At 47.6% G+C, this 1,153,433-nt stretch overlaps 2 protein-coding genes across 3 annotated transcripts in view; both read right to left on the reverse strand.

Moving 5' to 3' along the window:
* Positions 1-47,245: 47,245 nt before the first annotated feature.
* CELSR3 (cadherin EGF LAG seven-pass G-type receptor 3) lies at positions 47,246-833,830 on the reverse strand. The gene is made up of 35 exons (XM_078661784.1): positions 828,424-833,830; positions 543,054-543,692; positions 361,032-361,254; positions 327,754-327,869; positions 325,006-325,094; positions 322,283-322,440; positions 319,909-320,072; positions 263,052-263,177; positions 259,369-259,538; positions 256,898-257,083; positions 255,058-255,168; positions 253,523-253,691; positions 238,620-238,761; positions 225,972-226,092; positions 216,056-216,239; positions 214,097-214,198; positions 204,920-205,014; positions 187,483-187,692; positions 166,623-166,806; positions 165,623-165,772; positions 162,072-162,252; positions 159,904-160,071; positions 159,350-159,476; positions 152,229-152,435; positions 142,519-142,693; positions 122,959-123,071; positions 122,338-122,417; positions 95,167-95,293; positions 90,317-90,436; positions 87,753-87,889; positions 72,004-72,110; positions 65,594-65,767; positions 60,621-60,815; positions 55,427-56,573; positions 47,246-54,080 (listed from the first exon to the last, which is right to left on the reverse strand). The coding sequence occupies exons 1-35, from the start codon at positions 833,828-833,830 to the stop codon at positions 54,053-54,055; spliced, it is 11,832 nt and encodes a 3,943-aa protein (XP_078517910.1). The 3' UTR covers positions 47,246-54,052.
* A 186,895-nt stretch (positions 833,831-1,020,725) lies between these two features.
* Positions 1,020,726-1,153,433, reverse strand: part of NCKIPSD (NCK interacting protein with SH3 domain) — a 346,636-nt gene continuing 213,928 nt past the window's right edge. For both annotated transcript variants that reach the window (XM_078661786.1, XM_078661785.1), the window contains exons 8-13: positions 1,140,099-1,140,237; positions 1,046,257-1,046,337; positions 1,045,651-1,045,779; positions 1,025,665-1,025,757; positions 1,023,049-1,023,221; positions 1,020,726-1,021,970 (exon numbers count right to left, since the gene is read on the reverse strand). In XM_078661786.1, the coding sequence (XP_078517912.1) occupies positions 1,021,767-1,021,970; positions 1,023,049-1,023,221; positions 1,025,665-1,025,757; positions 1,045,651-1,045,779; positions 1,046,257-1,046,337; positions 1,140,099-1,140,237 (819 nt within the window). In that variant the 3' untranslated portion in view covers positions 1,020,726-1,021,766. The remainder of the gene's footprint in view (positions 1,021,971-1,023,048; positions 1,023,222-1,025,664; positions 1,025,758-1,045,650; positions 1,045,780-1,046,256; positions 1,046,338-1,140,098; positions 1,140,238-1,153,433) is intronic.

Consider the following 1,153,433-nt stretch of genomic DNA (forward strand, 5'->3'; position numbering starts at 1 on the left):
AGGAAGAGCGAGGGACGGAGATCACCGCGGAGAGACCAGGCGGAGCGGATAGCAGAGAACCCCGGAGACAGACCAGAGGAGGTGCGAGACTGCAGCGACACGCCAGGAGGCCGACGTGAAGGCGCATCGCCCAGCCACGCTTCCCGGGAAGTGTGGCTAGGACAGGTACGGTCTCGTTTCCTGGGCTGGGCGGGACGTAAGTGGGAAAAGCCCCCTTGACCCGACTTAGGAGAAACTGTGCACGATTCTAAACCCCCCTCTCACCTCCCTTCACCACACCAAGCCCCGGGGTAGTTTAAAGTGCACGGGTGCCTCCTCACCCCCTCTTCCCTACCTGCAGTTGACCAAACAGCGAAGTTACAATAGGTTTCCACTTTCTTTCTTTCTTTGGTTTTGCCGACCTACCGACCCTGCTGCCACAACGGCGGAAGCCCAGACCACATCACCCAGAAGACCCCGGGAGTTGAGACGGCGGGGAATCCTACGGGAGGCACGGAAGACGCCGACAATCCATTACCCTACTATAGAGTCCCTGTACAGAAAAGGAGGCTGTATATACAATAAAACCAGCACTTCCTACATCCCCGTTGTCTGTGAATCTGTTCGACGAACCTCCTGAATCCCCACAAACACCCACTCCACTTTCTTATGTACAACATTACTAAGTTCTAAACACGTTAAACATATCTAAACATGATGTGTTAAAACCCACCCAAAACACATAAAAATGCAAAGGTACTGGTTATACACAAAACCGCATTGGTGCTGTACGCATGTAAAGCAATGTTCCATTCGAAGCATATATGTTGACATTTGTAAATGCTGTCTGAATGAATCACGAAAATATACATTTATGAAATGGCTCGTAAATACAGAAGAAAAGGGCTGAAACCATTTCATGTTAGATTACATAAAAGCTGTTTGTGTATGGTGACAAGGTCAAATATTGTCTCAGGAAGTTTTTCAAAGAATTCTTGTTCTCTACGAATATTTCTACTTTAAGCAGATTACTTTGTGCCAAAAAGGAAAAATACAAATTCGGAAGAAAAAAATTAATCATAGAAAAAAAGAGTCCCAAAGTTAAAACTTTGTTCTGAAAAATGAAGGTCGAATTCAAAAGTCTCCCAGAACACTGTGTGCCAAATCAAAAGTCAGTGTTATTGTTTGGAGAAAACACCAAATCTTTTAAGTCTGTAAAAAAGTCGTCTACCAGTGTAGGTGTGGATAGAGAGACCAAGAGAATGGAGCAGTCAGCTAAAAATATTTTCTCTTCCTGAAACATGGCTTTTAAATGTACCAATTCTACCTGCCTACTGGGTAGATACATTCATGCCCTTCTGGATTAAGCACAGGCTGTTGCACCTAAATTGCCTGAGGAGGTGCAAAGTAATTTCTCAGAACTTCTGAATGATGGACAGGCTGCAGCCTGCCAGGATATGCCAGAGGGTCTGGATAAGGCAGAATCTGTGGCATGGGCAACGGGCACTTCAGTTTTTTTACGTAGGCATGCATGGCTGAGGGATTCTAGTTTTTCACAAGATGTACAGAACACCATTATGGATTTATTTTTTGATGGGTCTCACTTGTTTGGACCTAACGTAGATTCCGAATCGGAAAGTTTTAAGTACCGTCAAGCCACAGCTTGTTTCTTGGGTTTTCAGTCTCAGCCAAAGAATGTTAGGCAATTCAAGAAATGTCAAGGCTTTTCATTGTGTGGATGTCAACAACAGCAACAATGGCATCATCTAATCCCCTCCATAAGAGCTACAGATGGAGTTGTAGAGGTAGACAGCGGGCTCTTACCCTCCCAACATCGTCCTCCTCTGCTAACAACACAGGAAAGCAGCCCCGGTGCTCCCATTTTAAAGCATGCTTTACCATTGGGAGGTGTATACCAATTTCTACATCAGGAGAGGTCTAAAACATCAGACCTCGGGGTGCTACGTATTACGGAAAAAGGAGTATACCATACCCTTCAAAAACGTTGCCCCACCCTTACCTCCCCAAACATATTCTCTTTCCCCAGACCATATTCAGCTCCTCCAACAGGAGGTCCAATCCTGCTCCTGAAACGTCCGATCCTATACCTCAAAACTTTGAACAGGTTTCTTAAACAGGAAAAGTTCAAGATGCTGATCCTAGCTCAGGTTCCTCTGGTGCTGGAGATGAAGGATTGGATGGTGTCTATTGACTTGCAGGATGCCTACTTCCACATCCATATTCAGCAGTCACACAGGAAGTATTTATGCTTCACATTATAATCTACACATTTCCAGCTTGCAGTCGTTCTTTTTGACCTCACTTCTGCTACTTGAGTCTTCACAAAGGTGATGGCGGTGCTTGCGGCTCATCTCAGAATGAGAAGAACAAGTTAGTTACCTTCGGTAACAGTTTTTCTGATGGATACTTTATCTACCGGTGGATTCCTCACTTACCCACCATCCTCCTTTTGCATGACTGTATGTACAAAAGGAGCCTACTTATGTATATTTAGTAGATATTTCTATGTTTTGAAGCTTTTATTTTGATAAAAACTGCAGCAAAAATGTTGGTTTTTAGTTCCATCCGTTCGACTCAAAGGCACATAAAACAAGCATTTGCAATGCAATAGGTCTCGCATTAGGAAAGTTTGAGCTATTGGTATTGTAAATGACAAATTTTTTATTTATGTGTTGGTTTTGAAAATAGCGAAATTAATAGCTTTGTCATTTACAATGCCAATAGGTTTACCTTTCGCAAATGTGACACCTATAGCATTTGTAATGCAATATGTGTTGTATTTACGTGACTTAGATGTATCGATATTACAAATAACAATGGCTTTTAGGGGGGAGGAGCCAAGCTGGCGACCGAGATGGCCGCTTAGGCTCCTGGCTCCGTAAGCCTCCCCATCCTGCTACGAAATCCTGCTAGTTCTCTTGTGCCGGTGCAATGCCCCTGTGAAGGTGAATTGAAACGATGCAGTATCGTGTAACCCCGACGGTTCCATGACCTCTGAGTGCGGAGAAACGTTGTCTCGAAGTTTGTGGCCCACATCAACGCTTGAGCCGGGACCCCGAGTAGGAGTGCACCCGGCTATCAGTTGAATAACATCGGCCATAAAACTGGGGTGGACTCGGCCCGCCGGAGCGGAGGAGGAGTTTGGTCCCGTCGCGATGTAAAACATCCGTACTGTTGGTGCCGTAATGGAGTGACTTAATTACGCTGTGGATGCAACTGGAGTGATATACTGACTGAATTCGACACCTGAACGGCTGGAACCGTCCGACATGCGATCTGATGGTCGCGGATATATCCTGGTCAAGGCTCCGACCTGTCCTGGCACGCAGACGGATTGAATTACGGGCTCTCGCTCCTAACCTCTGGGGGAGTCTGTTTGGGGGGTCTGTCTTTAAGGGCCCGGGTGCCTGACCGGGAGCGGAGAGCTAGACATGCCGCCTGACATAGACCCTTATGAGATTCGGACCTGCTCCTCCGAGGCGTCCGAACAAGGTCGTGCTGATGACCTGGGAAGATATGTCCTCTGTACGGGGTCTCCAAAACCAGACCATAAACTTGCTTATGTGGGGACACAAATGGAGCGGTTCGGTGTTGAACCTATGCTCGGAGGAATAATGGTGGCGATCGGTGAACTCCACCTTTTCTTGAGCCGGAGCGTCCGAAACCTGGAAAGAACATTGGATGCCGCTGCCTTTGAATGGGGGCATGTGAAGGTGGTTGTTCCTCAATCCAGCTGCACTGAGAGAGTAGCGGAGTCCATTGAGCCCGGATTGATTGAGGTCGTCGACTCTGTGACAAGTGGGATGTATAAGACTCTAGACGGTATTGATGTTAATGAACAGAAATTGGATGTCTTGACTGTGTCAGTGAGTGCGAAGTTGAGGTTGATGGGAGGGAAACCGCGCCATGTATCGAGGCCGACGGCTTCTGTGAAGACTCGTGGGTGGCACGGCAGGGCAGTCCACTCATCCTTTTCGGACTTAGTGCAATTGGACTTGAAGCGACGTCGAGAGTTCTTATCAGCGTGGATGGGACCTAGAATCTATAAGCTTGAATCTTTCAAATCATCTTGGGCTCGCTCATGTTTGCATTCAAGCGTATACCACCGGTTCTTCGACTCTTTTGGGATGGCGGCCGTTCGGATGAAGTACAAACGTATGCCTGATCGTGCGGGTCAAGGCTGAGGACGACTTATTTTTCGGGACATTGGTCTGAGTGGTAACAGTGTGGGGTTCACTTTGAATGATGTTACCGGGAGGCAAGGCTGGCGCGTATTGAATCCCCCATTCTTTGCTAATAGTGTAGTCACTGTTGTGTCTGGAATTCTGGGGAGGACAAGTGTTAGCGGGTGGGGGAGCGGCCGGGAGCCTGTAAGAAGGCCCTCCTCCATACACTGTTTTAGTTTTTAGTTCTTCTTTTATATCTCTTCGTTCTCTCTATATTTCGGGTTCCAGTTATTTGGGGCGACAGGCACGCTGCTAGGGGGGGTTGGCCGTAGCCATCTGCAGGGGTGCATGGTGGGGGGTTGGGGGAGGGGATTTTTCATTTTGCTCTTGTTTCTATGGCCCTTTTCTCTCTTTTGTTTCTCTTCTTTTGTCTTTTCTTTCGTTTCTTCATTTTTCGTGTCAGCGTAGTGGGTCCACTTTTGTGTATATTATCGATATTTCATATCAGTGCCTGTACTTCCTACAGTATTATCAGTATCAATGGGCAGGCGCTTAACTGGTGCGAACTGTGACTATATGCTTGTTTATCCTGAATCATAAGCCTTAGCGCCATTGTTCTAACTGCGATCGTTTTAACTGTGGATGTTTTATTATTCTGCTCGCACTTCGAATGACTGTGTTTTTGTAGGGCACCTGATCCTTTTATTTTTATATTATAAAATGGAGCCTTTTGAATACTGAAAAAAAAAACAATGGCTTTTAATTTTTTTAAATAATTTATACTTAAATAAAAGTTATTGTAATTTATAATGGCAATAGCTTAAACTTTTGTAAATACCTTTTGCGAAGATTATGTTCAGTGTATTTTATTGTGACGAAAATCCAACAACAGAAGTGAAATAATAACATCTTTTTGTGACATTTGTAATAAAGCTTGAAACATTGAGAGAACATATTTGAACCAGTTGTTGAATGATTGCACAGATTGATGCTGTGGTGGCGCTGAGTGATGTGGTGGTGACGAGTGATGCTGTGGTGTTCAGTGATGCTGTGGTAGCGCATAGTGATGTTGTGGTAGCGCATAGTGATGTTGTGGTGCCCCTGAGTGATGCGGTGATGGTGCTGAGAGATGCTGTGGTGATGCGACAGATAGATAGAGTGAGGGCGATAGATAGAGGGAGGGCGATAGATAGATAGAGGTAGGCGATAGATTGATAGATAGAGTGAGGGTGATAGATAGATAGAGTGAGGGCGATAGATAGATAGAGTGAGGGCGATAGATAGATAGAGTGAGGGCGATAGATAGATAGAGTGAGGGCGATAGATAGATAGAGTGAGGGCGATAGATAGATAGAGTGAGGGCGATAGATAGATAGAGTGAGGGTGATAGATAGATAGAGTGAGGGCGATAGATAGATAGAGGGAGGGCGATAGATAGATAGAGGGAGGGAGATAGATAGATAGATAGAGGGAGGGCGATAGATAGAGGGAGGGCGATAGATAGAGGGAGGGCGATAGATAGATAGAATGAGGGCGATAGATGGATAGAGTGAGGGCGATAGATGGATAGAATGAGGGCGATAGATAGATAGAATGAGGGCGATAGATGGATAGAGTGAGGGCGATAGATGGATAGAATGAGGGCGATAGATAGATAGAATGAGGGCGATAGATAGATAGAATGAGGGCGATAGATAGAATGAGGGCGATAGATAGATAGAATGAGGGCGATAGATAGATAGATAGAGGGAGGGTGATAGAGAGAGGGTGATAGATAGATAGAGGGAAGGCGATAGATAGAGGGAGGGCGATAGATAGATAGAGGGAGGGAGATAGATAGATAGAGTGAGGGCGATAGATAGAGTGAGGGAGGGAGATAGATAGATAGATAGAGGGAGGGAGATAGATAGATAGATAGAGTGAGGGCGATAGATAGATAGAGTGAGGGCGATAGATAGAGTGAGGGCGATAGATAGATAGAGGGAGGGAGATAGATAGATAGATAGAGGGAGGGAGATAGATAGATAGATAGAGGGAGGGAGATAGATAGATAGATAGAGGGAGGGAGATAGATAGATAGATAGAGGGAGGGAGATAGATAGAGGGAGGGCGATAGATAGAGGGAGGGCGATAGATAGATAGAGGGAGGGCGATAGATAGATAGAGGGAGGGAGATAGATAGATAGATAGAGGGAGGGAGATAGATAGATAGATAGAGTGAGGGCGATAGATAGATAGAGTGAGGGCGATAGATAGAGTGAGGGCGATAGATAGATAGAGGGAGGGAGATAGATAGATAGAGTGAGGGCGATAGATAGAGTGAGGGCGATAGATAGATAGAGGGAGGGCGATAGATAGATAGAGGGAGGGAGATAGATAGATAGATAGAGGGAGGGAGATAGATAGATAGATAGAGTGAGGGCGATAGATAGATAGAGTGAGGGCGATAGATAGAGTGAGGGCGATAGATAGATAGAGGGAGGGAGATAGATAGATAGAGGGAGGGAGATAGATAGATAGATAGAGGGAGGGAGATAGATAGATAGAGTGAGGGCGATAGATAGAGTGAGGGCGATAGATAGATAGAGGGAGGGAGATAGATAGATAGAGGGAGGGAGATAGATAGATAGATAGAGGGAGCGAGATAGATAGATAGAGTGAGGGCGATAGATAGAGTGAGGGCGATAGATAGATAGAGGGAGGGAGATAGATAGATAGAGGGAGGGAGATAGATAGATAGATAGAGGGAGGGAGATAGATAGATAGATAGAGGGAGGGAGATAGATAGATAGAGTGAGGGCGATAGATAGAGTGAGGGCGATAGATAGATAGAGGGAGGGAGATAGATAGATAGAGGGAGGGAGATAGATAGATAGATAGAGGGAGGGAGATAGATAGATAGATAGAGGGAGGGAGATAGATAGATAGATAGAGTGAGGGCGATAGATAGATAGAGTGAGGGCGATAGATAGAGTGAGGGCGATAGATAGATAGAGGGAGGGAGATAGATAGATAGAGGGAGGGAGATAGATAGATAGATAGAGGGAGGGAGATAGATAGATAGATAGAGTGAGGGCGATAGATAGATAGAGTGAGGGCGATAGATAGAGTGAGGGCGATAGATAGATAGAGGGAGGGAGATAGATAGATAGATAGAGGGAGGGAGATAGATAGAGGGAGGGAGATAGATAGAGGGAGGGAGATAGATAGATAGATAGATAGAGGGAGGGAGATAGATAGATAGAGGGAGGGAGATAGATAGATAGATAGAGGGAGGGAGATAGATAGATAGAGGGAGGGAGATAGATAGATAGATAGAGGGAGGGAGATAGATAGAGGGAGGGAGATAGATAGATAGATAGATAGAGGGAGGGAGATAGATAGAGGGAGGGAGATAGATAGAGGGAGGGAGATAGATAGATAGAGGGAGGGAGATAGATAGAGGGAGGGAGATAGATAGATAGATAGAGGGAGGGAGGGAGATAGATAGAGGGAGGGCCATAGATAGATAGATAGATAGATAGATAGATACCGTACAATCTATTCCAGTTCCAAGGAAAAGAATCATGTCCGCATTAAGAGCGGGGCAAGAAGGGGAAGAAGGGGTACATAGATTAATATAAAACAGTAACATTAATATCCATCAATGGTAGGGGGAGAAAGAGGAACCCAGTTTTTGTCCCACATAAAAAGCCCTCTGCGGAGTACAAAGGGTCTAGGCAGCAGTTTACTTAACAGGTCAAACGCACATATTTTTCTTCCTGCACTTGCCTGGGGCCTGGCTCAGTGTTTACACTATAAATAGTTAAGGGAGCCAGGCGACGGAGCTACACGTCACAAGGATAAGGAAGGAAAGAATGGAGAGATACACCATACAAAGTGGAGATAGATGAAAGAATAAAGAGAAAATGCAGAGAATGGATAGCTAAAAGGGAGAGGACAGATGAGGAATGTGCGGAGAGACGCAGGGGATAAGGGAAGGAGAGAGAGTTAAGAGAACAGAGAAATGCATAGAGATTAAGAGTGAAGAGCAAATGAAAGAGTGGAGAAAAACAGGTAGTACAGAGAAAAGAAGGGGGTTCAGAGATGCAAGGGAGAATGGAAAGGTTTTGGAGCGAGATGTAGAGCCTAGAGAGCAGAGAAAGAGGAGTTGGTCCGGAGAGAAAGAACGAAAGACAAAGAAGAAAACCATAAGAGGAGAAATGTGTGAACTGTAAATAAAGATAAAAAGACTGAGGGGAGAATGGGAGCACGTAGAGAATAGTGAAATGAAGGGCTAGAAGAAAGGGGACAAAAAGGGCCTAACGTAATTTAGTAGAAAAAAAGAGAGAGAAGTGGTGAGCTAGACATAGTGCACAATGGAAATATCTGTGGAGACTGGATAGAAGGGAAAGTGGAGAGATACGTGTAGGAAAGGTGGGGCGGGGTGAATGAAGAAAAGCAGTGAGATACAGAGCCATCGTGAGGCAGGTAGAAGTAAGATATATATGGAAGTCTGGACAGATATGGCAGACAGAGGCAAGAGCAGGGGACAGTTAAGAGATAGAGGGGACAGAGCGAAAGGGACAACAATTCGGTACTGCTGCGCAGTCACTCACAGTAAAGGTGAGGATTTCAGCAGACACAGGCAAAGGATCACACGCTCGGGTGAGAGGCTGACGAGATTCACAGCTCCTCCCAAGGTATAACTTGCACAAAGGAAACCCTTATTTGCCAATAGTCCAATTTCATGCTGACAGGAAAGGGAAAACATCTCTCAACAAGCATTGGCAGCCGCAAAATTAACGTTAAAAAAAAATCAATTTGGCCTCTGCGAAAAGCTTCTCCTCTGCAACTTGTAGTAAAGGGTGACAGTAGCACGTTACACATATAATAGGTACACACTCGCCAATGACCACTCGATAGCAACCGCCTTCATCTGAAGAACATAAACTTAGTCAGACAAAGAGAATGTAACCTCACGCAAAAGAGAGAACGACGGTTATCGCCACCCAAACTGAGTCCGTACAAACAGCAGCACACAATTCACACCAACACTGAACACTGACACCAGATACGAGAAAACTCCACTAGAATAAAAAAAAATACATCACTGTACTTTTGATGGAGACTACCAAAAGCACATCAAAATATTCTAAATGCATGATACATACGTACTATATATATATATGTACACTCCACTTTTAAAGGACATTGGACCGAGCACACAGAACACAGTTTAGAGCAGGAAATAGCCACAATCCACCTTTGAGGGGAAACAAACGAACATTTAGCAATCACGCCACACTCTTGAAGAATCTCCTCCCCCCCACATCTAACCCCGGGGCTGGTGGCTCAGTGGACTAATGCGTTCACTCTAGGGGACTGTTTGACCTTGAGAGAGCGCAAACTGATTTAATTGTATGAGTACATCACACTTACCTGTAGTAAGCACAAAACATGAAGAGAAATGCCATGAGTGCTAATAGTATCTGAAATATTCTAAATGTATAGCTAATATAGAGATTTAAGTAGAAGTGGAACTAATACAGAAATGTGTGACATTATATGACTTTATTAGATGTGATTATTTTTGAATCCATGTCGTGAAGCTGATAAAACATAAGGTGGTATGTGGTTAAGAGCAGAACGTGGTAGGCCTCAGGGCCAGAGCTGGAGCTAAAAGGGAAGGTGTTTCTTTTCACGACACAGATTGTTTTAACGTTTTTGGTCATTGCATAAATGGGCCAGGATTTATAAAAATGTTTACTGAATAATAAAATAAGAGTATTAACATGCTTTAATTAAATGAAGAAGTTGAGTGCTATAATCATAATGAGAAATATTGTAGGCCTGAAATGTTTTAGCATTGATTTACACGTACATGTCTGGGCTGAGAAATGTTGCAAGCCTTTTTAGAAGTCTATGAGAGTTGGGTTCTTGGCGGCAGATATCTGTCTGCAACAGGAAAGGGGGGATCCAATTATAAATGAATGAATAGAGGTCTGTTCAGTGGACGGCCCAGACATGGAGGAGGGTTCTGGAATGTTTAAGGGGTATCAGCGGGCCGGAGAAGAGACTGAGAAGCAAGGTCAACTCTAACGTCTGAGGCCCAATACAAAGCATCATGGAAAAAGCCTGAAGTTGCACCACGTGAGAGGCGTTTCGCAAGGGGCGTCTCAAATGTTGTTGACTGTTTTGTATTAGGGACAGCACCCCTGGGTGGAGTTAGAGCAGAGACCTGAGGACCCTTTAGAGAGCGGATGGGTAGGCAGTGAGGGGTCATGACTGGAGAACTTTAGGTTTTCACCAAGAGACTTAGAGTGGGTGACTTCCCTTGGGGGTCATTCATTGCTGACACCTTTGTTAGGTTGGGATTTGGTTAAGTAGGGATACCATCTAGAACAGGGTAGGGACGCCTAACCTGTGTTTGTTTTCCTCCAATCTAAATGAAGGAGCGATATGCGTCTATGCTGATAGCTTTACTATTTTTAGAACTTGTGTTAGTGATTTCTGTTGCTCGTCTGAGGGCTTTTCGAGAGCACATGTATGTAATTGGACCTGTGTATCTCGTGAATCTCATTCTGAGATGTCTGTATTTGCAGCTCATTATATCTTTACAATAAACTTTTGAAACCTAGAAGTTGTCCGTGATCTTTGAGAGTAGAGTCCTTTATTGGGTGAACTAACTTGCAGATAGGTGTACTGTTTTCTTCCAAGACAGGCAACAAAGGTTCAGTCGACCAGATCGAGGTTTGGATCAATAGATATAAGGTATCGATCAAAATCTCGCCCTTTCAGTTGGTAGCTATAGAGGATGGTTGCCTTCTTGAGGACGGTGACCTAGGCCAGGTTAGCTTACCCCAAGGCCCCTAGAAATCGATGATCGGAAGAACAGCCCGCAGAAGAAGATCCGGATGACGTGAGACAGAAAAAGCAGCAGTATCGGTCGAGAGTGAGTATAAAGGGTTATGCGTGTTAGATTGCGGTGTTTTGTATTGTATCTATGTTGTAATGTTTGGCGGAGTTGAATGTCTGTAGAGTGACTGTGGAACAGGTTGTGAGCGCGCGCAACCGGTGAAAATCTTAAGTTCAAGGAGAGCTTAAGTGGTTCGGGTGTATCGGACACCTAGAGTAATTGTCAACTAGTGTGAAGGGGGTCATGAGGTACCATTGATCACCCGAGAGACCGAGATAGGGGGAACGTAAGAGTGAGTGCGTGAGTAACGGACGCTGGTCGGAAGTTACTGTGTGTGTAAGCAACCTATCAGAGAGACGATAGACATCTCGTCAGTTGTGTTGACAATTACAGATAGACTGTGGACGTACAGTCGAGAGAAGTGACCGCTTGGTTGGAAGTAGTCATTTTTCGGTGTATGAATGGGACGCATGCATAACCGGGAGACGAGTTGAGAAAGGAGGGGTGCTGCTGCGAAGCGGAGAAAAGTGACGTCAGGTGGTGTCGCGCAGTGATTGGCTGACCGGCGAAAGACCGCGCTGTGATAGGCCAGCTAGCGAACACGTCAGACAGGGTCGCGACGTGATTGGCCGACAGGAGAAAGACCGCGCTGTGATAGGCCAAGCTAGCAAAGCCGCGACAGGATTGGTGGATTGTCATCAGGAAGTAAACAGAGTAGCGAGGCTGGATTTTGTGCGCATAATTATGAAGTGTTTTAAATGGTTGAAAGCGCTGTTTAGGAAAGAGAAGGGAGGATCGTATGAAGGGGAAGAAGCCCCGCCGGAGGGTACGCCAGCTCGTTATATGGCAGTAAATGTTGGGTTGCATACGATCCTTTGGATATCAGAGTGGAGTAAGATTACTGAAGGAAATGAGGAACTGACGTTCCCGAAGTACGGGACGTTCAGATTAGAGGTGTTACATCGATTGAAATCAGTCATGACCTCAAAGAGACCCTTGCCTAGACCAACCCAGTTCGAAGCCCTTGATGCCTGGCTTAGGGCAGCGCATGAAAGGAATATGAACAGACGACAAGAAAGGGTGAAACGCTCGGTAAGGGCAGTGCAGGATGCCAGGTGGGATGCGGATGCTAAAAGATGGAGAGTGCATAATTTGGAAATAAATAAACTGTACCCAGTGTTAGAGGCGCCAGTAAATAAAAGTCCCCTGGAAGAAGATGATGAGAGCGAAACAGAGGACAGCCTGATAAACAGATTACTGACAGACAGGCCACCCCCGTATAATAGAGCAGGGGGAGAGGTCGAGAATACTGAAGGAGCAAAGGGGGGCAATGCAGGAGAGCATGGACCGCTTCCCAGTTCAGAGTGGGATCCTGAGCCAAAGAAAGAGTTGCTCCAGCCTAGTCAGGTGCAACAGGTAGTCGGTAGGTTTGTGGTACAAAGAGCGCCGGAAACGGAAAGCGCCACATCCTACCCATTACCAGATGCACTACAGGTACCTGTTACCATAGGTCCTATAATATCGATATATGACCAAGAGAGAGCAAAAGGGGAAGAACGGAAACGGAAAGACAGAGAAAGAGCAGAACAGGCAAGGAGGAACGATACCACTAATTCCCCAAGTCAGATGCCGATACCCAGAGAGTGGAGCACCCCGATGCACACAGTAGGGGACCCAGGAGGAGATCCTGGGGGCCCTAGATGGCCAATGGATCTGAGGGGATCTGGACGAAAATCCTTTCAAGAGCTAAATGAGTACATGAAGCAGTGGGACGAGGCAGTGAAGGCTCAAAAGTGCATCAATGCGGCAGAAGCAGAAAGGGAAAGTCAGGACAGCCGAGCACGGACTCACTGCGGGGCTGGGGAGAGTAGTCCGGAGTGGGACTGTAGAGGGAGTAGGGGAGTCACCCATTGGGCCCAGAATGGAGGTAGAACAGATCTGGAAAACGGGGGCCCCGGGAGTGGAGGGGTGGCGTGCCCAATACTCAGTGAAGGGGAGAGGAGAGCGCAAGAGTACAGGAACAGCTTTAAGTGTCCACACTGTGTGCCTGGCACCAGAGAACAGAATGGGAGTTGTGAGAGGTCGCACCATAGTCCCTGTGATGACAGAAATGAGCGCAGCACAGGGAATATGGGGAACCAGGAAGGATCGTATCGGATACTGAGCGATACGAGGCAAAGGGAGTGTAGCGACCAGAGGGAAAATAACAGAGAGATGTGCGGTGAGAGGAGAGAAGAAGACGAGAGTGGGCAGAGAGAGAGTAGGGATAACAGGCCCGTGTTCCATCACCTTCCAAGATCGGATGGCCGAGCATGGGACCTGGAGAGATGGGAGCAAGGGAGGCCACCCATTAACTCTCCTGAGCCCAAACGCAGAGCTCGAAGTTGGGATGGTAGGGAGACCAGCGAGCCCCCTTCGAAAGACATATTGCGAGCTGAGATAAAAGCCAAGAGACTTGATGTCTCCAGTTTAAGGTCAGACCTGGATGACATGGTAGATGGTACCCTGCCTTTAGAAAGAATGGAAATGTATGAGCAGGATGAAATACTGTATATGGCAAAGGACATCACTCGAAAGGCGAGAGCAGTCCATGAGAAGTTAGTCGAACTAGCAGGCAAATATATGGTGGACTTGTCAAGAACCAAAGCATTACAGGGTAACCACAGGCTACATTACTCAGATCGGGACCTAGATGAGAGGAGAACGATTGGGCTGAAAACACACATAAGGGAACTGATTACTGGAATTAGGACATGGAGGGCACTAGATAAGTGGGAAGAGAGGTGGTCCAAGAAAGGGACCGGCAGAAGAAGCATGATTGGTATGACACCAGGACAGCAGGGAATAGAAGCTTACCCTTTGCGTGAAGTTGCAAATGGGAACTATGTACATGTCCCTTGGAGTAGGGGAGATTTAGCTGCTTTTACCACTTCTTTCCCCAAGTTACGAGAGAACCCTGTGGAGTGGTACAAGCAAGTCGAGAGGTTTGTAAAAATTTCCAAGGTCCTATGGATAGATCTGAACACGTTGTTTGACATTGTAGTACCAGGCGATCTATGGACAGCATGCAAGGTTAGCGCTGAGTGGCCCACAACGGAGCCAGAGAGAGATGCCAAGACTAATGGGCCGTCCGACATTGTGATGGCAAAATTCGAGAGAGTGATGACTTGGCTGAAAGAGAAGGTGCCAATGCAAGACATAGATTGGGTCAGAATAGACCGAACAAGACAGGAACCCAAAGAGACAGTTCATGAATATTACGAGAGATTGCTGAAGGCGTTTAAACAGTATAGCGGCTTGGATGTAATGGATCCAAAAGACATAGGGCAATTCGTGTCCAAGTTCGTCCTGGGACTGAGACCGGATATTAGTTTAATGATTCAGCAACACTCGATCTGTTGGCAAAGTAAACCCCTAGACGAAATATTGAGATATGCCAGGTATTGCTGTGATGAGATAGATTCCAAGGCTAAGAAACTAAAAGAAAAGTTGATGGTGGTACAGATGCAAGCAGCCGGGAAGGGGGGACCACAGCAACAGCAGCAAGGGACAGGTACAGGAGGAAAGAAGCAGTACAGTCAGAACAAGGGTAATGAGGAGAGTTCCACCTTTAGACCCAGAATAGACATCGCTACCTTGAAGAAAACGACTAGGTGCCACCAGTGTAACGAGCTGGGGCATTGGAAATGCGAGTGCCCCTACAATGTAGAGATAGGAGAGCAAGAGATAGAGGAGGAAGAGGTCCAGAGCGCACCTACAAGAGGGGTAACGCCATACCAAGGAAAGGTGCTCAAAGGGGGGGGGGCTCCTCCCCGAGCCCAGTTCCCGCAACCTCCTCGAGTAGGGAGTATGGGTAAGACCTATAGACAAATGCCCCTGTTTGTGGAAGGTGAAGAGTGCTATTATGTGGACCCATTAACCGGACAGAGAGTGGAAAGAGAAGACTGCACCCTTGGGGCAGCCTTAGAGGTAGATCAGAGGGGACCCTATGTGGAAGCAGAAGTAGCAGGGTGCCCTACGACATTTCTGGTGGACACAGGAGCCACTAGATCTACGATCAGATCAGCTGCAGTTCCAGACCTGCCCATGTCTGGAGAGACCATACAGGTGGTAGGGGTCGCAAACAGGAGAATAACCAGCCAATTGACAGAACCGGTACAGGTGAAAATAGGGAAGTACAGCGATGAGCACCAATTTGTGGTTTGCGATTCAAGCCCTGTGTGTCTGCTAGGAAGAGACCTGTTGTGTAAATTGAATTGTACTATATATTGTACACCTCAGGGAGTGGAGGTATTGACTAATGATGATGATGCAGATTTCAAAGTTGCGAATTCAAGGATATGTGTGGAGCTGTACCCTACTTTGACAGTAGACGAGCTTCCCTGGGACTTGAGAGAGACAGTGGCATCAGAAGTATGGGATTTCACTGGGGAAGAAATTGGATTGGTCAAAGGGGTAGACCCAGTGAAAATTGTAGTGAAGCCGCATGCTGAGTTCCCAAGAACACCCCAATATAAATTGACTCCAGAAACGATTGCAGGCATAAAACCCGTGATCGAGTCTATGATTAAACAGGGAATACTGAAAGAAATCGTGGGTAGTCCATGCAACTCCCCGATTATGGGTCTGCAGAAACCAAATGGGAAATTTCGGATAGTGCAGGACCTTCGAAAGATTAATAACATAGTCGTTTCATGTTGTCCAGTGGTACCGAATCCATCAGTGATACTGTTTCAGATTCCATTCCAAGCAGAATGGTTCACTGTGATCGATCTTTGTCAGGCTTTCTTTTCGATCCCTTTGGACGAAGATAGCCATTTTCTTTTCGCATTTAAGCTGGAAAATCGCGTCCTAACATGGTGTCGTATCCCTCAGGGGTATACAGAGAGTCCATCGATCTTTAACCAGCTTCTGAAGAAAAATCTTGAAAGTCTAGTGCTGCCCCAGAAGTCAGTTCTGGTCCAGTACATAGACGACCTCCTTGTGGCGTCAGAAACAGAAGAAGCTTGCAGGGAAGACTCCATTGCTTTGTTAAATCACCTAGCTGCCAATGGGCATAAGGTGTCCCCGGGAAAATTGCAGTACTGCCTGACAGAGGTGCAGTACTTGGGACACAGAATTGAGAAAGGCAAACGAAAGGTGTCACCAGACAGGATAGAGGCGATCATGAAAATGAACGCGCCTAAGACACAGAGAGAGGTCAGGATGTTCCTAGGGATGGTGGGTTATTGCCGACAGTGGATCGTGAACTTTTCACTGAAAGCAAAGCCCTTGCAAAAACTGACGCACAAGGAGGTGAGTGATCCGGTACCATGGGACAAAGACTGTTTGATGGCGTTCCTACAGTTGAGAGAGGACCTGTGTCGTGCTCCGGCATTGGGAATGCCTGATTACAATAAACAATTTTTTCTTTACTGTTGTGAGAGAGAAGGTTGCGCGTTGTCTGTGTTGGTCCAAATCCATGGGAATGCCCGTAGACCAGTTGCTTATTTCTCGGCTACTTTAGACCCAGTAGCCGCAGCGTTGCCCGGATGTCTCAAATCCGTTGCTGCAACGGGTGTCAGCATTGAGAGATGTGAAAATATCGTCATGGGGCACCCGTTAGAGGTGTGCGTTCCACATTCTGTTGAACTATTGATGACCAGGACCAAAACACAGCATCTGACCAACAGTAGGCTCACGCGCTATGAGCAAGTTATTCTTGCTGCAGAGAATGTGACCCTCAAGAGATGCTCTGTTTTGAACCCTGCTACCTTAATGCCACTTCCAAATGATATTGATGATGATGATGAATATACAGACCATGACTGTCTCGATGTGACTGAACTATGCACCAAACCCAGACCCGACATCGTAGATGAGCCACTGACCGACCCAGACGAAGTTTTCTTTGTCGATGGCTCATGTGTAAGAGACGAAGTTGGGCAATTGAGAGCAGCTTATGCTGTTTGTACAATTGAAGGAGTTGTGGAAGCTGGGTGCCTGGAAGGAGTACACTCCGCTCAGGTAGCCGAGATTATTGCCCTGACACGTGCTTGCTTAGCAGGCAATCAAATTCGAGTCACCATATACACCGACAGCCAGTATGGGTATGGGGTAGTTCATGATTACGGGCAGTTATGGTCTCAAAGAGGGTTCATGACTTCTTCAGGCTCTCCCATTCGCAATGGAGAGTTTGTGCGCCTGTTGTTAGAAGCATTGCAATGTCCAGCAAGTATCGCAGTTGTAAAGTGCATCGCACATACCAGAAATGAGGACTTTGTTTCGAAAGGCAATAGATATGCTGATGAAGTTGCGCGGTATTGCGCGGAACAAGGTTACTCTTTCACAGAGGTGGATGTGGGTGGAATAAATGTAAGAACTGAATTAGCCATGATACTGGAAACTGTTGATACTTGGGATGAACTGTCAATCATGCAAGAAAATGCTCCTGATTCTGAAAAAGAAACATGGGAAAGGGCAGGATGTGTAATGGGTGAGACTCATTTTTGGGTCTCAGCAGACGGCAGAGCAGTGTTGCCCAATGAGATGGTGAGTCCAATGGCTAGACTCATACATGGTCCCGTACACTTAGGGAGAGATGCTATGCTGAGAGTGTTTAGACAGACTTGGTACAATCCTAAGTTTAGAATAGCAGCAGAAGCAGTGTGCCAGCGTTGTGTGACCTGCCAGCAGCTGAACGTAGGAAAAAGAACACCAGTTGCACTAAGTCATATAGGAAGGTCTGGAGGTCCATTCAACAGAATGCAGATAGATTTCATTGAAATGCCAAGATGCAACCGCCTCCGCTATGTCCTGGTGGTTGTTTGTGTGTTCTCCAGATGGGTTGAGGCATACCCTACACGTAGGTGCGACACCCTCACAGTGGCTAAGTTACTGCTTAGAGAACTTATCCCTCGTTTCGGGGTGCCGGCCTTTTTGGAATCAGATAGGGGAACACATTTTAACAGCGAGCTTGTGAAGATGATTTGTGTTGCACTAAATATTGATCAAAAGCTACATTGCAGTTACCGACCAGAAGCTTCAGGAATTGTGGAACAAATCAATGGCACGATCAAGTCCAGAATAGCTAAAGTTTGCTCCTCAACGACTCTGAGTTGGCCTGATGCCCTGCCATTAGTTCTCATGAGCCTTCGTAGTACCCCAGACAGAAGAACAGGGTTGTCACCACATGAGGTGTTAATGGGGAGAGCAATGAGGCTGCCATCTATTCCAGCTACTGCACTGTTAAATATCACAGATGATATGATCCTGGACTATTGTAAGGGGCTGTCTGACGCCATGCGTTCTGTGTCCCTTCAGGTGCAGGCTGCAGAGGTTCCAGCGTGCCAGGGCCCTTGCCATGACCTGTATCCTGGGGACTGGGTCCTGGTGAAGAAACATGTGAGAAGAAGCTGCTTGGATATTCGTTGGCGTGGGCCCTACCAGGTCATCCTGATCACAAACACGGCTGTAAAGGTGGGAGGCCTGCCCAATTGGATCCACGCGTCACATACGAAAAGGGTTCCAGCACCTCTGGAAACAGCTCCTCTCTCGGATGGACGTCCAGCTGAGGACCAAGAAGCCATAGAGGGGGCTAGTCAAGCTGTAGAGGTGCCCGCGGAAGCAGGGAACGAGTCTGACCAAGCTGAGGACGGTCAGTACAACAGCGAAACTGAAGACGCTACAGAAGGAGAAAGTAGCTGGGAGTACGAGTCTGACCCTGACAGGTCTGAAAGAGAGCGAGAACAGACCAGAAGGAGAAGGAGTAGAAGGGCACGTGGAGAAGCAAATTGGCCGCAAAGAAGGAGCTCTAGCCTGAGGTCAACTCCAGAAGCAACCCTTCCTCCGATATCAGAAGACTCAGACCCAGAAGAAGGTGCTCAGGGCGCTGAAGCACCGGACCGAAGAAGGTCAAGAAGAGTGCGTGTGCCTAACAGAAGATACTCCACACCTGAGTGGACATATCTGGCGACAAATGTCTGTGAAACCGGAGACAGGGAGGATCCGAGCGGTGGTGGTGTCCAGTTCTGAGCCCATTATCACCGTGGAAATACGACTGTTGGTACCCGGTGTCGAACAAGAAGGGTCACTAACATTCGTGCTCCCCAGACCTCCCCGCCTCAGCAAGTTAAAACATATGTTTCTTACAGAATTGCAATTCCCCGACTTTGGTACAACGATAACAGCACATGAAGAGCACACTCTTCGCTTGGAAATATTGAACTATGCTATTGAAGCTGCAACCACAAATCTGATAGTTGACTGTTAAAGGATTGTAAATAAAGCAAGCAGAAAAAGAAGATTACCTAGCGCCCAGGAAGCAGAGAATTTTAGGGAATCCCTTGAGTTGATGGAGAAGGGCTAGGGTTGTCTTTTTGAACTGTTAAAGGACTTTTTGCGAAAAAGGCTGTCAGCCTCCAGCTGTGTGGATTCTAAAGACAAAAAGGATTTAAAAAAAAAAGACTGTAAAGGAACGAGAGTAAAGGAACTTTTGCAAAGATAAAGAGAGAGCTATGGTATCTGACGAAATGGAGGCCGGCACCCCGAACCGCAGAGCTAAATGTATAATAGGTACACTAATAGTAGGAGTGATAATATTAATAGCTTTAGTGGTAACAATTTCTTATGTAAAGGGACATGAAGAAGAGGTAAAGGTAACTGATGTGAGTTCTGTAGTAACGCTTACACCTATTGTTGCTGGTGAGAAAAGGGAAAACACTCAAGAGAAAGCGTTGTTGGCTGCAGAAGCCCGCAGGTTACATGTAGACGAGTCCCAAGGAGACTTTAGGTCAAATGCTTATGCTAAACTTTTATATGAATACGTGGATGCCATGGAGGTTAAGGATTGCTACGTCTGCATGCAGTTGCCTGCATCTGTAGATGAAGGAATTCGCTATCATCACCTCCCTCTGACATATGGCATTACATGTAGCTTATTGCTTAGTATATTTTATGAGAGAGATAGTTTTGAATACTATTTCTCAAATTATGATTCAGTGTTGCCAGAAGTCCCAAATTATAAGCAGATGAACAAATGGGATTACTGGAAGAGTGAAGACAGATTGGCCAAGTTCTTCATTCCTTGGATTACCTTAGATACTTCACATGCCCGTAGAAATAATCTGACATGCAAGGTGTCAGAAGTCGAGAAAAAGTTCATAGGGCAGGTGGATGATCGTTACAGGAGACAAAAGATTTTGAAAAAATCAGGACAAGGGAAATTAGATTGGACCGAGGAAGAGAAGTCACATAAGAGAAAGGGTAGTAGTGGTCCAATAGCTTTAGATAAAGCGCAGAGAGGAAAGCTATGTCTTCACCGAGCCAAAACGTATTATGAAAATGTATACGTGGGTGAAGTTGACTGTGAACATGCTTTTAATTTAGAGTACTACACTAAGGATTTCCTGAAGGGAATGCAAGTGATTCCAAATGTGTATTTTGTATGTGGAAGAAATGCTTACGTGAGACTACCTGACAACTGGTATGGATCATGTTACTTGGCAATTGTCTTCCCCAAAATATATCATGCACAAGACTTAGTGATCATTGAGGGTCAGACATCATCGAGGGGAAGGAGAGATGTAGGTGATGCCGAAATGGTTGGAGATGTCTTTGGAGCTATGTTCCCTCTTTTGGGAATAATCCTTAATGATGTTAAAATTAGACGATTGGCAACAGTTGTCGACAGGTTGTCTGCCAGCACTGCTCAGTCCTTAATGCTGGTAGAAGGAGAGATGCAATCGATAAGGGCTATGGTTCTTCAAAATCGGCTTGCCTTAGATGTCTTATTAGCAAAAGAGGGCGGAGTCTGTAAGGCTTTGAAGGTCCAGGAATGTTGCACTTACATTCCAGACCTTTCGAAGCCCCTTGAGAAGGTTATTAAGAACATAACTAATATACACAAGGAGATCGAAGACTTGAGTAGAGAAAATGTCTGGGAAAAGGTGGGCCACGGAATGAGTACAGTTGGAGGGTGGTTTTCCGCCTTAGGCAAAAGCTTTGTATGGTACATCCTAAAGCCTATCATCATAATATTGATCTGTGGGATAATATTGTGGGGATTGGTGAGGGTATTCAAATGGTACAGAGCAAGAAGGTCAGAAAGGGCCCAAAGAGAGCAGCTGCAGAGATTGGCTGCCATACAAGATAATCAGTACAGGAGTCTGAGAGCTCTGGAAGCGCAGAGAATGCCAGCAATAACTGCAGTTTAAATGTTAGTGATGACCCCGAGAGGTCATCAAAGGGGGGAACTGAGAGAGCGCAAACTGATTTAATTGTATGAGTACATCACACTTACCTGTAGTAAGCACAAAACATGAAGAGAAATGCCATGAGTGCTAATAGTATCTGAAATATTCTAAATGTATAGCTAATATAGAGATTTAAGTAGAAGTGGAACTAATACAGAAATGTGTGACATTATATGACTTTATTAGATGTGATTATTTTTGAATCCATGTCGTGAAGCTGATAAAACATAAGGTGGTATGTGGTTAAGAGCAGAACGTGGTAGGCCTCAGGGCCAGAGCTGGAGCTAAAAGGGAAGGTGTTTCTTTTCACGACACAGATTGTTTTAACGTTTTTGGTCATTGCATAAATGGGCCAGGATTTATAAAAATGTTTACTGAATAATAAAATAAGAGTATTAACATGCTTTAATTAAATGAAGAAGTTGAGTGCTATAATCATAATGAGAAATATTGTAGGCCTGAAATGTTTTAGCATTGATTTACACGTACATGTCTGGGCTGAGAAATGTTGCAAGCCTTTTTAGAAGTCTATGAGAGTTGGGTTCTTGGCGGCAGATATCTGTCTGCAACAGGAAAGGGGGGATCCAATTATAAATGAATGAATAGAGGTCTGTTCAGTGGACGGCCCAGACATGGAGGAGGGTTCTGGAATGTTTAAGGGGTATCAGCGGGCCGGAGAAGAGACTGAGAAGCAAGGTCAACTCTAACGTCTGAGGCCCAATACAAAGCATCATGGAAAAAGCCTGAAGTTGCACCACGTGAGAGGCGTTTCGCAAGGGGCGTCTCAAATGTTGTTGACTGTTTTGTATTAGGGACAGCACCCCTGGGTGGAGTTAGAGCAGAGACCTGAGGACCCTTTAGAGAGCGGATGGGTAGGCAGTGAGGGGTCATGACTGGAGAACTTTAGGTTTTCACCAAGAGACTTAGAGTGGGTGACTTCCCTTGGGGGTCATTCATTGCTGACACCTTTGTTAGGTTGGGATTTGGTTAAGTAGGGATACCATCTAGAACAGGGTAGGGACGCCTAACCTGTGTTTGTTTTCCTCCAATCTAAATGAAGGAGCGATATGCGTCTATGCTGATAGCTTTACTATTTTTAGAACTTGTGTTAGTGATTTCTGTTGCTCGTCTGAGGGCTTTTCGAGAGCACATGTATGTAATTGGACCTGTGTATCTCGTGAATCTCATTCTGAGATGTCTGTATTTGCAGCTCATTATATCTTTACAATAAACTTTTGAAACCTAGAAGTTGTCCGTGATCTTTGAGAGTAGAGTCCTTTATTGGGTGAACTAACTTGCAGATAGGTGTACTGTTTTCTTCCAAGACAGGCAACAAAGGTTCAGTCGACCAGATCGAGGTTTGGATCAATAGATATAAGGTATCGATCAAAATCTCGCCCTTTCAACCTTATGGTCGCAGGTTCAAATTCCGGCGGGTCCACTCAGCCTTTCATCATTCGGAGATCGATAAAATTAATACCATTGAGTTGGGTAACAATAAGCATCTGTTATTCAGCACTAAGTTGCCCACGGGTGAACGTGCATTTTGTGATGTTATAAAGCAGTTTCCTCCACCTCTCAGTAAGACAGGAGCACTCCGACTACCAATATGGAGTGAGGAAATGATTTATGTGATATGGTATTCAGAACCTATAACTATTTAGCACCAGGTAGGTCAGCAAACAGTAGAATATGAAATTTTGGAACAGGGCCAATACAAACAAACAAAACCCGATGCATACTGGAACCTCGGTAAAGAGCAAATTGCTCTCATACAACACCCTCCATTCTTTCAAAGTGTCTGGAGTCAACACATTTGACGCCTTAGTGCTTATTCACTTAAGCAACACATTGAAGAGTGCACAGGTGTTTGCAACCTCCGTGAAGGTCGATGCACCAACCAAGAAGCTTGCTAGGCAATGGATAGCAGCACCTTCAAACACCACTTTATATGCACTGTTCTGCATTCCTTTTCCCTGGTGGGTGCCTTTCCTGTCCTGACTCCCCCGGCCAAGTTCCCTTTCCCGTACCTAGTGCACTCCTCCACCTCACCACCATGACACCACCGTTTCTACTCCCGCTATAGATTTCGGCAAGTCGGCCTGAGCTCTGACAGCAATGTTACCCGCCAACAAGCCTTTCAGGCAGGAGCGCCGCATGCCCCCGGCCTGAGGAGACCCGCGCCTCAGGCCTCCGGTCTGAAGTGCGCGCCCTGCCTGAGGAGCGCCTGTTGCCCCCGGCCTGAGGTGCGCCTCCTTCCCCCCGTACCCCGGCAGTTAGTTCATGCCCCGTCCGGCGCCCCCCACACTGGCCTGTGGCCCGAGTTACCTTAGACTCCGCTGAGGAGAGGCGCTCCATTCCCCGGCACCTGTCACTTTCCTCCACCGGTGGCCTCCTCCCTTTCCCGGATCCCTGCCGCCCCGTTCTCCGTGCGGCCGCGCGCAGGCCGGAAACAGTTCACAGACTTCAGCGTAATGGATCACGGCGCATGCGCAGGCACTGTGCTTTAAAGGGACACCACACGGATGAGCTGCGCTCGCTAAATTGTAGGTAAAGCACTATCCGTCCGTGCTTGCGCGGTCATTCTAGGCATGCTTCTGATCATCGGCTGACCTTGCTCCACACGTCAATGGTTGTGCTTTTGGTCAGGTTGGTGCAACTGCGGGAATGCTAATGTAACAGGCTGAGAGGATCGCCGGGCGCGTAGCAGCGCGGTGGGAACGCACGTCGCCGTGAGCGTGCACATCGGATCGCCGGAAAAGTTAGCCGATCTCAGAGTCTGCCTGCTGCAGACACTGACCCGCTGCAGAATGAGAGGGAAACGCGGAAAGAGCCGGTGAGTGGGGGGTGAGAGGGGTGTGTGTGTGTGTGTATGTGTGTGTGAACAGTGTGCTGCACGTGGCCATCTCTTGTCTGAATGCTGGTTTGCCTGCGGGACAGGAGATGTGCACGGCTCCGGGAGGCTGGGCATGCGCTCCACAATGTGCAATCGGCGCTCGTGCACCAGTCGATCTCCCTTGAGACCCAACTCGACAGCAATAGGTCGAGAGAGCTCGACCTAAAAACGGATGGAAACTTACATCGAGAGGCCAATGGGCTCGCTTTATGGATCCAGTGAAGTCACGTGGTGCCGCATGAGGCTCCGTGTTGGAGCATACGCCCCTTATCGGCATGGTAGAGCTATTGAAGAGTTTATGTTCCAAGCTGACGCATAAGATATTCAAAAAGTAAGGAATCTGCAGATAAATACTGTATCCATCAGAAAAAGTATTACCGATGGTAAGTAACTTAGTCATTTGAAATGCAGACCTTTCAGTACAGTTGTTCATTGTAAGCAGTCCAAACCCCATATCATTTTGCTAACGGCTTAACTATTTACTTAAAACATACCCTTATAGTTTCTGCTCAGTGACCTAAAGGGCCAAATGAAGGGGGCATCATGTAAAGGGTGAGAAGGAGGAGACATAAATAGAGAACTAAATCAAGAACAGAAGGGTGAGAAGAAAAGGATTAGGGCAATTCTGTAACTGTAATACTTTTCCCCGGTTGAAAAGTATTACACTGATATCTCTGCCTACCATTTGTTTTCTGGGTATGTACATCTTGTGCCCCACTTTCTTTCAACCTCAAAGCACAACCATGGCCTCTTATATTGCTTCAGCTAGCAGGACTGAATACTTTTTGATGCAATTCTGTATACTGGGGAGGAATTTACAATTTTCAGCACTTAGTAATCAGGGAGCTCCCTATTAGACATCCCGCAAACAGCATTGATTTATGTTGAGCGAGTCTCACCAAAGGCTTGTTATGGTATCTCCACGACATTCTTGAGGTATAGGTTATAGTCTCTAGTCTAGAGAACCCATATCCTTGAAACGTTTTTGAAAATACTCAACAATAATTGTGGAGTTTTGAGCTTTGAAAAAGTGTTGGTATTTCCCTTCTGAACCCACTTTGGTTCTCCTCCTAGTTTTCATTTTAGACATTTTAGGCTGACGTGTTTTGCAAGGTCTAATTTTCTAAATATTTTTCTTGCACAATATTGTTTGAGGAAAACGCAGTACATGTTGCTTGTTTTTACCAGCCTTTTCCTGCATACAAAACAGGATAGTACACGGTTATGTTGTTCACTTGAAGATAGCACTGCTTCTATCACTTGGGGCCAGATGTATCAAAGGATTTTACTCATTCTGTGTCTATGGGAAAACGTGTTCATACATATGGCCCTTGGACACAACATGGTGCCAGGGCTGTATTTCTAACACAGTGGTTTTGACTATATCAAAATGCCCTGTCCCATTTTGAGTAAGAGAGGAGCATTCCAGCTGTAATGGCTGTTCTGGTATGCCTGCAGTACTCAACATGCAGCCCTGCGCAAAATGAGCTTACCGCTCAAAACAAGAGATTACCAGGCTACCATAATATCCAGGTATGAGGGCTAAGGCTAAACTCAAAGCTCACACAGATCAGACTATCACTATGCTCTCAGAGTCAGGGTAGACATAGATAGGAAAATAGTTTAACCATGGTTGGACTATTTATTCTCTGTACCATGTTCATACTGCTGGTTACATTATTCTTCTTCATTTGCCTATTAATCACAGCTCATACATCGTATGCAAGATTACAATAGTTGCAATCAATGTATTGTAAACTCTATTTGTGTCTTTTCAGTGTTTACCTTGGGCATGCATGAGTAAACAATGAAAGGGTTAAGATCTATTTTCACAATTCCGTTGTTCGAGGTAGCTGAAATCACTTGTGACTCTGGGAAGGTTAGGAGTTCAGGTAGGCCCTGTGAGCTAGTCAGGAATTGGGCAGGCAGGTAAAAGGGGGTGGATGGACACTGTCACTACATCCTGATGGTATGTCTTCCAAATACACAGTCCTACTTTCCATAGTAGGATCCATATAACAACAAGCATTGGCATAGCCGAGAGGTCTCGCCTTTGGGACCGTATAAGTGTTTAGTTATCCAGCACAATATCCTTGGTGCAACAACATCAACTGTTGCATGGCTAAACACTTATAAGGTCCCAAAGGCGAGACCGATTGGCTATGCCAATGCTTGTTTCAAATTAGCTTTGAAGCCAAACCAGAATCATGGATCGAAAACAGTCTAGGGAAAAGAAAACAACGAAAATACAACGTAGATTAACAACCTGCACCAACCCCTGTCTCTGTCTTGGCCTCAATCAGGGACTGGTCCCTAAATACAAGCAGAGATGGGAGAGCCACGATTCTGTGAGGGCCTGTATCTTGGGTACAAACCGAACCATAGAGATAATTATCTTGATGAACAACCATGGGTACATTCAGAGGTAAGCGGACTTTGGGTCACAGAGATGGGAATGGACTTGAAGAAAAAATGAGTTCTTTGTGTTATAAATAGAAATACAGATGCTTCGGTGACTGCTGGGAAACATCCTTTACAACGCAACTTTTACTCCGCACTACCATTACGACGCAGCTATTACAACGCAAGTCGTTACAACGACTTGCGCTGGAGGGCGCTGTAGGATAGGGAATAGTTTAATTTTCTATCCAACACCTTCCCTACTTTCCACAGGGACTGGAGTTGGAATAGAAAATTAAACTAATCCACTATCCAGCGCCCCCCAGCGCAAGTCGTTGTAACGACTTGCGTTGTAAAAACTGCGTTGTAATGGCATGCGGAGTAAAAGCATACGTTGTGATGACATACATCCGTGACTGCTGGTAGGTCTGCCAATTAGAACAGAACTGGGTTTTAGTGAGTCTGAAGAATAAGGGGACAGTTGTGTGTAGGTGCAAAAACAAGGGATTTTTTTCCCCCTGGCCCTGTGCTTTTTCAGGGCGTTCCACTTATGCTGCAAAATATATTTATATATTTTGCAGCAAACTTGCCCTATTTAATAATGATGAGGCAGCTAACAGCCATACCACTAAATGGCGCCAGATCCTGGCGCTGCTGCGTTTTCTTTTTCCCTGGAGTGTTTTTTAAGTTTACAAACAGGTGGTCGTAGTGGTGGGGCCTCACATGAAGTTTTAGCTCTGGGCATGCACGAGTGAGCCTAGTAAATAGCACCTTTGTCTTCCAGGTACAAAAAAGCACTGGATATCAGGAAGTTATGGAATGTTAAGGAAATGTGAAAGTAGGCGATTAGTGAAAATGTGTAAGATGCACAGAATGAAATTCTAGGCCTCATTATCCTCATGTTATCTGAGTTCAACCCGCATTCAGAGCTTGTGTTGAACTTCATCAGAGAACCTCAGTTACCTTTTTCACAGCGCGCAATTTCAACCTCATTGCCATGCCTGAGTTCAACTTGCTCAAAGTTGCCTCAGTTCACCGCCTGCATGTTAGAAGAGTTGACCTTTCTTTCAGTGACCCATGTTACGCTCCTGAGGGCCTATGTAGTTTCTTGAAATGCCCCAGTTCACTTTCCATAGAAAACCTGAGTTCATCTTCCCCGAAAGGCCTGTCTGTGTTCACACTCCGCAAGCAACCTGAGGTCATCATTCTTGCAGTGCCTCGTTTCACCTTTTTCTGTAGGTAGGCACTTGACAGAGAACAGTCAGAGCTCTAGGGAGCAGCGACCCATCTTATAAAGAAAATGTATTGCCGTACAGGAGTGCCTTAACACCTTCCATGCTCATGACGAGCTGGGCTCGTCATGAGGCACGGTGCTCCGGTGCTCATGACGAGCTCAGCTCGTCATGAGCCGTGGAACGCTAACACGCGGGGATAATTCCCCTGCTGTGCTGAGCATTCCATGGGAACGGGTGCAGCTGTGACGGGCTCAGCTCGTCATGACTACCGGAGTGCCATGCCTCATGACGAGCTGGGCTCGTCATGAGCATGGGGGCGCTGTGCGCGCCCCCCAGCACAGCGGGGGAATTACCCCCGCATCGAAGGGGTTAAATGTAAAAATACTCTATCCCAGGGCGTGATGGGCAAGAATATGGAAAGATGTAATTGGGACAGTGCAAGACACCACAATGTACTGTATTTTGTTTTATTTACATCACACACATTTATGAATTGAGGCACAGAGAGATAAAGTAAGTTGTGATAACCACACAGTTTTTGGTGAAGTGCTAAAGCCTTGACTAAACTTACTAGAGCACCAGCCAACATTTCCTCCAGTCAGTGTCGGACTGTGACAAATAAAACGTGCACCAAAATATTAGTGGGCCCTATTAATGAAGCAGATAGCTAAAAAAGTGGAAATATCAGGACAATCAACTGTATAAACAGAACCACCTGTCCATAAAACCGGCCCACAACTGCTAAAAAAAACAAGCAAATGCGGAAGAATGTTTTAGCACAGGAGCACCTGGGCCTGTAAACCCTACAGTGTAGAGCAGGGGTCTCCAAACCGGTCCTGGAGGGCCGGATCCATGCCAGATTTTTAAAATAACTACATGTATCTCAATGGGGATATCCCAAAAATCTGGCATGGATCCGGCCCTCCAGGACCGGTTTGGAGACCCCTGGTGTAGAGATTTCAGTTGTAAACGAACAAAAAAGTCTTATTTAAAAGTCCATATGATAAACCCACCTTCTTAAAATTTCGAGGAGCATTGAAATAAGGCAGAGGTTAACATCAGCTCCACACTGGTATTTACTCCTCTGCACATCAATACAGAAAACTAATGATAAACATGATCGCCGACGTTTTGTTTCACATATTCATGAGGAAAGTCCTGAATCAGACAAAACTGCATTTTCTGACCGTGGAAACATAACTACCGTATTAGGAATATTGCCCCTGATTGAGGATAAAAATCTAAAGGAGTTTCTAAGGAGCAACTCTGGCTTGTCCTAACTTTGCCCCAAAACAAACAATTGTTACATGGGAGTGGTGTAATCTTCACCTAAGAAATAGAAGCAACATCTGAAGCAGGTACCCAGATTTCCATTCAATCAAACCCTCATATGCCCTTACATGGCACAGGATCAGTGCCTGCGCAAAGCCCACCAGAGATATTTTTGACAGCTCCGCAAAACATACTAGGACATCACTGGATACGAGCACTCGATCCGGGCAATATTGATCATTGCAGTATGGCAAGAAGTAAAACAACGTCAAGGATCTATTCATGTACGTGTACATTTAAAAAGCATATTTCTGGGGAGGCTATTAGTAGCCCTATTTTGAAAGAGAGTCACAGTAGCAGGTATCTTTAAAAGAATTTACATTTCCTTCAAAATTGCCCTTCATATGGGCAGGCACAACACGGGACCATAAGTAACAAGGAGGAGGAACAGGTGGTCAGTCCTTAAAGAACGCCTGGGTGTATGAAATTTCAGGTTATCCCACTTAACACATGCAAAGATCATTTAGTCCTAGATTTATATTTGCAGTTTCATCCTCTGCGTGGCTTTCGAAAGCTAAAGCAACACAACAAATACAACAAGAGAAAACTATACTACAACCTGTTGACGCCAGACACGTGGAGATGAAATCAAACATTCCCTCCAAGCACAGAAAACAACTACAAATAGTATATTCCTGAAAGAAACGTGTAGGCTGTATAAGCGTTGAACATGTTTCTCACTGGTCGTTCTGAAGAGGAGTTAAGCTGGCGACCGGTAGCACAGCAAGCTTATCTAAATATAGAGCATCCACTCACTGGAGCACACTCACCACACCTGTCCCTCCCCATGTCCTGCAAATGGTGAGCGCGAGAAGTTCGGCCGCGACTGGGAGTTGTGTGCGCGCATGCGCAAAAAGAAGCACAAGCCAGCGCGGCAGCAGAAGGGAGACGGGGGACCTGCGCGATTTACTTGTGGGAGCGTGTGACCATATGGCGGCGCTCGCTCCCGCAAGTGAATCGCCACACGTGCACGCGTTGCCACTGAAGGCAATGGAACGCGTGCACGTGTTTGGCTGTAAAGCCAAAGCGTTCGGAGAAGGTAGTTTTGCCTATGCAGCGCATGCGTGCTGCGTAGGCGAGACCTAACAACACATCCTCCCATATCCTAAGTGAATTTTGGCAACTCTAGCGTTGATAATTAGATGCCGGAATCCCTCTGAAGTCGAATGGATATGGTATATACCAACTCCAGACAAAACAGTGAGAGTGCACTGACCTCCATGCCCCCATACCTCAGATTATGAGCACAAGTGTGAATGGTAATTACAAAGAGATAACAGGTATGGTGAGTCCTGACTGGGGAGGCGTTAGAGTCACAAACAAATCTAGGAAAGATACTAATACTGATAGCTACAGTTACAGCCAAGCAACATTTTGCATCTTCAGCATTGGATCTTTAATAGATTTACAAAATAGTATCAGAGTAACAAGCAGTAGTATGAGGCAAACATCTGACATATAGGATAGCAGGAAATTAAAAGGGGTCACCTTACTAAAAAAAGATTTTGGAGCACTGCTTGTCCAGCTACAGAATCCCTATCCACCATTGGGTTGAGGTGTAGCTGAGGCTTAGTGCTTCGTGAAGGTCTGGCAGGACTTCCATGACGCAGGCTGGCAGAATTAAATACATCTTTAGACATCAAAAGAGTGTAAGGCTCTCTTGACTGCATCAGATGGGTTTTGAAAGAAAGTTTAAGAACCACAGGCTTCTTCAAGAGGAATTTGGAAGGCATTGTTGGACTAATGCAAAGAGTTGTTTGTAATATCACTTTGTAAATGTTAAACCAGGAAAGATTATTTGACTGAAACAAGTTGTATTCCATGAATTCTTCTTGCCAAAGGTATTTCCAGAGTGAAGACTAATTCAATTATTGATACTTCAAGTCTGTGTGGTGGTTTGGTTGAAAGGAGTTCTTTATGAGCGGTGATTGTACTGTGTTAAGTTTACATTCTAAGGGCACAAGTTCATTGTTTAACTTGTATAGACTGGATACTTCAACAGAGACGTATATCCTAGTATCTCACTAAAGCATAGATTTTACAGAGAACTATTATAGGAAGTGTACTGGAAACGGTAAACAACCTTTACAACACAACTTTTACCACACAGTGCCTTTACAATGCAACTTTTACAACGCAAACCATTACAACGCATTGCGCTGGGGGGCGCTCTAGGATAGGGAATGGGTTTAATGTACTGTCCAACACCTTCCCTACTATTCACGGGGATTGGAGTTGGAATAGTAAATTAAACAATTCACTATCCAGCGCCAAAAAAGCATTATGCGTTGTAATGGTATTCGTTGTAAATACCGCGTTGTAAAGGCACGCGATGTAAAAGTATGCATTGTAACGTCATACATCCACTGGAAACTGTTGCTATAATAAGTATTAGCATCTCCGTTTTTGACTTATTGATATAATATCTAGAAATTTGTACTAAAATGTCATATTGAATGCTTTAGTTTTTTGAGGGTTTTAATATTGTAAGAGAAGTATAAACTTATATTGGGATGTAACTGTAATTTGGTCATTGCACAACGTTCAGAGATGTACGTTTTTCAATATGATTCTGAATCATTTTGGAGCGACTCAATGAAAAGGGCAAAAAAGTGCAGAGACAACAGACGGCCCTGCCGGATACCATGATCAACTCTACTCACTCCAACCCATTCGGTGCATTAAATTATCAATTCAGCTGTGGCCCCCAAAAAGAGACTGGCTATTAGTGTGGTGAATGGTGAGGTCAATCCCATCTAAGTACCATCCATAAATACCTCCCTTTCACCAGGTCTAGGGCTTTTTCGGGCATCCAGCATCATTTCTGCAATAGGGATATTCATAGTGGTTACATAATCCAACATCTGTGCTAAATGTGTGTTGACTGCTAATATGTGCCCCAGAAGAGGCAGTTTGCTCCAGTGCCAAGAGCTCCGATATTATATTAAGGAGCATAATAGATATAATTTTAAGGAGTGTAGTGTAAATGCTGTTTAAAAGCGAATCAGGCGATAAAACATGCATAATTCCAGTTCTTTATCATGGCTTTGGAAACATTCTTATTGTTCCTTATGAGATCCTAGAATCATAGTGAATATAAGGATAAGTTACTTACCTTTAATCCTAGTTCTCTTCCAGGGGTATACTCATCAAAGTCATAAGCACTGAATAGTCCCGCCCACGTGCGGGACCCCGGAGCAATAGCCAATAATATGCATATATCTACATATATATATATATAAATACATATAAATACACATAAAATACCCATATATATATATATATAGAACATATGCATATACATATACATATGCAGCCTAAAATACACCATACTAGGCTAAAAAACTGCCATTATTGCATGTAAAGCTTTTACATTTGCTAAATAAAGACATATAAATTACATTATATGATAATGTAAAGAAGAATACACTGCCCTGGGTTTCTTTGAAACACACAACCTTTATTTTCAAAGGTAAAAACAGGCAGGATCATAGAGGCAGCTTTAGCCTAGATAGGCTGCATAGTAACAACAGAAAAATTTGGCGCCGTGCCTTTAAGACCTCTATGAGCCTCCAGGCTCCTATCATGCACCACAGGTGACAGTTAGGTCAGTTCTTTTGGACGGCGTATAACAGTGTGATAACCGCATGGGTAACATGTAAAATAGACAGTCCTGGTATTCGCCCGGGGAGGAGGGTGGGTTGCTTATGACTTTGATGAGTATACCCCTGGAAGAGAACTAGGATTACAGGTAAGTAACTTATCCTTCTCTTCCAGGGGATACTCATCAATAGTCATAAGCACTAAATAGAGTAGCAAGCCCATCCCATACCCTGCGGACGAATACCAGTCTCTCTAAACAGTATACTAATATATATTACCCAAACAAATTCCTCAGGGATGCTTGACCAACTTGAGAATCCGCCTGAGTATCAGAATCAAGGCAGTAATGGTGTGCAAAGGTATGAACCGAACGCCACGTAGCTGCCTTACAAATTTCCTGAACAGGAACATTTTTAAGCATTGCTATCGTAGCAGCCTTTCCTCTAGTGGAATGCGCTCTCGGCTTGCCCGGGAGCTGGTTCCGTGCCAACTGATAAGATAACATATTGCATGACACAATCCATCTAGAAATGGACCTCTTAGATGCAGGCAACCCCCTATTCAGAGGACCGTAGTTCACAAACAAATGATCAGACTTTCGAACACTCTTGGTTTTATCAAGATAACATTTCAAAACTCTTTTTAAGTCCAAAGAGTGTAGCGCTTTTTCAGCTGGAGTGTTCGGATTAGCAAAAAACGTAGGCAGTGTAACTGACTTGTTAATGTGAAAATCCGAGACTACCTTAGGAAGTAATCTCGGATGAGTCCGAAGCAGCACTCTATTCGCATGGAAAAGGAGATAAGGTTCTGTAGCACAAAAAGCCTGAATCTCGCTCACCCTGCGCGCAGAAGTGATAGCTACTAGAAAGGCCACCTTCCACGACAGATGTTGAAGGGAGGCCTTATGAATAGGTTCGACTGGAGGACCCATCAATTTGGACAAAATCACATTAAGCTCCCAAGGAGGAGAGGGAGCCGTCACAGGAGGATAATCTTTCTTGAGACCCTCCAGAAAATCCTTCACAACTGGCATTTGAAAGAAAGAAACCTGAGCAGGGGACTTTCGATATGCTGTTATTGCTGTCAGATGGACCTTTATAGAAGAATACTGTAAGCCTGCTTTGGCCAAAGAAAGTAAGTATGGTAACAGTACCTGTTCTTGACCTCGAATAGGGTCATGACCTTCAGCAGCACACCACATGAAAAACCGCTTCCACTTGAAAGCATATGACTTTCTTGTAGAAGCTCTCCTCGCCTCTCTTAAAATGTGCATACAGTCCTGCGAGAGGCCTAAATGTCCATATTGGACGAACTCAGGAGCCATACTGCTAGCTTCAGGGACGGCAGGTTGGGATGGAAAACCCTGCCGTTCTCTCTGGTCAGCAGATCCGGGCAGCAAGGCAGCCTCCTGTGCGGTACTTTGGACAGGCATAGGAGATCCGGGTACCACCATTGGCGAGGCCAATCCGGAGCCACCAGGATCATGTCTGTCTTGGACTTGTACAGCTTCTTGATCACCAAGGGAATGAGTGGAATCAGTGGAAAAGCGTAGAGTAATGTCTCTGACCATTCCATCCATGCAGCATTCCCCTTGGACCCTCGTTGTGGGTATCTGGATTTTGCGTTTTCGGCGTCCGCAAATAGATCGATTCCTGGTGTTCCCCAGGCCTGGAAGACATCTCTTATCACTTCTTCTTTTAAGACCCAGTCGTGTGCTTCTGCGAAGTGTCTGCTTAGGTCGTCTGCTTGGATATTGAGGACACCCGGCAGATGGACCGCCGATATTTTCATACCCTGAGCCAGAAGCCACTTCCAGATTCCTACCGCTTCGAGCGACAGAGGTCTGGATCTCGTTCCACCCTGCTTGTTCAGATAGTACATCATTGTTGTGTTGTCCGTTTGAACAAGCAGGGAGGATGTCTTGATCGCGGGAAAGAAAGCCTTGAGAGCTAGGTGGACAGCTTTGAGTTCCAACATGTTTATATGATACAGTCTTTCTTTCTCTGACCACGCTCCTTGAACTTGAAGCGATCCCAGATGAGCGCCCCATCCCTGAAGGGACGCATCTGTCACCAGCGATTGTCTGGGCATGTCCTCTTGGAAAGGCACTCACACTACCAGATGACTTCGCTGCATCCACCATCGAATGGAGATCTGTACTGACATGACAGTTTGTCCTCCCAACGATTTGAAAACTGGGACCACTGGTCCTCCAGAGACTGCTGCAGAGGTCTCATGTGCAGCGTGGCGTTTGGAACGAGGAAAATACAAGACGCCATCGACCCTAGAAGAGACGAGATCTGCCTGGCCGTGGGTCGAGGAGTCTTCAGTAAAGTTTGACACTTGAGGAGAATGGTGGATAGTCTCTCCTCCAAAGGATACGCTGTTGCGTCCTTTGAATCCAGAAGTGCGCCCAGATAGTGTATCCTCTGCGTGGGATTGAGGATAGACTTTTTGAAGTTTACGTGTAGGCTAAGTCTCCGCAGCTGATGTATGCAGAACGTGAGATGTTGCTGAAGCAGAATCGGAGGCGCACTCTTTAGCAGCCAATCATCTAGATAGGGATAGACGAAAATGTGCCTCTTCCTCAGGAAAGCCGCTACGACTGCCATGCACTTTGAAAAGGTGCGAGGAGCTGACTTTAGCCCGAAGGGCAAGACTGTGAATTGAAAATGGCTGGTTTGGATGCAAAACCTAAGAAACTTCCGATGCTTTGGGGCGATGGGGATGTGAAAATAAGCATCTTGAAGATCTATGGAGCACATCCAATCCCCTTGATGCAAAAGTGGAATTATTTGATGTAACGCCAGCATACTGAACTTTTCTCGCCGAATGAATTGGTTGAGACGCCTGAGATCTAGTAAGGGCCTGAACTCCTTGTTTGGACCTTTCTTTGGAACTAGAAAATATCGGGAGTAAATGCCTTGTCGACGCTGTGTCTTTGGGACCTCCTCGATGGCATTCTTTAGGATTAAGGCAGACACCTCTTGTCTCAAAAGATGAATTCGATGGGTCACAGTCTTTTGAGGAGGAATGGAAGGTGGAGGGGACTTGAATCTGATGGCATATCCATTTTTTACAATATTCAGAACCCATTTGTCTATTGTGATGTTTTTCCGCTCTTCCAGGCAAAAACGAACACTTCCCCCCACCGGAGTGGGTAACGGGCTCAGAGGAAGCAAAAACTCACTGCTTTTGCTGCTGTTGCTTGTTTCCAGGTGCAGACTGCCAGGAAATGCCACCTCTTCCTCTACCAGGAAGACGCTGGGAGAACTGAGATATTCCCTGATTCTGCTGCGACGACCATTGAGGGGTTTGAACCCTCTGCTGGTTCTGTCTCCTGGCGTACAGTCGGTATTTTTTCTTAAAATCCTTCCTTTTCCCAAGACCCACAGCTCTCACTGTATCAAGCTCTGTCTTCATTCGCGACATCTCATCATCAGCATGAGATGAGAAGAGCGATGTTCCGTTAAAAGGCAGATTAAGAATCCGGTGTTGTGCCTCAGGCTTAAGACCCGTGAGTCTCAACCACGCTGAGCGCCTTGCGCAGAGTCCATGCGCGTAACCATGTGTAGATAAATCCGAAGCATCAGCGGCTGCACTAATCACCTGGTTAGCCACTAGCCCACCTTTGTGTAAGATCTCAAGAAAGTCGTGTTTGTCTTCTTTAGGAAGCTTTTCTACGAAACGAGACATGGAGTCCCATAGTGCGCGGTCATAGCGACCCAGCAAAGCAGAAGCGCTGGCGACTTTCATGTAGGAAGCAGAGGTGGCACACATTCTCTTCCCTACAGAGTCCATAGCCTTACTGTCCTTATCCGGCAGCACAGAGGATGAAGTCGCTCCTGTTTGATTCTTGCGTGCCGCTGAGACAATCACAGAATCCGGTTTTGGCTCAGCCCTCAGAAGAAGGGATCATTGTCCGGTGCTTTATGTTTCTTAGCGATCCGATAAGGAACCACTCCCAAAGCTGCTGGGGTTAAGAACTTGTGTTGCGCAGGCTCCAACAGACCTGGTACCAGAGGAAGTAAGGGCCTTGACGTCAGCTTTTGATGCAACGTTTCGAAAATGACCGTTGTCTTGGTGGTAGAGACCGGCATTACAATATTAAGCCTAGCTGCTCCACGACAGAGAACTTCATTAAAGGTAATCACATCATCAATAGGTGATATCCTACTCGGAGGAGTTGAGGACAGTGTAGGTGAATATCCTCTCTTTGAATTTGTAGACCTTGTCGAGGATCTAGTATCGCGTCTCCTTGAAGAGTGGCGACGTGATGACCTAGAAGAGGGTGAAGTACGCCTCCTCACTGATGGAGATTTTCTCGGAGGAGTACGCTCACGTCTGTTTGGAGAACCCACCAACTGTCTTTGGGATGATCTGGATCTCGAAGCAGGTCTTGCAGACACAGGTGACCTGGAATAAGATCTAGGAAGATTAATCCTCCTTATATTCCACTCTCTAATCTCCCCCAGCCATCGTGGCGAGATGTTCGTCGCTGGCTGAATAGGTGAAGGTGCTCTCGAGGGCTCTGGAGAGATCTGCACAATCTGTAGTCCAGGGGAGGAAGAGGAACTCCCAGAAGACACAGTAGGAACCTTAGACCGGTCTTTAGACACCGTTCTAGGCCTCTTAGCTGCAGAAGACGCCAACCGCGACCTCCTCGACGGCGACCTCCTAGGTGTCGACCTCCTCGACGGCGATCTTCTTGGCGGCGACTTCAACGGTGGCGACTTCCTCAGCGGCGACCTCCTCGGCGACGATGGTCTCTTAGGCGTCAACGTCGTGCGCCTCGACGGCGATGATCTTCTTGGCGTCGTGTGCCTCGACGCCAAATGACTTGGGTTCTTTGACGTCGAAACCTCTGCTGGCCGGTTTGACGTCGACGTCATGGCACCTCTCGACGGCTACCTTGACTTATGTTTCGAGCCTCTCGGCGGCGACCGTCGACGTCGATGAGACGACGTCGAGTCCCGCCCTCTTGCAGTCGTAGGAGAGCCAGACCTGGACCGCCTACGCTCATGCCTCTTCTCACCTTGCTTCGACGGCGAGATCTTCTTCGACGCAAAGGATGTTTCGACGTCGACGGACACCGCGACGGTGATTTCGGTGCTGATTTTGAGCACAGAGGTACCTTAGAAGAAAATCTGTCCCTCGACGTAGTAGGAGACCGATGTTTTCTCTTCTCCCCTCTGTCCTTGCGCTCTTTGTGCTGAGAAGAAGTCCAAACAAGCAACGAATAGCAGTAGGAATCAACAGTTGCACTACCCTAATATACAGTCAAAGCAAAACATTATTTGCCAAAGTTGCCCACCTCTTAAGTCCACTGCTAGAGAACCTTAATTATACAGACAAAATAGAGAACAGAGAGGCAACAATATACGATACAGTGCATTAATCAAGTTGTTTTCCAAAAGGTGTTCATATATGTTCACAAAAAAGAGTAGCGGTCCTTCAAGTTATTCTTCAAATATTTTTATTGCAGTCTTCAAACAAAATCTTGACAGAGATGACAGCCAACGCGTTTCGCCCAGATTGGGCTTCCTCAGGGCAAAATGGTATTTTGAACGTCAACGGCACTTCAGTACGATGCCACACGGAAGGCGGACCCGATTCTTAGGTGCCGAATTAAAGCTGTCTATAAGTAGTGAGGTCCACACACTTTCTATTTAAAAATGGATGCCAGTATGCATTGAACAAGAACACGGTCCTGACGCAAAAATTTGCTTTCAAATGAATTTTCCTCTAATACGTATAGTGGTCAGGTCTCAGTGAGTAATGCATTATTTTCCGGGTTGACACTATGATAAGTGTGTCAATACAATATATACCTATAGTCTAAAAAATGTGTCAAAGGCACAATAGGTGTGTCACTCCAAATACCCACAAGTGAAGGATTGATAGAAAAAGAAAGGAAGACAAGACATCCCTTAAGGATAAGATCCCTCACTAATAAAGACTGTCACTCGGTTTTGACCACCGAGTGACAGTGGTTCTAAATCCATACCACTGTGCTGTTACCTTTCTTTTAATCCTGTCAAGTACAACACACTATTAAAGCATTGCTCTGTGATTGTACCTAGGCAGTTTTAATTTCACCACTTAGTGTATATATCTTTTCACAGCGCTGCACACCTCACTACACCCTCTAGCTCCCATTGGGATTACCATCCTAGTCTTTATTAGTGAAAACATCTCTGAGCTACTTCCCTAAATCCATCAGAAGTAGCAGCTCCCAATGCAGACTAGGTCTGAACATTGGTAAGGAGGACCCCAATGATGAAGCATGTCACCTTCGGGTGAGTGAGGGATCTTATCCTTAAGGGATGTCTTGTCTTCCTTTCTTTTTCTATCAATCCTTCACTTGTGGGTATTTGGAGTGACACAACTATTGTGCCTTTGACACATTTTTTAGACTATAGGTATATATTGTATTGACATTCGTATTAGGGAACATACCTAGTGGTCTATAAACTTCCCTTCTCGACCCCCAATCTACGGTAGTGTGACACTATGATAAGTGTCCCTGGATGTAACAAGTTATGATGCAGAGCGCAATGAAGGCATCCAGCACCCGGTTCCGTTTCTTCGTTAGGGTCGGTCTTGCTAAGAAACCGCATGAAATAGAATGCGTGTGGACCTCACTACTTATAGACAGCTTTAATTCGGCACCTAAGAATAACTTGAAGGACCGCTACTCTTTTTTGTGAACATATATGAACACCTTTTGGAAAACAACTTGATTCATGCACTGTATTGTATATTGTTGCCTCTCTGTTCTCAATTTTGTGCTGAGAAGAAGGCTTCTTGGAATGAAATTCTTCTCTTCCACTCACAGTATCTCCTCTGTCATACAGGGACTGAAGCCTGCTCTTCTCTCTCTCTATCAGAGTTCTGTTAGACAACTTGCTGCAGTGGTAGCAGAGTTCTGGCTTGTGAGAAGATGGTAGACAAGCTACACAGACCGAATGAGGGTCTGTCTTGGCCATTTTTTTACCACAGGCCGGACACTTAACAAATAAGGCCGGTATTATGACTGGAAAAATAGCCAAAAACCAGTACAAATTGTTGAATTAGTCAAACAATGACTAAAGACGTCGAGTAAAGACGACAAAATTAGAGAAATACCAGAAGAAAGTGATAAAATATCACAAACTGGCAAACAATGCTCCAGGATCCTCACAGAAGGAGCCGGAAAAAAGAACTGACCTAACTGTCACCTGTGGTGCATGATGGGAGCCTGGAGGCTCATAGAGGTCTTAAAGGCACGGCGCCAAATCTTTCTGTTGTTACTATGCAGCCTATCTAGGCTAAAGCTGCCTCTATGATCCTGCCTGTTTTTACCTTTGAAAATAAAGGTTGTGTGTTTCAAAGAAACCCAGGGCAGTGTTTTCTTCTTTACATTATCATATAATGTAATTTATATGTCTTTATTTAGCAAATGTAAAAGCTTTACACGCAATAATGGCAGTTTTTTAGCCTAGTATGGTGTATTTTAGGCTGCATATGTATATGCATATTATCTATATATATATATATGGGTATTTTATGTGTATTTATATGTATTTATATATATATATCAAAACACACAAAGGTTGCCCCAAAGAAAGGATCCTCAAGCAATATGCATTTATTCCTTTTATTACAGACTCCTTCTGCTTGGTAAAAAGGCAGCGTGCACACCGCTTCAATTGTTTTCTGCACTCCACCAGACGCGTTTCAAGAACTGTGTTCCCTTCTTCAATGGTTCCGTGCTGCAATGAAAAGTTCGTTCTGATTCTTTGCACTAAAATTATATAGTCATTAGGTCCCGCCCTGTGTGGGCGTAGCTCCAGGCATCCTGGGACCTGTAGTGCAAAGTTGTTAACCTCCAGTGAGTGATTCGAACTTTCACATTTAGTGCTGTTAAAAACCCCAGTGGGTTGAATGGAAGACACGATGCAACAAATTACCTTGCTTTTTGTTAGAGTCTCGGAAAATTGCATCCATTTCGCGCTATCTTTGCCTCAGAGTAGCGCTGGTCCGCTTTTCAAGCGGCGGGTTCCTTTCGCGGCTGAGCAGGCCGCTAAACATCAAAACACACAAAGGTTGCCCCAAAGAAAGGATCCTCAAGCAATATGCATTTATTCCTTTTATTACAGACTCCTTCTGCTTGGTAAAAAGGCAGCGTGCACACCGCTTCAATTGTTTTCTGCACTCCACCAGACGCGTTTCAAGAACTGTGTTCCCTTCTTCAATGGTTCCGTGCTGCAATGAAAAGTTCGTTCTGATTCTTTGCACTAAAATTATATAGTCATTAGGTCCCGCCCTGTGTGGGCGTAGCTCCAGGCATCCTGGGACCTGTAGTGCAAAGTTGTTAACCTCCAGTGAGTGATTCGAACTTTCACATTTAGTGCTGTTAAAAACCCCAGTGGGTTGAATGGAAGACACGATGCAACAAATTACCTTGCTTTTTGTTAGAGTCTCGGAAAATTGCATCCATTTCGCGCTATCTTTGCCTCAGAGTAGCGCTGGTCCGCTTTTCAAGCGGCGGGTTCCTTTCGCGGCTGAGCAGGCCGCTAAACATCAAAACACACAAAGGTTGCCCCAAAGAAAGGATCCTCAAGCAATATGCATTTATTCCTTTTATTACAGACTCCTTCTGCTTGGTAAAAAGGCAGCGTGCACACCGCTTCAATTGTTTTCTGCACTCCACCAGACGCGTTTCAAGAACTGTGTTCCCTTCTTCAATGGTTCCGTGCTGCAATGAAAAGTTCGTTCTGATTCTTTGCACTAAAATTATATAGTCATTAGGTCCCGCCCTGTGTGGGCGTAGCTCCAGGCATCCTGGGACCTGTAGTGCAAAGTTGTTAACCTCCAGTGAGTGATTCGAACTTTCACATTTAGTGCTGTTAAAAACCCCAGTGGGTTGAATGGAAGACACGATGCAACAAATTACCTTGCTTTTTGTTAGAGTCTCGGAAAATTGCATCCATTTCGCGCTATCTTTGCCTCAGAGTAGCGCTGGTCCGCTTTTCAAGCGGCGGGTTCCTTTCGCGGCTGAGCAGGCCGCTAAACATCAAAACACACAAAGGTTGCCCCAAAGAAAGGATCCTCAAGCAATATGCATTTATTCCTTTTATTACAGACTCCTTCTGCTTGGTAAAAAGGCAGCGTGCACACCGCTTCAATTGTTTTCTGCACTCCACCAGACGCGTTTCAAGAACTGTGTTCCCTTCTTCAATGGTTCCGTGCTGCAATGAAAAGTTCGTTCTGATTCTTTGCACTAAAATTATATAGTCATTAGGTCCCGCCCTGTGTGGGCGTAGCTCCAGGCATCCTGGGACCTGTAGTGCAAAGTTGTTAACCTCCAGTGAGTGATTCGAACTTTCACATTTAGTGCTGTTAAAAACCCCAGTGGGTTGAATGGAAGACACGATGCAACAAATTACCTTGCTTTTTGTTAGAGTCTCGGAAAATTGCATCCATTTCGCGCTATCTTTGCCTCAGAGTAGCGCTGGTCCGCTTTTCAAGCGGCGGGTTCCTTTCGCGGCTGAGCAGGCCGCTAAACATCAAAACACACAAAGGTTGCCCCAAAGAAAGGATCCTCAAGCAATATGCATTTATTCCTTTTATTACAGACTCCTTCTGCTTGGTAAAAAGGCAGCGTGCACACCGCTTCAATTGTTTTCTGCACTCCACCAGACGCGTTTCAAGAACTGTGTTCCCTTCTTCAATGGTTCCGTGCTGCAATGAAAAGTTCGTTCTGATTCTTTGCACTAAAATTATATAGTCATTAGGTCCCGCCCTGTGTGGGCGTAGCTCCAGGCATCCTGGGACCTGTAGTGCAAAGTTGTTAACCTCCAGTGAGTGATTCGAACTTTCACATTTAGTGCTGTTAAAAACCCCAGTGGGTTGAATGGAAGACACGATGCAACAAATTACCTTGCTTTTTGTTAGAGTCTCGGAAAATTGCATCCATTTCGCGCTATCTTTGCCTCAGAGTAGCGCTGGTCCGCTTTTCAAGCGGCGGGTTCCTTTCGCGGCTGAGCAGGCCGCTAAACATCAAAACACACAAAGGTTGCCCCAAAGAAAGGATCCTCAAGCAATATGCATTTATTCCTTTTATTACAGACTCCTTCTGCTTGGTAAAAAGGCCCTGTGTGGGCGTAGCTCCAGGCATCCTGGGACCTGTAGTGCAAAGTTGTTAACCTCCAGTGAGTGATTCGAACTTTCACATTTAGTGCTACTCTGAGGCAAAGATAGCGCGAAATGGATGCAATTTTCCGAGACTCTAACAAAAAGCAAGGTAATTTGTTGCATCGTGTCTTCCATTCAACCCACTGGGGTTTTTAACAGCACTAAATTTTAGTGCAAAGAATCAGAACGAACTTTTCATTGCAGCACGGAACCATTGAAGAAGGGAACACAGTTCTTGAAACGCGTCTGGTGGAGTGCAGAAAACAATTGAAGCGGTGTGCACGCTGCCTTTTTACCAAGCAGAAGGAGTCTGTAATAAAAGGAATAAATGCATATTGCTTGAGGATCCTTTCTTTGGGGCAACCTTTGTGTGTTTTGATGTTTAGCGGCCTGCTCAGCCGCGAAAGGAACCCGCCGCTTGAAAAGCGGACCAGCGCTACTCTGAGGCAAAGATAGCGCGAAATGGATGCAATTTTCCGAGACTCTAACAAAAAGCAAGGTAATTTGTTGCATCGTGTCTTCCATTCAACCCACTGGGGTTTTTAACAGCACTAAATGTGAAAGTTCGAATCACTCACTGGAGGTTAACAACTTTGCACTACAGGTCCCAGGATGCCTGGAGCTACGCCCACACAGGGCGGGACCTAATGACTATATAATTTTAGTGCAAAGAATCAGAACGAACTTTTCATTGCAGCACGGAACCATTGAAGAAGGGAACACAGTTCTTGAAACGCGTCTGGTGGAGTGCAGAAAACAATTGAAGCGGTGTGCACGCTGCCTTTTTACCAAGCAGAAGGAGTCTGTAATAAAAGGAATAAATGCATATTGCTTGAGGATCCTTTCTTTGGGGCAACCTTTGTGTGTTTTGATGTTTAGCGGCCTGCTCAGCCGCGAAAGGAACCCGCCGCTTGAAAAGCGGACCAGCGCTACTCTGAGGCAAAGATAGCGCGAAATGGATGCAATTTTCCGAGACTCTAACAAAAAGCAAGGTAATTTGTTGCATCGTGTCTTCCATTCAACCCACTGGGGTTTTTAACAGCACTAAATGTGAAAGTTCGAATCACTCACTGGAGGTTAACAACTTTGCACTACAGGTCCCAGGATGCCTGGAGCTACGCCCACACAGGGCGGGACCTAATGACTATATAATTTTAGTGCAAAGAATCAGAACGAACTTTTCATTGCAGCACGGAACCATTGAAGAAGGGAACACAGTTCTTGAAACGCGTCTGGTGGAGTGCAGAAAACAATTGAAGCGGTGTGCACGCTGCCTTTTTACCAAGCAGAAGGAGTCTGTAATAAAAGGAATAAATGCATATTGCTTGAGGATCCTTTCTTTGGGGCAACCTTTGTGTGTTTTGATGTTTAGCGGCCTGCTCAGCCGCGAAAGGAACCCGCCGCTTGAAAAGCGGACCAGCGCTACTCTGAGGCAAAGATAGCGCGAAATGGATGCAATTTTCCGAGACTCTAACAAAAAGCAAGGTAATTTGTTGCATCGTGTCTTCCATTCAACCCACTGGGGTTTTTAACAGCACTAAATGTGAAAGTTCGAATCACTCACTGGAGGTTAACAACTTTGCACTACAGGTCCCAGGATGCCTGGAGCTACGCCCACACAGGGCGGGACCTAATGACTATATAATTTTAGTGCAAAGAATCAGAACGAACTTTTCATTGCAGCACGGAACCATTGAAGAAGGGAACACAGTTCTTGAAACGCGTCTGGTGGAGTGCAGAAAACAATTGAAGCGGTGTGCACGCTGCCTTTTTACCAAGCAGAAGGAGTCTGTAATAAAAGGAATAAATGCATATTGCTTGAGGATCCTTTCTTTGGGGCAACCTTTGTGTGTTTTGATGTTTAGCGGCCTGCTCAGCCGCGAAAGGAACCCGCCGCTTGAAAAGCGGACCAGCGCTACTCTGAGGCAAAGATAGCGCGAAATGGATGCAATTTTCCGAGACTCTAACAAAAAGCAAGGTAATTTGTTGCATCGTGTCTTCCATTCAACCCACTGGGGTTTTTAACAGCACTAAATGTGAAAGTTCGAATCACTCACTGGAGGTTAACAACTTTGCACTACAGGTCCCAGGATGCCTGGAGCTACGCCCACACAGGGCGGGACCTAATGACTATATAATTTTAGTGCAAAGAATCAGAACGAACTTTTCATTGCAGCACGGAACCATTGAAGAAGGGAACACAGTTCTTGAAACGCGTCTGGTGGAGTGCAGAAAACAATTGAAGCGGTGTGCACGCTGCCTTTTTACCAAGCAGAAGGAGTCTGTAATAAAAGGAATAAATGCATATTGCTTGAGGATCCTTTCTTTGGGGCAACCTTTGTGTGTTTTGATGTTTAGCGGCCTGCTCAGCCGCGAAAGGAACCCGCCGCTTGAAAAGCGGACCAGCGCTACTCTGAGGCAAAGATAGCGCGAAATGGATGCAATTTTCCGAGACTCTAACAAAAAGCAAGGTAATTTGTTGCATCGTGTCTTCCATTCAACCCACTGGGGTTTTTAACAGCACTAAATGTGAAAGTTCGAATCACTCACTGGAGGTTAACAACTTTGCACTACAGGTCCCAGGATGCCTGGAGCTACGCCCACACAGGGCGGGACCTAATGACTATATAATTTTAGTGCAAAGAATCAGAACAAACTTTTCATTGCAGCACGGAACCATTGAAGAAGGGAACACAGTTCTTGAAACGCGTCTGGTGGAGTGCAGAAAACAATTGAAGCGGTGTGCACGCTGCCTTTTTACCAAGCAGAAGGAGTCTGTAATAAAAGGAATAAATGCATATTGCTTGAGGATCCTTTCTTTGGGGCAACCTTTGTGTGTTTTGATGTTTAGCGGCCTGCTCAGCCGCGAAAGGAACCCGCCGCTTGAAAAGCGGACCAGCGCTACTCTGAGGCAAAGATAGCGCGAAATGGATGCAATTTTCCGAGACTCTAACAAAAAGCAAGGTAATTTGTTGCATCGTGTCTTCCATTCAACCCACTGGGGTTTTTAACAGCACTAAATGTGAAAGTTCGAATCACTCACTGGAGGTTAACAACTTTGCACTACAGGTCCCAGGATGCCTGGAGCTACGCCCACACAGGGCGGGACCTAATGACTATATAATTTTAGTGCAAAGAATCAGAACGAACTTTTCATTGCAGCACGGAACCATTGAAGAAGGGAACACAGTTCTTGAAACGCGTCTGGTGGAGTGCAGAAAACAATTGAAGCGGTGTGCACGCTGCCTTTTTACCAAGCAGAAGGAGTCTGTAATAAAAGGAATAAATGCATATTGCTTGAGGATCCTTTCTTTGGGGCAACCTTTGTGTGTTTTGATGTTTAGCGGCCTGCTCAGCCGCGAAAGGAACCCGCCGCTTGAAAAGCGGACCAGCGCTACTCTGAGGCAAAGATAGCGCGAAATGGATGCAATTTTCCGAGACTCTAACAAAAAGCAAGGTAATTTGTTGCATCGTGTCTTCCATTCAACCCACTGGGGTTTTTAACAGCACTAAATGTGAAAGTTCGAATCACTCACTGGAGGTTAACAACTTTGCACTACAGGTCCCAGGATGCCTGGAGCTACGCCCACACAGGGCGGGACCTAATGACTATATAATTTTAGTGCAAAGAATCAGAACGAACTTTTCATTGCAGCACGGAACCATTGAAGAAGGGAACACAGTTCTTGAAACGCGTCTGGTGGAGTGCAGAAAACAATTGAAGCGGTGTGCACGCTGCCTTTTTACCAAGCAGAAGGAGTCTGTAATAAAAGGAATAAATGCATATTGCTTGAGGATCCTTTCTTTGGGGCAACCTTTGTGTGTTTTTATATATATATATATATGTAGATATATGCATATTATTGGATATTGCTCCGGGGTCCCGCACGTGGGCGGGACTATTCAGTGCTTATGACTATTGATGAGTATCCCCTGGAAGAGAAAAATGTGTTTCCAAATTTAATAACAATTATCGCTGCCCTCCATTTTTAAATGCTTCACTATAAAATGGTAAGTAAAGATTTGTGAACCTAGGTAGAAACAGCCTTTGAGGAGTTTTGGTACCAATTCTGTGGCATATTCTTAAACTTAGTCTATAACCGAACCTATCTTAACCATCCTTTATAACAATTCATATCATTTACTTATTGTATAGCTCATTGATCAATTTAATTTGAGGTCTGCATGCTATTTAAATCTGGTTTATTAAGTCAGTCTAATCAATCAAAACAGAATCAGTATTACATATACTTTTCAGAAAGTTAAATTAAAAAAACATGACAAATGAGAAAAAAAAACTGGAAGTTTTTCTAGAATTTTATTGTCAAATCTGGTGCGTTCATTGTACAATTTTACATGGAGAGGAAAATAACTCCTTTTACCAAATTAAAATGAAGAACATGAATGTTGTCTACATACTTTATCCCACAGTACTACAATCATCCCTCCGCAGAATGACAAACTAACTAAATCCTCAAGGCAAGGCAGAGGCCCGAGCCCTCTGCTTCCCACTTCTAGGTACATTCTGAACTTCGAGTCAGTGCTGTCAGTGTCAAGTGAACATTCATCGAAAATGTCAGTCCCCAGTAAAGTCATGCAAACAAACTAGCAGGGGCAGATGTACTAAATATCAATAATTTCCCCATCTTAGTTATCATATCAGCTGTACGAAACCGGAAACAATGGGGAAAGCAAAACATACTGGTGCATTTGTTATGGGTATGACTCACTCTTAGGTTTACATCATTTGGTCCATCATATTTCTTCTTCTATCCTTTTTGGCACATTTGTAAAAAAAAAAAAATATTTATTCAGTGGTCCAACGTTTGGCAGTTATGTGTATCAAATGAATATGGCTAGCACTGAATTGTAACGAGCAGGGCTTTAGAATTTGCAACAAAACACAAATTGTAATGGTGTGCAACATGGCCTGTGTTTTCGGACAAACTTTGTTATTGCTCAATTTTAGATTTGGGCAGGATTCAGCAAAAGTTGAAACGTGCTTACATTACTTTTGGAGCATAAGAGTGAGCATCCTACCTGACTGAGCTTATTGTTAAGGTTGGAAAATTGCTGTATTTTAATATGCACATTTAACAGGCCATACAGTTGAGGTTGGATAATACTTTTTGAAGTGACAAAATATTTATGTTTCCGACTAGTAGATAAAAAAAAACCCTCATATTGAATGGCTGTGTAATCTGTTAAAAAAGCCTTGATGTGAAAACAGAAAAAAAATACATTATCAACCTGTGACAGTATGGGCTACAGGTAGGATTAGGAGATTCTGAATTATGAAACAGAAACCACATTTACACTGATAGGGATAGGAAATTGAAAAGAAACTATTTGAAGCAAAAGATGAGTTTGTCCTAAAAAGTCAAGCGCTTACACTGTATGAATTCAACGCATCAGCGATAGAATGAATAATGTTATTTTTAAAAATGAAAGCAATGTATATAATACATTACATATATAACATATAATATAATAAATGTAAGACAATATAAACATAGTAAATGCATTTATGCATTCCACTCATTTCAGCAAAGACATTAATCACAAATTTGTTGGTGAGTTTGTTTTTTAAGTTGTACGTGGAATCGTGTTTATTGTACAGAAGAATACTTTAACACACAACCAAAATGGTAATACTGTTTTGGCCTCAAGTTTTTCAGATATCCCGCTCACTGCAATGTGATATTTTAAAAATAGTAGTAGTAGCAGTCTCAAAAGGCTTCATCCCATAAAAAATTATAAGGTTTCGTTTTGTTATTATCTGCATTGTCCATTTATACTGCCTTTTGGGGTTAAACATGAACACTTTTTAATTTAAGCCACACACTTTATGGCTGAGGCATCTCTCAAACTATATTAATGTTGTGTTTATACATTAGCCGTATTGCGCATTTTAAACAGCATTCACTCTTGTACAAAATGTCAATGGAAGGAATAACTCAGTAGGCATAATTTCAGTAATATCAATTTCAAATTAAAATATTAAATATGCATTAAAACCTAGATATAACATTACTACTTATTTTAAAGACAAGTTTAATGCTGGTTAGATTTTTCCAGATATTTGACCATACTCTTTTTGATAGCAACAAAACACGATTTTCTTGTGGACTTGAAAACTGTTTAATTGATTAAGTGTTACGCCATTTGATTGATTTTGAGGACAGTTATTTCTTTCTGTTAAACCATGTCTTATCTAAAGAGAGAGCGAGCCATTAACAACACTGTATAATGGACAAGTGTCTACAAAAAATCCATGTGTTGTTTCGAAAACATAATAGGGCATTAAAAAAATTCTAGAAACATCTAGAAAGATGTTTGTAAACTGTTTGATTCAGACACTTTTTAAGTTGACAACACATGTTTCCAGATAAGCCCTGCTGCCTTATGAAAATGAATGCTTTTAAATTAACTTTTGTAGCTGTAAAACCAGCTCCAATCAATAATACCCTTAGCATCCACATGCCATCTGCCAACACATCATCTGTACTATTGGTTCATCAAAATCGAAAGTAAAAAAGACTAAGCCCTCAATTCATTAATGCAGCATTTTGTCAGTTAAATAATAAAATAATTATAAATAAAATAAACTTTGAAAACAAATAATGTATAAAAAGTATATATAAAAAATAAATAAAAAATATTTTGATACATTGCAGTGGCATCTATCAAATCACATAACAAATCTGTGTGCAAATCAATCACATCATGAAAATAAATAAACAATTACATCAATATGAAAAACAGTAGATAGTAGTCAATTTATATATACAAAATGGAAAAAGTATGTTAACAATTGCATTTTCTTAAAGTATTGTGGAGCTTAAAACATAACTCTTGGAAAATCAAACATAAATGTCAGCTTTTTTAAATTGGCACCAATAATATTTTTCATGGTTTGCACTTTACAAGTAAACAGTGTTATCTTTACAGTCAAATATTTTGCTCTGCTGAAAGAAAAACGTCAATGTTGTAAACACGTTGCCCATTGTAGACTCCAAGTTTGACACTTCTCACCCAGTGTCATTCTGGATCCGCTGTACATTAAAATGTACCTGGTATTCAAAACATCTTTCTAGATAATCAAGGCCAAAAGGTTGAGGCATCATCTTAAGTAAGTATATTATCCCACCATCTTTTTTACCTCTGTCATTTAACAAACAAGTGGAAAAAATACATTCATTTCTAATGTGCCTTACATTGGAATTGGCAAAATGTGTAATTAACATTAAAATGCCTCATATTAAAACCTCTCTTAAATGTAGACGTTAATGTAGCAATTTACATTTCACTCACAGATGTTACTGATGCAGTCACATACATATTTGAAGCATTAATTAATTCACAATTGTGAGAGTTTTGTACACAAACAGTGAAGGTGTCTCTAGGAAAACTTTTTCTAGAAAGAATTGGAAAATAAATCCATTTGCAGGGCTTGATACATATGACAAGTGGCCAGTGGAGGAACCTTTATGAACCCATCCAGCATAAAGGATGTGATTTTACAAAAGCCTTGGACGCGGTGTTTGTCCAGCTTGTCCATAAAAAAACTATTAGAAAGTACTATATAATGATAGGTAAACGATGATTTAGATTCAATATAATTTTCATACAACCATTTATGGGGAGCATCTATTTTTACCAATGTGATCTAAATATATTTGCTGCTTTTGGGTAGTATCATGACTGTCACGCAACATGTTTACTGAAGATTAATACCTAGGGCTTTAGTGAGCATACTGCAACATTTTATAGAAACAGGTTATACATAGAGCAATCTGATAGCTGGATAGATTCTGCTAGTGTGTGCATGCACTGGGTCTGAAGGTATACTTTGACATATGGCCTATTTGTACCATATAAAATTCACATCTATCCAGAACTTTTCAAGGATTGTTTGGTGCTCATTGTTTTCCACTTTACTAATACATACTGTTTGTTCAACCATCAGTATCTTATACCATCAATTATACAATTGACACATCCAGAAGAATATCTATAAATTATGGTAAATTTACTATAGTCATTACTATACTATTACACATTGTGGAGTCTTTGCTTTAGGAGACACTGTCTATTATTTTTTGGTATCACTGTCCAGTAATAAATTATATGTCAGTGGTGAACAATAAGGAAGGGTTGACGTTCAAATGTACAGAAAATATAAATCAAGACAGAATCAATCCCATTTAAGCTCTGTGAAGAATGTAACTTATTTTTCAATTAATTGTGATTGTCAGCTGTACTGCACAGAATAAAGTACAGCATAAAGGACGTTTTTCGGGGTAAAGAGACATAATACAAAACAACAAATGTCAATTTTATTACATCCTCATTTGGTATATCATAGATGTAAAATGTTAGTGGCCTAAAGGTTGACTACATTTTTCCTACTCAATCTCACCTGTTTAAAAATCTTATTATCAAATTCTCTTTTTGTGGGTGCACGATATATGAATCTTTCATGGGTACCGGGCATGAATGAGCTGTTGTTTTTTTTGCAGTGGAATGTGCCAATAGTTTTATGTAGTATATACTAGAGAGGTGTTGATACTCGCATCTTCGTTGGTGGCATATTGGTAAAAAGTGGGCACTTCATCACTTCTGAGTTCAAATGAGGTCTCACAATATTTTAAAAGGCAATATTTTGTAAGAAGGGAGGTGTTTTAATTTGGAAACTGCCATCACTATGCCTGAATCAGTCAATGGACTCTTTCACGGAAATCGGCATCAACATTAAGGATGTTCAGGTGACCCTTTGGGAGAAGTAACAAGTAGGTTGTTTTTGCATTGCCAAGCGCACTCAAGATAGTTAAAACGCACTGCTGATGAATACTGTAAAAGGGATTAAGGCTAAACAACAGCATTTAAACTAACAGTTTAGTTTGAGAGGTATGTTTGTTGAAAAATGCATTTGATCAGAAGAAGTACTTGGCACATGGTGTATTCCATTTTAGTTTTCTTGTAGTGTTTTTTCTGCATTTCTGGGGACACATATGAATTCCCCTAACCTTATGTTAAGGTCTGAAACAGAATTGGTACAAGGAATGCCCTAGGCAAAATTACATTTTGCTGCTCCTTAGCAACAGAACCAGATGTAAAGCATTTTAGCAGCAATACAGCACTCCCTTTGAGATGGAAAGCCTAAGGCACACTGCCTCGTATTGCCTCACATTAATGCTGGACATATTGAGAAACATATAAACAATTAATGCGTGCACTTACTTTAAGGCATGATGCAATATGCTATGATGAATCTGACCCACTTAAATGTGTTATTTCCTCTCACCGTATATATGCAATTCCGGAGTTGCAGTAACTGTATATCTTGTGAGGCGATGTTACTATTTTTAAATGAAGGATTTTATTACTTTTTTTTGCATTCAAACACTTCTATTCCCTTTTTCAAAAACAATCTGTCTCTGTCATATCAATAGGAACCTGAATCTATAGTTATCTGATACCAAATTTCAACTTTTTAATTTCGAATTTTTTATATTTGCTAGCACAAGTGGCTGGGTGCAGCACCCTGTCATAGAAATATGGCTCGTACCCCTTTATTCATGCCAACTGAACAGGTTTTAAGTGCATGTTTGGGTTTATGTGACTGGCTGAGCATAAAATATTTAATGGCACCACCTCCACCCGTGGAACTGTTACCTTCTAATGGCAACATTCCTCAGGTGAAGAAGCCAACAGAGAGAAGAGGTAGAGGCTGAATGCCATGTGTGAAGGTACACTGTCCAACAAATGAACATGGGTTAATAATATTCATCATTACTAAGTGCAAATGAGTACATTACATATGTGCTTGTTATTGGATTTTTAATTAGAAGGGATGCCCACTAAAGCCCTTGTGATTAGAGAAAGTTGAACAACACAGTCATCACGGAATGTAGTTTTATGAAGCCATAACCAGATGCATAAGGGAAGTTAGGGACTCACAAGTCAATGCCTTTGCATGCCGTACAGTTCAGGGATGTCTGTGACCTGTAAATGCTACACACAATTACAACATAAATGTGGCCCCTGAACTTTAGGCTGCACAAGGCATGACTACATGCGATTCTGAACAGCATTGCTTGTAACATGAATATAGCTAGTTGCAGGGCAAGTGGTCCAGAAACCTCTGTGGTATGTTTATTAAATAAAGCACCAGTGTTCAGTCTATAAACAGCAGGGGTTGATAAGCCTATGTCTGATACCTGGTATGATAATAGGAGTACTGCAATGGATGGCTCCTTGAAAAAACTGTAACTATGATAAAGCCCTTGCTGGATGATCCAGAACAAGGCCATAGTACCTGTGCCCAATATTAATACCTTTAGAAAAATCATGACTGTATCTTAAGAAGACTCCCAACACTCGTCTCACAGGCACAATGTCTTGCCACGAATGTACCATTCCAAAACACACAATGAGACAAAACACAGGAAGAGAAAGCAGAATGTAACTCAGCACACGGCACACTGCGTCGTTGAAAGTGAACATTAACGCGACCTGTATGCTCATTGATCATTGAAAAAGCATAGAAAACTTTCCCATTTGCACCTCTCCCTTGTCGGCCCGTCTCCTGTTACTTCCGATCCCATGACCTTGCTTTTCCACTTAACAGTATCGGCGTCACCATGATATTGACACAAACTTGGTAAAAATAATGATAGAAATCTTTTATCTCTGATTACAAAGATACAAAATGTATAAAAAAGTTTGCTCGGATTGTGTTCCCTCCCAGCTCTGTTGTTCGTTTCACTAAGGAAGCTTCAGTTGTGGATATGTACTCTGTCGGCGAGACCAGCCTCAGCGGTTTGTTGCAGCAGTCTTCAGATCGCACCTCTGGGCATTTATTTCCAGGTCAGAGGTCGGAACTGTGGGGTTTGTTGCTAGCGGAAGTTGCCAAGACCTACTTCCTTCCATGGTCAGCTCAACAAGCGTTGCAATGAATGTAGGCAATGCCTAGTTTGTTTTGTGAGCCTGAATCCTTTGGATTTTAATTCAAGTCTTCGAGCCTGAGGACTCAAGACCACTGTTGGCAACTGTCCCAGCAGAAGATGGCAAACACTTGCTTTCCTTGCACAAATGTTTATGGTGCCTCAAGATTGCCCCTCACTTCTCACAACTCTGTATTAGAAAAAAGGAAATTAGTGCATTGTCTTTGTATTCTCTAACAAAATTCACTATAAGGAAAGTGGTACAATAGACTTATCCACTTGGGCATACACAGGAAATTATCTGTGACATTGTAAACAGTAATACAAACAGCCTGGCTACACTTCCCTCGATCACCCACTTAGAAGACAAGTATACAGCACACAACTTGAATATAAAATGCATACACACCCCACTTTTCTGTAGGAGACATCTCCACTAACCCAGTAAGGCTAGTAAACTGTGATTGATAGGAATTTTATGTCTACTGCAAACAACCATATGGCACAAATGGCCGGGTTAGGGAAGGTAAAACTTCCTTAACCCCTTCGACGCATGGCGTAGCCTCCCCGCACGCTCATGACGAGCCCAGCTCGTCACGTAAAGTGCGATTTTAAAAAACTCAGCGTACGGGCGGAATTCCGCCCGCACGCATGCGGTTAAGCTCACAAAAATAATGTTGTATGTATGAGCAAACGACCTAAGGGACAACCAAAGGTAAGCAATTTCGGTGCAGGAAAAGAGAGCTTAGTCATGGACATAGAACCATTATGTTATCTAGAATTAAGCTCCAGTAGCCTATTTCAGGTTACTGGAGGAGGGAGCGATAGATGTCAAAGGTAGAGGATAATTGTGGAATAACCAGATTGGAGGAACAACAGAAGGAGAAGCGGATGTATGGGTATGAAAGACAATTGCGTTGGAAATGTTGCAAAGCGATAAGGCACTTTGTTAAAAAACATAACATCTGGTTTGATATTTCAAAGTAGTTACAGTTAAGACAACATTCCCTCATCATTGCAGTATCATCAAGACACTTTTTTTGTAGTTATAAAAATGTGGGATATCTTAGAAGTACACACTGTCTTGCTTATACTGGTTGAGCCCTGTTTTAATGTTCATAGACCAACCAGAGTTACTACATTACCCATAGTTTATCTATGCTCAACAATAGATGGACAAGGCAGAACTCTGTGTTGAGAAGTAGCTGGAGAGATACCTTGAGTTATCAAGACAATCTGCCAAACAATGTGGACATACTACAGGCCTACCAAGTTTTTCAATAAACAGACATGGCCTTTCCGTTGGATAATGATAAAACATGTAACAATAACTATCTCATCACAGTAAATTAATTGATGCGGTTAAGGAGAATTAAACCTGCTTTCAAATGCATGTTATAATATGTAAACTAGCCATGATTGCAATGGAATTAGGGCATTCTAGCATTCATTGTGCAAACCGGCAAATAAATCTGCGTAAGTATTCAATACTTACTCAGAGTCTGGAGACAATTTGCAGATGCAATCAATACTTACTCTGAGTCTGGAGACAATTCGGAGATGCTGTGTGACGTGGCAGAATGGGGTGTTGAGGGACACAGCGCAGAGGGAGTGGAGTTCTGCACTGCAGAGGGGGTGGTCGTAGTCTGTGGGGCAGAAGGAGTAGTGGACGACTGCACAGAGGACAGCACTGAGGAATTAAATGAGGCAAGGATAGATGAAAGGATATCTAGTTGCTCAGTTGACGGATGTCGACTGGAAATAGCTTCTAGGTTTTCTCTAGAAGGGTGTCTTTTAGAAAGAGTTTCAAAATTGTCTCTAGAGGGAAGTCGTCTGGGGAGAAGTTCTAGATTTTCTCTAGATGGCTGCCGCTGCAACAGTTGGTCCAGATTTTCTCTTGATGGAAGAGTACTAGGCACTGTATCCAGATGTTCTCTGGAATTTGATCTTCTAGACAAAATATCCAGCTGCTCTCTTGAATTTTGCCTAACAGATGCTAGTTGATCTCTTGAAGGCTGTCTTCTTGAAAGCAGGTCTGTTGGTTCTCTAGAAGTCTGTTGATTTGGTGAAGTGTCCATTCGGTCTCTAGATATTTGCTGGTTTGGCAAATTATTTGACCATTCTCTGGGCACCTCTCTGGCTTGACCACAGTCTATGTGTTCTTTTGATCCATATCGGCTCTGCAGAGAATCAAAATGGTCTCTGGAACCCTGCCTCCTTGATAGTGAATTCATTTTATCATTTACAATACTAGACATTTCAAGCTTTTCTCTAGAGCCATGCCTGCTAGGTATACTTTCTAAATGTTCTCTAGAGCCATGCCTGCTTGGAATGCTGTTAAGCTGCTCCCTTGACCCATGTCTACTTGGTATGGAGTCCAGATGCTCTCTGGAGCCGTGCCTGCTCGGTACTGTTTCAAGTAGTTCTCTGGAGTTATTCCGACTGATCTGTTCCTTGGACATCTGTCTTCTCATCAGCATGTCCAGTTGCTCACGGGATGAGTAGCGGCTGTTTGGTTGAGACAGGCTCCCAGCCCCTGAATACATCCTGCCGTATGAGGCTGCAGGAACTGCTCTGTGACCAAGCGTGGAAGTCTTGTACCACGATAACTCATTGGTCATCCGGCCCATAGATGACAAGCCTTGCAGAGTGGGTGGATACTGGAGACGGTTTTTCAAAATCCCTGCATTAGAAAACAAAGGTTATTTCTATACAAATATTAACATTGAGGTTTATAAGAGACAAAAAGTGACATGACCCTGGATCACATAACCCATGTGTGTTGAGATTAATGGTGTCCAAGAGGCGATGAGAGGGTGAGAAAGAACACGTCTATAAGGTTTTATAGATAAAAGTTTCAAACAAACATATTATGCATATAGCCACACAGTCATTGTAATTCTGAATATAAAATGGAAAAGCTAAACAGATTTTGCAGTGAACTCCCTAAAATATTAATTCCAAATACATGAGTGCTTCTATAATATTTTTGCAGTTCACAAATCTACAACACGTTTATGAAGGTGGTAGCGATATTTGCAAAAAATATATTTACATAAAATACATTTACATGCAACTAATAGCCTTAAAATCTGACATGGATCCACTTCCACCTAAATTAGACAGCCCAGACTTAACATAAACCCAAATCAATTATGCCCAAGAGGAGCAGATACTGCAGGAAGGTGCAACCACCTGTGCAGCTTAAAGCATGCCCCGGACCGATCTATCCTACCATCCTCCTGGTTGCAAGGTGGGAAGCAAATTGAAGCTATATAACTCCAGTTTCATACCATGGACTCATACTTCTGAACTACTCCCTGCCATTGATGAGAAAATAGTTGCTACTTTCTCCTGCAGTCATTCATAACATTGTACAAAGCAAGCCGGTTTTAAGACACACCCAAGGTTTCTGCCCATGACGGTAGCAGATTTCAGTTCCCGCACTTTTCACCCTGGGACATTCACAGGTTCGTGTTTTCGCATAATATCATTAAAGAAAATTCTGCCAGTCCCCTAGTTCTTCACTCTCCACTTACTTGTACTTTTTGTCAGAGCTTTTTCCGCTAACTCTTTACTGTTTTCATGGAAGCATTGCAAGGTATCCTGGGATTGTGGAAAGGTGAAAGATGAAACTAGGATATAAAGCGTCTTTGGGGTTAGAACGCCAGATTGGAGTGAATGGCACCGGACTCTGTTCCATGATGAAAGGATGTTACTTTTGATCATGGAACTTCTTGCCTTAATACATGTTGTGAAAACCAATGCTCTGGTTTGGGGACCGATCTTTGAGTGTTTGCACTATATTTTTACTCTCCCTTCTTACCAAAAATAGGTTGGAAGAGGGGTGATTGATTCTACACTATATTTCTAACTAGAATCTTCTTACGGTTAACTGACTGATTTGGTAGGATACTCACGCATTATTCGATGGCAGAAAGATTCCAACTTGATAATTTACTACGTTGTATTTCAAACTTATAGCTGAACTTCGTCTTGATAGCCCTGAAGAAGTAATCAGGAAGAAACACGCGTTGGATGTATTGATAATGCCTACTATATCTATGGAACATTGTCCAGTTTTGCTGTGACTCCTTAGCTGTGTACTCTTGTAGAATTTCAAGACAGACAACTTGTGTCTTTCTTGTCTTGTGCACAACTATAGCAGTCAATAATCACAATCGTATATTTTTAATCTTGGCTCATTTTATGTATGTCAAGTCCTGATGTTATCTACTTGTGGTGGGGTATTATACGTGTCATTTTGCATTTAAAGTAAAACAATGTATGTACTTTTTTAAAATGCATGTACATCGTTCCTTATTCGTATTTGTTGTGTGCTCCAGACAATTTGTGATTTGCACAATGAAATGTGTTCGGCCTCTGCGGTCCTCCTTGTTGTGATGTGTTTTTTATTTTTATTTTATTTGTATCTTTCTTTATTAACCGAGGGGCCTGCCTCTGTGTCTAATCACAGAGTGCAGACCAAATGAGAACATTGTCCTGTGGTGGAATGCAGCAAAACACTGTGTATAGTCTTCAAAAAGCAACATTGCCCTTTTCATTGCTGCAAAATACTCATGAAGCTAAAGAGGTTTAGAGATATTTTACACACCAAATAATGTCTTTTGTAGCCTAGAGCCATTTTCAACAACAGGACAAACCATTTCAGAGTAAGGCATTGCCAGATGTATTGTCAAGGTATGTTTATGAAAGGTGAACAAGAAATTTGCCTGGAAGAGACACAGCGGCATTAACATATCTCTCCAAATCTTTAAAAAACGCAATCTGGAAGACACCCATATGTTGTGCTGCACTACTGCTCTGATCCTAGGGCAAGAGTGAAGTTGCAGGCTACACAGAAGACACCTTTGCTGAATCCATGTGGTCCCAGCTTGCCAGGTAATCACTGCGTTGCATTTGACAGGCAGCGCCTCATGATGGTCCAACACATCTGTCATTTGTTTGCACCATGGCCACCTCTGGCATTTCAGTCAGCATGTGTGAGTGTGTGAGGCATCTTTACCCATTTCCACTTGCTCTCTATGTCTTGTAAGGGAGGAAGAAGAGTACTAGGGCATTCCACAGGAGCTTTGAATTCTGAGGCTAGTACTTGTTGGTAGAATCCGGCACCGAGAAGCAAATGTCTGATATGGTGTGGTTCTTTCCACAGAGAAAGGCCGTATCAGTTCAGAAACTTTCAACGCTTTGACCTTTAGTAGATAGCACATCTATATTCTCCTTTTTCGATCCATGTGTAAGGGGAGCCGTTCTCTCTCCAATGGGAGAGCGGGAGTCAGAAGTGATCCAAAGAGTTGCAGCATGGACTTGTGGAACTCTTTGATTTGCCTCAGTGTTGCAGACATCCACGGGAAATCGGGGTGTGCAGGGACAAGTTCCAGAATGTGTTCCATCACTGACCGACTCGGGAACAGGAGTGAGAGGGATGGTGACACCCTCGCACCTTCTCAGAACATTAAGAGTGCAGGATGAGGCTAAGTCCTGCTTAATAATTTTGTTCTTTGTCTTCGGCTTACCCAAAGATTAGGAGGTGACTACATCCGGCCTCAGGATTGACTACTGTGTCTTCTGGACCGGGAACGAGATGACCCTTGACTTGGACTGGTCATGATGTAACCCCACCCTCCAATGGCCTTCTGGTTCATCGACGCACATTCACTGCAGGCCTTAGGGTTGTGGCTCAACCCTGGGCTCCACGGGAAAACATGATGAGGATCTGTCGCAGTCATTGTTATAGTACTTACAGGGTTTGAATCTTGTCATCTTGGAAGGAGACATTTCCCTTGCACAATGTAAACTTAGTGGTCAAAAAACAATCTCAAAGAGACAAGAGGTAGCTCCAGATCCACGGCTGGTGGTGTGGAAAGAAAGGAACAAACCTCAGTGCACAGAAGTATGCCTATATAGGCTTCCCATATCATTTCTGGAGAGGACGGGCATAGGTGCAGAGCAACAAGGTGTCACTGGCGCCCCAAGGTACTGCTGAAAAAGTTATCATCCAGTGAGGAATCTGCAGTTAGAAGTCTAAATCAGAACATTTGTGTTTAAATAGCACTGCGTTTAAAATGCTACCAAGAATATCACAGCCAGCCAACAAGGAATACTTCCAAGCATGTGATCTTTGAAAAATCAATACTGGAGAATATTTTTTAAACTCTTGAACTGAGTGGGAAATGCTTTGAGAAGTTATTGACTAATTGCATGGATGAAGGTGTGAGTGAATGGAGAAAGCCTTATAGTTTGCAAACTACTGCTAAACTAACAGGTTGGAGGTGGAAAGCCCTAGTCATGAGAAGTGATAATTGAAGAAGATTGAGAATGAAAACAGAAAGATCAGAACTCTCCCGTAGAGATGTCACTATATCTGCAGCCGAAGAAGCATCCCCAGAAAGCCATGGGAATATCCGATGTCTAGAGGGGTGGAGGCTTGCCTAGTGGTGATCAGCAAGAGAGGATGAAGCGTTTCAAATCAGAGAAGAGAGTATGAATGTAGGATTGGATTTGCAACCGATTGAAGATGGAAGAATTTCTAGCTCTACATATGGGCATAATAACTCTAAAAAACAGTACTCTCCTTCTAATGATAAGGGAAGGAATCCCGAAAACCACCAATATTATGGTATGAGGTTCAGACTTCTTAAAGATACTAGAAGGAAAATAAAATAATGGAACCAGAACACAATGACGTGGCCATTTCTTAACAGATTACCTTTCCTTTGTCTTTGGGAATGAGTGAGGGAATTCTCATCCCCACTGGTCAGCTCAGGCTGGTTGTTGTTGGCAGCATCCTTGTTCAGGTCAAGCCCCAGTTTTCTCTCGGAGCCCCACTTCTGCAGGGAGCACGGGTGAACCTCACATTCTCCAAGGGCCGGCCAGTATGACATCAAGTCGTTCCCATCCACATCTGGGGAGAAGCATTGCAAACATATTGAATGACTATGGAGAGAGCTATTCTATTCCTGAAGGTAGCTGCCCTGATTGTTTAACAATAATCAATAATATTTTCATTTCTGGACCTTGGATGTAGACATTTCAGGATGGCAGAATTGGAACAGGAAAGATAAATGTCGATTTACTCAAGCAAGCATTAACTGGACATCTCAAAGAATAATGTACACCAGTGTCGACATGTATATAGTCGGCTTATTCAGCAACCTATTCTAATAGTGGAGCTTGCTATATTTAGATATAATATAAAAAAAGTGTTTTCGAATAATGTCATACCTGTGAAATATTTTGCACATTTTACAGGTTTCTCTTTGTGTAGGCAAATCTAATGATAGGGTTGTGTGGGGCATCTGATGAGTGTGGGCTTCTGATGGTGGGTGTTTGCTATTTTCTTTACGTGGTGTGTGGGAGGAAGATTCTGATGATGGGTGTGTGGGTGTCTGAAAGTAAGTATTCGGATGTCTACTGGTATATTTGTTAGTATATGACAGTGGATGGCTTGTATGGGTGTATTTGGGTGGGATAGTGTGATGGTGTGTGTGTGTGTGTGTGTGTGAGAGAGAGTCACTGCTGGTGGGTGCTCGTATTTTTTATTTAAATTTTAAAAACATCTTTCCGGAGGCTGGTGAATATCAGGACAGATTTAAAAAGCAGAGGGATTCCCCCTTGCCTTGCACAACTGTAGGGGTGGAGAAAGGGTAGACTCTACTTGCATTAACCTTCCTGCCTTGCATAGGGGTGTGGATGAAATTGTTATTCCTCCACCCCTGTTTCTGCTATTAACGGAGGATGTTGTAGCTCCTCAAGATTGAGGGATGTTCAACATTTAGCTCCTCTGCCCTTCACAAGGGCAATTGGTCTACATTTTTTACGCACACTAACACTGGCCAGGGGAAGTGCATGCTCCCCTTCCCCACTGCACTGCCTAGTGATGGATAGAACATGGGGTCTATTTATTGACCCCGCCATGTTGTTGAAGGACAAAGAGCGTTTATTTAACCCTCTAACTTGCTAAAAACTGGGGCATTGATTTTGTGCTTTTGATTGTGTGGGATGTACTCTGGATCTCTTCGAATGTTCGCAAACATCAGCAGAGATTAAAAAACTCCTCTTTGGGGAGATGCTTTTACCACAGCTTGGGAACTCCATAATGGAATATGTTTCTCCTCTTTTTTGATTAAGATCAGCAAATAGTTCAGATTTTCACCTACTTTTTCAATAAGCATTTTCCTGTTTGTAAAAACCAAATTATTTTCATCCTGACTGCCCCACAATAAACGTGCTAGATCCAGGCATTTAGCAACTCTGGTAATAGTTCACTGCTCTTTCCGTTGAAAATGTTTGTTGGGGGGGGGGGGTCTAAAACATTATGCATTATTCAACGATTGTGAAAGACATTTTGCTCACCCCTAAGGACACTGACCAAGCTAACCATGCAACATTTTGTGCAGATCCATCTAAGAAAAAAAGGTTAAAGGGCGGATAGCGGGCAGTCAAAAAAGGATGCATTTGACATATTAGTTGCCATTGGTAATGTTGGTCTGTGCAACTGCAAAAAGCCGCATACCAGATTTACATGAAGCTTGAAATCAACTTATAACTTCACCCAGAAACTGTGCATGTCCGGCTTAGTGTAAATGCCTCCAGTAGTTTTTTGAGAAATTAGAGTTTGAAAAATGTGTCAGGTAGACATTGAAGAGTTGAAATGCAGGGATATCTTGGCAGTTAAACTCATGAGTAGGACACTTGCGAGTTATGTCAATCATATTAGAATTTTTCATGAAATGTGACTGGCTGGTATGGAGCTTGAATTATTTTTGTTGGCCACTTTAAAACATGAGAATTTGAAGAGACCCTTTTAAGCTTTGAGCCATGAAGAAAACAATTGACGCAGATGAGAGACCCTGAGGACCAGTTTTTGGCCACAAAGGAAGTTAGATAGGTACCCAGAGGCATAGAAAAATTACACACAAAAAATCAAAACATTTGAGAGCATGTGACTGTCATTTTATATTCTGAAACAGGTGCCATGTTCTCAAGCTTCCGAATTTCACTGTATTCACAAAGACAAAAAAAGTGAATACATACATAAAGCTGAAGGAAATTCCTCGGAGTCATCGGAGAATAACAGAAAAACATATGCATAGAACATATACTCTTGAATAGTTGAATAGACAGAAGCTTTCATGGTTAATATTGAGTTTCATGAGATCGTAAATTCAAAAAAATAAAGAAAAGGATTAGGTGATCAGGTCTGTGGATGGCTTCTAGGTCTCTTGGTATGCACTGGAACTTGTGTGCAGGGCAAGATCTAAAGCCATGCTCACTTAGAGTTGGTTGCATGACCAGTTGAGCACAGAGCCTGGGCTAAGGCCAGGCTCTGCAACTAACCACTAGCCACTCATAGCAAAAGCTTGATTGTTTTGCATTGCTCCCCTTCAAAGGCATATACCTAATCCATAATTGATTTTATCATATACCCTGCCAGCAAACATAATACATACAGATCTCAGCAATACGTGGAAACGTATTGAGATATCTTGCCTGTTAATTCACTCTTTTCAATTTCTGTGTCTGTTCTCTCTCCATGGCAATGTGAAACTTGTAGCAGAAGGCTCATGCATCCTCCACAATGGAAAGGTATTCATGAAGAAGTTAATAATTAACTCTTCCTATATGCGGAGCGTGTTGAGTAAGAGTTTCACACTCATTCTACAGGCTTTCTTTGGACCCTCCAGATGCTATCACAGGCACATGAAACAGTGGAGATGTGGTACCAAATACTGAGACTGTTCAGTTAAGTACATATATTTAAAAGTATTTAAAAATATAGTTACTTAAAATAATAACCTATTTTTATTAAAGTAATGGATTTTTTAAAAAACATACTACTTAAAAATGAAGTTAAATCAAGAAATAGATACATATCAAGTAATATACAAAATAAAATTATGTTTTACAAAGAATAAAACATTAACATCTAAAATTCGAAAAAGCAAACTATATCTAATATTCATTTATTAATATATATATAATATTATAATGTTACAACTTCTAAAAATGAACAAAAAAATAAAATATATGTTGAAATATGTTTCCAACCTGCTCCACTAGACCCCAACAGCCTGGCAATATTAAAAAAAACTTTAATAAAAACTCTAAAATGTAATTTAAAAAATATTATCAAAACAAAAATATAAAGTAGATTATTAAAATGAATATTTTCTTTCAAAATATATATATTAAATTGCAACAAAATGTACTATAAAATAAAGACAGAAAATATATATGAAAACCCCCCTCAAAAATAACAAAACAATAAAAATAAAAACATAATCAAAATTACAAAATAGCTTTATACAAAAACAACCATTGATACAAGTAAACATATTTCCAATAAAAAGGGAAATATTTTAAATTAAGCAATAAACATTACAAATGTGAAAAAATATCTAAAAATCTCCATTTAAATAGAATTTAAACATAAACAAAAATTTATATTTTCAAATTCACCACAAAAATGTCAAAAGTTATTTAAAATTTGAAAAGTACTGTACTTTAGAAGAATAAGATTTACTATTACCGCTTCAACATAAGTTACAAAACTGGACTTTGGAGGAATTAGATTTGTTATTCCCACTCCAACATAAGCAACAATAGAGAACATGTTGTGTAAATATATAATATTTATCATAAAAGATATTGTAAAAATCGCGTTGAAAATAAATATACACAAAATATCAGACAACATTAATAACAAGTCATACTTTATATCAATTCATTATATTTTATACCAGAAGACCTAAATTCTCTTAACAAAAAGCTACTAACAACAAAACAATTTAAACATTATATCTGAATTAAAAACACTAAAACAATTACATTAAAAGCCCTTTCTACATTAGAACCCTATCATTCCATTGACCCACAAAAATAAGAAATGATAATAAAAATCACAAAAGCATACCACATTTGAAAACTAAATAATGTAATCAATGAAGTAATTTATATAATTAATAACATAATTCCACAAGTAACATGAAAAATTGTTAATTTCAAAAACAATTCATTACAAAAATGTATAATATAATTAACCATTAACTTTTTATTAATATGCATTAAATAATGTAATACATAATTTACATAAATAATAATTCAATTAACCAATTAAATTATTACATTTTACAAACTTGTAAACAATGTAAAAAAATAAAATATATATTGTATTATCTTTCCAACCTGCTCCACTAGAAACCCAACAACCAGGCAATCATTTAAAAACATTAAATCAAACTCTAAATACTTAAAAAAAATATTACCAAAACAATAAAAATATCAAATAGATTACAAACTAAAATTAATGTATTAATACCTTCATGCACGCAAAATCTAAATAATACAAAAATGATATTTTATACAACTATATTTAAAAAAACTTTATTAAACATCTAAAAAATGATTTTCTAATCTGTGGTATTCAGTACCACAATAATCATGTAACTACAACATTTTTTTGACAATATTTGTGTCTGACTATATTTTTGAGACCATATTAACACCGGACACCATTGAAATAGAGTGATATTCTGTTATAAAGTTTAGATTAATTTAATTTTCATCTTGTATTTATTGACTTGAATGAATTATTTCAGATTTTAGAAATGCCTTATCAACATTGGATTTAATCTGCTATGCTTTCAGAATATTGACAATCCACATGTTCCTAATATGCACCTTTGGGTGAAGTGTTAGCGGGGTTGGACAGGAGCCTCTCGCTATGGGCTGCACGCTTGAACTGACGTTGAAACCTGCCCCGGAGGCGGACATTTTCCTCGCTCTCTGACGAAGGGATGGAAAGGCTGCGCTCCTCGTCAAGTGAGAGATCACTGTCAGTGTCAGAGTCTTGACCTGTTAATCAAACAAAATGATAGATAAGGAGTATATGGGTGATGATCTTCACACAGTGAAGATGGTTAAGTGTTATTCAACATGTAAGGATAAAGAGGAAATAAGGCTTCTTTAGAATTACTTCATACGTAAACATAATACAAGCAAAGCAATAAAGCGTACTAAAGCTGCTGAACAACATGCAGAACAAACCCTTAAATATTTTCATGTCCGTTAGTAAACAGTATAAGATCCAGAAATAGGAAGAAAAATTTGCCAACAAAAACATGAATCTAATTAATTGGGAGAAAACCAATACCATGTTTTGACCTATTTTCCCTGACAATGTTAAAGCTAACGTGCACAGTATTGATAAATATTTTTCTAAAATGTTATCCTAACATGGTGACTGACTAGGTTCCACAAGTAAAAAGTTAAATATTTCTTGGACATTACTAAGCATGAACATGAGTAGGTCCCAAAATTCCGGTATTCTTGGTTCCTGGAATCATACAAACTGCCTATTGGCACCAAATCAGAATCAATATTTGTCACCCATAGCTACTTAGATCGAGTTTTTCAGTTCAGAGATATCATAGGCTATTCATGCTTGAAGGGGCAACGATTAAGAACCACCATAGGTAGTGTAAGACACTTATTCATGAATGACCTCTTCAAGCATCGACAAAAAAAATATCTAAATTATTATCATAGGAATTGAATGTAGATGAGTAGTGTATAACGTTATCAACAACAATATTAATTTTTAAACAGTCATTGTAGTAGGATTGGGCTTCTTTATAGAATGTACACTCAGACTATCGTTTCTGTGAGCCTGATTATCAGGAACTATGGACTAACGATGTTGTTATTCACATAAGTGTGTGACTACAGAGGGTGCGTTCTTTCACCATGATGACATGATATCACTTAGAAAGGGTAAGTCGAATTACAGAGTGCTTATATCCATCTCTCCATGCGTGCCATGTTGTTTTGCACTGTCTTCACATTGTGTTACTACAGAGACACCAGCTTTTGCATTTATTTTCACATCAGGGGTGCATGCACAACTTATAATGTTTTTACTCATAATCTTTATGTTCTCCTAGGTATCATGCATTAAAACACTTTTGAACCATTGATGTATGCTAGTGTCCCCCAGTTAGAGCCCTGAATGCATCAATGAATGCAGTAGGTAGGTAAGGATCTAATTCAGCCCTGACCAAGGCCTCGGACCCACAAAGGCAGTATAATAGTCCGAATCATGTTAGCATGAGGATGCATGAGTCTTAGTACTCAAAGTACATACTTTACCCCTTTTTTAATCTTATGTGAGGCGTATTAAATAAAAAGAGATTCTATTCGGTCCACACATACCGTAATTTCAAGTTCTGCATCCCTTTGCCTATCCAGTATTACTTTATGAGGAGCTCCCTCCACAAGGAGATCGGGTCCATCCTGGCAGTATTATATTACAAGGACAAGATAAGATTACCTGTGACGAAGCATGACACAAAAGAGTGGGCGAGTTTTCCTTATCCAGAAAGTCTGGTTTCATTGAGACCCCATTAGTACATTGTTGATTGAGGTTGCAACACTGGCTGTGAAATGGTGCTCAAAGGTTTCCCATCACCACAACCCGAATGTTAATAATGGACTGCTGCATGGCCAGATTAGGTTAAGATAAACCGAAGCGGCAAACTTAGATAACCGTCCAAAATTAAGCTGGCTTTGAGAGCAGTGCCAATGCAGGAGCCTGTTTAGCTGTTAGCATAATATTATGAAACCTTTTTATAAGTTGGTGGTTTGTCCTGATCATCAGAAGATCCGGTATCATTATCTGTAGTCATTTTATTTTTCCTGAGGTACAATCCCTCGATAGTGCAGAGAGTTAATTGATTGACTGACGGTATTCATGTGAAGTATTAGCAGTGATGGGTGAGGTGTCTCTAGCCTTGATTTTATGTTCCCACAGCTAAGGAAAAAACAGCCATCAATATTTAGGGCCCGATTCTGATGCGGGTTGGAAAGCATTCCCACCCAGGGCCTGAGGAAGGCCTCCTAATGGCATTTGCTCCTTCCAAATAGGATCGGGAGTGACCCAGTGCCCAATTATGATGCGGTTAGGAACATGTGCTCCCATTGAAGTCAATGGGAGTCCAACCAAATCGTATCTGGAAGCATCCGAATGCATTGTACTTGGTCAGTGGGACTCTCCCGATCCGAGTGGGTCGGAAACCATTTCCAACCAGATTCGGTCAGGAAGCATTTCCAACCCGCATCAGAAACAGCCCATAAGTAGGACAATCAACAGATGTCCACTTAGGTCGTCATCGGAGATGTCACTGAGTCCAGTGTTGATCTTAATGACATAGAAATAAATGTTTCTCCAGTGTTCAGGCTCTGAGAAATCTACTCGCCCACTTGCCATGACGAGTCAGAATTTATCAGGGAGAGCTATTTTTAGGGCCTACTGGCCCGGTCTGCCAGAAAGCTCAAATTGGCAAAGAACAGGTGTTCTGCTCATTCAGAAAGTCAATGAGCAATAAAGATGTATTTAAATCCTGTCATCATGTCACATTTGCTGTTCATTCAAAGACAGAGGTCTAATGTCAGCTTATGTCTTCTTACAAATTGCTGCTTATTTTATCCTGGAGATTGATGTTTACAAAATCCTTTAACTTTGCAGTCAGAGAAAGAAAAGTAAAGTGAACTATCTGTCAGTCGTGCTATGGTACAGGCAGTGTGAACTGAAGGGTTGTAGGATGTCAGTGTTAATATTTTAACAGTTAAACAGCTTGTAAATTAACTTTACACATATTTCAAAATATATTTCAGTAGTTAGGAAAGCACCTTTTCGTTCTTCTGAAGTGTGATGGAAACATGGATTTTAATGGAATCAACAAAACAATAATTGGTGATGTGCAAATGATATATATTTGCTGAAACCTGGTTTCCACACATTGTTTATATGCTATTTTGTTTAACAGTAAAACTGCATGTCAGTGGGAAAGATTTTGGCCAGTGCAATGGAAATGCGCTGTCTGAAAATGACAGTGCACTATCATAACATGCTTTAGTAATATATTTATTAACTGAGAGAGTTTTTAAACATGAAGTGAGAAACATTCCTGCCCCTGCCCTGATGACAATGCTAATAATGAACTAAGAGGCATGTCTTAGACCATGTGTACCCTATATGTGGGCTAGATTTTTATTATACAAGAAGCACACATTTACTCTACTGAACAAACAGAGTAGTTTAAGTGCATCAGACATGCTAAACTCACATACTTGACTGTGCTCTCATATGTGATAATAAAGAAAAGATGTTTTCCTAGGATCACACAAATTAGACCAGTTTATGGGACAGTAGCACTAATGTTAGGTCAAGTAGATTATTCAGGTCACTAGACCCGCTGGCAGCCGCGGGCCGTGGAGGGAGTTACGGTGGGGCAGGGAGGTGGGGAGGGGGAGGGGCAGGGTGGAGAGGGCTAAAAAACGGCACCTGGATAATTACAGGTAAGTAAACAATGTGATTAATAAAACGAATTTCGTAGCACGCACTGCATCGCATTTTGCGATGCAGTGCGCGCTACGAAATTCGTTTTATTATTTAAATTGTTTACTTACCTGTAATTATCCAGGTGCCAGTTTTTAGCCCTCTCCACCCTGCCCCTCCCCCTCCCCACCTCCCTGCCCCACCGTAACTCCCTCCACGGCCCGCGGCTGCCCGCTGGTCTAGTAATAGTTTTATGATTTTTTGAGGCCTGGTTTTATTCCATACTTTAAACACTGCAGTCCTTGGGCCCTGTACATTGGCAAAACCATAGTGGCTGAGAGGTGGGGCAGGAGGGGGAGGAGTTAATGAAGACTCATGAGAACCTGCAACAGTAGGTGAAAAAGGCAGGTGAGGGAGTTCAAAGAAATCTTTTAAGGGTTAATAACAATTCCTCAGGTTTGGGACAGTTCAAACTCTTCTATCAAGGGTGCAATCACAGGCTCTTACGTTATGCTATGCTATAGGCAGTGGTGTAATAAAAATTGAGGGGGGCTACCTGCAAGGTACATGGAGGGCGGCCCCCATGCTTCGATTAGAGTCAGGAGCTTTCAGGCCAGGTGCTTGCTGCCCTGCACAGTGCCGGAGGGGACCCCTCGAAGCTCGGCCTCCCCCCGTACAGTGGGGGCTGCAGGGGAAGTTACGCCACTGCCCATATGTAGTTCAAAAGTGCACATTTGTTCAATTGGCCTCTTAGCCCTAGATACTAAAATGTAATGGACACTGGATAAGAGGATGAGGTAGGGAATGAGAAAGACTTTAAATTCCTCTATGTATGTATATGGTATTTCTATAGCGTGAATACAGCCAAAAGGCAGCAGAGCTCTATAAATGGTCAAATCACGCTTAAAGTTGGAGAATATTAGGAGAGGAAACCAAGTTGTGGATAGTTAGTGCATTGTGATGTTGTGTTCTTTAACCCCTCCGATGCTCATGACGAGCTGAGCTCGTCATGAGCCACGGTTCCTGTGTGCTCATGACGAGCTGAGCTCGTTATGACCTTTAGAATGCTCGCACGCTGGGCAAATTCCCCTGCTGTGCGAGCGTTCTAAAGAAACGGGTGTGGAGCACACAACCACCGTGGCTCATGACGAGCTGAGCTCGTGATGAGCACCTGGGCGCTGCGCGCTCCCCACCTCCCCCCAGCACAGAGGGTTAAATGTGGCTAGCAAACAAGGGGTTAAAGAGGTGAGACCTCAGAATTTTCCTGAATTGGAGCAGAGTTGGGGCAGTACCGATGTGTACATGGATGTTGTTTCAGATCCTGGGTGCACAGATGGAAAAGGCTTTTCTTCTTTTTAACACTTCTTAGTCTGCAATCTGATGATGATCTGGCTGCATGTGTGCCAAGAACCCCGAGAGATGATTAGCTTGTCTACACCAGGCAAGCTAATTATCAAGGCCAGTAAGTCCCAGATAGGGCAGAATTCTGTTGTGTACTTGGGCCACCCACCTTGTAGGTGGAGGCCAAGTCCATCTTCTCCAACCCAAGATCCAGACCATTCTAAAGTGGGAGGCTTCCAAAACCCAGGCTCAAGTCAGGGCCTTCCTTGGCATGACTGGATACTCCAGGATGTTTGTGAAGGGTAAATGGACCATTGTGGCCCCACTCACTGAACTTACTTCCCAAAAAGCAGCCTAGGAAGGTCACCTGGACCACAGGTTGTCAAAAGGCCTTTGACACCCTCAAAGAGGCTATGTGCTCAGCATCTGTCATGAAGGCACCTGACTATGGAAAGGAGTTCATTGTCCAAACAGACCCTACTGAACAAGGGACTGGAGCACTGTTGTCACAAACAAATGAAGAGGGCCAGGATCAACCAGTTGCCTATATCAGCAGTCTACTCCTCCCTAGAGAGCAGCGTTGGAGCGCCATTGAGAGGGAAGCCTTTGCTGTGGTTTGTCCCTGAAGAGAAGCTGAGATCATAAAAGAAGCTGAGACGATACTAGTTTCAGACTCACTTCAAGGTTCAGACCGACCACAGGGTTCCCAGATGGCTGATACAGATGAGTGGGGAAAACCCCAAGCTGTTAAAGTGGTCCATTTCCCTACAGGGGATGGACTTTACAGTGGAACACAGATCAATGACTGACCATGCCAATGCAGACGGCCTTTCTAGGTTTTTCCACTTAAACGAGAACTACCAGGGGATAGGTTAGTTGCTCATCACCTTTCGTCTGTGGGCAGTCATGTAGGAAAATCCCCTTTTTGTAAGGTCCTCCTCCTCACACTTTGTGTTCCAATGCTGATGTTTTTGACTCCAAAACTGTCTGCTCTACAGTCCCTTCCAATCAGTTGAGAGGTAGGCACAGCCAGACCAACAGAATACAGATGGAATTGAGAACAAATATTTGCTGTCTACTGAGGGTTCTCATTGGCAGGTTCTTGCCTGATATCTGTTATTAGTGTTGGTCCATCAGCAATCTATAAAATATGCAGACTATAAAAGCATGCTGAAAATAAATCTTATACATAAATAAATAACTGCTATATCCACTGATATAGAGTTCATATGCACCGCTTTAGCTTTTCTTATGGTTTCAAGTGTTTTGGTTCTCAAGATATAACAGCACTTTACTCATTTTTTACTTAATGTACAGGGACCTGTACACAAGAAGGCTTGTCCTGCAAATACTACTTTGTCCACATGAAGTAAGCATTTCCAAGGGGAATTACTGCCCCAAGTTCCAGCCTTACCACCACCAGCGTCTCGATGGAACATGGCAACATCCAGGTCTGTTGGTCCACTGTGCCCAAGGAGAGTGTGATCCAATGTCGCTCCCTGCCGGGCTCCCATGTTATCTCTGCGAGGAAGAAATGACAACCATTTATTGAGCACTTTGTGGAAACCGCTTCCATCCCACACAAAGGTTAGTTCCTCATATCTGATTCTCCCTTCCACTTGCAATCAATCTCAACAATACATGACATATAATGAGCCTAGCAAGTTGTACTTGAGACAATCATGTGCCTTGAAATTATTGCCAAATTATAGTTGTTTATTCTCACCACTTTGCAGTTCTTTGTATCTACAAATTGGAATAAATCTTCAGTGAGAAATATCATTTAATTTGCGTTTTCAGCAAAATACACAGTGGTATTGATATAAGCATGGTCCCCCAGGATATTTCCAGTCAATCAGCCTAAGGGAAAAGGCACTTCTCAAGGGTGCACCCCACCTTGCTCCAGTGGGCACTCTCCACCAAAAACAAAAAGAAGGGTCCAGTAAATATTCATATACAGGTATCGATATATGAGAGAAAGTACCCTAGTCCGTGAATTACAAGCAGATTGTAAATCACGGAGGAGGTCTGTGAGGGACAAGGCTGAAGATTGAGTTATTCATAAGGTCACAGAACTCAGTGGTGGCTTGCAATACCTTAATTAACCCCTAAATCACTGGTGTCTTGGTTTTCAGTCGGCATACAATGTACTCTGAATAACAAATTACTTACCTTCAGTAACCTTCTATCTGGCGGATACTCTATCTAACCGCAGATTCTTCAACTGTAGAATATTCCTCACTAACCAGATTGGATCTGGAAACTTTTCATAGCAGTGCTCCTGTGCGCCGGCTATATTGTGCTGTACAGCTTACTGTTGAATGTGTCCCCCCTCGGAGGTGATGGAGCTGAGCCACATACATATAAGTGCCACCCTTGTGTGACAACATCTTTCCATGTGTTTGGATACACAGCACAAAAGAATTGGAGGTACCAGTGTACAGATCTGTAATTTGGGGCCTTTTTAGATGGGAGAAGAGAGCACTCCATAGAATAGGGAGGTGGGAGGGCAGTGAGGAATCTGAGGTTAGAGTACCCACCAGTAAGAGCATTACCAAAGGTAAGTACCTTTTTTTTCTTGTGGATTCTTCTAACCGCAGATTTCTCACCTGTGGAATAGATACCAAAGCCATACCTCCTGAAACAGTGGATTGGGCTCAGACCAAGTATTCATGCAGGAATGAAATAGCAAAATGCCCTTTTAGCCAAACGTGGCTGTCAAGGCAGTAGTGCTTTGTGGATGCGTGCTTTGTGGCGTAATAGATATCAATTTCGTCATGCCAAAGCAGAACGAAAGCCTTGACCCTGGTAGAATGGGTCCTCAGTCATTCCTCAGGCTGCTTTTTGGCCAACGTGCAGCAGATGTTAATGCACAGGACTATCCATCTCGACAGAGTCCTCTTCTTTCTTTGCCCAAAATCTCACAAAATGCTGATTTCCCACCAAATAGTCATTTGTGCGATTGGGGGCCTCCTGGAGCTTGGGACCCCCCTTCTCCCCTCTACAGCGGGGACCTATGTTACGCCATTGTATTTATTGTAAGCTGATTGAACCTTTCCTTCAAGGGGTGAGGCAGGGGAAAATGCTGTGAGGGTGACTGATTGCCCAACGTGAAACAGATTTATGAATTTCAGCAAGCATGCCACTGGCTCTTCAGCACCAGAATGTCCAGAAAAAAAAGTGGTGTTAGGTGAATGCGCAGAGAGAACATGGAGCTAACTCACGCATCAAGCTGAAGTGATTGTGATGAGGAAACAGCCTTTAGGTTCAGAAGACACAGCAAGCAGATGTACACCAGCTCGTTGGGACATATGAGAAATGTGAGTACCGAATTAAGGTCCCACTGTGGCATCACAAGGGAGTTGGGAGGAAACATATGGTTCAAAGCTTTTAGAAAACACATTACAACAGGTGATTTAAACAAGGACTGTCGATCTGGCAAATGCAGAAAGGCCCCAGAAATTACCATTAACAATATCCAGGGCAAAACCTACTGGGCCAAAGACAATACAAATAACAAAATATCCAATAGTTTGGCACGTAAAGGGTCTGTATTGCGGGCTCCACACCAGGCTACAAATTTGTAACAGCACTTTGAGTAACTACACTTTGTGGAATGGCAGCTGGCAGCCAGGATGACTACAACAACAACTTTGGCTGGCAAAACAAATGCAGGCAACTGCAGCTGCTCAGTTTCAGTGCATGGAAGTGCAGATTGCACAGGTTTGGATGGAGACCCCTGCCCTGTTGCTGCAACAGAAGATCCTCTGAAAGTGGTAGACTGATCGAAATGCAGATACTCATACCTTGAAGCTCCAGGTATCACATTCTCCTGGCTCAATCCAGAGAAACTAGGATGACTTGGCCCAGATCTTCAGAACTCTGGGCAGGAGAGGCAGAGGCAGAAGAGTGTAAAGGAGTCCCGTGTTCAGCTCCAGGTTAACAGAATCACCTAGAGAAAGCCTTCGGGGTTACTCCAGTGTGCAAATGTTTAAACAAAGCACATTCTCAACAGTGACAAAGATCTAACCAAGGTTTTTCCCATTGTTGAAAGACACCTTGTGCTATTTGTAATCTGCCAGGTACTGCCAGCTGAGCTCATCAGCTCTGGCTTTCCAGAATCCTACCAGGTGGGTCGCAATCAGGGAGATGCCCTGATTTTTCAACCACGTACAAAGGCGCAGAGCATTCTGGATCTGAAGAGACACTTGACATATTCCCAATTGCCAAAGGGTTGGGCAGGACTAGCACAGCCGGATGAATTCAAATGTTAACAATAGTTATGGTCTGTGGCGTGCTCCCAGAGATAAACGCTATCTGTACCACCCAACGTGAATAACAGAAGACTACTACAAGGCTTCCCCAACTTGGAGGGAAGCTCCCCGGTGCACAGCACTGAAGTGACGAAAGTCTTAAATTTTATAGCCAGTTCATCATATAGTGAAGTCGACAATCTTCAAAGTTTCCACATTTTTATTCCAACTCATTGGTTTCATGAGTACTTCATAATGATTTCACAATGATGTGTAAACATGCGTCATCCAAAATAAACGATCCCAATGCATTTCGGGCTGGCAAACAGCCCTTCTTCAGGGGAATGCTCTACGAAATAAAGAAAGCAATCTGTCACTGGACTGTCCGTGAGAGAACCATAAAGCGCCGTTAGAAATGCGTGTATAGGTGCGAACATGTCTTCATGCTGATAAGGAACACCCTGTGCCTCAACCTTAAGGTGTGTAATTGTTCATAAACTGAAGACGTGTAAGTGGGTTAGTAACGCAAAGGTAAATTACCAAAACACAATAGAACGCAGCCACAATGCGGAAAACAAAAGTCGCCCAACCCATGTGCTCGAAAAGCAATAAATGAGTGTGCAACTAGACGAGACAAATAAACCAAAGTAAACCTCTCTCACGTGAATGATCACATCAGCATCACGGCCTAATGGCACGCACCTGCAACAACATAAACGCGCATAAGTAATGAGTAAAACTTGAACATGACTACACGCTAGAGTTTAGACTCGGTCCTCAGGAGAGGTACTTACGATAGTCCAACTGCTTGAAAACCCTCAATCCGCGACCGGCAGGGAGAAGACAGCCGCTAGTGTATTGGTGTGATTAGTAAACGTGCAACGTGCGAGGTGGACATGAACAAAGGACTACAAAAGTGGTATACAAACGGGCGCCATCTTGGAAAGGGGATATCTCTGTGTGCTGAGTAAATGACTAGATGTGAGAAACGTAAAACTAAACAATGCACAGCAGTAACATTCTGATTAAAACAATAATCATAATAATAACGAGCTATACAGTGGCATTACGTGAACAAAAGGTAAAACGGTAGTTCTGAGGCAGTGGTATCACAAACGAACAAGTTACTTACCTTCGGTAACGCTTTTTCTGGTAGATACAATATCTGCCTGTGGATTCCTCACCTTGTGAATACCCCTTGCGTCAGCAACATTCGGAAATTCTTTTTTCGTAGCCTCGCGCCGACGTGGACTCCTGACGTCATAGAGACACGACCTCGCTCGCGACTCCGCTGACGTCACCGACGCCTATAATAGGCCCACGCCGGCGTGATGACATCAGTTCCGCCCTTTTTTCCGTGCCATCGAGGCACACGGACGGACCAATGACAGTAGAAATATACAAGTATACATAGTACACAATACTTAAGGCAAAACACACAGTGTTAAGCAAAAACAGGAAAGTAATTTAAACATTTCCTTGACAACAAAATATAAATACATTACAGTAACCCTGGCATAGAAGAGTGGACAACGGGGAGGCGGGTGGGTCAGTGAGGAATCCACAGGCAGATATTGTATCTACCAGAAAAAGCGTTACCGAAGGTAAGTAACTTGTTCTTCTGATAGATACATCTGCCGTGTGGATTCCTCACCTTGTGAATAGAGTCCCACAGCAGTCCCCACTCCCGGAGGAGGGTGTCCACTCTTCTAGACCAGGAAATCCTGAAGGACAGAGCGTGCAAAGTGACCGTCCCTCCTCACTTCGGAATCCAAGCAGTAATGCTTCGCGAATGTGTGGAGGGAAGACCAAGTTGCCGCCCTACAAATATCCTCAACAGGTACACCTCTAGCTAATGCAGAGGATGAAGACTTAGCCCTTGTAGAATGAGCCCTTATACCCTCTGGTGGTTCCTTACCGGCCAAAGAGTAGCAGATCATTATGCAGAGGACAATCCATCTCGATAAAGTTCTCTTATGGACCGCCCTTCCTTTCTTGCAGCCAGCAAATCCAACAAAGAGCTGGTCTTCCAAGCGAAAGTCCCTGGATCTGTCCAAGTAAAAGGACACCGCCCTCTTAGGGTCCAGACGGTGCAGTCTCTCTTCCTCCTTGGAAGGATGAGGGGGAAGATAGAAGGTAGGAAGGGTAATGGACTGCCCTAGGTGAAAGGGAGTTACCACCTTAGGCAGAAAAGCAGCCCTGGTCCTAAGAACCATTCGATCAGCATGAATGGTCAGGAAAGGGGGCTTGGAACTAAGAGCTTGAAGCTCACTAATCCTCCTTGCCAAGGTTATTGCAACCAGGAAGACTGTCTTAAGGGTAAGAAGCCTCATGGGACATTTGTGGAGAGGCTCAAAGGGAGCACCCATCAAAAAGGTCAATACAAGATTCAAATCCCACTGAGGCACAATAAAAGGTGAAGGAGGGAACATATTAGTGAGACCCTTCAAAAACCTTAAGACCACAGGAGACTTAAAAAGAGAAGGCTGGTCAGGCAAGCAGAGAAAAGCCGACAGCGCCGACAGGTAACCCTTCACCGTGGCAACCGCAAGACCCTGTCTTCATGCTGATAAGGAACACCCTGTGCCTCAACCTTAAGGTGTGTAATTGTTCATAAACTGAAGACATGTAAGTGGGTTAGTAACGCAAAGGTACATTACCAAAACACAATAGAACGCAGCCACAATGCGGAAAACAAAAGTCGCCCAACCCATGTGCTCGAAAAGCAATAAATGAGTGTGCAACTAGACGAGACAAATAAACCAAAGTAAACCTCTCTCACGTGAATGATCACATCAGCATCACGGCCTAATGGCACGCACCTGCAACAACATAAACGCGCATAAGTAATGAGTAAAACTTGAACATGACTACACGCTAGAGTTTAGACTCGGTCCTCAGGAGAGGTACTTACGATAGTCCAACTGCTTGAAAACCCTCAATCCGCGACCGGCAGGGAGAAGACAGCCGCTAGTGTATTGGTGTGATTAGTAAACGTGCAGCGTGCGAGGTGGACATGAACAAAGGACTACAAAAGTGGTATACAAACGGGCGCCATCTTGGAAAGGGGATATCTCTGTGTGCTGAGTAAATGACTAGATGTGAGAAACGTAAAACTAAACAATGCACAGCAGTAACATTCTGATTAAAACAATAATCATAATAATAACGAGCTATACAGTGGCATTACGTGAACAAAAGGTAAAACGGTAGTTCTGAGGCAGTGGTATCACAAACGAACAAGTTACTTACCTTCGGTAACGCTTTTTCTGGTAGATACAATATCTGCCTGTGGATTCCTCACCTTGTGAATACCCCTTGCGTCAGCAACATTCGGAAATTCTTTTTTCGTAGCCTCGCGCCGACGTGGACTCCTGACGTCATAGAGACACGACCTCGCTCGCGACTCCGCTGACGTCACCGACGCCTATAATAGGCCCACGCCGGCGTGATGACATCAGTTCCGCCCTTTTTTCCGTGCCATCGAGGCACACGGACGGACCAATGACAGTAGAAATATACAAGTATACATAGTACACAATACTTAAGGCAAAACACACAGTGTTAAGCAAAAACAGGAAAGTAATTTAAACATTTCCTTGACAACAAAATATAAATACATTACAGTAACCCTGGCATAGAAGAGTGGACAACGGGGAGGCGGGTGGGTCAGTGAGGAATCCACAGGCAGATATTGTATCTACCAGAAAAAGCGTTACCGAAGGTAAGTAACTTGTTCTTCTGATAGATACATCTGCCGTGTGGATTCCTCACCTTGTGAATAGAGTCCCACAGCAGTCCCCACTCCCGGAGGAGGGTGTCCACTCTTCTAGACCAGGAAATCCTGAAGGACAGAGCGTGCAAAGTGACCGTCCCTCCTCACTTCGGAATCCAAGCAGTAATGCTTCGCGAATGTGTGGAGGGAAGACCAAGTTGCCGCCCTACAAATATCCTCAACAGGTACACCTCTAGCTAATGCAGAGGATGAAGACTTAGCCCTTGTAGAATGAGCCCTTATACCCTCTGGTGGTTCCTTACCGGCCAAAGAGTAGCAGATCATTATGCAGAGGACAATCCATCTCGATAAAGTTCTCTTATGGACCGCCCTTCCTTTCTTGCAGCCAGCAAATCCAACAAAGAGCTGGTCTTCCAAGCGAAAGTCCCTGGATCTGTCCAAGTAAAAGGACACCGCCCTCTTAGGGTCCAGACGGTGCAGTCTCTCTTCCTCCTTGGAAGGATGAGGGGGAAGATAGAAGGTAGGAAGGGTAATGGACTGCCCTAGGTGAAAGGGAGTTACCACCTTAGGCAGAAAAGCAGCCCTGGTCCTAAGAACCATTCGATCAGCATGAATGGTCAGGAAAGGGGGCTTGGAACTAAGAGCTTGAAGCTCACTAATCCTCCTTGCCAAGGTTATTGCAACCAGGAAGACTGTCTTAAGGGTAAGAAGCCTCATGGGACATTTGTGGAGAGGCTCAAAGGGAGCACCCATCAAAAAGGTCAATACAAGATTCAAATCCCACTGAGGCACAATAAAAGGTGAAGGAGGGAACATATTAGTGAGACCCTTCAAAAACCTTAAGACCACAGGAGACTTAAAAAGAGAAGGCTGGTCAGGCAAGCAGAGAAAAGCCGACAGCGCCGACAGGTAACCCTTCACCGTGGCAACCGCAAGACCCTGCCGCGCCAGAGAAAGGGCAAACTGGAGAACATTAGACAAATGGGCCTTCAAAGGATCAACAGACCTTTCCCCACACCACGTGACAAATTTCGACCATCTATAAGAATAGATGGACTTAGTGGAGTCACGCCTGGCTGACAAGATGACATCCACAACGTCAGGCGGAAGGGAAAAGGAATTCAGGTTGCCCCGTTCAATCTCCAGGCATGAAGGTGCAATGTCTGGAGGTGGGGGTGTAGAACCTGCCCCTCCATCTGAGAGACGAGGTCTGCCCTGAGAGGGAGACGGAGCGGCGGGTGAGAGGAGAGGTGGAGTAGATCTGTATACCACACCCTTCTTGGCCAATCCGGGGCGACCAATATGACTTGGGCCCGGTCTTGGCGAATCTTCCGAGGAATCAAGGGTATGGGGGGAAACGCGTAAATGAGTCGACCTCTCCAACTCAACTGAAACGCGTCCCCCAAGGCTCCTTGCATCGGATACTGGAGACTGCAGAAAGACAGGCAGTGCGCATTCTCGTGAGTGGCGAACAGGTCCACCCGAGGAGTCCCCCACATCCGAAAGATGTCGTGAACCACCTCCGGGTGAAGCCTCCACTCGTGGTCGGCAGAGAACTGCCGACTGAGACTGTCTGCACGAACGTTCAACACACCGGCCAGATGATTCGCCATCAGACAAACCTGATGGTCCTGAACCCAGGACCAGAGACGCAGAGCCTCTCTGCAGAGACACTGCGACCCTACCCCTCCCTGCTTGTTGACGTACCACATCGCGGTCGTGTTGTCCGTTAGGACCTGAACAGACTGACCACGAAGGGAAGGGAGGAAGGCCTTGAGCGCCAAACGTATCGCCCGCAATTCTAGAAGGTTGATGTGAAGCAACCTTTCCTCTGGAGACCAAAGGCCCTTGACCTCCAGATCCCCCAGATGAGCACCCCACCCGAGAGTGGATGCATCCGTTATCACCGTGGCCACCGATGGGGGAAGTTGAAAAGGCTTTCCTTGGGACAGATTGCCTTCCACGCCCCACCAAGACAGATCCGCTGCAGCTTCTCTGGAGATCCTCACTGACTCCCTGAGATCTCCGTTGTGCTGATACCACTGCTTGCGGAGGCACCACTGGAGCGCCCTCATGTGCCAGCGTGCATGGTTGACCAACAGAATGCATGAAGCCATCAGACCGAGCAGGCGAAGGACCTTCAGGACTGGAACGACCGCTCCATTGTAAAATAAAGGAATCATCTCCCGTATGTCGCGAATCCTTTGAGGGGGAGGGAATGCACGACATACGGTTGTGTCCAGTACCGCACCTATGAACAGGTTGCGCTGGGAGGGCACCAGGTGAGACTTGGGTACATTTATTGAAAAACCCAACCTGTACAACAACTGGGTTGTCTCTCGCAAATGATGGAGCACTCTCTCTGACGACTCTGCCTTGATCAGCCAGTCGTCCAAATAAGGGAACACTGGAATCCCTGATCTCCTGAGATGCGCCGCCACCACTGCCATCACCTTGGTGAAGACTCGAGGCGCAGTAGTAAGTCCAAACGGAAGGACCGCAAACTGGTAGTGCTGCGATCCCACCGTAAAACGGAGATATTTCCTGTGCGACTTCAGGATTGGGATATGAAAGTAAGCATCCTGCAAGTCGAGCGACACCATCCAGTCTTCTTCTTGCAGCGCCTGAAGAACCTGAGCAAGGGTGAGCATCTTGAATTTCTCCTGCCTCAGATAGAGATTCAAGATCCTGAGATCCAGGATTGGACGAAGTCTGCCATCCTTCTTCGGAATCAGGAAATACCGGGAGTAGCATCCCTGACCCCTTTCCTGCTCTGGGACCACCTCTATCGCACCCTTTCTTATCAGAGTCAACACTTCCTCCTGCAGAAGTGACAGATGTTCCTCGGAGCAATACCCTTGGCAAGGAGGGAAATTGGGAGGGAATTCCCGAAAGGGAAGGGCATACCCATTCTCTACAAGATTGAGAACCCAAAGATCTGACGTAACCGATTCCCAATCCTGTAGAAAATGGGTAAGCCGACCCCCAACCGGACCCACATGATCCTGAATGTCGGATCTAGGGCTGCTTCTCAGGGGCAGGGGGGTTGGAGGAAGTGGAGGAGGAAGAGGCCTGACGTCCACGAGGACGAGCTCTCTGCTTTCCCCTATATGTCCTGTACAAGGAGTTTTGCTGCTGCTGTTGTTGCTGCTGCTGCTGCTGGCCTTGCCGGAAATTCCGAAAGGAAGAGCGGCCAAAACCCCTGAATCTTCTGCCAGTTGAAGAGCCTCTCATTTGAAGACCCAAGGATTTAGCAGTCGCCCTGCTATCTTTAAACCTCTCAAGGGCCGCATCAGCCTTCTTCCCAAAGAGGCCTGAACCATCGAAAGGAAGATCTAATAATGTCGCCTGAACATCAGCCGAAAAGTCAGAAGATTTCAACCAGGCAGACCTCCTAGTAGCGACAGCAGTGCCCATAATGCGCGCCACAGAGTCTACAGTATCCAAACCGCTCTGAATGACCTGGCGAGCCGCCGCCTGAGCGTCAGAGATGACTTCCTCAAAATCCTTCCTGCTGTCATCAGGAATTTTTGGAACAAGAACACGCAAAGAGTCCATCAGCGCGTGTCAATATCTCCCCATCAAGCAAGTGGCATTTGATGACTTCAATGCCATACTGGCAGAGGAGAAGGACTTCTTTGCCACCTGATCCTGCTTCTTAGCCTCCTTCTCAAAAGGAACCTGAGGGAAAGCACTAACGTTTTTTTTGGAGCATGCAGCCTGAATGACCAAACTCTCCGGTGAAGGGTGAGAGGTTAAAAAGGCAGGATCTTCAGGGGCAACCCTGTATCTTCTGGCTACACTTTTAGAGACAGCTGGAGCCGACAAAGGTTTTTTCCACACCTCTAGAATGGGCTCTGTCAGAGCATCATTGAAAGGAAGAAGAGGTTCCACCACTGAACTCGGAGAATGCAATACTTCAGTCAGAATATTAGATTTGAATTCTGCTGTAGGCAAAGTCAACTTAAGGAGACTGGCAGCCTTCCTCATAATTAAATGATAGGGTTGAACGTCCTTAGAAGGAGTGCTAGAACCTGAGGGTAACTCCCACTCTGGAGGGAAATCCAGGCTTCCTGCGTCTGCCAAATCCTCAAAAGCATCTTCATCCAATTCACCCTCTTCAACGTCAGATTGTGAATCCAAAAACCTCCTTTCATCCAGAAGGCGTTGAGCCTCTCTTCTGGATCTCATCTTGACTCGTTTTGCTATCGGATCCACCACCGGCTCCGACGGATTCGGAATCGACGTCGGGATCGAACCCGAAGGCTCAGAGGGATGTGTTCGAGGACGACTCGGAGCAGGCGAAGCCGGAACCGGCGTCGACGGCTTCGGTGGAGCCGGAAAATGCCACGGCGGCGTCAGAGCCGGCATGTAAGGCATAAACGGAGCTGGAGGGTAGGAGTGAGGGACTCCTAAGCTAAAAGCTAAAGGACCCATGGGACCCGAAGGTGCACCAGAGGGGTACCACGCCCTCGAAAAGACTCCGTACATCGCGTTGAGAAACGCAGAAGGGTCCTGGCCTGGGGCAGGAAATGGTGGATGAAAACCTTCAGGCCTGTCCTGAGGAGCGTTCGGATTCGGCTCACCTAAGGGCGCGGAACTCCCATCCTCACAAAGCTCCTCCTCATCTCGGGCCGGGGACGGCGCCGGAGACGGACTCGGAGCCGGACTCGGAGTCGGAGACGGAGCCGGAGACGGCGCCCGTGACTCAGAAGGGGAGGCCTCACCTTCAGGTTCTGGATCCGAAACATCAAGGGTCACCACCTTCGAACGTACCTTCTTCGGTGACCTCGACCTCGATCCCGACTCCTTACCAGAACGACGTCGGGACTCATGTCTCCTCTTCTTATGTTTCCTCTTTTTCGAAACACGATCAGAAGCCGACTTCGAAGACGACCTTCCTCGAGATCCAGACCTCGACCTCGATCTCGACTTCGACCTCGCCCTTCGAGAACGAGACCTCGACGACTTCTCCTTTCCAGCTTTCATCTTAGCCACCAGCAGCTTCGCCTCTCTCTCTCTCAGGACCTTCGGGTTCATCCTCTTACACGAAGAGCAGTCATCCACATCATGGTCCGAGCTCAAGCACCAGATGCAGTCGCTGTGAGGGTCGGTGATGGACATCATTTTGCCACATTCTCTGCATGGCTTAAAGCCGGTCTTTTTAGAAGACATTGTCGAAGAAACAGGATACAGAGAAGCAGAAAAAGGTAACAATATAGGCAACAAAGTATCCGTTGGCTACAGAGATTCCCGATAACCGTTAGCGTCGACGACGCGGAAAAAAGGGAACTGATGTCATCACGCCGGCGTGGGCCTATTATAGGCGTCGGTGACGTCAGCGGAGTCGCGAGCGAGGTCGTGTCTCTATGACGTCAGGAGTCCACGTCGGCGCGAGGCTACGAAAAAAGAATTTCCGAATGTTGCTGACGCAAGGGGTATTCACAAGGTGAGGAATCCACACGGCAGATGTATCTATCAGAAAGATAAGTACAGTTAAGATTAGAGGTAACACAGGAATTCCATCCTGTCATTTAGTCCGTGCGGCTGCATCGTCGCCAGGAAGCGGATCCAGAAATTCTCTCTTTTCAACAGAGTATTTTTGTTGTTGTGAGTAGGTTTCACTTGCTCTAGTATCAAAAATTTCAATTGTGCTACTGTATGATTGTATTCAAGGAAATGAGCTGCTACTGTAGATTTGATGTTTTTCGTGCGGATGTTGCTTTTGTGTTCCAGTAGCCTCACACGTATTTTTCTCTCAGTATGACCAACATAACATTTACCACAAGGGCACTTCAGCATATAAATTACGTTGGTGGAATTGCAGGTGGCATTGACTCGTAGTTTGATGGGGTGGCCCTTCATCGGGTGGTTGGTGACGTTCCCTGGAATGCAGTTATTGCAATTGCTGCAGTTATGACATGGTTTCAGACCTTCGAACTCTTCTGGTTCGGATTGATCTCTGGGTTTAGTCAACATTTCTTTGAGGTTGCGTCCCCTTGTGTAAGCAAACATGGGTGGTTGTGTGAAGGCTCCCTGAAAATCCGGTTCCAAACTAAGTAAAGACCAATGTTTAGTAATGATGTTCTTAAATTGATTGCTGGTCATGGAATATTTGGAAACTAGTACCGTTCGTGAATTCTCAGTTTTGGATTTCACTCGCAACAGATCCTCTCTCTTGATATTGACACACCGGGCAGCGGCCTTAGCAAGTGTTTGCTGGGGATAACCCCTTGCTTTAAATTTCTCCAACATTTTCGACATTTCTTTTTTACATTCACTATCAGTTGATACAATACGTTTGACACGTAACATCTGTGAAAAAGGCAAGTTTTGTTTCAACCCAGGTCGATGAAAACCGCGATAATGCAAAATTGAATTTCTGTCAGTGGGTTTGCGAAAAATGGTCGTGGCCACATGGCCCAATTGTCTAGAAATCTCTACATCCAGAAAGTGTATGTGATTCTTTTCAAGTGTCCAAGTGAACTGAACACGGTCGTTGACCTCATTCCAGGATTGCAAGAAATTGGCGAGGGCATTCTCAGTACCTGACAGTCAGTGACAGATTGCTTTCTTTATTTCGTAGAGCATTCCCCTGAAGAAGGGCTGTTTGCTAGCCCGAAATGCAATGGGATCGTTTTTTTTGGATGACGCATGTTTACACATCATTGTGAAATCATTATGAAGTACTCATGAAACCAATGAGTTGGAATAAAAATGTGGAAACTTTGAAGATTGTCGACTTCACTATATGATGAACTGGCTATAAAATTTAAGACTTTTGTCACTTCAGTGCTGTGCACCGGGGAGCTTCCCTCCAAGTTGGGGAAGCCTTGTAGTAATATTCCCAATTGCTACAAATACAGAAAATTACTTACAATCCGGAAATGTATGTACAAGGCAAATTGATGATGTGTTGAAAATGTGAAAATAGCGTTTTTTTGGATAACATAATTCAAAATGCTGTGAAACGACTAGAAGCAAAAGAGAAGTTGGAGCCATAGAAAGAGAAACTCAATTCTCTGAGACAAAACAGAGTAGTATTTGCGTCTAAATATTCCACCAACAGCATGAAAATAAAAAAGGCAGTCCTTCGACATTTGCTCATGCTGCAAACTGGACCTTAAAGGAATTTAAAGGAATATTCAACACATCGTGAAAAGGCATTTCTTAAAGGACATCAGGAGTCACAGCCAGGTGCCAGCAAGAAAAAGAGTTCCATCACTGGCTTTCACCATAACAGTAAATCGTTTGAAAGCACTCCTTGAGGCTGAAAATGTAATGTAGGAAATTGTCAGAAGAAATTACCACAAATAAACCTTAGCTGTAGAAGAGAAACATCTTCAAAATGGAGACAGAACTGAAATGTTGAATGACAGTGTCCAATGTCTCTTTCCGGAGAGGTCCATTTTTTGAATTAGAGAGAGATCAATTTCACATTTTGATTTTAATAAAATGGCATCGAAAAAAGAAAAGAAAATGATGCTTCCTATACAAAACTAGTTCAAAAACGAATCTTGGTTGTGATGGGCTCCGGACTTATTTATTTATTTTACTCTATTTATAAAGTTTTATATAGCGCAAACGTGACCCAAGAGGGTATCAGAGCGCTTTACATTTAGGATTGTTGCGTTACAAGTTACATCAGATACAAGAGCATAGTAAGGTACAGTGCACATAAACAATGTTTCAATAATTCGTAGGAGGGAGGGGAGGAAGGAGTAATAGCAGGGAGACGAGGAGGAACAATGCCCGATGTCTGGCTGGGTAGGTGATGGTCAAGGAGGAAACCAGGGCCAATCTGTTCTTTAGCTGTCAAGCAGCTCCTCCGGTCATCAGCCATGTTATTCAGGTCTCAGCGTTCAGGAAAAAACAGTTTTTAGTTTATTTGATTTGCGACGGCTATATAGCGCTATCTTGACCCAGAGGTATCAGAGCACTTAACCAGGAGAACGTTGCATTAGAAGGTACATCAAAATGATTATAAAGCGCTAGACCCGTAGGTATCAGAGCGCTATAACAGATGAACATTGCGTTACAAATTGCATCAGTTGCAATAGCGTAATAATGTAAAGTAAACGAGGTTGAGGGAATTTATAGGAAGGGAGAGGAGGAAGGAGTAATAGCAGGGAGACGAGGAAGAACTGTGTCCAATGTCCGGCTGAGTAGGTGACGGTCGAGGGGGAAACCAGGGCCAATTTCCTCATTAGTTGTCTAGCAACTCCACCGGGTATCAGCCACGTTGCTCAGGTCTCAACAATTGGGAAAAACAATTTAGAATAGATGTATAGGCTACGAGGATAGAAGTAAAAGAAGAAGGTGGGGGGGCATAAAAACAAGCCAGAGAGGGAGTTGAGACACAGCGGGGAGACAAGGTGAACTATGCCCAATGTCCGGCTGGGTAGGTGATGGTCAAGGGGGTGAACCGGGGCCAATCTCCTCTACAGCTATCTAAGAGCTCCACCGGGCATCAGCCATGTTGCTCAGGTCTCAGCGGTCGGAAGACCGGAATAATCAATTTTGAGTAGGTATATTAGCTACAGTTACATAGTCAAACATGTACCAAGTCCCCAATAGAGGATAGAGGAGAGGCCACCCTGCTGGGACTCCAGGCTCAGGGAAACATCCCCACTGGATGATGTTGCTGCTGAAATCAACGTGTAGGTGGAGATGGTAACGCTTGGTGCAGTCCAGCTTGGTATCTGAGAAGGAACTGGGGTCTGTCATAGTGGCTACCGGGGAAACAAAGGCAGCGGAGGCCGCCATTCTAAAGTCAGGCACATCAGGACCGGGCCTATGTAAATCCTTGTGTAGGTGTAAATGAGGAAGATAGGTCTCCACCACGATGAAGCCCTGCTCTTGGGAGACCACAGACGGCCCGGATGCCAAGCAAGCAGCGTGGGGCAGAAGCAGTGGGACTCATTCATTCTCTGGAGGGCAAGGACAAAATCACGGAGAGCTGCAGGAAGGTGAACAGCAACAACCTTGTGCCCTCCACCGAGTAGACCCCGCCAAAATCCCACATATTATCATTTAAAATTAGAGAAGCACATAGGAAACATGCAATATTGTCTGCAATGCATTTCCCTTACATAAGCTAATGCTGAGATGTTGTTTCCATATTGGTTTACCACATACTAAAAGTTTTCACTAACTCTAGGTGCTTGACTATACCTGAGATAACCACGCTGGCTGGAGTGAGTGCGCGCTGAGCGAACACTGCTGACTGACGAGACGGTGGAAGCCCCCAGTGTAATCCGTATCAGGCCGCTCTCCTCAAACAGTGATGTGTTGTTATGGTTGCTTGGACCCTGGGAGAGGAAGAACATCCATTTAAAAAAACGGTTCACCTTAGCAAAACCGATATTCAAATGAAACTTATTTATAAATGCAAGCTAACTATTCAGTATCGGAACACTATATATATATATATATATATATATATATATATATATATATATATATATATATATATATATCACTTTGAATTCCAAAAGGAGGGGAGAATATTTTAGGTAATGCCACATAAACAATTTTATTATGTTAGAGATATAAGTGATAGTGATGCTATAATCACCCACTATCAATGTCATTAGCGTTGAGAACTATTATATTATATTTTTTTAGTGTTGTAAATGTTAAATCACACATAACAATAAAACATGTATTGCAATATTACACTATATTAATGCTAGCTGTTATATTACGTTAGAAGTGTTGTAAGTAACTCCATATAAGCAATTACTCAGACTTAGCTGATGACAACTTAATAGGAGGCACTTATTCATAATACAGTCTACAGTCACATACATTTGATTTGATAAGAAAAAAGGACACATTAGCATTGATCAGCCAACATTTGTCCCAACAGATCCATATTAGGGTTACTTGAATCTGTTTAATAGTGGGCTCCTGGAGAACTGAAAATTTCACAATGCAAATTTCACAATTATTTTCAATTCTTCAAGCAACAGAATGTGAAAGCTCCCTTATGGAAAAAAACAGCACATCAAAAGGCGTCCAGAATTGAGATGCAAGGAAAGTGGCAAACTGAGAAACCAAGTCTGAGTTTCTAAAAGCAAAGTAAAAAAGCAAGACAACACCCGGTTTTAACTGCATAAAACTCTAAATGATGAGAGTCACAAATGAGTGCTTAGAGGTCGTATCAGAGTCCGCTTTGCAATGCTTAGGGAGTAGATTGCTGTATCTTCTGTCTGGGCACCAGCCTATGAATCCCGAATACCTATTTGTACAGTGAGATCCATCAATCTAAAGAGCAAATGTCTGCAGCTTGGACAGAGTCAAACACCCTATGAGGATATGAATACATACTCCAATTCACAAATTTTAGGAAGCCTCACATTTGTGCCATAGTTTCAGTTTGCGTAAAACGTAAAAGTGGTAAAGCTGAGATGTTAAGCAAGCAGACTTCACTGGTCAGAAAGGATATGGGAACTGGTCCAGTCTAGTGAAGACTAGGCGTAGCTCATTCCAGGTGTAGGTGCTTATTCCCCACTGGTCACATAGCCGATCTGTGAAGGTAGGCCAATGTGGCTTATACTATTGTCTGGTGCCATTCCATGGCATCTTGCCCTTCTTTTATGTCACAAACATCATCTGTTAGTTCACAGCAAGAATGTTAACAACCGCCCCATTCAGACCTTTTAGATCTTGCCTACTAACAGCTTTTGGAAGTCTTTTGAGACCTATTGTTTCGAAAACCGTAATTTTTAGAGTAGGTTTTGGGTCAGCCCAAAGCCAACCATCAGTTGACTTCCTTGTAAATCTCATTTGCTTGGCTCTGATTGGCTTTGCTTCTTCTTGTGTTTGTCCATCCTCTGCAACCTAGCTTCTTACAGTCCTTGATTAGATGACCTATTTCCTTCACTAGCGCCACAATTACTGTTGCCTTTTTCTTTCAGCATGCCATGTAGGTGCATGTATTTTCTTACTTTATCAGGTTCTACTTCCCCTTCACATCCCCACCCCTTGCAATCTCCAGTTGCTACCCCGTCCTTCTTTGCTAAAACCACTTAGTACCATTTATGTACTTGCCCGCTTCGCCGTTGCACCCCACACCATTGCATTTAAAAAAAAAAACTAAATTGTAAGCTTTAGCAGATAAGATTTGCGGGCAAATGTCTCCTTTCGAAATAAGGTGCTTTTGCGCTCTTAAGTATTTTTATCTGACTTCCTCAAGACAGGCGCCCGCTATGGTTGAACGGTAAGTTAAAATGATAAAAATGCAAGCACAGCATCACGGTGCATACGACTGAATGCATGATGAAACATGCGAGTGTATACTTCATTATGCTGGAGCGATAACAGCATTGTGATGAATACGTACACAGGTGTGATGAGTCATGCATCGTCATACTTTTTATCAGACACAATATTTTTTAGTACCAAACCGCATCAGTGAAAAGCATAGGTAAAGTCAAAAAGCAAGGCGTATTTCCTTTGCCTGTTTTTGGCAGAAGGGACTTTCAAACCAGTAGCATTCGTAAAAAAGACATTAATGTGCACCATATAAACATTGCTACCTCAATTTAATGGTGTCACTAGTGGGATCCACTTGGAATATCTTTCTTAATGGTTGATTGAAGTTTTTAAACCACTGAAATCACACTTAGTCAACTAGGGACATCTAGGGATGTTTTGTGACAAGGACCTCCAATTAGCATTGTATGGTGATTTGCTGGAAAAAGACAACAGTTGAACTTCTTGTGCCACTGTACCATCTTCTGAGCTGGTCTTGCAGCTTCTTCCCCCGGGCTCTTCTTCCCAAGACAAGCCAGTTTCCAGGCCTCCTGCACCTCTTTGTTCAGCACACAGAACATGACAAGTACCGCTAAACCCTGTAAGACAAGGCAAAGGAGAGCGTGAAAACAACAGGATAAAAATTGAAGACGTCGTTCTCTTACCTTTAAACCACGTTTAATGTTTCTCTCTGTTATTTTTAACATTGTTAGAGGAAGTGGTCATATGAATCAATTATGTGTTGTGACTAAAGTTGAGGTAACAGCTGATACTGTTCAAAGATTGTACCCGATTTCTGTTGGTTTATTCAAACTTATTTTCTCTCCGGCTTCTCCTTGACCATTCTCAACCACAAACTAACTCCTGTAGCCCTTAACTATAATCTGCACCAGTAACCTCCACAATGACAAAATAACTAGTTACTTATATTTGGTAATGCAATTTCTGGTGTATTCTCTACCTAACCAAAGATGGTTCACCTTTGTATACTCCTCTGGCACTAATCTGCATCTGAAAACCTTTCTCCAGCAATGCCCCTAGACGCATGAACGCCACCACTGCGTGCTGACATCAGTTTCTCATTAAGTCCCTTTCTACATAATCACATATGAAGTGTAAACATTTGCTGGTACCAATGCGCTGACTTATAATTTGGGACCTCTTTAGATGTACAAAAGAGACCACTCCACAGACAGGAAATTTGGAGGTTGGTAAATGCGGTATTTGTAAAGCGTGAACTACTCACCCCTAAGGGTCTCAAGGCGAACTACTCACCCCTACGAGTCTAAAGGCGCTGGGGGCCCTCGTCACATGGTGCTGAGCTGCCACCGGAGACAGGGATCGTAACGTGAGCCCTCTTTGCTCTGGAGCCAGCTGCCCTGACCGCTGTGCCACACCTCTAGTTAGATAAGGTACCCACCAAAAAGAAAGTTAGGAAGGTAAGTAATGATGGATACTTCTAACCACAGAAATCCACATCTTGGAATAAATACCAAAGTAGTACCTCCCGAAGGTTGAGGGTCTGTGAGGTGGGCTCAGACCAACAGGTTCTGCAGGACGGAGCAGGTGAAATGCCCTCCCCACCAGACCGAGTTGTCAAGTAGTAGTGCTTCATCAACGTATGCAACGAAAGCCACATGCCAAGTATGAAGGACAGGTACTCCACATGCCAATGCATGGACTGCAGCCTTTGCCCTGGTGGAATGCACTCTCAAACCTTTTGGTGGCTGCTTCTTAGCGAGTGTCGCAGATCTTAATGCAGAGGACTGTTCACCTCAAAAGGGGTCCTCTTCTGCACACTCCTCCTTTTTTTACATTTTGGAGAATCCCACAAAACGCTGATTGCCACATGGTGGTTTTTAGTGCGATCAATATAAAAGCTTAAAGCCCTTTTTGGGTTCAACCGATGAAGCCTCTTCTCCCCTTTTGAGGACTGAAGAGGGTAATGAATGGTGGAAGGGTGATGGACTGGCTAATGTGGAAAGGAGTTGTTAGTTTAGTTAAAAAGGCTGCCTGAGCCCTCTGCTCCAATTTGTCCAGCAAAAAGGTGGTATGGTGCGGTTGCACCAGCAGTGTATTTTGTAATGGGTATTGCTAACTAAAGGTACACCACCAGATTGCTAGTGTAACAACAGCGATATGGCCACCACACATGATTGTCTCCACTAAGGCTGTAGAAGATAGATAATATTTTATAAGGGGATTTTTGGATTGGGAAATATCCCACCATGACAAACAGGTCCTAATAGAAGTTCTGTGAGTGAAGTGACTGGCAGTTCTAAAGATTCTCATACGAGGAGATTTGAGGGGCGCATTACCTTTTTGTGTCTGCTACAATATTCTCAAATGCATTTTTCTTGGCTTATTGATTTAATTTATGGGCCTATTTACAATGTGAGGGAATAAACATTCAGAATACTTTGCTGAAAAAGCTTGTGGAAGATACTGACTTTGACAGTATCCCAGTAGAATATCAGCAGTGATATTCTGTCTTCTCTGTTCCTAGGCCAAACACAAAACGAACAAAAGAACATGCAACCGCTTGCCTTGTTAAGGGTCGATCTAGTGGATACCACACATGGCAACAAATATGTCCCAGGCTGGGCAGGTTTTTTCCTTGTGGTCTGGTGATAGGCACTTGTTGCATACTGTGTGTCTGTCAGTATGCGGGAACTTGGAGTGGCATTGTGGGCACCTTTTGAATGGGCAACTTTCCATCTACAGCAGGCCCACTTGGCGTCGAAAAGGCCCAACGGCACGCGTCGACGACCGAGTCGAGATGGAAGGTTTGATCGAGTCAAGAAGTGCCGAGCGAGAACAATACCGTCGAAGTCGAAGGCCTTTTGGCCTCTAGAAAAGTTTAGTTTCGATTCCGAAGTTGGAGTATAGGAATAACATCCGAACCCAATGGCGGAAAAAAACAATCTGAAGATGGAGAAGATGCCCATGCGCACTGTAGTCCAGGGGAGGAGTCACCTATCTCGTGATACTTCAAAGACTCTTCCAGGACAACAAGGTGCAATCATCCGGACCCAACACTAGGCGGCGATCTATGCACAGATATGAATTCAGCAGCCCACATGCCTCGAACAGTTGTCATCTGTATACCGAGGTGAGACAAAAACATCCCCTCCCCATCATAATTTCTATCTTAGGGTGTACCTTGTTCAGAGTCAGAGCCAAAAAGATAATGGAGCCTATGCTGGCGCATCTGAATTGGTGGAGGCACTAGTTTATACAGTCAGCCTGTTTGCGCTTTGATAATTAGACGAGATGTGGTGTTGGACCTTGGATTCAGCACTGGATCCTCTTCCAGAGACAGTGGATTCGGCACCAGTGTCAGTGAGGAACGTTCCAGCACAGGACTTGGAGTCGGAGTGGATGTCTGCACCGGGGGCAGTATGGGGCCCAGAGCACATCCCCTGGTGGTAACCGGACTGGAGGCCCGTGCAGGTCTTTGGGATCCATAGACACGGACTGGAGGCCCCTGCAGGTCTTTGGGATCCATAGGCGCACCAGAGGGAGCCAAAATTGCACCCAAAAATATGCAACACGGCCTTACTGAAAGCATCAATTTGCTACAGTGTCGCCGATGGCCAAGAAAACAGGAGGCGCTGACTAACATTATGACGCCCTCTACCCCATATCTTTGGATACAGAGTGGTAGACCACTTGGGGGAAAATATTCAGGAACAAGATCGAGTCTGAGCCCTAAACGTGGTGGAGGAGCAATACCCTCAAAAGTGCCCGTGACGTCTTATGTTCTGTGTCATACAGCTTCACCTCTCAGTCTCAGATCATCTTAGGGGGCATTTGTCACATGACTTTGAACCGTGTTCCCAAGCCCAAACAACCACAGGCACACCTTGTTTGGGTCTATGACTGGCATCTGCTTCCTACAGTCATGGCATGATTTGAAATCCTTTTAGGAGAGTACATCGTGCCCTATCACACTGGATTAAACTTGGAAGTCATTGGAGGGCTGACAAAATTGTGAGTGGACCTCCGGATCTGTGTCAAAAGGAGTAAAAAGAAAAGAACTGATGTTAGCGGCACGAGGGAGAATTGCTAGAAAACTGTTTCCAGATCCAGTTTAGTGCCTGGGGAGTATTCTAGGATGAGGAACCTGTAGTTAGATGTATCCATCAGAAAAAGTGTATCCTGTAAGAAAGCTGCCAAGAAAAGGGGCAACACCAGCAGTAGCAACATTTTGCCCAATAACTGGGCTCTAGACTACTACTCATCCAATATTTATTGACAATTCAGAAGGAGAAACATATGGCACTAGATAATTAGTGGCAAAAGCTAAGTCAGGACTGGTAACTGCATCCTCCGTGTGTCTGTTTTGAGGTGGTTTGTTCAACAGTTTTCCTAGCCTGGTCAATTGCTTAAAACACTTGCTTCTTCTGACAAATTACTTTAAAGCCCAACTACCAGCCTTTGTTATCTTTCGAGGCAGTACCAGGATGCACTGTGGAAAATCATGTTGCAAAAAACTGACATTAACGTACAAGACATTTCAACACCAAGCACAACAAACTAGCGTCAAAGCCATAAATTGCGATTAAAACATAAAAGCATAGTGTTGGTTGCAGACCAGATGTACTGAAACCCATGACTGGTGCGATAATGGACTCACCGAACTAGGTGACTGCATGCCTGTAGAAGGAAAGAAAAAGTGGAACTAGAGCATATGGTGCAGTCCCAGACACCAGTATGTACACCTACCTCCAGGATGGGCTGACATAGCACAGAGCCTTAATGCATGGATGGATCTTCTGGTTTTCCAGCAACTGATTCTTTATCAAAGGGTGCACCTATCAGGCTGTACCCAACAGGGCAAGAGGAGACCCTAGAATGCGTGGCCATGCCAGGTTTTCAGGGCCAACACATATAAGGAATCTGAACAATCAGTATAGTAAAATGGCAATGATTTAGTGCCATGGCCAGGTTTAGAAGTAGTTTTACACAAAGGAATGCATACTCAGGGTGTGGTAATTGCATTTGAGACTAACAAGCTCTACTGGGTACAGAAGGCACATTTGATAAAAGGGCCTTAGTGGCGAATGGAATATGTAAGAGAAGCACTAAACAAGAGCAACACGTATCCTATACTACTTGGTTTTCTCAAACCCCAATAGTTTGTACTATTGTAAGGCCCTGGGAAGCATTACTGCAGGCTGCACTCAGAAAGACACAGTTGGAACAAAGACACGAGTTAGCCATTGTCCCAGAGTTTGGGAGGCAATGTGTGCAGAGAGCACAAGACTAACTTAAGCGGCTGAACAGGTAGAACATGGAGGCTTTGTTGGACCAGAAGGAAGATTACCTGCACACAGCAGAGGACAGAATAGAGGTAGTGGAACGCCAGGACACTGTTGTTGACAGCCAGAAGGCCAAAAAGCCAAGTAGTGCTAATAAAGAGAAGGAGAATGAAGGAACCTCGCAGTGTCATGCTGCAAAGAGAGACAGACACAAAAACAGGGAGACAAAGGGGTTAAAAGCTGCCTTTACACCATCATCGAATTGTGATACATAAGGGAGAACAACAAGAAAAGGGAGAGCCAGAGATAGAGAGGGGACAGCAGCAAAGAGAGGGAGAATTCAGATGAGACAGAAGCATGGAGACAAAACTCGGAAGAAGCTTGAGGTTCAAACTGGAGAGAAGGTGAAATGTAGGAGGCGGCAGAGGTGATACATGCATAAGACCAAGGCTGAGGGAAGAGCAACAGATAAAGACAAAGTTCCAGAGGAGAAAGGAGTGGGGTGCTAGCACAAGGAGTCAATGAGACTTAGAGGAGGGATGGTGAAAGACAAAGCATTGAAGGAAAAGCAATATGTCATGAAGCACAGAAGCCAGAAACTTGGAGTGCTGAAAGAAACCAGCAACGACAGTATATAGAGTCAGATAACAGCAGAGTGGAGAGGGAGAGCTCATGCGAGAAAAACAGACCTAAATGAAAAGAGCGTTTAGGGAGACAAATATGGAGAGAGGGTGGACAGGGGACAACAAGACTGTAAAAGAGAGAACAGCACTGAGAGGAAACAGGAAAGTGTGTGAAGTAGAAGTGAAGATTAAAGTTAAAAAAGAGGAAAAGGTATTGCGGGTTACAAGGGGAATTAGTTGTAGAATTTACTTACTGCTGCCATGCAAGCAACAGACTACAGATGCTAAGAATGACAGTCACTTTTCACACAAAACAATAACTTTAATTGTCAAGCAGGGTCAGCAAAATACAACATGGCATTGACACATCCATAAAGCACTGTTCCTCTTACCACACTACTGAAACAGTACACTCTGAGCGTTGTTCACCTGCCACTTGTTTGACACTTTTCAGATGCCGCAGAACTAAAACGCTGGAGACACTTTAGACCCTTTCAGCCTCGTCAGCTTAAATCAAAACCTTTGTTATCTTCTTGTTCATTCAATGGTCAATACGAAGCAGGTTGCTGCTGTTGCCTCGATTAATAACACAGAGTGCAATAGAACATTCAACTAAACAAAACTGCTCTTGCAATTCACACTAATGATCACTCTTTAACCTGTTCTCATATGATTAGAATACACACAGTTAGAACATTCTGAGAAGGTAATGAAGGAATGCAAGTTACTTACTCTAGGGTCCCAATTGATGCTTATCCCTCGTACTGGACACCTTGGGATCAACATGAGATGGCTAGCAACAAAGGGGGGAACCTGGGGTGGACGATATTTAACGGGGTCCAGTATACGTGTCCGAAGCACTGGTAACAAAGAGAAGTATAGAGTTCCCCGGTTGGACTAGGTAAACAGACGTGTGTGTAAGTAAAGAGTGGGAAGAAGAAATTCCAAGAGGGAAGGAAGGAAAGGGAAATTTCCCTCTGGGAACTAGAACCCTCACACACCCAGCAAGCTAGGTGTCATGCTTCATCATATGGGTCCTGCTCCTCGTCAGACTGGCGCTGCAATGTCTGACAGGCACCCTCAAGGGGGCTCTTTAGCGGAGATCTTTTGTTCCAGCCATATGGTGCATGTGTGTGAGAGGGCAGGAAATTGTGTAGTCGTGGTGAAGTGAATTAAAAAAGGTGAGTAAGTCCACAACGACCTTTATTAGTGTGGCTCAATCCCTTGATTAAAATGGTGGGAGGGGAGATGGAAGCCACAGTGTTTGTGGCGATATAACTACAACCCTCTAGTTAGGTCGACATGTTTCTTGCTTATATTGCAATTCCTCAGGACCTTGGTGGCAAGTACTACACAGTGAAAACAATTATAAAAATTACAACCTCAAGTCGCTCCGGATCCCTTACGGATTACGCGTGGGGGTAGGTTGCAGGCAGAGGCCGCACACCACTTGGGTGCCTGACCCTCTGTGCAGGTCCCACAGGAGCAGACTGCGGGGGCCCCCTAGGTTTTCACTTAGGGTTGCGCCATCCCGAGCAGGACCAGTTGGCCTGCTCCACTACAGACCTTAAGACTTGAGGTTGTAATTTTTATAATTGTTTTCACTGTGTAGTACTTGCCACCAAGGTCCTGAGGAATTGCAATATAAGCAAGAAACATGTCGACCTAACTAGAGGGTTGTAGTTATATCGCCACAAACACTGTGGCTTCCATCTCCCCTCCCACCATTTTAATCAAGGGATTGAGCCACACTAATAAAGGTTGTTGTGGACTTACTCACCTTTTTTAATTCACTTCACCACGACTGCACAATTTCCTGCCCTCTCACACACATGCACCATATGGCTGGAACAAAAGATCTCCGCTAAAGAGCCCCCTTGAGGGTGCCCGTCAGACATTGCAGCGCCAGTCTGACGAGGAGCAGGACCCATATGATGAAGCATGACACCTAGCTTGCTGGGTGTGTGAGGGTTCTAGTTCCCAAGAGGGAAATTTCCCTTTCCTTCCTTCCCTCTTGGAATTTCTTCTTCCCACTCTTTACTTACACACACGTCTGTTTACCTAGTCCAACCGGGGAACTCTATACTTCTCTTTGTTACCATCAACATGAGATGTCCATAAAGGACAAGTTACTTACCTACGGTAACACCTTATCTGGCAGAGGCTCTATCTAGCTGCATATTCATTATGTTTGAATTTCCTCAGGCATCAGACTGGATCCAGAAGATGTTTCATGAGCAATACCGCTGCGTGGAGGTATGTGGCGTTGGTCTGCTCTGTGCAGCGTGGTCTGCTTTGGAAGTTACATCTCCGTCACATTTATAGGCATCACCTCGGCACACTGACGTCAGTTACTTTTCACAACTTTCCACTCCAGAAATACGGAGCCATGAACTGCACTGACACTGGTCTGGTTTGTCCAAACTAGGGCCCTAAAAGGGTTCAGCCCTGACCCTAGAGATCTGTCAGCAGAGAGGGGAGGATTTTTGGACTGGTAAGGAAGGAGTAGTTTCTGTCCTGTAACTCCAGTTCTGTAGTAGGGGTATCTCTGTTATAGTCATAATCTAGTAAATAGTCCCGCCCATGTGCGTGGACCCCGGCAATCAAAAATAATCTCTTAAATTGTCAAAAAAATGCAGAACTGCAAAGACACTTAAGAGAGAATTTAAAGACAAATAATGCAGCCTATATATACAGGCTACACTGTCCAGTACTTCAACTAGAAATTCCACCAAAAACAACCACACAAACAGCACAGCTTGCCCAGTTTTTTCTACAGAAAGAAAAGATAAATAACACCACTATTGTGCGAACAGATTTCGCAGCGAAGCCTGCCCAACCTGAGCGTCTGCCCTGGCATCAGTGTCCAGGCAGTAATGCTTAGCAAAGGTATAGACCGACTTCCAAGTGGCCGCCTTGCAGATTTCTGCAATTGGAACATTACGGAGCAAAGCAGTAGTGGCAGCTTTGCCCCTGGTGGAATGAGCCTTAGGTTTACCCCCTAAGGTCTTATTAGCTTTTTGGTAACACAGTTGTATGCAGGACACAATCCACCTAGAGATGGACTGCTTTGAGGTCGCAAGAGCCGTCCTGACCGATCCATAATTGATAAACAATTGGTCTGACCTACGAATATCTTTGGTTTTATCCAGATACAATTTCAACACCCTCCTAACATCCAGGGAATGTAAAGACCTTTCCGCTGGAGATGAAGGATTCTGAAAAAACGTAGGCAAAGTTATCGTCTGGTTGACATGAAAATCAGAAATAACCTTGGGAAGAAATTTAGGGTGAGTAAGCATAACAATCTTAGCAGCATGAAATACAGTATAAGGTTCTTGGCAACACAACGCCTGAATTTCACTCACTCTGCGGGCCAATGTAATGGCCACGAGGAACGCCGCCTTCCAGGACAGGTGCTGCAACGAAGCCTTATGAATAGGTTCAAAAGGCTCCTTCATCAATCTGGACAGCACCACATTCAACTCCCATGAAGGCGAAGGAAGCCTGACAGGAGGGAATACTTTCTTCATGCCTTCCAGAAAATCTTTGATCACAGGTATCTGGACGAAGGAAGTCTGTGAAGGGCATTTCCTGTAGGCAGTCAATGCAGCTAGATGAACCTTAATGGAATGAACATTAAGGCCAGCCTGCGCCAAATGTAGAAGGTAAGGAAGAATTACATCCTCCTTGCACGTCGTCAGGTCATAGTTCTTGGACTTGCACCAGATACAGAATCTCTTCCACTTGTAAGCATAGGAAGTCCGAGTGGAAGGTCGTTTAGACTCCTTCAGTATGTCCATGCAATCTTCGGGCCGATTCAAATGGCCATATTGTACTATTTCAGGAGCCATGCAGCCAAACTCAAAGACGAGAGGTTGGGGTGCAGCATCTGTCCCCCGAACTTCGTGAGAAGGTCCGGCCTGCACGGCAGCGGCATGTGAGGAAGGAGAGACCGGTGAAGCAGGTCCGTGAAACACTACTGCCTGGGCCATTCCGGAGCAATAAGTATCATCCGCGCCCTGGACCGGGCCAGCTTGATGAGTACCGCCGGAATCAGGGGAATGGGTGGAAAAGCGTACAGAAAGCTGTTCGACCAGTCAATCCATAGCGCATTCCCCAGCGTCCCCCGCTGGTAGTACCTGGAGGCGAAGTCTCAGCATTTGCTGTTTTCGGCGGTGGCGAACAGATCTACGTCTGGAGTCCCCCACCTTGCGAAGACTTCTCCTAATACTTCGTCGTTTATGACCCATTCGTGGTTTTCCTGAATCAGTCTGCTCAGTTCGTCTGCCTGAACATTTTGCACACCTGGCAGATGGGTAGCCGTTATCGTCAGCCCTCTGGCCAGAAGCCAATGCCAGATCGCCTGCGCCTCCTGAGACAGGGTGCACGATCTCGAACCCCCCTGCTTGTTGAGGTAATACATCGTGATCGTATTGTCCGTCTGTACAAGCAGCGAGTTGGTCTGAAAGGACGGATGAAAGGCCTTCAGTGCCAAGTGAACAGCTCTGAGTTCCAGGAAATTGATGTGATACGTGGCCTCCATCGGGGACCACATTCCTTGAATCTGTAAGTCTCCGGAGTGCGCCCCCCATCCTTGGAGAGAAGCATCCGTCACGACAGTCTGAGTGGGAATGTCCTTGTGGAAAGGGACCCCTCTGAGGAGATTCTCCGCTGAACACCACCACTTCAGAGACTGAAAAGCATGCAGAGACAGTCTTATCTTGTCGTCCCAAGATCCTTTCCTCTGATCCCACTGGTCCTCCAAGCAATCCTGCAACAGTCTCATGTGCAGCCGTGCGTGTGGCGTTAGGAAGATACAAGAGGCCATCGATCCCAGTAGAGAAGACACCGTCCTCACTGTTGTAGATGGAGTGGTCATAAGAGCCTGAGCCTTCCAAAGGAGTGATAACCGTCTCTCCTCCGAAGGAGACACGCTTGCTGACAGCGTATTGATGGAGGCTCCCAAGTACTGTATGCGCTGAACCGGAGTCGGGACAGACTTGGACATGTTGATGTGCAACCCCAGCTTGTTCAAGAGAACGCACGTCTTCTGGAAGTGGGCTTGCGCTTCCGAGAATGAGGTGGCCTTGATCAACCAATCGTCCAGGTACGGGTAGACGAACACCTTGTTCTTTCTCAGGTGCGCCGCTACCACCGCCATGCACTTTGAGAATGTTCTCGGCGCAGACTTCAGTCCGAATGGCAGTACTGTGTATTGATAATGATTGGCGCCGACTTGGAATCGCAGGAACTTCCTGTGTTTGCGTGCAATGGGCACATGGAAGTACGCATCTTGCAGGTCTATAGCACATAGCCAGTCTCCCTGTTGCAACTGAGGATAAATCTGATGCAACGACAGCATGCAAAACTTTTCTCTGCGAATCCACTTGTTTGCCTGTCGCAAGTCCAGAATGGGCCAGAACTCGTTCTTGTCCTTCTTGCGAACCAGGAAGAACCGGGAGTACAGACCTCTTCCTCTTTGAGACCGAGGTAAGTCTTCTATCGCCCTTTTCCTTAACAGGATATCGGCCTCCGCCTGGAGCTCGCGCAGCTGAAACTGCGAGCTGACCGGGGGAATTGCTGGAGGCGGGCTGGTGAACCGAAGACTGTATGCATTGTAAACAATATTCAGCACCCACTTGTCCTGAGTAATTTTTCTCCACTCTGCCAGAAAAAATTGAACGCTTCCCCCCACCGGAGTGGGTAACGGATGTAGGGGAAGTAAGCGCTCAGGGCCTAGACCCGGCCGGGCCTTTAGTCGCTGTTGCCGACTGTTGGCCGCCTCTTCCTCTCTGGCGCTTCTGGAACGGCCTTCGGAACTGCTGCTGTTGTTGCTGCTGTTGCTCTCCCGAAGCCTGGCCACGCTCTCTGCCCTGTCCACCGAACTTTCTCTGGAACGGGCGGTACGATTTCTTGGTATCCTTGGGTTTTTCCAGGCCCACCGCCGTGAGCGTTTCGGCCTCTGCCTTCATGCGGGCCATTTCGTCATCGGCGTGTTTTCCAAACAGGGTTTCGCCGGAGAATGGTAGATTGGCAACCCTTTGTTGTGCGTCAGGTTTTAGTGACGTGAGGCGGAGCCAAGCGTGTCTTCGCTGGTTAATCCCATGGCAGAAGCCATGCGCCGCCAGTAAGGAAGAATCGCCTGCAGCACTGATGACCCGATTCGCCACCAGCATCCCCTCATTCAACACCTCCTGGAAATCTTCTCTCTTGTCACGAGGCAGGAGTTCCACAAACTGCTGGAGGGATTCCCAGAGGGCTCGGTCATACCGACCCAACAAGGCCGTGGCACTCGCAGCCTTCATGGAAGTCGCCGATGTCCCACAAACCTTCCTTCCAGCAGAATCCAGCCATCTAGATTCCTTATCTGGTGGGACTGTAGATGACGGAGTGGTGGCATGCTGTTTCCGAGCCGCCGTCACTATCACAGAGTCTGGAGGGGGTTCCACCCTTAGAAAAGCCGGATCCGAGTCGGGAGCCCGGTATTTTTTCTGCAGTCTCGAGGGGGCCGCCTTAGTCACCGCCAGGGTGAGAAAAAGGTCCAGGGCCGACTCCACCAGGCCCGGTACCAGTGGTAGTAAGGGCCGAGACAGATGTTTCTGGTGAAGCGTCTCGAATATCACCGATGTCTTGGGCGTGGGCACTGTCAACGAAATGCCCAACTTCGCTGCACCTCGTAAAAGGACATCATGAAAGGACACCAGATCGTCAACCGGTGACACCCTTGTCCCCGGTGACTCCGACAACGTCGGAGAATAGTCCCTGGTACCCGAGGACCTTGTCTGTGAACGAGACCTGCGCCTCTTGTGGCGTCGTCTCGACCGTGTGGGTGACCTGTTACGCGATTGTTCCCTTCTCCTGGAGCGAAATCGCGATCTCCCAGTACGTGGACGCTCCGCAGGCCTCTGTGGAGGCGTCTTCCTTGGCCTATCCTGGGGTAGAGGTTTTGGAGTCCCCTTAGGTGGCGTAGGTAGCGGAGGCAGAGACACCGACCTCGGAGGAGGAAAAGGCATCTCCGACCGAGGAGCAGGCCCACGTGGGGAAGTGGTGGTGGTGGTTGCCCTGCGGGAGGAAGTGGTGGAAGAGGAGGATTGATGGGAGGATCCTCTCGAGGTAAAGGAGGAGGAGGGGTCCTAGGCTGAGGTGACGTATAAACCACCGAGTACACCGAGCCCGGTGACTTCTTCGGGGGAGGGGACTGTGACTCAGCCCCTCCAGTAGGTGACCGCCGTCTCCGGCATCCTCCACCCGACCCAGCGTGACTTCTGGCGCCAGAAATCCTTCTGCGCCGCTTAGGAGAGCTGGAAAGCCTCAAAGACGCCGACCTCTTTCTTCTCGACGTCGAGCGTCGCTTCTTCGGCGTCGAACGTTGCCTGCGCGACTCCGGCGTCGAACGCCGCCTCTGCGACGTCGAGCGCTTCTTCCTCGACGCCGAACGTCGCGGAACTTGCAGTCCTCGACGATGAGCGTCGATGCCTCCTCGGCGCCGACCGCTTGCCCGAGGTCCTCGACGTCAAGGAGCCCCTCGACGCCGACCAATCACTCGACGGCGACCGGCGGTGTCGCTTCGACGGCGAGCGCCGGTGCCTGTCAGTCCTTCTTCGACGTCGATGTCTGGACACTGACGTCGACAACGAAGACGCCGTCGACGGTGACTTCAACGGCGGCCTACCCAGGCCTTTCAACGTCGACTTCTCACGCCGTCTCGACCCGGAGCCCCGGGGAGATGGGGAACACACCGTCGTCATCCCTCTCGATGTCGTCATCGAAGCAATCGACGTCGACGGAGACCGGGACCGTTTGCTGGGTTTCCTGCCTCTGGGGAGCCCCCCAGAGGCCTCAGCAGAGGCAGAGGGAGTCTTCCCACCCTGCCCAGACCCACCTGCAGCCATCTCTCCTCTAGGCCTTGAAGCCTAATCTTCAGCCTGTCCCTCAGGGTCCTTGATGAAAAGGTCTGACAGATGTCACATTCTTCAGGGACATGTGCTTCAGGGAGACAGAGGATACAGACATCGTGTGGATCAGTCTTGGCCTTCTTCCTTCCACATGCTGGGCACTTGTCGAATAGAGCAGGCATTTTAGAGGCCTAAAAAACCTGAACAAACACACAGGAGTGAAGGGAAACACCAAGTACACAAACTGAAAACACTTTTAAGCAAAAAGTGCACAAAATGTCAATAAACCCTTGAAAAAGGGAGAGCTCAATGCACCAGGGTCCTGTTAGCAGGAGCCGGAAAAAAGAACTGAAAGTAAATGGGACCTGCTGTGCATTCTGGGATACTGGGAGAAGTTCTGGAAAGTTCTCTTAAAGGCACAGTATCCTATTTAAGCCACATAATGGCAGCCTATGGGGCTTGTCTGTCCATGCCTTCCTCTCTATCATTCCAGAGACTTTTACTGGTAGAGGCAAGTTTTTTCTGTAGAAAAAACTGGGCAGGCTGTGCTGTTTGTGTGGTTGTTTTTGGTGGAATTTCTAGTTGAAGTACTGGACAGTGTAGCCTGTATATATAGGCTGCATTATTTGTCTTTAAATTCTCTCTTAAGTATCTTTGCAGTTCTGCATTTTTTGACAATTTAAGAGATTATTTTTGATTGCCGGGGTCCACGCACAGAGATCCCCTACTACAGAATCTGCAGCTAGATATAGTCTCTACCTGATAAGGTGTTAACGAAGGTAAGTAACTTGTTCATATTTTTGCCACAGATTTCTTACCTTTGAATAGATACCCGAGCAGTACCGTCCCTGGTAGTGGGTCTGAGGTCACATTTAAACTAGGAAGTCCTGCAGGACCGAATGGGCGAAATGCCTGTCCCTGTAGACCGAGCTAAGGAAGTTATGCTCGGTAAACATGTGCAAGGAAGCCCACGTTGCTGCCTGTCAGATGTCCAGGGCTGGGACACCACATACTAACACAGTGGTCGCAGTTTTAGCTCTGGTGGAATGAGGCCGTGAGCCTTCAGGAGGCTGCTTCTTTGCCAGTGTGTAGCAGATCTTGATGGAGAGGATGACCCAAGAGTTGGTCCGTTTCTGCACCGCCCGACCTTTCTTTCCACCAACATACCCCATGAAGAGTTGGTCATTCACCCGGAACTCTTGTGTGCGGTCAAGGTAGAATGACAACGTTCTTTTTGGGTCCAGATGGTGGAGTCGCTCCTCTTCCTTAGAGGGATGAGGAGGGGCGTAAAAGGTGGGCAAGTTGATAAATTGGCCCACATGAAATGCTGTTATCACTTTCGGTAGGAAAGAGGCCCTAGTGTAAAGCACCAGTTTGTCTGGATAAACTCAGAAGAACGGAGGCTTGGAAGATAAAGCCTGCAGTTCACTCACCCTCCAGGCCAATGTAATTGTCACAGGAAAGGATGTTTTGATGGTGAGCAGCCTAAGAGGACAATTATGTAGAGGCTCGAAATGAGCAAACATCAAGAATGTGAGAACAACGTTTAGGTCCCACTGATGCATAAAGAAAGGGGAAGGGAGAGTTAAATGTAAAAGACCCTTCAATAACCTATTTATAATAGGGGACTTGAAAGGGGAGGGTTGGTCTGGCAGCCACAAGAAGGCAGAAAGAGCAGAACGATAGCCCTTAAGAGTGCCCAGAGGAGAGCCCTCCTGAACAAGGGAAAGAATGCATAACAGCACCTCAGAAAGAGGGGCAGAAAGGGGATTCATTTGCTTGGATGAACATCATGCCACAATTCTTTTTCAACAGCAGGCATTTACCGTCTTGGTGGAGGGACACCTGGCTGGAAGAATAACGTTACAGACTTCGGGAGGATGGTCGAAAGCTGTCAACTGCCGCCGTTCAATCCCCACTCAAGAAAGCTAAGAGGGGACACGTTTGGAGGGAGGACCCTCCCCTGCTGCTGCGATAGGAGATCCTCTCGACGGGGCAGCCTGATCAGATGATCGATGGCCATGTTCAGTAGCTTGGGATACCAGACTCTATGCCCAGTCCAGAGCCACAAGATTGATTTGGACCCGGTCATTCCTGATCTTATTGTGTACTCTGGGCAGGAGTAGTATGGTGGACAGGTATACAGGAAGCCTGAGCTCCACTTGAGACAAAAAGCGTCTCCAAACGGGAGCCGCCCTGGGAACTCTATTGAGCAAAACTGCTGACATTGAGCGTTCTCAGCGGAAGCAAACAGATCTAACCAAGGCTCTCCCCACTGCTGAAAGAGACCTTGAGCTACCTCCGGTTGGGGATGCCATTCGGGATCCACTTGGCATCGATGGCTGAGTTAGTTTACCCTGTCATTCAGGGAACCTGACAGGTGTTGAAGCATCAAGGATATGCCCTGCTGTTCCAGTCATGTACAGAGACGCAAGGCCACTTGACAAAGGATCCACGACCCCACAATGCCCTGTTTGTTGCAGTACCTACATGGCAGTAGTCTTGTCCATAAACATCAGCACTGCTAATGATTCCTGCACCTACTCTCTGGTCCCAGTAAGGGACAAAACTCACTCACCTGCTAACTCGCCGCGAGGGAAACGGTATTCGAGGACCACAAGCACAGTGAGGGGAACGGCAGGCGAAGCACTTTACTGGGGAAAACTACATCTCCCATCAGCCCCAGCCCCAGCCCAGGCGCCTGCCATTGCTGTCATCAGGCTGCGCCAGGGCTGCTGATAAGCGCAACCGGTGCCCCGCAGCCCGGGACGCACTGCTACTGATTCCTGCACCTACTCGCTGGTCCCAGTAAGGGACAAGACTCACTGACCTGCTAACTCGCCGCGAGGGAAACGGCATTCGAGGACCCCAAGCACCGTGAGGGGAACGGCCGGCGAAGCACTTTACTGGGGCAAACTACATCTCCCATCAGCCCCAGCTCCAGCCCAGGCGCCCGCCATTTCTGTCATCAGGCTGCGCCAGGGCTGCTGATAAGCGCAGCCGGTGCCCCGCAGCACGGGACGCACTGCTACTGATTCCTGCACCTACTCGCTGGTCCCAGTAAGGGACAAGACTCACTCACCTGCTAACTCGCTGCGAGGGAAACGGCATTCGAGGACCCCAAGCACCGTGAGGGGAACGGCCGGCGGAGCACTTTACTGGGGCAAACTACATCTCCCATCAGCCCCAGCCCCAGCCCAAGCGCCTGCCATTGCTGTCATCAGGCTGCGCCAGGGCTGCTGATAAGCACAGCCGGTGCCACGCAGCGCGGGACGTGCGCCGGTGAAGCGCGGGCCAAGGGCGGGCCCGTCCTTGCCCGTCATTGCCAGGAAGAGGCAGGGCAGGGCCACGCTCTTTACATCAACCGCCATTTACCTCACATAACGAACTGCAACAAACCTATACCACCAATTAAGGTACTTAATTTGCCCTAGGCTAAAGAGCCAACAAGTGGACTGTTGATTGTGTAACACTGTCTAATGGGCAAAAGGAAAGTTATGGAAGGGGCGGGGGGATGACAGGATCGAATACAGCTCAGGGTGCTAGGAAAGTGAAGAAGGCCCGGAGAAAAAACAAGAAACTGACTAATATTCCTGTAATGAATCGGATTGAGTTACTTGCCGATGAATTATTAATATTATTAAGGACATTTCTAAAGCGCACCGGCGTGTCCCCGCGCTATTGTGAGAGACAGTGAGGAGGCCTAACTAAAGCCACTACGCTAGTGTTGAGCGGAACAAATGGGTTTTAAGAGCTCTTCGGAACTTAGCCTCTGAAGGTTCCAGACGCAGCTCCACCGGGAGCATGTTCCTACTCTTGGCTGCAAGGTGTCTAAATGATCTGCCCCCCATTCGCGCCTTCTTAATTTTGGGGACAGCTACCAAGCCAACACCAGTGGATCTAAGTGTCCGCTTTGGTCTGTAAGGTGTGATAAGGCTCAGAAAATGCGAAATATATTAGCGGCAGATTCCCCCCTGAATATAGGCTCCAATAATCTTCCGATTGCCGAAACTGGTAAACGCTCCCAGTTGTTACGCATACCACAGATGTTCCAAAAATCGTCTTGTTCGAATCTACCCATTAACAACGAAGAGGCACCAATAGGGCAGCTTAATCCAGAAGCTGCCATTTTTCAGCACCCCTCTTCACCATAACACTCTGGGCCGAGGCACTTGGAGCCAACGTTATAGTTTGCTCCAATAGCTTCTCCGCCCTGGCTGGCGATTTAGACTGTCCCGACGATCTAAGCACCCAGGCGTCGTTAGACGATCTAATAGAACCACAGCCGGAGGGCGAAGTAGCCCATAGTACCGGCAGTTTGAAGCAAGTGTCTATTGTAAATCCCTTTAGAGCCAAAATAAGCGATTTAAAATCTTTGGTCCACGAGCTAGTAGCTTCTGTTAAAAGGTTAATTCCGCACCATATGTCATATAACCCAGCAGATACTTACCAACTCTCCAAACCTTTGCCAAAAACCACCAAGAACGCAGGGAGAATAGGCTCTATAATAAATCAACCTATACCCACTCTCCCACTATTTCCACCGTCTGTGCCCGCCAAGACATCCTCGCAGGCCCATTGCTCGAGACAAATCCCAAGCCACTTATCAACTAGCGCCCCTGACAAGATTAATCGCAGTGACTTTAACACCTCTGCAGTTAAGTTGTTCCCGCGCACTGTTATAGCCCCCCGTTCACATGCTTTTGAGCGTCCTTCCTCTGCCGGAAAGCATACAGTTTTATGGCAAATGTTCCCAAGCATGTGGGCCATGAACAAGGGGACTCACTAATAAATAAGGCCATACACTGGATTCGGCATGTTAGAGGGTGCCGCTCACTAATAAGGGAAGACATCGTCAAGGCTAGGAGGTGCTCTTCTTATGACCAACCACTAGACACAATCGAGCTCACATTAACCACTCCCCATTTGGCCGAAGGTCTACTAACATTAGATTACAGGACCTGTCCACCTGGCTCTTCGGGTGAACAGATCAGGCATTTTACAACAGCCGATGCCGCAAGAGCCAGGGATGACACCTTTGAGCGAAGACCATCTAGGGGGTCTCAATTAGATGACACCGATTGACTGGAAAAAAATGTACCAGATTCGTTCGAATACCCCCAAAACCCTGGACATGCTCTTGCGAGCATTGTTCTTGCTGTTCCACCTAGTGTACATGATCATGAAACGACACCCTTACCAGGTTCATCCAGCACATTTGGAAGTGCATATGTTATTAGGACTGTAGACATAAGCCCAAGCCCACTAATAGCCACAAGACATATAGTTGCATCTCATCACTTCCAGGATGAGTCAACATGCGAACCGGAGCACACTAGGGACCATGTTTCAAATCTTAAGATCCTCTCCTGGAATATAGCGGGCCTTTCCAAAAAAGCTCTTATTGCCTGATTGGAATAATTTTGTCGAGGGTCATAACATTTGCATTTTCCAAGACACATGGAGCACGGTGCCTCTTCATAAAGTGGGCTATATCTCCTTCTGTACCCCAGCAACATCCTCAGGAAAGGGGCGCCCTTCTGGAGGACTGCTAATTTGGGTTAGCATTTCTTTGGATTGTACGATCATACAGCATCGATGTACTTCTCCTGATCTCCTAAGGCTCACTCTTAGGGGAAATAAAGGGGGAAGAACCTTAGAGATTTTCAATATTTATGTTAGAGGAACCAAAGGAGGAGTTCCATCGCCTATAGTTTCATGCCTGGAAGCCGAACTTTCTAGCTGTCCTTCGGACTCTTATTTCCTAGTAGCAGGAGATTTTAATTGTACTTTTGAGCCTCTTGCCGCCGAAGATATGTTGGGTATTGCAGATGACGATGCGAAGTGGGGAATCCCCCCACTTAGCATACCACCGGTTAAAAGGTGGAGGCAATTAGCTATTCGGTTGAACTCCCTATCTCTATAGTATGGGTTGAGAGCGACTAATGGCAGGTCTCCTTCAGATTTAGCAGGGGCGCACACTTACAATCGGGTTGGTTGTTCCTCACGTATCGATTATATCTTGTTAGGTTGTGACCTCTGGAGATATTTAATTGACATGGTGATAACACCTACTGTTGATAGTGATCATAACTCACTCTGCTTAACCCTAAAGATTCCGTGGCTTCCTAATATTGGAAACACGGACGCAGGTGATCCCATGTCTACCAGGGAAGTAATCCCCTCGAATTGTGAAGATTTCTCAAATGGCACAGAGTCGACTTAGATGAAATAAGATTGCATGGCATAAGACAGTCTCTGGTAGAGGCATCAACTGAGATGCAAGTGGCGCTTGACGAATCGGATGGCATTCTGAAAGTACCCCTAATTTATGAAAAGACTATTAGCGCGCGGGGATCTTTCTTCTCTACGACTTCTGTCTATGGGCATTCCACTCTGAGTAGGAAGTGTAATGACACATGGAATAAGAAAACCTGCAGACAAAAAAAGTCTGCCTTCATTATGGCTGTTAAAAGCAAGTCATCTTTTAGGAACCAAATAGCAAGAAGGGAATACAAGTTGGTAGTGTCCAAAGCCAAGAAAGAGTGGGAGGAACAACACTGGCAAGCCCTAAAGATAGCTAGCATGGAAAGGGACACTAACCACTTTTGGAACGTGGTTAGGAGGAAAACTCGACCTGATTCTGACTTAATTACTAATAACATCCTATGTAAAACCTGGTACGACCATTTCACGAAACTGTATTCCAACATGGAGGAAAATTCTTGTGAAGGCTTATCCATTGATCTTAATACGGGCTCTGGTCCCTCTAGTAGGGATCCCTTTTTGGAATCGGAGGTGGAAACTGCTATCCAACGAATAGTTTCGTCCCCGACGGTCTCCCTGTACATGGACAAAATTTATTACATCCTTAATTAATGCCATTAATAATGGCTGTCCCATCCCCGATTCTTGGAAGGGGGCCGAAGTCGTACCCATTTTTAAAAAGGGAGCCAGGGAAGACCCAGCCAACTACAGACCAATTAGTCTGATAGATTCTATCCAAAAGGTATTTGGTCGGGTGGTGGTAGAGAGGATCCTGACATGGGCTGATGAGCATAAAGCCCTTTCCAATTATCAGGCCGGATTTAGGGCAGGTACTGGGATGATCGACCAGGCGTTCAGGTTACTCCTTCTCTACTGGAAGGTGGTCCAGCTAGGCAAAGGCAGTCTTTATTTCGCATTTATTGATCTAATGACTGCCTTTGACCTGGTCCCTCGTGAGCCCCTGTGGAGGGTTCTGGCAGAGCAGGGGGTCCCTAAGAATATTCCTGACATACTAATTTGCCTCCACGAGGGACAGAAACCCCCCCCGAATTCCAGTGAACAGGGGCGTCCGCCAGGGTTGTGTATTGGCTCCCACCCTGTTCTCCTTGTATGTGAACGGGGTGGTTGAGTTCCTGCAAAGAATACCATCTGATGCTCCTGCCCTGGCGGGTGACAGGATTCCTACACTCCTGTTCGCTGACGATACCCTCCTTATCTCAAAGACCCGAAGGGCCTACAGACCCTACTAGACAGATTCCAACTATTTTGTACTTCAAGAGGGCTGGTTATTAATACCTTGAAAACTAAATTTTTAACACTGAATCCCCCAAGGTCATTCAGGGATTTTCCCTCATTGAACGGGGTCTTACTAGAGAGGGTTACTACATTCGACTATTTAGGCATCCGTATTGCTGACTCAATGCTTTGGAGGTCCCACATTCAAAAAATGCTGCTGAACCACAAGAGGGTCATGGAGCAATATTGAAAGAACATCGCTCTTCATCGAGCAGACCAATTGCCCCCGCCCTCACGATATATGCAGCCAGAGCAGTCAGCTCGGCCCTTTATGATGCTGAGCTGTGGGGCTTCACTAATGTAAAGGAAATCACCAGATCAGAAAATAAATTCCTGAAAGACATGATGATGCTCCCTCAAAGCACTCCTACTAAGCCCCTATTGCATTACCTAGGCCGCCACCCATTTAGGGATATTGCCAGACTTCGTCCCCTTTTGCTATGGGCCCGCCTATAGCGGACGCCAGAACTATCAAAATACGCAGCAGGTCTAAGCGAAATAATGGATCGGCAAGGGTGGCATAGGATTGGTTGGTTAAAAGATGTCCAAAAACTTTTATTCGACCTTGATTATAGAGAGGCATGGGAAAATAGAACCTCCCCGCCCAAGGCCGAACTCAAGAAGGCGTACCGGTTGTGGGTTAGCAGGAATGATTTACATAATTCTAAAATAGGTAGAATGACAGAGGAGTTCATGCAGCACAAGCATTCCATCCATCTAGAACCCTATCTAGATATCATACAAAAGCCATATGATAGGGCGCTTTATTTTCAGTTCAGGGTAGGTTCATTGCCCACACGAGAACAAATGGCGAAATGGAGGCCCCCTCACCAGACACCTCCTTCTTTCCCAAGCTGTGAGGTTGTCCTTGAGACAGTTCCACATATTATGTTCGCATGCCCAGCTTACAAAGCACTGAGAGAACGAGGGTTAAAACCAATCTGCAACCAACTGGGCACTCGCAGCCATCGTGCTGCTTTGCGCATTTTGATAACCGATGCCCAGGAACATTACGTTTGCGGATTGGCTAAATTCTTTAGATGGGCGTGGATCATTAGATCAAGAAATTTGAATAACAATTCTTAAACCAACTGTTGTGTTGTGTTTGCTGATTTTAAAATTTGTATTGTTTTTATAACTAAATAGCTATTATACTTGTTTTGCTTTCTTTTCTTGTTTTATAAAAAATCTTTTTACCCATTTATCAGTAACGAATTTTTAAGACTATTGATCATGGCATTTTGCCTTAAGATAAATTGCATTTTTATTCATATAATTTTACATGAAATTGGCAGCTTTTAAGATATGTATTATCGAAATAAAGCTATTTTGATTGATTGACATCAGCACTAGCCTTCCCATGAAGGAGGGTAGAAAGGTTTTCAATGCGAGGCAGAAAACACATGGAGCTCCAGTATGCTGATGTGAAGTCCAGATTCCGCCGGAGACCAGAGTCCTCTGATCTCCACCTCCCACCTCTCCCAGGTGGCCACCCCATCCCAGGATGACGTATCCGTCACTACTATGAGATCTGGTTTGGAAAGGGAGAGGGCCCTCTTACCCAATCGCAGTTTGTCAGCCACCATTACAGGTCCTTTGCAGTTCCCTCTGAGATTTGGACCATGTCGGAGAGATTGCGCCGATGTTGAGCCCACTGGAACTTCAGGTTCCACTGCAGAGCCCACATATGCCATCTGGCATGTGTCACCAGCAGGATGCAGGAGGCCATGAGGGTCGGCATCCTCGGAGTCAGTCACACCGAAACCCAGGATAGAGGCTGACATCGGTATCATAGCCTGAATATCCTGGACTCGCAGCTTGGGAGGATAATCCTGAAACTGTTCTGTGAACATAACTAATCAGATGAAAGGGAGCGTCTGAGGGGGAGTCAGGTGTGACTTCGGCATGTTGATAGTGAACCCCAGCAAATGCAAGACGTTCGCCATAGTTCGTAGGTGTGAGACAACAGCCTTGGGTGAGCCTGCCTTCAGTTGTCAAGATACGGGAAGAATGGCACCCTGACCTGCACAGATGTGCTGCGACCGCGCTATCACTTTGGTGAACACCAACGGGGCGCTGATAAGGTCAAAAGGCAGCACAGTGAACTGAAAATTCCTGTGGGCTACCGTAAACCGCAGGTAGCGCCAATGGGCCGACAGGACAGGGATGTACAAGTCCAACGCTACCATCCAGTCCCCTGCATTCAGAGCAGACAAGACCTGCGCCAATGTGAGCATGTTTAACTTTTACTTTTGAGGAAGTAGTTGAGATTTTGGGGATTTAGGATAGGACGAAGACTCTTGTCCTTTTTGGGGACCAGAAAGTAGCGGAAATAGCAACCACAGCCTATTTCTGGCACCAGAACCCTATCAATGGCTCCCTTGACCATATGAGCCATGACTTCATTGTGAAGTGATCCTCTGTCATCCGGCAGTAAGAGGTGAATTGTCGCCAGTAACCTGTTGTTGAGGTATGGAAGACTGGTATTCCCAACCCCCACAGATGAGCTGCGAATACCACCATCACCTTTGTGAGCACCCGAGGTGCACTGGTATGGTCAAGAGGGACCAGAGAGAACTGGACCTGCTCCCGGTCTATTTGTAACCTCAGGCAATGCCTGTGAGACTGAAAAATAGGAATGTTAAAATACGCATCCTGCAAGTCCAGCTCTACCATCCAGTCTACTGGATCCAGGGCAGACAGGAATTGGGACAGGGTGAGCCTTCTGAAGCTGTCCTTCAAGAGAAAGAAGTTCAGAGGGTAAAGGCCTAGGATAGGGCAAAGACTGTTATCCTTTTTTGGCACCAGAAATCAACAGGAGAAGCAACCAGTCTCTGATGCCAGAACCCTCGCTATTGATCCAGGGCCAAGAGAGCCTGAGCCTATCTGCGGAGTATGGAAGTGGTCCTCCCGGAGGTGCTACGGTGTACATGGCATGTCAGGTGAGTAAGATAGAAAGGTTAGGGAGTATTTATGTTTCACAATATGGAGACCCATTAGTCTGATGTGATACTCTACCATCGGGGAAGGTGAAAGGGGACACGATTTTCTACCGGGTGACGTGTGCCACCAAGGATAAATTAAAGCAGTTTTGAGGTGGATGCAGGTGATTGGGGTGTGGTTTGAGTTATAGGTTGTCCCTGGGGCCTGATCGTTTGAGGCTGGCTCCCTGGCATCACCCCCAAAAAAGTTAGGATTGCATTTTGCTACTGAGGCACGTACTGACCCTGCCTCTGCTGATCTCCCCTTCCGAAGCCTCAAAAGTGCTGCTGGTAGACTGCCAAGCTGGCTGAGCTAGGCTTGGAGTACAAGCTGTGGTCTTTCTCTCTTTAAACCACTTGAGGACCAAGTCAGCCTTTGCTCTGAAAAGTTTTGAACCATCAATGGGAATGTCCTTAAAGGACTGCTACATATTCGATGAAAAGTCAGTGGAGCGAATCCAGGCGTGGTGCATAAACACTATGTAGGTTCTGGCTGTCCTACCAAGACAATTAGTCGTGTCCAGGCCGGAACAGAAAGAGTATTTCACCGCATCTTGACCGTCAAGGATGAGACATTGTAGGCATTGCCTAATTTCCTCCAGGTCAGCTGGCAAGATGTCCACCACCCTGTCCCACAACGTGTGCGACTACCGTGCCAGGAATCACAAAGTATTTATTGAACGTAGGCAAGGCCAGCACTGGAAAAAACTTGTTTTGCAAAGTTGTCCATCCTCTTAGATTCCTGAAATTCATGAGAGGTGGTGGGGAAAGAATTGGGATTTAGGCGGCTGGAGGATGCCTATACCACCAAGATCTCCGAGGTGGTATGTTCCAATAGATATTCGGGAGCAGGCCTATGTCGTCTAGTTACTTGCCTGTTTACCTGGGGGTAAGATCCTGGTTTTGCTCAAGTGCCCATCAGGACGTCACCCAACGCCTCATTAAAAGTTACTATGGGTTCTTGAGTAGTAATTGTAGAGTTAAGGACCTCTGTTAGCGCATTGGATTTGACCTCCTGCTTCAGTATGGTAAGGTCTAAGACTTCCGCAGCCCTCCAGATCACTATGACAAAGGATGAAGTCTTTGAAAACCATGGTGTTTGGTGAGGATAATCTAATGTCAGGGGATGTGTCCAACCCACTGGCATACTGCAGGTCCTCAATATCGTGGCCTTCCAAAAAATCCTTATCTTTATCCTGCTTGCAGTAACGATGGGTATCTGGGTCAAAATGGGCATAATGGTGTACAGCAGGTGTAAGGGGTTGCGCTTTTGAATCCAATAAGGCTACTGGATCTAGGTCTGGCATCGGAGATGAGGCTTGGGTGGGTGGCATCAGTTTCGGTGCAGCGGATGGCGTTGGATATTGCACCAGGGTTGGAACTGGTTTTCCCATTCTCAAAGGTGGAAGGTCAAGTGAAGCAGTCGGCATCAGAGAAGGATCCGGCTACAGGCTTCTGACGCTTAGCCGCACACCTCTTGACGTGCTGGAAAGTTTCCATATCCAGTCTGCAAAAGGTGAGGAATCTGCAGTTAGAAGACTCTATCAGAAAAGATCTTTATCACTGGATTAAAGACTACAGGGCAATTCCTGTGACGTGTTGCAGCTTTGTAATTACCTCACCCCTGGCTGCATGGATTGTGGTTAGTAACAGAGCATAATACTTGATATGGATGGTCCATAATACGAAGGCTTGTGCATTTCATTTTGGAAGCCCAGGACCTGGAAATCATGAGGACTGCAACACCTCAAAGAGGAGATGTGGATTGCTGACATTCCTGAGAGCTGGATGGGAACACACATACTGGAGGAAGGAGTGCAGAGCATCCTCTGTGCACAACAAATATCCCTTCGATTCGAGGAAGATTTACGTGTTACTGGGGCCTGGCTCATTGTCAGGAAGATGATGAGACTGATAAGGTTGGCACCGTGCACCAGTGAATCTTGATAGAGAGAAAGGATTAGGCCTTTGAACCTTTTTCAGTGGAAGCTGATAGTCACCTTTGATTCCCATGTGTTGTGGATCAGTCAGATTGGGCCCACTCCTGCTGTGGCAAACTGTCCCTATGACAGAGAAAAGGGCAGAGGAGAGAGCACTTCAAAGGAGCTGACAGCCACAATCCGAATTCCAGAGTCAGACACTAAATCACACATGTGTCTGGATCTGGACTGTAAAGGTGGGAGACTGAGTCCAACATCTTGCTCCCCAGCACTGTTCATCAAGAGGAACAAGGCCACCAAGACTTCGAGCTGCTGCACCCAGGACAGAGATGGAGAGAGCCGAGGGGGATCCGTGGGAGTGGATTCCAGTGAGCAGAGTGGAGCCTAGGCTACTGTAAAGTTGCAGACTGTCTCTCACTGCAGCAAACACCGTTGATATCATTGTGATATGAGGGCCAGTACGACACTTGGGGCTGTTGTCTGTTGCTGCTGAACCTGCTTGACCCATCACCCACTACAGCAGACTATCGGTGCTGTCTCCCCTGTATGCGAGTTGCCCAGAGCATCTGACCTTGTTTGGGCTGTCGCCTGTGATCCTCATATGCCAGGCGGGGGCCACTAGGACCATTGGGGCTGTCGACCATGTCAGAGGAGTCCCTGTAACTAGAGGAGGGACTCGGAAGCAAGGTGAGAAGCCAACCTACAGCATTGCCACTGCTCCACCAACTTACCGGCAGAAACCGCGAAGAAGCCACTGCACCGTGAAGTTATTACCGCCTGCCCAGCTCGAGAGAACGTGGTTTAAGCTGCTCAGTGCCGGAGTGGGGTAAGACGTGCCCCAGCTCCCGAACTCTTCTGAAGGCTATGGGTGAGTTAGACCGGAAGAAGGGACTCATGCCTTTTGGGAGACTTGCATGACCTCGGCGGGTTAGCATCAAAAGAGCAGAAACTTTCAAGGCCAAAGCCAAACTATGATGCGAACCGCAAGTGCAGGCAGCACCTGTGAGGTCACCTCCAAATATTCTCCAGAGACATGTTGGTTTGCGTTGAGGCGGAGATGACTGTAGGAGGGGTGGGGGGGGGGGCTTTAAACATGGTCCTTGGCGCTAGTCTGTGCCATTCTGTGTGACCTATTTATTGTGCTGTGCAGAATAAATACTGCTTTTCTTACCAAAAGAAAGCATTGGAGTGGACAATGATATTACTGGGGTGACTGTGGGTATTTTCAGTTATAAGCCCACGCATGCCTTGCCCCTAAAAAACCTTGGACTGCTCAATCTGCACAACCAATGAGAGTCTAGTGCTAAAGGGGTAGCGTTTGGCTCAGTTACTCTGGGTCCACAGTAAGTTAAAAGGCATAAAAGTCTGCAGTCCACACAGTTGGGCCTAATAACCCTTGCCTGCTCCATGGCCCTCTGGAAATGGTACTGGCAGTGTGGTGCCGTGGCAAGACCGGTCACAGTACCCTGACTAGACCTCATAGCAGAGGTCCTCTCATGGACAATTGAACTGAACCCTAAAACAAAGGAGATCTTCATATTTATTGATCTAATCCCGGAGGTGGAAGTGGACTCTAGGGGCCATATGTATCAAGCTAATTAGCATTCGCAAAGGCCGAAATTCTTCGAATTTCGGCCTTTGCTAATGCTAATTAGACAAATGGTATGTATCAAACATGTTTGATGCAAAATAAGGAATAGCAAAATTTGCTATTCCTTATTTTGCGATTGCAGTTAAGGAATCGCAAATTTTGCGACTCCTTAAATGCAATGTATCAAACAAAAAATATTCAAAAAATGCCATTAAGGATTCGCAAATTACCACCAACTTCTAGTTGGTGGTAATTTGCGAATTCTTTTCAAAAAGCTTTTTTCCCAAAAACAAAAGGTGCCATATGACGCCCATACATGCCCTTAGGGCATGTATGTGCGCCATATGCCCCCAAATGTCTTTTTCAGGGGTGCAGCAGGGTGTTCTTGAGACACCCCTGCACCCTTGGAAAAATTCCTAATTTGCGATTAGCAAATTGCTAATCGCAAATTGCCCCTTCATTCCTATGGGCCTCCTGGCCCATAGAAATGAATGGGTAAATTGCGATTAGCAATTAGCTAATCGCAAATTAGGAATGGGAAGGAATCGCTATTATATAGCGATTTTGCACATACATACCGTTTTGCGAATTCCAAATAGCGATTCCTTAAAATTCACTATTTGGAATTCGCAAAACGGAAGTATGATACATATGGCCCTAAATCATCTGGAGGATGTGCATTAGAGATCAACCCCCATCTAATGAACCCCTGACGACCATGTTATTAACATTCTCTGTTGGCCGATATGCTACAAAGGTCCACAGAGACTTAGGCTGAACCAAATGCACTAACATATCCTCTCCCAAAGCGCCATGCAGTGAATCATCTCCAGTACTCAACCCAAGTGCCAACTTGGCAAACCCTGCATCTGGTGAGGGAAGAATCTTATCTTTGTGTTGCCTATATCAGAAGCTTCAGAAAAGGAATAAACTTGGGAAATTAGGGTAATAATTGATGAAGACCAAGAGGCAACTGGGGCATGGGCGGAGGAATAGAGGAAGAAAGTGGTTGGGGTCTGGTGATTGAGCATATATTTTTGGCTGATCCTGCTAATTTCTTCCTGTTGACTCGCCCAGTATGGGTGGTGTCCTCAAACTTTAGTTTTTGTGTTTTAACTCTGGAACTGCATTAGCCATTCAACCACTTGAAGGCCTCCATTGTGATCAATTCCGTATGTACTTTAGAGCAGCCTCAGACCCCTTAAAGCCATGGGGCACCTCTGTGTGTGGCATATCACAGTTATTGCTTATCTGGATACCTTTACCTTACTGCCTTTGCAATGACTCAGGTAAAGAGGGTCATCCACAGTGAGGGAAGGCCTAGTACTCAAATTGAGACCAGGCCCAGAGACAGTGGGTCAAAACAGCGATGGTTTAGTGTTAGGCTGCATGGGTGAGTGTAAGCCCAACTATAGGGGACCTATTGCACATTCCACCAGCCAAGAACTTATGTCCTTTCAGCAACATTCTTCCTACTGGACAGTAGCAAAGTCCAGGAACTCTTCAAGAAGCCGAAATTTAAAGGCATCTGTCAAGTGATGAAATTGTATTTCAAAATCATGCTTCGAAAGAGACTCGGACGACACCGGAATAGAGCAAATACTGTGGGAATAGATAGTTCATACCTCCCCCAAGACTCAGATGAGTGCTTGAGGTACCGACGGATAGTGCGGGGCCTCGTAATACCTGAGCAAGGTCCAGGTGAGGTGAGGTCTATTCCCCTACCATGAAGGAAATCACATTTCCCATGGAGGTGTAATGTTTCCAGGTTGCTACAGGTCGTACCGTATTCAACCTTTTTCTAAGCCTATTCACTGGGTGAAGGTGGTGTTTGCTTTGTTTTTCACTACTATTTAAGTGCAACTAATAAAAGAACAAAGGCCCTGACGAATGCCATGGGATTTTTTACCCGGTAGGCAGAAACATGTTGGCCCGTTACAAGACAGATATTTGTTGACTGTCTCTCTTGCACTGTTCTTGGTTTTTAATTAGGAGGTGGGGTTCGTCCGCCGAATAAAGTTTCCTATAGGAGAACACTCCATCCTATTTTAATGTCACTTTATAATTTGTGTTGCACTATCTTTCACTTTACCATCATAGATCAGCCATTACTGACGTTTCATTTGTAGTGGTGGTCCAAATCCTTTACCAGCAACAAATGGTGTGGTGCTTGATGTCCCAATGATCAGGGGACCAGCCGGATTTACACCTGGGTTTGGCCAGATGATAGGACTGATCATTGAGTCAATTTGATGGTAACCCATTGCTACAGTGTTTGGATTTGTTAACCATCTGTGATCCTGTCGAATGGTGTTGGGTCTTTCTATACACAGTGTTCACTCTTCATTATAACACGCTGTCTCCGTGCGATTTATACGCTCCGTGATTTTGATAACTCGGTTTGACAGTGAAGCAATCTGTCAAGTGATGAAATTGTATTTCAAAATCATGCTTCGAAAGAGACTCGGACGACACCGGACGACACCGGAATAGAGCAAATACTGTGGGAATAGATATTTCATACAGACCTTTGTAGAAGTAGAATTCTTTAAGCTGATTAGTCATAGAATGCTGCAGAGTCCTGGGAAGAACAAGGAAGGAAGGAAAATGTACTTATTTGTAATCTTGTATCCTCATTATGGGAATTTCACTGAAATCAAACACACAATGGAGTGCTAAGATTACAGGTAAGGGAGATTTCCATCTCGTTTGTGGCAGACTAGCCTGTCTGCCAAACTCTAAACAACCACCTTTGTCTTTTGAACACTCTGACATTCTGTTTAAGCAGAATTCAGTGTCTCCTCTGGTGGGAACTCTTTGTGCCTTTCAAGCGTCTACGGTTGCCCCTAGATAATGATTTGTACCCATGTAGCTATCGGTTTGGAGAGACTGGTGTGCAATCTAGGTTTTGAAGGAAAGAGGCTGTTTTGTGGAAGATTGACAATGCTTTCTGAAAGGAGGAGAATTTATCAGCCAGCCGTCTAAGTAAGGATAACATGAGGGCATTTTTTCAAAGGTGCAATGCTAGAATTGCCTTGCATTTGGACAAACGTATGAGATAGCCATCCAGCAGAGAAGAACATTATGCTGGAAGTGGCCTTCTTCTACCAGACAACAGAAGAGTATTTTGCGGCTTTGCACAGTGTGAATGTGATAAATATGCCTCTCAAAGGGCACACATTTCTTCTACTTTAGTAAAGTAGGGCATATATTTGGTGCAGGACCAACACTCTGTAGTTGTCACATCTAATCCATTTGTTTGTGCTCTTCAGATGGGTCTCAATTTTTGCACGGTCCTTTCTCTTGAGCTGTACCATAACAGGAATATATTTCCATTCCTTTTTGATGAATTGGGACAAGTTCAGTGGCTTGTTTTGAAGGTTAAAATTCCTTTCCTTAGTCATAACTTACGGAGATAAGACCACTAATATGGTGGACTAGCCTTCTTTTTTTGCTGTTATTTTCCGCTCCCGATTATAATTTGAAATACTTTCCCCACTGAAAAGGCAATCAGGAGAGGGGGATGATGAGAGGCATTTTTTTTCTCCCACCAGAGTCTTCCTCCTGCAAAGCTATGCTGACCACCTAGTCTTCTAGTGGGCATTTGCTGAGGGGAGGATTGCTTTTTCTGGCTAGTTGCTACCATCCAATAGGCATGGACTAAGTGGCACTTGGGCGTACCAGTATCACAATGTTATCTCCATTACCTATCTGCGAGGTAGTTATCTCCTGGGCACTTCTTTCTAGTGGTCTCACTGTGACTTTTGTATGAGAACTCGGTGTTCTCTCTTCACACACAGCACTGCTAAGCAGTTTACATCACATGAGAAGCATTAATCAATCTTACAAGAAGTAAGCTGACCCCCAAACAAACAAGCTTCAAATAAGATTATGTCAGAAATGAGGCGGAGAAGGAATAACAATGAAGGGACGTGTGTAATTCTGTGCAAAGACATAGCAAGAAATGAAAGTACTGAGAATGGAAAAATGAAGAAAGCGGAAGAACTAGGATTCAAATACGGTCTGTTTCACATTTGTAAACCACACTAAAGGTGCCATCGGAGGAGCGGCTTCTGGGAACACTGGGGTGCTCTTGCAGACATAGAGGGGTTCTAGTTGGACTTTATCTGTCTTATAAATAGATGCTTCAGAAGAACAATCTACAGCCCAACTCTGAAAGCAGGAATTCCTCAATCAATTCCTTCAGCGTCCATTGAGGTGCCACTGGAAGACCAGCAGAAACAGCTCCTCTCAGAGAAGAACAGAAGTGGGACAAGATGCTGCTGCTGATCTGCTGTTAGCACAAGAGCAAGAGGAGTCAGGTCTCACAAAGTGTGGCGAGACGTGGCTGTCATTAGACCTCTACATCATCATTGGTTAACACTCAGAGAGGAACACTTGGGTGTTAATATGATGCATCATTATCTTCCCAAAATACATGACGTGGCCCATAATGTGCAGGTTTCCCAGATCTCTGTTGCTTTTTCACAGCAACATTTGAAATGACCAGTCCCGGTATTGTTTTAGTAGGTCGAACAATAGTAAGTGAAAATGATGAAATATGATTGTGGGTGCTTCCAGGAAAGCAGTAACAAAAACCTGTAAAACGCAGAAGATTTCAAGTAAAGACCTACACTTACAGAACAGATTTTTTCTTTGTTTCTTTTTGGCCTGGGGAGCACAGCAGTTTTGCCACCATGAGGAACATCACTCCGTTTATCTAATGGAGTAGGGAGAAAGCAAACAATTCACTATTAGTTCCATATTCTGACATAGGTATATATAGGTAACCTGACATTTCCTGTCATTTGTTAAAAGTGGGGAGTAGACGAAGATTACTTAACCAAACATTTAAACAACTAAATTATATAATTTAAACAGTAATTAGCAGGCAGAGCCCACATGGTTGTTGTATGAAATGTGGCTTTAACACCAATCTCTTTAATGCATAACTGCAATACAATGCTAAGGATGTTCTTAATGTTCAAACATCCTTTACTAGGTCATGTATCTATCTTGCAGTGTATCAAAGCTCCATTAAATCAGTCAAATGTTACCTTGTCAGAAATGTCAGTATTTCTTATAGGTCTATTTTCACAGTACATAGTTAACTGATTGTAATACAAAACTCAAAATCGAAGTTAGAAAGAGAAAACTTAAAAGAGGACAAAAACTGAAAACAACAAAAGCAGAAAAGGGAGTGAGCTCTCCAAGGGTGAGAGCAAAGGAACATTGTTGCTCAATGAAAATACTGCATTTACCACAATAACCAGAGCAATGGGACCAGCAAAGCTCCAAAGCAGCTTATCATGGACAGAAATCCAGCAGAAATCTGGGTTGCCATAGCCTTCTGGATCCAATCCCACCGCCAAACCTTTGAAAAAAGGAAGAAAAACATCATTACTTGTGACAAAGCTATGACTGTGTTTAAAACAAACTTCTGGATGCACAGGAGACTCTATCGAATTCCTACAATTCCAACAAGGTTGCTGTAAAGTTGTTCCCCATCAAGTTTACGTAATACATATTTCTACAATAATAATTCAAGCATATTCAAGGTAATATGTCAACAAGACGTGTAAGGATTCTGCTCCTTACCCAGTAAGCATCTGTTCTTGACATGTAGAGCTGTAGATTCACATTCTTTGCATACTCCTGTCATCTAGTGTTGGCCTGGATGTTTGCAAGTTGTTTTTCTTCGAAGAAGTCTTTCCTAGTCATCTCCTTTCAGTGATAGTGTGCATGGGCATCAACTTCATTGTTAGATTTTTGCCCCGCAAGAGGGTGAGAATGGAGTATGTAAATGTATTACAGAGATGTCCATGCGTATGTAATGAAAATAATGAAAACTACAACAGCTACAGGTACCCGGGGAGGTGGGAGGGTGCTTGTGAATCTACAGCTCCACTTGCCAAGAACAGATGCTTACTGGGTAAGTAGCATAATCCATTCGAGGCATGTGTGGTGCAGATGCACATGCTTTGCATAGACTATATAGCAGTATTCTCCGAAGGCGGTGGATCGGTTAGAAAAAGTGGGCCCGATTCACAGAACTAACTTAAGACAAAATCCTAAACTTACTACTTTTGGTATTCACAGAAGTTAGGATTTTGTCTTAAGTTTGTCTTAAGACAAACTTAAGACAGACTTAAGACAGACTTAAGTTAGGATGTTGTCTTAAGTCTGTCTTAAGACAAACTTATGACAAAATCCTAACTTCTGTGAATACCAAAAGTAGTAAGTTTAGGATTTTGTCTTAAGTTAGTTCTGTGAATCGGCCCCAGTGTCTTTAGCACTGCTTGTCCTACATTGGTTTGTTGACGTGCTAACACATCCACACAGGAGTGTTTGGTAAAAGTGTGCGGTGTGGACCATGTTGCTGACTTACTAATGTCAACTATAGGGATATTACTTTAAAAGGCCATAGACACTCCTATTTTACGAGTGGAATGCGCTCTAGGAGGTACAGATAAAGGTTGTTTAGCTTTAGTGTAGCAGGTTTGAATGCATTTAACAATCCATCTTGCAATACCAGATTTAAAAATCGGATTGCCTTTGCGAGGTGTAGCAAATGCAACAAACAATTGTTTTGTTTTGTGAAAATCCTTTGTTCTTTCAATGTAGTACAATTGTGCCCTTCGGACAACAAGAGTTTGGAGCTCTTTCTGCCACTGATTCAGGTTGAGGAAAGAACACTTTAACTGATTCGTTGATATGAAAAGCAGAAACCCCTTTGGGAAGGAATTTTGGGTTGGTGCGAAGAACTACTCTGTCTTTATGAAGTTGAAAGAAGGGGTCTTCTAGGGTTAAAGCCTGTAGCTCACCAACTCTCCTCAAAGAAGTGATTGCAGTGAGGAAAGCCACTTTCCATGAAAGAAACTGTAGTGGACAGTTGTGTAATGGCTCAAAAGGTGAACCCATGAGTCGTGTAAGCACAATGTTCAGATTCCAGACTGGTGCTTGAGGTATCCTGGGTGGTATTATTTTCGTTAGGCCCTCCATAAAGGCTTTAATTACTGGAACCGTCAACAAAGATAGATGTTGTCTGTTTTGCAAATATGCGGCTACTGCTGCAAGATGCAAATGAATGGAAGCGTAGGCTAGACCAGCGGGCTGTAAATGCAGAAGGTAACAAATGAGTAGATGCATCTAGTGGATCAATATTGTAATTAGTACAATATATAACACATCTTTTCCATTTTGCTGCATAGCATGCTCTGGTAGTCGGCTTTCTTGCCACCAGAATGTATGACCATTCTTAAAAAAGCAAGTTGAGATAGCCAAACTCAATGACTTCAAGCCAAATCACTAGATTGAGCTCCTTGGGATTTGGGTGTCTGACTTCTCCATAGTTCTGCGTGAGAAGACTGGAATTGAGATGCAGCTTTTGATGTGGAACTACTGACAGTTCTAAAAGTGTCCTGAACCACGGTTGACGGGCCCAAGTGGGACCTACTAGAATCAGTGTGAGAGATGACTGCCTGAGCTTCAGAACTAGAAATGGAAGGAGAGGGAGAGGCGGAAAAGCATAGGCAAATATCCCTGACCAATTCACCAACAGGGCACTGCCTTTGGCTAGAGGGTGTGAGAACCTGGAGACGAAGTTTGGGCGTTTTGAGTTGTCCACTATGGTGAACAGATCTATTTGTGGGAATCCCCATTGCTGAAAGTATGAAAGGAGAACCTAGGGATGAAGTTCCGATGTGTATTTGTTGCCGCCTTCTGCTTAGGACGTCGGCAATCTGGTTGTCCACTCCTGGGAAGTGCTCTGCCAGAAGATGAACGCTGATGAATTGCCCAATGCCAAATGGTCTGAGAGAGGCGTGACAGTTGTAGAGAATATGCCCCCTCCAGTTTTTTGTACATAGTACACCGCTGTCATATTGTCTGTGCGGGCTAGGACAACTTTCCCTAAGAGGTGAAACTGAAAAGTTTTCAGTGCCAGCTATACAGCTAGAAGCTCTGGAGAGTAGATGTGGAGAGCTTTGTACTTGTTGTCCCATAGACCTTGAATTATAAAGTTCAGAAGATGGGCATCCCAACCTGTGAGGGATGCATCTGCTGTTAGCGCAATCTGTGGAACTGGGTAGATGAAGGGCCGTATTTTGATAAGTTTGGTGTGTTCAACCACTGAAGAAAGTGATGGGTGTGGCTGTCTACCAACACTAGATCTGTTAATTGACCATTAGACTGATCAAACTGACGTGGAGCAGGTCTAATGTGGTCTGAGTGTGGTGTAGACACTTGTGGCGGGTGCTGGCTTTGATGAGCCAGTCGTCCAGATATGAGAAGATGTGAATCTGTTGTCTTTAGAGATGTGCCACTACTACTGCTAGATATTTTGTCCACGCTCTAGGAGCAGTAGTTACTCTGAACAGGAGTGCCTTGAATTGATAGTGTTTACCTGTTATCACAAATCTGAGGTGTTTGCGATGAAGTGGGTGAATCGGAATATGAAAGTATGCGTCTTTTAAGTCCAGTGTGGACATAAAATCGCATTGCTGTAGCAGTGGAAGGACCTGTTGAAGCGTGACCATGTGGACATTTTCTGAAAGTATGTACAGATTTAACGTCCTTAGATCAAAAATGGGTCTTAAGGAGCCGTCCTTGGGGATTAGAAAGTACAGAAAGTACACATCTGAACCTTGGTACTGTAACAGAACTGGTTCTATGGCTCCTTTTGTTAAAAAAGCTGGTACCTCTTGTTTGAGGAGCTGTATCTGCTCTGACGAGAGTTTGTGAGTGAGAGATGGAATATTTGGAGGATTGCTAGTGAGTTCCAGGCAATAACCATGTCAGATAATGTCTAACACCCATTTGTCTGATGTTATGGATTGCCAAATGGGGAGAAATTGTTGAAGTCTTCCTCTGACAGGTGTTAAATTATCGGGGGGGGGGGAGTGTAGGCAAGTCACTGTTTATTGGGGGAAGGGGAGTTACGCGTTGGCGTGCTCCTAACCCTACCTTTAAAATTGTTTCCTCTGTACCATCCTCTATAGAAGCCTCTACCCGAAGAGGGTTGCGTGTTGGACTTAAATGAGGAAATTTTATGGGTCTGAGGATGTACTTTTAGACCCTGTTCTATAGAATGAGCGACACAAGGAGCCTCTGCTTGAAAAAGTCTGAAGTGCTCCCATGTATTTCGCCATGTCAGTGTCTTTTTACATCTTTTTTAAAGCCTCATCAACCTGAGATCCGAAAAGATGTTGCTTGTCAAATGGAGTATTTAAAATAGACTGCAGGACTACTGGTTTAAAACCTGAAATTCTAAGTCAGGCATGCCGACATAAGAGAATGCTGGTATTAACTTCTCTTGCTACAGTGTCAGCTGCATCAAGAGCACATCAAATAGAAGAGTTAGAAATTAGTTTCCCTGCTTGAACTAGCTCTTGTGCCTTTTTCTTGTGCTCTTCTTAGAGGTACTGAAGTAGGCCTCCCATGCCCTGTCATATCTAGCTAGTAGGCCCTGCTTTTTCGCAATGCGCCAAAGATTAGGGGCTTGAGCAGCTACACTTTTACTAGATGCGTCATTAAGCTTAGATTATTTATCTGGGGGAGGTGCATCCCCAGAGGTATGTGAGCTTCCTCTTTTAGGAGCATTGGAAAGTACTAGGGAATCTAGAGGGAGATGTTTTTTTAATAAAAACTGTATCAGAGGATGATGGTTTACATTTTTTATAAACCCTGGGTGTTAAAATTTGTGCAAGAATAGGGTCCTTAAAAATCTCATCTGCTTGTCTCATCACGCCTTTTAACATAGGGAGGCTAACTCTGTGAGAAGACCCTAGTGTTTCAAATAAATCGCCAACCTAATGCCTCTTTATGCAGTGTGACCCCGTGATATGCTGCTGCTCTGAAAATTAGCTCTAGATAGGATACATTATCTTCTGGAGGTGAAGATTTTACAGGGTATAGGTCTGGATCATTATCCATGAGTTGATCAATATTATAGTCATCCCGTGGATCTGTTGGCAAAAGACACATTGTCATGATCATCATCATCTCCATCTCCTAAATCAGGCTGTGTATGAGGAGACCCCTGTGGTGTTATGTGTAATGGATCTGAGCCTGGCAGTATTGGTAAAGGTGAAGCTGGTGGAGGTGGTGGAGAGGATGGCAAAGTAGGATGGATAGGACTTGTAGCAATGTCCTTCTTCTTCTTAAGAGGGATTTTGTGTCCAATGTCCTCTGAACTGACTTTTCTCTTGGAAGGAGATTTGGCTAAAATATGTCCAGTGTCTGGATTGACGCAAAGCTTCTATTCTGTCCTTCATAATATCTAATTTTCGTTTCGGGGGATCTGAAAGATCCTCTTTTGATTTCGGCGCAAACATTTTCGGTACTGAACTGGACCTTTGTTTAGAAGTGGAAGATTCAGTCTCTGAACCAGACTTTTGTTTTGAAGAGGAGGATTTCGGTTCTGGACCAGATTTCTTTCGGAGCAGAATGTTTTGTGTCTGAAGACGATTTGTCTCGGCTCGATCCCGAGCCAGAAGGCTTGCCCACTTGTTTCAATGCTGGCATCGAGGACGGTGCATCAGAAACATCGTCTCGGTACTGACTAAGGCCCAAAGGCAGAGGTGGTGCCGAAGCCTTATGTTTGGTGGAAGCTAGTTTATGGGTTACGGGGGTTTTGGTACTCACGACACACTTTCCCGCTGGAATGTCTTCGGACTCTAACTCAATCTCGAGGTCAGAATCCAATTCTGGGACCGAGAGGGCTTCTCCTTCTTATGCAGCTGCCGCTTCTTCCTGTTTGGATTCTTCTCCGAAGATATCCAGAGTCTGTTGAGTGCCTTGGTGCTGCATTTCTCATCGTTGAGGCCGATGATCCCAAAGAGTCTGTTTCAACCTGAACGATCGACAGGCCTCACAGTCTTCTTTCTTGTGCTCCGGTGATAGGCACAAGTTGTAGACCTGGTGTCGATCGGTGCAAGGGTACTTGGAGTGGCACCGAGGACAGAATTGAAATGGAGTCAGTTCCATCGGCAGAGGGGTGAATCGATGCAGGGAGGCCCGAATGACGTCCACAATGTTTTGGACCGGAGATGAGAGACTTTCTGATTGAATGGATACGCGGAGAGAGGGAAACACATACACAAACAATACCGTCAAGAGTAGAGTGGATTGCGCACCGAGGGGAACCCAAAAGGACGGTTTCGAACTGGAGCGCAGCAATACACGTCCGAACCAGATGGCGGAAAGTAAATCTAACAATGGAGTCGATGCCCATGGTCACTATCATCAAAAGTAGGTCTCACCTTACCTCGTGACTAGGAAAGACTCCTTCGAAGAAAAACAACTTGCAGATATCAGAACCCAACACTAGATGGCAGGAGTATGCAAAGCATGTGTAGCTCCAGAACACATGCCTTGAACATATATTTTCATATACTACAAACTCTCTCCAAATTTTCTCATGATTGTCTTCGTTGTGGGGTAAGGAATGTTTTATTACTGTGCCTTTTCTTATAGTACTCAAATGTTAGCGTACTCGTCTGACTCATAGTTCTTGGAATATTTTTCACCTGATCAAGACAAAAGCAGGACAATATTTTAAGTTACCTCTGTCAGACAAATAAATGTTAATTATCCAAAACAATATTCTCCAGCTATGAGACCCCACCCAAATTCACATTGCTTATCATTTTTCACTCCGTGGAGGCAAAGTATTCTAAGCAAGGTACTATTCTGCAGATGTAGCATTTGAGCTTGTTCAAATGGTTGATGTAAAAGTATAACTAGAAGATGGGAAAGGAAAAGTTACTTGCCTGTACTCTTAGAGCATGATTTCGAGTACGACCGCCAGAATTGCGGTAGGGATGGTCTGCCCACTGCATTACAATTTCAAAAGCTGAGCTGCGGCACAATGTAACATGCTTAGCACGACTGGCAGAGTCCCGCTCAGCATATTACAAGTTCTGCCACCGCCAGCCATTTCATAGCGGGAGCCCCACCACGAGCAGGCTGGTGGTGGAGGAACAAAGGGTAGGGCCCCTTGCCCCCCGCTATTGGGATACATTCAGGGTGGCACACCACATGACCCCCTGTCTGTATTCCACCAAAGTTCCAGCATGGCATGGACTTCACCATCCATGCTGTGCTGGAAGGAGTAGTTTCTGTCCTGTAACTCCAGTTCTGTAGTAGGGGTATCTCTGTTATAGTCCTAATCTAGTGAATAGTCCTGCCCATGTGCGTGGACCCCGGAGCAATCAAAAATAATCTCTTAAGGTGTCGAAAAATGCAGAACTGCACAGACACTTAAGAGAGAATTTAAAGACAGATAATGCAGCCTATATCCACAGGCTACACTGTCCAGAACTTCAACTAGAAATTCCACCAAAAATCCACAAACAGCAAAGCCTGTCCAGATTTCCCTTGCTTTAACAGCAAAACCCCTCTGGAATGATAGAGAGGAAGACATGGACAGACAAGCCCCATAGGCTGCCATTATGTGGCTCAAAACAGGATACTGTGCCTTTAAGAGAACTTTCCAAAACTTCACAGTATCCCAGAATGCACTGCAGGTCCCTTTTACTTTCAGTTCTTTTTGAAGGCGTAACACGCCAGACCTGTAGCATTCCTTACATGAATATCTCTCTCCACCGGGGAGGAGGGCAGGCGCTTATGACTATAACAGAGATACCCCTACTACAGAACTGGAGTTACAGGACAGAAACTACTCCTTCTGTAGTAGGGGATCTCTGTGTATAGTCATAATCTAGTGAATAGAATGGCAAGCCCAACCCCACACCAAAGCGGCGGTGGAGAACAGAGAAATAATACCACTATTGTGCGAACAGATTTCGAAGCGAAGCCTGCCCAACCTGAGCGTCTGCTCTGGCATCAGTGTCCAGGCAGTAATGATTAGCAAAGGTATGAACTGACTTCCAAGTGGCCGCCTTGCTGATTTCTGCAATTGGAACATTACGGAGCAAAGCAGTCATTGCAGCTTTGCCCCTCGTGGAATGAGCCTTAGGCTTACCTCCTAAGGTCTTATTAGCTTTTTGGTAACACAATTGTATACAGGACACAATCCACCTCGAGATGGACTGTTTAGAGGTATCAAGACCCGTCCTGACTGATCCATAATTGATAAACAATTGGTCTGACCTACGAATATCCTTGGTTTTATCCAGATAACATTTCAACACCCTCCTGACATCCAGGGAATGCAGGGACCTTTCCGCTGGAGAGGAAGGATTCTGAAAAAACGTAGGCAAAGTTATCGTCTGGTTAACATGAAAGTCAGATATAACTTTAGGAAGAAATTTAGGGTGAGTACGCATAACAACCTTAGCAGCATGAAATACAGTATAAGGTTCTTGGCAACACAACGCCTGAATTTCACTCACCCTGCGGGCCGATGTATTGGCCACGAGGAACGCCACCTTCCAGGACAGGTGCTGCAACTAAGCCTTATGAATAGGTTCAAAAGGCTCCTTCATCAATCTGGACAGCACCACATTCAATTCCCATGAAGGCGAAGGAAGCCGGACAGGAGGGAACACTTTCTTCAAGCCTTCCAAAAAATCTTTGATCACAGGGATCTGAAAGAAGGAAGTCTGTGAAGGACATTTCCTGTAGGCAGTCAATGCAGCCAGATGAACCTTAATGGAATGGACATTAAGGCCAGACTGCGCCAGATGTGGAAGATATGGAAGGATGACATTTTCCTTACATGTCGTCGAGTCATAGTTCTTGGACTTGCACCAGATGCAAAACCTCTTCCACTTGTAAGCATAAGAAGTCCTAGAGGAAGGCCGCTTAGCCTCCTTCAGTATGTCCATGCAATCTTCAGGTAGATTCAGATGGCCATATTGCACTATCTCAGGAGCCATGCCGCCAAACTCAAAGACAAGAGGTTGGGGTGCAACATCTGCCCCCCGAACTTCGTGAGAAGGTCCGGCCTGCACGGCAACCGTATGTGCGGAAGGAGAGACCGGTGAAGCAGGTCTGTGAACCACCACTGTCTGAGCCATTCCGGGGCAATCAGGATCATCCGCGCCCTGGACTGGGACAGTTTGATGAGCACCGCAGGAATCAGGGGAATGGGTGGAAAGCGTACAGAAAGCTGTTCGACCAGTTGATCCATAACGCACTCCCCAGCGTCCCTGGCTGGTAGTACCAGAAGGCGAAGTCTCGGCATTTGCTGTTTTCGGCGGTGGCGAACAGATCTACGTCTGGAGTCCCCACCTTGCGAAGACTTCTCCTAGTACTTTGTTGTTTATGACCCACTCGTGGTTTTCCTGAATCAGTCTGCTCAGTGCGTCTGCCTGAACATTCTGCACACCTGGTAGATGAGTGGCCGTTATCGTCAGTCCTCTGGCCAGAAGCCAGTGCCAGATCGCCTGCGCCTCCTGCGACAGAGTGTGCGATCTCGACCCCCCCTGCTTGTTGAGGTAATACATCGTGGTCGTATTGTCCGTCTGAACAAGCAAAGAGTTGGTCCGGAAGGACGGATGAAAGGCCTTCAGTGCCAAGTGAACAGCTCTGAGTTCCAGGAAATTGATGTGGTACGTGGACTCCGTCGGAGACCACGTCCCTTGAATCTGTAAGTCTCCGGAGTGCGCCCCCCAGCTGTGGAGCGACGCATCCGTCACGATAGTCTGCGTGGGAATGTCCTTGTGGAAGGGAACCCCTCTGAGGAGATTCTCCGCTGAACACCACCACTTCAGAGACTGAAGAGCATGCAGAGACAGTTGTATCTTGTCGTCCCAAGATCCTTTCCTCTGATCCCACTGATCCTCCAAGCACTCCTGCAATGGTCTCATGTGCAGCCGTCCGTGTGGCGTGAGGAAGATACAAGAGGCCATCGACCCCAGTAGAGAAGACACCGTCCTCACTGTTGTAGATGGAGCGGTCATAAGAGCCTGAGCCTTCCGAAGGAGTGATAATCGTCTCTCCTCCGAAGGAGACAAGCTTGCCGACAGCGTATTGATGGAGGCTCCCATGTACTGTATGCACCGGACCGGAGTCGGGACAGACTTGGACATGTTGATGTGCAACACCAGCTTGTTCAAGAGAACGCACGTCTTCCGGAAGTGCGCTTGAGCTTCCGAGAAGGAGGAGGCCTTGATCAACAATCGTCCAGGTACGGGTAGACTAACACCTTGTTCTTCTTTAGGTGTGCAGCTACCACTGCCATGCACTTCGAGAACGTTCTGGGCGTTGACTTCAGCCCGAATGGCAGTACTGTGTACTGATAATGATTGGCGCCGACTTGGAATCGCAGGAACTTCCTGTGTTTGTGTGCAATGGGCACATGGAAGTACGCATCCTGTAGGTCTATAGCACACAGCCAGTCTCCCTGTTGCAGCTGAGGATAAATCTGATGCAACGACAGCATGCGAAACTTGTCTCTGCGAATCCACTTGTTTGCTTGCCGCAAATCCAGAATGGGCCTGAACTCGTTCTTGTCCTTCTTGCGAACCAGGAAGAACTGGGAGTACAGACCTCTTCCTCATTGAGACAGAGGTACATCTTCTATCGCCCTTTTCCTTAACAGGATATCTGCCTCCGCCTGGAGCTCACCAGTTGAAACTGCGAGCTGACCGGTGGAATCGATGGAGGCGGGCTGGTGAACTGAAGACTGTATCCATTGCAAACAATATTCAGCACCCACTTGTCCTGAGTAATTTTTCTCCACTGTGCCAGAAAAAATTTAACGCTTCCTCCCACCGGAGCGGGTAACGGATGTAGGGGAAGTAACTGCTCAGGGTCGAGATCCGGCCGCGCCCTTGTTCGCTGTAGAGGACTGCTGACCTCCTCTACCCTTCTGGCGCTTCTGGAAAGGCCTCCGGAACTGCTGCTGTTGTTGCTGCTGCTGTCCCGAAGCCTGTCCTCGACCTCTGCCCTGTGCCCCGAACCGTCTCTGGAACGGGCGGTAGGCTTTCTTTTCTTTGGGCTTCTCCAAGCCCACAGCCGTCAGAGTCTCTGCCTCCGCTTTCATGCGTGCCATCTCATTGTCCGCATGCTTGCCGAACAGGGTTTCCCCGAGAAGGGCAGATTGGCCACTCGCTGCTGGGCCTCCGGCTTGAGTGACGTGAGCCTGAGCCAAGCGTGGCTTCGCTGGTTGATCCCTTGAGAGTATCCGTGGGCCGACAAAAGAGAGACATCAGCGGCCGCGCTGATGACCTGGTTCGAAACCAGCATCTCCTCCTTCTGGATCTCCAGGAAATCCTCCCTCTTATCTCTTGGCAGGAGTTCCGTGAACTGCTGGAGGGATTCCCACAGGGCACGATCATACCGCCCCAGCAAAGCCGCATCGCTAGAGGCCTTCATGGCCGTAGATGCCGTCCCACAAGCCTTCCTGCCAGCTGAGTCGATCCATCGGCTCCCCTTATCCGGAGGCACTGTAGACGACGGGGAGGTAGAGTGTTGTTTTCTGGCTGCCGTTACTATAACGGAGTCCGGAACAGGGTCAATCCTCAGAAAGGCCGGGTCGGAATCCGGGGCCCTGTATTTCTTAAGGAGACGGGATGGAGCGGCTTTTGTCACTGCAGGCGTGAGGAACAGCTCCTCCGCTGGCTCTACCAATCCTGGCACGAGCGGGAGTAGAGGGCGAGACAAATGCTTCTTGTGAACTGTCTCAAAAATCACGGACGTCGTAGGTGTTGGAGCCGTCACCGTGATTCCCAATTTTGCTGCACCCCTCAGGAGAACATCTTGGAACGTGCTGATGTCATCCACGGGAGACACCCTTGTCCCCGGGGAGTCTGACAAGGTCGGGGTGTAGGACCTGGTTCTGGAAGAGTCCATGCGGGACCGTGATCCGCTCCTCCTGTGGCGCGGTCTTGACCTAGTAGAGGATCTGTGGCGACTGCGCGACCTCCCTCTCCGTCCGGAGCGGGATCGCGACTTCCTTGGCTTCGGTCGCCCTGCCGGTTCCACCGGGACGGGTGACCTTGGCTTGGATGGGGCCTTCGGCCGAGGGGTCCCCTTAGGAGGAGTCGGAAATCGTGGCAACGAACCCGTCCTCGGAGGAATCGGAGGAGGCTTGTCAGCCGGCAACTGAATTTGAGGTTGAGGCCGAGGTTGAGGAGGAGGCGGAAGTTGCGGAAGTGCAGGCGGGGTGGGAGCCCGCGGAGGAAGTCCTCTTGGTAACGGAGGAGGAGGCGTAACTGTCTTCGGCCTAGCAGGGGTATACAAAACAGAGTACACCGAGCCCGGTGACCCGCCCTCCTTACTAGGCAGGGACTTTGGAGAGCCTCCCAAAGACACTTGACGCCTGTCAGATTTACTCCTGGCGCCAGAACTCCTTCTACGCCTTCTCGGCGTCGAAGAACGTCCACCGGACGGCGAGCGTCGGCCCCTCGGCGTCGAGCTTCGTCTCCTCGACGGCGAGCGCCTATCCCTCGATGGCGAATGCCTTCGCCTCGACGGCGACCTTCTTCGCCTCGACGGCGACCTCCTCCCCCTATCGACGGCAACCTCCTACGCCTCGACGGCGTTTTACGCCTCGACGGCGACCTTCGCCTCGACGGCGATCGTCTCTTTGACGTCAAGGAACCCCTCGACGACGACCTTCTCCTCTTCACCGACGGCGAACGGCGGTGTCGCCTCGACGGCGAGCGCCGACGCCGGGCCTCTCGACGTCGAGTACTCGACGACGACGCCGAGGAAGAAGATGATGAAATCGTCACCGGAGACTTCGACGGCGGTCTGTTCAGTTCCCTCGATGCCGAGCGTCAACGTCGCTACGACCCAGAGCCCTGGGGAGACGGGGAACAGACTGCAGTCATCTTTCTCGATGTCGTGGTCTGTGCCATCGACGCAGACGGAGAATGGGGACATTTGTTGGTCTTCCTTCCCCTGGGGAGCCCCCCAGAGGCCTCAGCATGGGCAGAGGAAGCCCCTCCAGACCCACCTTGCGTCTTCATTCTTCTGGCCTCCAGGCCCTGAAGCCTGATCTTCATTCTATCCCTCAGGGTCCTGCTAGAGAAACCCTGGCAGATGTCACACTCCTCTGGGACATGAGATGAAGGAAGGCAGATGATACACACCTCGTGTGGGTCGGACTTGGCCTTCTTCCTGGAGCACTCAGGGCATTTGTCGAATAATGCAGGCATATTGACCATCAAAGAGTGCACCAAAAGACAAACAGGAAGAAAAACCACCAAAGTACTTCAGAGAAGCACTCAAATAACTTTGAAAAAGTGAACAAATCACCAATAAACCCTTGAAAAGGGAGAGCTCAATGCTCCAGGGTCCTGCTTGCAGGAGCCGGAAAAAAGAACTGAAAGTAAAAGGGACCCGCAGTGCATTCTGGGATACTGTGAAGTTCTGGAAAATTCTCTTAAAGGCACAGTATCCTGTTTTGAGCCACATAATGGCAGCCTATGGGGCTTGTCTGTCCATGTTTTCCTCTCTATCATTACAGAGGGGTTTTGCTGTTAAAGCAAGGGAAATCTGGACAGGCTTTGCTATTTGTGGATTTTTGGTGGAATTTCTAGTTGAAGTACTGGACAGTGTAGCCTGTGGATATAGGCTGCATTATCTGTCTTTAAATTCTCTCTTAGCCACAGCGCTAAGGGGGCGGGGGGGCCGCGCGGCGGGCCTATGCTGGTGACGGAACCGCTCCGTCACCAGCCGCGGTTGAGCTGTGCTCATGACGGAGCGGGCAGGCGCGAAATCAGCGCCGCGCAGGCGCGTCGGGTGGGCCATGATGCAACAACTCCGTCATCAGCACAGCGCCACCGCGGCTGATGACGGAGCGGTTCCGTCATCAGCATGGAAAGAGTTAAGCGTCTGTGCAGTTCTGCATTTTTCGACACCGTAAGAGATTATTTTTGATTGCTCCCGGGTCCACGCACATGGGCGGGACTATTCACTAGATTATGACTATAACAGAGATTCCCCTACTACAGAACTTTTTTTGCTGTTACCACTATGGTGCCTGTTTTCCATTGCACCACCATTGGAAAGGCGAAGGACTGTCCGCCTTACATGAGTTCAACTCGTAGCACAAGTTACAATATATCTGTAAGAGACATTAGTTAGTGATAGATTCCTTACCTTAGAATAGATACCCCAGGCATCAGACTGGATCCGGAAAGTTTTTCGTTAGCAGTACCCCTGCACGTCAGTAGGTGGCGTTGTGCCACTGACCCAAAGCTGGCCAGTGAACCACCACTGCAAGTCTTATACAGTGCCTTCAGGTCTCACTACAGAGCCCATATATGCCATCTGGCATGATTGATCAGCAGGATGCAGGAGGCCATGAGGCCTCCTTTTCATAGCCTGAATGTCTCGGACTCGCTGTTCGGACGGACAAACCCGAAATTGCGCTGTGTCCAGAACCGCTCCGATGTAGAGGAGCTTCTGAGAGGGAGTCAGATGCGACTTCGGCACTTTGATGGAGAACCCCAGCACCCCAGCACACGCAGGAGGTCGGCCATAGTCTGGAGGTGGGAGACGACTTGGATGAGCCTGCCTTCATCAACCCATCGTTGAGATAGGGGAAGACTGAAACCCCTGATCTGCGCAGATGAGCCGTGACCACCACCATCACTTTACCCGAGGGGTGCTGGTAAGGCCCAAAGGGGAGCCCGGTGAACTGAAAGTGCTCGTGGCCAACTGTGAATCCCAGGTAACGCAGGTGGGCTGGCAGGACGTGAAAGTAGGCGTCCTGCAAGTGCAACGCTACCATTCAGTCTTGCGGGTCTAGGAAATAATTGACATTCCGAAGGTGTAAAACACGCTCGATGGCCCCCTAGACCAAGGGTGCCGCAACTTTCTGTTTGCAAGGTGTCAAGTGATCCCCCGACATGCGGTGGTACTGACGTGGCAAAGCAGGAGGAGTAGTCTCAAAGGGGAGGAGTAGCCCCTTCGAACTATTCGCAGAACCCACCTGTCCAAAGTGATGGCGCACCAGTGGGGGAAGTGATGGCGAATCCTGCTGCCCACTGGCATGCGGTGGGCCTGAAACCGTGAAACAGCAGACTAGGAAGGTCATGAGGCAGCGGTGGTAGGGGTGACGGTGCACTGATCTATGGAGGATGTGGGGTCAAGACCACAATGGATGGTGAATCCCGCTGCATCTTTGCATGCGTGGGAGAGCACCTTCCAAGCCCCCGCTAGACACTGTGGCAGCACATCTGCCACCGTGTCCCACTCAGAGTTGGAATAGAGGGCCAAAAGACCCTTGGAGAAGCAGAGCCCTGGACCACTAGACACTGGCGGTAGGTGGTCTGCGATGAAACTGGGATTGCCTTGTATGCACAGGCGCCCCTGTGTTAAATTTAATGTGCGTTATTGAAGGGTAGTAGCGGCTCTGTAGAGGAGGCCGCTACTGAAGCACTGCAGTGAGGAGATTTGCCCTGAGAGGCACTGTAGGGAATTTGTGATTAGGAGCCTCCCCTACACCATATTACAAAATGAACTCACCACCTCCGTGGATACGGAGGAGGGGGACAGTATATAAGGATGTGGAGATAATTCCAGCTTCTTGGGATTCTCCATATTGTCAATCTAGTTTAGGCCATCCTCACAGCGAGCTACGAGAAGGTCCTCAGACCCCTCCTAGTACCTCCCCGTCGGACAGGAATAGGAATTGGAGACAGGACAAGGCAGGTTCGATATAATCCGGCCCTGGAGGCAACAACGCCGTGGCCGGTGCCGAGGCTGTGATACAACGGCGTCACCGATGCCCAATCCGTAAGTGGCGCCGAGGCCGGAGCCGATGCTGGATCCTAAGGTGGCGCTGAGACCGGAGCCAACTGCCGCGCCAAGGCCATCAGCAGTGTCGCGGCCGGAGCCAGTGGCTGCGCCGAGGCCGGAGCCAACGGCTGCACTGAGACCGGAGCCAACGGCAGCGACGAGGCTGGAGCCAACAGCAGCACCGAGGCCAGAGCCAACGGCAGTGCAGAGGCCGGAACAATGGCGACGCAGAGGCCAGAGCCAACAGCGACGCCGAGGCCAAAGCCAACAGCGTGGCGACGAGGTCGGAGCCAACGGCGCCACAGGGTATCTTGCCGGCGTAACCGGGGTCAAAGACGGCGGCACGGGGGCAGAACCACCCAAGGGGTCCGCGGGGCCCAAAGGCGCTCCGGAGGGACCCAATGGGACAAGAATCGACCCATGGCCGACAGAAGTACCTGTACTTCTTCTGGAGGCATGTACAGTCCCCAAAAATGCGGGTAGCTGCAGGCAACTACGAAGGCCCCAAAGGAGCTGAAGGGGAGCCACGCGCCCCCACCACCGAGTCCTGCGATCGGTGAGGGGTAGAAGAAGAGTGACGCCGCTCCTTCGACCTTTAATGACGCTTGGACTTACCTGTCCCCGATTCCGATGAACGATGGTGTCAGCTGCGCCAGCGATCCCTCGACCTCCCATGGGAGCGGGACTTTGAGCGGCGCGGTACCGAGTACCAGGCCTCCAACAACTTCCGGGAATGCTCCCACAAGCCTTCTGTGCCATGGCCCGACGATTGGGGCACGTCTCGGGGAGATGGCGTGCCCAAGCAGAAGAGACACATGGTGAGCGGGTCCGTCACCGACATGGTCCGACAGCAGTCCCAACAGGACGTAAACCCGGGCGTCCCTACTGCACCAAAAGTCGAACTCTCGACAAAAACAAGAGACAAGTCTCATAAACAAGCCGAATTTATTATCTAGGAGTATCGCTCTTTCTCGGATCTGCGCTTGCTGGCGCGGAACAAGAAAGAACTGATGTCAGCGGGCATGGATGGCGCCTAAGTAGTCTCCGTGACGTCATCTCGGAGCTTACGATGCCAGCAACATACGCGGAGCCGCACGACGCCACCTACCGACGCGCAGGGGTACTGCTTACGAAAAACTTTACGGATCCAGTCTGACACCTGGGGTATCTATTCTAAGGTAAGGAATCTATCACTAATGTGTCTCTTTCAGATATAAGGCGGTCGGCACTTGTGCGGCTTTGGTGCAGCTCTGTCAGCGTAGAGCTGGGGCAACTGCGCCAAAGTTGTAATTAGGCCCTTAGTTCTTGTCCAGCCATAAGCACTGAATAGTTCTGCCCACACGTGACATCCCGGAGTGCTTATGACGATGAGAATTCCCCTGTAACAGTAATAGGATTACAACTAAGCAACTTGTACTTGTCTACTGGGATCCTTATCAATAGTCTTAAGTACTAAATAGAATAGCACACCCATCCCACAAAAGAGGCAGACAAAATAGAAAACAGCTTTAACCACCGCCTGATAAGGAAGATTTTCTGTTGGAAATTTGCCCTTTCTGCAAGATAGGATGGCCTGAGGGCTGTGCTACAGGACTGGTTATATCTCACAGGAGGCCTCTCCTTTCACAGACAGATGCAGCTAACACCTAGGCCCGCCTCCTCTCTTGTAGAGCTAGCCTGTCTGTCTCCAATCACAGTGCCACCCTTTTGACATTACAGAGACCGATCTGCTGCAATGTGGGTGCACCTCAAAGGGTTGAGGGCAGGATACCAAAACGATCTCTTGTAAATTCACTGTCTGGCTGTTGAAAAGGCAGCTTTTGTTCCACTACACTGCTGCTTCTGAGGGATATAAGGACTGTCTCAAACTGGATTTTGTAGTTAGATGTGGGAGGATACTAGGATCCCCCCTACACACCCAGCCATCAAAACCGAAGTTCAGTGTTGCCAAAGACTTCTGCCACCTTAAAATGCACAAAGAGTGTCGGGCTAGCCCCAGGAACCTTTGCCCCATTGGTTAGGGTGTCCCCAGGTGTCATTAACCACTAGGCCAAGCCTGGTAAAAATGTAGCACCTCCAGGCACACACCCACTTCAGATTACTTCTGGACATGTGGAAGGGCAGAAGAGGACTGGCCCTGAAGTCTGAGGACTGCAAAGAGCCTTAAAAACTGGACCTACTCTCCCAGGACAAAGAAGTTGGCCTCAAGGTCATATGGCTGACCTCAAGCTAAAGGTTCAAGGACACAACAAGCTACAAGAGGCCTTTTCTTCAGCGTCCAACTAGTAACTGGCCATAGACTGGACCCTGCTATGGCTTCTGTCTGCCACCATGTGAGTTTCTAAATGCCACCCCTGAGGTTCCTGTGGTCGATTGGGACCTAAACGACTAAAGTCAGAAGGTAAAATCTTTGACCAGGACAAACCTGAGTAGTTTATTTGACTTGCGCTCCTTTGTGGTCAGAATCGATTTTCGTCTAGGTTCTGTTTTACCATGACTATTGACTATTATTGGCACTTTGTACTTCTTAGAACCATTTGTTGCTTAAGCCTTTAAAAATTCAGAATTCTGGTTCCTTCTATTATATTATTTTCATTGTGGTGTCATTTTGCATACTAAATTAGACTTTGTTTTTCTAATTCATTTTGGGATTTTTATTGTTTGACATTTTGATACTAATATTGTTTTAATACAGCATAAATATTTTACAGATTGCATCTAAAGTCAAGCCTGACTGTTTTGTGACAAGCTACCTGAAGGTTAGGCACAGTTTGGTTTACAGACTTTTGTGGTTTACCCTGACAAGTATTGTGATTGTTTGACGTGGGTTCTTATGCCCCCTCCCCTCAAGTAATATCCCAGTTTCTTACATTGCCCTACTTGGGCATCCACCCTAGAGTCCACATCCAGACAATAGTGTCTTGTGAATGTTTGTATAGCTCTGCAGGTGGCAGCTTAACAAATCTATGAAATTGGAACATTCCTCAAAAGGGACACTGTTGCATCTTTTTCTTTTGTGGAGTGAGCTTTGGGTCTAACAGGAAGAGGCTTGTTAGCCAATTAGTAAGCTAGTAATATTCAAGACACTATCCATCTAGAGATTGATTATTTTGTTGTTGGTAAACCTGTTTTCACAGGGCCATATTTTGCAAATAGTTGATCAGAGTTTCTTGTTGCCTTTGTTTTGTCTAAATAGAATTCTAAAGCTCTTTTTATATCCAGTGTATGAAGAGCTCTCTCTGCCAGAAGGATTTGAAGAAAATCAAAGTAGGTAAATAAATTGTCTGACTGAGTTTGAATTTACTTACAGATGCATTCGAAGCTGCCTTGCATACAGAGGCAATACAAAACATATAAATAATAGAAATATATATATTACATAAAAAAGAACAAATAAAAACAAAAGATAGTCAGCAACTTGGCCATGTGAGTTCTTTCACAGCCCACCTAAGGCACACAGATGTTTATGTGGGTGCCATGAGAATATTTTCATTCCAGATCTTTAATTTCCCCACAGGGGCAAGCATCACATGTCACTTGCTTCCTTTTCTTTAGAGTCAACATGCCATGTGCTAGTGCAAAAGGTCTCTGGGCAGCCAGAGAGATCAAAGAGGCCGACTTGGCCTACTGGCCAAAACGTCTGAAGCGATTTCAGTTTTCTTTCAAATTCCAATGAGTTCAGCTTTTTGTTGTCTGTTTTCCTCATCTGTTTCGCTGACATTTTATTTTAGGATTTACCAATGATGTCTCAGGGTTCTAGCCCCTTGATCTAGCAATTCATGAAGTTAGATTTGTTGCTAATTTTGAAGTGTACTCTTCAGGCTTTATCAACCAGATTTTCTCCTGCTACTTTTAGCCTCTTCATTCCATATTATTTACAGCAATTTTGCATCGTCTGCAAATTGAGCTGATAACTTTTTCCAGGGCCACCATAAGGAAACTGGTCGGAGGCATTGACAGACTTCCACAAGTTATTCATGAGTCCCTATTTTTGATGTTAGGTTGTTCTGCCCCTAAGGTTTAGCACCATAGGCTATTTGGCTTCCTATGTTTGCCTACATGACATTGCGATTGCTGTCAGATACTCAGAAGATGCTGAATACGATCTAGGACATTGTCACGAACAATATAGTGAGTCGTACATTTTCACATAAACATACCGGTAATGATAGCAGAAGCTCCCCAGCCAATTGCATAGTAGAACCTCATTGGGCCGTAGTTAACGTTTCGGACTTCTGTCTGCATGCGATATATGTGGAGGCCCTCCACAAAAAGCCAGGCGAAGGTGGACAGGAAGAAGTAGTGCAGCAGGATGGCTGTCACCGTGCAGAGCAGCTGTGCAAAATAGAGAAGACAAAAAGCAAACACACTTTAAGTAACAAACATCACATTGATGCTAAAAACACAGCGCTATTTGAGAAAAAGCGTATCAGTTGTGCAGGGTGTGATGGCATACTAGGCAACAGGGGAATCTGAAGGTGTTTAATTCGGCCATCCCAATAAGACATCCACTCTGCTGGGAAACAGCCAGTCACATGTGAGGCTAACTCTGTCCTAGCCCTATCTGAATTTACATATGCCGTTGATTTCCTTAAGGGCAAGTATGCATCAGCAGAATCCCAGTTCAAAGGGAAAGGGCTACAGCTGTTACATCAAAGAAGTTGTGGGAGTAAGCTAAATAATAACTAATGGAAGCGAGTTTAGAAAAATAGGACAGTAAAACATGTTGTAATACAAATTCTCATCCTCAGCTGCTTAATGCAAGCAAACCCACACAGTAAAATATGCAAAGTAAATGGGCGGTTCTAATGTTCCCAATAGTTCCAGCGAGCAAGAACATGAAAAATATAACTCAAACTGAAGACTAGTCACTAACCTAACTGAGATGTAAGCAAATGGTAAAGTCCTCTTGACACATACTACCTACACTGTAGTCACGCATGCAAGCTAATGAACAAGTCATGACTGCTGAAACTTCCAAGATGACCAGTACTGGTGTACCTGCAACCTGAACTAGTGATCAGCCTTCACATCACACAACGTGGGCCATAGACTCAATGATGGACCCGAACGCATTATCAGATGATGGCGCTGACACAGTCCACGTTGTCCTTAGCCTCACTAGGTCACACTAATGGCAAATGTGCACTTTATAAGTGTCATAAAAGTGCTCAGAGGGCGGGCTTGGTAATGAATTTAATGTTTTCCCCAGGGCAGTTGTAACCACAAGTATCTGTGCAACCGAGGAAGACCCGCAGGGCTCAATACAAGAAAGACAATAAGGTCTCTCAAAACAGCAATAGTACTGCTTGAATGGAAATGATTTAGAATTTTAATTCATATTTAACTGATCATCAGGTTAAATAATCATGGCTGTTGCGTACATTGAGCGGTAAAGGAGATTAATACTTTTTCAAATGGAAGGTTAGAATTTGAGGATAAGGATTAGAATTTGAACATGTATAGTCAGTGTAAGAAATGGGGGTTACCCAAATCTCAAAGGGGGTAGCATGGCACCAAGCGGGCAGGCCAAACTTCGAGGACATGTAAAGCACTCACGCAGTATCCACAGACGACACACCAATCACACTACAAAAGAGTCACGACACCACCTTTGGTTGGAAAAAGAATAAATTTAGTGATATCTCCAACCTGCAAGGTAAAAAAGGAACCAAATAGTGGTAATCACAACAAGGCGCCAACTGGCGCCAGAGCCAAGTACATCAGGGGGATTTATTTACAAGGGACAAAAGGGTTGAGTCCATAGTCCATAGCTGAAATGAAGAAAATTGTGATTAAGTTAACAGTAGACCTGGGGCCAATCTGACGGGGCCAGCTCAGGCTCTCTTCCTTATGGGGTGGCTGTAATTTCAAAATCCCACATTAGCATAACTATACATCATGCACAATAACGCCAGCCCAACCCCTGTAAAAGAAAACATCAGAGCATCACAGCACATACTAGACAGGAGCACCTGTAAGAAATCAGTACGGCAGGCTCATTTACAAGGGGCATAAACAGGGGCCTGGAATAACTCATCAGGCCAGCATAGGGGCACACCTGCAATAAAAGCACAATCACCTGCACAGTGGCACAAAAGCATACCATTAACCATTAGATAGGAAATTGGGCTCACCATAAGCGTGTAAACAGTAACCTAGGAGCCAGGCCTAACCTCAGGGACCATCTGGCAACAGGTAAAAATGGCATTTCATTAGGCATATCACCTGGCTAGGTGTATCAAACATCAGGCGGAACATACATCGCCCAGCATTAACATCAGGTAGGGGCCCTCCTCGGGGCATACATATATAGGTGGGATGTCAGGCCTAAAACACTTCAGGGAAAATTAGGCAACAGGCAAAAAGATGCATTCCAATGGGCCTCTCACTTGGCTATGCATGACAACCCTTTCCCTGGGGACCATGACAACATTCTACCTCCCCTGTGTCTCTTAGGGTGAGCAGGGGCTTCTGTAAGCAGTTCAGTAGGCCTCCCTGGTATCCTGGAACTTTGAGGCAGCAGTCATCAGCAGCCTTTACTTGGTTTCTGGGCACTTGGGCCCCACTTAGTCAATAGAGGCAGGGGGGGGAGGCGGACACCGACCCTGTGTCCTGTTGCCCTCTCTACCCCCCACACCGTATACGGCTGCCCACACTCACCGGGCTGTCCTGGGCCTCCTTCGCGGTAGGGGCAGGCACCGGCAATGTGCCTCGAGGCCCCGCCGCGCAGCACTTGCAAATGGAGCTCTCCTCCTCACGGGAGCTTGGGCGGCTCAATCGGGGCTCCCTCGACCTCACGGGAGCCCCGCAGTACCGTCAGGTCGCTTCTCCTTTGGCGGCGGGCCAGGCACTGAAAGTGTGCCCCGGCCCCGCCTACCTCACCGGCCCCTCTCTCAGAGCACAGACCGGCGGGGTGGCCTCCCGCTCCGGTCGCTTCTCCCGGGGCTCCCTCTCGACCACGGGGGCCCCGCACCGGCGTTGCTTCACCCGGGTCCCTCTCCTACCTCACAGGGACCCGGGGCTTAGGCTCGGCTCTTCTGCTCTGGCTGTCGGCCGGCAGCCAATCCCTGCGCGACCTTCACGGGGCACGGCCGCGCAGGCCAATCCGCTCGCGGCGTTGGCGGGGGCGGGCCGATGACGCGGTCAGGCCCCCGTCACGTGATGCGGGAGGCAGCGACCTCAGGGCCTAGCGCGGCCTTCTCCTCACATCGGCGGCCCTCTCCTGGCACCGGGGGCCGCCGCAACGATGCACACTTCAGCGGGGGGTTCCCAAGACAGCGCCGGGCCGTGGCGGTGATTTCGCCTATTCACAACGAGCGCACTGCAGCGCCAACACTCCTCGGGCTGCGGTGGTGATTTCGGCGGCAATAAGGGGTAGGCTCCCTTGTACTTAATTAATTATCATTCACCAAAAGCGCGCCAAAACGCAGGGTAGGCTCCTGCGGCGCTATTCAGTCATTTGCTCCTTGCGCCCACACAGCAGTTCTGAGGCAGAATAGCGCTTCCAAATTATAGCGCTTCCTAGGGGGAACACAGCAGGCCCTCAGAACACAGCGCTTTCCTTCCCACAGCGCTGGGTAAGCAGTCCAGGGCTTCTAGGGACACGCAGCTCCTCCCAGTCCAGCGCTTAAGGCAATGCAGCAGCAGCACTTCCAAAGTGGCCACAGCTTCCTGGGGGCACCAACCTCCCCAAACAGCGTCTGACAGGCGCCCCTCATGGAGGGGGGGGGCAAACAGTTCCACAGCTAGCCCCAGGAGCACACTCCTCACCTCCTGGGGAGTTCAAGCCCACAGCATTCCTCCTCTTCTGGGCACCTCTTTCCCTCAGCGCTGACGTGGTACCCGGTCCAAACAGCTTCAGTGACCTGGGTAGGGGCCCTCCCTTGTCAGGGGCCCAGGGGACAGTAGAGTAGGGGGTTTTAGGGGTGCAGGGCCCAGCTCACAGGCCCATGTGGCGGTAGCTCCTCGCAGCAGGTCCCCTCTCTTTCTTGTCCCAGCGCTGACTGACTCTCTGGTGGCACATCCCTCTTATTTATACCCTCCTCCCAGGCAGTGCCAGAGCCTTCTAGAATGTTGGCAAAACTAGCCTAAACTGGCTCAAGGGGAGGGGGTGAGCACCCTGGGTGCCAGGCTTTCCCTCCAAATGCTAGGGGTAGCTGGGTAATAATAGCTAGACTGCTGACCTATGGCAGTACAGTGGCAAAACCCATGGCCATGGCATCCATTTTAAAAACAGTACATTTTAGTCAGGTGCATTTTTAAAATGGGGAAATTTACAAGTGCTCACACCATTACTTGACATTACATTTTTAACAAGGTGTCTCACACCACTCATGGCCTATACAGGTTTAATCCCATGGGGGAGACATTTCAGACAAGGGGGTCAAAAGCGAAAAATTTGGGGGGAAAAGGCCAAGTCCAACACAGCTCCCCCCCAGCCAAAAGCCAGGGTAGATCGATCAATACCTTGATGGGCTTCCCTGCTTGGGGCGGAAAAAGGTGGACGCAGGCCTGCAACTACAGGAGCACCTGCAGTCTCTTTTCCACTCTGGAACCCAATGGTTCTCTCTCGCAACCCTCCCTTCTCCAACCAAACCACCCCACTGGTGTTCCCTAGTGGGATGTGGCCAGGACTGGCCTCTAGGCCATCCAGAGATCTCTGGCCCTTGTTCCTTCCTAGAGTGGGAGGCTCTAGCCTCAGGCTTGTAATGCTCTTGGACCACTCTCTTCCTTCCAAATTGCCACTGGTCCACCCACCTGGGGTCTACACCCTCAAGCTGACCAGCTCTCAGGGGCGAGGCTTTCCTCCCCCTACTTCTCCTCCTAGGGTTCCTCCACCTCCTTCTCCTGGGGACACCCTCACACAACCACTCTCTCCCCAACCTGGAGTCGAAACCCTCAGGTTGCACCGGTGACAGGGGCGAGTCCTCCCTCTCCCTGCACCCCCTCCCAGAGTTCCGCACCCTCCTAACTGGAGTAGTACCCCTGAGAGTCAACTTTGGGGGGACTCTGAACACAGATGTCCCACCCGCCAGGTCCGGAAAACCCTCAACCTGGCCACCCAACCCGGGATCTGTGCCCTTTGGCTGAGCCGGTGACAGAGGAGAGACCTTGCTCCCTCTGCACCCCCTCCCAGAGTTCCGCACCCTCCCACCGGGAGAAGTACCCCTGGGAGTCAAACTGGTAGGGACCTGGGTTACAGGTACCCCACCATCCAGGACAGGCAACCCCTGAACCTGGAACCCCAGTCCAGGATCTAAACCCTGTGACTGGTCAGACCCCTGAACCACTGGAGTTCTGGTTACTAATACTCCGGGTTCTCCGGACACTAGGGGATTTCCTTCATGAGAAGGCACACCGGAACAGCCTAGGCTCCCAACCTGGGGTTCTCTTAAAGAACTCTCCAGGCCCTGTGACTGCAGTTGGGGCACCTCGGGACACCTCCCCGTCTCACTCCCTCCTATAGATGGGATGTGAGGCCCTACAACCCGCCCACTATCCTGGGACCTAGCTGGGCTTCTCACCTCTCCCGCCACGCTGGGTCGGAAGATCCCTGCACCTCTCCTTTCTGGATCACTCCCCAATGTCTTTCCAGACGCTCTGGCACTTACCCAGAGGTCTGCCTCCCGTGCAAGTTCCCTGGGGTCTGAGAACCTACACTGCAACAGATGGTGACGCAGACTTGGGACACAACTCCTCAGCATGTGCTCCCGAATAACGGCATGGCACAGCCCTTCCCAATCCTCTACTGCTCTCCTCACCACCCAATCCTCCAATGCAGTCCAACACTCCTCCTCAAACTCTCCCCAGGACTGGTGGGACAGTTTTCCCCTGCCCCTGAACACTAACCCGTCCCCCTCTTCCTGGGAATCAGGCACGGTCTCCTGGGCATCTGGAATGGGACTCCTTGCACTGGACCTACACTCGCTGCCACCACTGGATCCCACCCTCACTGGTGAATCCAGACTACACAACCCACTCTCAGGGGACAACCTACCCACCTGAGCTGATCTCTCTCTGGCGAAAGCCCTCTCCGCCTCCGCCATCCTGTCCTGGGCTAGGACCATTTCTGTCTCTAGCCTCTGCTCCTGAATCCTCAGCTGTGCTAATTCTGTGGCCTGCTCAAACCTGAGCTTCGCCAGCGCCAGCTGATGCTCCCTTTCTTCCCTCCTATCTACCCACTCTTCTGGGGACAGGGAAAGGGATGGGGCAGTGCCCCCGGGACAGGACCCAGTGCGAGACTCCCTATCTACGTTGTCCTCATCAGCTACTGGTGTCTTTGCCCTGTTAAACTCTTCCTCCTCTTCATCCAGGTAATTACCCTCCAGGGTTGGCGATTGGGAGCCCTCCCACTGGGTTCTACCGAATCCACCCTTCAAATACTCGGGGGGGTAATCAGACAGGTCCCCACTGATCTTTAAGGGCTCCCCCCTTTTGAGGGCCTCATAAAGAAACAGCTTTCTCCTAATATTCCCTACTGGGGGTATCCCTCTCTCTAGGAGGAAGTCTATCACCTCCTGTTCGGTGTACTCCCTCAGTTCCGCCTCCTCATAAACCAACCCCATCGTGGTGAGGTTTCTCGGGACACACCCTCCCAGTGGAACAAGGGGACACAATTCCACAACAACACTTTTCAGGAGGAAACAATACAAAGTCACCATGTTCAGCCAAACAATAATCCCCACAACAAGGCTATGATCACTCTCAAAGCTCTACTTGTGGTGTAACCCGTGGCCGCTGTGGTACTGCGCAAACACAAGTCCTGTCCCACCGCTCGCCACCAATGTAAGAAATGGGGGTTACCCAAATCTCAAAGGGGGTAGCATGGCACCAAGCGGGCAGGCCAAACTTCGAGGACATGTAAAGCACTCACGCAGTATCCACAGACGACACACCAATCACACTACAAAAGAGTCACGACACCACCTTTGGTTGGAAAAAGAATACATTTAGTGATATCTCCAACCTGCAAGGTAAAAAAGGAACCAAATAGTGGTAATCACAACAAGGCGCCAACTGGCGCCAGAGCCAAGTACATCAGGGGGATTTATTTACAAGGGACAAAAGGGTTGAGTCCATAGTCCATAGCTGAAATGAAGAAAATTGTGATTAAGTTAACAGTAGACCTGGGGCCAATCTGACGGGGCCAGCTCAGGCTCTCTTCCTTATGGGGTGGCTGTAATTTCAAAATCCCACATTAGCATAACTATACATCATGCACAATAACGCCAGCCCAACCCCTGTAAAAGAAAACATCAGAGCATCACAGCACATACTAGACAGGAGCACCTGTAAGAAATCAGTACGGCAGGCTCATTTACAAGGGGCATAAACAGGGGCCTGGAATAACTCATCAGGCCAGCATAGGGGCACACCTACAATAAAAGCACAATCACCTGCACAGTGGCACAAAAGCATACCATTAACCATTAGATAGGAAATTGGGCTCACCATAAGCGTGTAAACAGTAACCTAGGAGCCAGGCCTAACCTCAGGGACCATCTGGCAACAGGTAAAAATGCCATTTCATTAGGCATATCACCTGGCTAGGTGTATCAAACATCAGGCGGAACATACATCGCCCAGCATTAACATCAGGTAGGGGCCCTCCTCGGGGCATACATATATAGGTGGGATGTCAGGCCTAAAACACTTCAGGGAAAATTAGGCAACAGGCAAAAAGATGCATTCCAATGGGCCTCTCACTTGGCTATGCATGACAACCCTTTCCCTGGGGACCATGACAACATTCTACCTCCCCTGTGTCTCTTAGGGTGAGCAGGGGCTTCTGTAAGCAGTTCAGTAGGCCTCCCTGGTATCCTGGAACTTTGAGGCAGCAGTCACCAGCAGCCTTTACTTGGTTTCTGGGCACTTGGGCCCCACTTAGTCAATAGAGGCAGGGGGGGGAGGCGGACACCGACCCTGTGTCCTGTTGCCCTCTCTACCCCCCACACCGTATACGGCTGCCCACACTCACCGGGCTGTCCAGGGCCTCCTTCGCGGTAGGGGCAGGCACCGGCAATGTGCCTCGAGGCCCCGCCGCGCAGCACTTACAAATGGAGCTCTCCTCCTCACGGGAGCTTGGGCGGCTCAATCGGGGCTCCCTCGACCTCACGGGAGCCCCGCAGTACCGTCAGGTCGCTTCTCCTTTGGCGGCGGGCCAGGCACTGAAAGTGTGCCCCGGCCCCGCCTACCTCACCGGCCCCTCTCTCAGAGCACAGACCGGCGGGGTGGCCTCCCGCTCCGGTCGCTTCTCCCGGGGCTCCCTCTCGACCACGGGGGCCCCGCACCGGCGTTGCTTCACCCGGGTCCCTCTCCTACCTCACAGGGACCCGGGGCTTAGGCTCGGCTCTTCTGCTCTGGCTGTCGGCCGGCAGCCAATCCCTGCGTGGCCTTCACGGGGCACGGCCGCGCAGGCCAATCCGCTCGCGGCGTTGACGGGGGCGGGCCGATGACGCGGTCAGGCCCCCGTCACGTGATGCGGGAGGCAGCGGCCTCAGGGCCTAGCGCGGCCTTCTCCTCACATCGGCGGCCCTCTCCTGGCACCGGGGGCCGCCGCAACGATGCACACTTCAGCGGGGGGTTCCCAAGACAGCGCCGGGCCGCGGCGGTGATTTCGCCTATTCACAACGAGCGCACTGCAGCGCCAACACTCCTCGGGCTGCGGTGGTGATTTCGGCGGCACTAAGGGGTAGGCTCCTTTGTACTTAATTAATTATCATTCACCAAAAGCGCGCCAAAACGCAGGGTAGGCTCCTGCGGCGCTATTCAGTCATTTGCTCCTTGCGCCCACACAGCAGTTTTGAGGCAGAATAGCGCTTCCAAATTATAGCGCTTCCTAGGGGGAACACAGCAGGCCCTCAGAACACAGCGCTTTCCTTCCCACAGCGCTGGGTAAGCAGTCCAGGGCTTCTAGGGACACGCAGCTCCTCCCAGTCCAGCGCTTAAGGCAATGCAGCAGCAGCACTTCCAAAGGGGCCACAGCTTCCTGGGGGCACCAACCTCCCCAAACAGCGTCTGACAGGCGCCCCTCATGGAGGGGGGGGCGAACAGTTCCACAGCTAGCCCCAGGGGCACACTCCTCACCTCCTGGGGGGTTCAAGCCCACAGCATTCCTCCTCTTCTGGGCACCTCTTTCCCTCAGCGCTGACGTGGACCCGGTCCAAACAGCTTCAGTGACCTGGGTAGGGGCCCTCCCTTGTCAGGGGCCCAGGGGACAGTAGAGTAGGGGGTTTTAGGGGTGCAGGGCCCAGCTCACAGGCCCATGTGGCGGTAGCTCCTCGCAGCAGGTCCCCTCTCTTTCTTGTCCCAGCGCTGACTGACTCTCTGGTGGCACATCCCTCTTATTTATACCCTCCTCCCAGGCAGTGCCAGAGCCTTCTAGAATGTTGGCAAAACTAGCCTAAACTGGCTCAAGGGGAGGGGGGAGCACCCTGGGTGCCAGGCTTTCCCTCCAAAAGCTAGGGGTAGCTGGGTAATAATAGCTAGACTGCTGACCTATGGCAGTACAGTGGCAAAACCCATGGCCATGGCATCCATTTTAAAAACAGTACATTTTAGTCAGGTGCATTTTTAAAATGGGGAAATTTACAAGTGCTCACACCATTACTTGACATTACATTTTTAACAAGGTGTCTCACACCACTCATGGCCTATACAGGTTTAATCCCATGGGGGAGACATTTCAGACAAGGGGGTCAAAAGCGATAAATTTGGGGGGAAAAGGCCAAGTCCAACAGTCAGGAATTACAAAGTAGCAAATACAACTACAGTTGCTTCATCTTCTCCACACTTCAGTTTCTGTACTAACTGCACTGTACGGTTCGGGAGCCAGAGGGCGGCTCGGACTCTCTCGGCTTTGCCTCACCTGGTTCTCCGTGCGGTTGATGCCCAGCAGAAAAACCATCTCACAAAAGAAGAGGGCCACGGCAATGTTGGAGTGGATGCCGCGGGTGTTGGTCTTCAGCCCCTTCAGACAGGCCAGGATTATGAAGGTGAGAAGCAGGGCCACCAGCGAGATGGACAGTGTGGAATAAGTGACGATGGCGAGCGTCTCCAAGTCCCCTTCCAACTGCTGCAGAGAACAAGGAAACAAGGAACACGTCAGACCACATGGTGTTCATTGTACGAAGGGCTCCATAGCACAGCTCCCTTTTGTTCCACTAAGAGAGCAGCACCAATAAGCAATGCACTTCAAGATATGTTAGTCACTGAATACATTAGACGTATGTGTGGTCAATGCCCCAAGAAGTACAGGACGTAAATAATACACACAAAAAATGGCATCAACATAGAAAAAAAAATCCAGGCAGGAATGACTGGTGAATATACAGTTAAATTAACTCACTCAACAACTATCCTCACTCTGTGGACCTGCCTGATGGACACTTCCTTTAAAACACCGATCTTTTCCAAAAAGAAGCAGCAATAATCATCTGGCAAGTGCAATTTGGTGTGATAGATACCAGGATAATGAATGGGGATATTTCTTTCTGCAGTACATTGATTGGGATGTGGCGCAATAACATTAGGCATAGACATGAATTTGATCATTTTCCACCAACAGAAGTTATAAATTATTAAAAATATCTTATTACAGCAGTATTTTCATATACAAACCTTGTTTATAAAGTGTCCATTAAACTATATTTTATAGATAGTTTTTCATTCCTGTTTTAGACAAGTCTGTGTAAACCCCCTCTAAGGACTAAATAGGATAAAGTATTGCTTGCAACGTGAAATGTCCTGATGAGGACTACTTAATCACACTATCTGAAGCTAAACGTCACCGCAATCCTTCTATCATCAGTGGGAATCCTGCTCTTGCGAGTGATATGTTGTCAACAGTGCTTGCTGCTCATAGTTTAACAGTGACACTTACACAACTTGTGTGGTCTTGGGTGCTCCATTACTAAGGCCCTAACTATTCCGCTTTCACGAGTCATCAAATGGTGATTCGTTGAGCTTAATATTGAGTATGTCTCCGTTCACTACTATGCTCACTTTCGAATACCATTTTGTGTTCAAGTGCTAACCTTCTCTGGAGCAATCCAGATGTTATCTGATGAACATGTAATAGACACTTATAGACCACAATTATATTCTGCAATGTTCCCTACTTCAATACAAACAGACAATAATGAATAGCAATATCACTGTCTATAGAAGCAAAATGTGTCGGCTGTCTTTTGTGGGAAACATCCTTTACAACTTAGTATTAACCCCGCAGTGGCTGTAATACGCATGCATTTACCACAGATGCTTTTTTTGGTGCCTTTACAATGCCTTTAACATGCATGGTAAGTCTAGTTAAGATAAGTATATATATGTGTGTGTGTATGTATGTGTATGTGTGTGTGTGTGTGTATATATATGTATATATATATATGGGTTCATGGGTGGATAGGAGCATAGGGTGGTAAGGGCATTTTTAGGGTTTGTGGTAAGGGTATTTTAGGGTTTAGGGGTGGATAAGGGTATTGGGTTAGTGCTTCAGTCAACTAACTTCTCTACTTTGTCCGGGCAGTGAATCCCACTCTGTGGACTCAAGGAGTAGGAGCTGTTACATAGGAAAACCAAGGTTAAATTTAACTGGACTTTTTACTTTTGGCTTGAACTAGAGAAACAGGGAGATTTCCTATTAACCTGAACCTGGGTCTTTTGGTGCACCAGGAAAAACAGTTACAAACTTTTTTTTAAAGTTGGGTCTAAGAAATGTTTCATCTCTGGAGAAAGAAACAGAGCAAGGTACTGAGCCTACCCGTAAAAAGATGTAACCTTTGATGGCTACATTCACTGACATTTTGATATTAGGTTCAGGGCAGCTGTGGGACTGCAAAATGGTCTCCAACCTTGAGAAGCCCTAGTCAACCACAGTTTCCAACCTTGCACCAATTGTATTGAATTGAATTGTGCACTTATAAAGCGTGTACTGTCACTCCGAAAGGAGCATCCTGCCGCTATCCAGCTAAGGTCATTCAGGAGAGAGAAAGGTGGAACCTATATAAGAGCGTAACAGGCTTCATCTGATGAACATTTTTGACCTTCAGACATTCTTTTTACCAGGACAAATCACCATTCCCCTGACCTCACTCCATCACTGGTTGGCCACAAAGCCTGCAAAAGGCACAGTTGCCCCTACCATTTGACTGGGGTGAACCAAACAATTAATATCCAACCACACACTATCACCAGCTAGCCAGTTACCTGTGTCCTATTATAATACACCCTAGTGACTGAAAGTGATCTTGTGTTTTCACTGTTTCTTTGGAAAAGGTATTTATTTTTTTAAACATCTTTTTATTTTGAACAGAGCCGTAAAAATACAGTGCAGTGAATATAATTCAGGGTGCAGCACATTGGAATGGTATATATTGACATAGAATAGTGACACATTGGCAGTCAAGAGTACAGAAACGACTGTGCAACCCAAGGCCACCGACCTTCTGATATCTGTATAGGATTTTCCCCATATTAATTTATTATTTGTTTTCTCCTTTAGTGTAAAATGGTTTGGATATTTTAGGTTAAGTACTTCTTGACTCTACATGTGTTTTTGGTGTTATTGCACATGCAAAACATGCATTGTTCTATATCAAGCTTTCAAGGGTGAGCCAAGGAGCCCTCACAGAAGTCTGTTTACGTAAAAGGAATCCCAATGTGTTGGCTTTGTAGGAACTGAGCCAAAGTTCTCATCAGGACTGCAGCCTCTGTCTCCCTAGCAGCTTCTTTATCTGGTTTCCTTCTATCTTTTACTATATTACAGCTTATTTTTCTTTTACTTACGGTTTCAATTTCTAGATAGAAGATTTAGTTTCATTCATCTGTCCACCATTAATGCAAATAATTACTTGAGATTGCGACCCGGTGCGCATCAGTAGTGGGGCCTCATTCTCTCCAGACTCCTGCTACATGGTTCCCAGCACTGCTCATGTGTTTCCTTTCTCTGATGCAGCCCTTGATTTTCACTTCTTAGTGGATTGGCTCTATGTGTTATGTACAAACACAGAGTTTTTCGTGCCCCCCCCCCCAACAAACGTATGTATCCTCACAAATCACCCACAGCACTATAAATATATTACAAACTAGTTGTACCCGGCCACGCGCTGCTGTGGCTCAGCCTGGTTAAATGGAAGAGAAAGAAAAGAGTAAGCGCACGTTTTTAATATGTTTAATTTCACAGTGCTTGTGGGTATACAATATGTTTTTGTGACTATTGTCTGTATGCGTCCCTTGTAGTTGTTGCGCAGGAAGCAAATCAATAGGGTCTGTTCGGCCTTTCGATTAAAAACATGCGCGTATTCGAATCCAACAATGTGTATATATAAACACGCGCTAATGTTGCAAAGTGCACCAACTCCTCCACCCTCACGCTACCCCCTTTCCGGTCTGCCATCTTGACACCAACGGTCCATCCTAATATATGTAGACTATTGTCTCTATGCGTCCTTTCTTAATGTTGCAAAGTGAACCAACTCCTCCCTCCTCCCTCCACCCACTTCCCGGTCTGCCATCCTAACACCAACTGTCCATCCTAATATATGTAGACTATTGTCTCTATGCGTCCCTAGTTGGCAACAAAATTGATAGAGTATGTTCGGCCTTTCGATCAAAAACACGCGCATATTGGATACACGCGTATTCGAATCCAACGTTGTGTATATATAAACACGCGTAATCGAATCCAACGTTGTGACAAAATTTCAAAGCAACCGGTGAAGAACTTTCGGGGATTTAAGATTTTGAACAAAGGGACATTGACATTTTTATGTGTCTGTTCGGGCTTTCGATTAAAAACACGCGCGTATTCGACACACGCATATTCAAATCCAACGTTGTGTATATAAAAACACGCGCGTATTCGAATGTGCCAAAATTTCAAAGCAACCGGTGAAGAACTTTCGGGGATTTAAGATTTCGAACAAACGTACATTGACATTTTTATGTTTCTGTTCGGGCTTTCGATTAAAAACAAGTGCGTATTTTACACGCGCGTATTCGAATCCAACGTTGTGTATATATAAACACTCGCGTATTCGAAGCCAACGTTGTGTCAAAATTTCAAAGCAATCGGTGAAGAACTGTCGGAGATTTACAATTTTGAACAAACGAACATTTACATTTTTATTTATATAGATTACATCTTTTATTTGCCAACCATTTTCAATCTATAATGGAAAAGCACTGTCATTCCTCAAGCAGAGGACAGACAAATAACATGAACATTGTAACAACCTCTCCGGACTTTGTTTAAGGTAGGTAGTCAGCTCTATTCTATCAATATAAATACATTCTACAGATATCTGTCACACCTGAAAACTGGTTAACAATTCAATGATGCAATAAAGCCTAATTTGGACATATTTGTTAGATTAAATCACTTGTTAATCAGAGGAATGTTCAAGACAAGGAATATGTAAAAAGCAGAATATATGACACTTTTTACTTACTTAAAGTAAAAGGCATTTTTAATTACACCCTCGATTACCAATTAGTGTAAATACAATAAAATCCACCGCTATTAGCCTATTGAACAGAGCAAGAATTTCAAATCTAGATTATCATATATTCATAACTAAATATGAGCTAAACGTACAACATATTTGATTATATACTAAGAAGTATAAGAACAGAGTTCAGAAATCAAGACTGTCATTCACAAGAATGCATGCATACCTTTCTCTGTATTTCAGTCTACTAGACTCTTTGAGGCCATTAGGATAGCGGGCGGACTTCTGTCCGCCCGCCACCCTAGCGGTGCTGGGACCGGTCGCCAGTGGTGCGGCGGTCCTGCACCTGCGATTAGGATGCCACCGCCACCGTGGCATCCTCCATTCCCAGAATTGTGGCGGGCGGTACTCACAGCACTACCTGCCACAATGCTGGGAATGCACTGCGTGCATTGTCATGCACAAGGTAAACGGCACTGCGAGGTGCCTGCCACCATGTCCATGACAATGCAGGGGGCCCGCATAGGGCCCCAGTAAGCGAGTTCCGCATGCCTTTGCGTGGCGGCAAGGCATGTTTCCGCCCCCATGCTAATATGGATGGCGGTGTCTAGCAGACACCGCCACCATATTAAACCTTTTTCTGCCCGGTCGACTTGTCAACCGGGCTGAAAAGCGGCAGACGGTCTTCCCTTCCGCCGTGGTACCCCGCCATACTAATATGGCGGGGGGTAAATGGGTGGCAGGCGGAGAAGGATGTAGGGCGGATCGCCACCGCCATGCGGGCGGTTGCGATCCGACCTACATCCTAAAGGGCCCCTTTGTTCTCATTTGTATGGTATTTTCTAGCCACCTCAGTCACTGCTCATAATTGCCTCGTTAGTCATTCTAATGTCATCTAACCTACTCTAAAATATTTGATAATCCCTCTGAATTGCACCTATGTTGTAAACGTTGCAACATAACTGCATAGCCTGGTTCAGAATCTTTAACGGGCCTATTATGCTGAAACACTTATCCCCAGGGTGGTGTATAGACTGTTAATACAAATAAGCTCTTGTCAAAAGTTTTTCAGGTGTGCATGTTAATCAATTATTTGCATTTATTCAGGCCTAACAAACAGAGGGCCCGATTCACAGAATAAACTTAAGACTCAATCCTAAACTTACTACTATTTTGGTATTCACAGAATGCACTTACTACTTTTGGCATTCACAGAATGAACTTACTACTTTTGGTATTCACAGAAGATAGGATTTTGTCTTAAGTTTATCTTAAGTCAAACTTAAGACAGACTTAATACAGACTTAAGTTAGGATTTTGTCTTAGTTGGCTGCTTCTATCTTTGTGGTATGTTATGTTAAGTCCATTTCTCAAGGGCATATTTACTAAAAAGACTTAAGAGCGCTAATAAAGGATGGGCATCAACATAAAGTGACACACGATGGAGCTAACACATTCTTTCTTGTTTAGGTGGACTTCCTGCAAAAAGGGGAAGTCTCTTTAAGAGGTTAAGATTAATTTAAATATTTCCAACCATCACTTTTTTTTCTCTGGTGGAGCACACTTCTGAGAACCCCTTCTCTAAAAGAGGGAGGAAACATTACCTGTTTTCCTTCCAGGTGGGTATTTTCTACTAAACTTATCACTTGGAGGCATTTGTATTCTTTGCATGGAGGTACTGCACTCTGGGGAACCTAAATCTTTTATAGTGACCACAGATGTGGCTGGGTTATTGTGACCACAGCAAACCCATATCCACACAACTGGGCTGCACATGCATGGGACACTCTGGTATGACCGTTCTTGGTGATAAGGGAGTAAGAATATGATTGCTCATATGATATATTTGAAGTCCACGAACGCTCTTACTTGCCATGATCCAATTTGAAAATATCTAAAGGACGAAAACTAAACAGAAATGAGAAGCAAATGAAAAATAATAAAGAAAATGAATCCATTGGCATTCGATTTTTAGTGCGCACCCTTGGCTTTATATATTAATCATTTCATAGCATCCATACACACACCACATTGAGATTCTGATTTTCTGATTTAGAGTTGAGTGGTAATATACAGTGTGATATTCAAGTGTGTAATCCACTGGTAGAAATTCTGCCTCTATACCATGCATGCATACGAAATTCTGCCCATGGTTTAGCCGTGGATTTAGCACTGCCTTTACTATTCAACTCTAATTCGGATTGAGTCTGCAATTTGTCAATTAAATAATTTTAGTTTCTCAAAAATATCACATTGTCAGGTTACAAAGTCTATCCTAGACACTCTCGGCTCTGTAAGTGGGCCATGGATGGAAAGGCAAACACTGTCACAGGAACTTAAAAAGGGATGTAGAACAAACATAATAAACTGCAGGTAAAGGCTAAAGACATGTCAAACATATATCATAAGACATAGGAAGAGGAGTTTCCCCAATATCTACTTATGATTAAGTAAATAGATTTATTTAATCAGGTTCTGGTATTTATTTAAAAAACGCCACAATGCTAATGAGTATTGATGTTGGTAGAGCTATACTTACTTCTCGCTGAGAGCTATCCATGAGTACCCCAAATGTGCCTAGCTGAGAGCACTGGCAGCGCACGTGAGTAGTGTTCCTGTACACCAGATCGCAGTCCCTCGCAGTCCAACTGCCGAGAACACCCACGCTGTAACGGAAGACACAAATCAGACATATCGGTATCAAAGGAATGTTCCTGCTGTCTTGAGATCTATTACTAATACCGTTCTTAAGAGTGACATACAGGCCACCTTAGGATAATCCTTGGAGATAAATTGAGATCACTGAAACAAAAACTAATTTCTACTTAATGTTCTAAATCCGTGGAATGGATTTCTTGAAATTCCTTAAACTGTATGACAGATACTGAATGCACATACCACAATAAGTAATGATTCAATGAATTAATTAAAAGCACAAAGCCAGTATTTCAAATATCTTCTGGGACAATTTGAGTCATATTTCTGACTTACTCCAGAATTCCAGTAGCCATGGAACAAAACTTCAAGAACTGGTCTAATAGAGATATGAAGTGAATTAACCATATATCAGTGATGGGGACCATAATGACTTACTGGCTAGTATGGTTCCACTGAACGCAGAGCGGCTTGCTACGATTGACCGTTTCTAACAAGCGGAATTCCAGCATCAGAGGAGAGTCCAGGACACCCCGGAGGAAGGTGTGATTCTTGAACACAGAGACACTGATGATGGGAGAATTCATCACAGGGTTTTTTGGAAATCTGAAATAAAGTATTGCAAGCACCATGGTAAAAGCAAGAGTTTTATGACAGAATGATAGACTTAATATATTTTTTCATGTTTCTTACAAAGAAATGCAGCTGCACACTGATGGCAAGATGACTGCAATCATACATATGATAGTCACAAACACCACACATTGTCTAAATGGCCTCATTAGAATTTTGTTTTGAGAACAGTTGCTCTAAAGTAGCTGTAATTTACTCCTGAATTTCCAGAAGTAGACAAACTTGGTCATACACAATAGCTTTTTGAAATTGACTATTAAATCTAAGATGAACTGTAGCAGGCAGAAGAGGATAACTATGTGTCTAAATTACTAAAAGCCAGGAAATGCCTCCTTTTCAATGGAAGGTTAGCCTTCAGCCTTTGGCTACATGCACGTTTGGGAGAGTGGTGGCACATGAAAAATGTGTGACAGAATCTCCAATCAACTCCCACAATGGGTAAATACACATGTATTTACTATTCTTAACTCTACATCTACGTAACTTGACAATGTATTATGACTTTTTCAGCACCCTCAGATTTTTGCGTTAACACCCCTCAGACATCCTTTAACCTATAATAACTCTCACTCCCTCCAACCTAGACATACTGATGTGCAGGTTCTGCTTAGTAGGTGGACTTTTCTGAATGAGGGACGTTTTAATTTCTAAAAAGCCCTAATTAGATTTTGTGATTCTAAAATCTAGGGTATGAAGTGATCTCTCATCAAGGTAGGACGGAATGTAGAAGAAATTGAGAAGGGAAATTCTGAAACCACCTTTTGGGAGGAAAGATGAGTGCATGACCACAACGAAAGCTATCCTCCATGAAATATTCTAAAGTGAGAATTTATGCTTGAATTTGAAAGATGGTCCCCTATGACAACAAAATAATGCCACCAAGCTCCCGTTAAGGGATGGATCTCCGGATTGGAGGGAATCATTTTACAAGTACTTTAGAAAAACCCTTCATGGCAAAGCTGGTGACGAATAAAGTGAGAGATCTTGTCCACAAAGTGTGCCACTGTTAAAAGACAGCCATACAGAGGACTGTGACTCTCGGCACCAACTGTCACCAATTTCCTCCTAGCCATCCTTGATTTCGCATATGATGCCCTGTCCAGCATTACCTTGTGTTCTGCTGGTGTGCAACCCAAAATTAAAATGGAGCAGCTACAATTAACATTCCAGTTAACTTGTGAAAACATAAGATAAGCGTTGGTGGCTTGCTTGGAACGGGGGTGGGAGATATTCAATTAAAAAAGGACTTACGGTGTCTGCCGTGCCGCTGCACGCCTCTCCCACTGCCGCACGCCTCTCCTCTGTCTGCTAGAAACACCAGAAGCACCCAGGCTTCCGGACTCTCCCAGCCAATTGGTCTGAGCATCCTGTTTGGACGCTCAAGCAGTGCCTGAGGAGGCTGGGCATGTTCTCCATGGGCTGTGTAACACAGCCCAATGGAGCACATGCCAAGGGTGCATGACAGTTTGGCCAGCCTACTAATACTAAAACTTACGCAGCTCCAAACAACTGAGACTCTAGCGGTTTGTGCTCTAGCATTCTTTAGGGGACACTTCTATCGGTGCTGTAGGCATCTGTAACTGAAAATTCTGTGATGAATGCTGTGCCTGTGTGCACTTCACACACACTTACAGAAGGCTATGCTGCGGTCTCTACCAGACATTCCCACAATCTGTGCAGCTACTTCCTATAAATGACACGACACTATGAGTGCTGTACCTGTCTGTACCAGCAATAGGGGCTGCTGCAGTAAGTTACCTCTGGTTATGAACAATGATGTAGTTGCAAGTAACTGATGCCTCCATGCTAGCTGTCTGTGACTGACTCTCAAAGGTGCTGTAGCCCTCACTGTTCTGCTGTAAGTTTCTAACTAGCTTGCTGTTATGGTGAGTGCTCTAGATACTCAATACTCCTGTGATCCCGCTTCCAGATTAATCTGAAACTCCAGCAAATGTCCTTGTAGATGCCAGTACCTGACACTCCTACGATCAGTGCTGTAGCGGGCAGGGAGAAGTCCTCCAAGAGTCCGGTAGATGATAAGGATGATGATGGTAACAGCAGGCTCTGGTTCAGGGATGGTCTTCTTTGGTGGTGGGATCTCCAGCGTGGCATTAGCTTCAGTGCTTGTTAGAGTAGGTCTTGCAGTAGGAGGGGCTGTGTTAATAATACACAGAAAATATTAACAGAAGCTTAAACAGAGTTCACAACTTCTTAGAACAAGAGTTAGGTGTAGTATGCAACTAAAGAAACAAGGAAGAGCAAGATAAAGTACATTTTTGTATGAGAAATATCAAACAGGCAAGTGGAGATGACACAGGGATAGTGTGAGTGATTGCAAGCCTTTCACAAAGGGTCTGGTATACGGCGTCCCTTTTAGATAGTGGTAGCGAGGGAACAAGGCACATAATTGTCGAGGAAGATAACTCAGTCGGTCATGGGGGTTGAGGGCTTTTCTGCTTTCTCAGTACTCAACGGCAAACCCTTCAATTGCCGCATCTGGAAAATCACTTGGCTTCTACTTAGATGAAAACCTCAATCTTGAAGCGCATCAATAACTTGACAAAAGCCAACAATTTCAATTATGGAACCTCTCTGAAATCAAACTTCCCCTCAGAGATAAAGATTTTAAAGTAATTATTGATTTTCTTGTGCATTTGAGGATAGGCTATGGAGACACCCTTCTAAGTTGAACAGCAATCACACATATAGCTCCTCTTAAACGAGTCCTCTTATGCAAACGCCAGTTTACTTCTGGGCATCGGAAATTTTGGCAAAGTTTCACCAATTCCGATTATCACTGAAGCGGATTCCCAATGAAAATTGCATGCAACACACACAAAGTTTTATTTTTTTGCCTTCAGAATGACCTTAAAAAAATATTCTATGTATTAGTTTTATAATTTTCCTTAACAAATGAAGAACTTATAGAATGTGTACATCAGCACTCATCAATTCTCCATCAACATCACATTTTTCTTCAGAATATCCAGGTTTACAATATAAGAATAAAAAACAACTTTTTGCAGTGGATGCTCAGCTTCCTTGTGCAATATGTTTTGTCAGGCATGCGGACATATCCCACATTTCTCATCTGCATGTCTCTACTCATTGCATTGTTAAAAGGTAGTCTCGCACATGTGCCCGTACCCATACAGTTATCGATTCCCTGGATGCTCTCTACCTTCCCTTTTTCAAGACCGAACTGTGAGTTGCTCAAATTAATTTGATTTCTCATCTCACAGTCCTGCTAGCGGATGCCTCCATGTCCCTCACTTCTCTTCACCGTGAAGAATTATAGTCTTTGCTTGGGCTCATTTCCCAACCGTCTCTTTCCGTTTATTATACAGGGGGTGTCAGTCAGAAGCATTGCAATGGCCCTTTTGGTCAATGTTAGAGATGTCTATTGCCATCTTTCGTATCCTTGGGCCGGGGGATTAGACATAATAAATACTTCTCCTGTGTGTTACGTTCGGACTGTACTCGCCGCCCAGAAGCAGGCTATGATAGGACACCCCCAGACCATATGGAGAAAATCAGATTCTGTGTGATTCCTTCTAGGGCAACCTTGTTTTCATTTCCTGCTTTTCTATTCAGTCTTCTAGGGTTCATATATGTAGTGTGTAGGTCATTAAACCGAATATATTTCAATTGTGTGTTTCTGGCGAGTTTACGGAAATCCCAACTACCTTGCTCAACAATCGATCTTATCGGGAAGCAACTTCAGAAGCAGGGATAAACTGCTCTTGGAAACACCAAGATTTAAAAACAAAAAAACTCTAAGGTAATATTTCTTTGGACGTGCTCATCGGGTTTGAAACTCCATACCACCTACCATTAGACAATACCGCCCTATTTCTCTTTTAAAAGACAACCGAAGGCCCTTCTCTTTTAATGACATTGCCTAATGTGATTGACCCTGCCTATCTTCAACAGTAACAATATGTGATATTATTATTTGGGATTCTGCATAACTATATATTTGTAGACTTCACCTGAAGAAAATTATATTATGCTACTATGGGAAGCATTCTGCCATCCACTGGGTCTTGGTCGCACTATATAAAAAACCAATAAAACAGAATAATAACTGAAAGAATTTACTCATATTGGTTATGCTTTTAGGTCGGCAGAGCTTTTCCTTGCAATGTCCAGTAGACAATCTGAAGTCACAATGGCATTTTGCCCCACGCAAAAGTAAGATCATTTTGCCCAAAATCTGATGGTTCTAAAACACCATGGTCCCACACCCCTCAATGTTCAGCCTATCAGACAATCCTCAAGCACGTTGGAAGGTTGGATAATAGGAACTGGCTTAGAGCTACAACAAAACTGTGGATTTGAAGAGATTCATCCTGCCCCAGCTAACCTGTCTCACTAAGACATATGGAGGCTTTGCTTGCAATCCAAGCGTGTTGAGACCAAGCTAAGGAAGTGAGCTAAAGAATTCAGGCTGGGTGCAGAGCAAAGATGGTACCACCCATTGACCCCTTAAAATCAATACAATCCAACAGTTTCCACATCTTCAGGAGGCAGACAGGAACAACCCGAAGTTAAGTTCCTCCATGAAAAGAGGACAAACACCTTTGATCAAAATCAAATCTGCTAGGTTTGATTTTTTTTTTAACATAAATGGACAGTTTTTTATGGGGCACCTAAGAAGGTGGTTAGCCTATTTATAAGTCTGTGCACCATTTGTGTTTCAAGCAGTTTTTCCCCCACATGTGTATTTTTTTGTGAGAATGTCCTCGTCTTTTTAGAGTTGTCAAATTGTTGGAAGATAATGAAGATTGGGACAGTTAAAAAAAGTCCACAAAGTTGTGTAGGATTACCACACTCCTAGTTGTAATCGCTGATTCATCAGCAGTGCTACTCATGTTAATTTGCACGGTACATGATGTTCATCGCTCACAAACCCGCCACACCAATGTGGTGCATCTAGAAAGAACTGGGATGGCCTGCTCTGAGCAGTTAAGGAATAACTGGGGAATATATGAGGATACCACGCGATCATGTTGATCGGGGTATCTTACAATGCGGGTTTTACAACGCAAGTCATTTCAACGACTTGCGCTGAAGGGCGCTGGACTTAGGGATAAGATTTACTATTCCAACACCAGTCTACGTACAGTTGGGAAGGTGTTGGATAGTAAATTGTACTTTTCCTTAGCTTACAGCGCCCTCTAGCGCAAGTTGTTGAAACGACTAGCGTTGTAAAACCCGCTTTGTAAACCTACCGCGTTGAAACTCCCGCGTGGTAAAGGTCGTCTCCCACATAGGCCACCTATGATGTGGAAATATGTGTGTAAAGCCTTTGTGAAGGTCTTGGTTTGCATCCGTTTCTTTCCAGATTTTCATTACTAAACACAAGCCAGCCATAAGTTGATGTGATGTCTAAAATACACAGTAAAGAAAATATCCCTTCCAACATATTTCTACAGTTTTATAGCATGCTCTCACTGTATACCACAGCAGTACTGCTGGTTCTAGTGCAGCGAGTTCTTCAGTGTGTAAATGGACAACTCACCTTCAACTCTGGGAGGCATGAGGACAGACACCGGCAGCACAATGTGCGTGTGAGGATCCCAGGCCGACTGCCCGCGGAAAAGGTAGCTGTGGTAGCGAGGAAAGCGCCTTCTGGTGTGGGTGTGGTTCTCCATCCGGTCAATGGTGAGCACTTTAAGTAGGGAATAAAAGGGAGGAGACAAGGTTTAATGCTGAGCACTGCAGGTAGAGAGTGAAAGAGTGGACAGGAAGGGTTGGTGCTAAGCCCTGCATATAGTGAGAGACAGGAAAGAGGAATAAATGGACACCTTTTCAGTGCACTCATTTTCAAAATAGAAAACATCTAAAACAGTCTGAGACTAGAATTTAGACATTTTTTTCAGAGTATGCCAAAGAAGGAAAAGTGTCACCAAAATTCACCGCTTTAATAACATTTCCTATTAGCCGCATTGGTTTCTATTATCAACATACTTGAGGGCATTTAACAGACACAATAAGGTAGATTTGTTCACTTAGCTGAGTCACTGAAGTGCAGTTAAGACCAAAAGTCCAAACAAAAAGTTGATTCTGGCCATGACAAAGTCCAACGCACTCTGCTGCAGGTCGAAAAGCTTTTCTCCTGCATTTGAATGCCTGGAAATTGCCATAACCTTTAAAGTGTCCTCAAAAAACACCAGAACAAAGGCCTGATCTCATCTATGGTAACACAACACACATCATAAAAGAACAGATCATGGAAAGGCATATAATATACAGAAAAAGACGAGGTACGCACTGACAATGCAAACTGGGCCCATGCTATGAAGTGTGCTAAGTGGGAGGATCTCTGGTACCTTTTGGGAGAGACGCGAGACTAGAAGACCTCATTCGACAAAACATATACCCTTCTGCACCGCTTCCATCAGCCCGTCTCAATCCTCATCTTAGCTTGGAATGCCCTTTCCCTTAAGAGGGCTGAACATCACATGCACAAGAGAGATTGAGAATGTGGATTAAACAGAATATCCATTTCTTTCACTTACTGATGTTCGGGGTCACCAGGCCAACGGGGTTCAGGTAGGTGAGCTTCATGTTCCTGGCAAGGGTGCTGGTGTACTCGCGCAGTTGGTCCATGAGTCGTGCGCTGCCGTGCTCGCTCTGCAGAAGCGTGTTCCAGTGTTCCTTGTTCTCCAATGCCAGCAATGAGCTTCCCACTCGCAGCAAGTTCTGAGACACAAAAGAGACAGAGTTAGGACTCAGATGAAGGAATGGTGAAATATGGGTATACTCAGGCGCTGCTCTCCTCAGGGCACTTCCTTGTAGGAGGCTTGTAAGAACCTGGGTTTTTAGTTGAGGGGATTGGAAGCCCCACTCAGGCAAAAACTACAGTCTAGGTCAGAGTGAAGCACAAAAAGTAACAACAATAACCAGTTCTTAACTCTCTGTAGCTTGAGAGAAAAGACCGAAAGATGAACGACTGTTAGGGAGCTAGGATCGCCTTATGGCACAAACCACTGAAAAAGACCCCCCCCCCCAGCCCGCATAAAGTCACCGCCCATTGGGATCCAAAGGAGATGTTCCGGTGATGCTGCGTGGCCGCTCCAATGCAACGCTGACTGAGGTGAAGCCTGTGCAGCAATGAGTGGGGAAAAAAGATGGCCGCCGGCAAATATCCAGCAAGATGGCCAAATGCACAGATAAGCCGCCAAGTGCAGCTGAGAGAATACGGGCCTGGGATCACCTTTCTGTTTAGTTTAAAGGGGTTTATAGAGCGCCTGGTGACGCCTCCCGGCGTGTCCCCGCGCTGTGGAGAGAGCATATTCTGAGGAGAGAAAGGAGTAACATTATGCAGTAAATAGATGGGTCTTTAGCCGCTTTCTAAAAGAGGCCTCATTTGTCTCTAGCCTGATGTCCGTGGGAAGGAGGTTCCAGTGCCTGGCTGCCATCGAACGGAAGGATCTGCCTCCCATTCTGGCTTTTTTGGGGCGAGGTGTTCTGAGCAGGCCCATTCCCTTCGATCTGAGAGATCTGTTCGGTTCATACAGGGATGCCAGATCTGACATATAAGCCGGCGCTTTTTGGTGGATTATCCTATGGCACCATAGTAGAGCTTTGAAGACAATCCTCTTACTAATAGGTAGCCAATGGAGGGATACTAAAGAGGGTCTCGAAGGGGCTCTCCGAGGCAGCCTTAGTACCAGGCGTGCTGCAGAGTTTTGCAGAACCTGTAATCTCTTAATGTTTTTGGCAGATGTGCCCAGGAGCAGCACATTCCCGTAATCAATGCGGGATGTAATCAGTGCCTGCGTCATGGTGCGTCTGGAGTTCAGAGGCAGCAAGTCAAGGGTGCGGTTGAGTGTTTTCATTACTCCAAAACATTTGCCAACTGTTTTCTTGATGTGGCTATCGAAAGACAACTTATTGTCTATCCAGACACCTAGATTTTTTGCTTCCCGGTTAGGCGTAGGCAGAGGACCCAAACAGTTGGGCCACCATTCTTTTGTCCATTTTGCCTCATTGCCCCCAATTATAATAACCTCCGTTTTCGTGCCATTTAGTTTTAGACAGTGCTCTGTCATCCAAGTGGCAAGCTTGCACATACAAGCCTTGAAGTTATCTGCTTCTAGAGAGGGGGCTTGTGATAGTGATATAAGAAGTTGCGTGTCGTCGGCGTAGGAGACAAGCTCCACGCCGAACGATTGCACCACTTCTGCCAGGGGAGCCATGTACAAATTGAACAGGGTGGGACTCAGGGCAGAGCCCTGAGGTACCCCCTGTTCAAGCATCACACTGTCAGAGAAAAAAATCCCTCTTTGGACTTGAAAGCTCCTGTTGATTAGAAAGGACTTCAGCCATCCCAGTGCCTTATTAGTGACTCCCGCTCTGTTTAAACACTGTAGCAGGATGGAATGCGCTACAGTGTCAAACGCGGCACTGAGATCCAGCATGATGAGAGCCATGGTCTTGCCCTCATCAGCTCCTTCCCGAAGGGTTTCAGTAGCCCTCAGGAGAGCTGTCTCTGTGGAAAAATTAGATCTAAAACCCGATTGAGACTTATGAAAAATATGGTGGGTTTCTAGATGATCCATGAGTTGGGCATTAGCAATTTTCTCAGCTAGCTTTGCAAGATAAGGTAGCAAAGATATTGGGCGAAGATTTTCCAATATGTCATGGCCCATGTTCGGCTTTTTTTTAATTGGTAGCACTACAGCCTGTTTCCATTCCATAGGCAAGCGAGCCGTGGAGAAGGAGACTTGAAGCAAGTGTCTAAAGTGGGGTTCTAGTACAGGGAAGGCTTCAGCTAGAATTTTAGGGGGCGCAGGGTCTCGAGGAGATCCTGATTTGATGTTATTGCACATTTTAGCCAGTGCTTCAAGGGGAGGAACGTGGAAAGATCCTAGGCACTCTGAAGTGCTAATGAGATTGTCATTTTCAGTGAATTCAATAGCTGGTTTTATATTAGTGGAAAAGCAGGCATATATGTTCGCGATCTTCCCTGAGAAATACTGGGCAATTTTGTTACAAGTTTCCACAGAATCGTTTTGGGAGGGGGGATTCGCGTCCACTATGGAAGTTTCTTTGTAGATTAGGTAGAGTTCCTTAGAGGAGTTTCCTGCTTCCATAATGCGGGTGTGGTAGTGAGCTGCCTTAGCCAGGCGTATACCTTTGTTATATAGTCTTTGCGCTGTTTTATACTGGGCCTTAATTACTGGACAAAAATCTTGGCGCCATGCTCTTTCATGCTTTTTACAGGCCGTCTTCATGGTTTGAAGTTCTTGACTGAACCAGGGAGCAGCTTTTTTTGTTCTCCTGGCGTTGGTCGTGGTGCGAGTTGGGGCAGTGATGTCAAGGGCCTTGGTGACAAAGCTATGTATATGCTTATTAGCTGACTCGCAATCATCCCCTTTAGGAGGACCTTCGTCCTGGATAATTTTTGTGAAAGATTCAATTGTGAAGTTCTTCCATTTCCTGCGTTTATAGCGTAGAGATTGTAGGCGATAGTGTTCGGTTCTATCTAGTTGAATTGTTATGGGGATGATGTAGTGATCCGACCAAGGTATAGGTTGAGGAACTGAGGTATGAACTCCCTTCCAGTTGCCGAACACCGGGTCTAATAGGTGTCCTAATTGATGTGACGGTTCCTTATTTTTTAATTCCAGCTGTACCGAGGTTAGCTCAGCTTGGATGTCGGTCGCGTCAGTATTTAAGGGGTCTTCGAAATGAGCATTGAGATCTCCTAGCACTAATAAGCGTGATTTCCTTAGTGCTAGGTGGGTAATGGCTTCCATAAGGGTGGCAGTAAAGTCAAATAGCCTACCAGGGGGTCGGTATATCAGGATGCCCGATATAGAGTGATTGGGGCTGGTGTTAATCGTGAAGGAACCTACTTCACTATGGTCCACTAGGATGGGAGATATGGTGCATATTAGAGGGGCTTTCGTTGCGATGGCAATGCCACCGCCTCTGCCGTCTTTCCTATCCAGTCTGGATAGGGTGTATCCGGGGGGAAGGGCCTGAATAATATCCGGATCAGAGTGGTCATCCAACCAAGTTTCCGTCAAGAATAAGATGTTAAGGTTCTGGTCCTCAAGTAAATGGAAAATTTCTATGCGGTGCTTACGTAAGGATCTGCAGTTAAGCAAGGCTGCTTTGATGGTGTGACCCGTGTTGGTGGCTGGGACATGACTGATAGGAAAATAAGTACATAAGGTACATTTATTTAACGACAGGGCATGCATAGAGTGTTTGCAGCCTGCTGACGTGTCAGGTTGGAGGGCTAGCAATTCCTGTCTGTCATACCTAATGGTGGTTGTAGGTGGGGTGTCAGGGGTGGTGGCCCCGCGCCCCGTCCGGCCGCGGACGGGTGCAGACGGGCTTGACTTTGGCTCGACTTCGGCGCGCTTCCGGCGCGCCCGCTGCGCCGTCTGGGTGGATGACACATGATATAGGGAGGAGGAGGGTGGGAGGCCGGCCCGACTTGAGCGCTGACCTCGCCTTCCTCACTCAAGATGGCGCCCACCGCCGAGTGAAGTACAATACAAAGCGGGTTGAGGCTCAAATAAAGGAAGTTAAGGTGTGTAGAGTGTCAGAGTGCCTGTCTACTCAATTCCCCTTGCTAAAACAGCCCCCAGAATGCAAATGCGGCGAAATTCTAAAAACGATTAAAAGCGCTCCAAATTAGATTTTAAGAAGGCTAAAAGCAGTGTGCATAGGCTCGTAATTCCTCCTGTCTCCTCAGCAGCTCGCAGCCCCAGTTCCCCTCGCTAGGGAGAGCTTCTGTAGGGCGGGGAGCGCTGGGCAGGGCACGTCTAAATACAGTGGGAGGGCGGGAGGCCGGCCCGACTTGAGCGCTGACCTCGCCTTCCTCACTCAAGATGGCGCCCACCGCCGAGTGAAGTACAATACAAAGCGGGTTGAGGCTCAAATAAAGGAAGTTAAGGTGTGTAGAGTGTCAGAGTGCCTGTCTACTCAATTCCCCTTGCTAAAACAGCCCCCAGAATGCAAATGCGGCGAAATTCTAAAAACGATTAAAAGCGCTCCAAATTAGATTTTAAGAAGGCTAAAAGCAGTGTGCATAGGCTGTAACCTAACATCCCGCATGCTGTCACTGCTACTCGTCGCTACGACAGTTTTTCACTGGCTTTAGGAGACTGGAAGTACTACCTGTGCACCGGTGAACCTGGCACTCTCACTATGACAGCTGTCGCTGTGCCCGAGGCAGCCCACAGACAAAATGGGAAGAGAGCCTTGGGGTTCCCGTCTGCCGCCCTCTCATCTCCTGAGGCCGCCCGCTTACAAATCCAGGTGCAGGATTTCATTTTTCTTGTTCTTCAGCTGGCACAGAGAGACTGCTCCCCAGATAAGTGGTTGGGGTCCCTGGATCTCCGCTCCCCCGATAAAGGGTCGTGTTCTCTGAGACCGTGGCTAAATAACATGCATTACCATGATCCAAGCGTGACTGAATCAAGGTAGTTCTCACTTGCCAGTGGCAGTCTTTTTTTATTATTAAGTATCTTCAGGTGCACAATGAATCAATACTTCAACACATACATGGCAATCTATATCATCAACAAGAAAACATGTACTTACCATCTAAGCATCTGTTCATAGCGTGTAGTGCTGTACATATAAAGGTGAGAAAGATTGTGCCATCATTGCTGGTTTCCGGGTAGGAGGGTGGATGCATGTGAATCTACAGCTCTACACACCTACACACTACAAACAGATGCCTACAGGCTAAGTAAATACTTTGGTAATGTTCTCAACAGAGTCTAGCCAACCACAGCCAGTTGACGAGCAAATATATCCACACAGCAATGCTTCGCAAAAGTGTGCACTATTGACCAGGTATCAGCCTTACAGATGTCTGCAAAGGAAATGTTACCTAAGAAAGCCATGGTGACTTCCTTCTTATGTGTAGAGTGTTCCCTTGGAAGCAGAGTGAGTATGCATTTAGCTTTGGAATACCAAGTCTTAATGCACTTGACAATTCACCTTGCATTGCCTACCTCGGAAATGGAGTGCCCTTTGTGGGGTTTTGCAAAACCTACAAAGAGCTGGTAAATTTTACAGAAGGACATAGTGCTTTCATTATAATACATCAATGCCCTCTTCACATCTAAGGTATGGATGGCTTTCCATTACCAAATCAGGTTGTGGAAAGATTAGAGGCAGCTCAATAGTTTGATTATGTGAAAAGGTGAGACTACCTTGGGCAGGAACTTTGGATTGGTTCTGTGAACTAACCTTCCCTGATGCACCTGAATGAAGGGTTCCTGAATGGTAAGTAATAGTAACTTACTGATGTGCTTGAGCGAGGTTATGGGTATTAGAAAGGCCACCTTCCATCAGAGAAACTATAGGTTGCATGAATGAAGGGGTTCGAAAGGCAGACCCATAAGCCTTGTGAGAACTATGCTAAGGTTTCACACAGGGGCTGGATGTGTTATAGGGGATAATACTCTTGAGTCCCTCCATAAATGCGTTAACCACGGGAATACTGAAAAAGCATCAGTGTTCCCTCTTCTGCATGCATGTTGCTAGAGTGGGTAAGTGAAAACGTGTAGCAGTATATGGAAGACCTGCCTCAAGACCTGAAAAACGTAGCAGATCATATTTTTAACCTGGACACGTCTAGATGCTCAAAGATGCAGTAGTAGACAAATCTCTTGCACTTGGCTGCATAGCATGCATGTGTATTGAGCCTATATGTCTAACGCAATATGGTCATACATTCCTCAGGGAGGTGTGGGTAGCCAGATCTCAGGTGCCAGATCGCTAGGCTGAGCTGGGTGGCTGATTTGACTCCATTGTTCTGTGAGAAGGTCCAGACTGACTTGGGGCCAGTGGGGACTGATGGGCATCTCCAGGAGCATCACATACCAGGTCTGTATCGCGCAGGTTGGGGCCACCAGGATGAGGTCACGGACACCTGTCTCACCTTAGTTATCTTGTACAAAATGGGTAAGAGAGGCAGAAACATTTTATGGAACACATCCCTGATCAGTTCATCCATATTGCATTGTCCATGAGGTGAAGTCTAGACATTTTTGCTTTTTGGGTGTGGTCGAGGGAGAAGTAGATGTTACAAACAATATGTTGGCATGCCCACGGATACTTTGCATTGCAGTAGGACAAAGTTTGGCAGGGTGTGCATTCTATCACCCTCTTCCTGTGTGTGTATTCTCCAAGCTGAGTTATGGGGGATCGGGAAAGACTCCAGCAAGTCAGCAACAGGGACGTTGGCCATCGGGGCATCGAAGTGACGCAGTCGAGCGAGGTAGAAAAAAATGGTGAGCGCCACAGAAAACTGTTGAGTCGGGGTCGATCGCGTAGCAATTATAATTCGCACTGTAAATCTCAAAATGTGGATCAGTCAGGCTGAAAACCTGAGAAGAAATAGTTGATCTCAGAGCTGTTGTTGAACATGTTCAAACACAATGGCAGATAAAAACAATCTTATGTGGAGTCGATGTGTATGCACATTGTGGACTATGGGAGGAGTCACAGCACATCCTATGACCAGAATGGTATTTGAAGAAAAACTAGTAGTAATGTTTGAGCCCAGCACTAGGTGGCAGGAGTATGCAACACAAGAATCCACAGCCACACATCCTTTGAACATATATTTACTAATGAAATACCAAGTTGCCCAAAAGATGATTGCATCCTGAATGATAAATGAATAATGTTTCTTAATCATCTGGTGAGTAGAAGGTTTTTAAGACATAGATGAGAAAAACTATTCATACCAGAACCGGATTTTTATCAAACGATGAACACCACCAATCAGTTGCACATAGTTTCTCTGTTAGCAGTTGGTCTTTCAGATTTTTTCCATGATTAAAATTCAGGAGGCTGCTTAAATTTGTACTAGCCAGAAATCACATATCTGGAAATTAAGATTTGTAAGAACCCCATCTGTGTGTCCCCTTGGGCAGAATCCCAAGATTTCTAGAGCTGCCTAATAAAACAGAGAAGGTGTCTGGTATTAACTCTGGTTCTAGGCATTTGGATAGATATGAATAGATTTTTTTGAATAATTGTTTAGAGAGGGGCGAGTCCAAATCACATGGATCCAATCACCCTACTCTTGACATCTGGGTCATTGATTCAAGATGTCTTCATTTATTTGATTTTATTAGGGAGTTTTATATAGCCCCAGCCTGACCCAAGGGTATTGGAGCGCTTCACAACAGTATTTTGAGCAAGATTCATACAATAAAGCAATATTCTACATATAGGTTTGGAAAGTCCAAGTGTGCTGAACAGCATTGAGGTAGTACGTGAGTCCTGAGATAACCTCATAGAGTGTACGTTGTCTTAGAGTTGAACCACTTAGGTGGGGGGGGGGAGCAGTTAGGGGTCAAATGGCAGGGAGGAGGTAAGTCTTAGAGCTACAATGTCTGGGAAGGATGAGCAGGGATTTGCGTTTATATGGTGGCTTTATTTCTGCAAGTAAACAGGGGTATAATAAATCATCCAGATTAGAAAGAGTCGTATTTACAGCTTGTACACTGTTTAGGTTATATTCGCACTCTTCCTTCCTCCTTCCACATTGTAGGGTCTAGTGCTAGTCCAGTGTCCTTTGCCCATTTCTTTGAGATGTTCTCAATACAAAGAGTTGGTGTTTTGTTAGCTGTTTGCAGGAATCTGGGCCATAGTCTAATTCCTAAGTAGCTGGGATAATCTTTAAAAATTTTAGCTACTAATGAATGAAAATACAACCAACCGAACATATTGAGGCAAACCCCCTGCTACATAATTCTCAATGTGGCTTCAGACAATAGGGGCAGCAAGGCAGCTATCACTCAAGACCTGGTTGACAGCTTATTCATAATAGACAAGGACGACCCCTTGTTCCTCATCCAACTTGACCTCTGAGGAGTGTTTGACCAGTGTGGACCATGTTGTTCTGGTGCATGAAAGAGGCCATAGACTCAATGGCCCACTTTGTAGTAGATAAAATAACTTTTACAAGTCAGAAATGTGCAGGCTGCCATAGACATTAATACATTATTTAATCTCAACACAAATATATCTGATCTCAAGAGAAAAACAAAATATAGAAAAAATCAGCATGAAGACAAAACCCTTTTTAGAATGTACTAGATAAAGAAATGAATAGACAAAGGTGAAAGATTTTAAGTTAAAAATGATAAGTACTGCAAAAATGTGCCACGAAAACAAGAATAAGAAATAAACCATACTAGTGTCTAAACATGGTGGCTATATGCTTGTAATATGTTTTACATTTAAAAAAAGTAACCTTTACATATACTTCTATTAGAAAATAGAAAAGCATGGGTGCTTCCTAGCAATCAGATGTACTTTGATTATGTGTAGAAACCAGTGATTAATTTGTAAAAAATAAGTGCCACAGCTCTCGTCAGGAGGCAGCTTGCACCTGTTGGCACCACCTAAAACAGAACCTACTACTTACCATGAAAGTTGGGAAAGGATGTGGCGTAATGACCAGAGCTGCTAACTTCGGATCTGGGGAACCAGGTTCGAGTCTTGGCGTCAGCTCAACACCTGTGATTCTGGGCAAATCACTTAATCTCCCCGTAAATGAATGTGTCCTTAATTGGTGCTCATGAAAAGCGCTGGTGTTGATTATTAAATGCCTATGCTGAGCACCGGAAACCACCGGCTCACATTAAGCACTGGTAGAAAACATTTTTAGTTTTAATGCTTATCGCAGGAGGCTATGATTCCTGTTGGATCAAGGAAGAGCATTCAGGGTTGATTTGAAAAAGGATAAAGAATGGAAAGAAAAAAAAACAATGGCAATGTAGTGTATTGGCCCACCAGCACTGACACCAAAGAAGATTTATTTTTTAGGACGATAGATGGATGTGCGTATGTGAGCAGATAAAATGATGTTACATTGCAAAAAGCCAATGACTGAGATGGCTGGCCTGTTTCCCCATGATAGTAAAGCAGGCCCAATGGGCTGGCAAAACAGCTAAAGCGGACTCTTGGCCAGCTCTAAAAAAGGGGGAGAGGGGAAAGACAATGGGATGCCAACCCAGAAGAATATCAAAAGAATAGAAAGTGAATAGTACAAATATAGCATTGGAGAGAAAGAAAACGATTAGTGAGAGATCACAGTATTTTGTTTTTTCTCTGAGATGTTATTGCATCCAGATGTATAACACAACAACTGACATACACCTAAAACCTGCAAGTACCCTTGACTTTGTCAATGGTTGTTAGCTGTTTAAGATAAATGAGTGATAACAATTATTTGTCCTAAATAATTAACATTGGAAATGTTTAAATTCTGAAATTGGAAAGCAGTGAATTAATATTGTTGAGGCCTCTGGAAGAAATATTGGCTGACAGTTATTCACATTTTATGTTAGATATACATATGCCATTATTCTCTGCACATCTCGTCCATCTGCACATCTTCAATCTCATCTCTTTCCTGTTTAGCACCCTCTTTCTACTGTCCTCCAAAAGAACTTCCTCGCATCTCCCTCACTTAAGTTCACCACCCCTAAACATTCACAACACTCACTTTTATTTAAGCACTTTATTTTGTTTTACTTTTGCCTTGTAACTATTTTGACATCTATGTGCCCCTTTCACACACATTTACACAGAAATTCAATAGCAACTAGAATACTTGACCATTGTTCTGTGTGCTCTGCTGAGAAGCCAGCCCCCAGAAAGGCACTTTGCTTTGCCTTCACCCTCAATGCCAGAGCTCTCAATCAAAGCCCCTTATTGAACACCTGGCATGGCTCAAAGTATGCACTATACAAGAGAAATAAGGTGCACAAAATAAATACTTCTATACAACATGACAAAATAATTAATATTCTTGGAGAATGCAAGAGTAAGTGAAACATGAAATAAAAGAGGAACTAAATCGCTTACATGCATATTTGTAAATCAATCCATGTTTTTGGCATTAATGTTAAGGGCATGAAGATAGGGCCAGTTTTAACACCATCCAGCATGTAACTGTCTTTACTATAAGTACACATTTCTCCCTTTGGGTTTGACACGGATAGTTGGATCAACTTCGCAAGGACACAAACACCTTACTTGTCTTTTGGATCAACTTAGCTGGGGAACAAATACAGCAGTTCCAATTCTAAAGAGGTAAGGAACCTGCAGCCATGGCCTGGGGTATCCCGGTGGGGTAGATTTGCATGACCAGGGATATTAGCACACTATGCATAACACAAGATTTGTAGTATAACACTTACCATTATCAAAGACAAGGTGCCCAATCACACTGCTTGCATCCAGTCCTACCGTGTGACGATTGGGAAAGGGTGGGATTTATGCCTGTGAATGACAGACGCCTGGCCTCATGCAGGGACGCAGACTCCAATTCCCAAAACCGTGGCGCTGACAGCGTCACTGGCCTACAGTGGATACCACCATAGAGTACAATGGCAATGAAGGGCTTTAGAAAGATAAGCCCTGCATCCTATGTCATATTGAAGAAGGAAAACGTTACTTACCCTGGAAGCATCTGTTCATCGCATGCAGTGCTGTAGATTCACACGCTGTGCAAATTCCTGCCATCTAGCATTGGGCCCAGGTGTGTGCACATTATTTTTTTTGCGAAGAAATCTTTCAAGTAATTAGGCTTTGTGACATCTCCTCTTGGGGATAATGTGCATGTTTATTGACTCCATTTTTAAGATTGTTTATCCCACAAGACAAGTGAGGATGGAATTTGAAGCGAAGCGATCTATAGAGAGACATCCATGCATAAGAATCAAAAGAGATAGTGAGCCATACTACAATGGTCACAGGCGTCCGGGGAGGAGGGCAGGCACATGTGAATCTACAGCACTACCTGCCATGAACAGATGCTTACAGGGCAAGTAACATTTTCCGTTCGAGGCATGTGTGGCAGTAGATACACATGCTGTGCATAGACTGTAAAACAGTCCACCCAAAAAGCAGTGACTAGCCTGCGGATGTTGCAGAAGATTGAAAGAGTGTATGGAGAACGGCCTCACCCACTGCAACTTATTGGCGGGCCAGAACATCCACACAATGGTGTTTTGTTAAAGTGTGTGGTGTGGACCAGGTAGCTGTTTTGCATATATCAGTAATAGGTATGTTGTCCAGGAAGGCCATAGAAGTTCCTTTCTTAGGAGTATAGTATGCTATAGGAGTGGGTAGAGTCCTTTTAGCTTTAGCATAGCATGTCTGGATGCATTTAACTATCCATCTCATAGCATGTATGGATGCATTTAACTATCCATCTGGCAATGCCTCACTTGGATAGAGCCTTCACTTTGTGGAGTTTGGAGGAAGCAAAAAAAGGTTGTTGTCTTTTTCTAAATGGCCTGGTTGTGTCAACATAGTTCACGAGGGCCCTTCTTGTATACAAAGTATTGGGAGCCTTTTCGCAACTGAATGAAGGTGCTGGGAAAAAACAGGTAGCTCAATGGACTGATTAAGGTGGAAATGAGAGACTACCTTAAGGAGGAATTTGGGGTTTGTGCAGAGGACAGCCTTATCCCTATGTTCCTGGAAAAAAAGCTCTTCCAGAGTTAATGCTTAAGCTCACTGACACGCCTGAATGAGGTGATATCAACTATAAATGCCATTTTCCAAGAGAGGAACTGAAGGGGACAGGAATGGAGGAGCTCAAATGGAGGACAGATGAGTTCTGTTAATACAAGGTTAAGATTCCATGAGGGTTACGATGTTATCCTAGGAGGAATAATCCTTTTTAGGTGCAATCGTACGGAGGTGAAGGCTAGACCAGAAACCAGAAAGTGGTGTAAGTAGCAGAAAATGCCCTGCAATGTGGCTTTAAAAGGGTTAATATCCTGTGAGTGACAATAGCATTTTCCACTTGACCGCATAGCAGGCATGGGTGGTAGGTCAGCACGCTCCCCTGAGAATGCTCATGTACTTAGGTGGAAGATTAAGGTACCCAAATTCTGTGGGTACCCATATAGCAAGATTGGGGATCAGTATCTGGGTGCCTGATTTCCCCAATAGTTCTGTGTGAGATAGTCCGGCTGAGTCTCTCATGCAGGACCATACAGTGTTCAAGCAGATTCATGAACCAGGGCTGGGTGCCACCAGGATGAGAGTGAGGGATGTCTCCCGAAGCCTCTGAACCACAAACCGAAGAAGGGGGAGGTGGAAAAGCATAAGCAAATATCCTTGGCCAGTTTATCCATAGTGCATTGCCGCTGGACTGTGGACCTGGGCACCTGGAGGAGACGCTTGGGCACCTGGTGTTTTCTGTTGTTGCGAACAGGTCTATGCGAGGGAAACCCCATCTGCGAAAGTAGTGGAGAAGGACTTCTGGGTGGAGTTCCCACCCATGGACTCGTTGCTGCATCCTGCTGAGGAGGTCGGCAAAATAATTGTCCATTCCAGGAAGGTACTCTGCTAGCAAATGAATATTGTGACAGAGTGCCCAATGCCAAATGGTCTGTGAGCAGGGAGACATTTGTGAAGAGCGTGCGCCTTCAGCAGAGAAGCTAGGCTGAAGGCACTGAAGCGTTGTTATTTGCGTAACATGATCAAAGCACCTGCACATAGAAGTTTGTCATTATAAAATTGAATGGGTTTAGTACGCTGAGAGTTTTCTCCCACAGCAGGAGGATAATGTTTTTCCTGCTTGGGTCCACTAGGCCTTCCCTGGCAGGCTCGAATAAGAAAAATTACATCTGAACCTGCGCTCTATATAGGGCGGGTGGTCTGAGGTTAAGGGAGACCAAATGTCTATTATCAGTTGGTCTTTTGCCAAAAATGTCCACCCATTGAGCAGAGGGTAGGCTCTGCCTTCGGAAACATGCTGGTTCCCCTGACTCTAACATAGTGCGAGGGAACTGCCACCTTTCCGCCACATTTTTGCCAAAGTACTGGTCTGGCAAACAGTACACAAGACCCATAGTTTGATATCAGTATGCTGATAATGCTGAAATCTGGGTTTTTCACAAGCAGCAAGAGCAGCACCTGCGTTTCTTTTGATCAGCTTCACATGCCAGTTCAACCATCAAAAGAGTTTCCTTTGCAAAGTGGACACAAGCAGGTTGGATACAGCTGGAAGAGGCAGTCACAGAGCCCCTGGAGTGTGCTTGACCCCTCAGTCACAAATCTATCATCTCAGTTGGGTAGCTTGGATTAAAATCCTCTTGTTGCTGTTTTGGCCTCACATTAATGGCCCATGTTTTCATGATGATGTGGTGAGACTGCAGAGATCCTGCACTCAGAATCATACTTAGGCTGGCAATGAGGTCTCCACGAATACAAAACACAGCGGTTCGAATGTATCTCTTGCTTTAAGCACACTATTGGCGCTTTCAACCGTCTTCACCGGCTACCAGTTTATGTTTTATGGTTATTTTGATTTGGCAGCTTTTTATGGCCTAAAAATCTTTGTTTGATCAAGTGCCTTGTTGTAAGGCCCTGCTTCGATTTTTAGATTGTAGCTATAAATATGGAACAACTGGTAGGGGAGACAAGGGTATTTATAAAGCACAAACTGAGCTACAAACCAAGTGAGCAATGCACGAGGCGGCTGAAAGTTTTGAAACATCTATAAACTCTTTTTTTGGCCCGTGTTAGCGCTGCAAATGGGCAGTGAATACAGATTAATTAGTGTGGTGCAAAAATGCAAGGATTTTCCTGATGTGCAGTCCTTTGATTGATTTAAATATTTGTAAAGCGCAGCTGTCACTCCGGAGGGAGCATCCTGGCGCTATGCGGAAGAGGCAAAGGTGAATGAGTAGGTATGAGAAAAGATCCCGTTATACAAGTGAGGAGCAGAATGCATTCGTGATCCTCAATATCCAGGTTTTTAGTCATTTTCTGAATAGTGTCTCTGAATCTATCGCTCTTAGATGTGCGGTCATGAGATTCCATGCCTTTGTTCCTAAGACCCCAAGGGACTTCCCTCCTTTGGTTTGTATCTAAAGGTGAAGGCTTAAGAAGGTTTGCTGTGGAGGTTCTGAGAGTCCTCGCCGTGGTGTAATGAGTGAACGTAGCTGCCGGGTACTTGGGTCCAGAGTCTCTAAAGGCTCTGAAGGTGAGAGTTGGTGAAAGGTGAAAGTTGTAAGTTGTAGACTATTTACAATTAAATGTGCAGAAAACTCTGTGAAAATGCGTTATCAGTAATTCTCTCAAATGTAATTGCCCAGGAGTATTTTTTGAAAGCTTTGTAAATTTCTGACATTTGTAAGTATGAACCCATGTGAAGGCATAACCCTGCAGGTGTAATGTATGGTTTTTTTGCGAAAATGTTCATCGTTTGCATCCATTGTCTAACATTTCAGGCAGGTCCACTATCAGACCAGTGTCACCAGGCCACAGGGTTTGTGCAGTGCCGTCTGTACACTCATTTATTTGATATCCTGTCCTTAGTTTGTGACTGTTTATGAAACCCCTGATGGGGGCTGAAGAATTTGAAGAACTTTAAAGGTCCCCCCAAACAAAATAAACTTACAAAACAATATACCATCAGCCCAAATGCACACAATACATTTGTAAATGTACACTCACAGGGCTGCAAACTTGCATCTGCAGATGGATTGTATTGTATTGTATTGTAAAAGCGCTTTTTCGGCTACGCTACTGCGGGACGTGAGTTTAGGGAAGGCAGAAATGTGTCAAAGACTATGCCAGGAAATGTGCAGTAGTCACAGGTTTCTAATCAACATCTTAAGAACATTTGGTGATTGCCCTTGAGGCCTTGTAGGGGGGTTTTCTCCATGCACAAATGGATATAAAGTACATTTGCACAGCCTGGAAACGGATGTGCTCCCGTCCTTGAGAAGAGTAACTTTCTGTCCATTCCCAAGATGGGTGTGAGACAGATACAAGTTTGTGGACACTAGATCACGGGTTGAAGATACGATCTTGATGGTAGTAAATTCAATAGATCCAAAGACCACACGGTGAAGTCAACTGCATAGAAGAAATCTGCACTGCTGTGTTTGACCAACATGGGTCCAACCACGTTATCTAGGAAAAGGCACCGACATCACACAGGAGCTGAGAGGGGGCTGTGTGTGGTTAGTGGGATTCCAAATGAATTGGATTGAATTGAGTTTGTAAAGCGCGCAATACCCAAGGGTGTCTTAGCGCTGGGAGGAACAAGACGAATACAGGGAGCAACAACCCGGGGGATGAGTCGCAAATGAGACTGTGCATTGGATGTACAGGAAGAAGTATCAGTCCTTCCAAGTGGACTCAGCTGGGCCTTCTAGTACAGCTGGAGCCAGATTTGGGGTGACTGTGGGCGGTGCCCGGCACATATGCTGCTCCGGGGCATGGGGGTGTTTGTCCGTATCCTTGATGCATCAAGCCGAGTGGATGGTACTCTAGCAGAGTCGGAAGATGTCCTAGATCGTTTTAAGGAAGGTTTTTGTTCTTGACGCCCTGCTACCTTCTTTCTCTAATTGCCCCTTCAACAGTTTATGAGATAAATAAGGTCTTATAACATCCTGTGGCACCACGTGGAATTCTATGTGCGTTTCCTTCCTTAACAGGTCTTCTGGAGCTGTTACTGACTTCGGTGGATCTGTACATGTGCCTGAAATGAGCCTTTGTTTGGAATTTTAAAACTTCCTCAATAAACATGTTTAAACATAACCGTGTATGCATTGTGAAGGCAGTTTTGGGGCTTGGATAGCTGCCTCTGGCTTCAGATAGCCACAGATGGTAGTTGAATGGGAAAATGACTTCCTGAAAGCCTGCTTCGGTCCCTGATGACCTGATGAGTGAGATGATCATTCACGGTTCAGCTCTGCATGTCCACCTCACTGATGCGCTTCTCACTGTAAGGACTGCAGTGTCACCAGGCTGTGAGTGACGCGCACTGGAGTCCGTGCCATTCAAACAGATGAAATGGGGACGGTCTCCAAAGAACTTGGCTCCTCTACTCATAGCCTCAAACAATCAACCTCACAGCACAGCAGATGCTCGGACAAGATATCCTCACCCAAGCCCGGGTAAAGGACTGTTGTTTATTGGTACTTGCTTCAAACACCAGCTCGTCAACATCCATGGGCAATGAATTGCGCTGGTGCCATGACGGTAGATTAGACTTCATCAGATAGCGAAGAAAAAGAGCATGGAGCTTGTTTGCTGACTCCAATGAAATACTGAGCACTCTTTGCACAGATTGTCTGGAAAGGTCTCCAGCTCTGCCAAGGCTTGAAAGCCCCCATGGTTCCATGCTGGCAGAGAGGGCACCCAGGCCTACAGTACTCACAACTCACTGTGAGAGAGATGGTGTAAAAAATGGAGGTAAAAAGCAAGGGAAGGAAAAAAAGATACAAGTGAGAAGGACGGACTAGAGACAGACAGTCAGAGGGATGGGCTGATGCATGAATGGACCAGATGCCATTTAAAATGCACCTACTTCTATAGAGCAGTATTTCTGCGCAGAGAAGGCCACAAGTAGGTGGTTTCAAGAGTTGTCAACCTCAACCTCAAGGAGAATTTGTGCCTGTTCCTAAATCATTTTACATAGGTCTATCTGATCACAGACCCCACCCAGGCACACTTGCTATCGTTTCATACTGTCTTCACCTCCATTGTTCAGAGATCCTCATCTGTCACTGTTTATGAAACACCTCAACTATGAGTCTCATGGGCTCTTCAGTGGCAGCCCGAGATAATCAGAGAGTGTTATCATTAGCTCTGAACTAAAGGCGCGTAACAATCAAGTGGAGACGAAGGACAATATACACATAAGAGCCGCACTGGACAATCTGGACGACATCAGCAGAGCGAGGGGAGTGGGACAATGTTGAGGAGACCAGTAGAGTAAGAAGTATATTGGGTAAGACACCGGCAGACTAAGAAGAGTGGTATAATGTCTAAGACAGCAGCATAGCAAGAGTAGTATAATGTATGAGACACCAGCAGAGCAAGAAGAGTAGCATACGTTATGAGACACCAGCAGAACAAGAACAGTAGAATAATGAATAAGACACCACCAGAGCAAAAGGAGTAATATAGGGCCCGATTCACAGAATGAACTTAAGACTCAATCCTAAACTTACTACTATTTTGGTATTCACAGAATGCACTTACTACTTTTGGTATTCACAGAAGTTAGGATTTTGTCTTAAGTTTGTCTTAAGACAAACTTAAGACAGACTTAAGACAAACTTAAGACAAACTTAGGACAAACTTAAGACAGACTTAAGACAGACTTACGACAGACTTAAGACAAATTCCTAACTTAAGTCTGTAGGGTTAGAGCGATGCTTCGTTTTGAATAATGAACACACATGAAAATCAATATGATGACAAGTTTCCATGTGTTTTAGGGAAGGATGATAGTCAATTCATCTTCAAATGGAACAAAATGTTTTATGCAGGGGCGGTTTCTCCATTGGGGCTCTGGGGCTGCGTACCCCTTAAATTCCAACACCTTCCTGTACAAATATGAAATAGATCGATTTATTTAGAGATATGATCATATCTCTAAAATCAATGCATTTAAGACTGGGCTGTCCGTCCCAGGCTGCCTGCCCCACCTCGCACTGAAGCAGGCAAAAAATCAACTTTCTGAACTGTGACGCACAAAATAGGGCTTACTGTTCTAAAGCCCTTCATTGCCATTGTAGTCTATGGCATTATCTGCTATCGGCCAGTGACGCTTTCTGCATCATGGTTTCGGGCGCTGGAGTCTCCGTCCCTGTGTGAGAGCAGCTGTCCGTCATTCACAGGCATAGATTCGACCCTTTCCCATTCATCACATGTAGGAGTGGATGCAAGCACGTGTGTTTTGTTGCCTTGTTCTCTGTAATGGTAAGTGTTCGAAAATCTAATCTTCTGTTATGTATATTGTGCTGAGATCCCTCGCCATGCTAACCTCCCCCACTGTGACACCCCAAGACCCTGGCTGCATGTCACTGGCCCCCTGAGAAGTGGAGCTGCTGTATTTGTTCACCCCCAAAATCGATCCACAATTGACCCAAAAGACGAGCAGGCCACAGGGTTTTTGTTCCCTTGTGAAGTTGATCTAATTATCAAGTCAAGTGCGAAGCGACAGATATGTGCTTACAGTATGCAGTTATCTGCTGTATCATATTAAAACTGGCCCTATCTTCATGTCCTTAACAACATTAATGCCAAAAAAAAGGATTGATTTACAAACAATGAGTGTTAAAAACGTTGTCAATGCATATCAGCGATTTAGTTCCTCTCTTTTTTCATGTTTTACTTAATAGGCCCGATGTAGGTAATCCCAGATTACCGATTCTTAAATACCGAATCATACCGATTCGCTATTTAAGAACAGGCAAATGGGATGTAGGTAATTTTTCCTAAAAAATTACCGAATCGGTAAGTTTCGGTAATTACCGAATCAGTATTTACCGATTCGGTAATTGCCATTCATTCCTATGGGCCTGAAGGACCATAGGAATGAATGTCAATTACCGAATCCGTAATTGGGGGAAACATTGAAGGGTGGCAGGGTGTCACTTTGACACCCTGTTGCCCTAAGGGCATGTATGTCTGAAACATGGCACTGTTGGAAAAGCAAAAAAAATGTTTTTTCAAATGTTTTCATTATTTACCACCAACTTCTAGTAGGTGGTAAATAACGAATCCTTAACTGAGGAATGCACTAACTTCAGTGCTTCCTACATCCTGGATTCGGTAATTTATCGAATCGGTATGTTAAGAATTCGGTATTTTACTGAATCCTTAAATTACCGATTCGGTAAAATACCGAATCCTTAAAAAATGGCAACTACATCTCATAAACCCAATATCGGTCGGTAACGGCCGAAATTCGGTAATTTCGGTCATTACCGACTGGTATTGGGCCACCTACATCTGGCCCATTGTGTTTCTGTATTTTCTGTGTGCATACTTTGAGCTGTGCAAGGTGTTTATGACAGGCTTTGATTGAGAGCTCTGATGCTGACACTGAAACCAAAGTAAAGTGTCTGTCAGTGGGTTGGCCTCTCTGAAGAGCACTCAGAACAATGGAAAGGTAGTCTAGTTGCAATTGCAATTCTGTGGGAATGTGTGTGAAGGGGTGAACAGATGGCAAAATATTTACAGGGCAAAAGCAAAAGGAAATACATTGCTTAAATGAGAGTGAGTTCAGTGTATGTGTGGAAGTGGTGAAGTGAGGAGGGATGCGAGGAAGTGCATTCGGGCAAGAGTGAAAAGAGGGTTTTGAAGAGCAAAGAGAGGTGGCTGAATATGGGCAAGATGCGCAGAGAAAAAGGGCATTGATAACTGACATAAAGTGCACATAACTGAAGACCAAACCTCCTTCCACAGGCCTTGATACTATTGAAATTTCAGAACTGAAACAATTTCAAGGTTGATCTTTTAGAACAAATCGTTGTTGTTACTCATTTATCTTAAACAGCCAATAACCCTTGACAAAGCCAATTGTACTAACAGGTTCTAGGTGTATGTCAATTGTTGTGTTACATATCTTGATGCAATTACATCTCAGAGAGAAACCAAAATACTGGTAGGTTGGCACGCTACGGGAATCACAGAAATTTATTTTAAATGTTCCCTTTTAGAGATCCCCTCATTATTCATCCCACTCAAAGACCTGTCTTCAGATATTTCTATGTGACTGATTGTAATCAGCAGCTGTGTGTCCTTCCTGAAGCCTGGATAGAGCATTTCCTTCCAAAGTTGATGCGGGATGCAGTGAAAGACACTGGGCAAGCACGCACTTTAAAAGGCCAAAGTGGTCACATTGTACAATTTGCACATTACAGTAACTGTTGAACATATTAATGCAGTAAAATATAGGGCAGTTTTTAATGTGTTTAGAATTGTAAGCCTATACGTTCCCACTGCTTTATAAGACTTGCTTCGTCACTAAGTTAATTTGCTTTAAAATGCACCATTTGCCAATCTTTTTTCAATTTTTTCTCTGGAGGACCCAGCCTGGACCCCACGTTTGTCCATTAAGCTTGCTCGCGTCGCTCACTTCATAAAAGTCATACCAAACGTTTACGTCTCACCACTTTTAAATGCCACCAGCCGCCACTGGTATTATGCATTACTGATCCTGAAGTGCATGCCTATTTTAAATTGCACAGTGGTCATAAAATGTTCAAATATGGCTCTGCTTGCACTATGGATGCAGGTCAGTACAACGTGGTTGTTTTCAACGCGGTACTTTACATCGCAGAATTTACAACGCAAGTCGTTACAACATTTTATATTCCAACACCAGTCCCCGTAACTGTAGGGAAGGTGTTGGAATATAAAATTACAAGATTCCTTATCCCACAGCGCCATCCAGCGCAAGTCGTAGTAACGACTTGCGTTTTAAAAGACGCGTCGTAACTGCACTGCGGGGTAACATCCGCGTTGTAATGGATGTTCCCCAGTCTTGAAGGAACCCCTCCCGTATGTGCCCTTACTGGCTTGATAGGATGCCTGATGAGTACCGCTCACCTCGTTGAAGTGCGCGTCCTGCGTGGCCGTCAGCCCGAAGCCGCGCTGCCGGCTCTCGAAGTCCATCAGGCGCGAGAGCAGGCGGTACGTGATCTGCACGTCGTTGCCAAAGAAGAGCTCCATCTGGTCGGTGACGGCGCGCAGCCGGTGCGCCAGCTTCTTGGCTTCAATGGTGCTCAGCTCGGTCTCGTTCTTCTCCAGGCTCTCCAGCTGCCGACATAAGAACAGGCTTTTAGTGATTGAATTCAAGGACCAGCTGAGACTATAGCTGAGTGCGCCACGCCCCGCCTGCCTCTCAAGCCACCAACCTACAGAAGGAGCATCGCATCGAGCAGAGAACACACAGGCTACAGGATACACTGGTTTACTCATGAGGCTATCATGTGCATGCTCTCTGGACAGACGTGCATGCTCTCTGGACAGACGTGCATGCTCTCTGGACAGACGTGCATGCTCTCTGGACAGACGTGCATGCTCTCTGGACAGACGTGCATGCTCTCTGGACAGACGTGCATGCTCTCCGGACAGACGTGCATGCTCTCTGGACAGACGTGCATGCTCTCTGGACAGACGTGCATGCTCTCTGGACAGATGTGCAAGCTCTCCGGACAGACGTGCATACTATTTAACACTATCTGTGCCATTACTGGAGGTAAACATCCAGATGCAGATCAGTGGAACCCCACTTATATGGAGTGAGGCAGGACCGAGCTTCACAAAACAAAGAAATGTGGCTCTAATGGGGAAACAAGAGTCTTATGTGTCAGGAAGTGTTTCCCCAGGACATCTCCACTTTGGTTTAAATCGCAGCAATGGCTTGTTAGCATCAGCACATGAAAACGCGTGTAGTTCATAGGAATCATGATGTGCTCCCAATGAAAGAAGATGAAAAGCAGGATGACAGCCTGTTTACTGGAACCTTCCTGAGCATGGTCGCTAAAGACCACCATGACATGGAACAGGGCAACTGTGCGCCTTCATGAGATCACAGCTTCACAGGGGCACTCATGGAACAGGGCAACTGTGCGCCTTCATGAGATCACAGCTTCACAGGGGCACTCATGGACCAGGGCAACTGTGCGCCTTCATGAGATCACAGCTTCACAGGGGCACTCATGGACCAGGGCAACTGTGCACCTTCATGAGATCACAGCTTCACTGGGGCACTCATGGACCAGGGCAACTGTGCGCCTTCATGAGATCACAGCTTCACAGGGGCACTCATGGACCAGGGCAACTGTGCGCCTTCATGAGATCACAGCTTCACAGGGGCACTCATGGACCAGGGCAACTGTGCGCCTTCATGAGATCACAGCTTCACAGGGGCACTCATGGACCAGGGCAACTGTGCGCCTTCATGAGATCACAGCTTCACAGGGGCACTCATGGACCAGGGCAACTGTGCGCCTTCATGAGATCACAGCTTCACAGGGGCACTCATGGACCAGGGCAACTGTGCGCCTTCATGAGATCACAGCTTCACAGGGGCACTCATGGACCAGGGAAACTGTGCGCCTTCATGAGATCACAGCTTCACAGGGGCACTCATGGACCAGGGCAACTGTGCACCTTCATGAGATCACAGCTTCACTGGGGCACTCATGGACCAGGGAAACTGTGCGCCTTCATGAGATCACAGCTTCACAGGGGCACTCATGGACCAGGGCAACTGTGCACCTTCATGAGATCACAGCTTCACAGGGGCACTCATGGAACAGGGCAACTGTGCGCCTTCATGAGATCACAGCTTCACAGGGGCACTCATGGACCAGGGCAACTGTGCACCTTCATGAGATCACAGCTTCACTGGGGCACTCATGCAACAGGGCAACTGTGCGCCTTCATGAGATCACAGCTTCACAGGGGCACTCATGGACCAGGGCAACTGTGCGCCATCATGAGATCACAGCTTCACAGGGGCACTCATGGACCAGGGCAACTGTGCGCCTTCATGAGATCACAGCTTCACAGGGGCACTCATGGACCAGGGCAACTGTGCGCCTTCATGAGATCACAGCTTCACAGGGGCACTCATGGAACAGGGCAACTGTGCGCCTTCATGAGATCACAGCTTCACAGGGGCACTCATGGACCAGGGAAACTGTGCGCCTTCATGAGATCACAGCTTCACAGGGGCACTCATGGACCAGGGCAACTGTGCGCCTTCATGAGATCACAGCTTCACAGGGGCACTCATGGACCAGGGCAGCTGTGCGCCTTCATGAGATCACAGCTTCACAGGGGCACTCATGGACCAGGGCAACTGTGCGCCTTCATGAGATCACAGCTTCAAAGGGGCACTCATGGACCAGGGCAGCTGTGCGCCTTCATGAGATCACAGCTTCACTGGGGCACTCATGGAACAGGGCAGCTGTGCGCCTTCATGAGATCACAGCTTCACAGGGGCACTCATGGACCAAGGCAACTGTGCGCCTTCATGAGATCACAGCTTCACAGGGGCACTCATGGACCAGGGCAACTGTGCGCCTTCATGAGATCACAGCTTCACAGGGGCACTCATGGACCAGGGCAACTGTGCGCCTTCATGAGATCACAGCTTCACAGGGGCACTCATGGACCAGGGCAACTGTGCGCCTTCATGAGATCACAGCTTCACAGGGGCACTCATGGACCAGGGCAACTGTGCGCCTTCATGAGATCACAGCTTCACAGGGGCACTCATGGACCAGGGAAACTGTGCGCCTTCATGAGATCACAGCTTCACAGGGGCACTCATGGACCAGGGCAACTGTGCGCCTTCATGAGATCACAGCTTCACTGGGGCACTCATGCAACAGGGCAACTGTGCGCCTTCATGAGATCACAGCTTCACAGGGGCACTCATGGACCAGGGCAACTGTGCACCTTCATGAGATCACAGCTTCACAGAGGCACTCATGGAACAGGGCAACTGTGCGCCTTCATGAGATCACAGCTTCACAGAGGCACTCATGGACCAGGGCAACTGTGCGCCTTCATGAGATCACAGCTTCACAGGGGCACTCATGGACCAAGGGAACTGTGCGCCTTCATGAGATCACAGCTTCACAGGGGCACTCATGGACCAGGGCAACTGTGCGCCTTCATGAGATCACAGCTTCACAGGGGCACTCATGGACCAGGGCAACTGTGCGCCTTCATGAGATCACAGCTTCACAGGGGCACTCATGGACCAGGGCAACTGTGCACCTTCATGAGATCACAGCTTCACAGGGGCACTCATGGACCAGGGAAACTGTGCGCCTTCATGAGATCACAGCTTCACAGGGGCACTCATGGACCAGGGAAACTGTGCGCCTTCATGAGATCACAGCTTCACAGGGGCACTCATGGACCAGGGCAACTGTGCGCCTTCATGAGATCACAGCTTCACTGGGGCACTCATGCAACAGGGCAACTGTGCACCTTCATGAGATCACAGCTTCACAGGGGCACTCATGGACCAGGGCAACTGTGCACCTTCATGAGATCACAGCTTCACAGAGGCACTCATGGAACAGGGCAACTGTGCGCCTTCATGAGATCACAGCTTCACAGAGGCACTCATGGACCAGGGCAACTGTGCGCCTTCATGAGATCACAGCTTCACAGGGGCACTCATGGACCAAGGGAACTGTGCGCCTTCATGAGATCACAGCTTCACAGGGGCACTCATGGACCAGGGCAACTGTGCGCCTTCATGAGATCACAGCTTCACAGGGGCACTCATGCAACAGGGCAACTGTGCACCTTCATGAGATCACAGCTTCACAGGGGCACTCATGGACCAGGGCAACTGTGCGCCTTCATGAGATCACAGCTTCACAGGGGCACTCATGGACCAAGGGAACTGTGCGCCTTCATGAGATCACAGCTTCACAGGGGCACTCATTGACCAGGGCAACTGTGCGCCTTCATGAGATCACAGCTTCACAGGGGCACTCATGCAACAGGGCAACTGTGCACCTTCATGAGATCACAGCTTCACTGGGGCACTCATGCAACAGGGCAACTGTGCACCTTCATGAGATCACAGCTTCACAGGGGCACTCATGGACCAGGGCAACTGTGCGCCTTCATGAGATCACAGCTTCACAGGGGCACTCATTGACCAGGGCAACTGTGCGCCTTCATGAGATCACAGCTTCACAGGGGCACTCATGCAACAGGGCAACTGTGCACCTTCATGAGATCACAGCTTCACAGGGGCTCTCATCGAACAAGACAGATAGACAGTATGACAAAACAGCTCCACAGGCACAGTGATCACAGCTCCACAGGCGCAGTGATCACAGCTTCACAGGGACACTCATGAATTGAAACAGGAATACTATACCCCTGTGGGGTATCACAGCTCCAGAGGAACGCTCAGGAAACAAGACGGATGCACAGTACGACATCAAGGCTGCACAGGGGCACTGATCACAGCTCATTATGAAACAAGAAGGATGCACAGTATGACATCAAGGCTCCACAGGTGCACTGATCACAGCTCATTATGAAACAAGACGGATGCACAGTACGACATCAAGGCTGCACAGGTGCACTGATCACAGCTCATTATGAAACAAGAAGGATGCACAGTATGACATCAAGGCTGCACAGGTGCACTGATCACAGCTCATTATGAAACAAGACGGATGCACAGTACGACATCAAGGCTGCACAGGTGCACTGATCACAGCTCATTATGAAACAAGACGGATGCACAGTACGACATCAAGGCTGCACAGGTGCACTGATCACAGCTCAATATGAAACAAGACGGATGCACAGTACGACATCAAGGCTGCACAGGTGCACTGATCACAGCTCAATATGAAACAAGAAGGATGCACAGTATGACATCAAGGCTCCACACAGGTGCACTGATCACAGCTCATTATGAAACAAGAAGGATGCACAGTATGACATTAAGGCTCCACAGGTGCACTTATCACAGCTCCTTATGAAACAAGACGGATGCACAGTACGACATCAAGGCTGCACAGGTGCACTGATCACAGCTCAATATGAAACAAGAAGGATGCACAGTATGACATCAAGGCTCCACAGGTGCACTGATCACAGCTCATTATGAAACAAGAAGGATGCACAGTATGACATCAAGGCTCCACAGGTGCACTGATCACAGCTCATTATGAAACAAGACGGATGCACAGTACGACATCAAGGCTGCACAGGTGCACTGATCACAGCTCATTATGAAACAAGAAGGATGCACAGTACGACATCAAGGCTGCACAGGTGCACTGATCACAGCTCATTATGAAACAAGACGGATGCACAGTACGACATCAAGGCTGCACAGGTGCACTGATCACAGCTCATTATGAAACAAGACGGATGCACAGTACGACATCAAGGCTGCACAGGTGCACTGATCACAGCTCAATATGAAACAAGACGGATGCACAGTACGACATCAAGGCTGCACAGGTGCACTGATCACAGCTCATTATGAAACAAGAAGGATGCACAGTACGACATCAAGGCTGCACAGGTGCACTGATCACAGCTCATTATGAAACAAGACGGATGCACAGTACGACATCAAGGCTCCACAGGTGCACTGATCACAGCTCATTATGAAACAAGAAGGATGCACAGTACGACATCAAGGCTGCACAGGTGCACTGATCACAGCTCATTATGAAACAAGAAGGATGCACAGTACGACATCAAGGCTCCACAGGTGCACTGATCACAGCTCATTATGAAACAAGACGGATGCACAGTACGACATCAAGGCTGCACAGGTGCACTGATCACAGCTCATTATGAAACAAGACGGATGCACAGTACGACATCAAGGCTGCACAGGTGCACTGATCACAGCTCATTATGAAACAAGACGGATGCACAGTACGACATCAAGGCTGCACAGGTGCACTGATCACAGCTCATTATGAAACAAGACGGATGCACAGCACGACATCAAGGCTGCACAGGTGCACTGATCACAGCTCATTATGAAACAAGAAGGATGCACAGCACGACATCAAGGCTGCACAGGTGCACTGATCACAGCTCATTATGAAACAAGAAGGATGCACAGTACGACATCAAGGCTGCACAGGTGCACTGATCACAGCTCATCATGAAACAAGAAGGATGCACAGTATGACATCTACGCCCCACAGGGGCACTGATCACAGCTCCACAGGGACACTCATGGAAAAGAAAAGCTAAACTCAATTCTTACATAAGACATCACAGCTCCTCAGAGACTCCTGTAAGATGGCAGCTGTACACCAACATGGTTTCACAGTTCCATATTCACACTCATGGAACACGGCAGGTATGTACTAGTATGACATCACAGCTCCACATAGGCATGCATGGAACAAGGCAACCATACAGCAGTAGGACATCACAGCTCCTCAGAGACACTCATACATTTATTTATTTATTTATTTATTTGAATTTATAATGCGCAACAGCTACCCGCAGTGGGTTTCCCGGCGCAAGGGATAGACTGAAGTAGAAAGAAAAACACAACAACAGTACCATAGACCAATTAGAGCGGCAGATAGAACTATTAGAAGAGTAACGTTTTCTATTTTTGCCGAAAACAGAATAAATCGGTCTCTGATTTCAAGGCAATAGGTAGCGCGTTCCAGTATTTGGGGCCTAGATGGGAGAAGGCCCGGCCCCCCATCCTTGCAAGTTTGAATTTTGGAACAAAAAAGTCGCAATTGGTAGAAGATCTTAGAGTGCGACTAGGCTTGTAAGGTTGGACAAGATTTTGCAAGTAATTTGGGGCCGAACCCTGCTTAATTTTAAAAAGATAGCATAGGGCTTTAAATTTAATGCGGCTCGAGACCCTGAGCCAATGTAGATCGCGAAGAGCCTGTGAGGCCGATGATCTCCTCGGGATGTTACAGAGAAGTCGGGCCGATGAATTTTGTACCACCTGGAGTTTGTTAATGCTAGCAGCGTCGGCACCGAGATACAGGACATTTCCATAGTCCAGACGAGAAGTTACTAACGCCTGGACAACGGTTCTCCTGGTGGCATGGGGCAGCATCCATAGAATTTTCTGGAGCCATCTCAAGGTGGCAAAACAGGTGGCGACCACCCTAGCGGCCTGCTGCCTCATAGAGAGTTTGTCGTCTATGAGAAATCCGAGGTTGCGAACCACAGAAGTCGGCTGGGGGAGGGGTCCCATGTCACTGGGCCAATGTTGCGGGCCCCAAAGATCTTTATGCTTCCCCAAAATAACAATCTCGGTCTTGTCACCGTTTAGCTTGAGGAGATGCCTCTGCATCCACTCTGCCACGCGTGACAACCCGGTCTTTAAGATCGATACACTGTTGCACTCACTGCTGGAAAGGGAGAAAACAATTTGGGTGTCATCGGCTTATGAGAATATAGTCAGCCCAGCGTCCTCCACGATGGTAGCTAGGGGTGTGACGTAGATATTAAACAATAAGAGGATGAGTATAGACCCCTGCGGGACACCATACACCGATGGATATGTGGCAGAAGCGGCTTTCGTAGAGAAAACCTGGAAAGTGCGCTCACTTAAAAAGGAGGCAATCCAGGCTAATGCAGGACCATCTACTCCCAGGGACCGGAGAGAGTTCAAAAGGATGGAGTGGGACACGGTATCGAACGCCGCGCTCAAATCCAAAAGGATGAGGGCTGATGTTTCCCCGCGGTCGATACCGTGCCGTAAACTCCCCGTCACCCCGAGTAGCGCGGTCTCGGTGGAATGATGTGCACGAAAACCGGACTGGGAAGAGTGTAAAAATCCCGAGCTTTCCACAAGATGGTTTAACTGAATGTTAACATGCCTTTCCAGCACTTTTGAGAGAATAGGCAACAAGGATATGGGTCTAAAGTTGGCGAGGTTAGATACATCGGCTCCTGCTTTTTTTAACAGAGGAACAACCATTGCGTGCTTCCAATCCTGTAACACATGAGACTCAATTAGAGATGCATTTAAGAGTCTCATGAGGACCCGCCGGGATTCAAGGTCCAATAACTTTAGAATTTTCGCAGGTACAGGATCACAAGGTGAACCAGATCTTACACTGCTCAGGCAGGAGAAGAACGAGGTATCATCAAACAGTTGCCAGTTTGTAACCTTCGCCATTGGAAGCGGTTGTTCGATCGCTACAGCCTGTCCCGATTGGTGTTCATTTACTGTCAAGGGAGCGCACATAGAATTGTAGATGCGCTCAACCTTGGCAATAAAGAATTCCGCAATGGAGTTACACTGGACTTCCTCCAAAGCTGGGGGAATCGGGATAGTATCTGCTCCTGTCAATTTTTTGACAACGGAAAAAAGAGTGCGTGGGCAGTTCTGTGCTTGCGTCACTGTGCTCACAGTATAAGCAGCTCTCACAATTTTACATTGTGAGTGGTACCCCTTCAGAGCCTCTTTGTAGGCAGTCTTCCGTGAAACCGAATAAGAGTGCCTCCATTTCCTTTCAAGGGCCTTGCATTTGGTTCGTAAGACCTTCAAATCGGCAGAGAACTAAGGTGCCGGAGGGCGATGAGACCTAAAATGTTTCGGGGTTGAAGGAAGGAGGGTAGTTACAGCATTGGTGAGCCAATGTGATACAACTGTATTCAGTTCCACAACTGAAGTATCACTGTCCTTAGGGCGGGTATTTAAGAGGTGCTGGTTCAACTTTGTAATATCAAGTTTACCCCACCGGTGGATTAATTCGCCCTTACCGCAGCCCCTCTTTACCAAGTTCTTAGTATGAGGTAGAGAAAAGTGGACTGCGAAGTGATCCGACCACTCTAGCGGGCGGGCACTCTGTGAACAATCAAAAGGAAGGTTAGAAAGAATGGGGTCCAGTTGATGCCCAGCAGAGTGAGTAGGTCCAGAGTTACGCAACAGAAGGTTGAGAATCTCCAGATCAGATAGAAAGCGCTTGCTGGTGGTACATAAAGGATCTTCGAGATGCAAATTGAGATCACCTAGAATGGTGAAATTTGCTGCCCTAAGAAGTAGGGGAGCTATGGTCTCGACAAATGAAGATATCCAGGTGTGGGCATTGCCAGGGGGGCGATAGACCAAAAGGCCCGACAAGGTAAGCTGGGGGTTAATTGCTAGTTTGAATAAAGCAACTTCACTTCCGGATAAGGGAAAGGCTTCAAGCTTGCAGGTATAAGTAGACTTGAAAATTATGGTAATGCCCCCCCCCCCCTTTTCCGGAGTCTCTGTCCAGTCTCACTATAACATAATTGTTAGGGACTGCAATGGCGATGTCAGGACCAGAGCTTTCCTGGAGCCAAGTTTCAGTAAGAAACAAAGCGTTGGGCTGCTCATCAACAAGAAATTCATAGATATTTTGTTTGTGTTTCGGGAGGGACCTGCAATTGATGCTCCAAAACTGGAGTATAGGGCAGTTAGGAGGATTTTTTGTTCTTCTCCGTCTACCTCGTGTTCGAACCTGACGAATTATATTACAATAGGACATATTACCAGTATGGAAGTTACAGCCGGCGCATTGAAAATTATGAATCGGTAGAGAGCAGGAGGTACAGTCAGAGTGTATAGTGGGGCGTAAGGATACCAAATCCTCACCGGTATAAGAAAGAGCTTCGGATAACATGGAGCAAACAGTAGAATTAGATATAGGAGTCATGGCCCCAGGGCCCGGTCTGGCGCGGACGGGCGCAGACGGGCTGAACTCTGGCGTAACTCCGGCGAAAATCTGGCGATCCCGCAGCGCGTACCCGCTGCGCGTCTGCGTGACCTCCTTATGTAGAGGTCTAGCGTCCTTATGACGTCTAGAACGTCAAACCAAGTGGCGCCGTCAGGCGTCCTACTCACCCAAGATGGCCGCCAAATAAGAACAACCAGGACAAGGGCCCGCAAAACGCGGTGCTTTACGATTATTGTGCAGGCAAGTGGGCATCAATTTTAAAAACAGGGGATAAAATAACACAAATTAAATGAAATGCAAAAACTGAATTGTTTAAAATACGCGAAAGCGTGTCAAAGGCGTCAGGACAACAATAATAAGCGCAGCGCGCTCTGAGCGGTCTTCTAAAGTGTTGGTCATTAAGTGGTCAGGCCCCCTATTTACCCTCCTTATGTAGAGGTCTAGCGTCCTTATGACGTCTAGACCGTCAAACCAAGTGGCGCCGTCAGGCGTCCTACTCACCCATCATCAGGGAGCTATAGACCTCTATGACATCACAGCTCCTCAGATGCACTCATACATCAGGGAGCTATAGACCTCTATGACATCACCGCTCCTCAGAGACTCCTGTAAGATGGCAGCTGTACACCAACATGGTTTCACAGTTCCATATTCACACTCATGGAACACAGCAGGTATGTACTAGTATGACATCACAGCTCCACATAGGCATGCATGGAACAAGGCAACTATACAGCAGTAGGACATCACAGCTCCTCAGAGACACTCACACATCAGGGAGCTATAGACCTGAATGACATCACAGCTCCTCAGAGGCACTCATACATCAGAGGGCTATAGACCTCTATGACATTCTAACTCCACAGGAAAAGGCAGAAAGACAAGGACACTGTCTGCACCCTTATTTTCGATCGAAGTCCCTTCTTTTCGACAACTAGTATTGGTAAGTATGGAAGAGCAGTGTCCAGGAAACACATAAAGGCTGAAATTGAGTTTTGCCAAAATTCCTTCTAGTGATTGCTATTGGAAAAAATGCGACCCTCACCCCACAGTCTCTCATTTTTAAATTTCTCGCATTATCTGAAACATTCAACTTACCTGAGTAAGTAATTTGTTTATTGATTGGATTATTTAAAATCTTTACAAAGAGTGAATGCACAGTATAAACATTTCAATTAAGATAATACGGTAAAAGAATTGATTTAACCCTTTAAGTGCTGCCGTCGGCCAACGGTCGTCACGGGCACTACCTCCCCAGTGCTGCGTGCGACCGTTGGACGTCCAGTTCAGCACTGGATAATGGACAGCGCAGCACTGGGGAGGTATGTTTACGAAGCTCCTAAGGTGTTAAAAAAGAAACGATAAACTTTTAAGATAGTACACGTGGATTATAAAACTGTTTTAAATATGTAAATTCATATATTTAAAAGTTAGGAGAGAAAGATACACTAAGTATGGCAATTAATATTATAAAAATTCAAGTTTTTTCCACACATATTAAACATTTTGAGAATGCAGAATTGATGAGTATATCATCTGGGCAAAGACACTGGATCAGTGCTTCTCTGCAAGTCCTTATTGCTCTTTCGTTGAATAACCTTTTGGCGGCCTTCTCTTCCACCCCTAACTATTTTCTCTACTGATGAGGGAAGTTATCCCGAAACCCGAGCCATGTCTCGGGCGATATCCAAAAACCCGGGACATGTATCGGGTCTAGAGATCATCAGTTCTACAAGTACTTACTTGCACCCACTGGGGTGAACCACTCAAGAACTCCATGTACCAGAGTCCCTAGGGGTGAACCGGAGGAGGGGCTAGCGGTGTGCGGTCCATTGCGATTGTTTCTACAAATTGGCTTCCTTGAGCTTTGAGTCGACGGGCTCCTGGACGACGCACCTGCGTGCCGGTTCGGGCATCGAGGCCTTTGACGGTTGCTTGGTGGCCTTCTCTTCCACCCCTAACTATTTTCTCTACTGATGAGGGAAGTTATCCCGAAACCCGAGCCATGTCTCGGGCGATATCCAAAAACCCGGGACATGTATCGGGTCTAGAGATCATCAGTTCTACAAGTACTTACTTGCACCCACTGGGGTGAACCACTCAAGAACTCCATGTACCAGAGTCCCTAGGGACGAACCGGAGGAGGGGCTAGCGGTGTGCGGTCCATTGCGATTGTTTCTACAACCTTTTTAACAATGTTAGTCTTTCATTTTTTAGTTCTGGACAGAGGCACAGTAGGTGTATAATGTTTTCTTCTCCTGTGTTACACAACCGACAAGATATGTTATTTTCGAGTTTTTTCCATGGTAGTGCGTGAGAGTCTCCGGGTAATATTCCAAATCGTGCTTTCATGAATATATTTTTATTTTTCCAAGACCAAGCTGTATTCAAATAGTGTTGAGGGCGCTTTTTTTTAACATTCAACTTAACTGGAAAACACATTTTGTTTATGAGTATTCGTTTTCATGAGCCCCAAAAACACCCTAATAACAATTTAAATACAGAAAGGCAGAAGCTGTGTTGCCACAGACCTGTGGGTAAAGCAGCATCAAATGAAATTGCTTTCTGCCTGTATGTTTTTCTGCTTCTGTATTGTCAACATACTGGAAGAGGCAAAATGTGTGCCAGGGAAAGCAAATGTATTTGTCTCAGCCAGGTCAGAAACTTCTGCTCAATCCCTAAGCTCCATTGGCCGCTATGCTGCAATGCACATTTGTTAGACCTGGCAGCCTTGGGGTGGTCTCCCCCCCAACTTGTTGCCTTCCTCCTCCACTTTTGTGACCTAGTTTTTGCTGGTATTAGGACTCTGCACACTTTACCACTGCTAACCAGTGCTTCAAACTTTAAAGGCACCACTGGGTATACGCACTGGACACCAGTCACCACCACTGAAGTACTCTTTTGGGCCTGTGGATACTCTGCCAGGAAGAAGGACTGCCGCTCCGATGGACTGCACTATGCTGGACTCCTGCTTTTCTGTGCTGATCTGCTGCCCTCTTGCCTGGGTGGGAAGGACTGGACCTGTATCACTTGACCTCAAAACACAGAGTGACTCCAAGGGCTAATTGGCTGGCCTCCTGAAGCCTCAGGGACATAACAGGATTCCGGCCCCTGAACCTGGACTCTGCCATTGGTGAGTCTACCCTGACAAGTGGGGCCACCCTAGTCCTGGACCCCTGGAAGTAGGCCTAAGGTGCTTGCCAGCGGAACCAATGCATTTTCTTTGCTGAGCGGTGCATCCCCGAGCAGAACCAACACATTGCCGCTGCTGCGTGGATAGGACCCATCGCAAAAAACTTTCATCGCCACCACCTCCTGCATCTTGGGACCAGCGCATGGCATTCGGACATGCCGCTGTGCAACACTTTTTCCGGTGCAAGCTCCTCACATTCCTCATCAACCGAAGCCTTGATGCCTACAATGAAACTCTGCATCGAAGCTTCATCGCTCATTGGAATAAGCACATAGCCTCTGCTGCGTCTCGCATCCTTGACACTGGACTTTCCATTGCAAACCCCGGCAACAGGATCCTTGACGTCGGTGCAACAGGACCTCGCACTGCAGCCTCGCCACATCTCGGAACTGACGCATTGCCTGTGCTGCGTGATGCATCTTTGTGGCAAATTCACACAATGCTCGACAAGCAGGATTCAAAGTACTCTTTTCAGCGGGCCTAACTTGTTCCCTGTAGCCGGCCCACACTCCATCGCAGTCAGCCTGAACTTATGCCTTTGTCCCGGTCTAGTGCGACGAGATCACCCAGATTGCGCTTTTTGCTACTGCTTTCCACTATAAACCTAAAAAACCAATATCTCTGGTTTTACTAATTGGATTTTTGTTATTTATTAAAGATCTTTTTTTCTAACTTATTATGGGATCTTTCTGTGTGGTGTTTTTAAAGTTTTACTGTTTGACATGTTTCACAAATACTGTCAGTGCCAAGCTACCAGAGGGTAAGCACAAGGTAATTTAAGGTCTGTCTGCCTTTTACCCGGACTAAGATTGTGGTTGCTGCTTGATCAGGGCACATGCCTCAGTCAACCAGTAATTCAATTTCTAACAATGATACTAATGCATAATGTTAGCTATACACTGAGACAGTGTGTGACTGGGCTGGGTTGGGCTGGAGCGGCATCACCCTCACATGTGTGCAAAAAATACACTGCTGGCATCAGGTTCCACTCTTACACGGAAATATTTGTTTATTTTCATGTAAAAGCTCAAGCATCATGTTGAGCATGAGCAGCTATCTGGAGAGGAAGGAGCATCTATTGATGGGCCAGTGCCTTGGTAACCCAAGGCTAGTCACCATCGAATGAAGCCATGATAAAAGGGTAATACATCTAAGAAATTCTGGCTATAATTATTCTGAGTAGCAGCATAATACCACTTTTCTTTAGAGGGCAACAGTATTATTAAATGCTCATGGTTTCAAAAATGTCTTCATAATCAGAGAACTGATCCCAAATGTGCAAAAAAAACAAACAAGTAACACTAAATAGTCACCTGTAAATCTCCCAGTTTTACAGGTAATAAAATGCATTTCGGTGACAAGATACAAGACATCTAACAATAAAGGAAAGAGAATGGTAACTGAGTACTGACTCGGTCACCATCCATTGCTTCAGAGTCAGTGGCGCGTCTTCAAGGTTCTGGCATGGTTTATGAAGTAACCCTCCAACATGGACTCTCCGCTCAAAGAAAGCCTGATAAGCTTTCATTTACTAATGAAATCATGTATGCTTGAGGATGCATGTAAGCATGGTGATATCGCCACAAATAGATACATAATGGTGCTCACTCCCCAGAAAAAGCATGAAGACATGGTGGTGGAGTGCTAACTTGTTTAGTGTGGAGCCAGGAGACTTGAGTTCTAATACAAACTTCCCCTTGAGCATTTCATGGGATCCTGGACAAATTATCTTATCAACATGGTCCTCAGTTGCCTTATTTGCTAAAATGGGTGTGCCTAGAGCAAAGGTAAGCTGAGTTGTAAGAACCAGGTTAAAACAAAACATGATGGAAAGGATCCAAACGGCTTTGAATTGTTTACCTACACTATCCTGTGATTGCATTGTACTTCATAACCCTGATGAAGCACCGGCGTACACTGGCAGATGGGTAACTTGCTGCACCATTGGTGAGTACTTGGTGGGAAGAGTTTTAAAATTGAAGAGTGGAAAATGTGGGAAGCATTTTCGTTGTGCAAGATTGGGCAGAGTAGTGCTCTTAGCCTGGCTTCGGTCACAGAATCTAAGAGTGTAGAGGATAGAAGAAGAGGTAGGGACATTCGAGTTCTGAGTAACGAGTAGCGGAATGCGCTCCTCGGGTCGCTGCGATTAATCAGTTGTGCTAGTTTCAGATAATGTCAGATATCGCTGCACGTGTGGACTTTCCTACCATCCTAGACATATAGAGAACAGTGGCTACACAGATCTCATTTGAAAACCAGTGATGTATACAAAGTAGAAAACTACTGTAAACGATATGAGTAAATAAAAAACACAGGTTCCAGGTTTAAGAAGTGCTTTATTAGCAGAATAAACTACATCACTCAGTAGATATCACACAACAAGTGTTCATATGTGTGAAGTGCCATCGTGCAAGAAACCACAACCAAACCTTAGTAAAACAATAGTGTAGAAGTACAAAGTGGTGCTTTGGTAAACAAACAACTGCACAATTCCTACTCCATTACAACAGGCCCATAGTCAACTGTATACATTCCACTCAGAGGATGGCACATTACACATTGTTGTGTTGGTTTGCGAAGGAGATCTGTGTGATACACTGTTGCCTATACATTAAATACCCAGGTTCACATGGACATTTGGGCTGCTTTTGTTTCTCAAGATTAACCATCCTGAGAGTCCTGGGGCCTAGCGACAAGAGAAAGAACCCACGCCCAGAGATATCCTGGCTGCGTTAACGACCCTGCATATGACCCTGATCTGGGACGCCCTGGATCTGGGAAGAAGAATGGCCGCCATTGTTTTCCCACCGTTCCACAGAGGCATGACTCGATCTCAAGGAGGCGCCGATATGCCCGCCTCTGCGTCAGTGATGAGTGCTCCTGCTATGCCTATGTTCGTAGAGAAGCTGGATGACCCGGTGATCGCCTTGGACAGATCTGTTCTACACGTGAGTGACTTGTCGATGCACTTCTCTATTCGGCAGCTGGGGAAACAGCGTCGATCTATGGTTTGGACTGCCCCGGTGGCGTTTTGGCGCTCACCGGAAGGTGTGACTCTCTCTCCCCGGATGGTGAAACTGTGTTCGCACTGGAGGATGTTTTCGGAGTCAATACTGGCGCAGACGGATTTCCGCCATGCATATTCGGCTGCGTTTTGGTGGCTGAAGTCCCATGAAGTAACAACATTGCCCGGTCCGCCCGGATCACTCGGACCCTCCACGCTGCTCTGTATGCGGATTGATAAGTGGACGTATGTTGGTACTACTGATAGAAAAGGCAAGGGGTGACACTGTCTATGATGAGGTGGACCTTATTGTTGGCTGACGTGGATTTGGGGGACACTCAGCCGAGATGATATTGATTGTGATATCGGTGATTATTGTTTTTCCGTGGCTATTCTGATCTTGCTTTTAGGATGTTTCCTGCGCGCGGTGGTGGAGAGGGGGTCGGGTGGCTTGATCGTTGGCCCTTCCTCACATTTTTTCTCTTTTTCTTCTTTTTCCCTTTTTCTATATTTAGGGTCTCTTATTTAGGGCGACAGGCATGCTGCTGGGGGGGGATAGGCAGTAGCCTTCTGCAGGGGTGCAGGGTGGGGGGGAGGGGGATGGGGTTTGTTAATCTGTCCTTTCTTTGTTTCTATGGCTCTTTGTCTTTCTTCCTTTTTGGTGTCGTCGTCTTTCATGTTTCCTACAGTATGTTTTGTTCTGAGGGGTGGGGTGCAGCTCGCTATGACACGTGTTTGTTTTTACATTTATCCTGTCTCGTGTGCCTTACCCCCAATATTTCAAATCTATTTGCACTATTTGCGGATTTCCTGATTCATGTTTGCTATTGTGGGACCATGTATGACTGTATGGCATTGATTTTGAGTTTTTCTTATTATAAAATGAACCTTCTTGACTCCTGAATCTTGCACAATGCGCTCGAATACACGTTGTATCCTGGACACTTATCAGACCCCGATTTTCGGGCTGCTGTATTTCTCTATATTGATTTGATGTACTTATGTCTTGATTAGCGGCCGGCCGGGGTGGTTGTAGGCCCATGCTTGTATTTACTTGACGTAACAATAAAGGTTCTTAAAAAAAAAAAAAAGATTAACCATCCTAGACAGGCAAGGGTTAGGATTCTTGCTTTGCTGGAGCTGCGTGGAAGCAATCCACAGCAAAACCCTGAATTACGGACAGCTGTGTACTGTTTGGAGACCTCCAAGGAGTGAGTGAACAGCCCCAGGCATTCACTCAATACAGGCAGCCATGGTAAATGTTCACTCAGAAGGGAAAGAGGAGCAGCTCATAGGTCTGCACTGCTTACAGGATGCCTCGACAGATGATGTATATGGACTACCCATGAGCGACATGTGAGCAACCCCAAGCACGCACAGGTACAAGCAGCCGTGGTGAATGATCCAAAGCGTCCAACCAGGAGTGACTAACAGATATGCACAGGAGAGGAGGAGACATGGTAGATGATCTTGAAGGACTACCCAGGGCAAACCCACAGCCATGATTTGGTTACAGGCAGCTAAGCCAGGTCCACTAAATAAAGCACTTGCACTGTGACATGTGTCACAACAATAGGGTCAAGTCACTTGCACAGAAATGCAATCTATGCAGAGATCATTAGAAAGACTTACCTGTGCTAAGAGCTCCATGAAGTGGGGAGATGTGCAGTTGAACAGTTCAGGTTCACGCCAGCCCTTGTCTACGTCACAGTGCCGGATCGCTGAGCCTGTAAGATGAATTCAAATAAATCAGATTTTAAACTGCGTGCACAATTTTTAAACAGCATCCTTGCTGCAGCTCACACTGTGTAGACCAAGTTAAATACCCTGCTGCCCTTTGTGGCACTTTTCATTAACATGCATGTCATCAATCTAAGCACCTCCGCAGGCATCGTTCCCATTTACAGACCTTGATGTTAATGGGTATGGTATCTGATGCCGAAAGCATCCCTAAAATCTTTAGGTTTGAGTACATTTTATTAACGCTCAAACCTATATAAATCCAACTTCGACAACAGAAGACTAGGGAATTGGAAGTCAATTTTTCTCAATAAGTAAGCTTTGCCTAAATGTATTAGATGTGATAATGAGCATAATTCATCTGGTAGGAAGTTTCAGATTTTAGGGATAACTGTTGAAAAATAACTACTTCCAAGTGAATTGATTTTAAGGTTTAATGGGGGCTGAGAAGGCCGGAGTCAGTTGAGAATCAATGAGAATTGAAACATACCTAATGAGCAATTAAAAAATTGGCAGATCACAGCAGCCCCTGTGGCCCACCAACTCTGGAGTTCAGTGCCAAAGTTGGAGCATGCTCTCTCAAAGCAGCTCACGCCTTCACTGCCGGAGTAGCTTCAGGGAAACAATAGTGGCAGCGGGCCATGCCAGCTGTCAGTGCTTTTGTTTATGTCAAAGACAGAAGCCCAAAGAAGGTGTCGTTCTTTGGGGAAAAACAATATACATTGTATGCTGGGATGTCATTGGACCATTTGCCCTAATTATGTTCAACGCCATTCCAACCAGAGTTGTTTTTCCCCAATGCCAGAGTAGACAGGAGCACCGCAATCAGGAAAACTAGTTCCATTGAATGTTGAACGAGTCACAGAACCGAAAGGAGAGCAGACAGATCAACAGCCAATTGTTGGCAAACGTGTTTCTACCCTCCTCTAAGACTTGGCATAATTAAATTAATTGTTTGCCGAATGTAAAATAACTTGGTTCAAACCTACTGCCCTAAACAAAGTTCTGACACTGTTTAGCTTGTTCATAGTTGGCGTGATATGTGCGACTTTAAGGATAAATTACAATTCGCTCGAATGACACCTCTCTCGCAGTCAATATGTTAGGGGGTCATGGCAAAGGTGTCCTAGCTAACATGAGATAGTTGAAACAATCAAGACCATCTTGCTTAAACAACAATACAGATTGGAATTTATTAGATGAGACGTGATCATGGCTAGTATTAACTTGTTGTTTACAGTGAGTGGATGATAGAAGAGCAATTCCGCTGTCGACGCAAGATAGAAGATATGCTACTAGGGAATCACCAACAGCAAGGATGGATAAGGTTCTTGAATTTTGGGGGCTACAATTATTGGAGTTTAATCTTAAGAGTCTAGACCAGGTGTGTGTGTGACATAGGTCCAGGGGCAGTATACATTTCACATTTTCTGGATGTCCACCTAAGATAAATGTACATGCAAAATACTTATTAAAGACGCATTTGTAATATCATCAATTAACCTAACAATCTGTCATGGGCCTGGCCATCCAGAACCATTGGACATCCCTGAATTAACCAGATACTCTCCATTTGAAGTAATGCAATGACCTAATCTTGCTCAGACACTTTTGAGAATGCCAGAGGTCTTCAGAAATTGTATATCATCAATGATAAGACAGAAGGAAGTTTTATGTTAGCTCAACAAGAGAACATTATATAAAAAAAAGAGCATGTACTACTTCATGCAGCACAGTGAACTTTCAATTTGAGTCGCAACATATGTCAAGGAGGCTTCCTTTGCACATAAGGCCCATGTGAGGGCTATATTTATAACATGCCATTTGGAGAGTATGAATTTCATTAGGAGACAGACAGCTCAGTTTGGCATTGTATTGTTTTGCATCAATTCAGTATCAGTGCCAATAAGAAGTAGCTGGTACATAACATAGGCAGCCAAAAGCTCAGCAGACAACAAATAGCAACGCACAGAGCACAAAACCAGAGGATTCTGTGAGTGGAGAAGCTTCCAATCACAGCAATGCCATTGATTATCCTCCAATAGGACACTGAGGCGTGAAACAGTGCTGGTAGAGACAAGCAGGAAGCAAGGCAGCAGCAGCTTCAATGTTCACCCACAGCAGGTGTGCATCAAAATACCATCAACAACATGCAATAACACAAACAACAACCATATTCATCAGCAGCCTCATTCTCAGTAAAAACAGTTAGGTGTAGGAATACTTCCTTTCACTGGTTCTCTGCTGAGCAGGCTCCTTCAGGTCTTAAACCTCCCTGAGACCTTTTGTTAAAATCCTTAAAATGGGTGCAAGGAATCTTCAGACACAAACATGGTGGCCGTGCTTGGAATGACAGAGGTTGTGGGCCTGTTCCAGTCTTGATTTATGGCTGGTTTATTTGGTTTCAAATACTGAGGCTCAGACCTCTCAAGTGAAAAAAACAGATAATAACTACTTCCTACCTTCATTGTGCGAGCTACCACCACAATGGTGTTATTTTGTAGTGCTGAACTCAATATGCATAATCACCTTCAATGTATTGATCAATGGATGATGACAGGACAGTTGGGTCTGTCGGGTTCAACACTATGTGTACTGGCAAACAGATGTGAGTAACAAGCACTTAAGTCATGTGGTTGCTTACTGTACCCACCAAACCTGGCGTCACGCATGGCATGAGGCGGGTGCACCTCATTCTGCAACCTAATAACAGAAATTGACCTGGAGTCTGGGAGTAGGAATACACACCGTTCGCAGCGCACGGACTCTAGCAACCACGTGGGAACAGTGGTGGAAATGCAATGGAGTCAGATCAGAAAACATCTGATAAACAAGTTTTGTGGATAGAAATGTTTGCCACTCACATAATAATGATGAGAAAAATAATAATAGTTTTTCTTATTATCATCAGTAATATCGTCATTATGAGGTTCGCTTAATGGCACAGTTCTGCAGTTTCTTGGAGCTGTACTTAACAAGAGTTCTCATTGGAGTTACTCAACTTCTCTACATTGGAATGAGTGGACAGACTGAAGAATTTGTAAGAGAACTTACAGCAATGCTGAGAAGCTTACCGACCCCAAAGTAGAAAACAATATGGAAGACTGGTTTGACCACACGCTGAAAATGCGGGATGGTCATAGGTCCTGTTAGACTGCAGCATGGAGCTTCCAGATTCTATTGTAGGGGATTAATTAAACATAGTCTATTTCGAAGAGACAACACAAATTCATTTTGTGCTAAGGAGGCAGTAAACAACAAGAGTCCCATTGTGCAAACACTGCACGTGTTTAGAAGCGAGACACATGCAACAGAACCTTTGTGCAAGCTTATGAAGTTGCTTTTGTTTAGAGTCAGGAGAGAACCTTAACTCTCCCTGTTGGCACTTGCCCTGTGGCCATAGGGCCGAAACTCACCACACAGACTATGGTGGCAATCCTTTAGAGCTGTGTCTCAGCGAGTCACTACCGCTGGATATCAGGTATGTAAGGGGCAGCGACATTTTCTAAATCATTTATCTTGTTTTCAATGAATCTCTTGATTTCAATGAAGAAGACCGCACCTATGCAAAAGGTAATGTAGGGCTCATAAGAGAATGTGGGGAAAGACTTCACAGACTCCCTTGAACCTCCATTCTCCACTCAGGGGCAAATATAGGGCTACAGATCAATGAAAGAGACACTCAGGCTTCTCTTGTAGTGTGTGATCTGTTGGTTGCTGGGGCCATCAATAGGGAATGGTGATGTTAGACTAGACTTGATGAAAGCAGGTAGGAAAGAGACTGTGATAATGAGCAATGCCACCTCGATTCTGAATAAAAGTCAACTGAACAATATGGTCTGTAAATATTCAAGGGATATAAATAATAAAAATGGCTGGATGTCTTTTGGACCAATGACATACAGACTCTTATGCTTTCTCTTCCTTGAAAATAATTTGTGCTCTAATAACGGACACACCATATGGTTAAAATGTTACACAGGATCTGGAAAAACAGAGGAAGGAGTCAAAACCGAAGCATATTTAGTTTTTCGGAAGAGGTAGAGAACTATCCTCAGCGCAGAACATTTCTATAAGCCAACCTATTTGAGGTTCGAAGGAACCAGTGTGATCAGTCCTAGCTCTGGTGAAACAAGGAAATTGTCGTTCTGAATTGATCCAGGTTCTGGCATTTGGCCCAAGAAAGAGAGCGAGGAGGGTGGTGGCTCTGGGTGGTGGTTAAATGGTGGCGGGTCTGAACTCACGTCTGCACTCCTAGGCAGGTGTACGGCACACTCTGGTGGGCAGACAGAACATAAAGTAGTTCTCAGTGGTACAGGCTTAATGCTATAGTGAAATGTGGCAGTCCCAGCACTTCTCACAAGGAATGCTATCATTCATGCGAAGGAGTCTGACGCTGGTACGTGAATGCGAGCTCCAGCCCGATTTTCAGAATATTCACCTAAGATAAATGTACATAATTTGATATAAATATATATAGACTTACTTTTACAAATGTAGTGCTTATCCCTAAAAAAATAGGAATGGATACAGCACTCTGGGACCTATGAGAACACCCCTCTCCCCTTTAATGGGATGGTCACTGCACCTCTCACCAAAACTACTATACTTTTTATGGCTCAGTACTGATTTATCTCAGTAGAGGCAGACAAACGTTTAGTTGGAGAGAGAGCACTTCTGAACATGACTGATATACTTTTAAAATGAAAATACAAGCGCTACTCAGTGGGCAGCTGTACTGTGCATGGGAAAGAACCAATTCTTCTCCTTAGATGTGAGATACATTTAGTGGGACAGGACAAGCATTTTTCAGAAGGACCATCAGACATCTAATAGACACATGCATATGTTGCCCGATTGGATAATTTAGACCACTCCCAAATAGATGTAGAACTGCGTTCGTCCCTGCCATTAACGCATCTCTTGTATATACATTTGCAGTGTATAGCTTGGTTTGTCGCTATGCTCAACACACGTCAGCGTTGGCCTTCGAATGCAAATTTCGAGTGTCTTTGATATAGCTAGCATTGATGTTTTTATGGCAACAAAGAGGGGAAGTGGTAAGCTATGGGCTCTAGTTCACAGTGGGAAAAGTGACGCAACCATCTTGTCATGACACTACAGTATGTTTATCGCCACAAGTTCAATACTAATATCTTCAATAACTTTGATAGGGTTAGCGATAGTAACAACAATACTATTACTCTGTCTGTCCGTCTACAAAGGAGAGCATGTAGTAAAGATAAGAAGAAAAGAAAGGTCAACCCATAAAGAAAAGAAGAAAATGAGAGGAAAAGATGAGAGAGTTCTTCATTGGTGGAACTATGGTAGTTGAGTGTTTTAATGATAATTGTCATGAGGATCCAAGTCTCCACTTTTGTAGATGTGCATTTGTTGGTTTAATGCACATTTTAAGCATGTGTCTATTACAAGAGGTTTATGGTGGTGATGGGGAAGGTGGGAAGTTGCAAGGTATGATAGTTCAATGCTCTAACTGGGTTAACAAAGAGGGCCCTGGCCGAAACTCCAAAGGTATATGCCCATCCCCAGGCTTGTCTCCGAATTGGGATTCCGTGGGACGCTGTTGTCCTGAGAAGCTTGGTATTGGTGGAGGTGCCTCCTTGCATTTGCCAAGGCCACTTGAGTGAGGTGGGGGCACCCTGAATTTTGACAATGCTTCAAGATACTTTCTGTATCTGTCGTGCGGTGCGGTGGACATGCTAAAAGTGCACGTATTTGTGACCACATGGGTCGGATCTTCTGGGTTGACCATCCACAAAAATTGAAATCCTGGCTCACCTCTCAGGGTGTTACTCACAAAACAACAGAAGCAAGCTCAAAGGAAAAGGCAGGGTTAGGTGATGTTAGTCAAAAAGCCAAAGATCACAACTCAGAAGGACATCACTTCGTTCTGCATTGCATAAGGCCAAAAGGTGTATTTCCCATCTTGATTCTGGGCGGTCGCACAGAATGAATTTGACAAAGAATGCAAATAAAGAAACATCCTTTACCCTGGTATTAATAATGCAGTTAATATTAATATTCTTCAAAGCACATGGGGTTAAGATGGAAGGAAACATTGGGTTGGAAGTGTATCAGGCAGGGAAGCAGGGGATGAAAAGCCACAAAAAGCAGCCTTTATAAACACAGCATAAGGTGCAAAGAGACAACCTGGATTCCTTACCTGTGCCGCGCACACCTGCATAGTAAGAGAAGAGAGGCAAACAGACAAAATAGGAAAGAGGAAAAGAATGAACACTATTAAGAGTGATGCCAAATGAGTTGCTCCTTAAAATCCTGGGGTCCCTTTTCAACAGTATAATGCTTCTCTGCGCCTTTATCAGCCCAATTGCATCTCTGCTTACTATCAGATGCTCAGCATCCACATGATACAACAACCTCAAGATCTACCAAGACAATTATTGTTGCCCTGGTATTCGACAAACTAGGCTCTCAAACAGCCTCTTGGTAAGTTCCATTAACTTCTTATAAACCTCACACTATTCATCATACCTCAATCTGCCTCCATCCCCGCATTTAGACATCAGGCATGTTGGCTCTTGGAGAACAACATACCATCTACAAATTCCTAATGCTAGATTACACATCCGCGTTTGTTCTCTCTTTCCCTGGACAACACAATTCCCTTAAACCCCATTCCATATCTTGCAATCACAAACCTAGCACCTCGCCACAACCAAATTTCAATGACCACTCTGCATTTATGCACATTTCCCCTTGCGGCAAACATATGTAAGCACACCGGTCTCTGTAGACCACCCAAGCAACCCTGAAACTCTGAATCTTCCAGTTCAACAGTCTCAGCTCCCCCTTCCAACGCCATACAGAGCGATCATGGACATTGACCTTGTCACCCATTGTCCATAAGGTCTTGTCTGTTCCAACTGAGGGTAGGGGGTGTCCGTGCCACCTAGGGGCAAGACCGGAAAATGTGTATCATAGTGTTTTGCAGGTGGTACCATTCATGTGTGAGCAGGGAGATGTGTCTATGCCGCCTTCACATGCATGGGTCAGTAATCTAACCACTTCTGTGTCTTGAAGGAGGCTAATGGTATGAAGGGTTCCTGTCACAAATGCAGGAGGCAGGAAGGTATTGGATACAGGAAAGAGGCTACTAGCTGGGAGTAAGTAGCTATAAATGTAAATTCAACATATATCCAACAGCCTCCTATTCACAAATATGTATAGAATCCATTGCAAGAGAATAGAAGAAAGGGAGGCGGAGAAAGGGTGCAGTGGACCGTTAACTACTTAAGTAAGCAAGTTTCTTACAATTCCTTGGGTGAATTATGCATCACGATGGGGTGATGAACATAGAGCATAGAGCTTGCAGAATGGTTGTTGTGTGGCCCACGTACACCCTGCATATCTAAAAGGGGCCTTAGTTCTAGTGAAATAAGTACAAACATTCAAATAAGGGGTGACCCTTGTCAGATTCAGAAAAGAGATGATTTAGCAAAGGCAGCATTTGAAAGAGCTTGTTTGGGTTCTGTTCTGATAGAAACCAAGAGTGTGCCTGCTACATATAATGTTCAAGAACTCTCCGATGCAGAAAGGGGTTGGTGTGGACAATGACTGGGCAATAGATCAACTCCTTTAGATTCAGTCAATCCCCCCTGAACAAAGGGGGGCAGTTCTGAGTACTGTATGAGTGCAACCGTGAGTTGTCTAGAGTTGCAAAGGGCTTACAGTTCACTTATGGCCCGTGCAGATGTAATGAAAATAAGAAACAGTTTTAATGAAAGCAGGCTACTTCATAACCACCCATTAGTTTGACAGGATTGTGCATTAACCATGCTAAAATATGGTTGATATCCCACTTAGTAACACCACTTATCAGTGATGCAATAGGTAGGTTTATCACTGATGGAATGGGTAAGTCAGATGCTGCTTGAAGGCATTGTTGGAATGGTCCTTTAATTCAGTGGGCGTATTCCTGCATGACCCTAAGCCAGCCCAGCAGTCATTTGACTGCTACCAAGAAGATCTCTGTAGTAGGCTCTAAGCTTGCTCAGGGATGTTTTCAGCTACATGGTACCGTCACTCAGATGTCCCAGAAGAAACCAGCACTGGTTTGTAGCAGCAAGGGTGACTGATTACCCCCAAATGAAGCAAAGATTGCCCCTCTGCTATCTGAGGAAACACAGTAGAATGTACCTTCACCTCAGAGAGTACTTGCTCCTGGCCAGGGAGAAGGGTCCTGGTTTGTATTTGTGTTTACAAGACTAATGGCACCGATGATGTACCCGATACATCCGTTTGAGGGGAACAACCTTCAGTGAAACACGTCATAGTCGATATTTAGTCACCATGACTTTACTGAAGATGTGTTTCTTTGTCCTTAGGTGGTTTGTTTTATTCCTCCGGTTTCTTGTTCTCTGCTGCTGTTCTTAAGAGTGTCCATGACACAACTTCCCAGACTCACCAGATGTATGTTTCCATTCCAAAGAGAAATTGAATCAATGATACACATCTCTTGCACCATTAAAGGAAATTAACAGAATGGACACTGCACTTATAGAGAGGCATTGCTTGCGGCCCCCAATCATCTGTGGTTCGACAAGGCACAGCAGCCTCACAAATACCCCACATGCTCCAGAGACATAACATTTTCCCCTTTATTCACTAAGAAGGCAGCCAGTAGGCCCATTTATCCACCATGCTGTCTGAAATGTAAGCAGAAGCCCTCGTCCACTCCCAAACATGTAAGCACCAATGCAGCATGACATTATGATGCAATAAAATTCTGAATTATTATTCACATACTCAAAAATACCAACACCAAAATGATCTATGACAGAATCATAGAATACTTTGACGTTCAAACAGGGTGCCCCACAAATATCTTAGAGCCTGCCAAAACGACTTTATTGGAAAAGTAAACTAGTGCTATTGGCTGTCTCACTGGGGTAATGATTCAGGGAGCTGTTCCACTCCTGAAGGGCAGAGTGGGATGAAACAGATCAACCACCTTGCAGATATTACTAGGCTCCAGACATCCAGAATGTGTCATTGACTATGCTATTCCGCGTCTTCAAAGGAACTTACCTAAGGAGCCTTTAGGGCAAGGCACAGCTGCAGGAAGACCAAACTTGACTCGCGGCCACCACACGCCAGCTCTCAAAATTTTAGGGCATCCATCGTAGATCACTATGGGGAGAGAAAGCAGATGGGATTAAACCATCAGAAGTTGATAGATTTTTATTAATGTATGGGTCAATGTAAACTGGGTATTGTTCAAGTGGGGTAGCATGGAGTCCTATGTCCGACCGCAAGTGGCATTGGGAAGTGGGTGAGCAGAAATGTGGGCGTCTGGATTGTGTCTGGGCCACTCTTTTGCTTGACAACAACGCGGTGTTTGTGTGATGCTAGATTGAGAATACTGGAAACTAAAACACTCTTGGGCTGAGGACAGGCAAAGTACCCACTCTGTCTTCTTAGCGCAATTCAGTCGAGGACAGAGAAATATTTTGAAGCATGTGAGATAAAACCTGATCTTAAATCTTTTCTGTTGCTGCACTCTCTGCTGTGACAATGTAAGGAACTGTAAGGAGGTGTGTCCATCATGTGCGATGATGGACTCCACACAAATGGACAATCTGTAATATTCTTTTGGTGGCATAAGTGTATAAGGTGAATGAAACAGTAAGTGTTAAATTCACTGCACTTACCATGAGTACAAGCTTTCACAAACTCTACAATAATAAACAAAATCAAAAATGGCAATTCTTTTTACATGTTATGTAAAAGCAATATTATTCCAATAAAGAATTTCTAACTGTACAATGTGAAAGCAGAGGGCAGTCCTATTCTTTGCAACGACACTAAGTTCTTGAAGTGAAACTCATCTCCAATTTGAAGCAAACAGGATGCACAGTGAATGGAAAAAGACCTGGGATGAGCCAAGGGGAGTGGCCACAGTGTGAGAGCACTGCATGAGCTGGAGCTCTTGGTGCTCTCAAGGCTGTGGGATGAGGCCCTCAGTGGGCCTGCTGGCCCTAATGTGCTCTCAATAGTTATAGGGAGAGACACAGCAGACCCTGAGTGCCCGAAAGCCCTATGTTCTGTGAATATACTGCAGGCTTCCTGTATGGGAAGATGGGTCACATAGGATGCAAAGTGGGGAAGTGGAAGAGATATTACAGAGGAGGAAGGAAAGAGGGCAATGTGGAAGATGGGCCTCAGAGGAGGAATGGAAACACAGAGCGGAAGCAGGAGAGGGGCACCGAGGGGGAATGGAAGTATAGAGGAATGGAAGCATGGAGGGGAAGCAGGAGAGGGGCACGGAGAGGAATGGAGGTACAGAGGGGAAGCAGGAGGAGGAATGGAAGTACAGAGGGGAAGCAGGAGGAGGAATGGAAGTACAACTTGGAACAGATGGAGGTGAACACAAAGGAGGCATGGAAGCAAACTCTGGTTCTTGCACCAGAGGGGCACAAAGGAGGAAGAGAAGTAATGTTTTTAAGTATCAGAGGAAGGAACAGGGAAAAGGGAAAGTAAAAGTTCACAAAGATGAAGAAGGAAAAGAAGGAACAGATGTCAAGATCCGGAGATGGAAGGGTAGTAAAGGATACAAAACTATTGCACAGTTGCTTGCACAGAGGAGAATGGAAGTAAAGGCTGTGAGAGAGGGCACCGGACAATGTATAGCAGTAAAGATGATGAAAGCAGAAGAGGAACATAGGAGGAACTGACATACAAGTGGGGAATGTGACAAGAGGGAGCAATGAAGACAAGGGAAATGATGGGGAAAGACAGAGAGACGCAACAAGGATGAATCATGGAAGTAAAGTTTAGGAGCATGGTAGGAAAAGGATGTAGAAAAAGAGTTTAGGTTTTGGTGTAATTCTAATAAATGCTCTTGCCATATTTATACTGAACTCTTCACTCTGAATCAGGGGAGACAGCACCTGTATTAAACATAAAATATATATTTCCTACCATGTGATTGATACCAGAACCAACCCGGCTTTGCCCCTTTTTTCTTTTCCCATCCTCTGAACTCACCTTCACACCCGCTAGGGGTCACCTCTGCAAAAGGACTGTCACAGCTGTTGCATTGTCGACCAATGACACCTGGCCTGCACTGACACTGGCCGGTCTCTTGATCACATGACCGGGATGATGAGCCAATCGGATAGCAGTCACATGGTAGACACATATCGCTCCCCTTGGGGTGGTAATGAAACTCCTGGGTCAAGAAAGGGATAAGAAAATGGTGTTTGAAATAGGAACAACATGCATCTCTTTATCTATTAGGGGCCTAGACTGGCTCAACAATCAAAATACAAATAAAAATATATATCAAGTATTAGGACAGTTATTACTGTAAGTAAGGACAAGGGCTCATTTAGATGTTGGCAGGACAGGTGCCACAAACCTGGGCAGGGCTAGTTTGGCCAGGTCACCATACATAACATTTGACAAAGGGTTTGCATTTTTTCTCCCCTCAAGTCAACTGGTTCCTGCCTCTGTAGTGGAAGCTGTTTTAGTGAGAAAAGAACAGTGGGGGAGTTCTGTCATGTCATGTAGTCAAGATGATTATATCAAGAAAGAAGAATGAGGAACAGGAGCTGACTATGGTCCAGTGCCCCTGCGCCACTATCAAGTCATCAAACCAAAAAAGAGAATCACTGTTCCGACGGTGTGGGTGCTGAAAAGTCACCCTTTCACCGAGGAGAGAGGAAAGAGGAGAGAGGAAAGCGTGTGAGGATAGACCTAGGTCCAGGACCCACTTTGCAGGGGGGAGAACAAGTCTTGTCTCATGTTGCCCTCACACACCCCGAAGGATGTCATGCTTCATCATTGGGTGTTTGCTCCTCGTCGGGCCAGCGCTGCAATGCCCTACGGGTCCCATGAAGGGTCACTTTAGCGGAGATCTTCTTAGAGAACAGCCGGTAGATGAGTGCGGGTGTGTGGAGTGGGTCCTATGTGCACAGTGAGGTGTGTGTGTGAACGATAAAAATGGCTAAAGGATACCAAAGGGAAAATATCTTTTATTGTGGCGGTCCCTTTGCCATACTAAATAACCAAAAGGTTGTGTGTTACGCCTATAGGCAAAAATGTACCCCATGTAACTAAAAGGGTCAGGTCGACATGTTTCGCGCCTATTTTCCTCTATTAACCCTCCTCCCCACCCCCAAAGAGTGTTCAAACCAAGGACAATGGAGTCGTTCTACTGTTGTAGAGCTGCTTGACTGACCAGGGAGGGTGGGAGCAGCCCTGAGCATTAGGACAAAGAGCGGGATGAGATGGCTGAAGGCTTGTGCGATCACCTGAAAAGGTGAGATTCCCAAAAGTGATAGGACTTTGAAAGATCATCTCACCGTGACCTGACAGAGGGACATCTGAATATCCAAAAGGTCAAGGACATGTAGGAGGCATTTATGGACAGCATCACTCAGCTTCACTGTCCTATTACCCACTCTCTGCCAGCACACACTGGAGTAAAATCACTTAAATTGTGCACAAATGGTGATGATGAAGCCTACAGGTCCTAGACTTGTTACCACAAGGAATCATACCTAGGACAAAGATGTTCCTCAGACTGTGGTGGTCGACCTCATGATATCTCATGCAACTGGCCAAACTTCAGTGCCTCTGGAAGACGTTACACTTCCTGAACTGGTAGACAGAACGAGATCCGGGCTGAATGTGGCATTACACACTGAACTTTAAAAAAGACTCCTCTCAATCACTGGTCTAGAAAATCCAGGCCTTGTCTGTGGCACTCTAGGAGGGGGAGATCTTCACTTCTCCCTTCAACAAGATGCAGCTCCATACTAATTTCTTCTCCGATACTTACATAGAGAGACTTCAAGCACCAGCCATTGCGGAATGCCAAACCAGGGAGATATGGTGATTTTACTATTGATGTCAAGTGGGTTTTCAACCTTCACATGCAGTGCAAGAGGTGAAAACTAAGGGTAAAATGTATAAGATTAAAAAAAAGCAGCAGAGTAAATTTGGTGGCCACATCCAAAGGAGTTAACAGCTCTTTTGAATGGTGGCAGAGGTGGTTACAGAGGGAGGTAAGAATGCCCGGGGAGGATACGTTTGTTGAGACATTTTATAACAGAACTGGATGCCTCACATGTAGTAAGCATTAAAAATGCATAAAAGAAGTTAAGACAGTTATGCTTACATTTTGGAAGGTAGCAGTGGGGCATATGAATGAATATGAATGAAAATCTAAAGAGACAATGAAAAAAGAGACTCAATTAAGATGTGTGTTCACTTATGGGATGTTAAAAAGTCACTCCCTAACATTAGGGAAACAATCTCCCTCCTTTTTACAGAGAGTGCACATCCTGGGCACTTTAGACATTTGTTTGATATGTTAGCAGGTATTTTTATAACCAATTTTTCAACTATATAAGCCATTTATTACACATGAGGAGGCTTTATGGTCTAACAGAATGCCATTTTGGTTTGCTCCTGAAGCTTCATTATGTAAAATGATTGTGCAGGTTGCCTCCAAGGAAGTAAAAGGAATGGCTCACTTATGTGTATGGTATGTCACATTACTGGGCTTCTGTGTCAGGCAGCTTTTGGAGTTAACTTGACTTCTTGCTACTTAGTACAGACTTGGGGTGTGATTCTTCCAGTAGAGGATGTTCACTGGGCAATTTCATTCCCGAACAATATTTGGAGTGTGTGTGTGTGTGTGGGGGGGGGCTGTGTGTGTGTGGTTTGCGGTTTACCTTTGTAGCAGTGTTCCGTAGCAGGGGGCCTTGTGACCTGCCTTTCGAGTGTGTAGTGTGTAATCTCTGCATGGTGTTCTGTACTGTATGTTGAGTCTTATATAATGAAAAACAGGTAGAACATGAGAGAATATTCAGGAAAATTACTTCAATATTACTTCAATTGATGTATATTAAGGGGATACCACACTAACATGTTTATGTATTGAAATATCACTCTGGAAAAGAATAAAAGAGCACATGCTTGAGGCAATAACGTGAGCACCCCTCATTATGATTAGAAAAACAAATATCTCCTTGTATCAACAAAATGAGGAAGCCAGGAAAAAGAGCTCTAAGTTGTAACCACCTAAGTGGAAGGAAACTTTTTTTTAAAAGCCACTGGACAGGCACCTAAGTGACAGACAACCTATCATTATCACAACCGAGCTGTAAAGATTTGAAGCGTGCTTAAACAATGATGTGGTGATACAAATGTTGGATAATTGCTCGTCAGTCGGTATGCCCAAGAGATGGTGGGTAGGATGGTGCGCACGTGTTTTTGCGCTGAGAGAGAAAGAGCGAGGGATACAGAATCATGGTGGGATCCACAATTTCAACAGATAAAGGAATGAGTACTACGAGTTCACAGGTGGAGAGATGTGTTCAAGGGACTTTGAAGGCCCGTGAACTCCTCGCCGCAAGACACCCCTCTGGAAGAGATTCAGATTAGAGACCTTCAGTGCCAGTGAAAAAATGTTGGAGATCTGGCAATCCTCAAGCTAGAGGCTTGATGCAGAACAAAGAGTAAGTACAGTCAGTGGCATGGACACCTCAGCATCCTGAAAACAGACATGCAATTAATGGAATACGTATTTTTGTGACAAGGCAGGGCGAAGACTAGTATTAGTGTAATAGCATCTTATAATTGACGTGATCATATAAAAGTATGTTTAATGATTTTTATGAAGACAATTTTAGTGTATAATAATGCACGCACAACAGTTGCTTATATATAATAACATTAATCTATGAATGAACGAAAGAATATATGTAGAGAATTACAAAAGTCTATGACGGCAGCGATTTAAGTACTTGTAATACCGTACCTGACGCATCAGGAATGATGCTGGTGCTCAAGTGGTGAGCCAGTGTAAGTTATTCTGGGCAGCCTTTAAAGCAGCATTGGGTTGCTTGCAAGCCAGAAGTTGCTTGTCTCAGGGGTTTGTTCTCAAGTGTATGCTGCTGTAGGACAGAGGTCGGTGTGAGTGTCAATGTGCCACAGATTGTAGAGTAAGCCAGAGAAAGCTGAAGTTACTCTCATGTCTTAAAACATAATGTTGGTGTAAGGTGAAGCGTATGTAGGGCAGTTTGAATTAAGGGGCTGAAGAGACAGGAGTGAAGCAGAGAAAGGGTAGCGGCCAGGAACCAGTGCTTGATTCGGGAACTCTGACAGAAGTCTTGGTACAATTACTTCTCCTGAGAGAGATCCCAGGCTTTGACATCTCAGGTATGTTTCAGTGAACCAATCTCCCTTGCTCAGCAGGATGAGAGGGAGACTCTGCGATGAATTGGCAGGACACGCCCCTTTAAATGCCATCGAGGTGTTGGAGTAATTCCCATGTGTGCCTGTGGTGATAGGAGAGGGCCATGCGTGTAAAGGAAACAAGATCAGGGATTCCCCACCCCCCCTAGAGAAATGTGTTTGTAGATTCTCCTAGAAATTCACCACAGTCACAGGGAAACAAGGTACATACAGATTCAATGAATATAAAGCCTCTAACCGATAAGATCTGCCGAAGATTGTGGTTTAACCTGGTCTTCTTGTGGTCAAGTGATGTCTGAGAACTGTTGCATGTTATACCCAACGAGGCGCTCATGGAAAGGAAGACAAAGAGAGCTGTAGATACAGTGGGGGCCCGTGGAGTCTGCCATCTGCAAGTTTAGTTGCCTCTTAAAAGGTAAATCATTTAAATATTTTAGCCCCATGCTTACACCACCAGGGAGTTTCCACAGAGTTTTTGATGAGCTCATTGTCTGCCTCTCTGCTGAGATAGTGAGAATCAGCTCCTGTGATTTGCAGAGTGCATAGGGTTTGCGATTCTAAGGTAAAATACTGGCTGTCCCAGCATAGCGCATAGTTCACTATAAAGCGCAGAGGTGAGGGGCGAACCCTAATATTAAAGTGGATCAGGATTGATGGAACTCAATGCGCATGCTAGAGGCTGCTGCTCTGTTTTCAAACTGTAAACTACTCCACAAACAAGTGTATGTGAATTACTGTGGCTATACCACTATATCCAACATAACAAAGAAAAAGCTGCACACCTATTTGATATAAATCTATATTTGGGAGAATAAGCATCAGCCTTCTCCTTTAAACCAACAACGCTGTCTTTGCCAAAATGAACTGTGCTTTGCACAGTGTTGTGCTTCCTGTAGACCATCTGGCAGGCCCTCTTATGAAATAATGAATCGCCCAAGGCAGGTCTGACGGACAATCAGAAGGCACCAACCCCTGCCAGCAAGTTCCTATCCAGCAATGGCCTGGTAATAAAGACAGGGCCTGTGTGAAGGCACACGAGTGCTTACTATTCAGCACACAAACATTTCTGAATGAATTAAGCAGCTCGGTGTCTGGTGCTGTTTAGTCAACAATGCTTTTAGTGAACAGTCCAGCTCGGAGTCTGGTGCTGTTAGTTAATGATGCATCTTAGTAAATGGAACTGCTGTGCTCAGCGAACAGTGAAACTTAGTGAACAAAGATAATCCGTGGGTAATGCAGCTTATTTTTCCATCAACAGAATGAACAATGCTGCTCATCGCCTGTTGCTGGTCAGCGACTGGTGCTGCTCATTGCCTGTTGCTGGTCAGCGACTGGTGCTGCTCATCACCTGTTGCTGATCAACGTCTGGTGCTGCTCATTGCCTGTTGCTGGTCAGCGTCTGGTGCTGCTCATCGCCTGTTGCTGGTCAACGTCTGGTGCTGCTCATTGCCTGTTGCTGGTCGACGTCTGGTGCTGCTCAATGCCTGTTGCTGGTCAGCGTCTGGTGCAGCTCATTGCCTGTTGCTGGTCAGCTTCTGGTGCTGCTCTTTGCCTGGTGCTGGTCAGCATCTGGTGCTGATCATCACCTGTTGCTGCCCAGTGTCTGGTGCTGTTCATTGCCTGTTGCTGGTCAGCGTCTGGAGCTGTTCATTGCCTGTTGCTGGTCAGCGTCTGGTGCTGCTCATCGCCTGTTGCTGGTCAGCGTCTGGTGCTGATCATCGCCTGTTGCTGGTCAGCGTCTGGTGCTGATCATCGGCTGTTGCTGGCCAGCGTCTGGTGCTGATCATAGCCTGTTGCTGGTCAGTGTCTGGTGCTGATCATCGCCTGTTGCTGATCAGTGTCTGGTGCAGCTCATCGCCCTTTGCTGGTCAGCGTCTGGTGCTGCTCATCGCCTGTTCTTGGTCAGCGTCAGGTGCTACTCATCGCTGTTTATGGTCAGTGCCTGGTGCTGATTTTTGCCTGTTGCTGGTCAGCATCTGGTGCTGCTCATGGCATGTTGCTGGTCAGAGTCTGGTGCTGATCATCGCCTGTTGCTGGTCAGCGTCTGGTGCTGATCATCGCCTGTTGCTGGTCAGCGTATGGTGCTGATCATCGCCTGTTGCCGGTCAGCGTCTGGTGCTGATCATCGCCTGTTGCTGGTCAGCGTCTGGTGCTGATCATCGCCCGTTGCTGGCCAGCTTCGGGTGCTGATCATCGCCTGTTGCTGGTCAGCATCTGGTGCTGCTCATTGCCTGTTGTTGGCCAGCGTCTGGTGCTGATCATTGCCTGTTGCTGGTCAGCGTCTGGTGCTGATCATCGCCTGTTGCTGGCCAGCGTCTGGTGCGGCTCTGCTTCAAATTCTTCTCAGCTTTGGATGCTGCTCATTGTCTGTAAGTCTGCTCAACAACATAGGCTGTCTAGCTTCTGTGGCAGTTGGGAACCCAAAATCAGGGCAATGCTCAGGATTATCCACTGCTCTGCAGACATGCCCAAGGATTTGAGGGTTTCTGCCAGGTACTGTTTCCACCATGCAGATCTTCAGGGCCACCAGATGGAACTGGGACATCAATATGGTAGTGCTTCACCTACCATTCTAATGTCTGCCACTATCTCACCATTATCCCAGCTCAACCCCACATGTAATGAAGTGTAATTACCAGCCTCGGCTATTAAGTGATGGCAAGTTTTAGGCCTGTGCGGGTTGGCGGCTGTTACCAGATCCGGTGCCTTCTGTAGGTTCCAGTTCCAATAAAGACAGCGCACAAGGTTTAGGACCTGCGACAGTGAGCTGTTTGTGACCTGTAGTCCACAGGTTCCAATAACAGCAAGATAACTTAATGCGTCAATGTAACTGTTGTTCAATTGTGTGTATTCCACTTCAAGATGTTTTAAATTTGAAGTTAGTTCCTTGAAATAACATAAACCCAAGTCTAAGTAGCAGCAAAGCCTTTGCAAAGAACATTTCTTTGTCAAGAGGGACACATCATGTTTATGGTGGGCCCAGGTACATAACTATATTGTGTGCTCGGGGTAAAAGGTGGAGGGTCTGTGGAGTCGAGTCAGACCTAGAAATCTTGCAGGACCAAAGGGGCTAAATGCTGGGCTTGACTGTCAAGGCCGTAGTGCTTTGTGAATGTGTGAACTGATGCTCACCTTATGGACTAACAGATGTCAAGGATAGACACGCCACATGCCAATGCATGGTCTCAGCCTCAGCCCTGGGGTAGCCTTCCGGAAGCTGCTTTTTGGCCAATGCATGGCAGATCCTAATGAAGAGGTCTAGCCACCTCAACAGAGTGCAAGTCCTGCACTTCCTTTCCATGTTTGCCCCAGAGAACCCCACAAAAAGCTGGTGAACCTCTTGTTGGTCTTTGGTGCGCTCGATGTAAACGCTTAGTGCTCTTATGGGGTCCAGTTGATGGAGTACAGAGAGTAGTGAGGTCAAAACAGCTTCAAATATTATGTGAGCCAAGCTTCAGTGTCTCTGGTGCTTCGGATACCAAACATAGAGGTGGGCTCCCACCCAACTACTCCTGCTGTCCAAACTCCCTCGTCTTTGGGCCTATCAGTAACCAAAAGTGAAAGTCTGTTCCATTCCTCTTCTCTTGCTGAGACTTCAGTGGGAGAGGAAAACCAACTCTGGATGAAAAATGAAACCCAAAGACTACAGGGAATATTTTTATTGTGTTATGACCTTTCACATTATAACATATTTTTTTATCACAAACCATCCTGGCAGACTCAGATCTATATTCTGTATATAATCAGTGGCGGCCGCCACAAACAAAGGGTGGTGAGGAGGGTGGAGGGAACGCGCAAGGGGTAGCGTCGTGGGGGAGGGGTGATTACTAATAAAATATTCGTTAAAAAAGAACTTACCTGAAGCGGATGGCCGCTTCGCCTCCTGTGTCGCGCTTCTTCTTCTTTTCTCGGCAGCCTCTGTGACAGACTTCCATCCAATCCCCGCTCTGCTCTCCTAGGGATTTGCCTGAGCGGGCTGAAAAGACGCTCCGCTCAGGGAGTCTGTGGAGTTTCTCCAGCCTGGCTGTTCAATGCTGCCGGGCTGGAGAAACATAAGTGCGCATGTTCGTTTTGGTGGGCCTGCCTGTGGTGCGCACATAGCACTCCTCTTCCCCCTCACATGCCTCAGCTCCGCCCCTCCCGACAGTGCTGGCTCACAGCCGGCAGTTAAAAATAAAATGCTGCTACAATATTGTTTTATTTATTTTTTGTTGGCTCTCAGCCAAGCAGTGGGGCGACGCTCCTCCACCATTGCGGAGGAGCAGCGGCTGTATATAATTAAATGGTGCAAAATCGAGCATAAACATCATGAGGCAAAACACCATGGGATTCAAAATGTAAACTGTAAATTGCATGGGAAAAAGTTACTTATTAAGGGTTCAAGTTTCATCATTCATATTCCATATTCATACTTGGTTACATAGAGAAATCTGTTGGTGCGTAAAGATAAGGATCTAGTCCTAGTTCTTAAATGTACAAGTTGTATAATGAATATTCCACATTTTTGATTAGTTACATAAATAAATCTGTTTGTACGTAGAAACAAGAACTCAGCCTCAGATATATTCTGTCCCACTACAAGGATTTGAGATGCACTGCACCGCGAGAAAGCTTAACTTGCTCAAATACTCCAGCTCACCCCCGTCTTCTTGCAGCACAATTTAAGAATGGGGGAAAGTGTTGTGTGTCTGTATGGGTCACCCCAACTCTCTCAAAAAAGGAATATTATTAAGATTAAAAGAAGCAATCTCACTCAGTCATGTTTGAAGACAGGGGTTAAGTCAACTCATAGAATTTTAACTAAAGCACAACATTTTTCATTCAGTCAGTTTTGTAGCGTAACATTTACTCTGAGTTACTAACTAGTTCTCAAACATTCTGATAAAAAGAGGACCAGATAACGTATGAAGGGGTCACTGGGGGTGATCTTCTATTGAAAGGAAGTTGTAGGTGTACTTGTCACCGTAGTAGAAGCTTTACTGGAACCCGTTATAATGCCACAATTTGTAAATTCAGAAGTTATTGAGACATTAGATGTAGTACCCTTAATAGGTTTAAAATTAGAAGTGGGACAAGCAGGAGGTGCGGCACCAAAAGTAACTAAGGCACTCAAAGGGGGGCACTTAGCAGCTGAACGTCTTGCAGTATTAGTAGTAGGATCTGTTTAAGGGTACTAACAGTAGTTGTAACAGTTGCAGTAGTCATCTTAGCAGTTCCAATAGTAGTGATAATGCCGGCAGTGATACTCGTTTCACTAAATCTACAAGTGGTGCTTGGAGTAGTGGTGACTGTCCCCCTAATAGCAACCGCTACTATTGTAGCACCAGCTGTGGTTCCTGTATTAACAGGTATATTTGGTCTTACTACTAGTCCTAATAGTAGCCATGTTAATATCATTATAAGTATTGGCAATTGCTCATCAGAGCAGTGGTATAAGTTCGCAGTAGAAGTGGTAGTGGTAGTGCGATGGGAAAACTAAAGGCACGCTGCCACAGACTCACTGAAACTGTTTGTAGAACTTTCATTTAGAAAGTAGCCGCGACGGGACACCATGAACCTGACAGTGGTTTAATGTGACGGATAACAATAATAGTCTCTTTAGATGAGAATGAAGTCGAAGACATTGACTTGAAGTTTGTAGTTGATGGATTTTAGGCGGTGAAAAAGGTCCTGATTACCCGCATGCCATCCTTACCTTGCAGTGGCACTGCCCGTTGGTCTTATTGCAGTCTGGATCAAACCCTTTGTTCACATCGCAGTTACAGGGTCCACAGGAGGGGTTCCCCCACCAGCCCTTGGGGCACTGCAGGTCCATCCTGAGAAGAAAACAAATCGTTTACGTATACCAACGCTTCACTGTATCTTTCAGGTACAGAAATCAGTAGATATTTTGACACATCAAGAGATTATCTGTACGCCATATTGAAAGAGTGGAAGGTGCATTTACACTGAGAGGGATTATCTGTACGCCATATTGAAAGAGTGGAAGGTGCATTGACACAGAGAGGCATTATCTGTACGCCATATTGAAGGAGTGGAAGGTGCATTGACCCAGGAAGGGATTGTCTGTACGCCATAATGTAAGAGTGGAATGTGCATTGACCCAGAAAGGGATTATCTGTACGCCATATTGAAAGAGTGGAAGGTGCATTTACACTGAGAGGGATTATCTGTACGCCATATTGAAAGAGTGGAAGGTGCATTGACCCAGAAAGGCATTATCTGTACGCCATATTGAAGGAGTGGAAGGTGCATTGACCCAGGAAGGGATTGTCTGTACGCCATAATGTAAGAGTGGAATGTGCATTGACCCAGAAAGGGATTATCTGTACGCCATATTGTAAGAGTGGAAGGTGCATGGACACAGATAGGGATTATCTGTACGCCATATTGTAAGAGTGGAATGTGCATTGACACAGATAGGGATTATCTGTACGCCATATTGAAAGAGTGGAAGATGCATGGACACAGATAGGGATTATCTGTACGCCATATTGTAAGAGTGGAATGTGCATTGACACAGATAGGGATTATCTGTACGCCATATTGAAAGAGTGGAAGGTGCATTGACACAGGAAGGGATTATCTGTACGCCATATTGAAAGAGTGGAAGGTGCATTGACCCAGAAAGGGATTATCTGTACGCCATATTGAAGGAGTGGAAGGTGCATTGACCCAGGAAGGGATGGTCTGTACGCCATAATGTAAGAGTGGAATGTGCATTGACACAGATAGGGATTATCTGTACGCCATATTGAAAGAGTGGAAGGTGCATGGACACAGATAGGGATTATCTGTACGCCATATTGTAAGAGTGGAATGTGCATTGACACAGATAGGGATTATCTGTACGCCATATTGTAAGAGTGGAAGGTGCATGGACACAGATAGGGATTATCTGTACGCCATATTGTAAGAGTGGAATGTGCATTGACACAGATAGGGATTATCTGTACGCCATATTGAAAGAGTGGAAGGTGCATTGACACAGAGAGGGATGATCTGTACGCCATATTGTAAGAGTGGAATGTGCATTGACACAGATAGGGATTATCTGTACGCCATATTGAAAGAGTGGAAGGTGCATGGACACAGATAGGGATTATCTGTACGCCATATTGAAAGAGTGGAAGGTGCATTGACCCAGAAAGGGATTATCTGTACGCCATATTGAAGGAGTGGAAGGTGCATTGACCCAGGAAGGGATTGTCTGTACGCCATAATGTAAGAGTGGAATGTGCATTGACACAGATAGGGATTATCTGTACGCCATATTGAAAGAGTGGAAGGTGCATGGACACAGATAGGGATTATCTGTACGCCATATTGTAAGAGTGGAATGTGCATTGACACAGATAGGGATTATCTGTACGCCATATTGAAAGAGTGGAAGGTGCATTGACACAGGAAGGGATTATCTGTACGCCATATTGAAAGAGTGGAAGGTGCACTGGCACAGAAAGGGATTATCTCTACGCCATATTGTAAGAGTGGAATGTGCATTGGGACAGATAGGGATTATCTGTACGCCATATTGTAAGAGTGGAATGTGCATTGACACAGATAGGGATTATCTGTACGCCATATTGAAAGAGTTGAAGGTGCATTGACACAGAAAGGGATTATCTGTACGCCATATTGTAAGAGTGGAAGGTGCATTGACCCAGAAAGGGATTATCTGTACGCCATATTGAAAGAGTGGAAGGTGCATTGACACAGATAGGGATTATCTGTACGTCATATTGAAAGAGTGGAATGTGCAAACACTCTTGTACCATGGTATACACTTACACATGTATTTGTTCAAGCACAACCCCGCATTCACCACAATCAGCTCACTCGTCCTCTACCCTGAAAAACGTGCCTCGCCATAAACAGTGGATAAATTTAAAAACAAACAGAGGAGTAAACTGTTACCCTTAGCTCATTTAACACGCACTGGCGTTGCCAATAGGTTTCGCATTTGGAAAATTGGAGCTATTGGTTTTGTAAATGACATTTTATATTTATATATCGTTATTGGCATTGTCAATAACAATTTATAAATATAAAATGTCATTTACAAAACCAATAGCTCCAACTTTCCAAATGCGAAACCTATTGGCAACGCCAGTGCTTGTTTTAGTTGCCGATGATGTGCATTATCAGCAAATAAAAATCAAGCATTTTCCATAGGGGATAGGTTGGAGTTTAATTAGGTAACAAAAGGAAACAGTCTGTGTGCTTACATGTGTCTACATGCTAGCACATTGAAGTTATATCTTTGACCAATAGGCACACACACCGTTTAAAAACAGACCTAAAGGCAATATTCTGCACTCGCAGATAAATCACAGGAGCAAAGGCAGACAGAAGGCACACATAAACACGCTATATACTACACTATCATAATTGCTGCCACTGGAGTTATTCAACAGTGGAAGGTCAAATTATGTGGCAGGGTTGATTCAATTATACATCAATAAGACGGAAATTAAGTGGCGTAAAACGGCACATTTTGTAATAGTATTACTTTATTTTGTCATTTTTATACATCGTAACTCTCCACAAAGATATTTCATGTGGTTTTTACCAGTTTAAATCTACAATGCAGCATTAAATGACTGAAAGATGACTAGTCAACCTTTGAAAATGCTTTCAACTGCGCAGGAGCACATGTCGCCATCCTTTTATTATCTGTTGATCTGTTTGTGGTAAAAAAACATTTTTTGTGCTAAAATCTGCAGATTATTCAACAGATGATGGGTTGTGCGGCAAATCCATCTTTATGCGGAAACGGCTAGGACCGGAGAATTGCATAAATTGCATACATTCCACTGGCCTTGGTTATGAGGGGATCAAGACAGCATTTAGAGAGAGAAAGGTGGGAAAGAGAAAGTGGCAGAGAAAGGGCGCAAAAAAGATAGAAACACAGAGAAAAAGATGGACCAATTGTGAGGAATAGAATAAAAAAGGGGAACATTAAATTATAGTTGTGTGGAAATAAGTATGTGTATCCAAAGTATAAACAGAGCATTAATAGAGTTAGCATACCTGGTCCAAAACTTATCAGCGACACCATCTTCGCCCTTCCTGATTGGAAGGACATGAGTTACAAAATGAATAGCAGGGCCAGTCTATGAAGTGTTAACAGCTGCGTGAAGATTAGTTGCACGAAATAAAATAAGTCGGAAGACTGGGTGAAAGAGGCAGAGTTCCAAAGTAAACACAAACGTACCAAAGGCTGTCTGCTTTTCTCATTGCAATTCGTGCCACTGTGGATTACAGGTTTTGTGTGGTCTGCAAGGAATGGCAATTGTCGAACATATTGCATTACAAGTCCCATGTTCAACAGCCGCGCTGGTGTGCCATTAGGTTCTGTGTAAGTATTTAAAGTGTATCAGGTGCAGCCTGTAGCTCGTTGATAAGGCCTTGGACTGGGAGCAGCAATACATCCATTGTTCATCGCTGATCATTACATTGAGGTCGTCCGACCAGGTCTGTAGGGCAGAGGGAGAGCGGATAGGTGCAGTCAGCTGCATACCAGCATAGATGTGCGTGATGAGCTTGTAGGGGAAGGGGTCAGTAAGCATTTCCTCCAGCACTACAAACGTGGGGGGGGGCTGCAGGGAACTTGACATGGAGGCCTCGGGGCGACGCTCTGAGCGGATTGTAAAGAACTAACGGAGAAGAGGTTGCAGTATTCACTTGTTTATTAAGTGGAAAGCCAACACAGCATGAGGTCAGGGGAGAAGGCAGGAGGAGCGTCTGAAACGGCAGGTCAGATGCTCGGAGGGAAGCCGGATGGGGGCCGGAGAATAGGGAGAGGAGATGCGCGTGGATGGGGGCGGGAGAGCCTGGTGGGGGGCGGGAATGCTCGTGATAGATTTGGAATCGTCGTTTGCAAAATGGAGGTCTTACTTCTTGGGGCAGCGGCCACACACGCACTAAAACAAGCTATCCTTAGAAGTGGCTAAGGCACCTTTAATCATTAAAAATGATCAAAGTTACTTTTTCACGCTGCATTGCTTTTATCAAATGAATGTTAAGGCATGATTTGATAAGTGTGAAGGGGGAAGACTAAGAGACTAACTAAACGTGAAAGTGCCACCAGCGTTGTCGAGTAACAGAGGGCTTCAAGAGGCTGCAGGGGCTGGGGTGGCGCTCTCTGTCTCGGTGATTAAAGCTCGAGTAGTGGCTTCAGCTTTGCGTCTGTAATCAACCCTCACGTTCCTGCTGCTCTCTAAAGCCGAAAAAACGCAAGCTTTCACCAGGACAATGCGAAAATGCGAGACCTACCGCATTACTAATGGTTGTTTGCAAAAGCGCCCCGTGCAGCGTTTTCACTTCAATGTGCGCCTTTCCTTAGTCACAGCTCGTCTGAACAAAGGGGCGGGCCACCATTCACGTGAAAGCGCCTTTTACAACCAAAAGTTAAACATGGGAAGCCGGATGGGGGTGGGAGAGCCTGGTGGGGGGGCGGGAATGCAAGCGAGGGGAGGAGAAGTGTGGCAGGCAGATGCGCGGAGGGAAGCCGGATGGGGGCGGGGGTTTCTGTGTTTTTGAATGAATGCTGTTTGCGGATTAGGGTGATGCGCGTGCTTGTGTGGTCACGTGACCCGCTTTTGTGGTCACGTGACCTCACATGCACTGTGAAGAAACCGCAGTGGTTTCACTAGTCGATCGAGCCCTTGAATTTTCGCCTATTACATTCGCAAGCGAATGATAATAGGCGAAACCTAAAAAGCAGACAGGGATTACTTAATAATATTTGGTTTAAATACAAAATGGTTTGAATTACAAATATAAATAAAATTGGTGAGGAAAGTAAAACTGTACAAAGTAGTTAGAAAACAAGGGCAGAATAGGAATAATGGAATGAATGAATGAAGAGAATTTGTAAAGAGCACACAAATACACTACTAGGGCAAGCATGGCTGTTACAAAGGAAACCACCAGCAGCGAAGGCTCTAGGCGAAGGGCAAGTATTTTGTGAAATGAAATAAGAAGTTGAGTTCAGATCTGATAGCTAAATGAAGACTGTTCTAGATCTTAGATGCGAAAAGAAAAGGAACAGCTACCCACACAAACCTTGCTTAATCTAGGGGTGGAAATAAAACACCCACAATCAGAGCGGAGGGTCCTGCTTAGATGATATGGGACAATGCGCGTCCAGACAGTAAGCACCTTTGCCACCCAAAGAGCTATGACAGATGCATAGGACTTTGGAGATGTAGAGTCTCTGGACCGGGACCCTATGATAATCCTGTAAGTGACCGGAAATTGGATTGCGAGAAGGACTTCTAAGAAGATTTGTATCAACTGAAGAATAAAGTGAGATGCAGTGGTCTAGGCGAGAGGACGACTGGGTGACCCATTTGCAATGTGCTAAAGTTAGCAATGGAAGGACTTTATGCAGTAAGCACAGATAAAATAACCATTCAATAGGTCAATTTGTTGATCAGTGCAATGCAAGAGAGTTGGAATCAAATATGAAGCCAAGATTCTTAGGAGAGTTGGAAGGTGAAGGAATCTGGCCAATAAAATAATAGGAAAGAGAAAAAAGGAATGCAAATGAGGAAGAGAAGTAAGTTTGTGTTTACTAATGGAAGGGAGTAGGGGAGGTAGAACATGTAGTACGAGGTAATGGATGGAATGGAGACAAAGAATGATTAACACTCAGGGGTAAATGTGTAGAAGTGAGAAAGCAGGAATTGGAATTTCTCCTTTCAAAATGAAATAAATACATTTAGAATACAAAGGTCGGATCAGTTGTATTAAAATAATTTGATTTAAAAAGGTTTATTTCTACCCAAATGACTTGAACTATTCACATAACGTCAGCGATGCTGTGGGAGGCAACAGTGGGGGAAGGGTGTATGATCCCCGTCTAATCTCCATTAGAATTAAGCAGCCTTGAGGTGTCAGCCCAGATGAGTAGAGAATAGGAGTAACTCACTTCCTCTCAAGCAGCTTCATTATTTTTGATGGTACTCATTGGCCATGTGCAACTAGTTTTACTTCTTTGGCTTTCCTTTTTTGAAAGCAACAAAGAAGTCTTTAGAAGGCGTCTAGCCTTCTAACTCCAATTAAAGGAAGACTTGTAACTGCTTTTTGTCACGTGGCATTAGTTTTTATTTTGAGGTGAGTGAAGCGCAAGAATACAGGGCCCGGCAGATACCTGTTTCAATTTCGTTTTTTTTAGTACTTGCATTAACAAAGGCCTTTAGATATTACTAAACCTATATGTACAATATACTAACTTTTAGGGGCCTTCAATAAAGCCCTCTTCATCCATTGGTCTGCTATTGTGTCATTCATAATCTTTTCTGCTCCCTACAAAATGGGGCAGTGGGTCAGGTCACTTCACCCATTAGCTAACTCCACTATGAGTGACAGCATTCGGTCCTTTAACCAGGCGCACATCTACACAGAAAGTAGTTTCCTTCAATGCAGGGACAACTATGGCAATGTGTGATTTTTGAGACAAAAAATATTTTTAACTTTTAGGAAGTTTTGCAAAAATCATACCAAAGCAAGCATTGACAAAGTTAAAAGGCTGGCAACCACCACCAGACCGATTAGCTTTACCAAAGCTTGTTTTCATACCGGTGCTGAGTACTGGCACGACCCAGTTCACTTACAGCTCTTGGTATAAATTGAGTGCCATCCAAATAAAATTCTAAGGTGGGCCCTTAAAGCTGTTGGCTTTGCCAATGCTTGCACCACAATTGTACAAGCACAAGTATTTTCCATATTGGAAGTGATCTATAGAATTTAAGGTCCTCATTTGTCCCCTTAATCATTAGTATTAATGGGACCAAAAAGGGAGCAATTTTTAAAAAAAAATATAAAATAGTTTATAGAAAATATCTTCACAAACGTAAATTATATCACATCCAAAATCACAGAAATGCAGTATAAACACAGAAGAACAATATATTCACATTTGGACATACAAAAAGTGCACATCGGATGAAAAACATTACAGAAACGTGAACCAAAAGTAGAGAATAAAGCCTTTGTGGGTCTTACTTGGTAAGACAGCATCGAAGGGGGTTCCAGCACAGCTGCATCTAAGCCGAATCACTGAGCTCACGGAAACACTTGTGAAACGAGCCATTAGTGTATTAAGTTACCAGTCCTGCAGGGAGGGAGGCTACAGAGGGATCCGTCAGGATGACAGGGCAGGTCCGCAAGGAAACATACACGTGTCTGTCGACCAGTCACATGCAAGGGCCTGCTTCAGGCTTCGAACTCTGCCCTGGAGGGCACAGCCGCTGGAAGCAGGGGTGCTGGGGTGCTGCAGCACCCCCTGACATAGTCGTGCTGGAGTTCAGAAGGTGAATGAGCAATAAAGATGCCTTTACATTTTGTGTTTACCTCGTCACCTGCGTGTTCGAAGCCAAAGGACAAATGTCGGGCTGTGCACTTTTATTTCTCTGACTGCAAAGTGAGAGTGTTTTGTAAAAGTGATCTGGGTGACAATCCTGCTGGGGGACAGGAAACGAATGGAAAGACTGTAGGACGCCAGTGTTTTTTTCTAACACGCATTTAAATATCAGTAAATGAACTACACACATATTTCCAATTATAGCAGTAACTAGGACAGCACAAATGAAGCACTTTTTTGTAAGTCTGGAGAGTGATGGAAACAAAGATTTTAGTAAGTTTCGAACAATTCTGGGCACTTTACTTGGTGATGCGCAAACGATAAATATTTGCTAAAACCCGATCTCCATACATTGTCGTTTTTGCGCTGTATAGTTTAGTAAAAATGCATGTCTATGCAAATGTATTGGCCATTTCAACGGAAAATGTACTGTCTGTAAATGACAGTGTGCTACCACAGCAGTGCTCCAAAATGCACGACGGACTACATACCACGCCCTTACGACTCGCCTGCTGAATGGGTGTGGCACATTTGACTTCAGTGATATAACATTAATGGCAGTACCCCCACTCCAAAAATTGTTCCAGCACCACTGCTGGTGTGTGCTTCTGCACATTCATTGTGTTACTTCTACTTTCAGGGCCGGCCCTTAAACAGATTGACCCAGGGTTGGATTGGGATTAGGCGTCGGCCCGGGCATGCTAAAAAAAAGCAGCCCACATTTGCATATTGCCTTTTCTCAAAACACTGCCTTGCCACCCCAACCCCCGCTCAGTATTTCTCTTAAGTGTTCTACTCAAGAATTGGCGGATATTAAAGGGGCAGAGGCGTTAGCCTTCTCTTTGGGCATCCATGACTCTTTTACCTTTTCTGGCGCCCTCATCTACCGCCCTCCGGGACCCCCAACAAAGTTCCTGGAAACTGTGGGCGATGTACTGAGCGAACTAGCGCTCAGATTCTCCCATTTCACAGTACTGGGTGACTTAAACCTGCATTTAGACTCCCTTAAAGAACCTGGAGTAGGCTGCTTTATGGACATCCTTGATGTGCTTGGACTTACTCTCCTGAATCATGAACCCACTCATCTAGCGGGACATCTACTGGACTGTATCTGCTCTAATTCCATTAGCCTGAGAGTTAAATCCCCCAGCCCCCAGACTTGGACCGATCACTTTCTCATCCCTTTCCATATTGTATTAAATCCTACATCTATAATCACTTCTATAATAAGTACTAAAAGTCCTGAAGATAAACACACTCCTAACTGCAAAGAACTACCCAGTAGACCTGATGTTGTAGAACAACTAAAAGCCAGTATACCGGCTCTATCTGGCCACACCTCTGCAGATAATCAGACCTTTTGCGACTGGATTGCCAGAGCGGGGTTCCTTGTTAAGATCAACCAGCAATAATAATTCAAGAACCATTAAGACCAAAAAGAGTGCCCCTTGGTTCTCATTGGCCTTGAAATTAGAACTGGGAGAGGTAAGAGCTTTGGAACGGAGGTGGCGCAGAAATTATGATGCCACCGCCCGTAATACCTATAGGTCAGCGAGACGGAAGTATCATGCTGGAATAAAGTCAGCCAAGAAAACCCATTATCTACAGGCCCTTTCCACGGCGGGCCAGGGACAAAAAGAAATCTTCAAGATTGTAAAGGACTTTATGAATCCATCAGCTCTATCGCAGGAGATTCCTCCTTCCCAAGATCTTTGCAACGCGATATCTGATTATTTTGATAATAAGATCCTTACCATCGTGAGGACTTTCCCCTCAGTACCAACTATGTCGGTGGTTCCTGAACTGACAGAGGAGATGAGGACCTCTGCTCGCCTGGAGGAATTTGCCCCGGTCTCTCTTGAAGAGACCTCCAAGGCTATTCTGACCAGCAAATCTGGATCCCCTTTTGACCCTTGTCCCCCTCTAGTTTTACAGACCCTAGTAGAGATGGTTAATCCTATAATTAATAGGATTATTAACTCATCATTAGCCACGGCAATCATTCCTAACGATTGGAAGCTTGCAGCTGTCAAGCTGCTCCAGAAAAAGGCACTAGCCGACCCTACCATTCTTTCCAACCTGCGTCCCATCTCCCTGCTTCCTGTGCTATTCAAACTCGCGGAAAAGTTCGTCAATAGTCAACTGACGAGCTTTCTGGAGAAGAATAACATTCTCCACCCTAACCAGTCAGGGTTTCGGTCAAAACACTCTACCGAGACGGCCCTGCTATTTACAGCAGAGACCCTACGAGCGGCCATGGACCAGGGAAAGAAGGCTGTCCTAATCCTACTTGACCTGTCGGCAGCCTTCGACACGGTCTCACATAACATCTTAGTGGACCGGTTGGGTGCCGCAGGTGTAGGGGGGCAGGTCCTGGCATGGCTCAGGAATTTCCTCAGCAATAGACACCAAGTCACAGTGTTGGGTCAATACCAGTCTGAAGCAAAGGTCGCCAGCGCAGGGGTCCCCCAGGGCTCGAGTCTAAGTCCTGTACTCTTTAATCTGTACATGGTACCCCTAGTGAAACTGATCGCATCATTTCAGATCAGTTCAATATCATACGCTGACGACACCCAACTCATCCTGGTGTTGGACAGGGAACGTTGCAAAAAACACAGTTGATGGACAGAATGTAGAACAATGTCATACATTCACCCCAGTACAAGGATCTGGGCCTAAATCCATCGTTTTTTTGCACTCCACACCACCCTGGGTTAGACACTGGCTATATGCAAATCAGCTCTGACCCTGTGCCTCATGGGAACAGTCCAGTCCGAACTACCAAGCCATGTCTTTCCCAGACCGAATCAAGCATCCAAGGACCGGTTTCTGGCTATCAGCCTTCATCAGCCTGGATAGCTTGACTCCAGTGGTGTGGAGAGCCCGGGACGCACGTCTGAGCATACCCAGCACACTTGGGGTGAAAATTGCAAAAAACACAGTTGATGGACAGAATGTAGAACAATGTCATACATTCACCCCAGTACAAGGATCTGGGCCTAAATCCATCGTTTTTTTGCACTCCACACCACCCTGGGTTAGACACTGGCTATATGCAAATCAGCTCTGACCCTGTGCCTCATGGGAACAGTCCAGTCTGAACTACCAAGCCATGTCTTTCCCAGACCGGAATCAAGCATCCAAGGACCGGTTTCTGGCTATCAGCGTTCATCAGCCTGGATAGCTTGACTCCAGTGGTGTGGAGAGCCCGGGACTCACGTCTGAGCATACCCAGCACACTCGGGGTGAAAATTGCAAAAAACACAGTTGATGGTCAGAATGTAGAACAATGTCATACATTCACCCCAGTACAAGGATCTGGGCCTAAATCCATCGTTTTTTTGCACTCCACACCACCCTGGGTTAGACACTGGCTATATGCAAATCAGCTCTGACCCTGTGCCTCATGGGAACAGTCCAGTCCGAACTACCAAGCCATGTCTTTCCCAGACCGGAATCAAGCATCCAAGGACCGGTTTCTGGCTATCAGCCTTCATCAGCCTGGATAGCTTGACTCCAGTGGTGTGGAGAGCCCGGGACTCACGTCTGAGCATACCCAGCACACTCGGGGTGAAAATTGCAAAAAACACAGAATGGTCCCGAAGAAGATCTTAAGGAATGTCTAGCAGCAACATTTAAATGGATGACTGACAATCATTTAAAATGTAATGCTGGAAAGACAGAAATCCTGCCATTTGGGAATCACAATCTGTTCTCACCAAAAATGTGTTGGCCTGCGGATGCAGAAGCCCCTCCCAACACAATTACATCTGTGCGCAACTTGGGCATCAAGTTCGATGACCAACTATCTTTTAAACATCAAGCGGTGGCTGTAGCTGGGACGTGCTTCCAGATTATAAAAGCTTTGAGGAAGTTTTTTGATCTTCTCCCGTTGTCGGCCAGAAAAACGGTTGCAGTGGCCCTAATAAATTCCAGGTTGGACTATTGTAACGGCTTATATGCTGGAGCTAACAAAACCGTTCTCCATAGGTTACAAATGGTCCAACATGCAGCGGCCCGCCTTGTACTACGTTGGCCCCGTAGGTCTTCAGCCTCAGCAGCACTTAATACACTCCACTGGCTACCAATAGGTAAAAGAATCCTGTTTAAGATCCTTATAATTACCTTCAGGGCATTCCATCAGCAAGGTCCAAAATACCTGTGTAATGGTTTCAATAGATATTACCCAACACGCTTCCGTCCTTTTTACGATCACTGTCCCAAGAAACCCACTTCAGGAAAGCACTAAAAACTTGGGTCTTCTCTTTATCCGATGCGGCATGTAGGGCGTTGGTGTAATGCGTGGTGCAGTGTGCAGGTCATCTTTTTCCCTCCAACCCTTTCATCTGAGTTGGGTGAGCGCCAAGATACTCCTTGGAGTGATAGGAGCGCTATAGAAGTGTCCTTTACATTACATTACATGCATGCATCAATGGGCTGGTCCAGAGAGAGAAAGGGAGTGCCACCTCTGCCTGTTGCTAAACGGGAGGTAATGAGCGCCCATCTGCCTCCACAAAGGCCACTCAGGCACCCACTGGGCCGCTGGCTGTATCCGAACAACACAGACACCACCCAAATCGGCTCCCAGACTACTCAAAAAAGCATCCCACACCTGGCACTGGACATGACCCCTCGGGCTTTTGCCGATTGCCCGTGTCACCAATCCGACGCTGGATTGACCGGGATAACGCCCAGGCAGAAAAAAAATGGTGTGTGTGTTGTGGGGGTGAGGGGTCACTGCGGTGTGATAGCAGGAGGTGTGAGGAAGATGGGAGGAGGGAAGAGGGTTGATGGGGTGTTAACAATTACGCTGAGGTACATTAAGGGCTGATTACATAGTCTTTAACGAGACCCACTTGAGACCAAGTGGGATGGACAAGTTGCTGTTTGCTCGCAGCTCGCCCATACCCAAGGACGGTCCAATCTACTGTCAGCATCATGGCCTTTCTCTAAAACACCTCTTGTTCTTACCTGTGCTCGCAGTACTGCCCAAAATGGTTGCCTCCACACTCACAGACGTAGCCCTTGGGAGAGTCTGGTTTCCTCCGACAGAGAGCCTTGTTCTCACACGGGTTCAGTTGACATATGTCAACGCAGTTCGCACCGTAGAACCCTGGAGGAAAACAGCAAGAAAATAATAAACCCAAGGCAATCAAAACAACAAGACGACTGACAGAAATCTGTGCTATTAGAGCTGCGATGGGTGCCAACCTTTCAAGAGAAAAATACCAGCCCTCTGTTCACGTTTTAAGAGTCTGCAGAAATCCGGACCGGATACTTAAAGAGAACATCAGATAATATCAACTGTATTCAACACTTCCAACAAAACTTTTTTGTTTACTTTGCATTACAATATATGTAATCAATATTAATAAATAGATACGTCCCACACGAAAATTAAATCTGGCATGCTAGAATATATTCCCACCACGTGCCAGTGGTAACACCGAGTTCAAAATGAGGACCAGCATTTTTACTCGCAAAAATCAAAATATTTATTAAACAGTGTTCATAAAATGAATTTGCAAAGAATTTGCAAAATATATCAAATTAACAGGCTGCACTGAAAAATCTTTAAAAGCATATATTACAAAAACACTTTTGCATTTCCTGTACGTCTGTCTTTTAAAATGGAGCAGAGAGCGGATTTGGCCCAGCATGGTGCATTTCCATATGGGTGAAAGGCTGCAAAGTGACGTCTGAAGAGGTGAAGGAAGTGGGTGTGGCCACAGTAGGGCTTCCAGCTTGAGCTCTGACTGAGCTATTTCAAGTTTTAAACTTAACCGAAAACGGGTATTTTTTTAAGCAAAGAGATAGCGAAATCCTGGCATCTGTTGAGTCTTCCCCAGCCCAAGCGCATGCAGATAAATGACAACCACACGGGAGCTGCAGTAGATCAGTACTTTATTCTTCGACATACACTCACACTGAGGAAAATTATATTTTGCCTGACCAAAAAAATGTCCTCTACATATACCCTATGTTACATGTCATGTGCATGTCACCCATGCATATTTCCCGTAGTGGCCTGAATCACTAGGCCCCTGCAATCATGTCCTGCATTAGAAATGCCAGTCATCAAAGTCTCCCAAACGTTAAGGTAGCATAAGGCCCATGTATTTGCATTTCATGGCTCTTGACACACTGAAGCTGCAGTTACGTCCCTCCGACCTCGCAAGAGGCTTGCCAAGACAGTATTATGAATAACAGTTATCTGAGGAAAAGTACACAGAACCCGTCCGAGGGAGATAGGCCTAGCCATTCTGTCTCCATTTAAGTAAATCACAGTGCTTGCACCCATAGAAAGCTCATGCAACGAATAAATATGCCCTCTCTGTCTTTTAGTGACGAACAACCTTTGCTTCTTTTGCTTGCTGACTCTAGATATCAGTTGTACTAGATGTGCTGGTCGCCCTGACATAAGAGATCTCTCTGCTAGGTTGAAAGTCAGCCTCCTCCCAGTTACACGTCAATTGCACGTCATGCTCAAAGTTGCACAATTAGGGCACAGTTCGAGCTGGTCATGCCAACTCCTCCTCTAAGTACCCACCCACCTATGACACCTACCTATCACACACCTATGACTCATCAAAGTACACACCCTCATGCACGCCCACATGCTCTTATCTCATTTTCTGTCTTGCGCCTGCTCCTATGTACAAGGAGTGAAAAGTATATAATATAATGTTTTGTTATTAAATGTTAGAAGACTCTTCCTGAACCTCAGAGGTGATGGAACATATTCTCCCTTTGACTCGAGTTATTGGAATAAAGCCCATTTTAACTCAGATACCACGGACTCTGCTTCTCACTTGATGCATGCTAATTGTTAATGCCTAGAAATTCAGCCAGGGTAATATTTTATTTACCACATAATTTGGCGCCCTTACAGTGACATATCCCTTTCCCCACTCGCCGGAGTTGTGGGTCTAGTCTTTGCCCCCTTCTACAGCCGTGACGGACTTCAAAGCGCACCAGCAGGTCTTCCTGCCACTCCCTCAGGCCCACGGAGGAGGACGGACTGCGACCAGGCCTCCATGTGAGGCGGTGAGGAACGCGGGTCGTCTCGACCAGAGGCCCAGCCCGTGAGAGAGCAAGGTCCGAGGTCTCCAGAGGTCCACCTGTTCCAAGGCGCAAGCGTAGTCAAGTCAAGTTTCCGAGGCCTTCAAGTTTCAAGTTCTGCTTTCCCGGTGAGTACCACTATGGGAAATGTATCAAGTTTCAAGACGGGCTCATTATAGATGAGAACGGTCAAGACGTGTGAACCAGCGTGAAAGAAAGGAGGACCGTATTCAACATTACCAGAACAACCAGCATATCTTCTGCAAGACGCACTGTCCTTTCCCTGATGAAGGGGTGTATGTTAACCCCGAAATGCATTGGATACATAAGGATGGTACTACGTCATGTTGAATTGAAATGAATAACCAATAATATGAATGTTGCTTGACAAAGAAAGAAACCTACGAATAATAAAAAAAACCAAATGGAACTTTGCCTGTAAGTCCTTTTTTGAAACCTCTATCACCCATAGAGGAATTAAAGTGTGCCCATAAGGATGGGACCAGTGACCTACTGACCCCACATCATGGCCTGTTAAATGTTGATGTCGAGGGACGCCTGACATCACTTGTGGAGCACCTCAAACAATTGAATAACTTTATTTGAAAATTAGCTGTGCGCCAGCCCTACCCACCTCGAAGTTGTGGAAAAAGCATGTTTTGTGTGGAGGTGCGATTTGCCATGTTATCCAATGGGCGTATTCAGTTTGCAGATTGAATGGTAAATGCCTTGGAACGCTTGATTTAATGTGTTTGGCTCAGAGGTCGGTATAGTTGTAAATAGACCAGTCGAATTGAGATAAAGGTTTGCACAAAGAGTGCTTCAATGTTTTCACGGTTGGAAAGAAAATATGAAACAGACCCATTAGAGAATGTGCTTTAAATTAGTGTAATGCAACAGTGTTTTTTGTTTAAATAGGAATGTTTCTACAGAATATTTTTCCCAATGCAAGCTGCCCTTTAGAATAGCGTGTGAATGTTAGCACACTCACTTAGGAAAATGGCTCTTTGTACATTAATGAACGTGGCCCTTTTTGATAGCTACAATACACTACCATCTTAGTGCATTGCTAAGAGTCCCCTACATTAGTTTGATTTGCATTCATTTAGTTTCAAGGCTCACCTATGTACTTTGACAGGCTGCTTCAATTGATATGTGCAGAGAACAGTCCCCACTAAAATTAGAAAACATGGCCTTTTGAAAAAGTATGAATCTGGCCCTTTTAATGGGTAGAATAGAAAAGCTTACACACTTACTTATGAAAATATTGGTTATGCAATGCAGAAATTAAGGAGTTCGACATGTTATTTTCAAAAAAGTAAAATATGGTGTGTTTCCATGCCATGATTGTTTTGTTCTGTTTATTGTTTCCCTTGCAGCTAGTAGCAGTACAGAATTATTTTAAAATGCTAGCATGTCACTTAGTTACAAAAAAAATATATGTCTTTATTAATTTACTTTTTAACACGTTTTAAAGTTCGCTTCAGTTAGTTAGAGAATAATGGTTCTGGCCTGGGAAGAGATATGTTATGACGTACAAGGAATGTGTTTTTTAACCTTGAGACAGTCCGTCCGAGACCGAGATGGCCTGGCTCCCAGTAAATGTTTATGTAAAGGGAGGGCTACTCCCTCTTGGAGCGAGCAGTGCCTGTCTTGTTGGCCATCCTCCAATTCTTTTCCGCAGACAATTATTGGCTGTCCTCCAGCTGAGTCAGGCTCTTCCTTGCAGCCAGCTTCATTGACTTCAGATAATGTAACGCTTGCAAATGGATAGTTATTCCCCCAGTAGTGTAAACAGAATAATTGGCAGGAGTCTTGCTCTTGCGATGGGTTCAGCATCTGGCAGTCATTCAATTTTAGATCACAGTGTAGCCCGGCTTGGAATTGATTCAAAACTCCGAGCGCGGACATTTTTCTAAAGGGAGGGGCTGTTTCTCACAGAGGCTCCAGCCTTCTGTCTATGACAAGAATACTTTGGTTTTATTCAGATACATTTATAGAACATATTGTAGGTAGTATGGTCATACTGTTCTCAAGATCTAGAGTAGGATCTAGAGTAGGATTTTTCTTTTTTTTTTGTAAACTGCAGAGCTTTTGAATTGAAAATTCATTTTTCTTTATTTATTTATTTCTATGTCATTTATTTTTGCTAGATTGATGACAGTGAGCCCTAGCATTTACAGTCAGACACTAAAGGAACGGCTGGACAGTGTTTACATGCCTACCAACACAGCACTGACATTCTAATTACAGCAAGATCAGAACCAGACTGTGACATTGCATCTCTGACAGTCTTGCACTTTCTGTGTAAAGCAAGTGGTGTACAACACTTGCTTTCCAAGGAGGGTGCACCAGGTATACAGCTAACATAACCATTTATTGGCCTCACTTCTTACAGTATGCATATCTAGCAAACCACTCATACAGTTAACTACACAGGAGGCAGCCATTTTGACTGTTCTCCCTTGGACACAAGAACACACCTTGGCATTTGAGGAATTAAAAAGAGCATTATGTCAAGCGCCAGTTTTAAGCGACTCCATGTCACAGTAAACATTTTATGCTTTTTTATTTTTATTTATTTTTACATTTGACTGTAGCGAGTCTGACAGGATATGAACTGACATTATTTCAACCACACATAGAGATCAGACGTTGTAACATTCTGAATCCTGCAACGCTTTTGCCCTCAAGTACAGTAAATGCACCGCCACATGACTGTGTGGAGGTTGTGAATATAGTGACAAAACCAAGACAAGACCTGTTAAGTCATAGAGACACAGAAAATAGACACCCTGTCAGCACAACCAGCAGAGCTCATCGCTCTGACACAAGCCTGCATAAGAGCCAAGCACTTGAAAGTAAACATTTATACTGACTCACAATACGCTTTTGACGTTGTTCATGATTTCGGGGTTCTGAGGAGAAAGAGAGAGGTTTCTTGAGACCTCCCATGGGACCAAGATTCAGCACAGCCAGCTTATTCAGGCCCTGTTAGAGGCCATACATTTACCTACAGCCGTTTCTATCCTGAAATATAAAGCTCGTACCAAAGTTACAGACACCATTACCCAGGGTAATGACCTGGCAGACCGAACAGCTCAGACAGCACAGACACCACCAGACACGACAAGGACAGAGGTACCATTACTGACAACATGTATGACAGTCAGGGATCCCACTCAAGATGTACTCGACATACAGACACATGCCACCACAGATGAGATAAAGAAATGGACTGAACAAGAAGGGGTCCAGATTAACCATGGTTAAGCACATGGTTTCTTTCAGATTCTATGGTACAAGTAATCATAAGCCCAACACATAGTCCCGCACACTTGGGAGAGAAGGCAATGCTAGACAGCTTACAGAACATTTGGTTTAACAAGCAGCGAACATGTATGATCTATTACCAGTTCAATCCAGGTAAAGGCATTCCGGTGGAACAAGGCGGATTTCATCCTCCTGACCACCCTTTTGAGGTTCTCCAGATGGATTATATCCAAATGGACAGATGTAGAGGTTACAAGTACGTCTTAGCAGTTGTGTGTGCACTGTCTAGATGGACAGAAGCATATCCAGTTCCAGATTATACTGCTGTTACAACAGCCAGACAATTAGTGCGCAGTACTTCCCCAGATATGAACTACCTCATGTGATCTATTCAGATAATGATCAGCCATCACCTCTGAACTAATGAAACAAGTGTCCCTTCTGTTAGGTTATACATGGGAAATTCCATTGTGTCAGACACCCAGAAGCAGTAGGCCTTGTAGAAAGACATAATATGACCCTCAAGACAAAAATTGCTAAGATCTGTACAGAAATAGGCGTGGATTGGATGGCTGCCTTGCCGGTTGCCCTCTTTTACATGCGTATGGTAGCTCATTCCAGAACAGGCCTATCTCCTTATGGAGTATATATGTGGGGTACGCCTATGCCAAAGAAAACTAACTGATGTTGACAGTAACATTCTGACAGATTACCTGGCTTCCTTGATTTCTGCACTACTCTCTTGTTGTTCACAGGTTGCTGCCGCCTTCCCTGACAACACCCAGGTCAAGGAACATGCCATAGCACCAGAGGATTCTATACTTGTGTCCGGATCTTTGATCGTTCAAGTCCCCTTGAGCCACGTTGGAAGACGCCAAAGTTGGTGGAAGGACGTAAAGGCCGAACTCACCTTCATCACTATTTGGAACTTTGGAACTTTGGAACTTTGGAACTTTGGAACTTTGAAACTTTTAATAAAGAAGACCTTTGCTAGAAAATACCCCTCAGCAATAGGTCTAGATTAAGAACTAGCAAGTCAGACGTAGTTTAATTGTTTAAGCCCACCCGGTGGTGAATCGGTTAGACTCGATTCTGACATGCATAAGATCACAAACAAGAATAGTAAAAACGAGAATAGCAAGAAGAGAGATAAGAAGGAAAAGCACTGCAAGATAATACGCAGTAGATGTATAGTTACTTTGATCATCCTTTTAATTCTGTGCATTGTTATAATTGGTGTTAGTTTATTGCTACATGTTTTCTTTCCCATTTCCTCACATATACACTCTTCCAGTAACAGTACCATAGAGCATACATTTAGTGACCTGCCTCCCCATGAACTGTCATATCGACTTGCACTACGTAACAATACATTTATTCGAATGTTACACCATTCTCATCAGACCAGCAATGCGACCGATTGCTGGGTATGTGGCCAAATGCCACCTTATCAAGAGACGAAGGGAGTCTTGCCCTTCTACCCTTTACCGTTCTCACACAATGGTTCGTGTGGAGCATGGTTTGCTCTAATGACCTCAATAGATAGAAGGTACATAGCTTATCCAGGTGGCTGGATATACGGAAACCTGAATAAAGTAATGAATGAAGTATGCTTTCCAGACAAAGACGGATTCCCCCAAAGAAAGGGATCCGATTTAGAGAATGAAGAGTACGAACAGGGAAATGCATCTGTTAATTTTATAATGTTAAACGTTCAGCCCAAGCAAAACACAGGTCCACCGTTTATATCAGTCCTGCCAGCAAAAGGTGATTTATGTGTTAGTAAGAAAGGCTCAGTACATATGGGACACAGCAAGTGTAACACTGTAGTAGAGTTTAATGATGAAGGACTTTCTTCTTTCAAAACATCACGCCATACCTATTTCATTTGTGGTCAGACAGCCTATGTACATCTGCCCTTAGACTGGGGTGGGACTTGTTATATAGCATTCTTATTGCCACCCGTTTTTCTAGCCCCATCAAATTATCATAGAGATTCACGACTAGAACATGTTAGACAAAAGAGAGAGACAGATTCTGCAGGTATCGATCAGACTGAAACAGCTTTGGAGCAATATACAGATTTCAACAAAGGATTCTTTTTCTTCATAGGTCCCGTCCAAAACAGTAAACTGATACGCAGGTTAACAAGCACTCTTGAAACAGTTGTAAATATAACTGCATCTGCCCTGGCGAACTTGACCCAGGAACAGTCTGCTATTAGACTTGTCGTTCTTCAAAACCGCCTCGTTCTAGACGTCATCTTGGTGGATAGGGGCGGAGCTTGTAGAGTGATCCGATCTAGTTGTTGCATTTTCATCCCAGATAATGCACCATCTGTGTACGAAGCAATAACAAGGCTCCACAAGATTGCTCATGCCATACATCAAGACCCAGGCACATGGACTTGGTCCAGTTGGTTCTGGGGTGTAATATCTGCATGGGGATGGAAAGTTATGTCCTTCCTAGGAATGGCCCTACTTATGGTATTTGGTTGCTGTCTCTGTCTGCAGTGTGGTCCGGCGATTTGCGGCCTGTGTGCCACTGCCTGTATTCCCCATCCACGTAAACAAAGAGTTAAAGATGAACAAATGATTCTGTATGATGAACTATACGGTCTCATGAATATAGATGTATCCTAAAGGGTTATGTAGGGGACAAGGAGGGAATGAGGAAAATGATATTTTGCCTGACCAAAAAAATGTCCTCTACATATACCCTATGTTACATGTCATGTGCATGTCACCCATGCATATTTCCCGTAGTGGCCTGAATCACTAGGCCCCTGCAATCATGTCCTGCATTAGAAATGCCAGTCATCAAAGTCTCCCAAACGTTAAGGTAGCATAAGGCCCATGTATTTGCATTTCATGGCTCTTGACACACTGAAGCTGCAGTTACGTCCCTCCGACCTCGCAAGAGGCCTGCCAAGACAGTATTATGAATAACAGTTATCTGAGGAAAAGTACACAGAACCCGTCCGAGGGAGATAGGCCTAGCCATTCTGTCTCCATTTAAGTAAATCACAGTGCTTGCACCCATAGAAAGCTCATGCAACGAATAAATATGCCCTCTCTGTCTTTTAGTGACGAACAACCTTTGCTTCTTTTGCTTGCTGACTCTAGATATCAGTTGTACTAGATGTGCTGGTCGCCCTGACATAAGAGATCTCTCTGCTAGGTTGAAAGTCAGCCTCCTCCCAGTTACACGTCAATTGCACGTCATGCTCAAAGTTGCACAATTAGGGCACAGTTCGAGCTGGTCATGCCAACTCCTCCTCTAAGTACCCACCCACCTATGACACCTACCTATCACACACCTATGACTCATCAAAGTACACACCCTCATGCACGCCCACATGCTCTTATCTCATTTTCTGTCTTGCGCCTGCTCCTATGTACAAGGAGTGAAAAGTATATAATATAATGTTTTGTTATTAAATGTTAGAAGACTCTTCCTGAACCTCAGAGGTGATGGAACATATTCTCCCTTTGACTCGAGTTATTGGAATAAAGCCCATTTTAACTCAGATACCACGGACTCTGCTTCTCACTTGATGCATGCTAATTGTTAATGCCTAGAAATTCAGCCAGGGTAATATTTTATTTACCACAACACTCACTGCTCAATACATCATACTTCCCATTAACTACGCCCTAACACCTTTCCATATATTACGTACTTCCTGTTTAGAGCCCGCCCACAAGGGCCAAAGTGCGCATAACATCAATATGCTACATATCCCCCTTTGTTAAATAAAAGTGGGTGACATCGCTAAAATCACATTTCCTCGATTAGTCGGCGCTGTGCTTGCACTTGCCTGCCGGCTCGGGTGTGAGGTGATCAAGGTCCACCTGGATCGGGCGGCATAGGCTCAGGAGCTTGAGCCAGGCCTGCTGGCGGTGTTGCCCCACCTGTGGTTTCACAAGAGTAGTGGTAGGTGTTTAAAATGTGATGTGTCACCCTATGTCCCTTACAATCCATGACAAGGAGTGTCCATTTTCCATCTTCGTCTCTGCTTAACCAGTACCTAGTCTCCTTTGTCAAACACTGTGTCCTGGACATGGCGACGCTGATTTGCATGCGCTTTCATTTTCCTTTTCCAAGTCAGGTCGGTGTCCCGAACCATGTCAGTATTCACTGATCGATTCAGGGTCCATTGGGGTAGTTTTGTTCTGATGGCTCTCTCAAATAACAAGGTGGCTGGACTCTCATCAGTTGTGGAGTGAGGAGCTGATCGTTTGGCCCAGAGAACCTGGCACATGGCTTGGTTCAGATCAGTTACCTCCATGGACGCTCACTGAATGACCCTCTTGAGGGAGCCCATGAATCGGTCAACTACACCATTGGCTTGGGGCCACAGGGGTGTACTCTTTTGGGGTTTGATGTTGAGCCTGAAAAGAAATTATTTGAACTCTTCGCTGTTAAAGGGCAGGCTATTAACAGATTTAAGGATTTTGAGGATACCCCAAATTGCAAAGATGTCAACAAGCCCTTCTATGACTTTGTCATGGCTTGTCCAAGATAGGTCTTCCACCAAAGGAAAACGTAAATATTTGTCTATGAATACCATGATATGGTGTCTATTTCTTATAGGTCCAAAATAAAAAATTGTAAACCTCTCCCAGGCATGGTCGGGAAGGTTGGACAATGTCACTGGGTGCTGCGTCACCTTGGGGGACATACAATTGCAAATGTGTTGCACCTTTAGCTCCCTCTTGACTAGCTCATCTTCCCGAGGGAACCACATTCGATCTCTTAAGGCTCTTTTGGTGGCTACGATAAGATGGTGTCCTACACGGGCCACCTCAATGACCTGCTGTTTTAGGCTTCCAGGTATGACGATTCTCAAGCCTCGCAGTATAACACCTTCTTGGGTGACTAATCATCCTGTTTATTTTTGAACTTTTGGAATTCAACATCATCTGCAAGCGGATGGGTACTTCTCCTCCATGATTTGTGGTAATAAGTTATTTGATTATGGTCATGTCTTTATCTGCATTGGTGGTAGCAATGATTTGTTCCATTGACAGAGCCGCTGGTGTGCTGGATCTCACAATAAAGTTGAGATATGCTTCAGCTGTCTTGGATGTCGAACTGTGATGATATAGCATCACTGATGAAAAGTAATCTGCTAGGTTTTGATCCTTCCCAGGTTTATGCACAATCTCATAATCATACTCTTGCAGTCTTAACCCCCACCTCTCGATGACAGGACGCATCTTAGCCTTCGGGTTTCCAAAAATTGGAAGCAACGACTGGTGATCTGCTATGACAGTGAATAGTTTTCCACGGAGGAATACATTAAAATGTTTGCAGGCCCACACCAGAACCAGACTCTCCTTCTTCGGCTGAGAGTAGACATGTTCTGCTTCAGATACGCTTCGATTGAGATAGGCCACAATGTGTCCCTGAGCATTCAGATGGCCATTGTGTTTAGCAAGGATGGCCCTTAGCCCTACCAGGCTTGCATCAACCGTTATTTCAATATGTAACTTGAGGTCAAAGTAGGCCATTTCAGTTGCATTCTCAATCATGTTTAATGTCTTTGAAACTCTGGTCGCAAACCGGAGACCATTGAAACTGTACATTTCGCTTTGCCAAGTCTCTCAATGGGACACTCACTGTGACATTGTGAATGTATCTTGAGCAATAACTGGCCATGCCTAGAAAGGATTGTGCCATGGTGACATCCTGGGGGGGCAAGTCAATGACAGTGCTCGCACCTTGTGTGGGTCTGGAGTCATCCCCTCATCAGAGAATATGTGCCCAAAAAACTTGAGTTTGCTGTTGTGAAACTCACACTTTGCGGTGTTCAGAGTGCGATCTGCATCAGTAAGCAACTGGCTTACTTGGGTAAGGGCTTTGCCGTATTCTTTCTGTGTTCTCCCAAAATACAGCATATCATCAATGTAATTGAAATCATGTGTAAAAGGTTAGATTAATCAACCAATAACATCCTGAACTATCTCAGCAGCTGAAGATACTCCTAAACCCAGTCTCTAATATCTCAACAAACTAACTTGAGTCAAAAAGGTAGTAAAGTACCTGCAGTTCACCTCCAACTTGATGGTATACTTTATTCAAGTCAAGACGGGAAAACATTTTGGCTCTATTCAATTGCATGACCATGCCGCTATATGTGAAGTAGACCAGGGTGTCTCCACATCTCAATGGTTTTGTTTGCCTGTGCATATCAACGCAAATGCGCTCTGCTCTGCTACTGTATCTTTTTGGTACTACTACTATGGGCAAAACCCATGGCATGGGACCTGCGGAGTGTTCAGTGAAGTGATATTTTAAGAATGCTTCCAACTCTTTCTCTACAGCTTCTTGTAAATGAAAAGCAACTTTACGGTGCTGCTGGTCAACAGGGTGAATGTCTTAATTGATATGAAGCAGTACTTTAATTTTCTTGAGTTTTCCCAGTCCATGTAACAATGACAGAAATCAGCTTGTGATCTCAGACTGAGCACAGAGGTTGTAGTTGAGGGATATCAACCCCATGTCAGCAGAAGTGGCAAAACTGAGGAAACAGGCACTCAATGAAGTCCCTTGTAGAACATGAATGGTGCCTTGCACCAATGTCTTTTTGTGTCGCATTGTCGCTGTGAATGACCCTTCGCTTTGAAATGGGTCAGAAGTGAACCAGTTATATACCATCGTGCCTGAGGAAGTAAGGCTAGAAATAGAGGAATAGGCTGTAAAATTGACTGTGATTAAAGTTATTGGGTGATTGTTCACTTTCAATCTGATTTCGGAACAGAGTCCAAATGAAGTTTTTGCTTTGTTTGGTGAGCTTTCTTTGAACTGTGATCTTCTTTACATGCAGCTCACTCCAAATGCGCCTGCTGTCCTTTGGAAGATGGGGTGGGAATCACACAACAGGAGGTCACCCGTATACCCAATTGAGACCTGGGTTATGAATGTCTGTAACAAAAACGACGTCTTAACAGGTAATATTTGGAAGACCATTAATAAAACATGTACATTAGTTGCAAAAAGGAAGGGCAGGGAGACTCGAAGGGTGTATGAGTGATGCAAGGAGCATTCTGTATTTAGAACAGGCATGAAAGAGACTTTTCGGCTAACGAGTGGTTTGTTACAGAAATTAAATTACATGGAATTAACAATTTTGCGAACCGTAGAGTTGCGCCAAGAGTTGCGCTAAAAGGTCCTTCTACGATCTCTTCTAAATACTGTTATTATTGTCTGCCCCGTGCTGTTCTCTGTTGTGTCACTTGCGCCGTTCACCTTGTTTTTCGCGACCACATATGTGCACAGGTGTTTTGGGGTTACTCTCACATCCAATGTAAATAGTGCTGATACTGTTCCCTTGTTGATACATGTTCTAAATACAGAATGCTCCATGTATCACTCATAAATCCTTTGAGTCTCCATGTCCTTCCTTTTTGCTACTAATGTGCATGTTTTATTAACGGTCTTCCAAATAATACCTGTTGAGATGTTTTTGTTACATAAGTCCTTTAAATGTAAATGTAAATGTAAATGTACAGGAATTTATATAGCGCAAATCACCGAGCGGTTTCTAAGCGCTTGCTTAGGGAACCCGTCCTGGTATTCCCCTGTGAGATAACCCCGGTAGGGTATCCGCAAGGTGAAAGCCAGGCATCCCGCCGCGAGGGGCCGTTGTGGAGATTAAGCAAGCTATTGCCCAGAGTCGCAGAGTGTCAACCTGTGAATCGAGTAGGCCCCGGAGCGAGAATTGTCGAGTCCATGGACATTTTTTAGGACTCAAGACCCCGCCGAGCCGGGAATTGAACCCTGGTCCCTGGCTGACGTCTGCTTCCAGGTCTGCCTCCTCTAACCAGTGAGCCACACTTCTCCACTTTGGTAGATCTCATCAGTGCACACCTATCTTCTTCGCTGGTACTCAATAGTGACATTGAAGAAACTTTTTACAATGAGCTTGATGAAGACTGATCTTGCCTGGTTTCGACTTGTCGTAGCTGATGTTGCTTTTTGGTTTTAGGGGCATGGTGAGAATGTTCTTGGAGTGTTCCTGCGTCCATCTTTTCTTGCTGTAGTGATGCACTTGATTTTTCTTTCGCTCGGCACACAGCTTTAAAATGGTTCTCTTTCCCACAACCTTAGCAGACGTATCCTATGGCTGAACATTTACCTTCATGGGGAAACGTAAATCCATATCAGAAGCATATCTTTGTTTTCTTTGACAATGTTGACTTATGTGTATCTTGTTTATGCATGCGACTCATTGTGTGTGGTTCCTGTTTCCATGTCAGCAGCTTGTCGGCCTGCTCGTTCTTCTGCTCTTGCAGCCATCTGCATTTTCTCTAGACTGTGTGTTTTTCTCAGCATGTGTCTTCTGAATGAATATGAAAGGCAGCCATCAATGACTCTGAGGCACATGGTTTAGTGAGTGCATCAAGTCTTTCAACAAATTCATCCGTTGTTTCACCAACCTTTTGTCATGCTTGGTTGAAAATATACCCTTCATAGTCTACATTCGGCATTGGATTGAACTTGGCCTCCAATGCTTCTATTACCTTTTGGTATGATTTTACATCAGCCTGTGGGATATTCAGTAGCACTTCTTTCACTCCATCACCTGCAAGGTTTTTCAAATATTTTATGATCTTCTTGCCATTTTCTTCCTCTAGTGCATCTAGTGCATCATTAAATGTTTCGATCCACGCAGCCCACCTGGCACTAATGTTCTGCTTCTTAGAAGTGTTGAAAGGCAGTGGCGGGTTCAGGAACATGGCTGCATTGAATTTAGTGCTCTCTTTTGCCACCATTGTGTTGGCACATGCCATTAAGGTGATCGCGAAACAGGCTGGATCCGACAACAACTGCAAGCAGAAGCTGCCTTAGAAGCATGTGTCGCATTATGCTTCAATCGTCTGTAAGTTCTCTGTTTCTTGTACCTTGCTGATGTGATAGTTATTTCTTGCTTTGTCTGATTAGTTGCTCTCCATTTGGTGTGTGGCGCAGCGTCTCTGTCGACCACCTCGTCGGTGGGCGTTTTGAATATGCTCCTCTGTAGGGCCTTTGAGTTCTTCTGCGGCTATGTATGGGCTTGAGCAGGGCTTTGACTCCACATAATCCGGTCGCAGACTGTTCTGCATTGATTCTGGGCACACATAGGACACACAAGTAGTTTGCTGTCTCATTGCAAACTCTCAACAAGAGGGGTCTCCCCTAATCATCGCAAGTAGTCGCATCTTCGCCAGCCCAGGACATAAATTATGCCACACAGGAGCTGCGGTGGATCATTACTTTATTCTTCTGCACACACTCACACACAGTGCCTATTACATCATATATTCCCATTACCTGCACCCTAAAACCTCCCCACATATTAAGTTTTTCCTGTTCAGAGGGTCCTAGTGAACATAACAGCAATATGCTGTGCAGCTTTAAATCATATAATAGTTGAACAGAAGGAACACAGAAAGTTATTTGCGATCACTAAAACAATCTTCTGGTTTGAGGTTACCTGAACACATATACAAATAAAACAATTCCAACAAAGTCTATGGGGTCTGTGCTCTTACCTGGCTCACAAACACAGATGTAGGACCCCCACTCATCTCTGCACACACTGTTAGGGTGGCACGGGCTGGAGTCGCAAGGGTTGGGCACAACGCATCCCGCCTCAACATTTAGGGAGCTGCTGGCCTTGGGTAATGTAATCCCTGCTGGAGTGTCACCCAGTCGCACCCCCTGAAACACAAATAGAAACGATGACACATAGTGAAAAGACTCAATTCTACCTTTGGAGTCTTCGTGACACAGTGAGAGAGGCTGGGTTTAATGGCCTCAGTACAATGGCGAGCACTCCGGACAAGACAGTAAGGAGAGGCCAAGCCCTATTCATTTTAAAATCAAATGTAATAGGTCTTATGGGGAGGATTTGATATGTGCATTAATTCAAGCTTATGTTGGTCCTAATTCTTTGATATGGCGCACATGGACTATGAAGGCCACTTTGTGAAAACAGAGTGGGCCTTATGCACTACTAGTCTCAAGCATTGTTTCTTGTCCCATAATTTGTAACATGACCCTACGGGTGCGGAAAGGAAAACAAGTTTGAATCTCCATTTACCCAACTGTTTTTCTTCCCTGCACCATCCTGAAAACATAGATCTTACCTGGAGATGATCTGGTGGTACTGGGTATCTTCTGGAGATATCTCCTGAACTTTTGTTGCCATAAGGGAAAGCCGGTTTTCCCAAGTAGCAACAATGTGGGCCCATATTTGGCAAGGATCATAAACGAGCCTCCATTGGTGCTCCGTGTTATAGAAAGCCCCACTTAACTCACTCTAGAGTAGACATAGCCTGGGAAGCTTTGCAAACTGTGGCTCTTTGTAAACTATGGGCTCCAAGTCCTGCTCTGTTTCATAACCAAGCCATTTCTGTGGCTGGTTCAGAAAATGGCCCCATTTGCCACATTTAACATTGCACAAAAGCCACCTTTGAATAAATCCTGTGATGTATACTTTACAGTCTTGTTATTCTGATTTTGTGAAAGATGCAGAAAGAGGGGAAGTTTGATGTATTTCAGATTTCTTCTAATGCACTCTGCCCGCACTGGGACAAGATTCCTTGTCTGAGGCACACCACAATTAGCAAGATCACACCACTCCCTCTGGATGAGATCTTTCAACCAGTGATGCAAGATGTGCTTCAGAAAAGGAGTCTTGTCCCAGTGTGGGCAGAGAGCATTAGAAGAAATCTGAAACACAGCAGAAGTTAGCCTCTCACCTGTATGCAGCCTTCCATGTCATTCCACACACCCCATGGCTTCAGCTGTCCTCTCTCAGACCATCAGGGTTAGCCTCTCACCTGTATTCAGCCTTCTATGCCGTTCTGCACACCCCATGGCTTCAGCTGCCCTCTCCCAGACCATTGGGGTTAGCCTCTCACCTGTATGCAGCCTTTCATGTCCTTCCGCACACCTCATGGCCTCAGCTGCCCTCTCCCAGACCATCAAGGTTAGCCTCTCACCTGTATGCAGCCTTCCATCCCATTACGCACCTCCCCGGCCTCAGCTGCCCTCTCCCAGACCATCAAGGTTAGCCTCTCACCTGTATGCAGCCTTCCATCCCATTCCGCACCTCCCCGGATTCCAGCAGTCCTCCAACATGCAGATGTTTCACCTTCAGACCATGGAGCTCATTCCCAACAACAACAGTGTCCTGCAGGAGGCAAAGAGAGAATGGCATTTTTTCAAGAGTTCACGTCATCACACTCAGGCAAACATCTCCAAATAAGCCTTTTCTATTTGGATCCAAAAACAACACACAACTCAGTTCACATAAACTGTTTCTGTTGTAATGGGCCCCTACATTCTCAACAGTTTTGATACAACAGTTTCAATGGGCATTGTGGTTTTCTTGAATTCCCAACACAAAGTCATGCCAAGCCGTGCTGGAACAAAACCTGTCTTAGTCAAGAAGACTTTTCCCATCCTGCAATCTATTTACACAATCTGAAAAAGAATCTTTATATGCTGAGCTGTTCTCTGCTGCTCAGGCTTTGGGCCTTAGGCACAGCACGCTTCCATGAAATCATACTGTCTTCTTGTACTGCTGAGACTGATCACTGGTACACTCCACCCCCACATGCAGATGCAATCACAGTTTCCAGCTTAACTGCCCTGGACCTATCCTGACTCCAAAGTACTAGTTCATAAAACGCTCCTCCTCGCAGTCTCTCATCATCTCACACATAACCCTAGCACTTTTCCCTTGAGCCCTCTCAGAGGGCTTAAACATGCTTAGAGGGTGAGCTTGCTTTCACTCTTTCTAACATGGTAGCCAGACTTATTCTGAGGGCTGTTCACTCGCTTAACCAATTGCAGAAGATTTACCCATGGCAATAATATGAGCTGAATACCTTAGACCACTTCAGTGTGTCAAAGTGAAGCTTAGTGGGTGAGCGGCCTACTGCCTATCATCAATCACATGTCCTAATTACATGAAGCCCAACAAGATCAATCCAAAGGTTCTTGAGCCACGCCTGCATGAACTGGTCATCAGCTCTTGCATGCAATGCTTCAGGGCTGGACAGGCCTTTTATTCCACTGGGAATATCCGAGATGGGATACAGCTCTTGGAAGCCGGTTGTGGACACCCAGGGCCGCTCTTGGTGCCTCTGTCACTTTGCTCAGCTCCTGAGGTTAACTGCAGCCAGCACGAGGAGCCTTCAAGAGACAGAGAGAAAAAGAGAGCGCGGGAGGGGGACGGTAGAGAAAATGTGATCAGAGGAAGAGAGATAGGACAGAAAGAGAGAAGGAGAAAGGATGGATGGAGAGAGAGAGATTGCTCAAGGAGACGAAGGGAGCGGGACTGGTTTCAGCATTTTTGCCAGAGTGGCTCTTGGTTCCCCGGTCTTGCCTGAATACCTACACATGCTACTGTGGTGCTGATAAAATGGATCTGAATTAACAATGGACACCCAAGAACCAACAGGCAAAGTTGCATAAAAACAAACCTGCTTTTTAAGATTTAAAATCAAAGATTAGGAGCACTTGAAGTTTTCAATAACCGTCAAAAAGTTATACGTAGGATCACACTTCAGACACAAACCAAGAGACCTCTGTAAGTCAAAGTTACATGAGGATGTTGTTGGCCTATGGCACATGCTTGCACCCTTCCTTGGCCTATACTCCGTTATGCTACTTCCCTTTTTACGCTCCTCCCTGTAAAGCCCTATCCTGGATACTGCATGCCGTTTTCTTGCATCTAGGCTTGCACTATCAAATACATACATAAAGACAGACCATAAACGTTCTTTTGCTTTGTTTGTTATATGGAATTGACTCTGACATTTCTTGCATCATGTGAAGACTTTGTGACGGATGCTCAGGTCGTGGCTTGTGATCATACCCTTCCCTGCTCTGAAAGTCCCTGGTGCAGCACTCACCTGGTAGAACCCAAAGTCAAGGTTGACGGTGATGATGTAGCGGGTCTCACGCCCGCTACGCACATCCCGCAGCTCCAGCTGTAAGTCGTGCCACCTCCCATCACTCAACATCATCTGGTCCAGGAGGAGGGTGTTGGTGCGACTGCTGCCCCTGTTCACCGAGAAGGAAAGGAGACCGGACACCAGCTGTGGAAGGACAAACGAAAAAGGAAAATAGTTTCTTCCTGAAATCCAGTTCAAGGACTCGCGGGGTACACCGGACTGTACAAGGGGACAGATTGGTCTACTGCGGAGCAGGACATTTCTGCAAGGCTGCATTCTGTTACGCATCCAATTACAAATCTATACTCATCCATAAACATAAGACATCAATAAACATGATGCAGGATTAACATTCTCAGTCTACTCAGGATGCCTTTAGATATAACTTGTTTTATTTGAGGAGCATGCTGCGAAGCACATCAGTCAACACAAGATACAACATACCTTGTCCAGCAAAGTGACATGCCTGTGTGAACCAGAGGCTACAGGAGCTCATCTCGCAACAGGTTGCTCTTCTGGGTTGCAGCGGGTGGTACTGCAACCCAGGTACCCAAACACAGAAACCAAGAAGTGTGTAGAAGACACGCTTCTGATGTTCTGTACATTTACCGAACACTAGAACTCCATTGGATCAAGCTTTGTGAATAGAAGCTTCTGGAGGTCTGTCTAAAAGTGAGCAGAGGGTTCCAGAGGCCTGTCTGAAAATAAGTGTAGGATTCTGGAAGTCTATCTGAAAGTGAGGACAGGGTTCTGAAGGTGTCTTAAAGTGAACAGAGGATTCTGGAGGTCTGTCGGGAAAATGAGTAGAGGATTCTGGAGGTCTGTCGGGAAAATGAGTAGAGGATTCTGGAGGTCTGTCTAAAAGTGAGTAGAGGGTTCCGAAGGTCTGTCTGGAAGAGAGTAGAGGGTTCTGGAGGTTGGTCGGAAAGTGAGTAGATGGTTCTGGAGGTCTATCTGAAAGTAAAGGTTCTGGAGGCCAGTCTGAAAGTGAGTAGATGGGCGTAGGACTGGGGGGGGTCAAGGTACACTGATAGAATAGAGAACAAGTGAGTGTAATGGACACCCTCTCTGGAGGGCATAGGACTGGAGGGGGTCAAGGAACACAAGGGGACACTGAAAGAACAGAGAACAAGCAGGCGTAGTGGACACCCTATCAAGGAACACATGGGGACACTGAAAGAACATAGAAAAAGTGAGATTAGTGGACACCCTCTTGGAAGGGCACGGGACTAGAGGGGATCAAGGAACACATGGGGACACTGAAAGAACATAGAAAAAGTGGGATTAATGGACACCTTCTTCGAAGGGCACGGGACTAGAGGGGATCAAGGAACACATGGGGACTCTGAAAGAACAGAGAACAAGCAGGCTTAGTGGACACCCTCTCTAGAGGGCATGGGACTAGAGGGGATCAAGGAACACATGGGGACACTGAAAGAACATAGAAAAAGTGAGATTAGTGGACACCCTCTTGGAAGGGCACGGGACTAGAGGGGATCAAGGAACACATGGGGACTCTGAAAGAACAGAGAACAAGCAGGCTTAGTGGACACCCTCTCTAGAGGGCATGGGACTGGAGGGGGGTCAAGGAACACAAGGGGACACTGAAAGAACAGAGAACAAGCAGACGTAGTGGACACCCTCTTGGAATGGCACGGGACTAGAGGGGATCAAGGAACACATGGGGACACTGAAAGAGCATAGAAAAAGTGGGATTAGTGGACACCCTCTCTGAAGGGGGTAGGACTGGAGGGGGGTCAGGGAACACACGGGGACACAGAAAGAACAGAGAACAAGTGGGCTTAATGGACACCCTCTCTAGAGCTCATAGGACTGGAGGGGGGGTCAAGGAACACAAGGGGACACTGAAAGAACAGAGAACAAGTGGGATTAGTGGACACGCTCTCTAGAGAGCATAGGACTGGAGGGGGTTATGGAACACATGGGGACACTGAAAGAACAGAGAACAAGTGGGCTTAATGGACACCCTCTCAGAAGGGTGTAGGACTGGAGGGGGGCCAAGGAACACAAGGGGACACTGAAAGAACAGAGAACAAGTGGGCTTAATGGACACCCTCTCAGAAGGGTGTAGGACTGGAGGGGGGCCAAGGAACACAAGGGGACACTGAAAGAACAGAGAACAAGTGGACATAATATATACCCTCTCGTGAGGGCATAGGACTGGAGGAGGAGGTCCAGAAACACAAGGAGACGCTGAAAAGTACAGAAAAAGAGCAAATGCTACATAAATAAAACAATTCTTTTAGACTGACTAGATGTTTTATTCTCATGCTATTTCGCCAAGGTATTGGAGTTTGCAGCTGTAATAAAATAGCGTTTTCAAGTGCCTTTCAATTACCAGAGGGTGACTTTTCACCCCCTGCCCATGGTGGTTAGCCTGGCTAGTTCTATGCTTGAAAGCACCCTACCTGGCACAGTATGGTTGTGTATTGACCCGCGTGGGCTTGCAGCAGCACCCCTCCTGGCTGTCGGGTTCTGAATGTCATTCCCAGGAACCAAGGCACGGAGATTTTCACCTCATTCTTGAAATCCCAGGAAAGGCTGCTGTTGCCATGGAAACGGTGTGGATGGAGCATCGCTGGGAAGGAAAACAAAGTGGCAGAGTGGAGATGAGGTGCATAGAACAGGGGGAGAGATTCTGGTACAGAGGTGCTGGGAACCCCGAATCACCTCCCCGCAGAGGAAGCATCACATATATTTCCCTGATGGCATGTGTACACTGTACCCGCCCCCCTGCAGGCATCTTCATGGACTCTTCTGCTTTGGAATATCTCCCAGTGAATCATGGATCAGCCCAGAACAGAGGGGTCAAAGCCCGAGTCTGCCGGAGTGATCAACCAGGGGTCTTCAAAAGCGTATGGATCGATGAAAGAGCCACTGAAAACAAAGCATGCTTACTTGTAAAGCACAAGTTCACCCAGAGGGTATGTAGGCGCTGAATAACAGATGTTTATTGTTATGCAACTCAGTGGTACTCATGTTATCGACCTCAGAAGGATGAAAGGCTAAAAAGGCCCCACCGGGATTTGAACCTGTGAATATGAGGTCGAAACACAGACCCCGGCTGGGGACGCATTAGTCCACTAAGCCACCAGACCCAGTCTCAAAAAGCACATTTATAGTTGAGGTGGCCAGCTGTAAGTTCTGCCCCTGCAGACACCGACTCTCTAGTATTGCACGCTAGAAGTAACTGTCTTGTATTTGTGGTCACCACTACTCAAAGGCTGGCCATCTTGACTATTATTTACTTATTGCCAGTGTTTCCTCCAATTAAAAGCTGTAACTTAGCGCTTGCAGTACACCCTGTGCTTCTTCGCAGCGCTATCTGTGGAGCCAGCAGCTGTCATCCTAAATGAAATGTTGGTGGGGCCTTGATAAACTCATGTGTTTCATTTTCTATATTTCATTGCGCCATGGAATAATGGAAAATCTGTAGAACATGTTTAAAAGAAGTAGGTTGTGTTAGAGATGCATCGGTTTAGTAGTCATTTCACAACCGGGCATTGTAATTTTGTCTTGAGATATTAAAAATTGTGCTGTTAATGAGAGAGAAAACACTGAAATACATTTTAAAAAGACGTGCACCATTCGTTTAACAAAAATATATATTCCAGGTTTAATATTTGTTCGCATGGTAATGTAGAAACTGAGCAAAGGATGGCAGTAAGGCTTCTAGACACGTCCAGCGAGCTCATTCCCTCGCCACTGGGCGCCACAATCTTGTGTGATATTCAGTTTGTCAGGCAGTCGGTTGTTATTGCCTCCATGTGTCTATCCCCTGTCTTTCTCAATGTGTGTTTTGCTTGTACGTTCCGCTTGCTGAAATGTCAAGGCACCCCATAGATGACTGCTGACCTTTCGAGGCTTTTAAATGTGTCGGTGGTAACTCCTGACCAGCATGTCTCCTCCGGCGCCTTTCTTTTCCCGGGGAAGAGGTGTGGCCGGAGCAGCCATGACCTTCCTCTAAAGTCTTCTTATGTACTGTCCATGTCCTGCTTCGAATCCGTCAACGCTATCCTTTGCCCGAATCACCACATTCGGGGGACTTGAGAGGGATGATTACGCCATCCTTTTGAACTCCTATATGCTGTTTTTTGACTCAACATTGCAATCTTCTACTTTGCATCATAGGGTGCCGTATCTACGTCCTAGTTTTTACTGAACAGGTTACGGGCCCTGCCGGGCCGGAATTATCACCGGCGGAGCGACCTTTTTTCCTAGATACAGCCGTTTTGAGCCCTGAGGATTCGCAGAAGCGATGAAACACGTGTCGGCTGGCTGCTTTTTTGTGAAAGAAAATTAAAGAACATCATTGGACTAATACTGTACAGGAGATCCCTATATTTCTGCTGCTTTGTTGCTTTACTTCTGTATATTTATCTATATACAGAGTAAAGACTAGCCCTGGGCGGTAAATTCCGTTCCGCTCGCGGAGTTTGCAGAATTTGGGTAATTGCGCGTTCTGCCGAGAACGCAGAATTGCCAAAAATTCCGCGATCCGGGTCTTTGCAGAATTTTTTGCTTGTTCGTGCTATCAAAATGCGTGTTCGCAAGATATTCCCCCCAAGCACGCATACAGCTTTCGCGAACAGGAAAAATGTATCGCTGAATTTCTGCGTGCTCGCAGAGATTTTTTACCGTTTCGTGGAGCTTTGCGTAGTGTGACTATACAAATTACACCCACCCCTAGTAAAGATGCCCTGGGCAGGGCTAGCAATTGGGCACTAAACACTAGGCTGCCAAAGAGGTGCCCACAGCAGATGGACCTTAGACCAAGGCTACCTGCAGCCATTGTGGCCTCCTTGCGAGTGAGCGGCCTATTCAGTGTCCCTTTACGAAGGGCTACCAACGTCACTGCGCTGGCCCTGCGATCGATATCCCTTGATCCATGCAATGTATGCATAGACACAAGTTGGGGTATAGGAGGCTACAGCTGTTTGCTCTTTGGTGCCCCTGGCACAACCGTTGCTACCCATGAGCTCAAAGGTCATGAAGGCAGGGACAGGATCAGAAGGTGCACAGAGCTTCGAGAACCTTGTTTTGTTTCTGGAATGTCCACTCTTTGCCTTTTTGTTAGCCTCTCAGCAGAAACCCCAAACAAGACCATGGCGAGGGGCTAAGGATGAGGGGAAGGTGATAGCACTGAGATGTCATCCTGGGGTGTAAGGATGCATGACGTCACGTCCACTATCCCTGACATGATGGTCCATGGACCTCCAGTGGCTCCTGGTCCGCTATTGGCTTTGTTACCAGATCCTATGCCTTACAAATGCAGAAGACCTGGCTACAGCTATGCAAGCTCAGAAAGTAGGTTTTGCGCTAAGCTTTAATTTACACTGGAGCGAGCCAACTGCGCAGTCTAGTGGTAGATGTTTTACTGAAATAAAGTTCCGGTCCTCCCACCAACCACTTCTGAGAAGGGACGCAAAGCACCACCTTACCGGAAATATGTAAAGAAGTTGCCCTTCTAAATCAGGAACAAGCAGGGTTGTAGCAAAGAGTAGCGCCATGAGGCAGCTCAATTTTAGTATCCATACTACCTCTGCAGACTTGTGCTGCCAAGCACTGCATAGCACATCACATAAGGCTACGCCAATGGTGTGGTGACCAGTGGCACAACTTCCTTCTAGCGTCAAGGCCCCCTTCTTGTGGACCCCCTCAGTTCTCTCGAGTGTAACTTCATGGTTCCACCACTTCGAGGCGCCTGCGCGTGTAGTTCTGGTGCCGTCCTATGCTGCTCTCCTGGGTCTGTACAGCTCAAGTGCAGTTTCCAGTATGGACGCCTACTGCCCGTGCTATATTTCATAGATTCTAAGGTGTCTTCACTAACTCTGATCTAGTTGGACAGTTTAATGGAGCTATAAGGGATTGTTTAACTGTTCATTAAAATACATCTCAAGAGATTACTTATTTTGAGAAAATCACACAGAAAATGACCACTTTATGCCTACCCTGGGCCAGACAGAAGACCACTGCCTACCAATGACCACCAGAAGAAACTCCAGTTGAAGTGTACAAACAGAGCCCCAAACTACCCACATGGCTTCAGCACATCCCTTAAAGCAGGGGGTGGGGTCCTTCGTCTACTTACCATGCCTACAGTCCTTGCCTCCAAAGCCAAGCGGACACTGACAGGTGAACGTCCCCCAGGCCACGGAACAGGAGCCGCCATTCTTGCAAGGGTTGGATTCGCAAAAGGAATGCTTAGCGTGACACCCTGAAAGAGAAGAGAACAAGTGCTTAGCATGACACCCTGAAAGAGAAGAGAACCAGTGCTTAGCGTGACACCCTGAAAGAGAAGAGAACAAGTGCTTAGCGTGACACCCTGAAAGAGAAAAGAACAAGTGCTTAGCATGACACCCTGAAAGAGAAGAGAACCAGTGCTTAGCGTGACACCCTGAAAGAGAAGAGAACAAGTGCTTAGCATGACACCCTGAAAGAGAAGAGAACCAGTGCTTAGCGTGACACCCTGAAAGAGAAGAGAACAAGTGCTTAGCGTGACACCCTGAAAGAGAAGACAAGTGCTTAGCGTGACACCCTGAAAGCGAAGACAAGTGCTTAGCGTGACACCCTGAAAGAGAAGAGAACCAGTGCTTAGCGTGACACCCTGAAAGAGAAGAGAACCAGTGCTTAGCGTAACACCATGCAAGAGAAGAGAATGAGTGCTTAGCTTGACACCCTGAAAGAGAAGAGAATGAGTGCTTAGCTTGACACCCTGAAAGAGAAGAGAACGAGTGCTTAGCATGACACCCTGAAAGAGAAGAGAATCAGTGCCTATCATGACACACTAAAGAGAAGAGATTGAGAATGAGTGCTTGGCATGAGAGAAGAGAAGAGAACGAGTGCTTAGCATGACACCCTAGAAGAGAAGAGGAAGAGAAGAGTAGAGAGGGAAGGCTTTTAGCGTGGCACCCTGAAAGAGAAGAGAAAAAGTGCTTAGCGTGACACCCTGAAACAGAAGAGAACCAGTGCTTAGTGTGACACCATGCAAGAGAAGAGAATGAGTGCTTAGCTTGACACCCTGAAAGAGAAGAAAACCAGTGCCTAGCATGACACCCTGAAAGAGAAGAGAATGAGTGCTTAGCATGACACCCTAAAGAGAAGAAAACGAGTGCTTGGCTTGATAGAAGAGAGTAGAAGCAAACAGAAGAGAAGAGAATATAAGAGAAGAGAACGAGTGCTTGGCATGAGAGAAGAGAATAGAAGCAAAGAGAAGAGATGAGAACGAGTGCCTAGCATGACACCCTGGAAGTGAAGAGGAAGAGAAGAGAATGAGTGCTTAGTGTGACACCCTGACAGAGAAGAGAACGAGTGCTTAGCGTGAGACCCTGAAAAAGAAGAGAACAAGTGCTTAGTGTGACACCCTGAAAGAGAGGAGAACGAGTGCTTAGCTTGACACCCTGAAAGAGAAGAGCAAGAGTGCTTAGTGTGAAAACCCAAAAAGAGAAGAGAACGAGTGCTTAGCGTGACACCCTGAAAGAGAAGAGAAAGAGTGCTTAGCATGACACCCTGAAAGAGAAGAGAAAGAGTGCTTAGCGTGACACCCGGAAAGAGAAGAGAAAGAGTGCTTAGTGTGAAAACCCAGAAAGAGACGGCAACGAGTGCTTAGTGTGACACCCTGACAGAGAAGAGAACGAGTGCTTAGCGTGAGACCCTGAAAAAGAAGAGAACAAGTGCTTAGTGTGACACCCTGAAAGAGAGGAGAACGAGTGCTTAGTTTGACACCCTGAAAAAGAAGAGAAAGAGTGCTTAGTGTGAAAACCCAGAAAGAGAAGGGAACGAGTGGTTAGTGTGACACCCTGAAAGAGAAGAGAAAGCGTGCTTAGCGTGACACCCTGAAAGAGAAGAGAAAGAGTGCTTAGTGTGAAAACCCAAAAAGAGAAGAGAACGAGTGCTTAGTGTGACACCCTGAAAGAGAAGAGAACGAGTGCTTAGCGTGACACCCGGAAAGAGAAGAGAAAGAGTGCTTAGTGTGAAAACCCAGAAAGAGACGGCAACGAGTGCTTAGTGTGACACCCTGAAAGAGAAGTGAACGAGTGCTTAGTGTGAAAACCCAGAAAGAGACGGCAACGAGTGCTTAGTGTGACACCCTGAAAGAGAAGTGAACGAGTGCTTAGTGTGACACCCTGAAAGAGAAGAGAACGAGTGCTTAGCGTGACACTCTGAAAGAGAAGAGAACGAGTGCTTAGCGTGACACCCTGAAAGAGAAGAGAAGGAGTGCTTAGTGTGAAAACCCAGAAAGAGAAGAGAACGAGTGCTTAGCGTGACACCCTGAAAGAGAAGAGAACGAGTGGTTAGTGTGACACCTGAAAGAGAAGAGAACGACTTAGGGAGCAGAATCAAGAACCTTTTAGCAGAGGCCTGGACATGCAGTGCCACACAAGTAGACATGTAGTGTCAGACGTCTCCATTAGCACCGCCATATAAACACGTACTGCTGCAAGTCTAGACATGTTCTGCTGCACGCCTAGGTATTGTCAGGTGTCTACATGTGTATTGCCATTTAATTATGCAGTCACATGTTTAGATATAGTGCCATTCATACAAAACGTGTTTTCACAGCTCTAAGCATGCACTGCCAGAGTACCACATGCCTAGTGATTTACTGACACATATCTAGACTTTCACTGCCAAACGTCTATACCTGCACAGTCACAAGCCTAGACCTACGCTGTCACAAGCCTAGACTTGAACCGTCACAAGCCTGGATCTGCACTGTCACAAGCCTGGACCTGCACTGTCACAAGCCTAGACCTACACTGTCACAAGCCTGGATCTGCACTGTCACAAGCCTAGACCTACACTGTCACAAGCCTGGATCTGCACTGTCACAAGCCTGGACCTGCACTGTCACAAGCCTAGACCTCACCGTCACAAGCCTAGACCTGCACCGTCACAAGCCTAGACCTACACTGTCACAAGCCTAGACCTACACAGTCACGAGTCTGGATCTGCACTGTCACAAGCCTAGACCTCACCATCACAGGCCTAGACCTGCACCATCACAAGCCTAGACTTGAACTGTCACAAGCCTGGACCTGCACTGTCACAAGCCTTGACGTGCCCTGTCACAAGCCTAGATCTGGACTGTCACAAGCCTAGACCTGCACCGTCACAAGCCTAGTCTTGAACTGTCACAAGCCTGGATCTGCCCAGTCACAAGCCTTGACCTGCACTGTCACAAGCCTAGATCTGGACTGTCACAAGCCTAGACCTGCACCGTCACAAGCCTAGACCTACCTGTCACAAGCCTCGACCTGCACTGTCACAAGCCTGGACCTGCACTGTCACAAGCCTAGACCTCACTGTCACAAGCCTAGACCTGCACCGTCACAAGCCTAGACCTACACCGTCACAAGCCTAGACCTACACTGTCACAAGCCTGGATCTGCACTGTCACAAGCCTGGACCTGCACTGTCACAAGCCTAGACCTCACCATCACAGGCCTAGACCTGCACCATCACAAGCCTAGACTTGAACTGTCACAAGCCTGGACCTGCACTGTCACAAGCCTTGACGTGCCCTGTCACAAGCCTAGATCTGGACTGTCACAAGCCTAGACCTGCACCGTCACAAGCCTAGTCTTGAACTGTCACAAGCCTGGATCTGCCCAGTCACAAGCCTTGACCTGCACTGTCACAAGCCTAGATCTGGACTGTCACAAGCCTAGACCTGCACCGTCACAAGCCTAGACCTACCTGTCACAAGCCTCGACCTGCACTGTCACAAGCCTGGACCTGCACTGTCACAAGCCTAGACCTCACTGTCACAAGCCTAGACCTGCACCGTCACAAGCCTAGACCTACACTGTCACAAGCCTGTATCTGCACAGTCACAAGCCTGACCCTGCACTGTCACAAGCCTGGACCTCACTGTCACAAGCCTAGACCTCACTGTCACAAGCCTGGATCTGCACAGTCACAAGCCTGGACCTGCACTTACACAAGCCTGGACCTGCACTGTCACAAGCCCAGACCTCACCGTCACAAGCCTAGACCCGCACTGTAGGAAGGGGGAGTCTCTGGTTGGCGCAGTGCAGCACTAGCGACAAGCAGGGCCTCTCTCTTCCCCGTCAGGGCTGAGGGTTAACTTCAAGACAACCTCTGCTTACCCTCTAGGTAGTGTGGCTTAAGCAGTCTTAGGCTAATCTCTGGGGCATGTAAGGTTAAACATTTGCAATATTACACCGTCACAACCAACCCACCACACAATGACACCAAACTGTATTTGTAAAAATATATTCTCTTTATATAAATTTCAAGCAGGCTTGTAAATACAGTCTTGGTTATTTCAAATGCAGGTTCCAGTTACTCTTTAGGTTAAGTTGCCACAGTTCTTTCTCAGTAATAAGCAATCTTTGTTTAGTGTTATTCCCAAACAGTTCTTTCAGTGTTCTTTCCTTTCAAAGAGAAAGCCTCTCTCTGTTCTGGGGCTTTGGGACCCTCCCCGGCCTTCGGAGCGCCTTGCAGCGCCTCTCCTGCCTTCAAGGGTGAAACTGACACAGCCCCTACCAACTCTCACGCATCTCGCGGTATGCTTGGAATGGACACCAGAGAGGGCCTCGAAGAAACCCTGGGCCTTTTCCAGAGGTGGGGGCTGAGCTCGGAGCAGAGCAGCAAGCAGGCGATCAGAGGAGCCCCGGACCTTTTCCAGAGGTGGGGGCTCCCGGCTGCAGTGAGGAGCAGGGAGGGGTGAGAGGAGCCTCTGGGGCCAAGGCACCTTCAGGAATGCTTTCTTTCAGGAATTGTCAGTGCAGAGGGGTCCCTTCTGACAGCGGAGATCTCCGGGAGGCAAGGCACCCTTCACAGTGGGGGTGCGGCCTCTCCTGGGGGGGCAGAGCAAGGCAGGGCAGCCGGGTGCAATCAGATGCACGGGGTCCAGGCTGTTCGAGTCCCCGGGATTCCGGCGGGAGGGGCTGAAGTCTCCTCAAGGGCTCCGTGAAGCAGGCAGGGGTAGAGGAGCAGCGGCCTTAGCCCTGGGGCAGAGAGCGACTCCGGGTGGAGCGAGGCTCTCAAGGGCGAGAGGGCAGGCTGGCTCCCGAGTACCACGGCCCTAGGAGGGGGCGAGAGGGGGCAGACTTCACCTCCGGCGGGAGGAAATACTCGGCCTCAGGCAGGGGACGAGCCAAAGCACAGGAGAACCCACTGGTCCTGGGGTTCAGTTCAGGGGGCAAGCTCAATCAAGCCCTTGGAGAATGTTTAGAGCACAAAGCAGCAAAGTCTTTAAAGCAAGTCTTCTTCCTCTCCTTTCTCAGCAAGGCAAGCAGCAGGCCAGTCCTTCCAGCGTCTCTTCTCCTTCTAGTCGGGCAGAGGTCCTTTGTGGTAAAACAGGATTCTGATTTACAAGGAGCAGGGCTCCTACTTTTATACACAGTTTCTTTTGTTCTCACTGGCCAGGGGGGCCTTTGCATAACTGCTCCAGTCCCTGAGCACTTGCGGTGGGTACTTCTGCTTCTGCATTCAGTGTGAGGGCAGGCACATCAGCCGCTCCCCAGGGGGGCGGAGCCGGCATTGTGAAGAAAGGGGCAGCCTGAGTACTTTGTTGACAAGCTTCGGTCCTTCCTGGGCCAGGTGCAGGCTGAGTCATCAGTCGCTCCCCAGGAGGGCGGAGCCAGCATTGTGGGGGCAGAGCACAGCCTGATGCATCATTCAGGGGAAACTCCCACCACCCACTAAGGTGTCATCCTGCTATTCACAACCTGTCAACTCCCAGCCCTGTCACTCACACACTCAGACAGTCAGATACACACAAGAGCAGAGGCGGGCTGAAATGGTTAGACAAGCAAATGCTAGCTTTCTAAAAGTAGCATTTGCAAACACAGGATATTAAAATAAACTTTACTAAAAGAAGTATTTTATTATTCTGAGTTCAGGCATACTAAACATTAATTTCTACCATGTCCCCTGAGCCTGCTGGGATTATAGAGTGTAATAATTCCAGCAGCCCATCTGGCCTAGAAGGGAACTGGTAGCCTTACAATAGTGAAAAACGAATTTGGCAGTAATTCACTATTAGAACATGCCACACACATCAGGGCATGTTCTACCTTACACTTACAATGCACCCTGCCCTCAGGCCTACCATAGGGGTGACTAATATGAAGTTAAGGGAAGGTTTAGGGGCTGGCAAGTGTGTGCACTTGCCCAGCCAGGGTGACAGTACCAGACTGCACGCAGGTTCTGCAATGGCAGACCCTAGACACATTTTAAGGCTGCTTCTGTGGGTGGCGCAACCAGCGCTGCAGGCCCACTAGCAGTATTGGCATTCACAAGCCCTGGCACTCCTAGTGCACTTTACTAGGGACTAACAGTAAATCCAATGAACCAATCATGGACATCAATCACATGTACACTTTTCAGTAGGGAGAGCATATGCACTTTGGCACTGGTCAGCAGTGGCAAAGTGCCCAGAGTCATTAAACCAACAAAAACAGGTCAGAGAGAGTATTGGAGGAAGGCAAAAAGTTTAGGGATGACCCTGCCAAGAGGCCCAGGTCCAACACAACCCCCTTCCAGCCAAAACGCAGGGTAGACCAATCACCACTGTGATGGGCTTCCCTGCTTAGGGCGATAGAACATGGACCTGGCCCGCAACAGCAGGGGCACACTCCAGTTCTACGCCAATCTGAACCTATTTCAAATCCTCTGTCCACACTCTCAGGGTCCACCCCGCTGATCAATGGGGCACCCTTCTCTTCCTCTGTGGACACCACCTGTGCAGCCTCTAACCTTAACTTGCTCACAGGTGTGTCCCAACAGACAGACATCAAGTCATAGCGGCCACTGACAGTAGTCAGAGATGAGACCCAGGCCTCATGCCTCTCAGGGCTCTCAAACCTCTGTGGCATTAGAGAGTGGGGGGCAGTAGCCCCAGGTGCTTGGCACCCTTTGTCCACTCTCCCTCCTGTCAGGTCAGGTATGTCATCCTGGCACTGACCCACCAGCCCCAGGTCTGTACCAGGCGGCTGTACCAAAGACTGGGGTGGCCTTTCCCACACCCGGTCCTCCTCCTTGGGGCTCTGTACCCTCCCACCTGGAGTGGTACCCCCTTCCAGAATTGTCAGGGCACCTGTGGCAGGTGACCTGCACAATTCGCCCACCAGTTCAGGGGTGCTATCCTGCAACTGGGGCACCAGGTCAGGGGGGACACCCTGCACCTGGCCCTTAAACCTAGGGTCTAAACCCTCAAGTTGACCCGGGGTCAGAGGCGAGGACTCCCTCCCTCTGCACCCCTTTCCAGAGTACTGCCCACTCCCAACCGGAGTGGTACCCCTAGAAGCGACATGGGCCAGGACACTGATTACAGTGGTCCTGCCCTCCAGGTCAGACAACACCTGACCCTGGCTTCTCAACTCAGGGACCCAACCCTGCAGTTGAACACTTGCCTGGCGCACCAGGACTTTCCGGGGAGCACGCCTGCCCCCCCTGAGGGTGGCACATAGCTCATGTGTCGTGCGACAGTCTGCCCGGCGCAGATCTCCCAACCCCTGTCCCTCTGACAGTGCGGGAAGATCCCCCAGGACAGAAGTGGTGTCCCCCTGGTCATTCACTGGGGACGCAGCCCTGCTGGCTGGCCCCTGACCCACTGGTTCTTCCACTGGGGACTCTTTCCCCCTCTCGCCCCTCTTTCTGGACTTCTGCACCCTCCCAACTGGAGTGGTACTGCCAGTCACCAGAACTACTGGAGCCCTGTTTACAGAGCCTCCACGTTCTCTAGCCACTGGGGGATCCCCCTCAGCGGGTGACTCATCCGGACAGCCTAGGCTCCCCACCTGGTGTTCCCTTAAAGAACCATCCAGGCTCTGAGACTGAGGTTGGGCACTACCGGGACAAAACCCATTCTCACTCCTTCCCCTTAAGGACAGGACGTGAGGCCCTACACCCATCTCACTACTACAGGACCTAGCTGGGCTACTCTGCGCCACTTCCACCACTCTGGGCTGGAAGATACCTGAGACACTCTCCACAGGATCACACCCCAATGCCTCTCCAGACCCTCTGGAATCCACCACAAGGTCTGCCTCCAATGTGAGCTCCCTGGGGTCAGAGAACTCACTCTCAAACAGGTGTTGGCATAGCTCTGGAAAACTGGGACTTACAATATGCTCTCCCACAATTGGATTACACAGCCCCCTAGCAGGGTTAACCAAATTATCCTTCACCTCACCATCCAGCGCCTCACACACATACTCCACACCATTCTTCTGAGACTGGCCAGACAGTAGCGAACTGTCTCTGTCACACAACCCACACTCTTCTGGGCGGTCCTTACACTCACCCACCAGGACCTCAACCATGGGGGAAACCCTCCCGCCACTAGGACCATGAACTCCTACGCCAGCTACCCTATTCCCTTCAGGGACGCTGCGCACTACTGGAGCTACCTCATGCCCTTGAACCTCCTGGTGTAAGTTAACCCCCTCCAAGTCAGGTGCCATATCTCTAGGTGCGCGCGCTATGCTGTCTGCACTAGATACCTGAATGTTGCTGCCACCATCTGAGCTGGACTCCACCTCCAACTCAGCAAAGCTCAATCTCTGAGCTACACACATTTCTTGTTGCTGGGCTGAAGCCCTCCTGGCCTCAAGCGCCTCGAGCTCCAAGTCAAGTTTCTTCATTCTTAAGTCATGCGCAAGCTCCATTTTCATTACTTCCAGGGCTAACCTCCTAGATTCTAGCTCCAGTTGCCCATTTATTTCCAGCTCTGCCAACTTCAATTCATGATCTCGGGTTGCCTGTCTGTCCGCCAGCTCCTCTGGCGACAGACCTCGGCCAGAAACACTGCTACCCAATGGGGAGGTTGCACCCCTACACTCTGGAGTCAGGGGTCCCTCCAGCTGCTGTTCTGCATCCTCATATTCAAAATCCTTTCCAGGGGCATTCCTTGCCTTGACCCAGGCCCTCAGCGCCTTTTGGAACTGCTCCCTTCTGGAGAGTCCGGTCATGGAAATGTTCAAATTTTTGCAGAACCTCTTGAGCTGTTTCCTGGTGTAGTTTTCTAGTTTCTCCCAATCACAGTCAATAGAAGAAATGGATGTTGCCCTTTCCATTTTCACTGACACAGGCATGACTTCAGAAACACATGGAGATCTCTTCTCGCAAATCATAAATCAACAAAAAATGTCTGTGGCTTTAGTTACTGGACTGTCATCACTGTGCAATGGTCAGTAGCTAGGGTAAAAACACTGCAAATGTAAATCCGCTATCCTCACCGCTGCGTCCAATGTAGGAAGGGGGAGTCTCTGGTTGGCGCAGTGCAGCACTAGCGACAAGCAGGGCCTCTCTCTTCCCCGTCAGGGCTGAGGGTTAACTTCAAGACAACCTCTGCTTACCCTCTAGGTAGTGTGGCTTAAGCAGTCTTAGGCTAATCTCTGGGGCATGTAAGGTTAAACATTTGCAATATTACACCGTCACAACCAACCCACCACACAATGACACCAAACTGTATTTGTAAAAATATATTCTCTTTATATAAATTTCAAGCAGGCTTGTAAATACAGTCTTGGTTATTTCAAATGCAGGTTCCAGTTACTCTTTAGGTTAAGTTGCCACAGTTCTTTCTCAGTAATAAGCAATCTTTGTTTAGTGTTATTCCCAAACAGTTCTTTCAGTGTTCTTTCCTTTCAAAGAGAAAGCCTCTCTCTGTTCTGGGGCTTTGGGACCCTCCCCGGCCTTCGGAGCGCCTTGCAGCGCCTCTCCTGCCTTCAAGGGTGAAACTGACACAGCCCCTACCAACTCTCACGCATCTCGCGGTATGCTTGGAATGGACACCAGAGAGGGCCTCGAAGAAACCCTGGGCCTTTTCCAGAGGTGGGGGCTGAGCTCGGAGCAGAGCAGCAAGCAGGCGATCAGAGGAGCCCCGGACCTTTTCCAGAGGTGGGGGCTCCCGGCTGCAGTGAGGAGCAGGGAGGGGTGAGAGGAGCCTCTGGGGCCAAGGCACCTTCAGGAATGCTTTCTTTCAGGAATTGTCAGTGCAGAGGGGTCCCTTCTGACAGCGGAGATCTCCGGGAGGCAAGGCACCCTTCACAGTGCGGTGCGGCCTCTCCTGGGGGGCAGAGCAAGGCAGGGCAGCCGGGTGCAATCAGATGCACGGGGTCCAGGCTGTTCGAGTCCCCGGGATTCCGGCGGGAGGGGCTGAAGACTCCTCAAGGGCTCCGTGAAGCAGGCAGGGGTAGAGGAGCAGCGGCCTTAGCCCTGGGGCAGAGAGCGACTCCGGGTGGAGCGAGGCTCTCAAGGGCAAGAGGGCAGGCTGGCTCCCGAGTACCACGGCCCTAGGAGGGGGCGAGAGGGGGCAGACTTCACCTCCGGCGGGAGGAAATACTCGGCCTCAGGCAGGGGACGAGCCAAAGCACAGGAGAACCCACTGGTCCTGGGGTTCAGTTCAGGGGGCAAGCTCAATCAAGCCCTTGGAGAATGTTTAGAGCACAAAGCAGCAAAGTCTTTAAAGCAAGTCTTCTTCCTCTCCTTTCTCAGCAAGGCAAGCAGCAGGCCAGTCCTTCCAGCGTCTCTTCTCCTTCTAGTCGGGCAGAGGTCCTTTGTGATAAAACAGGATTCTGATTTACAAGGAGCAGGGCTCCTACTTTTATACACAGTTTCTTTTGTTCTCACTGGCCAGGGGGGCCTTTGCATAACTGCTCCAGTCCCTGAGCACTTGCGGTGGGTACTTCTGCTTCTGCATTCAGTGTGAGGGCAGGCACATCAGCCGCTCCCCAGGGGGGCGGAGCCGGCATTGTGAAGAAAGGGGCAGCCTGAGTACTTTGTTGACAAGCTTCGGTCCTTCCTGGGCCAGGTGCAGGCTGAGTCATCAGTCGCTCCCCAGGAGGGCGGAGCCAGCATTGTGGGGGCAGAGCACAGCCTGATGCATCATTCAGGGGAAACTCCCACCACCCACTAAGGTGTCATCCTGCTATTCACAACCTGTCAACTCCCAGCCCTGTCACTCACACACTCAGACAGTCAGATACACACAAGAGCAGAGGCGGGCTGAAATGGTTAGACAAGCAAATGCTAGCTTTCTAAAAGTAGCATTTGCAAACACAGGATATTAAAATAAACTTTACTAAAAGAAGTATTTTATTATTCTGAGTTCAGGCATACTAAACATTAATTTCTACCATGTCCCCTGAGCCTGCTGGGATTATAGAGTGTAATAATTCCAGCAGCCCATCTGGCCTAGAAGGGAACTGGTAGCCTTACAATAGTGAAAAACGAATTTGGCAGTAATTCACTATTAGAACATGCCACACACATCAGGGCATGTTCTACCTTACACTTACAATGCACCCTGCCCTCAGGCCTACCATAGGGGTGACTAATATGAAGTTAAGGGAAGGTTTAGGGGCTGGCAAGTGTGTGCACTTGCCCAGCCAGGGTGACAGTACCAGACTGCACGCAGGTTCTGCAATGGCAGACCCTAGACACATTTTAAGGCTGCTTCTGTGGGTGGCGCAACCAGCGCTGCAGGCCCACTAGCAGTATTGGCATTCACAAGCCCTGGCACTCCTAGTGCACTTTACTAGGGACTAACAGTAAATCCAATGAACCAATCATGGACATCAATCACATGTACACTTTTCAGTAGGGAGAGCATATGCACTTTGGCACTGGTCAGCAGTGGCAAAGTGCCCAGAGTCATTAAACCAACAAAAACAGGTCAGAGAGAGTATTGGAGGAAGGCAAAAAGTTTAGGGATGACCCTGCCAAGAGGCCCAGGTCCAACACGCACCATCACAAGCCTAGACCCGCACCATCACAAGCCTAGACCTGCACCATCACAAGCCTAGACTTGAACTGTTACAAGCCTGGAACTGCACGGTCACAAGCCTAGACCTCACCGTCACAAACCTCGACCTGCACTGTCACAAGCCTAGACCTGCACCGTCACAAGCCTAGACTTGAACTGTCACAAGCCTGGATCTGCACAGTCACAAGCATGGACCTGCACCGTCACAAGCCTAGACCTCACTGTCACAAGCCTAGACCTGCACTGTCACAAGCCTAGACCTACGCTGTCATAAACCTGGATCTGCACTGTCACAAGGCTGGACCTGCACTGTCACAAGCCTAGACCTCACCGTCACAAGCCTAGACCTCACCGTCACAAGCCTAGACCTGCACCATCACAAGCCTAGACATGAACTGTCACAAGCCTGGATCTGCACAGTCACAAGCCTGGACCTGCACCGTCACAAGCCTGGACCTCACTGTCACAAGCCTAGACCTGCACTGTCACAAGCCTAGACCTGCACCGTCACAACCCTAGACCTGCACTGTCACAAGCCTAGACTTGAACTGTCACAAGCCTGGATCTGCACAGTCACAAGCCCGGACCTGCACTGTCATAAGCCTAGACCTCACCGTCACAAGCCTAGACCTGCACCGTCACAAGCCTAGACCTACGCTGTCATAAACCTGGATCTGCACTGTGACAAGCCTGGACCTGCACTGTCATAAGCCTAGACCTCACCGTCACAAGCCTAGACCTGCACCGTCACAAGCCTAGACCTGCACCGTCACAAGCCTAGACTTGAACTGTCACAAGCCTGGATCTGCACAGTCACAAGCCTGGACCTGCACTGTCACAAGCCTAGACCTCACTGTCACAAGCCTAGACCTCACTGTCACAAGCCTAGACCTGCACCATCACAAGCCTAGACTTGAACTGTCACAAGCCTGGATCTGCACAGTCACAAGCCTAGACCTTACCGTAACAAGCCTAGACCTCACCGTCACAAGCCTAGACTTGAACTGTCACAAGCCTGGATCTGCGCTGTCACAAGCCTGGACCTGCACCATCACAAGCCTAGACCTCACAGTCACAAGCCTAGACCTCACCGTCACAAGCCTAGACCTCACCATCACAAGCCTAGACTTGAACTGTCACAAGCCTAGACTTGAACTGTCACAAGCCTGGATCTGCACTGTCACAAGCCTGGACCTGCACTGTCACAAGCCTAGACCTCACCGTCACAAGCCTAGACCTGCACCGTCACAAGCCTAGACCTACGCTGTCACAAGCCTAGACCTGCACTGTCACAAGCCTAGACTTGAACTGTCACAAGCCTAGACCTCACCGTCACAAGCCTGGACCTGCACTGTCACAAGCCTGGACCTGCACTGTCACAAGCCTAGACCTCACCGTCACAAGCCTAGACCTGCACCATCACAAGCCTAGACCTCAACGTCACAAGCCTAGACCTCACTGTCACAAGCCTAGACCTGCACCGTCACAAGCCTAGACCTACGCTGTCATAAACCTGGATCTGCACTGTCACAAGCCTGGACCTGCACTGTCACAAGCCTAGACCTCACTGTCACAAGCCTGGACCTGCACTGTCACAAGCCTAGACCTCACCGTCACAAGACTAGACCTGCACCGTCACAAGCCTAGACCTCACCGTCACAAGCCTCGACCTGCACTGTCACAAGCCTAGACCTGCACCGTCACAAGCCTAGACTTGAACTGTCACAAGCCTGGATCTGCACAGTCACAAGCCTGGACCTGCACTGTCACAAGCCTAGACCTCACTGTCACAAGCCTAGACCTGCACCATCACAAGCCTAGACCTCACTGTCACAAGCCTAGACCTGCACCGTCACAAGCCTGTATCTGCACTGTCACAAGCCTGGATCTGCACTGTCACAAGCCTAGACCTGCACCATCACAAGCCTAGACCTCACCGTCACAAGTCTAGACCTGTACCATCACAAGCCTAGACTTGAACTGTCACAAGCCTGGATCTGCACAGTCACAAGCCTGGACCTGCACTGTCACAAGCATAGACCTTACCGTCACAAGCCTAGACCTGCACCGTCACAAGCCTAGACCTACGCTGTCATAAACCTGGATCTGCACTGTCACAAGCCTGGACCTGCACTGTCACAAGCCTGGACCTGCACTATCACAAGCCTAGACCTACACTGTCACAAGCCTGGATCTGCACTGTCACAAGCCTGGACCTGCACCATCACAAGCCTAGACTTGAACTGTCACAAGTCTGGATCTGCACAGTCACAAGCCTGGAACTGCACGGTCACAAGCCTAGACCTCACCGTCACAAACCTCGACCTGCACTGTCACAAGCCTAGACCTGCACCGTCACAAGCCTGGATCTGCACAGTCACAATCATGGACCTGCACCGTCACAAGCCTAGACCTCACTGTCACAAGCCTAGACCTGCACTGTCACAAGCCTAGACCTACGCTGTCATAAACCTGGATCTGCACTGTCACAAGCCTGGATCTGCACTGTCACAAGGCTGGACCTGCACTGTCACAAGCCTAGACCTCACCGTCACAAGCCTAGACCTGCACCATCACAAGCCTAGACTTGAACTGTCACAAGCCTGGATCTGCACAGTCACAAGCCTGGACCTGCACCGTCACAAGCCTAGACCTCACTGTCACAAGCCTAGACCTGCACTGTCACAAGCCTAGACCTGCACCGTCACAAGCCTAGACCTGCACTGTCACAAGCCTAGACTTGAACTGTCACAAGCCTGGATCTGCACAGTCACAAGCCTGGACCTGCACTGTCATAAGCCTAGACCTCACCGTCACAAGCCTAGACCTACGATGTCATAAACCTGGATCTGCACTGTCACAAGCCTGGACCTGCACTGTCATAAGCCTAGACCTCACCGTCACAAGCCTAGACCTGCACCGTCACAAGCCTAGACCTGCACAGTCACAAGCCTGGACCTGCACTGTCATAAGCCTAGACCTCACCGTCACAAGCCTAGACCTACGATGTCATAAACCTGGATCTGCACTGTCACAAGCCTGGACCTGCACTGTCATAAGCCTAGACCTGCACCGTCACAAGCCTAGACCTGCACCGTCACAAGCCTAGACTTGAACTGTCACAAGCCTGGATCTGCACAGTCACAAGCCTGGACCTGCACTGTCACAAGCCTAGACCTCACTGTCACAAGCCTAGACCTCACTGTCACAAGCCTAGACCTCACTGTCACAAGCCTAGACCTCACTGTCACAAACCTCGACCTGCACTGTCACAAGCCTAGACCTGCACCATCACAAGCCTAGACTTGAACTGTCACAAGCCTGGATCTGCACAGTCACAAGCCTAGACCTTACCGTCACAAGCCTAGACCTCACCGTCACAAGCCTAGACTTGAACTGTCACAAGCCTGGATCTGCGCTGTCACAAGCCTGGACCTGCTCCGTCACAAGCCTAGACCTCACAGTCACAAGCCTAGACCTCACCGTCACAAGCCTAGACCTCACCATCACAAGCCTAGACTTGAACTGTCACAAGCCTGGATCTGCACTGTCTCAAGCCTGGACCTGCACTGTCACAAGCCTAGACCGCACCGTCACAAGCCTAGACCTGCACCGTCACAAGCCTAGACCTACGCTGTCACAAGCCTAGACCTGCACTGTCACAAGCCTAGACTTGAACTGTCACAAGCCTAGACCTCACCGTCACAAGCCTAGACCTCACCGTCACAAGCCTAGACCTCACCATCACAAGCCTAGACTTGAACTGTCACAAGCCTGGATCTGCACTGTCACAAGCCTGGACCTGCACTGTCACAAGCCTAGACCTCACCGTCACAAGCCTAGACCTGCACCATCACAAGCCTAGACTTGAACTGTCACAAGCCTGGATCTGCACTGTCACAAGCCTGGACCTGCACTGTCACAAGCCTAGACCTCACCGTCACAACCCTAGACCTGCACTGTCACAAGCCTAGACTTGAACTGTCACAAGCCTGGATCTGCACAGTCACAAGCCTGGACCTGCACTGTCATAAGCCTAGACCTCACCGTCACAAGCCTAGACCTGCACCGTCACAAGCCTAGACCTACGCTGTCATAAACCTGGATCTGCACTGTGACAAGCCTGGACCTGCACTGTCATAAGCCTAGACCTCACCGTCACAAGCCTAGACCTGCACCGTCACAAGCCTAGACCTGCACCGTCACAAGCCTGGATCTGCACAGTCACAAGCCTGGACCTGCACTGTCACAAGCCTAGACCTCACTGTCACAAGCCTAGACCTGCACCATCACAAGCCTAGACTTGAACTGTCACAAGCCTGGATCTGCACAGTCACAAGCCTAGACCTTACCGTAACAAGCCTAGACCTCACCGTCACAAGCCTAGACTTGAACTGTCACAAGCCTGGATCTGCGCTGTCACAAGCCTGGACCTGCACCATCACAAGCCTAGACCTCACAGTCACAAGCCTAGACCTCACCGTCACAAGCCTAGACCTCACCATCACAAGCCTAGACTTGAACTGTCACAAGCCTAGACTTGAACTGTCACAAGCCTGGATCTGCACTGTCACAAGCCTGGACCTGCACTGTCACAAGCCTAGACCTCACCGTCACAAGCCTAGACCTGCACCGTCACAAGCCTAGACCTACGCTGTCACAAGCCTAGACCTGCACTGTCACAAGCCTAGACTTGAACTGTCACAAGCCTAGACCTCACCGTCACAAGCATAGACCTCACCGTCACAAGCCTAGACCTCACCATCACAAGCCTAGACTTGAACTGTCACAAGCCTGGATCTGCACTGTCACAAGCCTGGACCTGCACTGTCACAAGCCTGGACCTGCACTGTCACAAGCCTAGACCTCACCGTCACAAGCCTAGACCTGCACCATCACAAGCCTAGACCTCAACGTCACAAGCCTAGACCTCACTGTCACAAGCCTAGACCTGCACCGTCACAAGCCTAGACCTACGCTGTCATAAACCTGGATCTGCACTGTCACAAGCCTGGACCTGCACTGTCACAAGCCTAGACCTCACTGTCACAAGCCTGGACCTGCACTGTCACAAGCCTAGACCTCACCGTCACAAGACTAGACCTGCACCGTCACAAGCCTAGACCTCACCGTCACAAGCCTCGACCTGCACTGTCACAAGCCTAGACCTGCACCGTCACAAGCCTAGACTTGAACTGTCACAAGCCTGGATCTGCACAGTCACAAGCCTGGACCTGCACTGTCACAAGCCTAGACCTCACTGTCACAAGCCTAGACCTGCACCATCACAAGCCTAGACCTCACTGTCACAAGCCTAGACCTGCACCGTCACAAGCCTGGATCTGCACTGTCACAAGCCTGGATCTGCACTGTCACAAGCCTAGACCTGCACCATCACAAGCCTAGACCTCACCGTCACAAGTCTAGACCTGCACCATCACAAGCCTAGACTTGAACTGTCACAAGCCTGGATCTGCACAGTCACAAGCCTGGACCTGCACTGTCACAAGCATAGACCTTACCGTCACAAGCCTAGACCTGCACCGTCACAAGCCTAGACCTACGCTGTCATAAACCTGGATCTGCACTGTCACAAGCCTGGACCTGCACTGTCACAAGCCTGGACCTGCACTATCACAAGCCTAGACCTACACTGTCACAAGCCTGGATCTGCACTGTCACAAGCCTGGACCTGCACCATCACAAGCCTAGACTTGAACTGTCACAAGTCTGGATCTGCACAGTCACAAGCCTGGAACTGCACGGTCACAAGCCTAGACCTCACCGTCACAAACCTCGACCTGCACTGTCACAAGCCTAGACCTGCACCGTCACAAGCCTGGATCTGCACAGTCACAATCATGGACCTGCACCGTCACAAGCCTAGACCTCACTGTCACAAGCCTAGACCTGCACTGTCACAAGCCTAGACCTACGCTGTCATAAACCTGGATCTGCACTGTCACAAGCCTGGATCTGCACTGTCACAAGGCTGGACCTGCACTGTCACAAGCCTAGACCTCACCGTCACAAGCCTAGACCTGCACCATCACAAGCCTAGACTTGAACTGTCACAAGCCTGGATCTGCACAGTCACAAGCCTGGACCTGCACCGTCACAAGCCTAGACCTCACTGTCACAAGCCTAGACCTGCACTGTCACAAGCCTAGACCTGCACCGTCACAAGCCTAGACCTGCACTGTCACAAGCCTAGACTTGAACTGTCACAAGCCTGGATCTGCACAGTCACAAGCCTGGACCTGCACTGTCATAAGCCTAGACCTCACCGTCACAAGCCTAGACCTACGATGTCATAAACCTGGATCTGCACTGTCACAAGCCTGGACCTGCACTGTCATAAGCCTAGACCTCACCGTCACAAGCCTAGACCTGCACCGTCACAAGCCTAGACCTGCACCGTCACAAGCCTAGACTTGAACTGTCACAAGCCTGGATCTGCACAGTCACAAGCCTGGACCTGCACTGTCACAAGCCTAGACCTCACTGTCACAAGCCTAGACCTCACTGTCACAAGCCTAGACCTCACTGTCACAAGCCTAGACCTCACTGTCACAAACCTCGACCTGCACTGTCACAAGCCTAGACCTGCACCATCACAAGCCTAGACTTGAACTGTCACAAGCCTGGATCTGCACAGTCACAAGCCTAGACCTTACCGTCACAAGCCTAGACCTCACCGTCACAAGCCTAGACTTGAACTGTCACAATCCTGGATCTGCGCTCTCACAAGCCTGGACCTGCTCCGTCACAAGCCTAGACCTCACAGTCACAAGCCTAGACCTCACCGTCACAAGCCTAGACCTCACCATCACAAGCCTAGACTTGAACTGTCACAAGCCTGGATCTGCACTGTCACAAGCCTGGACCTGCACTGTCACAAGCCTAGACCGCACCGTCACAAGCCTAGACCTGCACCGTCACAAGCCTAGACCTACGCTGTCACAAGCCTAGACCTGCACTGTCACAAGCCTAGACTTGAACTGTCACAAGCCTAGACCTCACCGTCACAAGCCTAGACCTCACCGTCACAAGCCTAGACCTCACCATCACAAGCCTAGACTTGAACTGTCACAAGCCTGGATCTGCACTGTCACAAGCCTGGACCTGCACTGTCACAAGCCTAGACCTCACCGTCACAAGCCTAGACCTGCACCGTCACAAGCCTAGACCTCAACGTCACAAGCCTAGACCTCACTGTCACAAGCCTAGACCTGCACTGTCACAAGCCTAGACCTACGCTGTCATAAACCTGGATCTGCACTGTCACAAGCCTGGACCTGCACTGTCACACGCCTAGACCTCACTGTCACAAGCCTAGACCTGCACCGTCACAAGCCTAGACCTACAATGTCACAAGCCTGGATCTGCACAGTCACAAGCCTGAACCTGCACTGTCACAAGCCTGGACCTGCACTGTCACAAGCCTAGACCTCACTGTCCAAAGCCTGGATCTGCCCAGTCACAAGCCTGGACCTGCACTGTCACAAGCCTAGACCTCACTGTCACAAGCCTAGACCTGCACCGTCACAAGCCTAGACCTCACTGTCCAAAGCCTGGATCTGCCCAGTCATAAGCCTGAACCTGCACTGTCACAAGCCTGGACCTGCACTGTCACAAGCCTAGACCTCATTGTCACAAGCCTGGATCTGCACAGTCACAAGCCTGGACCTGCACTGTCACAAGCCTAGACCTCACCGTCACAAGCCTAGACTTGAACTGTCACAAGCCTGGATCTGCACAGTCACAAGCCTGGACGTGCACCGTCACAAGCCTAGACCTCACTGTCACAAGCCTGGATCTGCACAGTCACAAGCCTGGACCTGCACTGTCACAAGCCTGGACCTGCACTGTCACAAGCCCAGACCTCACCGTCACAAGCCTGGATCTGCACAGTCACAAGCCTGGACCTGCACTTACACAAGCCTGGACCTGCACTGTCACAAGCCCAGACCTCACCGTCACAAGCCTAGACCCGCACCATCACAAGCCTAGACCCGCACCATCACAAGCCTAGACCTGCACCATCACAAGCCTAGACTTGAACTGTTACAAGCCTGGAACTGCACGGTCACAAGCCTAGACCTCACTGTCACAAGCCTAGACCTCACCGTCACAAACCTCGACCTGCACTGTCACAAGCCTAGACCTGCACCGTCACAAGCCTAGACTTGAACTGTCACAAGCCTGGATCTGCACAGTCACAAGCATGGACCTGCACCATCACAAGCCTAGACTTGAACTGTCACAAGTCTGGATCTGCACAGTCACAAGCCTGGAACTGCACGGTCACAAGCCTAGACCTCACCGTCACAAACCTCGACCTGCACTGTCACAAGCCTAGACCTGCACCGTCACAAGCCTGGATCTGCACAGTCACAAGCATGGACCTGCACCGTCACAAGCCTAGACCTCACTGTCACAAGCCTAGACCTACGCTGTCATAAACCTGGATCTGCACTGTCACAAGGCTGGACCTGCACTGTCACAAGCCTAGACCTCACCGTCACAAGCCTAGACCTCACCGTCACAAGCCTAGACCTGCACCATCACAAGCCTAGACTTGAACTGTCACAAGCCTGGATCTGCACAGTCACAAGCCTGGACCTGCACCGTCACAAGCCTAGACCTCACTGTCACAAGCCTAGACCTGCACTGTCACAAGCCTAGACCTGCACCGTCACAACCCTAGACCTGCACTGTCACAAGCCTAGACTTGAACTGTCACAAGCCTGGATCTGCACAGTCACAAGCCTGGACCTGCACTGTCATAAGCCTAGACCTCACCGTCACAAGCCTAGACCTGCACCGTCACAAGCCTAGACCTACGCTGTCATAAACCTGGATCTGCACTGTGACAAGCCTCGACCTGCACTGTCATAAGCATAGACCTCACCGTCACAAGCCTAGACCTGCACCGTCACAAGCCTAGACCTGCACCGTCACAAGCCTAGACTTGAACTGTCACAAGCCTGGATCTGCACAGTCACAAGCCTGGACCTGCACTGTCACAAGCCTAGACCTCACTGTCACAAGCCTAGACCTCACTGTCACAAGCCTAGACCTGCACCATCACAAGCCTAGACTTGAACTGTCACAAGCCTGGATCTGCACAGTCACAAGCCTAGACCTTACCGTAACAAGCCTAGACCTCACCGTCACAAGCCTAGACTTGAACTGTCACAATCCTGGATCTGCGCTGTCACAAGCCTGGACCTGCACCATCACAAGCCTAGACCTCACAGTCACAAGCCTAGACCTCACCGTCACAAGCCTAGACCTCACCATCACAAGCCTAGACTTGAACTGTCACAAGCCTGGATCTGCACTGTCACAAGCCTGGACCTGCACTGTCACAAGCCTAGACCTGCACCGTCACAAGCCTAGACCTACGCTGTCACAAGCCTAGACCTGCACTGTCACAAGCCTAGACCTGCACTGTCACAAGCCTAGACTTGAACTGTCACAAGCCTAGACCTCACCGTCACAAGCATAGACATCACCGTCACAAGCCTAGACCTCACCATCACAAGCCTAGACTTGAACTGTCACAAGCCTGGATCTGCACTGTCACAAGCCTGGACCTGCACTGTCACAAGCCTAGACCTCACCGTCACAAGCCTAGACCTGCACCATCACAAGCCTAGACCTCAACGTCACAAGCCTAGACCTCACTGTCACAAGCCTAGACCTGCACCGCCACAAGCCTAGACCTACGCTGTCATAAACCTGGATCTGCACTGTCACAAGCCTGGACCTGCACTGTCACAAGCCTAGACCTCACTGTCACAAGCCTGGACCTGCACTGTCACAAGCCTAGACCTCACCGTCACAAGACTAGACCTGCACCGTCACAAGCCTAGACCTCACCGTCACAAGCCTCGACCTGCACTGTCACAAGCCTAGACCTGCACCGTCACAAGCCTAGACTTGAACTGTCACAAGCCTGGATCTGCACAGTCACAAGCCTGGACCTGCACTGTCACAAGCCTAGACCTCACTGTCACAAGCCTAGACCTGCACCATCACAAGCCTAGACCTCACTGTCACAAGCCTAGACCTGCACCGTCACAAGCCTGGATCTGCACTGTCACAAGCCTGGATCTGCACTGTCACAAGCCTAGACCTGCACCATCACAAGCCTAGACCTCACCGTCACAAGTCTAGACCTGCACCATCACAAGCCTAGACTTGAACTGTCACAAGCCTGGATCTGCACAGTCACAAGCCTGGACCTGCACTGTCACAAGCATAGACCTTACCGTCACAAGCCTAGACCTGCACCGTCACAAGCCTAGACCTACGCTGTCATAAACCTGGATCTGCACTGTCACAAGCCTGGACCTGCACTGTCACAAGCCTGGACCTGCACTATCACAAGCCTAGACCTGCACTGTCACAAGCCTGGATCTGCACTGTCACAAGCCTGGACCTGCACCATCACAAGCCTAGACTTGAACTGTCACAAGCCTGGATCTGCACAGTCACAAGCCTGGACCTGCACTGTCACAAGCATAGACCTTACCGTCACAAGCCTAGACCTGCACCGTCACAAGCCTAGACCTACGCTGTCATAAACCTGGATCTGCACTGTCACAAGCCTGGACCTGCACTGTCACAAGCCTGGACCTGCACTGTCACAAGCCTAGACCTCACTGTCACAAGCCTGGACCTGCACTGTCACAAGCCTAGACCTCACCGTCACAAGACTAGACCTGCACCGTCACAAGCCTAGACCTCACCGTCACAAGCCTCGACCTGCACTGTCACAAGCCTAGACCTGCACCGTCACAAGCCTAGACTTGAACTGTCACAAGCCTGGATCTGCACAGTCACAAGCCTGGACCTGCACTGTCACAAGCCTAGACCTCACTGTCACAAGCCTAGACCTGCACCATCACAAGCCTAGACCTCACTGTCACAAGCCTAGACCTGCACCGTCACAAGCCTGGATCTGCACTGTCACAAGCCTGGATCTGCACTGTCACAAGCCTAGACCTGCACCATCACAAGCCTAGACCTCACCGTCACAAGTCTAGACCTGCACCATCACAAGCCTAGACTTGAACTGTCACAAGCCTGGATCTGCACAGTCACAAGCCTGGACCTGCACTGTCACAAGCATAGACCTTACCGTCACAAGCCTAGACCTGCACCGTCACAAGCCTAGACCTACGCTGTCATAAACCTGGATCTGCACTGTCACAAGCCTGGACCTGCACTGTCACAAGCCTGGACCTGCACTATCACAAGCCTAGACCTGCACTGTCACAAGCCTGGATCTGCACTGTCACAAGCCTGGACCTGCACCATCACAAGCCTAGACTTGAACTGTCACAAGTCTGGATCTGCACAGTCACAAGCCTGGAACTGCACGGTCACAAGCCTAGACCTCACCGTCACAAACCTCGACCTGCACTGTCACAAGCCTGGACCTGCACTATCACAAGCCTAGACCTGCACTGTCACAAGCCTGGATCTGCACTGTCACAAGCCTGGACCTGCACCATCACAAGCCTAGACTTGAACTGTCACAAGCCTGGATCTGCACAGTCACAAGCATGGACCTGCACCATCACAAGCCTAGACTTGAACTGTCACAAGTCTGGATCTGCACAGTCACAAGCCTGGAACTGCACGGTCACAAGCCTAGACCTCACCGTCACAAACCTCGACCTGCACTGTCACAAGCCTAGACCTGCACCGTCACAAGCCTGGATCTGCACAGTCACAAGCATGGACCTGCACCGTCACAAGCCTAGACCTCACTGTCACAAGCCTAGACCTACGCTGTCATAAACCTGGATCTGCACTGTCACAAGGCTGGACCTGCACTGTCACAAGCCTAGACCTCACCGTCACAAGCCTAGACCTCACCGTCACAAGCCTAGACCTGCACCATCACAAGCCTAGACTTGAACTGTCACAAGCCTGGATCTGCACAGTCACAAGCCTGGACCTGCACCGTCACAAGCCTAGACCTCACTGTCACAAGCCTAGACCTGCACTGTCACAAGCCTAGACCTGCACCGTCACAACCCTAGACCTGCACTGTCACAAGCCTAGACTTGAACTGTCACAAGCCTGGATCTGCACAGTCACAAGCCTGGACCTGCACTGTCATAAGCCTAGACCTCACCGTCACAAGCCTAGACCTGCACCGTCACAAGCCTAGACCTACGCTGTCATAAACCTGGATCTGCACTGTGACAAGCCTCGACCTGCACTGTCATAAGCATAGACCTCACCGTCACAAGCCTAGACCTGCACCGTCACAAGCCTAGACCTGCACCGTCACAAGCCTAGACTTGAACTGTCACAAGCCTGGATCTGCACAGTCACAAGCCTGGACCTGCACTGTCACAAGCCTAGACCTCACTGTCACAAGCCTAGACCTCACTGTCACAAGCCTAGACCTGCACCATCACAAGCCTAGACTTGAACTGTCACAAGCCTGGATCTGCACAGTCACAAGCCTAGACCTTACCGTAACAAGCCTAGACCTCACCGTCACAAGCCTAGACTTGAACTGTCACAATCCTGGATCTGCGCTGTCACAAGCCTGGACCTGCACCATCACAAGCCTAGACCTCACAGTCACAAGCCTAGACCTCACCGTCACAAGCCTAAACCTCACCATCACAAGCCTAGACTTGAACTGTCACAAGCCTGGATCTGCACTGTCACAAGCCTGGACCTGCACTGTCACAAGCCTAGACCTGCACCGTCACAAGCCTAGACCTACGCTGTCACAAGCCTAGACCTGCACTGTCACAAGCCTAGACCTGCACTGTCACAAGCCTAGACTTGAACTGTCACAAGCCTAGACCTCACCGTCACAAGCATAGACATCACCGTCACAAGCCTAGACCTCACCATCACAAGCCTAGACTTGAACTGTCACAAGCCTGGATCTGCACTGTCACAAGCCTGGACCTGCACTGTCACAAGCCTAGACCTCACCGTCACAAGCCTAGACCTGCACCATCACAAGCCTAGACCTCAACGTCACAAGCCTAGACCTCACTGTCACAAGCCTAGACCTGCACCGCCACAAGCCTAGACCTACGCTGTCATAAACCTGGATCTGCACTGTCACAAGCCTGGACCTGCACTGTCACAAGCCTAGACCTCACTGTCACAAGCCTGGACCTGCACTGTCACAAGCCTAGACCTCACCGTCACAAGACTAGACCTGCACCGTCACAAGCCTAGACCTCACCGTCACAAGCCTCGACCTGCACTGTCACAAGCCTAGACCTGCACCGTCACAAGCCTAGACTTGAACTGTCACAAGCCTGGATCTGCACAGTCACAAGCCTGGACCTGCACTGTCACAAGCCTAGACCTCACTGTCACAAGCCTAGACCTGCACCATCACAAGCCTAGACCTCACTGTCACAAGCCTAGACCTGCACCGTCACAAGCCTGGATCTGCACTGTCACAAGCCTGGATCTGCACTGTCACAAGCCTAGACCTGCACCATCACAAGCCTAGACCTCACCGTCACAAGTCTAGACCTGCACCATCACAAGCCTAGACTTGAACTGTCACAAGCCTGGATCTGCACAGTCACAAGCCTGGACCTGCACTGTCACAAGCATAGACCTTACCGTCACAAGCCTAGACCTGCACCGTCACAAGCCTAGACCTACGCTGTCATAAACCTGGATCTGCACTGTCACAAGCCTGGACCTGCACTGTCACAAGCCTGGACCTGCACTATCACAAGCCTAGACCTGCACTGTCACAAGCCTGGATCTGCACTGTCACAAGCCTGGACCTGCACCATCACAAGCCTAGACTTGAACTGTCACAAGTCTGGATCTGCACAGTCACAAGCCTGGAACTGCACGGTCACAAGCCTAGACCTCACCGTCACAAACCTCGACCTGCACTGTCACAAGCCTAGACCTGCACCGTCACAAGCCTGGATCTGCACAGTCACAATCATGGACCTGCACCGTCACAAGCCTAGACCTCACTGTCACAAGCCTAGACCTGCACTGTCACAAGCCTAGACCTACGCTGTCATAAACCTGGATCTGCACTGTCACAAGCCTGGATCTGCACTGTCACAAGGCTGGACCTGCACTGTCACAAGCCTAGACCTCACCGTCACAAGCCTAGACCTGCACCATCACAAGCCTAGACTTGAACTGTCACAAGCCTGGATCTGCACAGTCACAAGCCTGGACCTGCACCGTCACAAGCCTAGACCTCACTGTCACAAGCCTAGACCTGCACTGTCACAAGCCTAGACCTGCACCGTCACAAGCCTAGACCTGCACTGTCACAAGCCTAGACTTGAACTGTCACAAGCCTGGATCTGCACAGTCACAAGCCTGGACCTGCACTGTCATAAGCCTAGACCTGCACCGTCACAAGCCTAGACCTACGATGTCATAAACCTGGATCTGCACTGTCACAAGCCTGGACCTGCACTGTCATAAGCCTAGACCTCACCGTCACAAGCCTAGACCTGCACCGTCACAAGCCTAGACCTGCACCGTCACAAGCCTAGACTTGAACTGTCACAAGCCTGGATCTGCACAGTCAGAAGCCTGGACCTGCACTGTCACAAGCCTAGACCTCACTGTCACAAGCCTAGACCTCACTGTCACAAGCCTAGACCTCACTGTCACAAGCCTAGACCTCACTGTCACAAACCTCGACCTGCACTGTCACAAGCCTAGACCTGCACCATCACAAGCCTAGACTTGAACTGTCACAAGCCTGGATCTGCACAGTCACAAGCCTAGACCTTACCGTCACAAGCCTAGACCTCACCGTCACAAGCCTAGACTTGAACTGTCACAAGCCTGGATCTGCGCTGTCACAAGCCTGGACCTGCCCCGTCACAAGCCTAGACCTCACAGTCACAAGCCTAGACCTCACCGTCACAAGCCTAGACCTCACCATCACAAGCCTAGACTTGAACTGTCACAAGCCTGGATCTGCACTGTCACAAGCCTGGACCTGCACTGTCACAAGCCTAGACCGCACCGTCACAAGCCTAGACCTGCACCGTCACAAGCCTAGACCTACGCTGTCACAAGCCTAGACCTGCACTGTCACAAGCCTAGACTTGAACTGTCACAAGCCTAGACCTCACCGTCACAAGCCTAGACCTCACCGTCACAAGCCTAGACCTCACCATCACAAGCCTAGACTTGAACTGTCACAAGCCTGGATCTGCACTGTCACAAGCCTGGACCTGCACTGTCACAAGCCTAGACCTCACCGTCACAAGCCTAGACCTGCACCGTCACAAGCCTAGACCTCAACGTCACAAGCCTAGACCTCACTGTCACAAGCCTAGACCTGCACTGTCACAAGCCTAGACCTACGCTGTCATAAACCTGGATCTGCACTGTTACAAGCCTGGACCTGCACTGTCACAAGCCTAGACCTCACTGTCACAAGCCTAGACCTACAATGTCACAAGCCTGGATCTGCACAGTCACAAGCCTGAACCTGCACTGTCACAAGCCTGGACCTGCACTGTCACAAGCCTAGACCTCACTGTCCAAAGCCTGGATCTGCCCAGTCACAAGCCTGGACCTGCACTGTCACAAGCCTAGACCTCACTGTCACAAGCCTAGACCTGCACCGTCACAAGCCTAGACCTACACTGTCACAAGCCTGGATCTGCACAGTCACAAGCCTGAACCTGCACTGTCACAAGCCTGGACCACACTGTCACAAGCCTAGACCTCACTGTCACAAGCCTGGATCTGCACAGTCACAAGCCTGGACCTGCACTGACACAAGCCTGGACCTGCACTGTCACAAGCCTAGACCTCACCGTCACAAGCCTAGACTTGAACTGTCACAAGCCTGGATCTGCACAGTCACAAGCATGGACGTGCACCGTCACAAGCCTAGACCTCACTGTCACAAGCCTGGATCTGCACAGTCACAAGCCTGGACCTGCACTGTCACAAGCCTGGACCTGCACTGTCACAAGCCCAGACCTCACCGTCACAAGCCTAGACCCGCACCATCACAAGCCTAGACCCGCACCATCACAAGCCTAGACCTGCACCATCACAAGCCTAGACTTGAACTGTTACAAGCCTGGAACTGCACGGTCACAAGCCTAGACCTCACCGTCACAAACCTCGACCTGCACTGTCACAAGCCTAGACCTGCACCGTCACAAGCCTAGACTTGAACTGTCACAAGCCTGGATCTGCACAGTCACAAGCATGGACCTGCACCGTCACAAGCCTAGACCTCACTGTCACAAGCCTAGACCTGCACTGTCACAAGCCTAGACCTACGCTGTCATAAACCTGGATCTGCACTGTCACAAGGCTGGACCTGCACTGTCACAAGCCTAGACCTCACCGTCACAAGCCTAGACCTGCACCATCACAAGCCTAGACTTGAACTGTCACAAGCCTGGATCTGCACAGTCACAAGCCTGGACCTGCACCGTCACAAGCCTAGACCTCACTGTCACAAGCCTAGACCTGCACTGTCACAAGCCTAGACCTGCACCTTCACAAGCCTAGACCTGCACTGTCACAAGCCTAGACTTGAACTGTCACAAGCCTGTATCTGCACAGTCACAAGCCTGGACCTGCACTGTCATAAGCCTAGACCTCACCGTCACAAGCCTAGACCTGCACCGTCACAAGCCTAGACCTACGCTGTCATAAACCTGGATCTGCACTGTGACAAGCCTGGACCTGCACTGTCATAAGCCTAGACCTCACCGTCACAAGCCTAGACCTGCACCGTCACAAGCCCAGACCTGCACCGTCACAAGCCTAGACTTGAACTGTCACAAGCCTGGATCTGCACAGTCACAAGCCTGGACCTGCAGTGTCACAAGCCTAGACCTCACTGTCACAAGCCTAGACCTCACTGTCACAAGCCTAGACCTGCACCATCACAAGCCTAGACTTGAACTGTCACAAGCCTGGATCTGCACAGTCACAAGCCTAGACCTTACCGTAACAAGCCTAGACCTCACCGTCACAAGCCTAGACTTGAACTGTCACAAGCCTGGATCTGCGCTGTCACAAGCCTGGACCTGCACCATCACAAGCCTAGACCTCACAGTCACAAGCCTAGACCTCACCGTCACAAGCATAGACCTCACCATCACAAGCCTAGACTTGAACTGTCACAAGCCTGGACCTGCACCGTCACAAGCCTAGACCTCACTGTCACAAGCCTAGACCTCACTGTCACAAGCCTAGACCTGCACCATCACAAGCCTAGACTTGAACTGTCACAAGCCTGGATCTGCACAGTCACAAGCCTAGACCTTACCGTAACAAGCCTAGACCTCACCGTCACAAGCCTAGACTTGAACTGTCACAAGCCTGGATCTGCGCTGTCACAAGCCTGGACCTGCACCATCACAAGCCTAGACCTCACAGTCACAAGCCTAGACCTCACCGTCACAAGCATAGACCTCACCATCACAAGCCTGGATCTGCACAGTCACAAGCCTGGACCTGCACCGTCACAAGCCTAGACCTCACTGTCACAAGCCTAGACCTGCACTGTCACAAGCCTAGACCTGCACCGTCACAAGCCTAGACCTGCACTGTCACAAGCCTAGACTTGAACTGTCACAAGCCTGGATCTGCACAGTCACAAGCCTGGACCTGCACTGTCATAAGCCTAGACCTGCACCGTCACAAGCCTAGACCTACGATGTCATAAACCTGGATCTGCACTGTCACAAGCCTGGACCTGCACTGTCATAAGCCTAGACCTCACCGTCACAAGCCTAGACCTGCACCGTCACAAGCCTAGACCTGCACCGTCACAAGCCTAGACTTGAACTGTCACAAGCCTGGATCTGCACAGTCAGAAGCCTGGACCTGCACTGTCACAAGCCTAGACCTCACTGTCACAAGCCTAGACCTCACTGTCACAAGCCTAGACCTCACTGTCACAAGCCTAGACCTCACTGTCACAAACCTCGACCTGCACTGTCACAAGCCTAGACCTGCACCATCACAAGCCTAGACTTGAACTGTCACAAGCCTGGATCTGCACAGTCACAAGCCTAGACCTTACCGTCACAAGCCTAGACCTCACCGTCACAAGCCTAGACTTGAACTGTCACAAGCCTGGATCTGCGCTGTCACAAGCCTGGACCTGCCCCGTCACAAGCCTAGACCTCACAGTCACAAGCCTAGACCTCACCGTCACAAGCCTAGACCTCACCATCACAAGCCTAGACTTGAACTGTCACAAGCCTGGATCTGCACTGTCACAAGCCTGGACCTGCACTGTCACAAGCCTAGACCGCACCGTCACAAGCCTAGACCTGCACCGTCACAAGCCTAGACCTACGCTGTCACAAGCCTAGACCTGCACTGTCACAAGCCTAGACTTGAACTGTCACAAGCCTAGACCTCACCGTCACAAGCCTAGACCTCACCGTCACAAGCCTAGACCTCACCATCACAAGCCTAGACTTGAACTGTCACAAGCCTGGATCTGCACTGTCACAAGCCTGGACCTGCACTGTCACAAGCCTAGACCTCACCGTCACAAGCCTAGACCTGCACCGTCACAAGCCTAGACCTCAACGTCACAAGCCTAGACCTCACTGTCACAAGCCTAGACCTGCACTGTCACAAGCCTAGACCTACGCTGTCATAAACCTGGATCTGCACTGTTACAAGCCTGGACCTGCACTGTCACAAGCCTAGACCTCACTGTCACAAGCCTAGACCTACAATGTCACAAGCCTGGATCTGCACAGTCACAAGCCTGAACCTGCACTGTCACAAGCCTGGACCTGCACTGTCACAAGCCTAGACCTCACTGTCCAAAGCCTGGATCTGCCCAGTCACAAGCCTGGACCTGCACTGTCACAAGCCTAGACCTCACTGTCACAAGCCTAGACCTGCACCGTCACAAGCCTAGACCTACACTGTCACAAGCCTGGATCTGCACAGTCACAAGCCTGAACCTGCACTGTCACAAGCCTGGACCACACTGTCACAAGCCTAGACCTCACTGTCACAAGCCTGGATCTGCACAGTCACAAGCCTGGACCTGCACTGACACAAGCCTGGACCTGCACTGTCACAAGCCTAGACCTCACCGTCACAAGCCTAGACTTGAACTGTCACAAGCCTGGATCTGCACAGTCACAAGCATGGACGTGCACCGTCACAAGCCTAGACCTCACTGTCACAAGCCTGGATCTGCACAGTCACAAGCCTGGACCTGCACTGTCACAAGCCTGGACCTGCACTGTCACAAGCCCAGACCTCACCGTCACAAGCCTAGACCCGCACCATCACAAGCCTAGACCCGCACCATCACAAGCCTAGACCTGCACCATCACAAGCCTAGACTTGAACTGTTACAAGCCTGGAACTGCACGGTCACAAGCCTAGACCTCACCGTCACAAACCTCGACCTGCACTGTCACAAGCCTAGACCTGCACCGTCACAAGCCTAGACTTGAACTGTCACAAGCCTGGATCTGCACAGTCACAAGCATGGACCTGCACCGTCACAAGCCTAGACCTCACTGTCACAAGCCTAGACCTGCACTGTCACAAGCCTAGACCTACGCTGTCATAAACCTGGATCTGCACTGTCACAAGGCTGGACCTGCACTGTCACAAGCCTAGACCTCACCGTCACAAGCCTAGACCTGCACCATCACAAGCCTAGACTTGAACTGTCACAAGCCTGGATCTGCACAGTCACAAGCCTGGACCTGCACCGTCACAAGCCTAGACCTCACTGTCACAAGCCTAGACCTGCACTGTCACAAGCCTAGACCTGCACCTTCACAAGCCTAGACCTGCACTGTCACAAGCCTAGACTTGAACTGTCACAAGCCTGTATCTGCACAGTCACAAGCCTGGACCTGCACTGTCATAAGCCTAGACCTCACCGTCACAAGCCTAGACCTGCACCGTCACAAGCCTAGACCTACGCTGTCATAAACCTGGATCTGCACTGTGACAAGCCTGGACCTGCACTGTCATAAGCCTAGACCTCACCGTCACAAGCCTAGACCTGCACCGTCACAAGCCCAGACCTGCACCGTCACAAGCCTAGACTTGAACTGTCACAAGCCTGGATCTGCACAGTCACAAGCCTGGACCTGCAGTGTCACAAGCCTAGACCTCACTGTCACAAGCCTAGACCTCACTGTCACAAGCCTAGACCTGCACCATCACAAGCCTAGACTTGAACTGTCACAAGCCTGGATCTGCACAGTCACAAGCCTAGACCTTACCGTAACAAGCCTAGACCTCACCGTCACAAGCCTAGACTTGAACTGTCACAAGCCTGGATCTGCGCTGTCACAAGCCTGGACCTGCACCATCACAAGCCTAGACCTCACAGTCACAAGCCTAGACCTCACCGTCACAAGCATAGACCTCACCATCACAAGCCTAGACTTGAACTGTCACAAGCCTGGATCTGCACTGTCACAAGCCTAGACCTCACCGTCACAAGCCTAGACCTGCACCGTCACAAGCCTAGACCTACGCTGTCACAAGCCTAGACCTGCACTGTCACAAGCCTAGACTTGAACTGTCACAAGCCTAGACCTCACCGTCACAAGCATAGACCTCACCGTCACAAGCCTAGACCTCACCATCACAAGCCTAGACTTGAACTGTCACAAGCCTGGATCTGCACTGTCACAAGCCTGGATCTGCACTGTCACAAGCCTGGACCTGCACTGTCACAAGCCTAGACCTCACCGTCACAAGCCTAGACCTGCACCGTCACAAGCCTAGACCTCAACGTCACAAGCCTAGACCTCACTGTCACAAGCCTAGACCTGCACCGTCACAAGCCTAGACCTACGCTGTCATAAACCTGGATCTGCACTGTCACAAGCCTGGACCTGCACTGTCACAAGCCTAGACCTCACTGTCACAAGCCTGGACCTGCACTGTCACAAGCCTAGACCTCACCGTCACAAGACTAGACCTGCACCGTCACAAGCCTAGACCTCACCGTCACAAGCCTCGACCTGCACTGTCACAAGCCTAGACCTGCACCGTCACAAGCCTAGACTTGAACTGTCACAAGCCTGGATCTGCACAGTCACAAGCCTGGACCTGCACTGTCACAAGCCTAGACCTCACTGTCACAAGCCTAGACCTGCACCATCACAAGCCTAGACCTCACCGTCACAAGTCTAGACCTGCACCATCACAAGCCTAGACTTGAACTGTCACAAGCCTGGATCTGCACAGTCACAAGCCTGGACCTGCACTGTCACAAGCATAGACCTCACCGTCACAAGCCTAGACCTGCACCGTCACAAGCCTAGACCTACGCCGTCATAAACCTGGATCTGCACTGTCACAAGCCTGGACCTGCACTGTCACAAGCCTGGACCTGCACTATCACAAGCCTAGACCTACACTGTCACAAGCCTGGATCTGCACTGTCACAAGCCTGGACCTGCACCATCACAAGCCTAGACTTGAACTGTCACAAGTCTGGATCTGCACAGTCACAAGCCTGGAACTGCACGGTCACAAGCCTAGACCTCACCGTCCCAAACCTCGACCTGCACTGTCACAAGCCTAGACCTGCACCATCACAAGCCTGGATCTGCACAGTCACAATCATGGACCTGCACCGTCACAAGCCTAGACCTCACTGTCACAAGCCTAGACCTGCACTGTCACAAGCCTAGACCTACGCTGTCATAAACCTGGATCTGCACTGTCACAAGCCTGGATCTGCACTGTCACAAGGCTGGACCTGCACTGTCACAAGCCTAGACCTCACCGTCACAAGCCTAGACCTGCACCAGCACAAGCCTAGACTTGAACTGTCACAAGCCTGGATCTGCACAGTCACAAGCCTGGACCTGCACCGTCACAAGCCTAGACCTCACTGTCACAAGCCTAGACCTGCACTGTCACAAGCCTAGACCTGCACCGTCACAAGCCTAGACCTGCACTGTCACAAGCCTAGACTTGAACTGTCACAAGCCTGGATCTGCACAGTCACAAGCCTGGACCTGCACTGTCATAAGCCTAGACCTCACCGTCACAAGCCTAGACCTGCACCGTCACAAGCCTAGACCTGCACCGTCACAAGCCTAGACTTGAACTGTCACAAGCCTGGATCTGCACAGTCACAAGCCTGGACCTGCACTGTCACAAGCCTAGACCTCACTGTCACAAGCCTAGATCTCACTGTCACAAGCCTAGACCTGCACCATCACAAGCCTAGACTTGAACTGTCACAAGCCTGGATCTGCACAGTCACAAGCCTAGACCTTACCGTCACAAGCCTAGACCTCACCGTCACAAGCCTAGACTTGAACTGTCACAAGCCTGGATCTGCGCTGTCACAAGCCTGGACCTGCCCCGTCACAAGCCTAGACCTCACAGTCACAAGCCTAGACCTCACCATCACAAGCCTAGACTTGAACTGTCACAAGCCTGGATCTGCACTGTCACAAGCCTGGACCTGCACTGTCACAAGCCTAGACCTCACCGTCACAAGCCTAGACCTACGCTGTCACAAGCCTAGACCTGCACTGTCACAAGCCTAGACTTGAACTGTCACAAGCCTAGACCTCACCGTCACAAGCCTAGACCTCACCGTCACAAGCCTAGACTTGAACTGTCACAAGCCTGGATCTGCACAGTCACAAGCCTGGACGTGCACCGTCACAAGCCTAGACCTCACTGTCACAAGCCTGGATCTGCACAGTCACAAGCCTGGACCTGCACTGTCACAAGCCTGGACCTGCACTGTCACAAGCCCAGACCTCACCGTAACAAGCCTGGACCTGCACTGTCACAAGCCCAGACCTCACCGTCACAAGCCTAGACCCGCACCATCACAAGCCTAGACCCGCACCATCACAAGCCTAGACCTGCACCATCACAAGCCTAGACTTGAACTGTTACAAGCCTGGAACTGCACGGTCACAAGCCTAGACCTCACCGTCACAAACCTCGACCTGCACTGTCACAAGCCTAGACCTGCACCGTCACAAGCCTAGACTTGAACTGTCACAAGCCTGGATCTGCACAGTCACAAGCATGGACCTGCACCATCACAAGCCTAGACTTGAACTGTCACAAGTCTGGATCTGCACAGTCACAAGCCTGGAACTGCACGGTCGCAAGCCTAGACCTCACCGTCACAAACCTCGACCTGCACTGTCACAAGCCTAGACCTGCACCGTCACAAGCCTGGATCTGCACAGTCACAAGCATGGACCTGCACCGTCACAAGCCTAGACCTCACTGTCACAAGCCTAGACCTACGCTGTCATAAACCTGGATCTGCACTGTCACAAGGCTGGACCTGCACTGTCACAAGCCTAGACCTCACCGTCACAAGCCTAGACCTCACCGTCACAAGCCTAGACCTGCACCATCACAAGCCTAGACTTGAACTGTCACAAGCCTGGATCTGCACAGTCACAAGCCTGGACCTGCACCGTCACAAGCCTAGACCTCACTGTCACAAGCCTAGACCTGCACTGTCACAAGCCTAGACCTGCACCGTCACAACCCTAGACCTGCACTGTCACAAGCCTAGACTTGAACTGTCACAAGCCTGGATCTGCACAGTCACAAGCCTGGACCTGCACTGTCATAAGCCTAGACCTCACCGTCACAAGCCTAGACCTGCACCGTCACAAGCCTAGACCTACGCTGTCATAAACCTGGATCTGCACTGTGACAAGCCTCGACCTGCACTGTCATAAGCATAGACCTCACCGTCACAAGCCTAGACCTGCACCGTCACAAGCCTAGACCTGCACCGTCACAAGCCTAGACTTGAACTGTCACAAGCCTGGATCTGCACAGTCACAAGCCTGGACCTGCACTGTCACAAGCCTAGACCTCACTGTCACAAGCCTAGACCTCACTGTCACAAGCCTAGACCTGCACCATCACAAGCCTAGACTTGAACTGTCACAAGCCTGGATCTGCACAGTCACAAGCCTAGACCTTACCGTAACAAGCCTAGACCTCACCGTCACAAGCCTAGACTTGAACTGTCACAAGCCTGGATCTGCGCTGTCACAAGCCTGGACCTGCACCATCACAAGCCTAGACCTCACAGTCACAAGCCTAGACCTCACCGTCACAAGCCTAGACCTCACCATCACAAGCCTAGACTTGAACTGTCACAAGCCTGGATCTGCACTGTCACAAGCCTGGACCTGCACTGTCACAAGCCTAGACCTGCACCGTCACAAGCCTAGACCTACGCTGTCACAAGCCGAGACCTGCACTGTCACAAGCCTAGACCTGCACTGTCACAAGCCTAGACTTGAACTGTCACAAGCCTAGACCTCACCGTCACAAGCATAGACCTCACCGTCACAAGCCTAGACCTCACCATCACAAGCCTAGACTTGAACTGTCACAAGCCTGGATCTGCACTGTCACAAGCCTGGACCTGCACTGTCACAAGCCTAGACCTCACCGTCACAAGCCTAGACCTGCACCATCACAAGCCTAGACCTCAACGTCACAAGCCTAGACCTCACTGTCACAAGCCTAGACCTGCACCGTCACAAGCCTAGACCTACGCTGTCATAAACCTGGATCTGCACTGTCACAAGCCTAGACCTCACTGTCACAAGCCTGGACCTGCACTGTCACAAGCCTAGACCTCACCGTCACAAGACTAGACCTGCACCGTCACAAGCCTAGACCTCACCGTCACAAGCCTCGACCTGCACTGTCACAAGCCTAGACCTGCACCGTCACAAGCCTAGACTTGAACTGTCACAAGCCTGGATCTGCACAGTCACAAGCCTGGACCTGCACTGTCACAAGCCTAGACCTCACTGTCACAAGCCTAGACCTGCACCATCACAAGCCTAGACCTCACTGTCACAAGCCTAGACCTGCACCGTCACAAGCCTGGATCTGCACTGTCACAAGCCTGGATCTGCACTGTCACAAGCCTAGACCTGCACGATCACAAGCCTAGACCTCACCGTCACAAGTCTAGACCTGCACCATCACAAGCCTAGACTTGAACTGTCACAAGCCTGGATCTGCACAGTCACAAGCCTGGACCTGCACTGTCACAAGCATAGACCTTACCGTCACAAGCCTAGACCTGCACCGTCACAAGCCTAGACCTACGCTGTCATAAACCTGGATCTGCACTGTCACAAGCCTGGACCTGCACTGTCACAAGCCTGGACCTGCACTATCACAAGCCTAGACCTGCACTGTCACAAGCCTGGATCTGCACTGTCACAAGCCTGGACCTGCACCATCACAAGCCTAGACTTGAACTGTCACAAGTCTGGATCTGCACAGTCACAAGCCTGGAACTGCACGGTCACAAGCCTAGACCTCACCGTCACAAACCTCGACCTGCACTGTCACAAGCCTAGACCTGCACCGTCACAAGCCTGGATCTGCACAGTCACAATCATGGACCTGCACCGTCACAAGCCTAGACCTCACTGTCACAAGCCTAGACCTGCACTGTCACAAGCCTAGACCTACGCTGTCATAAACCTGGATCTGCACTGTCACAAGCCTGGATCTGCACTGTCACAAGGCTGGACCTGCACTGTCACAAGCCTAGACCTCACCGTCACAAGCCTAGACCTGCACCATCACAAGCCTAGACTTGAACTGTCACAAGCCTAGACTTGAACTGTCACAAGCCTGGATCTGCACAGTCACAAGCCTGGACCTGCACCGTCACAAGCCTAGACCTCACTGTCACAAGCCTAGACCTGCACTGTCACAAGCCTAGACCTGCACCGTCACAAGCCTAGACCTGCACTGTCACAAGCCTAGACTTGAACTGTCACAAGCCTGGATCTGCACAGTCACAAGCCTGGACCTGCACTGTCATAAGCCTAGACCTGCACCGTCACAAGCCTAGACCTACGATGTCATAAACCTGGATCTGCACTGTCACAAGCCTGGACCTGCACTGTCATAAGCCTAGACCTCACCGTCACAAGCCTAGACCTGCACCGTCACAAGCCTAGACCTGCACCGTCACAAGCCTAGACTTGAACTGTCACAAGCCTGGATCTGCACAGTCACAAGCCTGGACCTGCACTGTCACAAGCCTAGACCTCACTGTCACAAGCCTAGACCTCACTGTCACAAGCCTAGACCTCACTGTCACAAGCCTAGACCTCACTGTCACAAACCTCGACCTGCACTGTCACAAGCCTAGACCTGCACCATCACAAGCCTAGACTTGAACTGTCACAAGCCTGGATCTGCACAGTCACAAGCCTAGACCTTACCGTCACAAGCCTAGACCTCACCGTCACAAGCCTAGACTTGAACTGTCACAAGCCTGGATCTGCGCTGTCACAAGCCTGGACCTGCCCCGTCACAAGCCTAGACCTCACAGTCACAAGCCTAGACCTCACCGTCACAAGCCTAGACCTCACCATCACAAGCCTAGACTTGAACTGTCACAAGCCTGGATCTGCACTGTCACAAGCCTGGACCTGCACTGTCACAAGCCTAGACCGCACCGTCACAAGCCTAGACCTGCACCGTCACAAGCCTAGACCTACGCTGTCACAAGCCTAGACCTGCACTGTCACAAGCCTAGACTTGAACTGTCACAAGCCTAGACCTCACCGTCACAAGCCTAGACCTCACCGTCACAAGCCTAGACCTCACCATCACAAGCCTAGACTTGAACTATCACAAGCCTGGATCTGCACTGTCACAAGCCTGGACCTGCACTGTCACAAGCCTAGACCTCACCGTCACAAGCCTAGACCTGCACCGTCACAAGCCTAGACCTCAACGTCACAAGCCTAGACCTCACTGTCACAAGCCTAGACCTGCACTGTCACAAGCCTAGACCTACGCTGTCATAAACCTGGATCTGCACTGTTACAAGCCTGGACCTGCACTGTCACAAGCCTAGACCTCACTGTCACAAGCCTAGACCTGCACCGTCACAAGCCTAGACCTACAATGTCACAAGCCTGGATCTGCACAGTCACAAGCCTGAACCTGCACTGTCACAAGCCTGGACCTGCACTGTCACAAGCCTAGACCTCACTGTCCAAAGCCTGGATCTGCCCAGTCACAAGCCTGGACCTGCACTGTCACAAGCCTAGACCTCACTGTCACAAGCCTAGACCTGCACCGTCACAAGCCTAGACCTACACTGTCACAAGCCTGGATCTGCACAGTCACAAGCCTGAACCTGCACTGTCACAAGCCTGGACCACACTGTCACAAGCCTAGACCTCACTGTCACAAGCCTGGATCTGCACAGTCACAAGCCTGGACCTGCACTGACACAAGCCTGGACCTGCACTGTCACAAGCCTAGACCTCACCGTCACAAGCCTAGACTTGAACTGTCACAAGCCTGGATCTGCACAGTCACAAGCCTGGACGTGCACCGTCACAAGCCTAGACCTCACTGTCACAAGCCTGGATCTGCACAGTCACAAGCCTGGACCTGCACTGTCACAAGCCTGGACCTGCACTGTCACAAGCCCAGACCTCACCGTCACAAGCCTAGACCCGCACCATCACAAGCCTAGACCCGCACCATCACAAGCCTAGACCTGCACCATCACAAGCCTAGATTTGAACTGTTACAAGCCTGGAACTGCACGGTCACAAGCCTAGACCTCACCGTCACAAACCTCGACCTGCACTGTCACAAGCCTAGACCTGCACCGTCACAAGCCTAGACTTGAACTGTCACAAGCCTGGATCTGCACAGTCACAAGCATGGACCTGCACCGTCACAAGCCTAGACCTCACTGTCACAAGCCTAGACCTGCACTGTCACAAGCCTAGACCTACGCTGTCATAAACCTGGATCTGCACTGTCACAAGGCTGGACCTGCACTGTCACAAGCCTAGACCTCACCGTCACAAGCCTAGACCTGCACCATCACAAGCCTAGACTTGAACTGTCACAAGCCTGGATCTGCACAGTCACAAGCCTGGACCTGCACCGTCACAAGCCTAGACCTCACTGTCACAAGCCTAGACCTGCACTGTCACAAGCCTAGACCTGCACCTTCACAAGCCTAGACCTGCACTGTCACAAGCCTAGACTTGAACTGTCACAAGCCTGTATCTGCACAGTCACAAGCCTGGACCTGCACTGTCATAAGCCTAGACCTCACCGTCACAAGCCTAGACCTGCACCGTCACAAGCCTAGACCTGCACCGTCACAAGCCTAGACTTGAACTGTCACAAGCCTGGATCTGCACAGTCACAAGCCTGGACCTGCAGTGTCACAAGCCTAGACCTCACTGTCACAAGCCTAGACCTCACTGTCACAAGCCTAGACCTGCACCATCACAAGCCTAGACTTGAACTGTCACAAGCCTGGTCAGCGCTGTCACAAGCCTGGACCTGCACCATCACAAGCCTAGACCTCACAGTCACAAGCCTAGACCTCACCGTCACAAGCATAGACCTCACCATCACAAGCCTAGACTTGAACTGTCACAAGCCTGGATCTGCACTGTCACAAGCCTAGACCTCACCGTCACAAGCCTAGACCTGCACCGTCACAAGCCTAGACCTACGCTGTCACAAGCCTAGACCTGCACTGTCACAAGCCTAGACTTGAACTGTCACAAGCCTAGACCTCACCGTCACAAGCATAGACCTCACCGTCACAAGCCTAGACCTCACCATCACAAGCCTAGACTTGAACTGTCACAAGCCTGGATCTGCACTGTCACAAGCCTGGATCTGCACTGTCACAAGCCTGGACCTGCACTGTCACAAGCCTAGACCTCACCGTCACAAGCCTAGACCTGCACCGTCACAAGCCTAGACCTCAACGTCACAAGCCTAGACCTCACTGTCACAAGCCTAGACCTGCACCGTCACAAGCCTAGACCTACGCTGTCATAAACCTGGATCTGCACTGTCACAAGCCTGGACCTGCCCTGTCACAAGCCTAGACCTCACTGTCACAAGCCTGGACCTGCACTGTCACAAGCCTAGACCTCACCGTCACAAGACTAGACCTGCACCGTCACAAGCCTAGACCTCACCGTCACAAGCCTCGACCTGCACTGTCACAAGCCTAGACCTGCACCGTCACAAGCCTAGACTTGAACTGTCACAAGCCTGGATCTGCACAGTCACAAGCCTGGACCTGCACTGTCACAAGCCTAGACCTCACTGTCACAAGCCTAGACCTGCACCATCACAAGCCTAGACCTCACCGTCACAAGTCTAGACCTGCACCATCACAAGCCTAGACTTGAACTGTCACAAGCCTGGATCTGCACAGTCACAAGCCTGGACCTGCACTGTCACAAGCATAGACCTCACCGTCACAAGCCTAGACCTGCACCGTCACAAGCCTAGACCTACGCCGTCATAAACCTGGATCTGCACTGTCACAAGCCTGGACCTGCACTGTCACAAGCCTGGACCTGCACTATCACAAGCCTAGACCTACACTGTCACAAGCCTGGATCTGCACTGTCACAAGCCTGGACCTGCACCATCACAAGCCTAGACTTGAACTGTCACAAGTCTGGATCTGCACAGTCACAAGCCTGGAACTGCACGGTCACAAGCCTAGACCTCACCGTCCCAAACCTCGACCTGCACTGTCACAAGCCTAGACCTGCACCATCACAAGCCTGGATCTGCACAGTCACAATCATGGACCTGCACCGTCACAAGCCTAGACCTCACTGTCACAAGCCTAGACCTGCACTGTCACAAGCCTAGACCTACGCTGTCAAAAACCTGGATCTGCACTGTCACAAGCCTGGATCTGCACTGTCACAAGGCTGGACCTGCACTGTCACAAGCCTAGACCTCACCGTCACAAGCCTAGACCTGCACCATCAATAGCCTAGACTTGAACTGTCACAAGCCTGGATCTGCACAGTCACAAGCCTGGACCTGCACCGTCACAAGCCTAGACCTCACTGTCACAAGCCTAGACCTGCACTGTCACAAGCCTAGACCTGCACCGTCACAAGCCTAGACCTGCACTGTCACAAGCCTAGACTTGAACTGTCACAAGCCTGGATCTGCACAGTCACAAGCCTGGACCTGCACTGTCATAAGCCTAGACCTCACCGTCACAAGCCTAGACCTGCACCGTCACAAGCCTAGACCTGCACCGTCACAAGCCTAGACTTGAACTGTCACAAGCCTGGATCTGCACAGTCACAAGCCTGGACCTGCACTGTCACAAGCCTAGACCTCACTGTCACAAGCCTAGATCTCACTGTCACAAGCCTAGACCTGCACCATCACAAGCCTAGACTTGAACTGTCACAAGCCTGGATCTGCACAGTCACAAGCCTAGACCTTACCGTCACAAGCCTAGACCTCACCGTCACAAGCCTAGACTTGAACTGTCACAAGCCTGGATCTGCGCTGTCACAAGCCTGGACCTGCCCCGTCACAAGCCTAGACCTCACAGTCACAAGCCTAGACCTCACCATCACAAGCCTAGACTTGAACTGTCACAAGCCTGAATCTGCACTGTCACAAGCCTGGACCTGCACTGTCACAAGCCTAGACCTCACCGTCACAAGCCTAGACCTGCACCGTCACAAGCCTAGACCTACGCTGTCACAAGCCTAGACCTGCACTGTCACAAGCCTAGACTTGAACTGTCACAAGCCTAGACCTCACCGTCACAAGCCTAGACCTCACCGTCACAAGCCTAGACCTCACCATCACAAGCCTAGACTTGAACTGTCACAAGCCTGGATCTGCACTGTCACAAGCCTGGACCTGCACTGTCACAAGCCTAGACCTCACCGTCACAAGCCTAGACCTGCACCGTCACAAGCCTAGACCTCAACGTCACAAGCCTAGACCTCACTGTCACAAGCCTAGACCTGCACTGTCACAAGCCTAGACCTACGCTGTCATAAACCTGGATCTGCACTGTCACAAGCCTGGACCTGCACTGTCACAAGCCTAGACCTCACTGTCACAAGCCTGGACCTCACCGTCACAAGCCTAGACCTGCACCGTCACAAGCCTAGACCTGCACCGTCACAAGCCTAGACATGAACTGTCACAAGCCTGGATCTGCACAGTCACAAGCCTGGACCTACGCTGTCATAAACCTGGATCTGCACTGTCACAAGCCTGGACCTGCACTGTCACAAGCCTAGACCTCACTGTCATAAGCCTAGACCTCACTGTCATAAGCCTAGACCTCACCGTCACAAGCCTAGACCTGCACCGTCACAAGCCTAGACCTGCACCGTCACAAGCCTAGACTTGAACTGTCACAAGCCTGGATCTGCACAGTCACAAGCCTGGACCTGCAGTGTCACAAGCCTAGACCTCACTGTCACAAGCCTAGACCTCACTGTCACAAGCCTAGACCTGCACCATCACAAGCCTAGACTTGAACTGTCACAAGCCTGGATCTGCACAGTCACAAGCCTAGACCTTACCGTAACAAGCCTAGACCTCACCGTCACAAGCCTAGACTTGAACTGTCACAAGCCTGGTCTGCGCTGTCACAAGCCTGGACCTGCACCATCACAAGCCTAGACCTCACAGTCACAAGCCTAGCCCTCACCGTCACAAGCATAGACCTCACCATCACAAGCCTAGACTTGAACTGTCACAAGCCTGGATCTGCACTGTCACAAGCCTAGACCTCACCGTCACAAGCCTAGACCTGCACCGTCACAAGCCTAGACCTACGCTGTCACAAGCCTAGACCTGCACTGTCACAAGCCTAGACTTGAACTGTCACAAGCCTAGACCTCACCGTCACAAGCATAGACCTCACCGTCACAAGCCTAGACCTCACCATCACAAGCCTAGACTTGAACTGTCACAAGCCTGGATCTGCACTGTCACAAGCCTGGATCTGCACTGTCACAAGCCTGGACCTGCACTGTCACAAGCCTAGACCTCACCGTCACAAGCCTAGACCTGCACCGTCACAAGCCTAGACCTCAAAGTCACAAGCCTAGACCTCACTGTCACAAGCCTAGACCTGCACCGTCACAAGCCTAGACCTACGCTGTCATAAACCTGGATCTGCACTGTCACAAGCCTTGACCTGCACTGTCACAAGCCTAGACCTCACTGTCACAAGCCTGGACCTGCACTGTCACAAGCCTAGACCTCACCGTCACAAGACTAGACCTGCACCGTCACAAGCCTAGACCTCACCGTCACAAGCCTCGACCTGCACTGTCACAAGCCTAGACCTGCACCGTCACAAGCCTAGACTTGAACTGTCACAAGCCTGGATCTGCACAGTCACAAGCCTGGACCTGCACTGTCACAAGCCTAGACCTCACTGTCACAAGCCTAGACCTGCACCATCACAAGCCTAGACCTCACCGTCACAAGTCTACACCTGCACCATCACAAGCCTAGACTTGAACTGTCACAAGCCTGGATCTGCACAGTCACAAGCCTGGACCTGCACTGTCACAAGCATAGACCTCACCGTCACAAGCCTAGACCTGCACCGTCACAAGCCTAGACCTACGCCGTCATAAACCTGGATCTGCACTGTCACAAGCCTGGACCTGCACTGTCACAAGCCTGGACCTGCACTATCACAAGCCTAGACCTACACTGTCACAAGCCTGGATCTGCACTGTCACAAGCCTGGACCTGCACCATCACAAGCCTAGACTTGAACTGTCACAAGTCTGGATCTGCACAGTCACAAGCCTGGAACTGCACGGTCACAAGCCTAGACCTCACCGTCCCAAACCTCGACCTGCACTGTCACAAGCCTAGACCTGCACCATCACAAGCCTGGATCTGCACAGTCACAATCATGGACCTGCACCGTCACAAGCCTAGACCTCACTGTCACAAGCCTAGACCTGCACTGTCACAAGCCTAGACCTACGCTGTCATAAACCTGGATCTGCACTGTCACAAGCCTGGATCTGCACTGTCACAAGGCTGGACCTGCACTGTCACAAGCCTAGACCTCACTGTCACAAGCCTAGACCTGCACCATCACAAGCCTAGACTTGAACTGTCACAAGCCTGGATCTGCACAGTCACAAGCCTGGACCTGCACCGTCACAAGCCTAGACCTCACTGTCACAAGCCTAGACCTGCACTGTCACAAGCCTAGACCTGCACCGTCACAAGCCTAGACCTGCACTGTCACAAGCCTAGACTTGAACTGTCACAAGCCTGGATCTGCACAGTCACAAGCCTGGACCTGCACTGTCATAAGCCTAGACCTCACCGTCACAAGCCTAGACCTGCACCGTCACAAGCCTAGACCTACGATGTCATAAACCTGGATCTGCACTGTCACAAGCCTGGACCTGCACTGTCATAAGCCTAGACCTCACCGTCACAAGCCTAGACCTGCACCGTCACAAGCCTAGACCTGCACCGTCACAAGCCTAGACTTGAACTGTCACAAGCCTGGATCTGCACAGTCACAAGCCTGGGCCTGCACTGTCACAAGCCTAGACCTCACTGTCACAAGCCTAGACCTCACTGTCACAAGCCTAGACCTGCACCATCACAAGCCTAGACTTGAACTGTCACAAGCCTGGATCTGCACAGTCACAAGCCTAGACCTTACCGTCACAAGCCTAGACCTCACCGTCACAAGCCTACACTTGAACTGTCACAAGCCTGGATCTGCGCTGTCACAAGCCTGGACCTGCCCCGTCACAAGCCTAGACCTCACAGTCACAAGCCTAGACCTCACCATCACAAGCCTAGACTTGAACTGTCACAAGCCTGGATCTGCACTGTCACAAGCCTGGACCTGCACTGTCACAAGCCTAGACCTCACCGTCACAAGCCTAGACCTGCACCGTCACAAGCCTAGACCTACGCTGTCACAAGCCTAGACCTGCACTGTCACAAGCCTAGACTTGAACTGTCACAAGCCTAGACCTCACCGTCACAAGCCTAGACCTCACCGTCACAAGCCTAGACCTCACCGTCACAAGCCTAGACTTGAACTGTCACAAGCCTGGATCTGCACTGTCACAAGCCTGGACCTGCACTGTCACAAGCCTAGACCTCACCGTCACAAGCCTAGACCTGCACCGTCACAAGCCTAGACCTCAACGTCACAAGCCTAGACCTCACTGTCACAAGCCTAGACCTGCACTGTCACAAGCCTAGACCTACGCTGTCATAAACCTGGATCTGCACTGTCACAAGCCTGGACCTGCACTGTCACAAGCCTAGACCTCACTGTCACAAGCCTGGACCTGCACTGTCACAAGCCTAGACCTCACGGTCACAAGACTAGACCTGCACCGTCACAAGCCTAGACCTCACCGTCACAAGCCTCGACCTGCACTGTCACAAGCCTAGACCGGCATCGTCACAAGCCTAGACTTGAACTGTCACAAGCCTGGATCTGCACAGTCACAAGCCTGGACCTGCACTGTCACAAGCCTAGACCTCACTGTCACAAGCCTAGACCTGCACCATCACAAGCCTAGACTTGAACTGTCACAAGCCTGGATCTGCACAGTCACAAGCCTGGACCTGCACTGTCACAAGCCTAGACCTCACCGTCACAAGCCTAGACCTGCACCGTCACAAGCCTAGACCTACGCTGTCATAAACCTGGATCTGCACTGTCACAAGCCTGGACCTGCACTGTCACAAGCCTGGACCTGCACTATCACAAGCCTAGACCTACACTGTCACAAGCCTGGATCTGCACTGTCACAAGCCTGGAACTGCACGGTCACAAGCCTAGACCTGCACTGTCCCAAGTCTAGACCTGCACGGTCACAAGCCTAGACCTGCACTGTTTAGCGCACTACAACATACTTACAGCAGGCTTTGGATGTGGCTACTGCAACCTCTACCTTTCTTCAGCAGCCTCCGGCAGTCACTGGCCTAAGACTTTGTCAATCATGCCAGAAAGGTATTTCTCTCCCAGCTATTGTTATTGACTGTTCGGCTGTATCTTTCGCAACCATTGAAGAGCGTGCAAGGAATTGCGGACGGAGTATTTTAACCAGTGCCTAATTTGTAATTGAATGAGTGCCAGTGCTCGAGGCTCTGCTCTGAAGCCTGCGGCCGGTGCAATTAAGTGTAAGCCACTGAATACCAAGGCTGTGCAGTCTTCATTCCACCACAGGCCTCTTTAACCAGCTGAGCTCGTCATGTAACGCGGCTTTTTTAAACAAGCATTGGCATTGCCAATAGGTCTCGCTTGGGGACCTTATAAGTATTTAGTTTTGCAGCACAATATCCTTGTTGCATAATCGGATATTGTGCTGCAAAACTAAATACTTACTGTTGCTATCTCTTCTTTCCTTATTGTTGTTTGTGTAAGGGGTGTTTTCATTGCTGCCAACATATTTCCTTCCCTGTTCGTGTTTGTGTGAGGGGCGTTTTTCACTGCTGTTAACTCTTCCTTCCATATTCCCTTTGTGTGAAGGCGTTTTCACTGCTTCTAACTCTTCCTTTCCTATTCTGTTTGTGTAAGGAGGTTTTTCGCTGCTTGTAACTCTTCTTTCTCTATTCTGTTTGAGTTAGGGGCGTTTTCAGAGATGCTAACTCTTCCTATCCCGTTCTTGTTTGTGTGAGGGGTGTTTTCTCTGTGGCTAACTCTTCTTTCCTTATTCGTGTTTGTGTGAAGTATGTTTTCACTGCTGCCGACTCCTCTTTCCCTGTTTGTGTGAGGCGCGTTTTCCCTGCTGGCGCCCAACATGTCCCTCCCTATCCTTTGTGTGTGGTGGTTCACTGCTGCCCCCGTGAGAGCCCCTGCTCGGTGTGTGTGGGTAGTTTCCAGTTCTGCTTCCCACCGGTGCTTACTCTCTCTTGCTGCTGTTCTGTCCCGCCATTGAGTGCGAGGGGAGCTCGCGCCTCTGGTCCCTGGGATGAGCCTATTGCATCGATCTGCGTCGCGCGCCAGTGCAGATGGCGGTTACAGCAGCATGCATCTTCAACAAACAAGCTCCACTGCGGGCAGGTAGTATTTAAAACTAGGAGCCCGAGTGTAGTTCCAGGACGGCCAGAATCCGAGCTTGTTAATGGCCCTTTATTAACGACTAGTGCGTAGTTGGAGGGCTGTGTTAATTAGGAAACCCTGCATTTCACAGTCTGCTAATTGGAATGTCAGGGTCATCAATGCCGGGAGGGAGAGTGTGTCGGAGACGTGGGAGCGAGAGAGGCAGTGAGTGGATTCGTACAAACATCATGGCACGACAAATCAGTGTGCATGTGTGCACGAGAGTGAGTGGGTTTTCATGAGAGGGGGTGGGCGAGCTTGCCTCCGAGAGAGTACAAAGGTTATGGGACGGGAATTAACTAATGAAGTGCACATGTGTATATGTGCGAGATAAAGGAAAAGTTAGCGTGTTTGTGAGAGAAGTTGTTCTGTGCACGTGAGAGATATAAGATGAATGAACTTTAGAAAAAAAAGGATTTAGGTGTAGCGGTATGAAGAGGAAGTAGGACAGGCAAAGAGAGAGGATGTGAAAAGGTAGAGGAAGGAAGAACAAATGGAGAGGAATCGGAGAAAGGGAGCCGAGGGGGTGCGAGGGATGAGGGAACACGGCCTGGGGGAAGCTGGCTGGGGAGGGGGAGGAGAAATGCAAGGAAGGCTGTGTGCGGCGTAATTAGGGGAGGAGAAGCCGAGAAGCCGCAGAGCGCACGCTGGGCGAAGCCCTTTGATGTGCTCTGCGGCAAATGGAGGGAGGCTGATGCGCGTTCATGTTTGAACACGTGGTTCACATGAACTGCAGGAAAACGCCATGAAAACGCCAGCAAAAAGCTGGTGGTTTCATGATGTTTTCGCCGCTTGAATTCTCGCTCCGCTCGATGCGCATGCGCGCATCGATAGGTCGCGAAAAGCCGCGCAGCGCAAAAAAAGCCGCCGCACGCATGCGGTTAATCCACTACCAGACACTCCCTGCCCCTTTAGCTCTCTCTTGCAGGTTTCTTGTCTCTCACTTTGTGGCAGTTTTTAGGTCTCGCCTAGCGTTGTAGCGCGCATGCGCTGTTCGTGTAGCGAGATTTAAAAAACTCACCTATTCACTACATAGTGCCGAGCAGGAATCGGGGTCCGCTCCTTGACTTCCGTTAGGTCTCTTCTCTCCACAGCGCGGGGATACGCCAGGAAGGCGTTACCAGTCGCTTTATAAGCTCCTTTATTATTATTATTATTATTATTATTATTATTAAAAGTATTTTGTGTAGAGGGACTTCTGTTACCGCCCATGGTTTCAATTGGGCAATGTTGATATTTATGTTAAACTTTCTGTTCTGATTGGTGTTCAGCGGGTTTTTGTTACCGCCCTATATATTTTTTTACACGCCCTTGGGACAGTGAGTCTACGGCGTGTCTTGCTCATGCTGCCTGCACACGCCAGTCGGGTCTCTGATTTGTTGGCAACTAGCAAATAAGCACTGGGATTGGTGGACCTTGTCAACCAATCAGAGAGCCTACTGGCGCGTGCAGGCATCGTAGGCAAGACACGCTGTAGACTCGCTATTCCAAGGGCGTGTCGAAAAAACGCACCATTATTAGAGAGGAGCAGTGGATGGATCTTGCAGCACTGGGCTGCGTCGTCAGGAAGAAAGAACCCCTGGTGTAGGGGTCCCCCAGTGTTCAGCAGAGGAGCGGGTCCCCACCCTGCATTGGCGCTGTGTTCGGAGCGCAACTGGTGCTCTTTCAATCGGGAGCCCACCCGCAGTTTAAAGACCGCCGAGGGATGTATCTTGCAGCGCTGGGCTGCAACGTCAGGAAGAAGGAACTCCCGGCGTAGGGGTCCCCTAGTGTTCAGCAGAGGAGTGGGTGCCCACCCTGCATTGGCGCTATGTTCGGAGCGTAACTGGTGCTCTTTCAATCGGGAGCCCACCCCGCAGTTTAAAGACCGCCGAGAGATGATCCTGCGAAAAGAGGAAATCAGGCCAAGTTGCCTGACTCGAGCCGGGGCCTTTGTAGGAGGCTGGCGAGGCCTCCAACCACAGGGCGTCTGACCGGAAGTGCATGGAGTCCGGAGCGGGATCCCCCGTGAGTTTGGGAGAGCCCTGCGGTGCTGATTGAGAGGAGCCCCGGTGAGGAGGGTGCTCCCCAAAGTCTATCTAGTCCTAGAAGCGGCACGTGAAGCGCGGCGTGGTGAGCGGGGCTCCAGTGATTGGAGAGAGCCCCGCGGTGACCTGAGAGGAGAAGGAGGCAGCGGCGGCAACCCAACGTGAGAGTTGCGAGGCTGGTGAGGCAGCGGGACTCTGTGCTGGGGAGAGCCCCGAGTGAAGCTGACCTGCTGCGGAGGGGGCCCGAGGCACATTGTCGGTGCCTGCCCCGCTGCACTTGCTGAGGAGGAAAGCAGCGACACCAGGAGAGAGAGAGCCCGGTGAGTGGGGCTCAGTGCTGAATTGGTCGTTGGGGGGTGCGTCGGGGCACATTTTCGGTGTCCCCCTCCCCCCTCCTGTAGTCGCCCGGAGGGCACCATGAGTGCCTTGCTGTGTTCCCAGCTGCCCCACGTGACAGTGGGCAGCTGCAACGTTAGGGCCAAAGCACCTTTTAGAAGTCCCGGAGTGGGACTTGGGGGCACTCCTTAGCGAGGCACAGTGGTGCCATTCCCAATTCCAGCTGCACCGCAAGAGAGAGCAGGCAGCTGCATCACGGGGGCATTTTCTTTTGGAGCAGCATAGGAAACGACAGTGTAGTGGGGGAGTTGTATACGGGAGGCATGGCTCTAAGGGGGCCGGGTCTCACCGGTGCTGAGCACGAGCAGTAACTTTATCCTATTAGCATTACAAATACATTATTACATTAACACAAGCCATTAACATTTACAAAGCCAATAGCTCACAAATGCAATTAATAACTTTTCCATTTACAAAGTTAAAAAATAAATTTTAACAAAACATAAACAATATACAAAACAATGTCATTTACAAGGCCATTTACTCAAAACAATGTCACTGCGAGACCTATTGCATTGTAAATACTTGTTCCATCTTTCTCCGCTTTGTGTAGATTTCCATCTCTTGCTCTCGGGAAATATCTTTAAAGTGGAAAAATGAGTGCTGGTTTAAAAAAATTTACTCCGGTGGCCCCAACTAGCAACCACCGGCTCAAATGAAGCACTGATTTTACCACTACAAGCCTCCCAGCTGGCTCTTCGGTGCGCTCATCACTCTTGTGTCTTTGCTGCTAGCTCCCTCCAGACATCCTCTGTCTCTCACCGTTTCTTTTCCTCCTCTCTCTCTTCCGTGCCATGCTCCTCTTTGTCCTACCTCTGTATGCCAGTCTGCATTTCCCCCACCCTTCCCTCTCTTGTGTCAATCTCTGCTCCTTCCTCCTCACTCTTTCCTATGTCACTTCCCCACCCACCCACGTGTCCCACCAGTGCTTCCGCCTCTCCCCAAGTCCTCTTCCCCAACATGGGAGAAGTGTGGCTCAATGGTTAGAGCAGGCAGACCTTGATGCAGAGCTCTGGCCAGGGACAAGGGTTCGATTCCCGCCTCGGCGGGTCTCCGGCTCATTAATTCCCCTGACTGGATATTCTCGCCTCAGTGCCTGTTCTGATCATGGGTCCCACGCTGCAACTCTGGGCAATAGCTTGCTTAGTCTCCACAACGGCCCCAAAAGCGCTGGGATGCCTGGCTGCACCAGGGGGGTGCCCAGGAGTGGACATTTCCCAGGAAAGCCAGGAAGGGTTCCTAAGCGGTATACGGACAGCGCCGGGACACCTCCGGTGGAGGTAGCTGTGCGCTTTACAAATTCCTACATTTACATTTACATTTACCATAGCTTCCCCGATATCTTGTCTCCTGCCCTTTCCATCCCACGTTATCGCTTCCGCATAACTTCCTATTCTCTTCCCCAACCACCTGCCTGAATTATCGGCCCAACAGCAACACAAAGAGAGATGGGAGACTGCCTCCAATTCTGCCAATGCTGGTTCTCATTGAAGATAAAGGGGGCCTGTGTTGAAGGCTTACTTGCCTTCATTACAACCCTCTTTTGTTTATTTTTTAAATGAATCTTGGGTGGGAAGGGAGCTTTCATTATAGTCCTTCATTTCTTTCTATATCATTGAAAAAGGTAGAGCAGCTTTAATGAAGGAAAGAAGTCGGGCAAATGAGTGGGATAATCTGTCCAGCATATAGGTGCGCGCCAAAGTGAAAGTTATGTATTATTACCAAATAGATAAACTTGAGACAAACTAAGAAAGGAGGCTTCCTCAAGTAACAATTAGAATGCAGCTTCTTTGAATTACAATACTAAATTTATTATCACTATACAAAACTATTCAACATTCATTGCAAACAAAATGTTCTATTGTTCGTTTCATCAATACCAGATTCCTCATCCAATATACACAATAATTAGTGGCTTCATGGAAACATCCAATGCTTTTAAGATTGCTTGTGAATATAATATCAAAAGGTAAACTTCACAGACCCAAAACCAGAAAGAAAAAACAAACAAACGATAATACAATAAAATTAGTTCATAAAAAAGGAAAATCAAAATGGTAGTATCTTCAAACAGTTGAGCCACCCAAATCCTTTATAAAGACCACCAGCCCACACGTGTTTTGCAACTCCCACGATTTTTCAAGGCTGAAGCCAAATTAATAGTCTCATCCAAATGCTATTCCTTTCACATTCCCTGTGTACAACCTTTGACATAGAACTTAAGTGAGACTGCCACAATTCCCATGAATAAGACGTGTGCAGAAGGCTGTCTTATATACTGAAATAATGTCAGACCCCATGATAAGGGATTCGTCTTTCGTTACTCAATCACAGGGTTCCTGTAGACGCGGAGCCTCCTTTCTTAGCTTATCTCAACTTTAATGAAGGATTCTTTATCACCTGAGATTCAGGTCACGTAGAAAGAAAATAAGGAATGTAATGGAAACAAGGAGCCATTAATATAGACCTTTCTTTTCTTAGAGGTGTCTGGCTTTAATATTTTAAGAAAACGTGGTATGGGGTAACCCAGTATCCCTCAGAACCTGGGCAGTACTATTTGAATACAAACAGAGACCGGGCCAAGGGCCAGAACCCCTGATCAATCCCCGCGACTGGCTCCCCACATCTACCCCAAATCCACATTGATGGCATTACGCACGCCTAACACCGACTGCGCTCAATACAATCCACACCTATGGTCAGATACCACAAAATTTACATGTCCTCACTGCAACGTTAAGTTACAGATAACCAATGAAAAAATCAAAACGCATGCTGTCACTGCATCTATGTCTACCGACATCACCGCTGCACTAATTAATGCACGATCCCTTGTCAAGCACCGGCAAGAAATACACGATCTTATTATCAATAACAACCTTGATTGTCTCTTTCTCACGGTGACATGGACGGATGGAGCATCCGATCCTGACATGGCAGTTGCGACCCCCCCAGCCTATAACGCCTATCGCCTAGATAGAATGGGGCAGCGCGGAGGAGGACTAGCCATCATCGCCCGCGACCACATAACAGTCAGAATATCTCACATCCACTCCACCTCCTGCGAAGCCCTTCTTTTCGATCTTAAACTCACCCCATCGTTTCATTTTAAAGGCATCCTCCTATACCGACCACCAGGCTCTCGCACCAACTTTCTAGCAAATCTGGGTGCAATACTAGAAGCTCCATTGCTGGAAGACTCATTTACATTATTGGGCGACTTGAACTTCCATCTTGAGAATACATCTGACAAAGACACCTGCTCCTTGATATCAGACATGCACACCATGAGTCTTCGGCAACTGGTAACCACCCCCACCCATATAGCCGGTCACACGTTAGATGGCATCTTTACTATTTTTGCAAGGCGTGAATATAATAGATACCTTACCAATGCCATGGACCGACCACTTCGCCATTTTAATAAAAATATCAGTCACATTAAATAGACTCAGACCCCACTCTGTACTGAAACCACAAACCATCAAAGTTTGGAAGGACATTGATCACGCTGAGCTAACGACCTTACTTGAAAAAACCCGTCCTGATTCAACATTTGATCCAAACTTGGCCACCCGACAATTTCAGGAGTGGATAGGTACCGCCACCCACTCCTTAGCCCCAACTAAAAAACTCTCTAGAAATAGAGCAACGCCATCAGCCCCATGGTTTACAGAGGAGCTCCGTATTAAGAGGCAAATCTGTAGAAACAGGGAGAGACACTGGCGCAGATCCTACAGCGCTGAAAGCAAGACCAGTTATAAGGAAGCACTCGGACAATACAAAGCCTTTATTGTCGAGACAAAAAAATCCTATTTCACTGAACAAATCAATTCTGCTAAAAACTCAAGCAAAAAACTTTTTGAGATAACTAAGGTCTTAACGGGAAACGCACCGGACCTGAATCCTCCACAATCCCAAGTCTTTTGTGATTCTCTGGCTGATTTCTTTTTCACAAAGGTGAATGATATATATCAAGCATTCTCCACAAAAACAGTAATCAGCTCCCCCACATCTAACAACGGGATCAATAATATCGAACTATCTCAGTTCTCAGACCTTGGAGAAACACAAATCAAGGAAATAACGGCCACAATTAAATCAGGCTCAGCATTAGATCCCTGTCCTCTAAAAGTCATTCGTCCGATCATGGACTATCTCTCCCCTGACATTGTATCAATCTGCAACACAATGTTCAGAACTGGGATATACCCAGACTCCCTTAAAAACACCTTGGTTAAACCCTTACTTAAGAAAGCTAATCTGGACAAGGACCAACCAAAAAACTACCGCCCCATAGCCAGTCTTCCCTTTTTAGCCAAGGTAGTGGAAAAGGCTATGAACTTACAACTCTCGGAGTTCATAGAAAAACATCAACTACTGGACAACACTCAATTTGGTTTTCGCAAGTTCCATGGAACCGAAACTGCCTTAATAAAAGCTACAGAGGACATAAGAGTGATACGGGACCAAGGAGGTACAGCAATACTCGTATTGCTCGATCTGTCGGCAGCCTTCGACACGGTCGACCACAAGATCTTGATCGACCGTGCCGAAAACCTGGGCATCCGCCACATGGCTAGAAATCTGCTTTCCTCCTTCCTGGCCGGTAGATCACAGGTGGTCACACTGGGGACCTTCCAATCGCACAAGCTGTCACAACCGTGTGGGGTTCCTCAAGGCTCATCCCTCAGTCCGACACTATTCAATATCTACGTGTCGGACATGGCCTCTGTCATCAAGGCCTATGGGATGAGCCTTACCTCATACGAGGATGACACCCAGCTTGTGTTGGCCATCAACGGGAATGGAGACAAGGTAGCCGAAAACTTCCAAGAGGGCATGCGGGCGATCGGTGAGTGGATGGCCTCTAACTGCCTAAAGTTAAATGCTGAAAAAACGGAGGTCGTCATATTTTGACATCTCTCCCCTGGATGGTCAAACACCTGGTGGCACCCTACGCACGGAACACCACCTACACCAGCCATCACCGTCAGAAATCTGGGGGTGATTTTTGACGATAAATTAAATTTCATGGCCCACTCAAATAAAATAGCAGCAACAGCCCATCATAAACTCAGGCTGATCAAGAAAATCATGCCGTTTCTACCAACCTCAGCAGGTAAGACGCTGGTAAGCGCCCTCGTGTTGTCATCTCTTGACTACTGTAACGGCTTATTCATCAACGCCCAAGCAAGAGTGACCAACAAAATGCAGACCATCCAGAATGCTGCAGCCCGTCTCCTGTCTGGAATCCCAAAGTTCTCACCAATCTCTGAGACTATAAGGGACCTGCATTGGCTCAAGATTCGAAACAGGATCAAGTTTAAAGCGCTGTGCATACTCTATAAAGCATTGCACAACTGTGGCCCACATTTCCTGAAATCCCAACTCAGATACCAGTCCTCCATAAGATCGCTCCGATCTAACAACCTTAAAATCCTACAAATACCACGAAAAAAACAGTTAACTGGGGCGATAGACGCTTCCTTGTGGCAGCTCCCAGATTATGGAATTCCCTGCCAGCTTCCATCAAAGACAGCCCATCCCTGACGCATTTCCGCAGAAAGATAAAGACCTGGCTGTTTGATCAAGAATAGTTACCGGCCTAACCTCGGGAATACATTCAAAGTTTCTAGCGCCGAGACGCCTACGGGCAATTGTACGCGCTGTATAAATCTCAAAAATAAATAAATAAACAATGGTTCCGTCGGGTAATATCACTTAAAAGTAATAATCAAATCTTTCAAAAAACATATGCGTTATGAATGCCGCCGCTGACATTGCCAGTGATCTGGACTACTTGCCGGCCGTTTGATGATCATTGTATAACGGGCTGCACTATAACGATTGACCTCCCCACATTCGTTTGAACCACTATGCATTGATTCCCCAATTAGATGGGCAGACTGCATGTTCTGTTGTATTGGAGTAATACAAGCCACGCACTGAATTAACATACTATTGGAGATGACAGCCCCATGAGATTAAATCTCTTAACAAAGAATTAGGAGCCCTTTGGAGATTATTTCCAACAGTAAAAGAATTAGGTGCCATTTTCACTTCTCTTCCCCCGTCCTGAAGAAGACCCGTCAAAGACCCATAATTTAGGCGTCAGCAGGGTCGAAACGTCGACGAATCTTTTCCATAGGATCAGTATACTGGGGTCAAGTAACTTTAGTCTACGAGGGTGGCCTACTTGACCAAAGAGACACTAGTTGGAAACTGGCCTAGAGACAGAATATTCCTTGTCTTTTCCCTTTATTATTTTTTCACAACTGTGTATAGAGCACTATTTATGTCACTAAAGTCACGGAATGTCACTATTCACCTTTTATATTGTTGCGCCGTTGAATATGAAGTATTAATTGTTGTTTTTCAAAGCATTTTTACAGAGAGTCTAACACATGTAAAATATGAACGATAAATTTAACAAATACAGTGATTAAAACTGCTCATGACCCCTGCTCTTTTTGGTTGGTTTTGCATTTTGATGAATCTCTATTGATGAAAACACAGAATATGTTGATTCATAACGCATATATTTTTTTAAACATTTGATTCTTACTTTAAAGTGATATTACCCGACGGAACCATTGTTTAATATTTTAAGGCTGTTTCCAAGCATTAGCACATTCAACTGGACCTACTGGGTTTGTCAATACTATTTTACGGTATATGCGTTTTGGAAGTCTGTATATATTGGCTTTGATGTCTTAGTCACAGCTTTAGTAAAGGTTATTTCATTCTTACAGACGACACCAAGCACATGAACCACAGAACGTGGAGTAATGCTGCACCGACTCAATAGGTGGCCCAAGCGAGGCGCAACCTTCCCCCTTACCTGCAGAGGTCCCATTGTTGGCGATGTAGGAGGCCAGGTCAATCTTCTTGCTGTCGATGTACAGGTCTCTCATGCACCCCACAAACTCCTTGTGCACAACCGGGAAGTTCTCAGGTAGGTTGGGGACGCCGCCAAGGAGGAGGGGGCCTGTCAGGTCCAGAGACCTGGAACAAGAGAAGAACTCTTAGATGTAACACTTAAAACCAGCCTCTAAGAACACGTTAGCCTCAGGGACACACAGACCTCCATCAACCTACAGGGGAACAGTTCTACCTTCTAACTACAAGCTATGTCTTATTTCGCCACAGTAATGTCGGAGTGTTTTAGTAGTTGAGCAGAGAGGACCTCAGAAATAACCATGCACATGAAGGTTTTCCCATTTGTTCATGCTCTGTCCCCTGTACTGCCAACACATTCAGGGTTTTAGGTTTAAGAACTTCATAACGTGTGCAAAAACCTGCCTACAAAGTTTACCATCTAACTTAGGAGTTGGCCTAACGGCTGGGGCGGTCGACCTCGAATATGGGGAACTGGGTTCAAGTCTCGGTAATGACGCTGAACATCCTGTGATTCTAGGCAAAACCAAAATGAATGTGTCCTAATGTAATGCAACTGGTGCTATGTAAGGCGTTCTGATACCTGATTCAGATCAAGTTCGCACTTTATAAAACTCAGTAAAATAAAAAAATAAAAAATAAATATTTAAAAAATGCATCTCCCGAACTGGTACTGAGGATCCCAGTGTAACGTGCTGGCATTAAAGTCAAGGTATAGCACTACCAGGATTAGTGAACTGCGGTGCTGGGTCCAACCTACTGGGTAACTAGCATCATCCTCTAGATAAGCAAAACCCAGTGTGTTGGAGAGCTGCTTGCTACGTGTGTCTGCTGATGTGCAGTGATCGCAGATGTGTTACACAATGGGTTGTCATACTAGTCTCGACTACAGGCATGTTGATCGTAGTGTTCAGACATGCAAATACTATTGTAAAGATGTAGCGAGTTGAACGGGAAGCCCCATATCCCATATTTGCTGGACAAAAGGTGCACTGAGTTAAATGCCGCTGCTGACTTCTAGCATGACTTGCAGGTGGTAAGCTTGAGTTTTGGGAATGTCAATTTATTCTTTCATCGGTTTGAGTTCAATTCATTGAGTTCCATTAATCTGAGCCGTGGTAAGATTTGTTATTTACAGAGCTTAAAAATGGCTGAAACCATGATACACGCTCCATGAAAAGCAATTATTTTCCCTATCCGATCCTATCATTCCAAGTCATCATATGTGCTGATGCGCAGAAGGCGGAGCTTCTGTTTGCAAGATAGGGTTGGTCTCTAAACTTGTAAGCATAAGAGAGTTGGCAACTAGTCCAAGTCTTCAGGTTCAGAGCCTTGCTATGAAGTGGGCTAGTGTCTATGGAAGTACTTCTAGCCTACAAAGGTTTGGAGGTGTGCATGGAATGCGTACGTCTACGTAACATGGACACAGACTTAGGATCACAAATGTCTATCCGAGGCACTGATTCTTTCCAGGAAGTAGGTAGCATGTGCATTGATCCACTGATCAGTGATTTCTCCAGCACTGAATGGTGTTAGGCTGGCCCCTGCAGAGTGGAATCATACTGCCTCTAGGAGGGTGTCTTTAAGCCAGATCCTGTTGCATGTGTAGTAATGTGATTTACCCAACTCTTTCCAATGATTCTAGTGTCTTAGGTGTGAGCAATAACATGTGGCTGGTGCTACTGGCTCATCCTTATTTTCTATAATTCACTGGAGTGATAATGACACCAAAATGGCACAAAATGCGAAATTTAGAATTAAAAAGTACAGCTGGATGATCCAACCTATTCCGCTGCACCCTCTTGACACACAGGTCACCAACCTCACCCTGAGTGATCATGTTTAAATTCAAAATGTTTTCAAGTGTTCATTGCAGCCAAAGCAACAGCTCTTCTCTCGTCTTCAAACTAGAAGGTGACTTTAACTGTTTTGAAAGGTATATACAATGCGTCTGATTCAAATCGCTTGACTCCCTAGTTCAGACCTCTTCTGACGTCGACCCCATGTCGACTCTGTCTGGCCGAGGACTCCTATGATGGGTCTAGGGTCCGCAGTGTGCCTGGATCTCTGGGTAGGCATGTGTTTCTTCACTGGCCATTGATCACGCTAGAACTATGGCCAATGGCCTCACAGGCAGGAAATGGCCGAGCTTCTCTGGACTTCCGAGGGAACCTTACGCTGTGGTCCAAATACTTCCACCCAACATTGAACAAAAACCACCCCACAGGTGTGACTGCATCCCAGCATGCAGTGCGCTCCAATGTGGTGCCATACAGGACCCGCCATCATGTTGCATGGTATAGCTATTACCCACTCACTTCTTGGAACTGGACTGCACGCCCTCTGCTGCACACGAGTAGTTTGTGATCTCCCTAGCGAGCTGCAGCGCCACGGGCATGTCACAGTCGTCCACTGCCAGGATGGCCACCTTCTCCTTGGATGGGCCTTGGGCCGTGCCCATCGAGCCGAGCTTGGGCTAGAAGAGAAAAGACGGCATGAACGCAGGCTCTTACCAGGGCACACAAACGAGGAGCAGGAACAGGTGGAGGCATCAAAGTGCTTTCAGTACGTACCAACACTTTAGGCCTGATTCACAAATTCCACAGTGTGTCTTACTCCTGGAAGTTCATGAAAAAAACATGCCTTTGCAGGAGTAAGAACACAGAGAAAGATTTTTGATTAGGCCCTAATATAAAAGTAACTTACAATCTTTCAACTCATCACTAAGGAGAGCTTAGTTACAGTACTCCACCAACAAGTTACAAGGCACAGAACTTCAAAACTCTGCATTTCAATTGGACAGCTGCAGGCGCCATTGCCTCCTTCTTACCCCCAATATAAAATAGTGTCATCTTATGGCACTAGAGTGAATCTTAACTCAACCACCCTACAACCATTGACCTACTCGCTTGCATCATCTTAACATACACCGCTCCCCTCTCTAGCATGGCAGAGCTCTGCCTGCAGAAAGGCATGTTTGCGAAGGAGGAAGACGGTGTCTGATACCTCAACACCATCACCCGAACTCCGCTTCGTCAAAGGAGAGTGAGGAGTGCCTGTCATCACATTGATTACGTTCCAATTGGAGTTTGGGAGAAACCAAGCCCACCATCAGGGGCTGCAGGAGATGGCACAATGTCCCCTCGTGCTCTCATTGAGATGCCATTAAGATACATCGGTACAAAAGGGGGTGTGATAGACGGAGCATCTGAAGCAATCAAACACTCACACCCAGTCAAAGGATCTGGGTTTAATCCATCACCGTTCTTTAGCCCACTCTGCCACCCCAGTTCAGACATGGCTATATGCAAATACGTCTGACCCTGTGCCTCATGGGAACAGTCCAGCCCAAACTGCCAAGCCATGTCTTCCCTGGACCGGAAGATACATCGGCAGAGCTCTCAGCCCAGCTCGCATGTCCTGGTTCTACCACCGAGAGCAATGCCCTCCTGTACCTTGTGATGGCAGAGGTGCCCTAGAGGAGGAGTTCTGCCACAATCTTGCGTTTTTATATCGAGTCACAAAAATACTGACTCCAGGATGTCAACAACTATTGTTTCGCCAAGGTAAGTATATGTAATTATGGATTTACTATTATTAACTCCAGGTTTACATACCTTAACAAGTTAAGGATAGTAAATCTGCATTTACCCACATACATATTTACCTTGGTAATATGTTGGCAGACGGTACCCTGGAGTCAATATTGTTGCTGGTCGATATTTGTACCGCGATCTTCTAACATACAAACCTGGGTGAGTATGATGGGAATTCTACCTGCCACTGGCTCCTAAGATGGTGCAGGGAAACTGGTTGAGAAAGCAGAGTATTCAATGATCTACTTCAGATGGCAGAAAGGCAGTGGGTGGCAATGCATCTAATTCTGTGCTCCCCCTACTCAAGACATAACAAAGACAGGCACGCTCTGGGTGAGAAGGGAGATGACACACTAATGCTTCGGCTGTGGATCTTAACATGTTAGAGGTGCAACGGGTGAGCATGGAGACCATTGAGTATGTCTTCATCCTCCTGCTCTCTAGTGGTGAAGGGCTAGTGGATGACAATTCTGTCTGCATCTCGCTCTTACGATGGTAGGCAGGGACTGGATGAGAATGCAGGTTGGCACAAGCACCTTTTATGCTCGAATTTAATATATAACTAGGTTTGAAAGAGATAAAGGGGAGCAATTTAGATACTTGTGAAAAGGGCCACACAATAATCAGTTATGGCTCATTCAATTGAGATCATTTTCAGACATTAGAAGTAGATGGTTCTGTTACTGCGGACCTACCCACTCCACGCTGTCGAGCAGATTAGCACAGCGAGGAGTCTGTCACGGTCAATACAAGGTCTCTTGTTGACAGGCGGGCCGTCTGAGATGCAAAGTATAGATATTAGCCTGACCATGGTTGGGTGCAGGGGGCAGCTCATCTAAACTAAAGCATGATGGTGGATCCCACAGCACTGTGCTGCAATAGGTTAAACATTCTGTCATTCTACTGCTGTGAAAATACTTCTATAAGCACAAAACATTTTGTAATCCACCTTGGAAAGATCTAAGGGAAACCAACACTGGCATAAGGAGTTGACTGGCCATTGAGTCTTCAGTTTCCCACTGTGCATATGCAGAACACACAGCTTTAGACATAGACTTCCCAAACACTAAGCAAACACATTTTCAGAAAATGTCAAAGCAAAATACGACCTCGGGTGCAACACCCCCATCACTGGGAGTCAATTCATTGTCCTTTCTTGAGTTCTGAATCTTAAAAAATGTACCTCACATTGGTGCTATTTGTGGGTTTGTAAAAGTATTTGTAAATATGACTAAAAAAATGCTATGTCATATTCTGTTATGTTAAATATACTTTTAAATTGATTGAAATAAGTCGCACACGTGCCTGGATTTATTTATAATTAAACAATCTCCTGGCTTTTTCAGCAAAACAATGTAATTGGAAAATTGATGGTCAACATGGAGATTCTGACTATACAACTTCCATAGAGCGACAGGAGACGGACTCCCATTCAACATTCCTACCTTGTTGTAGTACCGAAGCTGCACCGTGTGCCACTGGCCATCGCTAACACCACCAGGAAGGTATGGAGACACCAAGGTAGTTGATTCGCCTGTAAATAACATTTCAAACAAGCAGTCATTACTTACATTGAACATATGATTCTGTTAACCAAAGCTGGAGGCGTGGATATAAATAATATTTTTAGTGCCTAAAGACTACCATGAACTCTTTCCAATGATACTGGAAGGTAGATGCAGCATAGAATGGCCTCTTCTAAACAATGGATGAATAACGGCACTTCTACAGCATAATCCACACATGTAACAGCCACCTCATCATGGCATGAGCTAAGACAAGTCCCTGATCACAAAGGTAAGACCACTCTTTTTGGTAAACAATGCAATTCAGCTTATCTCTCTTCCAACCACACACTTATTCGCAGCACCGATCACTACTACCACAGTAATGCACACAACACCTACATTGCTACACCCTATCTCTAAGAAGACATGAACAAAGACTGAAGTGTTCAGTGTTGGGTAAAAGCAGTGACAGAGGTTCTGCACAGTCAAGGACACAAATAGCTGAAAATACTGTGACCACAGCACCATGGAAGGGGATGAAGGAACAGTGCTCAACCACAAAGCGGTAAGTCTATTTCTGCACTACTACTGCACAATGGGACTCAAGAAGCACAGTGCAGTCAGAAACGATGTCATTGACTGCTGCGTAGCAGTACCAAGACGTTACTAACCGCATAGTTTGCCCAACACAAATAATCCTCATCACCATAGGCTCAGGCTGCCAAGCAGCCATAGACCACCAAAGAAAAAACAGAGTGGATGGGTGAAACGGACCACACCTATGTAGGCAAAGGAGGTGCGGAGTCATGGAACATCCCTGCACACACCTAAGGAGGGTACTGGTTGGGTACTGAGACATCAGGTTAGAAGGTGGAAAGGGAAAAGGAAACAGTCCTTGGTGTGCTTCCAATAAGTCCCTAGTCTTGGAAAACTCCTGCACAAGCCAAAGTGGGATGGGTACTGATGGCAAGTGGTCAGAAGGCAGAAGGGGAGAGAAGAAGCCATTGGGTGGATTCCAATCAGTGCCTGGTCGTGAACCACTCACACACAAGCCAAAGTGGGGTAGATATTAATGCATGCGGTTAGAAGATGGGAAGGGAGAAAGGCAGCCATTCATTGCCTTCCAATGGGTGGCTTGTCTTGGACCTCTCCTTCAGAAGCCAAAGTGGGGGTAGATACTGATGCATGCAGTTAGAAGGTGGGAAGGGAGAAAGGCAGCCATTGATTGCCTTCCAATGGGTGGCTTGTCTTGGATCACTCCTTCAGAAGCCAAAGTGGGGTAGATACTAATGCATGCGGTTAGAAGGTGGAAAGGGAGAAAGGCAGCCATTGATTGCCTTCCAATGGGTGGCTTGTCTTGGATCACTCCTTCAGAAGCCAAAGTGGGGGTAGATACTGATACATGCAGTTAGAAGGTGGGAGGGGAGAAAAGCAGTCATTGCCTGGCTTCTAATGGGTATGCAGTGATGGACCACTCCCACACAAGCCAAAGTGGGATAGAACTGATGCATTTGGTTAGAAGGCAGAGGGGGAGAATGTCGTGTTTTGGCAGCTCCTGAGTTAGCGTTTAGCACAGCTACACGGTCTTTTCGTTAACTTGACCAAAACGAACGGGGGCCATTTTGAATCCTTCTGGCTTCCATTTTCTATGAACATGCTGCCTCGTGGTCAGTGTGCCCTTTCGTCCTTTCTCGATACCCATGGTCACCTATTCTGCTCGGTAACAGGCTATTTTTAGTACTGGTCAAGCGCACATGCGCACTATGCATCAACTGGTCATTCTTTAGGAATGTTAGCACTAACTGACCAGTGTTATTGAACTCCTCCCACATGCTGGCTGTGTTCCAAAAATGACCTTATATGTACCTAAAATATGTAACTTGTAACCGCCTATCTTTTTATTGCTATTAAACTGTATAAAAGAGGTCGCGCACCGATGTTCGGTGTGCTACTTCTTACATTGCCGAAGGGTGCTGTAGGAATGTATCACCACCCCATGGGGTCTTAATAAACTTGTCTTTTGCCTTTTCCAGTGTCCGTGCCAACTTCTATACTAAGGTGTATGAAAGTTTAGCAGAGTATGTAGGCCTGATTTGAACCCAACACCACAAGAAAGGCAGCCATTGGTTGGCTTCCAAAGGGTATCCAGTCATGGATCACTCCTTCAAAAGCCAAAGTGGGATAGGTACTGATGCATTCAGTTAGAAGGTGAGAGGGGAGAAAGGCAGCCACTAGTTGGCTTCCAAAGGGTTCCCGTCTTAGACATGCATGTGGTTAGATGGTGGAAGAGGAGAAAAGAAAGGCATTGACTCCACTGTCCAACAGCTTTACATTTGCATGGAACCGATGATGGATAGCCATATTTAAAACACTGGGCACCAAAATCAAGAACAGCGAAATGTCCTCAGGTCGGCTGCAGTTGTGGATTAATATTACCTGCCTAGCTAATCTTCTTGGTTTTTGGGGTTTATGACCTTTTAGGATAATAGGACTTGTTCTACTTGTGCCTAGATTTATCATTAGAAGAATGAGGTGGAATGACTAACAAAATATCTTCCTTGATTCCCCTACTCAATACATGCAACATCCTAGAAATGACAGAGGTGTCCATATCATGCCGCTATAGTTTTGCTGCCTTACTTTCAAGCACATGCACATTTTAAGATTACCATCCTGGAGTCCTACCTGTGGAGTATTTCAAGTGCACCTGCCCGTCGATGATCTCCACAGCGATGAAGTCGTGCTTCTCATTCAGACGCCCATTGTAAAACAGGAGGCCGCTGCGTTCCAGGGTGGCAAACCTAGGGGCAATGAAAAGATCAGAACTGAGAAGCCCATGGCATTGAGTCTGCCTGCTCCAGGGTGGTAAAACCTAGGGGGGAACAGATCAAAACTGGGAAGCCCATGGGATTGAGTCTGTCTGCTCCACAGTGGCAAACCTAGGGGTAAGGAACAGATCAGAAATGAGAAGCCCATGGCATTGAGTCTGTCCACTCCGGGGTGGCAAACCTCTTGTCAAGAAACAGATAAGAACTGAGAAGCCCATGGGATTGAGTCATTTCGCACCAGGGTGGCAAAACCTAGAAGCGAGGAACCGATCAGAACTGAGAAGCCCATGGGATTGAGTCATTACGCTCTAGGGTGGCAAACCTAGGGGCGAGGAACAGACCAGAACTGAATAGCCCATGGGATTGAGTCTGTCTGCTCCAGTGTGGCAAACCTAGGGGTGAGGAACAGATCAGAACTGAGAAGCCCATGTGATTGAGTCTGTCTGCTCCAGGGTGGCAAACCTAGGGGTGACGAACAGATCAGAACTGAGAAGCCCATGGGATTCAGTCTGTCCGCTCCATGGTGGCAAACCTAGGGGCAAGGAGCATATCAGAACAGAGAAGCCCATGGGATTGAGTCTGTATGCTCCAGGGTGGCAAACCCAGGGGTGAGGAACAGTTCAGAACTGAGAACCCCATGGGATTGAGTCTGTTCGCTCCAGGGTGGTAAACCCAGGGGTGAGGAACATATCAAAACTGAGAAGCCCATGGGATTGAGTCTGTTTGCTCCAGGGTGGTAAACCCAGGGGTGAGGAACATATCAGAACTGAGAAGTCCATGGGCATGGGATTGAGTCTGTGAAGATCTGAGCGTGAGCATCTGTGCATGCTTGGATATGGACACCTGGATGAGTGATGCATGCCTTCACTGAAATATTTGAGATGTCATTAGTGATGTCACTGACCAAGTCATGAGTGATGTAATATGTGAGGTCATAAGCAGTACATTGCGGGGGCGCAAGTCATAGTTAACTCAGGTAACAATAACAGCTGAATTTCTCTGCTTTTGTATGAGTTAAATGTCAGCCTAACTATAATGTTCCTGAAACATTAGGTTTTTTTCAGTGAATTCTAAACTTAAAAAAAAAATGTTAATTCCTAACTATAATGTCCCTTAAACCTTTGGTTTTGCCAGTGAATTTCTAAGGTCTTTTAAATGCTAACTCCTAACTATAACGTCCCTATAACCTTTGTTTTTTGTGTGAATATCTAAGGTTTTTTAACTAGCAGTCGTGTGAGTGGTGGAGAAAGGGGGCGTGGCCTCTGACAACTTCTCAGAAATCCTGCTGTGTGAGACCTACTGTAGGTAACAGAAGGGGTAGTTGGCGCCCAAGGACATCCTTGGGGGCCAACTACCCCTCCTATTACCTCGAGTAAGCCCCATACAGCAGGAGTACTGGTTTCTGATAGCAGGCCATGCCCCCGTTCTCCACCACTCTGCAAACGCGCCTACTGGTGCGCTCTTGGTTGGAGTATGAAGTCCCCTTCGCTGGTGAGGGTCCTTAGGGGCCAATAAGCCCACCTGTTACCTCCAGTAAGCACCACACTGTGGGATTGCTGAGAGGTGGTCGCAGACCACGCACCTTTCTCCACCACTCTGCAAACGCGCCTCCTGGAACACTACTGGTTGGGTGATGAAGTCCACTTGCCTCTTGAGGGTCTCTGGGGAACTAGCCCTCCTGTTAACTCCAGTAAGCCACACACAGCTGGATTGCTAAGAGGTGGTCAGAGGCCACGCCCCTCTGTCCTTGGCTGAAACTCAACACTCGAAGTGCGAGATCCTTGTGGAATCCATAAGTACCCTCAGACTCCTCTGGATAGTTGGGACCTCTCCCCTGCAAAAGTGCAGGTAAAACAACGCTCTGCATCTGAAGAATCGCTGGCCATCTAGCCCTCCGGGGGATCGCCCAAAAGTAAATGGTGAAGTGCATTCTGGAAATTGTAGTCTGCTTTCACCGAAGTTACTTGTCACTATCACACTCCCCTAGACCGCAAGACGTCAAAGTTCATTTTGTTTCTTTTACCGCTACCAAGGCTTGTTGGTCACCATTAGGGTAACTGACCTTTTAACTTGAAGCTACATCAAGAGGGCACTTCATAACACCTGCAACTGATGTCAGTAACGACCCTGCTCTAATGTATTTGCATCCCTTTATTGGTGGCATAGCAGCTCGGGCGTGACTCCCATTTAAAGACGACTAACAGCCAGGACAGCCACTGCACCAAGACTCCACAACTTAGGTAAAATTGAGCTGACTTTTGGGCCCAGGTCTTGGGACCCCAAGAACCTCTACCCTGGGAGGGTACAATGTAACTCGTCCCCTAAGTGACTAAATCTGATTCGCAGATTTTCCCATTAACCCCAATGTTAAACATCTGCACTTTTAAATGTATTTATTTTCAAAGGATTTGAAAATCGATAACCTTGGTTATACGTATGCCATTTAGTTTGCTTTGGTGCCTAAATATACATAGAAATATACTCTATGTTTATAAATTTGTGTTGTTTTTCTGGAGTTGTATCAATTACTTATGAACCCTTATGGTTCGGAAAAATGCTTAGCACATTTACCTCTAGTAAAGTATGACCGCTCTTTGCGACAGTACCAGGACTGAGCCAAGAATTATTGTTGTGAATCCAAGGATCATCTTTGAGGCGTTGTGATAATATTGCATGGTAAAGTCTCACAATCATACCACATAATATTCCACTTTCCTACACAGGTGCAGTAATAAGGTGTATAGACCCCTGCTAGCTTCTCTCTCAGTCAACCCTGGTTTGTTTTTTAGATACAGACCAGCTGGCCCAGGAGCCTCATGGGTCTCCTCCTCTTGGGGGGAGGGGGGGGCAGTTGTAAATGTCTGGGAAAGTTCTTCATCACTCCCCTCCCCACAAATGAAGACCTTGAGAGCTCGGTTCTGGTGCCATGAGCATGTGGGCACCTAAACCATTTAAAAGAGGACCTCGAAAACATGCAGAGGACAAGAAAATGATATACCAGAAAAACAAACAAAGATAATTGGTTAAGGGAATGCTGCTGGGCTTTGAAGAGGCATTTCGATCCATTGCTGGATTTATCTAATTCTGACAGTTGCCTCCTTCATGGCACATGTTGGTAGTAAGATAAAGATTCTTGTAATGCATATCTGGCATTGACAGGGGCTAGTGGAAATATATAAACTCAGTTATTTTTAATGTAAAATAAGAATGTCATGAGAAATGCTGAAGATAATAAGCAGTTGTGGGCAGCAGTCAGAACTCTCTCTCAGTGTGGGATCACGGTGTAATTTTGAAAGCTCTAATCCGCACAGCTCTAAGGATTGTGGACACGATGGACATAGAGCTGGCTTCTTGGAAGACAAGTTTTGTTGGCTGTTATGTTGCCTCGTAGAGTAAGTGAAATGTATGCTTTGTCGGATGGTTAACTCAGTCCTCATAAGACTAAGGGTCAGATTTAGATCTCGGCGGACAGGTCACTCCGCCACAACGGTGACGGATATCCCGTCCGCCCAAATATAAACCTCATTATATTCTATGAGATTTATATTTCAGCGGACGGGATATGGGTAACCGTTGTTATGGAGTAACCTGTCTGCACAACATAAAGCAGGCGGTTAGTGTTTTAAGCGCTGATCCTGCATTGTTTTGGGGATTAGTGTCCGTGTTCCGTTTAAACCAGAAAATTAGTTTATCTCTTTTTTTCTAAACTCACCGGTGGCAGAAAGTGCCTCGCTTGACTAGGATATCAATCACATTTTGCACATTTCCTTTTTACCTATACATTACAACGGGTGGTGTGCTATTGTGTGAACTGCTCATGTTGAAAAGATGCTCGAAAGCTAAACGGTCGCTTGTGTTGTTGAGTTTGATCCCATTAGGAACAAGGCAGGCTCCTGCAGACTGGTCGAGAGAAGCCTTCCGATGCCTCCTGAAATCATCCTCCTCTTGAACCATTTGAGCGGGGACCACCTGGTCTACTTCTCGTGCTTCTGGTAGACCTCATTCTTTGGGTGCTGGCGGCAGAGCCCGCGCCCATGTGGGCAATCCATGGTGAAACCTACTCCTGGCTCGGCTTTCTGAGTGTTGAGTGTCCGCCTCACTTCTATAGTGGAGACCTATCCTTCCAAACGCTCAAGAGGCTAGGGCACGTGCTCTCAGTGTCCCTTTAAAGCACTTCACATCTGTGCTGCAGCAGAAAGGAATAAACCCACAGGAGCTCTGACTCACTTCTGCAATGCTTTACATCCTACAGGGCAGCAGGGAGAGAAAGGGGAATCGTGTAGACAAACTCTAATCACATAGGCAGAGGGGCTTGGTGAAAGGATAATGCGAGTGTAAAAAAATGGGAGAAAACACAACCAAATATTATATATGCAATGTAAACAAATCTCCCATGTTTGGAGAAGATCAAAGTACAGCGATCGTCACAAATACGAAGGATCTTGGAACTCTTTCTATCTGACGTTTGTCCTTCTCGGGATCCGTACGGTCATGTCACCTTCACTGAGGACCAGCTCAGTCAGTTCCCAGACGTGTGTGCTTGTCTCTCAGGAGGCCCCCCTTCCTGACCACGTCTAAGGTATGAGTCACGAGCAGCGGCTGTGACAGCTGGCTTACAGGAAAGCTGATGTCCCTGGACACCCGGGAGAGTCCCTGGTCCGTCCGCCCGCTGCCAGCCTCGGATCTCAGCACCTCGTGAAATCACACCCCTTCTGTGTCACTGTCTCTGTACAACACCCTGGTCGCCATGCCCTGACCACACTAGCAGTCCTTTAACCCCTTGGTTCCCTGGACCAGGAGAAATGCATCAAACATTCAACAGTAATCTGTAACAAATCTCACTTTTACTAACCTATTGCTTTGATTCTGAAACGTCACGCTTCTTGCTTTCCATATGGAACGTTGCTGCATCCATATAAATTGACATTTTATTTTATTTTTTAGGAATATTGTGTTTTTGTGCAGTGAAACCTGTACCCAGCCAGGCTTCAGAGGATTGTACAGAGCATCAGAGTAGATTCTTCGGGCTGGATGTCATTTATTTGCATTTGCGCAGCCACGTGGGAGTTTTGGGGCGTAAGATGACAGCTGTTAACCACCAACTTTTGTCATGGCATACCACAAAAGCTGCGTCATGGCTAGTGGTTCTGATTTATATTTTAAAATACCTGCCCGAGTGCCCTCAATCTGCAAATGAGAAGCAGCATACCTCCCACCTGCCGAGGATCAAACAGGTCCCAGTGGCGAGGGAGGAATTTCCGGGAGACCAAATGCACTATCGCTGGCTCTCCCCCCTGGTGGCCGAAGATGCCCAAATCTGAGAGGCCCAGTGAGGCATTACAAGCTCAAGGTTTAGGGCTTGTGGAAAGAGGCGATGAACAGATGCACAGGGGGCTCCTCTGGAAAGCAGGCCTCCACACGCCTCGTTAGCAGCCAGGGTAATTCCGGCTAAAGTCAAACTAAAGAGTGATCCCTATTAGGCCTGGGCGGTAAATTCCGTCCCGCTCGCGGAATTTGGGCAATTTCGCGTTCCGCGGAGAACGCAAAATTGCCCAAAATTCTGCGTTCCGCGACTTTGCAAAATTGTTTGCTTTTCCGTGTTCTCAAATGCGTGTTCGCAAGATATTCCCCCGAGCACGCAAACAGCGATTGCGAACAGTAAAAAAGCATTGCCAACAAGCAATTGCGCATGTTAGCGGAATTTCTGCATGTGCGCGGAGATTTTTTACCCTTTCGCAGAGATTTGTGTAACGCGATTACGCAAATTCCGCCCACCCCTAATCCCTATAGATGAATGTAGGTGAGGATTCATTCCTCGGAAAATAGGGTCTGCCAGGAAGAGTTTCAGACGAAGGAGGTGTGTTCTGGCACCTTCTCAAGGCACAACGCCTGTCCGCCATGGGAGAGTCATTCACAGCGACAAAGAGCCGAGGAGGGACAGTCAAAAAGCTGGAGCTATGAGCTCAGACAGCAGTTGTGGCTTCAGATCTCTTGGGATCATGGAAACACATTTCTGAACCATTGCTGCTGCTGTAATGGCAGTCAGATAGCTTCTCGGGCTAATGCACTTGTGTGTCTGACAGTCTGCGAGTGTGTGTGTGTGTGTGTATGCGTGTGTGTGCGACCTCAAAGTTGTAGCTATTTTTATTAGGTATTTAAAATAGCGTAAACCCAACTAAAACAGCTGCACAGCACTATAGAATGCATATACATTTCCTTTCTCCTATCTCTATCTCTGTCTACCTCTCTACAACGCAACTAGTGCTATGTAAAGCACTTGATACCGGGTCAAGTTTGCGCTATATAAAACTCCGTAAAATAAATAAAGAAATATGTTCATATCAGTACAACTGACACTTTAGGTGCAGTCCACAGGACCGAATTCTGCACACAGTGTGTGTTTGAAGCCAAGTTAGAGCAGGAAGGGAAGGTCTGTGATAGAACTATGTCACTGGGAAGATATTTCAAATACCTCCATCTCCCCTTTAAATCATGAATACAGGGAGGGGTGCACACTTTTGCCTTCCACTCCATATATTTATTTATTTATTTATTTGTTGGTTTATACCGCGCTAGAATAAACTCCCGAAGGAGTATCTCTGCGCCTGTGAGCTAGAGAACGCTTTCAGCAAGTCCAAGGAAGTGATTTATGTCTGAAACAAAAAGGTCTTAAGCTGTTTCCTAAAACTCAGATGTTCTGTGCATTTCCTAAGTGGCAGGGGTAATCTATTCCATAAGGTGGGACCGGCTACGGACAAAGCCCTACCACCCTGTCTTACTTTCTTGGCAGCTGGCACTGTTAGGAGCAGCTGGTTACTGGACCTGAGAGATCGCACCGGAGTGTAAAGTATAAATTTGTCAGTCCAATATGTTGGCCCTAATCCATTTAAGCTCTTATGGATGAGGCAGCAGGTCTTAAATATCACTCTTTTCCGAACAGGAAGCCAGTGTAATTTATCCAAGCGTGGTTTCGATGGTGTTCTTGACGGGGCATTTAAAACCAGCCTTGCTGCTGTGTTTTGCACAACCTGGAGTTTGGCTTTAACTCCCTCGTTGGCTGACAGCAGGAGCCCATTACAGTAGTCTAAACGACTAAGAATCAGAGCCTGCACCAAGGTTTTTCTGGTAGCATCTGGTAGCAAGGGGAAGACTTTTCTAAGAAGGCCGATCACATGAAAGCAAGTGTCCACCACTGTGTTGGCATGTTGCTTCAGGGAGAGATCTCGATCCAGGCGTACCCCCAAGTTTTTCACGACCAATTTGGGTTCCGGTACTGGACCAAGATCCTGCGGCCACCAATCTGGGGTTCACAGGATCTTAGCTTCTCCAAGGAGTAGGACCTCTGTCTTCCCTACGTTGCATTGAAGGCAGTTTGATGACATCCATTTGGCTACTGCCTTCATGCCATTAGAGAAGGAGACCTTCACTTCGTTCGTGAGATGCCTAAAAGGATACAATAGCTGGGTATCATCCGCATAAGATACGGGGATGAAACCGAACTCTCTCAGGATATTTGCCAGGGGTGCCACATAGATGTTAAAAAGAGTCGAGCCTGTGGCACCCCCTTGGCAATCTCCATTTCAACCGAGCGAAATGTGCCCATGCTAACCGTTTGAGTCTGGTTAGATAGAAAGCTTTTTAGCCAGGCTAAGGCCGTGTTCTTCAGCCCAATGTCAGCAGATCGTTTCGAGTAAGGTACTGTGAGAGACAGTATCGAACACTGCTGACAGATCTAGCAGCACCAGAACAACGGAGAAGCCTCTATCTTGATGTCTATGGAGGTCATCTGTTACTGATAGTAACGCGGTCTCCGTACCATGTTTGGGCCTAAAGCCAAACTGGGAGTGATCCAAGCAGTTGGTCTGTTCAAGAAAAGTAGATAAGTGCCTATTTACATACTTTTCAGCTAATTTTCCCATAAAAGGGAGTAGAGATATCGGTCTTAAATTAGACAGATCAGTCCATGGGATAGTAGAATTTTTCCTGATCGGTCTGACCGATGCTCTTTTCCATTCTCTAGGCACCTGACCATTTGCCAATGAAAGATTTACTATTCTCTGAATGCCTGGGCCCAGTATGTTCCCAACAGTTGGCATTATTCTTGCTGGAATAATGTCCAAAGGGCTTCCACTCTTGATTTGATTAATATAGCCATCTACCTCCTCCAAAGAGATTGGCGGAAATGTGCTAAGGGAGCATGACGGGGGATTAGTTGGAATCTGTGGCATTACCCCACCTCCTGAGGTGGATAATTTAGCATTGGTAATGTTATCATAGATCTTGTCAATCTTACTGGTGAAGAACTGTGCTACTTCGTCGCATAATTGCTGTGACGCCAGCTCTGGACTTTCACAAGCTGCTGGCTTGATAAAGGACTGCAAAACTTGGTACAGCACCCTAGGGGCATTTACAGCAGATGACAGGAGGGACGCAATGTGAGTCTTGCGTGCCAATCGAATAGCTTTATGGTAGATGGAGAGGGCCGACCAATAAAGATTCCTGTCATCCTCTCTATGGGATGTTCTCCATACTTTTTCCAATTTCCTGGCTGCCCGTTTTAAAGAGCGTAAATGCTCCGAAAACCATACTTCCTGCTTCTGAGCAGGGCGTGGTTTAAAAGTTTTCATAGGGGCAATTGTATCCACTGCTATCTGCATAGCTTGGTCAAATTTGGCTAGGGCACTGTCCACTCCGTCTGTAGAACAGACAGAGGGCTCAATAAACCGTTCCTGGAAAGTATCCGAGTTAACCTTATGCCATTGTCTCCGTCTGCTAGGTAATGTCATTATTTGATTTAGAGGTGTCTCAGACCTAGATGTGTGAAATTCCATAATATAGTGATCTGTCCAGCTCACTTGTATGGGAGGGGAGCAATTAATGGCATTTGGTATGGTCAAAAAGATAAGGTCCAGGGTATGTCCTGCTAGATGCGTTGGGCCACTGTTAATCTGTGTAAGACCCAGTGGTGCCAAATCAGTCAGCAAGGACTGCGCCTCGCTACATTCTGCTAGTTCGCTATCGACATTAAAATCTCCAAGGAGTAGAAAATCTCTTCCTGGATTGACATAGCTGGCCAGCGCTTCCAGCAATGTAGTGGAGAAGTTGGCACATGAGCCAGGAGGGCGATAAACTAAAGCCCCTTTACGACTCATTCTACATGATATTTCAATCTTAAAGATTATTATTTCCAACTCTGGAGTACTACGTTCCTCTAGAATGGATAGTCGCAACTCATTCTTATACACAATTGCTATGCCTCCACCCATTCTAACTGGGCGATCTAACCTAACTATATGGTAGCCCTGTGGGATCCCTAAGGTGATAGCTGGGACAGTATGGGGCTTTAACCATGTTTCGGTTAGAAAACATAAATCTGGTTGTATTGATGAGATAAGATCCCAGACTTCAGCATGATGTTTGGGCAGTGATCTTATATTACACAATATGTTCCTGTAACCCAGTCCCGGATCAGGCTCTGAATTTTCAATGTTAGAGTAACATTGTCCCTGATATTTCTCCTCCACAGTGGTCTGGAAGTGGCAAGTTCGACATGAGAACGGGCCTACAGGGGCATCTCCCACCTCCCCTGAACATCCCAACAAGGCGGGAGTCCATAAGCCTAGTAAATCTCGTGAAGAGTAACTTACCCGATGGGTGATAGTCGAGCCAGAGGTACCACATATAGGGGACATAGCCCCTAGCCCCGTCCTGTTGCTCCTCTTAGGCGACTTCTTAGGCACACCCCTGCGCGCGACCGCTGCGCGCTCAGTATGAGGGAAGGGCTTTATAGCTCTTGCTGTTGTGAAAGCTAGAGCGCTAACCGCTCGTGGGGCGGAAGTGTCTCTGGCTCTGCCTGTCCACCCTCCGCTCAACGGTGTTCATCACCGAGTCGTACCAAGGCGTGCAGGCGAGTGATCGAGCGCAGAAAATCGGTGTGAGTAAGTGGTTTAAAATCGTATTAAACAAACATACAATGTGCTGCTTTAAAATATTATCCGTTTTAAAAAATAAACATTAATATCAGTCCTGCTTCAGCAGTAAATTCGATTCCTCGAGCCTTTACTTAAAGATAACGCTAGCTAGCATCTGAGCGTGTCTGGGAAGACTCTGCCACCGTCCACCCCTTACCTCTGAAAAAATAACCACTGCCAGTTGGCCACTGATAATTATCCTACTCTGCTCCTTCCCAGGTTTATAAAACAATTAAGGTTAGGGTGAGTGATAGTAGGATGAGAATTAGGTTTAGAGTTTGAGTCAAAGGTAGGGTTTAGGGGGGTCTAAATTTTAGGGTTATCATAGAAAGTTATCATTACAACAAGGGGTAGAAGTATCGTTAGGCATAAGGTTTGGGTTAAGAGGGAGGGATAAAAGTAGGGTTAGGCATACAATCTGGGTAAATGGTGAAAATAAGGGTTACATTGAGAGATAAGAGTAGGGTTAGGCATAAGGTTTGGGTTAAGAGGGAGGGATAAAAGTAGAGTTAGGCATACGGTTTGGGTTAAGAGTGAGGAATAAAAGTAGGGTTAGGCATAAGGTTTGGGTTAAGAGGGAGGAATAAAAGTAGAGTTAGGCATAAGGTTTGGGTTAAGAGTGAGGAATAAAAGTAGGGTTAGGCATAAGGTTTGGGTTAAGAGGGAGGAATAAAAGTAGAGTTAGGCATAAGGTTTGGGTTAAGAGGGAGGAATAAAAGTAGAGTTAGGCATAAGGTTTGGGTTAAGAGGGAGGGATAAAAGTAGGGTTAGGCTTAAGGTTTGGGTTAGGAGTGAGGGATAAAAGTAGGGTTAGGCATAAGGTTTGGGTTAAGAGGGAGGGATAAAAGTAGAGTTAGGCATAAGGTTTGGGTTAAGAGGGAGGGATAAAAGTAGAGTTAGGCATAAGGTTTGGGTTAAGAGGGAGGGATAAAAGTAGAGTTAGGCATAAGGTTTGGGTTAAGAGTGAGGGATAAAAGTAGGGTTAGGCATACAATCTGGGTAAATGGTGAAAATAAGGGTTACATTGAGAGATAAGAGTAGGGTTAGGCCTACCCTACTGAAAGTTAGGGTTGGGGTGACGGAAAGGAGCAAGGTTATGTATATGGTTTTGGCTATGGGTTAAAGTTAGGGTGAGCGTTAGGTCTTGGTTAAGGATGAAAGCTAGGGTTAGGGTGAGAGATAGGAACCTGATTAGGTGTAAGGTCTGGGTTAATGATAAAAGTGAGGGTTATGATGAGCAACAGGTCTCGGTTAATGGTAAAAGTTAGGTTTTTTTAAAACAGTTTTATATAGTGCGAACTTGACCCGAATCGGGCATCAGAGCGCTTTACATAGCACCAGTTACATTACATGAGGACACACATTCATTTTTGTTAGGCACGGGGAGATTAAGTGATATGCCCAGAATCACAGGATATTCAGTATCATTGCCGAGACTCGAACCCAGTTTCCCAGATAGGAGGTCGACCACCCTAGCCGTTAGGCTAACTCCGCTCCCCTGAATAGAGTTATATACAGGCGTATGGTTTGGGTTAAGGGTGAAAGCTAGGGTTAGGTGAGGCATAGGAGCAGGACTTTCTAGAGGGTGAAAGTTAGGGTGAGTGATAGGTCTGGGTTAAGGGTGAAAGTGAGTGTAGGAATTAGAGACAAGGGTAGTGCTGGGTGTAAGATTTGGGTTAAGAGTAAAAGCTAGGGTAAGGTGAGGCATAGGAGCAGGTCTTTATTGAGGGTGAAAGTTAGGGTTAAGATGGGTGATAGGTTTAATTTAAGAGTGAAAGCTGGGATTTTTCTGAGGAATAGAAGCAAGGGTAGGCATAAGGTCTGGGTTAAGGGTGAAAGCTAGGTCTAGGGAGAGAGATAGGTTTGGGTTAAAGGTGAAAGTTAGGGTTAGGGTGAGAGATACATTTGGGTTGAGGGAGAAAATTAGGGTTTGAGATAGAGGCAGAAGTAGGTTTGGGTTAAAGGTGAAAACAAGGGTTAGGTGAGGCAGTGGAGCAGGTATTTACTGATGGTAATAAATTAGGATTAGGGTGAGAACTAGGTCTGGGATAAGGGTGAAAGCTGGGGATATTGTGAGGGATAGGAGCAAGGATAGGCATATGGTCTGGGTTAAGGGTGAAAGCTGGGGTTATTGTGAAGGATAGTAGCATATGGTCTGGGTTAAGGGTGAAAGCTGGGGTTATTGTGAGGGATAGTAGCATATGGTCTGGGTTAAGGGTGAAAGCTGGGGTTATTGTGAGGGATAGTAGCATATGGTCTGGGTTAAGGGTGAAAGCTGGGGTTATTGTGAGGGATAGTAGCATATGGTCTGGGTTAAGGGTGAAAGCTGGGGTTATTGTGAGGGATAGTAGCATATGGTCTGGGTTAAGGGTGAAAGCTGGGGTTATTGTGAGGGATAGTAGCATATGGTCTGGGTTAAGGGTGAAAGCTGGGGTTATTGTGAGGGATAGTAGCATATGGTCTGGGTTAAGGGTGAAAGCTGGGGTTATTGTGAGGGATAGTAGCATATGGTCTGGGTTAAGGGTGAAAGCTGGGGTTATTGTGAGGGATAGTAGCATATGGTCTGGGTTAAGGGTGAAAGCTGGGGTTATTGTGAGGGATAGTAGCATATGGTCTGGGTTAAGGGTGAAAGCTGGGGTTATTGTGAGGGATAGTAGCATATGGTCTGGGTTAAGGGTGAAAGCTGGGGTTATTGTGAAGGATAGTAGCATATGGTCTGGGTTAAGGGTGAACCTTATAGTTATGGAGAGAAATAGGAGCAGGATTAGGGTGAAAGTTAGAGCCAGGGGAGTGTTTGGTCTTGGTTAAGGGAGAAAGCTAGGGTTAGATGAGGGATAGAAGCAGGGTTAGGCATAAGGTCTGGGTTACCGATTGATTCAGGGCCAAGGAGAGAGTGTGAGTTAAACCGCAGGACACAGTTAAGATTAAGGTAGGGGTTAGTGCTAGAGTTAAGGTTCAGTGAGCGGGGGCAGGGAAATGAAAGAAAAAAATATTTGAAAGAAAAGTACATTCAAAACAAATGATTTGAACTAATGTACATCTCAACAGAGATTAGCAATTGTGATGCCTTCGCAAAAGAATCGGTTGATAAAAAGTAAATGTTATTCCAAGTAATTTACTCACACTCTTCGCCCAGTGCTGGCCCAGATCCCTGCGGCATGGGCCAGGTGTATGCCAGGTGAGGGAGCGGGTACTGTTCATGACTACAGATGAGCGCCACATGTGACTCTAAGTGCCGTCATGTATGACAGAGTATAGACTTCCAGACACAGCACAATGTGTGTGTAGCGCTATAGGGATTGCAGGATGACCGAAGAGGCTCACCCGTCCCGCAGGATGGGCGCCCACGACAGGTCTAATAAGAAGGGGCCTCTTAATCTCATTAATGCACGCGGGCATTAGTCACTGGAATGAGGTAATGCCCTGCGCAGTCAGGAGCGCCCGTCCTCTGCGCCAAGTGCTGAGCATGCTTCTCTCGGGTGACATCATCCGGGCCTCATTAATCCAAACCCAATTACGAAAAACTCAATTTGGAAAGATGGAGTGTCCGTCGGGGGCGATCGAGCCGTCCGGGAAAAGGCGGACAGGCAGAGATGAGGGGTGAGAAGGGGCCGGCACTAGGACCCAGGGAGGGGCGGGCACATGAGACAGACAGCTGCAGGAGTGCATGGCAGGAAATAGGGGCTATTTATTTATTGATGCATTTTTATATAGCGTGTACTTTACCCAGAGGTGTCAGGGCGCTTTACAATACAGCGAAGAAAGTTAAATAAGAAATTCAGAGTAGCATGGTAGGTGACAATACGTATATATCTACTACAGTTACTCATGGTGAGAGTTACATATTTACAGATTACATATTCACAAAATATAACATGTTAAGAAAAGTTAGAGCGCTTAGGGTTTGCAAAAATACAACTGACATATTTACAGAGTTGAAGCTGAAGGTCGTAATAGCTCTTGTAAGTAACAGCCAGGGTCCCGCCACAGGATGTGAGGGTGTATGCCTGGTGGGGAGCTTGGCGAGGAAAGCTATTAATAAAAATGTCTTTGGAAGAGAAGAGTTTTAAGGTCCATTTTGAAGATCCTGAAAGAGGTGGTGGTGTGAAGGTTTGGAGGTAGCGAGATCCAAATACTAGTCGCATTACCTGAGAAAGATTGTGCCATAAGTCTTTCCCTTTGGAAAGTTGGAGGTTCGAGCTGTAGATTTTAAGCATTTAAGGTTTGGAGCCACCTGATGTTTTGAGTTTGTAAGCTAGGTAGTGAGAGGCGGAAGTGTGAATGGCTTTATGGGTGATACAAGCAGTCATGTATATTGACCTTGCTTCAGTAGGTACCAGTGATAAGCTATCAGAACAGGTGTGATATGGTTGTTTCTTTGGGCCCTGTTCACATAACGTGCAGCCGAATGGAGGAGGGATTTTAAAGCAGAAAGGAGGGTCATGGGGAGGCCTGCTAGCAGAGAATTACACTAGTCAAGTCTGGAGAGTACCAAAGATTGAACAAGACTTTTCAGGTCTTGCTCAGGAATGAAATGTCGGATCTTCCAGAAAAGGCGCAGTTGTAAGTGTGAATTCTTGGCCATGGTGTTGATTTGTGATTGGAAGTTAAGTCTTTGGCCCAGGACAACACCTATGGATTTGGCACTGTCAACTATGATAGGTTTGCTGTTAAGAATGATCAGATTATCCATCCATGATTGAATAGAAGGTGGAGAGTTTGAAGACGGGATAAGAAGGAGTTTGGTTTTAGAGGATTCAATTTTAGATGATGAGACGCCATCCATGGGGGGCGTGGCTAGGCACGCAATGGTGAAAGTCGCACCCGGGTAGAGCTCCGAGCTGAGCTTCCCCTTCCCCGGGCCGATTCTCCGGAATTTCTCCTCGGAGCCGCCAGAAACTGCAGGCAGACCAACAGATATCTGTCCTCGGCATCCTGGGCGATTTTCACGTTGGAGACCCGTCGCAGCGACACCGGACTCTCTTGGGACCTCCTGGCGGAGCTGGCCGCCATCCGGTCGGCGAGAACAGCTGCGAGAGGCCGCGGCTCGGGCCTTTCGTCTAGGCCCCACCACGCGGCCTGCGGCCCGGCATCGGCCGCTCTCACACGCATCGGGGCGATGGCTTAAGAGCCGCCTGGACATACTGGCCCCTGCGTTCCCCCCCCACCCCCTCGCCGCAGCGGGATCGAGTACATTTACTCTGGGAGCTGCGGAGTCTTCGCCGGAGGGCCGAACACACTGTGCTGGCGGCGGCCCAGACCTGGGACGTGGCTGTCGGGCTGTCTGCTCGCGCACTTGAGGACGACGCGATCCAGGGGAGCCTGCGACCACCCGGTCAGCGGGGGCGGCTGCGGAGGTCTGCGGCTCGGGCCTACCACCTGGGCCCCGTCGCGAGGCCCGCGACCTGACCACCACACACCGGGACCGGGACCTGAGAGCCGTCTGGGCTAGCTGACCGCTGCTTCTCACCCCCGGTCACAGGAAAGTCGCCAAAACTGACCAGCATGACGATGCCGCACGGCTGACGGTGCCCTGCCTGGGTTGCGGCTGCCAGACCATCCACTCGTGCACCCGAGAAGACGCGGCTGGCGCTCACGGAGGGGACCGGGAGCCGAGGTGAGAGGGTCCTACCCACAAGTCATCGCGGGAGAGCTGCGACACCCCCCCCGCCGAGACACCGTCTTCTGGCGGATGCGGCAGAGTTGAGGGGGGCAGTCGTCCACGGAGGACCGCACACGACGCCTTAGCCTGCGCGCTGACAGCACTGCGACCCAGCCGACATCCCATGCTCATTGTGATGCGAATTAAGTGAGGGGAAACATCTTCTGGATCTGGACGCTGAGGCCTCACTCCCCCCCTGGGCCACCTCGAGACCGACTGACCCGTGGGACACAGTGAAGGCCCAACCCAGCGGAGGCCGAGGGCAGCACGGGGCAGACGTTGCGGACACGGGGTGGAGGCGGAGCTGCGCACTCCCGAGGAGACACTGAGGCACGATTGCATCCCTCCACGGAGACACTTGGCAATATACAACGGCCGCGAACTGGTGACCCTGAGCTCTCCGGTGAACGAGCGGCGAGGACTGGCCCACCCCACCTGTCCAGAGATAGACTAGGGCCCTTGCGCCTGTGTGACCATTCCCGACTGGGAGCTCGATTGGCTGCTGAGACCGCAGAACGCCTGAAACTGTGGTTGGCGACCTGTCACGCCGCACCACTACGCAAACCCGCCACCAGCGCAGGAGACATACGAGGGGCCAACTTCTCTGCCACGCGACGGCGGGCGCGGGTGACGACTCCCTGCACACCACGGACACTGCCGGACCTGAGTGGCATTGATCGCCTCGTCCCCTGGCCCCTCTGGACTGCACTGTTGGCTGCGTCACCTTGCACATGTCCGGAGGGGTGAGAACCCGCATTGGAACCGGAGGGGCCCCGCCGAAGGGAAAATCCGACAAGGCGCTGCACAAGATGGCAACTGATCAAGTAACCACGCGGTTGGATAACGTGCTTGCCGCCATGGAACGCATGGAACAGTCGCTCCAACTGACCAGAACATCTCTGGAATCCAAGATAGACAGTGTTGCCATAGACCTCACCCACCTAAGAGATGACCACAAGAAGCTGGCGGACCGGACCAAGACGCTGGAGGGAACAGTGAAGGACCTTGGCCCCGCGGTCACACAAACGGATAAACAGGTACAAGACCTCCTGAACAGGGTGGACTTCCTGGAGGACCGCGCTGAGGACGCGGAAGGGAGAGCGAGACGCAATAACATCAGACTCGTTGGGGTTCCGGAGAAATGGGAAGGCAACCAACCGACTCAGCGCGTGGAGAACTGGCTGAGAGATCTCCTGCCAGAGGATACGCTCTCGCCACATTTTGTGGTGGAGCGGGAACATCGTGTACCCACGAGACCTCACACCACCGGCTCCAACCCGAGGCCGCTACTCTTCAGAGTCCTGAACTACCGGGACAGGGATACTATACTGAGGGAGACCAGACGACTCGGGGAAATCCGCATTGACAATACCACCGTGATGTTCTTCCCAGACTACACCATTCAGGTGCAACGGCAGCGGCACGATTTCCTGGAGGTGAAACGACGCCTACGAGAGGCCGGCCTCAAGTACTCCCTACTCTTCCCTGCGAAACTGAGGGTTGTGGCGCGGGACAAGGCCTACTTCTTTAATACTCCTGTGGAAGTGAGCGACTAGCTGGACAGCGGAACGGACACAACACCCAGGCAAACACAGAACCCTGAGGCAAGACCCCGGAGCCGTGGGCCACGACGTCGGCGCCGAAACAGAGACCACAGGCCTGGCCGTCCGGAAGACGCAGCGCGCCACTCCCCACCACTGGACCAAGTAATCCAGGAGCAATGAGATGCACTCCGGAGGGTCTCCCAACTAAGCGCTTCACCAACCTCGGACAATGTTCAAGCCACGAGCCCACAGATGGTTCCTAGCGACGATGAGGCTATATACGGGATCCCAGACTCCCAACTGTCGGTGGAGCTACCAGACATTATGCCGCAAACGGCTGACATGCCCCATTGAAGTAACGCGGGCACAACCATTGGATGTTGCCAGGGCGGCAAAGACGGGACCAGAGGCCAGACAATAGCTGAGATGCTGCGGCTGGGGGCCGTTGCTGGAGATGTCCCTCGCCGCCCTGGGGGCAGAGAGAGAGGCCTTGACGCAGTGAGTACTCACCCAGATGTATAGACGCTGTGAAGGTGATAAAGGGGTGGGACCAGCTGCAGGGTTTCCCCCACTTCTCTCAGCCTTTGTCATCCGCCCAAATTGCCTGGACACATTCCTACTTCGGGAACTTGGGGAATGGGATTTGCCTCTCTCCCTGGTACATGCAAGGTTAACCTTGAGGCCACACTACCAGAGATGACACTACCTACTTGATCAGCGCTTTTGACTACATGGTGGGAGTGACTTATGGTCCGGGGAAGGGCCGCTGACCACCTTCTCTTGATTAGCAACTGGAGATCTGCCAAAACTGTGCCTAGCTCAAGTTACCCCCTAGACTTGAATACTGTTCTTTTGCCCTCTTGGCGAGTTTGGACGGCGACATGTTACGTTGCCGACCTTTTGGTATTTACTGCTGTTTAGCACTGTTCGCACACCCAGTTTCATTTCCAGCCCTCTACCTCAGAGAAATGCCTATACCCTTTATAGCTGTGTCGATGTCTGTGTCTGAAGTGGGTGGGGGAGGGGGACTGGGAGCTTTGTGGGGGCGATCACCTGGAGGGCGGATGGCGGGCGCGGTGAGTGTCTCCTACCATGATAGTAGATATGGCTGAGATTAGAATTTGCACGTGGAATGTGAAGGGAATGCACACACCGTCGAGACGTTACCAAATCTACTCATATATACGTCGCCACAAATTTCATGTAGTACTATTACAGGAAACACACCTAAACAAGACTGAGGTACACGCACTGCACCGGCGGTGGCGCGGACAGCTCTATGCCACGGAGTACTCCTCCTATGCTCGGGGGGCACTTATATGGATACGGCCGGGCACTCCTTGGGCGGTCATAGACACGCAGATAGACGCGGAGGGTCGGTATGTAATGGCACAAGGCAGACTCGATGGACACCCTGTGGTACTTACCTCCTTAAACTCCCCTAACACTGACCAGGGCGGCTTCCTTGAGTGCCTCTCCACGGCACTGGCGCCCTGGCATGGGCTTCCATGGGTCCTTGGAGGCGACTTCAATTGTGTCCTAGATGTACACTTAGACAGGTCTACCGCACCCCCAGCCAATGCGCAGACACACGTCACCACGAAAGCCCTCCTCAACTGGGCCCAGCAATGGAACCTACACGACGCATGGCGGACACGCAACCCCGCAACGCGCACATATTCCTACTGGTCAGGTGCGCACGCACTGCACGTACGCTTAGATAGGTACATGATCTCCCCCAAACTCCTTCCATTGGTCCAGGACACATAATATATGGGCCGCACCCACTCAGATCATAACCCTCACACACTGGTCATCGCCTGGGACGACCCACATCCTCCCATTCCCACCTGGCGCCTCCAACCAGACCTCTTACTTGATGCGACCTTCCGCGACTCCCTACTTACACAAACGGCTCAATACTTTGATCTCAACGCTGGCACAGCGTCCTCTCCCCAAACCGAATGGGATGCTTTCAAGGTGGTGACCCGGGGGCTCTGCTTGGGTACACAGGGACACATGAGACGCCAAATTGAACAGGACCTGACGCGACTAGAAACTGAATTACTAGACCTTGAGCGCACTACGGGGGGGGGGATGCGACCGCCCGACTGACAGAAGGTAAGGCGAAACACGACCGCCTACTAGACCGTTTGCGAAACGTCAACTTCGCAGCACACTCCGCCCGGGTCCACAGAGAGGGTGACAGACCAGGCAAACTGTTGACCTGGCTGATCGAGCGGGAGGATCGCTCTGCCCCAATATCGACCATACAGGCTGGAGACGGCGGATTACTCTATTCCCAACGCCAAATACACGAGGCGTTCACGGGTCATTACACGGGCCTATATCACTCCAGATTGCGCGTCCCACTGGCTGCTATCACGGAGTACCTCTCTGACGTACGGTTGCCTGCCCTAACGGCGACATAGCAGGATGACCTCGGAGCACCATTGGACTCCGAGGAACTCCGAGACACCATCTTTAACCTCTCGAATGGCAAGTCTCCGGGACCGGATGGCTTGCCGGCCGAGTTCTATAAAGCCGCCTCGGACATCCTGGTCCCACACCTGCCAAAGATGTACTCCGCGGCTATAGATGACTTCGCCTTGCCCCCTACGCTTAATGAGGCAACCCTCGTCTCCTTACTCAAACCTGGCAGGGATGGCACACAGATGGGTTCCTACCGCCCTCTCGCACTCCTCAACACTGACTACAAAATTCTTGCCTCGCCCTTGCTCGTAGACTGGCCCCTATGGTTACGGCGCTGGTGCATCACGACCAAAATGGGTTCGTACCAACAAGACATACGTCCCACAACATCCGCCGACTGTTCCGCTTGCAAGAATACGCCACGAGACGGTGGCCACGAGCTGGGTGCCTAGTGCTAGACTTGGAGAAGGCGTTCGACTCGGTGGAATGGCCCTACTTGCGAGCGGTCATGGACAAATTCGAGCAGGGGGACAACTATCAAACTATGGTTGGTCTCTTATACCGCAGACCCACAGTCCGAGTCCGTACTGGAGCGTTGCTCTCCGACCCCATTTCTGTGCGGAGAGGCACCAGGCAGGGTTGCCCACTGTCACCCCTACTGTTCTCCTTAGCAGTGGAACCCCTGGCTGCGAAATTTCGATCACAGGGAATAGATTGGGGCATACCGATGGCGGACGGACTGCATGTAGTGTCATTATATGCTGATGACCTTCTCTTGTACGTCAATGACCTGAGCAACGTCCCGGCGTCCCTAACTGCCATTTTCGGCGCCTTCGAGGAAATGTCGGGATTGCGGGTAAACTGGGCCAAATCGGGGGCCTACTCCTTCAACCCGAACGTTCCCGAGTGCGAAGTACGCATCGGGGGTGAGAGATTGCGGTGGTACCCAACCACGTTCAGATACCTTGGGATACACATCTATCGAGATTCCATAGATATCTTGGAAGGAAACTTGATGAGAGCGATTGCATCTACCCGAGCACAGGCTGGGTTCTGGAAGACACTGCCACTGAATGTTCCGAGTCGCATAGCCTTAGCAAAAATGATAGTCCTACCGAGGCTGTTGTACTACTTTGCAAACATACCGACTTATGTACCTGCCCGGGTGTTCCGAGACCTCGAGGTCCTGATGCGTGACCTGATTTGGAATAAAGGTCGGCAACGGGTTGCATTGACGAAACTCTACATGCCCACTGAAGAGGGCGGACTAGCTGTTCCTAACATGGAGCTATACTATCTGGCGGCACAAATGCAGTGGGTGTCAGGCTGGCTAGGTGGTAAGAATCTGGGAGACACGGCCACGGACGCCACCATCTGGTCCCTATTCCAGGTCCACGTATTGTTTCATCCGCTGACACGGACTCCCCGACCGCCACAACTGCTGCTCGCGGTGGCGCGACGGTGCTTCCTCCGCTGCTTGCGCCTGACTCGGGCGACGATACCATATGCACCGATACTGCCACTGTTGGGTACTCCGACAGCGGCAGGGACCCTAACGGCTGTAGGGTTGGGTAGCTGGACCACTGCGGAGGTGGAAACATTAGGCGACCTATACTCTGATGGCGTCCTCCTACCTTTCGCAGATCTCGTGAGAGACGCATCCCTCCCGGCTGGGCAGTTCCTGACACACGCATCCCTCATACACGCGCTGACTGCCGCTTGGGGAGACATGTCTGGTGAGCCACCAACACACCACTTCATGCAATACCTTCATGTCATGAGCAACGGCACTCAAATCATCCATTGGTTAACGCAAGCACTCCTCCTACACACACATCCGGCAACTGTGCAACTGAGGGAAAAGTGGGCGACTGACAGAGGGAGGGACTGGACGGACAAAGAGTGGGCTATGATCCTGGCTGGCCCGGTGAACATCCCCCGCAACCCTCGCTTCAAAATCATACAGCTTTACATATTACACCGCGCATATCTCACCCCGGACAAGATAAATAAGTATTTTTCAGTCACAGACACTGCTTGCGGACGCTGCTCCCTACTGGGTGCGGACCTCCTCCACATGCTCTGGCTCTGCCCTGCCCTCCAACAGTACTGGGAAGGGGTGACCATGATGCTCCGACATTGCACCAAGGAACAAGTGCCACACACGTGGGAAGCCTGTGTACTAGGATTGTACAAACGTACGCGACTGAACAAAGTCCAGACCAGGTACTGGGATCTCGGGCTCATCACGGCCAAGAGACTGCTTACCAAGCGATGGAAGGCGGTGACGCCCCCACACATCAGACACTGGAGCCTGTCACTGACGAACTGGGCACGGGCAGAGAGCTCTGTCCTGAAACGGGAGGAGACGGCGGGGCTCAGAAAATTCCCTATCGCACAGCACTGGGATGACATCCTACACTCCTTTCTGCAGAAATGTGTGGAACAAGGGATTACGTGAAGACCTATGTGCTGACCCCCCCTCCCAGTACCGGTTCCTGCAAGCCCCATACAGAACACCGTACGCCACCTATCCGACCACTGTACCATGCCCACCGTATGACACATACTTGGCTGTTTCACATTGACGATTGCCTGCCCCCCTCCCCGGGCATGCGTCACTGCACACAGCGCTGCAACATAGGCCCGGACACCGTAGGATTGCACCGGGATGCTACGCCCGACGGGCCCTTGGGGACCCCCCCCTGTAGCCTTGACACGCGGAGAGCCTGCACTTCTCCCCCCCACCTCCCGGTCTCCCGCCTACTTGCCCCATATGGCGCGACTGACACACAGACTCCAATCGCCCCTCTCAACGGTATGGCAAACTCTACCCCTATCTACCCCTACCTGCCTCTTATATAGTTCATGTTACTGTTTTATGGTTTATTATTAATCTGGTTTCATCCCCTTTTAGACCATGCCCATACGAATACAACTCTGCATTTCATACTACACGACGCCCTCGGGCGTCACAGCTAGGGCCTGGGCGCATCACATGAGCGCTGAGATACATGGGAGTCTTTTTCATCAGGGTGGGCGAGCAAGGCGGCCATGTGCTCCAAACATGCTTAGACACTGAGCAATCTCGTCACTCGTTCATATAACTCCGTATTCACTTGAATGTTGACCCACACTGATACCCTTCCCAATGACGCACGAAAGACATAGTGGGCTCGACCGACACGGATGCTGTTAATGAGTGCCGACCCAACGTAGCAACCCTGAATCCACAGACCCTATAAGGAAAATCCACAGACTACACACTTTCGCAACACCGAATGATTGTATGATTGCAGAGTTATGTGACATGTTGCTATGCGCTGCCGAATCCCAGGGTTGTCGGCCTTGAAGCTGTGTTCGCTTATCCCATCTAGTGTAATATTCATTGCTCGCAGCTGGCCCGACTGGGTTGTAAGCTAAATGCTGTGTACACTGTATGTTGGACAATAAAGGTCTTTTAAAAACAAAAACAAAAAAAATGAGACGCCATCCATTCTTGGATGGATTCGAGGGGGGTGGTGAGGAGTGAGATGTTGTGTGTAGAGGACACCTTGAGGTAGAGTTGGGTGCTTTCAGCCTAGAGGTGATAAAGGACCCCTGTCTTTTTTAGTAGGTCTCTTAGAGGTTCCATGTAAAGATTGAATAGGGTAGGATCAAGGATAGAACCTTGAGCGATGCCTAGATCCACAGTCTTTGGAGTTGAGAGACAGTTTTCAATTCTTGTCATCTGGGATCTGCCCATGAGGTAAGATTCAAACCATTTAGGCACTATGCCTTCAATTCCCATTCCTTGTTTTAGTGTGTTAAAAAAGTGTGTGATGGTTTATAGTGCCAAAGGCTGCTGGAAGGTCCAGACAGATCAGGAGGCAGGAGCTGCTCGAGTCAAGGACTCGAAGGGCATTGTCGATTACCTGAAGCAGGGCTGCTCAGTGCCGCAGTCTTGATTGAAGCCGGATTAAATTCATTTAGAAGGCTGTTGTCCTTGATGTGTTGGGGTGTTGCTTCACTACACATCTTTCAGTGATTTGGGCAAGGAAAGGGAGGCTGATGATAGGGCGGAGGTTGATAAGGTCATTCACATCAGCAGATCATTTTTTTAGTAGTGCGGGTACCTGACCAGTTGTGAGGTCACCAGGAAAGGAACCTTGACTGAGAAAAAGGTTGTCCAGATTTGTCCAGTAGGATAGCGTGTAGGTGTAGAGGTCTATTGCAATGTCGCTTGGGATAGGGTCTAGAGAATAGTTTGAAGGTTTTATTTTCAGTATTTTCTTAAACAGGGCATCCTCAGTGATGACGTCAAATCTGTGCCAGGAGCCTTTGGATCTGCATACCTTATGTGGGGTTGGATGTGTAACATGATCAAGAAGTGATTTACCTTTTGCATCGAAGAATTGTACAAATTCTGCTGCTTTCTTGGGTGGGTCTAAAATGTGATGGTGTAAAATGAGGGGACGTTGTAGGTAGTTTTGATTTGGTGAAAGAGTTTCTTTGGTCTGTTCTTGGCAGAGTCAAGCAGGGTTCTAACGTTATTTGATTTTTCACATATTATGTGTTTGTGATAACGCCATCTTGCACATCTGAGATGTGAGAGATTATTGATAGAGGGTGGCTGTCTCCATCTCTTAGATTTTTTCTTTCGTCATGGAGGGATTTATTGAAGCATGAGGCAGAGGGTGTGGGCCTTTTCTTCTTGCTTTGTAGTGGAGCTACCTTATCTATCAAGATAGAAAGATTGGTGAAACACTGGATAGTCAAGTCATTGATGCCACAGTTGGGGCTGTTGTCAGGTACTGCCTTCTTAGGTGTGTTGCTGAGAGTGTTGAGGTCAATGTTTTTTGTGTTGGGAAACCAGGTAGTTGCTCTTTTAGGTTGGCCCAGTGTTACCACATGTGAGATGTGAAGTGAGAAGGGGATGAGGTAGTGGTCGGACCAGTCTACTGGTATAGGATTATCTACTGTTAGCAGGTCATCTTCGGAAATGATACGGTCACGCTAGTGGATAAGGTACCACATGTACAAACATGAGACCTGCATTCAAAAGCCCATCTCCTTAACTTGAGCCCCCCTAGTGATTCTGGCCAAATCACTCTATTAATGTGCCTCGTGGCCTTATCTGGCTCAAATGGAAGCGCTTACAAACTGGTAAATGTTGATGATAAGCTCTATCAAAATATATGGAAAAGATGAAAATAAAGTAAGCAAGGAGAATTAGTGAGAGGAAAGGAAGACTAGATACCAGGAATCTGCGGGCCGTGCGGTACTGTGTTATTGGCTTTTGACCCTCAACTACACGGTTTGTCCCAGCTTCAGCCAAGAGGGGTCTGTCCAGCATGTGTGGGGCTGTTTCGTGCCACAAGTGACATGCTAGGCCTGTCTCAATGTTGTGCCTCACTAACAAAGCCACAACATTGCTGCAGCTTGTGCCTCCTTGGAGCAGCTACAGATGCTGAGGATGGGAGAGGTATGTAGTGACCTCTAACCCTCTTTAGAAAGCAGAGGGCATGGGGCGGTGGGGTGGGGGATCACTGCTGATGCACTCTGGTGGAGAGTGTGTAGAAATGGATGGTGCTGTGTGTTACAAATCCTACAAAGTCCGGCTCCTATTATTAAGCTCCTAAATCACTGAAGAAACAATTCAAACACGCACTGGCAAAGCCAACTGGTCTCTACCAAAAACATTTGAGAGTGTGCAGGAAAAAGCAGAGAGAGAGATCAGCAAAACACATGCACTCCCTTGTAGTGCTGAATACAAAAAGTAATAACAGAGTGCCCTGTTTTTGCAGTGGAAGGACACAACTCATCCTATCAGAACACTGTTAGACCTAAAGGCTCATGAGTGGGCAAACACAACAATAGGGAGGAACACCATTGAACCAGGAGCAGACAACTGAGACAGACAACATAACAATCCAATCAAGTGCAAGGGGCTGCCCCAAAGCCCAATCTGTATATACATATAAAACGGATTGGAAACAATGGGTCCATCTTTAGCCAGCCCTAAAAAAGACATTAGTAAATCAAGATTGACAGAACCCCTAATCTGTGTCAACAAAAGTCCTGAAAATAAGAAGGTAGCAGAGGTAGCGAGAGTGGATGCCAACAGCTGCCTTGACCCACCGCCATGCAATGTGGCATTTGTACAAGCATCCAAGATTCTGGGGTCACGCATACACTACATGCACTGTGGAAGAACAGGGTTCCTTGTGACTTCTGTGGTGAGGGCAATCACACTCACACACCGCAGGTATGTTACTGCTCCCTAGAGACAGCGGCTTGTTGGAAGCAGGCACAGACAGGCCATAAATGCAGAAGACTTCAAGTGGTGGCATCTCTAGCTACCAAAGTGGGATGATCTTCCATCTACCTAGGCACCTCCTACCTGAGCAGGTAAACACACCAGACTAGATTACTGCTTTAAGGCTCCAAAATGCCTTGAGCTGTTTCAGCTCTAAATGGGCCTCGTGCTCATCCAACATGAGTGGTAGCATCATACTTGTCACATACTGGAGGTAACATTGTACTCCTGAAATGCACAGATTTAACTTCATACTCAAGCACACAATGTAGGTAACATCACGCATGGGAGGTGACATTGCTCTCCTTAAATGCACTGGAAGGAACTTTACACTCACACACACACGCACACACACACACACACACACACACAGTGGAGTAGTGTGGCTCACTGGTTAGAGGCGGCAGACCCGGGAGCAGAAGTCGGCCCGGGACCAGGGTTCAATTCCCGACGCGGCAGGGTCGTGGACTTGGGTCAGCGGACTCGATAATTCTCGCTTCGGTGCTTACTCTAATCAGGGATCACACTCGGCAACTCTGGGCATTAGCTTGCCTAATCTCCACAACGGCCCCACCAATTCCGGGGATGCCTGGCTCCACCTTGGGGACTCCCAGCAGGGACCATCCCACAGGGAAAGCCAGGACGGGTTCCCCAGAGTTATACAGCGCCGGGACGCCCCGTTGCTGGGGCAGCTGTGCGCTTTACAAGTATACTACATTTACTACATTTACACACACGCGCACACACACACACGCACACACACACACAGAGGATGTGCCACTGCAGCCATCGCACACACAGGAGGTAATGCAGCACTCATCACGCACAGGAAGGGAAATTATGTTGACTTCATCACAAGTATGAAACATCTAATTTACTACACTGCAGAGGGAACATAGCCCTCATCCTTCATATGGGAGGTAACATCCCAAGCATCACACATGTAAGGCAACATCATATTCCTCATACATGGAAGGTAACATATACCTCATACATGGAAGGTAACATATACCTCATACATGGAAGGTAACATATACCTCATACATGGAAGGTAACATATACCTCATACATGGAAGGTAACATATACCTCATACATGGAAGGTAACATATACCTCATACATGGAAGGTAACATATACCTCATACATGGAAGGTAACATATACCTCATACATGGAAGGTAACATCATATACATCATACCTGGAAGGTAACATATACCTCATACATGGAAGGTAACATCATATACATCATACCTGGAAGGTAACATATACCTCATACATGGAAGGTAACATCATATACATCATACCTGGAAGGTAACATATACCTCATACATGGAAGGTAACATCATATACATCATACCTGGAAGGTAACATATACCTCATACATGGAAGGTAACATCATATACATCATACCTGGAAGGTAACATATACCTCATACATGGAAGGTAACATCATATACATCATACCTGGAAGGTAACACTGCACTCATCACACATTGGAAGCAACATTGTACTCTTCACATGCAAAGGATCTACTATCACACACACACACACACACAAGGGGTAACATCACCCTCATCGCACCTGGGATATAACATCACACTCATAAAATAAGTGACGTAACATCACTGAGGGAAGTAACACAGCCCTCATCAAGCACACGAGGCGACATCGCTGTCCCTCACATGCAATAGATGTAACTTCACACACACACACAGGATGCAGTCAACACACACACAGGAGGTAAAACCACAATCATCACTCACAAGAAGGTAATTAACTGCTTTCATCACAAATATAAAACCTGGAATTTATCAGGCACTGCAAGTAACTTCGCCCTTATTATTCACATCGAAGGCAACACTGCAGTCATCACACTCTGGAGGTAACATTACACTCATACTGGAAGTAACATCACAGAAGGTCATAGCACTCAACACACACACACTGGAATTAGCACAAACACACACAAAGGATGTAGCTTCAAATTCAAACACACAACATCTAACATTGCACACATCACACAAACAGGAGGTAACATTCCACTGATCACACACGGTAGGTAACATCGCACACACTCACACAGGGTCCGATTCACAGAATTAATCTGAGACGAAAGTCTAACTTTATGACTTTTGGTATTCACAAAGGGCATTTACGAGTACTAAAGTTAGACTTTTGGTCTAACTTTAGACCAAAACTCTAACTTAGACCAAAAGTTTAACTTTACTACTACTAAAGTTAGACATTTGGTCTGAAGGCTGTTTCAGGCAGCCTTCTGAGTGCAGGCCTTAATCTTTACAAACAGGACCAAGGGTAACTTGGGAGACAGCCGCACTAAAGAGTGCTTAGATGTTTCTCTGTTTCTTGGAGACTGTTTGGTTTAATGGATCTAGGACTCAAACTGTTAAACACACTCCAAGCACATTCAGACACTGCAGCTCACCTGCTCCTGGACTGCTGCTGGTGGAAAGAGATTCTTTAGCCTTCGTTTCCCTCTAGCTTTTTTCAATATTCAAGAAACAAGCACAAATTATTATGTGATGTAGATAGGACCCTACTACCAACAGGGCAGATGCAAGAAGTCAAAATCCTGTTACCTCCCCACAAACATTCCATTTCTTTTCTTTTGGTCTACTCAGGGTAGTTCCTTCGTAGCAGAGAAACCTCATGAAAGAAGATGCACTTTTGAGATCCTGGCTTTAAGAGTGCAGTTGTCTATCCATTCGTGTATCTGAAGATCACCTCAAATTTAGGAAATAAGCCATGAGTTTGCTCTTTACCCAGTAACATGTTATCAATTTGAAATCAATGGATCCTAGCGGTCTTCAATAAGGACCAGTTGAACCGGTCTCTGCAGGAACCGAGTCGGCGGCTCCCCAGCCTCCAAAGTAGTCACAGTTTTGGTGGCCCTCGGCAGATTACACTGAGGCACAGTAGGATGTAAGAAGATCACAAAAAGATATCTGGTCCCTGGTGACATCCAGCCTCAGCGACCAGATGATGGCACTTTGCAAGCCCCTTTTAGTACTATTGGTAATGTATACGTGTTCACTGGTGTTCTGGCCAGAGCAGGGATTGGGGGAGAACAGACGTGGACAGCTATGGATACTGTGACACCCTACTGGCGACAGCAATATTTTCATAGACCCACCTTAGCTCTTTCAAGCTCAAAGCGACAGAGATGGAGCCAGTGCCTCCTAATAATACTCTACATTGAGTTTCCGCATACTGCATTATACTGAAACCATAGTAAGGCAACACTCATCTTCAAAAGCTATTTGATTGAATAACAGTAGACAAAAGGCCACACAACTGGCTACAGCCTCTCATCCAATACTTCAATTCAGTAGCTCATCACATCAGTCAATAGTAAAACGCCTCAGATCCATGCAACGGTGTCAATGCACCGGGCATGCGGCGGGGAAAGGACTCGGGGGCCAGTACAGTGGAGAATGAAGGTGCCGGGGCTGATTTGTCCACTGAGGTATTGTTCTATTGCCTTCCGCTCCAGCCTTTGGGACCCTCAAACTATGCAGCAGAGAAACACAACCCACGAACCGCGGAACAATGCTTACAAAGAAAGTTCAAGCTCGCTGTTGTCTACTCCGCCCGGCAAAATGGCTGCCGATAGCTTAGCCATTAACCAAGTCGAGGCCCGCAGAGGAGGTCCACGTCTTCCCATGATATTTAAAGGAAACTCAATCCAGCCACTGCCCATGGCACTGGCCCAAGTGGAACCTTATAAGTGTATGGGATTGAAAATAAATAATGAGATAAGTAATGTACGCATAGGATCTACTGTAGCTTTCATAACAATGAACACAGTGATCGAAATACACTGAAGTTCTGGAGGCAGCAAGAGAAAGAGAGGCACAAAGTTAAAGTCAGGTAGCGACACATTTTCTACGACAGACACAGTGAAGCTTGTGTAGGAGAAATCACCACCAATTGGATTCTTAATAATAGCCTCCATCCCTTGAAAGCAATTAGGAATGGACTACAGTCAGAGGGAGGAGCAAAAGAAGCTATAAAAAAAGTTGACAAATTTTGCGCTTTGACCATGCGTCATCAACATTTCCAACCCATCGCCTAAATTTGTCTCAAATGCAAAGTAAACACGGGGGTGGACGGATAGTGTTGTATAGGAAGGTGAGCAAGAAGTTAAGAATCACCCTCAAGGGACATTTTCATTACAGTTTCATCCTGCTCTCCTCCTCCCCAACCAGGAGTCAGAAGGATCCATAGCGTGGACCTCACTGGCGGAAAATGGCACCCTCTGTGGAGGATGCATCTGAGCAGTAATTCTTACAGCTGCCAGAGATGCAGCCAGTGGTTCATTTGTAAAATATAGTGCCGGTGCTCAACGCTTTGTTCAGAAGCCCGCAGCTAGCCTCGAACATGCCTCGTTCATCCAACACCCTACACTCCCTGTCCCTTTATCTCACTCTTGCAGGTTCTTCTTCATCTCTCCTTTCTCCCTTTCTCACTATTTTTCAGTCCCTCTCTTCCCCCTCCTTCCCCCTATCTCCAGTATTCTGGATCAAAGGCTGATAAATGAAAAATAAGTCTTGGTCCCAAAAACAAGTGGCCGTGGGCCCCACATGCAATCACCAGCTTACATGAAGCGCTGGGTGTGGACTAGGTCGCCGCCTTAGAGATAGGCACTGTGTTATATCCTCAGTATTACATCTACATGTAATCAGCCTAGGTCCTCCTAGCTGCTCAGCCAGAGTGTGAGTTGGATACGGAATGTTGGTGTGACTGAAGCGTGGAATGCCTGGGTGCCTGAGTGGATGAGTGGGGACAGTTGGAGATGGGCTGAGCAGCAGGGAGGCTGCTCCTGGTGGGGCTGGTACATGATTAGTACTTTACCAGAGCTGGCTGGACTAAGATTGATGCTACCTTGACATAGAACCAATAAAGAAGACTTGGCTACCAGTGTCTCTATGTACAGGGCAAAACACATTGGATTTTAAAAGGCAACAGTGCTGTATTGTCCTGGTTGGATGAGGCTGAAATCTTTAAGGTGTTGAAATCTCACAAATATCCTAACATTTTAAAACACAGGATACTTTCAAGCTGGCATCCATGACTTCCATTGTATGATCTACAGCTCGAAAGCAGCCTGCTCTTTCCAAGTGAAACTGAAGCACTCTGGCATCAACCTGGTGCCAAGATCCCCCAGTCTAGAAAGTTTGAAGACCACATTTCAGGTGCATGATGAATGAAGAGGCTGTAAATTCCTGACTCTGTGTACTGCAGTAGGGACAGTTCACCGGGAGGGGGACCACCCAGAAGCCTCCTTGCCGACTATGAGCTCAGCTTTGTCTGTAGTGTTTTTAAGAGAATTACAGTGCATCCATTCAACAACCTACAGCAAGTGGGACCAAAAGTAAACAGGAGTGGCAACTGCCGATGAGTCTAGCTGGAGCGGGGTCTGAGTGTAGTTAGCGTATGTCATGAACGCAAGATCACAGGAGTGACAATTTTATTGTATGATTAATACAAATCTTTACAATGTTAGTACAGATTCTCCAAAAAAAGCATTACTAAAAAAGCTATATCTGAGTGAGACAAGCGATTTAAAGAAGTTAAGATGCGTTAAGAACAACTTTTAAAAACAATAGTATCAGATTGCATTTGATACATGAAGAATTATTGGAGATTAGACTGCAGGAGTGAATAAGGCTGACCGAAGGACTAAGGTCTAAATTACACAGAGTCGGAGCCAGAGAAGACCTCGTAGGAACACCGTGAAGGACAGGGTTATAAGAGGATCTAAAGGGAGGAAGATGGATGGATGGAACACCATCAGGCAAACATGAACCAATCCAGGACAAAGCGCTGCCCAAAGGCCAAAGACTGCCAGAATTTAATATATAAAGCTGATACTGTAAATCTATATTATTAGTTATCAACTTGTTTCTTTTATTGATTCATTTTCTCTTTTAATGGTTTTAAAAAATGAATTGTTTATCGTAAGATTCTGTGTGATCTTACATATTAAATAAATAAAAACAATAAGGACATAGCTGTCGATAGTTCCAAGAAACCTTCCAAAGAGATAAAGTGCAATTTACAAATATGCCAGTTTTGTTACATATAAGTTTAAAGCCCGAGCTGGGGAAGTCGAATTGGGATCATCAAAAAACTAATTTCAGAGTTCCCGGGCTTCCGAACGTTCTGTAGTGTCCGGTGGATCGAGGCGAGGGAGCGGGGGCAGGGGGGAGGGTGGGGGGGAGGGAGGGGGTGGCAGAAGGAAGGGATCCTAGAACCTGCAAATAGAAGTTTACATTAAGGACACAAAGACAATCAGATATCGGTGCTGGCTGCTACGTATACCATGCCTTATCAATGCCTACTGTGAGGGTACCATGCAATATGTACCAAGAAAGACCTCTGTGGTGCAGTACTTTAACTTATATGAAAATCCACAAACCAGCTGGCTATCACCCGCTATGACATCTCCATCAACCTTGAGTCAGAAATACATGGTCAGGCAGGTCCTGTGACCTAGGCATGAGACAACTGATTTACGGATCAAAGGTGGGGTGGCAGGTAACCAGCAGAACCAACGTGCGAACAGGAAGAACCATGATTCATTCCACTGATACGTAGCTGCACCACAATGGTCTGGGGGGGATTGGCCTCAATAATGCGCACATGGCCAGAGAGGCGCGCATTTACAAAACACCATAAAGTTAGATGCCACATGAAGTTAGGAACAGTAAGACAATCAGGACACAGAACACGCAGTGATCATGCGATGCCCGTGCCAGACATCTGGACACGTTACTCACTAGCCCTCACTGTGTCCACACATGGTTGGGATCCACCTGCAATGGTTATCAGGTGGGAGTAATTTAAGACTCCATGAATAGGCCCACATTCCTCTTCCTAAAAAGGATCTAGGAATTGTTTTATGATGCTTCAAGTAATGTATCTAATGGCGCTCAAATCGATTGTACTTTGAGACAGTTCTCAGACCCACTTCTGTAACTGTGCTCCCTGCCATAGTGTTTAATTAAAGCAACTGTTCCTGTTTTGCCAAATGCCTCTTGTCTTTGCTTTTTCAATGTAAATTCACATTTGAGCAACAAGGGTACCAGTGTTTATCAGGTGCCACCCCCTATAGTACACCTGGCATTGCATACATATCTCTACACCCCATGTGACTCCCACTGTAGGCCCACACTGAAGTAACAAGAACACGTGAGAGGTTGACTTACGAGAGGGACAGGCTCATGTGGAACCTCTGGCGCAGTCCTCTGAACATGACGAAGGAGTTGGGTGGGAAAGAGCGGGTGGAGAGTTCGCAGTAGGGTTTCTCAAAGCCCCCCGAAGGGCACTGGCACTGGAAACCCCCTTCTGCCAGGTTGGTGCAGGTTCCGCCATTCCGACACACCCCAGGGAAGCAGAGGCCCACCTTGCTGTCCACCTCACAGTTGTCACCTATGGAGAAGGAAGAGAGATGAAGACTTTAGTCATGGCTGCGATGAAGGCCGTGCATGCAATGAAGCTAGGGCAACTTGCGTTTCCACCACTCAGACATAATTCACTAGACCCCTTTTTGATTTTTATGATATACAATGTTGAAAGGAAAGTGAGTGGCTTAACAAGATCAGCAATGACAAAGCCAATGGTTCTAACAATTACTTTTAAAAACCAATGGCCTCCACATTTTCATGAACTTCTGAAGCAACAAGCTGTACTTACTAGTGCAGGTTGCAGTACCTTACACTGTTATTAGAGGTCCTTCAAGTTAGATACTTGTGGTTTCGGATTTAGGCAGCAGTACCTTAAGTCCTAGCAAGAGATCCCATAAGCTTAACTTGCCCTATTTCTCGAAGCCTCTACCTGACGCAAGTGGAAGATATACTCACTACAGACGTAGATGTAGGTTAGGATGCTAGTTTACGCATGATAAATATGGAAGCTTATGTATGCTTGGTAGGTTAAGTACTGAAGGTAGGTCTGGTTTACTAGGTGTGGGATGTTTGGTACTGTAGGTAAGTAAGTTACCTTAGGAAAATAGGTATGGTATGTAAGCTAGTTATGAAAGGTTAGGCATGGTTGGTAGGTTAGGTGTGGGAGGCTAGTGATGGGAGGTACTTTAGGTTAGGTAAACTTGATAAAGTATGTTAGGCAGATAGGGTAGATTAGTTATGACAGGTAGGTAGGTTTTGTGGGTTTGGTAGGTATGATATCTTAAATATGCTAGGTTAGGTATTGTATGTAAGTTAGTATGACAGGTAAATACAGTAGGTACAAAAGTTATTGTAGGGCAGTTATGCTAGGTAATGTGAAGTAGGTTGACTAGTGCATGTTTGGTAGGTAGGCTAGGTATACTAGGTAGCTATAGGAATGACCAAATTAGTTTCTGTACAAACAAGTTTAAAGCCTGGAATTCTTGAATATTCTGTTTCTGCACTTAGGTAAGGGTTCCAGCATCTTTGTCAAGGTGCAGCATCGCACAAAAAGCCCGCTGCCTAGCTATCAGCGTTTTCTTTATCAAGGTGCAGCATCGCATAAAAAGCCCACTGCCTAGCAATCAGCGTCTTGTTTGTCAAGGTGCAGCATCGCATAAAAAGCCCGCTGCCGAGCAATCAGCGATTTCTTTGCCAAGGTGCAGCATCTGATAAAAAGCCAACTGCTTAGTAATCAGCGTTTTCTTTGTCATGGTGCAGCATCTGATAAAAAGCCCACTGCCTAGCAATCAGCGTCTTGTTTGTCAAGGTGCAGCATCGCATAAAAAGCCCAGTGCTTAGCTATCAGCGTCTTCTTTGTCAAGGTGCAGCATTGTATAGAAAGCCTGCTGCCTAGCAATCATCGATTTCTTTGCCAAGGTGCAGCATCGGATAAAAAGCCCGCTGCCTAGCAATCAGCATGTTCTTTGTCAAGGTGAAGCATTAGATAAAAAGCCCACTGCCTAGCAATCAGCGGCTTGTTTGTCAAGGTGCAGCATCGCATAAAAAGCCAGCTGCCTAGCAATCAGCATCTTCTTTGCCAAGATGCAGCATCGGATAAAAAGCCCGCTGCCTAGCAATCAGCATCTTTTTTGTCAAGGTACAGCTTCGCATAAAAGCCCACTGCTTAGCAATTAGCGTCTTCTTTGTCAAAGTGCAACATTGTATAAAAAGCCAGCTGCCTAGCAATCAGCATCATCTTTGTCAAGGTGTAGCATTGCATACAAATCCCACTGCTTAGGAATCAGCGTCTTCTTTGTCAAGGTGCAGCATGTCATAAAAAGCCCGCTGCCTAGCAATCAGCGTCATCTTTGTCAAGGTGCAGCCATCGCATCAAAATCCCACTGCTTAGGAATCAGCGTCTTCTTTGTCAAGGTGCAGCATCTCATAAAAAGCCAGCTGACTAGCAATCAGCGTCATCTTTGTCAAGGTGTAGCATCGCATAAAAAGCCCGCTGTCTAGCAATCAGCATCTTCTTTCTCAATGTGCAACATCGCATAAAAAGCCCCCTGCCTAGCAATCAGCGTCTTCTTTGTCAAGGTGCAGCATCGCATAAAAAGCCCACTGCCTAGCAATCAGCATCTTCTTTGTCAAGTTTTTTCAAACAGGACTGAAAAAAGGGCGTGGTAGGACCCATTTAATGTGCAACTTTCATCATGTAGTACAACAAAGGAGCAGATGTTAATAGCTCACAACAACCTGTGACAACAGACTAGAAATAGCACCTACCAAACCAGAGGAAAACTACACAAATAAAGTACATGATGCACATCTATTTTTAAACAAGCATTGGCAACTTTGTGTAGGTGATCGATTGAGGAGTTTGTGTTCGTGGTAGTAAGGATGACTGAACGTGAGAATAAGTCAACGTTTTTTGGGTGACTGCACAGAAGGAGGAATAAGAGAATGACTAGATAGATAATTAATTGATACATGGATGAATGGAGAATGAATGCATGGATAGATAGATGGATGGATGGAAGGCGAATGAGTGCATGGATGGATGGAGAATAAGTGCATGGATGGAGAATAAGTGCATGGATGGATGGACAATGAGTTCATAGATGGAGAATGAGTGCATGGATGGATGGAGAATGAGTGCATGGATGGATGGAGAATGAGTTCATAGATGGAGAATGAGTGCATGGATGGATGGAGAATGAGTGCATGGATCGATGGAGAATACGTGCATGAATGGATGGATGGAGAATTAGTTCATGGATGGATGGAGAATAAGTGCATGGATGGATGGAGAATAAGTGCATGGATGGATGGAGAATGAGTGCATGAATGGATGGAGAATAAGTGCATGAATGGATGGGTGGAGAATTAGTTCATGGATGGATGGAGAATAAGTGCATGGATGGATGGATGGAGAATGAATTCATGGATGGATGGTTGGATGGAGAATGAGTGCATGGATGGAGGGATGGATAGAGAATGAGTGCATGGATGGATGGATGGAGAATGAGTGCATGGATGGATAAAAACAGGTTACACCAGATCTTGCAGGCAGAAGTAGAATTATCTCAGTAAAATAGCAGCGATGACCTATATCCTGTCAGTGAAATTGTTATACTAGGATAGGTACGGTCGTGCTAAGAGTGCATATAACAGATTACGAACTACTAACATCATACCGCCATAAGCGTTACTCCAGAGGAGAACGCTGCTGTGGCGAGACGGCCTACAATCTGCTAAGAGTTACTACCATTACGTCAGTATATACACTTAGCACATGTTCACATTGGAACCATCAATAAATTAATACAATACTTATTTTTTGATTTGCCCCATTATGCGGTATCTTTAGTGCATTTTTAGATTTGCCCCATTATGCTGTATCTTTAGTGCATTTTTAGATTTGCCCCAATGCGCTGTAATCTTTAGTACATTTTTAGATTTGCCCCATGATGCTGTAATCTTTAGTGCCTTTTTAGATTTGCCCCTTTGCGCTGTGATCTGGTGCATTTGTAGATCTGCCCCATTACGCTGCAATCTTTAGGGCATTTTAAGATTTGTTCCATTCCACTGTAATCTTTAGTGCATTTTTTAGATTTGCCCCATTAGGCTGTGATCTTTAGTGCCTATTTTAGATTTGCCCCATTATGTAGTAATCTTTAGTGCATTTTTAGATTTGCCCCATTGTGCTGTGATTTTTAGTGCATTTTTAGATTTGCCCCAAAACACTGTAATAATTACTGCATTTTAAGATTTGCACCAAAACACTGTAATCTTTAGTGCATTTTTAGATCTGCCCCATTGCGCTGTGATCTTTAGTGCATTTTTAGATTTGCCCCAAATCGCTGTAATCATTAGTGTCATGCCCTTTAGGCTAGTCCTGTCATGTATACTGCTATTTTCATACATTGTCCTATCCACACGACAATAACGTTTCCAAACAGGTGACCTTTTACCTAGTAGCTTGCTCCTGTCTCTTCGACACCAGCCTTTTAATATTCTATAATAATTCGTGTACCTGACGTTCATAAACATGTCCCAAGGCACAGCAGAACTATTCTGTATAAGGGTCACCACTTTTTTCATCCTTGGCCAACAGCCAGCTGTGCATGTTCGCATTTATTTGGAAAAACATTTATGAGATTTTCAAAACATTTATGATTGTTTTCAAAACATATTGATTCTAGAAGAAACCCTGGAGTGACCAATCTACTATATAAGACCCCTACAAATAAAAGGAGAATTCCTTCCACGCTGACACGGGGTCCTGCATGCTGAATCTGCGACATGCAGCGGTATGACAATCCTTGCGGGGTGTCGTCCTCGGAGCATCGACATGGTTCTTCATTCTCTACCATCAGATGATGAGGTTGGAGCTTCCCTAGGGGATTCTTGGCTACATACACATATGCACATATACATGCTACACCTACATATCTAGGCTAGGTACACTTATGCAAAATTATGTTGGGCACGTATTTTAGGAGTACGCAAATGCTACTGTTTTATCTGAACTGTTTATGTTCATTTTTTTAGCACTATGGTAGAAATGTATCTACTGCTTACCATATTAGCACTTGCGATTTCTTTTGTATGCTTCAGTCTCCTGATTGTCGCAGCAAATATGTTTTACACAAGATTGTCGCTGGACTAATAAATACTTATTGAAAACGTCCCACTCACCATCTTGTGTATTTCCTGAGAATAAGCAAGCACGAGTGACTGAACGAAACGTACTGTACTGTTTTCCACTATCCCTGAGGAATCAGGGTTTGTTATGTTCAGTGGTTACCAGAAACTACCTACATCACTGTAGAATACAGGGGGGTGGTAGTGGCACTGTAGAGCTAGCTGGTCCAACGGCTGACATATCCTGTGGGAGTGTCCGGAGTCTGTTTGTACACCAATTTCTCAGTTTAGGTAATCTAAAGCGCGCAGGTCCTGGGGATTCCTAGGAACTACACGACATTAGTGCATTTTTAGATTTGCCCCATTACGCTGCAATCTGTAGTGCATTTTAAGATTTGTTCCATTACGCTGCAATCTTTAGTGCATTTTACCTTGGAGTATGTACAGACAGAATCCGAGGAAGCAAAGAATAACAATCAACATTGCAGTGTTTTCGGAATAATGGCACGAAAGAAAATGTGCAATGTACAGCAGTGCAAAGCAGATGCATCTTAATTTCTACAGTACTGAACATGAGGGATAACCATAGTGGGTGCACCAAGGGACCTCACGACAATGAGGTGGGTTGAAAAGGGATGGAAGAGTGTAACCCTGCAGGCTGATTTGGAGGACTCATCGGTCTGATGCAATCTGTCGCCACCCCAGGAGAAAGTGTTGGATCTACGAGCTGGTCGTGAGCTGCTAAGGGCTAGCTGAAGCAGCTTGAGGGATGGTTGCTGCAAGGCTGGTGGACTGAGCGACTGAGAGGATTAGTGTCCACTCTAACCCGCACACTGTCTGCCTGATCTCCATCCCCTACCCTGAAAGGACTGGGGCGCTTTCTGTGGAAGAAGATAAGTTGACTCTCTATAGAATCCCCTAAAGGGACGGGTTTGCTTAGGGAATTGCCTGGTAGGAGCCGAAAGGCCCAAGGAACACAATGTGGCTTAACTTTCCTTACAGAGTTCCAGGGAGGAAACCACCTTTTGCCCAACAGACAAGACCTGTCAAATAGCATTTACATAGGGCAGCCTGGAAATTCCCAGAAAAAATTATATTTAATCCACTTATAGTGACAGAGGAGCACACTGGTGCTGATTGCTGAGCCTAACCAATCAATGGAGTCATAGCCAGACCGACTTAGCTGCATCATGGCCATGCTGAAATATCTGTGTAATGGAGGCCTAAAGCTTTATAGGGCCTGCCCGCAAAATCTTGAAGACCATGTCCCAAAGGGCGTCCGTATCGCAGCCACACAAACAAGTGGCGTTGACTGACCTCAAGGCTAGGCTGGCTGGTGAGAGCATTTGTTTCCCGAATACTTCAATCCTTCTCGACTCTCTGTTGGGGGAAGGAGTTGGGATTTACCTTGCTGGTAAAAGCTTAAACCACCAGACTCTCAGGAGTGGGATACTCAGTCAGGAAATCAGGGCACCAGACTATGGCGTCTCTCAACCTGCCTGTTCACTGGTGGCATAAACAAGCCTTTGCCCCCATGACATTTAATGTATCAGCCAGGGATTCATTAAAGGACAAGTAGGGCTCAGAAGAAGTCTCCCAGGTAGCTGCACCTCTGTAAAGACACTAGTTCTGACCTCCACAGATGGTAGTTGTAGATCCAAAACCTCAAATGCATGTCTAAATACCACAGGGAAGGAAGCACTGTTATCTGTCAAGGGTCAGGGGGAATAATCAAGCCAGGGATATATCAATCCCACTGGCCTCTTGCAAGTCCATATACAAATTGTCGTCATCGTAGTATGGAGGTAGCACATCCCAACCATTAGCATTGCCATCTCCAACTGTCCGCAGGCTCTGATCAGAGCCTGAACCATAAATCTGGTGGAGAAGCCGACGGGGGCGCCACAGCAGGGGGATGTTTTGTCAGAATCAAATTCCATTGGGACCGGGCACGTCAATGTGCATTCCAGGAGCAACCTTCTCGTGACACGTTTGGCTGAGAGTCAGACACCGGATCTGGCACAGGGTCTTTCTTTAAGAAGTGGTGGCATTGCCATCGGCATTGATGTCAAAGGGACTGATGTGGCACACATATTTACAGTGGAAAGGGAGTCACCACTGATGCCAGTGCGGAACCTGAAGCGGGTTCATGGGGCACAGACGGTACGGAGGATGGATTCTCCGGTGGTAAACCCACTCGAGAGCCCTGCGGAACCTAGAGGCTCAAATGTGCACCATAGGCAACCGGAAGAGTGTCAAAGATACGCATTATGGCTACTGTGAAGGCTTGAATCTGTTGCGCCATCACCGATGACCTGGAGAGCTTGGGATGCATCGGACCCAATCTCAGAAGTAGCTTCTGGGTAGATTAGAAACGAGAAGGGGTCGCACGTTGATGCCCTTGTGACTTCTCTTGAGGCAAAGAGTGGAGGGATAGGGACAACTCCCACTTGCATTTCTTGTGTTTCTGCTTCGTCTTGGACCTGGATTACCGAAGACTTTGAATGCGACGATGACCTGTTGTACGAATGGTATCAGGACCAGGAGCAAGTCCGCAATCTAGACTTCGAGAGGGATCGAGGTTTAAGAGGTTTCTTCCAGTGTTCAGAGGATACACCTTTGCTTCTCGGATCGCGTTTGGGTTCATGTATATTTTGATATCTGCTTTGAACAGCTCTATCAGGCTTGGAATGCTTTGATGTTCAGTGGTTCCTATTGTGTGTTACACATTCAGCCAGTCCTGGTGTTTTAGCCAACAGCACTTTACAGCCAAACTGACCAATACTGAAAGCAAAACATGTCCCACAAAGGCAAAAATGCCAGGACTAGCAGGACTAGCAGAACTTGCCTCATATTATCGGTCCACCTGGCAGCTACAGACACCACACGCCACACCAAACCTGTAAAATGTTAGCAAAAGACACCGGAGAAACCCTGGTTCAAACAACCATGCTATACAAAGATGCTTGAGGGACTCTCACAACATTGGCACACTTGGAAGTAAGTTTAATACAGATGGGACAGACCAGATTTGAGGAAAAATGTGTAGGGCTGTGACTCAAAGCAGGAACAACAGAGTCCACAGGGCAGCACACTGCTCCCAGTGAGATGTGAAATCACCACGTGTTGTCCTACCAACCTGACTGTCTCTACCTCTCCCTGGTGTCACTGCAGGGGTGGTTTTTAAAGTAACCGGTCCAGTTCATAAGAAGCTGATTGTGTTTGCAACAGGTTTTTGAAGAGTCAGGTCAGCATCTAAAGAGAAACCTACAGGTTTGGCCTAGGAGGAAAATACAGCTTTCTTCTGGTGCGAGAGGCTGTCAGTTTTGAATGTTTGTTAGAGTGGAAATGATAATGGGCCTAATGTACAGAAGGGTTTCGCTGATTCTGTGTCTATGGAAAAATGCATTCACACCCGAGGATCAACATTCAGTTGTATTAGGATTCAACTTTAGGTAAGCTGCAACTCTCTTTTCCAAGAGCAGATCTATTCAAAGTGATGTTCTTTTCCACTGTTTTTTGCTACTGAACAAGTGGGATGAACAATTGACTGGAATGGCTGAGATTAGCATACTATTTGATTTTAGTGAATAAGGTACTCAGCTGCCTAGGGAAGCACTGATTTAGACTCTGAGAAAGCAGGTTGTGTGTTTAAATAGATGTGTTTAGGATATTTTCTGAGTGTTGTCGAGCCAGCCTGAGATTGTAGTAAGTACCACTTTTCCTCTGCTGTGTGAACAGATGCTTTACTTTTGATTGCTTACAAATACCACGGGCTGATTGATGGAATTTCATTATTTTCCACTCCAATGGTGCCACTATGGCTACGTCGGAATTTGTTCTTTCTCTGAACAGCTTTCTGGGTTCTCCATGTAGCTTAAAGAAAAAAAAAGTTCACGACCAGCTTCCAGGGCTTCAATAAGTGCAGAATTTATAAGTCTTTCCCATTCCTGGAATGGATTTTTCTAGGTTTTATGAATTTCGGTGTGAAGGCACAAGCTTGCTCACGAATTTTCAACTCAAGATTTTGCGATATCTGGCAATATGCATATTATGTAATGTTATATTTGCTTCATGGCAGTTCTGCTGAAGAAGAGAGCAAATCTAGGGAATGGGGAGTGCAAAGGGCCAAGAAAGTAAGTAAGAACTGAAAAACAAAGGCTAGATTAGTAGGTTGATACAATAAGATAAAGGTACAATTTGAAAATGCCTGCATGCACAGGAAGGAGCATTTTGTCCTTAGGCTCTGTCTTGAATGTCTCCTAATCTAAGGTACATAAATAAGAGGGAGAGGAGGAAATAAGTCTAGGTCGCCCACCTTAACAAGTAATCAAACCATAAACCCAAAGTATCGGGTTCCAAGACCTAGCTTTTAAGAATGGCTACTGGCCAGTACGGCCAGTAAAAAGCCAAAAGAAAGGAAAATTCCTTTCTTGAGTCCCCTCACTCACCAGGGTTTCCCCACAGTGACATGCTTCATCATTGGGGCCATCCCAGCTCTCTACGAACTGGGGCGTGCTGCGACTTGCGGAGTTACGTAGGAGCACTATTCTTGTGGAAGACTATGTGTGGTGCAATGTGTGGTGGAGTGGGTGTAAGTGGTTAAAAATACTGTGCTAGTGGGCCTCAAACAATTCTATTCTCACTCCTAGTCAGGTATGATTAAAAATGGGGTTCACACTGTGTACCTATCTGTAATGAGAAGGAAGTCAGTGTATGGTCGACATGTTTCAAGCTTCCCCTAGCTTTTCCTCAGGCCCGCAGAGGGACCAGCCCTGTGTTTGCCACTCCTGTATACCTTAATAGGAAAATAGAAATAAAGAAAAATAGAGAAACTGGCCAGTAGCCATTCTTAAAAGCTAGGTCTTGGAACCCGACACGTTGGGTTTATGGTTTGATTCCTAATCTAAGTTGTGAGTCCTTCGAGAGCACCGCCCTTCCAAAGTATGACACCTTTGTCATACAACACTCTCGGCTGGACCTTACCTTCAAATAAGAATGGCCTCAGGGGTGGCTCCTGCATTTGAGCGGAGGAGCATCGCCCCACAAGCACCAGAACTGAAAAATAGAATGGAAATAACGTTTATTTATAACCATTTTATTTTTCAGCAGCCTGTCCAGAATTGTCAGGGCGGGGCCATTGGTGCCGAGAGGCAGCAGTAGGGAGCGGTGCGCTAAAGTTTAAAATGTGCATGTCTTGCGATGGTCAGCCAGACATGCACATGTTAAACTTCTCTAACCCAGATGTAAGCGCAGGCCTCCAGTGCTCCCGAGAGCGCTGAGTGAGGCCACTCCCCCCATCCTGGCACTTCTCTCATGCTGTGAGAGCAGCTCCAGGTTTGGGTAGTGCAGTTTCCTGGGTCTCGCACTTCGAGAAGACACCCAAGAGAGGAGGACGTTGCTCTGGAAGGTATGTCTATTTTATTAGTATTTTTCTGTGCCTCCCTCCCGCCTCACCACACTCAAGACATGCCAGCCACCACTGGGCCAGATATTTGTGCGCAGAAGCTGGGACTCCGAAGTTGTGGTTGAGCATAGTGTGTTTTAATATAGGGAGAGGAGTTGGCCTAATGTCTACGGCAGTCAACCTCGAATCTGGGGAACTGGGTTTGAGTCTCGGCAATGAAGCTGAACATCCTGTGATTCTGGGCAAATCACTTAATCTCCCAGTGCCTAATAAAAATGAATGTGTCCTCATGTAACGCAACTGGTGCTATGTAAAGTGCTCTGATACCTGATACCTTCAGACATGAGCAGGATTTGTGTGGCTGGCTTTAAAATCGCCATGTTGAACCATTTTTTAGAGTCCCTTATCTCAGTTTTTCAACCAAGTGTGCACAGTTATAATGTAGCAATGTTCAGGTTCTCAATTATATTTTTATTGCATTCTGCTATATATTTATCTACTCTATAAGTAGAAATCAGTTCCACAGTCCAGTCTGTTGTTTTCCCTTCAGCTCTGCTGAAACCGTTACATTAAATATCCCATAAGGCACGCAATCGACAAAGAACAGTTTAATGTAGTTCCGTCTATTGAAGCCCTCAGTTTACACCTGGATTAGTATATTTTACTAGGATTTCAAGTATAAACAGAACACATTCTCTATGTAACTGTTAAAAAGATAAAGTCCAGAACTTTACCTATAGGATTAGTTTGCAGTTTGAAGAGTTCTCTATATCAACATGCTGTGCATTCTTCGGCCACTAGTGGTTAGGTCTAGAATTATCTGAATATGTGACGTTGCAACGCATGCCATTACATTGCATGCCATTGCATCGCCAACTTTTACATCGACTTTCAGTCGGGGGAGCGCTGGAAGTTGGAATAGATTCATTTTCTATTCCACCTCCAGTGTGTGCAATAGCAGGGAAGGTGTTGGAGTTAAATCCAACACCTTCTGCCCACTGCTGCACACCTTTTTCGTTGCAACGCCATGCGATGTAATGGCATGCACTGTAACAGCTGCGTAGTAAAGCCTGTTTCCCGGATTATCTTTCCTCTAGTCTCTTTTTTATTTTTATTTTGTGTGCTGTCAATCTACCTTAAGTGATATGGCCGTGCTCATGTGACCTTAGGTGTTAGTATGTCCAAGAAGCCCCAGTGAATGGCCGCCATCTTCAGATTCGCTTTTGTGCCGTCAGGAAGCAAAGGTCAGAGTTTCAGACTGCCAAAGCGGATTGGACAGAAGGCGCTGACAGAACATTGACGGAGCACAAGGCAAACAACCAGAAAACTGGTAGTCACAGACAGGATCGCAAAGGAACGTCAAGGAAATGGTGAAAACACAGAAGAAACCTGAAAAATCCAAAGAGTGTACCTTGTGGAAACCCGGTCTCGTGGGTCGGAGAATGCACAGCTAGGGAGTCGGAGTCACTGAGGCGAATGGAGAACACCCCCTTTCATTTCGGTCCAATCGCTACCATAAGTGAGAACATCAAGATGGTAACAACTACCGAAGGATCACAGCTCTGAAAGGCTGTGAAGAGTACGCTGAGATCCGGCTCAAGACACTCAAGGTGAGAGGTAACCAAAGGTGGGCGTATTACGCGATGATGCAGACAGAAGACAATTCCAGACCCAACCAATAGATGATGGAATGATGCACAGCACGTAAATCCAGAAAATAATCATGTTACAACATAAAGTGGGACAATCCCGGACACCAATTCACACCACCACGACACAAAGGCAACAATCCAAAAACTTCAACTGTACTATAATTCACCTATCAAAACTACCACAATCAATTCCGTTCACCTTGCTATAGACAGCAATGTCTGCAGGCACAGTCTCCCATCCATTTTACCACCCTCTGTAGCCTCTTCCAACTACCAATCACCTAGCCGGTAAATCAATTTTTATAATATTCAGACACAAAATGGATAGGAAATTCTCCTGGTACAATGATAACCTTAACTCTGAACGCCGCTGTCTTAGGTCAGCCAAAAGGAGTTGGAGAGCCATACCCTCCACTGAACACCTAAAATATCTTAGATCAGTCAGGAACGCATATAACAGAAAAATCAGAGTTAAAAAAGCTGATTTATTCAGAAACCAACTCAACCAAGCCAAAAACAGTCCCAAAAAATTGTTTGAAATCGTTAAGCAACAATCGCTCAGCGCACCTAACCGGCATAACCATGGTAACATCATTCCCCCAACTGGCGAGGAATTGGCCACTTTCTTCTTGGAGAAAACAAAAATCATTAAAATTGATCATGAATCAAAGAGGGTTCTTCTTACAAAATCAGGGACAGCTTCTCCACTCTCCTCCAGGGGCCTAGACCTGTGTGTCCCCCGGAAGATGTGCCTAAGAACAATGCCTTCTGGCATTCCTTCACTCCTCTCAGTGAAAGTGACATTTATAACATTCTTCTAACGCTCAACCCTTCTAACCACTTCAACGACCCACTACCACATCCAATCTTCAATGAAATAAAATCGGCCATTCTCCCACTATGGTCTAAGACTTTTAACGCCTCTCGACTGTAAGGCACTATCCCTGACTGCCTAAAAGTAGGACATTCTAAAAAAACCTAATGCAGATAGTTTATACCTTAACAACTTCTGTCCTATTTTTAACATCCCCACTCTGGCGAAACGTCTAGAAAAATGAGTGCAAATTCAACTCTGCACACACATTGAGACCTTCCAACTCTTGGATCAACATCAGTCTGGTTTCCTTCGAGGTCAAAGCACTGAATCTGCACTCATTCACATCATGGATGGCATTCTAAAAATGCTAGACCATAATGAATCATGTCTTCTGATTCTCCTTGACCTATCCTCTGCCTTTAATACTGTTAACACAACAGCTTTCTATCCACTCTAGAACAAAGGATGGGACTATCAGGGCCTGTACTGCAATGGTTTACATCATTCCTACACAATAGAACCCAAAGAGTCAAGGTAAATCAATCACTCTCTCAGCCCTCCGCTGTCAATATGGGGGCACCTCAGGGGTCCGCTCTTTCACCCATTCTCTTCAATTTATTCTTGGAGCCACTTGCAAATGCTCTGAACACTGCAAACATTCTTTATCACATGTATGCAGATGACACCCAGCTCTATCTGAAAATATCCTCCCCAGAAGACTTCATTTCCCAATTTTCCTCAACTCTACCTTGTTAAACACATAAAACCGGGTCAGTGATAACGATCTTAAGCTCAACACTGCCGAAATGGAATTGCTCCTCATCACTCCCCCTAAACACACCCCGAAAGATCGAACTCTGGATGAAGCAAACAGCCTTCAACTGTACACTTCACAAATATTAAGTCCGCTAAATCCCTCTGAGCCACTCTCTGGACAAGCACCTGAATATGCAGAATCATATCATCAATACAGCCAAGGGAGCTAATCACCAAATGAGTATTCTAAGAAATCTCAAACCATTCCTACCACACGATTACTTTAAACTGGCAGTCCAAGCTCTTGTATTGCCTAGACTAGACTACGGAAGCTCCACCCTTTGCGGTCTTCCTAATTGCAACACTGCACCTCTAAGGAATTCCCTTAATGCTGCGGCCAGACTGATAACCGGTACTAAAAGAAAGGACCACATATCTCCAGCCCTAAAATCTCTAAAATGGCTTCCGTACGAAGCAAGACTTCTGCTAAAGATCGCGTACATTACTCATAAAGCCCTACACTTCAAAACTCCCATATATCTGGCGCAAAAGCTTGAGGTATCAGAGGAGTGCAGAACCTCATGAAGTGCAAACTCATTACTACTGAAACCACAGATTTTCCAATAAAAGAGAAAGAGTTACAGAGCCTTCTCGGGCATCGCCCCGAAGATAAGGAACTTTTTGCCTCCTGAAGTCTGTCACATCTCATCTACCTCTTCATTCAAAAATGAAGTGACACACACTCCACACAATACCACTCAGTACCACATAATTATATGCTACATAATTACACTGCACTCAATGCAACATACACTCCAAACAATACCAATCAGTGCCACATAATTACACGCCACATAATTACACTCTACTGAATGCAACACACACTCCTCATAATACCTCTCAGTGCCACATAATTACACGCAACATATTTACACTCTACTCAATGCAACATACACTCCAAATACCACTCAGTGCCACATAGTTACACGCCACATATCTACACTGCACTCAATGCAACATACATTCCAAATACCACTCAGTGCCACATAATTACATGCCACATAATTAAACTACTCAATGCAACACACACTCCACACAATACCACTCAGTGCCACAAAATGATATGCTACTTAATTACACTGCACTCAATGCAACATACACTCCAAATACCACTCAGTGCCACATAATTGTACGCTACATAATTACACTGCGCTCAACGCAACATACACTCCAAATACCACTCAGTGCCACATAATTACACACCACACAATTACACTATCTACCGATCGCCCTCACTCTATCTATTGCCCTCACTCTATCTATCGCCCTCACTCTATCGATCTACCGCCCTCACTCTATCTGTCTATCGCCCTCACTCTATCACCCTCACTCTATCTATCGACCCTCACTCTATCGCCCTCACTCTATCTATCACCCTCACTCTATCGCCCTCACTCTATCTATCACCCTCTATCTATCTATCGCACTCACTCTATCTATCTATCGCACTCTATCTATCTATCGCTCTCACTCTATCTATCTATCGCCCTCAGTCTATCTGTCTATCTATCGCCCTCACTCTGTCTATCGCACTCACTCTATCGCTATCACTCTATCAATCTATCGCCCTCGATCTATCTGTCTTTCTATCGCCCTCTATCTATCTATCGCCATCCCTCTATCTATCTATTGCCCTCCCTCTATCTATCTATCGCCCTCTCTCTATCTATCTATCGCCCTCCTTCTATCTATCGGACTCACTCTATCTATCTATTGCACTCATTCTATCTATTGCATCACCACAGCTTCACTCAGCACCACCACAGCATCACTCAGGGGCACCACAACATCACTATACGCTACAACAGCATCACTGAACGCCACAGCATCACTCGTCGCCACCACAACATCACTCCGCGCCACCACAGCATCAATCTGTGCAACCATTCAACAATAACTGATTCAAATATGTTCTCTCAATGTTTCAAGCTTTATTACAAATGTCACAAAAAGATGTTAATATTTCACTTCCGTTCTTGGATTTTCTTCACAATAAAATACACTGAACATAATCTTCACAAAAGTTATTTACAAAAGTTTAAGCTATTGCCATTCTAAATTACAATAACTTTTATTTAAGTATTAATTATTTAAAAAAATTAAAAGCCATTGTTATTTGTAATATCAATACATCTAAGTCACGTAAATACAACACATATTGCATTACAAATGCTATAGGTGTCACATTTGCGAAAGTTATAATAACTATTGGCATTGTAAATGACAAAGCTATTCATTTAGCTATTTTCAAAACCAACACATAAATAAAAAAATTGTCATTTACAATACCAGTAGCTCAAACTTTCCTAATGCGAGACCTATTGCATTGCAAATGCTTGTTTCTCTCCTGTTTCTGTTGCTTTTCCTTTTAGACCTTGCATAGACAGTGCATGCGCTGTCTCTTAGAGACATTTTTGTTTACTATTAGTGGGCTTGGTGCCCTCCCGTTACTTGCCATTGGTAGGCTTCAAAGCCACTCTCAATTGCTTACTTCCTGCTGGTCATTTCTGAGGTCGACACTTCCCTCTTCTTGCATGTGACCCTCCCCTAGAGCATGGCCCAAGTACCTATGTCCTTACATTGCTTGAATTTTTGGGACCTACTTTTTTTTGCGGAGCCTCTCTACAGACTATATCTTTCCTAGCTGCCTCTGTTGTTCCCTTGTTGTCTTAGGCTGTTCAGCCTGACTTCATGCCCCCAGGAGTACTCGCGATCTGCAAACAGGCTTTTAAATCTTGATTTTATCTTGTATCATTTGCTGTGCATTCAAACACAGAGGTCAAATGTCAGGCTTTGTATTCCCATGGAACCTGGTGTTTACTTTTCATTCACTTACTTCAAAGTGATAGAATTTATGTGACAATTCATACAGGTGAATACCCTTATTTTTCCCATATTTAAGAGTTTTTTATAGTGCTGGCTAAACCCGATGCTATCCGTAGATTTTCAACAAATAACGCTTATAGACCAAACAGGTGAATCGAACAGGAAAAGGCAAGGGTTGAGTACCATGGTGGAAAAAAGCAAGGAGGGGTACAAGGAGATCTAAAGGTTGAGTCTATGTCTTTGTGGGTGTTTGGTGTCCTGCTAGTTGAGATGTTAGATGAGGACGAGATACTTTAGCTGTCTTTTGAAGCTCAAGAAGGAGGGGTTAGTCCTGATATTTACTGAAATGGAGTTATAGATTTTTGGGGCATTGCTCGGGAAGGAGCGTGCCTAGGTTTTTTTAATGTTGAGGTGAGATAAGCTGGTTTCCCAGTGTGAAGGGCTTTGTGAGTTAGACAGGCCATTATAAAACTGTGGCAATTGAGTTGAGTTGTAGTGGGTGGTGAGTTCGGTTGCTCAGAGGTTATCTGAAGTGGTGGCGGGAGTAGTGATCTCTTTTTATCTTCTAGGTCTGCAAGGGGAAGTTGCCTTATGTTTCTCGACTAACGGAAGAGTTTTATGTGTGCATGTTTGTTGTTGGCAAGTATTGTTGTAGTGAAACAGAATGATGTGGTGATCTGACCAGTTAACAGGGAGGATGTTGTCAATAGGTAATGTTTCTTTCTGAACTATGATAGCATCCAGGGTAGATCCTTTGCTGTGGCTTTGCCCTTTACAAAGCTCGGAGAGATTTTACTGCATAAGATGTCCTTCAAGGATTGGATTAGAGAATTGCTTTCCTCATTCCAGTGAAGGCTGAGGTCCCTAGGATGGTGATGCGAGAGGACAGGCTGAAGGATGTTATCTTTTCTAGCACACAACATAAATGTACTGTGCTGATATTTCAGAAGGCATCAGAATGAGAACAGTAGAAATAAAGCACATATTTATTTGTAATTCTGAAGTGTGGTGGGAACACTTATTTTAATAGATCAAAACAAATCAATACACAATACAGTTCATGATGACATTTCCACACATTAATTGTGTGCAGTGAAACTGTATGTCTGTGCAAATGTAATGGCCATTTTCAATTGGAAATGTGTTGTCTGGAATGGCAGTACGCTACCACACCAGGCATACTCCACACTACTCCACTCCACTTTACACTACTCCTCGCTACAACACTCTACACCACATCACTCCAAAACACCCCGCTTCACTCTATGCCATGCGACTCAACGCAACTGCACTACATACCACTCAACTGTGAGACACTCAACTACACGACTTGCCACTCCACTCCAAACCCTTCTACTCCACACCACCTCACCTAAATCCACCCCAATCTCCCCCAACCCAATATACCCCACTCCAATATACCCCACTGCACTTCACTACAATATACCGCATTCCACTCTAATCTGCCAGTACAATCTACCATACTCTAATCCACCCAATCTACTCCACTCCAATGTACCCTACTGAACTCTAATCTCCCCCCACTCTACTCCACTCCAGTCTACCCCACTATTCTCCACTCCAATCTACCCCAATCTCGCCCACTCCACTCAACCCTACTCCAATCCACCCAATCTACCCAATCCAATCCACTCCAATCTAGCCTATTCCACTCTTCCCCAATCTACCACGACCTACTCTACCCCAATCTACCCCATTCCACTTCAATCCAATCTATCTCACTCCAATCTACCCTACTCCACTTCAAATTAACCCACTCCACCCCAATCTACACCACTCCACTCCTTCCCAATCAATACGATTCCAACCTACCCCAATATATACTTCACTACACCGTACCCCATCTGCCCTGATTAACGACACTACTAGCTACCGCAATCCTCCCAAATCCACTCCTATATACCCCAATCCACCCAAATCTACCCCACTCCACTCTAATCTACCCTGCTTTCTACTCCAATCTACCCCACCCAACTACAATCTACCCCACGCCACTACAATCTACCCCACTCTTCTCCATTCAATCTACCCCACTCCAGTCAACCTCACTGTATCCCAATCTACTCCACTCCACTGTAAACCAATCTACCCCACTCCATGCTACCCCACTACACCCCACTTCACGCTAGTCCAAGCCAACCTACCCAGTGGTCGAAGTGGGAGGAAAAAAGTAGGGGAACTGTGGGTGGAGAATCAGAGGGTGGAATTAACCTGAGGATTGGGGCAGTGGGCCGAGTCAGAGGTGTGGCCAGAAGGAGTAAAACATACCAATTGTTTGTATTTGTTTTCCATTTCACTGACCAGTTATAGCTCATTACGTTATTTAATTCAAATTGACATTAAAATACATTCACAAACTGGGATACGTATCCAATCACAGAATAACCCAAATACCCTTCAAAGTGCTACCACAAGCCATTTGTCTCTCAGCCGTGCAGTTTCTGTCATCAGCGCTTTTCCTCCCCTTTTCCGCAAAAGCAGTACAAACATGAATGGCAAAATATCATACTTTGCAAATGTTTTCCACATAATTATGGCTCTGCCATATTTGCTACATAATACATCATCTGCTGCATTATCTGACGCTTTTAACTAATAAATTGTTTGTAGCTCAAACGGATGAAAAGTTACTAAAAATGTGACTTGTGTTGCTGCGAAGTGAAGGCCCCTTTCAAAGGTTAAGTGGTTACCTTTATCACTGCTACATTTGTATGTTGAACTGTTACTAACGAGTCAAAATATTTGCAGAGACTGGTAGTATGTGTAAAAATAATAAAGTATCAGGAAATATACCGCATTACACTAAAGGCTTTTTCCTGCTGCATAATTTAGTTAACACTGCAGCATAATTTTGTCCGCAATTGCTGCATAATTCCAGCAACTTCAAAGCAGACAGCACATGTTAAAAGTGCTTGTGCATGAAGCAAAGAGACTGTTAAGTTTGTGAACTTATTTTGGTGTGCGTTCAAATCCTGCATTGCCGAGCCCTGAGGAGTTGCAGCTACTACTGCTGAAACTATGGAGGTACCAATGGGTGAGGCGGACCGGCATCAAGGGTCCTGGGACCTCAGGGACAGAGTCACTGTTGCTCTAGGGTATGCCTGCCGACAAGACTGGAGGTGAACTTCAATATGGATTGCCTTGGAGATTAACCCACAAACAACCTAACAAACCTATGGGTCTATCAACTGAAAATCTAATCAGAAAATTATATCTCAGCAACTCATTGGTATACTGAGATGAAATCAGAGAACAGGATTCTGACCCAAGGAGTCATACAGAAGATGGTTAACCTCGTGTTGGCAGAGTGAATAACTATATTTGGATTCCCATCAATATCATGTGTGATCAATATTATCATATGGTCCTCCGTCCTGGGTCTTGTGTCTCTAGATCACCGAGACAATTGCAGTACCCTTCACGGACTCATAGTTCACATGTACCAACATCTAGACAACCATAAGAATCTGATCTGACGGGTAAGTGCAGTGCAAAAAAGAAAAGTGCGTGAAATATAAAGGGATAGAGAATCTCATTATAGTATTTTAATCAGCCAGAACCTCTTCCTAATTAAAACCAAGAACAGCGCAAAACATTATTCATGCAGTTTAACAAATATCTGCATAGGGGCCAACATGTTTCAGCCTTCACGGGAAATGATCCCAAGGCTTTCGTCAGGGCCTCTGTTCTTCTATCGATGCGACTGCAAAAAACTAGTGTTGGTGAAAAAAACTCAATCAGTAGAGAAATATTACAATGATATATTTCTAACAGTAAAGGATATAAGGCTCCATAAACTGTGACTTCTCTCCTCTGGCACCTGGTATCTCTGTTGGATCTGTGGAGGAAGAAGTAAAATAAAAACACTGTACACGAGGAAATAACCACCTAAAAGTAAAAGGACCGTTCCTTTACTTTATTGCCCTGAATATATGTCTAACTATAGTACATATAACCACTCACCCAGTTTGCCCGGGGAAGAGACCTCACCTCGTCCTGGACCTGGCTCAGGCGTAGTGAGACCCCGCTCTGAAAAGCAAAAGTAAACTGGAACTGAACATGGGTTGAAGGACTCACTAGTCCTATCTAATCCCACTCCTAACATATACCAGTGAGATAGCCTCGCTTTTCAGTCTGACTCTGTGAAATTTAGATCCTACTCTCTAGGACATCAACCCTCCCTCCACATATCTACTGCTCCTCTCATTTTCAAATGCTTCATAAATAAAGGAGACCCTCATTAGACCTCCATTATACACACAAGATGGTCTGTGTGTATCTGTCTTGTCCATAGCCTCGTAGTTCTCAAAAAGGCTTCTAAAGTAAAGAGATAGAGGGCCAAAGTGACCCCTTACCTGTCCGGCGTTGCCTCTGGCCGTGGCTGAGACAGGGGGAGGTGAAGAGCCAAACAGTAACGCTCTATTTGACTGGTCCCTGGATAGCCCCTCTACCAATCCGATGTAGTTCTTTTGTAATTGAACAGATGTTTATGTAAAAGTTCTGTTCAAAACCCAGAGCGATATCTCTTGTTCACATCTTATAGCCCAAGTTTGCTGAAACCCTCGTTTAATGCATTTTTTACAGAGACACTTACTGTTTTGTGAAGAGGCCACCGACTGCACAGCGCACTTCCTGCTACGACCTGTGAGGCTCCCTGCCTACGACTCGCCACACCCGCTTCGCGGGCGCCGCTTCGCAGGGGAGCCCCAGTCTTGGCTGCTGTCTGCGTGCACAAGTGAGGACCTCGGCGGAAAGGCGGTAAGGGGCGTGAGGCACCAGCGGGGCTGCGAGTGTGCAGGGACTTCATCTCCCAGAAGTCCCTGCGAGACCACGGAAGAGCTTCCGGTCCGCTCTCCCTGCTGGCCCGCCCCCCGCCCATCTAAATCCATCAAAAGTGCGCCGGCAATCCCTGCCCAGTGGGACACTTACTGTTTTGTGAAGAGGCCACCGACTGCACAGCGCACTTCCTGCTACGACCTGTGAGGCTCCCTGCCTACGACTCGCCGCACCCGCTTCGCGGGCGCCGCTTCGCAGGGGAGCCCCAGTCTCGGCTGCTGTCTGCGTGCACAAGTGAGGACCTCGGCGGAAAGGCGGTAAGGGGCGTGAGGCACCAGCGGGGCTGCGAGTGTGCAGGGACTTCATCTCCCAGAAGTCCCTGCGAGACCACGGAAGAGCTTCCGGTCCGCTCTCCCTGCTGGCCCGCCCCCCGCCCATCTAAATCCATCAAAAGTGCGCCGGCAATCCCTGCCCAGTGGGACACTTACTGTTTTGTGAAGAGGCCACCGACTGCACAGCGCACTTCCTGCTACGACCTGTGAGGCTCCCTGCCTACGACTCGCCGCACCCGCTTCGCGGGCGCCGCTTCGCAGGGGAGCCCCAGTCTCGGCTGCTGTCTGCGTGCACAAGTGAGGACCTCGGCGGAAAGGCGGTAAGGGGCGTGAGGCACCAGCGGGGCTGCGAGTGTGCAGGGACTTCATCTCCCAGAAGTCCCTGCGAGACCACGGAAGAGCTTCCGGTCCGCTCTCCCTGCTGGCCCGCCCCTCACCCAAACCGCCACCTACTTAATAGCGTTTCACTCCCGCAGTGCGGGACGCAGCCCGGGCTAAGACTGGGCAAAGACAGGGCCGTTTGAGGCCGTTAGAGTACGGAAGAGTCCGGTCCGGCCCCTTCCTCTAATAGCTATACTCCCGCCTCCCCAACACAGGTATCTATAATCAGTCCGTTTCCCCTGTTAATCCGTCAACGTATTAATCATTTATTTAGCCAGTCATTCACTGTAAAATGAATACTAGAGCTACAAGGCAGAAAAAAACAAAAAAGACCGGTATAGCCGAACAACTTCTAGGTCCTATGGACGATTTTCTCTCCAAAGCTAATACTTTTATAGACCAGAGTATTAGTTTAATCGAAGGTAGAGTCTCCACCGATTTGGCGATTGCACGTCGTTCATCATTGGGACTAATTGCTAAAGCAAAAACTCCTGAAACACAGCCAACCTCAACGCTAACGGCGGCGACTACGAATAGACTTAGTCTACCCAATAACGTTGATTTGTCAGCATCCCAAATTTCTGTAACCCTCTCAGAATCTGACCTGGAGAATACCCCCGATATATTTCCCGACATAACACCTGAAGAAACCAGACAAATGAGAGGAAAACGGGAGGGGGCGGTAAAAAAAAGGATTGCAAAGAGTAATTTAAATCATACTATAACCTCTTTAACGTCTAACCCTCCGACAAAGGTCCCTAGCCCAAATGAGTTGGTGACTTCTAACCACCCCGCTCCCCCAATTAATAACGTGGTAACAATCCATCACGTACCGCGTGACCTCTGTGATACCTTAATGCCTGATCCAATAGCCACATTAAATCCTGGCAGTCAAAGAGAATCAGCAAGACTAATCACAGAGGTAGCTTTTCTCCTAAATTCTCATATTCGCCCTCTAGAATCAAGACTCAGTAATATAGAGAGGCAGTTAACTAAAATCATTGGTTTCTTACAAACCACACCTCCACAATCCCACACTAAGCCTCCGTCAAACCCAGAGCCTATTCTTCCTACATCTAAAAAAACCGTCACTGTACCTCCCCCAAAGCCCACAAAGCAAATCACACTAAACCTTCCGACAAATAATCCCATTCCACAAAATGTAGCTTCCACGCCCACGGTTATTCCCTCACAAGCTGGCTCCCAATCAACATCAACTGCAAACTCTATTCCCCCGAAAACCCCTGCTTTAAAAACACCTACAACAATAAGCACCAAGCCACCCCAAACAAAAAATACCCCGAGGGGGACAATTGACCAACCACCCACTTTTAATTTACCACCTGAGGCTACTCCTTACGTGGTGGTTATGACGGGGGTTCCCGAACTCACTGGTGAGGGAACCGAACCAAACTGGTCGTTAAAGAACAAGGTCCAGTTTTGGCTGAGTACAAACCGTCCCGTTCCGCCACTTTGGAAAAGTAAAATAGCCTCAGTGTCCCGGACCCCGTGGGTGGGATATAGAAAAAAAACAATACGAGGAGACTGTATAGTTATCACATTTGAGGACCCCACCATAGCTGAATATATATGCTCCTGGGAATGTAACAACTTTCCCGGAGGTATTGTAACAAGACCCCTGTCTTACTTCTACCCGAAAAGGTTTAACAATAATAGCCACCAACGTAAGTTTGACAACTTCTGGAAGAAGCCAATTCCCCAACCATGGGAGCTAGAATCAGCGGCCAATAATAATATAATGCGATCCACCGAACCTACCAACTTTCGGTATCCACCTAATCGGAGCTTCCATCAAAGAGAAGTCCCCTGGCAGATTGTGGGCCCCCATAATAGATTTCGAAGTTGGGAGCACTGGGAGAGACCATCCTACCAAACGCTTGACCCTAACTACGAAGTCACTAATAATGGGCAACACTGGTTAGGTTTCCCGACCACGAACAGGTTCAGCGGCTTGGAAATGGTCGATTGACAAACAGCTTTACCCCCAGAACCCTTGCTAACTACGGCGGCATCCTCACATCTAAATTCAACGTCCACCCCATCTATACCACATAAGCATAAGGATGTACATGATTGCGGACCCACTCAGCTTCCCATGGTTTTCTGGAACGTTGCCGGTCTTCGTAATAAGATCGAAGACGGATCGGCAGCGGTTTTTCTGAAGGGCTTTCAATTCATTTTTCTCCAGGAAACATGGTCAACGGCAGCGCTCCACCTACTGGGATACAGGACTTTCACATCTCCTGCCCTTCCTAGCACTTCAGGCAGACCGAAGGGAGGTCTGGTAACTTACATGGCAAACACCATTGCAGACTTAATGATCAAGACAGACCTTCATTCGAATTTTCAAATTCTTACCTTCTCTGTAGGGAAAAAAATCCATGTTACTGCAGTAAACATATACAATAACCTGGATCTAGAAAATTTTGTGAACGTTCTTGACCAAATTCAAAACAAAATAACGGAACACATTCACCATAAACAGAAAGGGGATACTGCTCACATAATTTGGGGCGGTGACTTCAATTTGCACCCCTGCCCCATTATCGAAACCTGTGGAATAGTAGACGACTCCGACAGCCCTTTAACGCACTTTATTCATTCAGAAGCAGGATCCGCGATGAACAAAGTAATTGCAGACCTGGACCTGCAAATTCTGAATCCCACACTACAATCAACTGACATGCTAGAGCCTACCTATAGAGGAAGGGGCTACGAAACAACAGTGGATTATATATTAGTTACAGAAGTTTTAAAATCGCAACTCGGACCACTTAAAATTTTAGAAAATTGCCTCAGTGATCACTCAGCGCTAAGTCTAAACTTTCAAATACATATCTCGATTTCCCCGATGGTAACTATAGCCAACACTCTATCTCAGAATAGGCTTGTGCTGAACAAAACCAATGGCTTTACAATCAAATGGGAGAAAGTGGATCCCAATATTCTAACGAAGAAACTAGTTACTCTTGCTTACAAAAACATTGAGATCTGTCTTGATCCTCAAGCAGAGGCTAAGCAAATACTGGAAAACTTCAACGCCATTATAGAACTTGTCAAAAGCCTATTAACCAGAACTTTCAAACAAAACAATAGGAAGACCATAGGCTGGTTCAGTCGAGACTGCACGAAAGCACAGTCAAATCTGAGGAAAGCTCTTAGGGAACCCAACAGAGATGCAATAAAGATCCAAAATCTCAGAAGAGAATACTCTACCATTAGAAAGATGAGGAAAAAGGACCTAAAATCATCCTTGTGGAAGGCCCTACATGAGAGTGCTCTCTCGAAGAACTCCCAGGCTTTCTGGAAAATAGTTAAATCACCTTTTCTTTCCAACTCAATTGGACCAAAAATAGATGTGGCCATAGACGAGGCTACTTGGACAAGCCATTTTTCGAAAATCTTCCAAACTACATCTAATAGAGGTTTGCATCAGTCTAGCTGCAATCCAGTCACCTTCCCTATTCATCTAGAAATTGACCTTCAAGATTTCGAAGAGGCGTTATCCTTAAGTAGACCCGGAAAAGCCCCTGGCCCTGACGGGGTCCCCGTCGACCTATTCAAATTCCTTCCCGACTTGTGGATTCCAATAATCACGAGGGTCTGTTTTGCAACCATGGAACTTGGACTGCTGGACTCATGGTCTTCGTCAATAATGGTTCCCATCTTCAAGAAGGGGGACAGGCAAGATGTCAAGTGCTACCGCCCAATCTCCCTTCTTGACTCTCTGGGCAAAGTAGTTGGTAGAGTCCTCCTTGGCAAGCTGCAACAGTGGGTGGCTGACGAAAAAATCCTCTCAGACCTACAGTTCGGCTTCAGGGAGGGTTTTGGAACCATTGAGCAAGCCTTAAACCTTTCTTTGCTCATTTCTAAGTACACATTGGCAAAATCAGGTTCTATCTTTATGACATACGTGGATCTCTCCTCTGCATTTGACTGTGTCTCACATACCAAGCTCTGGTCATTACTAAGTAAGATGGGAGTAGATCCTCCTCTCCTTGACTTTTTAAGAGAACTCTACAGCGGGGCCACAGCGAGAGTGCGGTTCGGGACAGGAGGAGAACTGACAGCACCATTTAGGGTAGAGCGGGGAGTGAGGCAAGGCTGCGTCCTCGCCCCCTTTCTTTTTTCTTTATACACCAACGGTCTGGAAGAGTGTATGTTGAAGGGGGGAAGAGACCTCCCAAAAGTAAAAGATCGCCTAATCCCCGCCCTGCTCTACGCGGACGACGCTGTCATTTTAGCCCGAACTCCAATTGAATTACAGAAATCTTTGACTAAATACGCAGATTTCATGGCAGCTCTGGATCTGCATATTAATGTTAAAAAAACCTTTTCTATGGTAGTTGGTGGCTCAAAAAAACCCGCAAAATCCATCTTTTTAAAAGACCAAAAAATTGAGAGAACCTCGCAATATCCCTACCTGGGTATCATGATTGATGATGCCCAAAATTGGAAACCGGCGGTAGAAGCCAGGAGGCATCTTTTTAAAAGAGCGAATATGGCCCTAATGAAATTTTCCAACAAACTAGGGAAAAAACCACCAGTGGAACTGTTGCAAATATATGCGGCGAAGTGCCAATCCACAGCATTATATGGTGCCGGGATCTGGGGCTATACAAACACTGTCCCAATCCAAAAAGAGGAAAATATCTTCACGAGATTCCTTCTGTCAACACCACGAGGCACTTCCATCTATGCCTCGCATATAGAATTGGGAATCCCATTTATCGAAGACCTGATAAAAATCCAACCTCTAATGCTTTGGAGAAGAGTTTGGTTATCTGATGAAAATAACCTGACAAAAAACATTATACAAGATGTCATGGAGTTGGACCATGCTAAAAAAATTCCTTGGATTTCTTATATTAGAAATTTTTTACAAGATCTGGGATTTGAAAAATACTATTATAATCCAGAACTAATGAAAGAAATCTCCAAAAAAGATCTAAAACAGGTAGCATTGAGTCACTTGGATTCCCTGAGACTAACAATGCTGACTACAAAAAAATCTGTCATGCATGCAATTACTATTCAGCAGACTACGAAAATTCAGCTATATCTCACCTTAGGGATTTCCACCTACGAGAAGATGCTCCTAACAAGGTTCAGGTTGAACTCATTTTTCAGACTGGTGACCTTCCCCGAAAAGAACAATTGGAGTACTGATATGGTACTGTGTCCTTGTGACGAACATTCTCAACAGTCCACTATCCATACCGTACTTTTTTGTAAGTTTTACCAACCGCACCGAAAAATTTGGCTTATTCCCCTATTGAAAAAATGGGGCCACAGACAATGCCGCCCAGCGTTGTTATCACTTCAATTTTTGGACTCAGAATGTACGGTATATCATGTATTAAATTTTTTAAAATGCATCATGAGACACAGAAACAATCTGTAATTCTGTAACCTTCCATCTTCTGATAACTTTTCTAAACTGCCTCAAAAATAATTTGGCCGAGCTAAGAAATCAAATGTATAATTCACCTTTTTTTAAATTCAATGTCTTTTAAATGTATTTGTTGTCTTTTATGGCTTTTCGAATTGTAAAAACCGAATAAAGATTATTATTATTATTATTATTATTATTACAGAGATCGAAATTTTTTCGAAAATAACACTCGATCGCGTGATCTCGCGATATTGTCTTGGACTACAAAGTGACGTCATAGCGTCAGAAATTGTAGTTCTAATCGCCGTTTTAGTTGATTATTGTTATGGTTTATATAGTTTTTTGTTACACTTATTCAGGGATAATGTGAGTCTAATCCGCTAGCCTTATATCAACGCGACTACCAATACCGAGTTTTAAACCGTCTCGGTACATGACGGTAAAAGTTTCGTGGTATCGCGGGGCTTGTCAGAACTACTCGGTGACGTCACTGTGTCCCCTTCTGTAGTTCATCTTCCATATAACTCATCGCCGCCTAAACCTTAACAGGACTACCAGGTGAAGTCATGGCGTCCTACCTGGTAGTTCTATTTCCTAGCTATGCCCAAACTCAAGAAGGGCTTGTATGTCCCAGTTAACAAATTGGTTAGGCATTAGTAATTGGAGTTCAAAGCATACTATCCAGGTCCCGTGTTGGCGCTACTATTATTCCATACTGATCGTCTACACTATAAAAGAGAGGTGAAGACCCTCGAGGGGCACGCAATGCCTCACTGAATATTTATTTACAAGTCCATCCCAAATTGTATCATGACTATCGAAGTGCATTCCCCATTCAGAAAACCAGGTATCCCACACTGAAGGCAGATTCAGAGTTCATGCACCATTCTCAAACAGTTCTGATGGTGTCAGTAGGTAGAGTCATGTATGGTCCTTTGTATCTGTGTGTGAGTGTGGTCCCTAGCATCACTTAATGCTTAGCCAGGGTATGTCATCATTCAGCCCCCGTTTGTCCGTACACAGTTTAAAAACCCATTTGTGTTCCTTCTTAAAAAGAAAACTAGCCACATATGTGACATATGAAGGTATAAAGGGTTTTTCCAGAACGGTCCATGTGAAGTCTGTTTCTCCATGGTTTTCTATCAAAAAATGTCGTGTCAGTTTCGAAACATTTTTCTTACATCGGAATGTACTTTTGTGCTCAAGCATGCATGTCCTCACTTTCCTGGTCGTCATCCCAATATACTTTTCGTTACACGGACAGGTGATTTGGTAGATTAAATTCTCACAATTGCAATTAGTGAATTGCCGTAACTCCCATGGTCTCGTGGTTCCAATGTCAATACTCATAGTATTACAAGTGAGGGCACACATCAAGCAAGTGCCGCACGGGTGATGCCCTTTGATTGCAGGTAAATCCCAAAGGGTACCTAGTTGTCTCTTAGATTGTTCTCGTGGACGGGTGTGCACTAAACAGTCTCTCAAACTACTTGCTCTCTTAAAAGCAAAGAGAGGATAATCAATCTTATCTTTTCCACTGTTGAGTATTCACCAATGTCGTCTAATGATCTTCTGGACACTGTTGGACTTGGTGTTGAAGGTGCTGACCAGGGTTAACCGGTCCTGAGAGGGTTCTTTAGTGGATGCTTCGAGTAGTGCCTCACGATTATTGTTAGCCGCCCGTTTCCATGACCGCTTTATCAATTTCTTTGGGTAATGTCTCTGCATCAGTTGCCGAGATAGAGCATTCGCATGAATATTGAAAGTTTCTTTAGTGGAACAGTTACGCCTCAGGCGCAAAAATTGGCCCACAGGCAGATTTTCCCGCAACGACTTGGGGTGTTGGCTCTCATATAGAAGAAGAGAATTCCTCGCCATGGGCTTTCGATAGAGTTCACTTTCTAGTCCTGTTAGTGTGGAATAGATGGAGAGATCCAGAAATGCAATTCTCTCTTTGCTGGTTTCAATAGTGAATCGCAAGAACTCATTTTGTGCATTGAGCCACTCATGAAATTGAAGTACTGTATCAGTGCTGCCTCTCCAGATTAGTAAAACGTCATCAATATAGTGTCTCCACCATAATATTGATGTACGATAAGGATTTGTTGCTGCCAGCACTGTTTGTTCTTCAAATTTGTGGACATACAGATTCGCCAGCGATGGAGCAAAAATACTCCCCATGCTGGTCCCTGAAATCTGTAGATATAAGGTCTCCTCAAATTTGAAATAGTTTTCTTTCATTGCCATGGTGGCTAGAGCCATTATGAAGGAGACCGGGGTAATGGAGTCGATCTCTGTTTCCCTCAGGATGGATCTGATGGTATCTAGAGTCTCATTCTGGGGGATGGAGGTATATAAAGATTCGACATCCAGTGAAACCAAAAGATCTGTCTCCTGGTTGAAGTCTATATCAGGAATTACCCTCAGGACATCAGCTGTGTCCTTTAGGTAAGTTGGCATAGTGTGCACTATTGGTCGTAGAAAGTGATCCACGAAGGCAGAGAGTGGCTCAAGGAGTGACCCCTGGCCTGAGATGATTGGCCTCCCTGGTGGTGGACGCTGTGGCTTGTGCACCTTGGGTAAGGTGTAAAAGTAGGGTGTGACTGGTGCTTGTGCCTGAAGGAATTGCGCTTCTAAGGGGGTTACCCAGCCCCCAGCCCTCTGACAATGCCTCCTCTACCAGTGCTTTAATCTCACTGGTCAATCTAGACGTCGGATCTGTGGTTAGAACCTGGTAGGCGATCCTGTGAGACCCCTTTCTGCTGCAAACAGAGCTAGCTCAGTTCTTTCGCAAACTGAAACTACACTACTTCTTTAGGGACAAGGACTCAGACGATCCTAGTCAGGCAAAAGAAGTGAATACAGGCCTAAGGACAAAATCCACTTTCTGTCCTCCCATCCACTCTATTCCCTCTAAAGTATTAACGTTTGAACAGGCTGTCAAGGACGATATAGAACAAATTTGGTCGAACAACACCAAAGGTTTTAAAAATCTATCAGGACAAGAGAGACAAGCTCTTCGTACCTTGACGCAAGACCAAACCATTATTATCAAGCCTGCTGATAAAGGAGGTTCCATCGTAATACAAGATGTGGAAAATTATAGGACTGAATGTTTGAAACAATTAAACAACAGGATCGCCTACCAGGTTCTAACCACAGATCCGACGTCTAGATTGACCAGTGAGATTAAAGCACTGGTAGAGGAGGCATTGTCAGAGGGCTGGGTAACCCCCTTAGAAGCGCAATTCCTTCAGGCACAAGCACCAGTCACACCCTACTTTTACACCTTACCCAAGGTGCACAAGCCACAGCGTCCACCACCAGGGAGGCCAATCATCTCAGGCCAGGGGTCACTCCTTGAGCCACTCTCTGCCTTCGTGGATCACTTTCTACGACCAATAGTGCACACTATGCCAACTTACCTAAAGGACACGGCTGATGTCCTGAGGGTAATTCCTGATATAGACTTCAACCAGGAGACAGATCTTTTGGTTTCACTGGATGTCGAATCTTTATATACCTCCATCCCCCAGGATGAGACTCTAGATACCATCAGATCCATCCTGGGGGAGACAGAGATCGACTCCATTACCCCGGTCTCCTTCATAATGGCTCTAGCCACCATGGCAATGAAAGAAAACTATTTCAAATTTGAGGAGACCTTATATCTACAGATTTCAGGGACCAGCAAGGGGAGTATTTTTGCTCCATCGCTGGCGAATCTGTATGTCCACAAATTTGAAGAAGAAACAGTGCTGGCAGCAACAAATCCTTATCGTACATCAATATTATGGTGGAGACGCTATATTGATGACGTTTTACTAATCTGGAGAGGCAGCACTGATACAGTACTTCAATTTCATGAGTGGCTCAATGCACAAAATGAGTTCTTGCGATTCACTATTGAAACCAGCAAAGAGAGAATTGCATTTCTGGATCTCTCCATCTATTCCACACTAACAGGACTAGAAAGTGAACTCTATCGAAAGCCCATGGCGAGGAATTCTCTTCTTCTATATGAGAGCCAACACCCCAAGTCGTTGCGGGTAAATCTGCCTGTGGGCCAATTTTTGCGCCTGAGGTGTAACTGTTCCACTAAAGAAACTTTCAATATTCATGCGAATGCTCTATCTCCGCAACTGATGCAGAGACATTACCCAAAGAAATTGATAAAGCGGTCATGGAAACGGGCGGCTAACAATAATCGTGAGGCACTACTCGAAGCATCTACTAAAGAACCCTCTCAGGACCGGTTAACCCTGGTCAGCACCTTTAACACCAAGTCCAACAGTGTCCAGAAGATCATTAGACGACATTGGCGAATACTCAACAGTGGAAAAGATAAGATTGATTATCCTCTCTTTGCCTTTAAGAGAGCAAGTAGTTTGAGAGACTGTTTAGTGCATACCCGTCCACGAGAACAATCTAAGAGACAACTAGGTACCCTTTGGGATTTACCTGCAATCAAAGGGCATCACCCGTGCGGCACTTGCTCGATGTGTGCCCTCACTTGTAATACTATGAGTATTGACATTGGAACCACGAGACCATGGGAGTTACGGCAATTCACTAATTGCAATTGTGAGAATTTAATCTACCAAATCACCTGTCCGTGTAACGAAAAGTATATTGGGATGACGACCAGGAAAGTGAGGACACGCATGCTTGAGCACAAAAGTACATTCCGATGTAAGAAAAATGTTTCGAAACTGACACGACATTTTTTGATAGAAAACCATGGAGAAACAGACTTCACATGGACCGTTCTGGAAAAACCCTTTATACCTTCATATGTCACAGATGTGGCTAGTTTTCTTTTTAAGAAGGAACACAAATGGGTTTTTAAACTGTGTACGGACAAACCGGGGCTGAATGATGACATACCCTGGCTAAGCATTAAGTGATGCTAGGGACCACACTCACAGACAGATACAAAGGACCATACATGACTCTACCTACTGACACCATCAGAACTGTTTGAGAATGGTGCATGAACTCTGAATCTGCCTTCAGTGTGGGATACCTGGTTTTCTGAATGGGGAATGCACTTCGATAGTCATGATACAATTTGGGATGGACTTGTAAATAAATATTCAGTGAGGCATTGCGTGCCCCTCGAGGGTCTCACCTCTCTTTTATAGTGTAGACGACCAGTATGGAATAATAGTAGCGCCAACACGGGACCTGCATAGTATGCTTTGAACTCTAAATACTAATGCCTAACCAATTTGTTAACTGGGACATACAAGCCCTTCTTGAGTTTGGGCATAGCTAGGAAATAGAACTACCAGGTAGGACGCCATGACATCACCTGGTAGTCCTGTTAAGGTTTAGGCGGCGATGAGTTATATGGAAGATGAACTACAGAAGGGGACACCGTGACGTCACCGAGTAGTTCTGACAAGCCCCGCGATACCACAAAACTTTTACCGTCATGTACCGAGACGGTTTAAAACTCGGTATTGGTAGTCGCGTTGATATAAGGCTAGCGGATTAGACTCACATTATCCCTGAATAAGTGTAACAAAAAACTATATAAACCATAACAATAATCAACTAAAACGGCGATTAGAACTACAATATCTGACGCTATGACGTCACTTTGTAGTCCAAGACAATATCGCGAGATCACGCGATCGAGTGTTATTTTCGAAAAATTTTCGATCTCTGTAAAAAATGCATTAAACGAGGGTTTCAGCAAACTTGGGCTATAAGATGTGAACAAGAGATATCGCTCTGGGTTTTGAACAGAACTTTTACATAAACATCTGTTCAATTACAAAAGAACTACATCGGATTGGTAGAGGGGCTATCCAGGGACCAGTCAAATAGAGCGTTACTGTTTGGCTCTTCACCTCCCCCTGTCTCAGCCACGGCCAGAGGCAACGCCGGACAGGTAAGGGGTCACTTTGGCCCTCTATCTCTTTACTTTAGAAGCCTTTTTGAGAACTACGAGGCTATGGACAAGACAGATACACACAGACCATCTTGTGTGTATAATGGAGGTCTAATGAGGGTCTCCTTTATTTATGAAGCATTTGAAAATGAGAGGAGCAGTAGATATGTGGAGGGAGGGTTGATGTCCTAGAGAGTAGGATCTAAATTTCACAGAGTCAGACTGAAAAGCGAGGCTATCTCACTGGTATATGTTAGGAGTGGGATTAGATAGGACTAGTGAGTCCTTCAACCCATGTTCAGTTCCAGTTTACTTTTGCTTTTCAGAGCGGGGTCTCACTACGCCTGAGCCAGGTCCAGGACGAGGTGAGGTCTCTTCCCCGGGCAAACTGGGTGAGTGGTTATATGTACTATAGTTACACATATTTAGGGCAATAAAGTAAAGGAACGGTCCTTTTACTTTTAGGTGGTTATTTCCTCGTGTACAGTGTTTTTATTTTACTTCTTCCTCCACAGATCCAACATAGATACCAGGTGCCAGAGGAGAGAAGTCACAGTTTATGGAGCCTTATATCCTTTACTGTTAGAAATATATCATTGTAATATTTCTCTACTGATTGAGTTTTTTTCACCAACACTAGTTTTTTGCAGTCGCATCGATAGAAGAACAGAGGCCCTGACGAAAGCCTAGGGATCATTTCCCGTGAAGGCTGAAACATGTTGGCCCCTATGCAGATATTTGTTAAACTGCATGAATAATGTTTTGCGCTGTTCTTGGTTTTAATTAGGAAGAGGTTCTGGCTGATTAAAATACTATAATGAGATTCTCTATCCTATTTTATATTTCACACACTTTTCTTTTTTGCACTGCACTTACCCGTCAGATCAGATTCTTATGGTTGTCCAGATGTTGGTACATGTGAACTATGAGTCCGTGAAGGGTACTGCAATTGTCTCGGTGATCTAGAGACACAAGACCGAGGACGGAGGACCATATGATAATATTGATCACACATGATATTGATGGGAATCCAAATATAGTTATTCACTCTGCCAACACGAGGTTAACCATCTTCTGTATGACGCCTTGAGTCAGAATCCTGTTCTCTGATTTCATCTCAGTATACCAATGAGTTGCTGAGATATAATTTTCTGATTAGATTTTCAGTTGATAGACCCATAGGTTTGTTAGGTTGTTTATATACTGGTACAGGGAGATACAACCTATGCAGGTCTCTAAATGTCTCTCAGGCCCTCCCAAATTTTGTGTGTTAGATATATTAACCCACATGTGCCATCCCTAGGGTCCACCTGCTGATGCTATGACACCAGGGCTTTGAAGGTCTAGCAGGCCTTCTAAGGTCTAGCAGGGGAATGTGCTCTCTCAGGAGAGTAGTCTGGTGGACTGGTCATAAAGGCTGAACCTGGTTCCCCAGTTCCAAATTCGGCATCTCTGGCCAAATAAGTGCCACAACCTCTCCCCCACTGGACACCATACTGCCCCACTTAGAGAAAATCGCACTGCCTTCAACTACAACCAAATTGTGCCCCTCTATAAACACCTAGAGGAAATTCTATTCAAATTATTCACTAGACAAAAGTAATACGCTGGCTGAAAAAAGTAACAACATTCTGGAAAAAGCAAACACTCATAGGGAATACAACTTAACACTTTTACACTCGTTATTCAGAAATCAATGAGCGTTTTTGCCTGAAAAGACATGACTACAGGGCTCGGAAGGGACCCTTTTCAGTGTCCATTGCTTATATCCTTACAAAACATAGGCAGCATGGTTTAACCCCTTCCCTGCGGGGCTAATTCCCCTGCTGTGCTGGGGGGCGGGGGCGCGCACAGCGCCCCGGTGCTCGTGACACGGTGGCGCTGTGCTCATGACGAGCTGAGCTCGTCACGGCCACACCCGTTTCTGTGGAACGCTCAGCACAGCGGGGGAATTAGCACCGCGTGCAAGCGTTGCGGCCGTTATGACGAGCTCAGCTCGTCATGAACACACGTCCACTGTGGCTCATGAAAAAAGACCACATCCCTGAACACAGAGCTGTGGTACACATTTTATGAACTAAAATAGGGAAAACAACGGATAAGGATCACATTCAACCTTTTCCAATCCGCTCATCAAGCAGGTATTGCAGTACCTCCATGAATGGCGCACTTCCCACGTGGTGAAAATGCTGTTCAAAAGTAAGCTTCATTGGCAAACGCTGTAAAGTGCCGCTAATGTGTTTGGGGGTGAATAAAATCAATCAGGCCAATTTGAGACCACTCTCTCTTGCTTTATTTAGTTATGTATTTATTGTTCAAATTGTAAACCTTTTTCTTTCTCCTCCCGAGGCTGCATAGAAAAATGTCAGAAAAAGACATTTGCAGCAAAAGTGTTTCCTCTTTTTTTGGATCCATTTCGCAGGGGAAGGAATGAAGGAAAGCAGAGGAAAGAAAAGTCATGGTTTTCAACAAGTGACATGGAGATGGAGGACGACAAAAAGGTAGAGAATAAGAGAAAGAGAGGGGGGCGGTTGCTAGCGGTGGAGCAGGAGAAGTGGACGCTGTCCTTGACTTCTCTGGGCAAGGAGGAAACGACAGCCCTTTCCCTTCTGTTACAAATGGGGGTGGGGTCGCACACTACTCACACACCGGCGGTGTCGCCCCTAAGGACTCTGGTCAATGTAGTAAAGTGTTCGCGATGCATCATCTTTCGATCTTCTGCTATCTTCGCTGTCTTCGCCATCCCTGGACACGTGTTTCGGGGTATTACCCCTCATCAGCAGGGATAGGCCGTGTACTGGGGTTGCCGATGGCTGCCAATATCTGCCAGGTATAGTACCACTCAGGCGCGTAGGTGCGGGATCCCAGGCTCGTCAGCCCGCTGCTCAAGGGAGCTTTAAAGTTACAAATGGGGGTGGGGTCGCACACTACTCGCACACCGGCGGTGTCGCCCCTAAGGACCCTGGTCAATGTAGTAAAGTGTTCGCGATGCATCATCTTTCGATCTTCTGCTATCTTCGCCATCCCTGGACACGTGTTTCGGGGTATTACCCCTCATCAGCAGGGATAGGCCGTGTAGTGGGGTTGCCGATGGCTGCCAATATCTGCCAGGTATAGTACCACTCAGGTGCGTAGGTGCGGGATCCCAGGCTCGTCAGCCCGCTGCTCAAGGGAGCTTTAAAGTTACAAATGGGGGTGGGGTCGCACACTACTCACACACCGGCGGTGTCGCCCCTAAGGACTCTGGTCAATGTAGTAAAGTGTTCGCGATGCATCATCTTTCGATCTTCTGCTATCTTCGCCATCCCTGGACACGTGTTTCGGGGTATTACCCCTCATCATCAGGGATAGGCCGTGTACTGGGGTTGCCGATGGCTGCCAATATCTGCCAGGTATAGTACCACTCAGGCGCGTAGGTGCGGGATCCGAGGCTCGTCAGCCCGCTGCTCAAGGGAGCTTTAAAGTTACAAATGGGGGTGGGGTCGCACACTACTCACACACCGGCGGTGTCGCCCCTAAGGACTCTGGTCAATGTAGTAAAGTGTTCGCGAAGCAGAAGATCGAAAGATGATGCATCGCGAACACTTTACTACATTGACCAGAGTCCTTAGGGGCGACACCGCCGGTGTGTGAGTAGTGTGCGACCCCACCTCCATTTGTAACTTTAAAGCTCCCTTGAGCAGCGGGCTGACGAGCCTGGGATCCCGCACCTACGCGCCTGAGTGGTACTATACCTGGCAGATATTGCCAGCCATCGGCAACCCCACTACACGGCCTATCCCTGCTGATGAGGGGTAATACCCCGAAACACGTGTCCAGGGATGGCGAAGATAGCAGAAGATCGAAAGATGATGCATCGCGAACACTTTACTACATTGACCAGAGTCCTTAGGGGCGACACCGCCGGTGTGTGAGTAGTGTGCGACCCCACCTCCATTTGTAACTTTAACGCTCCCTTGAGCAGCGGGCTGACGCGCCTGGGATCCCGCACCTACGCGCCTGAGTGGTACTATACCTGGCAGATATTGGCAGCCATCGGCAACCCCAGTACACGGCCTATCCCTGCTGATGAGGGGTAATACCCCGAAACACGTGTCCAGGGATGTCGAAGACAGCGAAGATAGCAGAAGATCGAAAGATGATGCATCGCGAACACTTTACTACATTGACCAGAGTCCTTAGGGGCGACACCGCCGGTGTGTGAGTAGTGTGCAACCCACCTCCATTTGTAACTTTAAAGCTCCCTTGAGCAGCGGGCTGACGAGCCTGGGATCCCGCACCTACGCGCCTGAGTGGTACTATACCTGGCAGATATTGGCAGCCATCGGCAACCCCAGTACACAGCCTATCCCTGCTGATGAGGGGTAATACCCCGAAACACGTGTCCAGGGATGGCGAAGACAGCGAAGATAGCAGAAGATCGAAAGATGATGCATCGCGAACACTTTACTACATTGACCAGAGTCTTTAGGGGCGACACCGCCGGTGTGTGAGTAGTGTGCGACCCCACCTCCATTTGTAACTTTAAAGCTCCCTTGAGTAGCGGGCTGACGAGCCTGGGATCCCGCACCTACGCGCCTGAGTGGTACTATACCTGGCAGATATTGGCAGCCATCGGCAACCCCAGTACACTGCCTATCCCTGCTGATGAGGGGTAATACCCCGAAACACGTGTCCAGGGATGGCGAAGACAGCGAAGATAGCAGAAGATCGAAAGATGATGCATCGCGAACACTTTACTACATTGACCAGAGTCCTTAGGGGCGACACCGCCGGTGTGTGAGTAGTGTGCGACCCCACCTCCATTTGTAACTTTAAAGCTCCCTTGAGCAGCGGGCTGACGAGCCTGGGATCCCGCACCTACGCGCCTGAGTGGTACTATACCTGGCAGATATTGGCAGCCATCGGCAACCCCAGTACACGGCCTATCCCTGCTGATGAGGGGTAATACCCCGAAACACGTGTCCAGGGATGGCGAAGACAGCGAAGATAGCAGAAGATCGAAAGATGATGCATCGCGAACACTTTACTACATTGACCAGAGTCCTTAGGGGCGACACCGCCGGTGTGTGAGTAGTGTGCGACCCCACCTCCATTTGTAACTTTAAAGCTCCCTTGAGCAGCGGGCTGACGCGCCTGGGATCCCGCACCTACGCGCCTGAGTGGTACTATACCTGGCAGATATTGGCAGCCATCGGCAACCCCAGTACACGGCCTATCCCTGCTGATGAGGGGTAATACCCCGAAACACGTGTCCAGGGATGGCGAAGACAGCGAAGATAGCAGAAGATCGAAAGATGATGCATCGCGAACACTTTACTACATTGACCAGAGTCCTTAGGGGCGACACCGCCGGTGTGTGAGTAGTGTGCGACCCCACCTCCATTTGTAACTTTAAAGCACCCTTGAGCAGCGGGCTGACGAGCCTGGGATCCCGCACCTACGCGCCTGAGTGGTACTATACCTGGCAGATATTGGCAGCCATCGGCAACCCCAGTACACAGCCTATCCCAGCTGATGAGGGGTAATACCCCGAAACACGTGTCCAGGGATGGCGAAGACAGCGAAGATAGCAGAAGATCGAAAGATGATGCATCGCGAACACTTTACTACATTGACCAGAGTCCTTAGGGGCGACACCGCCGGTGTGTGAGTAGTGTGCGACCCCACCTCCATTTGTAACTTTAAAGCTCCCTTGAGCAGCGGGCTGACGAGCCTGGGATCCCGCACCAACGCGCCTGAGTGGTACTATACATGGCAGATATTGGCAGCCATCGGCAACCCCAGTACACGGCCTATCCCTGCTGATGAGGGGTAATACCCCGAAACATGTGTCCAGGGATGTCGAAGACAGCGAAGATAGCAGAAGATCGAAAGATGATGCATCGCGAACACTTTACTACATTGACCAGAGTCCTTAGGGGCGACACCGCCGGTGTGTGAGTAGTGTGCGACCCCACCTCCATTTGTACCTTTCCCTTCTGTGCCCGCCCATCCTTGAACAGCCACGAACGGCCGGCCTATTTCGGCCGTCCTGGGACGCTTATCTAAAATAATAAAGATGGGGAACGGACTGCATTAAATAAAGAAGTTGGGGCACGCCCTGCCCTGTCGATCCCGCCCACTTTGACCACTGAACGTATCCCACTACACGCAACTCCAATCTACATGAATTCCACTGTACCCCAATCTCGCGCACTCCAATGTATCCCCCCCCGCCCCCCCCATTTATGTTTAGCAATGCTGAGCAGCAGCAACACAGGTGTACAAAATGGCTAAAACACATTGCCAAAGCCAATAGTTCTCGCATAGGCGATACCTACTGGCTCTGCCAATGCTTGTTCATCTCTATTGTCCTCCTGATGCACTTGCCCTCAAACCTTCCTGGGGCACTTCCAAGGAACTCCATCAGTACCGAGTGGGTAAGGGCAAAGCCGGAGCCCCCGAGGCTTGTGTGTGTTAGAGCAGGCAGGAAGGGCAGACAGGATCACACTGGCCGCCCTCAGATGACATCAGCGCCCTTGTTTCTATGACAACTGCCTCCCTAGGCCGCGCTTCAGGCATCCTGCTGCCTGGTACCAAGGGGCTCGCAGGGGGCAGCTCTGGGCACGGGCGAGCAAGGAGCAGCTCTAAACACTGAAGGGGCAGCCTGACACGAACGGCGGCTGGGCAAGCCGCTCGGAGGGGCGGGGGGTCCGCGCGGAGGGGGGTCTGACATGTCTCCATGGAGGGAGGTGTCATTTGCTATTGATTGCGGCACTCTTCCGGTGATGATCTCCTTACCCATCCCCCCACCACCCCCTCCCCCCGTCCCAGCAGCACTCACCCAACCGCTCTGTGTATACGTCCCTGTGCCCATGCCAGCCAGGTGCGGCTGGCACCGGTGGGAAGGGGTCCGCTAGCCGCGGACAGACATGCAGAAACCCTGGCGGGCCGGGTCGGGCCACAAGGCTGCACCGGGTCCGTTTTCTACCGACAGGACCATTATATTAATGCCCCGACTGGTGCATCAAATCGAAAAATTACCTAATGCTGCCATTTTTCTCTCCCTTATCACTAAATACTTCAAACAGCAGATACAGGACGAAAGCGATTTAAACCGTGCGCTAGAGCTGCCCCGGGGATCCGTGACGTCACCAGAAGTCATCTCACGAATGAGTACATGTTATGTATAAATTCGTGAGAAGACTCTTCTGTATATACAGAAATATATACATATATATATATATATATATACACACACACACATATATATATATATATATATATACATATATACACATATATATATATTACCTACTGGCGGTCGCCAGTAGGTATATATAGTTAGGATTTTTTCCCTATGGGATTTTTGAAAATTCTATGTCTAATAACTGTGGCGTTTGTGGACGGAATTGGCTGAAATTTTCAGGAAAATGGCACATTTTGTTTCTGAGCAGCCCCTGAAAATTTTGGGGGGGTTCGTCAAGGGGGGGCCGAGAAAAAAGGGGGGTCCCAAAACACGTTTTTCCCATGTTAATTTCCATAGGGCGGTTGGCCTCACTTTTAGCCCGAACGGCTGAATGGATTTGCACGAAACTTGGCAAAATTGTAGGGACTGGTAGCCCGATGTGCCTTTTGTAGGTCTCAATATATGTGCTCCAGTGGATTTTGAGAAATTAACGTTTAAAAAAAGATATATATCTGTAACAGCGGACTGGGCAGCGGCCCAGGACGCGTACTTTTCGCGCAACGGAGCTTTGTGAAGCGAAGCTGATTGGTTCTCCGGCGTCTGTCAACATTCCAAACAGTCCGTAGCGGCCGCCATCTTGTCTCTCGGTAGGATCGAGAGACAAGAGGAGGTCAAAACAAAGGGGGAAATAACTATAAGGGGGCATAGTAGATCCTCGCTGACCCCCTAGGTTTGATGTGGAGGTTTTAAAAGGGCCCCGCGGGGCAAAAAAAAAAATAATAATAATAATCGAACGGCTGAATGGATTTGCACGAAACTTGGCAAAATATTAGGGACTGGTAGCCCGATGTGCCTTTGCTAGGTCTCAATATATGTGCTCCAGTGGATTTTGAGAAATTAACGTTCAAAAAAAGATATATATCTGTAACAGCGCTCCGCTTCGCGTAACGGAGGTTTGCGAAGCTGATTGGTCATTCTGTCACTGGGCTATAGTTGGGCTACATCTGGCTGATATTTGGGCTACATTTGTTTTTTTGTGTGTCTGGCGGCCATCTTTGGGCTACATTGGGCTACATGTGGGCTCCAACATATATATAGGCCAATGTAGCCCAATATATATTTTTCAAAGTTAATTTTCGTAAAAACCACTGGAGCATATATCTTGAGACATAGCAAAGGCACATCGGGCTACCAGTCCCTACAATTTTGCCAAGTTTCGTGGAAATCCATTCAGCCGTTCGAGCTAAAAGTGAGTCCAACCGCCCTATGGAAATGAAGGAAATGAATGGGTAATTTGTAATTAGCAAATAGCTCATCGCAAACTAGGAATGGTAAAGAATCGCTATTTATTCCTTAAAGTTCGCTATTTAGGAAATGCAAAAAACTTTGATGATACATATGGCGGTTCATCTCTAACAAGATAAGAAGCATAGGGATACATTTATGATGACTGGCGCATCACCAGGGATGTGTTAGTCATTCTGTGCCGCTGTTCCGTCACCTATGGTGTGCTGCATTTACAATGCGGCGCATCATGGGGCAAAAACAGCACAGATGCGTGATGTATCTGTGCCGTAAAGGTGGCGCATTGCTGGAGTTGTATCGCAAGTGTGATGAAGCTCCAGCAAGGGTCGGGGGTGCCCCTGTCGCAGGGTTTCTGTTCTCACACAGAACTGTGGACAGAGGATTGGAACCTCGGCGAATTAGGGTGTCCCAAAACTCACGTTAGTAATCAAAAACTCCTTAGCAAGCTAGGTACAGTGTCACATTGGATATAAGAAACTCTCAATGTTTAGACAATCCAGAATATGAATTTATAGTACCTCAGGATACGTGGAACTCATGAACAGTCGGTCGTTATATATTTCTTAGAAACCAGAACATGGAGTTAAGAAGAACACATGTGTATTTGAAATGTTTATTTACTAATGCCGTCTTCACAGGCGTAGTATCTTAGATAATACAGGTACACATATTATCAGTAGCAAAATTACCAGCATAGTTACTAGTACATAAAAAGCAAATGGTGATAGTATGTTAACATGCTGTAAATGAATAAGAGTTAGCAACACTTATAAGCAGCCGCGGGCCGTGGAGGGAGTTACGGTGGGGCAGGGAGGCGGGGAGGGGGAGGGGCAAGGTAGAGAGGGCTCCACCCTGCTTCTCCCCCTCCCCGCCTCCCTGCCTCACCGTAACTCCCTCCACGGCCCGCGGCTGCTTATATCTCACCCTCCCTAATACACATATTATATTATTTGCTAAGAAGGTCTCTTTGTGTTGGTTTAGGGCGTGCCCATACTTTAGTGTCTTAGATTTGAAGGAATCACATCAGCATACACCAGCTCTCTCTTCATGTGAGCCGCATCAACTGTTGTGTATGTGTGTTCGGCAAAGCAATATAAAACCCGCCTCATGCCCAGAATTGGCAGAAGTTGCACTTATGTTATGAGTATGAAGTCGTGGAGATCAGACCTCATAACAATTCTGTATCGTGTTGTTCTTGAAACTTTAGCACTCGCTGTACAGATATAGTTTAACAAGCAAAGCAGATAGTAGAGCAATAACATATTATTCTCATGTAAACCACGATGAACTACTAGGTGGAAAGCTAAAGCAACAACTAAGTGTCGTGTGCAGAAGTTGCAAAAAAGGAAAAATGGCGTTTAAACCGGTAATGAGCCCATGCTAACTTAACACGGTGTAAAGATATCCAGGACCTAGATGACACCTCCCCATGATCCGGAAACGAACTGAATAAGATAATAGAAGTGCCATCTCATGAGAGCAGATTGCAAGTTTATATGTGGACGGTCCGCAAGGTAAAGCATTAAAAACTAGGAAAATTTAATGCTAAAGAAAAATAAAACAGCCAAGTACTTTATCGAGTCTTAAGCCAATAGGCAAGGTAAATAATAAAAACTTGACAAATAAGTCAATGAATTGTCAATGAAATGCTAGTACTCAGCATATCAAACATGAAAAAGGTCTATGACATAACTGTGTATGCAAAATAAGCTGCAACAGCCTCCAATAGGAAGTCACCGTCTTCATCCGAAAACAGTTCAGCCATCCAATTTAAAAGCGGAAAAGAACATACGTGCTCTCCCAGCACCGGATCCTCTATCACCATCAGAGGACAGCTCGGTGGGTTTTCAAGAAAGCTCTGTTCCAAGAAAGACTGTGCTGCCGCCAGTAAATTCCAGGGACCAAGTAGTCCATGCATCAATGCCACAGCCATAATCCTTTCGCCAGGACAAACCAACTCGTGAGTAATGACAGGAGTCATCAGCTGATTAAAGTCGACGTCAGGAGAAACCGGTCCGCAGAGACACAAATCAATGGCCCAATCGAAATCACAGGTCAGGCAGTGAAATACAGGCTGGACACAGGTGAAGTAGGAGAATCGAAAAGATAATCCATATGCCGTGCTTAATATCGCCAACGGCATTGTGCCATAATATTCTAGCATGCGATTGCGGAACAGTGTCAGCAGCTGCAGGGTGGGAGGTTGCATAGGAGGGACATCCATATTTAAAAATGTAAAAAAGCACAAGAGCGTCCGCTGGTAATGCAAGTAAAAATGCCAATCCACGAACCAGAGTGGAGAAAATAGAATGAAAGGAAGCAGGGATGAGTCCAAAGATTTTCTCAAATGAAGTCACGAGACCACTGGTAACAACTTTAAAAAAGTGCGCCAGGGACTTTGCGGAGGATGCGTTAAAGATAGTCGGAACCATCTTGCTGAATTTGAAAGGCAAATCTGAATTGAAAAGTGTGTGCACCTCTGTACGGGTGTTCGCTATGTGAAGCAAGAAAGTTTCACGGGCCGAACTCAAGGCCACCTCTCTCTGAGACAAAAGAGCTCTTATTCTTGCCATGCCGTTGAAATCTGTCCCAAGGTTGGTATTTGTGGCCAGATTGAAAACTCCCTATGTTCATGTGTGGGAGGAAATAGAACATTTCTGCAGCAAATAACCCGTTCACTTACTGTTACGATAAAAGGAATACTTTTAATTAACTGAGAACAATCTTCATTATTGAGCATCAAATAACTACCATTTTCCAACAACTTGAACGTGGGGATGATAGCAGGAACTGGCGTGCCTTGCAACACGCAAGCCATATTTGGTCGGTGTTTGTTGCATGAACCGTGTAACTGTATGTGCCTACACATTAGTGAATGATCTGGCGTCTCAGTGCATTCCTCTCCATTCAGATAAACTTCTTGATCATCTTTGAAACATCTGTATGTGTATGGAAGCGACCAGACCTCATGAAGAAAAGCACTACCTAAAGGTTCATAACGACCTATTGGTATATATTTCATACAATTTGAAAACTTATATAAAGCAAAAGGCAGCGTTATTAAACCGTGGATAAGGCACGTTGCCAAAAAACCCGCAATCCTCTGCTGATGATGTCACTGAGCATGTCATGAATGATGTAATATGTGACATCATCAGCAGTGGATTACGGGTAATAGTATCTCTAGTTTACTCCCCTATAGCTGTCTTTCTTTTAACATAAGTGTCTGTTTCCTTCCCTTATACTTACTGTTGTTGGTTCGCTTCCGGTTCGCGTACCGGGGAGCGAACTGGGAAGCGAACTAAGAGAAATAGAGGTTGGCACAGTTCCAAATATTGTACCAATTTTTTAATAACGGGGAGGTAGTTCTGAAAAGAACTTTTTTTTTTATTTTTCAGAACTTTTTTTACTTTTTTTGAATTTTTCTGAACAGTTTTATATTTTTTGGGGTTTTTCTTGGAGGGGGCAATGAAAACGATTCATTGTAAAGGGCTCAACAGGAGCAACAAAACAAAAAAAAGAAGTATTTATTATTTTGGGCGTTTCGTACAAACTTGCATATGATAGTCAATAGCTCTGTTGATCAGAGTGATGCTTTTTTCTCCGTAGGAAATGAATCCATCGCAAAATACGCAGATGTGTTTTACATCACCAAATCTCATTTGTATATTTGGCACCATCTCCCTGCCCTCTGGTCCCGTTACTTCCGGTACAACAGATCTTCTGGCCATAATAGGGAGATTATCTAGGTCGTTCCGAAACTGTGCAGCACTGTAGTTGTTAGGATGCCACCTAGTCATATGGCGATGCATTGTGTAGTTTCCGAAAATGTATTTTTTGTCGGTCCCTCTGGACAGTCTATCTTGACATATAAGGCAAGTTACGTATCTTGCATTTACTTTTTTCTGACCTTTGGGAATTTTAAAAAATTGCCAAATGAAGTTTTCTTTCCGGTGAGACGTCCTGGGCTGCTCAGGCAAAAACTGCCTCTCTTCGTGCTCGTCCTCCTGTTCCTCTTCTTCCTCTTCTTGTTGAATTATAACTTGAGCAGGTGGTCCACTCTTCCTTGGATGTGGTGGAGGTGGTGGGGAAGCACCAGCTGAAGCTACTAAAGAAGCCATTGCTCAGTGATCACAAAGGGTCTTTCTCTCACAATGATGAAAGTCAGAGTGAGGAAAGAAGGAGGGATTTTCATCATTTGGGAAAAACAAGAGTTCTCAACCAATCAAAAGTGTTCATTTTAGATTATATGACCTAGTCTTACATCATTAGGAAACCAAAAGTGAAATGAACCAATGAAAAGTGTTATTACCAAGTCACATGACTTGCTGTGTTTACGTTAAGCGCTTTGCAGGGCCTCCCGGTTTGCTTCCAGAAACCTGCGCTTTGCGACTCGCTTCGCGTACCAGTTCGCTAACGTTGTACGTCATATGACGTATCACGCGACAACGTGAAACGTCATGCGGACGGGAGGCGTCACGATGTTGTTTTCTAACGCGGCACTTGCGGTAAAGAAACGTTTACCGGCTCGCGGTCTATTTCGCGGCATCAAGGTCAGCTAACGGGAAGCTTCCCGATTCGCGAAGCGGGAACGAAGAAAAAAAAATATTTTAAAAAAAAATTATTCATAAACATATAAAATATATTTTTGGATTTAAAGAAGAATACATTTTACAGCTACAGATATTAGCTGTTAAAAAACCAATGAAATTCACAGAAAAAACCATAGGTTATAGACCATATATAGTTAGGAATTAGCATTTACAAAACCTTGAAAATTCACTGAAAAAACCATAGGTTATAGACCATATATAGTTAGGAATTAGCATTTAGAAAACCTTATTTTACTCACACAAAACCATTGAAATTCCATATATAGTTAGTTGCACTAACTATATATCGCGCACCCGCAATCCACTGCTGATGATGTCACATATTACATCATTCATGACATGGTCAGTGACATCACTGATGACATCACTGATGACATCTCAAATGACATCACTGATGACATCACTGATGACATCTCAAATGACATCACTGATGACATCATGACACACCAATACCAGTTACTACATAAGCACTCACTGATTCCTACGTCTACACACACATTCACTCATTCACCCATACAATCACTCATACATACAGTCACTTATTATTACAACACTATCATATGCACTCATACACCTATGCAGACAGTCACACACTGCCACTCATCCATGGAGTTACTCACACACCAAGCCAGTCCTGTAAAGAATCAATCACACTTCCATTTCTTCATCTATACAGTTAAACACAGAACACCATACTTCAGTGACATCACTGATGACATCACTAATGACATCTGAAATGACATCACTAATGACATCTCAAATGACATCACTGATGACATCATGAAACACCAATACCAGTTACTACATACACACTCACTGATTCGTACGTCTACACACACATTCACTCATTCACCCATACAATTACTCATACATACAGTCACTTATTATTAGAACACTATCATATGCACTCATACACCTAGTCAGTCCTGTGAAGAATCAATCACACTTCGATTTCCTCATCTATAGTTAAACACAGAACACCATACTTTTCACACATATACTAACACATACTTACTCTCTTATACAATCACTGATACAAGTACACATTGATATGCACAGAGTCACACACCTCCCAGCCAGCCACACACACACTCAGTCTTCCATACATCCAGTCATTCTTCAATATGTAAAACGTATTTAAACTTTACAAAAACACACAGACACTAGATGATGTCATCAGTGATGTCATTTGAGATGTCATCAGTGATGTCATCAGTGATGTCACTGACCATGTCATGAATGATGTAATATGTGACATCATCAGCAGTGGATTGCGGGTGCGCGATATATAGTTAGTGCAACTAACTATATATGGAATTTCAATGGTTTTGTGTGAGTAAAATAAGGTTTTCTAAATGCTAATTCCTAACTATATATGGTCTATAACCTATGGTTTTTTCAGTGAATTTTCAAGGTTTTGTAAATGCTAATTCCTAACTATATATGGTCTATAACCTATGGTTTTTTCTGTGAATATATATATATATATATATATATATATATATATATATCAACACGAAAGTTTGCCCACTTGAATGAAGCCACACAGCCACAGGTTGGTTCTAGCCATTTATTCGGGATGAAAAGCTGCAGCCTGCAAGCCAAACCAGAGTCCTCCAAATTTGAACGCCCAACGCGTTTCGTGCTACCTGAGCACTTGATCACGGGCAAATGTTTGTAGGCAGTCCACAGAGTCGATTACTCCCACCTGTTTTTCAAGTGAAACTCGCCGCAGTGGGCGTGGCAGCAGGCACTGCCTGCTGGTCCTTGTAGTGGTAGGCTTTGTTCCTCTAGTGAGTCGCTCATGGGGTGCACTGTAAAAACAAAATAAAACCCCAGTGGGTTGAGAACAAGTGTCCTGGACTTGCAAAGTTGCAAAATAACACCAGCATCCCAGCTCCTGTGGCTCTCCAATTGCTAGCGTGTTAAACACCAGCGAAGATCCGCAGCGCGGCGGGGCTTCATTCGCGACCGGGCTGGCCGCCTTAATTTCAACACGAAAGTTTGCCCACTTGAATGAAGCCACACAGCCACAGGTTGGTTCTAGCCATTTATTCGGGATGAAAAGCTGCAGCCTGCAAGCCAAACCAGAGTCCTCCAAATTTGAACGCCCAACGCGTTTCGTGCTACCTGAGCACTTGATCACGGGCAAATGTTTGTAGGCAGTCCACAGAGTCGATTACTCCCACCTGTTTTTCAAGTGAAACTCGCCGCAGTGGGCGTGGCAGCAGGCACTGCCTGCTGGTCCTTGTAGTGGTAGGCTTTGTTCCTCTAGTGAGTCGCTCATGGGGTGCACTGTAAAAACAAAATAAAACCCAGTGCACCCCATGAGCGACTCACTAGAGGAACAAAGCCTACCACTACAAGGACCAGCAGGCAGTGCCTGCTGCCACGCCCACTGCGGCGAGTTTCACTTGAAAAACAGGTGGGAGTAATCGACTCTGTGGACTGCCTACAAACATTTGCCCGTGATCAAGTGCTCAGGTAGCACGAAACGCGTTGGGCGTTCAAATTTGGAGGACTCTGGTTTGGCTTGCAGGCTGCAGCTTTTCATCCCGAATAAATGGCTAGAACCAACCTGTGGCTGTGTGGCTTCATTCAAGTGGGCAAACTTTCGTGTTGATATATATATATATATATATATATATATATATATATATATATATATATATGGAACCTGTTTTTAAAAGGGAGTGGGGTTTGGGGGCAGGACAATCACTGTGGCTGAATTATGTGGCAGAAAAGGGCCAAATTATGCGGCAGGTTGGAGTAAATTATGCAGCAAGAAAAGGCAAATTATGCGGCATAATGCATCACACTTTGCAATAGAACCAGTTTAATACCGAAACAATAATAAGCAACAGAAATGGGACCGGACCAATTTTGCAAAGGGCATTCCAGCGTGCAGCAACACGTGTCACTGCACTTTTAATAACTTTTGAACTGCCTGAGCAAGAAACTTTTTTTGTTAAAATCTGCAGTTTATGCGGCAGATGATGGATTATGTGGCAAATGCGGCAAATCTATAATTATGCGACAATTCCATAATTCCAGTGGCCCTACCAGTAAGTAACGGACCCGTCTCTAGTGACACTCGCCTTCTCCTTTGCCTTCCAAGCAAGTGAAGGGTATCAAGCAGGAGGCTGGAACGGCCTGTCGCTATTGAGAACTGAGAACTGCCCTTCCCTCTTCCTTCCAGGGACCCTTTCCTAATCAAGATAAAGAGAGAAAGGGGATCTCTGCTCATTGTTGGCCTAACTCTGAGGGAAGAAAAAGCAACTATATTGCTAGATAAACACGGGAGCTTGGGCAACCCCAATCTCCAACAGGAGCTTCTTCATTCTAAATTATCTGCGGTTTCTATTATTTTTATACTGGGAGACTGACAAAAATATTATGCTGTCAAGGCTTTAAGTAACCCTGGGCGTAGGACTACGCTAAGCTCGCGGAGCGTGCATAGTTTGCGCAACTATGCAATACGCGAATTGCACGTAGCACAGTGCAAAAACGCCTAGCGGGCATTTTTTCCTTGCTCGCGGTCCTCAACGTCAAGTTGGCAACCGCGAGCGAGCAAAATAACATCCCGGCGAGACTTTTTCCTCGTTTGCGATCAGCAACATCAAGTTGGCGATCGTGTGCGTGGAAAATAAACCTCCCGGCGAGATTCTCAATGCGGGGGGGTCAGGTTTCTCATTGCGAGTGGTCGCGTATGTTCATGACCGCTCGCGATGAGAAACTACCAGTCCGCGTTGAGAAAGCTGCCGCTCGAGTACATATCTACTCGAGCTGCAGAAAACAACCGCTTGCACTGTGCAAGATGCGGTTTGCAATGATTGCACAGTGCGGACAGGCATCCGGCACTGTGCAATCCGTGCGAACAGCATTTTCGCTATTGCACTACGCAGTTCGCGTAGCTAAGGGTGTGCTACTACGCAAACTACACCCGGGGTTAGCTTTAAATGGGATGAAAAAACGGGGGGGGGGGTCTATCAAAGGGGCGTGGCTTAAAAACATGTACACTAAAAATCTGTTCAGCCCGACTTGTATTTTGCTGTTTTTGTCATTGCATCTAAATATATAATGCAACCAGTCAAATCATCCCTGCAACAAGTCAGGACTATTGGCTTTGTCAATGGTTGCTAGTTGCATAAGATAAATAAGCAGCAGCTTTGGCTTGTATATAATATTGAAAACACTTCCATTTAAAGCCATGGTGATGACACCACAACAATGTTGCTACTCCTGAGTTTCAAAAAGAGAAGGGAAATCCAGAGAGAAAAGGACTCCTTTTAAAGGATTTCCTTTCCCCTACAACAGTCACCTGGCATGACGTCATGCACTAACTTCTCTAGTGAGAAGTGAGCAGTGTGTGCACCAGCACACTAGTGACAAGTGAGCAGTGTGTGCACGCACACATCCATGTGCTTGCTGTCACTGCAGTCCGGGAGAAAAAACAGACTGCTTGTGCCAGGGAACAAAACAGAGCCTGATAGAGACCCGTTTCGAGGCCTCCTTTAAAGAACTGCCGGTGCTCAGCACCGGTGAGACCCGGCCCACTTAAAGCCCTGTATGCTGTGTTATTGTTGCGTTTTTCAAAAGTTCCCCCTTTCCACATTTCTGGCCTGGGGGCGCTCCCGGTATGTTGCTATGCTGCAAATACTGGAGCGAGGCTTTTAACCATTTTCTAAAGACCCACCGACCTCAGTTTCCCAGCGAGAACTTGGGCAGCCGGCCACTTTTAAGGCGATATTTTAAACAAGCATTGAAGGCTGTAGGCCATGCTGCTCACAGCAGTTTCTGGCCCTCGTGTGAATTCCTCATTGCCAGTCTCCCGAGTCCTTGAAGGCACTGGGAGAGGAGGTTTAAACGGGCTGAATCGCTCTCTGAAATGTACAAGAGAGAAATCTTTGGAAGTTCTGCTGGGCATCCCTTGGACTGGCAGAGCCTGAGGTGACAGGGAAGGGATCAGACCCCGGCTGAGCTGCTTGTGACATCTGGGATGAAAGGGGCATCCGATGCCCGCGTGAAGGGTCCGACCCATGCCAGGTGTCAAAAGATCCACAGGACGTCTTCATAGCAGGAAGGCGAAGCACTTCACATAGATCACGTTTACACTGTCAGTGGTGAGATTGAAAATATATATGGACTGGACTGCCCCCCCTGGACTGGACTGCCCCCCCTGGTCATACGATCGACAAGCATGAACCAGGGTGAGCCCAGTGGAGGGCGCTGTCTGAGGGGACTGAAACAGGAAACCAAAGGCCCAAAATTAATGTCATCTGGCGAGTTCAGATAATCTCACTGTGTACTTTGTATGAGTCAAACTTCAAAATAGAACAACCTCATGTCTAGGTGTCTTTTTGGAATGCTATGTTCGTCTTAAGTGGAGTGGTGTGGCTCACTGGTTAGAGGCGGCAGACCCGGAAGCAGAGAACGGCCTGGGACCAGGGTTCAATTCCTGATGTGGCAGGGTTGTGGACCAGGGTCAGCGGACTCGATAATTCTCGCCTCGGTGCCTACTCTAACCAGGGATCACACTCGGCAACTCTGGGCATTAGCTTGCCTCATCTCTACAACGGCCCCCCACATTCGCCGGGGATGCCTGGTTTCACCTTGGAGATACCCAGTAGGGACCATCTCACAGGGATAGACAGGACGGGTTCCCCAGCAGTCTACAGCGCCAGGACGCCTCAGGGCAGCAGTGCGCTTTACAAGACACATACATTTACATTTAAGTGGCCACGGGTATGCCAGCCGTGGGTCCCGGGCTCACTTTGCCACTGGATTCAAGCTAGCCGGGCTGATGAGGGGTGATGCCCCGAAACCGGTCCCAGGAGTGTTGTTTCCGATCGAGGGAGGACCTGGCTTGGCAATTGGGCTGGACTGTTCCCATGAGGCACGGGGTCAAGACTGATTTGCATATGAGTTGGTCTAAACTGGGGTGGCATGGTGAGCAAAAGAACAATGGATTTAACCCAGATCTATTGACTGGGGGTGAATGTTTGATTTGCTCTGTATTCCGCCCAACCTCTGTGTGGCTTTTGCTTTCTCGCCCTAAGTGGGTCGGGTATGCCTAGATGTGGGTCCCAGGCTCACCGTGTCACTGGATTCAAGCTAGCCTGGCTGATGAGGGGTGATACCCCGAAACTGGTCCCAGGATGCTTGGTTCCAGTCCAGGGAGGACCTGGCCTGGCAGTTCGGGCTGGACTGTTCCCATGAGGCACACTGATTTGCATATGGCTGGGTCCAAACTAGGGGGGCATGGTGAGCAAATGAAAGATGGATTTAACTCAGATCCGAGAGTGGGGGTGAATGTCTAACAGTGTTCAGCATTCTGTCCATCATCTTTTTGTGTTGCTGCCTTCTGAGATCAGCAGTGAACAGTTCAGTGCTCCCAGGGAAGACTCTTGGAGCAGAAATAGGGTGAAGGTATATGTGTGAGGCCCACGAGGGGGCAGGGAGGGGCCCAGAGGTGCTCCACACTACACCAGCCCAGTGAAAAGGATCAGCTGTCACTTGCTGCCAGTTTGTCTTCACATTTATCAAACGCATACAACTTAAATCAACCCAGAAAAAGCCAGTCACATTTTAGATCTCAATAGACCTGTCTCATGAAAAATAATGCATTATAAAGTGTCGCAGTGAGGCGAGAGACATTTAGCCTGCCTTATCAAATAAAACATTTAATGCAGAGTAAAAGCCAGTAACATTCTGTTTACTGTGCTGCGTGGTTTCCTTTCCACTGCGTTGTCCTTCATCAGGTCGGCCGGTTCGCTTTTTGTGGGATCATAAACCAGGCTCTGCGAGAGGGCTGTGGGCGCTGCCGAGCTACAATGTGATAGTCCGCTCACAGGAGAGAGGCTGACAGGACGTTGTAGGCCCTGAACACACTATGGGCCCGATTCACAAAGGTAAACTGAGACGAAAGTCTAACTTTACGACATTTGGTATTCACAAAGGGCATTTACGAGTAGTAACGTTAGACTTTTGTCCCAGTTAAACTTGAATTTTGGTCTTAAGTTTAACTGAGACCACAAGTTTTTGTCTCAGTTAAACTTAAGACCAAAACTTAAGATTAACTGAGATAAAAGTCTAACTTTATTACTCACAGAGGTCCTTTGTTAATCGGGCCCATGACGGCAAAGCTTGTTGTGCAATGCCCTAGTAGATGTGTGACCAGAGCGTCAGCAGTGTCAGTGTGCAACAGTAGTGATGCTGACAGTGGCCCGACACCTTGACGTGTCTGGTAGGGTAATGACGTTGACAGCGCGCCTACACATAGGGGACTGTAATGACATTGACAGTGTGAGTACAGCTTCATGTGTATGGTAGGGAACTGATGCTGACAGCGTGCATACATCTTCATGTGTGAGGCAGTGTGGTGATGCTGTCAGTGTGCGCACACCTCCACGTGTAAAACAGTGTAATGATGTGTGCTCCCACCTTAATGTGCAGGGAAGAGTAGTGATGTTGGTAGTGAGTGCGTACCTTCAACAGTAGGACATTGTAACGAGCTGATTGTGTGCACACAGCTTCATGTGTATGGTAGGGAACTGATGCTGACAGCGTGCATACATCTTCATGTGTGAGGCAGTGTGGTGATGCTGTCAGTGTGCGCACACCTCCACGTGTAAAACAGTGTAATGATGTGTGCTCCCACCTTAATGTGCAGGGAAGAGTAGTGATGTTGGTAGTGAGTGCGTACCTTCAACAGTAGGACATTGTAACGAACTGATTGTGTGCACACAGCTTCATGTGTATGGTAGGGAACTGATGCTGACAGCGTGCATACATCTTCATGTGTGAGGCAGTGTGGTGATGCTGTCAGTGTGCGCACACCTCCACGTGTAAAACAGTGCAATGATGTGTGCTCCCACCTTAATGTGCAGGGAAGAGTAGTGATGTTGGTAGTGAGTGCGTACCTTCAACAGTAGGACATTGTAACAAACTGATTGTGTGCACACAGCTTCATGTGTATGGTAGGGAACTGATGCTGACAGCGTGCATACATCTTCATGTGTGAGGCAGTGTGGTGATGCTGTCAGTGTGCGCACACCTCCACGTGTAAAACAGTGCAATGATGTGTGCTCCCACCTTAATGTGCAGGGAAGAGTAGTGATGTTGGTAGTGAGTGCGTACCTTCAACAGTAGGACATTGTAACGAACTGATTGTGTGCACACACCTTCATGTGTATGGTACGGAACTGATGCTGACAGCGTGCATACATCTTCATGTGTGAGGCAGTGTGGTGATGCTGTCAGTGTGCGCACACCTCCACGTGTAAAACAGTGTAATGATGTGTACTCCCACCTTAATGTGCAGGGAAGAGTAGTGATGTTGGTAGTGAGTGCGTACCTTCAACAGTAGGACATTGTAACAAACTGATTGTGTGCACACAGCTTCATGTGTATGGTAGGGAACTGATGCTGACAGCGTGCATACATCTTCATGTGTGAGGCAGTGTGGTGATGCTGTCAGTGTGCGCACACCTCCAAGTGTAAAACAGTGCAATGATGTGTGCTCCCACCTTAATGTGCAGGGAAGAGTAGTGATGTTGGTAGTGAGTGCGTACCTTCAACAGTAGGACATTGTAACGAACTGATTGTGTGCACACAGCTTCATGTGTATGGTAGGGAACTGATGCTGACAGCGTGCATACATCTTCATGTGTGAGGCAGTGTGGTGATGCTGTCAGTGTGCGCACACCCCCACGTGTAAAACAGTGCAATGATGTGTGCTCCCACCTTAATGTGCAGGAAAGAGTAGTGATGTTGGTAGTGAGTGCGTACCTTCAACAGTAGGACATTGTAACGAACTGATTGTGTGCACACAGCTTCATGTGTATGGTAGGGAACTGATGCTGACAGCGTGCATACATCTTCATGTGTGAGGCAGTGTGGTGATGCTGTCAGTGTGCGCACACCTCCACGTGTAAAACAGTGCAATGATGTGTGCTCCCACCTTAATGTGCAGGGAAGAGTAGTGATGTTGGTAGTGAGTGCGTACCTTCAACAGTAGGACATTGTAACGAACTGATTGTGTGCACACAGCTTCATGTGTATGGTAGGGAACTGATGCTGACAGCGTGCATACATCTTCATGTGTGAGGCAGTGTGGTGATGCTGTCAGTGTGCGCACACCTCCACGTGTAAAACAGTGTAATGATGTGTGCTCCCACCTTAATGTGCAGGGAAGAGTAGTGATGTTGGTAGTGAGTGCGTACCTTCAACAGTAGGACATTGTAACGAACTGATTGTGTGCACACAGCTTCATGTGTATGGTAGGGAACTGATGCTGACAGCGTGCATACATCTTCATGTGTGAGGCAGTGTGGTGATGCTGTCAGTGTGCGCACACCTCCACGTGTAAAACAGTGTAATGATGTGTGCTCCCACCTTAATGTGCAGGGAAGAGTAGTGATGTTGGTAGTGAGTGCGTACCTTCAACAGTAGGACATTGTAACAAACTGATTGTGTGCACACACCTTCATGTAAAGTTAGTGTACTAATGCTGACAGCGTGCATACACCTTCACATCTAGCGCAGTGTAGTGATGTTGAAGGCATGTGCACAACGTCACGTGTAGGATAGTGTTGTGGTGTTGACTGTGTGTGCACGCCTTAAAGCGTGGATAGTGCAATGATCTTCAGAATGCGAGTACAGCTTGATGTGCATGGTAGTGTAGTGGTGTTCACAGTGTGCGTACACCTTTACATGTAATACAGAGTATAGATGTTCGCAGTGTGTGTACACATCCACATAAGCTACAGTGTAATGACACTCATCATGTGCGTACACGTCATGTGTAGGGCGGAATAATGATGTTCACAGTATGAGTACACCTGAACGTGCGTAATAGTGTAAGGACACTTACCATGTATGTACACTTTCATGTGTAGAATGGTGTAATGATGTTCACAGTGTGCGTACACCTATACATGTAGTGAATTTGACAGTGTGCACACATTCACATGTAAGGTGGTGAAATGACTTGAGAGTGTGCGTACACCTTCACGTGTAAGATAGTGCTAAGATGTGCAGAGTGTGCGTACACCTTCACGTGTAAGATAGTGCTAAGATGTGCAGAGTGTGAGTACACCTTCACGTGTTTTGATGTGCGTATACCTTCACTTGTAAGATGATCACAGTGTGTGTACAGCTTCACGTGTTTTGATGTTGACAGTGTGTATACACATTCATATGTAAGGTGGTGTAATGACTTCAGAGTGTGTGTACCCCACACCTTACATGTAGGGCGGTGTAATAATGCAGGGAGGGAAGCAGCCTTAACAACACGGGCTGAGCCACATTTGCCGTTTCCCCGCAAGCGGAACCACGCTTGCCTTAACTACGCATATGCATGGTTAAGGTAGTGTGCAGTCTAGATGCTGAGCTGGCGGGCACAGGGAGAGGAAGGATCAGGAGAGGACGCGGACTGGTAAGTGGGGCTGGGTATTGAGGGGTTGTTTTTATGTGTTAGAGTAGTTTTTAGGGCTCAGGTTTGGGAATCTGGGTTGTTTTCAGGGCTGGGGGTAGTTTTTAGGGCTCAGGTTTGGGAATCTGGGTTGTTTTCAGGGCTGGGGGTAGTTTTTAGGGCTCAAGTGGGTCCCAGTAGTTTTAACGGCTCAGAGAGTTGGGGTAGTTTTTAGGGCTCAGGGTGGGGTCGAGTAGTTTTTAGGGCTTGGGGAGGTGGGTTGGGGACGTTTTTAGGGCTTGGAGGGTTGTTTCTAGGGTTGGGTGGGGTACGGGTAGTTTTTAGGGCCTAAGGGTGGGTGGTCTTGGGTGTAATCTTTACCACACATCCCTTTACTAGTCATGCCTTTACAACGAAATTACGTGGTAAAGGCATGCGTTATTAAGACGCATTCGTTGTTTAGGCAGCGTAGTAGAGGCATGGGCGGTTGAGCAATGCAGGCATGCCTCTGTCATACAACCAGGCAGGGAATGTCTGTGTTGCTAATTAAGAGAAAGATGGAGTTTGCGACCCAGCAGGAGACTCATTGACTGCTTTTCGGTTCTTAATTGCTGGAGTACTAGAGAATTAAACATTAGGGAATTGTAGCTTCAAAGCTACCTGAGTGGGAACTGTTCTTTGTAGGACACAACCAGCTCCCAGCTGGGAGATCCAGCTTTATTTAACACTCGACAGGCCTTTGGAGCACCAGAAACATACCTAAAGCAGGGTAATACTATCAGTGCTCATGGACTCACAGAAAAACGTTCATTATGAATGGCAACAAGGGCTCCAAGGGAACCAGAGAAGACTACTCTTAGGCTGGGGGCGAGAAGGATCCACAAAGAGGAAGAAAGAACGTTTAAGAACTAAAATGACAGACTGGGTGATTGCTGGGCTTTCAGTAACCTAAAACCAAGGAATTTGGGAGGTTACTGTGGACTCGCAGTTGGTTGGGAACCAAAGATGAGCTAGAAGGGGCGAGGAGATGGAGGGGTTAACCTAATGCTTTGAAAATAAAGCAGACAAAGATGTGGTCAGAATAAGACTTTCACGAGGGTGGGTAAGGCAAACAAAGGTTATAATAACATATTTTTAGTTTGCACAATCACTAATAATAAACACAACATCTTCCTTTCCAAGTCTCCCCTGAAGTGCTCTACGAGATGTGGGTGCCTGAATTAATGATTGTGGTCAGTATCTCTGGGGGTTAATGGGGTCATGACTTAAACTGGTCAGAATAGGGCTAGCTAACCGGCCCTTGAATGTCCTGGTCCCTTTACGGAGGTTTTCCCGGATTCCATGTAGTTTAACACTGATATTTACCGCTTGCTTTCAGCAGGTAGTAGCTACCTCCAGGGAAGAGGGTGGGGGTAGGGTGGGGGTGTTGAAAGGCATCTTGGTGGTGGGTGGATGGGGGGGAGTGGCCTCTCTGGGGGAGCACTGTCTGTGCCTCGCTAGTGCTGAAGCTTCTCCCAGCAGCCCCTCACCCTCCCCACCAGTGGTGTTAGGGGTACTGTTGCACTTTAGGTGTCATGGAGGAGGCAAGACTTGGCTTTGTAGGACATGGACACCTGAACAACCTCCCACTAAAATTCTGCAGCTCACTGAACAAGAAGAGGTACTTCCTGCGGTATCTTTGGGTTTTGCAATCCCATAACAAAGTTCTTCATGCCAGCTTGCTCTTTATTTTACACAACTGTGATTAGGCTATTCTCTTTTATCACTATTCATGGTGATTTTTTGTCCAATAGGTGGGGCACCCAGGCACCCATATACAAAACTATAATGAAAGATAGGGGGAACCCAGGCAGCCACATTCAAAACTATACTCAAAGATAGGCGGGGCTCCCAGGCAGCCATTTTTAAAACTATACTCAAAGATAGGTGGGGCTCCCAGGCAGCCATTTTTAAAACTATACTCAAAGATAGGTGGGGCTCCCAGGCAGCCATTTTCAAAACTATATTCAAAGATAGGCGGGGCTCCCAGGCAGCCGTATTCAAAACTATACTCAAAGATAGGCAGGGCAAAAAGGCAGCCGCATTCAAAACGATACTTAAAGATAAGTGGGGCTCCGAGGCAGCCACATTGAAAACTATACTCAAAGATAGGTGGGGCTCCCAGATAGCCGTATTCCAAACTATACTCATAGATAGGTGGGGCACCCAGGCAGCCACATTGAAAACTATACTCAAAGATAGGTGGGGCTCCCAGGCAGCCGCATTCAAAACTATACTCATAGATAGGTGGGGCTCCCAGGCAGCCGCATTCAAAACTATACTCATAGATAGGTGGGGCTCCCAGGCAGCCGTATTCAAAACTATACTCATAGATAGGTGGGGCACCCAGGCAGCCGCATTCAAAACTATACTCAAAGATAGGTGGGGCTCCCATGCAGCCGTATTCAAAACTATACTCAAAGATAGGTGGGGCTCCCATGCAGCCGTATTCAAAACTATACTCAAAGATAGGTGGGGCTCCCATGCAGCCGTATTCAAAACTATACTCAAAGATAGGTGGGGCTCCCATGCAGCCGTATTCAAAACTATACTCAAAGATAGGTGGGGCTCCCATGCAGCCGTATTAAAAACTATACTCAAAGATAGGTGGGGCTCCCAGAGAGCCGTATTCAAAACTATACTCAAAGATAGGTGGGGCTCCCATGCAGTCGTATTCAAAACTATACTCATAGATAGGTGGGGCACCCAGGCAGCCGCATTCAAAACTATACCCAAAAATAGGTGGAGCTCCCAGATAGCCACATTCAAAACTATACTCAAAGATAGGTGGGGCTCCCATGCAGCCGTATTCAAAACTATACTCAAAGATAGGTGGGGCTCCCAGAGAGCCGTATTCAAAACTATACTCAAAGATAGGTGGGGCTCCCAGGCAGCCGCATTCAAAACGATACCCAAAAATAGGTGGAGCTCCCAGATAGCCACATTCAAAACTATACTCAAAGATAGGTGGGGCTCCCATGCAGCCGTATTAAAAACTATACTCAAAGATAGGTGGGGCTCCCAGGCAGCCGCATTCAAAACCATACCCAAAGATAGGTGGGGCTCCCAGATAGCTGTATTCAAAACTATACTCAAAGATAGGTGGGGCTCCCAGGCAGCCGCATTCAAAACCATACCCAAAGATAGGTGGGGCTCCCAGAGAGCCGTATTCAAAACTATACTCAAAGATAGGTGGGGCTCCCATGCAGCCGCATTCAAAACTATACCCAAAGATAGGTGGGGCTCCCAGATAGCTGTATTCAAAACTATACTCAAAGATAGGTGGGGCTCCCAGATAGCTGTATTCAAAACTATACTCAAAGATAGGTGGGGCTCCCAGATAGCTGTATTCAAAACTATACTCAAAGATAGGTGGGGCTCCCAGATAGCTGTATTCAAAACTATACCCAAAGATAGGTGGGGCTCCCAGGCGCCGCATTCAAAACCATACCCAAAGATAGGTGGGGCTCCCAGAGAGCCATATTCAAAACTATACTCAAAGATAGGTGGGGCTCCCAGATAGCCGCATTAAAAACTATACCCAAAGATAGGTGGGGCTCCCATGCAGCCGCATTCAAAACTATACCCAAAGATAGGTGGGGCTCCCAGGCAGCCGCATTCAAAACTATACTCAAAGATAGGTGGGGCTCCCAGATAGCTGTATTCAAAACTATACTCAAAGATAGGTGGGGCACCCAGGCAGCCGCATTCAAAACTATACCCAAAGATAGGTGGGGCTCCCAGAGAGCCGTATTCAAAACTATACTCAAAGATACGTGGGGCTCCCATGCATCCGTATTCAAAACTATACTCATAGATAGGTGGGGCACCCAGGCAGCCGCATTCAAAACTATACCCAAAGATAGGTGGGGCTCCCAGAGAGCCGTATTCAAAACTATACCCAATGATAGGTGGGGCTCCCAGAGAGCCCTATTCAAAACTATACTCAAAGATAGGTGGGGCTCCCATGCAGCCATATTCAAAACTATACTCATAGATAGGTGGGGCACCCAGGCAGCCGCATTCAAAACTTTACCCAAAGATAGGTGGGGCTCCCAGAGAGCCGTATTCAAAACTATACTCAAAGATAGGTGGAGCTCCCATGCAGCCGCATTCAAAATGATACCCAAAAATAGGTGGAGCTCCCAGATAGCCACATTCAAAACTATACTCAAAGATAGGTGGGGCTCCCATGCAGCCGTATTAAAAACTATACTCAAAGATAGGTGGGGCTCCCAGGCAGCCGCATTCAAAACCATACCCAAAGATAGGTGGGGCTCCCAGATAGCTGTATTCAAAACTATACTCAAAGATAGGTGGGGCTCCCAGGCAGCCGCATTCAAAACCATACCCAAAGATAGGTGGGGCTCCCAGAGAGCCGTATTCAAAACTATACTCAAAGATAGGTGGGGCTCCCAGAGAGCCGTACTCGAAACTATACTCAGAGATAGGTGGGGCTCCCAGATAGCTATATTCAAAACTATATTCAAAGATAGGTGGGGCTCCTAGATAGACGTATTCAAAACTATATTCAAAGATAGGTGGGGCTCCCAGATAGCCGTATTCAAAACTATATTCAAAGATAGGTGGGGCTCCTAGATAGCCGTATTCAAAACTATACTCAAAGATAGGTGGGGCTCCCAGATAGTCGTACTCAAAACTATACTCAAAGATAGGTGGGGCTCCCAGAGAGCCGTATACAAAACTATATTCAAAGATAGGTGGGGCTCCTAGATAGCCGTATTCAAAACTATACTCAAAGATAGGTGGGGCTCCCAGAGAGCCGTATACAAAACTATACTCAAAGATAGGTGGGGCTCCCAGAGAGCCGTATACAAAACTATACTCAAAGATAGGTGGGGCTCCCAGAGAGCCGTATACAAAACTATACTCAAAGATAGGTGGGGCTCCCAGAGAGCCGTATACAAAACTATACTCAAAGATAGGTGGGGCTCCCAGAGAGCCATATACAAAACTATACTCAAAGATAGGTGGGGCTCCCAGAGAGCCGTATACAAAACTATACTCAAAGATAGGTGGGGCTCCCAGGCAGCCGCATTCAAAACCATACCCAAAGATAGGTGGGGCTCCCAGATAGCTGTATTCAAAACTATACTCAAAGATAGGTGGGGCTCCCAGGCAGCCGCATTCAAAACCATACCCAAAGATAGGTGGGGCTCCCAGAGAGCCGTATTCAAAACTATACTCAAAGATAGGTGGGGCTCCCAGAGAGCCGTACTCGAAACTATACTCAGAGATAGGTGGGGCTCCCAGATAGCTATATTCAAAACTATATTCAAAGATAGGTGGGGCTCCTAGATAGACGTATTCAAAACTATATTCAAAGATAGGTGGGGCTCCCAGATAGCCGTATTCAAAACTATATTCAAAGATAGGTGGGGCTCCTAGATAGCCGTATTCAAAACTATACTCAAAGATAGGTGGGGCTCCCAGATAGTCGTACTCAAAACTATACTCAAAGATAGGTGGGGCTCCCAGAGAGCCGTATACAAAACTATATTCAAAGATAGGTGGGGCTCCTAGATAGCCGTATTCAAAACTATACTCAAAGATAGGTGGGGCTCCCAGAGAGCCGTATACAAAACTATACTCAAAGATAGGTGGGGCTCCCAGAGAGCCGTATACAAAACTATACTCAAAGATAGGTGGGGCTCCCAGAGAGCCGTATACAAAACTATACTCAAAGATAGGTGGGGCTCCCAGAGAGCCGTATACAAAACTATACTCAAAGATAGGTGGGGCTCCCAGAGAGCCGTATACAAAACTATACTCAAAGATAGGTGGGGCTCCCAGGCAGCCGCATTCAAAACCATACCCAAAGATAGGTGGGGCTCCCAGATAGCTGTATTCAAAACTATACTCAAAGATAGGTGGGGCTCCCAGGCAGCCGCATTCAAAACCATACCCAAAGATAGGTGGGGCTCCCAGAGAGCCGTATTCAAAACTATACTCAAAGATAGGTGGGGCTCCCAGAGAGCCGTACTCAAAACTATACTCAAAGATAGGTGGGGCTCCCAGATAGCTATATTCAAAACTATATTCAAAGATAGGTGGGGCTCCTAGATAGACGTATTCAAAACTATATTCAAAGATAGGTGGGGCTCCCAGATAGCCGTATTCAAAACTATATTCAAAGATAGGTGGGGCTCCTAGATAGCCGTATTCAAAACTATACTCAAAGATAGGTGGGGCTCCCAGATAGTCGTACTCAAAACTATACTCAAAGATAGGTGGGGCTCCCAGAGAGCCGTATACAAAACTATATTCAAAGATAGGTGGGGCTCCTAGATAGCCGTATTCAAAACTATACTCAAAGATAGGTGGGGCTCCCAGAGAGCCGTATACAAAACTATACTCAAAGATAGGTGGGGCTCCCAGAGAGCCGTATACAAAACTATACTCAAAGATAGGTGGGGCTCCCAGAGAGCCGTATACAAAACTATACTCAAAGATAGGTGGGGCTCCCAGAGAGCCGTATTCAAAACTATACTCATAGATAGGTGGGGAACCCAGGCGGCAGCCAGAGGTTGAACAACAGTGGAGGAGCCACCACAGAACTGGAAGCTAGTAAGCCTTAACTACCACAGTATGGGCTTGATTTAGAGTTTGGTGGACAGGTGTCTACTCCGCCGTCCTAAGGAAGCACCCGTCTGCCAGATTTGGAGATGTTCACCAACCCAACAGATAGCTCTTGTATTTACAGGATCTGCCATCATGGTGGTTCCTGTAAATCTTTGAAAATTTGATGAGTCACTCAATCAACATGACTGAGCTATGCAGCAAACTTTCAAAGTGTTTTTTATTTCCAAAAAGAAAATCTGGAAGTGGGATTTTCTTCTTGAAAATAATTTAAAACAAACAATAATCCCATCAGCATGGGAGTTTCCCCATGTCGTGGGGGTAACTTAACAGTTTTTACTGTCCCTTACCACTAGATTTCACCTGGAGTTGACAGGTAGTGAAGACTGGCCAATTGTCCGGCCACTTTATATAGGGTGGGTGGACAATTGGACAAACCTCTTATTACCCGTACACTGTTGGGCTGTCAGAGGTGATTGTCGGTGGCAGAGATGGAGTAGTCTCTGTTGTCGACATACTGAAGGTAAACACCTGTCTCCAAATGAGGCGTGCATTCGGTCTTTCAATTTAGCGGCGAGGTTAATCCATTGCCATTGCGACAAAGTACCCTCTATGCCAAACTATACATCGGGCTAAAGGAGCAGTCATACCTTAACTTCTGACTACTTTGTGAGTAACACTAACAGACACTCTGCTGTCTGTAACACAACACTGCCTGCTTTGTAAGACACTTAAAAGTTGCTAAGGTATCAACTGGTTTGAACTAATTGATAAAGGTTTGATATAGGATGGAGTGAACTCTTCAGGAAAAGTATACATAGGTGAAATAATACAAGCAGGCTTTCAGAATTGTTTACGTTCAAATATGCTAGTTTGTGAGGAACGAGCAATTGTAAGACTGCTGAAGCCGGATACGAATAGTGCTTTGGTCACTTCACATCAGCCATTACCTTTAATAATCGATAACTAAATTCTAGCCAAGGTTATCACCACCCTGATGGTCCCCGTGGCAGGATTGGTGCTGCCAGACCAATTCGATTTTATACAGGAATGTTTCATCTTCTGCAATGTACATACACTGTTTGCCACCCTCCATCAACTGAACCCAGACCTGGAGGCGGTCTCTGTCCCTTCAAATGACATTTTCTTCTGATGGTCTTGAGGCAAACTGGAGTGAATGACAACTTTATTGGGCTAATGAAACTAGTATGCGTTAGCCCTGCAGCTACAGTCAAAGTCAAAGTCAAGGGTCGAATTCTGGAGCCACTGGCAATGCCTATAGAGATGAGACAGGGTTGTCCTCTATCCCCGCTACTATTTGTGTTGGAGACGGCACATCTAGCATGATGGGCCAGGGAGAATCATGCAAAGGTAGTACTGAGATTTCACAGAGGTAGGCTGCTGGTTTCGATGTACGCTGATGGGGAAACAACCTTTACAACGCAGCCATTACATTGCACTACCTTTACATAGCAGTCATTACATCGCAACATCCTTTACATAGCATGTCATTACAACGCAGCAATTAGATTGCATGTCACTACAACGCATGTCATTACAACGCATGTCACTACAACATAAGCATTAAATTGCAAGTCATTGCAATGCATACCATTACAACGCATAGTACCCTTACACTATCAACACTTACCCTACTGTTGCACTATACAACACTTACCTTAAATGTGATGTAATGGTATGCGTTGTAAAGGTGTAATGCGATGTAATGGAATGCGTTGTAAAGGTAGTTTCTGCAAATGCGATGTAATGGCATGCAATGTAAAAGAATGTGTTGTAAAGGATGTTGCGATGTAAAAACTGCGTTGTAAAGGTATGCATTGTAAATGTATGGGTTGTAACATCATACATTCCGCTGATGTCATATTGTTATTTATTAGGATCCCTGAACTGAATTTTTCTCCTGTGATTAAGGAGATCATTCAGTTCAGTGCGCATTCCAGCATAATAAACTGGAAATAATCAGAAATATTCCCACTCACTCGCAGGTTGAGCTGGATTTTCATAAAAGTCCAGAGGGACAGAAAGATTGTGGCTTCCGAGTATTACGGCCCAGCACTTGATAAACTCACTAGCCCCATGGCCCATTACTTTACCATTATCCGTGGCGGGCACAGATGCAATAATTAAGATGGCCATGCTGCCAAAATGTATATTTTTTCATATTATCCCATTTGCGCTTCCTAAAAACTTTATTCAAAAACTAAATTCTACACACACTAGACTAGTGTGGGTGAACAGGCAGCCTCGTGTTAGTTGCTCCATCACGATGCTTCCATTTGTGAAAGGAGGCTTCGATGTCCTGAATCCCGACTTATGCTACGCTGCCCAAGCACATCCTGCCAGAAGCTGGTCCCATGTGCCATACAGATCACACTCAATATGGAAGAGGAGTAACTGGATGAAGGTACCCTTCAGAGTCCAGGGCTCTTTAAAATTGGTGCCAGATTTTTAGCATATCCCCATTTAAATAAATGTAGTTATCTTAAAAATCTGGCATGGATCCAGGCCTCCAGGACCGACTCTGGAGAACTCTGCTTCAGACCATAGTGGCTATAAAACAGGGAAAGCCTAGTGAAGTGACAGATGCAGGAACACCTGCATGTTGGATTTGGCACACGCTGGGCAGCATGAAGGGTTTCTCCCTAATATACTGTCCGGCTAGGCCACCAGCACATGACCCGTTCTTGACGCCGAAGAAAGCCAACTATTCCTGTATTGGAAAGAGATGCGAGCCATGAGGTCATCTATAGAAAGGGAGCCCACACATATATGTAAATTTCTGGCTGAAAGATGCACCTAGAGACGGATGCCCGGTAATATGGGAATTGTGGGTTAGACGTGGGATCAAAAGTGTCACCATAGGCTATGTGATAAGAATATTGTTGGTTGGAAAAAAAGTTTGGGACTGAAACACAAGAGTCTAGTCATATGTATTTAAACCTGTGATCGACTTATAAAATGGCAATCCCTTCTAGAGCATGTGTTGTGCACTTCATTCACTGCTTCTTCCTGGGGTAGTGATTTGAAACTCAAGGACCGATTACAAGCTTCATTGATTGACAGAAATAGTAGAGTAGCCTCCTGGACAACTGGGCAAACAACTTCTAAATTAACAAAATGTCCCAAAGGTGATGGATCACCCATCCTGGGCACCAGATGGCAGCCTGAGAGGACAGGCTTTCTGTGAGAAGACGAAGCACATACAGCCCTGGGAAGCCTCATCTTGGCTTTATTGTATTTTATCAAACTTCTGGGCAGGAAGAGGCGGAAGCAGGGGTTCTACTGGGAATTTCTGACATTTCTTACAACATGAAAGCGTTCGGCGGCAGAACGTATCCCCACAAGCCTGTTTCATGGGACTAATAATTAACAGATTAGTATATTAAATACCAATTAAACCCAACAACGCTGGTAATTCTCATGAGCGGGCTTAAGTGATCTCAAAAAATGAATTATGTCATAGAAAATTAAGTTGGAGAAAAGACATAGAGGATTAGCCATCATGTCCGCAGGGCACAATTTCCTGGGCATGGCGTGGACTTAGCCTAATTTTCAAGTGCAGCATCTTTGCTATTTAAAGACTGGTCGTCCAGTGATTGTACCCCTCGTTAGCGACATCCTGTACCAGGAGGGGAACCAAGATCCTGGCTTCCTGTCCATGACAGTCCGCAGGCCTTTGGTTGGACGCCAGATGAGAAAGCCCAAAAGTTAGTGGCCGCAGAAGGGCATCGGTGCGTACTCCCTTCCCACTAGCCAGAAAGGCGTTCAAATATAAGGCTGCCCTAGCCCTTACCGCTCGAAGTGAACACAAAAAATAAAAATGCCATAAAGCTAAGCTTCGAAGCAAGTTTACTATGTCTTTGGTGCTCCGTACCATCCAGGACCTAAGTGCATTCAAGAAAAAACTGAAGACTCATCTGTTCTTGTGAAGCCCTCTGCCATTCCCTATGATTCCGTGCCGGTACACTCACGAGTAGCCGAGCGCGTAATAAATTCATATAACATAACATATTCACAAAGTCACGCAATGGTAGCATACGAGTCCATTCGGAGCCCAGGCTTGCCTTCTGCTATTCCAAAATGTCCACAGAAATGGGCTTTGCTGAAGAGAGGACGAAAATATGGTGCTCAAACTTACCTGTCGCATTGCAGCATGTGGAAGAGATCGAAGGACGTCTCCTATAGCTGCCAAGTACCGTAAAGAGAGCGGACCTTTTGGCTGTGGAGGAATGCCCCTGGTCACAGCGATGCTGGAAGGGGAAACGGCATTAACAAAACGGTCTAAACTACGCGTGCTGTTACAACACAAGCGGAACAACACTTGCCTTAACCACGCATATGCCTTAACCACGCATATGCCTAAAACACGGATATGCGTGGTTAAGGCGGTCAGCGCTCTTGTTGCAGAGTGGACGGGCGGAGAGAGGAATAGGAAGGATCGGGACACGAAGAACCAGAACGCGGCTTGGTAAGTATGGCCTGTACGGAATTTGGGGCGCACAGCAGAGGAGGGATTAAGGGGGGTGTTTGGGGTAGTTTTTAGGGTTGGTAGCTGGAATAGGGCGGGAGGCTGGGGTCGTTTTTAAGGTTAGGAGCCGGGTTTTAGGCTATGGCTCAGGGTAGGAGGGGCAGTTTTGTAGGGCTGGGTAGGGTGGATTGCACGGCTCGGGCAGGGTTTTAGGGCTCAGAGCGGGGTGGGAGGGCTGGGGTGTGATCGTTACCACGCTTATGCCTTTACCAATCATGCCTTCACAACAAAATTTGTTGTAAATGCAGGCGTGGTAAAGACACTGCCGTGGTTGAGACCGCGTTGCTTAGGCATGCGTTGTTATGGCATGCGTTGTTCTGTCATCCAACCTGCTGGAAGGCATTATAGGAAACAGCAAGAACTTCTGTGGAACAGACACTACCAATAGCGTGAAGAGCCCAACTACATCTGGGCTAATGTTTGTTACTGATCCAGGGTCAGAGGTCAAACAACTGTGCCCTCTTCTAGGGCTACACACAGACCTTACAAAGAAGCAGACTTCAGCATCTGCTCCGCCTCAGCAGAGGCCATCAGGAGATCGGCCTCTCCGCTGGAGTTTGGGCACGCAGAGGATACCTGGTGGCCATGGCGAAACCAGGTGAAGCTGGAGCACAGTGGGCCTGAAGAACAATTACAAAGAACATGCCGGGGTTTTTCTAGCCACACATTTCTTTTAATGAGGACTTGTACAGTAAAGATAACCACGAGTTAGTAACTCAAGTGCTCTTGCACCTTCTATGAAAGAATGCTGCATAAATTGTCACTAAATACCTGACAGTATATTACAAGTATCAATAACAGGATGTCTTTCCTTCATATTGTGGGTCCAACAGGGCTCCTCTTTGAGCCCTACACTTTTTAACATTTACCTAAGCCCCCTGGCAGATATTGTCAAGGAATTTGGGGTGTTCATTGTCTCCTATGCGGACGACACCCAACTCATCGTCTCTCTTTCCCCGGAGACAGGCCTACAACAGCAACAACTGGCCCGTGGCTAGAGAAAGTTGCATGGTGTTTGACAAACCACTCACTTACGTTGAATGGAGATAAAACAGGGGTGATGATTTTAGGAAACAAACAAAATCCCCTCGGATGGCCTGAGTGTCTGAGATCACCACCAACTCCCTCAGACCCCATTAACAGATTAGGAGTGTGGCTGGATAGCTCCTTATCTAAGGATGCTCGAGGAAAAAAACTCACAGCATCCTGTTTTGGTATAATCAGAACCCTACGAAAAATCCTTGATCTCCAGCCCATTCACTCTAGGAGAATAGTGGCCCAGGCATTGAGTCTTTCTCGCCGAGACTTAGGAATGGCTTGTATATGGGCTCACCTAAATACATTATTAAGAGACTTCAGCTGATCCAAAACTCAACAGCCAGGTTGATCTTTAAACTGACAAACATTCCTCTGCAAAAAGTGCACTGGCCCTCCTCGCACTGGCGCTCCTCGCACTGGCCCTCCTCGCACTGGCCCTCCTCGCCCTGGCCCTCCTCGCCCTGGCCTCCTTGCCCTGGCCCTCCTCGCACTGGCCCTCCTCGCACTGGCCCTCCTCGCACTGGCCCTCCTCGCCCTGGCCCTCCTCGCACTGGCCCTCCTCGCACTGGCCCTCCTCGCACTGGCCCTCCGCGCCCTGGCCCTCCTCGCACTGGCCCTCCTCGCCCTGGCCTCCTCGCACTGGCCTCCTCGCACTGGCCCTCCTCGTACTGGCCCTCCTCGCACTGGCCTCCTTGCAGTGGCCCTCCTCACACTGGCCTCCTCGCCCTGGCCCTCCTCGCCCTGGCCCTCCTCGCCCTGGCCCTCCTCGCCCTGGCCTCCTCGCACTGGCCTCCTCGCCCTGGCCTCCTCGCCCTGGCCTCCTCGCACTGGCCTCCTCACACTGGCCTCCTCGCACTGGCCCTCCTCGCACTGGCCTCCTCACACTGGCCTCCTCACACTGGCCTCCTCGCACTGGCCCTCCTCACACTGGCCCTCCTCGCACTGGCCTCCTCGCACTGGCCTCCTCGCACTGGCCCTCCTCGCCCTGGCCTCCTCGCCCTGGCCTCCTCCCACTGGCCCTCCTCGCACTGGCCCTCCTCCCACTGGCCCTCCTCGCCCTGGCCTCCTCGCACTGGCCTCCTCGCCCTGGCCTCCTCGCCCTGGCCTCCTCGCACTGGCCTCCTCACACTGGCCTCCTCGCCCTGGCCCTCCTCGCCCTGGCCTCCTCGCACTGGCCTCCTCGCACTGGCCCTCCTCGCCCTGGCCTCCTCGCCCTGGCCTCCTCCCACTGGCCCTCCTCGCACTGGCCCTCCTCGCACTGGCCTCCTCGCACTGGCCCTCCTCACACTGGCCCTCCTCACACTGGCCTCCTCGCCCTGGCCCTCCTCGCCCTGGCCTCCTCGCACTGGCCTCCTCGCACTGGCCCTCCTCACCCTGGCCTCCTCGCCCTGGCCTCCTCCCACTGGCCCTCCTCGCACTGGCCCTCCTCCCACTGGCCCTCCTCGCACTGACCTCCTCGCACTGGCCCTCCTCGCACTGGCCTCCTCGCACTGGCCTCCTCGCCCTGGCCCTCCTCGCACTGGCCCTCCTCGCCCTGGCCCTCCTCGCACTGGCCTCCTCGCACTGGCCCTCCTCCCACTGGCCCTCCTCGCACTGACCTCCTCGCACTGGCCCTCCTCGCACTGGCCTCCTTGCACTGGCCCTCCTCGCACTGGCCTCCTCGCACTGGCCCTCCTCACACTGGCCTCCTCGCACTGACCCTCCTCCCACTGGCCCTCCTCGCACTGGCCTCCTCGCACTGGCCCTCCTGGCACTGGCCCTCCTCACACTGGCCCTCCTCGCACTGGCCCTCCTCGCACTGGCCCTCCTCGCCCTGGCCCTCCTCGCACTGGCCCTCCTCGCACTGGCCCTCCTCGCACTGGCCCTCCTCGCACTGGCCCTCCTCGCACTGGCCCTCCTCGCACTGGCCCTCCTCGCACTGGGCCTCCTCGCACTGGCTCTCCTCGCCCTGGCTCTCCTCGCCCTGGCCCTCCTCGCCCTGGCCCTCCTCGCCCTGGCCCTCCTCGCACTGGCCTCCTCGCACTGGCCCTCCTCGCACTGGCCCTCCTCGCACTGGCCCTCCTCGCACTGGCCCTCCTCGCACTGGCCTCCTCGCACTGGCCTCCTCGCACTGGCCCTCCTCGCACTGGCCTCCTCGCACTGGCCCTCCTCACACTGGCCCTCCTCACACTGGCCTCCTCGCCCTGGCCCTCCTCGCACTGGCCTCCTCGCACTGGCCTCCTCGCACTGGCCCTCCTCACCCTGGCCTCCTCGCCCTGGCCTCCTCCCACTGGCCCTCCTCACACTGGCCCTCCTCACACTGGCCTCCTCGCCCTGGCCCTCCTCGCCCTGGCCTCCTCGCACTGGCCTCCTCGCACTGGCCCTCCTCGCCCTGGCCTCCTCGCACTGGCCCTCCTCGCACTGGCCCTCCTCCCACTGGCCCTCCTCCCACTGGCCCTCCTCGCACTGACCTCCTCGCACTGGCCCTCCTCGTACTGGCCTCCTCGCACTGGCCCTCCTCGCCCTGGCCTCCTCGCACTGGCCCTGCTCGCACTGGCCCTCCTCACACTGGCCCTCCTCGCACTGGCCTCCTCGCACTGGCCTTCCTCGCACTGGCCCTCCTCGCCCAGGCCTCCTCGCACTGGCCCTCCTCGCACTGGCCCTCCTCGCACTGGCCCTCCTCGCACTGGCTTTCCTCGCACTGGCCCTCCTCGCACTGGCCCTCCTCGCCCTGGCCTCCTCGCACTGGCCCTCCTCGCACTGGCCCTCCTCGCCCAGGCCTCCTCGCACTGGCCTCCTCGCCCTGGCCCTCCTCGCCCTGGACTCCTCGCACTGGCCCTCCTCGCCCTGGCCTCCTCGCCCTGGCCCTCCTCCCACTGGCCCTCCTCCCACTGGCCCTCCTCGCCCTGGCCTCCTCGCACTGGCCTCCTCGCACTGGCCCTCCTCACCCTGGCCTCCTCGCCCTGGCCTCCTCCCACTGGCCCTCCTCACACTGGCCCTCCTCACACTGGCCTCCTCGCCCTGGCCCTCCTCGCCCTGGCCTCCTCGCACTGGCCTCCTCGCACTGGCCCTCCTCGCCCTGGCCTCCTCGCCCTGGCCCTCCTCCCACTGGCCCTCCTCGCACTGGCCCTCCTCGCACTGACCTCCTCGCACTGGCCCTCCTCGTACTGGCCTCCTCGCACTGGCCCTCCTCGCCCTGGCCTCCTCGCACTGGCCTCCTCGCACTGGCCCTCCTCGCCCTGGCCTCCTCGCACTGGCCTCCTCGCACTGGCCCTCCTCGCCCTGGCCTCCTCGCACTGGCCTCCTCCCACTGGCCCTCCTCACACTGGCCCTCCTCACACTGGCCTCCTCGCCCTGGCCCTCCTCGCCCTGGCCTCCTCGCACTGGCCTCCTCGCACTGGCCTCCTCGCACTGGCCCTCCTCACCCTGGCCTCCTCGCCCTGGCCTCCTCCCACTGGCCCTCCTCACACTGGCCCTCCTCACACTGGCCTCCTCGCCCTGGCCCTCCTCGCCCTGGCCTCCTCGCACTGGCCTCCTCGCACTGGCCCTCCTCGCCCTGGCCTCCTCGCCCTGGCCCTCCTCCCACTGGCCCTCCTCCCACTGGCCCTCCTCGCACTGGCCCTCCTCGTACTGGCCTCCTCGCACTGGCCCTCCTCGCCCTGGCCTCCTCGCACTGGCCTCCTCGCACTGGCCCTCCTCGCCCTGGCCTCCTCGCACTGGCCTCCTCGCACTGGCCCTCCTCGCCCTGGCCTCCTCGCACTGGCCTCCTCGCACTGGCCCTCCTCGCACTGGCCTCCTCGCCCTGGCCCTCCTCGCACTGGCCCTCCTCGCACTGGCCCTCCTCGCACTGGCCCTCCTCGCACTGGCCTCCTCGCACTGGCCCTCCTCGCCCTGGCCTCCTCGCACTGGCCTCCTCGCACTGGCCCTCCTTGCACTGGCCTCCTCGCACTGGCCTCCTCGCACTGGCCCTCCTCGCCCTGGCCTCCTCGCACTGGCCTCCTCGCACTGGCCTCCTCGCACTGGCCTCCTCGCACTGGCCCTCCTCGCACTGGCCCTCCTCACACTGGCCTCCTCGCCCTGGCCCTCCTCACTCTGGCCCTCCTCGCACTGGCCTCCTCGCACTGGCCTCCTCGCCCTGGCCCTCCTCGCACTGGCCCTCCTCGCACTGGCCTCCTCGCACTGGCCCTCCTCGCACTGGCCTCCTCGCCCTGGCCTCCTCGCACTGGCCCTCCTCGCACTGGCCTCCTTGCACTGGCCTCCTCGCCCTGGCCTCCTCGCCCTGGCCTCCTCGCACTGGCCTCCTCGCACTGGCCCTCCTCGCACTGGCCTCCTCGCCCTGGCCTCCTCGCCCTGGCCTCCTCGCACTGGCCTCCTCGCCCTGGCCCTCCTCGCCCTGGCCTCCTCGCACTGGCCTCCTCGCCCTGGCCTCCTCGCACTGGCCCTCCTCGCACTGGCCCTCCTCGCACTGGCCCTCCTCGCACTGGCCTCCTCGCACTGGCCTCCTCGCCCTGGCCTCCTCGCCCTGGCCTCCTCGCACTGGCCTCCTCGCACTGGCCCTCCTCGCACTGGCCTCCTCGCCCTGGCCCTCCTCGCACTGGCCCTCCTCGCACTGGCCTCCTCGCCCTGGCCCTCCTCGCACTGGCCTCCTCGCCCTGGCCCTCCTCGCACTGGCCCTCCTCGCACTGGCCTCCTCGCCCTGGCCCTGCTCGCACTGGCCTCCTCGCACTGGCCTCCTCGCACTGGCCCTCCTCGCACTGGCCTCCTCGCCCTGGCCCTCCTCGCACTGGCCCTCCTCGCACTGGCCTCCTCGCCCTGGCCCTGCTCGCACTGGCCTCCTCGCACTGGCCTCCTCGCACTGGCCCTCCTCGCACTGGCCCTCCTCGCACTGGCCTCCTCGCACTGGCCCTCCTCGCACTGGCCCTCCTCGCACTGGCCTCCTCGCACTGGCTTCCTCGCCCTGGCCTCCTCGCCCTGGCCTCCTCGCACTGGCCTCCTCGCACTGGCCCTCCTCGCACTGGCCTCCTCGCCCTGGCCTCCTCGCCCTGGCCTCCTCGCACTGGCCCTCCTCGCACTGGCCTCCTTGCACTGGCCTCCTCGCCCTGGCCTCCTCGCCCTGGCCTCCTCGCACTGGCCTCCTCGCACTGGCCCTCCTCGCACTGGCCTCCTCGCCCTGGCCTCCTCGCCCTGGCCTCCTCGCACTGGCCTCCTCGCCCTGGCCCTCCTCGCCCTGGCCTCCTCGCACTGGCCTCCTCGCCCTGGCCTCCTCGCACTGGCCCTCCTCGCACTGGCCCTCCTCGCACTGGCCCTCCTCGCACTGGCCTCCTCGCACTGGCCTCCTCGCCCTGGCCTCCTCGCCCTGGCCTCCTCGCACTGGCCTCCTCGCACTGGCCCTCCTCGCACTGGCCTCCTCGCCCTGGCCCTCCTCGCACTGGCCCTCCTCGCACTGGCCTCCTCGCCCTGGCCCTCCTCGCACTGGCCTCCTCGCCCTGGCCCTCCTCGCACTGGCCCTCCTCGCACTGGCCTCCTCGCCCTGGCCCTGCTCGCACTGGCCTCCTCGCACTGGCCTCCTCGCACTGGCCCTCCTCGCACTGGCCTCCTCGCCCTGGCCCTCCTCGCACTGGCCCTCCTCGCACTGGCCTCCTCGCCCTGGCCCTGCTCGCACTGGCCTCCTCGCACTGGCCTCCTCGCACTGGCCCTCCTCGCACTGGCCCTCCTCGCACTGGCCTCCTCGCACTGGCCCTCCTCGCACTGGCCCTCCTCGCACTGGCCTCCTCGCACTGGCTTCCAGTAAAGGAGAGGATTACGTTGAGGCACTTTATTTGGCTCATAGAGGACTACATCGGAAAGGGCCCTCACTGATCATGGACATTTTGGCACCCTACTCTCCCTCAATGACTTTAAGATCCTCCAATACGCAACTTATAAAGGTTCCACGAATTAAGAAAACCAGATGGAGAGGAAAATATTTCTTGTACCTGACCCCGAAAATCTGGAACTCAATGCCTGGTGATCTGAAAAATGAAATGAACGAGATACCTGGTTATACCCTTACTCGCCTCTATTTCGGCATCAGTTGACCAATGCAAGCTACAACTCACTTGGTGCTGGGAAGACTACGGCTACGCGTTTTACAAATCAGTATAGCATAGCATAGCATTATAAACATTTACAATTTAAAACTAGGAAAAACAGGGAAGCAGGAGATTAGCAAACTATAAACAAACATTAACAAAGACAACAGGTCTCGACTGTGACACTGGTCATGGACCTATTGGATTTGCTAATGGCTTCTTGGACTCTTTTTTGTTTTAATATAAAGCATGATGGCCGCCATACTTGATCTTCAATCCAGCGTAGGCTCGTAAGGGGGTGAGCATTGAGTGCAGGCTATGCCCCTTTGCCAAAGAATCCTGGCAACACCTTTTGTGTTGCTGCCCCAAACTGAACAAAGAGCGCCGGCGCCTTCTTCGCCTGTTACTCATTGCAAATGGAGCAAGGACCTTTAGGGAGGCCTCGGCTTTGTGTTTCCCAGACTCAACGGCAAGAAACTTAGCAAGACTGGGGAAATTTACACACGTAATCAGGGCTGCCATAAAGGAGGCGTAAGAAGGAGATGCTGCCCCTATGCCAGTCTGATGTCCCTTTTCCTACTCCGGCAATCTGGGTTTTACAAAATGGTGGACCCTGTGAGGCACCAGAAGAGCCAAAACTTTTACCCAAAGTCCATCTCGTAATTTAAGAGTATTATCGCCCTAGTTTTAAATTACTTTTAAAGTAAACCCAGAGAATGTGCTCAAACGAACTAAGAAAAGTAAACCGTTCATAAGGTCAATGGCATCGAAGGGCTGGGGAGAGGGGAGGGGCCAGGGGGGAGATTGCTTCAACAATTGAATCATTTTTAACAGAAGTTGCTTATTTTTTACTGTAATGGTTTTAATCAATCGAAAAGTTAATACATTCATTCATACATTCAATTAATACTTGTGCACATGTGCAGAATGGCATCCTATAAGGAGGCCTTCTTAGAATCCCTTTTATTTTCATTTTAAGAAAAAACAGTCTAAAATAGTCACCGTGGGTGCACATAAGGCGGCCATCGTGGAATGGGGTTTGCCAACAGTAAAACCTAAAGCAGTCTAAGATTCACAAATGTTCGCCTGCTGATGCCAAGGGCCGGGTGAGAGGGGCAAGTGGGGGAAGAGATGTGCAAATAGGTGCTGGACATGGAGGAGAATTTGTATAAGAATGGGAAGGCAAGTGATGCAGGAAATTGAGGTGGACAAAAAGCCACTGAATCATGAGCAAAGGATGCACCTACAGCCTACTTTAAGTCTATAATAAATACAACAGATATGCTTAAAAACAGGGAAGAAAGGGAAGAAATGGGGCCACGCTGTTCCCCCAGGAATATAAGAAAAGTCACATAAACAAAAAAATGAAAGCATTTCTTGGGGGAGGGTGGTGAAAAAACCTAAAATAAGTAAAAAGGAAATAAAATGTAATAAAGAAGAATAAAAAGGGTCAAAGAAAGTGGGAGTACAAGAACAGAAGCTCGCATTAAGTGATACAATAAGAAAGAAAGATAAAAAGAAGAAAACAATAGAAGTTAAATAAGAAGCACAAGCAATAGCAGTAAAAGGCAAATGTAATGATACACATTTACTGACCATAGAGTAAGGTAGTCAAATGAGGTAGAAGGGTGCATTGCTTTAATAGAGAGAGGTCGTTCATCCTGAGGGCATTTTCGAGGTCAGATTCTGAGTGTTACATGCTGTGATGAAAGTTCCTGCTAATTTCTATACTGTTTTATATTCATTAGCATGTTGTAAAACTTTTAGTGGAGTTATGGTTTCCTAGAGAATACCACCACCTCATTCACTAGGTAACAACCCCCTACCTGCCTCTTGCACCTTGACTCACAGCCTCGCCCAGTGGTGAGAGATCGTTTGGTCCTCAGTTTGGTGTGCACTATATAAATACTGCTGGATATATACTCAAACATGCCTCATAGACTGCCAAATAATTACAGACATATGTACCTGATTCATAGACTTATGTCGCCTTCACTAGTGTTTCACGAATATGTGACGTTACAACTCATGCCTTACATCGCATGCCGTTGCAACACCAACCTTTACCCCGACTTTCTGTCGGGGAAGTGCTGGAAGTTGGAATAGATTCATTTTCTATTCCACCTCCAGTGTGTGCAATAGCAGGGAAGGTGTTGGAGTTAAATCCAACACCTTCCACCCACTGCTGTACACCTTTTTCGTTGCAACGGCATGCGATGTAATGGCATGCACTGTAACAGTTGCGTAGTAAAGGCTGTTTCCCTTGTTTCACTTATGACTCTGTAAAGGTCCAGTGGTGATGTCCACAGACGGAGGATTGCTGGGGTTTTACTGAAGACATCAGTCACATCACCGACTACTCTTCCACTCAGCCGCTATTGTCAAAGGAACGTGGTGACAATTGGTGTCCAGCACATGGAAGTTTACCAGAGTCCTCCAGGGCCACCAGTCGGATGCATTAGCTTTGCTTTTTGTCTAACATTACAAATAATTTCCAGTGCCTACCACGTCCTCCGTCATGCGAACCAGTACTACCAGTAGCAGAATGCGGTGTGTTGTTAAATGAGGGTCCAGCCGCGACCACTGCAGATAAGAGCGGTGGGACCGGCTGGGGAGATTTCGAGAGACGACCACAAGGGGAAATTAAATAATTAATTTTCCTTCATGGTCGTCTCTCCAAATCCTCCCCCCCAAGCCAGTCCCACCGCTCTTACCTGCAGCGGCCGCGGCTGTGAAGGTCCTAGACTTGGACATAGTGTCTGGTGAGAAGGGGCTGCCCTTGTTCTATCAAAGGTCACCTGCAGCATGGACCAGTGTAATGAAATATTTAGAGATCTCCCAAAGATGATGTGGTCTGTCCGAAAGAGCCTAAAATCTTTGGCTTCAAGTGTGCTGACCACATCTGACCTGGTCAAAAGTCACTCCGTTGTCTCCCCATCAAACAAGGGGTGATACTGGAACCTCTTGGAATTGTTCACAAGGGTCTCTACGATTGTGCATCGTCACAGCTCTCCATCTTGACTGTACTTTACAAGGAGACCAGTCATTCGTGGTCGTGCACTCGAGGGAAACTCTCTCTACCCAGCGAAAAACAAACATTACGAGTATTGCAGACCCACCATAACGCCGCCACTGCCGCTTGAAGTATATAAAATAACTAATCAGCGCTCTACTTTTGAGGTGAGCGGGGCAGAGATATTCAGGCATACATCACAACTCTGCTAATGAGGGAGGTAAATTACGACACATATAAACACCGGTGTGTCTGCAAACCAGCCCTTGACAATGTGTGAAAGTCCTCCGGCTGGGAGCGAGACAAAAACCTTTAAATGAACGTTGATGAGGGCAGAATGCGAAATCTACTCCTGTGGATACAGCACCTCATTGTAAGTGTAAATTATGTCGGTGCAACACCAGCGTTAAACTGTCAAGTGAGGCATTAATTATTTACACTGGAAGGCAGGTGTGAACCATGGAAAGGCATATAAAAGGTATTTATAGTGTCGAGTGAGTTAGCAATGACAGAACCCTTATGGCTTCTGAAGAACTCTGTAGAACTATGACATAAGCGTTAGAGGGTAGCAAAGTGAATGCAGGTCTAGAATGTTGAGTCCATGTTTACACTCAGAAGAATAAAGCCGTGTTTTACTAAACTCCGAGAGTGGCATAGTCATTAGTGGGCACCCTGGCTGGGGAGGATGCTACAACTGGCAACAAGATAGGGGATAAGTAACCTGAAGATTGACAGTGCTCTCCGGGAGAGTTTATCGTGGTCCAGCAAACTGCTCATACGTGCCACGTGTGCCTCATTCGAAGTGCTGAATCGAAACATGGTGTATGTGGAGTCAAAGCGCAACTCCAGCCTGTGTAAAGCATTCGAAGATAACAAACCCTTCACTGAGAAGTCTACACATCGTTGGACCAGAACCTGATGGAAAGGGCGTAAAAAGAGGTACCGCTCTACTATGCAACCTGACATCACACGGAGTGATAACGCTGTGAGTAAAGAGTGTCATCGTACCACAGAGCTGGGCGGAGTAGCCCCAGAAGAAGTGCTCGTGTTGTGTCCATGGAGCTGTCTATACCCGAAGTGGCAGACCATCAAAGCTGCTGGGTGGAAGCTCAGAACAACTCCATAGGTCTCAAGAAAAGTGAAGGGCTCCTATGGACACCAAGAGGAAGTCACAATTCCATTGACTGATCAAGATGACCCTGAGACCAGAACAGCATAGAGTCTTAAAGAAGGTATGAATAAAGCAGGCCCTAATAGACAACAGACAATGTCGGAGAGACCTCCCTTCAATGTCAGCCAATCACACAAATGGTTATAATGCCACTGCATTACTGAAACCACCATTCGATACCACCAAAAAGCTGAATATTGGAGAGAGATGGACTGCTTGGATAGAGACATTTGACGATTTATTGATGCACTAGAAGAAAGAGATAGCAAGAAAGTTATGAAATACCTTAAGATGTCATAAAGAAGATGCAGCGAGTTGCCAAATCTACAAATCAACCAATCAAAGAAGCAGCGAATTCCAGGTTCAATCAAATGCCAAATTGTAGATTATGAAAGATACATTTTCAGTAAAGAACAGAAAGATGGTAAAACCATCGAGGAGTTTGTTGAGAGACATGATACGCTTATCCAACAATGTAAGTTCAATAAATTTAATGATGAGGAAGCTATATGCCTCAGAATTATTGACGGATGCCTGTCAGATTCATTCAGACGACGAATGCTGGGAGAAACTCTTAGTCCGAAGCGAGTTCTCATGGCTGCCACAGCTGAAGAGCTTGCCCATCGACAAGCTTCTAGCATGGAGGCCAGAGGTATCCAGAGTGAGTCAATCATTAACATAAAAATTAAGCCAAAACACAAGGCAAAGAGGCACATAGTGATGTCTCCAAGGAAGAAGAATATGTGCTTCAGGTGTGGATTTTTGATTCCACATAAAGGTAAATGTCCCGCCATTTGACAGGTTTATAAAGGCTGTGGGAAGGCAAGCCATTTTGTGAGGGTTTGCAAGGCTAATGAAATATAAGTGTGTCACGGCATGAAGACAAAGTGACGCTCGACACACACCCACAAGGCCAAGTGATCACACCAATTGAGGCAAATTGACACCAAACTAATTAGATCATCATCTAAATCATTGTCAAACAGTTCTTCAGTATAAATGTCAAGTGTAAGTGAAAAAGATGGATGCGTAATGTCGATGTTTACCTCAGAAAAATGCATGCATGTTGGACTGGCCACTTGTAAAGAAAAATACAGGTCAAAGAAAAGTCACCATGAAAAGTCACCAAAGTCATTCAAACACTGTCCGTAGGATTACACTAAAGGTAAACAGTTGCTCATTAACGACAGTGATGCGTTGATAAACATAATGCCTGAGGAGAAATAAAATGAGCTATCTCCATTGCCACACCTTAAGCCATCGAAAACTAAAGTGTATACATGGGCTGATTCAACGCCATTAAAAACTCAAGCTTAACTTGAAGCAACAAAGAAACACCAGAAAACAAAAACACAAGCACCCATTCATGCACTTTAAGGTACGGTGTCAAGTGCTTGTTTGCTCAGCTTCAGCACAGCTGCTGATATGGGTCTGAAATCAGTGAACTATAACATGAATGCTCATTACATAATAGTGGGTCAGTTCCCTTTGTTTGGCTCATGAAGTAGGAAACTCAAGACTGAAAGTACAACTATACATTAATGAGGAGGCCCTATGCTTAATGACACAGGAGAACTGCATTTTATTTACAGGAAGCTGATGAAAAAGAACTTGAATCAATGCTCAAACATGATATAATTGAACGTTCCATTGGCCCAACGCCTAGGGGTTCTCCCATAGTGGTAGTGCCCAAAAAGGTCAATGAAGGAGCTGTACGGATCTGCGTTTACATGTGTCAAGCGAACAAGGCAATTGAACTAGAACAACATCAAGGTTCGTACATTGCTGACACGATAACCCAATGGAATGGAGTGAAGGTCTGCTCTCACCTTAATTTGAATAAAGGCTATCATCAGTTGGAACTCAAGGAGAGTTGCAGGTACATTACAACCTTTTCTACATATATTGGTCTGTTCTGATACAAAAGACTACATTTCGGTCTCTCATCAGCTGCAGAGCTGTTTCAAGATGTCATTCAACGTATCATACAGCCTGTTATAAATGCGTTTAATTATAGTGATGACATATTGATTTTCGGAGCTACACAGAAGGAGCATGATAAAGCTCTCATGCAAGGGTGTTGTTGACTTGCGGATGCAGGTTTGACTTTGAATGCTGACAAATGTTAGTTCCATAAGACGAAGCTAAAATTGTTTAGCCATATCTTTTCTGATGGGGTAAGATACCTGATCCAGCTACAGTGAAAGCGTGGTCTACTGTCATTCCCCCCACAAGATGTTTTCACATTATGTTCATTTCTTGGCATGGCCAGCTACTGTTCTAGATATACAAGAGACTTTGCCACCCTAAATGCTTTGTTGAGAGACTTGACGAAATAGAATGTTTCATTTTATTGGTCACATGAATGTGAGCAAAGCTTCAAGAATATCAAACAAGCTATCGAGAATGCTACTAAAATGGCATACTTTAATCCAAAGCTTTATACAGAGGTTTTGTTGGTGCAAGCCCATTCAGGTTAGGCACAATCCTTGCACAGCTGAGAGGACACTCAAATGCGTGAAGGCAGATTGTGGTGTATGCAAGCAGAAGTCTGTTCCAAACATAGGGGGTCATTAGGATCGCGGACGGACTTGCGTCCGTCCGCGACCCCAGAGCAGGAGGGAACCTCCGCATGGCATGCGGAGTTCCCTCCTGTGCAATTAGGATGTGACCGCAAGGGTTGCGGTCACATCCTCTATTTTTAACATTGCGGCGGGTGGAGCTTCAAGCTGCACCCGCCGCAATGTTAAAAATGCACGCATTGCATTTGCATGCAGTAAGAGGCAGGCACCGCGCGGTGCCTGCCGCTTTCTGCATGCAAATGCAGGGGGGTACCATAGGTACCCCCCATGTGCACCTCCCACCCCCCCTTCACCTAGGGGGCCCGCAACGGGCCCCCGCAGTGAAGTTCCGTATGCTATTCCACGGCGGAAAACCCGCCGCGGAAAAGCATACTTTACAGGCCATCCTAATATGGTGGACGGTGTCTGACAGACACCATCACCATATTAGAGCTTTTCCGCCGCGGTTGTAAGCCAGCCGCGGCGGAAAAGCTGCGGACGGAAACCAGGACCCACCAGCCATCCTAATGTGGCGGTGGGTCTTTGGTCAGTCCGCTGCGGTTTTTCCGCATCCTCTGGGCCGGCGGTGCCTTCCGCCGGCCCCGAGGATGCGGAAAAACCGCGATCCTAATGACCCCCTAAATGTGCCTATTCACAACCTGAGAAAGAAAGTTTAACAGTGGTGTGGGCTTGTGAACATTTCCACGTATTCTTATATGGAAAGTCTTTCATGCTTGTGATGGATCATTAAGTGTTGTTGACCAGCTTTGTCAAGCCAAAGGGCAAGATGCCTCCTCGCATTGAGCTTTGGGGTCAACAATTACAAGAATACAACTACACAATTAGGCACTGTCCAGGGAAAGATCAAAACCCTGACCACTACTTCTCAAAAGTGGCTCTACAGGGCCTTGGTATGCTTTTCTAAGACACATCTAATATACAAAATATAAATAAATATATATTTAAGTTAAAAATATAAACAAGTTAAATCAGGAGAAGAAGAAAAATTAAACACATAGTTATAGCAGGCCTGACTCACGGCCTTTAGATCCAACTGCTAAGGCAATAAAGCATTTATTTGGGTGGTGTCACAACCAGACAGAGCACAGAATAGTCCAGCAAAGATAAACAAGGGGCAGAGAGAAGACGAGAAGCCTCTGTGGTCATGATCGTGCTCAGACCTAGCCACGATCCTCAGCCCTGTTACACCTGCATATCATTTACTTTTCTATGACAGGACAGACAAGACACAGCAGGCAGCAGGAACCGTAGATCACAGGTAACCGAAGGAGGGGGAAGCAGGGGTCATGTAGTGCAGACATGCTGGCAGAGGGGTGGGGAACATGGGGCCAAAAGGAGGGATTGGTATAGGAAGGGCAGGGTACAGAATGGAGTTAGAAAGGTGGCTAAGGAGAGGGCAGGCAGGGTTTGTTCAGGACATGTGAGGACCAGGGAGAAATAAGCGTGGGTAGAGAAAGGTGGGACAGGAGAGGTGACAAAGAGTATACTGATGGGGCCTGGGACTGGGAGGGACGTTATTCTGAGTACCACCAAGAACAATGTAAGTGAGGTGAGAGAGGACCTATGTTCTGCCATTATGGGCAATCCTAAAAGTGGGACAGTAGTTCACTGTGCAAATGAGATTGTTGAGGATACAGTGAATGCTACAGGGATTGCCACAGGCAATTGTATAGGTGCACCAGGGTCAGACCTAAGTAATAGAGGTAATTGTTCTAATAACACTGTTGATATCGCCAATGATTGTCATTCTGTGGGGATTTCTATGGCAAGTTGGAACATTGCCGGATGGGCATCTAAGGCATTTAAAGTAGAATGGGAGGATATCGTAAGATCCTACGATATTTTATGCCTGCAAGAGACGTGGTGTGTTAATAAACCTAGCCTCGAAGGGTATACATGCTACAGTTTAGATGCCTCTGAATCTAGCCATGGTAGGGCAAAGGGAGGTCTCCTTATCCTTATCTCAGTAGATGTAAAGTTGACTATCATTAAACACTTGTTAGTCGAACCACACTCACAAATCTTGTGGGTACGTTTACCGATAGCACTAATGTGCTTTTAATTAATTTTTATAACAATATTTTTACTAATTCTCGGCACCAAGTGATAGATGAGGTATCCTGTGCCCTAATGAAGCTGGTAAGCGAAGCAACATGCACTTTTATTTTTGTTTGGGTGGGGGATTTTAATTTACAAGTATGTAGTTTATCCTCCTCTAGGGTCTGTGGGATCGTAACTAACAATGGGGAGAATATGGCCCACTTTCCACATAATGCCTATGGAGAGGCAATCAATAACACTATGGTCTCATATGATCTAGAGCTATTGAGTACTGTACAGGAGGGAAGTGAGTGCTCAATTCCTACCTTTACCGGAAGGAATGTGAGCTCCATCATCGATCATATTATGGTCTCATCCAACTTGGTACCCCATTGCATAATTAAAGTAAAGGATACATCCTCCCTGAGCGACCATAACTGTGTTAGCTTGCAAATAACTACATGGATGATTAGAATTAAACCACCCACTAGAGTATTGGTAAATATAGAGCCACATAGGCCTAATGGGGTTAGGCTGAGATGGAAAGGTGAAAATTCGGTCACAGTGGAACCTTTAATCATAAATAAATGCATGATGGACATTGACATTATCTTATCTCTAGGATGCCCGTCTGCTCAGGTTATGACTCGTTTTCTTAATATCAATACTGTCATTAATAACATCTTTACGGGGAAAAAAGTAGGCAGAGGAGGGAAAGGGATTGGATGGTTTGACCATGCCTGTACGTCCCTGCTCTCACAACTCAAACAAGCTTTGGCCAATACCCCAAGGGACAAGGATAGAGTCAAACTCTTAAGATTTGATTATAAACAGGCGCTATCCAAAAGAAAGAGGGAATTACAGCAGGAAGCCTGGAAGCATCTTACCCAGGCAGCAGAAACTGCCGATAGTCGCCTGTTTTGGTCCACCGTTAACGCCCCTTTCCTCCAAGATGACAAAATCCCGCATCTTTCATCTAATGTAGGCAGCGAGGACTGGGTGAACCATTTTTCCGCGATTTTTCAAGATAATACCATGGCGCCCAACGAAAATAGGACTTGGCCTATAGTGCCTTTAGATATTACGTTGGGAGAGGTGGAAAATGGTATTAAAAATAGTAAGGGGGGTAAGGCCCAGGGGTCAGATGGAGTCCCGATAGATGTTTACAGGGCTCAACCGCAGCTTTGGGGACCAATACTTACATTGGTACTTAACGCTGCCGTAACCACCATGATCCCACCAACATGGGGCGACTCCATTATAGTCCTAATCTATAAAAAGGGGGATAAAGCTCTGGCAAGTAACTGCCGGCCCGTCAGCCTGCTCGACTCGTCTGTAAAAATTATGAGCAGAGTCCTGCTTTTCAGATTAGAGGAGTGGGCTGATGAGAATGGAATACTTGCAAACTCACAATATGGATTCAGGAAGGGTAGAGGGACCCTAGATCAGTGCCTGAATTTGGAGTTGCTGATAGGCAAGTATACCAGAGCCAAACCCGGTAACATCTATCTTTGCTTTGCTGACCTTGGCAGTGCTTTTGATTTAGTTAATCATTCACTTCTTTGGACAGTTTTGCTTGACATGGGTGCCCCGAAAGAAATTATCTTTTTTCTCACCAGACTACACAGTAAGCTGAAAACATGCGTTCGGTATGGTGTCAGTGGGGAATGTACTAGTAATTTTAATGTTAAACGGGGAATTAGGCAGGGTTGTGTCCTTGCGCCCCTTTTATTTACCCTTTTTGTTAATGGGGTTGAAGCCGCCTTGAAAACCATCAAGGCTGATGCGCCACAGGTTGCCGGGGACAGTGTCCCAGTTCTGCTATATGCAGACGACGCGGTGCTCCTGTCCCGGACACCCATTGGTCTGCAGCATCTGATGGACAAGTTCACTGAATTTATTGGTAGCAGGAGACTGTTGATCAACAAGAATAAAACTCATACTATGACTTGTGGGACTAAAGTGGGCAGAAATCACCCCTTTTTTATAGAAGGGGTTAAAGTGCAGAATGTGAATAGTTTTTGCTACCTGGGGGTTACTTTTACTAGTGATGGTAGGTGGGGGCACGAATTAACGAATGTTCGAACCAAAATGAGCAAAAGCTCTTATGGCATTTTTAAATTTGCGTCTAAGCTGGGGGATAGGCGAATCAAGGATATGCTGGAAATCTACAAGGCACGTAGTGTATCTATTGCCCTTTACGGGGCGGGGCTTTGGGGCTACTGCAAAACTGATTGTCTACAGATAGAAGAAAACAACTTTCTTAAGAAATTACTGAGCCTCCCTAAATCTGCTCCAACAGAGTTGATCCATAAAGAGGCAGGGGTTTTTCACCTGACCGAGCTCGCCTCACTTAGGCCTCTATTGCTTTACCGAGCAATTTGGCTTAAGGAAGAGACCGAGTTCAATCAATTTATAATTAGGGACTGCCTTGGATTAGACAACTGTATGCAGATACCGTGGCTTAAATATGTTGTAGATTGTTATAAAAGTATCTTTGATATCAATTTGCTGTTAGAAAACTGTCCCCCTAGAGGTCTTGCGAAACAGGATCTTAAAAAAACTTTTATGTCACATAAAGCTCTTAAACGTTCAGTAATAACCAATTCCCTCGCTACTGTTAAAACTTACAATAAATATATTGCTGTCGAGGGATTCCAACGTTATCTGAACGTAGTAACCAGGCCAACGCATAGGTTTGTATTGACCAGATTAAGAGTTGGCATTGCTCATGTACTAGTGGCCTTCCCACATCCTAAAAAGCCCCCTGTGGGTCCGTGTCCCTGTGACGGACATTCCAAGCAAAGCACAATGCACTTTATGCTCATTTGCCCCCTATTTCAGAACGTTAGGATTTCCTTTTTAAAACCATTATTTCCTAAGTATGGAGTCTTAAATGTGGAGGATGCTATGTGTTTGTTGTATAATTTGGACCACCCCGATACATGTTTTTATACTGCCAGTTTTATATGTAAATCTATGGCTTTTAGAAAAAGTATGAGTTTTTAATTATGTTTGTACTTTTTTAACTCTGTTGCCTGTTTGCTGTGCTTTTATGGTCATTTTTACCATGAACCGAATAAAGCTTCATGAACTGAACTGAGTATACTGAACAGGAGAGATGAGCAATGGACTAAGACAGAGGCAAGGGTAGACAAATTCCAGGTTCTGAACAGGAGAGATGAGGAATGATGAAACGAAGAGGGAAGGGTAGACAAACTGTGGAGTGAGAACATGAGAGATGAGGAACAGCATAGGGAAGGGTAGACAAACTGCAGAGCGAGAATAGGAGAGGTGATGAATAGGGTAAGAAGGGGGATATGGAGGGGTAAGGTGTGAACCAGAAAGGTGAGGTATAAGGAAATAAAGATGGAAGTGTATACAAACTGCAGAGTGAAAAGAGAAGAGATAAGGAACGGCATTGGAAAGAGGGATGGGTAGACAAAGTATAAGCTGTGAAGAATAGAGGTGATGAATTGGGTAAGAAAACAGGGATGGTGAGAGGAGAGGTGGGAATGAGTACCAAAAGATGGCAGGGTAGACAAACTGCAGAGCATGAACAGGAGAGGTGAGAAATGAGGTAAGAACAAGGGATATGGAGGGGTAGGGTGTGAACAAGAGAGGTGAGGAATAAGGAAAGAAAGAAAGATGGAAGAGATGAGGAACAGCATAGAAAGAGGGATGGGTAGACAAAGGGTAAGGTGTGAAGAGAAGAGGTGAAGAATGGGGTAAGAAAACAGGGATGGGGAGGGAGTAAGGTGAGAGGAGGAGAGGAATATGTTAAGAAAGAGGTATAGGAAACAAGGACAGTATGTAAACAAGAAGAGCCGAGGAATGACGAAATTAAGAGGCATAGGGAAGGACAAAGAGTGAACAGGAAGGTGAGGAACGAAGGAATAAAGAGCAGGATTTGGAGAAGAAGTGCAGAGTGTGAACAGTAGAGTGAAAAGCATTAAATGTAAAGGGGGTGGGTAAAGGAAGAAAGGACGCTTAGAACAGGAGCAGTAAAGAATGGGGTGGGAAATATATTCTGTATCTTCCTTGACATTTGGGCACTGTTGCGGTCCTGTACGTAAAATCTAAAAAGCACAAGAGCACAAATTAATAAAAAACAGACTTGATAAAGTTTTATCCAGAGCACACAGCGAAAGTCGTCCAAGAAAGCAATTCTCCAACACAGGATGTTTGTTACTGTGGGACAGGTGTAGTACAAGGATATGTAAATGTAAATGTAGTTGAGCTTATATAGCGCACAGCTACCCACAGTGGGTTTCCCGGCGCTTGCTTAGGGAACCCTTCCTGGTATTCCCCTGTGAGATAGCAGGGTATCCACAAGGTGAAAGTCAGGCATCCCGCCGCGAGGGGCCGTTGTGGAGATTAAGCAAGCTATTGCCCAGAGTCGCAGAGTGTGAACCCGTGAGTCGAGGAGGCACCGGGGCGAGAATTATCGAGTCCGTGGAATTTTTAGCCCAAGACCCGCCGAGGCGGGGAATTGAACCCTGGTCCAGGACTGATCTCAGCTTCCGGGTCTGCTGCCTCTAACCCCTGAGCCACACTTCTCCACATATCAGATGGTTTGCATCTATCTAGGACAGGTATCCAGAGAGAAATCAGCAGAGGGACCACAGTTTCTTGGGTATCTGTGGACGAGCTCTCATGTGGATATCCTCCTTTCTCATGGACAAAACTCAATGAGTTAGACTCCCCCCCACACCTCAGGATCCAAGAAACAAATCTGCGTAGTCCCTCAAGGATCATCCCTCAGCCCAACCCTCTTCAATGTCTACATAGCGCCCCTCGAGGACATCTACAGACCCATGGCATCAAAATAGTTTCTTACGCCAACAGCACACAGCTCATTCTCTCCCTTAATGACTCAGTCAGCACCACAATAGCAAACTTTCCCAACAGCATGAGCAACATCGCTACTTGTTTGAAAAACAACTGCTTCCAACTCAAAACAGACAAAACCGAAGTACTAATTTTTGGCAACAACCACTCCCCCTTGGATGCCTCTTGGTGGCCCTTCGAAGCTTAGGCCCCACCCACCCCTGCAGACTATGCTAAGAACCTTGGGTTCAACCTGGACAACAACCTCTCCATGAACAGACAGATGAACTCTGTCTCCTCATCATGCTTCCACATCCTGCAAATTCTACACAAGATTTTCAAGTGGGTCCCTCTAAACACCAGACAAACGGTCGCCCAGCTCTTATCACAAGTAAGCTTGATTATGGAAATGACCTCTATGTCAGAATCCCAGCCCATGTCCTATGCGGCCTCCAAACCACCCAAAATGTTGCCGTCAAACTCATCTTGAATATCCAGCAAAATAACGACATCTTTCCACACCTCAACAATCTCCACTGGCTCCCAGTCCAGGAAAGCTGTAAGTTCAAGCTACTCACCCACGCCAGGATCTTAAGCCCTGCTGTGCCATCACAGCGAAGAAATGGTTGTGAGCCCATCAAGGCAAACACGTAGTGGCAGGTAAGTAAGATTGATTCCAACCCTAAATCATAGTGAGGGATACCCGGCTGAAGATACAGACATAGCCTATAATGAACCAGATGATATTGAGCACACGCTCAACAGAGTCATTGAGAAGTTAGAGAAAAGTCAAGGATGATCCTCTGCATGCATGTGTGTCCTCGGCAGCGAGCAACAGACATGCGTGTCCACGTCCCTGCAACACACAGAGCTACAGTGTCATTCTGCCTATATTTGGGCAACGCAAATAAATTGAATAGGCGAAATCCAAACCATTTGCCACCATGAAAACACATTAATATATACATACTCAACAGTACAAATAAGGCAGAACAGCAATTCAGCGAGCGGTCATGTTTCTCCCAGTAGCACCTGCCACCAAGACACCACGCACAAAGATCCAGCAGACACATCAGCTAGAACATATCTGGTACCCTAACATTTCTCATAGATGCCTGGCAGCTGCCAACACCACCCTAGCACCAAGTCTAAACTGTGACTAATCCGCAGGAAAACCACCTCCTACCAAACTAAGAGATTCACTAGCAACTCATAGAAGCCCTCTGCCAGACCTCTCAGGCACTAACATTCACACAATAACAGCTGACTGAAAACACCATAGACCTCTCAGATGCTGACTTTAACCTGATAGGTCACTAAACACACCACAGACCTCTCAGATGCGGACTTTCACACGACAACAGCTCACTGGACACACCACGGACCTCTAGGCACTGACTTTCACACAACACTAGCTCACTTAACACACCACAGACCTCTGAGACGCCGACTTTCACGTGACACCAGCTCACTGAACACACCACAGACCTCTGAGACGCCGACTTTCATGCGACACCAGCTCACTGAACACACCACGGACCTCTGAGACGCCGACTTTCACGCGACAGCAGCTCACTGAACACACCACGGACCTCTGAGACGCCGACTTTCACGCGACACCAGCTCACTGAACACACCACGGACCTCTGAGACGCCGACTTTCACGCGACACCAGCTCACTGAACACACCACAGACCTCTGAGACGCCGACTTTCACGTGACACCAGCTCACTGAACACACCACAGACCTCTGAGACGCCGACTTTCACGCGACACCAGCTCACTGAACACACCACAGACCTCTGAGACGCCGACTTTCACGCGACACCAGCTCACTGAACACACCACAGACCTCTGAGACGCCGACTTTCACGCGACACCAGCTTACTGAACACACCACGGACCTCTGAGACGCCGACTTTCACACGACACCAGCTCACTGAACACACCACGGACCTCTGAGACGCCGACTTTCACGCGACACCAGCTCACTGAACACACCACAGACCTCTGAGACGCCGACTTTCACGCGACACCAGCTCACTGAACACACCACGGACCTCTGAGACGCCGACTTTCACGCGACACCAGCTCACTGAACACACCACAGACCTCTGAGACGCCGACTTTCACGTGACACCAGCTCACTGAACACACCACGGACCTCTGAGACGCCGACTTTCACGCGACACCAGCTCACTGAACACACCACGGACCTCTGAGACGCCGACTTTCACGCGACACCAGCTCACTGAACACACCACGGACCTCTGAGACGCCGACTTTCATGCGACACCAGCTCACTGAACACACCACGGACCTCTGAGACGCCGACTTTCACGCGACAGCAGCTCACTGAACACACCACAGACCTCTGAGACGCCGACTTTCACGTGACACCAGCTCACTGAACACACCACGGACCTCTGAGACGCCGACTTTCACGCGACACCAGCTCACTGAACACACCACGGACCTCTGAGACGCCGACTTTCACGCGACACCAGCTCACTGAACACACCACAGACCTCTGAGACGCCGACTTTCACGTGACACCAGCTCACTGAACACACCACAGACCTCTGAGACGCCGACTTTCACGCGACACCAGCTCACTGAACACACCACAGACCTCTGAGACGCCGACTTTCACGCGACACCAGCTCACTGAACACACCACAGACCTCTGAGACGCCGACTTTCACGCGACACCAGCTTACTGAACACACCACGGACCTCTGAGACGCCGACTTTCACACGACACCAGCTCACTGAACACACCACGGACCTCTGAGACGCCGACTTTCACGCGACACCAGCTCACTGAACACACCACAGACCTCTGAGACGCCGACTTTCACGCGACACCAGCTCACTGAACACACCACGGACCTCTGAGACGCCGACTTTCACGCGACACCAGCTCACTGAACACACCACAGACCTCTGAGACGCCGACTTTCACGTGACACCAGCTCACTGAACACACCACGGACCTCTGAGACGCCGACTTTCACGCGACACCAGCTCACTGAACACACCACGGACCTCTGAGACGCCGACTTTCACGCGACACCAGCTCACTGAACACACCACAGACCTCTGAGACGCCGACTTTCACGTGACACCAGCTCACTGAACACACCACAGACCTCTGAGACGCCGACTTTCACGCGACACCAGCTCACTGAACACACCACGGACCTCTGAGACGCCGACTTTCACGCGACACCAGCTCACTGAACACACCACAGACCTCTGAGACGCCGACTTTCACGCGACACCAGCTCACTGAACACACCACGGACCTCTGAGACGCCGACTTTCACGCGACACCAGCTCACTGAACACACCACGGACCTCTGAGACGCCGACTTTCACGCGACACCAGCTCACTGAACACACCACAGACCTCTGAGATGCCGACCTACATGCAACCCCAGCTCACTGAATACACCACAGACCTGAGACATCGACCTTCACACAACACAAGCTCACTGAACACACCACGGACCTCTGAGACGCCGACCTTCACACGATACTAGCTCACTGAACACACCTCTGCCAGCCATCTTGAGAAATAGCTGACACACAATACTCAAAACACATCACGAGACAACTCTGAATCTAGTCTGAATCGTAAACCCTGCATAGCACAACTCAGCTTTCTCATATGGTGTTAGGCATGTGTGCCTGAATACCATGGACCCCTGTGCAGGGACCACCAGCAGAACCCATTGCTCCTGTCTAGATGCACTCTTAGCAATACATGTTGCTGTGAGCAAAGTGCATAGTGCCTAGTGCCTAGAAGTCCAGACGCGTAATAGGATGGGCTCAGGTATAGGAAACATTCCACATGTGTGGAGTTAAAATTATCGCTAAAACTATACTTTCAAATAAGAAGGAATCAACACTCCCCTTTCAGTAGCCATTGAAGGGCAAGAATTATAGTATCTTTCAGCTCGTAAGAGCTGCAGTGTACTAGAGAAACACCCGATGGTGTGCATGTAGACTGCAAGCAAGGTCTATTGCATGGGTACTCGCAAACATTTCCTAGGGGCCGCAAAGTACTGTCTGTGGCATGACCGAGGGCGGCACCGATGCCAGCAATGGGAGGGTCGGGGTGAGGAAAGGTGGGCATAGGGGGACGAGAAGTAGATGCATGGTGTGGACTACAAACCAAGCGTTCACGTGGCTTCTGTCTGCCACCAACGCTCTAGTCTCATGCACCAAGAATTAAAGTCAAACCATTAACTTTTAATGTAAAGCTTGGGAGGCAAAGGGATATTCATCTAGTAGTTGAATTGTAAAACGTGAAACAGAAAACCTGGTATCAGTACTGGCCTCCCCACTTGACAAAATTGTGTGTTCCTAGGCAATTCGTTAATTTCACATTGCCTTCTATTTCTTCATTATCACATAAGCTGAGCAGCAGAGAACAAGACACTAAAGAAGGACAGAGAGGGAGGAAAGCAGGATGTAACACATCTCCCCCTTAACAGAAATAAGAGCCAAAGGAGAAAACGAAGGAAAGAAGAAAGGTAGATGACAGAACATACAACACACCAACAGAAACCCTCTTTACATAGTAAGTGGAAGAGGATAAAACATCAGCCGGGTTAAAGTACAAAAGGCAGTACCGTCACCTGAAAATGAAAGAAAATGGAGAACAAATAAATGTGGTTAAGGCCCACCACATAACAAACTCCACAAGAATGGAAGTGGATGAATTCATCACAAGCAAACAAAAGAAACTGAACACTCCAAAAGATATAGGGCAATAAAGGATCAGGTAGAAGAAACCTTCTTTTGTGTTCCAATTATATAACAACCAAGATCTACACTTAAGGTGCATCTGACAAATTACTTGCCTCTTGGTTCACTATTGGCATTGTTTTCAGAATGGGGTCAGCATGAATGTCTCCAAGATCATGTTTGGAAACAATCACGGCTAATAAATCCCTCTCAATACAGTGATACAATCTGATATACTAAGATAAAACACTCATGCATGATATTAAAATGCACTGTTATGAAGTTTGCAGAGAGTTTATCACGTTTTTAAATTTTTAGTGCACTATGTCATTAAAACTAAAGGAGTTCCTCAAGATAAGTTGTCTAGGACACCTTCCATTCTTCTTTACAGTTCCTTTAGTTAGCGTGTAAATAAAGTATGCCAATTTGCTTCACAGCTTTCTTTATGTTCCTGCCCAGTGCTGCTGTCCATCAGGGGGGCACAATTAAAGGCCAGGAGGGCCGCCCAGGGCCCTACTTTGAGTATCACTGGTCTATTGGGACAATAAACTCGGTCTGGACATATCAGTGTTTTAAGTCAGTGTAGCCAGCAGGTGGCGCTGCTGTTACAGAAGGATGTTTACTAGGAGCAGCCAGTGAATTCCCTACAGCCTTGCTCAAAAGCTCATTAATTTCCATTCTGTAGAGGAGCTATCCTACATCTAATAAGGATGCCAGGCAGCTGGTGATCTTTAAAAGTGGTAATACATGCCAGCATGTTGTTATGGGTAGCCCCTACAGCAATAATTACACAATATTCCTGTCCCAGAATTTTGCCTCAGGTATTGCCCAAATACCATGTGTCGAAAATGACCGCCAGTATTTCAGAAGCAGCATTTTATCATGATTTGCTTCCCCCAAACCGCCCACTCATCCCCATTATGCCATGGCTACCATCTCTGAGCCAAAGAATTGTCTCCACTATACCAGCACCAACATTTAGGCATATGTGCCGCTTTATGCCAAGTATTTCTTCCAGTACTTTAAGGTCTGCATTTTGCCTTGGGTGCCCTCCCTTATGTCAAGAAGAGACTCTGCAGTCACAGCGAAAGCATTTCTCCGTAGGTGCCCAATGCCAAGGATCGCTTTAGTGTATCACGGCCTGCATTCTGCCAAGGGTGCCCTCTCTTATGGCGTGAATTCTATCCAATATGCCAGCAGCAGCAGAACCTAGGTTGCCGCTGTAAGCTCAGAATTATTTTCTAATTCTAAATTTAATTATATTCAAACACACACTTAGTCTCTCACTCATGCTCACTCCCTCTTGCAATCACTCACTTCCCCCTCCCTCACCGTAACTCACACTCATACTCACTCCCACTTACAGTTACTCACACACAAAGTACTCATCCTGGGTGTCACTCTCACTTACAAAAACACTCACTCACTCTATCCCATTCAATGACTCTAGCTCCGGTGCAACTGCACCTGCTGCACCATTGATAGCTACACACCTAATGCATAACATCCTATCAACCTCTCCCACACCGTGCCTCCACATCTCCAGCAACCTTCTCTACAGAACATCCTATCAGGCAGAGTGTGAGAAGTTGTGTTACAAGGGAGTTATTGTTAGTATGCTCTCGCAGGTGCATCGCTGGAGAAGTGGTGGCACACGCAGCAGATGTGTAGCATGTCAGTTATTGTCAGCACGTTCTGCAGGGGGCATCGTTGGGGAGGTGGAGCCACAGTGCAGCAGCTGGATTGTGCGGCAGTCATTGTTCAATGTAATGGCATGTGATGGAATGATGTTTCCCGTGTATTCCTGGACATCTGGAGGACTGCACGGGTTCTAAGGGGCTGCTGAGGTGTGTTTGCAGTGATGGCTTGTGAGCTGTGTACAAGTGAAGTGTACAGGGTCAATGATGAACCCCAAATGCGTGGCAGGGAGAAGTGGCCTCCTGAGTCTACTGATGTGGATATTCAAGCCAAGTGAAACCGTCCTCTCTCTTTTCAACAATTTCTGAAAGGCTTGTGGTCGTGGACATTTCAGGGAGCCTGATCCAGGATTCTTTGCATAGAAGGTTGAGTTTTGCAACACCTACATTATGCAAATTCACTTGAGACTATTAGTTTATGATGAGGGCCAGCAAGGAGACAGCACTTAGGGCCATATGTATGAAGGTACCCATTTGCGATTCTGAAATAGCGATTTTTAAGAAATCGCTATTTGAGATTCGCAAATTGGTATGGACGTACAAATTCTCATTTTTTTAGCGAATTCCTAGTATTCCTTAATTGCAATTAGCAAATTGCGAATCGCCATTAAGGAATACTTTCCCATTCATTTCTATGGGCCAGGAGGCCCATAGGAATGAATGGGAAGGTATTCTCAATTTTGCGATTCGCCATTTGAAAATCGCAAATTGAGAATAATTTCAAGGGTGCAGGGGTGTCCAAAGGACACCCTGTTGCACACCTGAAATAAGCATGGGTGCACATGTGGTGCACATACATGCCGTAAGGGCATGTATGTGCGTCACATGGCACTTTGAAAAATGCGGAAATGGGCATTTTTCAAGGAATTCGCAAATTACCACCAAGTTGGTGGTAATTTGCGATTCCTTAGGGACAATTAGCAATTTATTTTGGCAAATTTTGCGATTCTTTGAATGCAATTGCAAAATAAGGAATCGCAAATTTTGCGATTCCTTATTTTGCACCAGATTTCACTTTATACATACCATTTTGCAAATTCGCATTCGCAAACGCCGAAATGGCCCTCAGTATTTATAATAATAATGCGATTTATAAAGCACATAGCTAATTCATGCAAGGTGTACCAGCGCTAGGTACAGGTATCCGCAGGCCTAGAAGCAGCTAATAAACCCCCACAGATCCTGGGCTAAAATGACCCGTTTTAAGTTGTTCCCTAAAAAGATGTTCCGACTGGACCTGACAAACTGTCAGGGGCAATGCATTTCACAATTTTGGCACCAAACAGCTGAAAGAGCTCCCACCTGTTTACCAGTCGTCAAAAATAAGTGCCAGGGCTCTCGTCAGGAGGTAGCTTGCACCAGCCCATTGGCCTATTCGCGCCGCCTCTAACAGAACCAGATACTCACCATAAAACCCTACAAGTAGGGAGAGGATGTGGCGTAACGGCCAAAACTGCCGACTTTGGCGCTGGGGAACAAGGTTTGAGTCTCGGCGTAGGCTCAACATCCTGTGATTCTGGGCAAATCATTTAATCTCACATGCCTACCAAAAAATGAATGTGTTCCTAACTGATGCTCACAAAAAGTGCTCCAATACCTTTGGGTCGAGTTTGTGCTATAAGCACCAGTGTTGACGATTAATTGTAGGTGCTGAGCATCGGAAAACACAGGCTCAAATTAAGCACTACTGTGCGCGCTTTCTTTATCCTGGGAACAATGGCCAGCATCTCCCCTGCTGATCTTCAAGTCCACTTGTCTGAATGGGAAGCTGTTACCTGCAGCTAGTGTCCCACTTCTGGAGCATGTATGGTGTTTTTGTGTCCCTCGTTTGGAAGAATGCAGTGTCAGACTCTTACCATGTCATCATGCCAAGACCCCAGTGCCCCACATGTGAGGGGTCACTGGTCTTTACCTCTTTCATCTTTCCTGTCTCCATCTGACCAACAGGGCCAAGAAGGTATTTCAAGTGTCTGGAAGTGGGCAACACAGTAGTTTACACAAACCCACAGTACTCTGGAAAAAGATAAGTAGCGTGTTCATGATTCAGTGCACTGCATTCTCAATATTTCATTTCTTGTCCATTGAAATGCCTGCCAGGGGTGTGGATTGCTGAGCGGGCCACATAACAAATTTGAAGTTTTGAGAATCCTGTAGCCAATACCCACTGCAAAGGCGTGCAGGGGTGCCCAGGTGGCGACCTGCATGTGGCTAGCACAGCAATGTTCCTAATAAAAGCACGGACGGCTGCCAAGATGATCATATGTGTAGATCCCTGATCGCACGTGGGAAACCTCATTCTGCTCATCACCAAGGGCTTAGACTATTTAAAAATGGATTCCTCTGTCACATTACAACCACTGCTTACATCTTCAGGGAGCCTCTGTTCTTAAAATAGAACTGTAACCCATTCCTGAAATCCAATGTGTGTAGCACTGGCTCCCTGGGGAGGCGTTAGGCCTCAGAAATAAAACTGGGAGATTGATTCACTGAAGTGGAACAAGAAACCACTTCAGCAGCTGTATGAGGTCTCTCACCCAGGCTCAGGGGTTGGGCTATGGCTAAGTAATATACTGTAAGGCTGCCCCGAGGGACAAGGGGAGGCTCCCAGCACAATTAAAACGTTTTAACTTCAGGGGCCACTGACAGGGGTTAACACTCTGTGAATCCTACAAGAGGCCAGCCTGGGTCAGGAAACCACAAGCCACACTGGGAAGGAAATGGGTTATTATTTCATATACAATAACCTCAACTTAATGTTTAGTGTCAGCCAGATAAACAGAAGCAACAGATGCTACTGGACCGCAGGTATGCCTGCCAGAGCAGGGGTCTCCAACCTTTCTGTAATAAGAGCTACTTATGTTGAATAAAATTCCTTCAAAGCTACTAATACTGTTAGCACTGTGATTGTGACCACATTAGAAAAAATTACCCTAGTGAAATGAAATGAATGAAATGAAATGAATGAAAGGAAATGAAAAGAAGTTTTATTGAGCGCTACAGCTGCCCTGAGGCGTTCAGGCGCTAGAAGGAGTAGTTTCTGTCCTGTAACTCCAGTTCTGTAGTAGGGGTATCTCTGTTATAGTCATAATCTAGTGAATAGTCCCGCCCATGTGCGTGGACCCCGGCAATCAAAAATAATCTCTTAAGTTGTCAGAAAATTGCAGAACTGCAAAGACACTTAAGAGAAAATTTAAAGACAAATAATGCAGCCTATATCCACAGGCTACACTGTCCAGTACTTCAACTAGAAATTCCACCAAAAATCCACAAACAGCAAAGCCTGTCCAGATTTCCCTTGCTTTAACAGCAAACACCCTCAGAAATGATAGAGAGGAAGGCATGGACAGACAAGCCCCATAGGCTGCCATTATGTGGCTTAAATAGGATACTGTGCCTTTAAGAGAACCTTCCAGAACCTTCTCTCAGTATCCCAGAATGCATAGCAGGTCCAACTTACTTTCAGTTCTTTTTGAAGGCGTAAAACGCCAGACCTGTCGCATTCCTTAAAGGAACATTTCTCTCCACCGGGGAGGCGGTAGGGCGCTTATGACTATAACAGAGATACCCCTACTACAGAACTGGAGTTACAGGACAGAAACTACTCCTTCTGTAGTAGGGGATCCCTGTGTATAGTCATAATCTAGTGAATAGAATGGCAAGCCCATCCCCACACCAAAGCGGCGGTGGAGAAAAGAGAATTAACGCCACTATTGTGCGAACAGATTTCGCAGCGAAGCCTGCCCAACCTGAGCGTCTGCCCTGGCATCAGTGTCCAGGCAGTAATGCTTAGCAAAGGTATGAACCGACTTCCAAGTGGCCGCCTTGCAGATTTCTGCAATCGGAACATTACGGAGCAAAGCGGTCGTGGCAGCTTTGCCCCTGGTGGAATGAGCCTTAGGCTTACCTCCTATGGTCTTATTAGCTGTTTGGTAACATAGCTGTATGCAGGACACAATCCACCTAGAGATAGACTGCTTAGAGGTCGCAAGACCCGTCCTGACAGATCCATAATTGATAAACAATTGGTCAGACCTACGAATATCTTTGGTCTTATCCAGATAAAACTTCAATACCCTCCTAACATCCAGGGAATGTAACGACCTTTCCGCTGGAGATGAAGGATTCTGAAAAAAACGTAGGCAAAGTTATGGTCTGGTTGACATGAAAATCAGAAATAACCTTGGGAAGAAATTTAGGGTGAGTACGCATAACAACCTTAGCAGCATGAAATACAGTATAAGGTTCTTGGCAACACAACGCCTGAATTTCACTCACCCTGCGGGCCGATGTAATGGCCACGAGGAACGCCGCCTTCCAGGACAGGTGCTGCAACGAAGCCTTATGAATAGGTTCAAAAGGCTCCTTCATCAACCTGGACAGCACCACATTCAATTCCCATGAAGGCGAAGGAAGCCTGACAGGAGGGAACACTTTCTTCAAGCCTTCCAAAAAATCTTTGATCACAGGGATCTGGAAGAAGGAAGTCTGCGAAGGGCATTTCCTGTAGGCAGTCAAAGCAGCAAGATGAACCTTAATAGAATGGACATTAAGGCCAGACTGCGCCAACTGTAGAAGATAAGGAAGGATGACATCTTCCTTACAAGTCGTCGGATCATAGTTCTTAGACTTGCACCAGATACAAAATCTCTTCCACTTGTAAGCATAGGAAGTCCTAGTGGAAGGTTTCTTAGACTCCTTCAGTATGTCCATGCAATCTGCAGGGAGATTCAGATGACCATATTGCACTAACTCAGGAGCCATGCTGCCAAACTCAAAGACGAGAGGTTGGGGTGCAACATCAGCCCCCCGAACTTCGTGAGAAGGTCCGGCCTGCACGGCAGCCGAATGTGAGGAAGGAGAGACCGGTGAAGCAGGTCCGTGAACCACCACTGCCTGGGCCATTCCGGGGCAATCAGTATCATCCGCGCCCTGGACTGGGACAGCTTGATGAGAACCGTCGGAATCAGGGGAATGGGTGGAAAAGCGTACAGAAAGCTGTTCGACCAGTTGATCCATAACGCATTCCCCAGCGTCCCCGGCTGGTAGTACCTGGAGGCGAAGTCTCGGCATTTGCTGTTTTCTGCGGTGGCAAACAGATCTACATCTGGAGTCCCCCACCTTGCGAAGACTTCTCCTAGTACTTCGTCGTTTATGACCCATTCGTGGTTTTCCTGAATCAGCCTGCTCAGCGCGTCTGCCTGAACATTCGGCACACCTGGCAGATGGGTAGCCGTTATCGTCAGTCCTCGAGCCAGAAGCCAGCGCCAGATCGCCTGCGCCTCCTGCGACAGGGTGCGTGACCTCGATCCTCCCTGCTTGTTGAGGTAATACATTGTGGTTGTATTGTCCGTCTGCACAAGGAGAGAGTCGGTCTGGAAGGACGGGTGAAAGGCCTTCAGTGCCAAGTGAACAGCTCTGAGTTCCAGGAAATTGATGTGGTACGTGGACTCCGCCGGAGACCACGTCCCTTGAATCTGTAGGTCTCCCGAATGCGCTCCCCAGCCCTGGAGAGAAGCATCCGTCACGATCACCTGAGCGGGAATGTCCTTGTGGAAGGGAACCCCTCTGAGGAGATTCTCCGCTGAACACCACCACTTCAGAGACTGAAGAGCATGCAGAGATAGGCGTATCTTGTCGTCCCAAGATCCTCTCCTCTGATCCCACTGATCCTCCAAGCACTCTTGCAACGGTCTCATGTGCAGCCGTGCATGTGGCGTCAGGAAGATACAGGAGGCCATAGATCCCAGCAGAGAAGACACCGTCCTCACTGTCGTGGATGGAGCGGACATGAGAGCCCGAGCCTTCCGAAGTAGTGATAATCGTCGCTCCTCCGAAGGAGACACGCTTGCTGACAGCGTATCGATGGAGGCTCCCAAGTACTGAATGCACCGGACTGGAGTCGGAACCGACTTGGACATGTTGATGTGCAACCCCAGCTTGTTCAAGAGAACGCACGTCTTCTGGAAGTGTGTTTGCGCTTCCGTGAAGGAGGAGGCCTTGATCAACCAGTCGTCCAGGTAAGGGTAGACAAACACCTTGTTCTTCCTTAGGTGTGCTGCTACCACCGCCATGCACTTTGAGAATGTTCTCGGCGCAGACTTCAGTCCGAATGGCAGTACTGTGTATTGATAGTGATTGGCGCCGACTTGGAACCGCAGGAACTTCCTGTGTTTGCGTGCAATGGGCACATGGAAGTAAGCATCCTGGAGGTCGATGGCACACAGCCAGTCTCCCCGTTGCAGCTGAGGATAAATCTGATGCAACGACAGCATGCAAAACTTTTCTCTGCGAATCCATTTGTTTGCTTGTCGCAAATCCAGAATGGGCCTGAACTCGTTCTTGTCCTTTTTGCGAACCAGAAAGAAGCGGGAGTACAGACCTCTTCCCCTTTGAGACAGAGGTACGACTTCGATCGCCCTTTTCCTTAACAGGATATCGGCCTCCGCCTGGAGCTCGCGCAGCTGATACTGCGAGCTGACCGGAGGGATCGATGGAGGAGGGCTGGTGAACCGAAGACTGTATCCATTGCAAACAATATTCAGCACCCACTTGTCCTGAGTAATTTTTCTCCACTCTGCCAGAAAAGATTGAATGCTTCCCCCCACCGGAGCGGGTAACAGTTGACGGGGAAGTAAGTGCTCAGGGCCTAGACCCGGCCTGGCCCTTAGTCGCTGGTGCCGACTGATGGCCGCCTCTGCCCCTCTGGCGTTTCTGGAACGGTCTTCTGAACTGCTGCTGTTGTTGTTGCTGCTGTTGTCCAGAAGACTGGCCACGCCCTCTACCTTGACCACCGAACCGGCGTTGGAACGGACGGTACGTCTTCTTGGTCTCCTTGGGCTTCTCCAAACCCACCGCTGTGAGCGTCTCAGCCTCCACCTTCATGCGGGCCATTTCGTCGTCAGCGTGCTTCCCGAACAGGGTTTCGCCAGAGAATGGTAGATTGGCAACCCTCTGCTGAGCGTCCGGTTTCAGAGACGTAAGGCGTAGCCAGGCATGTCGTCGCTGGTTTATTCCGTGGCAGAAACCATGCGCCGCCAGAAGAGAGGAGTCGGCTGCAGCGCTGATGACCTGATTCGCCACCAACATCCCCTCGTTAAGCACCTCCTGGAAGTCTTCCCGCTTGTCCCGCGGAAGAAGTTCCACAAATTGTTGAAGAGATTCCCAGAGGGCTCTGTCATACCGACCCAGCAAGGCCGTGGCACTAGCCGCCTTCATAGAGGTCGCCGAAGTCCCACAAACTCGTCTCCCAGAGGAATCCAACCACCTAAATTCCTTGTCTGGCGGAACAGTAGAGGAAGGCGTGGTGGCATGTTGTTTGCGCGCCGCCGTCACAATCACCGAGTCTGGAGGGGGCTCCAGCCGCAGAAAGGCGGGGTCCGAGTCGGGAGCCCGGTACTTCTTCTGCAGTCTAGAAGGCGCCGCCTTAGTCACCGCAGGAGTAAGGAAAAGATCCAGGGCCGGTTCTTCCAGGCCCGGCACCAGTGGCAGTAACGGCCGAGACAAGTGCTTCTGATGGAGCGTCTCAAAGATGACCGAGGTCTTCGGAGTGGGCACTGTCAAAGTAATGCCCAGTTTCGCTGCACCCCGTAACAGCACGTCCTGGAAGGACACCAGATCGTCGACCGGTGAAACCCGCGTGTCCGGCGAATCTGACAAGGTCGGGGAGTAGTCCCTGGTCCCAGACGACCTGGTCCGTGAACGAGACCTGTGTCTCCGGTGGCGCCGTCTAGATCGCGTTGAAGATCTATGACGCGAACGTTCTCCTCGCCCGGAGCGGGAGCGTGACCTCCCAGCACGTGGGCGCTCCACCGGTTTCCGTGGAGGCGTCATCCGTGGTTTGTCCCGGGGCTTCGGGGTAGGCGTACCCTTAGGAGGTGTCGGAAGCAGAGGCAGGGACACTGACCTCGGAGGCCTATGAGGAGGAACTGGCGGCAGAGGCCGCCCCTCAGTAGACGGCGGAGGCAGGGAGGGGAGAGGCGGCTTAGCCGGAGGAGCCTCCTTCGGTAGAGGAGGAGGAGGGGTCACAGGCCTTGGTGGCGTATATACCACCGAGTACCTCGTGCCCGATGACTTCTTCGAGGAGGGGGCCTGTGAGCCAGACCCCCCCGAGCGTGAGCGACGCCTCCGACGTCCGCCATCAGATCCGGCGTGACTTCTGGCGCCAGAATCCTTCTTGCGCCTCTGTGAGAAGTTGGCCTGATGTGCAGTGTTCACTATTCTAGTGATCACTATATATCAGTCCAAACAACCCTTATTGATGATTGGTTGTAAGTCAACCTTATAGACCAGCTATCCTAGTAGCATGGATACGAGCAGTCTAAGGCTAAGACTCTAGAGGGCGTGTTAAGCCAGCTGTTTTACCATCACATTACCCCTTGAACACCCAGTGAAAGGACACCACACAAGTTGTTATGAAAATAAACAGTGTATTTATTTATAACAAGACTACCCTGGCTCTTTATGAGACAGGGAGCTAAGCACACAACAAAACTCTTATAAAAATACTTTAAGTCGCACAATTTACACAAATGCCCGAGGGGCACGAAAAACCATATACTCTAAAAGTGGAATGCGAATTACTAGCAGGTAAGTAACGATTCTCAGAGGCTTTAGAAACGCTAGGCCTACAATACTGAACACTCAGGTTAGGAGCAGGAGGCCTAGGGACACCACGTGCAGAGTGGGAACTCTCACGCGTAAGGCGGGAAAAAGCCTATGGAAGCTAGTATTCACAAAGTTAGTGTTCTCGGGCGAACCCGACTAGGTAGGTCAAAAACGAAAGTGGAGGTGGACCCTTGGATAGTGAGGCTATGCTGGGGCACCGAAATGCCGAAGTTACCTAGCCCAGGGGCTGCAGCTGCATAGGTCTGAAAAGACGTCGGGATTCTTCGTTGACGAACCAGGAGCCTGAAGGAAAGGAGTTGCTGGCAGGCGACCAGTGAAGATTGTTCGAGTGATCCAAGCCTGGATCGAAGATGGATGACACCTGAAAGCAGAGGGGACCAAGTTCGTGACTACTAGCCAGTAGTCAGGGGGCACCAGGAGGGCACCGGATGGTAGTCACCTCGACTAGGTGAGTGGGCGACGCTGTGCTCTGCAGTCTCACGGACCAGGAGGCGTTGTCGGCGACCAGGATGGAGGTACAAGCTGTCCCACGATGGATGATGCTGTCGACGTCGCTGGACCCAGGATTGGGGCAAGAAGTCTTGGCAAATTCAAGCCCACGCGGTGGACCTAAAATGGCGTCTGGAGTGGACCAGGAGGGTCCGGGGTGCTCCTCTTTTGGAAGGGAGCAAGGGCCAGTCTGGAGCAACCAGACCAGCAGCAGTGATGTCGTCGGGCGTCGTTAAGAAGGCCACAAGCCAGCGGGCTAGTAGCCAAACAACGCGGTGAGCAGTCGCAAGCAGAAGGGCCCCACGCAGATCGTGGAGATGCTGGGAGGCTGAACTTCGGTGCTGGGGCTGCTCAGGGTCGGGGCTTCTCGGACCCCAAAGCACTCACCAGAGGATCCCTCGGCGGTCGTGCTGGAAAGAAGTCGTGCAGTCTTGAAGATGGCCGGTCCCTCGAGGTCTCGTCGCACCCACGGTTCTCAGCTTGGCTGTAGAGGTGGGTAGAGGTCAGAGGTGCCAGGGAAGCCGGTTCTCGTCGAGCTGGGCAGTCGGATTCCGGAGGAAGGACTTGCAGCAGACCGCAGTGTTCTTAAGATGGTGCCTGCGGATGCAGGGTGACTACTCCTTAGTCACAAGGGAGAATCTTGAAGAAGAAATCTTGATGTCCTTTCGTAGAAAGTCGTGTCTTGATTCCAAAGATGATCTAATTTGGAAGGGGGCCTGCTCCTACCTTTATCTGGGAAAAGGGGGCTGGCACGCGACTAAGTCCTGCCCTATGGGTGGGACCAGGAGGGGGGTGGTAACACCCCTCTCCTTTGGCGGGCTTTCCCCAGGCCAGGGGCTGGGGTGCCCCTGGAACTGGTTTCAGCCGGCCTATGCACAGTGAGCACCGGGGTGCCACTGGAAGTCACCTTCCTCTGAAGCCCTGCCTACCTAGGATACACAAAATCCTGTCTGGGACGGTGCTAGCACCGCCCCTGGCAGGAAACCCTTTGTCCTTGCCTCCTGCTCTGGGAGGACTCCCAGCAGCAGGAGGGCAGACTTGTGTCTCGGTGGCAGCATCCATTTTGTGGAGCTAAGGCTCTGTTGGACTTTAACCGGGGTTACAGGTTACATACATGTCGTGTCCCTCTAGAAGGGTGGAATGCTAACCCCGTCGCCAGAATTGGCGAGGGGTTATTATTCCAATTCGTATGACAACGTACTCGACATGTTTTGATAAAGCGATACCAGAGTTGGCATATAACCACGAGGATTATAATGCACTTAAGAGTATATGGTATGCGATATCATGGAAACGGCTAAGGGATAGATCCCGAAAGCCGCAGACAGGTTCAGCTCATGCCAGAGCACCATCTCACACGATTCCAAGCACTCTGCCTTCAGGATTGTTAAGGCCTGCCATAGGAGTGACTGATAGGAGATCTGTGTGTCCATTTTAGGGTTAGATATAGGTATACTATATCTAAAGCAAAGGGTGAGTACACCACCTTGCCCCAGCTGTCGTGCAGCCAGTTGTGTCAGTTTAGTTAGTCAGCCCAGGGGTGGCACAATACATGCTTCAGCCCCTGGGAGACTTCTGGGTGCACCTCAGCCCTGGGTACAGGGAATTGGAGAGGGCCCAGTGCCAATTCAGTACCTGAGTACAATTTGGATAGAGAGAACAGCTAGGCTGTGGGTCTGATTAGCAGGCCCACAGCCAGGGAAAGTCGTAAACCAGTGCAGCAAAAAGCAAAAATCTGGGTGATCATAGGATTGCAGACCCTACTCTCCTACAGCCTCTTAGAGGAGGTTGAGACCCCAGGAGACGCTGATCTCTTCCTGCTCGACGTCAAGCGTTTCCCATGCGTGGAACGGCTATCTCTAGGCTCTGGCGTCGAACGCCGCCTCCTCGACGTCGAGCGTTTCTTCCTCGACGCCGATCGTCGCCCCCTCGACGACGAGCGGCCAGACCTCGACGGCGAGCGTCGACTCTTCTTTCTCGAAGACCGCTTTCTCACTGTCCTCGACGCCGAGGGTCCCCTCGACGTCGAACTTGTCGACGGCGACCGGCGGTGTCGCTTCGACGGCGAGCGCCGGTGTCTTCGTCGACGGCGATGCCTCGACGTCGACGATGACGTCGACGACTCCGATGGCGGTGACTTCGACGGCGGCCTGGCCAGGCCTCTCGACGTCGATTTCCCACGCTGTCTCGACCCGGAGCCCCGGGGAGAAGGGGAACACACCGTCGTCATCCCTCTCGACGTCGTCGTCGATGCTATCGACGTCGACGGAGACCGGGATCTTTTGCTGGTCTTCCTGCCTCTGGGGAGCCCCCCAGAGGCCTCAGCAGGGGCAGAGGGAGCCTTCCCAGCCTGCCCAGACCCACCTGCAGCCTGTAGACGCCTCTCCTCTAGGCCTTGGAGCCTAATCTTCAGTCTTTCCCTCAGGGTCCTTGTAGAAAAGGCCTGGCAGATGTCACAACCTTCAGGGACATGCTCATCAGGGAGGCAAATAATGCAGACGTCGTGTGGATCAGTCTTGGCCTTCTTCCTTCCACATGCTGGGCACTTGTCGAATAAGGCAGGCATTTTAGAGCCCTAAAAGCCTGAACAAACACACAGAAGTGAACAGGAAACACCAAGAATCAAAACAGAACACTTTTAAAACCAAAAAGTGTCAAAAAACTCCAATAAACCCCTGAAAAGGGGAGAGCTCAATGCACAGGGTCCTGTAAGCAGGAGCCAGAAAAAAGAACTGAAAGTAAGTTGGACCTGCTATGCATTCTGGGATACTGAGAGAAGGTTCTGGAAGGTTCTCTTAAAGGCACAGTATCCTATTTAAGCCACATAATGGCAGCCTATGGGGCTTGTCTGTCCATGCCTTCCTCTCTATCATTTCTGAGGGTGTTTGCTGTTAAAGCAAGGGAAATCTGGACAGGCTTTGCTGTTTGTGGATTTTTGGTGGAATTTCTAGTTGAAGTACTGGACAGTGTAGCCTGTGGATATAGGCTGCATTATTTGTCTTTAAATTTTTTCTTAAGTGTCTTTGCAGTTCTGCAATTTTCTGACAACTTAAGAGATTATTTTTGATTGCCGGGGTCCACGCACATGGGCGGGACTATTCACTAGATTATGACTATACACAGAGATCCCCTACTACAGAACTAGAACAGTGTCTTCCAGGGAGACGGGCCAGGGAAGGTCAGAACTTAGTTAAACAGAAAGGTCTTAAGCTGTTTACGAAAACCTGACAGATTGGCATTGGTTCTTAGATGACAGGGGAGAGTGTTCCATAGTTTGGAAGTGTTATAGGCAAAGGATCGACCTCCTGCTCTAGCTCTCTGAATCCTAGGGACTTTGGCCAAAAAGGCATTTGAAGAGCGGAGTAATTTATTAGGTTGATAGGGTATAATAAGGGAATGATTCATCTCTGGACCGGTTTTCCAAAAGGCTTGATGGGCGATACACAGTGTCTTGAACTTAATTCTATCCCTAATGGGGAGCCAGTGCAGAGCTCTTAGGCCGGGCTTTATCGAGACACTACGTGGGACTCCCAGCAAAGTGCGGGCTGCACAATTTTGTGTCCGCTGAAGTTTTTGCAAACTATACTCCGGAACCCCGAGGTACAGAGAGTTGCCGAAGTCAAGGCGAGATTGAATTAAGCCTTGTATCACTATCTGCTTGGCCTCAAAGGGAAGAAGTGGAAGGATTTTTTAATCATCCTAAGGAGGCCGATGCAGACTGCTGATACCTTGGTCGCCTGTGTGTTGAAGGTCAATGCTTTATCCAACGACACCCCCAGACTTTTTATGTTGTCTCTGGGAGTGGTGGGGGGGGGGGCACAAATGCTCAGAGGCCATAACAGCTCCAAGGTGGAGGGGGCTGAAGGGCCTAGGAGCATGAGCTCAGTTTTATCGTCATTGAGCTTCAAGCAGGACTTTGTCATCCATCTCTTGACCTCCTCCAAGCAAGTTGTTAGGTTGGTCTGTGGTTGAAGGCCGTTCTTTTGTACAAGGGAGACCACTAGTTGGGTGTCATCCGCATAGGTAATGATGTTAATTCCATGCGGACGAACAATCCCAGCCAGCGGTCTCATATATGCATTGAAAAGCGTAGGGCTCAAAGAAGAGCCCTGCGGCATCCCACAGCCCAAAGGCTTGCTTGAAGAGACAGCTGAACCTGGAAGGTGCGATCACTCAGGAAGGACTTAAACCGAGCCAAAGCTTCTCCTGATATTCCCAGGTCGGAGAGACGGTTTAGGAGGATTTTATAATTCACAGTATCAAAGGCGGCGCTCAGATCAAGGAGGATCACTGCCACTGATCCTCCCCGGTCCAAGATCCGCCTTGCCTCCTCTGTCACTGCCAACAAGGCAGTCTCCGTCCCATGTTTGGGGCGGAAGCCCGTCTGGGAAATATCAAGCAGATGGTTATGCTCGAGAAACTGAGTTAGAAGGATGTTAATATGTTTCTCGAGGATCTTGGTTGTCCAGGGAAGCAATGAAATCGGGCGGTAGTTGTTCGAATTGCCTGGGTCTAAAGTGGGTTTCTTCAGTGATGCCCGAACCATGGCATGCTTCCAGGCCGATGGTACCGTCCCCGTCCTTATGGAGGAATTCAACAACTCCAAAAGTGTGGGGAGGATGGCTGTGTCAGCTAGGACCAGCGCACTGGGAGGAGCAGGGTCTAATGGGGAACCGGATTTTATTTGATGCATTAGGAGCTTGAGTGTTTCAAGATTCAGCAGAGGGAGATGGACTAAACTGTTTTGAGAAGAGTCTCCTAGTAAGCACCAAATCCAAGATTACCAGCCCTGATCTCCTCTGAAGTGGCGGCCAGCATGACTCGCATATGGCGGGGCAGGCACGTGGCGGGTGGAACCCGGGCACTAGGTAGCGCAATGAAAAGCAAAATAAATACACGCTTACCTTGCTGCATCTCTGCTCCTTGCTGCTGCTCTCCTTGTGGGACAGGAAGCCAGTAGAACAGTCAGGCTCCCCTGATCAATCCCAACACTGCAATGCAGCGTTGTGATTGGTAAGCACCCAGGCTCCCCTGACTGATCACAGCGTTGTGATTGGTTTTGAGCACTCTGGTTTGACGCTCAACTAGGGAATGGGGGCCTGGGCTTGTTCTCCACCCAGGCTGTAATGCAGCCTGCATGGAGAAGTGCGCATGACTGGTTTGGGCCAAAGTGTTCTACAACTCTTCAGGGCTGGGAAATAGAGAAAGATAATCTCACAACAGGGCACAAAAAATTCATGTCCATAACAAAACCAGCAGATTAGGGGGGTCGCAATGGGGTCGAAATGTTCCCCCTCTTTTGTTTGTCTTTTTATGGGTGGCTTGGAAAAGGATTGGATTTGGGGCGACAGAGGTAACAAGTGGACAGTCAAGATCATATTTTGGGGCAGATATATAGACAATTGTCTACTATTGTGGGCAGGTTCCCAGGCTGAACTGCAACAATTCTATGATTATATGAAGAATAATAACTATGGTATGCAGTTCACTATGGAATTCAGCAGCACACACATCAATTTTTTTGACATTGAACTATACATTGAAGAGGACAAACTTAAGAGCCGTCTTTTCCGCAAGAGCACCGCATGCAACTCTATTTTGCATGCGGAGTCTTCACACCCTGTACATCATATTAGTTCCATACCTTATGAGGAGTACATCAGAGCAAGACGTAACTGCAGCAAAGATTCTGAGTTTTACAAATGTATTAAGGATATGAGGCTTAGATTTCAAAACAGAGGGTACTCCACCACACACCTTAACAAGGCTGAGAATAGGATCGAGAAAGTCAAGAGTGAAGACACCTTGAGGCTTAAGAATAGACATGATGTGAACAACCAGAAGACACCTATGGTAACTGATTTCAATGGACTCAGTCACATTTTACGCAGAAGCCTAAAAAAACGTTGGAACATTCTATTGGCAGACAACACACTAGCTACCTATATAACTAAACAGCCACAGATTACGTTCAGAAAGGGCAGAACTCTACGTAATACACTGAGCCCCATGGTACCGAGATCAGTGAGGACAGACACTTGGCTCACCACACCCAATACTGGCTTCTACAGATGTGGTTTTTGAGGGATTTGCAGATGGGCCAAACACAGAACCAAGAGATTCAGTGTGTGTGACAATAAGACATATGATATCAAAACTAACATTAACAGTTTGACTAAGTTTGTCATCTATGTAATTGAGTGCAAATGTGGCAAGCAATACGTAGGCAGCACAATAAGAACCCTGAAGGAGAGAATTGGGGAACATATCAGAGCACTTCTACAGCAAGATGTGAGGTATCCAGTCCCTACCCATGCTGCATCGTGCACGGCACAAGGCCCACATAAAGAATTCTGCTTTTTTGGAATCGAACAGATTACTCTTAACCACCGGGGAGGTAATAGGGAACTACACCTCAGAAGAACTGAAGCTATGTGGATCATGAAGCTCCATACAGTTGAGCGGGGACTTAATTGTGATTCCGAAATGCAATATTTCCTGGGTGATTAGTTTCTATGATTTGACAGACTAACACCATTTCACTCTTCGGGGTATTGTTTACAGATGTGCCATATTGATACCATGGACTGTGTACACGGTGCAGAGTATTTGTTGTAAACTCTGACACTGGCCTTTTGTTCTTTGGAAAATGTTAATTCGGATAATGCTAATGAACGTTCTTCCCTTCCTTTTTATTTCCTTACTATCTTTCTGGCAATTTGCTTTGTATGAACCGTAGATAGGGGTTCAGACTTTTATTGTCAGTGTTCTTCCTCCCTTAAGATTGATTATGCCTTCTGTAACGACTGGTTTACTCCATACTAACCTTGACCTCTGTTGGCTTTAAGCCCCTTGCTATTTAGTGTGAATCCGTAGGTTGCAGCACTCGAGAATTATCCTCACGGATTGGTGTTGACTCATAATTCTGTTGAGACTTATTTGGAATAGTATAACGATACGCAGACAATGTCTGGGAGGTGCATTGGCACTTTGAACCCTTATGGACTGCGAAGAATGTCAATCGGTTTTTGCCGCGGCTCCGGGGGTTTGTTAGTTGTCAACTGTTTCTTTCATTAATTATCTTTAGCTCAAGAGCGCTTCCTTTAAATTACTTATTATGGCTTTTCCATTTTTACAATATACAAGAGAGTTACTTCGTTGGCATGGTCCTATTTAAAATGTGGGCTTAATTTAGGGTCCTTCTCCCTTTGAGGCACCGTTAATCTTTTTTCTATTTCTACTGGTCTAGTGGTCATTGGCTTTAAATACACTTTGCGCTCTAGTCTTTTAGCGCGCTTGGCAATAGGAACACTTCCGGGTCTGGGGAAGGCTCGGAGCAGCATGTGAACCAGCCGCCATTATGGCGGTCTCCCTGGTCCCCGGAGATCACAGCCAGGGGGAGGGTCGGCATCAGCAATGACGCGGACCCTACCCTAGAATAGCAGCCAATAGGCGCCCGCTTTTCCGGAGGTGACCCGGAAGCACTTTAAGTGCTTCCGGGTCACACGTCACTTCCGCATGTCCCTGGGAACCCCGAGGCTTAACCCTTAAAAGGGGGAGCCAGCGGACTGAGCAACCTCTTGCTTCAGGATCGCCTCAGGAGTCCGTCGACGGGCGCGTTGGGCCCGTTAATCAAACTTTTTCCCACCCTCCATCCCCTAAAGCAGGAATTCTAAGGGAATTTATGGAATGTCTTCTAAAATGAAGTAGCATGTAATGTTTTGTTGACAGGTTGATATTGAATGTGATGTAATACATAGATTGTAATTTTAATATTGATTGTAAGTAAGTTTGCTCCAAATGTTTTCATAATGATAGTCTTGAACAATAATTATGTAATTTAAGAGATAAGGAGTATGTTTCTAATTAGTTACTGTCGTATTTAGGTGTCTCTGGTCAGGCGGTAAGGTCAACAGTGGTAAGCCTAGTCTGCGGTCTTAGCGGTCAGCATCAGCTAACTCCGGGGGTAGTGACAGCTGGTAAGTAGGCTGTCAGGGTGCGGGGGCTTGGGGAGTATCCTTCCCAGTAGGCCTGGGGCCACCCCCGCACGCGCATGCGCAGCAAGTCTGCAGCCCCCTAAGGGGTCAAAGCCAGGGCGTAGGGGGGGCCCGGGGGATACATCTCCATCCGATAAGCTGTACCCCCTGTGCAGCCTTACTCCGGGAGTAGTAGCTGTAGACCCTGGGACAAAAAGAGGGGGAGAAGCTGTCAGACGTTGACTTTGCCGTAGGCTCTACAAGGGACACGCAGAAAGTAATATCATGCATTGTTAGATTTATGGTAGGAGTGCCTCATGTATTAAATTGTGTTAAGGATAGCTCTTACAACATGTGTATATCAATGTACCTGTACTTTCTGCGTAATTTTTTGTATCAAATGAAAGTTTTGAATATTGTTTTATTTGTTAATAAATACAGCCGGGGGGGGTCACTCCCCCCTATTCAAAATCTTTACAACAACTGGTGTGGTCTCCCCAATCCTGTGTGCCTGGGGGGTGGAAGGCTGTCATACTACAACCAGGGGAAGAGGGTAGGGGTGAGAGGGGACCTAGGTAAGTACCAGACCATATAGACGTATGTGCACTACGATTGATACCAGATGCCAGTAAGCGGTCTCCACCTTGAGACATGTAAGTTTACTTGTGCCTTCCTAGTTTACCTTTATGGCAATTAGGTTATTTGTGTGCCTTTACATGGAGACTACGGCTCGCACCCTTATGTTTTTTTTTCAATTTTTACTTACAGAGACTGAAAGAGCACGCACTCGTGCTCTACCGGGATTGAGCCGGTCCTTTCCTTACTCTTTCCGTTATTACACGTGAGTTTGGTACTTTCTATGTAGCATGTTTGGGAACTTGGATTATTTTTATTTTTCTTTGGTGAATCCATTGCGGTTATTTTGTCGTTATTCAGGATTTAGGTTGACGATTTGCCTTATTCGGGAACTATTAGGATTCATGTGGTTCTGGCGTCATTACATTTACCGATCTACCGACTGGGTGAGAACTTATCCTGCTATTTTACTGTTAGTCAGGGACCTTTGACACCTTTTGTATATATCCACTAGGAATCTCCAATTTTGAGCCATTAATCGACTATTGGTCCTTTTTTTAAATTGAGTTGGTTTCTAATGGTATTCTTGCCCATGATGATGACGACTACACGTTTCATGTGGTTTTCCGTAACTTATGTCCACTTATGATTTTCTTTAATAATTTATACTCTAATCTTCAACCACACATCCCGTGGGTTGTTAATACGATATAGGGCAGAATTATTTCACTCGTTTCAGTGTGGACACATACCTACTTGACTACCAAGGGGAGATGATATTTCGCTTGGCTCTATGCTGTCCATGGATTTTAGGGTCACTAATACTCAGTAGTTTCCCATACTGTACCTTAACATAGTGAAAAGATGGAACCCCGATGGCCACGGGGCTCACTATTGTTTTTTGTCTCTTTTTCTTTTACCTCGAATTCCATAGCCTGTATTCTTCTGTTCCCAACACTGATTGTCAAGGATTTAGTTACCCTGCCGGGTTGGAATTATTACCGGATGTGGGGTGGGTAAGATTGCGTTCAGTCAACCACACTAGACTTAGTTTCAGCTACAAGCTGTCCCATTAAGGAGGATGTACTAATACCCTCCTCTCTGTTTCATTCCTTCCTCTCTCCGCTCTTTTAGCTCTCCAATTTTGGATTCAGCCACGGAGGTATCGTTTAGATTTAACCATAATAGAAATTGAAGTCTTTTAATTAGTAAATTGATATTGTCACTGACTTCCACTATATTTATCTATCCATTTGTAATAACCCTTTCTGTCCACCTTCTCTGACACTGGGGTTTATTTCACCTAGAAAGTTTTTATGCGGATGCTATATCAGAAGTAAAAATATAGGACCTCTGATAAAATTTCTTGAATGTAATTTCCTTATGTAATGCGACAGTGTTATAATTTCTCTCTTGTGGTTTCCACGTGTGCTGGGCGATGGTAGTTTGTTCTTGCCACTAAATGTGGGTATTTTTTAAATAAGGTTTTGTTATGGACATGGATTTTCCGTGCCCTGTTCTGAGATTATCTTTCTCTATTTCCCAGCCCTGAAGAGTTGTAGAACACTTTGGTCTACAACGAAACACGTGTCAGCTGGCTGTATGTAATTTATGCCTGATGATCGATTTAAAAAAAAAGATAAAAAGCAAAGACTCCACAGTTGGATTGGTCCCATTACTTCGACATACTCATCTATATGATTTGCTATTGTATATGAGTGCGCAGGACTGTTGTTAATTTGTGATTGTGCGGGTTTTTCTGCACAGATTGAGGGGTTTTTAGGGTCTCCCCTTCCTGACAGCACCATTCCTATTTTTGGTACTAAATACTGATAAAACATCAACAGTGCTAGAGCGCCATTTCTTCCTGTTTACTAAAACCCATTTCTACCTACACATGACTGGTTTGGGCGGCCCGAGAGGGTCGACCAATCAGTCATTTCGTACTTAGGAGTGGGCAAACCACTCTTCCCCTACCCTGCTCCGTGAGCACAGCAGCCTCGCCCACCCGCCCGCCTGCAAAGGAAGGAAACATAAAATGATACACTTTACACTGCTCATAGCAGTGGGGTGACGGCCCTCCGCCATGGTGGAGGAGCCGCCACTGCGCCTCAGTTCATCAGGCACGGTTGCCAGCAGTTATGTAGAATAAAAAAGGTTTGTTAATGTGGAATGCCTCTACGTGGGTAATACAAAACAGCCACAGCTGCAAGGCACGTGGCACCAAGATAATTAGGAATAAGTCTCCCCAACGCCACATCATTTATCACTGAAATGTCAGTTTGAAATATATTTTTGAAATTCAACAATTTTTCTAAAAAATCAGCTATTGAGCTCTGAAAACAGACGCATTTTCATCTCAATTGCACGCCTTTTAATTTATTTTGGTGGAAATAGAATGCTTGAACCACGCAAAAGCTTCTAATGTAGCAGGCTGGGCTACCCACAGGAGCACTACTAACAGGTAGAAGGAGGGCTACCAGCAGCTCACGAGCTACTGGGTGTAGAAGCCTGTGCTAGAGAAAAGGGGAGACATTCAGACTAGCTACTAATGTTCTCTTCCCTCCATGAATGTCTCCATAAGGACCTCATGGGCACTGCGGGTCTAACTGGAAACAAACAAACGCAAAGAAGCAATCCAATAAATTCATATTTTTAGCACTGATACAGATACAGAACATTGGCTAAACTAGGCCCGCCGGGACCTCATGGACAGTAGAGTCTGGAAGTGTTACGCTAGCCATGAAAACACAAGAGGAACACACTGCATGCCTTCTACATCACAATGAAATCAACCCAATACCTCTGTGGTCAAACACTGTCTGGTAATGTATTTCTTCCAGTCTTATCGTAGGGATGAAGACCGAAAAACAATAATGATAATTAACTACCCTGATGAGGACCAAGGACATCCAGCCTACATCGTAAGCGATGCTTTCAGTAGAGCGGAGTCAAGGTTTATCGTCTTACTACACATCTCGAAAGGATCTAGAGCTCACAGCTTGTCAACAAAACAAGAGGAGAGATGGGTTTACACACCTGTGTGAAGTTCTAGATCACTAGACTGCCAGGACTAGGAACACCAGACCTTACTAGAGCAACCACAGAACTCTATACACAACCACATGCCATGACAGCTGGAGAAAAACACAAAACTGGACTGTTAAGGCTTCTGAAAAGCACAAGAGCCCTGAGGATTACACCATCTCTGCCCACAAAACAGACAAGTTCACAGGGAATAAAGGCAGCGACCTCAAACTGGTGCCCAAATCACATCAACCCCAGCAGAAATACACAGATAGTCGGAGCTCTGCACCCAGTCAGAGAAGGGCGCTACATACAAGGACATATCCCCTCCTTCCAACGATGTCCATGGTAAACGCCAGAAGTGAACAATTAAGATTTTCTGAGAATAAAGAAAAGGAGGCTCTCAAAGAATATCATCATAGGAATGACCTGAGAGATGATATGTAGAGCAGTGGCGGCCAGATACATCACCAGGCCATTTAAAGCTAATTTGTATTTACTTTTTTGCATAATAGAAAAAAAGCCCACATCAAGCACTTTCCAGCATATGGTAGTTGTTTGGAACAGAACACAGACGTGTGGCTGCAAGCATTACTAATGAGATAATCTGTAGCCCTCGCTCATGAAACTCACTTCCCCAGGACAGCAATAATCCATTTTCCACATCTGTCTGCACTCAACGAGAGTTTGCAGGCTAGGTTCCCGCCAATGTCGTCAAGCCCACAGAATGCCTCCAAGGTCCCCATATTTTCAACGATTTTCAGAGACATCCCCTCCTTCCTCTGTCTGCTTCCATAAAGTGGTTCATTCCCACAGAGCCTGACTTTCTAGTTGGTCACAGGATTCCCCCACTCTGAGTAAGTAAACTCAAGGATTAAAGGGTGAGGAAATTTGTTGTCAAGTCAACATCATTCGACATCCTCAGAGTCACAAACTGAGGTGTCCTTGGGACATCCACTCCTTTTCTTTCTGAGCGTACACCTACAATGTGTTTCCGGAAAGCCAGGACGACGCCTTAATCCCCACATTAGACATTTTCTGTCCATCACCAAGTCATCTCATAGAGCCTGCTCCCATGATAACAGGCTTTAATTAAGATCTTCAGTTACATTCATTTCAGGCCGTCCCTTATCAGCGCCTCCCACGGATGCATCAATGCCGCCTCCCAATCAACGTCTTCAAGGGTCTCAAGTCCTTTCACCATGAGCAGCCGAGGGGATGCACACATTTAGCCGTATTGTTAATTAAGGTCCTATAAACAGGGGAGATCGCTTCCTTACACAACTTCTCCATTACGACCCTGTGCTTCATGGAAGCCGCATCGGGACCAGTCGCGTGCTAATTCTGCTATGTCATAGCACAGCTGTAAGTATTTAAATTCCTGGAAAAGGGGTGACGTCACATTCCTGTTGCATTTGAGTGGATGTCTTCCATTTCGTAGAGCGCCTCTATTTGTAGGACGCACACAATCATTTAGAAAAAGTAGTTGGAAGGCTCAACAGTATGTGTACAATGGGAAGCACAATGCCTGCCACATACACTGATCAATATAGTGAGGTCAAGGCACCCTACTTGGATCCACCATCAACCTACATTAGAGAGAACACATTTCCTTCCAACCTTTCAAAAAGTGTACAGGTCTATAAAGGGAGAATTCTGTAGCATATAGACACATTTGGGAAAGTTAACGTTTTAAAAATGATCCAGATGGGGATATTTTGGCCACAGGAGTCAATGTCCCTTGAAGTCCTTTTTGGTCCAGCAAAAGTCGAGTTGCTACTGGACTACTGGTCTCCGGTCACAGCAGAGCGGAAGTGACCCTTGGTCAAGGCTAGTATCCATTATGGGCGACCAAGATGCACTTCGATGACTCTCCCTGGTCCGGCAGACTCAGGTTGGGACTTGGTCGTCTTGGCTGCACGTCGGTGGTCAGTGGCAATCACGTGAGTGTGGCTATTGACTAGCCAGAACAGACTCCGTCAGATTTTGTAGACTTGGTGTTGTAACATGAAGTCAGCAACCGACTCTTGGAATCCACGTCTTCTGTTTCAGGCTCAGAAGCGTCTTGTCCATGAGCCAGCCACCACCGGTACCATCCTCTCTTTGCTAGCTCATAGATCAGCAGGTGCAGTCCAGCAGCTGGTGCAGCCTCTCTTGCCAGGTCCAAGGAACAACAGGGCAGTCCTTCTTTAATCCTTTTCCCAGTCCTGATATGTTCGAGGTGTCTGGGGCCAGGGATGGCATATTTATGCCCAGAAAATGTCCCCAGGGGATGGAGCGGTTACTAGCCAGTGGGCTAATAAGCCACTCTGCACCTGATAAAGACTTCCTGTAATGTGGCAGATCTCCCAAGAAGGCAGAACCACGCTCTCGGTGTGTGGAGCTTGGTAGCCCACCCTAGAGGTGTGCCTGCCTGAGGGCTACACTGAAAAACTGTTTTGGAAACTAGTCTCCCCTCTCTGTCCCCAACACCAACCCATCTACCTCAACAAAATAGCAACTCCTCTCATGTGTGTCCACCATTTTCCCTTCCAGGGCAGCTTCCCCTTTAACACTACCCTTTTTGACTCACAACCTTTGTGGCGTCCTGCTACGGAGAGGTGACATCGCAGACCTCTATTGTTCTTATTCCTGGGAGTGGGTTGCAATTCTCCCCAGGCGGGCAGAAGGCTGTTTTGTGCCCAGCATCTGCGAGCGGCCACAGGAAGACTTGGGCAACCGAGTGGCAACTTTCTAAAAGTTGCAGTTGTTAAACACTTACATTTGATGTTCGACTTAGGCATCAAGTCACATTTAATGTAATGATATTTTGATTCCTTGAAGTATAAACTCTACTGGTTCCATTCAGACCATCACAAGTTAGCACAGCTGAGTTGTCAGTATGTAACCTTGTACTTGCCAATGGGGCTACTAACGTTTCCGCAGTATAAACTACAATATGGGTTTTTTACTATTAGGTCATATAAAAATATGTTCGCGCATCTGTAGATGCTAAAGGAAATCGATGGGCCACTGTTATTAGATCAGCATGAAGACTGCATGTAGGGCACAGGATGTTCCCAACTTCCGCAGTTTGAAAACAATCTCATGAAATCAAAGCTATGTTGACGATTTTAACCTTGTATATATCTAAGTCCACTGTGATGACCATCTATTCACCTTTGATTTCTATACTGCTTTTACTTTACTGATGACTTGAACTATCCAGGGGTGGTAGACCCTCAAGAAGTGCGAACTCTTTCCACTTGAAACCACAAATCTACAGAAAAAAGAGAACCTGCCAACGAGCCTTCTCCGGCGCTGCCCCGAAGATCTGGAACTCTCTTCCACCGGAAGTAAGCGGACTACTCCACGGCTGCTTTGAAACTGGAATCTAAAAGGTTCCTACTGAACAGGTTCTTACCTTAAATGGGTTATGATCCTCCGCTCGAAGTCTCTGATCCTACAACCGTTAGACCTTCATTCGATGCTACTCTTCTGTACCTTACTGTTTGCCCCCTTTTTAGCCCGCTATATATTAGCTGTTGTATTATTCTCCTTTGACCACTTTGTACGGTAATTATTCATGTTTGTTATGCTTTTGTTGATGTCGATATTGCACTTATTATCTTCCTTCCATCTTTTTGTAAAGCGCTCTGATATCCTTCGGGATCTTGTTCGCGTTAAATAAAACTTTATAAATAAATAAATGAAACTTTCCTATGCCAGATACACATTGAGGCATTATCCTTGATAGTAAACTCTCCATGAAACGTCAGGTCAACGCTGTCTTCTCAGCCTGCTGCCACACAATCTGTATGCTCCTCAGACTCTTTAAGTGTCTCTCCATCTTCCCCAGGAAGACGGTAACGCAGGCCCTCATCACCAGCAAACTGGACTACGGCAACGCACTCTAAGCAGGCACCACCACCACCTCGAGCAGAGGCTCCAGATGATCCAGAACGCAGCTGCAAGACTCATCCTCAACCTGTCCAAAAGGACCCATATCACCAAGCACCTGAAAGACCTCCACTGGCTCCCGATCCAGAAGAGAGGCCACTTCAAGGTCCTGACCCACGTCAACAAAGCTTTACCACGACCAAGGACTCACCTACATTTCCACAGACCTCCCAGGGACCTCCACTCTGCACGCCTCGCCCTCGCACAGATGCCTCGCATACACCGCTGCCGCTCTGGAGAATGCTCCTTCTCCCATCTCGCAGCTAAAGCCTGGAACTCCTTCCCCCTCCACCTCCGCACCGTATCCTCCCACTTCAGAAAGGGCTTAAGACCGGACTCTTTGACCGAAACCGGCAGCAAGCGCCTGGATACCCTCTCGGGTGACAAGCTGCGCTCTACAAGTAAGACTTGAAATGAATTGAGCAGCATCATTCTTGTGTAGTGTAGTGTATACCACCTTGAGGATTATATGTTTTGTTTATCTTTTCAGGGCTGATGTTTTAAACTCATTAAGAATCATTTATAACAAAGATACAACAGAATCTAAGGATGATGTGAAACTCCTCCAATCACTTTCAATGGCACACTTAAATGATACAATATTCTTTAGCTTGGAGAGGCTTCACGGTGATGGCGGCAGCGGAGGATGCGGGGCATTCCTTCAGACCACGAACATACCTTATGGAGTCTGGAGGTTGGTGGTACTTGTTTAATGAGACCAATGAGGAGTGAATAGTGCGTTCCTTCGATTGAGCTATAAGAAGTGGAGCTCGAAGAACCCATACTTACCCCTTGGAGTGTGGCGCTGGCAGGTGAACTATGCATAGATTACGAATATGGTACACAACATCTAGACACCATCCTCCTCATCCCATAACATTTTGAAAAAAGAATTTAAACTCAGATTTATTGGTAATTGTGATCTCCGCAAGGAAGTGTCAGAGGAGCACAACAGACTTCCTGAGGGAGGACATCTGGGGTCAGGGGGGCAAAGGCATGACAGGTGAAACAAGGGACCTGCAGGTGCCACTCTTACCCATCACTGGCAGGGGACTGGACTGGCCAGCAGTAAACATTCATGGTACAGCACCAGCGTCCATTTCCTTACCCTGTGCTGCCCCCCCACCCCCAATGGGAAAATATTATTAATGCCACCAACAGCGCGGTGCAGGATAGCTTCAGCAACAGTTTAAAAACGCTGCACCATCAGTAGATGCACAAATTCAATTAATTTTGTTTTTATTATTACAGAATGACATTTTAAGGCACAATTTTCAGCCACAAAGCTGTGCTGGCCTGTTTCTCATAGGTACTATTAATTTGGCACACCACTAAGGTATTTATCTTTGGAGGAGTTTAGACACAGTTGGGTGAAAATACCGGCTAAAAGCAAATGATGCAACAAATAAATGTATAAATAAGTTGCTGACGGCCACGTCTTTCATCGCTTTCCATGAAGAAACTGATCACAATAATTGAAGGGAAATCTGATGCTTTCAGAGCAGGATCCATGCTGGCTGCCTAGCACCATGGACAGCAGCCACATCTGACATCAGCCCTACCATACATTACAGCCCGCTCCTTGCAGAAGCGCTGAGATGTAATCACACCTGTGAGGGGACAGATCTGTCAAAAGATGAGGCCGAGGGTCATTTCAGAGAGAGACTGGATGCAGTGCACGGGGAGGCCCTTCCCTTGAGCCATCAATTCAGAATGTGTGAGGATTGAGGAGGAGAAAACCGGCACATTTAAAGAACTTTCGAGAAGTAATGACGAAGGAAGAAATATTACCAATGGTTTACAATAATAGTGTCTTCCAGAGCCTCCTCTGCTGCACCGATTTAGGCCTGGAGCGATGGTGGCAGCAAAAAAAAAACCAAAGGTTCAGGAAAAAAGACAATGGTGAAATTAAAAAAAAAAAGAAAAAAACGCCTTTCATTCTCCAAAGCGCCCTTAGGTGAAGTAAGCAGGGCTCTGGGATCTTTTGAAAGCGGAAACTAAGCAGGCAACTTACTTGGCTGCATCTGACGCATCACATGACGCTGTGCTGGCAGTATTTTTTAAAAATAATTTTTTTGAACTTTCTGAGACATACATCGAAGGAGTTAATAGATAACTAGACAGAGGACATAACAAAAAATTCATAGAGAAATAGAAGTTCAGACCAACCCTTTGGCAAGACGGCATTAATATAAGAGGTCTAAAGTGCAAGAAATACTGAAGTTGCAGTCTTGTCTAGGTTGCTTCCAATATTGTAACAACATTTGTATATTTTTGGTAGCCATAAATAACAAAACAGGCATAATTCCAATGTGCCCAAAGGGATTTTATTGATAAAGTGATAAAACACACGGCATTCCACCTCTCCCAGTCAGAGAACATCCTTGCCTTTGTGAGACGCAACAATGCGTAAAGTGCAGAATGAGCCAGACAGTTTATTTCAAAGGCGATCTAGCTTTCCAATTGTTTTCATCATAAAAAGTGCCCCACATCTTAACACATTTTGAACTACCACCAACACGTCTGGCATATAATTCTTCATGTTGTCCGACTAAAGACACTCCACAGGCCATTCCATAAATGCTGGAATTAATGGGGTTTTCCACTTCTATGATATCAATGAGTGCGCCACTAACATTGCTACGTAAATCAGCTTCTGAAATTTCCTAGCTGCACCAGGTGGAGGATAGTATCCAAGGAGGAGCAGAATGTCATTCCAAGGAATATCAATGGAAAATAATTCATCAAGATGCTTAAATACGGAACACCAGAAATCATTCAATCTGGATACTGCCAAATGGTGAGTGTCAAATTAACGGTGTCTAAAGAGTCATATCGACAACAATTGATGGTATGGGATGGATACATTCCACCTAAAAGTTTGACAGTACAATATATAAGCCATTTTGAATAAAGCTGCATTTTGCAGAAGTTGTCCCCCCTAAGGACCTAAGGATGGAAAAATGTAATTCATGAATCTTCTGCCAGATCTCAACAGATGAAACAGAATCTTCTTCTTCACGCCACCTAGTGGCAACATTTGGTGAAAAATGTATTGTTTTTGCTCTATCAGATATTGTCTCGATCTCCCAAATGTTTTAGTAGCATTTTCTACCAGATTATGGGGTATATTATCAACAACTAGCGATAATTTTTGTCTCTAACTTGTTTAGAGACAAACATTATCGCCGCACATCGGCGATTTTTATCGCAGATAAACCTTGCTATTAGCAAGGTTTATCGCAAATGCGATAAAAAACGCCCGCAATGCATGAATATCGCTGAAAAGTCAGCGATATTCATGCATTACCGAGCTAATGCTCTTAGCCATGTTATCCACCTCCCATTGGATAACATGGCTAAGAACTGCTCAGGGCAGGTGTTAGCTTTTGGAGATATTCGCCCTTAGCGCAAATATCTCCAAAAGTTGGTAATAGGAGATAGCGATGTTAGCGACTGTTTCCAGTCGCTAACATCTTGGCACGCCCACTTTGCATATCATTAGTGATAAATATCACTGACATGCAAAGTGGCGCCCATGATGGTCGCTATCTCCTATTAGCTGTCGCTAACTGGTGTTAGCGACAGCTTGGTAATAGGGAGATAATTTTATCTCCGCTTTCTTGGCTTTTAAAGCCAATAAAGCGGAGATAAAACCCCTTGATAATATACCCCTAAGTCCTCCTGATCATAAATAGGTAATGGAGAGATTGCTCTAAAAGAGAGACTGAGAATGTTAAAAAACAAAACAAAGGAATACATTCTTATCTATTCCGATTCCTCCCTGAATTCCATCTATCTTCTACAATAAAGTCAGTTACTGTGCCCATTAAAATTACACTGGACTATCTTTTTTTAGTCATTAACCTCTCGATTTTTAAAAGCCCGCTCTTCAAGGCGAGTTGACACATTCACATATGGAATCTGAAAATGACTGAAGCACTGAGTTTTCCTGGCAAGGAACCAGCGAAGTGTTCTATATCACACTTTTTTGGGAGAATTTCTTAGTCATAATATATCTGTAGTATTGTTGTCTCGAAGCATTATTTGTATCAGCGCATGATCATGAAAGGGTAGAACTGCTCTGACGCTTTAAACCTAAAAGAGTACTGTGTAAAAGAATCATGCCAATAAGTTCCAAAACTGGGTACATCTAGTCCGCCCTCTTTAATCGACCCTTGTAAAGTGCTGAGTGCTAACCTAGGATAGGAGTCTTGCCATAAAAAGTAAGAAATTAACTAATCCAATGTCATTCAAAAAGTTGTGCACAATACACAGGGCCAGCAGGAATAAATAAAATGCACATTAGAAGAACAGACATTTAATCAAAGCTGCTCAATCAAAAATTGTAAGAGATAATATCTTCCATTTCAAAGTAAGGGTCTGGTTAGCGCTAATAATGGCTGATAAATTAAAACCTGCTCTTCTGCTCCAGAACAGATAAATGTGTTTTTTGCCCATTACTTTAAACCAATATACTGTCACGATCAGATGGTAGAGTCAAGTAAATTGAATGAGTTCGGAATTATCCAATCTCAGATTAGCACGAGAAGAGGAGGCTTTGCTGATAAAACCTTTCACGTAGCAAGAATTATATCAAGTGATTGCCAATCTGTCTGCTGGAAAGGCTTTCGGACCCAATCGTTGCTCAGCTGACTATTTTAAAGTATTTTATAATGAATTAACCCCTCCTGTGCTCGTCATGAGCCATGACGCTACGGTGCTCATGACGAGCTGAGCTCGTCATGACCGCGCCCGTTTAACGGAACGCTCGCACGCTGGGCTGATTCCCCTGCTGTGCTGAGCGTTCCATTAAACGGGCAGGTTCATGACAAGCTCAGCTCGTCATGAGCACCGAAGCGCCGTGGCTCATGACGCGCTGAGCTCGTCATGAGCACCGAGGCGCTGTGCGCGCACCCCCCCATCCCCTCCCCGCCCCCCAGCACAGCGGTGGAATCCTGCCAGCAGCGAAGGGGTTAAAATCACATCTTCTAAGCTTTGCTAATACTATGCAATCCAGAGGTGCCATAGCACCATTTTTTAATACTGGCCTTATTGAATTTTATTTAAAGAAAGGTGAAAAACAAACTCATATCGCCTGATGTCTCTTTTTAACACCTTGACCGCGGCGCCGATTCCGCCCCTGTGCTGGACATTCCAGAACAGGGCGCGGTCGTGATGGAACCGTTCCGTCATCAGCACAGCTCAGCCGTGACTGATGACGGAACGGTTCCGTCACCAGCATCGAAGGTGTTAAACACGGACTACAAGATTTTCATCAAATGAATCGTGAAACGATTTAATGCTGTAGTCAGTAAATTAGTACACAGAGACCAGAATGGATTTATACCTGGCCGACAGTTTAATAGAGATTGGAAATGTTTTCAGTAAAACAGGTACCTGCAATGATTTTTGTACTCTCAGTGCCAAAAAGGCCTTTGATCTAGTGCTTTGGAAAACACTTTTTTATATTTCAGGATTATTTCGGTTTCCCACACAAATGATATACACCATTTCTAAATTATACAAGGGTGCTTCGATTATCAATCCAGGGGAAGCGGGCAGCTTTGAAGTACAGAGAGGGGCCAGGCAGGGCTGCCCCTCCCCCCTATTGTATTGGCTCTTTTTATAGCGCCTCTTGCAATTGCGATTAGAAACAGCACTATCATCAGTCCCCATCAGCCACACTTGGCCCGGATTAAATTATATGCATATAATATAATGTTGCTTTTAAAGTCCGAAAAATTACGCCAAGAGAGAATGTTTGAAATGTTCACATTATATCTGGGGGTTAAAAGATAAATAAGCTTAAATACTATTAAGTCATTTAATTCCAGAAAGTTTATTGCCTGAACTTTGTAACTGCTATAACCAACACCCAAAACGCTATTTTGCAATTAAATATACTAATCAAACAGAAGATCTTCAAGATTAAAATAATCACCAGTTATTATCAGACTGCAGGGTTAAAAAACCATTGGCAAAGCCAATAGGCTTCGCCTTTGAGACCTTTGTACTATGTTTTCACAGTACAGGATTTGCTTGCTGTACACTGTACATAAAAGGCAAAACAAAAAAGGTAAGATAACATGGCTGCTGGCAACTGCAGCATTTTGTACGCGCGTGCATTTGGGATGACATATTGTTTGTTTGAATGCTTAGCAAAAAAAGTGTGAGGGGGTAGTTCTCTAAAAGCAAGCGGTACACAAGTAAAGAGGGTACTCTCCAGGGCAGAGACAAACATATGATTTCTATCATCCGAGCTGTTAATTTTGCTATGAACACACCAACACCCCTGTAGGGCTGATGCACGTTGTATGGGACAGTATAGGCACTTCTTTAGAACAGTGGTAGCACTTCACAGCAGTGATACGGTTCTAGCAGCTAGCTTACACCACTTGGGGCGAACGCAGCACTTGTTTCCTTGACTGTAGGGTTACGCTATCTTCCTAAGTTATCTTGTTTTCATTTTGAAACCGGGAGTCCACGTTTCAAGCTGGTTACCTAACTGGTGCAGAGGTGGCCCGTCACAATGTTTGGACGAGCATTCTGAGGAAGTCTGCGGCATGTTGGCTCCTTCAGCCATGCTTTGTGATTCAATTTTATAAGTATTGTTGACTGACTTTGCACTATGTACCTTTGACGACTAGTTTATCTATCAGGGGGCTAATCAGTCTGCACGTCCTGTTGGCTCCTTCAGCCATGCTTTGTGATTCATGTTTATAAGTATTGTTGACTGACTTTGCACTATGTACCTTTGACGACTAGTTTATCTATCATGGGGCTAATCGGTCTGCACGTCCCGTCCCTGGGACAGGCAAGATTGGTGGATTTGATCCGGCTGCGCTATTAACGATATTAGCAAGCGGGGGTAAGTTAGCAGTTACGGTCCACCTGATGATTGAGGGGACCACTGCATTCTTCGGGTCCCAAGCAGGCGGACCACGGTACATAGGAGGGGCATGCACCTGGAGTGAGGGTGGCCCAGCGCCACGTGATGGTGGCCATCTTGGGCCAGTCCTTGTGCAAGGCCACCGGCCCGCTGCAGGATGGGCTGTTGTAGTGGTGTACGGGTTGGTTGGCTCAGCGAGTTTTTAGATGGCGGAAGAGGAACGCGGGGATATTTGACCTGGTTTTAGTATTAACGCATTTCTTGCCCTTTCCTTTCTCCGAGCCCCGAATTCGGTCGTGGTGCCGTCTTATGCAGCGAGCGGAGCATTGTAGGTACATGCAGACCTTTAGGTACTAGGGATGTTATATGCTGTTTGCTCGTTGCCCTCTGCCTCGGTCTTTCCACAACAGAGTTTTACTATTAGCGTTAGGGGTTCCCGGTTTGCAGCCAATGGGTCATTGTTCTAGGGGAAATTAAGGAACATCGCGTTGGCCAGCTATGCTCGGTGCTGCCCAGACTGGTTTTGCGTGTTCAGTGGTAACGGGCCTCGTTGTGGCGCGTAGCGATGGCTGCTGACATGGCTCAGTTACGGTTGGCGGGGCTGGTGTGCGAACCTGGCTTCTATCCCCCTGTTTCGCGTACACAACAGGTCTTGCCTTTGGAGGCAGGTGTGTGGGCCTCTCGGTCACGCACTTTAGGGCACTTCGTCCCGGGCTCTCTGCCCCCCTGGCCCCACCGCTATGTACCTCTTAGTGTCTGTGTTCGCTCAGGGTCACCGTGTTGTCGGCAGGTCAATAGGGTTCTAGACTTGCCCGCCCCCCGTAGCTTGTAGCAGGGCCATGGGAATACAAAAGGACTGTCGGGGTCCGTGCAGCCTTTATATGTTCGAAAGACCTTGCTGTAACTAGTGCAGGCGTTCCCGCCTTTGGTTGGTGTTTCTGTAGAGGGTTGGATTATGCCCTCGAGGGGGGCAGTTCTCGACGAGCGTTATGTTGTGGTCAACAAATAGGAATTAGATATTACGCCCTTTGAGCAGAAGAAAGATGTAGAGTAACATGTGCAGATCAGAACTGCTTTGGGTTCACGAACTCGTCAAGTGTAACCTCGGATGTGGCTGGTTGCATGGCCGATAAATTTTGAAGTGACTTTCACGATATCGATGCAATTCTTTAAAGCGGGTTTCTTTGGCAATGTATAATGTGATCACCCCACTGCCTGCCACGTGTGTGACTTATTGTACGGATTGAAATATCGCGCAAACTCGTTCGTAACTAGGGATCCATATCACGCGGGGCCGCCCTGCACTGCGGGCATGGTCATAGAGCCGTTCGTTCTATTGAGAGAGCAATAACCCGGTCGTGATCGAGGCACCGGCATGTTAATTGGGGCATCGTCTGGTGGCTGCATGAGTTCTTCCCGCATCCTTTTGGGCTGGCCATCGTGGCAGTGTCTCTAGAGTCGACATCGCTGTCACACCTAAATCATGTAAAGGTCACTTCTGGCAACATGCCTCATTGGCAGCTAGCATCTTTACGGCAATCCACTCTATATCTTGCCTTTATATTGCGCAGACTTTACCCATGGGGCTGGGTCAAAGGGGAGTTTAATACAATAGCATAGTGCGATTTAGAAGCGTAAATGACGCTATCCCTGCTCCTTTCACATCACAAGATCCCAACCCTTATGTAGATCCAAATGTGATACCTTGTAGTAGTTTCGCTGTCATCCACTGTTCTTGCATGTGGGGTCTAGTCTTGGGTCCTACTAGGTGTCTGGGGATCTGGCGTCGAGATTCGAGTATACGAATGCGCTGCATTAAGTAGACTGTGTTACCTGATACCGGAGGGAAAAGTTCCTTCAGCGTGCCTATGCGAGGTGTCACCTTCACGAAGAAGGCTTGGTTGCCACCCACCCTTCCATGATCGCTTATCACTGTCATCAAAGACTACGTCTGCTCCATAGGATGGGCTTGTATGCTTAGCGGGCTGAGTACTGCAGGCAGGCGGCCTATGTATCTGTAGTGTCAACATATGATATACTTATATCCCTATAGGCCCCATACAGTTCTACTTTTGCCTTCGGCGCAACGAGCATCTAAGTTGGACCTTAGTAGTACTGCAAAACTGGCGTAAGGTGTTGGCATTATATTCTGTGTAAACCTAAAGTCCCTAGCTGGTGTACGTTGCACGAGGTGGTGATTAGTAGAAGTAGCACAACGGTAGAGCTTTCTTTTGCTTTGCTCTTTTTCATAACCGTTCCAAATCGTGCGATAGGGACCTCGACAGGGCCTAGGTAATGGCATGCAAAGTCTTGTGGTTAGGTCCCCCCCCCAACCCCCCCTAGAAGCTAGAGGTGTTCGGTCCAGCTGAGATTAAGCCAATTTCTGTATGGAATGTTTTCCAGGTTTTAGTCGGTGCCATTCCGGTGGATCGCTTTTATAGGGTTCTAAGAGCCAATATTGGGTATGAAGGAGTAGTCTAAGGACAATTCATAGGAATATGCAGAAGTAAAGTTGAGCGAATGTCATCTGAATCACCAAGGGGCAAATATACCTCCCATTTGTGCCATGCGTGATAACTACTATCATACCTGACACCACTATTTATAGTAAGTAAGTAGTTAGCAGCAATGTGATATTGGTAGCATTGCCAAAAACAGGTTAGTTAGACCGTTTGAACAGATGTAAATAGAACACAACCGCGTAATCAGTGTGCCAAAGGTGGTAGTGGAGGTGTGGAACTTTTCGTGGCCCCCGCGGTATTAGCAGTACGTCCGGTATACAGCCGGCAGTGTTTCTCTTTCCACATTTTGTGGAGTTAGTATTCATCCTATGCTGGAGCCTGAACCGCCTTTAATAACTATAGCCGTGGGCCCCTAGTAGACTCTCAATAAAGAGTGCGCCAGAAGTAAAGTTTCAGCCGCTGTGAAACCCGGAATGTCCCCGGTAAGCGTTACTATCTAACATTGCGCACTGTATTACCCGTCTGTACTGGTCAAGTCTAGTTGCACAAGCGTACATATATCGCAATTCAACAGTAAGTCGTTATGTGTGCCTCAGCAGAAGTTTGACGAGACTGGGTGTAGTCTGCTGAGGCTTTGTGTGATGTGTGTGGCGGATTTCAGTGGCTGCGCTGGTTCTCCCATCCCATAATTAGGAGCGTTGGAGGAGTTTGAATAGTTACCTTTGCTACCTGGGCCAGGCTGCACCTGCACCTGCTTCCGCACTGGTGCTTTGCATACAAGTTGCTAACTTGCTTAGCACTTGCCCTGGTGGGCCCCACTAGAGCATCCACGGCGTTCGGCCACTTGTCTCCCACACTTCTCCAGCCGATAAGCAGCACTCTGGCCTTCCCAGAGTCGGCACCTATGAGCTTTTGCATCGGTAAGGCACCGAACATTTGCTATTGTTGTGCCCAGGGTGATCAGCCTTTTGATGTTTAAATTTTGTTGGTGGTTGTGTATGTGGGCCACTTCAGATGTTTAATTTTTATTGGTGGCTGGGTTAGTGGGCCGCTTCTGGGTGGCCCCGGGGCCTTTTGGTGGTCTCTACCCTCCCTGCTGGTAGACAGGCCCACCCAGGAGTGTATGGTTACGCAGGCGCTTGTGCATCTGGTGCGTCAGGTAACCAATCTTTTCTTGAGTAGCACATAGTGGTGCAAGAGGTTAGATAAGTGCATGTGATTGCTAGTTATTCCTGGTAGTAGATCACCTGACAGTTGTCCTGTTGCTGGGAAGTTACCTCCACACTCGGGGCAAGTAGAATTACTAGAAGTGTAGGTCCGCCTCCTATGGGGGGAAAGGTCAGGTAGTGTCAGTGGAAGTGTCGCTTGTTGGGAAATCTTGTTTGTCAGCTGGAAGACACACGCCTTCACCTCTCTCATGCATTAGGCGGCGTAGTCACTCTAAGCTCTCGTCCACTGTGACATAGAGTATGTGACGCATGCTTATATTTGACGCATGCTTACGGTGAGAGAGTGTATTCTCGGTACCTGGCTGACTCTTTCCTTGGGTTAACAATGTGAGGCCTCCCCCCCCCTTAGTATAGGAGACCTCTTCCATTTTGAGTTCCTCTTCAGATGAGAGAGGGCCTGGAGTTCTGGGAGGTGTCTTTAAGAGGAGAGCCTTTTGGGCCCCACCCTATGCCTTCTTGTGGTGGGGGCGCCTTATTGCTCGGGCCGTACACCTAATCTGACCTCTGTCGTGTGGGGGCGGTATCGGCGGCCTGCGCCCCCCGTGTGTTAGTAGACAGGGGGGCCTGTCACCGTGGCACCCTTCCCGGCCTTTGTGATCTCTCCCCCCTGGCAGCATTGCTACGGGTCGGTGCGGGCTCGTACAGTGATTGGGCACTTGCATCCTTGGCATCCTGTTGGGCAGCTAGGACACAAAGTTTATTTTAGTATAGCGTCATCCCATTACTCCGGGAATCATGCTCAGTGTGGTCTACACACCTTGGCTGCCTGAGGGCTATAAATTCCTTTATGCCCCTCCAGATGTGAGAAGCTGGCCTGACTTGCCATGTCACCAACCTGGTGCCCCCCCCCCTCCCCTCCTGGGTTCAGTTTATCATTTCCCTCATGAGGGTCGTATGTCATCTTTCTCGACAGGCTATCCTCGGGGTAGCATGGACTTGCAGCCGTCTGGCTAAACCAGGGGGCTTGTGATCCCGGCTGTTACCTTGGTAATACTATAGATCACATGTCAGGCTACCTCGCAAGTTGTATCCCAATAGATGCTACGCGCACTGCAGGAGACTTTGTTTCCTTCGTGAGTTTAGTGCACAGCGTATACTTGGCAGTTTCAGTTGAAGTTTGAGAACTGCGCTGTGGCAGTAGTCGTACATCATTCGGTTTAGTTTACTGATGCTTTGTACGAATGTTATTAGCAGGGGTGGTCCCCTTTTCGCTTGGGCTCTTTCAGGGGTATTCCTTCTGACCCGGGTCAGCTGCTTTATCCCGGCTTTGCCCCTGTGCTCTCTCGAGTATAGCTGCACAAGCGTCATTCTAAGTACTCTTTCTCCATGTCTGCGGAGAACGGCGTACAGCAGGAGTTACTTACTGGGTATAGCCTGCTGACGCTCGTGGTGAAAGGATGGGGTTGAGTTGCTGGGCATGTGCTGGAACACCTATTGTCGATTCAAAGCACATTCAGCAGTATTGGACCCTCCTCAGCCTTTGTCATTCACCTGGTAGAAGGACTTCAGGTAACCAGGTTAGTGGTATGACTTCAGGTAACCGGGTTAGGTTCTCCCTTGTTGCATAGCTTTAAACACCCGGGGTATCGGCAGAGTAGGGGCAGAGGGGCCTGGGTGTCCTTAGACATGTAATGTTCATGTCAGGATCAGGTCTCTTCGAGGTGGACAGGGTCCACCGCTCCCCTGTTGCTGTGGTCTTGTCTTAGACCGTTTAAATGCTCTGCAGAGCAAGGTTCAGGTTTCCCTAAAATCTAAATGGTGGGGGCCGTGAAAGGTTTCCCCCAACGGAGGGGCCTGGGATCTAGCAAACACATGTTGTTTCAGGACGAGGTCAAAGGTTACCTCGAGGAGGATGGTGTTCCCCACGCCCGCAGGCTTTGACCTGTTCTTCCTAGATTTTAAGAAGCTTTCTGAGCAGAGGTTGCAGGTAATGAGGAGTAGCAGTGGTGGGGGGGCCTGTGCGGCAGCGGGTACCACCGCACAGGCTGTGGCGGAGTTACTGGGCGATCCGGAAGAAGAGAGGTGCAAACGATGTACTTCAGCGGGCACATAGGGGTGCCAGAGCCTAACCTGTATCCTCCGGGGAGGTGCAGGAATTCGTGTCGGCGCCCCAGTAGTCCTTCGGGCGGTTGTGGGCCTGTGCAACCGGGGGTTTGCCTAGTCACGCCCCACAAGGGGCGTGTCAGTATTTATAATTTTATTATACAGCAGTTGGGTGCTTTGCCACTGTGCTGTTTGGCTCAACAGGCGGGCAGGTGGCGAGAATGCAGCCTGCCCGGGATCGCCCGTAATGTCTACCCACCGTTATTACATATGTTGTATGTAAATAAACCTGCAGCAATTTTTCTCCCAAACTTATGTTGTCTGTGTATTATTTTGCACGTTTGGGGAACTAGGGGGTGGGAGTCTTCTGTGGCCCTGATGTGACTATATGATTTGCAAAGCAACCCATTGAAAAAGAAGCAAGCAAATGGGAGTAACAGTAAAGCCATCCAATAATAAGCAACGGGTGGGCTTTAATCCCACTGTAAATTCTGGGTAAAATGAAAAATAGGTCTTTTTCAATTCAATCAATTCACTTCTTTATTAAGATATGGAACTGAAAAAGAGGTCCACTTAAAAAATGACAAGAGGATTACAAGATAAGATAACATTGGACATTGTGCAAATAATGAGCTTCACCGTGAAATATTGTTTGTATAAAAAGACGAGTCACTCACTTTTAGAGGGATAAAAATGAAACAGCCTTTCATAAAAGTACAATTTTGTACAAATAAGGCCAGAACCATAAAATCGAAAGAAGATATAGCTTAAAAGAGAAAGTAAAAAAAAGCTTATATAGTTGTAACGGAAACAATACTGTAGTATTCCTTTACCGCAACAAATAAATAGAATTAATTATAGACACAATTTCATGCAATACAAGAACAAAAGAGAATGACAGAGAATCTAATTGCTCTGGTCCACAAATGGCCAAGTTCGTTCAGTCTAGCAGCAACAGTTAATGCAGAGTTCCAGAAATGATTTAGGAACACTTTAAAAACAATAATGGGAAATTAGGAACAATAATATAATGCAGTGGAGTATTACAATCCCTTTACCGCAACAGATAAATTGAATTATTTGAGTACATCATTTTAATAAGAACCTAAATAAAACATTGGGTCTTTTTCAATTTGAACCAGACAGGCTCGACCTAAAAAAGGAGTAGGGAGAAAAGGGAGCCGAGTTTTGGGAGTGAAACGAAGCAGAAAATAATATCTGGGAGTGCAAAGGAGATATGCTTGCTTTTTTATTCCTAAAACACAGCTCCTCCCACTACTAATTTTCGGGCCTCTTATTAACTTTTGTACCTATTAAACACAGCATTCAGGGATGTTCATTTGATTCAGAGTTGTTGTAACAAGCTTGTGACTCTATGGAGAAGACGAGGGGCGCAGAACCTGTAAAGTTATAGTTTATTGCGTATAACCATCTCTGATCTTATAATTCGCCCGTGTAAACCTGTTTCATTTCAAAGGTGGACTCAAGCTGTAGGCAATGGGGTTCTGCACACCCCACATGAGATAGTTCTTATCAGTTACAGGACTCCTGTTCTCGTTAAGACATTTATAAATAATCATTTATTTTAAATCATGTGTTTAGAATGCAGAAACACAACAATGAGGTGCTTCCTAAAGAAAATCCAGATGTAAGACAGAGTATCACTTCTATGCCCCCCCCCCATGCCTCAAAATCCCAAAGGTCGCCTCTAAATAATGTGGGGTGCAGTCAATCCTCTAAAAAGTGGATGCATCAAAATTCTACAAGAAGGTGGGTTCACCTCCAGCCTCTCCAAGAACATGGACAAAAGGCACTCAAAGTGGGGGTTAGCGGGGTGAAGACGAGAACTCCGGCGCTAAGTGGGATTGTTAACCACTTTACCCATGCCTCTCCCTCTTCAGAAGGAACAGGTTAATTACCGCTGACTTGGCTTATCGTATTGGTAATTACACCGCGCTCTGAAGAGCCCTCCACAGTGTCGTTATCGCCTCCGCCGAGCCCCCCACCGCTGCCACCATGCCTCCCCTTCATCTACTAATAGGAAGAGAGCTTCAGTGGGCTAGATCAATGCAGGCCTGCCAAGGAGGGGGCTGCTTCCAAAGCTGCAAGATGGCCAGACCCACTAATGAGGTGCAGGCCTGCACCTCAAGTACCTCAGCAAACACCCAAGCTTGCAACGCAATGTGACAGTCTAAGAACAGCACGGGTACCTTGGATTCAGACCAGCGGCCTTATGGCACGTGGCGTTTGTGTAGCTCCTACCTGCCACTAGGAGGCGCTATAGCGCTCAAAACATCTCACAATGGTGACAGGCAGATGCGTGTAGGGTGGGACCATGTGCAACTGTGACATGTCCAAGGTGGGACGAATTGGGTGTGATGTCTGAGGTCCTGACACGTAGTGTGGCCCCATCGCATCAAGCTTGTTGTTGCCAACGGAACTTAAACAGAACAATCACAGCATCAATGGATTAAATCAAAAGCAACCGTGTTTATATGCCCCTTATAAAGACACCCTCTTAGCATGTCCGATGCAGCTACACCTCTTGACTGAGGCATGGGAGATGCTGTGAAGGCCCTGAGATAAGAGCAGTTGCGATCTGCTCTAGCAGGCCTTCTTATTACAATAAAAGGTCAGGGTCAAGGCTGATTTGCATATGGCTGGGTACAAACTGGGGTGGCGTAGTGGGCAAAAGAACAATGGATTCAACCCAGATCTCTTGAATGGGGGAGAATGTTTCAGCATTCCATCCATCATTTGCCCTAAGTGGGATGGGTATGCCCAGACGTGGGTCCCTTGCTCACTGTGCAGCTGGATTCAAGCTATCCTGGCTGATGACGGGTGACATACCCCGAAACCGGTCCCAGGATACTTGTTTCCGGTCCAGGGGGGACCTGGCCTGGCAGTTCGGTCTGAACTGTTCCCATGAGGCACAGGGTCAAGACTGATTTGCATATGGCTGGGTCCAAACTGGGGTGGCGAAGTGAGCTAAAGAACAATGGATTTAACTCAGATCTCTTGACTGGGGGAGAATGTTTGAATCATTCAGCATTGCGTCCATCATTTGTTGCTGTTACAACATCCCTCTTACTACTTAAAGCGCCTTCAAATAGCAGAAGAGTGCTAAGAAGTATGTTATACAAAACAAGTATTCAAATGGGTGCAGAACAAGTGGTATAAGACTATACAATATGTGTAAGTCACTGGCGCGAGGTAGGAAACCTAGGGAGATACAATTCTTGTTTCTCTCATTTGTTCGCTCACGTCCTTCCGAGACCTGCACTAGCCAAGCCGACCAGAACTGACACTCGCCAACATCAGCATCCTTCAATGTACCAACAACCAAAAACAGCAGACCAGACGATAGTTACAGATTGGGCTCAATCCAATGATAGTTACAATATGTAAATGTAAATGTAAATGTAGTATACTTGTAAAGCGCACAGCTGCCCCAGCAACGGGGCGTCCCGGCGCTGTATAACTCTGGGGAACCCGTCCTGGCTTTCCCTGTGGGATGGTCCCTTGCTGGGAGTCCCCAAGGTGGAGCCAGGCATCCCCGGAATTGGTGGAGCCGTTGTGGAGATTAGGCAAGCTAATGCCCAGAGTTGGCGAGTGTAACCCCTGATTAGAGTAAGCACCGAAGCGAGAATTATCAAGTCTGCTGACCAAGGTCCACGACCCTGCCGCGTCGGGAATTGAACCCTGGTCCCGGGCTGACTTCTGCTCTCAGGCCTGCTGCCTCTAACCAGTGAGCCACACTATATGAGGAATAAGATTATCAGTGCTATTGTAAACAATGCAGTGCTCAATGCAGGGTGGCGCAATTCAATAGTCGTGTGAAGAAGTCTTTTAAAAAATATTCAACTACCTCCAGTGGAATGACCGACTGGCTGGATGGATTTTTAGGGAAAAAGCCAACATCTCCAATGATTTTATGGTCCAAGAAACAATGCACATGGGCCACTTACATATGTACCTTGTAACCTTTGATGCAACCCCTCCTTCCCTAAGGTCAAAAGAAACCTGAAACAGCTCCTCATCAACACATACTTTAACTCCTCGATTATTGACCTTGATTATCTTGTGTACAGATCTAGTCCCAACGACCATAGGCTGTTACTCTGTTTCATGCTGGGTCCTCTCGAATTGCTTCTCTTGTCTTTGGTACTGCTTTTATTTTCTGTGACGTTTAATATTTTCTTTTTTGAATTCTCGCCTCGTTTGTGTTCCCCTGTCTGTTTTACTGTATTTTCTGGTCACGATTTTGTAAAGAGCTCTGATACCTTCGGGTTTAGCAGGCGCTATATAAAACGTATAAATAAATAAATAGTGGATGTTTCGCCCCATTAGATGAGCCAAGGGGGCATCACCAGGACAAGGTGCCACTTGCACTGCATCTGAGAAAGTAATATGTTAGTAGGAACAATCCTGTGGGACTTTAAGCATAAACTGACTAAAGTTCTTTTCAGCTAGGTGGAGTATTGCAATTTAAAAAGGGTCTAGTAAAGCTGGACTATCACTAACCTAGCCAAACGAGCCGAGTCAACAGTGTACAGGGTGGGAGCCATCACGGTCCATGCTCCTTGCCTGCCGCACTGCCCACTGTTGACTCCAACCACACCGATGTTTGACAATGATGCACACACATTAAGTGTTAGTAGGAAGAACAATAAGCCAATAACAATCCAGTAATTCAGGAGGGGCCTCTGTTCTGATGGATCCTTTATCTCCCCAGGGTTCTCTTGGTCCCGGGTCACCCTGCTGCAATGACTCCTCTGTCAGATGGCACCGCTGGCCTCGCTCGCCCATTAGTCGTCAACCCAGTGCCACGTCATATGATGGCAGACTAGGCTCGAGATGAGTTTGGCTCTTCTTCGGAGTGTATCTCCCTCCTCCGAGCTCAGTCCTATCAACCATACCCACCTCAATTTGACGCTGAACCCCTGTCAGTTCCTTTCTCAAATGCCCTTTTTAATTGAACCCAACATACACGATTCAAGTAGGAGACTCCAGATTTTTTTAAGCAAAAAATTGCTTTCTTTTGGCTGTCACCCATCTGAAATTGCCTTTGCTTCAATAAAATCATCTTACAGCAACAGGTGTTGGGGGCTATATCAGTACCCGAATTAAAACAAGCATTGGCAGAGTCAATAAGTCGTGCCTTTTTGCTGCCAATGCGGACCTCTAGGCTTTGCTAATGCTTTTTGACAATGCTGTTCAGCATTGCCAAAAAGAAAAACATAAATTGGTAAAGCCAACAGGTCTTGCCAGTTGGATCTGTTGACTTTGCCAATGTGGTTTGCTCATTCTTTATAGTACCCAGGGCTTTAAGTGGGATGAGAAAATTAGACAGGGAGGGGTGGGTCTGGGCATGGTCTATGTAATTATGGGTGTGGCTTAAACACATAAGCCAAAAATCTGTATCTGGTGTGCCGCACTACTGATATTTTGCTGCCTTCCTCTGTTCCAGATACAATGCACCCACTAACATATGCCCAACTTTTATGGGAGAATGCAGACATAAAGCATTTTTGAGTGAGATACACCTAAAACAATCCAGGACTAATGGTTTTGTCATTAGTTGTTAGTTGCATAAGTTAAACAACAATGGCTTTGTTGTATATAATATTACAAAAATCTTTTGTACTAAATGATGAGACTGTGAAATAACTGTAACTCTTCGAGTCTCTTCGAAGTAGCATCAAAGGCAGTGAAGGGTGGTAATCTACCGAGTTAAGACTCTTTTTTTCACTCTGAGGGTGAGGGGAAAAATGGAGAGCACGATAGGGGCCCGTCTCAGCACCTGCGGGCATATTATCAAGGGGGTTTATCTCCGCTTTTTTTGCTTTAAAAGCCAAGAAAGCAGAGATAAAATTATCTCCCTATTACCTAGCTGTCGCTAACACCAGTTAGCGACAGCTAGTAGGAGATAGCGACCATCTTGGGCCCCACTTTGCATGTCAGTGATATTTATCACTAATGACATGCAAAGTGGGCGTGCCAAGATGTTAGCGACTGGAAACAGTCGCTAACATCGCTATCTCCTATCACCAACTTTTGGAGATATTCGCGCTAGGCGCGAATATCTCCAAAAGCTAACACCTGCCCTGAGCAGTTCTTAGCCATGTTATCCAATGGGAGGTGGATAACATGGCTAAGAGCATTAGCTCGGTAATGCATGAATATCGCTGACTTTTCAGTGATATTCATGCATTGCGGCCGTTTTTTAGCGCATTTGCGATAAACCTTGGTAATACCAAGGTTTATCTGCGGTAAAAATCGCCGCAGCTCAGCGGTAAAATTTTGTCTCTAACCAAGCAATAGCGATAATTATCGCTATTGCTTGGTAATATGCCCCCTGGTTTTTAGAAATGCCGCCTACAGAAGGATGCAGGTGCAATTTTCTACTTTGTTTTTTTAATTTACCGATCAAAAATGGTGTTTGCTACTTGAATCGGTAAATTAAAAAAGAAAATTTAGCACAAAAGTGCAGAAGATAAAGAAAAATGGACCGCAGCGGTGGGGGCAACAGACAAGTGGATGGCGGTGGAGGGGAAAAGCAGCACATATGGGTGAGTGAAACAAAGGGGTGAGGCAGCAGGCAATGCAAATGATGGAGAAAACAATACGGAGCACATGGATCAGGGTCGGATTGGTAAGGCGGGCACTCTGGCAATGGCCGAGGGGCCGGTATCAAATTTCCCGCTGTAGGCTTCTTTTTTGGCAGCCTGGGGGCCGATTCGGGCTGTGTCTGGTGTGTTTAGATGTCGCCAGCAACCCAGTAGGGCCATCTTGAGTAGCCTTTCTGGAGGCAGATGGTCATCAATTACCTCCCTTTTATCAACGGGCAGAGGTGTCACTCCCTTTCTCTCCCTGGGCCGGCCAATGAATGTGTGCATACTGAGCGGGGGCAGGGGGCTTTAGCAGAAGTGGCCTCACTTGTTTTCAGGTGTATATATAACTTCGCCAAAGCAGTGTTTTGCGGAAAGGCAATATGCAAATGTGGCCAACTTTTTGCTAGCGTGCCCGGGCCGATTTTTTAACCCAATCCAACCCTGGCAAGGATGGTGGAAACAACATGAAAGAAAGGGCGGGCAACACACTCATGAGAAAGCAGCACAAGAAGTAGAGCAGGAGTAAGAGGGCAACACAGAGCCTGGAGGGGGAGTTTAGCGAGGGAGAAGATCATGAGCATGAAGCACAAGAGGCGGAGAGCAACACAGGGCCGGTGATCTGGTATTTGGCAAGTGGAGAAGCACACAAGGGAGACAGCTGGAAAATACATGGACTCTCATGGAGTGCTTCAAGAAAAAAGTAGCTCCTTAAAAGTGAGCAGTGAATATATACATGGCAGCCAATCAAAAGGATGGTATAGAGGCTATGCTCCAGGGGAGGGACAAACAAAAGAAGAGGTAAGCAAACCATCATAGAAGAAGAAAGCAATTAGACAATAAAGCCAACCAATGGCAAGCGATCAGCGGGCTGTAAACCCACTGCAATAGGTCTTTCCCAAGCTGACAGCCTGCGTTGTATGGTAAGCGAGACCTCAAAATTAAATGCACGTACCAGTGCATGCATCATCACGCATGTTGGCGTACGCATCATGACGATGCAGAGGCCCAGTGTGATGACGTATACACAAGTTCGCATCACCATGCACGCACACCTACGACCCAATGCTGCCGACATTTCTTTTTTATATTTAGCATTTGAAGATGGTGCAAACCAATCTTGCACCTGTTTATAAAAAAATAAGTTAAATGTATGCATAAATGTATTGTCAAAAGGGGGCAGCCAGGCAGCACATTGTAACTGCTCTCTCCAGGGAAAGAAAGCCTTTGCCATCTTGGATTTCCTTCAGAACAATGCACTCTGGGATAGTTTGCAGTAAGGCAAACAGGAAGTGCTATAAACGTAGGAAGGGGTAGGGGGTAGGGTTACCCCCAGGAAACATTTCCCCATTTGTTAAGGCATGCGCAGGAGTCCCCCCTTCCCACTGGCTACTGAACTGGGAAATGGATCTCAACACCAGCTCTGGAGAACCCTATCTGGATCTGCGCACGGCCAGAAGAGGAGTGAACAAGCGGTGGAGACCAGAGGGCTGGATCTGCTCTGTACCCAAGACACAGAGCTGTGCTCCACGAGTCAGTTGGCTGCCCTTCTGTGCGGCGACAAGGACACAAGCTGCAGGAAGCCTTTTCCCTGAAGTGTCCAGCTGACCAGTAGCAACTGAAATTGGACTGGACCCGGCTGGAGCTGTCGCCAAGGTCCAGGGGGCCTTAGAAGTGACCAAGAGGAGCTGTTCCAGAAACTTTGAAATTATTTGGACTTCCAAGACCTCCAGAGCACCATTGGGACATCCAGAGCATTATTCAAGCGCCATCTCTGCTGACATTAGGATTGGCGTACTCTGTGTGCCAGAGTCACTTGCACTTCCATGCTAAAACAGGCGGCTAAATCCCAGGACCCCCACGCCAACCTAAGAACCCAAGGAAGTGAACATATATAACAAGGCCTTGAAACATGTCTTAGCATGGAAAGAAGCAGGGGCACATACATGGGACCAACCTCTGCTTACCAGTGGACAGCAGGCTCTCAGTGACAAATCTAATGGGCGGAGTCCCTTTCACCCTCAGCTAAAGTAGACACCTTCCCATGAGCTCAAAAACAACCCAGCAAGCCCGGAATATGAAACTATCCAAGAACTAAAAACATGGATTAACACAGGAAACAGGCACATACATAGGACAAACACTAACCGATTACCAGTGGGCAGTGTCCTCTCTGTAACAAATCAAAAGGGCAGAACATGATTCACTCTAATACTTAATCAGGCAACCGCCCTGGTACTCATCGTCCACCCACCAACCCCAGAATATGTACATATGTATAGCAAGACCTATAAACATGGCTTAACACAGGAAACAGGCACAAACATGGGACAAGCCATACTCTGCTTACCAGTGGACAGTGGCCTCTCTAACAAATCAAAAGGGTAGAATCACTTTCACTCCCATACTAAATCAGGCGACTGCCCTGGTACTCAACGTCCACCCAACAATCGCAGAATATGAACATATGCAACACGACCTCGAAGCAAGGCTTAGCATGGAGACATACATGGGCTAAACTATACCTGCTTACCAGTGGACAGAGGAGCTTCAGTGACAAATCAATTGGGCAGAGACACTTCCACTCCAATCCTAAACCAGACAAACTCCAGCAAACTCAACAACAGCAAAATACGACCAGGCAAAACCAGACCTTGAAACAGGGCTGAGAAAAACCAGCAGGGCTCAAACATTGGACGACGAGCCATGACTCACACGGAGCTAAGCGCAGCGAGGTAACACCCCAACCCTTTCTCTACATTCGGTGTCTGTTGGAAATCTATGTACCAAATTCAATTCCCTATCAGTATATGGGCTCAGGGTCCATATATCAGTATATGGGCTCAGGGTTCATATATCATCAGTTTATGGGCTCAGGGTTCATATATCATCAGTTTATGGGCTCAGGGTTCATATATCATCAGTTTATGGGCTCAGGGTTCATATATCATCACTTTATGGGCTCAGGGCGCATATATCATCAGTTTATGGGCTCAGGGTGCATATATAATCAGTTTATGGGCTCAGGGTTCATATATCATCTCTTTATGGGCTCAGGGCGCATATATCATCAGTTTATGGGCTCAGGGTGCATATATCATCTGTTTATGGGTTCAGGGTCCATATATCATCAGTTTATGGGCTCAGGGTGCATATGTCATCAGTTTATGGGTTCAGGGTCCATATATCATCAGTTTATGGGCTCAGGGTGCATATATCATCAGTTTATGGGTTCAGGGTCCATATATCATCAGTTTATGGGCTCAGGGTTCATATATCATCAGTTTATGGGCTCAGGGTGCATATGTCATCAGTTTATGGGTTCAGGGTCCATATATCATCAGTTTATGGGCTCAGGGCGCATATATCATCAGTTTATGGGCTCAGGGCGCATATATCATCAGTTTATGGGCTCAGGGTGCATATGTCATCACTTTACGGGTTCAGGATTCATATATCATCAGTTTATGGGCTCAGCGTTCATATATCATCAGTTTATGGGCGCAGGGTGCATATATCATCTGTTTATGGGTTCAGGGTCCATATATCGTCAGTTTATGGGCTCAGGGTCCATATATCATCAGTTTATGGGCTCAGGGTGCATACATCATCAGTTTATGGGCTCAGGGTTCATATATCATCAGTTTATGGGCTCAGGGTCCATATATCGTCAGTTTATGAGCTCAGGGTGCATACATCATCAGTTTATGGGATCAGGGTTCATATATCGTCAGTGTATGGGCTCAGGGTCCATATATCATCAGTTCATGGGCTCAGGGTCCATATATCATCAGTTTATGGGCTCAGGGTCCATATATCATCAGTTTATGGGCTCATGGTGATGGCTCAGGGATCATATATCATCAGTTTATGGGCTCAGGGTGCATATATCATCAGTTTATGGGCCCAGGGACCATATATTATCAGTTTATGGGCTCAGGGTTCATATATCATTGGTTTATGGGCTCAGGGTCCATATATCATCAGTTTATGGGCTCAGGGTGATGGCTCAGGGTTCATATATCTTCAGTGTATGGGCTCAGAGTTCATATAGCATCAGTGTATGGGCTCAGGGTCCATATATCATCAGTTTTTGGGCTCAGGGTTCATATATCATTAGTTTATGGGCTCAGGGTCCATATATCATCAGTTTATGGGCTCAGGGTGATGGCTCAGGGTTCATATATCATCGGTTTATGGGCTCAGGGTCCATATATCATCAGTTTATGGGCTCAGGGTTCATATACCATTAGTTTATGGGCTCAGAGTCCATATATCATCAGTTTATGGGCTCAGGGTGCATTTATCATCAATTTATGGGCTCAGGGTGCATATATCATCGGTTTATGGGCTCAAGGTGCAGATATCATCAGTTTATGGGCTAAGGGTCCATATGTCAGTATATGGGCTCAGGGTCTATATATCATCAGTTTATGGGCTCAGGGTCCATATATCATCCGTTTATGGGCTCAGGGTCCATATATCAGTATATGGGCTCAGGGTCCATATATCATAAGTGTATGGGTGCAGGGTCCATATATCAGTATATGGGCTCAGGGTCCATATATCATCTGTTTATGGCCTTAAGGGTCATATATCATCAGTTTATGGGCTCAGGGTGATGGCTCAGGGTTCATATATCATCAGTTTATGGGTTCAGGGTCCATATATCATCGGTTTATGGGCTCAGGGTTCATATACCATTAGTTTATGGGCTCAGGGTCCATATATCATCAGTTTATGTGCTCAGGGTCCATATATCATCTGTTTATGGCCTTAAGGTTCATATATCATCAGTTTATGGGCTCAGGGTGCAGATATCATCAGTTTATGGGCTAAGGGTCCATATGTCAGTATATGGGCTCAGGGTCTATATATCATCAGTTTATGGGCTCAGGGTCCATATATCATCCGTTTATGGGCTCAGGGTCCATATATCAGTATATGGGCTCAGGGTCCATATATCATAAGTGTATGGGTGCAGGGTCCATATATCAGTATATGGGCTCAGGGTCCATATATCATCTGTTTATGGCCTTAAGGTTCATATATCATCAGTTTATGGGCTCAGGGTGATGGCTCAGGGTTCATATATCATCAGTTTATGGGTTCAGGGTCCATATATCATCGGTTTATGGGCTCAGGGTTCATATACCATTAGTTTATGGGCTCAGGGTCCATATATCATCAGTTTATGTGCTCAGGGTCCATATATCATCTGTTTATGGCCTTAAGGTTCATATATCATCAGTTTATGGGCTCAGGGTGATGGCTCAGGGTGCATTTATCATCAATTTATGGGCTCAGGGTGCATATAATATAGGTTTATGGGCTCATGGTGCATATATCATCGGTTTATGGGCTCAGGGTGCATATATCATCAGTTTATGGGCTCGGGGTCCATATATCAGTATATGGGCTCAGGGTCCATATGTCAGTATATGGGCTCAGGGTCTATATATCATCCGTTTATGGGCTCAGGGTCCATATATCATTAGTTTATGGGCGCAGGGTCCATATATCAGTATATGGGCTCAGGGTCCATATATCATCAGTTTATGGGCTCAGGGTTCATATACCATTAGTTTATGGGCTCAGGGTCCATATATCATCAATTTATGGGCTCAGGGTGCATTTATCATCAATTTATGGGCTCAGGGTGCATTTATCATCAATTTATGGGCTCAGGGTGCATATATCATCGGTTTATGGACTCAGGGTGCATTTATCATCAGTTTATGGGCTAAGGGTGCAGATATCATCAGTTTATGGGCTCAGGGTGCAGATATCATCAGTTTATGGGCTAAGGGTCCATATGTCAGTATATGGGCTCAGGGTCTATATATCATCAGTTTATGGGCTCAGGGTCCATATATCATCGGTTTATGGACTCAAGGTGCAGATATCATCAGTTTATGGGCTCAGGGTCCATATATCAGTATATGGGCTCAGGGTCCATATATCATAAGTGTATGGGTGCAGGGTCCATATATCAGTATATGGGCTCAGGGTCCATATATCATCTGTTTATGGCCTTAAGGTTCATATATCATCAGTTTATGTGCACAGGGTCCATATATCATCTGTTTATGGCCTTAAGGTTCATATATCATCAGTTTATGGGCTCAGGGTGATGGCTCAGGGTGCATTTATCATCAATTTATGGGCTCAGGGTGCATATAATATAGGTTTATGGGCTCATGGTGCATATATCATCGGTTTATGGGCTCAGGGTGCATATATCATCAGTTTATGGGCTCAGGGTCCATATGTCAGTATATGGGCTCAGGGTCCATATGTCAGTATATGGGCTCAGGGTCTATATATCATCCGTTTATGGGCTCAGGGTCCATATATCATTAGTTTATGGGCGCAGGGTCCATATATCAGTATATGGGCTCAGGGTCCATATATCATCAGTTTATGGGCTCAGGGTTCATATACCATTAGTTTATGGGCTCAGGGTCCATATATCATCAATTTATGGGCTCAGGGTGCATTTATCATCAATTTATGGGCTCAGGGTGCATTTATCATCAATTTATGGGCTCAGGGTGCATATATCATCGGTTTATGGACTCAGGGTGCATTTATCATCAGTTTATGGGCTAAGGGTGCAGATATCATCAGTTTATGGGCTCAGGGTGCAGATATCATCAGTTTATGGGCTAAGGGTCCATATGTCAGTATATGGGCTCAGGGTCTATATATCATCAGTTTATGGGCTCAGGGTCCATATATCATCGGTTTATGGACTCAAGGTGCAGATATCATCAGTTTATGGGCTCAGGGTCCATATATCAGTATATGGGCTCAGGGTCCATATATCATAAGTGTATGGGTGCAGGGTCCATATATCAGTATATGGGCTCAGGGTCCATATATCATCTGTTTATGGCCTTAAGGTTCATATATCATCAGTTTATGTGCACAGGGTCCATATATCATCTGTTTATGGCCTTAAGGTTCATATATCATCAGTTTATGGGCTCAGGGTGATGGCTCAGGGTGCATTTATCATCAATTTATGGGCTCAGGGTGCATATAATATAGGTTTATGGGCTCATGGTGCATATATCATCGGTTTATGGGCTCAGGGTGCATATATCATCAGTTTATGGGCTCAGGGTCCATATGTCAGTATATGGGCTCAGGGTCTATATATCAGTATATGGGCTCAGGGTCTATATATCAGTATATGGGCTCAGGGTGCATACATCATCAGTTTATGGGCTCAGGGTTCATATATCATCAGTTTATGGGCTCAGGGTCCATATATCGTCAGTTTATGAGCTCAGGGTGCATACATCATCAGTTTATGGGATCAGGGTTCATATATCGTCAGTTTATGGGCTCAGGGTTCATATATCATCAGTTTATGGGCTCAGGGTTCATATATCATCAGTTTATGGGATCAGGGTTCATATATCGTCAGTTTATGGGCTCAGGGTGCATACATCATCAGTTTATGGGCTCAGGGTTCATATATCATCAGTTTATGGGCTCAGGGTGCATATATCATCAGTTTATGGGCTCAGGGTTCATATATCATCAGTTTATGGGCTCAGGGTTCATATATCATCAGTTTATGGGATCAGGGTTCATATATCGTCAGTTTATGGGCTCAGGGTGCATACATCATCAGTTTATGGGCTCAGGGTTCATACATCATCAGTTTATGGGCTCAGGGTGCATACATCATCAGTTTATGGGCTCAGGGTTCATATATCATCAGTTTATGGGCTCAGGGTGCATACATCATCAGTTTATTGGATCAGGGTTCATATATCGTCAGTTTATGGGCTCAGGGTGCATATATCATCAGTTTATGGGCTCAGGGTTCATATATCATCAGTTTATGGGATCAGGGTTCATATATCGTCAGTTTATGGGCTCAGGGTGCATACATCATCAGTTTATGGGCTCAGGGTTCATATATCATCAGTGTATGGGCTCAGGGTGCATACATCATGAGTTTATGGGCCCAGAGTCCATATATCAGTATAAGGTGGACTCCAACCCGTCACGCCTGCTCCAGCCCAGCGCTTGCTAAGTCGCAAGGGTTGGCGAATGATGTCAAGGTCATCCAGGGGTTAACCACATATTTATATATACATTTAAATTGGATGCTTTGACCTGAAGAAAGCGTAAATTGGAGGCAGATAAGAGGCGGCGAAGCATCTTTTGCAGAAAAGGCTCTGAAGCCGCGTGCGTTTGAATGAACATTGCTTTATCTTTCACAGGAGCAGACGGAGGCCTCACAGGCTCGGAATTAAAGGCAGAACAGACATCTTAGGGGGGCGGCCTCCCCCCACCCACGGGGACGGTGCTTGTGTCTGAAGCAGAGAGCGGGGGCTGACACGCTTCCAAAAGCAGCCTTTGCATCAGGGCGCTGCCGCCGTGGCCTCTGCAAAAATAGATGCATTTTCATGCCATTTAGCGGCGACGGCCCTTCTAATGTCGCGTGGTAAATTCACAGCGTGAGGCGGTGCACGCCCGCTGCCAGGCACGTGAGGCGCGGCCCACACTCCATTTATGCAATTGTAACCTTGCGTGCTGCGGGGAATGTACACAGCATCACTTTACTATACATTGGCCTCGTTGCTAGGATACGGGATGGAGGACCGCGGGCCTGCGGCTGATTCACAAATCTGCGTGCACTGAGGGAGGCTTGGGCGGGCCGGCAGCGCCGTCTGTGCACACAACATTCCAGCCACACACCCTGAATTTAAAGTTCCGTTAATGGCTTCACTCAAATGTAAACTTATGGAGCTGTTCAAAGAGGGAACACCTGGAAAATGTGGTGAACACCCACCAACCCACAAATCCAAATTATAATATTGCATCTGTGAGCTTACCAGGCCCTTTTAAGTGGATGGAAAAGTATGTTATCCTGTGTATGAAGATGAAACCTTGTTTTGTGTAAAGAAATCTTCCATCAAAAACATACTTATCCCTCAGATCTTGTTTCTAAATCAATCCAACAATGGATGACAATTTCCGCATAGAAAAAAAGGATTAACCCCTTGCATTACGTCACCAGCACAGCACGGTGGTGCTGTGCTGGTGACGGAATGGTTCCGTCACAGCCCGGCCGCCTGAGCTGAGCGTTCTATTAGGCGGGCGGGGCCGTGACGGAACCATTCTATCAAGCACAGGGCCACCGCGGCTCGTGAGGGAGTGGTTCCGTCACGAGCATGGCGCGCTGCGCGGCCCCCCCTGCCCCCTAGCGCCGCGGCGGAATTACCACCGCGGCCAAGGGGTTAAACACATTTGATGATATTTTTAAAGTTTCCTACATTGACATTCATTTCTGCCTCCAACTCAACTCCGACAAAATCGAAGTTCTGATGTTCGTGAAGATCACTTTTGCTCGGGACCACAGCTGGTGGCCTGCAGAACTCGGACGTACACCCACACCGACCGGCCAAGCACGCAACCTCTGCATCATCCTCGACACACAACTGACCATGAAATGACAAGTCAATGCAGTCGCCTCCTCCTGCCTCCACACACTCCACATGCTCCGCAGAGTCTTCCGATGGATCCCAACCAACACCAGAAAGACCGTCACGCAGGCTTTGTCACCAGCTTCCTCGACTATGGCAAGGCCCTCCATGTCGGCATCTCCACCGGCTCCTCAGAAGACTCCAGACCATACAGAACGCAGTAGCCAGACTCATTCTGGACCTCCCCAAACATACCCACTTCGCCCCCCACCAGATATGCGCTCCTCTTCACTCGCCCTCACCTCCCGCATATGTCGCAGCCGCAGCAGTGGCCGCTCCTTCTCCTACATCGCTGCCAAGACTTGGAACAGCCTTCCCCTCCAGCTATGTACAGCCCCCTCGCTGGCAGTCTTCAAAGAGACTCAAGACCTGGCTCTCCGACTGAGACGCAGCACCCAGAGATACCCCTAAGGGTGACAGTGTTGCACTTTATAAATGCTGTTGATTTGATTTGATTCTGATGAGTAGTATTACACGATTCCATTAAAACCACAGTGTCGAGGAACACTGAAATATTTCCAGCACGTGTCATTAAATTCTGTTTAGAAAGCACTTCTATCTAATAAGACTGATGAAAACTGAATCGATTATAAATGCTCTTATATGTGGGGCTGTGCATTCTCTATCAAGGAATCTTTGGGTAATTGTATGGGAAATGCTGCATTTCTAGGCACATTAGTCACAACGATTGATAATAACAGTGGGTTTTAAAGGTGGTTCTAAGCACAGTACCACCCTTTTAGGTACACAGATACAGTGCATACAAATATTTGCTCTCGCTGTCAGTCGGCAGTGTGCTGACTTCACCTCTCTCTTGCGGGAGAGACCTCATTGGAACAATCAAAGGAGAGGAGGACATGGCAGGCATAGATTGTTGATGGAGCATGGGCAAGTTCGGGCATTAAGTTTAATAATATGCCCTCTCCCCTAGTTGAAAGGAATTAGAACTCTCCAGACAGCTACCCATCCACCGTTCCCGAGCCTTGGGCCTAGAGCTTAGTCTGGGGGTGGGTGGCTGGAGGTGGCAGGCACCAGCACTCAGTTTTGGGGACTCGCACTTAATGTTGATTATAAGACTTTGACCCAGACTAGACGAGATGAAGATATAACGAAGGTCGAAGAGAAAGCAACGAAAGCAGTAACAAAGGGCAATCGCAGGCATAAAACTGGACGCAGAAGAGTAAAGTGAACATACAGGCAGTGTAGGGTGATAGAATTAAAAAGCACAAGGTGTAATATTGCATCGCACATACTACACTAGACACACCCTGCATAAGATTGGCAGAGTACTGCACCCATTTCGTTTAAGAGGTTGCGGAGAGGAAGGTACATTTTTCCATACCATATGGGATTGCCGTAGGATAATGGAGTATTGGAGACAGTTGATGAGGACGATCTCACAGGTAGAAGGGGTTACCCTAGTACCGGAACCAAGACGATGCTTATTAAACGTATGGGAACCAAATGATTTGAATCAATTGGCTCAGGGCTGGGCTGCGCTGTGTATTACGACTGCTAAGCGGAACATTGCCCAGAAATGGGGCGAGCTGGAGGCGCCTACCCTGACTACATGGGGGAGAGATATGGATACTATCACGATTGCCGAGAAATCAGTATTCATTAATCAGGGATGCCCCAAAAAGTGGAGTAAAATCTGGGGAAAGTGGAATCAATTTCGAGGTGACATTTGTGACCCCCCATCAGATCAAGAAGATGAAGATTCTCATGTGGAGTAAAAGGGTGGGGGAGCGGGGTTCACGACGGGATAATGAACCTAGTGATGTAATAATGCAATGTACTGTGCTTGTGATTTTGACCGCGCTTGTGTGTGCTGCAGAACGAAATGTTTTCAAAATTGATCTGTACCACGCCTGTTGACCTGAGGTGTATATCACTCAAAATAAAAAAAATTCCCCCCCAAAAAAGCACAAGGTGTAATCAACACTTAGCAGCCTTGGTATTTGAAAGGCCTGGCTCTTGCAGTAATATGTTTACAAAACGAGAACTGCTTGGACCCCAACCCACTTACGGGGAGTTGCAGTGATGTATTCTGGGTCCAGATCCCCACCCTGTACTGGGTTGTCTCGCTTCAGGTGACTGCCTTCAGAGGGCTTCCAAACTGACTGAGCTGGTGGTGGGCAATGGAATTTAAATGATGAAGACCACTCTAACAACAAGGGAATGAAGAGAGCCTCTTCTCCTTAAACTGCAGCACGTCTATCCGGATTGAGGCCCCATTTCAACACTGTGACAGTAAAAAGCATACAGCCAGATTCATCATTGTCCCGTTTTGCGAGTCCTTAATAGCGAATATTAAGGAATCCCTATTAAAGACTCGCAAAACAGGATTCATGTAGAAATCGCAATATTAATTGCGATTCCTACAGCATCCTTATTTGCGATTAGCAATTTGCTAATCGCAAATAAGGATGCGATTTCAAGGGTGCCAGGGGTGTCCAAAGGACACCCTGTAGCACCCCTGAAATGAAAATGTAGACTGATGTTGCGCACACACATGACCATGTGTGTATGTAACATACAACTTACAAAAATGCACTAAAGAGCATTTTTCTAAGTTTTCGCTATTTCCCACGAAGTCTGACTTCGCGGTAAATAGCGGCCAAAAATTGCGATTTTGCAATTCAAAAATGGTTTATGAATTGCATTTAAGGAATCTCAAATAGAGATTCCTTAAATGCAATTCCTCGCAATTTAGCGATTTCGCAATTTGCGATTTTTGCATTTGGGATGATGAATCCCAAATGCAAAAAAAGCGCTTGCAAAGGGCCAGATTCGCAGAATCTGGCCCTTTGTGAGCCGATATTACCTTCCTGAATCTGGCTGATAGGACCCTCTCACAGAGCTGGAAAACGAAAAGATGCATTCTGGGAGAGTGCATTGGATGAGACAGTGTTCTGGTTATTTTAGACAGGGTTGAAATTGGTATTGATTGTGAGTTGTCTCCAGAATAAAGACTGAAATGTAATGCTGGTGAACAGCATGAGCCAATGGCCTACCCTCTTAGTGCTAAGGGCTGTTAGAGCCCAATATTGTTGAGTTGGGACATTAGACTGGTTTGCCTGTATGCACGTTGTCCAAGTGTCCAAGGTCTCCTGGTCCATCTCACAGGCCTGGTCTTTGTGTCCACACATTAGGTTTTTATGGGCCTTATGTATGAACACATTTTCCCATAGACACAGAATGGGCAAAGCACTTTGATACATCTGGCCCTGTGTCCTCATGACCTAGTGTTACTATTAGTGGCCTCCTCGATGACGTAGTTTGCCTCTATCCCCATTTCCGAATGTCAGGGCCGCAGTGTGATCTCACAATGTCAGTATCAGTCACAATGTGGATGTATCGTGTCCCCGTGGATGTATTGTGTCCCCGTGGATGTATCGTGTCCCCGTGGATGTATTGTGTCCCCGTGGATGTATCGTGTCCCCGTGGATGTATTGTGTCCCCGTGGATGTATCGTGTCCCCGTGGATGTATTGTGTCCCCGTGGATGTATCGTGTCCCCGTGGATGTATCGTGTCCCCATGGATGTATCGTGTCCCCGTGGATGTATCGTGTGCCCGTGGATGTATCGTGTCCCCGTAGATGTATCGTGTGCCCGTGAATGTATCGTGTCCCCGTGGATGTATCGTGTCCCCGTGGATGTATCGTGTCCCCGTGGATGTATCGTGTCCCCGTGGATGTATCGTGTGCCCGTGGATGTATCGTGTCCCCGTAGATGTATCGTGTGCCCGTGAATGTATCGTGTCCCCGTGGATGTATCGTGTCCCCGTGGATGTATCGTGTCCCCGTGGATGTATCGTGTGCCCGTGGATGTATCGTGTCCCCGGCTTAAATCTCAGTATCCCTGTAGCAGTGCCAGTGTCTCCATGTCAGTGTGTCCCTTTACCAGTTTGTGTCCCATGTCAGCGAGCCAGTGCCAGTATGTTCCTCTCGATGTCTGTCACTGTCCCAGTGTCCCTATTGAAGTGGCAGGGCCCCGTGTTACTTTAACTGTGCCACTGGTCGTGTCTCGCGGTATCTATGTGCCCATGGCAGTACTGGACTTCTCTGTGCACTAGTGGTCTACTATCCACATTCATAAGCCTGTTCTCTTACAGTGAATCCATCTCAGTGCTCCTGTGTCAGTACTCTAGGGTCACAGCCCTTCTTCTATCCTTCTTTCACAGGAGGGGGGGTGGAAGGAAGTGAGTGTGTGGGGGGGAGGGGGATCTCCTTTACTTAACAGGAATTCTTATTGACGAAATCCTGGAAGCCAGTCACTGCTGTTAGCTGTTCCAGCGAGATGGCAGTGCGGTTAGAAGCCCAGCCTCACATGCTCTTTACATGATGAAGCTTGCACTGCCCGCCTCAGCGGCACCCTCGGTGAGGCTAGGGGGCCTATGACGATGAGGAACTACATTTCATCTTCCGCGGAGGATGGAGCCGCCTGGGAGCCGGTGAAAGTCTCGGGACTTCCGTTTCTATCATTCCCTTTAAACTGCGGGCCCTGTGGTGATCAATCTCTGCCAACACCGAGCAGTGCATGATGGGAAGGAAGCATTCCTGCAAGGCACCGGCGCCTGGAGGCGCAGCGAGCAGCGCTGTCCCACCTTCCCGCGCTGCCTGGAGAGGAGCTACAGCCTTCTCCCTCCTCCGCCGGTCCCTGAGGAGGGCGACGGTGCCAGGATCGGGAAACTGGCATGAAAGAGCCCTGCAGCCTTACATCTTCCATAACCCTCAGACCAGGGCTACTGTGCCCACCATGGGAGACTAAAGCGATACAAAAGGGGATGATGGACGGAGCGTTTGAGCAAATCAAACACTCACCCCCAGTCAACTGATCTGGGTTTAATCCATCACCGTTCTTTAGCCCACTCAGCCACCCCAGTTCAGACATGGCCATTATGCAAATCAGTCTGACCCTGTGCCTCATGGGAACAGTCCAGCCCGAACTGCCAAGCCATGTCTTCCCTGGACCGGAAACAAGCTTCCTAGGACCGGTTTCGGATTCATAATCCTCATCAGCCAGGCTATCTTGAATCCAGTGGCCAAGTGAGCAAGGGACTCACCTCTGAGCATACCCTGCCACACTTAGGGCGAACTAAGCGATACAAAAGGGGATGATGGACGGAGCGTTTGAGCAAATCAAACACTCACCCCCAGTCAACTGATCTGGGTTTAATCCATCACCGTTCTTTAGCCCACTCAGCCACCCCAGTTCAGACATGGCCATTATGCAAATCAGTCTGACCATGTGCCTCATGGGAACAGTCCAGCCCGAACTGCCAAGCCATGTCTTCCCTGGACCGGAAACAAGCTTCCTAGGACCGGTTTCGGATTAACAATCCTCATCAGCCAGGCTATCTTGAATCCAGTGGCCAAGTAAGCAAGGGACTCACGTCTGAGCATACCCTGCCACACTTAGGGCGAACAAAGCGATACAAAAGGGGATGATGGACGGAGCGTTTGAGCAAATCAAACACACACCCCCAGTCAACTGATCTGGGTTTAATCCATCACCATTCTTTAGCTCACTCAGCCACCCCAGTTCAGACATGGCCATTATGCAAATCAGTCTGACCCTGTGCCTCATGGGAACAGTCCAGCCCGAACTGCCAAGCCATGTCTTCCCTGGACCGGAAACAAGCTTCCTAGGACCGGTTTCGGATTCATAATCCTCATCAGCCAGGCTATCTTGAATCCAGTGGCCAAGTGAGCAAGGGACTCACCTCTGAGCATACCCTGCCACACTTAGGGCGAACTAAGCGATACAAAAGGGGATGATGGACGGAGCGTTTGAGCAAATCAAACACTCACCCCCAGTCAACTGATCTGGGTTTAATCCATCACCGTTCTTTAGCCCACTCAGCCACCCCAGTTCAGACATGGCCATTATGCAAATCAGTCTGACCATGTGCCTCATGGGAACAGTCCAGCCCGAACTGCCAAGCCATGTCTTCCCTGGACCGGAAACAAGCTTCCTAGGACCGGTTTCGGATTAACAATCCTCATCAGCCAGGCTATCTTGAATCCAGTGGCCAAGTAAGCAAGGGACTCACGTCTGAGCATACCCTGCCACACTTAGGGCGAACAAAGCGATACAAAAGGGGATGATGGACGGAGCGTTTGAGCAAATCAAACACACACCCCCAGTCAACTGATCTGGGTTTAATCCATCACCATTCTTTAGCTCACTCAGCCACCCCAGTTCAGACATGGCCATTATGCAAATCAGTCTGACCCTGTGCCTCATGGGAACAGTCCAGCCAGAACTGCCAAGCCATGTCTTCCCTGGACCGGAAACAAGCATCCTGGGACCGGTTTCGGATTACCAATCCTCATCAGCCAGGCTATCTTGAATCCAGTGGCCAAGTAAGCAAGGGACTCACGTCTGAGCATACCCAGCCACACTTAGGGCGAACAAAGCGATACAAAAGGGGATGATGGACGGAGCGTTTGAGCAAATCAAACACTCACCCCCAGTCAACTGATCTGGGTTTAATCCATCACCATTCTTTAGCCCACTCAGCCACCCCAGTTCAGACATGGCCATTATGCAAATCAGTCTGACCCTGTGCCTCATGGGAACAGTCCAGCCCGAACTGCCAAGCCATGTCTTCCCTGGACCGGAAACAAGCTTCCTAGGACCGGTTTCGGATTCATAATCCTCATCAGCCAGGCTATCTTGAATCCAGTGGCCAAGTGAGCAAGGGACTCACCTCTGAGCATACCCTGCCACACTTAGGGCGAACTAAGCGATACAAAAGGGGATGATGGACGGAGCGTTTGAGCAAATCAAACACTCACCCCCAGTCAACTGATCTGGGTTTAATCCATCACCGTTCTTTAGCCCACTCAGCCACCCCAGTTCAGACATGGCCATTATGCAAATCAGTCTGACCATGTGCCTCATGGGAACAGTCCAGCCCGAACTGCCAAGCCATGTCTTCCCTGGACCGGAAACAAGCTTCCTAGGACCGGTTTCGGATTAACAATCCTCATCAGCCAGGCTATCTTGAATCCAGTGGCCAAGTAAGCAAGGGACTCACGTCTGAGCATACCCTGCCACACTTAGGGCGAACAAAGCGATACAAAAGGGGATGATGGACGGAGCGTTTGAGCAAATCAAACACACACCCCCAGTCAACTGATCTGGGTTTAATCCATCACCATTCTTTAGCTCACTCAGCCACCCCAGTTCAGACATGGCCATTATGCAAATCAGTCTGACCCTGTGCCTCATGGGAACAGTCCAGCCCGAACTGCCAAGCCATGTCTTCCCTGGACCGGAAACAAGCTTCCTAGGACCGGTTTCGGATTCATAATCCTCATCAGCCAGGCTATCTTGAATCCAGTGGCCAAGTGAGCAAGGGACTCACCTCTGAGCATACCCTGCCACACTTAGGGCGAACTAAGCGATACAAAAGGGGATGATGGACGGAGCGTTTGAGCAAATCAAACACTCACCCCCAGTCAACTGATCTGGGTTTAATCCATCACCGTTCTTTAGCCCACTCAGCCACCCCAGTTCAGACATGGCCATTATGCAAATCAGTCTGACCATGTGCCTCATGGGAACAGTCCAGCCCGAACTGCCAAGCCATGTCTTCCCTGGACCGGAAACAAGCTTCCTAGGACCGGTTTCGGATTAACAATCCTCATCAGCCAGGCTATCTTGAATCCAGTGGCCAAGTAAGCAAGGGACTCACGTCTGAGCATACCCTGCCACACTTAGGGCGAACAAAGCGATACAAAAGGGGATGATGGACGGAGCGTTTGAGCAAATCAAACACACACCCCCAGTCAACTGATCTGGGTTTAATCCATCACCATTCTTTAGCTCACTCAGCCACCCCAGTTCAGACATGGCCATTATGCAAATCAGTCTGACCCTGTGCCTCATGGGAACAGTCCAGCCAGAACTGCCAAGCCATGTCTTCCCTGGACCGGAAACAAGCATCCTGGGACCGGTTTCGGATTACCAATCCTCATCAGCCAGGCTATCTTGAATCCAGTGGCCAAGTAAGCAAGGGACTCACGTCTGAGCATACCCAGCCACACTTAGGGCGAACAAAGCGATACAAAAGGGGATGATGGACGGAGCGTTTGAGCAAATCAAACACTCACCCCCAGTCAACTGATCTGGGTTTAATCCATCACCATTCTTTAGCCCACTCAGCCACCCCAGTTCAGACATGGCCATTATGCAAATCAGTCTGACCCTGTGCCTCATGGGAACAGTCCAGCCCGAACTGCCAAGCCATGTCTTCCCTGGACCGGAAACAAGCATCCTGGGACCGGTTTCGGATTAACAATCCTCATCAGCCAGGCTATCTTGAATCCAGTGGCCAAGTGAGCAAGGGACTCACGTCTGAGCATACCCTGCCACACTTAGGGCGAACAAAGCGATACAAAAGGGGATGATGGACGGAGCGTTTGAGCAAATCAAACACTCACCCCCAGTCAACTGATCTGGGTTTAATCCATCACCATTCTTTAGCCCACTCAGCCACTCCAGTTCAGACATGGCCATTATGCAAATCAGTCTGACCCTGTGCCTCATGGGAACAGTCCAGCCCGAACTGCCAAGCCATGTCTTCCCTGGACCGGAAACAAGCATCCTGGGACCGGTTTCGGATTAACAATCCTCATCAGCCAGGCTATCTTGAATCCAGTGGCCAAGTGAGCAAGGGACTCACGTCTGATCATACCCTGCCACACTTAGGGCGAACAAAGCGATACAAAAGGGGATGATGGACGGAGCTTTTGAGCAAATCAAACACTCCCCCCCAGTCAACTGATCTGGGTTTAATCCATCACCATTCTTTAGCCCACTCAGCCACCCCAGTTCAGACATGGCCATTCTGCAAATCAGTCTGACCCTGTGCCTCATGGGAACAGTCCAGCCCGAACTGCCAAGCCATGTCTTCCCTGGACCGGAAACAAGCATCCTGGGACCGGTTTCGGATTAACAATCCTCATCAGCCAGGCTATCTTGAATCCAGTGGCCAAGTAAGCAAGGGACTCACGTCTGAGCATACCCTGCCACACTTAGGGCGAACAAAGCGATACAAAAGGGGATGATGGACGGAGCGTTTGAGCAAATCAAACACTCACCCCCAGTCAACTGATCTGGGTTTAATCCATCACCATTCTTTAGCTCACTCAGCCACCCCAGTTCAGACATGGCCATTATGCAAATCAGTCTGACCCTGTGCCTCATGGGAACAGTCCAGCCAGAACTGCCAAGCCATGTCTTCCCTGGACCGGAAACAAGCATCCTGGGACCGGTTTCGGATTAACAATCCTCATCAGCCAGGCTATCTTGAATCCAGTGGCCAAGTAAGCAAGGGACTCACGTCTGAGCATACCCAGCCACACTTAGGGCGAACAAAGCGATACAAAAGGGGATGATGGACGGAGCGTTTGAGCAAATCAAACACTCACCCCCAGTCAACTGATCTGGGTTTAATCCATCACCATTCTTTAGCCCACTCAGCCACCCCAGTTCAGACATGGCCATTATGCAAATCAGTCTGACCCTGTGCCTCATGGGAACAGCCCAGCCCGAACTGCCAAGCCATGTCTTCCCTGAACCGGAAACAAGCATCCTGGGACTGGTTTCGGATTAACAATCCTCATCAGCCAGGCTATCTTGAATCCAGTGGCCAAGTGAGCAAGGGACTCACGTCTGAGCATACCCTGCCACACTTAGGGCGAACAAAGCGATACAAAAGGGGATGATGGACGGAGCGTTTGAGCAAATCAAACACTCAGCCCCAGTCAACTGATCTGGGTTTAATCCATCACCATTCTTTAGCCCACTCAGCCACCCCAGTTCAGACATGGCCATTATGCAAATCAGTCTGACCCTGTGCCTCATGGGAACAGTCCAGCCCGAACTGACAAGGTGGACAGGGCCAGGTCAACAGACACCCTGCGAGGGGATGTAGAGGACACTTTGGATCCAAGAGGCATTACATCCAGAACGGGGATGTAAAAGACTGTGAACTACAGCTATGGAGAGTGGAAGGGGCCACACTAAGGGGCAATCAGCAAAGGAGCCTGGAAGACTCCAGACTAGGGGGCACCCCAGCTATGGAGTGTGGAAGGTGCCACACTAAGGGGCAATCAACAAAAGGAGCACGGAAGACTCCAGACTAAGGGGCATCCATACTAGGGAGTGCGGAAGGCGCCACACTAAGGGACAATCAACAAAGGAGCACGGAAGGCTCCATGCTAAGTGGCATCCCAGCTACGGAGGGTGGAAGGTGCCACACTAAGGGACAATCAACAAAGGAGCACGGAAGGCTCCATGCTAAGTGGCATCCCAGCTACGGAGGGTGGAAGGTGCCACGCCTAAGGGACAATCAACAAAGGAGCACGGAAGGCTCCATGCTAAGAGACATCCAAGTTAAGGAGTGTGGACGGCACCACACTAAGGGGCAATCAACAAAGGAGCACGGAAGGCTCCATGCTAAGTGGCATCCCAGCTACGGAGGGTGGAAGGTGCCACGCCTAAGGGGCAATCAACAAAGGAGCATGGAAGACTCCAGAATAAGGGGCATCCATGTTAGGGAGTGTGGAAGGTGCCACACTGAGGGGCAATCAGCAAAGGAGCATGGGAGACTCCATGCTATGAGGCATCCCAGCTAGGGAGTGTGGAAGGCGCCGCACTAAGCGGCAATCAACAAAGGAGCACGGAAGGCTCCATGCTAAGAGGCACCCCAGCTAGGGAGTGTGGAAGGCGGCACACTACAGGGTAATCAACAAAGGAGCACGGAAGGTTCCATGCTAAGAGGCATCCCAGCTACGGAGGGTGGAAGGTGCCACACTAAGGGACAATCAACAAAGGAGCATGGGAGACTCCATGCTAAGAGGCATCCCAGCTACGGAGGGTGGAAGGTGCCACACTAAGGGACAATCAACAAAGGAGCATGGGAGACTCCATGCTAAGAGGCATCCATACTAGGGAGTGTGGAAGGTGCCACACTAAGGGGCAATCAACAAAGGAGCACGGAAGGCTCCATACTAAGAGGCACCCCAGCTAGGGAGTGTGGAAGGCGCCACACTGCAGGGCAATCAACAAAGGAGCACGGAAGGCTCCATACTAAGAGGCACCCCAGCTAGGGAGTGTGGAAGGCGCCACACTAAGGGACAATCAACAAAGGAGCATGGGAGACTCCATGCTAAGAGGCATCCCAGCTACGGAGGGTGGAAGGTGCCACACTAAGGGGCAATCAACAAAGGAGCATGGGAGACTCCATGCTAAGAGGCATCCCAGCTACGGAGGGTGGAAGGTGCCACACTAAGGGACAATCAACAAAGGAGCATGGGAGACTCCATGCTAAGAGGCATCCGGGCTACAGAGGGTGGAAGGCGCCACACTAAGGGACAATCAACAAAGGAGCATGGGAGACTCCATGCTAAGAGGCATCCATACTAGGGAGTGTGGAAGGCACCACACTAAGAGGCAATCAACAAAGGAGCACGGAAGGCTCCATACTAAGAGGCATCCCAGCAATGGAGTGTGGGAGGTGCCACACTAAGGGGCAATCAACAAAGGAGCACGGAAGGCTCCATGCTAAGAGGCATCCCAGCAATGGAGTGTGGGAGGTGCCACACTAAGGGGCAATCAACAAAGGAGCATGGGAGACTCCATGCTAAGAGGCATCCTAACGAGGAGTGTGGAAGGTGCCACACTAAGAGGCAATCAACAAAGGAGCACGGAAGGCTCCATGATATGAGGCATCCCAGCAATGGAGTGTGGAAGGCGCCACACTAAGGGGCAATCAACAAAGGAGCACGGAAGGCTCCATGCTAAGAGGCATCCCAGCAATGGAGTGTGGAAGGCGCCACACTAAGGGACAATCAACAAAGGAGCATGGGAGACTCCATGCTAAGAGGCATCCCAGCTACGGAGGGTGGAAGGTGCCACACTAAGGGACAATCAACAAAGGAGCATGGGAGACTCCATGCTAAGAGGCATCCCAGCTACGGAGGGTGGAAGGTGCCACACTAAGGGGCAATCAACAAAGGAGCATGGGAGACTCCATGCTAAGAGGCATCCCAGTTACGGAGGGTGGAAGGTGCCACACTAAGGGACAATCAACAAAGGAGCATGGGAGACTCCAGAATAAGGGGCATCCATGTTAGGGAGTGTGGAAGGTGCCACACTAAGGGGCAATCAGCAAAGGAGCATGGGAGACTCCATGCTATGAGGCATCCCAGCTAGGGAGTGTGGAAGGCGCCGCACTAAGCGGCAATCAACAAAGGAGCACGGAAGGCTCCATGCTAAGAGGCACCCTAGCTAGGGAGTGTGGAAGGCGGCACACTACAGGGCAATCAACAAAGGAGCACGGAAGGTTCCATGCTAAGAGGCATCCCAGCTACGGAGGGTGGAAGGTGCCACACTAAGGGACAATCAACAAAGGAGCATGGGAGACTCCATGCTAGGAGGCATCCCAGCTACGGAGGGTGGAAGGTGCCACACTAAGGGACAATCAACAAAGGAGCATGGGAGACTCCATGCTAAGAGGCATCCATACTAGGGAGTGTGGAAGGTGCCACACTAAGGGGCAATCAACAAAGGAGCACGGAAGGCTCCATACTAAGAGGCACCCCAGCTAGGGAGTGTGGAAGGCGCCACACTGCAGGGCAATCAACAAAGGAGCACGGAAGGCTCCATACTAAGAGGCACCCCAGCTAGGGAGTGTGGAAGGCACCACACTACAGGGCAATCAACAAAGGAGCACGGAAGGCTCCATACTAAGAGGCATCCTAACGAGGAGTGTGAAAGGTGCCACACTAAGAGGCAATCAACAAAGGAGCACGGAAGGCTCCATACTAAGAGGCATCCCAGCAATGGAGTGTGGTAGGTGCCACACTAAGGGACAATCAACAAAGGAGCATGGGAGACTCCATGCTAAGAGGCATCCCAGCTACGGAGGGTGGAAGGTGCCACACTAAGGGACAATCAACAAAGGAGCATGGGAGACTCCATGCTATGAGGCATCCCAGCTAGGGAGTGTGGAAGGCGCCGCACTAAGCGGCAATCAACAAAGGAGCACGGAAGGCTCCATGCTAAGAGGCACCCCAGCTAGGGAGTGTGGAAGGCGGCACACTACAGGGTAATCAACAAAGGAGCACGGAAGGTTCCATGCTAAGAGGCATCCCAGCTACGGAGGGTGGAAGGTGCCACACTAAGGGACAATCAACAAAGGAGCATGGGAGACTCCATGCTAAGAGGCATCCCAGCTACGGAGGGTGGAAGGTGCCACACTAAGGGACAATTAACAAAGGAGCAAGGGAGACTCCATGCTAAGAGGCATCCATACTAGGGAGTGTGGAAGGCGCCACACTAAGGGACAATCAACAAAGGAGCATGGGAGACTCCATGCTAAGAGGCATCCCAGCTACGGAGGGTGGAAGGTGCCACACTAAGGGACAATCAACAAAGGAGCATGGGAGACTCCATGCTAAGAGGCATCCCAGCTACGGAGGGTGGAAGGTGCCACACTAAGGGACAATCAACAAAGGAGCATGGGAGACTCCATGCTAAGAGGCATCCCAGCTACGGAGGGTGGAAGGTGCCACACTAAGGGGCAATCAACAAAGGAGCATGGGAGACTCCATGCTAAGAGGCATCCCAGCTACAGAGGGTGGAAGGCGCCACACTAAGGGACAATCAACAAAGGAGCATGGGAGACTCCATGCTAAGAGGCATCCATACTAGGGAGTGTGGAAGGCACCACACTAAGAGGCAATCAACAAAGGAGCACGGAAGGCTCCATACTAAGAGGCATCCCAGCAATGGAGTGTGGGAGGTGCCACACTAAGGGGCAATCAACAAAGGAGCACGGAAGGCTCCATGCTAAGAGGCATCCCAGCAATGGAGTGTGGGAGGTGCCACACTAAGGGGCAATCAACAAAGGAGCACGGAAGGCTCCATACTAAGAGGCATCTCAGCAATGGAGTGTGGGAGGTGCCACACTAAGGGGCAATCAACAAAGGAGCACGGAAGACTCCATGCTAAGAGGCATCCTAACGAGGAGTGTGGAAGGTGCCACACTAAGAGGCAATCAACAAAGGAGCACGGAAGGCTCCATGATATGAGGCATCCCAGCAATGGAGTGTGGAAGGCGCCACACTAAGGGACAATCAACAAAGGAGCATGGGAGACTCCATGCTAAGAGGCATCCCAGCTACGGAGGGTGGAAGGTGCCACACTAAGGGGCAATCAACAAAGGAGCATGGGAGACTCCATGCTAAGAGGCATCCCAGCTACGGAGGGTGGAAGGTGCCACACTAAGGGACAATCAACAAAGGAGCATGGGAGACTCCAGAATAAGGGGCATCCATGTTAGGGAGTGTGGAAGGTGCCACACTAAGAGGCAATCAACAAAGGAGCACGGAAGGCTCCATGATATGAGGCATCCCAGCAATGGAGTGTGGAAGGCGCCACACTAAGGGGCAATCAACAAAGGAGCACGGAAGGCTCCATGCTAAGAGGCATCCCAGCAATGGAGTGTGGAAGGCGCCACACTAAGGGACAATCAACAAAGGAGCATGGGAGACTCCATGCTAAGAGGCATCCCAGCTACGGAGGGTGGAAGGTGCCACACTAAGGGACAATCAACAAAGGAGCATGGGAGACTCCATGCTAAGAGGCATCCCAGCTACGGAGGGTGGAAGGTGCCACACTAAGGGGCAATCAACAAAGGAGCATGGGAGACTCCATGCTAAGAGGCATCCCAGTTACGGAGGGTGGAAGGTGCCACACTAAGGGACAATCAACAAAGGAGCATGGGAGACTCCAGAATAAGGGGCATCCATGTTAGGGAGTGTGGAAGGTGCCACACTAAGGGGCAATCAGCAAAGGAGCATGGGAGACTCCATGCTATGAGGCATCCCAGCTAGGGAGTGTGGAAGGCGCCGCACTAAGCGGCAATCAACAAAGGAGCACGGAAGGCTCCATGCTAAGAGGCACCCTAGCTAGGGAGTGTGGAAGGCGGCACACTACAGGGCAATCAACAAAGGAGCACGGAAGGTTCCATGCTAAGAGGCATCCCAGCTACGGAGGGTGGAAGGTGCCACACTAAGGGACAATCAACAAAGGAGCATGGGAGACTCCATGCTAGGAGGCATCCCAGCTACGGAGGGTGGAAGGTGCCACACTAAGGGACAATTAACAAAGGAGCAAGGGAGACTCCATGCTAAGAGGCATCCATACTAGGGAGTGTGGAAGGCGCCACACTAAGGGACAATCAACAAAGGAGCATGGGAGACTCCATGCTAAGAGGCATCCCAGCTACGGAGGGTGGAAGGTGCCACACTAAGGGACAATCAACAAAGGAGCATGGGAGACTCCATGCTAAGAGGCATCCCAGCTACGGAGGGTGGAAGGTGCCACACTAAGGGACAATCAACAAAGGAGCATGGGAGACTCCATGCTAAGAGGCATCCCAGCTACGGAGGGTGGAAGGTGCCACACTAAGGGGCAATCAACAAAGGAGCATGGGAGACTCCATGCTAAGAGGCATCCCAGCTACAGAGGGTGGAAGGCGCCACACTAAGGGACAATCAACAAAGGAGCATGGGAGACTCCATGCTAAGAGGCATCCATACTAGGGAGTGTGGAAGGCACCACACTAAGAGGCAATCAACAAAGGAGCACGGAAGGCTCCATACTAAGAGGCATCCCAGCAATGGAGTGTGGGAGGTGCCACACTAAGGGGCAATCAACAAAGGAGCACGGAAGGCTCCATGCTAAGAGGCATCCCAGCAATGGAGTGTGGGAGGTGCCACACTAAGGGGCAATCAACAAAGGAGCACGGAAGGCTCCATACTAAGAGGCATCTCAGCAATGGAGTGTGGGAGGTGCCACACTAAGGGGCAATCAACAAAGGAGCACGGAAGACTCCATGCTAAGAGGCATCCTAACGAGGAGTGTGGAAGGTGCCACACTAAGAGGCAATCAACAAAGGAGCACGGAAGGCTCCATGATATGAGGCATCCCAGCAATGGAGTGTGGAAGGCGCCACACTAAGGGACAATCAACAAAGGAGCATGGGAGACTCCATGCTAAGAGGCATCCCAGCTACGGAGGGTGGAAGGTGCCACACTAAGGGGCAATCAACAAAGGAGCATGGGAGACTCCATGCTAAGAGGCATCCCAGCTACGGAGGGTGGAAGGTGCCACACTAAGGGACAATCAACAAAGGAGCATGGGAGACTCCAGAATAAGGGGCATCCATGTTAGGGAGTGTGGAAGGTGCCACACTAAGGGGCAATCAGCAAAGGAGCATGGGAGACTCCATGCTATGAGGCATCCCAGCTAGGGAGTGTGGAAGGCGCCGCACTAAGCGGCAATCAACAAAGGAGCACGGAAGGCTCCATGCTAAGAGGCATCCCAGCTACGGAGGGTGGAAGGTGCCACACTAAGGGACAATCAACAAAGGAGCATGGGAGACTCCATGCTAGGAGGCATCCCAGCTACGGAGGGTGGAAGGTGCCACACTAAGGGACAATCAACAAAGGAGCATGGGAGACTCCATGCTAAGAGGCATCCATACTAGGGAGTGTGGAAGGTGCCACACTAAGGGGCAATCAACAAAGGAGCACGGAAGGCTCCATACTAAGAGGCACCCCAGCTAGGGAGTGTGGAAGGCGCCACACTGCAGGGCAATCAACAAAGGAGCACGGAAGGCTCCATACTAAGAGGCACCCCAGCTAGGGAGTGTGGAAGGCACCACACTACAGGGCAATCAACAAAGGAGCACGGAAGGCTCCATACTAAGAGGCATCCCAGCAATGGAGTGTGGTAGGTGCCACACTAAGGGACAATCAACAAAGGAGCATGGGAGACTCCATGCTAAGAGGCATCCCAGCTACGGAGGGTGGAAGGTGCCACACTAAGGGACAATCAACAAAGGAGCATGGGAGACTCCATGCTAAGAGGCATCCCAGCTACGGAGGGTGGAAGGTGCCACACTAAGGGGCAATCAACAAAGGAGCATGGGAGACTCCATGCTAAGAGGCATCCCATCTACGGAGGGTGGAAGGTGCCACACTAAGGGACAATCAACAAAGGAGCATGGGAGACTCCATGCTAAGAGGCATCCCAGCTACAGAGGGTGGAAGGCGCCACACTAAGGGACAATCAACAAAGGAGCATGGGAGACTCCATGCTAAGAGGCATCCATACTAGGGAGTGTGGAAGGCACCACACTAAGAGGCAATCAACAAAGGAGCACGGAAGGCTCCATGCTAAGAAGCATCCCAGCAATGGAGTGTGGGAGGTGCCACACTAAGGGGCAATCAACAAAGGAGCACGGAAGGCTCCATGCTAAGAGGCATCCCAGCAATGGAGTGTGGAAGGCGCCACACTAAGGGACAATCAACAAAGGAGCATGGGAGACTCCATGCTAAGAGGCATCCCAGCAATGGAGTGTGGAAGGCGCCACACTAAGGGGCAATCAACAAAGGAGCACGGAAGGCACCATGCTAAGAGGCATCCCAGCAATGGAGTGTGGGAGGTGCCACACTAAGGGGCAATCAACAAAGGAGCCTGGGAGACTCCATGCTAAGAGTCACCCCAGCAATGGAGTGTGGAAGGCGCCACACTAAGGGGCAATCAACAAAGGAGCACGGAAGGCACCGTGCTAAGAGGCATCCCAGCAATGGAGTGTGGGAGGTGCCACACTAAGGGGCAATCAACAAAGGAGCACGGAAGGCTCCATGCTAAGAGGCATCCCAGCAATGGAGTGTGGAAGGCGCCACACTAAGGGACAATCAACAAAGGAGCATGGGAGACTCCATGCTAAGAGGCATCCCAGCAATGGAGTGTGGAAGGCGCCACACTAAGGGGCAATCAACAAAGGAGCATGGGAGACTCCATGCTAAGAGGCATCCCAGCTACGGAGGGTGGAAGGTGCCACACTAAGGGACAGTCAACAAAGGAGCATGGAAGACTCCATACTAAGAGGCATCCCAGCAATGGAGTGTGGGAGGTGCCAAACTAAGGGGCAATCAACAAAGGAGCACGGAAGGCTCCATGCTAAGAGGCATCCCAGCAATGGTGTGGGAGGTGCCACACTAAGGGGCAATCAACAAAGGAGCATGGGAGACTCCATGCTAAGAGGCATCCCAGCTACGGAGGGTGGAAGGTGCCACACTAAGGGGCAATCAACAAAAGGAGCACGGAAGGCTCCATGCTAAGAGGCAATCCAGCAATGGAGTGTGGAAGGCGCCACACTAAGGGGCAATCAACAAAGGAGCACGGAAGGCTCCATGTTTAGAGGCATCCCAGCAAAGGAGTGTGGAAGGTGCCACACTAAGGGACAATCAACAAAGGAGCATGGGAGACTCCATGCTAAGAGGCATCCATACTAGGGAGTGTGGAAGGTGCCACACTAAGGGGCAATCAACAAAGGAGCACGGAAGGCTCCATACTAAGAGGCACCCCAGCTAGGGAGTGTGGAAGGCGCCACACTACAGGGCAATCAACAAAGGAGCACGGAAGGCTCCATGCTAAGAGGCATCCTAACGAGGAGTGTGAAAGGTGCCACACTAAGAGGCAATCAACAAAGGAGCACGGATGGCTCCATACTAAGAGGCATCCCAGCAATAGAGTGTGGGAGGTGCCACAATAAGGGGCAATCAACAAAGGAGCACAGAAGGCTCCATACTAAGAGGCATCCCAGCAATGGAGTGTGGGAGGTGCCACACTAAGGGGCAATCAACAAAGGGGCACGGAAGACTCCATGCTAAGAGGCATCCTAACGAGGAGTGTGGAAGGTGCCACACTAAGAGGCAATCAACAAAGGAGCACGGAAGGCTCCATGATATGAGGCATCCCAGCAATGGAGTGTGGAAGGCGCCACACTAAGGGGCAATCAACAAAGGAGCACGGAAGGCTCAATGCTAAGAGGCATCCCAGCAATGGAGTGTGGAAGGCGCCACACTAAGGGGCAATCAACAATGGAGCACGGAAGGCTCCATGCTAAGAGGCATCCTAATGAGGAGTGTGGAAGGTGCCACACTAAGAGGCAATCAACAAAGGAGCACGGAAGGCTCCATGATATGAGGCATCCCAGCAATGGAGTGTGGAAGGCGCCACACTAAGGGGCAATCAACAAAGGAGCACGGAAGGCTCCATGCTTAGAGGCATCCCAGCAATGGAGTGTGGGAGGTGCCACACTAAGGGGCAATCAACAAAGGAGCATGGGAGACTCCATGCTAAGAGGCATCCCAGCTACGGAGGGTGGAAGGTGCCACACTAAGGGACAAACAACAAAGGAGCATGGGAGACTCCATGCTAAGAGGCATCCATACTAGGGAGTGTGGAAGGTGCCACACTAAGGGGCAATCAACAAAGGAGCACGGAAGGCTCCATACTAAGAGGCACCCCAGCTAGGGAGTGTGGAAGGCGCCACACTACAGGGCAATCAACAAAGGAGCACGGAAGGCTCCATGCTAAGAGGCATCCTAACGAGGAGTGTGAAAGGTGCCACACTAAGAGGCAATCAACAAAGGAGCATGGATGGCTCCATACTAAGAGGCATCCCAGCAATAGAGTGTGGGAGGTGCCACACTAAGGGGCAATCAACAAAGGGGCACGGAAGACTCCATGCTAAGAGGCATCCTAACGAGGAGTGTGAAAGGTGCCACACTAAGAGGCAATCAACAAAGGAGCACGGATGGCTCCATACTAAGAGGCATCCCAGCAATGGTGTGGGAGGTGCCACACTTAGGGGCAATCAACAAAGGAGCACGGAAGACTCCATGCTAAGAGGCATCCCAGCAATGGAGTGTGGAAGGCGCCACACTAAGGGGCAATCAACAAAGGAGCACGGAAGGCTCCATGCTAAGAGGCATCCCAGCAATGGAGTGTGGAAGGCGCCACACTAAGGGGCAATCAACAAAGGAGCACGGAAGGCTCCATGCTAAGAGGCATCCCAGCAATGGAGTGTGGGAGGTGCCACACTAAGGGGCAATCAACAAAGGAGCACGGAAGGCTCCATGCTAAGAGGCATCCTAATGAGGAGTGTGGAAGGTGCCACACTAAGGGGCAATCAAAAAAAGGAGCACGGAAGGCTCCATGCTAAGAGGCATCCCAGCAATGGAGTGTGGAAGGCGCCACACTAAGGGGCAATCAATAAAGGAGCATGGGAGACTCCATGCTAAAAGGCATCCCAGCAATGGAGTGTGGGAGGTGCCACACTAAGGGGCAATCAACAAAGGAGCACGGAAGACTCCATGCTAAGAGGCATCTTAATGAGGAGTGTGGAAGGTGCCACACTAAGGGGCAATCAACAAAGGAGCACAGAAGGCTCCATGCTATGAGGCATCCTAACGAGGAGTGTGGAAGGTGCCACACTACAGGGCAATCAACAAAAGAGCACGGAAGGCTCCATGCTAAGAGGCATCCTAACGAGGAGTGTGGAAGGTGCCACACTACAGGGCAATCAACAAAAGAGCACGGAAGGCTCCATGCTATGAGGCATCCTAACGAGGAGTGTGGAAGGTGCCACACTAAGGGGCAATCAACAAAGGAGTACAGAAGGCTCCATGCTATGAGGCATCATAACGAGGAGTGTGGAAGGCGCCACACTAAGGGGCAATCAACAAAGGAGCACGGAAGGCTCCATGCTAAGAGGCATCCTAATGAGGAGTGTGGAAGGTGCCACACTAAGGGGCAATCAACAAAGGAGCACGGAAGGCTCCATGCTAAGAGGCATCCCAGCAATGGAGTGTGGGAGGTGCCACACTAAGGGGCAATCAACAAAGGAGCACGGAAGACTCCATGCTAAGAGGCATCCATACTAGGGAGTGTGGAAGTTGCCACACTAATGGGCAATCAACAAAGGAGCACGGAAGGCTCCATGCTAAGAGGCATCCTAATGAGGAGTGTGGAAGGCGCCACTCTACAGGGAAATCAACAAAGGAGCACGGAAGGCTCCATGCTAAGAGGCATCCTAATGAGGAGTGTGGAAGGCGCCACTCTACAGGGAAATCAACAAAGGAGCATGGAAGGCTCAATGCTAAGAGGCATCCTAATGAGGAGTGTGGGAGGTGCCACACTAAGGGGCAATCAACAAAGGAGCACGGAGAACTCCATGCTAAGAGGCATCCATACTAGGGAGTGTGGAAGTTGCCACACTAATGGGCAATCAACAAAGGAGCACGGAAGGCTCCATGCTAAGAGGCATCCTAATGAGGAGTGTGGAAGGCGCCACTCTACAGGGAAATCAACAAAGGAGCATGGAAGGCTCAATGCTAAGAGGCATCCTAATGAGGAGTGTGGAAGGTGCCACACTAAGGGGCAATCAACAAAGGAGCATGGGAGACTCCATGCTAAGAGACATCCATACTAGGGAGTGTAGAAGATGCCACACTAAGGAGGAATCAACAAAGGAGCATGGGAGACTCCATGCTAAGAGGCATCCATACTAGGGAGTGTGGAAGGCACCACACTAAGCGGCAATCAACAAAGGAGCACGGAAGGCTCCATGCTAAGAGGCATCTCAACTAGGCGTTTTGAAGTGGCCACACTAAGGAGCAATCAACAAGGGAGCATGGAAGGCTCCATGCTAAGAGGCATCCCAGCAATGGAGTGTGGAAGGCGCCACACTAAGGGGCAATCAACAAAAGAGAACGGAATGCTAAGAGGCATCTCAACTAGGCGTGTTGAAGGTGCCACACTAAGGGGCAATCAGCAAAAGGAGCACGGAAGGCTCCATGAGAAGAGGCATCTCAACTAGGCGTGTGGAAGGTGCCACACTGCAGGGCAATCAACAAAGGAGCACGGAAGGCTCCATGCTAATAGGCCTCTCAACTAGGCGTGTTGAAGGCGCCACACTAAGGGGCAATCAACAAAGGAGCCTGGGAGACTCCATGCTAAGAGGCATCCCCGCAATGGAGTGTGGAAGGCGCCACACTAAGGAACAATCAACAAAGGAGCCTGGGAGACTCCATGCTAAGAGGCATCTTAATGAGGAGTGTGGAAGGTGCCACACTAAGGGGCAATCAGCAAAGGAGGAATGAAGACTCCATGCTAGGAGGCATCCCGGCCAGGAAGTTTGAAAGTTCATACTGATCCCAGAGAGGAGATGTTGAGGACTCCGTGGACCTCTAGCTCAGGAGTGTGGAAGGCATCATACGAAGCGATACGAATTTTTGGAGTGTGGAGGCTCATACTACAACTAGCAAGGGGACTCCATGGACTTCTGTGTAGGGATTCCGAAGGCTACAAGAGGCATCTAGAGAGTGTAGAGTGCACCGAGCTAGGGAGTGTGGAATGCATAATGATAAACGATACTCGGCTAGGCAGTATGCATGACCCAAACTGAGGGATACTCGCTGGGATTGCAGAAGGTCTGAGTCATTCATCTGGGCATTTTGTATAGCTTTATGCTAAGGGACACCCAGACTTGCAGTGAAGACACTCTAATCATGCTAAGGGACACCAAGCGCGGGAGTGTCGAAAGCTCCATACTAAGGAACACCACGATACAGAGTCTAGAAGGCAGCATAGTTAGGGACACCAACCTCTCCACACTATGAGATGCCAAGCTCTGGAGTCAGGAAGGCTGCAAGGTAAGGGACCCCGGGTTCAAAATGCATCATGGTATGGGACAACCAACTAGAGAGCCCTTCATGCCAAGGGTAGTTCAGGTACAACAGGTGGAAATGACTGAAGGCAGGTGTACAGTCAAGAAGGTGCAGAAGACAATGAGTTCAGGGCTTACGTGTGTTATCAAGCAAAGAGATCCCATGGGACAGTAAGAGGCATGGACATGTTGAATAGTATTTTGTACTTGTTTATCCCTTGCAAATGACAAGTCTTCTGCTGACAGCCTTATGTAACTCATTCTAGTGGTTGCACCTGCCTACAACAGGGCGGGCTGTCCTAGATCGTGAAGTAGCTGAATATTAACCGTGCGGATATAATGCTCCATGCAGCATCTGGGATGTCTAAGCACATTGCAGTGTTTGCTATAGGACTACCACGGCACAGACGGGTAACTTTAGGGCTATCAGAATTTGAAGTTTTGCTTTACATAATCCCTAGTGTACCTCAAATCACCAGTGTTTAAAAGGGGGCGGCAAGGCGTGGTTATTCTTCTAGTTATCTTCTCCGCCCTAACTGTTTGTTTGTTCATTTTATTTGTTCAATCCATTTCCTGACATACCATTTTCTAAACTCCCCAGAGAGGAGTTTCTCTTCAGGGCCTTTATCTACACCCTTTGTTTGGTCCGAGCCAGGCCCCGTCCAGGAGGCCACACTCTTTTTACGGTTGTCGTGTTGTGTGTCCATGGTTCTTCCCATGAGCCGGAAGGCACCCTGGTGGATTGGGAGTCAAGCCTCTGTCTTGAACTTATGTTGAGAGTCACATGGATGATCATGGCTGGATTTGTGGGGGCATGCTGCCCATGCGGCATTCGAGCAGGCTGACAGGCAGTGGCGTAAAGCAAAATGACCCCCCTCCCCAGCAGAATGTAATGAGGGGCCTCAGAGTCTCCATATGTCATCAATGAGCGACCTAGACTCGTAACTGAAGGCTCCAAAGTGTGGAGAGAGTCAGACCTCCTAGGGTAGAAGCACCTAGTTTATGCTGAGTCCACACTTGGTTACGATTGTGTATGAAGCTGATGCTTGTTTCTACTCAACGTCTTTCTGAACACTCTGTACGGTGTTTCTTCTTAATAGTGACTCCAGGGTTCTCTTACTATTCCACATTGAGGAGCACCAATCCTCTTTTGTGACATTGAGCTGTCTGGTTGTAGATGAGCCCTGGGTGTGTATTTATGAGCCCTACCGTCTGTTGAGTGTTGTGCACCTATGCATCGAGGTACAGGACTTGGCGGAATGGGGATGTTGGCTCTCTTGAACCTGGCCCTCCTTATCGACGTACGGGTGTAGCATCGCTAGACTCAATGGTACTAAAGTCCTCTGTTTATCCAGGGGTGTCTCCTGTCCCCATACATAGTGTGAAGCTCACCACTGCGGATCAAGGCGACTCTGGCAAGAAACCTGACACAGCACTTTCTTTCTACACATTCTGGTATGCTAGTGTTGTAGTGTGGTTAATGTAAATAAGCCATGTGGTGGGATAAACCCAGATTGAGGTATTCCAATATTGAAACTTTATTTTTCTTCATTTTTCAGGACTTGCATTGATGAGACTCCCACCTTTGCTTTTCTCAGCAGTTTTTAAGAAGATCCAGATATTCAGGTGTGAAGGTGGCAGTACTGAGGGAAGTGTAACCCCCCCCCCCCCCGCACCCGCTTTGCGGACTCACTACCTCTTCATGTTGTTTCAGGTAGCCTTCCTGCTGTTCCTTTCCCTAGTCCCTCCCCCTACGCTAGCCACTCTGGTAATCAGTGCTTTCATAGCAAGTAAGTCAGAATTAGTGGTACTAGAAGGAGGGACATTTTGAGCATCGTACCAACCCAAAGGACGTTGGAAGAGCTGGCACCAGCGAAGTGATAGTGGAAAGTTGGCCACCCTACACACACCAGATGGCAGGCAGCCCCGCGTTCCCCTCACCCCCACTGTACCACAAAAGAAAGCACCAATGCTAGATGGCTATGTTAATTCACATGTTTTATACATTAAAGGGCTGTGTAAACCTAATGGAGCTCCGACATAGGTGCAAGGTAGCTTCAGGTCAGGCTACCAGGGTTGGAGCAGGTAAGATGTAGGAAGAGAAGCAGAGGAAGGTGACAGAGAGGAGATGAGATATATCAACAAAGAAGGGGGAACCAAGGTGGGCTATTTTTAACGGGGTCCAGTGTACAGGCCCTGACAATATCTTAGACAAAGAGAGTTACACAGTTCCCCAAAAGGAAGCTAGGTGTCACACTTCATCATCTGGGCATGTGGCCTGCCTAGTAACTTGCAGTGGAAGGTAGTATTGCTCCTTACTTGTGAAGCACAGTTCTTTCTTTTATTTAGGTCCTGACGAATTGCAAGTATAGCATGAAACATGTCGACCACCAGGTAGTAGATACGCTACTGGACCATAGTACCAGTGTGTATTTCTCCTTCACCGTTTTTTACTAAGATAGTTAACCACATCATTAAAATAATTTGTGGATTACCTAACCTTTTTTAACCTTCACTCACTTTGCACGTCTACACCACTCCTAGTACCCTCACACCCACATGCAACAACTGGCAGGAATAAAAGATCTCTGTTAAAGAGCCCCTTCATGGGTGCCGGTCAGACATTGCAGCGCCAGTCTGACGAGGAGCAAAACCCAGATGATAAAGCATGTCACCTAGCTTGCTGGGTGTGTGAGAGTTTTAGTTCCGAAAGGGGAATTTCCCCTCTTCCTTCCTCGCTTGGTTTTCTTAAACCTCCCTTCCTTTTGGGGAACTGTGTACCTCTCTTTGTCTAAGAGAGGAGATAGGACCCATGAATACTATGAGGATAGGCGAGTTGTTAGCTGCAAGCAGGAGCTGGCGATGAACCTGAACTAGTCCACCCTAGGGTCGCTTAGATCTCAAGGGATCCTTTCTACAGCACTTCCTGAACAGGGAGGGGAAGATATCCTATGGTCCTACCCAGGAAGCAATAGTGCATTAATATTAAACATGGACCTTGTATGGCACAGCACTCTTCTGGAAACCAGAGGGAAGAACACGTGATTGGATCTGCAGGGCAGCCTAATCTTCAATCTTTCTGAAACCATAACGTGCATTTGTGAAGCGCACATTCACCCAAGGATATCTTGGCGCTGAATATCAGATGCTTATTTTTACCCATCTCAAATATACTCATTTTATCGACCTCAGAAGGATGGAAGGCTGAGTGGACCCTCTGGGATTTGAACTCCTTACCCTGGATACATTAGTCCACTGAGCAACCAGACCCAGCCAGAGAAAAGGATCGACTAAATGAGGGAGAAGGTTTCTACTACCACTGAAATGGGGGGGGGGCAACCGGATTCACAAGACTCCCTGAGTTAGCTATTATGACATAAAACTAGGTGATAACATTGCTTGAATAGTTCGAATAAAGCACAACAGGTGTGCCCCTGAATATCGACTCAACAATATCGATGGGACAGAATATCAAAAATCAAATATCAACAGATAAGTAAGTCTAGATTTTCTATACCTAACTCCACATATGTGTACTTAGGTGTACGTAAGGGCAAGGTAAGTAGATGTGGAATAAGGAGTTGTAAATCTACACTTTCCTATACGCTCTCACCTTTTGATATGGTGCCCTACGATATTCAGTTCTCGATATAAGTAGGCCACGATATTGTTGGTGTCAATATTCAGAAGTACAATCAGCACAACAGGACTATATCGGCCACTGGCGTAGTCGGCAAGGAGGACATGGGCAGCCTACCAACTTTAAAAGAAACTTCAGACGCCAAATCTGAGGCTGAACAATACTAGTCGAAGATAACATTCGAACATTAATCGGTAGACTTAGTTTCTTTTAAATATTTCTACAGAGCAAATGTGCTTTCCACAAAAAGCGTGAAGCTAAGAACAGCATCACCTCAGCACAAGCCTAAAGAGGAATCCATCTGTTGCCCCGGAAAATGGACTTGAATACTGGACGAGAAGTAAACGTCTCCCCGATGAATCAAGATAACTAATTATTGGCTCCAAGTTGCTTTTGGTGAGTGGTGCAACGACCCACTGACAGTGTAAGTCAACGTGTGGTACGTACATCGCAGCCAATGAACCATGCAACTGGCTGATACGGCTGCCTAGCCCTCAGGGCGTTCCTGCAGCTACCTCAGGCGGGGTGATTTGACTCTAACCCCGATGCATCCTCCGCGATATCCCCGGGAAACACTCCCAGGGATACAGGGTTACTTCAATCTACACAGGAGCAGCGCAATCCGAATCAGCGAAACCCACAAACATCAGACGCGAAGGGCATCGTCGCTGGAACCATCTCAGCCACCCCTGAATAGGAATTGGAGCTAATCCCACTGGAGGCTTGGGGCGCGGGATGTGAGCTGCAGGGGTAGCATGGGAGGTAGAGGTGGAGGTTTAGGGTCATGTGCCAGAAGAGATACCAGAGGTCCAGAACGGCCATAGAGACGCCCTGGGAGAGGTGAAATATTCTGTGTATCAATTGAAGTGTGGGTGAGACGTAGAAAGACACTCAGAAAGAGGGAAGAGGGCAGGAAAAGGCACCTCCTAATGAAATCAGGAATCCCATAAGAGCACAATAGGACTTACAATGCTTGTCTCAGTTTTAGAAAGGAGCAATCATACATGCCAATAGACCCGATTCAGGCGGGAGACAACATTTTTCAAGCGAAAAACTGGTTTCGTCTGGTGGTCTCCGGCCTGAAATTGCCTCTGCTTCAATGAAAAATAATGGGGGGAAAACATTCTCCCGGTTATTTCTTAAAAAACCTCCCACTTTCCCCTTCTAAAATGTTGGCATGTATGGAGCATGCACAGACTAAAGTCCTTATAGCATAGTTTCATAAATGAAAGAGACACAATGAAAGGCATCAAAAGTGAGAAAACAGCAGGTGATCTATTTCTGTAGACGACAAAAATGACCCACAGGAGAATTCTTCATAAAACAGAGCAAACAGCAGCTGACAACACAGGAAATACAGCCTTCTCACTTACCACAAGAGGACCTTACCCATGATTCAATGCGCCTTGCACGTTTCATGAGAAAGTTAGCAACATTGCAGAAGAAAGACTGAAGTAGAAGTATGAGCTATCTAAAAGTCCCCAAAGCAGGATTTGAATTCACAATAAAAAGAAATAGTCAAGGGGCATGGCACAAAACTATCCTTATTCAATCGAAGACTCCGATAGAATCTTGTGCCCTCCAAGCCACAGCAGCCTGGCACGCATTTTCTGTGTCAAGGGTAGCCATGCTGGCTTTACCCCCCTCTGGTCACATATGCCCCACATCATCTTCCAGCTGCAGACAGAGCACCAGTGGAAATCAGCATACAAGGGAAATCTCAATTTAAGAACTTCCGCTTGGCTCCATTTGATCCAACTAGCCTTTCCATGGAATCATCATGAAATGAATAATGTCCTGGCATTACAGGGCACAAGAAATGCATAGATCAAGCTATGGACAATCACACCACTGTCATTAGCAAAGTCCCAAAACTCACAAGGCACAAACCCCTGCATGGGATACAGATCTTTAACCAATATCAGACATGAGGCTCGAGCCAGTCCTGACCCAGGCAGATGTGCTGAAGATCACACATCTAAATAGGAAGACACTGTAGTGTAGACCATCAGCACTGAATGTAGGAAAAATGGTGGAATTTCTCTGCATAAGTGAAGAATAAAGAATCATTTCTTCCACAATTTTCTATACACACTTGTGTATACAAGTATATACAAACACCCACTCGCATACATGTATTCCCTTCTCCCAGACGCATAATGTGGCATTCCATCCATTTGATCTCCTTATTTCAAACCAAATATGTTTGTAGTTCTGTCAATCCTTAAAATTATTGTTCATTGTTATCATGTCTTTTAATTGCCCAATACTTTTTATTTATCCTTGTAGTCCTCTTCCAATGCACCAAAGGCCGCAATGGCCAAACTGTGTTATATCAGAAGTTTACACTTGAAACTTCAGTCAGGAAGGACACATGATGAACAGTAACTCAACACCTGGCTTCAAGGTATCTCTTGTCTGCTTCCAGAGGGAAGTGAGATATTTAGAAATAGCCTGCTTGAACCCTGCACATCAATGATTTCATTTTTCCAAGGTGGATGGCAGCAAAACATTAGAATACATGCAATGAAGAAAGAGGTCAGCAGTGCAGACAAGAGTTCATTGGCACTTCCTTGGAGCTTTAGCCTTGAACATCTTAAGGCGCAAAGGTGAACCCCGGGTAGGAGGGGGGAACAGAAGGTGTCTCTCAGTGCTGGGGGGCTGAAGGACCTTACACCCATCCAGCCCCGGGTGGGGTGCATCACACAGTGTTCCTACACATGACCTGCATGATTTGCTGCTATAGAGAAGCATTTCTCCTGGGCACTGTGCCATGCTCTGCACTACTGGAACCTTTCACAAGTCCCTCAGAGGAACTGCCTGTCAAACCAACGCTAGAACATGGTGCTATGAAAGTCAATGTGAGCCAGCATCAGAGTGTACAAGGACCTCGAGGGCAGGGCAGAACCCGGCCTAAAACACTTCCACGCGATGCATCTTCCTGCTAGTTCTGGGTAACAGTACAGACAGAGATGGGACAGACAGACTGGATTCCCTCTGCCTCCAGGTCATAGAGGAAGGCCGAGTCCATACCAGATTTTCAGGTCAGCCACTAAGTAACTCGGGTTTCATTTCCATTCATTGTACGTAAATGCTATGTGGCTACCGTGAAAATCTGTCATGGATCCGGCCTCCAGGAACTACAATGGATACAGGACTCTTGGTGTTTGGAAAACATTTGTTTGCTTCTTGTAAGAAGCGAGAGTGGGTCCATCTTCACTCTTTGTCTAGGGATCCATGTTCCAAACAACAAGAACTCTCAGACTTCAGCACATGGAGCCCATCTTCACCTCGCACAACCTGCCATGGGTGAACCCATCAACATCTGGATCAACCTACTACAGGTGAACCCATCAACATCTGGCAAAACCTACTACAGGTGAACCCATCAAAATCTGGCAAAACCTACTACAGGTGAACCCATCAACATCTGGATCAACCTACTACAGGTGAACCCATCAAAATCTGGCAAAACCTACTACAGGTGAACCCATCAAAATCTGGCAAAACCTACTACAGGTGAACCCATCAAAATCTGGCAAAACCTACTACAGGTGAACCCATCAACATCTGGATCAACCTACTACAGGTGAACCCATCAACATCTGGCAAAACCTACTACAGGTGAACCCATCAAAATCTGGCAAAACCTACTACAGGTGAACCCATCAACATCTGGATCAACCTACTACAGGTGAACCCATCAAAATCTGGATCAACCTACTACAGGTGAACCCATCAAAATCTGGCAAAACCTACTACAGGTGAACCCATCAAAATCTGGCAAAACCTACTACAGGTGAACCCATCAACATCTGGATCAACCTACTACAGGTGAACCCATCAAAATCTGGCAAAACCTACTACAGGTGAACCCATCAACATCTGGCAAAACCTACTACAGGTGAACCCATCAAAATCTGGCAAAACCTACTACAGGTGAACCCATCAACATCTGGCAAAACCTACTACAGGTGAACCCATCAAAATCTGGCAAAACCTACTACAGGTGAACCCATCAAAATCTGGCAAAACCTACTACAGGTGAACCCATCAAAATCTGGATCAACCTACTACAGGTGAACCCATCAAAATCTGGATCAACCTACTACAGGTGAACCCATCAAAATCTGGCAAAACCTACTACAGGTGAACCCATCAAAATCTGGCAAAACCTACTACAGGTGAACCCATCAACATCTGGATCAACCTACTACAGGTGAACCCATCAAAATCTGGCAAAACCTACTACAGGTGAACCCATCAACATCTGGCAAAACCTACTACAGGTGAACCCATCAAAATCTGGCAAAACCTACTACAGGTGAACCCATCAACATCTGGCAAAACCTACTACAGGTGAACCCATCAAAATCTGGCAAAACCTACTACAGGTTAACCCATCAACATCTGGATCAACCTACTACAGGTGAACCCATCAACATCTGGATCAACCTACTACAGGTGAACCCATCAAAATCTGGCAAAACCTACTACAGGTGAACCCATCAACATCTGGCAAAACCTACTACAGGTGAACCCATCAAAATCTGGCAAAACCTACTACAGGTGAACCCATCAACATCTGGCAAAACCTACTACAGGTGAACACATCAAAATCTGGCAAAACCTACTACAGGTGAACCCATCAACATCTGGATCAACCTACTACAGGTGAACCCATCAACATCTGGATCAACCTACTACAGGTGAACCCATCAAAATCTGGCAAAACCTACTACAGGTGAACCCATCAACATCTGGCAAAACCTACTACAGGTGAACCCATCAAAATCTGGCAAAACCTACTACAGGTGAACCCATCAACATCTGGCAAAACCTACTACAGGTGAACCCATCAAAATCTGGCAAAACCTACTACAGGTGAACCCATCAACATCTGGATCAACCTACTACAGGTGAACCCATCAACATCTGGCAAAACCTACTACAGGTGAACCCATCAAAATCTGGCAAAACCTACTACAGGTGAACCCATCAACATCTGGATCAACCTACTACAGGTGAACCCATCAAAATCTGGATCAACCTACTACAGGTGAACCCATCAAAATCTGGCAAAACCTACTACAGGTGAACCCATCAAAATCTGGCAAAACCTACTACAGGTGAACCCATCAACATCTGGATCAACCTACTACAGGTGAACCCATCAAAATCTGGCAAAACCTACTACAGGTGAACCCATCAACATCTGGCAAAACCTACTACAGGTGAACCCATCAAAATCTGGCAAAACCTACTACAGGTGAACCCATCAACATCTGGCAAAACCTACTACAGGTGAACCCATCAAAATCTGGCAAAACCTACTACAGGTGAACCCATCAACATCTGGATCAACCTACTACAGGTGAACCCATCAAAATCTGGCAAAACCTACTACAGGTGAACCCATCAACATCTGGCAAAACCTACTACAGGTGAACCCATCAAAATCTGGCAAAACCTACTACAGGTGAACCCATCAACATCTGGCAAAACCTACTACAGGTGAACCCATCAAAATCTGGATCAACCTACTACAGGTGAACCCATCAAAATCTGGATCAACCTACTACAGGTGAACCCATCAAAATCTGGCAAAACCTACTACAGGTGAACCCATCAAAATCTGGCAAAACCTACTACAGGTGAACCCATCAACATCTGGATCAACCTACTACAGGTGAACCCATCAAAATCTGGCAAAACCTACTACAGGTGAACCCATCAACATCTGGCAAAACCTACTACAGGTGAACCCATCAAAATCTGGCAAAACCTACTACAGGTGAACCCATCAACATCTGGCAAAACCTACTACAGGTGAACCCATCAAAATCTGGCAAAACCTACTACAGGTGAACCCATCAACATCTGGATCAACCTACTACAGGTGAACCCATCAACATCTGGATCAACCTACTACAGGTGAACCCATCAAAATCTGGCAAAACCTACTACAGGTGAACCCATCAACATCTGGCAAAACCTACTACAGGTGAACACATCAAAATCTGGCAAAACCTACTACAGGTGAACCCATCAACATCTGGCAAAACCTACTACAGGTGAACCCATCAAAATCTGGCAAAACCTACTACAGGTGAACCCATCAACATCTGGATCAACCTACTACAGGTGAACCCATCAACATCTGGATCAACCTACTACAGGTGAACCCATCAAAATCTGGCAAAACCTACTACAGGTGAACCCATCAACATCTGGCAAAACCTACTACAGGTGAACCCATCAAAATCTGGCAAAACCTACTACAGGTGAACCCATCAACATCTGGCAAAACCTACTACAGGTGAACCCATCAAAATCTGGCAAAACCTACTACAGGTGAACCCATCAACATCTGGATCAACCTACTACAGGTGAACCCATCAAAATCTGGCAAAACCTACTACAGGTGAACCCATCAACATCTGGATCAACCTACTACAGGTGAACCCATCAACATCTGGATCAACCTACTACAGGTGAACCCATCAACATCTGGCAAAACCTACTACAGGTGAACCCATCAAAATCTGGCAAAACCTACTACAGGTGAACCCATCAACATCTGGATCAACCTACTACAGGTGAACCCATCAACATCTGGATCAACCTACTACAGGTGAACCCACCAACGTCTAGTATAACCTACCACAAGTGAACTAATCAACTTATGGCCCAAGCTGCCATAGGTGAACCCATCAACATATGGAAAAACCTACTACAGGTGAACCCATCAACATCTGGCATAACCTACCACAGGTGAACCCATCAACACCTGGCACAGTTAAACACATAAACATCTGGCACAGATAAACCAATGAACACCTGTCAGAGGTTAACTTATCCACATATTCTATCAAGACCACAAAGAATAAAATAACCAACATCTCCTTTTTAGCAGTGCACAATCCCAAACATCCCCTGTCTCAGAGAATATCCCTCATGTAACCCTCAAGGACATGCAGTGTGTGGCGGTAGAACTATGCATAATGCTGTTGTGATGCACAATGAGGTGACATGAGGTTGCTGTGTTCTGAATATCTGGCCTCTAAATTAGATGGGTTCTCCACAATTAATGCATTATCTTGAATCAATCCACTGACATTTCGCATCATAATCCCCCAAATGTCATCTTTGCATCCAGGCCACAGCAGCTGGGAGCCAGTCTCATTTCCATCCACACCATCTGTTGCACTCCTAATTGCACTCATCTTACAAAAGCCATTAAGCAAGAATCTGCCAATCACAGGATGTCCCGCCTTTCCCCCCTTCTATGTGGCCGATACAGTCTGGTATACAACGTAGGAACACTTGAAGAAAACTGAATATCATGTTCTTACCTGAGAACTGCTGCTGGCAGATGCAGGTGTAGCCGCCTTCCCTCCGGGCACACACGCCCCCGTTGTGGCAGGGGTTGGAGTAGCAGAGGTTGATCTCCGTCTCGCAGTAGTCCCCGGTGAAGCCCTGAGGGCAGCGGCAGCGCAGGCCCGTTATAGGGTGTATTGGCCTGAACAGAATGGACTCCGAGCTGATAAACGGAGCCGAGCTGTCGAATTTGAGCACCGAGATGCACTTCATGTAGTTCTCGCAGGGCTCCCGCAGGCAGACGTTGTCGTCGAAGGGCAGGACCTCCAGCATGGACACGGAGGTCAGCGCCATCCTCTTCATGTACAGCTGCTCCTGGAGGTCCTCCGAGCTGAAGAACTGGCCCCGCACCCCCGTGGGCACCAGGGCCGAGAAGCTGACGTTGAGGATGGCCCCACCAACATCGGTGTCATTCTGGATGTTGAAGATGAAGACGTCCTCCTTGGGGGTGGCCAGCACGGTGGCCACCCCCTCCAGGAAGCTGGTGAGCAGCGGGGACAAGAAGCGCTCCTGGGACATGTTCTCCAGCCGCACGGTGATGCTGTTGGCCAACATGTCCTCCGTGATGATGATCACCCTCAACACACACTGCGCCGTCACACTGTGGATCCCATCTGCGGAAGGAAGAGAGAGGGTTAGCATCACCTGGACTTTAGGATTCTGGATTTGTTTCAGAGCCTTAGCTTCACTTTAAACAGCAGAGATCTAAGATTCAGCTCTACGTCAAGGCATGAAGAAGTACAAAGCACTTACAGAAGACACTGTGTGTAACTGGTTTTACCTACAGAAGACACTGTACTCTGTGTGTCACTGGGTTTATAGAAGACAATGTAATCTGTGTGTTACTGGTCTTATAATAAACATTAGATGTACTCAGCGTAGAGTGGAGTATATGCACATGCAGTTGGGCTCACTGAAGTACAGAGGGACCAAAGATAAGATATTAACGTAAACGTTCAAATTACAGGTGTATTGGCAAGAACATACAGGTACATGCATCATTGTTGCCGTTTGCGATTCCTTAATTGCGAAAATTAAGGAATCGCAATTAAGGAATCGCAAACGGCAATGCATCAATAATTCGCAATTTATTTAGCGATTCCTTCATTTTCCTTAATTGCGATTCACAATTTGCGAATCGCAATTAAGGAATCCCTTCCAATTGATTCCTATGGGCCAAAAGGCCCATAGGAATGAATGGGAAGACAATCTCAATTTGCGATTCACAATTAGCTAATCGCAAATTGAGATTGCGATTTCAAGGGTGCAGGGGTGTCCAAAGGACACCCTGTTGCACCCCTGAAATCAATCTATGCACATATGTTGTGCACACACATGCCCTAGGGGCATGTGTGTGCACAACATGACAGTTTGAAAAATGCACAAAAATGCATTTTTTTAATATTTTCGCAAATTACCATGAGGTTCAACCTCATGGTAATTTTTTCCTCCTAATTGCGAATTCGCAATTTTTCTAAGTGTCATGCATTGCATTTAAGGAATCGCAAATTGCAATTCCTTAAATGCAATCGCATTTTCAGAAATTGCAAAAAATAGCGATTTCTTGTAGTTTTTGAATGATGCATCCCAAATAGTGATTTAGGAATCGCAAACGGCCGAATTTTGCGATTCGCACCGTTTGCGATTCCTAAATCACTTGATGCATGTGGCTGATAGTCACAATTTAGGATTTGCAAGCAAGCTGTGGTTGTATATCAGTACATTGCATTTTTAATATAACACTATCCTCTTATTGTAGTAAAAAATATCCACGATCAAACTAGCAAGATTTACTATTCTTAATTCCACATCTAAGTGCCTTGACGATATGTGTGTATACATCATCCAGCTACATAGATGTGGAGTTAAGTGTCACAAAGCTGTACATACCTATATATTCTTACCATCTTGATATTTTGGTTGTCGATATTTTTGCTACGATGTTATGCTAGCGCAATGTTATATGTTTGAAATTTGGGTACCATCCCCCAGCAATACCCCTTTGGCCAATCTTCAAGGACCTGGTCCACCAGCTGCAGCCTCAAAGGCCAATCACAGCTCAGATATACAAGAGGCAGCTGCTGCAGGACCACACTGGATCCTGTGAATCATACTCCACTTCCTGAAGCCTTCAGTCGCTGGGCCCCCCCTTGGCGCCTTCGTGGCCATCTACAGGTATCACGCCTCCTCCCCCTACCCAATGAGTGGTCAACACACGCAGGCGGCCATGCAAAGCGGAACCTTGCAATACTTCCATGGGGGTAATAAGAGGGGGAGGCCATCCTGTCACCGCTGAGGTGTGCGGTGCATGGAAGCCTAAACCACAGGTGAGCGCCGCACGCCAGTGCCAGGTCTGGGGGGTGGCGGCTCATTCATCATTCTGGAGGGAGCTAGGAAGCTGCATCTCCACGAGGAATACTGGCGGGATCCAGAGAATTACTCACCTGAGCTCCCCCCTTGCAGTTAAAGTCGCCTCTGCTAATGTGTCTCCCAACGGAGGGCGTCCCTCGCACACTGCCAGCAAGGACAGGAAGAAGCCTCGGGAAGTCCATTTATCTCAAACACAAAATCATTTCGCGCTCTCACAGTCTCTAGAATGCTCTGAGTCACACATACATCTATCAGCACACGGCTGGGTATCTGTCAGTATGAAGCGTGCTGGGTATCTGTCAGTATGAGGCGTGCTGGATATCTGTCAGTATGAGGCGTGCTGGGTATCTGTCAGTATGAGGCATGCTGGTTATCTGTCAGTATGAGGCATGCTGGGTATCTGTCAGCATGATGAGTGCTGGGTATCTGTCAGCATGAGGCGTGCTGGGTATCTGTCAGCATGAGGCGTGCTGGGTATCTGTCAGTATGAGGCGTGCTGGGTATCTGTCAGTATGAGGCGTGCTGGATATCTGTCAGTATGAGGCGTGCTGGGTATCTGTCAGTATGAGGCGTGCTGGGTATCTGTCAGCATGAGGCGTGCTGGGTATCTGTCAGTATGAGGCGTGCTGGATATCTGTCAGTATGAGGCGTGCTGGGTATCTGTCAGTATGAGGCGTGCTGGGTATCTGTCAGCATGAGGCGTGCTGGGTATCTGTCAGCATGAGGCGTGCTGGGTATCTGTCAGCACGAGGTATGCTGGGTATCTGTCAGCGTGAGGCATGCTGGGTATCTGTCAGCATGATGAGTGCTGGGTATCTGTCAGCATGAGGCGTGCTGGGTATCTGTCAGCATGAGGCGTGCTGGGTATCTGTCAGTATGAGGCGTGCTGGGTATCTGTCAGTATGAGGCGTGCTGGATATCTGTCAGTATGAGGCGTGCTGGGTATCTGTCAGTATGAGGCGTGCTGGGTATCTGTCAGCATGAGGCGTGCTGGGTATCTGTCAGTATGAGGCGTGCTGGATATCTGTCAGTATGAGGCGTGCTGGGTATCTGTCAGTATGAGGCGTGCTGGGTATCTGTCAGCATGAGGCGTGCTGGGTATCTGTCAGCATGAGGCGTGCTGGGTATCTGTCAGCACGAGGTATGCTGGGTATCTGTCAGCGTGAGGCATGCTGGGTATCTGTCAGCGTGAGGCATGCTGGGTATCTGTCAGAATGAGGTATGCTGGGTATCTGTCAGCATGAGGCGTGCTGGGTATCTGTCAGCACGAGGCGTGCTGGGTATCTGTCAGCACGAGGCATGCCAGGTATCTGCCAGCACGAGGCATGCCAGGTATCTGTCAGCACGAGGCATGCCAGGTATCTCTCAGCGTGAGGCATGCTGGGTATCTGTCAGCACGAGGCATGCCGGGTATCTGTCCGCATGAGGCATGCTGGGTATCTGTCAGAATGAGGTGTGCTGGGTATCTGCCAGCACAAGGCATGCTGGGTATCTGTCAGCATGAGGTATGCTGGGTAGGGGGCGTGGCTGAGCGCGCAATGGTGGACGACGTGCCTGGGTAGAGCTCCGTGAGAGGCTCCCCTACCACAGGCCATTTCTCCGTAAATACTGTCCGCTTTGCCCGCTAACTAGCAGCGAGTCAATATTGAACATCCTACTATCACCTGACGAAGTTTGGGATTGTTGGCTCCCGAGGAACTGCTCCGGCGGCCTGCGAGCGACTCTGCTCGGTGTGGTGCAACACTCGAGGTCGGGGATCCGCCTGATTGCTTGGGCCTCGCGCAGGGAGACGGCGACGCGCAACGGCGCTCTACATAGGATTCGGAGGAGTGGGTGAGCGGAGGACCTCCGGCGGCAAGACGGATTAGCCCCTGCCCGTTGTACAGCAGTGGGGGGGTGCTGGAGTCGCAGGGCCCACTGCCGCCGGGATTGCTTTCATCTCTGGGCTGCTGCGGAGGACCTGGCGGAGGACCTCCCCTGTCTGCCGGAGACCGCGCATGATCTTCCCTGCACTCTGCTACCTGGTAACTCTACGCAGGGCCCTTGACTGCGAACATTTCTGCCCGGCGCCTGTGACCACTGGGACCTGGGAGACGCGCTCGGTCACTCTACCGCTTCCACGCTGAGGGGCATCGGCGGGGGTCTGTGGCGCCTTGACAGTGCTCCTGTTTGCCGCTGCATTCACCGGCCAGCTGCGCCTCTTTACCCCCCGGCGCTTGCCTGAGAGACGACCGGGACTGTGGTGAGTTGCGCCTGGCGGCTCCCCTTCCCCCCCTCCCCCCCGGCTGTGGCTCGAGAGCGGCTACCCCCTGAACGCTGGCGCGGTGGTGGACGCCATTAAGGGGCTGTTGCGGGGATCCTGATTGCTGCCTCGCTCCACACTGGCCCTGAGCGTTGCTGTGGCCCTGTTCAGCCTGCGGTGCCCTTCGCCCCCCTGCTCTGGATTGGAGTACTGTTGCTGCACCTTGGAACTGTCCTGCTATGCGCCCACTCACGCTGTGCTTCCCGCCGAGCCACTGATACACTGTGCGGGGGTGAGCAACTGAGACACACGAGGGGACTGACACCCACCCTTGACTCGGAGAGACTTGCGAGGGCACACAACCCTGTTCCTGACTGCTACCGCCCTCGTGGTCAAACGGATGGACACTTGAGAGGTGGAGCCCCCTCCACGCACAAAGATAGTGACGCATTCAGCTGGCTCTTGCGCCATTCCACTGTGCCATTCCACAGCGGCCACTGCTACTCCTGTGGCCCTGTTGGCAACGCGGTCGCTGGTGATTCCTTCTCCTTGAGACCATTCTCTCCTGCTGAGTGCTGAACCCAGACGTTTCTCCACACGCACTTATTCCAGTTGATTAGTTCCACGGAGCGACATCTTCCATGTCTACTGGACCCAAAACGAGAGCCGTGGCCAGTGGCGTACAGGTGCGAGGCAAGACGATGAAGCCATCTGAACAAGATCACACGGCCTCCAAGCTGGACACCATGCTGGCGGCAATGGAGCGCTTGGAGGAGTCGCTGCAACTGACCCGCACCTCGCTGGAAACCAAAATTGACAGTGTGGCCATAGATTTGACCCACCTCCGCGCTGACCATAAGAAGCTTACTGAGCGCACAACTACCCTGGAGTCCGCGATGACAGACCTGACGCCTAAGGTAACTCAGCAGGATGCGCATGTCCGCGACCTTCTCAATAGGGTGGAATTCTTGGAGGACCGCGCGGAGGACGCGGAAGGGCGGGCCCGAAGAAACAATATTCGCATCGTGGGTCTTCCGGAGCGCTGGGAACCTAGAGCGGCGCCCGAACACGTGGAACGGTGGCTGAGAACCATTCTCCCAGACGGTACCCTCTCACAGCACTTTGTCGTGGAGCGTGCTCATCGCGTACCGTCCCGGCCCCCCCCCTGAAGGATCCAACCCGAGGCCGCTACTGATCCGTGTACTGAACTATCGTGACCGCGACGCTATCCTCCGTGAAGTAAGGAAGCTCACCGATGTCAGAGTTGAGAATGCGAAAATCATGTTCTTCCCAGATTACACGATACAGGTACAGCGACAGCGACACTCATTCCTGGGATTGAAACAGCGCCTCCGCCGCCTGGCTCTCAAATATTCCCTTCTGTTTCCTGCTCGCCTACGAGTCGTGGCTCAGGACAAGACACACTTTTTCAATACCCCTGAGGAGGTTGAGACTTGGCTCGACTCGGGTGTTGACACTGAACCTGGCGGGATGCCCCCGAGGATACGTCGCGACAGAGGTCCCCGACGACGCCGACGCAGGAGACCATCGGTGACGGCCTCGACACACACGGATACTGAAGTGGGTCCTACCCCTGAGCATCAACAGACTGAGCAGCAGGAGGCTCTCCGCATGGTTGCGGAAATCAGCGGATCGCTTCCGGGAAACCCTGCCCTGGAAGCCAGCCCCGAACATCAGCCGAGTGATGATGAGTATTTATATGGACTGTCAGACTCCCAGGTGTCGGGAGATCTTCCTGACGTTACACCACAAACTGCTGATTTGCTGCACTGATACCCCACCCCCCCTTTTTTTTTTCCCCCCACTGGTCGACCCCCGCGGAATGGGGGATGCCATTTCTACAGAGGCTGACCCACGAGATACTGGTCGTACTGATGTCCCCCTGGTGATGGTGTCCGGACTGAGGCTGCTTCCCGGGCGCCTGAACGAGATCGCATGGACTGCTGACACTCCTTGTCGGCGCCGTGCAATGGCGCATTCTGGGACTACAAGGCGGGAGGGAGTGCCTCCCCTGAGGTGAGTGCCTGTGTGCGCCCCGCCGGCTCCCGCTGTCGCCTCCATGGTGCCAGGCCCACTAGACCTTCCTCCACCATGTGTTGCTGAACACTATTGTTTGTGGGCATTGAAACACTAACTGCCTGTGTTGGGGAGTCTGCATCCTCACCCTGTTTGTATGACTCCTTAAGTACTCTTCCTACTGCAACCTCATTGCCCTCCCACCTAAAGACACGAACTGTTAGTGCTCACTAGAGCGTTTGGACGGCGGCATGTTTGGCTGTTGTCCTTTTGGTATTCAGTTAATGTTTTTCAAGTTACTGAAATTGGTGCTTTTTCCCTTCCCTATTGCTGTGTGCGGGCGGGGCGACAGGGCGGTGCGGGTGCTGCGGGAGCTATGGTATGACATATTGATCTGTTGTGCTGGTGGGTGGGTGGTGGGGATGGGGGGGAGGGGAATGTCGCTGTCAAAGTAATGTCTCCTGTTAGATTTTGCACCTGGAACATGCGTGGCATGCATACCCCCTCGCGCCGTTACCAGGTATATTCATATCTCAAGCGACATCAGGTGCAGATAGCTCTGCTGCAGGAGACACACTTGATGGAATGTGAGACACGCACTTTGCACCGTAGGTGGAGGGGACAACTACACGCCACGAACTACTCGGCCTATGCGCGCGGGACTTTGGTGTGGGTTCGACCGGGAGTCCCCTTTGCTCTCACTCACAGCACACTGGACCCTGAGGGCAGATATGTAATACTGCAGGGTAGGCTAGATGGCCAGCAGATAATCATAGCCTCTGTGTACGCCCCCAACACTGAGCAAGGGCACTTTCTGACGCAGTTATCGGCAGTGCTGGCGACATGGCCGGGTGTTCCACTTCTACTTGGGGGCGACTATGATTGTGTACTGGACGTCCACCTTGACCGCTCATTCCCTCCACTGGCGAGCGCACCGGTGATTGGTACCTCACGCACATTCACTGACTGGGCGACTCAGTGGGATCTCCACGATGCTTGGCGCACTCGCAATCCTACAGTACGAATGTACTCATATTATTCGGGTGCGCACACACTACACGTCAGACTAGACAGATATATGCTGACTAGAGACCTCTTGCCGCATGTCACTGACACCTGTTATCTTGGCCGCACACACTCCGATCACAACCCACACACGTTTGATTTGGCCTGGGAACACCCACACCCTCCGGTCCCCACTTGGAGACTGCAACCAGATGTATTACTAGATGCCCCATTCCGAGAAACACTCTCGTCTCACATCCTGCAGTATTTTGATGACAACACGGGCACAGCGTCATCTCCGCAGGTCGAGTGGGACGCATTCAAAGTAGTCGCACGGGGTTGCTGTTTGGGCACACAGGCGGGGCAGAGGCGCCAGGTGGATGGGGACCTGACGAGGGTGGAGACTGCACTTTTGGAATGTGAACACGAGGCGGCGCAGGGTGACGACACGAGACTCATAGCCACACGTGTGCAACATACCCAACTCATGGATAGGCTCAAAAATCTAAACTTTGCCGCACACTCGGCACGCACTCACCATGCTGGCGACAAACCAGGCAAACTTTTATCCTGGCTGATTAGACAAGACGCTCAATCACTGCCGATAATGTCGATCCGTACTACGCAGGGGGCAGTGGTGTACACGCAGGGGGCCATACATGACGCTTTTAGCACTCACTATTCGGATCTGTACCGCTCCCGACTCCGGGCCACTAGGGACGACATCACGGAGTACCTGTCGGACCTCCCATTGCCGACGGCCACTGCAGCCCAACACGACGAACTAGGCGCGCCCCTCTCGGCGGAAGAACTCCGGACAGTTATATTCTCCTTGTCGAACGGTAAAACCCCAGGCCCCGACGGCTTGCCAGCGGAGTTTTACAAGGCCTACTCAACGATCCTTATTCCTGAGCTACTACGGATGTATCGCGCGGCAGTGACCGATGCTATTCTCCCTTCCACCCTTAATGAGGCGAATGTAATCTCCCTTCTGAAACCTGGTAGAGACGGGCTTAATCTGGGCTCCTATAGACCACTAGCCCTCCTCAATACGGACTATAAGATCTTGGCGTCCGCCCTGGCTCAGAGACTGGCGCCTCTGGTTCCCACACTGGTACACGCGGACCAAAACGGCTTTGTACCTACTCGTAGCACGTCCTATAACATCAGGCGGCTTTTCTGAGTGCAGAGCCTGGCTGTGTCCCGCTGGCCACGTTCGGGCTGTGTCATACTGGACCTTGAAAAGGCGTTCGATTCGGTGGAGTGGCCCTTCCTTCTACGAGTTCTGGAAAAGTATGACCTCGGTGCCGACTACATCCAGATAGTGGAACTCCTTTACTCTTGCCCGGTGGCACGAGTACGTACTGGTAGACTCTTTTCTGATCCGATCCGAGTGCGTAGAGGCACCAGACAGGGATGCCCCCTCTCCCCTCTGCTTTTTGCGCTCCTGATGGAACCCTTGGCTGCGCAGTTGCGTGCCTCTGGAGTGGATTGGGGTATCCCCCTAGCTGACGGGTTACACTCTGTGTCCTTGTACGCGGACGATCTGCTGATCTATGTCAGGGATCTGACCTGTTTCCCGCGCGCGCTCACTGCCATCTGCAACAACTTTGGCGATGTATCGGGGCTACGGGTCAACTGGGCGAAATCGGGGGTGTATTCTTTCGCTGCGGACACTCCGGAGTGTGACATCACGGTGGCAGGGGAGCGCCTCATTTGGCATCCGACCGTCTTCAGATACTTAGGCATTCGGGTCTATCGCGATCCCACTGATCTGTTGGACGGCAACGTCACAAGGGCAATCTCATCGCTCACAGCCCAGGTGTACTTTTGGACCTCCCTACCGTTGAGCGTCCCAAGTCGCATTACACTAGCGAAGATGATTGCCCTACCTAGGCTGCTGTATTTCTATGCGAACTTACCTGTATACGTCCCCACTCGTATTTTCCGCGAACTGGAAGTTCTGACCAGGCGTCTGATCTGGCATAAAGGGCGCCCCAGAGTGGCATTGAAAACTATGTACGCTGCGACGGAGAGCGGAGGGTTGTCGGTCCCTAATCACGAGCTCTATTACCTTGCGGCGCAGCTCCAATGGGTCACATATTGGCTGGCTGGCAGGAACTTGGGCGATACTGCTACCCTGGATGAGATCATGACGACCCCGCAGGTCCTCGCACTGTTTCACCCCCTGTCTAAGTCCCGCTGTCCTGACCAGCTACACCTCGCGGTGGCCAGAAAGTGCTATCTCAGGTCACTGAAACTCACGAGCACCACCAGGCCATATGCGCCCAACCTACCTCTACTGGGAACGCCTTGGACTGGTGGAACCCTCACGGGACCGGCGTTAAGTGCCTGGACGGCAGCTGATCTGGAGAGCCTAGGCGATCTATATGAGGATGGAGCCCTCCTTCCTTTCGCGGCTATAGTGAGAGATGCCGATCTACCGACTGGCCAGTTCTTGACACACGCGACACTCCTACACATTCTCACACAGGCTTGGGGACCACTGACGGAGGAGCCCCCACCTCATCTGCTGATCCAATACCTACATGTGATGGGGAACGGCTCCCACGTGGTACACTGGCTTGCTCAGGCGTTACACTTCCATACACAGTTCCCATCGCAACGGCTGCGTGACAAATGGGCGACCGATCGGGGCCGGGACTGGACCGATAAGGAATGGACAAGGATACTGGCTGGGATGTTGCACGTGCCTCGCAATGCCCGTTTTAGAATTATACAATACTATATTATCCATCGTGCCTATTTGTCACCTGATAAAATCAATAGATACTTTGGACTGACCACATCAGCGTGCCCCAGATGCAAACTAGTAGACGCTCCATTCCTCCATGCCCTCTGGACATGCCCCTCCCTGAGCGCTTACTGGCGGGCGGTGATAGACGCCCTGTCAAAAGCGACAGGAGGACGGTTGCCGCATACTTGGGAAGCGGGCTTACTGGGTCTGTTTAAACGGACGAAACGGACAAAGGTCCAAGAACGATTTTGGGATCTGGGACTGATAACGGCGAAACGCCTCATCACTAGGCGTTGGAAAAGCGACACTCCCCCTCAGGCATTGCACTGGCGTACGTCCTTTGACAACTGGGCATGAGCGGAAAGCACAGCGCTACACAGAGAGGAAACCGCGGGGCTCCGCAAGTATCCCATAGCGCAAGACTGGGATGGCCTTCTAGCGACCTTTCATCAAGAGTGCTTACGTAGTGGCATTGTTTAGACCCTGCTGACCGCCCCTGCGTGTCCCCGTTGCTGTCTTTTCCCCTTTCCCATTCTCCCACCCAGCACGATTTCCTCCTGCCCTCCCTGCCTCCCCCCGCCTCCCCCCCCTCCCTCTCCTGCCCCCCCCCCCCCCCCCGCCCCACTGAGCGCATGCTGGACAGAATACTCCAATCCCCGCTGCCACTGAAACAGTGCGCGTGCCTGCGCCCACCTGCCTGGCCTGCACACTTCATGTAGACACGCACACACGATAATAAGCACCTTCCCGATTTCTGGTACTGTTACCTACCTTTTCAGATTGTTCCTTATGTTCACCTGTTTAGTACTAAAGTTTTGAATGACTATTGCATACCGGACGAGCCCACCCTACCTTGGGCTATTATCACTATACGTCCTAAGTTCCGAGCTGAATAATAATCTGACTGTATGCCGAGACGCGGCGTTTGCTCTACTGCCACTCATATTACCTCCTAGTTACTGTTAATATGCCGTTTATTCGTCAGATTGCCATGCTACTTTGCTACCCTGATTGTATGCTGGCCCACACGGCCGTACTGTACACTGTACGTGATTGACTGTAGTAGCCATTGCTCTGTTGATTATACTCAAGCAATACTAATTGATTATCATTTCTCCGAATTGTTATACTGTACTGTGATGTAAGAACTGATAAAACAAAAATGCAATAAACATATTCAAACAAAAAATGAGGTATGCTGGGTATCTGTCAGCACGAGGTATGCTGGGTATCTGTCAGCACGAGGTATGCCAGGTATCTGTCAGTATGAGGCATGCCGGGTATCTGCCAGCAAGAGGCATGTTGGGTATCTGTCAGAATGAGGTATGCTGGGTATCTGTTGGCACAAGGCGTGCTGGGTATCTGTCAGCACGAGGCTTGCCGGGTATCTGTCAGCACGAGGCATGCCGGATATCTGTCAGTATGAGGCGTGCTGGGTATCTGTCAGTATGAGGCAAGCTAGGTACTGTCAGTATGAGGCATGCTGGGTACTGTCAGTATGAGGCATGCTGGGTACTGTCAGTATGAGGCGTGCTGGGTACTGTCAGTATGAGGCGTGCTGGGTACTGTCAGTATGAGGCGTGCTGGGTATCTGTCAGTATGAGGCGTGCTGTGTATCTGTCAGCGTGAGGTATGCTGGGTATCTGTAGCATGAGGCATGCTAGGTATCGGTCTGCATGAGGCATGATGGGTATCTGTCAGCATGAGGCGTGCTGAGCATCTGCCTGCATGAGGCATGCCGGATATCTGTCAGTATGAGGCGTGCTGGGTATCTGTCAGTATGAGGAAAGCTGGGTACTGTCAGTATGAGGCATGCTGTGTACTGTCAGTATGAGGCGTGCTGGGTATCTGTTAGTAGGAGGCGTGCTGTGTATCTGTCAGCGTGAGGTATCCTGGGTATCTGTCAGCACGAGGTATGCTGGGTATCTGTCAGCACGAGGTATGCTGGGTATCTGTCAGCATGAGGCAAGCCGGGTATCTGTCAGCGTGAGGCATGCTGGGTATCTGTCAGCGTGAGGCATGCTGGGTATCTGGTTTAGAGAAGGCTGGTTTATTGACAAAGGAGGCTAATATGATAATATAAGTTCATCTAAGTGATTCAATAAAGGCTCGGATCACGCCCATTCATACACCTGCCACAGCAGACTCATCTTTAATACTCAGACTTGCCAGGGTTCAAACCAGGGGGCCTCAGGTGGCACAGACTTAACACAGTGGGCTGGGCACCCACGGACCTGTCCTACCAGGGACTACTGCCATCCTCACAATTCCCAAAGGCCAGCGTGTGTCAGATTTCAAGGTTCTCAGCCAAGGTAGAACTTGCAGAGGCTGGCACTGCACAAGGTGCCAGGTATATGCCTACTCTTACAAGCTGCCAAGTATATGCCTACTCTTACAAGGTGCCAAGTTATGTGCATACTCTTACAAGGTGCCAAGTATATGCCTACTCTTACAAGGTGCCAAGTATATGCCTACTCTTACAAGGTGCCAAGTATATGCCTACTCTTACAAGGTGCCAAATATATGCCTACTCTTACAAGGTGCCAAGTATATGCCTACTCTTACAAGGTGCCAAGTATATGCCTACTCTTCAAGCTGCCAAGTATGTGCCTACTCTTCAAGCTGCCAAGTATATGCCTACTCTTCAAGCTGCCAAGTATATGCCTACTCTTCAAGCTGCCAAGTATATGCCTACTCTTCAAGCTGCCAAGTATATGCCTACTCTTCAAGCTGCCAAGTATATGCCTACTCTTCAAGCTGCCAAGTATATGCCTACTCTTCAAGCTGCCAAGTATATGCCTACTCTTACAAGCTGCCAAGTATATGCCTACTCTTCAAGCTGCCAAGTATATGCCTACTCTTACAAGCTGCCAAGTATATGCCTACTCTTCAAGCTGCCAAGTATATGCCTACTCTTACAAGCTGCCAAGTATATGCCTACTCTTACAACGTGCCAAGTATATGCCTACTCTTACAAGCTGCCAAGTATATGCCTACTCTTCAAGCTGCCAAGTATATGCCTACTCTTACAAGGTGCCAAGTATATGCCTACTCTTCAAGCTGCCAAGTATATGCCTACTCTTCAAGCTGCCAAGTATATGCCTACTCTTCAAGCTGCCAAGTATATGCCTACTCTTCAAGCTGCCAAGTATATGCCTACTTTTACAAGCTGCCAAGTATATGCCTACTCTTCAAGCTGCCAAGTATATGCCTACTCTTCAAGCTGCCAAGTATATGCCTACTCTTACAAGCTGCCAAGTATATGCCTACTCGTACAAGGTGCCAAGTATATGCCTACTCTTACAAGCTGCCAAGCATATGCCTACTCTTACAAGGTGCCAAGTATATGCCTACTCTTCAAGCTGCCAAGTATATGCCTACTCTTACAAGGTGCCAAGTATATGCCTATTCTTACAAGGTGCCAAGTATATGCCTACTCTTACAAGCTGCCAAGTATATGCCTACTTTTACAAGCCACCAAGTATAGGCCTACTCTTACAAGCTGCCAAGTATATGCCTACTCTTACAAGCTGCCAAGTATATGCCTACTCTTACAAGCTGCCAAGTATATGCCTACTCTTACAAGGTGCAAAGTATAGGCCTATTCTTACAAGCTGCCAAGTATATGCCTACTCTTACAAGCTGCCAAGTATATGCCTACTCTTACAAGGTGCCAAGTATAGGCCTACTCTTACAAGCTGCCAAGTATAGGCCTATTCTTACAAGCTGCCAAGTATATGCCTACTCTTACAAGGTGCCAAGTATAGGCCTATTCTTACAAGCTGCCAAGTATATGCCTACTCTTACAAGCTGCCAAGTATATGCCTACTCTTACAAGCTGCCAAGTATATGCCTATTCTTACAAGCTGCCAAGTATATGCCTACTCTTACAAGGTGCCAAGTATATGCCTACTCTTCAAGCTGCCAAGTATATGCCTACTCTTCAAGGTGCCAAGTATATGCCTACTCTTCAAGCTGCCAAGTATATGCCTACTCTTACAAGCTGCCAAGTATATGCCTACTCTTACAAGGTGCCAAGTATATGCCTACTCTTCAAGCTGCCAAGTATATGCCTACTCTTCAAGCTGCCAAGTATATGCCTACTCTTCAAGGTGCCAAGTATATGCCTACTCTTACAAGGTGCCAAGTATATGCCTACTCTTCAAGCTGCCAAGTATATGCCTACTCTTACAAGCTGCCAAGTATATGCCTACTCTTACAAGGTGCCAAGTATATGCCTACTCTTACAAGCTGCCAAGTATATGCCTACTCTTACAAGCTGCCAAGTATATGCCTACTCTTACAAGGTGCCAAGTATATGCCTACTCTTACAAGCTGCCAAGTATATGCCTACTCTTACAAGCTGCCAAGTATATGCCAACTTTTACAAGCTGCCAAGTATAGGCCTACTCTTACAAGCTGCCAAGTATATGCCTACTCTTACAAGCTGCCAAGTATATGCCTACTTTTACAAGCTGCCAAGTATAGGCCTACTCTTACAAGCTGCCAAGTATATGCCTACTCTTACAAGGTGCCAAGTATATGCCTACTCTTCAAGCTGCCAAGTATATGCCTACTTTTACAAGCTGCCAAGTATATGCCTACTCTTACAAGCTGCCAAGTATATGCCTACTCTTACAAGCTGCCAAGTATATGCCTACTCTTACAAGGTGCCAAGTATATGCCTACTCTTACAAGCTGCCAAGTATATGCCTACTCTTACAAGCTGCCAAGTATATGCCTACTTTTACAAGCTGCCAAGTATATGCCTACTCTTCAAGCTGCCAAGTATATGCCTACTCTTACAAGCTGCCAAGTATATGCCTACTCTTCAAGCTGCCAAGTATATGCCTACTCTCACAAGCTGCCAAGTATATGCCTACTCTTACAAGGTGCCAAGTATATGCCTACTCTTACAAGCTGCCAAGTATATGCCTACTCTTACAAGGTGCCAAGTATATGCCTACTTTTACAAGCTGCCAAGTATATGCCTACTCTTACAAGCTGCCAAGTATATGCCTACTCTTACAAGGAGCAAAGTATATGCCTACTCTTACAAGGTGCCAAGTATATGCTTACTCTTACAAGCTGCCAAGTATATGCCTACTCTTCAAGCTGCCAAGTATGTGCCTACTCTTCAAGCTGCCAAGTATATGCCTACTCTTCAAGCTGCCAAGTATATGCCTACTCTTCAAGCTGCCAAGTATATGCCTACTCTTCAAGCTGCCAAGTATATGCCTACTCTTCAAGCTGCCAAGTATATGCCTACTCTTCAAGCTGCCAAGTATATGCCTACTCTTCAAGCTGCCAAGTATATGCCTACTCTTACAAGCTGCCAAGTATATGCCTACTCTTCAAGCTGCCAAGTATATGCCTACTCTTACAAGCTGCCAAGTATATGCCTACTCTTACAACGTGCCAAGTATATGCCTACTCTTACAAGCTGCCAAGTATATGCCTACTCTTCAAGCTGCCAAGTATATGCCTACTCTTACAAGGTGCCAAGTATATGCCTACTCTTCAAGCTGCCAAGTATATGCCTACTCTTCAAGCTGCCAAGTATATGCCTACTCTTCAAGCTGCCAAGTATATGCCTACTCTTCAAGCTGCCAAGTATATGCCTACTTTTACAAGCTGCCAAGTATATGCCTACTCTTCAAGCTGCCAAGTATATGCCTACTCTTCAAGCTGCCAAGTATATGCCTACTCTTACAAGATGCCAAGTATATGCCTACTCGTACAAGGTGCCAAGTATATGCCTACTCTTACAAGCTGCCAAGCATATGCCTACTCTTACAAGGTGCCAAGTATATGCCTACTCTTCAAGCTGCCAAGTATATGCCTACTCTTACAAGGTGCCAAGTATATGCCTATTCTTACAAGGTGCCAAGTATATGCCTACTCTTACAAGCTGCCAAGTATATGCCTACTCTTACAAGCCACCAAGTATAGGCCTACTCTTACAAGCTGCCAAGTATATGCCTACTCTTACAAGCTGCCAAGTATATGCCTACTCTTACAAGCTGCCAAGTATATGCCTACTCTTACAAGGTGCAAAGTATAGGCCTATTCTTACAAGCTGCCAAGTATATGCCTACTCTTACAAGCTGCCAAGTATATGCCTACTCTTACAAGGTGCCAAGTATAGGCCTACTCTTACAAGCTGCCAAGTATAGGCCTATTCTTACAAGCTGCCAAGTATATGCCTACTCTTACAAGGTGCCAAGTATAGGCCTATTCTTACAAGCTGCCAAGTATATGCCTACTCTTACAAGCTGCCAAGTATATGCCTACTCTTACAAGCTGCCAAGTATATGCCTATTCTTACAAGCTGCCAAGTATATGCCTACTCTTACAAGGTGCCAAGTATATGCCTACTCTTCAAGCTGCCAAGTATATGCCTACTCTTCAAGGTGCCAAGTATATGCCTACTCTTCAAGCTGCCAAGTATATGCCTACTCTTACAAGCTGCCAAGTATATGCCTACTCTTACAAGGTGCCAAGTATATGCCTACTCTTCAAGCTGCCAAGTATATGCCTACTCTTCAAGCTGCCAAGTATATGCCTACTCTTCAAGGTGCCAAGTATATGCCTACTCTTACAAGGTGCCAAGTATATGCCTACTCTTCAAGCTGCCAAGTATATGCCTACTCTTACAAGCTGCCAAGTATATGCCTACTCTTACAAGGTGCCAAGTATATGCCTACTCTTACAAGCTGCCAAGTATATGCCTACTCTTACAAGCTGCCAAGTATATGCCTACTCTTACAAGGTGCCAAGTATATGCCTACTCTTACAAGCTGCCAAGTATATGCCTACTCTTACAAGCTGCCAAGTATATGCCTACTTTTACAAGCTGCCAAGTATAGGCCTACTCTTACAAGCTGCCAAGTATATGCCTACTCTTACAAGCTGCCAAGTATATGCCTACTTTTACAAGCTGCCAAGTATAGGCCTACTCTTACAAGCTGCCAAGTATATGCCTACTCTTACAAGGTGCCAAGTATATGCCTACTCTTCAAGCTGCCAAGTATATGCCTACTTTTACAAGCTGCCAAGTATATGCCTACTCTTACAAGCTGCCAAGTATATGCCTACTCTTACAAGCTGCCAAGTATATGCCTACTCTTACAAGGTGCCAAGTATATGCCTACTCTTACAAGCTGCCAAGTATATGCCTACTCTTACAAGCTGCCAAGTATATGCCTACTTTTACAAGCTGCCAAGTATATGCCTACTCTTCAAGCTGCCAAGTATATGCCTACTCTTACAAGCTGCCAAGTATATGCCTACTCTTCAAGCTGCCAAGTATATGCCTACTCTCACAAGCTGCCAAGTATATGCCTACTCTTACAAGGTGCCAAGTATATGCCTACTCTTACAAGCTGCCAAGTATATGCCTACTCTTACAAGGTGCCAAGTATATGCCTACTTTTACAAGCTGCCAAGTATATGCCTACTCTTACAAGCTGCCAAGTATATGCCTACTCTTACAAGGAGCAAAGTATATGCCTACTCTTACAAGGTGCCAAGTATATGCTTACTCTTACAAGCTGCCAAGTATATGCCTACTCTTACAAGGTGCCAAGTATGTGCCTACTCTTACAAGGTGCCAAGTATATGCCTACTCTTACAAGCTGCCAAGTATATGCCTACTCTTCAAGCTGCCAAGTATATGCCTACTCTTACAAGCTGCCAAGTATATGCCTACTCTTACAAGGTGCCAAGTATATGCCTACTCTTACAAGCTGCCAAGTATGTGCCTACTCTTACAAGGTGCCAAGTATATGCCTACTCTTACAAGGTGCCAAGTATATGCCTACTCTTACAAGCTGCCAAGTATATGCCTACTCTTACAAGGTGCCAAGTATATGCCTACTCTTACAAGGTGCCAAGTATATGCCTACTCTTACAAGCTGCCAAGTATATGCCTACTCTTACAAGCTGCCAAGTATATGCCTACTCTTACAAGCTGCCAAGTATATGCCTACTCTTACAAGCTGCCAAGTATATGCCTACTCTTACAAGCTGCCAAGTATATGCCTACGTTTACAAGCTGCCAAGTATATGCCTACTCTTACAAGCTGCCAAGTATGTGCCTACTCTTACAAGCTGCCAAGTATATGCCTACTCTTACAAGCTGCCAAGTATAGGCCTACTCTTACAAGCCGCCAAGTATATGCCTACTCTTACAAGCTGCCAAGTATATGCCTACTCTTACAAGGTGCCAAGTATAGGCCTACTCTTCCAAGCTGCCAAGTATATGCCTACTCTTACAAGGTGCCAAGTATGTGCCTACTCTTACAAGGTGCCAAGTATATGCCTACTCTTACAAGCTGCCAAGTATATGCCTACTCTTACAAGCTGCCAAGTATATGCCTACTCTTACAAGGTGCCAAGTATATGCCTACTCTTACAAGCTGCCACACATGTGCATACTCTTGAGACTAACTCAGGTCCTGGGGGGGCTTGGAAAGATCACACACCTCGCCAAACACAAGAGACATTACCAAGTTCTTACACAGTCATTTCTTATTGTTTATCCGAATTTTTGCTCCCAATGTCCTGCCGTTGCTCTGAAATGTTGGCCGTTAATCTGTAACAAAGCACTTAGAGACGGCCCTATAGGATTATTATCAACCCCATTAATAAACAAGTACAGAAAGCAACTCCTTGTACTTATGCTTTCAGCACACACGTTAGCGGTTCTTGTTGCGCTTGTGAAGCAGGGGCCATACCCATGTGTTCTGCTCTGTGTCCTGACGCGCACACACATGCCTCCAGTGGGAACAGTACAACCGAGGCTATCCTGGAACATCCCGCAACATGCTAATCTTAAAAGTATCTGCAGGCTCTCCTGGCTAGGGGGGCAGTTGTTGCCATGGTGACGATCTCACTAAAATGTCCATGTAAAGGAACTCCTGACAAATGCCTAATTCAGCACAAACAGATGCTTGTCCTGGCTGAGCACCGCAGGGGATGAATAGGGAAGTTGACTGAGTCTCCAAATCCCGCTCTTGACCCAAACCTGCTACATATGTTGGACTGTCACTGGTGCCTGTAACACTACAGAGTCTTAGGGGTTCACTCTGACACACAGCTCCCTCAGAACTCCATAAGCTTAGCTTAACCACAACCCTTTCACATGGCATTATGGGCACATGATCACACCCTTTAACTTCCTTCTCCCTCACGACTTGAGCGCGTGAGGTTTTTCATTGACCTCTTTGCTCGACCCAGTGAAGATGAGAGTGGGTCTGAACGGACCTCAGTCGAGTCCTTCCCAAAACACTGTCCGAGGGGAGTGGCCGTGGGTGGACATTTAGGTGTGGAACAGTTTCTGTGTAGTCTCACCCTATGGATATGTCCTCTCACAACTATGTTCTTCTCAGTACCACAGTAGGTGAGGACACCCACATCTTCCTAACATTGGGGGGGGGGGGGGGGGGGATTTAACCAAAACCTTGCAAAGTATCTCTCTAAATTCCATCAAATGAAATGATGTCACCCAGCTGATGGTACCTTGATGACTTCAAGGTAAGACACCTAATAACAGCGTCAGCTGTTCCGATCACTCTAGCCAAAACAATGTTACTATCCACTCGCACGCTCCCCTCCTACAATGTCTCGTACATGAGAAGGCAAGACGCATGCCTACGTGTCCATGTCACCCGTCTCTTTCCTGTAGACTCCATATCAGCACAACGGAAAGCATGTTTTCGTCTCCGAGGGCTCTTGTACAAGCGTAAACCCCTCAATGCGATGAAAACTCCACCTCACTCAAGCCCTTAAGCTCTTGTGAGTAGGCAACTGTGATCTCACCCTTCCACCGGTCAGTACAAACATGCAGCAGCAAAGAAGATCACAGGGGCAAGAAAATGCAAACACTTTTCCCACCCATACCGGGTTCTTCAGGACTCCCACGAGATCACGCTGTACCCCCAAAATGATCCATTTATCCCTCAGAGAAGCTCATTCACAGCAGCTCCATCATTAACTTCTCAATCTCCAAGAGAGTAGCTTGTTCTCCAACCCAGAACCATTTGAAAGAGGTGTGCAAAATTCAAAAAGGCGAAGACAAAGAAGGTACCAGGAGACAAGGCAGAGGGCACTGGAGCAGAGGAAATACTGGGATTGGGAATGAAAAGCAGGAGATAAGGCACATCAGGAGGCACTGGAGTAGAAGGAACACTGGAATCAGGAATGAAGGACTGACTAAACATGGAACATACCAGCAGAGTCAGGAGCCATGAAAACTAAGGCAAGAGAACTTGAAGCATTGCGAATTAAGAACAATGAGAACTTCCCTCCTTATATAGCCAAGAAAACAGGAAATGCCAAAGTCGCCATGTTGGATTGGGAATATTCCTATTAGATGGAATAGGTGGCATGGGTCTTTGAATGGGTTAAATATCAGACTCAGAGTTTCTTACACTATGGCGTCTCCCTAATTGGACCCCCCTCCATGGCGAGGAACAAATAGGCAGGCAGCAGCACCAACGGGCCAGCCACTGCTATGTAAGATTAAACGTGCAGAGCAGCAGCCCACCGATGTGTCTCCCGCACACGTGCAGGCATCGGGCCAGCAATGCGTTGCCCGAGATTAGCTCAGACACAGGAATTGAGCAGGACGCCGGTGGCAGAGCCACCAAACATGCAGAAAAGGGGCGTCTACCAGCCAGCCAACAACACATACAGAGAAGGGGCGTCTACCAGCCAGGGAACAACAGATGCAGAAAAGGGGCGTCTACAAACCAGGGAACAACACATGCAGAAAAGGAGCCTTCACAAGCCAGGGAACAACACATGTGGAAAAGGGGCCTCCAACAGCCGGGCAACACCACATATGGAAAAGAGGCCTGTACGAGCCAGGCAGCGACACATATGGAAAAGAGGCCTGTACGAGCCAGGCAGCGACATATATGGAAAAGAGGCCTGTACGAGCCAGGCAACTACACATATGGAAAAGAGGCCTGTACAAGCCAGGCAACGACACATATGGAAAAGAGGTCGGTAAGAGCCAGGCAGCAACACATATGGAAAAGAGGCCTGTACAAACCAGACAACGACACATGAGCCAGGCAACGACACATATGGAAAAGAGGCCTGCACGAGCCAGGCAACAACACATATGGAAAAGAGGCCTGTACGAGTCAGGCAATGACACATATGGAAAAGAGGCCTGTACGAGCCAGGCAGCGACACATATGGAAAAGAGGCCTGTACGAGCCAGGCAACGACACATATGGAAAAGAGGCCTGTACGAGTCAGGCAATGACACATATGGAAAAGAGGCCTGTACGAGCCAGGCAGCGACACATATGGAAAAGAGGCCTGCACGAGCCAGGCAACGACACATATGGAAAAGAGGCCTGTACGAGTCAGGCAATGACACATATGGAAAAGAGGCCTGTACGAGCCAGGCAGCGACACATATGGAAAAGAGGCCTGTACGAGCCAGGCAACGACACATATGGAAAAGAGGCCTGTACGAGCCATGCAGCGACACATATGGAAAAGTGGCCTGTACGAGCCATGCAGCGACACATATGGAAAAGAGGCCTGTTCGAGCCAGGCAGCGACACATATGGAAAAGAGGCCTGTACGAGCCAGGCAACGACACATATGGAAAAGAGGCCTGCACGAGCCAGGCAAAAACACATATGGAAAAGCCCTCACCCACTGTACTCTAAAAGTCAAATTGCACTCCAATTAAAAGAGCCAACTGATCGTGGTGTGTGCACTGGTGATCCAATGTATGCACTCTGTCATACTATTTCCTTCAAAAACATCATACGGGGCTCAAACTGGTTGTCTGTTTGCGGAGGTCCAGGGACGAACGTGCTCCAAGTCTGAGCTACCTTCCTTACCCCCTGTGGAGCTTTGATGCACGGCTGGAGGCCGCAGTGTGAGGGCTTCCCAGGGCTGTGGAAATCTTCAAGCGCTTAACCCGAATAGTTTCAAAAGTACACTACTCCCAGGGCCAAACCCTGAATTCTCTCAGACACCTCCAGAGGATTCAGTTCACAGTGTGCACAGTTCAAGAATAATGACCCCTAAGCTATCCAGAAGCACCAGGGTGCCCAGGTCCTGCTACACCACCCTCAGCCACAAAACAACCATCTCAAGCCCCTTTAATTCCAAAGCCTCTGCTGACAGCTTAGAATAAAAAAATACCGATGAACAAATCAAGGCCTCCTGTCTGGCAGGGCGCGCGCAGAGCTGTCTAATCCCTCTGCCTGGATAAATAACATGTAAAAGCTGGCAGCAGCGAGTCAATATTTACTGCTGGCCTCTTTGTGACAAGTGTTCATCGATTTGGCGAAAGCTTCCATGATTTAGAGTGGATACGTAGCCAGCGGGAGGATGATCAAGGCGCTGCGAAATCCCTCTACCCCCCCCCCCCTTAGGCCTCAGAAAGAGTGTGAACCCACCTCCCACTCATCCATTTCAGACAGGCCCACCCCTTCCTTCCTGAAGTGTCTCCAAGCTGCAGGGCTCAAGGTCAACTCCTGAGCAGTGCCCAGTGCTTGGAGGCCTCCTTTCACTTGTTGGTGGAGAGAGGCCATCTCAAAGTCTGAGTCTGGTGGAGGATACAGAGTGCTGTAAAGTGTCCATGAGGCATCTTAAACCAGTCAATGCATCTCATGGAGGGAATAACTTTGAGGCGCGCGAAGGGCGACCTGCATGATACGTTGGCAAACGAAAGGCAACGCTGACAAACTCCAAGCTCTCTCACTTCTCGTCCCATACTACAGAGCACCGACAAGCCAAGTTTCAAACTCCAAGCTCTCTCTCTTCTCGTCCCATACTACAGAGCACCGACAAGCCAAGTTTCAAACTCCAAGCTCTCTCTCTTCTCGTCCCATACTACAGAGCATCGACAAGCCAAGTTTCAAACTCTAAGCTCTCTTTCTTCCTCATCGCATACTAGAGCATCGACAAGCCAAGTTTCAAACTCCAAGCTCTCTCTCTTCTCGTCCCATACTACAGAGCATCGACAAGCCAAGTTTCAAACTCCAAGCTCTCTCTCTTCTCGTCCCATACTACAGAGCACCGACAAGCCAAGTTTCAAACTCCAAGCTCTCTCTCTTTCTCATCGCATACTGAAAAGCATCGACAAGCCAAGTTTCAAACTCCAAGCTCTCTCTCTTCTCGTCCCATACTACAGAGCACCGACAAGCCAAGTTTCAAACTCCAAGCTCTCTTTCTTTCTCATCGCATACTGAAGAGCATCAACAAGCCAAGTTTCAAACTCCAAGCTCTCTCGCTTCTCGTCCCATACTACAGAGCATCGACAAGCCAAGTTTCAAACTCCAAGCTCTCTCTCTTCTCGTCCCATACTACAGAGCACCGACAAGCCAAGTTTCAAACTCTAAGCTCTCTTTCTTCCTCATCGCATACTAGAGCATCGACAAGCCAAGTTTCAAACTCCAAGCTCTCTCTCTTCTCGTCCCATACTACAGAGCATCGACAAGCCAAGTTTCAAACTCCAAGCTCTCTCTCTTCTCGTCCCATACTACAGAGCACCGACAAGCCAAGTTTCAAACTCCAAGCTCTCTCTCTTTCTCATCGCATACTGAAGAGCATCGACAAGCCAAGTTTCAAACTCCAAGCTCTCTCTCTTCTCGTCCCATACTACAGAGCACCGACAAGCCAAGTTTCAAACTCCAAGCTCTCTTTCTTTCTCATCGCATACTGAAGAGCATCAACAAGCCAAGTTTCAAACTCCAAGCTCTCTCGCTTCTCGTCCCATACTACAGAGCATCGACAAGCCAAGTTTCAAACTCCAAGCTCTCTCTCTTCTCGTCCCATACTACAGAGCACCGACAAGCCAAGTTTCAAACTCCAAGCTCTCTCTCTTTCTCATCGCATACTGAAGAGCATCGACAAGCCAAGTTTCAAACTCCAAGCTCTCTCTCTTCTCGTCCCATACTACAGAGCACCGACAAGCCAAGTTTCAAACTCCAAGCTCTCTTTCTTTCTCATCGCATACTGAAGAGCATCAACAAGCCAAGTTTCAAACTCCAAGCTCTCTCGCTTCTCGTCCCATACTACAGAGCATCGACAAGCCAAGTTTCATTCAACCCATCGGTCCTAAATCCAGTGATTCGCCATCATTTTCGTACATTCGTAGGTTTCTTCTTAAGTTACTTTTATCAATGATAGTGTGTGCTCATATGGATATTGTTAAAGTGTTGGGAAAGTCCTGTCCATTTTTAATCCAATTTTTAAGATCATACTTATATATTGTGATATATATAACTTGCATGAAAACTATGCAGGAACCTATAAACATGTTAAGCATAGCATAATGCATAAATATGTGCATATATATATTTTTTCTCCATATGCAATATATACATTTGTTAAGCAGAATATCTATATATTTATTAAACCATAAGTAGTATACATTTTTGGACAAAGAAATGCACATATCTAAAAGCATACATATAATCAAATTATGCATATTTACATGCACAGGCATATGCTGTACATTTGCGTTTGAGTGTGGTGTCATGTAGAAAAGAGCCAGCTCTTGAGTAGTCTTCTGAATATAAGATAGTTTATCTGTGGCTCTTATGTTTGGGGGTAATCAATTCCAGAGTTTGGCTGCTTTATTAGAGAAAGATATACCACTAATGTGTTTTTTCTTGAATGCTGGCGGTTTGAGGCGAGGTGCCAATCTTGAGCAGAGGTTCCTATGTTGTATGTATTTGAGGATTTTATTTCTGAGAAAAAGTGTCCTGTTACATGTATTGGTTTGTGGGTGATACAAAGCAGCTTGAATCTGGATCTTCTGGCAACCAGTAACCAATGCAGGGCCCTCAAGGCATAATGTACAATGAAGAATCTTTGGAGGCTGAAGAGTAGATTAGGAAGCAAAATCTATTACAATCAATTGCATATTGGATTTGGAGGGCATATGCAGGACTGACCCTCAACTGGTAATGTTTATGACTGCAGTAGCCGTTCTGAATATCAGCTGAACTAGCCGGACCCAAGGCAGATAGTTATAAGAATGCAGGTAATTCATTCCACAATTAACCAGAGACAAAGACACAGAAATATTCACGATCGGCTATGATCTGAAAGTCAGGTGAAATAGCCCGACCCAAGGCTGATAGTTATAAGAATCCAAATAATGAAATCCACAATAAACCAGAGATAAAGACACAGAAATATTCACGATCCGCTATGATCTGAAAGTCAGCTGAAGTCAGCTGAATTAGCCGGCTGATAGTTATAAGAATTGTGAGAAGTTGGCCTGATGTGCAGTGCTCACTATTCTAGTGATCACTATATATCAGTCCAAACAACCCTTATTGATGATTGGTTGTAAGTCAACCTTATAGACCAGCTATCCTAGTAGCATGGATACGAGCAGTCTAAGGCTAAGACTCTAGAGGGCGTGTTAAGCCAGCTGTTTTACCATCACATTACCCCTTGAACACCCAGTGAAAGGACACCACACAAGTGTTATGAAAATAAACAATGTATTTATTAGAATCACAACAACCCTGTACTCTTTATGAGGACAGGGTGCTAAGCACACAACAAAACTCTTACGAAAATACTTTTAAGTTAGCACGTTACACAAATGCCCGAGGGGCACGAAAAACCATATACGCTAAAAGTGGAATGCGAATTACTAGCAGGTAAGTAACAGTTCTAATAGGCTTTGGAATCGCTAGGACTGGACTAGGGAATCGTTAGATTACTACTAGGAGGCCCAGGGGAATCGGGTGCAGAGTGTGCACTCTCACGCGGGATGCGGGACAAAGTCTATGGAAGCTAGAATTCACAAAGTTAGTGTTCACGGGCGAACCCGACCTGGTAGGGAGAAAACGACAGTGGATCCTGACCCTTGGATAGTGAGGCTATGCTGGGACACCGGAGTGCCGAAGTTACCTAGCCCAGGGGCTGCAGCTGCATAGGTCTGAAAAGACGTCGGGGATCTCGTTGCCGGACCAGGAGCCTGGAAGAAGGAAGTTGCTGGCAGGCGACCAGTGAAGGAAAGTTCGATGGATCCAAGCCTGGATCAAGGAAGAAGAAAACCTGAAAGCAGAGGGGACCAAGTTCTTGAATCACTAGCCAGTGATTAAGTGGGCACCAGGATGGCACCGGGCGAAGTCACCGCAGTCAGGTGAGTGGGCGCTGCTGGACTCTGCAGTCTCTCGGACCAGGAGGCGTTGTCGGCGACCAGGATGGAGGTGCGAGCTGTCCCACGAAGGATGAAGTCGTTGGCGTCGAAGTTACCCAGGATTGGGCAACAAGCCTTGGCTAATTCAAGCCCACGCGGTGGACTCAAAATGGCGTCTTGAGTGGACCAGGAGGGTCCAGGGTGCTCCTCTTCTGGGAGGGAGCAAGGGCCAGTCTGGAGCAACCAGACCAGCAGCAGAAATGTCGTCGGGCGTCGTCAGGAAGGCCACAAGCCAGCGGGCTAGTAGCCAAACAACGCGGTGAGCAGAAAAAAGCAGAAGGGCCCCACGCAGATCGTGGAGATGCTGGGGGGCTGCTCTTCGGTGCTGGAGCTGCTCAGGGTGGGGGCTTCTCGGACCCCAAAGCACTCACCAGGAGTTCACTCGGCGGGCTTGCTGTGCAGAAGTCGTGCAGTCTTGGCGATGGTCGGTCCCTTGAGGTCTCGTCGCACCCACGGTTCTCAGCTGGGCTGTAGAGGTGGGTAGAGGTCAGAGGTGCCAGGGAAGCCGGTTCTCGTCGAGCTGGGCAGTCGGATTCCGGAGGAAGGACTTGCAGCAGACCGCAGTGTTCTTAGATGGTGCCTGCGGATGCAGGGTGACTACTCCTTAGTCACAAGGGAGAAATCTTAGGAAGAAGTCTTGAGTTCCTTTCGCAGAAAGTAGTTTCAGGATTCAAAGATGATCTGATTTGGAAGGGGGCCAGTCTCTACCTTTATCCTGTAAAAAGGGGCTGGCACGCGACTAGGTCCTGCCCTATGGGTGGGACCAGGAGGGGGGTGGTTACACCCACTTCCTTGGCGGGCTTTTCCCCAGCACAGGGTCTGGAGTGACCCTGGAACTGGTTCCAGCCAGCCTATGCACAGTGAGCACCGGGGTGCCACGTGCAGTCACCTTCCTCTAAAGCCCTGCCTACCTACAATACACAAAACCCTGTCTGGGACGGTGCTGGCACCGCCCCTGGCAGGAAACCCTTTGTCCTTATCTCCTGCTCTGGGAGGACTCCCAGCAGCAGGAGGGCAGACTTGTGTCTCGGTGGCAGCATCCATTTTGTGGATGCTAAGGCTCTGTCTGACTTTTAACCGGGTTTAGGGGTTACATACATGTCGTGTCCCTCTAGAAGGGTGGAATGCTAACCCCGTCGCCAGAATTGGCGAGGGGTTAGTATTCCAATTCGTATGACACCTTACTCGACATGTTTTGATAAAGCGATACCAGAGTTGGCATATAACCGCGAGGATTATAATGCACTTAAGAGTATATGGTATGCGATATCATGGAAACGGCTAAGGGATGGATCCCGAAAGCCGCAGACAGGCTCAGCTCATGCCAGAGCACCATCTCACACGATTCCAAGCACTCTGCCTTCAGGATTGTTAAGGCCTGCCATAGGAGTGACTGATAGGAGATCTGGGTGTCCATTTTTAGGGTTAGATATAGGTATACTATATCTACAGCAAAGGGTGATTACACCACCTTGCCCCAGCTGTCAAGCAGCCAGTTGTGTCAGATTTGGATGGCCAGCCAGGGGTGGCATAATACATGCTGCAGCCCCTGGTAGGCCCTGGGTACACCTATGCCCTGGGTACCTAAGGCACACTGTACAGGGACTGATAAGGTGACTCAGTATCCAATTTAGATATGTACCTAAGGTACATGGAATCCATTTTACAGAGAGAGCAGTAGGCCTGGGGCCCTGAATAGCAGGGTCCCAGGTCAACTAAGTCAGAAAACCAGCAAAACACCAGGCAAAAAGTTGGGGGCAACCATAGTCAGGGATCAACCTTCCTACATAACCCCCCCCCAAACGAAAGGAGATAAGGCTATCCTTGTCCAGGTAAGCCTATATTGCCTAAGTGGCCATTTAAGGAAGTACCAGCACTGGCATGGTTACCCCCTATGTCATGGTCCACTAAGCAATCCCTCACCCTAAGGGTGTCTGAGGGTCTCCACCATAGGGAATCTCTACCTGTGGTGTGTTTTGTCAAAGAAAAAGGCTGGTGCTGAAATGGAGTACTGAAGTGAGGCTCCACTAATTTTGGGCTCAACTTCCTCCAATCATTTTCCACCATAGAGGCCTTTCTTTCCAAGACTGAGTTGTTTTGGGCTCTCAGGGTCAACCTCTGGCTACCTACAGCTGGAGATTGGGTCCCTCTGTTTGGCTTACTGGAGGGACAGGTCAGGTCTGGGGCCCTCAGGTCCCAAGTTTGGCTGTGCCCCACAGTGTCCATCTGTGGGAGGTCCCTAACTAATTTTAAGGGGGGTCCCTCAGGAGTATGTTTTATTTTCACTTGGCTAGGACTACTAGCTTCAGTGCCCTTAATCTGCTGATTGGGAAATTCTTTTGGACAGGGGGCCCTTGGGGGTCCACCACTGGCCTCCCTGACCTCTACAGCCCTGGGCTGACTGAGGCAGGGTAGAGAGGGGCAGGTTACCTGCTCCAGACTGGGTCCCACCTTGGAAGGGTCCACTGGCATCAGGGGTTCTGCCAGGCTAGGCCTGACTACCTCTGTGGCAGTTTCTTCACAAGGGGTCAGATCAGTTCCCTGAGGAGGCTGACCCTTTCCTAAAGTCTGGTGGGAGGGAGATTTCTCTTCCTCCTCAATACTCTCTGTCTGAGTGGAGTGATCCATAGTTTCAGGCTTCACAACACTATCATCTGTCTGAGTTTGAGCTGTGGCCATCCCAACTCTCCCAACCTTTTCAGGAGGGGGCTCAGTTTGGGTGTGGGCTGTTACCTTGACAGCCTTGACAACCTGTTCTGGGAAGGAAGTTGTCTGAGATTGGGTTGTGACTGGCACAACCCTCCTGACCTGTTCAGGGAGGACATCTTGGACTGGGGCTGTGGCTATCACTGCCCCACTAACCTTACCATGGGTGTTTACCATTTTAGAATGGGTTTCTTGCTCAACTTCAGCCCAGGCTGAGAGCTCTAAATCATTCCCCAGTAGGCAATCTACAGGCAAGTTTGGTGACACGGCCACTCTCTTGTGGCCAGTGACACCTCCCCAGCTGAGATTGACTACTGCCATGGGATGATCTCTCTGTACTCCATCAATATTGGTCACCTGGTATGTGGCACCAGGTAAAAGTTGCCTTGAGGGGACTAGACTCTCAGTCACCATAGTGATGCTAGCCCCTGTGTCTCTATAGGCCTCAACTTTTATACCATTGATGAGGGGCTCCTGTCTGTACTTGCCCAAAGTGTTGGGACAAGTTGTGAAGTTGGCAAACCCCATGCCAGTCTCACAGACAAGAGTATCTAAGTCAGGGGTCCTGGTTAGGCCAGGGTCCCCAGGAACTCCCAAAGTAAATGCACCCAAATTCTTGGGGGCACTCCCACCACCTGGGGGATTACTACTAGTAGTAACAGGAGTTTTGGGAATGTTACTTGGGGGTATGTTTTCCTTATTGTTATTCTTGGGGCAACTGCTGTCAGTTTTTAAATGACCCACCTGTTTACAGGGATAACAATAAGGTTTCTTCTGGTTGTTGGAAGGATTCTGGGACCCACCCCCCTCAGAGGATTTTTGGGGCCCTGATGTGGTTTGATCTGTAGATTTATTCCCACCCTTCTCTTGAGGCTTGGTTGATTCCTTTTTCTGGTCACCACCTTGGTTCTTGGGCCTAATCCTGGTTCTGACCCATTTGTCTGCCCTCTTACCCAATTCTTGTGGAGAGGTCAGATCAGAGTCTACCAGGTGCTGGTGTAATAACTGGTTCTGACAATTATTTAAGACTTGCTCTCTCATAATTAGATTATACAATCCTTTGAAATCAGTAACCTTACTACCCAGTAGCCAGCCTTCCAAAGCCTTAGTGGCACAATCAACAAAGTCAGACCAGTCCTGAGACTGAGTTTTCTGGGTGTCTCTGAACAGCAACCTGTACTGCTCAGTGGTTAAACCAAACCCATCAACCAGTGCATTTTTCAGGACCTGGTAATTGTTAGCATCCTCCACTCTTGTAGTGAGGAGCTTATCTCTACCTTTACCATCAAAGGAGAGCCACAGTATAGCTGCCCACTGACTCTGGGGAATGCCCTGCACAGTGCAGGCCCTCTCCAGAGCAGCCATCCATTTCTGGATATCATCCCCTTGCTTAAAGGGGGGCACTATTTTAGTCAGGTGTTTAGTGTCTAAACCCTTCTCTCTATCTCTTGGGAGATTGCTGCCACCAGTGGGAGCTAGCCCACTCATCTGCTGCTCTCTTGCCAGGGCAAGCTTCTCTTTGGCCAGGGCAATTTCTTCCCTTTCAATCCTCAGTTCAGCTTGTCTCATCCTAGCCTCATGCTCCCTTCTCTGAGGGGAAGTAAATCTCCTCTGTGGAGGATTCCTTCTCCCCTGAGAAGAGGCATTAGAGTGCAGAGATCTATTGGAGTCCCTAGAAAGAGATCTATCTCTCCTAACTCCAAGGTTAGGCCCACTTCGGGTTAGTACTGGGGGGCCCCCAGATCCTAGCCCAAGTAAGTCTAAGTTGGTCCTAGTTAGCCTTCTGACTACCTCAAGACCCTTGTCTACCTCATCCCCAGAGAGTACCTCCTCATCCTCCTCCTCAACTGCTGAATCAGTGTTGGGGAGGTCTGGATCCCCAGAGGTTCCCTCTAAGGCTGGCATGCTCTCATGTAACTGAGAGAGCTTTCTGGCATCATATGTCTCTAAGAGACCTATCAGAAAGGGAAGGGTGGGGTTAGACCCCTGCTTCAGTTTCCTGGAGACACAGAGTTGCCTCATCTCCTGAAAATTGAGAGCTGCATATCTTGAAGCGACCTGTGGAGGGTCAAAGCTGACCAGGGGAGTCTCAGTAGAGTCCCCCTGAGTCGACATGCTTTTCTAGTGAGGTGTAAGTGGTGCACTTACCTACACTATATGTTTGCCTACTGATCCCTTGCTAGAGTTGTAGTTTAGGGTGTGCTAGGCCCTAGGAGCTACAACAGCTGGTTCAGTAGAACTCAGAGTATTCTAAGCTAGGTTATATGTACCTTTAGTACTTATGTGATCTTTCACAAGATATTCTTAGGGCATGTGTGGTAAAACAACAGCAAGCTCAAATCCCAACCGCTGCTCACCAATGTGAGAAGTTGGCCTGATGTGCAGTGCTCACTATTCTAGTGATCACTATATATCAGTCCAAACAACCCTTATTGATGATTGGTTGTAAGTCAACCTTATAGACCAGCTATCCTAGTAGCATGGATACGAGCAGTCTAAGGCTAAGACTCTAGAGGGCGTGTTAAGCCAGCTGTTTTACCATCACATTACCCCTTGAACACCCAGTGAAAGGACACCACACAAGTGTTATGAAAATAAACAATGTATTTATTAGAATCACAACAACCCTGTACTCTTTATGAGGACAGGGTGCTAAGCACACAACAAAACTCTTACGAAAATACTTTTAAGTTAGCACGTTACACAAATGCCCGAGGGGCACGAAAAACCATATACGCTAAAAGTGGAATGCGAATTACTAGCAGGTAAGTAACAGTTCTAATAGGCTTTGGAATCGCTAGGACTGGACTAGGGAATCGTTAGATTACTACTAGGAGGCCCAGGGGAATCGGGTGCAGAGTGTGCACTCTCACGCGGGATGCGGGACAAAGTCTATGGAAGCTAGAATTCACAAAGTTAGTGTTCACGGGCGAACCCGACCTGGTAGGGAGAAAACGACAGTGGATCCTGACCCTTGGATAGTGAGGCTATGCTGGGACACCGGAGTGCCGAAGTTACCTAGCCCAGGGGCTGCAGCTGCATAGGTCTGAAAAGACGTCGGGGATCTCGTTGCCGGACCAGGAGCCTGGAAGAAGGAAGTTGCTGGCAGGCGACCAGTGAAGGAAAGTTCGATGGATCCAAGCCTGGATCAAGGAAGAAGAAAACCTGAAAGCAGAGGGGACCAAGTTCTTGAATCACTAGCCAGTGATTAAGTGGGCACCAGGATGGCACCGGGCGAAGTCACCGCAGTCAGGTGAGTGGGCGCTGCTGGACTCTGCAGTCTCTCGGACCAGGAGGCGTTGTCGGCGACCAGGATGGAGGTGCGAGCTGTCCCACGAAGGATGAAGTTGTTGGCGTCGAAGTTACCCAGGATTGGGCAACAAGCCTTGGCTAATTCAAGCCCACGCGGTGGACTCAAAATGGCGTCTTGAGTGGACCAGGAGGGTCCAGGGTGCTCCTCTTCTGGGAGGGAGCAAGGGCCAGTCTGGAGCAACCAGACCAGCAGCAGAAATGTCGTCGGGCGTCGTCAGGAAGGCCACAAGCCAGCGGGCTAGTAGCCAAACAACGCGGTGAGCAGAAAAAAGCAGAAGGGCCCCACGCAGATCGTGGAGATGCTGGGGGGCTGCTCTTCGGTGCTGGAGCTGCTCAGGGTGGGGGCTTCTCGGACCCCAAAGCACTCACCAGGAGTTCACTCGGCGGGCTTGCTGTGCAGAAGTCGTGCAGTCTTGGCGATGGTCGGTCCCTTGAGGTCTCGTCGCACCCACGGTTCTCAGCTGGGCTGTAGAGGTGGGTAGAGGTCAGAGGTGCCAGGGAAGCCGGTTCTCGTCGAGCTGGGCAGTCGGATTCCGGAGGAAGGACTTGCAGCAGACCGCAGTGTTCTTAGATGGTGCCTGCGGATGCAGGGTGACTACTCCTTAGTCACAAGGGAGAAATCTTAGGAAGAAGTCTTGAGTTCCTTTCGCAGAAAGTAGTTTCAGGATTCAAAGATGATCTGATTTGGAAGGGGGCCAGTCTCTACCTTTATCCTGTAAAAAGGGGCTGGCACGCGACTAGGTCCTGCCCTATGGGTGGGACCAGGAGGGGGGTGGTTACACCCACTTCCTTGGCGGGCTTTTCCCCAGCACAGGGTCTGGAGTGACCCTGGAACTGGTTCCAGCCAGCCTATGCACAGTGAGCACCGGGGTGCCACGTGCAGTCACCTTCCTCTAAAGCCCTGCCTACCTACAATACACAAAACCCTGTCTGGGACGGTGCTGGCACCGCCCCTGGCAGGAAACCCTTTGTCCTTATCTCCTGCTCTGGGAGGACTCCCAGCAGCAGGAGGGCAGACTTGTGTCTCGGTGGCAGCATCCATTTTGTGGATGCTAAGGCTCTGTCTGACTTTTAACCGGGTTTAGGGGTTACATACATGTCGTGTCCCTCTAGAAGGGTGGAATGCTAACCCCGTCGCCAGAATTGGCGAGGGGTTAGTATTCCAATTCGTATGACACCTTACTCGACATGTTTTGATAAAGCGATACCAGAGTTGGCATATAACCGCGAGGATTATAATGCACTTAAGAGTATATGGTATGCGATATCATGGAAACGGCTAAGGGATGGATCCCGAAAGCCGCAGACAGGCTCAGCTCATGCCAGAGCACCATCTCACACGATTCCAAGCACTCTGCCTTCAGGATTGTTAAGGCCTGCCATAGGAGTGACTGATAGGAGATCTGGGTGTCCATTTTTAGGGTTAGATATAGGTATACTATATCTACAGCAAAGGGTGATTACACCACCTTGCCCCAGCTGTCAAGCAGCCAGTTGTGTCAGATTTGGATGGCCAGCCAGGGGTGGCATAATACATGCTGCAGCCCCTGGTAGGCCCTGGGTACACCTATGCCCTGGGTACCTAAGGCACACTGTACAGGGACTGATAAGGTGACTCAGTATCCAATTTAGATATGTACCTAAGGTACATGGAATCCATTTTACAGAGAGAGCAGTAGGCCTGGGGCCCTGAATAGCAGGGTCCCAGGTCAACTAAGTCAGAAAACCAGCAAAACACCAGGCAAAAAGTTGGGGGCAACCATAGTCAGGGATCAACCTTCCTACAAGAATCCAAATAATTAAATCCACAATAAACCAGAGACAAAGACACGGAAATATTCACGATCGACTATGATCTGAAAGTCAGCTGAATTAGCCGGACCCAAGGCCGATAGTTAGAAGAATCCAAATAATTAAATCCACAATAAACCAGAGATAAAGGCACGGAAATATTCACGATCAGCTATGATCTGAAAGTCAGCTGAATTAGCCGGATCCAAGGGTGATGGTTATAAGAACCCAAATAATTAAATCCACAATAAACCAGAGACAAAGACACAGAAATATTCACGATCAGCTAAGATCTGAAAGTCAGCTGAATTAGCCGGACCCAAGGCTGATAGTTATAAGAATCCAAATAATTAAATCCACAATAAACCAGAGACAAAGACACGGAAATATTCACGATCGGCTATGATCTGAAAGTCAGCTGAATTAGCCGGACCCAAGGCCGATAGTTATAAGAATCCAAATAATTAAATCCACAATAAACCAGAGATAAAGGCACAGAAATATTCACGATCAGCTATGATCTGAAAGTCAGCTGAATTAGCCGGATCCAAGGCTGATGGTTATAAGAATCCAAATAATTAAATCCACAATAAACCAGAGACAAAGACACAGAAATATTCACGATCAGCTAAGATCTGAAAGTCAGCTGAATTAGCCGAACCCAAGGCTGATAGTTATAAGAATCCAAATAATTAAATCCACAATAAACCAGAGATAAAGGCACGGAAATATTCACGATCAGCTATGATCTGAAAGTCAGTTGATCTGGCATGAGACAAACCTAGTGGCTAGTTCATCCTGCAATGAACCAAAGGCAGAGAAAATAAAATAGTCACAGACGGCTATGGTCTGAAAGTCGGCTTATCTGGCACGAGACAAGGCTGCTGGCTTGTTCTTCCCACCATAAATCAGAGACAGAGAAACAGAAATAATCACAGTCGACTTTGGCCTGAAAGTGAGCCGATCTGACCTGAGAAACCGAACTAGCCATGGTCAGGGAGGCCTGGTGGCGGTATCAGGAGAAGGCCGCATGGCGCCTGCTGGGCAGTGGAGTAAGCCGCCTGCAGCTGACTGTCCACAACAGGAAGAATAAGTGAACCCATTAAGTGCCCCAACCCATATGGGGGAGGAATGGCTTTGACACCTAGTTCGGCAGACTTGACAGCACAATTGGTGGTGGATTCTGACATGCATCAGCAGGAAACAATGCCAATGGGGATTCCACAACCTCCCACATTATAGGCAATATGAGGAAAGAATGACTTTTACAAAATTCCAAGGCTGCATGCAAGTGGCTGCTAGGGACTGCTATTTTCTATGAATAACATTTCATTAAACCATATACAGAGACAGATCTTTAATGTCCTTAATAGCTACTTTTCAACACCTTATTCCATTCTTCCTTTGTTATTTCTCCATTTAGTTCCGAAATACATTTAGACTTGAGAAAGTCCTGATTGTAATTTTGTATTACCATATTTTCTTGAAGTACCAGTTCACACATATTGGATGCGAAGGATCTCTTTTTGAAATATCCAATCCAGTTAAGTTTTGTTTTTAAAGAGTTTTATATAGCGCAAACTAGACCCGAGACATCGGGTATCCGAGCACTTTACAGGAGCATCAATTACGTTACAGATGAACACATTCATAAAAAAAAAAATTGTTAGGCACGGGGAGATTAAATGATTTACCCAGAATCACATGATGTTGTGGTTGTTGTCATGACTTGAACCAGGTTCCCCAGGACCAAAGTCTACCGCTCTAGCCATAAGGCTACATATTCAATATAAAGTCCTTTAACGTGATATGCTTATCCATGTTAAGTGCCATTTAAACTAAACTTACATGGAAGATCTGTAAACTCTAATGTTGCACCTTCCATACATATCTGTTTGGTCTTAAATATTGTTCTAGAAATCTCAATTTAAAAAAAAAAGAGATTTTGCTTGTAGACACGTCTTAAATACTGCTAACAGTCCTCTAACCTTGTAGTTTACTTAACCTAAAAGTCAACAGTTCACAAGTTTTTTTCTCCACCCTCTAATTAGTCGTAGTCAGAGTAAATTCTGCTTCTTGGTTTAGAACAGAATTTATCAGTAGTTTAACAATGTTTTAAGTGTCCAAGAATTAAGAATTCAGGATACCAGCGGATCTAAATTCTTAAGCAAGTAAACATTCAAGAACCTGGTGTTTTTCCTTATCTTCGAAATGTAGATTTTGTGTCATTTCATTTCATTTATACCTACGCTCTACTTTTTAGAAGTGCTGCTTTTATCTAGGTATCTCCTAACATTGTTTCCTAGAACACCACCTGTCACTCCAGCTCGTATTAATGACCTATGCAGAAGTGCAATAATCAATATTAACCTTGATTGGGTGAATATATAGAGAACCTAAGAAGTTTTGTATACCTTCCAACTCTTATTAAAACTAATCTACACTTCTTATTGCCTACAAAACCTATCTTGTTATGTCTGAAAGTATTATTAAATAAAAGGGAAACTCCTCTCATCAGAAAAAACACTGGCCTTACAGTTAGCATTCCCACCCAGTTTTGTAGACCCCAGAACCTTTTCCAACATATCCATTAATTGAAGTAGTGCAATGCCACTTCTCTTTCTTAGAAGACCAACTTTCAATAGTAAACCTGAACCCTTAGCATTCCATGGACGTATTTTAGACACTGTTTTCAAGAGAACAAATAACTTCAATGTCTCTTAAAGCCATCAATGCATTTCTTCACAGACATGAGATCTAAAATATATGGATGTTTATGATGTCTGATTAAGAGTAAGTTGGACAGTGGGCCCATAACCATAATCTACAAAACAAATAATACTAAGTCAATCACAAACACAGAATGAAAAATCGAAATCTTATTTTAAAATGGGCATTCATAGTGAATGCCCTTACACCATACACAAAAAGCACTGGCAACGCCAATGGGTATAGGATTCGCTACCTGCATTTGGACTTTGGAAAGGCTTGTTTTGATTCAACATTGCTTTTGCAAAATGTTATTGTTGAGGGAGCTGCCGGACACCATAAATATATCAAACAGAACTGCCAAAAAGTTTTTTTAAAACTTTTTAGTCTCATAAAGCATTCATTATGCTAGTAGCCTCTCGAATGCAACAAACTACCTTGCGTGTGGATGTGCTTCTTGTGAAAGAGCAGGCTGATGTCACTCACAGAAGTTAGTCAGTGTCTGAAGTGGACAGACAAACCGCCCCATGCTGTACAACCTGTAAGAAAAATGTGAATGACGTAACATCCAGACAACAGATGAAGAGGGCTGACCGAAAGCCGCTGTAGGTGAGTATATTACATAAGTAATTTTAGTAAAATTAAAAGGTTTTGGCTAAAGCCAGACCTAATAAACTACTACAAGTCTTGCTCACCGACCAAAAGATTTTAGAGCTCGATCATGCAGGAGTTCCCCCCTTTACAACTATATAAATGCATACACCATGCATACGCACACCTGCAGTTCTCCTACTGCATACGCGGACTAGTATTAGTGTATGCAGCACAAATTTAACCCACATACCCTAACATTTGTAAATGCAGTATGCTGTTGCTCTAATACTGACCTGGTTAAAATTCACTGACGGTTCAGAAGATACAGGTTTACTATTCGCGATAGTTTTCAGGTAGCTGGGTTCATAGGGGCGCAAAGCAAGAAGGATGTGCTGTATAGATGGACCATACGTGCAGCCTCACTGTGCACAGCGGTGTACAGACAAAAAGGTTATATGCAGGACATCGCTTTGCTTAATAAATATATGTGTTATGATATAGTGTAGAGTGGGAAATATATCAACTTTGCTGGACTCCACGACTGCTTCGCTAGAACCCAAGTCTCACCCCATAGGCGCGCAGAAGAGCGCAAGCGTGTCGCGGACACAATAGACTTTTGGACATGGCCTGCTCAAAGACCCTGAAAATCAAAGTTCATCCCAAGTACCCTAATGCTCCTACGATTCACACACCTGTGGAGAGGAGTCTGGCTGTCAACGTATACATTCAGTCTTAAAAAACTATACCCTCCAAAGAAAATGAAAAGAAGGACAAATGGGGGCCTATCTGTTCTGGGTTGTTTAATTGGCTACAAACCGACTGAAAACAGCTTGCCGGGCGAATGCACCTGCGGCAGAGAGCGTTGGGCTGCCAGCTTCGCTGCCTGTATAATAACAGTAAGATAACTCTTGTGGTTAATGCACCTGCTTGAGAGATCTGCGTGTGTGCAGTCACAGGGTTGACATCATACAATAGTGGATAGGCTTAATCAGACCCTTGCAGCACCTGGTGTGCGTGAGGCGCCGTTCACGACCCCCCTCCACATACCCTCCCTCAGCCCGCCTAGGCCTGCATTTATCTGCAGGACACAGGTGCAGTGGCCCCATCCCCACATTCTGCAGGGGGACTGTCATTGTGCCTGTTAGCAGTGGTCATGTGCCTGTTGCAAAGCACAGAATGAGACCTGCCTGTCACAGGTTTGTAATTTATGCAGATGGTTCAATGGGTCAGTGCTTTCCTGGCAGTTAACTAGGTGTTACCTGCAGGTCATAAATTGAAATTCCTTGTAATATAGCTTAGTGAGCATAATGTGTTATGAACCAGCACCAAGCGCTTGCATGCATACCCCACGGCTTAAATTAACGCAGTGCGTACACTTTGCGGGCTCTCCCATACATTACTGTATGTGTGAAGGCATGCGTATGTATAAGGATATTTATGTGAGTGAAAGTGAAGGTCGAGGGGCATGTGAAGTCTCTCCCGCTACCCCTGGCATTTTGGTGAATTGACGTCCAAGGGTTTGCCCATTGTTCCTAAATGCCATCTTCAATCTGCCAGCAGTTACCAAATATGTATTAAGGAGTACTTTTGGTTAATTTTTCCATACCAGCAAATGCTGGTCCAATTAGTTGTCATAGGTTGACTTAACTCCTTGTGTTTTTGTATTGATTCAAGTCTCATTTTTTCATTGCACATGATTATATGATGTACAGTCTTGCCCAAACAAATTTGTATTGTATGTTGGTTGTATAGGATGTAGATACTTCATTCACTCAAAGTGAGGTTGTAAATGTCATTTATTTGTTTGTAAATATCACCGTCCATTTGTGTAAATTTGTGTAAATATGTGGATATATATGTATCTCCTTTTGCTTAAGTAAACATCTTTTTTGAAAAATTATAAAATAAATATAAATAAGAGGTATAAAGGTATAACTAAAAATACCGGGTTGATCTGGACAAACAGTGTTTTCGACCTTTTCAATTTTTGATATAAATGTAGGTGGTTGGGCAATTTTGTGTTTTTCTCAGCAGTTACCAAATAGGCGCGCATGTAAGTGGATTTGTGCCCTACAGGGCATTTCAGATTCCAACACAAAGTAATGCAGGGGTCTCCAACCTTTGCTACCGCTGTAGTGCGAGCTACTTCCGCTCAAGATAAGTCAAGCTACTTGCATATTTTATCCTGGTGAAAAATTGACAATATGTGTTAACATCATGCTATGACCACTCTAAGCAGGGTTATCAGTAGTAACCACACAAGCGTTCCAGGCAAGGTTACGGTCCAGCAGCAATGCCAGGACAATGATGGTCTATATTAAATTGCAACACAAAAAAGATGATGGAAGGAATGCTGACCGTTGTCAAACACTCACCCCCAGTCACCGATCTGGGCCTAAATCCATAGTTTTTTTGCTCACCATGCCATTCCAGTTTGGACCCAGACATATGCAAATCAGTCTGCTCCCTAAGTGGCATGGGTACGCACAGACGTGGGTCGTGTGTTCACTGTGTCAGTGGGACCAGGCTGTACTTGGCTGATGAGCCCATAACTAGGGCGAAACTGGTCCAGGGTTGATTGTGTTTCAGTTCAGGGAGGAGCTGGTTTGGCAGTTTGGGCTGACTGTTCCCGTGTTGAGCAAGGTCAATCAAGATTGATTTGCATATGGCTGGGTCCAAACTGAGGTGGCATGGTGAGCAAAAGAACGATGGCTTGGAGTGCTACCCCGAGTGATTGCCACTAGTTGGAATTACTTCAAGCAGCCTCCCATCACCTTTTGTGTGTTTCATATCTATATTAAATACCTCCACCTTAGTTATGAGGTAACTTCAAATCATCACATGCCTTCTGGCACAAGTGACATACCCACAACAGGAAACCTCCCCAACTCAAATTGAGCTTTCACTCAGCTATCAACTTTAAATGTGTTTTAGAATTGCAATATTTTGTCTTCGTCAGCACATTAGTTTTCGAAAAATACACATCTTTCTATCAAATATCACTTTCCACTTTAGGCAAACAAACTCAATTTTCCAGAAGAAAAACCTTTTCTGAAAAAACATAGGGCCTGGTTCACAAAGGTAAACTGAGACGAAAGTCTGACTTTACGACTTTTGGTATTCAACAAAGGGCATTTACGAGTAGTAAAGTTAGACTTTTGTCTCAGTTAACCTTAAGTTTTGGTCTTAAGTTCAACTGAAACCAAAGCTGAGACAAAAGTCAAACTTTACAACTTTCGGTATTCAAAAAGGGTATTTACAAGTAGTAAAGTTAGACTTTCATCTCAGTTTTGTTCTCAGTTGAACTTAAGATCAAAACTTAAGTTTCATTGAGACAAAAGTCTTTGCCTTTAGAAAATACACAGTTTCCATACATCAGTTTGTTATTATTATTGAGTACTACCATCTAAAAATGCCTCCAATGGACAGATTCTGCTTCGAATACCCTGGTATTACAGTTATAGGCCAAGGATGCTCACCATTACACCAGGGATGTCTGTGGTATGTAAATAGGGTCACCAATGTGCCTAGGCTGGGAGACAGAACATCCAGGATGCCCACAGTATATCACTATGGGCATTATTATGCAGGAAGAAGCCACCATACTGTCAGGGGTGGTTAAAAGTAGGCCAGTAATGTTTTTAACATGTTAATGATAGAAGCCAGTATGGCACACTACCAAAGATGTCCAAAATAGTCAAGGCTGACCAGTATTATGCCATTGGCACTATTATGCCACGAATGGACACAATTGCGCTAGAGATAAAACCATTATGATGGGGGCTCGCATACACATCTGGTAGTCCCTGACAACAGGCTTAGCCTCTAAGAAAAAACACTGTTTATTAGGGAGGGACACACTATCAGACAGACACACATACATGTTTTCAGATGAGGCTCCTAATGTTTTCTGCTCTGGACCCAACCCCTGCTCTCCTGAGCTCTTGCACTGTTCCTGCTCCCAAATAACACATTTTCACACTTGCTCCTGCAGTCACACACTTTGGTGGGCCAGAACTGGTTACTGCTGCCACTCACACTTGCGATGCAGCTGGCAGAGCAGGGAGCATAACATGGACAATCTCCTTGTGCCTTAGGTTTAGCGTGGACACAAATAGTCATGTGGCAGACTCATAAGCCAACACAGTGTGTGTTTGAGTGTTATCATGAGGTCCTGCCATTGGTTTGGCTGGCTGTCACTCTAAAGGTCTTGAAACTAGCGGTGCTGCCCTCTTTAATATGCACAGAGTCTCAGACTGGCTTGGCTTGACCTTTGGGAGTTATTCTGAGGGTGCTGGTGAGCTACCAGTAGCTCTTGAGCTACCTATAGAAGACCCTGCACTAAAGCATCTCAACATCGTAACAAGATGGCATAGTGAGTTAAGTGCTTGATGCTGAATCTGCTGTGATCTGCAGGTCACTCGCTTGAACCCTAAAAGTGTCAACAGAGTCTTATAGCTTCTCAGGGCCAATACAAAGAGCAATAATACATTGGATAATTGTAACACCAGTTATTTACCGTTCTTAGAGGTGCCAAAGCCTCCAGTATGAAGAGCTAAAAGACACGTGTTGAGATGTCATGGCTACGAGTGTTGGTGACCTTGCTGTGGAAGAGGGTGATTCCGTGGCTTCCAGAGTCACCGGTAATGGTTGCCTGGTTTTCCCTCCAGCAAGAACCATTCAATGAGCTTATGGGTATTTGATCCTTACAGTTGTTAAAAGGGAAGATGTGTTCCATATTTAAATGTATATTTAAATGTTCTTTGTTGTAGTGCTATATATGTTGCTATGTTTTAGGAATATACGCAGTTTCTACTATGCATAAGCTGTATGTGCTCTATTGTTTTTCCCCAAGTGCTGTGGGCGTTCTAGGGTCTGTTTGCACTCTGGAATTATGCAGATAGTCAGTTACCAAAGGACGTTATCTTACACAGTCCTGTTTTTACTGGGCTGTGCAAATAAACATCTTTTATAATACCTTGGTTTGGATTTAACAACCAGTGGTTACTGATGGGGTGGGAGCCCAGGTCAAGCGGCAACCACAATCCTAGTCCTAGACCCCGAGTCAGGGTAAGGCACAAGCAAACCCCAAATTAACCTGGGCTTACCCCTTGGTAGCTTGGCACACAGCAGTCAGGCTTAACTTGAAGGCAATGTGTAAAGTATTTGTGCAACAGTTCAAAAAGTAAGACAGTGAAAACACCAGCCAAAAAGATCTCATACAGGGCCGGACTGGCCATAGCGCGCACTGGGCAATCTCCCGGTGCGCCGCACGGGTGGGGGACGGTTTTGGGCCCCTATCGGCCCTGTAAAAAATCGGCCGAAAACCGGCCAGGCAAAGAGCTGGGCGGCATCTCCGACCCCCCGAGTGGGGAGGGGGGCCGTTCGAGCACTTTGCCAGGGCCAGTTGTGGTTCCCAGTCCGGCCCTGATCTCATATCATGTTTAGAAACACAGGGGGATTTTTTATAAATAAAACAAGCCACAATGACAAACATCCAATTAGTAGAACTGGAGATATTAAACTGTAAAGTTTTACAATTACACCCAATTGCAACCAGTCATGTGATCAGAGACAGGCTGCACGCACCAAATGGCTAAGGAAAGAAAATGGCAACTTTTTAAACGTGGCATTTTCAGAATTGCAATTTAAAATTCAAATTCGCCATAAGTTAGGATTTTAAATTAGGATTCTAGAGACACCAAACCTGAAGGGGTTATTTCTTTGGAAATTGCAGTTATAAAATGTAATAAGGCAACTTTAATGTTATCCTATGGGAGCTAAAGGCCCTGCAGTAGTCAAAAACGAATTTAAGAGCTTGTCATTACCAGGACATGCAAAACTTAAAAGTACATGTCTAACTTTTTAAGTATACTGCACCCTGCCCTTGGTGTTGCCCAGGGCCTATCTTAGAAGTAACTTGTATGTATTAAAAAAGGATGGTTTGGGCACAGGGTTTATTTTGCCAAGTTGACATGGCTGTTTAACTGTACACACAGGCTCTGCAGTTTCAGGCCTGAGCCATGGTTAGAGAGCTACTTAAGGGGGTGGCACAATCAATGCTGCTGGACCGTTAGTAGGCCCTGGGCACATGTAGGTCAATTTGCTAGGGATTTATAAGTGAATTAAATTTAAAAATACCAACTGGGAATAATCAAATTCTACCATGTTTTAAGGATAGAGTACAAGCACTTTATCACTGTATATCAGTGATAAAGTGCACAGAGTCCTAAAGCCAACAAAAACACATTCAGCAAAAAGGGGAGGAAAAAGTAAAAACGTATGGGGATGACCCCGCATGAAGGAGTGGAGAAGTGTGGCTCAATGGTTAGAGCGGCAGACCCTGCAGAGGTCTGGCCCGGGACCAGGGTTCAATTCCCGCCTCGGCGGGTCTCGGGCTCAATTTCCTCGGACCTGATAATTCTCGCCTCGGTGCCTAGTCTAATCATGGGCCCCACTCTGCACCTCTGGGCAATAGCTTGCTTAATCTCCACAACGGCCCCAACAGCGCTGGGATGCCTGGCTTCACCTTGGGGGTGCCCAGGAGTGGACATTTCACAGGGAAAAGCCAGGATGGGTTCCACAGCGGTATGAATACAGCGCCAGGAAACCCCGGGTGGGGTATAAGTACACTTTACAAATACAAATTTATTTAATTTCATTTCCAACAAGAAGTATAACTTTGCCTCATGCGTCTGGGTAACTTTGCCTCGTAAGAAGGAAGGAGGTAAAAGAGGCCGTGGGGAGGGGTGGGGAGGGGTGGAGAAGGCGGCGCAGACGCTGCTTTATCTGCATCCGTCGGCTCGGAGACGGCAGCACTTTCAAAGCCAGTACTTAAAGGGATTGGCGGCCACGGTAGCTCGGCGGAGGCGCGCACAGGGGTGATGGGCCGCATGAAAGGGAGCCTGGCAGCCTTTGAAAAGCACAACACAGAGCCGGAAACGAGCTGATGACTGCCTCTCCGCCCCCTCTTCCTGTGGGCAATGACATCTGTCAAAGTCAAGGGGACCCACTGTAATCAGGCTGAGGAATGGAGGCAGGCAGGGCAAACAGGAGCGGAGACAGAGACGGATTGTACCAGCAGCGTGAGCTGAGCACACACTGGCACCAGGGGGGGCATTGTCTCCGGAGCCCGGCCTCAGTGCTGCCCAGACAGATGATGGCCTCGCCAGCTGAGAAACCAGGCCTCCAAGTTTACAGAGCAGTCCTGGGGGCAGGGAGGACATATCACAAAGACGACGTTTGTGGATAGAAAGCTGCAAATACTCCCTTGTGAAGTGAAACAAAACCATGGAGGTGGAATGTGAGAAAACATTTAATCCACTGTAATTACACTCATATTGCGACCGGACTTTGGTCATAAAGAATCTCTTCTTTTACTGCGTTCAAAAAAGAAGCGGAAATGTTTCTCATGAACAAATTAACACCCTAAACCTTTAACCCCTTCGCTGCGGGGGGAGGGGGGGCCGCGCGCGGCGCCGCCGTGCTGGTGACGAGCTCAGCTCGTCATGAAGAGCAGCGGAGCTGCCCTCATGATGAGCTCAGCTCGTCACGGCCGTACCCGTTTTTAGAACGTTCAGCACAGCGGGGAAATTAGCCCCGCGTGCGAACGTTCCAACGGCCGTGACGAGCTGAGCTCGTCAGCAGCACCCATGAGGTTAACTTTCTGATGCCTACGTGCCACCAATGTTATCCAAACAGCAATGTCTACCTCATTTGTATTACATGCGATTCCCGATTGTATGTATATTATGCGATAATTATGTACTGTAAAACGCTCTGATACCCCCGTGGGTCATGTTCGTGTTATAAAAAACTTTATAAATAAATAAAATAAAATTACTACATGCCAATCCAATTGGAAGACACATCCTAAATACGCCCCTCCAAAATACTGAATCAGTATTTGGTCAAAACCCCAAATTCGATTCGGTAACATGTTACTATATATCAATTTGGGCTTCATACAAAATAAAAAGTCTTTTTGCAGTCGCAAATGACCCGTTTCGGTGAATCAGGCCATTTGCGAATGCAAAAATGTTTCATGCTGCACGTGTGTGCTTAATACTGATGCTACCAAACACCATGCCGAGCATCAGTATACATACACTGCTTTTCAAGAGTTTTCAACACGGAGAAAAGACAGAAAGTGCAACATAAAATAAAAGAAAATCTTCCTTTAGCATTTTTCACCACCACTCTCCTTTGCACACACCCCTTGGGTTATCATTTACAGATAAACTGCTATTAAATGCCCGTGGATTTTTTTAAGTTTCACACCAAATCCATCTACATGTAGTCAAACAATCAATCAATACAAGCTTTATTCAGTCCTTTTAAAAAAATCCATAAAAGCAAGATACCAAAAAGCAAGCAATACAAAAAACAAATCAGTATAAAATATATTAAGCCATCACAGATGAACAATGCATGCAAGGTTAAAAACATCATACACAGATTACATAAAAAGAAGCATTAAACCGGCTTATAAAAAGATTATGTATAAAATCGAGTCCGACTTGTAAAAGTCAATCGTAATCAGTCAGATTAAATAATTAATCACAAGTTTTCCTCTATCTCATGGCAGCTTTAAAACAACAGACCACATGTAAAACGACAAATTCTGAAAGCAATTGTAGGGACAAAAGGGCCGGTCGTACTTAGGAGAAATTCATTCTTTTTAGCAATGGGATAATATATGTCTTCCTGGGGACCTCATAAAATGTGCAGAACATTATAAAATGCAAGGTGTCCTGTGGAGATAAATTGTCGCAGCCGCAGGACTTAAGTGGTTGGCCCCACGTGACCCCCCCACCACCGCCGCCGAGGGAATGATGGTAAAAAGCACAACAGGTCCAGCCTGAATCTGGTTAGTAGAAATCGATCATACCTGCTTTTTACTTTTCAGAGCTATGGCTCAGTGGATGGGACGGATTTCCAAAAGAGGTGGGCTCGCACACAAGGTTCAGTAGGGCTGCTCTTCTCTTGAAACAGATCTAAGCCAAGAGTCAGTCAAACAACTCACTCCTACCTAGGCTATGATGGGTATCTTTAACATACTTGAGCCAGGGGATGTGATATGACCGATCAAGGGACATGTGGTGCAGCAGCCATGGCAGCTCACTTCGGAGCACAGGGCTCACGGTTGGATCCCCGGCTCTGGCAGCAGATCAGCTCAGCACCATGGGACTACTGGCAATATCTCACTTAATTTCCATGACGACCCCCAGCGACTTGAGACCCGTAAGGGTGAGTAGTTTGCACTTTACAAATACCGGATTTACGATCAAGGGACATGCAATTTTTTAATATATCCTGGTTCCGCTTGGCCTCAGGCCTAGTCCATACATCCAGCCATAGAGAAAGGGGGCGACACTGTGAAGAGGGACAGTTGGCTCACCAGGGAGATTGGCATACAGAGGGGAAGGAAGGGTGGTTTCTAGTTCTTAAGAAAGTGTCCCAGTTTTCTACTGATAATCTTAATTACTCTGAGTCTTAGCCTTCCTGCTCATGGACCCTAGTCATGGTGTTCTCTTGCGCTCCACCGCCGTGCACAGGGGTGTGACTGCGGTGGAGTTCCGCCATCTGCTCTGCTCAAGTGCCATAGCTGGGGTGGGAACAGAGCTGAAGTTCTTTTAAATCCATTGTGACCAGAAATTCTCCCAAAGGATTATGAACTGCATTGATAAAAACCTAAAAGGACCATGCCTAATAAACCGGTTCATCACCTTAAGGTCCATGATTGGGTGGGAATTTACCGATGGTTTCCACACCAGGGACTGAGGAGGCACAAACACTATTGCACCACTGGGCAGAAGAGACTGAATTACAACCTCCACAGGGCCTTGCGGTTCTCCAATGGCTTGGGCAGTGGAGGCAGGTGGAAGTGAGCCTTGGGTAGAAGCTGTGAGAACTTGATAGACCATGTGTACTCGCAAACATTTTCCCAGGGGCCAAAACGTTTGGTCTGTGACATAACAGAGGGCTGCTTTGTTTCCAGCAGGGTGGTGTCGTGGGTTGGGGGGGCAGGGTGGTACGGGATGTAGGGAAAGTGAAGCATATACATCTAGTGGCTGAACTGCACGATGAGAAACCAGAAAATCTGGGAGTGATTCCTGCCTTCCCTCTAAACCAAATTGTGTGATGCTGGTCAATTGTTTTATTTCACTTTCCTTCCTTTTTCTCCATGATCAAATATAAGGGACCTCAAAATACATGGCTTCAAGAAGTACACTGTATAAAAGCTTCTCCTGTGTTTGATTTAAAACACTATAATGTTGTTCAAGTATAATAGGAACCCAGGACACCCAAAGAGTGGACATAACAACTGGCTTGCTTTTATGTTACTTATTGGTATTGTTGTCAAAGTTGGGGGAAGAATGAATGTTTCTAAATTCATTTTTCAAAAATGTAAAACAAAAATCTTCTCAATGCACTGATAATCTGATGTACTCCGGTGAAACGGTTCTGCATGTTAAAGAAATACACATTTTGAATTCTGAAGACTTTATCATATTTTTACAATTGCTGCAAGATGTCTTTAAAAATGGTGGAGTTATGGTACCAGAACACAAAAGATGTTTACTGAACATATGGGAACCCACTGATCTTAACCATCCAGCACAGGATTGGGCAACCCTCGGGATGATGTTCGCCAAGCGTAATATAGCCAGACTGTGGGGTTATGGATGCTCACCAGCGCTCCATGATTGGTGCAAAAACATGGATGGGGCTGTGGTGGCAGAGAAGGCAACGTATGTCAACCGAGGATGTCCTAAAAAATGGGGGAGAGTTTGGGGAGCATGGAATAAGCACAGAGGATATATTTGTGATCCACCTGTGCTGGCGATGGATGAGAGTTTAGACTGAGGGGGCTGGTGGGGGAACAGGAGGTTTGGATTATCATGTGGTTTATTGCTTGTACTACCTGTAATGATACTGTGCATAAGACGATTGAACCTGTATCGAATTGACCGCAGCAAGCTCTTAATTTGTATAACTTTATTTTGCCGTGAACTTAATAAAAATATATATATTTTTTTAAATGGTGGAGTTCCTAAAGTTAAGTGTGCAGGATACCCTAGTTAATTATTTTCTTAAACTTCAATTAACCTTTAAACACATGCTTGCCTGTTCAACATATTTTTGATGTTAGCGCTGAGTCCAGTAAACAGCAGCCCAGTGTTGCTGTTGATGGAGGCCGCATATGAAGGTCAAGAGAGCCGCATGCGGCCCCCGGGCCATACTTTGAGTATCACTGTGATCGACTATCCATCACTCACAGAACTTTGAGGACCCAAGCGTCTTAGATGAACAATATCCAGGTCCAGAGGGAGTTCTGGTTCCGAACACCCTACCACCTGTGATACATCATAGGCCTGAATTGGGGGGTTTCTTTGAGTCTTTGGCTGGGATGGGATTTAATAGTAAACAGCGACCACCCCCTGTCATGAATCTGGACATGAAGGCACGTGTAGCCTCAGCTATAAACTTTGGAGCCTATTTGAGAAGAAAAGAACAAGAACGGGCCAGGACGTCCGTATATTACGCTGCAATAGGTTCTAGTTGCATCGCATGTCTTCTTCCAATGAACACCTATCCAGGATCATAAACTTTAAACAAAATATCTCAACAAGCATTGGCGATGCAAATAGGTCAGGCTTTAAAGAAATGTTGTACGGTGATGTAAAGTATTACAAATAAATAGCATGGGGATGGATATGTGTGTGTAGCAAAGAACTCTAGAATAACATTGGTGTAGGTTAAAAGGTCAGGTGACAGTTACACTTTCAAGCCAGACCTAAAACTCCATGTAGAATAATGACTGCCCTTCAACCATCTGTGCAGCTGCCAGAGAAAAACAGCATACATTATTTTGCGATCTAGGACACTTTAATAGCATTACAGAGTCTTGTGTGTGTTCCCTTAGAAGTTCAAGCTCAGGCAGTTGGATAAACAAAATGATCACAGTTGTGTGAAGGGCACGCACTTTTTGTGAAGCAGCAACTTCTGCCCAATCAAAACATGAGCCTCTGGCTGCCAACAAGTGGGCGGAGCCAAAGCCCATCTCCGAGTGATCCTCACATATTTGTCTGCCTACAGCTGCGCTGTCAAGCCAGACCGTAAGAAGGACATCACAGTGCAGTAACCCGCTAATTGGACAATGATAATAAGAAATATGATAAAGGGGTCTGCAGCGCAAAGCTGTCAGCGAAGTGAAAACCATAAACTGCACATCTCTCTCCCGGTCCCTTCTTCATAAATCACACTGCTAAGCGCTGCTTCCCATAACATGATAATCACACATTGGTGGTGATCATGCACGACATGGAAACTAGGGCCGCCCTTGGGCATGAGTGAGCTGGGCCCGAGCCCGGGGAGCCAATATTCCGAGGGGCGTAGCAGGAAGCTGCCTGCCATATTGTTATGCAAACAGCAGCTCGTCCATCCCACTTGGTCTCAATTGGGTCCCGTTAAATACTTCGTAATCAGCCCTTAACCCGTTGGCTGCTGCCGTCGGCCAACGGTCGTCACGAGTACTACTTCGGTAGTGCTGCTCACGTCAGTTGACCGACGTGGCCCCACCCGTTTCGTCGAACGTTCAGCACTGGCGCAGAACGTTCGAAGCATTCAACGGGTTAATGTAGCTCAGTGAAATTGTCAGCACCCCATTAACCCCCTGCCCTCCTCCCATCCTCCTCATACCTCCTACCATCACACTGTAATGACCTCCCACCCCCCCATACATACATGCTAACCCTCTCGATTCAGCCGAGAGACTACAGATTTCAAGGCTAGTCTCCCGATTCCTGCAGGCAGAAACCCAATTCTGCAGCGCGCTGCAGATGGCAGGGGCTGGCCTTGTGTGACTCGGATGATGCACTGACAGTAAACTGCTCCTGCAAGCAAGTGCACAACATTTTAGTCACGCTTTCTCCACCTGCCATAGCGATTTCTCTGTGCTCTTGACAGGTAAGGAAAAAACGTATATTTGAATTTCTGATTTCCGTTCCTGCCGCAGCACACTTGCAAGTCCCTATGCCGATAGACCCGATGCAGGCGGTAATAGAAGTCATTGGAAAAAACACATTCCCCCGATTCTTTTTTGAAAATCTCCCACTTTTCTCCTCCAAAATGGTGTCATGTATGCCCACAACTAACACCAAATTTCCTTTCTGCCCTGGGTACTGTTCCAGTCAATCCGATTTAGGGCCTGCCCTGGTGGAAACACTTCCCACATGGGATCAAAACAAATACAATACACTTCCAACCAGACACCCTACACAGTGTAGCATGCTGTCCATGTAAACAAAGCGAGCACTTTAATGTCCCACAAAGGGGTAGTAAACGCTATATAAATGTTGCATTCCCAGAAAGCTGTGCCGTCCTACCGCCCCTCTATGTGTATGTGCACTTTTCCCCGGTCTGCTGTCTTGTTTTCGTCTGTCAGATTCCTTCCGACAGTGGTGAGTTTTTGGATACCGAGGCAGTAGCCTCATTACTCCACATTCATTTAGAATTTTTTTAGTCGCTGGTTAGGTTGTCTTATTGATGCGTGACTCTTTGTCACAGTTGGGGTTGGTTCACATGGTCATCTCAGTGATGGGCCGCGGGTAGCGGTCAATTGAGTATGCAGAATTGTCAGCATGTTTCCTCAGAGAGTCTTGTCTTTGTCTATCAAGTACCTTCTGATAGTGTTGAGTGTTGGGTGCCTGCCGCGGCAATTATGCCATCTGGCAGCGGTGAGTTTTCCCCCCTTTCCAAGTGGCTTTAAATCCTCTCTGGGCCATCTGTCTCATTGGTCCTTTTAATTGGTGCAGCCGCCACCCATTGGTCAACGCTTCGCATGTTTTCTCCTTTGTTTTCCTCCACTTCCGGTGGGGTTTCTCCCCTACGGTGAGAGTTGTAGTCTGTGGGTGTCTTGGCCGGTTAACCCACCGCCCACCCTAAGCGGGCAGGTCGTATCCAGAGCTTGATAAGGCCCCGGAAAGGGAGCTGAAGTGAAATCATAAAGTCAAATCCTCTATATTTCTCATCTTTCCTCTTGAGTTGCTCTGCTGTGGCAGCCGGAAGCAGCTCTTCGGCTGTAATGGTGACCAGGAAACCCTGAGGATGGTGGTGGAAAGGTACTCGAGAAACATCTACGAATATTGGGAGGTGTGGAGTGGGGTTCCATTTAATGGGAGAGATATGTAAATATGCACCTCGCAAATGAGGTAAACGCAGGGCTTTAAGTGGGCCGGGTCCTGCCAGTGCTCAGCACCAGCAGTTCTAAAAAGCAGATGTTGAGAAGGGTTCCTATCGAGCTCTCCATTTTTGCCCCCACCATCAGGGTGAAAAAACCAAACATCTCAACTTTGCAGCAGCGCCACCCTTGACTGCCGTTAAGGTAACTTCAAATACACTGGTTGTAGTTCTTTCACAGTCTCATCATTTAAAACTGATGCATTTTCAATATTTTATACAATGATGCCATAGTTGTTGCTTATTGATCTTATACAACTAACAAACATTGACAAAGCAAATAGTTCTGGCTCGTTGTAGGTGTAATGTTCAGTAGCGGCTGGTGCTGTGTGGAAGAGTGGGACGGCAGGGGGGTAGGGAGAAGGGGTTGGGGACACCAAAAAAAAAATCTTACCTGCAGCCGGCAACGTCACGCTCTTCAGATCCGCTCCTCTGCAGGCACTGCGTCCCAGACTCCACTGCGGCCAACCTTGATGCAGCGTTAGGTTTGGCCTGAGCACTCTGAATTTGCTCTCCCAGTGAGATTAGGAGCCTGTCTTTCTGTCTCCAACCTGCAAAGCTGCTCGGGTTGGAGACAGCTTCAGTGCGCTGACGGTTTGGACGGCCTGAGACAGTGCGCATGATGGTTTGGACGGTCTGAGACAGTGCGCATGACGGTTTGGACGGTCTGAGACAGTGCGCATGACGGTTTGGAGGGCCTAAGACAGTGCGCATGACGGTTTGGAGGGCCTGAGACAGTGCGCATGACGGTTTGGACGGCCTGAGACAGTGCGCATGACGGTTTGGACGGCCTGAGACAGTGCGCATGACGGTTTGGACGGCCTGAGACAGTGCGCATGACGGTTTGGACGGCCTGAGACAGTGCGCATGACGGTTTGGAGGGCCTGAGACAGTGCGCATGACGGTTTGGACGGTCTGAGACAGTGCGCATGACGGTTTGGACGGTCTGAGACAGTGCGCATGACGGATTGGACGGTCTGAGACAGTGCGCATGACGGTTTGGAGGGCCTGAGACAGTGCGCATTACGGTTTGGACGGCCTGAGACAGTGCGCATGACGCTTTGGAGGGCCTGAGACAGTGCGCATGACGGTTTGGAGGGCCTGAGACAGTGCGCATGACGGTTTGGACGGCCTGAGACAGTGCGCATGACGGTTTGGACGGCCTGAGACAGTGCACATGACGGTTTGGACGGCCTGAGAAAGTGCGCATGACGGTTTGGGCGGCCTGAGACAGTGCGCATGACGGTTTGGAGGGCCTGAGACAGTGCGCATGACGGTTTGGACGGCCTGAGACAGTGCGCATGACGGTATGGGCGGCCTGAGACAGTGCGCATGACGGTTTGGATGGCCTGAGACAGTGCGCATGACGGTTTGGAGGGCCTGAGACAGTGCGCATGACGGTTTGGAGGGCCTGAGACAGTGCGCATGACGGTTTGGACGGCCTGAGACAGTGCACATGACGGTTTGGAGGGCCTGAGACAGTGCACATGACGGTTTGGACGGCCTGAGACAGTGCGCATGACGGTTTGGACGGCCTGAGACAGTGCGCATGACGGTTTGGACGGCCTGAGACAGTGCACATGACGGTTTGGATGGCCTGAGACAGTGCGCATGACGGTTTGGACGGCCTGAGACAGTGCACATGACGGTTTGGAGGGCCTGAGACAGTGCGCATGACGGTTTGGAGGGCCTGAGACAGTGCACATGACGGTTTGCACGGCCTGGGACAGTGCGCATGACGGTTTGGACGGCCTGAGACAGTGCGCATGACGGTTTGGATGGCCTGAGACAGTGCACATGACGGTTTGGAGGGCCTGAGACAGTGCGCATGACGGTTTGGACGGCCTGAGACAGTGCGCATGATGGTTTGGACGGCCTGAGACAGTGCGCATGACGGTTTGGACGGCCTGAGACAGTGCGCATGAGGGTTTGGACGGCCTGAGACAGTGCACATGACGGTTTGGAGGGCCTGAGACAGTGCGCATGACGGTATGGACGGTCTGAGACAGTGCGCATGACGGTTTGGACGGCCTGAGACAGTGCACATGACGGTTTGGAGGGCCTGAGACAGTGCACATGAGAGTTTGGACGGCCTGAGACAGTGCACATGACGGTTTGGAGGGCCTGAGACAGTGCACATGACGGTATGGACGGCCTGAGACAGTGCGCATGAGGGTTGTGACGACCTGAGACAGTGCGCATGACGGTTTGGACGGCCTGAGACAGTGCGCATGACGGTTTGGAGGGCCTGAGACAGTGCACATGACGGTTTGGACGGCCTGAGACAGTGCACATGACGGTTTGGACGGCCTGAGAAAGTGCGCATGACGGTTTGGATGGCCTGAGACAGTGCGCATGACGGTTTGGATGGCCTGAGACAGTGCGCATGACGGTTTGGATGGCCTGAGACAGTGCACATGACGGTTTGGACGGCCTGAGACAGTGCGCATGACGGTATGGACGGCCTGAGACAGTGCGCATGAGGGTTTGGACGGCCTGAGACAGTGCACATGACGGTTTGGACGGCCTGAGACAGTGCACATGACGGTTTGGAGGGCCTGAGACAGTGCGCATGACGGTATGGACGGCCTGAGACAGTGCGCATGACGGTGTGGAGGGCCTGAGACAGTGCGCATGACGGTTTGGACGGCCTGAGACAGTGCACATGACGGTATGGGCGGCCTGAGACAGTGCGCATGACGGTTTGGACGGCCGAGACAGTGCGCATGACGGTATGGACGGCCTGAGACAGTGCGCATGACGGTTTGGAGGGCCTGAGACAGTGCGCATGACGGTTTGGACGGCCTGAGACAGTGCACATAACGGTATGGGCGGCCTGAGACAGTGCGCATGACGGTTTGGACGGCCTGAGACAGTGCGCATGACGGTATGGACGGCCTGAGACAGTGCGCATGAGGGTTGGGACGACCTGAGACAGTGCACATGGCGGTTTGGATGGCCTGAGACAGTGCGCATGACAGTTTGGATGGCCTGAGACAGTGCGCATGACGGTTTGGACGGCCTGAGACAGTGCGCATGATGGTTTGGACGGCCTGAGACAGTGCGCATGACGGTTTGGATGGCCTGAGACAGTGCGCATGACGGTTTGGACGGCCTGAGACAGTGCGCATGATGGTTTGGATGGCCTGAGACAGTGCGCATGACGGTTTGGATGGCCTGAGACAGTGCGCATGACGGTTTGGACGGCCTGAGACAGTGCGCATGATGGTTTGGACGGCCTGAGACAGTGCGCATGATGGTTTGGATGGCCTGAGACAGTGCACATGACGGGTTAGACGGCCTGAGACAGTGCGCATGATGGTTTAGACGGCCTGAGACAGTGCGCATGACGGTTTGGACGGCCTGAGACAGTGCGCATGACGGTTTGGAGGGCCTGAGACAGTGCGCATGACGGTATGGACGGCCTGAGACAGTGCGCATGACGGTTTGGAGGGCCTGAGACAGTGCGCATGACGGTTTGGATGGCCTGAGACAGTGCACATGACGGTTTGGACGGCCTGAGACAGTGCGCATGATGGTTTGGACGGCCTGAGACAGTGCGCATGGCGGTTTAGGCGGCCTGAGACAGTGCGCATGATGGTTTGGACGGCCTGAGACAGTGCGCATGACGGTATGGACGGCCTGAGACAGTGCACATGACGGTTTGGACGGCCTGAGACAATGCGCATGACGGTTTGGACGGCCTGAGACAGTGCGCATGACGGTATGGGCGGCCTGAGACAGTGCGCATGACGGTTTGGACGGCCTGAGACAGTGCACATGACGGTATGGACGGCCTGAGACAGTGCGCATGAGGGTTTGGACGGCCTGAGACAGTGCACATGACGGTTTGGACGGCCTGAGACAGTGCACATGACGGTTTGGAGGGCCTGAGACAGTGCGCATGACGGTATGGACGGCCTGAGACAGTGCGCATGACGGTGTGGAGGGCCTGAGACAGTGCGCATGACGGTTTGGACGGCCTGAGACAGTGCACATGACGGTATGGGCGGCCTGAGACAGTGCGCATGACGGTTTGGACGGCCGAGACAGTGCGCATGACGGTATGGACGGCCTGAGACAGTGCGCATGACGGTTTGGAGGGCCTGAGACAGTGCGCATGACGGTTTGGACGGCCTGAGACAGTGCACATAACGGTATGGGCGGCCTGAGACAGTGCGCATGACGGTTTGGACGGCCTGAGACAGTGCGCATGACGGTATGGACGGCCTGAGACAGTGCGCATGAGGGTTGGGACGACCTGAGACAGTGCACATGGCGGTTTGGATGGCCTGAGACAGTGCGCATGACAGTTTGGATGGCCTGAGACAGTGCGCATGACGGTTTGGACGGCCTGAGACAGTGCGCATGATGGTTTGGACGGCCTGAGACAGTGCGCATGACGGTTTGGATGGCCTGAGACAGTGCGCATGACGGTTTGGACGGCCTGAGACAGTGCGCATGATGGTTTGGATGGCCTGAGACAGTGCGCATGACGGTTTGGATGGCCTGAGACAGTGCGCATGACGGTTTGGACGGCCTGAGACAGTGCGCATGATGGTTTGGACGGCCTGAGACAGTGCGCATGATGGTTTGGATGGCCTGAGACAGTGCACATGACGGGTTAGACGGCCTGAGACAGTGCGCATGATGGTTTAGACGGCCTGAGACAGTGCGCATGACGGTTTGGACGGCCTGAGACAGTGCGCATGACGGTTTGGAGGGCCTGAGACAGTGCGCATGACGGTATGGACGGCCTGAGACAGTGCGCATGACGGTTTGGAGGGCCTGAGACAGTGCGCATGACGGTTTGGATGGCCTGAGACAGTGCACATGACGGTTTGGACGGCCTGAGACAGTGCGCATGATGGTTTGGACGGCCTGAGACAGTGCGCATGGCGGTTTAGGCGGCCTGAGACAGTGCGCATGATGGTTTGGACGGCCTGAGACAGTGCGCATGACGGTATGGACGGCCTGAGACAGTGCACATGACGGTTTGGACGGCCTGAGACAATGCGCATGACGGTTTGGACGGCCTGAGACAGTGCGCATGACGGTATGGGCGGCCTGAGACAGTGCGCATGACGGTTTGGACGGCCTGAGACAGTGCACATGACGGTATGGACGGCCTGAGACAGTGCGCATGACAGTTTGGACGGCCTGAGACAGTGCGCATGACTGTTTGGATAGCCTGAGACAGTGCGCATGACGGTATGGACGGCCTGAGACAGTGCGCATGAGGGTTTGGACGGCCTGAGACAGTGCGCATGACGGTTTGGAGGGCCTGAGACAGTGCGCATGACGGTTTGGATGGCCTGAGACAGTGCACATGACGGTTTGGATGGCCTGAGACAGTGCGCATGACGGTTTGGATGGCCTGAGACAGTGCGCATGAGGGTTTGGACAGCCTGAGACAGTGCGCATGACGGTTTGGACGGCCTGAGACAGTGCACATGACGGTTTGGAGGGCCTGAGACAGTGCGCATGACGGTATGGACGGCCTGAGACAGTGCGCATGACGGTTTGGATGGCCTGAGACAGTTCACATGACGGTTTGGAGGGCCTGAGAGTGCGCATGACGGTATGGACGGCCTGAGACAGTGCACATGACGGTTTGGACGGCCTGAGACAGTGCACATGACGGTTTGGAGGGCCTGAGACAGTGCACATGATGGTTTGGAGGGCCTGAGACAGTGCGCATGACGGTTTGGAGGGCCTGAGACAGTGCGCATGACGGTTTGGACCGCCTGAGACAGATCGCATGACGGTTTGGATGGCCTGAGACAGTGCGCATGACGGTTTGGACGGCCTGAGACAGTGCGCATGACGGTTTGGAGGGCCTGAGACAGTGCGCATGACGGTTTGGAGGGCCTGAGACAGTGCGCATGACGGTATGGACGGCCTGAGACAGTGCGCATGACGGTTTGGACGGCCTGAGACAGTGCGCATGACGGTTTGGAGGGCCTTAGACAGTGCGCATGACGGTTTGGACGGCCTGAGACAGTGCACATGACGGTTTGGACGGCCTGAGACAGTGCACATGACGGTTTGGAGGGCCTGAGACAGTGCACATGACGGTATGGACGGCCTGAGACAGTGCGCATGACGGTTTGGAGGGCCTGAGACAGTGCGCATGACGGTATGGACGGCCTGAGACAGTGCGCATGACGGGTTGGACGGTCTGAGACAGTGCACATGACGGTTTGGAGGGCCTGAGTCAGTGCGCATGACGGTATGGACGGCCTGAGACAGTGCGCATGAGGGTTTGGATGGCCTGAGACAGTGCACATGACGGTTTGGAGGGCCTGAGACAGTGCGCATGACGGTTTGGACGGCCTGAGACAGTGCGCATGACGGTTTGGACGGCCTGAGACAGTGCGCATGACGGTTTGGACGGCCTGAGACAGTGCGCATGATGGTTTAGATGGCCTGAGACAGTGCGCATGACGGTTTGGATGGCCTGAGACACTGCGCATGACGGTTTGGACGGCCTGAGACAGTGCGCATGATGGTTTGGACGGCCTGAGACAGTGCGCATGATGGTTTGGATGGCCTGAGACAGTGCACATGACGGTTTAGACGGCCTGAGACAGTGCGCATGATGGTTTGGATGGCCTGAGACAGTGCACATGATGGTTTGGACGGTCTGAGACAGTGCGCATGACGGTATGGGCGGCCTGAGACAGTGCGCATGATGGTATGGATGACCTGAGACAGTGCGCATGACGGTTTGGATGGCCTGAGACAGTGCGCATGAAGGTTTGGATGGCCTGAGACAGTGCGCATGAGGGTTTGGACGGCCTGAGACAGTGCGCATGACGGTTTGGACGGCCTGAGACAGTGCACATGACGGTTTGGACTGCCTGAGACAGTGCACATGACGGTTTGGATGGCCTGAGACAGTGCGCATGACGGTTTGGAGGGCCTCAGACAGTGCGCATGACGGTTTGGGCGGCCTGAGACAGTGCGCATGACGGTTTGGATGGCCTGAGACAGTGCGCATGACGGTTTGGATGGCCTGAGACAGTGCGCATGACGGTTTGGACGGCCTGAGACAGTGCACATGACGGTTTGGATGGCCTGAGACAGTGCACATGACGGTTTGGATGGCCTGAGACAGTGCGCATGAGGGTTTGGACGGCCTGAGACAGTGCACATGACGGTTTGGAGGGCCTGAGACAGTGCGCATGGCGGTTTGGACGGCCTGAGACAGTGCACATGACGGTTTGGATGGCCTGAGACAGTGCGCATGACGGTTTGGATGGCCTGAGACAGTGCGCATGACGGTTTGGATGGCCTGAGACAGTGCACATGACGGTTTGAAGGGCCTGAGACAGTGCGCATGACGGTATGGACGGCCTGAGACAGTGCGCATGACAGTTTGGAGGGCCTGAGACAGTGCACATGACGGTTTGGATGGCCTGAGACAGTGCGCATGAGGGTTTGGACGGCCTGAGACAGTGCGCATGACGGTTTGGACGGCCTGAGACAGTGCACATGACGGTTTGGACTGCCTGAGACAGTGCACATGACGGTTTGGATGGCCTGAGACAGTGCGCATGACGGTTTGGAGGGCCTCAGACAGTGCGCATGACGGTTTGGGCGGCCTGAGACAGTGCGCATGACGGTTTGGATGGCCTGAGACAGTGCGCATGACGGTTTGGATGGCCTGAGACAGTGCGCATGACGGTTTGGACGGCCTGAGACAGTGCACATGTGTAGGAGAGTAGGGTCTGCAATCCTATGATCACCCAGATTTTTGCTTTTTGCTGCACTGGTTTACGACTTTCCCTGGCTGTGGGCCTGCTAATCAGACCCACAGCCTAGCTGTTCTCTCTATCCAAATTGTACCCAGGTACTGAATTGGCACTGGGCCCTCTCCAAGTCCCTGTACCCAGGGCTGAGGTGCACCCAGAAGTCTCCCAGGGGCTGAAGCACGTATTGTGCCACCCCTGGATTGACTAACTAAAACTGACACAACTGGCTGCACGACAGCTGGGGCAAGGTGGTGTACTCACCCTTTGCTTTAGATATAGTATACCTATATCTAACCCTAAAATGGACACACAGATCTCCTATCAGTCACTCCTATGGCAGGCCTTAACAATCCTGAAGGCAGAGTGCTGGGAATCGTGTGAGATGGTGCTCTAGCATGAGCTGAGCCTGTCTGCGGCTTTCGGGATCCATCCCTTAGCCGTTTCCATGATATCGCATACCATATACTCTTAAGTGCATTATAATCCTCGCGGTTATGTGCCAACTCTGGTATCGCTTTATCAAAACATGTCGAGTAAGGTGTCATACGAATTGGAATACTAACCCCTCGCCAATTCTGGCGACGGGGTTAGCATTCCACCCTTCTAGAGGGACACGACATGCCTATAACCTATAACCCGGTTAAAAGTCAGACAGAGCCTTAGCATCCACAAAATGGATGCTGCCACCGAGACACAAGTCTGCCCTCCTGCTGCTGGGAGTCCTCCCAGAGCAGGAGATAAGGACAAAGGGTTTCCTGCCAGGGGCGGTGCCAGCACCGTCCCAGACAGGGTTTTGTGTATTGTAGGTAGGCAGGGCTTTAGAGGAAGGTGACTGCACGTGGCACCCCGGTGCTCACTGTGCATAGGCTGGCTTGAACCAGTTCCAGGGTCACTCCAGACCCTGTGCTGGGGAAAAGCCCGCCAAGGAAGTGGGTGTAACCACCCCCCTCCTAGTCCCACCCATAGGGCAGGACTTAGTCGCGTGCCAGCCCCTTTTTACAGGATAAAGGTAGAGACTGGCCCCCTTCCAAATCAGATCATCTTTGAATCCTGAAACTACTTTCTGCGAAAGGAACTCAAGACTTCTTCCTAAGATTTCTCCCTTGTGACTAAGGAGTAGTCACCCTGCATCCGCAGGCACCATCTAAGAACACTGCGGTCTGCTGTAAGTCCTTCCTCCGGAATCCGACTGCCCAGCTCGACGAGAACCGGCTTCCCTGGCACCTCTGACCTCTACCCACCTCTACAGCCCAGCTGAGAACCGTGGGTGCGACGAGACCTCAAGGGACCGGCCATCTGCAAGACTGCACGACTTCTTTCCAGCAAGCCCGCCGAGTAATCTACTGGTGAGTGCTTTGGGGTCCGAGAAGCCCCGACTCTGAGCAGCTCCAGCTCCGAAGTGCAGCCCCCCAGCATCTCCACGATCTGCGTGGGGCCCTTCTGCTTTCCGCTGCTCACCGCGTTGTTTGGCTACTAGCCCGTTGGCTTGTGGCCTCCCTGACGACGCCCGACGACATTTCTGCTGCTGGTCTGGTTGCTCCAGACTGGCCCTTGCTCCCTTCCCGAAGAGGAGCACCCTGGACCCTCCTGGTCCACTCAAGACGCCATTTTAAGTCCACCGCGTGGGCTTGAATTAGCCAAGGCTTGTTGCCCAATCCTGGGTAACTTCGACGCCAACGACTTCATCCTTCGTGGGACAGCTCGCACCTCCATCCTGGTCGCCGACAACGCCTCCTGGTCCGAGAGACTGCAGAGCCCAGCAGCGCCCACTCACCTGACTGCGGTGACTTCGCCCGGTGCCATCCTGGTGCCCACTTAATCACTGGCTAGTGATTCAAGAACTTGGTCCCCTCTGCTTTCAGGTTTCTTCTTCCTCGATCCAGGCTTGGATCCAACGAACTTTCCTTCACTGGTCGCCTGCCAGCAACTTCCTTCTTCCAGGCTCCTGGTCCGGCAACGAGATCCCCGACGTCTTTTCAGACCTATGCAGCTGCAGCCCCTGGGCTAGGTAACTTCGGCACTTCGGTGTCCCAGCATAGCCTCACTATCCAAGGGTCAGGATCCACTGTCGTTTTCTCCCTACCAGGTCGGGTTCGCCCGTGAACACTAACTTTGTGAATTCTAGCTTCCATAGACTTTGTCCCGCATCCCGCGTGAGAGTGCACACTCTGCACCCGAGTCCCCTGGGCCTCCTAGTAGTAATCTAACGATTCCCTAGTCCAGTCCTAGCGATTCCAAAGCCTATTAGAACTGTTACTTACCTGCTAGTAATTCGCATTCCACTTTTAGCGTATATGGTTTTTCGTGCCCCTCGGGCGTTTGTGTAACGTGCTAACTTAAAAGTATTTTCGTAAGAGTTTTGTTGTGTGCTTAGCACCCTGTCCTCATAAAGAGTACAGGGTTGTTGTGATTCTAATAAATACATTGTTTATTTTCATAACACTTGTGTGGTGTCCTTTCACTGGGTGTTCAAGGGGTAATGTGATGGTAAAACAGCTGGCTTAACACGCCCTCTAGAGTCTTAGCCTTAGACTGCTCGTATCCATGCTACTAGGATAGCTGGTCTATAAGGTTGACTTACAACCAATCATCAATAAGGGTTGTTTGGACTGATATATAGTGATCACTAGAATAGTGAGCACTGCACATCAGGCCAACTTCTCACATTGGTGAGCAGCGGTTGGGATTTGAGCTTGCTGTTGTTTTACCACACATGCCCTAAGAATATCTTGTGAAAGATCACATAAGTACTAAAGGTACATATAACTTAGCTTAGAATACTCTGAGTTCTACTGAACCAGCTGTTGTAGCTCCTAGGGCCTAGCACACCCTAAACTACAACTCTAGCAAGGGATCAGTAGGCAAACATATAGTGTAGGTAAGTGCACCACTTACACCTCACTAGAAAAGCATGTCGACTCAGGGGGACTCTACTGAGACTCCCCTGGTCAGCTTTGACCCTCCACAGGTCGCTTCAAGATATGCAGCTCTCAATTTTCAGGAGATGAGGCAACTCTGTGTCTCCAGGAAACTGAAGCAGGGGTCTAACCCCACCCTTCCCTTTCTGATAGGTCTCTTAGAGACATATGATGCCAGAAAGCTCTCTCAGTTACATGAGAGCATGCCAGCCTTAGAGGGAACCTCTGGGGATCCAGACCTCCCCAACACTGATTCAGCAGTTGAGGAGGAGGATCAGGAGGTACTCTCTGGGGATGAGGTAGACAAAGGTCTTGAGGTAGTCAGAAGGCTAACTAGGACCAACTTAGACTTACTTGGGCTAGGATCTGGGGGCCCCCCAGTACTAACCCGAAGTGGGCCTAACCTTGGAGTTAGGAGAGATAGATCTCTTTCTAGGGACTCCAATAGATCTCTGCACTCTAATGCCTCTTCTCAGGGGAGAAGGAATCCTCCACAGAGGAGATTTACTTCCCCTCAGAGAAAGGAGCATGAAGCTAGGATGAGACAAGCTGAACTGAGGATTGAAAGGGAAGAAATTGCCCTGGCCAAAGAGAAGCTTGCCCTGGCAAGAGAGCAGCAGATGAGTGGGCTAGCTCCCACTGGTGGCAGCCATCTCCCAAGAGATAGAGAGAAGGGTTTAGATACTAAACACCTGACTAAAATAGTGCCCCCCTTCAAGCAAGGGGATGACATCCAGAAATGGATGGCTGCTCTGGAGAGGGCCTGCACTGTGCAGAACATTCCCCAGAGTCAGTGGGCAGCTATACTGTGGCTCTCCTTTGATGGTAAAGGTAGAGATAAGCTCCTCACTACAAGAGTGGAGGATGCTAACAATTACCAGGTCCTGAAGAATACACTGGTTGATGGGTTTGGTTTAACCACTGAGCAGTACAGGTTGCTGTTCAGAGACACCCAGAAAACTCAGTCTCAGGACTGGTCTGATTTTGTGGATTGTGCCACTAAGGCTTTGGAGGGCTGGTTGCTGGGTAGCAAGGTTACAGATTACACAGGATTGTATAATCTAATGATGAGAGAACAAATTTTGAACAATTGTCAGAACCAGTTGCTGCACCAGCACCTTGTTGATTCAGATCTGACCTCTCCCCAAGAATTGGGAAAGAAGGCAGACAAATGGGTCAGGACAAGGATCAAGCAGAACCAGAACCAGAACCAGGGTGGTCAGAAGAAAGCAGACCAGAAGGGTAATGTTAAGAATGAGCAAAATGACCAGAAGTCTTCACCAGGTCCCCAACAAACCAAAGAGGGTGGGGGTCAGGCTTCCCAGAAGAAGAAGACTCAAGAAGGCCAGTCAAAAAGGTGGTGCCAGTACTGCAAAAGTAAATCTCACTGGTTTAGTGAGTGCACCAAAAGAGGAGGAGGACAAACTCCTGCCACTACAGCTCCTAAAGCAACTGCACCCCCTAGTACAGTCAGTAGTGGTAGTGTCACTCCCAAGGCATTAGTTGGGTTAACCTTGGGTACTGAGGGGTCTGACAACTTAGTTGGCACACTCACTCAGGCTGTCCTTGTCTGTACAGGGGATATGGATATGTCCCCTGAAATAAGTCCCAATACTTTGGGCAAATACAGGCAGACACCTTTGATTAATGGCAAAATGGCTCAGGCCTATAGGGACACTTGTGCCAGTGTCACCATGGTGACACCTAACTTTGTGGACCCTGGACAGATCATGCCAGGTACTGATTTCCTGGTGACCAATGCCAGCAATGTCACTACTAGTCATAGTGTGGCAATTGTGGCTTTCTCCTGGGGTGGAGTGAAGGGACAAAAGAAAGTTGTAGTCAGTTCAGACCTCCCAGTTGATTGTTTGTTGGGCAATGATTTGGAGTCATCACAATGGTCAGAAGTGGAGCAGAGGACTCACATGGAGATGTTAGGCTTGCCAGCACATGTGCTTGCTGTGACTAGGTCACAGGCCAGAAGATGCCCCACTGAACAGGTGCTGGATCCTGAAATTATGGACCAGACACCTTCCAAGAAGAAGAGCAGTAAGGGTAAGGCTTTGCCTTCCCCCTTGCCCCAGGTTGAGGATCAAGTCTCTGAGGAGGCTGATCTAGAAGAGCTGAGGGAAACTGAGCCTAAAGAGCTTGAACTTGATCAAGTTGAGTTTCTGGGCTCAGGGGGACCCTCCAGAGCAGACCTGGGGAAGGAACAGTTGAGCTGCCCTTCCCTTGAACCCCTCAGACAGCAGGCTGCTGCTGAGGCTGCAGGGAATGCCACAGGTGCCCACAGGGTATACTGGGAAGATGGACTCCTGTACTCTGAGTCAAGAGACCCCAAGCCTGGTGCAACCAGGAGGCTGGTCATCCCCTTGTCTCTGAGAGGTTTCCTTCTCACCTTGGCCCATGAGATTCCCCTTGCAGGTCATTTAGGTCAGACAAAGACTTGGGACAGGCTTGTCTCACACTTTCACTGGCCCCATATGAATGAGAATACCAAGGAGTTTTGTCGCTCATGTGTCACTTGCCAAGCCAGTGGCAAGTCAGGTGGCACAACAAAGGCCCCCCTCATACCACTACCTGTGGTGGGGGTTCCCTTTGAAAGAGTGGGGATTGACATTGTTGGTCCAATGGAACCCCAGACAGCATCAGGACACAAGTTTATACTGGTGGTGGTGGACCATGCCACCAGGTATCCTGAGGCTATTCCCCTTAGGACCACTACAGCCCCTGTAGTGGCAAGAGCCCTAGTTGGAGTGTTCTCCAGAGTGGGTTTCCCTAAGGAGGTCGTTTCTGACAGAGGTACAAACTTCATGTCAGGATATCTGACTGCCATGTGGAAAGAGTGTGGTGTGAACTACAAGTTCACCACACCCTATCATCCACAATGCAATGGGCTTGTTGAGAGATTCAACAGGACCCTGAAAGGGATGATTCATGGACTACCTGAACCTCTTAGGAGAAGATGGGATGTCCTGATCCCCTGCCTCTTGTTTGCTTACAGAGAGGTCCCACAGAAGGGGGTTGGCTACAGCCCTTTTGAGCTTCTGTATGGGCATCCTGTAAGAGGACCCCTGTGTTTGGTGAAGGAAGGATGGGAGAGACCTCTCAAAAAGCCTGCAACCAACATAGTGGACTATGTACTTGGTCTCCGCTCCAGGATGGCTGAGTATATGGAGAAGGCATCTAAAAACCTTGAGGCCAGCCAGGAACTTCAAAAAGCTTGGCATGACCAAAAGGCGGTACTGACTGTGTACCAGCCAGGACAGAAGGTGTGGGTGCTGGAGCCAGTGGCCCCAGCAGCTCTGAAAGACAAATGGTCTGGGCCTGTGAGAAGTTGGCCTGATGTGCAGTGCTCACTATTCTAGTGATCACTATATATCAGTCCAAACAACCCTTATTGATGATTGGTTGTAAGTCAACCTTATAGACCAGCTATCCTAGTAGCATGGATACGAGCAGTCTAAGGCTAAGACTCTAGAGGGCGTGTTAAGCCAGCTGTTTTACCATCACATTACCCCTTGAACACCCAGTGAAAGGACACCACACAAGTGTTATGAAAATAAACAATGTATTTATTAGGATCACAACAACCCTGTACTCTTTATGAGGACAGGGTGCTAAGCACACAACAAAACTCTTACGAAAATACTTTTAAGTTAGCACGTTACACAAATGCCCGAGGGGCACGAAAAACCATATACGCTAAAAGTGGAATGCGAATTACTAGCAGGTAAGTAACAGTTCTAATAGGCTTTGGAATCGCTAGGACTGGACTAGGGAATCGTTAGATTACTACTAGGAGGCCCAGGGGACTCGGGTGCAGAGTGTGCACTCTCACGCGGGATGCGGGACAAAGTCTATGGAAGCTAGAATTCACAAAGTTAGTGTTCACGGGCGAACCCGACCTGGTAGGAAGAAAACGACAGTGGATCCTGACCCTTGGATAGTGAGGCTATGCTGGGACACCGGAGTGCCGAAGTTACCTAGCCCAGGGGCTGCAGCTGCATAGGTCTGAAAAGACGTCGGGGATCTCGTTGCCGGACCAGGAGCCTGGAAGGAAGAAGTTGCTGGCAGGCGACCAGTGAAGGAAAGTTCGATGGATCCAAGCCTGGATCAAGGGAGAAGAAAACCTGAAAGCAGAGGGGACCAAGTTCTTGAATCACTAGCCAGTGATTAAGTGGGCACCAGGATGGCACCGGGCGAAGTCACCGCAGTCAGGTGAGTGGGCACTGCTGGGCTCTGCAGTCTCTCGGACCAGGAGGCGTTGTCGGCGACCAGGATGGAGGTGCGAGCTGTCCCACGAAGGATGAAGTCGTTGGCGTCGAAGTTACCCAGGATTGGGCAACAAGCCTTGGCTAATTCAAGCCCACGCGGTGGACTCAAAATGGCGTCTTGAGTGGACCAGGAGGGTCCGGGGTGCTCCTCTTCTGGAAGGGAGCAAGGGCCAGTCTGGAGCAACCAGACCAGCAGCAGAAATGTCGTCGGGCGTCGTCAGGAAGGCCACAAGCCAGCGGGCTAGTAGCCAAACAACGCGGTGAGCAGCAGAAAGCAGAAGGGCCCCACGCCGATCGTGGAGATGCTGGGGGGCTGCTCTTCGGTGCTGGAGCTGCTCAGGGTGGGGGCTTCTCGGACCCCAAAGCACTCACCAGGAAATTACTCGGTGGGCTTGCTGTGCAGAAGTCGTGCAGTCTTGGCGATGGCCGGTCCCTCGAGGTCTCGTCGCACCCACGGTTCTCAGCTGTGCTGTAGAGGTGGGTAGAGGTCAGAGGTGCCAGGGAAGCCGGGTCTCGTCGAGCTGGGCAGTCGGATTCCGGAGGAAGGACGTGCAGCAGACCGCAGTGTTCTTGGATGGTGCCTGCGGATGCAGGGTGACTACTCCTTAGCCACAAGGGAGAATCTTGAGGAAGAAATCGTGAAGTCCTTTCGTGGAAAGTGGTATCTTGATTCCAAAGATGATCTGATTTGGAAGGGGGCCAGTCTCTACCTTTATCCTGTAAAAAGGGGCTGGCACGCGACTAAGTCCTGCCCTATGGGTGGGACTAGGAGGGGGGTGGTTACACCCACTTCCTTGGCGGGCTTTTCCCCAGCACAGGGTCTGGAATGACCCTGGAACTGGTTCAAGCCGGCCTATGCATAGTGAGCACCGGGGTGCTACTTGCAGTCACCTTCCTCTAAAGCCCTGCCTACCTACAATACACAAAACCCTGTCTGGGACGGTGCTGGCACCGCCCCTGGCAGGAAACCCTTTGTCCTTATCTCCTGCTCTGGGAGGACTCCCAGCAGCAGGAGGGCAGACTTGTGTCTCGGTGGCAGCATCCATTTTGTGGATGCTAAGGCTCTGTCTGACGTTTAACCGGGTTATAGGTTACAGGCATGTCGTGTCCCTCTAGAAGGGTGGAATGCTAACCCCGTCGCCAGAATTGGCGAGGGGTTAGTATTCCAAGTCGTATGACACCTTACTCGACATGTTTTGATAAAGCGATACCAGAGTTGGCACATAACCGCGAGGATTATAATGCACTTAAGAGTATATGGTATGCGATATCATGGAAACGGCTAAGGGATAGATCCCGAAAGCCGCAGACAGGCTCAGCTCATGCCAGAGCACCATCTCACACGATCCCAAGCACTCTGCCTTCAGGATTGTTAAGGCCTGCCATAGGAGTGACTGATAGGAGATCTGTGTGTCCATTTTAGGGTTAGATATAGGTATACTATATCTAAAGCAAAGGGTGAGTACACCACCTTGCCCCAGCTGTCGTGCAGCCAGTTGTGTCAGTTTTAGTTAGTCAATCCAGGGGTGGCACAATACATGCTTCAGCCCCTGGGAGACTTCTGGGTGCACCTCAGCCCTGGGTACAGGGACTTGGAGAGGGCCCAGTGCCAATTCAGTACCTGGGTACAATTTGGATAGAGAGAACAGCTAGGCTGTGGGTCTGATTAGCAGGCCCACAGCCAGGGAAAGTCGTAAACCAGTGCAGCAAAAAGCAAAAAATCTGGGTGATCATAGGATTGCAGACCCTACTCTCCTACATGACCCCCCCCCAAACTTTGGGACAATAAACTAACCTTGACCAGGTGAGTCTTCTTGCTCTAAGTGGAAATACCTGGAGAGCCCATCAGCATTGCTGTGATCAGTCCCAGGTCTATGCTCCACTGTAAAATCCATCCCCTGTAGGGAAATGGACCACCTAAGCAGTTTGGGGTTTTCACCCTTCATCTGATTTAGCCACAAGAGGGGCTTATGGTCTGTCTGAATGGTGAAGTGAGTGCCAAACAAGTAGGCCCTCAGCTTCTTCAGGGCCCAGACCACAGCAAAGGCCTCCCTCTCAATAGCTGACCAATTTTTCTCTCTGGGTGTCAACCTTCTACTAATGAAAGCAATAGGCTGATCATTACCATCAAAATTCAGTTGAGACAGAACAGCTCCCACACCCAACTCAGAAGCATCTGTTTGGACAATGAATGGCTTGGAGTAATCTGGACTCTTGAGGATAGGTGCTGTGCACATGGCCTGCTTTAGGTCATTGAATGCTTTCTGACAGCTTGCTGTCCACTGAACTTTCTTTGGCATCTTTTTGCTTGTCAGGTCATTAAGGGGGGTCACTATGGACCCATAATTTCTGACAAACTTCCTATAGTACCCAGTCAGGCCCAAGAAAGCTCGAACCTGAGTCTGGGTGATTGGAGGAGTCCAGTCCTTGATGGCCTGTATCTTACTCTCCAGTGGCTGAACCTGGCCTCCACCTACAAGGTGGCCCAGGTATACAACCTGTGTCTGCCCTATCTGGCACTTTGTGGCCTTGATAGTGAGGCCTGCCTTTTGCAGGGCCTCTAACACTTTCCTCAGGTGGACCAGGTGATCCTCCCAGGTGGAGCTAAAGACAGCAATATCGTCAAGATAAGCTGCACAGAAGTCATCCAGCCCAGTGAGGACTTGATTCACCAACCTTTGGAAGGTGGCAGGTGCATTTTTCAGTCCAAAGGGCATTACCACAAATTGATAATGCCCTCCAGGGGTAGAAAATGCTGTCTTAGGTTTGGCTTCCTCAGCTAACCTGATTTGCCAATACCCAGCTGTCAAATCAAATGTGCTTAAGAAGTTGGCTGAAGCCAATCTATCTATAAGCTCATCTGCTCTTGGGATTGGGTGGGCATCAGTCTTAGTGACTGCATTGAGGCCTCTGTAGTCTACGCAAAACCTCATCTCTCTCTTACCACCCTGGGTGTGAGGCTTTGGCACTAGAACTACTGGGCTAGCCCAAGGGCTATCTGAGGGCTCAATGACTCCCAGTTCCAACATTTTCTGCACTTCAGTTTTTATGCAGTCTCTAACATGATCAGGCTGTCTGTAGATTTTACTCTTGACAGGCAGACTGTCTCCAGTGTCAACATCATGGGTACACCACTCAGTTTGGCTGGGGGTCAGAGAGAACATATGTCGAAAGGATTGCAGAACCTGCCTGCAATCCTGTTGCTGATGTTCAGTGAGGCTGCCACAAAAGACAACACCATCAACTGACCCATCATCAGGATTCTGAGTGAGCAGGTCTGGGAGAGGGTCACTCTCTTCCTCCTGTCCCTCATCTGTGGCCATGAGCAAGCTCATGTCCTTCCTGTCAACATATGCTTTGAGCCTGTTAACATGGAGCACTCTGAGAGGGCTCCTGGGAGTTCCAAGGTCCACCAAGTAGGTAACCTCTCCCTTTTGCTCAATGATGGTGTGGGGCCCAGACCATTTGTCTTTCAGAGCTGCTGGGGCCACTGGCTCCAGCACCCACACCTTCTGTCCTGGCTGGTACACAGTCAGTACAGCCTTTTGGTCATGCCAAGCTTTTTGAAGTTCCTGGCTGGCCTCAAGGTTTTTAGATGCCTTCTCCATATACTCAGCCATCCTGGAGCGGAGACCAAGTACATAGTCCACTATGTTGGTTGCAGGCTTTTTGAGAGGTCTCTCCCATCCTTCCTTCACCAAACACAGGGGTCCTCTTACAGGATGCCCATACAGAAGCTCAAAAGGGCTGTAGCCAACCCCCTTCTGTGGGACCTCTCTGTAAGCAAACAGGAGGCAGGGGATCAGGACATCCCATCTTCTCCTAAGAGGTTCAGGTAGTCCATGAATCATCCCTTTCAGGGTCCTGTTGAATCTCTCAACAAGCCCATTGCATTGTGGATGATAGGGTGTGGTGAACTTGTAGTTCACACCACACTCTTTCCACATGGCAGTCAGATATCCTGACATGAAGTTTGTACCTCTGTCAGAAACGACCTCCTTAGGGAAACCCACTCTGGAGAACACTCCAACTAGGGCTCTTGCCACTACAGGGGCTGTAGTGGTCCTAAGGGGAATAGCCTCAGGATACCTGGTGGCATGGTCCACCACCACCAGTATAAACTTGTGTCCTGATGCTGTCTGGGGTTCCATTGGACCAACAATGTCAATCCCCACTCTTTCAAAGGGAACCCCCACCACAGGTAGTGGTATGAGGGGGGCCTTTGTTGTGCCACCTGACTTACCACTGGCTTGGCAAGTGACACATGAGCGACAAAACTCCTTGGTATTCTCATTCATATGGGGCCAGTGAAAGTGTGAGACAAGCCTGTCCCAAGTCTTTGTCTGACCTAAATGACCTGCAAGGGGAATCTCATGGGCCAAGGTGAGAAGGAAACCTCTCAGAGACAAGGGGATGACCAGCCTCCTGGTTGCACCAGGCTTGGGGTCTCTTGACTCAGAGTACAGGAGTCCATCTTCCCAGTATACCCTGTGGGCACCTGTGGCATTCCCTGCAGCCTCAGCAGCAGCCTGCTGTCTGAGGGGTTCAAGGGAAGGGCAGCTCAACTGTTCCTTCCCCAGGTCTGCTCTGGAGGGTCCCCCTGAGCCCAGAAACTCAACTTGATCAAGTTCAAGCTCTTTAGGCTCAGTTTCCCTCAGCTCTGCTAGATCAGCCTCCTCAGAGACTTGATCCTCAACCTGGGGCAAGGGGGAAGGCAAAGCCTTACCCTTACTGCTCTTCTTCTTGGGAGGTGTCTGGTCCATAATTTCAGGATCCAGCACCTGTTCAGTGGGGCATCTTCTGGCCTGTGACCTAGTCACAGCAAGCACATGTGCTGGCAAGCCTAACATCTCCATGTGAGTCCTCTGCTCCACTTCTGACCATTGTGATGACTCCAAGTCATTGCCCAACAAACAATCAACTGGGAGGTCTGAACTGACTACAACTTTCTTTTGTCCCTTCACTCCACCCCAGGAGAAAGCCACAATTGCCACACTATGACTAGTAGTGACATTGCTGGCATTGGTCACCAGGAAATCAGTACCTGGCATGATCTGTCCAGGGTCCACAAAGTTAGGTGTCACCATGGTGACACTGGCACAAGTGTCCCTATAGGCCTGAGCCATTTTGCCATTAATCAAAGGTGTCTGCCTGTATTTGCCCAAAGTATTGGGACTTATTTCAGGGGACATATCCATATCCCCTGTACAGACAAGGACAGCCTGAGTGAGTGTGCCAACTAAGTTGTCAGACCCCTCAGTACCCAAGGTTAACCCAACTAATGCCTTGGGAGTGACACTACCACTACTGACTGTACTAGGGGGTGCAGTTGCTTTAGGAGCTGTAGTGGCAGGAGTTTGTCCTCCTCCTCTTTTGGTGCACTCACTAAACCAGTGAGATTTACTTTTGCAGTACTGGCACCACCTTTTTGACTGGCCTTCTTGAGTCTTCTTCTTCTGGGAAGCCTGACCCCCACCCTCTTTGGTTTGTTGGGGACCTGGTGAAGACTTCTGGTCATTTTGCTCATTCTTAACATTACCCTTCTGGTCTGCTTTCTTCTGACCACCCTGGTTCTGGTTCTGGTTCTGCTTGATCCTTGTCCTGACCCATTTGTCTGCCTTCTTTCCCAATTCTTGGGGAGAGGTCAGATCTGAATCAACAAGGTGCTGGTGCAGCAACTGGTTCTGACAATTGTTCAAAATTTGTTCTCTCATCATTAGATTATACAATCCTGTGTAATCTGTAACCTTGCTACCCAGCAACCAGCCCTCCAAAGCCTTAGTGGCACAATCCACAAAATCAGACCAGTCCTGAGACTGAGTTTTCTGGGTGTCTCTGAACAGCAACCTGTACTGCTCAGTGGTTAAACCAAACCCATCAACCAGTGTATTCTTCAGGACCTGGTAATTGTTAGCATCCTCCACTCTTGTAGTGAGGAGCTTATCTCTACCTTTACCATCAAAGGAGAGCCACAGTATAGCTGCCCACTGACTCTGGGGAATGTTCTGCACAGTGCAGGCCCTCTCCAGAGCAGCCATCCATTTCTGGATGTCATCCCCTTGCTTAAAGGGGGGCACTATTTTAGTCAGGTGTTTAGTATCTAAACCCTTCTCTCTATCTCTTGGGAGATTGCTGCCACCAGTGGGAGCTAGCCCACTCATCTGCTGCTCTCTTGCCAGGGCAAGCTTCTCTTTGGCCAGGGCAATTTCTTCCCTTTCAATCCTCAGTTCAGCTTGTCTCATCCTAGCCTCATGCTCCCTTCTCTGAGGGGAAGTAAATCTCCTCTGTGGAGGATTCCTTCTCCCCTGAGAAGAGGCATTAGAGTGCAGAGATCTATTGGAGTCCCTAGAAAGAGATCTATCTCTCCTAACTCCAAGGTTAGGCCCACTTCGGGTTAGTACTGGGGGGCCCCCAGATCCTAGCCCAAGTAAGTCTAAGTTGGTCTTGGTTAGCCTTCTGACTACCTCAAGATTCTTGTCTGCCACATCCCCAGAGAGTACCTCCTGATCCTCCTCCTCAACTGCTGAATCAGTGTTGGGGAGGTCTGGATCCCCAGAGGTTCCCTCTAAGGCTGGCATGCTCCCATGTAACTGAGAGAGCTTTCTGGCATCATATGTCTCTAAGAGACCTATCAGAAAGGGAAGGGTGGGGTTAGACCCCTGCTTCAGTTTCCTGGAGACACAGATTTGTCTCATCTCCTGAAAATTGAGAGCTGCATATCTCGAAGTGACCTGTGGAGGGTCAACACTGACCAGGGGAGTCTCAGTAGAGTCCCCCTGAGTCGACATGCTTTTCTAGTGAGGTGTAAGTGGTGCACTTACCTACACTATATGTTTGCCTACTGATCCCTTGCTAGAGTTGTAGTTTAGGGTGTGCTAGGCCCTAGGAGCTACAACAGCTGGTTCAGTAGAACTCAGAGTATTCTAAGCTAAGTTATATGTACCTTTAGTACTTATGTGATCTTTCACAAGATATTCTTAGGGCATGTGTGGTAAAACAACAGCAAGCTCAAATCCCAACCGCTGCTCACCAATGTGAGAAGTTGGCCTGATGTGCAGTGCTCACTATTCTAGTGATCACTATATATCAGTCCAAACAACCCTTATTGATGATTGGTTGTAAGTCAACCTTATAGACCAGCTATCCTAGTAGCATGGATACGAGCAGTCTAAGGCTAAGACTCTAGAGGGCGTGTTAAGCCAGCTGTTTTACCATCACATTACCCCTTGAACACCCAGTGAAAGGACACCACACAAGTGTTATGAAAATAAACAATGTATTTATTAGGATCACAACAACCCTGTACTCTTTATGAGGACAGGGTGCTAAGCACACAACAAAACTCTTACGAAAATACTTTTAAGTTAGCACGTTACACAAATGCCCGAGGGGCACGAAAAACCATATACGCTAAAAGTGGAATGCGAATTACTAGCAGGTAAGTAACAGTTCTAATAGGCTTTGGAATCGCTAGGACTGGACTAGGGAATCGTTAGATTACTACTAGGAGGCCCAGGGGACTCGGGTGCAGAGTGTGCACTCTCACGCGGGATGCGGGACAAAGTCTATGGAAGCTAGAATTCACAAAGTTAGTGTTCACGGGCGAACCCGACCTGGTAGGAAGAAAACGACAGTGGATCCTGACCCTTGGATAGTGAGGCTATGCTGGGACACCGGAGTGCCGAAGTTACCTAGCCCAGGGGCTGCAGCTGCATAGGTCTGAAAAGACGTCGGGGATCTCGTTGCCGGACCAGGAGCCTGGAAGGAAGAAGTTGCTGGCAGGCGACCAGTGAAGGAAAGTTCGATGGATCCAAGCCTGGATCAAGGGAGAAGAAAACCTGAAAGCAGAGGGGACCAAGTTCTTGAATCACTAGCCAGTGATTAAGTGGGCACCAGGATGGCACCGGGCGAAGTCACCGCAGTCAGGTGAGTGGGCACTGCTGGGCTCTGCAGTCTCTCGGACCAGGAGGCGTTGTCGGCGACCAGGATGGAGGTGCGAGCTGTCCCACGAAGGATGAAGTCGTTGGCGTCGAAGTTACCCAGGATTGGGCAACAAGCCTTGGCTAATTCAAGCCCACGCGGTGGACTCAAAATGGCGTCTTGAGTGGACCAGGAGGGTCCGGGGTGCTCCTCTTCTGGAAGGGAGCAAGGGCCAGTCTGGAGCAACCAGACCAGCAGCAGAAATGTCGTCGGGCGTCGTCAGGAAGGCCACAAGCCAGCGGGCTAGTAGCCAAACAACGCGGTGAGCAGCAGAAAGCAGAAGGGCCCCACGCCGATCGTGGAGATGCTGGGGGGCTGCTCTTCGGTGCTGGAGCTGCTCAGGGTGGGGGCTTCTCGGACCCCAAAGCACTCACCAGGAAATTACTCGGTGGGCTTGCTGTGCAGAAGTCGTGCAGTCTTGGCGATGGCCGGTCCCTCGAGGTCTCGTCGCACCCACGGTTCTCAGCTGTGCTGTAGAGGTGGGTAGAGGTCAGAGGTGCCAGGGAAGCCGGGTCTCGTCGAGCTGGGCAGTCGGATTCCGGAGGAAGGACGTGCAGCAGACCGCAGTGTTCTTGGATGGTGCCTGCGGATGCAGGGTGACTACTCCTTAGCCACAAGGGAGAATCTTGAGGAAGAAATCGTGAAGTCCTTTCGTGGAAAGTGGTATCTTGATTCCAAAGATGATCTGATTTGGAAGGGGGCCAGTCTCTACCTTTATCCTGTAAAAAGGGGCTGGCACGCGACTAAGTCCTGCCCTATGGGTGGGACTAGGAGGGGGGTGGTTACACCCACTTCCTTGGCGGGCTTTTCCCCAGCACAGGGTCTGGAATGACCCTGGAACTGGTTCAAGCCGGCCTATGCATAGTGAGCACCGGGGTGCTACTTGCAGTCACCTTCCTCTAAAGCCCTGCCTACCTACAATACACAAAACCCTGTCTGGGACGGTGCTGGCACCGCCCCTGGCAGGAAACCCTTTGTCCTTATCTCCTGCTCTGGGAGGACTCCCAGCAGCAGGAGGGCAGACTTGTGTCTCGGTGGCAGCATCCATTTTGTGGATGCTAAGGCTCTGTCTGACGTTTAACCGGGTTATAGGTTACAGGCATGTCGTGTCCCTCTAGAAGGGTGGAATGCTAACCCCGTCGCCAGAATTGGCGAGGGGTTAGTATTCCAAGTCGTATGACACCTTACTCGACATGTTTTGATAAAGCGATACCAGAGTTGGCACATAACCGCGAGGATTATAATGCACTTAAGAGTATATGGTATGCGATATCATGGAAACGGCTAAGGGATAGATCCCGAAAGCCGCAGACAGGCTCAGCTCATGCCAGAGCACCATCTCACACGATCCCAAGCACTCTGCCTTCAGGATTGTTAAGGCCTGCCATAGGAGTGACTGATAGGAGATCTGTGTGTCCATTTTAGGGTTAGATATAGGTATACTATATCTAAAGCAAAGGGTGAGTACACCACCTTGCCCCAGCTGTCGTGCAGCCAGTTGTGTCAGTTTTAGTTAGTCAATCCAGGGGTGGCACAATACATGCTTCAGCCCCTGGGAGACTTCTGGGTGCACCTCAGCCCTGGGTACAGGGACTTGGAGAGGGCCCAGTGCCAATTCAGTACCTGGGTACAATTTGGATAGAGAGAACAGCTAGGCTGTGGGTCTGATTAGCAGGCCCACAGCCAGGGAAAGTCGTAAACCAGTGCAGCAAAAAGCAAAAAATCTGGGTGATCATAGGATTGCAGACCCTACTCTCCTACAGGGCCCCACACCATCATTGAGCAAAAGGGAGAGGTTACCTACTTGGTGGACCTTGGAACTCCCAGGAGCCCTCTCAGAGTGCTCCATGTTAACAGGCTCAAGGCATATGTTGACAGGAAGGACATGAGCTTGCTCATGGCCACAGATGAGGGACAGGAGGAAGAGAGTGACCCTCTCCCAGACCTGCTCACTCAGAATCCTGATGATGGGTCAGTTGATGGTGTTGTCTTTTGTGGCAGCCTCACTGAACATCAGCAACAGGATTGCAGGCAAGTTCTGCAATCCTTTCGACATATGTTCTCTCTGACACCCAGCCAAACTGATTGGTGTACCCATGATGTTGACACTGGAGACAGTCTGCCTGTCAAGAGTAAAATCTACAGGCAGCCTGATCATGTTAGAGACTGCATCAAAACAGAAGTGCAGAAAATGTTGGAGCTGGGAGTCATTGAGCCCTCAGATAGCCCTTGGGCTAGCCCAGTAGTTCTAGTGCCAAAGCCTCACACCCAGGGTGGTAAGAGAGAGATGAGGTTTTGCGTAGACTACAGAGGCCTCAATGCAGTCACTAAGACTGATGCCCACCCAATACCAAGAGCAGATGAGCTTATAGATAGATTGGCTTCTGCCAACTTCTTAAGCACATTTGATTTGACAGCTGGGTATTGGCAAATCAGGTTAGCTGAGGAAGCCAAACCTAAGACAGCATTTTCTACCCCTGGAGGGCATTATCAATTTGTGGTAATGCCCTTTGGACTGAAAAATGCACCTGCCACCTTCCAAAGGTTGGTGAATCAAGTCCTCACTGGGCTGGATGACTTCTGTGCAGCTTATCTTGACGATATTGCTGTCTTTAGCTCCACCTGGGAGGATCACCTGGTCCACCTGAGGAAAGTGTTAGAGGCCCTGCAAAAGGCAGGCCTCACTATCAAGGCCACAAAGTGCCAGATAGGGCAGTCACAGGTTGTATACCTGGGCCACCTTGTAGGTGGAGGCCAGGTTCAGCCACTGGAGAGTAAGATACAGGCCATCAAGGACTGGACTCCTCCAATCACCCAGACTCAGGTTCGAGCTTTCTTGGGCCTGACTGGGTACTATAGGAAGTTTGTCAGAAATTATGGGTCCATAGTGACCCCCCTTAATGACCTGACAAGCAAAAAGATGCCAAAGAAAGTTCAGTGGACAGCAAGCTGTCAGAAAGCATTCAATGACCTAAAGCAGGCCATGTGCACAGCACCTATCCTCAAGAGTCCAGATTACTCCAAGCCATTCATTGTCCAAACAGATGCTTCTGAGTTGGGTGTGGGAGCTGTTCTGTCTCAACTGAATTTTGATGGTAATGATCAGCCTATTGCTTTCATTAGTAGGAGGTTGACACCCAGAGAGAAAAATTGGTCAGCTATTGAGAGGGAGGCCTTTGCTGTGGTCTGGGCCCTGAAGAAGCTGAGGGCCTACTTGTTTGGCACTCACTTCACCATTCAGACAGACCATAAGCCCCTCTTGTGGCTAAATCAGATGAAGGGTGAAAACCCCAAACTGCTTAGGTGGTCCATTTCCCTACAGGGGATGGATTTTACAGTGGAGCATAGACCTGGGACTGATCACAGCAATGCTGATGGGCTCTCCAGGTATTTCCACTTAGAGCAAGAAGACTCACCTGGTCAAGGTTAGCTTATTGTCCCAAAGTTTGGGGGGGGGTCATGTAGGAGAGTAGGGTCTGCAATCCTATGATCACCCAGATTTTTGCTTTTTGCTGCACTGGTTTACGACTTTCCCTGGCTGTGGGCCTGCTAATCAGACCCACAGCCTAGCTGTTCTCTCTATCCAAATTGTACCCAGGTACTGAATTGGCACTGGGCCCTCTCCAAGTCCCTGTACCCAGGGCTGAGGTGCACCCAGAAGTCTCCCAGGGGCTGAAGCACGTATTGTGCCACCCCTGGATTGACTAACTAAAACTGACACAACTGGCTGCACGACAGCTGGGGCAAGGTGGTGTACTCACCCTTTGCTTTAGATATAGTATACCTATATCTAACCCTAAAATGGACACACAGATCTCCTATCAGTCACTCCTATGGCAGGCCTTAACAATCCTGAAGGCAGAGTGCTGGGAATCGTGTGAGATGGTGCTCTAGCATGAGCTGAGCCTGTCTGCGGCTTTCGGGATCCATCCCTTAGCCGTTTCCATGATATCGCATACCATATACTCTTAAGTGCATTATAATCCTCGCGGTTATGTGCCAACTCTGGTATCGCTTTATCAAAACATGTCGAGTAAGGTGTCATACGAATTGGAATACTAACCCCTCGCCAATTCTGGCGACGGGGTTAGCATTCCACCCTTCTAGAGGGACACGACATGCCTATAACCTATAACCCGGTTAAAAGTCAGACAGAGCCTTAGCATCCACAAAATGGATGCTGCCACCGAGACACAAGTCTGCCCTCCTGCTGCTGGGAGTCCTCCCAGAGCAGGAGATAAGGACAAAGGGTTTCCTGCCAGGGGCGGTGCCAGCACCGTCCCAGACAGGGTTTTGTGTATTGTAGGTAGGCAGGGCTTTAGAGGAAGGTGACTGCACGTGGCACCCCGGTGCTCACTGTGCATAGGCTGGCTTGAACCAGTTCCAGGGTCACTCCAGACCCTGTGCTGGGGAAAAGCCCGCCAAGGAAGTGGGTGTAACCACCCCCCTCCTAGTCCCACCCATAGGGCAGGACTTAGTCGCGTGCCAGCCCCTTTTTACAGGATAAAGGTAGAGACTGGCCCCCTTCCAAATCAGATCATCTTTGAATCCTGAAACTACTTTCTGCGAAAGGAACTCAAGACTTCTTCCTAAGATTTCTCCCTTGTGACTAAGGAGTAGTCACCCTGCATCCGCAGGCACCATCTAAGAACACTGCGGTCTGCTGTAAGTCCTTCCTCCGGAATCCGACTGCCCAGCTCGACGAGAACCGGCTTCCCTGGCACCTCTGACCTCTACCCACCTCTACAGCCCAGCTGAGAACCGTGGGTGCGACGAGACCTCAAGGGACCGGCCATCTGCAAGACTGCACGACTTCTTTCCAGCAAGCCCGCCGAGTAATCTACTGGTGAGTGCTTTGGGGTCCGAGAAGCCCCGACTCTGAGCAGCTCCAGCTCCGAAGTGCAGCCCCCCAGCATCTCCACGATCTGCGTGGGGCCCTTCTGCTTTCCGCTGCTCACCGCGTTGTTTGGCTACTAGCCCGTTGGCTTGTGGCCTCCCTGACGACGCCCGACGACATTTCTGCTGCTGGTCTGGTTGCTCCAGACTGGCCCTTGCTCCCTTCCCGAAGAGGAGCACCCTGGACCCTCCTGGTCCACTCAAGACGCCATTTTAAGTCCACCGCGTGGGCTTGAATTAGCCAAGGCTTGTTGCCCAATCCTGGGTAACTTCGACGCCAACGACTTCATCCTTCGTGGGACAGCTCGCACCTCCATCCTGGTCGCCGACAACGCCTCCTGGTCCGAGAGACTGCAGAGCCCAGCAGCGCCCACTCACCTGACTGCGGTGACTTCGCCCGGTGCCATCCTGGTGCCCACTTAATCACTGGCTAGTGATTCAAGAACTTGGTCCCCTCTGCTTTCAGGTTTCTTCTTCCTCGATCCAGGCTTGGATCCAACGAACTTTCCTTCACTGGTCGCCTGCCAGCAACTTCCTTCTTCCAGGCTCCTGGTCCGGCAACGAGATCCCCGACGTCTTTTCAGACCTATGCAGCTGCAGCCCCTGGGCTAGGTAACTTCGGCACTTCGGTGTCCCAGCATAGCCTCACTATCCAAGGGTCAGGATCCACTGTCGTTTTCTCCCTACCAGGTCGGGTTCGCCCGTGAACACTAACTTTGTGAATTCTAGCTTCCATAGACTTTGTCCCGCATCCCGCGTGAGAGTGCACACTCTGCACCCGAGTCCCCTGGGCCTCCTAGTAGTAATCTAACGATTCCCTAGTCCAGTCCTAGCGATTCCAAAGCCTATTAGAACTGTTACTTACCTGCTAGTAATTCGCATTCCACTTTCAGCGTATATGGTTTTTCGTGCCCCTCGGGCGTTTGTGTAACGTGCTAACTTAAAAGTATTTTCGTAAGAGTTTTGTTGTGTGCTTAGCACCCTGTCCTCATAAAGAGTACAGGGTTGTTGTGATTCTAATAAATACATTGTTTATTTTCATAACACTTGTGTGGTGTCCTTTCACTGGGTGTTCAAGGGGTAATGTGATGGTAAAACAGCTGGCTTAACACGCCCTCTAGAGTCTTAGCCTTAGACTGCTCGTATCCATGCTACTAGGATAGCTGGTCTATAAGGTTGACTTACAACCAATCATCAATAAGGGTTGTTTGGACTGATATATAGTGATCACTAGAATAGTGAGCACTGCACATCAGGCCAACTTCTCACAACATGACGGTTTGGATGGCCTGAGACAGTGCACATGACGGTTTGGATGGCCTGAGACAGTGCGCATGAGGGTTTGGACGGCCTGAGACAGTGCACATGACGGTTTGGAGGGCCTGAGACAGTGCGCATGGCGGTTTGGACGGCCTGAGACAGTGCACATGACGGTTTGGATGGCCTGAGACAGTGCGCATGACGGTTTGGATGGCCTGAGACAGTGCGCATGACGGTTTGGATGGCCTGAGACAGTGCACATGACGGTTTGAAGGGCCTGAGACAGTGCGCATGACGGTATGGACGGCCTGAGACAGTGCGCATGACAGTTTGGAGGGCCTGAGACAGTGCGCATGACGGTTTGGATGGCCTGAGACAGTGCGCATGACGGTTTGGATGGCCTGAGACAGTGCGCAAGACGGTTTGGATGGCCTGAGACAGTGCGCATGACGGTTTGGATGGCCTGAGACAGTGCACATGACGGTTTGGATGGCCTGAGACAGTGCGCATGACGGTTTGGAGGGCCTGAGACAGTGCACATGACGGTTTGGAGGGCCTGAGACAGTGCACATGACGGTTTGGACGGCCTGAGACAGTGCACATGACGGTTTGGACGGCCTGAGAAAGTGCGCATGACGGTTTGGATGGCCTGAGACAGTGCGCATGGCGGTTTGGATGGCCTGAGACAGTGCGCATGACGGTTTGGATGGCCTGAGACAGTGCACATGACAGTTTGGACGGCCTGAGACAGTGCACATGACGGTTTGGATGGCCTGAGACAGTGCACATGAGGGTTTGGAGGGCCTGAGACAGTGCACATGACGGTTTGGACGGCCTGAGACAGTGCGCATGACGGTTTGGATGGCCTGAGACAGTGCGCATGACGGTTTGGATGGCCTGGGACAGTGCACATGACAGTTTGGAGGGCCTGAGACAGTGCACATGAGGGTTGGACGGCCTGAGACAGTGCACATGACGGTTTGGACGGCCTGAGACAGTGCGCATGACGGTTTGGAGGGCCTGAGACAGTGCACATGACGGTATGGACGGCCTGAGACAGTGCGCATGAGGGTTTGGACGGCCTGAGACAATGCGCATGACGGTTTGGACGGCCTGAGACAGTGCGCATGACGGTATGGGCGGCCTGAGACAGTGCGCATGACGGTTTGGACGGCCTGAGACAGTGCACATGACGGTATGGACGGCCTGAGACAGTGCGCATGACAGTTTGGACGGCCTGAGACAGTGCGCATGACTGTTTGGATAGCCTGAGACAGTGCGCATGACGGTATGGACGGCCTGAGACAGTGCGCATGAGGGTTTGGACGGCCTGAGACAGTGCGCATGACGGTTTGGAGGGCCTGAGACAGTGTGCATGACGGTTTGGATGGCCTGAGACAGTGCACATGACGGTTTGGATGGCCTGAGACAGTGCGCATGACGGTTTGGATGGCCTGAGACAGTGCGCATGAGGGTTTGGACAGCCTGAGACAGTGCGCATGACGGTTTGGACGGCCTGAGACAGTGCACATGACGGTTTGGAGGGCCTGAGACAGTGCGCATGACGGTATGGACGGCCTGAGACAGTGCGCATGACGGTTTGGATGGCCTGAGACAGTTCACATGACGGTTTGGAGGGCCTGAGAGTGCGCATGACGGTATGGACGGCCTGAGACAGTGCACATGACGGTTTGGACGGCCTGAGACAGTGCACATGACGGTTTGGAGGGCCTGAGACAGTGCACATGATGGTTTGGAGGGCCTGAGACAGTGCGCATGACGGTTTGGAGGGCCTGAGACAGTGCGCATGACGGTTTGGACCGCCTGAGACAGATCGCATGACGGTTTGGATGGCCTGAGACAGTGCGCATGACGGTTTGGACGGCCTGAGACAGTGCGCATGACGGTTTGGAGGGCCTGAGACAGTGCGCATGACGGTTTGGAGGGCCTGAGACAGTGCGCATGACGGTATGGACGGCCTGAGACAGTGCGCATGACGGTTTGGACGGCCTGAGACAGTGCGCATGACGGTTTGGAGGGCCTGAGACAGTGCGCATGACGGTTTGGACGGCCTGAGACAGTGCACATGACGGTTTGGACGGCCTGAGACAGTGCACATGACGGTTTGGAGGGCCTGAGACAGTGCACATGACGGTATGGACGGCCTGAGACAGTGCGCATGACGGTTTGGAGGGCCTGAGACAGTGCGCATGACGGTATGGACGGCCTGAGACAGTGCGCATGACGGGTTGGACGGTCTGAGACAGTGCACATGACGGTTTGGAGGGCCTGAGTCAGTGCGCATGACGGTATGGACGGCCTGAGACAGTGCGCATGAGGGTTTGGATGGCCTGAGACAGTGCACATGACGGTTTGGAGGGCCTGAGACAGTGCGCATGACGGTTTGGACGGCCTGAGACAGTGCGCATGACGGTTTGGACGGCCTGAGACAGTGCGCATGACGGTTTGGACGGCCTGAGACAGTGCGCATGATGGTTTGGATGGCCTGAGACAGTGCGCATGACGGTTTGGATGGCCTGAGACACTGCGCATGACGGTTTGGACGGCCTGAGACAGTGCGCATGATGGTTTGGACGGCCTGAGACAGTGCGCATGATGGTTTGGATGGCCTGAGACAGTGCACATGACGGTTTAGACGGCCTGAGACAGTGCGCATGATGGTTTGGATGGCCTGAGACAGTGCACATGATGGTTTGGACGGTCTGAGACAGTGCGCATGACGGTATGGGCGGCCTGAGACAGTGCGCATGATGGTATGGATGACCTGAGACAGTGCGCATGACGGTTTGGATGGCCTGAGACAGTGCGCATGAAGGTTTGGATGGCCTGAGACAGTGCGCATGAGGGTTTGGACGGCCTGAGACAGTGCGCATGACGGTTTGGACGGCCTGAGACAGTGCACATGACGGTTTGGACTGCCTGAGACAGTGCACATGACGGTTTGGATGGCCTGAGACAGTGCGCATGACGGTTTGGAGGGCCTGAGACAGTGCGCATGACGGTTTGGGCGGCCTGAGACAGTGCGCATGACGGTTTGGATGGCCTGAGACAGTGCGCATGACGGTTTGGATGGCCTGAGACAGTGCGCATGACGGTTTGGACGGCCTGAGACAGTGCACATGACGGTTTGGATGGCCTGAGACAGTGCACATGACGGTTTGGATGGCCTGAGACAGTGCGCATGAGGGTTTGGACGGCCTGAGACAGTGCACATGACGGTTTGGAGGGCCTGAGACAGTGCGCATGGCGGTTTGGACGGCCTGAGACAGTGCACATGACGGTTTGGATGGCCTGAGACAGTGCGCATGACGGTTTGGATGGCCTGAGACAGTGCGCATGACGGTTTGGATGGCCTGAGACAGTGCACATGACGGTTTGAAGGGCCTGAGACAGTGCGCATGACGGTATGGACGGCCTGAGACAGTGCGCATGACAGTTTGGAGGGCCTGAGACAGTGCGCATGACGGTTTGGATGGCCTGAGACAGTGCGCATGACGGTTTGGATGGCCTGAGACAGTGCGCATGACGGTTTGGATGGCCTGAGACAGTGCGCATGACGGTTTGGATGGCCTGAGACAGTGCACATGACGGTTTGGATGGCCTGAGACAGTGCGCATGACGGTTTGGAGGGCCTGAGACAGTGCACATGACGGTTTGGAGGGCCTGAGACAGTGCACATGACGGTTTGGACGGCCTGAGACAGTGCACATGACGGTTTGGACGGCCTGAGAAAGTGCGCATGACGGTTTGGATGGCCTGAGACAGTGCGCATGGCGGTTTGGATGGCCTGAGACAGTGCGCATGACGGTTTGGATGGCCTGAGACAGTGCACATGACAGTTTGGACGGCCTGAGACAGTGCACATGACGGTTTGGATGGCCTGAGACAGTGCACATGAGGGTTTGGAGGGCCTGAGACAGTGCACATGACGGTTTGGACGGCCTGAGACAGTGCGCATGACGGTTTGGATGGCCTGAGACAGTGCGCATGATGGTTTGGATGGCCTGAGACAGTGCACATGACAGTTTGGAGGGCCTGAGACAGTGCACATGAGGGTTGGACGGCCTGAGACAGTGCACATGACGGTTTGGACGGCCTGAGACAGTGCGCATGACGGTTTGGAGGGCCTGAGACAGTGCACATGACGGTATGGACGGCCTGAGACAGTGCGCATGAGGGTTGTGACGACCTGAGACAGTGCGCATGACGGTTTGGACGGCCTGAGACAGTGCGCATGACGGTTTGGAGGGCCTGAGACAGTGCACATGACGGTTTGGAGGGCCTGAGACAGTGCACATGACAGTTTGGACGGCCTGAGACAGTGCACATGACGGTTTGGATGGCCTGAGACAGTGCACATGACGGTTTGGACGGCCTGAGACAGTGCACATGACGGTTTGGAGGGCCTGAGACCGTGCACATGACGGTTTGGACGGCCTGAGACAGTGCACATGACGGTTTGGAGGGCCTGAGACAGTGCACATGACGGTTTGGACGGCCTGAGACAGTGCGCATGACGGTTTGGAGGGCCTGAGACAGTGCACATGACGGTTTGGAGGGCCTGAGACAGTGCACATGACGGTTTGGAGGGCCTGAGACAGTGCACATGACAGTTTGGACGGCCTGAGACAGTGCACATGACGGTTTGGATGGCCTGAGACAGTGCGCATGACAGTTGGAGGGCCTGAGACAGTGCGCATGACGGTTTGGAGGGCCTGAGACAGTGCACATGACGGTTTGGACGGCCTGAGACAGTGCACATGACGGTTTGGACGGCCTGAGACAGTGCGCATGACGGTTTGGATGCCCTGAGACAGTGCGCATGACGGTTTGGATGGCCTGAGACAGTGCGCATGACGGTGTGGATGGCCTGAGACAGTGCACATGACAGTTTGGAGGGCCTGAGACAGTGCACATGACGGTTTGGACGGCCTGAGAAAGTGCGCATGACGGTATGGACGGCCTGAGACAGTGCGCATGACGGTTTGGATGGCCTGAGACAGTGCACATGACAGTTTGGAGGGCCTGAGACAGTGCGCATGACGGTTTGGACGGCCTGAGACAGTGCACATGAGGGTTGGACGGCCTGAGACAGTGCGCATGACGGTTTGGAGGGCCTGAGACAGTGCGCATGACGGTTGGACGGCCTGAGACAGTGCGCATGACGGTTTGGAGGGCCTGAGACAGTGCACATGACGGTTTGGAGGGCCTGAGACAGTGCGCATGACGGTTTGGAGGGCCTGAGACAGTGCGAATGACAGTTTGGAGGGCCTGAGACAGTGCGCATGACGGTTTGGACGGCCTGAGACAGTGCGCATGACGGTTAGGAGGGCCTGAGACAGTGCGCATGACGGTTTGGACGGCCTGAGACAGTGCGCATGAAGGTTTGGACGGCCTGAGACAGTGCGCATGACGGTTTGGAGGGCCTGAGACAGTGCGCATGACGGTTTGGACGGCCTGAGACAGTGCGCATGACGGTTTGGAGGGCCTGAGACAGTGCGCATGACGGTTTGGAGGGCCTGAGACAGTGCGCATGACGGTTTGGAGGGCCTGAGACAGTGCACATGACGGTTTGGACGGCCTGAGACAGTGCGCATGACGGTTTGGACGGCCTGAGACAGTGCGCATGACGGTTTGGAGGGCCTGAGACAGTGCGCATGACGGTTTGGACGGCCTGAGACAGTGCGCATGACGGTTTGGACGGCCTGAGACAGTGCACATGAGGGTTGGACGGCCTGAGACCGTGCGCATGACGGTTTGGACGGCCTGAGACAGTGCGCATGACGGTTTGGAGGGCCTGAGACAGTGCGCATGACGGTTTGGACGGCCTGAGACAGTGCGCATGACGGTTTGGAGGGCCTGAGACAGTGCGCATGAGGGTTGGACGGCCTGAGAAAGTGCGCATGACGGTTTGGAGGGCCTGAGACAGTGCACATGACGGTTTGGAGGGCCTGAGATAGTGCACATGACGGTTTGGACGGCCTGAGACAGTGCGCATGATGGTTTGGATGGCCTGAGACAGTGCGCATGAGGGTTGGACGGCCTGAGAAAGTGCGCATGACGGTTTGGAGGGCCTGAGACAGTGCACATGACGGTTTGGAGGGCCTGAGATAGTGCACATGACGGTTTGGACAGCCGACAACAGTGCCTACAACTCCTCTTGCAGCCTGTCATCCCCCTTGGCCCCGCCCCAAAAGACTCGATAGGAAGGTAAAACGATAATAAAACTTGTTTGTTATCGTTTATTTTTCGTTTCCTGCTGTTTTGAGGCCGCTGGCGGGGGTGGTTCAATCCTCCACCATCGCGGAGGAGCCGCTGCTGGTGTTACTTGTATTAAATATCTGGATGCAATAGAGTAGCAGCAACATACCAGTCAGGCAGTACACTATGCTAACTTGCTAAGCAGAGACTTTTTAGCTTACGTGTTTTAAGCCACGCCCCTAATTACATCGGTTAAGCCCCTTTAAGACCCCCAGGTTTTCATTCTACTTAGAGCCCTGGGTAAACATACTTTTCCACACTCTACTTTCTCCTACAGTGAGTTAGTTGTTTTGTTCACCTCCTAGCTGCTGTCTTGCTGGGTTCTCTTGCTTTCCTGTGTCTGAGCAGTATGTTTTGACAGGACCGGAGGTATAAAAGTATTCTCCATATGTGTACATTTTCTCTGTGTTAAAGCCATTGGTAACAGCACGTGTCTGGCTTATCTTCATAATTGCTGGTTGCCTGGCTTGCGGTCTTTTCAAGCAAAAGAAAGATTCGGCATGCTGTGAAATTAACACTTTTCTTTACCAAAATGATGGAGCAGCAATGGAAAATCCAGTGATCCCTGCAGTACAGCACCTGAGCCCCAGTTATGATTCACTTCCGGTGTTTATTCCAATCTGGAGTGCACGTGCAGGGCTATCCCCGCCTGGACAATTTCCTGGCAGTCTTGGCTTGGCCCTTCTTTGGCTTTTCCAGTGACCAGATGACTCCAGGTCCTACAGTCTCTGCTTGTTTCTACCTTTAAGTAGGGGTGGGCGGAATTTACGTAATCGCGTTATGCAAATCTCCACGAAACGGTAAAAAACCTCCGCGAACACGCAGAAATTCCGCAAACACACGGAATTGCTTGTTCGCGATGCTTTTTTACTGTTTGCAATAGCTGTTTGCGTGCTCAAGGGGAAATAGCTTGCAAACACGCATTTGAGAACGCAAACAAGCAAAAAATTTCGCGAACTTGCGGAACGTAGAATTTTGGGCAATTAGCGGTCTCCACGGAACGCGAAATTCCACAAATTCCGCGAAACGGAACGAAATTTACTGCCCAGGCCTACCTTTAAGCTCCTCTTTCGTTGCTGTGCGATACTTCAATTGAAGAAAACCATCTCTGCCAATCCTGGAGTATGCTAATCTAAGGAGTGGAAAAGTGATGTGCTGGTGCCAGGGACTCATTTAACCACCATATTCATCTATTTGGCAAGTTATTTTACCATAGTATCTGCATGTTTCACTCTAGCAGCCAACCCACGCCCTTTTCTAGAGACCGAGTAAAAACAGAAAGTAGAGGCGAATTCACACAAGTATTCAGAAGTACCCGAAGTAATACTTCAGGAGAAGTCGTTTCAATATTCTTACATGCCTATTTGAAAGGACCCAGAACGTACACTGCGTCAAAGGAAGGGTTTTTAGTAAGGGTCAAGAGAAAGGGCGCACAGCTAAGTATTAGTGCAGATTTATAAGGTGTGTCCAGCGAGTGTTGTGAGGTGCAAAACAGGTTGAGGGGATGAGCCCTGTAACCCCTCGAAATAGTGTCCACAAGTGCTGACACTATGTACAATTGAAAGACAAAAACCTATGCACACTCTAGTTGTAAAACAATGTTGTCATGGTAGACAAAATTCAAACGGTTGAGACAAAGCGTTGTATTCATCAACAAAACACAGATTCCTTGTAGTCAATTGATGGATAGTGTGTCTTTAATGTTCATCAGAACCAGCCGACACGTGTTTCGTCGCATGTGGGATAATCTTCCGCGACTCTTCAGGGCTAACGATACATGATGTGACGTTTATGGAGTCGCTCCGTCGGTGATAATTCCGACCCGACAGGGCCCAGGACTGAGTAAAGATGCTGTGATCGGAGAATTCTAAATAAAAATAAGGTTTCAAAAGAATCAAATGACAAAGTAATTGTAGAAGACGACCCTCCAGACGCGTGGTGTGAGAAGTTGGCCTGATGTGCAGTGCTCACTATTCTAGTGATCACTATATATCAGTCCAAACAACCCTTATTGATGATTGGTTGTAAGTCAACCTTATAGACCAGCTATCCTAGTAGCATGGATACGAGCAGTCTAAGGCTAAGACTCTAGAGGGCGTGTTAAGCCAGCTGTTTTACCATCACATTACCCCTTGAACACCCAGTGAAAGGACACCACACAAGTTGTTATGAAAATAAACAGTGTATTTATTTATAACAAGACTACCCTGGCTCTTTATGAGACAGGGAGCTAAGCACACAACAAAACTCTTACGAAAATACTTTTAAGTTAGCACGTTACACAAATGCCCGAGGGGCACGAAAAACCATATACGCTAAAAGTGGAATGCGAATTACTAGCAGGTAAGTAACAGTTCTAATAGGCTTTGGAATCGCTAGGACTGGACTAGGGAATCGTTAGATTACTACTAGGAGGCCCAGGGGACTCGGGTGCAGAGTGTGCACTCTCACGCGGGATGCGGGACAAAGTCTATGGAAGCTAGAATTCACAAAGTTAGTGTTCAAGGGCGACCCCGACCTGGTAGGGAGAAAACGACAGTGGATCCTGACCCTTGGATAGTGAGGCTATGCTGGGACACCGGAGTGCCGAAGTTACCTAGCCCAGGGGCTGCAGCTGCATAGGTCTGAAAAGACGTCGGGGATCTCGTTGCCGGACCAGGAGCCTGGAAGGAAGAAGTTGCTGGCAGGCGACCAGTGAAGGAAAGTTCGATGGATCCAAGCCTGGATCAAGGAAGAAGAAAACCTGAAAGCAGAGGGGACCAAGTTCTTGAATCACTAGCCAGTGATTAAGTGGGCACCAGGATGGCACCGGGCGAAGTCACCGCAGTCAGGTGAGTGGGCGCTGCTGGGCTCTGCAGTCTCTCGGACCAGGAGGCGTTGTCGGCGACCAGGATGGAGGTGCGAGCTGTCCCACGAAGGATGAAGTCGTCGGCGTCGAAGTTACCCAGGAGTGGGCAACAAGCCTTGGCTAATTCAAGCCCACGCGGTGGACTCAAAATGGCGTCTTGAGTGGACCAGGAGGGTCCGGGGTGCTCCTCTTCTGGAAGGGAGCAAGGGCCAGTCTGGAGCAACCAGACCAGCAGCAGAAATGTCGTCGGGCGTCGTCAGGAAGGCCACAAGCCAGCGGGCTAGTAGCCAAACAACGCGGTGAGCAGCAAAAAGCAGAAGGGCCCCACGCAGATCGTGGAGATGCTGGGGGGCTGCTCTTCGGTGCTGGAGCTGCTCAGGGTGGGGGCTTCTCTGGCCCCAAAGCACTCACCAGGAATTCACTCGGCGGGCTTGCTGTTCAGAAGTCGTGCAGTCTTGAAGATGGCCGGTCCCTCGAGGTCTCGTCACACCCACGAATCTCAGCGTGACTGATGATGCAGGTAGAGGTCAGAGGTGCCAGGGAAGCCGGTTCTCGTCGAGCTGGGCAGTCGGATTCCGGAGGAAGGACTTGCAGCAGACCGCAGTGTTCTGTAGATGGTGCCTGCGGATGCAGGGTGACTACTCCTTAGTCACAAGGGAGAAATCTTAGGAAGAAGTCTTGAGTTCCTTTCGTGGAAAGTAGTTTCAGGATTCAAAGATGATCTGATTTGGAAGGGGGCCAGTCTCTACCTTTATCCTGTAAAAGGGGGCTGGCACGCGACTAAGTCCTGCCCTATGGGTGGGACTAGGAGGGGGGTGGTTACACCCACTTCCTTGGCGGGCTTTTCCCCAGCACAGGGTCTGGAGTGACCCTGGAACTGGTTCCAGCCAGCCTATGCACAGTGAGCACCGGGGTGCCACGTGCAGTCACCTTCCTCTAAAGCCCTGCCTACCTACAATACACAAAACCCTGTCTGGGACGGTGCTGGCACCGCCCCTGGCAGGAAACCCTTTGTCCTTATCTCCTGCTCTGGGAGGACTCCCAGCAGCAGGAGGGCAGACTTGTGTCTCGGTGGCAGCATCCATTTTGTGGATGCTAAGGCTCTGTCTGACTTTTAACCGGGTTATAGGTTACAGGCATGTCGTGTCCCTCTAGAAGGGTGGAATGCTAACCCCGTCGCCAGAATTGGCGAGGGGTTAGTATTCCAATTCGTATGACACCTTACTCGACATGTTTTGATAAAGCGATACCAGAGTTGGCACATAACCGCGAGGATTATAATGCACTTAAGAGTATATGGTATGCGATATCATGGAAACGGCTAAGGGATGGATCCCGAAAGCCGCAGACAGGCTCAGCTCATGCCAGAGCACCATCTCACACGATTCCAAGCACTCTGCCTTCAGGATTGTTAAGGCCTGCCATAGGAGTGACTGATAGGAGATCTGTGTGTCCATTTTAGGGTTAGATATAGGTATACTATATCTAAAGCAAAGGGTGAGAACACCACCTTGCCCCAGCTGTCGTGCAGCCAGTTGTGTCAGTTTTAGTTAGTCAATCCAGGGGTGGCACAATACATGCTTCAGCCCCTGGGAGACTTCTGGGTGCACCTCAGCCCTGGGTACAGGGACTTGGAGAGGGCCCAGGGCCAATTCAGTACCTGAGTACAATTTGGATAGAGAGAACAGCTAGGCTGTGGGTCTGATTAGCAGGCCCATAGCCAGGGAAAGTCGTAAACCAGTGCAGCAAAAAGCAAAAATCTGGGTGATCATAGGATTGCAGACCCTACTCTCCTACACGTGGGTAAACAAGAAACTGGAGAATTCGAGGTAAGATAGTTGCCTTCGTGGAGATAAGGTAAGGACGGAGGATCAGCAGTGATCCTGAAGTAAACTCCTCGGAAAAGCAGACGGGTGCATCTGAGAAGCCGTTCTCCACGCTGTGTCCCAGGTATGGTTTACCATAGTAACTGCATGTTTCACTCTAGCAGCCAACCCATGCCCTATTCTAGAGACCGAGTAAAAACAGAAAGTAGAGGCGAATTCGCACAAGTATTCAGAAGTACCCGAAGTAGTACTTCAGGAGAAGTCGTTTAAATATTCTTACATGCCTATTTGAAAAGACCCAGAACGTACATTTCCCGATTAGTAATGGTGCAAATCATGGTGCCTCATAAGGATGCTGCGCAGCTTGGTTAAAAAACATTATCCTAAAGGGGAGACATGTTGGCTTTGCCAATGCTTATTTGAAAGGAATTCAGGAACCGGTGACCAAGTCCTGTAATGGCGTCCGCAAGCTATATATACAATTACAGTATTCTCTGGGTTGCGCTCTTCCTATGGAAACTCTCGCCTAATTATAACAACGCAATGGCGAACGCCACTGAGTAAAAGGTATCCCTAGCGTTGACCAGTGAAGTCCTTCAGAGCACCACTTGTGCAGTACTAGGAAAAAAGGAAAATGTGTGGTGGAGGTCTGGGGGGAGGGAGGGGTTGGCAAACAGTTAGGCGTTGGCCAGCAACAGGATGTTGGCTGCACGCAGAATGTTGGGTGCTGGCCTGGCCGCAGGACAGACCCTGCAGCCAACACCACACGGAGCGCGGCACTCGCCCGTGCGCAGAGGGGGGCTGGGTGTACGGCCTGGGCAGAGAATGGGCCTCCCATGGTGAGTTGGGCGCAGGCTCTAGCCACATTACAGGCCTTGAAGCCAACACCACACGGAGCACACTGAGGGGGATGGGCGTACGGCCTGGGCAGAGAGTCGGCCTTCCATGGTGAGTTGGGCGCAGGCTCTAGCCGCAGGACAGTCTCTGCAGCCAACACTACACACAGCATGCTGTAGGGGGATGGGTGTACGGCCTGGGCAGAGAGTCGGCCTCCCGTGGTGAGTTGGGCGCAGGGCCTAGCCACAGGACAGGCCCTGCAGCCAACAGCACACGGACCACACTGAGGGGGGATGGGCGTACGGCCTGGGCAGACAGTGGGCCTCCAATGGTGGGTTGGGTGCAGGGCCTAGCCGCAGGACAGGCCCTGCAGCCAACACCACACGCAACACGTTGAGGGGGGATGGGCGTATGGCCTGGGCAGAGAGTCGGCCTCCCATGGTGAGTTGGGCGCAGGGCCTAGCCACAGGACAGGTCCTACGTCCAGCCCAGTGCTGCGCACAGTCAATATCTATACTCAGTGAAGGAAGTGGGTGAAAATGATCATAAACTCCCAGAAATCCAATGACAAAACAAAGGTTAAAGTGGCATTATAGTAAGGTAAGAAGGTAAGATAAGAAGATTTAAACTTGTGTTAAAAAAACTAGATATTCACTAAAAAAATAAAAACTAAGGCTAAAGTGATATTATAGATAGGTGCTATAATAATATAAATAATAATATTTTAAAAGAAAAAAACACTGAATTCACAAGTTATTGTTTACTGAGCTAAGTATAACTTGCACCCCAGCCAATCCCTGCGTATTACTTCCCTTATTACATCAATCATGATATGTTAAACAACAGCACTAATGGGATTTTTCAATGTACACCCACACACACACACACACACACACACACACACACACACACACACACACACAGTCACACACACATTTACAAGCTAATAGTGGGGCAGCAAAATGAGTTCACACCAGACCCATAGTGCTCCTCCTACTGCTTGTGAAGAGTGAGTCTGACCGTTTGCAGGAAGATGTGAAAAGGCAAATTAGCAACATTAGCAAATTATATTAATGTGTGCAAGGGTATGTGCCAGGCTGGACATTCGCTCATAACACCAGTCCTAACTTAACTTACCGAGTACTCTTTTTGTGAGTAGATCTGCTTACTAGTGCAACTTTTCTGAATTAGATTTGTGTACTAAAGTATTTAGTGGTTGTAAAAATTGCAATTCGCAAAATTACAGGGTATGTGATTGGAAAAATGCCATTTGATATTTAGTAAACCAATTTCCAATTCAGAAAAGCCTTCCTGAATCACAAAAGAGGTTTAGTGACAAATCCGGAAACACATTTAGGAAAGGATGTGAAAAGGGTGTCCCCTTCTAATTGCGAATCACAATGGATCAATGGTTTGCGACCGCAACCGCAGTCACACTATACTGAAATGTTACCAACGCCTGAACTCCTCCTGGAAACACGTTTGCAAAGGCGAAGCTGTCACCATTGGGACAGCTTCCCCTTTGGGAATGGTGTCAGGCCGCCTTGGGGTAAGCAGGCAGTGGTCCAACAGACCTGGGGCCAGATGTACTAACGTTTTTTGAGGTCGCAAATGGGTTTTACACCTATTTGCGACCGCCAAACAACGTGTGGCCCATGCACTAATCCTATTTGGCAAGTCGCAAATCAATTTGTAACTCGCAAAATAGGATTCGTGAATCACTATTAGGAAGGGGCGTTCCAAGGGAGTCCCTTCCTAATAGTGACTCCTAAAGTCATGTATGACTGTTTGCGGTCGTATCACAGTAATAGTTTACCACCCTTCGCAGAAGGGTGGTAAACCACTTGCAAGCGGAAAGGGGTCCCCTTTGTGAGTGGCTCTAAAAATATTTTTTTAAGGGCAGGCAGTGGTCCCAGGGGCCTGTCCTTAAAAAAAATAATTTAAGTTTCATTTTTATTTTTTAAATGCATCCCGTTTTCCTTTAAGGACCCCAGCAGACCACCATCCCTGGGAGTGCCAGCCATTCCCAACGGGGTCGCATATTGAGACAGCCGCATCATTATGCATGAGACATGCAATTTGTGACCCCATTGGGAATCGCAAAGAGTGTCTCAAACACTGTTTTGCATCCCAATTTGCCAGTCGCAGGCATGGAGGGGCAGTTAGTATAGCCATAATTGGAGCATAACACAATATTGGAAAAGGGCAAATCAATGTACTACCGGGCAGTGCTACCACCAGGCTGTGTCTCACGTAGTCCATAGTCAATATGTTTTAGGATCCCTTTAATCCCTCGTCCAGGTGAATAATCCCACTCTTGATGTTCCCGCCCCTGTGCTGAGCTCCTTGGGGCGCAGTATAGCTCCTCGAGCTGTCTTCGATGCAGGGCCCATCGCAGCTCTACATGGGCACACCAGCTCAGGCTCCCGGGGAAACACCCACGTGATCTGCACTCCTCAGACTTTTTTCAAAGAGGCCGAGAATGTGAAAATCCAATTAGCAGGAGTTCTGGTTAATCCTGGTAATTTCGCTAATAACGTAAATATCACACGCACTTTGGCAGATTACCAACAATTTAGCATTTCATTACAATACTGCCTCAGGGAAGTTTGATTGCAGATAGCTGCAATAATCACCATTCCAGTCATGGGCATGAGACATGTCTTCTCGCTCCCTCGCCAGGTAAACAGCTTCAAGGAGGTAGAAACCCATTCAGTTCTCAGGTCTCTTACACTGTCACAGTGATCCGTGCTTTAATTCTATCCCGCCTGGACTACGCTAATGCCCTGTATGTGGTTATCCCTGGTTACCTCTTAAGTAAATTGCAGGTCATTCAAAATTCTGCTGCCAGACTCCTGCTAGGCTTGTCCAAAAGGTGTGGTATGCGTGCGCATTTGTGTCTCTGCACTGGCTTCCTTTGGAGGATCGAATTCAATTCAAAATGCTTTCCATTGCCCATAGGGCCCTTTATGGCAGGAGCCCTAGCTATCTTCAGAAGAGATTTGTCTTTTACACTCCAGCTAGACAGCTGCGCACCTCTTCTCAACTTTTGCTGCAGACCCCCAGATTCAATCGTCAAAGGTTGGGCGGTTGTTCACTTGTCAGGAAAGCTAGCCTGGCCTGGAGTGCTTTACCTTTGGCGTTAGGGAGCATTCAGGATCATTCGATTTTTAAGAAAAAGCTTAAAACGTTCCTCTTTTAGATGACCCTCTGGTCCCCTTGGCCTTTACCTGTTCACGCGTCGGGACACTCTGTCGAGTAGCTGAGCGCGATGCAAATTCATTTAACATAACATAACATAACACTGGGACCTCTCGAAGGTTCTGCTGGGCTGGGGAACAGCAGCCATCACTTCCGGAATCCGGGTCTTTTCAAAGCTAGGCAGAGGGGGTCAGACCCCCCCTGCAAGCATTGCATGGTGGCCCTGTTGAAGGAGTGAATGGAGGGGGGGAGGGGAATCTCACTCCTCCGATGGCTGGAGTCATGGGTACCAGATGGAATCTGTTGCTATGGCTTCCGAAAATATTTGTCTTCAACAATCCCAGACTTTTCACGGTGTAGGAACAACACTACATCCACAGAAAGGGACGCACAAAGCCTACAAAGAGCCCCTGCTGGCTGGTGCCATTTAATTACATTTCTGCCACTGCGATGAAGGCGCACACAGCTGTCGTGATCATCCCAAGAAGCCGTCACTTCAAAGAGACATCAGCAGGTCCCCTCCAATGCAAGCAATCAGTGGTGCAAAGAAGGCGTCTGTGGCATGAACCTTGACTTCCAACAGAAAAACGGATCTATACTGTAGTCTATGTGTGTTCATCGTCTGTTCCTGTGGGTTGTGTGTGTGTTACATCACCTCTTGCTGTGGTGTGTGTTACATTATCTCTTGCTGTGGGTGTGTGTGTTACATTATCTCTTGCTATGGTCTATGTGTGTTACATCACCTCTTGCTGTGGTGTGTGTAACATCACCTCTTGCTGTGGTGTGTGTTACATTATCTCTTGCTGTGGGTGTGTGTGTTACATTATCTCTTGCTATGGTCTATGTGTGTTACATCACCTCTTGCTGTGGTGTGTGTTACATCACCTCTTGCTGTGGTGTGTGTTACATTATCTCTTGCTGTGGGTGTGTGTGTGTTACATTATCTCTTGCTATGGTCTATGTGTGTTACATCACCTCTTGCTGTGGTGTGTGTTACATTATCTCTTGCTATGGTCTATGTGTGTTACATTATCTCTTGCTGTGGGTGTGTGTGTTACATTATCTCTTGCTATGGTCTATGTGTGTTACATCACCTCTTGCTGTGGTGTGTGTTACATTATCTCTTGCTGTGGGTGTGTGTGTTACATTATCTCTTGCTGTGGGTGTGTGTGTTACATTATCTCTTGCTATGGTCTATGTGTGTTACATCACCTCTTGCTGTGATGTGTGTTACATTATCTCTTGCTGTGGGTGTGTGTTACATTATCTCTTGCTGTGGTGTGTGTTACATTATCTCTTGCTGTGGGTGTGTGTGTTACATTATCTCTTGCTATGGTCTATGTGTGTTACATCACCTCTTGCTGTTGTGTGTGTTACAACACCTCTTGCTGTGGTGTGTGTTACATTATCGCTTGCTGTGGGTGTGTGTGTTACATTATCTCTTGCTATGGTCTATGTGTGTTACATCACCTCTTGCGGTGGTGTGTGTTACATCACCTCTTGCTGTGGTGTGTGTTACATTATCTCTTGCTGTGGGTGTGTGTGTTACATTATCTCTTGCTATGGTCTATGTGTGTTACATCACCTCTTGCTGTGGTGTGTGTTACATTATCTCTTGCTATGGTCTATGTGTGTTACATCACCTCTTGCTGTGGTGTGTGTTACATCACCTCTTGCTGTGGTGTGTGTTACATTATCTCTTGCTGTGGGTGTGTGTGTTACATTATCTCTTGCTATGGTCTATGTGTGTTACATCACCTCCTGCTGTGGTGTGTGTTACATTATCTCTTGCTATGGTCTATGTGTGTTACATTATCTCTTGCTGTGGGTGTGTGTGTTACATTATCTCTTGCTATGGTCTATGTGTGTTACATCACCCCTTGCTGTGGTGTGTGTTACATTATATCTTGCTGTGGGGCATTGCGTGTGGTGTGTGTGTGTGTGTTACACCACCTCTTGCTATGACATGTGTTACATCATCTCTCACTTTAAGGCTTGTTACTCCCAGCCTCTAGATGCATACTACTTCTCTGTAATACTCAGGAGCAGCGGCTACTTGACAAGCCAATAAACATGTGTTGAGATTCACAGGAGCTCTCCCTCCTTTGCATTGCCTTGTGCTGCTTGTGAAATAGTTTTGGGGTTTCAACGGACTGTGCTTTTTCAGGTTTAGTTCCAAATGAAAAGACAGAAGGGTGAAAGAGTTTTCTGAAACCGGTAGTCACTGGACGACACTTTTTACAAGCCAGCCCCAATCCAGGAGCTAATATGACCCTTTAAAGGGTCTCCAACTAGTAATTCTGGAGCTACTGGGAGGTCACAGGCAGCCTTTAAAACAGCTCTCAGAGAAGAAGCAAAGCCCAGTACCTCATTCAGAGAGTCTGTTCATATCACAGAAGGCAGCACTGCTCATCTCTAAAGACCTTAAGAGTGGCAGACAGCCAACCCAATGGCAGGACCTCATGATACTACTCAAACACACTGCCACTGTATGGGGTCCCTCACATGCCCACCTGTCTCCATTCTCATGGCCGTTTGTTGGTTCTAACTTAGGAACACTTTCTTTGCCACCAAATGAGTTTCTGGTTGCATTCACATGATGTGTCAGAGAAGAGTGTGGAATAGAAGGGATGAATGCGGATGTTTGAGAGGAAAAATCCTTTTTAGAAACGAGAATAATCAGCAATTTTTCTAAAATAGATGAAATTTGTGATTAATGGTGTATGCCAATATGTGTATTTTTGTCGTGTAGTTTCTATATACCCTATACAGGATCTGCGCGTTCGGATAACAAACTGTGGGATTGGTGGCAGACTGGTTCCGAGCACCCCCACCGGATATGTTAGCCTGTTTGTTTTAGCTAGTTCACTGTGCCACTAGAATCGCCTCTTATTGGGGAAAGAATAGTTCCTGGCAACCTCAGAACATGACAACCCTAATCCCTCAGAATCATGGAAACAATATACTACCTTTCCCAGAGATACACAGAATAAACAGGCTGGGCGTTTCAATAAGGTTTTATTGAACAGTTGTTATTCTAGTGTAAAGTAGACGTGCCGTAACAACCATTAGGCAGTAGCAGAGATATATGATTAGCAGTACTACGAAAGTTAAGGGATGGTACAGTTCTACCATTTTGCAGTAATCATGAATATATACAAGTACATAAAACACATGATAAAAAGGTGCGTACTCCTACAATGCCTCCCTAACTAGATGTACCTAAATGTACCTAGCATCTGTGTAGGTGTTATGCCAAGAAACCCTCTGGGATCTATCCAACCCCATCACCTGAGAATGAGAGACTATCGGACCCCGTCCTGGTCTCAAGTTGGACACCCCGTGAGGGATGTTAGACCACTGCATGCTGGAGTGTCTGCATGCAGGAACCTCAGCGTTTCTGGTAAGTTTGTCAGCCTGGAAGTCACAGTCTCCTCTGTCTGTCTAAGCAAGACATGATGTATATATACCCACAGGTCTCCTGCTGTGTTAGTGTGTCGGCCTAAAGGATATATGAACCTGCAGAACACAGTAGAGGGGAGTGAATTAGAACAGTTCCAATTGATGATAATAGAACATCCAGACATAAGGAAAGGAAACCCAACCTTAAAAACTTACATCAAGTCCAGCTAACCACCAACTTGAATGAGCGAGACACTAGTAGCTCAAGGAAACCTCTGAAATGCCTACTGCTTAACTGTCGGTCGCAGTAAAACATGCGTCAGACATCGCTGCCCTTATCATTAGCCAGGAAATAGACCTAGGAATCCTGACAGAAACATGGCTTTCGGAATCATCATCTCCATGCATGGATCTGTTAGTGCCCCCTCAATATAACATTGTGAGACTAGATAGACCAAAAAAGATAGGAGGCGGTATAGCCTGCATCCACCGATCGGATATAGAGATCAACCAAATACAATCCGACCCACTCCAATCCTGTGAATACCTAGGTCTTAATATACGATCAACAGACAATCAAAGGTGCAACCTGCATGCCCTGTACCATCTTCCAGGAAATAATGCTAATTTCATAGTACAGTAAATGGAGATCATCACGGATAACTCTAACACTCACTCTAACAATATATTCCTAGGCGATTTTAACTTACACTGGGACGACAAGAAGGACAAACAGATCAACGCTCTTAAAGACTTTTTGATTGAGCTAAATCTTACCCAAGCCTGCACACAGCCAACACACTCAAAAGGAGCAACGCTAGACTGGATAGTATCGAGAAACAAGAACATAGTAATCCACTCAGTTGTTCCGTGCGACTGGTCGGATCACCATGCCATAACCTTCCTAATACCCACCTTAAAAAGGAATAAGACCACGCAACCTATTAAACTCAAAAAGTGGACCCGGGGCAATAAAGTCTTAAATATTGAACGGCTAGTAGAAAGTTGTGAGAAAGATCTGAATCCGCCTAACAACTTGCGGAATGTGAATGATCTAACGGATGACTACACTAAAACAGTAACAAACATAGTCAACACTACTATGCCACTAAAACTGAAAAGAGTCACAGAAAAGGACAAAAATCCTTGGTTCAATGGGGCACTGAATGATGATAGGTGGAAACTAAGACTTGCTTAAAGAAAATGGAGACAACACCCTTCATCCCCTGAGCTGAAATCACTTAGAAAAATCAGAAACGAGTACAACAAAAAGATCCTCAATTCCAAAAAAGAATATATTGGATCAGAACTGCATAACGCCAAAAACAGGCCACGGAAACTATTTGAGATTTTAAAGCAGCAATCCAACAAATTGGCCAAATCGGCCCAAGAAATACTAAAACTCATCTGGTTTGTGAAGAATTCTCAACTTTCTTCACCAACAAGGCCAACACTTTGAAAATAGAGCTTAAGATGGCAGCGGACAACCTACCCAACCAACCACACACACTGAATAATACCACCCTGACAATCTACCACGTTAGAGCAAAAAACAAAGCGCATTGGGATACCTTCAAGCTATATGACCAGAATACTATCGCCAAAACACTATTGGATATCAAACCGAATAACCACTGTAATGACCCACTCCACGCTACATGTCTATAAAAAATCAACCACATCCTCATCCCAATTTGGACCAAAATAATAAATGCCTCGCTATTTCAAGGGATCCTTCCAGAATGCTTAAAAATAGGCCAAGTTATCTCCATCATCAAAAAACCAACAGCGGACCCAGCAGATCCTAATAACTTTCGCCCAGTTACCAATATTCCATTACTTGCCAAATTAATTGAAAAATGTGTACAAAATCAACTGAGCCATCACATCGCTAATTTCATGCTTCTTGATGACTGCCAATCGGGATTCAGAACAGGCCACAGCACGGAAAAAGAGATCCCGCATATCGTCGATGACGCGTTACAGGCCCTAGATCATAACAGAACATGTCTACTAGTCCTTCTTGACCTGTCATCTGCATTCGACACGGTAAATCATGAAAAAAGACTAGGCAGGCTTCATGACAGGATGGGAATGTCGGGAAATGTGCTGAAATGGTTTGAATCCTTCCTTTAGAATAGAACTCAAATATTTTTGGTTAGTCAGACGCTATCCCCATCATGTCCTAATTTGATCGGGATTCGGAGTCCCTCAAGGATCTACAATATCTCCTTCACTTTTCAGCCTGTATGCCCAACCTCTTATAGAAATTCTCCGAGACACAAACATATCCTTTCACATGTACCCAGACGACACGCAGATATGCATCAAGATAGCGTCTCTGGAAGACATCAAGTTAATGAATGATGCCTTAAAAGTGTCATTATGCTGGTTAACCAGCAATCACCTGAGCTAAATGCACAAAAAACTGAATTCCTATTAATCTCACCACCAAAAAACCACACAGAAGTGAAGGAATGAACCAAACTGATCACAGCACTAAACTGCACCCCTACTCTAGTGGACTCAGCGAAATCATTAGGAATCACGCTGGATAAGAACCTAGACATGAAAGCCCACATCAAATCAATGGCTAAAAATGCCCGTTTTCACTTGAACTACATTAGGAAAGTGAAACCATTCATTTCTATGGCGGATCTCAATTTGGCAGTACAATCCTTAGTCATCTCAAGGATTGAAGATGGATGTACAACCTTAGCAGGTCTACCAAAAATTTCCACAGCACCACTAAAAGCATGCCTCAATGCAGCTGCAAGGCTCATCACCGGATCGAGGAAATTCGATCATATCTCACCACACCTGAAATCGTTAAACCCGGCTACCATACGAAGCGAGAATCCAACTTAAAATGGCATGTATCACCCACAAAGCGCTCCACTACAAAACACCAAGATACCTGGCCCAGAAGTTCGAGTTATCTGGAGGAGGCAGACCAGCTAGGAGTGCCAAGGAGCTGCTGCTGAGACCACCCATCTTCCGGAAGAAGAAAACATATGACAGAGCTTTCTCCGGGGCAGCCCCCAGAATATGGAACTCACTCCCTTCAAATATTCGGAAAATTACAAACACGGCAACATTCAAGAGGGAAGCTAAGCTCTTCCTAATGAGTAAGTTCCTTACATAGGCAAGAAAGGACATCACCGCCACCGCAACATTGATGTTTCCAAAACTGAACAACAAATGGAAGAAAAGAGAAAGTCACCAGCCATACTGGGGATAACCTAGCGCGGTGCTATACCTACCCAGAATTTGGAGGAAGAATGCACAGATAAAGACAATTCGGAACTATTGTTACTGGAATACAATTTACAGTACAGTAGGCAAGTAGAAGAAGTTTTATGCTAACCTTGAAGATAGACATAGACAGGAACTATATAGATATATGTAAATTCCGATGTCATGTAGTAGCCTAAATATACCACGTCATTGTATTTATTTTATGCTAATATTTTATAGATATATACCTAACCTACCTCATATCATTGGGAAACGTTTACTATATAGCTCTATACCTACCTACCTCAGTCACTGAATGGTTATGCTATGCAAGTTGTACCTCTAACCTACTCATGTATATGTATCTGTGAAGTGCTCTGATACCCAAGGGTCACGTTCGTGCTATATAAAACTTTCTAAATAAAAACATCGGGCTTGAACTTTATACAGAGATATTATACAAGAGATGTTCGTCCTGCTGTCAGTCCTGCTGTGCTTCCAAGAAGCTTCATGCATAATGTATGAGTTTCAAATTAGGGTAAAACCGGCGTTCTAAATGCAGTGTCACGGTCTAGGTAAAAGGTCAGTCCCTATGAACAGTTATGTATGTAATATAGGGGAGGATATAGGTGAAAGGATGCAGTGTTACCTGCACCTATATAGGTTACCTAGATGGAATATAACACTTTGTTACAATAAATGTGATACATGTAAATGATGAAATTAAAATTGCAAAAAGAAAAGTTTAAAAGAAAGCATGATATGTATTATGAATAAAAAAAAAAAAAAATCACGAAATATGCCCAAAAAACATAGAGTATGACCGGGGATTGTTCCTGTGGGATTTATTCCTTTGTGGCATTGTAGACAAGCTAGGAGGACCTCGTTGTAATTTACTTTGTTCTCTTTCCCCTAGGTCCATAGCCTGGTTCACATTTGTGTTCTTCTTGGGGGCACCTTTCTGTGTTCTAAGCGCGCATTCACGTGTGCCACTCTTGCCTACGGCCGTCTGGGGTAACTTCTAAGCATGGAGTGGGTGTTAAGTTGGCAACATCAGTAAACCCAGATCGTATGTGCTACAACCCAGCAGGTCTCCAGGCACAGGCCACAACAATGGACATTATGTCCTAATCCCATGGCAGAGGGGACCAATGAATCTTAAATCTCTTTCCAAAGGAGGTGGGCGTGGGAAGGAAACTACAATTCTAGACGAGCACCCTGGTATAAGGACCTCGAGTAGCAAACGTGAGAGTTTCTTCCTGGAGACACCATGAGTTGCAAATATACACGTCAATAGTTTGCAATGCCTGTGATCGGATTCCCAAGAAAATACATGTGAAGGCAGCAATTATAGTGTTTCAAGGTAAATGTATAAAGCACAAAGCTCTCTGCCTTCCAGGCTCTTAAATCCAACCTCGCCACCTCCTATTACATGAATATCTACTTCACAACGGTGCCCTTTGCCAACCACATTTTGTCCAATGGTCTTTTATCACAACAAACGTTGTAGCTTTCCCTCTACCAGCTCTCCCGTGCCACCGACCACCCTTATTTCCTGCTCACCAGGCCCACAATTAACTAATTTATTCCACCAACCTCAGACCCTCCCAAGGGTTCTTCGTGTTGTTTTATGCAGAGGTATTGATGTCATGCAAGTGACGACATCCTGCATTATGTGCCTTTCGGCTTTGTTTGCGCTACAGAAATACCATCTACATGCGTGCATACATACATGTGCCGCCTGGGATCAGACGGCTGCCTCCGCCAAAACTCATCCATCAGATTATCAAGGAGCACCTGAGTGATCCTGAAGAAAGAGTCCATCAGCTGTTCAAATCTAACAAAAGTCTTCTGAGGCTTAAAAAAGGCTGGAAAAGGGATCAGACGCGAAGAAGGGCAAAGCACATTCTGGTTGTAAAATGGAGGTACTTAAGGAGGAAGTCAAAGCCCCAGAAATCACCATAAAAAATCATATTAGTTCAAATCACCCATGAAGAATGGTCTTTATGGCACAGGATTACACACGCGCGAATAATCCAGGCTGCGCCGGTATTATACAGGGATCATGTTAATCAGGATGAGGATAGAAAGAGGATTAAAACACGTTCAGCTTAAGCAAACTGAAGTCAAAATGTGATCTTCCTTTCTGTTTAAGACCTTGGACCAGCCCTGAAAGAAATGCCTTCTGTATGTCCTCTCACCTGGAACCCAGCCTGGAAATACAGAGAGGAAGGCCCTGTCCACGCCTGCCCCTCTCCTGAAACAGGAGGCAGCATCAGTTCTTAGCTTAGCTCGAGCTTGCTTTTACTGTCTCTGTGTGAAAGGGAGATGTGCTCATTGGTGTTATGGGGGGTGAGTTTTTGTGATCAAGCAGAAATGCCATCTACATCAGCAAAGCTTATTGGAGACGGGGGGGGGGGGCGCTAGTAAAGAAACACCTTCCACAATGGTGCCCCAACTCAACACCTCCACCTTCCCTGCTTAAACAAACTAGCAACAAAATGCACAGGAGTTTAGAATGCCTTTCCTGTAGAACCTTTGTATGGGGTCCCACCAGATCCAGTGTCAAATGTTCTTCTTCTTATTGTTTGTCTACTGTTGGTTACAATCAAATGTGATTAGCAAAAGCAATAATATAAATGCATGCACCTATTCTAGAGTGGGTGGACTGTTGCAATCGTCTTTATATGGGGCTGCTGGCTATATGCTGGTCTCTGGCCACAAAATCCTGAACTTTGCAGCTAAGACAGCCAAGAATTTGCAGAAATCTGACCACATTCCTACAGCCTGCAGAGTACATTTTGAATAGCTCCGGTTGACAAGAATTTCTATAGAAGTTCGAAATGTCCACTGTCCTGCCTCACAATAGACCTTGCCGCTTGCCCTGGTCCACTCTTTACCAGACTGGCTCTCCAAGAGTGAAAAGAGAGGTGGTGGCCTTTTCAGCCCTTGGATCTTAAGCTCTAGAACAAACTACTATGAGGAATAAGAAAAATTGAGAATTGTGGTGCATTCAGAAAGACTATTAAAACACTTTAAAATGTTGGTGTGCTCAATGTCTGCTTGGTTGGGGTCTGGGTTTTATGTTTTAACGCCATGAAGCATCCTGGTACCCAAATACTTAAACCCAAAATAAACAGCGGCTTTGGAGCAGAATGCCCCCCTCCCCACTTTCAGTAGACATAAAATCACTTTATGTGCAGAAAAAACTGCGCTGTTCCCAATACTAACTACCTTGTTAATGTCTATACAGGAGAGCCCTGGAATGGATTGTAGGTCAGACATACAACCGGCTGAATATGGACAGAGAAATATCATAGGACAAAAATATTGCGTCCTAAATGTCTTTGACAAACATATTGTCCCATTAGGTGCAGATTTTCTTTTATTGACTACAATGTGGCTGCATTTTTGTAGGCAATATTTAGGACACTATATTCATGTCAGGCAATGCCCTGTTTGGTGCCAGAAAACTACAAGGACACAAACAGGGACACCCGCCTCCTCTGGGCGTCCATCCCGTCAGCCCTCTTTCCAAGGGCCCCATATCCTCCACACAATTTAAATATCCTCTTCCCGGTTGAGACGTGACTAAGCCGTGAAAGTGACCTCCATATCTAATACGCAGTCCTCCACGAACAACAAAATGTATTGCCTTCATTCTTCGCCCACCCTTGCATTTCCTCATCTCTGGCTTTACTTGGACCAGAACACAGGCATGAGTACTCAAGTTGGTGCCATTACCAAGAGTGCTGTCCTCCAGCTCAGAAAAACCCTTCCTTACGTTGTCCCTCACGCTTCTCAGAGAATAAGTGCCACCAGGACAAGCACCAACATGTGCATATCTTATCGCTCTATATAAAAGCCGCTAAGGAAACCTCCTGGACAGACTAAAGAGTCCAGGTCTTGGCAGCTGGAGTTGCTAAACAACACAGCTGTATACGGAGCCTCACGCGAGCTCCACTGGCTGCGTCAGGAGATGCTACAAGATCCTGGCCTGAACATGCAACGGCTTGGGAGGTACAACCCGCGATACCTCTGCGGAAACACGACAACCCGCTTCAGACATCCCTACGACAGCTCATGGTCTCCGCCTTCAAGAAGCGGGCGATCAATGCTGTGGATGCCCAAGACGGTGGCACAAAATCAGACCTACATCTGCTCCCTTCTCATCGCGCTCCCTTCAGGAAGGCCCTCGAAGTCGCCCTGTTCCCCACTGATGCACGTCGACGACATACTCAGCCGGTGTCTCGACTGCGCATTCTGTGCATTGCTGTGATGCCGTCACGGTGCCCGGCGACGAGCTGAGTCTGTATGTGTCAATTATAAATGTTGTAAATAAACAAGTAGGTACATTTTGGGGATAGAAATAGATTGCTTGTGTCCTGTTCCAATTTCATGACCTCCCCCCCAACATAACCCCTTCCTCCGTTTTTCACTGCAGATTCAGTCTTGTCAGCTTCACCATTATCTGGAATCCATGCTCACGACAACTGGCCAAGCCAATGATAGCTTCTGCCTGTTAGTTTCTGAACTCTAGGACACCATGGAACCAGTCCAGGACTGGCTGATTCGGCTTCGATGAACCCTCACGCCTTCCCACTCGAAAACCAACACAGTCCATGCGATCCCTGCAGGCATGAAACAGGAGGAACAAGCCTCTACCTTATTATGAGAAAGAGAATTCCCTTTAGACAGAGGGGTCGTTACTTGTAAACCAGGAAATGCTATGGCGTAGGCCAGGCGCTTCCCGCGCCTTAATGCTCCTTCCTACTTGCCAAGCAGTTTGTTCGAAGCACTCGTCGTTTAAATGATTTCTGTTCTGTTCATCGCAGAATATCTTCCATAAATGAGACTGCAGGATCCACATTTAACTGCATGGATGTTTCTGCAGCAGAAAATGTCCTGATAAACTGGGGGAACTGAATGCCTAATGCTGGAGAAATTGGAAACAGAAGCATATTAGGATGTCCCCAGATGTCTGGCTTCAGTTAATTTAATTCGGGGAAAGCACAACGCCAGTCCTGGAGGCTTGTAGCATCAGTCTAGTTTCCATAATGTCCATGCTGAATATGCATGATACATATTTGCATATTATGTAGCTCTGCGTGGGGACTATTTGCATATTCACTGGCTGATCGGAGAGCTTGACTGGTTTAGGCCCCAGAGTGGAGGAGCCGTTCACCTCTGGTCTCGTTTGCATACCTCCTAAATGCACCCAATATCACAGCCGTCACTGGGCGGGAAGCAGGTGTAGTCCCCAAAGGCAGGGATGCGACATCTCGTCAATCGCAGTCCGAACCAACAAGCTTCAATTTTCACGCTTTGTCACCATATTGACATGCGTTGAGGGATCAGGCTGCTAGTTCCCGTAGTCAGCGGTACATCCACAAGATGGCGGATTCGTTTGCAGGAACCAGGTCTTTGTCACTGCTCTGAGGTGCCCCCAACCCTACAAATAATGGGGTTCCATTTGAAGTCCCCCTGGTGTCTTCGGTGACGCACTCGTCCACCCAACAAATGTATCTTAACTCTTAATCATCCTCAGATGACAAAATGCCAACGCTAACACATGGGTACAGACAACTCTGGAACAGAACGACAGGGCACCCAGGGCACCTTGGCATTACTGTAATGCTTTATTCATCAGCATTAAAAACACTAATACAGACTTTTATGCTTTTCAAACCTCTGGCGCCAGAACTGAATGGTCACGTAGGCGCAAACATGTTACTATTACCCTTCAATACCTACGCGGGCCACCACCGCAGACTCCTGAGACCATTCGAGGGGCGACTCCACTAGAGCGCTCATCGCAGGTATCCCGCGACCAACCAGGACAAACGCTCACTGATGATGAGATTGGGGAGGCAACGGCTCAAACTGCCTCTGGTACAACCACTGGGCCCAACAGCATTCAAGCACAAGGGTTCAAATGCTTTTTAGCCAAACTTGCATCGCACAGCCATGCAATGCCCTGGCGAGCCTGCATGGATGGAATCTGTAAGAAGGGACTGCCTTCCCCAGCCTGCATGGATGGTATCTTGCAAGAAAGAGGCTACTGCCAACCTGAGCCCTCATGGATGGAATTCTGCAAGAGGAAACAGCCCCCTTGGGCCTGCATGGATGGTATTCTCTCATAAGACCTGCATGAAGAAACTGCCCTCTTGGGCCTGCATGGATGGTATTCTCTCTCCAGGCCTGCATGAAGAAACTGCCCTCTTGGGCCAGCATGGATGGTATTCTCTCTCCAGGCCTGCATGAAGAAACTGCCCTCTTGGGCCAGCATGGATGGTGTTCTCTCTCCAGGCCTGCATGAAGAAACTGCCCTCTTGGGCCAGCATGGATGGTATTCTCTCATAAGACCTGCATGAAGAAACTGCCCTCTTGGGCCTGCATGGATGGTATTCTCTCTCCAGGCCTGCATGAAGAAACTGCCCTCTTGGGCCAGCATGGATGGTATTCTCTCTCCAGGCCTGCATGAAGAAACTGCCCTCTTGGGCCAGCATGGATGGTATTCTCTCTCCAGGCCTGCATGAAGAAACAGCCCCCTTGGGCCTGCATGGATGGTATTCTCTCATTAGATCTGCATGAAGAAACTGCCCTCTTGGGCCTGCATGGATGGTATTCTCTCTCCAGGCCTGCATGAAGAAACTACCCTCTTGGGCCTGCATGGATGGTATTCTCTCTCCAGGCCTGCATGAAGAAACTGCCCTCTTGGGCCTGCATGGATGGTATTCTCTCTCCAGGCCTGCATGAAGAAACTACCCTCTTGGGCCTGCATGGATGGTATTCTCTCTCCAGGCCTGCATGAAGAAACTGCCCTCTTGGGCCTGCGAGGATGGTATCCTGCAAGAGGATACAGCTCTCTCGAGCCTGCATGGATGGAATTCTGTAAGAAGAAACTGTCCTCTTGGGCCTGCATGGATGGTATTCTCCCTCCGAGTCTGCAAGAGGCTACTACCCGCTTGGGCGTATAAAGATGGCATCCTGCAAGAGGCTATTGCCTTCCTGAGGCTGTATGGATGGTAGTCTGTAAGAAGCACCTGCCCTCTCGGGCCTGCATGGACGGTATTCTCTCTCCAGGTCTGTAAAGGCTACTGCCCTCCCGAGCCCTCATGGTTGGAATTCTCCCTCCAGACCTGCAAGAAGCAACTGCCCTCTTGGGCCTGCATGGATGGTATTCTGCAAGAAGCAACTGCCCTCTTGGGCCTGCATGGATGGTATTCTGCAAGAAGCACCTGCCCTCTCGGGCCTGCATGGACGGTATTCTCTCTCCAGGTCTGTAAAGGCTACTGCCCTCCCGAGCCCTCATGGGTGGAATTCTCCCTCCAGACCTGCAAGAAGCAACTGCCCTCCTGGGCCTGCATGGATGGTATTCTGCAAGAAGCAACTGCCCTCTTGGGCCTGCATGGATGGTATTCTGCAAGAAGCAACTGCCCTCTTGGGCCTGCGTGGATGGTATTGTGCAAGAAGCATCTGCCCTCTTGGGCCTGCATGGATGGTATTCTGCAAGAAGCAACTGCCCTCTTGGGCCTGCGTGGATGGTATTGTGCAAGAAGCATCTGCCCTCTGGGGCCTGCGTGGATGGTATTCTGCAAGAAGCAACTGCCCTCTTGGGCCTGCATGGATGGTATTCTGCAAGAAGCAACTGCCCTCTTGGGCCTGCGTGGATGGTATTGTGCAAGAAGCATCTGCCCTCTTGGGCCTGCATGGATGGTATTCTGCAACAAGCAACTGCCCTCTTGGGCCTGCGTGGATGGTATTGTGCAAGAAGCATCTGCCCTCTGGGGCCTGCATGGATGGTATTCTCTTTCCAGGTCTGCAAGAGGCTACGGCACTCTTGAGCCTGCATGGATAATATTCTGTAAGAAGCAACTGCCCTTTCGTGCCTGCATGGATGGTATTCTTCCTCCAGGTCTGCAAGAGGCTACTGTCTTCTTGACCATGGGTGGATTGTATCCTGCAAGAGGCTTCTGCCTTTACGAGCCTGCATGGATGGTATTCTGTAAGAAGCAACTGCCCTCTAGTGCCTGCATGGATGGTTTTCTTCCTACAGGTCTGCAAGGGACCTACTGCTGCCCTCTGAAGCCTTCATGGATGGCTGTCTGCCTCCAGATCTGCAAGAGACCTACTGCTGCCCTCTGAAGCCTTCATGGATGGCTGTCTGCCTCCAGATCTGCAAGAGACCTACTGCTGCCCTCTGAAGCCTTCATGGATGGCTGTCTGCCTCCAGATCTGCAAGAGACCTACTACTGCCCTCTGAAGCCTGCATGGATGGTTGTCTTCCTCCAGATCTGCAAGAGACCTACTACTGCCCTCTGAAGCCTGCATGGATGGTTGTCTGCCTCCAGATCTGCAAGAGACCTACTACTGCCCTCTGAAGCCTGCATGGATGGTTGTCTGCCTCCAGATCTGCAAGAGACCTACTACTGCCCTCTGAAGCCTGCATGGATGGTTGTCTGCCTCCAGATCTGCAAGAGACCTACTACTGCCCTCTGAAGCCTGCATGGATGGCTGTCTGCCTCCAGATCTGCAAGAGACCTACTGCTGCCCTCTGAAGCCTTCATGGATGGCTGTCTGCCTCCAGATCTGCAAGAGACCTACTGCTGCCCTCTGAAGCCTTCATGGATGGCTGTCTGCCTCCAGATCTGCAAGAGACCTACTGCTGCCCTCTGAAGCCTGCATGGATGGTTGTCTGCCTCCAGATCTGCAAGAGACCTACTACTGCCCTCTGAAGCCTGCATGGATGGCTGTCTGCCTCCAGATCTGCAAGAGACCTACTGCTGCCCTCTGAAGCCTTCATGGATGGCTGTCTGCCTCCAGATCTGCAAGAGACCTACTGCTGCCCTCTGAAGCCTTCATGGATGGCTATCTGCCTCCAGATCTGCAAGAGACCTGCTGCTGTCCTCTGAAGCCTGCACAGATGGTATTCTCCCTCCAGATCTGGAAGACGCTACCATCACACTCTTAAACCCAGGAAACCTCCCGGTCAGTGTTCCTCTTACAGAACAGTCTCCTTGATTAATGTTGAGTCTAAGATGTAAGCCAATGCTCGGACGAAGACTCTGGCCAATCGGCTGCTTTCTTGCATCCACTCGCTTCTAGACAGCCTTTGATTAGCTAACTGGAATGATCTGTTTGTTGACAATATTCCAGAAGGAGCGTTAAATATATAAACACATTTTCTGCAATAAAATATTGGAGTCCAAAAAGAAAATCCTTAAGATGTCTGCTTCATGCCTGGCTGTGTAAAGCATAAATTGTGTTCAAATTGGATGATATAGAAGACATTATTGAATGTGAAATAAAGGATTGAACATGAAGCCGACATCGTAAGGATTTTCTTTTTGGACTCCAATATTTTATTACAGAAAATTTGTTTATATATCTAACGTTCCTTCTGGAATATTGTTAATGTTTGTAAACTAGTGGTTGAAGACGGTGGGCCACGGGAAGTAGAGTGTTTACAAGGAGTATTAATAAGTGGATAATAACATTGCATAGGACTAGCTCTCTAGTGCACACTGGGTCTGACCCACATCGTCTTGCTTTTGTTTGATTATCTGTTTGTTGTTCTGGCCAGGATGGGGTTTGCTCCCTGGTGCCTAAAATATTGCCTGTTTGCTCTGTATGCAGCCAGTGGCTACAGTGCACATCAACAGGGTCTGATTGGACGCCGCTGGGTTAGATTTCTACCCTCCAAGCTTTTTCTGGGTGGAATGGGATAGTAAAATCCTGATTGGAAGATGTGGCCGCTCACCCCCAGTGGTGATCCTTTTCAGACCTACAAGAGGACTCAGAGCTTCATATGAGCCTACTTTTCAGATACTTGCAGCTGAGACATGCCATTTCCAGCCACAAAGGACCTCAATTTGAGTGGACCATAATAATCCCTATTAGCGGGCGACTAGTAATGAGGTCCTAAGACGTTTAAGGGAAATGGTAAATGTCATCCTGTTGGAGGCCAATCTCACTATGGGTACTTTAAGGGATAAAAAGATGCTCTGAAAATATAAATCTCTGGTTATCAACACGCCAGATACATTTGTGGCTCAAAGGGTGGCATGGGAAGCGGATGATGGGCCATGTCTGAAGAGGATTGTCGGGATGAACGTATGTCCCAGAGGGGTGGAGCCATTTCCTCCCGGTATAGGCGGATTAACCTCTAATACATAAATAGGATCAATTACACACAAGAAAGGTGGTGGAGGTCACGAAGGGAATGTCCTCTGTCTTTTAATGCATTCAGGAAACAGGGAGCTTCTCTATACAACATAGGGCAGTCCGATTATTCCAGGCTGAAGCGATGAAATCCTTATCTGGGATTTTAGGATGGCCAGATCTTACATTGGCATTTCTGCTGTAGGATTTGAACCCAAACACTATATGAAAGTCCTGGGTCAGCTACTTTGTCAGCCTGATACAGCCCAGCTCTGTATCAATGCAGGAACTCCTCTTTTATGGAGTTGGCTCTGAGGGTTGAACATATGGATGTTCCTCAACAAGCCTGTTTACAGGACCTGTGGCTGCCGCAGAAACATGAAAAGATCTGGCGCCAAAGGCAGGCTCCTTGAAACTCGGGGTGGAGGGATCCTGCTGTGCTTACTCAAGTTGCTGTACTTCCTGTGTCAGACAGAGAGGGAAGGATGCTAGCTCCTTACGGGGTGTGTATGAGACATGTTACTGGTTCGGAATCGGACAACAGAGTAGTCTCTTTCTTCACAGCCACTGTACTTCTGGGTCAGACAGGGAGGGAAGGATGCTAGCTCCTTACGGGGTGTGTATGAGACATGTTACTGGTTCGGAATCGGACAACAGAGTAGTCTCTTTCTTCACAGCCACTGTACTTCTGGGTCAGACAGGGAGGGAAGGATGCTAGCAACTTACGGGGTGTGGATGAGACATGCTAGTGGTTCGGAATTGGACAGCGGTGTAGTCTCTTCCTTCACAACCACTGTGTGCCAGAAACAAGTTCTAATGATTGATCATTTGAATGCCAACAATTTAAACAAGTATTTGCAATGCAATAGATTTCCCATTACTGAGAGTTTGAGGTACTGACGTTGCAAATAATAATTCAACGCCAATAGCTCATACTTTCAGTAATGCGAGACCTAGTGCATTGCACACGATTGCATAGTGAGCCATGAATCAGCATTGAATGTCTCAGTGCAGTACTGCAAGCTGTTCCTAGAGCTCCCGAGTGAGCAAGGCACCAGTCCTGCATGTCTAGGTGCAGTACCGCAAGCTGCTCCTAGAGGTCCCTAGGGAGCATCATAAACTTTGAAGATATGGTAAATCCACCCTACCCATTATACATTGCATGTAAGAGTACCACGAGTACATTCAAACAGCTATGTCCATATATACAGTTAGTAGCTTTGAAATGTGACAAAAGAATTATATTAATTCGGGATTAGGTTAGATTGTACTATATGTGGACCTGATTATGGGAAATAAAGATGAGATGTAGTAGGTGCAGTACTGCAGGCTGCTCCTAGAGGTCCCTGGTGAGCAACATAAACCTTTGGTCACATATGGTACTCTCATAATGCATTGCATGCAAGACAGTACCAAGAGTACATTCAAATAGCTATGTATACAATTAGTAGCTTTGAAATGTGACAAAATAATTATTATATTCATTCTGGATTAGATTGTACTCTATGTAGAGCTGATGAAGGGAAATTTATAGAAAGTCTAATATAAATGTGAAATGTGGTAGGTGCAGTACCGCAAGCAGCTCCTAGAGGTCCCTAGTGAGCACCATAAACTTTGAAGATATGGTAAATCCACCCTAACCATAATGCATTGCATGCAAGACAGTACATTAAAATAGCTATGTCCATATATGCAATTAGTAGCTTTGAAATGTGACAAATGAATGATATGAATTACGGATTAGGTGAGGTTGTACTCTATGTGAAGCTGATGAAGGGAAATGTATAGAAGGTCTACTATAAATGTGAGATGTGTAGGTGCAGTACCGCAAGCTGAGCCTAGAGGTCCCTGGTGAGCATCATAAACATTGAAGATATGGTAAATCCAGCATATCCATAATGCATTGCATGCAATACAGTACCACAGAACATTCAATATATACAATTAGTAGCTTTGAAATGTGACAAAATAAATATTATATTAATTCCGGATTAGGTTGTACTCTATATGGAGCTGATGAAGGGAAATTTATAGAAGGTCTCATATAAATGTGAGATGTGTTAGCGAGTAAAGTAACCACTGCCAACCTCGTTTAGGACCAAATGAGTGTCCTGTCTGAAGGCCTTTAAGAAAATAGTGCCCTGAGGCTCTAATTAAAACCTAGAGGGTAACAACACATGTAATAGGGGGTGTTCTCATGGGAGGTTACAAAAAGAGACAGAGAGGTACCAAGGAGGGATTACATAGCCTAATGATCAATGAAAAGCCACCATTTACAAAGGACAGGAGGCAATTAAAAAGATGGGCGGGGAAGTAGGAGGAGCTTTATGCACGTATCCTGAATACAGCATGTCTTGAAGAGACAGCGCAAGCGCTGCCTAGGCGAGACCTAAAAACGACACTGGGTTCTTGTTGCATAAACAATTTAATTGAAAACAGCTACATTGGTCCACGCATCTGTTTGGTCTCAGTACTCAGTGGAATAAAAGGATGGCTCCACGGATGCCTCCTTGCTTGTAACAACCAGCAGCAGCAGCTAAGGGAGTTCTGATGGTTCCTATGATTATGAAAATCACCGGTAGAAAACAGCAGCAAATGGGAGATCTCTCTTCAGCTCCTAAAAGCCACCCTTCAGCCTGCAGCCATCGCAGGATGTTGAATCACATACTCAGCTCAGCGTTCATCACTGCCTCACTTTGGAAGCCACAGGGCTTCTTAAGATGGCTCGTCGAGCCTACAGTCAGAAGTATCCGAATCGCAGCAATTCCAAGCTTCTCAGTTTAAAATCCCAGGTTGCTCCCAGGCCTCTCACCGTCAAAATGTGTTAACAGCCCCTATAACCCCCGCCCTTGGCCCACTCCAATTAGTACACATCCCACATACACATGTATGAATAACTTGCACCACTCATGTATTTACATTCTTCTGTGGGAATTCTTGGCCGCAGGTTTGTTACATGCATGTCCTCTACCTTACATCATATCAATGACCTCGTAAATTGCAGTGGTCATTCATATTCAAGATGACAAGGCCATACATCATTGTTATTACAGTGTCATAACTCATTCTGAGGATCACAAATCATTCGGACAGGATCATAAATCCTCATGACGAGACGAGTCAAAAATCAGCGGTTGACAGGTCATAAATCACCATCATGGTTGACAGGTCCCATATCATATCTGCCATATATCAATAAAGTCCTTGTCATTGGCTTCTCATGATTCTGACACCTTTCTGTTGTTGAGGCCATCATCCATCCTGCTTTTGGGGTCATAACGTTTTTGTTGTTTTTTTGTTAGCTCTTTCTCCGATTGTGGGTGAGGTAGCCCCTTACTGCTGTTAGGCCCACCTCACTACCTTGTCTGTCCATTTTGTGCCCTGCTAACCCGCGGATCTGGTCTGCAAGTGCCAAGCTCCTCTTACTCCCCCATAAGCCTACTTACCCTGCAATAAGGCATCCAAATGTAAGTGTCCTTCCTTCATCACACTGCCTCCGGTGGGCTTCCTCTACCAACCAACATATTACTTTTACCCCTCACCTGCCCTCTCAGCCCTACAGCAATGCTGGTGTTATGGTGTGGGAGGGTAGGTGGGTCTCAATTTCATGCATGCTGCCCTGCACCCACAAATGTACCTTCTGCTGGGGCAGCTCAGTTCTATTAACACCCTTGTGACCCAGCTGAGGGTGTGGTGTTGGACACACATAGGGGAGTTCAAACTATTATCTGGCCCTGCCTGGGCTCTCATTGGCCCGGTGTTTTTGTACCCATCTTGGTAATTTTTTCTGCCCCCCAAGGGGGAGCGGGATGCCCCCCCTCGTTGTTTGCTACTAAGGCAACTTAAACTAGTAACTTCCGGATCCCTGGCGGCTGTTATAGCACCAGCCCCTGATGCCCCCTGTGGGGCCAGCTTCTGCCAAAACCTGTGAACAATCATTTGCCACCTGGGACTGTATTATACAAGTGCCCCAGGGGCGCAACAGGCATTTGCGCCTCCTTGCACGCCCCCAGGCACTTTGATATTAATAAACAGCCGCATACACTTGTGCATCCCCTTCTGTAATACTGAAAGCACTAGTGCACAAACAGTGCCAGCGCTTTGTCAAGAGGGAGTTCCCTCATTTGCATGGCGACGTGGCCCCATGTAAATGAGGGCATCCCCTTGCGCCCGCGCCATACTACAGATACGGGCACAGAACCAAAGAAGCTCTAAGGAGGCGCACAGACACCACCTAAAAGGTGGTGCACTATCAAAAAGCCCACTGATTGCAGCCCTCTCGCATGGGAAAGGGGTTCCCATGGACCCCCCTGATACACATTTGCAGGCAGGTGCAGTCATTCACTGCACCCGCCTGCAAGGGGATCTCTAATCCCCTGTAAAAGTGCAGGCGGGTTGCCACCTGCACTGTGAAAACACAGAGCGGCTTTAAAGCAGTAGCTCCATTTTGCATATGAATGCGCTGCCTTGGGGGCAGTGCATGTTTGCGGCTGCCCTGGGGGCAGTGCATCCACCATAATGCGGTGCATATTCCAAGATTGCACTTGGTGCACCTTTTGAATGCAGGCGGCTCCTCCGTTATGGTGGAGAAGTATCGCCCCGCCTGCTGCCAGTGCAGCAGGCACACACATTCATAAAATGGTAAAAAAGGCCATTTTATCATGTGTGGCAGGCTCGTGCTGCAACAGAGCTTGGGCAGAGGGCAGGGCGGTTAGTGCAATTGCACTATTACGTCAACCCCCTGCCAGTGCGCATGCAAGATTGATCAGCTGACAACTTACTAGATCTCTTGAAACACAGAATGGGACTATCTTGTTCGGTCTTAAACTGGTTCACTTCCTTCCTTAAAAATAGAACACAAAGATTCAAGGTCAATCAATTCATATCCAAGCCCACCCCTGTCACTTTAGGAGTACCACAGGGATCATCCCTCTCCCCTACACTTTTTAACCTGTTTATGGAACCACACACCGATCTTCTCAGCTCCTCGAATGTCCACTATCACATGTACGCAGACGACACACAACTTTACATAAAGATCCACTCATTTGAGGACATCAAATCTCTCAATTCAACGCTCCAAAAAACGCAGACCTGGTTGGCCAATGACCACTTAAAACTAAACACCCTAAAAACCGAATTCCTCTTAATCGTCCCCCCAGCCAATCAACCATCATCCTCGAGTGGATTCAACATCTAACTGCACCCAACGGTCAACCTCTCATCATCGACTCTGCTAAATCGCTGGAATAACTCTGGACAATAAGCTAAATATGCAGAATCACATCAGCACAGCAACTAAAAGAGAACATTTTCAGGTCAACACCTTGAGGAGATTGAAACCCTTCCTACCTGCAAATGGCTTCAAACAGGCAGTTCACGCTCTAGTAATCCCGAGAGTGGAGTATGGGAGTGTCGCTCTCTGGGGCCTTCCCAGATCAACGATGGGCCCTCTAAGAGCCTCAATCAAAGCAGCTGCTAGACTCATCACAGGCTCCAAAAGAAACAGACACATCTCCCCTGCTCTTCGTGCCCTCACCTGGCTACCTTTTCAGGCCAGATTCCATTTGAAAATAGCTTGTATGACACACAAGGCTTTACATCACAAAACCTCAAGATACTTAGCTGAGAAATTGGTACAATCAGGTGGTAACATTACCAACAGGAGGTCCTATAATCTTCTACTGAAACCACAACGATTTACCAAGAAAAAAACATACAACAGGACCTTCTCAGGAATGGCTCCCAGGAGTTGGAATGCCTTGCCCCCAGAAACGAGACAGAACCTGTCCACGGCATTTTTCAAAACAGAAGTGAAATCGATTCTCTTGGTCAAATTCACTTGAAATACTTAGACAACTGTGTATATATTAACTTGAACTATTTATACAACCGTGTATATATTTTGCCAGTCAGTGATAGCTACTACTTTTGTATTAGTATAACCTATATTATTTTTGTGTGTATTTCTGTCACCTATATTTGCTCTGTAAAGTGCTCTGATACCCACAAGGGTCTTGTTCAAGCTATAAAAAACCTTCAAAATAAATAAATACAGCTGACCAATCTGGCCTGCACAGTTCAGAGGCTGCAATCCCAAGGCTGAGAAACAGCAGAGAGATTGCAGCCGCAGGCCCGAGCCTCAAAAGGAGCGCTGGGTTAGCTTGCTCCCACCAATTGGTTGGATTCGCGTGGCACAAGGGAGAAAGTCCCTCCCTTTCCGCCTGTTAGCACCGAAGAAGAGAGAGACGGCGACTGGAGCCTTCGGCCAGCAACATTCTTCTGGTGAATTTTTGGGCCATTGCGCCTCACCAGATATTAATATTCCCGACCGCTACTGTTTGAATGGTGCGCCCAGCGCAATCCAGGAAAATGGGCCGCATACATAATATAGCCCCAGGTATTCAAAGGTCCAAAAATAAAGTTGCTTCACTGAGTTTCTATATTCAGGGCTTTGATTATTCTATTGTATTTCACTGTCATTTACTGATTTTTCCCCCAGATATTATCATTTTTTTCCCAGAGATTCTAAATTCTTTAATGTGCAACAATTCCTTTTACCTGAGATGCGCAAAATAAATGAGACAAAAATAAATATATTATAAATGAGGCTTGTCCAACTCATTGTAATGGGTGTGAGTCAAGTGTTGAACTAGTGCAGGATTGAGGCTGGTCACAGAGGGCAGGGAGATCAACCAATGCAGGATTTACTTGAGGCTGCTCACAGAGGTCAAGGGGGTGAACCACTGCAGGATTGATTGAGGCTGGTCATAGAGGTCAAGGGGTTGTACCAGGGCAGGATTGAGGCTGGGCACAGAGGTCAACGGACTGAACCAGTGCAGGATTAAGACTGGTCACAGAGATCAACAGACAGAACCAGTGTAGGATGGAGGCTGGGTACAGAGGTCAGGGGGCTCAACCAGTGCAGGAATGAGGCTGGTCACAGAGGTCAGGGGTTGAACCAGTGAAGGACGGAGGCTGGTCACAGAGGTCAGGGGTTGAACCAGTGAAGGATTTAGGCTGGTCACAAAGGACATGGGGTTGAACCAGGGCAGGATTGAGGCTGGGCACAAAGGTCAGGGGGTTGAACCAGGGCAGGATTGAGGCTGGTCACAGAGGTCAGGGGTTGAACCAGTGCAGGATTGAGGCGGGTCACAGAGGTCAAGGGGTTGATTCAGTTCAGGATTGAGGCTGGTCACGGAGGTCAGGGGGCTGAACCAGGGCAGGATTAAGGCTGGGTATAGATGTCAGGTGGGATGAACCGGAGCAGGATTGAGGCTGGGCACAGAGGTGAGGGGGTTAAACCAGTGCAGGATTGAGGCTGGTCACGGAGATAAGGGGGTTGAACCAGTGCAGGATTGAGGCTGGTCACAGTGGTCAGGAGGGTTGAACCAGTGCAGGATTGAGGCTGGTCACGGAGGTCAACGGACTGAACCAGTGCAGGATTAAGACTGGTCACAGAGATCAACAGACAGAACCAGTGTAGGATGGAGGCTGGGTACAGAGGTCAGGGGGCTCAACCAGTGCAGGAATGAGGCTGGTCACAGAGGTCAGGGGTTGAACCAGTGAAGGACGGAGGCTGGTCACAGAGGTCAGGGGTTGAACCAGTGAAGGATTTAGGCTGGTCACAAAGGACATGGGGTTGAACCAGGGCAGGATTGAGGCTGGGCACAAAGGTCAGGGGGTTGAACCAGGGCAGGATTGAGGCTGGTCACAGAGGTCAGGGGTTGAACCAGTGAAGGACGGAGGCTGGTCACAGAGGTCAGGGGTTGAACCAGTGAAGGATTTAGGCTGGTCACAAAGGACATGGGGTTGAACCAGGGCAGGATTCAGGCTGATCACAGAGGTCCAGGGGTTGAACCCGTTCAGGATTAAGACTGGTCACAGAGATCAACGGACTGAACCAATGTAGGATTGAGGCTGGGTGCAGAGGTCAGGGGGTTGAACCAGGGCAGGATTGAGGCTGGGTACAGAGGTCAGGGGGCTGAACCAGTGCAGGAATTAGGCTGGTCACAGAGGTGAGGGGGTTGAACCAGGGCAGGATTGAGGCTGGTCACAGATGTGAGGGGGTTGAACCAGTGAAGGATTGAGGCTGGTCACAGAGGTCAGGGGTTGAACCAGTGAAGGACGGAGGCTGGTCACAGAGGTCAGGGGTTGAACCAGTGAAGGATTGAGGCTGGTCACAAAGGACATGGGGTTGAACCAGGGCAGGATTAAGGCTGGTCACAGAGGTCAGGGGTTGAACCAGGGAAGGATTGAGGTCGGTCATAGAGGTGAGGGGTCTGAACCAGAGCAGGATTGAGGCAGGGTACAGAGGTGAGGGGGTTGAACCAGTGAAGGATTGAGGCTGGTCACAAAGGACATGGGGTTGAACCAGGGCAGGATTAAGGCTGGGCACAGAGGTCAGGAGGGTTGAACCAGTGAAGGATTGAGGTCGGTCATAGAGGTGAGGGGGCTGAACCAGAGCAGGATTGAGGCTGGTCACAGTGGTCAGGGGGTTGAACCAGTTCGGGATTGAGGCCGGTCACAGAGGTCAGGGGTTGAACCAGTGAAGGATTGAGGCTGGTCACAGAGGTCAGGGGGTTGAACCAGGGAAGGATTGAGGCTGGTCACAGAGGTCAGGGGGTTGAACCAGGGAAGGATTGAGGCTGGTCACAGAGGTCAGGGGGTTGAACCAGTTCAGGATTAAAGCTGGTCACAGAGGTCAGGGGGTTGAACCAGTTCAGGATTGAAGCTGGTCACAGAGGTCAGGGGGTTGAACCAGTTCAGGATTGAAGCTGGTCACAGAGGTCAGGGGGTTGAACCAGTTCAGGATTGAGGTCAGTCACAGAGGTGGAAGGGTTGAACCATTGAAGGATTGAGGCTGGTCACGGAGGTCCGGTGGGATGAACCAGAGCAGGCCTGAGGCTGGTTACAGAGGTCATGGGGTTGAACCAGTTCAGGATTGAGGCTGGTTACAGAGGGCATGGGGTTGAACAAGTGCAGGATTGAGGCTGGTCACAGTGGTCAGGAGGGTTGAACCAGGGAAGGATAGAGGCTGGTCACAGAGGTCAGGGGGTTGAACCAGGGCAGGATTGAGGCTGGTCACAGAGGTGAGGGGGTTGAACCAGTTCAGGAATAAGGCTGGTCACAGAGGTCAGGGGGTTGAACTAGTTCAGGATTGAGGCTGGTCACAAAGGACATGGGGTTGAACCAGGGCAGGATTGAAGCTGGTCACAGAGGTCAAGGGCTTGAACCAGTTCAGGATTGAGGTCAGTCACAGAGGTAGAAGGGTTGAACCATTGAAGGATTGAGGCTGGTCACGGAGGTCCGGTGGGGTGAACCAGAGCAGGACTGAGGCTGGTTACAGAGGTCATGGGGTTGAACCAGTTCAGGATTGAGGCTGGTTACAGAGGTCATGGGGTTGAACCAGTGCAGGATTGAGGCTGGTCACAGTGGTCAGGAGGGTTGAACCAGGGAAGGATTGAGGCTGGTCACAGAGGTCAGGGGGTTGAACCAGTGCAGGATTGAGGCTGGTCACAGTGGTCAGGAGGGTTGAACCAGGGAAGGATTGAGGCTGGTTACAGAGGTCATGGGGTTGAACCAGTTCAGGATTGAGGCTGGTTACAGAGGTCATGGGGTTGAACCAGTGCAGGATTGAGGCTGGTCACAGTGGTCAGGAGGGTTGAACCAGGGAAGGATTGAGGCTGGTCACAGAGGTCAGGGGGCTGAACCAGTGCAGGCCTGAGGCTGGTCAAAGAGGTCAGGGGGCTGAACCAGTGCAGGATTGAGGCTGGTCACAGAGGTCAAGGGGTTGATTCAGTTCAGGATTGAGGCTGGTCATGGAGGTCAGGGGGGTGAACCAGTGCAGGATTGAGGCTGGTCACAGAGGTCAAGGGGTTGATTCAGTTCAGGATTGGGGCTGGTCATAGAGGTCAGGAGATTGAACCAGAGCAGGATTGGGGCTGGTCACAGAGATCAACGGACTGAACCAGTGCAGGATTGAGGCTGGTCACAGAGATCAAGGGGTTGAACCAGTGCAGGATTGAGGCAGTCACAGAGGTCCAGGGGTTGAACCAGTTCAGGATTGAGGCAGTCACAGAGGTCCAGGGGTTGAACCAGTTCAGGATTGAGGCTGGTCACAGAGGTGAGGGGGTTGTACCAGGGCAGGATTGAGGCTGGTCACAGAGGTCAGGGGGCTGAACCAGTGCAGGATTGAGGCTGGTCACAGAGGTCAAGGGGTTGATTTAGTTCAGGATTGAGGCTGGTCAAAGAGGTCAGGGGGTTGATTCAGTTCAGGATTGAGGCAGTCACAGAGGTCCAGGGGTTGAACCAGTTCAGGATTGAGGCAGTCACAGAGGTCCAGGGGTTGAACCAGTTCAGGATTGAGGCCGGTCACAGAGGTCAGGGGGCTGAACCAGTGCAGGACTGAGGCTGGTCAAAGAGGTCAGGGGGCTGAACCAGTGCAGGATTGAGGCTGGTCACAGAGGTCAAGGGGTTGATTCAGTTCAGGATTGAGGCTCGTCACGGAGGTCAGGGGGCTGAACCAGTGCAGGATTGAGGCTGGTCACAGAGGTCAAGGGGTTGAACCAGGGCAGGATTAAGGCTGGGTATAGATGTCAGGTGGGATGAAACAGAGCAGGATTGAGGCTGGGCACAGAGGTGAGGGGGTTAAACCAGTGCAGGATTGAGGCTGGTCAAGGAGATAAGGGGGTTGAACCAGTGCAGGATTGAGGCTGGTCACGGAGATAAGGGGGTTGAACCAGTGCAGGATTGAGGCTGGTCACGGAGGTCAGGGGGCTGATCCAGGGAAGGATTGAGGCTGGTCACAGAGGTCAAGGGGTTGAACCAGGGAAGGATTGAGGCTGGTCACAGAGGTCAGGGGGTTGAACCAGGGCAGGATTGAGGCTGGTCACAGAGGTGAGGGGGTTGAACCAGTTCAGGATTAAGGCTGGTCACAGAGGTCAGGGGGTTGAACTAGTTCAGGATTGAGGCTGGTCACAAAGGACATGGGGTTGAACCAGGGCAGGATTAAGGCTGGTCACAGAGGTCAGGGGGCTGATCCAGGGAAGGATTGAGGCTGGTCACAGAGGTCAAGGGGTTGAACCAGGGAAGGATTGAGGCTGGTCACAGAGGTCAGGGGGTTGAACCAGGGCAGGATTGAGGCTGGTCACAGAGGTCAGGGGGTTGAACCAGTTCAGGATTAAGGCTGGTCACAGAGGTCAGGGGGTTGAACTAGTTCAGGATTGAGGCTGGTCACAAAGGACATGGGGTTGAACCAGGGCAGGATTAAGGCTGGTCACAGAGGTCAGGGGGTTGAACCAGGGAAGGATTGAGGCTGGTCAGAGAGGTCAGGGGGTTGAACCAGTTCAGGATTAAGGCTGGTCACAGAGGTCAGGGGGTTGAACCAGTTCAGGATTGAGGTCAGTCACAGAGGTGGAAGGGTTGAACCATTGAAGGATTGAGGCTGGTCACGGAAGTCCGGTGGGATGAACCAGAGCAGGACTGAGGCTGGTTACAGAGGTCATGGGGTTGAACCAGTTCAGGATTGAAGCTGGTTACAGAGGTCATGGGGTTGAACCAGTGCAGGATTGAGGCTGGTCACAGTGGTCAGGAGGGTAGAACCAGGGAAGGATTGAGGCTGGTCACAGAGGTCAGGGGGTTGAACCAGGGCAGGATTGAGGCCGGTCACAGAGGTCAGGGGGTTGAACCAGTGCAGGATTGAGGCTGGGCACAGAGGTCAGGGGGCTGAACCAGTGCAGGATTGAGGCTGGGTATAGATGTCAGGTGGGATGAACCGGAGCAGGATTGAGGCTGGGCACAGAGGTCAAGGGGTTGAACCAGTGCAGGATTGAGGCTGGTCACGTAGGTCAGGGGGCTGAACCAGTGCAGGATTGAGGCTGGTCATAGAGGTCAGGAGATTGAACCAGAGCAGGATTGGGGCTGGTCACAGAGATCAACGGACTGAACCAGTGCAGGATTGAGGCTGGTCACAGAGATCAAGGGTGTTGGACTTGGGCCTTCTGGCAGGTTCACCCCTGAACTTTTTGCCTTGAAGTGTAGTGATTTCTGGTCTTTGCGCACTTTGACACTGTGGCGCAGTGTAAAGTGTGTGCGCTCCCTGAGTGCGTGGAGTGAGACTGGCCTGCCCTCCCATAGGAATGCATGGGGAATGTCTGTGTCCCTGGTAGTTCCTGATGCGTGAGGCGTGCATGCTTAAGTTTGGTATGTGCGAACTCGTGAGAGTGAATGCTGCGCAACGGTATGTGCGGCGTGTATGTGTCTTGTGTGGAAGCGCCACTTCTAGGAGTTGGCATATTAGTGTAAAATATGCCTGGCGTGTGATTGGCTGGAGCTGGCTGGGATGCCAGGCTCCAGGAAGTCTGTGTGGGTCTGCCCCGGTGGTGAATGGAGAGATTAGCATGAGTGATGTGTGGGAGGAGTGTACCTGTGTCCTGGATGGGCTGGGTTTTCCCCACACAATGCTGGCTCCGCCCCCCTGTGGTGTGACTGATGACCCAAGCCCTGCCAGTGAATAGAATGGGTGGTTGGGCCATCAAGAGTGCTCAAGAACCAGCTGCGACTGGTTCTGCCCCCACCCTGCACCTAAAGACAAAGGGAAAAGGTGTATAAAAGAGGGGCTGTGACCCCATGAAAATGTTCTTGTTCCCAACTAGAATCTTGCCAGGGGCGTGCTGCTGCTTGGGCTCAGGGATGGCTTGCCTCCCTGAGCCCTGCCCAGCCCCTGGACTTCTGAGGACACCTTCTGAAGGACTTTGTGGCTTTTTGTGCCTTCATAGCGCTGGGAGCGCTATATTTTCCTTCCTAGCGCTTGGGAGCGCTCTCCTTTGACCCCTGGTGCATGAGAGCTTTATTCTGTGTGCCTAGCGCTGGGCGAGCGCTTTATTTGCCTTATAGCGCTTGAAAGCGCTGTGTTGTTCCTTAGCGCTCGGAGCGCTTTATTTTGACTTTTGCCCCGATTTTCGTGATATTCATGCACGGGTGCCACCCCGCCTATCAGAGCCCTAGCGGGTGCCACCCCGCCATTTACGTTGTATTTCGAGGGTGCCCACCCCTCGCTATGGCCCTGAGAAATCACCGCCGCAGCCGCGGGCAAAACCAGGAAGTCAGGCAGCATCGCGCCTGACTGTAGGCGGGACTTCCGGTCTGCCGGAGGAAGTCCCGCCCGCCGCCGCGCTGTGATTGGCCGGGGCGCCCGGCCGGAGAAGAGGAGCCCGGAGCCTTGAGGGCTCCACTTTCCAAGTCCCGGTCCCGAGATGGGGGACCGGGTGAAGATGCCCCCCTCCCCTCCTGGAGCCGGATGTTGCGTGTTGGGGCTCCCAGGAGTGAGGGGAGCCCCAGAGGCGAAGTCCTGCGCTGCCCCCGGTGAGGGGACACAGAGAGAATGGACGCCCGGAGCCCGGTAAGGAGAGGGGCCTCGGGGCTGTCCTGATTGTTCTTCGAGCGGCCCCACATGATAGCGGGCCGCTCCTACGATGTGGCCATATCTGTCGCCAGGGGCAGAGTGATGCCTAGAGCCCGAGAGGCTGTTTGGCCCCATAAGTGATTTCGAGTCCCCCGAGAGGGACTCCGCCTACCGCCCACCTTGCTCGAGAGGCTCCCCTGGGTCCCACATTGATTCACGAGCCCCTGAGAGGTTTATTACCTAGTTTGGCCATATCGAGTCCCCAGAGGGGGGACTCCAGCAAAAGCCCCGCCCTATTTACAAGCCCAGAGAGGCTCTAAGGTGCCCAGTATTTCGAGAGCCAGATGGCTCAGTGTGGCGCAGTGTTCCTGAGGGGCTAGTGAGAGCCCCTGGCGTGTTCTGATCCCAGCTGCCCAGCAAGTAGTGGGCAGCTGCACCGTGTAGGTATTTCTTTCCCTAGGGACATACACTGTGGACTTTAGGAGTGAGACGCACTCCTTCATCCCTGGCCTTTCCCCAGCTGCGCAGCACTTAGTGCCAGCTGCAGCGTTTAGGCCCCCTGGTCTGTCCCTCAGCTGCCCAGCACTTTGTGGGCAGCTGCTACGTTTAGGTTCTGGCGCAAGTGGCGCAACCTGGACCCTGGACTTTGATGTAAGTTCATGTTACTGTGATTTCTGCAAAGTGCTCTTTGCTGCACCTCTGAATGTGTTGTTGACACATCATGTGCCTTGTTTCTCTTACACCTCTGAATGAATGTTATGCACTGCATCATGTGTTTTGTCCCCAGGTCTATGCCCCTACTTGTATTGTGATACTGAGGTGGTTGTTCTTGCTAGTGCAGGTGGTGCTAGTAAGGTCCTGGTTCCCTGCGTGACCTGTTCCTAGGGTGGTTAGGATTGCGTAGGGGGGACTTACCAGTTACCAGTGGGTACTGGTTTCGTGCTTTATGTCCTATTTTGTGTTACAGTGATCTTCTGTTATAAGTGATCCCAAGGGCTTGATGCTAAGCTTGCCCCCTGACCAGAGTCCCAGGACCAGTGGACTCTATGGTGCCTTCCCTGCCAAATTGATGGGACTTGTCTGATCTCCCTGGGCCCCTGGGGCCTCGCTGAAGTGTGCCTCGCTCGTTCCCCTCGGCAGCTCGTGCCGGCAGCCCGTCCAAGCCTCGAGCAGCGCCGCTCTCCCTGAGCCGCGCCGCTTCGCTGGGTCGCCCGCATCCTGCCTCCCCCTCCTCTTCTGAGCCGCACACATTGGTCGCCCCAGAGAAACGCTTGTACCGTGCCGGCAGCCCGTCCAAGCCTCGAGCAGCGCCGCTCTACCCTGAGCCGCGCCGCTTCGCTGGGTCGCCCGCTCAAGCTTACTAAGGAGGTCACTCGCATTATCCCGTGCAACCAGGACGGAAGGTACTGTCTGATAGGCTATGTTCTAAGTTCTAGGCCTACAAGTATTGTATTGTTACTTATAAAAGTGCTGATTCCTGACAGTGGTCCAGGTGGCCCTGTCTTGTAATAATCCCTTGTAAATTCTGCCCGTGCCTCTGGCACATTGTAAAATGTGTGTTTTATCTAAATGTGTTTTGGTATAATACAAAGGCTATTTTTATATAACCTTGTGTGGAGTTTCCTTTGTGGTGGGCCTTTGGTTGTTGTTGCTGGGGTGCGTGCGCAAATACTTAGCCTACATCGCCTCCAAGTTTAGCCTTGCTGCTCGCGCCACGTTACCTAGAGGGTGAGTAGGGGTTATCTTGGCGTGTAACTCCCTTGCCCTGACTTGGGAGTGGTGGTCTCTGACTGACTTTGGCGAAAGCCCTGGCCAGCCGGGGATCCCATTTCCAACATTGGCGGCAAGCGGTGGGATAAGGATTTGTGTTTGCGTTGTACCTTAGTAGCAGCTGGCTGCACCACAAAACTCTGCATTTTAGATAAAAACATTTTGGGGATTATTGTTTAAGTTTGCTGAAAATGTCATTTCTGTGGAAATGTGTTTCTTGTGCACTTTGAGTTAGGTGTCCCTAGCTCGGGAGGGTAGATCATCCCCCTAAGTGCAGTGTGTTTTCTGGATTCACCAGAAGGGTGGGATCCAGTGGTGGCAGCATAAGTGTGTCCAGTGCATGTGTCCCCCGTCCCTGCCCTGGAGTAATGGTACCTGTGTCAAGTGTGGTCAGGTTGAGAAGTCAGGGGTGGTAGAAACTGCCTTACCAGTCTGGGGAGGGGTGTGTGTGGATGAATGGTGTGTGGCACTGGACGTGTTTGTAAGTTCTCTGGATGGGGAGCTTGCTGAATGCTTGTTTTGTTCAGATATTTAAGTCCTGTGTGTTGAACTTTTCCCAAGAACGTCTGCAGATAGTGGAGCCTGCTTTTTGATTTCTGTGGTCTGTTGAGAGACAGAATTTTGGAGTTGGTAATGTTCTGGGAGGAGAGAGGCATAGGGGATGGAGTGATTCCAAAAGGAGTGTCTGAGGTGTCTTCCAGCCCAGCGTGGTGGAAGAGGTTCAGTGTAGCCCAGCTAGGTCTCGGTGTAGGGGCTCACGTCCTGTCTCAAGAGGAGAAGGAGTGGGTGGGACTGCATGTCTCCAGGTGCCCGAAACCCAGTGTCAGGGCCTGGAGTGTTTCTGAAGGGAACATCAGGTCGGGGGCCTAGGCTGTACCAATAGGTCATTTGAGGAGGATCTTCCAGAGTGTCTGGAGAACGTGGAACCTCTGTAACCAGGGTTCCAGTAGTTCTGGTGTCTGGCAGTACCGCTCCAGTTGGGAGGGTGCAGAAGTCCAGATGGAGGGGTGCGAGGGGGATAGGTTCCCCAGTGGAAGAGCCAGTGGGTCAGGGGCCAGCCAGAAGGGTTGTGTCGCCAGTGAGTGACCATGGTGATGCCACTTCTGTCCTGAGTGTCAGGCAGACTTGTACACGACACATTAGTTGTGTCACCCTCAAGGAAGTCCTGGTGCGCCAGGCATCTGACCAAAGAGGTACGTCCCTTGGTTGGGGAGCCAGTAGCCGGTGTTTCCGGATCTGGACGTCAGGGAAACTGTATGTAGTGTCCTGAAGTTACAAGAGGGAACTCCTGCCTGATGAGAAGGAACCGGGTAAGCTGTATGGGGTATTGACCTGCAGTGGTTGCCTTGCTGCTGAAGGAGGAGAGAAAGTCTTAGATTTTTGTTTCCAACTTGTAGAAGTCCTGGTGCGCCAGGCATCTAACCAAAGGGTAGCGTCCCTAGGTTGGGGAGCCAGGGTCAGGTGTTGCCTGTCCTGGACGGCAGGGCGACTGTAGCCAGTGTCCTGGCCGGTTTGTCTTCTAGGGGTACCCCTGTGAACACAGGTGGGGCTCATCTTAAGTGAAGAGACCCTGTGTTTCCCAGAAGGGGTGGTACAGGCCTAGCAGGGATCTTTAGGGTTCTTGGCTGAGTGTTGTGGTACTACCCTGAGAGCAGGTGGGGCCTACCTTAAGTGGAGGGACCCTGTTCTACAGTGGGAGGGTGCAGAACTCTGGAAGGGGGTCAGAGGGAGTCTGACCCCTGTGCATCCGGTGAATTTGAATCCCAGGTGGTAGACCAGTTAAGGGAGCGGTGACCTATCTGTCATGACCAGCCTGGTGTCCTGTAGGCACCGCACTAAGCCGCGTCTGCCTTCGGCCGCGCAGTCTATGCCGCTCGCCGTCCCCGTCTCGACGCGGTCCGCGAGCCGCCGCCTGTGCCGCATCTGGCAACCCGCAAAGTGCAACGCCTTACTACACCGATCTTGTGCTGGTCTGACTGTGGTCACTGCTGCTGAGGAAGTCAGGTCCTAAACTGGTGGGAGAGTTGTGTTCTGGAGGGTGCTTCAGAAGTAGAGGTAGGGTGGGGCATTCTTGCCCGTGACCTCTGGTCAGCCTGAGGGTGCGGACCCTAGGTTGAAGGATCAGTGGTAGTTTGGAACTACACTGAGAAAGGGAGTGGAGAATGGCTGGTGTAGGCCAGGGGTTACTACCCCCCACTCTGTGGATTGGCAAGGACCAGTGGTATCTAGGTGGCCTAGGGCCTGGTCCTAGCCGTGGACAGCTAAGGAGTACCAGTGGGGTAGCCTAGTTGGGCCTGTTTTTTTTTAAGTATGGGCTTGTCTTATGGATCAACGTGGCGTAGAACCGGGGGGTGTCCCTGCAGTGCGGGCCCGCGTCCGTGTTCTATCGCCCCAGGCAGGGAAGTCCATCACAGTGGTGATTGGCCTACCCTGCGTTTTGGCTGGAAGGGGGTTGTGTTGGACTTGGGCCTTCTGGCAGGTTCACCCCTGAACTTTTTGCCTTGAAGTGTAGTGATTTCTGGTCTTTGCGCACTTTGACACTGTGGCGCAGTGTAAAGTGTGTGCGCTCCCTGAGTGCGTGGAGTGAGACTGGCCTGCCCTCCCATAGGAATGCATGGGGAATGTCTGTGTCCCTGGTAGTTCCTGATGCGTGAGGCGTGCATGCTTAAGTTTGGTATGTGCGAACTCGTGAGAGTGAATGCTGCGCAACGGTATGTGCGGCGTGTATGTGTCTTGTGTGGAAGCGCCACTTCTAGGAGTTGGCATATTAGTGTAAAATATGCCTGGCGTGTGATTGGCTGGAGCTGGCTGGGATGCCAGGCTCCAGGAAGTCTGTGTGGGTCTGCCCCGGTGGTGAATGGAGAGATTAGCATGAGTGATGTGTGGGAGGAGTGTACCTGTGTCCTGGATGGGCTGGGTTTTCCCCACACAATGCTGGCTCCGCCCCCCTGTGGTGTGACTGATGACCCAAGCCCTGCCAGTGAATAGAATGGGTGGTTGGGCCATCAAGAGTGCTCAAGAACCAGCTGCGACTGGTTCTGCCCCCACCCTGCACCTAAAGACAAAGGGAAAAGGTGTATAAAAGAGGGGCTGTGACCCCATGAAAATGTTCTTGTTCCCAACTAGAATCTTGCCAGGGGCGTGCTGCTGCTTGGGCTCAGGGATGGCTTGCCTCCCTGAGCCCTGCCCAGCCCCTGGACTTCTGAGGACACCTTCTGAAGGACTTTGTGGCTTTTTGTGCCTTCATAGCGCTGGGAGCGCTATATTTTCCTTCCTAGCGCTTGGGAGCGCTCTCCTTTGACCCCTGGTGCATGAGAGCTTTATTCTGTGTGCCTAGCGCTGGGCGAGCGCTTTATTTGCCTTATAGCGCTTCAAAGCGCTGTGTTGTTCCTTAGCGCTCGGAGCGCTTTATTTTGACTTTTGCCCCGATTTTCGTGATATTCATGCACGGGTGCCACCCCGCCTATCAGAGCCCTAGCGGGTGCCACCCCGCCATTTACGTTGTATTTCGAGGGTGCCCACCCCTCGCTATGGCCCTGAGAAATCACCGCCGCAGCCGCGGGCAAAACCAGGAAGTCAGGCAGCATCGCGCCTGACTGTAGGCGGGACTTCCGGTCTGCCGGAGGAAGTCCCGCCCGCCGCCGCGCTGTGATTGGCCGGGGCGCCCGGCCGGAGAAGAGGAGCCCGGAGCCTTGAGGGCTCCACTTTCCAAGTCCCGGTCCCGAGATGGGGGACCGGGTGAAGATGCCCCCCTCCCCTCCTGGAGCCGGATGTTGCGTGTTGGGGCTCCCAGGAGTGAGGGGAGCCCCAGAGGCGAAGTCCTGCGCTGCCCCCGGTGAGGGGACACAGAGAGAATGGACGCCCGGAGCCCGGTAAGGAGAGGGGCCTCGGGGCTGTCCTGATTGTTCTTCGAGCGGCCCCACATGATAGCGGGCCGCTCCTACGATGTGGCCATATCTGTCGCCAGGGGCAGAGTGATGCCTAGAGCCCGAGAGGCTGTTTGGCCCCATAAGTGATTTCGAGTCCCCCGAGAGGGACTCCGCCTACCGCCCACCTTGCTCGAGAGGCTCCCCTGGGTCCCACATTGATTCACGAGCCCCTGAGAGGTTTATTACCTAGTTTGGCCATATCGAGTCCCCAGAGGGGGGACTCCAGCAAAAGCCCCGCCCTATTTACAAGCCCAGAGAGGCTCTAAGGTGCCCAGTATTTCGAGAGCCAGATGGCTCAGTGTGGCGCAGTGTTCCTGAGGGGCTAGTGAGAGCCCCTGGCGTGTTCTGATCCCAGCTGCCCAGCAAGTAGTGGGCAGCTGCACCGTGTAGGTATTTCTTTCCCTAGGGACATACACTGTGGACTTTAGGAGTGAGACGCACTCCTTCATCCCTGGCCTTTCCCCAGCTGCGCAGCACTTAGTGCCAGCTGCAGCGTTTAGGCCCCCTGGTCTGTCCCTCAGCTGCCCAGCACTTTGTGGGCAGCTGCTACGTTTAGGTTCTGGCGCAAGTGGCGCAACCTGGACCCTGGACTTTGATGTAAGTTCATGTTACTGTGATTTCTGCAAAGTGCTCTTTGCTGCACCTCTGAATGTGTTGTTGATACATCATGTGCCTTGTTTCTCTTACACCTCTGAATGAATGTTATGCACTGCATCATGTGTTTTGTCCCCAGGTCTATGCCCCTACTTGTATTGTGATACTGAGGTGGTTGTTCTTGCTAGTGCAGGTGGTGCTAGTAAGGTCCTGGTTCCCTGCGTGACCTGTTCCTAGGGTGGTTAGGATTGCGTAGGGGGGACTTACCAGTTACCAGTGGGTACTGGTTTCGTGCTTTATGTCCTATTTTGTGTTACAGTGATCTTCTGTTATAAGTGATCCCAAGGGCTTGATGCTAAGCTTGCCCCCTGACCAGAGTCCCAGGACCAGTGGACTCTATGGTGCCTTCCCTGCCAAATTGATGGGACTTGTCTGATCTCCCTGGGCCCCTGGGGCCTCGCTGAAGTGTGCCTCGCTCGTTCCCCTCGGCAGCTCGTGCCGGCAGCCCGTCCAAGCCTCGAGCAGCGCCGCTCTCCCTGAGCCGCGCCGCTTCGCTGGGTCGCCCGCATCCTGCCTCCCCCTCCTCTTCTGAGCCGCACACATTGGTCGCCCCAGAGAAACGCTTGTACCGTGCCGGCAGCCCGTCCAAGCCTCGAGCAGCGCCGCTCTACCCTGAGCCGCGCCGCTTCGCTGGGTCGCCCGCTCAAGCTTACTAAGGAGGTCACTCGCATTATCCCGTGCAACCAGGACGGAAGGTACTGTCTGATAGGCTATGTTCTAAGTTCTAGGCCTACAAGTATTGTATTGTTACTTATAAAAGTGCTGATTCCTGACAGTGGTCCAGGTGGCCCTGTCTTGTAATAATCCCTTGTAAATTCTGCCCGTGCCTCTGGCACATTGTAAAATGTGTGTTTTATCTAAATGTGTTTTGGTAAAATACAAAGGCTATTTTTATATAACCTTGTGTGGAGTTTCCTTTGTGGTGGGCCTTTGGTTGTTGTTGCTGGGGTGCGTGCGCAAATACTTAGCCTACATCGCCTCCAAGTTTAGCCTTGCTGCTCGCGCCACGTTACCTAGAGGGTGAGTAGGGGTTATCTTGGCGTGTAACTCCCTTGCCCTGACTTGGGAGTGGTGGTCTCTGACTGACTTTGGCGAAAGCCCTGGCCAGCCGGGGATCCCATTTCCAACAAAGGGGTTGAACCAGGCATGAGTGAGGCTGGTCACATAGGTCCAGGGGTTGAACCAGTTCAGGATTGAGGCTGGTCACAGAGGTGAGGGGGTTGTACCAGGGCAGGATTGAGGCTGGTCACAGAGGTCAGGGGGCTGAACCAGTGCAGGACTGAGGCTGGTCAAAGAGGTCAGGGGGCTGAACCAGTGCAGGATTGAGGCGGGTCACAGAGGTCAAGGGGTTGATTCAGTTCAGGATTGAGGCTGGTCACGGAGGTCAGGGGGCTGAACCAGGGCAGGATTAAGGCTGGGTATAGATGTCAGGTGGGATGAACCGGAGCAGGATTGAGGCTGGGCACAGAGGTGAGGGGGTTAAACCAGTGCAGGATTGAGGCTGGTCACGGAGATAAGGGGGTTGAACCAGTGCAGGATTGAGGCTGGTCACAGTGGTCAGGAGGGTTGAACCAGTGCAGGATTGAGGCTGGTCACGGAGGTCAGGGGGCTGATCCAGGGAAGGATTGAGGCTGGTCACAGAGGTCAGGGGGCTGATCCAGGGAAGGATTGAGGCTGGTCACAGAGGTCAGGGGGTTGAACCAGTTCAGGATTAAGGCTGGTCACAGAGGTCAGGGGGTTGAACTAGTTCAGGATTGAGGCTGGTCACAAAGGACATGGGGTTGAACCAGGGCAGGATTAAGGCTGGTCACAGAGGTCAGGGGGTTGAACCAGGGAAGGATTGAGGCTGGTCAGAGAGGTCAGGGGGTTGAACCAGTTCAGGATTAAGGCTGGTCACAGAGGTCAGGGGGTTGAACCAGTTCAGGATTGAGGTCAGTCACAGAGGTGGAAGGGTTGAACCATTGAAGGATTGAGGCTGGTCACGGAAGTCCGGTGGGATGAACCAGAGCAGGACTGAGGCTGGTTACAGAGGTCATGGGGTTGAACCAGTTCAGGATTGAAGCTGGTTACAGAGGTCATGGGGTTGAACCAGTGCAGGATTGAGGCTGGTCACAGTGGTCAGGAGGGTAGAACCAGGGAAGGATTGAGGCTGGTCACAGAGGTCAGGGGGTTGAACCAGGGCAGGATTGAGGCCGGTCACAGAGGTCAGGGGGTTGAACCAGTGCAGGATTGAGGCTGGGCACAGAGGTCAGGGGGCTGAACCAGTGCAGGATTGAGGCTGGGTATAGATGTCAGGTGGGATGAACCGGAGCAGGATTGAGGCTGGGCACAGAGGTCAAGGGGTTGAACCAGTGCAGGATTGAGGCTGGTCACGTAGGTCAGGGGGCTGAACCAGTGCAGGATTGAGGCTGGTCATAGAGGTCAGGAGATTGAACCAGAGCAGGATTGGGGCTGGTCACAGAGATCAACGGACTGAACCAGTGCAGGATTGAGGCTGGTCACAGAGATCAAGGGTGTTGGACTTGGGCCTTCTGGCAGGTTCACCCCTGAACTTTTTGCCTTGAAGTGTAGTGATTTCTGGTCTTTGCGCACTTTGACACTGTGGCGCAGTGTAAAGTGTGTGCGCTCCCTGAGTGCGTGGAGTGAGACTGGCCTGCCCTCCCATAGGAATGCATGGGGAATGTCTGTGTCCCTGGTAGTTCCTGATGCGTGAGGCGTGCATGCTTAAGTTTGGTATGTGCGAACTCGTGAGAGTGAATGCTGCGCAACGGTATGTGCGGCGTGTATGTGTCTTGTGTGGAAGCGCCACTTCTAGGAGTTGGCATATTAGTGTAAAATATGCCTGGCGTGTGATTGGCTGGAGCTGGCTGGGATGCCAGGCTCCAGGAAGTCTGTGTGGGTCTGCCCCGGTGGTGAATGGAGAGATTAGCATGAGTGATGTGTGGGAGGAGTGTACCTGTGTCCTGGATGGGCTGGGTTTTCCCCACACAATGCTGGCTCCGCCCCCCTGTGGTGTGACTGATGACCCAAGCCCTGCCAGTGAATAGAATGGGTGGTTGGGCCATCAAGAGTGCTCAAGAACCAGCTGCGACTGGTTCTGCCCCCACCCTGCACCTAAAGACAAAGGGAAAAGGTGTATAAAAGAGGGGCTGTGACCCCATGAAAATGTTCTTGTTCCCAACTAGAATCTTGCCAGGGGCGTGCTGCTGCTTGGGCTCAGGGATGGCTTGCCTCCCTGAGCCCTGCCCAGCCCCTGGACTTCTGAGGACACCTTCTGAAGGACTTTGTGGCTTTTTGTGCCTTCATAGCGCTGGGAGCGCTATATTTTCCTTCCTAGCGCTTGGGAGCGCTCTCCTTTGACCCCTGGTGCATGAGAGCTTTATTCTGTGTGCCTAGCGCTGGGCGAGCGCTTTATTTGCCTTATAGCGCTTGAAAGCGCTGTGTTGTTCCTTAGCGCTCGGAGCGCTTTATTTTGACTTTTGCCCCGATTTTCGTGATATTCATGCACGGGTGCCACCCCGCCTATCAGAGCCCTAGCGGGTGCCACCCCGCCATTTACGTTGTATTTCGAGGGTGCCCACCCCTCGCTATGGCCCTGAGAAATCACCGCCGCAGCCGCGGGCAAAACCAGGAAGTCAGGCAGCATCGCGCCTGACTGTAGGCGGGACTTCCGGTCTGCCGGAGGAAGTCCCGCCCGCCGCCGCGCTGTGATTGGCCGGGGCGCCCGGCCGGAGAAGAGGAGCCCGGAGCCTTGAGGGCTCCACTTTCCAAGTCCCGGTCCCGAGATGGGGGACCGGGTGAAGATGCCCCCCTCCCCTCCTGGAGCCGGATGTTGCGTGTTGGGGCTCCCAGGAGTGAGGGGAGCCCCAGAGGCGAAGTCCTGCGCTGCCCCCGGTGAGGGGACACAGAGAGAATGGACGCCCGGAGCCCGGTAAGGAGAGGGGCCTCGGGGCTGTCCTGATTGTTCTTCGAGCGGCCCCACATGATAGCGGGCCGCTCCTACGATGTGGCCATATCTGTCGCCAGGGGCAGAGTGATGCCTAGAGCCCGAGAGGCTGTTTGGCCCCATAAGTGATTTCGAGTCCCCCGAGAGGGACTCCGCCTACCGCCCACCTTGCTCGAGAGGCTCCCCTGGGTCCCACATTGATTCACGAGCCCCTGAGAGGTTTATTACCTAGTTTGGCCATATCGAGTCCCCAGAGGGGGGACTCCAGCAAAAGCCCCGCCCTATTTACAAGCCCAGAGAGGCTCTAAGGTGCCCAGTATTTCGAGAGCCAGATGGCTCAGTGTGGCGCAGTGTTCCTGAGGGGCTAGTGAGAGCCCCTGGCGTGTTCTGATCCCAGCTGCCCAGCAAGTAGTGGGCAGCTGCACCGTGTAGGTATTTCTTTCCCTAGGGACATACACTGTGGACTTTAGGAGTGAGACGCACTCCTTCATCCCTGGCCTTTCCCCAGCTGCGCAGCACTTAGTGCCAGCTGCAGCGTTTAGGCCCCCTGGTCTGTCCCTCAGCTGCCCAGCACTTTGTGGGCAGCTGCTACGTTTAGGTTCTGGCGCAAGTGGCGCAACCTGGACCCTGGACTTTGATGTAAGTTCATGTTACTGTGATTTCTGCAAAGTGCTCTTTGCTGCACCTCTGAATGTGTTGTTGACACATCATGTGCCTTGTTTCTCTTACACCTCTGAATGAATGTTATGCACTGCATCATGTGTTTTGTCCCCAGGTCTATGCCCCTACTTGTATTGTGATACTGAGGTGGTTGTTCTTGCTAGTGCAGGTGGTGCTAGTAAGGTCCTGGTTCCCTGCGTGACCTGTTCCTAGGGTGGTTAGGATTGCGTAGGGGGGACTTACCAGTTACCAGTGGGTACTGGTTTCGTGCTTTATGTCCTATTTTGTGTTACAGTGATCTTCTGTTATAAGTGATCCCAAGGGCTTGATGCTAAGCTTGCCCCCTGACCAGAGTCCCAGGACCAGTGGACTCTATGGTGCCTTCCCTGCCAAATTGATGGGACTTGTCTGATCTCCCTGGGCCCCTGGGGCCTCGCTGAAGTGTGCCTCGCTCGTTCCCCTCGGCAGCTCGTGCCGGCAGCCCGTCCAAGCCTCGAGCAGCGCCGCTCTCCCTGAGCCGCGCCGCTTCGCTGGGTCGCCCGCATCCTGCCTCCCCCTCCTCTTCTGAGCCGCACACATTGGTCGCCCCAGAGAAACGCTTGTACCGTGCCGGCAGCCCGTCCAAGCCTCGAGCAGCGCCGCTCTACCCTGAGCCGCGCCGCTTCGCTGGGTCGCCCGCTCAAGCTTACTAAGGAGGTCACTCGCATTATCCCGTGCAACCAGGACGGAAGGTACTGTCTGATAGGCTATGTTCTAAGTTCTAGGCCTACAAGTATTGTATTGTTACTTATAAAAGTGCTGATTCCTGACAGTGGTCCAGGTGGCCCTGTCTTGTAATAATCCCTTGTAAATTCTGCCCGTGCCTCTGGCACATTGTAAAATGTGTGTTTTATCTAAATGTGTTTTGGTATAATACAAAGGCTATTTTTATATAACCTTGTGTGGAGTTTCCTTTGTGGTGGGCCTTTGGTTGTTGTTGCTGGGGTGCGTGCGCAAATACTTAGCCTACATCGCCTCCAAGTTTAGCCTTGCTGCTCGCGCCACGTTACCTAGAGGGTGAGTAGGGGTTATCTTGGCGTGTAACTCCCTTGCCCTGACTTGGGAGTGGTGGTCTCTGACTGACTTTGGCGAAAGCCCTGGCCAGCCGGGGATCCCATTTCCAACATTGGCGGCAAGCGGTGGGATAAGGATTTGTGTTTGCGTTGTACCTTAGTAGCAGCTGGCTGCACCACAAAACTCTGCATTTTAGATAAAAACATTTTGGGGATTATTGTTTAAGTTTGCTGAAAATGTCATTTCTGTGGAAATGTGTTTCTTGTGCACTTTGAGTTAGGTGTCCCTAGCTCGGGAGGGTAGATCATCCCCCTAAGTGCAGTGTGTTTTCTGGATTCACCAGAAGGGTGGGATCCAGTGGTGGCAGCATAAGTGTGTCCAGTGCATGTGTCCCCCGTCCCTGCCCTGGAGTAATGGTACCTGTGTCAAGTGTGGTCAGGTTGAGAAGTCAGGGGTGGTAGAAACTGCCTTACCAGTCTGGGGAGGGGTGTGTGTGGATGAATGGTGTGTGGCACTGGACGTGTTTGTAAGTTCTCTGGATGGGGAGCTTGCTGAATGCTTGTTTTGTTCAGATATTTAAGTCCTGTGTGTTGAACTTTTCCCAAGAACGTCTGCAGATAGTGGAGCCTGCTTTTTGATTTCTGTGGTCTGTTGAGAGACAGAATTTTGGAGTTGGTAATGTTCTGGGAGGAGAGAGGCATAGGGGATGGAGTGATTCCAAAAGGAGTGTCTGAGGTGTCTTCCAGCCCAGCGTGGTGGAAGAGGTTCAGTGTAGCCCAGCTAGGTCTCGGTGTAGGGGCTCACGTCCTGTCTCAAGAGGAGAAGGAGTGGGTGGGACTGCATGTCTCCAGGTGCCCGAAACCCAGTGTCAGGGCCTGGAGTGTTTCTGAAGGGAACATCAGGTCGGGGGCCTAGGCTGTACCAATAGGTCATTTGAGGAGGATCTTCCAGAGTGTCTGGAGAACGTGGAACCTCTGTAACCAGGGTTCCAGTAGTTCTGGTGTCTGGCAGTACCGCTCCAGTTGGGAGGGTGCAGAAGTCCAGATGGAGGGGTGCGAGGGGGATAGGTTCCCCAGTGGAAGAGCCAGTGGGTCAGGGGCCAGCCAGAAGGGTTGTGTCGCCAGTGAGTGACCATGGTGATGCCACTTCTGTCCTGAGTGTCAGGCAGACTTGTACACGACACATTAGTTGTGTCACCCTCAAGGAAGTCCTGGTGCGCCAGGCATCTGACCAAAGAGGTACGTCCCTTGGTTGGGGAGCCAGTAGCCGGTGTTTCCGGATCTGGACGTCAGGGAAACTGTATGTAGTGTCCTGAAGTTACAAGAGGGAACTCCTGCCTGATGAGAAGGAACCGGGTAAGCTGTATGGGGTATTGACCTGCAGTGGTTGCCTTGCTGCTGAAGGAGGAGAGAAAGTCTTAGATTTTTGTTTCCAACTTGTAGAAGTCCTGGTGCGCCAGGCATCTAACCAAAGGGTAGCGTCCCTAGGTTGGGGAGCCAGGGTCAGGTGTTGCCTGTCCTGGACGGCAGGGCGACTGTAGCCAGTGTCCTGGCCGGTTTGTCTTCTAGGGGTACCCCTGTGAACACAGGTGGGGCTCATCTTAAGTGAAGAGACCCTGTGTTTCCCAGAAGGGGTGGTACAGGCCTAGCAGGGATCTTTAGGGTTCTTGGCTGAGTGTTGTGGTACTACCCTGAGAGCAGGTGGGGCCTACCTTAAGTGGAGGGACCCTGTTCTACAGTGGGAGGGTGCAGAACTCTGGAAGGGGGTCAGAGGGAGTCTGACCCCTGTGCATCCGGTGAATTTGAATCCCAGGTGGTAGACCAGTTAAGGGAGCGGTGACCTATCTGTCATGACCAGCCTGGTGTCCTGTAGGCACCGCACTAAGCCGCGTCTGCCTTCGGCCGCGCAGTCTATGCCGCTCGCCGTCCCCGTCTCGACGCGGTCCGCGAGCCGCCGCCTGTGCCGCATCTGGCAACCCGCAAAGTGCAACGCCTTACTACACCGATCTTGTGCTGGTCTGACTGTGGTCACTGCTGCTGAGGAAGTCAGGTCCTAAACTGGTGGGAGAGTTGTGTTCTGGAGGGTGCTTCAGAAGTAGAGGTAGGGTGGGGCATTCTTGCCCGTGACCTCTGGTCAGCCTGAGGGTGCGGACCCTAGGTTGAAGGATCAGTGGTAGTTTGGAACTACACTGAGAAAGGGAGTGGAGAATGGCTGGTGTAGGCCAGGGGTTACTACCCCCCACTCTGTGGATTGGCAAGGACCAGTGGTATCTAGGTGGCCTAGGGCCTGGTCCTAGCCGTGGACAGCTAAGGAGTACCAGTGGGGTAGCCTAGTTGGGCCTGTTTTTTTTTAAGTATGGGCTTGTCTTATGGATCAACGTGGCGTAGAACCGGGGGGTGTCCCTGCAGTGCGGGCCCGCGTCCGTGTTCTATCGCCCCAGGCAGGGAAGTCCATCACAGTGGTGATTGGCCTACCCTGCGTTTTGGCTGGAAGGGGGTTGTGTTGGACTTGGGCCTTCTGGCAGGTTCACCCCTGAACTTTTTGCCTTGAAGTGTAGTGATTTCTGGTCTTTGCGCACTTTGACACTGTGGCGCAGTGTAAAGTGTGTGCGCTCCCTGAGTGCGTGGAGTGAGACTGGCCTGCCCTCCCATAGGAATGCATGGGGAATGTCTGTGTCCCTGGTAGTTCCTGATGCGTGAGGCGTGCATGCTTAAGTTTGGTATGTGCGAACTCGTGAGAGTGAATGCTGCGCAACGGTATGTGCGGCGTGTATGTGTCTTGTGTGGAAGCGCCACTTCTAGGAGTTGGCATATTAGTGTAAAATATGCCTGGCGTGTGATTGGCTGGAGCTGGCTGGGATGCCAGGCTCCAGGAAGTCTGTGTGGGTCTGCCCCGGTGGTGAATGGAGAGATTAGCATGAGTGATGTGTGGGAGGAGTGTACCTGTGTCCTGGATGGGCTGGGTTTTCCCCACACAATGCTGGCTCCGCCCCCCTGTGGTGTGACTGATGACCCAAGCCCTGCCAGTGAATAGAATGGGTGGTTGGGCCATCAAGAGTGCTCAAGAACCAGCTGCGACTGGTTCTGCCCCCACCCTGCACCTAAAGACAAAGGGAAAAGGTGTATAAAAGAGGGGCTGTGACCCCATGAAAATGTTCTTGTTCCCAACTAGAATCTTGCCAGGGGCGTGCTGCTGCTTGGGCTCAGGGATGGCTTGCCTCCCTGAGCCCTGCCCAGCCCCTGGACTTCTGAGGACACCTTCTGAAGGACTTTGTGGCTTTTTGTGCCTTCATAGCGCTGGGAGCGCTATATTTTCCTTCCTAGCGCTTGGGAGCGCTCTCCTTTGACCCCTGGTGCATGAGAGCTTTATTCTGTGTGCCTAGCGCTGGGCGAGCGCTTTATTTGCCTTATAGCGCTTCAAAGCGCTGTGTTGTTCCTTAGCGCTCGGAGCGCTTTATTTTGACTTTTGCCCCGATTTTCGTGATATTCATGCACGGGTGCCACCCCGCCTATCAGAGCCCTAGCGGGTGCCACCCCGCCATTTACGTTGTATTTCGAGGGTGCCCACCCCTCGCTATGGCCCTGAGAAATCACCGCCGCAGCCGCGGGCAAAACCAGGAAGTCAGGCAGCATCGCGCCTGACTGTAGGCGGGACTTCCGGTCTGCCGGAGGAAGTCCCGCCCGCCGCCGCGCTGTGATTGGCCGGGGCGCCCGGCCGGAGAAGAGGAGCCCGGAGCCTTGAGGGCTCCACTTTCCAAGTCCCGGTCCCGAGATGGGGGACCGGGTGAAGATGCCCCCCTCCCCTCCTGGAGCCGGATGTTGCGTGTTGGGGCTCCCAGGAGTGAGGGGAGCCCCAGAGGCGAAGTCCTGCGCTGCCCCCGGTGAGGGGACACAGAGAGAATGGACGCCCGGAGCCCGGTAAGGAGAGGGGCCTCGGGGCTGTCCTGATTGTTCTTCGAGCGGCCCCACATGATAGCGGGCCGCTCCTACGATGTGGCCATATCTGTCGCCAGGGGCAGAGTGATGCCTAGAGCCCGAGAGGCTGTTTGGCCCCATAAGTGATTTCGAGTCCCCCGAGAGGGACTCCGCCTACCGCCCACCTTGCTCGAGAGGCTCCCCTGGGTCCCACATTGATTCACGAGCCCCTGAGAGGTTTATTACCTAGTTTGGCCATATCGAGTCCCCAGAGGGGGGACTCCAGCAAAAGCCCCGCCCTATTTACAAGCCCAGAGAGGCTCTAAGGTGCCCAGTATTTCGAGAGCCAGATGGCTCAGTGTGGCGCAGTGTTCCTGAGGGGCTAGTGAGAGCCCCTGGCGTGTTCTGATCCCAGCTGCCCAGCAAGTAGTGGGCAGCTGCACCGTGTAGGTATTTCTTTCCCTAGGGACATACACTGTGGACTTTAGGAGTGAGACGCACTCCTTCATCCCTGGCCTTTCCCCAGCTGCGCAGCACTTAGTGCCAGCTGCAGCGTTTAGGCCCCCTGGTCTGTCCCTCAGCTGCCCAGCACTTTGTGGGCAGCTGCTACGTTTAGGTTCTGGCGCAAGTGGCGCAACCTGGACCCTGGACTTTGATGTAAGTTCATGTTACTGTGATTTCTGCAAAGTGCTCTTTGCTGCACCTCTGAATGTGTTGTTGATACATCATGTGCCTTGTTTCTCTTACACCTCTGAATGAATGTTATGCACTGCATCATGTGTTTTGTCCCCAGGTCTATGCCCCTACTTGTATTGTGATACTGAGGTGGTTGTTCTTGCTAGTGCAGGTGGTGCTAGTAAGGTCCTGGTTCCCTGCGTGACCTGTTCCTAGGGTGGTTAGGATTGCGTAGGGGGGACTTACCAGTTACCAGTGGGTACTGGTTTCGTGCTTTATGTCCTATTTTGTGTTACAGTGATCTTCTGTTATAAGTGATCCCAAGGGCTTGATGCTAAGCTTGCCCCCTGACCAGAGTCCCAGGACCAGTGGACTCTATGGTGCCTTCCCTGCCAAATTGATGGGACTTGTCTGATCTCCCTGGGCCCCTGGGGCCTCGCTGAAGTGTGCCTCGCTCGTTCCCCTCGGCAGCTCGTGCCGGCAGCCCGTCCAAGCCTCGAGCAGCGCCGCTCTCCCTGAGCCGCGCCGCTTCGCTGGGTCGCCCGCATCCTGCCTCCCCCTCCTCTTCTGAGCCGCACACATTGGTCGCCCCAGAGAAACGCTTGTACCGTGCCGGCAGCCCGTCCAAGCCTCGAGCAGCGCCGCTCTACCCTGAGCCGCGCCGCTTCGCTGGGTCGCCCGCTCAAGCTTACTAAGGAGGTCACTCGCATTATCCCGTGCAACCAGGACGGAAGGTACTGTCTGATAGGCTATGTTCTAAGTTCTAGGCCTACAAGTATTGTATTGTTACTTATAAAAGTGCTGATTCCTGACAGTGGTCCAGGTGGCCCTGTCTTGTAATAATCCCTTGTAAATTCTGCCCGTGCCTCTGGCACATTGTAAAATGTGTGTTTTATCTAAATGTGTTTTGGTAAAATACAAAGGCTATTTTTATATAACCTTGTGTGGAGTTTCCTTTGTGGTGGGCCTTTGGTTGTTGTTGCTGGGGTGCGTGCGCAAATACTTAGCCTACATCGCCTCCAAGTTTAGCCTTGCTGCTCGCGCCACGTTACCTAGAGGGTGAGTAGGGGTTATCTTGGCGTGTAACTCCCTTGCCCTGACTTGGGAGTGGTGGTCTCTGACTGACTTTGGCGAAAGCCCTGGCCAGCCGGGGATCCCATTTCCAACAAAGGGGTTGAACCAGGCATGAGTGAGGCTGGTCACATAGGTCCAGGGGTTGAACCAGTTCAGGATTGAGGCTGGTCACAGAGGTGAGGGGGTTGTACCAGGGCAGGATTGAGGCTGGTCACAGAGGTCAGGGGGCTGAACCAGTGCAGGACTGAGGCTGGTCAAAGAGGTCAGGGGGCTGAACCAGTGCAGGATTGAGGCGGGTCACAGAGGTCAAGGGGTTGATTCAGTTCAGGATTGAGGCTGGTCACGGAGGTCAGGGGGCTGAACCAGGGCAGGATTAAGGCTGGGTATAGATGTCAGGTGGGATGAACCGGAGCAGGATTGAGGCTGGGCACAGAGGTGAGGGGGTTAAACCAGTGCAGGATTGAGGCTGGTCACGGAGATAAGGGGGTTGAACCAGTGCAGGATTGAGGCTGGTCACAGTGGTCAGGAGGGTTGAACCAGTGCAGGATTGAGGCTGGTCACGGAGGTCAGGGGGCTGATCCAGGGAAGGATTGAGGCTGGTCACAGAGGTCAGGGGGCTGATCCAGGGAAGGATTGAGGCTGGTCACAGAGGTCAAGGGGTTGAACCAGTTCAGGATTGAGGCTGGTCGCAGAGGTCAGGGGGCTGATCCAGGGAAGGATTGAGGCTGGTCACAGAGGTCAGGGGGCTGATCCAGGGAAGGATTGAGGCTCGTCACAGAGGTCAAGGGGTTGAACCAGTTCAGGATTGAGGCTGGTCGCAGAGGTCAGGGGGCTGATCCAGGGAAGGATTGAGGCTGGGCACAGAGGTGAGGGGGTTAAACCAGTGCAGGATTGAGGCTGGTCACGGAGATAAGGGGGTTGAACCAGTGCAGGATTGAGGCTGGTCACAGTGGTCAGGAGGGTTGAACCAGTGCAGGATTGAGGCTGGTCACGGAAGTCAGGGGGCTGATCCAGGGAAGGATTGAGGCTGGTCACAGAGGTCAGGGGGCTGATCCAGGGAAGGATTGAGGCTGGTCACAGAGGTCAAGGGGTTGAACCAGTTCAGGATTGAGGCTGGTCGCAGAGGTCAGGGGGCTGATCCAGGGAAGGATTGAGGCTGGTCACAGAGGTCAGGGGGCTGATCCAGGGAAGGATTGAGGCTCGTCACAGAGGTCAAGGGGTTGAACCAGTTCAGGATTGAGGCTGGTCGCAGAGGTCAGGGGGCTGATCCAGGGAAGGATTGAGGCTGGTCACAGAGGTCTGGGGGCTGATCCAGGGAAGGAATGAGGCTGGTCACAGAGGTCAGGATGTTGAACCAGTTCAGGATTGAGGCTGGTCACAGATAAATGGCCTCACTTTAATTTAGAAAAGCTCCAACCTTCCTATTAAAATAAAGTTCATATCGTTATGCGAATTACATTAAATATCATTTGTTTATTTGTTTGATGAATGCAAGTTTCAATATTTTTGAGTGTACTGTTTTGCAGTTCAAATCATTGAAAAAGCTGGGTCCGGGACTCCCAACTTCCAGCAAGGACTCAATCGGAGTCCATGGATTCCAGAAACGACTCCACTGGGATATTCAGGTTCCAGTAATGATTAAATGAGAGTCCAGAGAAATCAGAAGGTAAGAACCACTGTTCTAGAGCCAAGATGAACCCCTGGAGGACCAGACACAATGTCAGAAGGGTCTGACGTGCCATATTCCATTTAGAATATTATGTGTGGTCTTCTCTCCAAGACAGGAAAGATGAAATCCCAATGCACTCAGACAGAACAGACAGAAAGCCGCACAGTTCATTGTGTGTAGTCTAACATAGAGATACACAGCCTGAGCAAACAGACACAATCGGTATAGGCCGGCAGAGTGATACACAGCCATGATCAAACAGACACAGCGGAATAATCCTGGAGAGAGATACACAGCCATGTGCAAACAGACACAGTCGGTATAGTCCTGAAGCGAGATACACAGCCATGAGCAAACAGACACAGTCGGTATAGTTCGGCAGAGAGATACACAGCCTGAGCAAACAGACACATTGTCCGTATAGTCCGGCAGAGAGTTACACAGCCATAAGCAAACAGACACATTGTCCGTATAGTCCGGCAGAGAGTTACACAGCCATGAGCAAACAGAGACATTGTCCGTATAGTCCGGCAGAGAGATACACAGTCATGAGCAAACAGACACATTGTCCGTATAGTCCGGCAGAGAGTTACACAGCCATGAGCAAACAGACACATTGTCCGTATAGTCCGGCAGAGAGATACACAGCCATGAGGAAACAGACACATTGTCCGTATAGTCTGGCAGAGAGATACACAGCCAGGAGCAAACAGACACATTATCTGTATAGTCTGGCAGAGAGATACACAGAAATGAGCAAACAGACACATTGTCCGTATAGTCCGGCAGAGAGATACACAGTCATGAGCAAACAGACACATTGTCCGTATAGTCCGGCAGAGAGATACACAGCCATGAGGAAACAGACACATTGTCTGTATAGTCCGGCAGAGAGTTACACTGCCATGAGCAAACAGACACATTGTATAGTCCAGCAGAGAGATACACAGCCATGAGCAAACAGACACACTGTATAGTCCAGCAGAGAGATACACAGCCATGAGCAAACAGACACATTGTATAGTCCGGCAGAGAGATACACAGCCATGAGCAAACAGACACATTGTACGTATACAGTATATTTCCAAATGCTACCTCTGTTCCCACTGAACAAAGTCTACAATCATAGTTTGTTTATGCACATGTTCCTGATAACATAATAAAAAGGGAGCTACAGATAGCAAGATGCAGAGCTACCATCAGAGAAGCAGCGCTTCAAAAGACAAGGTGACAAGGCAGGCAGACTTACTTGAAGGTAAATCACAACCTGGAAGTGCCTAGAAGAGTCTGGGCTGTTATGGAACCAAGGCCAGCCTTCCAGAGGGGACGCCCACCAACAATTCCACAGAGTTCTCTACAATCCCGCCTGTCTGAACAGGATCAGGCCAGCCCAACACATGCAGGCGAGGCAGATATGGACATGGGAGTACCAATAAACAGGCTAGCAGTGTCCCTCCCCTGTCCCTCAATGAAGTGCTGTTCCTATGGGTCTGCCATGGTTCACCCTCCATGGCGCCTTCAGGAAGGAGGCAGCCGACATTAGACCCTGCGATGGAAGCACAAACTTGTCCCACTTCTGTCCCTCAATGAAGTGCAGCTCCTATGGGTCTGCCATGGTTCACCCTCCATGGCGCCTTCAGGAAGGAGGCAGCCGACATTAGACCCTGCGATGGAAGCGCAAACTTGGATGTCACCTACACAGACTCAAAGAAGCTGTTTTTTCAGTCATGTTTGAAGCTCAGGGAGGGGGCGGATTAGTGGAAACATCCCAAAAGATGAATATTTTCTGTGTCTCTGAAATCTCCTCCCCAGGCACAAGCCCAACTGGCTGCTGGGGCGCTGGAGATAACATTCAAAGGGGGGGACGAGAGATGAGCGGGAACAAGGCAACAAAACCAGAGACTCCCCTTTCATATCCTGTGGCTCACTTTCTGTAATGGGATCCTCACGCAAGTCAAGGTTAATTGAGACCGAAGAGGAGTGGGACCCCAAACCTTCCCAGGGGTTCACTCGTCTAACCCGCACCATCTACAGCCAGGGTCCTGATCCTGGCAGTAAGCTGCACCCCCACCCCAAACTCAATGAGGTGTCTACGGCCACTTGCCCACTCTTGGGCCCATTCTGAGCCCCCTAAAATGATACACTAGAAACACACCCGCAGGTTGGGATTACCCGAGTGAGGAGTCATCGCAAAAAAAAAATATTTATGTATTTTCCCTTCAGAACAGAGCTTTAACTGGGCAGGTGCTGCCTGGTACCCAGCACCTGCACTTCACTAATTTCAAAGGGAGAGTACCTTCAGCTCTGCTGCAGTACATTTAATAAGAGAGTACTGGTACTTCTCAGGAGCAAACAGGTGCTCTAAATACTGAGTACCTTCACTTCTTTAATTTCAAAGGGAGAGTACCTGCCCTTTCGGACACCAGTTTCTACGTTTTACCTCTGTCAGAGCGCTCATGCCCCATTCTTCCTGCTTATTCCTGGTATGTGTGAAGTAGGACAACACCTCTGCATCCGGGTCTTACAGCACTTGGATCCCACCGTCGGAGCGGAGTGAGTACCCTTGGTGTGGCGATCAGAGGAACCCCTTCTGCTAATCTGGTCTGTACCAGAGATCTGTATTCCAATGTCCCTCCATCATGTTTCCTCTCACGCAGGTCCTGAAACACTTGAGCTACTCACAGAACTATGCAAAATTCAAACTGTGTCAACCTAAAATGTGAGTTTACTAACGCTCTACTAGAGTTTTGAGACTTTGAACAATGTGTTTGGACCCTGCATCAACGCGCCAGCTTAATCAATGCCTTAACTGGTGCATATTTCCCAATACCAGTCTAATTCATGGGTCCATTTCACTACAGCCCTAGAACAGCTCGTTCTAGCTTCCACTGGAGTCACCCTATTAACTTTACCAGTTCGTTGTTACCCTGTCCAATGGAATCACCCTATTAACTGTACCGGTTCGTTGTTACCCTGTCCAATGGAGTCACCCTATTAACTGTACCGGTTCGTTGTTACCCTGTCCAATGGAGTCACCCTATTAACTGTACCGGTTCGTTGTTACCCTGTCCAATGGAGTCACCCTATTAACTGTACCGGTTCGTTGTAACCCTGTCCAATGGACTGCACCCTATTAACTGTAAGGTTCGGTGTAACCCTGTACCTGGTTCACTGTCTGCCAATACCTAAGCAGTACATTTCCATAACTGGAGGAGCGGCCACCTGTCAGTCCAGTAAAGATTGGAACTGCAGGGCTTCGGACAAACCACAAAACAGAAACACCTGGGGAATGGACGCACATCTGGTAACATGTGGAGGTAGAACGGACTATATGTTTGGCTTGCTATTAGCGGAGGGAGGCGAGTAGCCTATAACAGGGGAATATATACTATAACATTGCATGCGTTTATAACGCATGTGATTATAACGCTGTCATTACCACGACACCATTGTTACATCGCAGTACATTACAATGCAAGACGTTACAACAACTTGCTGTAGATGGCACACTGGATTTAGGAATAGTATAATTTACTACTCCAACTCCAGTGTGTGCAACAGTAGGGTAGGTGTTGGAATGGAAAATTATACTATTCCTTAGTTTAGGGCGCCATATAGAGCAAGTCGTTGTAACGACTTGCGTTGTAATGTACTGCGATGTAACAACACGGTTGTTATAACAACCGCATTGTGAAGGCAATGCAATGTAATGACCGCGTTGTTAAGGTTGTTTCCCATAAGAGGTGCGAAGGGCTGTGATGGAGACGCATAGCCCGCCAGTCAGTGGTTGGGCGGCCCGAGACTGAGCATAAGCAGAGGAGCTGATGTGGCCTGCAGTGGACCATTTCATCAGCAACCCTCTGAGAATGTTTGCATAGTTTGCATAGTGGCAGGGGCGGACTGGTCTGTAGGACAATCAGATAGTCCCTGTTTTTAACAGTTTGTTGGCCAGTTTTATGGCCAGGTGGGCGGTGTTTACTGTTGATTTCCCTGATTTTGCCACAAACATTGCCTGCAGCAACCACAAATGCCTGCAGTCTCCACTACCTTGTAAAATACCCATACAGCGTGTCCTACAAGTTCAAAACTGGCCTGGTTTCCAAATGTGGCCCACTTTTATTTTGGTGCCCGGGTCCCAGGATCTATTTATTGTCTTGGTTCAACCCTGTCTCGGGGACACAAGGGCAGCAGCAGACCACCCTGTGAATACACCCAGATGGAAGACTGCCCCATAAGGACAGGTACAAGCCCTGTGTGGCCCACTGATAGGCAGCTTATAGGTTACCTCGATGAAATGCACTTCAGGAACCCATCCTGTCGCCACTACAATAGAACAGGCACATTGCAGCACAGCTGCACTTTCAATGTTACATTTACAGTAGTATTTGTCCCCTGAGTCAAGAGAAGCGGAACACTCTTTATGCATGAGTCCTTCTTCTGTGTCTGCAGCCTCTGACCATCACATGGAAGTGATGCTGTTGAAGGCTGGAGGGGTGGGACCTGAGTTCTGTGGATTTCATCTCTGATTCTCTCTCTTGGTGGCTAAGGCAGTGTACCAAGATGTGGGTGCCTACATTCACACTTCTGGCTATGGTTTCCGCCTGTCGTGGCCAACCAATTTGAGGAAAACAAAAGAGTGAGGAGTGTAGTGCTGAATTAATCTCAGCCATGTGTAATAAATCGAGGATGCACTCAGTCCTTCTGCTCTATTTGTGACAAGAGCCAGCCTCCTATACGAAAAGTCCAGCCTGAACTTAGACACCAGTCCCCATGCAAATGGGAAACAAGCAACCCTAGACCATCTTTGACCAATGTGGGCCTCGTCAGCGAGGTGCAGCTTCGTTCCTGTGGCTGTGCGAACTGCAACTACCCTTACCCACTAGAGCATCACATAAAACAAAAAGGTGATGGGGGAATGTTTGAATTATTCTCATCCACTGGCAATTGCTCTCGACCACATTTGAGTTCAGTGTTTTGCCCCATGTGCTCTGTAGACAGGAACTCCCCTCATGCAACTCAGTGCTTGATCCTGCACCAACAGGAACAGTCCAGCCTAAGCTGCCCGCCAAGGTCCCTGCTGAACCGAGGACAAGCAGCTCCAGGACGGTTTTGACCTATTTGGCCCTTAGCACTGACCTATAGCTTGTTTCCTTGGCAAAGTCTCACAGGACCCACATACGGACATACCAATACATGACCTCCCTAGAAGGAGCCACATCACACCACATCTCAAGAAACTAGACTGGCTACCGATTCCGAAGAGAAGCCAGTTCAAGATGCTGACCCACGCCTACAAGGCCCCGCACAAAGAAGGACCAACATACATCAACAAACGCCTGACCCTCCACCGACCGACCAGACACATTAAATCCGCTTCCCTCTCCCTAAAAGACACCCACGGATCTATTGAGCTAACAGTGGAGGACGCTTCTTCTCGGACCTGGTAGCCAAGGCTTGGAACAACCTCGCCCTGCAACTCAGGACCGCACCGTCGCTCCAGCAATTCAGAAGAGAACTAAAGACCTGGATGTTTGAATGATCAAACCTCCACGCAGCAGCAAACAGCTACAGCGGCTCGAGACTCTCACAGGTAACTTGCCGCGCTCGGTAAATGTTTCATTGATTGATTTACCAATCACAGTCTTACTGAGGAGGACAAGAAGGTGATGGTTGGAACGCTTGCATTAATGCCAGACACTGGTAATTCCACTGGGACTCACCACTGGTCTGGAGTGATTGATAGCACCCGAGATGAAGTCAAGCATTCCTTCATGACTTTGTTGTTTGCTGCAGTAGACACCACATTTTAGCCAAAGTTTGGCCATGGATCCACAGACAAACCTCCAAAATAACTCCACATTCTGTTGGTAACATCCAGCTTCAATGCTTCATTCCTCTTTTGAATGTGCCACTGTCAACCCATTTCACTTTCTGCAATGGAGACGATGTCTTCTCAGTGCGATTGTGCCCCCTTACCAAGAGCCACCCCCAAGGTTCAACAAAAATACAAAGGCCAACTCTATTTACAATTTGCCAGTGCTTGTTTCACTTCTTCTTAATGTAGCCAGTATTCTGTGGTGGCCTGGATATCTCTGCTTTCGCAGTTTAACGTAACACAATTCAAGCAGGCTAGATGCAGTGGAACACAATCTAATTGCTATAATTCAGTTAGATCTACACTGGTCATTGGATTGTTTTGACTTAGTACATATGCATCTTGTTTTATTGGTGTGGTGACAATACACGCTGCCCATGTGCTGCCCAAATGCCAAAACAACAAGGTGATGGATGGAATGCTTGAACGAATCTCAGCCACTGGCATTCGTTCAGGCCGCATCCCAGTCCATTGTATTTCACCCAACATGTCACCTAAGTTTGGACCCAGCCATATGCAAATCAGTGTCAACCCTGCTCGTCATGGGAATAGTCCAGCCCGAACTGCCAGGCCAGGTCCTCCCTGAACGGGAACACAAGCAACCCAGGACCGGTTTCACCCTTATTAGGGATCTTCAGCCAGGTCTAGCTTGGTTCCAGTGGCACAGTGAGCCCCGGAACCATATCTGGGCATGCCTGGCACACTTAGGGTATCAAATGCAAAAACACTAAGGTGATGTATGGAATGCTTGAATTAATATCAGCACTGGCAATCACTCAGGCCGCAACGCAATCCATAACATTTTGCTCACCATGCCATCTCAGTGTGGACCCAGCCATACGCAAAAACAACAAGGTGATGGATGGAATGCTTGAATTCACATCAGCCACTGGCAAGTGGTCGGGCCGCATCCCAAAACGCAATGTAAGAAAAATATGTATAGCAAAAATGGTTCTTGGACAGATCACCTCAATAGGAGATAGGGTGCTTCTGAATCTAACCATATGTGCTGCAGAATCATGGTCTCCCCGACAGGAACAGGAAAATGTGTTTATTAACAAGCTGTTTAAACTATTACAATCTATAGTTTAAACTTTCAATCATTAACTTTGTCTCCCTTTGCCCTGTTTCTATACTCCCTCGCTGTTCACTACAGATCACCCTCCCATAAAAACACAGGATTGAGACGCAAACAAAAATGCAAAGTCACTGTTTTTTTAAAAACAGGTAGCACATCATGCAACTCAACCTGGGAGGAAGTGTCGGAGAAGTTTGAGGGTGCTGAAGAATACAGCGCCAAGAGCTCAGAATGATCTTTCCCAGCTCCTCTTACTGCACGGCATGCTGTACTCTTCCGTTCTGCTCAGACCGCGCCTCTACTCCCAGTCCTACTGTCAATCTTTCCAAGCAACTCATAAAGGAAAAGATTGAGCATTTTATCCATCAGTGCCTGAAAACATAATTAGCGCTATGGAACCGTAAACATTAATTACAACAGCTGGAGAGGATTATGCTTTTCCCCCTACTGCTCCACAAACTGAAAGTGAAAGCGCAACAGGAGGCTCTAATCTGATGGATCCAGTTAGGAGAATTGATCATCTGATCCTTTCTTTCACAGGAGAGGACCTTGAAGCTTTAGTCCCCGCCTCCACGGAACCTCTGCAAGACAATGAACCATCTGCAATCCTGCATCTTTAAACACCAATGACAGAGGACCTCAAGTACCACCTATTAACAACTTCTTAACAGAAGGCTCTAATCTGATGGATCCAGTGAGGCGAATTGATCATCTGATCCTTTCTTTCACAGGAGAGGACCTTGGAGCTTTAGTCCCCGCCTCCACGGAACCTCTGCAAGACAATGAACCATCTGCAATCCTGCATCTTTAAACACCGATGACAGTAGAACTCAGGTACCACCGGTTAACAAACTCTTAACAGGAGGCTCTAACCTGACGGATCCAGTGAGGAGAATTGATCATCTGATCCTTTCTTTCACAGGAGAGGACCTTGGAGCTTTACTCCCATCGTCCACAGAACCCATGCAGGGCACTGAACCATCTGCAATCCTGCATCTTTAAACACCGATGACAGTAGAACTCAGGTACCACCTATTGCCCACTTCCACATCCTCCCTTGAGGCAGTGACCTTAATCCTGCCCTCGCCTCTGAGGAAACCTAAAGTGATCATGTCAGAACTAAAAGACCAAGTGAAAAAAAACACTTTGTTGTTACCAACACTGGCCCGCTCATTCCATGGCAGTCAGCGAGGCTTACAAAGGGGGGCTTAGTAATTGATAACCCAGATTCACTTGGAGATGAAAAGTGCACTGGGCAGAAACGTCAGTAACGCGAAACCCCTTACCATAACTTGATTCACAACTTATAGAGCACCCAAATGTAAGAGTAAAAAACACAAACACTCATAAAATAAAAAGGAATGACATTTGGTTAAAAAGAGGCTAGGCGGGAAGGAGTGAGACAACGAGTTGCGGTGCTGCCTTTAATCAACTATACTTGAGTGTAATGCCCAAAAAGGGATTTGAAAAATAGTTTTCACTAGTGTGTCAAACTGCACAAGAATTTCAAGGTCGAGTTAATGCATATGTGCAATTGTGCAATTGTGAAGACATGCTGCATTTTGGGAATTTTTTGGGTTATGTGGAGACTTAGGAATAATATATTTTGCCAACATTTTTAGTGAGCAAAAATATTGCCTTAGTTTCTTTTCTAGTGCTTAGTCAACTAGAGCCCAGGAGCAGTGGCCCAGCACCTCCACCCAACATGTATGTGCACATTGTATCAGAGACAGAAGGTTCTACGGTACACCAGGGTGTGGAACACTAACTGGTATAACAGAAGGTGAAAAGAACATTTGCAGTATTATTTAGACAACAAGAAAGACATCTGGTTCAAACTTTTATAGTCCTAGAGCACTGCATGTTCCCAGCGGAGAATGCAAAGCATGTACATGGTGGGCCAATGAGAATGACTTATTAGATATAAAGGACTGTGATTTTGGAATTTATGAGAAAGTGTGAAGGATATTGTATATAGCTGTGATTTATCCTTCAAGGGTTGTGAGGCAGTTTATCTTAGGTGTTGGCATTAACAAATATTTTAGTATTGTGCCGACACGGTTCATGCCTGCCCAAGAGGACCAGTAAAGTAGTGCCTTGTAAACACAGGGATTGGGGTTCTTTTACCCATTTTTAATAAAAATATCACAAACAGAGAAAAAATAAAATTAAAAAAGATGAACATTTTGAAGAGAAAATTGATAATGAGACACCTAAGCGTGCAGCTGTTAGCTCCTCAATCGAACTTTAGGAGCATGATGAAATTAAGCGAACTGACGATGCTGCAAATGAGGAGCGAATTCAAAACTTCAGCGAAAATAATTACTTTAAAACCCTTAAAACAGGTTTTACATATGTAATAATATTAATCAAGCATAGTATTTGAAAGTCAAATGGACTATCATGCATAATCTAAAAAATAGAGTTGTTTTAATACATTTTGACAGTTGGATCAATTTTATCTTAGTCCTGGCAACACAAATTAATCCAATCTGTAAAGATGCCAGAGTGAAAATATTAGATCCATATAGAAGGGCACTGGAACAATTTATTTTTGTTGCATTTTTGGCTTTATTTATATTTCCACCTACACCCCAAGGTTAGCTTATTGACTTCATAAAGTCTTACAAATTCTCCAAAAAGATAAGTGGGTTGGGGCACTTCCGGAGTGGACGGCACTGATTCTCTAACGTGCATCTAACCCCATCTGGCACCTAAGGAAGATTGATACTGACTGAAAGGGATCTCCAATGGTCTCAATTGAACGTTCACCTACTTCTTATGCTGGGCTGAAACCACTGCGCTCAGGTTATGCTCGTTTACGTCCATTTGGCACACAGTTGAGTGGTAAAAAGTGCATGAAGCTTTTCTTCAAATGGACCTGGGTTAGCCTTTATCCATCTGTTCTGCCTTACAGGGGTAATCCTCATATGTGCCTGATTAATGATCATTCTTATGCACCGCTCACAGACAGACCGGACATACAAATGTATCTTTTCCAAGAACCCCAATAGCCTTTAAGCATGACCCTAACATGGATGCAATGCTAATAAATCAACTCAACAACGTATCCCATTCCCGTCTACCACCGTCTCCTCTGATTTTGAGGCCAAACGGAGAGATTCACTGGAGCACTGCCGAGCTTTGTTAAAGAGTCTCTGCCACTTTATTAATGGCACGCTTCATTATCGGTTCCCATCCTGGTCCCTGGAAAACAGGATTGGATCGGCAATATCTTAGCGAGCACTTGCTTCCAAATCATGTATTGCATTCAGCCAGATCTGGAGTTTAGCCAGCAGCACTCTGCTCCCTAGGATTGGGGAGTTTTGCTTTTCATTGTCCACATAGGCTCTGAAGTTCCAATACTACACATTTTCATGCTGCAAGCCGTACAAGCATTGTCTGCCAGATACAGAAATGGCTTTTGGGGTCTTGTATTCCCTGACTGATTCCATCTTGGCACAGGTAACATAGATACAGAAAAAAATAGATCAATCCCGGTCACCGACAACTCTGCTCAAGTCTCGGGCTTCAACAAGTGAAACTTCACGACACTGGCAACAGAATATACCTGCGTGTTGATTAGGGAAATGGTCTACTGCTTGGCCCATAAACTGATCACTTACCAATGCAAGAGAGCTAGCACATTTGTGAGATCTTAAGAGAACTCACAGGTACTGCGTAAAATGGATGGATGAATTCCCCGCCACTTTACAGTTTACCTGCGGGTACAAAATGGTAATAAAATACTTTCCTTTTTATTAATTCCTTTTTTACATCCCAAAGCCATAATGGGCTACTCCAGAGCCATAATCATGGAGAGTCCTAGCAGGGTCACCATCAGATGAGGAAATGTAGATTCCAGGAGGCTCAAAGATTTTACAGCAGAAAGGCGAGGAACCGGCCAATCACCTCACCGTTCCAATCAGTGATTAAACTCTAGGCTTTAAACAGAATAGCTGCAGCAACACCTACAAAAATGAAGTAAAGTAAAGTATTGTGCCTTCTGAGCAGAGATTACACTCCAACATGTTGTGTCTCAATAACAGTGGAGGTCAGGAGAACTTCACTCGGCCAAGGAATGCTTTGTAAACCCAACATCTGACATGCAGTCTTAGGTTCCCCAAATCATTTTATCCTAGTGCCACAGTTAATTGCATTATAGAATGTGGAGATTTAGAATAGGAGAAAAATCTGCTTCCAGAGAGAGATACATCTGGACATTGCATTTACTGAGAGTACATGCTGGAAGTATTTGAACCTGGACTTGGAGAGTAAACTCTCCTCTGTACCTCAGAGTATCCAAGCACTTTAGAGGTTCCTGCCTTTGCCTTTCCCCTATCAAGTCACATTATGAGACCTGGCGAGCTTTGTTTAAGAATGCACACAGGTCTACTTTGATGCTAATCTTTAGCCCAGTCCTTACCCGCCACCTATAATTAAAATGGCGGAGAGCTGTAGGTAGTGCGCGCGGAGCATGGCTGATAAGGGAACGCTAAGCGGCTTCACCTCGCTTCCTTTGTTCGTGTCCCTATTGTCATTCAGCCATCTAGTCAGAGCTGCTAATGCCTTTTCACACTTCACTTTTGTTCAATACTTAATAACTATTTGATTCCTCTTGCAGGAGCCTGCAGCCGATTACTGGCACAATGGCAGACGCTGGGCTTACAGGATGATGACAAAGTTAAATTGGAAATGGAAAGTCCCTTCCCTCCGGAAACAATGTACAGCCGATGTATTTTGGGGAGGGAGGTCCTATGCCACATAAAAGCATTCTAGTCATCTGCTTTTAATACTGTAATTGTACAACTGCAAATAAGCCGGGTCTGAACAGATACATTGAGAGGCAGATTTCCCAACCGCTTAGGAGACTCCTATTTTCAAGAGCCTCCATTCCAGAAGAAAGAATGTTTTATTTAACTAAAAATTAAAGTTTAAATTTTTCTACGCATTTATTAGCACTAATTTATAAATCACTAATGGTGTACACAGGAGGCTGGTGTTATGTTTATATCTCAGTAGGAAGTTAAGGGTTGTTACTTAAATGTGATATGCGAACGTCAGTTGAATTGATACAGAAGCGTAGACCAGTGTAGTCCAACCATGATCCCGGAGTCTACTGAATCAAGATTCACTTATCCAAGTTGTAATCACTCGATGTATGCTAGGTGAAACCCAGACATCTCTAGCGGCATGCCGTCGGCAGGGGCCACGGGTCACATACAATTAGAACTCAATTAAAGTTGGGACCAGTCTTCAATGCCATGTTGCTTTCAACTCAATGCAGCCGTCAAATGGGTGTACCACCAACTGAGGGGTATAATAAAAATCCTACCTTACTCACAAGCAACTGAGCTTATCCTCGTCACAGCCTCATCTGCAATAATATATGCACAACATAGCCCTAAAAAAAGATTGATGTCCTGCAACCATACACAGTCCACTGTAGCAGGGTTTCTGTACTCACACAGAACTGTGCACAGAGGAGTGGAACCTCGGCAAATTAGGGTGTCCCAAAACTTACCTTAGCAACCAACTCACCCCTTACCGAGCTAGCTACAGTGTCTCATTGGACATATCAAACTCCCAATGTTTAGACAAACCAGAACATGAACTTACAGTACCTCAGGGTACGTGGGACTCATGAACACTCTTTCGTTATATTATCATTACAAACCAGAACATGGAGTAAAGAAGACACATGTGCATTTGAAATGTTTATTTACTAATGCCGTCTTCTCAGGCGCAGTATCTTAGATAATACAAGTATACTTATTATCAGTATCAAAATTACCAGCATAGTTACTAAGACATAAAAAGCGAATGGTGACAGCATGTTAACATGCTGTAATGAATAAGAGTTAACAACACTTATATCTCACCCTCCCTAACACATATATTATATTATTAGCTAAGAAGGTCTCTTTGGGTTGTTTTAGGGCGGGCCCATACCTTAGTGTCCTAGCATGAAGGAATCACATCAGCATACACCAGCTCTCTCTGCATGTGCACCGCATCAAGTGTGTTAACAATTCTCGTGCAAAGCAATATCAATCCCGCCTCAAGCCCAAGTTGGCAAAGGCTGCACTTGTGTTATGACTATGAAGGCGTGGAGATCAGACCTCATAACAATTCCATATCGTGTTGCTCCTGAAACTTCAGCACTCTCCGTGCAGACATGGTTTAACAAACAAAACTGATATCAGAGCAATAACATATTATTCTCACATACACCACGGCAAACCACTAGGTTGAAAGCTAAGTCAACAATTAAGGGTCGTGTGCAGAAGTTGCAAGAAAGGAAAAATGGCGTTTAAATCTCAAATGTACCTATGCTAACTTAACACGATATAAGGATATATAGGAGCTATACAACACCCCCCCATGATCCGAGAACGGACTAAATAAGATAACAGAAGTGCCATCACATGAGAGCAGAATCCAATTATAAACGAGCATGAATAAAAATTCAATTATAAAAACTAATGCTAAAAAATAGCCCACAAGTATAATGTGGCTCAAGCCAATAGGCAAGAAAAAAATGTCTTGACTAAAAGTCAATAAAATCAAGGAAATGCTATCAATCAGCATGTCAATTTGAGGCAGTGTCTATGATAAGACTGTATATGAAAAGTAAGCTGCAACAGCCTCCAGGAGGAAGTCACTGTCCTCATCCGAAAACAGTTCAGCCATCCAATTCAAAAGATGAAAGGAACATACGTGATCTTCCAGCACCGGATCCTCTAGAACCATCAGAGGACAGCTCGGTGGGTATTCAAGAAAACCTCGTTCCAAGAAATTTTGCGCTGCCGACAACACATCCCAGGGACCCATTAGTCCATGTGCCACCGCCAAGGCCATAATCCTTTCGTCAGAACAAACCAACTCGTGAGCAATGATAGGACTCATCAGTTGATCAAAATCGACGTCAGAAGATATTGGTCCGCAGAGACACAAATCAATGGCCCAAAGGAAATCACAGGTCAGGCAGCGAAATACAGGCTGGACACAGGTGAAATAGGAGAACCGAAAAGATAATCCAAACGCCGTGCTTAGAGTCGCCAACGGCAGTGTGCCATAATAATCAAGCATGCGGTTGCGAAACCGCGTCAGTAGCAGCTGAGCGTGGTCTTGCACAGGAAGGGCATCCATATTTAAAAAGGCAGAAAACCACCAATGCGCCAGCCGCTAATGCAAGTAAAAACGGGAACCCTCCAAATAAGGACGAAAAAATAGAATGGAAGAAGGCAGGGATGACTCCAAAAATCTTCTCAAAGGAAGTCACGAGACCACCGCTAACAACTTTAAAAAAATGCGCTAGGCCCGTTGTGGAGGATGCGTTAAAGATAGAACGGACCATGGCTCCGAAATGCAAAGGCAAATCAGTGTTTAAAAGAGCCTGAACCTCCGTACGGGTGTTAGCAATGTGAAGCACGAAAGTTTCACGGGCCGAGCTCAAGGCCACCTCTTTCTGGGACAATAGAGCTCTTATTCTAGCCATGCCGCTGAATTCTGCTCCCAAGGTCGGTATCTGTGGCCAAATGGAAGACTCCCTATGTTCACGTGTGGGAGGATAAAGAACATTTCTGCAGCAAATAACTCGCTCACTAACTGTTACTATGAAAGCTATACCTTTAATTAAACCACAACAGTTTTCATTATTGAGCATTAAATAACTACCATTCTCTAACAATTTAAACGTGGGGATGATAGCAGGAACTGGCGTGCCCTGTAAAACGCAAGCCATATTCGGTCGGTCCTTGTTACATGAACCGTGTAACTGTATGTGTCTGCACATTAAAGAATGATCTGGCGTCTCAGTACACTCATCCCCTGTTAGATAAACTTCTTGTTCATCCTTGAAACATCTGTATGTGTATGGGAGTGACCAGACCTCATGAAGAAAACCGCTACCTAAGGGTTCAAAACGACCTATTGGCACATATTTCATACAATTTGAAAACTTATATAAAGCAAAAGGCAGTGTCATTAAACCGTGGATAAGCCACGTAGCAGTAGTGGCTTCTGCCACAGAAAAAGGTAAAGATTCCAACCTTTCAATATGGAGCATAGAAAAGGAAGCATCACGCATTGAAAGCAAGCGTTGTTTATCTGTCAAATTAAACGGTGAAAATAAAGAGGAAACGTTCATGTATCCCCAGGGAACTTTACCCATTTTCAGAGTCTGAAGTGTCCATGCAAACTGCATGATTGACCGTAATTGATTTTGACCATGGTATAATACTGACACTTCATCATGCACAATATCAACAACAGACGACACAATATTATCTAACGTGTAAATTCTAGAGGAAAGCACGTTAATGCTATTGTCAACAACTGCAAGCACTTTCTCAAGATTCGCCTGATCAATAGCCCTAAGGCGTGAAGCAGCCTCAATCTGTGAGAGTTTCCAAATTTCATTGTAAACCCCATATAACCACCGTTTCGACCTGCCACTAGCTGGGCCCTTAATGAAATCATTCAAATCCACGTCTGCATTCAGTTTGGAAAGGTGATACTTAACCGCAGGTAAAGTTGAATGTTTCAGCCAAGCTTGACACAACTTGCCCACAGAGTAAGAGGTGACAGTATGACTCAAATCAAACCGGGGATCAGATCTAACAGTCTTAAAACCGTCAGTTATATTTAAAAATCTTTTTTGGCAAGAATCAGCACTACGGTGCCAAAGCAGCCAACCCTTGGGATTCATACTGGAAATGTTAAAGGAGGAATTTAGAAGCAGAGCCTGTATCTCTTTAATGGACAATCGAGTAAAATTACTCCAATCCTCATATTCCTCCAACTCCGGGAAAGACGGGGTGTTTAACCTTTTAGATGTAGCCAATCCAAAGCATGTGGTCTGGGAAATGGTTTCATTTAAAAACAACATATGATTCGGGATGAGACATGCACGGTGCAAAGCCTCAGTGCCTCGTACCTGCCAGGCCCTTGAACCCCAAACCGATTTAAGGTCTATTGTTTCCTTCCATAACTCATAGCCCCCAGTAACTAATTGACCTAGGAAGGCCTTCGAATACAACAATTTTGTATCGGTAAGTCTAACCTTGGACAGTGGCTGTTTGTGAAATTTAAAATAAAAGGACTCGGGATTGGACTGGTTAAAGTCAGTGAAATAAGTATACTTTTTAAGAAACGTTTCTGAACTCCCTTGTGTAGGAGCTGGGCAATGTTCCCACTGAGTAAAATTAACAGCATCCCTTCGGGAAGATGTTTTGTGTAAGAAGTGATTGCCATAATGTTGGTAACAGAACAATTCACCATAATTAGCAGATTCTAAATATAAATCCTCAGCATCAAAAGCAGCATAGTATTTCAAATCAGAAAACAAACTTTCCACAGCATTAACATCCCAATCATCAGAACGTATGTTTTGTTTCACCACATCCCCCATATTAACTCTTAGTACATTAGGAACATTAACGACTTCCGTTGGGCCATGAATCTGAAAACGAACTGCATCCCACGCGATTCCATCCAGAACAGGCCATGCTGTGATGTTAACCAAAGTCAAGTCTCTTTTTAATCTGTGTGTAGAATGTGAAGAGGAAAGTGGGGCCAATGTTCCATTTAAATGAGTAATGCAAGTTCTCTCCTCGACATAGTGTCCATTCATAATCCGAAAAAAATAAAACACAAAACCAATTGACATAAAAAGGTAAACCGAAAAAAGGACCAGCCAAATGTATATCCAAGGAGGAATCAAAAAATGTTTTTTAAACAGGCTAGCATATACCGCAATTTGAGAGGGTTTTTTCGAGGCAAGGGAAGCAGAGTCAAATGAAAATCTGGATTCCGTGGCTAAACGAGCTTGCAGGTCAGGCATGGACAAATCAGTGGGGTATGTATAGTCTGTCTCATCAAGGTTAGTTCCTGGTAAATTATTCAATAATGGACTGGAAACAGCAGGTAATTCGATGGCCACCTCAGGTTCATTATTAGAAGCAGTGGGCATAATTGAATTTCTCACAATGGAAGGACAGGAAACAGCTGGTGTCATGCTAAGAAGAATCGGCCACTCTGTGTATCTTGACATTGTCAATAGAAATAAACCTGTTTTCCTTACGACCTGGAAGTGGTGGTAAAATGACTGTTCTTGTGCCCTTCACTCCAAGCACTGGGACTGGAGCTCGATAGGAGGGACCAAACTCTTTCTTGTTGTCGATCTTCTCCCGAACCAGTTCTCCAACTTGGGGTAGCCAGCCAACTACCGGGATCTGCAACGCATCATCCGATGTGGAGGGCAAATGTTCCTTTGCAAGACTGTCTCTGGTCTTTTGTAGATTCTGTAAAACATTGCAATGTTCATCTGCGTCAAAGGAAGTGGCGCGAACCACAGAGTCTAGACCGTCAAGGTCAGGGACGTACATCTTGATGCCAAAGAGCATTTCGTATGGGGTCCGCCCACCCAGAGACCTTCTAGGGAGATTATTAAGAGCACGCTGCACGCCATAGAGGTGAGCCAGCCAGTTTCTGCCAGTGCCTATAACTCGGGCTGTCAAAGATTGCTTTAAATCACGGTTCATTCGTTCAACTACACTATTACCCTCAGGTCTGTAGGGTGACGAAAACTTGACTTGGACCCCCATCGAAGTCATGGCATCCTTATACGCCTTAGAGGCGAAAGCCGGACCCTGATCCGAATGAAAGGTACCACAGGCAAAAATCCCTATAAAGATACGCAAATCTCTAATGACAGTCCGTGAATCAGCGCTGCGATGTGGCCATACCCACACAAAGCGTGTGCATGAGTCAACTGCTACTAAGATGTACTTATACGCAGTATCAGATGAAAAAGGACCGCAGTGATCTAAATAAACACAGCCTAGTGGTTTATTAGAAATGTACAACTGAGTCTGTGGCGGACGCGTAGCAGTTGAAGGTTTAATCTGCTGGCATATGTCACAAAGAAGGACATAATCACGCGTCTGTTTGTACAGACCCCGCCACCAGAAACGTTGTTGTAGTTGCGTTACAGTGGCTGAGACGCCCGCATGCGCAGACGCCACACCTTCATGAGCCGCTGTAATCAAGTCTGTTCTGCGATCCGAGTTGGGAATCAGCCGTTCCCCAACATCAGGAATTGTCACAAAAGGAACCTTTTCGGGACTTAAGTGGTATTTATACTTCGAAGGGAATCCCGCAGGATGTTTACTTCCCTTCTCAGAGGCAGCAATCGCTGCCAAGATGTCGCTATCAATCTTGGTTTTAGACCTAGTAACTGCTGCAACTAAGTATGTAGATACTGCTGATTTCGCTGCTTCATCAGCAAGCGAGTTGCCAACAGCGTGAACTCCTACGCGCTGATGACCGAGAGTATGAATCACATAAACGAGTGGCAACATAGCCTTAAGCTCTGCCACTCGAACCCAGATCATTTTATGTTTTATTGTGCTACCCTTGGAATCATGAAAATCATTTTGAATCCAAAAGAACAAGTTTTCATTGTAAGACTGGACACAGTAGTAAGAATCACTTACAATTAGAGTAGTAACACTTGGATCTGCGTACTCCAATGCTAGTAAGAGAGCACGAAGCTCTGCCAATTGTGCGGTGCAATCGCCCAGGGGCAACGTGTGCACCTCCCTGGAAACGAACTCATCATTCAACATAGCACCGACCACAATGGCGCATGCGGAAACGTAGGCATGTGTAGAGCCATGCGCAACCTGCGCCGACCCATCAGTGTAAATGATGCAATGGAAGTCCTCCAAAGGTCGCATAGCCAGAGGAGCAGGATGAACGAATTCATACTGCAAGTACTCCTGCGACCGTAAGGAAGCGTCAAAAATAAACATGACATCCGTGGATGACAATGACGCTGCCCACTGAATCCACCGAGGGTGCAAAGCCTTTGAATTCGGTACACTGGCTTTCGTGACTGCCTCCAAGTGAGGACAGGGTGTTACCACTAGCATGCGTTTCCCCTGAGACAGTGCTCGTTCCTTTAGAATAGCCATCTGTACAGCAGTTAAAACCTTTTCTACTGTGGGAAACCGCATCTCAGCCGAAGTGTACAAGTGTGACTTGTAAGCAATAGGTACTGTGTCACCTTCATTAAAAGTGAGGTATGTGAAACCCACCGTCCCAGGAATTATCCTTATTACCAGGTTGGTGTGGTTATCACGAGTCAGTAAATATTTAGAAGCGAGCAGATCAGCCTGCAAGGATTGCAAAATGGCTGAATGCTCAGGCAGCCAGCATGATTTTGAGAAAGTTGGTTGTATCAAAGCATACAGAGGCTTGATACGCTGGGCATAATCCGGAATGTAAGTTCTGCCGAAATTCAAAAAGCCCAGTAAAGACTGTAATTTTTTCAGAGTTGTTGGAGCGCGCAATTGTGCGCACTTCTCTAAGAAGTGAGGAGCCAAACCTCTACCTTCATTGTTGAGCTCATAGCCCAAAAACAACACTGTGTGTTCTGCAATGTGCGATTTTGCAAAATTAAATTTGTAACCCATGTCTGCAAAGGTACAAATTATGGAATTCACTCGACACAGATGCATCCAAATTTCGTCGTCTGTGAGATAAATATCATCCACATAAGAACATGCATCCGGATCGATTCCCTCCAATAGTGTGACTATTCTGGAGGTGAAGACCCCAGGACTATTTTTGTAGCCCATTGGGAGTCGCCGGAAGCATTTTTGCACCCCAGCGGACGTAAAACTTGTCCATTGGGAGCTAAAGCCATCCAGTCTGTGGGCATAAAAACCATTGGAAATGTCAAGCGTTGTCTTGAAACGCTTACGCACTAGACTATCCACTAGGGCAGAGCCGTGAGTATTCTGTACTGCACAGTTACGGCAATGCGAGTTCAAATGCCGGTAATCCAATACCAAACGATATGATCCGTCAGGTTTGGTCACAGTAAAAAGGGGATTATTCATTGGTGACACACACGTTTCAATAACTCCCTGATATTCCAATTGTTCAAGGATTTCTGCGACGGCCGCTTTAGCTTCACGCCGTATGGGATATTGAGGCTGAGGCTGCGGCTCAGACCGCAAAGGAATTTCGTGGCAAGGGGACAATTTGTCCCAACCACATTGGTTGCGGTAGAGAGCCGGTGCAAGAGCCCGAGCCCACTCTTCTGCAAAATGCTGCGCATGCTCAGTCGAGACAGTGTGCGCGAAACTGGGAAGGATTACCTCCTCCCCTCGCGGCGCTGCGAGCACAAAAGGTGGGGGCCAGTCAGCCTCGGAAAGCAAAATGTCGTACGTAGACGAAAGGTTCTCCCAAAACACCCCTCTGACAGTACGCTGTATGTCACCTTCAATTAACAGGACAATTTCAAAAAGTCTTTCAGGGGGAGCTAATCTCGTATCAGCTGTTTCTATTACAACAAACACTTCAGTCGCTGTCACCCTCAGTAGTGGACGGAGCGCCTCTCTGACTATGGTAATCTCCGCCGCGCTGTCCAGCAAGGTCAGAGCCCACGTCAGATTCCGAAGCCGCGTTCTCACTATCTGTGGCATATCTATGCGCTGTTAAGGCCGCGACTTTCTTCTTCGCAAACTGCGGACGCTTAGGCGTAGAATCCTCCTGCTTCACTGCGCCGTCCGTCTGGCGGGACTGACCACGTCCTTGCTGGCCACCACGTCCACGTCCACCCCCTCCTCCACCACCGGTCTTCTGGGCCGATGTTTCCTGAAAGGAACGAGGAGAGCGTTGATCAGAACCCTGAAAACGATCAGGTGATTTAATCATCGCGCGATCGCGCAAATCATAAACTCTGTCTGCCGGCGCAGGAGCTTGTATAGCAGGAACAGAATCCTGAGTTTGCCTAGTCTGCTTCCCCTGTGTCTGTTTTTTAGGCCAATTCTGTTTTTTGGACTTGGGCTGGACATCTGACACTGCAGATTGTCCCTGAGGTTGTTTTTTATCCTTCACTGGAAAATATTTCAGACCTCTACTTGTGCGGCCAATTGTCTTATATGCGGCCACCACAATCTTTGCTAACTGGCGGGGTTTGTCGGCATCGGGCAGAGCAGCCAAAGCATTCGACACCTGAAAGTTAACTGCATCTCCTTTAACATTGGAGAGAATGAGATCACTTACAATCTCAAATGAACCACACAGGCGCATACCCAATTCAACCGCTGCCTCCGGACCGTGATCATTCTGAACACGTCTAATGATTTCAGGCAGGGCATTCATAGACGGGGTGCCGAAGCACCTCGTATAAACTGCCGCAAAAGTTTTTCCCCAGCTTTCACAGTCAACAAGTTCAGGAGTTATATCCTTCGGTAGAGTAATCGTTAACATTCGATGTTTATCAGCAGGAGTAGAATTCGGAAAAACCGCCTCCAGTTGATCAAACTTCTCTGCTAGCCAGAATGGGAAGTCATCGTTGTCAACTGGACGCGCACCAAAAACCGAATTAACCATCACTGGATTGAGACGCATTCCGCCTCGTTCCATGGGAGCGGCCGCACCCCCCTGGGGACCACCAGGAAGATGTCGACCGATGTATTGCACTAAAGCACGAATCACGGAAATGGAAACAACATGAAGCCTGCGAATTTCTGCTAGGGTACAAGCCCCGTGATTCGGGTGCGGGGTAAAGCCACCCAACGCAGGCCAATTTGTACCTGGAATTGAGAGTGGACCTAACCTCGCAGCGGACAAAGAGTGGGGGAGGGCGCCATCAAACCAAACTCGATGCTGCCAATGATCAATAGGTATTTCCAATGCCCTGTACGGCGTATATTCAGCCGGGACATCCGAGGCGGTGTAGGAGTGGAACAAACCAGAATTAGCGTCCACAGCCGGAAACGTAACCCAAGAGTAAAACAACTCGTAAGGAAACGCCGGATCTGCACATACCACGAAAATCACAGCCATCCCATCTACTGGGACTTGGTACGTCTGAAGATGGTTGCGTACCGCTACGCGACTATGCTGCGCAATAGCCACCGCCGCCATGACAACACTGGAAACAAGAAAACACAAAGAATACTTTGTAGCACAACTGGGTAGTAATTCAAAGAAACCGTTTAAGAAAGAATCAAGCTTGAATAAAGACCTATTTCAAAAAATAGGTAGGTTTCACCGACACCCCGTTTTCCGGAAACGGATGTGAAGGGGTTAAGGCATGAACGATAAACTACTCGAGTGTCATGATATAAGACCACCGAAACCGTTGGGCGCCATGTAGCAGGGTTTCTGTACTCACACAGAACTGTGCACAGAGGAGTGGAACCTCGGCAAATTAGGGTGTCCCAAAACTTACCTTAGCAACCAACTCACCCCTTACCGAGCTAGCTACAGTGTCTCATTGGACATATCAAACTCCCAATGTTTAGACAAACCAGAACATGAACTTACAGTACCTCAGGGTACGTGGGACTCATGAACACTCTTTCGTTATATTATCATTACAAACCAGAACATGGAGTAAAGAAGACACATGTGCATTTGAAATGTTTATTTACTAATGCCGTCTTCTCAGGCGCAGTATCTTAGATAATACAAGTATACTTATTATCAGTATCAAAATTACCAGCATAGTTACTAAGACATAAAAAGCGAATGGTGACAGCATGTTAACATGCTGTAATGAATAAGAGTTAACAACACTTATATCTCACCCTCCCTAACACATATATTATATTATTAGCTAAGAAGGTCTCTTTGGGTTGTTTTAGGGCGGGCCCATACCTTAGTGTCCTAGCATGAAGGAATCACATCAGCATACACCAGCTCTCTCTGCATGTGCACCGCATCAAGTGTGTTAACAATTCTCGTGCAAAGCAATATCAATCCCGCCTCAAGCCCAAGTTGGCAAAGGCTGCACTTGTGTTATGACTATGAAGGCGTGGAGATCAGACCTCATAACAATTCCATATCGTGTTGCTCCTGAAACTTCAGCACTCTCCGTGCAGACATGGTTTAACAAACAAAACTGATATCAGAGCAATAACATATTATTCTCACATACACCACGGCAAACCACTAGGTTGAAAGCTAAGTCAACAATTAAGGGTCGTGTGCAGAAGTTGCAAGAAAGGAAAAATGGCGTTTAAATCTCAAATGTACCTATGCTAACTTAACACGATATAAGGATATATAGGAGCTATACAACACCACCAGGCATGGTATACTAGGAGACCAAGTAAAGCCAGTGCAAAAATCAAATCCATGCAAAGTCCCATAATGCAGTCATGCAACAGGGCCCGCAATAATATAACATATCTTCGAACACTATGATTTAAATCAACGGGACACAGTCACCCCAAGGGAACAGCCCTTCCAGGTGAGTAAATAGTCTAACATGTATAACACCTACCTGTAATCAAAACAAATATAACCAAGATTGACTTGTATCCTGTAACAGAAAAGCGAATGTACGTGTATGAAAAACTCAATAAAATACTTTGAAATCAAAAAGAAACACGTAGACAGTTGGCAGGAGACCCTTGCACACCACATGAACTTTACTAAAGACTCACCTCTCCTTAACCTCAGACATTCACACCACAGACGAGTTACTATTTTATCACCTCTGCAGGTCTACCGGGGACAAGTAAGTGAACCAATGTTATGTTTTCACTTTTCTGGTACAATGTTATCAACATGCTGAAATGTTTACCTTCTTCTAGGGCAGCATCTGTATTCCATAAGGGGAGCTGCACAAAAATAATCTGTTGCTGACCTGTTCCATGGTGAAATGCCCAAGCTGACTACAGTAGTTGGTGACCAAGCTACAAGATGGAGGCCGAGTATACTCAAATGCATCATAATTCAGTGAAGGGTTTGGCCCGGTAGTGAAGTGGCCTCCTGAAATGTTTTTTTTTTTGTGGTCTGCATTTTCTTCCCAGTGGAAGTTCAGATCTTTGATTAGGATATAATTGCTAGCATTGAGGGTGAGTGATGCAAAGAAGTCAGTGATGGTGTCAGTGAAGTTAGTACGTGGTCCAATTGGTCTGTAGATGAGAGTGCCACCTAGTGTGGAGTTGGCTGTGACATGGAGCTTGAACGTCAAGTGTTCGAAATTGGAGGATAATGTGTCCGTGGAGGTTGTGCAGCTGATGCAGTCCTTGTAGATAATGACGATATCACCTCCTGAGGTGTTGTGAAGTCTGTCCTGCCTAGTGATCTTGTAGCCATGGTGGATAGCTGTGGCAATGTCAAGTATGTGGGATTCATCCAGCTTTCCATGAGAAAAAGTAGCTCCAGGGGTTTGTTGTGCTGCAGGTCCCAGGTCTCTGTGGCATGTTTGATGAGTGAGTGGGTGTTGAGGAGCATGCATGAGAGTGCAGAGTGTGGTGTGCGTGGTTTGTAGGACTGTGTCAGTGTGAGGTGTTGGGTACTGTTGATGCGTGTGCGGTGAGTACTGGGTGTGGGTGAATGAATGAGTGCATGAATATTTACAGGAAGCTCAAGAGAAAGTTCCCTTTGTGTTGTGTGGTGTGGTGCAACGAGGCAGGAGCGTGTGTAGAAGTGGCCAGAGTTGATGGCGTGGAGGGTAGCAGCGGGGTAGGAGCAGCAGGGGGGCTGACCAGGGTTCCTGGCACTGGGCGTGGTCCAGGTGCAGATAGGCTTGCCTTTGGCATGTCTTTGGCGTGCCCGTTGCATCCGTCCATGCTGTGGCCACCATTAAGTAGATCCTCGGAGGGTGCAGAATTGATGTCAATTCCTGTGCAGATGGATGATGGAGAGAAGTCCTTTTGCTTGGCTTTTTCTTTTAAAGACAGTTTTAGCAAGAAACCAGTGATGTCACTTCCCGTGCAGATGGATGATGAGAAATTCAGTGATGTCACTTTCTGTGCATATGGAGGATATGAAATTCAGTGATGCAATTTCCTTTGTAGATGGATGATGGACCCACATCAGTCAGCGGACATCTATTTTGACCACCTTCTGCAACATCTGTGTCAAAGAGCCCACACTAGTCTTTTGGACAGACCACGCCCTCATCAAGTTCAGCATCCCCATGCACATACATCTCTGCCAAACCAGCCTGTCGAAGCTGGAGCAGGATCACTGAGAAGGGCTGGAACACCACTCTCAACACCAACAGACCAGTGCACAAGAATAACCTCCTCAAAGCCATTGAGAATTTTAAAAACTGGATCACCTCCTGCACTGACTCTCTGGTCCCCTTAAAATATAGCAATACAACAAGATCTATACCCCATGACAGTCAGCACCCGCAGGAAATCAGACTGACGAAACACCAGTGCAAAGAAATTCAGTACAAATGGAGCAGGAGCCAGGAAAATTCAGACATTAGTCCTTTCAAATCCACCTTGAGACGCTACATCCAAATGATCTGGACCACCAAACATGCAGCTCTGATGGACGGCATTGATGCCAGCATCAAAAGAAGCAAAGAAATCCTGGCCATTGTGAAGGATTTCAACTCACTAGCAGCCAACCCAATCACGCAGGACCTCTGCAACAATCTCTCTCAATAACCGCCATCAACAGCAACTTCAACCTGCAACTGGACCAGACAGACCTTGTCAAACATCCCCGTTCTTGGCCCTTCATCAACCCAGCAGAAACCCCCGTTACCATAAAGTTCATCAACTATGGGGCACTATTGGACCCCTGCTCCCACCAATCTGACTCCAGAGGACTGCAACCCATCTGTGCAATGCTCACACCCGTTCTGACTGCTTCAACCTCTTCTACGGCCTTCCCAGACACTTGGAAACAACCAACTGTCCTCGCATTGCTAAAGAAATCCTCCTGATGACCCATCAATATTTTGAAGTGTGGAACACCCAAAACTCTTCCACTGAAGCTATGCCCCTGTCAGTCCCACCTGGGCCAGTTAGTTCTCTGCCTGGTACCTCATGACTATGTTCACGTTCAACACAATGGCCTGGAATCGTTATCATGGGATCACTTATTTTAAATGTATTTTCACCTCATGTACACTTTTTTATCGCTATTTAGTGGGTAGAATATATCTACTTTAACGATTACATGCTGTTATACATACAATACGGCAACTACATAAAACAAACAATCTTTGACAATATACACAATATAACTCTCTGCAGGTCAATTGAAGAAAGACCACAGTACAGCCCTGGTAGAATTAAAAGAATTCCAGTCACGCTGTTCCCTCACCCCCAAGTCCAGGGTAAGTATAAAATAATTGAGACCAAGGAATCCGTTGAGGTGTTTGATTATTTCATATCATGTATAAAAACAAACGCCGAATTTATCTGTTACAGACTTCCTGCGGGGTATTTTACTGTGAATATATCTGTACCTGATGAAGTACGAAGTATAAGATCAAGTCGGTAAGACCCTAGAACCTATGACTATATAAAAAGCTATTGATACACCCGTGAGACGCTAATATAAGTAGTATAAATATTGCCTTACAGCGATAGGCCCAATATCAAAACGGTGGCCCCCCTCCGGTTTAAACTCTCAGCACAGAGTACCCGAAAGCTAAAGGTAAATCAAAACCAGAAGGCAACATAAATAATTCCTTATGCCCGAATTAATGACAAAAGGAGGAGCCTTGAGAAATTTTACTACCAGTAACTTAAACTAAACGGTATGTTTATGTTTCTCTCTAGCTATGAACCTGTGACACGAGTTCATCTACTAATGCCTTATTTCCAGTAGGCATCTGTAAAGAAATACCTCCATTCTAGAGGCAGAACGAATAAACATAGGTATTTATAATGATTTATCTTTATAAAACACCTTCGAGTTAGGAATACCATCCTTTTCTCTTTACAAGCCCTATAGTAGAACCCCACATAACTCAACCACAACAAGTTTCGTACTAGAGAATGTGTGTAGAAAACGCGATAATTCGAACAACAAACTTTGTGCCTGATAAGAATGAAAGAAAATGTTTTAAAAAAATGTTTTTTAAAAAAACAATTGTATCTAATTGTGTGCTTTTCTTGATTAGAGTCTTGTCCTGATGAAGGTGAAATTGTAACAAACCGAAACGCTGCGTCGACAACTTTGCACCCTAGAGAAACTGTTACTCTCTTGAATGACAATTTTTGCACTTATGAGATTGAGATCATTCTGCTTTTTTGTAATTTTAACATGTTTTCTATGTGTTGAGGCACATTTTTATCGTTGTAATGTATGATCTTTTATTATTGTTATCAAATATTTGAATCAATGTGTTGTAATAAACTATGTAATTTTTTAATTATACTTTTGAATTGTGTCTATATGTGTATACTCGAAATTGTATATATTTTTCTCTATAATGTGGTTAATTGCTTGAGCTACGAGGGGTTCACTCAGGAGGCTTTTGGTAATCATAAATATTGATCTCTGGGACTTTTGCGAGTTCCACTTTTTTATCTCTACACAAGAAGTCTTTATGGTAGACTTGTCAAATCGGAGCATCTGGGCAGGGCCCTATGTTTCTAGTCCTCGCCTTTTACAAATCATTTCATCAAGTTACTAACAGCCCATTGTACTAAACCCAAGTCACAAATGGAGGTGGGGTCACAAAAAAATTAATAGGTGGAGGCGAGCCTTAGATCTTGCTTGGCTCTAGAAGTCAAATGAAAAAAAAGAAATATTGTGATCTCTGATTCCCATAATTCAACAGCTCCCTATTTTTTTGTTAAACCGAGGTAGTGGTTTTCAGAACAATCAAATGAAACTCGGGTAAGAGATTTGAGCAAAGTAAGATTTGCATGAAACGTACTATGATTAAAAAACACACTCTGTGGTATACGTAAGGTATATATGTTGGAACTGGTCGGACCTGTGATAGAGTGCACGAAATAAACAAAGGATAGATAAACGCAAGAACACAATCTAGGTTTTGTGGATATATATTATTTTTTCAAAAGTAGGGAGCTGCTGAATTATGGGAATCAGAGATCACAACAACAAATTTTTATTTTTATTTTAGGATATTCCCAAAATAAGAGAAAAAGCGAAGGGCAATCCCCATAATCATAATTCAGAAATAAGGTGCTGTATATAGGGGAGGGCAACACCGAGCCCCAAGAATAAAGAAGGGATCCTAATTCTGATGAAGGCCGAGAGACCCCAGTGGGGCTCAGAGAAGGCTGAAACATGTCGATAAAAGAACATGATATTTCAGGGGGTACAGATACCAAAAAAACAGTAAACCCCATATTTTTATTTTAATCCTGCATGGGGAAGTTAGGAATAAAGATTAGTTGAACATCCACCTAGGTATTTTAATTCCCCTTTTTGTGTTGAAAGAATCCCGATCTCAATTGGGATACAGGGAGGGATTTCTTCCCCTATATTTTTGATGGTCTTTTGAAAGTAGGAAAAAATGTTTTTGCGGTCCATCAGATGACGTTGGTCTGCATCCTGATGTTGATGCAGCCCTATGATGAAGCATGACGCTATCTAGTGTGTGAGGGCAGAATTAGAAACCAGGGGATCTTCCCATATGAGTAGATAGAAGCAGCACCCAGGGACATATTGGTCCCGCCGAAATCCCTTTCCTTTCTCATTGTGTGTGTGCAGGTTAGGAAGGGAAAGGCAGATAACCACTCGCCCCCACCACAGGCGGATGTTTGTGTGTTGAATGCATCATTTGTATACTTCACTGACGTACAACCATCCTGATATCTCAAGTCACCTACTGGGGCCTTCTATACTCAGACGCACCTTTGAAAATATAGGGGGCTTTGAGAAAGCTGCAATTTAAAATCAATTTCCAAAAACAAAAAAGCTAAATATTCCAGGCCTAAATATGAACACGTTTTACCAACCAGTCAGAACTTAATTTAAATGTGTACACTGTCCTTTTTCCTGCTGTAAATAAAAGCTCCCTCAGTCCATATGTTAGGACTAGTATATGTGTGTGTAAGAGAGATAAATATATATACACACACACACACACACACACACAACACTTGATCCATTTGAGCAAGACACAACTTTTGTTGGAAACTGATGATGGAATATGTGGCAGATGAGGCATATAGATATTTACGGCTGTGGAAATATATACCATTCCAACATCTATGCCTAGAACCTGACACTGCAAAACCAAACAACTGAGTGTTGAAAAGTCTCTGCTGGGGGCAATGCCATCCCCTGAGGGTCTGTCAAACGCAGAGCTATTGCAATTGTAACTTGGCTTTCAATCAGGAAGGGCTGAAGGCCTTGCAGTGAACAGGTGGAGGTCAATGAAAACTGGTTGTATGATGGGGTGAACAACGCATGACTGTACCACGCGTTCTCTACCATGACTGTGTCTTTGCCACGCATGCCTTTACCACGCAATTTCGTGGTAAAGACATGATGGGTAAAGGAACGTGCATGCTAAAGATCATACCCCTGCACTGTAAATTGGCCCTTTTCCCCTGCCCTCTAAAAATTAAACCCACTGCCCAAAAACTACCCAAGCCCTCCGCCCTGAGCCCTAAAGACTGTCCCCTACATCCCTGAACTACCCCGACCCAGGCCCCCCACCCTGAGATCTAAAACTGCCCCCTCCCCTGTAAACTGTCCATTTTCCCCTGCCCTGACCCCTAAAAATTAACCTCTTGCTGCAAAAACGACCCCAATCACCCGGCCCTGAGCCCTAAAAACTGTCCCTTACATCGCTGAAGTACCCCGCCCAGACCCCCCCGCCCTAAGGACTAAAACTGTCCCATGCCCTGTAAGCTGTCTCTTTACCCCACACTGCCCTTAGCCCTAAAAACTGTCCCCAACCCTAAAAACTACCCCGACCTCAGTCCACCCATCCTGAGCTCTAAAAACTGTTCCCTACACCTGCTAACTACCCTGACCCCAGGCCCCCCTGTGCTGAGCTCTAAAACTGCCCCCTACCCTACAAACAACCTCAACACTCTACTGAGTCTTAAAACCTACCCCCACCATGAAAAACTGTCCCCCCACAAGATATGGCCCCAACCCCACTTACCTCATTGCGTCCTCTCCCGATTCCCTATCGTCCTTCCCCTTCCTGTCTTCCTCTCCCGCACATCCGCTCGACAACTAGCCCGCACATTGCCTTAACTATGCATATGCGTTTTTAAGGCATAGACAAGGTTAAGGAAAGTGTGGTACGGCTTGCGGGGAAATGGCCCGCGTGGCTGAGCCCACGTTGTTAAGGCCGTTTCCCATGAAAATTGATTAGAGAGGTTGACTGGAAGATGAAGACCCTGATATGAAGAGAGGAGGAAACACTGACTGGAGGAGAGGGGCACTACAGGGGTAGGTCACAGACGGGGAAGAGATAGACTGGAGGAGGAAGACAGACTAGAGAAGAGGTGAGCTGAAGAAGAGAGATCCATACTCAATGATGGAGATAGTGGGTAGAAAAGAGGCAGGCCAAAGGATGAAGACACATGCTGAAGGAGCGGTGGACAGGAGGAGCAAGACACACAGCACCAGAGGAGTGGATGACAAGAAGATAGCACACACTGGAGAGGTGACCCAGAGGAGCAAAACACAATTGAGAGAAGAAGTGGATGTGGGAGGAAGACACACTGGAGGACAGCGGGGTGAGGTGGAGGAAAGTGAGTGAATATTAAAGCAGACTAGTCTGAGCTAGAAACGATGAAGAATGTACAGACTGGATAGGAGGTGGAGGAGAGAGAGGCTGGGGCGAAGACAGAATGGAGGAGTGGAGCACTGGAGGTGAAGACACACTGGAGGACAGCGGGTGTGGTGGAGGAAAGCACAGAATGGAAGTGAGTGAAGGAAGAAAGCAGGCTAGTCTGAGCTAGAAAGGGTGATGAAGGTACAGACTGGATAGGAGTTGGAGGAGAGAGAGGCGGTGGGGGATGAAGACACAGAATGGAGGAGTGGAGCACTGGAGGTGAAGACACACTGGAGGACAGCAGGTGTGGTGGAGGAAAGCACAGAATGGAAGTGAGCGAAGATGAAAGCAAACTAGTCTGAGCTAGAAAGGGTGATGACGGTCAGACTGGATAGGAGGTGGAGGAGAGAGAGGCTGGGGCGAAGACAGAAGGGAGGAGTGGAGCACTGGAGGTTAAGACACACTGGAGGACAGCGGGTGTGTTGGAGAAAAGCACAGAATGGAAGTGAGTGAAGGATGAAAGCAGACTAGTCTGAGCTAGAAAGGGTGATGAAGGTATAGACTGGATAAGAGGTGGGAGAGAGAGAGGGTGGGGGATGCAGACACAGAATGGAGGAGTGGAGCACTGGAGATGAAGACACACTGGAGGATAGCGGGTGCGGTGGAGGAAAGCACAGGATGGAAGTGAGTGAAGGATGAAAGCAGCTAGTCTGAGCTAGAAAGGGTGATGAAGGTATAGACTGGATAAGAGGTGGGAGAGAGAGAGGGTGGGGGATGCAGACACAGAATGGAGGAGTGGAGCACTGGAGATGAAGACACACTGGAGGATAGCGGGTGCGGTGGAGGAAAGCACAGGATGGAAGTGAGTGAAGGATGAAAGCAGCTAGTCTGAGCTAGAAAGGGTGATGAAGGAACAGACTGGATAGGAGGTGGAGGAGAGAGAGGGTGGGGTGAAGACACAGAATGGAGGAGTGGAGCACTGGAGGTGAAGACACACTGCAGGACAGCGGGTGTGGTGGAGGAAAGCACAGAATGGAAGTGAGTGAAGGAAGAAAGCAGGCTAGTCTGAGCTAGAAAGGGTGATGAAGGTACAGACTGGATAGGAGGTGGAGGAGAGAGAGGCGGTGGGGGATGAAGACACAGAATGGAGGAGTGGAGCACTGGAGGTGAAGACACACTGGAGGACAGCGGGTGTGGTGGAGGAAAGCACAGAATGGAGGGGCAGGGGAGTGAAGGAAGAAAGCAGACTTGTCTGAGCTAGAAAGGGTGATGAAGGTACAGACTGGATAGGAGGTGGTAGAGAGAGAGGGTGGGGGATGAAGACACAGAATGGAGAAATGGAGGACCAGAGGTGAAGAATCAATGATAGGTTCAGCGACTGCGTAAATCGATGCATTCGTTTTGTAATCGCCCCTTTTGCAAAGGGAAGACGTTCTGCGCCCTCACTTTGAGCGCAGACCAGGAAGGACAGGCCCTCTCTGAGTCCAGGTACAGAAAGCACCATGGTTTAATTATTAAATAATTATGGCTCCCAGTGGAAGCCTTTCTATGTTAATACATGTATGAAGTTATCTGCCTACGTTGGTCATGCTACAAACATATAATGTATGATGACCGTACAAAAGGGGGGAGGGGTAGTATATATTTATGAAACATTTTCAAATGGCCTATTACAATATTCATCCTTCAAAGGCATCAACAAAGGAATAGCTCAGCGTGACGAGAAATACATTATTATACATTTCTGTATAAAGTGGCACAAGATTATATCTAGGCTGTGGGGGTTTTAGGTTTAAACCTATAATAACTGATAAAACCCCACTGAAAGAAAAATAGCCTTCACCGGTGAAACACTGAAAAAACACCTGCACAACCACAAACTAAATGCCATTCAAAGAAAGGAAAAAGAAAGTGAAAGAGTAATTTTGTTCTTACTGGGTCAATAAAATGTAACTTTGTTATACAAGCTAGCAGTAAGAAAGACTGGCTAACATTATTCTGCTTGAGTTTTGTTCTTTAGGGATGCCACTAAAATATTGTTTCTTCTTCCTTTTACTTTTTTCAGTTTTATGGCCTTTGGTCTAAAGATGCAGGGTTTAGTTTCACGTTTTAGGTTTAGTTTAATTATTTTATAAACTGTAGAGAATCAGGACATATCAAACTCACATTTGATATTTTGGCTGCATTTGATTCTTTCACTAATAGGTAAAATGGCTAGTTTCATAAAAATCTTTCCTAATATGTGTCATCACATTTACCCACAGAGAATGGGTAAAAACCATTAATACATCAGGCCATAGTTTCTAGTGGGTCAGTATTGATAGTAGGTGAATTGCCAACACCTCAGGCTTTAAACATTAAATGCAAGGTATAGTGACAAGTATATATATCACCAAGCATCTGGGATAGTGGTGAAAACGTGACACCAGACTTTTGGAAGACATGGAACGCAGTGTCACTTGTTATGCTCTGCAAAAAAGGTTCTTTCCAAGTTCATCAAAGATTGGAGTGATATTGTTTGTATTTGTAGTGATCCAGCTATGTATATAAAAATGTGTGTGATGACCTGTCAAAATTGATACCCGAGCTGAAGTGATTCCCTGTAGGAGATCCTTGCCACTTGTTAGATGGTATGCTGAAAGCATCTTTACAATCTTCAGAGTTCATGAGGGATGCTATTGACTTTTTAGTCCATTCTGGTGCACTGTTTTCTTATGCCCAGGAACTAAAACACAAATATTTATCATTGAGTGCTTTATGTGGCATCAAAGAAAGAGTCATCCCAACTGTGTCCCTTAGCTGACGATTCTCATCCCAAGGGGCTATGAACGCTGAGAGGGTCTTTTCACAGAAGTTTACATGGGAAGGAAAGCGCGAGCGCACATGACCAAAGACTCACTGAAGAAGTATTGTATGGTATACTACAATAGGATTAATTAGCAAAAATCTCTTTGGACCTCATATACACTATACATACACTGTCTATATACCTTGTTCTTTCAGTGCAGAAAGCAAGCAATGATAAAAGCAAAACGTTCCTTAAACACCTGAAAAACACTTTTTCTGTTGTTTTTAGTGTTGTGAAAATGTGTAACCACTGATAACAACTGTTTTTGAAGATATTAAAAACACTGAAAAAACCCCACCAGAATTTACCAAAAATAGAAACTGAAAACAGGACAGCCTAATTATATCTCGCCTGAGGGCTAGAGGCCCAACCACACAGGACAATTTACTCAAGTACAGTTCATACAATAAATATATTATCGGACAACAAAGGTAATATGTGCATATTATTTTTATAAATGAACAGTTGTGGTTTACTGTGCAAAGGGAAATGTATTTGTCCATTCCGTACTATTTAAAAGCAGGTGTGGCAGAGGCACTTTTATAAGTGAAATGACCTGGAGTGCTAGGATGCTAATATGTAAATGGTAAGTAATGACGCACACATTGTATATACTCTCCTGGTATTAAGTGATCTTATCTCACACACTTGGGCTTTTCTAGAGACCTCGGGGTGCTGACCTTCACCACGGTGAGAAAATGAGACTCCATTCCCTGTTTACTAAACACATCATATTTCTGGCATATCAGACTGCATTTATTATCCCATAGCGCCGAGAAGGGAGAACAGTGGTACTGGGATAGAACTACACTACCCAAAGATGAACCAAAGATGCAGCGGTCTGAAAGAGGCATGCGACAGAAACATGGCGCTGTAGCTCCCACCTACAGTATACAGCGCCAGGACTACACGGCGGAAGGTAAGAAACTGAGGGCCAGATGTAGCAATCTAAATAGCGATTGCAAACGCTGAAATTCACAGAACATCAGCGCTTGCGATCGCAATTTAGCTGTGTGCTATGTCGGTAGGCAAATAACTACTGGCAAAATGAGGAAGCACAAAATTTGGGATTCCTCATTTTGCGCAAGCATTTAGAGAATCGCAATTTGCGATTCCCTCAATGCTATGCTCGTAGGCTTTCGCAAATTGCGATAATGCCTTAAGGAATCACAAATTCCCACCAACTTCAAGTTGGTGGTAAGTTGCGATTTCCTTAAAAAAAACACTTTGCTTTTTTCCAAGTGCCATGTGGCACACACGCCACATAGGCACACATGCCACATGGGCACACATACACAATTCAGGGGTGTAACAGGGTGTCCTTTTGGAACCATTGCACCCTTGAAATTGCACGCACAATTTGCGAGTACCTGCTGGGTACTCGCAATTTGCGCGTGCAATTCCCATTCATTCCGATGGACCTGGAGGCCCATAGAAATGAATGGAAAGCCATTCCTTAGTTGCGAGTCACAATTTGTGAGTTGCAAATAAGGAATGTGTAGGAATCGCAAACATTATTGGGATTCCTACCTACATGGCATTTTGCGAGTCCTTAATAGCGATTCCCTAAAAATCGCTTATAACCCGTTGGCTGCTTCTGCAATTTCGCGGCAGTGCGGCCGTTTTAAAAAATGGGCGGGGCCTCGTCGGCCATTGGCCGACGGCAGCACCAGCGAGGTAGTGCTGCCGTCTCTGAGCACCTCTGGAGAGCCACAGTACATCACTGCACATACACTTGGTAGTTATGGTACACCTACGCACAGCAGAGCAGCAGCATTAACCCCTCACCCAGCCACCCACACACACTGCAGAAGCTCCAGGAATCACCCGCACACAAATAAAAAACACAAGAAAACAAGGACAGTAATGGCGTGGATGGGCACCGCTGGAAGGCAGAGCGCTGGTACGAGGTGTACATTGTCCCAAGCAGGTTTCAGTGGAAATATTAGTTTTTTACTAGTAACTAAGGAAATATTTTATTATTATTCAAGATACTTGGTTTGCTCATGAAAAGAGGAGCACCCCTCGGGTCACAGCATCTTAACGCCACACGTCACATCCTGATGACAAATACACTAGGCCTGGGCGGTAAATTCCGTTCCACTCGCGGAATTTGGGTAATTTCGAGTTCCGCGGAGAATGCAAAATTACCCGAAATTCTGCGTTCCGCAACTTCGCAAGAGTTTTTGCTTGTTCGCGTTCTCAAATGCGTGTTCGCGAGATATTTCCCCCGAGCATGCAAACAGCGATTGTGAACAGTAAAAAAGCATCGCAAACAAGCAATTCCGCGTGTTTGCGGAATTTCTGCGTGTTCGCTGAGATTTTTTACCATTTCGCTGAGATTTGCGTAACGTGATTACGCAAATTCCGCCCACCCCTAAAATACCCCCCCAGCATCACAGCTCATTTGAGGAAGCAGTGAGTGAGGATGTGACATATTCTGCTGAGAGGCCTCATACAATGCTCTGATAAGTATTCCACATGTGCCCCTGTTATGGTGGAAGCTGCCATATGAGCTGGACCTTACAGATTAATGAGGGCGGTCCACATGCACTCAAGCACCCTGTTAGTTTAACCACAAAAGGCACTGAAGAAAGAGAAGCCGAACATAAAGAAACCCAAGGCTTGGACCTTCCAGGCAGGGTCTGATGAGGCTGCTCGCTAAGTCGCGGCCCGATTCGTTAAAAAAGAACGAGGTGACAATTTACTCGTTATAGCCTTTCGCCTTTGTTGAAATGCATTTCTGACTGTTTTGGGATTGGCCCAGTCCCAAGTATGTGTGTGGGGTACATAAATGATTTAATCAGTCAATCAGGAGTAGTTTGGAATGTTCTTTTAGGAATTCCCCCCCCCCCATTTGTTGGTGTTCACCTAGTTTCAAGTGCCCCCACCCAGAAAAGACCAGAAAAGACCATTCCCAGCCCCAGAGAAGTAACAGATGTATTGGCACATACTATTTTGCCAGTCTGGTGAAGTATTTAATGCAAGGAAATTACAAGTGTAAAATAAAGTATGGTAAATATAAAATGTGATGTTATCTTCCTGTACCGTGCTATGTATGTGCACAAATTAAACCTTTGGGAGCCAATGGGTTTAAGTGGGGCCCAGAGAAACTGCATTACTGGCTGAAACTTCCCAAGAGAAGTAGCTTCCCAAATTTAACACCGTGTTCCTCTGGTCTACAGATGAGGACTACGCAAGGCCTCGGGCTACAGGTGCCCGCTACCACCCTACATATTCTTTACCAGCCAGCAATCCTTCAGCTGGCAGTCTGGGAAGAGGCACAGCTTTCTCAGGCACCCTCTTCAATCTGCTGGTACCCTCATGCATCTCAAAGCTCTGACAGGTCACCGCCAGTCCACTGCCCGTCTATTCTGTGAAGCATTAACCTGCTTCAACTCATTTCTGACAGTTCTCTCCAGTTCAACCCCACTCAATCTCTCCCTCGGCGTCTGTCCTTGGAAATTTGCTTTATGCTTTCGCCCTTTTCAGTCTATCTATAGTACCACAATTCACTGTCTCTCAGCAGGCATACAGCTCCAACGCATCATCTGACATGGCGTCCTATGAGCTTCCTATCTTCACTTGAAACCCTGGTTCTATGTCTCGTCTTGAGATCTAGCTTTTCCTGTCAGCGCAGGCTACATTTTCACCTATTAAGTCACTTATTTCCTCTCCATCCTGACCCTTTTATTCCCTCCCCACGTGGGATGTATTGTGTATTTTGTCAGAGGCTTGAAACAGGTCGCTGTGATGGAGAACAATCAGAATGAGCTCAACGATTCCTTAACTACTGGAATATTTCCAGAAGAACTCAAAAAGTCTTACATACGCCCTTTACTGAAGAAAACAAACTTGGACCCGCTGAACCCTGACAACTACAGACCCATTACAAATGGACTGTTCCTGGGCAAACTGATAGAAAGAGCAGTGTTTGCCCAGATGTCACAATTCATTGAAGAGAATGACATACTTTCAGACTTCCAAACAGGATTCCGTCCTGGAAGAGCCACTGAATCTGCCCTCCTTGCCATCTGGGATGACCTAAAGAATACAGTTGACCGCAACGGGGTTGCTGAGCTACTCCTCTTGGACCTCTCAGCTGCCTTTGACACGGTTGGCCATGACACTCTGAAACAAAGACTCTATGAAGCCGGCATAGAGGGAACTGCTCTAGACTGGATTGCGTCCTACCTTCGAACAGAACTAATGTCATCCATACCCCACCTTTCTCGTCCAACCCGTACTCCACAAAAGCAGGGGTCCCTCAAAGTTCTATCATCTCTCCCATGCTTTTCAACATCTACATGAAATCATTACCAGTACTGATCAATAAATTTCACCTCACGTGCTAGAACTATGCAGATGACAAGAAAATACTCCTTCAACTGGAATGCCCCAAAGACAGTGGGAAATCACCAATTTTCCGCTGTCTCAGAGCCGTTGATCAGTGGATGACCTGGAGCCCTCTCAAATTGAATGCTTCAAAAACTGAAATACTCACGGGTGCATAATGGAAATATTACAACCCGCTTGCCGCATGGCCTGATGTACTGGGATTACTGCCTAAAGTATCGAAGGAAGTAAGAAACCTCGGAATGACCATGGATTCCAAGCTGTCGATGAATGCCCAAGTGAATAAACTAGCAAGATCAAGCTTTGCTACTATAAAAACGCTGCAACAAATTTACCCTCATTTGGGATTTCCACACAAGGTCCGAGCTACCATCTCCCTTGTTCTGCCCAAACTCGATTACGCCAATAGCCTCTACCACGGATCACCTTTAACGACCATGAAAAGACTACAACTGATTCAGAACTCGGCTGCCAGAGTACTCTTGCATATCAAACCGCGAGAACACATCTCCCATGCCTTGAAAGCCCTGCATTGGTCACCGGTTGCCAGAAGATCCACGTTCAAGCTGCTTTGTATCACCCACAAAGCAATACATGTAATGGGCCCACTCTTCATCAGGAATAAAATCACCAAACACATTCAACAGAGTAACCTCCGCTCTAAAGGAGCATCTCGCCTCAAAATCCCACCATACAAGAAAAAAAACATGGGTGGCACATCCTTCTCTGTTCAAGCAGCCAAACTATGGAACTCTTTACCTCCCAACATAAGGTCCACTGACAACCACCTTATCTTCAGAAAACTACTCAAGATTTGGCTCTTCCCCACATAAGCACCATACGCAAACAGAAATTTACAACATATCCCTCTGTATATAAGCATTTTTTTCACTATAGATATGTACCTATCTTTGTGTATTCCTTTGTATAAACATGTAAAATAATTATGTTGTTGAGAAAAAAAAAATAATAATAATAAATAAATAAATAAATATCATCTTTGGTCTACATGTACATACTTCCATTGTCCATCTATGTACCTTCCATGTACTTGGATCTGTGTGTCTGTTACTTTTCTCCGCGAAAAGCATATCCAATGCACTACCCTATTTCTCATCCTGTGCCTCTATCAATATCTTGAATCTACATATACTTACCCACTTTATGTACCTATATACTTTCAATGTAATTATGGATCTATATATTTATCACTTTCTTCTAATTTAGCATTTCCAATGCACTAGCCTATTTCTCAGCCTATACTTCACTCTACATATCTTCTAGCCCAACCTTCTGCCTCATCTCAAACTTCTTTTACTACTCCTTCCAATGCACTACCCTATCTCTCATCCTATACATCTATCAATATATCCTCTACATCCACTCTCTCATTTATCCCAAACCCCATACCACTACTATGATTGCCAAAATAACCCTTTCTAGACACTCTCCTACTCTACCCCTCCTTGCATCATCTGACACCTCTTTTACTACACCGATCCCCTAAAACAAACCTTTCTAAATGCTTCCCTCCGAGTCCTCCCCTCCAAAACTCCTTTTTACTCACCCAAAAGCCTCCTCCTACTGCTAAGACCTAAAATTAAAAAAAAAAGAAAAAAAAATCCTTCTCTCTTTTATCCCTCCACTATCCTTTTCAATCGAAATTAACAGACGAACAAGTTCACTTCTCAAATTCCATATTAAACTAGACTAATATACTACCCAAATAACTGAATACCATATCCACTACTCAAATTACTATACTAATTTTCAACAGTAATCCTTTATGGGTTCCGGAGTAGTGTGCTACTCGCCAGAAAAGCGCTTCAACACCCATCAGGGGTAACAAGTGCTATATGAATGCAAATCTTTCTTCCCCTTTTATCCCTCCGCTAACCTTCTCTCTCCAAGTAACTGACTAATATCCACCACTGTAATTACTTCATATTTCACCATAATATTTCACCACTAATCCTTTGTAGGCTTTCTGAATAGCGTGCATCAAGAAGCGCTATATAAATACAAACCTTTGTCCTCCTCTATCCTCTATCCTTCTGCTATCATTCCAAATCCAATTAACTGACTAACCTATCCAGTACTTGCATCTTTCACTATACTAATTCAACACTAATCCTCTATGGGTCCCGGAGTAGCGTGCTTCTCGCCGAAAAAACGCTTTGACGCCTCGTCAGGGGTAGTAAGCACTATATAAATGCAATTACAATACAATATTTCAATCAAAGCTGCTACTAACATCACACATTCCTTTCCTTAACAAGATTTAATATCCACCCTGATGATACCCTTGATTGAGTACTTGGAGCGCACTAACCGTTGGACTCATTGAAACTAGTCCCCCTCAAGGAGATCCTGCACTCTAGATCAAGCTAAACCTGCTCTGGAGAAACGTTGAGAGAATCTCTCCTGGACTTGAGACCCTGAAACGGCGACCTTTAGAATCTCACACTTTCTATAGGAGCCGCAAGCATCACTTCGAAAGACACGCGCCAACATTCTCCCACTCAACGTTCGAATCTCACACTTTCTATAGGAGCCGCAAGCATCACTTCGAAAGACACGCGCCAACATTCTCCCACTCAACGTTCGAATCTCACACTTTCTATAGGAGCCGCAAGCATCACTTCGAAAGACAAGCGCCAACATTCTCCCACTCAACTGACAGAACTAGAACAGGTCGGCAAAAAATAGAGTTCTTGAAGCCAATCTCAAAAACTTCTCAAGTTCCCTCCACTCCCCGACTCACCCGCCTGCTTCAAGAAAACTGTACTCTTAAGCACACGTTCTTAGGTAATACCCCTAAATCTGGGACCACCTTCATGCTCATGTGAGAAAAGCTCCCTCACACCTAATCTTCAGAACTAAGCTGTAAAACTCCTGCCACACTGTATCATTTCTTCGCTATATATATGAATTTCAAAGTTTTGTTGAGGCCTTGACACTCTATGAATATAAGATAAGACGTTTTTCATTTTTCTGATTTATATTCCCTGTTCATTAAATTTCTAGCCTCTGCACAATTTTATTGCACGAGTCGTTGTCAATATGATGTTCCTACGTTTTTATGTGCAATGCAACATTCTTATCTTTTCCAGCTTTTTATCACATCGCCCCTGATGCAAACAACCCTTGTTAAATTCTCTGTAAACTCTACGCATCTCATCTTTGCTTTGTAAAGCGCTGTGAAGCATTTTGGGCTGAGCAGCGCTAGTTCAAGAACTATTAAAATAAATGCTATCGTAAAGTGCTTGATGAAATAGGATACTAAATGCAAGAAATGAATGCCTGCCATTTGACTGAAAGTGTCACATTGGAAAATAACCTATAAGCCATTAAATGCAAATCTGAGGAGTAGTTTCACTTTTGGAAGGCAATCATATCCACTTTCTAATAATTGTGCTCAGAATACCTGATCTCTGATTGGAAGGACAGGGTGCAGAGGCCTGCAATTCTAGGTAGATCGATGTACAAATGTATTATGCTCAGTGGCGGCTCCCCCGCTAAGGCGGAGGAGCGTCGCCCCACTGCTTTTCGCAGTGGAAAAAAAGGAAAAATAAAATGATAACTCTACGTTATTGTCATTTTATTTTTCCTGCTGTGGCGTCTCGGCGGACAGGGCAGGCCGATCTGCTCTGCTCTCAGAGCAGGGGGAGGAGTGGTGGGCACTATGCAAGTGCGCATGAATGTTTAACCGGCCCCAAACATTAATGTGCACATTGTATGTTTACCATGCAGCCTGCATTACAGACTGCATGGAGAACATGCCCCGCCTCCCATTCCCTGGCTGAGCGTCGAACCACGGCGCTCAGACCATTGGCAATCCGGAGGCTGGGAGCGGGGAGCTTCCGGTTTCCTTTGCAGAGAAGAAGCCTGGAAGAGGACACAGGAGAGGCGGCGGTGACCGACCAGCATGTTCTTGTTTTTTTTTTTTAAACCCCCTCCTCTTCCCCCCCTCCCCACCGCTGCTTTCCGGGAGCAGCCTCTCATGATTATGCTACAGTAACACAGATAACATGTGTCTTGATTTCAAGCAGCAGTGGCGAAACCAACCTTACTCCAAAGCCTTCTCAATAGACCAGCATACAGTCTAACCCATTTACTCTTTATGTTCAACCTTGTGGATTTCCTCCCAATAACCTGAAAATCTTGATTCACTTTTGAGACTTCCCAACAGATTTGCCTGCTCGGTGACGTCAATGAGGGTTGTCTCACAGGAATCTAGCTATCGCAATACACAGAAAACGTTGAGCCAGCTGGGAGTCACTGGGATCAGTCACCATCCCTGGCTTCTTAGTAAACTGTGTATTCATTTGAGGATGGAGAGAAATGGAGGGAATCCATACCGGTACGACCTCACCATTTGCTAGGGAAGATGTCTTACCAACGAGTTATGGTACTTCCCGAACCATAATGCAACAACACTGCCAACCACATTATCCCTGGATCACACTCTCTCTGGAGATCTTTGGTTGGTTGTACCCTGGAGGAAATATCATAAACCATGTTCCTGTCTAACTGCCATGATAAATAGGCTTGCATCATCTTGTTCAGGGTGTGTGCTTGTGTGTTCTCAACTACTGTTAAATGTTTGGCCAACAATCGAATTTCCTTGTCCAGCGCTCACAGCCACATTTCATTGTAAACATGCAGGTTTATTCACAACCATTGGAAGGGATGCATCTGCCTCAAAGACAGAGATCTAGCAGGGCTTCGCTACAGCAGTAAGGCGAGTGTGGATGTAAAGGAGACCGTAAAAAGGCTCCACCACTGGTGTGGTGAAGGCCAATGGACCCACAACAGACAAAGGGACCAAAACTAGGCTGCTCTTGAATACAACCATTCTAGGTTCTCCATCACATTTGCTTATGGTGGCTACTAATAAGGTTGCTTCAAAGAGTTAACTGTGCTTGTGCAATTTGCATTCCGCACTTTTTTCGCTACATACACAAAAAAGCGCATCAATCAAAGTAACCCCTAAAATCACCATGTTGTGGAAAAGTGAAGGGCAAGAATTACGTAAGGCATCCTTGTGCACCAGGATCCTTTCCTGTAAGGGTAATACTCGGTCCATGACAGGGTCTAATACAGCGGTAAAGAATGACAGGCACCGGGTGGGGACTACTTATTTATTTATTCGTTTTATAAAGCGTGCAATAAGCCCGAGGGTGTGCTGGCGCTTCAAACGAATACACTCTACACACAAACTCGCATACTCAACGGCTCCAGGCAAAGCCGATGTAAAGAAATGGATTTTTAGGGCCCTGCAAAATCTTTAGATATGTGCGACTAAGCGTACCTCAGTGACACTGTTCCATGCCTGAGCTTTTGTATTTTCGCACTTCCCTCAGGATTAAAAAAGTATTCACCTGCTGAAAAATATTTACAGGAACCTTGAGCCAACAAGACTCAAGCCATCAAGTCCTGCAGGTACTGGTAGATATCTTTGTACAGCTCACAAGACCTTGGCAGAAATATCGGCCCAATTCAGACTGAAAGGGAGCACGGTCCTCACACTGAAACAGAGGGCTAGAATCTCTGGCCACCGTCCACTGGCGGAAGCAGCTCCAGGACTCCCAGCTTCAGTAGCTTCTGGCTCTCGGTCACTGGTTCACATTAAGAAAAAGAGTGAAAAAAGCAGGGAAGAGTAGGGAAGGAATAAAGAGGAGCCTACACCGATGCAACCAGTGATTGAACTCAGAAGTCTTGAGTGATGTCCTCTAGGAGTGAAGGAACGAGGTGGCTCACCTCCCACAAGGGTGCGCGTGTCCCAGCGCTGCTAGATGGTAGTGAAGTCTTAGTTCATATTCACCCACGGGTGATGGCGGCACCAAGTCTTTAGCTGTGTTCACCTCCAATATGAATTGTGTTATCTCATGAAATGATCGCATAGACATTAAAACCAGGCAAAGAGCTTCAATCATGAACTTGACTACTCCGAAGCTTGGACAACAATTAAACCATCGCCATGCACCTTACATTTAGTAAGAACCTTGTCAAGAGATGCCATGAAAGATTTTTCAACAAAATTGAGGTCCTCCACTTTCTTCTGAGCCTCTGGGTTTAGATAAGAGAAACACATCCACATAATACTATGAATGTCATCCCATGGGGAGTTATCCTGTCACCAGATCTGCATGATCAGGGGCACTCCTCCCTGCCCCATGCCTAAGCGAACTCCCCCCCTTCCACTGCTCCATTGATCCCATATCCTACTGCAATTTCTTTTGGCTGTATTTTGTTTTTATTTTTGAAGGGCTTGGCTTCTGCATATCCTTTTAGAACATGCTCTTCCGCACAATTTAAATTATTTATTATTTTTTGAACACTCCAAGGTTGTCGCCTGCCATCTTGATATGGTAAAAAAATGAACAAACCATTCTTTGTTGCTTAACATGTGGCGGTCTGACTCAAGAAGCCCATTCCTCGTTGAGTAGCATTGGGTAGGACAGAACAGATAAGCCCATTCTTAATAAAGCTGCATAAGGTACACTGGAGGTGGGAAGCTCATTCTTTGTGGAGTAGCATGAGGTCGGCTGGAGGCGGGAAGCCCATTCTTCCTTGAATAGCATGAGGTTGGATAGAAGAGAGAAACCCATCCTTCGATGAGTAGCACGAGGTAAGAGAGAAGCTAGAAGCCCATTCTTCATGGAGTAGAGCTGAACTCCAGTTCCAGAGGAACACAGTGTTGAATTTGGGAAGCTACTTTTCTTGGGAAGGTTCAGCAAGTAATGCAGTTTCTCTGGGCCCCACTTAAACCCATTGGCTCTCAAAGGTTTCATTTGGGCACATACATAGCATGGTACAGGAAGATAACATCACATTTTATATTCACCAAACTTTATTTTACACTTGTAATTTCCTTTACTTAAAATATTTCACCAGACTGGCAAAATATTATGTGCCAATACATCTGTTACTTCTCTGGGGCTGGGAATGGTCTTTTCTGGATGGGGACACTTGAAACTAGGTGAACACCAAAAAATGCCACTGGGGCAAGAGGCCCAATCTCCCCGCAGCATGAGTCAGTGGACTTCTTTAGAGTGTTGGAAGAGGACCCAGGAGCGGCAGCGGCCGACCTAATGGCCGGTCGCCGCCACCTCTCCTGTGTCCTCTTCCAGGCTTCTTCTCTGCAAAGGAAACAGGAAGCACCCGGCTCTCAGCCTCCCGATGGCCAATGGTCTGAGAGCCGTGGTTCGACGCTCAGCCAGGGAATGGGAGGCTGCACATGTTCTGCACGCAGGCTGTAATGCAGCCTGCATGGAGAACATGCAATGTGGGCATAAATGTTTGGCTGGCCAAAGAGGGCCGGCTAAACATTCATGCGCACTTACATAGTGCACACCACTCCTCCCCCTGCTCTGAGAGCAGAGCAGATCCGCCCACCCCGCCTGCCGAAACGCCACAGCAGGAAAAATACAATGAGAATAGCGTAGAGTTATTATCATTTTATTTTTCCTTTTTTTCCACTGCCTTAGCGGAAGAGCATATTACGCTTGTACATCGATCTACCTAGAACTGCTGGGCTCTGCACCCTGTCCTTCCAATCAGAGATCAGGTATTTTGAGTACAATTATTAGAAAGTGGATAAGATTGCCTTCCAAAAGTGACACTACTCCTCAGATTTGCATTTAATGGCTTATGGGTTATTTTCCAATGTGACACTTTCAGTCAAATGCCAGGCATTCATTTCTTGCATTTAGTATCTATTTCATCAAGCACTTTACGATAGCATTTATTTTAAGTTATTGAACTAGCGCTGCTCAGCCCAAAATGCTTCACAGCGCTTTACAAAGCAAAGATGAGATGCGTAGAGTTTACAGAGAATTTAACAAGGGTTGTTTGCATCAGGGGCGATGTGATAAAAAGCTGGAAAAGATAAGAATGTTGCATTGCACATAAAAATGTAGGAACATCATATTGACAACGACTCGTGCAATAAAATTGTGCAGAGGCTAGAAATGTAATGAACAGGGAATATAAATCAGAAAAATGAAAAACGTCTTATCTTATATTCATAGAGTGTCAAGTCCTCAACAAAACTTTGAAATTCATATATATAGCGAAGAAATGATACAGTGTGGTAGGAGTTTTACAGCTTAGTTCTGAAGATTAGGTGTGAGGGAGCTTTTCTCACATGAGTATGAAGGTGGTCCCAGATTGTAGGGGTTTTACCTCCGAACGTGTGCTTAAGAGTACAGTTTTCTTGAAGCAGGCGGGTGAGTCGGGGAGTGGAGGGAACTTGAGAAGTTTTTGAGATTGGCTTCAAGAACTCTATTTTTTGCCGACCTGTTCTAGTTCTGTCAGTTGAGTGGGAGAATTTTGGCGCTTGTCTTTCGAAGTGATTCAGAAAAGGGGATGGTGATGAACAGAGTGTCTGAATTAAGCAGACCACTCTTACCCAGTCCAAAGATCAGGGCTTGATCCATCACCGTTATTTATCTCACTGCCCCATCCCAGCTCAGAACCTGGCTATATGCAAATTAGTCTGTCCCTGGCCCAGTGCATCATGGGAACAGGGCAGACCAAACTACCAAGCCAATTCTTCACCAGAAAGGAGACAAGCTACCGGGGACCGGTTTCTGGCATTTCAGCCTCTTCGGCCCGGCTTGCTTGAATCCTGATGGAGCAGTGAGAAAGGGACTCATGTCTGAGTATACCCTGCCACACCTATAGTGGCCAAAAACGATTCAGAAAAGGGGGTGGTGATGAACAGAGTGTCTGAATTAAGCAGACCACTCTTACCCAGTCCAAAGATCAGGGCTTGATCCATCACCGTTATTTATCTCACTGCCCCATCCCAGCTCAGAACCTGGCTATATGCAAATTAGTCTGTCCCTGGCCCAGTGCATCATGGGAACAGGGCAGACCAAACTACCAAGCCAATTGTTCACCAGAAAGGAGACAAGCTACCGGGGACCGGTTTCTGGCATTTCAGCCTCTTCGGCCCGGCTTGCTTGAATCCTGATGGAGCAGTGAGAAAGGGACTCATGTCTGAGTATACCCTGCCACACCTATAGTGGCCAAAAACGATTCAGAAAAGGGGGTGGTGATGAACAGAGTGTCTGAATTAAGCAGACCACTCTTACCCAGTCCAAAGATCAGGGCTTGATCCATCACCGTTATTTATCTCACTGCCCCATCCCAGCTCAGAACCTGGCTATACGCAAATTAGTCTGTCCCTGGCCCAGTGCATCATGGGAACAGGGCAGACCAAACTACCAAGCCAATTCTTCACCAGAAAGGAGACAAGCTACCGGGGACCGGTTTCTGGCATTTCAGCCTCTTCGGCCCGGCTTGCTTGAATCCTGATGGAGCAGTGAGAAAGGGACTCATGTCTGAGTATACCCTGCCACACCTATAGTGGCCAAAAACGATTCAGAAAAGGGGGTGGTGATGAACAGAGTGTCTGAATTAAGCAGACCACTCTTACCCAGTCCAAAGATCAGGGCTTGATCCATCACCGTTATTTATCTCACTGCCCCATCCCAGCTCAGAACCTGGCTATATGCAAATTAGTCTGTCCCTGGCCCAGTGCATCATGGGAACAGGGCAGACCAAACTACCAAGCCAATTCTTCACCAGAAAGGAGACAAGCTACCGGGGACCGGTTTCTGGCATTTCAGCCTCTTCGGCCCGGCTTGCTTGAATCCTGATGGAGCAGTGAGAAAGGGACTCATGTCTGAGTATACCCTGCCACACCAATAGTGGCCAAAAACGATTCAGAAAAGGGGGTGGTGATGAACAGAGTGTCTGAATTAAGCAGACCACTCTTACCCAGTCCAAAGATCAGGGCTTGATCCATCACCGTTATTTATCTCACTGCCCCATCCCAGCTCAGAACCTGGCTATATGCAAATTAGTCTGTCCCTGGCCCAGTGCATCATGGGAACAGGGCAGACCAAACTACCAAGCCAATTCTTCACCAGAAAGGAGACAAGCTACCGGGGACCGGTTTCTGGCATTTCAGCCTCTTCGGCCCGGCTTGCTTGAATCCTGATGGAGCAGTGAGAAAGGGACTCATGTCTGAGTATACCCTGCCACACCTATAGTGGCCAAAAACGATTCAGAAAAGGGGGTGGTGATGAACAGAGTGTCTGAATTAAGCAGACCACTCTTACCCAGTCCAAAGATCAGGGCTTGATCCATCACCGTTATTTATCTCACTGCCCCATCCCAGCTCAGAACCTGGCTATATGCAAATTAGTCTGTCCCTGGCCCAGTGCATCATGGGAACAGGGCAGACCAAACTACCAAGCCAATTCTTCACCAGAAAGGAGACAAGCTACCGGGGACCGGTTTCTGGCATTTCAGCCTCTTCGGCCCGGCTTGCTTGAATCCTGATGGAGCAGTGAGAAAGGGACTCATGTCTGAGTATACCCTGCCACACCTATAGTGGCCAAAAACGATTCAGAAAAGGGGGTGGTGATGAACAGAGTGTCTGAATTAAGCAGACCACTCTTACCCAGTCCAAAGATCAGGGCTTGATCCATCACCGTTATTTATCTCACTGCCCCATCCCAGCTCAGAACCTGGCTATATGCAAATTAGTCTGTCCCTGGCCCAGTGCATCATGGGAACAGGGCAGACCAAACTACCAAGCCAATTCTTCACCAGAAAGGAGACAAGCTACCGGGGACCGGTTTCTGGCATTTCAGCCTCTTCGGCCCGGCTTGCTTGAATCCTGATGGAGCAGTGAGAAAGGGACTCATGTCTGAGTATACCCTGCCACACCTATAGTGGCCAAAAACGATTCAGAAAAGGGGGTGGTGATGAACAGAGTGTCTGAATTAAGCAGACCACTCTTACCCAGTCCAAAGATCAGGGCTTGATCCATCACCGTTATTTATCTCACTGCCCCATCCCAGCTCAGAACCTGGCTATATGCAAATTAGTCTGTCCCTGGCCCAGTGCATCATGGGAACAGGGCAGACCAAACTACCAAGCCAATTCTTCACCAGAAAGGAGACAAGCTACCGGGGACCGGTTTCTGGCATTTCAGCCTCTTCGGCCCGGCTTGCTTGAATCCTGATGGAGCAGTGAGAAAGGGACTCATGTCTGAGTATACCCTGCCACACCTATAGTGGCCAAAAACGATTCAGAAAAGGGGGTGGTGATGAACAGAGTGTCTGAATTAAGCAGACCACTCTTACCCAGTCCAAAGATCAGGGCTTGATCCATCACCGTTATTTATCTCACTGCCCCATCCCAGCTCAGAACCTGGCTATATGCAAATTAGTCTGTCCCTGGCCCAGTGCATCATGGGAACAGGGCAGACCAAACTACCAAGCCAATTCTTCACCAGAAAGGAGACAAGCTACCGGGGACCGGTTTCTGGCATTTCAGCCTCTTCGGCCCGGCTTGCTTGAATCCTGATGGAGCAGTGAGAAAGGGACTCATGTCTGAGTATACCCTGCCACACCTATAGTGGCCAAAAACGATTCAGAAAAGGGGGTGGTGATGAACAGAGTGTCTGAATTAAGCAGACCACTCTTACCCAGTCCAAAGATCAGGGCTTGATCCATCACCGTTATTTATCTCACTGCCCCATCCCAGCTCAGAACCTGGCTATATGCAAATTAGTCTGTCCCTGGCCCAGTGCATCATGGGAGCAGGGCAGACCAAACTACCAAGCCAATTCTTCACCAGAAAGGAGACAAGCTACCGGGGACCGGTTTCTGGCATTTCAGCCTCTTCGGCCCGGCTTGCTTGAATCCTGATGGAGCAGTGAGAAAGGGACTCATGTCTGAGTATACCCTGCCACACCTATAGTGGCCAAAAATGATTCAGAAAAGGGGGTGGTGATGAACAGAGTGTCTGAATTAAGCAGACCACTCTTACCCAGTCCAAAGATCAGGGCTTGATCCATCACCGTTATTTATCTCACTGCCCCATGGTGCAGTGAGCTAAAAAACGGTGATGGATCAAGCCCTGATCTTTGGACTGGGTAAGAGTGGTCTGCTTAATTCAGGCACTCTGTTCATCACCACCCCCTTTTCTGAATCATTTTGTCCACCATAAGCGTGGAAGGGTATACTCAGATGTGAGTCCCTTGCTCATTGCACCATCAGGATTCAAGCAAGCGGGCCGACGACGCCTGAAATGGCAGAAACCGGTCCCCGGAAGCTTGTTTCCTTCCCAGTACAAGAATTGGCTTGGTAGTTTGGTTTGCCCTGTTCCCATCATGCACTGGGACAGGAACAGACTAATTTGCATATAGCCAAGTTCTGAGCTGGGATGGTGCAGTGAGCTAAAAAACGGTGATGGATCAAGCCCTGATCTTTGGACTGGGTAAGAGTGGTCTGCTTAATTCAGGCACTCTGTTCATCACCACCCCCTTTTCTGAATCATTTTGTCCACCATAAGCGTGGAAGGGTATACTCAGATGTGAGTCCCTTGCTCATTGCACCATCAGGATTCAAGCAAGCCGGGCCGACGACGCCTGAAATGGCAGAAACCGGTCCCCGGAAGCTTGTTTCCTTCCCAGTACAAGAATTGGCTTGGTAGTTTGGTTTTCCCTGTTCCCATCATGCACTGGGACAGGAACAGACTAATTTGCATATAGCCAAGTTCTGAGCTGGGATGGTGCAGTGAGCTAAAAAACGGTGATGGATCAAGCCCTGATCTTTGGACTGGGTAAGAGTGGTCTGCTTAATTCAGGCACTCTGTTCATCACCACCCCCTTTTCTGAATCATTTTGTCCACCATAAGCGTGGAAGGGTATACTCAGATGTGAGTCCCTTGCTCATTGAACCATCAGGATTCAAGCAAGCCGGGCCGACGACGCCTGAAATGGCAGAAACCGGTCCCCGGAAGCTTGTTTCCTTCCCAGTACAAGAATTGGCTTGGTAGTTTGGTTTGCCCTGTTCCCATCATGCACTGGGACAGGAACAGACTAATTTGCATATAGCCAAGTTCTGAGCTGGGATGGTGCAGTGAGCTAAAAAACGGTGATGGATCAAGCCCTGATCTTTGGACTGGGTAAGAGTGGTCTGCTTAATTCAGGCACTCTGTTCATCACCACCCCCTTTTCTGAATCATTTTGTCCACCATAAGCGTGGAAGGGTATACTCAGATGTGAGTCCCTTGCTCATTGAACCATCAGGATTCAAGCAAGCCGGGCCGACGACGCCTGAAATGGCAGAAACCGGTCCCCGGAAGCTTGTTTCCTTCCCAGTACAAGAATTGGCTTGGTAGTTTGGTTTTCCCTGTTCCCATCATGCACTGGGACAGGAACAGACTAATTTGCATATAGCCAAGTTCTGAGCTGGGATGGTGCAGTGAGCTAAAAAACGGTGATGGATCAAGCCCTGATCTTTGGACTGGGTAAGAGTGGTCTGCTTAATTCAGGCACTCTGTTCATCACCACCCCCTTTTCTGAATCATTTTGTCCACCATAAGCGTGGAAGGGTATACTCAGATGTGAGTCCCTTGCTCATTGAACCATCAGGATTCAAGCAAGCCGGGCCGACGACGCCTGAAATGGCAGAAACCGGTCCCCGGAAGCTTGTTTCCTTCCCAGTACAAGAATTGGCTTGGTAGTTTGGTTTGCCCTGTTCCCATCATGCACTGGGACAGGAACAGACTAATTTGCATATAGCCAAGTTCTGAGCTGGGATGGTGCAGTGAGCTAAAAAACGGTGATGGATCAAGCCCTGATCTTTGGACTGGGTAAGAGTGGTCTGCTTAATTCAGGCACTCTGTTCATCACCACCCCCTTTTCTGTCTTTCGAAGTGATGCTTGCGGCTCCTATAGAAAGTGTGAGATTCGAAAGGTCGCCGTTTCAGGGTCTCAAGTCCAGGAGAGATTCTCTCAACGTTTCTCCAGAGAAGGTTTAGACTGATATAGAGTGCAGGATTTGCTTGAGGGGGACTAGTTTCAATGGATGTATGTCAGTACAACGCGATCTAAAAGATCGCGGTACTTGACAACGCGGGCATTACAACGCAAGTCGTTACAACGACTTGCGTTGGAGGGCGCGGATTTTGGAATATTATAATTTTATATTCCAACACCAGTCCACGTAACAGTAGGGAAGGTGTTGGAATATAAAATTACAACATTCCTTGCCCAACAGCGCCATGCAGCGCAAGTCGTAGTAACGACTTGCGTTGTTATGGCATCGTTGTAAAGGCACTGCGGTGTAAACACCGCGTTGTAAACGATGTTTACAGTTTCAATGAGTAGTGCGCTCCAAGTACTCAATCAAGGGCATCATCAGGGTGGATATTAAATCTTGTTAGGAAAAGGAATGTGTGATATTAGTGGCAGCTTTGATTGACATATGTCTCTCTTAGGGATTGCTTAATTTGGATGCCAACGTTGAGGGATTTATCTAGAGGGAATCTAGAGCAAGCGTGATCAGCTGTGGGGCTCATTCTGATTGTTCTCCATCGCAGCGACTTGTTTCAAGCCTCTGACAAAATACATATTACATCCCACGGATAACAAGATCATTGGGTGTGGGGAGGGAATAAAAGGGTCAGGATGGAGAGAAAATAAGTGACTTAATGGGTGAAAATGTAGACTGTGCAGAATGAAAAAGCTAGATCTCAAGACGAGACATACAACCAGGGTTTCAAGCGAAGATAGGAAGCCATGTGTGATGATGCGTTGGAGCTGTATGCCTGCTGAGAGACAGTGAATTGTGGTACTATGGATCGACTGAAATGGGCGAAAGCAAAAAGCAAATTTCCAAGGACAATGGTAGGACAGACGCCGAGGGAGAGATTGAGTGGGGTTGAATTGGAGAGAACTGTCAGAAATGAGTTGAAGCAGGTTAATGCTTCACAGAATGGATGGGTAGTGGACTGGCGGTGCCCTATCAGAGCTTAGAGATGCATGAGGGTACCAGCAGATTTAAGAGGGTGCTTGAGGAAGCTGTGCCTCTTCCCAGACTGCCAGCTGAAGGATTGCTGGCTGGTAAAGAATGTGTAGGGTGGTAGCGGGCACCTGTAGCCCGAGGCCTTGCGTAGTCCTCATCTGTAGACCAGAGGAACACAGTGATGTATTTGGGAAGCTCCTTTTCTTGGGAAGGTTCAGCAAGTAATGCAGTTTCTCTGGGCCCCACTTAAACCCATTGGCTCCCAAAGGTTTAATTTGGGCACATACATAGCGTGGTACAGGAAGATATCCTCACATTTTATATTCACCGAACTTTATTTTACACTTGTAATTTCCTTACATGAAATATTTCACCAGACTGGCAAAATATTATGTGCCAATACATCTGTTACTTCTCTGGGGCTGGGAATGGTCTTTTCTGGGTGGGGGCACTTGAAACTAGGTGAACACCAAAAAATGCCACTGGGGCAAGAGGCCCAATCTCCACGCAGCATGAGTCAGTGGACTTCTTTAGAGTGACATTTTCTGGGAAGAGCCATTTTTCATAATCTACTAACAACACAACTAACCAAGGATGGGCTCTTGAGCTTCCAACACCAATGGATCACTGCTGAGTACTACAATGAAGAGTTTGGTTAGATCTGTGTCACACCGACACAGTCTAAATCACTCAATGACTGGTATTTCAATATATTCCGTTTTTTTCATTCCACCCCCTGATGATTCTGTTCCTTGACTGGCATTTCAGCAGGAGATGAAGATACCTCCCTCGTGCCCTCCACCGCACCCAGAGAGTTCTGGTCAGACTGTGTCTTGACATCTCTCAAAGGCCCTAAGATGACCCTGCCATAAGAGTGCTGCTCCCAGCTGTCTCAATGGATATCAGAACTGCACTTTCCTGAATGATAGGCCCCGCCCCACAGTGCAGTCCAGCAAATGGGGTCAGAAGCAGGATGACACGAAACCCCATGTACAGTTTGCTGATGGGTGACATTTCCCCCTCTCTGTCATCTGTGGAACCTGCTTGTCTCACATTCCTCAACCTTAAGAGGGAAAATGTGTTAATGCGGCTGTTTACACTCCTTCCATAGAACATGCCTTAAGGAAGTGACACTATAAACTGAACCATTAACACATTCCCCTTCCTGCGTGGCAGACAAGGCTGTGCCAACCAGACTGGAAGGAAAAAGCGGCTGTCGATACTAAAGACGGACTAAACCAGTACCAGTTGAAACTGTCGCTTGCTCTCCGGACCCCATTCCTTAGTAATAACGGGGAACGCAGCCCCACACCCCGAACTACATAATAATGATTCTAAATTACGCCAGAAGCTGTACTATAGACTAAAAGACGAAGGAGTGTCAGGTCTGCACGTGGAAATGCAGCAGTTCATTTACGTATAAGGTCATTTTGCAAAGCGTTTCAAGGCGCCTTCTGGCTACTTTATACCACTATGGTACTGAAAATGTCATACAAGACGTAAGAAGGACGTAGAGTCCAGTCAGATGTCGGAAGAGAAGATCACCTCCCTGTAAGTAAATACGGACATTGTTTTCATTCGGGTGTTGTAGTCTTGTTTGGTACCACTGAACTAATTAGACTAGCACCTGAACTCAGTGATTCGTTAAGTTCTGGACTGGAGACAGTGTCTTGACCTGGAGGGAGGTGCACCCTACATGTGGCCTCAAGGTCTGTAACTTATGCACCTCATGGAGCTCAGCTGAAGGTAAGCGTGAACAACTCAGCTCTGAGGCTTTTCCTGAAATACATCTAGCTCGGTATGTCCACAGGGTTGGGTTCAAATCATTCCACAGCCTGCACCATTGGACTCCCAGGGCCTGCCTCCTTGTTTCAACAGCTTGAAGGCATGTGGGTGGACCAGGTGGGTGCTCACAAGAGTAGCTCTATAAAACCAGAACACCATGGTGCTCAGCAGTTTCGAAAACTAGGACCACATTTCTTTAATGTGTACCTGAACTGAATGATTGCTGAATCGATTTCACTTTGTCTCAGCAATTTACTACACATTTTATTTTCATATTGTATTTGCTTTTGTATTATGCCTTATCACAGTTGCCTACAGCTCTTAAGCTATATGTTTTCTGTGATTGGCATCCAGAGGAAGGCGCTCAAATGGCTTCACAACTTCCTGAACGAAAGATTCCAAACTATCACTCTGGGCCCCTACTCCTCCGGCAAGATATGTTTGGATAAGGATTTGCCACAGGGCTCACGTTTGAGCCCCACTTTTTTCAACATATATATGGCTCCCCTGGCTAAGATAGTGGAGCTTTTTGGTTTTGGAATTATTTCCTATGCCGATGATACGCAACTGACTCTCACTTTTGATTCGGACTGGCCATCGCTGGGTGGATGACTGACAATTACCTACAGTTGAATTCAGACAAGACCGAGATCATGCTGTTCGGTAAAGCCAGCACTTTGTGGTCCAATCAGTGTTGGTCCCGCCCAAATTTGATCAGCCCCCTCCAACAAACAAGCCGTTAAGAATCTGGCCAAGAAAATTGATCAATCTCTCTGGATGAAAGCCCATAGCCTGGATACCATGGGTGGGTGTTTTTATAATATGCGACTTCTGCGCCGAATCGTTCTCTTTCTATCGTTCTCTTTAGTGCAAGCCTTTGTAGTTAGCCGTCTAGATTATGGGAACTACCCTCTGGCAGCAGCTAACGATACACTAGTGGCCAAACTCCAAGTGGTACAGAGCACAACAGCCAGACTCATTTATAATCTTCCATCGCGTACTCCGATGGCGCCTTCACTGAAGTCACTTCATTGGCTGCGATTAAAGGAAAGAAGCATCTTTAAGATCTGCTGCCTTACACACAAGGCGATAAGGGACAATGGCCCTGGCTACCTCCAAAAGAAAGTTAAACTGTATGTTCCCACCAGAAATTTAAGATCTATGGACAAAAACGTGCTCTGTACCCCCCCAAATCCGCTTGTCTAGATGTGCAGGGAGATCTTTTTCATACCTGGCTCCTGTCTACGGGAACAGACTCCCTGTGCACATTCATGCTTGTCTGAACTATTGTCAATTTAGGAAACAATTGAAAACCTCCCTCTTTTAATGAGCTCTTTGATTTTTCTGCTATGGCTGTGCAGCACCGAGATGCCCGGGAGGATTCGAGCGATATATTAAATTTTATTAACATAACATAACAAGTTCAATCTATCTCTATTCTCTTCTGCTAACCTGCTCTACCATGGTGTATTTCCTTTTGTGCTTGTCCATGCCTACAGTTATGCATTGCTTTGTTCACCCTAAGTGTGGCAGGGTATGCTCCGACGTGAGTCCCTTGCTCACTTGGCCACTGGATCCAAGATAGCCTGGCTGATGAGGATTATGAATCCGAAACCGGCCCCAGGAGGCTTGTTTCCGGTCCATGGAAGACATGGCTTGGCAGTTCGGGCTGGACTGTTCCCATGAGGCACAGGGTAAGACTGATTTGCATATAGCCATGTCTGAAATGGGGTGGCTGAGTGGGCTAAAGAATGGTGATGGATTAAACCCAGATCAGTTGACTGGGGGTGAGTGTTTGATTTGCTCAAACGCTCCGTCCATCATCCCCTTTTGTATCGCTTTGTTCGCCCTAAGTGTGGCAGGGTATGCTCAGACGTGAGTCCCTTGCTCACTTGGCCACTGGATTCAAGATAGCCTGGCTGATGAGGATTATGAATCTGAAACCGGTCCCAGGATGCTTGTTTCCGGTCCATGGAAGACATGGCTTGACAGTTCGGGCTGGACTGTTCCCATGAGGCACAAGGTCAGACTGATTTGCATATAGCCATGTCTGAAATGGGGTGGCTGAGTGGGCTAAAGAATGGTGATGGATTAAACCCAGATCAGTTGACTGGGGGTGAGTGTTTGATTTGCTCAAACGCTCCGTCCATCATCCCCTTTTGTATCGCTTTGCTTTGTTGATAGGCACAGAGAAGCGAGATTAATTTCTGGAGTTTGATGTACACATGCTCCTGGTCAGCAGGACGTGGGGTGTCGATGTATGCAAGTATCACAGGCCTGAGCCCAACAGGGCCTCGTTTACAGTGCACATCACTCTTCACTTGACCCTTCATGGGAACATCTTTTTAAGTAGCCACATATTGGTAATATCTGCAGTGCGCTGATTAGTTTCTTTAGCAAACAAATGTAAATGATGTCACAACAGTCAAAGCCTACAATTATCAGAGAGACTCTCTAAACTTTAAAACAGTTATCTCAAGGCACTTTACAAAAATGTCTCACAGTACTTAGAGCCAAAAGAGTACCGCACATCAGAAATGTACATTACATTCAGATTAAATGTACTAATATGGATACGTCAAGTCGGCTCCAAACTCAATTACCTTATACAGTCACGAGGACCTTATGCAGGAACTTGCCTTGCAGCCTGGTGCCTATGTATGGTCACACAACTCTTGATGACCTGCAATATCTTGATTCCATGCACACAGGGCTGGACTGGGAACCCAAAGCAGCCCTGGCACATTTTGTCAGACCAGCCCACGTAGCTTGCGTAGTGAACGAGCGAGCCCGACCACTACAAGGAGGGGTTGCGGGGGTTCTTCCCCAATGAAAAAGTTGGGGAAAATAGCAAAAAAGGTGCATTCCACAACAAGTTTTTCATTATACATTCAATTGTATTAGCTTCTAAATCATGGTAAATGATGATCTTAAAGTGCACCAGGATTCAACAATCCTTATTGGAGCCCTTCAATGGTTCCCTCCTTATCACCCTCCAACAATGCCTCTCATCTCGTCATGAAAGTAAAAGGAACAGATGATGGGCAGAATGCTGAACAATGTAAACATTCACCCCAAGTCGCAAACTCTGGGTTTAATCCATCATTTTTTTTCTCACCATGGCACCCAGTTTGGACCCTATATGCAGAACAATGGGGTAACCCAGTATCCCTCAGAACCTGAGCATATATAATACAAACAACAATTGGTTCTGTCGGGTCAAACAATTTCTTTGTGGTTTTACACATTTACATGTGACAAAGGTAGGTGCAACTGGTAGCCAGGGGTTAACTGAATCAGGCTGCTGGTGACCAGGAGTGAAACGGATAGACGAGTGCTCCTCCGGACACTCAGAGTATTTTAAGCAAAGTCTCTTGATTAAATGGCAGACACCGATGAAATACAAGCCAGACGTGGGGTATCAAACTGGATTTCTGAATGATTGCAGAAAAGATAGCGATTGGGAGCGATAATTGTGCCAAACGTGGCATCGCGATTGATTCAAGACATCACTGTAGCTTGTGTCAACAGGCCGGCGGCAGGATTCTGTGTTTTTATTTTTTTTCTGTAATGCAGCCTGCATGGAGAAGGGGGAAAGTGCGAATGACTGGTTTGAGTGGCCCGAGAGGTCATAATGCACATTGGAGTGGGCAAACCACTCCTCCCCTGCCCTGCTCCATTAGTAGAGCATCCCCGCCCACCCGCAAAGTAGCAGGACACGAAGCATAAAATGATACTTGTTGGACAGGCCACATGAAGGGCCGCTCTCCCCCGGCCCAACCAGGCCCGAACCAGCCACGCAAGTACCACACACCACCATTGCACGTCCACCGTCCCCGCAGGGACCCCTACACTCGAACCTGTTGACCGCGTAGGCCGACCCACTACCGGCCTGCGCGCCCATCCTGGGCGCCATCTTGGACACTCCACCACGAGGCCGCCTGGCCCCCGATCGACCTCAACCCTGGGCCTGGCCAGGCCTCAGACATTCCGGCACCAACATCCACCCAGGAGGTGAGCGGGCTACTTGGTCAGTCAATGGGAGCAGGAGGTGTCGATGGCTCTCCCCCGCCAAGTGCCGCTCGCCCATCGCCTCCCCGGGCGCTGGCTCCACCCCCCTGCTGGGTGTCTGAACCCCCTCATCCCGGACCTCCCGACCTCCAAGTGCGAGGGTCCGGACATCAAAGCACACCAGCCCTATAACTGGGGCAGCTCCAGAGCAGGAGGGCAGTTGTATCTTGGAGTCGAGAGACGCAAAGAAGAACTCATCCTTGACGGACTACTGGCGCTGCCGTAGCTCTGCCTTGTGCACCCTCGTCTTGCCTGCTGGCGCTGCCGCGGCTTTGGGAACCACCCTATCCTTCATCATCGTCGGGACCTGCTGGCGTGGCCGCGGACCGTTTGTAACCACCACCTTCATCGGGACCTGCTGGCTCTGCCGCGGACCGTCGTCTTCCTTCATCCCTCTCGGGACCTGCTGGCTCCGCCGCGGCCCGTTCATCTACACCACCGAGCTCGAGGATTGAGAGCTATTTTCCATCTTTTTGGTAACAAGACTGTCCCGCTACCCTTTTCCCAAACAGAGACCAGAATAGAGGGGACCCCTGAGTCCAGACCTCCTTGTACCATTCTACCGTACGTGAAGAATTGTCTATAAAGTATCGTTGAACTTTATCATTGTGTGGTGTCCGTCTGTGGGGGGGAAGTTGCTTGTCTGTACGATTTACTGGAGACGGCTCTCCCCGGAGACCTCTCCCCGTATCCTCGGCCGACCCTCCCGGTCCGTCTAACATTGGTGGCCAGCGACGGGATCCGAATCACCGCATAAACCGTACAGAGAGTAGCTCACCCCACGGCGAATCACGATGTCAACTAAAGACAGCGGATCAACGGAGAAATTCCAGATGGAGAAATTGGGCGAGTACAGCCATCGTGAACTTAAACAGTTCTGTATCGAATTAGGTATCGCTACCACCGGACTAAATACCAAAGATGACTTTAAGCAGGCCCTGGAATCTTGGGCAGAAACCGGGGCTGCCGGAACCCCCGATCAAGACATCGCAGCACAAACCCCCATGGCCCCTGAAGAACGAAGAACGGGTCTCTCGCCAGACGAGATCCAGGAACGAGAAAGAACCCGACTACACGAGCTGGAAATGGCCCGGCTCAAAATGGACGTTGAACTAAAGTTGGCCGAACAGAAAATCAACTTAGAGCACCTGCGTCTCCGAGAAGAAAGAGAGGAGAAACAGAGACAAAGGGAGCTCGAGGAAAAGAAACTGGCATATGAACATGAGCGGAAATTAGCTGAAATCGACCTACGCAAACAGAATAAAGAAACAGGGGTGCCCGAGCAACCCCACACTCCAGGGGCAACAGAGAAGAAGGTACACATCCCCAAGGATGTCGTTCGAGAATACTTCCGAGAGGACGACATCCAGCAATGGTTTAAGGCCTATGAAATCGCTATGACTGCACACCGGATCGATAGAAGCGATTGGGGGGCCGGTCTGTGGGGGAGATTCCTCAATGAGGGCCGCGACGCCCTGCTGCAACTCCCGGACCAGCAGATGACCTCCTATGACCATATGAAAGCTGCACTCCTCACCCGCTATGGCCTCACACCCGAGATGTACCGTCAGAGGTTCCGAGACTGCACCCGCATCCCAGGTACAACTTGGGTGGACTATGTCAATTACTTTAGCCGAGCCTTCGAGGGCTGGATCAAAGGAAGCAAGGTCACAACCTACGAACAACTGTTCAATCTTATGGTATGGGAGCATCTGTCGAACAATTGCTTCATTGAACTTCGCCAGCACCTCCTCGACAGCAAGTTAACGGATCCCCGGCAGCTCGCAGCCGAAGCAGACCGGTGGGAGATCACCAGAGTGAGTCGAAATGGGTCCTCCGAACAGAACCGGAACAACAATGGTCAGCACCGTCCCCGAGGAGGTGGAGGCCAAGGACGCGGAAGAAGCAACGCTCCGGTCACCCCCACTACCAGCCCCACCCCCCCGGCCAACCGGGGCAGCACCCCAGCGCGACCGGGACATCGAGCCAATGTTACCTGCCATCGTTGTCAACGAGTCGGACACTATGCAAACGACCCAAACTGCCCCCAGTACCAGAGCCCAAGACCCCGCCAAGTAGCCGCTGCTGCTCTGGGGGAGGAACGGATCTCAGAGGAACAAGAAGAATATGAACAGGAACACCAAGAATGGGAGCCAGCCGCCATGGCTCTCGCCTGCCTAGGGGGGAGAGACATGGACCCGCGGGTCCCCCTACCCGCTAATACCCAGAAGTACAGCCAATGGGTGGGCATCAATGGACGCCGGGCTGAAGCCCTTCGTGACACTGGGGCCAGTGTAACAGCCGTCCGCTGTCACCTGGTGACCCCCGAACAATACTTACCAAACATTCTCTGCCCTGTACGTTCAGCCGATAACTCAGAAAGTCTGTGTCGGATGGCCTGCGTCCCCTTCGAATGGGGAGGGGTCTCCGGCATGTTGAAGGTGACGGTCCGAGATGATGCCCCCGTAGACTGCCTCCTGGGTAATGACCTGGAAAGCTCTCCATGGGCAGCAGTCGAACGAAAAGAGCACCTGGGGATGCTGGGCGTCCCGGACTGGGCGTGCGTCACCACCCGGTCCATGACCGCCCGTGCCAACACCCGCCCAGAGGAACTCGAATGGCCGGCGCCACCGCCTCCGGTCGCCCCGCCGAAACCACCGACCGTGACGTCCCCCCCGAACCAGCTCAACCTCCAGACCTCGCTAACCTCGACCAGTGGCCTCAAGAGGGGGGGCCCACGCAAGAGCAATTTCGCCAAGAACAAAAGACCTGTCCCTCCCTCGAGGGACTCCGCCAGCAAGCGCTAGCCCAAAGCGCAGGGGATACCTCCGGAACTCACTGGGTCTACTGGGACAATGATCTGCTGTACAGTGAGCAAAGAATCGCGGAGCTGGGGGCCAGCCGAGTCCTAGTGGTACCCCTCCGTTTTAGAGACTTTCTGCTAAACCTGGCCCACGATGTCCCCCTGGCAGGACACTTGGGTCAAGACAAAACCTATAGCCGCCTGGTGACCCACTTCTTCTGGCCCAAAATGAGGGACAATGTACACCAGCATTGCCGATCTTGCCCCACGTGCCAAGCCAGTGGGAAGAGCGGCCGCAAACTGAAAGCCCCCCTGCAACCTTTTCCCGTGGTCACCACCCCGTTCGAGAGGGTCGGAATCGATATCGTGGGGCCCCTGGACCCGCGCACAAAACAAGGCCATCGATTCATCCTGGTGCTAGTGGACCACGCCACCCGCTACCCGGAGGCTGTTCCCCTGCGGACTGTGACAGCCCCGGTAGTCGGCCGGGCTCTGATGGGGATCTTCTCCCGGGTGGGCTTCCCCCGGGAGGTCGTCAGTGACAGAGGCACGAACTTTATTTCGAAATATATGAAATCTCTCTGGCAACAGTGCGGGGTTACCTACCGGTTCACGACCCCCTATCACCCTCAAGGAAACGGACTCGTTGAGCGGTTCAACCGCACGCTCAAAGGGATGATCGGGGGGTTGGAAGAGCCCCTCCGTCGCCAGTGGGATGTGCTGTTGCCGTGCCTTCTCTTCGCATATCGAGAGGTTCCCCAGAAGTCCCTGGGCTTCAGCCCATTTGAACTGCTATATGGACACCCCGTGCGCGGGCCGCTCAGCCTAGTTAAGGAAGGCTGGGAGATGCCCCCTCTAAAGAACCCACCAGATGTTTTCCGCTACCTCCTAACACTCCGCAACCAGACTCGGCGATTCCGAGAACTAGCAAAAGCCAACCTAGAGGCCAGTCAGGAGGACATGAAAAGGTGGTATGACCGGAATGCCTCCTCCATCGAATTTGAACCTGGGCAACAGGTATGGGTGATGTCCCCCACTGAACCCTGCGCCCTACAAGACAAGTGGACAGGGCCCTTCAAAGTGGTCGAGCGCAAGGGTCCGGCTACCTATCTCATCGACTTGGAATCTTCCCGGAACCCCCTCCGGGTCCTCCACGCTAACAGACTGAAACCGCACTTTGTACGGACAGAACTCAGCCTCCTGATGGCCACAGACAATGGGGCTGAAGAGGACTCCGAGCCCCTCCCGGACCTCCTACGAACGCGGGAGAAAGACGGTTCCGTAGATGGGGTCCGACTCTCAGAGGCCCTCACCCGAGAGCAACACCAGGAGTGCCAAGTTCTCCTGTCACAATTCGCCAGCCTGTTCTCCCTCACCCCAGGTGTCACTTCCTGGTGTACGCACGATGTGGACACGGGGGACAGCCCCCCTATCCGCCACCGGGCCTACCGCGTGCCAGATCGGGTACGGGCCTGCATCCAGGAGGAAGTAGCCAAAATGCTCACGCTCGGGGTCATCGAGCCCTCAGACAGCCCCTGGGCCAGCCCTGTAGTACTGGTCCCCAAAGCAGCTGCCCCCGGCACCACACCAGAACTCCGGTTCTGCGTCGACTACCGGGGCTTGAATGCGGTCACCAGGACAGACGCACATCCCATCCCCCGGGCAGATGAACTAATCGACCGCATGGGAGCTGCCCGCTACCTCAGTATCTTCGACCTGACGGCGGGCTACTGGCAAATCGGCCTCACACCCCGGGCACAAGAACGTTCTGCCTTTTCCACGCCCGATGGCCATTACCATTTCACAGTCATGCCCTTCGGCATGAAGAATGCCCCAGCAACGTTCCAACGGCTCGTCAATCAGGTCCTGGCGGGGCTCGAAGGATTCAGCGCCGCCTACTTAGACGACATCGCTGTATACAGCAACCAGTGGTCCGAGCACCTCCACCACCTCCGAGCAGTACTGCACGCCCTTCAGCAAGCTGGCCTCACGATCAAGGCCAGCAAATGTCAAATTGGGCAAGGGTCTGTAACCTACCTCGGGCACCAGGTGGGAAGCGTCCTGGTGGCCCCTCTGCAGCTAAAAATTGCCGCCATCCAGTCCTGGCAGCCCCCCACTACCCAGACCGAGGTACGAGCCTTCCTGGGCCTCACGGGCTATTACCGAAGGTTCGTGAAAGACTATGGTACTATCGTGAGGCCCCTCACAGAGCTCACGTCAAAAAATCAGCCCCAGAAAGTCAACTGGACCCCAGAGTGTCAAGCTGCATTTGAACAATTGAAAGCCGCCATGTGCTCCGCCCCTGTGCTCCAGGCCCCCGACTACAGCCGGGAGTTCATCGTCCAGACGGATGCCTCCGACCATGGCATTGGGGCAGTCCTGTCCCAAGTGAACACCGAAGGCCATGACCAGCCGGTGGCCTTCATCAGCCGGCGACTCCTACCACGGGAACAACGCTGGAGCACCATAGAGAGGGAGGCCTTCGCGGTGGTATGGGCCCTCAAGAAGCTCCGGCCCTACCTTTTTGGCACACCCTTTCGGGTACAGACCGACCACCGACCCCTGCAGTGGCTGATGCAGATGCGGGGGGAAAACCCGAAGTTGCTACGCTGGTCCATCTCCCTACAAGGGATGGGCTTCACAGTTGAACATCGGCCTGGGCCCGATCACGCCAACGCAGATGGCCTGTCCCGGTTCTTCCGCCTCGACGAGAAGAGTCCCCAAGAGAATGGGTAACTCTCCCCGCCTTCAGCTGGGGGGGACGCATGTTGGACAGGCCACATGAAGGGCCGCTCTCCCCCGGCCCAACCAGGCCCGAACCAGCCACGCAAGTACCACACACCACCATTGCACGTCCACCGTCCCCGCAGGGACCCCTACACTCGAACCTGTTGACCGCGTAGGCCGACCCACTACCGGCCTGCGCGCCCATCCTGGGCGCCATCTTGGACACTCCACCACGAGGCCGCCTGGCCCCCGATCGACCTCAACCCTGGGCCTGGCCAGGCCTCAGACATTCCGGCACCAACATCCACCCAGGAGGTGAGCGGGCTACTTGGTCAGTCAATGGGAGCAGGAGGTGTCGATGGCTCTCCCCCGCCAAGTGCCGCTCGCCCATCGCCTCCCCGGGCGCTGGCTCCACCCCCCTGCTGGGTGTCTGAACCCCCTCATCCCGGACCTCCCGACCTCCAAGTGCGAGGGTCCGGACATCAAAGCACACCAGCCCTATAACTGGGGCAGCTCCAGAGCAGGAGGGCAGTTGTATCTTGGAGTCGAGAGACGCAAAGAAGAACTCATCCTTGACGGACTACTGGCGCTGCCGTAGCTCTGCCTTGTGCACCCTCGTCTTGCCTGCTGGCGCTGCCGCGGCTTTGGGAACCACCCTATCCTTCATCATCGTCGGGACCTGCTGGCGTGGCCGCGGACCGTTTGTAACCACCACCTTCATCGGGACCTGCTGGCTCTGCCGCGGACCGTCGTCTTCCTTCATCCCTCTCGGGACCTGCTGGCTCCGCCGCGGCCCGTTCATCTACACCACCGAGCTCGAGGATTGAGAGCTATTTTCCATCTTTTTGGTAACAAGACTGTCCCGCTACCCTTTTCCCAAACAGAGACCAGAATAGAGGGGACCCCTGAGTCCAGACCTCCTTGTACCATTCTACCGTACGTGAAGAATTGTCTATAAAGTATCGTTGAACTTTATCATTGTGTGGTGTCCGTCTGTGGGGGGGAAGTTGCTTGTCTGTACGATTTACTGGAGACGGCTCTCCCCGGAGACCTCTCCCCGTATCCTCGGCCGACCCTCCCGGTCCGTCTAACAATACTAAATTTCAGTTATTAGCATTTTATGTTGCTGCTTAAAAGCAGTGGGGCGAAGCTCCTCCGCCATAGAAGAGGAGCAGCCACTGCTTGCAGATTAATTCTGCATCCCTGATATGAAGCTGGCATTAGAGAACTCGCATTGGATACAAACTCTTATTTGCGAGGTAGAAAGTGTGTATATCATTCGACTAATGAGCAAATTGGATAAGAAATCCGAATTTTTCAATGTAGCAGATGAAGCGATAGAAAGAACCTGTTGCCGCACAAAATCCGGGGTCGGTGGGTGGCCCTCTCCCCGGAGTAAACAACAGGTCCAAGATGGGAGGCGCCTGAACCACAACCTAAGAAGTCCTTCTGAAGTCCATGCATCATGCATGTCCAGTTTCTGCAAGTGCCATGCAGGGGTGGATTGGGATTAGAAATCGCCCCGCGCACACTAATAAAAAAAGGCCCATCTTTGCATATTGTCTTTCCACAAAACACTGCTTCGGCGAAGTTTTATAAACACCTGAAAACAAGTGAGGCCACTTCTGCTCAGGCCCCTGCTCAAAATGAATACATTAATTGGTCGGCCCAACAAGAGAAAGGGAACAACACATCTGCCTGTTGAAAAAAGGGAGGTAATGGACGCCCATCTACCTCCAGAAAGGACACTCAGGTACTCACTGGGCCGCTGGTGACATCTGAACACACCAGGCACAGCCCAAACTGCCCCCAGGCTGCCCAAAAAGCAGCCCAATGCTGGGACTTCGATACCCGCCCCTCGGCCATTGCCCAAGTGCCCCCCTTACCAATCCGACCCAGGCAAGTGGTTAAGTAACTTCAATAATGTGGAGCCTCACTCCTAGGGTAGCTCACTCCCTTACAGTTAGTCAGTAGAACACTGACTTACAGCAAGTCATTCACACACAGGAAAGTCGCTCTCCTAAAAGCACCACAATCAGTCACTTTCCCAGCTGATACGATTTGGTCACAACGGTCGCCGAAAAGAATTTTGGTACAAGAATATTAAAATATGATGCATAAGTGCATCAAAACACACCTGACAAATTCACAAAAACTGGGGAAGGACTCTTGGACTCAAAAAATGCCTGTGACGACGTCACATCGAGACAAGAGGGACTGGCATATGAGAACAAAAAAGATGTGACTAAATTGAGATGACGGTCATGGAGAGTTGAGTCCATTGTCCATCTAATATGTGGCAGTCCTCAGAGTTCACATGTACTTCCACAAGGGTTCACCTTTCCCTTCCTCCTTTTGAGCAGCGCCTGTCAGCGGAGAAGCGAGCATTGCCTCCGCTCCAGGGTTTGCCCACACTGGAGCCCTTCACGCACCCCTGCCACAGGCACTCTCCCATCAGTGTATTTACTCATCCATAAGCCTATTCACTGACCCATCAGGACACTCAGTCTACCCAGGCAGTCATCCAAGCAGCACATTCACTCATGCCAGCAGCAGCCAGTGATGAAGATACATCATCTTTTACACGAGTCTCTAGTCAGTGACACACTCTCCGAGTTCAGCCCAACCCGGGCAATATTCATGAGAAACTCACTCACTGCAACAGTAGGATAGTAAAAATAAAAAAAGCGAAGGCAAAGTATTAGAAATACATTTCAAAACCAAACTGAAAAACATGAAATAAAATATGACAAAGGAAATAAAAACCTGTCAAGAAGGGTGAGTGGTGGTAGAGTTGAGGTGCACAGGAATTAGCAACGGTGATATGGGGGAGGGGCCTTTCCCTAAACAAACACACAAACACACACAGACAAGGAATGTACAACTGTCAAGTTGACCAAAATGTCTGTAATGCCGCAGACGCGATGAGTAAACAGCTGGTTGAGTCAGTACTTGCTGCACAGGCATAGGTGGGTCCATCACATGACTATGCAGATGAGTCATGCAGAGCGAACAGCATTGTGGGAAAAGGGTATGTAAGTAACTTCAGCACAGAAGCACAGACACAACCCCAGGGGGATCATGGAGTGAAGACACAATTCCAGTATGGCTGGAGTAGAAGTGAAGCTCAGCCTGTGAGTGGCAGTGGCAAGAAATAGAACTACAGTGAGGTAGGAAGTGGATCTAAAGGAAATAGTGAATTTATTGGACGTGACATTTGGTTCCCTTACCTTTGAACTTCAAAATCTGCAGTATGTTATGAGCTACTAACGTTTTCGATTCCTCATTTTAAAATCAGAGGGTGGCACACAATGCCTTCAGATTTACTTACAGGGCACTGTCACCGTAAGCAAGCATTTGGATATGGTGACCGAAGAGCCTAGTGTGTAAGAACATGGTGAGACTCCTTCACAGATGCACCCAAAGGCTTCTTGGATTGTTGAACCCGCGCTGGCCCAAGGTGGATGCAAAGCCAGCGTATATCGCAGGACTATATATGTGTTTCTGGGCACTTACAGGGACCATTTGGTAAATTAGGGACAGCACTTAGAACTCACTTCTGGCTGTAACTGGCGCAGAGAACAATTTCTTTAATGTGAGCACAATGTGGGTTTCTTTGCTGAATCCAGTTCCATCTGCAAAGGTCTGCGCCCATCAATAAATGGTTTCTGGGGGGTACCTTTAGATGGAACCTGCTTAAGTCATATAGATGGACGGTTTCCCGGGTACCTTTAGATGGAACCTGCTTAAGTCATATAGATGGACGGTTTCCCGGGTACCTTTAGATGGAACCTGCTTAAGTCATATAGATGGACGGTTTCTCGGGTGCCTTTAGACAAAGCCTGCTTAAGTCTTATAGATGGACGGTTTCCCGGGTGCCTTTAGACAAAGCCTGCTTAAGTCATATAGATGGACGGTTTCTCGGGTGCCTTTAGACAAAGCCTGCTTAAGTCTTATAGATGGACGGTTTCTCGGGTGCCTTTAGACAAAGCCTGCTTAAGTCTTATAGATGGACGGTTTCCCGGGTGCCTTTAGACAAAGCCTGCTTAAGTCATATAGATGGACGGTTTCTCGGGTGCCTTTAGACAAAGCCTGCTTAAGTCTTATAGATGGACGGTTTCTCGGGTGCCTTTAGACAAAGCCTGCTTAAGTCATATAGATGGACGGTTTCTCGGGTGCCTTTAGACAAAGCCTGCTTAAGTCTTATAGATGGACGGTTTCCCGGGTGCCTTTAGACAAAGCCTGCTTAAGTCTTATAGATGGACGGTTTCTCGGGTGCCTTTAGACAAAGCCTGCTTAAGTCTTATAGATGGACGGTTTCCCGGGTGCCTTTAGACAAAGCCTGCTTAAGTCATATAGATGGACGGTTTCTCGGGTGCCTTTAGACAAAGCCTGCTTAAGTCTTATAGATGGACGGTTTCCCGGGTGCCTTTAGACAAAGCCTGCTTAAGTCTTATAGATGGACGGTTTCCCGGGTACCTTTAGACGGAACCTGCTTAAGTCAAATAGATGGATGGTTTCTCGGGTGCCTTTAGACAAAGCCTGCTTAAGTCTTATAGATGGACGGTTTCTCGGGTGCCTTTAGACAAAGCCTGCTTAAGTCTTATAGATGGACGGTTTCCCGGGTACCTTTAGACGGAACCTGCTTAAGTCATATAGATGGACGGTTTCTCGGGTGCCTTTAGACAAAGCCTGCTTAAGTCTTATATATGGACGGTTTCTCGGGTGCCTTTAGACAAAGCCTGCTTAAGTCTTATAGATGGACGGTTTCCCGGGTGCCTTTAGACAAAGCCTGCTTAAGTCTTATAGATGGACGGTTTCCCGGGTGCCTTTAGACAAAGCCTGCTTAAGTCTTATAGATGGACGGTTTCTCGGGTGCCTTTAGACAAAGCCTGCTTAAGTCTTATAGATGGACGGTTTCTCGGGTGCCTTTAGACAAAGCCTGCTTATGTCTTATAGATGGACGGTTTCTCGGGTGCCTTTAGACAAAGCCTGCTTAAGTCTTATAGATGGACGGTTTCCCGGGTGCCTTTAGACAAAGCCTGCTTAAGTCTTATAGATGGACGGTTTCTCGGGTGCCTTTAGACAAAGCCTGCTTAAGTCTTATAGATGGACGGTTTCTCGGGTGCCTTTAGAAAGAGCCTTCTTAAGTCATATAGATGGACGGTTTCCCGGGTGCCTTTAGGTAGAGCCTGCTTGAGTCATATAGATGGCCGGTTTCTCGGGTGCCTTTAGACAGAGCCTTCACCAGGTGTGTATGTTTTCCTCCATGTTAGCATGGGCAACTGGGACACGACATGGGATTAACTGCATTTTAAGTGGTCTTCGTTGGACGTGGCTTGCCCACACCACTGTGTCTACCTGCTTCTTTAACAAAAGTGTTTCACAGAAAATTCATCTGAAGTTGACTTTTTTATATCGGTTAATAAGATTGTCGAAAAACAGATATCAATTAATTACAGAACATAATACTCTAAAATCGTCCTTAAAATGCAACCACGATTTTGCTTTGATAACTCATCAGTAATCATCTATTAGAATATCAATCAATAAATAAAAAGCTGGCCAAAAAATCCACACTTAACACAATTTGTTCCCTAAATCTGTAAATTAGCACAGACCTTAACAGAGAATCAAATCTAAAAAACAGAACTCAATTGGAGGATTTAAACTCAACAGTCATAGCAGAACAATCACCGGGAGATGAGTATAAAACATAGGTGGGTCGATCACTGCAGTCGTGCTAAATGTTGTCGATCAAAACATGTACTAAACAAATGATACACTGACCACAGCAACACACTTACAGCAAGCACTACGACAATGCTTCAATCCACGGTCTTACCCAGTGTTTCTATATGAACGGATTTAATGCACACAAGCATCTTCGTTTTTATTTCACGATTTACAAATTCTTGAAAAACCTCGCACAAACATTAACCCATTAAAGCCTTTACGGAATAACTGGCTACACTGATGGGTTTAAGATGGTTACACGTTTCTCGTATGTCTAGCTGTTTCTAACCAATACATCAGCTTCCTATATGCTAGACTGCAAATCGCCAGAGAATAGTTTAACTGATGCGCTTCTGAGTTTCCGTTATAGATATTTTTTTTCTAGAATTTTTTATTAAGTTAGCAATACTTCTAATGGGACGAAAATTTACAGTGACACCCTAATGGATAGGTACCTGCGCTTTTTGGGAGGTAGGAGTATGGGTGGCACAAAGGGTCAGGGTTTTAAGGTATTTTTGACAGGTTCTCAGCTAACACAGCTCAAACTTGTAGTGTCTTGTGAGTTAGCAATAACGGGTCCCTTTTGGCTCCTGATAGACCCCGTAGAGCTGTGACAGAAGTGTTAGAGCGGAATGGAATGAAGGCTGGTTTAGAATGTTGAGTTTGCAGTTACACACAGATGAATAAAGACGTGTAATACTGAGCTCCGCATGTGGCGTAGCCATTGGTGGGTACCCAGGCTGGGTAGGACGCTACAACTGGCGATGAGATAGGGGATAAGTAACCCAAAGATCGACAGTGCTCTCCCAGAGAGTGTGCCATGGCCCAAGCAAACTGCTTGTGCATGCTACCTGTGCTGTCATCAAAGTACTGATGCTTAATGTATGTGGAAAACCACAGCTCCAGACGCTGTGAAGCAGTTAAACGTAACAAAAGCATTGCAGAGACTCTACATGTCGTTGGCCGAGCACCTGCTGGTCAGGCCATACATAAAGGTACCGTGCTGCCATGCAAGATAAAGATATATGTTTTACAGAGCGTTCCTGCGAAAGGTGATAAGTTATAGATACAAAAAAGAAACACTAAAAGACTGCAGTAGTCAAATAAGAATAACATATATAAAAGCGCTAGCTGGAAGAAAAATTAACAAGACAGCATACTGTCATTGTACTTAGAGCCTCATTAAGTGGAGCTCTATGACCTTAGCACTGAGTGCAGAGACCGAAGAAGAAGCACGGGGTTATGCTTACTGAGCTGTCCAGTACCTGAAGCGGCACAACACCAAAGCTGCCAGGTGGAGGCTCAGAACAACTCCAAATGTCTCCAGAAAGTAAAAAAGGCTCTGATCGAGACCAAGGAGGGGGTCAGAGGCGGTACAGGACGACCTGGAGGCCATCCATCGCAGGGCCTCAGAAATAGTGCAGATGACGCAGGTCCTAGTGGGCAGCAGACCGCATCTGATGAGCTCCACCCTCAATGTCAGCCACTCCCATAAAAGGTTACATTGCTGATGTGTTCCTGAAACCACCACCACCTTTTGATACTGCCAAAAAGCTAAATATTGGCGATAGACGGACTACTTGGAAGGAAGCATTTGATGATTTCATTGATGTACTTGAAAAGACGGACAACAAAAAGATTATCAAGTATCTCAGAATCTTGCTGGCGATGGTGTGAAAGAAGTTGTAAAGAAAATGCAGCAAACTAACGAAGAAGTCACATTCTGTCAGATTAAAGAAGCTTTGAAGTTCAAGTTTAATTCAATGCCCAATGTTGATTATGAAAGATACATTCTCAGTAAGAATGACAGAAAGTTGATGAAACCAACAATGAATTTGTGGAGAGACATGACACTCTCATCACAGACTGCAAGTTCAATGAATTTAATGATAAAGAAGCTAGGCATCTTAGAGTTATTGATGGATGCTTGTCAGATTCATTCGATTCAGACGACAAATGCTGAGAGAAAACTCTTAGTCTGGAGCGAGTGTTAATGGCTGCCAGAGCTGAAGGGCGTGCTGATAAATAAGCTGCTGCCATAGAGGCCTGAGGAACCCAGAATGAATCATTCACGTGTGTGAAAAGTAAGGCAAACCAAAAGACTGAAGGACAAGGTGATGTCCACACGTAAAAAGAAGCTGCGTTTTAGATGTGGATTTTCATTCCCATGTCCCGCCATTGGACAGATATGTAAAGGCTGTGGGAAGGAGAACCATTTTGTGAAGGTTTACAGAGTGAAGGAAAAAGCAAGTGTGTCACAGCACAAAGACAAAATGGTCGCCAGAGCGTTCCAGAAGCAACATTCGACGCACAAGCACAAGGCCAAGCGATTCTGAACGAAATTGATCGTCATCGAAATCATCGTCAAACAGTTCTTCTGTATAAGTATCAAGTGAAAATGAAGAGGTTGTTGTGCAATGTCGATATTTACCTCGGAAAAGCGTGTGCATGTTGGATTGGCCGAATGTGAAGAAAAATGTCAGTCAAAGAAAAGTCGACATGCCAAAGCACCCAGGCCATTTAAACACTGTCCATGCAATTCACTGAAAGTAAATGGCTGTTCGATACCTTTCATTATCGCCAGTGGGGCTTCAATAAACATTACGTCTGAGGAGAAGTATAATGAATTGTCGCCCTCCACCGGCAACTTATGCCATTGAAAATGCATTGACGCCCTTAAAAAGTCAAAGTTCATTTGCAGCGATGATGAAACACCAGAAAACGAAGGTGCTAGCACCCATCCATGTGCTTCAAGGTACAGCGTCAAGTCACTCAGTTTCAGTACAGCTGATGATTTGGGACTGATTTCAATAAACTACAACATGAATGCTCACCACAAAATAGCAAGTCAATTCCCCTCATTGTTTCATGGTTAAGAAAAGCTTAAGACATGAAAGTAAAGTTGCATGTTAATAAGGGTGTCTGTTCTGTTGCTCAAAGACAAAGACAAATTGCTTTTCACTTACAAGAAGCTGTTGAAAAAGAACTTGAAGTGTTGCGTAAGCATGAAATCATTGAGCGTTCTACTGATCCGACTCCATGGGTTTCTCCTATAGTGGTAGTGCCCAAAAAGGACAGAGAAGGAGCTGTATGAATATGCGTTTGAATGCGTCCGGCAAACAAGGCAATTAAACGAGGACAACATCTAGGTCCACACACTGCTGACATGATAATGCAATTTAGTACACTTTGCTTCTCTCGCATTGATTTGAATAAAGGTTGTCATCAGTTGGAACTCGAAGAAAATTGCAGGTACATTACAACCTTTTCTACACATGTTGGTCTATTTCGATACAAAAGAGTACGTTTTAGGGTATCATCAGCAGAAGAACTTTTCTAAACGTCATTTGACGTATCATACAGCCTGTCATGAATGCATTCAATTATAGCGATGGCATTCTGTTTTTCAGAGCTTCACAAAAAGAGCATGATAAAGTTGTCACACAAGTATGTTGTTTACTTGCTGATGCAGGTTTGAATTTAAATGCAGATAAGTGAGAGTTCCATAAGACAAAGCAAAAAGCAAAAATTATTAGGCCATATCTTTTCTGATGGGGGTATGACACCCGATCCTGCTCCGATAATATCTTGGCATGGCCAGTGTCTGTTCCAGATTTATATGAGGCTTTGTCACTGTGAGACTTGATATAAAAATAATGTTTCATTTCATTGGTCACATGAATGTGAGAAAGATTTTCAGAAAATCAAACAAGCCATTGAGAATGCTACTGAAAAGGCATACTTCAATCCGAAGCTTCATACAGAGGTTGTTGCTGATTTTAACCCAGTCGGGTTAGGGGCTATTCCTTCTACAGCACAGCGGACACCCAAATGCTCAAAGCCATATTGTGGCGCATGCAAGTAGGAGTTTGTCCCAAACAGAACGTGGCTATTGACAACCTGAACCAGAAAGTTTAGCCGTGGTATGGGCTTGTGAACATTTCCATGTATTCCTGTACGGACAGCCTTTTATGCTGGTAACGATATATCAAGATTTACTGACTATATTCGGCAATCCAAAGGCCAAGATGCCTACTCACATTGAACGATGGGGAATACTATTACAAGAGTACAATTATACCAATTTCGCATCGTCCACGGAAGGATCAGAACCCTGCTGACAACTTTCCCAGAGTTCCTATACAAGGTCACTGTACTCCATCCAAGACACCTAAAACCTATATCAATGTCATTGTAAAATTAAACACACCAACTGCTATTTCATTAGACCAGATTTTGACTGTCATGAGGCTTTATAGTGACATGCTAAAGTTGAAAGATATATTTAAGCATCAGTGATGAACCAACACACTCGACCTCTCACCAGTGATGGTGAATATAAAAAATACAAAAATGTCAAAGATGAACTGTTCATAACTCAGCAAGGAGTTATACTGCGAGGGTTGAAAATCCCGATTCCAGAGAGCCTGCAACAGAAATTAATTGAAGTGGCCCATGAAGAAAACATGGAATCGTTGCCACAAAACAAGCTCTCTGAGACAGAGTTTGGTTTCCTTAGCTAAATGAGAGGGTTGAACAAGAATTAATGGCCTGTCATCTATGCAAGTGCCTTTCTAAAAAAGTTATTCAACACACCTTGAACATGTCAGAACTTCAGAAGCATGCATGGGAGGGAGTAGTCATTGACTTTTTCGGTCCACTTGACAATGGACATCATGTGATGGTGACTGTGGGCGAATACTCACAATGTCCATTAATTGAAGCTCTCTCATCTACCACTCAAGACCGAGTCATTGAGAGACTAGATGGCATATTTGCAACATGAAGTTTTCCAGCCAATTTGGAAATCTGACAATAACCCGTCTTTCAAAAGGCTGCAAGCCAACAGACTTGTTAAGCGCTTTATGAGCACACTAAAGAGAGGAGTGCAACATGCTACTATTGAGAAGCTCGATTTTAAAACTGTGTTAAACTCTACCCTAAGACCTTATTGTTCAACACCTGACTGGACCACAGCTGAAAATCCTGAGACATTGATGTTCAAGAAAGCAATGACAACCAAGTTATCTCAATGGACCAATTAGAGAGAAAAAAGAGAACACAACTCATGAGAAGGACATGGCTCATAAAGAAAAGATGAAAGCGTATGCTGACACAAGACAATATGCAAAGAACATTGTCTTTAAGAAAGGAGATCGAGTGCTCACACCCCAAAAGTGGAAAAGAAAATCTGATGCTCTATTTGATGCAGAACCTTTTCAAGTGATGTCTACCAAGGGACACATGGTGACTGCCCAGTGCCCGGGAAAGTCTATAAGCCGAGTATTCTCACTCTAGCCATATAACTTATTAGTCATCATATCTACACTTTGAAGGAGAAACTGGTTTTGCAGCATCAGTAACGCTGTTGCCTCTACATTGTCGACGCAGATCCTGAACATTGATGGTGACAGTTCCCAGTTTCCAATGAAAAAATCCAGTCGAACAATGAAGGTGGCAAAAAGATTGATCGAAGAGATTTAAAATATGTGTGTGTATATATATATATAGCAAAAAGATTGATCGAAGAGATTTAAAATATGTGTGTGTATATATATATATATATATATATATTACCTACTGGCAGTCGCCAGTAGGTATATATAGTTAGGATTTTTTTTAATAGGGATTTCTGAAAATTCTATGTTGAATAACGTTGGCGTTGATGGACGGAATTGGCTGAAATGTTCAGGAAAATGGCACATTTTGTTTTTGAGCGTCCCCTGAAAGTTTGGGGGGGGGTTTCGTCAAGCGGGGGCCGAGAAAAAAGGGGGGTCCCAAAACGTGTTTTTAACATTGAGTTTTCCATAGGGCGGTTGGACTCACTTTTAGCTCGAACGGCTGAATGGATTTCCACAAAACTTGGCAAAATTGTAGGGACTGGTAGCCCGATGTGCCTTTGCTATGTCTCAAGATATATGCTCCAGTGGTTTTTACGAAAATTAACTTTGAAAAATATATATTGGGCTATATATATGTTAGAGCCCAAATGTAGCCCAATGTAGCCCAATGTAGCCCAATGTAGCACAAAGATGACCACCAGAGACAAAAAAAAACAAATGTAGCCCAAATATCAGCCAGATGTAGCCCAACTATAGCCCAGTGACAGAATGTCCCAGAGTGTTCTAAAGAACAACTAGAGCGCTAACAATCTTACTTATGACAAAAGTATGGCACACCTGAAGTCATCTTGATTGGAATAAAGTGTTAACACTTAAAACATTTAATTTGCAAAGGAACAAAATGAGGGGGTTCATTTTGCCATAGAAATTATGATTAGTGCTGAAGAAAGAAAAATTAGGGCACATTTTGAGTGACTTCTCAAATCCTCTTATATTTCATTAAAAGAATTCTGATATGCAGTCTCCCAAGATGGCCACCAGAGACAAAAGAGCCCAAATGTAGCCCAAATATCAGCCAGATGTAGCCCAACTATAGCCCAATGACAGAATGTCCCAGAGTGTTCTAAAGAACAACTAGAACGCTAACAGTCTTACTTATGACAAAAGTATGGCACACCTGAAGTCATCTTGATTGGAATAAAGTGGTAACACTTAATACATTTAATTTGAAAAGGAACAAAATGAGGGGTTTCATTTTGCCATAGAAATGTTATATATATATATAAATATATATATATATATATATATATATATATATATATACACGCACGTTTCCGTATCCAAATGCTGGGTTCCAGAAAGAAGAATGGCTGGCACACTGGTAATCCGGTTTAGCAATTTATTAACACCAAAACCCCCCTCACCCCTTACAAAAAAAAAAAAAATATATATATATATATATATATATATATATATATATATACATATATATATATATATATATTACCTACTGGCGGTCGCCAGTAGGTATATATAGTTAGGATTTTTTTGAATAGGGATTTCTGAAAATTGTATGTTGAATAACTTTGGCGTTGATGGACGGAATTGGCTGAAATTTTCAGGAAAATGGCACATTTTGTTTCTGAGCGTCCCCTGAAAGTTTGGGGGGGTTTCGTCTAGCGGGGGCCGAGAAAAAAGGGGGGTCCCAAAACGTGTTTTTAACATTGAGTTTTCCATAGGGCGGTTGGACTCACTTTTAGCTCGAACGGCTGAATGGATTTCTAAGAAACTTGGCAAAATTGTAGAGACTGTTTGCCCGATGTGCCTTTGCTAGGTCTCAAGATATGTGCTCCAGTGGATTTTGAGAAATTAACGTTCAAAAAAATATATATATCTGTGACAGCGTCCCGGTTAGCGCCCCGGTTCGCGTACCAGACGCGTAACGGAACTTCGCGAGGAGAAGCGGATTGGCTCTCCGGTGACTGTCAACATTCTAAACAGTCCGGAGCGGCCGCCATCTTGTCTCTCGGTAGGATCGAGAGACAAGAGGTGGAAATAAACGAAGGGGGAAATGAATGAAAGGGGGCAAGGTAGACCCCTCCTGACCCCCTAGGATTGATGTGGGGGCGATTTTTCGCGGTGAAAGCGCTACCCGGCACGCGAACCGGGTAGCTCACCGGTAGCGTAACGGGAGTCCGCCATCTTGTGTTTCGGACGAATTTAGTCACAAGATGGAGGATAAACAATGTTGGGAATGGGTATAAGGGGGCACGGGAGGCATATCCTGACCCCCTAGGTTTTCTGAGGGTGGCTGAGGAGGCCCATATATGTAAAAAAAAGCGTAACAAGGGGAAAACCAAGGGAAATATTAAAATAATATTTTAGAGTGCTTTGAGGTAGGGTAGCTCTGAATAGAGCTGTTGTGTTGTGTGGGTGATGTAAGTACCAACATGTAGGTACCAATGAAGAGTCTAAAATTCAATGTACACCGTCTCCTCTGTAGATATTTTGTATGTTCTAATATGGGTTATTTAAATGTAAATGTGTGGAAAAGCACTTCATGCTTTAAAGCAATTGTATTTTTGAACTGATTGTTCTTTCCTCTTAGTCCTCCTCTTTGGGTTTTTTTCCCCACACTCTTCTTCAGCATGATAGTTGATAAATTCGTTCCCTCAAAAAATTTATATACATAAAAAAATTATATTAAATACATATAAAATATATTTTTCCTTTAAAAGAAGAATACATTTTACAGGTTTTGATATTTGCTATTAAAAAACCATTGAAATTCACTGAAAAAACCATAGGTTATAGACCATTTATAGTTAGGAATTAGCATTTACAAAACCTTGAAAATTCACTGAAAAAACCATAGGTTATAGACCATATATAGTTAGGAATTAGCATTTACAAAACCTTATTTTACTCACACAAAACCATTGAAATTCGCATATATAGTTAATTGCACTAACTATATATCGCGCACCCGCAATCCACTGCTGATCATGTCACATATTACATCATTCATGACATGGTCAGTGACATCACTGATGACATCACTGATGACATCTCAAATGACATCACTGATGACATCACTGATGACAACATCCAGTGACTGTATGTTTCTGTAAAGTTAAAATATGTCTTACATATTGAAGAATGAGTGGATGTATAAGTGTCTGGATGAAGGATTTACTAGGTGCATGACTGACTGTATGAGTGAGTGATTAAATGTGTCTCACTGAGTGCATGGGTTAGTGACTAAACTGTCTTAATTTGTGCATCATTATGTCTGTTGTTCTGTAAACTGCTGCATGTGTTGATCAGTAGCTATATGAGTAACTATATGGGTTATTGATTGGTTGCCCAAGTATTTGTATGGGAGACTGAGTGTTTGTGTGGGTGGCTGGGAGGTGTATGACTCTGTGCATAGATGTGTGAGCAGTTGATTCACTAGATGTATGGGTTCAAAAATGCATGTGGAAACAGCTGTATGGGCGGTTGACTGTTTGCATGAGTGTATTGGTGAGTGAATGGATATCTCAGTGCTACATGTCAAAGTAAGTACATATGTAAAACACAGTACATGTGAGAGTTGACATATATAAATAACTGCATAAGAGCCAGTGAATGTGTGAGTGGCTGTATGGATCATTGTGAACTTGTATCAGGGATTGTATAAGAGAGTAAATATGTGTTAGTATATGTTTGAATAAGTAAGGTGTGTATAACTGTATAGTTGAGGAAATGGAGGTGTGATTGATTCTTTGCATGACTGACTAGGTGTGTGAGTAACTCCATGGATGAGTGACAGTCTGTGAGTGTCTGTTTACACTGAGTGTATCTAAGGTTATATTAGAGTCTGAAGAGGTTCATCGTATTATCACATGAATGATGTCATCAGTGATGTGATCAGTAATGTCAAATGAGATGTCATCAGTGATGTCATTTGAGATGTCATCAGTGATGTCATCAGTGATGTCATCAGTGATGTCATTTGAGATGTCATCAGTGATGTCATCAGTGATGTCATTTGAGATGTCATCAGTGATGTCATCAGTGATGTCATCAGTGATGTCACTGACCATGTCATGAATGATGTAATATGTGACATGATCAGCAGTGGATTGCGGGTGCGCGATATATAGTTAGTGCAACTAACTATATATGCGAATTTCAATGGTTTTGTGTGAGTAAAATAAAGTTTTGTAAATGCTAATTCCTAACTATATATGGTCTATAACCTATGGTTTTTTCAGTGAATATATATATATATATATTCTAATGACATTTGCTCAGCAAATGAGGATGCACTCTAACAACAGCTGACTTTCCAAGAGTCTTTATTATCCAGCTAACAAACACCAACGCTCTGCATTACAATCCACCTGACGCGTTTCGGAGTAAAGTCCCCCTAATCAAATGTGGAACAACAGTTCCTTGGGATTTCTAACAGACTCACACTCTAAGGCTCATGGAGGTCATTATTTTACTCTGTGTTAAAATACAGCTCTGATTTTGCACACTTCAAATCCCAGAAGACAATGGAGAATATTTCATTTGAGTAGCCCATTGGAGGGCAGCCATTTATATTCAGGTGTGTCAGCGGCAGCTCAGAGACATTCAAAGCCTGTGATTAAGAGGATTTTACTCCGAAACGCGTCAGGCGGAATGTACTGCAGAGCGTTGGTGTTTGTTAGCAAGATAATAAAGACTCTTGGAAAGTCAGCTGTTGCTCGAGTACGTCCTCAATTGCTGAGCAAATGTCATATGAATATATATATATATATATATATATATATATATATATATTTATTTATTTATTTTTTTACTTAAGAGAGGGGGAGATGTAGTGTCTTGTGAATTAGCAATGACGAAACCCTTTTGGGTCCTGATGAATAAAGACGTGTAATACCAAGCTCTGCGTGTGGCACAGTTATCGGCTGGTACCCAAGCTGGGGAGGGCGCTACGAAGACCACCTAGTGTCCCTCCTTGCACTTAGAGCTGGTCAGAGACTGGGGCAAAGCCCACACATATCATGACCAACTTGTTAGATTGTGGTATTACTTCCCTCACCTTCACTGCACGGGCCAGGAGTTTGTAAATGCTACTGTGGTGAAAGATTTGGGTCAGAGGGTTTCTGTAGCTAGTGGACTACATTCAAACCTTCCCCAGTAGATAACACTGCACCTACAATGTTATGTCTTTTTGAACTGCAGAAACCTTCCTGTGTGGTTGGGGGGTCTGCCCCAGAAAGTGCTCTGTCCCACTCCGCCGTACGCATTCTCTTAGAAAGAAGCAGTGGCGCCTGATCAGTACTTTGTGGCGTCATACACTGTCTGAGTTCCAAACCCTATACCACCTCCTCGACGTCTTGAAAGTGAAGAGCACACATGGAGTAACTTGGGGCCAGATGTACGACCATTGGATTTTGCGCCTCACAAATTGCAACAATTTGCGAGACGCAAAATCCAACGTACAACATTGTCTCAGACACGGTTTGCGATTCGCAATGGGGTCGCAAATTGCATGCCTCGTGAATATTAATGAGGCTGTCGCACTTTGCGACCCCATTGGGAATGGACAGCACTCACAGGGATGGTGACCTGCTGGGGTCAGCAGACTACCATGTCTGGGACTGCTTTTAAATAAAGCAGTTTTTTTTAAAATGCAGCCTGTTTTCCTTAAAGGAAAACGGGCTGCATTTAAAAAAGAAAAATTAAACTTTTCAGTTTCATTTTTTAAGGATAGGCAGTGGTCCCTGGGACCACTGTCTGCTCTTAAAAAATATTTGTGCATCCATTCACAAAGAGGAAGGGGTCCCCTGGGGACCCCTTCCCGTTTGCGAGTGCTTTACCACCCTTCACAGAAGGGTGGTAAACTGCGAGCGTTTTGCGACCGCAACTGCAGTCGCAAAACACTCATACATTGGTATTGGACCGCTATTAGGAAGGGACGCCCTTAGCACGCCCCTTCCTAATAACGAGTCGCTAACCATATTTCACAAGTCGCTAATTGATTAGCGACTCGCAAAATAGGGTTAGTACATTGGGCTGACCTAATTTGCAGTCACCCAGGGGCCGAAATACTCTTTGCGACCGCAAATAATGGGCGTACATCTGGCTCATGGTCACCCAAATGTGTGCATCAGAACCTACGCCCTGGCGCTCCAGAGGTAAACAACAGCGCCAACCACTGAGAGGGCCGCAGCAACCATTGACTGACCACAGCCGGCAGAGAAGGCCCCACAAAAGAGGAATAGGAAAACTCTGAGAAATTGACAAGGTTTTTTAAATAGTATATCTAGATTTTACTTTAAATGTAAGTAAACGCGCAGCTGCTACCGTGAGCCTCGTGTGCTCGCAGCACATATAATCGCACTCTGCAGTACTGTGGCCAGAATCATTTCCCCTATTAATCATGGTGAACAGTATGTCAATATATGCCTCTTAAGCGCAATACTTTAATTAACCGCGCTAAAATATCAAAAGCCGTACATCACGCAACTGTACCAGGCCCCCGAGGCCGCGTGGCCTAGCTGTAGTGCACGAGCCGACGGTGTGCACCCAGTGTGCCCGAGCTGACGGTGTGCACCCAGTGTGCACGAGCAGACGGTGTGCACCCAGGGTGCACGAGCAGACGGTGTGCACCCAGTGTGCACGAGCAGATGGTGTGCACCCAGTGTGCACGAGCAGACGGTGTGCACCCACTGTGCCAAAGCTGACAGTGTGTACCCAGTGTGCCCAAGATGACGGTGTGCACCCAGTGTGCACGAGCAGACGGTGTGCACCAGTGTGCACGAGCAGACGGTGTGCACACCCACTGTGCCCGAGCTGACAGTGTGCACCCACTGTGCACGAGCAGACGATGTGCACCTACTGTGCCTGAGCTGATGGTGTGCACCCTGTGTGCCCAAGCTGACGGTGTGCACCTAGTGCGCCCGACTGACGGTGTGCACCCAGTGTGCACGAGCAGATGGCGTGCACACCCACTGTGCATGAGCAGACTGTGTGCAACCACTGTGCACAAGCTGATGGTGTCCTAACTTTACTACTCCTAAACTCATAAAAATCCTAACTTTAAGACTTTCAGTATTCACAGAAGGCATTTAGGAGTCCAAAAGTTAGGAGTCCTAACTGTACTACTCCTAAACTGAGAAAAATCCTAACTTTAAGACTTTCGTTATTCACAGCAGGCATTTAGGAGTCCTAAAGTTAGGACTCCTAACATCTGTGAATACCGAAATGAGTAAGTGCCTTCTGTGAATACCAAAATGAGTAAGTGCCTTCTGTGAATACCAAAATGGTGGTAAGTTTAGGATTTTTGTCTTAAGTTAGTTCTGTGAATCGGGCCCACGGTGTGCACCCAGTGTGCACGAGCCGACGGTATGCACCCACTGTGCACGAGCTGACGATGTGCACCCACTGTGCACGAGCTGACGGTGTGCACTCACTGTGCACGTGCAGAAGATGTGCAGCCACCGTATGCGAGCAGGTGATATGCAACCACTGTGTGCCTGTAGGGCCAGTGCAACAACTGTGCACGAGCAGGCGCTGTGCAACCACTGTACATGACCAGATGATGTGAAACCACGGTGCATGAGCAGATGATGTGCAACCTTTGGGCACAAGAAGGCGATTTGCAGTCAATGTGCACGAGCAGACGATGTTCAACCACTGTGCGTGAGCAGATAATGTGCAGCCACTGTGCACGAGCAGACGATGTGCACCCACTGTGCACAAACAGATTTGAAACCACTATGCACGAGCAGAAGATTTGCAACCACTGTGCACGAGCAGAAGATTTGCAGCCACTGCGTACGACCAGGGGATGTGCAGCCACTGTGCACAAGCAAACGATCTGCAGCCAATGTGCACAAGCAAATGAGGTGCAACCACTGTGCACGAGTAGGCAACAAGCAGACAATGTGCAACCACTGTGCACGAACAGACGAGGTGCAATCACTGTGCGCGAGGAGGTGATGTGTAATCACTGTGCGCGAACAGGCGATGTGCAATCACAATGCGCAAGCAGGCGATGTGAAACGATTGTGCGCAAGCAGATAATGTGCACCCACTGTGCGCGAGCAGGCGATGTGCACTTACTGTGCACAAGCAGATAATGTGCACCCACTGTGCGCGAGCAGCCGATGTGCACTCACTGTGCACAAGCAGATAATGTGCATCCACTGTGCGCGAGCAGGCGATGTGCACTCACTGTGCACAAGCAGATGCAGGCGATGTGCACTCACTGTGCACAAGCAGATAATGTGCAGCCACTGTGCACGAGCAGACGAGGCACACCCACTGTGTATTGAGCAGTTTCTGTTAATGTTTTTCTGAATGCAGGAGCCGTGTTGTAATCAAAGAACTCATGAATATGTTCTAATAAACTATCTACCCGGACATCTGGAAGATTATGTGGCCCCTAGTTACATGACTTACTGGCGCCCTGATGAAGGAATTCCACATTGTGGCACTGTTCGGAAAAGCGCGTCGGCGCTTTTTTCTGTCTGGTTGTTGAGAGTTTCGAATGTGTTAGAATTTTTATGGTTGCATCGGTGGTTGAATGAGTTTGAGACTGATAGAATGAGTGTTTGATGTATGTATTTGTTTTATGGTCCTCTTTGCTTCTGGGCTGACATTACAAGAGTTATAATTGTTGTCCTACTTATTGAAGTATGAACTTGTCTCTATGAAATTTTTACATGAATGACAATAAAATAATTTGAATATAAACAACAGCTCTGTAGGCAATTGCTCTATTGGAACTTTTTGGTCCTGTATATCATTGGGAACTGCCTTTTCATGTTGTTATATATATGTAATCAAAGACCTTAACAGCAAGTGATAGCTGCATAAATTAAACAAAAAACGTGAGGAAGCAGCGAGCTATACATTAGGGCTAAGGCTAACCTAACCAATGCTTGACAAAATCAGGATTCTCACACACACACACACAAGGCCGCACTAATACACACACCCAGCACAAAAATCCCACATTTATTAGGGAGTGGTTTGTATGTACTGGGGAGACAGGGAAATATGAGCACGGGTTCAAATTTCATACATAGAGTTTGACAGTGGTACAACCGCAAAGTTTGAGCGGGAAATATATGTGTATATCAACAAAACGACCGACATGGGTTCTGGAGATTGGGGGCATGAATGTTGAACGATAAAAAATGTATACTGTTAAGTTAGCCTCTACTTCTCTTCCATTTTGTCTACCAGCTCCCATTTTTGTGTTTCTGCGGGGACTTTCATAAAGTCATAAGTTACGTGTTCACTGAAAGCTGTTTGTACTGATAATGCTCTAGTGTCTGAGTAAGCAGCCCTGCCATGCCAAGGGCCTACGTGCACAGATGTCTAATTTCCTTGACCACCAATGCCTGTAACCTCCCTTGCCTATCTACAAAGATGACGTGGGTAGGGGTTTATCAGGATTCAACAGTTCAGCATGTAAGCATTATACAAAGGGGTTGTGTAAGGGGTTGTGTAAGCATTATGTAACAATGACGAAGTGGTTTCATTGTGTTTCACGAGGCACCGAAAAGTATAAATGTCATGTGTGAACTTGTACTTGTTAGCCCCCTCCCTCCGGCACTTGCAGTGTCTGAGTGATGAGACTCATCTCATGAGATATAATAAACCTGTGTTTTGTTCCACTCCAGTGTTGATCCTCATTTATTCAACCCGTAGACTAAAGGGTGTCCCTGCACCAGTGAGACTGATAGGAATCTCACTTCTACATGAAGTTCATTCAGAAATCAATAGCGTCGCTAGATGGGGCCAGTAGGGCTGGCGCCCCAGCACTATTAGTCCTGCTCATCTTCTTGGCCCCCCACTGTAGCTGCTGAATGTGCCAAGAGGAAACACAAGAAAACAAAAGGCGCTGCGCCTTGCTACCCACATGTATTGTTTATTTATTGCGCGTTTACTTAACACTATCAATGCTACAGCACTTCCCGCTTGGTGCTCATCTCCCTTAAATCCCATTGTTCATGACGAGCTCAGCTCGTCATGAGCACACGAGCAGTGTACTGCATGACGATCTGAGCATGTCATGAGCATGGAAGGGGTTAATAAGTTTACATCTGACTTTTCTATGTATGTGTGTGTGTCTATACATACATATACAGATGAATTTCAACATTTGAAGGAAACACGCATGCACACACTCGCACACACTCGAGTACACATCCTTTATAATTGTTCCACCCTAGATTTATATGTGGACCAATGTGTGCCCCCTAAAGATCCCTCCTAGAACAGCCACTGCCTGAATCAAGGGAGAAGTCTTTCGAGCGAGGGGGCTGGGGAGGGAGCTTAACGTGTGACAGGCTTGGAAGCAGGTGTACTCCCCGGGTCCCTGGTGCCCACAGAGAGGGGTCCCTGTGTCAGGCCCCTCAGCTTCTTCGCGTGGAGAGCCTAGTTCTGAGGGGCACTGCGCTGGCACCTTCCATCTATGCCTATCTATAGCTTTTATTACTATACATGCGTTAAGGAAGGTCCATGGGTCATTGCACCTTCTGCAGAGACACGATCCTATTCTGGCAGCCAGTCTGAATTCATGGCAGGGCAGGGCCTTGCCACCTTCCTGAGCTCAGCACATGCCTACAGCACAGGCTCCTGGCACCCAGAGGCAGGAAGAGTTACATCTGCCCTCTGGAAAAGGGTTCCCGTGCTTTTTCTTCTCCCGTGAAGGTGTTAACCGCACACAAACACCATTTTACCGGAAGGGATTTCTGCACCATAAATATCAGGGTAGAAACAACAAAGTCGTTTCTGTGTGCACCAAACTCCAGATGCAAAAAGAACAATTGATAGACAGAATGCAGAACAATGTCACACATTCACTCCAGTACAGAGATCTGGGCCTATGCTCACCATGCCTTTCCAGTTTGGACCCAGCCATATGGAAATCAGTCTTGACCCTTCGCCCAGTGGGAACAGTCCAGCCCGAACTACCAGGCCAGGTCCTTCCAACGGTGCCACTGGATGCAAGCTAGCCTGGCTGGTGAAGGGTGATACCCAGAAACCGGTCCTAGGATGCTTGTTTCCGGTCCAGGAAGGACCTGGGCTAGCAGTTCGGGCTGGACAGTTCCCATGAGGCACAGGGTCAGACTGATTTGCATACGGTAATGTTTGAACTGGGGTGGCATGGTGAGCAATAAAATAATGGATTTAAAACAGATCTCTTGACTGGGGGTGAATGTATGATGTATTCAGCATTCCGTCCATCCTTTGTTTGCGTAGCACCACGCTCCAGAGCCAAGCACAGCGTGCGCCCATCTCACACTCGGAGGACGGGCGCACACACCATTCGCCCCAGATCTCAGGTTTGGACTGGTCTTCAAAGGAGCGGTTCTCATTGGTCAATTAAAGGAATCTACTCAAAACCTTTCTCAAGGACAAACACGCAAACGCGCCATCGCCTCTTCGGGTGTCCTTGAACAATCCCGAGTGCACACAACAAGGTGCATGGGTGTTTTAAGCCACTAACATGCCTTTGGATTCCTTCAAATGAGAAGAAATTGACATTAAATATGCACGACATGCAATTAAGAACACTCACGTGCCAATTTTTGTCTGTAATAGATGATTTATGAAAGGTGCAGTTGGCACCTAATTCAATAGCACATTTCCAATCACAGAGCGCACAGTCCACCAACCTCCTTGATGAAGGAAAGTAAACTCCCTGTCTTTTAATAGCAGGATAGGTTTGTAGTGATAACTCTTATTAGATGTGAAGGCGCCTCTGCACCGGCAGAGAGGGAAGAGGGAGGCAGGGAGAAGGTGGTTCGAGGACTGAACTGCTGCAATTCTGCGCGCAATGCAATTCGTTTTATTTATTTATTTATTTACTTAACTTAGTTCGGCTGTATGCCAGAGTTTACTAACCCCCACCCTGCCCCTGCCCCTCCCCCGCCCCACCACCCCGCAGCACTCCCTCAAGGAGCCGCCACTGGTTGGTTCCTTCAGTATCACCGGCTGGTGGTTTGTGTGTGTGAGAATGAGAAAGTGTCCGTGTGAGCTGCATCAGTACCTGCTGCGAATGAGTGAGTGAGTGTCGGTGTGGGCTGCGTCTGTACCCGTGTTTGGCTAGATGGCGGTCTGTGGGGTGCATCCTCTTTTGAGCTAGGTCTGTATGTCTGTGACCGGCCGGGGGAGGGGGTGAGGTGTGTGTGTGAGAGTATTGGTGTGGGCTGCGTCTGTAACCGTGTTTGGATAGATGGCGGTCTGTGCGGTGCATCCTCTTTTGAGCTAGGTCTGTATGTCTGTGACCGGCCGGGGGAGGGGGTGAGGTGTGTGTGTGAGAGTATTGGTGTGGGCTGCGTCTGTAACCGTGTTTGGATAGATGGCGGTCTGTGCGGTGCATCCTCTTTTGAGCTAGGTCTGTATACTGTGATCGGCTGGGGGAGGGGGAGGTGTGTGAGAGAGTATTGGTGTGGGCTGCATCTGTATCCGTGTTTGGATAGATGGCGGTCTGTGCGGTGCATCCTCTTTTGAGCTAGGTCTGTATGTCTGTGACTGGCTGGAGGTGTGTGAGTGTGTGTGTGTGTGAGTGAGTGAGTGTCAGTGTGGGCTGCGTCTGTATCCGTGTTTGATAGATGGCGGTCTGTGCGGTGCATCCTCTTTTGAGCTAGGTCTGTATGTCTGTGACCGGCCGGGGGAGGGGGTGAGGTGTGTGTGTGAGAGTATTGGTGTGGGCTGCGTCTGTAACCGTGTTTGGATAGATGGCGGTCTGTGCGGTGCATCCTCTTTTGAGCTAGGTCTGTATGTCTGTGACCGGCCGGGGGAGGGGGTGAGGTGTGTGTGTGAGAGTATTGGTGTGGGCTGCGTCTGTAACCGTGTTTGGATAGATGGCGGTCTGTGCGGTGCATCCTCTTTTGAGCTAGGTCTGTATACTGTGATCGGCTGGGGGAGGGGGAGGTGTGTGAGAGAGTATTGGTGTGGGCTGCGTCTGTATCCGTGTTTGGATAGATGGCGGTCTGTGCGGTGCATCCTCTTTTGAGCTAGGTCTGTACGTCTGTGACCGGCTGGAGGTGTGTGTGTGTGTGTGTGTGTGTGTGTGTGTGTGTGTGTGTGTGTGAGTGAGTGAGTGTCGGTGTGGGCTGCGTCTCTGCCCATGTTTGGATAGATGGCGGTCTGTGCGGTGCATCCTCTTTTGAGCTAGGTCTGTACGTCTGTGACTGGCTGGAGGGGTGTGTGTGTGTGTGTGTGTGTGTGTGTGTGTGTGTGTGAGTGAGTGAGTGTCGGTGTGGGCTGCGTCTCTGCCCATGTTTGGATAGATGGCAGTCTGTGAGGGACATCCTCTTTTGAGCTAGGTCTGTACGTCTGTGACCGGCTGGAGGTGTGTGTGTGTGTGTGTGTGTGTGTGTGTGTGTGTGAGTGAGTGAGTGTCGGTGTGGGCTGCGTCTCTGCCCATGTTTGGATAGATGGCGGTCTGTGAGGGACATCCTCTTTTGAGCTAGGTCTATACGTCTGTGACCGGCTGGAGGTGTGTGTGTGTGTGACGAGGTACCCTCACGCCGCTTTGCTCACTAGGCTTCCTGCGCGCTGCGCTTTATCAGGCGCGCTGCTGACATTTTAACTTACCTGTTTTTTATCTCTGTTGGACTTAATTTCTTTCCCTTGTTTTTAACTGGGCTACAATCTCCCCCTCACCTGCAACATAATTGTTTGTCCACCGCTGCTATAGCGGGTCCGGTTCTTGGGGCGGTGAAGTACAGGCGCCATCTTAGGGTAGTAGGGACACTTTGCGGGCGCCATTATCGAGCGGTCTAGCGCTCCAGCAGCCTCGCGGGACGCTTACTTAAGGCGACCATTTCTGTGGGTAGCCTGGACGAGGTACCCTCACGCCGCTTTGCTCACAAGGCTTCCTGCGCGCTGCGCTTTATCAGGCGCGCTGCTGACATTTTAACTTAACTGTTTTTTATCTGTGTTGGACTTAATTTCTTTCCCTTGTTTTTAACTGGGCTACAATCTCCCCCTCACCTGCAACATAATTGTTTGTCCACCGCTGCTTAGCGGGTCCGGTTCTTGGGGCGGTAAAGTACAGGCGCCATCTTAGGGTGGTAGGGACACTTTGCGGGCGCTATTATCGAGCGGTCTAGCGCTCTGGCAGCCTCGCGGGACGCTTACTTAAAGCTCCCCTCAACGCGCAGTGGTTTCGCGCAGCGGTCTCGCGCCTTCCCTGCGCCTGAGTTGTGCCAGAGTCCTCGCCGTCATCGCTCGAAGGCGCGGGTCGCGGCAGGACTCTAAGGTCTACTCCCCTCACCATGACGTCGCCTGCTATTAATATATCAAAGGGAGGAATTGTTGGCCATCAGAGGTCGGGTTATTAACTGTGGCCACAGTCCTGTTGGCCCGCAATGTGGTCCTTATCTGTGTACATGTGGAGGCTGGTCCTTAGACACACCTGTCCCTATTCGAGTGGTTGAGACGCCACTCTCGTATAAGAGCATGACAGGGTCGCGTGAACTTAGTATCTGGAACCTAAATGTTAGATCATTGGTTAAACATCATTAGGAGATATACGACCTTATTAAGGACGAGTCTCCTGATTTGTTTTTCTTGACAGAAACTTGGTTGCAGGACACGGATACTTCCATTCTTAACTTGGCCTTCCCCCCGGAATATTCCATCTTCACGCTTAATCGTGCTACCAGGGGTGGAGGTATTGCGATGGCTATCAAGTCGTGTTATCCGTGCAAGTGGAAAGCTTTAAAACTTCCAGGATGTGAGAGCGCTCTCTTCAAAGTTTCAATCAGTCATCATTTCACCTTTTCTGGCATCTTGATTTATCGCCCTCCTGGCTGTGATTCTGCTTTTAGGGTTGCTCTCCCTGATCTAATTAGCACCTTGGCACTAGGATGTGCTAATTTTAGTATTCTCGGAGACCTTAATCTTCATTTTGATTGCCCGACCTCCCCCACTATCAGTAGTATTCTGGCTGACTTAGAGGCCTTGCAACTAACCCAGCTGGTCAAATCCCCTACGCACATTGGAGGGCATATCCTTGACCCTTTTTTCACCAACCTAGCGGGGGCTAGGGCTTTATGCCCTACTCAGATTGCCTGGACAGACCATAAGTTGGTGAAAATGCTATGCCCCACTTATGAGCATCTTTTTAAACCCCAGGACAGAACAGTACTTCGGCGACACTGGAACAAACTGAGATTGGAGGATCTTTATCATCTGCTGGAAGAGGCTTCGTTGGGCCCTATAATCGATGCGGAACACGGATATGATCTCTTCTGTGAGTGGATCACCCACGCCCTTGATTCATTGATCCCCATGGTTTGGTCTAAGTGTCGCACAAAAGAACCCAGCCCCTGGTATGATAGCTCTCTAGCGCTTCTTAAAAAAGCCTGCAGACAGGTTGAGAGGGAGTGGCGGAAATCGTTTGACCCTAGAAAAAAGGCATGCTACCTCGCCAAAATAAAAATCTACCATAGGGCGGTGTGTAGAACACGAGCAGCTTTCTATGCTCAAGAATTCCAAAATAGTTCCAATCCATCAAAACTCATTTTTAAGGTACTAAAGGACCTGATGGCCAAAAGGGCAACGGCGGCGGAAATCTGCTCGGATTCCCACTGCGAGGACCTGGCTTCCTTTTTTCTGGAGAAAGTTCAAGCCATTTACCGAACCTTCCCGCATGGTACTCACATCTTGGAGCCAGTCAGTTGTAGTCTGGGCGGATGTGAGCTTCTTACTACCCTGCCTCTTCTATCAACTGAGGCCTTCAACACTTTGAGCCTTAAAATCAAATCAGGATCCCCTACTGATCCGTTGAAACCGGCTCAGTTCAGGATCATGTCCCCGCTATGCCGTACTCCGGTGCTCTCTTTGATCAATTTGTCTCTATCTTCAGGTGTAGTTCCCATTAGGTGGAAACAGGCTGTAGTCACACCTATTTTGAAGAAGGCTACCCTTGACCCCCTCAAACCCGAGAACTACCGCCCTATCTCCCTCCTTCCTTGGGCTGCGAAAGTAGCCGAGGCTCACGTGAACGGAATACTTTCAGACCATCTCACAAGGGCTAACATTCTCGACCCCACTCAGAACGGTTTCCGTGCGGGTCACAGCACGGAGACGGCCCTACTCTCTATGGTTGAACATCTGCGCTCTGTGCTTGATGCGGGTCGGACGGCGGCACTACTGCTATTAGATCTTAGTGCCGCGTTCGACACGATCTCGCACAGGATTTTGCTCCAGCGCCTGGAAGAAGTAGGTGTCACGGGCTCCGCCCTCTGCTGGTTTCGTTCCTTTCTTGCCGAACGGTCTTTCAAGGTTGCGATCCCGCCCTGCCAGTCTAAATCATATTCGTTGAAACTGGGTGTCCCGCAGGGCTCTTCGTTAAGCCCCACTCTATTCAACCTCTACGTGAGGCCGCTGGCTGCGGTCGTCAAGCAGTGGGGCTTGACGATGGTCTCATACGCAGACGACACGCAGCTGGCGGTCACGTTGAGTGGGGACTCTGACATGGAGGCTCCTAGGTTCCGCGACGGACTACGGGCAGTGGCTAACTGGATGAATACCAACTGTCTCCAGTTAAACGCCAAAAAGACCGAGGATATGGTGGTCGGCAAGCAGGCGGAGCTATGGGGTGACATGTGGTGGCCTCCTGAATTGGGTGTGACCCCTACTCCAGCATCGGAGATAAAACATCTAGGGGTTTGGCTGGATCCGACCCTTAGCTTCATCTGCCACACTAAGAAGGTGGCGGCTACTTGTTACGGCACCATCCGAGGTCTAAAGACCTATCCTGACATTTTTCGACGCACCCACCAGGCAGCTAGTGGTTCAGGCGTCGGTGTTATCTCGGCTTGATTATGCTAGTTCGCTTTTGGTGGGGATCAATCAGTTGGAAGTCATCCGGCTGCAGCGAGTTCAAAATGCTGCAGCCAGAGTGGTGATTGGTCTGCCTAGGCAGTGTTCTGTTTCAGACACGCTGCGCTCTTTCCATTGGCTTCCTGTGAACCAGAGGATAAAATTCAAGGTACTCTGCCTTGCCTTTAAAATCCTCAAGGGTTCATCTCCTCAAATACTGGAGAATCTACTGGTGCCATATGTACCCTCGCGAACCCTCAGATCCCTGGGCCAAAATCTGGCAGTTGTCCAGCGCTTTAGGTTGAGCAGAGTTGGTGGTCGCTCTTTTCGGGTGTTGGCGGCGAAGTTGTGGAACTCTCTCCCCCCTCACACCCGGGCCCTTGAAGACCTCTTGCTGTTCAGATGCGCGATCAAGACTATTCTATTCGTTTAGCCTATCTCATTCTGCTTCACTGTTGTTCTATTTCTTGGCCTTTTAAGTGAGTTGTGTTTTGTGTACCTTGCGATGCGCCGGGACGCCCCTTTGCTGGGGCAGCTGAGCGCGGTATAAGTGCAGATAACATAACATAACATAACGTATGTGCATGAGTATTGGTGTGGGCTGCATCTGTACCCATGTTTGGATAGATGGCGGTCTGTGGGATGCATCCTCTTTCGAGCTAGGTCCGAGTATTGGTGTGGGCTACGTCTGTACCCGTGTTTGGATAGATGGCGGTCTGTGCGGTGCATCCTCCTTTGAGCTAGGTGTGTATGTCTGTGACCGGCTGGAGGTGTGTGTATGTGTGTGTGGATGAATGAGAGTTGGTGTGGGCTGCGTCTCTGCCTGTGTTTGGATAGATGGCGGTCTTTGGGGTGCATCATCTTTCGGGCTAGGTCTGTAGGTCTGTGACCGGCTAGAGGTGTGTGCGTGCATGAGTATCGGTGTGGGCTGCGTCTGTACCCATGTTTGCATAGATGGGGGTCAGTGGGGTGCATCCTCTTTTGAGTTAGGTTTGTATACTGTGATCGGCTGGGGGAGGGGGTGAGGTGTGTGTGTGAGAGTATTGATGTGGGCTGCGTCTGTATCCGTGTTTGGATAGATGGCGGTCTGTGCGGTGCATCCTCTTTTGAGCTAGGTCTGTACGTCTGTGACCGGCTGGAGGTGTGTGTGTGTGTGTGTGTGTGTGTGTGTGAGTGAGTGAGTGTCGGTGTGGGCTGCGTCTCTGCCCATGTTTGGATAGATGGCGGTCTGTGAGGGACATCCTCTTTTGAGCTAGGTCTATACGTCTGTGACCGACTGGAGGTGTGTGTGTGTGTGTATGTGCATGAGTATTGGTGTGGGCTGCATCTGTACCCATGTTTGGATAGATGGTGGTCTGTGGGATTCCTCCTCTTTCGAGCTGGGTCTGAGTATTGGTGTGGGCTACGTCTGTACCCGTGTTTGCATAGATGGCGGTCTGTGCGGTGCATCCTCTTTTGAGCTAGGTGTGTATGTCTTTGACCGGCTGAGGTGTGTGTATGTGTGTGTGGATGAATGAGTGTTGGTGTGGGCTGCGTCTCTGCCTGTGTTTGGATAGATGGCGGTCTTTGGGGTGCATCCTCTTTCGGGCTAGGTCTGTAGGTCTGTGACCGGCTAGAGGTGTGTGCGTGCATGAGTACCGGTGTGGGCTGCGTCTGTACCCATGTTTGCATAGATGGCGGTCTGTGCGGTGCATCCTCTTTTGAGCTAGGTCTGTAGGTCTGTGCTTTATCAAATATCAAAACCAGAGAGTGCTCCATAAAGCAGGCAGACCAAAAAAGGAGCTCTGGTTTAGGCGAGCAGCTCCACGTGAACACCTTTATTCTCTATCAACATTGACTTGCACACTTTTTTGTGCCTCTACTTCCGTATCAGTCCTTCATGATACACCATTCCACCCCCTAGCCACTGATTCCTAGTGTGTGCATGATCCAGATCCAGAGAAAGGGCCTTGTGCCGTCCTATCCGTGGAACGGGTCTCAGGGACCTGACAGATGCTAAGAAGTACTATGTATGCATGTTTGTATGCATGTATGTATGCATGTATGTATGTATGTAGGTGGTATTGCTCTAGCGCAAACCTAGTCAAAAGATAATGGAGCACTCTACCGTGTGGCAATGACCATGTTGACTCATGACTGGCCTTCTTCGGCCACCAGTAGAGAATGGTTTGTTAGCCGTAATTTGGTGCTCATACCGAGTTGGCCGTGTTCACAGCCTGGGAGTCACGCCGGGCCAGAAGAATCAACAGAGATGATTGAAACTGCGATGTGGGGGCGGGGTATACAGATTGAAGGATCACTTGCATCTTGCAAGGAATTGATACATTTTCAGTTTTTTCCCTTCAGAATACGCCTTAGAACAGGCTTTCTAGACCCCTTGGCTTTAAGGACTTTCGGCCATATGTATCAAGCAGAATTGCGATTGCAAATGCCAAAATACCCAATTTTGCCTAATGGCATGTATGAGGCAAATCTGCGTGCAAAAAAAGGAATCGCAAAATTTGCGATTCCTTATTTTGCGATTGCAGTTAAGGAATCGCAAATTTTGCGATTCCTTAAGTGCAATGTAAGAAATACCAAAAAAGGGCAATTTGGCCTTAAGGAATCGCAAATTACCACCAACTTCAAGTTGGTGGTAATTTGCAATTTCTTTGAAAAATTCACTTTTTTGCATTTTTCAAAGTACAATGTGAAGCACATGCATGCCCTCAGGGCATGTATGTGTGCCACATGTGCACCCATGCTTATTTCAGGGGTGCAACAGTGTCCCCCTTGAAATTGCATTCTCAATTTGCGATTCTATAATTGCTAATCGCAAATTGAGAATGTCTTCCCATTCATTCCCATGGGCCTCTAGGCCCATAGGAATGAATGGGGAGGTATTCCCTAATTGTGAATCGCAATTTGAGATTCGCAATTAAGGAATATGTATGATTCGCAAAATGTATTGCAAATCCTACATACATAGCATTTTGCGATTCTCAAATAGCGATTCGCAAAAAATCGCTATTTGAGAATCGCAAATGAGGCCTTTGATACATATGGCCCTTTGTCAATGTGCCAACCTGAGACAGAAAGCCAAACAGACAACAACCACCCTGCAACCTACTGAGCAATATTTGAGTGACATGCGTTTCATGTAACAATCGATCCTACTGGGATAATTTGTGTAAATTAAACTCTTTATCGTTATGGAAAGACACACTCAAGAACACCAGGAAGCCAGGAAACTTACTCTAGTGCATGCAATATGAATGGTAACTACTATGAATATATGCAATATCATAGCAACAATATTCACCAGAAGAGTGAATATGAAATAATATTGTTACATATTGGTACAATTCTTAAGTTTTCTTTAAGTCAATATTTACAATCTCACCCTCATCTCTTTGGCTAACTAAACTGATCTTACCACCAAAGAAAGTGTAATTCGAGTTTCAAAGGTGGTTCTCACCTGCATACTTGTCTGAACATAGAACTAATGTTCAATACACTAGCAGCGTCTGCTATTCTTGTCTGTGCCGGCAGGCAGGCAGCTAAGCCAGCCGAGCGAAGGCTGACTCTGCCTCCTGGTAGCCTTTAGTAAAACGTAGGGGATAAACGGCCAGATACATGAAAGGGCCGTTTTGCGAGTCTTTAATAGCGATTCATAAGGAATCGCTATTAAGGACTTGCAAAACAGGATTCATGTAGGAATTGCTAAATAAATTGCGATTCCTACACATTCCTTATTTGCGATTAGCAAATTGCTAATCGCAAATAAGGATGCGATTTCAAGGGTGCAGGGGTGTCCAAAGGACACCCTGTAGCACCCCTGAAATGTGAATTTACACTGATGTTGTGCACACACATGTCCAAAGGACATGTGTGTGTGTAACATGCAACTTAGAAAAATGCAATAAAATGCATTTTTCTAAGTTTTCGCTATTTACCACGAGGTTTGACTTCGTGGTAAATAGCGGTCCTAAATTGGGAATTCGCTATTTTTAAATGTTTCATGAATAGCATTTAAGGAATCTCTAATAGAGATTCATTAAATGCTAATCCTCGCATATTTGTGAATTCTTTATTAGCGATTTTTGCATTTGGGATGATGAATCCCAAATGCAAAAATCGCACTCGCAAAGGGCCAGATTCTCAGAATCTGGCCCTTTTGCGAACGCATTTCGCTTGATGAATCAGGCTGAAAGCTCTCTACGGCCTGTCTCGAGTCTCCAGTATGAAGCTCCTCTCTCTCACAATCTGTTGTTAGCTTTAATTACATATCTGATCACTATGGATCAGATATGTATCCATAGGGATCAAACTATTAGCAGAAAGGGCCTTTGCATCCTTTCACTTACTTACTTACTTACTTTCTATAAAGGCATGCCTTTTGTATAAAAACAATCAAGGAGAAGCAAAGATCTCAGATTTCTCGAAACCATGTTCATTATTTAAACAATCACAAGAACAGAGAATTTGAATCACACAAAATAACATGAATATATTCAAGCAGTCTTGATTATCACATTGTAATGAGTAATAGCAAGAGTAAATGTGCATTGTATATTTCAACATTTATACCTAAATAACAACATATATAATTCAAGAAGGGCGATACCTAAAGGGAAAAAAAAACATAGTATTCATGACAGTATAACCTGTTTTGGTGCTGAGATCAGAGCACAATCGATGAACAATTGGACACTGAGCAACACACCATTCCCCTCTCTACTGCGTAATAAATATCTGAAGACACCTCAACCCCGCCCTCTTGTTCATCTCAATGGATTTAACAACAGTGTTTTAAAGCAACAGGAAAACAGGAATTGATGACACTAAACAGATGGTTCACAAGTTCAAGCAAAAAAAGGGACCAACTGACCAAGCTGTTAAAACAAACTGTATCCCTAACAACACAGGGGCTTAAAAGGCACCTGGTCTGGCCACCCATATCATTTCAGATCTCGCAAAAGTAATACCACAATTAAGTAGATGTTTAACTGAGCATTAGTACTGTGGGCACTCAGTTCATGTGATAAGGTAAAATGGCACTCTTTTATAAAGGGGGCTCCATACTCAGAGAGGCAGAGCGGAAGATTACTGGAACTGAAGATATAGTTAAGGCCCTACAGGACAGGGGGCGACACAGGAGCGTAGGCAATCATTTTACCATGAGACGAGAACTTGGAAGGGAGAGAGAGGTTAAATAAACTATGGCTAGTACGACTCCTAGAGGGGCTGGAGAACCCATATGCAGACTCAAGTAGAGGCCGAGATTCATCACAAAGGATAAATGACTGACTTGCTTTGTGGTTGAACGACTGCACAGGAAACATGCCAAAAATCTGCCAGAGGGTTTCCCACATGATATTGCATCCTACCCTGGAACTACAGATAAAATAATTTGTTCCCTTTGCAATGAGAGAAACAGGTCCAACATCATTCCATTATTTAAATTTTTTATATAATCTCAGATTACATATAATTAAAGTAGAAGGCAAAAATATTATACAAAGGGGTGTAAGCACACATGAGGAATGGACGGTCTCAGTGATATGCTCCTGTCCTGTACAAAAACGTAAGGTTACTGATGATGGATGATTCCAATTTCTTTGGACACCCCAGGAGGCATAAGAACTAACTCCAGAGCAAGGAGCAGAAGGAAGAAAGCAGGACACCTGAGCAATCAATTTTCGTAGTAAGTAGCGGGGGTTGTATAGCATGAACCTAGCTGGGAAGGAGCAGACAGACAAGAAAGCATGCTGCCTCCTAGGATGCTACACCCCTTTCAAATTGGAATAACACGGGGAGTTCCTGAAAGGACACAAAATTAGATTCCATTGTTGATCGATCACTGAAGGGAGATGTCGGGGGAGACTCGTCTGAATGTAGTCATACAGAGGAACAGTTAGAAACGTATGTGTCTCATTTTTAGTTGTCGGCTGCTGGGTACTATATAAGATGCTAACTTTGGCAGAGCTGCTACGATTATTGCTGAGCTGCCCGGAGGCCAGCTACAAATTCCCATCTCTTAAAAGGTACCCAATTAGTCTGTGGGATCAGCAGCAGCCTGCGGCAAGTTGGTTGGTGACAAATCTAAAATTGATCTACGGCTTTTGTGAGCCGCGGTTAGGGAGGGAGAGGGTGAACCACTTCAGTCTAGTCAAGTGTCACTTGGGCTGTGTTGGCGAGGGACAAAGGAATGTTTGGAATTGTTCTAATTTATAAGTAAAACTAGTGTATAATAAGTGGATGCTCAAGGGGGTAGTAATCCCCCCGGAAGATGGTCTGATAATTGTAACAGGGAGCAGGTAAGAGGGACACAGCATGCAATATTTGTACATTGATCTGTAGATCTTTTATTTTATCTTATATGAAGAACTGTGTTAAAAAGCAACATGCGTTGACCTATGTTTAATGGGAGCAAGCCAGTCTAGAAGCACCAAATATTGTTAAGTGCATGAACAGGACAGCTTGGGAAAGGTGTGCAGGAGATGGAGCGAGGGAAGCTTCGGCGTGCGAGATTTAATTGGCATGGCCCATCACATCTGTGGAATTGGGTTAGAGTCTAAATAAACCAGAGTCCACTCTTTTGTGCAGTTTAGAAAGTTTAATGAGGTACTTATGCAGGGAGAAAGGACAGGTGCTCACTGTCCTTAACAAATCTTGATGAGGGAAAATGTTCTGGCACTTGACCTGCAGCACCAGAGGGGTTACTGATGTGGGTATTTGCGGGGACCTTATTTGCACCTTATCTAACTGAGCTATGTAGGGTCAGCACTGAAACTCTGAATGTGGCTGCCACCAGGAATAAATCCTTTGTTCAATGGTCTGATGTAGACATTTAATCTGACACTTGACTTTTTTAATTATATTCTTGCACCTTGAGACCGTGAGCCACAAACTGCAGTGAGAGGAATGGTGCCACTACTGTAAGATTAGTCGTCGCAGGTGGTATGTGTGATAGACAGTCTGATAGATTTACTCCCTAAACATAAGATCTCAAAATGGATGGATGGGTTAAGTGTTGGTTAATGTACATACCATGAGGTTATACTGCAGGCGAGTGTTTTCCAACTGCTCTGCGGTAACATCTGTGCTAACTCTAGCTACAGTGCAATCACCCATCCCCAAAGTCAATGTCTTCTGGGCAAAGTTTAGAGAGATGATTGACCGCCATAATTACGATGTCTACTTTATGATAAACAATTGACTCAACTAGGAGAAAAGTGTGCCAGATGCAAGGTAGGCTGTTTATCACACCCACCCTACAGACACTACAGTGAGGCACGTGAGGCTGCCAAGATACTGCATGACTCCCTAAGAAAGAGGATGTATTGAGGCAACTAACTCATGACCAAAACTGAGATTTGAGCAACAAACATAATTGTTACATAAATGAGACATTCTCTGAAACTCTATAGTACTGTAATATACAACACAAAGGTTTATGGGAATAGATCAGGTGGATACATATCTGTCTGCGGCACAGCTAATAAAATTAGATGAGGATATGTGTGAAAGCCTAGAGAAATCTATCGCTTTACAGAGCAGTTTTTGCACACAAAGTCAACTGAGGCTCAAACAGCTACACAATCACAGCTAGGGGCATCAGCAAGGATGAGGCTGAAAACAAACAGGGAAACCTCTTAAAAGTGTCTGTACATCTCCCAGACAGCTGCAAGACCCAGGCCCTGTCCCCATCCCATGTCCATCACACCATTTTCCATCTTTGTGAAGTAAATCTACTTGGGCGTTACAACTGCAACACCGTCCAAAGGTAAACATCTTGCCCACAGATACCTTGTTACATGACGCAAGAAGACCTATGCGTGCACGTGGCAAGAGGCATTGACACAAAACCACACAAAATACCACCTGAACTCAGGAACTCCTTACAAGAAGACTGAGGGTTCGACTCAGTCAGCCCACTCCACCCACTGCCAGCCATACTCACAAATACCCAACATTACCCACAATGGTCAGTGAATCGCTCCCACCTCAGGTCCCTACTGAGACACACACTCAGCGGTGAGGAAGGTTCAAAGATTCACTCTGTCCCAACGGGGCGATCACGCAGACCGCTCACACACACTCAGAATACAGACAACACACCGACACATATGTTGGAGAAGGTCCTGCAATCTGAACACTTCATCCCCCAGCCCCATGTCACATAAGATCTAAGCACATTACTTCTGGAAAGATGCATCAAGGTACGTGGACTTGAACTGACAGCTGTAGACAACGCGAGCAGAAACGGTGCCCTCCGGCCTTCCTTCCCAACAATGGCTAAAGACGGACCTCTCTCCCTTCTGACTTCAGTACCATCCCCACTACATTCCCATTCACTCACTCAGAAAGGAAAGACTTCCCTTTGCACCCCCCTGTTGCTTGAGACTCTGGGATATCAAAGTTTCTACTCCTGCTTCTGTGCCTGGTCCAATGAAAGTGCGCCCAGGTGCTTTCTGCAATGTACGCGACGCTTCTCCAGTCTGCCTGTAGCAGAACTGGCGCATCAACCCTGTTGCAGGAGCAGAATTGGCGCATCGCCTCAAAGAACTGGCGCATCACCGTTGTTGCAGTGTGGGAACATTACCTTGACTGAGTGGAGAAACACAGGGTATAGTCTATGGAACCAATGCCTCTTGCTCAACATATCGTCTTCAGAACCACGGCATCATCATCACTGCATAAAGGAAATCAACGCATCACTTCGACTGAGGGATCAAAATCGACGCATTGCTAGTCTGCACCCCGCATCTCGCGGTTGCGACCACGATGAAGGTAGTGTGTTCACCTGGCCTGCGTGGCTCCTGTTTCGGCCCGCGCGCCATTGTGTACCAGTGTTTACTGTTTAGCATGTTTGTTTTTTCCCACAATTGCTGTGTATATTTCATTTTGGTCCCCTCTTCCAACTTATTGTAAAGCACTCTGATATCCTTCGGGATCTTGTTCGCGCTATATAAAACTTTATAAAATAAAAATAAATGCCACCTTCTCCTGCTGGCACCCCCTTCCAAGCCTAGAATTGTTCCCCATCTCCCTCCCACAAAGAACAGCAGCTCGCCACCGCTCAGTGGCCAAGGCCAGTGGGCATATGTGGGTACATGTAAGAGAGGCCTTTGGCATGGTCAAAATGCAAATACATGGTGATCCAATGTAACAGCAGTTCACAGCTCTGAAGGCCACAAGCGGATCTTATACGTTGATATTGATAAGTTTTTAGCGCGCGCACATGCCACTGGCGTCTTGGTGCTACCTTCAGCCATACAGACTGAACATGAATCAAAGGGTAGAAGCTCCTCTTAATAATATGTTTTTGTTTTATTTTATCTCTCAAGATGAACATGAGATGAGCTAGGTTTTAAGATGTTTTCTTAAGCCTAAGAGGTTGGACTGGCCTCTCAAGGGTTCTGGTAAATTATTCCACCAGAGGGCTGAAATGTGGACAAAACTCCTGCCCCTCCCCCCAGTTAGATCTCCTCGGGTTATACCAAGGAAGATTTCCTTTTAGTATTCAGGGCAGATCCACATAGGGTTTGTGAACCAGACACAGAGCCTTGAATCTGACCCCATTCAAGCTCTTCTAGAGTCCCTGACACTGACTGAAATTGAGGAATTTCCTTTAAAAGCCTCGCTGCTGCGTTCTGCAGGCACTGAAGTTCTTTCAAGGAAGGATACAGCAAAAAATACACACACGATAAATGTCACAAAGCTGCCACGTTATTTTTCCGTAGTTCCAAGATGTCATAAAATGATAGGTTAAACAAACAAGTGCATGAACGCAAAAAAATATCACTTGTGGTGTAAATGACTCTTTATTAGCAGAGAAACTCTTCCCTTCTTAATTCAGTCATGCTTAGAGGAATATGGGGTACCAGGCACATCTGTCCAGTTAAGCAATATATGCTTCAATCTGTGTATGTGCCTGTTCTGTTACATCTGGTGTGGGTGTGTGCACTGCATTTATATGTGTGCACAGCACTAACACAGGTCTGATAAGAGGGACATTAATATAAAATCACATGGGATGTCCTCCTGGACAGGCACTCTGTGTAGTCCTTTAAATACCAGTCTCAAGCCCCCAAGTTTCAACACGAGCAGCTAGTTCCGGCCAAGAGCCAGGGACCATCCCACAATGCAGGGCTACATCTCCTCCCCTCCCCCAACTCCAGGCACAGTATGAATCACTAAATGCACGACCTCCACGACTCCCGTAAGTGCCAAACACAATCTCACAAGTTCACGGCCTACATCCTTCCAGTGACCGGCACAATCTCAAAGGTGCAGGGCCCATTCCCTTCTAGTGGCAGGCACAATCTCACAAGTGCAGGGCCTACTCCCTTCCAGTGACAGGTACAATCTCACAAGTGCAGGGCATACTCCCTTCCAGTGACAGGTACAATATCACAAGTTCAGGGCACACTCCCTTTAAGTGACAGGCACAATCTCACATGTGCAGGGCCTACTCCCTTCCAGTGACAGGTACAATATCACAAGTTCAGGGCACACTCCCTTTAAGTGACAGGCACAATCCCACAAGTGCAAGGCCCACTCCCAACCATTCACAATCTCCCAAGTGCAGGGTCCACTCTCTTCCAGTGACAGGCACAATCTCACAAGTGCAGGGCCCACTCCTTCCATTCACAGGCACAATCCCCCAAGTGCAGGGTCCACTCCCTTCCAGTGACAGGCACAATCTACCAAGTGCAGGGTCCACTCCTTTCAATTCACACACAGGCACAATCTCCCATGCGCAGGGCCCACCCCCTTCCAGTGACAGGCACAATCTCCCAAGTGCTGGGCCCACTCCCTTCCAGTGACAGGCACAATCTTATAAGTGCAGGGCCCGCTCCCATCCATTCACAGGCACAATCTCCCAAGTGCAGGGTCCACTCCCTTCCACTGACAGGCACAATATCACAAGTGCAGGGCCCACTCCCTTACATTCCAAGGCACAATCTCACAAGTGCAGGGTCCACTCCCTTACATTCACAGGCACAAGCTCCCAAGAGCAGGGTCCACTCTCTTCCATTCACAGGCACAATCTACCAAGTGCAGAGTCCTCTCCCTTCCATTCATGGGCACAATCTCCCAAGTGCAGGTTCCATTCCTTTCCAGTGACAGGCACAATCTTTCAAGTGCAGGGTCCACTCGGATGTATGAAGTTACAATGCAGGCTATTACAACGCCTGCCTTTACAACGCGGTTTTTACATCGCATACCATTACAACGCATAGCGCTTTTGGGTGCTGGATAGTGAATAGTTTAATTTACTATTCCAACTCCAGTCCCCGTGGACACTAGGGAAGGTTATTGGATAGTAAATTAACCTATTCCCTATCCTAGAGCGCCCCCCCAGCGCAATGCGTTGTAATAGTTTGCGTTGTAATGACCGCGTTGTAATGGTAGTGCGTTGTAAAAGTTTCGTTGTAAGTGATGTTTACCGGTCCACTCCCTTCCATTCACGGGCACAATCTCCCAAGTGCAGGGCCCCTACCCTTCCATTGACAGGCACAATCTACCAACTGCAGGGTCCACTCCCTTCTAGTGACAGGCACAATCTCACAAGTGCAGGGCCTACTCCCTTCCAGTGACAGGTACAATCTCACAAGTGCAGGGCCCACTCCCTTCCAGTGACAGGCACAATCTCACAAGTGCAGGGCCTACTCCCTTCCAGTGACAGGTACAATCTCACAAGTGCAGGGCCCACTCCCTTCCAGTGACAGGCACAATCTCACGAGTGCAGGGCCCTCTACCTCCCATTCACAGGCACAATCTCACAAGTGGAAGGGTCCGTTCCTTCCATTCACAGGCATAATCCCCCAGGTGCAGGGTCCACTACCGTCCAGTGACAGGCACAATCTCCCAAGTGCAGGGCCCACTCCTTTCAATTCACACACAGGCACAATCTCCCAAGTGCAGGGCCCACTCCCTTCCAGTGACAGGCACAATCTCACAAGTGCAGGGCCCGCTCACATCCCTTCACAGGCACAATCTCCCAAGTGCAGGGTCCACTCCCGTCCAGTGACATGCACAATATCACAAGTGCTGGGCTCACTCCCTTAAATTCACAGGCACAATCTCACAAGGGCAGGTTCTATGCCTATCCAGTGACAGGCACGATCTGCCAAGTGCAGGGCCCACTCCCTTCCAGTGACAGGCACAATCTCACAAGTGCAGGGCCCACTCCATGCTAGTGACATGCACAATCTCACAAGTGCAGGGCCTACTCCTTTCCAGTGACAGGCACAATGTCACAAGTGCAGGGCTCACTCCCTTCCAGTGACAGGCACAATCTCACAAGTGCAGGGCCAACAGCCTTCCAGTAACAGGCACAATCCCACAAGTGCAGGGCCCGCTCCATTCCAGTGACAGGCACAATCTCACAAATGCAGGATCCACTCCCTTCCAGTGACAGGAACAATTTCATAAGTGCTTGGCCAGTTCCCTGCCAGTGACGGGGACATTCACACAAGTCCTCTGCCCAACCCTTTTAAGTACCAGGCACAATCGCACAAGTGCTGGGTCATACCAGTCAGCAGCCTGGCACAGTTCTACGAATGCTGGGCCCACACTTTTCCATTCACAGCCACAAATCCACATTCAGTGGCCCACCCACTTCCAGTGCCAGACACAAGCCCACAAGAGCAGTACCCACTCCAATCCAGTGCCAGACACATTTCTACATTCCGTGGTCCACCCACTTCCAGTGCCAGACACAAGTCGATAAGTGTTGGGTCCATCCCCCAACCGTCCGGTCCATCGTTTTCAGAATATGTCTTGTCTTCTGACTCGTTAGACCCTTCTTCTCAGGTCCCAGCACCAGGCTGGCCCTATGCTGCCCTGATCGCACAGAGTTTAGTCGTACGAGGACCGGTAAGAGGAATAATTGTAATAGGGGATTCCATGCACCTCCTCACCATTCGGACTTACAAACCAGACAACAGAGGGTTCTTGTTGCCTCACGTGAATATATGATTATACCACGATTTCAATTACCACGCATGGCTTTACCACGCGAATTTTACATCGCAAGTGGCTTTACCACGCTGGTATTTACAACGTAGGATTTTACTACGCCTAGAAACGTCTTACCTGCACGTCTTTCTCTACGAGCCCTTACTTCCATCCTCCATTGAAACAAGCGTCAAAACACGTATACCAAAATAAAAAAAGGACTGTTTTTTTGACGTACACGGCACGTCTTTGGGGGAGGCTCTTTCCTTTTTCTTTTAAAATTATGTTCGTTTTTTTTTTTAAAGTAAACTGCTTGTTATTTTTTGGGGGGGAGACCCCCCCCAGCCCCCTCTGCCCCCCGCTTGTTATTTATGGGGGGGGAGACCCCCCCCAGCCCCCCTCTGCCCCCCAAGCCCACGCAGAACGACTCGAAGGAATACCACATCTCCCCCCCAGCCCGTGGTAAAGACGTCGTGGAAGGCACCCTGCGTGGAAGGCACCCTGCGTGGTAAGTGTCACGTGGTAAATGTTAGTAGTGGTAATGCCTTCGTGGTAAATGATGTTTCCCGCCTCACGTAAGCTTCCTCAGAAATTGCAGGCACTGTACTCAAAGGAGTACAGAGCCTAGTCACAACAGCCATGGCAAGCATGACATCCAGAATTTGCATAATATAACAGAGCAAATGATAGACATCTAGTCATGCGAGGATAAAACCCCTTACGATATAAGTTAATATCTCCATAGAAACGCATTATATCTAAGAACCAATGAGGGGAATCAACAGAAACGCTATTACCCAATGAGAAAAAGCCGGTAGAGGCGTTCAGTGACCATAGCAACGCTTCCCGGATTGGTCAACTTTGGACCAATTAGGTTGCAGGAGAAAGGCGCCCAATCACGAATTGGGACGCATATAAACCCGGAACAGCGGACTTGGCCATTCCTTTCCTTTTTGTATATATCGAGTGAACAACACGAGGACGGGCTGCCAGGATACAGGAGCAGGGAGGCCGAATCAAGTAACGAAGGTAAGCAACAGAGAATGGCTTTCGTTTTTACGAATTAGAATTGTACTTCGTAACGTAAGTGTAGCTAGCAGACTTTCAACAGAAAATAGCGAGAAACTATGGACTAGCGGGAAAAAGGGCTAGTTCAACTTAGTTCTTATATCGGGAGCTATTGACAATATAATGAATGGTGGTAAACACCCCTGCTGAGATATTGAAGCGTGCTATTCGAAATAGAGATAGGTGAGGCCCCCTAAGTTAAAAATGGGGATACATAATATTATAGGTCATGTGTAGATACATAAAGTAATGGAGACTTATTTTTTAGTTCTCCTATGTATAAAGTCGAGAATGTAAGTCAGACAGAACATCGAGGGCATATTTGATGTTATTTGGTTATCAACCACTAGTGCCCATAAGATAAATTATTCTAATTATTCTACCTAATACTTTCACAGAGAACGACAAACTCATGAGGCCAACCCCTAGTTTGTTAATCTGTCTTCGGCCCAAGGCTGACCTAATTGAAAGAGGGTCCAGACTGCAGCGATTGATCGCCCAGCTCACATGGTGAGTGAAATATCAGTACGAAATGAGATCACTGTCGCATTATTTATCATAATCTTAATAAGGGCATTAATTGTAATCCCGTAGGAAGAATATCGCCAACAACCTTTATAAAAACGGTGGCTCCTCCTGGCAGACAAATCCAGCAAGATCATATCCCAGTCACAGGTACAAGGCGGACCATATCATATTAAGATAAAATAGGTGGGGATGGTTGATTGAAACCTAGAAATTAAGGAAAACCCTACTTTATACCCATAGATATGTTCTAAGGGATACAAACAGATGTAGATGACACCAAAGGAGCATCGATTTTACTCCTTATCCACGAGGTATGTAGTGATCATATCGCCCATCTAATATAAGCAGATATGGGTGGGAGCGAGAATAAAAGATGCCATCGATAATCCTTATTTTCTTATTCAGAGACAGCACATTTTGCAAATTGAGAATAGCATCCTGTGAACTGTTAATCATCTGAAAGCTCATAGAAATTTTCATTAAACCAGCACTCTCCAGTTGAGCCACGAACTCCATCTGGAAAAAGGTATGCGTGCTGGAGACAATATGTCAGGTTTCTTTAATGTCAATACCATGGGGTTAACAGCATTGGACACAGCTCCAAGGGAGAGGTAAACAAATCTTTTTGTGTAAATATATATGGAGATGAAAAGTAAGACAATGCCAAAGTAGATAGGGTGAACATGACATTAACCTTGTGCCCAATTTGAATATGTAAAAAAAGGAGTAGTATATCGTTTTGTGAAATAATAATGCGATAAATGGGTAAAGGGAGATGTGTTTGGTTAAAAATGTTAAATTTGCCTAAAGCATATGACCATATTGAATTGTAATCACATTAGTGTGACAATCGGCTAAAGGGAGATGCGTCCGTATAAAGATGAAAAACATGTTTAAACGAAAAAATGGATGGTAACTCTGTGTTTTTTAATGTTTTAACCGTCTAGAATCAGTCCTGAGGAAGGTGTACTAAAAGAAAGCCGAAACGCCGCGTCGACCTTTTTGATTCTTCTTGATTTCCTTATGTATTTCATGAATTTTTTTTATTAAAATGTCTATTGTGATATGTTTTTAATGTTTTGATATGAATTATGACCTGTAAATTGATTGAATGAATACATTTTAAACATAGTTTTACCAAACATGCATCGTGACAAGTCTCAATGTTTAAACTTATAGCCTAAAGAATTGTTTAGAATTTGTTATAATCTACGATTGTCCCTAATGTGATACTGTTGTAATCAATGTGTAAAGATAACTAAAATTCCATCACACTGTACCTTTGCCTTTCCCGCCTATTTTACGGCATGCTGGTTTGAGCATTACACCCCTAGGAGTAACACTTAAATAGGACATATCCTCTATTGTCCACCTAATTGGGACATTTTTTCTTCGTATACTAACAACCTCATCTAGGCCACCCCATAAAAAGAAGAGCTGCTGGCCAAGATAGCTCAGGGGCGGAGCACCTACTGCAGAAGTTTGAGTGTCGCCTACAGGCTTTAGATATGAACCTCACCTACGTAGGATCAGCCCTTCATTCTCAATAGGCTGATTAAAAGAGTTTCTCTGAGATGGGCAATGACACGCATTATTCAAACTGCAACAGACATTGATGTCGCCATACAACTGGCCCATACCACGACGGCACGGATTCCTCCTGGTCCTTGCAGGAACATTGCAGTTCTGCAGATTTTCGCAAACTGCGGCAGGTTTATCCATTTCTTTTTTCTAGACCGACACGTTCAGTGCACGCTAAGTATGTGGCTTCTTTGTGGCATACTCAGGCAACACACGTGGTTGTTATTCCACCAATCCAACATGGCCATGGATCAAAACACCTCCAATAGAAAAGGGCATCAAATCAAAAACCACATAAAACACTACACAACCCCGGATGACTTTCCTGAATGAGGAACTAAATGGGATTTAGAAGTCACGAGCAAACTGATTTTATATGAATAAATCCTTCACACAGGGAGACCACAACATCAGTGGAGGCTTGACCTCCAGCAGGCGAGATCAGGTGAAAATAAACTGCCTCCAAGATGGTTTGCCCTCTTGTAAAGGGAACCCCCGTCCCTGGACAGAGAGATGGGCACTACCCCCGTCCCTGGGCAGATGGATGGGCACTACCCCTGTCCCTGGGCAGAGGGCTGGGTAGCTGTGCTGTCTGTAGAAATGTATGTAACTTATTTGCACTCACTCTGCCCGTGCCAACATTTGACAGCAATGCGTGCGCGAACCATGCCATTTTCCCTAATACACGATTCATAATTTATATGACTAGACTAAACAGAATACGTAATACAAACTGAATATTTCTCAAACTGTTGATCAATAGCACTGTAGACTCATGTATTGGTCCTACTGAAGAGTTCACCTTTTGCAGAGCTGAGGTGCAAGTGCAATAACCTTTTCCAATGTACACATTCTTGCCTTGGTTTCCAGGGACTGCTACCTCTGAATGACTATGTATGTAGTGGTATTTACATAGTGCAGCCATTCCTCACCAGGAGAAATGTCTTCAATTTCTTCCTGATTTAGAGCCCTTCTCATGTAAAGAAGACACTGCTCTAGATTCTGGGTGCATAGCTGGAGGCCTGGCTTCGTTCTTTTCCTTTTTGCACCTCTTTGTCTCCACTTGTGGTATGTCCTGCGTCTTGTGTCGCATTGTTCGCCTGAGGTGATTGGTTCCTTCTCATGGCCAATCAAGGGATCGCTTCTGATGACCTTGCAGGAGAAGCAGCTGGTCTTGAAGTTAATACAGGCCTGGAGGAGAAGCCAATGCAGGTCTTTCAGCGTTGGTGGGATCAGGTTGAACTTCTGCGAGTCCTTGATGAGGCGTGTTGTAGCATGTAGGATGCGTGTCGGAGATGCAAGAGTGGTGTGTGAGGAGCCGATGAGCAGAACACTGTCTATCCAGACGGCAGGGGACCAGAGTTTGCAGAGTTCTTCCGGAAGAAAGGCATTCGCTTTCTTCAGGAAGGAGAGCCGGTGCATGCTGTCTTGGTTTCCTTGGCAATATGTTTTCTGAATACAATATCGATCTCATGGCGTGAATAGTAAGGATTTAGCGTTGGCTGTCAGCAAGAAGTAAGACCGCTGAGATCCATGTCGAAGACCAAGCTTGAATATGTGGTAGCGTGGAGCTGCTGGCGAACAACAAGACTTCATTCTTCCTTGGTTTGAGCTTCGATTAGGCACTTAATGTTCCAATTTTAACCAGAAGTACAAATGTTTTTATGTTAAATTCAATGAAGATGTGAGTACAACAAGAGTTGATGTAGCTAGGTTTTATCCTCAACCCACAAATGAACTGGCTGGTTCCATAAACATTTTATACCTTTTGCCCACTTCAGATTTGATAGTAAAAACTTCAGCTGTTCTCCCTCGCAGGAGTCAAAACAACTGGTGCACTACCTACTCCCCTTCACAAATTTTCTTCGCACTCGGGCGGAATCTCTGCATTGAGGTAGAATCTCTGCACGGAGTACTGCAGAGTGGAGAGTAGAGCTGAGTGTGGAGATTCCGCCACGAGTACGGAGACCCAGTACGGACACCCCGCATTCGTAACTTTACGAGTTGTCAGTCCCTTTGTGAATCGAGCCACTTGTGAGCCTTCACTCCTGATGTTCCTGTAAGAGTTTGTTGTCTCTAAAGGCAAATCTATATGTTTTAGCCTACGATTGGAAAACGTCATCACTTTGTTTTTCCATAATTAATCACAAACCTGTTTTCCTTTGCAGCGTTCACTATGTGCTCATACGTGTCTGCAGTCCGGTGTCTACACACTAGATTGTCTGCATACATTAAGACGTTGATATGTCTAATGCCAACATCTGTGGCAAATCTCACCTGCCCAAATTAACGACCTTGGAGATGTGCTAAATTCACAGGTTAAGCGCTACGACAGAGTCCTGCTTCAGCCATTCCATAGTGGTATTTTGGGAGGAATCTGTACCTGTACTCAATAGAACCCAAGCCAAAATGCAGGAGTAAAGCATTTTAGCGTACCTGTCAGTCCTATCAGCTTGCCCATGTCTTCCAGGTTACCTGGGACCTTCTCAATTGCAGTTGCAAACACCTGGAATTCTCTTCCTGTGAGCTTTAGAACCCAATTTTCTACAACTTAGCAGATTCCTGAAGACATTCATATTTTAGCTATCAAGCCAGTTGTGCTAGTCGGTTCTGCAGCCACTTTTTAGTGCCAGGGTGCCACAGAGAGCATGCGGCTTGTAAACACACCATTTCAGCTTACTCCATACCAGCTGCTAATCAACTTTGCTAAAAGCTGCACAAATTCCACAACGCAGCGGCACAGCTGCACCTCAGATTTACTCATGGACTTTTGCACCACTTGATCCAAGACATACCACTCAAGCGGGGGGGGGGGAGTCTTCCTCTGGTAGTGTGTCCACTGATGTTCGTGCACTGAACCGTCACTACACAACAGTACTAACTCACTGTTTTCCTAAGACATTTGATGCCACGCCTGATACTACTCGTCTATATGAGACAGTAGTAGTTCTTTCCCCCTCTTGTAGGCTGGAACGTTGCCATGTTGAGAGAATTGCTCCAGTTTTCACAATTCACTGAAAAAAAGAGGACAACACCTCTGCCCGCCGTGTAGCGGTGCCCCACAAGCCCCACGTTGTACACCCCGCCAGTGGTGCGGCCTGGCTAACTTTAGGTTGCCAATTATGCTCTGCATATTCTTGACAGCCATCAACTTAGAAGTTAAGAATCCAATGTGTCCTCAATGTTTTTAATGACTTGGCCTTCATAGGCTCCAAACTGGTCGCTACATATACCTCCCACTACTTTGCTTTTATCCGCTGTTATATTTTTTTCGCCTTCTCTTTTATTCCTCAAATGCAACTTCTGTATTTCTTCCATTCCCTGGAATGCAGCTGTCATTTACTATGTGTGCTTTTAGGATCATACCAACTCCTCCTCCTGCCTACAAGACCCTCACTGCAGTTCTTGACTCCCCTCTTTCTGTAGAGATGACCAGGCAGAGACATCCTGTTGTATCTCATCCTACTACACAGCACATCTCTTTCCCCAATGTCAGCTGTGGCAAGGCACTGATGGGCACATCATGGCACCCAACAGAGCCCTTTCTATCAGCATCATTCACTGTGCCTGCATAAACAGTGGCTTGCTATTCTATTCCAGGTGCCACGCCACCCACACAGGGAAGTGCTCCCTCCCGCTGATGGACCACCCAATGCTCACGGGCAAGGACCCGCTTACATGAACCACCGCCTCAATTTCCACCGGCCTCCCAGGAATCTCTGCTCCGCTCACCTCGCCCTCCCACAGACACCACGCATCTGCCGCAGCATCTCGCCGCCACATCCTGGAACTCCCTTCCCTGCCACCTCCGTACCTCACCCTCGCACAGACACCACGCATCTGCCGCTGCCGCTCCATCTCGCCGCCACATCCTGGGACTCCCTCCCCCGCCACCTCCGCACCTCACCCTCGCACAGACACCACGCATCTGCCGCTGCCGCTCCATCTCGCCGCCACATCCTGGGACTCCCTCCCCCGCCACCTCCGCACCTCACCCTCGCACAGACACCACGCATCTGCCGCTGCCGCTCCATCTCGCCGCCACATCCTGGGACTCCCTCCCCCGCCACCTCCGCACCTCACCCTCGCACAGACACCACGCATCTGCCGCTGCCGCTCCATCTCGCCGCCACATCCTGGGACTCCCTCCCCCGCCACCTCCGCACCTCACCCTCGCACAGACACCACGCATCTGCCGCTGCCGCTCCATCTCGCCGCCACATCCTGGGACTCCCTCCCCGCCACCTCTGCACCTCCCCCTCGCTGACCCATTTCCGGGAGGGACTCAAGACCTGACTCTTCGACTGAGACCCGCATCACCGTGCCTGGATACCCTCACGGACGATAAGCCACACTATATAAATATCTGATTGATTGAAGATCTAATAAAATAGTCCACGTTTTCATTATTAAGTGGGAGATCACCCTTTCTCCATGGAAAAGGTTCTCCATGAAGGCCTATGAAGAGGAGTATTAACCGGGGAAAGGGTCAAATCAGCAATAAACCACTTTCTATAGTGTTGGGAAGTCATCGAGAGTAGGCAGCGAACCATCCCCATATCTTCTGTGTGCACAGATCTCAGCGTTGGACAATCCTTGGTACAGTGTACGAACGGTCACAAGAAACGTTCAACCACACTGGATACAATCAAGCTAGGCTTCAAAGTGACAAGAGAGGGGGCTTACAAGTCAGTTCTTCACTATATGGAGACGTCACCAGAGGGAGCTGGGGGGAAATCAGTACCAGCACTCAAGATGACAGGGGTAGTGACAGAGGGTAATGACAGAGGGTAATGACAGAGCCAGAACGGGCAGATCAGATGTCCTGCTGCATTATCTGAAGCCAGTTTTCTAAAGTAAGGAGTTTATGGAGCACAAACAACACAACAGAAATCCTCTCCAGGCTTGTGTTGCACTGCACAGAGGAAGCCACAGACCCACCTGAGGCGATGGGACAAGCGAGGTCCTCCAGGTAGACGCGAAGGCCGTGTTTCCATACGAGGAGAGAGCTGGGTCCAGAGATGGGGGAGCTGGGTCAGATGTCAGCCACCCTGTCCCATTGACTTACATTAATGAATGTGAGAAGCTGGAGGCCTGTGTATGGATGTGATTCCCAGAAGATGCAGTGTGAGCTGTGACGGAGGCACCACGTGGGCCTTCAGAGGCGGCTTCAAATTAAAGGCAGTAAGCCTGGGATTTATAAAAAATAACTCCTGTGGCAGAACTGTCTGAAAGATTCATAATTTCTAAGTCTCAACGAGGTGAGCTCAGCTCTGGGCAGAGGGATATCTCTTTTTATGCACTTGGCGTACTCCCAGGCTAGCTAAAGGGAGAAATAAACTAATTATTGTTGCCAGAACAGTAAACAAGCCCGTTCATGATTCCCTCAGGAATCTCCATTTAGCCCAAAAACACGCGCAAGACATTCCAGGCTAAGTAAGAATGTAAGCGGCATTAAAGCGTCCTGCTGATCAGGGATATTTATGGATTGCCCGTCCTGTGGATTCATTGGAGGACGCAGACATCAATCTTCCAGCAGCCGCAGGCAAAGGCTCTCCGCGCGGACAGGTGGGCGGGATCCTGGAGGAAGGGGCCGGGCTCTGCCATCATACGTTCATCAGACACAAGGCTCCAGGTGGCACATGGTGGCGAGAAACCAGACGGGTGCCCTTGCTGAGGGGACATGCTTATATCCAGGGCTTTAAGTGGGATGAAAAAACTGGCGTGTCTCAAAGGGGCGTGTCCAGTGTAATTAAGGGCGTGGCTTAAAAACACGTATGCTAAAAATCTGTACTTGGCATAGTGTGCAGCCCGACTTGTATTTTGCTGCTTCTGTCATTGGATCCAGATATATGGTACAACAAGTAACATTACACCTACAACAAGTCAAGTCTATTAGCTTTGTCAATGGTTGTTAGTTGCATGAGATAAATAAACAGCAACTTTGGTTTGTATATAATATTGAAAAAGCTTCCACTTGAAGCCTTGCTGACACCACGACAATGGTGCTGCTCCGGAGTTTCAAAAAAAGAAGGGAAATCCAGAGAGAAAATGACTTTCTTTAAAGGATTTGCCTTCCCCTAGAACAGTCACCTGACATGACGTCATGCCGTAACTTCTCCACTAGTGAGAAGTGAGCAGTGTGAGCAGCGCACACATCACTGCAGTCCGGAAAAAAATGGACCGCCAGGGCACAAAACACAGCCCGCCCGATAGAGACCCGTTTCAAGGCTCCCTTTAAAAAACTGCTGGTGCTCAGCACCGGTGAGACCTGGCCCACTTAAAGCCCTGCTTATATCTGATACTCCAAGCAGAAGACAGGGGCCTACTTCTATCACCCGGAGGAAGCTAGGACTTCACAGCTGGCCTGCCCACGCACCCCTGTCTCCATTTACAGCCCGTTCCAGACATCCCAGACATGAGCCTAGCAGAGAACTCTGTGCCATGGAAGGTGCTCATGGGCATTACCATGGACATTGCGGAGGGCATTATTACAAAAGGATGGGCACACATGGCCTAAAGCGAATACTATGGGCATGGTTGGGGCCACTCCCAACAAGAGAATTGATCGCCGGCTGCAATCCATCGAAAACCTCATTCGCTGTAGACTGAGTGACTATAGAAAGGAATCGCTGGTCCACCAGTGCTGCCACCCGGCACTGCACCTCGCCCGCTGCACCCTCCTGAGGCCACTTTTCTTACTCCATGGTACACAACCAGTTAAAGAAGCTCAAAGCCTCTTATTCACTCTGGAAACCGTGAGGGAGACGGCCACATTTAGAAAATTTAGACACCAAGCACGGTTACAGCTAAAAGGCGATTTGCCGGAAATGACATGCGTGCCACAGAAGCGAGAGGCCTAGTGCTCAATAAATTCAGCTATAGCACAAAATAACCTGGGACGTCTCAACGCATGGGCACTCGGGGCAGTGGCCCATGGGGCACCACGAGCATAGGGTTCCCATGCAGTCCAGAATTTAACACTCATTTTCCGTAAAACATTTGTATTCCTGTGAGTGGTTGTGTAGGCAGGGCCCAGTGAACTGCTTTGCACGGGGGCCTATAATGCTGCTAAGACAGCCCTGGTAACATCCGCTTTTAGCGTAACTGCGCAAAGCACAAAAAAATCTTGGTTGTATGCATCGAAGCGCTTTTACTGTTTATGTATGAACGGAGTTTTTAAATCGTGTTTTTTTGTAGACTATGAATTTTAAGCATGTGATATTGACATATTTGTAATGTTTTTAAGTAATCACAGAATAGAGCATGCAGTTCAGTCCATTACGAAAAGATGGCCGCAGCCAGTCAATGGCTTTAGACCAAACGAGCTGGCCACTTTCATCACAGGACTAGGCTTGGGATGCCGCGATGCTCTGGTAGAACTTTACACCATAGCATTATTTTACAAGCCACCACTTTTGAGTGGCTGCTGTACAAAGCACCTCGCGGCTCTAGCCTCCTCTTACCGTTGTATCTCCTTGGCGTGGCACCCTCACCCAGTGCTTAATTTGTGAAAACAGGTGCCATGGCCTTCGTCAGGAGGCCAATTCAGCTTTCACTACCCATTACCCCTGCCAGTACATCCAACGGCAGTACCAACTCAACTGCTGACGTCACACTGCTACAAGTGTGACAATCCAGGCTATTCCAACCCCCAAAGCTATAAGAATGGCTTCAGTTGCAGAGATTACTCATTTTAGTATAGATCCAATTAATAAAAACAACTGTTGTGCTCTTCTCTACATTAGACAAACAGCACCAATATGTGGCAGGCTGCTATAAGTGCTGGTGTTCACAATTAAGTCCTGGTGTCGAGAACTGGAAACCACTGGCTCAAATTAAGCACTGCCCCCACCCTTTTCTCTGACCTACTCCCGATAACTTAGATTACAACACAGACTTTGAAGAAATACTGGCCCCAGTTTTGTTGCCAATGCACGTCATCAGTTACAAGCGACCCAGTCACAAGCTTGGTGACTGAGAGTAAATACACCAATAAAAAACCCAAATGAGATCTACTTCACTTCGATCTCTTCTTCATCTTGTGGTTCAGATCTCCTGAACTAATCTGGACCTCTCCCTCTTCCCCCTCAGTTCAGATCAGCTTCTGAAACCTGCCTCTCAAATAATCTCCAATCTCCTCTTCTTTTACAAGATCCCACTGACTTCCCCATCCCCCCTCAGTTCAGATCACCTTCTGAAACCCACCTCTAGGATAGGCTCCAACCTCATCTTCCTTTACAAGATCCCACCTGACTTTCCCACCCCCTCAGTTAAGATTACCTTCTGAAACCCACCTCCCTGATAAGCTCAAATGTCCTCTCCCTAGATCCCAGTGACTTTCCCTCACCACCTCAGTTCAGATCACCTTCTGAAACCTGCCTCTCGGATAAGCTCCAATCTCCTCTTCCTTTAAGAGATCCCAGCTGGCTTCCCCACCCCAATTCAGATCACCTTCTGACACCCGCCTCTCGGATAAGCCCCAATCTTCTCTTCCTTTACAAGATCCCCGCTGACTTTCCCATCCCTCCTCAGTTCAGATCTCCTACTGAAATCCACCTCTCAAATAAGCTCCAATCTCATCTTTGGTAAAGAGATCCCAGATGACTTTCCCATCCCCTCTCAGTTCAGATCAACTTCTGAAACCCGCCTCTTGGACAACCCCCACCATGGTCTCATTGCTTTTGCCTTTGACCCATCATGGCTCTCATCGCCGCCCTCCTGGCCTCCACAACCTCCTTGTACCCATCTTCCTCACCATTTGGATCCCCCAATTCGCAGCCCCTCATGGTTCCTGTCTCTTCCTTCTCGCATATGGGATGTCCTCTTCAGTCCACCCTTCCACAGTACTGATTCTCTCTCTCTCTCATTCTGCCGCTTGCCATCATCAAGCCATCATCTTCTAGACATGTCAATACATACCAGTTACCATCATTGTATAAATTAATTTAAAAGCCATGTAACGTAACTGTCTCTGTAAATAATTATGGGTTTGTATGTATAGCAATACAATTGTGCAACAAACAAATTTGAAAAAAAGTTTTTTATTAAGCACGAATTAACTAATTGATCAGTATATAAAGTGTAAAGAAAATAAAATGGAAATATTTTTCTAAATATGTTATGGATGATCTATATAATCTCTATAGATATGACTGATTGATGGTTTTCTGCGACTACACCTAGAATATATGAGCCTTTTTTGGAATTAGAAGCTTGCTATTGTTGCCTTTACACAAAAGTTATAATTCCCTACGTATAGCAAGTATATTTGTTCAGTAGGGGTCCCCCTTTCTTCCTAAAAAACAACAACTCCTTCCAAGCCACCATCATGGCCTGGATCAGCTCTTCCTCTTATTCTCTGTGTTGGGTTCTCAATCATCCCAGGGACGTAAAACTGTAAACATCTTAACATTACTAGACACCCAAATAGGCATGTTTTCTGTAAACGGATAGGATTTTGGCATCTGACACAATCAGATGCAGGTGCTGGTCTGTGACATCAGGTATTGTGACTAGGGAGACCCTTGTGGCTATTAGGGTGAGTTTAAGGCACTTTTAAACTTGCGTATTGTGGTTATGCACAATGCACCTAACAAATACCAGATACACACATTTAAATATTGAATGTTGAAAGCTCAGACAGGGATGCCGACTCCAGGAAAGGAAATGGCGCCGCGAGCTTGAACCTGCAGAATGAGATCTGCATAAGCTTAGATTGAGAGAGTATAAAACTGCTATCACTGTGGAAAAGGGATCATTTTATCATAAGATGACAGAGTTCCTAAAGTCACCAAGGGAACTTTTCACTGTGATCAACTCTCTTCTGACCCCCTCAGCCTCTGCCTGTACTGAAGTTTCACAGGGTCTGTGTGATAACATGGCATACTTTTTTTAGACAAAATTAAGGAAATACATTCCTCCCTGGAGACCCTCAATGCTGGAGGGTCCAGTATACATCCTCCGCTAGATTCCCCGGTTGGGGTTCACTGCGCAGCACCGGGAGAAGAAGGTCATTTTTGGTCCTTCCCTCCTCTTCTCCAAGAGGATACAGAGCGGATGCTAAATGGGATCAGGTCTGGCTCCCCGCTGTAGCCCTGCCCTTTGAAAATGTTGAAGTTGGTAAGAGAGGCTATCGGTCCTCATCTGACCTCACTTCTTAATACTGCCATCACATCTGGGCAGTATCCCGTCGCGTGGAAACCTGCGGTGGTGAAATCCCTCTTAAAAAAGCCCTCTTTGGATCCCGCTGAATTAAAAAATTACCGTCCCATCTCCCTACTGCCAGTACCAGCAACAATCCTGGAAAAGCATCTGAACTTTCATCGTAGTTCGTACCTAGAGGAACATCAATTGCTCGATGGCTCGCAGCATGGGTTCAGGGGAGAGCATAGTACCGAGACGGCATAAACCTCTGTACTTAACAACATCAGAAGCCAGGTGGATGCAGGTCACAGGACTTTGCTTATCCTTCGAGTAGAGTATGATGCGTGCACCAACACGTGTGCCTGTACCGGAGACCTGTGCTGACTGAGGAGCCACTGAAAGATATCTGTGCCATACAGTACACAGGTAAGACCGAGAAAGCCAGTGAATTATACCTCTATGCTATATATGGACATAAATACACAAACACTGACACTGAATATCAGTACAGGGAGACATACAAAGATTTCCAGGGAGCGGACACTGAATGCCAACCATATACTATGCAGAGACACACAGGAACTGACATTGAAAGATATCTGTATACTATACAAGGAGACATACAGAGATTGCAGGGAGAGGACACTGAATGATATCTGTACACTATGCAGGCACACACACAGGAACTGACATTGAAAGATATCTGTATACTATACAAGGAGACATACAGAGATTGCAGGGAGAGGACACTGAATGATATCTGTACACTATGCAGACACACAGGAACTAACATTGAAAGATATCTGTATACTATACAAGGGGACATACAGAGATTGCAAGGAGAGGACACTGAATGATATCTGTACACTATGCAGAGACACACAGGAACAGACATTGAAAGATATCTGTATACTATACAAGGAGACATACAGAGATTGCAGGGAGAGGACACTGAATGATATCTGTACACTATGCAGACACACAGGAACTAACATTGAAAGATATCTGTATACTATACAAGGGGACATACAGAGATTGCAAGGAGAGGACACTGAATGATATCTGTACACTATGCAGAGACACACAGGAACTGACATTGAAAGATATCTGTATGCTATACAAGGAGACATACAGAGATTGCAGGGAGAGGACACAGTGATATCTGTATACTATGCAGACACACACAGGAACTGACATTGAAAGATATCTGTATACTATACAAGGAGACATACAGAGATTGCAGGGAGAGGACACTGAATGATATCTGTACACTATGCAGGCACACACACAGGAACTGACATTGAAAGATATCTGTATACTATACAAGGAGACATACAGAGATTGCAGGGAGAGGACGCTGAATGATATCTGTACACTATGCAGACACACACACAGGAACTGACATTGAAAGATATCTGTATACTATACAAGGAGACATATAGAGATTGCAGGGAGAGGACACTGAATGATATCTGTATACTATGCAGACAAACAGGAACTGACATTGAAAGATATCTGTATACTATACAAGGAGACATACAGAGATTGCTGGGAGAGGACGCTGAATGATATCTGTACACTATGCAGACACACACACAGGAACTGACATTGAAAGATATCTGTATACTATACAAGGAGACATATAGAGATTGCAGGGAGAGGACACTGAATGATATCTGTACACTATGCAGACACACACACAGGAACTGACATTGAAAGATATCTGTATACTATACAAGGAGACATATAGAGATTGCAGGGAGAGGACACTGAATGATATCTGTACACTATGCAGACACACACACAGGAACTGACATTGAAAGATATCTGTATACTATACAAGGAGACATACAGAGATTGCAGGGAGAGGACGCTGAATGATATCTGTACACTATGCAGACACACACACAGGAACTGACATTGAAAGATATCTGTATACTATACAAGGAGACATATAGAGATTGCAGGGAGAGGACACTGAATGATATCTGTATACTATGCAGACAAACAGGAACTGACATTGAAAGATATCTGTATACTATACAAGGAGACATACAGAGATTGCAGGGAGAGGACGCTGAATGATATCTGTACACTATGCAGACACACACACAGGAACTGACATTGAAAGATATCTGTATACTATACAAGGAGACATATAGAGATTGCAGGGAGAGGACACTGAATGATATCTGTACACTATGCAGACACACACACAGGAACTGACATTGAAAGATATCTGTATACTATACAAGGAGACATATAGAGATTGCAGGGAGAGGACACTGAATGATATCTGTATACTATGCAGACAAACAGGAACTGACATTGAAAGATATCTGTATACTATACAAGGAGACATACAGAGATTGCAGGGAAAGGACACTGAATGATATCTGTATACTATGCAGACACACACTCAGGAACTGACATTGAAAGATATCTGTATACTATACAAGGAGACATATAGAGATTGCAGGGAGAGGACACTGAATGATATCTGTATACTATGCAGACAAACAGGAACTGACATTGAAAGATATCTGTATACTATACAAGGAGACATACAGAGATTGCAGGGAGAGGACACTGAATGATATCTGTATACTATGCAGACACACAGGAACTGACATTGAAAGATATCAGTAAACCATGCAGGGAGATATCCGAAGACGTGTAGGGAGCAGCAGCGGACACTGAATGCTATCTATATACACACACAGGAACTGAAATATACTATAAAAGGACATACATACCTGTGACTGACCCTGAATGAGTTATGTGAGCTATACAGGGAAACTCGCATAGAAAGGGGACTTACACTGAATGGTTTTTGTACACTGTGACATGTAAACTATAAAGAAACTTACATACCGGGGACTGACACTGAGTGATATCTGTGTATTATACAGGAGCATACCAAACACATATGGGGGATATTTGTATACTATACAGGAACTCACTCACACACACATAAATGGCTTACACTGAATGATACACATACATGGTACGAACATTGATTGATACCTGTACTTTACGAGGAAATAGACAGATGACGGCTGGCAATGGATGATACCTGTACTACAAGGAATGGCACACACTTACTGCTGGGCTGAGAATGAATGACGCCTGTATTATATAGGAGGACATGCACACAAATCACTGAATGATGCATGCACTCTATGGGGACAGCAATGAATAATTCCTGCACACTCTGGGAAGACAAATGCATACCACCGAAATATACTGAATGAAACCTGCCCCATACAGTGAGACACAAAGATACAGTAACTTCCAAATAAATTATACCTGGATTTTCTGGGATGACCTATGTATAGAGGGGACTAACATTCAATGGAAAGACTCACAAACACATGACACCCGTGATAGAACAAAAGCCACACACATACACGATACCAGCACTGCATGAATCTGCACTCTGCAGGTAGACGCACATACAAGGGAATGACAATGACTGATACACGCACTATAAGAAGAGGCAAATACAAGAAACTGAATGACATGGGTGGGAGTGGGGCAGCTCGCTCTCGCTGGAGTGTGGGGGCTCTTTTTTGTTTGATTTGAGAAGTGGAAATAGAAAGGCTCAGTGTGGTCGCGTCCCACTGGCAGCACCTGTGCTCAGGTGCAGACCGGCAATATGCATTGGAGTGTATATAGATATGTACCTGTATATGTGTATTGCTCTGTATAAACGTGCAGAGTAATTATGTTGTAAAATATATTTATATATATATATATATATATATATTCATATTCATTAGTTCTGCTTAACAAATGTACATATCACTTATAGTTACATTATTCTATCTTTTAACATGTATATAAGTGGCTACATAAATAAGTAAATCTTTTATCAAATCTTTTTATCTACAATTGCGTCACTATTGATTTACAAATATATATATATAGATAAATACAATTAATTTAAAGTAAAACAACACTTGAAAGCCTGAGTTTATTTATTGCATCGACTCATCTCCAACCTCTTTCTACTACTCTTTCCAATGCACTACCCTATTTCTCACCCTATACCTCTATCAATATATCCTCTACCTCCACTCTCTTGTTCATTCCAAAGCCCATACCACTACAATGATCCCCAAAATAACCCTTTCTAGACTCTTCCCTACTCGCATCATCTCATACCTCTTTTACTATACTGATCCCCCAAAACAAGCCTTTCTAAACCCTTCCCTCTGACTCTTCCCCCTCCACCTCCCTTTTACTCATCCCAAGCCTCCTCCAACTGCTATGAGCTCCAAAACAAACAAAGAAAAAGGAAAGTATTTCTAAACCCTTCCCTCTTCTATCTCTTCACTATCCTTTTCAATCCAAATAACAGACTAACATGCCCACCACTCAAATTAATTTCAAATTTCACTACACTAATTCACCACTAATTCTTTATGGGTTCTGAGGTAGTGTGCTACTCGCCGAAAAAGCACATCAACACCTCATCAGGGGTAACAAGTGCTATATAAATGCAAACCTTTTTCCCTCTTCTATCTCTTCACTATCCTTCTTTTTCCAAATAACTAACTAACCTATCCACCACTCAAATCACTTTCATATTTCACTATACTAATTCACCACTAATCCTTTATGGGTTCCGGAGTAGCGTGTTACTCACCCAAAAAAATGCTTCAACGCCTCGCTAGGGGTTGTAAGCTCTATATAAATGCAATTACAATACAATATATATGTATAATATATGGCATATTTGACAGTCTATATGCCTTTTGTATGAATTTTGAAAGTGTTTCACACTTTGATAGTTATGCATCTTTTATGAATTCGTTTATATATTCTAATAAAGATTTACTTGACAATCTAGAATATGCACACATATGGAACTGAGACTAAATAATATCTGTATACTGTACATGAAACTGCAGACATAGAAGGGACTACCGGAGAATGATACTCTTTACGCCACTAAAAGCACAGAAATATATTGTAAACACATATAAATGGAACTGACACAGAATGATTATTATATTACAGAATGACGCCTGTATTGTAAAGTTAGGTACACATATACAGCGGACGGGTACTAATGGATAGCTTTATTAAACAGGGACATACATGTACATGGAAACTTACAGAGAATTAACCCGCAGAGGCACATGCAAACAGGTACAGACGCAATCAACCACACATGTACTATATGGATCCAACCCATCAGAAACCTTTGCTCCGCCTCCCTTGCCCAGACACCGCGCATCCGCCGTAGCCACTGCAGAGACCTCTCCTCCTCCCACCTCGCCACCAAGTCCTGGAACACCCTCCCCCTTCGAACATCTCCTTCACTGACGGACTTCAGGAAGAGACTCCAGACCTGGCTGTTGGACTAAGCCCTGCAACCCAGCTCCTGGATACTCTCATGGGTGATAAGCTGCGCTTTACATGTAATGACTGATTTATTGATGGATTGAGACCCACACATACAGGGGACTGAGATTGCATGACACCTGGACTACAAGGGGAGATCAATAGATACAGGAAACAGATACTGCTTGATAGCTGTTATATAATGGGAGACACTCATGAATTGATACAGATACCTGCATAGCTCCAAAATGCAACTGTTCAGATGGCCACTATTCCTAAAAATAAATGTTCCTGCGCGGCAGAGCCAACAATGGATGGAGTAGAACTGCCAGACCGGTGGTCTTACAAAATCCCTCCATTTCAGCACTAAAATATTCCTCAGGCGCTAGTGATGGGGAACTCCTGTACTGTCCGAGTAGCGTCGGTAATCCAAGGAGACTAGCGGGGCAAGGGTAGAAGGCATCACACACTTGCCGAACACCAGAGACCAGTATGCCGCAAATAATCCAGCCCCGGCACAGACATCAACTTCAGCCATGCAAACAAACAGGAAGCCATTGCCGGCAAGAAGAGCTTAGCTTCCTGGAGGAGCCAACACAAATAGCAACAGCATTACCTGTGCCCACACACGTACAACTAAATTAAAAGAAATTAAACTAAACAAAGTATCGCCGTGAGCATGTTGCCTTTTAGGAGCTCAGGGATGGGCAACAGACGTGGTTACAATAATGGAATAAGGCAGTTCGAACCCATCTGGTCACTACCTACCCGTCTCCTCTGATCCCACCGTTGGGGAACCTGGACTTCCAGCCGATAGTGGGTACCAATCTCAGGAGGGCAGCAATACACTCCGTCTTGGCCACCTACATTCTAATGGGACTCCCAAGACCAGGGACCAATGTGTTAATGATTTTTTTAAGCTAAGACCCAAAGACCTATACCATTTGACATAACTCCTACACTGGGCAAGGGAGCCTAGAATGTGGGGAAGATAGACGACAGGGGTGGAACACATGATGGCAGATGGAAGACCCACAAGGCCCTTTCTCGTCTCCATCAAGCCTTAGATAGATTCATCCCTATAACAACTCTTGCGTACACAGAAAAATAGTCTACAGATCTAGCTCTCGCATTGACGGAAGCGGACTGGATTCACATCCGGGGCAGGGCAGCAAGGTCTTGTTTATGCATTCAGCCTAGGGCAAACTATTTGAAACTTATGTTGCAGTGATATGTTACTCCAATTTGTCTGAATGCCCAAGTAACCTGTTGGAGAGGTTGTGATACACGGGGACCTATATTAATATGTGGTAGGATTGCTCCAAAATACAGCCGTTCTAGGACCAGGTTCTAGATCGTATCAAAGGAATGATGAACACTGATCTACCAAAACAACAACAAACAGCACTTTTGGGCCACAAGGTGGCTGAAGGAGAACACCCCCTTTCCCGGGCTGATGAAATTGTAATAACTTTGCTTTTACTGGCAGCCCGGTTAGTAATAGCCCGGAACTGGTAGCTCACTACCCAACCAAAGGCAGATCTGGGGTGGGGGGAAGTGGCATGGAATGCCTTGCAGCCATCCCGAGGGACTCTTTACCCACATTTGAAAGGGTATGGACCCTGTTCCATACATACCTCAGGAGGGATAGGAGAGTACCAAGACCCCCAGATCCAATGAGAATGTCAGGTTTAGCAGAACCAGGAACAGACACACAGACGGACTCAACTTGAGGAATTGGGCAAGGGGCGGTTTCCCAAAGTTTGTTGGCTTGTTAATGCTCTCCAGAATATCATTGTATATCCAATGTGCTTCTATACTTGTGCTGTAATGGCTACAACTAAAAGCTTAAATAAAGTTATTGAAAAAAAAGAAAAGAAAAAGAACCAAGGGCATGAAGATCCCCATCAGAAGAGGATGTCACAGGGCGGAAATAGAGACCACAAATGCGGAACACAGAAAGGTCCCTAAGGAGCACAGAGGAGGAAAGAAGTCCCGCAAGGACTTACTACAAAACTAATATGCAGCAGTCATCGGAGGCCAGAAAACACACAATGAAAAAAAAAAAAAAAGAAAAATATGGGAACTGATCACGAGGCCCGGCCCAGGGTTGAGATAATGACCACGAACGCCCAAAGCAAGGGAAGCCACACAAAAGATGTAAAGTGGATATGGTTCTACCCAAGAAAGTGCCCAACAACACTTCTGAGTGGAGAGCCTTTTGGTAAAAAAAAAAAAAGAAAAACTATATATGCACAGTTTTTGGGGAAAAAAATCAGAGGCATGCCACAGAATGCTAAAGAGGGCAATCGTCAGAAATTTGTAAAGGAGATGCGACATGAAGTCGCAGATAGATCAAAAGAGGGATCCTATATATAGACACAGTTCACCGCTAAGGCATAACATATGTGTATTTGCAAAGCACACGTTCAATCAAGGGTATCTTGGCGCTGAACAATAGATGTTTATTGTTACCCAACTCAATGGCAGAAGCAGATCTTTTAAATCCCTAAGTGATTTCTTACATTTACGGTCAATCTCATATCAATGAGAACACCGCTTTGCCTTGATATTCCAGTAAGATTACCGAGATCAGCATTTCCTACAAAGCTGGAAATCTTCAAGGCAAGAGAAACCAAAACAGAAAAGAAATGAGAGTGACGAAGACGAAGAGATACACCATCGCCAGAAGATATAGGTGTGGAAAGGCAGAAAAATAATTAGCACCCTCAAGGCGACAAGCAGCCCAGTAGAGAAAACTCGAGACACAAATGACCCAGATTCCAACTCCAGATCAGAATGACGATAGCATCACATCTTGAGGGGGTGCCTTATTGCGCCGGGCTAGCACTGACTATGGTATTGCAGGAAGTTGGAGCGGAAGCACGGGGTCCAGAGAAAATTGCACTATTACCCAGAGAACAAATGCTCCATGGTGGACGGGTTGAACTGGAGGGAGGTGTCGCGCCTATACAGATGCCCCACCCAAAGACCTCCACAGAGGGGGCAAGTTTGTAAATGCTGACTATAAGGGATTTTATTTTTAATGCTGACCCCTCTAACAAGCCTCACTTAGCTTTCATCCCAAAACATACCCAAGAATAGCCACCCCACATAGGTGGGTCAGCCTAGCACCTAACAATTACATCCAGTATAGCCATACCATGTGTTAAAGATGAAGGGTCCTAACGTCCCAATAAAGCACAAAGCAATTTTGAACCTACCACGAGATACTGGCTGCGACTTGCGCTGTACTGATGAGACCCATTTTCTGAAAAAGGAATGGCCCCGAACATGCTGTAGATGGTTTGCAGGACAGTTTTCAGCTTTGTGCCAATCAAGAAAGTGGGAGGACTGGGGGTCGCCATCCTGCTGGTTAGATTCTGCCGGGGAGAGGTTCTGAAAGAAGTGGAAAGCAAGTACCCTAACATTGATTTGGAAAATAGGCTCTCCAAAATTCCAAAAGCTAGTATATATGCATTGAGTACAGATTAGAACAAATTCATACGGTCCACTATTATAGCGAGAAGAACAATGGAGTAATTATTGTGGAGAAGTGTGGCTCAGGGGTTAGAGGCAGCGGACCTGGAAGCTGAGATCGGTCCTGGACCAGGGTTCAATTCCCCGCCTCGGCAGGTCTTGGGCTAAAAATTCCACGGACTCGATAATTCTTGCCCCGGTGCCTCCTCGACTCACGGGTTCACACTCTGCGACTCTGGGCAATAGCTTGCTTAATCTCCACAACGGCCCCTCGTGGCGGGATGCCTGACTTTCACCTTGTGGATACCCTGATATCTCACAGGGGAATACCAGGACGGGTTCCCTAAGCAAGCGCCGGGAAACCCACTGCGGGTAGCTGTGCGCTATATAAGCTCAACTACATTTACATTTAATTATAATTGTAGGAAATATAAATGTGGGTATGACAAAATGATGGGCAGGTTTTATTTAGGATATAGTAAACAAGGGATTGCAGCAATGACTAAACAACATGGGCCTAGTGGAAACAGGAAGACACTTTCGTCATGGAGAGATAGACTGCACACGCTACTCAGACATACTCAGAACTTATACAACACTGGATCACTTCCTGGTGAGTGCTCAGCTCTTGCTTAAAATGACCCTTGAAAATTATTCACATAGCATTATTTATACCACAATCTGATCTTTCTGACTATTGAGTCAGGAAATACGTACACAGGCTAGCACATTTTATTGAGAACATATTAAGTGATCCAGCAGTGAGGAGGGTAATATCCTAGTGTATATCTAAGAAGATGACAATGGTGAGGTGTTTGTGGGTATGCAGAAGGACACACTCAAAGCAGTAAAAAGAGGCGCCCTTATATCAGCCTTTACCAAATTAAATTGAATCAGAACAGACACCCAAGAGCGACTGGAAGCCCAGCCGGTGGCGGCAGAAACCACATATAAAAGAACCGGATCCCCTAAAGTCAGACCAAAACTACTTCCGGTTTGAGCTCAAGTAAGCGCTCTTTATAAGGATAAAGCTGAATATGTTGTACTATGTATTAAACAATCATATTTAGCAGGTGAGGACAAACGTGGATGACGTTGGCATTTAAACATTGAGCATGGAGAATGAACAAAAAAGGTATCAAAGACAATTTGAAGCAAACTGATTAAAGCATTGCTGAACCGCTTAATATAAGTTCTACGGGGCATTAGACAGGGAGGACTGTGACGCATAAAGACATAAGATTACAAGATATAAGAGAAGAACAGGCAGAACAATTAGCACTACATATCAAGGCGGAAGAGCTGACATCTAGTATTGCCAGAATGCAAACAGGAGGCTCTAGGCCCAGGTGGGATTCGTGCCTTATTTTATGAAACGTTCTGCTCCACTCTCACCCCAACTCTAGTGGAACGATTTCATTCCATGGTGGATGTAGGGGTGAGTATCAAACACAACAGAATCTAACAGCTCAGTCGGTCCGACACCAGGCGAACCGACCAATCTCATTGCCAGACCTCAACGTAAAGATATTTATCAGTATCCTGGCATTCAGGCTGTGACGCTGCCTGGGATGGTGGATCCCGACCAAGCAGCGTTCGTGAACGGCAAACAAAACAGGGATAGTACTAAAACGGCATTACACGCTATCGACCAGATACACAAAACAACTAAACCGGTCATATTGCCATCTTCAGACACCGAAAAGGCATTTGATGACGTATACTGGAGTTACACGGTAAAGCTGATGAAGACATTTGGCCAAGAACGTAATTTACAAACTGGGTGCTAGCAAACTATGAAATCCCAAAGTTAAGAGTGAATTCCTACATATTGCGCCCCATTTATCATCAAGAGTGATACATACAGGGTTGTACCCTCTCCCCACTACTAATTGCATTCATCATGGAGCCCTTTGACTAAAGCATTTGTGAAAACATGGATATAATAGGGATACAGACAGGGAGAGAGAACCACGCAATGAATAAGAGAAAATGGGCCAATTGAAAGAAATGTCTGTATTTAAAGTCAACATTGACAAATAGCACGGCTTGTACCTATCTTTCCCACAAGACTCCATTAAAAAATGTACAACACGTTTCCCCTCTAAAAGGGAAGAATTATCAATGGCATAATTGGAAATTAAAATCAGGGCCAAGGTGGAACAGAAGATAGAAAACAAGTTATCCCCTTCTTAAAGAAATACAGAAAGAGTTGTCATCTTAGAACATGAAAGTACTGCCACAGATGTCTGCAGTCAAAATGGCGCTTCTGCCTCAATTACTATACTTGTTTCAAAAAATACCCTTTGGGATAGCTACCTCTGGACTTAAGCAAATCCAGAATACATTTAACAATTTTAAAGGGGCAGGGAAACATCAACATACTTAAAAGAAATTGCAAATTAAGCCTCATACAGAAATGTATTTAATGACAGCAGAAAATTCTCAGAGGACCAGATTTATACATGTCCCCCGTCACAAGGCCCACAAAGGTGGTCTTGGAAAAGGTAACAACAAGTTTGGGCCTCTGCTTGTTTCTCTTACCAGTCTCATCAATATTGGGGATTCCTGAATTCTCAGCTGCAAACAACACCAGAAGCTATAATATGTGCAGGGAGAAAGGCTGTGAGGGGAAAGGAGACGTGTGATAAAGAAGGCATACGTTTGACACTGAACGAGACTATGGCCTACCAGACACAGAAAGATAAAGGCGTTCAGAAATAAGACATTGGGCAATGCAACCAACCATTATACCCTTGCCTCACAGAAACCTCACTAAATTTCAAAAGTGGCGCTCCACAAAGATTAATGACATGGGACCTATAGCTAAGCTATGAATGATAGTACAGCCTAAGCTAAAATTAACATTATATAGGTCTATAAATAACTGCTTAGTACACCTGAACAAAAAAGATCCACTGGTCAGAAAAGATGGCAAACTGAACAGATTCAAATCAGATAGAGAATGGAAGACATATTCACACACACACACATAATTCAGCCAATCAGAAACCGGGGAAAGAAACGTGTTAAAAGCTATGCTACATTGGTACTACAAGTCTATGGAATGCCAAAGAAGGAACACAGTTAAATCTGAAAAATGCTGGTGAGGCGGCGATGACAAAGGTACGTTGGGTCCCATATTGTAGCCCTGCACAAAGTTACAGGCCTACTGGTCTAATGTCCTAGACACTATGGACCCAACCTTCAAAACATCTGTCCCCTGATTTTCAGTCTACACCCTACTAGGTAGTCCTCATTCACAATTATATCCCCTTCGCTCACCGAAGCGAGCACAGATCTCACTAGCACTTTGTGCAGCTAGACACGCGATCACTGCTTAGCCACCTGGGATTGACAAAGGAGAACAAGAACGTGGAACATGCTGGGTGTGGAGAAAATAATTAGGGTACTACAAGGTCACAGTGACAGCTTTGAGTCAGAAAGATCAACAAAAGAGCCCAATCCACCAAAGAACTTAAGAGAACGAACATGTCTGAAATATCGGGCAGTGCGGAGGGTAATACATTGCAAGATATCTCAACTGCATCAGATGACCACGCAAAGTCAGAGATGGCCACTGAAATAACAAGAGCAAGCAAGAGATAACTTAAGAGCTTGATGTATTCAGGGACACCCGGCTAGGGAAGGGGCTCAGGGTGGTTGTTTGAATGGGGGTGGGGGTTGGATTGTTGAAGGGTTGGGGGGGCTTGTTGACATGAAACAAAGTTCCATGATTAGGGCTTACTATAAGTGTATTCTAGATAGTATAAAAACTGAACAAAACTACCAGATTTAAAAAACACTTTATCTGCTTTTTATTTTAGTTCATTGTAAGTGTCCTAAAACCGAAGAGCTCTGCTGCAGATAGACATACATTTTGTTTATGGATTATATTGACAAACAAGTGAGATAAAAGCGATACAAGTCTTGATGCATTGGCATTTTCTGCTAACTGCCACTTTTTCACTACCTGCTAAAAGTATCACGAAACTCCTTCTGGTGAACGTGAACTACTTGGAATGTTTTCATCAGCGTTCGTATAAATAGGAGACACTAAAGGCTCTTTGTGAGGTAATGTTTAATGGTGTAAAACAGTAATACTTAACCCCTTCCCTGCTGCCGTCGGCCGTTGGCCGACGCGGGCACTACCTCGCTGATGCTGTGAACGTCCAGCGGCCGACGCGGCCCCGCCCACTCCGCGGAACCACCGTACTGCCGCGAAATAATGGCCGCGGCTAAGCTGTTAAAGTACGGTCCGGGGGGCGCATGCGGCCCTCCTGACCTTTACATGAGGCCTCCGGGTCAAGAGCAGCACTGGTCTAATGTTTAAGTGACTCGGCACTAACATTAAAATATGCTAAATAAACCTGCAAGCATGTATTTAAAGGTTAATTGAACTTAAAGAGAGGAAGTAGCTAGGGTATCCTGCATTGCTCAACTTCAGACACACCTTCATTTTTAAAGACATCTTGCAGCAAAAGTTTAAAAGTATGATAGAGTCTTTCAAAATTCAAATAGTATATTTCATTAACATGCAGAACCGTTTCTATTTACTACCTCAGATTATACCAGTCAGTGAGAAGTATTTTTTAACCCTTTAACCGCGGCGGAAATTCTGCCGCGGTGCGGGTGATTTATAGCGTGGGCGTGGTTCGAACGGCCCCCGGCCGTCCTCCGCACACGCCCACCGTGACGTCGGACGGCAGCCGGCCGGCCGACGCACGCAAGGGGTTAAGGGGGATACTTATCAAACATGAATTGAGAAAAATTCTTCACCCCACCCCCGCCAGGGACAATGCCAATAGTGTAGTAAGAGGCAAGTCAGTTGTTATGTGTACTATTTGGGTGACCTGGGTTTCTATAATACATGAACAACATTATAGGTTATTAAATCAAACACAAGAGAAGGTTTTGTACAGCACCCATCCTGATGTCATGTATTTCGAGGTCCTCACAACTGATAATGAAGAAAAGAAGCGACATTGAAATAAAACAATCACCTCGGATCGCACGATTTGGTCAAGTGGAGAAGCCAGGATTAAGCCCACGTTTTCGGTTTCACATTGTGCAATTCAGACACTAAATGTATGTGCCTCATTTTCCTTACACTCACCTTACCACCAACCCAGACTGCCACCCTGCTGGTATTAATGAGACCCTCTGCCACATCACAGGCAAAACTTTGCAGCCCCTGGGAAAATGTTTGCGAGTACCCGTGGTGTAAAATAACAAATAATAGTATCCACTTTTTTGTCCCAGTGTCTGTTTACCATACCAGGCAAATCATATTAAAAGGGTGTAGACTGTACTATTATGCTGTGATTTAATCCATGTCTCACTGACAAAAAAGAGGAAAAGGAAATGACAGGGAGAGCATTGTCACCAAAAATGGGGCAGAACGTTAAACTTAAAAAAATGTGATCTCGCCGAGCCAGACTAAAAAGCAGGCAGGGCTGAGAAAGAGTCAGTCAGTGGCATGTCAGCCATAGATGTGCATGTGACCACAAACCTCTTCCCAGCCCTTGTAAATGTAAATGTAAATGTACAGGAATTTATATAGCGCAAATCACCAAGCGGTTTCTAAGCGCTTGCTTAGGGAACCCGTCCTGGTATTCCCCTGTGAGATAACCCCGGCAGGGTATCCGCAAGGTGAAAGCCAGGCATCCCACCGCGAGGGGCCGTTGTGGAGATTAAGCAAGCTATTGCCCAGAGTCGCAGAGTGTGAACCCGTGAATCGAGTAGGCACCGGAGCGAGAATTGTCGAGTCCATGGACATTTTAGGACTCAAGACCCCGCCGAGCCGAGAATTGAACCCTGGTCCCGGGCTGACCTCTGCTTCCAGGTCTGCCTCCTCTAACCAGTGAGCCACACTTCTCCAAGTCCAAGTCAGAAGACCACTGTGAAATCTCTAGATTTCCCTACTGGTCAGTTCAGTACGTAAAAGTGTACTTACATACAGGACCGGCTTTAGGGCGGTGCAGCAGCACCTTGCGCTGAATTTGGTGAGGGGGAGGGGCACTGTGTTTAACCCGTTGCGTGCTGCCGTCGGCCGACGGCAGCACTACCTCGCTAGTGCTGCCTTCGACCAATGGCCGACGCTGCCCCGCCCACCTTTTAGAATGCCCGCACTGCGCCGAAATAACGGCCGCAGTTAAGGCCTTAAAAATAACTATTGGTTTAAAAGCTTGTGAACTTCCTTGTGCGTCCAGAAGTTTTTAGGCAACAATAAAACTGCCAAGATAACTCTGGTAACAGATCAGAATTTTGTCTAGAGGCAGTTTTGAGTCATAAAGTGGTGGGGAGGGTTAATGTGCCTGTTGCAACGAACCTGAACCATGCAGATCACAGAACTGAGTGTGAGTGAACTGAGAAGTGCTATAAAAAATGAAATGTATGTCAGAGAGGAATAATGGAGAGATGAGGGGCACTGTTGGGGAGTGGGAGTGAGGGAATTCATGGAGAAGGAGGTCATGGGGGGAGGGGCCAAAGAAGACGTCGCACCGGGCGCCACTAACGCTAAAGCGGCACCTGATCGCGTGTGTAGGTGTGGGCGGGGCTAATGCACCTCCTCTCTGACGTAGTGAACTGGGCAGCGCAACGCACTATAAAAATGTGATAACACAGAACTTGCCAAGACAAGCAGGACATCGAAAGCAGTTCTGTCACAAGAGGGACAGGTTGGAAGACAACTGATGATTTACTGTAATTGGGGGCAAGCAAGAAAATCAGACTATTTCTGGAAAGTATTTGGTTCGTAAATGTATTTGCATACAAATTGCAGATTCTGACTTTTCTTTGGGTTCTACAATTGGTCAGACTCAAATATGTGTGATCATGGAGCAGGTGTGAGAGGATGGTAGGGTAGAGACCCGGTGAGAGGGTTTGGGGGTGTCAGGTGGCGGGCCTGTAGGGGGTGCTTCCCCAATGATAGAGAGAAATACTTCAAACTGGCTAGCGCCGAGTTTCTTTCAGGGAAGGAAAGGCTGCCAGGCGCTGCAGCGTGTCAATGCTGTCTCAAACGAGGAGTTGGGTGCACAAAGAAAACACTACCCAACAGCATGCGGACAATAAACTAAAGTTCCCAGCAGATTCTGAATGCTTGTGCAGACTGGAGAGATGGCAGCCATCTTGAAAAGCTGGGTATAGCTTGCCTCGTGGTCTTTGCTAGGCCATCATGATATAAAGTTGCTGCAGCCAGAACCTTGCTATGCAGACCTCAGATTTCCTTTAGCAAGAACCACTTGTTTCTCTATGTATCTGTATTGAAAAACATTTAGGGTGCAAAGAAGTATTTCAGAAAGTTGAGTTAGTGGTGGAAAGGAACAATCATGTGAACACTTTTAAGACTGTGTGTTATGTTTTTTTACTAAGTGTTATCCTGTGATGGAAAAGGATGGATTCTTAGCCTGGACTCTGTTGTTCATTCTATGTATGAAAATCAAAAGTATAAAGGATTAGAGTTCGAGTATGTTTACAAGCATTGCTACATCACAAACGGCAGAATATTAACACTGATGGTTACCCAGCAATTCTACAAAAGTCAAGTACAAGTTATAACTAATCATCCACCCACAGTCCGTAGTAATGAAGCGTGCGGTATCTATTCAAGTCTTCGGAGGAAGTGTTATCGAACATGTGTTTGAGGGACTCATCCCTTGTATGTTTGGTTTTCAGGAGTTACAAGTTCCACGTCATGGTACTGAGGTGGTTACGCAGAAATATTGGGTATATCCATTCTCTATCACAGTTAAGAACAGACCGTTTATGGCAGGGTCCAATGAGAACTCCTTGTCTGTAGGTATCCACCACATCGAGCAGACACCCTTGACCGGCAGCAGTGTTCATGCGGAGTGGTAGAGCCTCGCGTCCCTGCTCTGTCTTTCCATCTCCACCACTGGCCATCACATCTCTGAGCATTCGCTCTATGGCGAAGGCGGTGAGAAACGGCAGAGGGCATCGCTTTCATGGATCCTAAGCACAAGGGTAGTGCCCCCGGACGAGGTGAGAGCAGCTGGGCAAGGCGAGAGAATGTGGATGGGGTTGACAAGAGGTAGTTAGGGTAAGAGTGTAGCTAGATGGTGAAAGAATGTGGACCTGGGCTGAGAACTGATCAGTGGCATGAGGGAGGAAGGAGTGAGGGGAAGCTTAGAGTGCAAGGGTTGGTTACTGAGTCAGTCTTTGTAAGTCACCTTAGGAGGTCTAGTATTACTCCAAAAAATAACTCTTCAGACCTGCTTCTTTTTGTTATTTTTTTAATGATTTTTGCTTTCATATATATTTTTGAAAATGTAATCATCAGGCATATGTAGCATCTCCGACGTGTACCTTCGGAGATACCGGCTCCTTAGCAAAACGGTTGCCTGGAACAGATGAGTATACAATATGGGGGATGCACATACAGGGAACAGACAACAAATGATATCTGTCCTACAGGGAAACACACAAATACAAGAAACTGGCCATGACCTACAACTGCACCACAACGCCTAGTGAGAGACCACAGATAACTGGTGACACCTGTAGTTTATGAGAGGGTGCCCGCGCGCGCACACACACACACCAATCAATAATAAACTTTATTGCGTGATTTAAAAAAACCTTTGCAGATTACAAAATATAAAGTATTTAAAAACAGACGTATAAAAGAGAATATGAGTTCCAGTCCAGTGTGAATAAAAAGGGCAAATGTGCCTTAGCAAGTTCTTATGCTAGTGGAGGTTCACAGGTTTGGGTACCATCACTAAGTTTTTTTTCTGCTTGATCCAAGTACCTTACTAGGGCACAGAGGGTGAACATTAAATAATAACTGTACCACATGAAGGATGCTGTCGTAGCCACCGACCTGTCAGTGCTCTTGCACTATATTTAAGGCATGGAAAAAATATCTTTCCCAGCAATTCAAGAAACCATTTTCCAATATTATGCTCCTGTAAGTGTGTTCTTATCCACCTCAAAACCACCACTGATGCGTTATTCTGCTTCTGAAAGCTCCACAGGTGCTTCATTTTGCTTCTGAAGATATCATTGCTAGGGATTCTAAACATTCTCACCTCCAAACAAGGCAGGCAACCTCCTAAAATGGCTGCTCTAACAGGTAAGTGTCTTTAATACTGCTTATGCTCATTAGAAATGGTCCTAAACGCAAATACACGTGTTTAACACAATTAGCAAGAGATTCAACAAGTCGCAATAAAGCCCCCTTTCCTCCAAAGTACAGTGAAAAGTAGTGGCAGCTCTGAGGCACTTGACAAACAGTGGACACCAGCTTCAGCTCAAACTCCAAGAGGCCCCACGAACAGTACAACACACAGCGCAAGAGACACATCTAGAGGCGAACGTGAAGTGCGTCCAGTGTCATGAACACCACCGAACCCAACACAATATCCACCCGCAGCCACACATGGATCCAGCAAGCACCAGGAACCAAGGAGGCGGCAAAGAAATAAAGACATCGAAAACCCAACCCAACAACCCTTGAGGACACGCCCTCCCGTCCCACAGCCAGACTCGGATGAAACCAGGGAGGAGCGTCAGCCAGTCCTCTCATGTGTCCCAATATATTCATACCCACTGCTGATTGTGGGGAGGGGCCTTGACTGGCTGATGATGTCCCTGCCCCCACTTGGCAATGGTGTTAAATACCACAATGCTTTCTGAGGAGCTGCAAGCATGGCTTATGTCATGCTGGTTTTCCAAGAGTAGACCTTATAAATGAAGGCACTTAACCCCAAAGCGGTGTAAATACGGGACCAGTTATTTTATTATGGAAAGACTGAGTCTTCGTTAGCGTGTACTGTTGTAACAACATAGGATCTGACCTCTTTCACCACACTTGAGCAAAATATTTCTTATTCGGTCACATCTTGTACTGGCATGGCATAAAGATTATGCATATACCTCCCATACTCCCATAGCATATGAAGAAAACAGCTGTTGCCACCAAATAGAATGGAACTCACACCATCCGGGGTTGCATCCTCTTATTTATTGCACCATAAGTAAGTCAACAACGAAACAGGATGCATGCGTTTCGAGAGGACGCCTTGAGCACAACCTTCATCAGGGCGTCTTGCTGAAACGTGTGGGCCCTATTTGTTAAGCTGTTGACTTACTAATGGTGCAATAATTTGAGACACAAGACCGGTGGGTGTTCCTTCTAATCTGTTTAGAGGTAAGAGGATTTTTATATTTCTATATATACACATACAGGTATATATATATATATATATATATATATATATATATATATATATATATATATATATATATAGATATAGTGTTAGCAACCAAGAATATAAGTGCCACCCAATTACACATCTCACCTGCTAAATCTTAAAATTGAGGAGCTAATCCCGTCATAAAGCCCGCTCCAATGCGTTATGCTTCTATAAAAGCCAAGCCTTTTAGCTCCCTGTGTCCAGCTTCCAGCTTCCATCGCAATAAACGCCACTGAAAGGCGTCGCGCTGCCGGGGCGCATTTTGTAAGTAAGACCTTTTCCAACCGAATTGATTGTCTTTTTTCAGGGTGGAACATTTCAGAAACAATGTCTTACACAAATGCAATCTATCCAAAGCGGGACAGCGTTCTTCCCATATTTGGTCATGGCTGGGCCTAGACATGCTTTGCCAACATGCCCCGCAGATACAATTAACCCCTGAAGAGCCCTAATCTGGCTGCGCGCTGCAGCTCCAGCCCTACAGATCTGCGCTGAACACATGTTGGCCTACCAGTAGGGCACACCCACCCTCGTTGTGGGGGGGCAGGGGACTTACTTCTGCTCCCCTCAATCCCGCTAATGAGCCTGTGGTAGGTTCTCCGCAGCAGACGAGCTTCTGTGAGAGCTCATGAATTATGGAAAGCTTCCAGGGCACAAACGAGTGGGTTCAGCAGTGTCAGAGGAATACGCAGATGCCCTGTTCTAAGGTATGTTCCTACAAATAGGCTCTGCATATCAAGTAGCCGGAAGCAATCATCGGAGGGAATATGCGCCCCTCTCACAACATTGTCTCTTGGGGTCAAAATGATGAGCGACGGCAGCATTGGGGGAGAACCTCGGTCCATCGGGACGTGCATGGGTAAAAATCTGATCTTCACAAATTACAGGAAGTGAGAATTTATAAAAAGGAGGGAAAAAGACACAAATGAGAGTCCCCGGTGTGAACAGAATATCACAGATATTTGGAGATTGGCTGAACTGCGAGCTACGTCATTTAAAATCTAATCCTAGCATAGACCAGAGGATGCCACATAATCCAAGACTAATTTCAATTTTTAAGACAATTTTTTACTAAGAAATATTGGAAAGCAATACTAATAGTGACTTTTCCGCTGAGGTGAGTAAATCTTAGACTTGACCAATAACATGACTTAAAAAGAGTGTTCTTTTCACGTCTTCGATATCATTGTGCATTTTATTTCGAAGGGATTGGTTTCTTTAATGAAACTGCCTTTCATGGAACACGGAGTGAGTGATCTTGGCCAACAGTGCCGAGGACACAATCTGGCAAATGCAAGTAAAACACAAGAAGATAAGGAGCCTGACCCCACCGGACAACCTACATGCCAACTTGATTTGACCAAAATACCAGTAAATCCAACATAGTACCGAGGAGAAACACAACCTGTGTCCAATTCACAAAGTCCCCCTACTTACTTGGGAGGTTGAGGGCCAGACAGACCACTTTGGATTCCTGCAGTCGCTACACTTGTTCAACTGAGGGAAGCTCGTGAGCTCCCAGAATCCACCCTTTGCAGTGTGAGACCCACACTTGCAATAGAACGCCCTGGATGACATGACGTCAGAAGAAAGGGCGCGTTTCCTAGTACAGCTGAACTACCAAACAACAATTAAGGGCATGCAGAGCTGCTGTCATAGAAAGTCTGGGAGGCTGTCAGTGCAACAGTCCTGCAAAGCTATTACGTTTTTGGAAATGGCAGCCAAAGAACTGGATAAATCACAAGAATCAACGTGAGTGGCCCTCACAAGACAGACTGACTGGACCTCACCTTATCATGCACTAATTTTTTATCGTTTCTCAACGAAATATCCTAGCACTTTAATACCGCACTGATTATAAACATAACATTTCTTATTTTAAATGTTAACGGGGATTGCGTAATGACAACAGTGTTTTTTACCTCTTTGCATCTTTCCAATAATTGCTTTTAATTACTGTGTATAACGTGTTTTTACAATCTTTTACGATTTTTTTAACGAAATCAAATAAAAGTATCATTGACTGAACTACCAAAAGAAGGTGACGGGAATCAAGAAACTGACTTAAAAGGTGCTGAAGACTAAGCCTGGAGGAGAAGCAGGCCCACCTGGACGACAACATATTCCAAAAAAGTACAAGTCAACTACACCAACATACAAATCAGAGCGCAACAAAGTGCATAAATTAGATGCTTTAAATATTCAAAGCAGGATCCATAACATGTGACCCAAAGGTAAAGGAGGTCAAAACGGACATTTTTGGTGTCCTACTTAGGGATGCATTAAAGAACATATGTATTATGCACACATTTTTTAAAATAAAATAACTATTCCAAGAGTCACGTTACAGATTATTGTGTTAAATGAAACATCCCTGGTGACTCATACATGCAATATCGTGATTTCTCACGTCCTACTAAATGAAACCATCCACTGGAACAAAAAACATAGCTCTCTTCAAGCAATCACACAGTTGCCAATATTAGGGATTCCAGGATGTCTCTGTGTTTGATGATGGAGGGTCAAGTTTAAATTCCCCCGCCCCAACATAGTAACAGTCTTGAATGATAACAGTGAACATTTAAAAATGTAAACAGAGTGACTTACCAGTGACTGTCACCAGCATGGACGCAACCAGGGGACGGTTGTTGTCCAGTTTCCGGCTCAACCTCAGCTCCCCGCTTGTCTGATTGACGATGAGCAGGTTCAGCTCGTTCCCACGTTCAAAGGTGTAGAACAACCGGTCAGACACATCCGGGTCATGGGCAGGAATCTTGCCGATCACTCCAGAGGGGAAGGTGTTGGAGCTGTTTGAGATATAGTTGTTGAAGAGGATCTGGAAGTTCTTAAGCACGGGGCTGTTGTCGTTCTGGTCAACCAGCTTGATGTGGACAGTTGCCCGGCTCACGAGAGGGGCAGAAGTGGCCTGCACAACAATCACATACTCGGCCTTTCCCTCGTAATCCAGGTCAATGAGGGAGGTCAGTTCTCCAGTGAAAATGTCCATCTGAAAGTTCTCAGGGATGTTGCCTTCCACGATCTGATACATAATCTGTGCGTTGGGCCCTTGGTCGGGGTCGGTGGCGGTGACCTTGGCCACCACTGAGCCCACAATGCTGTTCTCTCTCACATACACCTCAAATTCCTCTGCTGGAAAGATTGGGGCATTGTCATTCACATCCTGGACAGTGACTTGAATACGGACTGGTGTTTTCTGCGGTGGGATGCCTCTGTCAACGGCATAGGCGGTCAACTCATAGACAGGAACAGTCTCTCGGTCCAGCTTACGAACTGTGCGGACGATCCCCGAGGTTGGCTCAATGGTGAAGTCCCCATCCCCATCCTCTCCATTTTGAAATGTGTACTGGACCCGCCCATTGGCATGGGCATCTCGATCGGTGGCAGAGATCTGCAGGACACTGGTGAAAGGAAGCGCATCTTCCGAGACAGTTCCTTGATAATGAGCGCTCACAAACTGTGGGGCATTGTCATTCACGTCGTCGACCATGATTTCAACGTAAGTGGTGTCAGACTTTTGAGGAATGCCATTATCTTTGGCTGTGATGGCAAGTGTGTAGGTCATTTGGCCCTCGTAGTCTATCGGAGCGTGGAGCGTGATGGCCCCAGAGTCTGCATCTATTCGAAACTGAGGTATGTTGTCCTCCAAGTGGTACGTGATCCTTGCATTTTCTCCCACATCCTCGTCAGTTGCACTGATCATCACCACGGTGCTGCCAATTGGCCGGTCCTCATTGACATTGACAGAGTAGTGAGCGCTTTGGAAAACAGGGCGGTGAGTGTTGGCATCGGTAATGTTAATGTGCACGTAGCAGTTGTCATGGAGCGTACGGTCAGAGGCGGTCACTGTCAGCACATACCGCCTCTCTTGCTTGTAATCCAAGGGCAAGGATAAAGTGATGAGCCCGCCGCCACCCTGGGTGCTTATAGCAAAGCGGTTGCGGACATTGCCCCCGGTGATCTGATAGCTAATAGCACTATTGACGTCCTTGTCAACTGCCGTTACGCTCAGGACGTTGGTCCCAACCACAGCATCTTCATTTAACCGGATGTGATACTCCTTTTGGGTAAACTCTGGGCGGTTGTCATTGACATCCATGACTGTGATGGTGACACTGGCTGAAGCGGACAGTGCTGGACTGCCATGATCTCGGGCTTCGACACCAAAGAAGTAGTGCTCCACCGTCTCCCTGTCCAGGACCCCGCTCACAGTGATCCAGCCCGTGGCGCTGTTGATGACAAACGGGATGTTTGCAGCCACGCCGCTGAGCTTGTACTCCATGCGCGCATTCTCCCCAAAGTCTGCATCTACGGCCTGGATGTGGATGACAGAGTGGCCCAATGGGGCGTTCTCGAGGACAGACACTTGGAAGGGGGTGCTGACAAAGATAGGTGCGTGGTCATTGATGTCCACCACCTGGATACTGATCATGCCAGTGTTGTTAGACTGGGGAGGGCGCCCCGCGTCCTGAGCACGCACTCTGAGGGTATACTCTCTTTCCACTTCGAAGTCTAACGGGGCTACCACCTGGATCTCCCCAGTAATGCTGTCGATGGAGAACTGGCCCCTACTGTTCCCACTAATTATGTTATAGTGCACTAGAGCGTTGTTGTCCTTGTCCACATCTGTGGCAGTTACTCGCAGTATTTCTGTGTGGGGTCGGATGTCCTCCCTCACCTGCACGATGTACCTCTTCTCGCTAAACTGGGGCGCGTTGTCATTCTCGTCTAACACAGTGATGTAGACTTTACTGGTGGCAGACCGTGGCCCTGGCTCCTTGCCCTGGTCGCTGGCCTCCACGATTAAAGAATACTTCTCCATGACCTCCCTGTCCACCTGGCCACTGGTGGTGATCAGACCTGATCTAGAATCGATCTCAAAGACGGAGTGCGCCGCTTGCTCGTTCACAAAGCGGTATCTGAGGTTGGCGTTGGCCGGCGCGTCGCCATCAGTGGCCCGCAGCTGTAAAATGGGGTACCCTTCCTCCACGTTTTCCCGGATAGCTTCCCTGTACTCCGTTTGTTCAAAGACAGGGCTGTGGTCATTTCTGTCAGCCACTGTTATGGCCACCATAGTGGTGGCCGAAAGGCGAGGCACCCCGTGGTCCACGGCGGTCACCCTGAAATAATGGAGGTCCATGTTCTCCCTGTCCAGGATCTCCACGGTGGAGATCAGACCCGTCCCGGAGTCTATGGTGAAAAGCTCCAGGGACTTGCTGTTCATCAGGGCGTCCATGGAGTAGAAAAGCCTGCCGCCGTCCCCGGGGTCGGCGTCCTGGGCCGCTATGGTTAGCACAGGGGTCCCAGGGGGCTGGTTCTCCGCCACCTGGACCTGGTAATTATACTGGGGGAAGTGGGGGTGGCGATTGGCTGCTCGGCGTGTCCTTATCAATGGCCGGGGTCCCCTCTGCCCCCTCCCCCCTCTGCCCTTCTCCCCGACACCCTGCGAGCGTGAATGATGGCTTGAAGGGAATGGGTCGCCCGGGACGGCTCCGCTGGGCTGTAATTGCAGATGAGCGCATAAATCGATGCCTAAATGCTTCGCGATCTCCATTCCAGGGAAACTGCATCCCAAACAGCCGGTGGGCGAGTTAAAAACACAAAGCGAGAGGTAGTGCTGGCCCTCCGGGGCTGGCTCCAGCCGGGCAGCTGTCCCCGGGGCCGGTGCTGAAGCCGGATCCGCCTGCCTGCCCTCCCCAGACGGCCCTCTGGAGTGCACAGCAGCCGGGGGCTTCATACACCCACCCAGCAAGAGGTTACAATGTTGATTGGCTTCTAATGAGACCCAGCCCTCTTCAGGGCAGTGAATGCAGGGCACACATGCCCCCAAATGCACAGCCCCGCCCGAAAAGCAGGGGCAGTGCAGGCTCTTGTGTCCAGAGGAAGCCTGGGATGCAGGGGTGAGCTGGGGTTTCACCTGTAGGACAGGCCAGCCCCATACCCCTGCATGGCTGCAGCCCACCAGGTACAGGATACAGTTGCACACGCCCACGGAACCAGGGGGTTCCCCTTCACAGTGCCTCATACACTGCATTACACAGCGCTTCACACTTCGACAGGAGTCCCAGGAGGCAGCGCTTCGCCTTCGGCAGCCGACGTGAGCAGTATGGATCAGGCAAGCCCCGGTGGGATCCCCGCTCCTGGCACATCTCAGCCTCCCCCTGTCGATTCCGGAGTGACAGCAGCCAACGCCTCCGTGCAGAGCTGTTTCCCAACACGCTTCGCACTGGCTGCAACAGTCACATCGGATGCAACTGCTGTTCAGATTACAGATTGAAAAAATGCTAGCAACATATCTCCTCCCAGGCGTTTGGCATTTTCTCTGCGTTTCCCTCTGAACCACCTCACCCCCGTTTTCTCCATCTTCAGGTGGGCAACGATAAGACACACAGGGTGCAAGGAAGACGGTTGCGGGGCCTGCTCCCCGAAGCAGACGGCTGCGTTTGCAATTGAACCTGCCAGAATCCGGCGAGGGGCGCTCAGTGCCAACCCGCTGCATCACCAGAATGGGAAATAATGTCAAATTTCGGTTGTTATTGCTAGGCGCCATGAAACGATCAGTCAACCCGGCAGTGGTAGGTTTACAGTACTCGGAAACAAGGTTCTCCAAATCAACTTCAAGGCAGTAGCTGGATGACGGTGCCCGCCCTTCCTTGGGTTCTGAAGACATTTCACACGAGTTTACAGCCCAGTGCCAACAGAAGCAGCTCCTCATACCCCCGTCCAGGCGCCTGCCCATTCGGCCATCTTGCTTAGTCTTGGATGGAGACACAAATCCACTCATGGGGGGAAATTCTGTAGTCCTCAGTGGGTCTCCCTGCTTCGCCAGGGCCAGTTGGTGGTGTAAGCAGCACAGACAGGAGATCCGGAGTGGTTTCTGGTGTATGCTCCTTTCAAAGTACATTGCCTGGCAGAGTTTCATTCTCAATCTGTGGCTCCCCAGAGCCAAGGCCTCGGTACATGAACTCACACAAGGAGCACATTTGCAAAGGGGGGAAACTGCCAGGGTACTCTGGTCTTGAAAGACACTGCAAATGTCTTTGATGGTCTTGCTGCTCTCCAGGGTAGGCCACGAGCCCACTGGTATACCATTACTGCTCTTTTGCTGCAGGGTGTCTGTCTTATGCCTGAGAGGGCAAAGGAACCTGGTGTTTTTTGGCCTTGCCCGAATAATGCCAGCTGCCCCCTTAGAATTCCCGGACCTAGTGTAATCACCCGGGGAATACCCCACACCCACTGGTGGAAGAGAAACCAAGAAAACCCTAGTTCTCCCAGACCCTTCAGCACCTAAGGTCCCTTCAGCACCCAGGGAGTGGTCAGCTCCTAAGGTCCCTTCAGCACCCAGGGAGTGGTCAGCTCCTACGGTTCCTTCAGCACCCAGGCCCGCCTGATTCATGGAGAACCCTGTCTTCTCAATAGATGTGGAGCCCTCCTCACCCACGGATGCCTCTGCATTTTTCTCACCAGTGGAGCTCTCCTCATCCCCAAATCCAAGGCCTTCTCCAAGGGCCTGGGGATCCCCTGCTCCCTCAAAACCCACAGTATCCCCCGCATACCCTAATTCCCAGACACCCAGAGGTCCCTCTGCCCATTCTGCAGCCATAAGCCTCTGGGCACCTACCTCACCTCCACCCCCCTGCCCCTGGGCATCGACCAGCTGCTGGTGGCCAAGGGGCCCCTCTGCTTCCAATGACCCCATTGCTCCTTTGACCCCCAGGCCCCCCTGATCATCCACAAACCCCTCTCCTAGCCCAGCACCCAGGGGTCCCCTGATACTGGCTGGCCCCTGGGCCTTCTCACCCCCCATGGAGGGGCCCTCTCTCTTGGCCCCCAGGGGCCCCCGCCCCCCCTCTTCACTCAAGCCCCCCACGGCCCCCCGATCCCCCACAGGCCCCCCCGCCCCGCTCCCCCACCCTCGCCCCCCCAGGCTGACAGTGAACAAAGGGCTGAGCAGGACGAGCAGCAGCGGGAGCCGGGCGGGCAGGCTGGGTCCCATGGTCGCCGGCCTCGCCCCCTCCCCACCCCGGCCCTACCCGGCTGCTGCTCCGGCGCCTCTGCCAGCCTCCGCACCAACCATGGACACGGCCCGTCCCCGCCTCGCAGGCTGCAGCCTCAGCCTCTGCCCGCGCCGCTCCTCCTCCGAGCCCGGCTCTCCTCCAGCACCAACATGGCTCCCGGCGGCGGCCCCGCCCACCCGCCGTCGGCTCCGCCCACTCACGCACCGCCGCCCGCGCCCATTGGCCAGCGCGGCGCGCGTGCGCGGAAGGAGGGCAGGAGAGAGCCGCTCCGGCTAGGGCGCCATCTTAAGTACTGGCAGAGGAGCCGGAACTGTCCGCAGTGCTGAATCCAACTGTCATCGAAGCGCTGCATGCCGGGAAGCCTCTGCTGCTCCCGCCTCCATCTCCTCGTTGGACATACCCACTGACCATTTAAAATGTAATTAAGCACAATTAATTTCAGCTTAACATTGGCACCAGATAGAGAAACAACGACAAGTCATTGGCATTTAAAACTGCACACATACCAGCTCATGAATTTATGTGCTCTTCTTTCATTATATGCATCAATGGTCTGATAATTAAATGCGTGATTATCGTGTTTTAAATTACGAAGCACGAGTTAATAAAAACTTCATTTTTTATAAAGCTTGTGACTACATCATGTGAGTAAAAATACTTTTATTTGATCTGTTAAAATCAGAAAAAGAGTGGAACTTACCACCATGATGAAAACGTCATAATTCAGATACAGATAAAAATTACATTAACATTTTTAGCTATCGTAACCCTCGTGTATATCATGTGTACCATTTAATTCTACATCAATCTAAAGATGACTATATAGTATTATGATTTTATTCAGGTATTTGTATTTTTTTTTTAAATCTCTATGTCTTTATCACGAGTTTCATATCTTATAATGTGCTGCGTGCTTGCTTGCCTTCCCAACTTTTTATATCTATTAATTGCGAGTACCTTTCCTCCTTGGTGATGAACTCCAACTGTCTGAAGTTGAACAAGGAAAAGGCTGAGGTCCTACTATTTAGCGAAGACTTGACTGTGTGGTCCAACTCCTGGTGGCCCATCCAGTTGGACATCTTACCTACACCAGTTAAATCGGTTAGGAATTAAGGAGTGTTATTTGATGTTCATTGACCTTTTCTAATCATGTAAGTCAAGCAAGGACTCCTGTTTCAGCCTTAGAATTCTTAGAAAAATCTTTCCTTTTATTCCTGTTCCTGCATGTAAAGCATACATGCCAACCCTCCTGATTCAGGCGGGAGACTACAGATTTCAAGTCTAGACTCCTACCTCTCGATTCCTGTATGCAAAAACCCGATTCCTCAGTGGGCTTCAGACTACAGGGAATCATCTATTGTGATTCGGATAATGCATTGCCCGTAACCTTCACCTGCAGCCAAGTGCACAACATTTTTGTCATGCTCACTTTGCCTGCAATAGCGATTTCTCTGTGCTTCTGACAGTCAAGGGAACAACAGATATTTGGATTTCTGATATGCAGAAATACAAATGTGCACTTGCATTTTGCAAGTGTGCAAGAGCACACTTGCAAGTCCCATTCATGCCAATCGACCCGATGCATGCCGCAGCAGAAGTTCATGAGAGAAATACATTCTCTCAATTATTTAAAAAAAATCTCCTACTTTCTTTTTCCAAAATGTTAGCTTGTATGATAAAGCAGCGGTCTCAGCTCGACTACCCAATGCTCTCTATCTGGGAATTAGTGAGGCATCCTACAATAGTCTACAGGTAGCACAACATGTGGTGGCACCTTTTATTCTGAACATACTGAAACATCAGCCGGTCTCCAAAAATGAGACGCTGTTTCAAAGTCCGCTGACAGGTCTAACAGGATAGGGACAGCTGGAACTCCATGGTCTTGAATGCACCATATATTATCCGTGGCAGCAATAAGGGCAGTCTCCATACTGTGAACTGTCCAGAATTCTGATAGCAAAGGATCAAATACTTGGTTAGCTTCCAGGAAACAAAATAACTGTTTGTTGATTAGTTTTTCCAAGACTTTGGTGAGGTAGGACAGTAAAGAGATAGTTCTGTAGTTAGACAGGGTGTTACCGTCTGCTGAGAGCTATTTCAGAAGAGGTAGAAATTGTGTGTGTTATGTGTTTTACCCAGTTGTATGTTTCCCCTTACTCTTTCCCCTTATAACTCAGCCTGTGCCTTATCCCCCTTAGAACTTTGCTGCTGAGGGTTTAGACACAGTCACAACAGAAATCAAGCAATGCTGTTGTTGTGGAAGAAAGGAGATTGACAACATTATGGGGGTAATTACAATGGCGTTCCGCCCTCCATCCCAAACGATTTACGCCCGCCACATTATCATGGCGGGGGTACAGCGGCGGATGGAAAGTCCATCTGCCGCTTTTCTGCCGGTCAGCAATCGTGTCGATTGCCGGCCGGGCAGAGCTGGGGCATAATATGGTGGCGGTGCCTGGAAGGCACCAGCCATATTATGATGGCAGGAATGTGCTTCAGGGGCCTGTTGCGGGCCCTCGGGCACTGGGGAGTGGGGGGGTGTTGGGGGCCTGCACTTGGGGGTACCTATGGTACCCCCCTTCATTGCCATACACAAGGTGGTAGGCACCGCGCGGTGCCTGCCACGTTGTGCATGGCAATGCACAACATGCCTCTTTGGCATTGCCTCGGGTGCTGCTTACAGCAGCACCTGCCGCAATGTCAAAGATGCGGAATGCGACGGCCAGGGTGGCGGTCGCATCCTAATTGGCAGTGCGGGACCGCCGCACTGCTGGAAGCCGGTCCCAGCATCACTAGGGTGGCGGGCGGACTAAAGTCTGCTCGCCATCCTAATGGGCCCCTATGTCGCTTGGAAAACATGAGGACTGGACTGTTTACATGGAAGCTAAAAAGCAAACAGAGATAGATTTTGACACTACAATGCATATCACAATGGAGAGATATAATTTATACCATGGACACTGTAGGCGAGACAGTGGAGGCATCTGCTGACAATCTGAAAATGGCACTGTTAACATGTGCCTTCCGGTATATTGATGAAGTGTTATATGACCAGATAGCAACAAACCCAACTTGCATCAAGGCACAAGAGAGATTTTATGTTAAAAGGACAATGCTTGGAGAAAGTATACACATTACATTACATTACATTACATTACATTTACATTACAAAGTGACTGTCGCAAAAGTGTAGCGCATTCTGCTAAGGGAACCAAACATTTGAGAAAAGTTGAGTACAGGCAATTCAAGTGAACTTTATCAGTGAAAGTGAATGTATCAAGAACATATGGGCACAAACATTTGGTTTGAGAATGAAAATATTGAATTGAGGAATGATTGTTATTGTCATAGGTCAACTAGTCATATTTCTACTACTACATATTTAAGAACTGCCCAGCAACAGACAAAGAGTGCATAATCTCAAAACTAGCATATTCCACTTTATATAAAAGAGAACCTTTAATGTTGAAGATATTACCACTGGTGCTTACACAAAATAAAGCTTGGTAATTATACATTTGCTTTTTCTAAAGTCCTATACAATTTTTGAACTGATGGTCAGGTTGGATTGGGAGTTGTAAATAAAATCCTACCAAAGTTTAGCACTTTAGCTACTGTCACTCAGTTTGGAGTAGAAATAGTAAAAGTAACCTTTCATTAGACTCACACTTTCCTTACTCCGGTCACATTAGAATAAAAATAGTAATTCTGACCCTTCTAGAGTCCCACATTTTCTCTACTGTTGCTCAGGCTGCAGTGGGAATATTAACCCTGATTTTGTTTGCTGTATGAGTTTTTCCATACTTTGTGTTTGAATAGTGGTATGATAGTTTGTTTATTTTTTAAATGTATTTTTCAAATGTATTAGTTTGGTGTTAACATTGTACATTTCTTTTCCAGATCTATCGAAGTAGTATCGATTTTTATTTGATAGATTTTAGTGTAGTATTTGTATATATTTTAAAATTATTTTTCATTTGTATTTTTTGTACTTCTTTTGCATTTGTTTAAGTATGTTTAGATCTATGTATTGCAATTTAATTCAAAATGTGATATTTATTTTAATTTCATAAATTTCTTTCACATTTTGTTTTTGCTTGTGTTCTATTTTTTGAAAAATATTAGTTTTAGTAAATCATGCTTTATATTTAATTGTAATGATGTAATAATTATCTTGCATACTTTAGGTTTTTTAAACATTTATGTGCTTACATTTACATTGTGCTTTTATATAATTTAAATTATTTGTATACCATAATCACATTTTTGTTTATTAATTGTAATTTATATATTATTTTTAGTGTATTCTTTCTGCTTAGATTTATTTAAAAGTAATTCTTTCCAATTATTTTTAATTTGTTAAATGTATCATTACATTTTCTTTATTTTATATGTATATTTATAAATTTATTTTTTAAAGATAATGTATCTTTTTTTATAGTTATTACAATGTTACATTATTTTGCACACCTATGTAGTGTTGAAAGGCTTGTCCACTATATTTTTTATGGTGAATATTTTTGGACTTCAAATAGTGAACATGTAAAGTCAATGTTTTTGTCCTTGATATATTTCTGCATTTTCTTTGTATTGCATTATTTTTTACCTCGGTATTATGTCATAGAAGCGTCATTGTGTGTCTGGATGGACAGCTATTGCACTGTGACCCCTCAAGGTAACACTCACTCGCGTGTGTTGCACCGTGTCTTTACTGAGTTCTAAGCCCCTGCCTTGGCCAGATGTCCTGCATCTTATCCTTTCCTGGCATGCCCTTCTGGACTCCAAGCTTTTTGTAAGAGCATCAAAAGCCTCCTTGCTTTTTATCAGAGGGGTAAAGTGCAGTGAGCAGACTCTGCAGTTACGTTACCTTCCACCTGAAGTTGTACCCCTGTCTGTTGACCCTTCCTCACATCAGAGGAAGATTTCTGCAGACCCAGTTGTTGATCTTTTGGGAACCCCTTGGCTTCACCCGTACCCCTGCCTTTACTTGTGGAGAGATGAGTGGTTCGCTCTCGTCTTCTGCACACCCTGCGTGTATACACTATCCCTGATGGGACAACTGAGGTCCCCCCACTCTTCCTTGTGGACATTATTGTTTGGAGCCTGATCCTGCTAAGACATCTTCTCTAGTAATCTTTCTTCAGGAAGTCGCTCCTTGACACACCCTTGATATCTACCAACATTTTTGAGCTTTCTGTGAGGTAGAATTCTGTCTTGAGGGTTCTTCCATTGGCTGTTATCTGTGAATTACCATCTTCTTTTTGGAAAAGGATAGTTTCTGCAATCCTAAGTTGCTATCTATGAAGTATCCCATCTTAAAGGAACATTCGCTTTCTCAAAATTGAAGTTATGATGTTCCCAAGGACACTAGCCTTGTAAGTTATGTTTTCAAACTCTTAGGGGTCTATTAGGATGGCGGGCGGATAGCCGCAGCCGGTCCGGCAGTGTCAACCGCCATACCGGCGTTGGCCATCCGCCCACGGTCGAAACCCAGATAACCGCCAGGCAGATTAGCATCACGATCGTGAAGGCGGCGATGTGATTTTCCGCCCACCACTTTTCTGCTGGTTGCAGTCCGCCCGCTTGCTTGGCGGGCTGAGCTGGACCGCTCCAATTGTGGCGGATCAAGGCCAAGCACTGCCAGCACGATTATGATGCCGACGGTAGCCAGCCTTTCCGCGGCAGTAGAACCGCCATGGAAAGGCATGCGGAGACATGTTCCGGAGGCTCATTGCGGGCCCCCAATGTGTTGGGGGGGTGTGGGTGCACTGGGGGGGTACCCATGGTACCCCCCTACATTTCCTTGTGCCAGGTGACAGGCACTGTGCCTGCCACACAGTGCAGGGAGATGCAGGACATGCTCCTTTTCACATCGCGGCGGTGCTGCTGGCAGCAGCGACCGCCGCAATGTTAGTGGCCAGAATCTGACCTCCACGGTAGGATTTCTACTGCGGAGCATCATAATTGGACCAGCGGTTATGCCGTAGTCCTTACGGGCGGTCTTTTACCACTACCATGGCGGTCGGGGAGGTTTTCCACCCGCCATCCTAATAGACCCCTTAATTTCTGCAAACTGGAACTCAATGTATTCCTTTGGAAATGTGTTGATGTATAATTTGCAATTTTCTCTTCATTACAGTTCCCTGGGAAATGCTGCATTCGCTCCCATGTCACAGCCACATCCCTTATTTGTGCATTTAGAATGTCTGCATTTCCAAACCTCTCTATTTCTTATCAAATCTGATGAACCAGCTCTATTTTAAAACCATGGGTAAAACCTTTTGAATCATATCTCCTTGCCAATGGAAGGGAAAATGTTCTCCATTATGGAAACACTACACCCTTCTTCATAGTCTAGATGTCAAAAGCAGAAAGGTGGTCAATAGCCCACCAGATCCCCCAAAAGCAGAGGGAAGTGGAGAACAACGTGATGTCTTCCAAATGACCCTAAGAAAGTCCGAGGATCACTTTGAGGACAAAAAGCATGTTGTGTTAGAGAAGCACAGATTTTGTGCTGGGCTCATTGGAAAAATAAAGGGCCATATTATCAAGGAAGCTGCGGTAGTTTATCGCCGCTTTACCGGCAGGAAACTGCCGATAAAGCGGCGATAATGGGCTTGATAATATGCGATTCGAATTTCAATCGAAGCCCAGGTTAGATGTTCACACATCTAACCTGGGCTTCGATTGAAATTCGATAATGGGCTTGATAATATGCAATTCGAATTTCAATCGAAGCCCAGGTTAGATGTTCACACATCTAACCTGGGCTTCGATTGAAATTCGAATCGCATATTATCAAGCCCATTATCGCTGCTTTATCGGCAGTTTCCTGCCGGTAAAGTGGAGATAAACTACCGCAGCTTCCTTGATAATATGGCCCAAAGTCACTAGTTATGCTGTGGTTCTCAGGGACCTGTCTATCACACGCGCAGCCACCATAAAAGGTTCAGAGAGTGCTTCACCCAGAGTTGCCAGGTTGGTCCTGAGATTCAGATATCCCCCATGATGAAGCTTGCTGTCCAATATTCTCTTGAACAGTATGTGAGAGGAAGACAGGCAAGTAGAGCAAGAGCTGCTGTCAGTTTAGAAAATACATATTGCACAAGAGTACTGGGAATGCTGAGAGAAAAACAATAAAATTGTTAAGAGTGAGGAGTGTCAAGGCCCGGTTAACATGGTGTCAATGAAACATTGAGACGACGCTTGTAGGTTAGAGATCCATCGAGGCTCCCTAGATGCGTCACGTTGTAAATACGGCCCAACATGGCGCATGGTTTACGCCGCCGCTGCGCCACAAAAGGGACGAAACGGCGGCGTAAAAGTTTCGTAAGGGGCTTGTAAATCTGCCCCTGCGTGTCCCTGGTAAAATATTTTGAAAGGGCACTTAAGGGACACAGTGAGCATACCCTGAAGAGCAGGCCAGTGTGGGGGTCCACAAAGTACCCCTACTCCTGAGTTTAAAATCTGTAACATTTTCATTTTTTCATAGGGTTCCCAGATCCTGCGTCTGGATCCGGTGATCCTTGCACAGCCCTCCTTTGAGGATTTGCAGATCCCCTCCAGATTTAAGGACCCAAGGGGGGGTCCTCAAATAAAAAAAAGTAATTTAAAAAAGAAGCGTCTAATCTTAACTCAGACACAGTGATCAACCCCCATTGCTCTGTCTTTGTGTTGTGGGGGGACCTTGCGGTCTGTGCCTTCACCTACCACTTATGCTGTCAGTTTCTCTGCTTTACACCTAGCACTTATGCTGTCAGTTCAGTAATACAGGCATGCTCACATTTCCCGTTTCGTCTGCGCTGTGTTTCATCCCACACATACCTATTTCCCTCACAAGCTGTGGTACTTCCTATCTTGAGCCATTGTATCACGTGTGCTTCCATAAAACAAGATGAATATAGATGGTTGCTCCCTAAAAATAACCTGCGCTTTCTTGGTTTTTGTTTTTTCCTGTCCTTTTTATTTTGCTTTTTTATTTTGTCAGTTTCTCTGGTGCAACCAATTTTTATGCTTTGTTCTATGTTCCAAATATTGTTTTTTATTCACAAAATGTATATGTTTATTACGAATAATTTGATATCTGTAATGAGCCTGTTACAGGCTTGGAAAAACCCCTAGGTTTGCGGGACATCTAACCGGGCAAAACACGTGTTGGGTGATTAATGTGAATTTATAAATACATAATAACATATATGTAAACAAATGTAAGGATACTGTCTTCCTGTGACTCATTCATCTTACTCTCTCACTAATTCTCACTCAGCTTCATTCACTTAATATAGTTCACACTGGCTTTCACTTTTACTTACTCTGACTCACTCTGTCCCACTGGCTCATGCAGTCTCACTCATTCTCACTGTTGGACCCGGCCTCGTGGCGTGGTTCGCCTCTGTCCCTCCGCACCCTGTGAGCGTAGTCTTGCACCCCGAACCCCCTGCGCACCCCCCCTGTTAGCGTAGCCTGCACCCCGAGCCTGGTCGCCCTACTCCAGTTAAGCCTAGATCCCCCTAGCACCTCGACCAGGTCTGCCTTTCCCGTCCCACGCCCGGCTCCGAGCACTTAACATTGCATGCCCCACAAGGCCCGGACGCCATCTTCCCTTCCGACATCCCTGTCTCCCTGGGCCTAGCGTGACCCCGGCCCCCAGCGAAACCCAGACTCCAACGGCCCGCCACTCCCGGCTGGGGGGTAAAGGGCTCCCTGAGTGAGATAAGACCAAGGAGTTTCGATTGTACCTCCGGCCTCCCCTGGGAGCCTGGTTTCTCTCACACCTCTGGCCTTCCCTTGTGGGCCGGATTCGATCGCACCTCTGGCCTCCCCGAGTGCTGGCTCCAGACCCGCTGGGCGTCTGGGAATTCCCGGACCCTACTTTTCAAAGGGATCAAAGAGCCGACCGCCGGACCTCGCCCACGACCAGCCCCCAGGGCTTGCGACCTCCGCCTGCGAGGGTCCGGACATCAAAGGGCTAATGGACTATATCTGGGCCCGCCTGACAACTAGCGGGCAGTTGTATCTTGGACCTGAAGCCCTGCTGATCTGATCGCGGCTGACCCTAAGAAGAACTCATCTTGAACCTCTGAGCCCTGCTGACGCTGTCGCGGCTCCCTCCTCGCAACCAGGAACTGGACCATCGGAGCCCTGCTGACGCTGTCGCGGCTCGACCTCTAAGACCATCGGAGCCCTGCTGACGCTGTCGCGGCTCGACCTCTAAGTCCATCGGAGCCCTGCTGACGCTGTCGCGGCTCGACCTCTAAGACCATCGGAGCCCTGCTGACGCTGTCGCGGCTCGACCTCTAAGTCCACCGGAGCCCTGCTGACGCTGTCGCGGCTCGACTTCATAGACCATCGGAGCCCTGCTGACGCTGTCGCGGCTCGACCTCTAAGACCACCGGAGCCCCGCTGACGCTGTCGCGGCTTGACCTCTAAGACCACCGGAGCCCTGCTGACGCTGTCGCGGCTCCCCACGAACTTCTCCAGATCGAGCCCTGCTGACCTCGTCGCGGCTCGAGGAGTACTCTGGTCCGGCTGGACCATCGAGACCACCATCACGACCGAGCCGACTCGACGGAGGTGAAGCAGCCAGTATGACCATCATCGTCCGTAACCCCCGGCTCGAGGATTGAGAGCTGTGCGTTGGGTACGCCCCGTACTGCCCCAGAGACTAAAAGACTGTCCCGCTTCCCCCTTCCTGAACCCTCAACGACTTTGTGATCCGTCGATCACTGTGTACATATGAGTGCTGCCTTCTTTTATTTTCTTATATAAAGAACTTGTTACTAAGAACCCAACGGTGTGGTGTCTGTTCGTAAGTGTGGTGTGAGCTCAGTGTGTATGATCCTAGACTCGAAGTCCTCCCCGGTGAGGACCTCACGATAAGACTCGGCAAGATCTGTGGGAGAGGCGGGTCTTGGGGTGACCGGGTGAGCATAACCTGGCCCTCTGAGACTGCCCCTTCTAACACTCACTTTGACCCACTCAGTCTCACTCATTCTCACTTAATCTCACTCAGTCCCACTAAGTCGCTCTCATTCAGTTTGATTCAATCTCACTCTGACTCACTCAGGCCCACTCATTCCAATTCACTTAATCTCACTCAGACATACTCATACTCACTCAACCTCTCATTGTCACTCAGTCCCACTCATTCTCGCCCATTCTGAATGATGCAACCTCACTTTGACTCACTCAGCCTCATTTGCTCCAATTCACTCAATGTTACTCTAATTCACTCATACTCACTCAACCTCACTCATTCTCACTCACTCTAACTCAGTCATGCTGGGGTCAGGGCTGGGGTTTAACTAGCACTGGATAACCTCTCTGTTGGCTCTTGAGCCTGCGCCAGCCATCAGCTAGTCACTAGCTGCCTGGAGAGCACTTTCTTTTCATTATACCAGGAGTGAATAATAGATTAATATTCAAATTCAAATTCAAAAAGCTTTATTCGATACATTATACATGACCATAAAAGCATTCTAATAACGAATATAAAAAAAACATATTCTGATTAATAAAAAAGCCATTAATTCTTGTACATCTTCAAAATTGTGTGCATAGATACAGTCCATTTTTTGATTAAAAATCCAAAGACGTCAGCCTTTATATTAAAATTGGTTAAAAAACAGTCATTAATTAATAAAACTTCTCAAGAGAGCATACAGTACATTTGATTCTAGATAGCCACATACTTTTAGGATAGAGGGCATTATAACTCCAACTTCAGTCATCATAGTGTTCATAAGTTAATGCCTCTAGATAGGAGTACGCCTTTCTTCTCTTAATGGACATTTGTATAAAATTACTTGCAGCAATCATAATTTTGTCATTTTCCAAACTACAGATAAAATTAAAAGCTTGCTTATAATGATAAAATGTATTAGCTAAAAAAAGAGGTTTCAAAACGAGTTTGCGAATGTCCCTGTAAAAATTAAAGAATAATAGGAAATGCAGAGTGGATTGAGGTGATTTTCCGTTGCATGGGCAGTTTGCTAATATATGGTACCTTTTTCTGGACTTGGGAAATGCGACTAAATAATTTAGGGTACCAAGCCTTAGTCTTGTTAAAAAGAATCTATGTTGGGTATTTCTTACTTTAATCAGATACGGTTGTATGCCAATAAAAAGTGGACGCTCATGGTAGGAAATGATAGTTTGTTTCGAGCTTGATTCAGCATCCCTTACCAAATCCATTGAGGCATAAAACCTTATTTTCAACTCTTTTTTTACTATATCCTTGTATAGACATAGGCTCTTTACGCTCTAAGGTTAATTTACAGCTTTTTAATAGAGATTGAATATATTCGAGCCAAGGTATTTTTCTACTATTGTCCAGAGCCAAACAGTCCAGTATTATATCCTAAGTAAACCTTGTTTCCTCTTTCGTCCATATTCCATGCCATAGAGTAAGTCCAGCTGTTCTTATAAAGTCACTAATATTAGGGACAGACAGCTCACTATGGACTAGACAATTTGGTGTGGAACTTGGAACTGCTAACAAACATTTTAAAAATGTATTCTCTTGTAGTTGGAGAGTTGCAATATTAGACCTTCCCCGCAAAGCTGCGCCATAACATGCTGTTGTAATTGATTTACTTCTATATGATGTAAGCATTTCCCTTATTGGTTTATTTCCTATTTTAGTTGAAAATCTAAATATACCCTCGATTGATCGCATACATTTTAAGTTGGAAAAGTTAATATGCGTGCCCCATGTACCATACTCATCGAACAATGACCCAAGTACGTAAAACTTGAGACTGTCAATTGCGGTGCCGCCCACATGGTGCTTTTTAATCCCTGTTTTATTCTTGCCACAAATCATGGTGAAAGTTTTAGTCAAATTAAGCTTTAAATCCTTTTCATTCATGAAGTGAACAAAATTTTCATTCAGACATTGCAGACCATTTGCCGTCCTTGAAATAAGGACGGCATCATCTGCATAAAGAAGCTCTGGGGTGGGACGAGCAGCTACCTTTGGGGCATCAACCTTGAGATTCTGCAGAAAAGAGTCAACATTATTTATATATAATGAAAATAGAAGGGGAGCTATGACACACCCCTGTCTTATTCCCCGGGTTACATTAAAATCCTGCGTACATTCACCCTTTAAGCTAAAACGAACTCTGGATAGTAGAAAGGTATACATCTGGGACCGATAGATAACAATATCTTTCCGGGCACCTAACTCAACCAGTGTTTGCCATAGTTTACGATGGTTAACCAGGTCAAAAGCACTGGTGAGATCAACAAAACAAAGGTGTAAAGCCCCTCCTTTTGCTAGAGTATACTTTCCCACCAATAAATCCAAATGTAAACATTGTTCTATTGTCCCAATACCTCTCCTAAATCCATACTGGGCCTCTGATAGTATGTTATTTTCGGAGACCCCGACTTCTAGTCTTCCCAACAAGACTCTCCCCATAAATTTGGAGGTAGAGTCAAGGAGGGATATGGGACGATAGCACTTAGCCTTCCCTCTATCCCCTTTTTTAAATATGGGAACTATTATGCTTTCAACCCAAGATGTAGGTAGCATTCCATCTAGGGTTGCAATAAAAAAGTTCATTAAGATGGGTGACCAAAATTCAACGTCAGATTTAAAGACGTCGATTGGGACCCCATCGGGTCCAGCGGCTTTACCACTAGCACTTTTATTAAGTGCCCCTTTAATTTTATCTAGGGTTAACCAGGGTACTCTAACAGGCTCGACTATAATGAAGTTGCTCATTTCTTTTTGCATAGCTATGGCACCTCCTGGGTTGATAATGCTTTCAAAGTATGTTATCCATTCCTCCGGTGGGACTACAACGTCTGTCTTTGCTGCTAAAATATCTCTAAAGAAAGGGTAATTGATGGCTTTCCAAAATAGAGTTGTATCGCGAGTTGTTGCGGCTTGTATTAGTTTTTCCCAAGCCTCCTCACGAATCTCACTTTTCCTACGCTTCAGAGCAATTTTATACTTTCTCCTTAGGTTACCTAATTCTGAGTTATTCCTGGGTTTTGTATTTAAGGTTATTTTTAGTTCTTTATTTAACCTTGAACATTCCTGGTTAAACCATCTGGGTTCCTGATTACGCATTTTATTCTTTTGTTTTATTTTTAAGTCATTTTTAAGTCATCTGCTAGTTCTATAATAATAATGTAGAAAGCACCAATACTATCTGAATTAGTGGAATAACTATCTAGGCACAGGACCTAGATTAATATTCATTTCATAATATAATAAAAAGGAGCCAGGAAACAAGGAAGGCTTAGCTACAGAGTTCTAAAAGGGGAGCTACCATTGGGAGGGCCAGAGTTAATTAGGGTTTGTCAACAAAAGTGTAGGCCGTGCATGGAGGGATACGGCACAGGGCCTGGCCTTCATCCCAGCCTTGTGCACAACCAGTCACATCGAGCGGATGTATGACATTACAACGCATACTTTTACCACGCATACCTTTACAACGCGGTTTTTACATCGCATACCATTACAACGCATAGCGCTTTTGGGTGTTGGATAGTGAATAGTTTAATTTACTATTTCAACTCCAGTCCCCGTGGACACTAGGGAAGGTTATTGGATAGTAAATTAACCTATTCCCTATCCTAGAGCGCCCCCCAGCGCAATGCGTTGTAATGGTTTGCGTTGTAATGACCGCGTTGTAATGGTAGTGCATTGTAAAAGTTTCGTTGTAAGTGATGTTTCCCCATCGAGCTAACCTCCACTCTGCACAGTGGAGCCATGTGCAGCATGGGTTGGCCGTAAGGGGTCCTGGCCTTTGTCCTGGTCACATCGAGCTAGCCTCCACTCTGCAGAGCCTTCAGCCATGTGCAGCAGGGGTTGGCCGTAAGGGGTCCTGGCCTTTGTCCTGGTCACATCGAGCGAGCCTCCACTCTGCACAGTGGAGCCATGTGCAGCATGGGTTGGCCGCAAGGGGTCCTGGCCTTTGTCCTGGTCACATCGAGCTAGCCTCCACTCTGCAGAGCCTTCAGCCATGTGCAGCAGGGGTTGGCCGTAAGGGGTCCTGGCCTTTGTCCTGGTCACATCGAGCTAGCCTCCACTCTGCACAGTGGAGCCATGTGCAGCAGGGATTGGCCTTAAGAGGGCCTGGCATTTGTTAATTTAGAGATGAGCAGAACAACGGTTGTTTAGGAATACAATATACATTAAAATAGTGCTAATACCTGCCTTCCCAGCCATTCCTTTAGCTTTGGGGACCTGGAATAATCTGAAATGTCGTATTTACATGCAAGAGAGATGGTTAGTAGTTGTTTTGGCTGCGATGACAAGGGCAATCGGTGGTGCAAGATGCAGTGGCCTTCTGATCAGAGGCCTGGCACTTAATATTTGACAAATTAAGCCCTGTGCCAACCCCTGCATCCAACCCACAGCTGGGATGGAAGCAGACCGTGGCCAGAGATTAACCCCTGTGCCCAACAATCTGCCGGCAGCCAACCCGTGTTTTCAACATTTACTTTTCATACAATTTTGCAGCATCAGAGACACAGATGACACTCGTTTTGCTGTTACTCTATAATTCAAGGGTGTCTTTCTAAGGAACAATAATTTAAAAATAACATCAAATCCTGATAAAACAGTGTTGTAGGACACACAGAGAAGGGAAATTTTTTAATAAATCCTATGAATTAGTGCACAATGTCCATGTCAGGGGCTTAAAACATTTTGTAGGACATCTGCATCAGTTAAATCTTGTAGTAATGATGTCTATGTGTGATTTCCTAACATTACATCAATGTCGCCACGGATGGACTTTTCTTGCCCATGGTTGTATTCTAAGTAGGTAAGTGGCATGTGTTGCTCTGAGTGTTGTGGATGCATGCATGTCTGCTGTAAAACACACAAGATCATAAATGGAATGTTGCACAATGGCAAAACATTCACTCCCAGTCACAGATCTGGGTTTAATCCATCGTTATTTTGCTCACCAAGCCACCCCAGTTCAGACATGGCCATATGCAAATCAGTCTTGACCCTGTGCCTCATGGGAACAGTCCAGCCCGAACTGCCAAGCCATGTCTTCCCTGGACTGGAATCAAGCATCCTAGGACCGGTTTCTGGCTATCAGCCGCCTTCAGCCAGGATAGCTTGACTCCAGTGGCTTAGGGCCCGATGTAGGTAATCCCAGATTACCGATTCTTAAATACCGAATCATACCGATTCGGTATTTAAGAACAGGCAAATGGGATGTAGGTAATTTTACCAAAAAAATTACCGAATCGGTAAGTTCCGGTAATTACCGAATCGGAAAATGCCGATTCGGTAATTGCCATTCATTCCTATGGGCCTCGAGGCCCATAGGAATGAATGCCAATTACCGAATCGGTATTTACCAATTAGGTAAAAGGGGGAAACATTGAAGGTTTGCAGGGTGTCACTTTGACACCCTGTTGCACCCCTCAATTGTGTATGGGTGCACATGTTGCAGACATACATGCCCTAAGGGCATGTATGTCTGCAACATGGCACTGTTGGAATAGCAAAAAAAAAAGCTTTTTGCAAGGTTTTCATTATTTACCACCCACTTGTAGTTGGTGGTAATTAACGAATCCTAAAAGGGGAAAAGCACTCATTTGAATGCTCCCTACATAGCATAATCGGTAATTTACCGATTCTGTATTTTAAGGAATCGGTAATTTAGTGATTCCTTAAAATACCGATTCAGTAAATTACCGAATCAGTAAAATGCCCACCTACATCTCATTTTCCAAATACCGGTCAGTAACGGCCGAAATTACCGAATTTCGGCCGTTACCGACCGGTATTTGCCTACCTACATCTGGCCCATAGTGAGCAAGGGACCCACGTCTAGGCATACCCTTCCCACATAGGGTGAACAGCAAAACACACAATATGATGGACGGAATGTTGCACGATGGCAAAACATTCACCCCTGCATCAGTTAAATCTTGTAGTAATGATGTCTATGTGTGATTTCCTAACATTACATCAATGTCGCCAAGGAAGGACTTTTCTTGCCCATGGTTGGATTCTAAGTAGGTAAGTGGCATGTGTTGCTCTGAGTGTTGTTGTGGAGGCATGCATGTCTGCTGTGCCCTGCTCTGTGGGCTTCACAGTACTGGTAGCTGCTGATCCCTGGAAGTAGGTGTGTTGGTGGAGAGGGACATCTGATGGGCTGTTTGGAGCTGCAGATAAGAGGCTGATGATGCTTTTTAACTTGTGAGGCCTGAAGATATTCACCTAAACTACCTCTTACTTGCAAAACCCTAATAATCACATTTGCTGTTTGTACATGCTTGAATCGTGGAGAACATCTGTATAGGGCCACCCCAGCTGTTGTAGCAAGAAATGTGTTGACAAAAATATGTGAGTACTTGTGTCCTGTGCCTGACCCTGGTGTGACTTACTGAATGTCCAGGAATCAAGCACACTCACAGATAAAAATTTTATTAATCTGGACTGTCTGTGACTCCAATCGAGGTCACAACAAGTGAGTTTACATGCCTGAAATTAACAACCAAACCCTCAGTGGTCTTCAAATTTACCTTTTCTCACAATACTATTGTTCCACTGTTCGGTCTCCACCTTTTTCTCTAATTAATGTTCTCTTCTTTTTGTTTTCACAACTTCAGCTGGGACTTTGTTCCAAGCATTTGGTACTATAAGGTGGTTCAAAATCTGCCCTTCACTGAGGTTTGTATTACTACATATAGGGCCATATGTATCAAGCCGTTTGTGAATCGCAAAGGCCGAAATTTGCAGAATTTTGGCCTTTGCGAATCGCAAACGGCCTTTTTGCATGTTTTGCTATGTATGTAACATTCGCAAAATAAGGAATAGCAAAGATTTGCGATTCCTTATTTTGCCATAGCATTTAAGGAATCGCAATTTTGCGATTCCTTAAATGCTATGTATGTACCTTTTTTGGGTTGCGAATTATGATTAAGAATTCGCAAATTACCACCAACTTGTAGTTGATGGTAACTTGCGAATTCTTCCATAATTGCACAATTTGGCATTTTTGAAAGTGGCATGTGATGCACACACATGCTCATAGGGCATGTATGTGCGCCATATGCACACACACGTACATTTCAGGGGTGCAGCAGGGTGTCTTTGAGACACCCCTGCACCCATGCAATAATTCTCAAATTGCGATTAGCAAATTGCAAATTCGCAATTTTTGAGAATTATTTCGCAATCATTCCTATGGGCCTTCTGGCCCATAGGAATGCATTGGGAATTATTCCTTAATTGCGATTTCGCAAAATGCGAATTCGCAATTAAGGAAGATTAAGGAATCGCTACAAAAATGCGATTTTCATCATACATACCATTTTGCAATTCATAAATAGCGATTCCTTAAAAATCGCTATTTAGGAATCGCAAATTAGTTTGTTGATACATATGGCCCATAGTTCTAGAGCCAGGGTATTTAGACTTGGGGGGCGGGGAAAACCCCTGGGGGGCCTCAAGTGATCCCAGGGGGGTGCCAGGCTCCGGCCAAAATAAGCATTATGCTAATAACAGTTCTTTGTTTCAAACAGAAAGAAATGAGCGGCAGTAATCCCTCTGTAATGGGCCATCACTAACATCTTTTGTCATTTATATTCTGGCTGGGAGAAGGTGTCAAAAGCAAAGGGACTCCAAATATTCTTCAAAAAACCCCACTTCTAATAGTCACAATGGGGATACTTTTACACATTAGTAAGGCCTGCCTGACCAGAATAGTATGTTTGGCAATCATGTAATTGATTGCATTTTTTCAATGGCAACAGAACTTCACTGCAAAGTTTACATAAGTCTAGATATATTTAAACACTGCGGGGCAGATTTACAATAACTGGCGAATCCCTGCATATCAGCAGGGATGCGCCAGTTATTGTGCGCCGCGGCTCCGCCACCATGGATGCGCCGTATTTACAATGCGGCGCACCATGGGGCAAAAACGGCACAGATGTGTGACGCATCTGTGCCGTAAAAGCGTCGCATTGCTGGAGTTGCATCGCAAGCGCAACGCAGCTCCAGCAATGCTCTGCGAGGCCTATTCTTCCAATGCTGCGTCAATCCTTACGCCTGCTTCAAGCAGGCGCAGGGTTTTGACGCAGCATGGCCGTAAAAGTGACTGATTTTACTCAGCCACTTTTAGGAGGTGCTCCTGCGCCAGAACGCCCCCCCTGTGCCGGAACGCCTACTTCTGGAGCAGGTCTTTAAAACGTAACGCATCTCCTAAATGCGTCACGTTGTAAATACCCCGCAGCATGGCGAATCTTTTGCGCCGCTGCTGTGCCACAAAAGTGACGCAACGGCGGCGTAAAAGAGGCGCAAGGGGCTTGTAAATCTGCCCCAGCCAGTTTAATAGTACAATTGTGAAAAATTCTGAGGGGGAGGGGGGGGGGGCATGATTTTTTTCCTACTGGGTGGGAGTGGCATCAAAAGTTTGAAGACCACTGTTCTGGAGACGGTCCCTCTGCATGGATGAATCTTGCACGCATTTATCAAGCCCCCCCCCCTCCCCCCTCCTGTGATCGTGTGCGTATTTATATACATATATATTTACATTCCCGACCCTCTCGCTTGCATCACTCTGCACAGAACTCTGTTAGCTTGAACTTTCGTTGTCCTCCAACACGGGGTCAGCCGTTGATTGGCAGATGAAAGAACGGCTGCAGGTGGAATGCGCTCGGATGGGGGCGGGGCGCTTAGCAACGAAAATAATTGGCCAGTAGAAGCAAATCCTGGCTCTTCCGGGATTATTGCAGCCTGCTGGGTGCCTCTGAGGCCGTTGTAGATTCTGCATCCCTGGTTGCACCTTGCTGTCAAAAACACTGATAACATTTCTGAGCATGAATGTAAAAAATGTTAAAGTAATATTTATCAGGGTTTTACTTTCTGGATATATTTCACATGTTTAACATTAAGGGCCAGATGTAGGTAATTCGTATTTACCGATTCATAAATACCGAATTTTACCGATTCGGTATTTATGAATCGGTAAATATGAAGGTGTGAGATGTAGGAAAATTCGGTAATTGAATTACCGAATCTGTAAAAATCGGTATTTACCGAATCAGTAAATACCGATTCGGTATTTCACATTGATTCCTATGGGCCTTGAAGCCCATAGGAATCAATGGGCATTACCGAATCGGTATTTACCGATTCGGTAAATACCGATTCCAGCAAGGGTGCAGGGGGTGTCACTTTGACACCCTCTAGCACCCCAAAGACGGGCATGTGAGCCATGTGGCACACAGACATGCCCTAAGGGCATGTCTGCCTGTCACATGGCTAGGTGTGCATGCACACATGTGCATGCACACCTGGATTCGGTATTTTACCACCCAATTGGATTGGGTGGTAAAATACCAAATCTGTAAGGCCTGTGGCACTCTCAGGAGTGCCACCTACATTTGGATATTCCGAATCGGTAAAAATACCGATTCGGTATTTTACAGAATCGGTAAATTTACCGATTCGGTAAATTTACCGATTCTGTAAAATATATGCCCCTACATCTGAAAACCCAAATACCGGTCGGTAACAGCCGAATTCGGCCGTTACCGACCGGTATTTTGGCTCCTACATCTGGCCCTTAGACTCTTAGGAAATGCAAGATTAGGTAAGCTATTTCCAGGATGTTGTGTTTCTGTATTTTCTTCTTTTAGTGCATACTTGGAACTGATAAGGCACCAACATTGAGAGTTCTGGGGTTGAGGCACCTGTCAGTGGGTCACAATAGGTGTTCAGAATACATGGTCATCCAATCCCTGGCCTCTCTGCTGAGCGCACAGAGCAATGGTCATTCATCACGTATTCTAGTTGCAATTGTGATTCTGTGCGCATGTGTGAAAAAGATAAACAGTTGTCAAACTACTGACATGGTGAAAGTAAAAGAAAATGCAGTGCTTACAAAAGAGTGGGTGCATTGTGTGTTTGGAGGGTGGTGAAGAGGAGATGTGAAGAAGTGCATCCAGGAGAGAGCAAAAAAGAGGGTGATGTAGAGGAAAGGTGAGGTCTATGATATACACATGGAGATGTTGAAAGAAGAAGGGCACACATGTGTAACATAGAATAAACCTAATAGACACTGTAGACAACTATTCCTTTCTCAGGCCTCAGTAACGTTTAATTCACACTCTCACAATTTCAGAAATGAACATTTGCAGTATTAACTAGTTGCAACAAAATCATTGTTGTTACTCATTTATATAAACACCTAACAACCATTGACAAACCCAATAGATCTGACTAGTTTTAGGTGTACATCAGTTGTTGTGTTATATATCTGGATGCAATAACAGAAAGCTCAGGGAGGAAAGAATAGGCTGATCGGGTAGTATACTATAGGAATCACAGAAATATAGCTTACGTGTTTATGCTGCAACCTTATTACGTCGGCCACGCCCCTTTTAGAGACTCCATCACTTTTTTCATCCTACTTAAGGCCTTGGGTGCATTCACCTCGCCGCGTGCACGTCAGGGGTGCCCTGCCTCATGCTGAGATACATCGTTAAACTGACTTGTTTTTCCAATTAGAGAAGCTCCAACTGAGATGATTTAGCGCATAACGGTGGTGATGCAGATGCATTACAAATGGAGGATGTAACGCGGCCTAGAGGATGAAGATGGTATGACACCCTGGGAACGAGCCTGTGGAACAGCTAAGGATGCCTAAGAGCTGCAGGACTGTGCAATCTGCCCATCGCATGTTTGGGCTCTGGTGGAAATCACTCCGCCTTTCATCCTTCCGGAAAATAAGTACTATGAAGCCCCTGGTTATGAGTCAGGCACAGCGGAATTACTGAAGGGAATGTCGCACCACCTGATTCTGAGAGGGCCGGTGTTCCTACATCGTTTTTCTAGGTGCTGGAACACATGACTGAATTATATTGAGCGGTAATTCCACCTGGTAAAATCACATGAGGCTTTGGCAGCAGCAGCCAAGCTTCTTTTCCAAACAATGGGGCTCCACGCCAGAAATCAGCTTACACTTCACTCCCGCTACTCCCCAAACCCCACTGTGCCACCACGCTAGAGAGGCAGAAACACACATTCATCACCCGCTTAGAACAGTAGGTGAATGTATGCATTTAAACAGGGGCGTCTCCTCCACTAGGGCGGAGGACCATTGCCCTACTGCTTTCTCGCTGTGCGAGAAGCAGAAGCATAAAATGGTAAAAGTACCATTTGATGCTTCTCTTTCTCACACTGCGAGAAAGCATAAGGGTTTGGTTGGGGGCGGGTGGGTGGATGGGTCTGCTCTAGGGTATTGGAGGAGTGGTTTGCCCACTGCTGAGGGCGCTGACTGTTTGGTCGGCCCTCTGGGGCCGACCAAACCAGTCATGCGCACTCTGCCTTTTCTCTATGTAGGCTGAAGAAAATGGCCTCCCCATAGGCGCCTGGCTGGTCGGCGTACAGACCAATCACAACACTGCCATTACAGTATCGTGATTGGCTTAGGGGAGGGGAGGGAGGCGGCTTGCTTCCTGATCCAGGCAGGAGAGGAGCAGAGACGACGCTGGACCCGGCCGGCGGAGGTAAGTTAACTATTTTATTTTCAATTAACCCCCCCTGCGTGCATCCCCCCCTAACCCGCGAGTCATGCCGGCCGCGTCTGCATTTAAACTCTACAGAATTAGGGCTGAAGCCATGTTTTGTAGGCCCACTGCTTGTATGGCGCCGAAGTGAGTAGTCTTTGAGAGCCCTGCGTCTCCACGGTGCGGCTTGAGGACAACCTGTCATATTTCTGGTTGAGGCTGGCATAGGACTGCCGCAGTCCCTCTCTAGACACCTCAGAGATTCACCAGCCTGTCTCCCTGGAAGATATAACAGGCGATTCTCTTTGGCTGTGACATGGATCCTTTGGTTTGCATCCGGGAAGCCCACTTCCATCGTGTTACAAAATGTTTGTTATATATCCAGTTTGACCCATATGTTTAACCCCTTCGATGCTGATGACGAGCTGAGCTCGTCATCAGCTACGGCGCTCGTGTGCTGATGACGAGCTGAGCTCGTCATGTAACGGGGTAATTTGAAAATTGCCGCACACAGCGGGAAAAGCCGCCGCAGCGATGCGGTTAAAATGCACGATCTATTCCTGTTTTCTGGTATTGGCTCTTAGGATAGCTCCGCCCCATTGTTTGAAGTGTTAGCCCACCTCCGTGTGTTGACCTGCTAGCCGCACTGAACTACTGTTTCTGATTCCGGAAACATTTAGGTAGCCCAATTATCCTGGTCATAGACTGTTGCTGCTGGGAGCAGCAGGGCCCACTGGATGCCCATGGGCGCCTCTACCACTGAAATAATGTGACTTCACCAGTCATAGATTACATTAATGTGGGTATCCTGGAGATGCCTCAATCTGGTGGGTGGTCCTGTCCCCTGTAACTGATGCCAATGAACCCCACCTGTGCCCATTTTAAAATCACCGAATCCCCTGCAGCCCCCTGAAGATGGAACTTTCATTTTGGGAGAAGTTGCTTTTTACTTTGCAAAAAGATGTCATTCTTGTCGATTGAGAGTTCACTTCATCCCTGTGGGTTTGGTTATTCCATTTTCCTTCAGACTGGTGGGTTTTCGAGTTTTTTGCCACATTGGCTTAAACTCTCTGGGCTATCCCCTCTTGATCCCTGAGTTGCTGAAAAACTAGGACATCTGGACTGAGAATGCCAAATATTGACTGGACAGAATATTATTATCACGGTATCGAGGGACAAATCATCAAAAGGCACGTTTCTATATATTTTCTATATCCGACTCCACATCCATATATATGTACCTTGGTGATATATACATCTTCAAGTTACGTAGAAGTGGAGTTAAGATTAGTAAATCCTTATCTCCCTCTGTGCACTTGCCATTCAATATTTTGTCCCCCATACTGTGGGTACGATATTCTGTCTCATCGATATTTGGGATTTGATATTTCTGACTACAATCCATAGGGCAGACACAGCAGAGGCAACCTCATAACATTCTACGAGACCGAATATTTCCAAAGACTACGCGTGACTTGCGATCTTCGAACCACTGAATAGCAGTGCACATAGACTGCAATATTATTTTAATTCCAGACCCAAAGCATGCAACTGATGAAAATAGTTTACAGACATATCCCAGCTCGCGGAGGGTGCTAGAACCTTCTGTTTCTTAGTGGTATGCACTTTGTATGTACCCTACAAAGCCTGTCTTGAAAGAAATACATCTCTTGTTTCTTAAAGTAATAGCTCCTACTCGATAATAAATAACAGTTATTAGAACATTGGAATGTTGAGAGCTCCATTGATGACAAAGGGGTAGCTCCGGGCTTATAATGGCTGGTACAACCAACCTGTTTCAATATTCCAATATATATATATATATATATATATATATATATATATATATATATATATATATATTCAAAATGGAATATCCATTCCATAACACAAGGAAATCATCCGGCACTCGAACAAGGGTATCGTTGGTTCAGGCTTATTTATTTAAGAGTTACATCCATCAACGCGTTTCGGGAGTCACGATATATATATATATTCAGGGCGTTTAACAACTGGTATAGCTCTTGACAGTGGGCTATAATAACATGATGGTGATGATGTGCTATTTATAGAGCAAGGCCAGCAGGGTAGTTATAAAGTGGACCCCAGCTTGGTTTCCAAGTTTACACTCAATTATAGAAAAGTAAGATTTTGAGGTATTTTGTTAAAATTAAAATAATAGTCAGATAAAAAGATGTCATGAGAGAGCGGGTGACATCGTTTTGACTATAGGTGTGAGGTCGCTCTGCCACCTCGCCAAGCTCGTCGAATAGGTGGCTCGTTCAAGAGTCCGAGTGTGGAAGAGTGCAGAGATCGAGGGGGTGAGAATCCTGAAATTTGTTTTGAAAGAAGCAAGGTTCTGTTTTGTAAAACACCTAGGCTCACATTTACTAAACTTTCAAGCAACGCAGAGCAGCAGGCAAAGTTGCCGCGCTGCGTGGAAGGGAGAGCGCAGAAATGCCACATATTTACAAAGATAGCGAGCATTTCTACTCTCTCCTTGCGCTGGCGCACTGTGTGCTGCATAGCGCCAATGCTGGCGCCCATGCACCATAGTACAAGGGTGGCTGTGCTGTAGGCAGGATTGCTTTTGTGCAGGAAGGGACACTTTCCTGCACAAAAATGATCCTCAGAGGTGTTTTCTTCTTTCTGCGTGTGCTGCAAAAAGTGAAGATAACAAAGAAAAATAAAGACATTTCTCTTTGTTTCTCCTCACTTGAGAAGGCGCAGAATTTTGACGCATTCCCAGATTTACAAGTCTTTGTTAAATCTGGGAATGTGCCAATATCCATGGGTGGATGGATGGCACGCCCACACTCCATCCATGGCACGCCCACACTCCATCCATGGCACGCCCACACTCCACCCATGGAACTCCCATGCTCCCCCCATGGAACTCCCACATTCCACCCATGGCACGCGCATGCTCCACCCATGCTCCACCCATGGCACGCGCATGCTCCACCCAAGGCACACCCACGCTCCACCCAAGGCACACCCACGCTCCACCCATGGCACGCCCACGCTCCATCCATGGCACACCCACGCTCCACCCATGGAACTCCCATGCTCCACCCATGGCAAGTGCATGCTCCACCCATGGCACACCCACGCTCCACCCATGGCACACCCACGCTCCACCCATGGCACGCCCACGCTCCACCCATGGCGCGTCCACGCTCCACCCATGGAACTCCCATGCTCCCTCCATGGAATGCCCACGTTCCCCCCATGGCACGTCCACGCTGCACCCATGAACTCCCATGCTCAACCCATGGCTTAGTCCTCGCTTAGTCCGACGTTGTTCAACGTCTATATGAGGCCGCTGGCTGGGATCGTCCGTCCATATGGTATTAAGATCGTTACCTATGCGGACGATACCCAGCTGGTGGTCTCTTTGACGCGGGCCGAGGACCCTGCGGCCATGGTGGATCTGGTGGGCTGCTTGAGTGAAGTCAACAGCTGGATGACCCTGTCTTGTCTCAAACTTAATGGGGACAAGACAGAGGTTATGCTGTTGGGACGCTCGGTTCCGTCCTCGGTAGACTCGATCTGGCCAGCCTGCCTGGGCCCCCCTCCAGTCCCCAAGGATGCTATTAAGAGCTTAGGCATTTGGCTGGACAGGTCCCTAACGTTGGATCACCAAGCTGTCAAGCTATCCGCCACTTGCTTCGGCCTCATTAGAATGCTGAGAAAGATTCTCCCCCCATTACCATTCGAGGCTAAACAAATTGTTGTACAGGGATTGATTCTCTCTAGACTAGATTTCGGAAACGCACTCTATCTTGGAGCCCCTGACTTCACATTGCGGAAACTACAAGTGATCCAAAATTGTGCAGCCCGGACCCTACTTCAAATTCCCCGTAGGTTTTCTGCTAAACCCGGATTAATAAGATTGCACTGGCTTCCTGTTAGGGACAGGATTAGTTTCAAGTCCCTCTGTATTGCCCATCAGTCATTTTGGGAAACTGGCCCAGCGATCAACCGCCCCTTAATCACCCCTTACCTCCCTAGCAGACAGCTACGTTCCGCTAATGCGTTTCGTGCTGTCGTGCCTAAGGTTAAACGGACCAGATTGGGAGGCCGTTCTTTTTCCCTGAATGCGGCCAGGCTATGGAACGGTCTTCCCCTTCATCTAAGGTCCAATTCAGATCTCACCTCCTTCAGGAAGCACCTGAAAACTTTTTTGTTCAATAAATAGATTCGTTCCCCCCTCTGTGTCACTCGTCCATCTGTCTGAACACCTCTCAGTCATAGCGCTTGGACGCCTCTGGGCAGCTATTTGCGCTTTACAAAACACATTTTCATTTCATTTCATTTCATTTCATTTCATGGCACGCCCACGCTCCACCCATGGAACTCCCATGCTCCACCCATGGCACGCGCATGCTCCACCCAAGGCACACCCACGCTCCACCCATGGCACGCCCACGCTCCACCCATGGAACTCCCATGCTCCACCCATGGCACGCCCATGCTCCACCCAAGGCACACCCACGCTCCACCCATGGCATGCCCACGCTCCACCCACGGCACGTCCACGCTCCACCCATGGAACTCCCATGCTCCCTCCATGGAATGTCCACGTTCCCCCCATGGCACGTCCACGCTGCACCCATGAACTCCCATGCTCCACCCATGGCACGCCCATGCTCCACCCATGGCACACCCACGCTCCACCCATGGCACGCCCACACTCCACCCATGGCACGCCCACGCTCCACCCATGGAACTCCCATGCTCCACCCATGGCACGTGCATGCTACACCCAAGGCACACCCACGCTCCACCCATGGCACACCCACGCTCCACCCATGGCATGCCCACGGTCCACCCATGGCACGTCCACGCTCCACCCATGGAACTCCTATGCTCCCTCCATGGAATGCCCACGTTCCCCCCATGGCACGTCCACGCTGCACCCATGAACTCCCATGCTCAATCCATGGCACGCCCACGCTCCATCCATGCCACGCCCACGCTCCACCCATGGAACTCCCATGCTCCACCCATGGCACGCGCATGCTCCACCCAAGGCACACCCACGCTCCACCCATGGCACGCCCACGCTCCACCCATGGAACTCCCATGCTCCACCCATGGCACGCCCATGCTCCACCCAAGGCACACCCACGCTCCACCCATGGCACGCCCACGCTCCACCCATGTCACGCCCATGCTCCACCCATGGCACGCAAATGCTCCACCCATGGCACACCCATGCTCCACTCATGGCATGCCCATGCTCCACCCATGGCACACCCACGCTCCACCCATGGCACGCCCACGCTCCACCCATGGCACGCCCACGCTCCACCCATGGCACACCCACGCTCCACCCATGGCACGCCCACGCTCCACCCATGGCACACCCACGCTCCACCCATGGCACACCCACGCTCCACCCATGGCACGCACACGCTCCACCCATGGCACGCACACGCTCCACCCATGGCACGCACACGCTCCTCCCATGGATCACCTCCAAAGTTGAAAGGTAACGTAAGGCAGCTATCTTGTATTACATTTCTTTACAAAGCCACGCACGGCCATGGAAATCAGGCGTCGCGTGGCTTTGCAAACATTATTTAAGCCTTTGCTTTGCCCTTGCGCCGCCTTGCGTGATGCAAACACAAAGCAAAGGCTTCATACCCATGGGCCACATCGGGCAATGCAGGGAGATTAAAAGACAGCATGGGAGGGAACCGAAATCCAATGGAGACGTGGGAAGTGGTCTGAGATGCAGGCGAATTTGGAGATATTGAAAATGAGATGCGAAGCTGCCTTTTGGATACAAATCAGTCGACGCATAAAAAACAGAGAAACCAAAGAAAAGCAAATTACAATAATTTAAATGCACCAGGATGATTGCCTGGAGCACTTTCAATCGGGAACGCAGGGGTAGAAAATGTAGGATATTTTTACGGCGCCTCCAGTGGGGGAAGGAGTCCGCTGAAATTTTAGATATGTGTGCAGTGAGAAATAAAGAGCCCTCCACCCAATGTTTCTCACTTCTTTGCCAGGTAAAGCTACTTGGCCACCAAGGGAAACACCCGGCCAGCGCTGCCACCTGTCAGTACCACTGTCACCTGTTATACGTCACACTCAAACAAATGTGCCACTTTGGATTATTCCATTTCACCAAAGCTGTAAGGATGGCCTGTACAAAGTATTCTTTTTTTTATTGTACTGTGTATCAACATGTTTTACTTTCTGCTAATATGTATTGCTCAAAAATAGACAAAGAGCGCCACCATGTGGTGGACTGTCAGACCAAAGTATTGATGTTGAGAAATAAGTACCAGGCCCGAGCAATGGCAAACACCGGCACAAATCAAGCACTGGACCTACAGTATAGGTGAGAGGGAACCATTGAAGAGCATTATTCCTAATGCCAGCAAGATAGAGTTGGTCAATCAGAATGGTATGTGAGATTATATTGAACAAAAACCGGAGCTAATCTCGGCCAGTCTGAATGTACGCACCGTGACAGCTCACGTGAACCTTCTGCGTATGTATGTATCACTTCCGGAGTACGGCGATCCATAGCAGAGCTCCTTGAAAAAGGGCACCCTTGCCCGAAATGCAACGGAGCAGTTTATCATATAATTGAATGTGATATGATAATTTAATTCGAATATGCAAAGTCAAGATTCAAACGAATATTAAAAGCATCAAGAAAGCAACGATAACATAAAAGTGGAGTCTGTCTTTTTTGACGAACCAAACGAGAGTGCCCAAATATAGGGATGCGTCCATATGGACATGTTCGCACATGAAGAGTATGTGAGATTATATGACACGTCCTCCCCCGCAAAATATTTTCATGACTTTTCAGTACTGATCAAGCGATTTCCTCGGTTACGTAGCTTGAACACATCTAATGAGGCAAACAACAGAGAAGTTCCATCTAGAAAAGGACACCAGTCACTGTATTCCTAAAAAAAAAAATTCTTAAAATGAAAAAAGTCCATAACATTCCTGAACCACTTACTTCCAACGTTGCAGGTTGTAAAGCGCTGAGAAACCTAATAATGGTTCATAGCCCGCTGTGGACACAGCATTCAGACACTACATCAACATTTTGTTCTGTTGTGCCTTTGATCAGATTTATTTATGGAATTTCCACTTGGAGTCAGAGGTTGAAGGGTCAAGAGAAGTGAGCTCTACATTTAAAGTGTAACGTCGTCCTTCTCGGTGGATTCTGCAACAGTGAGACACATGGACTACATTAGCAAGCATTATGATGGCTTTTTGGGGGAACTAAGTGGAATTTTGCACAAATGGGCTGGGAGGTGGCGTTTTAAACCTCGCGCCTCATTTATGGCATTTTGGCACAGGGCAGTGCGGCACTGCCCTACACCGATGTGTAAGGGCAGGAATGCACCGTATTTTAAGAATACATTCCTGTCCCGTCTGCCTGCTCTGGCGCCGTTTTGCTGCCTAGCGCCAACACATGCACCCCTGCACCATGCTGCAAGGAGGCCTCTGTTGCGGTGAGGATTGTTTTTGTGCAGGAAGGGGCACCTTCCTGCACAAAAGCAGTCCTAGTAGGCATGTTCCTCTTTCTGTGTGTGCTGCAGAATGGAAAGAGGAAAAAATGAGGAGAAATGAACATAGTCCTCCTCGTTACGCCTCACCCCGGGATGCGTACAAATTTGACGCTTCACCAGTTTTACATCACTTTGTAAATGTGGGGCAGCGTCAAATTCCACGGGTGTTGCGTGGGAAAACCCCCCGCCATGACCATGGAACGCCTCCCGGGCGCAGAGCAAAGCGACGCAGCGATTTGATCTCCATCGCCTTATTAATGATTTATGAGGCCATTCAAAGCCACGCAGGGTGGCTTCATGAATCTTTATGAGAGCCCGTCACTCATGTACCACTTTATGTGGTACAAAAATGACACAAGACTCTCATAAACAAGCCCCGGGGTGCCTAGAAGGGGCGGCTGGTAGGTCCATAAAAGGGTTGGGCATATGTGCATTGGTGTCCCAAGCAAAAAAAAGCCAATTAATGCTTCAGTGCTGCAGGGCTAATTATTAATCCCCAGGCCCCCCTCCCCGCTGCCCCCTCCCCGCCCCGGAGCAGTGAGTCACCAGTATGAACAAGGCCAGCACGGTTCACCAAATGCAGAGCTGGATTTATTGGAAACAACGGTGCTTTCAGGCTGGGGAATGAACTGGCTCCTTCTAGACACACATGTTCTGCTGTTGCCATTTCCTGACACTTTATTCATCCTTGATGTTTTGAACAGAATTGCAATTAGTCTGCATGGGGTGGGCGGCTTATGTGCCGACACTGTACTTTGTTTCAACAGCACATTGGGGGCCAGATTTACTTACATTTTGCGTCACGGTTGCACGACTTTTTGTGGCACATCCACGACGCAAAATGCTAGTAGATATTTACAAAGCCACACAAGGGTCGATTTTCACCGCTTTGTATAGCTTTGTAAAAATTAAATGTAACACAATGCAGCAGCTTGCCCTGCATTGCATTACATTTAATTCTGGGAGGCGTTCCATATGGAACATGGGCGTTCCCATGCATCCACCCATGGATTTAATGAAAACCCAGATTTGCAAAGATTTGTTAACGTGGGATTGCGAGAAATCCCTACGCGTCCCAGAGGATGGGGGTGACAAAGAGAAACATCTTTATTTCTCCTCGTTATTTCCTCTTTCTATGTGTGCTGCAGAAGAGGAAATACCTGGGAGATTATTTTGTGCAGGAAGGTGTCTTTTCCTGCTCAAAAACAAATCTCCTTATAATTCAGGCACCCTTACACCGTGGTGCAGGGGTGGCTGTGTTAGCACTACGCTGCCTGAATGCACCATATATGGTGCATTTCTTCTCTCTCTCACGCAGTGCATTTCAGCAAGTTGCCTTGCTACACTGCGTTGCGTGAAAGGCTAGTAAATATTAACCCTGAGGGAACTACGCAAACTGCGTAGTGCGCTGTGCAAAATGCTGTTCGCACTGATTGCACAGTGCCTGATGCTTGTCCGCACTGTGCAATCAGTGCAAACCGCATCTTGCATAGTGCAAGCGGTCTTTTTCTGCCGCTCGAGTAGATTTCTACTCGAGCGGCAGCTTTCTCTACTCAGACTGGTAGTTTCCCATTGTGAGCAGTCGCGAGCATACTCGACCACTCACAATGAGAAACCTGCCCACCCGCGTTGAGAATCAGGAGGTTTGTGATCAGCAACTTGATGTTGCTGATCGCAAACAAGGAAAAAGTCTCGCCGGGATGTCATTTTGCTCGCTCGCGGTCGCCAACTTGACGTTGAGGACAGCGAGCAAGCAAAAAATGACCACTACGCTTGTTTTCACTGTGCTACGTGCAATTCGCGTAGTGCGAAGTAGCGCAAACTTCACAAACTACACGAGCGTAGGGTAGTACCTTGCCCAGGGTTAGAAAATATGGCCCTGTATGCTAGAACTTCTAATACAATACCTAGACTAGTTCCAGCATGCAATTTGCCGTTGGCTTAAAAATAACTATATTACGGTACTGTGATGCATGGAACAGTCCATAAGAAGGTTATTTTGTGTGAATTAAATGATAGTACAGATTTCAATGAGAGCAAATTGTTTATTCAGAGCTCCCACGTTTCACAATTCTCTGTCCGAGTACCTCATCCAGTTCAGGTTTTTCTTTGCATTGTGGCTCTGGTAGTCTTGATTTTATATTGTGCACTGCAAACTCATGTAGAGACTTCACTCATCATTTATAATCAAGTAAAACAAATGTGTAAGCTCCAGAATGCAATGAAAACAAGCATCGGCAAATCCAGTAGGTGTGTATTCAATTTTAGTCCTGGCTAAAACATTTGTAAAAAGTAAACTTAAGTGAAATGAACAAAAAATTATCTGTATACATTGCATTTATAAGATAACTACTTGAAGTCTGATGATTGAGTGTACTTGTATGTATAAAATAGTCCTCCATGTATTGTAGTGCAAGTACTTCATAGGAAGCGGAATGATACACCAAACAGCCAATAGCATGAGGTGAAACAATCATACTGCTGTGGGTGGAGCCAAAGCCCACTCTGTATAAATTGAAGCATTGGTAACAATTGGCCATTGAAACAGCTGCGCTGTACAGCCAGATCTAAAACTAGACTGCACGAGCTACTCAGACAAGGACTTGGGTAAACTTAAGAGCGCTATTATCGCTGCGAAACATGATTGTTGGGGTATATTACCAACAACTAGCGATAGTTTTTGTCTCTAACTTGTTTAGAGACAAAAATTATCGCCGCAAACCGGCGATTTTTATCGCAGATAAACCTTGCTATTAGCAAGGTTTATCGCAAATGCGATAAAAAACGGCCGCAATGCATGAATATCGCTGAAAAGTCAGCGATATTCATGCATTATCGAGCAAATGCTCTTAGCCATGTTATCCACCTCCCATTGGATAACATGGCTAAGAACTGCTCAGGGCAGGTGTTAGCTTTTGGAGATATTCGCGCTTAGCGCGAATATCTCCAAAAGTTGGTAATAGGAGATAGCGATGTTAGCGACTGTTTCCAGTCGCTAACATCTTGGCACGCCCACTTTGCATGTCATTAGTGATAAATATCACTGACATGCAAAGTGGGGCCCATGATGGTCGCTATCTCCTATTAGCTGTCGCTAACTGGTGTTAGCGACAGCTTGGTAATAGGGAGATAATTTTATCTCCGCTTTCTTGGCTTTTAAAGCCAAAAAAGCGGAGATAAAACCCCTTGATAATATACCCCGTTGTTTTTTAATTGTCAGTATTAAACCACATCTGCAGCAGCTAATCTGTTGCTTTGGTTAAAGAGTCTAATGAAATATGCGCTCCTGTAGAATCCCTGTGAAAAGCAACTACGTCATAGTGCGCACACACAGGGGCAGATTTACAAGCCCCTTGCGACATTTTTATGCCGCCGTTGCGTCGCAGTGGCGGCGTAAACCATGCATCACATTGCGACTTATTTACAACGTGATGCATCTAGGCAGATGCGTCACGTTGTAAAGCCCTGCGTCACATGAAACCTGCATCAGGTTTCATGTGGGCGTTCTAACGCAGGGTGGACGTTCCCTCGCAGGAAAGCCCTGTAAAACTGACGCAGTGAAATCTAAAAGATTTCACTGAGTCAGTTTTGCGACGCTGCTGCGTCAAATCCTTATGCCTGCTTGAAGCAGGCGTAAGGAGTGAGGCCCCATGTTGAGTATGGGCGGCCCCTGTGCATTGCAGGAGTTGCGTCGCGCTTGCGACGCGACTCCAGCAATGCACTACCCATGAGCCTCAAGATGCGTCACGCACCTGCCCCTCCTTGCACCATGGTGCGCCGCATTGTAAATATGCGCATCTGTGGTGGCGAAAGGGGGGGGATTACGTGACGCATCTGTTCTGGCGCATCCCTGCTGATTTGTAGAGATGCGCCAGAAGACTTAATACAGCATCACTGTTTGTGTAAACTGGCCCTTGCTCATTTATTACTTTAGCTAGACCTGAGAAGTATTGAAGCTTTAACAAGAGCACGATAACTTAGGTCCTTCCCTTGTGGCATGTGATAGGTGCGACATATCATATACCTTATGAAAAAACTCTTTCACAGTTTGATATAACTTTATTTTTATGACATCATTGACCAAAGATAAACAAGATGTATGTTGTAATATTCATCGTTTACATCATGACATATCCAGAAATGTAAAAGACTGATGTCAAATAACCACAAAGAGCCGCCCAGCGAGTGACCATGGCCTCAATAATTACTTAGAATTCAGGAAGGCCATTAAGACTTTTCTTTTCCCTTCATCTTAGTCTCTGCTTGTTCTGTTGTGATGTCAGTTCTTTTCTACTAGAGCCGGGACGCCCCTTTGCTGGAGCAGCTGTTGCGCTTTATAAGACACAATAACATTAACATTAATATGTGAGCAAGCCCAGAGTAAAGCTACAAGGTCGAGGCCACCAGCAGGCCAAACATCATCTGAAGCCGGTCCCAAACCCACAAAAAACTCAATGTACACCAATTTTAACTCGCCAGCAGGTGCCATTAATGTGTTCTTCAGCTTTTACTGCATTTCTGAAAGGGACTCTATTTTAATTTAATTACAGGGATGAGTGGGGGGGGGATGACCGCTCTCCATGGGTGGCGGATTAAAGACAGGACTGCACAAGAGTCTTCTGCTCTTGTAAGCCCCCCCCCCATGACCCACCTAAAAACATCCCCTTGGGGTGCCCAACTTTACTCCCTCCCTTTTTCAGTCCCCCCACACAGGGAAAGCCAACTTTAACTTGAGGAATCTATCAGGGGAGGCCACCTGGAGAGGGGGTCCCACACAAAGCGAGACACCCCCTAGTCTGTCCTTTTAAGGCGACATGTGCCAGTATGGTGGTTCAAGTGTTTTTAGACCCTCAGCGCTAAGGCCCTCCCTCGTAACCAACAGGGTGAATAAAGTCTGCTGATTTTTTTTTCTACACGATACTACTTTGCATGCTGGGACTCGTAGTCTCAAATATAAAAAGCGCAAAACTGAACTACCAGTCCCCGAATCCAATTTCTGGTTGGCTGAAAGCATGACCTGGCTGAATGTGTCACACATGGCAGGGGTCCAGATGTCCACGAATGAGAAAACTATCCAGTGCCCACTATCCAGTGCCCACCCTCCCGGTGCTCCATCTTCAGCGCCTCCTGCGTCACCACTGATGGCGGGTACCAATGGACATCCAGGAAGTACATGTCCATTATGAGGACGAAGAGGGGCTAGGTGCAAGTCATGAGCAGTTCTAGCCTTCCTCCAGGGGTCCTGGGCAGACGGGATCACTTACCTCCATTTTAGACATCCACGGGGAGGAGTTTTTTTCTTTAATTTTACCTCTTTGATTTTCTGATACGATTGTAAGTGAAACATCCTTTACAACAAAACTTTTACCACGCAGTACCTTTACAACGCAGGTATTACAAAGCAAGTCGTTACAACGACTTGTGCTGGAGGGCGCTGTAAGATAGGGAATAGTTTAATTTACTATCCAAAACCTTCCCTACTATCCACGGGGACTGGAGTTGGAATAGTAAATTAAACTATTCACTATCCAGCACCCCCAACACAAGTCGCTGTAACGACTTGCGTTGTAATACCTGAGGTGTAAAGGCATGCTTGGAAAAAGCATGCGTTGTAACGACATACATCCGATTGTAACCGTCCCTCATCGGCTCTATACATTGTAACCTATGCCATCCGACTCAACCTTGTCCATACGTATGTCAGTAAAGTGCTCCGATACTCACGGGTCTTGCCAGTGCTATATAAAACTCTTTAAATAAATAAAAAACATTTAGTTCTATTTATCATATTTTAATTTAAGGGCTGCACGAGCCAGAATGCCAAGAACGAACCTGGATTGGATGAGCTCCTCACAACTTGGAGTGATATATGCGCATATCTGGTGAATGAACACGTCTAGAGCATCTCAGGACATGTCGCTCTGTTCCGAAATCTTTCAGACCATGTGCTCAGAGCTCTGAAGTTTCGCAGGGGCCTGCATTATTAGCCCATCCAGTCCAGGGATTTGCTTTGCCTTCTGAGATTTGTAATCATAATGTGAAGCTGGGATAAACAGAACTACAAGTCCCAGAATGCAAAGAAAAACCTGGTCTGAATGAGCTTCTCACATTTTCATTTGTGATGGCTCCAGAGCAGGAAGGTGCAGGTTTCTAGATTTCTTAGTCCTTCCAGGTGAAGTCCCTTCTGCTTGGAGATTGGGAGGACTGAGAAGTGCTTAATTTGTGCCGGTCGTGGGCTCTACCACTCATTTTGGTGACAGGGACTTAGTTTTTCATCATCTGATTTTTACCTAGAGGAAGAAAAACATAGAAGGGGAAATATGGAGGATATAGTAAAAGAATGACAGCTGAAGAAAGCCTGGATAAAAAAGAACCTGCAGGAGTGAGATAAAGACTGAAGGTGCTTGTGGTGCCTCACATAAGTTGTCCAGGTCTTTTCGGCAGCCGGACAAACTCTTCATCGAATATGCAGTGTCTTGCCAGGGTCGGGGAGGTGGGGTTCATTGGTAGGTGGGTCAGATCCACAATCACCTCTGCCTACTGCCTGGTAGGTGTTTATTTCCTGTAGGTAATGGCCGGCTGACCACAGGAATGACCATCTCATAGGCCGAGCTCTAGAGGGCCTCATTTTGAGAGATTTGTGGGACAGCCACTTGGTCAGCCACCCATACTTTAAATCACCATCACTGTCTACTGTCGAAAATATAGAGGGATGACAGCCTTTGATGCTTGTGTCTTCTCCTGCATTTCTAGATTTCTAGACCTTTCTCCTGAGTTGTAGTGACACTGTCCCCACTGGGGGTTTCAGCATTTGGATCTCAGTGTGTTTCTTTTTTGGTGCAAATAATAACAGCTTGTCATTTATATAGTGTTTCATACTGCACTTCTGCCATCGGAGCCTGCTGTCCCAGATTTCAGGATGTACGTAAGTACGTTTGTGAAACATAGCTTTGGTATATCTCGGTAAGAAAGACTGGGGTGAAGAAAAGGAACTGGGGCTTAGAAGTAACTCCCTGGTTACTTTCTGTTAATCTCCGTTGTTTCTCCTAGTTCGTTCCTTCCTAGACACTTCATATGTCCCGTATGCCCCAGGGCAGGCTTTCAACCCATGGGAGTTGTGGTATGCTCAGGATCACACAAGGCATTTTAGCTTCTCATGGCACACAGTTTCTGTGGGGCTGCCATTTTCCAATGATAACAGAGCTCTCGAGTTTCCCAGTTCCTTTTGTGGGTACATTATTCAGCCCCGATTTTTTCTTTCAATTCTTATATTCGTAGACCTTTTTATCCCAACGTTAATTTAAGATGGCACCAGAATGTAAAGAAGAAAAACGTGGACTGGATCAGCTACTCACACTAATAACACGGAAAAATGAAAACTCATATAGTAAAGAAAGGGACTGAGAGGGCGCACTACCTCAAATTGTATCACATGCAGATCTCTGTGACCTGAATAGTCTGGTAATAGGCAATAGTGTATTTCCACACAAAAGAATACACAAAGGAACATAGGTCTCACCATAGAATCCAATAGAGACTCAGATCGACCATGTCTGCATTGCTAAGACGTTCCGGAGGTCCCTGCTGGATGTGACAGTGATGAGAGCAGCAGACGTGGCATCAGACCATCACCTTGTCATGGCCTGGCTACAGCTAAAGCTGAAGAAAGGATGGATGGAACCGACCAATCAACACCAGCAATATACCACCACCCTTCTCAAAGATACGCAGGAATAGAGTGAACACTCAGTCACACTCAGTAACAAGTTTCAAGTCCTACAAGAACTAGAGGACGACCGAGACCCAGTAGAAAGCCACTGGGAGAAGATCAAAGAAACAGTGACATCAACCTTTCTGGAGGTACTTGCTTCCAAGAAACACCAGCATAAAGAATGGATCTACACAGAGACTCTCAGCAAAATCCAATTGAGAAAGGAAATGAAAGCTGCAGTCAACACCAACTGAACAAGAACAGAAAAGCGAAAGCTCAAGGAAAATACACCAAAACAACAAGGAAGCACAAGAAGATTAGGAGCAGACAATCGAAGATTCGTCGATGGTGTTGCCACAGAACCCCAGGAAGCAGCAAGTCATGGAAACTTGAAAGAAGTATAGAACATAACAAGAAAACTCGCTGGCAGCTACAGCAAGCCACATAGACATGTTAAAGACAAAGCTGCGAAGACAATCATGGGTAACGAAGGCCAACAACGAAGATGGGTGGAGCACTTCGAGGAACTGCTCAATCAGCCCGTGCCACAGTCTCCACCAGATATATTGCCAGCTGACAAGGACTTGCCAATAGACTTCAGAAGTCCAACCAAGCAAGAAATAATGCAAGTTATCAAACATCTAAGAAATGGGACGGCAGCAGAACCTCGCAACAGTCCTGCAGAGGCACTGAAGGCAGAAGAGGAGAAGGTGCGGTCAGACTGGAAGGAGTGACATCTCATCAAGATCCCCAAGAAAGGTGATCTGAGTAACTGCACGATCTACAGAGAGATAACTCTTCTATCAACCCAGGCAAAGTGTTCAACAGAGTCATCCTGAAGAAAATTAAGGAACAAGTCGACGTTCATCTGGGAGACCAGCAAGCTGGCATTTGCAAAGCTAGATCCTGCACAGACCAGATTGCAACACTGCGCATCATCATTAAGCAGTCGATGGAATGGAACTCCCTCCCTATATCAACTTCATCGACTATGAGAAGGCATTCAACAGCGCGGACAGAGAGACGCTTTGGAAATTTCTCCGCCACTACAGTGTGTCAGGTAAACTCGTAAGAATCATCATGAACTCTTACAAGGGAATGACCTGCAAGGTAATCCATGGAGGACAACTCACAGAAGCCTTCGAAATGAGGACCATAGTCCGCCAGGGTTGTTTGCTCTTGCCTTTTCTCTTCCTGCTGGCCATAGACTGGATCATGCAGACATCCACAGCAAGGAGAAGAAATGGGATCCAGGGAACACCTTAGATGCAGCTCGATGACCTGAACTTTGCAGACGTCCGGGCCCTAGTCTCCCATACCCATCTGCAGATGCAAGAGGAGGCCGACAAAGTTCAAGTTCAAGTTCATACATTTGTATAGCGCACTACTCACCCAGAGGGTCTCAAGGCGCTTGAGGGAGGGTGGGTGCATTACTTATCGAATAGCCAGGTTTTCAGCTGCTTTCTGAAGGAGAGGTGGTTCTGTGTGAGGCGGAGGCGATTGGGGAGAGAGTTCCAGGTTTTGGCCGCTAAGTAGGAAAAAGATCTTCCTCCCATGGTGGATCTATTAATGCGCGGAGTTACGGCGAGGGCTTGATTGGATGAGCGAAGTTGGCGGGTGGGTGTGTAGAAGGACAGTCGTTTGTTGAGGCATTCGGGTCCAAGGTCGTAGAGGGCCTTGTGTGCGTGGGTGAGGAGACGGAATGTTATTCTCTTATTGACGGGGAGCCAGTGGAGATCTTTCAGGTGACCGGAAATATGAGCTTGACGGGGTATGTCAAGTATGAGTCTGGCTGAGACATTTTGAATGCGTTGGATTTTTTCTGTAGTTTGGCTGTGGTTCCGGCGTAAAGGGTGTTTCCATAATCTAGTCGGCTAGTGACTAGTGCGTGGGTGACTGTCTTTCTTGTTTCGGTGGGGATCCAGCTGAAGATTTTTTTGAGCATGCGTAGGATGTTGAAGCAAGATGATGAGACGGCGTTGACTTGTCTGGTCATCGATAGGGAGGAGTCCAGGATGAAGCCCAGGTTACGTGCATGGTCGGTAGGTGTGGGAGCTGTGCCCAGAGCTGGTGGCCATCATGAGTCGTCCCATGCAGAGGGGGATGATCCTAAGATGAGGACTTCCGTTTTGTCCGAGTTTAGTTTTAAACGGCTGTTCTTCATCCATTCGGCTATTTCTTTCATTCCTTCGTGTAGGTTGGTTTTGGCGGTGTTAGTGTCTTTGGTGAGGAAGAGGATTAGCTGGGTGTCGTCAGCATAGGAGATGATGTTGAGGTTGTGTTGGCGTGCGATGGATGCGAGGGGACTCATGTACATGTTGAAGAGGGTGGGGCTGAGTGAAGATCCTTGTGGTACGCCGCAGATGATCTCGGTGGTCTCTGATTTGAAGGGGGGGAGGCGGACTCTCTGGGTTCTTCCGGCGAGGAACGAGATGATCCAGTCCAATGCTTTTCCTTGAATTCCAACGTTGTTGAGGCGTTGTATGAGGGTGTTATGACAGACTGTGTCGAAGGCGGCGGAGAGGTCAAGTAGGATGGGGGCAACTGTTTCTCCGTTGTCTAGGAGCGTTCGGATGTCGTCTGTAGCGGCGATGAGGGCGGTTTCTGTGCTGTGTTTGGTTCGAAAGCCGGACTGTGAAGGGTCAAGTGAATTGTTGGATTCAAGGAAGGCGGCGAGCTGATTATTGACGGCTTTCTCGATGACTTTGGCCGGGCAGGGGAGGAGCGAGATGGGTCGGTAGTTCTTAAGTTCAGAGGGGTCTGCTGTGGGTTTCTTCAGAAGTGCGCTGAGTTCGGCATGTTTCCAGCTTTCTGGGAAGGTAGCGGAGTTGAAGGAGCAGTTGATAACATCGCGGAGGTGGGGTGCGATGATGGAGTCTGCTTTGTTGAAGATGTGGTGGGGGCATGGGTCAGTTGGTGAACCTGAGTGGATGGAGTTCATCAGACGGATGGTGTCTTCAGTCGTGATTGGGTTCCAGGCGCAAAGGTTGTGAGAGTGCTGTTTTGGTTCGGAGGTGGGTGGAGTGTGTCCTTCTTTGGAAAGGTTCTCAAAGCTGTTATGAATGTCGGCGATTTTGTTGTGGAAGAAAGACGATAGAGAGTCGCAGAGGTCGTGGGAGGGAGTGATGTCGTTGGTGCCGGCGGTGGGGTTGGTGAATTCTTTGACGATGTTGAATAATTCCTTGCTGTTGTGGGTGTTGTTGTCGAGTCGATCCTTGAATGCTGATTTTTTGGTGGATCAGATCAGTTGGTGGTGTTTGCGGGTGGCGTCCTTGAAGGTGGTCAGGTTGTTAGTGGTTGGGTTTTTTCTCCAGGTTTTCTCGAGGGTGCGACATAGCTTCTTGGATTTCTTAAGGTCATCGTTGAACCAGGGGGCCTTTTTGTTACCTTGTTTGTTCTGGTGGTTTTTCAGGGGTGCTAATTCGTCAGCGCAGTGGGTGATCCATTGTGTGAGTTTGGTGGCAGCTTGGTTTGGGTCCGATGATGTTGCAGGAGGGTTTTGGTGAAGCAATGTGAAGAGTTGGTCGGTGGTGATTTTGTTCCAGTTTCTTCGGGGAATAGGTTGTGGTGGGATGTGGGTCGTGGTCTTTTTGTAGTTTAAGTGAACGCAGCTGTGGTCCGTCCAATGGAGAGCTGTGGTGTGATTGGAGGAGATGTGTTTGCTGGAGGTGAAGATAGGGTCGAGCGTGTGTCCTGCCAAAAGGGTGGGGGTGTCGACAAGTTGTTTGAGTCCGAGATTGGCCAGGTTGTCCAGAAGGGTGGTGGTGTTGCTGTCGTTATTCTTTTCCAGGTGGAAGTTGAGGTCTCCCAGTAGGATGTAGTTCTCGGAGGTGAGAGCATGTGGGCTGATGAAGTCAGTGATATCTTCGATGAATTGTGTGCGGGTTCCTGGTGGTCTGTAGATGAGGGTGCCTCTAAGAGTGGTCCTGGGGTCGGTGTGGATCTGGAAGTGAAGGTGTTTGGCGGTCGCGAGGTTATTGTCGGAGCTGGTCGTGACTCGGATGGAGTTCTTATGGGCGATGGCGATGCCCCCTCCGGTTTGGTTGGCAGCCGCATCAGCACAACTTTGTCTCAGCATTCACAAGGGGAAACCAAGATCCTGAAGGCTATCACGACCAGCACAACTGCAGTCATTCTTGAAGTCGATGCACTAGAAAAGGTTTGAGGCAGTCACCAACCTGGGCAGTGCCATAGACAAGCAGGTCAGCACAGACGCCGATGTCAATGCAAGAATCGGCAAAGCAAAGGCTGCCTTCATACAGCTGCAGAAGACCTGAGGCTCCAAGGACCCAACGCTACAAACCAAGATCAGGTTTTTTAACACTAAAGTAAAATTGGCCCTTCTGTATGGAGCAGTAACTTGGAGAACAAAAGTGACCACCACCAACAAAGCCCAGACCTTCTTCAACACCAGCCTAGCGGCGTAGCAAGCTGGTGGCGAGGGAGCTTCGGGGGTGGTAGCCTCCCCCCACAACCCCCACCCATAGCGAGATGGCAAGGACAGGAATCACTAGGCCCCATCTCTTTTACATGCGGCTGCCGTGGGAAGCAAACACAGGGGCCACCACGGGTGCCAAAAACTCTTGCTACGCCACCGCACCAACCTGACTGAAATCCTCCAAATCCGCTGGCCAAACACCATCAGCAAGAACGACCTCTGGCAGCAGACTTTCCAACTCCTTGCTCAGGAAGAAATCATGAAAAGACGCCGGTGCTGGATAGGTTACACCGTCCGCAGGCCCGCATCAAACATCAAGAGGCAAGCCCTAATCTGGAACCCTCAAGGGAAAAGGAAAAGAGGGAGGCCAAGAAACACCTGGTGCCGAGGTCTGAGGCTGACTGCTAGGAAATGGATTACACCTGGAGTCAGATTGAAAGAAAAGCCCAGGACAGAGATAGCTTGACTGTCATGGTTGATGATCTATACCCCAGGAGGGGCAGTAGGTATAAGTAAGTAACTCATAGGCTAAAAGGTGCATCACTTTAACCACATCGCTGCGGCGGCTATTCCGCCACAGCACTAAGGTGGAGGGGCGGCCGCGCGGCGGCCGCATGCTGGTGGCGGAACCGCTCCGTCACCAGCCGCGGTTGGGCTGTGCTCATGACGGAGCGGTTCTGTCATGGCCCCGCCCGCTCAATAGAACGCCCAGCGCAGGCGCGGCGAGGGGGCCATGACAGAACCGCTCCGTCATCAGCACAGCGCCACCGCAGCTGATGACGGAGCGGTTCCGTCATCAGCATCGAAAGAGTTAAAAGTGACTTTATCAGCCAAAAACAAGCATTGCTCAGATATGTTCAATAATCACAGACACTTTCACCTTTGTTGGGGGATATTTCAGTAAGAATAGTGTAATTAGTTGCTGAGTAAATATATAATGTTACAGCAAGTGACAAAATAGGCATACGTGGTTTTGGATTTTATAAAGATCCCCTTTATTCTTCTTTAACACGGCTATTCTACTTTCCTTCACTCTGGTAATCATTTAGAAATGTCTCATATTTTTAGAGAGTTTTCTTCTGGTCTTTGCTGCTTTAGGTTTATATTTCAAAAGGGGAAAATACAGGCATGTGATCATGTTCCCTTTTACTGACCCTGACATACAAATGCATCAATATTGGTAAAATATGCCCTGGTGTCAATCCTATTAAAGTAGGATGATTTAAAACAGAGCTTTCATATTTCCCAGCTCCTTGGGCAGTCCTTTTTTAGCTCTGGCCTAGAGGAGAGGCCGAAACATATAACAAGCATTGGCAATGCCAATAGGTCTGGCATTAAAGTATGGTTGCATGGTACTAGGAAGCATTACAAGCAGACAGCATGGGAATGGATATGTATTTTATGGAAGCAAGGAACTGTAGAAAAATATTAGTGTATGTTAAAAGGTCAGGTGGCAGTTGCACTATCCAGCCAGACATAACAATCCATGTAGGTTAATGACTGCCCTCCAACCATCTGTGCTGCTGCCAGAGAACAACACCTTAAATTATCTAGTTATCTAAGACACTTTTACAGCATTGCAATGTCATGTGTGTGCCTCTTAAAATTCAACCTCAGGCAGCTGGGTAAATAGGTGCGTAGCTCGCCCATGTGCCGCCCGTGGCGGTCCCTGCTTTTGCTGCCCATGGCATAAGAGTGAGGGATGCCGCCCCCAAAACTCCCCCATGTGGTCAAATAGAACAAATATATACTGTAAGTATTCTGTTGGCCTTTCCTCATCTGATAACTGGTTATGAATTTTGTTTGTATTATTATTATTTTTTTTTAGTTTATAGAGAATTTTTTGGGGAAAATAAAGGTGTCAACATACAATGCATAAGTTCAAGCACGGATCGTCACATTGCAAAGAAGATCTAAAAGAGATACACGAATTGGAGATATATACTATAAAAATAAAACAAAAAAAGTAAAGAAAAAATACAAGCATTTGTAAAACAAAACAAAAACAGTGGAAGGTACAGGGGAATCATGGTGGTTTGAGATCTTCCTGTTGAGATGGCGTTAGCAAATTGCTTCTGAAATATTTGACCCAATTACATTGATTTCCAAAGCTAATATTATTGACATTTACACACACCTACAAAATGTACTATCAATGCTTTGCTGAAAATGAGCCAGTGGTTTACGTTGCCAGTGCTTTTTGTACTCTACATGTTTCTAAGTTATCCTTGTGTGTTTGAATTATGTCTTCAGGTTACAGTAACTCAAAGCCCATATCACCCGTTTTGCACTATTGCGCCTTTTTTTTTATGTGAAGTGCTTTTAAACTAAAAAAAAATGCTATTTCACCAATCTTCTGCTCGCCTGCCTGCTATGAAACACTTGTACTGTTCTGCTAAATTAATAAGCAATATTTGTCTTTACATTTTATGGGAAGCATATAGCCAACACTTTTAGGTGGCGGCGTTTTATGTTTTTTTCCTTCTGGTTTTTTTTTTGCATTTGCTTGCAATAAAAAGGAAAAAATAACAATTACACTAGCTGGTCAAGGCCCACCCCCGTGGCTTTGCCAATGATTGTTTTATTTGCATTGTGGTGCTTGCAGTCTTCAATTTATGTTTGGCTGAGCAGAATTACAAGTACCATCGAGGGACATAAGTGGCTAACGCTGAAAAGCTTCATTATCAATTAGAATAGGCTACACGTTACAGGGTTCCAGCTTCCAGCGCCCCCCGCCCTCTGCCTCCACATGGCACAGTCCAGCCCTCAGCTGGCTAATGGCCGGGCCTTAATAGAGTGTATATGGAGGTGCTAATCAGGGGCTGATGTTCTCATGAACAATGCACAGGGAGCCGCCCTCCTGCCCACATGAGCCTGGAGTGATGGCAGCAGCCACACTGGCCTCTTCCAGCCCCTTCTCTCTGGTCGTCAAGGCAACAGGCCCCTCCCCCGTACACACGAGTGTGTACATCGCATATAGAACGAGCATTTTACAGGACTCGTCCAGTGTTGTAGGGAAAAAAAATCAGATCAGGGATCACACTTCGGGCAGTTAGTTGTCATGGATATTTCTCACTGTGTTTTTTCTCCACAGCACAGGAATGGCATGCAGAAATACAGGGATAACTGAGAGGGTTAGTGCGCCTGCTGCAGAAGTCTATGCTAGCCACAAATCAAAAGTTCTCATACATGTGCGAGGCAGTCTTCGGTGGGCAGTACATCGATCGGACTAGGGATGGGGGTCAGTGGTAGTGAAAGCACTCGGTAGCAGCAAGCGCTATGACAAAATGCACTATTGTTATGAGGAGGGGTCAATAAAGATTATGAAATAAATGAGAAACCGTCACTCTGCACACACTGCGGGGCAGATTTACGACTTCTGGCGCATCTCTGCTAATCAGCAGAGATGCGCCACAAGAGTTGCGACGCATCTGCCCACCCGTGCGCCACCGCTGAAATTCGGCGCATTGCTGGAGTTGCGTTGCAAGCGCGATGCAGCTCCAGCAAGGCTCGTGGGTGCCCTATCTGTAACATGCTGCGTCAATCCTTACGCCTGCTTCAAGCAGGCGCAGGGTTTTGACGCAGCATGGGGCAGATTTACAAGCCCCTTGCGCCTCTTTTACGCCCTCCGTTGCGTCACTTTTGCAGGGCTTTACAACGTGACGCATCTCCCAGATGCGTCACATTGTCAATACCACGCAGCATGGCGCTGGCTTTGCGCCGCTGCTGCGTCACAAAAGTGACGCAACGGTGGCATAAAAGAGTTGCAAGGGGCTTGTAAATCAGCCCCTGCATAACTACACCGCGAGTTGTGGGCATCACAAATCTATGGGCCTCATTTATTAAAAGTGACGCATCGCTGCGTGAAAACAGCGATGCGTCACTTTTCATTGCGCCCTCCTTGCAACACCAATGATGCGTCATATTTACAGTATGACGCATCATTGCGCAAGGAGTTACAGATATGTCAGTATTTCTGATGTATCTGTAAGCACAAAAGTGACACATTGCTGGAGTGTGTCACAAAAGTGACACAACTCCAGCAATGCGACCTTTCACATGGGGCAAGCCCCATGTGAAAGGACCTGCTTCAGTCTTACGCCTGCTGTGAGGCAGGCGCAAGATTTTGACGCAATGGTGTCCTAGAAGTGACGCAGTGAAATCTCATAGATTTCACTGCGTCACTTTCATGACCCTTTCTTGCGTCAATACGCCCCCCTTGCATACAGTATACCTGGCGCAGGTATAATGTGGCGCAGGGGTTTACAAAGGGACGCATCTAGGTAGATGCGTCACTTTGTAAATATGGCGCAACAAGGCACATTGGCACATTGTTTATGCCACTGGTGCGTCACAAAAAGTGATGCACCGGCGGCGTAAAAGTGACACACAGCATCATAAATGAGGCCCTATGTTCCTGTTTCTATCCTCCTGCGGACCGCTGCTCTGATTCCTGCAAGTGCCAGTACGGCTTTTCATCCTCTTGAAGTCGATAAATAAAGAAGCATTGATGTCACTACTAGCAGGCATTGACGGCACCACGCGCCCTCATGGCGTGTGCCACTGTGTGCCGGTGCTGAATTTATGTCAGGCAAGATGTATTATTAGTGCAATTATTAAAGCGCTACCGCGCCTCGAGGGGAAACGAAGCACTATATAGATTAAACAACAATACAATTCTATTCTCATTCTAAGCTGCTCATGGGCCAGGTTCCCTGTGTGTTCTCTCACAAGACTTTCAGCTAGATTCATCATTATCCAGTTTTGCGAGTCCTTAATAGCGATTCATAAGGAATCGCTATTAAGGACTTGCAAAACGGGATTCATGTAGGAATTGCAAAAAATATTGCGATTCCTACATCTTCCTTATTTGCGATTAGCAAATTGCTAATCGCAAATAAGGAACAACTCCCCATTCATTCCTATGGGCCTAAGGTCCATAGGAATGAATGGGGAGTTATTCCTTATTTGCGATTAGCAATTTGCTAATCGCAAATAAGGATGCGATTTCAAGGGTGCCAGGGGTGTCCAAAGGACACCCTGTAGCACCCCTGAAAAGCAAATGTGGCCAGATGTTGCGCACACACATGTCCAAAGGACATGTGTGTGTGTGTAACATACCACTCAGAAAAATGCACTAAAGTTCTTTTTTCTGAGTTTGCGCTATTTACCACGAAGTCTGACTTCGTGGTAAATAGCGGCCAGAAATTGCGAATTCGCAAATTGAAAATGGTTGATGAATTGCATTTAAGGAATCTCAAATAGAGATTCTTTAAATGCAATTCCTCGCAAATATGCGATTTCGCAATTAGCGATTTTTGCATTTGGGATGATGAATCCCAAATGCAAAAATTGCACTCGCAAAGGGCCAGATTCTCAGAATCTGGCCCTTTGCGAGCCAAATTTTCTTTGATGAATCTAGCTGTTTATGTTTTAAAAAGATGCATTTTCTTTGTCTTGTAGCATTTATATAGCACCTCGTACCCTTTATGAGGCCCGAAGCGTTTAGGGTAGAGGATTAAGCGTGGGATAATCAGATGACTCTAATCATCAAGGCACTGTTTATCCACTCCCACCGTTTAATTTGAGAAATCAGTGCATTGTGGGAATTGTAGTCCTGTTTTGGGTGAATTGCACCACCACTCGTGCAATCTCTTATTAAATGAAAGTCCAGGGCTGGAGGGTAGTGCCACGGGGTGGTAGCCCTCGGTAGGAGGCTGCCCCACTTGTTGCACTTGGCTGGTAGCCTCTGGGCTTACCAAGTGGCCTTCGTGGGAAGAGTTTGGTGTCATGGATGAAGCTTGTTGTGGTACTTTGTCACAGACAACTTGTGCTAGGCCCATGGAAGGAGTAAAGGATGGGGTTGTGTTTTGTGTATACTCACCATCCTTCCTGAGAATACCAGATGCCCCCTCTCACCAGGGACGCCAAGATCCCGCCCACGGCTTCCTTTGGGGAGTCACTGTTTTCAGGTGTGTTTCTCCAGTGGGCTTCGCTGAGAGGCACTAAGACTACAACCCCCAGAATGCATTATATCATGAAAGGAAATTCAGGAAAGGAAAATGCCGGGAATCTTAGTCCTTGCATGTGCAGCCAGCCTCTAAAGCGCCTTTGCTTGACTTCTAAGAGCTGGTGTTCATTGTCCTCGGAGGTAGAACGTGGGTTTATCACCTTCGGTGCTCATGACGAGCTCAGCTCGTCATGAGGCACAGTGGCGCTGTGCTCATGACGAGCTGAGCTCATCATGACTGCCGCGGACGGCCCACGCGAGGATAATTCCCCTGCTGTGCTGAGCGTTCTATGAAAACGGGCGTGGTCATGACGAGCTAAGCTCGTCATGAGCACAGCGCCACCGTGCAGCGTGACGAGCCGAGCTCGTCACAAGCACCGTGGCTATGCGCGTGCCTTCCCTCCCCCCAGCACCGCGCGGGAATTAGCCCCGCGGCGAAGGGGTTAAACATAACGTGGTCTGTTTGGCAAGAGTTCTGGGGTCATGGGTGAGGGGCGGTGATGGCTTGAGCTGGATAGAGAGGAGAGTGGTGCCCACCCTTGATGGGTGGGTGAGTGGTCTCTGTGGGACCAGCCTGATTTTCACCATGGTCCAGTGTCAGGCGGCCCCGGCCAGTCCTTCTCTTGGCCAGCAGAGTCCATTGGTCCAGGGAACAGGACACTTCCGGACTTGCTCAGAGATTGGAGGGAACTGAGAATCCCCTGGTTTCTGAAGGAGAGTCTACACATGTAGTTGGATGGCGCTTGGCAGACATTTGACATCGCTGTTGATTGGGTAAGGGCGTGATTACCGCCTTAACCCCGGTGGCAATTCCGCCGCGGTGCGGGCGTTCTAAAAGTTGGGTGGGGAGGGAGTGCTCCCGTCGGCCGACGGAAGCACGGAATGGGTTAATACGTCAGGAGCGGGTTAATGGCCGAGAAGGACAGCCAGTAAAAAATGCCCCCTACAATGCTGATATTCAGTGAACGAGTCGGGGGTACACGCCGTCACCCCACTGTTTTCACAGGGTGGATGCCGTCCACCCGGCCAAGAAACTGGGCCCCACAGAAATATGTTGAACTTCTCCCAGTGTCATTATCAGACACCGGGACACGTTCAGCAGCTCCTGCATGTTGTCTGCTTTTTACTTTGTTTAGTCCCTGTATACAAGTACTTGCACTGTAAGAATGTCAGATGGGCTTGTCTGTCCCAGTATTTACACAAATAACAATTTAAATAGCACTATTTTATTTCTTTGATAGCGCTACTCATTCCAATACAGAGTGTTCAAGCGCTTTACATAACATACACGTTAGCTATTCAAAATAAACCATGTAAGTGTGAAACCAATGTTCAAGATGTTACATGAGACAGTCAGGGTTACAAGGTGTAGGAGTCAAATGCCCTTCATAGGTCACTGTGGTCAACTACAAGGATTACAATGGATCACTGACATAATATCGAGGGACATAATATCGAGTAGCAAAAATATCGTTGACAAAATATCTACAGACAGAATATCGAGTTTGTATCTACAAAAAGGTAAGTACAAAAATATCGAGTAAAAAATATAATTTACAAAAATATAGTTTATAAAAATATCGACTTTATTAAAAACAGTGTTAAATTAAATTAATATTAAAAATTAATTACTAAAATATACTTAAAATACTTAAATTAACTTATAATAATTAAATAATTAATGAAAGTGATAAAAAAATGTTTTTACAATCATATTTGTTAAAACATATATATATATAGTAACATAAAATAATAAAATAATAGCCAATATTATTACCGTACAATAGCAGAAGTGTAAAAATTACTATTCCCACTCCAAAGAGTGCAACAGTAGGGAAAGCGTTGGATAGCGTAGGGATCAAAATTACTATTCCCACTCCAGTGAGTACAACAGTAGGGAAAGCGTTGGATAGCGTAGGGGTAAAAATTACTATTCCCACTCCAGTGGGTGCAACAGTGGGGAAAGCGTTGGATAGCGTAGGGGTAAAAATTACTATTCCCACTCCAGTGAGTGCAACAGTATGTAAAGCGTTGGATAGCGTAGAGGTAAAAATTACTATTCCCACTCCAGTGGGTGCAAAAGTGGGGAAAGCGTTGGATAGCGTAGGGGTAAAAATTACTATTCCAACTCCAAAGAGTGCAACAGTAGGGAAAGCGTTGGATAGCGTAGGGGTAAAAATTACTATTCCCACTCCAAATAGTGCAACCGTAGGAAAAGCGTTGGATAGCGTAGGGGTTAAAATGACTATTTCCACTCCAAAGAGTGCAACAGTAGGGACAGCGTTGGATAGCGTAGGGGTAAAAAATACTATTCCCACTCCAGTAGGTGCAACAGTAGGGGAAACGTTTTGGATAGCGTAGGGGTAAAAATTACTAATCCCACTCCAGTGAGTGCAACAGTAGGGAAAGCGTTGGATAGCGTAGAGGTAAAAATTACTATTCCCACTCCAGTGAGTGCAACAGTAGGGAAAGCGTTGGATAGGGTAGAGGTAAAAATTAGTATTCCCACTCCAGTGCGTGCAACAGTGGGGAAAGCGTTGGATAACGTAGGGGTAAAAATTACTATTCCCACTCCAGTAAGTGCAACAGTAGGGAAAGCGTTGGATAGCGTAGAGGTAAAAATTACTATTCCCACTCCAAAGAGTGTAACAGTAGGGAAAGCGTTGGATAGCATAGGGGTTAAAATTAGTATTCCCACTCCAAAGAGTGCAACACTAGAGAAAGCATTGGATAGCGTAGGGGTTAAAATTACTACTCCCACTCCAAAGAGTGCAACAGTAGGGAAAGCGTTGGATAGCATAGTGTTAAAATTACTATTCCCACTCCAGAGAGTGCAACAGTAGGGAAAGTAAATACTTCATATATTATTTAAAAAAATATAAATTAATATCTATAAAAAATTATTTAAAGGGAATTACTAATTTAATATAATATAATAATCAATCTATTAAAATTACAAATTACAAATTAACAATTAATAATTTAACATTTAAAAATTAATTAACAATTAATTCAAATTAAATACAATTAAATAAATTGATTTATTTAATTAATTATAAATAATTTACTTCCCACCCTATTCCCCTATAAACTCACAACCCGCTACAGAAAATAAATTAGTAAAATTGACATAATTAGCAATTAATCAATTAAATAAAATTAATTGCCTATTAAAATTTAATTAATGACCAAATATAAATTAATTAACAATTAATAAAAAATGAATGCCAATAAATAAATTTACATATTTAATTAATTATAATTAAATTACTTCCCACCCTATTCCCCTATACACCCACAACCCGAAAATAAATTATTTAAATTAACAAAATTAGCAATTAATCAATTAATTAAAATTAATTGCCAATTAAAATGTAATTAATTACTAAATATAAATTAATTAACAATTAATTAAAAATGAATGCCAATAAATAAATTTACATATTTAATGAATTATATTTAAATTACTTTCCACCCTATTCCCCTATAAACCCACAACCCGCTACAGAATTAAACTACGCAAAAATTAAAAAAACAAAATTCATTAATTAAAATAAATTATAACATAAATACACAATTTTCACACATATAATAACATAAAAAACACTATAAAAAATTCAATATTATTAAAAATTCGATCATTTTAATAACCTATTTTATATACTTCGATATTTTAACTTTCTATATTTTTAACATTCGATATTACATTACTTACCTTAAAAACTATATTTTTGATGTCTATATTCTGTCCATTCGATATTTTGTCCATTCTATATTTTAAACTCGATATTATGTCCATTCGATATTTTGTAGTCGATATTTTGACTGTTCACCGATTACAATTTATGAACTGCAAGAAACAAAAGGATCTCTGTGTTCAAAGCAGTAATCCACTTACCTATCTACATAAAATAAAAATCTGTTATCTGCATGTTATATGATGCACTTTGCAGGAGATGACTTTAAAAAAACAAACATTTTATTACATTTTTAGTTTGCATATGTTATTATATACACATATCAGAGCACTGTTGCATAATTAAGTGGTACATTTATGCTCAGAACATTGTATAAGACGCACACCATGTGTGTTGTGATATCATGAATAACAAACCCGAAGAAGGTAGCAACAAAATGGAGGTTGAACAATCCACAAACGCACCCCCCCCCCTCCTCGAATGGTGGGTGGTTATGTTTTGCAAGAGACAAATTAATCTTCTACACTTCTTTGGTTCAAATTTGGGACTAAACAAAACACAAATCTCTCCAACAAATGTGTTAACTTCCAGAGTTATCTCAGCATTATTATTATTCCCTGAGATTTATTGGGCACCTCTACAGCAGATGCCTTCACCCAATAAAATATTTTTAAAATGCAGACTTTGCAACCAATGAAACAGAACAGATCTACTACCATGTTTCTCCTTGTTGCCTATTTCGTTGTGGCAGGGTTAAAAAAAAAATGATTAGTTGAAGCCCATATTTTGCGCCAGGATTGCACCACATTTTTGGCACAACTCGACTCTAAATCTAATTATAAATAAACATATGTGTGAGATCTTAGTATCTGATGTCAATTCTTGTGATGTCACTTCCTGTGAGGCCACGTGGAATGTCACGTGTCGTGACATCATGTGCTGTGATGGCGCGTCATGATGTCACCTGCATACTGCCTAATTTTGCCAGTCGCCCCACTTCTTTTCAAAGGACTTGTGCCCTGCTGATGTTAGACATGACATTACTTTATCATGCACCTAGAAGCCTTTGCCAGACATCATCTAGAGCTTCACAAATCCATTCATTAGTCACCTGTCTCTGCATCAAATTGTTGCTAGCAGCTGGCAAGGTGCTGACTTTCGTATATGACTTGCAGGTCACAAGACTGAATCCTGGCAGGGCCAAGCCAGCTTTTTATTTTTCAGAGGTCGATACATTGAGCACAGACAGTTAAAATAGAGTAATAATAAATCATGTTATTTACAGTGCATAGAAATTGGATGTATGACGGTACAACGTGCACCTTTACAACGCGTCCCTTTACGACGCAGTTTTAACAACGCAAGTCGTTACAACGCTGATAGTGAATAGTTTAATTTACTATTCCAACACCAGTTCCCGTGGATAGTAGGGAAGGTGTTGGATAGTAAATCCAGCGAAAGTCGTTGTAACGACTTTCGTTGTTAAAGCTGCGTCGTAACGGTACCGCGTTGTAGCGGTTCCACTGTAAAGGATGTTTCCCATAGAAATCACAAATCCTCTATACATAGCGCTACACAAGTTATTATCATTATTATTAATTCAGCCTCCACCCTCCACCCTCCCTCCAGAATGGCTCTGGAGAGGTGGGTTTAAGCCAGATCAATAACAGCGCCGGGGGCTAAACCGTAGGGGTTTTAACAAGCTTGAAATTTAAAATTTCGACCAGCAGCCCCATGAGCTCCTAATGGGGCATAGATTTATTTGTAGCTTTAGCAAAACACGTTTTGATGAGAAATATTGTACAAGGGAGCCTCCTTTCTATCACACAGGGCATTATTCGGATTTAGTGCTTTGCACAGACCACCGTGGATTAACGTGATAAGGAATAAAAGTTATTTTTATCAATACCATGAACGAACGCAATATTACACATCAAAGGTAAGGCAGAAGCAGCGGGTTAGCGTTATAATTACATATTTAGACAATGTACTTGAAGACCAAGTCAGAATGCTAACAGCTGTTAACCGCTGTTCGCTTCTATGGCGGCGGTAGTGCTTTTACGTCTCGCCGACATTGCGCATGCGCTTGCTTAGCTCCCGCAGGCTTCCCTGCCTTTCTTGTGTTAGCTCCTCTCGGGAGCAGAGACCAAGTGCGTGTGTTCTTCTTATCTTTGCTCTTCCTCGTCTTTTTGCAACACACTATTTCTTTGATAAGTATTTCTGTATTATTCATGAACGTGCACTGTTCTTTCTCACTTTTAACGCTGGTGCTGTCTCCATCAATGTTTTAGTTGTTTACACCCTCAACTGTACGGCTCTATGCAGTTCTACTCTACTCCACTCTATGCCACTCCACTGTACTCTACTCTGCGCCACTCTACTCTACACAACTGTATGCAACTGCACTCTACACCACTCTACTCCACTCCATTCCACTCTACACCACTCTGACCCACGCACTATACACCACTCTACTCCACTCCAGTCCATTCTACCCCATGCACTCTACTCCACTCCACTCTACTCTACTCTGCGCCACTCAATTCTATGCAAATCTATGCCACTGCACTCTACTGCACTCCATTCCACTCTACACCACTCTACTCCACTCCATTCCACTCTACACCACTCTACTCCACTCCACTCTACTCTACTCTACTCCCCTCGGCGCTACTCCATTCTACGCAAATATATGCCACTGCACTCTACTCCACTCCATTCCACTCTACACCACTCTACTCCACTCCATTCCACTCTACACCACTCTACTCCACTCCACTCTACTCTACTCTACTCCCCTCGGCGCTACTCCATTCTACGCGAATCTATGCCACTGCACTCTACTGCACTCCATTCCACTCTACACCACTCTACTCCACTCCATTCCACTCTACACCACTCTACTCCACTCCACTCTACTCTACTCTACTCCCCTCGGCGCTACTCCATTCTACGCGAATATATGCCACTGCACTCTACTCCACTCCATTCCACTCTACTCTACTCCACTCTGCACCACTCCACTCTATGCAACTGCACTCTATACCCCTCTACTCCACTCTATTCCACTACACACCATTCCACTCAACTCTATGCAACTCTGCTCGACTCCACTCTACTCCACTCCATTCCACTCTACGCCACTCTACCCCACGCACTCTACACCACTCTACTCAAGTCCACTCTATGCCCTGCACTCTACAACACTCTACTCCGCTCCATTCCACTCTACGCTATGCACTCTACACCACTCCACTCTACTCTATGGAACTCTACTCTACTCCACTCTGTGCCACTCCATTCTACGCTACTCTATGCCACTGCACTCTACTCCACTCCATTCCACTCTACGCCACTCTACCCCACGCACTCTACACCACTCTACGCCGCTCCATTCCACTCTACATCACTCTACCCCATGCACTCTACACCACTCTACTCCACTCCAGTCCATTCTACCCCATGCACTCTACACCACTCTACTCCACTCCATTCCACTCTACATCACTCTGACCCATGCACTATACACCACTCCACTCCAGTCCATTCTACCCCATGCACTCTACTCCACTCCACTCTACTCTACTCTCCTCTGCGCCACTCAATTCTATGCAAATCTATGCCACTGCACTCTACTGCACTCCATTCCACTCTACACCACTCTACTCCACTCCATTCCACTCTACACCACTCTACTCCGCTCCACTCTACTCTACTCTACTCCCCTCGGCGCTACTCCATTCTACGCGAATATATGCCACTGCACTCTACTCCACTCCATTCCACTCTACTCTACTCCACTCTGCACCACTCCACTCTATGCAACTGCACTCTATACCCCTCTACTCCACTCTATTCCATTACACACCATTCCACTCCACTCTATGCAACTCTGCTCGACTCCACTCTACTCCACTCCATTCCACTCTACGCCACTCTACCCCACGCACTCTACACCACTCTACTCAAGTCCACTCTATGCCCTGCACTCTACAACACTCTACTCCGCTCCATTCCACTCTACGCTATGCACTCTACACCACTCCACTCTACTCTATGGAACTCTACTCTACTCCACTCTGTGCCACTCCATTCTACGCTACTCTATGCCACTGCACTCTACTCCACTCCATTCCACTCTACGCCACTCTACCCCACGCACTCTACACCACTCTACGCCGCTCCATTCCACTCTACATCACTCTACCCCATGCACTCTACACCACTCTACTCCACTCCAGTCCATTCTACCCCATGCACTCTACACCACTCTACTCCACTCCATTCCACTCTACATCACTCTGACCCATGCACTATACACCACTCCACTCCAGTCCATTCTACCCCATGCACTCTACTCCACTCCACTCTACTCTACTCTCCTCTGCGCCACTCAATTCTATGCAAATCTATGCCACTGCACTCTACTGCACTCCATTCCACTCTACACCACTCTACTCCACTCCATTCCACTCTACACCACTCTACGCCGCTCCATTCCACTCTACGCTATGCACTCCACACCACTCCACTCTACTCTATGGAACTCTACTCTACTCCACTCTGCGCCACTCCATTCTACGCTACTCTATGCCACTGCACTCTACTCCACTCCATTCCACTCTACGCCACTCTACCCCACGCACTCTACACCACTCTACGCCGCTCCATTCCACTCTACGCTATGCACTCCACACCACTCCACTCTACTCTATGGAACTCTACTCTACTCCACTCTGCGCCACTCCATTCTACGCTACTCTATGCCACTGCACTCTACTCCACTCCATTCCACTCTACGCCACTCTACCCCACGCACTCTACACCACTCTACGCCGCTCCATTCCACTCTACGCTATGCACTCCACACCACTCCACTCTACTCTATGGAACTCTACTCTACTCCACTCTGCGCCACTCCATTCTACGCTACTCTATGCCGCTGCACTCTACTCCACTCCATTCCACTCTACACCACTCTACTAAAGTCCACTCTACGCCACTGCACTCTACAACACTCTACTCCGCTCCACTGTACGCACCTCTACTCTGCATCACCTCCCCCAGCCCCCTGGTTTTTGGAGTTGGGGGGGACGCATTGGATACCATTCCCCGCTCCCCCAGAATTTGTAGGCTAAACTGGCGAATGAACAGTGGCAGACCGAGTAGAGTGCAGTGGCATAGAGTAGCGTAGAATGGAGTGGCGCAGAGTGGAGTAGAGTAGAGTTCCATAGAGTAGAGTGGAGTGGTGTAGAGTGCATAGCGTAGAGTGGAATGGAGCGGAGTAGAGTGTTGTAGAGTGCAGGGCATAGAGCTGCACATCACCTAATACTCCTTGAAGCCTGGAACTCGAGGACCAAACTTCTTTGTTTAGTTAGTTATTTAATGTTGGACCTTGAGATGTCGACCCTCTCCTAAAATCGTTCTGTCTGCTAAGCCTGGTGAGTCAGCAGAGTTAGGGAATGCAGGGAATGCAGGGAATGCTATTTTATGTTAATGCTACTGCTGGCTCAAAAGACTTGAGAAACAGAACGATTTGAGGAGAGAATCAACACATCAATGGCCTCAAGTGAATAATTAGCAAAAAAAACAAAGCATTTACAGTTCCTCAAGGAGACACTTGTGTTGTGTTATGTTATGTAGATTTATGTAGTGTAGTTTATCACCCAGTCAGGTATCCAGGCGCTGGAGTAACTGTATAGGCGTGGGACTGAGGGTGTGGGAAGTCAGCCTCGGAGAATTAGTTGAAAGGCCTTGTCTTCAGCTTCTCGCGGATTTCAGGAAGTGAGGAGTCCCTGATCATTCCAGGTTTTGGGAGCGATGTAGGAGAATGGCAGACCTCCCGTTCTGATTTTGGGGATACGAAGGGTGTGTGCGAGGGAGGCTGAGTGCAGGTGTATTGTGGCTTTGGTGGAAGTGAAGGAAGTTGTTAAGGTATGTTGGTCTAATGTTGTGCAGTGCCTTGTATGCGTGTGTGAGGAGTTTGAATTGGCACCGTTTATGTATGGGAAGCCAGTGGAGCTCTCTGAGATGTGGGGGCATCATGTGAGGTCAAGGATGAATCTTGCTGTGGTGTTCTCGGTGGTCTGGAATCGGTGGAGGAGACGGTTGGAGATTCCGCCGTAGAGTGCATTGCAATAGTCTATTCTGCTTGTGATGAAGGCTTGTGTGACTGTGCATCTGGTATTCTGGGGTATCCACTTGAATATCTTTCTAAGCATATGGAAGCAGAAGGAGCTGACTGTGTTGACCTGTGCTGTCATGTTGAGATTGTTGTCAAGACTGACTCCCAGGTTTCTTGCGTGGTTGGTTGGAGTGGGTCTGAGCTTTGGCCACCACCAGGTGGAGTCCCAGGGGGAGTTCTAGTCCCAGAAGATCAACAATTCTGTCTTGTCAGAATTGAGCTTCAGGTAATTGGCTTTCAGCCAATGAGCTACACTGATCATGCAGTCCGGGAAGTTTGTTCAGGTGGTGGTGGACTTGTCAGTCAGTGATAGGAGGAGTTGGGTGTCATCGCTATAAGGAATGATGGAGAGGCCATCAGGATGAGACTGGGACCGAAAATAGGCCCCAGGCAGCCTCAAAAAGTGGCCCACATTTAAGGAGCACAACTTTTCAAAAAACATTGCCTGGTTAGTATCAGGAGGGTAATTTTGGGAGAGATGTGTTGTATATTAAATATTTTAAAGCTGGGAGGGTCAGTAGCATTGGTGAAGGCTGGAAACTGGTAGCTGTAAAATCTGAATAATTATTGCAGGAGAGATAGAGAGAGAGAGATAGATAGAGATAGAGATAGAGATAGAGACAGAGAGAGATAGAGAGAGAGAGAGATAGAGATAGAGAGAGATAGTGAGAGATAGATAGAGATAGATAGATAGATAGATAGAGAGAGAGAGAGAGATAGAGATAGAGATAGAGATAGAGATGGAGAGATGGAGAGAGATATATATATATATAGCATATTTGTCCTGATGAGAACTCCGCGACTTGTGTGAGTTCGAAACGCGTAGACAATCTTTTTCGCCATCTAAAATATAGGAGTAATAGAAAGAATTCCCTTCAAAATATCGTTAATATTGAAAAATTAACTGTATATGGCGCACTGTGTTTATTTGGGATTCCAGTCTTTTTTGATAACACTGTCTTGTTATGTATGAATGTGAATGTTTGAGGGTATGATTGTTTGAACACCAATTGTGAATATTGTAAATGTTTTTTCTTGTGAATAAGTTGTAAATATATGTATATTGAGATGAGGTTGTTTTAATGCATAATGAATTGGTGAAATAATAACCAATATCCTTGCTTTGAAAAATATTAAAATAAAATAGTGGATTCATTCAAACCTTGATGTGTTATTTGACCATATTGCACAATTTGTATGGTCTGGTAAATAAAAAATAAGTAGTAGAGACAGTACTGGCATCTTGTTTGTTCATTTAGATTTTGTGGCTCAGCCTTGCTGTTGGGGGCCCAGACCCAGTGGTGGTTTGTTGTTCCTCTTACTTATGGCATCACATGTAGTGTAATAGCTAGTCTGTTCTATAAAATAGGTCGTCTAGAGCAGTGGCGGTGCGTCCATTGGGGGCGTTGCCCCACTAGCCATGGACGCGACCGCACGGCACTGTCAACATTATTAAAGTGTGCTTTTAAATAAATCTGAGCAGCGCGCACACTGAAACTGCGCGCTACCGGCCCCGGCGGGAAAAGCCCGACAGAATCGGGCAACGCATTAGGAAGTGGGCCGTGGGGGACGGGGCTGCGGCAGGCCCAGTATGCACAGGCAGAATAGAGAGAGAGAAGCGGGGTACATACTGCGCATGTGAAAGCCAGGAGTACTCACTATTTAGACTGGCTCGCGCATGCGTAGTGTGGTAGAACCCCCCCCCCCCCTCCTCAGCGACAAAGGCAGAATGGTATCCTGCTCGTAGCCAATCCTGGCGCATTGGCGCTGTTAACGCTGCACCAGGATTGGCTGCTGCAGCAGGATGGTGCCGCGCGTGGGTGTTGGGTGCATTGATGATGACCGCACTGCATGGCCAATCACCTATCATGGCTATATGCCATGCCCTAAGCTAGGATTGGCTGAGAGCGAGGGGCTGTTGGCGCCAACGGGCCCGGGGCGACGCGGACCTGCTCAGGAGGACGGGACCTCAGGTAGGATTTTAAAATTGTATTTTAATACCCCGTGCGACACCCCCACCTCAACCCCCCCTCGACCTCCCCCACCTCCCCTGCGAGCAGCGACTGGTAAATGGTTAAGATGACATTTCCAGGCCAGGCCCCTGACATTCTTGCCACGTTTTTGAATGAGACGTGCAGTTAGCAGCAAATCATCGCAGTCGCTGGCTAGTCCACACCTTGTTGAAGCAAACCCTTCAGGTTTTCGTCGAGGCAGAGCGCTTTATACCACAAACGACAAACAGGTGTCACTTTGTTGCACTGAGTGCACATTACACGGACAGCCTATTAATGAAAATTTCCTTCGAAAAGCTAAGCAACACTTAAGTGACTTGGGCCACCAGGCAAATTCTGACCTGATTAGAGTGTGCAGGTGGCGGTGCTGTGGCTGCGTATTATTGCGGCGTGTCGGCTTACAAGGTCTGTCGTTGCACTTTGTTTTAAATAATACACTGTGGCTTTCACTGCAAACTTATTTGCAGAGCAGCCGAGACTATGATAATAGTATTGCTTTGCTGTTGTGGTGCAATGCCGACGTCTGTGCTCCGACCATTACAGGTCCCTATTAGAACCGTCCACGACTAATTGTGAGTAGTTTGCCACCAGACAGTTCCCGTAGACTGAAAAACTTGAGAATGATTGCATAAAGCATAATTATGTGAGGAATGTTGCTGGAAGAGTTGTAGATCAGTCAGGGACCAGTTCTAGGCACTTGAGGAACAGGGAGGTGCTAGGTCGGGTGAGAAGTGCGGAGTAGTCTGGGTGTCGGGAAATGAAAGGAGCTATTAGGATATTGTTTGGATGCTCAGGGCTTCGGCGTGCAGAGTGCATCTTGCGTGTGTCTCTTTTGTTTCGGATCAGTCTCCCTCGTCGCATTTGGTTAAATGTTTATTCTGGTGGAATACAACTACTGTACAAATACACAAAAGTGGAGACAAGGCGCGGGTGTCAAATTCCATCTATTTTGGAAGGGGAAACGTTATGTCACCATTCTGTCCTGTGCGCAAAAAGCTGCTTTATTGGGAGCAAGCTGTGACGTTGAGCTTTTTACTCTGCAGTTTTGAACCACAAGGTCAGTACTGAGTCAGTCCAATGTAAATTAGTAAATATTTAGTAAAGCATGGTTTACAGCATGTCCATCTTGTGCAGGTCTATCCCCGGCTCTCACTCTGCATCCTGGTTTCACGCACAGATAATCAAGCAGGGTTATTGCAGAAACTGCTTCTGGGTTCATGGCTTCATGGTTAGTGAAGAGCTATTGACTGGAACAAGCCAGTACCCAGGCGTTTACTGTAAAAGAAATGAAACCTGAGAGCCCAAGCCGGCGACGTGGCAATCTGTACGTTATGTGAGCTGGGGTCGGCCTCTTTCAGGCCATCTGAGAAACGACGGACTCTTATTATTAAGAGTGGGCAAAAATGTCAAATTGATTTGAATACTCGTCCTTCCGCAGTGTAAAACTAGTATTTTTGCAAAAATGACGCCTGGTATCTGCTTAAGGCTTGGTCAATGAGCGTTTGTATGAAAAGAATATCCTTACCTTAGATTCAAATATAATGAATGACTCCCAAATGCAGTGATATAATTTATTGTACAGGGTGGAACATTTCCACATGTTAATTAAATACACTTTAATTCTGAAGAAAAGTTATCATATTTGGGAATAAAAGGTTTAAACTATGAAAAATAAATAAAAAAACGAAATAAAGCAAGTCGGAGTGTTCAGAAAGTGGCTAGATTTATATTATTCACACCCAAACATATTAGCGCTACTTTGCAGAGTTTGTCAGTGAAGCAGTACTTTTGTTTTCTTGTCTTTTTTTGAACAGCATTGTTTTCCGAGGTGGGGAAGTGCACCATACCTGTGGTACTGCAATGACTGATTGATGGGTGGATTGGTATTCTTCCTGCTTATATTTCACATGCTTTACTTAGCTTTTTCCAGGATGTTGGTACTTTTTATTTAGGCAGCATATTGCTCTCTTTCTTGTCTAGTGCGTAATTTGAATGAAGTTGCAAGTATATTATGGTTCTAAGAGCACTCGCTACCACTGCACTGGCCTCTGGCAATTTTTAGAAACAATAAAAAGGTCATGATAACGCTGGTGATTAATGCTCTTCCTAGAGAGAGAGAGAGAGCAGGATCAGAGTTTTGTCTAGTGGAAATTTTGACTCATGGAAAGGTAGCGCAGAAGGGTAATGTGCCTGCTGCAAAGAACATGTACCCTATGCAGATCAAAAAATGCACATGATGTAAATAGGTCAGTGAGTCACTGCTTTTGTCAGTATACTGAATAAGCAGCTACCTATGTTATGACATCTCTTTATTAATGTAATAACTGCACTTTCACAATTGCTTTAATAACCTTCCTGCTTTCGCAAATTTGCTTGAAAATGCACCATTTGTCCACTCTTTTTTCAAAATTTTCGCGGGGAGAATCCACCGAATCCTCCTAGGTTGTTCAGGCTGGCTCGCTCACGACGGCGCAGTATGACAATCATTTTACGCCTCACCACTTTCAGATGTCACCAGCCGCCACTGGTCTAGAGTATTACTACTCTAATTATAACGAAATTGTTGCTAATCTAAAAATTAACAACAGCCTGAATAAACTGAAACATGCAAAGCAGATAAGGGAATTTTTCATTGTAACTAATGAACTTACTTATGAGTACGCTTTTAGAAATAATTTAACATGCAAGTTGAGAGCAGAAGTAAAATCTTTCTTAAATATGGTTGAAGAGAGAAGAGCAATTTATAAAAGAAATGAAATGCTGAAACAAACCAAATCTAAGTTTTGTCAAGTTGAGGATGAGAAACTCAATGGTAGAATTGAAAATGTTGCCATTCACATAGATAAACCTGTTAGTGGAAAGCTTTGTGTTGGAAGAGATAACACGCTTTTTGACAATTACTTTGTAGGTGCTAGTCAATGCGAAGATACTTATCAAATTTTGGGTGGATGGGGATTCAAAGGTGGCAAGGATCCAATATTTCCTGGAATTTATTTTGTATGTGGGGACAAAGCCTATTACAACCTCCCAGACCACTGGTATGGGACTTGTTTTGTTGGTTTAGTTTTTCCAAAAATATTTCATGTAGATAGAAATGCAGATGGTTCATTTGAAATTGGCAAACACCTGAATAGGTTCAAGAGGGAAAGTTTTTCAGAAATTTTGGGTGACATATTTGGTGCAGTAATACCTATGGTGGGTATAACCCTGCATGCAATCAAAATCAGAAAAATTCCACGATTGTTGATAGGTTGTCTACTGATACTGCTAGTGGTTTCCAATTAGTTGACACAGAACTTATTGCTATGAGATCAATGGTAATGCAGAATCGTCTTGCCCTTGACATTCTGCTAGTTAAAGAGGGAGGAGTCTGTGGAATTTTACATGTCCAACATTGCTGCACTTATATCCCAGACAAGAGTCAAAACATTGAGATGTATATCAAAAACATTACAGAATTACATTCAGAAATTGTACCTTTAGAAGATGAAGATTTTTCAGAACGTTGAAGCAAAAGATTTGCAGCAATCAAAACCTGGTTTCAAGAGATTGGTAGTTCAATATTAGGCAAAGTACTGACACCTTTATTAGTTATAGTCTTTGTGATACTTTTGTTAAAAATCAGTTGCATGCTACACAAGATAAAGAAATAATATCTTGGGGAAAAGAGAAGAATATATAAACTTAGAAAGGAACAGGAGAAAGGAATAGAATTAGAAGAGTTTTGTAGAACCCAATATGAGAGTAGCAGACAAACAGCTGAGTCAAGAGTTTAGAAATACTAATATTGTGAATGTTCAAAATATGTTCAAAGGGTTAAAAAAATTCTACATTTTTGGGGTGTAGTTTGGTGATTTTGAAATCACCAGATGAGGGAGTTGATGGAGCGAGGTTCAGAATAATATTTTGTTTTGACTCGCAAAGTTAAACTTCCATAATAAAATAACCGTATTAATACGTTTGTGATGAAAAGTACTAATCAACTTAGTTTTAAAATGCATTACACGACACAAGGGACTAATTTATGTGCTCTCTGTTGCATTTGCAAGTATGTTGAAAAATAATAAACTAATCATGTCTATTGTCTTTGTCAGTATTAAATGCGGCTGCATAACTAATGGCATGTGCTCATTTATGTGCTTATGTTATGTCTTTTGTGACAGAAATGCATAAAAAGAGTTCCAGCAGTTCCTGAAGAAGAAGGTAGATATTAACGCTGCTTTGTGTGCTAAAAGCCAGATAACATAAATTAATGGGTTAATAATTAGCAAAAGGGGGTGGGTAACAGAATGGGTCTGAATACTTTAATTAATTAATGTCTTGTGTTTGTTTGAATACTAGTTTTCATGAAGAGAGGCTTAAGGCCTAGCATTTTAAAGATGGTGTTTAGAATCCTGTCCAGAGTGGAGCCCTGCACGTATTCGAAGTGGAAACTTTTACCACATCGACAGTTGTCAAAGAAATACAGTCAAAATGAATTATACTGAACGTACTTTTGGAGAGACAAATCCAAGGACAGGAAGAGGCAAGTTTGCCAAGCTAAGGAAGTAACGGACTGTTATTTAGCAAATGTTGCATTTCCGAGGAAGCCAAAAGTCATGCATTTGATTGAACAATGGAGTCAAAGAAAAGGGCTCGATTTTGGTTTGAAGACGTAATGACACTAGTGGACTGACATCAGTCAGCCAATGGGAACACTGGATGACGAAGGAAATTGTAATTTTTAGTGAAGATTAGCTAGTTAGAAAGGTATAAAACCTAGCCCCATGAGCAGGAGGGCGTCTTCTCGCTTTCCGATTCCTGAAGGGCGTGACGTGCTAATGGACTTTGGCGCACGTAAGGACAGCAGTCTTTAATGATTATTTCTTTTAGGTGGAGCGAGTTTTAGACAGGGAAATAGATTTAGGGAATGGAAACTGTTATTTTTCTTTAACTCATCCTGAATGATTTGCTCATAAATGTCAGTCTAATAAGTCCTTTCCTCAATAAAATGCTGCTAATTTGCTAATAAATAAAGATTCTTATTTGAAAATGCTCATTCTTTGAATAATAAAGTAAATAAAATTAGATTTTGAAATGACAAGCTGGTCTTGTTTATTCATGGTCTAGTTACCATCAGTTGATCCATTTACCTTAGTGACTTAATTAAATGATTATTGTTTTAAAAACCATGGTTAGTGATGACAATCTGCAGATGTATATAAATGTGTAAATAATTTTATAAATAGTTCTGATTAATTAGGTCACATGATTCAGTTGCCCAAAATTTGTCTCGTTAGTTTATGGGCCTTGTGAGAGATTTGTGATTAATGGTGAGTATTATGGTGTTGGGTAGTGTTGTTGAGACAGATTTTCTATTGGGCCGCTGGATCACCTGCAAGGTTAAAAGAAAGAATATGTATTGTATTCATCTAATTATTATGATTTCAGGATTAATTGGTTGATTTCTGCTCTCCTCTCCCTCTTCTCTTTTTTCCCTTCTTTCTTTCCATTATTCATCAAATTTAGTTTTTTGGACTGATTGTAACTACTGTATTTTCTGAGTAATAAAAAAAAGAGAGAGAGAGAAAGAGAATATATGAGTGATATTGTCACTAAGTGAGATTGAGTGAGTCAGGGACAGAGGGAATAAGTGAGACTAAGTTAGAATTCGAGAATGAGTTAACGTGAGTGCAAGTGACTGTGAGCTAGAGTGAATGAGGCAGCGAGAATGAAGATGAGTGAAGGAGGTAATCCTTAGAATGTGATGTACCTAGGTAAAATGCAGACACATAAGCTGTCATTCTTGGCATATGGAACAGCTGTGGCAAAATGCTGGTGCTGACAGACTGGGCATAATTCTTGGTACAGGGGGAACCTATGGCAAAATCCAGGCACTGGCATATTGGAGATAATTCCTGGCATATGGAATGGGGCCCCCATAGCAAAATACTGGTGCTGGCTCACTAGAGGTAATTTGTTGTCTATGGGATGCCAACAGGGCATTACTGAGGACAACCATGGCATATTGGGCAGGGGACGCAGGCGACCACAACAAAATTCTGGCCTTGAGATACTCGTGGTAATTTTGACCTATTTGTCACCCATCATATATATATGGATGCAGTTATTGACAACATTCTGCCACTGGCATACTGTATGTGAAGGTGACCATTCTATATCGACCTCGCCAGCGCTAGATGCGCTCACTGCCTGCTGCACTGCTTTTAAAATCCAGTTTTTGTATATTTTTTGATTTCGTTATTTTACCTTGTTTTTAACCGGAGCGACCTCCTGGCCTCATTTCCTGCACATTAAACACCCCCCCTGGGGACCATCAGCACTGCCTTTGGCGGGTCCGGGATCACGGGGCACCGGGGTTTAATTTGAGCACCATTTTGGATCGGGCTGGGGCACTCTCGCGTATTCTCGCGAGATTTCGGCCTGCCAAGCCTATTTGAGGCAGAGAGGGACGGTGGGTCAGCTTGGAGAAGGTGACCATTCTATATCGACCTCGCCAGCGCTAGATGCGCTCACTGCCTGCTGCACTGCTTTTAAAATCCCGTTTTTGTATATTTTTTGATTTAGTTATTTTACCTTGTTTTTAACCGGAGTGACCTCCTGGCCTCATTTCCTGCACATTAAACACCCCCCCTGGGGACCATCAGCACTGCCTTTGGCGGGTCCGGGATCACGGGGCACCGGGGTTTAATTTGAGCGCCATTTTGGATCGGGCTGGGGCACTCTCGCGTATTCTCGCGAGATTTCGGCCTGCCAAGCCTATTTGAGCCTTTCATCGGTCGCGCAGCGGGGACGCGCAGCGGGAGCGCCTTCATCGCGCCTGAGTCCAGCCAGAGTCCTGCCCGTCTGCGCTCGTCCGCGCTAGGCAGGGCTATGCAGGTCTCTGTGGCTTGATAGGATGATTTCTTCTGTAGATCTACGCTCGTTGCGCCGAGGGGTAAGTGGATGTCGCCACGGTACTTTGGATCCTCTCTGTGGTTCTTATCAGTGCCCCATATGCTCTTTCATTCTTCCGGCTCCACAACCTATTGCGCTCTTTCTACCTAAATCCCCTAGAGCTTCCATTTCTGGTCCTATACGGGGCTCAGTCATTAGCTCGCCTCTTAAAATATTTCATCTGAATGTAAGGTCCTTGGCCTGCCACTCGCAAGAAGTCCTCTCATTGATTAATGATGAAAATCCTGATATTTTCTTCTTCACCGAAACGTGGCTCCACGACAATTCAATGGCCGTGATTAACTTAGCCCTCCCAGCAGGCTATACCATGCACTCATCCCATCGTATTGGTAGAGGCGGAGGCATTGCAGTCGCGGTAAAAACTTGCTATTCGTGTGCCTGGTCTCCCACCACTATAGCTGGATGCGAGAGTGCGCACTTCAACATCACTGTAAGTCCCCATTTCACCTTTGCGGGACTCTTAATCTATAGGCCTCCTGGTCCTGATGGAGCGTTTCGTGCCAGTCTTCCAGACGTGGTCTCCTCTTTAGTTTTGAAAACCAATAATTTTACGGTTGTTGGTGATCTTAACCTTCATATGGATGCCCCACTTTCCAACTCAGTCCAAAGCTTGCTCTCTGATCTCGAGGCATTTCAATTAGTCCAACTGGTTGAGTCCCCGACCCATATCGGCAGACACCTGCTGGATCCTTTTCTGACGAACATCTCCTCTAATATTGAAGTGCTCCAGCCAAAGCCTATGGCCTGGACTGATCACTATTTGATCGAAATGCGTATAACTATCAACATCCCTCCAGCTAATAACAACCTACCTAAGACTCTTAAGCGTCCTTGGAGAAACTTGAACCTAGAGCACTTTCATCTTCTTTTGATGCAGCATCATCCCCAACCTCCTGAGGAAGTTTCCTGTGGTTATGACGACTTTTGCAAGTGGCTTGAGCAGTCTCTGGATACACTTATTCCAGCTAGGTGGAGCAAGGCTAAATCGGGCTCCCCCAGTCCCTGGTATGATGACTCCCTCAGGGTTTTGAAATCTTCTTGCAAAAAAGCTGAACGTGCCTGGCGCAGAAACTATGATACTGATCTTAAAGCAGCCTATAGATCCTGCACCAGAACGTATCATAGGGCCATATGTTCTGCCAGGGCTGCTTTCTACTCACAGGAAATAAAAAACAGCACTAACCCTACCAAGACTATTTTTAGGGTGTGCAAAGACCTCACCAATAAAAGAACTGCCTCTACGTTCACTGCCTCCATGACACACTGCGAAGATCTGGCCTCGTTCTTCGTTGAAAAAGTGGAGGCCATATACAGGTCGTTTGCTCTGCCTTTTGTCAGGGAAATTAATAGTGCCCCTAAGGTCTCTAAATCCCTACTAGCCATTACAGGTCCTACTCAAGAGGAGTTCCTAAATTTGACGATCAAAGTTAAATCCGGCTCCCCGGATGACCCTGTGAGACCCAGGCAATTTCGCGATTTCGCCGATTGCTGTTACCCGGCAATGCAGAGCTTAATTGATCTCTCCTTCAGAACTGCTAGTGTTCCCACTGCCTGGAAGCAGGCCACCATCATACCAATTTTAAAAAAACCTTCTCTCGACCCTTCCAAATCAGAGCACTACCGACCTATCTCCCTCCTTCCTTGGATGGCTAAAATAGCTGAAGCTCACGCCAACAGGATTCTATCCCTCCACCTGCAAGAAGCAAACATATTGGATAACTCCCAGAATGGGTTTCGAGACGGTCATAGTACCGAGACTGCCCTCCTGGCAGTGGTGGAACATATCAGGAAAATACTAGACCAAGGTCAGACGGCGGCACTGATCCTACTGGATCTAAGTGCCGCTTTCGACACGGTCTCCCATCAGATCCTGTTACACCGCCTTGCGGAGGCAGGAGTCGAAGAACTAGCACTTGATTGGTTTCGATCATTTCTTATGGATCGAACCTTCAAAGTCTCCACACCTCCCTTTACTTCTGCCCCTCGCCCCATTCTGCAGGGAGTTCCACAGGGTTCGGCTCTCAGCCCCACCCTTTTTAATTTGTATGTTGCACCGCTGGCGCAGGTAGCTGCCAGTTTTGGTCTTACAATAGTGTCATACGCCGACGACACACAGTTGGTTGTGTCACTCAATGGCGACTCTAATATGAGCGCCTCCACCTTTCAGGCAGCCCTTAAAGCTGTCACTGGCTGGATGGCGAATAATCGCTTACAACTTAACGCCACCAAGACGGAGGTTATCCTCTTTGGTAGGGACAGTGAGCTATGGGGAGACCAATGGTGGCCTCTTGAATTGGGCCCTGCTCCCACTCCTGTAACTGAAGTCAGAAATTTGGGCGTATGGCTTGATGATCAATTGTCATTTATTCCTCACATCAAACGTGTCGCGGGAACTTGTTTTGGCGCTTTACAGTGCCTACGGCCTATTTTTAAATTTTTTGACGCAGACACCAGGCAGATCATAGTCCAAGCTATGGTATTGACCAGATTGGACTATGCTCGCTCCCTGTTTCTGGGTGTTAATCAAGCTGAGCTAGCCCGTCTTCAGCGGATACAAAATGCGGCGGCTAGGATGCTGGTTGGCCTCCCTAAATTTGTTTCTGCTCGCAGCACTATCCATGATCTCCACTGGCTCCCAGTAGGCCAAAGAATTAAGTTCAAGGCTTTGTGCCTTACTTTTAAAATTCTTAACTTGGCCTCCCCTCCTATTCTCACCCAGACCATTCTTCACTACGTCCCCTCAAGAGCCCTTCGGTCTGCAGGGTCAAATCTGGCCATTATTCCTCGTTTTAAAAAGTCCAGAATGGGTGGCCGGTCCTTTTCGGTGATGGCGGCTACACTGTGGAACTCTTTGCCTGCCTCACTTCGCTCCATCCCTGATTTGTTTCAGTTCAGGAAACAATTAAAAACTCATCTATTCTCCTTTGTTTAGCTTCAGTGCTACCTGGTCCTTTCTGTTGTGTTGTGTTTTCCTTCTCCAATGAGCGCCGGGACGCCTCTTGGCTGCGGCATCTGCGCGCTATACAAAATAAAATAACATAACATAACATAACATGTAATTATTGGCATTATTCGAGTGCCCACGGCATATGGGACCCATCAATACCAAAATGCTAACACCGGCACATGGAGGTAATTATTAACATAGAGGGGCATCCGCTGCACATTTTTAATTAAATGGGGTCAACTCCTGGCGATTGTCCATCTTCATTGACTTGGCACACCTTTAAAGTACTTCAGTATTTATTAGTTGCGCTTTGAGAGACAGTGGTTATTGACGGAGTTTATGTGAAAATTCTGCTTCAAAATACACTATTTGACATTGTTTTAAAGAAATTATTTTAAGGTGTGACACCCCATGTAAGCTTTATAAAAGTTGGGCATGCTCGCTTTGGTTGCACACTGGAATTCAGAGCAAGTAATACACTACTCAACTTTCCAAGCTGCTTTTTAACTTTGTTCAACCCCTGTATGTAAGAGAAAGGCATAATTGATTTTGTAATACATCCTTTTATAGCACCATGTGCTCCAGTGTATGGTATCATAGCGCTTTACATCCCACTCACATATTGTACAAGGCAAATGATTCATACAAGTGTGTAAATCAATTCAAAGGAAATGTTACATAAGACAATGGGGGTTACAAGGTATAAAAGTAGCATAGCATCCATATTGGTTGGCATAATATGTTAAGAGTGCTTGGTTTCGCGAAACAGACAAGAATTAAAACATAACGCAGTGGTTGGGGTTGTCTGCACTAATGAGACTTTATTACCACCCAAAGACCCTTTTAGTAATATCAAACGAAAGAACGATTGATTAAAAATGCAAAAAGTTTCTATGATTTGCAGTTTGCATGCAGCTCCTTGAGGCTGGTTCATTGCTCACTATGCTGCAGTGGCAAGGATTATAATTAGGGTCACTGGAATTATGTGATTCAGCAGCCACAGCATTTTCTGTGTAATTATGGGTTTACTGCATTTACCAGTTATTCCTTCATCTACTGCATAATATGCAGATATTAAGGGGGAAACATAGGGGCATATTACCAAGCAATAGCGATAATTATCGCTATTGCTCGGTTAGAGACAAAAATTTACCGCAGAGCTGCGGCGATTTTTATCGCAGATAAACCTTGGTATTACCAAGGTTTATCGCAAATGCGATAAAAATCAGCCGCAATGCATGAATATCGCTGAAAAGTCCGCGATATTCATGCATTACCGAGCTAATGCTCTTAGCCATGTTATCCACCTCCCATTGGATAACATGGCTAAGAACTGCTCAGGGCAGGTGTTAGCTTTTGGAGATATTCGCGCTTAGCGCGAATATCTCCAAAAGTTGGTAATAGGGGATAGCGATGTTAGCGACTGTTTCCAGTCGCTAACATCTTGGCACGCCCACTTTGCATGTCATTAGTGATAAATATCACTGACATGCAAAGCGGGGCCCAAGATGGTCGCTATCTCCTACTAGCTGTCGCTAACTGGTGTTAGCGACAGCTAGGTAATAGGGAGATAATTTTATCTCCGCTTTCTTGGCTTTTAAAGCCAAAAAAGCGGAGATAAACCCCCTTGATAATATGCCCCATTGTTTCTAGCTCAGTCGGTTTAAAAGTTACCCAAAACTTGGCGAAACGTGTTCCTATGAATTGGATGGCCCTTCTCAAATGTTGACTGGTCATCTTTCAGGTATTTATTGCTGTATTTGATTGTTAAGCTGATGCTAATGAGGTGAAATGCTTGCCCAGGCTGGATTACAATGTTTTAAAGTGGCAAAATAATGAAGCAATACTACCACAAAAGTTGCGTAATTTGTCTTGTCTTGCCCCAAAATGTAGTCAACCCTGATGCATAATTTGGTCTTCCACTGCCGCATAATTCCAATGACCCTGATTATAACTTATGAGCTGCAAGTAACAAAAGGACGTCTAAGCAGTAACCCATTGAGCTATCTATATAAAATACAAATCTGTGATCTGCAAAGTACACTCTGTGCTTTGCAGCAGGCATATAAACCCTCTCTGCTGTCTTATGATGAGTTACACCGGACTTGAAAAAACACAGATCTCTCCAACAAGTACATGCATTAAGAACACTGAACATGTGCTGGGTAAATTACTTAATAAACTGTGACCGGGCCAGGTTGAGGGGAATATGGCCAGTACACCTGACCTGGCCTTCCATCGAGGACTTTCAACCTTTGTGCACTCACCTATCCCCTCCCACTATGACCTAAATGTGAAGTCCGGGTGGAGGAGGGGTCAGGTGAAAGGTGAATGACATAGCTTCACTTCTGGGCCGGGCTGGCTCATGGGGGCCTTGGTGAGAACTAACAACCAGGTGAGAACGTTCCAACAGCCACAACACCTGCCCTCTTCACACTCCTCCCTCCGCCACTCACCATGGCCTCAGTGTGGCAGCTGGGGGCCACTGTTGTGGAGTCAGGTCCAGCTCCATGGGGGCCAAGCTCGTCTCCCAAAGACGATGCTGAAAGCCACACCCACTCTTGCCCCCACCTCAGAGCACATCGCTATGTTTCTCTAGCCTTCCTGCCCATGCCGGGTCCATATGACAGTGGCCTGGGTATGCCGGAATGGAGATAGCTGGGGAGGACAACAGGACACACTGTGAGCAGGTGACTGATGACCCAAAAAAGCGCCCCCTGCTGGCACTTAGGCACCCACCCATAGGCCCATGCCCGATCGTCCACTTTGACAATCCGACCCTGGATGCCACCTGCTCTGATGCTGCTGGTGAGTGGAGTCATGTAAATGTTGAACAGGGTTAGGTTGAGCGATGAACCCTGCGGGACTCTGCAGAACAGGTTCTTGGGTTCCAACGTGTAGGGTCGTAGTTTGACTCACTGTGTTCTTCCTGTGAGGAAGGAGCAGATCCAGTTGAGGGCGGTGCTTGGATGTCTTTGCTGTACAGTCATTATGCAGCACACACAGAAAGAGGAAAAAGTGTCTCAGGATTGTTTGTGTGATGAAGATGTCTCTTCCTGCACAAAAACAATCCTGCCTACCACACAGGCGCCTTTGCACCATGCTGCAAGGATGCCAGCGTTGGCCGTATGCTGCCAAAAGTGCGCCAGCGCAGGGGAAAAGGACAGGAATACACCGTATTGGAGAAATATGGCACACTCCTGCCCTTTCCCTGTGATGCAGGGCGCTGCCCAGCGCCACAAACCTCATAAACATGGCCCTTAATGCCTCTCACCTGTACACCCTGGCAGCAGGCTGGCATGCCAGATCAGTGAACCGTGTTGTAGCGCTTAGTCAGAGATGGTATGGGCACTTAAGCACACGGGAGAGGACTTTGATGGAATGTTTGACAGCTATTGCAGACAGGCCACTCAAATCATGCCACCCGGGTGGAACTGGTAGGACAAGCAACCAATGGTGGCACCTGAACATGCCACCCTCTGCAGGCGCGCAGTTCACCACCATCAGGGCACGTGACCATGTGACCACTCTAGTGAATTGTCACAGGTCTCTGCAGATGACACCCAGTTCAGGGTGGCACAAGTTGGCACACATAACTCCGTGCCCACGCCCACAGACATTGCACTCTGACATGTCAGCAGCTTCCTGCCCACACCACTCATTCATCCACTCACCCACCTGGGCAAGGAGTGCACGAGGCTGGATTACCCAGGCCAACGACTGGAGAGGAAGAAAATACATGTGGGACGTATTCTGTCATCGCCCATTGGCACGGTGCCAGGGAACAGCATGGGAATATGTGCAGCTGGTCACTTCGTGTTCAGCATCTCTGCAGAAATTAACAGGTAAAATCACAGAAGCATGTCAGTGTTTACATGTTGTGCTGCTGGCCCTTACCCATGAGTGATGTCACTTCCTTCCCTGAGCAGGACATCCTGTTGCCTCGTCGCCATCTTGAAAATGTGCCCGGTGTGCTATATCACCCGTGCCCTCAGCCTCTAGAGATGTACATCTGTGGTGGCACTAGGGTGACCAACTGGCATGGGTGCAAATTCTGGACGGTCAGTGTAAACATTCAGGACAAAGGGTCAAAATCCAGGACAGAAATTCAGGGCAGAAGGTCAAAATTCAGGACAGAAATTCAGGACAAAGGGTCAAAATTCAGGACAGAAATTTGGGACAAAACATATGTTTTACAGACATATCACATGAGGTCGCACAATAGTATATAGGTTAATAGACCACTACAATAGGGTGGCAGAGTTGTGTGACATTTAGTGTGCAGCACATCTTTGGGAGGTATGTGGCAGACAGACGGTGGGCACGGATGGATGCCCGTGCCATCCACGGCCCCAGTCCCTTTTGGAACACGAGCACTGCTGCAGCAGGCCTCCCTGGCGCCTCGACACTGCTGCAGAGTCTTCGAGGCGCTCACGTGGGGGTGTTTGAGAGCACTGCTGCAGCAGGCCTCCCTGGCGCCTCGACACTGCTGCAGAGTCTTCGAGGCGCTCACGTGGGGATGTTTGAGAGCACTGCTCCTGCAGGCCTCCCTGGCGCCTCGACACTGCTGCAGAGTCTTCGAGGCGCTCACGTGTGGGTGTTTGAGAGCACTGCTCCTGCAGGCCTCCCTGACGCCTCGACACTGCTGCAGAGTCTTCGAGGCGCTCATGTGGGGGTGTTTGAGAGCACTGCTGCAGCAGGCCTCCCTGGCGCCTCGACACTGCTGCAGAGTCTTCGAGGCGCTCACGTGTGGGTGTTTGAGAGCACTGCTGCAGCAGGCCTCCCTGGCGCCTCGACACTGCTGCAGAGTCTTCGAGGCGCTCACGTGGGGGTGTTTGAGAGCACTGCTGCAGCAGGCCTCCCTGGCGCCTCGACACTGCTGCAGAGTCTTCGAGGCGCACACGTGGGGGTGTTTGAGAGCACTGCTCCTGCAGGCCTCCCTGGCGCCTCGACACTGCTGCAGAGTCTTCGAGGCGCACACGTGGGGATGTTTGAGAGCACTGCTCCTGCAGGCCTCCCTGGCGCCTCGACACTGCTGCAGAGTCTTCGAGGCGCACACGTGGGGATGTTTGAGAGCACTGCTCCTGCAGGCCTCCCTGGCGCCTCGACACTGCTGCAGAGTCTTCGAGGCGCACACGTGGGGATGTTTGAGAGCACTGCTCCTGCAGGCCTCCCTGGCGCCTCGACACTGCTGCAGAGTCTTCGAGGCGCTCACGTGGGGGTGTTTGAGAGCACTGCTGCAGCAGGCCTCCCTGGCTCCTCGACACTGCTGCAGAGTCTTCGAGGCGCACACGTGGGGGTGTTTGAGAGCACTGCTGCAGCAGGCCTCCCTGGCGCCTCGACACTGCTGCAGAGTCTTCGAGGCGCACACGTGGGGATGTTTGAGAGCACTGCTCCTGCAGGCCTCCCTGGCTCCTCGACACTGCTGCAGAGTCTTCGAGGCGCACACGTAGGGATGTTTGAGAGCACTGCTGCAGCAGGCCTCCCTGGCTCCTCGACACTGCTGCAGAGTCTTCGAGGCGCACACGTAGGGATGTTTGAGAGCACTGCTCCTGCAGGCCTCCCTGGCTCCTCGACACTGCTGCAGAGTCTTCGAGGCGCACACGTAGGGATGTTTGAGAGCACTGCTCCTGCAGGCCTCCCTGGCTCCTCGACACTGCTGCAGAGTCTTCGAGGCGCACACGTAGGGATGTTTGAGAGCACTGCTCCTGCAGGCCTCCCTGGCTCCTCGACACTGCTGCAGAGTCTTCGAGGCGCTCACACGTGTGGGTGTTTGAGAGCACTGCTGCAGCAGGCCTCCCTGGCTTCTCGACACTGCTGCAGAGTCTTCGAGGCGCTCACGTGGGGGTGTTTGAGAGCACTGCTGCAGCAGGCCTCCCTGGCTCCTCGACACTGCTGCAGAGTCTTCGAGGCGCACACGTGGGGGTGTTTGAGAGCACTGCTGCAGCAGGCCTCCCTGGCTCCTCGACACTGCTGCAGAGTCTTCGAGGCGCTCACGTGGGGGTGTTTGAGAGCACTGCTGCAGCAGGCCTCCCTGGCTTCTCGACACTGCTGCAGAGTCTTCGAGGCGCTCACGTGGGGGTGTTTGAGAGCACTGCTCCTGCAGGCCTCCCTGGCGCCTCGACACTGCTGCAGAGTCTTCGAGGCGCTCACGTGGGGGTGTTTGAGAGCACTGCTGCAGCAGGCCTCCCTGGCTCCTCGACACTGCTGCAGAGTCTTCGAGGCGCTCACGTGGGGGTGTTTGAGAGCACTGCTGCAGCAGGCCTCCCTGGCTCCTCGACACTGCTGCAGAGTCTTCGAGGCGCTCACGTGGGGGTGTTTGAGAGCACTGCTGCAGCAGGCCTCCCTGGCGCCTCGACACTGCTGCAGAGTCTTCGAGGCGATCACGTGGGGGTGTTTGAGAGCACTGCTGCAGCAGGCCTCCCTGGCGCCTCGACACTGCTGCAGAGTCTTCGAGGCGCTCACGTGGGGGTGTTTGAGAGCACTGCTGCAGCAGGCCTCCCTGGCGCCTCGACACTGCTGCAGAGTCTTCGAGGCGCTCACGTGGGGGTGTTTGAGAGCACTGCTCCTGCAGGCCTCCCTGGCTCCTCGACACTGCTGCAGAGTCTTCGAGGCGCACACGTGGGGATGTTTGAGAGCACTGCTGCAGCAGGCCTCCCTGGCGCCTCGACACTGCTGCGGAGTCTTCGAGGCGCACACGTGGGGATGTTTGAGAGCACTGCTCCTGCAGGCCTCCCTGGCTCCTCGACACTGCTGCGGAGTCTTCGAGGCGCTCACGTGGGGATGTTTGAGAGCACTGCTCCTGCAGGCCTCCCTGACTCCTCGACACTGCTGCGGAGTCTTCGAGGCGCTCACGTGGGGGTGTTTGAGAGCACTGCTCCTGCAGGCCTCCCTGGCGCCTCGACACTGCTGCGGAGTCTTCGAGGCGCACACGTGGGGATGTTTGAGAGCACTGCTCCTGCAGGCCCCCCTGGCTCCTCGACACTGCTGCGGAGTCTTCGAGGCGCTCACGTGGGGATGTTTGAGAGCACTGCTCCTGCAGGCCTCCCTGACTCCTCGACACTGCTGCGGAGTCTTCGAGGCGCACACGTAGGGATGTTTGAGAGCACTGCTGCAGCAGGCCTCCCTGGCTCCTCGACACTGCTGCAGAGTCTTCGAGGCGCTCACGTGGGGATGTTTGAGAGCACTGCTCCTGCAGGCCTCCCCGACTCCTCGACACTGCTGCAGAGTCTTCGAGGCGCTCACACGTGTGGGTGTTTGAGAGCACTGCAGAGATGCCTTCCTGGAGCGAGCTTTAAGCCGCGCTCTGTGATGCCCCTGCAGCCATGGCAACTGTTGATTGACAGACGCCAGAGGGAGATGCAGAGCAGTGAGTACCAGCCCGGATGTGGCAGTGCTGGAGTCTTCTGCACAGCAGCAGAGAATGCAGCTCGTGGATAGGATGGGCCAGGAGTGCTGTGGGAATCTAGAAGGAAACTCCAGCTCCTGTGCAGGGGCTCCTGGTGCTGCTGGCATAGGGTAAACTCTAGCTCCTGTGCAGCTGCTCCCATGACCGTTGGCATAGGGTAAACTCCAGCTCCTATGCAGGGGCTCCTGGTGCTGCTGGCATAGGGTAAACTCCAGCTCCTGTGCAGGGGCTCCTGGTGCTGCTGGCATAGGGTAAACTCCAGCTCCAGTGCAGGGGCTCCTGGTTCTGCTGGCATAGGGTAAACTCTAGCTTCTGTGCAGCTGCTCCCATGACCGTTGGCATAGGGTAAACTCCAGCTCCTGTGCAGGAGCTCCTGGTGCTGCTGGCATAGGGTAAACTCTAGCTTCTGTGCAGCTGCTCCCATGACCGTTGGCATAGGGTAAACTCCAGCTCCTGTGCAGGGGCTCCTGGTGCTGCTGGCATAGGGTAAACTCTAGCTTCTGTGCATCTGCTCCCATGACCGTTGGCATAGGGTAAACTCCACCTCCTGTGCATCTGCTTGCAGCTCTTCCTGTTGGCATAGGGGAAACTCTAGCTCCTATGCAGCTGCTCCCAGTTCCGTTGGCATAGGGGAAACTCTAGCTCCTGTGCAGCTGCTACTGTTGGCATAGGGGAAACTCTAGCTCCTATGCAGCTGCTCCCAGTTCCGTTGGCATAGGGGAAACGCGTGTTCCTGTGCAGCTGCTCTTGGGCCTGTTGGCATAGGGGAAACTCAAGCTCCTGTTCAGCTGCTCCCAGTTTTGTTGAGATAGGGGAGACTCTAGCTCACTGCGCAGCAGCTCACAGTTACAATGGCAAAGGGCAAACTCTGACTCCTGTACAGCTGCTCTTTGGTCTCTTGGCACAGGGGATACTCTGGCTAATGTGCAACTTCTCCCAATTTTGTTGCATAGGGGAAACTCTAGCTCCTGTGCAGCTGCTCCCAGTTTTCTTAGCATAGGGGAAACTCTAGCTCCTATGCAGCTGCTCCCAGTTTTCTTAGCATAGGGGAAACTCTAGCTCCTATGCAGCTGCTCCCAGTTTTCTTAGCATAGGGAAAACTCTAGCTCCTGTGCAGCTGCTTTTGGTTCTGTTGAAATACAAGAAACTCTTGTTTCTGTGCAGCTCCCAGTTGTGTTGGCATAGGGGAAACTATAGCTCCTGTGCATCTGCTTGCATCTGCTCCTGTTGGCATAGGGGAAACTCTAGCTCTTGTGCAGCTGCTCCTGGTCTGTTGGAATAGAAGAAACTCTAGCTCATGTGTAGCTGTTCCTGCTTGTGTTGGCATAGGCAAATTCTAGCTCATGTGCAGCTGCTCCCAGTTGTGTTGGCATAGGGGAAACTCTCGCCCCTGTGCAGCTGCTCCAGGTTCTGTTGGCATAGGGGAAGCTCAAGCTCATGTGCAGCTATTTCTGGTTCGTTTGACATAGGGGAAACTCAAGCTCCTGTGCAGCTGTTTCTGGTTCTGTTGGCATAGGGTAAACTCAAGCTCCTGTGCAGCTGTTTCTGGTTCTGTTGGCATAGGGTAAACTCAAGCTCCTGTGCAGCTGTTTCTGATTCTGTTGGCATGGGATAAACTCAAGCTCCTGTGCCGCTGCTACTGGTTCTGTTTGGAGTATGGGGAAACTCAAGCTCCTTTGCAGCAGCTCAAGGTTCTGTTAGCATAGGGGAAACTCAAGCTCCTGTGCAGCAGCTCCGGGTTCTGTTAGCATAGGGGAAATTCATGCTCCTGTGCAACTGTTTCTGGATCAGTTGGCATAGGGTAAACTCAAGCTCCTGTGCAGCTGCTGCCTCTGGTTCTGTGTGCATAGGGGAAACTCAAGCTCCTGTGCAGCTGTTTCTGGTTCTGTTTGGTGTAGGGGAAACTCAAGCTCCTGTGCAGCAGCTCAAGGTTCTGTTAGCATAGGGGAAACTCAAGCTCCTGTGCAACTGTTTCTGGATCTGTTGGCATAGGGTAAACTCAAACTCCTGTAGAGCTTTTTCTAGTTCTGTTTGGTGTAGGGAAAACTCAAGCTCCTGTGCAGCAGCTCAAGGTTCTGTTAGCATAGGTGAAACTCAAGCTCCTGTGCAGCTGTTTCTGGTTCTGTTGGCATAGGGTAAACTCAAGCTCCTGTGCCGCTGCTCCTGGTTCTGTTTGGAGTATGGGGAAACTCAAGCTCCTGTGCAGCAGCTCCAGGTTCTGTTAGCATAGGGGAACTCAAGCTCCTGTGCTGCTGCCTCTGGTTCTGTTGGTATAGGGGAAACTCAAGCTCCTGTGCAGCAGCTCCGGGTTCTGTTAGCATAGGGGAAACTCAAGCTCCTGTGCAACTGTTTCTGGATCTGTTGGCATAGAGTAAACTCAAGCTCCTGTGCAGCTTTCTCTAGCTCCTTTGTAGCTGATCCTGCTTGTGTTGGCATAGCTCCTGTGCAGCTGCTTCCAGTTGTGTTGGCATAGGGGAAACTCTAGCTCCTGTGCAGCTTCTCCCGGTTGTTTTGGCATGTGGGAAACTCTAGCTCCTGTGCAGCTGCTCCCGGTTCTGTTGGCATAGGGGAAGCCCAAGCTCCTGTGCAGCTATTTCTCGTTCGTTTGGCATAGGGGAAACTCTAGCTCATGTGTAACTGCTCCTCGTTCTGTTTGCATAGGGGAAACTCAAGCTCCTGTGCAGCTGTTTCTGGTTCTGCTGGCACAGGGGTAACTCAAGCTCCTGTGCAGCTGTTTCTGGTTCTGTTGGCATAGGGTAAACTCAAGCTCCTGTGCCGTTGCTCCTGGTTCTGTTTGGAGTATGGGTAAACTCAAGCTCCTGTTCAGCAGCTCAAGGTTCTGTTAGCATAGGTGAAACTCTAGCTCCTGTGCAGCTGTTTCTAGTTCTGTTGGGATAGGGGAAACTCAAGCTCCTGTGCAACTGTTTCTGGATCTGTTGGCATAGGGTAAACTCAAACTCCTGTAGAGCTTTTTCTAGTTCTGTTTGGTGTAGGGAAAACTCAAGCTCCTGTGCAGCAGCTCAAGGTTCTGTTAGCATAGGTGAAACTCAAGCTCCTGTGCAGCTGTTTCTGGTTCTGTTGGCATAGGGTAAACTCAAGCTCCTGTGCCGCTGCTCCTGGTTCTGTTTGGAGTATGGGGAAACTCAAGCTCATGTGCAGCAGCTCCGGGTTCTGTTAGCATAGGGGAAACTCTAACTCCTGTGCTGCTGCCTCTGTTGGCATAGGGGAAACTCAAGCTCCTGTGCAGCTGTTTCTGGTTCTGTTGGCATAGGGTAAACTCAAGCTCCTGTGCCGCTGCTCCTGGTTCTGTTTGGAGTATGGGGAAACTCAAGCTCCTGTGCAGCAGCTCCAGGTTCTGTTAGCATAGGGGAACTCAAGCTCCTGTGCTGCTGCCTCTGGTTCTGTTGGTATAGGGGAAACTCAAGCTCCTGTGCAGCAGCTCCGGGTTCTGTTAGCATAGGGGAAACTCAAGCTCCTGTGCAACTGTTTCTGGATCTGTTGGCATAGAGTAAACTCAAGCTCCTGTGCAGCTTTCTCTAGCTCCTTTGTAGCTGATCCTGCTTGTGTTGGCATAGGGAAATTCTAGCTCCTGTGCAGCTGCTTCCAGTTGTGTTGGCATAGGGGAAACTCTAGCTCCTGTGCAGCTTCTCCCGGTTGTTTTGGCATGTGGGAAACTCTAGCTCCTGTGCAGCTGCTCCCGGTTCTGTTGGCATAGGGGAAGCCCAAGCTCCTGTGCAGCTATTTCTCGTTCGTTTGGCATAGGGGAAACTCTAGCTCATGTGTAACTGCTCCTCGTTCTGTTTGCATAGGGGAAACTCAAGCTCCTGTGCAGCTGTTTCTGGTTCTGCTGGCACAGGGGTAACTCAAGCTCCTGTGCAGCTGTTTCTGGTTCTGTTGGCATAGGGTAAACTCAAGCTCCTGTGCCGTTGCTCCTGGTTCTGTTTGGAGTATGGGTAAACTCAAGCTCCTGTTCAGCAGCTCCAGGTTCTGTTAGCATAGGGGAAACTGAAGCTCCTGTGCAGCAGCTCCGGGTTCTGTTGGCATTGGGGAAACTCAAGCTCCTGTGCAACTGTTTCTGGATCTGTTGGCATAGGGTAAACTCAAACTCCTGTAGAGCTTTTTCTAGTTCTGTTTGGTGTAGGGAAAACTCAAGCTCATGTGCAGCAGCTCCGGGTTCTGTTAGCATAGGGGAAACTCTAACTCCTGTGCTGCTGCCTCTGGTTCTGTTGGCATAGGGGAAACTCAAGCTCTTGTGCAGCTGTTTCTGGTTCTGTTGGCACAGGGGAAACTCAAGCTCCTGTGCAGCTGTTTCTGGTTCTGTTAGCATAGGGGAAACTCAAGCTCCTGTGCTGCTGCCTCTGGTTCTGTTGGCATAGGGGAAACTCAAGCTCCTGTGCAGCAGTTTCTGGTTCTGTTGGCACTGGTGAAACTCAAGCTCCTGTGCAGCTGTTTCTGGTTCTGTTGGCATAGGGTAAACTCAAGCTCCTGTGCCACTGCTCCTGGTTCTGTTTGGAGTATGGGGAAACTCAAGCTCCTGTGCAGCAGCTCCAGGTTCTGTTAGCATAGGGGAAACTCAAGCTCCTGTGCAACTGTTTCTGGATCTGTTGGCATAGAGTAAACTCAAGCTCCTGTGCAGCTTTTTCTAGCTCCTTTGTAGCTGTTCCTGCTTGTGTTGGCATAAGGAAATTCTAGCTCCTGTGCAGCTGCTTCCAGTTATGTTGGCATAGGGGAAACTCTAGCTCTTGTGCAGCTGCTTCCGGTTGTTTTGGCATGGGGGAAACTCTAGCTCCTGTGCAGCTGCTCCCAGTTCTGTTGGCATAGGGGAAGCTCAAGCTCCTGTGCAGCTATCTCTGGTTCGTTTGGCATAGGGGAAACTCTAGCTCATGTGTAACTGCTCCTCGTTCTGTTTGCATAGGGAAAACTCAAGCTCCTGTGCAGCTGTTTGTAGTTCTGTTGGCATAGGGGAAACTCAAGTTCCTGTGCAGCTGCTCCGGGTTCTGTTAGCATAGGGGAAACTGAAGCTCTTGTGCTGCTGCCTCTGGTTCCGTTGGCATAGGGGAAACTCAAGCTCCTGTGCAGCTGTTTCTGGTTCTGTTGGCACAGAGGAAACTCAAGTTCCTGTGCAGCTGTGTCTGGTTCTGTTGGCACAGGGTATGGGGAAACTAAAGCTCCTGTGCAGCAGCTCAAGGTTCTGTTAGCATAGGGGAAACCGAAGCTCCTGTGCAGCAGCTCCGGGTTCTGTTAGCATAGGGGAAACTCCAGCTCCTGTGCAACTGTTTCTGGATCTGTTGGCATAGGGTAAAGTCAAGCTCCTGTGCAGCTGTTTCTGGTTCTGTTGGCATAGGGGAAACTCAAGCTTTTGTGAACCTGTTTCTGGTTCTGTTGGCATAGGGGAAACTCAAGCTCCTATGCAGCTGTTTCTAGTTCTGTTTGCATAGGGGAAACTCAAGCTCCTGTGCAGCTGTTTCTAGTTCTGTTGGCATAGGGGAACCTCAAGCTCCTGTGCAGCTGCTCCAGGTTCTGTTGACATAGGGGAAACTCAAGCTCCTGTGCTGCTGCCTCTGGTTCCATTGGCATAGGGGAAACTCAAGCTCCTGTGCCGCTGCTCCTGGTTCTGTATGGAGTATGGGGAAACTAAAGCTCCTGTGCAGCAGCTCAAGGTTCTGTTAACATAGGGGAAACCGAAGCTCCTGTGCAGCAGCTCCGGGTTCTGTTAGCATAGGGGAAACTCAAGCTCCTGTGCAACTGTTTCTGGATCTGTTGGCATAGGGGAAAGTCAAGTTCCTGTGCAGCTGCTCCGGGTTCTGTTAGCATAGGGGAAACGTAAGCTCCTGTGCTGCTGCCTCTGGTTCCGTTGGCATGGGGGAAACTCTAGCTCCTGTGCAGCTGCTCCCGGTTCTGTTGGCATAGGGGAAGCTCAAGCTCCTGTGCAGCTATCTCTGGTTCGTTTGGCATAGGGGAAACTCTAGCTCATGTGTAACTGCTCCTCGTTCTGTTTGCATAGGGAAAACTCAAGCTCCTGTGCAGCTGTTTGTAGTTCTGTTGGCATAGGGGAAACTCAAGTTCCTGTGCAGCTGCTCCGGGTTCTGTTAGCATAGGGGAAACTGAAGCTCTTGTGCTGCTGCCTCTGGTTCCGTTGGCATAGGGGAAACTCAAGCTCCTGTGCAGCTGTTTCTGGTTCTGTTGGCACAGAGGAAACTCAAGTTCCTGTGCAGCTGTGTCTGGTTCTGTTGGCACAGGGTATGGGGAAACTAAAGCTCCTGTGCAGCAGCTCAAGGTTCTGTTAGCATAGGGGAAACCGAAGCTCCTGTGCAGCAGCTCCGGGTTCTGTTAGCATAGGGGAAACTCCAGCTCCTGTGCAACTGTTTCTGGATCTGTTGGCATAGGGTAAAGTCAAGCTCCTGTGCAGCTGTTTCTGGTTCTGTTGGCATAGGGGAAACTCAAGCTTTTGTGAAGCTGTTTCTGGTTCTGTTGGCATAGGGGAAACTCAAGCTCCTGTGCAGCTGTTTCTGATTCTGTTGGCATGGGATAAACTCAAGCTCCTGTGCCGCTGCTCCTGGTTCTGTTAACATAGGGGAAACCGAAGCTCCTGTGCAGCAGCTCCGGGTTCTGTTAGCATAGGGGAAACTCAAGCTCCTGTGCAACTGTTTCTGGATCTGTTGGCATAGGGTAAACTCAAGCTCCTGTGCAGCTGTTTCTAGTTCTGTTTGGTGTAGGGGAAACTCAAGCTCATGTGCAGCAGCTCCGGGTTCTGTTAGCATAGGGGAAACTCAAGCTCCTGTGCAACTGTTTCTGGATCTGTTGGCATAGGGTAAAGTCAAGCTCCTATGCAGCTGTTTCTAGTTCTGTTTGCATAGGGGAAACTCAAGCTCCTGTGCAGCTGTTTCTAGTTCTGTTGGCATAGGGGAACCTCAAGCTCCTGTGCAGCTGCTCCAGGTTCTGTTGACATAGGGGAAACTCAAGCTCCTGTGCTGCTGCCTCTGGTTCCATTGGCATAGGGGAAACTCAAGCTCCTGTGCAGCTGTTTCTGATTCTGTTGGCATGGGATAAACTCAAGCTCCTGTGCCGCTGCTCCTGGTTCTGTTAACATAGGGGAAACCGAAGCTCCTGTGCAGCAGCTCCGGGTTCTGTTAGCATAGGGGAAACTCAAGCTCCTGTGCAACTGTTTCTGGATCTGTTGGCATAGGGTAAACTCAAGCTCCTGTGCAGCTGTTTCTAGTTCTGTTTGGTGTAGGGGAAACTCAAGCTCATGTGCAGCAGCTCCGGGTTCTGTTGGCACAGGGGAAACTCAAGCTCCTGTGCAACTGTTTCTGGATCTGTTGGCATAGGGTAAACTCAAGCTCCTGTGCAGCTTTTTCTAGTTCTGTTTGGTGTAGGGGAAACTCAAGCTCCTGTGCAGCTGCTTCCTCTGGTTCTGTTGTGGTATATAAATTAATAATACCGGATCTATTTTTGGATGAATGAATGAATAACAGATAGCTCAATAAAATAAGAGTCAAGATTCGAGGTAGTAGGAGTTTCTGCAGGTTTATTACAGCATAAGGACAGGATCAGGACAACCTGCATAAGAACAGAGGTGACAGGGCCCAGCAGGACAACTGGGGCCCAGCAGCTGCCGGGGGATGATCTGGGATGAGCGCGCTAACTTTTAATAACAATACATCAACTTATATACATAGCGCAAACACATAGCATTACATTGCAGTAGGCGTAACAGTGGGTGGAGCAGAAGGCGTGACACGTAGCAGTCGCGAGAGATAACAGTAAAAGTAGGTGTAACTGGGAGTATACTTAGGCATGTGGTGCAAACGTAAAAGAATATGTCATGAATGGGGCGGAAACATAGGAGGGGGCTACCTAAGGAGCCGGGACCTCTAACCTAATGGTGCGCGAAAACTGGCAATGACGTATTACTAGGAGAAGCTGGGGGCTACGAACTCTGTGCTAGGAGCAGAGACTAGAGTCTGGAGGGTCGGAGCGACATGTACCTAAACCCTATCTGGTATCTGATGTTTAGGGAACATGTTGATATAAACTAGAAGTCATGAGGGAAAAGCTAACTTGACTCTAAGACTGGACCATGCATTATTCTACATGTAGTGCGTGATGAAGAATATTAAATGACCATTAATACAGTATTTCTCTAACGTGGAGCCGAATAGGCTAGACAATGACGGAAACTATTGATGCAGTTCAGTAGCTTAGGAATGCAGAAGAGGAGGACTGAACTGATAGCTGGAATCATAACATACTTTTGGCAGACTCAGAGGCAGAACCAAGCTGCACCGGGCACTGCGAGGCAGGAAGTAAGTGAAAGGTCGAGGATACAGGTGGGGGCTGTATCGCTCCTCAGCGAGGCTTTCAGGAGACAGGAGCTGAATCTGATGTCCGGGCCCTTTTGAGGCCTGGAAACGGGGACTTTATAATGGAATAACGTGCACACTAAGAAACGTGGCAACATAACTTTACCTAGGCCTGATATTCGTAGTATTCACGAGGACTGGAAACTAGCATACTAAAGGTGGACACAACTGGAATTGCGTCATTAATCGGACATGGGGAATAACATATGCATATTGGTCATGCACACATAACATATGATGGATGAGGCGTAGGGACACAGAACATGGCAAAATTTACTTTTCCACATTCCCTCCTTGTCACTACGTTTCCATCAGGAAACATCAATTTTCATGATACCATCTATCATTTCATACAGTACCATTTGCTCGTCTCGAATTGTCTTGGAACGGGATTTAGAACGGGGCTTGGGACTAGGAATACAAGAGGTAGCACACATGCTGCAAATCGCAGGGCCACATTGTATACAGAGGCAGCAGCTAAATATGATCGCTACTGCAATACCTAGAAAGGACAGGACTTTCCATCCCCAGGCGGAAATTATATTCCAGAACCAACCGGACCATGTCCAGGTGCCTGGATCTTGGTGTAACAGATGGGCAATTTTATGGAGTCTAGTTATAGCTGAATAAACAGACGGTGCGTTATTTGGAATAAAAAGGCAGCAACTAGATCCGATGACTCTACAGGCCCCGCCCCTATCGGCCAGTATGACGTCAAGGACGAGACGATTTTGCAAAACGACAAATCTCATAGCAGATTGTTCTTCGGTTAGATTACCTAGAGCAGAGGCAGTCTCATTTACTACAGCTTCAAGGGTTCTTGTTAACCTACGGATCAGTTTACTATTCTGGACAGGTCCTACAAAGAAGAAGAAACCTTTATTGAAATCTGTATACTGTTCTAGAGTAGTTTCAGTATAATCGACAATTGGGGACTCCCTTCTATGTCTAATGTGTACTAGATGTGTGTTTCTGTGATAATCAGATGGGGCTAGGAAAACAGGTGGCAGTAGGAAGGCAATGTAACAGGTTCCCTCCCAATCGAGGGGCAGACGGACATATGCAGTTTGACCACAAATAAAATAAGAATGACGTGAAGCTTTAAAAATAGATTTCCTACTGTCACTATACTTGACAACAGTAGTACATTCACTATGACCTACATGTATGGAACCATAACTATGGACACATAATTCGCCTTTGACAGGTAGTACTGAAATAGCAGGTAAGTCTGGAGTAGTATCAGACTGAACATTCAGGACCATGAAATTCGACGAATAATTACCTAAATTATATACTTCATTTTCTAGATCTAAACCTGTTCTGTGGGGGAGACCTTGCTTGTCTGGGAAACATGTACTGTTAAGAAAAGACATATCTGTTGAGGATGACGTTAACGTGGACCATGCTCCACACGAACCATTATGTGTGAATGGATAAGGAAAGAGTGGCAGAACTCCCTTCGGTGTCTGGAAAGGGGGGAGTCGACCACACACCCAACAATTAGTGGCATTGCTGGTCTGGTGTGAGTAATGTAACATACGGATAAATGAGTTGTTGCGCATAGCGAGGCGGTAAGAGAGTTCATGAGGAGGCAGATCACTAAACCTGTGCTCTACTGTAGCATTAGCAGACATATTTACATGAGGAACTGGAAAATACAGATAGAATGCATAGCTGGTGCAGGAAATCATAATGCTGATGAATAATATGAAACTCAGAAAAACAATACATCGGTTTGCGTTTAGACTGACTCTCTCACTATGGGGGTCTATTTTATACATGTCAGAAACAGTCTAACCGTTTCACCTAGGGGAGGACTTATACAATCAAACTGACTGACTTATTTTACTAGACCTGAGCTTTAACTTATACTCCTGTTGCGGAGTTTTCTCTAACAAGGGAGGGGTTGTAATAATGTCTTGTGCGGGACAGTCCTTAAGAGCAATATTCTGGCAGTCCTTCAAATCCTGGGAAATGTTTTTAGAAACGGATTTCAGTCCTTTAAAAAGTTTAACATGAGACAGGTGGATCCATCCTTTTCTGCCTTCCAACTTGACGGCGGTACGGGTGGTCAAGAGGACCTGACGTGGCTCCTTCCAACGTGGTTCCAGCGGACTTGATCTGTCGAAATTCCGGACCATCACTAGGGAGCCTGGAACGATTTCATGTGGTGCCACCTCGGTATTGTCTGGAAAGGCGGCAGCAACCTGTGAACGACATGAGTTGAGGGCAGACATCAAGGAAGCTAGGTAATCTGTCAGCATATTACATGAAACATCAGTAATACTTCGGGGTCTAGGAGTACCCCACATGTTAGGGGGGCGGCCGAATATGACCTCATACGGGGACAGACCTGATCTGGAATGTGCGACCATGCGCATATAAAACAAAGCGACTGGCAGAGCTACTAGCCAGTCCACACCTTTTTCTTTACTGACTTTGGCAATACGGATTTTCAGGGTCTGATTATGTCTCTCGACCAGACCGGCTGCTTCAGGATGGCGTACACAATGGAACTTCCACTGGTACCCTAACAAAAGGGAAACGTGCTTCATGAGTTCAGATGAGAATGGCTGGCCGTTATCAGAATATACGACTCTAGGGAGTCCATATCTAGGGAAAAACTCACGAACCAACTGTTTGGCAGTGGTCGCGGCTGTGTAATCTGGGACTGGATATGCTTCTGTCCACCTGGACAAAGCGCATACAACTACAAGGACATACTTGAAACCTCGACATCGCTCCATTTGAATATAATCCATCTGGAGGACCTCAAAAGGGTGGTCAGGAGGCTGGAAACCACCTTGTTCCACCGGGACACTTTTACCTGGATTAAACTGACAACATATCATACAGGTACGGACTTTCTGCTTGGCTGCAGCTCGTAAATGCTTGTTGAACCAAATATTCTGGATACTGTCTAACATAGCTTTTTCTCCTAAATGTGCTGGACTATGTGCGGTGTTGATAATGACTTGAACCATAGAGTCGGGGAGAAACCATGTGGCTCTGCCCTTCGTTAACCATCCTTGATCTGTCTGGACCCCTCCTTGTTCAGACCATTTCTTGATTTCATCGGGGGTAGCATGTAACTGTATATCTATGACGTCTTGTGTAGGGTCCTTAACTGTCATGCATGTAATCGGATCTGGAGTGTGTGTTAGGTTAACTGGAATGTCTAGAGTCTGTGCTGTAAGCTTGGCTGTGCGGTCTGCTAGATCATTACCTTGGGAAATAATGTCAGTAACTTTCGTATGTGCTTTGCATTTCATGATAGCAATGGATGTCGGTAAATGTATGGCATCTAACAGGGCTTGAATAAGGAGACCATGCTGAATCTTGGTTCCATGAGAAGTCATGAAACCTCTCTCCTGCCAGAGCACTCCGAAGTCGTGTACAACTCCGAATGCGTAACGTGAATCTGTGTAAACATTAACTTTCAGGTTCTTGGCATGTATACAGGCTTGTGTCAGAGCGACTAGCTCTGCTGCTTGAGCGGACAGGGTGTCGATACGGTGTGTTTCAATAACTTCAGTGTCAGTAGTCACTGCATACGCGGCGACTAGTTCTCCTGTACTAGTTCTCATACATGAACCATCCACATAAAGTGTCAGGTCGGGATCTGGTAACGGAATGTCTGTCAGGTCTTGTCTTGGCTTTGTCGTAATATTAACTACTTCCACACAATCATGTGGGTCAGGATTCAAACTAACTGATGGTAACAGTGTAGCAGGATTCAGGACGTTGCAGCGTCTAATATCTATGTGTGGCTGGAACAGTGTCAATTCCTAACCTGTTAAATGTGCAATTGTCAAGTGCTGTGTTTGTGTTCGGTTCAAAAGAACTTCCACGGCGTGTGGAACTTGTACTGTCAGGGAATGTCCTAAGACTATGGAATCACTTTGTCTGATAGCTAGTGCTGTGGCTGCAACTGACTTGAGGCACGCAGGCAACGCCTGGGCGACTGGATCTAATGTGCTCGAAAAATAAGCACAGGGCTTGTATTGTCCTGCTTGATCTTGTGTGAGAACAGATAATGCTGTACCTTCACGTTCAGTAACGAAAAGTGTAAAAGGCTTACTGTAGTTCGGTGTGGCTAGAACTGGAGCTTGACATAGGGCTTTCTTTAACTCGTTGAAACTAAGTGTATGGTCAGATGTCCAAGGGAGGACAGTCGATACGGCTGCCTCCTGTGTCGTTAACTGTATCAGTGGCTTGGCTAGAAATGCATACTGGGGAATCCATTGTCTACAATAAGAAGTAAGGCCGATAAAAGCACGTACCTCCTTCTGGGTTCTGGGCTGGGGAAGACTCGCTATTAACTGGATACGGTCTGGTGTCAACTGCCTACCCCTCTTGGACAGCAAGTGTCCTAAGTATACCACTTGCTGAACACAGAATTGAAGCTTCGAAGGTGACACCTTGTGCCCCATCTCGGCTAGAAAATACAGGACTGTAAGTGATGCTCGCTCGCAAGCACGTTCAGAACGGGCTGTGATCAGTAGATCATCGACATACTGGAGCAGGGCAGTGTCAGTTGGCATGTGAATGTTGTCTAGTTGTCTCTTGAGTGCCTGACTGTAAATACTAGGACTTTCTGTGAAACCTTGAGGAGCGCGTGTGAACATATAGCTCCTTCCGTTTAAACAAAATCCGAAAAGAAACTGGCTGTCTGGATGAATTGGAACACTAAAAAATGCATTCTTAAGGTCTATGACAGTGAAGAACATGGCTTCGGAATCAATAGCAGTTAACAGGGAAGAAATGTCTGGAACAACTGGGTACTGAGGAATAATACATTTATTAAGCTCTCGTAAATCAATCACTAATCGATATACTGGGGGTGCATTTGGATCAGTACGTTTCATGACTGGAATGATCAGAGAATTGCATACATTGGAGTCAGTTTCTACAACTACTCCTTGAGCCATGAGCTCGTCAATAATTTTGGATAAGGCTGCTACAGCCTCGGGTGGCAATCTGTACTGTCTGATTCGGGGTAACACTACACCTGGCTTGAGAGTCACACGATAGGGTGTGATTTGCATATAACCTACATCAGTTGGACCTTGCGCCCATAAATGCTGCGGAACATTAGACAATCTCGAATCAAAATCTCGTAATACATAGTGACCCTTGAAGTCACGTAAGAACAGACGTATTCCCTCTGGGGAACAGCAAATAACTGCACCTAATTCTTTCAGTGTCTTAATGCCTAATAGATTTTCTGGACATGACGTAGTAAGTAACAGATCAGTAGTGCGGGACAATGGACCTACTTCTAGAGTAACTGGCTTTGATATCTCATTAACTATTGGCTTTCCTGAAAATCCAAGGGAAACATTTCTTGAGCCTGAGAGCGGAGCCCCTGGAACTTCGGCATGACTAATTGTGGTCCTACTCGCCCCTGTATCGATCAAAAACTTTCTGTCTTTCCCTAATACTTGACTGTGAACATAGGGACCTTCTTGATCTACAGGTATCTCGATGAGAGGCAAGCCTACCTCCCTCTCTAGGCTGTTTCATGAATATGGCTGGTACTCTGGATACTCAGACTGTGCATACTGGTACATCTGCGATGTAACGTGCTGTGTTGCAGCAATGGGCTGCGGTACTGTAACTGTCTGTTGTGCATTCTGTGACTGAGGAATCTGTGAAACTTGTTCTTGTCTAGGCGGACGTGGTCTTTCTTTAGTCTTACCAGTAGCTATGTTATGTTTCAGAACTGCACACTCGTTTATAAAATGACCTGGTTGTTTACAATAATTGCAGTTCCCTTTAACGGGAGCTGCAGGATGACTGGCTTGATTCGGACCCCTCTTCTGACTGTCTTGAGGAACAGATTGTGCAACTAGCACTTTCATTTTCGTGTCTTTCATACGTTTTCTCTCGTGTTCTTGCTCTTCTCTGATTCTATTCTGGTGATACTGGAGCATCTGGAGCATCTGGGACGGAGTATTTGCTTGCCAGGTGCTTTCGACTTTCAAAACTCGATTTTTAATTTGTGGACTTGAATTCTCGACTAATTTGGTAACGAAAAGGTGAGGGTATGACTCACTACTTGTCTTGAGACCACTATTAATACTAAAACATTTTTCAAATCTAGAATAAAAATCACTAATATCTTCATATTGTTTCTGTTTACAGGCTGAGATTGCATCCCAGTCTTCTTTTCTCGTTGTCAATAATCTGGGTAAAACTTGAATCAGTAATTCTGGTAATTCTTTACATCTATCTCCAAGACCGGTACCTGGTACTCGTGCCTTGTCTTCAGCTTCTAGAGCTGTCCAATCGATCTTTTTCTCTCCCACCTCCCATTGTTTTTCCTTTAACTTTTCATACACCCCTGCGGGTAACAGGACCTTTAACATTTTAATGATATCTGGGTAAGTGTATTCTCCCATACGGAGCATGTCTTTTAATTCTCTATGGAACCCTGCTGGATCTTTGTCATGACAGGGAATTAATTTCTTCATTTCAAGAAGTTCCATTTTTGAAATCGGAGTGTATACAAACACTCGTTGCATTACGCCACCCGCCCCTTGGACTGGGTGGACTTCTCGTAACGGATTCTGTCTGTCTATGTAGAATGATTTACTTTCTGGGGGTGAGACATGAACAAAATGCGGGTTCAGAAACGTTCTATATTTGTGACGCTGTTCTAGAATGACACTAATTAAATCGGTACCTAGACCTCTCCATCTATACTGGAGTAACTCGTTCAGGACATCGTGTAACGGGCCTGGATCAGAATGTTGACCCTCATACAGAGTAATAAGGTGTTGGATCATATACATACCCACCAGTCGTTGCTCGGCTGGGGGCAGTTTCAGAAACATTTGTGCCACTATTTCGTCTGGAAAAGTGGTAGAATCAGTAATCCATCGGACTGCTGATCGGGCTAGTTCTTGTTCATGCATGGTACTTAACTCACTGTAACCGATTCGTGATTTCAGAATGTGATCGGTAGCTTGAAATACTTGTTCTAGAGAACCTTGTTCTGGTGCTGGATGATGAAAAATAGACTTGGGTTTTAGACGTAAATGGCGATCTGGAAATCTAGATTTTCCTACATACGCTATTCTGGCGGAATTCTCGTTCTCTTCCTCTTCAGGATCAGAGATACTTTCTTTCTCGCTTACTTGTGCTGCTTTACGCTGTTCGTGTATCTTTATTATTTCTTTACGGATTTTCTTGTACATACTCTCCATGGCACCGACGGTCTTGTGCTTACCCTCGGCTATATTATCACTCCACCTTGTCAGGATTCTCATTTCGGCGGGATCTTTAGACGGGTAATCTTGTTCTCTTATTAGACAATTGATCAGGAACTTTAATATCATGAGCTGAATCTCGGCTTTCCTTTGAGACATAATCTCACCAATACTTTCTGGATCATCCCCTGTACGGATGAAACGATATATTCTGTCTAGATCTTCTTTCATATTCGGTAAGGTGACTAGATACTCGGTCACTCTTCTTACACGTAAGGAATATAAAACCATATTATATTCGCCTGGAACTGGATCATAGACACATTCGTTAAGGGTTTGTCTGATTTCTGTAACAGACTGATGTTTGGGCGTACGCTGTAACGCTTGAGCATGTAATTCGAGTAATGTTAAACGCTTGTGTGGCGGCGGGGTTTGAGGAAGACCTCCTCCCGCGGCCCCTAAACTGGAATCGTCGATTGACATTCTTCGTCCTGGCAGGGTCGGTAATTGTAACGTGGGCTGGACTTGTATGGCGGACTGGACCGGGGGAGCTGTTAAGGGCACCCCGGTGTCTGAAGGAGCATGAATTACCTGGTTTACAGGGACTGGCGGAGCGCGAACAGGATTTGCATATTCGGGGACTGTGTCGTCCAGATAGGACGAAATAAAAATATCAGCTGCGGTCGGTTTGTGACGTAGCTTGGTCGGAACTAATGGTGGCGGGAAATTACTAGATGCCTCTGGGGTCGCTTTTGGCACACCTTCGGCAAGAAGAGGATACATACCCTTAATGAGGGCATGCCTCTGTCTGTCTGACTGTTCGGCTTTGACTTGTTCACCTATCTCGATTAATTCTCTTTCTTGGGCTCGTTCCTGCGATTCTCTACTTAACTCTGACTTTCTGACTTCTTTCTCGGTTCTTCTATGAGCTTCCTTACGCCATAACTCGATGGCATCTTTCTGTGACTGTCTGGCTTTCTTTTTCCATAATGCTTCTTCTACTCGCATGATACATTCGGCATCCCATGTACCCGATACGGGCCATCTATACTTTTCTTCTAACTGTTTGGTATACTCTACCCATAAATCTAGATACATTATGGCGCTTATGCCATGTTTCTGATACATAAAGTGACCTGGACTGTCCCTAGGTGGGACAGGAACCGCTTCCTCTAACAGACCCTTTCTAGTTTTTATCTGACGAAACTTGGAAAATATAGGCATGACTGAACTGTAATCTGGACACAATACAATACACAATGAAAACACGAAATCACGTCACACTCATACCACAACATTAAAAATACATGAAGAACATTATAAATAACAGTTCGAACAGAATATTACCTGGAATACTGAAAACAGAAACAGAACAGAATTTCTCGAGAACGGAACAGACTAGAGTTACTGGATGCACTGCTGTAACAGTACGGAACATACCGGTCCCATAAAGGGACGCATCAAGACCCGTATCCACCTAGGTGAACACTTCGTTTGTGAGTCTGGGCACCACCAACCCACGGACCAGGAGTCAATTTAGATTGGTCCTGTCTAGATACTACCCCAGCAATGGTACTCACCGGGCAGCACGGAACGGAAGGCCTTGGACTGGACTGGACTGCTACGACGACGGACGGACTTCGGACTTCAGTTACGGGTGGGCCTCCGGATACCTCGGACCTTGGACTCTCGGCTTGGGCTCTGGTCGGGACTCGCCGCGTTCCTCCACCGTCTCGTTTGGATGCTGGACCGCCTCCTCCGTCTCCTCCGTGGGCCTGAGGGATACTTGGGGCAGAAATATCTGCCAGTGCACGGTATGGTTCCGTCACGACTGCAGAGGGTCAGGGGGTCGGCGTGGCTTCACCGACGCGTGGGGAAAGGGCAAGTTCCTGTTCGGGCGCCATTATGTGGTATATAAATTAATAATACCGGATCTATTTTTGGATGAATGAATGAATAACAGATAGCTCAATAAAATAAGAGTCAAGATTCGAGGTAGTAGGAGTTTCTGCAGGTTTATTACAGCATAAGGACAGGATCAGGACAACCTGCATAAGAACAGAGGTGACAGGGCCCAGCAGGACAACTGGGGCCCAGCAGCTGCCGGGGGATGATCTGGGATGAGCGCGCTAACTTTTAATAACAATACATCAACTTATATACATAGCGCAAACACATAGCATTACATTGCAGTAGGCGTAACAGTGGGTGGAGCAGAAGGCGTGACACGTAGCAGTCGCGAGAGATAACAGTAAAAGTAGGTGTAACTGGGAGTATACTTAGGCATGTGGTGCAAACGTAAAAGAATATGTCATGAATGGGGCGGAAACATAGGAGGGGGCTACCTAAGGAGCCGGGACCTCTAACCTAATGGTGCGCGAAAACTGGCAATGACGTATTACTAGGAGAAGCTGGGGGCTACGAACTCTGTGCTAGGAGCAGAGACTAGAGTCTGGAGGGTCGGAGCGACATGTACCTAAACCCTATCTGGTATCTGATGTTTAGGGAACATGTTGATATAAACTAGAAGTCATGAGGGAAAAGCTAACTTGACTCTAAGACTGGACCATGCATTATTCTACATGTAGTGCGTGATGAAGAATATTAAATGACCATTAATACAGTATTTCTCTAACGTGGAGCCGAATAGGCTAGACAATGACGGAAACTATTGATGCAGTTCAGTAGCTTAGGAATGCAGAAGAGGAGGACTGAACTGATAGCTGGAATCATAACATACTTTTGGCAGACTCAGAGGCAGAACCAAGCTGCACCGGGCACTGCGAGGCAGGAAGTAAGTGAAAGGTCGAGGATACAGGTGGGGGCTGTATCGCTCCTCAGCGAGGCTTTCAGGAGACAGGAGCTGAATCTGATGTCCGGGCCCTTTTGAGGCCTGGAAACGGGGACTTTATAATGGAATAACGTGCACACTAAGAAACGTGGCAACATAACTTTACCTAGGCCTGATATTCGTAGTATTCACGAGGACTGGAAACTAGCATACTAAAGGTGGACACAACTGGAATTGCGTCATTAATCGGACATGGGGAATAACATATGCATATTGGTCATGCACACATAACATATGATGGATGAGGCGTAGGGACACAGAACATGGCAAAATTTACTTTTCCACACTGTGTGCATAGGGTAAACTCAAGCTCCTGTGCAGCTGTTTCTGGTTCTGTTGGCATAGGGGAAACTCAAGCTTCTGTGCAGCTGTTTCTGGTTCTGTTGGCATAGGGGAAAGTCAAGTTCCTGTGCAGCTGCTCCGGGTTCTGTTAGCATAGGGGAAACGTAAGCTCCTGTGCTGCTGCCTCTGGTTCCGTTGGCATAGGGGAAACTCAAGCTCCTGTGCAGCTGTTTCTGGTTCTGTTGGCACAGGGGAAACTTAAGCTCCTGTGCAGCTGTTTCTGGTTCTGTTGGCATAGGGTAAACTCAAGCTCCTGTGCCGCTGCTCCTGGTTCTGTTTGGAGTATGGGGAAACTCAAGCTCCTGTGCAGCAGCTCCAGGTTCTGTTAGCACAGGGGAAACTCAAGCTCCTGTGCAGCTGTTTCTGGTTCTGTTGGCACTGGGGAAACTCAAGCTCTTGTGCAGCTGTTTCTGGTTCTGTTGGCATAGGGTAAACTCAAGCTCCTGTGCCGCTGCTCCTTGTTCTGTTAGCATAGGGGAAACTCAAGCTCCTGTTCAACTGTTTCTGGATCTGTTGGCATAGAGTAAACTCAAGCTCCTGTGCAGCTTTTTCTAGCTCCTTTGTTGCTGTTCCTGCTTGTGTTGGCATAGGGAAATTCTAGCTCCTGTGCTGCTGCACCCGGTTGTGTTGGCATAGGGGAAACTCTAGCTCCTGTGCAGCTGCTCCCGGTTCTGTTGGCATAGGGGAAACTCAAGCTTCTGTGCAGCTGTTTCTGGTTCTGTTGGCATAGGGGAAAGTCAAGTTCCTGTGCAGCTGCTCCGGGTTCTGTTAGCATAGGGGAAACGTAAGCTCCTGTGCTGCTGCCTCTGGTTCCGTTGGCATGGGGGAAACTCTAGCTCCTGTGCAGCTGCTCCCGGTTCTGTTGGCATAGGGGAAGCTCAAGCTCCTGTGCAGCTATCTCTGGTTCGTTTGGCATAGGGGAAACTCTAGCTCATGTGTAACTGCTCCTCGTTCTGTTTGCATAGGGAAAACTCAAGCTCCTGTGCAGCTGTTTGTAGTTCTGTTGGCATAGGGGAAACTCAAGTTCCTGTGCAGCTGCTCCGGGTTCTGTTAGCATAGGGGAAACTGAAGCTCTTGTGCTGCTGCCTCTGGTTCCGTTGGCATAGGGCAAACTCAAGCTCCTGTGCAGCTGTTTCTGGTTCTGTTGGCACAGAGGAAACTCAAGTTCCTGTGCAGCTGTGTCTGGTTCTGTTGGCACAGGGTATGGGGAAACTAAAGCTCCTGTGCAGCAGCTCAAGGTTCTGTTAGCATAGGGGAAACCGAAGCTCCTGTGCAGCAGCTCCGGGTTCTGTTAGCATAGGGGAAACTCCAGCTCCTGTGCAACTGTTTCTGGATCTGTTGGCATAGGGTAAAGTCAAGCTCCTGTGCAGCTGTTTCTGGTTCTGTTGGCATAGGGGAAACTCAAGCTTTTGTGAAGCTGTTTCTGGTTCTGTTGGCATAGGGGAAACTCAAGCTCCTATGCAGCTGTTTCTAGTTCTGTTTGCATAGGGGAAACTCAAGCTCCTGTGCAGCTGTTTCTAGTTCTGTTGGCATAGGGGAACCTCAAGCTCCTGTGCAGCTGCTCCAGGTTCTGTTGACATAGGGGAAACTCAAGCTCCTGTGCTGCTGCCTCTGGTTCCATTGGCATAGGGGAAACTCAAGCTCCTGTGCCGCTGCTCCTGGTTCTGTATGGAGTATGGGGAAACTAAAGCTCCTGTGCAGCAGCTCAAGGTTCTGTTAACATAGGGGAAACCGAAGCTCCTGTGCAGCAGCTCCGGGTTCTGTTAGCATAGGGGAAACTCAAGCTCCTGTGCAACTGTTTCTGGATCTGTTGGCATATGGTAAACTCAAGCTCCTGTGCAGCTTTTTCTAGTTCTGTTTGGTGTAGGGGAAACTCAAGCTCATGTGCAGCAGCTCCGGGTTCTGTTGGCACAGGGGAAACTCAAGCTCCGGTGCAGCTGTTTCTGGTTCTGTTGGCATATGGTAAACTCAAGCTCCTGTGCAGCTTTTTCTAGTTCTGTTTGGTGTAGGGGAAACTCAAGCTCCTGTGCAGCTGCTTCCTCTGGTTCTGTGTGCATAGGGTAAACTCAAGCTCCTGTGCAGCTGTTTCTGGTTCTGTTGGCATAGGGGAAACTCAAGCTTCTGTGCAGCTGTTTCTGGTTCTGTTGGCATAGGGGAAAGTCAAGTTCCTGTGCAGCTGCTCCGGGTTCTGTTAGCATAGGGGAAACGTAAGCTCCTGTGCTGCTGCCTCTGGTTCCGTTGGCATAGGGGAAACTCAAGCTCCTGTGCAGCTGTTTCTGGTTCTGTTGGCACAGGGGAAACTTAAGCTCCTGTGCAGCTGTTTCTGGTTCTGTTGGCATAGGGTAAACTCAAGCTCCTGTGCCGCTGCTCCTGGTTCTGTTTGGAGTATGGGGAAACTCAAGCTCCTGTGCAGCAGCTCCAGGTTCTGTTAGCACAGGGGAAACTCAAGCTCCTGTGCAGCTGTTTCTGGTTCTGTTGGCACTGGGGAAACTCAAGCTCTTGTGCAGCTGTTTCTGGTTCTGTTGGCATAGGGTAAACTCAAGCTCCTGTGCCGCTGCTCCTTGTTCTGTTAGCATAGGGGAAACTCAAGCTCCTGTTCAACTGTTTCTGGATCTGTTGGCATAGAGTAAACTCAAGCTCCTGTGCAGCTTTTTCTAGCTCCTTTGTTGCTGTTCCTGCTTGTGTTGGCATAGGGAAATTCTAGCTCCTGTGCTGCTGCACCCGGTTGTGTTGGCATAGGGGAAACTCTAGGTCCTGTGCAGCTGCTCCCGGTTCTGTTGGCATAGGGGAAGCTCAAGCGCCTGTGCAGCTATTTCCGGTTCGTTTGGCATAGGGGAAACTCTAGCTCATGTGTAACTGCTCCTCGTTCTGTTTGCATAGGGGAAACTCAAGCTCCTGTGCAGCTGTTTCTGGTTCTGCTGGCAAAGGGGCAAATCAAGCTCCTGTGCAGCTGTTTCTGGTTCTGTTGGCATAGGGTGAACTCAAGCTCCTGTGCCGCTGCTCCTGGTTCTGTTTGGAGTATGGGGAAACTCAAGCTCCTGTGCAGCAGCTCCAGGTTCTGTTAGCATAGGGGAAACTGAAGCTCCTGTGCAGCAGCTCTGGGTTCTGTTAGCATAGGGGAAACTCAAGCTCCTGTGCAACTGTTTCTAGATCTGTTGGCATGGGGTAAACTCAAGCTCCTGTGCAGCTTTTTCTAGTTCTGTTTGGTGTAGGGGAAACTCAAGCTCATGTGCAGCAGCTCCGGGTTCTGTTAGCATAGGGGAAACTCTGACTCCTGTGCAGCTGCTCCGGGTTCTGTTTGCATAGGGGAAACTCAAGCTCCTGTGCTGCTGCCTCCGGTTCTGTTGGCATAGGGGAACTCAAGCTCCTGTGCAGCTGTTTCTGGTTCTGTTGGCACAGGGGAAACTCAAGCTCCTGTGCAGCTGTTTCTGGTTCTGTTGGCATAGGGTAAACTCAAGCTCCAGTGCCGCTGCTCCTGGTTGTGTTTGGAGTATGGGGAAACTAAAGCTCCTGTGCAGCAGCTCCAGGTTCTTTTAGCATAGGGGAAACCGGAGCTCCTGTGCAGCAGCTCTGGGTTCTGTTAGCATAGGGGAAACTCAAGCTCCTGTGCAACTGTTTCTGGATCTGTTGGCATAGGGTGAACTCAAGCTCCTGTGCAGCTGTTTCTGGTTCTGTTGGCATAGGGGAAACTCAAGCTTCTGTGCAGCTGTTTCTGGTTCTGTTGACATAGGAGAAACTCAAGCTCCTATGCAGCTGTTTCTAGTTCTATTGGCATAGGGAAAACTCAAGCTCCTGTGCAGTTGTTTCTAGTTCTGTTGGCATAGGGGAAACTCAAGCTCCTGTGCAGCTGCTCCAGGTTCTGTTAGCATAGGGGAAACTCAAGATCCTGTGCTGCTGCCTCTGGTTCCTTTGGCATAGGGGAAACTCAAGCTCCTGTGAGGCTGTTTCTGGTTCTGTTGGCAGAGAGGGAACTCAAGCTCCTGTGCAGCTGCTCCAGGTTCTGTTATCATAGGGGAAACTCAAGCTCCTGTGCTGCTGCCGCTGGTTCCGTTGGCATAGGGGAAACTCAAGCTCCTGTGCCGCTGCTCCTGGTTGTGTTTGGATTATGGGGAAACTAAAGCTCCTGTGCAGCAGCTCAAGGTTCTGTTAGCATAGGGGAAACCGAAGCTCCTGTGCAGCAGCTCCGGGTTCTGTTAGCATTGGGGAAACTCAAGCTCCTGTGCAACTGTTTCTGGATCTGTTGGCATAGGGTAAACTCAAGCTCCTGTGCAGCTGTTTCTGGTTCTGTTGGCATAGGGGAAACTCAAGCTTCTGTGCAGCTGTTTCTGGTTCTGTTGGCATAGGGGAAACTCAAGCTCCTGTGCAGCTGTTTCTAGTTCTGTTGGCATAGGGGAATCTCAAGCTGCTGTGCAGCTGCTCCATGTTCTGTTATCATAGGGGAAACTCAATCTCCTGTGCAGCTGCTCCAGGTTCTGTTATCATAGGGGAAACTCAATCTCCTGTGCTGCTGCCGCTGGTTCCGTTGGCATAGGGTAAACTCAAGCTCCTGTGCAGCTGTTTCTGGTTCTGTTGGTATAGGGTAAACTCAAGCTCCTTTGCCGCTGCTCCTGGTTCTGTTTGGAGTATGGGGAAACTAAAGCTCCTGTGCAGCAGCTCAAGGTTCTGTTAGCATAGGGGAAACCGAAGCTCCTGTTCAGCAGCTCCGGGTTCTTTTAGCATAGGGGAAACTCCAGCTCCTGTGCAACTGTTTCTGGATCTGTTGGCATAGGGTAAAGTCAAGCTCCTGTGCATCTGTTTCTGGTTCTGTTGGCATAGGGGAAACTCAAGCTTTTGTGCAGCTGTTTCTGGTTCTGTTGGCATAGGGGTAACTCAAGCTCCTGTGCAGCTGTTTCTAGTTCTGTTGGCATAGGTGAAACTCAAGCTCCTGTGCAGCTGCTCCAGGTTCTGTTAGCATAGGGGAAACTCAAGCTCCTGTGCTGCTGCCTCTGGTTCCGTTGGCATAGGGGAAACTCAAGCTCCTGTGCAGCTGTTTCTGGTTCTGTTGGCACAGAGGAAACTCAAGCTCCTGTGCAGCTGCTCCAGGTTCTGTTAAAGGTGTCCTGTGGTCGAGAGTTGCTTCGGCGCCTCGCTGTTGGTCGCGCGCGCCTAGAGCGCTGCTCTGCATAATTTTTATTTGCCCGTTTTTGCTATTTACTTTTATTTGCTTTTCAGTTATTCCTTGTTTTTATTGTCCCTGTCCTGCCCCTTACCTGCACCATAATTCTTCTCGAAGTCCCACCGCTGCTTTGCGGGTCCGGTTCCGGGGAGGTTGTGGGCGGGGAGCGCCATCTTGGACTGGGAAGGGAGCTGCGCACGCCATCTTGGAGCGTCCCTGCTCTCGTGGACGCTGAGAGCAGGCTATTTAAGGCGAGCTCAGTGAGGGGGCAGCCTGGTAAAGGTGTCCTGTGGTCGAGAGTTGCTTCGGCGCCTCGCTGTTGGTCGCGCGCGCCTAGAGCGCTGCTCTGCATAATTTTTAATTGCCCGTTTTTGCTATTTACTTTTATTTGCTTTTCAGTTATTCCTTGTTTTTATTGTCCCTGTCCTGCCCCTTACCTGCACCATAATTCTTCTCGAAGTCCCACCGCTGCTTTGCGGGTCCAGTTCCGGGGAGGTTGTGAGGGGGGAGCGCCATCTTGGACTGGGAAGGGAGCTGCGCACGCCATCTTGGAGCGTCCCTGTGCTCTTGGACGCTAAGAGCAGGCTATTTAAGGCGAGCTCAGTGAGGGGGAAGCCTGGTAAAGGTGTCCTGTGGTCGAGAGTTGCTTCGGCGCCTCGCTGTTGGTCGCGCGCGCCTAGAGCGCTGCTCTGCATAATTTTTAATTGCCCGTTTTTGCTATTTACTTTTGTTTGCTTTTCAGTTATTCCTTGTTTTTATTGTCCCTGTCCTGCCCCTTACCTGCACCATAATTCTTCTCGAAGTCCCACCACTGCTTTGCGGGTCCGGTTCCGGGGAGGTTGTGGGCGGGGAGCACCATCTTGGACTGGGAAGGGAGCTGCGCACGCCATCTTGGAGCGTCCCTGCGCTCGTGGACGCTGAGAGCAGGCTATTTAAAGCTCGCCTCCTGGCGCGCAGCGGTGACGCGCAGCGGAAGCGCCTTCCCTGCGCCTGAGTCATGCCAGAGTCCTGCCCGTCTGCGTTCGTCAGCGTCTCGGAGGCGGACGAGGTAGGACCGCGGGCGTTTATTTGTTCTCTTTCATTTTATTTTCTATCTGGGGACGTTGTATGTCCTGTTTTTCATGCACTTTTATTCCCGCACGGAGCTTTTTGCTCTGCGCAGAGAGTCCTCCGAATGCCATCATGTCTTTCCGGGCGGTCGCTCCCTTAGGAAGGGCTGTCCGACATGTGGCTGGCGGGTTTGTGGCCAGAAGGGCTTCGTATCTGAGCCCCCTCCTACGTACTATCTTTTTTTTTTTTTGTGAAACTTTTTATTATTTGAAACACAAAAAGACAATACATCAAACAAACAAGCAAGGCAGTACAGTAACAATACAGTCATTAGGTCTGTGCTCAAGGAGGACGGGAGAAGCATGGTAGCAGGAGAGAAAAGTCTTTGAATACAGATGGGGGGGGCGGAGACAGACTTGCAGATGAGCAGTACGATATACCACAGCTGGAAGGGATATAGGTCAGGGCGACGGGGAAGTGCTCTGGATAGCGGTGAACGGGGGTGTACAAATATCTCCACGGTATGAGTTCCACGGATTCCAAATCTTCCCCCATTTTTTGGGCCTGCCTCTTTCAATATATACTGTTTTCTCACAAAACATGCACCAGTCCAGACTCTCTTTCCAAGCAGTCACTGTAGGCGGTCTCGGGGATCCCCACAACTGGGCAATATCTCTCTTCGCAACCATATTGGCCAAAGTCACCCACCGAAGCTGCGACACGTCATAGTCATTCGGACCCCATACATTCAATAGACATTGCCGGGCTTCCGGCATCATAACAACACCCGTGACATCATCCATAATCTCATGTATACGTTTCCAGAATCGCACCACCTCAGGGCATTCCCATATGATGTGGAGATAGGTGCCAAGGAGACCACATCCACGCCGACACATACCATCCGTAGAGAAGCCCATATGAATTAGACGGGGACCAGTGACATAGATTCTGTGGAGGATCTTGAGTTGGCCCAGACGGAGGCGGGCCGGAATCGCCACCTCCTTGGGAGAGGAGATCGCGGACTGCCAATCCTCATCATCCAGTTCAATACCATCAGCAATCCAGGCCTCAAGGAGGCGATCAAGCAGACCCGATCGGTCATTAATCATTTTCTTATAGAACAGTGAGATAGTACTATCCGGCACATAGCCATCTAGTATACGATCTTCGGGGGGGGAGGAATCCGGAACAGCACTGCCCACTGGCAACACAGAATTCAGAGCATGACGTACCTGGATGTAACGAAATTTTTCCCTGTCACTCAGCTTATATTCCATTTGCAGTTCAGAGAAGGCCTAAACCTTTCCTTTAACCCAGAGATCACGCACTTTACCAATACCGATCATGTCCCACTTATCAAAACCCTTCGTTCTCCGTAGGCCCCCCAACTTCGCAGAGGCATAGAGCGGTGTCGCACACGTTAATTTGTAACTCCAGCCCATAGCCGCCGTCGCGCTATGCCATACCCGCACAGCTATAGCAGTAGGTCCCGTAAGTTGTGAACGGGAAGGTCCCGAGTAAAGTGCCCTATAATAATCACCACCCGGGAGCAGCCACTTGTCCATTTCGAATGCTGGATTCAACGCCGGGCCATACATCCCATGGTTGATAGCAGCAAGGTGGGAAGCCCAGTAATACCTACGAATATCCGGGAGCGCTATACCGCCATCATACCAGGGGAGTGTCAATTTCGGAAGAGCTATGCGCGAACGTCCGTCCCATATTAGTTGCCTCTGCAACAACTCCACTTCCCGAAAATGTGTTGACGGGATAACATCAAAACTATTCTGTAGGGCATATAGGAACCGTGGTAAGGACATCATCTTAAAAAGGGCCGCGCGTCCTAGGGGAGACAACGGTAATTTACGCCAACGGGCCACATCGGAGCGTAACCGTTGGAGTGGAGGGAGTAAATTACGTTCGTAGCGAACCGCCGGTTCCGTGGAGATAAACACACCCAGGTACTTAAAGCCAGATTGCGACAACTGGATGGGACAGTCCCGTGGCAAACGAGGGACATCACCCGCCAGTACATAAATGTAGGATTTCGACCAATTAATGATGAGGCCCGAGTTCTTCCCGAAAGAGGTAAGTACGTCAAACAACACCTTGAGCGATTTTTGGGGAGAGGTAAGGTACAATAAAATATCATCCGCGTATAAGGAAATGCGATCCTCAAATTCCGGCATCCAGCGTATACCCTTCATCGAGGGTTCCCACCACAACCAGGCGGCAAGAGGCTCCAACGCCAAAGCAAAAAGGAGTGGAGACAACGGACAACCCTGTCGTGTGCCCCTACCGAGAGTAAAAGGCACGGAGACGCGGCCATTAACCACCACCTGGGCTGGGGTTTCATACAGGAGTTTGACCCAACCGATAAAACCCGCGCTGAATCCAAACTTGGCAAGTACCGCCCAGAGATAAGACCACTCGATTGTATCAAAGGCCATCGTGGCGTCCAAGGATGCCAAGATGGCCGGTTCACGCAGCGTCGGGGCCCTCGCGAGAACACCATGCAGACGTTGCAAATTTAATGCAGTGTTACGGTGCGGGATAAAACCGGATTGATCCGGATGAATCAGGTCGCCAATAACCGTAATCAGACGATTAGCAAGGAATTTGGCAAGGATCTTGGGTTCCGCATTTAAAAGCGAAATGGGTCTGTAAGACGAGCAGCGATCTCGTGGTTTACCCTCCTTATGGATCACCACAATGGTCGCAAGACGCTGATCTGGGGGGAGGGAACCATTATCTCGCGCAGCCAGAAACATAGCACGTAGATGGGGAGCCAAAGTATCAGGGCGTAACTTATACAGTTCCACAGGAAGGCCATTGGGACTCAGAGCCTTGCCGGAGCGAAGGGAGCGCAGTGCGAGAGCCACCTCATCTACCGAGGGCGTGGCATCCTCCTACGTACTATCAATGCTCCCTCCTTAATACTAGATCCCTCAGCAGACATTCCATTGATATCTGGAATTTGCTGTCTGACTCCAAAACATCTTGCCTGTTTCTGACGGAAACTTGGCTTGGAGAGTGCTCGGGCCCAGACCTGGCGACTGCTATACCTCCGAATTATACCATCTTTAGGAGGGATAGAGTGGGAGGCAGGGGTGGGGGTGTGGCACTGATTGTGGATAAGTGTTTTCCCTGCACTACTTTTCCCGTGGATAATATCACGGGTTGTGAAGCCTTAGGCTTTACCCTGGGCTATCTCCTTGCCAAACGTGTATTGGGATCCTTATCTATAGAGCTCCTGGGCCTCTTGGCTCTTTTTTTGATGATTTGCAGGCAGCGCTTTCTGTGCCCTGCCTTAGATCGGAGCATTGCATTTTGCTGGGAGATCTGAATCTACACATGGACAATGCAGCGGATCCTGACACTATTAAGTTGCAGGACATTGTCTCTCCTTTAGGGCTGGTTTCTTACATCACCAGCCCTACTCATATCAAAGGCCATACTATTGATCAGATTCTCTCGACCAGGCTGATTGATGTGTCCCCGCCGCTTCCAGTTTTATGGTCTGACCAGTTTTTTAATCAATTTTTGTATTCCTACCTCTGCTTCGACTGGCCCTAGAGCGCTGAAAGATGTGAAACGGCTGGTACGGCCATTTCATCAAGTTACAGCGGAAATGCTGTCCGATGCTCTCCGCCGCCATCCTTGTTGCAGCTGTTTCTGGTTCTGTTGGCATAGGGTAAACTCAAGCTCCTGTGCCGCTGCTCCTGGTTCTGTATGGAGTATGGGGAAACTAAAGCTCCTGTGCAGCAGCTCAAGGTTCTGTTAGCAAAGGGGAAACCGAAGCTCCTGTGCAGCAGCTCCGGGTTCCTTTAGCATAGGGGAAACTCAAGCTCCTGTGCAACTGTTTCTGGATCTGTTGGCATAGGGTAAACTCAAGCTCCTGTGCAGCTGTTTCTGGTTCTGTTGGCATAGGGGAAACTCAAGCTTCTGTGCAGCTGTTTCTGGTTCTGTTGGCATAGGGTAAACTCAAGCTCCTGTGCCGCTGCTCCTGGTTCTTTTTGGAGTATGGGGAAAGTCAAGCTCCTGTGCTGCTGCCTCTGGTTCTGTGTGCATAGGGGAAACTCAAGCTCCTGTGCAGCTGTTTCTGGTTCTGTTTGGTGTAGGGGAAACTCAAGCTCCTGTGCAGCAGCTCAAGGTTCTGTTAGCCTAGGGGAAACTCAAGCTCCTCTGCAGCAGCTCAAGGTTCTGTTAGCATAGGGGAAACTCAATCTTCTGTGCTGCTGCCGCTGGTTCTGTTGGCATAGGGGAAACTCAAGCTCCTGTGCAGCTGTTTCTGGTTCTGTTGGCACAGGGGAAACTCAAGCTCCTGTGCAGCTGTTTCTGGTTCTGTTGGCATAGGGTAAACGCAAGCTCCTGTGCCGCTGCTCCTGGTTCTGTTTGGAGTATGGGGAAAGTCAAGCTCCTGTGCAGCAGCTCCGGGTTCTGTTAGCATAGGGGAAACTCAAGTTCCTGTGCAACTGTTTCTGGATCTGTTGGCAAAGGGTAAACTCAAGCTCCTGTGCAGCTGCTGCCTCTGGTTCTGTGTGCATAGGGGAAACTCAAGCTCCTGTGCAGCTGTTTCTGGATCTGTGGCATAGGGTAAACTCAAGCTCCTGTGCAGCTGCTGCCTCTGGTTCTGTGTGCATAGGGGAAACTCTAGCTCCTGTGCAGCTGCTGCCTCTGGTTCTGTGTGCATAGGGGAAACTCCAGCTCCTGTGCCGCTGTTTCTGGTTCTTTTGGGATAGGGGAAACTCAAGCTTAAGTGCAGCTGTTCCTGGTTCTGTGGGCATAGAGGAAACTCTAGCTGCTGTGCAGTTTCTCCCGGTTGTGTTGGCATATGGTGTCTATATGCTTGTATAGTGCCTTCTTCCCTAGTGCATGTTGTGCCTCACTAGCATGTATGCTTCACCATTTGGTTTAAATTGTTGCTTTGTGAGATTTGTTTGATAGTTTGCTCGTCTTTTGTACCTGGTTTAGATTTCTGCACAGTTTTGCATTTGTCACAGCATGTGCAGGAAATTCGAACGTTTTACATTTTGGAGAATATCCCTGCAAATCACAATCATTCTTTACTCATTATTGGACACTGCAAATTCCGGAATGGGGAACAAAAAATAGAATCTATTTTGGCTTGTTTCTTTCTTGTGGATTGTGACGTATTTGTGACACATTTGTGCATTTCGATTTTTTTTGCACATTGTCTAATTGCTTTGCAGACATTTCCGAACTCACACTCGCTTTGTGAACCTACCCACTAGTGTTGGGGTGAATGCTCTGGGGACACACAGCTTGCGATGTGTAATGTAATGTAATGTAATGTAATGGTGTCTTGTAAAGCGCATGAATCACCCCACATGGGGTATCTCTGCGCTATAGACCGCTGGGGAACCCGTCCTGGCTTTTCCTGTGAGATGGTCCCTACTGGGTATCTCCAAGGTGAAACCAGGCATCCCCGGCGAATGTGGGGGGGGCGTTGTGGAGATGAGGCAAGCCAATGCCCAGAGTTGCCGAGTGTGATCCCTGGTTAGAGTAGGCACCGAGTCGAGAATTATCGAGTCCGCTGACCCTGGTCCACGACCCTGCCGCGTCAGGAATTGAACCCTGGTCCCGGGCCGTCCTCTGCTTCCAGGTCTGCCGCCTCTAACCAGTGAGCCACACCACTCCAATGTGGTGGCTGGAGACCTGGGGTTGGGTGAGGGGTCATGTGGTGGGGATTAGACGCAGTGGTGTGGTGTTGTTAAGTTTGGTGCGGAAGGATGGCGTTTGGTGGGGTGCAGGGGGTCTGTCTGTGAGAGTTTGGTGGGGTGGAGTGGGGTCTGTCTGTAAACAGCGGTCATATTGGAATATTGATGGGGCTAACTCAGCCTTTCATTTTTCTGAGACAAAAAACTTTAGTTGTGATAGGTGATATTAATTCATATTCTTTGGAGAACTATAAAACATCCATCTACCCATCTATCCATCCAGCCACCCAATTCCACCAACCCACCCATCCACCCCTCCCCCCACCCCAAGCACAGGGCTTCTTGGTCGCCAATATTGTGCCACTCTTGCTGTTACTTTTGTTTGTTAGCAGGTTAAACGGTTGTTGTATTTTTACTGTGCAGGGCCGTTCTAATTCCCCCCTAAAAAAGGTGAGCAGGACTTATAAAAACACATAGGGCCTCATTTATGAAAAGTGACGCATCGCTGCGTGAAAACAGCGATGTGTTACTTTTCACTGCGCCCTCCTTGAGACACCAATGATGCGTCATATTTACAGTATGACCCATCATGGCGCAAGGAGTTACAGATACGTCAGTATTTCTGATGTATCGGTCGGCGCAAAAATGACGCACTGCTGGAGTGTGTCACAAAAGTGACGCAACTCCAGCAATGTGTCCTTTCACATGGGGCGAGCCCCATGTGAAAGGGCCTGCGTCAGTCTTACGCCTGCTGTGAGGCAGTCGTAAGAAATTGACGCATTTGTGTACTAGAAGTGGCGCAGTGAAATCTTATAGATTTCACTGTGTCACTTCTATGACCCTTTCTTGCGTCAGAACGCCCCCCCTGCATACATTATACCTGGCGCAGGTATAATGTAGCGCAGGGGTTTACAAAGTGACGCATCTACCTAGATGCATCACTTTGTAAATATGGTGCAACAAGGCACATTTGTTTATGCTGCTGGTGCGTCACAAAAAGTGACGCACCGGCGGCGCAAAAGTGACGCACGGGCTCATAAATGAGGCCCATAAAACGCGTGACGCGGTTATGACGCAAGGGTAGGGTGACCAGGGGTCCCGTATTTGCCCGGACAGTCCTGGGTTTTCACCAGCTGTCCCGGCAGATTTCAGGAAATTAAGCTTATGTCCCGGTTTTTAGAGAGGGTAGGATGAAAACGGTAGTAGGTATCGTCTTATGTTTTGCAAAGCAGGGATAGTTAGCAGCTGTTATAAGAAAGCAATTTAATTAACAGGCCTGCTACTGGCTCTAAACATGGCATTTAATGGGTAAACAACCTTTACAACGCAACTTTTACCACGCAGTGCCTTTACGACGCAACTTTTACAACGCAAACCGTTACAACGCATTGCGCTGGGGGGCGCTCTAGGATAGGGAATGTTTAATGTACTATCCAACACCTTCCCTACTATCCACGGGGACTGGAGTTGGAATAGTAAATTAAACAATTCACTACCCAGCGCCTAAAAGCACTATGCGTTGTAATGGTATGCATTGTAAAAACCGCGTTGTAAAAGCATGCGATGTAAAAGCATGCGTTGTAATGTCATACATCCAAAATTGTGGTCCTGCTTCTATTTTTGGAAAATGTCCCGGTTTTTGTTTTTCGAAATTCTGGTCACCCTATGCAAGGGTGTGTGCCAGCCGCCTATGCCAGTGCACGTGGGCGGCGTGCGGGTGCGCGCATTTCACACGTCTGGCTGAAACGCCGGTGCTTCCTGAAAGAATAACAAATAATCCAGTCTTTTTTTACAGAACAGAAGCGTTAGTAGAAACATAATTAGTGACAATTAAAGAAGGCGCCCTGAGAGGCTTTCTCGGCGCGCGGCCTTATCTCTGGGAAGTGACTTATCGATTCCTGGCGCGCGCTCAGCTGCTATCAGTCACTCAGACAAAGGACCCGCTCATCTCATCTTCACACTCGTCAACTAATGCCAGATGTAAATGTAATTTTCTTCAATCTATAGCATAATGCAGCTTTTACAGTAAATGTGGCTGAGAAGCGTGAATATGTTAGAGTCAGGCGGAACGGAGGCCGGAAGAGGCGGCCCAGGCATCTCAGTGTGGGTGGGGCTAAAGAGGAGGCTGTCAGTCTAGAGGCAGCCTTTAAAAAACATGAATGAGAGGTCTGCTGTCTCTTGCATGTCCCTTGGATGAGAGCGCAGGGATGGAGGTCTGCTGTCTCTTGCATGTCCCCTTGGATGAGAGCGCAGGGATGGAGGTCTGCTGTCTCTTGCATGTCCCTTGGATGAGAGCGCAGAGATGAGGGCTGCTGTCTCTTGCATGTCCCTTGGATGAGAGTGCAGGGATGAGGGCTGCTGTCTCTTGCATGTCCCCTTGGATGAGAGCGCAGGGATGGAGGTCTGCTGTCTCTTGCATGTCCCTATGGATGAGAGCGCAGGGTGGAGGTCTGCTGTCTCTTGCATGTCCCTATGGATGAGAGCGCAGGGTGGAGGTCTGCTGTCTCTTGCATGTCCCCTTGGATGAGAGCGCAGGGTGGAGGTCTGCTGTCTCTTGCATGTCCCTATGGATGAGAGCGCAGGGTGGAGGTCTGCTGTCTCTTGCATGTCCCTATGGATGAGAGCGCAGGGATGGAGGTCTGCTGTCTCTTGCATGTCCCCTTGGATGAGAGCGCAGGGATGGAGGTCTGCTGTCTCTTGCATGTCTCTATGGATGAGAGCGCAGTGATGGAGGTCTGCTGTCTCTTGCATGTCACAGAGAATGAGAGCGCAGGGATGGAGGTCTGCTGTCTCTTGCATGTCCCTTGGATGAGAGTGCAGGGATGGAGGTCTGCTGTCTCTTGCATGTCCCCTTGGATGAGAGTGCAGGGATGGAGGTCTGCTGTCTCTTGCATGTCCCCTTGGATGAGAGCGCAGGGGTGGAGGTCTGCTGTCTCTTGCATGTCCCTATGGATGAGAGTGCAGGGATGGAGGTCTGCTGTCTCTTGTGTGTCCCTATGGATGAGAGCGCAGGGATGGAGGTCTGCTGTCTCTTGCATGTCCCTTGTATGAGAGCGCAGGGATGGAGGTCTGCTGTCTCTTGCATGTCCCTATGGATGAGAGCGCAGGGATGGAGGTCTGCTGTCACATTCATGTCCCTCTGGATGAGAGCGCAGGGATGGAGGTCTGCTGTCTCTTGCATGTCCCCTTGGATGAGAGCGCAGGGGTGGAGGTCTGCTGTCTCTTGCATGTCCCTATGGATGAGAGCGCAGGGATGGAGGTCTGCTGTCTCTTGCATGTCCCTCTGTAGGAGAGCGCAGGGATGGAGGTCTGCTGTCTCTTGCATGTCCCTATGGATGAGAGCGCAGTGATGGAGGTCTGCTGTCTCTTGCATGTCACTACGGATGAGAGCGCAGTGATGGAGGTCTGCTGTCTCTTCCATGTCCCGTCGGATGAGAGCGCAGTGATGGAGGTCTGCTGTCTCTTCCATGTCCCCTTGGATGAGAGTGCAGGGATGGAGGTCTGCTGTCACATTCATGTCCCTATAGAAGAGAGCGCAGGGATGGAGGTCTGCTGTCTCTTGCATGTCACAGAGGATGAGAGCGCAGGGATGGAGGGCTGCTGTCTCTTGCATGTCACAGAGGATGAGAGCACAGGGATGGAGGGCTGCTGTCTCTTGCATGTCCCAGAGGATGAGAGCGCAGGGATGGAGGTCTGCTGTCTCTTGCATGTCACAGAGGATGAGAGCGCAGGGGTGGAGGTCTGCTGTCTCTTGCATGTCAGAGAGGATGAGAGTGCAGTGATGGAGGTCTGCTGTCTCTTGCATGTCCCCTTGGATGAGAGTGCAGGGATGGAGGTCTGCTGTCTCTTGCATCACAGAGGATGAGAGCGCAGGGGTGGAGGTCTGCTGTCTCTTGCATGTCAGAGAGGATGAGAGTGCAGTGATGGAGGTCTGCTGTCTCTTGCATGTCCCCTTGGATGAGAGTGCAGTGATGGAAGTCTGCTGTCTCTTGCATGTCCCCTTGGATGAGAGTGCAGGGATGGAGGTCTGCAGTCTCTTGCATGTCCCTTGGATGAGAGCGCGGGGATGGAGGTCTGCTGTCTCTTGCACGTCCCTATGAATGAGAGCGCAGGGATGGAGGGCTGCTGTCTCTTGCATGTCCCTTGGATGAGAGCGCAGGGATGGAGGTCTGCTGTCTCTTGCATGTCCCTATGAATGAGAGCGCAGGGATGGAGGGCTGCTGTCTCTTGCATGTCCCTTGGATGAGAGTGCAGGGATGGAGGTCTGCTGTCTCTTGCATGTCTAACTGGATGAGAGCGCAGGGGTGGAGGTCTGCTGTCTCTTGCATGTCCCTCTGTAGGAGAGTGCAGGGAGGGAGGTCTGCTGTCTCTTGCATGTCCCTTGGATGAGAGCGCAGGGATGGAGGTCTGCTGTCTCTTGCATGTCCCCTTGGATGAGAGCGCAGGGATGGAGGTCTGCTGTCTCTTGCATGTCCCTAGGGATGAGAGCGCAGGGATGGAGGTCTGCTGTCTCTTGCATGTCCCTATGGATGAGAGCGCAGGGATGGAGGTCTGCTGTCTCTTGCATGTCACAGAGGATGAGAGCGCAGGGGTGGAGGTCTGCTGTCTCTTGCATGTCCCTATGGATGAGAGCGCAGGGATGGAGGTCTGCTGTCTCTTGCATGTCCCCTTGGATGAGAGCGCAGGGATGGAGGTCTGCTGTCTCTTGCATGTCTCTATGGGTGAGAGCGCAGTGATGGAGGTCTGCTGTCTCTTGCATGTCACAGAGAATGAGAGCGCAGGGATGGAGGTCTGCTGTCTCTTGCATGTCCCTTGGATGAGAGTGCAGGGATGGAGGTCTGCTGTCTCTTGCATGTCCCCTTGGATGAGAGCGCAGGGGTGGAGGTCTGCTGTCTCTTGCATGTCCCCTTGGATGAGAGCGCAGGGGTGGAGGTCTGCTGTCTCTTGCATGTCCCTTGGATGAGAGTGCAGGGATGGAGGTCTGCTGTCTCTTGCATGTCCCTTGCATGAGAGCGCAGGGATGGAGGTCTGCTGTCACATTCATGTCCCTCTGGATGAGAGCGCAGGGATGGAGGTCTGCTGTCTCTTGCATGTCCCCTTGGATGAGAGCGCAGGGGTGGAGGTCTGCTGTCTCTTGCATGTCCCTATGGATGAGAGCGCAGGGATGGAGGTCTGCTGTCTCTTGCATGCCCCTCTGTATGAGAGCGCAGGGATGGAGGTCTGCTGTCACATTCATGTCCCTCTGGATGAGAGTGCAGGGATGGAGGTCTGCTGTCTCTTGCATGTCCCAGAGGATGAGAGCGCAGGGATGGAGGTCTGCTGTCTCTTGCATGCCCCTCTGTATGAGAGCGCAGGGATGGAGGTCTGCTGTCTCTTTCATGTGCCTATGGATGAGAGCGCAGGGATGGAGGTCTGCTGTCTCTTTCATGTCCCTTGGTTGAGAGCGCAGGGATGGAGGTCTGCTGTCTCTTGCATGTCCCTTGGTTGAGAGCGCAGGGATGGAGGTCTGCTGTCTCTTGCATGTCCCTATGGATGAGAGCGCAGGGATGGAGGTCTGCTGTCTCTTGCATGTCCCTATGGATGAGAGCGCAGTGATGGAGGTCTGCTGTCTCTTGCATGTCCCTCTGGATGAGAGCGCAGAGATGGAGGTCTGCTGTCACATTCATGTCCCTATAGAAGAGAGTGCAGGGATGGAGGTCTGCTGTCTCTTGCATGTCACTACGGATGAGAGCGCAGTGATGGAGGTCTGCTGTCTCTTCCATGTCCCGTCGGATGAGAGCGCAGTGATGGAGGTCTGCTGTCTCTTCCATGTCCCCTTGGATGAGAGTGCAGGGATGGAGGTCTGCTGTCACATTCATGTCCCTATAGAAGAGAGCGCAGGGATGGAGGTCTGCTGTCTCTTGCATGTCACAGAGGATGAGAGCGCAGGGATGGAGGGCTGCTGTCTCTTGCATGTCACAGAGGATGAGAGCGCAGGGATGGAGGGCTGCTGTCTCTTGCATGTCCCAGAGGATGAGAGCGCAGGGATGGAGGTCTGCTGTCTCTTGCATGTCACAGAGGATGAGAGCGCAGGGATGGAGGGCTGCTGTCTCTTGCATGTCACAGAGGATGAGAGCGCAGGGGTGGAGGTCTGCTGTCTCTTGCATGTCACAGAGGATGAGAGCGCAGGGATGGAGGGCTGCTGTCTCTTGCATGTCCCAGAGGATGAGAGCGCAGGGATGGAGGTCTGCTGTCTCTTGCATGTCAGAGAGGATGAGAGTGCAGTGATGGAGGTCTGCTGTCTCTTGCATGTCCCCTTGGATGAGAGTGCAGGGATGGAGGTCTGCTGTCTCTTGCATGTCACAGAGGATGAGAGCGCGGGGATGGAGGTCTGCTGTCTCTTGCATGTCCCTTGGATGAGAGTGCAGGGATGGAGGTCTGCTGTCTCTTGCATGTCCCTTGGATGAGAGCGCAGGGATGGAGGTCTGCTGTCTCTTGCACGTCCCTATGAATGAGAGCGCAGGGATGGAGGGCTGCTGTCTCTTGCATGTCCCTTGGATGAGAGCGCAGGGATGGAGGTCTGCTGTCTCTTGCATGTCCCTATGAATGAGAGCGCAGGGATGGAGGGCTGCTGTCTCTTGCATGTCCCTTGGATGAGAGTGCAGGGATGGAGGTCTGCTGTCTCTTGCATGTCTAACTGGATGAGAGCGCAGGGGTGGAGGTCTGCTGTCTCTTGCATGTCCCTCTGTAGGAGAGTGCAGGGAGGGAGGTCTGCTGTCTCTTGCATGTCCCTTGGATGAGAGCGCAGGGATGGAGGTCTGCTGTCTCTTGCATGTCCCCTTGGATGAGAGCGCAGGGATGGAGGTCTGCTGTCTCTTGCATGTCCCTAGGGATGAGAGCGCAGGGATGGAGGTCTGCTGTCTCTTGCATGTCCCTATGGATGAGAGCGCAGGGATGGAGGTCTGCTGTCTCTTGCATGTCACAGAGGATGAGAGCGCAGGGGTGGAGGTCTGCTGTCTCTTGCATGTCCCTATGGATGAGAGCGCAGGGATGGAGGTCTGCTGTCTCTTGCATGTCCCCTTGGATGAGAGCGCAGGGATGGAGGTCTGCTGTCTCTTGCATGTCCCTATGGATGAGAGCGCAGTGATGGAGGTCTGCTGTCTCTTGCATGTCACAGAGGATGAGAGCGCAGGGATGGAGGTCTGCAGTCTCTTCTATGTCCCTATGGATGAGAGCGCAGGGATGGATGTCTGCTGTCTCTTGCATGTCCCTATGGATGAGAGCGCAGGGAGGAAGGTCTGCTGTCTCTTGCATGTCCCTTGGATGAGAGCGCAGGGATGGAGGTCTGCTGTCTCTTGCATGTCCTATGGATGAGAGCGCAGGGATGGAGGTCTGCTGTCTCTTGCATGTCCCTGAGGATGAGAGCGCAGGGATGGAGGTCTGCTGTCTCTTGCATGTCCCTTGGATGAGAGTGCAGGGATGGAGGTCTGCTGTCTCTTGCATGTCCCTATGGATGAGAGCGCAGGGTGGAGGTCTGCTGTCTCTTGCATGTCCCCTTCGATGAGAGCGCAGGGATGGAGGTCTGCTGTCTCTTGCATGTCCCTATGGATGAGAGCGCAGGGTGGAGGTCTGCTGTCTCTTGCATGTCCCTATGGATGAGAGCGCAGGGTGGAGGTCTGCTGTCTCTTGCATGTCCCCTTCGATGAGAGCGCAGGGATGGAGGTCTGCTGTCTCTTGCATGTCCCTATGGATGAGAGCTCAGGGATGGAGGTCTGCTGTCTCTTGCATGTCCCTCTGTAGGAGAGCGCAGGGTGGGAGGTCTGCTGTCTCTTGCATGTCCCTATGGATGAGAGCTCAGGGATGGAGGTCTGCTGTCTCTTGCATGTCCCTCTGTAGGAGAGCGCAGGGAGGGAGGTCTGCTGTCTCTTGCATGTCACAGAGGATGAGAGCGCAGTGATGGAGGTCTGCTGTCTCTTGCATGTCCCTATGGATGAGAGCTCAGGGATGGAGGTCTGCTGTGTCTTGAGTGTCCCCTTGGATGAGAGCGCAGGGATGGAGGTCTGCTGTCTCTTGCATGTCCCCTTGGATGAGAGTGCAGGGATGGAGGTCTGCTGTCTCTTGCATGTCCCCTTGGATGAGAGCGCAGTGATGGAGGTCTGCTGTCTCTTGCATGTCCCTATGGATGAGAGCTCAGGGATAGAGGTCTGCTGTCTCTTGCATGTCCCTGTGGATGAGAGCGCAGGGATGGAGGTCTGCTGTCCCATGCATGTCCCTATGGATGAGAGCGCAGGGATGGAGGTCTGCTGTCTCTTGCATGTCCCTCTGTAGGAGAGCGCAGGGAGGGAAGTCTGCTGTCTCTTGTATGTCCCTCTGCAGGAGAGCGCAGGGAGGGAGGTCTGCTGTCTCTTGCATGTCCCCTTGGATGAGAGCGCAGGGATGGAGGTCTGCTGTCTCTTGCATGTCCCTCTGTAGGAGAGCGCAGGGAGGGAAGTCTGCTGTCTCTTGCATGTCCCCTTGGATGAGAGCGCAGGGAGGGAGGTCTGCTGTCTCTTGCATGTCCCCTTGGATGAGAGTGCAGGGATGAAGGTCTGCTGTCTCTTGCATGTCACAGAGGATGAGAGCGCAGGGATGGAGGTCTGCTGTCTCTTGCATGTCACTATGGATGAGAGCGCAGGGGTGGAGGTCTGCTGTCTCATGCATGTCCCAATGAATGAAAGTGCCGGATGGAGGTCTGCTGTCTCTTTCATGTCTCTACGGATTAGAACGCAGGGATGGAGGTCTGCTGTCTCTTGCATGTCAGGGAAACATCCTTTACAACGCAACTTTTACCCCGCACTACCATTACAACGCAAGTCATTACAACGACTTGCGCTGGAGGGCGCTGTAGGTTAGGGAATAGCTTAATTTTCTATCCGACACCTTCTCTACTATCCACGGGGACTGGAGTTGGAATAGAAAATTAAACTATTCCACTATCTAGCGCCCCCCAACGCAAGTTGTTGTAACGACTTGCGTTGTAAAAACTACGTTGTAATGGCATGCGTGGTAAAAGCATGCGTTGTGATGTCATACAACCGCATGTCACTATGGATGAGAGCGCAGGGGTGGAGGTCTGCTGTCTCGTGCATGTCCCTACAGATGAGAGTGCAGGGATCAGTGTCTGATGTCTCTTCCATGTCCCTATGGATGAGTGCGCATGGATGAAGGTCTGCTGTCTCTTGCATGTCCCTATGGATGAGAGCGCAGGGTGGAGGTCTGCTGTCTCTTGCATGTCCCCTTCGATGAGAGCGCAGGGATGGAGGTCTGCTGTCTCTTGCATGTCCCTATGGATGAGAGCTCAGGGATGGAGGTCTGCTGTCTCTTGCATGTCCCTCTGTAGGAGAGCGCAGGGTGGGAGGTCTGCTGTCTCTTGCATGTCCCTATGGATGAGAGCTCAGGGATGGAGATCTGCTGTCTCTTGCATGTCCCTCTGTAGGAGAGCGCAGGGAGGGAGGTCTGCTGTCTCTTGCATGTCACAGAGGATGAGAGCGCAGTGATGGAGGTCTGCTGTCTCTTGTATGTCCCTATGGATGAGAGCTCAGGGATGGAGGTCTGCTGTGTCTTGAGTGTCCCCTTGGATGAGAGCGCAGGGATGGAGGTCTGCTGTCTCTTGCATGTCCCCTTGGATGAGAGTGCAGGGATGGAGGTCTGCTGTCTCTTGCAAGTCCCCTTGGATGAGAGCGCAGTGATGGAGGTCTGCTGTCTCTTGCATGTCCCTATGGATGAGAGCGCAGAGATGGAGGTCTGCTGTCTCTTGCATGTCCCTATGGATGAGAGCTCAGGGATAGAGGTCTGCTGTCTCTTGCATGTCCCTGTGGATGAGAGCGCAGGGATGGAGGTCTGCTGTCCCATGCATGTCCCTATGGATGAGAGCGCAGGGATGGAGGTCTGCTGTCTCTTGCATGTCCCTATGGATGAGAGCTCAGGGATAGAGGTCTGCTGTCTCTTGCATGTCCCTGTGGATGAGAGCGCAGGGATGGAGGTCTGCTGTCTCTTGCATGTCCCTGTGGATGAGAGCGCAGGGATAGAGGTCTGCTGTCTCTTGCATGTCCCTGTGGATGAGAGCTCAGGGATAGAGGTCTGCTGTCTCTTGCATGTCCCCTTGGATGAGAGTGCAGGGATGGAGGTCTGCTGTCTCTTGCAAGTCCCCTTGGATGAGAGCGCAGTGATGGAGGTCTGCTGTCTCTTGCATGTCCCTATGGATGAGAGCGCAGAGATGGAGGTCTGCTGTCTCTTGCATGTCCCTATGGATGAGAGCTCAGGGATAGAGGTCTGCTGTCTCTTGCATGTCCCTGTGGATGAGAGCGCAGGGATGGAGGTCTGCTGTCCCATGCATGTCCCTATGGATGAGAGCGCAGGGATGGAGGTCTGCTGTCTCTTGCATGTCCCTATGGATGAGAGCTCAGGGATAGAGGTCTGCTGTCTCTTGCATGTCCCTGTGGATGAGAGCGCAGGGATGGAGGTCTGCTGTCTCTTGCATGTCCCTGTGGATGAGAGCGCAGGGATGGAGGTCTGCTGTCCCATGCATGTCCCTATGGATGAGAGCGCAGGGATGGAGGTCTGCTGTCTCTTGCATGTCCCTCTGTAGGAGAGCGCAGGGAGGGAGGTCTGCTGTCTCTTGTATGTCCCTCTGCAGGAGAGCGCAGGGAGGGAGGTCTGCTGTCTCTTGCATGTCCCCTTGGATGAGAGCGCAGGGATGGAGGTCTGCTGTCTCTTGCATGTCCCTCTGTAGGAGAGCGCAGGGAGGGAAGTCTGCTGTCTCTTGCATGTCCCCTTGGATGAGAGCGCAGGGAGGGAGGTCTGCTGTCTCTTGCATGTCCCCTTGGATGAGAGTGCAGGGATGAAGGTCTGCTGTCTCTTGCATGTCACAGAGGATGAGAGCGCAGGGATGGAGGTCTGCTGTCTCTTGCATGTCACTATGGATGAGAGCGCAGGGGTGGAGGTCTGCTGTCTCATGCATGTCCCAATGAATGAAAGTGCCGGATGGAGGTCTGCTGTCTCTTTCATGTCTCTACGGATTAGAACGCAGGGATGGAGGTCTGCTGTCTCTTGCATGTCAGGGAAACATCCTTTACAACGCAACTTTTACCCCGCACTACCATTACAACGCAAGTCATTACAACGACTTGCGCTGGAGGGCGCTGTAGGTTAGGGAATAGCTTAATTTTCTATCCGACACCTTCTCTACTATCCACGGGGACTGGAGTTGGAATAGAAAATTAAACTATTCCACTATCTAGCGCCCCCCAACGCAAGTTGTTGTAACGACTTGCGTTGTAAAAACTACGTTGTAATGGCATGCGTGGTAAAAGCATGCGTTGTGATGTCATACAACCGCATGTCACTATGGATGAGAGCGCAGGGGTGGAGGTCTGCTGTCTCGTGCATGTCCCTACAGATGAGAGTGCAGGGATCAGTGTCTGATGTCTCTTCCATGTCCCTATGGATGAGTGCGCATGGATGAAGGTCTGCTGTCTCTTGCATGTCCCTATGGATGAGAGCGCAGGGTGGAGGTCTGCTGTCTCTTGCATGTCCCCTTCGATGAGAGCGCAGGGATGGAGGTCTGCTGTCTCTTGCATGTCCCTATGGATGAGAGCTCAGGGATGGAGGTCTGCTGTCTCTTGCATGTCCCTCTGTAGGAGAGCGCAGGGTGGGAGGTCTGCTGTCTCTTGCATGTCCCTATGGATGAGAGCTCAGGGATGGAGGTCTGCTGTCTCTTGCATGTCCCTCTGTAGGAGAGTGCAGGGAGGGAGGTCTGCTGTCTCTTGCATGTCACAGAGGATGAGAGCGCAGTGATGGAGGTCTGCTGTCTCTTGCATGTCCCTATGGATGAGAGCTCAGGGATGGAGGTCTGCTGTGTCTTGAGTGTCCCCTTGGATGAGAGCGCAGGGATGGAGGTCTGCTGTCTCTTGCATGTCCCCTTGGATGAGAGTGCAGGGATGGAGGTCTGCTGTCTCTTGCATGTCCCCTTGGATGAGAGCGCAGTGATGGAGGTCTGCTGTCTCTTGCATGTCCCTATGGATGAGAGCTCAGGGATAGAGGTCTGCTGTCTCTTGCATGTCCCTGTGGATGAGAGCGCAGGGATGGAGGTCTGCTGTCTCTTGCATGTCCCTGTGGATGAGAGCGCAGGGATGGAGGTCTGCTGTCCCATGCATGTCCCTATGGATGAGAGCGCAGGGATGGAGGTCTGCTGTCTCTTGCATGTCCCTCTGTAGGAGAGCGCAGGGAGGGAAGTCTGCTGTCTCTTGTATGTCCCTCTGCAGGAGAGCGCAGGGAGGGAGGTCTGCTGTCTCTTGCATGTCCCCTTGGATGAGAGCGCAGGGATGGAGGTCTGCTGTCTCTTGCATGTCCCTCTGTAGGAGAGCGCAGGGAGGGAAGTCTGCTGTCTCTTGCATGTCCCCTTGGATGAGAGCGCAGGGAGGGAGGTCTGCTGTCTCTTGCATGTCCCCTTGGATGAGAGTGCAGGGATGAAGGTCTGCTGTCTCTTGCATGTCACAGAGGATGAGAGCGCAGGGATGGAGGTCTGCTGTCTCTTGCATGTCACTATGGATGAGAGCGCAGGGGTGGAGGTCTGCTGTCTCATGCATGTCCCAATGAATGAAAGTGCCGGATGGAGGTCTGCTGTCTCTTTCATGTCTCTACGGATTAGAACGCAGGGATGGAGGTCTGCTGTCTCTTGCATGTCAGGGAAACATCCTTTACAACGCAACTTTTACCCCGCACTACCATTACAACGCAACCATTACAACGCAAGTCATTACAACGACTTGCGCTGGAGGGCGCTGTAGGTTAGGGAATAGCTTAATTTTCTATCCGACACCTTCTCTACTATCCACGGGGACTGGAGTTGGAATAGAAAATTAAACTATTCCACTATCTAGCGCCCCCCAACGCAAGTTGTTGTAACGACTTGCGTTGTAAAAACTACGTTGTAATGGCATGCGTGGTAAAAGCATGCGTTGTGATGTCATACAACCGCATGTCACTATGGATGAGAGCGCAGGGGTGGAGGTCTGCTGTCTCGTGCATGTCCCTACAGATGAGAGTGCAGGGATCAGTGTCTGATGTCTCTTCCATGTCCCTATGGATGAGTGCGCATGGATGAAGGTCTGCTGTCTCTTGCATGTCCCTATGGATGAGATTATTACACCAAGCTGCAGTTCAACTAGTCGTTGCTAGGTGTCCCTCAAGTCAAATGCTTTTGCATTTGACTCATGAGGGACACCTAGTAAAGGCTAGTGGAACTGCAGCTTGATGTAATAATTTCAATGCTTTTGCATTTGACTCATGAGGGACACCTAGTAACGACTAGTGGAACTGCAGCTTGGTGTAATAATTTCAATGCTTTTGCATTTGACTTGTGAGGGACATCTAGTAATTACTAGTGGAACTGCAGCTTGATGTAATACTTTCAATGCTTTTGCATTTGACTCGTGAGGGACACCTAGTAAAGGCTAGTGGAACTGCAGCTTCATGAAAGGGTTTCAATGCTTTTGCATTTGACTCATGAGGGACACCTAGTAAAGGCTAGTGGAACTGCAGCTTGATGTAATAATTTCAATGCTTTTGCATTTGACTCATGAGGGACACCTAGTAACGACTAGTGGAACTGCAGCTTGATGTAATAATTTCAATGCTTTTGCATTTGACTCGCGAGGGACACCTAGTAACGACTAGTTGAACTGCAGCTCTTTGTAGAATTATTTTGATATTGGATACTATAATATTCACTGCCCACTGCTAATCTCGTCCCATAATGCTTTGCAGGGCCTTTGGTTAAGATTGTATTTATGCCCACAACTGTGCTTGGGGTGGTCCTAAAATGATGGGACCACCACCGAATCGTTCAGCATGATATGCTCTTTGTTTTCAAGGCATCTGATTGGTTCTCTCTCTAGGTTAGGGAGGATCCCAAAATCATCACCTCTCTCATTGCTTACTAAATTGTCATTTTCACTTTTGTGAAATGACTACAAGCATTTTAGCATGTAAAGACAGAGATACTTGTTATTTTACCAAAAGTATAAGAGGTTTAGTAGTACTACGCCCACCCTTATTAACAACGAAGATTAGCAGGTAGAGAAGCTCACCATAAAGTAATTTAGGACTGCTAACTTTCCCCTGCTAAACTCAGTAGACTCCATTCTCAGGTTAGCACACTTTGCAGGGGGGTTGTGGCTTGCCAGGCAACTTTAAACATATTCGGTGGGATTGCTCTAAAAACCACCTTACAAGACTGAACTATTGGCAGCATTGAAGAAAATATGAAGCTACATATAACAGCAGGTCTCTAGTTTGTTCTCTTGGCCTTCGCTCATCCAAGCTAAAATATCAAACCAAAACAGACTGAACTGACTTGGAGCAGCGAAAACCACACTAGCTGCATGCGACAAGGAGAGGGTCCCCGTGGTACCTCAGACTATAGTCCAGAGTGTCTCCTGTTCAATTCGCCTACGAGCCCTAAATCTGTTTCATAATAATGCATTTCCCCTTGTTTTGCCAACTTAAGACCAGGATTTCCCTGGTCTTCATTTTGGCGCTGCCTCCTATGTACGCCACCCTTGTACATAGGAAACAGCGTCAAAGTGAACGGGTGTTGCGGTGGAACACCCACCACAACACCCACTGCACCCCCCTTTCACGCTAACCATAGCGTGAAAGGGTACCTTATGTACAAGGCAGCGTTAAGCCACTTTCAGTCGCTTAACACTGCTTTGTACATAAGGCGCAGCCCATATCGCCAACCACAACGTCCGTAAAAGTGACGCTGTGGTGGCGATAGGGGCTTGTACATATGCCCCTAAGAGAGGCTCTATAAACATACAACGTTATTCTGCAGCATTTAAAGCCCACAAACGCTGAACAAATTTGTGAAGCTGCGTGCCTGTAATCGAACTATACCGGCTTCCCAATTGTTATGCAATTTTCTAACTGACTTTTTTTGAAGACAAGATTGATAACATCTATGATACTTTTTCTGACACCCAGAGTCAACAGGGCCCTTATTTAGATTTCAATCTGCCTTTCCCTACTAGTTTCCCTGTATTAGAGGAATTTGAGTCATGCTCGGAGCAGGTGGTACAAGCAATGCTGGTCGGAGCTAAATCTGGCTAGCCGCGGGACATTTGCCCTCTCAACTCAAGGTCATTACCTCCACATCCCACTATATTGCACCCATAGTCACTGACTTTTTCAATCTCTCTCTAGACTCTGCCTCTTTTCCGGTCGAGTGGTAGTCTGCCCAAGTGTCCACTATGCTAAAAAAACTAACGCCAATCCTGGGGCCTCATTTATGAAAAGTGACGCATCGCTGTGTGAAAACAGAGATGCGTCACTTTTCACTGCGCCCTCCTTGCGACACCAATGATGCGTCATATTTACGGTATGACGCATCATGGCGCAAGGAGTTACAGATACGTCAGTATTTCTGACGTATCTGTATGGCGCAAAAGTGACGCATTGCTGGAGTGTGTCACAAAAGTGACGCAACTCCAGCAATGTGTCCGCCTGCGTCAGTCTTCTCATAGATTTCACTGCGTCACTTCTATGACCCTTTCTTGCGTCAGAACGCCCCCCCTGCATACATTATACCTAGCGCAGGTACAATGTAGCGCAGGGGTTTACAAAGTGACGCATCTACCTAGATGCGTCACTTTGTAAAAATGGTGCAACAAGGCACATTTTTCACGCTGCTGGTGCATCACAAAAAGTGACGCACCGGTGGCGTAAAAGTGACGCACGGCCTCATAAATGAGGCCCACGATATTCTTTCCAATTGTTGCCCCATCTTTCTGCTTCCTCTTCCTAAAAAAGTGTCTAGAATGCCATTTAAACAAGCAACTGACCGCCTATCTGCAAAAGCACAAGGTCCTGGACCCCTCCCAATCAGGTTTCAGAGCAATGCACAATTTCACAGCATGGAAACCACACTTAGGGCAGTCACTGACACCATCAGTCTCTCACTGGATGGAGGTATTCTAGTAATGATAGTACTGCTGGATCTGTCGGACGCTTTAGGATTCTATTATACCTCCAGATTGTAGTAAGTGTTTTGGGTATACACGGCAACGCACTCCACTGGCTCAGGGATTTTCTCAGTAATCAGACCCACACCATTTCCATTGACTCCTTTAGTTCCGGCAAGATGCAGGTGAATAGAGCAGTCCACATGGGGGGAACAACCTTTACAACAAAGGTTTTACAAAGCGGTACTGTTACCACGCAACTTTTACAACGCAAGTCGTTACAACGACTTGCGCTGGGGGGCGCTCCAGGATAGTAAATAGTTTAATTTACTATCCAACTCCTTCCCTACTATCCACGGGGACTGGAGTTGGAATAGTAAATTAAAATATTTACTATCCAGCGCCCCCCAACGCAAGTCGTTGTAACGACTTGCGTTGTAAAAGTTGCGTAGTAACGGCACCCGTTGTAAAAGTATGCGTTGTAACGTCGTACATCCTCCACAGGGTTACTCCCTGAGGCTGACATTATTTAATGTCTAGATGGCCGGCACGAGCAGGTTGTTAGATCTTGTGGATTTGAGATCATGTCTTATGTAGATGACACTTGATTAGTCATCACTCTTGGGCAGGCCCTAGATATGTTTAAAACACAATTTCTGGACTGCTTAAGGGAAATTTCTGATTGGATGTCAAACAACTGTCTCCAATTAAATCGCGAATAAACAGAAAGGGTTCTATTTGGCAAGGCTCAGGAGGTATGATCATCGGATTGGTGGCCTGCTGAATTATGCCCCACCCCTTGCCCAAAACAGGTTGCTAAAAACCTTGCCATCAGGTTGGATCAGGCACTTTCTATGAAGGGTCAAATCAGTACAAGCTGTGGCACTTGTTTTTCCACTTTACATTCAGGGAGGAAAAAGTTTCCATGGCTCACTTCCTCTTCCAGAAAAAACCTAGTCCAGTCACTGATTACCAGTCGCTTGGACTATGGGAATGCACTCTCGGTAGCAGCAAATGACTATTTGCTGACTGAGCTCCAAGTGGTGCAGAATACAGCAGCCCAATTAATTTGTAACCTTCCCTCCTGCTCAGCCTCAGCTCCCATTCTGCAAACCCTCCAATGGCTACTTATCAGGAAGTGTGTTTTTTTCTAAACTGTGCTGTCTGACCCATAGGGCACTAACAGGGGGTCTTCCCTCTTATCTGCATGCTATACCCACTCATTATCAGTCTTAGACTGCATAGATCTTCAAATCAAGATTTATTAAAACCCCATTGAATGCACACCTCCAGATGGGGTGGCAGATCTTTTTCAAATCTTGCCCCATTTCAATGGAACAAGCTTTCCTCACAAATCAGGATGTGTCATGATTTCTCTAAATTTAAAAAACTTCTAAAAATGTGGATGTTTTAACTGGTCTACCTGCACTTACCACTTCTGGTTGCCGAATGTCGAGGTACACCCTAGGATGTGAGTTGTGCGCTATTATAAATTCCTTTAACATAACATAACATAACTTAACACAACACATGCTATGCAAATATTTCTAATTCAAGTTCATTGACATAGTCAGTCTATTCAGAGAGTCAAGATTCAGTTGGATGAAGGATTCAGGTCCAACAGCCAGACTACTGTGCCCTGACCTCTGGAACACCTTGAACCCACACTGGGGGAATCAACTAAATGTGTGCAAGCCTGCATACACAGAGAACTGGCTGAGAGCTGGGAGGAGCTCTGCTAGCCCCAATCACACACAGAACAGGTGTAGCAGCAGACACACAGTCACCGTAAGCAGGGGCCCTTGAGAGACAGGGGCCCTTGAAAGCCTGGGCCCAGGACCAGAGCACATAAGACCAGATTGTCTACCACTAGAATATAGATTCATTCTGAAAATCAATATTTCCATTTAAATATTTGAAGTTTTCAAAGGTTTGTTGGCATCAGTGAGGAATGAAGACTATCGTTGTTTTGCCTGGTGGTTGGTGAGTATTTTTCTGCTCCCTGGATGATAAGAAACCGTCAGCGGCTTGCTTGCTTAGCACCTGGAGGACAGATCTGTAAGCGCCAGATATAAATGGAATACATAAGTACAGACCAGAATCTCAGGCCCACCCACCAGTGGTGAGCGGGGCACTAGCAGTGCAAAGTCATTCTCGGAACAGCGAGGGTTCCGATAGAGGCAACGGCAATGGGGTCTGATTCCACCCCCATTTCATAAAACTACAAAGGGGCTAAGAAGCCAACAAATGATCCATCTGGCAGGGGGTGCCGCCAAAGCACCGAAAGGAAGCAGAAGAGGGAAGGGGTAACGTGACAGAAGGAAATAAACCAACTGGAAGGACGTCACAGCAGGGGTAGTAATTTGGATAGAAGTGGAAAATCCTCCATTTTCTGTTGGAAGTGCTAAATTTAAAAGAGGCCCCACTGATGGAATTTCCTCTAAAACACCACCCCCACAGTAGAGAAATTTCACCAGTGGATTATATTCCTGATAAAGCACCTACTTTTTAAATCAAAGGGTTTAGGGCATTATTTATAAAGGCCTTACGCCACTGTTTTGTTACTTTTGTGATGCTGCTGTTGCGTAAAAATCTAGGCAGATGCGTCACTTAGTAAATCTCTGAGCCACATTTTGCTGCATCAGGTATAATGTATGCAGAGAGGGTGTTCCCTGTAAAAAAAGGCTTGTAGAAGTGGTGCAGTGAAATCTATGACATTTCACTGCGCCACTTGGGTGGTATGCTTCAACAGCTGGTTCTAGCTCTAGCACTGGGAAGCATCCGAGTGCACTACTTTTCACTGTTTGTACAGTCTCCTATTCAAGGGGTCCTTAGTTTGGGTGAGGTTATGGCCCTTATTTTGACATTTAAGTCACTGTTAAACTGTTCGATCTATAATAAATGTTGTGTGGGCTAGCTAAGATGTTTCTTCTGGTGTCTTCTTATCACTAGATTAAAAGCAGGAGGGTCAAGTGAAGGACCCTGCTTCTCTTTTCCATCAACATGTTTCGGTGCTCAAATATTGTCCTTTTCGGGTCAGGCCCCTTCCTCAGGACTAGAGGTTTCGGTATCTGACATCAAATATAGCAAAACAGTACTTGATTCATAAGGTATATTTTACAAGTGCATTCAATATATAATTTGTTGTTTTGTTATTATAAGAAGGGTGATACCAGTGGAAAGATCCCCCCCCCCAATTATGGAACAGGTACATCCTGTGCAGAAACCGTGTAAGAGACCTTTCTTGAGAGGACAGGTACAGCTAGGGCAGCAGCATCACAAACTTTACCTATCCCAGGATTGGTGCAATATGGGCAGTAACACTGCAAGCTTTGCTTCCTCACAAAACAGAGACAGCATGCAGCAGCAAAGCAAGCTTCCCTTTCTCATAGAAGACAGCATGGCAGCAGCAAAGCAAGCTTCCCTCTCTCACAGAAGACAGCGTGTGGCAGCAAAGCAAGCTTCCCTCTCTCATAGAAGACAGCATGGCAGCAGCAAAGCAAGCTTCCCTCTCTCATAGAAGACAGCATGGCAGCAGGAAAGCAAGCTTCCCTCTCTCACAGAAGACAGCATGGCAGCAGCAAAGCAAGCTTCCCTCTCTCACAGAAGACAGCATGGCAGCAGCAAAGCAAGCTTCCCTCTCTCATAGAAGACAGCATGGCAGCAGCAAAGCAAGCTTCCCTCTCTCATAGAAGACAGCATGCAGCAGCAAAGCAAGCTTCCCTTTCTCATAGAAGACAGCATGGCAGCAGCAAAGCAAGCTTCCCTCTCTCACAGAAGACAGCGTGTGGCAGCAAAGCAAGCTTCCCTCTCTCATAGAAGACAGCATGGCAGCAGCAAAGCAAGCTTCCCTCTCTCATAGAAGACAGCATGCAGCAGCAAAGCAAGCTTCCCTTTCTCATAGAAGACAGCATGGCAGCAGCAAAGCAAGCTTCCCTCTCTCACAGAAGACAGCGTGTGGCAACAAAGCAAGCTTCCCTTTCTCATAGAAGACAGCATGGCAGCAGCAAAGCAAGCTTCCCTCTCTCATAGAAGACAGCATGGCAGCAGCAAAGCAAGCTTCCCTCTCTCATAGAAGACAGCATGCAGCAGCAAAGCAAGCTTCCCTTTCTCATAGAAGACAGCATGGCAGCAGCAAAGCAAGCTTCCCTCTCTCACAGAAGACAGCGTGTGGCAGCAAAGCAAGCTTCCCTCTCTCATAGAAGACAGCATGGCAGCAGCAAAGCAAGCTTCCCTCTCTCATAGAAGACAGCATGCAGCAGCAAAGCAAGCTTCCCTTTCTCATAGAAGACAGCATGGCAGCAGCAAAGCAAGCTTCCCTCTCTCACAGAAGACAGCGTGTGGCAGCAAAGCAAGCTTCCCTCTCTCATAGAAGACAGCATGGCAGCAGCAAAGCAAGCTTCCCTCTCTCATAGAAGACAGCATGCAGCAGCAAAGCAAGCTTCCCTCTCTCATAGAAGACAGCATGGCAGCAGGAAAGCAAGCTTCCCTCTCTCATAGAAGACAGCATGGCAGCAGCAAAGCAAGCTTCCCTCTCTCATAGAAGACAGCACGGCGGCAGTAGAGCAAGCTTCCCTCTCTCACTGAAGGCAGCATGGCAGCAGCAAAACAAGCTTCCCTCTCTCATAGAAGCAAGCAAGTGCAATTTTCCGTTCACTGCAGAATAGATCCAGCAAGGCAGACTATTGCAAGCTTTAATCTCTCACGCAGCATGTATGTGTGGCATGTAGGCTACCGACAGGCCTCTGGAGAGAGTGCCTAACTCACTGAGAGGAATGCGTAGGTGGATGAGTGAGTGAATACGCAAGTTCTGACACCATTCTAACTTATGTGATATTCCACGTCAACATCCTGAAAGTCCTGCTGTCACTCGGAGACCTGCTGTTTGTGTTGATTGTTTGGTTTTCCCTTGTTGAGAAGTAGCTGTAACCTAGTGGTTCACTGTTATATGGAACAGCCCAGTCACAGCCTAATTAATTATGCTCTAAACAGGCACAAAGGTACCAACCTCTTTAAAAAGGTTTCGAATGCCCACGTACCAGGCACAGTGCAATGCCAGCCTTGGTGCTGCACCTCTTTCAGATGTTGCGGGCTGCCACCGGTAGGCCAGACCTCTGGATTGGATGTGGCAGCTATACATGCAATTAAATCCTTCGCCCTCCCCACCTCATGGCACTGGTCAATGATTGACCACCCAATGAGTGCCAGTGGGCAGCAGGTCCCAGCCGGAGACATGTCCCTCTAATTGGAAACTTTCCCCACTGCATTGCTTCCAGGAGCAATGCTGGTGTCGAACACACGCCATATTCATGCTGGATGGGTGTGCATACCCGAAATGTTGGCACATGTTCTGTAGAACTACAGGAAACACCTCAACATGCATGTGTGATAAAAACTAACTTCACAGTGGCTGTTACAAGTGCCTCCATAAAAAGCTGAGCTCACAAGTTTCCTAATACCTCTCCTTAGAAGCTCTTCAAGACCAGTTTTTCAGGTTTAGGGCTAAACTGTTAACCCTGATCTTTTGCTAACAATATACTGAGTGGCCTTTGGTGGGCCCAAGATATTTCACCACCCAGTCTCCCTGCCAGAGCAGAAAACTGCAGTACCAATGCTACTTACTGAAAATATGAACTATTTATGGCCATTCACAGCTGTAAGAATGGCCTTGGGATGGGCATTATTATTTTAATGTATTTTGTATTGTTAAATTGATGATTTTTAAAAATAGACAGACAGCGCCACTATGTGGTGGGCTGCCGTAAATATGTGCCACCGGGAATCACTAGCACAAATTAAGCACTGCACTTTAACTCACTTCAACCATTTGGCTTGTTTGATAAGCCATCTTCAAGAATTGCTTGAGTCTTTTTCGACCCCGATGATGAAGCATGTCACCAACTAGGTTGGTGAGTGAGGAGTCTTCTAACAAAGGACTAATCTGTCCTTTTTGTGCACCTCCATCTTTTCTACGGAGGCATGGAGGCGCCTCCAGGGTGTACTCCTCCTACTGTTTGGCGGTTGGGTCTTTATCAGTCACATCATGGCTCAGCCCTGAGGAGTGGTTCTTTCAATGCAATTGGTTGCTAGGGGTATCATTCCAACTCCAGCACAGGGCTTTCATTGAACTGCATGAGGGAATACTTTACAACTAAAGGACTGAGAGGCCGATTCACAGAACTAACTTGAGACAAAATCCTAAACTTACTACTTTTGATATTCACAGAAGTTAGGATTTTGTCTTAAGCTTGTCTTAAGTTTGTCTTAAGACAGACTTAACACAGACTTAAGACAAAATCCTAACTTAAGTCTATCTTAAGTCTGTCTTAAGTTTGTCTTAAGACAAACTTAAGACAAAATTCTAACTTCTGTGAATACCAAAAGTAGTAAGTTTAGGATTTTGTCTTAAGTTAGTTCTGTGAATCGGGCCCATTGTGTCCGCTTCTGCGGGCTTCTCCCATGAGTCTCAGTTATTGTGTCTTCTACGCGGCCCACAGTTGTGTTCCCTTCTCTTCTGAATGTCTTTACCTCTTCCTCTGTGTGCTTCTCATTGGTGGCTGACCATAACACCCTCTTATTTCTCCCTTCTGCCTCTTCCTTTTTCCCATTTCCTTCTCATACCCCCTCCTTACCACCCTCATTCAATCCGAACTGGTGCTCTTCCCTCCCAGTGACTATTCATGAGTGCTGCTGGAACCAGGTTTGTTTATATCGAAGGCTCTTGCCTCAATATGGTCCTTTTTTTACTTTCTAAGTAAAATGAAGGTGAGTTGCAAGGCAGCCTCCATGACAGTCCTTCCTTTGTAAGCCACAGAAACTAGAGAACAGAATATAATGAAGGCTCCCTGGCTTTCTGACCCCTACTTGATTTAGAAACAAAATCAGGATGCATCAAAGGCGGGGACCCATTGATGTAGACCGCCTTTTGTTGTTTGTTTGACTGTATTGTGCTTATGCTGCTTGCATTAGCAGAGTAAGTCCAGGCGCTCGCTTGCTTTGCATTCTTGCCCTGCAGTCCCAAGAACAGTGCAAGGATTTGCACTACTCCAAGAAAAATACAATGCAAACAAAAATCAGAGGGTAGTTTACTAGTTAGTGCCCCTTCATCCCTCTTCACTGCTCATTTTATAGAGGGAGGAAGGGACACCAATTACCCTCTGGGTCATCCCCATTTGTCTATTTTGACCCTTTCCCGGGAGTCGAAGAATAACGACTAATTGAGGGCATCCCGGAGATAGTTTTAACATTCCATTTTCGTTGTTCTGTTGCTTGGATCCCAATATATTTTTGTGTGTATTGTCCTCCTCCTCCCTTTGCTCCATCCCAGGATGTTGTAGCAGCCCTATGATGAAGCATGCCACTATCAGTGGGTGAGGGCATTTTTTTTAAAACTTGTGTTTTCCTTAAATATTGTTTTTGTTCTTAAGAGAACTCTTTAACTCCCTCCTTTTCCTCTATTTGTGGATGTGTGTTTAATTATAGGGAGGATGGAAAAGGATGTACCCCTCTCCCCTTCTTTTGTGGTGGAAAAATCTGGGAACGCGTCAGATTCCATGGGTGTTGCGTGGGAGCATTATTCTGCGTGAAAGGGGGCCATATTTACAAGGCCTTAAAAAGCCACGCAGGCTGGCTTTACGTGGCCTGGTAAATATGGGCAGGCAACTGTGCCACCGGTGCGTCAAAAAACATTACGCAGCGGCGGTGCACTGTGCTTGTAACTGAGCCCCATAATTCACTAACACACAAAGTTAACCTTAGTACATCAAATTGTATCGCTGCATTAGAAATATTTAATAATAGTGCGAGTTTTTAAACAGAAACTGAGAAATATCCCTGTCCCCGTCATTATGAAAAAGCTATTAGTGAACTGAGAGGCAAGTCATTTGTCATTTGTACCCTATACGTGGCCTAGATTCTTATTATATACACTGACACATTATAGTTTATTGAATCAAGCACCAGATGTTTTCATACATCGCACATCTTGAACTCACGCATTTGAAGGTGCTCTGATTTGTGATAATGAACAAAAAGGAGGCTCAGTTACAAAGTACTTGCCTAGGATCACACAGTTTGGTCAAGCAGGGAAGCCGGGATTGATCCCAGATTTCCTAGTTTAGCCACTAGCTGGGCAGCCTTCAGTGGCTCATACACCTCTAGATATTATGCATGGCAGGTGTGTGTATCCACCACTTAGGGGCAGATTTACAAGCCCCTTGCGCCTCTTTTACGCCGCGTTGCATCACTTTTGTGACGCAGCGGAGGCGCAAAAGATGCGCCATGGTGCGGGGTATTTACATCGTGATGCATCTGGGAGAGGCATCACATTGTAAAGCCCTGCGCCAGAAGGAGGCGCTTCTGCGCAGGGGGGGGGGACGTTCCGGCGCAGGAACGCCTCCTAAAAGTGGCTGAGTGAAATCTACAAGATTTCACTCAGTCACTTTGGGGCCCATGCTGCGTCAAAACCCAGTGCCTGCTTGAAGCAGGCGTAAGGATTGACGCAGCATTAACAAGATAGGGCCCCCCCCGAGCATTGCAGGAGCTGAGTTGTGCTTGCGACGCAACTCCAGCAATTCGCCGCCTTTACTGTACAGATGCGTCACGCATCTGTGCCGTTTTTGCCCCATGGTGCGCCGCATTGTAAATGTGGCGCATCCATGGTGGCGGAGGCATGGCGCACAATAACTGGCGCATCCCTGCTGCTATGCAGGGATGCGCCACTTATTGTAAATCTGCCCCTTAATCTTTAGGAATGCACAGGAAAGCCAGCTGCGCGTAAAGTGCTGAGGCCTGCGGTATTGTCTACTTGCTCCATGCCAATTAAAAGACTTCTTTTAATTACTCCCATGTAAAACTGACATTTTAACCAGTTCTGTATTTATTCGCCCGCGTTTCCTCCTCTTCGGAAGCATATTCAATGCACAGTGCAGCCAAGCTCCTCATGCACACCGACAGAGAAAAGAGCGTCAGCTCTTAAGAAGCCCACTCCAGGCCTCACCGCCTCCTGAAATGAATATTAATCAGCAGCGCCGGTAGGAAGATGCAGGGGTGCAGTCCGCCCCCTCCTGGGGGCTTATTTATGAGACCCCTGTGTCACTTTTGCACCATGTAAAGTGGTACCTGAGTGAAGCAGGGCTCTCATGAAGAATTATGAAGCCATCCGAATCGCTGCGTTGCTTTTCTCTGCGCCCAAGAGGTGTTCCATGGGTGTTATGGCGGGTTTTCCCGGCAACACCCATGGAATTTAACGCTGCCCAAGATTTACAAAGTGATATAGACCTGGGAAAACGCCAAATCCTTACGCTTTCCGAGGTGAGGCGTAACGAGGAGAAATATGTTTATTCCTCCTCATTTTTTTCTCTTTTCAAGTGTGCTGAAGTCTAAAGCACACATAGAAAGAGGAAAACATCTGGTAGGATTGTTTTTGTGCACAAAGGTGCACCTTCCTGCACAAAAACAATCCTGCCTTCAATGGAGGCACCCTTGCACGATGGTGCAAGGCTGCCTACGTTGGCGTTAGGCTGCCAAAACGGCGGCAGTGCAGGGGGAAAGGACAGGAATGCGGTGCATTGCATAAATACGGTGCATTCCTCCCCTTTCACTTTGGTGTAGGGCAGCGCGCTGCCCAACTCAAAAATGCCATAAATGAGGCCCCTAGTGCGCATGTTTCATTCGCATCTTGCATCAATTCTTACATTCATAAATGTTTCCAGCACCACAGAGATCCTAGCAGACAAAGTATGACAGACCTACCAGTGCCAGGGCAAGCCCTAGGAAGCGTGCAAAGCAACTCTAAGCTAAAACCGTCAGCGTGTTTCTACAAAGCTGTCGTTTGGTAAACGTAGAGCTGCAATAGTCTACTTTCTTGTGCTCCAAACATTTCCAATTTCCAAAATGCATCCGGTTTTGTTTTTTTATGAAGATCCTGAACAGCATCGGCAGAAACATTGTGGTCCTAACCAATCCTGTTCAGCGTCACCAAAAAGCACTGGCAAACCAGACAGTCTCTAAAGTGAGGCCTATTGGCTTTGCCAATGCTTATGTCTTTTAAGGACTCCAAGAGAGTCCATGGGGCTTACTTAGGAGCCCCTTGCACCATCAGTGCGTCACGTTGCGTGATACACCGACAGCCCAACCTGCTGTGTGAAATTTACAAGCAGAGGTAAAGCCACCCTGTGTGTCTTTAGGGGTGACTTGGGTGTTGTTGTGGATGTGGATGCTGGAGAAGTGTGGCTCACTGGTTAGAGGAGGCAGACCCTGAAGCAGAGGTCAGACCCGGGACCAGGGTTCAATTCCCGACGCGGCAGGGTCTTGAGCCCAAATATCCACGGACTCGATAATTCTCGTTTCGGTGCCTACTCGAATCACGGGTTCACACTCTGCAGCTCTGGACATTAGCCTGCTTAATCTCCACTACGGCCCCCCTGCGGCGGGATGCCTGGCTTTCACCTTGGGGATGCCCATTACGGGTATCTCACAGGGAAAAAGCCAGGACGGGTTCCCAAGGCAAGCGCCGAGATGCCTGCGGGTAATTGAGCGCTATATAAGAACACATAATAATAATAATAATGTTCCAATGCAACACCCATGTCCACTTATGCATTTCCAGGTTTACGAGCAATCATAAATCTGGAAATGCATCCGGATGCTACGCCACCCCCAGGGGTCGTATAAGAAGATGCAATGAGGACAACCAGGTATTATGATACTTGGTAACACAACAAGATAAGACTCTTGGTTTCACCGACTGATGCAAGGCAGTGTGGCTTTGGCTCTTGCGAGGGGTAGCCCAACTCGTTCCACAGGGATTGCCTGTTATTCCAAAGAATTCCCTTCTTTCTCAAATTTATGCAATTAGCATGCAGGGGTCCACCATGCATGGACTAACTCCCTGTCCACCATCTTCCATGTGTGTAGTACTGTTTCACAAGCCGCAACCATTAGCCGGTAGAGACATAACCCTTCATTTAGTGAGAGGAAATGATCAATAGAATAAGGTGTTGAGTGGTATTGGTAGAACATCTATGATTCTCATCCCATACCTTCTCCCAGACGCTAGGATCTTGTCCCAGTTACTTAGAACATAAACTGTCACTCTCTTCAATTTACAATGCCAACACTTGCTAGAATTTACTGATCCCACAGCCGCAGTTCATTAATAGTCCAGGTGGCACAATGGAGCGGTCCTAATTAAGCCCTTGAGGATGACATTACTCTAGAAAGATGAATGAAGATATTTATACCTTATGGCTCAGGCAGCAGGAGAGGAACTTCAAACCCTAAGCACAATTCACAAATCACTTCAGTCCCTTGTTCAAGGTGGTATGAAGGTTGTACGTTTTGGATTGTAACCCTCTAGGGGATTTTCTCAAAATGTTAAGCTTCATCTCAAAATAAATTTTCCAAAAGTAAACAACCTCAAATTACATTTTAAAAATTTAATAAGAAGAAAACTACCTGAGTGAAACTTTGGGCAGAAATAATTTGGAACTTATAATAAATGGTGCTGGAATCACTTTTTCCTAGCTTCCTGTCCCACCATGTCTACTTGCTTTCACCTCTCCAAGCTTACCTTTACACCCAATAGCTATACCCGCTCTCGCAAGGCCTCGCCCAAGCTTCCTGCACCACCATGTCTGCTTGATTTCACCTCTCCTAGCTTATCTTTACACCCATTGGCTATACCTGCTCTCGCAAGGCCTCGCCTAGGCTTCCTGCACCACCATGTCTGCTTGATTTCACCTCTCCAAGCTTACCTTTACACCCATTGGCTATACCTGCTCTCGCAAGGCCTCGCCCAGGCTTCCTGCACCACCATGTCTGCTTGATTTCACCTCTCCAAGCTTACCTTTACACCTAATAGCTATACCTGCTCTCGCAAGGCCTCGCCCAAGCTTCCTGCACCACCATGTCTGCTTGATTTCACCTCTCCAAGCTTAACTTTATACCCATTGGCTATACCCGCTCTCGCAAGGCCTCGCCCAGGCTTCCTGCACCACCGTGTCTACTTGCTTTCACCTCTCCAAGCTTACCTTTATAGCCATTGGTTATAGCCGCTCTCGCAAGTCCTCGCCCAAGTTTCTTGCAGCACCACGTCTGCTTGCTTTCTGCTCTCCAAGCTTACCTTGGAGCCCATTGGCTTAACCCGCTCTCGCAAGGCATCACCCAAGTTTCCTGCAGCACCATGTCTGCTTCCTTTCTCCTCTGCAAGCTTACTTTTGCACCCATTAGCTATACCCGTTCTCACAAGGCCTCGCCCAAGCTTCCTGCACCACTATGCCTGCTTCCTTTCTCCTCTCCCAGCTTACCTTTACACCCATTGTCAATAGCGCTCTCGCAAGGCCTCCCCCAAGCTTACTGCACCGCCATGTCTGCTTGCTTTCTCCTCTCCAAACTTATCTTAACACCTATTGGCTTAACCCACTCTCAGAGGGGGTTCGACAACTTGTCCAACTTCTCCTCTGTCCATCACGCTTCTTAAATTGACTTATTACTCCACCTCATATAGGGCCCGATTCACAGAACTAACTTAAGAGAAAATCCTAAACTTACTACTTTTGGGATTCACAGAAGTTAGGATTTTGTCTTCAGTTTGTCTTAAGACAGACTTAAGACAAAATCCTAACTTAAGTCTGTCTTAAGTCTGTCTTAAGACAAACTTAAGACAAAATCCTAACTTCTGTGAATCCCAAAAGTAGTAAGTTTAGGATTTTGTCTTAAGTTAGTTCTGTGAATCGGGCCCATAGTATCAGGAAAATTCTGTTCACCCCGTCGTGACCCTAATAAAATCTCATATGTACTCCACTATAAAATATTGGTGCTACAAACACATGCCCACAGCACCGTACCACACAGCAATACCTTCTAACAAAACATTTAATAAAACATTAATCAATCAGGATTCATAAAGAGCGGCTAATCACCCAATAGGGTATCCAGGCGCTTGCAGGGCCCGGAGGCTTATACGTACATCCAGGTCTTGAGGGTTATTCAAAATTCAGAAAGTGAGGTGATGGTCCGGAGGTGCGTGGGGAGGCTGTTCCAGGTCTCTAGTGACATGTGGAAGTCTTCTCGATGATTGGTGGAAGTTCAGGTGGTGGTTAATGTAGGTGGGTACTTAGTTGTGTAGAGCCTTGTGTGCATGTGTCGGCAGCATGAATTTGCATCTCTTCTGTACAAGGAGCCAGTGGAGTTTCCTGAGGTGGGATGTGACATGGGTTCTTCGGGGAAGGCTGAGGATGAGTCTGGCTGCGGCGTTCTGTATGGTCTGAAGTCTCTGTAGAAGGTGTGCAGTGATTCCTACGTAGAGGGTGTTGCCGTAGTCCAGTTGCTGGTGATGAGAGCCAATGTCATGGTGCATCTTGTGTGCAGGGGTTGCCACTTGAAGATCTTGTGTAGCATGCACAGAGTAAGAAAGCTGACAAAGGAGACGGTGTTGATTAGTGATTTCGTGGTGAGCTTGTTGTCAATGATGATTTGGAGGTTTCTGACAAGGTTGGATGGAGTGGGTGCGTGTCCTAGGTCTGATGGCCACCTACTGTCTTTTTTGTTTAGAGACCTTTTAAACTGGTGGAGAAGCGTGGCTCAGTGGTTAGAGGCGGCAGACCCGGAAGCTGAGATCAACCGTGGACCAGGGTTTGATTCCCCACCTCGGCGGGTCTCGGGCTAAAAAATTCCACAGACTTGACAATTCTCGCTCTGGTGCCTACTCAACTCACGGGGTCACACTCTGCGACTCTGGGCAATAGCTTGCTTAATCTCCACTACGGCCCCTTGCAGCGGGATGCCTGGCTTTCACCTTGTGGACATCCTGCCGGGGTTTCTCACAGGGGAATACCAGGACGGGTTCCCTAAGCAAGCGCCGGGACGCTTACGGGCAGCTGTGCGCTTTACAAGTCCAGCACATTTACATTTAAACTAAACTGCGTTGTCAGACAGTTTTTGGGCTTGACATGAAATGGGGCTTGCATCATTCATGCCTCCATATTGCATTATATAAATTCTCTAAGAGGTTTTGTCCAGCCTCTTTCAGCCATTGGCTTCTTTGGCACAGGAAACTTCAGTCATTAGCTTGAAACATTGTCAATCACATCTTATCTCAGCCATGGGAGTATTTTAGTCTCTCCTTCTTTCTATTGGCTGTTTGAATGTATCCTTCCAACTCTAATAAAATGCCTAAAGGACTATTTCAGCACTAGAAAGTATAGTCTGTCTGCACACATTTAATTCTTTATATTTTCCAAACATTGTATACACAAACCGATCGTGTTATTTTTTTTCACTGTGGTAGGCATTTTTATCACTTTTATCGGCCTTTGAGTGAAAATATAAAACCTACTGGCCTTGGCAGTGCTTGTTGGGGGCCGGTTCTATTTTTGACATTTTCATTTTCCAATCCATTGAATGCCCTCCCGGAATTCGATCTAGTTTCCATGTATGAAACACTATTTTGATTTCTTTCCCTTATTTTTTTGTCGAATACTTAAAGTCTACTACTTTGTTTTTAGGACAGGGCATAATTTTTTAGCCAAAAAGACTTTGGATCCTGGGACTTGCATTTCTAAATTTCCTGTTGTGGACGGTAAAAACAATAATGCACAATGATGTTGACTGGAAAACCCCCCAAAATTAGGACTTCCTGAAGATAACTGTGATAACATGGGACCACTTAAAGGATGAACTTATCTCTATTGCCTGTGTCGCAAAACCAGTCATGCACCGGCCTAAGCCCCTGGGCAGTTGATTGGCCTTCACATGTCCTAAAAATGGATCTGAGAAGAAAACTCGGATCATGAAATATTTAAAACAATAATCTTTTCAAAAGACACAGCTCGTGATGTGAACTCAAACTTGGGCCTGCCAGAGTGGATAATGCGGCGCGTACACCGATAAGTAAGTACATTTGTCGCAATGATGTCGCTGACGGTGCTGCTCCAAGGGCGACTTGATGGCCTTCACACATTAGTGTCTGCTATGATTCAATCATTCCGCGCAATCAGGCAGGCACAAGTCACCCCCGCGCGAGCGCTTGCGCTCGCTGCTGGCTCGCGTCATCAGCTACTGGAAGACAACCGCCTCAGATTAATGCAAACCACAGTGATGGGGAAGGACGCTTACACAAGTAGGTATCCTTATCTAGGTCATCGTTACAGTCATTAAGTTATGACTGGAACAACTAAGTAAAGTCTCGCAGTAATGGGATTACCAGTAAGTAATTGAAGCATGACCTCTAAGGACAAGTATGAGCGGCCAACCTAACTTGACCCACGGCCAGAATCCAAAGTGCGATAATGACCCGGACGCACCCAGAGGTCTTGCTTACAGTCTTGTCGATCGACTCAGTCATCTGGGGTTTGTTTTTATATTTCGATTTTTCCATAGTAACATTGATTTATTTTTTTTGTGACCTGCATCCGTGAGGAAAGCTCAATATATTTCGCAGACTTTGGGATGGATCTGGTTATTGTGGTAGTTTTTTGTGTTCAGAAAAACTTAGGGGCATATTATCAAGAAGAGCGTTATAATTATCGCAGTTTTAGCGGCAGGAAACTGCAGCTAAAGCGACGTTAATGGGCTTGATAAAATGCCCTCGAGAATTCCCATAGAAGCCCAGGTTCTGGTGTTTAATGTTTATCGCCGTTCTTAATAATATGCCCCCCAAAACCTTAAAAGTAGTGGCAATTATTGCTAGAGAGTGACTAATATATTCCAATTGGATCAGCCAGTCCAGGGAAATAAAAGTATTTTCATTGATTGCATTTGTGGACATTTCCCTGAGAATTGTACACACATATCAGAAGAGAGTAAACAGGAGTGTGGACAGATAGTCTGGACATAATTAAGGAGCAGGAACCGGGAGTCAGGAGAGATTAGCGGAGAGGAGTCCACTCAGGCCTCCAGTAAGGGACATCTGGATACCTCAGATTGAATCAACGCGGATAGTTCACGTAAGCATGGACTACATAGATCTGTTGTCTACGGCCCTGCATTGGTTGTCCATCACCCAAGCTCCTATCATATGTCCCGGGGAGGTTGGTGGTGGAAATGTCGCAAACCCCAAGTAGAGGATGAATCCTTTAGAAGCCGCTCTAAAATTTACTTCATGACCCAACTGTTGCGTATACACCAAATACATGTCAGGGTACCATGAAAGATCAGAAGCTGGACTTCAGCTCTGAATCTTCTTGTCCCAAACTTTACATCAAACACAAGCCTGAAGGAAGTTTAGAAGATCCAGAGAATACTTTTCAGAAGGGTTTATCCACTTACACCAATCCTGATAGCACCAGAGTTTACTTGAGCACTGATCAAGACCCTCTGCTATAAAAATATGAAATTCTCCTATTTCCTTTCTTGGAGAAATTTCAGACAAACAATTACTTTGTCGCATTACCCCCAACAACATATGCTGAAAAAAGTCACGTGTTTTTTTAAAGAAGGAAATCAGCCTAAAGGTTAATTTGTGGTTTTGACTCCTACAAAACCAGTTTTTGAAGACTTTGTTGCCATATTTTTCCAAAATGTACAAGTGCAAAATCGTGCAATTCCGAACATTCTGAAAAAAACAAACCCATCCGATTAGACGCAGAGGCATAAAAGCTGACCTTGGATAGAGGGGATCACTTCCTTAAAATCCATGCGTTTTTCCACGAAGTCATGCCCCCCCACTAAGGAGGCTGCAGTCTGTGGTCCTTCCTTGTCGGAGTAGTACCAACTTCGTTGTCTATGTCCTAGAATGCCCGTGCCGATTAAAATATGTGCAGATTTGACGAGATAACTTTCGGATAAACACCATCTTATTTTGTTTAGATTATCCCAAAGCATTAAGTAACTCTTGTAACCATAAGTTCATAACAATGTTTTGGAAACTGGAAAGATGTGTTGCAAAAATTAAAACACGAATTATCTGGTAAATTATTACCAGTTGCAAAGTTATCATGTTCCCCAAAGCAGAACCTCGGGGAAAAAAACATCCTCAGGAAGATCAAAAAAGTCTAATTGTGGAACGTTGGGGGTCAATGCAGTTTTATTTGGATTTCACAATACTTCAATATTTAAACTTAGGCAGCAAATCACTTTCAATGCAAAAAATAGTCAAGAGTTGTGGTGGAAATTTCCAGGTTTACAGTTTCAGTTCTTGGAGCACAGCTGAAAGAAGAGCAGCCAATAGGATTAGTTGAAACCCCAGTCTTTGCCCAGAGACAGGGACTCAAAGAAACAGTGAATGAAAACAAAATGATAATCTGCAAATTAAAACATTCACTTCAATGGCTCTGAATATGGAAGTCATGAACAGGCCCGGCTCCAGGATTCTGGACCTGGGAGGGCTATGAAAAAGACTGGAAGGGGCATGAAGATACACTAGGGAAGCAGGCAAAAATCAACAAAGATGTTGATCTGGGCATCTGCTGTTTAGACTCTGGCAACATCTGACCAATATGAACATGTCCAAGAAGTGAAAGTAAAATATCTTCAATAATGCTGGATCAAGTGGAAATGACCTCTCACCAGGCCCAGCACCCATTTTAATGTCTTGACTTTAAGCTACCGTCTGACAGAAGCATGCATTTTCTGTCTTTCATTGTATTGCAGTGCCATGGCATACCGTGCTGTTCATTTGTTGATTGATGGTTTAATATCACCAGGGGGCATATTATCAAGGAGGTTTATCTCCGCTTTTTTGGCTTTAAAAGCCAAGAAAGCGGAGATAAAATTATCTCCCTATTACCTAGCTGTCGCTAACACCAGTTAGCTACAGCTAATAGGAGATAGCGACCATCTTGGGCCCCGCTTTGCATGTCAGTGATATTTATCACTAATGACATGCAAAGTGGGCGTGCCAAGATGTTAGCGACTGGAAACAGTCGCTAACATCGCTATCCCCTATTACCAACTTTTGGAGATATTCGCGCTAAGCGCGAATATCTCCAAAAGCTAACACCTGCCCTGAGCAGTTCTTAGCCATGTTAACCAATGGGAGGTGGATAACATGGCTAAGAGCATTAGCTCGGTAATGCATGAATATCGCGGACTTTTCAGCGATATTCATGCATTGCGGCCGTTTTTTATCGCATTTGCGATAAACCTTGCTAATAGCAAGGTTTATCTGCGATAAAAATCGCCGATGTGCGGCGATAATTTTTGTCTCTAAACAAGTTAGAGACAAAAATTATCTCTATTGGTTGGTAATATGCCCCCTGGTTTCCTCCTCACTGAACTCACATCTATCCAAACAGCAGGCTAGTCCATCGTATTGTAAACAGGCAGGTCCCGCTACCCTGAGTACCCGACAGCATGTGACACGGGTATCCTGACTTTTCGTTTGGGTGTGGCATCACATTAATCTAGCATGTGCTCGGTGGCCTAGGCATGTCCCTGGTAATATGGGGTCCACACATGTTCTGTGAACTGTAGGGGTGCACAAAGCATACCATCATAGTAGGCATAGGACTAATGCCCATGGTCTCGGTGATTCTCAATTCAAATAACTGACTCATATCCACCACTTAAAATGTACTTGCATGTTTCACTATACTAATTCAACACTAATCCTGTATGGGTTCCGGAATAGCGAGCTTCTCGCCGAAAAAGCACTTTGGCGCCTCGTCAGGGGTAGTAAGCGATATATAAATGCAATTACAAAACAATACAATATAAGGCGATGGTGGCAGCGCATCAAGTTTTAATTAATGAGTAGTGTGAACAGACCTTTGCTCTGTGTCCAGGAGAGTGTGGTCTACTGACCTCTCTCATGTAGTTCTCCACTGTGACGTGAGCTACAGGTCCTTATTCATACATACATAAATACCTGGCACGGGCAGAAACTACAGCATAGGACAATTCTTGACGTGTAGTACCAACTTCGTTGTCTATGTCCTAGAATGCCCGTGCCGATTAAAATATGTGGGGAGTACCGTGTGCATGGTGAAAAAACGGGTACAGGAACACCTCAGGGCGATTACTAATGTTGATGTTAACTATCCCATTGCACGCCATTTCCAAACCAAACACCAGTCCAACAACGCCCTTCTGAAATATTACACCATTGAACAGGTGAATATAGGCAAGAGAGGAGGCAATAGATTATTGGCCCTGAGAAAGAAGGAATCCAAGTGGATAATGGAACTCGAGACCAGATTCCCGGGGGGGCACACAATTTGGACGAAGAATTAGCCACCGACCTCCACGATAATTAAGCAAAATAAGGAGTGCCATGCATGCTACTGTGATTAATATATGAGATGTGATGTTCTAAAATACTGTAAGATAGTGTATATGGTTTTTAGCACATTGTTTTTAATAACTCATTGTTTCTTTCTGTTTATTTTGTAGGAGGAAAGGAAGGGACCTTTTCACCCTCACTTTTGAATATACACGGTTCCCTACCCTTTTCTTCATAAGACTGAAACCTCACCTGTAAAAGATAAGAAACTCTTTAATTAAGGATGGGCACTTTTTACGTTAATGAATGTAATGCATTATTCATTTGTCATGATTTTTATTTAACTATTTTTGCACTGTGTTGTATTTGGGATCTGTTAGTTATTCTGTTAGAGGTATCTGCTAGTTACGGCCATATGGCAAGGACATAGTATCTGCTGGGTCTGATGGCCATCGAAGGACATATTGGGGCACTAGTCCTGAGATTAATTATTAAGGTACCATGGGGCCACGGCACCAGACCGCGAGTATAGAAATATTCAACTGCGGGATATATGTACAAATATTTTTCCCTGCAATACAACATAGCCACACGTTGCGTATTTCACTTTACCCACGCAGTAGCTCTAGCCCCGAAATTGTATTTTTACTCCTTATCTAGGATGTTCTTTTTCACTCGGGTCGCATGTTTTTCAATTCACTGCGGGAATACAGAGACAGGCTTTAACCCCTTGCACGCTGATGACGGAACCGCTCCGTCATCAGCTGCAGGTGCGCTGTGCTGATGACGGAGCGGTTCCGTCATGGCCCGCTCGCCGCTCATGCGCGGTGCGAATTCCGCGCCTGCGCTGAGCGTTCTATTGAGCGGGGCGGGCATGACGGAACCGCTCCGTCATGAGCACAGGTCAACCGAGGCTGGTGACGGAGCGGTTCCGTCACCAGCATGCGGCCGCCCCGCCCCCTTAGCACTGCGGCGGAATAGCCACCACAGTGAAGGGGTTAAAATTGCTTGGATCCTGCGTGTGAGTGGTGTTGTTTACAGGAAATGTCAGAAAGTAAGACTTATTATTGCTCTGAACTGTAATATACCTGTCTCAAGATGGCAACCACGGGTTCAGACCGAGCAGGCAGATATGCAGTGCCTCTTTTTATGTCTATTGTTTATTTATGCATGTCCGTGACTACGAAATGTATCGTGTGATCAAGACACTGGCGGGTGTCGAAACGCGTAGCGGTATCATGGATTAAACTGGTGATTATTTACTCTCACTCTGAGTGCGCATTTTTCCTTTGTTTGAACTTTATACAAATTTTGACCGGCTTGGGTTTCTGCAGGTATTGCGCCATCTGACGACGGGACTGATCTCAGAAGGACCCATTACTCACGAAATATATATATATCACTGCATCTTTGTCCCTGATTTCATTTGCCGTCCCCATGATATGCTCGCCGGAAATATTGCTTTCTGGGAGTTGAAGTCTCATTTGTGCCACCATGGTGTAATCAACATGTGACTTGGGGGCGGGAACATACTCACCTTCCAATGAGGGTGGTATTGGACACTTCAAAGGTGCAGGTGGGTTGTTCACGTGACAGCAACAGCAACTGAAGAAGGCTATTCGCCGAAATGCATTTTGCCATGCTGTCCACCAATAAAACGGCTCCTGCTTACTTCCCTTTTGTGGCCTCTTCTCCTTTCCAATCTGTGAGGAGTCCGATTGCTTATATATATATATATATATATATATATATATATATATATATATATATATATATATATATATATATATATATATATATATATATATATATATATATATATATATATATATATATATATATATATATATATATATATATATATATATATATTACAGAAATGGTGGGCATCAGGAATAATGCACAGCTCTTTACTCTCAGTACACTGGTACCCAAACCAGTGTCAGTAAGTACAACACAGAAAAAAATAATTAGTGAGAAGAAATACCAGTATCTGACAGACGAATTTCGTATAGTGGTTTCTTTTATTCACACATGGAATGAATTCTCAAACAGCCAACACGAGTTTCATGCACTCTGCGCTCCTTCAGGGCTTAGGGGTCCACATTCTCTTGCTATTGGCTTCTTAGCGATTGTATACTCTCTTATTTTACCAAATGTAGGTATTTTCCTATAAGGTTAGGTTGCCTGCTCGAATTTCATAGGTGCCCCATGATAGGGGAATTGTGTCCCTTCTGACTGCCTCCACTTCCTCGTGTTACCTGCTTTTCCTGGTCGATAAGAAGCAAATAGAGGTGGTGCCGGATATAGTACAGAGGAGCATTACATTGGAACAGAATAAAGTAGCATCTAAGCAACCATTACACAGATAGAACAACTTCTGAAAACAACCCATGAGACTATCACACACTGAAAAATGCATACAAGAGAGGAGAATATGTTTGCATAAGACCTGAAGAAGCACAGAGTGTGCACAACACATGGCTGTTTGAGAATGAATTCCATGTGTCAATAAAAGAAGCCATCATATGTGATTCAGCTGTCAGACACTGTTATTTCTTCTCAGTAATAATGATATATATATATATCTATACTACTATTATAAAGAGAGAACAGAAACCTTTTGGCAAGGTAAACTCGGGAACCACAGCGCCAATCCACACACCCAATACATTGTTGGAATCCTCAGGGTGTGTAGATGGACATAGGCGACATAAAATAAAAGTAAAACGTAAATTAAAAAATTAAACTTTATGAACAAAGTAGTCCCCTAAAACTAGCGCCGGCCGCGACGTAGTGCTGACCGTGACCTCGATGTGCGTGATGATGACAGGGGAGGAGCGGTGATGAGCGGCGAGGAGTGGCGGTGAAGTCCGGAGCTCGGGGAGGAGCGGCGCATCAGGTAAGGCGAGGCGGGAGGCGGTCTGGGCAATGTCGGGGCGGGCGGGGGCCCGGGAGTGGCATTGAAGTCCGGAGCGCAGCTCAGGTAAGGCAGAGGCGGGAGGCAGGCGGGCAGGAGGCGGGAGGCGAGAGGCGGGAGGCAGGCGGGCGGGAGGCAGGCAGGCGGGGGGCGTGGGGCGGGAGGCGGTCTACGCAATGTCGGGGCGGGCAGGGGCCCGGCCGGGACTGCACAAAATCCAAAAATGCTGCCCCCAGCCCCCTTCTGCCCCAGGCAACGCTGGGGCGGGCTGCTAGTATATATATATATATATATATCTTTACATGACTTGTGAGCAAGAGTACTAGGTACCCGAAACGCGTCAATTTCGAAGTTCTTTGAATAAAATAACATCTGGCCTCACATCGCTGGGTTCGTGTCTCTGTTTGCCAGGTAGATGGAAGTTCCGAGCTTTTAGACAATTTTATATATATATATTTTTTTTACACTTGGTAAGGTTTTATTGGCTGGAGAAAACCCCTCTATATAACTACTCATATGTGCACAGAAGCCGCAATAGGAACATGGTCTTTTGTGCACATTTATCTTGTGGTGAAGTGTATAGACTTTTAGTAGATATGGAGTTGCCAGGTGATTAGAGATGTTGTACAAAGAAATAGATTTTGTCAAAGACTTCTAATATTTTGAATAACCGTGAAGACAGTCCGGTTTTGCCATTGCAAGACCAGCAAGGTGACTGGACAAGAAGTTTCACTACTAAATATGTTGGTTTAGGTGAGATTAATCTCATCTAGTTGCGCACTGTTCACCTCGTGTTATCCAACACTTTAAATCATAATCAATATTAATACAATAACAAAATTGAACTTCATGAAGGCACAATGTAGTGCCGAAATGCATTGGGCATGAATATGAAAATGAAGTGCTATGAAATTTGTGTGGTTATAACATGAACTTAAAATGTTGGTTTTCTTTAGAACATTGAGTACAACAAGATAATGTGTTCAATTGAATTTGGATTGTACTTGGTAATAGCATTGTGATGATTATGAATGAACCAGTATATGAATTAAATAACTGAAGTTCAATTTTGTTATTGTATTAATATTGATTATGATTTAAAGTGTTGGATAACACGAGGTGAACAGTGCGCAACTAGATGAGATTAATCTCACCTAAACCAGCATTCGAAATACACGGGTCTGACATACCTGATTAGTTGCAGCACCGATTGAATAGGGTGAATATTTAGTTTAAAACGGAGTGCTCCCCACAAACCCTTTAAACTACTAAATATGTAGCATTATCAGTGATAATTAATCATCCATTGAGGGCGCATGTTACTTCCTTGAAAACACCTTAATCAATCATACTTTAGACCCACTAGGTCATTTATTACTACTTTCACCCCACTGCATTCACCCTACATCTGCAACGACTATACCAAATTAAAGTCAAAATTAATGTAACTAATTGATATTATTTATTAACTTAAATGTAACCCTAGTATTAAATAACATTTAAAAGTTAAATACCAACGCTCATTCAATCTGGTGCCAACACTAAGGATGTTTCTTTACAATTTACAATTAAATATGAAATTAAATGCGTACCCTTAACCTAACCGTAATTAATGCAAACCCAGATCCTTAACCAAAATTAATATTTCTATTTTAATAAAATTAAAAATAAGTAACCATAACGCTTGCCTCATGCCAGTTAATTTAATTAAATGAAATTAAATAAGGACACTTAATGTAAACGACAATGCTAACCCTAGCCCCGAATTAATGTAATTGTTAATTAATCATACCTCACATGAAATAAACTCAAAATTTAATTAAATGGTATTACATTTAAATTATTAAATGTTTTGGCAATCTGAGTAGGACTAAATTCGATGTAGTGCCTTCCAACATAATTACACCCGAATGCGCAATAGATTCGGGGTACAGATATGGATTTTTTATATTAAATTTGTCGTTTTTAGGAAATTGTTGGAGCACAAATGCCTGTAATAAGACACTGGGTTCAGGGAATGGGGCATCCAAGCAATTCTCCAGTCTGAGCGTTGGTTTGAAGATAAACATTTACCGCTTGATTACGCCCTTTGGAAGAGTCCAATACAGTGGGTTTTAGTTTGTCCTACCTTTTTCCAACTAATATACACTCAACGCAATCTCTGGGTCTGCCTTTGATCACCCACTAGGAAAACATTGGCGAAGTTATCTTCTATGTTACTGCCGAACCTCCTCCTACCAGTCTGAGGTCATAACCCTTTGTAGTAGAGACCCCTCCAATGAAGCGGTCAATATCTTGGACTCCATCCATACCTGGGCTGTTGTAACGCCCAGTCATAACACCGCGCTGCTCTCTTTTTTTCGTGGCAACACATCTCTAGCAGAACGTGTCTGATGGACAGATGCAACCTTCATGGTAGCTCTCCTCAAGCTTGTCGTAGTGTTTCCCTGTTCTTATGCAGATGTCTCCTCATACACTGTATGTGATACTCCAGATGTGGCCCACCAATGGGTTACACAGTGTGTTGACAGATTCTACAAAGACTAATCCCATTTAGAGCTCTACCAGTACCATCTTCCCTGTTTTTGTAGCTGGTTTGGCAGGATCTGATGGTCCACCTTGTCATACGCAGTCAAACTGAGACAGATCATGTCCCACGGTTGATTGACGGCCAGCAAGGGTTGCACGCATCTTGCTGATCCGAGGCTCAATGGCTGGTCACAAGAAACCTTGTGGGATTCTATGCATTGATATATTTGTGATAAGGCTTGCTTTTGCATGATCTTGCAATAGATTGATGGTACTGGAAGGGTCCTTGAGGTCAGCTTTTAGAATTTGTGGTCACAGCCTACTCAAGTTGATGAGGAAAGAGTTGCTGTTCTGTGAGGTTTGTAATCTTGGGTTCAAGAGGAAAGTGGAGTTCCTTGAGACACTGTCTGACAGAGTCATGCTCACGCTCACATGCCTGTGATGCTCAAGGCTGCTTAAAAGACTTCAGTCACTTCCCTGGGTAAAAGGCCGCAAAGGCGGAACTGTGTGCATTATGTACCTCTACACTTTCCCTTTTAATCCTTTTTATAACTTATCTCATGCTGTAAATATAGGAAATGCATTTCTGATTAAAGCCCTGGACCTTCATTATTTACTGCATTTTTAGCTTTTTAATTTGAGTTGCAAAACATTTACTCCCTCGCTCAATATACAGTTATATATAAATTCAGTATACAAAGCTGCAGAATTTAATAAAAAAAGGACCACACTGCCAAGGGCTATACCGGTTGTTAAAGGTCTGAACCAGAGTTACTGCTACATAAAGCCAACCGTAGGCAGGTGCCTTACGGAACCACTACAATCAGCCACAAGAGGGAGCCAGATTCCACAGAGCTTAGGATGAGAATACAAACATGATCATCATATGTGTTGGCGTAGCTCTACCAACGACAGTACTCCAAAACATCTTCTTGTCGACTGAGCTTGAATACAGCTGTCTGTTTGGGGCTTACCTGGAGTAAATCTGGTTTTTCCCCCCAAATCCACCGAGGTGCTTTCTGCCTCCATTTAGGTGGAAGAAGTCAAGGGGAACACACCACACACACATATATATATATATATATAGAAGCTCCCAATTGCATCGGCAATCCCGAGGCACTCACCAGCGGGTGCAGATTCCGCGCCGATACTCGCGGTCAATTATTAAAGCTCAAACCATTTCCATCACGAAATGTATAACGCACTCCAGGGGTAAGTGGCAAGGTTTTATTTCAGCCCACTAACTTGTGTAACAAACGCGTTTCGGACACAAAGTCCTTCGTCAATGTTGACCGCCCGGACCCTCGGATGTGAGCAGGAAGATGGAGGTGTTTTATCTCGATTGGGCGACATGCCTCGCATTTGGCAGCCCCTACCTGCATTGACTCTGGAGGGAAAACGGCTTGGCAGAATGGAGGGGGCCCAGGGGCACGCTAGTGAACATTGGGGAGCTGTGTTGAAGGAGTTTCCACTCACCTGCATGCCTGCACAGACCTACAGTCTTGGAGCTGCTCGCCCACGCCACCGACCCGGCATCTACGACACAGTGCATGCTGCGATAGGTAGTTCCCTGAACATTACACGAACTACCACGGTGTGTCTACAACATTAGGGGGAGGAGCATGTAGCTGCAGACGATTATTTCAAACAGGATTGAGTTAGCATTTGAAACTGACTATGGTGTTGGGTACTGAGGAAGGCTAGGAAGCCGAAATGCATTTACCGCCGCCACTGCCAGCAATCCAATAAAGCCTGCTGTTCCCTTGAAACCCCCTCTGGCCTCTTATTTCTTCACAGAAATCATCCTTTATATATATATATATATATATATATATATATATATATATATATCTTCTCCTCCCCTCCCCCCGCCCCCCTGGGGTAAGTGGAACCAGCGCCAACAGCTAAAGGCCCTCTACTAGAGAGTGGAGGGAAGCAACGCGCTTGTAGACCAGCGGGTGGACCCCAAGGGCAGTGGACGCGCCAGCCAGGAACGTACTGAGTTGGATGCACGCGTTACCTGCTGCATGACAGATGGTGCCCTTAAGGCATGTGGTAACCTAAACATGTGTCTGGCAGTCGTGTGCGCAGAGCTGCTGGAATACCTACGCCTGCTTTGCGCTCTAAGCGCATTTACACCGGATTATGAATATATGGCATTTGGTGAAGTAACCAAATTATATTTTCTTTAAAAAAATGAGGCCCTGTAAGTGAAATGCAATGGGTGGGAAGAAGGCCATGTTATGTGTGTGGCATTGTATAGTGCCTTCTGTCATGGTTGTGGCACAGTAACAAATCATGAATCAGCACCAAGAAACCTGGGGCCTCATTTATGAGAAATGACGCATCGCTGTGTGAAAGCAGCGAAGCGTCATTTCTCAGTGCACCCTCTTGCGACGCCAATGATGCGTCATATTTAATGTATGACGCATCATGTTGCAAGGAGTTACCGATACGTCAGTATTTCTGAGGTATCTGTAAGCGCAAAAGTGACGCATTGCTGGAGTGTACAGAAGACTAAAAAAGTGGAAAAAGGAGGAAAACATATATCTAACTATTCCTACAATAGGTGACTCTAAATTCTCCTATTGTTTGTGTCATTTGTCGACTTATAGATCACTAACAAAATATCAACATCATCACTGACAGATGAGGACATGATTACACATTTTATTTATTGTAATCAAGCAGAATTATTCTCTGCTAATTTCTTTTATCAAATTTTTTTTCACTATACACAAATATACATACATATGTACACACCTATATACAATAAATACAAACAAAATATGTCATATACACTTCATACAAAAATCAAAAAAGTCATGAAATAATTTTCTTCTTCACCCAATCAAACACAATATTACAGCAACAGCTGAGTGTCCTCCTATTCAGTCTAGGGGGTACACTAAGAGGTAGTCAGACACAACTGGTTCAACTCATAACTTAACCGAACCCAAATCTTCAAGTGTGTCAAATGGCAATAATTTCCAAAATATTTCAAAACAATGACTCCTCCTTATGGAAAGTGTCGACGCGGTCGCGATTCGGCCTTCCAGCAAATCTGGCCTCTTCAGGACGGGGCGATAAAGAACTCCAAAAACTCAATCCTACAGCAACAGGCAACGAATTTCTCACAGTGTACACACCACTTCAGTACAGCAGGCCTGTTTATGCTCTAACTGGTATCTGGCTCGGGGTAGTCAATATCCTGTAAAACAACTTATTTCAACGTGGGTCACTCGTTCAAAAATTCCACGGGGCCGCCATCATGGTCAATATACCACCGCTGGAGTGTGTCACAAAAGTGACGCAACTCCAGCAATGCGTCCTTTCACATGGGGCAAGCCCCATGTGAAAGGGTCTGCAACAGTCTTACGCCTGCAGTGAGGCAGGGGCAATATTTTCGCGCAACAGTGTCCTCGAAGTGACGCAGTAAAATCTCATAGATTTCACTGCGTCACTTCTACGAGGCTTTTTGCGGAGGAACGCCCCCCCTGCATACATTATCCATGACGCAGGTATAATGTAGCACAGGGGTTTACAAAGTGACGCATCTGCTTAGATGCGTCACTTTGTAAATAGTGCGCAACAAGAGGCATGTTTTACGTCGCCGATAAGTCATAAAAAGTGATGCATCGGAAGCGCAAAACTGACGCAAGGCCTCATAAATGAGGCCCCTGTTGTTGAACGAGCACTCTACAAGTTCTGATTAACATTACATAACATAACATAAATGATATGGACATGCTCTGGTGCAAACCTCGAGCAACCATTGCTGGATACTGCAGAACATTTGCCCTTTTCTGCAGGGTCACCCTGGATTTTTCCGCTTTTGCTGTAAGGTATATTTTAGTTGGCTGTAGAAAGCGATGAACTTTAGCCCTGCTAACCGATGATAAAGTGCCTGTGCTCACCCTTTCAACATTGTGAAATTGGCATACCCCTGAATGGCATTTTTAACTTACCGGTAAGTCCCTAGTATATGGTACAAAAGGTTCCCAGGGCCTGTATGTTAAATGTAAATTGAAATGCCATAGAGTGAGCATTCTCAACTAAAACACAACATACTGTGCAGCCAAGGAAGGTAAGCTTGAATTACTTTAGCAATTACACCATTAAATTGTTTTAATTAAGTCCCAAACAGGGAGCCCCGAGACCAATTTATAGACACCGTGTTTTAATGCATGTTTAAGAGGGAATGTGATAAACAGTATTTGCTGTAGGGCAGAAGAATGGACTGAGCAGATTCCACGCCTTTTATGGTGTGTTAATATAATAAGGAACGGAGACGGTCCTTCAGTCGAGAGCAGTGTCGCCCAAGCTAGGCTCAGCGCATCTGGCGACGAGGATATCCCAGTGTCGCGAACCTGGCCTCGGCCATCAGCTGTGACTTGTTAGTAAGGTCCTATGCATGAGAAAAATAATTAGCTGCTGATTCCACCAGGGAACTCCCAGAGATTTATTTATTTATTTATTTATTTGAAGGTTTTATATAGCGCGAACCAGACTCTTGCGAGTATCAGAGCTCTTTACATGACAGGTAGAAATATATACAGAATATATAACGATATAATGAGTCACGCAATAATTAAGTACAAGATACATCTAGAACAAGAGAATGCGGTGTGATGCTAGTGCAAAATGGCAAAGATATAATCGAAGAAAGAATATAAGCGAGGAAATGCAAGTAATACCAACTATTTCTCAACCCTGAATGTCGTCTACAGGTATGCGTTCACCTGCACTTTGAGACAAGATCCCCTCGGCCTTAATGGATAAAACAAGCACTGGCAAAGCCAATGGGACTGTCATTTAAATGAAAGTGCCTCCTCAGTGAAAGATGGGTTTAGGCATTCAATAAGTTATATATGTACTGTGTAACTCACTTTAGTGCTTGTACACCCTGACTCATTCTTGCATTCATCCACTTACACAACCACAATAAACTCACACAAACTAAACAACTTATGGAAGATAAATGAAAAGGACAAAGGGAGGAAAAGAAAACAGGCGGATGTCCCAAAACACGGCTGGCATAAGCAGGTGAATGGCTTGCAATTGTATTGAACATGGTGTTGCATTGTTCTGAAGTTCCAGCATGGCCGCAGCATTTAGAACCAATGTGTAGGCCATCTTGGAATGGTAAAACAGCAAAACTCTGCACAATACCATTCGATGATGGCGGACTGGTTTAAAGCCTGTAGCCCGCAGAACACTGCAGATTAAATGAACGGCAAAAAAACTGTTAGCACGTTCTGGGGAGCTGCCGTATGCTCTAAAATAAAAACATAAGAAAGGAAATGAGAAGAATAAAATGGTAAACAGAAGGACTGGGCCACCACCTCTGCCCCTGTAGCACACAACTTCAGGTGCATGTTCACAAGAACAGAAAACTACTGTCACTCATGGGGCAGTACAGCCAATGTGTGAAGTGGCCGACCCACTGCCCCATGATGCAAGTTTACATGTATGCAACTGGGGGGGCTTCAGCTTCTGATCTGATTTATTGTCTTCTCCTTTTTTATGTCTGAAAATTATATAATTTTTTAATCTTAGAAATATAAGGTCAGGAGGGGTAATCAATACAAACATCCTTGTCTATAAAAGTAATCTGTGAGATTTTAAGTAACAACCTACATGTCTGCAGGCAGGCTTAGCCCAGTACAATAACAACCCACCCTTAAAGGCTTATTGGCTTTAACATATGGGTTTCATTATAAATAAATGAGGAATGTTGCATTGCTATTTTATAAAAAGCAGATCAAAAGGAAGGCTTAGGGTATAAGTTTCACCAAAGAACAAATCAGCCCCTTAGCCTTTACTATTGGTTTGTCATCATAAGCAACTCTGGCCTACTGTATTGAGCATAAACTTTCCCACAAGGTAACCATCAGATACACAAGAAGGAGAAGAAAGCCATCTGTATAATAGTATTGGCCTTTAAGCCGGGTAACACTGGATGAAATGAATGTGGGGTTATTTTTTAAAAAGATGCATTCGTATCCTCTAACCTTACACACTGTCACTAGAGGGCGACGTTCCCACTCATTCCTTAGGTTTGGAATACAAGCAATGAAACTTGGGTAGGAGATCTCTTTTAACCCCTTCGGCGAGGCACAGTGGAGCTGTGCTCATGACGAGCTAAGCTTGTCATAACTTCCGCGGAACGCCCACGCGGGGCTAATTCCCCTCCTGTGCGGGCGTTCCGCAAGAGTGGGCGGAGTCATGACGAGCTCAGGTTGACAAGCTGGGCTCATCATAAGTACCGGGGCACCGCGCGCGGCCCCCCCGCACCGCCGGGGAATTAGCCCCACGTTGAAGGGGTTAATAGGGCGATAATAGTCTGTTGGGTATATTTACTACAAAACAGCAACGTGCAGTGTTACGCCACAATTGGTAACGCTGCGCTCCGACATTATGGAAATGCAGGGATGTGCCATATGTACAATAATATGATGCACCCCTATGTTTCCGCTAGTGATGATACTAAATTTAACTGCCTATCGGCAATGCAGGCACTCTTGTACCATAGTGCAAGGGCGCCTGCGTTGCAGGAAATGTTTGTTCATGTGCAGGAAGGTGTTCCTTCCTGCACATAAACAATCAATAATATTGATTTGTTACGATCCGCAACTCGTTATTTTCTAATGATTGTTTATGTGCAGGAATGGGCACCTTCCTGGCGCTGCCACATATTTCGCCACCCTTGTAAATAGGAAGCACCGTCAAAAAGCAATGGGTGTTGTGGCGGAACGCTCACTACTACACCCATTGCCTGCCCCTTTCACGCTAAGTGCTGTGTGAAAGGACATTATTTTCAAGGTGGCGCTAAGCCATGTTAACTGGCTGAACGCAGCCTTGCAAATAAGGCAAAGGGGTTATCGCCACCAGAACACCACAAAAAGTGACGTTCTGATGGCGATAAGCCCTTGTAAATATGCCCCTGTGACTGTGTGTCTCAGGTCTATGCACTGTGACTGGTGGCACACTAGGTGTTTTGATTTTCTTTTTTTAAAAATCCAAAATCATGCACATGGTGAAAGGAATTACAGACAGTGGGAAGCCTCCTACCTCGTAAATGTGTTGGAATAATGGTATTACATTTATTCCTGCAGGCAACTCCGGGTGTGTTTCTACAACTGGCAAGTATGGCCTAACACTAATGCATAAGTCCATACAGTCACTGACCAGGAGGCACTTTACAAAGGGATCTTTATCCCGAGGAAGGCCAATGACCCATAGTGTTCAAATTGACGACTGAAACATGTCAAAAACAGCAGAGAGCGTGGCAGGGATCTAGTTTCACTAGTACATCCTGTTTCCATGATTTTAATCCTGCCAGGGGAGGCCCATAATGCAATTGAGAGGTACCCTCTTAGACAGTTTTATTATTATTTTTTCTGCATATAGGATCCCTCTTAAACTAAAAAAAAAACAGCACTCCATGCTGAGCGTTGGGCCGCGCCAGGGTGTGTGAGCGGCACTATGATGAGGCATCCCACCATTTAATGGGTGAGGGCAATTTTAACAACCTACATGGTTTTCTAGGCAGGGGCTTTTTCCTGTTGTTCCATAGTTAATTATATTACTTTCCCTTTTTTTGTGTTGAGCAATCATTAAGACATCATGTAACAAAATATAATGTCTGCAGCCTGTAACACAGAGTGATAACACTCCACTGTTAATGGCATGTATGCTTTAACAGATGCTTTTCAAAGTAATGAAGCTAAGCCCCTGACTTTCTCATAACTGTAGCCTATATTGTTAAATGTTAAGCAAGGTTGTTTACATTAAACATGTAAGTGAGGATTTTGTACAGTGCTGAATTACCCCTCCTTACATCATCTCATACCTCTTTTACTATTCAGACCCCCCAAAACAAGCCTTTCTAAACCCCTTCCCTCTGACTCTTCCCCTCCACATCCCTTTTACTCATCCCAAACCCTCTCCTACTATGACCTCAAAAAAAAAAAGACTAACTCCTTCCTTCTTCTATCCCTCCACTATTTGTTTCAATCCAAATAACAGACTAACATGTCCACCTCTAAAATTAATTTCACATTTCACTATACTAATTCACCATTAGTCCTTTATGGGTTCCAGAGCAGCATGCAACTTGCCAAAAAAGCGCTTCAACACCTCATCAGGGGTAGCCAGCGCTATATAAATGCAAACCTTTTTCCCTCTTCTATTCCTACGCTATCCTTCTCAATCCAAATAACTGACTAACATATTCACCAGTCAAATTACTTTCATATTTCACTATACTAATTCACCACTAGTCCTTTATGGGTTCCGGGGAAGTGTGCAACTTGCCAAAAAAGTGCTTTGACGCCTCGTCAGGGGTAGTAAGTACTATATAAATACAATACAATAACGTTTCATAATATAAAGATCAGACCTATAACTTCGGACTTAACTTTTACCAGTGAACCACTCAGGTCTATACCCTTTATCATTGGCTTATCCCCGTAACCAGCCCAGGTCTACTGTACTGAGCTTAAGCTTTACAAGAAGGCATCCATCAGAAGTACAACCACAATATTACAGTTGGCAAAGCAAAATACCAGATCTCCTAAATTGGCCGAAAAGGATTATCACAGTGCAAATCTCTTGCATACAACACCGAACTCTGAATTTTAAAAAAATACATCTCTGCAGATTTTAAGAGAGTAATAACAAACCACTCTTAAGTGCCAATTGAGTTCAACATATTCTTTGTACCATAGGTAGGTCAGACCCACTGACTGTAGAGTAACTTTTCATAACAGACAGATATGGCTCATAGCAGCGGTCACTGGCTTGCAATCATAACCAACGAAGCCCTGTAGTATTGAGCATACCCCTTCATATATGAAAGCAAACGCCATAATTATATCATTATCTAAGAGGATTTGTTTATTAGCATCACAGTGGCATTTGTGTGACCTTAAAGGACAAGCTCTATTGATCACAGAGGCATATGTGTGACCAAAAGGTCAAACACGGTAGCTTTGCTTGATAAAGAACCCGGCTCAAGCATCTGTGTAAGCAAATGATCACAGCTCATTGGAGGGACAAGCACTCTTTCTGTGGAAGTACACAGCTTTTCATAAACTAAAAGATGTTCTCAGATGGACCAATCTGGACAGAGCCACTGTCCCTCTCTGTAGTACTCCTGAAAGCTCTTATTTAATCACAAGGTCACGTGCCGATAGGGCTGTCAACTTCAAGCCAGACCCCCCTAAAAAAAAAACTAAAAAAAACTAAAATGTAATTCACGTGGCCAATTTGCGGCAATGTCAGGGGTGTAACAAAACAGGGGGGTGAATTATCCGGAGGGCCCCCCAACACCCAGGCAGACTTTCAGGGCCAAGATCTATGCCCCTCACTAGAGAGAAGGGGGCACATGGTCCCTGAACTTCCAAAGTTTTTGAGAATGGCCTAAATTTGCTTCCACTCCCCGGGTGGGGCAGGGCTGAATGGGCTGCATTCATTGCTCGTGATGGTTTTCTGGGGGACTAGAGAGTCCCCTTGAGGGTAGAGCTGAGTCCAGTCGCAGCCCACCAGCACCGAGAGTCCATTCAGGGCTGTGTGGTAGTGGCGGGAGAGCAGGAAAGCCCAGAGCAACAAGAGGTTTTTCGGTCTATGGTGGTCGTGGACCTCATTAGTGGGATCCCGTCTTGCCACATATTGTCACTCAGAGAAACCCCTGGCTATCATCCTCCCACTGCCTACAATAGGCCGTGGGACCTTATAGTAACTGTGGGTTTATGCTGTTCTTAATGCACATATTTCAATATGAGATTACCGAGAACTTCAGAACATGCACTTTAATGTTATTTTAATAATAGAACTGCACTTCATGCCAGTCTGACTGTAACTGTGCGCAGGATTGCTGGTGTCACATGTCCGGGTGGGTGCCAGCACCTTCCACAGAGGGGTTACTTTACTCTGTGTCTCTCTTGCTCTCTCTCACATACACACACACTTCATCCATTCAGTTTTTTAACTAACAAACTTTGCATTCTTGGAAACCCTGGACGTAGTTCGCGTAGTAGCACTACAAGTAGCTACGCGAACTGCGTAGTGTGGTAGGGAAAATCCTATTTGCAATGAATGCACAGTGCCGGATGCTTGTCCGCATTGTGCAATCATTGCAAACGGCATCATGCACAGTGCGAGTGGTCGTTTTCTCCCGCGCGAGTAGATTTGTACTCGAGCGGCAGCTTTCTCAACGCGGACTGGTAGTTTCTCACTGCTGGCGGTCGTGAGCCTAACCGACCACTCGCAATGAGAAACCTGCCCTCCTCGCGTTGAGAATCTCACCCGGAGGTTTATTTTCCACGCTCACGATCGGCAACTTGATGTTGCCGATCAGGAACGAAGAAAAAGTCTCGCCGGGATGTTAATTTTGCTTGCTCGCGGTCGCCAACTTGACATTGAGGACTGGGAGCGACCAAAAAATGCCCGCTACGCTACATGTTTTTGCACTGTGCTACGTGCAATTCGCGTAGCGTGTAGTTGCACAAACTACGCACACTCCGCGAGCTTAGCGTAGTGTTCCGCCCAGGGTTAAATCTCAGTTTTGATTTTTTTATAATTCACACTAGCTCAAATGACAGGAAAATATAAAGCTGTGATTGGTCCCTGATAATCTGCTGCTGCTTGGCACCTGACCTCACCTGCCCCGTCACAGTGGTCCATGGTGTACCTAATTTGTGAGGGAGGATTACTTTGATGCTGTCAGTATTGTACATTTTTGAGCCAGGGGCTAGAAGTCCTGCTTGCCTACAGTGCTGTGTTTTGAGCCAGATGCTTGCAGTGCTGTATATATTTTGTGCCAGAGGCTTGCAGCGCTGATAGGGTTTTGTGCCAGAGGCTCGCAGTGCTGTATATATTTTGTACCAGAAGCTTGCAGTGCTGTATCAGTTCTGTGGCAGAAGCTTGCACTGCTGTATCAGTTCTGTGCCAGAGGCTTGCAGTGCTGTATTGGTTATATGCCAGAGGCTTCCAGTGATGCGTTTTGAGCCAGTAACTTGCAGTCCTGCATATATTTTGTGCCAGAGGATTGTAGTGCAGTATCAGTTCTGTGTCAGAGGCTTGCAGTGCTGCATCAGTTCTGTGCCCAAAGCTTGCGATCCTGTATATATTCTGTGCCAGGGCTTGCAGTGCTGATCGGTTCTGTGCCAGAGGCTTGCAGTGCCTTATCGGTTCTGTGCCAGAGGCTTGCAATGCTGCATCAGTTCTGTGCCAGAGGCTTGCAGTGCTGTATCGGTTCTGTGCCAGAGGCTTGCAGTGCTGTCTCAGTTCTGTGCCAGAGACTTGCAGTGCTGTATTGGTTCTGTGCCAGAGGCTTGCAGTGCTGTATCAGTTCTGTGCCAGAGGCTTGCAGTGCTGTATCGGTTCTGTGCCAGAGACTTGTAGTGCTGTATTGGTTCTGTGCCAGAGGCTTGCAGTGCTGTATCAGTTCTGTGCCAGAGACTTGCAGTGCTGTATCGGTGCTGTGCCAGAGGCTTGCAGTGCTGTATTGGTTCTGTGCCAGAGGCTTGCAGTGTTGTATCAGTTCTGTGCCAGAGGCTTGCAGTGCTGTATCAGTTCTGTGCCAGAGGCTTGCAGTGCTGTATTGGTTCTGTGCCAGAGGCTTGTAGTGTTGTATCGGTTCTGTGCCAGAGGCTTGCAGTGCTGTATCAGTTCTGTGCCAGAGGCTTGCAGTGCTGTATCGGTTCTGTGCCAGAGACTTGTAGTGCTGTATTGGTTCTGTGCCAGAGGCTTGCAGTGCTGTATTGGTTCTGTGCCAGAGGTTTGCAGTGTTGTATCAGTTCTGTGCCAGAGGCTTGCAGTGCTGTATCAGTTCTGTGCCAGAGGCTTGCAGTGCTGTATTGGTTCTGTGCCAGAGGCTTGCAGTGCTGTATCAGTTCTGTGCCAGAGACTTGCAGTGCTGTATTGGTTCTGTGCCAGAGGCTTGCAGTGCTGTATCAGTTCTGTGCCAGAGGCTTGCAGTGCTGTATCGGTTCTGTGCCAGAGACTTGTAGTGCTGTATTGGTTCTGTGCCAGAGGCTTGCAGTGCTGTATCAGTTCTGTGCCAGAGACTTGCAGTGCTGTATCGGTGCTGTGCCAGAGGCTTGCAGTGCTGTATTGGTTCTGTGCCAGAGGCTTGCAGTGTTTTATCAGTTCTGTGCCAGAGGCTTGCAGTGTTTTATCAGTTCTGTGCCAGAGGCTTGCAGTGCTGTATCAGTTCTGTGCCAGAGGCTTGCAGTGCTGTATTGGTTCTGTGCCAGAGGCTTGCAGTGCTGTATCGGTTCTGTGCCAGAGGCTTGCAGTGCTGTATCGGTTCTGTGCCAGAGGCTTGCAGTGCTGTATCAGTTCTGTGCCAGAGACTTGCAGTGCTGTATAGGTTCTGTGCCAGAGGCTTGCAGTGCTGTATCAGTTCTGTGCCAGAGACTTGCAGTGCTGTATTGGTTCTGTGCCAGAGGCTTGCAGTGCTGTATCAGTTCTGTGCCAGAGGCTTGCAGTGCTGTATCGGTTCTGTGCCAGAGACTTGTAGTGCTGTATTGGTTCTGTGCCAGAGGCTTGCAGTGCTGTATCAGTTCTGTGCCAGAGACTTGCAGTGCTGTATCGGTGCTGTGCCAGAGGCTTGCAGTGCTGTATTGGTTCTGTGCCAGAGGCTTGCAGTGTTGTATCAGTTCTGTGCCAGAGGCTTGCAGTGCTGTATCAGTTCTGTGCCAGAGACTTGTAGTGCTGAATTGGTTATGTGCCAGAGGCTTGCAGTGCTGTATCAGTTCTGTGCCAGAGGCGTGCAGTGCTGTATCGGTTCTGTGCCAGAGGCTTGCAGTGCTGTATCAGTTCTGTGCCAGAGACTTGCAGTGCTGTATTGGTTCTGTGCCAGAGGCTTGCAGTGCTGTATTGGTTCTGTGCCAGAGGCTTGCAGTGCTGTATCAGTTCTGTGCCAGAGACTTGCAGTGCTGTATTGGTTCTGTGCCAGAGGCTTGCAGTGCTGTATCAGTTCTGTGCCAGAGACTTGCAGTGCTGTATCGGTTCTGTGCCAGAGGCTTGCAGTGCTGTATCAGTTCTGTGACAGAGACTTGCAGTGCTGTATTGGTTCTGTGCCAGAGGCTTGCAGTGCTGTATTGGTTCTGTGCCAGAGGCTTGCAGTGCTGTATCGGTTCTGTGCCAGAGGTTTGCAGTGCTTATTGGTTACATGCCAGAGGCTTCCAGTACTGCGTTTCGAGCCAGACACTTGCAGTCCTGTATATATTGTGTGCCAGAGGATTGCAGTGCTGTATTGGTTCTGTGCCAGAGGATTGCAGTGCTGTATTGGTTCTGTGCCAGAGGCTTGCAGTGCTGTATTGGTTCTGTGCCAGAGGCTTGCAGTGCTGTATCAGTTCTGTGCCAGAGACTTGCAGTGCTGTATTGGTTCTGTGCCAGAGGCTTGCAGTGCTGTATCAGTTCTGTGCCAGAGACTTGCAGTGCTGTATCGGTTCTGTGCCAGAGGCTTGCAGTGCTGTATCAGTTCTGTGACAGAGACTTGCAGTGCTGTATTGGTTCTGTGCCAGAGGCTTGCAGTGCTGTATTGGTTCTGTGCCAGAGGCTTGCAGTGCTGTATCGGTTCTGTGCCAGAGGTTTGCAGTGCTTATTGGTTACATGCCAGAGGCTTCCAGTACTGCGTTTCGAGCCAGACACTTGCAGTCCTGTATATATTGTGTGCCAGAGGATTGCAGTGCTGTATTGGTTCTGTGCCAGAGGATTGCAGTGCTGTATTGGTTCTGTGCCAGAGGCTTGCAGTGCTGTATTGGTTCTGTGCCAGAGGCTTGCAGTGCTGTATTGGTTCTGTGCCAGAGGCTTGCAGTGCTGTATTGGTTCTGTGCCAGAGGCTTGCAGTGCTGTATCGGTTCTGTGCCAGAGGTTTGCAGTGCTTATTGGTTACATGCCAGAGGCTTCCAGTACTGCGTTTCGAGCCAGACACTTGCAGTCCTGTATATATTGTGTGCCAGAGGATTGCAGTGCTGTATTGGTTCTGTGCCAGAGGATTGCAGTGCTGTATTGGTTCTGTGCCAGAGGCTTGCAGTGCTGTATCGGTTCTGTGCCAGAGGTTTGCAGTGCTTATTGGTTACATGCCAGAGGCTTCCAGTACTGCGTTTCGAGCCAGACACTTGCAGTCCTGTATATATTGTGTGCCAGAGGATTGCAGTGCTGTATTGGTTCTGTGCCAGAGGCTTGCAGTGCTGTATTGGTTCTGTGCCAGAGGCTTGCAGTGCTGTATCGGTTCTGTGCCAGAGGTTTGCAGTGCTTATTGGTTACATGCCAGAGGCTTCCAGTACTGCGTTTCGAGCCAGACACTTGCAGTCCTGTATATATTGTGTGCCAGAGGATTGCAGTGCTGTATTGGTTCTGTGCCAGAGGCTTGCACTGCTGTATCGGTGCTGTGCCAGAGGCTTGCAGTGGTAGATCAGGTTTCTGCCAGAGGCTTGCAGTGCTGTATCAGTGCTCTGCCAGAGGTTTGCAGTGGTATATCAGGTTTCTGCCAGAGGCTTGCAGTGCTGTCTTAGGTCTTTGCCAGAAGATGGCATTGCGGTAACAGGTCTTTGCCAGAGGCTTGCAGTGGTATATCAGGTTTCTGCCAGAGGCTTCCGGTGCTGTATCATGGCTCTGTCAGAGGCTTGCTGTGCTGTATCGGGTCTCTGTCAGAGGCCTGCAGTGTTGTATCAGGTCTCTGCCAGAGGCTTGCAGTGCTGTATCAGTGCTCTGCCAGAGGCTTGCCGTGGTATATCAAGTTTCTGCCAGAGGCTTGCAGTGCTGTATCATGGCTCTGCCAGCGGCTTGCAATGCTGTATCAGGGCTCTGTCAGAGGCTTGCAGGGCTGTATCCGGCCTCTTTCAGAGGCTTGCAGTGCTGTATCAGGTCTCTGTCAGAGGCTTGCAGGGCTGTATCCAGCCTCTTTCAGAGGCTTACAGTGCTGTAGCAGGACTCTGCCAGAGGCTTGCAGTGTTGTATCAGGGCTCTGCCAGAGGCTTTCAGTGCTGCTCATTTTATCTTCTTTACATGTTTTGTGTGAGGGAGGAATCTGCACAGCTGGTTGCTGGGCTGTGCGTGTTTTGTGTGAGGGAGGAGTCTGCACAGCTGGTTGCTGGGCTGTATATGTTTTGTGTGAGGGAGGAGTCCGCACAGCTGGTCGCTGGGTTGTACTTGTTTTGTGTGAGGGGGAGTCTGCGCAGCTGGTGGCTGGGCTGTACGTGTTTTGTGTGAGGGGAGAGTCTGCACAGCTGGTGGCTGGGTTGTACTTGTTTTGTGTGAGGGGGAGACTGCACAGCTGGTTGCTGGGCTGTACTTGTTTTGTGTGAGGGAGGAGTCTGCACAGCTAGTGGCTGGGCTATACTTGTCTTGTGTGAGGGTGGAGTCTGCACAGCTGGTTGCTGGGCTGTACTTGTTTTGTGAGGGAGGAGTCTGCACAGCTAGTGGCTGGGCTGTACGTGTTTTGTGTGAGGGTGGAGTCGGCACAGCTAGTGGCTGGGCTGTACGTGTTTTGTGTGAGGGTGGAGTCTGCACAGCTGGTTGCTGGGCTGTACTTGTTTTGTGTTAGGGGGGAGTCTGCACAGCTGGTTGCTGGGCTGTACTTGTTTTGTGTTAGGGGGGAGTCTGCACAGCTAGTGGCTGAGCAGTACTTGTTTTGTGTGAGGGAGGAGTTTGCACAGCTAGTTGCTGGGCTGTACTTGTTTTGTGTGAGGGGGAGTCTGCACAGCTGGTTGCTGGGCTGTACTTGTTTTGTGTGAGGGAGGAGTCTGCCCAGCAGGTTGCTGGGATGGACTTGCTTTGTGTGAGAGGGGAGTCTGCACAGCTGGTTGCTGGGCTGTACTTGTTTTGTGTGAGGGGGAGACTGCACAGCTGGTTGCTGGGCTCTACTTGTTTTGTGTGAGGGAGGAGTCTGCACAGCTGGTGGCTGGGCTGTACTTGTTTTGTGTTAGGGGGGAGTCTGCACATCTAGTGGCTGGGCAGTACTTGTTTTGTGTGAGGGAGGAGTCTGCACAGCTGGTTGCTGGGCAGTACTTGTTTTGTGTGAGGGAGGAGTTTGCACAGCTAGTTGCTGGGCTGTACTTGTTTTGTGTGAGGGGGAGTCTGCACAGCTGGTTGCTGGGCTGTACTTGTTTTGTGTGAGGGAGGAGTCTGTCCAGCAGGTTGCTGGGATGGACTTGCTTTGTGTGAGAGGGGAGTCTGCACAGCTGGTTGCTGGGCTGTACTTGTTTTGTGTGAGGGGGGAGTCTGCACAGCTGGTGGCTGGGCTGTACTTGTTTTGTGTGAGAGGGGAGTCTGCACAGCTTGTTGCTGGGCTGTACCTGTTTTGTGTGAGGGGGGAGTCTGCACAGCTGGTTGCTGGGCTGTACCTGTTTTGTGTGAGGGGGGAGTCTGCACAGCTGGTTGCTGGGCTGTACCTGTTTTGTGTGAGGGGGGAGTCTGCACAGCTGGTTGCTGGGCTGTACCTGTTTTGTGTGAGGGGGGAGTCTGCACAGCTGGTTGCTGGGCTGTACCTGTTTTGTGTGAGGGGGGAGTCTGCACAGCTGGTTGCTGGGCTGTACCTGTTTTGTGTGAGGGAGGAGTCTGCACAGCTGGTGGCTGGGCTGTACTTGTTTTGTGTTAGGGGGGAGTCTGCACAGCTGGTTGCTGGGCTGTACCTGTTTTGTGTGAGGGGGGAGTCTGCACAGCTTGTTGCTGGGCTGTACCTGTTTTGTGTGAGGGGGGAGTCTGCACAGCTGGTTGCTGGGCTGTACCTGTTTTGTGTGAGGGGGGAGTCTGCACAGCTGGTTGCTGGGCTGTACCTGTTTTGTGTGAGGGGGAGTCTGCACAGCTGGTTGCTGGGCTGTACTTGTTTTGTGTGAGGGAGGAGTCTGTCCAGCAGGTTGCTGGGATGGACTTGCTTTGTGTGAGAGGGGAGTCTGCACAGCTGGTTGCTGGGCTGTACTTGTTTTGTGTGAGGGGGGAGTCTGCACAGCTGGTGGCTGGGCTGTACTTGTTTTGTGTGAGAGGGGAGTCTGCACAGCTGGTTGCTGGGCTGTACCTGTTTTGTGTGAGGGGGGAGTCTGCACAGCTGGTTGCTGGGCTGTACCTGTTTTGTGTGAGGGGGGAGTCTGCACAGCTGGTTGCTGGGCTGTACCTGTTTTGTGTGAGGGGGAGTCTGCACAGCTGGTTGCTGGGCTGTACTTGTTTTGTGTGAGGGGGAGTCTGCACAGCTGGTTGCTGGGCTGTACTTGTTTTGTGTGAGGGAGGAGTCTGCACAGCTGGTTGCTGGGCTGTACTTGTTTTGTGTGAGGGAGGAGTCTGTCCAGCAGGTTGCTGGGATGGACTTGCTTTGTGTGAGAGGGGAGTCTGCACAGCTGGTTGCTGGGCTGTACTTGTTTTGTGTGAGGGAGGAGTCTGTCCAGCAGGTTGCTGGGATGGACTTGCTTTGTGTGAGGGGGAGTCTGCACAGCTGGTTGCTGGGCTGTACTTGTTTTGTGTGAGGGAGGAGTCTGTCCAGCAGGTTGCTGGGATGGACTTGCTTTGTGTGAGAGGGGAGTCTGCACAGCTGGTTGCTGGGCTGTACTTGTTTTGTGTGAGGGGGGAGTCTGCACAGCTGGTGGCTGGGCTGTACTTGTTTTGTGTGAGAGGGGAGTCTGCACAGCTGGTTGCTGGGCTGTACCTGTTTTGTGTGAGGGGGGAGTCTGCACAGCTGGTTGCTGGGCTGTACCTGTTTTGTGTGAGGGGGGAGTCTGCACAGCTGGTTGCTGGGCTGTACCTGTTTTGTGTGAGGGGGGAGTCTGCACAGCTGGTTGCTGGGCTGTACCTGTTTTGTGTGAGGGGGGAGTCTGCACAGCTGGTTGCTGGGCTGTACCTGTTTTGTGTGAGGGGGGAGTCTGCACAGCTGGTTGCTGGGCTGTACCTGTTTTGTGTGAGGGGGAGTCTGCACAGCTGGTTGCTGGGCTGTACCTGTTTTGTGTGAGGGGGGAGTCTGCACAGCTGGTTGCTGGGCTGTACCTGTTTTGTGTGAGGGGGGAGTCTGCACAGCTGGTTGCTGGGCTGTACCTGTTTTGTGTGAGGGGGGAGTCTGCACAGCTTGCTGCTGGGCTGTACTTGTTTTGTGTGAGGGGGAGTCCGCACAGCTGGTTGCTGGGCTGTACTTGTTTTGTGTGAGGGAGGAGTCTGTCCAGCAGGTTGCTGGGATGGACTTGCTTTGTGTGAGAGGGGAGTCTGCACAGCTGGTTGCTGGGCTGTACCTGTTTTGTGTGAGGGGGGAGTCTGCACAGCTGGTTGCTGGGCTGTACTTGTTTTGTGTGAGAGGGGAGTCTGCACAGCTGGTTGCTGGGCTGTACTTGTTTTGTGTGAGGGCGGAGTCTGCACAGCTAGTTGCTGGGCTGTACTTGTTTTGTGTGAGGGGGAGTCTGCACAGCTGGTGGCTGGGCTGTACTTGTTTTGTGTGAGGGAGAGACTGCACAGCTGGTTGCTGGGCTGTACTTGTTTTGTGTGAGGGGGAGTCTGCACAGCTGGTGGCTGGGCTGTACTTGTTTTGTGTGAGGGAGGAGTCTGCACAGCTGGTTGCTGGGCTGTACTTGTTTTGTGTGAGGGGGAGTCTGCACAGCTGGTGGCTGGGCTGTACTTGTTTTGTGTGAGGGAGGAGTCTGCACAGCTGGTTGCTGGGCAGTACTTGTTTTGTGTGAGGGGGGAGTCTGCACAGCTGGTGGCTGGGCTGTACTTGTTTTGTGTGAGGATGGGTTTCATAGCTTTTGCCCACGCAGTGCTCTTTCGGTTTCATTAGTGAGGGCTTCATTTAATAGAAGCAGTAGCTCAGATGAGGAATGCCCTGGTTGGAGGATTTCTGTCACCACATTTGACTTACTCTCTATGGAGGGCAACTACAGTTCTAGTTCCTCAACTGCCCTTCAAACCACCACTGCAAAGGGGGCGCTTTTCTCAGTAGCTGGCCTGTGTGGAGAATCCAGCTGGGGATGTATCTGACCCACTGGCATTTTATAGGTCCAGATATAGTGCACCATTAGTATAGTGACTGGAAAGCTAACCGCCTCCTTCCCCATCATCAGTGTCTTTAAGATCAAAGGGCGCCTCATGGACTGGGTCAGAGTCAGACCCAAAATCCAATCCAATTGAAGGGTTTTGTGAACATAAGGAGAAGAGTGATTGGGTGATGCATACCCCATCCGCACCAAGTGAACCCCAGCTGGGGTCCATGGTGGCATGGAATATACTTTGCTGATATCCAACAGGACACAAGCTATGTGTTCCTGGTGAAAAACATTGAAGGCTGTCCTTTGGACGTTTTAGTCCTGAGGAAGACCCGGTACGATGCATAGCCAATAACACGTGATCATAAGGTCGAAACGTCAACAAGATTATTATATGCTCTATGCCAGCTATCCTATGATACAAAAGGAAGATATAATGATATCCTGAACTTGAATCTTTGGACATTTGACTATATATGTTTTCATGGTTTCATGTTTGTATGTGTGAACACTGGGCGTGTTTGATTTTCATGTGGCACATGTTAGTGTAATTTAATGTATATATTCTATGTGTTATGGGCAGCTGATCACTGATGAAAAGCAAAAAAGTGATACATTTTTTTTTAGCTATAGGACAAACATATTGCAATCGCTTTCTATGTCCAGTTTTGTGGTTTATATATTTTTTCTTTTCCTGGAGGGTGGTTTGATTTATCTGTCAAGGAAATTCTCGTATTCTGTTTGAAAGGGATCATTTTTGGCCCTTTAATATCAATGCCTAATAAACAGCATTGTTCGTAATTCTTGATGAAGAATTGCGTCACCCGACAGAACTAACAGTAAGGGGCGGAGTCTGCATTTAGAAAGTATCAGCGTGCCCATTTTGTACAAGGAAGGCGGTCCCTGATTTCCTGCAGGAGCTCAGGTGCAGGGCCTCCTGATAGTAAGGGGCGGAGTCTGCATTCAGAAAGTATCAGCGTGCCCGTCCTGTACAAGGAATGCGGTACCTGATTTCCTGCAGGAGCTCAGGTGCAGTGTCCTCATAGTAAGGGGCGGAGTCTGCATTCAGAAAGTATCAGCGTGCCCATTCTTTACAAGGAAGGCGGTACCTGATTTCCTGCAGGACCTCAGGTGCAGTGTCCTGATAGTAAGGGGCGGAGTCTGCATTCAGAAAGTATCAGCGTGCCACGTCTATGCAAGGAAGGCGGTACCTGATTTCCTGCAGGAGCTCAGGTGCAGTGTCCTGATAGTAAGGGGCGGAGTCTGCATTCAGAAAGTATCAGCGTGCCACGTCCATACAAGGAATGCGGTACCTGATTTCCTGCAGGAGCTCAGGTGCAGTGTCCTGATAGTAAGGGGCGGAGTCTGCATTCAGAAAGTATATGCATGCCACGTCTATGCAAGGAAGGCGGTACCTGATTTCCTGCAGGAGCTCAGGTGCAGTGTCCTGATAGTAAGGGGCGGAGACTGCCTTCAGAAAGTATTAGCGTGCTCGTTATATATAAGGAATGCGGTACCTGATTTCCTGCAGGAGCTCAGGTGCAGTGTCCTGATAGTAAGGGGCGGAGACTACCTTCAGAATGTATAAGCATGCTCGAGGTATACAAGGAAGGCGGCACCTGATTTCCTGCAGGAGCTCAGGTGAGGCGCCTCCTGATAGTAAGGGGCGGAGTCTGCATTCAGAAAGTATATGCATGCCTCGCCTATACAAGGAAGGCGGTCCCTGATTTCCTGCAGGAGCTCAGGTGCAGTGTCCTGATAGTAAGGGGCGGAGTCTGCATTCAGAAAGTATATGCATGCCTCGCCTATACAAGGAAGGCGGTCCCTGATTTCCTGCAGGAGCTCAGGTGCAGTGTCCTGATAGTAAGGGGCGGAGTCTGCATTCAGAAAGTATATGCATGCCTCGCCTATACAAGGAAGGCGGTCCCTGATTTCCTGCAGGAGCTCAGGTGCAGTGTCCTGATAGTAAGGGGCGGAGTCTGCATTCAGAAAGTATCAGCGTGCCCGTCCTGTACAAGGAATGCGGTACCTGATTTCCTGCAAGTGCTCAGGTGCAGGGCCTCCTGATAGTAAGGGGCGGAGTCTGCATTCAGAAAGTATCAGCGTGCCACGTCCATACAAGGAATGCGGTACCTGATTTCCTGCAGGAGGTCAGGTGCAGTGCCTCCTGATAGTAAGGGGCGGAGTCTGCATTCAGAAAGTATATGCATGCCTCGCCTATACATGGAAGGCGGTACCTGATTTCCTGCAGGAGCTCAGGTGCAGGGCCTACTGATAGTAAGGGGCGGAGTCTGCATTCAGAAAGTATTCGCGTGCCCGTTCTATACAAGGAAGGCGGTACCTGATTTCCTGCAGGAGCTCAAGTGCAGTGTCCTGATAGTAAGGGGCGGAGTCTGCATTCAGAAAGTATACGCATGCCACGTCTATACAAGGAAGGCGGTACCTGATTTCCTGCAGGAGCTCAGGTGCAGTGCCTCCTAATAGTAAGGGGCGGAGTCTGCATTCAGAAAGTATATGCATGCCACGTCTATACAAGGAAGGCGGTACCTGATGTCCTGCAGGAGCTCAGGTGCAGTGTCCTGATAGTAAGGGGCGGAGACTGCCTTCAGAAAGTATTAGCGTGCTCGTTATATATAAGGAATGCGGTACCTGATTTCCTGCAGGAGCTCAGGTGCAGTGTCCTGATAGTAAGGGGAGGAGACTGCCTTCAGAAAGTATTAGCGTGCTCGTTATATATAAGGAATGCGGTACCTGATTTCCTGCAGGAGCTCAGGTGCAGTGTCCTGATAGTAAGGGGCGGAGTCTGCATTCAGAAAGTATATGCATGCCTCGCCTATACAAGGAAGGCGGTCCCTGATTTCCTGCAGGAGCTCAGGTGCAGTGTCCTGATAGTAAGGGGCGGAGTCTGCATTCAGAAAGTATCAGCGTGCCCGTCCTGTACAAGGAATGCGGTACCTGATTTCCTGCAAGTGCTCAGGTGCAGGGCCTCCTGATAGTAAGGGGCGGAGTCTGCATTCAGAAAGTATCAGCGTGCCACGTCCATACAAGGAATGCGGTACCTGGTTTCCTGCAGGAGGTCAGGTGCAGTGTCCTAATAGTAAGGGGCGGAGTCTGCATTCAGGAAGTATATGCATGCCACGTCTATCCAAGGAATGCGGTACCTGATTTCCTGCAAGTGCTCAGGTGCAGTGTCCTGATAGTAAGGGGCGGAGTCTGCATTCAGAAAGTATCAGCGTGCCACGTCCATACAAGGAATGCGGTACCTGATTTCCTGCAGGAGCTCAGGTGCAGTGTCCTGATAGTAAGGGGCGGAGTCTGCATTCAGAAAGTATATGCATGCCTCGCCTATACATGGAAGGCGGTACCTGATTTCCTGCAGGAGCTCAGGTGCAGGGCCTCCTGATAGTAAGGGGCGGAGTCTGCATTCAGAAAGTATTCGCGTGCCCGTTCTATACAAGGAAGGCGGTACCTGATTTCCTGCAGGAGCTCAGGTGCAGTGTCCTGATAGTAAGGGGCGGAGTCTGCATTCAGAAAGTATATGCATGCCACGTCTATACAAGGAAGGCGGTACCTGATTTCCTGCAGGAGCTCAGGTGAGGGGCTTTCCTGCTTTTCGGTTCCCTACAAGGTCGGCTGCTCCTACCTTCCTTTTCCTTCCCGGCTCTACCTGCACAATGTCCATCCATCTTCCTGTCTGTTCCCTAAAGGTTCGCGACAGCTCGTCCATCTTACTGCTCGCTCTTCAAGCGGTGCCAGGAAATGAAACCGTTTATACACATATATCGAAGAAAACCTTTCCACAGTCCTCTTGATACGTCCTCGCTCTCGCCTGCACATATACATTCACTTTTGGAACCTCTCTGCTCAGTGACGTGTAGCTGTTTTAGTGGCACATCATGGAACAGCTGGAATCTGTTACTGGTGAGAGGGACAGAACAACTTCTATCTGACTGGCCCCTTTACTTTAGATGTGGCGTCTGCTCCTTCACTAAGAACTTCTTGCATGACATTTTATTTACCACAAGTCTTATTTCTTTATGCTTGAACAGATTGCGAAATTGTGACCTGTGTACATTCGCCGACTACTTCAGCCCAACATGTCATTGCCCTGATATAATTTAACTTTATTGTTGTTTCCGCCTCTCTTCCTTCCCCCCATTATGACTTTGCATTTGCTGTGATTGAATAATTTTGTTGAACTATTTTGCTGACTTTTGTTTCTCTCCCTCCCTACACCTCTACCTCCTTCTCCACCCCACCAATCCGTCACCTCCGACCTTTTTTTTTTCTTCCCTTATGGTGTTGCCAATGGCCTAAAACTTTTCCCTTACTTGCATTTCAAGATCTATCACTGGAAAGGGGCCACCTTTTACTTTTCCTGCCAATCACATTGTAATGGTACTGGTTTTAATAAACAAGTTACTTACCTTTGGTAACGATATATCTGTAAGAAACATTAGTTAGTGATAGATTCCTTACCTTAGAATTACGCCCAGGTGTCTGGATCCGGAAAGTTTTCATCAGCAGTACCCCTGCGCGTCTGTAGGCGTCGTAGTGCGGTTCCGTGTACGTCGTTGGCGTCGTAGCCGCCGAGATGACGTCATTGGAGCTACTTCGATGCGCCCACGCGCGCGGACGTCAGTTCTGTTCACGACTTTCCGCGTCAGAAACACACAGCCATGCAAGATACTGACCACTGGTGCATTGAAACTAGGGCCCTGAAAGGAATGACCTTAACCCTAGAAATCAGTTCGCAGAACGGGGAGGATGGGGGTGCAATAAGGAATCTATCACTAACTACTGTTTCTTACAGATATATTGTTACCGAAGGTAAGTAACTTGTTCATCTGAAAGAAACATGTTAGTGATAGATCCCTTGCCTTAGAATAGATACCCCAGCAATTGCAACCCGGGTGGTTGGTCAGCGAACAAAGATCGCACCAGAAAGTCACGGAGAACAGAACAGCCATCTCTCCGGACTTGACTGTCAAGGCAATGCTGCTTAGTTAAAGTGTGCAGCAAGACCAAGGTGGCCGCCTGACAGATATCTTGCCGGGGGACAACACGTCCCAGTGCAGTTGTAGCTGCTGTTGCCCTGGTAGAATGGGTGTGCAACCACACCGGAGGTTCCTTTTTAGCCAGAGAACAACAGGCTATGATACACAAGACAACCCAGCGGGAGATAGTCCTCTTGTGTACAGCCCGGGCTTTCTTTGCGCCTACGTAGCCAACAAAGAGCTGGTCATCCACCCTGAACTGTTGTGTGCGGTTCAGCTAAAATGAGAGTACACGTTTTGGGTCCAGGCGGTGGAGTCTCTCTTCCTCTCTGGAAGGGTGTGGAGGAGTAAAGAAAGTGGGCAAGGTGATAGTTTGCCCGATGTGGAAGGCAGTAATAACCTTTGGCAAGAAGGAAAGACGAGTGCGAAGCACAACCTTGTCTGGATGAACAGACAGAAAAGGAGGCTTACAGGAAAGAGCCTGGAGCTCACTCACACGCCTAGCTGAGGTGTTGGCAACCAAGAAAGCAGTATTCAAAGTCAATAAATGAAGAGAACAGTTGTGAAGCGGCTCAAAGGGAGCGCACATCAAATAAGTAAGAACCAGATTCAAGTCCCACTGTGGCATCACAAACGGAATAGGAGGGAAAAGGTGAGTAATGCCTTTGAGAATTCTATTAACAACAAGGGACTTGAAAAGAGAGGGCTGTTCAGGGAGCCTGAGAAAGGCCGAAATTGCTGAAAGGTAGCCCTTAATAGTGCCTAGAGCAGAGCCCTGCCGGGCTGTAGAAAAAAGGAACAAAAGAACTGAAAGAGGGGCAGAAAGGGGATCCACAGAGGTTGCTGTGTACCATGCCACAAATTCGTTCCACCTGCAGGCGTATACCGATTTAGTGCAGGAACGCCTGGCTGCCAGAATGATATCACAGACTTAATGAGGCAAGTAAAATGGAATCAACTGTCGCCGCTCGATCTCCACGGATGTAGGTGGAGGCTGGACAGGTTCGGGTGGAGAACTGCCACCTGCTGCTGCGACAGAAGATCCTCCCGAAGAGGTAGTCGGATCGGGGGATCCACGCTCATACTGAGTAGCTCGGCATACTAAACTCTTCGAGCCCAGTCCGGGGCCACAAGAATGACTTGGGCCCGGTCGCGCCTGATCTTCTTCAGCACTCTGGGTAGAAGTGGTATAGGCGGAAAGGCATACAACAGACCGCAGCTCCACCCATGACGAAAAGCGTAGCAGAGAGAGTGCCGCCTTGGAAATTCCAACGTGCAGAAGTGATGACATTGCGCGTTCTCTTCGGTGGCGAATAGGTCTAACCAAGGCTCTCTCCACTGCTGAAAGAGACCTTGCGCCATCTCCGAGTGAAGACACCATTTGCGATCCATCGTGCACCTGCGACTGAGCTAGTCCGCCCTGGCGTTCCAAGAACCTGGCAAGTGTTGAACCATCAAGGAAATGCCTTGACGTTCCAGCCATGTCCAGAGACGCAGAGCCTCCTGACATAGGGCCATGGCCCCACCGCCTTGCTTGTTGCAATATCACATGGCGGTGGTGTTGTCCGTGATCACCTGCACTACTCTCCCTTTGACGGAGGGAAGGAATGCTGTCAGTGCAAGTAGGATCGCCCGGAGCTCCAGAAGGTTGATAGGGAGCCTGGACTCCGCTGGAGACCAGAGGCCTCTGACCTCCGCCTCTCCCATGTGGCCGCCCCATCCTAGGAGGGACGCATCCGTCAGCACTGTGTGGTCCAGTTGGGGAAGGGAGAGTGATCTGCCGCTGACCCAATGCTGGTTCGTGAGCCACCAATGCAACTGTTGCGCAGTGCCCTCCGAGATCTGGACGTACTCTGACAGGTCCCCTTGATGCTGCGCCCACTAGAACTTCAGGTCCCACTGCAGAGCCCACACATGCCATTTGGCATGATTGGTCAGCAGGATGCAGGAGGCCATGAGGCTCAGCAGCCTCAAGTTCATCCTGACCGAAACCCAGGACCAGGGCCGAAAGATCGGAATCATAACCCGAATGTCCCAGACTCGCTATTCGGGAGAATAAACCCAAAACTGTGCCGTGTCCGAAACCAGTCCGATGAAGAGGAGCTTCTGAGAGGAAATCCAGTGGGACTTCAGCACGTTGAGGGAGAACCCCAGCAAATGCAAGAGGTCAGCCATAGTCTCAAGGTGGGAGACGACTGCCTGGGGCGAGCCCGCCTTCAACAACCAGTTGCCGAGATAGGGGAAGACTGAAACCCCTGATCTGCGAAGATGAGCTGCGACCACTGCCATCACTTTCGTGAACACCTGAGGGGTGCTGGTAAGGCCAAAGGGGAGCACGGTGAACTGAAAGTGCCTGTGGCCTAACGTGAACAGTAGGTAACACCAGTGGGCCGGCAAAACGGGGATATGAAAATAAGCGTCCTGAAGTCCAACGCCACCATCCAGTCTTGCGGGTCTAGGGCAGACAAGACCTGAGCAAGTGTGAGCATCTTGAACTTCTCCTTCCGGAGGAAGCGGTTGACGTTCCGAAGGTCCAAGATAGGACGCAGGCCCTTGTCCTTCTTTGGAACCAAGAAGTAGTGGGAGTAACAACCACAACCTACTTCTGGGAACGGAACGCGCTCAATGGCCCCTTCCAAGAGGGCCGTAACTTCCTGCTGGAGAAGTGTCAAGTGATCCCCCAACATGCGGTGGTACTGTGGTGGCATGGCTGGGGGAGGAGTAGTCTCGAAGGGGAGGGAGTAACCCCTTCGGACTACCTGTAAAACCCATCTGTCCGAAGTGATGGTGCGCCAGTGGGGGAGGTGATGGCAAATCCTGCCACCCACTGGCGTTTGGCGGGCCTGAAACACCCGACTAGGAAGGTTTGGAGGCAGTGGCGAGAGGGGAGGTGGTGGACTGATCCGCCCGCTGGCCTCATGAAGTACCTCTGAGGGTCCCACATCCACGGCTGCGTTGAGACTGATGGTGCGCAGGCCTGTGGCTCTGAAACTAACGTGTTTGGGAGCCCCTTCCTTGGCCACAAAAGGAGCGAAAAGCAGAAGCGGAAGGAGTGCGCGTGGCCAAAGGCCCAAGGACTGGGCTGTAGCCCATGAGTCTTTAAAACGCTCCAACGCACTGTCTACCTTGTCGCTAAAAAGGCGAGTGCCATCAAAAGGCATGTCCATCAGAGCGTTCTGGACATCCACGGAAAAGCCAGTTGTCCTCAGCCAGGCGTGACGGCGTAGCGCCACTGTTGTGGAAATCGCCCTGCCCAGCGAGTCGGCAGTGTCAAGGCCACAACCAATTATGAACTTGGCTGCATCTCTCCCCTCAGTAATAGTCTGGGAGATCACCATCCGGCCTCCTCAAGACACTGAGGCAGCACCTGTGCCACCGTATCCCACACAGAGTGGGAATAACAGCCCAAGAGGCACGCAGTGTTCATAGATCGCAGCCCTGAACTGGCAGAAGTGAAAATCTTCTTCCCAAACTACTTCACTTTCGTGGATTCCCTGTTTGGAGGTAGGGAAGGAAATGGGCTTGGGGACGCAGACGCTTGGACAACCCAGTTCTCACGGTTAGGGTGTTGGGAGAGGAAAAAGGGGTCACCAGGCGGCTGGGCGATGGCGTCGGGCCACGTTCCTAGCCACAGAAGCCCCTGTATTGGGCCTGGACCAGATGCCCAAAAGAAAGTCCGAAAGTGCGTCATTGAAAGGCAGCAGTGGCTCCGTAGAGGAAGACGCCGGCCGAAGCACTTCTGTTAGGAGGTTAGTCCTGACGGCCACTGTAGGGAGCTCGAGGTGGAGAGCCTCAGCTGTCCCACGCAACACCACAGAATAAGTACCACCCTCCTCCGTAGCCATGGTAGAAGGAGACAGTGCGCCAGTTTCTGGAGTAAAATCCAGCTTACCTGCGTCCTCCAAATCCTCTTCCCAGTCCGGGTCTAACTCGCATTGGGCTGCGAGAGAGTCCTCAGACCCCTCCCAGTCCTCCCCGTCCTCCATTAATGCCGGGCATGCGAAAAAGCAGGAGGAGGATTGAGAAAGGGATAGAAATTCCCCATCGGCGGTGGAATCGGTGTCAATAGACACCGGTCTGGCGCCGTCTCCGCATCAGGGTGGAAGTCTGGGACGGCGTCGGCCGGGGAGCCGTCCGACGCCGGTTTCCTAGACGACGATGCCGGTGGAGGTCGTACGAGGCCAACCAACATCGGCTGGGATTCATGCATGGATCCATGGGGGTCTCACGGCATCTTGGCCAGAGCCGTCGATGACGTTGGGGTCGGAGCCGGCGACATACAAGAGCGAGGACCCCCCAGTAGGGCCCGAAGCGCCCAAAGGCGTGCCGGCGGGTCCCGATGGCCCAAAGAGGCAGGCCATGGCTGACAGAAATTCCTGCAGCTGGGCCGGAGTTGCTGACGGACCAGGGAAGGGCGGGTAGGTCGTCAGCAACTGCGGGGTGGCACCACCTGCACCCTCAGTCGTGTCGCGTGACAGGCTAGGAGAAGGCAAACAGCGACAGCGCTTCTTTGACTTCTTGTGCTCTTAACACACGTAAACGTGTTTTGAGTGGCTACATGCGTGCCTTTATCATGTTGTTTCCTGCTCTTCTGTGCAACCCCTTCCCACGACCACCACCCACCCGTCAATTAGGAGCTCGGGTGCTCTGTTCTAAAGCCCACAAAACTCCTAGGACTTGGCAGCTACTTTTGGGAGCCATTCCTTTACCCTTACTGCACCCTTGTTTTCTTTTCTGTTCATGTTCGATGAGCGTGCACGACTTGTTTGCAGCTTCTTTTTTCATGTGAACATGCACCTTTCTTTCACGTAAGTTATTTTTGTTCATGTTTGATGTGCATGCTCAACTTGTTTTTTAAAGGCACTCACATCTTTAACGTTGATATCGTTTTAAGCGTTTTTCGTGGGCTTAGAGGCTGGATTTGCTTTGTTTTTCTTCTATAGTACATGTGCTTGTTTTTTGCTTCTTTCAGAGAGGGTGGGCCTTATCTTTGGAGTTCAGGTCCTGGAAAAGTCAACAGGACATGGAAGGGAGGCGGCTGGTGGACCTCAGTGAGCCTATGAACCGGACCAGAGCTGGTGAGTAGAGTCTGGCAGAGCAGCGTTGACCCTCAGGTGCAGCAGCTTCTGTGGCAAGACACACCGGTCTGCAAAGGGGTCATGAGCATGTCACCTGCTGGTGTTCCTTTGTGACTGCTTTCAGACCAGAGGTATCCTGGGCACACCCTCACCACTGTTTGCCTGGGCTTACTGGACTTCTATTACCCCATCCTCTTCGGGACCCTGCTCCGAATCCACCGCTCAGGCAGGGTGGGGGACGCTCCCCATATCTACCCCACACACAAGCCTTGATTGATTATGCTTTAAGCTAACCGGACATGGCATGCGATACATGATGCCACCCGGCTGCGTGGTAGCCATCTAAGCAAGTGTGCTTTAACCCCTCCCATGCTCGTGACGGAACCGTTCCGTCACAAGCCTCGGGTGGGCTGTGCTGGTGACGGAACGGTTCCGTCACGGCCCGCTCGCCGCACCTGCGCGGCGCGAATTCCACGCCTGCGCTGACGTTCTAAAGAGCGGGCGGGGCCGTGACGGAACCGTTCCGTCACAAGCACAGCTCACCCGAGGGCTGTGACGGACAGTTCCGTCACGAGTACGGGAGCGCCGCGCGGCCCCGCCTCCCCCTTAGCGCTGCGGCGGAATAGCCGCCGCAGCGAAGGGGTTAAGGGCATTCCATTTCAAAAGTAATCTCTGATGGAATTAGTGCAGTAGTTATTCATATATCAGAATCCTTAGCCTGCAGGTGTCCAACACATTGTTAAAATAATAGTCAACGTACAGTGTGATGCAAAATCCCATCAAGGGAGGCTAAATTATATGGACGGAACAAGAATGAATGCAGTCCGGAAGTGTAAGCTAATAACAAATACATTTATATTATGCAAATATGTACATTTCAAAATACACATTGGCAGCCAAAAAAGATAGCATTTTCTGAAAAGGCTGATTGAATTTCTTATTGCAAGGGAGGGTGGGCAGCTTCCACTTCCAGATATTTGTCAGCAAATGAGTTCATGATAGTGATTTTGTTTCTGAAATCAGGGGTTCTAGATGAAAAGGGGACACACAAATCATTTTCCTCAGGACACAGGAGATTTTTACAAGGCCCAGACTAAATGTAAATTATGTGTTTGCATAGTGCTTATTTAAATTTGCGAAAATATGGCATCACACCTCATAGCATAATTAGATGTTGTTCGCAGTAATATTAATTACTGTTCAGTACCAGTTTCTATACAGAGCCTTCGCTTTAAGGCAAACCGGTCAGGAGATTATAAACACTATTGTTATGTTGTCATTCATTACCTGGTGGATCATAACATATCACAGAGAACATCTTTAAGTTATATTAATGCAGAACAAACCTTTGTTGCCAAACAATCTCCTGGACCATGTCTGTAGGGTTGCAGGATGCCTTTTGCTCTTACACAGTGGATTACTTTCAGGGCGTGGGCAGAGTCAATATGCCCGCATGTCCCCCTATGCAGTGGGAGTTCTTTCCCTTGCACACATTTTGCCTCTCTAGGAAGGCACTTAGCCTTGGCTGGGATGCTCTGCCATAATCCAGTCTTATGGGCTGCCAAAACCCCAGCTTTGACAGGTGCCAGAGGAACAAGATGGGCTTGTTTACATTACAGACTTAACCATGCCTGTTGGAGGGAGTGGGATACCCTCGTGTAGACATCAGAGACTATGTGATGAGGCTATAGCAGTGCTTAATTTGTAAAATACTGAGTGCCAGGGCTCTGACCAGGAGGCCACTGGAGCTTGCACCACCCATCGTCCCCGTCATCGCTGCCAAAACAACTACTAACCATCTCTCTCGCATGTATAAGCAACAAATCAGATGATTCCAGTTCACCAAAGCTAAAGGAATGGCTGGGGAGGCAGGTATAAGTCATTTTTTATGTATATTGTTTTCCTAAACAACTGTTATACTACTCACCTCTAAATTACATGAGCAGCGCCACCTGATGGCAGACTGCCCTATGTGTGGTATTGACAAATAAGTGCCGGTGCTCAGCACCGGAAAGCCCCGGCTCAAATTAGGCAGTGGATAGGGTCCCTGGGATGGAGCTGCAAGTCCCATGACACTGTGCTGCTGTCCTCAAAGGGACAGAGCTGCTGTCACACCTGCAGGATCGGTGGGACAGTGTTATAGAGACTCAGCTGCTGGCCCATGGGATGGAGTTGCACGGCCTGCAAGATAACACAGTTACGGTATGGAGAAACAGGGTTGCCGGGATGAACCTGAGAGCAGGAGGCGGCTTATGATGGTGTCATAGGGTCATTGGGTGGCTGCTGCAAAGTGATGACACGGTTCTGTATGGGTTGTAACCTGCTGCTGCAGCCACTTGCTTTGTGGGGCTTCTGTTTCTTAGGACACATGGTAGTAAATTACCCTTTCCCTGTGACTTAGAAAAAGTGACAAATCACTCTCCAAAAGCTGTCGCGTGGAACTCAGGTCGAGGTAAAACATGCGATAGTGATTTGTGTTGCAAGACAGCAGATGTCGTCAGATCTGATTTTGTTTTGTATTAAACATACCTACCTTCACCCACATTATTTTCATTCTGCTTCCCTTTCCAGGTGAGAGGACATGTTTCACTCATCACATTAAGCTTAGCATATTATTTTCGGAGCTCCAGCTTGAAATGTTTGCTTATAGAGAGGCCCATGAAGCTTGCCTTTCTACTGTGAATCATTCTCAATGTTAGCGTCATCATGTTCCATTGCGCAAAAGCCCGCGTCAGCCTATCTTGTGCCTTTCATTGGAAGCAGAGTGGGCTTACGTTATGTCATGAGATACACGCTTAGCACACATACACTTAATTTATTTTCCTTTCCCCATGCTACATAGTATTTTGCTAATGCTGAAGAGCATCTCAAAAGGCACTGGCAAAACAAGCATGTCCCAAATGCGAGACCTATTGGCTATGCCCATGCTTGTTTAAAATGGCGTTCCCTTCCAGCCTCAGGTTTAGATACCAGGACTGTGGGGGTCTGTTTAATCAATTCATGTTGCCCCCTCTTCATTATAAACTCCATCTGGGAGTAGATGCTACCAGATGGAGTTTATAATGAAGACTACAGAAAACAGGCCCCTCTGTTGCACTGTTTGGTACAGAATGGTAACATACTTGTCAGAATCAGGAAGGGGTGGGAGCACACTGCTTCACCGCCCAGCACAGTTCGCCCCTTAGCATTGTGGTAAATGCAGTTCTTAATACATGCTTACTTGAGATTTTACTGGATTGTCCCACCAAAGTTGGTGCAGGTTAGTGCTGTATATCTCTAGACACGTGTTTCTGGATTTCGTCCGTCACGTGTTTCTGGATTTCGTCCGTCATCAGTAGAGATAAAAACGAATTTTATATGGGGTTGCGGAGCAGGCTGCCACAATCCTTACAGGTCTCAGTAGTTCTCACAGGCGCATCTCCACAAGCTTGTCAGTTCAATGGCTCAACGAAGCCTCTTCAAATTCCCCAGATATTTTTTCTTTGCTCTCTAATACTGCTGATCCCTTCTGATGAAGGGCTCAACCCAGAAACACGTGTCTAGAGATATACAGCAATGTCTGCACCAACTTTGGTGAAAACCTCCAGCTAATTTTGAAGTAAGTTTGAACTGTGTACTGCATGTACCAGGATGCAAAGGGGCGAACTGTACTGGGACTGTGCGGCAGCGTGCTCCCAATCCCCATTCTACTTGTCAGAATCTTCCAGAATTCGAGGAAGAGGATAGCTATGAAGGACTAAATGGGAGATCTAGGAGGCAATAAGAGAGTGAATAAGGGGTGAAATGGTTGAGCTATTGCCTCAATGGAGGTGAGAGAAGGGGAGAGTGAATTCTGTGACTGGCTGGAGGCATCTCGGTGCACTGTTGAAATGTGTGACAGTAAACCTGAGCGGATCACAAGTCTTTTGTGCATTTATTGATCACAGGGGATCTGATTGTCTTCTCTGAAGACCACCTGTTGAATCTCACACTTGCAGGATTTCAATATTTCTGGGAAATTTGTAGCACAAATGGGGACTTACTGGGCGGACTGGCTGGCTGATAGTAAGGATCGGTGAGAATGAGGATCAAAGCAGACAGCAGCAGCGCACGCAAGAGAGGGAAGGGGATTCAGCGAGGAGAAGTGGTTGGAAGATGCTGGAGCTAGAGCTGAACTGTGCAGAGGTAATGGTTGGGTTGGTCATGAATGGAGCAAGAACTTCAATATAGTACCAGACGGGGTGAGTGGTTGGTACCAAGGGTGGGGCAAGGCCAAAACTCACAATGTTACTTGATAACCCGTGGTGCTAATTTGTCCTGACGGGTATGCCCAGACGTGGGTCCCATGCGCTCCATGCCACTGGAATCAAGCTATCCTGGCTGAAGAGGGGTGAAACCCCGAAACCGCTCCTAGGATGCCTGTTTCCAGTCCAGGGAGGACCTGGCTTGGAAGTTCGGGCTGGATTGTTCCCATGAGGCACAGGGTCAAGACTGATTTGCATATGGCTGGGTTCAAACTGGAATGGCATGGTGAGCAAAAAAATGACGGATTTAGGCCTAGATCTCTGTACTGGGGTGAATGTATGACATTGTTCTGCATTCTGTCCATCCACTGTTATTTTTGAATTTGTCCTGATATGTCAGCTCGGTGGCATGCGTCGAGTGAAGGGTTGTGTTATGTTTTAATTTCGATCATCGCTCCCTCACTGGTTGGTGCACGTTTCTGCGAAACAGCGCACTACAAATAGACTTAATGAATTTCGGGAAACCGCTTTTAGACAGAATGGAGAGCATCACGGATAATGGGGTCTAATTTTCTTTAAAGAAGGGTGCAGTAATTGATAGATACATGGCTCCGAATAGACCTGGGGCCAACAGATTGGCAGATGCCAACCGGGATGATTGTGCTCTACTGGCACAGGCAAGAGAACTGGCTCGTACAATGGTGGATGAGAACAGGCATGGGTACGCCGTGGCCCGCCTCCAACAACCACTCATTTAGCATAATAAGTGGAAGAGAGGTAAGGCCAAGATAATATCCAATGATGTTGGCTTGGTCGCGCCTACTGAAGCAGCGAGGAGTTGAGAGGAGAAGAAGCAAACAAAACACAACAAATACTATGATGCAGGAATGAATGTGACGAGATGGAATACAGAATGAACCCTGGGATGGCATTATAAAGGTGAGTATGGGTCTATGGTACTCCACAAAGGTTATGTTGTGTCGGAAGATGTTCAGCGGTGGAAGCGGGAAAGGAAAGTTGGGTAGAAAAACGGAAAGTGTGGGCGGACGAAGGGTATCAAAGCAAGTTCTGCAGGTCACTAAATTTGACGTGGAGAGGTGTGGAGCAGCGGCAGGGCAGCGGACTTCGGAGTACAGGGCTCACGGTTCGATCCCCGGCTACAGCGGCCGATCAGATCAGCACCATGTGACTCTGGGCAATAGCTCACTTAATTTCCACGACGGCCCAGGCGCCATGAGACCCGTAAGCGTGAGTAGTTGCGCTTTACAAATACCGGATTTAAGATTTTTATTTACATCAGAAGACTATGCAACATATTAAACATGTATGTAACAAATTGTTGTTTTGTAATTTTAAACATTGTACATAGTAAAGACATACAGTAAAAGGGGGAAGCCTTGTAGTGGATACATTCAGGTGATTCACATTTCACACCTCTGTGGTGACATCTCAACACCAAGTTTGCTGATTAGGTCATAGGAGGGTGATTCATGCAACTGTAGCACACTACTTGAAAAAACAAATAAAATATTGAAATGAAAATAATGCTGCAATGAAGGTGCTTCCCACTGAATCCAGGTGCAGGTGGGTCATCGCAGACCCTACAGCTTCGACAAAGTACATCTCCCCATGTCACCTACCCCCATGTCGGCTGTACACCATTTCCTCTGTCCATGGCATTCATTGGACAACTTTATACATTCTGAGAGATGTGGGCCGCCTTCAGTGAACCAACTGGACTAACACACTCCAAGACAATGCCGATGACCGAAAAGCACAGGATGGACAAGTTTACGGCCATAAGGGAGCAAGATGGCCGCCATGTGTCCAAGCTTCGCCACCGGTGTCAACGATGCTGAGAACAGTGTGAATAAAATAAGACGAAAACAATAAAAGAGTTTCTCTACTGCCATTTCATTTACACCCACTCTACCGCCCTAATACCCCTTTCCACCACATGCCACACCCTTCCGCATGAGGGACAGACACATGAATGAATAAATGCTTTATTTATTATGCAAATGGCTCAGCTGAAAACATCCAGCGCTTAGGACTTCATTAGAGGCTCTTTCCCAATTAATGCAGACAAGTTATATAGATATTTACATTTTTCGCCCAAGAAGCGGAAGGCAAAAACTTGACGATTGCTCGGAAACAAGAAGACTGTCGCATCCACAACCAGTTTCTGGATTAAATTCAGTTTTATTTCAGGCTAGTGTTCAGGGTTCCATTTCAGTGCACTTCAGCGGAGTAACATATGTGCAGATAAGTCACTTGTAATGTTAGTCAAAGATACAAGAGGTATTACATTTACATCAGGTACATGTAATTGTTATCTAAAGCAGGTCTGGACTGGCATGATTTAGAAGTAAGAAGGAGGAAACATAATTTCATTCATTAAATAACCCCTGGTTGCTCAAATAAGACTGTTGATGTGAGTGCTGTTGAGACATTCCACCCAGTCCACATCTGGCCTCTGGATTACCAATGCTAACCCCATGAACAGCATCCCTTTAGAGTGCTTTGGAATCTCAACGTAAACAGAATGTCTTAAAAAATGCACGTAAAGCCGCCAAGAAGTGGCAAAAGTGGCTAAAAACGTGACCACAAGAAATGGCGGCAACGACGAGCAATGGCGGCAACCACGAGCAATGGCGGCAACCACGAGCAATGGCTGCTCTACTGCGGCTTCTTCTCATATGGCACAGTGTTGGCAAACAAGGGGCAGTCATTAATATTCGGTTATAGCATGGATGTCCAAGCAGCCATTTCAATGCGTCTACCTACGATTCTATCATGACTTTCAGGCACAATTACATAAATGGTCATGGTCTATTCAATGCATAAGAGCGATTATTCAGTGCAGTTCTCTGCCCATGACAAAACGAAACATTATCAGTGCGAATCCATCCATGCCGTTATACGCTCTACTACGAGCCAAACGAGCCGCGTGTAATGGGTGAAAGCATCTTCATCACTCCATCCTGGTACCCATGCCAAGAGATGCCAGGTTCTTACCTTTGAGGTTACTCTACACAAAGTAACTTTGAGGAAAAAAATTGCATCAAACAGAAGCCAGTGGCAAGCATTCCTCACCGTGCCAAGGTTGCGGTCCACGCGACCATAAAGATATTAACCAGAAAAATGTGACCAACGCAATTTACTAACCCTGGTGAGAATAGTTTAAGTCATGAGTAGGGTGTTGGTCGCTGGTTCTCCACTCTGCACATTTCCATTCATGGTTATCCGACTGCCGTCCACCTGTCCCAGTAAGACTGATCATTGAACTAGTTATGAAAACCACATATGGACAGAAAAACAAGCACATTAGATATTCGGCAACAGAAAATCTAAGCAATTCTCGTAAAGAAAGTTCTCTCCATAACAGCTCTCAGCGAGTAGAGACCATTTAACCATGTCAAATTACCCACAAGTCACTCGTGATAGGGAGTCTGAAACACAAGTGCACCTATTTCCACTCCATGGGAATCACAAGGCTGGGAAGTGATTCAGTGGATTCCACCAGGTTGTTGGGTGAGACAGCCACAACAACCTCATAGCGTTTTGGACACCGTAGAAGTAGGGGACACGCATGAACGATGCTGGGGAAACGGTTGCCTCTTCCGTGGATAACGTGCAAGCCCAAAACCACAGGTGGCTCAAATACATAGAAGTATCTAGTTTATGCTTATTGTCAACATAAATAGCAGTTTGTAAGGCCAGCAGATGTAATTTTAACAACACTACATAAGGCTCCCTAATTGAGAATTTGTCCTTAATCGTTCAGTGCATAATGAAATATTCCAGAAACCCGAGTTGTTATATGAATCTAAAGATTTTGGGCAAAACAGATTTCAAAGATCCCACGGGAAGCAGTTTAATGTTTAATCATCCCAACCCGGCCGCCCAAAAAGTGAAAACGTTCAGTGCCCCAACTGCCTAGTTTAGACTATCTCAAAATCAAAAAGACCAGTGTTTAACCCTTTCCTCCAGGGTACATTCTGAATGGGCCTAACCCAGACACAGTATTCCTGGTAGGCGGGCTTTCCAACTTAGACTTCCCAAAAACAGGCCTTGCCTAAAGCCCCATATGTCACAATAAGGGTACCAGTCGAAATGATGCGAAAAGCCGTAAAAGAAAATGATAACTTTTCACTATGAAATTTCTATAATTTACTCAGGCTCCTATCGTAATCTACCAATAACTTTCGCTATGCATGAAACAGTCTCTCTATGCGACGAAGCTTGACCCCGATATAAGAACTATTGATATATAGGGTAAAAATTCAAAAATGGTGTCCCACATGCCCCTGAAATATTGGTAGCTGATGTTATCTGGTGTACAAAGTTTAGGATTAACGCTGCTTCCTTCGTCGACCGATCTCCTTTGTTTTAGTAATCACCCAATACGGATGCTTTAAACTAACTTGTTAAGAGGTATTAGAAACTGCTAACAATAACATTTAAGAATTAGCCTTCGCTGTTGCGAAAAAATTGAGTCCAAGTCGTATGGTGAAAAACTATCCATAAACTCCAGCAGCAGACACTATTACTATCGTAAAGTTGTTTCCAATGGGCTTCTCCGTCAGTTCAAACATTCAGACTAGAATGTAGGGCAGCAAAAAGGGGCTGCAATACTTGAATATATTGTCCTTTACATCCCTACCAGTATTATCCCTGTGGGTAATCCTACTTAACCAGTTATCCGTTAGTTACCACAGGAACTAGTTGCTACAGATGGATTTTTAAACATTGGGCTATCTTGGAACAGCAGAACTAATTAGAACATTTACTGGTTGAATATAAATGCACCACCTTAAAAGGGGCCGGAACTCTGTCGCTTTAAAGATGGAACTGGTAGGACAGCAAGATTTATAGAACAAAGCAAAAGGTCTACAGAAGTCCCAGCCAGAGTATCTCTCCTGGATCTTACGCTGGGGGCGTTCCTTCGGCAGAAAGTGCAATCACAATTTCCAATAACCAGACTCTCTGCTAACGGAACACCAATCAATAGAGGAGTCCAGTAATTGATTTAAAAGCAGCAATAAATAAAAGCTTCAGAGGTAGGATTATGTCCTTGGGAGGCGGCCAAAAACTAAGAGAGCGCTGCTGAAAGCTGAATTTTTTAGGAGGAGAAAAAGTGTTCCTAATGTTCTGATATTGTCTAGCAGGGTCGGTATCAGGCGGCGTAGGATAAAATGTAAAATCTGGTACAATAACATGAATCTGGTACAATAACATGATTTAAAGAAAATAAGATTATTAATTTAGAGAAAAATTGCAGATTTGGGGACAGGCAAAAATCCTTGCCCAGCCTATCAGCAAATACACCGCACTTGACTCTAAACATAATGCAAACGTTGATAGGCTATGGAAGAACCCATTGTTAAGGTATTAATGTAAATGTGGTCGATGGATGCAAAGGAACCACAGAAAAGAAAAGTTTAAGAAACAGTCAGAGGATGGCAGAGATACATCAGAATGTCTTTTCCAATGTACTGACATACACTGTTGAACCTTACAGACAACCAAGAGAATAAACTGGAGAACTATAATCTGAAATCAGGGATTATCCGAGAATATCACTCGAGTGGTCCTTCCCGCAATAGACAAGCTCAAGCACAAGACTGGCCCACAAGAAGGGACGGATCTAAGAAATTACACCTTGATACAACCACTCGCTACCAGAGAAGCCCCTGTAGGGCCAGCTATTCTCCTTCCCTGGAGATGTGACCGAACCATGACTTGCAAATTCTAAGTAGACGGTGTTAGTAAATTCTCGTTTGACAAGCGACAACAGAAACCCACGTGCCTGACATCAGAAGCAGGAGACATTATGATCATTAAGAGGATACAGGATTACACAGCACTGCCTTTTTTCAAATTTCTCCATAGAGGTATATTTGAGAGGCGCTAAACCAAGAAAGAAAAAAAGTAATTTTTATTGATTGTGCAAAATAAAATTGTATTGTCGCGAACTAAGTCACACAGTCAGTAACAGCACCAGCTGAGATTCACGTGCTACCAGGGACCCGGTGGCTATTCACACGTGTTTACATCCATAGATGCCTTCTATATTGAATATTATTACTAACATATCAAGGTTTCAGACAGGGTGCTTAGTTAGCTTTTAAACATTCATTTATATAAAATCTTGATATTCCCCATGTCGTCCTAACCGCGGGCTACCCGCGCTCTCCCCCAAATCTCAAACCTCAGATTTGCAGCCAAAAGTTACACCCTTATGAGTGCAACTTCTTCCCTGGACTTACAGCCAGTGCCCGCTTCTGGGAAAATGTGAAACAAGCCCCATTTTTCAAGAAAGCTTTTCGGGCAACTATGAGAAGTTACTTAGCACAACCCAGGAACACATATACAAAATTTGCTAAGAAGTAATCCTGGAGGTTATCGGGAACAAACTAAGGGATCAAGCATCTGATGCCAGGGCGATTTGAGATGATCACCTGTTCTTTTCCGAGTATATCTGCTCAAAAGCGAAAATGGCCACACAATTCAGAATCCTCCTAAAGAGACGCTGACGGGTGACCCACTGAAGGCAGCAATGCAGGATTGACTTTATAATGCCTAAAACACTACTAAATAGTTAGTAAACAAAATGAAAGTTATTTGATTCTTTGCAACCTACTTGCAAGCCTTTCCAATGTCTTCAATGTGATCTATAAAACTCTGCCCTAGCCCATTTGACTCAAACTCGTCAAACCTTTGTCACCTGAACTGCTGGCAACAAGAACCGACCCGCTTATAAATTTACCATAAGTCTTTGACTGCTGACCACATCCAACAGTAAAGCGTTCAACAGAGTGGTTCAACCTTGCCTTGTTGCAAAAGATATGTTGGTAAATGTCAACGAGAATTGATAAACCGGGCAAAAAGAAGTCATCTGGTGCAGCAGCCACTTCTCCTCCAAGTTGTAGGCTATTCAGTTCAGTCTCTTTATCTCTGACCCTTAGCCCATGCCGGCAGATATATCCGGGAACTCTTTGTGGATTTCGTGGACTATCATTTTGTCCATTTGGCAGTGAGGGCCCTCTTCTTCCTCTGACAGGATACGCTGCAGGGTCCTCTGCAGGTCGTTGTAACGGTGCCGGTGCTGGAGGTAGTCTGTCGAGCGGATGATCGCGTGCATCAGTGACAAGTACTCCATCCGCAGCTACGTAGAAGTAGAACATTTATTAATATCATTTCCAGAGACAGCAGATAAAAAAAAATTAGAAACATACCTTCCCCCTACCTGGCTGTTAAATTCATTGATTTCTGTATGCATTCACGGTCAACACTAAGGTCCTGATGTAGAATTTGGCTGACAGATTACCGAGTCACAAACACTATGGCTATCCCATCAGCACCATTACGACTGCATTACATCTTATAGCACATGTAATACAGCCGACATGATATCCGTCACGGCTGTGAGGGAGTAACCTGTTCACCAAACTCTAAATCAGGCCCCAGCTTCTCAGTAATGTTTCACGTTCTCAATCCTTTAGATATACTTCAGCATACAAAAGCTTTTCTACTTCTTATTGTGCCCCCCTTTAACTCCCCCCCCGCCTTTGTTTTTCTCGCTATTACTTCTTGATCAATTTTACCAACTTATCAATGTAATTCCTGCGGGCCTGCAGTTGATGGTGGAAAAAAAAAGTGTTCAGTTTCATCACCTTCAAGCACCTTTCATGATGGCCTTCTTCAAAGGAAGGGTCTGATATTCACTCACTTTGGGTTGTGTAACTATCGCCTTCAAGAGTAAAGTGGCTCAGATCCACCTAAGGCTTGTCTCAAGTACACATGCCTTTCTGACATCATGGGTCGTCACTGCACATTCACCATCACCCTCCTATGACCTGACAGGTCACTCCTAGCTGTCTTGTCACTTATTACAGAGGCGATCCAATGGCCCTCCTCTCTTCTCTACCTTCCACCTGACCTGGTCTGACCGGAGAGTGCCTTCTACACAAGGAAAGACCTCATTGCATCTTCCCATGCCTTGGATACCAGCAAAAACTACAATCAATCCTCACACATGGAATGTCCAAGCCTGAATATACCAACAACCTACACTTTGGCACACTGAGATTCTGTGGTACGTAAAACAATTGGTAAATAAACAGATAAATGACAGTGAAAGCTTAAGCCACTTTTCTTTCAATAAAACCTTCTAATATCTTTCCCTTTAGTTAAAGATCCAAGCCCAACTCTATCCCTTTCCCAACTGGGACCCTATGGCCTACCTTGTCTCCGGGCGAGAGGTCGGAGATCTGCCGGACGATGATGTCGATCATCACCATCATGTCGGTGTGGTAGAACAGGCTGGACGTGTCTTTGCTGGAGAAGAGATCCTGCAAGAACTTCAGCACCGAGTGTGGCGGCTGAGGCTGGTGTTTGAAGATGCAGACGGGGTCATCTGGGTACCAAACATAAGGCATGGTCAGAAGAGACGACAAAAAGGATTGAATGGTAAAGTGTACATCTTATTGCTTTCTTTTAGAGCATGAGCAAAAATAATGCACCATCTATAAAAGACAGGAATCCCAATGAGAAAAATGTAGGTATTACAAATTTTAGGTATACTAAGTTATTAGCACACCTAAGTGACAGTGATTACATGTGGAAAGTCAGCTCGTCCTGGGCTAACCTTCCTTTCTTCGTGCTACACACCTTTGTAAGTCCCCCCAATCTGTAATTTTTAACTGGTTCAACTTCGGAAAACCTGTTGCTCCTTATTTTTACTCTTTATCCTGTCTCGACTCCTGCTCTTCCGTGCTCAGTATCACTATGCGCTCTCTCGCGTTGAAAAAATAGCTACTATCCTGCTGGTCACTCCGTGCTCCTCTGCTATACACATTTCTTCTGCCTCAGCCCATCTCTTACCTTTGAATTTCCAATTCAAATAAACCATCCTGCAATCTAGTCCCATTGTGCCGCCTGCCTACCCTGGCCTCTTGTCCCACTTTAATCTTAAAATTGCCTTGTCTCCTGGATTAAGTTCTCACTTTTGCTTCTGGTGTCTTAATATCCTCAAATTTAGCGCTTTACTTTTCTCTGTAGAAAGATGCTTCGGGCATTCTCTGAATCCATCTCTAGCTGGGCCGGTCCAGCTCTCCTTCGATGTTCTGCTGTTATCCTCGTTCATTGCGCTCTTATTTAAAAATTGTGGATCTCAAAAGCTGCACAGCGCTCTGGAGCGAGAACCATCTCAATTCAACAAATAGGTTATCAGCCGATGCATCGTGCAGCGGTTCATTAGCCTGTTTTAGGCTGCATTAAACATACTGCGTTTAAACAGAAAAAAATATTGATTAAGGTGCAATATAAATCCACACAATGGGATGAAGCTTAATTGGAAAATCAATCTAGGAAGTGCAGTTGTAATCGAGCTTGTAGTTATAAGAAAGTGCACCCAGCTTAAAGGCCTCATAAAAACAAATGAACTATAGAAACACTATCTGTTTCATTAGAACTGAGTTCGAATGATGCCATCAAGAGAGAAAAACATAGAACTAACCAGCCCAGAGGCAAAACGCCCTGTGGTGGCCGGTCTTGGAGGTTGTCTGTGCATGTCAAGGCTCAGTCATCTGGATTTTTAACTACAATGGAGCCCTACGGTCCAAGAAACTGGAATCCAGCTGTTGCAGCTAGTCCAGGGGGCTTGGATCCAAGGTTAGTCCCAGGACCCAGAGGGGATAAAGCTTTCAAGTGCGGCTAGAACAGGCCTATGCAGGCCAAAAGGATTGCGTTGAATTAGAAAGATTATATAATTGTTCTGTATGTCCCTCGCCAGCTCTACTCTTCCTTCTCACTCTCTTGCCCAGCTCCTACAGCTTCTCCTTTCAGTGGTCTGTCCCAAGTTTAAGTGGGAGGGTTACCACGTTATATGTGGTTACGTGTTATATACGAGATGCCGAAGGACTATGTGGTGTTTCCTAAGAACCAAACCCGAAAAAATGATGATTCTCGGATTTCTTGAAGGCGGCAAGAGAATGTGCATGCAAAATGTTCAAATCTGTTCAAATCGACGTATGCCAATGTGTAACATAAATGAAGCCCTTCTGCAATAGGGATTCCTTTATGGCACCAGGGAGGCAGTATTAATAAACTGATGTATAAATGAGGGTACAGGTGGCAGAGGGGGTGAAAAGCATTTGGCTATGGTACCAAATACATGCCACAGTTCAGTGAGATTCGATTCACCGGCCTAAAAACAAACACTGGCACATCTTGAACTCCACAGTAACCAAACTTACAGAGTGTGGTATTTTTTAGAGAATGTGTGATTAAGGGTGCGCAGGTCCCGCAACCCACAGCCACAACGCCACCTTCCTCTGTCATCCCACCTCCAAACGGTCCCCAAAACAGCCCTCAAAACCCAACTGGCCATGGCATTGCAAAAAAGTACCGCACTCTTGACCTTCGATCTCTACTCCAAACCTTATATGTGCAATGTCGCGCCTTTTAATGTTTATGGACGATAAAAGATCCAACTTCTCTGGACTACCTGGATAAGAACCTGCTGATAGCACGTGCCCTACGCATCACCGAAACGACTGGATGATTCAGTGTCCCTCTTACACACACTCATTTAATCTATGGTGTGGAAATTGCAACATCTACCTGCACCCCCCATATCCACTTACCTGTGTCCTGGATCAACCAGGATGACTACGCTTCCTTTGACTCTTCTTTTGAACATTTGATGGGAGCTGTCAGATCCATCAATAAGTGGTCAGATTTTATGCTAAGAGCATCATTGGTTTTAAGTTCTTGTTAGAATTTCACAGAGGTTTGCTAGGCCTTGGTTCCACCCTCAGCACCAAGCTGCAGACACACGCCCAAAGAGATCGACCCACCTGCCCGGTTCAGAAGCAGGAGCACCTTCTCCGTGAAGACCTTCACGTTGGACCGCTTGCTTAATGTCGTCATGATCACATTGTTTTCGGGAACTAGAAGAAAGGAGCAAGAAGCGTGCAAACAATGTTACAACCCATCACTACTGAAACAAGGCGCAAGTGTAGTTTTGAGGCCATTGCCATGGCGACAGCAAATAAAATGAGCAGTTGTGCATTTGTGACAAAACCTTGGACAAAACTAAACAGGCACTCAGTAGACGACATGCTCTAAGGGGGTGAAAGTCTCTGGGGACGTGTGCTTTACTAAACCCTCTGTGATCTGCTCCTGCCCTCAAACCACTAGCCATACTGTTCTATGTCCTAACCATAAAATAGAGAAGTTGTTAGGGGTTATCCTTCCAGTTTCCAGATGCAAACCCCAGGCTCTGATCTGATCCTTCAGACTGAACACAACACCACCGCATCCGGTCCAGCAGGCAACCAGCAACCACCATGCTTACAACTCTAATGCATAAGACTTCCCCGCACGACTGCATGACATGAGTGTGTCACAGTACACAGAGCTGAAAAAGTCACCCATAATACAAGGTTCTGCTATTTCGAGCGATCTTTGAACTTGATTTGCAAAGGAGACCAGATTCAGAAAGCAATCACCTGGCTGCGACAAAGTATCTGTGCATCCTTCAGGTGACTCAGTCTGGGCTTATGAACAGGGTGGAGGATAAGGCAGGGGCATTACAAGCCTATGATGCGCGGTCAGACAGCGAAAACTCTTGAGAAGACAGACGGTGTGGCCTGCCCTCTGCTGCTCATAAGCGGTGTGAAGTCTTTTGGGTTCTCTAGACCTTGGAGATCAGCCACAGAGATGGGTGAGAGATGACTCCACTACAGAAGTGTAGAGAACCCTGGGAAGTTAGCCTTCATCAGCACCACCACCATGAAGATGTGGGTGATTACTGCCACCAAGATGGCATCCAAGCACTCGCAGTTTTTCCCACACCGAACAACAAGTGATTATTTAGGGCACGGCCAAGTTCAATATGGTAAGAGCAAGACTTCATCTGTGCAGCAGTAGAGTCACCAGTGACACTATAGTAGTGAGAATCACCACTTGTCCTCACTCCATATTGCACAGAATGGGCACAGCCCCAACATACGCTGGCACCAGGTTTCCTCGGTTTTAACTAGCGTAGAACAGAGCTGTATAGTGAAATATGGAAGAACCGAGCGCTTGACTGGGAAGCGACGTGGGAGGTAGTACCATAGAATTGAGGGTGTGAAGGGGGGCATCAGGTGTCGGAGAACCAGAAGCAAGAAGGCAGAACCAGGTGGGAAGGAATAATCACACATCGTAGGGCTTTCGGTGAAAGGGGGGGGTCAAGTGGGAGGAGGGATCAGAGACCCAAGGCACCGAAGGGGGACAGAGGGAATCAGGTGGGAGTTGGCATTAGAAAGCACATAACTTTTAAGGGGGGATCAGGCAGGGAGTGGTATCGGAGATGTGGGGTTTGAGGCGAAGTCAGGTGTGAGTTGGTACCATGGAAGCGAGGGCGCAACGGGGAAAAACAGGTGGGAGCTGTATCGGAGATACGAAACCTTAAGGCAGGAAAGAGGTAGTAGGTGGCAACGTTGAACCTAGGACATGACGTGGGAAGGAGGTGGGAGGTGGCACCATTGAACTTAGGACATGAGTTGGGAAGGAGGTGGCACCATTGAACCTAGGACATGACATGGGAAGGAGGTGGCAACATTGAACCTAGGACAGGACATGTGAAGGAGGTGACACCATTGAACCTAGGACATGACATGGGAAGGAGGTGGCACCATGAAACTTAGGACATGACATGGGAAGGAGGTGGCAACATTGAACCTAGGACAGGACATGTGAAGGAGGTGACACCATTGAACCTAGGACATGACATGGGAAGGAGGTGGCACCATGAAACTTAGGACAAGACATGGGAAGGAGGTGGCACCATTGAACCTAGGACATGACATGGGAAGGAGGTGGCACCATTGAACCTAGGACATGACATGGGAAGGAGGTGGCACCATTGAACCTAGGACATGACATGGGAAGGAGGTGGCACCATTGAACCTAGGACATGACATGGGAAGGAGGTGGCACCATTGAACCTAGGACATGACATGGGAAGGAGGTGGCACCATTGAACCTATGACAGGACATGGGAAGGAGGTGGCACCATTGAACCTAGGACATGACGTGGGAAAGAGGCAGGGAGTGGCATCGGAGATGTAAGGGCTTGAAGAGCGAAATAAGATTTGAGGGCCAGAAGTGGGAATGTGACGGGACGTGGCATCACCTGTAAGGGGAGGTACCTCCTTACTGCCACTACATCTCCTCGTCTGGTGCCCTCAGGAGACCAGATGGGTGTAAAGTTCTCTCGCTCCTTCCCACCAATCCAGAAGTGCCGCTCAGCACACCCAGTGAGGTCACATCATTATGTTATCAACACAAGGTTGCAGGAAATTGATTTTGTATGTGCTGAGGTTGCCTGGTCCCGTAGAAGAACCCATGGGCCTGGGGTCAGGGGTCCCCGCCCCCTCAGACATCCAACAACATTCTATCGCCGCCCATGGCCAGAGGGTGGCATCGAAAACCAGCTGCTGGCAGAGGTCTCCCAGGTGTAAACTACGTGGATGATTCAGCAGTCATATCCCAAATTCTGACTGCTCTTAAAAACAACCTTTAAATAAAAACACAGGGTTGTAAATATCCCTAAAAATGACACTATTTTTGGGAGAGGAACCTTTTGAAATGCTTTGCTCACATGCCAGATCTTCCTTTGAACCGCACAGATCACGGCACAAGTGCTTTAAACATTTGTTATTCATGCTGAACAAATGTCACCTTTCTGATCCCTGCCTGGAGCCCCCCCCCCTCTTTGCAAGCCTTTGAGTGGGTGGGGGCTTCTCATCCCCTGAATGAACCCCATGAACCTGCCTGCTGCATACTAATGTCAGCATTGATTGCTGGTGCCCCACAGTGTGACCCCACGCTGGGCGTGCACTAGCCTGAGTGACCGGTGCTCCTAAATCCCTTCAATGTGATTGAGAGAAGCCCAAACAAGCATTTATCTTTACATATTTAGTAGCAAAATACTTATACAGTAACTTAGCACCGATACCAAAACCGTGTGTGAAACAAACAGATACATATGTGCTGGGTTTACACAGCACAACTGCTTCCAATCACTTGCAGGAAAGGGAAAAAAAAGGAAATGTACACGTACACACACACACACACACGTACACACACACACACGTACACACACACACACGTACACACACACACACACACACACACACACACCCCCCCCCCCCCCCCCCCCTCCCCTCAAATTAGATGGCCCGCTCCGGTCCACTCCTTCCCTGAAAGTTTGGGGGGGATTCATTAAGCAGGGGCCGAGATAAAAGGGGGGTCCCAAAACGTGTTTTCCCCAAGTTAATTTCCATAGGGCGGTTGGACTCACTTTTAGCCCGAACGGCTGAATGGATTCCCACGAAACTTGGCAAAATTGTAGGGACTGGTAGCCCGATGTGCCTTTGCTATGTCTCAAGATATGTGCTCCAGAGGATTTTGAGTAATTTAGGTTCAAAAAAATATATATATCTATAAGCGCGCCCCGGTACGCGCACCGGGGCGCGTACCAGCGCGTAACGCGACTTCGCGAGCGGAAAGCTGATTGGCTCTCGGGTGTCTGTCAACATTCCAAACAGTCCGGAGCGGCCGCCATCTTGTGTCTCGGTAGGATCAAGACACAAGAGGTGGCATAAACAAAGGGGGAAATGACCAAAAGGGGGCAGGGTAGACCCCCCCTGACCCCCTAGGTTTGATGTGGGGGGGCCATAAAAAGGCTTCGCGGGGCAAAAAAAAATTTTTTCCCGATTTTCGCGGGGGGAGCGCCCGGTACGCGCACCGGGGAGCGTACCCTGGAGAAAAAAGAATGACAGAGTTTTTTAAAAATGTAGCATTTTTTTATAAATTGGAGGTAGTTCTAAAAAGAACTGTTTTTTTATTCTTTTTGTTGTTTTATATTTTTTTATTATTTTTCTGAACTTTTTTTACATTTTTGGGCTTTTCTGAACACTTTTATATTTTTTTTGTATTTTTTATGGGGAGAAACAAAAAACAGAGAATTGTAAAGGGCTCAACAGGAGCAAAAAAAAAAAATCAGGAACAAATTAAGGGTGCTTTGGGCACTTGTGGTTATCACCAGCAACGTTGATGAGATTTATACTTTGCTCACCATAGCTAATTGTTCTACCACAATATTTACAAACAATTTTGTATCTACCAAACTTGGTTTGAATGTTTGGTATCATCTCCCTTGCCTCTGGACCCGATGGAGTAGGTTCTGTGCTAGTTGAGGCTCTGGAAGATGTTTGGGGAAGGTTGCTGCACAATTCCCTCACCTCTGCTGCAGAATAGTTATTGGGGTGCAATCGTTGCAAATGGCGAATCATTGTGTGATTCCCAAATGAATATTTTTTCGCAGGGTTCCCCCTGGATAGTACAGCGCCACAGATGAGACAGGTCACCTTTGCAGCGTTTACCCTCTTTGCACCCCTTGGCATTTTAAAAAACTCCCATATAAAGTGCTCCTTTGATTTATATGGGGGATTGTCTTCCGGCAGGAACTGCCTTCTCTCATCCTCCTCCTCCTCCTCTTCCTCCTCTTCTTGTTCACCATCAATGTGATGTTGTGGTGGCCCTTGTGGTGGTGGTGGTGCAGATGCTCCAGCTGCTGCTGCTAATGTAGCCATTTCTCTATTATAATAGAAGCAGGTCTTCCTTACTCAAAGAACAAAGTGAGAATGAAGAAAAAAGGTGGGGGCTTTCATCATTTGGAAAACAAAACTGTTCTGAACCAATGAAAAGTGTTATTTTCAGGTCACATGACCCGGGCTTTCATCATTTGGAAACCAAAAGTGTTCTGAACCAATGAAAAGTGTTATTTTGAGGTCACATGACCCGACGCGCTTACGCTACGTGCCCCGGTGCGCGCCAGGGAGCGCGCCCGGCGGCGCTTACGCTGCGCGATCGTATGCGCTCGCACGCTTCCGGGTGCGCTGACGCCGTGCGTCATAAGACGCATCACGCGGCTACGCGATACGTCACGATGATGTTTTCGTTCGCGGCAATATCGCTAACGGGACGCTCACCGGTACGCGAACCGGGGCGTGCAAGACTGCGCTTACCGGTAAGCGTATCGGTACGCGCCCCGGGAGCGCTCCGGGGCAAAAAAAAATAAATAAATAAATAAAATACATGAAAAAATAGTATTACATAAATATACAATATAAAATTCATTATAAAAAATATAACATGTCATACCTATAGAGATTTGCTATTAAAAAACCTTTGAAATTCACTGAAAAAACCATAGGTTTCACACCAGTTATAGTTAGGAATTAGCATTTAAAAAAACTATTAAATTCACTGAAAAAACCATAGGTTTCACACCAGTTATAGTTAGCTGGAAATTTTACTCGCATAAAACCATTGAAATTCCCACGTTATAGTTAGTTGGACTCACTATAACTTGCGCGTGCAAGGCACTGCTGATGACGTCACATATTACATCACTCATGACATGATCAGTGACATCACTCATGACATCACTGATGACACCATCCTTGTGACAGTGTGACAGACCTCCTTTCACTGTAATGTAACCCTTGAAACAAATATTCAAAAATAGAAACTAAAATTTACAAAAAAATGGAGATAGCCATACCAGTTACAACAACCAATTCAATAATTCCACCATCTATATACTCATGCACTCATTCACCAACAGTTCAATATACTCACTCATACATATACTCACTCATCATATGTAGCGATACACCTATACATCCTCTTACACACCGACAGTCACCCAAAAGTTACTCACACACATACTCACAAATACAAATAAACTATTGAACATCCATTTATTTGCATATATAGCTATACACACACTACCACTTTACTTCTAAGGAAACTTACACATACTTACTCTCTTAAACAATCACTTATAGAAACACATACTAATTTAAACAGCAACTCTTACAATCCCTCACTCTCACATATACTCACTTATATACATCAATATTCACATATACTAGATTAAAACATATGTAGTTACTGATAAAGACACTAGTGAGACAGTCATTCACTCACACACACATATACACACTCATCCACCCATACAGTCCTGCACATATGCTGTCTTCAAAACACATACAAAGAGAGAGTCAGTCATTCATGCATCTATGTGCTAAGTAATACCCCCACCAAACCATACAAACACTCATACTGATACTAAGAAAAACATCTAATAACCCATATACATACACATGTAGCTACTCACCAACCCATGCAGCCACTTATACACAAAGTGAAACACTAATACATATATTTAAATATTTAAACATTACTCACTAATATTTATTTTTCAGAAAGACACACATTCACTGGATGGTGTCATCAGTGATGTCATGATTGATGTCACTGACCATGTCATGAGTGATGTAATATGTGACGTCATCAGCAGTGCATTGCACGCGCAAGTTATAGTGAGTCCAACTAACTATAACGTGGGAATTTCAATGGTTTTATGCGAGTAAAATTTCCAGCTAACTATAACTGGTGTGAAACCTATGTTTTTTTCAGTGAATATATATATATACATATATACATACATATACATATTTTACAGCTTCGAGTATTGCACCTGTCTCCGTGCACTCCCGTCCGGGTGCTTTTTCGCGGGTGGTGCCCCGCAATAATAACTGCTCGTAACTTCGTATCAAACACTCCAACACAAAGAAAAGCACTCACGGGTGGCGAGTCCAAGACGTTTATTTCAGACTCACGGTGTTCAGCCGAAACACGCCTGGACACCGTGAGTCTGAAATAAACGTCTTGGACTCACCACCCGTGAGTGCTTTTGTTTGACACGAAGTTACGTTATATATATATATTTCACCAATTTCAAAAACGGAGAGTGCTGCGTGTTTTTGAAATTGGTGAAATATTGAATGTGAGGCTTGTCCAGCCTTGTCACGCGCACCAGCTGTGGAATAGAGCGCCCTTCGTGTTGGTGATATATATATATATATATATATATATACACACACACACACACACACACACACACACACACTGTACCACCGAACTTTCAGTTATTTCAGGGGAGGGGGTGGACCCTGCATATTATGCTGATGACACATACCATATGTGCGGTTGGTGGGCACGCTTGAGTGTCGCCAGCGGGCCTGATGAGTGGCTCGTCCTACCATAGTGGGTGTAACTTCAGTATGGCGCACCGCCGCTTCCCATGTGCAGTTTGAGGTGTTACTTGAGAAGTGGGGTGCTTGTGGATGCTGAGTGACGTGTCCTCTGTGCCAGCGTCATTGAGATAATGACGCACGTGAAATACCCCCCTGGCTGCCTGTGTATTCAGTGCGAGGAGCGGGGCAGGCAGGCGGCAGGCTTACACTAGATAAACAGGCACTCCTGCTCTTGAAAATAACACGATGCCACAGGGCTGGCATTCACTGCGGTGGCACCCGTCATTTCTGTACTGACCACGTTATGTTAAATGTATTTGTAGAGCACACGGGCGCTAGGCTTCTTGGAGCTGAAGTAGTAACACAATAGGTTTTAAAAATTTTTTTTTTTAAAAATGACAGAGTGGAAAGCCACGTTTTGATGGTTCTCCTGAACTGGACCAGCACGGATTCTGGAGTTTGGTGGCAGTGAGTGACTGTTGGTGTGATGCAGCCGAGGAAGCGCCGTCTGTCCTACTGCGAGGCGCTATCAGTAGGAACTGGTTTCAGGAACCAAGGCTCCGAGGTTAGAAAGGTGGGGCTGCATGGGTACTGTAGGGGAGTGGAAATGTTACGACACTCGGGGGCTACAGGTACGCCATTTACACAATCGCACAATAATGGGACAACACACACACTTGGTTGCCTGGTTGGACCGGAAGCCACGAGCGACCTCCGTCCGTTTATTTAAAGGCTTCTGGCCACGCCTGGCCAGAAGTTGCTACATTGTGTGGGAGTGTTTCCGGGTCTCGGCCGAGACCCGAGAAGATGACGCGGTGGCAATGTCATTAGTCTCAACCGGCTCACCCCCAGTGTCAGGTTGACTAGCAGCATCTGCGACGGGCCCGTCGCCCGCTTCTGGTGTCTGAGTTCTAGATGGAATGCGTTTAAACCACGACACATTTCTGGTGATTTCCTCTCGATTCATTTGTGCCGTTACCGCCGTACCTTTGGTCGCCTTGATTGTCCAGGGTTCAACTTCGTAGGGGGTCTTGAACTTTCCTCCTGGCCGGCGTGTTCTCACCAGTACTGCGTCACCCGGGACTAATACTAATAATAATAATAATAATAATAATAATAATAATAATAGGGGGTCTTATAGAGCGCTTGGTGACGCACCACGGCGTGTCCCCGCGCTAAGTGGCAAGTGCTGCTAGGAAAATACCAGGAGAGGGACCAAACTACTGGGCAAATAGGAAGGTTTTTAACTTGGCTCTAAAGGTGCGCTCTGAAGGTTCCAGGCGCAGTTCCACAGGAAGTTTATTCCAGCTTGAGGCCGCCAGACACCTAAAGGATCTACCGCCCATCCGTACTTTAGATACCTTAGGAATGGATAGGCGCCCCGAGCCGGAAGATCTGAGATCACGGGGGGCTCGTATTGTGTTAGCAGGCCCTGCAGAGGGAGGGGAGCCCTGCCGTTAACAATCCGGTGGCATGTGCATAGTGCTTTAAATTCCACCCTGCTTCTCACCGGGAGCCAGTGCAGGGCCTGGAGCGCAGCTTTAGAATACTCTGTCTCGCGCACGCCGCTTGTGGCTTGCCTTCTCGTTCGTCCTTCTCCTTCTCTCTTGGGTGGCACCTGGTGAGTAGGGTTCAGGCATCCAGTGCTCTGCGGTTGGTAGTAGGTCATGCCGTGGTCCTGCAAACATCAGCGACCAGGGAGACCGTTGAGTGGTACTGTGAGGGGTGCTCCTGTATTCCCTCAGAAACAGTTGTAGCGCTGCCTCGGGGTCTACCCCCTCTACTAATGCGATCCTCAGGGTCTTATTGACAGTCCTCATAAATCTTTCAGCCTCCCCATTCGCCTGAGGCCATTGGGGTGTGATTCTTTGGTGTTTTATTTCTAGTCCTTGCAAGAATTCTTTAAATTCATGTCCCTGGAACGGGGGTCCATTATCCGTTTTCATCACTCTAGGGATACCAAACATTGCGAACACTTTACTGAGGATCGGCTGAATATTTGAAAAACTGGTGGATGGAGCCACTTCTACCACTGGATATTTCGTGTAGCTGTCTACCAATACTACAGTCACCCTCCCATCTGGAAAGCTCCCGAAGTCTAAACTGACCCAGGTCCAGGGTGCCGGGGATGGCTCTTCCGTGATGATGGAGGCCTGCGTTTCCAGAAGACTGGTCAACTGGCAGGCTCGACAGTTCTTCACCAGCATATCCACCTTTTCATCCATATGCGGAAACCACACCTTTTCCCTCATCCGAGCTTTCATCCGCTTCGTGCCTTGGTGCCCTTCATGAGCCAGTGATGTTGCCCGGTCCTGGAGAGTGTGAGGAATCACCACTCTTGACCCTCGAAGTATGAGTCCATTGTTCGCTCTACTGAGCTTGTGGCGTATCTTCCAGAACTGGGACAGGTGAACCCGGTCACTTTCGTCCCAATCACTCACGTTTCGCAGGAAGTTTTCCCAGGATCCACTGTCTATCGCCACCTTGACCCTCGTAATGACAGCATCATCACCATACTGGGCTACGATGTCTTCCGGAGCCAGTGCTTGGGGACAGGATAGCAAGGACACCATATCTATAAACTCCTCAGTCCGGTTTTCCTAATCTAGGGTTACATTCGTCTCCACCTGGGGATGCCGTGACAGGAAATCCGCCGGGTTCTTTGCTCCTGGCCTGTAGACTAGATCCATTTGGTAGTGCTGGACCTGAATCGCCCATCTTTCAATCCGCGGCGGTGGGTGCGGGGCTGTGCCTTTGAACAAAGGTACTAGAGGCTGATGATCTGTGACCATTCTGAAGGGTTGTCCGGTGATGTATAGGTGGAAATGATTACAGGCCCACTTCACCGCTAACGCCTCCCTCTCAATCTGTGAATACCTTGCTTCTGTTGCGGTGAGTGCCTTACTTGCGAATGCCAGGGGTACCCACACTCCAGGTTCTGCCTCCTGTGTCAGTAACTCACCCAGTCCAACTGGACTGGCGTCCACTAGTATTTCCGTCTGTCGTGCCGTATCAAAGTAAGCCATCGTCGTGCTGTCCAGCAGTGCTGCCTTTATCTTATCAAATGCCCCCGCTTCTGCCCTGGACCACTTCCAGGGGTTCTCCTTTTTGGTCACATTCCGCTATGGTGGCGAGTTGCGGGATGAACCGGGCACAATACTGGGCCATGCCCATGAAACTTCTCACCTCTGATGCGGTGGTCGGGGCTGGGGCATTCTTGATGGCGGTTGACTTCCGTGGGTCGACCTTGACTCCTTCGGATCCGAAAACATATCCAAAGAACTCTATGGATTGCTTGAAAAACTGACACTTCTCTTTGTGGAGTGTGACACCAAACTCGGCCAACCTCCTGAGGGTGGCTCTTAGTCTCCTGTGATGTTCCTCACTAGTTTTGGCATGGATGAGTATGTCATCACTGACATTTAATACCCCGCTCAGACCCGACAGAATCTCTTTGATCGTGTTCTGAAAGATTTCAGCCGCGGACGTGATGCCAAAATTGAGCATTTTATATCTCCTCAAGCCTAAGTGGGTAGAAAATGTTGTGATGTATCGGCTTTCTTCTGCCAATTTCAATTGATGGTAGCCGGCATTTAAGTCTAATTTGGAGAACCATTGTGCTCCGTCCAAATCCGTTAATATATCATCCACCGTGGGCGTGAGGTGCCTCTCCCTCTTGATTGCTTTATTAGGCATCCTCATGTCAATGCATATTCGAATCTGGCCAGGTTGTCGAGGCTTCTCAGCGATTACCATTGGTGACACCCATGGTGTCGGTCCAGTCACTTTTTCTATTACTCCCTGCTCTTCCAGTTTGATTAGTTCCTGTTCAACTGCCGATCTCAGATGAAAGGGTATCCTCCGATGTCTTAGTGCAATGGGACGTATTGCTTTGTCAATATGTAACTTGACAGGTGGCCTTTTGATACTACCCAAACCTTGAAATAACGATGGGAATAGCTGGTGGATCTCCTCTGTGTGTAGTGTCTTGACTGCATTTGCGAATGCAATTAACTTTAGGTCTTCTGCAGTATGACTGCCAACTAGCAAGTCTGCTTCTTTGTCTATTACGTGAAACGTTGTCGTCAGCTCCTGATCTTCGGCCTTCACCTGCACCGTCATCTTCCCTCTCAGGGGTAGTGGAGTCTTGCTGCCATAGGTGAGGATGCGAGCCTTTGATGGCACCAGTTGAGGTCTTGGTCGTAGCGCCTTATAATGCTGAATGCCCATGACATTGATCGTAGCTCCAGTGTCTATGACTCCGGTAACTGTTGATTCGTCGATTTGGATTTGACACTTTGGTTGCGGCCTTCTCCGCCTTTTGAGCTCGCTTACGAATGAGACGTAATAGCACTCTTCCTCGTCGTCCGTCGACGAGTCATCCAGCCGCTGTGGGTGGCGGGATGGCGTTCTGTTCCCTCTCGACGGTAAATTGTCCCGTGTGTCATCTAGGGCTAGCTGCCTTACCGCTTTGACGGGTGTTTTCTTCCCCCCCGATCCTTGTCCTTGTGAATTTCCTCTCACACCTCCTCTGCACACGCTGGCGAAGTGATTGGATCCCCCACATTTGTCACATGTCTTGCCGCGTGCCGGGCAACTGTCTCGGTTGTGCTCTTCATACCCACAGGAGCCACACTGCGCCTGCCGCTGTGTTCTGGTCGGCCACCTTCCTCTCCCTCCGCGGTTACTGTCCCTCACAGCGTCCACTCTCTCCGTCTTCACCGTTACTTCAGTGCTCGACGATGGATTGATGGCTGACTCCCTAGCTGTGGCTCTCGCATCGGACAGCTCGTGTGACCTTGCTAGCATCAATATTTCATCCAGCGTTATGCGGGGTTGCCTCAAAATCAGTGTCCTGAGATGCTTGTTCTTGCACCCCTGAATCAATTGTGCTGTTACCTCTTTCTCTTGGTCATCATCCGGGCAGGTGCTTATCAGTTCCCTCAGCCTTGCGTGAAAAGCATCCATCGTTTCTCCATCCCTTTGTCGTGATTGTCTGAACTTGAACCTCTCGTAATGTGGATTTAGTTGTGGGTCAAAGTGCGCGTTTAGCGCTTGCACCGCGGCATTGTAGTCTGTAGCAGCTCCGGTATTTGGCAGATGTAAGAATAGCTTGTACAGTTCATCCCCACCAAAATGAAGCAGCAACGACCGTTTCACCTCATTGTCTTTTTCCCTCGTTGCTGTGAAATAGTTATTCAGGCGACTCAGCCACACCGCCCATCGAGGCGCCGCCGTGCCTGGGTCTGCCAGCGCACTGAATGGCGGGATAGGATTGATCTGGGAATGTGGCCACTGTTGGACCACCGTGCCCACAACTTGTATTCCTGCTGGTCCTGCTCCTTGTTGCGGGCCGCTACCTGCTGAGCCCCTCCCGCCCCCGTGGCGTCTTGCACCACCGACATCGCTGTGGCCTCCTTGGAATTATTCTCACGACCACGTGGTCAGCCTGGTGTCCGATGCGTGGCGTTCGCGTGTTGGCGCCAGCCAATTCCTGGTAGCTGTGTGTGCGCGTACGACACTATTCTTTTCTTAATGAGCTTGGTCACTGGAGTGTGCCCTTTTGTATGCGCGCTGGTTCAGCCAAATGTCTCGAGATACCATACCTTTAATGTCTTTTCCAACCGCTATGATTAGCTCATGTGATGAATTCCTTTTTTTTTCCTTTTGCAGGTATCAATGCTTGATTATGTCCATTTATTTCCTCACCAGCGCATGCAGTCGGTGCTCGCCGTCATCACGGGTGCCCCTAGGAAGCCGCCGCTCCCCTGCGTGAAGCACACCACTCGCTCGGCGGGATCGCGGCCTCCACACGCGACCTCCTTCGCTGGGGCCGGCCTCGCGATCAGTGCGCATGCGCGCACAGCACCATGCGCTCCGCTGGGCCCACTCACTGCTCAGATAACGGCTGCCTCGCCGCACACCACTCTGCACCACCGCCAGCCGGCTCCCCGCGGCACACCACACGCTGCTCTTCGGCGGAGCACACAGCGGTACCTGCGTCAGCAGCGGAAGGTCCGTTCCCGCCTCAGCACGCACACAGGACCGGAGCACCGTCACCACCAGGGAGATCTCCACTCCTCCGTCAGGGTCCTGGGCCGATCGCCTGATCGCCGTTACCACCCTCGTCGCCAGTGTAGGGGAGTGGAAATGTTACTACACTCGGGGGCTACAGGTACGCCATGTACACAACCGCACAATAATGGGACAACACACACACTTGGTTGCCTGGTTGGACCGGAAGCCACGAGCGACCTCCGTCCGTTTATTTAAAGGCTTCTGGCCAGAAGTTGCTACATTGTGTGGGAGTGTTTCCGGGTCTCGGCCGAGACCCGCGAAACACTAGAATGTCACAGGTACAAGGACTTGAGAGGGCTTTAAAGGGTCCCCTAGAATGAACGGGCAGCCAATCAACCTTTTAAAATTGGGGTTGCTTCTCAGTAAATAAAAATACATTAACAAGGTAGAACCTTGAATTTTATACCCAAAATTCCTAAATTAGCTTTTTACTAATTTCTGTGCTGTAAACTGCAACTTTTAATTTGTTTCTGTAGGATTAGAGGTCTCACCTATGTCTTTTTTGGACAGGAGTGAGAATGTGCCCCCTCCTGTGGCTGGAAATTGGAAAACCGGATCTGGTGTATGCCCGGGCAAAATTTTTATTATGCTGACGAAATTCACAAATCTTGCATTACATGAAATTTTACCACGTGTAATGTTTCCCCCGCTGGGAGCAGGTGTTATGCAGGAAATATCTTGGCAACACATTTTATGCTCGAACTAGCCTCTTATTTGTAACTCAGTCGCAGTTTTTTTTTTAAGCAAAAAAAAAAAAAAGATATTGTCAAGCCATATTTCGCACAATTGGTGCGATTTCCCAAAGATTCCATTACATTTCCCAAAAACAACGTACACAATTTTCCACGCCCCGATATGTGCGCCCTAATGCTCAAAATGTTGCATATAAAGTGACCGCAAATAACGAGAAACAGTTGAAAAGAACACACAGGCACTGACTGGCACATACCCCACGCCACTACTGAATTAATTGGGCGCCGGCGGGAGCAGGTACATTCTGCACTTAAAACAGCGGCGCTTCGGCCCTCGAGGCGCCTCTTTGATGAGCTGCAGTTCACCAACCCTTGTTTTTGTGTAAAATAAGAAGGCGGCACAAACCCGGCTCCGGGCCTTGATTTCCGCTCGCGCTGTGTGCTTAGATAAACCCCTGCTCCCCAAAGGATACAGTGTTTGCTTATTTGAGGCTCCCGTTCTAACGGGGCTCCCAGAGCCCCCCTCTACCCGCCCCCCGCAATCTGCCCACGCTGCCCCCTCCAGTGGCGGCACATCCCCACAGTCCGTGCCTTTTCAAAGTCAGAGCCCCGCCCCCGTGGGGCACCCTGTATGATGGAGGATAAGGGGGTACGTGAGCAGGGGGAGGGGTAAGAGGGTGAGGATGGCGAGGGTAAGGGGGTACGTGACAGGCAGGGTAAGGGAATACGAGAGGACAGGGAGGGTAAGGGGGTACGTGACGGGTAAGGGAATACGAGAGGACAGGGAGGGTAAGGGGGTACGTGACAGGCAGGTAACGGGTACGTGAGTACAGGCAGGGTAATGGGGTACGTGACAGACAGGGTAAGGGGGTACGTGACAGGCAGGGTAACGGTTACGTGAGTACAGGCAGGGTAAGGGAGTACGTGACAGGCAGGGTAAGGAAACACGAGAGGACAGGGAGGGTAAGGGGGTACGTGACAGGCAGGGTAATGGGTACGCGAGTACAGGCAGGGTAAGGGAGTACGTGACAGACAGGGTAAGGGGGTATGTGACAGGCAGGGTAAGGGGGTACGCAAGGACAGGCAGGGTAAGGGGGTATGCAAGGACAGGCAGGGTAAGGGGGTACGCGAGGACAGGCAGGGTAAGGGGGTACGTAAGTACAGAGCCGGTAAGGATGTATGTGAGGATTGAGAGGGCAAGGGGGTGCGTGAAGACGGAGAAGGTAAGGGGTAGGTGGGGTAGAAAAGGACCCAGGGGTACGTGAGGACAGGTGGTAAGAATGGAGAGGGTAAGGGGGTACGTGGTGACGGAGAGGGTAAGAGATATGTGAGAACGGAGAGGGTAAGGAGGTACATGAGGACAGGCAGGGAAAGGAGGTACATGAGGACAGGCAGGGTAAGGAGGTACACGAGGACAGGCAGGGTAAGGAGGTACATGAGGACAGGCAGGGTAAGGAGGTACATGAGGACAGGCAGGGAAAGGAGGTACATGAGGACAGGCAGGGTAAGGAGGTACATGAGGACAGGCAGGGTAAGGAGGTACATGAGGACAGGCAGGGTAAGGAGGTACATGAGGACAGGCATGAGGACAGGCAGGGTAAGGAGGTACATGAGGACAGGCAGGGTAAGGAGGTACATGAGGACAGGCAGGGTAAGGAGGTACATGAGGACAGGCAGGGTAAGGAGGTACATGAGAACTGAGAGGGTAAGGGGTAGATTGGGACAGAGAGGGAAAGGGGGTAAGTGGGGACAGAGAGGGTAAGGGGGTACACGTGGATGGGGAGGGTAAAGAGTAAGTGAGGAAGGAGAGAGTAAGTGAGGAAGGAGAGAGTAAGGGGGTAGGTGGGGACAGGGTATGGAAGGGAGAGGAGGGTAATGGGGGAGTTGAGGACAGGGAGGGTATGGGGTACGCATGGATGGGGAGGGTATGGGGGTATGCAAGGAAAGGGACGGTAAGGGGGTATGTGAGGATGGGGAGGGTAAGGGGCTAAGTGAGGACGGAGAGAGTAGGGGGCCTGTGAAGATGGAGAGGGAAAGGGGCTATGTGAGGACATGGAGGGTAAGGTGGTTGGTGAGGACAATGCAGATAGGGAGGTACGCGAGGGAAGGTAAGGGGGTATGCAAGGACGGAGAGGGTAAGGGGGTATGCGAGGACAGAGAGGGTAAGGGGGTATGCGAGGACAGAGAGGGTAAGGGGGTTTGTGAGGACAGGGAGGGTAAGGGGGTACGTGAGGACGGAGAGGGTAAGGGGGTATGTGAAAATTATCAGGGTAAGGGGTAAGTGAGGATAGAGAGAGTAATGGGGCCCGTGAAGATGAAGAGGGAAAGGGGGTATGTGAGGACATGGAGGCGGTAAAAGGAGGAGACAGAACATCCCCATCAAATTACAGATTGATCGCCCTCCTGGACGTGGAGGCGAAGTACTTTGCATCCCTAATCCTGGAAGATCTAACAAATTGGTCCGATGCCACAAAGAGAATACCGCCCAATCAAACAGGCTTCAGGAAAGGGACCGGGACAATGACAAACATTCTGTCTCTCTCAGTGTTAGCCGACAAATACCTACGAAGGAAACAGCGCCTCCACCTATGTTTCATCGACTTGAAGGCGGCCTTCGTTAGCGTAGATCGTAACATCTTAAGGAGGAAATTGCGCAGCTGGAATATCCCGGACAAAACACTGAGAGGAATCTTACTCCTTTATTCCAACACTTGGATGGAAGTAAAACTGGGGAATGGAACACGGCTCTCAAGAAAAATCAATACTAGCAAAGGTCTGAAGCAGGGCTGCGTTCTAGCCCCGCTTCTTTTTAATCTTTTCATGGCAGACCTAGCCCCAAGCCTAAATAAGATCTCATCCCACCCACCTAAACTAGGCTCCTTATCTCTAACTCATTTATCCTACGCGGATGATGTGGTATTGTTGAGCCTAACTAAGATTGGCCTTCAAAGGTCACTAGCAGGGCTCTCGGAATTTATAATAAATAACAACCTGGAGATAAATACAACAAAAACAAAAACAATGCTCATCACCAGACGACGGTCAGCCAACCCAAACATCCAACTGGAGGGAACAAAGCCAGAGGCCGTGACCAACTACAAGTACTTGGGCTTCTACTTTGATAATCGACATAACCATCAGCAGCAAAAGACATACATTGCTCAGAGAGCAAACTCACTTTCATTTGCCTTTAGATCTTCAGCTAAAAAGCTTACGGGGCCATCATATAAACCTTTATTGGCAACGATAAAAGCAAAAGTGCATCCTACCCTGTCATACGGCAGCGCAGGATTGCACAGGAAAGACGCGGAACTGCTCAATAAAATGCAGACAGCCATCTTTAAATCCACCTTCCAAATTCAACGGGGAGCTTCACCAGCTCAGACGAGACTAGAATTTGGAATAATAAATGAAACAGTGGGAAGAAAGTACGCAAACATCAAGTACTGGTATAGCTTGAAACAGAACACGGCAGCCTCAGACCTGCACTGTGGGAAGAAATAAAAACTGATGTTAAGTCCCCATACAATCAGTACCTAGAGAAGGCCATAACTAAGACTGGAACAAGAAATCTTTGGGAACTCAATCTGCCTTACCCAGCGTTCAAACAAGCCATAAATAAGTGAACAAAATTCCATTCTCTTTTACTTGACAAAGCCACCTTCAGCACAAGAAAACACGGTTGGATGGTCATATCAAATTACAAAACGCTCACTGCAGCTCCATACCCAACAATTACATTTCCAGCTCACAGAAAACAAAAGTTAATGGGGCTCCGCCTAGGAAAATTTCCATCAACCGTGGACCAACCAATTTGAGTGCACGACGGACCCAAAACCTGCAGACTATGTGGGAGCAGCAAGGAGGACTTCCTTCATCTTGTTTGTATCTGCCCGAACCTAGCCCAAGCTCGAGCCACCTTTCTAAAAAAGGCTATGAACGAGCGAGGCATAAGAACGTGTAGATCGGCGATTATGGCAACCCTGAACCCAACAGACACCCGTTTGAACTGCCTATTATTAAAGTTCCTCGTGGCTCATGCCCAAGCTCTGAAATACAACTTGGTACCCTGTCCACAAAAGGATAACAGGACTGCGGATGTTTTGGAAGAGGGCGTCTTTGAACTTAATTAAGTATAATACTAGAACTCTTGGAACTCTAAGCTATACGGATTACTCAATTGTTTTAAATAACACATTTTTGCACTAGACTCAGAATGTTTTAGATGAACTAACAGAGAATGTATCCACACATTAGGAAATTTTAAATGCAGTAGTCGTTTTTATAAAATGTAGTGTTATGGTTTTAATTAACTGAAACAATAAAAAAAATGTAATTTCATTCATTTCATTTCATTTCCCTGAAGATGAAGAGGGAAAGGGGGTATGTGAGGACATGGAGGTGGTACGTGAGGACGAGGCAGATAGGGAGGTATGCGAGGACAGGGAGGGTATGGGGTATGCGAGGAGAGGGAAGGTAAGGTGGTACATGAGGACGAGGCAGGTAAGGAGGTTCACGAGGACAGGGAGGGTAAGGGGGTATGCGAGGACAGGGAGGGTCAGGGGGTACATGAGGACAGGGAGGGCAAGGGGGTATGCGAGGACAGGGAGGGTAAGGTGGTACGCGATGATGAGGAAGGTAAGGTATGCGAGGACGGGGGTAAGGAGGTATGTGAGGACAGGGAGGGTAAGGTGGTACGTGAGGACGAGGAAAGTAAGGAGGTACGCGAGGACAGGGAGAGTAAGGGATTATATGAAGGCAGGGAGAGTAAGGTGGTACGTGAGGAAGAGGAAGGTAAGGGGGTACGAAAGGACGGGGAGAGTAAGGGGTGTGTGAGGACAGAGAGGGTAAGGGGGTACGCAAGGATGGAGAGGGTAAGGGGGTACGCGAGGACAGAGAGGGTAAGGGGGTTTGTGAGGACAGGGAGGGTAAGGGAGTATGTGAGGACGGAGAGGGTAAGGGGTATGTGAAAATTATCAGGGTAAGGGGTGAGTGAGGATAGAGAGAGTAATGGGGCCCGTGAAGATGAAGAGGGAAAGGGGGTATGTGAGAACATGGAGGTGGTACGTGAGGACGAGGCAGATAGGGAGGTATGCGAGGACGAAGAGGGTATGGGGTATGCGAGGAGAGGGAAGGTAAGGTGGTAGATGAGGACGAGGCAGGTAAGGAGGTACGCGAGGACAGGGAGGGTAAGGGGGTATGCGAGGACAGGTAGGGTAAGGTGGTACGTGATGATGAGGAAGGAAAGGTACGCGAGGACGGGGGTAAGGGGGTATGTGAGGACAGGGAGGGTAAGGTGGTACGTGAGGACGAGGAAAGTAAGGAGGTATGTGAGGACGGGGAAGTTAAGGGGGTACGTGAGGACATGGAAAGTAAGGAGGTACGCGAGGACGGGGAGAGTAAGGGTTTATGTGAGGACAGGGAGCGTAAGGTGGTACGTGAGGAAGGTAAGGGGTACAAAAGGACAGGGAGGGTAAGGGGGTATGCGAAGACAGGGAGGATAAGGGGGTATGAAAGGACGGGGAGGGTAAGGGGGTATGTGAGGACAAGGAGGGTAAGGGGGTACACAAGGACGGAGAGGGTAAGGGTGTACAGTACGCGAGGATGGAGAGGATAAGGGGTATGCGAGGACGGAGAGGGTAAGGGGGAATGCGAGGACAATGAAGGTAAGGGGGTACGAGAGGATGGGGAGAGTAAGGGGGTATGGGAGGATAGGGAGGGTAAGGGGGTATGTGATGATGAGGAAGGTAAGGTACACGAGGACGGGGTTAAGGGAGTATGCGAAGACAGGGAGGGTAAGGTGGTATGTGAGGACGAGGAAGATAAAGGGGAACAAAAGGATGGGGAGGGTAAGGGGGTATGTGAGGACAGGGAGAGTCAGGGGGTACGCGAGGACTGAGGCAGCGAGGCCTACCTGGCATGTGCAGATTGAAGGCCAGCAGCACGTTGACGAAGAGGTCGGGGAGCTGGTCTGTGGTGTCCGAGGGTAAGCCGTCCTCCACCACATCCAGCAGGAACTGGATGAAGTGGGAGTTCAGGTGCTCTGTCCCAGCAGAGGAAGAAAGCAAAGGTTACTCTGGCCGTCAACAAGTGCCTAAGGTCACACATAGCACTCAACATACCACCTCTGGTCTACAATCATTACCAGCGGTTATCACCAGTGGCATGCATTCACTTCTGGGTGAACAGTAGTTACAAATAAGGGGTAACAAAAATATGGAGTTATTTATACGGTTATCAATAATCTCGATCACGTAAACAAATGATGACGGGCAATGTGTCTGGGGCCAGGAGGCCCTGGAGGAGAGGCGCAGGCAGAGAAGGGGTAATGTTCTGGGGTACACGAGTTTCATCGAAACAAAATATATAGAGGTGATTCGTAATCACTGCTGACATAGTGCATTAGGCACCCTTGCATCACAGATATCCTTGCTCAGTTAAATCATGAAAGCTCAACCTTCTGACGAAAGAAGTCCAAGTTTACAATGCAAACAGAAAATATGAGTTTCCAGGTGCTTACCGTAGTGGTGGTAGGGCAGCGGCTCGCCCATCGAGAAGGTCATCGCGAGCACCAAGGCAGAGTAGCACATCTTCTGATGTTCTGTAAGAGGAAGACAAAACAAAACCAAGACATGACGAAATGCACTGGAGAAGAGTGTCACTGCTAGGGATGGGGCAGGAAGGCTACTTCTGTCATGGAGTAAAAAAACAAAAACACGAGGGAGTCCCCTGTGGACTTCATCAGAGCCTAGATTAAAAGACTACGTAGACACAATATTTGCTTTCAACATTATTAGTTTATGGAAAATGCTATGAACGCTGTACTCGATATTTAACAGGACTCTATCATCAAATCAACAAAGCAAGCTTCTGATAGGAAGAGAGCTCATTCAAGATAACTAAGCATTGCATCTCACCCACACCAGAATCCTACATAGAATGAAACATGATCAATAGTAAATCACAAAGAGAAGACAAGATCAACACATACAAAAAACACCAAAGTACAGGCAACCTCAACAATAGCACTTCACAAAGCTCCAAAGTGTTACCCTCACCATCGCTAAACTCTCAAACCTAGTCAACCCCTTAAGGCTAAATTCTGTTAAGACATCAATCCACAGAATGTCATCAATGTCGCCCTCATCCAAGGGACTCTCAATCCCGGACAGGAGTGGAGGGGTGGCGTGGCAGAGCACTAGGGTGAGAGAATGGACAGAGAGCAGACAGCAACAGGCGTATCCTACTATCCTCACCCACTACCTCATCTGCTCTACTGTCCCATCCCTCACCTGCCACCCACCCCAACACGAGGCCATCCTCAATAACCCTCTCAAGTTCCATTGGCGAGTACCAAAGCTAGTCACATGATTCCACTCCCTCATCGCTCACGTCCAGGAGGATCTTAACACGCTTACATCAACCTCTGCCCCCGCCTCCCCCGCAGATGTCAGCATCTGGCTGAACCCTGAAACAATCTACTTCCTTTTCACTATCTAAATGGGTAAAACATGCCTAAGTTGGTTTCTACGGATGAGGTGAGACCAGCTCCTCTAACCTGGCACCAGTTGGCTCATTCAGGGTGAAGTATCCAGATGTTCTATGGTGCATACAATTTTCTGATGGGCAACGTCACATGCATGATTTCTACTTTGGCAAACGCAGCCTTTGAGTTCTTTTTTTTATTGTATTGGTGATAATGCCTTTATGGTCCTCCAGGGAGGGGCAGGGTAACTTGTGATATATCCCTGCAGAAATGCATGTAAAACCTATTGCCTTTTTAAGGTCTAGCTTGGTGGCACAAAACCAGACAAATAGGTGAGAATCACCAGGAAAGGGGCTGTGACTCTGCTGACATGTTTGGAGCCAGGAGTACTTGTTTTTTGAGCAGAAGTTGTGTGCCACCAAAAAAAAGGCTTGTCCTCCATGCAGCTGTGAATATTATGTTTATTCATCCGGCTAACTTAGCTTGAACTTTCAGGGGCACACATAACATTGCAATGCTATTTAAGTGTCTTAGATAACTAGATAATTCATTATGTTTTTCTCTGGCAGCAGAGCAGGTGGGAGGAGGCAATCATTAACCTACATGGATTTTTATGTCTGGCTTGACAGTGCGACTGTCACCTGGTATTTTAACCTACACCAATATAATTCTACAGTTCTTTGATTCCACACAAGTACATCTCCATTCATCCATTTCCATGCTATTAACTTCACATTACATACAACATTCCTTGAAGGCTAGACCTATCTGCATTGCCAATGCTGGTCTTCAACTGCTCTGTTGAATTCAGTGTGTGCAGCAGCAATCAGAGGGAGAAGTGGAAGACAGTAAGAAACCAGACCGAACTGAAGAAAAAACAGAGGTAGAAGTTGCCAAGACGAATGTATTTGCCGACTCTTGCAGGTTGGATATGACTCAGTGGGCTCTAATCGGTTAAAAACTTTGTTTGCGGGTGGAGTAGTTAGGTGAGGAGTTTTGAGGCCACTATTCCTCAGAATGAGTAAACAATTAAAAGTGACCGGACTGAATGGGATGGGAAAGCTTCGTCAAGACCGAAATGGTCATCGAATGGCTGCTATTGCAGTAGAAGTCGTGGCGCGTCAGACTCCTGGTGTCTATTATTGCCACCGCGTTGCAAGAGTCAGTTTCTTCCATTGCATAATGAGGATGGCAGGGTCTCTCTTCCAGTGCTGTGTTTTTACTTTTTTCTTCTTTCTTTGCACAACCACACCTGGCTCTGGAATGGGGGGCGTGGCAACAAGGGGGCATGTTCGCTGACTTTAAGCCTTTGGGGGACTCAGGAGCTTCGTGTGTCGGGATTATCGATACTATGTATTTCAAAAGGACCCGATTTAAGACCTTGAAGGTTTTTCAGTCTACTTGGTGCTCTTTGAGTGAATATTTGATGAGCTTGTCCCCTTTACCCAGCTAACTTATCTGGTCTATAGCCCTAACTTGCCTTCCGGTGTCCATGATTGTTATCAAGAGAACTGGGAGAAGGCAAGACTCTGCACCTTGGGTCAACTTTTTGAGGAAAAGGTCCTTTCTTCTTTTGAATATCTGCCACAGCAGTACTCTCTCTCAACTACCAGCTTTTAAAAGTATCTCAAGGGCCGCCATTTTATATCTAGACTCGATGATAATGACTTAGGGTCTTCACATTTTCTTCTGTTGGACCCGATAGTGAAGGCGCCAGTAAAAAGACATCTGGGTTTAGTTTATAAACTAATTTATCTGTATGCCCAGGATCAGACAGAGGATCCATTCCAGATCAGGGCCATTAGATGGAGCTGAGCCATCAACACAGAAGTTACTGCGGCTGAGATCAGATGTAGCAATGTGCTGGCACAAAGGATTATTAATGTCCCTCGGGTTAAGGTGCACCATTTTAGACCCGTTAAGGATTTTACTATACCCACATCATCTTTATGTTATGACGCTTCGGACGGACTACTGTTGTTGGAGGGGGAGGTCTCTGGGGGACAGAGGTAAGTACTTCTGACCACCCCCGGGACCCCTCTCCTCCAGGAACGTTACCGAGCACTTGAATCAGACCCTCCAGAGGGGAGGGTTAAGCATTTATGATCATGTACATGGAGACACCGTTACACTACAAATGGACACCACACCAATTGGTTAAAGGCAAAACAGGTTCTTTATATATGGCTTCTCATCAGGTCAAGGACTATAGGGTACACTTGAGCTAGAGATCAGATTAGCTCTGATGATGGCCGGGACTAAGGAAAGGTGCGTCCGGGGGACTTCGGGGGAATGCTGGAGGTACTCACAGTCTCCCCGGAAGGGATAGTCTTTAGTCTGGTCAGCTCGGGGGAGCCGTGGGATTTAGCACTTCTGGCACGGGGGTTGGATGCAACGTATCCGGTGTACGGCTCTCAATCCTCGAGCCGCGGGATACGGAGGAGCTGCGATGTAGAGGTATCAGACGTATGACTCACAATCCTCGAGACGGGCGATACCGATGAGTTCCAGAGCGGCGGGTTTGGGTACAACTCGTACCTTCGAGCACAATTCGTCCACTTATGTCCCACGCACACCGAGCCCAGGGCACGGCTCGGACTTCTGAGCGCTGTTATTTCGGGGCGCACCTCAGGCGGACGCACGGTGCGGCTCGTACTCCGGAGCGCGAATGGGCCTCCAGTGCTCCACAAGTACGGTGCGTACTGTTCCAGGTGCGGTGCGTACTCTGAAGCGCGACGGGTCCTCTAGCGCTTCCAAGTACGGGTCGTACTGCTCCAGGTGCGGTGCGTACTCTGAAGCGCGGCGGGTCCTCTGGCGCTTCCAAGTACGGGGCGTACTGCTCCGGGTGTGGTGCGTACTCGTCAGCGCGGCGGGTCCTCTGGCGCTCCCAAGCACGCGGCGTACTGCTCCAGGTGCGGTGCGTACTCGTAAGCGCAGCGGGTCCTCTAGCGCTTCCAAGTACGGGGCGGACAGCTCCAGGTGCACTGTAAGGCTCGAGCCGGGACTAAGTCAGCAGGGCTCGAGTCGGAGGGAACGAAGCGTCCTCACGGGGGACAAGAGCCGCGACCACGTCAGCAGGGCTCAAAATGGACAAGTCAAGCGTCCCGTAGGTTCATGAGAGCCGCGATACAGTCAGCAGGGCTCAGCGAATTTTGGCGGGAGAGCGACGTCCTTCTTCTCGCAGGATGGGCCGCGACCACGTCAGCAGGGCCCTCTTGTTCCAGGATGCAACTGCTTCACCCCAAAGTGGTCCCAGTTATATATGTCTTTTTCCTTTGAAGGCTTCCTGGGGCTGATTGTTGGCGTGTCCGGCCATCTGGTGCTCGTATCCTTTGAAGTCTTTAGGTGGGGCTGTCCAACCGCCCGGCAGGGAGTGGGGCCATTCCTGGCCGGAGGTGTGACTGAAACTCCTCAGCCCCCTTCTACTGGGGAGAGGCTCGCTGACCACAGCTGGGCAGGGTGCGATGGGGGTTTAGGTTTCTCGGGGGTTGGGGTCCTGTGGGGACGGGTGATGGCGGACGGGGGTTTTCTATCGCTGGGCCTTGGCCCTAGGCTTCTTGCCACTTGGGGGGAATTGGGGGTGCCATGCTGGGGCGGCTACTCTTCTTCTGGGATCAGGGGGGATCGGGAGGACAGGGGACCGGGTTACACTGGTGGGGCCCTGGATGTAAGGAGGATGTATGAAGGCCCACGCCAAGGAAGCCAGGTCTAACGACTGTTGATTCTGCTGTGATCGGGAGGGTGGTGACTCCATCCAGATTTTAGCTTCTTGCCCAATTTTGGACTTGTACTGGGATTTTTTTGGGGGCAAAATGAATCGTATTTTAAACCTCTATGTAGCTGCTGAGCCGAAATTGATTATTCTCCAGCCCTTGCTGGATATGCTTCTCATCTTTCCGTTCTGTGCTTTTTCGCGATTTCTCTTGCCAGGTTGGTGGTGGCACAGTTCTGGTTATCTAGTGTAACATCAGATCCTTGGAATTGGTTGCGTGAATTTTTGAACATCGGCATGCTGAAGATGACTTTGGTCGAGAACGAACAACATTGATGGAGGGTCTTGGGATCCAATGCGGCTCTGGATGTCTTTCAGCGCGACAAAAAAGGAAAAATAAAATTCTAATAACGGTATTTTATTCTCATTGTATTTTTCTGTGCTGGGGCAGTTTTGTGGAGAGGGACTAGGCTGCGCAGGGGAGGAGGAGTGGTGGCACCCTTCTAAGTGCGCTACAATGTTTGGCTGGCCCTAACATTCATGCGCACTTTGCATGTTCTCCACCCAGGCTGCATTACAGCATCGGTGGAGAAGATGCCCAGGCTTCCATTTACCATCTGAGCGCCGAACCACGGCACTTAGACCAATCACAACGCTGCATTGCAGGGATTGGCTCAGGGGAGCCTTGGTGCTTACCAAGTGATTGGCTTAGAGAAGCCTATCCTGCTTTCTGTTCCAACAGAAGCCAGGAAGAGGACGGAAGAGAGGTGGCGGCCGACCGGCAGGTAAGTGATTTATTTATTTTTCTCCATCCTTCCCTGTCCCACTTCTGATTCGCAGGAGCAGCCGCGCCTGAACGCAATTCTTCGCACCCTTATTATCCGCAGTCCAATGGATCAGAACCTAGTACCAGAAGATGAAATACAGCAAAACAAAGGTAACAGTGGAATGAGAATCACCGATTCGTAAGACCTGGGAAATGTGTCCCCAAAACGGGGGGGGGGGGTCCCTTTGATCAGATCGCGGCAGAAAGTCGCAGGTGGGACAGGTGTGGTGCAGCGGCCAGAGCGGCTGACTCCGGAGCGCGGGGCCCACGGTTCGATCCCCGGAGCCAGCTAAGCTCAGCATCGTGTGACTATGGGCATTAGCTCACAATCTCTCTGATGGCCACCAGCGCCTTGAGACCATTAGGGGTGATTAGTTTGCGCTTTACAAATACCAGATACGTCAGGGCTTTAACCCCTTGCGTGCGCTGCGAATTTTCGTGCTGTGTGGGCGTTTTACTAAGTGGGCGGGATACGGATGGCCGGGGGACGTCCTGCGCACACGCCCACCGTGACGCGTGACGGCTCTCGGCTGTCACGAGCATGCAAGTGGTTGAGTGGGCCGGGTCCCACCGGCTCTGAGCACCTGCAGTTTTTTTTAAGGAGGCCTCGAAAGGGGTCTCTATCGGGCTCTGTGTTGTGCCCTGGCTCAGGCAGTCCATTTTTTTCTAGCATTATAGGGGAAGGGAAATCCTTTAAAGAGAGTCATTTTCTCTCTGGATTTCCCTTCTTTTTTAAACTCAGGAGCAGCAACATTGTCGTGGTGCCACCAGGGTTTTATGTGGAAGCTTTTTAAATGTTATATACAAGCCATAGTTGCTGCTTATTTATCTTATGCAACTAACAACCATTGACAAAGCCAATAGTCCTGACTTGTTGTAGGTGTAATGTTACTTGTTGTATCATATATCTGGATACAACAATAGAAACAGCAAAATACCAGTAGGGCGACACACTAGGCTAAGCACAGTCTCTTAGCTTATGTGTTTTTAAGCCACGCCCTTAATTACATTGACCACGCCCCCTTGAGAGACCCCCCCCAGTTATTTCATCCCACTTAAAGCCCTGAGATACATTCATGCAGATACGGGTTCTTAGGGCTGATTTCTGCCACATATGAGAGCAGGTAGCCAGGCAGTCACTGGAGGCTGCAGGCAATCCAGGTGGCACCCTCTCCTGACCTGCACAACCCCAACGCTGCCTGTGGAGGCATTCCAGAATAAATGGCGAATAAAGCTCAAAGGCTACAAAATGCTGTGGTTCAAAGGGTGGGGCCCAACAACAGCCCCTGAGCCAGAGGCGAGGCCACACCGGTCCCTGGCCCCCAGTGATTGAACACTTTACAATTTATAACACTGCACACGCCCCACAGAGCTCTTCACCAGCAGGACTCGGACTTTCTCATTTTAAGATTCATTAAGGTCTTATACAACACTGCACTGTCCTGGGCTCGCACTACACAACAACACACACTTCACTTCACAGTCCAGCCGGAAGTGAACCCCACAATCAAGGAGCAGTGAAATCCTGGTGGTGGTGAATTATGTCCTAAAACAAAAAATACAAAAAAGTAATCCAACATACAACAATGTGTTTCGCCCAGTATCACACAATTTGGTCAAGAGGAGAAGCCTAGATTAGACCTCCAGTGTCCTGGTTACACAAGTCGATGTCACAGTCATGAGAACAAGTCGCCAATTATTTAAAAGTGTACAAAGAAAAAACAGCTGGCGCTACCCTTCATAGTCTACACCGGAAACAGGAAGTTCACAACTTTATCTAACACTTAACTTAATTAGTGGTGCCACTTTCTCGTTTCTAAGCGCCTGTGTCCCTCGCCCTTCCAGTCCTCTCGGAGTCACGGCGCCTCCTTTCTCACCGTGTGATAAATACAGGCAGACGGTATTTGGAGAGCGCGGCCCGCGCCGGGTGATTTTAATAAAGTCCCTCCAAGGCCGCCTTCGCCTCCCCGTGTGTGTATAATTAACGAACCGAGCGAAAACATTAATCTCGGCGCCAAAAGGCGAAACTTGTGTCGGTTTTAAAAGGTTAGCGCCTCGTCATGGGCGCCTGGGCTCATGCCGTGTGACACTAACAAATGAGGAGCACACGGCGAGTCACGGGCAGCGCCGCGCTCGACACCGCCCCGGCATCGGCGCTGTGCGCGCCTAGGGGTGCAAGAGGGGGCGCACGCAGGGCAACAGGTGCCCCTCGGGCCGCAGCAAACAGTTAAAGCCCCCTCTCAACAAAAAAAAAAGTTTAAAGCTCATAAGGTTAACAAGTTCAAGTTTCAATCTTTATTTCGGTCAATTAGACCATCAAAGATATACAAATAAATACAATCATTTGAAACATTAGTTAAACATTAGGCCAAACAATAGAAAAATAGTCCATCAGCAATAATTTAAGAAAAATGAGTAGAAAAAAAAAAAAGGTTAACACATTTGGGCACACACACCTATTTTACGGTACATCCTTCAGCCTCAGGAATCTTGTGCAACAGACGCACACACACATACTCTTTAGGGAGTCATACTGGGAGTGGGGTGGGGGGCGGTGGGGGTCGGGAATAAAGGCCAACAAGTGAAACAAAATATTGTGGTGCGCTTTCTCTCGTGCGGTGGGGTAAAATATGTGAGGTGCTTGGTGGTTGATGCTGTGCGGCATTAAAAGTGCCTTGTGGAATTGTTGTACCTTGTGGTAAGAAACGGAGCAGTCTTGGAAGACCGAGATTACCAGGGAGCCAAGTTGTGTTTTGATGTGGCATAGTGTGGTGTTGTGGAATGTAGAGGTGTTTTCTGATTTGGTGAGGTGGGAGGCATATACCTGCCAGCTCACGCGGTGCCACCGTCTGACATACGATATCGGCTCCCATCACACGGTCTCCAGGCGAGGAGCTGATATCACACGGTGAAAGGGGAAACCAGCTAAAAGCTACGGTAAATAGTGGTTTTCCAGCTGGTTTCCCGTGGCGTTGAACTGCCGACACCCATCAAAGGTGTGAAAACACCCCAGGACATCGGCACCAGCCTCAGCAAGATTTTGTATTTTTGGGGGTGAAGGGGGCTTGCGGGCGGGGTAGGGTTCAATAGTGCCTCGTAGGTACTTCTCAGCACGAGGCCCCGCCCCCTCATCACACGGTGAGATTTTTCTTTAACTTGGCAGGTATGTGGTATGGTGATAAATGTTACACTCAAGGTGGGTGGAAAGTCAGCTGTGGAGCTGTGCATCCTAACATGTACTGTGGCCGGGGTCATATAATGTCGTGTGTGATGAGGCCTTGCACAGTTTGAAACCGAAAAGCAGGTGAGGGAGACGTATTAATTACATCGCAGGCCTCATGCACTAAGGGGGTCGGCATTCTTTTGTAGAAGCCACAAGTGAATCTCCAAAGACCTTCTTTGCCATTTTTTTTGTGCCTATTGACATAGCGCGAACTCGACCCGAAGGTACTGGAGCCCTTCACATGAGCACCAGTTATGTTACACAGGGACACATGCATTTTTGGAAGGCACGGGTGATTAACAGGATGTTGAGCCGACGCCCAGACTCGAACCTGGTTCCTCAGCTCCAAAGTCGGTAGCTCTGACCGTTATGCCACAGAAAGGGTTGGCAGGCCAACGGATGGTTGGTCCAGCCGGGATGCAGTATTTGGTCAGCTCAGCTGCACAATCCTATTCCACTGTGGTACCACAGCCCCGTCTTAAAGTAATACTGTTAACAGGCGCAAGGTGTGCCCCGAGAGAGGCAGATTCCAACCCGAATGCAAAGTGTTAGACGGGGACCTGGAGGGTCGGCCGAGCACAGTGATCGCACAGACAGGTAACTTCCCCCCCACAGATGGACACCACACAAAGATCAGGGTAACACCTTTTATAGGCACTTCTGGTAGTAGAGTGGTACGATACAAGGCGATCAGGACACGATGATCCTCTCAATTCTAGTCTCTAGTAAGGGAAGGGGGTAGCGGGACAGTCTTGGTACCCACGGGTACGGAGGTGTAACGGTGATAGCTCACAATCCTCGAGCTCGGTGTTCGGATGGGTCAGACCGCGGCAGCGCCGGCAGGTCCCGAAGAGGTCGTAGGTGGCAACGTGCCGCGGCAGCGCCAGCAGGTCCCGACGAGGATGAAGGTTACAACGGGCCGCGGCAGCGCCAGCAGGTCCCACGAGAATGCAGGTTGCAATGGGCCGCGGCAGCGCCAGCAGGTCCCACGAGGATGAAGGTTACAACGGGCCGCGGCAGCGCCAGCAGGTCCCACGAGGATGAAGGTTGCAGAGGGCCGCGGCAGCGCCAGCAGGTCCCACGAGGATGAAGGTTGCAGAGGGCCGCGGCAGCGCCAGCAGGCAGGACAATAGTTCACAAGGCAGGGCTGTGGCAGCGCCAGCAGTCCGTCAAGGATGAGTTTGTCGCGGTGTCTCTCGACTCCAGGATACAACTGCCTTCCTGTCCTGGGGCGGCCTCAGTTATAGGTCTGGCGCCCTTTGATGTCCGGACCCTCGCTCTTGGAGGTCGGGAGGTCTGGGATGAGGGAGTCCAGACACCCAGCAGGGGGGTGGAGCCAGCGCCCGAGGAGGCTGGGGGTGCTCGGCACCTGGCGGGGGAGAGCCATCGACACTTCTTACTCCCATTGACCTGCCAAGTGGTCCGTTCACCTCCTGGGTGGAGGGTGGTGCCGGGATGTCGGGGCCTGGCCAGGCCCAGGGTTGGGGTCGGGCTGAGGCCGCGCGGCCGCGTGGTGCTGTGTCCAAGATGGCGGCTGGGCCGGGCAATGGTGCTGACGGTGGCCCGGGCCCTGTCCTGCGGGGAGGGAGCGAGCCCTTCATGTGGCCTGTCCAACATGCGTCCCCCCCAGCTGAAGGCGGGGAGAGTCACCCATCTTCTTGGGGACTTTCCTCGTCGAGGCGGAAAAAGCGGGACAGGCCATCCGCGTTGGCGTGGTCTTGGCCAGGGCGATGCTCCACAGTGAAGTCCATCCCCTGCAGGGAGATGGACCATCGCAATAGTTTGGGGTTCTCCCCCCGCATCTGCATGAGCCATTGCAGGGGCCGATGATCTGTCTGTACCCGGAAATGGGTTCCGAAGAGGTACGGCCGGAGCTTCTTGAGGGCCCATACCACTGCGAAGGCCTCTCGCTCAATGGTGCTCCAGCGCTGTTCTCGGGGCAGTAGGCGTCTGCTGATGAAGGCCACGGGTTGGTCCACTCCTTCGGGGTTCAGTTGGGAGAGGACGGCCCCAATACCATGGTCGGAGGCATCGGTCTGCACGATGAACTCGCGGCTGTAGTCGGGGGCCTGGAGCACCGGAGCGGTGCACATGGCGGCCTTCAGCGTCTCGAAGGCCGCGTGACAGTCGGGAGTCCAGTTGACTCGTTTTGGGTTGTTCTTAGACGTGAGTTCCGTGAGGGGCCCCACAATGCTGCCATAGTCCCTCACAAACCGCCGGTAGTATCCGGTGAGCCCCAGGAAGGCTCGGACCTCTGTTTGTGTTTCGGGGGGTTGCCAGGACTGGATGGCAGCTACCTTGAGTTGGAGGGGGGCCACCAGACCGCTCCCCACTTGGTGTCCGAGGTAGGTCACGGACCCCTGGCCGATTTGGCACTTGCTGGCCTTTATGGTGAGGCCGGCCTGTTGGAGGGCCTGCAGGACCGCTCTGAGGTGGTGGAGGTGGTCGGCCCAGTGGCGGCTGTATACCGCGATGTCGTCCAGGTAGGCGGCGCTGAATTCTTCGAGGCCCGCCAATACCTGGTTCACCAGTCTTTGAAAGGTGGCTGGAGCGTTCTTCATGCCGAAGGGCATCACTCTGAAATGGTAGTGCCCGTCCGGGGTGGAGAAAGCGGAACGTTCTTGGGCCCTGGGGGTGAGGCCGATCTGCCAGTAGCCCGCTGTCAGGTCAAAGATGCTTAGGTAGCGGGCTGCCCCCATGCGGTCGACTAGTTCATCTGCTCGGGGGATAGGGTGAGCGTCGGTTCGGGTGACCGCGTTCAGCCCCCGATAGTCGATGCAGAATCGGAGCTCCGGCGTGGTGCCCGGTGCCGCGGCCTTGGGGACCAGGACGACCGGGCTGGCCCAGGGACTGTCCGAAGGCTCGATGACCCCGAGGGCGAGCATCTTGGAGACTTCTTCTTGGATGCATGTACGTACCCGATCCGGTACTCGGTACGCCCGGTGTCGGACAGGAGGACTATCCCCCGTGTCCACGTCGTGCAGGCCCCAGGAGGTGACTCCGGGTGCGAGGGAGAACAGGTTTGCGAACGGCAGCAGGAGGGCCCGGCAATCTTGACGCTGCTCTGGGGTCAGGGCCTCGGAGAGTCGGACCCCGTCCACCGAGCCATCTCTTTCCCGAGTCCTCAGGAGGTCAGGGAGGGGCTCGGAGTCTCCTTCTGTGCCACTGTCGGTCGCCATCAGCAGGCTGAGCTCTGAGCGCATGAAGTGGGGTTTGAGCCTGTTGGCGTGGAGGACCCGGAGGGGGTTCCAGGGGGACTCCAGGTCGATGAGATAGGTGACGGGACTCCTGCGCTCGATCACCTTGAAGGGCCCCGTCCATTTGTCTTGCAAGGCACACGGTTCGATGGGGGACATCACCCATACCTGCTGACCCGGTTCAAACTCGATGGAGGAGGCATGTTGGTCGTACCACTTCTTCATGTCCTCCTGACTGGCCTCCAGATTGGCTTTAGCGATCTCCCTGAATTTCCGGGTCTGATTTCGGAGGGTCAGGAGGTATTTGTAGACGTCCGGAGGGGTCTTTAGGGGGGCCATTTCCCATTCCTCCTTCACTAGGCTGAGAGGCCCGCGAACGGGGTGTCCGTACAGGAGTTCGAAGGGACTGAAGCCGAGGGACTTCTGGGGGACTTCTCGGTAGGCGAAGAGGAGGCACGGTAGTAGCACGTCCCACTGGCGGCGTAGGGGTTCTTCCAGCCCCATGATCATCCCCTTGAGGGTGCGGTTGAACCGCTCGACCAGTCCGTTCCCCTGGGGGTGATAGGGGGTGGTGAAGCGGTAAGTGACTCCGCACTGCTGCCAGAGGGATTTCATATACTTTGAAATAAAGTTCGTACCCCTGTCGCTGACGACTTCCCGGGGGAAGCCCACTCGAGAGAAGATCCCCATCAAGGCTCGACCCACTACTGGGGCTGTTATAGTACGGAGGGGGACCGCCTCAGGATAGCGGGTGGCGTGGTCCACCAGGACCAGGATGAAGCGATGTCCCTGTGCTGTTCGGGGGTCCAGGGGCCCCACAATGTCTATTCCCACCCTTTCGAACGGGGTGGTCACCACGGGGAATGGTTGTAGGGGTGCCTTGAGTTTGCGGCCGCTCTTCCCGCTGGCCTGGCAGGTCGGGCAGGACCGGCAATGGTTGGAGACGTCATTTCTCATTTTGGGCCAAAAAAAGTGAGTCACCAGGCGGTGGTAGGTCTTGTCTTGGCCCAGGTGCCCGGCCAGGGGGACATCATGGGCTAGGTTCAACAGGAAGTCTCTGAAGTGGAGGGGCACCACCAGCACTCGCCCGGCCCCCAGTTCTGCGATTTTCTGCTCGCTGTACAAGAGATCATTGTCCCAATAAACCCAGTGGGCCCCGGTGGTGTCTCCTTGGCTCTGGGCGAGCGCTTGCTGTCGCAATCCCTCGAGGGAGGGGCAGGTCTTTTGCTCCTGCCGGAATTGTTCCTGGGTGGGCCCCCCTTCTTGACGCCACTGAGCCAGGTCGGGAAGCTCGGGGGGCTGTGTGGACCCCTCTGTGGTGGGGTCCGGGTGGTCGGTCTGGAGGAAGTCTTCTTCTGGAGTGATCGAGGGCGGAGGTGCTGCCCATTCTGGTTCTTCTGGTCTAGGGATGGTGCGGGTGGCCATGGACCGGGTGGTTACGCACGCCCAGTCCGGGAGACCCAACATCCCCAGATGCTCTCTTCTTTCTACAGCGGCCCACGGGGAGCTCTCGAGATCGTTCCCCAGGAGGCAGTCCACGGGGGCATCGTCGCGGACAGTTACTTTCAGCATGCCGGACACTCCTCCCCATTCGAAGGGGACGCAGGCCATCCGACACAGGCTCTCCGAGTTATCTGCCGATCGGACGGGGCAAAGTACGTTTGGTAGGATTTGTTCTGGGGTCACCAGGTGACAACGGACGGCCGTCACACTGGCCCCGGTGTCACGCAGGGCCTCGGCCTTGCGCCCATTGATGCTCACCCATTGGCTGTACTTCCGAGTGTTGGCGGGCAGGGGAGTCCGCGGGACCATGTCTCTTCCTCCCAGGCATGCCAGGGTCATGGCGGCGGGTTCCCACTCGAACTGCTCCGACTCATAGGTCTCCGTGTCTTCGGAGACTTGTTCTTCTCCCAGGGCGGCGGCCGCCATCTGGCGGGGCCCGGGGACCTGGTTCTTCGGGCAGGTCGGGTCACTGGCATAGTGGCCGACTCGCTGGCATCGATGACACGTCACGTTAGCTCGGAACCCCGGGCGCATCGGGGGGTTTCCCCGGCCTGCTGGGGCCGGGGTGGCGTTAGTGGGCGCGGCCGGGGCGGCGTCTCTGCCCCGGCCCGGGCCTCCTCCTCCTCCTCGGGGACGATGATGACCTTGGTTGGTTCTGTTCTGCTCATTCGGCCCACTCCGGGCCACTCGGGTGCTCTCCCACCGGTCAGCCTCGGTGGCGAGCTGCCGGGGTTCAGTCAATTTACTGTCGAGGAGGTGCTGCCTGAGCTCGACGAAGCAGTTGTTGGAGAGGTGCTCCCACACAATGAGATTGAAGAGTTGTTCGTAAGTGGTTACGTTGTTACCCTTGATCCACCCCTCGAAGGCTCGGCTGAAATAGTTCACGTATTCCAACCACGTTGTACCTGGGATCCGGGTGCAGTTGCGGAACCTCTGGCGGTACATTTCGGGTGTAAGCCCATATCGACTGAGGAGGGCGGCCTTCATGTGGTCATAGGACGTCATTTGATGGTCCGGAAGCTGCAGCAGGGCATCACGACCCTCGTTGACGAATCTCCCCCATAGACCGGCTCCCCAGTCACTTCGAGCGACCCGGTGGGCGGTCATGGCAATCTCATAGGCCTTGAACCACTGCTGTATGTCGTCGTTCCGGTGATATTCTCGGACCACATCCTTGGGGATGTGGACCTTCTGCTCGGTAGGACCCGGGGAGTGCGGTTGCTCGGGCACCCCTAGGTTTTTGTTTAATTTGCGTATTTCTATCTCCGCTAATTTGCACTCGTGCTCGTATGCCAGTCTTTTTTCTTCGAGGTCTCTCTGTCTCTGTTTTTCCTCTCGCTCTTCTCTGAGCCGTAAGTGTTCCAAGTTTATTTTTTGTTCCGCCAGTTTCAATTCTCCGTCTAATCTGAGTCGTGCCAAGTCTAACTCGTGTAATCTATTTTTTTCCCGCTCTTGGATCTCTTCACGGGAAGGGCCTGTTCTCCGTTCCTCCGTCCGGGTGGTGTTGACTTCCGGGGCTGCGGGGTCCCAGGGGGTTGCGGTATTTGTCTCTGTCCAGGCCTCTAGGGCGTTTTTGAAGTCTTCTTTTGTGCTTAGCCCGGTGGTAGCAATGCCTAAGTCCATGCAAAATTGTTTTAGCTCTCGGTGGCTGTATTCCTCCAGCTTTTCCATCTGGAACTTCTCTGCTGATCCGCTCTCTTTGGTCGTCATTGTGGTTTAGTCGTAGGGTGAGTTACTGTCTGTACGGTACGCGTTGGTTCGGATCCCACCGCTGCCACCAATGTTAGACGGGGACCTGGAGGGTCGGCCGAGCACAGTGATCGCACAGACAGGTAACTTCCCCCCCACAGATGGACACCACACAAAGATCAGGGTAACACCTTTTATAGGCACTTCTGGTAGTAGAGTGGTACGATACAAGGCGATCAGGACACGATGATCCTCTCAATTCTAGTCTCTAGTAAGGGAAGGGGGTAGCGGGACAGTCTTGGTACCCACGGGTACGGAGGTGTAACGGTGATAGCTCACAATCCTCGAGCTCGGTGTTCGGGTGGGTCAGACCGCGGCAGCGCCGGCAGGTCCCGAAGAGGTCGTAGGTGGCAACGGGCCGCGGCAGCGCCAGCAGGTCCCGACGAGGATGAAGGTTACAACGGGCCGCGGCAGCGACAGCAGGTCCCACGAGAATGCAGGTTGCAATGGGCCGCGGCAGCGCCAGCAGGTCCCACGAGGATGAAGGTTACAATGGGCCGCGGCAGCGTCAGCAGGTCCCACGAGGATGAAGGTTGCAGAGGGCCGCGGCAGCGCCAGCAGGTCCCACGAGGATGAAGGTTGCAGAGGGCCGCGGCAGCGCCAGCAGGCAGGACAATAGTTCACAAGGCAGGGCTGTGGCAGCGCCAGCAGTCCGTCAAGGATGAGTTCGTCGCGGTGTCTCTCGACTGCAGGATACAACTGCCTTCCTGTCCTGGGGCGGCCTCAGTTATAGGTCTGGCGCCCTTTGATGTCCGGACCCTCGCTCTTGGAGGTCGGGAGGTCTGGGATGAGGGAGTCCAGACACCCAGCAGGGGGGTGGAGCCAGCGCCCGAGGAGGCTGGGGGTGCTCGGCACCTGGCGGGGGAGAGCCATCGACACTTCTTACTCCCATTGACCTGCCAAGTGGTCCGTTCACCTCCTGGGTGGAGGGTGGTGCCGGGATGTCGGGGCCTGGCCAGGCCCAGGGTTGGGGTCGGGCTGAGGCCGCGCGGCCGCGTGGTGCTGTGTCCAAGATGGCGGCTGGGCCGGGCAATGGTGCTGACGGTGGCCCGGGCCCTGTCCTGCGGGGAGGGAGCGAGCCCTTCATGTGGCCTGTCCAACACAAAGGAACCCAAAGGCATGGGTGAAGAAGCTGGCCGAATTGTGTACACATTCGCTTGTGGGGCTGTTCCACGGGGATCAGCTAGAAAAGCCATGAGAAGTAGGCCTGGGTGGTAAATTCCGCTTGCAGAATTTGCGAAATTTCGCGTTCCGCGGAGAACGGGGAATTGCCCAAAATGCCGCGATCCACAGGTTTGCGGCATTTTTTGCTTGTTTGTGCTTTCAAAATGCGTGTTCGCAAGATATTTCTCCCGAGCACGCAAACAGCGTTCGCAAACAGGGAAAAAGCATCGCGAACGGGTGGGACAAGCAATTCCGCATGTTTGCGGAACTTTTGCGTGCTCGAGGAGCCGTTTTATCATTTCGCAGAGCTTTGCGTAGCGCGACTACGCAAATCCCTCCCACCCCTAATGAGAAGGAGTCTGAGGTCTTGCCACTATGGGGCAGTTCCTCAACTGGTGGGAAACAGCTGGGACCTCCGTCGGGAGCTGGTAGATTAATGAGACCGCCTCATTTGTCCACCTGCACCACTGGCCATCAATAAATTGTTCCCCCGATTATATTGCAAAAACACAATATGCAAATTACTACAGCATGTGCTATCATTGCCTCACCTGTAAATGGGTGGATAGGCAAAGAGACTGGAACCACAATCTTACCCGTGATTAACAATATGACGTACCTCATGGTATCGGCAACACCCAGAAACCATCACTAATTACAGCTGACCTCTTTGCAAGTCCTCACTCAGGTTACATCCAACACTGAGGGAATCCTAACAACTCAAAGTTTTTAAAAAGGCCTTACAGGCGTAGCTGAGGGCAGACAACTTGAATTAACATCTCTATTTGTTGGGGTCTCTCTCATAGGATCCCTTGGAGAAGCAAGCAAAATACATCTGAAGAGCTTCCTTGAATTAGAGTAATTTTTTTATGCAATGCAGGCTGGCTCCCAGCCATGAGAGCATTTAGGCAGAAGTCCTGATTTGGAAGAGACATTACTTTACCTCCTCAAACAACAGCACGCACTGATGTTTCCTGGCATCGCTTTTACAGATTTAAACCCTGGCAAACACAGTCTTATATTATATCATTTTGCTGCTAGACGGTGATGCTGGCGAGACGCAAGCTCACATCACACTCAAATCACCTCTGTGACCAAGAATGGGGACTTTCAAGGTTGGAGAAGCACTCAGTTTTTTCTGCTTTCTTAGAAACTTCAACTATTTAAGACCAAGCGTGCCGCAGTGGTAGCACGTATGTCCCTACCATGCCTATATAGTAACCTCCTATCTTAAGTGAACCAAAACCCTTAACCTCCGTGCACTGTTGCTGGGGTGACTCTAACTCAAGAACTTTCGAGCTTGTACATTGTGATCTGTTTGAAATTCTTGAATTGTGTGTAAAGACTAAGTTTAAATTAAATTCATTTACATGTTTAGTTCACAGGCCCCTGAGGAAGAGCTCTCTGAGCTCGAAATGCATTGGGCATCAAGAGAATTCTTCCCTGAAGAATACAAGAACATGTTTGATTTTGAGATGTTGTAATTATTCAAATGACATGTTGATTTTGTAAATGGATGTTAGGCTTTTGCCAGAAATGTGTTAATATAGAATTTTTGGTGAAAATTGAAAATATACAATTGGAAACCACATGAATAGTTTGTTCAATTTGTGATACAGTATAAATACAAATGTAGTTCTTGAGTTAGAACCACCCCAGCAACAGTGCACGGAGGTTAAGTGTTTTGGTTCACTTAAGATAGGAGGCAAGAATGGGGTCTTCGATCGATGACACAAGCACTGAATCCTCCCTTTCAATGGTTGATCACAAGAGGGCCTGGGTTCTTTCGAAGCTCGGCCTCTGCCTGGAATTCTGTGATTCCAGAACTACCAAACAGGGAATTTGCCAAATCCTGAAGGACCTCATTCTACTCGAATCGGGCTTAACCGGAGATACTTTGAGCATATTATGCTACCCCCAAAGCCCTTCGTGTCAAAGAAAGAACTGGGTTGAAAACTTTACACCTCCACCACAAGGTGTTCCACTTCCACACACAGGATATCTTTCCAAGATGGCCCAGCCATACCTGCCCTCCCGGACACCGAGCCACTTGCTCTTCCAGGTACAGAGGATTTGGAGACAGACTGCTCAAGGGGCAAGAATATTCTGTGAGAACAGCCGGTCTGACATCCGCGACCTCAAAAAGAGTTCTTTACCTTCCAACTTCACTGCAGCGATGATACACAAGACGTGGAGATAAAGCTTTCAATCTTCGTTCCTCCAGCCCAAGATACAGAATACCGTTCGCCACCTTCCCAAGTCCAGGCCATTCCTTAACATTCTAAAACTGCACACGTGGGATGACGGATGCACAAGATACGGCATGACATTGGAGGAGAGCTATAGAGGAAACCCTGTACGTAACACGTGAAGTGCCAGTACACGAATGGAAGGATATCAGATCTTACACCGAACTATCTCAGACCCTTCAGGACCATCTTTCGTTCCATGGTCTGGTCAACGGCCCAAGTCGAGACTCACCAGGAGGCCAAGTCATGGTTGGTGCATGACATTCCTGACCGGCCAAGTTCATACATTTGATGATGGTCGAGGCTTCCCCATCTCATCAAGAGCGTCCCCTTGGAGTATCGCAGTCACACTGCAGTACCTAAGGCTCCTGTGTTGTTATTGTTGTTCTTGGGAATGCAATCTCCTGGCTTATCCCATTCAAAGCAATCTGGGCAGCTCTTAACTCCATAACACACATTACGAATAAAATAAAACATACAAGAGAAGGCCACAAAACCCTAAGTGCTGATGGTCAAAGTGCCAAGGGGGCACCATGGCAGCAGGAATGGCTGTCAAGTCTTAAGTCTACTAATGACACAGTATTAATGCTCAGGCGCCCGCCATCCTCACAATCACACAAATAAAGGCTCTACTTTCTACATGCCCTCTTCTGCCCACCATTTCTCTTGGGTGCCAAATTCCTGGTCTGCCAACAGCAAGAGAGGCAGGGACGTCTCTCCCAGTGACAGAATCCAGGTCTGAACCACGTTTAAGGGCCCTCAATGAAGGGATTAAAGCTAGCCTGGCTGATGAGGGGTGATGCCCCGAAATCGGTCTCAGGTTGCTGGTTTCCGGTCAAGGGAAGACCTGGCTTGGAAGTTCAGTCTGGACTGTTCCCATGAGGCACAGGGTCAGGACTGATTTGCATATGGCCATGTCTGAACTGGGGTGGCTTGGTGAGCAAAAGAACAATGGATTAAACCCAGATCTCTTGACTGGCGATAAATGTTTTATTTGCTTTGCATTCTGTCAATCATCTGTGTCTCTTTTGCTTTCCCTCCATGATGAGCGACAGGAAGATGTGCTCACCGCTGCTCAACACTAAAAAGTGCCTTCCACCAACATTAAGGGGATGGTTACTGTCTAAAAATGATTACCTTTCTCAGTGTGCGGGATCCACAGATTGCAACGGAAATTTGCAGAAAGATAATACCGAGCACGCGGCCCGCAGCAGCAGATGTAGGTGCTGGCAATAAACAAAAATATGAAATAAATGCAGATTGCTTGTCAGTCAAAAGCTCCTGTTGCCAGGCGCCTGTCGAGGTTGGCCACAACGACTTGACAAGGAGTGCTAATGAGGTATTATCCGAAAATACTTAACAAGGGCACGTAGTAGAAAGAATGTGCTTAACTATCATGCAAGGAAACAATACTCGTGTAAGGAAACAATACTCGTTAATGAAGTAACCTGATAAGCCCTACAATAGCTTTCTGGCCGAGCTACACTAACGGTACAAAAGGGGGTGGTGATGGACGGAGCATCGGAACCAATCAAACACTCACACCCACTCAAAAGATCTGGGTTTGATCCATCGCCGTTCTTTAGCCCACTCTGCCACCCCAGTTCAGACATGGCCATATGCAAATCAGTCTGGCCCTGTGCCTCATGGGAACAGTCCAGCCCGAACTGCCAAGCCATGCCTTCCCTGGACCGGAAACAAGCTTCCGAGAACCGGTTTCTGGCATTCCAGCCGTCTTCAGCCCGGCTTGCTTGAATCCAGTGGCAAAGTGAGCAAGGGACTCACGTCTGAGCATACCCTGCCACACGTATGGCGGCCAAAGCGGTACAAAAGGGGGTGGTGATGGACGGAGCATCACTAATGGCATTTAATGTTGCCCCGCGAGAGTCACATCCAGGCCAGATTTGTAGATTTTCTTATGGGATACGTTTGCAGAAAATTAATGTAAACTGTAACCATCCATAGTCAGTGGGTAGAATGGAAATCTGACATGGATACAGCTACTGTGGGCCAAACTTCGACACCCCTGATGAACACAGCTGGCGAAGGCTGGTGCTCTGGACAAGGAATGCTTACATACAATCTTTAGAACAAAACAGTGTCACTTTGGTTTGTTCCAATTTGTACCTTTGTGTACAGATTGTGTTGAGCAGAAACTTTAAATCGAGTTTGAGCACACCACTCCTGCGTCTACCGTGAACCTGGGTAGGCCGCAACGCCAGCGTTGTAGGTTTGCATTGAAGCGCTGCCATGTATAGGTGTAAAACAGCTAGACCGCGACAGAGCACGGTGCATCAATGGAAGCGCGGATACAAAAACATTTTATAATGAGATTTCAATAGCTAAAAGCAGTAAACCCTTTTAAATGTCAAGTCAGAGGAAAGGGGGATTAACGTAGATTATTTTAGGTCAAATTCTGTTTTGGGGTTCCCATTTTAGTGCGGACAGGAAGCGTAGCATCCATGTTGCCCCTATATGTCACTGAGCTCACACTACCACAGTAAAGGTAAGAACGCCGCTTCTAGGGTAAGGCATTTCTGCATACAGACCTCCCTCACCATCAGTGGGCGCTAGACTGGGCCTAAGAGCAGAAATGTGGCCCAGACTAAGGGTGTGGAAAACTTGCATAGTTTGCTATAGAATAAATTATACAAAATGAATGTGAAATTATGCACAATTACACCAAGTGAATCTAGCACGTAAATGACCCAAAAGCTCTATCCAGGTACAAATTCAACGCGAAAATGTAATTTCAAGATTATTTCTGGTTGCTTGTGTTTTTGTGTCTGATACGACCACTTCATCAGAAGGCAAAACAAAATCGTACAAGAAGGCACAAAAAATAGTTGCTTGTGTTTGGATCTGTAGTTTTGCGGTAAAAAATACCAAAGCGGTCTCTGCTTGGGTAAGAAATCTGAGATCTCAGTTGACCGCACACGATAAAGGAACAGGCCCTTGTGTTGAAAACACCATCATCTGTGTTCAGATTTGTAGTTTCAAGCTCAAAAACTACACAAACTGTTCAGATGTGTAAAAAAAAAAATGCCACTCAAGTTCAAAAATCACCCTAATGGTACATCTTGTACATTTCTCCCCTGAAATGATGCAATGAGGCATAACCGCGTAATCTCAACAATATCACGTATATATGTTGTTACATGAAACTACTAAAATCACGCCGGTGTAATTCGAATTTCGCTCAGGTCTAGTCTGGACGTCAGAAGCAGAAGAGGCAAACCATGGCTTCGCCTAGGAAAGGTTCATTAAACGGAGTGGGAGAGCCACCCTCCCCCCGGACACTTGGAATAAGTCAAATAAAGGTAAGAGCTAAAGCACACTGCTCCGAGTAAAAATGCTGTATTAGCTCTTCCCGGTTAAGGAAGCAGATGAGAAGCGAAATCCGCGCCAGAACCTATTACAGCGTTTAACACACCTGAGCGGGCTCGGTGCGGGGGTTACAACAGCAGTTGTGTTTGATAAATGTGGCGCGTCACACCCTCGGAAACGAGGCCCGTCTGTTAGAAGGACAAGCCCCGGGGGGCGGGAGGTAGAAACAGAGGCCACTGCATCATCTAGCGCCTCCGCCGACTCTGGGCGCTTCCCTGAATCTTAATCAGCGGCTCTGGAACAGGCAGTCATTACTACCCGGGAGGAAGAGGGTCTCGGGGCGAAAGATGAAAAGCGCTGATTGCGGCATCACACAGCGCCGAGAGGACGCGACAAGGCGCCGGAAATTATGAAATATCTGAAAACTACTTGCGCGGCAAAGGCGCTTTCACGGAGCGCAGGGCAGGGGGTGGCATCCGAGGCGCTGTGCCAAGGAGGGCCCCCAGAACTGGCGAACACCGAGATACACCGCGCCATTCATTCATTCATTCAGTCGGAGCGGCTCACAGCCGGGGATGCAGGCATACGTGGCATACATACATTCTACACCCGCCGAGGCGCTCTCATCCCCACACACACCTGTCTGCTGGTGATGCGCGTCCCTGACTGCATAATCACCTGGGCAGTGGGCAGTTGGCACTGCTCCCTGGTGCCAGCATGGAACAGCACTGATTTTAATCAACCGCTACGGCTGAATTCTTGGCCCGCAGCGTTATGCCCCTGTTAGTGATGCGCGAAATCACGTAAGGAAATTTTCCCCAATGCGCGCTTCTGTAGGGAGATGTGGGTTTCTGGTGTCTTGTGCCATCTTTTCTATGCGGGCGCACATCTGGTGTAAAAAAATAGGAGAACAGAAAATGGTGCGAGGAGTCGAAATGTTTTGGATAAAAAAATATTTTAAAAAAAAGTTATACAAAAAGCCTTTATGTAAAATTCGGAAAAAACCTGTAAATTTCAGCAACATAATTACAATTGCACCCAGCCCTACACACATTTTTCCTCGAGTTCTGACATGTAGTTACACCACTCCAGCTGGTCCTCTAGCCAAACAAGTTATTACCTTTCGGTAAAGCTTTCTGGGGCTGTTTTACAGATAGGGGCGGGGGATGGGGGGCGGGGGGGGGCTCAGGGGTGCGACAGAGGGCGGCTAGCCCAGAGGCACAACGGAGGTGTGTGTCCCAGGGGCGCAACGGGGGCTGTGCGCCTGCTTTCTGAACCCCTTTAGCACTATAGTGCTACAGAAGTGGGCTCAGAATCTTGGGCGGCCCCTTATGTGACACTAATAGTGCCTGTGCTATGTTCAGCAGGCGCTCCATTATTTGCATGGGGGCGTGGCCCCATGCAAACGTGGGATTCACTTTGACTCTGCGTTCCTCACCCACCGTATTATGGATAGGGCGTAGAGGCAAACGTTTCCTTAGAAGGCGCACGGTCAGTGGTCCCTTTAGGGCAGCCCTCTGGAAGTGGAAAGATGGAGAGACTCGTCAGGCGTGTGCATTCACTCACGCTGTCCTCTTATCTCCACCTCCCTCATATGACCTCCCTAACCCAGCACGGACATGTCCCCTTCTAGACGGGGAAGGGAGAGCGGCCTGCCGCTGGTTCGAGCACCACCGCTGCCGATCGCCAGCCGTCTCCCCTGACATCTGGATATCATTTGATAGATTCCCTTGATGCTGGGTCCACTGGAACTTCAGATTCTATTGTGTGGCCGACGTGTGCCACCTGGCGTCATCGATAAGGAGGATGCAATAGGCCAAGAGGCCAGGAAGCCTCGGAGCTGCTCTCAGTGAGATACGTGGAGAAGTGTGGCTCAATGGTTAGAGCGGCAGACCCTGATGCAGAGGTCTGGCCCGGGACCAGGGTTCAATTCGCGCCTCGGCGGGTCTTGGGCTCAATTTCCTCGGACCTGATAAATCTCGCCTCGGTGTCTATTCTGATCATGGGTCCCACTCTGCAACTCTGGGCAATAGCTTGCTTAATCTCCACAACGGCCCCAACAACGATGGGATACCCGGCTTCACCTTGGGGGTGCCCAGGAGTGGACACTTCACAGGGAAAAGCCAGGAAGGGTTCCACAGCAGTATGCATACAAGTGCCGAGATACCCTCATGGGTCGATTCGTGCGCTATACAAGTACTACTACATTTACATTTACAGGACCACAGCAAAAACATTTGGACACAGCAGAACGTCCTTGACTTACTGCATTGGACAGAACGCCTGGAACCGCTGTATCTAAGACAGCTTCAATAAATGGAAAACTCTGGAGGAGTCGGGTGCCACTTCACCTTGATGATCGTGAACCCCAACTATGTCCGGAGGTTTGCAGTCAACTGCAAATGGTCTACGACGGTGTGGCAATCCCGCCTTCAACAGCCAGCGAGCACGGTAGGGGAAAACTGGTATCCCTGACGTCTGAAGGTGGACCACCACTGTCACCTTTGTGGACTCCTCAGAGTACAAGCTTAAAAAAACCTTGCCAGTCCAATGCCATTTTCTGTTTCAAAAACAGTGGGTGTGGCCATTTTAATCACCCGCTTCTGTTTTTTTTCTTGACTGGTGTAAGTTTCCGCTCACTTGAAAGGTGGGCCATGCCGCTGCCTTTCCCGACTACCACATTAAACGTCTAGCCCAGGTAATGACAGCACGTTAAATCATGAAATCCCATCCCCTGTTCCTCCTTCCTCATCTGTCTGTCGCTAGGTGATGTGATAATTTCAAAAGAACTATTTGTGACCCGCTTTGAAAGCACTTCCTCTGAAGAACAGCTTTTTGCCCGCGGGCTGCGGGCTGAGCTCCGCGTCGCACATCCAAATTACACGTACTTTTAAGGCCATCTTTGATGGCCCAATTATTAAATTAGCTGGGCTGGCGGTGGTACGGCAGAACATTCCGGGAAGTGCTACATTACCGTCCTGTAAAACGCGATTCGCGTCCTGGCAGCCCATTCAGCCTTGAAATGTATCTCTGCCATTAGCCTGGGCAACGCGGCTGTAATGGCAACGCGGCGGTAAATCAGTTTAATGCCAATCAGACCAGACTTTCAGAAGAAATGTACTGAAATCCAAGAAGGAAGGCTACTGTGATAATACTGCCTGCCTCTCAAAGCTCTAAGTGGCGAGGGCAAGTCAACAAGATGTTGGGTGCCCGCCAACCCCCAACACTGCTAAACAACACACAAACAGGAGGAGAAGGCTGTGTGACGAGGGTGAAACTGGACAAGCAGGCAAACAACTCGGATCCCACTCACCAGGGTTTGCCCTCGGACTAATATAAATAAATATATATATATATATATATATATATATATATATATGATTCACCAAAGCGAGTCACCTTTAAATTCGGTCGTCTGTACTGTATAACGCCAAAACTCGTTTTCAGCAGCAGCCTCTATCGTCTTTTGTGTGGATGGTGCTCCTCGGCAGGACAGGGCTCCCATCACACGGTCACCTTGTGAGGAGCCGAGATCACACGGTGACAGGGAAAATGAGAGCTAAAAACTACTGTAAACTGGTTTTCCGAGGCTTTGAACTGCGAAGTCCATTAAGGGGTGTGAAAGCACCCCAGGACATCGGCACCAACCTCAGCAAGATTTTGTATTTTTTGGGGTGATGTGGGCTTGTGGGTGTGGTAGGATTCAAACGTGCCTCGTAGGTACTCTCTGCACGAGGCCCCGCCCCTTCCTCACAGGGTGAGATTTTTAAGTTGGCAGGTGTGTGGTATGGTGATAAAAAGTTACAGTCTAGGTGGGTGGAAAGCCGTTCTGCACTTAGCGGTTCTACTATAGAAAATGACGTGCATATGCCAGACAACATAAAAGAAGGACTAGCCTGATCCTCCTGATAGAAGCAAGCCCCTGATGAAAGGATCTAATCCTAGAAACGCGTCGGGCAAGAAATAATCACCATGTGATGTGAAAGGCAGGTCAAATAAAGAGAAAGCCGGTTGGTTGGGACTCTGTGTGTGCCCTCTACAAAACGCTTTGGGCACTTTGGTGAATCATATCGAGCAGGGCAGACCTGTCCTGCAGAGGAGCACCATCCACACAAAAGACGATGGAGGCTGCTGCTGAAAACGAGTTTTGGCGTTATGCAGTACAGACGACCGAATTTAAAGGTGACTTGCCAGAAACATCACTACCTTACAAAGGAAATGAACTATGCTTTTAAATTAATCAGGAGTAACTGAACCCACTTAGGGAAAAGATAACTGGACTTCATATTCCAGCATGCCGTTCTGCACTTAGCGGTTCTACTATAGAAAATGACGTGCATATGCCAGACAACATAAAAGAAGGACTGGCTTGATCCTCCTGATAGAAGCAAGCCCCTGATGATAGGATCTAATCCTAGAAACGCGTAGGGCAAGAAATAATCACCATGTGATGTGAAAGGCAGGTCAAATAAAGAGAAAGCCGGTTGGTTGGGACTCTGTGTGTGCCCTCTACAAAATGCTTTGGGCACTTTGGTGAATCATATCGAGCAGGGCAGCCCTGTCCTGCAGAGGAGCACCATCCACACAAAAGACGATGGAGGCTGCTGCTGAAAACGAGTTTTGGCGTTATGCAGTACAGACAACCAAATTTAAAGGTGACTTGCCAGAAACAACACTACCTTACAAAGGAAATGAACTATGCTTTTAAATTAATCAGGAGTAACTGAACCCACTTAGGGAAAAGATAACTGGACTTCATATTCCAGCATGCCGTTCTGCACTTAGTGGTTATACTATAGAAAATGACGTGCATATGCCAGACAACATAAAAGAAGGACTGGCCTGATCCTCCTGATAGAAGCAAGCCCCTGATGAAAGGATCTAATCCTAGAAACGCGTCGGGCAAGAAATAATCACCATGTGATGTGAAAGGCAGGTCAAATAAAGAGAAAGCCGGTTGGTTGGGACTCTGTGTGTGCCCTCTACAAAACGCTTTGGGCACTTTGGTGAAATATATATAGGGGAGACCCGGAAACTGTTGGCAGCATCTTGTGGGTACCCTCCTTCCCTACCTGCAATATCTGGACTGACGATTTTCAATTCCAACGCTCCCCCCATACCGCCGACCCAGATGCACCTACTCCGTGCACTCTGGGAGTTGGTGTCCGTGTACTATCTTTGGACAGCAACAGTTGAGCGCAATTGACTGGGGAGGAGTGTCCAGACCCGAACATTAAAGGAAGCAGGACTGGGATTCATTTGTGAAGGCTTACCTCGCACAGCAGGGCGCTGAAGAAGGCCTACGCCGAAATGCATTTCGCCACCCGTGCAAGCACTGCCAATAAATGTCTGGTTTACTCTGTAACCCCATCTGGCCTCCGATTCTTCTTGTGTGGAGGGTATATATATATATATATATATATATATATATTTCTGTAGTAGGGGATCTCTGTGTATAGTCATAATCTAGTGAATAGTCCCGCCCATGTGCGTGGACCCCGGAGCAATCAAAAATAATCTCTTACAGTGTCAAAAAATGCAGAAATGCATAGACACTTAAGAGAGAATTTAAAGACAGATAATGCAGCCAAAAAAGGCTACACTGTCCAGTACTTCAACTAGAAATTCCACCACAAAATCCACAAAACAGCAAAGCCTGTACAGATTTCCCTTGCTTAACAGCAAAATCCCTCAGGAATGATAAGAGAGAAGAACCTGGACAGACAAGCCCCATAGGCTGCCATTATGTGGCTTAATTAGGATACTGTGCCTTTAAGGAACCTTCCAGAACCTTCTCTCAGTATCCCAGAATGCATAGCAGGTCCAACTTAGTTTCAGTTCTTTTTTCCGGCTCCTGCAAGCAGGACCCTGGAGCATTGAGCTCTCCCTTTTCAAGGGTTTTGTTGGTGTTTTACACTAATTTCGATTTTTTGGTGCTTTAAAAGTACTTTGGTGTCTTCTTTCTTGTGTTTCTGCACTCTTTTTTGTCCATAATGCCTGCATTATTCGACAAGTGCCCGGAGTGCTCAAGGAAGAAGGCCAAGTCAGACCCCCATGAGGTCTGTATTCTCTGCCTTCCCTCTTCCCACATCCCTGAGGACTGTGTGATCTGCAGAGGCTTCTCTGGAAGGACCCTGAAGGAGAGGAAGAAGATCAGACTTCAGGGCCTTGAAGAAAGGAGGTTGAAGGCACGAGGTGGGTCAGGAGGGGCTCCTTCTGCCCATGCTGAGGCCTCTGGGGGGCTCCCCAGGGGCAGGAAGACCAGCCCTCGCCCAGGATCTCCGTCTGGGTCAGTTGCTCTGACCACGACGTCGAGGGGGCGGTCAACGGCCAGTTCCAAGTCTCCCCAGGGCTCTGGGTCGAGAAAACGTCGCCCGTCGACATCGAGGAACGTGTTCCGGCCGCCGTCGAAGCCGGTGTCGATCTCCTCGTCGTCGATGTCGGCGTCGAGTTGTCGACATCGGAGGGCCCGGCGTCGGCGCTCGCCGTCGAGGCGACACCGCCGTTCGCAGTCGAGGACATCGTCGTCGAGGGGATCCTCGTCGTCGAGGCCGCCGTCGAGACGGAAGAAGTCTCCGGCGCCGAAGAGGTCGACGTCGAAGAGGTCGACGTCGAAGCATTCGAAGAGACCGTCGTCGAGACGCTCGAGGAGGTCGACGTCGAGACGGACAGAGGGGTCGACGTCGAGACGGTCCGAAAAGTCGACGTCGAGACAGGCGAAGAGGTCGAGGTCGCTGTCGAGGCACCATCGCCCGTCGTCGAGGTTCCGTGGCTCGTCGATCTGGTCGGGGTCGACGTCGAGACGCAGACACGGTTCGACGTCGAGGAGTGAGAAACGGTCGACGCCGAAGGGCCGTTCGACGTCGAGGGACCGATCTTCGGCGTCTAGAGGTCCTAAGGACAGGCCCAGGACTGTGGGGGGCTCCCCACGCTCCGGACGGGATGGTGGCTCGCCGGGAACGGCGCATTCCGGGGTGGATACTCCGATGAAGCCCTCTACACCTCCTTCGCGGCCGGCTGTGCCGAAGGGTCCGCCGCCGAAGGCTCTGACCCCACCTCTGAAGCCGGCTCCGCAGACCCCGCGTCCGGTTACTCCTCCACCTCCGGTCCCGCCGAGGGAGGTGTCGATGCCCAAGTTTCCGACGCCACCGAAGAAGACTCCTAAGAAGCCTAGGATTCCTGACCCTGGGAGGCCGAAGGAACGTCCGAGACCCAAGAGGTCGAGGTCTCGCTCGGGGAGACGGGACAGGTCGAGGAGTGGACACGGATCTTCCTCACGATACAGGCATCATCATAAGAGACGTCGGTCCAGGTCACGTTCTGCCTCTGGGACCCGTTCCTACTCGCCCACGTTGTCCGATTCGCCGGAGACTAGAGTTTCTCCTATCGAGGATATCGGCACGTTTCAGGAGGTTCTCCTGCGTGGAGCGGCGAAGTTGGGCATCAAGGTCGAAGCGCCTACGACTTCTACCTCTGTGATATTTGAGACATTACACAAAAGGCACTTGTCTCGCCCCCTGTTACCTCTGGTGCCGGGGCTCCTTGAGCCCGCCGAACAGCTATTCCTGACGCCGGCAGCGGTGAAGTCTGCGCCTTCCAGGATCCTTAAAAAGTACAGGGCTCCGGACTCAGACCCAGCCTTCTTGAGGAAGGACCCGGTACCAGATTCAGTCATCGTGACTGCTGCACGAAAGCTTCATGCCACCTCCCCTGCGTCCACGGTGCCTCCGGACAAGGAGAGCCACTGGATCGATTCTGCTGGTCGTAAGGCGTGTGGGTCGTCCGCCTCGTCGATGAAGGCCGCCAGTGACTCGGCTTTGCTGGGGCGTTACGACCGGTCCCTGTGGGACTCGATGGAGCAGTTTGCGGACCTTGTCCCTCGAGACCGCAAGGAGGACTTCATGGAGATCATCCAGGAGGGGATGCTGGTCTCTAACCAGGCCATCGGCGCCGCAGCGGACATATCCTTGCTGTCAGCGCACGGATATTGCCACGGGATTCACCAGAGACGCCATGCTTGGCTCAGGTTGACTTCACTGAAACCGGAAGCACAGCAACGCGTGGCGAATCTCCCGTTTTCCGGAGATACCCTCTTCGGGAAACACGCGGATGACGAGATGGCCAGGATGAAGGCCGAGGCGGAGACCCTGACGGCAGTGGGCTTGGAGAAGCCCAAGGAGAAGAAACCCTTCCGACAGTACCAACGTCGGTTTGGGTCGCAGGGTCGTGGAAGGGGACAGTCTGCTGGACAACATCAACAGCAGCAACAGCAGCAACAGTACAGGCGGCCCTTCCAGAAACGCCAAGGTGGTAGAGGTCGACAACAGTCCTCTACCGCGACCAAGGGCCCGGCCGGGTCCCGGCCCTGAGCTGTTACTTCCCCCTCGTCCGTTACCCGCTCCGGTGGGGGGAAGCGTTCAATTTTTTCTGGCAGAGTGGAGAAAAATTACTCAGAATATTGTTTGCAATGGATACAGTCTACGTTTCACCAGCCCTCCTCCATCGATTCCTCCCGTCAGCTCGCAGTATCAACTGCGCGAGCTTCAGGCGGAGGCGGACATTCTGCTAAGGAAAAGGGCGATCGAAGATGTACCTCTGTCTCAAAGAGGAAGAGGTCTTCACTCTCGGTTCTTTCTTGTCCGCAAGAAGGACAAAAACGAGTTCAGGCCCATTCTGGATTTGCGACAGGCAAACAAGTGGATTTGCAGAGAAAAGTTTCGCATGCTGTCGTTGCATCAGATCTACCCTCAGCTGCAACGAGGAGATTGGATGTGTGCCATAGATCTACAGGACGCATACTTCCACGTGCCCATTGCATGCAAACACAGAAAATTTCTGCGCTTTCAAGTCGGCACCAATCACTATCAGTACACGGTGCTACCCTTCGGGCTGAAGTCTGCACCCAGGACGTTCTCAAAATGTATGGCAGTGGTAGCGGCACACCTGAGGAAGAACAAGGTGTTTGTCTACCCGTACCTGGACGATTGGTTGATCAAAGCCTCCTCCTTCTCGGAAGCTCAAGCACACTTCCAGAAGACGTGCGTTCTCTTGAACAAGCTGGGGTTGCACATCAACATGTCCAAGTCGGTCCCGATTCCGGTACAGTGCATCCAGTACTTGGGAGCCTCCATCAATACGCTGTCAGCAAGCGTGTCTCCTTCGGAAGAGCGACGTTTATCACTCGTTCGGAAGGCTCAGGCTCTCATGAAAACTCCGTCTACGACTGTGAGGACGGTGTCTTCTCTACTGGGATCGATGGCCTCTTGCATCTTTCTCACTCCTCACGCACGGCTACAGATGAGACCTCTGCAGGAGTGCTTGGAGGATCAGTGGGACCAGAGGAGAGGTTCTTGGGACGACAGGATACGACTGTCTCTTCATGCTCTTCAGTCTCTGAAGTGGTGGTGCTCGAAGGAGAATCTCCTCAGAGGGGTTCCCTTCCACAAGGACATTCCCACACAGACCATCGTGACGGATGCGTCTCTCCAAGGCTGGGGGGCGCACTCCGGAGACCTGCAAATTCAAGGGACGTGGTCCCCGACGGAGTCCACGTACCACATCAATTTCCTGGAACTGAGGGCTGTTCACTTGGCACTGAAGGCCTTTCATCCGTCCTTTCAGACCAACTCTCTGCTTGTTCAGACGGACAACACGACAACGATGTATCACCTCAACAAGCAGGGGGGCTCGAGATCGCGCACTCTGTCGCAGGAGGCGCAGGCGATCTGGCACTGGCTTCTGGCTCGAGGACTGTCGATAACGGCCACCCATCTGCCAGGTGTGCAGAATGTTCAGGCAGACGAACTGAGCAGACTCATGCAGGAAAACCACGAATGGGTCATAAACGACGAAGTACTAGGAGAAGTCTTCGCAAGGTGGGGAACTCCAGACGTAGATCTGTTCGCCACCGCCGAAAACAGCAAATGCCGAGGCTTCGCCTCCAGGTACTACCAGCCGGGGACGCTGGGGAACGCGTTATGGATCAACTGGTCGAACAGCTTTCTGTACGCTTTTCCACCAATTCCCCTGATTCCGGCGGTTCTCATCAAGCTGTCTCAATCCAGGGCGAGAATGATTCTGATTGCCCCGGAATGGCCCAGACAGTGGTGGTTCACGGACCTGCTTCACCGATCTCTCCTTCCTCACATGAAGCTGCCGTGCAGGCCGGACCTTCTCACGAAGTTCGGGGGGCGGATGGTGCACCCCAACCTCTCGTCTTTGAGTTTGGCGGCATGGCTCCTGAAATAGTGCAATATGGCCATCTGAATCTCCCAGAGGATTGTATGGACATACTGAAGGAGGCTAAGCGACCTTCCACTAGGACTTCTTATGCTTACAAGTGGAAGAGGTTTTGCATCTGGTGCAAGTCTAAGAACTATGACCCTACGACATGCAAGGAAGATGTCATCCTTCCATATCTGCTTCATCTGGCGCAGTCGGGCCTTAATGTCCATTCCATTAAGGTTCATCTGGCTGCTTTGACTGCCTACAGGAAAGGCCCTTCACAGACTTCCTTTTTCCAGATCCCTGTGATCAAAGATTTTTTGGAAGGTTTGAAGAAAGTGTTCCCTCCTGTCAGGCTTCCTTCGCCTTCATGGGACCTGAATGTGGTGCTGTCCAGATTGATGAAGGAGCCTTTTGAACCCATTCATAAGGCTTCGTTGCAGCACCTGTCCTGGAAGGCGGCGTTCCTCGTGGCCATTACATCGGCCCGCAGGGTGAGTGAGATTCAGGCATTGTGTTGCCAAGAACCTTATACTGTATTTCATAATGCTAAGGTTGTTATGCGTACTCACCCTAAGTTTCTTCCCAAGGTTGTTTCTGATTTTCATATCAATCAGACTATCACTTTGCCTACGTTCTTTCAGAACCCTTCATCTCCAGCGGAAAGGTCTTTACATTCCCTGGATGTGCGGAGGGTGCTGAAGTTTTATCTTGATAAGACTAAAGATATTCGTAGGTCAGACCAATTGTTCATCAATTATGGCTCAGTCAGGACTGGTCTTGCTACCTCTAAACAGTCCATCTCGAGGTGGATTGTGTCCTGCATACAGTTGTGTTACTACAAAGCTAATAAGACCTTAGGGGGCAAACCTAAGGCTCATTCCACCAGGGGCAAGGCTGCTACGACAGCTATGCTCCGTAATGTTCCCATTGCAGAGATCTGCAAGGCGGCCACTTGGAAGTCGGTCCATACCTTTGCTAAGCATTACTGCCTGGACACTGATGCCAGGGCGGACGCTCAGGTTGGGCAGGCTTCGCTGCGGAATCTGTTCGCACAGTAGTGGCGTTATTTTATTCTCCACCGCCGCTTGGTGTGGGGATGGGCTTGCCATTCTATTCACTAGATTATGACTATACACAGAGATCCCCTACTACAGAAGGAGTAGTTTCTGTCCTGTAACTCCAGTTCTGTAGTAGGGGTATCTCTGTTATAGTCATAAGCGCCCTCCCGCCTCCCCGGTGGAGAGTTATTCATGTTCATAATGCTACAGGTCTGGCGTTTTCTACGCCTTCAAAAAGAACTGAAACTAAGTTGGACCTGCTATGCATTCTGGGATACTGGGAGAAGGTTCTGGAAGGTTCCTTAAAGGCACAGTATCCTAATTAAGCCACATAATGGCAGCCTATGGGGCTTGTCTGTCCAGGTTCTTCTCTCTATCATTCCTGAGGGATTTTGCTGTTAAGCAAGGGAAATCTGTACAGGCTTTGCTGTTTTGTGGATTTTGTGGTGGAATTTCTAGTTGAAGTACTGGACAGTGTAGCCTTTTTTGGCTGCATTATCTGTCTTTAAATTCTCTCTTAAGTGTCTATGCATTTCTGCATTTTTTGACACTGTAAGAGATTATTTTTGATTGCTCCGGGGTCCACGCACATGGGCGGGACTATTCACTAGATTATGACTATAACAGAGATACCCCTACTACAGAACTGGAGTTACAGGACAGAAACTAATATATATATATATTATATATATATATATATATATATATATATATATATATATATATATATATATATATATATATATATATATATATATATATATATATATGCTTCTTCGCCCTGAACCTCTATCCCATGATCAATACTGTGGTTCCCCTTCTGTTGCATCTATTATTTCAAATCAATCAATATGTTCCTATTCAGATTAAGAAGTGTTAAAACGTGGTCACAAAGTCATTTGGTTCGCTGGCCAATGTTTCACTGTAATAAAAAGTACTTGTCAATATGTTACTTCCATTTTCCTTACACTGGGAGACTTCCCACAACTTGAAAATGCATATTTCATCTGCCTCCATATACAGGACTAGCATTACAAATGCAATAGGTCTCGCATTCTTTTGAGTTCGAGCTATTGGCATAGCTCAATAGCTACCGGACAGCAATTGCCACCTTGCAGGTTCCGAACAGAGCATTGATCTGTGAAACGGCCTGAAAGCCCAAAACGATGTTGATAGCCTACAAAATAAAAAGGCAGATCAGGAGGAACCGTGGACGTATTGGGATGGCAAATGCAAGCAAACAATGAGTGAAATTGCCTGGGCGTGACCCAAGTACGCAAAGGTGGGAGAATCAGACTCAATGCACCAATAATAATCCCGTATTTCCAAATGGCACAACAACGAACAAATGGCAATTCATGGGCATGCCAAAAGCAGATAGAGGAGACAACAGGTCTTGCAGACAGTGCTTGTGCGCTGCCTAGGCTTGACCTAAAAAGGTAGCACTTTTAGCATATGTTCGATTAAATGCACTCATAACATAGGTGAGTACATCATAATGCGTTCAGGCAGTGATGCCTGTAATATTTGTAATATGTCTACTGAAATCAATGAGACTGTTGGACTGGATGTGTCCATGGGTTGACCACCTTGCTCTCCAAGCCGAGGGTGCACTTGGCCATTTTGTTTAAAGAGATTCACTTGTTCTGGAATACGATGACCCAGTGAGATGAAACTTCACGCTGTTCAGTCACGTGGCCCCAGTTTCACTCTGATGCAGAAGACTTATTCTAAATCGACCGATACTGTAGATGGGACGAATGCGACGAAAAGGGTTGGAACCATCGAGAAATACATGCAGGGCAGCAAAATGGTGCTCTCTGAATACCGCTTTAACGGAGCTGACCCAAGCAGCGAAAAGATTCCAGAATTAAACTTATGAAGCACATCAGACAAGGTCTTTCTACAGCCTTATTAAAAAAAGTGAAATACGTACCAAATATTCCTGGAGTATGCCAAGAACATGCAATAGCTAATTCAAATCAGCCTCGATAATATGAACCCAGATGGATGTAATCTTCAACTTTCACCTAATGCAGAGCTTCTCCGATTAACCCTGGACACCGTTCTGACCCTCAAGAAACACACTGCGAAGAAAACTCAAACAGCCTGGAACCAGCTCTCTCTACTGAAGAAAGTGAAACCATTCGTTCAATAACTAGGCCTGGGCGGTAAATTCCGTTCCTCTTGCGGAATTTGGGTAATTTCACGTTCCGCGGAGAACCCAAAATTGCCAAAAACTCCACGATCCGCGGCTTCGTGGAATTTTTTTCTTGTTTGCGCTATCAAAATGCATGTTCGCGAGATATTTCCCCCGAGCACACTAACCGCGTTCGCGAACAGGAAAAAGGAATTGCGAACGGGCGGAACAAGCAATTCTGCTTATTTGCGGAATTTCTGCGTGCTCGCGGAGATTTTTTACCGTTTTGCTGAGCTTTGTGTAGCACGACTGCAAATTCCGTCCACCCCTATCAATAACACTACGTAAGAACTGCTGCTCAAGCTGTTGTACTCTTGCATCAGGATAGTGGCCGAAAAATCTTCCGGTGGATCCCCACCGAAACCAGGAAGATGGTCACCCAGGCACTCATCACCAGCCGACTGGACTACGGAAACACCCTCTACGCCGGAACCACAGCCAAACTTCAGAAAAGACTCCAACGTATCCAGAACGCCTCCGCACGACTCATCCTGGACATCCCCCGACACAGCCACATCTCCGGACACCGGAGAGACCTGCACTAGCTCCCCATCAGCAAGAGGATCACGTTCAGACTCCTCGCCCACGCACACAAGGCCCTCCACGACCTGGGACTCAGGTACCTCAACAACCGCCTGACCTTCTACACTCCCACCCGCCAGCTACGTTCCACCAGCCTCGCCCTCGCCGCCGTTCCACGCATCCGCAGAGCCACCACCGGAGGAAGATCCTTCTCCTACCTGGCAGCCAAGACATGGAACTCCCTCCCCATCCACTTCCAGCTGACCCAGGACCACCTTTCCTTCAGAAAGCAACTCAAGACCTGGCTCTTCGAGCAGTAGCAGCCCCACCCCCCAGCGCCTTGAGACCCCTCCGGGTGAGTAGCGCGCTATACAAATGCTATGATTGATGATTGATTGATGGCCATGACACATTCCACAACCTTCTAGACAAGACACTGGCTACCGTAAAGGCATTGTGCACGAAACAGCACACCCGATCAAGAGCCTGAAGAAATAAGACCATATCCCACCCACCCTGATGGAACTCCACTGGATCCCCACGCAGGCCGGCACCAACTTCAAAACCAGCTGCATCATTTACAAATCCACCATGACCGGCACCCCTGCCTATCTGGCGGACAAGAAGCTCGTCAGCTCTGGTAGCTCCCAGCAGTGAAGACACCATAAGACTGGAGCCAAAGAAGTGCAAGAAGAAACAAAACTAGGCTTAAGCCTTCACCATCTATGCAACCGAAATATGGAATGCCACCTTCATATCAATCAAAGCTGCCTCGACTCTGCTCCGATCTAGGAAAGAGCTGAAGACACACCTCTTTAAAGAACACTACACCATGAGGCAATAAAGTCCAGTTTCGCTCTTCAAAACCAGCAACCCCTCCAATCATGTGCCGTGTCTTTGCCTTGGACCCTGTACAGTACTCTGCTGCCTTTCGACTAGGTGTGTGTGATGTAAATGTAGTGTAGTAGTACTTGTATAGCGCACAAATCGACCCATGAGGGTATCTCGGTGCTTGTTCGCATACCGCTGTGGAACCCTTCCTGGCTTTTCCCTGTGAAGTGCCCTGGGCACCCCCAAGGTGAAGCCAGGCATCCTACCGTTGTGGGGGCCGTTGTGGAGATTAAGCAAGCTATTGCCCAGAGTTGCAGAGTGGGACCCATGATTAGAATAGGCACCGAAGCGAGAATTATCAGGTCCGAGGAAATTGAGCCAAGACCCGCCGCGGGAATTGAACCCTGGTCCCGGGCCAGACCTCTGCATCAGGGTCTGCCGCTCTAACCATTGAGCCACACTTTTCCACTTGCATATACACTGCATATTTCCAGACCACATCTCACCACAGTGTCTGCATGTTTGAACAATGGAGTTAACTCGTGTAAGGTAACTACACACACAGAAACCATTTTCTTCCATAACAATGAACAACGGGAGGAACTGAGTCTGTAGAACTGTCTAGGGAAGCTACATATAGCATGTTCCTAGGGTACGGCATATTTCTTTATCATGCCTTACTGCGTTACACTGTGTTATATATACTACTACAGGCTTGACTGACATCCTCTTAATTAACAAGTTAAATTCCTTTATGGTCGATTAATTCTTCACAAAAAAGGTGTGTGAACAAAGTGATTCTCATTGTAATCTCCATAGGAATATTTCTCTCTGCTACAGAAAAAAACTGCGGAATGGAATTAGGCCGATCCTGGCATGGAAGTAGAACTTTACTCAAGGAAGATCCTTTGGTCAGTTGGGTGGGAATCTGTTCATTAGTTTGAAAAAAAATGTGTTTAAAAATCATGTCAGGGGAGTGTCGAAGGGTTACAAATGTAGGAGATATCTGGACAGTCAGTCAGCGGAGGTCTGCGAATGCAGGTATGCAGCCCCAAATGCACAAAAAAAAACCACAAACCTGGTTAAAAGGATGATTTTACCTCCAGTCGTTTGCTTTGAGTCTGAAGGCCCAAAGACAGGGCCACAGGTCCGAAGCCCTGCGATTGGCCGGCCACAACAAGGAAATAATTGTTCTGGCCACCATTGCAGGAGCAGTGGTCTCCTCTTCGCTCATATTTTATGACCCTGACCGACATTCACTGTGGATCGTAATGGCGGCCTGGGAATACGCGCAGGTTTGACACATACAAGAGGAACATTGTAACTGATTTACAAACTACCCGTCCGAATTAGTTGGTGAAAGTGTTAGCCGCAATCGTGTGCACGGAGGTAACTCCGATTGGTTAAAGCTGGAAAACTAAGATAGACTGTGATCCGGAAGAGGCATAAGATTAAACTTAATGATGGCAGAACCTTGATTGCCCTAGTCCTGATGATGCCTGAAATCTAGAAAGGCTGAAACGCGTCGACAGTTTGTTGAAGGCACCTTTACAACATTTTGAATACATAAAATGAACTTAAAAGGAGTACAAGAATAATAGAGGCTAAAAGGATTGTACCTCCGATGCTCCCATTTCTTTATGATGTCATTTTTGTAAGGAATGTCTTTTTGGTTATACTTGATTGAGAAAGCTTCCTTTTGATAAAAATAAGGGCAGAGAATCCTAAAAAGGTTCAAGGATACTTATGTTTGTTTGTATATAAATATTTTTGTTTGTATATTGTATATATATGTATATATGTATGAGTTGTGTGTATATATATATATATATGTGTAAAAAAACAGTAACAAATGATATATAATCAATTTCTTGAAAAAAATGGTTTATTAAATGAAATATATAAACCAATCAGCTGGAAAATTCTTTCTGGATTGCCACTAGTTGAAGGAGTTTAAAGAAACTTTAGATTTATTTCGAAAAGAATAATTCTAATTAGGAAGAGATAATTAATTGTATCCCTTTCCTGAAATTATTTGCGTTATTGTTCCTTAGGCATCACGTTTAATATTTCCTGACTAACGTAAAGGCGGCCATTCTGCTTCCATCTGACTTCTGTACATGCCAGGTACAGGAAAACGTGGATCATCTATACACTTATTCGCACAAGATACTACAAAACAAATATAGCATGATATGGCCATAGTTTAAGTTTGGGGATTTTATGTGTTGCCGACTTGTGTGATTGGGTACATTATTATAACTTATCCCAGTGTATACATGTTTTACAAGTCTGGCATGTATTAAAGCATAGTTCTTCCAACCATCCAGAAACCTTGGCTCCGCCTCCCTCGCTCTCACACAGACACCGCGCAGCCGCAGTAGCCACAGCAGAGACCTCGCCTCCTCCCACCTCGCCGCCAAGTCCTGGAACGCCCTCCCTCTCCACTCCCGAATATCGCCTTCGCTGACGGACTTCAGGAAGAGACTCAAGACCTGGCTTTTCGACTAAGGCCAGCAACCCAGTGCCTGGATACGCTCACGGGTGATACGCGGTGCTCTACAAGTATTAATTGATTGGATCACATGACAGCCCTGCACTCTGCGACTGCTGGCAGTTAAGGGATTGAGGATGTATTCCTTCACAGATCTGCCAAGCTGATCACATTTTATCCGCCCGCTTTGTTTGCCTGATAGGGTGAGATTGGAAACGCTTTTTAGTTCACAAAGTTAGAAAAATAGGATCCTTATGAACGAGGCTATGTATGCTCTAAGCTCATAAGTTTTATACGATTGCAGAATCAACTATTTTTGCTGGGCCTCATGTCCACCCAGAGAGGCGACGACCACTGGACCTCATGTCCACCCAGAGAGGCGACCACCACTGGACCTTATATCCACCCAGTGAGGCGACCACCACTGGACCTTATATCCACCCAGTGAGGCGACCACCACTGGACCTCATGTCCACCCAGTGAGGCGACCACCACTGGACCTCATGTCTACCCAGTGAGTGACGACCACCACTGGACCTCATGTCCACCCAGTGAGGCGACCACCACTGGACCTCATGTCCACCCAGTGAGGCGACCACCACTGGACCTCATGTCCACCCAGTGAGGCGACCACCACTGGACCTCATGTCCGCCCAGTGAGTGACGACCACCACTGGACCTCATGTCCACCCAGTGAGGCGACCACCACTGGACCTCATGTCCACCCAGTGAGGCGACCACCACTGGACCTCATGTCCGCCCAGTGAGTGACGACCACCACTGGACCTCATGTCCACCCAGTGAGGCGACCACCACTGGACCTCATGTCCACCCAGTGAGGCGACCACCACTGGACCTCATGTCAACCCAGTGAGAGACGACCACTGGACCTCATGTCTACCCAGTGAGTGACAACCACCACTGGACCTCATGTCCACCCAGTGAGGCGACCACCACTGGACCTCATGTCCACCCAGTGAGGCGACCACCACTGGACCTTATATCAACCCAGTGAGAGACGACCACTGGACCTCATGCCCACCCAGTGAGGCGACCACCACTGGACCTCATGTCTACCCAGTGAGGCGACCACCACTGGACCTCATGTCCACCCAGTGAGGCGACCACCACTGGACCTCATGTCCGCCCAGTGAGTGACGACCACCACTGGACCTCATGTCCACCCAGTGAGGCGACCACCACTGGACCTCATGTCCGCCCAGTGAGGCGACCACCACTGGACCTCATGTCCACCCAGTGAGGCGACCACCACTGGACCTCATGTCCACCCAGTGAGGCGACCACCACTGGACCTTATATCAACCCAGTGAGAGACGACCACTGGACCTCATGCCCACCCAGTGAGGCGACCACCACTGGACCTCATGTCTACCCAGTGAGGCGACCACCACTGGACCTCATGTCCACCCAGTGAGGCGACCACCACTGGACCTCATGTCCGCCCAGTGAGTGACGACCACCACTGGACCTCATGTCCACCCAGTGAGGCGACCACCACTGGACCTCATGTCCGCCCAGTGAGGCGACCACCACTGGACCTCATGTCCACCCAGTGAGGCGACCACCACTGGACCTCATGTCCACCCAGTGAGGCGACCACCACTGGACCTCATGTCCGCCCAGTGAGGCGACGACCACCACTGGACCTCATGTCCACCCAGTGAGGCGACCACCACTGGACCTCATGTCCGCCCAGTGAGGCGACGACCACCACTGGACCTCATGTCCACCCAGTGAGGCGACCACCACTGGACCTCATGTCCGCCCAGTGAGGCAACGACCACTGGACCTCATGTCCACCCAACGCGAGGCACGGCTGGGGAGATATTCTGTAAGACACTCTGGCTCCACCAGCAGGGCGGTCGGGCTCTTGCCTCCTAGAGCAGTGAGAGTGCACTCCTAACACAGATTTTATAGCCATTGTGATACTGGTTGATGGTTTGTTATTTGTTAGGATTATAATTTCTATTTCTGCCTCAGTTTATACATAGCGGTATTTACTACTGTAGTAGGGTGCATGTTTGATGTCCCGTAACACATTGGATCTATTTTTCGTCTCGCGCTCTTGAGAACTGTTGATGTTGTCACAAAATCGACTTTCTTCAGTTATGTTATTGTGGTGAATTGCATCTTTTAAACAAAAGATTATTCAACAATTTTATAAAAAATATCTCGGTTTGTCCCACCCTTTGGCTGGTCGTACTTGGGTTTCCGCAGATAATCCCCCCCCCCTCCCCCCGCCACCATAACCTGTGCAAAAGTAAGGTAGGACGAAACCATCTTTTGAAGGGGACAATCAGTCTCTTTAAACCGCCTCCATGCGCTGTGGTTCTTCCCACGCTGCTCTGTATCTGGTTCTCGTGCACGTGTCTTCTTCAGTGTTGGTTTTCGGTGCTCGCGCTCAGGGTGAGGCCTGTAGATGTGTATCCAGCTCTGGTGTGTGCAGGTCTCTCCTGCCAGAGAGGGATTGTTAGTGACACATGGGTGGCGCCATGCAGCTCCCCGAAGAGGGTGTCTGTGCGCTCTCCACAGAGAAGGAACACGATTCCTGCTGTTAAAACACGGCTGGGATCTCGCGCATTCAGGAAGAATTACTGTCACATGGAGGACGCGCTCAGAAGCATCTGCGCTCCCCCGGGAAATTCAAACTCGTTTTCAAAACACTTCTAAGGATCATCTTTATTGCATATTGAGCTTCGATCATTTAGAAGAGACGGAAACCTTAGAGGCACCATCTACTGTCCTCAGACGAGCTAAAACCTGGAAACGGTGAACAGGAGGCGCAACAACTGCGAGCACCTACTACGTCACAACTACCCACGTGTAAACAATTTTTTTTTTATATATCTATATTGTATTGTATTGTAATTGCATTTCTATAGTGCTTAGTACCCCAGACGAGGCGTCGAAGAGCTTTTTCGGCGGGTAGCACGCTACTCCGGGAGCCATAGAGGATTAGTGTTGAATTACTATAGTGAAACATGCAAGTACATTTTAAGTGATAGATAGGTTAGTCAGTTATTTGGATTTGGAATGATAGCAGAAGGATAGAGGAGGACAAAGGTTTGTATTTATATAGCGCTTGTTGACGCACGCTATTCAGGAAGCCTACAAAGGATTAGTGGTGAATTAATATGGTGAAATATGAGGTAATTTCAGCAGTGGATATTAGTCAGTTACTTGGAGTGAGAAGGATAGCAGAGGGATAAAAGGGGGAGAAAGATTTGCATTCATGTAGCACTTGTTACCCCTGATGGGTGTTGAAGCGCTTTTCTGGCGAGTAGCACGCCACTCCGGAACCCATAAAGGATTACTGTTGAAAATTAGTATAGTAAAAAATATGCAGTAATTTCAGTAGTGGATATGTTATTCAGTTATTTGGGTAGTATAGTTTAATATGGAATTTGAGAAGTGAGCAGCCAAAAATTGGAACGCTCTTCATCTTTCTCTGCCGCTCGGAATGTTCAGAGGTTCTCTTCTGGAAAAACCTGAAAACATGGCTGTTCCAGGTATAGGTCCAGTCTTGTCTATAGAAAGAGATATAAGAATGTTGTTTCTTTTTCCACCTTATCTTCTCAAATTATTTACAGCCTGAGAAAGCCCCAACGAGCTACTGTGTAGAGGGAGAAACTTTATCAGATGCTCTAGACGAGGGAATAACTGAATTTTGAAGCGATATGAAGCTATCCCCAGCACTCACTCAAAAACAGGATAATGCAGAAATGGATGGAAAAAAAGTGTAAAATTTAATATTATAGAAAGCAAAAGGCCACAGCAAGCTTAAAAAACATACAGTGACGAAACGGTAGCGGGAATGTATGAACACTGCATAATTCAAATGCGGCCTTAATGGGTTTTAGAAAAATGATGGAAGGGCGGCTATAAAATCACATTTCAAAACCCACAAAAAGAGTAAGGAAACAAAAGGAGGTGCAAATATCTGAAAAAATGACTGATGATTGCAGAAGAAGCCATGCAAACCTCAAATGTTATTCGCATGGCAAATTGCGGAGGCTTTAAAGTTGCAACTGAAAAGAATGAAGGCGGCGGCTCTATGATGAACCACAGAATATATTCAGGGCAACCAAGGAAAAAAAGTACGGTCTGAAGACGCCAGTACTGTAATGACTGACTGCCTTCATCTCTTCGAGATAATAATTTGTGAAAAATGGATTCATGCAGGTCACCCATTCTACCTTCAAATGATGGAGTCCCTCAGTACCCAGTCCTTTCTCCCTTTCTACCACCACAGATGGAGCCAGTAGGGTTGACGCATCTGGAAAGAGGAAGCGCCATCTCTCAATATGCAGATGAGGCATCGTAAGAGTCTCTGGTCCATCTGATGCAAGAGCATGAAACACATCCTAATGAACTGGATGAACTTCTGGCCAGCTGAGTATCTGAGTCACTGAGTTAGTGGCGGTAGGGTTGACTATGGCAGAGTCGCTTACCAGACTAAAACAGAAAACGCGACAAGCCAACTGAGGTGGCGAGCGGAGTCTTTTGCCAACTAGCTCCTTCCGATCTAAAACACATTTATTGGTAAACAAACCGGTTCTAGCAGAAGCATTGCACATAGTAACAAGCTCCTGCATCGGATCAAAGACATCAGATGTTTGCAAAGATAGTAGGTCGATATAATTGATAACATATTGTATTATAATTTAACATATATAGCACAAGGCTTTGAAGCGCTATCTGGCAATTCAGTGGCAACTCTGACAACTATCCATACTACACAATTCCACTCCAAACCACACCATACAATGGCATCCCACAACAACCTCACAATGCCACGCCATACAAGCCAACATAGCCAATAGATCTCACATAGGCGACACCTACTGGCCTTGCCAATGCTTGTTGTACATGCGTCCCCTAAATTCTATGATAAATTCTAGACCATAAATCCCAAAATGCACAAGTTACTCATAAGTGGAACTGGTAAACCCAGAGTGCTGGTGCCCCGGATGGAGAACACGAGGAGCAAACGCGGGTGATGGAGACGCAGCGCTCCCTCGCCGTGACCGCGTGGCCTAGTCGAGAAGTGTCCCACAGTTCCTTTCTTCTACCTCTCACCAAACTCCTTCCAAGTAGATTATCTGCCACATATACTACTGCTATATTATTATTGTGGATCTACAAATAACAGCTCGCGTTGACCTCACACGTTATGCAACAAGCTATCCTTCAGATTCAACAGATGTGATAAGTTATCAATACAGATCACGAAATGAACGCCACAAGAGCCATGCAGTAGAGGCCAAAGCTGATGTAAAGTGCAGGCTACACCCAAGAACATCAAAAAGTCTCAGCGTACATTATCACTTAAAAATAATCTCGTCAATTTAAGTAACTGTAAATAAATACATACATTTTTCCCCTGCCTAAACATTAGTCTGTCACGTTCTGAAAAGCGACCTCAGGTGGCAGATCGTTCTCCCACCTTGCCGCCAAGACCTGGAACACCCTCCCCATCCACCTAGGGCAGACCAAAGACCTGCTGACCTTCAGAAAACTCAGCAAGACCTGGCTTTTCGAGCAGTAGCAGCATTGCCCACCCCAGCGCCATGAGACCCTCACGGGTGAGTAGTGTGCTTTACAAATTATATGACTGATTGATTGATTGAAAACAAATTCACTGACACACATACACCAACTTTACGGAAAATAATTTATTTCCAAAAAAACAGACCTGTTTATCAACAGTAAAAGTTATTTCCAGGTAGGTTTGTCATTTTCAATGAATATACTAATTTTGCCCATAAATTTCAGTCGTAGCGACTGTCATGATGATCTAGCCAGCAAAGCCCTTCATATGCCAGCAGTTTCAATCATGTACCAGGTTATCCGGCCTTCACGCAATTTATGTACCATCGTGAACCTAGCTTTGCCCCACTATATGCCCATTTGTCAGGAATTCCACACCAAAACTGTGCCTAGACATCTTAGTAAAGCCTTAAAGAGGTACATGATGAGACAACTCCAATACCACACTGAAATGAACCACTACCACGTTGAAAAGCCAAGAGTTCACCCTCAGGGGTACATAAATCCCATTGGCCAATAAGAGAGAACGCAACTCCATGAACAAGGACAACAGACCTTCCCACACACCGCGTAAAAGATTCACCAACAACAACACTGCAACACACAAACTTCACGTCTCAACAGCTCGGCTGGAGTTTCAGGACCGTAATTACACATTAAACTACGCTCCCTGATGGCAACCGTACATTAAACATTATTTGCCTGATTACCACGTGGTTGGCTAACCCACCCGGCTTTCTTAAAATGAGCAGACTTGAAAATCAAAGGAACCGTTAAAGGAACCAATCAATGTCTGTTCATCGGATCGAGGAATGATCATTCAAGGGAATGAAACACGGTGGAAGGTCATTGGGTGTGCAAGGAGCTGGATTCTGGCATTCCCTCAACGCTAATCAATGATCCGACCACACTACATGCAGTTCAGGGAACTTCTGAATCCAGAACTACTCAGACTTCGCTTTTAATTGAACTCAACACATAATGGGGTCATGATCGAGAGACTTCAGTCTCTCTGACCTCCAACCACAAAGGTGTACTGCACACTTCTGTCAAGCACTCTGAGGTGACAGAAAGCGCCTTACAAAACCTCGTAAAAAGTACAAGTAAAGGACATCATGTGGATTGGATATTTATTATATAGTAGTCAATGCGCTATAGGTATCCCCATCAATGGCATTGTGTGATCCAGGTACCCCCCCTGCCCCCCATCAATGCCATGATCAGACCCACACATCGCACTGCTCCCATGTGCCAGTCAATGGCATGATGGAACCCAGGCATCTTCATGTGCCAGTTAAGCAAACGTGTGCCAGGAATCCTCTCTCTCCATCTCACTAAAGCGTAAGAGGTTGGGTGATTTTGGTACAAATGTCAGTGATTTTGATAAAAGGTCCCAAAGCAAGAAGGCTCCTCAGGTACCACTCATCGAGCATTCAGTGGTACCCTCCATCTTTCTTCTTCAAGCCCAGCCAGGCCCACAGGCTCCTCTTCTCCATGGTAACAGGCTGTACCAAACCATCCATCCATCCATCCATCCATCCATCCATCCATCCATCCATCCATCAGCAGATTACCCTGAGGCGAACTCTCTGTGGATGGACTTACCCGTGACATCCTGTGCTACTGCTGCACTGATGTTGAGTGCTCAATAAATGTCGCCCTGGTGGAGCATCGTCACCCACCCACGCTCAACGAACCAGCCGCCACTGCATACATCCTTCAGCTCAGCAAGCCCTCCAGGTGGCTGCTGCCCATCATTCAGAAGGACTAAAATGCAAGAGAATAAATGTACATGCCCTGTCCACCTCTCGCCATCAGCGTGACAAGAGCCAATGAGAACGAAGAACAGGCAGTAGTATCAGAATCAGACAGCTTACATAAACCCTTCTACTGACACTGAAGGTTATATTATGTCTATTTTTCCTAGCTTGTCGCTATTAAAGCCCTTTCCTGTGATTGTAAAACTTTGTCTGCAAATGAGAAACTATGGCTCTCGATGCGACGGGTATATGTCGCGGACGGCAGACTGCGTCAAAGGATCTTGCTTCAGCCACTTTCATTACCTGCTCTTGTACAGTTATATAAGGAAGATCCTTCACCTGTGACTCTGTGACATCCGGTTGTGACAAACCAATGTCTCTGAGCGGCTTCTCACTGGAGCATGACAGTACCTACTGAACGAGAACAGAGCGCGTGCGAATGGTTGATGACCTAAATCTGAACAAATTGACATGCCCTAGCCTCCAGAAACCTTATTATCTCCTCAGAACTAGAGGTCCCTCACCTGAATAAAGGACACTCAATTGAAACAATGCATGGAACCAGCAAGGTGTGACTGCACACTGAACAATAACAGTGTTCAGAAACATGAAGCGGGCAAGGGCTCAGCTGTACCATTCACATCACTAGTTACTTTAGAGAAGATGCTTTTCAATGCAGAGATGAGGACACGAGCAATCACCAGGAAACAGAAATCATCAGCTGGAACAGTTCAATAAAAGAAAATGGACAAGGAAGAGAACAGGCTTAATATGTTAATTTTAAAAGTCTCCTTGTACAATAAAAGAAAACTCAGAATTCCATAATGGAAACATGGCAAATCTTTGGAATGTCATTAGGTAGAGGAGCTAAAAGCACTGATCATTCAATGAGGTCTGGAAGAAGAATAAGGAGACAATTAAAGAAGGAGAAGTCGTCTTGAGTCTTCGGTACAATGGTAGATAACGTGTCATATTCTTGTAATAGTTTATCGAAGATAAAGTATGCGCGGAGCGTAACTTTATTCATACAACCATGATTTGGACAATACTCTAGAAGTCATTCATAACCAGGGAAAGAAACAGACCTACAGTCAATCTTCGCCCATTTAAAGATGCCAAACATCACTTCCTGTTCAAGGAATCCAAAGAGTACAGTATTAGCCACAGAAGAGTTGTAGCAAACATGTTAGCCTCTCCAGTGGTTCTCTCTAGAAACTCATCTAACTTGGCCAAGAAGTGTCCCAGCTCACAAAGACAAGATGGTAGAACACAACACACAGGTTGAGAGTCTCAAACTGACAGGAGGTGACCCCCACAGCTGCACTCCTCTATCCACTGGGATACTACGACAGGAGAGACCAAAAAGAGCTTCTAACCCATCTTAAAATCACATCGAAAGACATACAGAAATCAGGATGTCTATCAAAGAGAGTAGCGGAGAGGTGGCAGGGAGCCAACAGGACACATTACAGGAAGCCACTAGAATTACTTATGACCCTAGAATTGCATCAGCTAAGACGATAATATTTAGAGGCAAGTGAAGTGTCCACAAGGTAACAACAAAAAAGCACAACACCTTCAAGAGTGCTACCTTCAATCTGCTAAAGGAGAAACGGCAAGAAAGCGATGCCGGCCACATACAAAAAGCAGGTTGTCAGGTTTCTAGAGGAGAAGCCTTACTTTATAGCCTGAAACTTCGCTGTACTAGCCAAGATCAACAAATAACTATCTTATTCAGTAGATACAATTAGTCATCTTTGTTGGCAAACCTCCAGTATCCACACAAGGATTACCACAAGACAAAGACAACTAGCAAATACCTTTGGGTCCACCACCGAGGGTCTTGGTGCATGGTCATCGCTTGCATAAGATGTGCTGATGTCGGCAAGCCCAGGACACATTCAAAGACCCCACCCCTCCATAGCTCAGTCTGGTCATCACTTGATCGAATGCCATTCTGTGGACGTCTCGGTCTGTTCGCCTTCGCTCCAGCACCCGTTGCTGCTTGCCAGGACGGTGCTGTGTACATTGTTATCCCTCTGGCTAGCCCACTGGTGAAGGATGTGCCTTACACTGCACCAAGGTATTGTCATTCATACTGTAACTCTGCACTGTATTAAAAGTGTTGGTAGCACAAGGGTGGGATAGTCACCACCAGAATGGATGTTCTGGGTGTCATCACCTAGATGGGCAGAGGGCTTGGAGGGAACGGGGGGGGTCAAAGATTCTACTGGACCTTTGGTGGTTCTATGCTATATATCTATCCCAAAAAGCAAGGCAAAGGTAAATACAGGCTTCAAAGATTTCCCGGTGAAGCAATGAAGTCTTGACAAACAGAGTCAAAGTTGCAGGAAATACGCTGGCCAATCAGTTCGCGTAATAATGTTAAAAATGCCATCAACGTTGAAAGGGATGGGACTCCACAAAGCACTGTGAGATTTGCTGGGTACGAAAGCAATTAGACACTTTTGCATTAAGTCAAAGATTCACAGTTTCATTAAAGGGCGTTCATTATGTGTTATACGTGTGGTTCTTGATCTGAAAATGTGGCTATGGAACTGGTTACGGTTGATATGATGTAAATCAAAGTCAATCCCTTTCGACAAGTGCTTTATCTTCAACTTTTACATCTTCAACTTTTAAGAGGAGGGCACAGGTGGACTGCGCTGTTTTCTATTCTCTCTTCTTCCCTTTTTCAATGAAGTACACAACAATACCCATTGGCTACTTGCCAACAAGCCTGAAAGTCAAACTCGGTGGTGCGAGAAATTTATCAAAGGCGCTTAAACCATTGGAGAGTCCGTGAGACGTTTGCAGCGGGGTTTAGACAATCTCTTATTAAGTATCAGTTCACGCGTCTCATCCATCCGCAGAAGGGATTAGAGGCAACAATGGGCCAGCCGATGAGACCAGACTCTAGCTAACCAAAGCGGCTTAGCCTTCTCCACATTTAAGGTCATATTCTTCTACCGATGCCCACTGGCATCCGAAGGGCGCCAGAAGCGTGACGGACACATTGACTTATCTGGAGTAAGAAGTGTCCTCACTGCAATTAATGTATATTTACCAACAAATAAGGAAAGGGCTTTGGACACTGGTGCCATAAATGGACGGCAATGGCCCCTGCATGATGTCCAGTGGTGTCCACTGCCCTGTGTGCTTGAAATGCACACCTGTGATCCTTGTTTTTTAATTTTCGGTCATGCCACACACTAATCCTGTGTGGGAACATTGACTTACACCCGGTCTTTTGAAAACGATGGCTTCTGGACCTTGTCCTGAGCCGGGAGGGGGTGCACGAAATGCACCTTCGTGGTGACGAGGCAACTACCATCCCTGTCGTGGGTTTCATGTGTGGAGGGCTGTCCTGGCAGTGTACCATGGGTGGTGAATTATAGTGACATGCTTTTTACATGTGAGACATACATGCGCTTACAGGTCTTTCATCTAAAGTTTTGCTGTAAAATCCAAAACGCCAACATGCCAGGCCTTGTACATGCACATGTGTGTTCGAATCGATAGTGCGCCTTGCACGAGTGACACAGACCTGTGAGTTCCATTTTGGAAGTCCCCAGCCTCGACCAGAAACCAAGCTGGAGGGGTGTTTTCCCCAGGCACCACATGTGAATTACTGGCATCTCCTAGATGGGAGGGAGAGCACCAAACACTATAGTGAGGAAGAGGAGACAGGTTTTCCTTCATACATTGGGCTGTAAATGACTGACTGCAGATGGCAGGGGGCACATGGAGAGCCTTGGAGTACCTGCTGTCCTTTGGAGGGGCACAGATTCTGGTCTCTATTCCTGATCTGGGTGTGCAGGGTCATACATAGCTAGGTGCAGGGTGCTCACACCTCTTTGTACTTCTGTGGAGGGCATTGCAATTGGAGACTGTGCTGCTGGGCAGAGGATCTTTGCAGACAAAAGCCAGGCCTGGAAGTTGGCCGGGAAAGGACACACGAAAGGGGAATCAAAGCAGATTTTAAGGAAGTAGATCTTAAATACACATCTCGGTCAGTGAATTTGATACAAAGACGGGAGCCCAAGACTCATCTTTGTTAGTTGTTCGACTCCTCTACTGAGGACGGGGTACTCCGAAGAGTACTCAGACACTACTATGCAGCCAGTGGTTTGTGTCACACTGACAACTAACTGCCCAGAGAAAAAAAACATCGCCTGGAGGCCAAGCTGGAGGAGGAATTACTGGACTGAGCTGGGTGCCAAGACATCCAGGCAGTGAGCAAGGGGAGGTAGTGTCAGCCCTGCAGGGGGTGCCAATCATTGAAGGATCTGCAGTAATGGACCCTGGCACAGGGCCAGTCCAACAGAGACTCTCTAAGCAAGAATGCAGAAGGAATCACTGCACCGATGGGCCGGGCACAGTGGAATCTCTATCATTCATTCCCGTCATACCTACCTGGAGTAGTGTGCCCGACTGAAGCAGGGATACGCCTACTGGTGGCCTGTGTGCCCCACGAGTGGACTGTGTGACCGTGGAGCTGCCTAAATGTGCCACTGGGTTCGAACCAGTCCTGAAGACCAAGAGATCAGAGATGTGCCCTCAGGTAGAATCAAGGTTATTGCCTCGCGCCACCATGTGCCGAAGATAGCGCCTGACGTTCTCCTGCTCTAATGAATCATCATCTGTGGGCGTGTGACTAGACTGGTCAGCTGCTTTTGACACTGTAGACCAGTCTTCTCATCAAAGCTCTCAAATAATGGGTAGGTGCAGACGAAGTGGTCCTCCAGTGGTTTTCCTCTTTCTTCCAAAACCGCTCCCAAAGAGTGAAAATCAAATCCTTTGCCTCCGAACTCGTCCACGTAAACAGAGGCGTCCCTCAAGGCTCCATTCTCTCCCCTCAACTGTTCAACATATACATGGAACCCCTCACCTCCATTCTTAAAAAAGAGAATATTCCCTTTCATCTATATGCAGACGATACAAAGATCTACCTGGAAACCTCCTCCTTTAACGACATTCAAAGACTCAACAATACCCTCAAAGAAGTCTAAGAATGGCTATCAACGAACCACCTCAAACTCAATCAGGGAAAAACCGAGATCCTCCTCATCTCCAACAAGGAAGAAAACCCACAAATTGTTGAATGGTTGAAAGCCATTGACTCCCTCAACGGAAATCTCACCCTGGCAACCTCGGTCAAATCACTGGGAATCACCCTTGACCACAAACTATCCATGTCCAATCACATCAAGAACTCCGCCAAGAGCGCCTTCCTCAATCTGAAGCTCCTCAACAAAATCAAACCCCACATCCCTCCCTCCGACCTCAAGCAAGCCACCCAATCCCTGGTGTTGTCCAGACTGGACTATGGGAACGCAGTTCTCTCCGGCACAGCTCGCTCTCACCTAGCCCCGCTAAAAACCACCCTCAATGCTGCAGCTAGAATGGTCACCGGAATCAAGAAATTTGACCACATTTCTCCTGCACTCCGAGATCTAAAATGCCTCCCAGTTGAAATGCGGGCCAGCTTCAGAACTGCCTGCCTCACACACAAAGCCCTGCACACAGGGAAACCAGAATACCTAGCCTCCAAACTCAAGAAAGCCGGTCAAGCAAGAAGCCTCAGGAGTTCCAACTCCCTCCTACTCATTCCTCTAAAAACACGTAAACAAAAGACTGCTGCCCGCTCTTTTGCAGGAAACGCTCCGAAAATCTGGAACGCCATCCCAGTCAACATCAGAACCACCCCCTCCTTTCCAAAATTCAAAAGCCTCCTAAAACCCTCCACCTCAACCGCGCCTTCCCGAACGCAATTACGTGACGCTCCCACCTCCACAGGCTGTCAACTGACAGCGCGCCCCCAACGGGCAGCCTTCAGTCATCGCATAACCACTACCCACCTCCTACGCTCTCTCCGAACTCTCATCCCCTGGGTCGGCACCGCGAAGAGAACATTTCCAGCATTAGTCTTGCTTTTCCCTAGGATTTGAGACTACCTCTTGACCCCTCTTCCTCATTGCCACACCTCGGCCTCCTCGACCTCTCTACCTCAACGGCACACCTTTGGCACTCAGCAGAACTGTAAAGCTTCTTTTTGAATTTTTTCTTCTTCAACGGCACACCTCCGACACTCAGTAGAACTGTAAAGCTTCCCTTTGAACTTGTTCCGTATTTGTTTCCTACCATGCTTTTGTCCTGTATTTTGTCTCCTCTTCATCATGTTGTAAAGCGCTCCGATACCCTCGGGTCTGGCTAGCGCTATAGAAAACCTCTAAAATAAAATAAAATAAATAAATGGAGTGAGCTACACCATGAGTCAAGTGCCCACTGGAGTGCCAGAGTGAGCCGCGTCCTGCAGCCCGGAAGAGGGACAATGACAGAAGCCTCAGATTCCGCCATGACCCTCTGAGCAACAGGTTACGCAATCGGCTGCCGCACAGCTTCTGGGAAGATTGCTGTGAGTCCCCTGATGATTCCAGCTACAGGTGGGGTCCAGCCCAGATCTGCTCTTACAAAGTTGGAGAGAGACTGAGTGGGCCCCAGCTAGAGAGATTGAGTGCTAAGATCAAACCAGGAGGTGAGGGGGGCAGGCTTCACTCATAGACCTAACTCAAACTCTGAACCTGGTGGGGAGGGACTCCAGTGAAAGGGGGTCTTACTAGAGACAGGTAGAGGCCTAGTCAACAGAGGTAACAGAGTCCAAAGACTTGCACCAGTGAAACAGGTATTCATGCATTATTGCATATGTAGTGGAATTCTATGTTTTTTGTGTAATAAATCTCTTATCTATTCTACAAAGAGAAGCACTGGGTATTGGCACGGATTGTGTTGTATCGTGGGGAGGAGGGGTTTGGAATGGATTGTTGAGCCTGAGTGATCCCCCCACTAACCTCTCTGAGAATCCTGCGACTACTCGCCCTTGCTACTGCTCAGAATCCAGCGCGTAAAGAGCTGTACTTGGCCCAGTCTGCAGAGTCGTCTTAGGGTAGGCCTTGGGACAATAGTGGTCCAAGTCCTCAAATCCTGCCTGCCCCACGTCCTCCTTAACAGGTTCCAACAGTGAGTCACAAAATATTTGAAAAACGGAAAAGTTGTGAATATTGCACAGTTTTAATGAAAAGAAATGGTTTGCGACCAATGCTCAAGCCATGAAGCAAACGTGAATGTACGCAGCTTGAACGCGCCGCGGGCACGGTTTACACTGGAACCGGACGAGCTGCACGCATGCGCCACATTTCACAGGCTTGTTTGCCGCGTGCCAATACTTAATTACCCATGTGATTTACATTTTTTAATTATGCATATTAACCGGATTGTGTACTTTTCCTAAAAGGCAGCACCTGGCCCTCTTGCTAAATTATGCGGAAAGGGCTTGAGGGCAATTTGCAGTTTGTAGCCTAGATTAGACTGCATTCTACCAAGGCAAAACACATCTGAGAACTCACAGCTTTGCCTGTCGCAAAGCCATGATGTGGACAGACACACACTCCTCTCCCGCCACCTTTCAAAGAGACCTTCTTCTTAAACATAAAAATACATGCCATATGAACACAATGTCCGTGTTTAAGGCGCATTCGGCTTTTGGAGACCAGATCCCTGCACACCAATCCCTGCCTTTATGCGCATGCACGTCTGTGCATTAATTAAAGTCATGCAGCTGTACACTCGAACGAGGTGGGACCTCGATCTTCAAACAATTGGGGGCAAACATCTGAGCTTCAACCACTTCTTACTGGGGCAAACACTTGTCTTTTGAAGAGAGGGGTTCGCCACTGCCCACTTCACAGAGACAAGCTTCAGAAAGACAGACTGTAAAGGAGCCAGCCGGTGAAAGGTATCACAGTAGGCCTCCACACCCAAGCAGACATCAACAAAGACACAGAATGTGTCAAGCACAGGTCTGCAGGGCTTGAAGAGTCTTCTTGGGTCATAGAAATGGCTGCTTATCTCCAGGGGCAGAACCAGACACCAGGCTGTACAGGTTGTCTAGCAATGCCCTGGAAAACAATCCAGCAAGAAAGAGGAAAGAAAACACTGGAGGCCAGAAATACATCTTCTAGCTAACCAGGCTAGGCAGCAGCGCTAATACCAGAGGAATAACTGGAGAGAGGGAGGGGAATCCACAGAGTGCAGTGAGCCAGCAAAGATTCAGGAACCACTGTAATACAGCTGGACTTTTCAGAGGAGTTCCTTTTATAGTGGAAAACAGGGTGAGATGTCACCAGAGAAGAGGTTCGGCAATCTTGGATTCGGAAAATATGGGTAAGAATTAAAACATTCATTTAAGCAAATTTCCTAAAACAAATAATAAGAGTCATGCAGAGAATTCTAATATGTTAGACAGGTAGGGGGACCATAATTTTAAAGCCAAAAACCGGGACATTTCACAAAAATAGAAGAAGGACTACTACTTTACTTCAAGCGATGAGAGCGCTCCTCAGCAGATAATTACAGAACAGGCCGTAAGAACATACATAAAATGCAATTTTTAAACCCAGTAGCTTGCCTATTAATTAAATTGCTTTCTTGAAACAACTGCTAACTATCTCTGCTTTGCAAAACATAAAAAACACCTCCCACCGTTTTCAGTCGACCCTCTTTAAAAACCGGGACATGAGCTACATTTCTGGAAATTTGCTGGGACAGCTGGTTTAAAACTGGGACCGTCCTGGCAAAACGGGACGCCTGGCCACCCTATAGACAGGGCTAGACGCATGATGTTTACTCAAACGGCGACATAAAAGCCATGTTACATGGCTAGAAACATCCCTGCATTAGCGTATCGAGGCCATCACGCAGGAGAAGGTTATCATAAGATTATCCAGGTCACGACTGGCCAACACACAAGAAGGGACAGGCATTTTCAATGCAATAGGTCTCGCATTTGCGAGGGTTTAACCTATTGACATTGTTAATGACAATGCCTTTTATTTATGTGTTTTTAAAACCAACACACACATAAAAGGCATTGTTATTTATAATGCAAACACAAGGTGATGATGGACAGAGCGCTGAAACTTTTCAGACACCCACCCCCAGTCACAGATCTGGGTTGGATGCATCATCGTTATTTAGCTCACTTCGCCAACTCAGTTCAGACACAGCCATATGCAAATTAGTCTTGACCCTGTGCCTCTTGGGAACAGTCCAGACCGAACTACCAAGCCAGGTTTTCCCTGGACTGGAAACAAGCACCCTGGGACCAGTTTTGGGTAACTGCGGAGGGTGTCACAAGGAGGCGAAATAAAAAAGTTTTAAAAAACGTACCTTGAGGACTGTCTTGTGTCACTGCTCCTGCTCTTCTGTCTCCGACTACAGGAACAGGAAGCAGCCAGCCCAGCTCCCTCCTCTAAGCCAATCACAACGCTGCAATCGAACATTGTGATTGGTCTGAGTGCCGTGACAAGGTGCTCGGTCTGGAGGGGTGGGCATGTTTTCCATGCAAGCTGTAATGCAACATGGAGAACAGAGAAGTGCGCATGACTGGTTTGGGCGGCCCGAGAGGGCCGGCCACTCATTGCACACTTATGAGTGTTCTACCACTCCTCGAGAGCAGGGCAGAGCAGCCTCGCCCGCAAAGCAGCAGGACACGTCACAAAGCATAAAATGAGAACTTGAAGTTATTATCATTTTATGTTTCTCTTCTTTACACTGCTTAAAAGCAGTGGGGCAACAACCCCCACAATGTGTGAAACTCATATTACCCAACCAAACAAGTGGGAAAAACCAACACTGGCATAACAGGCCCGATTCTGGGCCCGAGACCAAACTACCAGTACAAGAATGGATTTATTTGAGGGAGTCTCACACCCCAAACACCCCTTCTAAAGCTACGGTCTGGGTGGACACCTGCGCGCTGTGGCTCAGGATTAACAGGTGCCCCCACAGCCCGCCCCCCTGGAGTGGGCCAGCAGTGTGAATGGTCGCATCCACTGTAACGTGCGATCCCAGCATCATCCGGCACTTGAGATTAATACTCAGGATGCGACTAGTCCCACTCAGCATCTTAAACTGCGTCACTGTCGCGAGAAGGAGGGCGCCTTCTGGGCTCGTTCACCTGTGAGTAATGAGCCGCGAGCCGCAGGCGCATGTATCTGCGACCAGAGCAGGAAGAGAGCTAAGCTCACACCGGCTGCATCCTGCGGGCCGTCCATCTTCTTTACAGAGGAGAAATCATCATATTGTTAAAATGTCATCCATTTTAAGGCACAGCCAGGGGGCTGCTGTGGGTTCAGTCTTCGCTGCTTCCCTTGTACTAATCCACTATGCGTTAGTTTATTTTGGAACTCCCATTGTAAAGGATGCTAAGGGTTGGAACTTACACCACCCTCCACTTCTTCATTTTATCAGACTTTTAATTAAAGTTGTGAAACAATACATATTTTAACAACTGCACACAGACAAAATGTCGTAACATCCCAAATCTGCATAACCGCGCCCCTTCAGTTCCTCCTATATAATTAAAAACAAATAAACAAGGAAACAGCGCCCTCCCCAACACACACCCCAATGTGAGCAGCTTTCCTAAGTCACCAGTTAATGTCCTACTCCAAATGTAAATGCATGGTTCACTTAATTACAAAAGTGCAGGTGTACCTAAAGCGAAATACTTTGCGTAGGACGGCACAGCATTAGTGCCAGAAAGGAAACAAAGTCGTTCTTTAAACATTTCTTCATGTAAAAGAAGCATTAGTAAAGCCAATTGATCTCGCCTTTGGGACCTACTGCTTAAACCTGTGATGTAGCCACCGTTGCCATACACTTGCGCCTGCCTAAAAAATGACATGGGCGTTTTTTCCCTTTTTGGGTTTCGCCTGCCGAAAGGCTGCGCTCTGCGCAGCTTTTCAGCGCAGGTGAAATCCTATGTCGACACTAAGCACTTCGGGAACGTCCCCCGGCTCTCATTGGCTAGCTCCATAAATGGAGGCTAGCCATTGGGTGCCGGATCTGTCCGTCAAGGCCGGACCAGATTCGGGGGCGTTCCCGAGATTTTTTCCCAGGGCGGAGTTACATTTTTTTCCCGTTCCCTCCCCTTTCACTGAAAGTGAATTCAGATGCGCTGTCCATTCCCGCCCCCTCCGTGTGCCTTTCCGCCCCCCTCGCTGTCCTGTGCACGTTTCCCGCCGTCCGTGTCCTCTCCCGCCCCCTCCCGCCGTCCGTGTCCTCTCCGGTCCCCCTCCCGCCGTTCGTGTCCTCTCCCGCCCCCTCCCGCCCTCCTCCCGCCGTTCGTGTCCTCTCCCGGACTGCAATGCAGCAGCCCTGACACTTGCTCTGCATGCATAGACGGCAGTGCACATGGCTGCTTCCGGGTCCGCGTGCTGGGAGTGTGCGGCTCTGCGTGCTTTTATGGGCTGTGCCTTGGTTCTGTAGTGGGTCTGTGTTCAGGGGTCTGCATTAGAAGCAGATCCGGGACAGAAGTCAGGGAGGGCAGGGCACCGCGCGCCTGCTGGGGTTTGTTTGCACGGTGGAGGCTAGTGTTGCACGGCTGGCACCCAGCCTGTCCTGAACTTCGTAGCTTGTTTACTGGCTGTAGAGAATCTGTTCTTGGCTAACCTCCTTCTCTCCTGTAAAGTTGGGGGAGGCGGCACGCGGATTTACATAAGCACGCGCACGCTGCCGTGTTTTCCTTCCTGTGTCCGCTCGGAGGAGCGCTGGCTGCTGGTGCGGTGCGGGCTCCCGGCTGAGGCGACATGTACTGCATGGCGGGGCGGCCGCGGGCGCTGCTAGGCTTGGCCGGCGCGCGGCGGAGTTGGTACCGGGCTCGGCCCATCGTGGACTTGTCCTACTCTCGTCACTTCATGGACTTCCAGGGCTCGTCTATCCCCAGCGTCATGAAGAAGCTGCAGGTCACCAAGCTGAGCCCCGACTTCCGCCAGGCGGGCACCCTGCTGACGGACGTCCCCGTGCCCGTCCCCGGGGACGCGGAGCTGCTTGTCAGAATCCGGTGAGTCACTGACACCGCCCCCCCAGTTGTTCTAGTGGCCCCTTGCGCGGGTGCACTGTTTGCAGCTCTCACACGTGTAAGCGTTCGCACACACCAGGCGTTCACGCCCCCTCCCACCCGTATGTGCGTATGTAAGGCCATGTGTACCTCCACTCAAGTTGAAGTGCGTAAAGTAAACCATGGGAACTGCACTCGGGGGTGCATAGTGCAATACTGAAGGTACGCATTAACAGTGGAACGGTCATTTTTATTAACAAACGTATGGGAGCTGCTAATGTAAACATTGAAAAAGATTGGAAAATGTTTCCTTTTCATCCCGCCCACTTGAGCCATTGCCTCGTACGTGCATGCAGATGCCGTCTTACTTACCCTAAAAGTTCCTGACCCCATACACTACTGTAGAACCTACCACACACACATCTATATCATCTTCATAACAAACACGGTTAATAAACTGGCATTAAATACGTTGTTATGCCCCATGTGAAGTTTCACCTCGCCCCCTTCTATTCCGCAACCCTAAAGCTATCTTATACATTCACCTCACTCAGGAAGGAACATTTGTCTTCCTCTACGTGCATTTCCAAAATATTCTCCCGTGCACCACCCGCCGCCGCACATATTTGCATGGACACTCAGCCCACATTCCCGTGTCCAGGTTCCCTGTGGGGCCGATCAGCAGGATCAAAGGCCGCCTGCCTCCACCGCCCTTGGCGGGCACCGAGAATGGGCAGTGTGGAGCTGGTTTTAATTGGCGTCCGTCACGTAGTCAGGCACAACCTGCACCGGTGTGAAAGACGAAGCCTCCGGTTCCAGGGGACCGCCTCCAGTCAGATGGATTCTCGACCGGGTCCAGTCAGGAGGGCCTCGGTCATCTGTAAGCTGAGGGATCGGGAGTGGATTGGAGGAGCTAGCGGGAACGAGAGGACCCTGGTTGTAGTGATCTCCGGTCCGGGCATCAGCTCCTGAGACTTGCCGGGAGGATCTTTACTATCGAGGAGCAGGTTCAGCAGGGGTCCTCAGCGTCGATTCCAGGGGTAAGTCGTTTAAAAGATGTAAAAAAAAATTCAAGATTATTTCAAAAGTTTACACAAGATTGGTAATTAGTTTCACTGCTGATCACATGGCAGGGTTTTTTGGGGATATGATTATGTATTCCCCGACCCTGGAGCTTGTTGGAGGAGCTCCTATTTGGCCGCCATCTTGGACTTTGAATGGCTAAGATCTTAGCCCCTCAAAAATACTTCAACCTCTGATGTCGAAAATCATGGAAAATAGCGATCTTAAATTTCGCCATGGCATGCTCCCATGCATTCAAACCTTCCACTGTGGCTACGGGCACCATCCCCAACTACTTGCAGCCTGTGCAAAAATGGCCAGGGAGATATCCTCCATCTACTATTCTCCTGTACGGAGACTGGGCAGCAGAGGAGACAACTGCTAAAAAAACCCTTCAACGACAGGGGAACTCGGTCAAGGAGGCAAGCAGCTATGGCATGCTTTGATCCAGGAACACCACAACTAAATTGCAGGCTAGTAAGATTTCTTGCAATTGCTGAGAAAAAAAGTCACCATAAAATCACGCCTTACCTTGGATTCAGAGCAAATCTACCAGTAATCGCCCTACGTAGGCCTAGTCATTAAGAATTGCAGGCAGCTTTATACACTGGAGATCCTAGCACCATCGACCCAACTAAACAACCAAGGCTGCTCCAAGTAAGAGAACTGGGAAGCCCCCATTGTGGTTAGCAGCTTAGAAACACTGTAAAGTACCTTTTTGCACTGATTGCAGCGGTTGATTTGGCAACAAACGCTGCACTGGCTGCTTTCCTTACACCAGCACTAGTCTGCACTAGCACCAAAGTGCTTTTTTAACTGTTGGAAATGCAATTTATTTAAAAGCTTTTAATGCTTATGGATACTATAAATGTGCACCGTATATTTTATCTTACGGTTTTAAGTTTCTGTATTGCTATGGTTTTAGTTACTATGCAAATTTAATAAATTCTGAATTCAGTCCAATCTAAGTTGATGTTTTGGAACAAATAAAAACAAGCATTTACAATGCAACGGTTTCGCCTTTGGAAAAGTTTGAGTTATTGGCATTGTAAATGACAACATTTGTATTTATGTGTTGGTTTTGAAAACAGATAAATAAATGGCATTGTCATTTACATTGCAAATAGCTTTAACATTTCCAAAGGTGAAACCGTTGCATTGTAAATGCTTGTTTATTTATGAATCTGAGTTTGATAGATACCGTATTTTTTGGTGTATAAGACGATTGGGCATATAAGACGACCCCTGCTTTTCCTTTTAAAATATAGGGTATGGGCTACATTCGCTTGCTTATTAAATGACACTGGCGTATAAGACGACCCCCAACTTTTGAAAAGATTTTCAAGGGTTAAAAAGTCGTCTTATACGCCAGGTAAATAATATTTAAAAAATGTGCAAAAGTACATTTTTTAAAGTGAGTAAGGGAAACGACATGGGGTGGTGCTCGAGTGCATAAGATCAGGAAGAACAGGACAACAAAGCTTCGAAAGACAATCGTACAACGTGATTTCGGCAGGAAGGTGGCACTTCAAGGGGTAAGCGACCTCCAATGTGATTGTGTTTGAGAGATTCACACAGTGTGTGTGTTCCTCTAACCTCAGTTCAAACAGCTATCGTTATGCAATCTGGGGAGTGTCAGGCTCTTTTAAAAAAAAATATTTTTTAAGGACTACTGATGTGAATTTGTTTTCTATATATTAATCAAAAGGGGGAAAGAGAAGTTATAGTCCATCCGGCTTCCAGGGGTTCAGTATCAAAAATCAGGGGGGGGGGGGGTGGATCACTTGTCCTGTGCACCAGGGTCTTTCCTTCGTCTGGGAAACTTTGTAAAAACCCTCATATACGACATCTTTCTCTTTGTGTATTTTATTATGCACTTGTTTACCCTGCAACCTATATGTGTTAAGTCATGGGTATGTTCAATGCATTTATTTGTACATTTAGCTATAGTCAGGGCCACTGTGATTATGCGGCAGGAGAGGGCCAAATTATGCAACAGGATTGAGTAAATAATGCAGCAAGAAAAGGCAAATCATGTGGCACAGTAGGTCCCATTTTGTAACAGTATTACTTAAACTTGGTAACACTGTCTGGGCATTGGTTGCACCTCATTAGAACCAGTTTAACACCCAAATATAGAAATAAGCAAAAGAAAGGTGACCAGTCCAGCTTTGCAAAGGACCTTCCACTGAGTGGCAACACACGTTGCTGTATTTTTTAGAAACTTTTGAACCGTTTAAGCTAGAAACACAATCCTTGTTTTGTTAAAATCTGCAAATTATGCTGCAAATGGATTGTGCGGCAAATGCGGCAAATCTAAAATAATGCAAACATCGCAGCAGCCGCACAATCGCAAAATTGCAGTGGCCTTGGCTATAGTACAGTTTACTTATGTTATTAATGTTGTAATTGCATGGTATTAGCCAGTGGTGTGTAGAATGTACCAGCAACCATGAAGAACCTGATTGGGGGAGCAGGGGGCAAAGATGGGGTCCTGCTGTGGAATTTCTCCTGCTCAGATCTCTTGTATGTTAGGAGCTAGTGCCAAGAAGAGTATTAAAGATGCTTGAACTATGTCATCGCGCGCCTTGGATAGGTCAGTGAGGTTTGCCTACCACCCCTTTCTGAAATACTCCAGCTAGATGAATAGTGAGGTTTGCCGCTGCCCCCACCAGGCGCCTTCGGGCCTTTCTACCCTCACACCGCCCTCCTGTTCTGCAGTCCGCCACCCTCACACTTTGTGTGACCCACTTACATCCCAGAACAGCCTCGGATGCCACACGCCTCTCTTCCCGCAGTGCTTTCAACGCAACAGCAAAGTAACCTATTTACATGATAATAACATCATCCCACGCACAGAATATGATATTATCTACACCGTGGACAGAGAGTCGCAATGTTTCTTGCAGTGAAATATGTTCTACAGTTAAAAATACATTAAACAAAAAATGCTTAACCATTAGAAACCAACATAGTAATATTAAAACTACAACACTGCCGTGGTGTATATTTCTGCAACATTATCACAAAATAAAATCGCTTTGATAAGCAGGCCTCTTCGTAACCCCTTTTTCCATTAATCATATTCTTAATAAACACTTTTCTGGCAGCCATCAGCCCATGACTGCAGACCTGTGATCCTCCTTGTACACCGAGTGTGTTCCTTCTGAGCCCTCTCCCTTACACACAGCAGCCCTGCTTGAATTCCACTAACACACATAGTGGCTGCTTACACCATCTTTGAATATTCATATAAAAGGTGTGTACTTCGGCCATCGTTTTCTGCCAACCGGCACGTCTACCCTATTCTCATCAACCACTTTGAAAGCAGTTGGTTTTGGCGAACTTCTTTCATCTTCAAACTCCTTTCTTCTTTACTCTTTTCTCTGACTCTTTACTCTGCATCTGTACTCAGACTCACACTACTTTAGTTTCATTTCATCCACCGAGCACATATGTGTGTGCTAGGATCCCTAGCTTTCTTTCAATAACTTAAACTGTGTCCTACCATTTATTCCAAAAGGTGTGACCCTCTAAGACACTAACATATCTCTTAAACCTGTGTACCAACTCTTATCAATGCTTCTTGCCAATTGTATATTCTCCTTAAAGATTTTATTAAACCTTTCCACAGTTTCTGAATGATAAATGGCACATATTTTATGTTTAATAACCTTTCTTTCAATAATTTCTTCCTCTCATTCAATGCCAACTGAAGACTTCTAGCAGTCGAAACTGATGGTGGAAAATCTTCTCTGTCAAATACATCTTCTAAAGGTTTTATTAGTGTTTTGCAATGTCAGATCGCACAAATCCACCCTAATATATTCCTTTATCTTGAAAATTACTAAATGGAAATTGTGAGATAAGTCAGTGATCCCAACCCTGAGAGTTATGGGTAGAAATAGAAGAGTGCCTCTGAAAAACAACGCTCCATCACTTGATATCTCATTCTTGATAACTTAAAAGGGCTTGAATTCCCCTGTAATGCGTTATTTGTTTTCCTTACCTCAATTATCTCAGACTCAGAATATCTTTATTCGACTTATTAAAAGCCATACAAAGAAGAGAAAAAGTTAAAAGAACATTTCATACAAAGTTTTCCTTCCTTTTTGTTAAAAAAAAACAATAATATAAATAGACAGTTTAAAAAAGTATTACAAACGGTTAAAATGATATTACATTCATAAAATGAGTATAAGTAGTAAAACATTTACTTTAGGGCGAATTTAGGCAGACAGCTTTTACCTCAATTATCAATTCTAGCTCTCCTAATGCCTTACTGTGCTCTGCCTCTGCACCCACTCTTCTGTAATTACCTAGCAACCACACCATCTGTGATCCCACGCATCTGGACATTTTTCTACAGACCACCACCACTTGTTGTTGCTGCGTCATTTTCTTTTACTAACCTTGATTGCCAACCAACTACTTTGTTTTGTATTACAGGTATATACACTACATAAACACCAGTCACAACAAACGTCGACTATCCAGAATCTGAGGTGAAAATAAAATCAGTACCGTGCAGAAATCCAAGACCTGGACAGTTCAGTTCAGTTAAAAAATAAATTTTATTTAGACCATGTGGTCTTTAAACCACAGCTCATACATTAACACTCGAAAAAGAAAGTTTATTTAGACCATGTGATCTTTAACCCCTCGGCTGCACCGCTGATTTTGCGGAAGTGTAGTACTTCCGTAAAACGGGCGGGGCCGCGTCGGCCATTGGCCGACGGCAGCACCAGCGAGGTAGTACTGCCGTCGGCCAATGGCCGACGGCAGCATGGAAGGGGTTAAACCACAGCTCATACATTAACATTTAAAAGAGTAACACATTAAAAAGTCGTATTCTTAAGCAATAAAAATCATATTTTCCTTAAAAATTCATTTCTAACATTTTTAAAACAATAACATTTCATTTTAGATCACAATACTCTTTAGCCGCACTTAAGCCTCTAATGAAGCTAGGAACTTATGAAAACACCCTGCATATATTTCCCAATGGCTATCGCGATATCTAAATTTTCCACATCAGCGAGAAGCTCCCATGCTTGTGAACGCGTCCTTACATCATACTTTAAAAAGATCAGACGAAGGAATAATTTACGTAGATTCAAAAGTTTTCGTCAATCCAATCAAATGTGTAAAATATTACCTTTCATCCATCCATTCAAGATCTGGACAGCTCGCGGCACCACAAGGCCATGGGTGTATCAAATGTGCCCTACACATATAGCAGCAACAAAACATTTATAATAAGCGTGGGTTGCTTTTCCACATTTTCTGTGCATATTTCTCACTTGATTCAATCATAAAGTGTGATAAAATGTGTGCTTAGCTAGTCAGATTCACACCCAAGCAGCCCCGTGGCCTCCCTCCAGGGGTGCAAGGCAGAGGCGTAGCTAGAGCTTGTGGCGCCCGGGGCTATCCCTCAGATTGCCGCCCCTGGGGAGGGGGCCGGGGAAAAAGGACCGAGAGACACGTAGTATCGCCGCTAATAGTTACCTCGATCATGCAAGTTACATGCACATACATGACATGGTCCAAGGCTACACAGTTAAATACACCGGTGAACGGCAGTACAAAGGAGAACACACAGACTGCCACCATACTAACACTTACATTTGTGACATTTAATTGCAGCTCTCTCCAGCACCTGCACCGCCACATATGCAGTAAGTAAAGTCCACATTTGTAAAGCGCACAATCACCCGTAAGGGTCTCTAGGCGCTGGGGGGCCGTCGGGAAGATTAAGCGAGCTATTGCCCAGAGTCACATGGTGCTGGGCTAACCTGCCGCCGGAGCCGGGGATCGAACCGTGGTCCCCAGATTCCAGCGTCAGTCGCCCTGGCCGCGGCGCCACACCTCTTCCACTGCAGTGCAATTCTTAAATCAAATATTGTAGCGTGAAGAACAAACTGACGACTTAACGTTCACTATAAGACAACGCATCTTTGCTAACATAGATTTGTATGACTTGGATGCATTTCTCAGAATATGTATCTACAAATTGCAAAATGCTCTGATGTCATCCTGAACATTTCTTTGTAAATATGTTTGTTTATTATTTGGAATCATTTCTCACATATTTTTCTAAAAAAATAACTGTAGAGTACTTTAACGTCTTCTACGTGTGGTATACAATTTCAAATAAAGAAATATAAACGTAGAAATTACCAGCATTCGCAGGGTTCTATACTTTATGGAATGTTCTCCGACACCCCACTGTACAACCGGCGGCCATGTCTACGTTACTGCAGTTGCAGGGCATTGCCTGCAATGTTCAACTCATGGTTTGTGCACGTGGAGGGGCGCAGCTGGCACCGGAAGTACAGGTAACAACTGCAGGCCGGACATAAAGGAAGCATAGCTGCCAAGGTTTCAGATTGCTAAGTGTGACACTTTTTTCGCAAGGAAAATCAAGCAATAAAAACAACGGAAACATAAATATCAGAAATTACACCCATTTGAGCAAAGAGAACTGTAAGAAAATCTCAAAACAGCAGCAAAGTACTGGAAATGGAAGGGTGCACACTCTGCAGACTGTAATTCATCTCAAAAAGACACATTGAGCAATTAGATAAAAATTAATTCGCTCATAACAGCAGGGTGTGCGGCTCCGCCTGTTATTTATTAAAAACCTGAGGCTGAAGCTACGTTGCATTGCAAGTCTAAGCAATTAACAGTGAGACACAATTAAGCATGGGGGTGCATGCAAGCCTCAGGAGAAAAGATTGATTAAAGTACACATAGCCTAGGGGTCACAACTCGGCTGTAGGCAGTTTTATTTCAAATATATATACTTTTTGAGAGAGTGAGCCTTAAAATCCCTGCGCTAAGAGTACTTGCACTAGTGCGTGTTGTGCAGCAGGCTGTAAAAGTAGTCTAAAAAATACATATGGTAGTCTAAAAAATACATTTGGCACTGCACAGAAATGTTTGCTTTAAAACATAATGTCACTCGTACTGACTGCGAAACATGATCATTAATATGCCAATACTTTGAAATGACCATCAGGGTCATTTCTTATACAGTGCACTTGCAGGTTTATGCCTGGTGCAGTTAAAATCATAATTTATTTGATGCTAAGAATGATTGATCACAATGGTCCATTTGCTCGAGTGACTCCCGTGAAGTTTCATTGAATGAGCGCTCTTTCATGGTCATTCAATGTCTGTCCTTTCAATACCTACGCGAGGGAACAGGAATACAATTTTTACCTTCTATATGTGTCATGCTAAATGTTAACATCATTTCAAGCATTAGTTTGGAAGTGAATAAAACGAGAAAGATACATTTTACTTGTATTTAAATATTTTGCTGACATATATTGCTCCACATTACCCCAAACATTCCTCTACTGCCTGCTGGCCTCGCAGAAATAAAAATGGCAAGCTAAGTGAATCAGGAATACAACACCCAGAATGTGATAGGTAAATCCAGGGCCCGAGTTCAACACGAGATAGAAGATGTTCCCAGGTTCCAATTCAAAGGAATGAACAGAAACTGCCTTGACTCAAAACAATGCCTTCCGCCCACACACAAAGAACACGCCAAATTAACAAATCCCTCACTCAATCCAAAAACAGGTGGCATACATTTAATCAAAGATAACGCATAAGAAAACCAAATACCTCTGAAACCCACGGACAAACCGCAGCTATGAACGCTCAGGAAGAAGTTGCTTGCTGCAATCACGAAAACATGAACTGGAGTGGAGTCACTCTTGTCTGAGTATTTGTTAAGGAGTCTAGCAAGAGGAGTACAGAGGCGGAAAGCAAAATCGGAGCACGGTAAAATTACTCGTACATATTACCAATGGCAGTTTCTAAGCTCAGTGCGTTATTCTACCGCGTCTGACATGAAAGGCGCCTATATAACTTAGTTCCACTTTGTGATTTATTGTTTTTGGTGGTGTGTTATACCGAAATATAAGAATACTATTATTTTTTAATCGGAGGTGTGTCATGCAAATAAAATAATGGTGTTATCGAACGAACACGTATCTGGCATTAAAAAAGCGGCGCACATACCTGGGGCGAGGAAATGGTTCCATGTCACCAGCTACTGATTCACGAGGTCACCGTGAAATCTAATTTGGAACAAAGCTATTTTGGAGGTAAAGTTGTATGTGCGTTGGAGGTTGACATTCCGCAGGGGAGACTGCCTGACTTCGGGGTGACCGGCCGGTTGCGCCTCGCGCGCGCTACACACCACCATGCGTGCAACGTCACGTGCGTGCGCTGCAGGCAGCAGTTGCAAGCAGCAGGCAGGTGAGTTTGCTTGCACTTCAAACTGTGCAATAGGCGCGGCACTGGTGGCCCGTTGCGGCGGACTTTATAATTTATTTGGGGGCTGGGGACACTGACTGGCAAAGTGTCAGACAACCCCAAATAAATCATAAAGGCCGCTGCAACGGGCCACAAGTGCCGCACTTGCCGCCTCCAATACAGTGCCGCCTGGGGCGGTCCGCACCCCCCTAGCTACGCGGGTGGTGCAAGGCTGGAAGTTTGGTTTAGACAGGGCGACCTAAAATGACATTATAAAGTGACTGGATCGTATAAAAGGACACTTCCTGTGATTAACCACAGACGCCGGGCAGTCCTGAGGGATTTATTTGCTAGAGAGAAGGAAACACACACATGCAATTTTTCACTGAAAAATGCTGGATTTTCAGCTTCAATGATTGGAAATACTATGCTGAGTACATTAGGCCTGAGTTGCTATGGAGACAAGCCAATGGCCATACAGCTTTGCGTGTTATGTGAAATGTTAGGACACACACAGTAGTGTTGAGTTGACTTGGTTGTGAACAGCACACGGTGAGGCCAAAAGGCTTTTAAGGGTGGAATACCATTAGGCAGTGTTAATGATTGTAGACCGATGTTGAGCTATATGGGTTCACAGACACAGTACAAGACAAGGGTTTGGGGTTGTTTACCCTCCTCTGACAAGCCATGAGGGTAAAAGATCTGTACTGTGGTAATGCATGTTGACCTTATTAGGAGGGGGTGTATTGTTTTGTCTACTGTGATTGTGTACATGTTTACAATGTTAGGACACTGCCCAAAGGCTACCCTGTGGGGAAGCATCAGCTCAATACTGTAGGCCTGAGTTGTTTATGGTGACTAATCTCTCATAAAGGCTCTAGGCTGCCTGGTACTTTGGAAAAGGTTATGCCAAATGACATAGGTCTGATCTGTTTAACATGAAAAGTTTGACCAAGGTAGCAGCTAACATATATATTGTGGGAAACCTAGATAAAGCCAATAGGCCTTCAAGGTGGATAATTAGGACTCTGTGTGTATACAACGCACAAAACCGTTCCAAGACGGCAACCTACTCCACTAAAATATTTCTTTATTTTTATTTGCAAGCATAACCCTCCATGTTAAGGCGTTGGCATTGTTTCTTGAATGGATACATGAGTTCAAGAGTGAGCGAAAGGGCTTGTAGGATGAGCTATTGAGAGCTAACCTCACCAGTGACTTGACTAGCACATGATTTTAAGCCAGACCTATTGGCATTGCCAATACTCCGTTCATTTAGAAAAAAAAATTTGTAAACATTTTTGGGCATTAGTCATTCAGCTGGTTTTCACAAGGATACTTTCGCATCTGTTGATACATTCTTATTACAAAACCTTATATTGTTGTAATTCGCCTTTTCATATACTAGGAGGACATCTTCACACTCTTCCCAGTCCCATAAAAGTCCCCCCTCCCTCCGCTTCTCAGTTGACTCCATACCCCACAGATGAACACAGTTGGTATCAAGAACAACACAGGACTCTTCATGTACTTGCCCAACACCACCCTATGGTTTGTGATTTACAACACCTGTCGTATGACGTAAAACTCTTAGTGACCCGTGGGCACCTCACCTCTCTAAACACATACACCACGTAGAGGAGCAGAGAAACCGGGCTACCTCAAATGGTCCATGCTGACCCTTATTTTTATTTCACAGAGTTTTATACAGCGCGAACTTGACCCAAATCGGGTATCAGCGCGCTTTACATAGCACCAGTTGCATTACACGAGGACACACTTATTTTTGTTAGGCACGGGGAGATTAAGTGATTTGCCCAGAATCACAGGATGTTTAGCTTCATTGCTGAGACTCACGCCCAGTTCCCCAGATTCGAGGGTGACCGCTCTAGCCGTTAGGCCAACTCCCTTAAGGGAGTGTGAGGTGAAGTTCCAGAGTTTCCTAATCAGGGTAGCAGAGGTGTACCATACTCTGTTTTTGGTGGCTGGACAGTGCTTGTTGACACAGTGGTTCTCCCCTTGGAGAGTTGCGCAGCGTGTAAGTATCACATGTTTGGGGTCCTCAAACCCACATGGGCCAACAGTCTCGACTGCTTTTCATCCACTACCTCAAGTGTTACAGACATCATTTTGTCTTCAGAAAACCTCAGGGTTCGTGTATCAGGGCGAAGCTCACCCCCACAGTCACCATTACACAAGGAAAGGCGTTTTATGACGTTTTTTAAACCCAAATTCTAAGTCAGCAAATGTCAGCTTTAGCTTCAATCAGCCTTTAGCCATCCTCACAGTATTCCGTTGAATCCGAATATTGATTATTTAGCCGTCCGCTAATACCTAATCAAAATACAACCAAGTGAAGGTAGCCCTGGACTGTACCGAATGTCACCACCTGTGAACACTAGACCAAGCCTACATGTGATAATGTTGGTGAAAATATAATGTATAAGCATAAACTGAGGGGTACAACTACTTCCAAATCAGGGATGTACACAATTAAAAAAAATTAAATAGTAGTTGTACCACATGTGTGCACTTTTCTTGACAGATGTTTTCGTGCAGCTCAATTCGAGTCTAAACTGTAATAATGGGAAATTAGATTTGCTCTGCTCACCAGCAGGTACTTATCAATCGTTCAATCAATTATTATAAAAATATGTTAACTTCAAATTAATCAGTGTAGCCGCTTATAGGAAGTTAGAAGCCTTAGCAATTAAAATGTAAGCATTTAATTTTCATATTTCTACTGCGCTATTAACTAACAGAAGAGCAGGTACTTTGCTGGTACCTCAGCTCGTAGGCCAGGCTTCTCCACGAGTAGCGCAGGAGGGGCCGGTAGTGGTCCATCTACTTATAGTAGCTTTCCTGCGTGCAGCCAGCTTCATAATTCAGACACTTTTGCTTGGTTGAATTAACATATGCATATCAAAATTGAAAAGTGAGTATTTGAGACAAAAATGTGTGTATTTTTTTAACTTATGAGTTGATGTGTGTGGAGACTTCTTACTAATATGAAATGGGTGCCAGGGGCACTGCAGCTATGGCTGTTAAGTATGTCCCATATAGAGGCATTCCACATGAATGATGCATTTTTACATTACTGCTGGGCACCGGGCCTGCTGTATTCACACTGCGGCTAATCGTGCACGTGGTGGCCACTAAAGTAAACTTGGCAGATGTGGTCAGTATTAACCCCTTCGCTGCGGCGGCAATTCCGCCGCAGCGCTAGGGGGGAGAGGGGGCCGCGCGGCGCTCCCATGCTCGTGACGTAACCGCTCCGTCACGAGCCTCGGGCGCGCTGTGCTGATGACGGAGCAGTTCCGTCACGGCCCCGCCCGCTCAACAGAACGTTCAGCGCAGGCGCGGAATCAGCGCAGGCGCGCCGAGCGGGCCGTGACGGAACCGCTCCGTCATCAGCACAGCGCGTCTGAGGCTGGCGACGGAGCGGTTCCGTCACCAGCATGGGTTAAAGCTCTCATAATATTAGCGGCTCAGGATGATTTTTATTAAACCTAAGTAGCTCTTATTACATAAAAGGTTGGAGACCCCTGTCTTAGGAGTCCAATATTTGTTAGAGACATGCATATCCGGAAGCCGAGGTAGAATTAATTTCGCTATCCAAACATAAGTCCGGAAGTGCAGACGTCCCTGTACCAATGCGTGTGCATCTGAAAACAGACCCCGCGAAGAGCACATAACGCATGCCAACGACAGCATGTACACAAGTGTACGGCTTTAATATTACAACACCCAAAATCTGCCATTCATTAGAGGAATTTACTCTGAGGTCCTCACTGCTTTTATGTTCAGTGTTGTTTCTGAAAGTAGAACCCCAGTCGCACTCGTGGTGGGAGGCACACCGGTGCAAACCTGTGTACAACATGCAGTACTCCCGCCCGCCGCTCTAAGATGGAGGCTGTGAAATAATTTACCCTGTACCAATAAAACACAAACATTGCCCAACCTAGCCCCAGAGGCATGCAACTACCGGCCAGATGTAGGTAATCCCAATTTACCTATTCTTAAATACCGAATTTTACAGATTCGGTATTTAAGAATAGGTAAATGGGATGTAGATACATTTTCGGTAAAAATTACTGTATCTGTAAGATTCGGTATTTACCGATTCGGTAATTGCCATTCATTCCTATGGGCCTGAAGGCCCATAGGAATGATTGGCAATTACCAAATCGGTAAATACCGATTCGGTAAAATGGGGGAAAACAGTCAAGGGTGCCAGGGTGTCACTTTGACACCCTGTTGCACCCCCGAATCGTGCTTGTGTGCACATGTAGCATACATACATGCCCTTAGGGCATGCATGTCTGCCACATGGCACAGTTGAAAATGCGCAGATTTGCATTTTCAAAGTTATTCGTTATTTACCACCAACTTAAATAACGAATCCTTACAGGTGAAAAGCACTCACTTGAGTGCTCCCTACATTTCAGATTCGGAAATTTACCAAATCGGTATTTAAGAATTCGGTAATTTACCGAATTCTTATATACCGATTTGGTAAATTACCGAATCTGAAATGTAGCCACCTACATCCCAAATGCCTAATACCGGTCGGTAACGGCCGGAAATAGGTAATTTTGGACGTTACCGACCGGTATTAGGGTTCCTACATCTGGCCCTACATCTTTTAATGGTATGATTTAAATCACTGACGTTCTAGGATAGCAGACTGAATAGAAATAACAAGTTCATAAGGTGAACTTTAATGCTGCTCATCTCAGAAACAAAGAAACAATAACATTAGCCCCTCCCCTGCTGGTGACGGAACCGCTCCGTCACCAGCCGCGGTCGCGCTGTGCTGATGACGGAGCGGTTCCGTCACGGCCCGCTCGAAGCGCCTGCGCGGCGCGGATTCCGCGCCTGCGCTGAGCGTGCCATCGAGCGGGCGGGGCCGTGACGGAACCGCTCCGTCATGAGCACAGCGCGACCGCGGCTGGTGACGGAGCGGTTCCGTCACCAGCATGCGGCCGCCGCCCCGCCCCCTTAGCACTGCGGCGGAATAGCCGCCGCAGTGAAGGGGTTAGATCGCTGCTCAAACAAGCACTAGGTTGATTTAGTGGAAGAAACGTTGATTAACCACAGCTGACTCTAAGGGTACCAAGCCCATGCCCTGGACCCTGAAGTCTTTCTGCCAGGGGGGCAGGGAGCTTAACCAAATGTAACCCAATCTGTTAAACAGATCACAAACTAACCACTTAAACACAGACAGGAAAACTAAATCCGAGATTTTTTAATAAATCAAGCAAAACTATGAAAAATCACAATATTGGGGAATACATTCTTACAGGCACTTGCAGGTGTAAAAGGCACCTGTGCAATGTAACAAGCAGGCACAAGGAAAGGGTTAACACTGGCAAGTACAGCAACCCCAAGTGAGGGTAGGTCAGGCAGATCGTAACTGGAAGGGCTTTAACCCTCCGAGCTATCTCACTACTGGCTCAAAAGACACCGCGAGTGAATTTCAGAAACCATGTCAGCTTTTCCTCGATGCCTTACTTAATTTTCAAAATAACTATGAATATTCACAATTCCTTGCACCAGGTGCATTTCACATCTGTTTGAAAAAAGTGAAAATCCCACGGACTAGAAAGTTTTTTTGTCAGGAAAGAGTCCCCGATTTGCTAGAAAAACACATCAAAAGAGCTCCACGCCTTAACTATGTTGAAACGTGTCGGACATGTTGTTTGCATTACAAATATTAAATTAATTTAGTAATCAGTAGAAAAGAAATAAAAATGTTGGATACCCATTTGGAGCAAAGTGTTTGTCGTAAAACAAAAGCAAGAACCACCATCTTAGATGCTGAGAGCGGTCACCTCCAACCTGTGCAGAGGCAACTGACGAGGGACCCCAAGATGCACATTGTATTCGGGGGGCCAAGAATATAACAAGGAGGTTCCATCAATGAGGGTCTTTAATACATTATGTCCAGGAGAAAGTCAGGGGGTGTGGTGAGATTTCACGGTGCAATACACGGCAACAGCTTCACAACACCCTTTTAGACGTTAATTCATCAACAGAATGGACAGTGGGATCATATTTACGAAACCTTGAACAGCGCCGTCGAGTGAGAGGAGATGCAGACCCTCAAAGCGCTACTCATGAGTGACCGGCAAGGACCTATTTGAGGCGGTCAGCTCTGAAAGACATCTGGATGAGAAATTCCCATCCTAAACCAAGGAATGCAGAGAACCAGTTACAAGAAAAACACTAGTGGATTTCTCTGGTGCACCAAGTGTCACATGTCCTGCGGGGGGTTCATCTAGTGCGAGGCGATAGCAGTGAAGGACAGCCCTGAAACATCTGATGAGGGATTACATGAGCTGTGAGGGGTGGACATGCCCCAATGTGCCCAAATGGCACATTTTCATGTGGAGAAGTGTGGCTCAATGGTTAGAGCGGCAGACCCTGATGCAGAGGTCTAGCCCGGGACCAGGGTTCAATTCCCCGCCTCGGCGGGTCTTGGACTCAATTTCCTCGGACCTGATCATTCTCGCCTCGGTGCCTATTCTAATCATGAGTCCCACTCTGCAACTCTGGGCAATAGCTTGCTTAATCTCCACAACGGCCCCCACAACGCTAAGGATGCCTGGCCTCACCTTGGGGGTTCCCAGGAGTGGACACCTCACAGGGAAAGCCAGGATGGGTTCCACAGCGGTATTCGTACAAGCGCCTTGAGACCCTTGCGGGTGAGTAGGGCGCTATACAAGTATCAATTTACATTAAATTGAGAGCCCCATGAGGAATTTATGAATGAGAATGGCAGAACATATCTGAGCTAGAAGAAACTGTGATGAGATATCTGGACGGGGTTCAATTTCGGGAGATAAGAAAGGTGATGGGCACTGACGTTTGTCGGTCTTGCCCACTCGAAGACTACCAACAGAGAATTTGGAAGGCCGAAGTAGATTTAAATTGAAAACAAAAGGCCTTTCAGTGTCAACTTGTAAGAGGACTTCCACTTTTGTTTAAGTTGGAATCGGTATCCGTCATTCCCACGCAACAGCCTTTCCTGGGTCAACTGTTCCTCCGCGTTCTCTTTCCTCAAATGCTGCACTTACTTTATACTATTACATGCTTTTCAAACCTCCAGTAGGGTATATGCTGCGGCTTTTGAACAACAATCCAATAATTCAGGTTTTTACACAGTATGTAGACACGCTCCTGATCTCGCGACGTCCCTTGGACACAGACTGGATGAGTAGGTTTCCTTGAATCTGGACACTATGGACTGCTAGGAGTGTATGTAAAATGATCAACTACACAGTCCGCATAGTCTGGGTAGTAGGCGACTCATTTGGATGCTGGCTGTTTTGATTCCGAACACTGAAGACTTGTCGCGACCAATTTCTCATTATTGTGTTGTACCTGGGTAAATCAAATCTGTGTGTTTCGGGAAAGGATTTGAAATTGAAAAGCATTACTTGCTAATTGCAAAGCATTACCTATTGATTGCAAGACTCCACATAAAGCGGATGATGTTCACACCTATGTAAAATTAGTTCCTTTTCATTAATGACATTTCTACTTATGCTAATGTCTTGCTCTTGGATGTATGGATCTTTAAATGACCATCCTGGTGCAACAGAATAACGACTCTCTGTTGCTCAAGGCGAAGCCTGAGCACTCGAGCGGATCGCGAGGAGCTCTACGCGGCTTGCATTTAATCCTGGTTTTGTTTTGTTTTTCGAAGCAACGAGAGTAATTGGAGATTTCCAATTCATGAGGTTCTGGGAGACAGCGAATGGTCGCTCGCTTCGTGAATGACTGTCGTCTCGCTTTGCGTCCCCTGGTGGGTATGAAAGAGAGCGTGTGCAGAAAGGGCAAATGCCTATTTCACAAATGATCAGTATTGGTGTCACATTCACAGAAGCACAAACAATCCTCTGTGTGTCGACAGCCAACATCTCACCTGCCCTTTTCAGGCTTCGCTCTGCCAGCGCACTCGTGATGCGTAGAGGAAACATTTACTGCAGGGAAGTAAGGTGGTAGGTGTGGTGTGGTAGACCACTACTGCAGGTTGTTAGGTGAACAGAGAGAGGAGGAAGCTGTTAACCCCTTGGCCGCGGCGGTAATTTGCCGCGGCGCTGGGTGGGAGGGAGGCCGCGCGGCGCTGCCTTGCTGGTGACGGAACCACTCCGTCACCAGCCACAGGCGTGCTGTGCTTGTGACGGAGTGGTTCCGTCACGGCCCGCCTGCTCAACAGAACGCGCCCGCAGGCACGGCAGCGTGGGCGGGGCGCAGTGACCACTCCGTCATTAGCACAGCGCGCCCGTGGCTGTTGACGGAGTGGTTCCATCACCAGCACACAAGGGGTTAAAGGTGTCGGAGTGGATGTACGAGGTGAAGACGTTGGCTAAAATACGAGAATGTGCAACTGTGCTGTTGGGTGGGTAGAGAAGTGACTGAATGGCAGATAGGTGCTTTGGAGTAAGATGGAGAGAAGTAATACGGTCCCAAGAATAGCTGACTTAAGCTCCAGCAAGAAAGGTAGCAAGAGTGTTAAGCATTTGTTTTTATTTCTCAGGATCTTCTGCAGCCACAAATGTGCTCCCTATGCCAAGGTGAGAGCTCATTGATGTACTGAGGAATTAGGCAGCCGACAGCCATGGTTGGGTCAAGTCGTCTCCAAAGCAGTGTTCTTGCAAGGTGTTCTCTCCCATTACACACTCCTATGTAATCATTCAAAACAAGTTGGTAATACATGCCCTTATCCCTTCCCAGCTTGACTACACCACCTCCCTTTCTTGGGGCTTACCAACCTAGGCGACTTCAGCTGGTGGAGAATGCCACAGGCTCGGCTTCTATTAAAACTTCAGAGAGGCCACCATATCCATCATCGCCTTAAAGAGCTATCCTGGGTAAATATACACGAGGGTTTAAGGGGCTTATGTTGGCCCAGAGAGCCTTCCACCTGGCTGTTCCGGTTTACTTGGCCAAAAGGAATACTCCCTACTACCCAGCAAGAACATTGCGTTACCTGGAGGCCATGTTGGCGGTAGTTTCGAGAATCAAGAGACAAAAATGGGGTGGTACTTCCTTCTTCTTTACTACCACTGCAAGAAATGCCCTCCCTTTCCTCTCTGGGCCATGAAGGACGAATGCTCCTTCAAACGCAACCGTAAAACCTGGGTATTTAACCTGGCATCTGAGTAATTTACCGTTGGTACAGGTGGTCAACGAGCTTTTGTAGCAGCGGGACACTCGTTGAGTAGCCGTGCGCCCTATGAAACCGATGATTGACAGATTGAATTCACAATGACAGCAATGTCCTCCCCTGATTGACACCTGAACAGGTTAGCTCTTGATTGACATTCCTCCCATCACTCCCTTATGTGCTAAATTATTCCGCTTTGGGTTACATTTGCAACTTTCCTTGAAATCTCAGGGTGAACAATTAGTTAGATTGACAAAATCCACTACTTTTTTTTATTCTGTCAAGTTCCAATCGCCCTCTGATTTACATACGCTCGCCGGTGAAGGAAGCCCTCCACTGTCCATGTCTCCACCAACCTGGGACTCTTGTGCGGAACCAAACTTTACTGGCTCAAGGCTGCAAGCTGACAGTACAATGCTTTGCACACAAAAAAACCTAGCTACTTTCAGAGAAATTAAACTTTCATGATGGGATATGTTGGCTGAGCAGGATCTGTGAATATATGAAGGTTTGAAAACACAAAGCTAAAATGAAATCTGGAAACACACCTTTCAGATAAGAGTCTCAGTCTGGAATTATTTCCATTCCGACCTGTGGATTGTCTGACCATCTTGTACGCATAGAAATTTATCACTGGCTGTACACTGTCCTTTTAGTGCAACATGCCATCACATGCCCAAAGCCACTTTGCAGCTCATTGTCACAAACCCTTCCTGCTCCCTCTCTGTCACGACCTCCAATGCCACGACTCACACATGCACCCTCTGTGTATTGGGCCTAGCATGCAAGGCCTATGTTGTATTACCCCTGTGATATTGTAGGACACGTTATGATGTCCTTACCAATGTCCCTCCATGCCTGTGATTCCATCACGTTTGCACCTCTGCATCGGTTCTCGCAAACCCTTTTATGTTCGTGCACATAATCCTTCACCCAATGACCTGTGAACCCACAGAGCTCCTTGCACACGTTGGTTATTAGGGCCTTGGTATGTTTTCCCTTTGAGTCTTTGCAAGCTTCCCTCAGTATCCCATGAGCCAATAGAATGCCTTGCACTCGCTGTTACTAGGGCCTGGGGTTGTTTTCCATCATGCCCGTTCAAGCAAAAACGATACATTTGTTTCCTGTTGCTGGTGCCGATGTTCAAGTTGCACCTGCCCTTCCTGTAAGGTCAAAGCGAGTGTACTAATGCATGCTTTTCTCCAAGGTTCGAGAATCTTCTAGAAGGTCATGTGCCCCACACGCCTCACTTGCTATACGTGACCAAACTGCTTCCTTTGAGCCTTTGAGAGGGTATATAAACATCCGCCAAACCCAGAGTCTTTGCTTAGCCTTACTCCTTGCGGAACAAGCGTCACCCTTCCCACTCGCCTGAAGAATCCTGCCGGAATCAAGAAGCGCGCCAGGCTCCTTCAAGTCCAGAAGTTTAGAGGCTCCAGCTCCATCAACGTCTTCCGCCTGCACGGCTAATCCGCACCCCCTGCAACCCATTGGGTCAAGGCTCCAAGATCTTCTTCCAACATCAGTCAAGAAGAAGAACTGTGCTAAGTACTTGATAACAGGTTAGTGCTCACTGATCCTCCTATAGTAGTTAGCAGGACCGAGCACCAGAGTCATAAGAGACTTTAGACTTTCCCTCCACTCCCTTTCTGTGATTTCCTCCAGCGCTTCTTGTGTATTCCTGCTCTGGACCCCTCCATTCAACCTGGGCACTTGAACCGATTCCTCAAAGACTAAAGGTTTAATTCCATGTTTCTCTGACTGAACAGTATTTCCAAGAGAAAACATTTCGGAGTATTTGATCTTTGTTTGAACCTTACATCTAAACCTGTGCTCCGAGTGGATCTACCAGGAGTGTCTCACGCCAATCTGTGATTTTGGTTATTCTGCTCTCATGCCGGGCTGCAGCAAAAAACTTGTAACCGAAGTCAATGCATGGTCATTATATATTGAGGCCTGTTTGTGTACTGGTGGTAATTGCTTCCTCTTATTTGCAGTACGTTGAGTCATCGCAAAAACAGAGGTCCTCGTCTAGTGAGTATCTACTTCACAGACACAGAAGGTCTCTGGAGTGACAACATCCGGTTAAGCAGTATCGGCCAGCTGCCGATGCCGAGCAGATCCAGTACCGCAAGTCTCTCTTATTTAATCCCAACTCAGCGTCCCTGCATTCCCCCTACCCCCGATGGACAGTGTGTGCTCTAAGGTGTCGGTCACTTGACATGTGCTGCTATTGGGAGGGATAGGAGGCCCAACATTGGTTTCAGTGTTGTCTACGTGGTTGGGACCAGGTGAGAGCATTAATTAATTAATTGCAGGTTTCTAACGCACTAGAATCGACTCCCGAAGGAGTATCTCTGCGCTATAGACCACTGGGGAACCCGTCCTGGCTTTCCCTGTGAGATGGTCCCTACTGGGTATCTCCAAGGCGAAACCAGGCATCCCCGGCGTATGTGTGGGGCCGTTGTGGAGATGAGGCAAGTTAATGCCCAGAGAGTAGGCACCGAGGCGAGAATTATCGAGTCTGCTGACCCTGGTCCAAGACCCTGCCGCGTCGGGAATTGAACCCTGGTCCCGGGCCGTCCTCTGCTCCCGGGTCAGCCGTCTCTAACCAGTGAGCCACACCACTCCACACATGAAGGTACGGGTAGGACAACAGTATACATCAAGACCTATGGTCTGTTCAGGGTTTAGACCAGGATTATAATTCAAGGCAGAGCAGGAGGGAAACGCACACTAAACCTGTTCTGGTCATAGTACAAACCCCACTAGACACCCGAGTCACTGACCTCTAAAGGAGTATTAAAGAAATCTACAGACCCTGCTTAAAAATGCAGACAAAACAATACGAGAACTAAATCCAGAACACACCGCATTGCCTTCGGCTGATGGCTGAAGACAAGGTGGGGTTTAAAGATTTCTCTGAACTCATAAGAACATGAGTGGTGCTACCTGCTCCCAGGGATATACAATGTCTGCTAACACATGACAACTAGAAATACAGGTCCAAGAAAAAATCAATTGTAAAACCACCCAAGCGCAACATACAGGGACAAAAGGGGGCGTGGCCTGCGACCTAGCAAAATGCGATTTAGCACCAGACCACAGTACACCACAGTCTGGGTATGCGCTCGATGCAACCACTTGACTTCTTTGGGTGTGCTCGTAATAGACCAAGACGGTGTGGATAACAAAAGAAAGTGCTCTTACCAGTGCAGACACAAACATTGCACCTGCTCTGGGAGAGAACAGCAGCAAAAAATCGAACGCCGTGTCAAGCTGTCGGTCCGCCTTTCACTACCAGTCGAGTAGCTTGCCTTCTGACAACAGGCAGGTTTCTCCCCCATAGGCAAGAGATCCGACTACGTGCACCTGCAGCGAGGTTGACAGAGGGTTCCTTGTTCTTCCTCTCAATAACTGTGTGCCGCAGCCTGGCCCGTTCCTCCTGCATCTGTATTGGTAACACAGCTTATGTTATGTTATGTTACTGTAGTTTTATATAGCGCAAATCACCACTGGTCTCTAAGCTTAGAGGTGTAAAGGCAATGGAGTTCCCTCATTTGCATGGAGCTGAGTAGACACCCCCTAGACATTTGGTGTGGTTGTAATATATGCACCTACGCAATATATGCTGAAGAAGTGACTACACCAGGGTTTGTAGTGCATCTACTAATAGGAATTGCTCTAGAGGTTCACAGACCGGAGTTGTAGGAGAGTAGGGTCTGCTATCCTATGGTCACCCCAAATTTTTGCTTTTTGCTTCACTGGTTTTCGACTACTGAGGCTGTGGGCCTGCTGATCAGACCCCCAGCCTGCTGTTCTCTCACTAAATTAATGACACATGTGCTATAGGCACATACCAATTGGAAATGGACTCCTTGTCAGCCCCTGTAGAATGCACTATAGGTGCACAGGGCATAGGGGCCACCAAGGCCTACCAGGGGCTGCAGCATATCTTTTGCCACCCCTGGCTGGTTCTTAAATTGACACAACTGGCTGATCACTCAGCTGGGGTAAGGTGGTGTAAACACCCCTTGCTTAGGTATAGTATATCTATATCTAAACCTATATCTGGACACATGTAAACCTGTGAGCCACTCCTATAGTAGGCCTCATCAATCCTGGAGGCTGAGTGCGTGGTTTTATGTGAGATGGAGCTCTAGCATGAGCTGAGCCTGTCTGCAGCTGTCGGGAACAAATCCCTAAGCTGTTTCAGGATAATGCCATACCATATACTATTAAGTGCCTTATAATCCTCGCGGTTATTTAGCAACTTTGGTTTGGCTTTATCAAAACATGTCGTGTAAGGTGTCATACGATTTGGAATACCATCCCCTCGCCAGTTCTGGCGACGGGGATGGCATTCCACCCCTCTAGAGGGGTAAGACATGTTACTTTACTTTAATGCGGTTAATTTCTCCAAAGACCTTAAGATCCACAAAATGGATGCCTCTGCCACAGACAAATGTCTGGACCCCTGCAGTTGACCGAAACTCGACCAAATGGGTCCTGGACAAAGGGTTTCCTGTCACAGGAGGGTGTCACCGCCCTCCAGACAGGAGATAGTGTATTGTAGCAGGGAGGTTTGAAAGAAACCAGACACTGCCTGGGGCGCACAAGGCTGCCCCTTGCATAATCCGGCCAAACCGGTTCTGGGGCACTCCAGCCCTCGTGCCAGGGCGGCCTGGATCAAAGGAAGGGGGTGTATCCACCCACTTCCTGGGTCCCACCCATAGGAGGGGACCTAGCAGGTAATCACGCCCCCCAGATTGGAATAAGAGTGGGAGCAGTGCCAATGCACATCAGATTTCCTGGAAGAAACATTAGAAACGAAACTCTGGACCCTTGGACCTCCATCTCAACGTGGAAGCCCGAAGAATCTCCCTTGTGGTCAAGGAGTGACCACCCTGCAGCAGCAGGCACCATCCAGCCCTCGACGCCTACTTAGTTGCAGTTCCCGCCGGAACTCGAGCGACTGAGATCGACGAGATCAAGCTTGCCTGCCTTCCAACAGCCCGATCCACAGTCCCTGCAGAGCTGAGACCCGTGGAGGCGACCGGAAGCGTGGGGCACGCCATCTTGAATTGACCACGAGACGCTGACCGTGCAGCCCACGAGTGACCCTCGAAGCTGTGCACCGGGGTTTGAGAAGCCCCCACCCTGAGCTGCTCCTGAGCCGAAGTTCAGCCCTCCACACTCGACGAGTGCTGCGTGGGGCCCTTTGGCTCTATTTGGCTCAACGCATTGGCCCGGTCACTTGCCAGCTGGCTAGTGGTCCCTGTGCCGACGAAACTACAAAGAAGACTCGTGAATCTGGTTGCTCCAGATCCACACCAGCTCCCCTGAAAAGGAGCCCCGACTCTGACCTTCCTGGTCCGAGTGAGAAGCAATCTTCCGATCCCGCGTGGATTGCTCTTACCAAGGCTTGTTTGCTCCAAACTTGAAGCCGACTGCACCGACGGTGAGAGCCTGCGTGGGACAGATCGTGACCTGCTCCTGGACGTCGCAGATGCCCCAGAGCCCACGTGACAGCGGAGAGAAGCTCCTCGACGACCACCTGATTGCGCCCGATATTGCCTGGTTCCGTCCTGGTTCCACCCTGGTCACTGCTGAGTGACCCAGACTCTGTCCCCTCTGCTTTCAGGTACTCTACAACTTGAGTCCACCCTTGGACTCCACCGGACACTTCATCTTTAACCCGCCTGCAGCCCTTTCAGCTTCAAGCACCAAGAGCCTGCGTGTCAAAACCCGACGCCACTTCGACCCTGTGCACCCACTTCCTGTGGGTGAGGTAACTTTGCTCCGCCGGTGTTCCCACACTGGTGCACACCTCTAGGGTCTGTGTGTTAAGTTTTGTTCCTCTAGGTTCAGCGGAAGTGTCCTTAAACTTTATCTCTATGACTTTTACGCACCATTGGTTAACATTGGTGCATGCGTGCGCTTTCCGCACATCTCCCGAATCCCGAGGGCCATTCCCGACTTCAGCATTGCTTGTCCTGACTGCTCCCAGCGATTCCCTAGGCCCTAGGCCTAACCACTGTTCGAGTGGCCTCTCTTATACCACTTGTTTAGTATATGGTTTGAGTGGCCACCCGCCCTCATCCATAATGGTGCAACTTGTATGTTTAAACAGTGCTTTTGATTTAACGCTTGTGCCCCTTTATTCATAAAGAATACTGGGGATTGTTTTTAGTAATAAACACATATATTTTTATAATATATACTTGTGTGGTGTCCTTTCATTTGGTATTACAGGATTGTATGTGGTAAAACAGCTCGCTTAACACGACCTCTTAAGTTAAGCCTTTAGGCTGCTTAGTCCATGCTACCCCTAGGATAGCTTGTCTAATAAGGTTGACTTACAACCAGACACCATAAGGGATTGTTTGGTCAGGTAGTAGGTGGTTCCAGAATTGGAAACATCCCCTACCAGGCCAACTTCTCACATTGGTGAGCAGCGGTGCGGATTTGAGCTTGCTGTTGTTTTACCATTGCAATCTTTATATCAAATTGAAAGATCACATCAAGTACCTCTAGGTACATATAAATCAAAAGCTTAGCATATTAAGTTCTACTGAACTTAGTAGTTGTAGGTTGAAGGGATTAGCACACCCTGACTACAACTAACTAGCAAGGTACAGTAGGAAAACACTTAGTGTAGGTAAGTGCACCACTTACACCTCACTAGTAACCATGTCTGACACAGGAAAAGCCTCAGGGTCTGCTCCTGTGACAGTTGACCCTACCCAGGCAACTTTTGGATATGACAAACTAACCCGCAGAGACTTGATTGCCTTGTGCAAAGCAAGAGGGTTAAAAAGGGGCAGAAGCCCCACCTGCCTAATCCTGGTAGAAATCCTAGAACAGGATGACTTAGAAAAGGCAAAGGCAGCTTCCCTAGACACAGGAAGTGGAGGGAACCCCCCTGAAACTGATCCCCCTCAGGAGGAGGAGGATGATGATGACTTAGATGAGGACTCAGATGTTGAGGACTTAGAAGTTCAGGATCAGGGTAGCCAGGTTCCAGTTGCCAGGCTTAGCCAGGCCAACTTGGACCTACTGGGGAATGGAGAGGGCCATCACCTCCCCAGAACCCAACATGTTATTCTCCCAGGCAACAGAAGAGTGAGATCTCCCTCAGGGGACTCTCATGTTTCTAGTGCCTCCAGAGAATCACAGAGAGGCATGAGTGCTTCTCAAAAGCTAGAGCATAGGGCCAGAATGAGGGCTGTCAAACTCCAGATAGAGAGGGAGGAGGTAGCCTTGGCTCAAGCTAGACTTGCCTTGGCAAGAGAGCAGAAATTAAGTGGCTTAGATGTCACTGGTGGCAGCAATTTTCCAAGAGAAAAAGACAGGGCCTATGACAATAGAAACCTGACCAAAATTGTGCCCCCCTTTAAAGAAGGGGATGACATCCACAAATGGATGACTGCTCTTGAGAGAGCCTGCATGGTACAGCAGGTTCCTGAGAATCAGTGGGCTGCAATTTTGTGGTACTCCTTTTCTGAGAAAGGGAGAGACAGGCTCCTCACAGTTAGACCTGAGGATGCCAAAAACTACTCTGTTTTGAAGAGTGCTCTTATTGAAGGGTTTGGCCTAACCACTGAGCAATACAGGTTGTTGTTCAGAGACACCCAAAAAGCACAGACTCAAGACTGGACTGATTTCGTTGAGTGTGCCACTAAGGCTTTGGAGGGTTGGTTGCAGGGAAGTAAAGTTTCAGACTATACAGGATTGTACAATCTTATAATGAGAGAACAGATCCTTAATAACTGTACAAACCAGCTGTTGCATCAATACCTTATTGACTCTGATCTGACCTCTCCCCAAGAATTGGGAAAGAAGGCAGACAAATGGGTCAGAACAAGGATTAAGCAGAAACCCCAGAACCAAGGTGGTGACCAGAAGAAAACAGACCAGAAGGGTGGTAACCAGAATCAGAAAGATAAAGAAAAAGACCAGAAGTCTTCAGGCCCCCAAACTAATAGTAAGGAGGGTGGTTCCCAAAATGGTAACAAGAAGAAGAAGAACAAAGGTCCAAAGACACCTTGGTGTAATACCTGCAAATCAGTTTCACACTGGGGCAGTGAGTGCACCAAGGCAAATCCAGTTCCCACCACTACAGCTCCTAAAGCAACTGCAACCCCAAGTACAGTAAGCAGTGGTGGAACACAGTCCAAGGGTGTAGCTGGGTTGACCCTGGGTATTGAAGTAGGATCTGGCCTAGTCAGAATCCCTACACAGGCAGTTCTCCTGTATGATGTGGACATTGAGTTGCCCACTGCAGTAAGCCCCACTAACCTGGGCAAATACAGGCAGACTCCCTTAATTAATGAGAAACTGGCTCAAGCATACAGGGACACATGTGCCAGTGTCACCATGGTGACACCTGACTTTGTGGACCCTGGACAGATTGTACTAGGAGAGAGCTACCTAGTAACCAACGCCAGCAACTCCACTACCTCCCATAGTGTGGCAGTTGTGAACTTCTCCTGGGGAGGGGTTGATGGCCTAAAGAAGGTTGTAGTGAGTGCAGACCTACCAGTAGACTGTCTGTTAGGCAATGACCTTGAAAGCTCAGCATGGTCAGAAGTGGAGTACAGGACTCATGCAGAAATGCTAGGGATTTCAGAGCATGTCCTTGCCATGACAAGGGCTCAGGCTAAGAAGTGCCTTCCTGAACCAGTGGTGGATCTTGAAACAATAGACCAGCCACAACCCAAGAGAAGGAGCAAGAGAGGAAAGGCTCAGCCTTCCACCTTGCCCCAGGTTGAGGATCAAGTTTCAGAGGAAACTGATTCTGCAGTCCAAGAGGAGACTGTCTCTGAGGAGCTTGAACCTGACCAGGTTGAGTTTCTGGGGACAGGGGGACCCTCAAGGGCAGACCTGAGGCAGGCTCAATTAGATTGCCCTTCCCTTGAACCCCTCAGACAGCAGGCTGCTGCTGAGGCTGCTGGGGATGCCCAAGGTACCCATACTGTGTATTGGGATGATGGACTCCTTTACTCAGAGGCTAGAGACCCCAAGCCTGGCATGACCAGGAGGTTGGTCATACCTCTGCAGTTTAGGGGGTTCCTTCTTACCTTGGCCCATGATATTCCCCTTGCAGGACACTTAGGCCAGAACAAGACGTGGGACAGGCTTGTTTCACACTTTCACTGGCCTCACATGTCAGAGGATGTCAAGGAGTTTTGTCGCTCCTGTGTCACTTGCCAAGCCAGTGGTAAGTCAGGTGGCACAACAAAGGCCCCCCTAATACCACTACCTGTGGTGGGGGTCCCCTTTGAAAGAGTTGGAATTGATATTGTGGGTCCAATGGACCCCCAAACAGCATCTGGGAACAGATTCATACTGGTGGTAGTGGATCATGCCACCAGGTATCCAGAGGCTATTCCCCTGAGGACCACCACAGCACCTGTGGTGGCAAAAGCCCTCATTGCAGTTTTCTCAAGAGTGGGCTTTCCAAAGGAGGTGTTATCAGATAGGGGCACCAATTTTATGTCCAGCTATCTGAAAGCAATGTGGAAGGAATGTGGAGTAAACTATAAGTTTACCACCCCATATCATCCACAATGCAATGGGCTTGTGGAGAGATTTAACAAGACCCTTAAAGGCATGATAAAAGGATTACCAGAGAAGCTCAGGCGGAAATGGGACATTCTTTTACCCTGCCTGCTCTTTGCTTACAGAGAGGTCCCACAGAAGGGGGTTGGCTACAGCCCTTTTGAACTTTTGTTTGGCCACCCTGTGAGAGGTCCATTGTGTTTGGTGAAGGAAGGATGGGAGTTACCTCTCAAAAAGCCCAAACTAGACATAGTGGACTATGTACTTGGTCTCCGCTCCAGGATGGCTGAGTACATGGAAAGAGCATCCAAAAACCTGGAGGCCAGCCAAGAATTACAGAAAGCTTGGCATGACCAAAAGGCTGTGCTGGTAGAGTTCCAACCAGGACAGAAGGTATGGGTACTGGAGCCAGTGGCTCCAGCAGCACTCCAAGACAAATGGAGTGGACCCTATCCTATTATTGAGAAGAAGGGGGAAGTCACCTACTTGGTAGACTTTGGAACACCCAGGAGCCCTCACAGGGTAATCCATGTGAATCGCTTGAAAGCATTTGTGGACAGGGAGGACATGAGCTTGCTCATGGCCACAGATGGGGAACAGGAGGAAGAGAGTGACCCTCTCCCAGACCTGCTTTCTCAGAACCCTGATGATGGTTCAGTTGATGGAGTAGCCTTGGCAGGCAGCCTCACTGACCAGCAACAGATGGACTGCAGACAAGTTTTGCAGGCTCACAGGCAAATGTTTTCACTCACACCCAGCCAGACTGACTGGTGTACCCATGTTGTGGACACTGGTGACAGTCTGCCTGTCAAGAATAAGATCTACAGGCAACCTGATCATGTCAGGGATTGCATCAAGGCTGAGGTGCAAAAGATGTTGGAGCTTGGAGTGATTGAGCCATCAGAGAGCCCATGGGCCAGCCCAGTAGTCCTGGTGCCAAAACCTCATACCCAAGATGGAAAGAGAGAAATGAGGTTTTGCGTGGATTACAGGGGTCTCAATGCTGTCACTAGGACAGATGCTCACCCCATTCCAAGAGCAGATGAGCTCATTGACAGATTGGCTTCTGCCAAGTTTCTGAGCACATTTGATCTGACAGCTGGCTACTGGCAAATCAGACTAGCTGAGGAGTCAAAAGCCAAAACAGCATTCTCTACCCCTAGTGGACATTATCAGTTTGTGGTAATGCCCTTTGGCTTGAAGAATGCACCTGCCACTTTCCAAAGGTTGGTGAACCAAGTCCTTACTGGGTTGGATGACTTTTGTGCAGCTTATCTGGATGATATTGCTGTCTTTAGCTCCACCTGGGAGGATCACCTGATCCACCTGAAGAAAGTTTTGGAGGCCCTGCAAAAGGCAGGCCTAACTATCAAGGCCACAAAGTGCCAGATAGGGCAGAGTAAGGTTGTATACCTGGGCCACCTAGTAGGTGGAGGCCAGGTTCAGCCACTGGAAAGCAAAATCCAGGCCATACAGGACTGGGCTCCTCCAGTTACCCAGACACAAGTCAGAGCCTTCTTGGGCCTGACTGGGTATTACAGAAAGTTTGTGAAAAACGATGGGTCTATAGTGACACCATTAAATGACTTGACATCCAAGAAGATGCCAAAAAAAGGTTCAGTGGACAGTTAGCTGTCAGAAGGCATTTGATGACCTGAAGAAGGCCATGTGCTCTGCACCTATCCTGAAGAGTCCTGACTACTCCAAACAGTTCATTGTTCAGACAGATGCTTCTGAGTTGGGGGTGGGAGCTGTGCTCTCACAACTTAATCAAGATGGTCAAGACCAGCCTATTGCTTTCATTAGCAGGAGGCTGACTCCCAGAGAGAAACGTTGGTCAGCCATTGAGAGGGAGGCCTTTGCTGTGGTTTGGGCATTAAAGAAGTTGAGGTCCTACTTGTTTGGAACTCACTTCCTGGTGCAGACAGACCATAAGCCCCTCTTATGGCTTAATCAGATGAAGGGTGAAAATCCCAAACTGCTCAGGTGGTCCATTTCCCTACAGGGGATGGACTTTACAGTGGAGCACCGCCCAGGGACTGACCATGGTAATGCAGATGGTCTCTCCAGGTACTTCCACTTAGAACATGAAGACTTATCTGGTCAAGGTTAGTTTAATGTCCCTGCGTTTGGGGGGGGGGTTGTGTAGGAGAGTAGGGTCTGCTATCCTATGGCCACCCCAAATTTTTGCTTTTTGCTTCACTGGTTTTCGACTACTGAGGCTGTGGGCCTGCTGATCAGACCCCCAGCCTGCTGTTCTCTCACTAAATTAATGACACATGTGCTATAGGCACATACCAATTGGAAATGGACTCCTTGTCAGCCCCTGTAGAATGCACTATAGGTGCACAGGGCATAGGGGCCACCAAGGCCTACCAGGGGCTGCAGCATATCTTTTGCCACCCCTGGCTGGTTCTTAAATTGACACAACTGGCTGATCACTCAGCTGGGGTAAGGTGGTGTAAACACCCCTTGCTTAGGTATAGTATATCTATATCTAAACCTATATCTGGACACATGTAAACCTGTGAGCCACTCCTATAGTAGGCCTCATCAATCCTGGAGGCTGAGTGCGTGGTTTTATGTGAGATGGAGCTCTAGCATGAGCTGAGCCTGTCTGCAGCTGTCGGGAACAAATCCCTAAGCTGTTTCAGGATAATGCCATACCATATACTATTAAGTGCCTTATAATCCTCGCGGTTATTTAGCAACTTTGGTTTGGCTTTATCAAAACATGTCGTGTAAGGTGTCATACGATTTGGAATACCATCCCCTCGCCAGTTCTGGCGACGGGGATGGCATTCCACCCCTCTAGAGGGGTAAGACATGTTACTTTACTTTAATGCGGTTAATTTCTCCAAAGACCTTAAGATCCACAAAATGGATGCCTCTGCCACAGACAAATGTCTGGACCCCTGCAGTTGACCGAAACTCGACCAAATGGGTCCTGGACAAAGGGTTTCCTGTCACAGGAGGGTGTCACCGCCCTCCAGACAGGAGATAGTGTATTGTAGCAGGGGGGTTTGAAAGAAACCAGACACTGCCTGGGGCGCACAAGGCTGCCCCTTGCATAATCCGGCCAAACCGGTTCTGGGGCACTCCAGCCCTCGTGCCAGGGCGGCCTGGATCAAAGGAAGGGGGTGTATCCACCCACTTCCTGGGTCCCACCCATAGGAGGGGACCTAGCAGGTAATCACGCCCCCCAGATTGGAATAAGAGTGGGAGCAGTGCCAATGCACATCAGATTTCCTGGAAGAAACATTAGAAACGAAACTCTGGACCCTTGGACCTCCATCTCAACGTGGAAGCCCGAAGAATCTCCCTTGTGGTCAAGGAGTGACCACCCTGCAGCAGCAGGCACCATCCAGCCCTCGACGTCTACTTAGTTGCAGTTCCCGCCGGAACTCGAGCGACTGAGATCGACGAGATCAAGCTTGCCTGCCTTCCAACAGCCCGATCCACAGTCCCTGCAGAGCTGAGACCCGTGGAGGCGACCGGAAGCGTGGGGCACGCCATCTTGAATTGACCACGAGACGCTGACCGTGCAGCCCACGAGTGACCCTCGAAGCTGTGCACCGGGGTTTGAGAAGCCCCCACCCTGAGCTGCTCCTGAGCCGAAGTTCAGCCCTCCACACTCGACGAGTGCTGCGTGGGGCCCTTTGGCTCTATTTGGCTCAACGCGTTGGCCCGGTCACTTGCCAGCTGGCTAGTGGTCCCTGTGCCGACGAAACTACAAAGAAGACTCGTGAATCTGGTTGCTCCAGATCCACACCAGCTCCCCTGAAAAGGAGCCCCGACTCTGACCTTCCTGGTCCGAGTGAGAAGCAATCTTCCGATCCCGCGTGGATTGCTCTTACCAAGGCTTGTTTGCTCCAAACTTGAAGCCGACTGCACCGACGGTGAGAGCCTGCGTGGGACAGATCGTGACCTGCTCCTGGACGTCGCAGATGCCCCAGAGCCCACGTGACAGCGGAGAGAAGCTCCTCGACGACCACCTGATTGCGCCCGACATTGCCTGGTTCCGTCCTGGTTCCACCCTGGTCACTGCTGAGTGACCCAGACTCTGTCCCCTCTGCTTTCAGGTACTCTACAACTTGAGTCCACCCTTGGACTCCACCGGACACTTCATCTTTAACCCGCCTGCAGCCCTTTCAGCTTCAAGCACCAAGAGCCTGCGTGTCAAAACCCGACGCCACTTCGACCCTGTGCACCCACTTCCTGTGGGTGAGGTAACTTTGCTCCGCCGGTGTTCCCACACTGGTGCACACCTCTAGGGTCTGTGTGTTAAGTTTTGTTCCTCTAGGTTCAGCGGAAGTGTCCTTAAACTTTAACTCTATGACTTTTACGCACCATTGGTTAACATTGGTGCATGCGTGCGCTTTCCGCACATCTCCCGAATCCCGAGGGCCATTCCCGACTTCAGCATTGCTTGTCCTGACTGCTCCCAGCGATTCCCTAGGCCCTAGGCCTAACCACTGTTCGAGTGGCCTCTCTTATACCACTTGTTTAGTATATGGTTTGAGTGGCCACCCGCCCTCATCCATAATGGTGCAACTTGTATGTTTAAACAGTGCTTTTGATTTAACGCTTGTGCCCCTTTATTCATAAAGAATACTGGGGATTGTTTTTAGTAATAAACACATATATTTTTATAATATATACTTGTGTGGTGTCCTTTCATTTGGTATTACAGGATTGTATGTGGTAAAACAGCTCGCTTAACACGACCTCTTAAGTTAAGCCTTTAGGCTGCTTAGTCCATGCTACCCCTAGGATAGCTTGTCTAATAAGGTTGACTTACAACCAGACACCATAAGGGATTGTTTGGTCAGGTAGTAAGTGGTTCCAGAATTGGAAACATCCCCTACCAGGCCAACTTCTCACAGGAGTGCGCCAGGGAACCTCTGTAATCCTCTGCTGCTTTTCTTCATCTGCTCCTGTATTCTGTAGGCGAAAAGCCTTCACTTGATTGGCAGAGGAGAACTGCCCAATCTAAAGATAGGTGGACCATTATGCGACAAGAAAGAGAGGGATGGTAATCAGTTTTCTTCAAAGGCGGTACATTTCTCTGGAGAATTGTTCTCTCCGAGGGATTGTCAGCAGCTCGCCTAGCCTTTTGATGCATAAGTATTTCAACAACTTGCTAGAAATCCCCATGGATCGAGTCATATTCTGGGTCGCTGAAGCTGTTTATACCACTTACTTTTTCAAGCAAAAGGCAGCTTTGTTTTTGTTTGTTTTTATCGGTTTGCAAAGTACCCAAGCTTGACAAATACATAAAGTCGATGCTACATATACATAGAGGTTTGAACTCATGCTTACCAAAGGTGTAGCACAGTTACTTCACTATACGGAGAAACGGAAATCCCGGAAACCTATTCGGCGTGTTCAACAGTCTTGTTGACTTCCACTATATTACTCAGAATTGCATCTTCACTAGACTGTCTCTTGGTGGACAGATGATGCATACTAACAACTGCACGCAGCACACACACCTACATATCTCATCTCACCGGTATTCATAGCACGGAAACTGAAAAATCCAGGTAAATACAAGAACCCGAGGGGTGAAGAGGTGCTGAATCTAAAGAACGCACAATCGACAAACAAAAAGAAACTCTGTCATATCAGATCTGGTACATCACCCCTCCCCCGCCCCACCCCATCCCGCCAGCACTTACCGCCACCATCATATTCTCCGCTTAAGAAAGGCATAAAGGAATTTCTACTGAATAGTTTATAGGATCAAATCACTACTCCTAGATGACTCCAATCTCAATCAAATAGCATCTATACAAACATTTTATACGTATACATATGAACTTCTATTTCTATGCATTGTGTAAAGCGCTTGGGAACCCAGTGACGTGGAACGCGCTATATAAAACGTCAAATAACTAAGCAAATAAATATACTGGTGCACTATTAAGGGGAACCTCCAGCATATAGGAAACTGATATGAAGCTTTGCCCTGACCCTTAACCTCTTGACTCTTTAAGGTTTAGAGAAATGGAATAGAGCCATGCCAGCAGCCAATGTTCTCTGTCAACTCTAGGTTACATAATAAAAAAGTGTTAGGTGTGTGCAAGGTTTATTTTAACATTTTTAGGTGCATGGGTGATCATGTCTAATACTGCATATTGTATAAAAAAATCCAGACATTTTATAAGTATAGTCAACTCATTTTACTGGAGGGTCCTGTTCACCTCTATGCTTTCAAACACCTAGTTGTTAGCATGCTCCAATAAGCATATAGAAACTCTCCTTGGGTTCCAACACTCCTCACTTATGAGTGCACAAATTGCCTAAATAGTGTTCTAAATGCCACAAACGCATCAATTTAAACTATCATACGTGCAGTGGAATGCGTTAGACCTCTCAGCCTTAGGGCGGTCTTCCCACGATGTTTTTGCCTCCACGTTTTGCTGAATCTTTATGTTGGCCTTTAGGACTCTGAGAACTTTACCGCTGCTAATCAGTGCTAAAGTGCATGTGCTTCTTTCCTTAACATATGTGTATTTATTGTATACCTTCTTGACCAATTTAATTTACTTTTAAGTCCCTTGTATGGTGGTCTACCAGCTTGGTGAGATCGAGGCATCCCTTTGACGCATCGCCTTCACTGTGTGGAGAAGATCGACACATCTCGCTGTTTGAGACCAGGAAAGGCACTTTACTCACAGGGCCCTGCGTGGGTTCTGTAGCCGGCCTGCACTTCCACTAGGTCAGCTCAAACTCTGACATTGCCACGGTCCAGCAATGCTTTCAAGCGCCTTATTGCATTTATTCTTTTAAAATTCAATATCTCAGCTTGTATACATTGGATTTTATTTGGTTTGTTCTTGTTTTGTTTACAATATAATGATCTATTTTTGTAAACCTGTGTGGAGTCTTTTTGTGGTGATTCATTGTGTTACTGTGTGTGTATTGCACAAATACTTTACACATTGCCTCTCTAGATAAGCCTGCCGGCTCGGTGCCAAGCTACCACAGGGTGAGCACAGGTTATCTTAGTCTGTATCCAGCTTACCCTGACAAGAGTGGTGGTTCCTGCCTGGTCTGGGTGCATACCTCATCCAACCAGGAATCCCATTTCTAACAGAAAGGATTCCTTACAAATTAAATCTCTTTTATGATAATTTGATGTTGCACACTTTTCGCGAGTCCCTCCTAACGGTTTGTCAGGAAATATATAAAACCTTTAACAAACAACATTTGCTCGTCTTACTATTTAGAAACAAACTCTCCAGAATGGCCGGACCATTACGCTCAATGAGCGAACTCACCTTGCGTGTGGGTCTGCATGTCTCGCGCCAACTCCATGGGCAGGACAGAGTTCACCAGGGTGGAGATGATGGAAGCGTCCAAGTTACACATGGCCCCAAAACACTTCAGCAACAGCAGGCGAAGGGGTACCCTGTGCTCCTGCAGCAAAGAACCAGGACAGAGAACCAGGTTAGAAAGTGGGACACCAGATTATTGCCCCGCAACTGTCAGTATGTATGCACCAACCCATGCTCGGATATGCCAGCAAGAAATGCTACTTCTCCATTTAACTTTATAATTAATATATATACACAAATGTATGACAGTAGCAAATACCACTACATGCTTATGGTTCAGACTCTTTCCATTGAAAAGGCAATTTATTTTTGATTTGCGTATGGACAATCTGCATGAAATTTGGCCATCGTGCATCGTAGTCACCTATGGTCTGGTGTGACAACTTGTGTGTAGAACTGTGCAGGGACAAAAAGGTTAGGGGGGGGGGGTGAACAAAGCAATATTTTCCATTTTAGGTCTTCTAGGAATTTTTTCAAGAAAAAACATTGAGGCGTGCGAGGAAGCAAGAAAGGGGCCCAGAAAAAACAACCCTTGGCAAATTCAATAGGTCTCACCTATGCAAGAGTTATTGGCTTTGTCAATGTATTTTAGCCATATTATACAGCAGAATAGCTGCTTTGTAAAATGACAAAAAATTTGAAAAATAAGTGCAAGTTGCAACAAGCGCTGGCCGTGCCATGTTTTTTTTGGGGGCAAGCAACCAACAGCTCAAGATCTGTCTCAAACGAGACCTAATGACACAATGAAAAAGAGCCCAAGGCCATAAGCAGCATGGGTTGCCTGTTCGCAGCAGATCTGGTCACAGGCCAAGCCCTTTGACAAACTCCACTGTGTCCAGCCGAAAGTGAGGAGGCAGGGGAAGAGCAGGGTTTAAGAGAAAAGTGTTATAAAAATAAGCCTGTGAAGTTCATTAAAAACCATGTCATGGTTCTAGCTCAAACCAGTTAAACCACTGAAATCTGCTAGTTACACATCATGGTGCACAAAATGCACGCAATGCTCAAAACACCCATTTGTCAATGGAACAGGGAAAATAAATTCAGTCTAGGCAGAGTGAAACAGGTTGGATTTCAGCAGTGTGTGTACACACAGACATTTTCAGCACTACAACTTACCCTCTGTAATTTGGTAAAATACACTACAGACATTCCTGAAATGAGCTCAATGGCATACAACATTAGAGCCTTGCTTACAACCACAAGGTAAATTATTCAATAGTCTGCAATACTTCAAAATCTCCTGCAAAGTTCTGCAAATAAACACCTACACTTTCTAAATGTCCTCTTTACTCAAAATGTGTCTGCAGCACCCTCAAACAACTATTTAACGTGAGCACGTGCCAGGACGTCCATTGGTGGATAATCTACTGTGAACATAAGCTTTGCTTTCCTCACAGATTGTTTTGTAACAGGCTGTTGCTTTGAGCTACACCCTCTTTGAAACATGTCTCTGCAACTCTCACCAGGTGAGCTCAGACTTTACCTTGTGTACTATGGAGTACTATCAGCACACAGAACTTTACTGGTTGGTAAACGGTGCATTTTATAATTTCCACCCTGAACCCCTGTACTTACCTCCAGGTTTTACGCTATTTAATTTCTTAGCACCCACACATGTACACGTGTTGTATGCTATACATGACTGTAGGCCATTCGCTAGCAACTTTCAGTAATGTAACCGTATCAGCGATGTCATCAATGATGTCATTCAACATGTCATTCTTGATGTAATATGTGAGGTCATAAGCAGTGATGATAGGGGAGGAAGTTCTAGTTAGTTCATTCAACTATAACTGGCAAGTTTCAGTGTTTTTTCGGTTTTTAAATGTTTATTCTTATCTCATTTCAACACCTAACTATAACATCACTTTAACCTTTCTTTGACAGACAGGTAGATTGAGAGATATATTTAGAGAGAGAGAGCTTGAGAGATATATTTAGAGAGTGAGATGGAGAGAGAAACAGAGAGAGAGAGAGAGAGAAATAGATAGGTATGCAGAAGAGATACTGCCGTAGGGGCGGGCCAGCAAATCCAAACCTACAGAGTCAAGTAGGGAAACCTAGGGCCCACCTTCCCAATCCAAGAAAGCTCTTTAACCCTTCCAAGGCCCATCCCTCTTCTTGCTTTGGACTGCAGAGAGGGGAAAGTGGGGGCTTGTAGGAGCAGCTTACAAGTCCTGTGTATCAATCAATGTCATCACAGGCCCAAGAGGATGTTTCCTTGCTTACTTTGTGCTTGTGGTTGCAGGTGATGGACACCAACACTCATTTTTGGGGCTGGGGCTTATTTTTGATTATGAGACTTTGACCTACAGCAAAGGAGAGAAAGATAGAAAAGAAAGAAAGAAAGATAGAAAAGAAAGAAAGAAAGATAGAAAAGAAAGAAAGAAAGAAAGATAGTAAGAAAGAAAGATAGAAAGATAGAAAGATAGAAAGAAAGAAAGAAAGAAAGAAAGAAAGAAAGAAAGAAAGAAAAAAAGAGAAAAAAAGAGAAAGAAAAAGAAAGAAAGAAAGAAAGAAAAAGAAAAAGAGAAAAAAAGAGAAAAAAGAGAAAGAAAGAAAGAAAGAAAAAGAAAGAAAGAAAAAAAGAAAGAAAAAAAGAAAGAAAGGAAGAAAGGAAGAAAAAGCAAAAGGTAGGAAAGCAAGCTGAAGAAGAGAAAACAGGAAAACAATGACAAATGGAAAAAGAAGGACATGCAAGAATGAGAAAGAGACAGAAATTCCAGGGTAGTGGATAAACGAGGCACAAGGTAGCATTAAAACTGGGCAGCCTGGGTAATCAGCAGCCCCAGCATTAAGCAGCCAGCTCCTAAGAATTTGTTTGGCCTTTGCACTTTTATTTTTTGCTGTTGTATTATTATTAAAAAAATGAAGGATTAGATTTAGGTCATACGGAAAAGAAAGGACAGGAGCAGTGCAAGCTTAAGATTCAACATCTGTTCAGAACTGTCTTCCTGTTTTTTAAACAGCTGCAAAGAGATTTTTGTTCCACTGTAGATAATTACTTTGCATGATTAACATATAAATAAAGGGTCCTTGGCCCTACATGAAACAATACAGATAAGCAATTCTAATATCCACACACTGAATCACAAGCATATGTTGTAATTTACTAGGAAATATTTCCTTTTTTTTGTGAGTCGGTTTAAATTTTGGACAATTACACTGGTATCTTGCTTAACCAAACAATAACAGTATACGTGTATGGTAGCCGGCGCCTTTAACCCGTTTGCTGCTTCGAACGTTCAGCGCCAGTGCTGAACGCTCGAAGAAACGGGTGCGGCCGCGTCGGCCGTTGGACGTGCGCAGCACAAGGGCGGTAGCTCGCGTGACGTCCAACGGCCGACGGCATCAGCAAAGGGGTTAATTTATCAAAGAAGGCAAAATCCTGCCTATATGGTGCACCTATTGGCTCCACTGGATTAATGGGCATTTTAGAAATATAATCTGTAAATTCTGCCTAGAAAGCAGAATATTCATACCACCCATGAAGTGTTTAACAAACACAAGCCCTCTGTAAATAACAGGTTAGCTACTCCAAATTCTACCCAATAAGAAAACGCTTCTGTTTATGTGTTTAAATGGGGGTTAATGGTATGGAATTACGCTAACTTCCATTACTTAATTATATGATAAATTGAAAATAATGGCACTTCTAGTTGTTGCTCCTTTTAGCCCACTTAATGTCACAGCGATGCCTAAAATGTTTTTAATGAAGGCTTTTATGACTGCGCTAATAATTAAGCAGCCACAATGTTGATGGTGATCTGATTACTCGCGTTAATTCACTTTTGCGGATTGCATTATTAGTTATCTTTATGTGATTTTCGCTTGTTGGAGGGATTTCACACTTTTTATTTAAAGACTGCATAATTGTCTCCATGCTCTAATTCTCTGATGGGAATAGGACTGCCTTTGTAAATAGATCACGATGAAAGTAAGATAATTAAGGACTGCTGTATTTTAAATCAGATGCAATCAAATGGAGCAGTAATAGGAAGTGTTTATTAATAAACAATGGTTGTCACTCTAATTAATAAAATTCTTAAACCGTAGGAAGGAGGTGGGTTTGCTTTGGTAATACTTGCACAAAGCCAGCTCTACACATCTGGGTTGCGGCCTCCAGAGAGATGTAGCCAAATGCAAATGTAGGCGGAACGAGGGGGGGTGGGGGAGTAGGGGGAAAATGCGGGGGTTGATTTATACATGCATAAAATTATGCACATCATTAAAAGTAGCCCGGTAATCATTATCCAGCCACAAACAGGTTTATGCATCTGCGTCAATATTACAAGTAGTGTGGATTTACCACACTTTGGACTTTTTACCCTATTGACATGTGCAGACAGGCAGAAACCTAGTGAAATGTGTACATGTCATAAAGAACCAAAACATGCAGTAATTGGGTGCGTAAACCGGGAAACAACCTTTACAACGCAACTTTTACAACGAACTACCATTACAACAAATTTTTTACAACGCAAAAACTTTTACAACGCATACCATTACAACGCAGGATTTTACAACGCAAGTACCTTTACAACGCATACCATTACAACGTAAGTATTGGTAAGTATATAATTATTTTTAAAATATTATATGTTTGGGTTTTTGGGTAAAGGGGTATTTTTAGGGTTCAGGGTCAGTTTTCAGTTTTTGGGTAAAGGGGTATTTTTAGGGTTCAGGGTCAGTTTTCAGTTTTTGGGTAAAGGGGTATTTTTAGGGTTCAGGGTCAGTTTTCGAGTAAAGGGGTATTTTTAGGGTTCAGGGTCAGTTTTCAGTTTTTGGGTAAAGGGGTATTTTTAGGGTTCAGGGTCAGTTTTCAGTTTTTGGGTAAAGGGGTATTTTTAGGGTTCAGGGTCAGTTTTCAGTTTTTGGGTAAAGGGGTATTTTTAGGGTTCAGGGTCAGTTTTAAGTTTTTGGGTAAAGGGGTATTTTTAGGGTTCAGGGTCAGTTTTCAGTTTTTGGGTAAAGGGGTATTTTTAGGGTTCAGGGTCAGTTTTCAGTTTTTGGGTAAAGGGGTATTTTTAGGGTTCAGGGTCAGTTTTCAGTTTTTGGGTAAAGGTGTATTTTTAGGGTTCAGGGTCAGTTTTCAGTTTTTGGGTAAAGGGGTATTTTTAGGGTTCAGGGACAGTTTTGGGTTTTTGGGTAAAGGGGTATTTTTAGGGTTCAGGGTCAGTTTTGGGTTTTTGGGGTACAGGGTTAATTTGTAAAAATAAATTAAAATTATATTTAAATTAAATTAATTAAATAAAATTAAATACAATTTAATTATATTTTAATAATTTAAAATAATTTATATTAAAAAAAATATTATATACTTACCAATATTTACGTTGTAATGGTATGCGTTGTAAAGGTACTTGCGTTGTAAAATCTTGCATTGTAATGGTATGCGTTGTAAAAGTTTTTGCGTTGTAAAAAATTCGTTGTAATGGTAGGCGTTGTAAAAGTATGCGTTGTAACGTCATACATCCGCGTAAACCAGATACTGCATGTTATTCCTCATTCCATCCTCCCCAACTCTAACTCGAGGGAAAACTGCATCCAATGCTATCTTCCAAGCAGCCTTACTTGACTAAGATATTGGGGTACTTGTAAAAAAAGCCCTGAAGGCCCATATTTGGCGCCTCCATTTTGAATCAGCCAATACGACAACGCGGCGCAGTAGCCAACCCTTCCTTTCGGGAAATGAAGCAAATTTAACAGGAGATCTTATTTGGAGAAGGGGAAGCTCCACAGAGTATCACAGACTAATAAAAAGAGCAGCTCTCCACTGTCACAGGCAAGTAACTCTCTGACATAGGACTTCCTTGAGGCTGACAAGTTAGAAAAGAGGAGCTTGCATTACCCTTGCAATGGTGGAAGGAATGGAGGAATTACAATGTTTGAGGGGAGGTTATTAATCAAAGGATTAACAGTTTTATAAACCTGTGCCCCATATATATCAACCCAGACAGAAAACACGTCAATAAAGCAAGGAACTGAATTAATGGGACAATTTAACCGATTTCATGAGAAAGAAGAAGCGAGAGAGCCCTCGGGCAAGGAAAAGTGAAGGGATAATATATATTGTCGAGCTTCATCTTAAGAGATGCAGGAGTAACTGAAAAAGAGAAGATAGATGAGGCTTAACAGCCTTACTAGAAACACGCAAAGCAAAAGGCACCAACAAGCCAAATGTGTCACATTCTAAAACAGAAAGTAAAATTCCATTAAAAACAAGGATAATGGGTACGAAAAAAAGTTTTTTTGCGTTTATGTCAAGAGGTTCCTTCAACGAGTGTTCTTTCCTTTCTACATTATAGAACATTGCAAGAAGCACTTTAACCAAACTCTTTTTCCCAATAACTTAGAAAATTTAAATAAAAACATGCTATTAAAGACTGACAATCTTTGCTTTGGGAGTTCCTTAATGGCAAGTGAATCAATATTCGTGAAAGTGCGATTTTTCACAGCTCTTGGACAATTTGCACAGTTTATGAGCTACAGGTTTGTAAAATACAACGTCAAGTCTGTTCCTTCCTCTCTCTCTTGTACTGACTCGTTTGCAAGTCCCAAAGACACCTTGGCAAACCTTCCACTCAAGCCCTGGACAAGAGAGAAGCCACTGTAGGGGAAATGCAGATACATAAGAACGCACGCGCTGTCTGCAGTCCCATACACACTTGCTCGTGCGCTGCACGTGATCCCAGGTGGACCCGCGCTTCCTCAGCACATGCGCGCAACGCACCTCTCTGTGCGCACACAGACACGGGGCAACTGCCAGCAGGTGCAGGAGTGCTTAATTTGAGACGGTTCTTTCCGGTACTCGGAACCAGCACTTAATGGTCAGCACCGGCTCTAGTGATAGTCCACCACATGGTGGCGCCATCTGTCCATATTTGAGATGAGCACAACAGTGTTTAATAAGTCAATTTCCACTTCAAAAAAGAACTTTTGTTAATGGCATTATTATAACTTGGGGTGGCCTGGGCCAGTCTGAATTGTCACACTTATAGGAATGTAATGATTGGTAGATGTGTTTGTACTCTCACTGGCAGCACTGACAGGGGTAATGTGTGGTGTGTCCCGAGTAAGACTCTGGTGCTTACTTTTTTACAAATTAAGCACAGACTTTCTCCACACACGGTACATTGCTGTGTTCACTCAGCAATTCTTAACCGCTTTGCTGCAGGCGGAATTCCCCCGCGGTGCAGAGGAATTCCACGCGTGCGTGGTTTGGACGGCCCTTGGCCGTCCTCCGCACACGCCCATACACCTCCATGAAGGTTAAGTCCATACACCATTCTTAGGCAAAACACAGACCCCGAGAAGACCTATCGAGACAAACATCAAAGGGCGCCATTAGAATCTCTGATAAAAATAAAGCAAACTAAATTTAACAAGCATTGGCAAAGCCAAACGATCTAACATTGACTGGCAGCCTTTATGCTTTGTAAATGTTTGTTTTATGTTGCACAGGTTTAAAAAAAAAACACGTTTCTGTTGGAGGACTTGTCAGGTTGTCGCAAATATATATATCGTTTAAATTGATAAAAACTAAAATTATCTTTGGTCTCAAACAACCTCAATTTGCGATACAGTATGGCCAATGGCTAAAGTAGGGTAAACAACTGCCCCTTACTGTATGCTGTAGTGGGTAGAAATAAAAAGTGAACAAAACAACAAGCCAATGGATGGAGAAGGTCGATGAGAGACCCTATGAATATATATAACTTTTACTAAAATCAAGAGGTCTTGGCTAATGGCAGACATATAAAGGGATTTCCCACAGTGGCATTTAGCGATTGCTTGTAGTTCCACCCAGTGCCTCATGAAACCCCACAACAGGTCAAACAAGAAGAAATTGAGCAGAAGGTTTACAATCCCACACTCAAGGAGAAGGGCCCTGGAAGTACCAAAATTATTGTTTGAGAAGAACTTCAATGGGGTTTGTGGCTCTTCTTTATAAACGCATTCTCCGCTCTGAGCACACCGGTGAAATATTGAGGCTTGGATGTTGCACGACCCAAACGATCCAGGTGAAAACCCAGAAACGACTTCGCTTAGTCGCCTGCGGGATTGACAGGGATAACAGTGCCATGAACCAGTCCTTTCTGATTAGTTGCAGTCAGCACATATGCATCAGACTGAACCAGGTCAACAAAATTGGAGTTTTAAAGCCATCTCTAATGTACAATAACATTGCACCGCCTTAAAAATTCTACTAACATGCAAATCTACTTCCGGTCAAATGCAACCAGACGGCGATAGACCAAGAAGGCGGCCAGCTGAACGCCGTGCAGCCACTGACCGTAGTAGGGTCTCAACAACAGTCAGAGAGATGGCAGTCTGCGATGAAAACCTCACAAGCGACACAGGCTTTGGGCCACACACACAAAACTTAGCTACGGGGAAGCAGTGAAACCTTAGCACAGTCAGAGAGAGCCAGGAACAGACATGCAGAGACTACAGAAATGAAGAGACAGTCTGGCACAACACTGGACAAGTGAAAGGTTGGGGGGCAGACACCCTGTGAAAACTGCCAAAATGTCATTAAATCTGAGAAAGAATTGGGGGGGGTGGGGGTGTCAGAGAACAACAGCAGAGACAGCAAGAAACAACATGTTTCAGGGGACTAGGGATAGAATAGGACTGCGGAGGGAGGCCATGAGGACAGACAGACAGACATGGAAAGATGGAGAGAGACTGTCACTCTGCAGCATTGCAAAGACAAGCTGGCACTTTCTCTGACAGAGAGAGGGGGGCTGTAGGCAAAGGGGCAGAGACTGCACAGAGGTGGGCAGTAGGAGGCCCACTTGTGACACTGATGTGGCCATTCCTTCAGAGACCTTCAACATCCCTCAGCCACCGGAGAGACTGTTGCCCTATCCTGCGTCCTTGTATATCACCTTTCTTGTTCATTGGATTATATTTATCCTGCTGTATAGCCTATCATATCCCCCAGGTACAGTACTCGTCTGCTACCCTGTCCCACCTTCATCCCCCTGATTCTCTGTAAGCTCTCCTATGTACTAAGTTTTATCGTTTTACCTGTTTTTTATGTGCTATGACCCTGTATTACTCTATTGTATCTGTAAAGCGCTCAGATACCCTCACGGGTCATGTTCGTGCTCTATAAAACCTTAAAATAAATAAAATAAATAAATAGTAAATACATGTGCTATTTTTAGAACAGGTTTAACCAAACAATCATACCAAGGCCACCCAAATATCAGTTTAAACAAACTGATTCCTTCAGTGAAGGGCATCACAAATTGCTGCATACCAGTGTGAGCAGCTCATTCAGTTCTTACTTCTAGTCTTAAACTTATAAGAAAAGACAAATGAATATGCTACTTACCAGTATGCATCTGTTCTTGGCATGTAGGGCTGCTAACATTCATATCTAGTGCATAGATCGCCGCCTAGTGTTGGGTCCGGATGATTGCACATTGTTGTCCTGGAATAGTCTTCGAAGTATCACGAGATAGGTGGCTCCTCCCCTGGACTACAGTGCGCATGGGCATCGACTCCATCCCCAGATTGTTTTTAGCCATTGTGGCAGAGATGGAGTGAAATAGTGTAAAGGATGTCCATGCTAATGATGAATGCAAGAGAGTGTCTGCAGCCGCTACGGGCACCGGGGAGGAGGGCGGGCGATATGAATGTTAGCAGCCCTACATGCCAAGAACAGATGCATACTGGTAAGTAGCATATTCAGTTCGAGGCATGTGGGCTGCTAAATTCATATCTAGTGCATAGAATACACAGCAGTCCCTCCATTAAGGGCGGTTGCCCGTGCCAGCTGCAGAAGCTTGAAAAAGTGTTTTGAGAACAGCCTGTCCCACAGCTGCCTGCTGTTTGGAATGCACATCTACACAGTAATGTTTGGTAAATGTGTGTGGTGTAGACCATGTGGCTGCTCTACAAATGTCTTCCAAGGGAATGTTCCCCAGGAAAGCCATGGAGGCCCCCAATTTGCGTGTGGAGTGCGCCCTTGGGGGTATTGTTAAAGTGCGTTTAGCCTTTTGATAACAGATTTGAATGCACTTAACAATCCATCTGGCTATTCCTGCTTTGGAAATGGGGTTGCCTTTGTGCTGTGCTGAGAAGGCAACAAAAAGTTGTTGTGTCTTTCTAAAGTGTTGTGTTCTGTCAATGTAGTACATTAGCGCTCTCCTAACGTCTAATGTATGAAGCATTCTTTCTGCTACCGTTTGTGGGTTTTGGAAGAATGCAGGCAGGTCAATAGTTTGGTTGATATGAAATTGTGACACCACCTTAGGAAGGAATTTGGGGTTAGTGCGGAGCACCACCCTGTTAGCATGTATTTGGATGAATGGCTCTTGGATTGTGAGCGCTTGCAGCTCACTAACACGTCTGAGCGATGTGATAACAATGAGAAAAGCCACTTTCCACGTTAGAAACTGAATTTCGCAGGAGTGCAGTGGCTCGAAAGGTGGGCCCATCAGCCTAGTGAGGACCACATTGAGGTTCCACACTGGAGCTGGTGGTGTTCTTTGAGGAATGACTCGCTTCAGTCCCTCTAGGAAGGCTTTAATGGCAGGCACCCTGAAAACAGAGAGGTGCTGCCTATTTTGGAGATAAGCCGCTATGGCGGATAAATGTATCCGAATGGAATCGTACGCTAGATTGCATTTGTAAAGATGTAACAAATAGCAGATGATGTTAGGAATAGATGCATCTAGCGGGTTGATATTGTTGTCTGTACAGTAAATGACAAACCGCTTCCATTTTGCAGCATAGCAAGCTCTGGTCGTGGGCTTCCTTGCCTCCCGGATGATGTCCATGCATTCAGGAGGCAGGTTGAGGTAGCCAAATTCTAAGACTTCAGGAGCCAGATCGTCAGATTGAGCTGTTGCGGATCCGGATGCTGAATGTCGCCATGGTTCTGCGTCAAGAGCCTGGATGTGAGATGCAGCCTTTGATGCGGTACCACGGAAAGTTCTAGAAACGTGGTGTACCATGGTTGGCGTGCCCATGTTGGAGCAACCAGGATGAGAGTCATCGAGTGTTGCTTTAGCTTTCTTGCCACCAGCGGAATGAGAGGCGCTGGGGGAAAAGCGTACGCAAATTTGCCTGACCAGTTCATCCATATCGCATTCCCCTGCGATTCCGGGTGAGGGAACCTGGCGGCAAAGCTTTGGCATTTTGCGTTTTCCCTTGTGGCAAACAGGTCTATCTCTGGATGACCCCACTGCTGGAAGTACGGGTGGAGTACTGATGGATGTATCTCCCACTCGTGCATTTGATGGCTGTACCTGCTGAGCAGATCCGCCATCTGATTGTCCTTGCCTGGGAGGTGTTCCGCCATGAGGAAAATGTTCCTCTGAATGGCCCACTTCCACATGCTCTGAGCCAGATGAGACAGCTGTGGTGAGTGAGTACCTCCCTGCTTTTGGATGTAGTACATGGCTGTCATGTTGTCCGTCCGGATCAACACGACCTTGTTGCACAAATGTACTTTGAAGGACTTTATCGCCATGAAGATTGCCATCAATTCCAGGTAGTTGATGTGCAACTTCTGTTGCTGGGTGGACCACAGTCCCTGCACAGTGTAGTGGAGCACATGAGCTCCCCACCCTTGGAGAGATGCGTCCGTTGTCAGGATAATCTGTGGCACTGGCTCTTGGAACGGTCGTCCCTTGCAAAGGTTGTGTGGATTCCACCAATGCAGAGAGTTGTATGCTCGACCGGTCACCAACACTAGGTCTGTCAGTTGTCCCCGAGCCTGTGTCCACTGATTTGCCAAGCATTCTTGGAGCGGACTCATGTGCAACCTCGCGTGCGGGACTATGAAGATGCAGGAGGCCATCATGCCTATCAACTGCATGAACACTCTCGCTGGCAGGGAGTGTTGCGGTCTGAACCTCTGGATCAGCGACTGAATGCTGCTGATTCTGACTGGGTTTGGCTGAGCCATAGCAGTCAGGGTGTTTATTGTCACGCCCAGATATTGCCGCACATGGGCTGGTTGAAGGTGCGACTTTGGGTAGTTCAGCGAGAACCCCAGACTGTGAAGGAGTTGAATAGTGTGGGACATGTCCGCGGCGCACTGTTGTTCCGACTTTGCTTGAACAAGCCAGTCGTCTAGGTACGGGTAGACATGTATGTTTTGTCTCCTGAGGTGCGCCGCCACTGTCGCCAGACACTTTGTAAACACTCTGGGGGCAGTAGTCACCCCGAAGGGTAGGACTTTGAATTGATAGTGCCTGTTTTGAATGGTGAACCTGAGGTATTTTCTGTGGGATGGGTGGAGTGGGATGTGGAAATAAGCATCCTTGAGGTCCAAGGTGGCTAGGAAGTCCCCTTGATTTAGAAGGGGAAGCATTTGTTGCAGTGTCAGCATGTGAAAGTGTTCTGACAGTATGTACATGTTGAGGGGGCGTAGATCCAGAATAGGTCTGAGGGATCCGTCCTTTTTTGGGATGAGGAAGTACAGGGAATAGACTCCTGTGCCTTCCTCTTCCACTGGTACGAGCTCGATTGCGCCTTTTTGCAGCATCACCAAGACTTCTTGCTGCAATAAGTGCAAGTGCTCTGCCAACATATGACGGTGTCTTGGGGGAATGTTGGGAGGAGTGGATGTTAACTCCAAACAATAACCGTACTGGATAAGTTTTCTCACCCACCTGTCTGTGGTGATGGACGTCCAGACTGGCAGGAACTGCTGGAGTTTCCCCCGACAGGTGTTGGATGGTCGGGGGGCAGTGACAGAGAGTCACTGTTTATTGGCGGCAGAGGAACGGGAGTTGTTGTTCCCTCTGCCTCTGCCCTTGGCACTGTTACCTCTGTAACCCCCTCTACCCTGCTTGGGGTACGAGGATTGTGCACCACCCTTAGTGAATTGTGATTGTTGACCCAAGTGTCCTCTGGTAACACCACGTGCTCCTGAGCGACGAAAAGTGGTTCCCCTGAATTGTTGTGACTGAAGCGCCCCCATGGACTTAGCAGTCTCATTGTCCTTTTTAATCTTTTCAAGGGTGGTGTCTACATCTGGACCAAACAGTCTGTCAGGAGTGACGGGCTGGTTGAGTATTGTAGTTTGAATGTCAGGCTTAAATCCAGATATACGAAGCCAAGCTTGTCGCCTTAACATGACGCTAGTGTTAATTCCCCTAGCCGCTGTATCTGCCACATCAAGTGCACACTTTATTGCAGCGTTTGAGATAAGCTTTCCCTCTTGTATGAGCATTTCGGCTGCTTCCTTAAACTCATCAGGTAGGTGTTGAAGGAGCTGTTCTAGGGTGTCGTAATGCGCCCTATCGTATC

This window comes from Lissotriton helveticus, chromosome 9 (genome assembly GCF_964261635.1).
Source record: "Lissotriton helveticus chromosome 9, aLisHel1.1, whole genome shotgun sequence".
Lineage (NCBI taxonomy): Eukaryota > Metazoa > Chordata > Amphibia > Caudata > Salamandridae > Lissotriton > Lissotriton helveticus.

Excerpts from the sequence above, each read along its gene's own strand:
- CELSR3 (XM_078661784.1), bottom strand. The coding sequence starts at position 833,830 with ATGGGACCCAGCCTGCCCGCCCGGCTCCCGCTGCTGCTCGTCCTGCTC. Across the intron at positions 187,693-204,919 it reads TCATGGAGCTCTTAGCACAG|CTGGAGAGCCTGGAGAAGAA; the intron begins GTAAGTCTTTCT and ends TTATGTCGGCAG. Across the intron at positions 95,294-122,337 it reads ACAAAGAAAAAATCTGTTCT|CATGACACTGCGAGGTTCCT; the intron begins GTAAGTGTAGGT and ends CTCTCTTTGCAG.